The sequence below is a fragment of the Cardiocondyla obscurior genome, linkage group LG23 (genome assembly GCF_019399895.1).
Source record: "Cardiocondyla obscurior isolate alpha-2009 linkage group LG23, Cobs3.1, whole genome shotgun sequence".
Taxonomy (NCBI): Eukaryota; Metazoa; Arthropoda; class Insecta; order Hymenoptera; family Formicidae; genus Cardiocondyla; species Cardiocondyla obscurior.
This window is the reverse complement of record NC_091886.1, coordinates 852,056-1,768,740: the sequence shown is the minus strand read 5'-3', so window position 1 is coordinate 1,768,740 and position 916,685 is coordinate 852,056. Positions and strand designations below refer to the sequence as shown.

The 916,685-nt window shown below is 42.9% G+C and overlaps 36 protein-coding genes, 3 long non-coding RNA genes and 2 pseudogenes across 74 annotated transcripts; 26 read left to right on the top strand and 15 right to left on the bottom strand.

Moving 5' to 3' along the window:
* Positions 1-859: 859 nt before the first annotated feature.
* Bbg (big bang) lies at positions 860-38,385 on the top strand. Its single transcript, XM_070671367.1, has 10 exons — positions 860-1,311; positions 5,097-5,513; positions 6,360-6,842; positions 6,975-8,689; positions 9,496-9,581; positions 30,641-31,300; positions 31,683-32,635; positions 32,829-35,313; positions 35,410-35,565; positions 36,034-38,385. The coding sequence occupies exons 1-10, from the start codon at positions 1,309-1,311 to the stop codon at positions 36,201-36,203; spliced, it is 7,128 nt and encodes a 2,375-aa protein (XP_070527468.1). The 5' UTR covers positions 860-1,308; the 3' UTR covers positions 36,204-38,385.
* A 429-nt stretch (positions 38,386-38,814) lies between these two features.
* Positions 38,815-40,247, bottom strand: Mrpl24 (mitochondrial ribosomal protein L24). Its single transcript, XM_070671395.1, has 5 exons — positions 39,956-40,247; positions 39,622-39,807; positions 39,339-39,541; positions 39,070-39,256; positions 38,815-38,980 (listed from the first exon to the last, which is right to left on the bottom strand). The coding sequence occupies exons 1-5, from the start codon at positions 40,049-40,051 to the stop codon at positions 38,894-38,896; spliced, it is 759 nt and encodes a 252-aa protein (XP_070527496.1). The 5' UTR covers positions 40,052-40,247; the 3' UTR covers positions 38,815-38,893.
* Positions 40,248-40,484: 237 nt separating this feature from the next.
* Positions 40,485-42,440, bottom strand: LOC139111248 (uncharacterized). The gene is made up of 4 exons (XM_070671393.1): positions 42,220-42,440; positions 41,864-42,151; positions 41,629-41,795; positions 40,485-41,532 (listed from the first exon to the last, which is right to left on the bottom strand). Exons 2-4 carry the CDS (start codon positions 42,066-42,068, stop codon positions 40,933-40,935), a joined length of 972 nt encoding a protein of 323 aa, XP_070527494.1. The 5' UTR covers positions 42,069-42,151; positions 42,220-42,440; the 3' UTR covers positions 40,485-40,932.
* Positions 42,441-42,535: 95 nt separating this feature from the next.
* Positions 42,536-45,429, top strand: LOC139111246 (ectonucleotide pyrophosphatase/phosphodiesterase family member 5). Its single transcript, XM_070671390.1, has 8 exons — positions 42,536-42,884; positions 43,298-43,544; positions 43,626-43,718; positions 43,796-44,162; positions 44,237-44,446; positions 44,528-44,785; positions 44,872-44,962; positions 45,065-45,429. The coding sequence occupies exons 1-8, from the start codon at positions 42,772-42,774 to the stop codon at positions 45,090-45,092; spliced, it is 1,407 nt and encodes a 468-aa protein (XP_070527491.1). The 5' UTR covers positions 42,536-42,771; the 3' UTR covers positions 45,093-45,429.
* Positions 45,430-47,948: 2,519 nt separating this feature from the next.
* On the top strand, positions 47,949-58,156 carry LOC139111238 (organic cation transporter protein-like). Its single transcript, XM_070671374.1, has 8 exons — positions 47,949-48,937; positions 52,370-52,553; positions 53,403-53,661; positions 55,886-56,184; positions 56,276-56,388; positions 56,528-56,742; positions 56,919-57,267; positions 57,415-58,156. Exons 1-8 carry the CDS (start codon positions 48,585-48,587, stop codon positions 57,668-57,670), a joined length of 2,028 nt encoding a protein of 675 aa, XP_070527475.1. The 5' UTR covers positions 47,949-48,584; the 3' UTR covers positions 57,671-58,156.
* Positions 58,157-59,375: 1,219 nt separating this feature from the next.
* Positions 59,376-65,555, top strand: LOC139111243 (carcinine transporter-like). 2 transcript variants are annotated; one of them, XM_070671383.1, is made up of 11 exons: positions 59,377-59,542; positions 60,232-60,692; positions 62,244-62,516; positions 62,792-62,990; positions 63,244-63,502; positions 63,628-63,820; positions 63,952-64,057; positions 64,143-64,246; positions 64,536-64,750; positions 64,839-65,014; positions 65,091-65,555. In XM_070671383.1, the coding sequence occupies exons 3-11, from the start codon at positions 62,248-62,250 to the stop codon at positions 65,307-65,309; spliced, it is 1,740 nt and encodes a 579-aa protein (XP_070527484.1). In that variant the 5' UTR covers positions 59,377-59,542; positions 60,232-60,692; positions 62,244-62,247; the 3' UTR covers positions 65,310-65,555. The 2 variants fall into 2 exon arrangements, with proteins under 2 accessions (XP_070527485.1, XP_070527484.1); XM_070671384.1 differs by lacking the exon at positions 60,232-60,692 and having other exon boundaries at positions 59,376-59,542.
* Positions 65,556-65,557: 2 nt separating this feature from the next.
* Positions 65,558-75,123, bottom strand: LOC139111242 (carcinine transporter). 2 transcript variants are annotated; one of them, XM_070671381.1, is made up of 10 exons: positions 74,614-75,123; positions 72,715-72,973; positions 69,176-69,386; positions 68,536-68,794; positions 68,104-68,296; positions 67,790-68,008; positions 67,497-67,711; positions 67,110-67,279; positions 66,846-67,018; positions 65,558-66,708 (listed from the first exon to the last, which is right to left on the bottom strand). In XM_070671381.1, exons 2-10 carry the CDS (start codon positions 72,963-72,965, stop codon positions 66,600-66,602), a joined length of 1,800 nt encoding a protein of 599 aa, XP_070527482.1. In that variant the 5' UTR covers positions 72,966-72,973; positions 74,614-75,123; the 3' UTR covers positions 65,558-66,599. The 2 variants fall into 2 exon arrangements, with proteins under 2 accessions (XP_070527482.1, XP_070527483.1); XM_070671382.1 differs by lacking the exons at positions 72,715-72,973; positions 74,614-75,123 and adding an exon at positions 70,503-70,772 and having other exon boundaries at positions 65,559-66,708.
* On the top strand, positions 71,521-88,166 carry LOC139111258 (uncharacterized). The gene is made up of 3 exons (XR_011547183.1): positions 71,521-71,684; positions 71,847-71,895; positions 84,018-88,166. It is a non-coding gene; the product is annotated as an uncharacterized lncRNA (long non-coding RNA).
* Positions 88,167-91,196: 3,030 nt separating this feature from the next.
* On the top strand, positions 91,197-99,838 carry LOC139111253 (glutathione S-transferase-like). Of its 2 annotated transcripts, none has more exons than XM_070671398.1 (5): positions 91,197-91,615; positions 95,657-95,817; positions 96,177-96,344; positions 97,172-97,314; positions 97,580-99,838. In XM_070671398.1, exons 2-5 carry the CDS (start codon positions 95,673-95,675, stop codon positions 97,745-97,747), a joined length of 624 nt encoding a protein of 207 aa, XP_070527499.1. In that variant the 5' UTR covers positions 91,197-91,615; positions 95,657-95,672; the 3' UTR covers positions 97,748-99,838. The 2 variants fall into 2 exon arrangements, with proteins under 2 accessions (XP_070527499.1, XP_070527498.1); XM_070671397.1 differs by having other exon boundaries at positions 91,197-91,756; positions 95,650-95,817.
* A 681-nt stretch (positions 99,839-100,519) lies between these two features.
* On the top strand, positions 100,520-102,034 carry Nd-19 (NADH dehydrogenase [ubiquinone] 1 alpha subcomplex subunit 8). The gene is made up of 3 exons (XM_070671399.1): positions 100,520-100,974; positions 101,251-101,426; positions 101,522-102,034. Exons 1-3 carry the CDS (start codon positions 100,846-100,848, stop codon positions 101,742-101,744), a joined length of 528 nt encoding a protein of 175 aa, XP_070527500.1. The 5' UTR covers positions 100,520-100,845; the 3' UTR covers positions 101,745-102,034.
* A 137-nt stretch (positions 102,035-102,171) lies between these two features.
* Mgat1 (alpha-1,3-mannosyl-glycoprotein 2-beta-N-acetylglucosaminyltransferase) lies at positions 102,172-106,444 on the bottom strand. 3 transcript variants are annotated; one of them, XM_070671386.1, is made up of 14 exons: positions 106,303-106,444; positions 105,788-106,076; positions 105,413-105,612; positions 105,255-105,337; positions 105,048-105,178; positions 104,865-104,976; positions 104,605-104,780; positions 104,270-104,500; positions 104,015-104,153; positions 103,678-103,906; positions 103,487-103,591; positions 103,273-103,363; positions 103,011-103,181; positions 102,172-102,932 (listed from the first exon to the last, which is right to left on the bottom strand). In XM_070671386.1, the coding sequence occupies exons 5-14, from the start codon at positions 105,153-105,155 to the stop codon at positions 102,819-102,821; spliced, it is 1,476 nt and encodes a 491-aa protein (XP_070527487.1). In that variant the 5' UTR covers positions 105,156-105,178; positions 105,255-105,337; positions 105,413-105,612; positions 105,788-106,076; positions 106,303-106,444; the 3' UTR covers positions 102,172-102,818. The 3 variants fall into 3 exon arrangements, with proteins under 3 accessions (XP_070527487.1, XP_070527486.1, XP_070527488.1); XM_070671385.1 differs by lacking the exon at positions 106,303-106,444 and having other exon boundaries at positions 105,788-106,150; XM_070671387.1 differs by lacking the exon at positions 106,303-106,444 and having other exon boundaries at positions 105,413-105,601; positions 105,788-106,150.
* Positions 106,445-106,812: 368 nt separating this feature from the next.
* LOC139111245 (T-cell activation inhibitor, mitochondrial) lies at positions 106,813-111,622 on the top strand. The gene is made up of 8 exons (XM_070671389.1): positions 106,813-107,161; positions 107,467-107,581; positions 109,169-109,554; positions 109,627-109,939; positions 110,018-110,118; positions 110,161-110,322; positions 110,394-110,525; positions 110,599-111,622. The coding sequence occupies exons 1-8, from the start codon at positions 107,136-107,138 to the stop codon at positions 110,831-110,833; spliced, it is 1,470 nt and encodes a 489-aa protein (XP_070527490.1). The 5' UTR covers positions 106,813-107,135; the 3' UTR covers positions 110,834-111,622.
* A 152-nt stretch (positions 111,623-111,774) lies between these two features.
* LOC139111255 (histone H2A) lies at positions 111,775-113,509 on the top strand. Its single transcript, XM_070671401.1, has 3 exons — positions 111,775-112,100; positions 112,183-112,390; positions 112,707-113,509. Exons 1-3 carry the CDS (start codon positions 112,079-112,081, stop codon positions 112,882-112,884), a joined length of 408 nt encoding a protein of 135 aa, XP_070527502.1. The 5' UTR covers positions 111,775-112,078; the 3' UTR covers positions 112,885-113,509.
* Positions 113,510-113,837: 328 nt separating this feature from the next.
* Positions 113,838-118,609, top strand: LOC139111247 (UBX domain-containing protein 1). The gene is made up of 7 exons (XM_070671391.1): positions 113,838-114,022; positions 114,093-114,146; positions 114,214-114,375; positions 114,506-114,757; positions 114,830-115,067; positions 115,139-115,319; positions 115,485-118,609. The coding sequence occupies exons 1-7, from the start codon at positions 113,967-113,969 to the stop codon at positions 115,529-115,531; spliced, it is 990 nt and encodes a 329-aa protein (XP_070527492.1). The 5' UTR covers positions 113,838-113,966; the 3' UTR covers positions 115,532-118,609.
* LOC139111249 (ribonuclease Oy-like) lies at positions 115,314-117,587 on the bottom strand. The gene is made up of 4 exons (XM_070671394.1): positions 117,449-117,587; positions 116,449-116,989; positions 116,165-116,328; positions 115,314-115,547 (listed from the first exon to the last, which is right to left on the bottom strand). The coding sequence occupies exons 1-3, from the start codon at positions 117,508-117,510 to the stop codon at positions 116,167-116,169; spliced, it is 765 nt and encodes a 254-aa protein (XP_070527495.1). The 5' UTR covers positions 117,511-117,587; the 3' UTR covers positions 115,314-115,547; positions 116,165-116,166.
* On the bottom strand, positions 117,509-133,190 carry LOC139111241 (ATP-binding cassette sub-family G member 1). 4 transcript variants are annotated; one of them, XM_070671376.1, is made up of 12 exons: positions 132,916-133,190; positions 130,612-130,925; positions 123,070-123,187; positions 122,542-122,731; positions 121,789-121,934; positions 120,742-120,980; positions 120,163-120,362; positions 119,907-120,075; positions 119,663-119,763; positions 119,415-119,570; positions 119,092-119,335; positions 117,509-118,915 (listed from the first exon to the last, which is right to left on the bottom strand). In XM_070671376.1, the coding sequence occupies exons 2-12, from the start codon at positions 130,784-130,786 to the stop codon at positions 118,746-118,748; spliced, it is 1,908 nt and encodes a 635-aa protein (XP_070527477.1). In that variant the 5' UTR covers positions 130,787-130,925; positions 132,916-133,190; the 3' UTR covers positions 117,509-118,745. The 4 variants fall into 4 exon arrangements, with proteins under 4 accessions (XP_070527477.1, XP_070527478.1, XP_070527480.1 ...); XM_070671377.1 differs by having other exon boundaries at positions 133,018-133,190; XM_070671379.1 differs by lacking the exon at positions 132,916-133,190 and adding an exon at positions 132,536-132,664.
* A 3,324-nt stretch (positions 133,191-136,514) lies between these two features.
* LOC139111237 (ATP-binding cassette sub-family G member 4) lies at positions 136,515-166,358 on the bottom strand. Of its 4 annotated transcripts, XM_070671373.1 has the most exons (13): positions 166,091-166,358; positions 163,669-163,785; positions 155,651-155,781; positions 146,923-147,040; positions 143,377-143,566; positions 143,022-143,167; positions 141,299-141,537; positions 139,916-140,212; positions 139,593-139,756; positions 139,305-139,473; positions 139,101-139,201; positions 138,670-139,011; positions 136,515-138,586 (listed from the first exon to the last, which is right to left on the bottom strand). In XM_070671373.1, the coding sequence occupies exons 2-13, from the start codon at positions 163,725-163,727 to the stop codon at positions 138,428-138,430; spliced, it is 2,115 nt and encodes a 704-aa protein (XP_070527474.1). In that variant the 5' UTR covers positions 163,728-163,785; positions 166,091-166,358; the 3' UTR covers positions 136,515-138,427. The 4 variants fall into 4 exon arrangements, with proteins under 4 accessions (XP_070527474.1, XP_070527472.1, XP_070527473.1 ...); XM_070671371.1 differs by lacking the exons at positions 163,669-163,785; positions 166,091-166,358 and adding an exon at positions 157,082-160,081 and having other exon boundaries at positions 155,651-156,032; XM_070671372.1 differs by lacking the exons at positions 163,669-163,785; positions 166,091-166,358 and adding an exon at positions 157,224-160,081 and having other exon boundaries at positions 155,651-156,032.
* Positions 146,143-186,781, top strand: LOC139111257 (uncharacterized). The gene is made up of 3 exons (XR_011547182.1): positions 146,143-146,356; positions 179,471-179,579; positions 184,440-186,781. It is a non-coding gene; the product is annotated as an uncharacterized lncRNA (long non-coding RNA).
* LOC139111256 (small ribosomal subunit protein eS28) lies at positions 167,205-167,888 on the bottom strand. The gene has a single exon (XM_070671402.1). The coding sequence runs from the start codon at positions 167,710-167,712 to the stop codon at positions 167,515-167,517; it is 198 nt and encodes a 65-aa protein (XP_070527503.1). The 5' UTR covers positions 167,713-167,888; the 3' UTR covers positions 167,205-167,514.
* On the bottom strand, positions 168,497-183,715 carry Atet (ABC transporter expressed in trachea). 2 transcript variants are annotated; one of them, XM_070671369.1, is made up of 12 exons: positions 183,044-183,715; positions 179,442-179,614; positions 175,983-176,215; positions 174,975-175,092; positions 174,709-174,898; positions 174,389-174,596; positions 174,131-174,307; positions 173,650-174,008; positions 173,019-173,187; positions 172,856-172,956; positions 172,624-172,779; positions 168,497-172,517 (listed from the first exon to the last, which is right to left on the bottom strand). In XM_070671369.1, exons 2-12 carry the CDS (start codon positions 179,600-179,602, stop codon positions 172,173-172,175), a joined length of 2,217 nt encoding a protein of 738 aa, XP_070527470.1. In that variant the 5' UTR covers positions 179,603-179,614; positions 183,044-183,715; the 3' UTR covers positions 168,497-172,172. The 2 variants fall into 2 exon arrangements, with proteins under 2 accessions (XP_070527470.1, XP_070527469.1); XM_070671368.1 differs by lacking the exon at positions 183,044-183,715 and having other exon boundaries at positions 179,442-181,846.
* Positions 186,782-189,138: 2,357 nt separating the features above from the next.
* Tbc1d15-17 (TBC1 domain family member 15/17) lies at positions 189,139-192,638 on the top strand. The gene is made up of 9 exons (XM_070671375.1): positions 189,139-189,468; positions 190,071-190,163; positions 190,270-190,771; positions 190,869-191,039; positions 191,121-191,215; positions 191,298-191,496; positions 191,587-191,804; positions 191,882-192,196; positions 192,275-192,638. The coding sequence occupies exons 1-9, from the start codon at positions 189,364-189,366 to the stop codon at positions 192,575-192,577; spliced, it is 2,001 nt and encodes a 666-aa protein (XP_070527476.1). The 5' UTR covers positions 189,139-189,363; the 3' UTR covers positions 192,578-192,638.
* Positions 192,639-192,783: 145 nt separating this feature from the next.
* LOC139111251 (uncharacterized protein F10E9.5) lies at positions 192,784-194,506 on the top strand. Its single transcript, XM_070671396.1, has 2 exons — positions 192,784-193,844; positions 193,919-194,506. The coding sequence occupies exons 1-2, from the start codon at positions 193,627-193,629 to the stop codon at positions 194,427-194,429; spliced, it is 729 nt and encodes a 242-aa protein (XP_070527497.1). The 5' UTR covers positions 192,784-193,626; the 3' UTR covers positions 194,430-194,506.
* A 6,724-nt stretch (positions 194,507-201,230) lies between these two features.
* Ds (dachsous cadherin-related 1) lies at positions 201,231-472,426 on the top strand. Its single transcript, XM_070671613.1, has 17 exons — positions 201,231-204,654; positions 422,396-422,573; positions 427,414-427,896; positions 445,223-445,386; positions 445,655-446,056; positions 448,318-448,726; positions 453,008-453,286; positions 454,215-454,438; positions 454,872-455,538; positions 455,631-455,981; positions 456,674-457,000; positions 457,081-457,519; positions 460,220-461,165; positions 461,442-461,727; positions 466,198-466,494; positions 469,228-469,681; positions 469,822-472,426. Exons 1-17 carry the CDS (start codon positions 202,969-202,971, stop codon positions 472,139-472,141), a joined length of 9,912 nt encoding a protein of 3,303 aa, XP_070527714.1. The 5' UTR covers positions 201,231-202,968; the 3' UTR covers positions 472,142-472,426.
* LOC139111355 (deoxynucleoside kinase-like) lies at positions 461,723-463,263 on the bottom strand. 2 transcript variants are annotated; one of them, XM_070671611.1, is made up of 4 exons: positions 463,097-463,263; positions 462,603-462,799; positions 462,248-462,497; positions 461,723-462,158 (listed from the first exon to the last, which is right to left on the bottom strand). In XM_070671611.1, exons 1-4 carry the CDS (start codon positions 463,230-463,232, stop codon positions 461,881-461,883), a joined length of 861 nt encoding a protein of 286 aa, XP_070527712.1. In that variant the 5' UTR covers positions 463,233-463,263; the 3' UTR covers positions 461,723-461,880. The 2 variants fall into 2 exon arrangements, with proteins under 2 accessions (XP_070527712.1, XP_070527713.1); XM_070671612.1 differs by lacking the exon at positions 463,097-463,263 and adding an exon at positions 462,864-463,079.
* Positions 472,427-474,120: 1,694 nt separating the features above from the next.
* Eaat2 (Excitatory amino acid transporter 2) lies at positions 474,121-483,674 on the bottom strand. Of its 2 annotated transcripts, none has more exons than XM_070671610.1 (11): positions 483,074-483,674; positions 481,193-481,318; positions 480,907-481,114; positions 479,988-480,030; positions 479,660-479,913; positions 479,273-479,506; positions 476,985-477,179; positions 476,728-476,862; positions 476,438-476,546; positions 476,139-476,257; positions 474,121-475,842 (listed from the first exon to the last, which is right to left on the bottom strand). In XM_070671610.1, the coding sequence occupies exons 1-11, from the start codon at positions 483,246-483,248 to the stop codon at positions 475,794-475,796; spliced, it is 1,647 nt and encodes a 548-aa protein (XP_070527711.1). In that variant the 5' UTR covers positions 483,249-483,674; the 3' UTR covers positions 474,121-475,793. The 2 variants fall into 2 exon arrangements, with proteins under 2 accessions (XP_070527711.1, XP_070527710.1); XM_070671609.1 differs by having other exon boundaries at positions 476,123-476,257; positions 483,074-483,393.
* An 11,931-nt stretch (positions 483,675-495,605) lies between these two features.
* Gaba-b-r3 (gamma-aminobutyric acid type B receptor subunit 3) lies at positions 495,606-553,020 on the top strand. 4 transcript variants are annotated; one of them, XM_070671576.1, is made up of 19 exons: positions 495,606-496,709; positions 502,502-504,747; positions 519,572-519,889; positions 521,402-521,506; positions 522,086-522,151; positions 528,596-528,799; positions 531,378-531,602; positions 531,907-531,967; positions 542,983-543,106; positions 543,630-543,746; positions 543,969-544,107; positions 544,408-544,524; positions 544,706-544,867; positions 545,024-545,127; positions 545,461-545,754; positions 546,515-546,759; positions 549,634-549,834; positions 550,311-550,538; positions 550,811-553,020. In XM_070671576.1, exons 2-19 carry the CDS (start codon positions 502,555-502,557, stop codon positions 551,473-551,475), a joined length of 5,568 nt encoding a protein of 1,855 aa, XP_070527677.1. In that variant the 5' UTR covers positions 495,606-496,709; positions 502,502-502,554; the 3' UTR covers positions 551,476-553,020. The 4 variants fall into 4 exon arrangements, with proteins under 4 accessions (XP_070527677.1, XP_070527676.1, XP_070527675.1 ...); XM_070671575.1 differs by having other exon boundaries at positions 495,606-496,748; XM_070671574.1 differs by having other exon boundaries at positions 495,606-496,773.
* A 99-nt stretch (positions 553,021-553,119) lies between these two features.
* Positions 553,120-560,835, bottom strand: LOC139111340 (uncharacterized). 5 transcript variants are annotated; one of them, XM_070671583.1, is made up of 6 exons: positions 560,548-560,835; positions 560,195-560,338; positions 558,882-559,096; positions 555,681-558,775; positions 554,209-555,533; positions 553,120-554,134 (listed from the first exon to the last, which is right to left on the bottom strand). In XM_070671583.1, exons 2-6 carry the CDS (start codon positions 560,207-560,209, stop codon positions 554,123-554,125), a joined length of 4,662 nt encoding a protein of 1,553 aa, XP_070527684.1. In that variant the 5' UTR covers positions 560,210-560,338; positions 560,548-560,835; the 3' UTR covers positions 553,120-554,122. The 5 variants fall into 5 exon arrangements, with proteins under 5 accessions (XP_070527684.1, XP_070527680.1, XP_070527679.1 ...); XM_070671579.1 differs by having other exon boundaries at positions 554,209-558,775; positions 558,882-559,093; XM_070671578.1 differs by having other exon boundaries at positions 554,209-558,775; positions 560,548-560,834.
* Positions 560,836-561,046: 211 nt separating this feature from the next.
* LOC139111343 (uncharacterized) lies at positions 561,047-562,278 on the top strand. Of its 2 annotated transcripts, none has more exons than XM_070671588.1 (3): positions 561,047-561,218; positions 561,803-561,934; positions 562,014-562,278. In XM_070671588.1, the coding sequence occupies exons 1-3, from the start codon at positions 561,144-561,146 to the stop codon at positions 562,155-562,157; spliced, it is 351 nt and encodes a 116-aa protein (XP_070527689.1). In that variant the 5' UTR covers positions 561,047-561,143; the 3' UTR covers positions 562,158-562,278. The 2 variants fall into 2 exon arrangements, with proteins under 2 accessions (XP_070527689.1, XP_070527688.1); XM_070671587.1 differs by having other exon boundaries at positions 561,785-561,934.
* Positions 562,279-562,404: 126 nt separating this feature from the next.
* Positions 562,405-567,481, top strand: Fig4 (polyphosphoinositide phosphatase FIG4). Of its 2 annotated transcripts, XM_070671584.1 has the most exons (14): positions 562,405-562,668; positions 562,752-562,977; positions 563,378-563,542; positions 563,884-564,259; positions 564,366-564,612; positions 564,690-564,885; positions 565,047-565,245; positions 565,317-565,898; positions 565,974-566,086; positions 566,158-566,398; positions 566,471-566,686; positions 566,846-567,025; positions 567,082-567,247; positions 567,320-567,481. In XM_070671584.1, exons 1-14 carry the CDS (start codon positions 562,585-562,587, stop codon positions 567,407-567,409), a joined length of 3,081 nt encoding a protein of 1,026 aa, XP_070527685.1. In that variant the 5' UTR covers positions 562,405-562,584; the 3' UTR covers positions 567,410-567,481. The 2 variants fall into 2 exon arrangements, with proteins under 2 accessions (XP_070527685.1, XP_070527686.1); XM_070671585.1 differs by lacking the exon at positions 563,378-563,542 and having other exon boundaries at positions 562,408-562,668.
* Positions 567,482-567,567: 86 nt separating this feature from the next.
* Rpl40 (ribosomal protein L40) lies at positions 567,568-568,639 on the bottom strand. Its single transcript, XM_070671586.1, has 3 exons — positions 568,523-568,639; positions 567,941-568,140; positions 567,568-567,847 (listed from the first exon to the last, which is right to left on the bottom strand). Exons 2-3 carry the CDS (start codon positions 568,128-568,130, stop codon positions 567,651-567,653), a joined length of 387 nt encoding a protein of 128 aa, XP_070527687.1. The 5' UTR covers positions 568,131-568,140; positions 568,523-568,639; the 3' UTR covers positions 567,568-567,650.
* A 29,861-nt stretch (positions 568,640-598,500) lies between these two features.
* On the top strand, positions 598,501-808,265 carry LOC139111203 (protein turtle). Of its 7 annotated transcripts, none has more exons than XM_070671331.1 (18): positions 598,501-599,080; positions 631,719-631,776; positions 690,455-690,708; positions 720,192-720,230; positions 746,912-747,771; positions 748,151-748,482; positions 756,717-756,838; positions 774,930-775,155; positions 777,827-778,105; positions 784,055-784,342; positions 784,532-784,941; positions 785,052-785,323; positions 785,586-785,758; positions 787,728-787,808; positions 792,042-792,227; positions 792,450-792,677; positions 793,147-793,240; positions 801,540-808,265. In XM_070671331.1, the coding sequence occupies exons 5-18, from the start codon at positions 747,536-747,538 to the stop codon at positions 802,738-802,740; spliced, it is 4,128 nt and encodes a 1,375-aa protein (XP_070527432.1). In that variant the 5' UTR covers positions 598,501-599,080; positions 631,719-631,776; positions 690,455-690,708; positions 720,192-720,230; positions 746,912-747,535; the 3' UTR covers positions 802,741-808,265. The 7 variants fall into 7 exon arrangements, with proteins under 7 accessions (XP_070527432.1, XP_070527431.1, XP_070527427.1 ...); XM_070671330.1 differs by having other exon boundaries at positions 774,924-775,155; XM_070671326.1 differs by having other exon boundaries at positions 774,906-775,155.
* A 2,803-nt stretch (positions 808,266-811,068) lies between these two features.
* Bdl (borderless) lies at positions 811,069-818,901 on the top strand. 3 transcript variants are annotated; one of them, XM_070671334.1, is made up of 12 exons: positions 811,069-812,062; positions 812,591-812,733; positions 814,712-814,940; positions 815,685-815,821; positions 815,920-816,064; positions 816,136-816,410; positions 816,662-816,796; positions 816,897-817,156; positions 817,263-817,438; positions 817,519-817,560; positions 817,693-817,875; positions 817,962-818,901. In XM_070671334.1, the coding sequence occupies exons 1-12, from the start codon at positions 812,008-812,010 to the stop codon at positions 818,186-818,188; spliced, it is 2,007 nt and encodes a 668-aa protein (XP_070527435.1). In that variant the 5' UTR covers positions 811,069-812,007; the 3' UTR covers positions 818,189-818,901. The 3 variants fall into 3 exon arrangements, with proteins under 3 accessions (XP_070527435.1, XP_070527434.1, XP_070527436.1); XM_070671333.1 differs by having other exon boundaries at positions 815,655-815,821; XM_070671335.1 differs by lacking the exons at positions 811,069-812,062; positions 812,591-812,733 and having other exon boundaries at positions 814,850-814,940; positions 815,104-815,821.
* Positions 818,902-821,152: 2,251 nt separating this feature from the next.
* LOC139111400 (protein croquemort) lies at positions 821,153-833,305 on the top strand. Of its 5 annotated transcripts, none has more exons than XM_070671656.1 (10): positions 821,153-821,551; positions 824,357-824,611; positions 826,615-826,775; positions 828,085-828,229; positions 828,520-828,726; positions 829,645-829,853; positions 830,012-830,477; positions 830,777-830,850; positions 830,943-831,156; positions 831,234-833,305. In XM_070671656.1, the coding sequence occupies exons 2-10, from the start codon at positions 824,495-824,497 to the stop codon at positions 831,366-831,368; spliced, it is 1,728 nt and encodes a 575-aa protein (XP_070527757.1). In that variant the 5' UTR covers positions 821,153-821,551; positions 824,357-824,494; the 3' UTR covers positions 831,369-833,305. The 5 variants fall into 5 exon arrangements, with proteins under 5 accessions (XP_070527757.1, XP_070527759.1, XP_070527760.1 ...); XM_070671658.1 differs by lacking the exon at positions 821,153-821,551 and adding an exon at positions 822,914-823,129; XM_070671659.1 differs by lacking the exon at positions 821,153-821,551 and adding an exon at positions 822,914-823,183.
* Positions 833,306-833,482: 177 nt separating this feature from the next.
* On the bottom strand, positions 833,483-836,970 carry LOC139111231 (uncharacterized). The gene is made up of 4 exons (XM_070671364.1): positions 836,530-836,970; positions 835,290-835,517; positions 834,816-835,023; positions 833,483-834,738 (listed from the first exon to the last, which is right to left on the bottom strand). The coding sequence occupies exons 1-4, from the start codon at positions 836,597-836,599 to the stop codon at positions 834,192-834,194; spliced, it is 1,053 nt and encodes a 350-aa protein (XP_070527465.1). The 5' UTR covers positions 836,600-836,970; the 3' UTR covers positions 833,483-834,191.
* Positions 836,971-840,861: 3,891 nt separating this feature from the next.
* Positions 840,862-845,012, top strand: LOC139111186 (aspartic and glutamic acid-rich protein-like). Its single transcript, XM_070671306.1, has 5 exons — positions 840,862-841,175; positions 841,414-841,599; positions 841,824-841,913; positions 842,921-843,089; positions 843,237-845,012. The coding sequence occupies exons 1-5, from the start codon at positions 841,070-841,072 to the stop codon at positions 844,333-844,335; spliced, it is 1,650 nt and encodes a 549-aa protein (XP_070527407.1). The 5' UTR covers positions 840,862-841,069; the 3' UTR covers positions 844,336-845,012.
* Positions 845,013-845,406: 394 nt separating this feature from the next.
* LOC139111185 (uncharacterized) lies at positions 845,407-846,916 on the top strand. The gene is made up of 3 exons (XM_070671304.1): positions 845,407-845,619; positions 845,813-846,094; positions 846,327-846,916. Exons 1-3 carry the CDS (start codon positions 845,517-845,519, stop codon positions 846,527-846,529), a joined length of 588 nt encoding a protein of 195 aa, XP_070527405.1. The 5' UTR covers positions 845,407-845,516; the 3' UTR covers positions 846,530-846,916.
* A 434-nt stretch (positions 846,917-847,350) lies between these two features.
* On the top strand, positions 847,351-848,372 carry LOC139111187 (uncharacterized). The gene is made up of 3 exons (XM_070671307.1): positions 847,351-847,745; positions 847,837-847,985; positions 848,111-848,372. The coding sequence occupies exons 1-3, from the start codon at positions 847,358-847,360 to the stop codon at positions 848,300-848,302; spliced, it is 729 nt and encodes a 242-aa protein (XP_070527408.1). The 5' UTR covers positions 847,351-847,357; the 3' UTR covers positions 848,303-848,372.
* A 369-nt stretch (positions 848,373-848,741) lies between these two features.
* LOC139111395 (uncharacterized) lies at positions 848,742-849,937 on the top strand. Its single transcript, XM_070671651.1, has 5 exons — positions 848,742-848,817; positions 849,020-849,154; positions 849,222-849,308; positions 849,392-849,482; positions 849,610-849,937. Exons 1-5 carry the CDS (start codon positions 848,742-848,744, stop codon positions 849,935-849,937), a joined length of 717 nt encoding a protein of 238 aa, XP_070527752.1.
* LOC139111184 (probable U3 small nucleolar RNA-associated protein 11 pseudogene) lies at positions 849,348-850,896 on the bottom strand (annotated as a pseudogene).
* A 12,952-nt stretch (positions 850,897-863,848) lies between these two features.
* LOC139111172 (uncharacterized) lies at positions 863,849-878,714 on the top strand. The gene is made up of 6 exons (XR_011547158.1): positions 863,849-864,203; positions 868,104-868,153; positions 868,373-868,505; positions 876,882-877,855; positions 878,049-878,145; positions 878,514-878,714. It is a non-coding gene; the product is annotated as an uncharacterized lncRNA (long non-coding RNA).
* Positions 878,715-893,807: 15,093 nt separating this feature from the next.
* LOC139111263 (uncharacterized) lies at positions 893,808-897,832 on the top strand (annotated as a pseudogene).
* Positions 897,833-916,685: the final 18,853 nt, after the last annotated feature.

The window sequence follows — 916,685 nt, the reverse complement described above, 5'->3', positions numbered from 1 at the left end:
AATTTATTAGTCGCACCGAGGGACCCGTCAGCGCCGCTGAAGCCCGGGCTGAGAAAGATGATTCCATGACGAAGTAGGAAAGTATAATATACGCAACGGAGAGAAGGCGTACCGAGAGGAGCTTCGCCGCCGCCGGCACTTTTCTCCTGGCTAATCGTTATGGAAAGTCTGCGAATAATATGGGACGTTATGCACCGCGGGATCTCGCGTTGGAATCGAAGCCGCGCGCCACCCGTTTGCCGATGCTGCCGAAGCGAAGAAAATTATACAGGGAGCCGGGAAGCATGAAAGCTTATCGGTCGAACGAAAATACGCACTCCGAGATGTCGTCTTCGCGTTGAAATTCGCGTAAACCGGAGATACGAGCGTCGGCGACGTCGGGCCGAGGACACTCGCGCGCGGATTGCGACGTTTGACGAGCACGAGGATACGGGAATCGGCGGAGAAGGTAGACCCCCGTCCTCGAGCCCGTAGAAAATCTTCTCGACCGCTAACGATTCCTTTTAACTTAATCTTCTCGTTAAAAAAAATCTTTCGCGGATAATATGGGACGCCGGCAGAATCTCGTAAGATTGCTTCGGCACGTCGACGACATTGCTGAGGAAAGGAGTGGTACACCCGGAGCGAGAGGATGGAAGAACGGTCGCTGCGCCAGTGTAAAGGAGATTGGCGGCCTAACGGGGAGAAAGAGCGGACCGCGAGAGGAAGCGAGAGCGAGAGAAGGGAATGCACGCGAGCGGGCGAGACGGAGCGAGCGATGGGTGAGAAGGAGAACGACGGAGCGAGGTGCACGGTCCGAACGAGGGAAGAAGAGGGACGGCGCTCGTAATCAAAGGGGCAACCCGCGGCGCGGCGTGGAAGAAAGTCAGCTTACCGAGCGGCTCATCAGTCCGGCACGGTGCGGTGTCCCGAATGCACGTTCAACAGTTGATTTTTCGCGTGTTCCCGTCACGTGATTCCGTTCCGAGCATCGCTAACATCGCGCGGACACGCTCGTTCATCGGCAGCGAGTGGAATTCACCGAGCCGACTCCGATTAACTTCGATACATCGCTCGAACGGCAGCTGCGACGCAACGAGATAGCGGTCCATAGCGTCCGCGCGACGTCTACGATAGAATCACGGCAGCCGAGTACGAATATTCAACCGAGATTTTATTGGAAAGACCGCACGTCGACTGTCGGGGAACGAAAGTGTGAGCAGAAGAATTAAAAAAAAAAAAGAAAAATAAAAAATCGTGGATTCGGGATCTGTATACAAGTGTTACGTGGACCGTAGCGGCGATCGGAGGATTTAGCAATGCTCATGAATGGTACGTACCGCTTGATACTCATCTAAAAAATTGCTAAGAAATGAAAGATGAGATCGTTGTGATTTCAAGGATATTACTTTCTGTTCGTTCTCATACGTGGTTCGTTAGTGGAGCTGACTGCATTTTGAAGAAAATGCAAAGCGTTGCGAAAACAGACACGAGTGAAATATAAAACGATTGCCGGGCAAAATCCAGAGGGAAACACTCGGAAATTATTTCACCGTCAAACATTCTTTCATGTCGTGTCCATGGTAATTTACGGTCGTGAAAGGTTTGGCATTTATCAGGTTTAACAGATTAGAGTTTGAAATTTTATATTCCATTAAATACTATGCACGATCTTATTTATATGCAGCATGCATCATTCGGTATCAAAGGAATGCTCATTTAATCCATTTAGCAATATTCCGTATGCGTATATTGTACGGCTTCCTTACGCGTCACGGAAGATACATTTTACAAACAACTTGAATTTTAATTCCACATCGATTAATTTCTAGTAAAATTAATTTCAAATCTAAGTTCAATATAAATATAATTTAGCTAAACATACACATTTATAATAATGCTCTCATAATTTTTTATCCGAACGAAATATTCCGTTATTCATAAATAATTATTTCTAATTCCGTGAAAGTTTCAGAGCGTGTATGTGCTTCAGGTAGGAAGCGCATATTGTAAAAAAAAAAAAGAAGAAAAAAAGAAAAAAAATTGTTATGCATGCGCTGAACACGATTATCTGCTGATCGAAGTGCAGAGGAAGTAGCGTTTCAACATTGAAACAATTACCGTTTCTTATGGATAATGAGCAAAAAATGGAAATATTAAAAATCTATATTAAGTAAAACAAATTCATCGAAAATCAGAACAAAGTGCACGCCTGGAATTACTTAATTAAAAAAAAAAAAAAAAAATATTTCCTCGCAATTAGAATTTCGATTTTCGTAAACACGTGCCTTTTCTCGCGCGTGATATAGTAACACATAAATCAGCGTTATTATATTTTTCTTTGCGCCGACGGCTGCGAGTCATTGCCGTCGTCAAGATCGAGTACCGTTTTTCCAGAACAGCTGGAGCCGCCGGAATAGAGATTTAAATAAAATGAATGGGACACGTTGTCAAAATCGCCGCGAAGCGTGTCGACGTGCGCCAGTTGTTGCATAACGCGGCGTCGCGCTTATGGCTAGGAAAACGCGGAATTCCGAAGGCTCGTACAATCCCATTTAGCCGAGCACGGGTATTTCCGCACGTAACAGTTGTGGAATAACATTAATGGCCATCCCCGGATGGACTCGAGCGAGTTCATAGACGTGCAATTTGTATTCATTAGAATTCGACTTCGTGCCTTCCTCGCGCCTAATTACTTCGGCTACCCGCTCGGCATTAGTACTTCGGTATTACGAAGCGACCGTCGAGATTGCACGCGAACGGTTTAAATTTGTACGACATTAATCGCGCCTGGCACAGCTGGTTTTACGTGCAACCGATCCATCATGCGAAGGCTCGTCGGGTGGCCATAAGGGTTACAGTTATATGCAAATCCTTTCCCACGAATGGAGTATTAATTAAACGAAGAAAACGCGACTCATCCCGCCCGACGTTCTCCCGACATTCCACGAAATTATCTAAGGAGGGCATTATCCAGTGAGAATACGGTCAAGTATTCCGAGTATAGACCTCGAGCGAGGATTAAACCGACGTAACTACGAAGCCCGATTCGTCGTCGAATACGCGTTCGGGGATCGCGGTTCAGCCTCGCGATATTTTTACGAGGTTTCGGTGCCCACGCTCACTCGAGAGCCAGCCACGGCATATCGAGAATGTGGCGATCGGCCTGCGGCTACGAATTCCGTTACACGCACTTGTACGGGCTCCTCGGATCTCCCTACACTCCGCTCACGACGAGATTTTTGTGCTCCGTCTGTCCCGCGATCTTCGACGCCGATCGATTCCTACCGGCGTGAAATAAAAAATTATCGATCGAACCGTGCACTTTATTTGACGAATGCGATACTTTGATAAATTTATTAGAAATCACGGTACCGCCTATCGACCGAGGATGTAAAATATATGCGGCGCCGATACACGTATCAGGTTCCCCCCCCTTGATCGCCTCGTGTTCAGCAGGTATATAATTAATGAACAAATATTTCATAAAAGCAAATCAAGCTCACGCTTCCGACTAGAAAATTAATTTCAGAGCTGCACGCGACATAGAGAATCATCGGCGATGCACTCGATTAGCTTGATCACTGGCGCAGAAAATTCCTCGCATACTTGGCGCTATCAACTAATGAGTAGTATCTGCAATTTCCATGCGAACTGCTATTGTACGTACGTTTATCGATAACGGGCAATTATACATATATTCAATATCCGCGCGATTAATAAATCATCGCGCTGTGAAACGACGTTGATTCCACAGGCTCGGAAAAGATAATGAGAATAATATGCAAAGGAGGCTCGAATCTAGAATACGTTTGGCGATCGGAACCTTCGCGATCAGCTGATTGCTCGACAGTGACCCCGGGTCAGTCTACTTTCTACTTCTCACATTCTGCCGAGATCAGAGGTGATACTGGCGACGAGGGGGAGGGAGGGGGGAGGGAGACTGTGCACGAAGCCTCCGAGTGGAAACGGACATACTTTCACGGCGACGGACGGTATACATATCGTTAAATTATCGGGACGCTGATGGGTGAAAACGGATGGAGGCGGTGTGCGTTGTTCACCTGCCCCGCGAAAGAAAAATAAGAAGGAAGATTTATTAGTCGAGATGCTTGGAGCTCCTCCGCGACGCGAACGGAAGAATGTTTATGACAACCGGAGAGCCCGCCGCGTCGGGGAAAAAAATCCGCGACATGGGAAAATTTATGTTTGTAATTTGCCGACGCTTGGGATACCATAAGCGCGCGATGAAAGTAAACAAATAGAAGGAAGCACCCGATCGAAAGTTAGCCTCGAGATTTCCACGAATGCCTTTACGGTGGCCTGCCTTCGATATTCGATTGCGGTGTAAAAACTTTTTACGGCGACTAAATTACGCGAAAACTTGGAAGCTGGAGAGATAGGATGCCCGAATGGCCGTTGCTAATCGCGTAAACGTTTGGCGCGGACGTAATTTTCGGGACGCTCGTCCCGTGGAAAAACGGCGGAATGAAAATTCCACTTGAGCAGAGGTCAATCGTGACGGGACAGATTTCAGATATAACAGAATACGAGTTACAGTTAGCGCTTCACCAAGTATACTACAGATAACTCGCGCCGGGAATGTAATTTATATCGACACGTGCCTTGTTTGTTTATAATTCGTCCGGCTGCTATCTATATGTAACAGCGTAATTGATAAAACAAGCATGCACCGACGGTAACATGAAAGTTCCGTATTAAGTTGGTCACGCGACTAACACCGGTATGCAGCCGCTTAATGATCGTCCGCGATCCTCGGTCTACGTGACACGGTTCGTCTACCGGCGTCTGTTCGCCAGTTGATTCTGCATTACGAGCAAATGGGATACGATTAGAAAATAGCCATCTGCCAGCGACGAGAAACATTATAAATTTTCACAGGCAAGTGCCTCGAATTTCCGGCTCTGCTCGCGATCCGCGAAAATAACTGTCGATTGTATCGAGCGTGCGAATTTATAAATACATGCAGCAATTTATAAATAAATCCCTCACGATTCTAACTTCGAAACAGGTTTGGCTCCGATAAGAACCTGTCTCCCCGATTACGCCACGTAACGTGCCACGGAATTGTCGACGATGATTTGATTTATTTTCAGGGAGTGGCTAGCATTCCAGGGGAACGTAACAATCAGCCGACTTGCCATGAATTAGAAGCAGCCCGAAAGATGGACGTCGCCAAGGGCACAACGGAGGATTTCGTGACAGTGGTCAGCGTCGGCAATCAGCCGACGTCGGAAAATTTTGTGACCGTTCTGTCGATCGGCAACAAGAAGAAAGACGATGAGGAGTCGGCGACGACGGGCAAGAGTCTGTCGAACGGCGTGGACGGGCACCTCGAGGAAGAAGTCGAGGTTTTCAGGCTGCCCGGGGAACGTTTGGGATTCGGACTCAAATTCGAAGGCGGCAACAAGACCGCCGAGAGAGTCAGGAGGCTTTTCGTGCAGAGCTGCGCGGAGCAGAGTCCAGCCAGCAGAGCAAAGTGTTCGTGGGGCACCTTAGGCGAAGGGGACGAGGTAATAACGATACTACGAAACGCAGAGTATTCTCCGTATTTTAGAATTTTTTTTCTCCTTCGAATTGATTTTCTCGAGAAATATTTCAGATGCACGCGAGCGATACCTGCTTTCTTGATCTTGTTTCCCGTACGTTAACACGAATCTAATAACATTTCTGCTTTCGCTGACGTGATAATTTTGTGCCGTAATGCATGTGATAAATTCAAGAAAGTACAATGTTCATGAACATGTATGATTTCATTCAGTCTTAACGCCACGTGAAATCTTTTTCGAGTCGTACGCGTCGCTTTCAGTTACGGAACCGAATTCTTTTGTAATAGATAAAGATTACAATGGTTGAAGTGGCAGAGACCTATTGATAATTTCAATGCCGATACAATGACTCACGTAATTATTTAAATCCCGACATCTGCATCCGTGATGTAATATCAGCGCGCATAAATAAAAGAAAAAATAAAAAGAAAGAAAAAAAATGGGAAAAAAGAAAGTGCGAAATCTTTTTTACATATTTAAATTCTACGATACGTAATCAATGTCATCGCTGGAGAAAAGTCGGTTTCAAATTTATTAAAGTGTTTACCGATAAAATGAAAATCACGACTGTGAGATAGCAATGCCGATGGATATTTTTATCTCACGGAACAGCTGCGAAATGAGACGGTGTAAACGCACTCTCTTCGGCTCCCACGGTGCCGTCTATGATTTTCAAGACCTACTTCCTCTCTAATGATCCTCGGGAGATGCTCCCTCTCACCTCCGCCGCTTGTTTACATTGCAAATTATCGCCGGTATGCCCTTCCCCGCGCTTCCGCGTGCACGACAATCACGTTACGTCTCTTGCAGGTACTTTCGATCGACGGTATACCGGTGACGCACATGACCCGATTGGATTGTGTGAGAAGGTTGAAGGAGTCGCAGCTGGTCATCAGGTTGATGGTGCGGTGCCGCGGCGCCCTTAGACCGGAAGTGGTGAGCGCGGAGAGAAAAATCAAGAGGAGCAAGGTGCCGCCGGAATTGCCGGCTACACCGCCGCCCGTACCGCCACGGAAGCTGAGACAGCCCCGAGGATCCGCGGACGGCGAGGCGAATCCTAATCCTATCAAGAAACTATGGGACAGCTCGAAATCGCAGAACGGCATGCAGAACGGAGCGCAAAACGGCACGCAGAACGGTTTGCCAGTTACTCAAGTCGGGACACAATGCGTGGCTAAAATCGGCTCGTACGAGAACTGCGAGTCCTCGCCGAGAAGTGTCAACGGATCGAGTCAGGAAAGCCCGAAGGAATCGCCGAAGGACCGTTCGCTAGACTTTGTAAAACCGAAGCAGGTAATTCAAAACGAATGTAATCGCGATAAAAAAATAAAAAAATAAAAATACATTAAATATTTACGAATTTATCAAAGTAAAAAAAAAATGCTATCGATGTTCGACTGAAAAGAATTATCTTCCCATTTACAGGAACCGCCGGAAGCAATGGTTTATCTAGACGCTCGATCGCAATGCGGTTCTACTCACGGCAGTACGTCCGACGATACTGGCAGCTCCATGTCCACCGTGGTGGACAGATTCTCGACGTCCGATCGCGTATCGACGATATCCACGACGTCGACGGCGTCGACCACCGGTTCCGAGCAGCCGGGCGATTTCTCGGGCGGCGATCAAGACTTTGATCGATCGTCGGATCGCGACGTGCTACTGTCTCGCGCGATCTGCCCGCTCGAGCATCTCGAGCGAGATTTCACGAGTCCACCGGACTACCTACTCCGTCGTCTCGCCAGCTCCGAGGCGGTGACGCACGTGGAGTCGCGAGGCGAAGTCGAGCGGATTACGGCGGTCGTTGCACCGAACACGGTGCTGATCGAGGAAACGATCACTCTTCAGCCGCCGCTCAGCTTTCAGGACGCCCCGCTGAGTTACGGGCACGAGACCAGGCCGGATCTCTTCTACACGGCCGACCTGGCCGCCGATTCGACGACGCATTTCAGGCCAATTAAGGACGACGTGGAGCTCGTGGAGCGCGTCAACGGGAACCACGAGGAATTCCGCGAAGCGACCTGCGTTTCCGGCACCGGGCGAAGCAACGGCGACAGGTCGTCACCGCCGCCGTTGCCGGCCAGAAATCACGTTAATAGGATCTGCGTGAACCAGATGCAAGCGAGCGAATCTGGAAACGAGGCGCGTCCGCGAATCTCCGCAACGGTGCCCGCCTCGTCCGAAAGAGAGCCTACGGAAGCTCCGTTATTGCCACCGAAACCGTTGCCGAGAAAAGACGTTAAGGCTAGACGGAAGAGGCCACCGCCTCCGCCTCCGCCGCCGACTATTACACCGCGGAAGGAAATTAAGCTACCATCGCCCGACACTAATCACATTGCGGAAAAAGAAAACGTGAATCCTTCGCAAGTTAAAAGCGCGGAGAATACTCGATCGAGAGCCTGCAAATTGTCACCTAGCAAAAACAACATTCTCGACGAGAAGAGTCGAAAGGTGGAAAACTCAAACAAAAGTCCCGAAAGAGAATCCGATATGAACAACGTTTGTTCCGATAACGAAAACGATAAAGCTGCGAGCTCGGGAGAAGACGCACAGACGAATAAAGCGTTCGAAATCGTTGAAATCAAAGCCAAGCTCGTGCAACCTGATCACAAGATGGAAATTGCGAAAAGTAATTCGAATAACGGAGCGGAAACTACAAATTGCAACCAAAATAAAATCAAAGCCGACACGGACGACGAAAGCGAACATGATCCACTGCAACCGGCGAATAATCCGAACAAAGTTCCGGAGCAGAAATCGAATTCAGACACGAACGAGGAACGCGTTAACGAGTCGAGCGATGAAAGGGAAAGGCCGAAAGACTCGGAAAGTCGTTATCAAGAGGAAACTAGGACAGACGATCGAGATATTCTGACGGAAGTACTTCCATCGGGCGAGGAAAGTATCTTATCGGTTAATAACTCAACAATTCAAGAAAGCGAGGACGATGATACTTATCGATCGCTCGACGTGATAAGCGACGACATAAAGAATCCGGAAATGAATCAAATACTGAAGAACGAGGAAATCGCAGAGGAGGAAGATACGACTGACGAGAGCGACGACGGTGACTATTACTGGCAAAGCAATCTCGCCACCATCGGCGAGGAGGAGGAAACTTCTTTGGAATATGTAAACGCGTGAGTTCGCAATTATGCATTCTAACGTTACCACGGACGTTTTATAATATTATTTAACAGAGGTTATAATTATTAAGAGAGATCCCGGTGGCGAGGGGGGAGTTTACGATTACATATTTCTGAAGGAACGTGATTTACGCTCACTTTCACCGCGCTTTGATTCTTACATCGGCGTGTAATATCCCTAATTTATTGCGCAATCAAGCTGGCAATTACATATAAATTGTGTAAAATTAATTATAACGACTACGCTCGTTTCGAATAAAATATGCAATTAGCCGCGCGATCAGCCGCTGAGAATTGTGTCGGGGAACAGACTACCATAGAAGCAGCTCGTTGCAGCGCCAGGCAAGAAGTGAACTTTAAAAAGAAATTAATTCACTTTCTTTATGGATATGGGTTACCTGCCGCGCGCGGCACATGGAGAAAAGGTTAATTGACCGCTCCGAGAATAGAAAAGAGGGTTGTCGATTACTGAGAAACGAACAGTCGTTCGACTCGGCCGTCCCACGAGGTGAACGCCTCCGTGCAAATGCTCGACATTTGCTCATTGCTTTGAAAAGCGATCTCTCCTTCTTTGCATGACGCTGCAATCGCCTCTCGAATTATTCGAACAGCGATTTACGTTTATTAAATTCTTTAATAAATTTTTTTAGAACTAATTATACGCGCAATGGATTATTTAGAATTTATTTTTTATATTTGTTTTATGTTGCAGTCGGCGATAGAATTTAAGAAAAAAAAAAAAAGACATTTAGCTCGCTATTAAGCAATTAAGAAAATACATTTCCAATGACCTGTTACAGCAACGCAGACACGAATGACAGCGAGTTGACGACGAAGCCGGAAGAATCGCCTCCCGTAATAAAAAAAGATGCGTTCGTTAAAAACGGTGAGTTCACTTAATACGCTAATTAAACCTTAATTAAATGAAATACGATTTGAATCAATAAAACTGCAATTTATCCAATTAACGGAAGAATGCGAGGCCAGTACGGAACGATTAGAGACGCGTTCCGTAATGGCAAAAGGCAACGAATCGGAGATTCGCGCTTGTCAATGCCAACTGAGTGGAAAAAAAAAAAAATGTAGCGTTATTGTCAGTCGAGACGATCATGAGGCGAGCATGCGGTGACCAATCGCTAATTAATTAATTGACCTCCCCTTCGATAGTCTCGACGTCGCGTTTCCGCGGCTCAGCGAGAATTATCACGGTTCTGCAACGCGCCAAACGCGGAGAAAAAAAAAAAAAGAAAATAATAATTCGGAAAATATTCGAGTGCGTAACGATCAGAGAACACCCAGTACACACACACACATATGCTACAGCTCCACGTCACCGTCGAGATTTATAAAGGTTACGCATTAATCACCTTACGTTGCGCGCCCATGCGGCTCTCCGGTTTCGCGCGGGCGCGAATGCATTTAAAACGGAGGCAGGTCGCGAATCGAGACAAAGGCGTGTAGCGGCGCGCCTTCCTCGCCGGGAGAAATTCTTATTCACCGACGTGCATTCTCTGGTATTTTCGCGCGGATAACTAGATGTTCGCGTTTCCTCCTCGCAACCGCGATATTACGCGGGAGATCTTAATCAAGACATCTTTTTAATACCTCTTTCTCTTCCATTCAATCTTTTTCTCTCTCTTTCTCTTTCTGCCCGTGGCTTCAGGTCCCTTATAATTTATTTCTACGCAAACATCGCATCAAGAAACCTCCCCACCGTTTTCCGCATACATGAAACACTTGTCTTCAATGAGATACCTATTTGCGTAATGCATGCTCTTCGAGGAAACTATTTAAAGAAAGACGCGTTATCGCATCCTCGTCTCCTCTCGTCGCGAGTCAGATAGAAAAATCTCTATCTCACCAACGAAGATTGATCGAGAAAACGGTAATCTCGCCGCGGAAATACCGGAAATCGAGCCCCTTTCGAACAGTAGTGATTCACCCTGCGTGTGCATCATCAAAGTGTATTATCAAAAATAATTCATCATTCATAATATTTCCAACGCACTTGACGTGTCCTGTTTTTTTTTTTCAATGAATATACAGTTATCGAGAAAAGTCCGCAGGAAGAAGGTGGTTTATGTAACAGAAAGAATTGCGAAGCTAAAAGGGAGGGGGATAATGAGAAATAATAAGCGTTTCTATCATAATTAATCTGCACGGTACTTCATCAGAAACGCGCCGATCACGCACGCTGAACACTCTAACGTTAGAAGCGACGTGTAATTTTCCAATGACGAAGTCTTTGCCTCCCGCGCGATTTCGACATCGTCTCCGCCGTGTCTATTTCCTTTTTCATTATTCTTTTTTTTTCTTGTTTGTTTTTTTTTCTTCTTTTTTTTCCTTGCAACGCGAACAGCGCAATTCCTGAAGCGAATCGTACGATAAGGAGTGTATCGGCGGATCTTCACCCGAGACTTTACCGTGGCCGGGCGCTTTGTGCTGAGTGGGAAATAAGGAAATTCCGTGGACGCGGTCTCTAATCGGCACGGTCGGCGTTACTCCGACTCGAATGTGGATTCTCGGCCGCCGGCCAGGTGGGTGTGAGAACAAAACCGTTAAGAATAATTCGAGAATATCGCCTGGCAGCGAGCGGCGGCGATGCCCGCGTGGATTGCTAACGAACAAACCGATGCCGCCGCACAGCCGAGGTTACCTCGCTGTAAACGCGAAGCTTTACGGTCAGGCGCCCGCGGATTGCCAGGTGTCGGCGACGTTTTAACCGACGATTTTTTTTTTCCTCGACGAGCCCGACTGTTCATTCCTCAACCGTTAAATACGGAATCGTAAAAATTCACACAAGACCCATTACGCCACCCACAGTTTTGCCGCGCGTGAGTTCAACCGCGTGAAAATGCATTGCGTCACTTTACGTTGATTCGAGAATCTTTTATATATCCCCGCGCGAAACGCGCTTTGGAGGTAATAACGCTCGGCGTATTAGGAAACGCGTTGCTAAAAGCGTCGATAATTCTTACGAGGCTGAACGAGGTTGGAGTATTCACCGTGTGTAAACTCAGATTTCTTTCATTTATTTCTTTAAAAGCGCAAGATTCGCAATCTGTTTGACAACGGCGTTTTATTCAACGATCACTCCGCGAAATGTAATCGCATCCGGGGATAGATCGAATTGGCGAGAAAGACATCAATCGCATTAGCGCCGGCTCGACGGTGCTCTTCCGTTAATTATCAAGTACCCTTTATTGTTTCGCGTTTACGATCGATTCGGCGCCGCGAGCAGCGTACGCGCGGCACGTTGCGAGTCGCGGAACGGCCGATCGGGGTCCGGCAAAGCTTTACTAGTCACAACAATATGGCGATGCCGCGTCCCGAGCCGCGGTCTTCAGCCTCCGAAGCTCTTCCAGTGGCTGACCGCGCTCAAGGTCCCATTCCCCCTTAATCGCCTTCCTTTTCGAGATCTTTCACTTGGTTCACTTCCAATCGAAGAGACGGCGATCTCTGACGCATACTTGCGTATATACTGACGTGCACCTCTACGCACGCGATCGCAGAAGACGGCATTCCACCGGTCCAGCGCGGAGCCCGTACGCGTATAGTATACTGACCCAAAGATAACAAATGTCGCGCAGCCAACACCTATACGAATTCAACTTAGATTGGCATCGATAGCTCTTTCCCTAAGACAACACTTTCCAGCCTCTTCGAAGCTGAAATTCTCTCCCAACCTGATCCCGGCGGATCTGATATACAGTTTACGTTATTGCGTACGTCTTTCTATCAATGTACCCTCGGGACGGATATCGGGATATGTCCTTACGCTTGAATAAAAATTAGCGATCCTTAATGCAGCGCGTCACCCTGCGAATCGTACTAGATCTCCGGATATTTATCGTAACGCTCTCATGTGATATCAAGCGCCTCGGAAGATCCGTTTTTCGCTTACGCAACGACACGTCTTAAAAACGCATTAACGAAAAGCGCATTCCGTAATTTTAATCGAATTGTATATTAACGACCTGGGCTCTTAAGGCGATCGACCTTTCCCAGGCAATCCGACGCCCGTTTCAATTTGCGATTGCAAAGGGCGATGATTAGTTTTGACCTCCCAAGAAAAGCTTTCTACGCCGGATCAATTAGTAGATATTGATACCGAGTACTTTCTATAAAATGTTAACGCGCATAAATTCCAGGCAGCATTTTATTCGGGCTAATCTCACGTCTTATAGAAAATTATTCGCTATTCAAAACTCGACGGAATAGGTATGCGCGGTGTTAAAAAGAATACAATCGGATTATTAATATCGAGTAACGGGTCTCGGCAAAATATTTCGAGGATCCTTCGAAATGCGACAACGGCGCGGAATTTCCTTTTTGCATTTTGATAAAAAGTATAACGACACGTTATCGTCTTATGCCGCGCGTGGGAGGGAATGCATAATTCGATTCTTGTTCCTTCAAAGAACCGGCGAATAAAAAATGCGATATTCCCGAAGCGTTTTATTTGGAAATTTGCATCGCGTAAGAAAACCGGGTCACGTTTTGCCGTGTCCGTACCGAAAGAATCGCGCTTCGATGTGACTCGCAAAGTACGCTTAATGCATCCGATCGAGCGGACTGCATTCCATCGCGCCAGCTCGAACGGTGCACGCAGTAAAACCGCCTAAAGATGACTCGCCCCGTTTCAAGATCGACCGGTATCAACGAATTTAACAAAGTGCGCCGGTTGAACGGGAGATTACGATCGGCGCTGGAAATGGAAACCAGAATTACGTTACGCGCGTTTACTAGAAGCAGGCAGGCATTACATCCTACATCTGGCGCGCGTGCCTCTGCGAATCGCGCACGAACGCACGAGAAAATCGATATCGGGAAGACAGTTATTATTATTCGCGCGACGAGATCGGCCGAGAAGAGGACAGACACTTGGTTCGCCGAGCCGGGTCAGCCGTGCTTGAAAGGATCTACTATGTGTCCACATAGGCATATCGGCAACAAGATCCGAGATTCGAGAGACGACATTCCGTTGCGGCAACCCGGAAGCGCTACGCATACGGCAACGTCAATATAATTAGTTACGATGCATCATACTTGAGATGCAGATCGATCCGCGAGGTTAACGAGCGGACGGATTACTTCCACAGCGGGTGAAGCTTAATCGTTTGCCCGGATAATATATAAATGAACGTGAAATTACGTTTTCTTTTTCACGGTGTGTCCCCGTCGACGGACGTTTGTGTAAGATCCAGTTTACACGCCGCTTTATGCAAGCGGATACGAATCCCGAAACGTTCCCATAATATTTACGCCGCACGACTACAAAACGCGGCTATCGCGACAACGATTTACCGTGAAATTGTCGGATAAAGTTACCGCGAATGATGAAGAAATTAACGTTTCCAACCCACCGTTGTCCCTCTTGCCATTTTTTACTACCTCAATTTGAACGTTTAATTTAGTAAAGCGCACAGATACCGAATTAATTGAAGACGCAGCCGCGATTCGATTTATCGCCAGCGCGACTGTAATCCGCATTCACGAATCAAGTCGGGACGCTAAAATACAAATCCAGGAAACGAGCGTGGAACTGAGCGAAGGTCCGACCGTCGGCGCTTTAAAGCCGCCCGGCTCTTTACGAGACAATCAGCGCGAATTTTTATCCCGCTGTTAACTCGCGTGTAAATGCCACGACGTGATGGAAGCAGATTTCTTTCATTCCTCTTAAATAAAACGATAAAGATCGGCAGCAACCCGATCTTGCCGCAATCAAGAGCGCGCGGGGGTATTCATAAAAAAAAATATTGTAATGAATAATCCTTCAATGAACATTACGATCGCTCGTGTAACGTGGCGCTATCGTTGATTGATCAGAAATCTAACACATTCGAATAATGAACTGGGCCCGGTAATGTCGAAAATCGATATGCGCCTGTCGCTGGACCGTGTCGATCGTGTCAGCGAACAGCTTCGAGTTATGCAAAAAAAAAAAAAAAAAAAGGCGGACCTTGACAAGGGTAAATTTAATATTTCTATCGTCACGTCCGTCTTTGTTCGGGACGTCGGTCTCGCGCGGCATGCGAATAATTCCCGAGTGGCGGTAACGTTCGTGTCGCGTGTTTAAAAACAATGGGGAAAATGCGGTGTCCAACATTGAACGTCTGCTGAATGGGAAAGCCCTTTCGACATCGTCTACGAGGCCCGCACTCGTTTTATGGAAATTTCGATTTCGCAAACGGAGCAAGACTTCCGTTTCTCGCTTCGCAGAAATCTTAATGAGCCGCCAGCTGATATTTTACGTCGCAACACGTTGCGCCACGTCCAACGAATTAAAATATATCATCCGATACGTTATTGCGTAACGCGACGACGCTCGACGAATCTTCGATACCTACGCGAGTAGAACGGTACTCGATACGTTAACTTTCGTCAAGTTCCCGGGAGTAGTTTACGGCCTTTCAAATCTGATAACGCGTCACGCTTCTGCGTCGGATCGTGCTTTCGTTCATATCGCACGGGGATGCACTCGTACGACGAACGAAAAAAAAATATATATAAATAATAATAACCGAGCTGCGATTCAGCGAGCTCTTTCGTGTTTTACGACACACTGAAATGCACGCCCTTCAACGGGCTTGTCTCAAGGAAATTCGAGCTTACAAAGGCCAGCTGACTTCCTTTCGGCCACTCGATGCCCCGTGCCTTGCGGCGAAATCGTCGACAGTCACTCAAACGAGCAGGTCCTTTATGATTTATGCTGAAACCGCCTACACGTTTTGTACGAGGATGTCACGTTAAAAAAATGACTGTTACTTTCTTTTTTTTTTTCGTACGCTTCGCGGTCTGTGTAACAAAGTTAAAGAACGAAATAACTCTTTTTTCTTTTTTCTTTTTTTTTTATACCGGAAAAGTAACGCGGAAGTGCCGAGACTCGGGACAACGAAATCTCAACCCAGAGACGTAGTCCGTCTGTCTTTCAGCAATTTGACTCGTATTGTGCGCACGCGGACTCCCCGCGGATCGCAAAACGATTTATCAACGTTTGATCTTCGGTTTCGAAATGTACCACAACGGTGAAAAGATCTTTTGTTCGGCAGAAATCGTACGCGGCAAACGTATTTCTAAATCGCACCGATACGTATCGCATCCGCGTCAGTAATTCCGCGAACGGATCGTCGCTATGTCGTCACGCGATACAGATGCAACGTATCCAGAAATTAAACTATTAAATTCTACATTCCCGATGACGTTGCTCCAAACAGAATCGAACTTATATACGTATATTACTACAACGATAATATTTCTCGCGACGATGTTTACGCTCCAGGATCATTCCGCTCGCCGCATTCTAAATGAGATAAATATAGAATTCTGAATGAACGGCGAGAAAGGTCCGAGTGATTCTCAGGATCGTGAATACTTTCCACACATCGCTACGTAGACGACGAATCGTGTAGCGAACTAGCGCAAAAGAAACGCGACTTAAAAATAAAAAAAAATAAAATAAAATAAAATAAAAAATTGTTCAAGACGATAGCGTTTAAAATTGTGCGTCACGTGGTCATCGCTGCTGGCATCGCCCGCTAGATTAATTAACGACGAAATATCAGGCTTTTCGCAATCTCGGGGAATTTATCGGATCGTTACGCAGACGACGAATCGTGTAACAAACTAACGCAAAAGAAACGTGACTTAAAAATAAAAAAATAAAATAAAATAAAACCAAAAAAAAAAATTGTTCAAGACGATAGCGTTTAAAATTGTGCGTCACGTGGTCATCGCTGCTGGCATCGCCCGCTAGATTAATTAACGACGAAATATCAGGCTTTTCGCAATCTCGGGTGAATTTATCGGATCAATTTACGCGCGTACGCGCGTTTATGATGTGCTATCGAGTTATCTCGAAGGTAACCTATCGGGAGTAAAGGCACTTCTCTCCGAGACCGGTAAGGAGAAGCGTCGTCCGGCTCGGTGGAAAGGGATGGACGCAACGTTTAGAGTGGAGGCAGAAGGCGTTCGCCGGAATCGCCAGTCTCTTGTCGACTCTCAAGTCAGAACGTTCCCGAGAGCTTTCGCGTGTGTGTGCTCTGCCTGGCGTGTTAGATACGATTTGCCATAACTCACTCGAATCGGGTTTTTATTATCGCGAGCTTCCCGAAACCGTTTAAGTGCACGTTTTTCCGTGATTCGGCGTACCTCGGCATTACGATTCTTTCGCGCTATTTCGCCGACGGAGAAGCCCGCAGGCTTTCAAAAATATTCGAGCAGACGTTAGATCGCCGATCGTCGGAGTTGCAAAAATTATTTTATTACGTTTTAGCACGAATTGGAGCGTAAACGGGCTTGGAATTTGAAAAGCGTAACGAGAAAAAGCTTTCGCACTGTTCGACTTCTCATTTATATTAATCGAAAATATATCCTTCGTGCACGAATGCTCGGTGAAGCGTGGATACGCTTTTCTGTTTGTTTTTGTTTTGTTTTGCTCGCCTACGAATAATCGTTTCGCAGTGTTTTGTTTTCAAGCGCGAACATGTGCTTCCGTAGTGAAGTGCGAAACGTATAATTTGCGAGACTTGAGGGACCACGGGCGCAGAAAATCGAAGAAATTTGATCACGCAGCGAGAAGAAGAAAAGAGATATTTTTGTTTCTCAAAACGGTAAGATACGTACGAAAATACGTCCATTGAATTAAATCGTTCATTAATTGCCAGTATAAACAATTAATTGCTTTTTTCCTCCCCCCCTCTGTCTTGCGAACAATACTCGATTAGTTGCACGAGAGACGTGGAAAAGTTTCGCCGAGCGTATCTCCTGTCGCGGTGCGCGCAAGAAAATCGGTCTAACGCCGAAGGAAGGCCGATTTTACGGCGCTAATAGAGCCAGGTTGATCTGCGAAGCACCTCGGCTTCGAACGTTCATTAGACCGTAGCGCAATGAGGTAACAATTGGTTCTTCGTGAATTGCTAAAAACGCGGCACGATCTCTGTTAATGTCAGCGGCTAAATTAGACTGTCTCAAGTGGGCTAAGCACGTCGTTTCTATGCAGATTTCAAAATCGAATTTTAAATTGCTATCTGCCGTAATCAGGTGCAAAGACGGCAGTGCCCGACGTTATTTCGCGATCGAGCTGCAATCAATTCTTGTTTCAATCGCGCGTAACAATGTAATTAGCCGTTTAAAAGTGGAAGTAAAAAAAATTATCGTAAACCAACAGGGAATCTTCTCTGTAATAGTTGAACGCACGTTGAACGCAAGTACGATACATAAATTAAATTTACAAAAAAAGAAAAGAAAAATTTTAATTGTATATAATCTCGATTAAATTTTTTTTAGAAATATTTTTGTAAGGCGACTCTGTAATTAAGTCAATGTGTATAACTCCGCGTTGATTGCAACGTCATTGATTGCAGTAACAAATTTAGATATCCCGGCGTCGCAGTTTCCTGTAGTTAAAAAAAGATTACCTCCCCCGGGCGGATTTCTCGGTTCAACGAATCGAAAAAGAATCCCGAAGAAGCGATGGAGATTTCTCTCTCCTAATATATACGTCTTTGAAATCGTTTAAACGCTCAGCCGCCGCTGTGATTGACAGAAATAAACGGCCAGCTCTCATTAAAGCCCGACAAATATCGCGTTAGAATATTTTCACACGGCCGCATCCAGCTTTGAGACGAAATAGAAATTTATATCCGGCTACGACCTCGAGAGACTTCACTTTCACTGGTCGCCACCCACAGAAAAATGCAGCAGCTGTTACGCATACGCCGTGATATTTTCTGAACCTCAAGGGTAAAGCACGCTAAGGGCTCCATAAGAGGCAGCTGCGGGCGTCGCGGATGGACTACACCTGCCCGAGAATATTTGTCGATTCGTCCACTATATTTTTTTTCTCTTTCAGCGATCACGTTTAGGCTTAATTGTGCTCAAATAGAACCGCAAAACGTGCCGCCGCTTAAAATCACTTCGAAAATAGGGACGATTCCTCGGGTTTTATTCCTTCTTATTACAAAAAACCTGTTCTTTTTTTCTTTCTCCTTTTTTTTATCTAAATTATATTCGTACACCCGAAGAGAAAAATCTGAATCCGTTAAGAGACTAATTTTATATATCGCGATTTTACTTTCCACGAACGTCAATTATCGTTTACTTAAAGCGAGCGCGATTCTTACGACATTGCGTTAGGACTTTTCGAACGACAGCCGGCAAGTGCGCGCACACGTCATTCACGGGGAGGGAAAAAGAGATAAAAGAGACGACGGAGTCTCGCTCATCAGAAAGCACAATTAGCTCATTCATCGTCCGCGTCTCTAGTGTCAGCGTACGCGAGCGTACGTATTAAAACGTGCACACGGCCGACAATCGTGCACGGGCACGAAGGCCTGGGGTTGGTTTATCGGTGCAGGCGCCAAGTAGTCAGTCACTGTGACTCGCAAGATACATTCTGTTAGCCGTGCCGCAGCGTTCAAGAGAGTTTATTATTACACTAACAGCGCGCCTTATACATCGCGTGCATCGTGGATACACGTGTAGGTATTCGCGACGGCGGAAGATCGCCGCGTTGAAGAGAACGGGTCGGCTCTTCTTAGATACGTCGTTTGCGGTTTCTGTACTTAGCTAAAATAAACACATGCCGCGCAGCGAAATAAAAAGATAAGGACCGGACCGAGCGATTTGAAAAATGCTGCACGTCGGCACCGCGTCGTTTCTCTCTCGCGTCGCGTCCCCCAGAAGTGAGATTATTCCGGACAATGAAATCGGACGATGCAAGGTCGCTTCTACCTCGGCACTTTCACGTCGGTTATTTTTATTTGAGATCGTTTTAAGGGTCTAAAAAGGGCGAGCGGCCCCCGTGGCATTGCGCCGTCGAAAAACCGGCCTGGACACGATCACCGAGAGCGAGCTACGTTGCTCCGTGCGGGCGCGACTTGTGCAACGAGCCCGATCGCAGCCGCGGGGCTGAATTCCCGAATGCAACACGTAATTCACTAGGTCGAGGTCGTTACTTAATCGAAATCGATGCACCTTTCGATCGCTTTACATTCGCCACGACCTTTGGAGCGAAACGGAATAGAGACGTGAATTACGTCGCGTTCTAAAATTAACCGAGCACTTCAAAGAATTTCTCAAAAATAAAATGTACGACGTGAAAAAATCTCCGGGTACGTGTAATAGTATGTAAATAAATGCGATAAAGAATTTTAAAAGGATACCCAAGAAAGTTAAATCTATTTACAGTTCTTTAAATAGAAAACATTAGCCGTTTCGTACGGACGATAATAAAAAAAAAAAAAATAGATACGTTTGCTCGACCGATTAATCAGCTGAGCGTTAAGATTTCCCAATAGGAGATTATCCAGACCTATGAAGAAGTCTCGGCATAAAGTTTGATGATGCACTTCCGTTCGCGAGGAAGTTAAAAGCGCTGATAAGACTTAATAAAGCACACGTTCTTTCGCCATGTGTAACGTGTCTTCCCACCTCACCGACGCGTCACGGGCGCAGGAATGGATACGCCTATTAGCGTTCGCGAGATTAGAGCAATTTATGGTATCGACCGAGAGCACCTCTCCGCGCGGCGAATACCGCACTTCCGGCCGAGCATAAGATTATAGATTTCGTACAGTTATTTCTGTCTCCGTGTCATATTTTAGAATAGAACCGAGGGATACATTCGGCGCGAAAAGGGCAATTCTCGTACGATTAATTAATGAATTCGCGGGGGAGGAAAAAGGGATTGGGGTTTTCGCTGAAAATAATATTCCGAGAAGCGGACCGTCGGCGTTAATTAATTAACAATGTTCCCGGAGCTCGTAGGCTTAACCGCGGGTAGTTGCAGTCTAAATGCGCCTCTCTGATAACTTTCTGCTCACCTACGCTACCGCTGGCAGCATACCGGGTACGTTAAACGCGTTTATTCCACCGATACACTCCTCGGCGATGGCTCGCGCACGGACCCCGCTTCTTTCTCTCGCCTCCTCTCTGGCCACAATGCCGTTTTCAGTGGCAGGCCTCAATTTGCCGTAATTATTATGTTTATCTTCCTCATTCACTTAAGTCCGTACACCGACTTCGACGATCCGGTCCTTCGTGTTCGCTGTTTCGCGCGGCAACACCGAAACGCCGTTGTAAACGCCGGGTATCGTCGTACCTTCTTTCACATGCGATTTACTACACGGATATTGACACATCTTTTCGCTTACTTAATGGAATTGAAATTCCCTGCCCGGTGGCAATAACTGTAATTGCGGAAAGATTTATCGTTTCTATGTCGCGGTAAAAAAAAAAAAAAAAAACGAAGCAAACGAAAGCCTATACGTTTTAGAGAATATTAATTTCGGTTCGGCAGAGTCAATACGTCGTGCGTAATTCGCTTGGAATTCGTCGTGACAAATACGGAAAAAAAAGAAAAAAAAAATGTATAATCTATAAATGAAACGTTCGTCAACGCACGTGCCCGCGAGTCCTTCGCGTCCGAGTTCGCGGACGCTGTACGCGTGGTTTGCGCGGCCACGCGCCGATCATTACATCCTGGAAGGAAACGGCTCTACCGCCGATCCGCTGTGTCAAATCCAATTTGCGTGATCCTTTCCTTTGGAAACGACGCGAAATCCTCGTTACGCCCGGCAATTTCTCAGCGCCCGGTGCGCGGCGGCGCGCCGACTGCCCTTTCGACGAGAAGCGTGAGAAGCGAGTGTCGGAATGTTGCGCCTATGAGGAAAATAACACGTGCCTCCCGATCAGGCTAGACGCGGGCGTGCACGAAACCGCGCGCTGAAACCGTTTTATAAAATCCACCCTCGGGGCGTTACAGCTTTATTCGATCGGTCTGGAAGCGCTTCCTCCCGCGATCCTCGCGTACGGCCGCGCCGATGCCCGTGTAACGTCCGGTTCCTTACGTGCGCCACGTAGCCACGCGCCGATCATTACGCTCGCGAAGAAGGCGGTAACCACCGGCGATCCAGTTTGTCAAACGCAATTTGCGTGATCCTTCCTCGCCGCGGAAACGACACGGAATTGACTCGGCAGCACGCCCGATAATTTACGGTTTTTGCGGCGTGCCTCGTGGCGCGTGCGATAACGAAAGCAGCGACCATTACGATTGATGTTCATTTCTTTATTTTTTTTTTTTTTTTTCTTTCTTTTTTTCCCACCGAAGGAGATTAGATTATAAATAGATAGGAGGACGATGTATGTACTTTGAAACGGCGCTCGGACAAAGAAATCATTTCCCGCCGTGTCATCGCCCGACGAATCTTCTGTAAAGATGGATGTTTAGATTGGATCGAATTGTATGTGGTACCTCGCGCATTTCTCCGAGTCGGAAAAAAAAAAAAGAAAAAAGAAAAAAAGAAGCTGAGGACTTTTCTCGGTACGACTTGGGCCCTTGACTTCTCGGTACCGCGAGGGATGCCGGTGCATTCACCACGTCAGTTCGGTCGGAGCGGAGTTAGCGCGAATGGATTGTTTCTGCGGCCGAGCGAAGGCCTTTAGGAAAGTGTAAAGAGCGCCTATCGTGAGAAAGAGAGGGACCAGAAGGGCAAGAAGAGAAAGAGGAAAGGAAAGAGAGGGCAGAGAGAAAGAGGAGTGACAAAGTAACTCCGCCGAGCCGGATAAGACGTAACGGAGAGAGAAGGAACGAGGATGGAGCGAAAAGACGAGCGTGGGGAGAAGAAAGGAGGGAAAGGTTAGCGAGTGAGAGAAGATGGGAGATGGCGGAGAAGAGAAGGACGGTTCAAGGAGTTAAGAAGAAGAAGAAGAAGTTAAGATGGTCCAGCGCAGGCAGCATCACCACCGCAGCCGGAGGTGATGACCTGCTCAAGGCCACCCGCTCCCAACCTCCTCCGACCGAAGAGGGGAACCACTCTTCTTATTTTTCGTTGCTCCCTTTTCTCTCTTTCGGTTCCTTGCAACTTCTCGTCTCTCTCGCGCCTTCTGCTTCCTTCCTTCTGCCTCTCTTTCGTTTTCGCCCTCTCGGTTTCCGTGCATCTGCCTTTCTTGGGCTCGCTGAACTTTGCACGGGTCCTTTCTCTTCTTCCTTCTACAGTTCCTCGTACGTTGCTGAATTCGATAACTCGGGAAGGGAAGGGGGAGGGATGGGAGAGAAAAAAATATGCATCGTCGCGAGGGATATTACAAAACATAAAACGCAATCTAAAAACTGCGAGCTATTTTTAGATTTTTTCTAACAGGCACGAGGCCGTGGCTTATCGCGAGTTTTAATTCGCGGTACTTTTAACTTTTATAATGTACTTGGGTTTTTTTTTTCCTTTTTTAACGCAAATTTTTCACTTGGTAACGGTTAGCAGCGCGTAATAGCTGTGCGCGGCGTTCTTTAAAGTAAATCCACATTAGGATGTCAACGAAGACGATTCGAATTAACCTCACGATGCGTTTAAGCTCGCGTGAGCAGAAGAAAAATCGACCGCAATACAAGAAGTCGTAAAACGACTAAGATCGCGCGACTAATCCGCTTGCCGCCGCGATAGTGTTCACCGGCGAAGAATGCAGTGCATCGACACAATGCAAAAAAAAAAAATAAAGAAAGAAAGAAAAAGAAATCAGATTTTCTTTATTTCCTAATTATACAATTTTATCGGTTACTTTTCGTAAATTAAAGACTTTAACAACTAAAAAACTTTCTACATTAAAACGAAGTTAATTAAACAAAAATTATTTCAACGATAAAAAGTCTACCTCGTCGAAGCTTTCGGGTATAAAATGTTGCGTTTAAAAAATTAAAAAAAAAATAAAAAAAAATTGCACTTTGATACACATGACAGTTCGATGTATCTGGTGTTTAATAAACGCGGGTCAACCGGAGTCAATGGTGCAGCTGTGTCCACGAACAGCAAACTATTACCTCGATTCATTATCAGTGACCTCTTTATGCACATCTCTCGTTTCGCGGGACGTTCTTTATACAGCCCGCCGTTAACTTTCCTTAATTGAAATATCATCTTTAGACCAATTCCGCCGCATAATTGCAGGCGCATTTAATCGGAATATATATTTTACGCGTTAACGATCCGAAGGTACGAAATAATTGCATTCCAATCTGATTTCTTTTCAGCTTGTCGCCCCCGAGCGGCTGATTGTGATCGTTATTTCGACAGAATGACAGTGATCTCTCGCGAGATCGTAGCCGCGGCCGGTGAACAGGCTTATACTTTCGCGCGCAGGCATTCTTAAAGGTTGATACGATAATGGTTAGACGCCCGTGTACGATAAATAAAAGTACACTCGTTGCAGCGCGAGATGACGAAGCGAACCGTGTGAGCAGAATCGTAGAATACACGGGGGGAGGGGGAGGGAAGAGGGGGAGAGAAGCGAGAACCCGAACAAAGGTAGAGAAATAGAATTTGTTAAAGCGCCATAAAGTGTTAAGGATTTATAAAGTCAAGGCTCGGACGAATAAAAACGCGTGGCTTCTTTTTTCGCGCGCGATCGGTGAACAATGTAAGGATCGCAAAAAACTTTGGGAGCAACGTATTACTTTTCCGGACGATCTTATCACGGAGACATTAAGGCGTGACTCGACGGCTTCGACAGCTTCGGCTGTGTTTATCGCGGCGTGCCGTAGATCGTGCTCGCCGGGCAATGATAATTTCGGGTTACGGCGTCGCGTCAAAGTCACTTCACCGCGAGACGGAATGAAAACATCGGTCAAACACGCGGCGGGAACGGTCAGTGTACCGGGATCGGCCGGATCGATAACAATAGCGTTAAGCCACGTGAATAACTTTGCAGTTTACGCCGATCTCTCGTCCTTCGGCCGCGGTGAAAGTCCGCAAGAATTTGCCCTCGATCGTGTTGCGAACTTCACATTGAGATCCTCCTGACATGTCACGATTCTCGCTCGAAAACCAGTAACGCTAGGTAACGAACACCTCACGCTGCCTTGGAACACGAGCGTGCCCGGCCGGAGTCACGGTTTTTTTTATTTTTTTTTTTATTTTTCTTATCGAAATAGAAAAAAGTGCTTGAAATTTGTAATTTACAGCCTAATCGACTAACCGAATCGTTCCGATATTTAAATGCTAACTGCTACTTTTATGGGTAAAAGACCTATTATACACGACCGGATATCGAGCCATCTTAATCATCCAGTTTTTTTTTTTTCTTCTTTCCTTTCTTTTTCTCCGATGTAAATTTAAACACGTTTGTTAGCATACTCGCTAAAGACCCGTGGAGATAATAACGAGTACCTCTCTCTCTCTTTCTCTTTTTCCCTCGCACGCAGAATACGTATAGTTTTGTCTCGGCCGCGGTAAGTTCCGCGAGTGGATGCAGCGAACGGTCGCTATCAGTCTTTTTCCTTTTTTCCGTAAAAAATTAATTGGATAGGATTCTCGCGGAGTGATTCGCTTCCTACTCGTTTTACAGCCCGCTCCCACGAAGGCACGAGCTAAGTCGGCGATGGTAAGCGTCATCGGCCTCTCGAAGCACGTACATCGGGCCGCCGCGTTTAATGCCAATGTTTCCGCATTCTGGAATCTTATTTCTGAACGGGGAATATTCGCTGTCTAGCCGGGGCAGTGGTAAAAATGTACTGCCGACTGCTCATGCCGTGTCAAATCCTCTCGTGAAACCGCGCGCGAACATCAGCCGGACGGCTGCGTCCGCGTCGAGGATTTTATAGTCCGCATATATACCCGGGCTCGCTATACGCGAGGTAGTCCGAGATTCGTTCGCGGGTATCGCCGATTTTATCGCGGATAGATATCGCAGATATAATAAATAATCGTGAAATTAATCGTCGCCGCGACGCGGGACTTCCGCGGTCTACAGTTTTATTTCTGCCCGATGAACCTAACGGCGAAGATATGACACGGGCCGTAAACGGCTTTTATCATCGCATTAGGAAGTAAAAGTTTTCGATCCTCGCCGCGATGAACCGAGCGGAGAACGGAATGTACCCGAAATTCCCGACCGACCTCTCACGGCTTTCGGTAAAAAGGTTTTAGGCATCGCGTTGGGCAACGGCTTTCGGCTTGTCCCCTCTTACGAAATGTGAGAATTAATTTGCGGCGCTCCGGGACGTTAAATGAAATCCCCCGCGATATGACACTTTTCACTTCTGCGCGATAGTGTCGGACGTTGAATGTAATAAATGGACATTAGGCCCGTGTCGGCGCGATGTAACGCGAGCCCGCGTCTTATTTAAGCACCTTTTGAGCACTCGCGACGGCGCGATATTGCCTTCGACGTATCACGGAAAAGGTAGAAAGGTACAAAGATGACGTAACGCGTGAATCGAAGCGCGAGTTTACCGAGGAAAACATTGGATTTCGCAACCAGGAATTGGCCGTATCGACCGTCCCTTCATTCGAGTTCGGACGGGCTATCTAATATATCCGCATGATTATTACGTCGAACGATATGAACAATTATTCCCGCGTAAGCGACTGCTAAATCAATTCGCCCACAGAAAAAATAAAATAGTAAAAAAAATTCGAATACGCGGAATAGTCACGAAACTCTCATTAATACGACTAATCGCTGCGAGATAACGATCTGACAAGTATTACGTGGCGAAACTTAAGTAACGTGTAAGGGAACACAAAATTGTTTCTGAATCTCTGCGGCTCGAGATAAATCCTCGCTCTTTTGTTCGAACGTATTAAATTACTTCGCCCAACTTGAGCCACGAAAGAGGCTGACTTTTTTTTTCGAAAGCGGTAAGTTACGTTAACGATGGGACAAAACGTGTACGCGGAAGACAGATAAAATTCGGTGAAACGTGCAACGGTGAGTTACAGCCCGTGGTGATTTTTTAAATCGTCTAACTCACGTTTCTTTAGATCGTATGAACTCTAACGAGTCGGGGAGAAAAAAACGTCACCTCGGTTCATTCTTGTAAATCAATTATTTACTCGCCGTAACAAGCGGATTTATTGCTAAATACATTGCCTCACGTCGGGCAATATATCATTTAGGATATTTAACGACGTGAATGTCTGTCGCGTGTCCCCTACACCGATTTATAAGACAAAAAGAGAGAGACCATCATTAGGTGGCATAAATATAACAATTAATAATCGCGTTACAAGGTTCTGCGCTTTCAGTACGTTGACGCAATACGAATGATTCGAATCACGGCACCAAGGACGAGCAAAGCGGCTTTTAGCGACGGCATTGATTTCGCGCCTGGCCTGCTTCCCTTTCTTTTCCGAAACAATATTCTCGCGAAGAAAGCTGCTCGCCGTTTATTGCGACAGACATAATACTCGCTTTCAGAAACCGCGTTCACGATGATATAAGGTACAACCCACCCTCACTGTTGTTATATTTGCAGCATCGGAATATAATGTACGTAAAATATACAGAACATGACTTACCGATCTGCTTGTGTTTCGGCGGAGTTGTTGATTTCTGCCGTTGGCTGTAACATAAAGAAAAAAAATTAATGTAGACATGCTAGTTAGTTCTTAAGTTTAACAAAAAAAAAAGTAAAAGTTTTTTTTTTATTTAATTAAAAAAATTGATATTTACCTAAGAGTTGCTCCGCCGATGCAGGATGCCCCCCGGGCCTGCTCCTCCTCTCAGGTGGCAGTGTCGAGTCATCCCTCCGCGAACAGGTCACTCGCGAACACCCCGACCCGTGATTTAATATCGCGACAATTACTCGACGATCACTCTCGCGCGTTCCATGGTTCGGTACTCGCGTTTAAAAGAGTCCGTGTGTCGAAAAACTACGCCCGGATACTCAGCGGATCTCGCGGGACGACCGACGAACCGACTGCGGTTCGTATGATCCTTAATCTCGGCGGTGACGACGCTTTCGTTGGCGACGGTCAACGCGGGTGCAACTGCGTCGATCTGTAACAGAAAGAGATATCAAGTTTGATCGTAGGTATCGTGCACGGATGGGTTTTCGTTAAACGGAAGTGAGAATTACTTTCGGTACGGCGACACGTGCTCGCTGCGCAGTGTGTAGGACGTGTGTGCTCGCGCGACCGCTGGAGAAGGACAGAGCGAGAGTGGGAGTGGTGGGGGTGTATACCTAGCGCGCGGCACGTAGGCTCGCGCTCGCTCGCGCTCGCTCTCACCCCGTCCCTCCCCGCCTCCCCCCGACCCTCCCGTGCCTATCTACTCGTTACTCTTTATTCTTTAAATTGATATACTCTCCCGTTTCTATCGACGAATCATTTAATCACCCACGAAATTATTACGCGATGTAACTCAGTGGCGTGGCAAAGTCGTCGGTTTATCTTAATGATGATTCAATCGCGTAGCGGTATACCCGACTCAGCGTATCTTTCTATAGTTTTATCTGGCGAACGAACGGTTTCGTTTCGTTGACACATTCCGCAAGATTAATCGACCCGCGTGGCCGTTCGGACGGCGTCCCATCCCGCGAACTGGTACACGAGGCACGGGATCCACGCATTCCGAGGGAGACCGTCGTGTCTTCTCCGTGCAGCTAATTTATGACACTTTTGTGCCCCCGTAGCTATCCCGCCGTTGTCCCGATGAGTTAGAAATAAATCTCGAACGCGCGCGAATCCGAAATATCGTAATCAGATGCGACGGCGCGTTCCGGACGGCATCCAGAGGCGGATCAAAGAAGAAATTAAACGCGAAGATCGGGAACGAAGAACGAAGTGACGCGTGAATACACGCGGATTTTTCGCCTACGGTATAATGCCCGCAAAGAATGCAATTCCGAGCAGCAGAAGTTAAAAGCGTGGCCGCGAAGGCACACTGAAAACGCGGGACTATCCCTTCCCTCGTGCACGAAAGCGGCTTGATATGTCGGCGTTAACCGCGGAAGCCGGCCTCGACGAGCAATGTCGCCCAGTCTTACGACAGCCTTCTTGTCAGTACGAACGAGAACTTGTGCCGTTGTTTCCTCTTTCATCCCGGCGATACATCAACGTTCTTCTGAGAATCGTTTCGCGCGCCGACCGGGCTCGGGCTTAGCGCAAAACGTACGATGAATTTCTTCCACGTGAAAGTTTGCCATAACCGCGAGCCGAGTTATGTACTCTTCGATGATTGAAATTAATTGCCTGCCAGTTTAATGCCCGCAAATTGGCTGTAAAACAGTGAAGCGACCCTCGCAAATTCTGGACGCTGCACAACCGTGTCTAATCAGGTACATTATTCGGCATATTTTGTCTGTTTTTTTTTTTTTTTTTTTTTTTTTTTTTTTTTTTTGACCGGTTACTTTCAACAATATCGGTAAACTGCGGAGTGCAGGTTTATCCCGAAGCCTTCATAAATTTATCTTTTAGTTCTGCTTTCTCTCGGTAATCTAAAATAATGCTACTTTGCATTGCCGCGAATTTACAATGCGCTTACTTCGCGGAATGACGAAATGAGATCTTAATTTTTTTTTTTTTTTTTCCTTATTATTTGCTCAACTGATTGGTTCACGAGTTTAAATATTTGCGGACGAAAGTGTGGCTTCTACACTTGCGATTATTTTTTATTTAACGGACTAAGTTAATGCACGGATCATTTTTTTTTTTTTTTTAGAGCGCGGTTATCAGAAATAAACTTTCTAACTATACGAGATGGATAACGCGTTTCATAATAAACTCGCTCGTGCGCGTGCAAAAATTCACGCGTAATCGAATGCATTTACGCACACGATGACACGCGTGGTGTCTCCAGATACCGGTACAAATATGGTGCGATCGTCCGGATGGTGCGTCGAAAACCATTAAACAGCGCGAAAGCTGCATCTGTTGCATACGATCGACGATTAGTTACGTCGTACCGCACCAGGAATGTTAATCAGGAGTTAGCGCGGCGCGCTTTATTAACCGTGAATTAAAGTTAGTCAGAGTTTCGCGGTACGGCGGCATACGTAAGCGTCCGGCAACGCGAACGGCGCGTGCACCGATGATTTGCAATTTATAAATAATTGGACGTTAAAAAAAAAAAAATGTTTTTATGCCTACGTATTTCAAGCGCTTCCACATAGGTGAAGAAAGTTTAAAATAAAGCTTGACATTTCGACGGCTATTACGAAGAGTCATTACACCGTAACTCGTTTAATTTAAATATTCCTGCTCGGGCTAGATAACTGATACGCGAGTATTTTATCAGTGGGCTTTGGAATGTGGAAATCCTTGAGGTCGTGCAATTTCCATGCGATTTATATGAACCGAATCTACGAATTGTGCGATAAGAAATTCGAAATAAAAAACGCAATCTCGACGCGAACTCCTCGAGGACGCGTGCCCGATTCATTGTAAAATGTGAAAGATCGCAAAATTGTCCGGCTGCTCGATTCGTCAGACGAAGAGCGTGAAAAATCGAAGATGATGTCATTTTTCAAACGTTAATACATTCACTGCGATGTATAATGTTGATATATGCGTGATGATTCATTCAAGTGGTTTGCTCGTTCGCTAACGGTGCAAATATTTTTTATCGGTGCACTTCCCATCCGAAAGAATTCTCAAAGCACAACATAATAGCACATATATTAAACGTAATAGTACATATATTACTAAAACAAAACTAAGAACGCTGAAATAAATTTTATAAAGTGCATGCACGCAAAACTTCTTAATAAATTGACTTTCGCGGTCATAAACAGCTGAGCTTCGAAATGGAATGAAACATCTTCGTTAATTAATTCTTACGAGAACTAATGCGAGCTCTTACTAATTGCAAGTAACGAGGGTAACGTTACTCGAGTTCCATCAACACAAATTATATACCTTGCCTTGAATCTGCCAGCTTATCAGAAAATGCAGCAGACTTTATCGTTAAAATATAATGATAACGGCAATTACATGCATTTTGGTTATCTGTTAAAAGAACTTATATAATAAAATCGTACCGTACGTTCTATTTGTTATCTTTGAGAATTTTTCAACGTCCAAAGTTTATGGTCTTAATAAAACATCGAGATATTCTAGTTACCGTGCAATTTCAGATTTAAAGACAGAAACTCTGCAATAAACAAAAAAACAAAAAAAAATTTAAACTCGCTCACCGATCTCGAGGATATATTCGGAAATGTTGTTTCAGACACGGTAAATGGTAAGATGGAGAACTGCGGAGGCGGCCAGCGCCTTCCCCCTGACGGGGACGAATTTCCAGCAGCGTACCAAGAATTTAGCAACAGTAGCAACCAGCCGCCGTACAGATATATCGCCGCGACAAGGACAACGACGATAACCGCGAATGGAGGAGGATTGTGCAACGAGAGCGAGCCGTTCCGTGCCGACGAGGATCTTAAAATGCTCACGAACGACAGCAACGTTGTCGGTTCGAGGAGCATTATTCTACCCGATAGCAAAATAACGTTCGCGGCCAGTGAAGACGTGAGGCAGGATATAAACAAAGCCGCATTGGCAAATATGGAGAGCGTCCGGTCCGAGATGGGCAAGGGTGCGTCAGCCAACGCAGACAATATAGGACGTCAGGACGCGAAGTCCACCGAGGCCGCTAACGAAGAGAAAAAATTATCTTATCGCACTTCGGAAGATATCGCGAAGAAAAACGCCTCTATCGTCGCGGCGAATTCTCTGTACTCCTGTCAGACGGCTAACAGCACTTTAACGACGAGCGAGAAAAAAATTGAGATCGCCGGATATTATCACGAGAGCGCGACGACGGTGGAAGAAGCGCCGAGCCATGTGGAAAAGGACACGTCTATTGATACCCCGCCACCTCTACCATTGACAGGTACTTATTACTTACCAACCTCTGCATTAGCTCTCTTCTCCGTCCTCGCCGTCATCTTTGTCGAATCCTCTCCGTCCTCTTTGTCGAATCCTCTTCGTCCTCTTTGTCGAATCCTCTTCGTCCTCTCTGTCGAATACTCTCCGTCCTCTTTGTCGAATCTTCTCCGTCCTCTTCATTCCTTTTCACCAAGAGGCAACGTTGACACATCTGAAACATATGATTAAATAAAATATTGCGTTTACATTTCGAGGTAATAATAGAAATTTTTTTTTTTTCTCTCCTCCCTTTTAAAATCACCTCTTAATTATCGCTCGCATTTATACGTTTATTTCTGTTTCATATACTTTATTCTTTTCCTAAAAATACCTTGTGCAATTTACAGGTCCGCCGAAAACCGAGCAAACGGTTTTGCACGCAAGAAACGTTCTTACGGTAGAATCTCCGCAGAGAAAGTTTTCTTTGAACGGCGAGCTCTGGAGACAAGACGACAAGTCCGAGCGATCTGTACGGGATAAAATCGCCATGTTTTCGTCACAGAGCAATCTCGACGCGCCCGTGTTTCCTAATGCCATAACAGCGGTAACAGCTACGAGCAACAGCAAACGTCTCTCCAAGTACAAGTCCTCCGAGGACGTTTGCTGCGACGACAAAGTCAACGGACAGAAGGATCGACCGTCTTTCTTTGCCGACAGAACGCAGAGTTCCTTCGACCTCACAGATTCGGCTAAAATCGTGACCGGTCACGACTCCGTGACGAAATACAGCCAGAGAACGCCTAGCTTGCCCCAAACACCTCAACCCGCTCTGTCGACTTCAACTACGCGGGCTCCAAAGTCGCTGCCGATCGTTCCACCAAAAACTACATCGCTGTCCAGCCTGTCGTACGACAAGAATTTCTTGAACACAACCCCGAAGAATTATTTCGCAAGCACCACCGAAACCAACAATTTGCAGAACGTCGTGTATTCAAGTCTCAACAAAACTGTAAACTCTTGTAATAATTCTGGTAATTCAATCAAAACGACGAGCGCGTCTTCGTTAACGCGAGCGACTAGTTTCTCGGGCCCGACACCCTTCACGCCAAATCGAGGCTCTCTAACAGCAGACTCTGTCAGTAACTCACAAATTTCGAGAACGAATTCCTTGGCGTCCACGTTTAGACGACCCGGAGAAGACACGAGAAGAAACAGTTTGAATCAGCTGATCGAGCAAAGACGGAAATCGATATCAAAATTACGCGGCCTGGTGATTCCAGAAAAAGATACCGTACCGATTGACCAGCCTATCGTCGATCTGCCAGAAATAAAATCACGAGATTCGATATTGTTGCATCAGGTAAAATAAAAAAATATGCATTAAAAATTTTTTTAATATGAATTCTGTCCGTATACTCTATATTCTTTATTTTTATTTTATAAAATGTGTCAGCTGTTATTTAAAATAATAAATTTTACACTAACATCTTTCCATTTTATACGTGCGGGAATTTAAAAAAAGAAATTTTTTTTAACATATTATATTTTTTTAGATACCAAAGGCGAACATTCAGGATAAATGGGAGTCTCAAAGTTCCTTAACGAGCAACTCTAGCACGGCAAGTCAGCCTTTGAAAGCGACAACGTCCTTCAAGATGCCAGCGCCTCAGATATATTCTAAATATTCCCCGGCTTTTAAAAGAAAGTCTCTCACGGTTTGCGGTGCTTCTGTGATGCCGAGCACCGCGATAAACGGCAGCAGTCCTATCAAAAGTTCTTCGTCAACTGCGTCTACGTATTCGGAGCCGCCGAAGAGCTTGGAGAGTATTTGCAGCCCAACGAGAAGCGACTACAGCTTCGAATTTGCTTCGACAACTAGCTCGCCGGACGGTTCGCGTACCAGACCGAGGACGATGCAGAGAAAAGCTCGCTTAGATTACGACGACTCCGATAACGACTCGGCTGTGAGCAGCTCTCAGAGTAGCATATCTCGCGGTTTCAGTCCGCCGATGTCTCCGGTGCCTTCAGAAAGGTCCACTATCTCGTCGGAGAGATCCTACGTCTCCACTGAATTGAATTGTCAACGTCAACCTTTGATCGCGGAGAGTTTAAGTAAAATTTCAGTCGCGCGAGATATCAGAGATCAAGACGTTGCGCCCGACAAAGATCAGTTCGCCTCGAGGATAGGTGTTCTGGGCGAGCGAATATATCTAGCGGAAAGATCATCTTCTAGCAGCAGCGGCTCCGATCCACGTTCGCCGCAGCCGAACGAGCTTGCGTCGAGAAGTTCGCAGATCCCTCAGAGGCAACTGAGGCGATCGAACAGCACCGACACTAATTGCAGCACATCCTCGACGCTCACGTCCGGATCTCAGGCCAGCGCCGAGTCGTTATCCCGAAGAGTATTGAAGCCGCAAAGCGTAGAGGCGATAAATCGGAAGAATATCCTAGCGAGTGCCCGATGCCGAAGTGGCAGGGATCTGAACGGATCACCGCTGATCCAGCGAAAGTTTTCAGACGACGAGGACGCTGTGAAAGGAGTCGTCGAGAACGGCGTTGTACATCAGATAAATAATAACTTGGCGAACGACGCCGCGAGCAAGGAGATTAAAATTGCCTATATAGAAGTCACGGATCCCTTTGCGAATGATGAAAGATTATATTCGAAGAAAGGAGAGAAACCTAAGCTGCCGCCTAAAATGAATTTTCCGCCGCCGGCTGTCAGACCGCCTAAATCTGAAATGCTAGAGCCGTCGAACGATCTTAAAATGTGGGTTCGAGCGGAGGTGAAAACTTTGGCGCGAACGATGGAGGAAAAATCAAAATATTTAATGAACAACAAAAGTCCATCTGATGCGTCACAAAATTTAGAAGCGAGGAATAATCGTGGAATCACATTTAACGAATCTGTCGTCGCAGCATCCAACGATGATTTATCTATGAAGCCTAGAACCGTAGCGAGCGATACGAAGCCACAAATCGAAGCGAATTTAACTCCTCGAAAAATAGAAGATCAAAATGATCTTTTGACGATTTTAACAACGAAGAGCCGTTCCAGGTCAGCCATACATGTAGACGAAGGTGCTTTCGGCAAGTCGAAAAGCCAGATGAGCCTGGAGGATATACTTGGCGCTAAGTCAGATTTGAAATTACTCCGCGCGCAGAATTCGGATGTGAAAATCGAAAGAAACGGCGCGATAACTAGCCCTCCGGTGAAATCTGCTTGGGAAACTTCCAAAGAAAATCGATACGGCAGAAGAGGCTCTACTTCAAACGAATCTTGGTCGGAAGACAAGCCCTTCGTCTCAAAGATACCAACCTTGGGGCGTGTTAAAGGTCAGCTCGACAGCGGTGACGAGATGTCCGAGAGCGTCGAAAGAATAAAAGTCGCAACGGCGTCAAAGATCCCGACGTCTCGCGGCCTGAATCGACGCAGCGCCAGCGTTACGGATATGAAGAAAGCCTTGGAAAAAAACGACACGAGTCCCGTGCACAGTCAACTGCAACAAAGTACCGGCGGTACGCACAATCGTTTTCCAAGTTTAGACAGCAGCGTGGACGAAAGCATCGGGACGGAAATCGACACCGACAGATGCTACGGCGAGCAATTCGGCAGCATTAGTTCACTGGCCAGCAGCACGAGTCTGATTTCGCAACAGGAACTAGCTCAGCTCGTCGAGGAGGCGAGCTTAGAGGAAGCACGCGGGGCACACGACGTCATCGTCGTCCTACTTCACAAAGAGAATCCGACCGGAAGCGTTGGCATCACCTTGGCCGGCGGTGCGGACTGCGAGGTAAAGGAGATCACGGTTCACCGTGTGCTGACACACTCTATCGCGGACAAAGACGGCCGGGTGCAGAGAGGCGACAGGATCCTTAGCATAAACGGCCGCAGCACGCGAGGTCTAACACACCGCGAGAGTATGGCGGTATTGAAACAACCGAGATCAGAGATCGTGCTGGTAGTGTCGAGGGTCAAGCTGGAGGAAGGTTGTAAGCTGAGGTCGCGAACGGCGAGTGTCGAAACCATCGTTGAAGGTACAAAACAAATATACACATTTCTCTTGTGAAAACTCTCATGTTTGCTTTTAACGATAACGGAATATGTTAACGAAAAAATCTTAAATCACGCAGGGTTAGAGACGAATGGAAACGTGGAGGACATAGCGTGGGGACCACCGTCGACCGTGGCGGTTTACAAGGACGGGGCCGGGTTGGGATTCAGCCTGGAGGGCGGCAGAGACAGTCCCCTCGGAGATAGACCTCTGATCATCAAGAAGATATTCACCGGTAAATTTGATGTCGACCTTCGTACGCTGAGAGACGGATATGGCATTTGTCGCGGCGATGGCGATTAGTGCATGACACTATCGTGATATGCGTTGATTGTTAAACGAAACCCATAGTTAATATACCGCGAAGCGCCGGCCGCCGAGGACCACCGAGAAATGAGAGAGAGAACAGCCCCACTACTACTCCCCCACCCCGGCTTCTTAATCACTACCCCTTGAGTGGGGGAGGCGGCTGACGCTTCGCGGTATATAAACTGAAATTCGTCCAAGGATCGACACACATTACGATAGTATCATGCGCTAGTCGTCGTCGCCGTGGCAAATGCCGTATCTGTTTCTCAGTGTACATAATGCACTTGCGGTCGTAAAATATATTTTTCGCGTTCGTCGTATAATGATAACAGTCGATACATTAAAGTAATAAAAGTGCGGTAATAGAGATATAAAATGTTATCTTTTACGACAGGAGGAGCTGCCGAGAAAACGGGTGCCTTGAAAGCCGGGGACCAACTGCTCGAAGTAAACGGCAACGACGTAACGCGAATGTCGAGGATAGAAGCGTGGTCTTTAATGAAAAAGCTACACAACGGTGAAGTGAATCTCCTAGTCAGGCATCCTGCCACCAAATCTTCGTAAAGAGTATGAAATCCCGATCGCAAACTGAACGTAGAAATGTGCCAAGCAAGCGACTGGATAATTTTTTTGATCAATGTTCGTTACGTTAGACGTTAATGGTTTAATGAGGTGTATTATCAATTTGTCGTGCTCGAGATTTTAGATACGAATTAATATTGTACACGAAGGACTTTTTAATATCGTGCTTGTGAATTCAAATATTCGTCGCTTAGTCAAAATCAAAAGGCTCAATTGTAAAAATAAATTATTTATTTATAGCTTTTGAATGAACCGCGAGTTCTCAGACGATTGTCGTTAAATAATTAAATATTTATCTAAAATATCTAAATTAATCATTTCAATAGACGATTCAAGCAATTGTTGATTAAATTAAAGAAAAAAAAATATATTGAAATTAGCAAGCTTAGGACTTGTTAATTTATCTTGTCTTCCGATCAAACGTAGCTTAAACTTGTGCATTAAAAGTAGCAATAAAACAATGCAGCGAACATGCTTCTCTAATATATGAATTTCGCCGTAAAAAAGAGACTGAACAGCTGCAAATTTCTAATTCGAATCTAAGTGCAATGTTACGAAGTGAAATTTTTATTATGTGAATTTCGACAAGAAGCAGTCTTCACAACGAAGTACATTTGAGAGTTTTGATTGTATGCCATACGCAAACGGATTGTTATACTACTGGAATGAAATCTAGGTAAGCATGTCGATTAATCACGTTTAATTAAGGCGACGCATCGTTGGTACGAGTTGCTCGTACGACGTTAATTCCACAGTGCCGGCCGTGCAGTAATAGTTCGAATTAAGAATTTGCGACAAGCAAACTAGCTGAGTAGATAGTTGTAATTGTGAGCCTGAATGTAGATCGCCTATTTCTAATCGATTTTTTTTTACCGTAGCTACTCGTCGCCTTATTATAGTGGTTCCTGTTACGTTAGGATACGACCGATAGAATATTTTCGTACGAAGCGATAGAATTGATCTGTTGTAGAGAGACGTGAGAGAAACTAAAGCGAGAGATCGTCTGTTTTCTAATTTTTAAAGCGGCTTCGATTAAATTGTAATTGTTTTAAATGGATCTTAATCAAAGTAATAACACAAAATAATTATTCGTGGAAACGGATTAAATCACTTTGGCGGTATAATATGAGTGGAAATAAATCTGTAATTAAACCGTTTAATTTCTTAATTAAGAAATTGCAAAGGCCATGTTGGCGCCATCTCTCGACGACTCGCGATGAACAATGATTTCGAATTTATTTCTGCGACACAAAAAAAACCGTCGATTGACTGAAATCTACGATCGTCTCTTGTGCCTGCTAATTATCGCGTCTTCCGCGATTTTCTAACTGCTTCCGTCGCGAAAGCCTTCGCGAGATCGCCACCGGTCGTCTCGATGAGACCAACGCACCGGCGTCTAAAACGATTCACCGCGCGAGCGTTCCCCGTACTCTTTGTGCGTGAATAAAACGCCGACGAGCGGTGCGCCGAGATGTTACCGGGAAGATCCTCGCGCCTAGCGTAATTAGATATCTCGTAAATTCTAATGAGGATATACCGGGACGGCAGGGGACAATCATTTCGGGCAAGAAAATTTCGCGGACGAAGGGGGAAAAAAATGGCCATCTTCAAAGGGCCGAGAACAATCGTCCTGACTTTTCAATATCGTTTTTCATCCATTATATCTTTGTTAGGAACAATAGAATAAACGACTTACCAATCTCGCTGCAAGGAACGATTGAAAGCATAACGGTAGGACCCTGGATGGCACTTGTAGCACTCTGATATGAAACACTTTACGAAACCGCGCGCGTATGCCCGCAACCTTCGCGAGGAACAGCAGGCAACTGACCGTTTACTGCGACGATTAGTGCGCAGTCGCGTCGGTACGGCGTGAAGTGTCTATCGATGAATAGACGAATATATCGACGGATTGATCCGACATTAAATCTACATTTCGCGACTTAGCGCGACATTTAATTTTAATTTGGAGATGGTCACATATTAAATCGAAGTTCCACCCGCTTTATCTGCGTCCACATGGCCGTAAATTTTTAACTTGGCATTAAAACGCGAATTGATCGATCGTTAATTCAATTATAAATTGCAAACAGAAATCACGATACGCCGAATGAAGGGAAAAGTGTCATACATAACTAATATAAAAAATATATATATATATCGGAATATATATTTAAATATGTAATACAAAGCGTTTCGGGTTTCGCATTTATTAAAATTATGTGCTGTGATATGTGTGAATGACACGAGTTAGCGTAAAACAAGCAATTATATTGATTGAGATATTAATCAATATTATAACGTATATTAATCCAATGTAAATTCGTTATGTAAAGCACTGAACTGTTCGTTTTCTTTTTATTGTTTAAATGTTACAAATGCTTTTTTAATGCGTATTTCCTATACAAAGCGTTGCAATTAGGGACACTTTATAATATAGCTTTTGTGAAACTTATAGCTTATCTCAATATAAAAGTTATTATTAAATTATAATCATATTAAAAAATTGTGCGTGTTTAAAAAAAAAGAAAAAAAAGAAAAAAAAAAAGAGGATAAAACAAAAGAAACCTTTCTAATTATATTTAAAAATATGTTCCCTTTGTTCGCTTAATATATTTATTAAACACTATAATTGTATATTGAAAATAACATTAAATTGTAAATAACAATGATTAATACCAATAAAATTTCTTTGGGACGCGATCATCATTAATACCCATTTCCTCCATGATATCCATCTCGAATGTTTTTAATGCCGGCTATAAATAAAAGATACAATTAATTTTTTTAAATAATCTTACAGCTAACAAAGAATACAGATAAACGCCAAATATTTTATGTCACCTACTTCGAAAGTTATTTTTTCCACTTCAGCTTTAGGTGTATCTTTATCGCGCTCTAGATATAATTTAGGCATCTTATAATCGATTGTTTCTTCACTCGAGACAGGGATAGGAATTATTCGACCAGTTCTAGAGGATACACGTACGCGCTGGCCATCTTCCAAGTATCTCCATTCTATTTTAGTTCCCTGCCTGAATTAATGTAATTATTAATGTATTATACAATGAAATATGAATACTAGGTGTTTATAAAATTAATTCGTTAGATACTCACATATCTGAAGGATCAACTAACTGTACTTGAGTAGTTACTAACAAAGGCTGTTCCTCCTGTACATACAATCCAGGAAACTTTTTGTTCTTCATAGTGCACGTTAGCTTTGTGTTCAATCCTTCAACAATTATCCAATTCCTTTCTTGATAAATGTCTCTTACAATTCCCTGTTTACCTTTATCCTTTCCTACTAAAATTTCTACCTATATCAAAAAATATAAATTTATATAATGTTCTTTTGTGTAAAATTCTTTATATAAAATTCTACTATAAAACGACATACCCTATCACCTCGGAAGAAGCTCCAATCTTTAATAGGTTCCACATGAACAACTGGTTTGTATGAGCCAGGTTTATTATCAAAATAAAAAGAATGTGTCCACGGACGATGTATAGAAAAATGAAATCGTTGTCTCTCTACTGTACGTGGCAAATAATTTGGCTTGCCACGGGGTGTTTTCCAATAAACCTTGTTATATTAATACATAATTAATATTAAAATAACTGATTAATTTTTCTCGAAGTAATTCCGTCAGTTGAATTAAACGTCGAGTAAATTAATTAAAAATAGCACTTTTAAATATAAGCAGTTTCTTTTTAATTAACAATATCCATACCTGTCTCATAGTTCGTTCTATGTACCTGTCCGGTAAATTTGCATACTTCTTTGACCATTCTCCGACACGTTTTAATAAGGTGGACGTTAATCTCATATCTGCTCTCTCAAATTATAATAAAATTATTTGTTATCCTTAAATCCTTGTATTGTGGAATTTTCACGTTATTTAGAAAACTATAGCCTTCGTATTTAATTTTGTTAACGCACGAAATAAGTGCATCTAAGTAATCCGCTTTTAAGGTTAACTTTCACGTAACGTTGAACCATTGAACATCGAATGTCGAATGATTCTAACGATCTCGATGGTAATAGAAATGGTAAAACAGATATTTCATAATTTTATAACAGTTTATTGCTTATAAAATTAACAATTATTTATTCGTACAAAATATAATACATAAACTATCACATATGTATATATTTTTTTTTTATATGAAATAAAAGAAAAAAAAAATGAAACATTTTAACAGTAAAATCGCAATCAGATACGGAAGCATGCTTTGTTGAATTAAATAATTTTGTACGTAAGAGAAATATATGAAATGCAAAATATGTTCTTTTTAGTCAAACTCATTGCACTGATAAAGTTTTATCCGTCTTCCTCCGCATTAAAAAAAAAATTAATTCCAAATGTGGCCAATTCAACTAAAAAGAACCTATTATTACAAAAATGATAAAATTATCCATTTAAAACAATTAGAATTTTAAAACCTAACTTATTAATTGAAGATACTTTCAATTTAATAAATAATTTAGGCATATATTATGTTTAAATTAAGGCACTAAATTCCTTGCCCCATATTAAGTGTATTGAATATACTTCTCATTTTTAATATGAGACAAAGAGTATGCCTGATATCATAAAAATTTTTATCACATTTTACTTAACTTATAACTCTTCCATTTTGCTGATTATAGACTTATAACTATTTTTTAAATTAACTTTTTTATCTATTATCAGTTAATAACGTCGCGTTACATTTTTCTGCAGCAAGACAATGGCACTGCGCGATTACTTGACCAATTGAGGAAAAAATCAGCAATCTCGGTAATGCATTGAATCATAGCAACACAATCACCCTCAGCTGAATGCTTGTCTTTGATGTCAGAGTTAAACATACTTTGATAAATGGTTTCGAGTTTGAAGTTAGGTGGTTTGTTATTTACATAATTCAATTTCCTCTTTCCGTTATACTTCTTGATTGGTCGCTTCGCAAAGATGTTGTCCAGTTTTATTATTTGCTTCTCAGGGGTTTTTTCATTAGTCTCTTGCATTGAATTCTTTGATGACAGGATTTCAACCTCGTTATCATACTCTATTTTTTCATTGTTTGTAACTTCAATACATTTATTGTTACAGGGAGATATTGCAGATGTTGTTGCAACAACTCTAAGTTTTTTTTCCTTTGTAGTTGCATCTATATCTAGTGTAGAGAGTACATCATTGTACTCGTCGTTTAACAAATCTGGGACTATTTCTGGTTCTTTAGAAGAACCTGGATCGTTCCTTGGTTGTGAATAAAAATCTCGAAACATCTTCCATGTATCAATGCAAAGAATTTTGTCATCAAGAAACTTTAATGGAAAAAAATTATCAAATAAAATTATCAAATAAAATTATCAAATAAAATTAAGAGTTATAGAAGAATAATTACTATGTCAATCAATTACCTTATCCAAATGTTCAAGTTCTGCCAAAAATATTGGGAAATCAAACTTGTCACCATTGTGTGCAGCAAAACATATAGGTGGTGTAAGACGTTGTAAAAAGTACATTATTAGCATATAAAGTTCATTCTCAAAAGGTTGCAATTGCTGTACATCTTCATTATACAGTTCTACAAAATCATAAAATTATTGTAATTGATAATTCTTACTCTATTTTTCTTAATTTCATATAACTTACTTGTTATTTGCTCTACATTAGGTGGTATAATTCTGTTAGGATTAATTGGAACCACCAACTTGTGCAAGATTCTTGGTGGAAAACCTTTGCATATTGACTCTCTAGAGACAGCAACTAAAGCCACCTCTGTAATTTTTGGCATAGAAGATTTTTCAATTAGACCAGTTGTTTCCAGATCCAAGAATACAAATGTTTGGATTTCCATTTTTTCGTCAATTTCCTTGGTCACAGGTCATAAACTCTTTTATATTATATCTTTTTTTTCAGATTTTTCCTTGTAACGGCATCCTAAAATTCAATTTTTTTTTCACGTAACGGCATTCTCTGTGTATATTAAACTAACATAACAAACTCACCAATGTATATTATATTTTTCATGCGGCAGTGTAGTGTTGTATCATTCACAAAGTAGTTTTAAACGCTTCTAATATAATTCTAACCGTCCTGCAACTTCAACAACCTCCTGGAAACTAATCCAAGTAGAGCTTACTTCTCTTTTTTTCTTTTGTAGCATTATTCCGATAAGCATGCAATTGTTTTTCAACACTGCTCATGCTGGTTGATATCACAGATATCTACGAATTCCTTGCGAGACTTCTTGACAATTAATTGCGGTTGCTCTCGCTACGTGACGCGGCGGTAGCGACCGTAGCGACATACGGATACGGAATTACGGATGCCATTCCATCATCTCATGAAAATCAGGGCACGTTGACGTCGGTGCCCGGTGATCGGTGTGCGTCGGTGACACGTTCCTCGGTGGACTCGGTGGAGTCGGGGGTTCGGAGTGGTCCGACAGGTTATACGTCGCTATCACCAGCGATGTTCTCGTGATTGTTTTCGCCCTAACGGGACGATAATTCGCACATTCTCATGTTCACGCGAATCGTCGTGATTACGTGATCACCATGATGATCTTCGTAGCTCAATTTGTTCCATTATTTTTCTTCCTGCTGAACGCTCGAGCGGGTCCCTTACCGGATCTGCCAAAATTGTTGGTCGTCTCTTATGACGCCTTCAGGTATGAGACCATTTGTGGTAACGAACGTGATAACAGTTTTGCTGGTATCTATTGAAATTAGATTAGACATAAGTGTGAAAGTTATTTTACTAATGAGATAATTATGTAAGACATCTCCATATGCTTCTGATAAACTATTGTATTATTGAATATAGATTTACTTAGACATAAGAGATCTGGCTTATCTGTTAATATTACATTTTTATAGCATTTGTTGTTACAATATTACAAAAGAATTTGTTATTTTTTGTGAATATTTAAATAATATTGGACAGCAGTTTTTTCTCATATTTTATAATTATTTGGTTTGTTTCTAAGCTTTATTTATTTTATTATATTATTCATTAAAGTGTAAAGGAATTTATATGAAATAAAATATCAAGTTTTAATTAATATATTTTTTTTAATTATAGATATGACTACTTTGAAAGAAATGTTACACCATTCTTGAATCACTTAAAGATGGAAGGCACTTACACTGACTACATGATGAACATTTATGTTACCAAGACTTTCCCTAATCATCACACAATGGCAACAGGATTTTATGCAGAATCACATGGAGTTATAGATAATGAATTTTTTGATTCTAGCAAAAATAATATAACTAAATATTCATATGAACTGTATCATTACAACAAGAATATTCTACCTATTTGGGTATGTAAAACATTAATTATATTTTGTATGTAGTTAAATTTGTGTTTTACTGTTTACAAATGTACTATTTAATGGTTTTAGACAATTAATGAAAAAAATGGTGGAAGGAGTGGTACAATGATGTGGCCAGGTTCTGCTTTTGAGTATCAAGGAATCTCACCTACTTTCGCACAAGTTTGTATTGAATTAATATATTGAATAATGTATTAAAATTCTGAGAATTTGATATATGTATTGATAAAATATTACAGGCTTTTAATGATACAATTTCATGGGAGAAACGAGTAGACGATTTATTATCATGGTTTGTACATCCAACGAATCCAATAAACTTGGGAATATTGTATATTGAAGACCCAGATTACCATGGTCATGTCATAGGAATAAATAGTCCTGAATTTAATGAAATTCTTAAAAAATTGGATAATATTACCAGATATATGCACCATAAAATTGATTATTATGGTTTAACCAAAGATCTCAATGTGATTCATTTAAGTGATCATGGAATGGCATCTGTCACAATGGAAAGAATAATCAATTTAACAAATTATATTAATGCTACTGATTACATCTTTGTAGGAACCTCTCCTGGATTACATATCTTTCCACATCCTGGTAAGGCCGTGTTGCTGTACAATTTGTACAGAATTGTTATTTTTATCACTATGTTAAAATAATTTTATTTTTAGGAAAAGAAAAAATTATTTATGAGAAATTAAAATCTGCCGCAGAACAAACGAAAACATTTAAAGTATATAGGAGGGAAGATATTCCGAAAAAGTATAATTATGGTAATAATACTCGTGTAGGACCCATTTTTGTTATAGCTGAAGTTGGATACGCATTTCAAAATCTTTATGATACTATAGATCTTTATAAACAAAAATTTAACATCACAGGTAATTTTATACAATTCACGTACTTTATTGTTTGTACATACATTATAGTATATACGTATTTCTTTCGATTTTCTCATTTAGTTAACGATCAGACGGAGTTTGGACTGCATGGTTATAACAATGAAGCTAAAGAAATGCATCCATTCTTTTTTGCAAATGGACCTGCTTTTAAGCCAAGATGTAAATTAGAACCATTTAACAATACCGATCTATTTCCTTTATTTTGTGAAATACTTAATTTAAGGTGCCCTATGGTTAATGGCACTTTATCGAACATAGCAAAGTGCCTTAGGACACAATCGAAAGATATATCATCAATATCTACGACTAAAATGTTCAGTACGTATTTCTTTTAATAATTTTAATTTAATAAATTAATAATTATTTTTTAAATATATATAGATTTTAATAATATTCTTACTTAGTTGCAGTTATCATAACTACCGTGTTAATAGGAATTTCAGTATTAGCGACAATAATTTATAGAACAAAACGAAGATCAGTATTCAATTATAGGTAAATAACAAATAAATAATACATTTTAATGCGTCAATTTTCTTAATTTTCTTTTTTGCAGTATTAATTAATTTTAATAACAAAATTATTTTAACTTTTCAGAGAATCATATTATACCCTGAGTAAATAAAATATACTTGATAATACACATGACATAATAATAGACATGAAATGTACATTTTACTTAGGTTTTAAATAATGAATTAATTTAATATGACAGGTAATTATTATTTGAAATAGATGTACATTATTATATTTTTACCAATGAATAGAACAAACGCATTTTTTAATTTCCTTTGGTCTCTTCCATGTTGTAAGAAAACAATATAGGCGTTTAATAAATTTATTTAATGTTGATATCGTGAAATAATTAAGAAAAATTTTATCAAATTAAAACTATTATACGAAAATTTATTTCTTGTTTCAATGAATGCGTAATTAATATAAAAAAAATGTATACTTTTGAATTATTTTTATTCTTCAGCGTGCCGTTCATCCTATATCTTCTAAATGTTGCGAAAAGGAAACCTTCGGTTTGATTTGCGTCAAGGAAACAATTTTTTAATTTTCTTTTCCATTTATTATCCGATCTAATGACTCGTGTTGTCGAATGGATTTATCGCAGAATCGATCTCGAGCAGGACGCGTAATGGAGGTAATTTGCATTAAGTTATTCCATGTGAAAGCTTTTACAATCTTATTTGCAAGATCTATTGACAAGTGCAGCAAGATGTCATTACGCATTTAAAGTTATAGTTTTGTAAAGATATAAATTATAGAGAATAGTTTAATAATATATTCCATTTGTAGAATTGCATTAGATTGATTAGATAATTCAATGCTTTCAACAATCAATAGCATTCTACTAACATTACTGTTAGATTAGTCGAGTGTTTTAATAACGAAAATATTGAAGACATTTTACAATTAAAATATTATGTATATAAATATAATTCAATAGAATTTATATTAGGCATTATCTTTATTACGTTATATAGGCCTACGTATATTAATTTACAATTGCACTTAGGGAATTGGAATATACTGCAAAATTTGCACATGCACAAATATTGCCTGACTATAGAACGTTCCCTGTTGAATAAAATTAATTACACATGCGGAACAATGCAGTCATATCGATTGGAATTATGTATGAAACATGTAGATAATGCCTGAGGCTCTGTTTGGTTCACTTATTTCGTACTAAAGCGACTGTGAACAATCGTTATTAATGCGGATGTGACGGAATTAATAGGTAAAGAAGGATGTATTTCGCATTTCAATTTTACTTTTTATTTTATTTTTTAATTATAAACCTTATGTTATGTCATTAAATAAAACTTAACTCTTATGTAAGACGAAAAGAAAGTATGATAGCGATTCGCGATTATTGCAATGTCGCATGTTATTCAATATTCTGTCAAATGTCAAAACTAACAATACGAGTTCCCTTGGTTTTTTCCTTTTAAGCCTGTGATCTAAAATGCAAGGAAACGGATAGTTTTTATAAGATCTCAATCATATGGTATTGTAATAAATCGCTTGCGTGACAGCGTGAAGTAAAAATAAAGTAATTTAATTATGTCGACAAAAAGCAGCATATGTAACTGTGCAGCCTTAGGATATTTTTATCTCGCTGCAAAGAGTGAAAACGATATACTAATTACAATTAATAATAACAAGTAATTACGAATTAAAATAGTATATGAATAGTAAATCCTCTACGTCGCTTCTCACGCCTGTTTGATCGTTTCTTTGCGAATTCGTTGGTATCACACTATAAAAGAAGAAAAAAAAAAAAGAAGCAGCAATTGTGTATTAATTACCTGCCTAAGTACGGGCATTACAATCGTGCGATAAACATGCAGTGTATGATTTCTAAAAAGACACTTCAACAATTATGCAGATAAGATTGTTTAGAATTTTCTTATGTAGCTTTTGGGATTATCATCGAGGACGTAAATGGAAAATTTTTTACGTTACTCAAAATGCATGCAGTGTAACGAATTTACACGTGTCCGAAAGTTCAAGTGTCCAAGTATTTGTAGACGTCTTGTAAATAATAAACGTGCCGCTTGAAAATGTTATAAAAAAAAAAAATTGTACGAAATAAAAACCGCGTCGACCGCGATTCGGTCAGATAAATTGATTTAACGTTTAAAACGGCGAGAGCCTTGCGAACGTCGTATCACTGTGATTCACTGGGTCAGTTACTTCGTATTTTCCGACGCAAACGGAAGTAACATTTCTCTGAATAATGTATGCACTCCGAAACCGCAAATGGAATTTTACATGTCATCGGATTTCATAGATCGCATCTTTATCAGGGAGAGAATTTATGAACCCGTGACATCAGGAATGATTTAACATTCGAGCGTTTGTATAACAATGACGTTAATTTTGTTTTTTTTTTTTTTACGTCGGTCAACACTTGCCGTCAGCAAACAAATTTTAAATGATGTATGCAGAACATGTCAAAGGCAATATTTCAAATAACATTGTTTCAGGTACAATATTTTTTAATTTTTTTTTTTATCTATAATTCAAGCAGTTTTTACTTGTACGTTAAATAATTGTAATTATTATTACTCAGTCTTACTTCTGTCTAATAAGCAAAACGTTAGCAATGCATCATTTTATTTACACGCCTGAAGATAGCTGCGATAGCCAGAGAGCTCTACCCTCACTTCATATGATTTATTTGTATATCCGACGTATATTGTTTTAAGACCGTATTTCTAAGTGGACATTGCTCGTTAGACAGGATATTCGATCAATATCCAAAAATACCCGGCCGTTTGTTCGTGCTATATGGGACGTGCGCGGCGCTGGAAAAGAGAAGAGACCGACGCCTGTGGCTCGAGCACTTCGAGCATCAGCGGGGAACGATGGACGAGGGCGATCGATGTGATCCGTGGCGCGTTCAATGCCACACTTGGAGAACATTGAATTGTTCAGTAGCGGTAGCGAAAGAGCGAGAGAGAGAGCGAGAAAGAAAGAGTGTGTGTGTGTGCAAGAAAGAAAGAGGGGATATACCCCACGTACCCCACGGTCGGTGCCTATATAGCCAGCCACGAACGCAACAGATCGTTCCAGTCGTTGTCTCTCTTTCTCAGGATTTGCCAGATTTTTCTTTTCGCCCGTTACACGTTCTCGGATTAGTTTTATCAGTTACCTTCGAAAGACTTCGCGACACGGCTCCCACGATGTATTCGATCGCGGTTTAATCGAACGGGCCGTTTAACGAGCCGATCCAGCATCGCCGGATTTGATTTATCGCGATCAGAGTGGGTGTTTGAAGAAGTACCGGGCGGCTGATAACGACTGGCAACGGTCGCGAACGAGCGAAGAAACAGAAGTCCCTCGGCATGTTTTCCGGGACGTAGGACGGAGTTCTGCTCGCCGCAGCCGAGCGGAAGCTGGAGGAGTAACAAGTACATACGAGTGCTCTTGTTTTGACATAACCTTTCCGTTTTGCCGCGCCGCGGATCAGCTGTCCGAATTGTACGCGCGTGGCGCAGCATCCTGAAGGCTGGATCCGAATCGTGGGCGCAGTACGAAGAAACTTCCCTTACCTCCCATCTTCTCCCGAGGAACTTCGGAGGTCTCGGTCGACAGTGACATGCCGCCGCAAGAGAAGTTTCCGACGTCCGCGGGGGTTTCCGGGAATTTATCCCCGCAGGATGCGAGCCCGGACGGCGGCCTGTCGGCCTCGGCCTCGTCCGGGCTTTCTTCCATCAAAGCTCGCAAGAGCGACGACCAGGACGACCAGGAAGAACCGAAGGACCTGGACTTCGACGACCTGCTGCCGCACGTAGGCGAATTCGGCACCTATCAGAAGATCCTGTTCGTGCTGATGATACCGTTCGCTTTCTTCGTAGCCTGGGTGTACTTCTCGCAAATATTTATCACCCTCATACCGGAGAAGCATTGGTGCCGCGTCCCGGAGTTGCAGAATCTCACGGTTGAAGAAAGGTAAGATAAAATCTTTATTCACGTTTCCGCGTATTAATGACGAAAGAGAGAAATAACGTGCCGATTATCTTGGGGGATAAATGATAGAAAACGAAACCGGGAAATGTTGAAATAATTCGCGAGAATGTGGCAGATAAGCCGCGAAATACGCGTAACACTTCGCAGCTTCGACTAATCCGCGAATGATAATTTATAACACCTTGTCTTATATTTCTGTTATTTTTTTTTATCGCTACTTATTTGCTTAACATAAAGCGTGAAATCGTTAAAGTGATAGCCGTCTACTTGTCGATTAATAACAGATTAACGCGATTGTGATATTGAGATACCGATGGAAGAGGCTTTGATAAGGCTGCCTGCACCTATCAGAACTAATTAATGCGATTGCGATATTGAGATACCGAAAGAAGAGACTTCGATAAGGCTGCTCTGCGCCTATCGGAACTAAGTTAGATCAGATCTTTGATCAGAATCTAGGATAAGCATTTTTTTTTTTTTTTTCCCGATAGAACTATGAATACACATTTTTAACTTTGATAATAAAGAGAATAATAGAGCGTGTTGTAAATGCACAATGATACCGATAGTCCCCTCGCAACGGAGCACGTTAACTCAATAGGCGAGCAACTTTTCATCGGAAGTTCGAAGAGAGTTCGCGATAATAGATTTCAGCGTTTTAAATCTCGTTTCGCCTATCTCCATTATATGCTTGCACGTACAATTGTACTTACATAAACACTTTTTCCTTTTTCCTATAATTTTTCTTTCTTTTTTTTTCTCTCTTTTTTTTTCTTTATGCCCAAGGCTGCACTTTATCCTCGCATTTCGTTGATTACGTCTCTAAATAATTTTTTTTTCCCGAAGCAAATCTTACTCCGCTTACTACCAGTATACCATAAAGACCGTTCTCCGGTGTGGTTAATTGTCTGCGTGAACAAATATGCCGTGAACATTCGAATTACCCGGAATACGTGGAACCCGGTGATTCACGACCGTGCGTTTTGCTATATTTTTCTATTGCGAGAGCTCGGCCGTTTTATGAATTATCGAACACAACGATAGACGTGAATTATTTATTACGTAATAATCTACCTTGTTTGAGAGTATTCTTTATCCGTTTCTCAGTCGTTTAGAAGCATTCTTCCAATTACTAAGGGGGAATCTTTTTTTTTTTTTTTTTTTAAAGTATCACAGAAGCCGTCTAATGATTACGAAATGAACACGCGGAGGAAGCGCGAGTTTTATTTAAATTCATTCTAAACGTCTCGCAATTCTTACCGGGTTTTAAAGCAGAAATCTATTTATAAATTGTATTATTTTATATTTACTCGTGGTTAATTCTAATACGAGTAGTTTAAAGTGAGCTGTGCGCGATGTACTCGCATCTGCACGGCTTGTTTATCCGTCGTAAAGTATATGTAATACTTGCTGTAACGGCATAGCGCGAGACACGCTAATAACTCATAAAGGCGCTTCTAATGATCCGTTATATTGCACTTGGAGTAAACACGCGAGCCTCGCGGATTTTCTTTTCTTTTTTTAAATTAAAAAAAAAACGAGCAAAAAGAAACAAAAGAGGAAATAAACGCGGCGTACGTTGCATGCATGCAACGCTATTCCCGGCTATTGTCACCGGCGTGCATTTCGCGCTCGCTGACAGCGAGCGTCGGCGCGATTTTTCATCTCCGGCACGAAAGAACAGGTGGAATAGTGGAAATACGGCGCGAAACGTATCGGTGCTCGCGGATACGTGTCCCAGCTAGGGAAAGTATAGAAACGACGCGACTTCGAGGCCTTCGCAGCCACAATTCGATTGCACGATTCGGCACGACAAGGATCGACGCGATTAGCAATGCCTGTGTGTTGGTTTAATAGTCTCGTTTTATCCCTCTGACGTCAGCCTAATGACGAGATAAATGACCAGTTAATGTAGGATTTTTTTTTTTATATTTCCTTTTTTATTTTTTTTTTTTTTTTATGGAAATCCATAAGGAGCGCACGTATATCGGACGTGAGGCTTGTTATTATTACAGAGGTACTTTCAAGTAAAGCAGCGAATATGACACTTTATCCGGCAATTCGCATAATCTCGGTAGACCGATTGTAGTACTAGAATTACGTTTGTATTAAATGGAGTGGAAAACAGAGTAGATATTAAATTTACTGCTAGTTATCACGAGGTTCGTAAAAGGTGCGCTCTTATCTCGGTTGAAATTTTTCCATTGTTACGCGCACGTGTGCGCTAATTTTTGCCAATTTGTACGAAAAAGTTTGCGGTCGAGTTAACGTTCTTGACGACTGTCAGCGGCGAATTGGAAAATCAATAAGAGGAATATATGTATAATGCTCGCAGGCCGCCCCCGGCTGTCTGGATCAGCTCAGCGCGAGTATTCGTAGATAATGAGTGATAAATTTGCACAAAACCTTCATACTAGTAATGAGAGCGTGAACGTGAAAAATGCCTGTGTAAGCCTTTCGACATAATATCGCGGTAAGACCACGCTGATCGTACGCGAGCGGGCAGAAAGACGGTCCTTAAACGAGATGTCTCTGCGTATCTTCGTATTACAATCAACGTCGTTTAATTAATACGTATGCATAGTTATTGCGAATAATTAAAATTTGCTTTTATATAATTCTGGAAGAACCTTGGAATATTCTCCGTGCAATAATAATTACGTAACTTTCAGTATTAAATATCTTAACAATATTACGAAATTTAAATCTTAATTTATTAAATTTTTATTCAACTTTAGTGCAATCTGCTTTTGATTCTCGATTCAGAAAAATCGGCAGATTCTTAAAATTGTTTGCTCCCGTTGTAAAAGTCTATTTCTTTCTCCATTAATTAAATTTTAATTAAATGTTGGAACGTAACGATTAATTATGCATTTTTTTTTCTTCGAAAACACGTGCTCTTGCATAAATTGATTTTGCGATCTAACGTTGTGGCTGTAATTTTTTTTTTTCTTCTCTCTTGACCATTTGTGCTAACTCGTGCAGAATGTTAAAGAGACGCTCGCATCTATCAAATGAGTATCTATCAAGGATGAAGAATATTGCACGTATGTACATTGCAATCGATGTCAAATGCGTCCGTTCGCATAATTCATATAAAGGTCAAATTGCACACGCGTTATTAGCCATAGGCATACACGCACTCGATAATTGGAGACCTTTATACGCGGTCTTAATTGTCGGCTAGTAATCGTTTTCGATTTCCCGTCAAGAACAATCCCTTTCGCGCCTGACCTTTCATTGGGTTAACGCTTGACATTTACTGGAACTTCTTATTATACCGACCGTCTTATCAGGTTGTTGGTTAATGGCTTCCAGTCTCAGCCGAGTAATTCGGCCTGTCTTATCAGGATCTTCCACGTTAATTGCCGCTCTTAAATAATATTTCCGCTCCACTACTAAATTTTTTTTCAGGATCGCTCTGGCGATACCGCTCGGCGAAGATGGCTACTCCAAATGCAGTATGTACGATGTAAATTACACGGAGATCCTGCTGAACGGAATCAAAGATCCGGACCCGAGCTGGCCAACGAGGAGTTGCTCGCACGGCTGGGAGTTTAATTTTACCGACATTCCGTACGAGACCGTGGCGACTGAGGTAAGACGAAAAGAATAGAAAGCTAGAAAGAAAATCGAGATTAATAAAAAAAAAATAAATAAAATAAAAAAAAGAAACCTACGCTCTTGCTTCTGATATCATGAAGATACGAATGGCGATTTGGTCATTAAGAGCCTGGTTGTCGACTGTAAATAGATCAAGGTGGTTTGAACGCGTCGTGTGTGAAATAGTGCACTTACGGAGTTAAATATTTGACGTAATGAGTATTTACTATTCGCTCGACAGACAGCCGAAAGATAGTTTATGCACTTAGTACCGTCGACACGTGCAACAAATGCGTCACTCTGTCACGTAAATCACGTGTATTCTTGAGGCAAGGACAAGCCGGGAAGAAGTACGTAACGAGCGATACAATTTACACGAGCGATTGCGCCGTAATTAAGCAACCTGGAATTAAGCAACTTCTCGCGCTCGTTGGAGACGCTGCTTAGAAATCAGGGACCATCAACCGGGTTTGGAAGCGATCATTCACTCTGGTCTTTTCAAGAGAACGCGTCCGGTTATTTTTACGATTAATCATCGCGGCTTTCAAGCTTCGAAACGTATCGTAATAAAAGTGTTGGCAAATTTTATTATTTAAGGATTAAGTATTCTGGGTCGAGAGACAAAATTTAATATTTCACTTCGATACGTTCTCCGCGCAACAGAAATATCTCTTCGGTTTTATTGACGAAGCGCAAGATGTGTCGTAATAAAATGATAAAATCATACGACGTCTGTAAGAATTCGAACGTCTTTCGGACACATGTCATCTCTGAGATATTACGATGACGTAATTAAGTAATAATGTATTATTAATATTTTATTAATATTAATATTTTATTGCAGTTGGGATGGGTGTGCGAGCACAGCGCGCTGCCGACCACTGCTCAGAGCGTCTTCTTCATCGGTGCGATCTTCGGCGGGCTGATCTTCGGATGGATCGCCGACAGATACGGCAGAATACCAGCGTTGGTTGGTGCCAATGTCACCGGCTTCTTGGCCGGGATTGCGACCGCTCTGGCCGGAAGTTTCTGGGAATTTGCACTGTGCCGATTCTTCGTCGGCTTCGCTTTCGACAATTGCTTCACCATGATGTACATACTTGGTACGTATCCTTGCATGAATTCAAGCTATTACCCGTTAATTACGGAGGTTCTCCATCCCCTTCCGACGTGATAATTGTTCCCTCGTTAATGATAAACGATTTGCAACTTCGGTAGCCGAGGAAAAAAAAAAAGTCGCGTTTGTTCCGTCGAGAATCGCGCGACGTACGACACAAGATGAACGTTTGAAAAGAGGAAAACGAGAGGCGAGACTTTCTGTTAATTAAAACCGATCGTATTTGCAAATAATAACGATGATATAATAATCTTGTCAAAGAAACGATCGCGTGATTAATATACTTTTGAACCGACGCGAAGGCTTGATCTACTGGATTCCGCGTTCAGTTTTTGCAACGATCATTTCTAATTGACTACGCGCGTTAATGAAAAACCAATAAATCAAATTTCATTCGCGATATATCAATCGCGTAATTGATATCGAGACGCCTCGGCTCCTGAACCTCGACCACCTGTTGAAACCCGCAATTAAATCTTTGGCAACGAGCCTGACACATTTTCCTGTCAAGCAGGATCGGCGGAATTCCAGATCGGAATCGATCGCGATCGGCTTCAACGCGAGTTTTCCTTTCTACCGCGCTTATTAGTAATTAACGATCGCCGAGGCATTCCACGCGCGTTTATTCCCGATAGGCGTTCTTCCCACGTATACGCGGCTATCTCGATTTCATACGTGGAACAATGCCGCGCGCTAAAAACGCATCTCCTTGTATCCACCAAACCGTTACGTCAACCTTAACCCCGTCAGCTATCGCGGTGCGATCGTCGTTATTTCACCGTAATTGCAATTAAACTGATTAAATCGCGATTAAACGTTTTTATGAGAGTTCTGGGATACGGACCGATTTCCACACAATCGCGTAGACATTTATGCACTCTGATCCATGCTTAAAGCTGCACCGGAAAGAAAGAAAAAAAAGAAAAAAAATAGAGAGATACAATCTCTACATTTACTTGTCCTTTCTTGTGCAACTGTTACTAATTATCCCGCGCTTGATAATCGCAGCCCGACCTCGGCGATAGACCGGTAATCCGGACCGGAGTGATTGTCGGTGTTACCCGAATTGATCTTTGAGCTCCGTGCCGAGTCACGGCCGATTACGATCCCCGGATTCAGCTACCAGGTCAAGCTCGCCCGGTTTGACTCATGAAGTCACGGTTATTGCACTCGTACGCGTTTTGCCAGTTCCGTTTCGCCGATCTCGACAGTGGAAGCGTGGCCAATGTCAGAGGCACGTGCCATTATCTGCAAAGGAAGCATTAAATCGACAAGTCGATCGCCCCTCTTTTTCCCTCGGGGAATTAATTCATTACGGGTTCGATATCAATTTGCCTTTTACCTTTTTTTTTATTGAAGGACAAAGGAAATCATAAAATCGCTCGGTTCACGCTTCCGTCGAGCTCGTCGAGCGTTTCGTGCCGCAAATTATAGCGCGAGGCGCGAAAATTCGACGTGTTTCGTGAGGGAGCGGCTTCGTTTCTCAGAAATTAATTTTATATTAATTTACTCGACGGCGGGAACATTTTTTAACAACTCGCCCGCGCGGTCAGTGAACGCGATGAAGGCGAGGAAAAAATTTTCGAACGCCGTCGGTGCGTATTTTAAAATTCTTCGCGGAGTGCACGCGACGTTTTGAAATCTGCAAATCGGTTTGTGTTATTGGATACTCGTAGCCTTGCGACCGTCACTAAATACGCACAGAACGGTTCACTGATAATTTTACGCTTCACAGATGGATGGTAGCGTGAAGGTAGCGCATTAGAAAAAATGGCCACTCGTCGATCTAATTAAGATAATGTAAGTCTGTAATGCACTATCCGTATTATCCTATCAACAAACAGGAATTATTTCGTGGGTTTAATACCCAGCTGTTACACGATAAGAACGTTGGGAGGTCACGCTTGCCTACGGACATAACGAGAAGTTTGCGTTAATTATTAGGCTTCCTTCCTTGAACAACCAAGTATTATCTAAATTACGAAAGATAGAGAGGGAGAGAGAGATAAGTTTGCTGATGCATTCTCCGATTTTCATTCTCGGCTCGCGCAAAGTCAGCATGAAGAATATCAAGCCGGTAATAATTAAATCTGAAATTCATCCCGAGATTTTAAATCGATTAATTATTCACGGAGAAAATGTTGGTGCTTGCAGATTAGAAAGCACGATGTTTAAGATACTATTCTAACGTTTTGATTTTTTTATTTCAGTATTGGAATATGTGGGACCAAAGTGGCGCACCTTCGTGGCGAACATGTCGATAGCTCTCTTTTTCACGTTCGCCGCCTGTATTTTACCCTGGATCGCGTATTTCCTGGCCGATTGGAGAATGACGTGCGTTGCGATATCCGTTCCTCTGGCTCTGGCGGTGGCTGCACCCTGGTTGGTACCGGAGAGCGCGAGGTGGCTTGTTAGCCAAAACCAAGTGGAGAAGGCCATTAAGATTCTCGGTAAATTCGAGCGCATCAACGGCACGAAAGTTCCCGAGAACGTCTATCAACAGTTTCGCGTAAGAATAGTCTTTGATCATATGAAGAGATAATGAATTATGTCTACCTCGTCAAAAAAGATTGGCTGTAAATGACTTGTTGATGTAACAGGAAACCTGTGCCAGAGTGTACAAGGAACAAGAAGCAGACAAGACTTATTCCGTGGTGGATCTATTTAGAAGTCCACGTTTGCGGAACGTTACGATTCTTCTCATTATTATCTGGTGAGTACTGATTGAGTAAAATAAAAATAATAAATAGTAATATGAAACATTGAAAGTATATTCTTTATTTGATAACTATAAACGTCATGGTAAATTTGTTTTTTGTTCGCACGTGTTGAATATGTTTTTTGCCTTGTAGGATGGCGATATCGTTGGTATTCGATGGTCACGTAAGAAACGTGAATAATCTCGGACTCGACGTCTTCGTAACGTTCACCATCGCGGCGTTTACCGAGCTACCCGCAGACACGTTCCTCACCCTTGTTCTCGATCGATGGGGTAGACGCTGGTTGGCCTGCGGTACCATGGCAATTTCCGGAATTTTCAGCATCTGGGCGAGCGCGGTTACGAATAGTGAGTACTACTGCTGAATCGTCCCCTTTTAGCTAATAAATTAGAACATTCGAGGCAGCAGCATGTTAAAAAGTTTCTTATAATAAAATAAAAGTTACAGAAACTTTTGGAAATAAAATATATAAAAAATTCTAAATTATAGAAAGCTATATAATTCACTTTTATTTTTATTTCAGACATTTATTCAGCCACCCTGGCGATTATCGGAAGATTCTGGGTCAATATCTCGTATAATATCGGTCTTCAATATGCGGCTGAAGTATTGCCGACGGTCGTGAGGGCTCAAGGCGTAGCCTTGATCCATATAATGGGATACGTCGCTAGCATCCTTGCACCCTTTGTCGTTTACTTGGATATTGTCTCGCCCATTCTGCCACTCTTAATTCTCGGCATCTTGGGCGTTTTAGGCGGTCTTTTGACGCTCTTACTGCCGGAGACACTCGATAAGGATCTACCGCAAACTTTGCAAGACGGTGAAGATTTTGGGAAGGATCAAAAGATATGGGACATGCCATGTCTCGCAAAGTAGGTGTCAAAGATGATTCACAATGTTTCTTAAAAACTTTTTGCAACGCCAATTTATTCTCTCGATAAAGTAATCGCAATTGGAACGAAAAATTAATTATTTTAATTGTACATTAGTGTTACATTATTTTATTTTTTTTTCCCCAGAAAAAAACCTGTGGATGTGGAAGTGCCACAAGTGGCCGTCTTCCGGACGTTCGAACGCAGCAGTCTGCGAAGTTCAATGAGAGCGTCTACTCGCGGAGAGACTTTGAGGAGCAGCATGATACAACGATCAAGCATAAGATCGCGAAAAAGCGTAAACGCGGCCACGGAAGCGGAAAACAAGGAGAACAAGGAGAACAAAGAGAACAAGGAAAACAAGGAGAATAAGGAGAATAAGGAGAACAAGGAGGACAAGTGAAGAGACACGCGGTCCTGATTTGTGATATATCAATGCATTTCCTTTCTTTTTCTCTTTCTACTGTTCTATCAGAATCGTGTGATACCGGAGCTACCAAAATCAAATTACGCATTACATTTATATATCAAACCGTCACGTTTAGACCGATCCTAACTCGCCATTCTGTTAAGTCGACTTATTTAGAAAAAGACGAGATTGCTGCAATTAATTTTTAAATATTATTGACAGTAGAAAATAGAAACGTTAATTAGAACGTAATCGGAATTCAATTCGAGTATTCTAATTGGTCATTCTATTTTCACTCTGCAGATTAATAGGACTGTTACAATTTTTTTTCTTTATTATATTCTAAAGCTTATATGTGTGACATTCTTGAAGTTCGCAACGTGAATTTTAAGCGAATAAATAAGGACTTTTGCTCGCAGCTCTGCAACGTTTAATGCGAGGCTGTAGATTTTTTATCGACTCATATTTATATATGCATTTTTACCACGTATTTAATAAGAGGAAGAAAACCGGTATCGTGAGTTTGTGAACGCGTTAAGTTTCGAAACTTATCAGTTTCCTGTGAAATGCGCGTTTATCGAAGGAAAAGAAAATACAAAGGAAAAGAGAAAAAAGAAAATAATATTGTTATGCCCGCGAGTGACCGGAAGTGAGTGTAACATTTTTTTATTTTCTTCAAAATACGCCATTCTGATCCCGTGGATAGAAATTATGTATATCGAGGAGTGGATGAAAAATAGATGAAAGTCAAATACAGATAACGCACTCCGGACAATGCGAGAACGGTCAGTGGTGCATTTTATATAAATTGATCGCGTTGTCGCAGCTGAGACTGGTCACTGTCGCTCATGTGTACTAATGTAGTATGCAATGTACATAACGGATGCGAATCAAATTTTTTGAGTTATATCAAATGGCGCGACGAGCTGCGCATTGAATGTGATCGACGATCGCGCGCTTTGAATGATAAATTTTCGGACTGCAGCTCTATTGTGATACCCTGATGCGCACATCGGTAATGTCTTCTCGTTCAGAACGTTTACGTAGAAATGTTTTTTCGCTGAAATTGAGATCTCGAGATTCGTGTACATATACAGTATTTTATAGTGTAAATAAGAGTATAATTTAATTTGTACCTTCCGTTGATCTGTGTTAATAAACGTGAATTGATATTCATATAATTATTATTAATCACGTCTTTGATTAAAAGGTACTGATGTTACTTGGGAGAATGAGATCGTTAATAAATGGTAATAACTATCGACAGCTTGTCCATCGCAAGTGAAAGAATTGGCTAACAATGAGAGGACTGTATTAACTGAATTGTTTCGTGCTGTTTGTATTACTTCGTATCACATAATTCATTGTATTCAGTTAATTATTTAATATTATTCCAACTAATTTTTTTTACATTATCAACAGCAACGAAGGCATTATAATTTATTAAAATTGATTAATTGAAATTGAAATTAAAGTAACATTATTTTTGCAGCTTATGCAAATATTATACACAAGTTGTTCGTCAAATTTGTCGCAGTGTTGTTTCAACTCGAATAATGGTCAAGGTTTTACGTTTAAGTAAGCTTATCGACCCCCACGGGCAAACGAGTTTATTTCTAGATTGCGAGTTTGGCTCGTTGGAAACGCGAGTTCTAGCAGCGCGTTAAATACCGCCGCGAATACGTCGGTAGAGCAGCATGGGATCGCGGTATTGTTTACGACCGATCTACGCGTGTGACACCTTAAACAGATTTTATTCATAAAATAACGTGACGTCGCCTTCGCGTCGTAATGTTGTAACTGAACGTTTTCGTGTTAACACATCGTGTACTTCCATTTCAAATTAATGATTTAAAATATACCGAGGTAAGTGGACAAAACTATCAATTAAAAATAGCGAAGGATTTTTATAACCTAAAACACAATGTAAACAGTAGTGCTTTCGTTTCTCATTTGAATAATCTCTTCGATATTATTCTTAGAAATAATTTATATTCCTGCCTTCATTTAAACTGCAGAAAATACATAGTTATTATTGCCAGTGAACTTATAAACTTCGATTGCGAGTCGCCGAAGGTGTCGCGTATAGAACTTCTATCAGTCGCGTGTATTGCGAAGGTCGTATCGATTTTTCCCTTGCACCTGAACGGCGAATTTGCATACAATTTTGCCCCAGGCGGAATGCAAGTTTTCTATGTACATACACGTCGCGTGAATCTCGTTACGAATGAATCTTTTATGGTACGGTTAACGGGAAGAAAGTTCGTGCTTGGAGCTGCGAGATATCTAACGAGACGTTATATCGGTTGGAAATATATTGTGCGTTAAACGTATCAATGAAATACAGACTAGATTTATATTTCTCGCTGGTCTTATCTGCAGATACCGGTGATCTTTGTTGGGGTGATTTCTCTCTCCGCGACGGCGATCGGTCTTTATTAATTATTTCTTTTTGCATCGCGATTGAAATTATACTTGCCAACTGCTGCGAAGCACTTTTTTTTGGCAACGTAAGTTAACTTTAATCTTAATTTATCTTTCGTATCTCGTTTTAGTTCCTGGAATTAGAAGGAAATGAAAAGGCAAGTTTAAGCCGAGATAAAAGTTAATATGCATTGGTAGATATGACCCTACGTACAATATGTATATCATATTTCTCTCTCCGAGCACCCATATCAACGGAACTCAATCTGGCTTATTCTTCAGACAGCGAGCAGTCCTCCACGCGAGAACATCGTTAACGTTGAGTCGCGGATAATTGTGAGAATTCGCCGCAAGTCGTCGGCATTAATAATTATCACCCAGTGAAATAATATTCTAATATTCACGATTATTATAATTTTTGTAATTTATGAAGGTTTAATTCAGAATAATTTTATTGAGTTTATTACGTTTAATAACAGCTCCATATCTCATTAATTTTAATCGAAACGGGAGAATACATTACATAAAAGTAATATAAATTAAGAGCAAAATATTCGAAAAGTGCATAATTAGTTTAACAAAAAGTGAAAACGTAAGTATTAACAGGTATAATTAAAAATTGTATGTACAATTAATTTTTGAACATATTCCTTGTTAAAACTGAAAGTATACAAGTTTTCTTTTTTTTTTTTATTTAAAAGACTTACAAATTTTTAAGTACTAAAATTTTGTTAGGCTTAAAATAATTTTTTTTTCAATTAAAGAATCAAAATAAAAAGAACGAAAAGAAGTTGACTGAAGAATATATTAAAGAACTTACATCTAAAAATATAAAAGTGTAAAATATTATCTCATGTGCAATACATAAATATCGTCATATCTATGTTGAACATGTCAGACATGTCAGAAATATTAAAATATAAATTATCATTTAAGTATCAATGACTAACTTCGTTCTAGAGCATTCAATAGATAAGCTTGATTACGTAGAACTGTAATGACATAGAAACAAATAATTTAGAATTATTAGCTAACGATAATTTTTTATATACAGAAAGAAAAACCGTCTTAAAGTAAAAGAAAGAAAAAAAGAAAAAATGAAAAAGAATTAGCGAGTTAGAGAGCAACCACACAATTGCAGTCGCCAATTGTTCTAATGGTTGCATTTATTAAATGCTTTTGCTAGTTAACCTTAATGAATGGTCAGTAAGATATTTGTTATGTGAGTATAATGCGAGATATATGTGCGTAATGCTATCGTCGGTTTTAAATTCAACTTAAATGTATTTACACTCGTATAAATTATGAAAGAGAATGCGGATTTGAACTTGAACCTTTTCATTCTTTTATCACCACTATTTTCACTTTCGAGCCGGCTCGCACGGAATTAAAACGATATTATGAAATGTATTGTTACGCGCTGAGGTTTTATTTTTTTAATCGCTCTATCACGTGGCATCGAGCCACTTTGTAATGATCTGTCGCGCCGGCGTTGTACATTTGACATTGACCCTTATAACTTTTGCGCGTGATATCATCGCTTCTGGATCAACTTTTGTCTATATTTCTTTGGGGCGTTTGCCGATACACAATCGTGAGCACGATATTTTCGGGCCTAAAGAATAAAAATTAGTCTGTCATCGCAGAACCCGTCCGTGAAAATGTTTGCGAGTCTTAAATATTAAAATCGTAAGCGACAAGGATTTTTATTTGACGCCGAGACATTTTTAATATCTCTCGATGTAACATTGATACTTTTATCTAAATAATATCTGATTTAATCCGGGTCATTGACATATCAAGTCATACAAAAGCTGTGCAATCCAACGTCGCCAATCGCACCGTGGGTCACTAAACTTGTTCTTGATCTTCGTTATTATCTTGATCGAAAAGCACGTCCCCAGTCACTTGATCTCGTCACGTTCGGATATCACTGACTTCTCAGACTCAAATTGCTCTCACTCAAGTCGCCGTTAGACATCTCTGCTCAAGGATATATATTTAAGTTGCACGGACTTTGCCCCGCGATTCAGTCGACTTCTGTTACAGAAACGCGAAGTCTGATTATTTTTATTATGCGCTCGATTTATTTGTTTTTAATTTAGTTTGTCAAATGCAAATCTAATGTATTGGTATTTTTCAGAGCGATGAAGAACTCGAACGGCATGAAAAGCCATGTGGATAACGCAAATTCAAACGAGAACGCAATGAGACCAAAGTTGGAGACCTTCGACGATATTTTGCCGTACGTTGGTGACTTTGGCAGATATCAATGGTTGCTTCTTCTAGGCTTGCTTCCATACAGCGTGGCCTACGCCAGTTTATATTTCTCGCAGTTTTTTCTCACCCTGGTACCGCAGGAGCATTGGTGTAAGATAGAGAAACTGATTTCCTTAAACTTTACACAAGAAGAAAGGTAAGATCTCTCCAACCGCAGAAATTATTCAAATATTAAATAAAAAAATAATATATTTTAATATTTAAATTTCTTTAAAAATTTTGTAATTATATTTCATAATCATATTAAGTATTGTAAGTCTATAAATTATTTGGCAAAATAAATTTGAGCTCGTTAAAAAGTTGGCTAATCACTTAAGTCTCTCTTCACGTTCACGCGTGTTATGTCTTCTCGTTATCTTTTGTCGTCGAAAAGATATATCGTACTTCTCTTTTAAAAGTAAATGTTTTCAGAGTAAAGATCGGCATACCGAAATCGCAGTATTATCCGTATTACGATCGATGCCATCGGTTGGATTTGAATATCTCTGCTATTCTAAGTTATCGGAAGGACATTCGGTCAATCGATTTTAAGGCAAACAGAACCTTTACCTGCAGCGATGGATGGGAATACAATTTCACGCAGATTCCGTACGCGAGTATAGCGAGCGAGGTGAAGTATCCCTAGAACTCGTCGTCGTATAAAATACGATACGAAAAGATGAGAGAGTCGAGATTTACGAGTGCTCTTGACGAACAGTCGAGGAAGTAATTAAAATTATAAGAGGACTTTGGGCGTAATCCAGATACCGATAATACGCGAATAAATGACGAGAATTTGAAGTAAAAAGAAGATTAGATTTATATTCCTACGCGCGGCATACGTCGAGCATCTCACATGCTGATTCTAAACTTTTTGTGATTAGCTAGATTGGGTATGTGACCAAGAATACCTTATATCGACTGCGCAATCGATTTTCTTTGGCGGTTCCATCATCGGTGGTTTACTCTTCGGATGGGTCGCCGATCACGTAGGCCGAATTCCCGCCCTGATGTTCTGCAACGGCATCGGGTTCCTGGCCTCGATTGCAACTGCGAGCGCGAACACCTTCTGGTCCTTCGCAGTCTGCAGATTTTTTACCGGTCTGGCTTTCGACAACTGCATCAATATTCCGCTGATTATTGGTAAGCAGAAATAATCGGAAATTAAATGCTTGAATAATTACAAATTTCAAAGGAGAGATACTTGGTTGTCTTATTCTTTTTTTTTAATTATAAATTAAAATCTTATTCTCTTTAAATCACGTTAGTGCTCGAGTACATGGCTGTAAACAGAAGAACTCTCGTCGTTAATATTGCCTTTGGTATATACTTTGCTGTTGGAAGCACAGTTCTGCCGTGGATTGCATACTATATTGCAAATTGGAAATTGTTCGCCTATATCAGCGCGATCCCGTTGATAAGCGCCTTCATCACACCATGGATTCTTCCTGAAAGCGCTCGGTAAATAAATATTATTTTTAATTTATTGAAATTACAAACGCACACATAAGGTTTATATTTTTTAAATTACGTGCATTGGAATTTCTAAAAATTTACTTTTTACTAAAATATAATACTATTTTGCTATTTAGATGGTACATCGCCAACGGCAAAACAGACAAAATGATACAGAAGCTGCAACGGATAGCCAAGATAAACAAGAAGTGTCCCGACACGCGCATCTACGACATCTTTGTTGTAAGTAAGACTGACGATGAAATGCCAAGTTAATATATGAAATCGTTATGCAAATCGCTCATTACACATCTCATTATTTTTACAGAGAAGCTTGACCCTAGCCGATACTCAAAGGGAAAGCGCGACCATTTTTAATATTCTGAACTTACCGTGGCTAGCAAAAAATACCATTCTCCTAATTCTTTTTTGGTAAGTAAGACACGATTATATTTCTGCTTCCACTTCGTTACTTTATTTTTTTTTTTTTTTATCTTCGGGAAACATTAATTCTCAAAAATATCACGACATATCTTGTAACATTTTTCTTTTTTTTTTTTTCTTGAAAGTAGCCTCAGAACCACGTATCTCTGATCTTATTCGCTAAATTTATACTACACTGTTGCTTTCAAGATCGGACGCTATGTCCCACTCTCCACTTTAATGCATTAGATACGTCGCGTACGGCGAAGTTACGGATGTAACTTTTGGTACTTTCTAGGTCCTTGACGATGATAGCCTTCGATGGCCACGTATACTCTCTCAAGTTGATCCCGAGCTCGGTGTTCGTGTCCTTTTCCCTTGCCTGTGCGACCGAGCTCCCGGCTGGACTACTGCTGACGTTGCTGCTGGACCGCTGGGGTCGCCGATTCTGCGGATTTATCACTATGGCCATGACTTGCTTCTTCAGCATCGCTGGGCTGCTGTTACAGTCGAGTAAGCACATCTACATAGGCTTTCGAATAAATTCAACCAGCCCAGCGACGTGATTCTTTCTCATGCGTTTTTATTGTTACTCCATCAGCCGTGGCGAAACTGACGACGTCGGTGCTCTCACGATTTTGCTTAAATATGGCAGCGAATGTGGGTCTCCAATACGCCGCCGAATTGCTACCAACTCCCATTAGAACTCAAGGCATCGCATTGATTCATATCTTTGGCATTATCGCGCATTCCATCGCCCCGTACGTGGTGGATAGTGTAAGTAATTTTTTTTACCAAAAAAATATAAGTTTTATTCGCTCGACATTTGACCAATTAATCGAAATTGTTTCAGGCCAAAATTTGGAACATGTTGCCAATGGTGATCATCAGCATCGTGTCATTTACAGCCGCTACTTCGGTGATGTTTCTACCAGAGACGCTCGGTCGCGATCTCCCGCAGACTTTGCGTCAAGGAGAGGATTTCGGCAAGGACCAAAGCTTTTGGATGTTGCCCTGTTACGAGAGATCACGTTCAAATCGACATCGACATTATCGTTCAAGCGAAACATAGTTTTTTTAATTCCATTAACAGTTCTCAGCGTGACCGTCGATTAAGTATAGTTAAAAAGAAGAAAAAAGAAAAATGAAACTGCGTTGTGTGCAGCACGTGATAATATAATAAGTAATTAAGTTTTTTTTATACAAGTTAAAACAGATCATAGATAAGGTCGAAATAATTTCCTAATCAGAGGATTTTCTAGGAGGATTTTAAGAGCGTTGATGAAATGATTAAACAGCTTCTTTTATTTTACATGTTTATTTTTGTTTTATTGATTAACAATGTTTTTAATGACGGCGAATGAAATGGCATTGACATGCCTTTTTGAAAAAAGTTTCCAAGTTTGGCAGTGAAAAATGAAAAATGTTTTCTTTTGCGGTGAACGCCACATGCTAGCCTATATACATTAAATTATTTAAAGTCTTCTATTTACGGAAATTAATTTATGCTTGCAGTGGCTACCAACAATTTCACAACTCTTAATAATACATCAAGGAAGCGACGGCATCCTTATCAGCTCGCACAAGATACCGAAGTCCGTTGCATCTTTTCAAGAATATCGAGAATAATAAGGCGATCTCTACGTTTATATCTCGGTACGGAAAATGAGTTTTTCTTTTTTATGTCAGAGACGTCGTTCTCCAGAACGAGGAGCAATGAATGAGGGATTGAACGTCCCTCTTTCTAATGGATATTTTAATTTTCACGTCGAGGATAGCAAACGTGAAAAGCTATAGATACATTAACACGCACACTTTAATATTTTCTCGTATAATAAAATACGACATTTGGCACACCAAGCTTTACCATTCTGTGCAACGTAAAAAATCGGACACGATATTACACCGATCTTGAACCTTACCTCGCAAACGGTATGGGAAAGTCAGTTCGCTTCACTCTAGTCATTTCTAGTCATTCTAGGTACTCGCTAGAAGTACGATTAATAAAATAGTTTTATACGTGTAGCTGCTATCGTGAAGAGAAGCGGTGAAACGAAAGTTGAAGTCGGCGACGTGAGGGAGGAATTCGCAAAAGTGATGTGGCACTTTTGAGACAGCCGTATCGACTTCGAAATTGCACATTCGTATTCACATTCATGTTCATTTGAGCGTACACCTCGTCCGATGCGTGGAATTCAATCCCGCATTTTTATTTCGTATTTACGTCACGCTGCATTACTGCGCGTTGTCGCACTTTACGTGTCCATCGTGCCACTTAGTTTAACACCTAAGATCACACGCGAAGGTGACCGTAATATTTACAACAATTTGGCAAATTACTGATGGCGAATACTGCCGGACGTTATAATCTCGTACAGTCCATAGCCTGAACACTACCATGCTGGAAACCCGCATTTGTCATGCCCTCCTTTTGCTTCTTTTTCCTCAATGACTTCTTGTATCTCGGAGTTCTGCAAAAAATGTTACAAGTACAGCAATAAGATTACTATTATTTTTTATTTAAAATTTAATAAAAACAAAAAAAGCTAAGGAAAAAAAAGATAAAAAAAAGAATGAAAGATGAAAAAAGATCATAGACGAGACTTACGCGGATATGCAGGGAATCCACCAAAAGCTCTGATCCGTGCCGAAATCGTTACCTTCCTGTAGAGTTTCAGGTAACTCTTGGTTTAAGGTTTCCGGCAGCCCCAGCGTCAGAAACGCGTCCAGTATCGACAAAAGTCCGAGCACTATCAGAGGTAAATGCTGATTGACGTCAGCCTGAAAACAACGACGACATCGTTAATTGAGGTGGCAATTAGATTTAGTTATTTATAAGAATCTCGCGAGCCTTTGAAATTTAAAACTTTACCAAATAGATGACGTAGGGACCGACGATGTGCGCGATGTAACCAATAATGTGAATCAGAGACACACCTTGCGCTCGTACTACCGTTGGCAGCATTTCGGCCGCATATTGGAAACCAATATTCGCGGCTATATTGACACCGAGACGTGCCATAATCGCCATTAATAGTGCAGCTGAAACATGTGTAAATGTGGCGTGTCACAAGCACTTTCGTGGTTCAACAAGGTTTTAATTTTGATTTTTTTTTTCGCAAAACGCTAGAATTGCAGAGCGTTTTAATTTCTTTTAAATTCTTATGTTGACAACTTTACACCTTCTGTCTCTTATTGTTCTAATAATTCAAACTAATAGGCCTGCTGGCAATTAGATTAATGAGGCAATGCAATTTACCAGAGGGGAAGGCAATAGCTGTGAAAGAAAAAATGCCGCATATAAACATGGAAGCAAAGCCCATCCATCGTCTGCCCCATCTATCAAGGAAAAGTGCCAGCAAAATCGCCGCTGGAAGTTCGGTCAGCGCGGCCAAGGAGAACGACGTGAACACATCGGGATCAATTAACTTCATGTTCCAAACGTGCCCGTCAAACACCAGAATGATCAGCAGCCTGAAAGCCGACCGTTCGTTTAATAGTCGTTTCAAACGGGGAGCAAATAAATCGTATTTGATCGTCGGTCACGCTCACCAATAAATAACAAGCATAACGGTAATACGAGCCAGTCGAGGTAACGTGAAGAGGTGCACGACTGTGTACTGATTGAGCTTTTGATCCTTCTCGATCATGCTCTTGCAGCTCTTTTCGAACTCTTCGAAAACCTCCGGTTTCACTTCTCTGCCGTTGACTTTCGCGAACTTCTTCAACATGCCGACCGCTTTGTCCACTTTGCCGCTCATGATGTACCATCTAAGAGATAAAAGATCAACTATTGTAAGATCATTTTATTTAATCAAATAATTTACAACATTTATTTAATATGAGATAATATAAATGACACGTACCGAGCACTTTCTGGGACGAGCCACGGACCGACGAAGGCGATGATCATCGGAAATGCAGTAACTACACTTAAAATCCTCCAATCTGCGATCCAAAATGCTATCCATGGTAGAAGACCGGCGGCGGCGGCAAAGTAAATTCCAAAAGACATGTTCGCTACTAGAGTTCGATACTTTGGGCCAACATACTCGATCACTGCAAGTAAAATTATAATTCAGATAAACTTACGTAATGAAAACGATTCAGAGGTAAATCATTAGTGTCAAAATTTTATTTCAAGTCTTGAGAGCTCGAAACGTTATTTTCAATTAAAGTCACAGATTGATAAAAACGATAAAAATACCTATTTACACTTCCTCAGTAAGCTGCTTTATTTAAACAAAAAATTTAATTAGATTTCTTGCAGTGTTTTATTCGATAGCGACGATGCGTACCTATAATGAAGAGAACATTGAAGCAATTGTCGAACGACGAACCAACGATCAACCTCGCTGCGCAGAAGGACCAAAAGCTGTTGCAGAAGGCTGTCGCGATAGAAGCAAAGAATCCTACTGCATTGCAAGATACCAGTGCCGGGATTCTGCCATAATGATCAGCTATGTAGCCGAATATCAGGCCGCCAATGATGCTGCCGACGAAGAAGGCAGATTGAGCAGCGGAACCCAGGAAAGTCTTGTCGCAAACCCATTCAAGCTGTGAAATATCTCAAGTTAGTATCACAAAAGAATTATTATTACTGTTGTCGATATTTATCACAACGATATAATTATCACAATTAATTTTCATTACCTTCAAATTATCTTATATAAAATTCCAAAGAAGCTCAAATGGCATTAAATTTGCATTACTTTACATTGGATTAGTATTAATAAAACACTACCCGATGTCGTCAGTATTATGTTAATTAATTATTAAAATAAAACTGCGCACTCGGAAGGAAGAAGATGAAGGCGAAATTGTCCAAGTGTGCGAAACTGGTTGACGCTGCGCCGAGTGCGTCAGTCGGCGAGCTTATTAATCAATTAACCACGTCAGTAATGATTCATGGCAAACGATAATGTCGCGTTTAGTTACCTCGGCGGCGATTGAGGCGTACGGTATCATCGTGTGGTTGAAGGTCCATCCTTTCTTGCATCGGATTATCGGCCACGATAGATTGGCCTGCCTGACACCTTGCTCCAAAAGTTCGGTGTAATTTACGTCGTACATGTAACATCTCGAGAACGACGTTGCGCTCTCCAGCCTCAATTCCTCGCTGGTGGCCGGTGGTATCGATACCGCGATTCTATTAAGAGACAAAGTTATGAGAAAAACAAGAAATCTGAATAATACCTCCGTCTTTATTTTAATTTCGCAACCGCGAGCGATAAAAGATCTCCGTGTTAACTCCGCGCGCGCCAATTAAATAATAGTAAAGTTAATTGTGTAATAATTTGCGTTCTAACACGACAGCGGACTGATTGTTTGACGTTTCCTCGGAGCCCTTTTTCGTTCAAGGATCTCCGCTACGCTGAATATGTTCTGTGAAATTCAGGGAGAACGAAATGATAATTTTCTTTACTCCGAAATAGGCGTTTCTATCATTCTATTTTAATATCTCGCTCGACGCCGAGCGACTTTTATTATCACCCGAGGTCATCGTTCATCGTGATCTTATTAATGTTTCACATTTCCTAAGGAACGATACGGTTTCTTGGGAATATAAAGAAGTTCGTTCCCAAGCGGTCTTCTAACCAAAAAAAAAAAAAGATTCCTTCGCCTCCTTTATTTTCTCTCTTTTTCTTTTTCTCTCGTTCTCATAGAATTATTATGGAGCCTCTCCGAGGTCGACAGCCAAACTGGTTTTCTGTAACTTAGGGTACAAAGAAACTACCGATCGAATAATCTGAATCACATACGACCGCAAAGGTGGATTTTCCTACGACGATCGTGCGAAAGAACGTCCAGCGTAATTATTTCCGTGACACGTAAGCCTCGGTAGAAACGCCGTACAATTAAAAATTATTCCGAAATGCTTGAAAACGCGTAAAAAAAATATACGTTCCAACGTAAAACGTGTTTACTGATATACTTACGGCGTAAGATTTATTTTATTAACGCGTTATATTTTAAAGGAATTAATTCGTTGATCTTGCAGGCACGAGAGGCGTGCGCATGCGCGGGGTGCGCTGCGTGCTGGCTGCCGGCTGCCGGCTGCCGCCCTACCATTCCCCTTCCGGCCCCAGACCACGCATCATCGCACTGATAGGCATCCTCGTACCGGAAACGTTAACGCATATTCAACCAACGACGGTGCAACCCCTACGCAAGCCAGCCTCTCCTACCCATTCTCTGATCACGGCGAGCACATGTGATCAACTTTTGTCCGTCCAAAGCGAGGTTATCCGTGAATCGTACTTACGTCTCGAGGTCGTCGCGTGACCGTGGAACAGTCGATTCGGGTATGCATCGCACGTGCTTGAAACTAGCCGATCGGCGGATTAATCTTAATGCCGTCGATAACACTTCCGCAGGTTATGGTGTCCTACGCGTAACGCGTAACCTTGACGTAGCGGGCGGAGATCTGTGACTCTGTACGATGCATCGCGAGTTGCGACAACGTACGTTGGTGTGCGTTTACATGTCGCAAGATGGCGACGCATGTTGCCCATGGTGGCCAATTACGCGGCGAGCGCTGCGAGTAGGTGCGCGATAATTTCTATAGTATATTTATCTGAGTTGGCATTAACTGTAACGGAAGCGTCGATTCTGTTCTAGATCCTGAGAAGTTGATCGTGTCTCGTCGTCGTTACGTAGTGAACGGAACACAGACTGGCTCGTCGGTTTTTCCGCAGTGTGCCGAAAGTTAGTATCGCGCGATTTTAATGTACAATCCGCGTAATATTCGCGAGTGTTTGTCTGTGCAACGAGGACTCTGCCAGACATTCAGAGAGTGCTCAGATCTCGAGGAGCTGAACTTGTCTCGTCGTCGTTACGTAGTGAACAAACCACAGACTGGTTCGTCGGTTTTTCCGCGGTGGGCCGGAAGTTAGTATCGCGCGATTTTAATCCGCGTTTTATTCGCGAGTGTTTGTCTGTGCAACGAGGACTCTGCCAGACATTCCGAGAGTGTCTCAGATCCTGAGAAGCTGAACTTGTCTCGTCGTTACGTAGTGAACGAACCACAGACTGGCTCGTCGGTTTTTCCGCAATGTGCCGCAAGTTAGTATCGCGCGATTTTAATGTACAATCCGCGTTTTATTCGCAAATGTTTGTCTGTGCAACGAGGACTCAGCCAGACATTCCGAGAGTGTCTCTGATTCCGAGAAACTGAACTTGTCTCGTCGTCGTTACGTAGTAAACGAACCACGGACTGGTTCGTCGGTTTTTCCGCGGTGTGCCGGAAGTTAGTATCGCGATTTTAATCCGCGTTTTATTCGCGAGTGTTTGTCTGTGCAACGAGGACCCGGCCTGGCATTCTGAGAGGAGGAGGAGGCCTTGCAGAGGCATCCTGCTTCAGTAGAGCAACGAGGACCCGACCTGGCATTCTGAGAGGAGGAGGAGGCCTTGGAGAGGCATCCTGCTTCAGTGGAGCAACCCCAGGGTAAGAATTATTTCTTTCCTTATACACAATCACTAGCTTCTTCGTTTCGTTAGTTAATTATTTTAATTAGAAAAGTACTTGAAGACGCGTTTAATTTTTCTTTCAACGCTGCCAATTATTTCTTAACATATCTACATCAACATTTTTATTTGTCTGTTACAGAATGGTCTTGCTAAGAAGCTGCATAACTCCACTGCTGCGCATCGAACCGGTGAGTCATATTTTTTTTTTGTAACAATGAAATTTCAGCGTATTTTTCAGTATAAGGCAACTTGAAATAGATGCTTAAAGAATTCTATAATTGTTTATAATTTTCGTCGGCTGGTAGTTTTATTCGTCAGAAAGATTTGTCTTTTTTTGGGAGGGTTATTTTTTGGCCACGTGTATACAGAGCTCCGCTACCTGCGTGCGTATATTGCGTGCTTGACCTTCGATCGGGAGAATGTGTGGGACTCGCGTTGTCAAAGTCGCGCGAGACTCGTATACGCCTGTTCGTCGATCTCCTTTGTTACATTTAACATAACGAGGGGCGTTTAAAGTATTACGTAAGATATAATACGTATCCGTCGGTCGTTGTCTTGTAATTTGAAAATTATAGTCGTTTCTATAAAGACAATGGTGCAGAAAATTCGAGACACACTATGCATACAGACATAAAAAAAAGAAAAAAATCCAACACGCAAGGGTGAATCTATTATAAGCCAACTCGACCGAAGCTCAAGGTCTTGGTCAGCTCGAACCAAACGAACTTGAGCTACCGTTACGAAATAAAGACCAAGAGAATTTCTCAATAAATAATTCTCCCGTTGTAAAACTATCTCCGGTCATTGCTAAGCTTAAAAATCTCGAAAATCTTTAGTCTTTCAATTTCTCCTCGCGCGAAAAATTGCGTTAGGTAATAAATACGGAAAGTATCGCGAAACTAATTATTTAATAAAATCCTCCCACTTCCTTTGTCGCGACCAAAGCAAAATTTGCTATTCGTCGTAAAGTCTCGTTGAAGAGTTTCGTTTATCCGCGTCGGACTTACCTCTCGAAATCCGTGAGATTGTAATGATCCAGCTCCGGTATGCTGCACCAGTGCTCGGCGGGCACGAGAGTGATAAAGAACTGCGCGAAGTACAAAAAGGCGTAAACGAAGGTGAACGGTAGAAGCAGGATGAACAGGAACCACTGGTATCTGCTCGCCTCGCCGACGTACGGTAGGATATCGTCGAAGGTCTCGATCTTCACGGGACCGTTGCCCTCCTCGGCTTTCGTCGACTCAACCATGACCGTCATTGTGAGATCTGGAAAGACCAACGAAAACCGTGATTCCCCGCGTTCACTTTGTAAAAAAATTAATGATTACTAGCGGAAGAGAGAAAGAGAGAAAGAGAGAGAGAGAGAGAGAGATAAATGGGAGCTTTGCGTGGACGACTTCGTTCGCCAGAACGTGAGACATGCAAGAACAAAGAAAGAAATACATAATGCGATAACGAGGCAAAACGCCTCGGCATTATTATGCCGTTAATGAGCATCGTGGCTCTGCGTTTGTAAATGACGAGTGCAGGAAGAGGAAACTAATAAATAAAAGACTGCCGTAATGACACGTGTACAAACCGATCTTTTTCATTAATTACAATAATTTCGCGCTGAATACTACCCGGCAGCCGTCACAGATGAGAATAAATTACTTTTTATATAAAGAAAACAAGAGACTCTGCTGATTGTCAAGTAGAAGCGGGCAGTGCAGCGTTAACTTTCAAACGGTATTAAAGTAAAAGGTTTTGTAAAATAAAATTAAAAAAAAAAAAGAAAAGCAAAAAAAATAGTGACGCAACAAACAAAAATCGAGAAGAGTTTTCTCCAGTGCTCGCTCATCGAATCTTGGAGAAATCTGTAATTTCTACCGCTCAGCCCGTCGTTTATCTTTGAGAAAATCACAGAATCGATCGGCACTTTATCTCCTCCGCTTCCTCATTTCCTTTCGAGAATTAGAACAACCCGGGACGTTTTGTAATCTTTCTTCGAGTGGATCTGCAGGGCATTCATTTGTGCGTACATAAATTTAAACAAGTATAAATAAATCCGCCACGTGCTTAGCCGCTCGTTGCTCGGGTTAAATAAGAAGGAGGCGCGCGATCGTAGTTGAAAATTTACAAGACAACGGAGCGATATTGCATGAATGACTCGAACGTGCACATTAATTCAGTGCAAAAGTAATTACATCGAGCAATTACGTATCGTCCTCGACGGGTAACGCAACGTAACGAAAAGAAAAACATTACCGGTAAATCATCAGCGCTTATAATGCCATCAGATATTCATAAAGTGCGATATGCACTTACGGGAATTGCCTTTGATAGAAAAAATAATTTGCACGGAATGATCGTGACGAAATAAAAACAGGAGCGCGAGCAAGAGTTTTTGTTAATATATTAATAATCTTTTACTGATTCATTCGAGTCTAATTACCGGCCCGATCTTGCTTATTAATTTATAATATCTTGCCACGTTAATTCAACTAAAGTCCTTTATTCCTTTTATCCGCTTTGTCCGCTGAGTTCGATACTTGTTCGGTTTCGGGTGATCTATCAACCGTAAACTCCACGACGTGATATTCTCTTCCGGTGGAAATAGGACATTTCATGTAGCGCAATGTAAGCCACACGAGAGCAATTGACGCTTCACACAATTAAGTAATTAACGGGGTATGTAAATGTAATGTAAAAACCAGAAAATTACACATTCAGAAAATAAGCAAGTCGGTTATTTGCACGGAGCGTGTTAGGTTTTCTCGAGTTATCTCATTGTAGCTTCGGCATCGCAGAGCCAGTTCCTCATACAGGACGATTTTATGGTAAAGTTATTTGTTTAAATAGAAAGAAGGAAATATTTGTTAACGTAACTAAAATTTTGCAAAGAAAAAGACAAAGTATTTAGTTACCTATAGATTCCCCTGGGATGTAAAAAAAAAATGTAGAATCACAAGTTGATGAATTTGCGCACAGGGGTAAATTAATAATCCACAAAATAAAAGTCCACTTTATAAAGACCTAATTAAAAAAAAAAAAATCCTTTTGCTTCCGCGAGACCTTTCGCGATCGCGCGAATTAATTAATTCCCGCTGAATTAATCGCGCCGGTCAAAGAAATTTCGATTTCCCGATAACTTTTGGGTGATTTTTCACTGATTTTCACACACTACATCGTCGTTTCGAGAGGCGCGCGGACTGTCGGCGGTGCAACCGATTGGTGAGGCTTTATAGTCTTCCACTGCAGATGTAGGAAACCGCACGCTCTTCCCCACCTTGATAGGACCGGTGGCGACCGGTAAACACCGGGCGGATCGGATAAAACGCGACCTGTTGTCGGCGCACGGGTATCGCAATAGACCGCGTTTTCTATGACGTCATTGGGATACGCACGCACGAGAACGGGAGTTTCACAATTTTTTTTTTTCCACGCCGCGTTCCCGCACGCACGGGCGTCAATCTTTCCCGACCGCACGCACTCGTCCCGCAAAACGTCACTCGCATTTTCCACCGTCACGGGGAGCTTTTCGCGCGAGCCACGCACGTAAAGAGAAGAGCGCGTCATTTTTTCGCGTCTACTTTGCAAAGGATCGAAGCTTCTCTCGTTCTGCTTGAATAGATACGAACGTCACAGAGAATTTCTAATCGCTAGGAAGATTAAGAGGCTCAGACCTACTTGTCGCAAAGTATTTGCATATTTTTTTTTCTCGGCCAATAAACGCTCGAAAATAGCAGTGAATAAAATTCTGGAATTTTATCTTGTTATAATAAAATAATATGTTTGACGCGTACTTTTTTTTTATACATATACGACGTTACATATAAAAGACTTACATCAGGCAAGTTATTGATGAACTGTGCTGTGTAAATATGAATAAATAAAAAAGTGTTATAAATTTACAGCCGGACTTATTAGCATTAATGATATTCATGATTTAATAAAGATATAATGACTAATAATCGTAAGTAAGAAAAGATACAAATATATTTCATTTAATTCAATGATTCAGTTAGATTTTATTAATCTCTCGTTTGGTGTCGAGTAATTATAACACTTTGAAAAATTATTCATATTTTTAATTAAAAATAGATTTAACATTCCATTAGTATATAAAAAAAAACCACATTGAAATTTAATCTCAAAGTTTAAAACATTAACATAATTGAACGGAAAATGCAACAATTAAATTAAGCGGAATCTTTTCTTAATTATTTATTACAAATAATTTGAATATTTAGAATTAGCTGTGACTAGTTAATAATACGGAAACTAAATTTATATTACTATTATCAATTACAAGCATCAATTACAATTAGAAGAACGTGCATCACTTCGTACAGGAAAAGAGAAAAGGCGATTTTACGTAAATTACAAGGAAACTTGTCATTCATAAAAGAAACTTGGATAATAGATCTTCATTCACGATTATCATACATTTGCAGCATGTTCTCTCTGGAGATTTATAATGCGTTAATTTGCAAATGATGACAGCCAAGTGGAAGGCACGTAGATATTTGCATTATGCAGGCGGTGACAAGCTGGCGTTATTTATATAAATTTTTCCGTCTGTGAGGGCATTGTTTTTTTTTTTTTCTATTTTTTTTAAGAATGACAATTGAAGAAATACAAGCGACATCTCAGATAATAAACTCGTAAGAAACTGATAACAGAGCGAAGCACCGTGATGTCTTACCTCAATTTCGTTTCACGATCTTAAACGCCTCGGATTTTTCTCTCGCGCGAAGAATAGTTCGATATTTTAATAAATGTGCTGACTTTTTTTGAAACCTTCGACGAGAATCGGATTAGATCAGGCGGGATTAGGTCGAGGAAAACGATCGCGGTAACGTATTGTTCGGTTGAAAAATCGCGGATTTCAATTCGAAAGTCACGGGCGGCGTCAAAGGCTCGAGGAGAAGGTGAGTGAGCCGCGTGCTTAGCGCATCGATAAATAACGATTAGCAACGATGCCTTAACTTCCGACGGCGACGCGTTGCATGTTATCCTAGAGTGCTCCAGACGCGAAGATGACGGCCTTGATCGATGGCACATGCGCAGGGAAAACCCAAGATAACCGGAATAGAACGCCGGCTCCGAGCGAAATACCCGAGGTGAAGATGCCGAGAAAGACGTCGAAAGATAATGCCGGACGGACAAAACCGGTTGACGAACGGTGGAAGAGCCGCTTTACGGTGTCGGAAAAGGAATGCCCGAGCTTCGTCGTATCGTAAGACCGAAGGAAAACGCACGGCAGTTCCCCCGTGCTTCGTGCACGGAGGAAGAAAAAAATTCGAGGAACGGCGGAAAATATTCGTGTGACGTCGCGTGAATTTTACCTTTTTTTTTCATATTTTTTTTCTTTCCTTTTAAATGTCACCGCGTGCGCACGTCGCGTCTTTCTCGGCGACTTGTTTCATCATCGCGTATTATAGAAAAATATGAATTGCGATCGACGACGAACTTGCGTTTGAAAATTGACAATTTATAATTGCACATTATTTCGCTGTGCAGCCACAACGAAGTACTTAAATTTTCAACAATTTTTCTAACGTAAAATTAACGATATGCTGCAACAGTTTAAGTGCTGGTATAGGATTTATTGTAACGGCGGTGATACTTTATCCGCGCGATCCGTTAGACGTTCAGAGCGATGATAAAGAGAGTGAAAATCAGCATCGAGTCGATCTGCGAAATCACGTGAGCGACGATAGCAAAGCGATATTTAAATTGATCCAAATTATGACAATAAAAATTAAATGAATTTGGCGCCGCTATCATTGTCGACCCGAAACGATTAAATTGACACGAACGATATTAATTCCAGCGCGCAGCTCGAATCGCCGCGTGAATGCTGCACGACAAAGCGTTCGCTGCGGCCTTGCAAATTGCAATAATTGCGTAAAACGCATGAATCCAACCAGCTATTACGCAAGGGCGCGATAAAAAGCGACACGCTAAATCACTTACAGCATTACTCGCGTTATGACATTTCGAAAACTCATTGAATAATAAAATGAAGATCGTTAAGGAATCTCGCGACTTAAAAGTCACAAAGTCAAGAGCGAGATAGGAGGAGAGGAAGCTTTTGTCAATAACTGGCATTACGATCTGCCGAATAATACAGATTTAGGTGGAGATTTAATTGTATTTAGCGCGATATGCATATGGTGAAATCACGCACGACAGTCAGTCATCGTTAAAAATAGCAGAAGCGGTGAATAAATAAAAAATTTTTTTTCTCCCGCTTTTTAATTGGAATACATTAATACGGTGGGAGTGTACGGTCGCGTAATGCAGGTTGAGATATGCGTTAAGATACGGATGTCGTGTAGTAATTGAAGACAAAAATGGCTACGAGAAACTCGCTCGCGGGTCTCCGTCAGTTTGTCAATTGCGCAAATCCTTAGTAACTTCTTATCGAGTTTAAGTACATCGAGATGATAACGATGGTCCTTAGTAGTTTCAGCGGGTGGGAAAGATTTGTACGCGCTCGTGCTTTATTGCATCTTTGTCTCTCTCTCTCTCTCTCTTTCTCTCGATATTTCGAATTCCGCATTTTGAACATGTAATTAAAAATCGATAAACCGAAATATTCGGAACATGACAATCAAATTTTCATTCATTTATCATTTAAACAAAAAAAGGAAGGATATTAATTGTTGCATTTTTTTTATTTGCCTTCAGGGTTAATCATTATAATGACTCAGCAATATTTGTAGTATAAAATTGCTTTTTTTTTTTCGTACGAGCGATTTTACGATTTCACTCGTTTTTTTGACGAAACGAATTTTCGATTCACCGGCAAATTAAATCGTATGCGACGATTGGATTTCCCACGTTGATATAAAAATCGGCGAACTTTCGACGCGCTCGATTTTATCGTAAATCGTTATGTAAATCTAATATAAATAATTATTGTTCGTCGAGTGGATGGCCGACAGTGAGAAAATTTGCAGTTTGTCGGTAAGGCCGCCGACGGTGTCGGGTAAAAATTAAATAAAAATATTAACATGTCCCCGGCAAAAAAATTAGATCGAGGTTAACAATAGTCGGTCATGTAAAAGACTTTGGCATAATTTATACTCTTACCTATTGATCTATTTTATTCGGCTGTTTACTTGAACTGCGAAACGTGTCTCATGTTAGAACTCCCCGAACCTGTCCCGCGCGCAGCAACGTTTATTGCAACGTCGTGCATTAAAAGATTAATTATTTGATGACATGCGACTGTATATTAAATTTAAAAAAAAAAAATGCAAAGAAGGCGTTAATTTCCGCCAGGCAATATACGTCAAAGATTTGATCGAGATTTGATTTGATGCACGCGTATGATTTACAACAACGGGATGTGGTAGTCTCTGATTATCATTTCGTTTAACAATGGTATTAGCGGCTTAACCCGCCGCGAAGAGAGCAATTAGCAGCCAGACAAGTAAACCATAATTTATTAGCGGATTTAGATAACAACAATACAAAACGATCTTTGTAAAGGTGGCATTATGAAATTAATTTCGCTCCGGTGTATAAAATTCCATTGCGCAAAGATGGCATCCATAACATTCCGCAAAGCACCGGCATTAATTAACATAGAAAATAGAACAAACGATTGATCGAAAGCAGAAGAGTCGAGGTTTTTTTTTTTAGAAGCAAAATATGTTCGCGTATACATTAACGATTAAAATCAATGTCAATCGGATCGATCGCGGTGGAGGTGCGCGCAATCTTTTACGCGGAGGAATTTTTTTTTTGTCGAATCTAGGAAATGTGCGGCGCGAAAATTGTCGCCTTTGCGAATAAAACGCAACGCAGTTCGCGCTCGGGGACTGAGCGAATTACCGTGCAGCCAGCAAAAGAAACGAATTGGCCGCTCCGCGCGAATATTTATTTTATCTTAATCTTATAAATTCAATAGATGCGTCGATTAACGTTTGAGATATAATCGTCGCCTGACGATAGCTTGATTTTAAAACACGAAATATGCAAAATCGGCGTTATCGAAGTATCGATCGAATGCGGTCGCCGAAGGTGGCCGGGAAATATATTCCACGTCGTCATTTATCTCTGACACAGAGATTTCAATAAAATTTTCCAATCTTAATTATCATGCGCTATGACTGGCACGTGATCTGCGATATTTGCCGAGCATCCGAGCTTCTTCCAAGCGTTTTTGCTGCGCGCTGACGCGTACCATTATTAAATTTCTATGGCATGATAAAATCTTCTTGCATTGATGTATCGACACATGTTCCGGTAAAAAGCGCGGCAGAACCACGCATTATCTTCCCGGTGAGGATGCCGAAGGCATCATTTTTCAGATTAATTAACGTCCCGAGAGGTAAAGCTCTTCGGTTCGATCGATAATTGTGAAGATCTTTTTTTTTTTTTTTTTTTTCTCTTTATTTTTAACTTAGCAGCCGCACGTTACACGTGACCTAATCCTCCTACTCCTTTGGTTCACTCCTTTAGGAAGTCCTTGGAAATGTCAATGCGGTCACGCTCGGGTGGTTTAATCGATAATAGATAGAATCTACCTGGTCTGAAAAACTGAATCGATTGTTTCATCACCGGTACTGTCCGAATAATGGATACTTTGGGGGTATTATATCGCGGTCTCTTCTCTTTCTTCCCTTTTCATTTTTAACATTAGATCGCGAGAGACGTATATTTCGGTACGTTTTTCAACTTTATAAGCTTACGTTCTTAGGCGAATTATGTAATAATAATTATATCACTAATATGTATATCAATGTAATGTAAAAGTTTAATGATTACATTACAAAAGTTTGATTTGATATAAATGATAGATGATACATTAATTGGCGATAATCACTTTTAGCACGAGATATCTACTTTATATTTTACTGCAGTTTTTTTTTTATACTTTACGCAACTTATATAATAATAAAAAATAAGAATCTAAGGTGTTATACAACCTGTTCCAATAAAAAATTGTATTTTAAAATTGATAAATAATTGGCGAGTAGTTCATTAATTATAAGTTGTAAGTATAAGAAAAACAAAAAAAAAGGTATACCAAAAAACTGGCATGAAAAAATTATCGTTGGAATCCAAATCCAAACTGAAAATCTTTTCTAATTAATTGTAAGAATTTTTTCTTTTTTCGTGATACTTTAAAATATACATATATAAAAAAAAGAAAAATTAAACCAATTCGAGGTAGATCATGATAAATGGCTAGTTAGTTATCTAACGGTTATCTAATTAACGCTTTTTAGGATTGCGAATGTTTCACCGCAATATTACGTATTACATTTCCTGACGTGATATTCGTGGAAATAATCATCGGACCGGAAAGCAGTACAATGATATCCCGAAGAATATTCTTTACTATGATCTTGATACTATCAAAATCACTACCGAATTATATATTTCCGCGTACGTACGTTTCCGCATGTATGTATTTCACAGAAGGCAGATAGAAAAACCGAAATGTGTCATTCGTTAACTAAAATTATACATTTTCATGTTATATCCACAATGCCAAATATGCATAGTACGTTACATTTCACGGGAAATAAAAAAGATATACGTTTCATTTTTTTTTTTTTTTTTTTTCTCACGCGATCTTTTAAAGATAATTTAACTTTGCTGTTCGGAACGCTGTCATTTCGCTGCGAGACCGGGAACTTTTCGGCGCGATTCCGTGCGACCGTATTCAAATGAATTCAAATGTATCATCAATAACTCATTAAGCAGGGGCTGTCAAGGGCAAAAATCTCGTATGTCGCGGGAACATGATTCACGGCGAGAACGTGAGAAGTGAGTCAAAATCATGAAACTGCGGCGGGTAAACAACCGATCGATAGCTTTTACGGGTTGCTCGACGGCACCGGCAGTTTCCATGAGGAAGAAACTCATTTCCTCGAGACGATTGCGAAAGGTTGCGGTTTCGCGGAGCTGCTTCGCAGTTGATGCGACGCCGCAGCTAAATCGCCTAATATGAATGCGGGGAGAAACTCGAGGAGCTGCGTCGTTCGCAAAGCCCTCTTCGATATTGAAGAAATGTCAAGTCCACGAAACCGGGACGTAAGAATGTCCCGCGAAATCGCGATAAATGACGCGGACGCGCGGAGGTACGGAAGTCGTTAATCTGCGCGAAAGTACGTGGTGAGATTTGCAAAAATCTTCCCGCCGGGACAGCCACCGAGGGCCCCTCTCGGGAATTCTGCTTCGCATGCAGCGTCGCCCATCAATTAATTAAAACTAACGAGATAGGAACTAATAACAGGACAGAGAAACAGCAATGCAATTTTGTTGCTAATGAGAGACGTCCGCCGCGCGCCGCGTTTCGTATGGATGAATTTTTTTTCTCTCTCTCTCTCTCTCTCTCTCTCTCTCTCTCTCTCTCTCTCTCTCTCTCTCTCTCTCTCTCTCTTCGACGAGCAAGTTTTGCGTTATCCGCCATCGTGTGCGCCACACGTTGAATAAATAAATCACGTTGCACCTGCGTCAGAGATGACTCCCGATAAAAATCGCGACAACAACTTCGGGCTTCTCTATCGGGAACGCGGAAAGGCGCCGTTTCAGGAATTGCAGATCGATCGACCGCGTATACGCGAGAGAAAAACGTTCTCCTCGAGTCTGCGCGAATTTCTCTCTCGCGTTCCTCACTTAACGACGCGATATTCGGCAGATTTTCAATTGCTTCCTCTTTTTGTTCCGACGGCTTGATATTAATGATCGCCCCGGCGCGAGTTTTCACGTTATTTTCGCGCAAGGGCCGCGTCAATCTTTTTTTCGCCGCCTTCAATTGATTGCATGTCGCAAATATAATAACTTCCCGTGATGTATCAAACCTGGGGAAAACCGGTGAAAAATAAACACGTGCTACTCATCGATCTGAAATTATTAAGTCAGTTTGTTTTTATCGATCACGGTGCGCGGCATAACGAACTAATAGATACGATTCAGCCGATAAATAGAACTGGTCATGCAATACGTGTAATGAAACTGGTAGATGATACTTATAAACGATAGACGTAATAAAAAAAGAAATTAAATAAAAAAAAAAAACGAGCCGAGCCCACCACGTGTAGCAAGTTACGAGCCAGTCTGCAAAGACACACCTCCCACTTGGAATCGCACTCGTTGATTGACATATTTATAAATTCATGTTTAATTAATTCGCGTATTATGCAATTTGTAGGGGGGAAAAAAAGTGGTCTAGTCAAGCATTTAGAAGACGCACCCGTATAGCCGCGAGGTGCGCAAACCAGAAGTCAGATCGGTCGCGATATACTTGCCGACGTTACTCGACACCGGCGTATCGGCGATTATTCACGGCCGATCGAATCTCTTGTTTTGCGCGCCGCGCAATATTCGCTAAACAACACGATTGCGAATCGTTCGCTCAGACGGAACGAGGCAGACAAGCCGGGAGGTCTTTCATTTAAAGCGCGATTTTTCCCGTGAGACGGAAGAGACATTCGTGGAAATTAACTGTCCGCTTTTACGAATTTCCGACAGCCTCCGACGAGGATTTTAGTAGACAAGAGAGAGATCCGGCCTCCAACGGATTAAACCGCGTCGCGAAAGATTTTATTGTCCGCTTTAGTGGTTTAGTACTCGAGAATGGTAACGTCCGTGCAAACGTTCAATTAGAATTAATAACGTTCGCCGATTGAAATTGACGTCCCCGCTGATACAACAATGGCTTAATATAACAAGCGCGATGATAATAATAATCCTTCTATTTTAAAAAATTGGTGTGACGCCTGAATATGTTAAAAATCGATTTTAAAGCTGCCGCTCGGTGACGGTCAGGTTGGGGTGGGGGAGATGATAAAGGACCCTAGGGTGCTGACCCATCACAGCGTTCTATAGATCGCCTGATCGCGAACGATCTATGCTACCCTTTGCGCAGTTGAAACGATACGTTGGCCACGTGGAGAGCTCCGGTTTTTGAGACGGATATCGAGGTATCTGCGTACGTTTTGTGTACTCGTAGTCGGACGATGATACGGCTATTGTCGAAATTTTTCTGTCTAAGAGCCGAAATCTCTTACGGTCAATCTAGTTGCGGAGCTCCGAGCGCGAGCACGTGTCGCTAATCGCTCCGCAATTTTGCGTACTTTCGACCGCGGATAGCATAGTCTCGTATACGAATAAGTGTCGACGTTGTCGACTAGGGAACGAATAATCATATTTTCTGTACTCCTGTGTTATTTTATTTATCGCTCTGTGCTTTGTTTAGTGCCTGGAAAAAATGCTTCGGACCGATAAGGTTACGTAGCGGCAGGCACAGCGCACAGAGTGTCCGACCAGATATTAATCGAGTATTATTTTTCTGTTACAGAAATTATAGTGCCGTTACCGCCGATATTAAGATATATACGAACCGCAGTTGGTTCGTCGGTCGTTCCGCGAATTCCGCTAAGTATTCGGGCGTAGTTTTTCGACATATGACTCTTCTAACCGCGAGTGCCGAGCATGGAATGCGCGAAGTTATCATTGAGTAATTTTTGCGATATAAAATCACGGTCGGGGTGTTCGCGAGTGACCTGTTCGCGGAAGGATGACTCGGCACGTCCCATCTGAGTGGAGGAGCAGGCCCGGGGGGCATCCTGCATCGGCGGAGCAACTCTTAGGTGAGCATCAACTTTTTTTTTAATTAAATCCTTCTTAAAAAACAAATTTTTTCCTTTTTTTTTTCATTAATCTTATTAATTTCCTGGCACGTGTACAATAATGATTTCTTTTTTATGTTTTAGACACCGGCAGAACTCAACAACTCCGCTGAAGCTCATGCAGATTGGTGAGTCGCATGGTTTTTTTTTTTGCATGGTTTCTACTAATAATAACAAAAATATAGTAGTAATAACAACGATGTAGGCGCGCATTTATCTCCTGTGTCAGTTACCCTCCCGCATTTTTGCGGAGAAATATTTCCGACGTCCAGCATTCCCTGCAAAGGGAAAACCTATCAGGATACGGGACGACGAAAACATGTATTGTATCTTCGGCCGTCTGATCGATCACCTCTTTCGCGTGCCAAATTTTTTTTCTCTTTTTTTTTTTTTTGTTATTTCGTCGCTACAGTTTCAATCGAACGGAGGGAGCGAACAACGAATAGGCGCTCGGGGATGCGAGAAATCAGGCCGCGGAAAAATCTCGAGAGATGAGATTGGGGCTGTTGTTTGCTGATGCACAAAAGGCCGCGTTGCGCGGATGCTCGCCCGTTTCCATTTTTAGAGAATCCTAAATTTTCGCGCGATTATTCCCGCACCTCGCGGAAACTCGGTTCAGGTTCAATCAGCGATATCGATCTCGTGGACCAGATGCGATAACGCTGCCGGGACGTGCAAGAGACATCCGAGAAGAGATCGCCTCTATTTATTTTGCTTCACGTGCCACTGAGAGCTTCGTTCAATTTAGTTCTTCCCTTAAGGAGCATGCAAATCTCAACGAACTGTACCACGTACAAACTTTAACAAACCCTTCGCGCAAACACGGTGGACTCGGAAGTTTTTCGAAAACTCGTCCAGTTTCCGCGAATCGACATGTTGTTAATTACTAATAAATAATATCGCGACGATACGTGAAAGCGTTTGACGGAATTAAATTTCCTAGTCTTTGAAACACCAAATAACAGCGTGGAATTAATTAAAATCCTGTGGCGAATAATTAGTAATCTAGCTTTACATAATCTTCTTGGAAAGAAATAACGTGTAATGTTATCACGTTTATAAGAAATGCGGAATATTCTAATTTTACGGTTTCACACGAAGAAATTGAGAAAAAAGATGCGATTTCTTATCGCGCGTTATCAGTACTTTTCTAGAATCGTGGTGATACATCGCTGGAAGTGGTACACCCTGCCACGGCTCGTAATCATTTGAGATTGCTTTTTTTTTCTGTCTTAGAAAGGGATACTTTTCTGTAGAGCGCGAATGCAATTTTCTATTATATCACGAGACACGACTCGGAATGATGTAAGCAAGATAATAAATAAGGAATGGTAAATGCAGTTAATAAAGATATTATTGAAAGATCGCTGTTAGACATTTCACATGAATGCAATCGTCAACGGGAACAAACTTAAGTTTACGATGATGACGCGCGATAACGCTAATAACGACAATTTTGCTTAAAGCACGTCGCGGTGTTTAACCATTTCGTCATAATCGTATGATTACAAACGCGCGTGTCTACTTTTAGTGTGTAAAGAAGTATCTTTACTAAAAATACCACCTATATACGTATACGTTTACGCACGATTTAAAATTCCTCCATGAAGCTAACTCGCGTCGTCGATGTCTAATAAAATTACGCGTCGCACCGTCAGCAAATTCAAAAAAAAAAAAAAAATATAAATTCTTCTTACAATATTATTGTGAGAAAATAATAATAATTAATACGGCTTTGATTAAATTATGCGATTAAAACGTACCGGGGCTAAATCGCGCCGATCGCGGTTGGTTTGCAGCATTGTTATCAGCACGCGAGATAATTTTATTCTCACCCATGTCGACGAATATCGGTGACTGTCAACCATGTCACGTTCCGTTGCGGTTTAACATCGCGGTCTCTTTTCCCGACACCCCCCCGATCGTTTTGCTACAGTCACAGTACCCTCCATCAACGACAGCCGCTCTTATCTGTAAACGATTCGCGCGAATTATTTTTGCACGTGCGATTCAATATCGAAGCGAGAAGAGTCGCTGTTTAAATGCGGCACGGAAGTTTCGCAGCCTACGTCCAAAGATTGCCGTCAATTTAGGTGATAGGAATCGATTGTTTCACCGACGTGAATGATCGCCTGACATTGCTAAAGTAAGCTTAAGCGTTTTTTAATATGTTGCCAAGTAATCGACACGGCCAAGTGGAAATCGGACGATCGTTCGCTCTCAAATCGTTTATGAGCTCTTTAAAAATTGTCGAGCGTCAAAACAATTAATTTTAATCAGTTTTATTATTATTTTTTTTTAATTAAATAGCCGAAAATAGGCACGTTTGAAATAATACACACGAACTTTCGTCTCCTGATTTCGGCCTCCTGGCACGAAATTTTTCACTCGCGTTTTATCGAACATGCTCCGGTGATGCCTCACTGAATAAACTGATAATAAATGTCTGCAAATGTACGCGCGATCGCGCGGTTACAACAAGAAGAAAACCGATTGTGAGGGTGGAAGCTTTTTATTCACGCGCTATCTTTCTCTGGGGCGTTTATCGAGCGTTTCTATAAAACATAAAGACGGTACGGATATAAATGTCAAGATCAGGTACGCCGCGAATCAGCGATGCATAATCGCGCTTGGATCTAAAATATATTTCAGCATTTTCATAAATTTTAATCGTTAACACGCGCGGTTAATGCAACAAAAATACCGATAGTTTTATATTTTAATCACGCGTTCCTTTAAGCGCAATCAAGAGACACGGTAGTGTAATATTTGGCGTATCGATTCTTTTATAACACGCTAAACTGCGTAGAGGAAAGCTCGGTTTTTTATTTTCTTTTTTTTCTTTTTTGTTGAACGCATTTTATAGTCAGAAACAATTGTTGAGAGTTCCTGCTTCGGTAAAAGAGAAGTGAGAACATTCGTTCGGGATTCTGGAGATGTATGCGACGTTACGATACGATCGACGGGAACAGTTGTCCCCGAGTTGAGCTTAATTACGCATCAACGCCGTTTTCGAGATAGTTAAAGGGTGGTGGCGGACAGTGTTTGACGGGAGGGTGGTGAAATCGTATCGCGCTCAGCGAAGTTTTAATCGTGTCGCTCATTAAGGCCGGTAACTACACACGTCGTCGATCTCCATTCCGTTAATCCATTATAATTTAGCGTGAATTTCTCCCGAGAGACGACGTGAATATGAATACGGGAACGGATGCGTTAACGCTCGGAGCAATTTGTTCGCGATAGCGAAATGTTTATATAATATTCCGCTGACGAGAATTAATCGTCGGAGCAACATCAACGCCCTGCAAACAAACGCCGTCTCTCGAAAGCAAAGTTAACGTAGCGAAAGTTGTGAGAATCCGACGAGATGCAGGACGGGCGGCATTTATTTATACTGTTTACTTAAATTCGCGCGCTATTCCCTACTCGACTTCGCGAGATAGAAATTTGCAAAAGGGCAGGAAAAAAAAAAAAGAAAGAAAGAAAAAAATAGAATCAAAAAAAAAAAATAAAAGAAAGAAGAGAAAAAGTACAGGGAGAGATCGACGGTATTCGTTCGACTAATCCGACGAGATTGAGCTAATTTTCCGAAATTACATATCTGCAATGGCCGGTGATTCACGGTGGTTCGGGGGACTCGGCGGCGAGTGGAAATCGAATGAGGGAGGAAATCAAGTGGCATTCACGCGAATGAATTCTTCAGCGCGATACTCCCGAGCGTGTCGCGCTCGTGCTGCGATTGCCGCGAATGACTTTCCGCCAGTGTGGCGTGCGACCGGTGCGGAATCCGCGGATCCGATTACAGCGCATTTTTTCCCCTCCCCGGCGTATCCGACGGGTAGGAACGGCTGCATTTCGATGCCGCCGAGGCTGCGATTCCAGGCTAACTAGCTAGCGTGACACGTATAGCTCGGTCGTTCAAGCCGTTATGCAACCCAGTTTCAGAAGTTCAGGAGGGAGGATGAGGCACGAACGTTCATCGGACAATGGTGCAACCCGAGCTACGTGGAGATTGCGATTAATCTTCTCAATTTATCCTACTTACCCTTCACCCTCCTCCGCTTACTTCCCGTCCAGATCGACCGGTGAAGTACGTAAGACGCGAAAATGGGGAGGGAAGGCCCGCCCGATTTTCAAAATCGCTCCACGAAAATATTCCGCGCCGCATTATTTGGCACGTATCACGGCTCGCATCTCCGATATAGTATTCGTTTTAATCGTACAAAGCCAGCTCACGTCGAGCAACGTCTTAAAAATTTTCGATATTAAAAAGAGAAAAATTATTGGATCGCTACTTAGGTAATTGAATCGAGATCGTTATTATCGAACTTTTTTTTTAAGCGTTACCGAGCTCTGAACGACTCCGTGATCTTCGTGTAACTTTCATCGTACTTTACGTGCCGATCGCAATTAATCTTATCACTCTACATCGTCAAGAGTAAATTTTGTTCGTAATGAGCGTAATGAGCTTATTGTCGGCAGGCTTTGAAAAAAATTCCATCGTTATAACTTCAACACTTTGGTTCGTTTTTGTATATTAGTATAATTTTTTTTTTTTTTTTAGATGAATATATTTTCCATGAATTTCTATTGCGTTTCTCCTTCGACGTCACAATCTGATATAGTAGTAGTGAACGAACAGGAGCCTTAAGCGATTTTATTATAGCGTGATTTTATTACATTGTACATCTTTTTTTATTTTCTATAAATAGCATGACAGAAATGCAGCTTAAACGCCTAAATGACAAAAAGAAATTATGACTGATGGTTAAAATATTATCGCGCGTTTATTTGAAAAAAAAAAGTGTCGTATCGCGTATGTAAAATGCCTATAAAAGAAGGGCAGTGATAAAGATTTTAATTAAGCCCATGCCACTTGATAAAGCAACGATTAGGCGTGCGATAAAAAGAATTAAAGAAGTAGAAAATTAAGACACATGCACGTGCGCGTATACGAAAATTAAGTCGAGAAAAAGAAGTAAATAGTTTTCACTCTTTTATTCGTAGTTTCAATTGGCGAATGAGACCTTTGATTTTCAACAGTTATTAATTTTTTTATTATTAATTAGAAGTACGCGACGACAAAGTTGACGAGGGAGATATCTCAAAGATACCACGCTGATGATTCGTACGAATAGCAATTTAATTTCTCGTCGTTGCGAATGCGAGATTTAAAACAGTCCCGCGTAAAGAAAAAACAAGCAAAATAGCGCTCGGTTGTCACGGTGACGGATGTCCCGTGAAATTGCAATTTGCACGCGTTTCCAGCGAGCTGTGCGCGTCAGATCCACTTGAATAATACCCTGCGTAAACGTTACGCTTTACAAACGGGTAAAGATTCTAAAATGCGACCAAACGACGGGAACTATTGTTTGTTTGAATTGAAGTCGGGCAAATATCTTACTGTTGCGTAAATCCCGCGTGATACTCGAGGCTTAATTCTGAAGAGGCGATAAGCACCGAATTTACCGCGAGGAGTTTCTTACTCAAGATCGAAATTTCATGGCATCATCTGTTTGCCATATAAATATTGATTTATTTTTTTTTTTCTTTTTTTTTTCAAGTCGTTAACGCGCCTGCTTCTTTATCGCGCGTATTAAATCCGTGAGCCGAAAAGATACGCGGTCGCGAAAGCGCGAAGAGGAAACAGTTTTGGCACTGGTTTTTCTTTAAACGGCCGATCGATCGCTGATGCACTTACGTCAAGATACGCGCGGACGGGATCGCCGCTGCCGGCTTCGCTCATCGCCGACCAGCCTTGCACTAAACTGTCATTTAGTTCGCTCGCCGAGATAACAAAATACTTGCGGGCGAGCTGGTAGAACGCGTTTTAGAAGCCCTGCCGGAATTCATCAGGGCACGCGCGGCACTCACGGCAATTCTTTGCCACTTTACCGCGACCCATTAACGATGCCCCCAGTCATTCTTCTGTGAAAATGCCGGATTTACGTAATCCTCCGCGGGAGAAGCGGCTAATGCGTCGATTCTACGTCGGCACCGTCGTGACTTTTCCTTCTTAATTATCTTTGTCTCTGATATATTTTCCGGAGCGGACGATTTTACATTTTTCTTTGACGAGAGATTTTTAACGAAGTAAAATTAAATCCTTTATCAAAAAATTATTATTATTTTTGTTTTTAATAAAATGGAGTCGCGAAGTTATGATTACGTGCGTGGAAATAAAACTGGCGTATCTTTGTGACAGCAGTCCGGATAAATTTTTTTTGCGAATTTTCCAAAAGCTGGATCAATCGGGGAGTCGCTCTCGGGATATTTCGCGCGTCGCCTCGTCGAGATAAATTAGTGATTCATAATTTTGAATGCTGATAAATTGACAATAAACATTGCGGTTAAAGAGGATTTAAGCAAACCTACTGACCCCGATATTGGCAGAGGCGTCTATTGTATGAAACTCACGAAGATAGAGATAACGTAATGAAACTAACCAGCTTGGTTTGGTCAATTAACTGACCCAAGCACAATATAACATTTGACGTGCAGTACACGTGGCTGTTTACGTCGCTTGTGCGTGCACGCCTGTACGTGGAATTAAACAATTTCGTTCTTGAAACGTATTACAAATCGAGGACGGGGGAGTAATTAACGATACTTGGCAAAATTTAATTTTCAAGCATAAATATTACGAATGCGGAGAGGTACGCCAGTAATTTATTATGCTCACTTTCTTCGTGGCGCGCTCAAGTAGAAAAAGCACATCGTATTCCTGTCTGAAATCCAATTTGCGAGTCCTTTGGCACTTTCCTACTGCATTATGCCGCAATTTTACCAGCGCGCGTCTGACTATAGAGCTACAAATTTCACTGAACGAGGGTTGAGGGGGGGTTGAAGACCCGTCACCCGCGGCTTCTCACTCGCAAGACTCACTCGTCCGATTGGGGTCGTCGAACGCGTCGATTTTCATTCAACGACGAGTTCGCATAAATCGAATAGCTTTTAGGAGCGAGATTCCCACCGTTCGCTCGAGGAGTCCAAGGTTGATTTTCCGGACCAGCCCTGCACACGGCTCGGGGGGGTGGAGAATCTGGTGGCGGGTGGTATAAATTTTCTGAGGTTGCGCATCGTGCTCGTCGGAGCCTGAAACTCGCAGTAGTGCCCAAGCACGAAGCAGAGCGCAAGTGGTGCCGAAGGAAACCGGTGGTCCTACGGCCGCCGCGCAGGATCACGTACGGTTCAGTCGCGGTCTCGTGTTCGACGCACGAGTGCACTTCATTCGGGGGTGGTAGTAGGATCGTGCGAGGGCGCCGGGGTGAGTTTGAAATTCGTTCGACGCGACGATCAAGTGACTTGACCGAGTAATTGCTGCGGCACCTGTTTGTACACGCCGCACCTAAAAATCCTAAAAGTACTGCGGCAACGCCAAAGGACGTCACTCGTTATTTTTAGTTAGGTAATTAGTTTTCCTTTTCCGCGTACTCGACGAGCTTAACGCGATACTTAATGCTAATAGGTGCGTAGAGTCGTTAGACAAGTATGCGGTATCGTTTACGTCATTAAATAATCATTATCTTCCTTACATCGTGCGACTATTAAACTCGCGACCTCCTAGATAACTTTTAATTCCAATTAATGTAAACAACTTTTTGGATCGATAAGTTTATAAATTTGTCACGCATTGCTGTCACGTTCCCTCGTGCACGGAGTGTAAAATTTTCAGAGAGAACTAGATTCCCGCGATACATATTCATATCTCATTGTTTATTCCCAATCCTTTCGCACGTACGTGCAGTTTCTCTCGTCTCGCTCGATCCATCTTTTTTTTTTTTTTTTTCCAAGAAACTTCTTAACGGAAACGTGCAATATTCGCAAAATAAAAATTTCTTTTCGCGCGTTTATTTTAATTCCGCGTATTCGAAATTTCAGTCTCACTCCTGGCAATAAAAATCTTGTTGTGCGGTGATAAAAATGTGGCAAAGAAGTATCGTAGAGTTACATTTTCTCGCTTAGGGTCCTTAATAATACTCTCGATATCGGGTTTGGCGTCTCGCCAACGGACTAACGATCTCCGTATTGAAAGGATCGTGCCTCTTTGAGACGCCCGAGTATCTTGTAAAAGTGGTACTTCTGTAGTAATCGCAATATACGGCCGTCGTTTTGTGTTCCGCAAGAATGTCACGGCTACACATCACGACCGCCGAAAATGAGAACAAATGTATTTCACGAGTATTAATTTACAAGGATTCAGGGGGAGGGTGGGAAAAAAATATGTCACGCTTTATTGCTTACAAATTCTCACCGCGATACCGTGTCTTCCGGAAAATTGCGAATTGTAGACAACGAGAGGACACTTATTCCTCTCGACAATACTAATATCGCACAATACCGTAGCACGACGGTTTGAAAATACGCGCATCCGACAAACACGAGGCGACTTGGACTGATTTAATGACAAACTCAACTTCAACGTACTTGAAATTTATTTCCCTTTGGAAACGAGATTGGCGTTACTCGAGAAGAAGATTAATAATATTCCGTTCGCGTGGAGAGATAAATAAAGGGCCACGCAATTTGAAATCTTTGGGACGGATCGCCGTGGCTTCGCCGAATATCGCGGACGAGAAAAATCTCGTGGCAAAAATTATTTTTCTCCCGTCGGATTTTCACGGCGAATATGATCGTCGAATGAATCCCGCCGCGCAAAGCCGATACGAGGAACGAGAATTTCAAAGAAGCCGCCGGGTCAGGTCGATATTCCCGTCGAGATAATTTTCACGGAGGGTTTTTCGCAATCTCGGTTTCATTCGTAAGTTCGAGAGCTCACGTCGAAGTGACCCTCCCCGAACGTGATCGTCAAACTCGAGCGGAGCGAACTTTCGTCGGCCGCGGATCTTGGAATAATCGCGGGAGGAAATAGATAAACGGTCCCTTCGGGAGTCGGCGTAACGTCGGCATTAATATTCTTTGAGTCTTTATACCCTATACTCTTCCAGCTGTCCGCCCACAAGGCGAATTAATGTTTTCGCAGATAGAGGCCATTGATTTTACGTCAAATACGGTTGCCGGGTTCGACTATCGGCGCGGCGCGACCTACGTCGACATTTGATTCGAATTGTCCGTTTGCACATGTTACCACGTTAAATCGCCGGCTGTCGCGGCCAAATCAGGACGACGCGGTGAAAGCCGTCCTGATTCCGATGGAGTTTACGTTCGCGGGATTGGAGAGTGATATCGATTCCCTCCGTTCATTGTCGCTCGTCACGAAAAAACAACCGCGTTAATTGATATTTTTAGCGCGAGCTACGCGCGTTCTTCGTCCCCTTCAGCGGGAGAGAAGCGTAGTCGAACGTCATCCCCCGCTTCGTGATTCCGAAAAGTGAAACGGGAACAAATGATCGAATATTAATCGAGGACAATCGGATGACGGGCCGCGGGATTCACCGGGAGATTACAGCCACTCGATTCGCTTACGTTCAAACGCGCTTGTATCCATCGAATTAATGCGGCGGATTGTATCCGCGATGGTCAAACGTTGCACATTTCGCGCAACAACGTCGCTCGTCATGTGCTTCTCGCGATTGGAGGGTGGAAACCGTCGGAGCATTCCAATTAAACGATAATCAATAAACGCATCGTACGTACAAATCTCCAGCTCCGTCAACTGTAAATGAACCTCGATATCCGATTAATTAAACGGATTTATTCTTTGAAATTCTACCCTCGCGGTTACCGTCGTCGGGAGATGAAATTAGGTCACGCTTGTTTGTTTCGGGGAAGGCACAGGAAGACCTAATTAAATAAATTCTGGGAAACGGAGTTTTCTTACCAAAGTCCCTCTTAGCGAAGGTATTCTATTTAATGTTCCTGTTTAGATGCTTTTGATATTCAATTGCGAGTAATCGCGCAATTTCCCCGCGAACTGTTTTACACGTTTTCCGTACATTTCTACGACCGCGCCAACGGTTTCCGCGAGCTGGAAAACGAAACCTTTGCTCTCGAATGGCCTTTTTCGTATAATCGAAAGTAATCGGATCAGCGGAAATTTTCAAACCGTGAACTACGAAACATTACCTCGAAGGAGGAACAACTTTAATTGAATGTCCTGCTTTTTCTGAATAATATATTTTATACTTTCGCGCTAATACTGGCTCGTCCGAGGGGCTCAATTTACGGCCTTCCGCTCGAGCGATTCAGAAATAAATATCATCGGGAGAAATAAAATTTTTCCCGGCCGCGGGGGATAAAAGTCGACGCAATTATAGTGGAATTATCAAATATTGCTCGATCGCTTCTTCTCGCACAGACGTTGACGTGCGAGCATAAAAGCGGGTACGTCCAACCGCCGGTCGCGTGGCCGACAAACTCAGCCCAAGTTTTCTCATTTCGAGTTTGTTAGCACGCGAAATCGCCCCGCTCCGTTTCATGTCACCGATTTACATGTGGTATGAATTATGCAGCGTTAGCTCGTGTTGCAACCTATCAAATTAACGTGATTCTGCTCCAATTTGGACCGATAATTGCGGCGGATGATACAGGCGGCCGCGATCGCGACGGAGATATTAACGAGGAAGGATTGTGTGCCAAAATTCGGGCTGGTAACGAGAACGCTAGATGGTAGGGCGTGCAAAACTCGAGCACACGTGTGTACGTGCGATACGTCCGCGGGGACATTTAATACGCGTCACGCACGAAATCCGGCGATTTGCGAAAGAAACTCGTCGGGTACGCTCACGCTTGCCAGTTAGGCTTATCTAACCGGTGGGCGAAACCCCTCGCGATCTCCGAAATTTGATAAAACCCTGCCGTTCGCACGCACGTAATCACGCAACCCTATCGTTACTCCCCCGAAACGAGTCGACCGCCCGCGGTGGAGATACTCCAGATAGATCACATAGCATCTTCACGGAACGGCCGGGATCTATAGGCGATACTGCGAATTACCACACAGATCCGCCCACCTAGATAAAACGTTTTCGTTCGAGCACGATAAAGGATCGAAACAGAACCGTACGTTATATAAACGTTAACATTTACCGTCGTAGTATTTTTGAAAAAAAATTATTTACTGAGATTTTTACTAATTGCGACTTTAAATGCGCTTAAAAAAAAAAGAAAAAACAGTTTAAAAGACGTAAGAGTGCCGAAAAATAATTGGTATTGAAACATTGAAGATAAAACGACGATATATTTTATTAATAAAATTAACAGGATGCCGCTTCGTTTTTGAGAATCTTGTCAATTCCGTCTGACTGAGTCGCGATCATTTCTACTTGCTGCGTTGAAAGTAGTCTAACGGCGGTAATTAGCCTGAAATATAGCTCATAACTTTTCTGACACCTACGGAAGTTTCCAGGCCGCAATTAAGAAAGATGGCTGAAGAACAGCCGAAGTACAAATTGATCTACTTTAATGCACGAGGTCGTGCCGAGCATATTCGCTACATATTCGCTTACGCGGGCATCGATTACGTCGACGAGAGGATCTCTAACGATCGATGGTCCGAGCTCAAAAAGTGTGAGTATCAGATATCAAACTGAAATATCTTACTCGAACGATATGTAAATTGTTCCACGGCGAATCCTCAATAAAAACTTTACGGGGCGAGATATAATTATATTATAAATAAATTCCCTTTAAGAGCGCAAGTATTCTAATAAGAGGATAACGAAGAAAAGGATAATAAGAGATTCAGCTTTACATTTTATTTTCACCGAGAGCCGCAAAGTAATTGCAGCGACCTAAAATTAATCGGAAAATACGGGGTAATGTTCTTATCGGCGGCTTAAGCAAAGACAAATTGCTTCGAACTATTCGCTTGCCGTTATAAGCCGGCGTTTAAGCGTGACCCATCGATTGCTTTCCCTTGTTCTCAGCGATGCCTTACGGGATGCTGCCAGTTCTCGAGATAGACGGTAAACCGATAGCGCAAAGCAATGCCGTGGCGCGTTACCTGGCCCGCGAGCATAATCTCACGGGCAAGGACGAGTGGGAATCGATGCTGTGCGACGTGCTAGTCGATACCTTGGGCGACCTGAAGCAATGTAAGTGATACCGTCCGCAAACATTCGGCCCCGGGTAGCGAGCTTTCGAGCTGGTCCGCTCCACTTAATTTCGGTCGCGAGCCTCGCCCCTTTAAGTTGTGATTTCCGAAGAGCCGATAATCGCCAAGTTTCGAATCGTCGGACGTCATCGCGCAAGTTAATCAAGCCCCGTCAAAGGGACTCGGCGAGTTAGCGGAGAAGAGCGTCGGTCGATAGCCGCGGTCAATGATGCTCGAGCTTCCCGAGTACGGTGTGACGTTGAGGATCATCGCGCGCTGTCGAAAACGACGGTCCGTCGAAGATGCTCCCCGAGATAAAGGGGAAAAGTGCGCATCGCGCGGGCGCGACGCTCGATATAAATCTCGGGGAAAAACTCCGGGGCCGGGAGGGTGGCGAAGGGGGGAGGAGGAGGGGGGGGGTCTGCGATGGGCGCGAAAGTAGTTCCGCTTTTCGCTCCTTTGAAAGACACGCGCGATCTCGCGCGACCTATATTTTCAAGCTCCCCGAGGTCGTCACATAATCGAGCGAACAGCCATCGTCCCGGAAAAGCGTTTTCGCGAAATTTCACGTGGTGCGTTGCGCACAACTGGATCGCCGCCAGCGTATAATCCCTAAGTAATAAACGCGCCACTCCAATTAGACGCTTAATGAGGAATTCCCGGTTGCTATATCAGAGGTTTCTAATCTATCTGGTCTCGTTGGAGAAACGGCCTTTGCGAGTATTCGAATATTTATCGAGGCGGTTTAATATCCGCAATGTCACTTTGACGATACGTTTGCGCAAGGGGATACGGGAGGCTAAAACACGCTTGCAATTTGCTTTCCAGTCATCTTTCAATATCGCACGGAGGAGGATCATTTCAAGAAGGAGGAGAAGAAGGCGAAACTCCTGAAGGAGACAATACCGTTCTACTTGAATAAGTTTGAGCAAACTGTCGCCGAGAACGGCGGCTACGCGGTCGGTTCCACGGTAAAGAGAATTCACTAATGATCTTTATATAAGTCTGTTTAATTAAATATATTATATTAGACCGTGCTAGTAGGCGTAACGTGTAGGAAAAAAAAAATATATATATATATGCCGTCATCCAAGTCAAATACAACGTAGTTCATTTGAACGCGTGGAACTTATCGAGTGCCACGTATCCGAAACTTTTAATTAATTAACGGCTCGTCCAAGTTATCGCGGTGGATTAAAAATTCCCGTCCCGATAAAGCCGATTGTTGTTCCGCAGACCACGTGGGCGGACTTCGTGTTTACGGTGGCGTTGGAGAACTTCGAGAACATTTTCGGCGCGACTGCACTGGAGAACTATCCGGCGCTGCGCGGCTTAAAGAAACGGGTGCACGAAATCACGGCGATCGCCGACTGGCTGTCCCGGCGGCCTTACTCGGAGTTCTGAAATGGCACTTTAACGACGGAAACCGGAAGACGACGTCGATGGCGCATCGTAAATAAATACATATCTGACGCTTGCAACTTCGCTGTCCTGCATTCGACGACGATCGATATTAATTGTTGCCGTAACAGAAGCTCGACGCGCGGCATCGCGCCCATTCCTTCGCTGTTTCCCTTTTAGGGTGTAACTCGTGTTGAAAGTTTTCTAAATTTGAAATTGAGCACCTTGCGCTTAAAATTTAACTTTTCCAACATCGCCTCGAATGCCGCTTCAACTTTAAAATTATTCTCTCATCCTCCCGTACCGTTACGCGCGCATCGACTTGCGAAACGATAATGTTACATTTTACTCCTAACAATAAGTGATATTCCTCTCCGCCGGCGGTACGCACCCGCGGAAGAAGATTGATGTTATCCGAGGGTCCGATAATGAAATAAAAATGCACCGTTTCCGCTTCCCACTGTTGCGATAGAGAGAAATAAGAGCGCCCCGCTATTGTTTGCGTTCCAGGGAACTTAATTTTCGCCCGCACGCGTACGAGTTACACGGACTTACAACTTACATATCGCCGATCAATCCCGGATTGTTAGCGACACTTGTTTCCGCACCGCTAGCAAATTGTATACGAACGATGTGCGCATAAGATTAATGTCGAATGGGTGTCTAGGATACAAATGAAGCTTGGTCAATGTGTTCATTTACCGCGCGTTGTGTGCTGCGTGTGACGCGTGGATGGTGCATCACCATAATGTGATTTCCGTCGCGATTGCCGAAAAGAATGCCGACGTTAATAAGTGTGATAAACGGCGGGTATTCCGAATGGATAATTCGCGGATAATTTGCAACACGCATTTTTATTATTATTTTTTAAACGATTTAAGTTGAACGAGCCAGGGCGAACAAGTAAAGTCGCCTCGATGAAAAGGAATCGGGAAGATGCAACGAGATCGCCCGCGCTCGCTTATCCGTTTTATATCGCTGATTCCGATAACGTCACGGTCTCGATTATTTAGAATCTTGATACGTCTGCATTTATTTTCCACGAGATATGTCCGGTTGGGATCTGAGCGTGATTTAATACACAGGGTAATATTAAACATATTAAAAGGAAGAGAGTTTGTAGCAGAAATATAACATCGTTGCTATAGGTATGTTGTAAAAGTACATGAAACTCTACATTCCGGATGTTTTATGTGTACAACTTTGCAGCCAGCGAAGGGAAGTACCGCAAGATGCAAATGATAAGTTTATGACGAATACTCAAAGATAATTGAGCCGCATACTTGCCTAAGTGGATTAACTCCGCAAAACGGAAGGGTATTAAAAGAGATTCTAAACGTTGACGCAAAACGTCAATCAGGTGCTACGGCATCAATAAAAAAATAAAAGATAAAAAATATAAAAAAAAAAAAAATTGAAAAGAGGAATTAATCACTTTGGCCTGAGAACGACTCGATTAATGATATTTTTTTGCTTTTATCCATAAGATGAAACTACTTTATAAACGTACCTCATAAGATCTCGATGTATTTCATAAGATCATCAAGTTTGAGAGACGATGAACGTGAAGAAATGCGCTTGTAAATTACACCTTAACGAAACGGTGAAGCGAACTTAGTAGGCTTTTGCACGTCTCGAGTATCGAAGACAAGAAGCTTTCGTCGGCACTTAAAAACGTGCTCGCGTAGAGCACTCGTGCAAACAACACAAGTCAATTGTAATTATCGAAAAGTGGTCTTTGAGAGAGAGATTCGGGTGCGAATGTACGATAAATGCTGCGCGTTGCGAAGCATTGCGATGTTATACACGTAATGTTAAGTGTATTATTAAGTGTTGACATGTTAAAGATGTAATATAAATGTTGTTGTGTGCAGTCACACGATGGAATAGCATGACTGATAATAATAATGTGATGCAAACAAAGTCACAATTGATTTTAATGTCGCATAATTCACATCGATATCTTGTCCATAAAAATTTTCTTTTTCTTTTTTTCTTTTTTAATTTCTGCGCATCTGACTGTGTCGTAAAATGCGTTTGCATCAAAGTATTATTTGTTTCTCTGGCGATTAAATTATATTGCTTGAAAATTCGAATCGGTCGTTCATAATGAAATGCAGGAAATCCAGAACGAAAAAATGCATGAAAGGATTGGATGCTGGTGAAATGCACTCTGCTTGATTCGATTAAAATTTTAATATGACATTCGAAAAATTTTTCAGGGATATACGCTTTCGAACGTGATATTTTTATGTCGCTGCATTCTTAGGTACGTGTCTCTTTAATTTTTCTTTGATCTTTTATCCCCGATAATTATACATATTCGTTTGTTGAGTTATTACTCTCGCGGCACCGAGTAAACCGAACGAGAGATTATGCGAGCGGCTAAGCTGCGAGAATCAGCTTTCCTCGGCTCCGACGTTTTTTTGCTAATTTTATTTACTAACGAAAGTATATTTGACGAGATTACTCTCTTATTATTTAAAGGCACAAACAATCGAATAAACAACTTTTAATCCCCAATTACAATTAAACGAAGACGGTAAATTAAAAGTAAACGAAATGATATGGTAATAAAATCTGTCAATCCCGAGGTTTTTCGGTCGCGGAGACTACGACAACGTTCGAGAAGTAACAGCAGTTTAGAACGAGTAAGATAGAAAGATTGACCGTGGTCAAGTCGCCGCTTCCGCGCTATCTTTGATCGACAGCGGGAAGCTCGTTCAACATTTACCTCATGATAAAAGAAATGGTAAAGCAGATGTTTTATCATCGGGTAATTGAAATGATAAAGATAGGCTACGTATAATTATAATTCCCCTCCGTTTACTTCGAAGCCGTGATATAAAAAATAATCGCAAGCGAAATCGAGTCGCGAGAACCGAAAAGCGAGAAGTTCGTTATCGGCCAGATAAATATCGCCATTTCGACGATTGAGGTTAGATCAGGTGGATCTGGCTCGCCCGTCGCATCGCTCGATCGTGTTTCGCGACTTTACGCCGAAGTTACCGAGAAATTTTAACGTCGAGGTGGTTTTTATAATCGACGGCCTCGATCGCAAATGACAGATCGTTTAAGTAAATTGTTACTATAAAGGAAACATGGCCGCAACATCGAAAACGGTACTGCCCGAGGAAAGCGAGCTAACTGTTCAAGAAGTAAACGTTAGCTGGCCGGTGCTGCAAGCTGCGTCCGTTTACATCGGCAAGGCCTGTGAATGGTATAACAATGTAAGTACCGAGCTTACGCGTTAACTCGACAATCCTTCTGCAATTGCGGTATTCGTCGCGTACCGAACCGCTTCTCTGAAGAGTTACATAATACTCGCAAGTTTATTTAATAATGTTTGACATATGCACGCTTTATGCGAATAATTAGTGTTGCAAATAATGCAATGATAAATTTAATTAAGAGATAATATTAATGAAAATTTTTGACTGGGACAGCTAAAGGAAATTAGAATTAAATGTCTTCAAACTGCAAAAGATTTATCTTTTTTTTTTTAGGAATTTATGTTGTGTAGAGACGAAATACGTGATCCACGTCGTTGTCTCAATGAAGGCAAAGCCGTAACGTCTTGCACAATGGATGTTTTGAAAAAAATGAAGAAGCATTGCTACGATGATTTTAATGCTTATATGATTTGTCTCGAGAGATCGTCGGGATCGTTAGAATTTACTCCGTATGTTATCTCACGTTGCGTTAATTTTCCGTCGGATACTTCGTATTAATTATGACGATAATAATATAATTTAATTTGAATATATGACTTAACAGATGTCGAAAGACACAAGCTGCCTTGGACGACTGTGTTCTTAAGAATTTAAATATAGAACGTCCATCCTTTGGATACTTTTGTCAAGCTAAAGTGCATAACACATCGAGACCCCGGCCAGAACCAGCAGAACCTCCGACGTTTCCAGATGCGACTCCTGGGCTACCAGCTGACGTACCACGTGAGAAATCGAAATACAGCAATCGCTTATGGTATAAATCCTAAATCTCTCAATGTATCTCACTTTAGTACTTTGATGAAGTTGCAATGATTGTTTTCAATCCTTGAGATACATCAGGTGATTAGACAAGTATAGGATAACGAACGTGTGTAATTTTCAGTGAATCACTGAGCATATTTAGGACTTAGAAATGTTCCTTTCAGATGAAATCTTAGAATTGTACATGTTCTGTGAATATAAATATTAATAACAAAATAAGTGATTGCTTGTTGTTATGCCTTGTACAAATATAAATATGAAATATAAAATATATTCCTTTGTTTATCCACCTAAATTACACATATTTAATGCCAAAATCCATATCTATGTATTAAATAATTAAAATAAATTTAGGTTAAAAAATTTATATTTTATATAAATCTTAGGACAAAGAGATTTAGGAGCTTGTGGGTAAAATAAATAATGCAGATGCAGAGTTTGATCGACTTTTTTTCGATAAAATTATATACTTCATCTGTCATACGTCATATGACTTTATAACAAAATTTTCAAAAGCAGTACGAGTAAAAATATATTTAACATATTTTTGCTTTGGAAGATACATGATAGATAATTAATGAAGGGTATTGCTTTATCAATATTACTACGGCATTTTATGTACATGAGATACGTTCAACTTCAGCAGTATTAAAAAATGTACCAAATAATCAAATGTAATTCTTAGAAACGCATATGTAATATACAGGGTATCTCCGCTGGTGGTATAAATCAAAATGTGACTTTACATGAAAAAGTACCATCAGTTCAGAAACACCCCGTACGTGTCGCGTAAATGACGTACATATGTTCGTCACGTAAGTAACGTTCATACGAATGTGTGAAATAGATCCGATATCTTTCTGCAAAAGAAAGTCATATTCAAAACCGATTACGTAAAGAATGTAATATCGGCTTCTACTTAATCCTATAAACATAGCCGTACACTTTAGACATAAATACAAGTTTCACAGTTTCAGTTCGTCGCCATCATTATATTCACCTAATGTCTGTGGAATACCAAAGAAATGCGCACAATATTTTCATAAAATCTATAAATCTTTGTAGAGCCTAATCATGTGTTAGCTCCATGTTATATCGTAACCACTCCAATTTGCACTCGGTGCTAAATGCACACGTCTCCCATTATAAAAAAAAGTTACAACGCCGCGATATCCTGAACGTGGCACACCACTCTGTAATAATTATAAGACTTTAACATAGCATAGTTTCAGATTAATTATAAAAATATTAAATGAAAAAAATTACATTACCCTGAAATCGTCCATTAAACCAAGCAATTTGGTGGTATTTTTAAACGATTGACGAGTATAGTATGGTATTCGTACTGGACCAGGGGCAACTATATTTCCACTTTTCAATTCCGAATAGCTAACCACTGTCGACTGATACACTTGGTTGACGAAAGCTATATCGTAATTATTCTAGAAATTAACATAACAGTTACACATATTGCATTAAATACATACATATATAATTGCCAATGATAAAATTTTTTGACATTTGATCTCTTACTTTTAATAAATAGGATAGATTCATCTTGGTAAAAGGCACAAATTGTTCATTCAGCTTGATGTACTTTAGATGTTTCTCAAAAAATAAACCACTAAAAATAACAAAAAGTTTAGTGCAATTAAATTTGCTCAAACTATTTTGTCTTAAATTATATTATAGACTGTCTATAATATCTTTATCGTAATTTCAAATATGTAAATAAAAAAAAAAGTACTTGCTAACTCCGAGTTTGCCGAATGTTCTAGTTCGTGATATTTCCGGGCGAATGCAAGCTCTATTTTTACGCTGTTCTGGTTGTCTTATCCAATCGTCCCAATATCTAAAGGAGCAAATGTGTTATTAAAAACTCGAACGTTATAAATTTACAATAAATATAATTACAATAAGATATCAAATTATCCTTACGATTTGGGCCATTTTGGTGCAAGCTCCAACCATAAGTCACGCGTGAGCATCCAACCTAAACCAGGAAAGAAATCTGTCCTGTAAAGTAAATGTGGCGCGTGTTCGTCCACCAAGCCAGCTTTACCATTATCATTCCATGCTGATACACACCATAGAGAGCTATCATTCACTAAAAGGGGATAAGTCCCCAAGAAATATTCGTAGAAATCTGGAGCGACGTCCAAATCATCTATGTAAAAATTATAAAAAATTTTAATCAACTTTTTAATTTTGTAAAAATGTATACATTTGTCATGTAATACTTCTGTTTACAAAAATTTGATCGCAGTACTCGTACCTTCAACTATAATTGCAGTACTATACCCAAGCTTTAAAAAAACTTGATTTAACGCCCATTTATAATGACGCGCGATTTTGAAATATCCTCTGAATTTCTTCTCTTTAGGTGGTATTTCAATATCAGATTGATCAGGTTGCTGAAAAGTAATTATAAAAATTATAATTTTAATATGGAAATTTTTACGTAGTTTTATTGGAAAAAATTAAAAAAGGATCAAACTCTTTTTTAATAATATAAATGCATTTAAATTACCTTTATATGCAACAGCTGGTTTCCGTATCTAGTTATGACATCCGCAGTTTGTCGATGATCACAGTCTTGCGATACAATTATTGGAAACTGTTCTTTGCTAGGTCTTAACTTAATTAATTGGTTTAAACATCGCTCTACTGTAATACGATTACAAGAAACGACCAAGATAGCTATTATTGGAGATCCATCGGGAAGCTTCTGCCTCAAAGGAGTACTTTGTGCTGTTTCAGTCTACCAAAATTAAAAATATAAAAAATTGAGATCGCGAGATATTACTAAGATCGTAAACGTAAATAAAAAGTACTAAGTAAAAATGCTATGTGAATTAATATTACAGATAATGCAATATCTTGTGTCGACATCGGTTCATTGGGAGATATCTTCCATTTATTTTTGTTTTCGATTTTTTGCAGTAATATACTCTTATCTTTATTGGCTTCATATTTTTTATATTTATCTTTTTCTGTGCCATCTACCGGTACTTGAGCAGCATTTAATCTATCGTATTCTTCTAAAATAATAAATTATAGGCTGTTAAATTTATCTATTATCTCAAATATGTGAAATAATGTGAATTTATTTTTATCGAACATACTTTTAAGCCGTTTGCTTTCGTTAATTCCATCCAAAAGCTCCTGGTTTATAATTATTTGTTGTTTTACTTGCTTTTCCAACCTACTGATTTGATTAGATAGCTTCTCTTTGTCCTAAAAATAAGAATAAAATTATTAAATTCTTATATAATATATTATGTAATATAATATAATGATTTTCTTACCTTATCCTGGTCTTTACCAACTGATTGTTGATCCAAAAATAAAAAATAGGTAGCTACAGCCCATAAGATAAGGGACCCAAAGACAATAGTAACTGATCTATTCCGCATGACAAAACCAAATGTCACCTCAACTGTAACAATAAAATTATTGCTGCAAACAGGAAAAATATCAAACTATAGAGTGTAGAGTATAGAACAAATACTAACAGGATTTCCATATGTTGCAGTGCACGTCAACACATATTTATTACACATGGATTCCTAAATACGTCGTCTGTGTGTTGTTTTTTCTGTAAAATTATAACGGACAAAATTACAATATGCAAAGCGCGTTACTTAAACCAAAAGCAAGAGGCATTACTCACTAGCATTGCAGTCATATCCACAATCTGAGGATCTAAATTGCAAATTACATGGAAGTGCCATCCCATCCCATATTGCTCTCCAAGATCATGGCAATTATTTACATCGCAGGTGAGAGTTAACGATCGAATGACTTTGTTATCAGTAGTAACGTCGATAGTAATGGACAATGACGACAGCAGTAGACTGCGCTGAAAGCAAACTTTTATTTTTTTTTTTACTCTGTCTTTCTCTCTCTAATTTTTTTTCTTCTTTTTTTTTTTTTTAACAGATGTTTCGATCGACTTGGCCCTCGTAACAAGTCCGCCCACGAATCTCGCGATACAGAAAGTCGACGAGATTCTGCGGGCGTACGGCACCGACGTAGGTTTACTTACTATTATGAATATGGGAAACCGTGCGATGCCTTCTTCGCGCGGACCGAGCTCGAGATTCTTCTTGCTGTCCGTCAATCGTGTCACGTGGAGTCGTGACGGCTCGTCCGAAGGATGAGCCAAGGAAGAAGGAGCCGGAAGAGCTTGATAGTGCTGGACAGTGCTCACGCTGTCCGAGACCGAGACAGCTGTCAGCTTACGTCGTGGATGGTCTTTACCTTACGAGCCACAGGCCACGGTTGTTACACAATTCTACCGTCGTGGCGGCACTCGACGAACTCGCAACAACAATCTATTGAGGCAATAATCGCAATTGTATAACGAAGCGATCATACGAGATAATATACACATATTATTCCTTGTCGTTCCTTATCAACATTCGCTGTCCGCCGGTCATTTTGACTAATTTTGAACGTAATAATCCTATTTGACATATACTATAGTATGTATAATAGACTACTGATTTCTTTTCGTTTCACATATAATGATTTAGTGAACAATGAAGATTGAATGCTTACTTGTTTAACTAAAAGCTTCCATTATAGACAATTGCTTGGTTCTATTAAGTATCATTCATTTTTTCTGATTGTTGTATGACTGTGCAATATTAATACTTCGTCCTTTCAGGTGTTTCCTCAAGCATGGCGTTATCGTTTAATTTCCTCCTGCGTCAATCAAGATGATGACATAACGTGAAACCCACAAAAAAAAATAATTTACAGCTTTAGAATCAAGATTTGAATTTTAAAACGTTCACCTTGAGGGTTTCCTTCTGTTTCGTTGTTGGAGCGATTTTTATATCGCAGATCCTTTTCGTGGGATTAAGGAATGCCGAGGTAAGCCGGAAAATTAATTAAGTTATATAATAATTAATTTAATTAATTATACGTATGGTAAACAACTCTTCGCTTTCAATCTTACTTATCGACGAAATTCCCGAGCAGTTTCCGGAGTTAATTGTCGAGGTGGCGTTGCGCGGCTTGCTGAACACGTATTGTTTTTGTATATTATCGGTTATCGGCACTTTCAGCAGTCGTCGTCGGTTCGTCGCAGGTCGTGGTGCGTGTCAGTGCGTATTTCAGCGTGCCGTTTGTAAGGCCGAGCCCGCCGAGCCGGACCGTGATGTTCTGAATAAACTCCTGGAGCGAAGTAAAGTCACCCACCCGGGAGAAAGTCACCCGAGAGGGTTGAAGGGAAGGGCAGGCGCACCCCTCGCGAAAAAAAGAAAGAAGGGAGAGAGAGGACGTGACGAACCTCACGTCCGTTGCGTGATCAGCCCCGTGACATGAGAGTCGCATACGCTGTTAATAATACATCTGCCGGGACGGCGGCAACGAGGGATAAGTGAATAATGTATTGCACGACGCTCGGAAGATGGTGAGAATCTAACGACTTCAAATTCGTCCTTGCGAGTCCGTCTAGTGCTCTGCCTGGACGGTGGGGTTGATCTTACTTGCGCCTTAACTTTAATGTTACTTTCCTTTGTTGTTATTTTTAAATTTCGCTTTCGTATATTAATTTTAATATAACACTTTCCCGGTCTACCCTCGTGTGTCGCAACTGGGATCATCCTCTAAGTCTGAACGTCTAAACGAGGCATGACGTCGCTTATTTCTTTTTTGTGGGAAAGACCAGTGGCTTGAGAACTGATGACTTTTTTTTTTCTCTTTTTTTTTTGACAGTTTTTGCAGGAGAGACGCGGTGAGGGCTCTTAGCACCGGTGAGGTGTCCACCGCGCTGCGGCCTTTTTACTTTACCGTTCATCCTGACCTGTTTGGCCAGTATCCTACACAAAGGGTAAGAACAGTCCCAGATACCGAAACAATGAATTAATTGGTATCATTAAATAGCTTTGTAGAATCTCCATTCTTTTATGAACTTAATCACATTCATATTTCTTCCGCACAGTCCGTTTTCTTTCTTTATTTTTTAATTGTTTTATTAGGTTATTCAAACATACATTTATTACATCTATTCAAAGTATAAAATGTTTGAGGTATTCAAGTTGTTATGCATCTCCTTTGAACATTTAGAAAGCTTGTAAACGCATCGAGTACTTTAGAGAGAGGAAAAGAGTTAAAACAACGTCTGCAACAAGTGCAATTGAAAGGAAAAGAAAGAAGTGACTTAAATGTTTTTTTTTTTTTTACTTTCGTTTCTCTTATGACATTGATTAAGTCAACTGATTATTTCTGATCAAGGATACGTGATGTATAAAATACACACGTGTCATTGTTAACGCGCTACACAAAGCAATCGGTAGCGCAGTCATTGTGGCGTGATAGTTAGCACGAGCGAATACGGTGAACGGCATTATTTTTAGATATCGCATGAAAACGCGTGCGTCGTCCGTCACGGATTAGTACAAACGATCTTTGGACACGCGCAAGGTTGCTCGAATAAATTTTCTACCATCACACAGTCAGATGTTTACGTTGTTTATCAATGAGATAATTGTTCAAGACAGGGCCGCAGTCGACAGTCGCGGAAACGCTCGACATTTTGGATTTATTAGGTTGAGAAAAAAGAAAAAAAAAAACAAAGCACAATCGAAGAGCCGCAGTTGGAAGTAGCGGAGTGGAACGTTTTTCTTCTTGAAGAACCTGTTTTTCTCATTCTTGATGCAGTTATCGCCGCGGTGTTTGCTTGTTAAAGAGCAGATTGGATTGAATATGAAATTATGCAAAGTATACGGTTTGAATAAAAGAACTCGGAGAAAATATTTGCAATACATATTAGTATATATTAAAATTGCAGAGTGTATTTATAACAATTTTAATCTTTTTGTATAAATTAAATTGAAATAATATTCTGTGCTTCGACAATTGTCGGTAATTGAACGAATAATTTTGATGAATGCAGTTCTATATATGTATTTAATTAATTCGTTGATTGCGACTTACAGCTCGCGTATAAATGTTTTTGAACGTGACGACTTAATTCAAATAATCCCTCGCGAGAATTGTTGATAAATTACAAGAGAGCGTTGTGCATTATTATTACTGTATGTATTAAATGTGAGAAGAAATTTTTTTAATCAAAATTTTATCTAACTAATCGCTCAAAAAAATGTTATCAGCTTACGAGAGAATTTGAATATTTATAATTAAAAATTTAATAAGTATAATCTTATCGTTATTTTTTGTTTGATTGTGATTTTGTTTGATGTAATCAACTACGCACGTTATCGTATTTAAATAATAGATAATATAATACTCAAATATTTATATTGCATTTTTTTCATGAACATATGACTCATGAGAGGCACCTCAGCCAATAGTTCGGTCAATAAGTGTTCTATACATTGTCTTACAGATATATTATATTACATTTATTAAATATTGTTTGTTTGGATTATTATTGATTGTAATTTTTTTCTTACAGACGGTAAATGAGAACTCTCTGAAGCAATTAAGTTCAATCTTAGAAACTCTGCAACAAAAGCAACCTATACGGCCAACTACCTTGCCATTTTACTTGCGCTCGAAAGATGAAAAAGATGTGAAAGCTGGTAAATTTACGCTCGTTAAAATACAGTTGAAAGAAAAGGATTTGAGACAAACGATACTTTCTATCTTAAAAACATGCGATCTACCCACGACCTTCGTCGACAAGATCGAGGAGCAGAAGCCTCCCGTTACGAAATATAAATCTAGGTTTTGGCGTGCATACTCTGGAGAAAAGGTGGACTTTTCGGAATTGGAAGACGATCCTATTTACGCGTCGATTATTATGAAACGCAAAATTAATACAGAACCGGACACGTTAAAGTAATTTTAATGTTATATGTTTAAAATATACCAAGGTATTACTATTATATTCATATGTATATTTCTAATTAGGGCATATTTAGACAAGCACGTCAATGAGGTACACGTTAAATTGGAAGCATGTAGACCAATGCGAGAAGAGGTAGAGAAATTAGAGAAAGTACTGTGCAGCGAGCTGGGTTTGAAGGACATTATATGGGACTGTGGCTGGAACATCGCTCATTATCGCGGCTGCTTGTTGGCTTTCCGAGCGTTAGCAGAACATCATCCGGAATCGATGGAAGTGTTGAGAAATCGCACTCTTGTTTTCGCAAACGACACCGGTATCAGTTTAGAGGGCAATGTTATGCTTAATTCTGGAGAAGTTAGACACAATTGGCTCGATGTAAGTTAAAAATAAATTATCTCTCGATCGATATCGATTCCTTCACGTATGTGTATTAAATTCTTCCGTTTTTCGCAGCTAATAAAGAATGTAAAAAAGCATGATGCCGTGCTGTTGAAATTGCCGGCGTTTGAAAAGGCAGTGTCCCAAGTGCTTCGCAACATTAAAGTTGGTCGACGGTGCGTAATACATCATATTATTTGAGTTATGGTAAGGCTCAGGGTGCTCTATATGTGCAGGAAATTCATGCCTAAGGTAATGGTTGGCCAGTATGAGCAACAGCTGCGACAACTCACAACTACACTCCTGGATTATTGTGGCAAAAGAAAATATCCGAATTCTTGGCCGGCCAGTCTATCAGCTTACGAAATCGTCATTGAAGCGTTAGTATAAATAAGTATTTATGAATAATAAAATTTTGCGCAAGTAACTCAACATTTTTGTGATGTTTTAGTGAAGCAGGTCCTTTAATGTTATCACCAACTGGACAATTTATCGTACCATCGTCGTGTCCAAGCTTTCTCTTGGTGAATTTTATTACAGAGAATTTAGAAGAAGCTATGAAAAGATTATATCACTATAATAAGTAAGATATCTCTAATATCTGATTAAGTCTAAATTAATATAAATGTTATTACTACTTTTGTATGTATTTGTAGCATAAAACACGTTGAGCGAGAACTTCATCGTAAGACCATCAAGGAATTAAATTTAGCTGCTCTTAACAAGGACGACAGCATTACGCCGGATCTAATGATACAGTGCTGCGAGCGGCTGCTTTTACACAAAGATGATTTAGCACCATCGCTTGAAGGCGTCATGCTTTGGGTTACTCATTATTATTCCGTTATGAACGACGGTGTTCTTTGTGTGCCATGGGATTGGAGGTTTTAACTTGCAATGAAAATGAAATATGTTAAGAGCTAAGGTTCAGTCACTAGCGTGGCAAGCGTAACGCCAATAAGTAATAATGACGATGCAAACGTGTTTTAAATGTTTCATGATTTGCAAGATGCAAATACAGCAGCAACTTTAATCAAGTAATTATTTGCATGAGATAAACTATTTTACGATCGATTACATCACAACAGGCATATTTTATTAATTTATTAAAATTATGGTGATTTTTAAAGGGGAAAGTTGTTGCAACATAGGATCTTTCTCATTTGTAATTTTTGGTGGCAGCAAATCGCTCAACTTGTTATATACAATTTTAACTTTGCCATGACTTTGTCTTGCTATGAGATCATATTTGATTTTTCAGCAAGTTTGTTAAAGACATTAAACTCGATCCTTTATCTTATTCGTTTTTATAGCTCCTGTCCCTGTGGCTGGAACAATGCGCGGCATATTTTATTGAAATAGTTACCATCGTTTAGATTTACATATCGTTCGAAAACGAATTTATATTGTTTCAAGTCTGTTTTGAGAGATTTCTCTGGAAACGAATGTTTCTGGATCGTGACTGGAACTGGGACTATTGCAGATTTTTAACAAGACAATGGTTACTAGTCTTGCATAAATCTTAGTCTAGTTTAAGAGATTCAACGTTATACGAGGTAGATGACTGTACACATATATGTATATATATTTTTTTAATTCGATTCTATACGACTCAATTTTAAATGTACGACGATTGTTTCTAATCGAGGATATAATTAAATCACATTTTGCAAATAATAATTGTCTGTGCATTTCTGAAAAATATCGTATATTTTGTCTATGATTATTACAGATTTTTATGGATTTTTAAGGTATCTTCGATGGGTTGTTCGACGAATTGATATTCGCGCGCATATCGAACGCACCCTTGGGAGTCTCGTACGAAGCCTCCATCTGGCGGTTGGAGGCTAAGGCCAAGGACTTTCGGACGAGATGTTCGTTCCGCCATCGGTGGCAGTTCCCGCGCAAATGAGCGCCAAAATATCCGACGTGCGTTGGTGCATGCGCGCGATTGTCATATAGTTGCGCGGGCTACAGCCGCCGGGCGTCGCGGCTTCATAAGCTTCATTCGGCTTTCAGCGCTCGTTGTTGTCGTGTCGGTGTGATCTCGTAGCATATATCTCTACCCAATACGCTCCCCGTCCCTCCCTCGTGCGAGGAAGAAAGTAAACGTATTCTTGACTTAGCAGCGAAGACATGTCTGGACGTGGCAAAGGCGGTAAGTGAAACAGAGGAAAAGGAGGACCTCCGCGTGTTGCTTCGGGTAACGGCGATGACACTTACACGTATCTCTTTTCTAGGTAAGACCAAGGGGAAGGCGAAGACCCGCAGTAGCAGGGCCGGGCTACAGTTCCCCGTGGGGAGGATCCACCGTCTCCTAAGAAAAGGCAACTATGCCGAGCGTGTCGGCGCCGGTGCGCCGGTTTATCTCGCCGCCGTGATGGAATATCTGGCGGCTGAAGTGCTGGAGTTGGCTGGAAACGCCGCCAGGGACAACAAAAAGACTAGGCAAGCCCTTCCTCATTCTCGCTTTCTCTTTCTCTCTCTCTCTATCTCACGAGCGCGCGCTCGCGCGCTTTCTCTCGCTTCATCTCTGTCTGTCTCTCTCTCTCTCTCTCTCTCTCTCTCTCTCTCTCTCTCTCTCTCTCTCTCTCTCTCTCTCTCTCTCTCTCTCTTTCTCGTTATCGCTATGACTTCCTGTTTCCATTTCGTGTCTACGTCTCACTCGCTCTTCTCTCAATATTATTTCGACTTTTATTTGCTCCTACTTCGTGTTAATTTACCTATCGTGTTTCTAATTACGAGAACTATTCATTTTTCACAGGATAATCCCTCGCCACTTGCAGCTGGCCATTCGTAATGACGAGGAATTAAACAAACTGTTGTCTGGAGTAACCATTGCTCAAGGTGGAGTTCTGCCTAACATCCAAGCGGTTTTGTTGCCTAAGAAGACCGGCACCACCGGCTCCGGAAAGGGCGACAAAGCGTCGCAGGAATATTAGATACTAATGCATGTTTATAATTTTGAGCGTAATACTAGAGAGACATGCCTTTGTTTCTTGAAACCAGAGTAAATGAAAATTAATGTCCCTCAAATCTGTCGGACAGAGTTGAATTTATATGGTTTTGAAGATAAAGCTACAAAAATGGGTAACCGATTTTACTGTTACATTGTCACATTTTGTGAATTTATGATAATTGTATTCGTTTCTTTTTATTTTTTTTTCTTTGGGTTTTTTCGTTTAATTATATAACAATTTTAATGCTAGAAGACGTCGATATTATGCTCGATAAAAAAAAAAAAAAAAAAGTAAGAAGTAATTACTTGCATTTTCTTTTATCTACCTTTGTCTAAGGTGTTACCATACTAATCTTAAACTTATATGTACCTTTTATCTTCAGACTATACTGTGCGTTGGTTTCTGTACAATATATTTATGATGCAGTTGTTTGAATGCTATTGTTATAATAATACATATTCTTTCTACGTACACGTACTTTTTAAATTTTAACTTTTAATTACTGACTTTAGCCCGTTTATATTATAATTTTCAGATTACAAAAATGCTTGAACTTTGTTAAATGTAAACGATATTTAATGCAAAAATAAATAGCATTGCGTCCCTACTTGAAATTCAATTTACAATTGTGTAATACAATGTTAAATATAGACAAAGACGAGATTTTATTTTGTTATCCACCGTTATTTGCGGAAAGTTTAAGAATACGTGTTACAATGTTCGTGAGACATTAATGAACGATCGTTCACAAAGAAACTTTAGAACAAATTTCAATCGAAATTATTTTACTTTGCAGAAAAATTAATAGAAGCGTAAGAAATAATTGAATAACTTTATTCGAAATCTGTTTCGAAAATTTGTTTTTATATCATGGGGATCTTGAATTCAAAATCGATGTGACTGTCGCCATCTCGCAAACGACAATCGGGCCTGTGGCCTGTGTGAGGTACATAGGAAGTGCGTCGATACGACGCATGATATTCAACTTTTGAACAGTGGTGCTCGTCGGTGGACGACGCTTGTGAAGTAATATACTCGCGAAACGTGCCAGCGAGCAACGCGAAATGTCGTCGGGCGTGATAGACATCCTCGTGGATATGGGGTTCAGCATATCCAAGGCGTAAGTTCGCAGATAAGCGTCGCACTATCGGAGCCTAACCTATGTTAACGGTTTGTCGTTTCTTTTACAGTGAAAAGGCCTTGGAGATCACCGGTAACAAAGGCGTGGAGCCGGCGATGGAATGGTACGTGAACGTCGACGTGCCTGTGATTCTTCGCCGCCTTCTAACGCTATCGATTTTTATGTCGCAGGTTGCTGGCTCACGCGGACGAGACCGAATTTCCTCCAGCACCTGTCATTGGTGTGAGTGCCCCGGAGTTAAATACCGACGAGGACAACATCGCTGGTGCTAGCAGCCAATCGGTACCTACGGTATCCACGACTGAAACTGCTAAGTCTATGAAGTGTGATGTGTATGTTGAAATACAAGGATAATCCTTCTAAATGTTTGCACTTAAGTGTTCGCTTGAGCATTGAGAGTGATGTGTTCTTTTTGGAAAATTAATTTTAAAATTGATACTAATATCTTTATTTTTTTTACAGATGTGGAAAGCTCTTCAAATCTAATATGGAGATTGAATTTCATGCCACAAAGTCTGGGCATGATAGATTTTCGGAAAGTACAGAGGAGAAAAAGCTACTTACTGAGGAAGAGAAGCGAGAACAGTTAAGAATGCTAGAAGAGAAACTGAGGCAGAAAAGGAAGGAGAGAGAAGAGCAAGAAAAGAAAGATGCATTTGAGAGGGAAAAGAATAGAATACGATCCGGAAAAGAAATGTCTGAAGCCAGAAAAAAGTAAGGGTAAAGTAATAACGATAAAAATAACAGAAAAAGTATAAGAACTTATATTTTATATTTATGTAACAGATTGGAGGAATTAGAGATGCAAAAGCTTTTGGAACAAAGAAAACGAGAGAAAGCAGAGGAAAAGGAAGCAAGGCAAAGAGTTCGAGCACAAATTGAAGCCGACAAAGCGGCAAGACGAGCTAAAGCAGCCGCTGAGAGTAATCAAGTGACTAACTCTACTACTTCAACCCCATTATCCGCAACACCTTCGTCTACTTCTACGTACCATAGAAAGGATTATACTGAAACCAGGCTTCAGGTATTAACATAACATGCGTATGATATATAATCGTATGTAGAGCATATATGTTTTACACAATTGCATTTCAGCTTAGGCTCACTAACGGGCAAACCTTGACGCAAAGCTTTGGAAGCAAGGAACAATTGTCTGCAGTAAGACTGTTTATTGAAATGAATAGGACGGATGGTAATGGTCCCTTTCAATTAATGACCACATTTCCCACGAAAGTTTTTACTGACGAAGATTACGATACGCCATTGGATGTATTAGGTATGCTGTACATTAATTTATTGTCATATACATTGTCACGTATATACATATATGTATAATTTTATTGATTAGTAAAACAAAATATCCGACAGTAATTGCGGCGTGCATATTTTGTATGTAAGAACTTTTTCTAATACACAAAAAATATTCTTATTTTATTTACAGGCCTAGTACCATCAGCAGTTGTAATCGTTCAAAAGAAGGCGGAATGATGTAGCCAGGAATGCCCTAATTTGTAAGCAAAAATACTAATGTATATTATCATACAGATTACTTATAAGATAATGGTCATCTAATATAATGATATTCTTTATTATAAACAGTGAATTCGAATTCATTGTATGAGATACAAGTTTTTTTTTTCTCGATTTCTGAAAGCGACTTCTTGTAGTGTTTTTTCTTGATAAAAAAAAATATAAATTTGTTGCAATTAAAAAAATTATAACACGTTTCAAATTTTTTATGATAAAAAATTGAAAATTTTTACATTTATATTTTTGATTTTTAATAAATATTGTCTTCAAATTTATTTCATAATTTTACATTTTTTAATTGTGCTTATAGATATTATTTCAACTATTGTTTAATCTAAAAATTATAACATTGACTTGATTTAAACTATATTTCCAATATTATTTTTAAGAATACTGTTCAAAAAGCTTTAAAAATATTTTTTATTTTTATTTAATTTAAAAAAATTTAATATTAAAAAAGTTTTATGTCAACAACCTTTTTAATGAAATCTATGTATATTCTATGTGATATAATTATATTTAATTTTATCTAGTTGAAACAAATACACACACACGTACACACACATACACACATCCTGATTTTATTATTACCGTTATAATTGTGTTACGTGATAACGTGGTACACGGCTAGGATATGTTAATGTTTTCGTTCTATCGCAATTTGTAGGGAAATCGTATATGCCATCACAATTCACCAATTGTAATGTCTTGTCGAAACAAATTCTTATTTCGAACACATAAGATTCTTTCGTTGTCTGAAACAAATATTTGCAGTGAATTATGTTAATTTTATTTGTACAAATGACTTCCTTTTATATGCAGAAAAAAAAGTTCAAATATCGTTCATTAAATATTAAAATTATTTTTAAGCTTACCTTATCAGTCACGCACATTATTTGTGCTCTTATATTCAGCACTTTTTGAATGCCATTTAATATATCTTGTGGCATATATTTGTTGCCTGGTGAAATATTGGCTTTAGCAAGTACATCCATCATATTGTATTTGTCGAGTAATTTTAGACCCATTTTAAAGTAGTTAAGTTCATTATTTAAAGGTTTTATTGCAACTGCACAAGTGCCATGTTTATTCCACTCGTGTTTCCAAAACGAATAAGGCTCTGATCCATTTTGTATGTCGATCCAATTTTCTTTTAAATCACTTTCTATAGGCGCTAGAATTTTTGGATTAAATGTTAACGTCTTATTACAAAACTGGGGTCCTTTCGAGTGGAATTTTGAAGGCCAAATTCCATGGATAGTCCACTCTTCGCGTTTAGGTAACGAGCAAGTATGTGCTTCGGAATTTTTTTTCCATAAGAAACAAACTGTAAGTGGCCATCGTTGAGTAAATATCAGGACGTCAAATTCGTTAGATGTTCGTTTTCTAGTTTGGTAACGTTTTGGAAATACGCTCCTATGGAAAATAAACCAAAATCGTACATTTAAATTATAACTTTTATCTTAATGTTATTCGTAGAATGCTATTAAAATAATTATAATTATATAGAAAGAAATTTGTAAGTTCTATCTATATTTATTTAGATCTTACATAACAAAGAAAAAAACAGTTTATTGGTTTAATTATAATGTCCGCGCGTAATCTCTTAATTGCAAATAGCTTGTCTCGTGCGACATAATTAATTGAAGTAATTGGGTATACGTATGTGCACTGTTAACGATAAACACCGAGTTTTCTGCTGTGTCGGCAATACCTTTGTTAACTGTGAGTGTACATAGTACAAATGTGCTGGCACTGATAAATTATCTTCATTTATCAACATATTGGTTTAATGAGTTAGGTGATATTTGTGAAAAAATTCAATTAACTAATTTTATTTGCCTTTATTATAAATAAATATATAGTTTTGCTTACCCGTGTGTAACGCAAAGTAGATAAAACAAGGCAACACATAACACTATGCTATACTTGTGCATCTTGGTAGAACGTGAATACCCGTTCCATAAGAAGCGAGAGAGTGGAGACTGATTGGTGCAGCGGAATTAAAGCCACTTAACGCTCCCACTACCTTTTTCGCAGCCACCACTACCATTTTAACCGTTCTTTACATTGTCTGGACAGCAGATGGTATTTTCTACCTGTTCTGTTGCTGGTTTAGACAGTCGCGCACCTGTATATACACTGCCACGTGCATATTTCTAGCCACAAACATTAGACTAGATACATTTGTACTTTTAATTGTACAATATCAGACGATAATAATTTGTAAGAAATAATTTAAACTTGGTACAATACATTTTAAAAGAATAATTTTTGCATTGTAATGCGTTTTAATGTAACGAATAATTATTTCTAACCTGATAATTATTGCTAATTTAAACAGAGCATTTATGATGTTGAGAATATTACATACTATTTGAAATCTTGTTGAAGTTGTACTTTATAGTAATAAGAGTGAGTGAAAATTTCCTGGGCTTAATACAATGTTTTAAACAAAGTGCGCATTGACTTTTTAACATCATATATCTACATTTATCGCAAGACGTTCTTTTTCTTTTTATTTTTTTATGACGTACGAACATGACGCGTGTTCAATAATAAATGATCACGATAATATTGTGATGTTAAGAGGTAAATGCTAGAACAGTTCTTGTAAACGTATAATTTAAAGATGCGTATCGAGTAAAGAATTAACGACAGGATCGTTATCTCTTTCCCATAATTTTACAGTCATCATTTACAGCGAAAGAATTATTTTTTATATTTCTTCGATTACAATGCAAATTCTACATTTATTTTGTGCGAAGTCGCGAGTTCGATACTATCATAAATTTTATATCCGCATATATTATTTCATAAATTTTATGTAGATATACCTTAGCTCTCAAACTTGTCTTGAAACGACACTTGAGAAATGTTTCAGCTTTAACAATATAATAACGAAAATGAGAGCACATAATTTATTTAGCAAAAATTGTATAACTACCTATTTTATTTTTACAAATTATTCTATTTTTTTTAATTATTTTATTTAGAACTTTTTATAGTTAATATCACGTTCGACCTATCATTGTATTGACAATGTTATACGTATGTCGCAAGTACATTTCAAATTCATATTTCTAACATTTTATTTACTTAAGAGAGCATTGGGCGGCACGTATAAACGTCAACACATGATATAAGCAAAAATGGAGCGCAGAACTAAAGATCACATGTTGAAATGACTCTTGACTAATTTCCCGATTAATTGGAGCATCTGGAAAGTTTTGTTTGGTTGCACCCTTTGCCTCAGTAGATAATAGAAAGTTCCTTTAGAAATAAATAAGATGACTAACAACGCGAACATATCCAACAAAAAGTTGGGAGGTGCATCCATACCTGTAACGTAAGCATAATTTAAAAATAGTAGTCATTGGCAGATTCCTATCGAAGAACAATGTTTTTAAAAAAAAAAAAAAAAAAATTTTTTATGCGATTTTTATATAAAATTTATTAAAACGAACTAAACCGATTAATCTGGTCATATAATTTTTACAAAAGCAAGATAATCTTACCCATGATTTTCATTACTTCTTTAGGCGAACTGAAATGACAGTAAACTTCTTCGTTTGGGCAAGGTAATCGTGGTCTATTGTAACCGTACATGGCCGTTGTGAGAGCTTCCAATGCGTATCGTATATAACTTATGTACATTAGAATCGTACGGTGAATCGGTCGAGGGTCAATCGACTCACCGAAATCTTGCACAGCGATTAGCATCAAGGGACAAGTTAACGCAGGTCCGGTGAATACACTATTCTGTAAAAGAACAATATAGATTAATTCGTCCATTTCTTTTGCGTTAGTTCTGGTTAATTCTGCGTGATTTTAAACGTACCACTGCGTTAAACACAGAGGCAATGTTGTATCCTATGCTCTCTGCGATGAAGGCACATACGAAACAGGTAGCAAAAAACATAGTGCTTCTGTGCCACTCTAGGGGTTGCCCCGTGATAAAATAAACCATCGAGAGATATATTGATCCAAAAAATATCTAAAAAAAATCCAAGAATTTTTTATTTTTTTTTAAATACGTTTGAATAGATTAACACATTAGAATCACAACATTTAATATAAAATATCAACCTGTACAGGTATATTGACTATTGTTAAGGCCCAAAAATATGCGCTGAGATCGTACCATCTGTTAAAATGTTCCCGTTTCATCATTCGAATTTCTGAAGGAACTGCAATGAAAAAATAAATAGATAAATAACGATAGTGAGAGAGAAAGAGAGCGAATTTAAGTTTTCAAACCGTTCGTAAGACTTCTGTATTTTTTCATGCATTATTCCTTATTTGCAACGCTTAGACAAGGACTTTTTCTTACATTGCAGTAGCACCGGTAACATTGGTATATACAGAAAGACAATTATACACGCAAAACAAAAACCGAAATTGAAGAGAGCTTTGGAGCCGTCGTTGCCCATGTTAAAAAATAATGATCCAATTACAACTCCCAAAAAGATGTGTAAATATATCTTCATAAACAAGTAACTCTGTGAACACACAAAGAAAATGCTTGTCTTTATGTGTGGTTACTTTTAATATATTTGACTGAGAATGTAAAGTAATACCAATCTTACTTTGTTTCGATAAAGCTGCACCGACATTCTCCTTACTAGCGTGTCCAGTTGGTAGATCCACGAGGTTTTTGGGTTCTTTTTGTCGTATTCAAATTCGCTTTTCGATCGAAAAATTGGAATTACCGGCAGCTTCGTGTTCACGCATGTAATCATTCGTTCGATTGCATCGAGACCATAATCACCCGACGAAACCTCTATTACTGAAAAAGAAATACTTGACGTAAAAAGAGATCTCGTTATAATTAAGTCGTATACATATAAATTCTTAATTAATTTCTAATTAAAAAAAGGAAAAAAAAAATTAATTCCTAATACTTATAGCCTTCCTCTTTTTTGTATTATTTATAAAAAGGAATCGGAGCTCTATATAAATATCTTTTTTTTTTTTAAGCTTGTATTATTCAATGCTGCAAGTAAATTATTCGCGTATTGTACATAATAATTCTTAGTAATAATTCAGAGTAGCCGATGGCTACAGTTTTTCATCCTTCAGACGTCGATATCTCACGCGTAGCGCGCTTCGCCGCGAGGCGAAAAACGCAATCGCAGAGCTTTATGGATAATGCGTGTATAACTTACTGAAATCCGCTGGGTTGTAATGTTTCGGACATTCTAGGCCTATGTTTCGCAAGAACGGTACTAGGTTGTGTGTGGAATCTCTGTACACGCATTGTCCGTTCGTTATGACGTATACGTGATCGAATTTTTGAAATGCGCTCGCGCTGGGCGTGTGCACCGAGCACACGACGGTTCGCCCGAAATGCGCTAGCCTCTGAAGAACATCTATGCACTGGATGGAGGAAAGTTCGTCTAGTCCGCTAAAAAGAAAAAAAAATTTCTCGTAACGTTTGCGATAATTATAATACGTTTCAAAAAAGAAGCTTGACGACTTCTCCGCCCCAGACTTTGTTAAAAGCGTATATATAACGTCTGCAGTTAATAAAATTCAATCAAATTCAAATGAGATGCGTTAAAACATTTATCGCGAGTAAATGTTTACTTCATCGAATGTATTTCATTAATTTTTTTTTGTCCTTTTACGCACGCACTCTTATCAAGTACTATATTTTAATTTATTTAGCGTGTAACTGCAAAGGATGCAGGTAATCCTGTATATGATTAATTTTTAAATTTATTAGTAATAATTAATATTCATGTTTTAATATGATTTTCTGGATTCTTGAAACATTTGTTTCTTTTACGTAGAAACTTTTTCATGTCTTATAAAAGAGATTGAATTAGAATGATGGAGAGCACCAAGACCTTGTTGCAAGACGTTACGCACTGCATTTTTTAGTTCACTTTATGATAAACCTACTTGATTTTTTTTTTCTTTTACTTTTTCGTACTTTTTTTTATGCATTCTCAATGTAATAAAATAGAGTTACGGTTATAAAGTGCTAATGTTACGGCAGATTAATTCCTGACGTCAATTAGAATTATTAATACCTATTACAAAAAGTGAATAAAAATTTAGTGAATAATTTTATGATTTTATTTGTAAGAAAAAAGAAAAAAAAATTACCATTCATCAAACTGTCGTATGTTTGAGATGTTTAAAGTAATTTAAAAATTTGTTCAATGGAATTTTATATTCAAACGATAAGATTGCAAAATTATACTTACGTTGTAGGCTCGTCGAGGAAAATAACAGGTGGATTATTTACGAGTTCAAGTGCAATAGTCAATCTTTTTCTTTCGCCGCCAGATAGTCTATCTGTGATAGTATTTCGCGTCTCGGTTAGTCTGAGAGTAGTTAAGATCTCATCTATCTGAAATCAAATATTGATATTCTCTTAAATATGTCTGGCTGAGACTTATATTGCATGCGAATAATGTAACCCGAAGACTTTAACAACAAGAAAAGCTTTTATTAATTTTATTCATAAAGGAAAGAAAAAGTGAGTAAGCATCAGCGATTATTCATTCACGGATATAATGACTTGTGAAAAACTTATATCCCCATTTCTAATTACGAATCCGTAGAACTTCTTTTTCTTAATTGTAGAAAACGTTGCAAAATGCAAATTTAACGACGTTATTATTAATGTAAATTCATGTAGTATTACCGTAAAAAAATTGATTCTGCAGTAGACGGAGAAGAAATGATTACAACACGATATTTCTATTAAAAAATGTCTGATACAGTTTAATTTTTCAACAATATATATTTATACGAAATATCGAACTGTAAATAATTTTATGTGCTGTAGAAAAAAATTGTACTTTTTTATGGCGCGTGAAAAATTTTTATTGTTCGCCACTTTAGCTTTATAGTAGTCTAATGCATCGTGTTAATTTTCTTAATCCTTTATGACTTAAAATTGCGCGTTTTCTTTTTCTTATATGTGACGTAATAGAGGACAATTATCTACTTACAGTAGCATATTTTTCGGATTTTGATTTCCGTTTGCCGAGTTTTAAGTCGGCGGCGAAGGACATCGCTTCGAAAACCGTGAGATTTGGCTGCGTGATATCATTTTGCATAATGTAACATGATATCTTCTTAAATTCATTCATGTCTCGTAGTTGTCCATTAATAGTTACCGTACCACCTATGTCCGTGCATCTATAAAATATAGTAATTTTATTTCGCTTTACTTCTATATTTAAAAAACTTAAGAAGAAAAAAAAAAATGCTGCACAGAAATAATAATTGTAACGTGCTCAACGATAAGCTCATTGATAAATTCGAGGTCATTAATTAGTGTCTTTTTGTTGTCTGTCTTTAGCAAAATATTATTTTGTGCATCTGCAGAATATTAGTTAAACATTGGTATAGATTAGAGATTCCTTATCGAAGTGTAATTAACCAGCACTCAATAATGTAAATAAGATAACTAAATCGGGTAATGCAAGTTTTAAGGCGACTAAGAAATTACTTAGATTCGTAATTATTCTACCAACTTGTATCCTGCGAGAACGTTGAGTAGCGTCGATTTTCCGGCGCCGGAAGGACCCAGGATAACCGACAAATCGCCAGACTTGAACTGCCCATTGAGGGAACTCAATAGCAGCTTCGGTTCTGTAAATTAATTAAAAAGCCGATGGGTACTTTTACTTAATCAACATTTAATAACATATAATATAATTTTTACTATTATACATATATTATTACATGTTAAGGATAATAACATGTAATAATAATTCTCCCCTTACGATTAAGGTATCATGCGATAAGCACGACAATATTTTGCCGGATGTGGAAAATGATGAAACGACGAAACGCTTGTAATTATAAGCATCGGCTACAAAAATTAATTGCCTGTTTATTAGTAAGATTACACGAACGATGAAACTGTGCGTCATCGCTATGACTTTACATAAGATATGAGGTAAGCAAAATAGGAGAACCTTTGCGCATCTCCTTGAGCTTATTCGCGACACCATTCGTATCACTTGGTCATAAAGATATAATGTTTTTTTTTCGTCTGATTTATCGCTGTTGAACATCCTACTAGAACTTCTCGTCGGTGACAAGAAAGAATTTTGGATAATTTATTCGCGCCGATCGTTAATTTAAAACGTGACATGAAAAATGAGCGGTCTCATTGCGAGCACTGACAGATCCTCGCATTGCGAAGTAACATTATAATGTTCTTTTCGTAAGAGCCGTTTCAAGTGTTCGATTACATTGTGCGAATTTAATTGTATGAGCGAGTTCACGGTCTTGCTCGTTAATAACATTATCGGAACAACTGGGTTACGCAGCAAGAATACGATATTAACATATGTTTTTCACATGTCATTCTCTTATCTTCTTCCGCTATTTTTCAGCGCGTATAATAGTGCTCTGATTTGTATTGGATTTTAAATCACGATAAAAACGAGGAAATAACATTTCCGTGTAACTTGATAATTCGTAAACGGCATACAAAGTCGAAGTAATCGATATACGTAAGAATGATACCGTGAATAATGCGTAATAATCAGTTGCGCTAAAAGTATCCGATATACTTTAGCTAAAGATTTTTTTGTCAGACTCAGGTAATTCGTTTCACTTATGTCATTCCACTCGTCAAATCGCTGTGTTAAATAAATTAATTAACGACGTACGTAGCAAAGGTTTCATTGTCTTTTTTAATTTTTTTTTTTTTTTGCTGTAACATTCTACGTGAGCTCGCTCCGTACGGTAGATTTAGCGCTTCTGCAGGGAACATCTACACGAGTAGCAAACGCGGGCTGCATTATGCAGCAGCTGACCGTGAATTATACGAATTGCGCGGGATTTTTGTAAGGCGGCTATTCTTCTTCGGTTGTCGCGCACTGTCACATTTAACTGACGTGTTACATTAGCATCCATCTGTCATTCTCTCGCCGTGTCTTCGGGAGAGAAAGGAAGCTACCACAAAGCTCGCGCGTGTTCCCATCACTTTGGCGCGTTCTAATACGCGCCGTGCGAAAACGTGAGTCACGCTTCAATCGTTATCTTTTGCAGAATCACAAAGGTTTCTTGACCCGAGACTGCCGACTCATCATCAACTGCAAATGAAGCGACGCGCACCGAGGTACATCCGCTACGTTCGAAAGCTACTCTTCCTGTAAAACTTTTTTCCCGTCTTTCCTCCCACGTTTCGTTCGAAATTTTTTTTTCCCGAAGATCAAATAATCGACGCAACCCTCCGCGAAAATGTTCCTTCAATCCGTTGACGCGAGCAAATAATATATGCATCGCAACGCGATAAAAAGAAAAAAAAATAGAGAGAGAAAAAAAAAAGCGATTAGATTCATTTGTGCACGCCGTGCTATGCATAATAACCGTGAAACAGATATCTGTAATATGAATCATTGCCAATTACGTGAAGAAGTTAAAGTCAGACGCGTGACATTTAAGCGAATAGTGAACATTCTGTTCACATTATATTTTTGTCGCGTAAGATTATCGCCAACGCTCTCAATGCTCGCCATAGTAATGAGAACGGAAATTCTTCCGTCATTTTAGTTAGTGGAAAAAAAAATTCTGGAGTCAAAACTTGCGCGGACAACATACCGATATAATTACAGATCAATTTTCTTTCGCGCTTGGAAAATTCTCGGCATAATTACACATCGGTGATTACTTCTTTTTCGCGATAATCGTTTAAATTCAAATATTCACTATAAAAACGGTGTAATTACTTGAGTTTTTCTTTTTTTTACTGAATTCGATTCGCACACGTGTTTCACGTACGGCGAAAACACGTGTATGACATTGCGAAAAAGAAACGATTTGCAGTTTTAAAGTATTCTTTTTTTTTTTTTTTTATAAGAGTCGATTTATATTAAAGATATTGATTGTGATATTCAATGAGTGGATTCGTCTTCACTTAAACACTCGATCGGGTAATTTAAATAAAAGATTTTTTTACCGATGCATTATTGATTACATAGATGCAAGTGTTATCGAGAATTAACATAATAATATTCAATTATTAATTTACCGTGATATTTAACCCTCAAACTTTTCCAAAAGATATCAATGCGAATACTTGTAATAAAACAATTTAAATGTGTCATTAATTCGAAAAATGATAATTCTTTAACTATTGCACATTATATTTGAAGATAATTACACCCTTCTATTTACATTGTTTCAACAAGTCCTGTGATTATATGCGATTATACACTATTAGATAATAAACATTTAAATCGCGCAAAAAAATTCTAATGAGAAAATCAAACTCATAATAATCTCAGAATCATAAGCGAATAAAACGGATATGATGAATAGAATTTACACATGTAGAGCGATAATTATACATACGTATATGTGTAGACTTTGATTTTCTTCAGGAATTTTTTTCGGTCGAATTGATAGTAATTTTTCTGCGCAATAGATTTTTTTTTTCTCAATATGCATTCGGATACGATATAAATTATAACAATTTTCATAAATTAGAATATTAAAATATTAATTTCCTATTTTTTTTTTTTTTTTGATTTTGCATATCTTGGATCACACAAAATGTGAGTTCTACATCTGGAAATATATCTTACTACATTTGTGAGATAACTTAAATTTACATGCTCAATAATTATATCCTCTTGAATTTTTAATTAATATATTTTCTCAGCTCGCGTTTTTACAAGTTCTGAATTCGTCGGGCAGGTAAATTTCGGTAAAAAAAAAAAAAAGGGAAACGTTAGAGAATAAGTCTACACGTACGTATAGAAAGTAAGATGCTGCAAATTATAATCGCATTACGGATCTTTATTACAGACCGCGAGGAATTTCGCGACGTTTCACCGTTGAGAATTGTACGGAAATCTTTTACGAGGGTAAGCTACCTTCGCGACTGATTTCCATCATATAAAAATGTATTTTCATCGTAAGAAAAAAAGAAAAAAAAAAGATACTGCCACGAGTGCAGGCTTCGGTGCTAAAGTATCTTTATCATTAGGAAGAGATTCAGTTCTCCGTTTGACGGAGATGATTTTTTTACTTGTCAGTTATGGCACCGCTGGCGGCTGTTCTCACGTGCGGTCTAATCAGGCGCCGAGAGAAAAAGGTCGTTGCCTTAAGCTATGTGCCAGATGTCATATCACAGAATTATTGGTACAAGGCGATAATGCCGATACATCATAATAAAATAATCTCTGTACTATGTTACTTTATGCATACGCCTTGTCCTATTACACGCTTCGCTGCGCGAAGATGCTCAAGTTACAACTAGAACATTCTCACGAAACGATCTTGACATAAATTACGGAAAACGTGCGCTGAGGTGATAAGTAATGTAATGAGTACAGAAAGAAAAGAAAAATAGAAAGAATCGATCGACATTGTGGAAAATTGATTGCGATAAAGTGGCTAGATTTTAACCGAGTTCTTTTCGAGAAGGGTCTTTCGTGAGAAGGTACAGATAACGATAGCGGAAGAATAGAAAATAAAAAAATTTTTACACTCTTTGTCCGTGCGAAGTAGAATATCGATGAAAGCACGTAGTCGTACGTGCTTTGATTTTACAACGTATTTACTTTTTCTTTCAAGGCAATACCTCATCAAGTCTGCGTAGTCGATAAAATGCTCAACTATGTCTGCTTGGAAAATCTACATATCTGTCTTGCTGGAAACTTTTATGTAAATGTAATAAGAACTTCATTCCATTTGTACAAGATTTGATCTCGAATAACTGCCAGAAGCAATAGGGCAGCGAGAAAAGAAAGCTTTAATAAATTAAAATATTGTAATTATGACGAACTTGATAATTGAAGCAGAGAGCAGAGAACAAAGGAAAAAATAAGAAAAGCTAAGTCTTTATTACTATTATAGGCAGATATGACATAACGTGAACGCAAAGAATTCAAAGAAATAAATGCATAAAAAAAAAAAAAAAATTATACGTAATAAAATTCGATAAAACAACTGAGCGAAATAAAAATCAAATAAAGCTTACTTTATTACATATTAAATTTTCTCACGCTGATAAAACTTCATAAAACTATTTTTAACTCTCAAGTACAATAATAACTATGATTAAAGTACTAATTCGCTTTCAATTCGACTTTCGGTCGTGATCAATCTTTAAAAACGTAGAGATATATTATAATCGATCGATATGAATATGATTGAAGTATCAAGGCTGCATTTTTTTTTTTTTTTTCTTGCATGAGTTATAAATCGTACATGACTTAAACAACTTAATACTTTATTGGAATAAGTTAATAAATGACTTTTTGTCTTGTTAGTCATGTGCTCAAAGATGATTTTGTACAATGTACTCGTTGTAAAAACAACAGAAAATAACTTCTACACTAGCTATTGCCATTAAATAATCTGAGAAAAATAAATCTAATATAAGAAAAATCGTTTTAATTGGATTATCATTAAGTTAAATATAAAATAAATTGCTATTTTAAATGGAATTAATTGAAGCCGCTACATCTCCCAATGTCGTCATGAAGCCTCATTTTTACGTTCGCGATTTCTTGTACGAATAAATTCATGCATATTAAGAATTACTGTATCAGGAAATAAAATCCGATTACAAACACATAAGTATTTCACTGCATCGTACAATATCTTATAAATGTAAAGCTTTGCAATTAACTTTGATTCAGTATGATTAAATTTTTTAATGAGCGCGAGTTAAAGATATAATTTTTATAAAACATGCTAATAAGAATGACACGTGTAGAATCTAATTAACTATAACATTAACACTTAAAACGAACTAGAAAAATGTAGTTTAATTATTTCTTTCTTTTTTTAAGGGTTAAATTACGAAAAGTGAAATAATTTTGTCTATATATTTTTAAATCGTCTCTTATCTGTCTGTACGTGCACATTATAATAACAGAAAAAGGAGTGTCATTTTTTTATATATTTTAATAATTTTTTGTACTTCTTACTGTACGTTTATGAGCTTCTGTATTTCATTGTTATGTCTCTCTCTCTCTCTCTCTCTCTCTCTCTCTCTCTCTCTCTCTCTCTCTCTCTCTCTCTCTCTCTCTCTTTTTTTTTTTTTTTTTTTTTTTTTTGCGAGATTCGTGCAAGACTCATGCGACGTTTATCGTTTAAAAGAAAATCAAAAGTATTGCCGTGACGCAAGCAATGTGCTCCTTATGCGATACATGACCTGAAATACATTTACAATGTAAATGATGATTGTCTATTTCATTTTGTCAAGGATGCCGTTTGTTCGCCCGCCGGCGCCTGTATTGAAGTGACTTTTGTTCTGACGACCTTTGAAATCATAATCGAGCCAATGTGGCAATCTTCCTCGCGTACCTGCTTCTTTTTTTTTTTTAACGATAGCATTGATCAAGTATTCCGTAAATAAATTCGTCTTTAAAAGTAGTCGAAAAAAAATTCGTCATGACGTGTTAATCCATTACAATATACATTTCTGAAGTGTCAAATTATACTCGGACGAACAACCGGAAGGTAAAAGATTTATAGATAATTTTTTTTGTAAGAAAGAAAACACTTCTTTTAAAATAATATGAGTATGCGATAAAAAATGGTTACAGTTTACAGTCTTAAAAAAAAAGAACATAGTGTAACATTCTTTTTGGTGATGAAATACTGCAAATAATTTGCTTCAATGATTTTGAATGAAACGTTAGAATAAAACGTGAACTATGTAAAATATGAAAATACTTTTGCATTGCAAATTGGAAGTTGCGTTGCGCTGTAATTTATTTGCGCAACTTACCATTCAGAAATTAATTGACGGCTTGTAATCTGTAATTATAGTTTAATGCACTAAATAACGCCCTTGTTAAGTAGTAGCTAAGTCTCCCGATTGCATTATTGCTCATACACTTCAATTATTGTATTATTGAATACAATAATAGTGAAAATACGACTAGAGTAATGATGTTATATTAATAATTGTATCATTACGATTAATACGAATTATAAATTAAAATAGTTATAATTTACAAAAAAAAAAAAAAAAAAAAAAAAAACAATAGATAATGATTCGTAGCACTTTAGTAAATTTTTTTGTTAATATTAATTAAGATATATTACCATGAGAGTTGCTATCATGAATCGCAAGATATTCTTTTTCAATTAAAATAATTAATAAAAAAAAACGTTTATACTAATATAAGCATTTATATATTATAGTTTTTAGAAACGTCTTAACATTTTACGTATATTAATGTATTCTTCTTTTAAATAAGATTCTGATGGTATAGTGAATGTAATACTCAACGTTTCAATTATCACCTACGGTATAACTGGCAATTCGAAAGTGAATAGGGCATAAATGAATAGCTTAGCATAAAACACTTTGCAACGGGTTTTTTTTTTTTTTTTTTTAACTGCATAGCGTGCTGCAAACGTGTTTAACTCGTGAAACTTATTATTTTATCAATATTTATACATTTATTACTATTTGTTAAAACGATCGGCGAATATTGGAATCTCAAAAAATAGTAATCATATTTAAAGTATAATTAAAGAAAAAAAAAAACAGGAAATGCGTGCGTCATTACGTGGTAAGTCTTGGACGCAACAACATGATCTTGAAGCGTGATTGATTATAAACTACTGAGAAAAAAAAAAATTGCTTGCATCGCGACATTACTTATTCCGTACACAACGACATGATTTTGGTTTACGATACTTAAATAGCCTGAGACCTAATCATTAATTATGCCGATCGTTTATATAACCTTAAGATATAATTTTGGATTATCGAATTCTTGTGCGAAGGAGAATGCAACGCAAGTATTTATGTCGTGAAATAATTTATTCTGAATTAATCCCATTTGGAATTACTAGCGAACTTTTAATTATTATCTAGCGAGCTTGAAATAAAACTGTTTATCGTACTTTTATAGAAAAAAAAAAAAAGAGGCACTACGTCACAAATTAATGATTCACCTTGCACGTAAAAAAAGCCATTACGGTTCAAGACGTCGAATATGAACTGTTATTCGTTAATAATACTAATCGTGCATTAGCCTTTTGCACGCCAATTAAAAGGGAGAAAAAAAAAAGAAAAGATTCCTTACCTTTTCGAGGGGCACGCACTGAGTAAGTTATGTCGTGGAATTCGATGTCCACTGCGGCCATTTTCGAGAGGCACGAGACGAAAGTGACACCATTGCCATTGTTGTAAATATCCTTCGCACTTTCGTGGACAATGTTACCGCCTCCATTAGCGTTGTTTTCTGGAGTAAGATCCATGACGGTTCTCTCACACCGACGACTTCTCGGGAACGGTTTACCTTCAGCTAGCGGCTGTCATTACGCGATACTTTCTTCCGCGGTGCAGTTGTTCGATAGCAGGCGGAGAAACGACACGGGCGGAAGGAACTAATTCCAGCTGAAACCAAACGGACCGAAAAATAAGTATCGACGTGAATCGGGGGGGAAAAAAAAAGAAAAAGGGAAATAAAAAAAAAAAGGAAGAGGAAAGTACGGAGTTTTACTTTGTGCGAAAGCACGATCGTCAATCGACGTTACATTGTGCCGAAGAAAATAACAGCCTCGAATGTATGCATTTCAGTTTTTCCTCCGACGAACAAGAGGGATCGTCCGTAACTCTGTTCCTCCGTATTTTACTTCGTTTAATTTTTTTGTTTTTTTTTCCTCTCCGTATATTCGTGTTATGCGAGTTACGGTAGCGCGTGTTACAGCATCAGGACGCCGGAAGTTTTGCCTCGAGAAGAAAACTCAACCGTTACTTCGTTTTCTTTTTATTTTACCATCTTTTTATGGGCCTATTACGAAATGTAGCACAAGGGATTCTTCTCCTATGAACCTGCCCCCCCCTCCCTCTCACGTTACGCGCGTGTATTACCACGTGTAGAACGTACGTGTAACAAAACAGCCAAGGTGAGCGACAGTCCCAGAATTTTATATTTCACGCGTGCGCCATTATGCAAGTATTATGCGGCGCATTGAACTTGAAGCCCGCGCGAGCGTTCGATCGAGCGTGCCACGGCGCGGCGTCGGTGAATTACAGCTAATAAACATACCCGCGCGCAACTCCGGCCGACGTTACGACGCTAGACTTAGAAATGGGGGTCAAGGAGGTGTCGAATAATCGACTCTTAAGAAACCCCCATCAGCACGAAATTCGATTCCACTGCGGCCGTTGCAAAATTCCATCGCGATTTATTTGCGGGCGCAGGTGAACGCGACGTGAATTCAAGACGCACTCGGTTTCGAACGTTTATGCGCCGGGAAATAAAAAAAGAAAAAAAAAAGAGGAAAAAAATAGGCGAGACTGCACGTGATTTCACAAAGGCTCCCGGAAGACCGTCTCCGCTCGCATTCATACGCAAGTCAGCTCAACGGGATCCGCAAAAGCGGTTGAACGTGCGGTTTTACAAAGCCCGACATTGTCTTTTGCCGTTTGCAGTTTACGCCGACCGTCGGTTTCAGCCGCGCGATCGAAAGGGTTTCTTTATTCATGACGTTATGATCGGCGAGGGCAATGACGTTCGCCGTACCGCAACCTTTGGTTTGATAACAGCCGCGCGTCGTCTTCCGGTACCGCGTTGCGCGTTTCGCGGGAGAAAAAATTAATAAAATAATAAAATAAAAATGAGACAAAATTGATCGTCCCGATGCACCGCACGTGTATGGTGAAATCAGCAGCGTCGGGAAGATTAGAGTTGTTGATTCACACGCGTTTCCGACGCGCAGCGCGCGGACAGTGCTTCGTGGAACTGCGCTTTGAACCGCGTTAATCAGAGGACCGCGGTTTTTTTTTTAATCTGAAACTCCGCTCTTCCGCGCCTCCGTTCTTTCTATCGCCAACTTCATCGAACTTCACGAGTAACTTTACGCACCGTGATCTATTATCGCAATCTATGATCACTTACGTAATCAACACTTTAAGATAAACTTAATTGCACACATACAACGTGCTGCATTATCTCGTTTTTTAATTTCATTTATTCCAGATATCTATTTTATAATACGTACACGAGTTTACAAGAAGTTTACAACTTCTTTCTGCAAAGCGGCTGTCAAATTCTGCCACAAACTTCCGTCGCAAAGTTAAATAAAAAATTAATTAATCACATCCCCTCCCTCCCCTTCTTTTTTTTTTTTTTAGAATATATAATTTCCAGAAACGTTGACGAGGTTGATTAATTCGCAGGTCGCGACACCGTCTTTCGACGTAACGTAAAATCGACCAAAAAGACTCCGCGGATTAAGGGAACCGTTCCGTAAAAGTGCTCGCGCCGATTTAAAAAGTCTTTAAGGAATAGGGTCGCTGCGAGGTTAAGTCCGCGCGCGATTCCGGCATTTCCCGTTGCCAGGAGGAACGCAATGCGGAGGATGACTCGCGAATAACTCACATTATCGGCGCCGCCTCCGTCAATTGGCACAATGACACCGCTCTGTCACGGAGAAACCTCGCGGGACGGCACTAGGCAGAAATGTTACAGTACTCGACTTACCGCCACCCGTCAGCAGCAACAGCGGTAGACTGACTCGGAAATAACATTGGCTTGCTCCCGCGCCGACTATATCTCTCCCTGTTAGTGTATATGTATAGCATGCGCCTCGCAGCCGGCGCTCCTCGTTACGCGGAGTCGGACAAAGCGGTGTGGGAATCGTGATTAGCGCCATAGCTCGCATGACCAAAATGCGGGATGGGACGAGCGAGGCGCAAAGCGTTGGCGTTTTTGACGTCGGTTGCGTTTCTGCCGGAAATAAAGCTGATGCTCGTCCGCGCCGACGAAATGGCTTCTGCTCGACCGTCGTTCCGCGAATATTGATTTCCTTTCAGTCCTCCTTTCTCTGCGAAATCCTTTTCCTTTTTCTTCTTTGTTCTTTTTCTGAAACAGTTGGTAAAATCTTATGTTAATTCGTGGCGATTAGCATAATTATGCTATGCGTGTTTTGTTCTGTCGTTCAGTGGCTTTGGACTTTTTTTCTGTGCCTAACGCTGTTGCTTTAAATTGTGACGTTAAATTTTAATTATTCTCGTATAGTATTATTACGTCAGCTGTAATGAGAAATAAATTAAGCCACGTTCATAATTGTAATAATTGTCAGAATGATAATTATGGAAATAAATTTGATTGGCTTATTTTGCGAAACCGAGAGATCGCGCTGTTGCGATATTTATAAACTTGGTGTTTTTTTTAGCATTGCAATTTAAGATTGCAGCGATAAATATTTCAGAACTTTAATTTATACTCTACATTAAAGGTATTAAGAAAAAAAAAAAGATACACGTGCCGGTGTATTTAATCCGCTTACGATGACTCCGGCATAAAACAATGGGAACGAGAACAGAAAATAAAGAAACCGATCCGTCTTGCTTTAGGATTTTATGATTTATTTGATTTATTCGCATTTTATTATTAATAATTAACACTTGTTTTTTTTTATTCAACTAGTATTGTAGAATGCAAAATAATTAGCTTGGTTCCAATAACATTAATATCGTTTAAAACGCAGACTATTCACCAACAACATGCGTGTTGCGACAGAGAAATTATCGCACGCGTATCTCATTAAGATAGTTACAAAAAAATATTGTACTTCAATCTCCCATGAGAGAGAAAGAAATTATTTTAAAAACGTCTCAAAGTAACGTTTTCCTTGGTTTTTATTCATTATTGATAGAAGTCTTATAAGAAAATGCAAATTAATTTATTAATAAAGTCCCAATAATAATTGCCGATATTATTTAAAACTTATATGCTGTTGATAATTCTCTTTTTAATTATGCGTAAATATTTAATCATGTAGCGTGAGTTATATATGTTGCAAAATTCGTTCGTTTTCCTCATTTTTAATCATATGTCAGTATCGAAAGAAATTTATTTATTTCTCTGTAAAGATAAATGACATTTAAGAGCGATTATTAAAAGTGTTGCCGATTCGTTATATTCGAACCCATTCGTTTATTTCTAATTATAAGATTTTGTTAAAGACATTATATAAAAGATAAGACGCTGTTTTGCTTCGAAGAGCAATCGTGAAATTTTTGTGTGCAACAACTATTGATTTATACTTAATTAGTGTTAATCATACTTATTACAGCTCTCAATTAATTGTTACGACAAGATAAGCTCTTTAATATTGAGTAATCGTAAAATTTTATTACCAATTAGTATCGAATAAAAAATTAACATCCGATTGCGACGTAAATTTCTAATTTTTTTTTAATTAAAATACGTTTGTGCCCAACTTCTTTACGATCCCATTGATAAATTTGATACATTTTGCTTTCATTAATTTTTTAAAATTATTTATTATATTTAATTTGATACTAATAAAGTGACGTAACGTAGCGTTGATTAAAGGAAACATAATTATCATTATTACCAATATACAGCACTGACCTATTTTACGTAGAAACAAAATAGAAATTAAAATAAATTTAATTTTCTGCAAATAAAATGTTCGGTCGCGCTAGTTTTTTTCCACTGTAGGAGTGAGAGAGAGAGAGAGAGATGGAAGACCCCAGCGCGCCGACCAATCACAGCGCGCCATCGATTGCCTGATACCGAATGTTCTACGCGGCTCGTTGCGCAGTCGAGACGATACCCCGATAACATGCAGAGCACCGGTTCACGAGACGAAGATGTCGAGGCATCTGCGTGTTGCCTTATCGTCGTGCACCTATGTCTCAGCTCGCCCTAGCACCCTATGAACCGCGGTGTCTTGCCCAGGACACCGCCATTGTCCATTCGACGTTCGACCGAGCAAGCAAAGGTCACGTTCTCTACTCCGCCACGACAACTCCGCGTACCTGTAGTTGGGCGACGATACGAGCATCGAAGCTGCATAGTTCGCGATCGAGATATATCTATCTAAAGGCCGAAATCTCTGTCTTTTTGCGGAGCTTCGAGCGTGAGGACACGTTGCTACCCGCCCCGCGATTTCGCGTACTTTCGACCGCGGGATAACATAGCCTCGCATGCGAATGAGTGTTAACTCGAGTACGAACCTACGTTTTCCGCAATCCTGTGTTGTTCCATTCGTCATCCTGCGTTTCTTTTTATGCCTTGGAACGGTGTCTTGGAACAGTGCCTCCAGGAACAGCAAAGGTGACATGGCGGATGCAGCGCGCGCGAAGCGTCCGACTTGTACACTGCCCCGCGATCGCCAGGGGTCACTCCGCGCTGGACATGTATCATTTCGCCTCGGGCATTTCCGACCGGCTCCTGTAATAATTATTTTCGGCAGTTTCCGGTAATCGCCAACGTCAGAGCGAGAGGTCCGCACCTCGTCCGTCTTCGTCGTCGCGACGGACATCCTCGTCCGATTTCAAGCAAGTGATTCTTGATGAACTCGAAGAAGTTAAAGTGCGCGGGGAACGTTTTATATCGCGGGCTCGTTTCATTCGTCGCTTAGCGCGAGTTTTCCGCCGGCGAGGATCAAAACGTGACTTTGCTTTACGTCGCAGCCGGTTTCGCGGTTTTGAGATTGTGAATTCAACGAACCGGGAGTGTCGTGGACTGTCTCGCGAGTTACTTGTGTTCGAAAGGAGAAACGTTCCATCTGAGAGGAGGAGCAGGCTCAGGACGAGCATCATGAATCGGCGGAGCATCCTTTAGGTAAGAATAAATTTTTTTAATATTATAAAATATTTAAAAAAAAACTTTTACCTTTTTTTTATTAATCTCATTAATTAATTTTCTGTCACGTCTACAATAATATTTTCTTCTTTATGTTACAGTCGCCAGCAGAACTCTAAAACTCCGCTGAAGCTCGTGCAGATTGGTAAGTCGCATACATTTTTTTTTTCATAGCTTGTAATAGTAATTATCATATAGAAATCATTATAAATAATTAATGTCCCCAATTATAATAACGCGCACGAATTGGGACCTTTAAAAAAATAACGCCCATGGTTCGTTCTAGTTTCAATGAATTGATGAATTCTAAAATTGATTGATGAATTTATAACGGAATACAAGGATTAAAATAAAAACAATTTATCGTATTATGAAAGGCAGATTTTATTCGCATTATATATTCGACATAATAACGTAACATATTAACGATTATGCTAAACCAGCATAATCAGGTACATTCACATCTCGACGCGCCTCGTTTTATAAAAGTATATATGTATATCTTAATTATACTATCGATTGATATTATTATTTATTTTATTTGAATTAATATACATATATCTCGTCGTAAAAAGTATTCATTCGTTTGAGCGCCGTAATTGTGTTAGTACGTAATCGTATTTGCAATTAAATTTGAATCTTTGAATCCAATTTGAATCTTTAACTTTGGTGAAAATATACCAACAAGAACTTCATGTATTAATTATAATTAAACCGCTTTAAATTGCTGTTTCATTCTTCCTTTAGTCTTTAGTAATACAATTTCTTTAATATTTAAAAAATTGTAGTTTACGCTTTATCAAAAGCGCTTTCTAGTATTTTGTATATGAAATACAGTTATAATTTATAAGTAAAATAAATCATTAGCAATTTGCGCTCAAAAATTTGTAAAGACTTTTATAAAAAGTTTATATCAGCTTTTAAACTAATATAAATATAGTTACAGTAGAAGGAATTTGTTCGTTATTGTTCATGTGGCTGCGAATATTCATAAGCTTTTATAAGAATGCAGTAATGCTCATTTCGACACGGTTACTCGAATGCCTGCTCTTCGTAAGGCATCAAACGCATTTAGTCTTCAATGTATTCTATTAATTTGGCAAGATACACAAAAATTCATGCACTTATAAAGTCAATTCAAACGTTCGACGTTTCGTCTGAATATGATTTTAAGAACACAAGCATTCACGTTTGATTTTCTTTCTTGTCTTATTTTATTTTTGCATCATGAAACTCACAGCCATTAAATAGATAGAATGATCATGAAACACGGCATCGATTAAGGCCTCATATTTATTCGTGATAGGTAAACGTGATTGGAGGCAGTTGATAGGTCTTATCCGATTGTTATTCAAAATTGGGCGTCTCTTGAAAATCTTGAATAATTTTAATTGCTCTGTAACTCTTAAATTTAATTTCGTCATTTAAAATAGCTAAATATTAAATCTTTGAAAAATAAAATTACTTCTGTCTGTGGGCGAAATTGACAACGAGTCGAAATGATTAAAAGAAAAGATCATGTTTCGAAAAACTTTTAAGAGATTACCGAAATACTCTCAAATATCGTTCTCTCTCAATTGATATTCAATTACAGATTTTTGTCAAACTTATAATTTAGATAGACAATGATGTATCTAAGTAATTGTATCACCGCGTTATCGCGTCACCTTGACAAACGCTTGAATTTATTCAATGAAATTCAAGAACGGTGCTTCATTGCTTCCTAACGAAACTGTGTACTGATACAGTAAAAAAGATACATATTTTAAATGTGTGTATATATATATGTATATACACTCGTACACATATACGTGCAGATGTATGTTATAAAATAGTACCCTGAACAAAAGTATGTTACAATCGTAACTACCAGCCGTTGTCGTTATTAAACTAAATAATATAAATAAGTTATATTAATATTGATTCTATGTATCAATCTAAACTCAGCGACCCCAGAACACGAAAAGAAGTAAGTCATATTTCGTGATACTTTCAAGAATGCACCAGTTTTCCCCGACGGCGAGCAATATCGCCGCGAGACCTCGCCAAGAAATGCCGCGACCATCCATTATTCGCGTAAAATTCTCGTATTGACTGTGTCACAAGTCGTCTGAGTTTTCCTATCGCCGTTTTAGAATATCATTACGAGATTATTAAAAACACGCACGGTATTTCCGCAGTTTTACGCGATAAAAGTTAACATTTATACAAACATGTTTATCCGCTCGCAGCCACAAGACGATTTTACAAAACGTTTACGCACGTCGGCAGTTTACCGGACGGTTTTTATTTTCCAACGTAAAAACAGATACGCGGAAATTCGCAGCACGACGAAGATGAGTACAAGAGCGAGGATATCTAAAGTAAAATCGGCGTCCAGCATGTCTAGTTCTTCCAGGGTTGTTTCTGGATTTTTAAAGTGGCAATATACCTAAAAACAAAAGTAAAAATATTTAGCAAACGCTACTAATAACAACGTGACGATTAGAGTCTCGGACTCGTCGTGAAACCTACCTGGAAACACTTTAGTTTTTCTCGGCCGTAGCCGTAAATCGTTAACGCAGTCCCCTCAAAACCATATCTAATATAACTAAGATACGTGATCCATCTTAAGTATACTGGGATTGCGTCGAAGCTGACGAAGAACCCTGAGAATAGGAGGAAAGGCACTGACATAACCGGCGCCAAGAATACGCCGTTCTGCACGTTCATCGCTGCGCCGACCACAAGTCCCACCGATTGCGCGACGAAAGAAATTAGTAGACAAGTGCCTACGAACATGGAGAACCGTGACATATCCGCCGGCTGACTGGTTAAAAAGTACACCACGGTGACGTACAATACGCAAAATATGGTCTGAAATGCGAAAGAGAGAACGATTATCTAATTGTCGAGCAATAGCTACACATATGTTATTTACGCCGGTATTTTGTAAGCAATCTTACCTGGAATGGTATGTCCGAGATAGTAATTGCTAAATAATACGCCTTGAGAGAGTACCATCTATTAAAGTTCTCTTTCAAAAGCACAGGCAATTCCAGTGGGACTGCAAATAAAAAATAGTATTTTATAATTATGTCGATGTACCTTTGAAAATAGTCTTTCGCGGTAATAAAAATCATAATAAATGTAAATCGCAGACCACTTACAGGACAAGATTGTAATTGTCATGGAAGTGTACATGAGGAACAGCATGTTGAAAAATAGAAATCCCAGATTGCTCAGTACTTTGGCACCGTCATTTCCGATATCGTAATAAAGCGCACTAATTAATCCCGCCACGAGAACATGAGCGAAGAGTCGAAGGTACATAAGAGTCTGTAGGCATGTTAAAAGAATTATTAGACATATTCAATTTTAAATACTGAAAAACTAGTAGAAAAAAAAATTAACCAGCGTGCAAGCAGGCAAATCTGTTCTGCTTCTTCGATACTTACCCAATCTCTACGACTGAAAAGCAGAGCGCGTTTCAGGATAATATAAAATTGCCTGAATTCAGATATAGGATATCTTTCCGGTGCAACTACAATTGATTCGTCGAGCAAGGCTACGCTGGCATTGTCTTTCTTATCCAGATCCATAGATATTGCTACGTCCAGAGCTAAAATATAACAATTTTAATATTAATCTTACTTTAAATTATTTTTAAAAATTGTTTAATACAGTCAGCAACTTTAATAAAATCTCAATAAAGCCGTAATGTGTTGCTGAAAAATAAAATATATGATTCGGCATCGATTAATCTCTTATCACTACATACTTTGCTTGGCGATGTCGTTCGTAGCGTAACCGGGAATGAGCTTTCCGTTATTAATCTCGCCGGTTTTCTCCTCCTGGAACTTTTCTTCCAGATTGCTAATGTCATTCTTGTTCTTGATCTTCAATTTATCCACGTTATCACCGTTCTTCAAGATACCCGTCGCGGCGGTGCAGTTGTTCATTCCGTCTTTCGTCTCCGGGAACGTGTGTCCTTCGCGTATATCGTACTTCCCGTTGTTTATGGCGTTGATTAAATTCTTAATGTTATCGCCATATTCGCCACAGGATACTTCAATGACTGAAAAAGGAAAATTAAAAATTACGAACGTAATTTGAGGTTCGATTTAATTTTAATGTTTAATTGATACGCCCAGGCAAAGACAGTCTTCAAGATTTTCGAGATCGAGATCGAGAACGACCTGGGGGAAGCACCGTCTTTGTCTCGACATATCAATTACATATTATAATTAAATCGAACGAGTACGATTAAAGAGAACGAGAGGAACGAACAGATAGGCGCGGGGGGGACGAGGGGTGGCGGGGGAGGACGGGGTGAGAGCGAGCGCGAGCATACGTGCCGCGCGCTAGGTAGATTCCCCCACCACTCCCACTCTCGCTCTGTCCTTCTCCAGCGGTCGCGCAAGCACACACGTCCTACACACTGAGACGCGCACGTGTCTCCGACCCAAAGTAATTCACACTTCCGTCTAACGAAAACCCATCCGTCACGAGAACTGCGATTAACTTGATATCTCTTTCTGTTACAGATCGTCGCAGTTGCATCCGCTATCGTCAACGAGTGTCGTCACCGCCGATATTAAGATACATACGAACCGCAGCCGGTTCGTCGGTCGTCCCGCGAGATCCGCTGAGTATCCGGGCGTAGTTTTTCGACACACGACTTCCTTTTAATCGCGAGTGCCGAGCATGGAACGCGCGAGTGTTCACGGAGTAATTAACGCGGTTATAAATTCACGGTCGGGGTGTTCGCGAGTGACCTGTTCGCGGAAGGATGACTCGGCACGTCCCATCTGAGTGGAGGAGCAGGCCCGGGGGGCATCCTGCATCGGCGGAGCAACTCTTAGGTGAGCATCAACTTTTTTTTTAATTAAATCCTTCTTAAAAAACAAATTTTTACCTTTTTTTTTTCATTAATCTTATTAATTTCCTGGCACGTGTACAATAATGATTTCTTTTTTATGTTTTAGACACCGGCAGAACTCAACAACTCCGCTGAAGCTCATGCAGATCGGTAAGTCGCATGACTTTTTTTTCCGTAGCTTGCAATCTCTTGCAGGGTCTCTTAAAAAATAGCGCGCGCGTAGCTCGCCCATGATTTCTTCTCGTACTAATAAAAAGTGTATGATCATCTAACTGCACTTACTGAAAGATGCCGGATTGTGGTAGCTCGGGCAATTGAGGCCGATCGTTCTTAAAAAAGGCACCAGTTGTGACGTAGAACCTTGATAGACGCATTGACCTTCGGCCAGCGTGTAGAGAGCATCGAACATCTCGAAAAGTCTGGCACTGGGCTGATGAATGGTGCATATTATTGTTCTGCCGCCACGTGCCAGAGTTTTCAGTAACGAGATACATTGGAAACAGGATGAAGAGTCCAATCCGCTGTAAACAGTTAGATAAAGCTAGTAAATATTTCGCTATATGCTAAAAAGAGATAACGCAATGATACGTCATATATAATATTATATATCCGTTTATCCGTATAAATATATTACTGAACCGTATAAATATATTATTGGAGTAAAGGAGTCCCATTAAAACTATTTTTTTTTCAATAATTAACATGCGAACGACAGCGTTAAGTGAGAATAAATTTTTTTGAAAGAGAAGGAAACCAAGTTTTTAGTCCAAGTACACGCGTTGAGTGGACTGGTCACGATATACCTGCATGATGTTTTCTGTCATCACAAAGGAAATTGATACCGAGCGACAGAAACCGGTTATAAAATAAAAAGTGTTTCGAGTAAAACGCGCGGTGTTACAGGTCAGGAAATTGAACTTAAACTTTGATCAACGCGAGAGGAACGGGAATTATTTACATCCCCACGCAAACGCGAACATGTGAGATCATCTATTAAAATCGCGTATGATAATTCAGGGAACGAATTGTGGCGCCGTTGTAAATGAAAAAATTCCAATGTACGGCGCCTCAGTGAAAGTTGTCGACGGGAAAGAACCGTTTCAAAAACTTTTACTTTCTCCCGTTGCTTATTCAGCCCTTTTATGTCTCATTTCTCCTCAAATACACGTAAACGACTCTCGTAAACGTTCCGATATTTTAGATATTTATTCCACATTCGTGTATCTAATTTTTTTACATATCAACGCGTCCTTAAAAATATCTCTCAAGACGATAATAAGTAGAAAACGTGAAAATCGGCGTAATACAAGTAATTTTTTTACGATAGACTTGGCAATTTTTTAAATAAATAAAAATCTTTAGCAGCTCACAAATCGTAAGTCTCGAATATGGCTGGCAATTGCATTAATATGCCTCGAAAGTTACAAGGAGAAAATCAACGCGAACCGTACAACACGTTTAAATAAAAAAAAAAAAAAAAGAAAAATAATAATGAAATAAAAATAAAGTTGTTTTCTTACGTGCAATCTTGTAAAAAAAAATAAGGGATATCCTGGTATTATTAGTCGCGCTAAGATTGACATTCAATGACCAAGGAAATTATCGAGGAAAGGCGGAGTTTCTCATTTAGAGAAAGCAAAAGAGATTGTTACTAGATCGCCCGCGAGCTGATCGACTCGAAGTTTATTTAACCGAACCCTCGCCTGACGTACGCTCTTAAGTATCACACATATTTCTTTGTTCTCTTTTTATCCTTTATTCATAGCAAGTCATCTCGTAAAATTCTTGAATTATAATTATGCCGCAAAAAGGCCGCGCGGGAAATAAAAGTCACAATACGATGTGACTCACGGATAAAGATTACATTACCATTTGCGTCGTGATTTTTATTTCGATGCGATCGAATCGCTCTGTCGAAATTTCAATTTCCTAAGGCGTTATTAGTTTCATATTCATAAAAACCGCGATCGTAAAGTCTGAATCGTGCACTTGGCGCAAAGCTTACCTAGTTGGCTCGTCGAAAAACATTATGGGAGGGTTGTTCACCAGCTCCAGAGCAATGGACAGTCTTTTCTTCTGACCGCCGCTCAAATTCGAGGTCATAGTACGACGGTGCTCAGACAGGCCGAGAATTTCAAGGATTTCCTTGATCTGCGGAAGAATCAGTGAATGATATTTAATGAAGCCGTAACGTGTAAAGTTATTTGATTTGGCATTGATTTAATTAACATTAATTAAAGAAACGGAAGGGACATACGCGAAAATATATGCGAACCGGTTGTTTAAAAAGTATGTGAAATTTTTATTTCCTATCAAGTACGACCTCGATAATTAACTGTAAATTAAGATATTTGATTTACCACTTCTTCCTTCTCCGCCTGGCTGATGTGCGAGCCGAGCTTAAGGTTCGCAGCAACCTTCATAGCTTCCTCTACCGTTAGATTCATGTGTAGCTGATTATCCTGCATGATATAGCAAGAAAGTTTCCTGAAGGCACTGAGGTTTCTTTCATGACCGTTCATCGTGATGCTGCCCTCCGCGCCCGACGTTCTGATAAGAAATTTATAATGAAACTACTTGTTACGTTGGGAAACAATCTTTATAGATTTATTTTACGTCTATACGCTGCCAATAACTTCACGTAAAATTTACATTATAATATTATATTATTCAAAAAAAAATTTATAAAAGATGGAAATTTATGTAGATGCATATCTGTCCTCACTGTATGAACGTAAGTCTTCAAGACTGTCTCTCGTCCGTTCGGAATTCGTATAGCAAAGAAAAAAAAAAGGATTAAAAAAAAAAACTGTAAGAAATTTATATTTAGCGCTGATTACTTTGTTCCGGGACAAAGATATAGCCGTATAAATTGCTAATGACTCGCCGATCTGCCGTTCCGCGTCACATCGGAATAGATTCAATGTCAGATTACTGTATAAAGGTTCTCGACCGTGGGATGCGCGAAACGCAATACCGCACGTGCGGGCACGCTAGATTGGCCGACTGTGAAACAGAACCGGTTTGGAAAATGCGATTAGAAAAGAAGCGAACAGGCGGCGAAACAACTTTTACGCGGCGACAAATGCATCGTAGGTCGCATTGCTCGCAGGCAGACTGCGCGAGGCATATCGAGGCTGGTGCCGCTGCAAATATGCGGCGAGCTCGTAGAGCAGATTGATCTTGAAACGCGATTCAACAGCCGAAGCTTGGCTAGATCGAAAGGAATCGAGAGAGCGGTTTATGTCGCCGAGCCGCGCATACGTTTAGCGATATCTGTATATCTCGACATTTTTATGCTAATTTCTAATATTAATTTCAACAAAGTTAATATGTAGAATAATTCCAGCCGGCTGTAACGTACTAACTTGACAGCCGCGAACATAGTAATTTATTATAATTGCAGATAATGCCTTTTTTTTAGCAACTTTGACTCGTTCAATCACCGTCCCCGATCGAGAAAGAAATCGTAAAATGTCGTTACGTGCTAAGTAATTAGCTATCGAGATCTGCGTATCGGCTTTTGCAAAGTTTAACTGTCGAAAAACCGGTTGAAGTAGTCCGACCTGAAAGCGTTGTTTTTTCAGGAAAGCGTTATATTTACAACGCCCTTGTGCGTAAGTACAAGTTAGAGGCAAAGATTGCAAGAAGGACGCCGTCACGCTGGTTTCTTGCTAATCGTTGTATCAACTATCTCGACGTAAAATTAGTACGGAGACAGAGTTGACGCCTTGACCCTTTGACTATTTGATTTGATTTTTTTTTCTTTACGCAAATATGGATTTCTTTTTTTTGCTCCGTCGAAACAGACTTATGCGAATACGCGAAAATTAACGCGCGCTACGGGCGAATATTTTTTTTTATTTTTGCGCGCAAACGGAATTCTTGTTATTTTAAATAACGTCAGCGGTTTCGTGTTCCGCGGTGGTTTCGTAACAGCGCAAAATACGAAGAAAGTGAGACCGTGTCTCGCCGAAGAAAGTGGAGGCCGCGGTACGGTAAAGAAAGCGAAACGTTTGCCCACCGTTTGGACAAAAATTGAAAGTACGCGATGAGGTCACGGCAAGATTACGCGAAGTCTTTCCGCAAAAGGACTGAAAGTTTTACGACGATGTACGATAAAGATCTCATGCATGCAAATACTCTAATGTTTGGCAATGTGTTAAAAGAAAATTTTAAAGGTTAAGCGTTAATTTTTCCAGAACGATTCTTATTCTCTGTCCACGTTTACCTTTCGGTCGTCGCTTTCTCAATTAGATTTGTTAATATACAAATAACTAGCATGAGAATTTTGCGTGGAAAATATTTTTACTTTCGGGAAAAGATTCCTCCTGCTCGCGAAACGCGCATAAATAAAACGTAAACGGATTAATTCGAAGTCGAGCTCGATGCCTTCGAGAATTTCGTGCGAGAAGGACAACGATTGAATTTATCGACTGTCTCACTTCTTTCGCGGGTGCGTTCTCTTTCTCTCTAAGGGCCAAAATGTCTAACGGTCACTTCAGTCCAGTTGCGGAGGCGCGGGCGTGAAGACGTGTTACTAATTGCTCCGCAATTTCGCGTATTTTCGGCCGCGGATAGGAAAGCGTCGCGTACGAATAAGCGTCAAAGTAGTAGAATCGGGTACGAGCGATCATTTTATGTACGCCTAGGCTATTCTGCTCATCGTTTTGTGCTCCGTTTCGTGCTTCGAAAAAGTACTCCGGAACGACAAGGTTATGGTGTTGCGGGCGCAGCACCGTACGGTGCGTCCGACGTGAATTGCGCGGTAATTGCATCGGACATTTCCGGACCGGAGCTCCCATTACGATTTTCTTCGGCTGGTTCCGGTTACCGCCAACGTCAGAGAGAGAGATCGTCACTTCGTCCATCTTTGTCGTCGCGACAGACATTCTCGTCCCGTTTCGATCAGGTGATGTTTGAGAGACTCTAGGAAGATAAAAGTACGCGGGGGAACGTTTCGTATGAAACTTGGACATATCGCGGGTTCGGTTCGTTCGCCGCTGTAAATTCATGTAACAAATGATCGTTCGTCGCGCTTCGTAATTTTAATCCGTAAAAAATCGCCGCGATAATCCCACCGTCATTCCTTCGGTCGTTCGTCTGTCGAGAGTGTTAGCGATTAGTGAAAGTGATTTAAAAAAAAAGCAGAGCAGTGTAATACAGTGTTGTTGAGTGATTTAAAGTACCACAATATGTTTGGATAATCCAGGATACTGCCACGAGAGGAAGGAAGGGAGGGAGGAAGGGAGGAAGGAAGGAAGGAAGGAAGGAAGGAAGGACGGAAGGACGGAAGGACGGAAAACAACCTACTCTAACCTAATCGACGAAGACACAAATGTGAGTGAACCGGCAACACGCCGTCAGCTACAGATAACTCAATTGTAATTATTAATATAATTAATCAATGTCCGAATTTAATAACAAGTGATTTAAAAAGGAAGTACTTAAAAAAATTCTTAATTTACAAGTAAACTTATAACGTTACCTTCGATCAGACGAGTTTCTCGTTATTTCCGAACGAATCTGTTATTTTATTCAACTTGATTAATTTGATTTATACCAGCGTAAAATTGGAGAATGTATAGAAAAATAAAAAAATATTTAAAAAAAAATTAAAACGAGATTAATAAAGGAACACGCGAATAAATCACGGGACGTTATCAACGGCAACTGATTAGCGGAGCAAAATGACCTATCAACCACTGCGCGAATTGTGACACATTGCCAACCGATATTTTGATAATGAGATGATAAATACGTATATCCCGTTTTTGCGATTAGCTTGCGCAAGATTGATTTCGAAAACACACGTTCTTTCTTTCGTTTAGCGTCACTTTACTGCGTCAATAGACATTATTTTATTGATAATAACTGTATCGCGTGGAGGCTGCGCGATGACTCACTTGTATCCGGTGAGAATATTTAGGAGCGTTGACTTTCCAGCGCCTGAAGGGCCCATAATAGCCGTCAGCTCGCTGGACCGCAGCCGGCCGCTGACGGATTTCAGAATCGTTTTCACATCTGAAAATATAATAAGACGTTATTAATCGATCGAAAATCAACAGCGAATCCTAATAGCCTGTCGGTAAATAATATTATCAACGCATTCTTCAACCATTCGTAGAGACGCGGAAGATATTTTTCGGTAGATTTACATTAAAAAGGAATTAAACAGGAAAACGATTACCTTTTAACAAATATTTTTCAATGCTAATGCCTGAGATGGCTTAATAGAGAGCAAAGGTAAACGACGTTTATTTATTCGATCATTTATTAATGGTTTTTTGCACTCGTCGGATTATGATATTTATGTGTTGCAAAGAGAAAAAAAAAAAGGAGGAGGAAAAAACAACAAGTTTACGGCGAGCGAATATGTTTGCAATGACAAATATTAATTGAGTATTAGCGAGTATTCACGATGAGCGTATTTACGTATCGGAATTAATCAGAATTAAAGATTTTTTACGCGATCATCAGTCAACCGTTGATCATCATACTTAGAGGGCATGTTATAAGTGTAATCTTCACTTTTTATGACATCAACTTTTGCTAATACACATCTCGGAGGCGTATCAGAAATCGGGACAAAGTCCAGCGCGGACGCATACATTGAATTGCTTTCACGTATATTACTTTAGCGAATAGCGTATGAGGCCGGAAGAACATCTGTAATTGATAAATCTATTGTAACATAGAAAGCTGAATCGTTGCGTCATTTCAAAGAAATAATATATCGTTTATTTTTCACACACTTTGCGTCATTACAAAATATTTTAATTTTAATTAAATGACACCGTGGCAGCAAAGAGATCGCGGGAATTTTCGTTCTATTTCGGTCAGCCAAATTTTATTTGTAGTTAAATTATTGTTCTAATAATAGTCGAACTCGCTCGCTTATAAGACACGTATTATTTTATTTTATTTTATTTTTTTTTTAATAGTCAAAAGCTTGTTAAAATTTATTACTTTTTAACTCAACGCGGTAGAGTTTTATTTTAATTTTAACATGTGAAAAGGAGATTTTTCTATTTTCTGCAAACATTGGCAGAAAAATTTATGAGCGGCAAGAAAAAAGTACTGATTTTTTATATCAACACATGTATCCGACTCGATACGCGTAAAAAGCGATAACGATGTGAGAATATAGTTGTCTCACTGTGGTCGGATGTCGTATAACTTGACCTCCCGACTTAACAGCCCTCGATTTCACCAGCGGTCTTATTTCAAAATCGTAGGTAGGGAAGTGAGTAATGACCCGAGCGATGATTTAGTAATCGCGGTCCCTTAATCGGAGGTACTTGATTTGAAGTTAAAATATATGTACATTGTTGCAACGCGCGCACTGCCTTGTTCCAAGGAAAAAAAATAAAAAAAGAAAAAGACACCGAGCACGTTAATGCGTACTGTTGACCGCAAAACTTTGCATATTATTTCCCACGTCACGAGCGGCATAATCAGCAAGACAATGAGCTCTGCACAAAAGCTTGACGAAACGATTCTTAGAACTTGTTCATTGAATTTAAAACTTTAATACCTCCACAAGGATTGTAACAGTAAAAAATTATTTTTTACAAGTAAGCTGATTTAAATTTCGATAAACGAAGGATTGTTAAAAAAAATAAAGAATGTTTCAATCTCGAAAATCTTTTAATTTTTTTGTTAATATTGCAAGAAATATTTTAATACCTTCTAACATTAGCTTCTATATTAATTATTGGGAATACCGTTTATTTTTATTTATCTACCGGGTATTTTCTACGAAAGTAATAGTGAAATAATTTTTTAAGGATACACAGTCCGCATTACGTTCACGTGTTGTCTGGTCATAAGACAGTAGCGTTACGTACGCACGCAAAGTGGTAATTTAACGTTCTTGAGGTAGATAAACGCCGTCGTTGTCACGTACGTCATTCGTGTGAGTATCCTCCACCTGACCACCCGGTTATTCGCTGCGTACGTGCGCAAATATTTGCGAGCCATACGTGAAGGTGCATGAAATCATAACGACGGAATAAGATGCTATTTAGATTTTAATTCAAGGCGAGCCGGCGCCGATCCGTATTTTGTATCGTAACCCGTATCAATGTTCGAGAATTCTAATAAGATGTAGATCGAGTGATGAAACAGATCGCATGGAAATATCTGAATATTTAATCAAACCGTTCGCAATAAATGCAACGTACGAATTAATTGTGAACCTGAGATATCGAGATAATTTTATCGCTGATAAATATTTTACCTTTTGGAACGGGATATTTATTATGATTGCGATTGAATATTTTTTTAACGTTTCAAACTTTAATCTAACGTTTAATTGGTAGGAGATAAAAAAGATTTCTGAAACATCCTGTATATTGCCCCCTCGTGCTTGATAAAGTTAACACGGGGCATTTATTGCCTCATAAGATAATTTTACTATGACAGTTTATCACTAAATGACATTTATCGCTCGGGTGCAAAATATTATGCTTGTAACTATATTGTGGCCATGTATATGACACGTTGTCTTATATAATTGCTTTTTCATGAATCAGTCTTACCCTACGCGCGCGTGATAGAAACGCGAATATCGCGGATCGTAAACTACGAATTTATCCAGCTCGGGATTTATCGTGGCCGTCTGCAATTAGGCCAAGTAACAGCTATCGACAGTTAAACGGGGACATTGCATATAACGCCGATGCATTGATCATAAACATAATTAATTTTCTTTTTCGCTTACTTTTGAAATCGTTAATGTATATTTTTTTCTTTTTACCGCACTTGCCGACTTTAACTTGAGATTATTCCAGAACGGCCATGTGTTATAATTAGATTGCTAGTTCCATTATCGCTTGGATAAAGAGCGGTTTGTTTAAGGCCGAGGAAAAAAAAAAGAGTAAAAAAAAATAAAAAAACCGAGTACTGTTGACCCGGTCTTTGTTTCTGGAAAAGTGAAGGAAGCAATGACCTCCGCGCACCAATCGCCGCTTCACAAGCAAGTAGCGAAGTAGCTACGTCGGCAATGTGTCCAATTAATATCATTAACGTAAACGGGGCTCCGTGGAAAAATTCTACGGTAATATACAGACCGTTTTACAAGTTGAAACTAGTGATAATTAAATGCGACGAATTACGCCAGGCGAAGGTCGTAGATAATCTAGGTTAGTAGGTTTGCCGTATGCGCCGCATTATCATTTTTAGATTGTTACCGTCGATGCATTTCGCGCTTACTGCGACTTTCAAAGATTCCTACGTTGAGCAAAAATAGGAAAAGTCACTTTCCAAGAGGTTTACAATTTATCAAAGATGCAATATAACAATAAAAAGCTGCGAAATTTCGTTCAACAATAAAGCGTAATTTATTCAGCCGCCAACGCGAACTACTGCGCAGTTTATCAGCATAATTTCGAGATGACCATCGTGTAATATGTAAAAAAAAAAACGGAAGCGATTACCAACGTCTGTAATAACGGTCGCTAATAGCGCTATTGTTTGCCGTTGATTAATCACGTAGAGTAATCGTCGATCGTGCTCGTGCGGGTTTGAGCCTTCGAGGCGGACCAAGGCACTCGCGGAGTGAAAGAGAAGCGAACCGAGTTTGCCTATTTCGAGTATGGAAGAGGCTACACGTCGAATTGCGCAAGCCGTAGATTGCAAAAATCTTCCCGTGACATACGACGGTTTATAACGCTTAAATTACTCCGGTTGCTCGGTCTCGCGCGTATTTATGCGTTAATGCGCGCGATGGCATGCCCATATATCGCCGAGGCGCAAGCGGGAAAGACAAGATCTCAAAATTTCACGCTCGGCCAGCTGTTTTCGCGAGGCCACGCTAAAACTTTCTTTATTTCATTTTGCAATCGCGCGGATACAAGCAGCGCAATAACGCCTCGCCGAGATGCTGTACCCTAATTTCGCAAATGTATTGTATATCGCAACCACCAGCCGTGACAAAGAATTCCGCCTGAATATTCGTATTTGTACACCATCGATAGTTTCGACACGAGATTTGCACAAGGCGGCGCGAGATAGTCTCGAGAAATTTTCTACATGCAAAATCGTTCCCCTGCGGCATTTCAGTTGCTCTCAAGACCGCTCAAGAATCGCGATTATCTCCAAGAGAACGGAATTCCGCTGCGAAAAGAATATTAAATTCTTCATTAAAATAATAATTTTATAATGAAGAAATAAAAAGCATCTAGCGTCTTTGATAAATAAAAAAAAAAAAAAAGAAGAAAAAAAAGGAAAAAGAAAAAATTTAAATACACGCATTTACTCGCGAGAAGAACAATGTTTTTAGCTCGTTATTATTTTCTTACGCAGAATCGATCCATTTTAATGACTGTAAGGAAAATGATAATTGTGAGCAAGGGTATTCGATAAGAAACGGCTTGATGAGTCAGCTCGCTGTGTCAAGCTTCATTACGGACGTTTATATTGATGGAACAATGTCGTAGGAATTTTTGTGGAAAGGAGGGGGAGCGAGAGAAATTATTATAAAGAGAACATCGCGATGACGAGTGAACTGTCGGCGGGGTATAAAGTTATTGTTCCGAGAAGGAGATTTCTTTACGTTTTACGCACGTCGAAACGTGCCATACGGGCGCATCGGCGATGTAGGCCGTGTATTTACTGGAAATACATCTTGCTTTCTAAGCTAAGTAGAAGCACGCTCGTTTCCTGCACGGCGGTTCGCGAGATGAAATCGAGGAGCGTGACCCAAAGTCGTGTTTTTCACGTGCTTCAATATCTGATCGTTGATACGATTTTATCCACGATCGCGATAACGACGAACGTGCTGCACTTCAAAAATAGCGTGCAAATTAATTTACGTGATTAAGAGCCTTGAAAATGTTCCGATCAACGCGATTATGTTATCCTTTCATAATAAAACAGATGAGCTTAAACGGCAGATGAACAAATGTCATCTCGTTAATAATAATCGTTCTTAATTTTTCGATAAGATATTTTAAGCGATAAAATCATTTAATCTTTATCCTATTCCATTATCTACGAATACACACAACTGTACGTTCAATAAGAATTATCAACTACAGTAAAGTCTTTTTATCGGGACTATGACAATAATTATCGTTTGCAATATATGGTTCTTTTTTTTTTTGGTACCGAGCGCTCAATTAGTTTTCCGATAACGTAACGCATTAAATAAACGACATTTTTTTGTACATTTATACCGATTTATGAAAGCATCAAAGCCATCTTTGAAATATCTACCGATCATAACGTTCGTTGCTAGAAAAAAAAGAAAAAAAAAAAAGAATATGACGCACTATCTGCCGCTTAATTGCCGCCCATCCTCGACAAGAAGATGTGTGTTATTATCCAGGTGTCTCCGCACGAATAGCATTGCTAGAATAACGTAATAACATTACGTCCTGAATTATGAATACGGCGATTGTACTAGGCCTCCAAACTGCGTCATCCGAGGTCGCCGGGACTTGATTTTTAGTTCTCACAGTGACGCGATACGCTACATTGCAAAAATATTTTGACTTCAGCGTTCGATAAGATACAATCAATTGATATCGCGCAGCGTCGCGATCTGCTAAATACACGGGCGTATCCAGATATTATCGACAGGTTCGTTGCTCGTCGAATTATTTAAAATTTAAAGCCCCGAAATATCCAAAGCGGAGCGGGTGGATCCCCGGGGTTGACGTTCGTGAAATATAAAGCTTTATCGTGTTACGAGCGAAGTGAAAACCGCGATAAGACGAAACAAAGACTTCGACGATGTTTACCGCTCGACATTGTTTTTACTGTACGTTTATCTGTACACTCGAATACATCGACGTACATTCGAACGACTCTCGTTCACGTTTCTCGAAGAAAATCGCCCCGCGATCCGCTTCTCCAAAACTTTTTTCCCCCCCCCGAAATTTTATCGAACGCCGCTTGGAATTCGCCTACACGGTCAAGTCGTAATCGGTACGTCTTTCTTTCGGGAGGTATGCGCCCTCGACAAAATCGGCCTTCTTGCAAAATTGCAGCCGCTAATTTTATTCGTAAGAAACCGAACGCGGCGTTACTTCTCTTATTAATGATAACAGCAAGCCACTATTTAGACGATCGATTTTAATATCTTATTAATCCCTTTGCGGACAACGCTGCCGCTACCGCAGATTCATCGCGGAAGTGTTTTTATGCGAGGTTATAAGAGGAGAAATAGAAACACGTCACGCTCTCAGCCTATAAATAATCGGACTATATGACGTAATCTATAATGTGTACACCCATATCATAATTTATGCAGCGAAATGTCGCACGTCGCGAATATAGCCTGACCGCGATATCAAGACCATTAAAATTAATATACTTATGTGTGCGCGGGCGCGCGTGTGTGTACGCGTGTCACGTAACTTCCCAGCGCTGTTAGTAAATTATTGATCTAATGCACAACTAGCTAAGTGCATCAGCCCTAGATTACAACAGGTGGCACCGCGGCCACGAACCGCCGACCGCAAATATTTTTTTTCTGCGAAGCGCGAAAGCGATCGCGGGTCTCTCGTGCACCGGCACGAATGCCTGTTCCGGCATCCGTCTTATCATCTCGCGGAGCCGTATCGCGGCGATAAGAATATCCGAAAATGCATCCGCGGGTGTCGGTTGCACGCGGTTGCACCGTGCCGCAATTTCTTCGGCCGCGCATTTCTTCGCCGTGTTTGGCACGCGAACGGTGTACTTTCACTCGACGGTCAATGTCATCGGAAACCAGTTTGCAATCATTTATCGTGCGTCCGACAACGGCTGGTTCCTGCGTCGCGAGAAGGCGGAAAAAGGAAATCGCGGAATCGCTTCGAAGGTCCTTTCGTGTATCTTTACAAATTCTTTACAAAATAATTCATTAATATTTATGACTTGGTTATTCCCGAATAACGATATTATTTCTTATCGAATTTCAAGTTTACCTTTAACGCTCGAAATTTATTGCTAGGAACGAAACCATATAATTTCAAATGGTTAGCCGAAAAAAAAATTATGTGATTATTAACATCCGTTATATTTACATACGAAAGCACACGCTCGTTCGGAAAAGAATCTTACGTCAGTAATAAACTATTTCTTTCTTTATAACTAAAAAAAAATTATATGTAAACAACTCAATTACTTAACGATTGGCGATTAACATATGAAAAAAAAAAGTTCGTCTGGAAAGAAATAGAAAAATATTAATATAAACTCGATCTGAGTTTCTAATTCTAATCCAAGTATATTATTACGATTGAATAATCCAATGGTACACGAATAAAATGAATTAAATCCTCGTGTAAAACAACGGCGCGAGTAAAGAATATTACAATCCTCGATATTTATAGCTTCATCAAAGCGAAAAATATTAATTTAAAATTTCAATTTTTCCATTCAGAAAGATGCCATAATAAAATTTTTTATCTTCGCGTATCCGCGCGCCTCTGCAAAACGATTTGTGATTAATCATCTCATATTTATTCGCTTGCGCGGCACGCATTCGAGTTTCATATTAAAATGTAAAATTCGCGCAAAAGTTTACGCGATCAGGCATACGTCGCAAAAATAAATTGCCACGTGTAAGTGAATAATATTTTTTTTACGCGATAACGTGCGACATTCGAGAAAATTGAACCGTGAGGTGTCGTTCGATGCCCGACAGGAAGCTACTCGATTTCCAGGAGTTGCGTATGTTTATTAAGCAATTATGGTAATTATAGTATAGCGAGATGTCAAGCGAATGCTTCTTAGAAACTTCGGCATGCTGGATTCAAGTAATGTAACACATAGAATGCAGTTCAAGGGCGCGATACATTCACATGCCGTGCGATTTGCGAAACAATCTTTCTACAGTTTTACGACTTTTTCTTGTATGTCACTACGTCGTATTCAACGTAATAATGTACTATCGTGTTCGGTTAATGTCTAATCGGTTGGATATTAATTTTACGTTGCGTTCTGGCGTTGGCTTTTCTTTTCGTCTCTGACCGAGTTATATCGCGCATTTCTTAACTAAAATCTCTTAGTACCGGCTTGCCCAATCCAATCTTTTCAAATTGCTGCAAGCCTACAAGGCAAAGTGTACCGACCGCATATGTCAGATTACGAAAGTCTTAGATCGAGCGAATTCGATAAAGAGCATTCGTTATACCGCAACACTCGCGGAATATTGTACATTCGGTTGAATTAATTTTTGGTCCAGCTCGGACGATATATACCAAGTAACAAATCAATCCCGACATTTCGCGTACGCGTATCGAGTATTATTAAAAGCCGCGAGTGAATTAGCGTCGCGCTGTACTGAATCCAACGTTGAGAAAGATTTTCAACGAGAACTTTTACGTTCTACATTTCATCAATTTTTGCGTAAAATAAATACGGTATCGTTATGAAATGCTGCGCGTTAGAAAACGTATGAACATAACGAAACATGTCTGGAGATGTTACAGCAATCTCATAGAAAGGCGATATTACCGTAATTTTATTTTCCTTTTCGACATTCGGTTCTTTAGTAATATATCGTCGTAATTACTCCTCGCAATTCGGTGAAAGAGTAGAAAAAAAAAAAAAAAGAAAAAAATTCAGTCTTGATTGCAAATAGCTTGAAGAACCCTGCGAATTGAAATATCGGTAACGGAGTAGAAATCAAAATGTACTCACTCTTTTTGCGGCCCTCTCGAACTTTGTAGGTGAGATCGGTGAACGCCAAGTCGACCGGCGGTCTCTTCGGCAGATGCGTGATCGTTTTCGGCTGCGCCGGCATGATCTGCAGCCGCACCGCCGAACTTTTCCTAGGTTGCAATAAAATTGCATTGGAATCGTCCACCTTCGAGCAATTTCCCTCATGCTTCATCTTTCAACGAACTCGCGCGTCTCACTTTCGTTCCTTTTTATTTCCCCGAACGCCGATCGTTCTCCGATCAGCCACGCGAGCGTTTATCCGCGTACTAGTCGCGAACGTTTAGAGATCGATGAATCACTCTTCGCGAAGGTAACACGCGAGAAAATTCTGTTCCGTAACTGGCGATTTATTTTTCACAACCTGTAATATCCACATGATGCAATGCACCTCGCAAACCAGCGTGTTTGGAATAGCATTTTATTTTCGGAGGGACGAGAAAATTATATCCGTACTACGAGTTGCTTCCGGAGCTAGTTTTATTCGATGCTATTAACGTCGCGGGGATTCAGCCACGCGGAACTATTTCGAATTTACTTGTTTGCAAATCTTTTACTTCGCAAATTATTTGTTTCTTTCGGCGTGACCAGGGTGTCAAGGTTCCTCAGTCCTGCTTTACGATAGTTTAATGTTAATCACGAAATGTTGGGTGGGAAAAAAAAAAACGTTGATGAGAAGCGATCACTAATTGCATAAAGACGAGTCCCGGGAAACTGTTACATTTGTATATCTGTGAATTTTATTTCCTGCGTATTCATGTGTGACTGAAGGAACATTAGCATTTACTTTCTCATAGTAACAACTACGCAAGAAATTCGATTAAGCGTGATTACTAGCGTAATTTACATTACTTTATGAATTATTCAGTATTTATTTCATTAACACTTGAACAAAAAGGCTGTAGAACATTTTTCGTTAATAAGCAGCAGGTTAATTTTAATTTTGCAGTATCGGCATTTAATGTCGATCGCATGCAGAAAGATAATGTGAATGAGTTATAAAAATGTATGGAAATCTATATCTAAAGCAAGACAAAGAATTAATAAGGGATATATATAATTGACTTTTAAATCAGAGTTTTACGAAATAGCGCTTGCGATTTTTGATTAATCATCGCCATTACAATGCGCTAAATTTTTTTTTCTTTTTGTCCACGATGACAATTCACTCACAGGTTTCGCACTCAAAATTTTCATAAAATTATTTTAACAATATCGAGCAGAAAAATTATTAAAATTCCGCGGAGCACAAATCCTTATGGAGATATTTACAAGATTAAAATTTCTTCGCGACAAAGACACTTGTTGCAAGTACAGCGGCGAAATCGACGGTAAAAAAAATCATAAATTAAAAAATTTATTTCCAAAATACTCTCGCGGCGTAGAATAATTTTGACGCACTGGTTCTCTTACATTGCCTGACTTCGCGGTAGGATTCTTTTTTTTATTTTTCTTTTTTTTTTTATTCGTTGCCGCCGTTGGAGAAATCTCTCCGCAAAGCTAGCCTTGGGATGTAACGAGCCACATCTCCGGAGTTGACCCGAAAGCGTTTTACCACTACAACATGTAGACGCCCGATGATAGTAAAACGGACAGACGTGACGCACTTGATCCGCACGGATGCACGTGTCGCGGCGCACTCCCGAGCGTGCGTGACGCACCGCGGCTTTTAGGATCCCACCGGATGCACTCCGATAACAAAGCCTACTGCGGGAAAAATCCGGTGGGGGCGGCAGGGAGGAGCGGTGTCTTCACACCTTGCCTTTCGCGATGCACTTGTAGTTGCCGCCGCGACGACTCGACACTAACTGAGCTAAAAAGCCCCGATTGCAAGAGTTGGAGCCGCAAGGCTAGTCGCGTTGGCTGCCACCGCGACGTCCCTTTTGTCTCGCCCCCCTGGCCGTCCTACCCTTTTTCCACTTCGTGCAATCAAGGAAGAAGACATGCACAGTTGCACATGAGAACAACGCTATCGACAGATCAAAGTCTGCGCTAGAGGGAGTGACTAACGTAATGCTAGTAACATCCGTGTCAAAGAGAGGCTAGCTATCGTATTTGATTTTATCACGATCTTTTCGTAATTTATTATGACTGTGGGAGAGTAAAAACCTGTACATAGATGGATACATCTTCCGTTGAAACCTAACATTCTCACCGTGACGTTTTAATGAATCGTGATAAAATAAAAAAAAATAAATAAAAAAAACTTTGATATCAAATTCAGATTGCATAGATCCAACCGAAACTCTGCGTCAAAATTATTATTTTTAGAACTAGATCACAGTACATTATAGTCTTAACAAGCAAAGTCATTAATAGGTCATGTCTTAAACTTCTATAAATGGTTCTGAGACAAAGGCAGTTCATAATGATTCATAAGTAAAAAAAAGAACAGAAAAAGAAAAAGAAAAAAAACCCAAAGAAGCAGAAAAATATAATTTTAAATCTATTTTAAGCTAAAGTAAAAAATTAAAAGAATTAATTCAAGGATACAGAATGAAATATATCACGTTAATATATTATTAATAAAATCACGTTAAACATATACTTATTTAAAAACTTTTCGATGTTTAGAAAAATCGTTTTCGTTGTTAAGACATAATATTAATACTTGTCGATTTCGTTGTGTTCACTTGCCTGAAATATATCTAATCTATTTTAATAATGCGTCACGCGAACAGCCAGTGTTGTAACAACATTATCCGTACATCGATGTTTCATAAGCGAGCTTATCGCCGAAGGCGGTTAATTAACATCGTTATAAGCTGATGCACACGTGTAAAGCTATAAACGAGATGTAATCTCAAGTCGCGATGCAAAAAGAAAAAAAAAGGAAAAAGAGTAAATAAAATTAGTTCAAAGTAAAATTTTTTTTTTTTTTTATTGCAACGAGTATCTGAATATCAGATTTTTATCAGCCCGTGAGCTGAGCCATTTAAGATAATGCATCGCGATGCCGACGGTAACAAAACTGCTTATTAAAAGCTCGTTGAAGGCATTCTATTCGCAATTTCCGACGAGACGATATTTTCGAAGAAAGCTACAGCCATATACGTAATTAGTTTGCACGTCACAATATGCTCATTAATAATGCAGGAGAGATGTAGAGCGGCCATTGTAACGCCGTTAAAGGATAGTCATTAATCGATTGACGTAAGTACGTAATGATTTAATGAGGGTCTAAAGACCGCGACGGATTAACAATTACAATTATCACGGTGGTTATCTATTTTTTTTTTTTCTTTTTTTTTCTTTTTAATACTCTTCAAATATTATTACTGTAGCTGTTGAAACTTTTTTAGCCACTCCGGTGCACAATAATGTTAATGTAATAATAATTATAAAGAAAAAGTTCCTGTGGCATCTTTTTTATAATTACTACTTTTCATTTCTCGTTGCATCAAAAATTAGATATCAGGTACGTAATCTATGATATACCGACTGTGACATCGGTCGAAACTCATGTGTTGCGCGTATATTCGATCGCTAGAAAACTTAAACGGTCAAGGGATTGAACGCGTATGCAGATGGAACGTGGTCCGATAACAAAAATTTTGCTTTACGTCACGGACACGCTTGTTCATTCATTAAGTTGCAACTTATATTTTTTGCACGTTTAACCTAAGAGTTTTCTCATTACTTTATATTGAAGTCTCGGCACATTTGCGACAATCCTCGTTATTAATTATCGTTTTAGAATTGTGCAAGATAAAGAGAAAAAAAAAAAAATAAAAATTAGAATTTATTATTAATAAATATTCTCGGTGTTAAGAAAAAAAACGAATTAGCAAAATAGGATAATAATATTCTAAATTCATATTTTAAGCCGATAAAAAACGAAAAGGTATTCGTTTAAAATTTACTTTTAAATCATCATAAATTATTACGGTTAACTGCATTAAGTAGTCTTAAAGATTATAAAATCGACTAATGAGATACCAAATCAAAATTTAGTGAAGCAAAAAATGTGCATACATTTTCAGAGGTAGTCTGTCGAAATGTATATGCGTCGACGCATATTAAACTATTGTTTGTCTTATTTGATGTAGTTATATGCACACGTACAATACAAAGTGATTTGAATATGAAGATGCTTCTTACATCATATGTACATACATATATGACGGCACAAGCTATTTTTTTTTTTATTCTCATTGAAGCTATTCAAAATATTAATGAATTAGAAATGAGCTAAAAGACTTCGATGAAATAATATATCGCAATCTTGTACAATTCTATCGTTCCTCCATTGCTCTTTCGCGATTACGTAACTAATAATAACTTATCACGCAATGAGGATTATGATAATCTCTTCCTCGTCTCTTCAAGTGTCACAGTCGCACAAAAGACAATTAACTTTTTATTTTAATTCGCACAAAGACGCGATTCCTATTTCGTGGAAAAAAAAAGAAATCCGCGATGCCAGAGACGAGTTTTTAATTTTAATTTATATTTAATTCGCGATAAATTTAAAACGTGTGCTGTAATAGCGGAAATTCTAAGCACGCTGCTGCCGTGCTGCGAACGTGATTCTTTTGCTGATGATTATCTTTTCTTGTTAGAAATCTCAAAATAGAATGGAATTACACGTGGAAAATCACAGAGAATCATAAAATTGGCAGGGAAAATTAATTAGAATTAATGGGATTAAAAAAAAAAGTGTAATTTTCTCCGTGTTGCATAAAAATTTTGCAGAGCCGACATACCAGAAAGTAGAAGAGTAGAACACTCTTATTGTACAATGCTCTAGTAAAGATTCTAAATGGTATTAATGTGTGTAATTTTATCGTAATAAATAAAAACGTAAAGTAAAATCGTTTTTTTTTTTAGAGACGGGCATAAATCGAGGTAACGTAATAATATGTATAGAGGATAATAATATTTTACTCAAAACGTTTCCACGAGATGCAGTTAGCGCAATTATATTATAATCTATGATTTAATTATCTGATGAAAAAAAGTCCTTCATGTATATAAAATATTCTATATAAAAAAAGATAACGATATATAAACGAATGCAACCGTTATCACGTTACGATATGGAAATTATTATTGATATATAATGAGGAGTTTATATGCTTAGCGAACGGAAATTTATCAAGCGCTATTTACCGATAAACAGGAAAAGTTGAGATTAATTCGTTAGCTGCTCCGGATATCAGACAGCGCTAATATTTTCTTATCATTATTTTTCTCAATTGATATACCGAATGCATCGAACGAATGCCTTACTTTATTAAGCGAGCGCATGTTGATTGTAAAATCTTAAGAATGAAATAAACGAATACGCAGGCACAAAAACGTAAAACTCGAGTACGAAAAAAAAACTCCTCAAAGCTCGGGTTAAATAAAAAAAAAAAAAATTTTACCGCGACAAGCTATCTACAAAGTCGTTTTACGAGTGATTCACATACAAGCTGTCGTGGCCGGCACGAGCGTCACTAATACAATAAGAAAGAGAGGCGCAAAGTCCGCTCGAACGAATCACCAATGGGCGTGATAACGATGCGACGGCCGCGTAAAAATTTTGCTGTTATATTTACTCGACCGTGGAATCACCGTGCTCTTTGTTCCTTAATATCGCGACGATGGCGAATTAATTAAGCCAACAAAATCACTATCCATGCACGACGTATCTAATGCCGAATATCTATCGCCGAATACAGTTCGTTTTATTTGTTATTAAGAATTATAAAGAGCTGCTTTTGACGCAAAAAGATAAGTAAAAATTTATATCATGGAAATGTGTCAAAGCACTATGATATATGTAATTTAAACGACTATCTTTTTATATTTTTGTGCACGTTTTCGTGAGTCACTTTCGAAACGTGCTTGTACATACTAAAGACAGAACTGGACTTTGACTAAATACAGATACGAAAAAAAAAAGAAAAAAAAACGAGGCTTTTAAAAATATAAATTGAAGCAGAATATTGTAAGATAGACAACGAGATTCGTTTCACGTTTTAAACGCGTTGCCACTGCCTAGGTCATTGCAATTATGCAAACCAACGCTGATAAATTACTGCGCAGCGCATTAATAAATTACAAAAAAATCACTAATAGCTCACCACCTAAGCTACATGTCATTAAGAAAATTCCCTGTGTTCACATTGGTCTATGTCAACCGATTTGCGATAAAATAAAACAAAATTGTATTGTTTTTTCTCCCCCAAGAAAAGTATTATCAGTCGAAAAAAAAAAAAAGAAATTAGCCAGCGTTGATAATGATACGTCATTAGGAATTTCAAGTAGGCAGAATATCGTGGACATAAATATATTGTTTAATGGTAAAAGTAAATCATATGAAAGATTATATCGCTTCGTAATTACGCAAGATATAATTTTATCGCCAGGAAAAAGATTTAGAAAAAAAGGTCAATGTGTATTAATCCAAAAAACAAATGCAAATTTTATTTTATTTTACTATTACAAAATAATATATAGTATTTATGTAAGCGTAAGGTTTCGCTGTATTACACGTCATACAATCGATCAAGTTCTTTGCGTAGGTGTCTTTTTCAAGCTTCAAAATAAGCTCTGAACTCTTGCACAATGATTCAACATGGGAACTTTGGTGATATATCTTGGAATCCGTTCGAAGATCAATGCGCCGCGATTGATAATGAGAAGGAACAAAGTATCAAGTAGGTGCAAAGTCCTCCTCGATGCAACTGTTTTTTGTCGTTAATAACGCACAGGCGTTAATATTTTAAAGATTGAAAGTTAAAATATTTGGTTTTGCCAATTTTTCGCTCGATCGCGATAAGCGCAGCGATTTAAATTTTGTAACACATCCTTAGCACATTCGAATGCAAAATCTAGCATGGAAATATCAGTACGAAGAAGATCGGCTAATAATCGCTTTTATCGGATTTTTTATGTTCCAAGTAATATTCACTAAGATGTTTTACATCGTTGAAATGTATATTTTTTACCTTCCACGCTTATTTACGGAAATGACATTGTACTTTTTTTTTATTACGTTATAAATTACAGCCGTAATTTATTGCAGAACGCGAGGAATGAAACAAAATTGCTCTGATGCGGCAAAAAAAAAAAAAAAAAAGAAAAAAAGAGATATCTAGGCTCGGTATCTAATAATTATTTATCGATAAAATATATAAAACAATTCCTGGCAGCTTAAGACTAACAATAAGTTGAAGGCCTAAGTAGATCGCTAGTAGTAACAAAGTTCAAATTCTGTATCTTAAGATTCACATCGATTATCAGCCAGAATGATTTATCAATGATCGCTGATATATAGATCGTATCGTGGAAAAATTGTAATTTTTCAGCCAAGATTATTTTATTGGAAGAAAATCATAAAAAATATTGTATAATAAATCGATGGGGCTTTGAATTCGTGATGGTACAAGATATAGGGATGTAGATTAAATTAATCGATCAAACTAATCAATGAGACTTCGTTTCGTTATTTTCAATTGGTTAACGAACGATTAAATTAATAAGCTTCTGATATTTCCATAGACGCGGTTTAACGTTGTATAACGTTGAATTCAAACAATTGTTGGATATATATCTTTTTTTTTTTTTAAGAATATCTTATGCATTACGTAATTATGCGATTAGAATGTCCAACGTCACAGACACGAAAATACAGTTTAATAAAATGGAAATGAAAATATTATTGAGCATGCGAATAAACGAGGGTATTCTGATAACGCTGAATTAATCACGACGATAATGATAAATAATATTATAGCGTTGTCCTAATAACTATTCTACTCGAGTGCATTGCATTATCTTGATGAACAAAGTTGCAAGGAATTCTTTTTTTTTTTTTCCTCCTTTCTTATTTAAATATGTCGTTTTCCTTGTTCGATATACCGCTATCCGTTTTATTCCAACGCGGTAATTTAGGTCGAGTCGTTGATATGAAGCTTGAGGGATGCTTACTTTCATTTCTTATTTAACTTACGAGCCGCACGTACGTTCGGGAAGTTGCAAGGAAATGGTATGCGATTTTAAGGACTCACCCATTAATTCCGTTGCTGAGCAGACCGTTCTGCATGGTATTTTTTCCACCTTCCACCATGATTGAACGAATTACGTTGTCCCACACACGTTTGAGTTACAACACGTACAATGCGGAGCTGAAATTAAAAGGGAAAATTTCAATGCAGGAGATAAAAAAGTAAATCGCTAGCCACATCGATACATTCGAGTAAGAATGTTCGCTGAAGCAATTACAATCGTGTGAAAAAATTACTTATTATTACGGCCGAATACTTGGCGGAAAAATATTATCGTCGCATTGGAAAAAACAGATCTCGCATAAGAGATCTCGGAGATGTAATTCTAGATAATAAGAATAATTACATATTCAACCAGAAGTCACGCAAATACGCCGTAGAGGGGAGGAAAAAAAAAGGCATTTTTTGTTATATAATAATTACTTTGATCGCTGTTAAATCGCTGTTAAATAATCGGTTTCAAACTCTGAAAAAGTCAGTCGAACGTTTCATTCAAACAATTGTTTTACAAAACGCACGGAAAATAGATTTTTATATAAATGAAAGGTCCTCCTTAAATATCACAAGATTTAAAATTAAAAAAAAAAAAAAAAAAAAAAAAAATAACGTGAATATTTCGTTATTATTTTTTATCTGTACGAATTCACACACGATGTTCGCTTCAAATAGAACACGAGTTCGATGCAGCCGCGTGCGTAGAAAGTAATCAACGCCCTTAATTGATGCGTATCCAATTGCTCCTTGGCTTTTTTTTTTTTTTTTGATCGTTTTCTAATTATAGAAATTACTTCATCAAGGTTGATGCAACTGTTAGATGAAGTTCACGTGCACTACCGCGGACAGTGCTTAGAATATTGCGCGCACGTTGACCGGCGTTGTAGTCACGAGCGATTATGATCACGTGTAATTCAATCTTCATTTACGGATGATTACGGTAGGGTTGACGGGTACGGTATTACGTATGAGGAAATGCGGAACGCGAATTCATTATTCCCAGCATTATACGCCACTGTAATCTTTTTGTAACATCCTTCCCTCGCCAGTTCTCCCTTGCACCGAAGACAAAACCGAATTAGCAGCCGGACGTTTTGCTTAAATTCACGCTCGTGACAGATCGGGTTTTTGCTTCCATAGCGGAATTTCCCTCGAATATATAAAGGAACTTACAGCTTTTTATTTTGCATGTTTTGCATTATTCATTAATCGATCAATATTACCGCTCGCATTATCCTCGCTCGGAATCTTCGCTGTAAATCCAAAAAAGGGGGATAAGAATTTTAATCATTCGCATTAACCGGTTTTACATCTATTCCCTTTTTTTTTCTCTCTTTCTCTCTCTCTTCTTCTCCGAGAGACACAGTTTCGTAATGCAAGCAAAATAATTTGGGTAAAAATACATTTTTTGAACTATAAATATATCTTCGTTAGTTCAGTTCCGTGAAAAATTTCTCCGCGACTGTGACATGGATATGCCGCGAACGCGGAATTGCTAATTAAAAAGGGAGATATCGAAACGTTGCCGAAGTACAAGCGCGATACGCGAGGCAACGTGCGGGGCACGCGGTTGCATCGTAAATTATATGGAAAATATTCCCAGCCGGTTATTTCTCTTGGTAGTGATACACGTGCAGGGCACTCTCGTCGGCGTACGACGATAGCCGCTTTATAGATACCGTTGCAACTAGCACGATATAATGGCCGAAACACGCCGACGATGCACCTCGCGCGACTTTCACACGCTCGTCGGAGTACGCCACTCTTGACTAAATTTACTTAGCATTAGATTTTAATTCTCAAGCGTTTATGGCGTCCCGTTATTTGTCGCTGGCATATCGGTCGTATATTTTAATCCCGATAGTTTCGTCATATTTTAGTTATCTTCGGCAGTAAGTAAAAGCCAGACCACAAACGTTCCACGAAGCGATGTGGAATATCGAACATTGATAACTCCGGTGGAATGTTTCAAGCAATAAATACGAGTATAAATGTTAAAGACGTATCTGTACTGTATAAATTTTAATTTATATGCTATAATACATAAAAATTATAAAGTTATAGGCTTATCAATGTTCGTGTGGCTTAATGCGTGTTAATTATCACCAAGATGCGCATTTAATATTTGCATATTCCTTCAGTTTTCCATCTCGATTCCGCATGTTCTTTAATTAGAACTTTACATTATTGCAGCTGCATTGTTTTTTCATACGCGCGATGTAAGCTAAGCTTTATTGTCTCGATTTATCAAGTAATCACCTAAGTTTGTATATTTCTAACCTCTCGCTCTCTCTCTCTCTCCCCCCCTCTCTCTCACTCTTTCTCTCTTTGTCTCTCTTAACGCAACTGATCAACAATCAATGAAACCAAAAGGCATGTGTCAATAAAGTACACGACTACCTCCGTCAAAATTAATTAAGCTGATAATCACCCGCGTGTAGCTCCCGTTTTCTGCAAAGTCTCGGCTCCACGGGCTGCGAGCCTGCAGTCTCCACTCGAGGCGAGAAAAACTGGTAGATGGATCGGGATCCGACGGATAAAAGATCTCTGCTGCGCGGCGACGGCACCACTCTCTCACGCGCGTGCTAACGCGGCATCGTACTAAGCTTGCCGATCGATCGCACGCCGGCTACGTCTTCTAATCGGTTCTCGGACCTCGGCGTCCCCGTTCAGCCGTTCACGGATCTCGCGCCGCGGATTGGTCGCCGATAAAAGCCTTCGGTGCCGGCAAACTTTGACACTCGCCTCTTCTCCCGGCCCCACCAAGCCGCGAAAGGCGAACGTGGCCGTTCATTCGCCATTCACGCACCGTGGCCTTTATCCGCGCGCACTTGTGTGCGTAAGTGCGTAGCTCCGGCAGAGCGGGCGCACTTTGATAGCGAGTCAGCTGACCGGGGACTCGACGGTGGAACGCATGTGCGACGGACACTCGCCTGCGTTAGATACGAAAAAAAAACTTGTGGCTTACGCGCGCACCCTGTTTCGATCAGGCTTCGTTTCCAATCCCGCGAAGTAACGAGACACGCATCCGAAAGACGCACCGAATCCACTGGGTTATTAATATCGAAACGGCGACCTCTTCATTTTCGTGAAACTTTCCTGTTTTACCATTATTTAATTTGTTAGCTATCGATAAGGCGAACGACTGCTCGCAGAGCGTCTCGTAGGACTAATGATACATTGATTTTTTTTGGCCAAACGTTAGATTGAAAATTAGATACGTGTCGAAAATTTTTATTAGATGAAAGGGTAAAATCGGTTACATGTATAATCGCTCTAGAAGTATGATTTATTGTTTAAAAATTAATTTTTGAGCATTTTGCCGCCATCTCGCGACGGCGGGACTTAGCGCGCCGGTTAAATATAATCACGAATGTTTAAAGTACTATAATACGTATGCGTCGAGCAAACCGTTACTATTCTTAGTCTCCTCAATGAAATCTATGGAAAATTTTGTCGATGCTATTTCTGGTTTGTCCGCGACACGGCAGACACGTCCAAGACGCGAAGAAATGCGGAGAAGGGAAAAAAAAGAAAAAAACATATACATGATAAATTATAATTTATTGCGTCGATATGTTAAAAGTTAAGAGACAAAACAGGCACAGTAAATGAGTAAGCTTCACTCTCGCAGACGTGAATACAACACGTGAATTCCGAACTCGTTTGATACATTGTTTCGAAGTTTAAAAAAAAAGACTTGGTAAAATGGTGATAAAACGTAGGCGGTCGCAAGTCTTTTTTCTTTTCATCGTCGACGTGCTTGCCGCCAGAAAAATTTGATCTCGACTCTTCGGACGTGACGGCACTTAGGCTTAGTTCTCCATTGAGCACGCGACGTTTATTCCCGCCGGCCTAGCGAAGCCTCCTGGCCTCACGTTCGGATTCCAGCAATGTTAGAATATCTCCTTCACGCACGGGACCTTTGACATTCCTGATAAGCTGCCGGTTCTGCTCGTTCAGGAATTCTACTTTGACCTGCGTGCATTGTCCCTGAGATCCCGTTCTGCCGAGCACCTTCACTACTCTTGCTCGTACTATGGGCTTTTCCATGTTTCCGATACACTGGCTTCTATCTCGCGGCCGTACAACTTATTCTTATCGCGAGCGTATAATAGATTCGCGTGCGTGCGGTAATGGTACACTGTACACTGTACACAGGTCACTACCGACTTGGTCCGCACGAAGACCGCATACGTATCAAATATCGTCTTGACAATGTTCCAAGAAAGAGAAATGGAGAGAGAGAAAGAGAGAGAGAGAGAGATAGAGTTTTAGATGACGATGTCGAGGAAGTCTTTTAGAGTAGAATACGTAGAAAAACTTTTTAAGAAATAATAAGGAATTTTTTTTTCCAATTTTTATATAAACCAAGGTTATTTGCAGTTTAAAAATACTCGGATCTAGAGACTGGTATTTTCGTGGTACTGCTATCGACGACGCATTTAAAATTAAATCAGAATCCACGGCGCGAGGCGTAGGATGGTGACAGGCTCTCGTAAATTGAATTTTGTATGAATATGTTGATTAATAATATTCTTTAGGAAGGTTTAGTCAAAATATTACATACTGATTATTTATTGTAACGCATAATCCGAAAGAAAATATACCTTTACCGCGTATTTAATCTCGCTGTTCTTTGATCCCGGCTCGAAGTTTACAGCTCAGCTCGTGTCGTAAACATTTCTCGCTAAGATGCGCAAAGCTATTGTGCAAAATAGTTCCACGTCATTGCTGCGGAACGTATCTAATTAATTTCGAAATCGACACTTGATCGACGAGAATAAAGAATATTGAATGAGATCATCTTAATAACTACTTGAGGAAGACAGACAGCTTATTGATACAATCGTTTATTAATTCGTGCTTTAGTACAAATGTGACGTTTCAATTTTTTTTTTTTTTTTTGTTTTTCGATAAAATCGATACACGCAGTACAGTAGCGCTGAAATCCGACAAGGCTTTTCCGTTGTTTTTCCTCGTCACTTTGAAAAAGAAAATCTCTTCTGCGCTCGTATCTTGCGTGCGCGCAGTCACACAATGCATACACATTTTTTTTTTCTATCATATAAAATCACGGTAGTGGAAAAAGACTGCAGTACTCGGTATGCAGGTCGTGTAACGTTAAACATTGTATATCGATGTACGCATGTATGCCGTATAAGTGTGGGTATGTATTATGTATATGTACGCATAATCTTCGAAGCGACAAATGGATTTGAAGTGAATTTTTATATGCTATATATTTTTTTTTTATTTTCTTTTTTTTTTTTTAATTCATTATTTCGTTCTTTTCTTACCTGACGAGGCGAATCGACGTGGATTTACAATGTAAAACTCGCGCTTATTAATAACGCTTTCTTAAGTCCCGCGCGTAGCGCGTGACACAATCAAGCGCGATTATAAATCGATCGTTATACGCATCACTCAAACGACTCGCGTGGCATCGTACAAAATTGAAATTCGATAAACAGGAAATGGATATCACAATCAAACGCGATTGAGATTAGCTGCTAATTATCGATGAGACGATCGATACGTCGGCGTGCTGCACCTTCGGATATTAATTACAGATGAATATAAATCGAGAGGAGTTTGGAGTATACTAGAATATTGCTGCATGAAGAGAATGTGCGCTTTTTCGGAATAAAACATTTCGAAGCGACACACCAAAGTCTTGCACGCGTCAACAATTATCATTTTAACAACGTATTCGCGCGCGTGCATAAAAAACTATCGTTGGGACATATTTACAAATGACATCGTTAACATAAATTTTTAATCGTAGCAGATAAAAGTTTTTTATTTTTATATCTAAATGTCATGTAATATCTTTTTTCTTTTGATAAATATTGGCATTTTACACAGTAACGCAAAAAGTTAATTAACCGATCATACGTTTTGGGATAATCTGTGTATGACCCACTCATTTCAATTTAACGAGCAACTGATATAAAAAAATTAAATTCATTAGCAAAATAACGTAAGACAAGATACATAATAATTTAGAGAAGTAAATTTTTATTCCAAACTCCCATTTTTTTCTCTACCGTGATAATTATATTTTAATTATATCGCCGCTTTTCCTTTAACGATAAATACGAATATAATCAATAAAAAATTATCACATATATGACTCTAAAAATATAGAATTTTGTTTGCCACCGCTTAATGCGCATATATTTTTTTATATACGCATCCAATATTAAAATCATACAGATAGCACGTATCATTTTTCTTACACATAGATTATATGTGAATTACAATTATTTAAAAAATGTACAAATTAATATCAATTATAATATCTTAAAAGAAATTGTTCTAAGTTCATGTAACTACTACATGGCAAGAAAAAAAAATCATTATATAAAATAACGCATTAATATTTTTTAATCGAAAGAAATTGTTTCAAAATTATTGCAATATTTCGTACGTAAATTAATCTAACTAATAATTAAGTTTAAGTATTTTTGTCATACTGCCATGTAATCAGTTTGTAGTCTACAGTAAAAAAAGTAAATTAATGTATGCGTAAAGTAAAATAAAAGTAATATCAAAATAGAGATATTATTTTTCTGATATGGGTAACAAAATTGCTAATTGGCTAGGAAAGAAAAATAAAAATACCATTGCCACAATGATCTCTGGCAATTAAAGATATTACGTGAGAGAGATTATCAGGTATAATATACAAAATTATAATAATCATGATTGACTCTATTGCCTTGTCGTTATGCTGTTATCGCTATTTCTTCAATGATAAATGTAAAAAAAAAAAGTAGGACACATTCATTGTTCTTTATACCTCTATCTTTGTGCATAATATGCAAAGAATATTATAACTAATGTCTACCAATTCTCTCCGCATAACCAAAAATAAAGTACACCCTACAGATTATTCGCGAAAAAAAAAAAATATATATATATTAGTTGCATAAATTGATTCTTTTTTTTTCCGCGTATTTATATTTTTCCGTTGGTAATTGCACCAATTAACATTGATAATATCTGCAACTTGTAACTGCATTAAAAAAATAAATTGATAATATCTGCAGTATAGTTTTAATAATTGTTAACCGTTAAACAAGTCCAAATTAATATATTTTTGCATAGGCCGCGATTATCGCATTATTACAAAAGGAAACGTATTTATTGGCGCATTATTTATCTCGGTTTTCTTTCCGCTTTATACAGCTTTATACACTTTTTCCATCGTTTCGTTTTTTTGAATAACTTTATTTTTGTTTCTACGAACAAGTGTAATGACACTTAGTTCTCGCAATTAGAAGCGACGCTCAGGCAGCTAGTGATTGGTCAAGTGTGAGCTTTTTACAATAAACACTTCTCCCTTTCCCATTCTTTCCCCCTTATCATTATTAGCTATTATTAGGTAAATCGTTGACAAAATTACGATATGAAGAAAGAGCAATTACGTGATTAGGCGAGACGTGTCGGTCTCTATTCTCATTTATACGAAAACGCTATTTGTGAATGAGCGTTGCTCGGATATTCGCGAATTTTTTTAATTCGATACTATTACGATTATAAATGTGCGATTCGTTCACCATCAAGATATTCGTCGTGATCGTAATTGAATGTGGCTATATATAATGTAAAATGATAATGAAAGACTTTGCTTTAACGATCCGTGTGTCCTACCATGCCTATTTACGGAAACCTCTATTCTCGCGTAGCTTAAACGTTCTTTGGAGGGACACGGAGTCTCAAATGAGCCTAAGGCTCCTGGCGAGTTGGTAGTAATTGGCTATAACCATTCGCAGTATTAATTCATTATCGGATAGACCGATATTGCCGTTACGAATCGGCCTACTCTCGTTAACGCACGATTATAGATAGATAGCCTAAACTCTTCTGTCTTAATTATTTATTTGCGTGCCTATCTAAGATTACGATTCGTCTGTAATTCAATTCGTAATTCAATTCGAGTTTTTGTTGAGGTAACTCCCAGTCGCTATTTCGCTTACTCGAACTAACATAGTACAACTGAATGTCCGGTTTTGTCAATAATAGAGATCAATCGATTTGGTATCACTACGAACAGTAATAATTAAGCACTCTGGGAAACGTTAATGCTACGTGGTTTGAAATAACAACACAAAGTTTTTCTTTTTTTTTTTTTTTTCAATAGAGAGAAAGAGACAGAGAGACACGAAAAAAATTTTTTTTTAATCCGCGATTTTTAAATTGCGTATCAAAGTTTAAAATGATTATTTGAAAAAACAATTTACTGCGTTACCTCAATGTTTCTATTCGAAGCGTATATTCTTTTAGATACTCCTCCTACAGAATGATATTTGCCGTTGGCGTTTATTTGACAGTTCTACTCATCTCAATCTCAAGATTGAAATCAATTCGACGATTTTCGTCTTTGTGTGTGTCGTTGGTTCCTCATACGTTTATGAAAGTATGATCTCGGATGATTGTTAGATCGTGGCGGTCGTAATATCGTTACGTGCTCGATTATTGTCTGTCCTGGACATCTATTAAAATATTTAACGAAGGGATCGTAACTTGAGCTTTAGCACGAAGTAAACGACCACTCTAAGAACGAGCAGAAAGCCGAGCAGAGCGACGACGTCAATCCAATAAACCGCGTTCTCCATGGCCATCTGTTCGAGGAACTTCGTCGGGCTCTTGAAGTGGCAGTAGTACTCGGAACATTTAAGCTTCGCTCTATTGTAGCCGTACACAGAAATCATGGCCCCTTCGAAGCCGTATCTCACGTAACTCACGTACGAGAGGAACTTTAAATACTTCGGCACGGCGTTGAAATTAACGAAAAAACCCGAGAATAAGATAATAGGGACTGACATAACGGGTCCGATGAACACTCCGCTCTGCGAAAAATAATATCGCGATTAAATAATAGAAAGCGTCGAAGATAGTTGAAAATTGATAAAGACAGGTAATCTCATAAAACGTAATACAAATTAATCATATTACCTCCACACTCATCGCTGCTCCTATCAGCAGGCCGATAGATTGTGCAACCAACGATGTCAATACGCATATATTTAGATACATAAGAAAACGCTCAACTTCCAATGGCTGCGATGTGATGAAATAAACGATCACCACATAGGCTATGGAGTACACCATCTGCAATAATTTACCATCGCGTGAGTCGCTTCAATGTATACAGTTTTTAATAGGGTAGTCTGTAAATTATACTCACTTGGAAAGGCAAGTCTGCCAATGTTCTCGCGAGATAAAAAGACTTCACCGAGTACCAGTAGTTTAAGTGTTCTCTCACGAATACGGACATTTCCGTCGGAACTGAAAGAAAAGCGACGTAGCGATTAAAAGAACATCGCGAATTTTTTTCTGCGATTACTTACACGTTAATATCGTAGGCATCATGGCGGTAAACATGAGAAACATCACCGTGAAGAAGACGCATCCGGCATTGCTCATGACTTCCGACGCCTCGTTGCCGATGTCGTAATAAATTGCACCGATCAGGAAGCCGACGATTATATGTGAGATCAGTCTTACCCTTGTTAACGTCTATAAAAGCGACAATCAGATATCTTAAAATAGACGATATTAATAGAAAACTTTCATAAAGAAATTATATTTTCTTTTACAATGAAAATTGTGCTACAGTTATCCAAGCGTGCGTTTGAGCAGCTTTCAAGATTAATTATGCCTCTAACGTGATAACAAGGCATTGTTTTATTTAAAAGAAAAATTTTTTTTTTTTATTGCAAGTTATATGGCAAGTACACTGAAAATCAGATATGGCGTTTGCTGCGGCTAGCGAACGCTTTAGCGTCGTGTGCGTCGAGTTTCACATGTGCCGCAATGCCGCATGTATTTTATACCGCGCCGGCCGGTTGCCGAAGACAGTCAAAGACTGATTTTTTCCCCGTTCTCTCATTCCTTGCTTCTGCCGCCTAGAGTTACGTACGCTAGCCGCTGTCGCCGCAGAAAATGTTATATCTGCTCTTCAGAGTACATCGTACTCACCATATCTCGTATCTGCGATAGGAATGTTCTTTTCAATAGTATCCAGAACTGTAGCAAACCGCTCGTCGGAAAGCCGACCTTTTGCTCTATACTTTCCGCGCTGTCTAGTAACGACGTTGTGCAAGAAACCGGCATGTTAATCATCGTTGTGCCAGCCTTTGCAACTCCGTTTGGTATCAGAGCGGTTCCTTCTGGTTTCGTCTGCTCTTGCGGTGATTCCTTCGCGATGTCATTCGATACTGCCTGAGCCGCGGCGATACCGGCTTGATAGTGCTGATAGTTGTTGCATTTGCCGTTGTTCACGGCCATCACGAGCTTATGAACGCATTCACCGTGCTCGCCGCAAGCGACTTCCATTACTAGATCGATAAAAATTTGATAAATTGTTTTGTAAAACATAAAAAAAAAAAATTTATTTTGAGATTTAGATTAATTCCAGTTCGAATTAGATTAGAGTAAAAGCTTAGTTAAATATACTTGCCATAATCCGCTGGATTATGATAACTCGGACAGTCGAGACCCATCGACGACAAGAAGGGCACTAGGCCGCCGACGTTGCCTTGATATATACACTGGCCTTCGGCAAGTAGGTATAGATGATCGAACATCTCGAACAGTCTCGCACTCGGCTGGTGAATCGTGCATATAATTGTCCTACCTGTAAGAACGGCAGATACCGTCAGCGACTTCTTATCCTTTTTATAAACGCGTATGCGTCGCTTCGAAAGTTTTACTTTACCTCCTCTGCTCAGGGATTTGAGTAAACTTAGACACTGGAAACACGCGGAGCTGTCCAAGCCGGAAGTAGGCTCGTCGAAGAACATGACCGGTGGATTATTGACGAGCTCAAGGGCTATCGACAACCTCTTCCTTTGCCCGCCGCTGAGACTCTGGGTCTGCGTGTTGCTGGCTTCGCGTAGGCCAAGCGTTTCGATAATTTCCTCGATCTACCGATTCGGTTACAAGCAAAGACATTTCAGACGCGGAATTTCCCGAGCGATTTATCCTCCCGTCCCCTCCCACGAGGAGGCGAGAGAAAATATAAATTATACCCCGTACCACAACTTTCTTGGCAGTCGCGCTGATATCCTTTCCCAACTTCAGATTCGCCGAGACGGTCATCGCCTCGTAAACAGTCAGGTGTGGTAGAAGGCGGTCATCTTGCATAATGTAGCAGGACATCTTTCGAAATCTTCTGAGATTCCTATCCTTTCCATTTATCAGCACCGAGCCGCTCAAGTGGGATGTTCTTAAAAGATTTCGAAAAATGATTACAGCTCCCGCTCAGTTCTTACGCGCCGGTTCATTTATCGAAATAATCTTACTTGTAGCCAGCTAAAACGTTCATAAGCGTGCTCTTTCCGGCGCCAGACGGTCCCATAATCGCCGTTAGCTCTCCAGATCTGAATTTCCCGTTCACACATTTTAGAATTGTTTTGTAACCTGCAACATGAAACAAATAATTAAAAAAAAAAAAAAATTATAGATATATATATATATATACGAATTAATAGACAAAATATTTTAACTACAGTGCAGATTAAATCGCTAAAGAAATTTATAAATCTCTTTCAAAATTTATCGACTTCGGCAATTGAGAAATTACAAGCATATCACCACGTTAAACGTATTAAAAATAAGGACTATTCAGTTTTGATTAATGAGACAATTAATATATCCAGCGGAAGCAAAAATAAACGAGTAATATTTTATAATAAAAGTTTAAGCGTTCCAATTCCGTCGTAGTCGATTGCCAAAATTTTCTCTACGATTTTGGCAATGCTGTAGCGTTTGTTAGATTATTATATAGAGAAAGCAGTCGAATTAAATATTTCTTAGGAGAAGAATAGGCGAAACCCCTGGCTGACCTCTTTAACGTTAGTGCAGACGTACCGCGGACGATGCAACTGCGCCGAAACGGCTACCTGCCCGTACATTTCTATCGATTCTTTCGGCCAGGTCGTTCACACACGTTGTGATGGGACGAAAAGCCTACCGCATGGTATCCCGCATACTCGATTCGCCACTTTAACCCGATTACTCTAACATCTTCAATCATCAGCGTCTTCGTTCTAGCGTTCTAGCGAAGCGTCATCGAATCGATAGCGCGGCGTCGAAAATACACCGCGCTGATACTTTATTTCGAGTGAGTTAATTTGATAAAAAGTAGAAGGGCTCAAGTCGTCCCACATCAAGTTTCTTGCTTATTGCGTTTTCACGATAATAATCCCGCCTCGGCGGCGGCTACGCTGCGCGCTGCTAAAAACGCGAATTAGACTTTCTCCCGGAATCGAACGCGAAGTCGCAATCGCCGATCTTTATCCGAGGCTCACCTCGTTTCCTACCCTCGGATACGCTGTAGGCCAGATTCTTGAACTCCACGTCGACCGGCGGCCTTTTCGGTAGATGCGTCAAAGACACCGCCGGCCTTTTATTGCCCTGTCCAGGGCTAGCGCCGCTGTGGTTTGGCACTTTTCTGACCAGAACACCGCCGGTGCACACCGTAGCCGCAGCTCCGTTCGACGTGGTGCCGTTACAGCTGCAGTGAAGGTTGTTTTGCGAGCCGCTGTAATAACGAAACGTTTTAGTCAGTTAACGCCAGAGCTCTAGTAGCTGAATGTCTGCATTCGCCCGATAACGAGCTCAGCGCAGCGTGCTCTATAAATTTTCAGCATCCATGAAACCTGTACATATCTTCGCGCAACACGATGTAGTATAATGACTAGACTAGATACAGTTCCCCGCTGTTGCTTAAAATTAACATTATAAGCTGTATACGATAAAATGAAATAGCTGTGCAATCTTCGATCCGCGATGAACGTGAACATAAACGGCGAACGTGACTCGGTTTATTGAGAGTAAACGAGATTTTAGAAGTGTATCTCAAATTGTAAATCGTCAAGCAAAAAAAAAAAAATATGAGCTTCGTATATACGTATGCTGGAGGAGGTGCAGCGATATTAAGCGCGCGCCCTATTCACCGTTTTAATTTGCATTTACTTTTCGTGCATATCAAGTAATGCCGGTCCTAATAATTAATCCGTGGCATTGAATAATCAGACCGATTGTCTGCGGAAACGTGAAACGCCATTGAGCGTCGGACAGGCGTAATATTCCGAAGGACACCTAAATATTAAGTTCACGGTCGTTTTAATGACGTCTCCTTCGACTTTTTTATTTTTTATTTTTTTTTTAATCCTTCAATTTGCTTGCACCGGCAAATATTGAGAGAGATTTTACTGTCGTATATGTCCAAGTACAGAATCTAATAAACGGTATTGTAATTGCACATAATAGACGCACGTAGAAGAAATTTAGTTCATCTCGTCAGAGTCGTTTCTCTTATATTTGCATCGTACATCGCCGGGATGCATCATTATGTCTCGTAGTTAATAACGATTTTGCGTGCGCTCTGCGTTTCCCGTTGAGAAACCCAGAGATCTTCCGCAATTTCTGCCAAGATTATGGTCGCGTGAAAGTTCACCGTTTTCTAGCGCTAAAAGAGGATAAAAATATGTATGCGAAATTAGCGATTGTTGTCCTTTTACGCACGATCTAAAAATGATTAATAAGAAACGGCCACCGCGTCGAGAAGAAGTCGATACTTCTGTAATTGTATTTTAATTAAGGAGATTCACTGTCGCGATCTGATTTCTCATGAGAGTTGCAAGGAGTCTGAGACTGCACTTATGTGGTACGATTTTTCTTCGGGTTTTTATTAGTCGTCAAGGCTGCGATCTGTTTTATTGCGTGTATCCGCCTGTCGACCGGCAATTACGCTTGCCGGAAAAGCTTACAAAGAAATGAAAGAAAAGCAGCGAGTAAAGTTCGCGGTGAATCCCAAAGAAATTTTCCCCGGGACATTAATATAGATAACATATTTACATTATTGAGCGGATACTTCGCTAAGAAAAATATTAATGAAAAAAAAAAAAGTTTATTTGGAGTAGCCGAGTGGTCGAAGTGTCTCTTGAAGATTTCGCGATTGAGCAAACTCAATGGAACCTCATACATTTGTTGTGCTACCAATGAATATTAGTCACTTTTAAAAGCTTTATAAAGAATCTTGAATAAGCGCATTTGAAACTCGTTGGCTTTGACATTGAACTGCAAATATTAAAACGCATAACTTTAAAAAAAAAAAAAGCACTTTACTCTATATAATATATCTTTTTATTGTGTAAATTATATACTTGAATATTCATAACTTAATTTTTACGTTAACTAGACATTGCGTAGATATAATTACAATAATCATCAGCTCATTATTTGAATAAATTACAGAAAAATGTACTGATTTGTAAATATAATGAACAGCAAGAAGTATTTTTATCTCTGACCACACGGTGAATAAATCAGTCGAATAAATAGCATGACGAAAATGCGAGTCTTCGATACTTTGTTAACAATAAAATCAGATAATTCCGTATACGTCTGTACTTGTAACCGAGTCTGACGAAACCTTGTCCTGTATGAACTTTTGTCCTATAAGTTCTCCTTGCTGTTTATCGAGCTTCCATGACAGTAAAGTGTAATAGCACTGTAAAAATTTAAAATACTAAGTACTAACTTTCTTTTTTTTTTTCCGTGATATCGAGTGCCCATCTTGCGATATAACTGACTTACTTTCAGCTATGTAAAAAAGTTGATACTTTATGTCCCGTAGATCATCTTTCTTATAAAAAAAAAAATAATAATAATAGTAATAATCCTTTCAGGATTTACTTTTTCGTCGGAACGCTGTATCGACGATAGTTTGTTATTTTTATTGAACAAACCACGACGCAACGTAGTAATATGGAAATGCATCTTTTTTTATTCGCTCGATTGACTCGTAAGAATCGCGGAGAGAGAGTGGCACAAAGGAAAAAGAGTCTTTGTCCGGTGCACTCGACTATGAGTCAGAGAGATCTCGAAGACGGCAGTACCTCGCGATACACACCGATGTTCACTCTCGCGAAATTGTAATCGACAACCGACAAGTTTCACAGATATTTACAAGTATGAATTTGCGCCTCCCTCAGTTCGAGAAACGCCTCGTATCGAGAGATAGAGAAAGAGAAAGACAGGCTTGTTCGCGAGGTCAAGAACCTTGACTATGATGGGTTATAGTCCCTGAAACAAGGATCAATTATCATACCATAAGCGATAATTCTTCGATTATTTATCTGTATGGAATATTCTTTGGTATATCAGACTTGTTCGTTACTTCTTTCTACTTTGAATTTTATTCCGTTCGAAGTCTTTTTCAAGACAATATATCGAAGAGTAATAATTGAGTGACCATAATGCTCGTCAATTACTTTCACAGTTATTTATCACGTTATTTATATAACAAAAAGATTTTTATCTCGACTGTCATCAGTCATTTGACGATAATAAATATATGTCTTTACGTAATAATTACATACGATACGGAGCTCGGAAAAAAAAAAGTTACTTATGGGCGTAAGCTAGGTTACTTTATAACGGAACGCTGGATTTTATCATGTTAATTCAACGTTATTTTTAGCGGCAATGGAAATTGTCGAAAAGCAAGTTTAAGGACAAGTCTGAAGAAAAGTACGATCGAAGCTAGGGCCTTGAGATTCCTTTTAGACCACGGGTAATGAGGGAACGGGGCTTGCGTGTAATCTAAGGAACGTATTCTTTTCCTTCCTATTTACAGTTTTTACGACGCGCGATTAAATTTCGGCTTACATGTAACTAAATTAATCAAACGTTCAATCTTAAAATTGCATTTCAAAAGCGCGCTAATAATTAAGCATACAATCACAATAATAAATTCTTACCCATGGACCACGTTATTTAAATTTTCCAGATGTAAGGAAGGAGGGGGTGATCTGATTGTCACCTGATGGCTTCCACTAGGGATAAACTGCACCTGCTCATCTCCGCTGTACCTGGATGCTGCTGCGCCACTGCTCAAGGTGAGATTCTTCAGGTCAGCCATTATCCAATCGTGCTGTAAAATGCACATATACATATTAAAATAATTTTTCATCGCACCGAATAATAAGCTTCTTTCTGCGCTTAATGTCAATTTCAAATCGCGACACTAAAGCACGCTTAAAAACAACTTCCAAGTAGAAGCTAAAGGTCTAGAAAATAATCCTTGGAATTCCATTGTGATATCCTGCGCGGATAATTTAATGGCTTGGAGTTATCGTGACATCCATGTGGTCCACGAATCGTGTCCCGTCTCCATTAGAAGGAATGCTTTCCGTTCGTTTTATTCTTATTGTCACACATTCACCTAAACATGCCGTGATGCACGATATCGTTGCACTATGTATTTCAGTACTGTTTTATCGAAAAATTCTTAAGGTGCACGGGAACGGGAGGTCTCAATAATTTAAAATCAGTCGATTGAGAATAGATTCTAACAAACGTCGATTCGACATTATAACACGCTGTATATAGCGTGCTAGGGATAGCCAAATGAATATCTCTTCTTTCGAATTGACATTTTGTTGCGTGAATTATTAAAGACGTGACGCAATTGATTTTTGTTCTTATATAAGAAAGCAAAAACAATTTTTTTTTGCGTTAAGAAATTTATTACAAATAAAGTAAAATTTATTAATTTGATATATTGCTGTTAAAATAAAAATAAAGTATTATGTGGGATGTATCTAGGTAAAAATTGGAAAAAAAAAATCAAAATTATGCTTATTCATCGTACTCTCTCAATGCTGCAAAGCTTGCAAAATCACAAAGTAGAGAAAAATATCTTATCACGTTATTATCCTGACATGCGATATCGTATAGCATGATATCTTTTTGAAAAATAATCAAAATAATGCGGGATAATCAATCCTGTTAAAATAACGAATTTCAAATTCATTATTTTAAACCTTCGTCGATTCTGCATATTTTATTTTATACAAAATTAAATCAACGGCTGGTTGTAGCGTAAAGAATATAACTAGACGATCATTAATTTTTAATTTCAAAGCCCTTGTAATGTATACGGGATTTCCAGCGTACATGTAGTCGTAATGAAATAGACTTCATCGGAGAAAATTACTTTTCTCCGCGTGTACCCAGCGAAACTGAAAAGCAGCAACAAATTTCGACCATGCTGCGACGGAACAAGAACGCTCTTTAATTTGTAAAAAAAAAAAAATTTCTCGTTAAAGTTGTTTGCTCGAGACCATCAGAACGAGTAAACTTCAACTGCTCTAACTTATTTTCTTGAAAGTATTATCTAAAAATTTAACTAAAGATATTTACAGGATCGCAGATTAATTTGAGCAAGAAAAAACTTCCTCATTAATTATAAAAATAACGATCAGAGAGGAAAAAGCTGATTTTAGATCGCGCATCGATAATCCTGAGAAGAATCTCTTAAAAGAGATTGAGCGAACATTGTACGCGCGGTATGCTATGATTCAAAGCACATCTCTTATTTATTGTAACGCAGTAATCTACCGATGCCGCTTCCGCATATCTCCCGCGTTAGAATCTCGAAAATTAAAGATCAGCTCGCGGTCGTTTCGATCACAGGGAAGTTTAGGAACCGCCTCAGCGTCGCGCCTTTTGTCTTTACGAGGCATGCACGTGTCAGGAATTACGCCGGTCGGGTATTTGCGATGCACGCAATTGCATATTGCACACAGCGGCGATGGCACTGTCATTTCCGCTTTCACCGCATTTATCTATGTCAGCAACCCGCAGCCAGACGCCGACTCGAGATGAGCCCTCGTTCAGTTTTATTGTTCCGGGCCGAAATCGGTTAGCTACTCGACAATTCTCTACGTTCGAACTGCTAGAATTTTCCGATTTGCCTCGTAAGCAATAGCCGTTCGTTTCGAAGCTTTTAATTTAATTGTTAATTATATTAATCTTTTTAAGCGTAAATACGTAACGCGAAGTACAAACAATCGGTGCAATCGACAAATACCGCGACGTTATCCACCAGTTACGTATACGTGACACTTCGTAATTTATATTCGAGATGTTATTTGACATAATATTCGGCATAATATTTGGCGCACGAACTCCTTCATCACCCGTTAACCTGCGTGAAAAAGAGATACATAAACAAAGGTCGGATGAACAGGCGGCCTCACGCGACTTTGACGTCACGACTCCCACACACAAAATAATCAAAATTAAACTGTTGCAAATAAAAATTAAACAGACATTTACTCCCGCGACATGAAGCGAGTTAAACAAGAGAATCAATTGGCATCGCGATAAAAAAAATTGGTAACAATCGAGCAATCATTTTCAATAGGAAACACTTTACTTCTTTTTTTTCTGTTTTTTTCTTTTTTTTTTTTTTTTTTTCTTTAGTGATCGAAAACATACAAATTTTTACTGAAAAGTATAAATGTATGAACGTATTGTCTACTGGTGGATAACAACTTTTCGAGCGAAGGTACGATCGATCATATTGATACATGCAAGTTCGTCTCGTTAACTGAAACGTTGTGCATGTACATGCATATGTGACACGTGCTCGATGCAAATTGCTTATCTCAATACGTTCGCCCCATTGATAGTAATCTCAAAGGATTTATTAAGTGACCTGCATCGCGATCTTGATTTCAGTTCTTGAGACATCTACCTTTATCTCACAGAGAATTTTCTCGTTGCCCTCTGCTTTATTATTCCTATTAATTAATATTACGCTGAAAACTTAATCTTAATCAATTATTTCAAAACGTTTTTCTTTTTTTTCTCTTTTTCTTTTTTTATTAAAACTGTGAAAGCTAAATATAGCAATCTTTGCAAATGCGACTGCAGCCGTAAATTACATCCACGTCACACATGTTTGTCGAAGATTCTTCCGCGTGCTGCAAATAATGATAAAAAGATAAAACCTGAAACGGCTGCATTACACCAATGCACGAAAATAATTGCGCGCAATGTTGGTAATTTTGTAGATAATTTTTTAAATCACCCGAGTCGTCGAACTGCTCTTAATTCTTTAGGAACGACGAACGTAGATATCAATCGCGGGGCAAAGATTGAAGGAGAGAACGTATCTCTGTCTATCTATCTCAATAGAGGCTGAAGGAGTATATGTCGATGACCGGATAAAGCGTGCGTTACTACGCGATCATTGTACTGGCATCGTTACGCAGGACTGATTTCGCGGCGAGTGATGACGACTCGCGTCGCTTCGTAGCGATGTTAATTAATTAATTAATTAATTAATTAATTAATTAAAGCAACGACGATAAAGCGGGAGGAATCGCCGTGCTCGGATATAAATTAATATTCTATCCCGTAATTGATAACCGTATAGCGGACGCGCGAGATAGATCCGCGGATGTTCACCGTTCTCGCGATGACGCACCGCTGCAAGGGTGGCCGATGAGCCCAGCCTGGAGCAGTTATATACGCGTCCAACCCAGACACGCGTTAATCAACGGCGACTCACCTTGAATAAAAACGGGTGGTTCAGGTACTGCCGCGACGTATGAACTCATGCCACAGCGACGTCGTTCCGCATCTTCGACCTGTCGAACACTTGGGGCGGAACGGAAGTCTCTCCGGTGCAAAGGGACCACCTCTCTCAGCCCGCCTCTTACTCGGGGACACGCCACCGGGGTACGAGATTCCACCCCGCGTATATCGACTTTCTCGGTGTTATCTGATTACTGGCCCGCCGTCATTATTGCGTCCGTAGCACTGCATCCGTTTCGTTGACACTCCGGATGTCGTTTCGAGGTGATCGATCGCGGGTATGCGCAACCACGCACGCAAGTGATTCCGCGGATCGGGCAGGAATCCGTGCTGTACGACGCGAGCGGATCCACAGCGCGCACTGCGAGAAACGCGAGACTGCGACTTGCACCGAACCGACTGGACGCAGGCACACTGCACGCAGGGAGAGCGCCGATCTCTCCGCGACTCGCTACCGCGATCAGCTGTCGGGCTCGAACACCAACACACTTCCACACCCGCACCACCTCCACTCTGGCGACGACCGAGTGAGTCGAGCTCAAGGCGTCGAGGCTCGAGAGCGGCAGGGTCCAGGGACGGCGGCCGCGATGGTGATTGTTACCCAGCCTTAGCTTTCCTATTTCTTTATCCTCGGTTATTGCCGACGTCGTTGCCTCACGAACGAGGAAAGGCATTTGTTCCCCTGCGTCAACTCCCATGCTTCGACTGTTTTCTCCGGCCGTTTTGCGGCGAACCGATCCCGATGAGTCTCGTAAAAAAAAAAATCCCGAAAGGCTCGAGCGTAAATAAGGAACCCTGCAAACGCACAAAGACAAGTTATATCAATTAGATTTACGAGAAAGTATTATTCAGTTTATTATTCGTCAGGAAGAACGATAACATTTCAATGTTTCACATAGACTGGTTATCAGACTTGACAAAAAGTAATTTCTAACTCTTTATCATCGTCGCCTCCACTTTCTAATCTGATCTCGAGAAATATTGTTTCGTAACAGATTTTACGTCTTACTTATCGTTATCACGCGTTAATGCCAAGGATAGTCCTTGTCCTGGTTGTTACTAAAACATTCGCGGTAAATATTGAACTTTCAAACGATGGAACTTTATCGCACGCTATTAATTTAATCACATAGTGGCTAAATAAGCTACTGTAGTGCATCTAGCACCTTAATGGCGTATGTTTTAAAATGATTAAATTTCCATTTTCCAATTTCAAAAAGGATCTTCGTTGCATACAGAATCAAGGACACCGTCCAATATCGTACCCCCAATTAAATGCTAATTTCGATACATTAGTCATGATATTATTAATGTTAGTTGCATACTGCTGCTTCAGCGAATGATTTGACTATTTTTTTTTTTCTTTTCAGAAGAGAACGCGATTGTAAAATTCCCGCTACATTTCCTGATAGTTGAATGACTCAGGCTGCGATGACACATGCGAGTTTATATCATTTTTCACCGCCTGCTCGCATAACTGGCCTCTGGAAAAGGATGACGATTGGCATTAATAATTGAAGATACGAACAATCAAGAAACAACTAGTTAAAAAAAATGCAAAATATTATGTAGGCTCAGGTGATAAAAAGAAAAGATTATATAGCGCGCGACGTATCGCAAGAACTTATATTTAAAATGAAAGATGAGAGAAAAAGTAGAGAGAAAAATAAGATAAAAGTAATCGCGACCCGACGATTTATTATATCGCATTGAAAAACAAATCTGTACCGAAGGCAGGGGGGTGCCTTTCTCTCGTTGTACATCGTTGACGATCGCGCATGTACAACAAAGCGAGGTCGCGCTGCACGGGCGAGATTCCCATGGACGTTTACGCGAGTATCGACCTTACGGCACGGCGGAATACTCTAGGAGGGTCTGAACGGAGAGCGCAGGCGGAAAACCGAGTGAAACGATGACGGTGAACGGGAGAGGGTACTGTAATTTCTCGTGCGAGCGAGAAGGAAAGGAAGGAACGAAGGAGAAAGGAGAACGAGCCAACATGTGCCGTAGGTCGATACTCTAGCACTGAACCCGCGCTGGTGATGCTCACGGGGTACGGTCGCACCGACGTGGGTACGAGTGCACCGAGGACGAGAGCAAAGGCTGTTCGCCTGGCAGGAAGCGAGCGCGATAAGGAGATGCAGTGCATTCGGAAGAGAGAGACACGTGTAGCAGCTCGGCTGAAGTTCACTTCTCGGACACTCGCACTCGTGAATGAAGATCGATTTGAGTTTTGGTCCTTCAGTCCAGAGCGACGTAAGTATCATTTTATCACTGCGATTGTATTCCGTCATATTGCTCGTCTGTGTTGTATACGTATTAATTTGCACGTACTTTGGAGTATGTAAATAGTATGAAAAAAGCGAGAGAAAGAGAAAGAGAGAGAGAACGTTTTTTTAATTAGTAATAAGAGTCCATTGTTCGTGCACTCAGCTTGACAAATGTTTCACGATTGAAACGCATGAGCGAATAAATAATAATCGCCGCGGGTGAAATGCATTTTGAAAATCCATGTTCTCTTTCATTCTGGTATGGATTATTTGAATCAATTCAAAGATCATTCGCTTTTTATGACTCCAACGTTGTCGTTATTTGAATAGTTTTATGGAGAAAAATGCCGCAGTTACCAGTTCTAACATAAGAAACTAGAAAATGCGGAAAACGCTCGAGATTTTACGATCATCACTTTGTCTATGTAATTCGCGCGGCTTGAAAATCTCCAGCAATATTTCCAGGAAGTTAGAAGTAGACAGTTCCAGGTAGAAGAGTAACACGAGACCAACTGGGCGAATAGCTTATTCAGTCGATTTGCGTAACCTGTGGATTTTAATGTTCAATACACTTTGCTCGGACTTTCGCACCTCCGGGTTTGTCTCGCATATTGATTACTGATATATTGATCTTTGGCTGCCCGTAACGTCACTCTTCATTTCGAGCTGTGTAAAATCTAACTACTTTGGATTCGCTTTCCTGACGAACTTTGCACCGACCCAATGCGGTTAAGAATAACGTTCTCCTGTCTCCATCACGTAACCTTGAGTCCGCTGTCGATACTGCGTGCTGTTTCTGGCCGATGGAAGCCACTGGCTTTTCAACCGGATGTTTTTTAAATTTAAATCAGGAAAACAATTTGCACAAAATTTGAATAATATTTTGCACGTAGTTTTTTAGTTTGAATTCTTGTCTGGTGGAAAAAGAAAAGAATAACTCGCGAAAAAGAAAAATGACGCATATTAGGAATAAAAGTTGCGCGGACTTCTTACGTTGTTTGTTAAAAAGGGTTTTCTGTAAATTATATAACGATCTATTTTTTCTTTTTTTTTTCTTTTTTTTTATTTATAAACTGGTGTTAGTTCAAGGATTTTTCGAGCCAGACAATAAAGCTATCTTACGCGAATATCGAACACATGTTAAGAGCCTCAGGTGGTTTTTGATAAGAATAACAGAGGCACGTATCGAGATAGCTACTGTGGATATTCTTATGTTATAACAATACTTAATAACGCTGCCATACATGTCGAATTGTGTCTGCACATCGTTAACGAGTAAAAAAAAAAACATGAGCAAAAAGAAATTAATCGTGATAATTAATAACAATAATCCGTTTACTTTGAAATATTGCACTTCGTAAAAAAATGCATAATAATTTCTTTCCGCAATTTCCTTAAATCTGTAGTATTTTAATTGCAGCGGAAAATTGAAATTAATGTTCCGTAACAATTAACAAAATATTTATCTCTTTTCGGGCTCGAGTACAAATCATCGCCATAACGCATGAACTCTGATAAGAAGCTTGTGTCGGCGAACGATATTCCTTTCTGTTTGCGCCACCGAAAATTATTTCTGGGACCAGGATTTTTATCTGTATTTCTTTCGAACGTTATTGTAAAGAGACGCGAGGTTGAAACGCAACGAGCGACGTGTGTCATGAACGCGACAACTTGCAGATTAATAGTGACTCGTGCGTAATTAATTACTTGTTTTTCCTCAAGGTAGGGCTCCGAATAATTACGAGCTAAAGATCAAAGTTTGCTAGTCTCTCTTTCTCGTCATCTACGCACGCTTCTGTCAATTCGCGGAAACGTCATCGTCGGGTGCTCCCGGTGCGCGTGCACTCGCAGCAGCGATAGTCTCTGTTCCGATATCATGACTAATGACCTCGATCTAGCGCGGTATGTTCGTTACGCTCAGCGCATCTCGCCTTTGTTCGCAATAGAAATCACAACGCTCGTTGCCGAGATAGAAGGATTCTCCGTGATCGCGCCGAATGTGCTTGAAGAGCGATCGACTCGCTCTCACGTAACGCATTCGCGTGGATGCCGAACGAAGACGTTATCGCATAATTACAGACAGATGCGCGCAAGATTTTACGTAATTGAATCACTCACCATTTATTATCAGAGGTAGTGCTCTTGAAAACTTTTTAAGTCTACATACATACGTAGGTAAATTTGTTTTTAAATTACAATTTTTTTTTTTCAAGTTTTGGTAATTTTTTGAGACGTTTTTTCGAGTTCTTTCAATGTCTTACGATATTTCATGCTGGAAACCGATGGAGTTCTAGCTTCTTATAAAGCCACACCTTTTTTTTTTTTTTTATACACGATTGTATGTGGCTGTTATCTATCGAAGACTAAGTATACGTATCTCTGAGAGACATTATTAATTCATGAATTACAGTGTAAATAATAAATGCTCGCCGAGAACTGGAATCGCTCGGAGACACTTTCACATAGTGCGACACTTAATCATAAAGCGAAGAAATATCTCTGTTATCGATTTTTCGTCAGATAAGCGTCTTTCACTTCCGCTGGCATCGAAAGTTCGGTTGCAGGAATAAGGTAAATCTATAATTCATGAATTAATCAAGAGACCTCGCAGAGGATAGGTTTATCTTGTCTTCACCTGCTTCGAGTTTCGCGTTGCGTATTATGAACAACGTCGGAGACGAAAGCATCGTCGTGTCACGCTTATTCTCGTACTATCCTGGATACCTGGATACTCAGCCGTCACCGACCGACAATTTACCTTGTCTCGAAGGTTGAATCAGCTTGACGGGCCATCGTACGCTTTAGGTGCAGCCGCACTCCTCGCGACACTTGGACCGTGAAAGAAGAAAGTACACGTTCTCCATTTCAAACAGCTAAGCACAAAGATTCTGAATGCCCTCCGCATAGAGCGTCTTCCCTCGCGGATTTAACTGTCAAAGTCGAATTTCGATATTTTTACTACGTCACTTGAGACTAAAAGAAAAGGTTTTTTTTTTCTTTTTTTTGTTTTCTTTTTATTTATTAGCGTTTGAAAAATCACAAGCTGATAATACCTCTACGTAACAGTCTTCGATTATCTCCGGACCTCTAGCACTTTACTGATAACTTTTGAGAGTATAGGTTTCGAATCATTGATTTTAATTAATTATCTCGTTAACGTAGGAGTTTAAATTGAGAATAAATTCTTTTTTTTTTTATTTGTTTCAGAGTGTATCGCTGCGAGAGATCAAGGCCTTTGTGTCCGACGGAACAGCATCATCCGCGTATAACGCATTTACGCGTCGGGAGTCGAACGGGTTGTGATAATGCAGGCGCGGAGCAATTTCCGCGTAATCACGCGTTGTTCCCCACTCGGTAGATGAGTCTGCCTCGCGTGACAGGTAACTGCAAAAGGAGAGCACTCGCGAAAATGGGAAGATAAATGAAATTTATTGCTTATCGCGCCGTGACGCGCACTTTGCCGCGTTTAATAATGCAGGGCGTGTCGCGGCCGAATATTATCCTCCTCGTTTTTGGCGCGAGTACAGCGGCACGTGATCGAATTTTAATTCTCGACGGACCAGGCACACGTTATGCACCCAGGCCGCGTTTCAGGCGCTCACCGCCGTTAAAAGAAGCTTCCCCCCTCGGTTAGATTAAACAGAACCGGTTTGCAACGAGATCTCTCCAATTTGCGAATACATTTGCATTAGAAACCGCCGAACGCGGTAGGGCGACATCAGTCTTATACGTGGTACGCGACATTCGCACACGTGGGAATGTGTTCACCACGTTTGTCGTTCGAGCTGAGAGGTGGGGAAGCCCGCGGTTCCGTGCCACGACTCAGAGCGAGAAGCGTGTCCCGTCCGTTCCGTCGGACAGGGGATCAAAGCGTCAAATTGCACGATAAGCGGCGGCGTTATCGTGCGATGGTAGCCGACGAGTAAGCGAGACGGGTAGCCGGCGAGGTCACGGACGCACGCAGGAAAGAGAGAGACGGGGAAAGCTGGAGGTGGAGGGTGCAGTGCCTGAGTGCCGCGACGCGATGTGGGACAGTTGCGATGAGAGCGAGTGCCGAGAGTTGAATTCGAGGAGAAGCACGGGCAATCGCGCGAGGTCCGAGATGTTCGAGCCCACGGAGCAGGGAAAGGTGAGCTGGAAATTTACTTAGTTTTCTCATGACGACGTCGCCGAGCTGCGGCCCATTCGCCGGGCGCGTACGACGCGTGTTCGGGATCCGCGTGCGACCGCGAGATGACATTTGCCGAACGTCGCCAAACACGGCCGCCCACATGTACCCCCCTTCGTGCGTTGCGTGATTCCACATCGGAATCGTTCACGGCGTAAATTCGACGCGCGGATTCTGCATGCGACAGCGTCCTCGGACGATCGACCGTAAACGCGTGACCGAGAACGCCCGGCATTCGATCTGATCGAGGGTCAGTAATTTGCTTTTTTTTTTTTTTTTCCTTGCTGGAGAGGTTAGGTTTCTCACGCTCCGACTTTCGACTTCTCGCGGACGTTTATCGCGCTATAGAAGATTCTCGTTATCATACAGATCATTTGCGTCGACAGATATGGTTTTACAGTACGATATTTTGTTGTTTGTTTAAAGACGATCGGTATCTCGATGTTGGCCGATTTTTTATATACATCAGCTTGGCGTTAACGTTCTTGACCTGTTATATTTAGAAATTTTATATTTATATTACTTTTTTTAAATTATTTATTTATTGTTTATTCTGTTATTAGGACCTCTGCATCCATACGGGTGTTGTACTTCGTGGAGCACATACGCGAGAAGATGAAGTTCACAGTTCAGGAACGCTTAATATTGTGGAATATGTAAGATTATAATATTGCTGTTAATGTTTTGCAGCTATGTGAGAAACATGTCATAAGTAACTTATTAATACATGTCATAAGTAACTCATTAATTTTTGTATTGCAGAGTTTTGGTAAATGCATAGAATGGAAGCCTGTAGAAGATTCTGTGGTATCTGAGTGCCAAGATCAAGATCCAGAATGGTCCCTAGTAGATACCCACACAAAAAGAACTCGTACAAACTCGGAAGGTCTGGATTCTCTTGGACGTACGAGAACCGTTAAAATACTGTTCTCGGATTTAAAGTCGTTTCGCGTGAAACACGGTGGACAGCAGCTGATATTCATGCAGAGAGATGGTACCACCTACGTTGCCTTCTTTCAGCTGGCCAACGCTGAAAGTTTCGTCAATTCGCTGAAGGGATTCATTAAATTCGTGAAGTCACGTTCGGATAAGAATTTATATCTGGTGTCAGACGAAGTAGAAAATGTGTTGAAAAAGTCCTTTGCTGAATTAGATATATTTCAAGAGAACACTTCCGATTATGTATGGAAGTTTGTGAAAAATTTACACGATCGTCCTTATGAAACAACATTGGAGGCATTCAGTAAACTTGCAGACATCTGGTGTAAGAAAAGAGATTAACGATTAATGATGTATAAGTAACGTATTGTACATCGTTGTATTAGTAAATGTAAACGATTTTGCATATTTTTATGTTGCAGTATACAAAGAACCAGTGAAGCGGCCTGTTGAAGAAGCAGTTGCCGATTTATTAAATCAGTCTCTTACGATCAATCCTCACCCACCTGTATCTGTATCTATAGGAACTGGTGAAGAATACGAAGTAATTGGTGTTGGAGTAGACCTACCTCCACGACCACCGTGTCCACGCGGTATTAAATTAATAAATTAATATATACGTTATAAAATTATTCTGCAGGTTAAATAAAAATTAAATTAAAATTACAATTTAGGTGCGCCGTTGACACCAGATCAATGGGAAAAGTGTAAAGATCAGGAAGGAAGAATCATAGATCCCGAGGCTATCAAAGAAATTATTTTCCGAGGGGTATGTCTTAATGTTTTTTCAGAAAATATTTTATACAGTTAAAAATATATATAATTCTATATGTATTTGGAATAATTTTTAGGGTATTTACCCGTCATTACGCTTCGAAGTATGGAAATTTTTATTGAATTATTATCCATGGAAATCGACGCATAACGAAAGGTTAGAGCTTAAGAGAAAAAAGACTGATGAATATTTCACGATGAAATTGCAATGGCGTACATTCACGACGTCGCAAGAAAGTCGGTTTTCTGATTATAGAGAACGAAAAAGTTTGATAGGTAAAATAAAATATTACTTTTGTAAAAAGTATTTTATATTTTTCTGTTTATATTAATTGAAGTTATAATTTGCTATTAATACTATTTCAGAAAAAGATGTCAACAGAACAGACAGAACACATCCATATTATTCCGGAGATAATAATCCACATTTAGAGCAACTGTATGACATACTCATGACCTACGTAATGTATAATTTCGATTTAGGATACGTTCAAGGTATGAGCGATCTTCTTAGTCCTATCTTGTTTTTAATGGATAATGAGGTAGACGCGTTTTGGTGTTTCGTCGGATTTATGAACAAAGTGGTAAGTGTGATATATTCTATGTGCATAATAATACGCAATACAAATGCTTACAAATAATTTTTATTACTTTAAAACAGAGCACTAATTTTGAGATGGATCAAAAGGGCATGAAAGCACAATTGTGCCAATTATATACGTTATTATGTACTACAGAGCCGCAATTAGCATACTATCTGAATAGACACGATTCTGGCAATATGTTCTTTTGCTTTCGGTGGTTGTTGGTATTATTCAAACGAGAATTTAGCGCAATCGATATTTTAAAACTGTGGGAGATTTTATGGACAGACCTACCTTGCAAAAACTTTCATTTGCTCGTATGTGCGGCAATTTTGGATACAGAGAAGAATATTTTAATAGAAAACAATTATGGATTTACGGAAATTTTGAAGGTAACTTAAAGCATTTTCTCGACATGTAAAAACAAAGTATGTCAAAACTCGTTTTATTATAACGCTTTTTTTTTACAGCATATAAACGATTTATCACTTCATATCGAGTTGCCTTGGACAATTTCTAAGGCGGAAGGTATTTATTATCAGTTAATGTCCGTGGAGCATCAGATTCCTGATGAGGTTCGAGTAATTATCGGACTAGAGCCATTGCATAAATCGTCGTCAACGAATGAGAGCGACGACGAGACGAGCAGTAGTAACGCTCGAGCCAATGGTCCTAATGATCAATCGAGAAGAAATAGTTCGGGCAGCGCTAATGTCAAATTAGGAGACGACGAAGTATCATTTGAACGTGGTTTGAATATGTCGTATATGTGAGGTCAAGATTGGACCTTCATAATCATTCATTAACAGGAAAAAAAAAAAAAAAAAAAAGAAATTGACATTCTCTATGAACGGAGGATAAAACATTGTTGCAGTCTTTATATCACAGTAAACAGGATTCTTACATATTATCTTATAATTTTGAAAGTTATTTTTTTGAATTTATTATTGATAATGTATTAATTTAATATAGCTTTCAACGAAACTAAATGGATACTTCGAAACATAAACGACAGAAGACACAATCTTTAATGTTGATCGAGTTTCTTTTAGTTGAACTGTAGGTGTAAATTGAAAGGCAGACGTACGCTAGCCGTCGAAACAGGAAACCCCATATCTACCTTTCAGTGTACTTCTGTCTTCTTTCTTTTTTTTTTTTTAAATGTGATTAATTCATTGTGATGAAAATTAAAATTCTAAATTGTAGAATGTTAATACGTTTTGAGACATAACTAACGGTAGTGTTGAATTTCGAGATATTTATAACACTTACTACGTTGTACAGAAATAAATAAGACGATAAAGATTGTAGTCACTGCATGCAAGAGCTGTGCAGATATTTTAACGCAAGGAATCGACGTGTGATGCATGATTTTTCGCAAACTCGCGGAAGTAAGATAAAGCCAACAACTTTAGACCTCAACAAGTGTTATATACACATAACTTTCACCTAAGTTATAGTCTCTTTTCTAGATTTGTATAAAGCTTCACAATATTACTGTACATTTCTAATAAAAGTTATGTATTTAATCTTTCACATACTCCTAACTATATTTCCTTTTTAATTTAATTTGTTGAGTAATTTAAAAGACGAGTAATGATGTAATAAATATATCAAAGTATGTGTATATTACATACAAAGATGTAAATATGCAAATATATTAAATCGATAATTATATATCGTTCTAAAAAAAGGATTGTCGGCAGGTTCTGTCTACCTATCGTGGTGCCATGACGTTCGTACGTGAGAATGTAAACAATGAGATATAGTCAGTTATATCCAACTGACTTTATGTAATAAAGAAAGAAAAAACTGACCGAGTATGGAATTTGCCGCTACAAGACGTCGAGGGAAGCTGAAAAAGAAACGGCGTCTGAAGAAACGACTGCGCGAACGGTCTAAGCGCGAGGTTAGGTCCACGAGACATTGGATCTTTCCCGAATGTAGTGTCATTGATGCGTGCGAGACGTTAGCAATGGGCACGATGCAGGCCGACGCTTTCTGGAAGAATTACGAGGTAGCCCAGGAATGGCAGAAACGGTAAGTTGGCACATTAAATAGACTTAAGAATAAATGAAATTAATCGTCAACGGGTACTTTATCGTTTTTCGCAGGCACAGTATAACCTGGTGGAGATCACGTTGCATTGCTCTCGAACACGAGAATAAAATTCTGCGCGACAAAGTGAGGTTCTTAGCCAAGTATCGCGGTTACCAAGACACTCAGGAGTATGACTGTCGCGCGGAGAACAATTCCAACGACGAGAGCAACACTCGGGTCGACGACAATGCGGGACTTGAGACAAATAACGAGGATCTGGAGTTCAACGTGACTGAGGATGTGCTAAACTTTTTTGAGACAAGCGAGAGGCACAAGCGGGAATTGCGGGAGAAACGTAAATTTAATATAGCTGCGGAGGAAAATATATTGGAAGGGACGACGTCCTTTGTCAGCGCTGCCGAGAGAGCTCGGGTGAGAAAGGAAGAGGCAGATCTGTTGTACGGCGAAGCCGGTTCTAAGATATTGGCGATGGAAACTGCTCTACAGAGCACAGTGGAGCGATACGAAGACTCGGCGAACTCCCAATACTGGCCGAATATTCCTTTGAACCTTACGACGACTTAAGCTAGTAGATATTTTATTTTATTTAATGTATTGTAGGAATATTAAGAAAAATAAATTTAAAATGTTTTGTATAGAAATGTGAAATGGCATTACTGCAAATTGGCGTTATTGCAAATTGCAACCAAGGTAGACAAAAGTCATATTTGCTTAAAATCTTAAAGGGTTTCTTTTCTTTTAATATGATATTAAATTTTGTTATTTCGAGCTGCGGGTGATTTATAATTGCGAGAGATTGCTTTCCAATCCTAACCTAACATTCGACGCAACTCTTTTAATACAGAGAACGTCCGATAGTTAACGCCACTTTGCAGTTTCAGATCGCTCATCTGCCATTTTGTGGCTACAGATGGAACTACTGACACAGTATGGAGTCGGGTCGGGTAGTGAATGAGTAACGGCAAAATAACGTTCAACGTATATCACTTTATTCAGACTGCAATAAGTTAGTTTTACATTTAACAATTGATTATTCAATGTAACGCAATAATTGTTTTGCTTACGCGAGAATAACTTTCTCAATTCGCGACTAACTTTTTCTTTCTGTGTTTCAGAGAAAGCTTCGCGAGTGTCGGACCGCTTCGCCGATGCGGCTGAACTTTTCAAGGGACGAGATGCGAGAAGAATCAGATTTTCATCCGTTGCGTTCCGGCGGAATGCGGATGTATGTGTCGGGATTGCGGTCGGACTTGCAGATCTGTTGTGTCGTCCACTTGAAGAGTTGCCTGGAAGCGCGAGCGCGCTACATCTCTGTAACTCAATTACTGTGCATTGTGTTCGTGCTCGTGGGTACCGCAGCGTGTGGACGGCGGCGACGGTAACGCGAAGGTGGCGAGCAACTTGTCCAAGGTATGTATCAAAGCCGTAACTCCTGCGTGCGCGGAGCTAAGCGGTTGATATCAAGCATTCAAAGTCTTCTCGCTGGGCGTCTTTTGTCGCTGATTGAACGTGGCGTTGGTCGCCGGAGTTTCAAGGCTCGCGTGCGATCTCGGAGACGAGACCGTGACGGACCGCGTCGAATTCGTTAAGCTCACCGAATTAGGAAACGATCGTAGGATTATATTTTTCCTCCACGACGTGGATGCGCGACCACGCCGGAGAAAAGTCATCGCGCCGGTTGAAGGTTTTCGGTTTCACCAAATTTACGTTTTAATTGACGATAAATCATTGTGACGAAAAGCTTCCTGAGCGTGAGGCTTTTTCAGGGAGAGCAAAGGGCATCCGCGTCGTCGGAATAATTCGGGGAAACGTGAGGCTATCTCGCGATATATCGGAGATAAATTAAAGCAGGACACGGGAGACGGTCAGATCATTTCGACGTGCGTTATCTGCCGACCAAGCCCGCGGACAAGGACCGTAGAATTCCCGGGTCAGATCGTGAGAAGGCGGTATCGGTATCTTTGTCCGAGAGAAAGCTCCTAATTATCGAAATAACGTGTGTCGTGTCGGATACACTAGCTTACGCGTCGGGGCGAAGCCCCTATCTTTCTCAACGCTCTCCGGTGAACATCCGAGGATTCTCGCGTTCCTTCGCGTCTAAATTATTTCTTTCCCCGTGCCTTTTCACGAAGACAAACGCGAACACGAAGGAAATTAAGAATCGTCCGCGTCGCTTGTCCCAGATAAGGCGCGAGAGATGTTCTAATTGAGACCTGGTGGATTTCGAAACGTCGACGCGACGAGAAGGTATCGAATGACGAAATCGACGGCCGTCGATTTTTCAGCAATTTCGTACGTCGCTTTCTTTGTCGCGGCGCCGGTGCGGGCGCGAGAAGGCGCGAACTGGCACGGCTAAATTATTTATTTTTACGCGAGACGAGCTGTGACTTATAGGCGGCAAGTTTCCAATCAGTGTAGAACACGTAACGTGCAAAACGTTCTTCTCTTTCCCCGATAAACCGGTCGGTCCTACGCGAAGTAGTTGCGCTCTGAAGAGTCGCTTTATATTCTCTCCGCGACTTTCATTTAGATCTTTATCGATCAACTTTCACGGTGCGCCCCGCGCATTGCACTTCATTACCTCGCTTCCGACCTCTACGGACTTTCGCGCGAGCACAATATCGAGAGCTCGTACATTAAATTCGCTTTTCATTCCGTTACGTCGACGAGAATCGTTACGGAGCTTTCACAAATTGCAGCTAACATCAATTGATCGCTAACGAACCTGATAGCGACGCGCTGCTTAAGTGTGACCGGGAGCGTGACTTTTTAAGAATCGACCGCGAGAGATTTCGAGCGCGGTGAAAAAGCGAGAGATGATATTGCGTAAAGAACGGGGAGGAAAAGATGCTAACTCGTCCACACGTGTATTCCGACTTGAGTGTTGCGAGCGTAACGATTAATGTCCATTTACGCGAACAGGCGTTTCTGTAAAGTCATGCAGTTTTACGTTAATGCACTTTTTTTCTTTTTTTTTTTTTTTTTCGAAACGAGGTTACAACTTTTTGCTAAATCTGTCTATGTAACGGAAGTAAAAATCATCGGGCTGGCACTGTCCGATCGTACACTTTTGTAGCTGCAGGCTTTCGAGAGCAATTTGTCTTCAATTACCGAGAGACACGCTCTCTCGTGATGGAGATGAGCGAAAAAATGTCGAGAAATGTTCGTTTTGGCAAAGGATCTTTTACGTTCTTTGCCCCTTGCCCCATCCCGTCCGTTTCGTCAATTCTCTGAGATTACTCTCGCGACTTCTCGGGTGGTGAACTCGGGCACCTCACCTTCTCTTCGTCGCGTCCCGAAATCCTGCCGTTGCATTTGCAATCTCATTGGAACACTTTAAGGACCACCTTTCGCGGTACCGAAATGGCGCCGTTATGAACGAGGACGGAAAAAAGCCGGGGCACGAACAGGGAGCGCTCTTACTTTTTATCGAGTCTGTGTCATTAGCGGCTATGATGAGTCTTACGAGTTCGTATCGGAGATATGTCTGCAGCGAGAGAAAGAGAGAGAGAGAAAGAGGGAACGACAAGAAAGTCCGCAAATCATTTGAAAGGACAACGAGAACGAGGACGCCGCGGCCATGGAAGCACCTACGATCGCTCTCCTTATTAAACCCTCTTATTTCCCTTCCCCTCTCGTCCCCCCGTTCTTCTCTCTCTCCCTCTCTCGCTTTATCCAACTGTGCAGCACTTAAAATCATGGCTGCACGTAACCGTCTACTGATTATATGGATTCGGCGATGATTTCTGATGATGCCCCCGACCCCAGAAATGGTAAAATAATACAGTGTCGTGTCCTAGCCCGGACCCTTTCGGTTCCGTGGGCTGGTTCGTTAGCGGGCCTTGGCGCGAGGCACCCTGTCATTATGCGGCTGGTCCCCATCATCCCCACCGGTCGCCAATTTTCGGTTAGGTGCTTCTCCACAGCGCGCGAGAGCTCGACAAATCCCCCTGGCGTCGCCCGCCGCCGCCGCCCCCTTTCTTTTACTGCCGCGTGCGGGATCCCTTCGCTCACCGGGGACCCCAGTTGTCTTTCACGGTGCTACTATTCTACGCTCGGTCCGCGACGTCGTCGCCGTCGTTTGTTTACACTGAGGGTCGCGTGAATCGCCGTCGTGAGAAAAGTATCCGCGCGCACTTTCAGCCGTACGATGCGGCGTTACGCGTCCGTGGTCGTTACCTCTTTTCAGAGCGAAATAGAAAGAGCACCCTGAAGAGAAATGTCATGAAACTCGGCGAAAAATTGCGCTCGTGACATTCGTAAACGCTCTTCACCGGTTTGACTGTCGTTTTTTGCGAAATAAAATACTTGGTATTCTGTGGCCGTCCAACGTGTCAAATTACGGTAACATTTTATGCTCGGCTCTTCGTCATGGAATATTCATTAAACGAATATACATTTTTTATTTTTTTAAATATTTTTTTTTTAATAAAACAAAAATTAAAAAGCAACGTGAAAATAGAGCGCAATCTATAGGTGTTTTAATTATAAAATTTAATCAAAGTAAAATATGAAAAAGACAATCTCGGAATCGCAAGTCGAAGAAATAAAATGTTGAAAATATCCTGTTAAAAAAAAAAACAATTAAAAAATGTTAAAGAGAGGAAATAGTAGACGGTTTCGTGCAACATAACGCACGACGTATAAGGTTTATATTAATATCATCCTGTCTTCCGTTTTCTCGCCTCCAAATAGTGTTTTTTGCGAAATTTGAGCGAGTGGTCACGACGGATATTCGAAACTCGTAACTCGATCGCGTACAGACTTCGCCTAGGAACGTCTCATCGTAGCCTACTCTCTCGCGAGATACGTGCATACGTAACGTGTACATTTCTTTCGGCATTTTTTTAATTTCTCGCGACTTTGCATAATTCGATTTCCTCGGATTAAAGACGGATCTGATCGAGTTGCAACGAATGAGCAATCTTATAACGGCGAGGACAAATGATTTTCCACGCGGAGTCTCGCTCGGATACAAAATAAAGATTTAAAACATCTAACGATACGTCTTAAACAGCTACTTACCGGTCGCGTCTACATTTTACTTTCGAGAATAATGACACGACGGCTCGTTTTTGATCTGTCTTAATACTTATTCCGCGGCGCGGTGGCGTTTTCTCGAGGGACCAACGTCGGCTGATTGGCCCCGCCGGAAGTGGATCGGCAAAACCGCGGAGTTCCCCATTGGTACGATTGCAAAGGCATCGCGGTGGAGTATCCTTGGGATAGCTGGGGTGCCACCGTCCTTGGAGCGGTCTCATTGCGGGTGTAGGTGGTCCCCGCGAACGGCAATCATTTCGCTTAATGACGAGACCTCGGTCCTTTCCTTTCTTCGGTCTCAGATTATCGCGCCGTGATTCTTCCCCCGTATCCACGGGACCACTTCGGTGCCTTCCTCCTCTGCGTCCTCGCCCTCTGCCCCCGCTACCACCTTTTATCCTCGAACTCTGTAATTTTCCTCTAGCGACCGTGCCACCACGTCGCGCCGAAATTGGTGTACGGCGGAACGATTTCGTGGAAATATACGTCGTCGTCTAAAAAGAAGGGGAATCGGGCGCGACGGTGACGGTGGCACTTCCACTCCGCGACCTCAGATGGGGATAAAAAGAAAAAAAAAAAAAAAAAAGGAACGACGGGAAAGAAAAGAGAATTGGGCGAGAACGAAGACGAACGAGCCGAAGGAGAACGACGAGAATTAGGAGAGGAAAGGTAATAAGTAGAGAAGAGCAGAAGAGATAGCGGGAGAGAGAGGAAGTCTCCCCTCGTTCTGGGAACAGTCGTATGATGAGGAATCGTACCGAACGCTCCTCCGCTTTCCTCTCGACGGTGAGGTCCGCAGGTGCGCCAATCTCTCGACCCGGTGCTACAGGGACGCCGGACAAGCGTGACAACACGCAACATTTCTTTCTATCATGCCAAAAATGATACACATTGGTCGCGCAGATGGAAGTCATTATTATTACAAAGAAGCGTTTTTGCTGCCCGCCGTCTGTCGATGCCGGACATAGACGCGTTGACGGCTTACCGAGAAAAGCTCTCAGAAGAGGCGCTTCTTCTCTCTCTCGCTCTTCGAGTATCCGCGGGGACGAGATTCGGGTATCGAAACGCGACCGGGACTCGCGGACGCGCACATTCCCACGTCATTAAAGCCAATTTACCAGCGGGATCCCGTCCCGTCTTCACGGAATCTGCGCGCGGCCAAGTACGATGCGCAACGACCGCGTCTTGAAATCGCTCGGAACACGGGGAGCGGCTTCCGCGGGCGAAGCGACTTGATTTCCGGGAAACATCCCGCGTGCCGGTGCGCCGCGTCACGTTACGCGATACGGCTTTAAAGTGCACGCCCGACGCTCTCCTCCGCCCGCAGGCACCTGCGAGAAAAGCCGGGGCGATGCGTGCCCGTTGACCAAGCAAACAATACGGACGATGATGCGCCGTCCCGAGACCGAGCGCATTGTTCGCCGCGGCGGTGAGATGGTAGTAGGCGGCGGATTTATCTACTTATACTCGTAGAGTCAGGTAGAAACGGACGGGAGGAAGAGGAACGGAGAGAGAGAGAGAGAGGAGACCCCGGGGTTCTCGACCCCCGGGACACGTCGCACGGCGGCCGACCGGCTGCCGCCGTCGCCGTCGCCGTCGCCGACGCCTCGGAACGTGGATCTCGCTTTCGTTCCGGGCTGATTTCGCGCGGCCCCCGGCACCGCGGTGATCTATCAAACGCCTATCATCTCGCGGGGTAACAAACCGCCGGCGCGACGGTCCCGGAGCCGGAGCGTATCGGCGGATCGCCGCGACGGCCGTGCAGATGAGATGCGATTTGCGACGGTTCCACCGTTAATGGTCGATCAACGCTCGTTATCTCGTCCCGCGATCATTAAACTTGCAAACATATTAACTTTTCGATCGTCCACGCGTACGTCCGGCAGGCGTTACCGGCGCGAAGCCCCGCGAATCGAGAAAACGCTTTTAATTCAGAATCATGCTGCGGCTGGTTTTAATTTAATTCCAGACGGTATTTCGAAAGTGCATTTCCCCTTACGTGCAATTCGCACAGCGTGCTTTTTAAAGAAACGGCTCGTTTTTCGTAGACGCTTTCCCTCGACACGTTTGCGAAATTCCAGGATCTTTGTGTCTCGCGAAATGAAAAGACTTCGCGTCATTAGTCAATTCATACGGTGGCCTGCCTATCGACAATAAACTTTTTTTCGTGGGGAATGTTTGCGGAGAAGGGCCGATCGTCCTTGCGAAAAGATTTTTCAGGCCGCAAAATTCCGAGATCCTCACGATCGGCATTATTTGATTAGTCCGTTAGACAACTCGTGTGACGTCGTTTTTTTTTTTTCTCTGCGCCCTAGGTGTTCCCCGGACACAGCACGCGTTTCCAAGAGACGGCACGTTCCCGAGGCCGCTTTTCCTGTCCCGCGTTACCGAATTCCGTAACCTTTGGGCGGCGAGGAGGGACCTTTCGGTTGCGGAAGGCTTGAAGGGCCGGACGTGGAATGAGCGCTGACGGTAAGTCAGTTTTTCGCATACCGAGCGCTCAGGTAGGTAGGCAGAGGAAGAAAGGAGCACGCGGACGGCGGAGGAAGAGGAGGAACGCGAGGAGAAGAGAAGGACGGGAGTACGGCATCCGAGCGACCGGGCATTTGCGGACAGGCCGGGGCAAGCATGCGCAGGTAAGAGAGTTTGGTATGGTCTAGCTGCTTGCTGCCGCGAAGAGCGTTGAATGCCGGGATTGCCAGGGCCTGCTTCGCCGCTCGCCGCTCGCCGCCGCCACGGTCAACCCGGGATCAGTGCTGCCAGTGCCGCGGTGCTCCCCTCTCCAAGATGGCCGCCGTCGGTCGTGGGGCCCCATGTCCGAGTGGAGGCAAGCCTGTCCGATTAGGGGAAGGGTAGGCGGCTCGCAGGTGCCGCCATGTCAGTGCATGCCTGACTTCGACGCCGCGCGGAACGGACGTTGGGCCGCGATTACGCGATACTCCGTGTTACCGTGACGTATCTGTTAAAGGGGCTCAAAGTGTCTCGTCGCACGATCCCCCGCAGATCTGCCGTCGTCCGCGGGCAGAGAGGAGCCGCAAAGCCCCGTTTCGCTCGATCTCGGTGAGCGAAGGAGAGCGGGAGAGAACAGTGTGCGATTCGAGGTGAGTGTCGGGGCCCTTTGGAATCGGAGACTCCGAGAGTAGGCCGCGTATACGCGACGGGCCGCGAAAGGAGAAACGGAGCCACGAAAACAAGAGTTCGTGCCGCGCGCGTGCGGCTCGATCGCGTCTCGAGGTGGCGCGAAATTAAAAAGAGCGACGCGTCGGTTGCTCGGTGTCCGCGATCTTCGTACGCTCGACCGTGGATAATTGACAATTTTCAGTGCTTTCTTGACCGTCGCGCTGTTTCGTCCGTTGTATTACTTTCCCGGACCGAGTTTTCTATCGTCGTTTGTCGACCGAGCGTCTCGGGAGAAAATGTCGATCGTCTCGAGATGAATCGCGCGATCGAAGTGAAGTTAACGACATAAAGCCGAGGAGTGCCAAGTGCGCGACGGGAACGACCATGAATGACTCGGGACGATCGTGCCGGGTTCGCGACCGGTCGTGCTGATCGGTTATCGGGACGTGAATCCTGCGGCAGGAATGTTTCGTATCTCGCCGCTGACGGTTTGCTGAAGGAAGTTCGCCGGCGAAGAAAGCAAGAGAGAAGCGAAAAGGAAACGAGAAGCGGAACGCGTCGTGAAATTAGGCAGAATTGCGCCTTCGATTCGGAGCAGCGGTGTGCTGCTATGTTTGTGCGGGTACATCCAAAGTACAGTAACTGTCGGCGCAGGCGCGAGTGCGGGTCGACGCGGTGAAGACAATCTACTTGAAGTCGCGCGAGTGTCGTCGCGCGCGAACGTAGAAGCCGGCAGAGGCTAACGGTCGCGGGGGTCAAGCGCAGTGATACTTGGTGGCTGCGAGGTGAAGTTGTGTGATAAGGAGAGTGGAGGGTGCGCGCGTTTTGCCTCGCGTCGCGACCGCCGGCCGCGCGGAGAATGGAAAGGTCCAGATAATATCGCGAGGAGGAGGTGGAGGAGGAGGAGGAGGACGGCCGTGGCGTGCTGGAGGCCCCAGCAGCCATGTGGCATCTGCTACTGTTCCTCGTCCTGGGAGCGACCCCCGCCCCGGGCGCGCAGCCCGAGCGCGTAAAGTACCTGGAGGTGTCCGAGAACGCGCGGCCGGGCACCCGGGTGGGTTTCATCGACATCGACAGTCCGCCGTATTTAATCGCGCTGGTGCCGGGCTCGCCGGTAGAGACCGATCTGATCGTCGAACCGGCGACGGGAGAGATAAGAACGCGAGTGCCGCTAGATCGCGAAACCCGGCCGTCGTACAGCCTGGTCGCGCTGCCGAGTGTGCGGGTGGTTATCACAGTGCTCGACGAGAACGATAACGCGCCTACCTTCGCCGAGGAACACGTGGACATAGAATTTCCGGAGAACTCGCCCCGCGACGTCAAACGGCCTCTGCCGCCGGCCTACGATCCCGACCTCGGTCAGTACACGACGCAACGATACGAGATCGTGTCCGGCAATCACGGGGACGCGTTTCGGTTGTCCCAGCAACGCGGTCGCGATGGCGTTCTGTATCTGGATCTTCAAATCGCCGGCTCGTTGGACCGCGAAGTGCGTTCTAGTTATCACCTACTTATCGAGGCGCTCGACGGCGGCACGCCGCCGCTTCGCTCCCGGCTGACCGTCAACGTGACCGTCCAGGACGTTAACGACAACCCGCCCGTCTTCAACCAGACCCGATACGTCGCGAGTGTGCCGGAGAACGCGACCGTCGGCACGCCGGTGCTCGCGGTTAACGCAACGGACGCCGATGCCTGGGACAACGGTCGCATCGAGTACTCTATCAACCGCCGCCAATCCGACCGCGAGGAGATGTTCCGCATCGACCCGGAGACCGGGATGGTCTACGTCAACAAAGCTCTCGATTTCGAGTCGAAAGAATATCACGAGTTGGTGATCGTCGCCCGGGATCGCGGCGCTCAGCCGCTGGAAGCCAGCGCCTTCGTCTCCGTTCGCGTAACCGACGTCAACGACAACCAGCCGGCCATCACCGTCATCTTTCTCTCGGACGACGCAACTCCGAAGATCAGTGAGAGTGCCCAGCTCGGCGAGTTTGTCGCCCGGATATTCGTCAGCGATCCTGATTCTCGCACCGAGTACTCGAACGCAACTGTTACCTTGTCGGGCGGCGAGGGCCACTTCGGTCTGGCCACGCGGGACAATATCATCTATCTAGTGGTGGTCGAGCGGCAGCTCGACCGCGAAGAGCAGGCTATTTTCGAGTTATCAGTCGAGGCGACGGACGCCGGGACGCCTCCGCTGTGCGCCGTGCGCACCTTCCGACTTATCGTCACCGACGTCAACGATAACGCGCCCAAGTTCGACCACGAGCTGTACGAGGCGCATCTCCTCGAGGCGTCGGAGCCCGGGACGTCGATTATACAAGTGGCCGCGACCGATCTCGACGAGGGCATCAACTCGATGATCCGTTACTCTCTCATGAACGCATCGTGGTTCGCGATCGACGAGACCACCGGTCTCATCACCACAGTGACGCACGTCGACTGCGAGACCAACCCGGCGCCGATCCTGCTGGTGTACGCGACCGACTCCGGACGACCACCCCTCAGCAGCAGCGCGCTCGTCAAGGTCACCGTACACGATCTCAACGACAACGAGCCGATCTTCGAGAAGCCGCTCTACAACGCCACCGTGCCGGAGGACATGCGGATCGGAGAGTGCTTCCTCAAGGTAAGACTTTGAAAATCACTTTTCTCTATTGCTTGTCGAGGAAATGCCGAGCTAGTTCGACGATTCTGTTCGCGTATGTCGTCCGGTTAAACGCTCGTGTTAAGTCGCGTGACGGGTGAACGCGCGCGATTCCACGATGGGAACCGTTTCGCATCCTGTTAGTATCGTTGCGCTCAAAGTGTGAGCGATATATTTGCCTGGCCTGCTTCTCCTCGTACTATCCCCTGTTCCGTTCTTCTCTCAACGCTCGTCCGCGTATCAACTCCGTATATACGAACGCTAACGGGCAATTGTTTCGTCAGTCGGGCTGCAACGGCAAAAAAAAGTTGCGGAATAGCTCCGCGGGCTGTTGCAATTTTGCGAATTGCTTGTCACGTCGCTTGATATCTATATGTCGGGCGGGATATTTTCCACACTTGTTCCGCGGGTGTTACGTCGGCCACCTAACGCCGTCATCTTCTTTAACAAGCGGCGATACCGTCGATATCTCCCTCGGCGCGTAATTGATATTTACGTACCACGAGAGCGAGAAAGTTCGATCGCAGCTTAGACTTTCGAAGTGCGCGATATCTTAATTTGTTAAATCAGGAACGTGCGCGCGCGAGCCGCGTTTGTCAATGTTCTCTTAGCGAGATCTAAGTTTAATTGACCCACACTCGGGGAAATGACTGTAATCTCTGGCGATCGGAGAGAATCCGTCATCGGTCTTTATGCCGCGGTTTCTAATTGACCCGTCATCGGAATCGATTGCGCGAGTCGTTTGCCAGCCGCGTTGCGACGATCAGCCTCCATAAATTAATATCTTAAATGTCGCGTCGGCACGAGAGAGTGACGTTACACCCGGTGGGTACTTGGCGTTTAACCCTTGCATAAGCAACGTCGTTTCGCGTAAAGTCGCTAAGATTCGCATTAAAGGTTCCTCGATGCAGTCAGCCGGGCAAAAGGGCACGGACGAACGCTCGTAACTAGCCGCGGGCTGTCAGGCGCGTATGTTAAAGCCGGGAAAGCTGTAATTGCCGCCCGCGAAGAGATAAGGAGAAAGAGAGAGTAAACGGGAAGCGAGATTTTCTCCGGCTATTTCAATTAGCATCCACCGCGTTCGATCGATCGTGCGTTTTCGTTTTCTCGTGTCGCAGAGAGAGACGATTTCCACGGCTTCGCGAAAGAACGGATTTAGCTACCTCTTTGTTTACACGCTGGCCGAGCGAGCGCAAGCAGAGCCGCGAGCGATTTAAATGAGGAGAGGTCGGCGCGGACGTGCAACAGGCACGAATAGCGGAGATTTTACGTAGGAGTAGCGTCGTCGATTCAAAGAAAGAGAGAAAGGAATGCGGCGTTTTCCCGGTGACTCTAGTTGCTCCTTGCCGGCGATCACGAAGAATCCCCCGCTGGCGCGGTTCCCTTGGCGAGGTCGCCGCCGCCGGACGTCGCCCTTTCCCCCCGGAGCGGTGCTAGAACGCGAACAAGTTAGCCCCGGCGAGCCGACGGGCGCTTCACGAACCGGCGCCGCGTCGTTACGTCCCGCCGTGCCGAGCGGCCGCGCGTATTTGTATTACGCCCCGCGATGACAAGTTCAGGAACGCAACAAAGAATAGACGCCGGAAAAAAAAAGAAAAAAAGAGATGGGATAAGGGATAATAGACAGAGCGGCGCGTCGCCGCCTTTCGCATATACGGTCGCACGCGTCTCTGAAATCCGAGCTGCCGACTCGCAAAGACGATTACGCGTGTACCGGCTGTCGGCGCGGCGACCGACGTTACGAGTGATCGTGTTACGTTCGACGTAATCGTTGAAAGTAATATTACACCGTCGCGACTCCCGATTATACCTACGTGTAACGAATTAACGACGAAGAAACTTTCGCGAGTCCGATAAAATGATAAAAGGATGGCCCTGCCTCAGGCTCATCGTAGTTTTTTTTTTTTATTTCTCGCGCCGCGAGGAGAGGCGGTCGAGGGTGCGACGTATTAACGACGGTAATAATAATTTATTATTAGATCTGGTCAATGTGTGATCAAGGCGCGTTTTTTGCAAGGCACGGTTTAACGAAACGCTTTTCGCGCGGCGTACGCTTATCGCATTTCAATTGTCGCGCCTCTGACGGGAATATTCACCCATGACGAAGCGACTTCGTAATAACGTCCGTCATTCATAGTACCGATTTGTGAACCGTGGATTCCTGCGGGGAGGAGGATGGGGGGGATACGAAGCAAGAAGGTGAAATAAAGGGAGAGAAGAAATCTCCTCCGCCTTCCTCCTCTCACATCCTGTCTGTCTGTCTCGCGCGGACGCTCGCTCGACCCTTTTTTGTCCCGCTGGATTGTCATCCGCGTGCGGCGCTGGGACGCGCCGCCGAATGCCGATGGAAATTGCACGGGAATAAGCCGAGTGAATTTTTCAATCGTTCATTGCGCGCGGGACGCACATCCGGCGAGTGAACCGTGCACGTTGCGACGTTGATGTTAATGCCTGCCCCCGGTACGATATATATTTTATTGGCGTTTCGCTGCCTAGTTCAATGATGATTTATAATTGTTGCTTGGCCGGCTATAATTATTATAATTACAGATTTTTCGGCCGGGCTCTCTCGGAGCCCGGGCCCGGGCCCGGACGCCCTCTTCGTTCCATCCCCCTCGATGCGGCTCCACCCCTTCGGTCCTTCGTCTCTCGGGCCCTTCGGTCTCCTTTCCTCTCGCTCTCTTTCTCTATCTCTTTCTCTCTCTCTCTCTCCGTCGGTCTCGCTCGTTCGCGGTTCATTCTATCTCGCGAACAGGGACCAGATCTACGCCGGCTCCGATGTAAAAACGGGTTTTGGAAGTCAGACTCGCGCTCGGGCTCCTGAGAAACCTCTGTCTCCACTCTCGCCTTCGTTTAACGCCAAACGCGGCAGCTCTGATTCCGATAACGATAGACGCCGATAAATTAGCAGAGTACAATTAACCAAGTCCGTAATTAAAGAAAGATGAGTCGAGAAGGAGTATAAAGAAAAAGTAAACGTTCTCGATGCAAACCGTTTCACCGGTGCCGTCCGGTAAATTCAATGATTAGGATTTGTTTCCTCGCTGTAGTGTAACCGTGATTCGCGTAGAAATCGCGCTTCAGCGAACACCGGTTTCCATCTCGCGTTTATATTTCTCGCGATATCCGCGCGTATTCACGCACGGAATAACGGAACGCGTGCGTTTGCACTTATGCGCGCGGCCTACACGTCGGGAACACTGGTTCCAATTCATCCTCGCGCAGTTCTCTCATTATCCGTCCTAACCGGCGACGGAGGATCATTAAGCTACGGCGCCTTTTGTCCGTTTCTCTATACGCGTCCGTCTCTAACAACGAGCTCGGAAAGAACGAGGGACTCGAGAAAAAAAAAAAAAAAGAAATACCGGCGAGGCGTGCTCCACTTCGGTGCTTTCCTACCATTCTCATCGTTCTCGAGGACCCATCTCCTCCCGGGCCTCCCGCGGCCCGATTGCTTCGCTACACTTTCCACGGCCACTGCTCTCGGGAGTCGAGAATCGATTACGAATCAGAAAATCGCGGAGGCCGTGGCGAGGAGACCGAGGCCGTTGCATCGGCCTCGCCGCAGTTGCCGCGACCGGTGCGCACACCCCGCGTCTATATCGCGGTACCAAGTGATGACCGTAATGACTCTAACCACCGTCTGACATCTGGCATTAGGCACTCGGGCTTTCGAGTGGCAACGCCCGCAGCAATTGTTGCCGTTTACGACTGCCGTGCGCGTCCCCCGTCTCTTTCGCGCCGACGGGCTCTTCTTCCCTCCACCTCTCTCTCGCTCTCTCTATCTCGTTGTCGTTCCTACTTGGTCGAATCCGGCTTCCTCGTCTCCCCGCGTCTCTTCTCTTCTCTTCTCTTCTGGTCCTTTCCCTTTCCCTTTCCCTCGCGATCTTTCGCTCGGGTATCTTTTTCTATCTCACCTTCGCTCGCGTCTCTTTCTCGTTCCCTCTATCCCCCCGTTCGCTTGCACGTCCACTCGTTCTCTCGGTCTCTCCTTCGTTCGCTCCCGGTATCTCCCTACCTCTCGCCGGGGTCCGCTCTCGATCCTACGCGCTATAGACCGCATTCCCGAGCGCAAACGACGAGGCAGAGATATATGTATATGCATTCGCATGTGCACTGCTCGCCGCCGCCGCCGCCGTTGCGCAGGTACGAAGCAGCGCCGCGCTCGATAGCTGGTATGCTCGCTACCTCGTGGTCCTGAAAAGTCATAATTGCGATATTTATATTCGCGCTACTCGCGCGACGCGCGATTGCCTCGTCGACAGGTGACACTCGCCCGCATTCTTTCGGGCCGTACGGGCGAAGTGCGCGGGCGCGAACGCACGCCGGACTATTTACGAGCGGATTATGCAACCGAGCGTGCATACGTTGCTCGCTCGGCTCTAATCGTAATACTGCGCCACATAATGCGAATCTAGTTCTTTTTTCCGGCTATACCCCGAGCGCGCTCCGCTCGGATTGCAAAACGTTAACACGCGCTCGTTAACTCGCGAGCACGCGTGGCATTAAATTAAAATAGCAAACGTAATGAAGATTGTAGGGCGTATAAATATATATCCCGCAGGACTCGAAGTGAAAACACCCGGAAATCGTTTATCTTTCGACTGCCGCGACGTTGCATCCACGACGCTTCCGATCATCCGGGTTTTTTTACACCGCGCGTTTCGTCAAAAGTAATTCCTGTTTATTTAAATTTTGCTTTATTATGCACGCGTCGACAGCGGAATACAGTAGCTCTATTCAGATTGCTTTTGCAAAATATATTACGCGGCTTGTATAAGAATTTCGCGCAGCATCCAATGTAATAAATTATGTTCGCGCGGGATAAATGTATAATGAGACTTAAAAATCGATATTTCATATAATTGCGTAAAAGCAAAATAATTTTTTAATTTTGACAAGTTGAACGATTTAATATATAAAAAAAAGGAACAGGCAATCGAGTACTTGAAATCTCTATAATGTGTTTATAATTTTTTCAAATCGCTAATTAATTTGATTTTTTTCTAACTGCTCGGAGGCAGAATTATATCCGTCGATATTTAACAGTGTCAAAAAAAAAAAAAAAAGAGAAAAAAATCACTAATATGATTTAAAAATTGGCGAGTCCGAAAATGATTTCTTTCGCATCTTTCGCTGTATCATTTCGCGGTCGTTTGCGCTCTCCTTAATTCTCCGCGCTGAAAATTCCGCCACGCGGATCGTGCGAAAGTGTAGTCGCGTGTGCGTAACGCCGTCCTTTTCCGTTCCGCGTCTCCATCTTGGGAATAATAGAGGCAAGATCTATCCCCGGGATAGCTGGTAAAGAAAAAAAAAAAAAGAAAAAAAAAGGATAAACTGCCTCTTACCGAACGAGAATAACGACTTATATCGCGGGGCCGTATCGTGCGGAGCAATTACGGACATTAGAAAGTCATCCTCGTTAAACGCGGTGCTGCGGACCGGTATGCCGCGTTAACCAAATTTCTCCTCTGACTAAAATACGCCAAGTCGAGGTCCCCGCTAATGACAATGAAACGCAAGAAACTGACGTACGGTCCGTACGAATAAATTCTCGACGCAAACAAAGTTATCTCGCTTTACCTGAAACGATTAAATAAAATATGAGCAGCGGCGCGTTGTACTTGTAGATATATAAAGTCGCTAATTCTTTTTTTTTTTTTATCGGAAACCTACAACCTTTCAAGCCTGCGTTTCGTCACGAATCGCGGCGATTTTCCCTTCGTAGAATTGATCAAAATAATTCGCCGGCTGAAAATAAGCGCCGATGGGCGGCAACCGTTTAGCGAGGAAAAGAAGAGAATTATATCCCTATCGGTGCTGACGATTACCGTCATTTTCCCGTGCTTCTAGCAGCACCACGCGCGATAACCATCCGTTATCGAATTTCCCGCGTGTCCCTGGGTTACCCAACGTTCTGCACTCCCACCTGTGTCCCGATAGCGGGTGGCGAGGCACCGCGCCGTTCGTTTTCGCGTTTCGCACCGAAACTCCGCGCTCCGTTCGTGCGATCGTGCAAAAAGGGGGCGAAGCTGCTTGCTCGTAAACTTCGAGGAGAGACTAGTTCTTTCGTACATATCGGCGGGGAAGTGTTACGCGAAGAAGCGACCTAAACCTCGCGCCCGCCACACTAAAATGCGGGTCTTTTTCCGCGTGTTACTCCGCGCCGGCGGTTAATGTTACCCGCCGCGAGTGGGAAGACCGCAATTCCGCGCTGAAATTCCCGAGAGATTATTCTCCGCGCGCGGGATCCCGCGAAAAATTCGAGCTTTAGTGCCGCGCCGGCATCCTTCAAAAATCACCCTTTCACACGCGCGCACGCGTGATGCTTGCAACAGCGCGGACAAACGATGCCGACCGGCTATCGGCTGGCAAGGAGCAGATGGTAAGAAGGTGTGCATGTCGTAAGAAGTAGGTGATTGCTCGAGAACTCCTACGAGAGGGCCGAGACCGAGTTGGCGCGCTCACGAGAGTCTACGGTGCATAACGCCGTTAAGAAGAACGGCTCGTAAAATCCCTCGCGAGCTCGGCCAGACACACACGACCGGGATAAGCCGAGAAAAATCCCCCGCGTTCTCTACGCGATCGTTCGATATATCCCTCTTTCCCCCTTACGTTGTCATTACTGGGATTATAAGCGCGTTCAATAAAGTTACTTTACAACGTCTCCGGTTTATGAACGATTCACGAAACTCGGCAAGAAATTTCGCTCGCAGTTTAATACGTATTTCCTTTTCGTAAATTTCTGTGGATAAATTGAAGGAAGGTAATCTGTAATCTGGAAGATTAATTTTTTTTTTTACGATTAACGATCGGTGCCAGTTAATGAGCAAAAATACATTTTTGTCGAGAGAAAAGAAAAAGAAAAAAAAAACGGATATGCGCTTCTCTTTTAGGAGAAATTAAAAAATTCTCACGAAGGGTTTACGTAAGTTTTGTTTTATTGCTCCGTTTTGCGAGTGGGTCAATTGGGCTTTGTAATAAAGATACGCGGATGAGGGACGATTAAGAATCTTTCCGGATCTGTTGAGAGCTGAAGGCGTTAAAACCTTAAAATCGGGGCCGTGTCTCGTATCCCGATCGAAGTCGGTCACTCTCGATCATCACTCCGTGCCGAAGAGCCCGCGGCTGCATCCGAGTGTTTCCTCCGAGTTTAACGAAACGTAGGGAAGGAGAAAGGCGAGGGGGGGTACGAAAGAGAGGTTGATCTTTAAGTGCACGTGTATATGCATCGAGGCGTCGAAGAGAGAAAGCGCTCGGTAGGCAGATCGGTGCCGGGCTATAAAGCAAGCAAAGCCAATGAAGGAGTAAGAGAAGAGGGACGGGAAACTGCGTGTGAGCCGCACTTTCCAATGCACTTGGTACGAGCGGGAAAGTGCAAGCAAGCGGGCTAAGCTGAGCGTAGACCTCGTTCGCACGTGCATCACGCGCGTGAGAGATGTGTTTTCCTAAACGGCGCGCCGCGATTCCGTGAAAATTAGTTTCGCCATCCGCCGTGTACTCCGTCGGAATAAATGGAAATGTATGTCGTACCGTCGTGCGTCGTTATTAAAAGGATAAAAAAAAAAGGACGTAAAATCTCTAATAATAAAATAAGAACGAGTCGTGAGCTTTAAAAGAATTTATTTTTAACGTTGTACAAATAATTTAGGTATTACAATTCAGGTATAACGATCAGGTTAGTTTTCACGCGGCAGTTTCTTAGGTTCTCGTCCGCTGGACTATGCGTCCCGTTTCCAATATCTTGAATTGCGATTACGAAATAATCGGAGAAAATTTGCCGCGCATCGGTCATTGCCCGATCGGCGGAATCCGAAGGCCGCACGCAAGATCGGATTTCGTGAGCTCAGCTTTACACTTAATTTCACGATCGATCATCGGGGATCCCACGTACCGAGCATTTTCTCCGCTGCACGATCGAGCTCTGGGCGCATTCCGTCGCACGCATCCCATCTCGCGACCGGCTGCAACGCTCTGAGGGAAAAACCTCTTTCCGATCGATGCACGGCAGCAGGAAAGTCGTGTAGGTGGCCGTACGCGCTGCGTGCCTTGATTATCCTATCGATAGGACAAGCGGTTATGCATGTGGAGCAGTTAACGAAGCACTTGAGAATTTCTCCAATGCAGAATGCCATTAGACGATTTACATACACGCGGCACTTCGCCTGCATACTAATGGCCGACGTAACGTCGCCAAAAAGAAAAGGAGTGAGAGAGAGAAAGAGAGATAGAGATAGAGTAACGTGTCAAATACCACTTTCAATTGATAGTCTTAATCGCGATATTATTAAATGCATGTCTCGATCGTACACTTAAATCTTTTTTTTTTTTTTTTCTCTCCTTTCTATACATATACCTACTTTCTCTTGTCGTTAGCGAAAATGTTACGAGCTTGTTTATCGGCATATTACTATAAAGACTGATGGGTTATCGGAGAAATTTTATTTTACGGTTTACTTTAGAGGAAGCGGCGTGACGGCTGCTGTATTGATAGATTACTTCCACTTGTGACGCGGGCAGGAAATGCACTTCGCGTTAATAAACAAGTAATCGTGTGACGTGTTGTAGATTACTTAAATTGCTTTGCATTACATCGTCTATATTCTATCACGTAATTTTATCGGTAAACGTTGAACAAAAAATACTATTTTCTTTTTTTTTTTTTTTATACTTTACTAAAGTATTAATTTTTTTTTTATGTCGAAATATTTCATTATTTTATTATACGTATAATTATATCAGAAAAGCTGAAGCAAAAACCTGCCGTATTAATGCATTAAGCAAAAAGTATTTATCGAGTCTCTTGCTCTGCGAACCTGCATTTATTTTGTTATGCTATCATATCGCGAGGCTAAAACAAAGAACTGCCGTGTCAAGGCTGACGCGCCGACAAAATCGCAGGTGTTACGAATTATAATCCTTTCCGTGGCAGCATAAACCATAAACTATAAGAACAGGTTAAATTTTTCACGGTGAGGCTTATGCGATACGGTTTTGCGTGCCCCGTTATTATTAGATACGGATTAATCCTTCCGCGTTTGCAGAGTCGGTACATATCTCGTTAGGTAAAAGATATTGAAAGAAGGTATGATAATGTAAGTACGAGGATGTATGGGACGGTGGGACTGTTGCTCGTTTTTGCGGAGTTACTTCCAATATTCGTCAAGTAAGCGGCCGTAATATTTCTTAGCGCGCGCCGCGGCCCACCCCGCGCGTTTCAGCGTCATAATCCAGTAAGGAACGGCGCGAATCGTTCAGCTCAGGGTCAGTTAACCCGGTCTTTTCCGGATCGAGAGCGGCTTCTTCCGAGTTACACTTAATCAGTTTCGCGCGTTCATCTCTCTGCGCGCGACCCGCGGAAAACCGACGGGCCCCGCGACGGTGTAATCGGAGATAAGCGGTGAGAAGAAGCGCGGCGAGATGCGCCGAGTGACGACCTCGATTGACCCGTCGATCCGTCACGGTTCTCCGCCGCCGCGAACGGCGGGAGGAGAAGAGAGAGAGACGGAGATAGGCTCGCACAATTAGTCGGATAAGGTGCAAGATCGGAGGATCGTGCGCGTCAAGTGGAAGCTAATGCCGAGCGAGTGCGTGAGTGCGAGAGTGCGAGCGGGCCTCCGTGCGTGCACGCTCGCACGCTCGCACCCTCTTCCGTGTACGCGCCCGGCCGACGATAATACACGCGAGACACGCGTGTTTCACTAATGGATTCCTCTGGCCGCGGGGCCGATTCGTTTTCGTCGCGTCATCCCTGCGCGGAATTTGATTAATTACGACCGCACGACCGGCCCGGTAATTACTTTCCGATAGGATCCGCACCTCTCTTCTCACTCCCGACCAATCACCTTCCCCATTTTGCTCTCCTCCTGTTCCTCCTACCCCAACGTGCTCACCTTAATCTATCCGCTCGCTTCGGCGGAAATTCGTCGTTACGCCGCGATCGATAAGACCGATAACTCGACAGACCGCGTTCCGACGCGACCCTCCGGTGGTTACAAAGAATATCTTTCTCGTTCTTTTCACGTTCCCTCTTTTCTTATCTTGTGGAAACGCTCTTGTGAATTTTCGTATCGTTCCTTTATATGTTTTCTTCAAGACCTCTCTTGCGGCTTCAACGGTCTTAAGTTTGTGATATTAACGCGCGAAATATTTCGGACCTTTTCTTTTTTTACTTGTTTTTATCTTTTTAATACTCGAACAATGATTAATTAATTTTTTATCAAGGAAATTAAATTTATTGTAATTTTTAACGGCGTGACAATTTTAGAAATAAATCGCAAATGACACACAAATTTAGTGAATAGTAGTAAATTATATCGTTACGCGCACTGGCATCTCGATAATCTTGACACGGCCATTATTACGCGGCCCAGCCCGTCCATAGTATAGACGTAACACAAAATGGTATGATTAGCGATAATTATATTTCGTTTATGAAACGCGCGTGGAAGATTAATTTTATTAAAGTATACGGCGAAGAGCCCCCATCTCTGACAAGATAATTATTTATTTACCTTCATTTACATACAGACGCAGAAAACAGGTCCGGATCAATCCGGTAGCAGTCGCGTTGATTCGTACGCGAAATTTATCTCCTCGACTGCGACTGCGGCGAATTTTTTCGCGCGTCGCCTCCACGATGAAATATGAATTTAACTCTCGCGCTGCACCGTAATTACGGCATAACGGGCCGTCTAGGATTTCCTGGAATTATTCCGGCGTTATACCGGGGCAATTCTCCATTACGCTTGATATACGATCGGTTCAGCCACCCGCTCTGTTTTTCCCTCCCCGCACGTGCATCCTCGCTCTGGCGTTTACGACGCGGTAGATCCCTCGCACACGTTCGCGAGTTCTTTGGCAAGTATCTTCTCGACCGGCTGCCTTAGAACTTTTACGGCGAAGAAATCCAGAAGCCGGGAATTCGGACCGTTCGCTCGCGTAAAACTATCAACGTCTCTCCCGTTTCGGTGGAATTTCACCTCGCGGTCCGATATCTCGCGAATGCCCCCCCGTGCTGATCGTTAACAGAATCGCATCGATAGCGTTCTCTCGCGCGGATGTAATAAATCGGGATTTCCCGTTCGGTGTCCAAGGGAGACGAGAGGCGTATTAACGCGATGTAACGCGAGATGTAAAATCACGAAGGAGTTGACGAGATTAGGCGCATGCTATAACAACGTTTCTCGAGCTAATATTCTCGTGCCGATGGTATTCCCTGCCTGCCGATGAACCATGATGACCTTCGGAGCGCCGCATCCGTGCTGTTTGTGGTTCCGCGCGCGTGCTCGTAAATAAAGGCCGTTCTCGTAAGCGAGGAGAAACGCGCGAAAACTCGTCGCGTCCTAATTTACGAGCCTTTAAGCCTCGTGCTGCGAGTATATATCATTAGGCAACGATAGAGACGCCACGAGATGCCTTTTAACGCTATCGCCGCCGCGGCTGTGTCGTCGGTGACGCGGTAATGACGCGAATAATCGCGTAATCGCCCGCTTAGGATCGACTTTTAATTTAATCTGCACTCAATTAATGAGCCATTCGTAATCGCTATCGTAATTACGGCCTTCCCCCCCACGCGAGATCCTCGAAACGATATTGTCAAGATCATGACGAATGAGATGTTTGTAGATGGCATAGCGCAGTTTGTTACATTCGAGTGCGCACTGCAAGGTGGATACAAATCATCTTGCAAATTTCGTTGTATCTTTGCGAACGTGTTCATAAGGCTGATAAATATGTATCGGCAATTTTAACGCCACGAGCTATTAATCATCCTCTGTTTGCGTATCGTTTGCGATGGCGATTCCGAAAATTCAGATTGATAACGCGATAGGATAAGCTGTTACGTTGCCGAGGGATAAACGAAATAGATGTAGTCGTTGGTTTTTTTAATATGTCAAACATATTTTTAAAGAGCACGAGTAAAAGGTACTTTCTACGTACGACGCGGTCGAAAGTGTTGCCGAGAATGAGAATTGATAACCATTTATGTTGCCACGTTCCAATTAGTCAAGTCGTTTTTCAAAGGGGAAATTGCCGACCTTCGAACTTTCGATGTGATATTTCGATAGTAATGCATGCAACGTTCGTAACGTGATGATATCATTAAATCGGGTGTCGATGCAGCTACCGCAGTCTTTAGCGATTCAATTATAGGCGAGCTGGTCCCTCGCAATATTACTTACTGTACAACTAAGATATTATAAGGCATCGTATCGGCCGATTAGCCTTTCGCATACTATCAATTCCCGATGAATAAACGTATGATTTACATTATGCAACGAGTTGCACTATTGATATGCGCGCGGGCTTCGAGTGAAATGTCATCGCTATTCTATTCAACTTAAGTTCGACTAGCATCGATGAATGGTTCCCGAGGATTATCGTTGCAGGTTGTAGATTCTATTCGGCTCGCGTGGAGATTGGCGCGCAGGTGAATCAACGCGTTGCCGCACTGACGTTCTCGGCGTTCGCGGCTAGACGCCCCGGAATACGTAGGGCTTTGATTTTAAGTTCGGCGTGCCTTTCACTTCGCGCGAACCCTTGCGCGACACGGTTGACTCTGCGAGACGAACGAGGGGGCGAGCGAAATTTTTAATTAAGCCAACGTCCAATCAAGCCAGCATCTATCTACCGTTGTGGAGCGCGCTCGTTGTCGGTGCATTTCCGCGTTCCCTGAGCACCGCGGGGTTCAGCTTCAGGTGAAGTTTCCACTCGCCGCCTCTCGGCCTCGCGACTCGAACGAGCGACGTTCTCTCGAGACTCATCGACCAGGTCAGTCCACTCGTCCACGGTCTCTATACTCGCGATCTCGAACTCGTAAGATCCGCGTCCCTTTTCCTTTCTTTCTCTCTCTCTTTTTCTCTCTCTCTAGTTCGCTCCCTGATCTTCTGTATCCGTTTTATTCACCTATTTATACGTCTTCATTTGCCGCGCTCTTATCGGCGATCGGGGAAACTTAGAAAATTTTCTAGAAGCGATTTTGCCACCTGATCGTAATTAGATTGGCAAAGCGGATGAACCGGACGGCACGGGGATCGTTATTGCGACGGTCGTTTCTGATTTTATGCTGCATATGTGCGGCCCCGCGAACACCTGGAATGCGGCGTTTATCGTCAGGTTACGAGTTGCACGCGCTGCCCCGTTATCAGGCCCAGCCACGTCTTTTTTTTTTTTTTTTGCCCGCCGTCGCGAGTACTAACCGAGAAGCCAAGTATCGCGTCTCCGCGTTTAATGTACTTGTAAATTTCCATCTCATTGCCGACTACCGAACGTCGAGAAAAACGTCCGTTCCTTCCTCGCCTCGGTAGCCTCTAATGCTTACGTCTCCGCGTGATCAGCACGATGTCAGCGTGGACGCGAGTCAAGCAATCGCTAACGATTTGCTCGGCCTCTTTAACGACTGGCAGAAAAGGTAGTAGAAATTGTGCAAGTAATTTTCTATTTTCGATTCGTCTTTTTATCGGAGGGGTTACGCGGGTTGAGATCGAGGAAAGTCTCCGCCGGGCGGTTAGCACGGATGTTCCTCGCGATATTTTCTGCCGAACGAAAAGAGGAGAGGAAAGGAAGAGGTCACGGAATCGTCGTCGTATCCCGACCTTGCTGCGTCCCTGCATATCTTTTCAACTTGCGTAACTAGCTCTGGTTCATTCGCCGGATGAGAATCGGCACGATGCCGTAATACGTCTGAATACAGGCTAGATAGGTGGACGTGGGGGAGCGGCTGCTGGCGATGCGGTGGACAACTGGCGCAGGGTAGGGGAGAAAAGGAAGATGAGGTGGTACGAGGGAGAAAAAAGGAAAGAGAGATAGTCTGAGCAGCATCAGACTAACAGCAGGTGGTTGGTTGGCTTAAATGCCTTCCCGGGAATCGGTTCGATATACAGAGTGTCTCGAAAGTTACGCGTTATCTCGGGGCGCGCATTATATTATATTTGAACTACCAATTTCGAGACTTAATTTATTATAAATGAATCGAAAATATAAGAGAATATAATCAATTTTTAATATACAAATAAGAACGAATACTTTATTAATTTTGTATGAAATTTTAATGTAATCGCTCCAGTTTTTTTGACGAAATTTTAAACTTTGAAAACTAATATAATTTTGATACACGCTGTACATACACGTAGGCGAACCGTAATCTCGGCATCTTCGTCTCGCGAGTCTTGCACGCGTGCATATACGGGCGTCACAAGTTGATTCGTAGCTCTATATGTCGCGCGGGGGCGAACACACGCGTTCTCTAGCGCTCGATAATCGCTGTAAGTCCCTCGGGAGAGGCGATCAAGAGGTCGGAAATGAAAATATTATCTAGCATCGGACTCCGCGCATGACTCTCCCAAAGCGAACTCCGCGTCTGAGGAATGTATAAAACCAGGAAGTTCCCGAGCAGTATATCGCCCGTGTCGACGAGGTTTATGCAACAGTCGGAACATTGTACCTTGTATTCGCAATATGTTGCTTCAAGCAATTACTGATAAAGTATGACTTAAAGTACACGTCTATCGCGCGAGCGTTATCATTGAGCGTATCAACCCTTCGCATTACACCTTCGGAATCGCGACAAGAAATACATCAGCCGTTACCTTTTTTTGCCTGTCGCAGAAAAAATCTACTTCCGTTGAATTAATACAAAAGGAATGCGAAGCAAAATGACAGGGCTCGGTTTATCTCTCCGTGTACCGTATATAAACTCAGTAAAATTTACACGCACGCGGGATGAATGATGAGGCGCACTTGACGCGTTTTTAAACGCTCGTGATTTTGAGGTGTCGAATCGGGGCTCTCGCAAAGTTACATTTTAAAGGCCGCTCAGCCGCTTACTTCGCTACCATACTTCCGTTCGCTACCGCAATCCGATCATCGGCCACGCTCTTCAAGCCCTTTATCTTCTTTCATCGTGGCGCGCTCGGGCCGAAGTTACGTGGAAGATCGCTCACGATCTTCGTCGAAGTCTTGACTTTCGAGAGAGGAGAAACACGACCACCTGTCGCCTAGCTTCGTACGCCTCGTGACGTACTTTATCCGCAGGACGTTCCTCGGGTGGTTGACGTTATACGCGTGTCCGTGTATCTACTACGTTGCGTGCCTTGTCTCGCGTGATATTTCGCGTCTGATAATTTTTGACACGGTGGAATTTACAACACGGTTAGAGGATGAAGAGCCGCGAGCGCTGCCGAGCGTTAATTTTCGTTATCACGTTTATCGGCCTGATACGCCTTCTGACGAAATCGACGGTCGTATTTTATTTTGATCGAAAAATCCAACGCCTTCCCGAAACGCGAGAGGTAAAGAAAAAAAAAAAAAAAAAAAAAAAAGAAATAGTCGAGTGAAACGTTCGTCGCTCCAGTTAAGTGTGACGAATCGGTTAATTTGGGCTTGAAAAAGAAATCCGAACTTTAGATTAGCTTTGTACCGATTGGTCGAGTCAGGTATAGTTATGTGGAGGAACTTCAGGTTTTCTGTCTCGATTACACGCCGAGACTAACTGTGTCTTACGTCACACGCTCGTTATTATTGTTGGCCGACAGTGCGGCGGCGGTCATTGTGTGGTCGAGGAGCTTGACCCTCGTTGCCGGAACGTTCTCCACCGAAACGAGTCGTCAGCAGTAGGTTGTCGGGTTAGTATTCCGTGCGTTCTCTAGCTTATTGTTGGTGGTTGTAAGCGACGTGAGATTAATTACAAGGTCGTGCCGTGAGAAAAAGGACATGCGAAACGAAAACGAAGTCCATCGTCGCGGTACAACTTCTTACGTCGCGCGTATTGTATGTTTCTACGATTCTCACGGCTATCGCGTACGTCGATATCAGTTTCTTTCTCTTTATACCGCTCGAGCTTTTCATGCAGAGTTTCCGCAACGATCAAGCCGATTTTATTCATTAAAATTTAATACGTACACTTAAAGGCAGATACGGCATCGTTAACGCGACCGTGATTGGAACACAATCGGCGACGCGGCGCGATAACGCGTAACGATGTCGATCGATTTACCTCGATGGCTCATATCGTGCTACCATTTCGTACGGAGGTATTAATGACCGTAATTGAAGATCCAAAGGATACGCGGCGGCGTCGGCGGGGATGAACACGTGTATGAGTAACGCGTACGAGTCTCGCGCGGGCGTGCGTTGCGTGCCGCGCGTGAATGATCGACGCGGCGTGAGCGTGTACGCGCCGCGATAAGCGGAACGACGTGTCTCCGTTTCATGCAACTCGAACCGAAAGCTACTTCGGGCACTGCTTTCGCTCGCCGGCTCGCTCGAGTGTAAGCGTCACCGTCGTATTTGTTATTCGCCACCTGCACGAACGATAAAACGCGCGCCGTTGTTGACGTTGGCGATTGTCCGAGGAAAATATTGATATTTACTAGCGAGATATTCCGTTTTGCGCCGGACCCACGTCCACGAGCGTAGAGCGGCTCGTACACGAGCTCTCGTCTTTTTATCCCGAGACCAATAGCTCCGATATTTTCAAACTCCGATCAGAGTAATTGCGAAAACTGGTTTCTAACACTCGTATTTACACGGACAAGTGGCACAGTGGGCTGAACATGGTATCAACGCTGTGTTTACGTTGTCGTCGACTTCGTTTCAATGATCATTGTTGCGCCGCGTTTATACGTATCGCAGAAAAAGTCTGCCGGCAGGCAATTACGGATTTCGCGTTGCACTCTCGCTTTTAATTAAAAAAAACGAATAAAAAAAAAATTCGGCAATACCTTCGAAATTGTAATTTCGCAATCGAGTAGTCTCGTTACCTTTACATCCACTTTACATGTATATTTTAAATCGCTATGACGACGTGATTAATTCTTCGATTTGAGTTTATAATTGAAGTGTCCGCTTACAATATAAGGCACTTTCACGACGATATTTTCCCCTCAAGGTAAATAAGCTTGCAACCGAGTGCAGATACCTCGCCTACGAGCGGAGTACGCAGTTCTCTTTGTAGCAAGGCCAGCCGCGGCATTATAACGCGCGGGAATAATTTCGGCTCTTAATGCGTAATGCGTGCATATAAATTTGAAGGACGCCGTCGCGCTGGTTGCCGTTGCGCGGTTATGTTTGTATTAAATTTCGCTAACGAGATTCGAAAATTAAGATAATTGTAACCGCGAGATTGCCCGTGACGTTATTCGGGCAAGGTCACGTCGCTCTCTTCGGCGCCTTTCACCTTCAGCGGCACATCACGATGATGTACGCGTGCCGGTCGAATCCTTAATTGGAACGGATAAATTGCGACGGGCGTCCGATTGTAATAATCGCGCGGTCGATGACGCTGCCCCGCGTTCATTTTTTCACGTCGAATTAAAAACGACGATTAACTTCGGACGGTGAATTACGATTTCATACGCGGGGCAGTAAAATAATTTTTCCCTCCTTTATCTCAAAATATTCAATTTTATTAAAGTAGTCTTATAAAAAAAAGAAATCGTGACAATTAACGCGGAGAGCAAGACGTTCGCAGGCAATAACGTCACCGGGGTGTCGAATTAGCAGACAGCGAGACCTTTATTTATTCGATATAACAGTATTTTTTAACGCGTAGACGGTATAATGATCCTCGCGCATGCAAGTTCGAAAGGAGATGGTTAAAAGGAATGTCACGGGATAAAAGCTTAATTCGCCAGCGCGCGCGCGTTTATTCTTCCCGGAGTTTAGGCCCAAGACGAGGACTTCTCGGACGTGACGTGAAATCCGAGAGAGGGATCGTCGATCGAAAGTATAAGTATTCCTTCCGTTCATCTCTCCCCGCTGTCTCTCGTTTCTGCGTATGTAAGAGCGATCGCGGTAGAACGCGTGGGTAAGGGAACCATGGCATCGGCTCGGAAGAAGCGCGCGGGGGGCCTCGTGGTGTCGAGAGGGGCCCGCATTCGTTTCGCGGAGAACCGAGGGATACGTTGGAAATGCCGGGGATTCGCTATCAGATATTCGTTACCCACATCGCGCGGGCCCTTCTACCTCCGCTTCCCCCTTTCCCCGTCTCGCCGTTTCTTTCTCCACCCCCTATCGCGCTCCACGTCGCGCTCCTCCGGTTCGCGATTCGCGCGCATGTGTTTCGTTTGTACCGTGGCGTGTAACGTATGGGCCCCGCGTTATTTATCATACGGCCGCGGCCGTGGCCGCCAATCGCGAACGGTATGTACGTTGCGTTCAGCTGGGCCCGGCCGCTCGCCGCGCCGACCTAATCATGGTAATTTTAAGCCGGCGATGTAAATTAAGGCGCGCGCAGGGCGGTTAAACCGGAGCCCCGGTTCTGGTTGTTTCGCCCGAGAAAAGGTCCCGCGCAAACCGATTATTGCAATAATTGTGAAACGATTGCCTTCGCGTCGGTAGCGTGACGTGATTGCGCAAATCACGCCACCGCGCTCATCGTCGCACCTCGCCGCTTTTCGTCGGTCCGTATTCGGTATCCATCGAAGGGACTCAATTAGGTATCACTTTTTTTTTTTTTTTCCCTTCTTCTCTCGATTGTTTTTCTTTTACCTCTAGATTAAACGCCGCGCGATTTCTATAATGACGAAGCGCAGTAATTACAGCAATATGCCTCCGCGAAAACCTGCATTTCAGCTTCTCATCGCGATCGTCGCAATCTCACGACAATAACGCCTCGCCCGAGCGTTCTCGCGGGATCTCATCCCGTCCGTCTCTTTCCATTTTGCGCAACACGCACACGTGCGCACACGCGCGCGCGCACACATCTTCGCCACGCATCTTCGGTCTGCATACTCACCAGAATGCATCTCACCGCGGCTCTCTCTGGCGAGGCGGCCACGACCGAAAAACCATAACCGTGGATAATGCACGGTAGTGAGGATCGTGCAGTGGGACCCGTTCGTTAATGGGGAATCGCAGGCCGGTAGCCAGCGAGATGTAGGAGATGAGAGAAAGAGAGGCACGGACCCGACCGGCTACCCATATTCCATTCCGACGACCGGAGGGCCACGTCGGCTTTTTGCGGCTGCATTTCACTTGCACTTGGCCAAACTCATTTGTCAGCGGCGCTCCGCTCACCCGCCGCTATTCACCGGACATCGCGCTGAGCTCTCGAGTCGCTACGGGGACGTGTTTTCTAAGGGGTGCACTTTCCGGCGAACCCCCTCGTACGCGCGCGACTCACGAAATCGTACCGTGTAAAACGCGAATAGAATCCCGGAACGTGAGCGTTAATTGATCCGCTTTGTTTCACGTAAACCAATCTACTTGCACAATTACATATTATCGGGCATGAAAAGCGGAGGATAAAAAAAAATAAATGTTCGACGAGTCGTATCGAGAAAGGGCGTTTTTAACGGCACGCCGGCCGTAGGCGCGCGGTCGCGTTAGCTTTATTGCGTCGAAATCATTGCGATTACACGCATCATCGACGTTTAGTTGTGGTGAATATCCTTGCGCCGGAGGTGGCCGCGGATTTTACGATCTGCCGCGTGCATTAAAGAAGCGAGTGTCGTGGAATCTCAAATATTTCAAACCGTGGTAAGCGGGCGGCCACGGCCGCTTCGTCGCCGCCGTCACCGTCCTCCAGATTAAAGCAATTAAAACGCGAAAGCCGCGAAAGCCTCGAAAGCGACAGGGGGGCACAACCGCAGACATCCTTGCCCGTGTAACGCTTTCAAGGCGAGCAGCGGCGGGTGTCGCCGCATGAAAAGTGGAATACGACGCGAGAAAACGCTGAATGCGCGGCGCGTCGTGTCATCGGCGGAAATTAAGTTAATTTCGTACCGCCGAGCCGAGTCCCCCCGGTATGCTTTTTGCTCACCCACGCTCGCCCACGGCCGCGTTCATTTGTCCGGTGCAGCGGGTAATTACGGTGCCGATATATGGTGTGAGTCATCAAGAAATTTCCAAAGGTCCCAAGGCCGCCGCGGCCTCCGCTTCAAGCCCTGTCCCCCGAGCTTTTCGTTATCTCCCGCCCGGCCTCGTATTTTCTCGCGTTTATCGTCTTCCACGAGCGCCGGTAAATTCGCCAGATTATTCTCTCGCATACGCATCGCCGCCAACGGCAGCCTCGCCGCATCGTTGCTGCACCTTCGTTAATTAAACCGACGGGCCGACTCGATACCGGGACCGTGCACGCGTGACGCTTTACGAAATCTCGAAACTTGCGAAACGAAAATTTAACACTCGCGCAATCCGAACGGAGATTATTATTATAATTAAAGTACCACTTATTAAAGCGTATGGAATAAATAAATACCGTCTTGGGTCGAGCAATGATTAAAGTGAACTTCGAAAGTTGAAAAACGAGGATTAACAGGCACGGACGTAACATTTTATTTAATCCAAAAAAGAGGAAAGAGAAAAAAAAATTTTAAGGCCGAAAAAACAAACAAACGTACAGTCATTGCGTTATGGCTTGCAATTTTGTGCGTAGCGCGCGGACAAATTGCACCTCGCAGGCGTCAGGACGCAAGTAAAACGGGGAGTGGTCCAAGGGATAAAAGGGCGAAGAAATTAAGGTAATAGGGTTTTCTTATCTGATCGCCAAAGTCAGACGGCCGTAAAGGTGCCGGGAAAAATGTAGTCGTCGGAGCGCGCGCTTTAATGGCTTTTCTTTCTCTCCTCTCGTTCTTTCTTTCGTTACCCTGCCGTTCCCTTAGGTATCTCTCTCTACCGTCGCCGTGAGAGAGGCGTCAGGATTCTTCGCCCCAGGTTTCGACCGTTGAGAAAACTCATTCGGGAATTTTTTCCCGACCGCGCGCCGTATTCCCACATCCCTCCCGCGCTTCGCTCTTTTTTTTTTTTCTCTCTCTCGTCGGTCTTCTCGTCCGAACTGACCTGCGATATGGCGTCGCGAGCCCGCGGTCCACCGAGCCAAAGAGAGAACCAGCACCGCGACGAAAGGTAGGCGCGACCGATCCGTGAACAAGGCACCGGGGCAAACATCGGAGAACAGAAAGGTTAGCTGAATAAGAGGCTAGTTTGTTCTAAATCAAAGAAGCACGCGCAGGTGTTGGAAAACAAACTGCGAGCGAATGGGCTCGGTAGGCATCGATAATCGGTGTACGGTGTACAGGATTGCATAAATCGGTCGCGCTACGGGAAGAAAAGGCGCTCTCGATTTTACGCTGGCGTCGAAGGAGCTCAATCCAGAAACGAGTGAAAGGAGGTTGTACTCTGGTTTTTTTAATTTTTTTTTAATTTTTTTCTCCGTCGTTAATTGCGTTGATCGCGCGGTACGTGGTGATATGCGGTTAATTCCTTTTTCACGCGCAGATTGTTTCAGTCGCCTTGCCGGGACATTTTGCCTTCACGCTCTGCTCTCCAACGCGATAACTCCTAATCAATTATGCACACATTATTAATAAAAGATGTAAATGGTTATAGTAATGGCTATAAATCTGTAGCTTATCACGTCGTTCGACGAATTCGATCGCAGTCGCGGCTGGTTGAACCGTGTCGGCGAATTAAACGCGAGTCGGTACCGAATGCAAATGACGTTAATGCCATTTGCTCGGAGCGTACATTTCTTTAATAAATTGTACACGTATTGACACCTGTTGCTAATTCGTGCCATTAGCATGAATATATTTGTCGAAGTAGTGATCAATTACTTAATTCGGTACATGAGTCGGCAGTAAGATCTCCTTTTTCATCAAATTGCATTGCTGCTCCGCACGCCTGACGAACCTGAATAACGACAAATTACACGCGAGCAACGGTATTAACGATGTCAATGTAAATGCTACGGTATTACACAACGCACTTTCGGTTACGCGATTTAGCAATAAATTACGGCGCTCAGCCACGGTTTGATTTATCTCGTTCGGATCTTCGAGCGGATTTTATTAATCGGCAAAAATTCCACGTGATTCGGGTGAAATTGCTCTCACGCCTTTTTCACTATTGTTTCGTATTATGTCATTTGAGCCGAAGCTGCCGAGTTATTTCTCGCGCAACATGCTGCTCGGCGATCGAATTCCCTGTTCGACGCGCTTTGCCGCGTGGCGCCCTACTTGGATAACGAATCTGAAGAACGTGCTCTCCCAGGCATTCAGCGTGAAATTACACGCTGTCGCCCTGACATCAGCGATGACAATTTTCTCAAGAACGCGGCACGGCTAGCCGGGGCGACTTTCGTCCGCGCATAGTACGCTAGTCAGCGACATACTCGGTATCTGACGGTTAAACGAAGAGGGAAGGCTCTCCGGTTACGAAACTGCGAAGACGGCGCGCGCGAAAAGAGAGGAAAGGGCGCTCTGCCTTTTAAGGCGAATCGACTTGCCTCGGCCGTGATCGGCCCTCTTTTCTCTTCTCTCCCGTTCTCCTCCGACGTTGTTTTTCGACAAAATATCGGGAACGATTTAATCAGTTAACGCGTCAACTACGGTAGCGCCTAGAGAAAATTCCGTTCGGTCGATGCGTTTCAAAAGCGACCCGGGGTCCTCGCACGTTGCGTGTTTCGACAGGAACCGGCGCACTTTCTCGCACGGACGACGAGAGAGTTAATTAATAGCCCATCTTTTTCGCTCAGCTTCCTGAGATTCCTCTGTAATACGGTGTAATGATTTTTGTCGTCGTCCCCGAAGACACCCGTTTGCCATTCTTACGATCGCTCAATCCGGCGCGGCGATTAACTCGCGAAAATATTTCCAGAAAGGCATTTCTACAATAAAACGCGCTTACATTTATAACGCACGGGTTCAGGATTTTATTTCCGATACGCGCGCGTATCGATATTGTCGGTTTTGAAAGACGGCTAACTCTCGAGCGTTCGCGAATTGATGGCTGACGGTTCCGTTCGGAATATGGAGAACCGCGCGCTTGTATTATCGCTCGTTATGAAACAGTTAGGTCTCGACTTCTTTTCTGATTTTGCCTGCGATTTCTCTCGAGGGCTGGTTCCCTGGGAAAAACGGTTTGTAATGCGCACCGGCCTATGAAGAAACTACGAGAGGTCGTTGTTTCTAGCGTAGCGCGTCTGGCTCGTTACAAATTACTCCATTAAACGTGCTACGGGCAACGCGGAAGCGATTTACAAGTGTTTCCTTCACACACGCTCGGCGCGACGCGTGCCGGAGAAAGAGAGCTTAGGGGACGCCATGCCAAGCTTTAGAAATTGCCAGGCCCGGGAATGAAAAGGCGAATAGCGCGCGCGAGGCGCGGGAAAAATTCATACGCGCGCGACGCGTTCCTCTTTTACCGTGATACTCGACCACTTCTGTGGGGGCCGGCGGATAATGCGGGTCCAATATTTGGGCTGCGGCTGTCAGAAAGAGCACTCCGCCACCGTGTGTGTTGTCGCCGTCCTCGTTACGCGCGCTCTACTTTTTAATTTCTTTTTTTCCGTCGGTCAGGCTCCGGAACAACGGGCGAAGGTTTTCGGTTGGCCCCGACGAAGCCAAGGGTTGCCGGTGCCCGCCGTCGGGGCCTAGGCGAGGGCACAGAAACTGGTCAGGTGTGGAGGGACGAAGCGGGATACGGCGGGACAGGAGGGGGCGGAATGAGTGGCGAGGAAGAAGGTAAAGAAGGGTACGCGCGCGCGAGGAGACCCGAGAGAGTGAGGCGACCGGCATTCCATGGGGCCCGTATTAATTATACCAAGCCTTGGCGATGCTACGCGAGTACGGGAGAAAGAGCGAGATGAAAGGGAGAGAAAGAGAGAGAGAGAGGGAGAAAGAGAAAGATAGTTCTCTGAACTACTCGTTCTCTCTCTCGGCTACTACTACTTCTCTCTCTTTGCTCCTTTCTCGTCCGTTTCTTTACTCCGTTCCGTATAGCGCGAGGAGGACGACGGCCCGCTGGTGCGAGAAGGACGTACGGGACGAAGAAGCTGAAAAAGGGGAGAAGTAGATAAGGCGAGAGGAGAGAAACGAGAGGCATCTCTCCTGATTGCGGTAGGAGTACGCTAATGCGGATCTACCGCTTCTCTAACAATAAGCCGGAACGCTCGGAGGAATAAACCATAACGGGGTGCGTGTTTTCAAGCGCGGCGAAGTAACTTTCTATCGGCAAATCAGGACGTTCGTGTGCGCGTGTTTCCGAAATCACCATTCGCGATTCATTAGTACGTTACAAAAGGGCAGCCTTTTCACGCGATTTTTCACGCAGAGGCGAAGATGCCTCTCGATGCTGGATATCGCGTATAAATCAGTTGACGAAGAGTCAGGTCCCGACCTTTCCGTCTCCCACGTTGACGTGCCATTACTATTTTGTATACGGTCAGAAAAGCGCGTAATGGATCTGTCTATTAAGGGACCTCAAGTAGGTCGCCGCGGGATTGCGTTCGCGCACAATAGGGCGTAACAGGGGGGCGTGATCCCGGCCTGAGGATTTCAGAAAAATCTAAAAGATATTTTTAGTCGGCGAGGGAAACAGAGTTAGCGTGCTTCGAGTATAGGCCGCGCGCGCGCGTTCGAAAGAAAGAAGAAGAAGACAAACGGCGGCTTAGAGAGGAGGAAGGAGGAACGTATCGGGTACTTGCGGCGAACGGAGGAGGACGGAAAGTAAATTACCTCTGGAAGGTGGGCCGGGATACGGCGCGACGAGGAGAGAGCCGAGTTAAAGGATGGGACGGTACGGGGTTCGAGAGGATAGGGATGCACGTGAGACGGTGCCAGGGAAAGAGAGAGACGGGGAGAGTCTGCTGACCGACGGTAGACTGGCAAAAATGCATCCCTAAAATCCTAGTCCTATTTTCGGGAAGGAGAGCTCTTCTTTGATGTTCACTTTTTATTGTTTTATAAAAACTCCCTTTTACCATCCCTGCAACATGATCTATCGATGCTAATCTTTTCGGAAAAGAAGCGCCGCTCCGACGTGATATTCGCCCAACTAAATATTGCGCGGTGTTGTTTTTCTTATTATTTAATATTACGAATTGCAAATCGAGACGAGGAGCCGATTGGCAGCGCAATTAAATTTGTTACTTTTATTACGCCGAGCTATGTGTTAATTATAGATCGCCTTTACGAAACTATCCTTAACTCGGGGTACTTATATTCTTTCGAATAAATATTACATTGTACCGCGTAAGTATACATCGTGCAAGTTAACCGCAGGTATCGCGTAAGTAAATACATAATGTCTCGAACAACAAGAAGAGTATCTCTCTTCTAGCGACGAATTTCGCGTGATCTCGAGCCATCATTCGCCGCGCAGGCGATTCGAGCAGGAAGCGGGCACACGCTTGTACGAAACCCGTATATCATCGGCTCACTTACATTTAATTTTCATCGTGCGGATGAGGTTGGCGTCGCGACAGTATACACGCCGATATGCACATAGCGCATCGATTACACCCAGCGAGCTCTGCGCCAGCGAGAAACGCGGCTTTTAATCGCGGGTAATTTGGAAGTATCCGCGGAGATAGCCTGTCTTGAAAATATTTATAATTATCTAGAAAATGTTCCCTCTCCTTCTCTTTCTTTCGCCGAGCTTTCGCGTGAGAGGCGATTTACTCGCGGGAGTCTTGGCTTTCATGCGTATCTCGTTTGCACGGTAATCATCGACGCCGCCGTCGTCGTCGCCGCCGTTACCATCGCCCTCGACGTCGCAACGGATTCGCATTACAATACCGTCCGCGTGCAGTAGCGTTGCGTGCGAAGGGAAGACGTGCGCGTAATCGGCGAAAGAGCCGGTGGAGATGGCCACGCGAACGCTTCAGGCGACTCGTCTCCGCGTGCGCTCGCTCGCTCGCTTTTCGCCTAGATGTCCCAACACCGTCTCGCCGGTACGCACACCACCCGCGCGAGAACACAACCCGAAATCAGCAGTTCCCACTGTCCGTTTACCTCCTTCGCTCGTTTCTGACGTCCAGTGATTCCGCGTGCGTGTTCCAAAAATTCTCCACCAACGGACCCCGTCCAGGCACGCGAGTTACTGTCTCCCCGGTGTCTCTTCTCTTCTCTTGCGGGCCCGTACGGCATAATTTCTGCATTCTCAAACGTCACTTCTTTTTTTTCTTTTTTTTTTCTTTTTTTTTTCCCGTTATTAACCCTTTGAATACCGGGATAGGCTATAGTTATTATATCACTCTGCGCCAGATTGCACCGCGTAATTTTTCCTTTCATTCCGTGGCTGCTCGCTTTTTCTTCTGCCTCCCTCTCTCGCTCTCGTCCGCACTTTTTCGTCCTTCTTTTAAACGATAACTAGACGTCCGCGCCGGGATACGTACCAACATGAAATCGACAATTAGAGACGCGTAACTTCGTTATAATTATTTGCGGTGGTTAATATCTCGCGCGTTACGTTACGTTAGGCAAACGAACGTTTAGTTAAAACGCTAAGCGGAAATAATTACGCAATGCCTCACGGCATTGCCGCCTATCGTGGATGATGCTAAAAAATATGCAGTTATTTTACCGGACGTCGTTATTATATGTGAGAAATAACCACGTACTGCCGCGGTAGAGAAAAAGAAGCCGTCGCTGTAAATCCGGTGCTATACAATAGTTACCGTTGATCCGAGATCTTGACTTTACGGCAGTCATTCGTCGCATTATCCTAATGTATCCTGACAGCTTGGCCCGTCGACAAACTTTGTGGAGGGGTCAGACGAATACCGAAGTTATCTCTTGAACCGGCGGGCGAGAAAGAAAAGAAAAAAAAAAAAATTTATATATATAACTACGTGCATGTAAGAATGTGTGCGCGAGGAAGAGAAAGATAGTCGTGTAAAAGTCGGCGTTCTTTTTTCTTTTGTGAAAAATCAAAAAACAAATCGGGACCGCGCGTCGACGCTAGTCACGAAGCGACGATTTATCAAAAATTAATTATCCATTAGGCTTGGGATCGGGTAGAAAAGTGTAGCTTTGTTGCATACAATGGTCGGTTGCCCGGGGCTTCGTCAGGTATAACAGTGAGGAAAGGAGCAGGAGAGGAGAGCGAGAAGAGAGAGACCGCGACGAGTTCCGCCGCGGCGGCCACAAAAAATCGTCTACGCCTCCGAATATTCTGCCATCACGGTCAGAGCGCGATTCACCAACAACAGGACATCTTTCTCTTTCACCGGCTTTTCCATTCTGCTTTCTACGTCTTTTCACGTCGAGAATCCCTTCAACGATTACGAGTGGTATCTCTCAATTAGGTAAAACAATTTCGTTCCCAAGGTTAATTAATGATCTTTTAATTAGCGCAAAAAGTAGCTTTAAAATATTGTTGATGCAACACGGTCGTATTTTGAGAATTGTTGCAAACAACTTTTATTTTATTATATGCATTATGTGTATTTAAGACGTTTTTTTTTTTCCTTCGGTTTTTTTATTTAATTCTTTCGCGCGCTGGTAAAAATGTATCGTCTTTTTGGCCGAGCAAATCCGTTTGCGGCTCCGTCGCTTGTCGTATTTCTCTCCGTGCTCTCGGTCCTCGCTCTTGAATCAGATTCCCCGCACTTCCAAGTAATTCCGCGTCGACGAGGAAGATCGAGAGGTGGTCGCGTGGTGACCCCGAAGGTCAGGAATGCCGAAAACGAAAGAGAGGCCACCGATCGCGGAGGGCCCTTGAGAGGCGTTCGGATCTGTGACGGTTCCGACTCGATCCTGGAGGACTTACGAGTGTTTTGGGACGTTTTCACGAGACGCGCGGACCCCCGGGGGGAAATAAGGGGAGGGAGGGGAAAGAAAAAAAGGGCCACGCGGGTGCGACGTTGGGATACACTTTAGCAGATCATGTTAAATCGTAGAATTAGCCCCCTTGGTCCCCTTTCCCATTTCTTCTTCGCGGCGTGGCATAACTTACGGTATTTATCCCGTAAACCCGGTCCTCACCCTGACCCCTGGACCTTATTTATAACTGTAGACAGGTTCACACTATGCTCGACCCTTCCTCCTTCGCGACACGTACGAGCCTCCAGCGCGCTTTAACTGACGGAATAATGCGGGAAGCGTCCTTCTTTCTCTTTCTCCCTCGTCGGCATTTACATTTCTGTACTACTTACTTGCCAGACACAATGCGCGCCCACTCGATAGGCTTGTGCACGAGCGCTGGATACGCCCCGAGCGCGATGCTGTTTTTGCGGTGTATTTATTATCCCCCTTGATTTATCGTACTCACAATTTTGTGCACAATTTGGACGCACAATGTAGACGTTTCCGATAGCCCGAGCGAGAGAAAGAACGGGAGGAAGTGAGAGGGAAAGAATTTCGCTGTACCTCGGGGCCAAGAGTGGCGAAGCTAAGGCACGCGTGCCCGCTAATGCGCGGTGCAACGGAATTTGGGTGGCATGCACTACGTGCCATTTCTGAAATTTCTCTCCTCGCATATCGTAGAAGGTTTGATCAACTCCACGACTAAAATATATTATGGACTCCAACAACGTAGGCTCACGCAACTGCTTGAAAAAAAAAAAAAAAAGGAAAAAAAAAATTAAATTTGCATATTTTGGCACGCAGTACGAAAACAGTTCGGCAGTCTCTGCCTCGCGGCCGCGACCACTCGAGCACACACGATTGTACGTGTACATATCGAATGATGTGCAACGGGAAATTAACGTGGATAACTGTGAACGTATACTAATGGACTTAAGACAGGTTAATAAGCTATGTATATTAAAGCCACTCAGAGGCAATACAAGAGACTTATTAGATTTGCGTTCGTAGGTAACAATCGTTAAATAACGCGATACGTACTTTAATCTTACCGACGGCAAGCGAAAGAAAACGTTTACGGGCCGATCGAGATCCTGCTACATTTTATTGGCGAACATTTTTCTTACCGATCAAAGTGACACGTGTCTAACCGCGCGAGTGTGGCGCGCTCAAGGCGGACACGCCTCGAAAAAGATTCTGCTTTTTCTGTACGTATATTACCTTCGTTAATTTATCGGGCTTACATAGCTCAAGTGTGAGAAAAGGAGGGAGGAGGGAACGCGAGAAGGGACGGAGGGATCGCTTTTGCGAACGGAGATCTGGAATTTTTTTTTTTTTGTCTTCGAGATTTATCCCCGTCATTGACCCTCCGAATTTACATTTCCATACTCACCCAGCTAGCGCAATGTAGCCATTTCGACGCACGCGAAAGAGACTAGCGCGAGTGGGCAGACGAGACGGAATATTCGATAGTCTTTAGCGCCGCTTATCTTTATCGATCCCTCGAATTTACATTTCTGCACTACTCACCTGCCGAACACTACACGCTGTCATCCCGAGGCGGCGCTTTCACAATCTTTAATAAACCGAAAGAACGCAGAGTTTTATATTACCTCGCCTGTTTTTGCCGCAAATTCCTTTCGCGTTACGCCACCGCGTTGAAAATATCGTAAAACAAAATTATAGTTGCGTCGATAAAGTTAATTCTTTTTTTTTTTTTTTTCCTTATTTTTTTTATAACCAGAAAGGGGTTTCCCTGTTCTTGGCGTTACTTTGAAAAACGGTATTATTGATTCTCTTCGAGGCGTTCCGGGTCCGTCGGTGGATAGCTTCACGGTTGAAAACAGATAGTCGTTGCATTTTTGTGGGTGGATGTTGAGGAAGAAGGTCTGCCCGGAGGGGAGACACGAAAGAACCTAGTGGTGGAGACGAGGATAGAAAGAGAGAAGAAAAAGAACGGCGTACGGATGGGAAAAAGAATTTTATTTTTGGTAGGTGGTTCGAATGAGTTTGCCTTCCTCCCCTTTCTTCTCTCTCTCTCTCTCTCTCTCTCTTCTTCTTTTTTACTTTTTTTCTTTCCTTCCGCACCGTTTTTTATTCGTTTCTACATCCTCTGCGTCTTCCTTGTTCACCTCCATCACCTCGAATCGAAAGGACATCGAATATGCGCAATCGGTTAATACTTTAACATCTGTCAGTGATGCAAACCGGTGCCGTTCCCGTGAACCCACTCTCAGCATTGTCGCGAAAAAAGAAGAAAAAAAAAAATAACAAGATACGTTTTTTGTAGTCCTCGCGACTGATCCTACAAAGGTGAAATTTAATTTGTATTTGACGGACAGATGACTGCTTTTTCAATCGCGGCCTGTAAATTTTCGTTTCACGAGGCTGGATTTCTGATTACGCGTGATACAAGGAGACAAGTAAAACTCGGAGCCCGGCTTTAGATCCAGCTCACGCGAGCCATTTCTTTTGTACCCCCTCACATTTCCTTTCGATACGTCGCTCGGATAGAAATTGAGCGTGAAGGCCGTTCGGAATGTCTTGTCGTTTTCAACGCGTGGCTGAGGACTGTGTTCAAAAATGATTTGTCGTCGGTGTGCATATTGTGTAAGAGCCGCGCGATATATCATGTCCCGGTCTTCACGTTCGGCCTACGACACGAGATACGCTCGCGGCAAGCAGTGCATTTAAATGCCTTTCGCCGGATAAGAATCTGTGATGTGACAAAAGCCTTCGGTTTGTTAAAAAAAAAAAAAAGGAAAAAGAAAAAAGAAAAACCCATTTTTTAAAAAAGAAAATTTATTTGAAATTGTATTGTAATCGGTACATAAATTAGTTATTAAAAATATATTAATCCGTCATCAAAGTCGTTCGCGGACGATGCGAGAAGGAACGTAATTGCTAACAGAGTCATTCTGCTATTTTCGCTGTTGTTTTTGTCGCTGGTTGTCTTAAGGTTTCGTAAATTATGTAATCACGGAGTCGGCAGAGCGTAATATTGCCAGGACACGCGTTACTCTTACGACTATTGCATTCGCAACGATCGTCGACCTTAGATCACAGAACAGGCGACCAGGTGTGTCGCCTTATCCGGTTGGTATCGCGGTAGATAGCACGCGTGTGGTGCCAGAAGGGCTTTTTCTGCCTCATGACTCACGTAAATCGTGCGTAGTCTCGCGTAAATTGTGCATTGTCTTCGGGGTCCGTGACAGTCATGCGTCCCGCGGCCGTTCGGTTCTTTCGTGCCTCATTGTCGGGAACGCTGAGACTCGTACCTTCCAACCGTGCACGAAATCGTTGGCGCGACTTGCACACGCATCGTTAATTATTGCTAATCCAATTAATCGAGCGAGGCGGGAGTGCGGCCGGTGGTTTGAAAAGTCGAGCGCGCCCAGCGGCATGCAGATTTTCAAGGTGCCGCGACCACGTCCTACTTTCGCGTTGCTTGTCGCAGGTCGCGAATTCCCACTCGCGCGACGGTGATTTGTTTTACACGTTACCGGGCCAGCAAGGCGATAATCGCGAAGGAGGGAAATCGGGAGAGGACCGGAGGGTCCACGCGCGGAAGGAAACGGCGGTAAAGAGGCTGGCCGGAGGCCCCGTCGCGCTTTTTACGATCGCGCCCGCGTCTCTTTCTCTCTCGCTCGCTCGCCACTGGTCACTGGTAGGGCAGTCCTTGGGAATTCTTTTCTTTTCTTTTCTTTTTTCTTTTATTTTCCTTTTTTTTTTGTGCGCGAAAATTTAATTAGATCGACGGTGGGCCCGCGCGCACTCAATTTGAAATTACTTTTACGAGGGGGTCCCGCTTCCTTTTTTCCCCGCATCGCGCAGCCACGGCGCCGTAATTAAAAGCTAGGCGAGTGTCTGGCCGCGTTTCTCCCGACGTGTCCGGTGCTCAGGGCCGACGCCCTCTGGTACCTTCACAGTCTCCCTCTGGCTAAACTTCCTCTCCTCCTCGTCTCTCGTTTCGTCCTTCTAAGTCTTTCCCCTCTTCCCACCTTTGCCCGTTTCTGCCTACCGCTTCCTCACGGTTCTCGACGTTCCTCTGTCCTCTTCTCTCGCTTTCCTCTTCTCGATCTCGATATCTTAATTGCCCGTCTGCCGAGATATTTTCGCGAATCGCAAATTTATGGACCAGCCCCTTAGCGGATCGCGCTAACGATGTACTTGTGTGTACGTACGAACGTGCACGGGCGCGAGAGCAGGAGAGAGTTATAGGGAATGGACCGTGCGCGGGGAGGACAGCGGTGAAAGAAGGCGAGAAAGAGCAAAGGAGAGAGCGGGAGGACAGAGAACGTAATCGTTGGCCTCTCGCTGCGAGAATCATTTCGTTATTTCGCGCGCTCTCTTTCGTGGAATCGACGTGGCAATATCTGAAATCCAGTCAAATCTATTTACGTCCGTCCGAAATCTGTCTTAGCGTTAAATTGAAATCATTAACGCTGGAATACTGCGGTGTTAAATACCCGGCTGCACCGCGGTCGGTATTTCCCTCTGCTACGTTCCGTTCCCGTCAGTTTCCGTACGTCCGTCCATCGTCGCTTTTACCCTGCCTCTCGCGCATACTCGCACATGCCGTCTCACACACGTTGTATTAACATTTAACTTACCGGCCAATCCGCCTTACGATTAACGAGCGGCCGGCATCATTTTAATCAGCGACTCAAGGGCGTGCTCATAGCGATTTTTGACATAATCTTATTTCGCTCCGCGTTCAACTTTAAACGCCTTCGCAACACCGATACCTCTGAAAAGAATTTCGATATCGAGCGAGACGTTCTTTTTGATCATCGTAGATCAAGCCGTATTTTTTTCAGCGCGCGTATCAACGCGGAGGAGCTTTTCCCCTTCGCCCGTACAATGCAAAGGCGACGAATTAATTTTCCGTACAGCATGATTTAATGACGGCTAAAAATATGACGCCTCACACCGCCGCTTTACGGGGATTTATTGTTGATTTATTACTCGCGTCACTTTATCGAAGTCATAGTAAAATATTCTCCGGGGAGATACAAATTCCACGGGTGAGATCATTATTTACCGTAACTTATTCCCGTCTCACCGGCGCTGGCTCTCGTCGTCTTCTCGATTTCCATAGACGGCCGAATTGATTTTTATTCGTCGCGACGATCCGAGAGGATTTTTTTTTTTTCCCCGACCGACGAATTATACCGGCATAAAAACGATCGTACGCGGAGGGATCTTGCGTCTTGAGCCGTAGCGGTTATCTAAATCTGTCGCGTGTAATAACGTGCGATGCCGTTTAAAAGGCGCACAATTTAGATAACATCTAAACGGGGCCATGAGGTATCGTTTGAAGAATGACTCCCATGCGATTGCTGGAACCTCGCTCCGCTTGTATCGAGGTAATTCCGATTCGATTTAGGGAACGTTGCAGAGGCGTCGTTTGACATTCCGACGGACTTTCGAACATAATTAACTTTTTTGCCGTGACGATACGATTATTATAGTCCGACGACGATATCGTTAATTACGTATTTCATTATCTCACTTAATTAAATATTAATTATTTATATATATATATATATATATAAATATCCTCGTAAAACGATGTGTCATTATCGCGATTATACACCTACATTTTTGAAAATAAAATAAACGTCTCGTAAATTTTATCTGATTTTCTCAGGACAAACACATATAATTTTATTCGATATCATCTCGGATAATTTTATATTTCGAAATATCAAATTGAGATAATGAAATTCGCCGGTAATCGCATCTGGGACCTATTACGTTCCGAGCACGGTGACCGATTATATTTTTTGGGCGTCGCTGGCCGTTCGCGATTTAACGACGCAGTAAAAACGCACGCCCCCGTTATCGATAATGGAAACGGCGGAGGTCCGACAGTGCTTTAAAATGGTGACCGTGCAGGAGGGTGAAAGCCGCGTTCCGCTGGCGAAGCTCGCGAGCATCGGGGTAACGATCGACGGGGGAAAGGGGTCTCGGCCACGTCGCCGAGAAAGGTCGAGAGGCGCGGGAGGAATTTTAAGTTGGAAACCTTGTCGCGCGTTCCTTTACCTCGAAATCACGAATGCCAGCGCCTCGTGCCGGAGAAGTACCTTTGACTCCTATCAAACGGGAGAAAGAGAAAGCAAGGATACGGATGTGGAACTCGAAAGGAAAAGAAAAAAAAAAAAAAAAGGCGATTCGTTCTTTCGATCCGTTTTTTTTCGAGTTCGTCGGGGGAGTGGTGAACAAGCGAGAGCACGAAGGGCGCCGGCTAGAACAGATCGTTTGCCTAATGGGGTTTCGTGTAACGCGAAAACGGTGCCCCAACGACCAATTATCGCCCTCTTTCTCTCGTTCTCCTCCGCGGATACCCGGTGGTTTCGGGGATCGGAGATTTCGGACGAGTCCCTGCCACTGAAATTATATCGGTATATTCGCGTAAACGTTCCGGCCCGCGTACGTACACCCGGCACTTCGAGTTATATTTTATGGCTGAATTCCTCTCGTAAAATTAACAAAATTCAAAGGATATATTCGCGGCGCCGGCTCGCCATCCTAATTGACGACACTGCCGGCTATCTGTGAAATCGCTGTATACTCGATCGCTATTCCCCGCGTTTACTATGTTACCAACGAAACACTCGTTTATACGCGAAAAATATATTTCTGCCGCGGACTAGGCGGTTTTTAAAACTCGCGTTAATCAGTCGCTATGCCTTTGATGCGTTTCGGGGTTAATATCGTCACGACGGCGGCTTATCCGAAGGTCCGGCTAACTCTCGTAACGATCGCGATAGAGCATTCGAGGGCCGATATCTTCGGGATGGATAGTGCGTGTTTGCGGGACGATCCAGTATTTTCTACACCGGTTGCCCGGTTGGTACAGCTCTTGCTATCAACCGGCTCGCGGTAATATTACCCGGAAAGCGTCAATGCCGCGCATTACAAGGCGCCCTAAGGCCCGGCTGCCACACGCCCACGATCGCTCCTCGATTTTCTAACGGCTCCGGCACGCACGCTCTCGTCAACCTTATTCTTCCACGCATCGTTCGCCATCACCGGATACATCAGCGATTCTCCATCTCTTTGTAATAGAACGCCAATGGCTCTATAAGTGATTCGCGCTAAAGACGCCCGTTCTTCCGGCCAGCTTTAATCCCGCAAATAAAAACGAAGCCGCAGTGAAATTCGAGCGATATCGCGCGATTCGCATAACCCGAAGACGCGCGCGCCCTGATCCCCTTCAGCCTTTGCATCCTTTTTGAGATACACTTGAGAAATCCTAGCAGCTGATCGCATTGCCATCGGTCATCGCGAGAGACACCGTCGAGGAATTCGCGAGTTCAGCGCCATGATTTCACGCTCGAGTAGCCATGCATGTGCGATATCAATCGGTAGAATGAGGCATCGAATATCGATGACCGGTTCTGGTCCATCGGAGAAAATGGGTTCGACTGAAGAAATTAGAAGCGCGTAAGCGGTATTCCGCGCTCGCACGCTAAACCGGTAGATAAATGGGTTTACCGTTGTACCATACTCATCATCGCGTTTCTTCAGCATCGTTGAGACGCGCCTTTTTTTTTTTTTTTTTTTTTCTTTTTAATCTTTTCGTATGCTTTATAAAATGTTATAATGTAACATACGCGCATACGTACACGCACGTTCTTTCCTTCTCTTAAAGATCTCGATGTCTCTCCATTAAACTTTTCTTATCCCTAATTAAACTCGATATTCCGCTTACGTCTTACTTATTAATATTTTCCGCGCACTTTTACTTAACGTCTCAACACGTCGTCGCAAAGTGCCCCGTATCGGTAATGAATGAGAAAAGGAAGAAGAGGAGGATTCAGGGAGATCCGGTCAAGTGGTCTTTCGCGTAGAATTCGCGAGCGAGCGACGGCGCGGCGCGGCATTGCGCTGCATCGCCGGTGGACCGTAAAGCGCGGAATATACGGTGGTTCTTGCGGCGAGGACAACATTGTGATGGTACAGCCCCGTGCGTGTGCATGTGCGTCACCGAGATAAGTCGCGAGACGAAAAAGGGAATCGCGGGTCGCGAGGGAGAGACGCGGCGACGACGGCCGGCCGCGTTCATCTCGGAACTCGTTCAAGGTCTGCGTTTGCAGAAGAAAAGGACGAAGAAGCATGCCGCGGCGAAAGGGGGCGACTCTATAAAGGCCGAAGGATAACCGCGGCGCCCGTCGCGTCGTCGCGTGATCCACGTTGCAGTTTCCTCATTTCGTAAAAAAAAAAAAAAAAGAAAAGAAAAAAAAAACGTCGAACTTCGGTATTTCATTCGTTGATTAGGATCGCGACCGTCTGACCGGATCGATCCGCGACCTGCACGAATGCGTTACGGTTTCCATGAAAAGTCGTTAATTGGTGCATGTGCCGATGGTACGGACGATGGAAGGCCGGGGCCGTACGCGAAATCGATTTCGATACAAGCCGGGATGTCGATGTTACGCGCGAATGCGCACGGTTGCGTGTGTAATGTAACCCACGTAGGCGTGTCCCTTGGATATTCATGACACTCCGTGTAAATACGAGGAGGTAAACGCAGACTTCGTACTTCAATACGAGGTGGAATACGTAATGCCCGCGACTCTTTGCGGGTTATCGGGTGTAGGAAGTACCGGGGCGGTTTTATGCGTGGAAGTTGCGTTACAACGGCGATACGAATCGATTCCGAGTCGCGGCGATCGAAGCTTAAATCGCGCGCTATCGACTATTAAGCCTATGACTTGATTACGAGGGTTACTTATTGCCGATATGAGCCGACTCGATCACGACGAGCACGGGGGAGACAGTACATTGGATTACACGGGTAATCTGATATCCCGCATCGCGCGTTTCTGTCCGTGGCCCCTTAAAGGTTCTTTTATAACAGCTCTTTCGACGATAACGTAATGGTCATCATTATTGCGACGGTGGATATTACTATTAACCTTTTTTTTTCCGCTATCATCTAGTTGCAAGTCGATAGATCGTAGGATAGCGTGAGATCGGCCTATCAGACTTGATTCTGTAAAAAAAAAAAAAATAGATAGAAAATATTATTTTAATGCGACATTTAATTTCGCGTGTTCTTAGATTTTGAAGTCTGCAAAATTAATTTTCAAAGTAGTGAACTTTTCTGTCGAGGCATTTTCATTTGGAGCGGGATCTCTTCGTCATAGCCGATAATTGTATTCGTGCGGCGTGCGTGCGTGCATGCGTGTGCATATCGATGCGCGAAAAATGCGAAGGTCGTTATCCGTTAAATACCGAACGCTGCTTGAGATTGAACGAGGTGCGTACGATCGAGAGAGATCTCTAAAGGGTCCGCAAGCACGCACTCTCACGCACACACGCGCGCACGTACGAGAGTAATATCTGCGCGGCACATACGCGTTTATGGAACGTATTATCCGAGTACACGAGCGAGAAACACGCCACGAAGATGCGAGGGTGTCTACGCGACGCGGCACGATGTTGCGCTTTTAACGTGGAGAGCGAGAGAGAGACTAGCGAAACATGATTTGGCACAAGAATGCAAGGAAGGTTTTTTATTTTTATTTTTTTATTATTTTTTTATTTTTAACATTACAAATATTCGAAAATATTAAATGAGAATAATTTTAAAAAGAGTGAATAATATATGATGTAAGGGGAAAGATGAGATAACAAAATCGACTGCATTTTATTCTGTAAATTTCGCGGAGAAGGAGCACGAAGCCTCAAACGTGAGTGATGCGTACGGTCGTTCCTAAACCGATGATCGGTGCAAGGAATCTCGAATGGAGATCCCGCGCAAAAACTGGCAGAGACACGCGGCGTTTTTGAAGAGCACACAGGGTGCGCTTGTCGCGACGCAGGACGCTCAGCATCGGCAAAAAGGAGCTCTCTCGTCGATGCAATTTTTGTCATCTTTCTTGCCAAGGACACGTATGCGTCGTGTGCACGTCGTACGGCGATAGTTGAGAAACGCGAGAAACGCGGGAAGGGTATGAAATCGATCAGAAGTCATGAGAGATTGAAGCAGAGGAGGGACGGAAAAAAAAAGAAAAAAAAAAGACAAGGAAATTCTCGAAGGCGGAAGCGAGATAGGAAGACTCCCGCGGGTGAGTGAGACAGGAGAAGAGTTCGTCACGCTAGCAAGTATACGAGTGCACACCTCTACGCGCACCAACACGTACATTCGTACCACGACACGTGAAACGCGTAAGCGCTCGCGAGTCTCGTTCCCTTTAAAAATCCGTGAAGCTATCGGGTCTCCGTCCTGCTCTATCATTCTTCTCCTCTGCCTCCTCCGGGCCGTCGCGCCGTGCACATTCCCGACCTTGAAGGATGTAACAAGTTGTAACGCGGACCAACGTGGACGAGAGCGAGCGAAGCGATCGCGCGTTCGACGGAGCCGACTTCAGCAGCCCCTTGGCAGCCTCCTAGCAGCCTCCTGGATTGTAACTCTATAAAAGCTTAATTGTTTCTCATTTTACGGTTCAATCTTCGTGACTCTTCTCTCCTTATACGCTACGCCCTTCCCGGCCCGGTGCTATTCCTCCGCTGCCTAGTTTCTTTTTCCACCGCGCCGAGCACGGGATCAATGTTGCCTCCTCCGTCGAACACGAATTCCCCCGTCTTCTTCTTATACGTTTTCTCATTCGATCCTCCGCTATCCGCCGCGACGTCGATCCTCGTCTTCGGTCTTTCCTTTCGCGTCTTCGCTTCTCCGCCACCTCTTTTTCGTCTCGTTCGTATCCTGATTGCTTTAAGGTGGCTAGTGTAACTCTAGCAGACGTCCTCGATAACTCTGCCCTTATCGCGAATCCATTTACGACGATGATAATTTCCGCGAGTAGGCCGGTCCATAAACCCTGATAAAAATCTCCGTGTGGGTATTTAAATCTGGCCTCCGAGAATTTTTTTCATATTAATATCAGCTCGCAACAGATATCGCTCCTATTTACCAATGTTCCTCTCGCAGTCTTATTTTAAAATCCATTTTCAGCGTCGTTTATTTAAGATCCAGCTATTATTAAGGATTGAATATGCAATATGAATATTAGCTGCGGCGGAAAAAAAAAATTATACGAGAAACAGAGCGACTTTTGCGACACTTGGGACGAAAACTTCGCGGCGTGAAAAAAAAAAAAAAACCGAGGTTAATGCTACACAGTTACGACGCACTTCTTCCTTTACTTTTCGAACTTCCCCTTTTTTTTCTTCCTTGTTTCTTTTTTGTTTCCGCATCGCTGTTTTATCGCAGTCGCGCAACACTGCAAGAAAGGTCATCGTGCGCAATCACTTTTATGCATTTGCAACTCTGACATTGATGATGAAGCGCCTTTCAACTTTGCTGGGCACACCTTCTTTTCATTCTTTGGTTGACGATCATAATCAACTGCCGGTTGTGTACCCGACTTCTCGCTGAATACGTGCATCTCTCTGACGTTCGGTCAGCCTGATTTTGACATTGTATTATATTCCTTTCCAGATTATTCGCAAGACAATCTTCGCTTCGCTGCATAGACAGGCTCGCAATTATTATCAGTTGAAACTGTTTCTCACCCTCGTACGTAATTCGTTGTAAAAAAATATATAGTTACGTAATGTTAGAAGGCTTGAAGAAGCATGGTTGCGTAAGACTTCGAACTGGTTAAAATGAGAAATAATAAAACGGGGCTGATATATGTGGAGCGAACTCAAAAGCTGCGCTACAAATGTTCGGGAGAACGATCTATTGCCGCACGATAATTATTCATTAAGATATACGAGGCGTTTACGTGCAGCGCGGTATAAATCCCGGAAGAACTCGGAAGAATGCCGGTCAGCCGCCGGGAGGATAGAGCGCGAAATGTTTTCTCGCACGAGCGCTTTGACGGGAGTTCGGGGAACGTGTTCGGGGCTGATTTTTCAACCGCCCGGTTTCCTTTTCGCGGTGTCCTTCGGGGTACGATACCTTTCCACGAAATACTCGTAAATATATCGGTAAGAGGTGCTGCGGGCGAACTCGCGGGAACCCGCTAACCGGAATCGATCGCGCTAGGCTTTACTCTTTCCAAAAACTATTCCCAGGGCGCTCTAGGAAGAGCCCGAGCAAAAAGGCAGAGTAGGAGGGCACGGCCGTGTCCTTGAGGGCTAGAGGCGAGGATAAATACACCCACCGTTCTAGAATTTCAACTCCGAGTCTTCTCCCTCGCTCCCGCGTCGTCCTAGACCCGACGTAAGAGTGTACATAGAGAGGACCAAGTAGGACGCGAAGAAAGAGAGGCTGCGAGTAGCGGAGTGGTGGAGGCATGGTTATTACAGAACGTTGTAAAATTATGGATCGTTAAGCGGTTTTACGAGTTTGTTCTGTTCGCCCAGGCATCTCGCTTCCTTTCTCCTTCTCTCTTTTCTAAACGCGCACGTTCTTTTTCTCTCCTCCCTTTCTCTCGCGTCTTTCAGTCTGCGGGAGGATATATCGGTTCCCTTCCTTCTCGCGGTTGATCTCGCGCTCTCCGGTGGCTCTGCTCGGGACCGTAGGATTTATAGAATATTCGTCTTTTTTATTTTTATAACGTGACCGGTAAAATTCGTTAGTTTATTCGCCCGTTGTCGCGATTTTGGCAGTGTGAGCTCCGCCACGACGAACGTGGATACGATTTTTGTCGCAAACATCGACCCTGGCGACCGACCGCACCGCTGAGGTCGATGACGAGCGGTTGACGACAGCTTATCGTGGTCGCCGGGTTTATACGAGCGATGCCCCGGCGTGATCATCGTAAAACCTACCTACTTACGAGTGTCGATACGTGCGGCAGCCACGTGGTCGCGCAAACACACCAACACAAACGCGCGAGAACGCCGGGAGATGAAAAGATTGGTATCGACGGCATCGATGCTGTTAGACGATCGTTCGTTTTCTCGTGATCGCCGACTTTTTCGAAAAATTTTTCTTCTATTTTTCACCGTAGGAAGAAATTAATTTTACGTACGTTTTATTATTGATGTAATTAAAGTTACATGCGCTAGAAGCGAGGCGAGGGGACCTGTAATTGCGACTGCCACTACGATCTTCGGGGAGATAAATCAAATTGAATAACAGAAGTGTATCTTTGTAAACACGCGGGGAGTTCACGCGAAAGCACGAATGAGATTAATTCTGGGGTTGCGTGTTTCCTGTTACGTGATGCCGGGCGTGTTGGGCCGAGAAGTTGTGGCGTGCGGTGGTGTTTTAACGGAATTATATTATTAGAGATGACCCAAATAGGATTTTTCGAATACTTGACGGCGTAAAAAAATCCTACGGGATGGTAACGGGTTTCCAGTTGTACATCGGAGCTCGATCGCGGACGATGTAACATTCGGAAAGAATCTTTCGGAAGTACGATATCCCGCGCGATCCGCCGTGGTGTCAAATTCCGAAGCAGAAATAAGAAGCCTCAGTCGCGTAGAAAAAAAAATTAAAATGCGGTAAAAAGAAAAAAAATTATTCTCGCGAGAATGACAGACGATCGGCGATCGCGAGTTGTAAATTTTATCCCGCGATACTTGACTTTTGTCTAGCTACGGTCGATATCGTTCGAAGCGCGTAAAACTTTTCGTAACCCACGAAATAAAAAGCTGCAGATATCATTGCGCTCGGCCACAGGTATAATACGGAATGTTCACAGTGGGCTCATCTTGGTTTCTCTCCCTGCAGTCCGATACCTCTTGTTCGCGACCACCAAACCATTTCTACCATCCTCTTCTTCAGCTTCTTCTTCTTCTTCTTCTTCCTCCTCCTCCTCCCCCTTCTTCCCCCCGTCCTTCTCTTCGCCTTTTTCTTCTTCTCGGAAGCGATCCCATGGCGGTAAGGTAATTGTAGTGATTATGCCCCGTTCTCTCGTTCACTCTTGCTCGCGCTCTCTTTCCCTCCCTCTCTCATCTTCTCGCTTTTTCCTCATCTCTCACTCTGCGAAGCCATCGATGTTCGTGTCCTTCGCGAATCCCAAAAAATCATACCGCGCCCGTAAACCCGACGAATGATCCGGCGAATCATCCTTTTTCTTGCCTTCCGTCATTTCCAGAGGTAATCGCCCGCTCTCTTTAGTTTTCATCGTCATTGTTTCTCAGCAACAGCTCTGCTCTCTTCTCGCCTATGTTTCGCTACTCTGATTCGTTCGCGTTTCTTGTTCGCGATCGACGAGCTCGCGATGGCGATCGATGTTTTGTTCGGATGCACCGGCAACAGCTGCTAGGTCGTCCTTTTCGTTAACGTCGCGGCGGCCAAGATTCACCTGTCTATGAAACAGATTAAGTAGTACGAACAGGTTCGCAATCTATCAGTCCACCTCGTCACATAGCGTATCGTTGTGTAACATATCGTAAATAATTCTTATCTATTCGAAGACAGTTTTATGGCCGCCGGCTTGTGCAAAGAGTCCTACGAAATGCACCTGGCGAGCTCCGGAGCTCGACGAAACTGTATATTCTTTACGTTTCTAAGCTTATAAAAAAAAAAAGAAAAAAAATGTTAAATATTTTAAACATAGAATTTTTATAGAAACCTCTCAGAGCCGCAATTTGCATTACCGATGCCTCGCGGTCGAGAGATTAATTAAGAAAGAGAATAAAAGAAAACTTTGATAATGACGGATAATTATTACTACAAATTTTCAACAATCGATTCATTAACGTACAGGGAGATCGAGAAAGGCTCGTTTGTCGACAAAATTGTTCGGAATGCAGGAAGCGGAAGAGAGAAGCCGAAGAGATCGTTGCGGTAACAATATACGAGGCCGTGCGACTCGCGCGGCGCGCTCCGTGCTCTCTTTTATTGCCGGGGTTGTAGGACTATCTGCGCGGACAGGTGCTCGATCGACGAGGATTTCAGGCCGCCGTGCAACGGAGGAAGGTGGCCGCGCGTAGGTAAAGCCGCGATAAAATGAACGGACGGATAGCTACGCTTTCGCGCGCCATACATCACCCGATCGCGCAATAAGCTTCTCCGTGAGTAACGCGATTCGAAGCGCAGCTGATTTTTCCTCGCCGCCGCCGCCGCGAAGCTACGCGGGCGGGATGCCTTCCCTCCGGGAGGAAACCGCACGGGCTTGATTGCAATTATCAACGGCGCGATAGAAGCCCGGAGTGACGAACGATGAGGTGCGATGCACCGCATTGTCATAATTAATGGGCGAGATGCTCGGGCGTCCGTCTCTTCGCCGACGGCAAGTGCTCGATTACGGTTGCATTATTGTCGTTAGGTCGTACACTCGAGACGATCAGTTTCGCGATGGAGCGTGTCCCGCCTGCGGAAGGTGCACCGTACATACAGAGTTGCATAGGTGAGTGCATAGGTAAACGAAGGTCGCGCGTAGGGTGATTTTAACGCGTCGTCCGGGTGACTTCAACTCGTGGACTATCTCGAGACATCGATTACAAACGAGTCGTTGCACTACGCGGTAGAAGAAAAAAATATAAAAAAGTACAGCCGCGATACTGTTACTTCTCGCACGATTCCCCCGCGAATCGGGGAACAAGGATGACGCTCGTGTTCTCGGTGGTGATGATGATGAACGTGGCAGCGGACGGGGAGAGGAGAGGAAGCGGAACGCGGAGGAATGAACGGCGATGCGGGAAGGCAGGAAACAAGAACGCAAGGAAGATCGGTTCGATCTACGGAGTGGCCGTGTGCGCCCGCACCGGTGCATCGATGCGCCCGGCAACGATCTCTCGCGTGTGCATACGTGCAGCGGCCGCTGTATAACGCGCTGTGATTTATATTCGCGCCTCAGATCGCTCTGTGAGGGCCGCATACGTTCGGATACGTCACTCGTGTATACGCGCGATTCGACCGTACGCCTTCCTCCGACTTTCTTTTTTCTTTTCTTTTCTTTTTTTTTTCTCTCTCTTTTCAATTCTCTTTTTCTGTCTCCTTCTTCCTCCTTTCTCAGGCCCCGATCGTTCGTCCAGTGGTTTCGCTGTGACGGTCCGTACCCAGCCTTATCGACACTTCCGTCATCGCGGTGACTCCACGAGAGGACCCAATTAGACGGCTCTAATTGGACGGCGAACGGCCACGCCGTAATAAGAATCAACACCCTTTCTTCTCTCCCTACCTCACCCCCTCGCGACGCGACTCCTCGTTTCTCGACACGACGATACGTCGCGTGACATCTCCCTTTGAAAATTTCGCAAGCGATCCCGCTCCTTCTATCTTTCTCGCTCCCGGACTTGCAGCGAGCTTTCGAAATCGAACTTTTACGAGACGTAGGGCAAAACTTGTTTGCGCAGTCACCGAGATTGCTCGCCCGACATTCCTTAATTCTTTCCTTTAAATCAATTCAGAGACGATTTGCAGACCGTACGTAGGTGGCAGAATTTTTCTTTTTCTTTTTTTTTTTTTTTTTTACCGCGCGATCCGACGCGATATAAAATTAGCCGCTAAACGCGGCGCGCACACGAGCGCTCAAACGAGCCGTTCGAGCCGCCCTTGCACTTCCCTCGCGCGATCGGGCAGTGATATATGATAGTCTTTGTGGTAACTAACGTGACTTTACACCGTGACTCAACGTGGCATAAATCAAATTCAAGTTATTCCCTCTCTCTCATTCTCCGTCTCTCTCTTTCTCTTCTTTTGCGGTAATGTATGCTCGTAGTCTCACGAAATAGATCCGAGACGAATTGATATTTCGTTCGGCTCGCGAACGAGCCGGCCACGTGAAGAAAATCTATGCCCGTGCGCCGAATGTGCGTTGCGTAAAGGTCGAACAGTTGCGTAATTCTTCCTCCGGAGTATCCGAAAATCCCGCGGGGTTTACGAACGCGAGAGCGGCGTTGGAGTGCTCTTGGTAAAAAGATCCTGGCTCATTTGGGCGGAGTTTTAGGTACGTTACGTAAAACGTTAATGCCTCCACGTCGGATTGGCTTGTGTGTCGCATTCGTTGTAAAACCATTCCTCTTTAGATATCGGTGACAGTATCGAGACGCGCCAACAACGATCTGACACTCGGCTTGTCATAGATACTCATGAAATATATGCGATTAATCAACCGCGCGGTTCGGTAAATAAAAGAGTGCTGGGTACGAGAATTCCTTTCCGTCGTGATTAATCAATACTATTAACGCCGCCTAATCGCACGAGTGTTCGAATATTAATTGTTACGAGTTAAGTATCGATCATTCCGGTCCCGTCGACGTTTCACGGATGGCGAACAGATAACGATACTTCGTGTCGCACCGAAGACGGAAGGTGAGAAAAACGGTGAGCGCTATCAAGGAGCGACTCAAACGTTCGTATCGATAAAAGTACCGTTCTTTCGACGAGGTGAGAACGAACGTCGGCGTAGAAGACCCAGACAGTTCTCTTACGCACTCGACACGCACCCGTACGCGCGCAAACGTCTGGGACGAATTACCCTCGTCTCTTTTTCAACCACTTCCGCCGCATTCCTACATATCGAATCGTAGAATATTTTATGACGTCTGCGAGAAAAAGTGCTTCAGAATCGCTCATTCGGACGTGTCGTGGCCATATTTAGCGAACCGCGTAATTAGCGAAACAGTGGCGGCGAACGGCGGATACGCGCGCCTACGTTTCTTATTAGCATATAGGGCGCGCGGTCGCTTGCATCCTGGTTTATAATGATCGAACGTATGTACGGGTCTATACTTTCCAATTCTACTTTTCACTACGATCTCCGCTAGATAGCCAGGTTTTTAGTGGCACGCTTGTGCGGAGGGACCATCTCGGACGTTCCGAAATTCACGTCTTTGAGACGTACCTTAAAGTCGAGACCGTAAGGCCCCGCGGGCACGATCGCGCGGCGCGTCTTTGGGCGTTAGGCAACGCAATGCTCCGAATATTTCGCAAATAACTGACCGATCTTAGAACGGTAGAGACACACGCGATATTAGGCGTCCGCTTATAATGAGACGGCGAGATAGTTGGTAGAGCCGGAGGATCGAAACGAGCGGAAAAGAGACGGAGCGGATCCTCCAGGTAAAGGAATAGCGAGCCCGCCTCGGAAAGGAGGAGTTACGCCGCCGCTAAGGTTCTCGAAATGACACGGACCCGACGAAATTATACCGTCTGTCTACCTAAACGAAGGATATGCCTCGAATACGAATCGGCCGCCGCTCAGAGACAAAGGGAGCCTCTCCCTTCCCTTCGAATCATTTCGACGATCGCCATTTTATTCGATCGGCGCAGCAACCCCTCGGCTCCTCGCGCTCATTCGTCACAGACCCCGCGGGTCCTTATTTCACCTGCACGCTTGATAGATTCACGATTCGCGGCTCGTCGAAATCGATAGGCCCCGAGGATACCCCTCGCGATCGGCGAAGGAAGATGGGGGAGAGACACGGAAAATAAGCGGCGAAGGGACTCGCCTTTCTTCAGTGGCACAAATTCCATCGGCGCTCGATTCGGGTGTTTCTGAATCCGAAGGATCACGCTCCCCGCAATTCCCGGAAACTGATCGAGAAATCGAAATATTCATCCCCGCGGTAGAGAAACGATCGGGGATCGGGCGCAATTACACGATCAATGTATTCTTTTTACCGGTGGCCCATGCGGTAGCCCAGGCTATCTTCCTTCCGTTCTCTCCCTCGATCTCGCTCCACCTTCTCTCTTCCTCCGCTCGTTACCTCCCCGCCCTGTATCTTACTTTTGTGTTTCTTTTCTCCCATTAGTATGGCCACGATACATGTGCCTCCCCATTTCGCATCCCTCATATGAAGTGCATAAATTCCATCCTATCTCTTTTCATCTCTCTTTTCCTCTCTTTGCTCCCCCACCCGGCACCCTTCGGTACGATACGCGAGACGTTCTACCTCCGCACATGGCCACGCTCGCCCTCTCCTTTCTTCGGGATCTTTCCTTCTCGTTCCCTTGCATCTGCGGGCAATTCGGCGCGGCGGAGCCCCCGACGGATCGCGAGGGAACACGAGGGCATACCGCCGTTCCTACAGTGCCCAGTCATTTTGAAAAATACCCCGGCAAAATGATTCGGCCGTTATTACGACCCGGCCACTCTCTTTCTCTCTCCGCCTTGGCCTCTCGATTCAGCCCTCCTCGGTCTCCTACTTCCTCGTCTCTCTTTCACGGGAGCCGACTGTTCATCGTCCTCAATTCCTGTCCCCATCACGGCCGCGGTCTTCTCTTCCCCTTCTTCGGTGCATCAACGCATCGTCGGTTCGCGTCGTGGAGATCCTTTTTCTTCCCCGAAACGCGATACGCGCCGAACGTAATCGTTTTATCGTGCCTCCGTGCCGTTTCAAACCGGGAAAAACTCGCCACGACGGTTCCCGCGAAATGTTACGGCTGAGTTAGGCACGATAGCTTGTGATTAACTTAAGTAGCGTAGCCTCGCTTCCAAAATTCTTCGATACCACCGGTAACTTTTTGACTCTTATGCCGAATTACGCGTAAGTTATATGTAAGCGGCTCGGCTTCATTCCTTCGTTAATCAACGCTTTCGTATCAATGCCCATCTTCGAAGAATTCGGAGGCGTCAAAACGATCATAAACCTCGACAGAGCCGAGCATCGAGGGTGCATCAATTATCTCTCTCATTTCGTTCAATAAAAAGAATTAAAAAAGTAAAAAATAATACAAAATTTGTCGAATCAATGAAAGAAAAAAACAGAAAAAGAAAAAAAATCGTATATAATTTTATTTTACCGTGATTATTAAATTGGTAGATAGCATTCTCCGTTGTTCACGTTGTACCAACTGTTTAATTAACGTCGAAAAACGAGTCCACGACTATATTTATAAATTTCGATCGCTCCGCAAAGCCCCGCGGCGTTACTTTGCACGAAGCAATACGACGCGCGGTACACATATTCATCTTCTTCAGGAAGCACTATTGGGCATGCGAGAACATCGCCGCCGAGCATCTCCATCTCCCGGCGATCCAGTCGGCGCAGACGATGCCTAACGATCGTAATGAGCGAGCCGGGTACCTTTGTCTCCGCGATGTAACAAACGACAGCCAAGGGAAGAGAGAAGGGTGACCTCCCTTCACGTAAATGCGTTACCGTAACGTCGTGTAAGCTCCCAATTAAAGTTTCGGCGAGGCAGGGTCCGTGTCCTTTTTACTCCCGCGCCGCGCTCTCGCTATCTGTCCGCTCGCTCCCTATCTTCCTCCGTATGCTTCGTACGAGTCATGCGTTTTCTCGTGTCTTCGTCATCGCGTCTCCCCGAATCGACTTCGCCGGTCCGTTCGATCTGCCCGGTCCATCTCGGCCGCGCACACAGGAACCGGAGAGAATCCCGGGTAGGCAGAGGGCCCCGGTAGGCTCCGCGGAGACGGCAGAGACGACCGGAGGGACCGTTCATCCCGGTAGAGTTGGCAGGGACAACCACCAGACAGATACAGATATGCTAATACCCGAGTCGTTTACACGTGATATATAGCCGGACTGACGGACATACCGCGAAAGACTAACCGCCGTCTCTTTCGCGGCTATCCCAAACCTCTGCGCCCTCCTCGCATCCTCCTCTGGAGCCCTCGCGTTTCTTTCGAAAACTCCGGGCTTTCGCCGCGGCGGCAGCATCCTGCCGAAATCAGTCGAAGCTCCTGTCCGCGATGCGACATGACTTCGCGATGTATATCAAAATGCGGTCCCGTAAACGTTTCGTATTTTAGAAGTAAAAGTATATCGCGAAGAATGCTTTATATAAAATAAATTTGATGCGAGCTTTAAAAATAATTTTTATAAAAAAAAAAAAAAAAAAAATTAAATAACTGCGGGATATATACACATTGCAGAAATTCAATATCTTTATAAAAATTAGTTTAGTCACATATACTTGTCCTGTTTTTCCTTTCTCTTGTCCGAACTGTCTAACTAGTTGATACGTGCAAGTCGTAAGTCAGGCGATATCGAAACAATAAATGCGGCGAGATACACGTGTTGCCCCATTCCCGTTCTCTGTCTTTTGTCTTTGTCTCTCCTCGGCCGTTTGTCGGCGATGTTGACGTTTTAGAAAGCGGCTCCACGTCGTTTCGTTGCTTTTCCGCTGCAGCGAGCGCTAATGAAAAATAGCAGGTGGAGGTGAACACGGGATGACAGAGAGGCAAGAAGGGAACAGCGAGACGAGAGCGAAGGAGCGGGCTCCTATAGTTATCTGCATTCCGGTTTACGGAGAACCTATGCACTTGAGATGCATAACTCTCCTCTGCGTGTGGCGTTTGCTGAAGCGAGAAAGAAGGAGAAAGGGAGGCGAGATAGAGCTTGAATAATTTTGCAAGGTTTCTAGTTGTATCTCGATACCTACGAAACGCGAAACAAATTCAAGATATGTAAATCCACCCCGTCCCGCAGGTTGAATTATAAGTCGGGCTTAAATTTATTAAGTTATGCTCCGAGTGTAATTTTTAGCTATCTCAAAATATCGCCTCGGCACGGCTTCGAGAAGAATTAATTTACCTAAAAGTCTTCGTGACTCGCACGTTAAAGCGATATCCCATAATTTCTATTATTATCCGGCGTATTTCATTGCGCCCTCGGTATGTGTATCAATACCTCGGAACAATGTAATTACGCGTAATACATCAGTGAGCGATGCACCGGCCGCGAGTTAAGCTCGATATACGTCAGTCAGATACGCCTCGAAGAACACTCGCGCGTTCGACTCCAAGCGTAACAAACGTGAAATGGATGCTAACTTCTTGAAAGATTTCTCTGAGTATTTTTCTTTGTAGAGTCTTGTATAATTTGGAAATAATCGCGATTGTTAGAAACGATATATATATATAAATATCAAAATTGCATTATTAAACCCTTTTTTTTTTTTTCTGAACTTTGCCGCGCCGATGCTCGGGCATTTTAAATACCTGCCGCATGCCGTTCTTTTCCACCTGCGTCTTTCTCCAGTCACTTTACCGCGGTTAAAGGAAGCGAGGCTTACCATCGTGATTTTTGAGACGACATACTCGGCCGCTTGTCATCGTGGAACGAGACGAACCGTGCAGCGCGATGTGATTTTATCGGTGATTGTAACCGGCAAGTAAAACGGCAGCCAGAAGCCAATGTGAAACTCGACCATAGTTAAAGCAAGAAAAAAAAAGAATAAAAAAGAAAAGGGTGATACCGGCGTCTTTGAGCGAGACGTTTCGCACGTAATCGCGCATTACAAAAGAGAGTCTGTACGGAGCCCGATGCAGGAGCGACGAAAGTAAGTTCCAACCAGGAACCGAACGGAGGGAGGGATACGACGCGGGGGTTAGCGAAGCGGATCGCGGGACGCGCCGTGATGTAATGGTCGCAGGTGCAGTTCGACATAGTACGTTGATGCAATTAGCAAGGGTCTGTGTTTGTTCTACCCGGACACGAGTGCTCGCGGCTCGTGCGTTACGCCGCGAGGGAGAGACGGAGAGTGAGAGAGAAAGAAAGAGATTACGTGGAGGTGGAACGGCTAGGGAACGTGTGCCGTTTATTTATGCGTGCCAACGGAGCGTGTCTGTCATGTAGGCTGGTAGATGAGAACGACAAAGGCGAGAGATCGAGAGATCTCTCGGCGAGCTGCCTCCTCCGTCGTCAACGCCGACGCGATGCCAATTGCAATTGCACTTGCGGTCGTATACGCGTCTTGCGAACCTGCGACTCACGACGCGCCGATTTTGCTTTAATTAGAGCGAGTTTGCGCCGGATTAAAAGCCTCGGCAGCCTGGCGAAAAGCGCATTCGAAAACGTTCCGCATTGAAAGGCATTGAACCCGCCGTCGTGAATTATTCAAGGCTCGAGCAGCGATGTCCTTGGATCGCGCATAATTGTGGAAGGGAACTCTTTTCGCTGATATTTCATTAAAACTCTTTAATAGCGTAATTTATGGGATAGAAATTCACATTGATAGTCTACTTTACTCTCATTACTATTATACTTGGTATTTTATACAAGAGGCGGACGATCGGCGTAATTACACGCGCGCGGGGAAGTGCCGCGGGAATACCCAAGCGTTGTACGTATTTATTATTATAAATATTATCATTATTAAAGTATCCGAGAAGACTCTCAAATTAATATATCACCTCGTTGCCGTTTAACGAGTCTCACGTCGATACGCACAGCTCCATCAATAATGATTCATCGCGGCTCGGTAGGACTTCACGATCGTCCGGTACACGTTCGACTCGCGTAAGAAATCGGCGCGAGACAGCGCGCGTTAAGGGACAATCGGTTAACAGCAAACGCGGACGATCGGCGCAACACGATCAGCGACTAATTGGACACTTGAGCAGTGAACGGGTCGATTCATCGACGGCCCGTCTTCGGTTCCGCAGATTAACTTCGCCTACGGGACGCCTTCTCTCTTCTCTCCTCTCCTCTCTTCTCTCCGTCGCCTCGCCTCGCCCGGTCTTGCGATCGGTTAACAGCGTGCCGACGTGCAACAGCGACGTTTCACCCGGCAAGGTCGTCAAGTGACTGGCGAAATCGGATTCGTGCACGCGCGATTGCAATTACAATCGTCTCGCCGTGTCGCGCGGACTTGTGCCTGCATTTGCGCGGATTGTGCCCGTCTGTGCCTATTTATCGATTGCCGAATTACATCGCGGGGTTAAATTTATAGCTTTCCTTCCGCCATACCTTCGGCTCGCGATATCGCGAGCGACCGGGGCGATAGGGACGTATTTACGCGCGTAAATATTCGCTCGGCGTATCCGGCGAAGCGAGGGAGACGAGAAGCAGGAATATCTTCGCTTTGAAGCGATATACTTATTTGCATATCGATTGGACGAGCTCTCATGGACTGGATACGTGAGCCGGGTCTTAATAACGCGGTAATGAGAGCGCTTTCCTCTCAAACAACGGCCCCCATTACGCGAAGGACTCCGGTTATCGCCTGAAAAGGTAATCTACGAGAGAAGCGAGGAAAGAGACTGCAATGAAAATCGATTGATTAACGAGTGGTTTATTAAAACGCCGAGCTATCACTAGCCGAGCAATGATCTAATTAAATTACAACACGCCCGAGTATTCGCATATTTATTTGGACTCGAGGGAATCAATTACCTACGCTTTAATCGTAAACGCTTTTAAATTATGCGCTATATGCTAATCATCGGGGTATGCGTTTCCGCTATTTTCCGGACGTTCGCCGCAACTTTTTTTTTTTATCGATTCACCGCGAATGAAGTGGAATCGTGACAATTACGAATCATTAACGCTCAATTCTTCTTCGATGATTAAAGTTTCCACTCGATCGGCCGTCGTAAGCGTGATTTTTTATATCGCGTCGGATCGATTTGCAATTATATCTGCCGGTGAGATCGGCCTTAATGGCGCGGCCTGCGAATAGCCGCGTTGCGGAATATCGCCGTTTCGCGGAGGCACGTATTTACGCGTGCACGAACGTCGTGAGGAGCCATAAACGCGGCGAATAGAATAATTATCGGCGCACCGATGCGCCTTTTCTCGGCGGATAACAATTATGCCACGGAAAATCCGCCCGGCTGCTCTTTTCACGGTGCTAAACCCCCCGAGATTACGGTACGCGTCGCGTTTTAATGGCCCGCGAGCATTAGCGCTCGCCACTTATCTTCCCATAAAGACACCCAACGTTACGTCGTCTCCTCCGTCAATTTTATTTCGTTATCGTCGCCGTGGCGATCGGCTAGATAGCGGGATCTCCCTTGGAGGAATCTTGCAAATCGTCGCATCGCGGAATACGTAAAAGTCGCGCTGAAAGGAACTTCCGCGACGTAACGAGTTTCACGTACTTTGAATTCGTCTTAACAACTTGATTATCGAACTCTACTTCTTTGTATAAATTTTATTTTCTGTTATACCGGTGAGATTGTTTCGTAAAGCGCTATTACAGTAGAGATAAATTGCGGACCAGGCTATTTACAAGCTCGCTCGATTCTTCCAAGACCAAGCAATCACGAAAAAAAGCAAATGTCGCAATCGTTCCACGATTGGGTCCTCCGTCGTGCCGCTAAAGGGCAAAGCTAATTTCCATCGATCATCCGCTCATCGTTCCTCGATTTTTACGCCGAAAGAAGGGAGGTGAGGGGGGGGGGAGAGGAGGCAGCATTAGCATGAAGGCACTCTCCGGGAAAAAGAGTTGCGCCGGAACTCCTTTACAGGTAAAATCGTGCGTCGGGCAATCGATCAATCGCTTCTCTAGGCGTTGCGGGTTATTACCTGAAAAATGCTTGTACCTTCGATAGCTTCTCACCGCGGGAGAGTTCGGACCCCCAGCGTACTCTTTCCTCGTCCACCGTCGGACTTTACTACGCTCCTCGCGCTTCTTCTCTTTCTCGTTTTCCGTCTCTCGCATCTCTCTTCTCTCATCCTCGTGCCATCAGCAATCCTCATCTATCTTGGCTCTCTCCTTCCATCGTACGGCATCCTAGGCCGAGTCCTTCCAGCCGAGATTCTTCCTTCCTTCCTTTCTATCCCTTTTCTTTCTGTCTGCGGTTACGGTTCAACTTCCACGAGCTCCTCCGCGCTCGTACGTGCGCGCATATAATTCTTCGCGGGGGAGGAAGGGGCTGTAAACGTATGAGCAACCGCACGGAAAGCCGAAGTGATAGAGCATGATTTATCTGTCGGTTGCAATTTTTATCGTCGCCCCCCACCTTTAAAGGTTGCAGCTACGATGTTCGTGGCTATTGCCCGCGCGCTTCCGCGGCTATTTACGCGTATCCATATGCATCCCTTACCTCCGGGCGGAAGATTAATTGTAAATTTTCGCCGTTGACAGTAGATCGGGCGCCTCCGCGTGACTTCATAGCCGAAGCTCGCGCATCGATTACATGATTTCGGCACGCGAACTTGATTTACGATTTCCGAAGTCCGTCGCTCGGAATTTATAATCGGATTATTGACCGGAGCCAACATCCACGCGCGCACACGAGTGGCAGCGTTACCTAATCAAAGATCTCTTTAATCATCGCTGGGAAACATAATAAAACGCGCGTGTGGCTTCATTCAAAGATATATTTAATAGCGATGTAAATTCTTCTTTCTTTTAATTTCCAAGCGTATCATTTTTCGGATAATTATTTTTACTCCAACAACGTTCTCGAGACGATCGTTTTCTTTATCCGCGCGAGCTTAACGTATAGCGACGACGCTTCTCTGATTTTCTCACAAACTCGGTTGCAAGTTGTTTGCGTGCCGTGATCGCGGCGCCATAAAATTAAGGCAACGATTACCGCCATCCCGTTTTATAGATCCGCCGTATAGCCATATTATTTAAGCGTGCGCCGCGACTGTATATACCGCCGTGGAATCTCGGATAAGAGATTGTAAATTTCGTGAAGCCGGTGCTGCGCGCGGGATTCGGCCGTAAATTTCTCGTAGGTCGAACGCCGAGTCAAAGTAGGCGCATTACGTATGCCTCCTCGCGTGCACCGTAACTCACGGCTATTGTTATTATCGTCGCTCGCGATCAGCCATTAACGGCTGTCAGCTGCTGCCACTCGCGCATCGATGGGAAATCATTATAAGACGTGTATTCGAAATTTTCAACAAAGTTCTCTTCCTTAAGAAAAGCTCGGCTACTTTCCCGATCGTTGTCCTAATTTTTTTTTTTTTTTTTTCTAACCGAAGCGACGAACCCGAATCGCGATAGACTCGCGCGATACTTTAGACCACAAAAGGGAATACAAATTAACAATAGCGTAAGAGATGGCCGGCCTCTTTCTCTCTTCTGGTTCTGCCTTTTTGTTGCCGACGCATCCACGCTGCATGGCTGGCTCATAAAGCATCCCAGCCGCCCGGCCGGTGCATTCGGCTGCACCGTACCGTGTAACGGGCTGTTTAGTGGCTGCTTAGCGATCCGATTCTACCGATTAGAGGAAAAAGCTTGCGTAAACACCAGCTGGCGTATGTTTCGCACCGGTGGATGCATGCTGCTCTACATTATACGACTGCGCGTGTATGCGCGGGATTTTCTCTGTGTTCGCCGCGTCGGCAGCGCACCGTATCGTGTTAAGACGTTACGGCGGTGCGGCTCGGGACATGATTCCGCGTTGCGATAAATACGGTTAGAAAATCTCAATTTGTGCGCCGCGTGACGCGTTAACGCCGCATACGATTATCGAAATTCATATCGCGCGCGTCCGTCAATTATTCTTCCCGTTGATAGTATCACGTCGCCTCGGCGATTTCGATAAAATACATATACGCGTACGCTGAAAGGCAGGTATGTCGGCAGCTAGCTAACGTGACTTTAGCGTCATATGCGTCGAGTTTCACATGCACCGTACGCATATACCGCGCCGGCCGGATTGCCGAAGACTGATTTCTCCCTCGTTCTCTCATTCCCTGCCCCTGTCGCCGCAGAAAACGCCATATCTACCCCTCGGTGTACAGTACAAGATTTATTTCGCGAAATTATATTTATATCGCGCTTGTCGAGATATACGATCGGGAATGTCAATGTGCCCGGCGAAGGGGAGGCCTAGGGGCGCAGGCAACCGGTACGCTGAAAACTGTTGGAACGACATTAAAATTATATTTACACCGTTGTAGTGGCGTATAAATAGAAGTCAGACCTCGCGTACTCGCGCACTAATAGCGCGGACGAACGTCGGCAAGAAGTGGCGCAGCGGAGAGAAATTTTATAGTGCATCAATAATGACCGGCACCGGTGCCGCTTTAAGACGGAACGTTACCTTGATGCAACGTGGATCCTTCATTAGGCGCTACCGATTGACCGGTAGGTAGGTAGGTAGGTAGAAAGATAGCCGTGCATGCACATGCATGCATGCATGCATGCATGCATGCAGAACGTTCGACAAAAAGCGTACGCGTGCAAAGCGTTTCTCAGCCTCGGGGCGCAAACGGAGAGATTCCAGATTCTCGACACCACTTATCTCCCCTACAACTTTCTGCCAGTGGAGCAGATGAGAGGCGCCGATAAAAGTGCATGAAATATATCGATAGGCTGTGCACATACGTATAATCTTGATCGACGATCGGGTTATTAATAATTCGGCCGCGTTTCGCCCACTGTAAATCACGCGAAAAACAAGTTGTCTGCCAGAACGGGCCTTCGCACTGCGAGCGTTTATAACTGGTTTCCTTCCGGAAGTGTGTGCGGATGGGGAGGGGGAGAGGGAGGAAAGAAAAAGGGCGAAGGGAAAAAAGATTGCCGGCACGGTTTAACACTGGTAGCGGAAGGTCCCGCTATTGCGAATCCGGCGTTCCCTCGGAAAAGAATATATTAACTCTCATCGGGGATGCCGCTCACGCCCGTCGATATCTCGCACTTTGTTTCGGAGAAAATAATCAATATCGGTGGCCCCTCTTAACGCGCCCGCGCTGACCACCGGCTTGAATTTATAGGCCCGCAGTCGGTTACGTTGTATAAAATCATAAGTAATTTACAGCGGCGCGTTGAAAAAAGTAATATCGATAGCAAACGAACACGGCGCCATATTTCTCGTGCGCTGTCTAGCTTGTAGGTACATAGGGACGCGCGATATCGAGAAGATAAAATAACGACGGGATAATTAATCGGGATCGTACACGTGATCGTAATCGTTGAACTTTTTCCCCTGCGTACGCCAATCCGCTTTAACTATCGGAGGGACTCGGTACGGTTTGTATCGATCCGCAAAAACCGTTTACCGTATGCGCATGCAAAGCTGGTTTTATTCGCCCGCGGCTACTCCAAGATTCCAGATTCTCGTCACGGTCACTTATACAACTTTGTTTCCTGTAAATGGAATCACGCGATCGTCACTGTAATTGTGACAAAAAGCCGCGGCCGGTTGAATTCGTCCGGAACTTCCGCGCAAAAACCGTAGTAGAGGGCGGCGGCCGGGGCACAAATTTGAGGGATCATAATTTTACTCGGTGTGCATGCGCGGCCATTGAACGCTGAATATATGTTCTGACAGCAGGTGGAGGCAATTGAGAGTGCATACATTTTATTACGAAAAAGCTTCTCTTACACATTTCAATACCTTTTCTCGTTTCGGGGGCTATTGTAAACGCCGAAGGTGTGCGTACGCTATGTGCGAAATTAGAAGAGAGGCGTTCGCACGGTCAACGCTTCGTGGAAACGTTTATGGTTGGGACGGACATATTGTGTCGACTCGTTACTCATTGCCGGCGATAATAAAGCCAACAATGGGTAACGGTCCAATAAACGTTACAGATCCGATAACTGCCGAGTGCTATGTAAGTACCGCACGGGCGGCAACGAAGGCAGCGTAATAGGTCTATTTAAGTGAGACGGTCAAGAGGGTTATCATTACCACCGAGTTATTAGAATTTTTGATCTTCCGTGTCGATACGATTACATATCTTAGCAGATACGTTTCATCTGTTCGAGATATACGACGATAGAAGGGGGAGGGAAGAGAGAAAGAGCAAGAGAGAGAGCGAGAGAGAGAGCGCGCTGGTCGAAACCGCTACGTATGTACACTTTCGTCATGTGCGTGCAAAAGTCGATGCGTACCACTTCGCTGCGGGCATTTTCGGTATGACGGAGTCTCGACGCCATTCATTTCTCGTGCAATCTTGTTGCACGAAGAAGCAAGCACGAAAGTCACCTCCGGCTTCGAAACCGGCTGCGTATTCGTCGATCGCTCGCTTTCAGCCACATACGTTGAACAAACAGGGCATTGATCGCGCGAATGTCCGTCAGCATTCGCGATCTAACTAAGGAGCGCAACAACCGTTGTAGAATTATTCGGAAGAATTTGCCGGCGACGTCGTACCGAGTTCGTTCCGCAATTTCCCGACTTCCGCGCGCGTTTAAGCCTCTCGGACAATTTCACGTTCGGTATTTTCTAAGATAGCGGCATTCGAATCTCCATTGTTCGCGAGCTACGAATTTCTCCGATGCGGTTTCGGGCGTTTCCTTGCGGCGTGATTAGAAATGGAAGACGAACGGAGCGCGGTAAAACGGAGAGAGAGAGAGAGAAATTAGGAAAAATAGCTACGGCGGTGGAACTTCTAGATGAGTTTCTCCGGGAGAAAATAATTTGCGGGTGACCAACCGACCAGCGGTGTCTGTGGTCTTCGTACAATCTTGAAGAAAGAGAGAGAGAGAGAGAACGGGGAATGTGTACGCGGATGATCGCAGACGAACGAGACAAGGATAGGTGGAAGGGAAAAAGAATATTGTGGTCGACGCTCGTAGATGAGAGTGAACGGGGTGGCGGTAACGGCGGAGGAAATGCAAAGACGCAGAGGAGACGAAGACGAAGAGGAGAACCGCGGGCCAGGGCTCGACCTCGGGGTTTATTAACTCCGGGTAACGTTATACAGCGCTTTGTAGGTCCTCGAGCGCATCTAACGCACACTCCGACACGCGCGAGCTGCAAAATTCTGTGGCGTAAGATCCGCTCATTGTATCGGCGGAGGAGTATCTCGTTTAACGTCGGCCGAAGAAAACCCTCCCCCAAGTTGAGGCCGTGCCGCGTAAGCGATTCCGAGAAAAATTATTTCAGCGACAATTCACGGCGATATTGCGGAGAACGTAAGCATACTCGATCACCGATTGAAAGACGGGGAATATATATTATGTGAGTCGATATATATTTATGCGCATAAAAAAAAAAAAATTATATAGCGAATTACTTGCGTCGGTTTATAAAATTGGAGGTAATACGCGCCGTTTCGCAGCTTCTGGAGCGCTGTTGCTTGGATATTAACCGGACCCGCGCTCATGCACGACCGAGTACGTGCAACCGTGAGATTTTGCGTTATTACGCGAGCCGGCATATTTAGATATTCCCTCGTGTCTCATGACGCTCCCGTACAGCGTGAACGCGCACACATACGCGAGAAAATAGAGAGAGAGAACGGATCGAAAGACGCAACGCTGCTCGTAGGCGCACGTACGCGTATATCCTCGCGAGGTACGGGGTCGCCGCGCGTTTGCATTCACATGCAAACGCAGTAAATAGTCGTGCAAACAACGCTGCGCGGCAGGGGAATAATAGCGTCAGCGTAGATGGTAGCAGCAAAGGGCTCGTGCGAGCGTCACTCGCGCCAGCGCAAGAAATGCATTCCGGCATAAAGCACGCTGTAAGTTCCTCAGATAATTATCTTGCTTTCGAGAGGTAGGGACGAAGGGAAGGTGGAAGAACCGAGCGAGAGAGAGAAAGAGAGAGGTCGGCCAACCCCGGAACTTTCTGCACGCGCAACCGCCACTAAATCCTGCTCACGATAAATGCGCGGCACGACCCTTATATCTCTTGATACCTGTCGCGCACGTGCGAGTACGTTTCATCCGGTGGCGATCTAGATACGGCGCGTCATTCCGATGTGGGCTACTCCGTTTTCGGAAATTATTTCGCGTAGATTATTAGTTACGTACGCCGAGCCCGAATACGGGCCTCTCGCTCTTTTTGCTCGGCCGAGCTCTCGTTATCGTCGCGTTTCTTCGAGCTTACGGTAGCTCGCTGCTAACCCGAAGGTGGTGTTCGAAGCACCTACGGTCGGATGCACCACTAAGGAGGTAATAAGAAGCCCCTCGGACATTTCCCGCGATGAAGCGCCGTAGAACGGACACGACTGAATTCTCGTCGAATATCTTGTACGATTTTTTTTTCCGCGACAATTTACTGCGTGAAAATAGAATAATGATTGTCGGCGCTAGGCACGCTTAGGTCGTAGATTTTTTGAAAAATGCAAGAAAATCGGCGCGCCACTTCGAGAACGTACGTATATAGGTACTTTTTAGTCGCGTTGAGATTCTTACGCTGGAATGTGTCGCGTCATACCGTCAGTTCCGGAGCTCAACAGGTATCGACCACGCGAGCTCGACTCTCAGAATCTGGCATGCGCGCTGTGGATTCTCTCGATTTATTTAATACATCGAATTTATCGTAACAAACGATGGTGTTATCAGAGGAAAAAAAAAACAAAAGAAAGAAATGACGGTCTTATTCGCTCCTGAATTACATCAATATCTGCATTCGAACGAATGTAAGGAAGTTGAGGAACCTGGTTGTAAATCGATATCTCGTAAATAGACGCCTGTCTGTAGGCTCAGACCGGCCGCTACATTAGCACATGAAAAACAATAAAGAAGAGAACTTTGTATCTCGGAGTGGTAAGAGACAGCCTCCTCACTCACGTGCGAAGGGCCCTCGCAACTAATTTCACTTTCAAAAGTGCCTACCTCGCGCGTTCTCATTATTTATCTGCAATTAAGAATCTCGAGGGGCGTCGGCGGTCTGCCACGCCGACGTACCCTCTCCTGTCCCACTACTGTCCGCTCCACTCCACCTTCTACTCCCCTGGTTTCAGCCACTTCTGCATACACCGAGCGGAGGAAGAGAGGATCCTGACTATTCGGGTGGTCTCGCACCGGCCCCTCGGGTTCATCACAGACAGCGCCGCGGCAGGCTCGCGGCTCCCGACGGCGCTCTCCTTTCCTCTCCCCCTGCGTGCATGCGATTCTCTTTCGTTGTCTCCTTCCTCTCCCCGCCTCTCCCCGAGCTCTCTTTTTCTTTCAGTCTGCCTCGGGTTAGGCCCCCGCCCTCCCGCAGCTCTCTCTTCCTCCCTTTGTCTCTCGCTTCTTCCTTTTTTCCCTTCGTTATCGCGCTCTCTGTCTCGCGCGAGCCGCTCACCTCGCTTAACGTCAAAAAACATCGCGATTTTATCATCCCTTTCAATTAACTTAACAATATGCCAGATACACAACAAGAGATAGCCAATAGTTCCGCAGCCGTAAACGCGACCGACGGGGACCGGCGAAGTTTCGTCCCGCTGCGCCGCAGCTGCGGCTCGAACGGAGCAAGTCGGCGAAACCGCGCATAACACGCCGGCCTCTCGAACGAGTGACGATGCCTTGGCATTGAAACGGGTCTACTTTTCGGCGCGCGTAATCCCGATCGTAATGTCGTGGCCATTATGCCCGGCGATTCTTTCCGTTTCCTTTCGCCTTTTTGCCTCTTCTCTCGCTCTTTCGATACGTCGCGGAACTTGCCCCTGCCACGGCCGATAAGATTCTCGTGCATATTGAAGTAGGTGCTCGCGAAGATACAATGTTGGCTATCGAAGAGAAGCGACGGTAGCCCTTCTCTCTTTTTTTTTTTTTTCCTCCTTTTTTATTTGTGCTACGCTTCTCGTCCTGTCCGTCGTCCGTCCGCCCACGTGCGCGCGATACTCGCTCTCTTTCCGTGCTCTCGCAGCTCTTGAAAGATATCGCGAAAAGCACCACGATGACAAATGACCACTCTCGAGTGAGCCATCCGTATTATGCGACTTATCTCGCGATAAAGCCAGCCCCCGGAATAATTTTTTCTTTTTTTTTTTTTTAATTATTATTTGTTATATCGCGCGCATCCGCGACCGGCTACCGATCTTACGCGCGCGGCTCGCTAGCGTTTCAATTTTATATCCCGCCAGGTAATCTTGTTCTCGAGATCGTGCTCGTTATTTACAGGGAAGCTGCTTTTTTACCGCTACGCTATTTGTTCTTTTGCAGCTCGTTACGCCGCGACGCGCTTTTTCTTCGCGGTGGTTAAGGGAGCCGGTGCCCCGTTGACGAAATGCCGTGGCGACCGTTTCGCCCGCGACGTAATCTCGTGTTGCATTATTTACCGCGACGTTTTGCCGGTGCCAACGACCGGCGAGCGACGCCGCGCGCATTTTACGCTCGTAAAACACGATTAAAATAAAGCGTTAGATTTCTTCCCGAAACCACTTAACGACAAATTCCGGCCGTTGACTTTCGCAACGTCATTATTGCGAAATTGCCTTATTGTATCGGCCGAAAAGAGCGTAAGAGAGCGCGCGCCACGCTTTCTGTATCGAATATAGGAAGTAAAGAGGGGTCCCCCCCTTTTTTTTTCTTCCTTGACTGTTACCATCGATCAATCACGATTCTTATCTTCCAGCCGCGTCGAGTTCACGAGATCGTATCCGATAACGACGAGAAAAGAATTGTACAAACGCGCGGTCAAGTGCCGCCGAACCGAAAGCGCCTGTCTGAAAAGTTCGCCCGTCGATCCCGCCGCGAGAAAGGTTTTAGGCCCTTCCGCGACGCGACAATTTAACGAGGACCTTTATTGTTTGATGATTAATTTAGAAGCGCCGCGAGATCGGCGCGGACTAACGGAGCACGATCGTGGCGGAACCATGTTAAGACGCACTTTTTACCCCCCGCGGTAACCGAAACGCCTCTCCCGTGTCCAGCGAAATCGGCACAGTCATCGTCCTCCTCTTCTTCTCCCTTCATTTTCGTCCTCTTCGTTATCGACATGCGTGCCGACGGATTACGCGTCGACGTTCCGTCCGTCTTTCCCTTCACCTACATCCCACCCACTTTTTCTCATTGTTTTTATTCATCCTTACAAAATTGTCAGAGAACACCTGAGACTTCGCTTTCAAGAGAGAGAGAGAGAGAGAGACGGGAAGCACGCGGAGAGTAGCGACGATCTAAAAAAGTCGGGAAGGAGTCCACATTTGCTCAGCTGCAAAGTGCAAGGAGTTGAGGATGGTCCGTGTAGATTATTTCAAGGACGCGGTGAGACCGGTAGAAGTATCGTTGCGCGTTTGAAATTCCTTCGACCCACCTCGAGAACTTGCGTTCAAGTAATTGCCGTCTTCTTCAGATCACCGAGTGCCTCTAACGGTTACTCATGTCGGAGATTCGCATGGCCAGTCATGGAGGCATGCGTTCGAGTGTTCATACATCGCATGTCGTTAGGAAAAATCGGCACGACTCGTTGCCAATTCGAAGAATTTGTGAACTAAGAGTTAAGGACTGGAACGCAGAATAATTCTGGTAAAAAGAGTCTCACGCTTGCTGCCCTTTTCCATTGCCCGGATTTTGTCGAGGCTAGTTCTGTTAGAAAAAAAAAAAAAAAAGAAAAAAATAATTTCGCTAACCACGTATTTTTTTATTGGTTTTAAACAAACAGCTCGAGGTGTCTTAACGAGCTATTGATTTAATGACAACCAATTTAAATTATAATAAACCGGTTACGTGAGTGCTTGGTCTAAACGACGAGGAAAATAAAATTTACGGGAAATATCTCATCCGGCGATTGCGCGAAGAAAATGAGCACGGTGAGCTGTGACGGTGCTTTCTATAGAACCAGATTAGTCGGTTTTGTTTTCGAAACGCGGTAACATCCTTTAATAGTGCAGCTTTGTAATTTATCGACCGTACACGAGGTCTCTTATTTATACGCCTATTTTATTTGCCTCCGCGGTGCAACTGGTTTCGAAGAATTAATACCTCTAATTTATATTATATTTCTCAGAGCTTCTTATTACTTTAACGCCGCCTCACTTTTCAGCGAATTTAAAGTTAATTCCATTTACAAGTACTAAAATTAATACGCGAGCTTTTCGTATCATTATACGTGCGTGTAATTGTTGCATGAATCACGCGCCCGCGCGGGAGAGATATCCCTGGAATGTAATTAGCGAACAAAGATATGCAACGCGAAGAAACATTTCTGAGCGACGGTCCCGCTACGTCACTTCATTACGCCGGACTGCATTTATCCCGAAAAAGCTCGTGCCTCACGTATCGATAGGATGCCTCTCGGCCGAGAGCGTTTTTCGACGCGCTCACGTTGCTCATCATCCCCAGCATCCCCATCTCCTCCGTAACCGTATTGTGTCCGGTACCATATCGCTCGGCCGGGTCATTACGCCGCTACGTGTTCTATAAGCTATAGGGAGCAAGGCGAGTTACGGCGTGCGCGGTCGCACGGCGAGAAAACCCCCGTGGACCGGGCCGGCTGTCCGCTCGTAACTTGAGGTAATTAGAATCAAGAAGTACCTACACCCTTCTCTTCCGTCTGTCCATCCGCCCGCTCTCTCGCCCTTCGCTCTGCCCCGCCGCCGCTCCTCCTCTTGTTCTTACTCCACCTCTTACCTCAATGCCCCGTGTACTCTGTCGGCCGTCGTCTCGTCGCCCCATGCGGCGCGTTTGCATATACACGCACGTGCGTAAGCGATGCACGAGGCAGCTCGCGTAGCGCGTAGAGACGCGCGCGTGCGGGCTCTACCTCCCTTTTCTCCCTCTTTCTCCCTTTTCTCACCGGCCCAGGAAACCGTCCATCTCTTAAGTTTCTACCTGTTCTTGCTTGCGCCCTCGGTTTCAATAAGTCTCTCTCTCTCTCTGTCTTTTTCTTCTCTCGCGGCGCCATATGGAATTCCCTCTCGGATGATACACGAGTATCCCGCCGTTATTAACACGTTAAAACAGCAATATGTACTTGCTTGAACGGCGAATTGATTTAATGAAAAATTCTAAGTCAGTCTGAGGTTATTAAACTGGTCAAATTAATTTGTAAATAATTAACATTTTTTTAGTCTTATCTGCGCAGATATAAAATCGAGAAATTTTTCCGATTAAGTATTTCGTAAAGGTTTCGCTTTAATTTATGCAATAATTTATTTTTTCTTGTTTTTTGTTAGTCTTGTTTCGACTTGTTATTTTTTTTATGCCTCTTTTTTCTTTTTTTTTACTGGTTCTTCAATTCTAGCGGATTCGTCTCGCTTGAAGTACATGAGGAAGACTCTTTACGAATGACTACTCCGTGATTGCGATCATTGTCGAACTTCCGGAGTCGCTAAGGCGCATTATAGTGATTTCGTAAATCAGTAGTTTCTCTGGGTGGTTTCCTGAGATCTCTTATTGTTTCTTATGTCGTTTCGTGTGGATAAGTAAAAATTATGGTATCAAAATTTAATTTCCATGACAATTTTCTTGAAGAATAGATTCATGTAATATAACGAACTCAACAGCTGCGGTCACACGTACACGTGTACAGATGCTCAATTAATATTATTAAATTTTTGACGAAAATGATGTTGCCCGACAGGTTCATTGAAAAAACTCGCCGGGCGAGTAATTCAAGGAGTAGACGTTTTTTTAGCGTTCTCAAGAGGTCTTCTATATATTCCTTCTTTGCGCCTATTTTTACATCCAATTAACTTTGATAGGTGAAGAATGAACCGCGACGAAGCTTAACTAGAGAACGACGTTTCTAGTGAGGTAAGCGTTATATCATCGATCCCAACAATTAGTACATTACATAAGGTAGTAATGGAGCGATTAGTTACTTTCCACGTTCAATTAATATTGAAGAAAGAGGGAAGAGAGTGAGAAAGATCGTAAAATATCAGGCGACCGTTTGACTTCCGCGACGAAAGACCGACGGGATCGAAAAACTCGCGTCCTCCCGTGAGCCGAATTAATTAATGCGGACCGTGGCAAAATCAAGGTCGCGGTGCGGTGCGCTCGGGTTTTGGGACGAAGGATTCGGCCGCTTTTTAATAGCCCCCAGGAGTAATGATCGATTACTCCGAGTTGCGTGTTAGGAGGTCCTGCGGGGGGACGACATTGTCGCGCGATTCGCCCAGCAGGCGACTCCGGAACATCAAATGCGGCCGCTCGTCGCCCTCCAAATTATTATTACCGCTCCGCACGGTAACACCCGTGGGCCCCGCAGGTGTAAAAGTCGGGTCCCGCGTGTGCGTGTCCGGCCGGCGGCACACGCACTCTCACGCATTCATGGATTCTTCGTAGCGATAGCGTGTAAAAGCACGCTCGCACGTGAAAGGGCTTCTAAGAGAGCTAATGCGGCCGATCTGTCTCCTTTCGGCTGTGTAATCAGACGTGCGGACCGGCGAACGGCGGGCGGAGGAGGCGGCATTAAGAAATGGCGCGAGAAATAAAAATTAGGCCCATTTGCTGACCGTTGGTATTCCCCCGGAGGTCGCCCAGGGACAAATACCGACGCGATTTCGGCCCGGTCATTATGCAACATTGGTGAACACTAAGTTGTTGAGGAAATTTATGCATGCGTGTATACACAATCTTACCCCGTGTATCATTTATCACTTATGTTAAATCTGAAGGCGCGTCTTCTAAAAAGATCTCGCTGAACGATTTCCGATACGTCGGATCTCGCTATGATAAATGTGATAAAAACGACCGTTAGGTATCACTCGAAAAAAAATTAAGTTATTAATACCGTAGTACTTGCCGTCGTAAGTTTTCATTGCGACACAATGATACTTCCTTGTGTGAATTTGTATGCGACTTTATCAACGCGCTGCCTTTCGGCTCGATTATTGAGTCGGATTTAAGATAGAGGATATATTATAAGGATATGAAATCTTTCTTTTTATTTCTCTCTCTCTCTCTCTCTCTCTTTCTCCCGACTGACGAGAGAGGAAAAATGTGAAGAAGGTGCGCCCGTTGTCGAATCGAAGGCCAGGAGAGGTCGTCGAACGGCCGTCGTTTCTGGGTGTAGGTGGTTGAGAGAAGGCCAGACAAATTACCCCCAGCTTAATACGACAATGTGCCATCAACTTTGGCCTACACGCTGACAGTTACTATTTCATACACCTCCTCCTACCTTCGTCCGCGTTTCCACTGCTCGCATCGAGTTCCATCGTCCCCTGGTGAACCTCCCGCCGCGTCGTTATGCCACGTGCACGGTGGGCCAAGAGATCGAGATCGAGAACGATACAACTCGATATACGCGAGCACGGTAGATTGCGGAGTAAATTTCTTTCAATTTCATCGATCGAGCCCTAAATTTTTATTTCAATTAGTTGATTTTATTAATTTTTTTGGTTTTTTTTCGTACGAATATATCTTGATATTTTTTATTTAATTTAATTTTATAATTAAATTTGATTAATTTTATTGTGTGTCGAGTTCTAACTATACGTCGTAAAACTCACCTGTCATGTGACGTATAAAGATCCGAAGGCGATCCAGATAATGTAGATGATTCAACGTTGATGTTCCGTAATTAAATAACAATTAGCGAGAATGAATAATAGCTCGAGAAGCGCAGAGGTATGCGAGTGTGGCGCACGTAACTGCTCTTGATGTATGGTTCTATAAACGCGCATTGTGCCTTGGACGAAATTGATCCTGGAGCTAAGAAGCGAACGAGGAACCGCTCGCGCGATGAAAAGTTGGCTCGGCCTGGCGGTTCCACCTATCTACCTACCCACCTACCTATCTGCCTATCGGTGAATGCGAATCGTATGGACGGACGCTCCGCTTGTTTCGCGAGGAATTCGACAAAAGCGCTAATGAAGATACCCGCGGCCGAAGCAATGAATACGAAATGAGGTGCTCTTAGAAAAGCATCGGTACAATGAACCGTGCTCACGAAAAGAGTCAAAGACCCCGAAAGGGAAGAACGTTCGTACGTAGTCACCGGATACTTAAACCGCGTATCTCCGCATCTCTCTCTCTCTCTCTCTCCGTTTCTCTTTTTCTTTCCCTGCTTTTTCGCCGTTCTTCTCTCTCATCTTACCCCTTTTTCGCGCTCGTCCACCATTTTCGGACGCGTGAGAGATATCTCCGAATCATTAACGGCAATTAAAACATTGATCAAGTGGGACGGAGCCCCGCGATGTAGCGGAGGTATCCAACCGAACGTGAAAAGGGTTTCGTGAGGTCCCGGAGGATGAGCGAACCTGAGGAGAGAAGGAAGAGGACCTCATGCGGCGAGAGCATATTACTTCACAGGAGGCTACGTGGGCCTATCTCTCCTTCTTTCAGTCCTTTCTCTCTTTCCATCTCGTCCGCGATCATCTTTTCTTTTTCTCTCATTCGCTCTTTGCGAGTCTCTATGGGTGCCCTACTCGCCGCAGTGTCTCTCAACATGTCCTTCGTGTAACCGCGTGTACATTGCAAATGAGACTTTTCCGCGTGGCTGGTCTACCTGAATGATTATCGTTAAGGCAATTTCTCTATTAAGCAATCTCATCCAGCTGCAACGTGTACATTTAATTGGTATCAGTGCGAGAGTGTACATACACGTAAGTAAACGAGACCGATTAATACGCGCATGAATATTCGATTGTGTAATCTGACGTAATTTCACTATTTCCGGAACTCCATTCTTTTACGGCCGTATGATTTAAGTAATTTCTAAGCAGTCGTTTCTTTTTCCTGCGTTACTTCGTTCGGTCCCGCTGCGCTCCGATTCGCTTGATTGGGTAGCAGAGTTTAAATGCCAATCGTGCGTGATTTGTATCGTACTTAACTCGATAATTACATTGATTCAATTTATAACTTGAGTACAACGCGAGCCATTTAAAATTTGCAAAAAGGAATATTTACTATAAATTTTTATTTTTTCTTTCAATTCAATTACCTTCAGTTCGAAAAATATATGTGACAATGTTGTCGCGTTTAGAGAGGCTTTTCTTTTTTTTTTTTTTTTTCTTTCTTTCTTTTCGAGAAAGACAAGTGACCGCGTGGAAGCCGCAGAGATGAGAAGGGTTGATGAGTGAAGAAGCCGGAACCAAAAGAGAGGGCGAGTGTCAGCAATCGTGTTGTCATTTCTCAAACGTTCATGCCATCACATTCGTGTCTCAAGCGTTCTTTCTCCCTCCGTCCGTCTCCCCCTTTTCGTTCATCTTCGATGTTTTTTCAGCGGCGTTCATCGCTCCTCTCTGTTTCGGACGGAGTCGCTTCTCGTGTCTTTTGCCGCGTAGCTATTTATTTAATATTGTCACCCGTCAACAACGGGAGGGAAAGGAAGAGTAGAGCCGTAAGAAAAGGCGCCAGGAGTCTCGTTGACGATTCGCGTCGCCGGGGATTCCGCTCGTCGCGATGTTGACGCGAAAAAAAAAAAGATGGACCACGGTCGATAAAACAATCGGCGAGGTTGTTGCGCGAGAAAGTACGGCTTCCTTCGATCTTCATTATCCGTGATCGATTATCGCGTTACAGAATTGTGTGAGGCGAAAGGCGCGATGAATCGCGCGGTAATGAACGTGCGAATATCAAGTAGCGCGTCACCTAATCGGCGATCAGCGATAAATGATTGCAAGCAATTAACAATTCGGCACAGTCATCGATTTTTGACTGGGCGATCACCTCGCGTTGATTCTAATGGCAGAATTGATTACGGCCACGACAGAAATGCGCGATGATGTGTGTTTAATTGAAGGCGATCGCAAGGCTGTTCAGCCGTTCGGATCGTTTCGCTTCGCTCCCAACAAAGTGCTCGTTCTCACGTCTTACGGAGGCACGGATAAACGGGACGGGGAGAAGAGGAGAAAGAGAGAGAGAGATACGGCGTGTGCGTTAAAGGAATTTAAATTGGTATCTGCTGGATAAAGACCCTGGAATTACTGCAAAAGTCTCCGATCCTCGCCCACGCGCGTTTATTACCAGATTCTTCGCCTTTCTTTCTCTCTCCTTCTCATCTCACCCCTTTTTTTTTCCGTGCCCTCGCGTTTTGTTCGCCTCTCTTCCTCGGCGTTAGGGTGAACGGTTTAGGTTAACGTCGCGAGACGCGGGCAACCCTCTTATTTATTTTACGGATCCCGAAGATCACGTACACTTGATAACGCTCGACTTCGAGAGGGTACTGCTTTTCCAGACTTTCTTTTCTTCTTGATTTAGACCTCTTCTTTTTTTTTTTTTTACTGTCGGGATAACGATAAATTTTAATATTAATAACTATGCCAACCCGAGGATAATTATTTGGCTCGATTTACTTCTTGCAATTTCAGTGATCTCTGCTCTTAGAAAAATTGGCGTATAGACTTAGTATGTAACGGTACTTAAATGTCGATGCAAATCCGGTATGCATAAAAAAAAAGCAACGCAAATGGAGATCTACGAATTGTTCGAAAGCGCAATGTTTGCAACGGAATTCATTGCTGCAATTTAATTCGCGGAATAAAGAATTAAAATTTTTATTGTACAGTTGCGGGACAGCGTAATTAAATTATGCAGAACCTAATGAAAAAATTTATAGTTCAAGACGGATTCACTCAACCGTAACAATACATACATGATTAATGCCGCTTAATGATAGACTATAATACCGTCGAATACGTGACTGTAATAACGGAGCATTTCCATCGCGTAAATTGTAATCTGCATTAATTCCAAATGACATAAGTGACATGTTACACAGTAGCTAACATAAATAGCGTGAATATTTGATAAGATTAACGAAACTGTTTGCTCAACGACAATCATTTTACAAAGTAAAAGCGCGGAATATCAATCTCTTGCGGTAAAGCAATATTACGTAAGGCATAGCGGGTGAAGGAAACGTCGGATTTTTTTTTACGTAAATTTTTTTTTTTTGCGCGCAAAAGATCGGCAAATTCGGCGCTCGAGCACCTGCGCGCGCGAGTCTTGGATACGAGCACCGCGGAACCGCGAAGATTCGCTGTTCGTTCGATCCGAGAATCGGTCCGGGATACCTCGGCGCGTTCGTCGGATATCCCGAATCCCGCGTTTCTCGGCACCTTGTCCCTTGGCCGGCCATCGGTGCCTTTTGCGCGAGCAAGAGGGATTTTCGGGCGCCCCGTATCTGATTATTTACCGGGGACGGGCGATCTTGATACCCGCCGCTCGCTCGGCTAAATGCCACGGGGGAATAAAACATTGTTTGCCGATAGGAGCTGCGCGGACGCGGTCGTGGACGTGAACGCGAACGCGAACGCGGCCGCTGTACCTTGAGCCATGTGATATACAATGCCGGTACGGCCATCGTTATTTATGCACCTCCGTGCCGGCCTCCTCGCTCGACCTGTCGACCGTTGCGGCGCGATCGAGCTTCGAGTCGGGCCTACGTGAAACGAATGTCCCCTAAATTCTGGCGTTTTCTCTCCGCCTCTTTCCCTGGCAAGCGAAATTTGCAGATGTGCCGAAGAATATAGTCGGAGAAGGCTCTTTGCCGCATTCCGCTTGGTATCACGTAAAGCAAAACGCCGCGGATAAGACTGATTACGAGCACTCGTACGTTAAAGAATCTTTTATATTCCATATAATAATAATAAAAAATAAAAAAAGAAAAAAAAAGCGGTAACGTGTACGAATCACAATCGGTACATTCATCATTTTTAAAATATTTTTCTGACGAAAGGTTGAGAGGTTAAAATCAGAGAAGAGGATGGGCTCTCGTAGAACACTGCATCCTTCAGGGTTTAATATTATCTATGGTTAATTGAAGCTAACGTACCGCTCGTGGAATCGACGTGCGTGCAATCCGGCATGATCCCCCGAGGCGGAATTCGTCGACATTCGCGAACGCGTCGTGGAATGCACGCCCATCGTCGTTGAGAATCGAATTCTTCCTTCTGCGAGAGAGAACGAGGTATCAATGCGGTATTTCGCTGGGTCCGAAGTGCGCTTTAAAGAATCGGTCGGTACTCGAGTGACTTACGAGGAGCGTTTCGCTCGATACGAAATACATTCCGCTTGAAACGCGTTAGGGGAGGAAGATTTATTGGATACGAAAGACGTTGCGGCAAACAAATGGCTCGGCATTAAATTTTAAGAAAGCATAATTAGTATCGCGGCATTCGGACTGTCCCTCTTATCCGGTGCGCCTCGTGCCCTCGCGCGATAAAGCTTCGAGTGTCCTTTTGTAACGCGGCCCATAATCACTGTGCATTGACGTCAACTTGTTACAGTATATTATCGCATACACGGACACGTGTTGCACGTAACATTGTTGCGCGGAACATCGGCGACGAAGATACGTACATATAATACGTCCAACGAGACGGTAAATGTTCCCGAATTAATAAATGGCTTTTGATTTTATTCGTCTAAGCGAATATAAAAATATTATCTGTATCGATTGACTATTAATGCACTTCTTGATTGAACAAAGATAATAGAAAATTTATTAAAAAATGGAATTATGTTATTTGCTTGACGGAATAGATTCTCGCCAGCGAATCGCGCTAACGAGTGGTCGTCGCAGAACGCGTTAAAACGAAAAATCGCATCTCGCGAGTTATCTTAGAAGAGAAGCCTCGGTCTGTACGTAGGCGGAAAGACGCGAAGCATCTGGTCCTCCCTTCTCATCCGTCCGCCTGTCACCGAGGCGCACACTCTCGTCGTTATTGTCACCGGTTGACCTGTTCTCTTTTTCCCTCGACTCCACCTTTCATCGCCGAAAAGGCGGAGGGCCTCGACTGAAATTTCAACCAAACACACTCCTCACGGCCGACTCGGCAGTAAAAAAGCGAGCCCGCGCGCCTTCGCCCGCCGGTTTGCAACGTGAGATAAAGACGGCAAGAGCGATTGGCCCGCGCACCGTGTCTTCCCTCTCGATTGATCTTCTCCTCGATCTCGCGTTCTCTCTCTCTCTCTCTTTCTTTTCTTCTTCCGTTTCTTTCTCTTTCATTTTGGACCTGCTGTAAACGCGAGACGGAGCAAAAATCAAAGGGCGAACAAGAAAGAGAGACTGGAGGATCGAGGGTTAACGTAGCGAGGAAGAAGATCGGAGGGTGTACGAAACTGAAGGAAGAGGTTTATTAGAAAGAGAGAGAGCAGAGGAAGGAGAAAATGGTCAAAGACTACGCGAGGAGTACGTTAAGGCAAGCCAGCGAACCGGGGCCATGGTCAGGGCCCGACCTAAATGCGGGTCGAGGCGCGGGCGGGCCGTTGATATCGAATTTATCGGGTGTCGGGTTGCAACCGTTCATGCTCTGTCCTTAAGCACGCATCCACGCGTTTTGCCAGGCCAACGCGCCCGCAGGTTCACCGGGGGACTTCGGAGATTCGATTTACTACGCTCCAAGAGCGACGACGGCACCGCGCGGCATTAGAGCTCCGCAGGATAGGGAGATTGCGGCACCCGATTCCGTCACACGTCCGTCAGGGAGGTGTTGACCGTTTTGCATAATAGAACACCCTTAGAACTCCCGCTGCGGTGCTTCCTTTGAATCGTGCGAAGATATCGGGAGCAACTTGCATTATAGCGGAGAACGCTGCAAAAGTATCTGTTAATAAATTAAAAAAATTAATTAAACCTCCGTATTAATATCGTCATATAAATTTTTTATTAATTTTGAAAAACGTATTTTTTAGTTTTGCATGCACAAATTGTTTTTGAATTATTTTTTTTTTTTATGGAAGATGTGATTTAACAGCGTTTTCCGCTACGTTCTATCGCTGTTACGCTTTCCGTATCTCACTCGAGCATTATCGGTGCGGTCAATCGAGTTTACGAATGCGCAAGCAACATCACGTGCTTTCGCTGCACGTCCCGAGCACGCAACACGTGGAGTTATCGAAGGTTGAGTGGAAGGTCGAGGCACTAGACAGATGTTGATTAGGTGGTGCTCGGGGCGTCTTCGATCCGCCGTCTCTTTACTCTCTCTTTCACTCCCACGTCCTTTCTCTTAATCTATCTTCTGCCGAGCTAAGTCTCGTTCTTTCTTCTTCTCTTTTTCCCTCGTCTGCCCCTTATACCATAATCCGCCATCAGTTTCGCCGAGTCGCTTCTGTTTTCAGACACGGAGCACGCAATTCTTGTTCGCGTGAGTAACCGGCACCGCCACCGTCATCGTCCTCGTCATTGTCGCTCGCTCCTTTTATCCGTTCGCCCGTTCCTCGCGCCGCCGAAACGTCAATGCGATAAACGCTCATTCACCGCGCGTAGCTATTAATATCAATCGCCGGGCTCGTTTTTCCGTCCGCCCTACGCCCGCCGTCATTTAGATAAGCGTATCATAACTGCGTTCTGTGACGAGCGGGTATTTTCTTCGTGACGTGCCTGCTCCTTTTGCTTTTACGAGTAGAGTCCGCCACGGGCCCCGAATTAGAAATGTAGCCGCGGCGCGGTGGCCCAAGGGACGAAGAAAGAAATGAAGCGATTCGTATGCGACTCGCGAGAGTACCGTATGCGCGCACGGCCACGTACTGATCGCGGTGCCTCTTTTACGACCGGTACGGGATAGAGAAAGAGAAGAATGCGACGAGGACGAGGGAGTAAAGACGTGAATGCGGCACCAACGTTATCTCACCTTTCGCTTTCCTTCTTCCCTCAGTTCCGACGCGGCCGGAAGCGCGCACTTGACCGCCGTCGCGAGACAAGGTTTCAGTCTCGTTGGCATTCGTTATACCGCGCTGCTTGTGCACCATCAGCGTGCATTCTACTTGACGCATCTCGCTTATCGGTGAATTCTAAAATCGCGGGGCGGCTCGCCGCGGAATTTTAAATCCGCTTACGATACGCGCACGTCGGCCGGAAGGTTTGCTCTCTGTGGTCCTCGGAAATAAATCTTACGCATCGGTCCTTTGATGAAGAGATAAAATAGAGTCGCGTTGTAATATTCTGGTCTTCAAGTTATTTCCCGTCGCGTATGTCTTACGATCCGATGTCGAATATTTTATAAAATTTCGTATTAAAAAAAAAATACTTTTATAAATCAAGAAAATATATCCCGAGAGGTGCACTGCCTCCAATTAGGTATTGATAGTATTTTATTCAAATTTATCATCGTTAACTTTCGCCATCGCATTTTTACGAGAAAGAAGGCGATTGTTTTCTTATCGACAGTTTTCTGAATATCCCGCGTACGCGATGCTGCGGCCCCGCGAGCTGAAGTCCGAGGGTTCGGAGCCTTAGCCGATAAAACGACCGGATAGTCGTAAATTAGTTTTTGCCCGTCTCCTTCCACCGATTCCGGCCTTTCGCGTCGTGGCGCGATCGGTAATTCGTTCCCTGCCCACCTTCTCCTCATTCCTCGCTTCCATTTTGCAATGTACTTAAACGTACGTCGACTTCGCACGCGAGCCGGATTTCGTTGAAAGGTGGGACGCGAGCGCGGCGGAGACTCGGCAGATCCTGCGGGATCACGTGGGTTAAGGATGCAACCCCCTCGATGAAACCGAAGTAGGGACACCCGAGAAGAGCCCTCGCGAGGTTACGCCGAGTCGCATAGGAGCGGAGAGAGACGAAAAGAAATGCGCAAGAGCAGGAGACGAAGATCGTTACGAAGAGGAAATTACATTGGTGTCTGGACTCCATCGGACTCCTATTAGCAATAAAATTGACCAGCACGGGCAACGCAGAGCGGCGGGCACACGTCGAGGCAGCTCGTCGGCGCGGTTCGACGGTCGATCAGACGGCCGGTCGGTTCGGTGTCGCCGTTCCTTAAAGTGGTGCTTGCTCTCGATGCATTTGCCGATATTGCATCGATTACCGGGTCGGCGGCTCACGGCGAGGTCGGATTGAGATCGAGGACCGGACGCAACGGATCGTCCGGCGAACGATCTGTCCCGGTCCGGCGGATGTCTGATTTAACGATCGCGCGGTTCGACGCCGATTGGCCGTAGCGTTATTCACGGTATTATCGATCGGTCGACGAGACGAACATTAAGAATCGGCCGAAAAGAAATAAGTTATTCCAGGGAAAAAAACGTTGAGCTTGACTTACGCGAAATTCAAGCGTAAATTTTTAATACGAAATATCCGATGATAATGGCATTTTTTTTTTTTTTTAAGCGTATTAATAATTTACTGTACATGTGAATTTTATAATATTACTTCTCGTTCTGTAAACGAAGAAGCGTAGAACGTGAAAAGTCGAGAAGCATAGAAGAGACTAAGGATGATCATAGTTTAGACGATGCATACGTAATATCTGATTCCGCATTCGAGAAAGCCAGAAGGATATGCGCGATCCTGTTGTCTTTGGCGAGATACAGCTGAGAGTACACGGCTGGAAGAAAAGAGGATAGGCACGGATAAACGAGCTGGAACAAAGAGAGAAATCGACGTGGGCACGAAAATCCCAGAAACGAGAGCGGAAAGAGGATGGAACGCACAGTAGGGTCAGCGATTGTTTTGCCGGTGACATGATAATACTTAGCGTAAGTGTATTTAAAGAGGACGTGGTATTGGGCCGGAACGTGAAAGAGAAAATGCCCGAGGGGCAAACGGCGGGAGTTTTGCGCCGGGTCCCGTGAGAGAGGCAAAGCGTGACGAGGACCGCGCGAGGTGGATCTCCCGTCCGGATCTTCATTCCCGTCGTCATCGAGCCGAGAGAGACAGGAGGAAGAGAACGAAGACTGCGAGAAAGAGTACAGGGATGAGTAGCTGGTTTTTGAAGGAAGGGAACGAGAGGGGGGGAAGGAGAGGTAACCGAGAGGATTCGGTGACGACGACGCGGCGGCGGTGCAACCTATTGTCCTCGTATCCACAGCCTTTTTCAATTCAAATTGAAGCCGCAAAAAAAGCGCAGGGCACGCACACGCGCGAGCGAGCGCGTGCGTGCGCGCCGATGTACGTATCTCGCTCACGTACACTCGCGCGCGAAGAGCTGGTCCACCGGCTCTACGCACGTCTCTCCGCATCGCCTTCCATCTTTCTCTCTTTTTCGCTCTCGGGCTATCGCCCGTTTTCGTCCACGTTGCGCGAGAGTGCCGATTCTATCGGAGCATAAATATCACCGTCACAAACACAGGTAGCGGCGCTGGGCATCCCGCCCTCCGCCTCCTCTGCACACGCGCGTATCGGCATAATGCATCGACGAGAAAAGGAGGCTTCGCTTATGCGTCGGGTGCAGAACGGGTCTAACCCGACGAGGCTGCCTCTTTTCTCCCTTGTCGTCGTTCCCTCGACTCCGCGCCGTTCGAATCCGAGAACCGACGCGCGTTTCATGCAAACGCCCAAGAGTTATCGAACGTGCTTTTGTAATCCCGATCGCTCTACCGATTAATAACTTCCCGATAACGGATATTATGTCGTCCGTTTATTGCACGAGCTCTTTTATTGCGTCTTAGTGCCAGCAGCGATTTACATAACACAACGGCACAGCTCGGATACTGAAGAGAATGATGATCGTAATAATTGTAATTTATGCGATTTACTCCGAAAAAAAACCGGTATGCGCCGAAATCGCGGTAGGGAAAGGATCCCCCTGACCTGTCTTAAATCTATAAATACATCCCTTGAGCATTTTTTTTTTCCTTCCGCATGGGAAGTTCTTATTATAAATTGTATTTAATTTTAAAACAGAACGCTGTTTTATTTTGCAAATGTGACTAATCCGAAATATTTTATTTGCTTTTAGGTAAGTCGAATTCACCGTTCACGATTAATCAATCTCGCACGAGTGGGCGTACGTAGGACGCCAGCTATGTAAGTAAGATAATAATTTAATAATTTTTATTCGCAATATACATATACGCGCACGTTATAGATATCGCACGCTCGTTAAGTACATCGCGTAGACATGCATTTCATTTAACTCCACGTAGATGCATTTACATGTACAAATACAGTTTGCGGCGGGAGGGCAATCGTTTTCTTTTTATTTTCCCGAGCTCTTTGGGCGCTGCCCAAATTCGATATAAATGAATCCGGTAACATAAAGCGATACTAGACGTTCGGTTCTCGGAGCAATGTGTCTCCGCGGGCCCTTTATTCGGGCATCGTTCCCTCCAACGACACTTTGTAAAGAACGCAATGATCGGCCCGGGCGGACCCACATATCTGGCTCCTTCGAAAGAATTATGGGTATGTAAGGTCTCGCGAACGATCTTTGTCTCACTCCATGCAAACCGCCGAGAGTAGTTTCGTGTTTGTCTGTTTGATTTTGCAGGAGCCTCTCTAACTGTCTCCGCCGTCCCTGTTTCGGCAAGTAGATACTTTAAGGCGGTACCGTGAGCACCGAGTAGAGTCCTTGATCGCGGAATCGGGCTCCGGGCCCGGGATCTCCGCTTTGCATTTATTTCGCCGATCTTTCGCAGTTAGTGTAGGACCCGCTTCCCTTTTCAGATGTCTTCCTCCTTGCCATTCCTTCTGGTTCTCTTTCATCGTCGTCGCGCGGTGTTCTTTTCTCTCATTTCTCTTCTATCTCGCCGCTGCTGCCCATTGCTGCCGCCGCTGGTCATCTCTCTTTCTTTCTCTCTTTCTCTCTCTCTTTCTATTGCTACTGCTACCTTCACCGCTGCTCCTTTGCTTCCGAACAGTCACGTTGGTCCCTAAATTAGGTGGTGCGGCGCGGTCCGTTTTGCTCCTGTCGTTCGGTCGAAGAGCAATGCGTTTCGCTCCTGTTAAAAATGCTCTCCTTAATTGATAACTGATATCTCGGGATCTCAGCGTGTGTTACTTCGTACGCGGCAATAAGAGAATTTCACAAAAATCGTGTTTATAATAGAATTAAGATTCCTTTCCTCTGTCGATTTCATCACCACCCTCCGCGATCTTTTCAACTATCTCTTTTCTCTTCTTTCTACGTTCTTTCTTTTCCGTTCACGCGGCGTCTCTTGTACGGTGCTCCTGTCTCTCCGGCGTTCTTTTTCAACCATCGTGTTCGCCATTGTGAGAAAGAGAGAGAAAGAGAAAAAGGGGCAACCCTATCTCTCTTTTATTCGTCCGTTTCGGGACCGGCAAGCGGCTGGAAGGAACAAGGACGACACCGGCAGAACCGCGAGGAGTACGAGTCGTGCGGAGAAGCGAACGAACGCCGCCGACTGTCGCGCATCTTCTTCTTTTTTTTTTTTTTTTTCTTTTCTTTTCTTTCTCCGCTGCAGCAACTTTTGCCGCTGCCTTCGTTCGTTCGTTCGCCCGCACGCTCGTCCGTTTGTCCATCTTCTTCCTCCTCCCTTTTTTTGAGCCTCCGCGCCTTCACTTATAAGGCGATTCCTCGCGTTCCACCCGAAAAAAAGCAGGAACCCGCGCTGCCGCACGCTGGGAACCCGGACTCGGCCTCTCGCGGATCTAGAATAACGTCCGTACGACGATCTCGGCGCGAGGCACCCCTGGGCGAGTCGTTTGAAATAACTTCCGGGATGACCTGACGACTGGCCGGCCCGCGGACCGTAGCGAGCGATTCGGCATTCGGACTATTATTTTCACATCTTTATAGCATCGTTGTACTTGTTCTAAACGCGGATTTATTCAAAAAGAAAGAAAAAAAAAAAATTAAAAAAATCTCGTTGCGTTGTAAATGTGTATGCATGTAACTAGCATCTTAGCTAAAGCAGCGGATCGTGAGCGTGGACAATAGACCTGGGAGGTGTAATAAGAAAATTTAACGTTCCCGGTTTCGATAACAATTATTTGCGACGGCGCGGAGCGATTATCAATTATTCGGATTACATCTTTGCGAGTTTTATTTTCTGTACTGAGCGCGGACGTACGTGGTCGAGAGAAACGGAACGGCGAACCGATAAGGAGCATAATGGGAAATTAGATGCGGGTCGTCCGTTGCCACGAAGAAGGCACCGATCATAGAGTACGTGCAAAATACGGGGTACCGGAGACAATGCGCGGGACAACGTAATGACTAGGTTAATGGGAAAAGCAATGTGCAAACAAGGCGTTGCGGGTTCAGAGATGAGGGATGCAGATAGGCGTTATAAAAATAATAATTTCGATGCTACGCAATATCGAATGTGAAACATTACATAAATACGTATCGAGAGCTGCGTAAAGACACGATATTTACGCAATTGTCAAGCGTCGCGTTTTTTTTTTTTTTTTTTAAAGCACCGCGGATTTTTGATAGCCTCCGGGCGGGGTGAAGATCCTTCGTAGGGTCAGTAATCTCACGCGGCAGTTGTCAGATCGGGCTCTCGTCTCTCGGGGTGAGAGAACGCGCCGAGCTGCTCCCGCGAATCTCAATTCTTCGGGGGCCCGGGATGGGAAGCGGGGGTGGGTTTGGGTTCTCTACGCGGCCCGTGAGGCCGGATGTTTGGCCCAGCAACAATGGTGGGTGATAAATGCGCACGTCAGAGGCCGCGAGGAGAGCTCCTTCTTTTTCCACGAGCCCGCTGCCCGATGGTAGAAGTTCTAAGCCTCTTCTTCTTCTTCTACTTCTCTCGGCAACGAGCCGGGACGAGAGAGCCTATCTTCATCTTGAAACGGGATACGAGGACGCCCGCGCATCCTAATGCCGATTTTGGTCGGTGCGGCAGGTATACGTGGAATATGCCGGGGCCTTCGCGCGGAGATTTTTAGCGGACTTGGCGTACGTCCGGGGTCGACGAATCTCGCCGCTAACCCCGAGGTATTCGCAGTCACGATCGCGAGGTCTCCCACCGCGAACTCTATTATATACGCGGGATGAAGAAGTTTGCTCACTGTCGTCTTCCGTAATCGCGGATACTTTTGATAAATGCGGCGCGAATCCGAGCAAGTAGCATAATAATAATAATAAAAAAAAAAATTAGATTCTGTAATTAAGATGTTTGCACGTTTACGCGTTCATTAAAGCCGTATTTTTCTGTAATATCGTTATGCCGACGCTTTTTAGCGATTGTTACGACCACTCTTCCCCGTCTCGGCCCAACGACTGTGCGGAGATCTTATCAGGAACCAATTTCATAACTCAATATATTCGTGTACGGATTCCTGCGAGCAACGCCAATTAATTCGACGACTCGATTAACACCGATATAGTCGGCTGGTACCCGGCAGCTTTATATCACGTGTAACCGCGCGATCGCCACTTTTTACACAGCGATCTCAACGTAGCTTTATTCTCCTCTTCGAGGTCCACTTCCCTTTTGACGTACTTGATACGTGTCATCTTGTTACGCGTTACGAAATCAAGCGTAATTTTTCCGGCTGGGTGCAGCCTGTTTCAAGAAAAAAATTCAAAACGTTTTGGTTACGCGTCCCACATTATTACTGTCGTTCGGTAAAACCAGCTGGTACTCTATTCCGCTGCGATCAACGCGTTTCGAAAAAAAAAAAATGTTTCGATGACCGCTACAACACTTAACGTCGCATATAAACTCTGGTCAAACAAGCTTGACTTCGGTGTCAAACAAACAAGTGATTTGAACAAGATTGTTGACATACGATTGAAGCTAGAAATGAAAATTCCGGCTGACAAATGTATAAATTATTAAATACGATTGTATAATGCGGCTGCAATACCGGTTAGCCGATACAGTTATCCGATAATCTCGAGTTCATTGAGTGCCGTGGCATCAATTCGCTGTGTAACGCTTGCGCTGCGTGCACCTCACAATCGTATTCGTTGGACCGTGACAACGTTCGTCGAGAAAGTAAAAGCAAAATCTGAATTTTTCTTTCTTTTTTTTTTTTTCTTTTCGTTGTAAAACCGGAATGTCTATGCGAACGGACGATTGTTATCGGAGAAAATTTGCATGTCTTAAACGTAATTAAAACGAAGTTCCCATCGCGCCGGTATCTCGCGGCAGCGCCGAGGCAAATCTTAATAATCTCAATCTAATCCTATTAAAATCAAAATTGATGCTTTGCCAGCAAAATTACCGCGCTTGAATACGGTCACATAAATATTACGTATCTATGATATTAGGTCGTTCAATGGCTATTAAATGTATGACCGTGCGTACTTTATTTCTGCTGAACATATGTACATTCGTACACACCTTACCTTAGGCAGAAGGCAGATACGAGGCGCGATGCGTGCATGCGTGCGTGCAAGAGTTTTACGTCGCGTCTTTAACAAGTGTCACATAGCTGCGGACCGCCTGGCGATCCTAAAGCAATTATATACTTTTCCGTCGCAGCGAAGTCACGAACGATCTTTTAGGGTAAACTCACACTACTCAGACGACATTTTAAACGGCAAATGGCTGCGATGCAATTGCGATTTACGCGGATATTAAATTTGCGCGTGCTTTAATTAGAATCGCGTAAAGAATCTTAGCGAATTTTATTGAGCTTTTTTTTCTTCTCTTTTTTTTTTCTTCTGGTTTCGGCACGAGAAGCGTCGCTGTGGATGAAGCTTTATCGTGCACTCGGTTTACGTGGCTTGAAAAATATGATACGTCAGTAATCCATAAGAAATTCAACGCGACTGCTTTTGCGGAGGAGTTTCCCGGGGACAGCAAAATAACTAAAGCGACACGAAAGGACGAGATCAGTCTTACGTTCATTATAAATAGATACTTTCGTTGTATTGCCAATGATCGGTCTTCGATAAGCGCAGGTTCTCGGTAAGCACAATTTCAATTCGATTAAGATTTGCGGCGGTTGTTGTACGACGGCTATTGATAATATCGTATGATGATGATAGATAATGAATAGAACGCGGCGCAGGTAATAACTGTCGCTTAATCGGCTTCCGGTATCGGACAGGATTATGCATGTTCACGAATTATATTTAATGGATTAGCCATGTCCGGCTACACGTTTTCAATTAAGCATTTCTCAACCGACGAGTCAAACGTCAGTTATTATTACCAGCATTGATATTCGTCGGTACAGACGTATTAAAATAATTTACAACGCGTCACCGCAATTAGAGCGGCGATATTAAATTATAGTATTGCACAATCAGGCTATTGTTAGAAATAATCAACTTTATATACATATACTGTCGCGGAGCCGACTATTCGTTCCGGAAAAATAAGCTTTCTCTATGACGCACTGTTTCTTTATTCGTCCGACGACGCTCTGATTGCGTAACGTTAAATTATCGGCATATTGTTTGAAATTAATCTACTAGCGATATTTCGAATTAATATTATCACGCATGATTTACGAAAGGAATGCCGGATTACATGCTCGAATAATTTTAAACTCGAGTTTTCTCTCCTCGGCTTCTATCCATTCGGCTTTTTCTTCCCCGTCTTGTGCTGCTCCTTCACTGTATATAGTCGTTTCACTCGACCGTTATAGGAATTCAAAAGCAACGCCTAGATGCGCAAGATGATTCGGTATGATAGCATCAAGATGAAAGCAAGCCAGAGAAGCCTCTAACATTTTGTGGAAGGGAGATCGTATCCTTTATGGATTCTACGAAGTTTCCAAACGAGATGATAATAATGTTATTTTACGGGAAAAGATTTTATTTCTATATAAAAAAAAAGAAAAAAGAAGTAATGCCTAAAAATTTGTCACTGCCTAAAATATTACCTTCGTCTATTTTGTTTTACTTGCAATTTTTTCTTACATTATTAATCTATATTACATTTATTAATATTGTTTTGAGAATAGAATTCTTTTTTATTATAAATTTTTATTTCACGGTATAAAATTTAAAAGCATTTGATCAAGATGTAGGCATTGAAAATATTGTTCAAGATTTATTTTACCGCGAGTGACTCACGTGCGACTCGCAGTCTATTTTCTCGGATACGTTGCGCCGCGATCTATGCCACAAACATCGCGTCTTATAGTTCGTTTGGTTCGCGTCGAGCTCCGAGACTGATGACGGTATATGTCGTTAAAGCTGGTATCCGCGCAGGGAAACATCTCGGGGCGTGGGTGTCGATGGTCGCAGTTCATTGAAAATTCCATCGTGTCCCCGAGATCCCGTTAGAATCGCGCCAGGAGGGCTACCGTCGCGTCTCCAACGACGGATTATTTAGTGGAGGCACGCGCTACCGCTTGATTTGATAACTCAATCCAGTTGATACTTCTGCGTTACGTTGACGAATTCGTTGTCGCGAGACAAGGTAATCTGTCTCGACGCGACGGATTCCAAGTTGATTCCCCGAGATTTCAGATAATTTTTTTTTTAATGTTTCCTTTGTGAGATTAGATTTCGAAAGAATTTCTTTACATCTATCGATTATTTTACTTACTAATTAACGCGATAAAAATAATTGTTGCAATCGACGTATGAATTAATATTCGTCAAGACGATCGTCCACGTAAGTTTCGCTTACGCGACTGAATTGGTAGAGACGAGGACTCTAAAATAAAAAAAAATAAAAAAACCGAATAAGCAAGGGCAATTGTGAAGCAAGAGGAAAAAGGAAAAGGGACAACGAGAGCATCGGTATTAATTACACACTGCACGTCTGGCTCCCTAGGCCACCTACGGTTACTTGCTTTGCATAATACGTATATACACTTAGCGTAAGGACGACGAGAGGGAAGACGCGCCGAAGAGACCTTCGTGAGGTCCGACGAAGTGTAAGAGAAGGGCGTGGAGGAGAATGTACGGGAAGGGGAGATAGAAAGGAGGCGCGGATCGAAAACGAGGAACGGTGGAGAACGTGTTCGATTCCCACTCGGTCGGAACCGGAATCTTCTTCTCCGCCTCTTCCTCTCTCGTTTTCTCTCTTTCGTCCTCGACGCAGCTCTCGTTCCTTCATCCGTCCCTTTCGCTCGCGCATACGTTTGAATGAACGTTTCCTCTCTTTCTCCCTTGCGTCGCCCTCCTGGCAGTCACCGCGCGTCGAAGCGCGCCTGATTATTTAGGCAGCGAATGTTTAATCGAAGCATTGTATCGGGTGGGACCCCGAGTCGCTGGCCGCCTCAGTTCCTCTTCTCGAGTTTGGAGGAGACACCACTTCTTCACCTCCTCTTCCTCCCTCTCGGTTCGCGATCCTCGTTCTTCACCCTCTCACCCTCGTGCCCTGCGCCCAGCTCTCTTCTCCTTCTCGTCCACCTCCACCATCTTTATATTTATTCGTTTATTTGCTGGTGGCTGATACCTCATTACCGCGACAGATCCACCGATAAGCGCAACGTTCTCGGAAACACACAATGCGCCCCTCCTTTCTCGAGACTGAGCCGCAGCTTCTTGGTCATCGGCAAGGGGCCGGGGAAGAGAGGGGGAGGGGGAAGAAGGAAGGGAACCGCGGGGATGGAGGCGAGGACAAGGACGAGGCGGCATCAGGAGCAGAGGTGCATATTCCCCGCCGCGCGACTTCTTCTTTCCACTCCCTCGTGTCTTCCTTTTGTTTCCGTTTTGTCGACTTTATCGAGAAAGTGAATATCACCGCGCGACCCTCTTACACACTTTAGAACTCGCCTCGTCTCTCCAACGCGCTCGGCATAACTCCATTTGATCGAGTCGGCATTTATCGGTCAATCTCACGCGAGCCCACGAATCGGAATCTCTATCTATTAGCGAATTCAGGTAGTTTTGTGCGATCAACGAAGAAATAAGACCGCCTCGAAATACGCGGCTATTAGTCTTACTTCTCCTATTAGGGAAAGATCGAAAGAAAGCCGCGTCAGGTATCGGCCTCTCTCTTTCTCTCTGTCTCTCTGGAAGAACCGTCGGATATTTTTCGCGATGAGGAGGGATAAGAAAGGATACTAAGGATATCGCTCGTAGCTATTAGCACGATAGCGATCCCAGCAGAAACGGCTTTATGCTCGACCAGATGGGCGTTTTTATTGATCGCGCGTTTCACGAATCTCAGCGCCGGCCGGACAGTCGCGCGTGTGTCATCTAGTCGAATCGAATTTCCATTTATTAATGACCGGCTCGCGCGCGCGTTGGCCAAGCAAAAAAAAAAAAAAAAAGAAACGAAAACGTGCGCTTGTAACCTATTAGCCAGATCGTAGTATGAGATAACGTCGTCATACGGAAAGAGATATAATCGACGAGGCATAAATCCGAATCACTTCTATCAACGGCTCGCGACGCGCTTATGACATGATTATTTAAAAAGAATGGAATGCATCATGTGGATAGCACAATTTAGCGGCGCTCGGCGCAGAGATAAGAAAACGCGTAAAAACTAAAAATTAAAAAATTAAAAATAAATTAAATTATTTTATATACTCGAAAATTAATTTTTTTATTTCGTGTAACGTTCGCGACGCGGGTGAATACAAACGGAATAGATAAATGAGCCATTTGATTATATTAGGCGCGGCTGACTGCTATGTTATGTTAATTGGATCGGCGTTTCGGGCAGAAATCAATCCCCCACGGCCGTGGGTACGTCGTCGTTAGTGGTCTCGATCTTTATCCGAAATTCCGAGCGCGGGTTTCCATTTCGGTATCGCGATGCATTTATTACGCTCCATAATAGGATGCATTGAACGGAAGATATTTGTATTTTTTTTTTTCTTTCTTTTTTGAGACTTATGGCGTAACGCTGCAAAGTACCTTGCATTTCGAGTGCGCGCCCGCGCGCTAATCGAGATCTGCTAGGATAGTCTGGTTGCGGGACAAGATAAATGGAGCCGCTCGCTTTTATTCGCCAGCGCGGGGATCACCGGAGTACAGACAGCAGGTAGCATCTGAGATTCGCAACTGAAATCAGATCACCATCGCTCGTATTACATCCAAGTGACTCGATATAAATACTGCAAAGGAAAGAAATCGATGGCGAACGGGGGAGGAGAACGCGAGGAGGGGGAGGAGTGGGTGAACGAAGGGTTAGTGGTTGGGCATTATTTATCGATAGCAATGAAAAGGTGGCGGTCGGTGCTTGATGCCGGGGGCTCATTATTCAGATTAACGTTACGCGCCTTTTTTCGCCGGCCAATACGCCGCTGAATATTACTCAATAAATCATGGACGTCACAGTGCTAAAGACCCAAAGAAAGGAGGGTCCTTGAGATTTTTCAAATCATCCGGCCTGATGAATGCAACATCGTTCGTCGGGGGCCACGAGCTGTGGCGGCGGCGACCGCGGGAAACATTTGCATGAGCTACCAGCGCGCGGCCACATTAGCATGAGTTAAAATGGTAATGATAACGCAATACGCGCGATGGGGCATCTGGGATTGGCGTAACGCGACCATATCAAACGGCGTTAAACGCGAGGTAAATCGGGGGCAAGTATAAAGCGCTGCACCTGCGCTGCTTGACGTTTCTATTCTCGAGTTATCGCAAATACGTGTAACATCGCGTACATATATCGCCGCTCCTTTTTTTTTTTTTAATCGAGATACCTTGATAGAATTATTTGTGAATTTTTATATTTTTAATTCTTTTTTTAATTTCACAATTACCTTTTGCGATCGCGATGCTAACGTCGTCGGGCGTGGGATAAATACTTTGAGCCTGCGTTTCGTTTAATTAGCATCGGTATATACCGGTACAGTCGCGGGTGTTGCTTCACGTATTCGCATGCATGTGAATATTCGAAGGGAGGAAGGAGAGGTCACCGGAGGACTAATGTGATACTTTAAGCAACGCAGACGATGGGAGAGGAGGCCTTGCGAACGCAGAGGTATACGAATACGAAAATGGAGAGATAGAGAGAGAGTGAGAGTCAAACGAAACGGGAGGAGTAAAAAAGGAAGGGTAGCAGTCGGACGGATACGTTGACGAGGCACGGTAGTACCTCAGGGACTAATTAAATAAATCCGGGAGCGGCTTCTCGGGGGCCGCCGGCGATCGCGACCGTAACCGCCACGACGATGGTTAAGGTCGCCGTTGTGGAGGCGTCTCGGGTCAAGCAGGGGGTCAGCTTGCTAGCGGTCCACTGCTCTCCCCGCTTTTCTGTCTCGCTCTTCTTTGTTCATTCTGCCCTATTCGTCGCCGTTGCCGGTGCTCCTCTTTTTGCGACAGAAGGTTAGCGCCGTCTCGTGTTATAATAGATCACCTTATATCTCTCGTCTCCGTTTAGCCGCGCTAATTCGTTTGACCGCCGAATATCGCTGATTTTTGCATTAATTTAATTAGTTAAAATATCGATATCTTTTAATTTTATACATTTAAATTTCTTCGAACATTTTAACGTGCGCAATATCATGTATGAGATATATCGTTTTGCAGTGCTACGATTTTACTGAATGGCAATTAATTAACTTTCGTGGTCTCGGAATAATTCTCACGCGAGAGCCGTGCGACGGGGGGATCGACTGACGAGGAAAAATCGTTTCGGCGCATCGTTATTCCCAGCCGATCCGACGGTACGCGGACGTGCATGCATCCACGCGGCCGTCTTCGACTGTTTAAGTGAACCGTCTCGCCGATGGAGAAGTAGGAATCGATGATACTCGATGCACGACTCGATAGAGAAGCGGCGGACCGCTTCGCCGGCGATGCACCTTACTGTTAGTAGTAGGCGATATTGGCCTAGGTGCCAGCTGGTGGTAACAACCTCGGCTTGTATCCAATCAATGTATATCCAGCCTTCTCTCTCGCCCCGGCAGCGCTTCCCCTGTTGCTTTCACCGTCCATCATCCGGCATGTCGGCATGCAGCAACCTTTCCCTTTCTCTCGCGAGCAGAGCACCCGGCTATCAGCGGGTCATTATACGAATACCACAATGTCAGTGATCAATACCACCTGCGGGCATCTCGAGTAACGACGGCCCGGCACTTGCCATTCCGAGGAAGTTCGAGAATAGAAATATCAGCTATCGACTTAAGGCCGCGCGTTAGCCGTGAGGTCCGCTGTCTCTTTCATTTATCACGAAAGTCTCGTGGGACTTGCGGCGGTTTTCATAGGTAACGGTCCGCTCGTTTTTTTTTTTCTTTTTTTTTTCTCCTGTGAGAATTTTCGTCGCTTTTACTCACGCACGTCTCGTCGCTGTGACTAAATACGCGCAAAATACGCACCGAGATAAATTGTCACGGATACGAGTACAACCGCCGATGTCCGAGATAATAAATATTAAGACTCGTTTACGAAAGGAAGAAAGTCGACGACCGTTAAGAGCGGACAAGAAGAAGAACGAGGGAACAAAGAGGCGCTCTAAGAGCGCCAGGCTTAGACTCTTCGATCGCATACGCCGTTCTTATCTCCAATTAGCATACAATTTCTGTCATTGAGCCGAGTATAAGCACCGAATACTGCGCTATATATTGCGGATGTGAAACCTCTACATCCGAACCATTCACTTCTCGCGAGCAACCGCGTCGCGGACAAATTGCGCTGTTCATTTCCGTCGTTTTTAGCTCGTCTCGCATAAAAATTCCCGCGGAGGCTCAGCGTTGATTATCGCTCGAGTGACGTAAGCGGATTTTTCCGGCGTTTCGTATTAAATAAAAGCAGGGGCAAAAAAAGGAAAGATCGTGACGCGAGGGTATCGCGGGTATGCGCGGAGATCCAGGGACATCGCCCCCTGCGGTTCGGCGATGCAAGTGCACCGAGCTCGCGTATACGGAACGGCGCTTCGTGCGACTAGGGAAGAAGGGAACGGAGGCGAAAGAAAGGAGAAACGTGCGCGCACACACGCGCCCGGATTGTACGTGCAAACGTGGAAGGACGGTAGGACGCGCGTTTGTGCAAACCCGCGCGATGGGACTTAGCGGAGGCAATCTATATGCAGGCGAGTGCGTGTGCGTCGAGGTACACCGTCAGGCATACATAATTAATATTTAAACAAGCAGCGTCCGCGGCGGAGCCGCGGCGGCGGCACTACTCAGCCCGGTGCTTGGTCGCAGAGGGCCACAGACAAGAGACCGCGAAGGGCGCACGAGGAATAACACGGAGGCACTCAAGTCGGAGAGCGGTCGATACGTTACGTGGTCTGACCATTGGCAAATCGCTAGTCGTGGAAAAAAAAAGGAAAAAAATAAGAAAAAATAAATAGATAAAAAGAATAGCGCGAGCGTTAACGATAGCTGGACGCGTGTGTGCGTACGTCTCTGCCGTATGTACTCGCTCATTTGGAGTAATTAGCAGCCGGGACACCGGGAGAAGGCATTCTCGAGCGTAATCACGATGAGCTACAAGTATCCTCTCAAGAAGCCGGAGTCAATGAGGCGAATTCGTGCGCGGCGGACGCGTCGCTGCAAATAGCGCGGTGCATTGTGCGCGGAGTATCATTCGCGCGCGTGAAATATCACCGCGAAGGAGTCATTATATCCATCTTAACGCGAAACGCACGGGCTCGGGTTAATTTTAAAAAGTATTAGCGACTACTATGATACTTAAAGACGCTCGCACGCGTTCTTACTGGCCGCCGGCGAGAAGCCGCCGCCGCCGCTGCCGCGTGAAATGTTTAAAGATCGCCGGAGAAGAGGTGGATCGAATGACTGATGAACCTCGTTGAATCGAGGAGTACTTATCGCGCATCGAGCTTGTGAAAGAGGCAACGGTGCGCGGCAATGGTGCTGCTTGGCGGATATTACATGTATCGAGGCACGAGCGTCTCGAGTGTACGAGCGGACGAGCGATGCGAAAAGTGGACGTACCAGTCCGGAGAAATTCAACGTCTAGATGTCGAAACGTCACGGTCAGAGAAGATCCGCGCGCGGAAATCGTATTGTTTGACTTGGAAAGCGAATGCGACGGGATTTGTTGAAGCGGGCAGGCGAACGGAGGCAGAAGAGCGTGCTTATCGTAATCGCAGCTTCCTCTATCGCGCGTGCACGTGTGTTTACGGGCGTTGAAGCATCCGCTTCTGCTTTTCCGCGCGAGTAGAGAAAAAAAAAAAAAAAGTAGAAGAGATCGGGACGCGTTTCGTTACGAGATGGCGGCTTCCACAAATTGCCATGCCGATACATAAATATCTTAAGAGTTATTAAACAGGAACGGCCATTCTTTCATAAATGAGATGCAACGCGAATCGTATTATACTGCATATATATGTATATGTGCGCATCTTTGTGCGGATGAATAACCATTTAGTAGTAGCCCTGGGCCCGGTGCCCGTCATAAGACGTTCAACGAGTCTTTGGAGCTCGAGCTTCGGAAAGTTCGATTAGAGTTTTTGTTTGCCGCTCCGGAGAGGCGAGATGCTCTCTTTTCTGCCCGGCCTCTATCCCTCATTCTTTTCCCTCGCCTCTCGTTTCTCTCTTTCCTCTTCCTCTCGCCGAACGCCGCGAGTCGAGTTGCTCTCGCTTGGCTTTCCGACGTCGATGATTCGTCCAGGCGCGGCATACTGCAAGTTTTCATCTTTCCTCGCGCGGAAGAAAGAGAGAGCGAAAAAGAGACGGCGAAACCGGTGATGGCCACCCGCGAATTTTTTTTTTTTATTATTTATTTCAGCGGACGCATGTGCGTCCGTAAGAAAGGAGGCAACGATGTGGCCGTTCTTCCCTTTGCATACATCGTAACCCCGTAACCCCCGATTTACCGGCGAGTGAATTATCCTCGGCTTTTTGTTCCCCATTTTTCCCTCGCCCGCGAGTCCGCGAGCGGACCCCGCATTCACCGCCGGGATGAAGATACTTGAGTTTTCTATGTAATTAGTTTCGCGTAATACCTCTCTTCGCCGAATGACTTGCAAATGTACTGAGTGGTAGTGGTGTTGCGGTAGGGTTTTCTCCTCAAGGGTACGCGGGGATCCGCAATACTGATTGAAGTGTTCTTCGTTAGCTTGTGCGCGCCCGCGTCTATAGGATATACATCGCGTTTCTTCTGCGGGACTATCGTAACAAAGTGGCGCTCTTAACAAACATTATTGCGCGCTATTACAGCGTCTTGAGTTGAATTAAGATTCTTAAAGTAACATTACGGATCTTAATCTTTACACAGCCGAAGAGATACCTCGCTTTAGAAAAAAAAAAAAAAAAAAAGAAAAAAGAAAAAAGAAGGAACGTCTAATCTTTCTCGTTTTGTTATAGCATAACGTACTCTTCAGGCTACCCCTTTTCAATTCCTTAATGATTAATGCATCCCTCTTGACAATCGTTGGGGGAGGGAAGGGGGGGCGGCAGGGAAGATCCATCCGAAATCATTTGGAGTTGAATAAAAGTGCATAATCGCGTCTTGCGCGATTTATGCATGCGATAAAGCCTACCTATCTCGCGAATACGGCGCGATGCGCGCCATAACCGCCTACGAGTTAACGCACGTGGACACAACCGGTCGATCGCTTCGGGCTTCAATTTAATAGTACCCGGGCTAAAACAATAGGCCGGGTCTGCCATGGTCGTCAGCCCGCCGTTTGGACAGCCCCGAAGGCCGGATCGGGAAAAAATAAATGGCCCGAAGAGCCGAAACTCTCTACGCCCGCGCGGAGAACGGGGGTGTCGGGCCTACAGACGAGGGGAAGTTAAGGGAAAAGACGTTTGTAGGAAGGCAGGCTAGGCTGAGAGGTATATATACCGCATCGAGGATGTAAAGGTGGATGCCACCACGCCCAGAAACGACCTCCAGACCTCGTTCGCTCTTCTTTCATATCGCCGCTTTCTCTCTTTCTCTTCTCATCTCGCATGTATTATCTCGCGAGACCCGAACTTCTAACCCGTTCCCCGCGAACTGCCCCGCTAGAAAAGCGAACGGTATCGTGCTTACGCGGCGACTGACTTCCAAGGCCGTCGCGTACGAAAAAGCCAGGCGTTTACTAGAATCGCCGATGAATGAGAGAATTCGCGACTTTAACCGCTCACTCTGGCCGCTCAAACGACAGATTAATGTTGAGTAACGCTTTCGTTTTGGAGAATGCGCTGTGATAAAACGCTTTCTGATTGGAACTGATCTAAATGTAACTCTTGACGTGCACGAACACTTAATACCTGTCACGGTGCGTTAAAGTTTTCTGTTGCGTATTCCGTTATAATAGCAGTTGACTTAATCCTTCATGTTTAGATTTTAACAGATAGCATTAATCTAGATTTGCATACCGATTTATATCGAATCGTGTAATCGCGTTGTACGTATGAAATAACTCGCGAGGTTTAACGGGAGCTAGCGTAATCTCTCGCATTTAAAATTTGATAGCTAAATTACTCGTCGGTATTTACAAAATCGATTTAACGTGGAATTTCGCCGCGCATTATGCTCCAGGAATATCTCGGAAGAAAAAAATTACAGAAAAGAGAAAAAAAAGAAAGAAAAAAAAAATGTTAATTTATAGTTTTGCTTAATACGAGACGAGGGTATATTAGTATTTATTTTAATTTAGTCTTGATAATGAAACTCATTTAAACAGTAAATGCCAATGTGAGATTGCGGTGTACGACGACGACTCGTTAACGACGATGGTTACATTCGACGCTCGGATTAACGATGATATCCTCCTCGAAGGGTCTCCGCTTGCGTTATATCCAACGTCCTCCCGGGGGAACGGGGAGGGATCGTAGTGGGTAGGTACCGGGCCAAAGAAAGATAATAATTTCTATGATTGCGACTGTAATAACATGGAATGCTTCCGCGCAGAAGGAAGGGTTGTAAGGTACATATCTAACCGGTATCCAGACGTCGACAGGGCAAAGAACTCTCTCGCGGACATTTTCAATCGGGTCAACGTGAGATTTAAGGTGCACGTAGCGCGCACACATACGTATTGGAAAGTGACTAATGGCGGTCTAGGACCTTACCGATGCGCGTCGTCGGAGGCTGCCGAGAATCGTTCCGATTAGCCATTACTTTATGTGGCGAAAGCGGTTTCTTCTTTGCTAGGGCTAAGCTACTATGTAATTATGCTCGAAGGGCTCTCGAAGGAGAAGATTCGGGGAGGAGGTGACAGGTACAAGTCATGCACCGTCATCGTCTTCGAGTTCGGATCCGTGCTCTCCGCAAGGACGAGGTCGGCGGATCTATGATCTGACGGTATTACGATGCGCCGGCCGGGACCATTCTTCGTAAAGTCGACAAGAAAATTCTTCTTAGTATTTATGGATGAGAAATATCCTTCACGCACGGACGATGATGAAGCAGCGGTGGCATCCCGCGATGTGCATTTGAGTTTTTGGCGGCGGCATTTTGCATACTAAAGTGTTACTGCGCCAAGCGATTAACGCGTCAGATATCTACCGGGAGTTACTCGAGGTACGGGGAGGAGAAGGAGGAGGGGGAGGAAGGGATTCTCCACCTCGCCGAATTGATTCGTCGTCGCTTTCTAAATTCAGATGCCCACCGCGTTGCTGGGCCCGATATTAAAGCGCCGAGAGATTCGATCGAGCGGTCGCGACGCGCACAGAAGGAGAGTGCCTTTTGCAGCGAGCGAGGAAGACGCTCCGAAATGTCGAGAGAGATAGAGATGACGCAGGAAGGTCTAATTGTGAGACTGGAGGCCCCATTACGGGGCCTGAAATTACAGGGCCGGTCCCCCGACCGCCTGATCCATAGAGTAGTCGCCGTCCTTGCTTGCCTATACGACGCTTAGCCGTGTTTTCGGGTGTCTTGACGCATTCCGAGAATAGCGTCTCATTATGGTACCCTCCTACATTTTCGAAGCAGCCTCGTGTCATTTGTACGAAAAAATCAGATTAATCCTCGCGGTGCCGTCTAATAAATAATAAGGAATTACACGTGCTTGGCACCGTGTCCGTACGTCAGAAAATATTACCTCGATGCAACGATTAACTAGTCGGTCGGGAATTAATTTCAACCCTGAAGCGTATTCCACGGCCTTAACGTCTCTATCTTATGCATTATAGCAAAGATTCTTTAGAGACTGAGAAATATATATGTTAATTAAAAACCGAAGTAAAGAATTTTTTTTTTAATGATCGGTCTTGAACGCCAAATTCTATCGACGCTTAGTAATATTACGACGCTTGTGCATTTCTCTTTTAACAGATTTAATTTCTTTTAAAAATAAATTTCCGCCCAATTTATTTCTTATACGATCTTTCAAATATATTTATTCGCCGTGGCGAGTTTATGATTACTTAATTTCACAGCGGCAAAATTCACTTAGCCGTACGAGCAATCATGCCTATTCCAGAATATGCCTTGATGTCGCATTGACGAGCTGTGAAATTGAAAGTGGCAAAAGTTCGCGATGGTTTCGCGGCAAAAGCACTTGTCATCGAAGCCGCGGCAACGTGGCTGCGACATGCCTGATAGCCGATGGTAATTGAGAATAATAGCCGCGGCGGCCGTTTCGCGTGTACGTGTGCGGTTGTCTCTTCGTACGTGTACACGTTCACGTGCGTACACGTTGGTCAAGTACGTTCACCCCGCGGCAATGCGCGGCCGTATCGCCTCGTAGGTCGCTTCCCTCTACCTAATGCTGTGTAAACCTATTTGCTGTAAAATTACTCTGTGGTGGCATCTCTCGCTACCTCGCCTCGAGCTCATCTTGTCTGCCCGTGCGCTCTCGCGTGTAGAAGCACACGAGCGGCGGCGTTGAGAGCGTTCCGCTTTCGAGACGGGCGATTTAAAGGCTCTCTCCCTGTTCCTCTTCATTTCTCTCTTTCTCTCTCTCTCTTCCTCTCTCTCCTTTTCTCATTCTCTTTTTGTTTCTTCCACCTGCGCGTCACCTGCCTTTTTATTCGTCGCCGCAGAAGCTCTTTTCGCGCGTGAAAATAATCAAACCGAATGCACCCGCGGCTCTCGGTCGCGGAATAGAGTAATCTATGCTCCCAAATTGTACGGGATTGATTTTTTTCACGTCTTTCAATGCGCGTGTTTGACTTGTGATATACATATGTATTTAAATATTAAATTAAATATTTTTTGGGTATTTTAAAACGCTTACCGTCTCTCGCTTTTTGAGTGGAAAAAATCGTGCTGTTTTTATTGCCATTATTAAGGAAGGGATTTAATGGACCCGTAACGAGATTCATTTTTAATTTAAAACATATATGTAACAAGATTAGACCGCGTTGTAGTCGTGCGGAGGAAATATGCTAACAGGACCACCGCCCATTGTCATGAATATTCCGTCCTGCGGTTCCTCTCAAATCTCTGATGGAAAAAAAAAATTAATTATCTCCCGTGCGACATCTGTCGCGATGTCCGCTCGTGGGCGGCGAGGAAGACGAAAAAAAAAAGGAAAAAAAAAAAAGGGAAGGCTGGAAGAAACGGCAGGGAGGTTCGCGTTTTATATTAGCCCGCTTCTGAGATGCGTGTGCGTGTGCGAGTGGGACTAATTCGGTAAGCCAGCGTCAAGCGAGACGAAATCGCTACCGTAGTCGTAAATCAGCGCGAATGCAACGGCACGCTGCGTCTGCCGAACGTGGTCCGTGCACAAGTGTATCGGCGCGTACCGCGGTCACACGGAAAATTTTCCGAATGCTACAACGTCGACCCGATTCACGAGCTCACGGCGTACACCGTGAATCGATTCATTTGTCCCGCGTCGAGATCATTAGCCGAGATCAACGGTTGTTTTCGAGCGCGGCTTCGTTTTTCCGCGAGGCGCAACACGTTAGATTCGGTAACCGAATTCAGCTAAGCGTGACTAATGAATAATACACCCGACGCAACCGTCAATTTTACCCGTTGATGCACTTGACTCGCGCGCATAACGTCTTTGTACTTTCGCAAACGTGCTCTTTCATCCGCCGCTATGTACCGCAAGCGAATCGCGCCGATGACGCAACGACCCGCCGCACACGTGGCCTGGATTTGTCAAGGGTCCGTCATCGCTATCGCGTGACCGGTTCTAAAGGATACAAATGTAGCCGGGTCGACGAGCTTTGTGCCGTCGATGACCCCGGGCACGTTAGGTGAAGGCCGCGGTAACAGCAACCACAACGCCCTGGACGTAGCCGCGAAGTGTGAACTCGGCATTTTTGCCGCCTGTCCCCGAACCATTCTCGATCTGTCATTGAGCCCAGCCCTACTCGCCGAAGAGAGGACTATTAATCAGCCCGTGCCGGTCGGTGGTCCCTTTAAACGGATTTAAAGGACCACACCGACAAAGGAACGCTTTTTCGGATCCGTTCCCTCGCTTATTCGTCTTGCTCTGTCGCCTATTTCGAAAGACGTTGGCATTTCCCCGTCGCTAGTTCCGCCCTGCGAAACTATCACGTTCCTCTAAATTGAGTTTTGTTATTCGTTTCTTTGTCGAAACCGCATTGCGCGTTTTCAATGCGAGAAATTTTTCTTTTCTTTTTTTTTTTAAATTTATTTTTAGTCCTTTTATTTATATCCTTTTATTGATTCGTTTATTTGACGTGTACCGCTGTGATAAATGCCGATTTGATGCCACGTAATAATTGAATTAATACGTTTCTCAAATTGCAGCCATTTATTACGTTTCGATTTATATTCCAATGTACCGGCCGTGAATCGTCAAAAGCGCATCCGAGCGTGGACCGTATACGACTAGTGCGTGGTATCATAATTTATAAGTTATATCGTCCGTAACGTATTCTAGCCGTAATAAGAGACCCGCCCGCAAATCCGCCCGCTAAATGTAGATTACAATCTGCGCAACGTGGAAATTACAATCCGGCGATTACGGCCGGGACGTTATTGGATCGCGCTTTTCAGGCGAGGTCCCTCCCGTCCCGTTTGATAAGCGGCGGGAGAATCAATACCGCATCGCTCTCCGCGCGCAGTATGCGAAAGAGAAGGCCCCGCACGCATGTAAGTACACATGCCGCGCGTTCTCCACAGCGGCGAAACTAACGGTAAAAGCCGGGATTCGATTGGTACGCGAGATGCCGGCGAATAAAGAGGAAGCGAGAGAAAGAGAGAAACGGTCGGTGGACGGAGAGGATAATTACCAGGGAAAGGAGAGAAGAGATTAAAGAATACGCCGGACGGCGGGAAGACTAGATACCGCGCTCGTGAAGAATGGGAACGATAACGACGATCGAGAACCAATAAACTACTGGTTGCACGCCTATCTCGCTTAGTCGCGCTATAATTATTTCGGAGCCGAAAAAAGAAAAGAAGAGAAATTAAAAAAAAAAAAAAAATAGAATGAGAATCGAGTCGCACATATCGGCAACGGAATTTGCAACGTTACTTCTGCCCGTGCGCGCCGATTAGCCGCGTTAAAACCTATCCGTCTAATCGGATCGATAATTCGACAAGGAGGCATCCTAGAGTCGCCGGCTGGATAACTGGTTTTTTGAAAAATCACGTATCTTCTCCTGCGACCGGTGTGCCGCGGAGAATCCACTACGTAACTACGCTCGAACCACCGTAATCTACGTGTAGCAATATCCGAGCTATCATTTTATGCACCAGCGCAAAATAGGCGAAAAAGCAGCAAACGTCTCATTATATATTTTACTTATCTGAATTATATAAGACATCGGCGATTTCACTATTCTGTGCACGGATCTGTGCTTCCTCTTATTATCTAAAAACATTCAAGTTTCTTCTTCAGACTCCTTTACCGTTGATTTGACTCTACTAATTTTTTTTTTTTCTTTTTTTTTTTTTTTTTTTATTCTTGCGCGCGGGGAAATAATAGACTCCGTATATTACGCGATTTTTACACGCCGAATTGATTCTCGAGCATGGCGAAAAGATAACGTGACAAAACTCGCGATTGATTTTGGTTTCGCAGTTTCGAAATCGTGCACGAGTTGAGCATCGTGACTAACGACACGCGAAAGGAACGTAGGGGTTCGTTTCAGAGATCGCAAGAGGTGCCGTTAATATTATACTTCGGGATTCGATGTCCATCTACATAAGCAGATGCGCAGCTTATTACATGGGTAGGTGAAATGGTAGGACGCGCGCGGAAGGATGCACGCGTACGTATACGGCATGCGACGATTATAAAGGTGTTGGGCATATAGTTTTGCCTGGAGATCGCCGAAGTAAGTGCCGCCGTTTTTTTACCTTTGAAAATTAACTGATCATTAAATCGACTTCGACTTTCTCGATCGCTCTTCCACTCTCACGCTTTATATTTCCCGTTTTCAGAGCATCAAAATCGGCGCGTGACACGATTTTATCTATCGCGTTTACATCGAACGCGTGTTATTAAGAGCGCCGGAGGAACGAGTAAAAATGAAACAAATTGAAGAATTCGTCAGAAATTTAATCGAGAATATCGCGCGCTGAGATTAAATAGCCGATAATCGCGGCAAATGGGCTGGCCATTTAATCGGCGAGAAATCGTTACCTCGCCGATCGTAAATACCGGTGTGAATCTGCAAAAGGAATCGGCATTTACGACTTCTGTTCTACTCGTGATTTATATGTCCGCGCACTCTCTTTCTTTCCTTATGGTAGTATTTCTCCACATTCCTACAAATGCATCGGGAGTCTTTGCTTCTCTCGCCGGTGCCCCGGCGTACGCGTTCTACAACGGGCGTAATTGTTCGGGCTCGGGCTAAAGTGGCACTTAATTTACTGGTAATTTCATACGGCGAGTGCCGATCACTTGCCGAATCGATCGCGAGGGACGTCGATGACCTTAACGCAAACGTCGTTATCATTATCCCCAGCCGTTTCGATTTCAACGAGCCTCGGAGTCCGTTTTACCTCGGGTTCGCGCGGAGAGCAACGGGCGTTTAATATTCCTTATATTTTATTTAAGTTACCGCACACGTAATGGAGTTTGTAACTCTATGCCTTTACGATCGCTGGCGGCCGTGGCTTCGGCCGGAGCCTCCAATCCCCGTCAGATTTGTACCCACACCGAATCCGATCGGTATCTCCAATCAGCATAGTAGATACGTCGCCCGGTAATGTACATTCACGTGCATGTCGCCTAACGGTATCTCACGGGAACAAGAATCCCGCGTGGTAGAAGGACGTCAGTGTGTCGATCACGCCGGGGCTCTTTCGTGGCACTGCAGACGGGACTGAAAGGGGGAGGGATTGAATAACACATGAGTAGGACCCTCTTTTCTTATTCGATTATCGTCTCCTTTCCTGTCGGCGTATCTTCGCGATGAAGTAACGTCCATTAAACGCTGCACTTCGCTTAATTTTCGTAGGACGACGAAAGGATTGAATTTAAAGAGTTCAAACTATCGCCTTCGCGTCGCCGTAACAAATTAAGAAGCAGCTACTAACGTATTAACAATGACGTTCCCGTCGTGCTGTAAAATAAATCAGCGTCAACGAGAAAAGTTATTCGCGTGAGGTAAAAGCTGCTTGACTGTCGGTAGTAAAGGTGACAAGATTAGTCTCACACTTTCGTGCGAATCCTTCGATAGAAATAGCGTTCCTCGGCAACCGGTTCGGCGGCGCGGCGACTACTCGTCGCGCTCTTCCCGGTAACGAGCAAGGGTTGCGAGAGGAAGCTAGGCGCGGAAAGACGAAGGCGCGGCGAGGGCCGGGAAATTAATTTCGTTGTACCGCGGATGTTCGCAGCACGAGCCGCGTACGCAACGTGGCTAACGAGCTTCCACGAGTTAAAAGTGAGCGCTTTGCGTTGCGGATTAAGATATCGCGCGGATTACTGCGCCGTGCGCGCTCGTACGGGAAAGAGAGAGAAAGGGAGAGAGCAGAGGAAGCGGATTTGTACGAAGAGGACGCGAGGGAGAAGAAGGGCACAGAGAGGATGAAGGAAATCTTAATATACACCATCGGTGTACTAACATCCCTTAAGAACGGTCGACTAATTGCGCAAAGCCGTATAATCCGCGTAGAGTCCGCGTAACAAAGCCACGCCGCGGTGGATTATATCAATTAAACGTTCGCGCAAATGCGAGGGAGAAAGTGAAGGAGGAGAGAGCGAGAGGGCGGCTATGCCACACAAGAGAAGGGCGGGTACAGGGAGGCGTTTTGCGCCGGTGGTGTGCTCGAGGGCCGTAATGCCGGCGCTTGTACACCTGGTCGTAACGAGTGTTAAGTGTTACGGCCAGCTAAAAGGACGAGACGGTAGAATGAGGAAGGATACACGACAGGAAGCTAATTATAATAATCCGTCGGGGCTATAAGGCTCGATGAATGACGGCTCCGTGTTCCTTGCAGTTAAGAGAAAATCTGTAACCGTTTCTTGTGCCGCGGCGGCCAGGCAACACTCGCGCCGTGTTCTAATCCGTCCGTGCGCGGCGCGCCGCGTGTTTGCCCGCCGTACATTTGCGATTATTCCTACCTAATGCCACCTCTGGTCTTTGCTAATGCGCTATCGGGAAAGATGAAGAGAGAACGCACATGTATCGTCCCGCCGAGTAACGCGAATCTTTATAAAACGCGCTTATAATTCGCCACAGCCGCGTGCCAGAGCGAACTTTTGACGGATCTCGTTCGGACGAAATTTTAGTTTGATTTTGCGATTAAATTGTTCTTTATTTTTTTTTTTTTATCGAATTTATTTGTACGTAAATCAAAAGCTTAACGCTAGATTTGTCACGACAGCTTACGTTCGTCCGTTATATTGTTATCCGATCGGCCGATCGTCCGGCGGGATTCACGAACGCGCATTTCAAATATGTTTCGGTGGGTAAGCAATCTGCGGCAAAGGTGAATGAGCGAGAGCGCGAGCAAGCGCGATTTATCTGCGAAGTACGCGAGGAGCCACAATTATGCGAAGGGACTCTCTCATTCGTCATCCACGCTGGTGATCGCTTATCAGCGGTCGTTCGTTTCGGTAGCAATATGTCCTACGTGCCGGGCAAGCCAGGGACCGGCTGGCTACTCGGAATTTCTCGTCGGTCGCTTCAGACGATCAGTGACCGCATTAACGTCAGCCGATCGCGTCGTTGAAAAGGAAAGAAAAAAGGAAAAGGGACCAATAACAATAATCTTGACAACGAAGCGATGCCTGCAGATCGACGGTGAGGACGGAGGGATGAAGAAACGCGCGAAGAGAGCGGAGCAGCAATTCGGAGATCGATGGAAGAAAAAAAGAAAAGAAAAAAAAAAGAAAAAAAAAAAGAAAGACGGTACCGGTGATCGTAACGCGGCGAGAATGTGTCTCTCTTGGCTTGTGCCTGGCGCACGGATGAACCAATAATGAGTTAAATGCAATTAGGCCCCGCCAATATGCCCTGTCGGTGGGTATGTACGGGCGTGAGAATGAAATATTGTAATTCATTTGGCGCCTCCGGGCTTGGGCAGGATGCATTACCCATTCCGCATTGCGCGATAGCGCCCAAAACGCCTCTCGGACCCGGGAACATAGCGTGGAACGCGCGTATGCGCTGAGAAGCGCTCGCCGCTCGCGCGTGTGCGTGCACACGTACACACGTAAGCGCGAACGGAGGTATGACCTCAGATGGATATCGGTTAATAGCTTTTTTCGGGCGAGGTTTCAGTACGAGAGACTTAAGGACCGAGAGGAGAAAGAAAGAGAGAAAGCCACAAAAGTGCACGAAGAGAAGTCGCGGGCGTGCGAAGGAGCGAGAGGCAGAATGAAGAGGAACAGCAACTGATTGCAGAATGATTCGAGGAGGGAAGCTAGTCTCTCTCGTTCTCTTTCTCCATCGCGGTTTGTCTTCCTTTCTGTCTTCGTCACGCTGCCGGTGCCGCTCTCCGATCCTGCGGCCCGTGCGTATGCAACTGCGATTTTGTAGCGGCACCGACGACTAGCGACGAGAGACCAGGAACTGTTTAACATACGGTAATGGTTGATTCCGCCTTTTTGTTCGCGCTGTCCTGTTACACGTGTGATACTGTGACGTAGTGCTGTTGCACGTTTGTCCCCCGACGATAAGAGCGCGCGCGCTCGCGCGCGGCGTAGGTACGTGCGTATGCATCGGTTTGACACGCGTACGCGCGTATGTGTGCGCGATCGGAGCGTGTACGCACGCAACGACGACACGCCGGGAAGTTAGGATTAGCTCTCTTTTAAGTTAAAGCCCGAGGGTGCTGCTTACCTCCTGCACGCTCGTCCCGGCACGGCACTCCGCACGTCTTCGGGCGAACTCCGCTAAACGTGGAGTGAAATAAGAAACATCTGTTGCCTGAGAATGTTAAAATTACGCCAGCGCCGTAACAGCTTCCCTACCGCGGATTTGAATATTCGTGCGAGAAACCCGTTGCGGTCGAAAGTCCTCCGTCGACCGCATAGATGCATACGGATGAAGGAATGCCTTTTAACGTTCTATTGTTCGTGTTTATTCTGCCTGGGCGTCTTGCGCCCAAACGCAATAACGCGTGGAATAGAATAGCGCGATTTTACGGTGCTCAATATGCCGTAAATTAAAGTTGCCAATAGTCTGTTTTGTGCGAGTTAATGAGAAACGGAATTTCTGTTCTTTAAAACGATATATTTGCATAGACTTCCGATGCTGCTCACTTAATTTTTTTTTTTTTTTTTTTTCTTAGCCCTTAAATCCTTGACTTCTTTTTTTTTTTACGAGTTAAATGTTTTCACGATGTTTTTTTATTCGTATCTCAGGCCCTTCTTCTTTAAAAGCCGAACAAAGGAACGATTCTTTGGTACGTTTGTCACAGCTGGCTTCTTTTGTAGGTGAGCCTACTTCTAGGTGGCTCAGAAGTAAGGTAATTAGACGGCTCACTGACCCGGCTCCCAAAACGAGCTCCGTCCGGTGCGTTTACTAATGAAAGGGAGTGACTAACGACAGATTATTAATATCGCTCGGCGATCTCGATCTTCCATCTAGCACGATATTAACTATCTCACACGCATGAAGCCGGTTTTCTTCCTCGCGGCCTGTGATCTCCGCAGCGCGGTACACGATGGTTAATTAGAAGGGTCAGAGGCAAAGGAAACCCTTCGTAAGGGCAGATCATACTGCCGAGGGAAGCGGTTACGTCAACCACAGGCACTGTTCGCTCATTAGCCGACGACCGTTAGCATCGCCATCGATACGATCGGCGTGATTATTTTTCTTACGATTAAAGAAGGTAATTTGTCCACTTTTAATAGTTGGCCAAAGAACTCGAGCTAAACTTCCAAAGCAATAATGAAGTTACTTAAGCCCTCTTTATTAACAATAGCGGTGTTTGACGGGTCGAGTGTGCGCCTCTTTCTTTCTCTCTCTTTTGGCGCTGGTTACATTATTAAAATCTTCATCACGGTGGTAATATTAAAGCGCGCGTTGAACGGTGTACGGTGATTAACGATGTCGAACGCTTCCACGAAAGTGGCAAGATAATTGGGCAACGATGACATTAAGGGACTTAGTGCTAAACCTCTCGTTATAATTACGGGCTTTCTCGTTCGCCTAACAACAAGAGAAAAGAAGAATAGACACTTGAAAGTTGCCTGTCTCGCGGAATGAATTAGTCGTCTTCTCTCGATGAGAACGGTGGAAGATGGACGGGGGCGAGGATAAGGACGAGAAGGAGGACTCTTCGTAGAGCGAACTCGCATCGCGCGAGCATCGGCTCATTAATCTCCTGCAGTAATTGCGACCATATTCTGAGGGAGCGTGGTTAAGACTCTCTTCTCGGCTACCTCTTCTCTTCCCTCGCCCTCTCCGCCCCTACCCTGCCCTGCCCTACCCCCGTCCTCCTCATCTTCTTCATCTTCTTCAGCGTTCTTCCACGTCATCTGCAGCGAGGGATAAAAAAGGAAGAAGAGCGAGCGCAGCGGGAAGGAACTTCGATACCTGTCCATCAGCGCCGATCGATTGCCAATAATAGCGCGGTCCCGGGTCCCGATCGCCGATCTTCGGCAAGTTTTTAACGTTTCAGGGTGCTCATCAATTCCCTCGCGATGCTTTTGCACTCTGGGCGCGCAACAACGGATGTCGCTTCCGCGCGAAATCACATCGGCGACACCGTTTCTCATAGCGCACCGTTTCTTTTCTCTCCCGTCTCCTCTCCTCTCTTTTTCTCTTTCCTTTCTCTTCAACGTCGCCGGGACACGGGAGTCCCCGTTGTCGGCATCGCTCGGCATTTCTTAATTATGCGGTCTCCCTACCACGATTTTTAGGCGACGGTAAATTAATTATGAGCTTGCATATTATTTGAATGGCCGTTGCTGCTGCTGCCGTTGCCGCCGGGCCCCTTTCGCTTGCATTTCTCTCTCTCTCCCTTTCGCTCTTCCGCTCTTTCTCGATCCCCCGGCTCCCTTGCTCCGATCTTCTGCTCACGCGGATGCCGCGGTCATCATTAATTATCGGCCGATGTAATGACCCGGACGACCGAACCCATGAGCGGCCGCTATAGCGACTCGATTCGGCGCTCTCGGAGGTGTTTCCTTTTAACGATCGTGGCTGTGCTTTAGGGACTTGCCTGCAAAACCCGTGCTCGATAATTTCGTTGGACGTATTACGGACGGATACGTGGAACGCGCGCATAAACGTAAGTACAAGTTATACGAGGTAATTCTTACTTCCAACAGTTTTTTGAAATCATAAAGGGGCAAAGGAGCCGTATGCCACTTCGCTCCATCAAGTTTCGGAATTTTCTTACGCGAAATCGGCTATCTCCCGTCGTCCCGCTCCTCGTCTCTACCCTCGTTTAAAAACGTATTGTCATTTGATCTTAAAAAAGGATAACGATCGTCGAATTGGCCCTAAAAACGGTAAAAAAGAGGGTACAACCTTTTTCTCGGAAGGATTACATTCTTCTTCTAAGCTCTTGCGTTACGAGCGAGTTATCGTATTGCATCCGGCGTTTTTTTTTTTATTTTTTATTTTTTTGCGGAGAGAACATTTACCTCGGGCGCGTACGATCGCTCGAAAGTTACGCGATCATTAAGAAGATAGAGCGCCGTTAACGTCAAGCCTCTTTCGCCCTTTTGAGCGATCAGCGGCCTCGTATTCAGTACGCGAAACGTTCCCGAATGGACCACGAGATGATTCCGTTCAACTGCGCGCCGGCAGGGCAACGAGCTCCGAATCGGACCGCCGCGATACCCGTAGAGATCGGTCCCGCTACCGACGCACCGGAGATCACGATCGAGGTAGCCGGCGAACGGGGCGCTATACGGGAGTACGATCCGACAGCACCCTCCCTGTCGAGTTGCCGCAGGGCTCCGTGCGCTGCAACGAGAGTGAGTAGAAGCCAACATCGCGCGCGGCGTGAGGCGTTCCGCACACAACTCAAAGGTTGTTGACATAAACGGTCCCGGACGTACAACGTTTTAATACAAAGTTCTTTACGATCTCCGGGCCCACCGGTCCTGGCCCGAACGCGGCGCTTCCTCGCGAGTAAACCGGGGCCGAACGGCCAGATAGACGGACGGACGGACGGTAAGCGGACAGGGCGGTTTGCCGGTACGCGGTGGGGCCTCGCTCTCAAGATTAGGCCCCGTGGTGCGTATACGCGTCCGCATAAATCCCGGCCCTCCCATAAATTGCGATACGGTAGCATTAAAGTGAAAATAATGTATGAAATTTGCCTTTTGATCATTTTGTCGGCCGGGGGCGCGCGGCTTCCGCTCTCTCGCTCCCGCGCCCCCGAGGCCCTTTTCCCCTCTATCTGCCTGTCGTCGTTATACCTCTCGATCAGACCCGTGCGTGTCCGCCGGTATCCAAATACATGGGAAAAAAATTTAACTAGCAACGAGAGAGTATTCAAACTACTTATTCCTTGTAATTTTAATCCGATTCGGCTTGCTTTAATTTCTTTTCTTTTTCTTTTTTTTTTTTTCTTTTAATTTATCGTACAGATATTTATTCATATTGTACATTGACGCGATACGTCAACTGATTGATATATTTGCTATAAAATCGTCGCTCGTGCACGTTGAATTTTCTTCCGCGATTTTGAAACCCGAAACTACCCGAGTGTTATTACGAGTTCGGCGCAACGTTACAATCGCGCGTAACACGCGCCATCATCGGAGGTACGTATCTGGCGATATACGTCGTTGGAGGATGCCCTAATCTCGCATCGAGCCCGCTGGGCGCAACGTTCGCGGCCGCCGCCGCACGTCCAAGGGCCTCATACTCCCCGCGCGAGTCCCTTCTTCTCGGCCTCGTGTTCATGAATTGCATGCTCCCGCTAGGGAGACGCGGTCTTCCTAGTAGCTGCTACTTATTTAGCCCTAATTTCTGTCCCGGGGGCAGCGGCCCACTGAAGTAACGTAACCGCGCGCGTCGACGTGCGTTCCCCCGCGATTACGCGGACGTAGGTCAAACGGCGGTGCACCCGATAACAAGAATTCCGCAGCCTCTAATCCGGACACGTACGGCGACATCGCCGCGATTTTTTCGAATACTTTTCTACGTGGACAACGAATCAGCAACGTATCCTTTCAACGCTATATCGCCGAGCATCGCCGCTCCGCATCCGCGGAAGGAGCCTTCGTTTTTTCTACCGCATTAAAGATTTCATCGCAAACGAGATCTCGCCCCGTACTTAACCACGTATGCATCGCGGATGTCATTATTATCAACATTATTGCAACCGTTACTGCAAACTTTAAGTCCATAACTGTACCCGCGGAAAGATAACGAACGACCGGCTTCCTGGATATCTTTATTGCGGCTCCGTAAAAACAGGACAAAAATACCAACGTGAAGAAATCCATCTCTCGTGTATCTCATGTGTTGAACTCACCGCTTGCTGCTAACCGGAAAAAATGAGACGCGTGAAAGACGTTTCCTCAGAACCTAGCTATCATGGTTCGTTCTACACGACGAACGTAACATGTAACCCCCTTCCTCTCCCCCTCCCTGATAGTCATACGGACAGGAGTTTGCTAATTTGCATACGCTTCTTTTTTATTTTCCATTTATTCTTACGTATCGTTTTTATAGACGCGCGTTTAAAATAATAAATTTTTTTTTATTAAATTTGAGCGAAAAATTTGCGATAATCAATATGATAAGACGAGCGTGCAGATAATTTTGAGAGAATCGTCTACAGAAGTCGAAGAAAAAGATATCCAATGTCGAGAAACGCTCGAGAAAGCTTGTCGTGTACGTGCAGTTTTTCTATTCCGTCTACATTTCTCACGACAGCCGGTGCGACATTTATCTCGCGTGTTTCAGAATTATGCAAAATGCGTCGAAATCCGAGCGCACTCGGCAGCTGGCGCGCGATCGCACGGCATTCCGGATAGCGGCGTGGCGAGCCCGCGAGTAACGCGGTCGTAACTCATCGCGGGTTTGTGCCCATCTTCCTTCCCGCACTTAACTCGCGGCGTATGTCACTAGTTCGCTGATGTACAACGGGCTACGTGTCGGCTTTGCTTAGGACGCGATTACGCGCTAATGCGTTTCTCGTTGCGTGCACGCTGCCGCTATACTTGCCGCCACTACTTGCGGCCTGCGGCGACGAGCAATAATTGACACGTCGAAATAAACGACTCCTGTCAAAATTCCTTTGTTTATGTATGTGATAAACTGCGCGCGAATGCGATCGTAATAAAACTGCCGCAGGAGAAAGATTTTCTTTCTTTCTTTTTTTTTTTCAATCTCTCGTGACGTTGCGAAGCAAAATTGTACTTGTACGCGCGAAAGTCACGAGCATAAATTCCAAGATAGTGCACGTACGCGTTTTCGCTTGTAACAATTAACCCACTGCTTATAAATTACGACCATTTTTTCCTGCTTTTTTTTTTTTTTTCTTTTTGGAGATCTGTGTATTCGAGTCGCGTTTCGCTATCTCTTGCATCGAGAGAAATGAAGGGAGACGCAGAAAGGCGTCGTTTCCGAGGAAGAAAGAACGACATGGTACGAAATCACGAATCGTGGGCTCGTTGTCAGATCGTTAGAGTAATGCTCGCGCGCCGCCGCATAATTAATAGAAAAATAGATAGCAGCATGTGGTGGCGGCAATCCGCGGACAAAAGTATTCCCATGCGAGATAACGGTGGCAGATAATTGTGGCAGGGTACACGGTCGCCTAGGTCGCTCGGAAATTCGAAGAGGAGAAGAGCCGAAGGAGCAGAATTAGCGAGAGGGGAATCGCGCGGAGGTGGCCGAGGCGAAAGAGGAATTGGAAGTCACGGTACGACGTGTGGAGACGGCGAGTCGCGCATGTACCGTACTGTCCGCGACTGTATACGGCCGCGAGTGCGTGACAAATAAATGCTTGCCCGCAGCGAAGCGAACGAGAATTTGCATTCGTACGCATAATGCGGTCGAGAAGCCGCACAAGCCTGCCTCACCGCCCTTTCATGGGATTTTCTCCCTGTTCCTCTCTTTCCTTCGTTCAATCTTAAACTACATTCCGTCATAACTCTTCCACGAGAATAATCGAAATTTGATAATGCTAATTTAATTAATTCATCGTGATGCTAACAGTATTAAAGAAAAAAAAAACAGATGTAAAAAAATGAAATTAAATGTAAACATTTGAAGAAAGATTATTAGCACCTACGAGAGAACGATATGAAAGAAAAATAAACGACGTATGGGCGAGCGAGAGAAAAAGAAAAAAAAAAAAACATGTTGGCACATTCACGCATGTTAGATGAAGTATTTATACAGCGTCCAGAATGTATAAAGATGTCCGTATCGATTGACGAAGCGGATCCGCGTCCCGGCGGGCAAACTTATAATCAAGATCGAACGCGCGGAGGATGACAGAGGAAAAAGAAGCAAGCGCATTAATGTATCCGGGAGTTAATTGAACCTCCCGCGTCAAAATCGTAAATGTGTCGCTGACGTATCTCGCATAAATAATGGATCATCCCGGGCGCGTTAATCTCGAATAGCCGAGTATTGCTAAATAAGTACAACGTTATTCCGACAGTCGCGATAAAAGTATTACCCGGATGGTTATAACTCGCCGTACATAATCGGAATAACGTGCGGCAATAACTCACGCACCGCGAGTAATTATTATTGCCGGGCCGCAATTAGTTACTCTCTGGTGTGATACTCAGCAACATTTTATTGCTGATTTATCGCCGCTCGCGTGTTAAAGAAACGTATCGCGCGCGATGCCACGACGCTTGTTTCGAATGATCAAAAGCCAGTTCCTTATTAAATAGGATTATTTTTATGGAGTTACCGCGTACGCGACTTCTCACGCGATGTTATGAACTCGGGGACCGAGACCGATGTCACGTCGGCCGTTCTGATTATCGGAATCGTGCGACGTTACGAGCGCCACCCGGCGCACCTAATTAACGCTTAATCCTCCACAAATATATTTTATGCATTACGTGAAGAGGATAAAGGATGCCGATATAATACAGGATTAAAGATTCTGCATATTGTATTAAAAACCTTACTTCGTATTAAAGTAGCATGGAGGAAAATTAAATGGCATTATTAATGCCGAGGTGCGCGTTTGTTGCAATTCATCGAATAATTTTATTTTAATTAAATTCCCAATTTATAGTTTTGCACGCGTATTATATGCGCGATTAATTTTATTTATTTGCTTATTAAGTTTTTTTTTCTTTTCTTTTTTTTTTTTTTTTTATTCGTTGGAGCTACTGAGGTAAACTGAATTAACCGCGTATCATGTTCGCCGTACTTTTTGAAACAGGACATCGGTAATCCGAGAAAGAGGTACGGTGGCGCAAAGCTGGGATCCCGAGAGTACGAAGCTATGTCGAGAACGAGCGAGCCCGATACCGCGAGATAGGGCGGCCAAATCTGAACGTCACTCGGCATCGGTGCAAACGAGCGTGAACCGCGAACCGATTGGAGGCCGGGGGGGAACTGTTACAACGAGGAGCGATCGTACTCGTTTACTACATCGCGCACGTCGCTGCATCAGCGAATCTTTACGCGAGTTTTTATAGCTGCTTTCAAGATTTCACTAACACGTTCGGGGCGTTGAGGCGACGCTGGCAGACCGTTTGGAATGTCAAAGGAGAGAGTCGCAAACGCGCCGAGCGTGATTCTCCCTCCGTTTAAATTGCTCGTAAAGTGTCGTACGATATGGGCCTTAATGGCCTACTGTTACGACCGACGCTGAACTAGTTATTGTTTTCGTCATTTCTCGGCTTTGTAGGTACAATTTCAATCTGTATCTCTCCCTTTTGCGACTTTTCTCGCCGAAGCCGAGATCCGCCCGAAGTTATTTTATCTTCGAAGCTCGCGTACATTCGATACTACTCTTCCCCTTGCACGTTCGTCCTTTTGTCTCTTTTTTTTTATCACTCCGACTCTGACTCGAGGGGGCTACGGGAAGGAAGCACGCAACGAGCGGTGAGCGGGCGCATTCGGATGTGGAACGAAAAGTAAAAGAGAAAGGTGAAAGATCGGTCCGTGGTGTCGTACGGAACGACTCACTTACGGTGAAACGTGGAATTCCAGAGATAAGGGGGCGGCCGAAGTGCCGGGATATTTCAATTTCGTGCCGCTTATCTCGCGGCCGTTGACTTACCGAAGTAAGGAAGCGTCGCTTTAACGTAATTACCGACAAACAAGTCGCGATGGATGAGCCCGTCGCCGTCGAGATTACCACGAACAAAACTCGGGAACGGGCTGCGACGGCGGCGATACGCCGGCCGCGACGAAAATCTCTCGAAAACGCCGTCGTTCGTTTGTACAAATCGTTGCACACCGGCTTACCTCCACGCGCGATAAATCACCTCCCTTCGAGCTATTTGGTCGCCCTCGTTAAAATGCCGGCGTACGTTTATTTTCCCCGCTTTCTCACGGAACACTCGCCTTCACGCGCTTCGACGATGCGCGATAAGGCGCGCCTCTATATCGCTCTATACCTGCTCGCCGTACGATAAGTCCACCTCTCGCGACAACCTAATGATAATGAGCCATTTGGCTTAAAAAGTAAAGTTCAAATAATCCGAGGTTCGGTTGCGATAATTAATTCAGTCTGTGCTTCTAGGCAGGTACCCTCGTCCACCGTAAAATGTATGTTACCATTAAATATCGTTTTCCTCTCGGTATCGGCAATAATATCAATTGAAATATAATACGCGGGGTGTCACATTAGGTTGGATTAGCCAACTTTCTCCTTCGAAGAGATGTCGATTTAATGACCCGCGCGCGAAGCCATTACGGCGCGGTTTCACGTTTCTAAAGTTTACGGCTTATCATTTTTCACTTCGGGCTGAAATTTTCCGTGTGGAATCGCGCGCTTGTCGCCGGCGACCTTCTTTCTTTATCTATGCAGGTATAATGCCGCCACCGCGATGTACTTTCGTACCTCCTTCGGTTTCACTGCGGCATTTCAGTGTTCGAGCGTACCCGGCTTTTATGGACGTAAGCTTAAATGAAAAGAATGCTCCCGGGGGAAGAGAGACACGCGTTCGATCTGTAGGCGCGAGAAGGCGAAGGTGAAAACAGCCGAGGCAGTTAGCGACCAGGTGTTACCTCGATCTCAGACTGAAATGCTGCACCGCGAGAAAAGAAGCTCCTTCCCGGCCAGGCTACAAGCTGGCTTTATACCTCGATGGTAATTGCTGCATGTACCGAATCTACGATGGACACGCTAAACACACTAAAATTCTAGTAGCGCTAAATGCTATTAATTAATGCGCCTTGGTTTGCGCGTCGCGTCGTGCTGCATCGCGGCGGTCTCCTTCAAGACGGCCACCCTAATCTTCTCTTTGTTTCTTTGTTGGATCCACCCAGCGGTGTACATGTCGCTCGTAAAAAAAGCAATCTATCGAATGCGTGAAGGGAAAAAAATTCCGTGGTAAAAGAGACGGAGTCACGAAACCGCGTCTCGTTCCGATCCATTAAGATTTAGCTTGAGATTAAAATGGTACAATGCGACTTGGGTACTTTCACGGAGAATGTTGTACGCATGCAATAATTGAAGAAAAATTGCGCATAAAAAAATTAATAAACGTACAATACCGAATATAAGAATCGTTATTAGGTACATTAGTCCTATAATCCGACACAAATCGCACGTAGCTCGATTTCTTCGAACTTTATCGTATGCTAATATTAACAAACTCTTTCGCCGGCGCTCGTTAGCCGAGTAAATACTATAAAAGCCATAAAATTTTTGGCTGCAACGGACAAGCTCGCTCACGTTTCCCGCCTAAGTCCACATCGAAGAAAACCGCACTATTTATGCACGTCAATCCGCTTCGCTCGCGTCACATTGCGTTGCATTGTGTTATGCTACGTTTGCTCCGAAGTCGCATAAATTGACAAGAGACCACGGCAGTTTGGACTGAGCTTTATGTCAAACTCCGAGAAAGAAGAAAGCGGACCCGTGGGTCGCCGATTATGCGCCGCAAAGCGAATACTCGGCGGCATGCGGTCGGCATTCCCTGTGTTTATAGGAGTCGGCAGGATAACTTCAAATATTTGGGCTTTTAGACAGTATTTGGACAGAAAAGACAGAGGCCGCCTGCTGAAATCACGGAGCCTTCTCTCGCGGCTTGCCCGGAAACATGAAACGGGATGAGCCTATACGCGCCTCCGACCCTCGATCTTTTTCACCACAATCTCGAGACCGCTCATAAGGGCCTAATCTCGATCCACCGCTCGTGCACTAACATTGTCGAAGCCAAACAAGGCGCGCCGCTTGTGAAAAATTCAGTCCCGAATAGATATTTCTTTATAGCGCGCGGTGCGTTAATTAGCGAACCGAAGAGGACTAGTGTATTCATTAATTTCGTGACAAACGAGCCAGTTGATAAGCGCATACCGTGGTTAATTAATTCCCGCCGTATCTGCGTCTCGCGAATTTTCCGCTGCTCGTTACGCGCCGTCATTTCATTAATAAACGCATTCGCTTAGAAGGGAGATATCGGCACGCCGATAGCCGAGCGTTCCTCGGATGTTCCTATCGGGGAACAAATTAAATCGCACACGATTTTCTCGCGCAAAGCTTAAAGCAGCGTTCACGATACTCGCATGATTGTAATTGCTCGCGTATTGTCGCTTTAAAAATAAATTGTCTTTTTTTTCTATTATAATGTTACGTACATATTTTTTTTTCTTATGTTTTCCCCGATATTTTTTTTTTTTAATTATTTTTTCTTCCTCCCGCTTCTTTTACTTTTCTTCCATCTTATTTTATCCAGGCTCATCATCGTTCTCTTACCACCGGTTACCGGTACTTCCATCATTCTCGAAAAGGGCCACGCCTGCCTCTTCCTCGATCCTATCTCGCGCCCTTCTTCCTTTTTCCTGCGTACTCCCCCCGGGTTTGTGTACCCTCCCCCCGTTTAATTATCTCCGCGCTGATTGGTAGCGAAGAATTTCACATCGGGTAATTTCGATCCCTTCTCATCCCTCGTCCTTCTTTGCGCCTCTTCTTATCTCCGTCGTTTGGCTTCCACCTGTGTCCTCGCAATCGTTTCTTCATCGTATACATAAAATTTTCGAACGAATTTTCTTCGAATGATTTAAAACCGATGATTTAAGTCATTTAAAAAATATTAATAGCAAAATAAAAAAGGCAACTTTTCTTTTTAATCCTTTAGAGCCTTTGAATCTCCGTATTACGTTATTTGCCGATAATTACTCGGAACAATCAAATCACATAATTTTCTGTAGCGCATAAGTCAATTAGCCAACGCGATCGGCGTATCGGATGTAATATCGCGAGAAAGCGCGTCGGTGCGTGCTGATTCCCTGCAGATTTATGTACGTTAGTCAACACTCGCGGTGAACTGGAAGTATAATACAGCGAAGCATAATGCAGATAATAGTTGGGTATAAACTGTCAGCGGTTAGTAAACTGTTGTTAGTCGCGCGGCGTTATACGTCTCAAAGGTGTCGAACTCCTCCGTCCCGTCCGCGTTTCCACTTCGCGCGGTAAAAAGTCATCGGCATAATCGCATCATCAAGGTTTTACGGTGCTACTTTCGCGTCTCGGTGATTTTTAGTGGAAAGACGAGAGCGCTGAGGCAGCCAGCGCGTGGTTTAGAAGATCTTAGAAAGCTGCCGACCGTCATCAGGCAACGTTAAAGACTACAATTAGCTTCACGGTATCGTTCAACAGAGTTGCTTATGCAAATCTCCCCGCGATGTGTTTGAAAGTCAAGATTAACTCTCCGCGTGCGTGCGCTCGCGCAAAACTATAAACAAATCCCGTTTGAAGATTGCGGACGTCGGGAACGAGAATAAATTCACGGCGCGCTTCGCCGCGGCACGAGTCGAGGCGTGAGTTCGAGATGCGCGAGTGATGAGAAAAATGTGTATTAATTTCACCATTAAGCGATCGTTACCGCGCGAAAAACATTGAATTGAGTACGTGGCGGCCGACGTAACGGGATCCCCACGGGATGAGATAACGCGAGTATGCGGCAGAGAGCGACATACGCTGTCGCATTACAACGGGGTTATCGTTAATTAATGAGGAACTGCTGCGCCCCGGTAATCGTATCAGTCTCGTTCTCGTCCGGAGCGGTAACGGTAGATTACTTTCTGCCGCGTCTCGGAATACGCAGGGTTTTTTTTTTTTGCATATCGCGTACGAGGATCGAAATTGCCTGGACCGCGAGAAATTTCCTCGCCGCGGAGGGATTTAATTTCTATAGGACGGACAAGACGAGATCGATATTGCGCGACACTCACAGGTGCCGATAAATCACGCGAATTGAGATCGCCTCGTCACATTCGCGTTAGCAATGTCGCGCGACATCGTTCGCGACGGTACGAGCAGCGGCCGGTACTGTTCCCAGCCGGCACTAATGAACCTTAGTATTCTCGCGAAGATTTCTTAATGGCCGGTGCGCACTATCGTACGCTCGCGGTACAACCGAGGATAGTTACGCTACGCTGAACTAGCGTGTGCGGTATTAGTTGCTAATGAAACCCTGGCCATTTATTACCCGCGCGTCCTTTCCTCCGCCGCCGTTCGATCGTTCCTTCATTTTTTCCCTTCGCCTCCGCGCGCACTTGCGTACGCGCTTCTCGCGGGCCGGCGTAAAATAGTGACATAACTCGTAGTAGCATACCACGAGTCAATTAGTTAGTCCCGCGTGGCACAAAGACGGCGCTTCATAAGCGACGGTTAACGCTATCGGGACGCCGTACGATTTACATTGGTCGCTGCTAATGAAGCTCACGCCGCCGTTGCTATCATACATAATAGTTTGTTAGTCGCCACTATGTTATGGTCGCACCGTAACTAGCAGACGCTCGCTCGCTACCGCGTGGCGGGCGTTATCCATGGTCGAGGGACGGGCTTGACAACGCGTTGCCGCGTAGAGATAATCCTCGACTTTGCGACGCTATAACGATTCCTCAGCGAAAACGGAGGCCGGTCTCGAAAGCCCGGCAGCCGCGAGAAATGGTCTAGGCAGATAGCTCTGTCGCGAAAATAATTCAAGTCCGCCTTCGCGTATCGATATCGAATTCATTATGTCACGATTCCGCGCGTCATGGATCTCTACGTGCGGTCATTTGAGCATTCACATATTTAATTAACTATATTAATATTTTGTTACGCATTATTAGCGAGTAATGCGTGACTTGAAATATTATTAAAAAAATTAAAATAAATTAAAATAAAATAAAATATTGTAAACGTTTCGTATTTATGCTGCTATATCTGCGCGATGACTGTGTAATAATAATTGTTCAAATACACATCACGAAATGCAAGATGAAGAGATAGTTGCAACCTGGCTACTCGTATATATTTTAACATCTGATTCGAGGGCTTATTATACAGATCGCTCCAGTTGCACCTGGTACGCAGATACTCGCGTCCGATAACTAGCAATGCGATAGGTGTAATTAATACCCGAGGCGTAGAAAATAAAGGAATGGGGTACGTGATTTATATCGGCGTAGATGCCAGAGGAAGCGAACTCGGCGCGAAAAAAATGCGGCTTCGGTGGGATGCGCGAGTGGTAGTTGGTAATTGTTTTCCAGCGTGATAGCGCGATATCGCGAGGGGAAAGTTTGTAGATGAGGGTGGTCGAGACCGTGATACTTATATGCTAACGACGAGCGAAAAAGTTGCCGGAAACGAAAATGATTATTAGTTAACGGCAGTGTAACTTAAAAAATTATATTAAAAATGACGAAACTCGATAAAACATTTCTCTGCGTGGAATAAAATGACGGCTCGAGCTGCTATCGTTCGAATCTCCATCTCGGTGGAGATATCATTGCGCATCGATCGACATATCCTTCGAGGAGAATCATCGGGTGCATCGCGCAGGTGAAGGGAGGGAAGCGGAAAGGTGCACGGGCGGAATGGAAGTGTGCGAGCCCTTTCTAACCAGCCTGATCTAACCGGCAACTAGTAATTACTCGTAATAAATCATTATTCTATCATTATTGTTTAATTATAATTAAAATCGCGACTTGAATATTGATTAAACTGCTCATGCTGCACGCCGCGGAGGAGGGTCCGCGCGGTGTCGGTCATTCCGCTTCTTCCACGTTCGCGGAGAAGAATCATTAATTTGCTGAAGGCGGCCGTATAGTACGCCGCATTCCCTGCGCTATTCCGGGGACTACCGTTTGCAGGTATATGATTGTTGCGTACGTGCGCTACGTGGGCAATGGCAAACGAGGAGGCGAATCGAAAAAAATATCTCTCATGATCGTCGACAAGAGATGGGAGTTCCTAGTAATCGAGTCGCTGCGTTCGCTGAAATTATCGGCGCGATACCTAATATCTGGCTGAGAGCGAAGCCTCCGCGTCGCTCTCGCGTCATTGAAATGAAATTCGCAATCATAGCCGAACCTGTGAGCCCGTTAAGTGTACCTGCCGTCACGTAATCGCCGTACGCCGAAGCCGCGAAATATCAATCATACGAGACGTTCGAGAACGCGGTCCTCCCTTTCGCTTTTGCGATGATCCGGTTCGTAGGAAAGGAGCGAGCAGGAGGGTTGAAGAGAGAAGTGTCTTTCTTCATTGCCGCGCCGGCAGCCGGACAGAAGAGATATTCCCCGTACACGCGCAGAAAAGGAGCACGGAGGAAGAAGGACCGAGCAGTATCGACAGGGAAGCTGAGACGAGACAGCGAGAGAAAGAAGGGAGAAGCCGGGAGAGGCCGCGTATAGATCCAATCAAGTACAGCCGCTCATAATTCTCTGTTGTAATTATTGCAAAGTCTCAGAGGGCCGCACTCAGGCCAAAGCGATTCTCTTATTTTATTGATTAAATTGCTATTACGTTATACAGGGTGTTCCGAACGGCATGTCGCGGCTGAAAACTAATGTGAAAAGGAAGGTTTTCTCGTCATATCTCTCGCTTTCTTCTCGTTTCTCTCGTCTAAAATTTATCTATAACGCGTATGCACCGCGCGCGATGCACGATATTGAAGAACGATGCGGCGAGAAGGGAAATTCTCGTAGACTCAAAGGAAGGAGAAACCAGATAAATATGTCAGAGCGATCTGAGCAACGAATCACGATTTTTTTCGAACTGAAAGAAGAGCTTGTATAAAGAGTAACCTCGCGAGGTTTTACGGATAATCTCGGCTTACGAAGGAGAGAGATGTGAAATCGAATGAAACGAAAGACGCGAAAGAGAGAAAGAAAAGGAGAAACGGTGCGGCAACCGCTGCAAGTATTAATCGCGCGCGCCTTGGAGGAGGTGCGTTCGCGCTTGGATTCTTCATCAGGACCGACGCCTTTAGCATCTATCTTCCTCCAGTTGCATCTCTCGTTTCCTTGTAAGGACAACTGGATCCGACGGTGAAAAAAATCACGGGTGTCGAGAGAGAGAGGACACTGCGGAAACACGATATCTCGGGGACCTCGATCACGTAGTCTATAATTATTCTGTCTTCCGCAGTTCAGCTAGTAAATTGCTCTCTTTTCTCTCCGCGACTCGTTGTCCGAGAATTTTTCCTCCCCGTATGTCCTTGCTCATCTGCTCGTTCGGCTTGGCCGTAGACCTCTCCGCGAACGCGAGAACACGTAATCCGATATGTCCTACTAGCTCAGAGATAGAGTCACTTGTTTGCGGTCTTTAGGCGATGCCACACTTCTTCCTCCGAACGTTTCTTCTTGTTCGCAAGACGAGACGAACCAACTCGCTGACGAGTTGCTCGTAAAAATAAGACGCACGGCGTGTTCGCGAATAAAATGCCGCACCGTGGGAGCTTGTGGTAAAAGCGAGAACGTCGCGATAACATCCATCGCCTCGGCGGCGATCGATCTTACGTTTTGATAGTTTTCACGGGTGCTTCGCGTGCATCGTCGAGAAAGTGGCGATGTTACCGTTAAGAGGGAGTCCGCGTAAGAGCGAATTGCATAGGAATCGCGGAATTAGCATATCTGAGTGGCGAATAGTTATATTATATGAGGAAAACGAAGTGCGCCGAGGAGCTGATGAACTTGAGATTGCGGGGATTTCGCCGGTTACATTAGACACGTTCAGCAAGCTGTGAGAAGTGCACCCATCTCTACGTTCTTACACGCTTATGCTCTTAATTAAATTTTATTTACTCGCCGTAATTTTTTTTTCTTTCTTTTTTTTTTAGCCGGTTCGTTAACGTTTATGTCTATACACGAGCAGAGAAAATGTAACTGACTGCGCGTGTACTTTTAGCGTGCGTTTAATCGAATACTATCTTCTCGCACTAATCTCGAATTAAAAGTAACATATATATCTTTTTTTTTTTTTCTCAGACTCAGGCTAATATCTACGACGCGACGAACGTACATTTCAATCTCGGGCATCGACCACGCGATTGTTTTTATCTCTTATCCGCATTAGGTGAACGCTCGATGCATTAATTAGCAACGAAAGTCCGCTCGCGTATTTCGATGATTTTTTTTAAGGCCAATCTTTCGCTCGCATCGAGTTTAGGAATTAATTATTGCGCCCGCAATTATCTTTTAAAGCTTATAGAACTGGCGGAACTAGTCTCGTCGAGGCCTCGGGATGGAATCCGGGACTTGCGGGTATCCCTGAGATCTCGGCTCGCGGTGCCGTTTGGAAAAATAACGTACACTCCGCGCGGGAAGTCGCAGGCTCTCCAAGTATCCCCGAAGAGGCCTCCACGTTTCCCCTACGCGCGATAATGACACGGGGCGGTACTGTGCGTCGTAAAGTATCGCCGCGCGAAATTTATGGGGGTAAGGTGAATGCGTCTCGCTCTCGCTCTCGCTATCTGTATCCTCGCGGACGAACGCCTTGCCGTTCTCGTCTACGACGAACGCACCTACGACCGGAGAGGAACCGAGGCCTTACTCTAGCCGGGTGATCGCCCTCGTTGATTCGTTCGCGGAAAATTCCACGTAGGCCAGCGACCCACCGTCGCCGTCGACGTCGTCGTCATAGGCCATTGCGTGATCGCTGAATCGGATTCTGTGCCCCATTGTTCGTTATGAGCAAGTACACGGTATTGATTTACGAGCCTGGCGATCCGCGTGCAGCGTCGCATCTCCCGTTCGCCCTCTCCACTTCTTCTCTTTGAGTTTACAGCGAATAATGTTTAAACTTAACAATGAAGTAAAAAGATTTTGTAATAATTGTAATTAATATTATGTTTGTTAATTTATATTATGAACAAGATCTGCCTAGAAGTAAAATCTGAGATAGGTGATATGTGCATTTCCTTCCATCACTGCTTTGCATTCGGTAAATTAACGCTAAAAGGCTATAATTCTCTCGTTTCGTTGACGTATACAGCCTGTACGATTACTTGCTAATACATATTATTTTGTGGTATTTTATCTTTTATAATATTAGAAATAATTGTGTTATTTTCTTCGTTTTATTTGGCCGAAAGACAGCGTTAATTTACACGAATCTGACGGGACGTCGTCAACATTTATATATAAAATTACGTAGACCTGTCTTGGGAGAGAAAAAGTGAATATCGGCAATGCAAGTTCTCGCTACCGCATAGCAATCAAGTCGTTATAACACCAAAAGGGTACATATTATGCGCCGCCTGCTGTATGACGAAAGAAGGCGTTCTACGCGGCGAGATAAACTATTCTTCGGTACATAGCACCACGTGTAAAAAAAATCCGCCTGCCCTTTAAAAGAATTTCGCGACACGAAAGAGAGAAAGAGAGAGAGAGAGAGAGAGAGAACAGCAAGTGGGAGGAAAAAACTCTAGCGCTATCGAGCCAAAACGACGTAATTTTTGGATCGGGTTCGGCGGCCGCGGAGGTAATACGATCGGCCTTCTTATTTTTATGGAAGAATTTACCCACGATCAACACCGAAAATGGAGAACGACTTAAGGGATTGAGGGGCAGCCCTCGTAAACGGCGCTCTGCTCCACATAATAACGCTGATACGAGGCGTGCGCGGGCGCGCCGTTCATAATTCGGTAGGACGAGAACGAGGGTAAGGCGAGAGGGTGATAAGGGATCGGTCAGAAGTACGACTTGACCGCGGGACACCGAAGGGAGTAGCGGAGGAAGCTGGGTGGTGAGGGGGGGGGAGGAAACCCGGCAGAGCGAGGACCCACACGCACACGTGCGATCGAAGGGGGCCTTCGTCTGCATAATACCCGCGTCTGTATACTGATCGGGGGCCCGGGCTAATCAGACGGACATAATTGATCTCACTTGTGATCTTGAGATTCGAAAGATCACGGACGGAGAGAGGCTCGAACCAATAATTATTGTTAATATCGGCCCGTGTCCCGCTTCCTCGCCGCCGTCGCGGTCCGGACTCTTCCCCTCGTCGAGCTATATATCCCGAACCTGGCGACGATGCAGCCAACAACTTCGGCGTCCGCTCTACCATCTTTTCTTCCCTCTTCTCCCCTGGCCCATCTTTTCCGATATATGTGTCTTCCTTTTCTCCCTTTATCCTTCGCTCCCTGTCGATTGCCGCCTTTCTTCCACCCCGCTTCGCTCTTTTCATCTTTAGGTATCTCTCGCCGGTACGTCCTGTGTGCGTCCAGAGCTTTTATTTATATTAATTTTGTGGGCTTTTTGCTTTTCGGTGGTTTCGGAGCTCCGGAGGAAATATAAAATAATAATGATAATAATGAGCCATTTTGCGCGTAATAATACGGTAGGAGCCGGGGTACGCCGTGAAAGCCGCGCGATCCGCCGGGCTAATAATGTTGAACGCCGTAGCTGGGCTATATCGCGTTGCAGTGCGGACCCACATAGTTTTCTTCGTACTTTGCTCTTTCTTCCTCTCTCTTTCTCTCTCTCTTTATCTCTCTTTCTCGTTATCCATCTTTAACAACACTTCCTTTTTTCAGTGTCTGTGCGTCGACTTCGTGTGTTTTATTTTATTTTTCTGCATTTATAAAGTTTTATATTCCTTACAGATTGTTAATTAAAAAAAAAAAAAAATTAACCCATTTTGTCGAGGTTATTAGCCACTCGGTTAAATATACGTAAATCGCGGTATGTAAGTCGGTCTGATTTTCGAAATTTATTTTCAATTAGTTCTAACGTGACAAGCGTAAAAGAAATAATCGTCGTGATCGTCGACGTAGAAACCTATGCGGTACTCCGCCTTCTATCGAGCGAACTATGCAGTCTCTAAGGATTTTATGGCGTGGAATAGGATTTGGGTACACTTAGCGGTTGTAAAGCTACGAAGGTGCAAAGAGCCATTCGCGGCCACGTATCCTCTCTCGGGCCTGAATCGACGCCTTTTATTCCGAGGAAATCCGCGCTAGGGAAGCCCACAATGCTTTTACAAGACCGCTTTGCTCTGTTACACCGCCGGCGGTGATTTCCCAATGATGTGCTTCCGTCGTTCATTTTTCTCATGGTTGCAAGTAAATAAATGTGTTGGAAGTTTTACGTTTTACGCTGCCTGAAGTCGAAGAATCTCAAGCCTAATTAATAATAAATTTGTTTCATTGGAAAATACCGCGTCGCTTCTTTTTTTTGGTATTAATATTCTTTTGCGTGCCTGCGTTAATTTATAATATAAATTTATTCAAATTTGTCGACACGAGAAATAGTTATCATTGCTCGATTTTCCAATTAATTTTCGGCAGAATAAATGCGTTATACGTGCCGCGTGATTTTCGGCAAGCGGTACACGACTTTCTACGGCGCGGATCGCATCATAACGCCGTCGTAAACTATCCCGTGAGTTCATTTGGCATGTCCGGCGAACGGCTCGTATTTACCAGATACGGGATCTCGTGCACGAAACAATAAGCGAATCGTCGGCATTGAACCGGCACGGTCAAGCGAGATCGACGCGCTGACCGCGAAAAGGAGGATACGAGGAGCGAGGAGGAACGAGGAGAAAAGAAGCGGCCGGAGAAAAATAAGAGAAAGAGAAGGATGCCTGGTCGAAGGTTACGACGTTCTCGGTCTTGTTCGGCTCTTCGACATAGGGCGCGAGAGAGTGCCTTGTACCTCACACCCAATCAACTTAGATCCGCGGATAAGATTCTCTCCCTCTTTTCCTTCCATCTTTCATCGTTGAACGCGCCAGCCACGGTGCACGTACGTACATACATGCACGCCGTTAAGCGGCTAACCGACTCGTAGGGGCGAGTAGTAAGTCACCAAGCGCAAAATACATCGAGGAGCCTCTCGTTCGGTGGCGTTCCGTCGTGCCCTTCGTCCTCCTCCCCCCCCCCTGTTTCCCTTTACCTCCCTATATCACACCGAGAACTGACCCCGTCCTCTTTCTCGCCGTGCATGCATCCGGGTAACGAGCTTTCATTAGCGACGCTGTAGGCTAATGAGCAGTGTTAGAGCTACTCCATGGACGGGCTTCGTACTCTGGGATATGCGACTTTCTACTTCGTCGTTGCTGTTTCGAGGTACTGGCGCTATTTGCCAGCTCGAACTTCGAATTCGCTCGCGACGATCGCCTCGGACAAATTATTAAAAAAAAAAACAAAAAAACTCTACTTGCTCATTTTAATCTTGCTCGAGATTAGTCGAGGCAGCTCTAAACAGTACATCCGTATCCCGTAAGACCCTTAAGACCCTTCGGAATATTCGCCGCGTTTCGCGCATTCGATCATGAACTCATTCCTCGCTCTCATATTGCTTATAATTGTGTCGTGTCGTTGGTACGGTGGTAACTATTAGCCCTCGGCATTATTCCTTTCCCATCAATTCTCCCGAACGAAAACATCTCCGTCCGGTAACACGGTGCAGTCGCCGGCCGCGATTATCGAAGGGTCAAATCGCCGCGACACTGGACGTCGATGATGTTAAATCGAATTAAATTCAGAGGAGGGCATTGCGCGCGACCCTTTCTTTGCAGCTCTCCAACCCTTTGAGCCACGTCGACGACTCACGTAAATATTTGAATGCAAAGGTGCACGCGCACACGTACGCGTATACGCACGCGAGTATATTAAATATCTGACGCAAGGCTTGGGCGTTCGGTGACAGAACGACGGAACAACGGGGTGAGAGAAGGCGAACGAGAAAAAGAAACACCGGGAGGAGTGCAGATCGGCGGCGCAGTGAGCGTTTTATGGCGTATATGCGACATGAGCAGGGATATTGAAAAGTTTGATTGCCCGCCGATTTAATTCGCCGCGTATTCGAATCCCGTGGCAGCGAAACGGGACCTCCTTGCACCCACCGGCCATCCCCCCCCTTTATCAGATCCCGGAGGTCCTCGCGCTACTCTCGCGGAAATTGATTTTGCGGTTGTACACGGTGCAGAGTCCGCGGCTTGCACTCCGCCAGATTCTGAGAGCCGTACGCCGAATTCAAATAAAATTTGCATCTCGTTAATCTCGAAGGGGTCCAGGCCCAGCAGTTCGCGTTATTAAATATACGAATACGAGCACTAACCGCGGATATCTTAATTATTTAATTTCTGGTTACGGGAAACAATATTTCAGGCGCGCGCAGCGGAAACTCTACGCGTAAAATTCATTACGCCGCTGTTAAAACAATTAGCGAGAAATTTACCGCGGCGATATTTTCCAATCTACGATAAACTTGGAAAGCATAGAGAATGTTTGCGCATATATGATTATTCGATAGAGATGGTAGTCGCCTAACAGCTGCACTAAGAGCTTTAGCGCCCGTCACGTTGGATCGTATTTATTACCCGGATTGCCTTCTCCGCATCCCAATCCCAGAACGGCGCTTCCCCTCGTTGCCTTTTATTTTTTTATTCCGGTTGATCGTTTCACGCCGCGCGAGGACGGCTAGCGGCGTTCGCGCCGACCGTCGTGCACCGAGATAACGTTGTGAAAAGTACTGGGTAGGATCGACGCGTACCTAATATTTCCGCGTCCCACAGAGAAATCGTCAACGACGATGACGATGCGACCGAGCATCGGCGCGCGATCATTACGCTGTCTTCATTAAACCGGCTTGTGCCGGGATTGTTTATGCTTCAATCTTTCTTTACCTTCCTCGAGCGATTTTCCATTAATTGCATTGTTTCTTTGTGTTACAGGTAAGTCCACCAGTATCGAGATGGCTGTATGGGAAGTAGCGTACGGGTAAGTCACAGATGGTAGGCGCGGCGCGAGGGGAAACGGCAGAAACAAGCGAGTGATTAGCGCGAAATCGTGAGATAAGGGGGAGTTGCGATTTCAACCGATCCCATCGTGCGCCGAGAGCTTCGGGGCCCGGCTCTCGGCATGGGAGCGCTGGTATTTATGCTAATTACTGTCAACGTTAATTAGTGCCGGTGCCCTCGCGGTGCTGGTCCCTCGCGAGCGGCTTCGCGTATGAAACGCCGGGAAAAAGAGAGAGACGTCGGGCCGGTGAGCCGTGGACAAAGGGAAAAAACGAAACGGGCTGAAAAATAATTCGTGGGTGGATATCGCGATCGCAGCTCGAGTAATCGAAGGGAGACCCACGCGTTTAGAAGCGTTCGCCGCGACTCAAGTACGCGTCGTCGTCGCGTCGTAATGAGAACACGCCCGCCCGCGTTCGCGAGAACGGCCAGGCCTAATTTTCTACGCGAAATTACGCGACAACCGGACGGGAACGGGATTGAAGACGAGCATTAGATGCGCGAGGAAGTCACGGTCGTGTCACGCGACAATTTCAGCGGGATTCGCAAAAAGGCGTCGTTAGCGCGAAATTGTCGGAAACAGCGGGAGCGCTAATGAACGAACGGGTATAACGGAGGTTGGTGGTCTTGGACTCGTTGCCCGATGCGTACACACACGCCATTCGTTAATTTCTCGACCCGATTTCCGCTTTTTTCTTTTTTTTTTTTTTTTTTTTTTGGTCATGTCATTTTATATGTTCTCGCACTAATTTGCCAATGAATAAAGAGCATTCGTGTCTTCGCGTTCACGTTACATCGGCATGCTTTCCTACGTTCCTATTATGCCTTACGTTAAAGTAGATAAGTAACGTACCAAGCAAATTACACATCCAATTTCCGCATACTGCATTTCCAATTTACTTTCGCTGACTGTTCATAATGAGCCGAGATATACTCTCGTCAATATATCTTCATTTTCATCATGGTGCAAATACAGAAATTATAGGCAGGCATAAAATATTTAAGATAATTGGATATTAGAGTCCTAATGACGCAAATATTAACGGCCGGTATGAGAAAAATACGAAAGCATAAATTTAGCAATAAATAAGGACATGGATATTATAAGTAGCCGTCAATGTCGCTCGTGGTGATTAAAAAATTTCAGGCTCGTCAAACTTGAAAACTAATAATTATTATCGTCACGTAATTATAAAATTAAATAAATACAAAAAAAATCCGCCTAGTCGCAAGGTAGTAGAAAAGACGAGTACTGTCGTTTCGTGCGTTTTGCCTGCACACGCGGATGTGCGGTACGTGCACTTTAAAGCGGTCCTACCTACGACAATAGCCGCAACGATTTTACCTCGCTTCGAGAGCTGCTTGTCGAAAGAAAAGAGCGGAAAAATCGCTACTGTAATATTCGACTTAAAGTCGGGAACAGATTTACATGCACGTACGTACCTACTCGCGACACAGGCGGATGTTAGAGAGACAACAGCTGGGAAAAAGAGAGGAAGAGTTAGGGAACTACGACAGACAGTTTATGACGCGGCGCGACTCGAGTCAAACGCGCCGCTGGTCGCATCGCGGCCTCTCTCCTGTTCCGCCGAACAGAGCGAGCGCGGCTGCGTTCGTACGTTTGCGCGGACCGGCGGCTAAAAGGAACGACCGACGGAGAGAGCCCTTGGAAAAGGACCGCCGGACAGTTCGATGGAACTTCGCGAGACAATCGCGGATATATCTCCCACTCGCCGCCACCGCGGAAATCCTTGCGCGCCGCCGGACGCAGAGATGTTACCGTGATCCCCCGCTAAATTCGTCGTATTCCCTCGGGGGGCTTTGAGCTCGATGAGATACGCGCTACCGCTTGTGTGGGAAAACCTCTCTGCGGTTTTAGGAGTCGGGGATTCAAGCGCCTTCCGACCGTACGCGGACTCGCGAGTACGCGGCGGGGGCCGTTAATTTTTTTATCCCTCGTCGTAAGTGCCTTTCGGAGGAAGCGTTTTGTAGCGTGAGAAAAATTGTAAGATAGATATTTTAAAGTAAAAAAAAAAAAAGAAAAAAAATGGAAAGATCAATGCGACGAATAGAAAGAGAAAGATCGTGAGAATCGGAGCACTGATAGATTACGGTGGTCGTACGTGATACATTTCGTTAATTAGTTCGGTACGACGTCAAATGAGGACGCTAATTAATCGTAAAGCCCCATTTAATGGTCGTAGTCAACGGTAACACGGTGTTTGGACACCGTCGGGCAATTCGTTACGCGGAAGGCGCGGATCGGCTCGGCGCATATTTGTAAATCGGACGGAATTATCTGACAGAACTTATTACCACCTTATCCTTTATATCGCCCGATTACCCGCCTATCTCATTAAAGCGGCGAGATCGTGCAGCGTGCGTGCTCTGAGCGGCGTGCCGGACAGAAATCGTCGATTTGGTATCTCCGCTGAAATTAATGTTACGGTAACGCTATACCGTTAGTCGTGGAATAACGCGTCTAATGCGCTCCTCCGAGGGGAGGAATCGGAATCGCGGGAGCCGCCTTAATAGCGGACACGAGCGAACAACGGGGATCGTTATAACAGTGAGTGACGTGACCATTGCACGTGGTGCTTACGATAGCACGGTCGATTTTCCGCGTCAACCAGCCACGCCGTTGACGCCCGCCGCGGATCGAAGGCGAGGCGAAGAGCGAGAAGGCGAGATAAATTACGCGGAGATTGCCAGCTAAATTAGCACCGCCCCGAGAGATATTTATATGGAATCGGATATATGGCGTTGGCGGCTGAGCGAGCCACCGAGCGCGAGAGCCCGCAATCTATTTCGTCGACCGATTTATGACGTCTCACTTATATGGCGTTGCCGACGAAATGCCCGTGAACCGTACGGCAATTATGCTCGCGATAAGGTTGGATCTCGGGTGATAATTCCGCGTTCCCCGTTCCGTCGATTTGATCTGTTAAATTCGGCGAACGTTTTACGCGGCAGGTTTTTTTTTTTTTTTTTTTCTTTTAACCGGGCGATGAAAATGTTGTTCACCCCCGCGCGATATTTTCTACTACATTTTGTACGAATATTTCACGTCTCCGTCCGTGTCTCCGAAGGGGAAAAAAAAAAAATAAATCAGAGAGATACAAAAGACATATTCTGTGCCATTAATTACCGCGATCAGGTTGAACGCGAGTTGGAAAGTATCCGATTACGGAGCACCACGCGAGACAGAGGGAGAAACGAAAGGAAAGAGGTAGATGTACCTTCCTTGTGCCACGGTTTCGTGGAAGTCAAATAAATTCGTCGTTTCGTCGTGTTGCGAACAACGCCGGCTGGTTAGATTTACGAAGTTCGGCGGTGCATCTTTGCGGACTCAATGATGCATAGCACGGGTGAGTTTACCGTAGAAAATATTGTTGTTCACATAGACGATTTTATTGCGCTTCTGCAGTTGAAGAGATAGATTACAATCGCAACTCGAAACTTACTGAAACGATCCGTCCTCAAACATGTCGTGAAAATACAATTTAATAAAAAAAAGAAAATAAAAAACGAAAAAAAATCGCGCCTTCCATTCATTCAGCTCTGAAAGTTCGATGAATATCGTAGACAATGCTTTTCTTTTCGCGAGAAGGTCCGACGGTGCGATGCACACGCACACGAGTGCACGCAAAAGAACGAACGAAAGCGCACGAAACAAATGAGTGTAAATAACCACCTACGCTCAGCCGCGACGCGTTCGACACCTTCCTCTACGCGAGCTCGGGTCGGTGCCATTATTTCATTAATTAGTGTCACTCGCGCTTACCCGCGGACACACGAACACGAGAACTTCTGCGTGCGGGCCGTGTTATCGCCACCCGCTTTGTTCGCCTCCACCATAAACCCTGACGCCGTGAATTCCGCCTCCTTCTCTCGCGTCTCGAGAATTTCTCCGTTCATTCGGCGTGCCCGTATTTTCCTCTCTTTCTCTCGCGCCGTTCCGGTATCGTTTTCACCTCCTTCTGCCGCGGTGTTCGCGGTCATTTTCGTCTATCGTACGGTCGCGCCGGCCGATCGCGGCGATAGGCATCGATGCAAATATTAGACTTAGAACGTGACGACGGGGCGCTGAGCGTCCAGTTGCTAACTTGATAGCCGCATAAGATCCCGTAGTTTGCGCGACCGACGCCGTTGTTCTATTTAAATAATATTTTCACGCGCTCAACCGCACCGGGGATCTCGTCGGAGGAATATCGCCAAGGTACCAGATGCAAGCGCGAATCTGTCCTACACGAACGAGTTTGCCCTGTCGCGTTCTTATCGCGGTCGCATTCCTGCACCACGCGAGCGGTAGGATTTCCATTAATATTGGATTTAAATGTCGAGAACGCCTATCGATTACACGCCAGACGGTGCCGAGACCTTCACTCAGTTCGTCCGGAAAAAATTGAGAAGTTCGCGACGGAGGCGCGCGTTAAGATAACGCCAACGACGCGGAGGCAAGAACACCCTGGTCTCATACGCCGACTGCCTTCGTCGCGGCAAATGTCATATCTGCCTCCCGGTGCACGTTCGCGCACTGCACATTGTGCGAGGGATCGGTGTCACGGCGGCGGGTGGCGTCGAAATTCGACGACAAACAAAAACCACCAATTACGCGTGTTATTACCGGTTATACGCCTGACTTATTCATGCGCCCCGGGGAACGCGGGGAGGAAAGGGGAGGTCGGGGGCACCGCCTGATTTCCTGTCGGGCCAACAGCGAGCGTGTCAGCCGCTTACCGACAGGATTTAATAACAGGTGCCGCGAGTCAGTGTGCAAATTTATAAGTCCGGGCGTACTATCGCGGCCGATTATCCTTTCTATACCTACGTATTAATGAAGTATTTCTGCCGGCAATTATCGGTTACGGCACCGCAATTACGGCCGAGCGGCAACTTCTGCCTGACGTTAAAGGGCGGTGTATGTCCGCGGCAAACTCGGGAGTACGGTATCTGCCCGCGACATTTCTCACGGAGGATCCGAAAGCACTCCTTCCTTAAACCATCTCGGAAGGATACGTCGCTCGCGGGCGCAGCCCTCATTCTTCGCGGTGGGTCACGCGGCGGTTAAATTCATCCCCTCGTCCTCGGAGTGTCGGATAACGAAAGTCTCGCCCCCCTCCCTCCCTCCGTTACGCAATGCTCGTGTAAGTTAGTGCCTTGATTAATATCGTTTCTTTGTTGCGGCTTCAATTGCTTTTCAACGCGCGCGGTAGCTTCTGACTATCGAGCGCTCTTTTTTTTTTTTTTTTTTATTCTTATTTGCAAAGAGTTCATTTGACGATAATCAGTTCGTTCGTACGTACACGCTGCCGTACGCATTACCGGCACCCTCGAACGAGCTAATGCGCATCGACATACGACAGAGCAGTCAAATCGATTTCCGCTTATTGAGCGCGCTCGCTTCACGCATATCATTATTGCGCGCACCAACCTCACGTACCACGGTTTTACGGTTCTGAGTCGTGCAAATACGCACGGTGTGTACTACCGACGTATAAACATGCGCGGCAGTAAAATCTTAAAAAAGAGAACCAATAAAGATCCGATTCATAAATGAAGAAATTTAATAAGCGCAATGGGGAAAAAATTAAGTCGCGTAAAGGACTTTGTAGATACTTATCGGAGATTGCGTTTATGCTTCCCCGTCTAAGCGTTCGGTCGCGCGGAAATCCGGATCTTTTTCTTTTATTTAAATCTTAATTAGGGTGCGACATTTCGCACGTAAAGGGCCAATAAAGATCGCTATCTAATTTTATTCCCGGTGGCAATGAGCGAGAGGAACAATAACACAATCCGCGTCTCCACGGGTCAGATTTGTTTTAATAGTTCCCACACGGCGCGGCTCGTCGAGTTATCGAGAAGTGAAATGTAATCGTGAACGTATGGGTATCGCGTATACGACGGGGTAATATAAACACGGTATACGAACGGGCCTAGAAAGTGTGGAAGCGCACGGAGGTGCGTTGCTGGCGCGGCGCAACGGCTCTCCACCTTGCGCATGAGAGTCAATTGGTAACCGGCTGTACTTTGTAACGCAACACTTCTGCCGCTGGCCGCGGGGCAGCAGGCCTCCTTTCATTACGATTCGTCGCGGTTTTCATCTCGCACGACGTACTTTTGAGCACGCGGCGACTTCCCCGCGTGCGCGACCTACGTATCGATCTCGCCGACGAAGATGTCTAAGGTCAAGTGAGATGATCAAGCCTGCGATTCAACGATACGGTCGCGGTGAAACAAGCGCAAAAGAAACGACCGTTGATTTTTTTTTTATTTTCTTCGACGGGTTTTTCTTGTATTTTTAATTAAAGCGTCGTTGTGGCAAGATCAGATTCTCACACGAGACTTCACAAAATTACGTGCGTATGCAATTTTCCTCTTATCGTTGGACGAAAGTTGAACGATGGACCGGGACGTACCGTGCTGGGAGCGAGATAATGCATTACCGATTACGATGCGGGCTCGCGATCGAAGTTAAAAACGAGTCCTCCTGCCGTGTCACATCAAGCGGGCGCGATCTACGATATCGCAATTTATATTCGGTCGTCGACTCCGAGTCGCGCGATAGGGTAGGATTCGGGTTCTTCCGATCCGCGATCTTTGGCCGGATCGTTTTGCCGCCCATTAATCAGCCGAGACAAATGACAATTGCACCGGACATTATCTAAAGTCCCGAGGATTTATCAACGTAACGCAAAATCTCTCTAGCCGGCTCACCGCACACGGCTTTTCGCGATGGTAAAAGGTGGAGAGGAGATATCGCCGGCACCCATTAATAAGGCAATAAATTCGGAAGGTTTATTGCCTATCTCGCTAATAATATCTCGCGAGGACACGCACGATCCGAGATGTACGATAGCTAATGTGGTTTACCGGCTAGAATTACACGGTCAAATCCGCGCTCGATTCGCGCATAGGCACAGCGACGATCATACTTCCCGAAATTTACGATTCAGGAAGCGCGATTATTCCATCGTCGGCGAATCCGCCCGCTCTCGTTCAGCTCGCGCCGACCTCCCACGGAATGAGATTAAACGGGATCGAAAAAAGAAAGAAAAAAAAAAAAGAAATATCTTGCCCTCTGCTCGCGATTCCGCTGACCCGGCTCTCGCCGGTTAATGCGCATCAAGAGACAACCCGAGATTGAATCACGCTCGTTATCTCGAGCCGAATGAAAAAAAAGCCCTCGTTTCGAGATTACGTGCGTTCGACGGGACGCAATGGAAGCAAAGGATATCACGGTATCCCGCGAGAGAAAAGAAAGGAGAGAGGCGGCCGACGCGGGTGAAAGAGAGAGAGAGAGAGAGAAAGATAGGCCTTTATACTTTCACGCCTTAACGCGATCGTTCGGGAGTTAATTACCGAGCTCGGTCATCGCACGCTCCGCGCCGTTCGCCTGACCGTTCCTCTCTGCCTTTCGGGATGAATTTCGTGCGCACGGGGATCTCGAGGGCCACGCGGGAACGAAAGGGGATCGCCGAGATGCGGCGAGGCTCTCTCTCTCTCGCGAAATCGCGAGGGCACTTTCGTTCGGTCGCGATCGTTGCGCGTTATCGTTCGTCGTAAAGCGCCGCTATTACGGAAATTTTCCCGGCGTCGGAATGCCCGGCGTTAAATATAGCCATTATATGCTAGCCGATCTAATCTGGGAGAGGATGATCCTCATGAGAGGGACAATTAAAATACGCGATACGTAAAGGCGGCCCGTAAAAACGCAATTACAATAAAGTCTTTATGCTGTTTTACGCCACGTAAATGAACGCGCCCCGTTGATGTATAAGTAAAACTTCCCGTTTCGCATCGCATACTTCAGCTTTTCTTTAATACACCCGTATTATCATCTTCGTGCGTGATTCGCGTAGATGTCTTCGTCTTGCTGTTTTCAGGCGCCCGGACGAACGCGGAAGAAAATTAAGTGCGTCGTTGTCGTGTTGCATTAACGGCATATTAATTACCTACGTAATGCTTACTTCACGTATCATCGTTCTGTTCTTGCCACAGTAATCCGCTAGAATTCCCCGTCCATGCCAACCGTGAGACTGACTTTGAATTACGATTCGAGCCGTATATCGGTCCCGGTACGGCCGGCCGCGGACGGAAAAACCTCCCATTATTATCTTTCAATTTAGACGATTAATTGATTTGTCCTTTACGCCCGAGAGGTCTTTCAGTCTTTTCGCGATTGCACATAAATAATCGTTTGATAATTGCCGCGATAAATCAATAATTACCGAAGTGCACTTTCCACCGAGCCATGCCGCACGTTCGTTAAATAACCGCGTAGTCAATAATTCGATACGTTCGGTCTTGAGCACTAATATGAGTTAACCAAAGTCTAATTATCACCGCGAACGACGGGACATAAAAAGAAAAAAAAAAAAAATAAGAGTGCTCTAAAATGTTGCATTGAAGTATCCCGCTTCTACTTTAACGCGTTCGCATCTAGTTTTAATCGCCGCGCATTAGATTCTCTACCATTAAGTTATATTAGATCCCACTTTTATCGCGCAGTTTACTCTCGCGTAGGAGATTATAAGCTATAATTTAAATGCATTTTAAATGGAGGAATCAACTGCGTTGTTTTATTAACTCCGTTAGTAGTCGGGGGGGGGTTAAAGAACCGTAGCCGACTGTTTATAACTTCGGACAGTGCTACGTTCTTTTCTGGGCCACCCAAGTTCGCCCCGCGCAATATTACAAAGATTAATCAACGTGTCCGAGCATTAAATTCTTTTCTTCTGTTTGGTTCTTTGGAAGAGGAAGTGCAATAAACTACGATAAATGTCAACAATTCTCATAAATCATTTTGCGCTCGTATCTCAATGGAAATATTATCGAACGTTTTAATAGGATTTTAACATTTTATCGCGCGGCCGTATCGTTTGGAACAATAATATTAATTATATATTAAAACGAGAATAAGCTAATCCAATATCTTCGTCAAATATTAATGTATACGTTTAAATTATGTGAAGAAAAATTTAATTTTTTTATTCAGACGTTGTCTGAGATTAAGTAAACGTGAGGAACAACTTTCTTCGTATGTTTTATCTTACTAGAACGAACCACGCGCACGTTTCTTTCCTTCTTTCCTTGTTCCCGGCGCCTATAACCGATTGTTTTTTTTTACCGATTAAAATTAAAAAGCGCGACGAACGATCACTCGTATTATATTTCTTCGGTCAATTCTCGTCGGCGGAATGAAACGATATCGAGATTACGCCAAGTAGCAAATAAGACAAGCCGCGATATGAAATGTTTCCCCGTGTACTTTATCTTCAACATCCAATCCTTATTTACGCGCCTTCGCGGCGTTAAATCAAGTGATTACCGAGTGTTCTGTAACAACGATCTAACGCGACCGTCCCAGATTTGGGCACAACGCATTCCATTTCTATCTTTTCGAGCCGCCTAAGCGTTCCAATGATCCCTTTCTTCCTGCGTGCTAGGGCCGAGATTGTTTAAGGCTCGGTTGCCCAACGTGCCGGTCGTGCCATCATAATTTCCCGATTTCCAAACCGCCTTACGGCAGGCGCGTCCCGCTGTTGCCCCAACCACCTACACCGCGCGCGGGTCGAAGGTGGCCGTGCCGTGGCTAATCGTAAGGTGTAAAGAAGAGAGACGCGCCATGGGTGCTCGAGGGGACTCGCATAAGTATACTTCACGGCCGTTTAATTTATATCCGTGTACCGGTGTTCCTTTCGAACTGCTTTCCCGTATCTCGCGTTCGCGGCTATTCCGGGGAAAGGGCGAGAAATCTGGGAGAAAGTTCGTTAAGCGATTCATCCGGCTGATTAACGTAATTTATACGTAAACGTTGACGCTCTCTGCTCGTCGAGCGTTGTTTTATTATCTGTGATCATCGATTTCTGTGGCACCCGGAAAGCGTACGAATAAAGATCTTAATGCATTCACGCCTGCTCCGTTTTTATTTGTCGGATTTTGGTGGCGATTTTTTTTTTTTATATTTAAGGAGATTCGCGCGGAGATTTTTCGATTATTTTTCGAGCTTATTGGGGTAGGAGTTTTATGACAGCGACGGTCTCGGAGCTCGAGAGTGATAGAATCGCGAAAAAATATGCTCCAGCGTCGTGCACGACGATGTTTTATTTTAAAGGAAGAGCTTCGAGCTCCGCGAGTACTTAAAAAAACGTAGAGCTCGGAGTCGAGCTCGGCGCTTCCGCGAATTCGGTGCGAGAAGGACCGTGCGCAACGGACTATCGGCTGTCTCACTCTGTCACGCGATTCTCTCCTTTCTCCAACGGCCAAAATCTGTAACGGTCACTGCAGTCTAGCTGCTGAAAACTCGGACGCCTAGGCGCGTCCGCGAGCTCGTAAAAAAAATGTAAACAGAGAACGGAGTCGAGCTCGGCGCTTCCGCGAATTCGGAGCGAGAAGTACCGTGCGCAACGGACTATCGGCTGTCTCACTCTGTTACGCGGTTCTCTCCTTCTTCCAACGGTCGAAATTTCTAACGGTCGCTTGCTACTTGCAGAGACTCGGACGCGTAGGCGTGTCCGCAAGTCCATAAAAAGACATAATCGGAGCACGGAGTCGAGCTCGGCGCTTCCGCGAATTCGGTGCGAGAAGTATCGCGCGCAACGGACTATCGGCTGTCTCACTCCGTTCCGCGGTTCTCTCCTTCCTCCAACGGCCGAAATCTCCAACGGTCACTTCGGTCTAGTTGCAGAGACTTGGTCGCGTGAGCGTGTCCGCATGCCCATAAAAAGACATAAACAGATTAACTCGGCGTCGAGCTCGGCGCTTCCGCGAATTCGGTGCGAGATGGACAGCGCGCAACTGTCTATCGACTGTCTCACTCTATTACCGCGGTTCTCTCACTTCCTCCAAGGGCCGAAATCTCTAAACGGTTACTTCAGTCTAGTCGCGGAGTCTCGGGCGCGAGGACGTGTTTTTTAACGCTCCGCGACTACGCGTATTTTCGGTCGCGAATAGGAAGTCTCGCATAGTAATACGTGTCGACATCGTAATCTCGCAAACGAAGGATCGTTTTTTCGTAATCCCGTCATTTCGTTCATCGTTCCGGGCTCCGTCTCGTCCTCCGAAAAAATGCCCCGCGACGACGAGGTTAGGCAGCGGGGGTGGCGCGCGCGGGAAACGTCCGGCGTTTTTATTACTCCGCGTTACGCCAGGTGTCACTCCGTGCTCGATATGCATTATTCTGTTTCGGACATTTCCGGATTGGGTTCCATTAAAATTTTCTTTTGGCTGGTTCCGGTAACTGAAATCGTCAAAGCGAGGGATCCGCGCCTACGTTCGCCTTCAGTCGTCGCGACAGACATTTGCGTCCCGTATCGTGCAAGTAATTCGCGAGGAACTTGAAGATAAAAAGTGCGCGGAGGAACATTTCGTCTGAAACATGGACATATCGCGGCCCGTCTCGTTCTACCGCGTTCTACCGGCGAGAATTAACCAAAGAATTGACAGTTGCAACGCGAATATCCGGAGTGCATTCACGCGACAAAGTGAAAAAAGACAGAGCAGTGTAACATAGTGTCGAGTGACTAGGACTGCTAGGAGACGTCATGAAAGTCCAGAACTCTGCCACGGCGAGAAGGAAGGAGGGAAGGACGGAAGAAAAGAAGGAAGGAAGGACGGACGGACGAACGAAAACACGCCGGACGCTTCTGCCATCTGTCACTTAATTCCGGTACAGATTGTTAATTCTAAAAAATTAATACAATTGATATCCGTACTTAATGAGGCGCGCTCTGTATTTTCTCCCGCCGCTTTAATCGTCGATTGCGTTAAATTTCATTCGCGCCGGTGTAAACGATACGGCCGGCTATTTTTATGCAGGCGAAAAACGCACTAACACGGGATCGGGCGCGAGGAAACGGACACGAGTAAGATTTAAGCACGGCATGACTGTACTACTTCGCGACTAATTAATGAACGTTGCCGCGATCAATTTACATTTACGGAGCTCCGGCAACATGGAGCAGCACGAGCAAGGCGCTTTCTTCTTCTTGTTGCGTCTCGCGTTAAAGTATTCGAGGGTGGGAGTACAAAGGGAAGTGTAGCCTTCGTTAGCGCCTGGAAAGCCCGAAGGATTCCGCGAGAGCACGACCCCGTTGAACGGCACGGAACTGTTTATTATGCCTCGCGCCTACTTGTTGCATAACGCATTAAGGACTACACGCATTTGCGTGTGTACTTGGTTTTTTTTTTATTTTTATTTTTTTTTTTCCTGCAAAGCCAGTTCCGGACGCATATATACCGCGCGTCCCGTGATTCTTCGTCTGCGATTCGGTTAAAACAATTTCGCAGGTAGGTCACACGCGCGCACGGATGTTTATCTTTTCGATATTTCGTTGTGTTATTACAATCCCGGGCAGGTTTTACGATTGACGATTTATAGCGGGCACGGCCAATTTGTTAAAATAATTCCGTACGTTAATTATAAGCTACGCGGCCGGTGAAAAGACGCTCTGCCCGGTGCCTTTATCATCGGTCGTACCGCGTAAATGCCGCGGGCGCTCGAGGATGAGATTGCAACAGTCGTGTACCTTCCGAGAAAGACAGAGAAAGAGACAGAGAGAAAGAGAGAGCGAGCGTGCCCCGAGGGGTGAGATCTGGGAACCATCGAGGCGAGGAAAAAGTCGAAACCGCCGACGGATAGGTCCTTTGGTCGGTGAGACGCACACCTAGCCGGTAATCGTCATCGCGTCTTCGCGCAAATAAGATTCAGCCGCGAGGAATAGTGGCTAACCTCCTTCGTCTCAGTGCGCAACTTCGAAAAAGGATGTTATTTTATCGCGCTCAAGGACCATTCGTGCGGCTCGCGGCTAATTTTGCGGTCGGCTAAACGACTCGCGAAGAGAGGAACGGCAGATGAGCGCGGTACAGGGCGAGGGAAGAACGTGGAAGAGGGTTAAGGAAGAAACTATCCGGCGCGGTTTACGGTGAGCTCGCCGGAGCTGCTGCAGGAAAATGGAAATTGCATCGCCGTCCTTGAGATCCTTGCGCGCGTACAGTCCTAAGAATCCATCCGTTCCTTCGGGTTCAATACACATCTACGTATTTATGGGAATTCCAAACATCGTTCCGTGAGCCGAGAAGTCGCGGCGTTTATTACTTATTTTATTTCGCTTAATTAAATTTGAAGGGCTGAAATACGGTATTCGCTCGTAAAACCGTCGGCCGGCGAAGGGCGCGTATCCACGAAATCAAATAAAAATATCGTACATAGTTTCTTTCAGTGGCTTTATGATAGATAAACACGGCGGTTACTTTTTATTTTATTTTACTGTTTTTTTTTTTTTTTTTTAATTTTTTTTTTTCCTCGTGATTTCGCACATTCGGACTGGCGGGAGTCGGCGAGTCTTAGACAAATTTCCAAGCACGTAGCCGCCTTCTAATCTCACGCTGATAATAAACGCGCCGGCGTTAATGAGCATGTGACTTCGCAACTATTTTTCTCGGGTACGGCGAACAGCTGACGTGGTTAAAAATTTTAGCGGGACAAAGAAGAGACGTAAATTTTCAACGCGAGAAGAATCATCTGAATCCTTGAACCTACGGAGCGCGACGACGGTGATCTTTTCTGCCGGCCGACGTCACCGTCTTCTTCTCGCGCACGAATTGCCTCTGCGGTCGGACGTAAAACAATCAGCCGGCGATTTTTTGGTCGCTTTCGTTCTTACCCGCTCCACGGCCGGCAACGATCAGCAATGTGTTTGGTAGAGGCGATGGTAAAGGGCGGCCGGAGATGGCCGGGGCGAAGTAGGGAAAGGGGAGAAGGATGTAGAGAACGAAAGGGGCACTCGGGAAAAGAGATGGAAAGAGAGAGCCTTTACGGTCGGGGCGCGCGATTAAAGTTTTTGCACACGAACGGATGGCAGTCGAAGAACCAGACGAAAGAAGAGCGCGCGAGAGGGGAAAAATCAAGAAATCTCTCTCGCGCCGCGGTATTTCGCGTCGTCGGGTGTCCCGCGCTCGACGATCGACAGATACGATCGCTCCGAGTTGCAATTATAAATCGTACGTTGCGCTAGAGAATAATGACGCAATAGAGAATAATACGCGAGCTTCCGATTTCGCTTTCTTCTCCGTTACGTCCGTCGAGGGAAACATACGCGAAAACGCGTCGAGTAGCTGCGTCCTGGTAGTATTTCGGTCGTTCGTGGTTAACATCGCGGAGGAGCTATCGCAAACCAATAAGAAACACGGCGCAGCGGGACGATGCCAAGGGCCCACGTGCACGGCATACATTATTCGAGCCCTAAAACGAATCTCGGCGCGGTAACGCGAGGCAGAATATAGATCGGAGCCCGACTTTTACGACCGATTCATTAGCCACTGATGGATCTCGTCAACGATACTACCGAATCCAACGAACCGTGATCCTCGCCGTATTCCGCTCCAGAAAGAGTCGATTCGTTTCGCTGCCGACTCCTCGTTTTAAACGCGCGATGCAGCGAGTTCAGAGATCAATAAACGATCTAACCGCGTGGTCAGAAAACGGCGGGCGATCTACGTTGCGATAAGTAGCACGGGGTAAATTGAAAAAAAATTGTTTTTATTTTTACGAGCAATTATGAATTATATATAGTTTGATAAATCTCGCCGCGCGATTATATTTCTATTACGAATAATTAAATTAAATAATTAACAAGCGCGCGAATGTTTCACTCGTCGTTACGTTGAACGCAGCGATTGAATGTGCCATTCGTTACTAATGTCCGAAAATTGCTACATGTTTATTGTGATTGAGACGGAGAATATTACGCGATAATCATCCTTTCAAAAAAAAATTTTTTTTCCTTCTTTTTTCTTTTTTTTTTCTTTTTACACACTCCGTGTCTCTTCATTTGTCCGATACAGATAAACGCCTCCAGCGTGACCGCGATTGTGTAATTATCTAAAATTACCGCGTGGCTTTCTGAATGCGTATTTCGCACAATTCGCGGCGTGTCTCGTGCGCGGAAGTCTCCTGACGGATAACGGAGGAGAAAATGGGAAGAACGAGGGGAGGTAAAGGGCGGAGGGGCAGGTATATACCGCGTTGATCGCACGCGCGTTCTTTTTCGTGCTTTCGGTAGCGTTTAATCTCCGTGATTGCATATCCCCGTGTCCGGTATAAAAGGATACTTTCGTTCATCCGTTGCGCGATGCGTGAGGCCCCGGCAAGGTGCAAACCTCATACACCTGGATCGTTACACCGTGAATCAGCGATTGCTTTTACGAAGCCGGGGATATTGAAATGGGGCTGGGACGGAGGGACGTCGAAGAGTCGATTTACGAAGATGAGGCGCGCACAGCTTAACTCGCATTCTCCGCTTCTATCTCTTTCGCGTTCCCTCCCCCGCTTCTCCCCCCTCCCTCCCTCCCTCCTCCCTGCCGTTCCCCGGTGACGACCTCCGGTATGCCGTTCCGGCAGTACATTGATGATTATCAGGATGAAACGTAATTTTTATATTCCTGCGTTACGTGCCAGATTTCTCGCTCGTGACATTTCGTGCCCAGATCCCGACGCGCGATGGCCCCCCCCTAGTTTCGTTCGTGAAACAGTCTCGCATTAATCACATTAATTGATAAATTGGTGCTTTTGTCGGATGCGATCGATTGCCGCGTGCCGTACGATTTTAACGATTATCGCGGACGATGACGGAGTGATCTCAAAGCGTTTTACGTTTGACGGAATATCGCTGCGCGCATTAACGATCACCGGCTCTCCCTTTTTCGTTCTCTCGTCCGTCTCGGCTGGCGGTCTTTGCGCTGTCTCGTAACGAGAAGTTGGTACGGTCACGTCGTAACGATGTCAGCTTCTGGTTTTCCTGGCTAGAATTTATTTTTGCTTTCGCGCGGAAGTGCAACGTCGAGACGACGCGCACGTGTGCTCTTTTGAAGCATCCTCATAGCCTCTGGTGAGCGACCAGAACGCGGGACAGGGTAATAAATTATTATCGCGTCGATAAGGAATGTTGATGGGGTTCGGCGATAGTGACCCGCGCGTTCCTCGGAACGCGGCTACGCTGGTTATCGACGGCCTAATAGACTCGTTCCTGGGTGTCATTCCTCGATATCGACGCGCATGATTGATCCCGTACGTGATCGAGATTTCGTTGCCCGGAGATTTCGTCTCCTCCTTTGTGAACGCGCTCGTTGCTATTCCATTCACAACTTCGCGTCCCGATCTTATCCCGCGGCCTTCATTGAATCTATTCACGCGGGATTAATGAGAACCGCGATGGGCCGATATAAATTTTATTTCGCGGCTGATATCGTTATTTTTTTATTTTTTTTATTTCTTTATTTTTATATATACGCAAGTTTGTTCTCGGCGCGTAATATAACGATATTATATTATAATAAAATCTGTAAAAATAAAAAAGAAAAAGGAAAACGATTTTTTCGGTGATGTGACATCTCGCAACTGTTAGGATTTTGCAGCAAAGTCTTCGAGCCATCACAATAGCGTATCAATGAGCGGTATGAGCGAATCCGCAGAGCCTTAATAGCCTTCAGGGTCCAGGAAGCAAATGAGATGAGACCCCTTATCTCACGCGGACCGGTATTTGTCCAGAGCCGAGCGAGCCGATCGATCGTAATTGAATCTCTGCGCTCGTTCCGCCCCCTTTATCTTTCCCCTCCGTTACTCTTCCGCGTCCCGCGAACTCCGCGAAGCCTACGCCGGTCCCAGAAGTTCATTCTACAGTCATCGGGTACGGCCGCCCTTTCCATCGAACGTGCGTTCCTTTTGATCTCGCCCCACTGGCCATCGTGTAACTTTATTCTCTCGCCTTGGCATCGTGGATTTTTCCACGCGCATTGTAGACGGAAGGCTCGCACGGCTCTGGATGCGGCCGCACGCCCGTTTGCAGCACGTCTGCAGAATTCGCGGAAGGAGCAGAAAGGCGAACGCGCGAGGGGTTCGTCGCGGTTATAGGACCGTAATCAGACGCAACGCTGAGCCCGTTTCGAGCAAAAGTATCGGCGCGGAATAAAAGGCCCGGGGAGAACTACGCGAGGAATAGGAAAAAGAAAGAAAAAAGAAATAAAAAATAAAGAGATAGAAAGGAAAAATATTGCAGAACTTTCGGCGTCGATGGCCGGGGTCATCGCGCTGATTTTAAACCGTTACGTTTACTGCATCGTACTTGTCAACGCTGCCAAAGTCGGTAACGTTAACGCCCGCCGTTGCGATCGCGATTGCCTCCTTACGGACCCTTTAATGATCTTCTCGCTCGTCAATGAGATATGTAAATGAAACCTGAGTCCCAGAATCCTATGCACTAACCCGCACGCTAACGCGCCGCGTGATGAAATCGAGAAAGACATATCCTCGTTCGAGCGATCTTTGATGGCGCGCGTAAACGCGAACCGGTGCGACTGGCGGACTTATCGGCGGAGAGTCGCGTATTAAAACCTCGAAAGTGACTCGATAACTCGACGCGGCAGAATGCGGTAGCCGCGGGCACAGGCGCAATTACAACGATAAAAACCAATTTCGGTCCGAGCGGCATCTTGTCCTCGCGGCAATCATCGTCGAGATCGCACCAAGTCCATCCTCATCACCGCTCGGGAGATCGTTACTTTGTTAAAGCTCTCCGCGAACGGCCGACGTCGGAATATTTAAAAAGAACATTCGTTACTCCATTCGGCCGAAGATCCGCACTGGAGGCTAAATCAATTAATTTCATTTGCCTCAGCGCGGGCCGCAGTGTAACTCGAGGTTTCATCCGCGATTATTGTGACGTTATAAATTGCGCGCCGCAGCCGCGTTCGCTCTCGAAAGGTTGACCCGACGATTAGAGGCACTAAACCGTGGTTTTGCCGTACAATCAACAGCTATTTGTTACTACGATAATTGCGGACTGTCGGGACGCGGTTTATTCACGCTGTCTGCAAAATGGACCGCTGAAAATCGTGTTCTCCATCCTGACGCATAGGTACTCGCGGCATTGCAATCAATCGCGCGCGACTTATCTTAGAAAAATTCTTACGAGTGAAATAATTTTTTTTTTTAACATCGTTAAAACGCAGAAAGTTTCCTAATTGCGAATTAATTTTAACGATTTAGGTATCGATTTCCGTTATTACCGGAATATTGATTATTGATACGTGAACTCGACTTTTTTACGAATGCGCGCAGAGTCTCGGTAGAATTCTTAACGAGTTAACAAGTATGTTTTGCTGCATGACCATAAGCGCGACGTGCCGCGGCGTTTTCTTTTTCTTTTCCCTTACCCGTTCTTCTTCTCACGTCCCGCGGGATCATCTTCGAGGGATCAGACCGGATCGATGAACGGGCTCATTGTTGCCGAGGCTCGAAAACGTGAGACGCCGCGGCGGGAACGTCACGGATGTAAAGACTAACACCTCGAGTATCCCGAGTCTAAGGCACGCGTGGCACGTGTGACACGGACAAACGAACGAACGACGGTCGCGTCTTCGTCCGCTGCGGCCTCGCGTCGCCGTCGTGAGGCGAGTTCAGGGTGACGACGACTACGCGCGATGATGTAAGCGCGGAGGATGTGGAGCTATGCGCTCAGTCATCATCGAGCTCACGTCCGACTTGATCGGCTCGCACACGTTTCTACAGACGGCTTACTGTCCCCCGTGCAAGTCTTTTGCGAGACGTGCGTCCCGATTCAGCGAGACGACTCTCGCACCGCGGCCATTCGTCCCGCTAAAGTTGTCAGGGCTTCTCCACCGTGCGGCAAATATAAAAATCGCTGTCGGCGACGTCGCTCTGTCTACCGTACGCTCTATAATCGTTAAAGGAAAGCGTTGCATCCGACGACGCATCGTCCGCTATGCAAATTAATTTAATTTACAAACCCGCTGGTTCTCGTTTATATTTCTGCGCGTATTTAAAACGAAATGTTCCTCTCGCGATTTCCGATAGCGAGGCGTTTTAATCTCACCCGTGCTTATCGCGAGTCGACGTTGAAGAAAACTGGTCGGTGATAAGATTTTTATCTACGCGCGGGGTGTTCGTGCGCGTCACAACATTGATAGTCGGTCCGAACGGTGCGCCCTCGACTCGAGCGAAACATTCCATTCTGAAATAACTACGCGTCGGAGGAACACGGACCTGTGTTCAAGCGGAGAGCCCGACAGCTCGTTTCACGATGCATGAAATGACTCGCGCCGATTTGTTCGCCGCGCTCGGCATATATACGGCTCGCTATTACGGTATGCGCGTACGTACACGCGTACTGGACGCCGGTACTCTGTTAGGTAACCTCGACGGGTGGTTCGCAGCTCGCGTTTAAGCCGCGGCAACAGGTAATCCCGTGTACGGCATGGACACTAAGTAGATACGCGCTCTTATCCAATAGCCGTAATATCGGAGTGACTTGCCACGCCGGTGATCTCAACGCTCGAACGATCGCGAAGGTTGCGGGCTCCCGGCGGGGGTGCGCGCACACGCGCGTTTCTATCAATGCGGATGCATCACCGGGACAGATTCGCGCGGGTCACTTTCGGCGCTTTCTTCGCTGCGAGCGGCGCTTCTGCGGTATTTAAAAAAAAAAAAAAAAAGAAAAAGAAGAAAAAAAAAAATCTCGCCGCTTTCCCTCGCGTCTCGAAATGGAAAAGACTACTCCGGGCAGCGCGAACGTAATTATAGATCTTTCTGAAATTGAATTTTATTACGAACAATGCGATACCGATGCGGTTGAGCATCATGCCGGTTTCGAACGGACTGACGTACCCCGTATTAATCCACGTAGGACAGACATTTCCGGCGTTTGTCACGGAAGATTGATACGTGTGCAAAATTGATACAAGTACCCGATACCTCGCTAGGGCGATATCAATGCCATCGCTATTTCTACCTACTATTACGAGATTTACGAGCGTGCAAAAAGAAGACGAGTCGAACGAGGTTTCAGAGCGGGGCTCCATAAGCGACTCTGACACCGTCGGCGTTGGAAAGAGGGGCCCCTCGGTAGCGCGCGAGATGGCATGAGTTAATCGCGTGCGTGCCAGCGCACTGCGAAAACCCGAGCGGCGATTTATACCTTCCGATCGGCACGGAGCGTCTAGGGAATAATTAAAGGAAGCGAACGACCGCGCGCTGGCGAACTGCCGCGGCGAGCTCGCTGGTTGAATCGTTACTCATAGCCGCGATTCGTAAACGGCTCGAACTTTAATTGCGCGCGATTAGAATCTCGTGCGTACCTCGCTCCGCGGTTTCCGCGGACGGCGAACTCCTCGATCGTCCTTATTCTTCCGCGTTCTACTCCGAACGAGTCGGGACAAACAAGTTATATATTTATCATTTAACGGTTATACTTTGCGAATGCAAATGAGACTGAAACAAGAATGAAAAATGATAATTAACTGAGGCGAACGTCCAGAGCGACTATTCTGTACTTATATAGTTGCCACGCGGTCGTGATTGCGTTTTGTAATTGTGGTTACGCGGCCGTGCAATAACTCTTAAGTCCGCGGTGCCGCCGCGCGCCGTCCTGGCAACGATAAACAAAGCATTTCTGTCGCGCGGACCGCGAACTGCATCGTGAATCGTAATTCCACGCGTTTAGCGGGATTTCGCATCTGTTCCCATTGCGCAAGAATTTCACGCGCGCGGTAAAAGTAATTCGCGGTTTTACTCCGTTCTTCATAAAATAGCGCATCTGTCTGGCCGATATTAACTTCGTTCTTTCTCGGCTATCTCTGCTGTCAGATCGAGCATAGTGCACCGTTAAATTCTTAAGAGCCTGTACGATATTATCCTCGTCGAACGTGTATGCTAGCCACCCCCTTGCGCGGTGCAACTTTAAACTTCGCTCGGCACGGACCGGCTTAGCCCGGCTCAGGCTCTCGACCAGCAGGTTCACCGTTTACGTCTCCCCTCGAAAATTGCCCGCCATATTTTTACCATATTACTTCATTTTTAAGCCACTTCCCATTCTCGGGACTCGTTGCCACCACCACAACCGTCGATTCCTTTTCTCTCGTGTGATTTTCAGACGCTGCCTTCTTTCTCTATCTTTGCTCTCTCTTTCTCTCTCTCTCTCTCTCTCTCTCTCGTTCTCCTCGTTCTTCACCGTTCATTCGCACTTCGCCTTCTTTTCTCCTCCCGTTTCGTCGCCCACCCCCCTCACCTCATTCCTCCTCTTTCGTCGCCGTCGTCGTTCGTTCGTTTCGTGGCGCGGCCTCACCGCAGAGACTCGATCTTACGCACCGCCATTTTACCTCCGTATCGTTCGCAAGACGATTCCGTACTCCTCTTTTGTTAGTTTTTTATTTTTTATTTCTTTTTTTTATTTTATTCTTTTTTTTTTCTCACCGTTCCTGCGCCCTTCTCGGCGCACTCTCACACCTTCCGACTCCCTTCCGTTGCCGCTATTCTCTCTCTTTTTTCCTTTCCACGAAAATTGATCAGCTGCATCCGTAACTCATACTCGCCCCGTACCCGCTATCGCTCGATAATGACCGTTACCGGTTGATGCGCATATGTATACTCGCGCGAATACACGCGAGTTCGCGCGGCGGTTCTCGCAGGGGAATACAATCGGCGGCGCGATCAGCTGGAACCCGTGGCGAGGGAAGGGCCGCCGCTCGCAGCCGGGGCCACCGCAAGATACGAGATGCACTTTTTGCGTCAATATTTGGAACAATTTTAAAATAATGATCACGATCTTTCGGGCGGAGAGAGATGCGCGCGGGATATATCGAGGGTGTCGGGCGGCCGGCGATACGGAGAGAAAGAGAAGATAAAAGCGTGGACGAGGGAGAAGGTGGAAATGAAGGAGGAAAGAGAAAGTAGATGAGGGAGGAGGAACGGACTGCCTCTACGGGCAACTTAATGAGATCACGCGTAACCGAAAATTGTCTGACGTACCGATTTTATTGGAACGTCCGTCGGCCACGCAAAAATGGTGCCCGTGGGCCGAACTGGTAGCGCACAATGTAGACGTCCATGATGATGTCCGGGATGATATCCTTCCCCGGCGTGAAGGGATCCGCCGCGTGATACTGGACCCGGTGCGCGTTAATAATACACATTCGCGTACGTACGCTCCTTGTGATCGCCGTTGTCATGACGTAGTCCCGATGAGTCCAGCTCGACCTGATGAGATGGCCGCTAACCGAAAATCAGTGTACGGCGGCACTGTTGATGGTAGTCGAGGGGAATACATTGTACGAGCGAGAATGGTCCCGCGCCGAGTTAATTGGAAGTTCACGGACGTTTCAACGTGGTAATGATAGCGTTTGTACTGATCCCTCATTCACGTCCATCCAAGTCGAATCCCCGGTTGTACAATCGAAAGTCGTTTCAGCCGTTACTCGCCGCTTTCTTTTTCCCACTTTGTTGCAATCTTTTCGCAAGAATGAGTAATCCCGCTTACGTTCGTCTCGTGACGCGTCGTACGATCGGGGAGATTGGATCCCACACTGTACTGCACACATCGTCGGTAATAACATTCCCACGTTGCTTCTTTTTCACGCGCCGACGCGGCAAGAATTATACCTTTCTGTCCCTTTACTTGACTTTCCGATAAATTGCTTTATAGATACCATTATATGTGTCAATGCATTAATACTTTTCCTACGTTTTGCCTGCATTCCGCCGACTTGTTAACTTTAACCTTTTCCTCGCGCCTTGCTCAATTAATAAGAATTCGTCACACCGGCGCGCAAACGGGCAATCATTCTTCAGACGTTACGACGCTCTACGCAAGAAGTGTATTACTACATTGAGATTCTTAAGTTTTCCTCTAATACGTCCGCCGGAGATTGATATATCGCGATAATATTTACTCACCCTCCGCAATCGTTTTTGCGGCACGCGGCGTCTCGCGACTAACCAGCGCTTTCGTCTCGGTTTGATAAGATTGAAAAGATAAAACGTACTACAACGACGTCGCTTTTACAGTCCGCCGATCGGACCCCACGTTCCCTCAGTCGTTATATTCGCAACAACTGCAGATTTGCAGAGCGAATGGGATCTTGACGTTGCGAAAAAATTTAACTTGTTTGCAGCGGTCGCTGATAATCTGCATGGGGGCCCATTAACGGCTTTTACAATGGGGGGGGGGAAAGGGGGGCAGGTAACACGTCGCGTCGACGGACTATTTGTCGGTATGCGCCCGTGCGTTTGCGAGACCTGTTCCCTCGTCTCCGCGCGTCAAGTTTATCTCCTTCGCGCCGAGATCGCGATCCTGTTATCCGACGGCTGACAAGGAAGTCGCGGCGACTGTTGTTACATCCATTGTCCTCGTCGCGGAAGGGACAGCTGTCGGATATCCCGTGCGGACGTCGATTCAGGTACGCCGTAACGATCGCTCCGATCGCAGCCACGCGAGATGAAATCGTAAGGTCAACGTGGTATGCGACAAGATATTCGCGCAGGCACGCGATTGATAGTCCTGCAACGGCGCGCTTATTATTCGTCGCGCGTGATTGCGGCGAAAGCCGCAGAAACGTCGCCGGACGGCCGGGATACCTGCCGTTCCGCGATTATCGGCCGGAAAAATGCTTGTGACGTTTACGACCGCTTTATTACGGTTTCGTAAACGCTGCGAGTATGCGGGCCATCCCCGATACGCTTATTTATTCGGATTTCTTTATGCGTGCCAAGTCAAAGCTGTCGTTAACGATTAATTCGTTCATCTCGGTCTTCGCGCGAATTTCGTAATCCGCTAGTTCCGTGCGGGTTAAAAAAAATGCTCGTCGTTCCGTAACGCTCGCGTCGCTCCGATCGTGTTCACTATCCACGCTTCTTTTCGCGCTTAATCTTTCGTAATTTTACCTCGACGGCCTTCCGCTCGATTCTTCGGCTCGCAGGGTGCCGATTAACTCGCACCTGATACGCGAGCAAAGAAATTTGACGATCGCGATGATCTTCGTCAGAAATCAAGTGGAAAGAATGATACCCTCCCGACAATGGAATCGAACCACAAGTACTGCGATGGCGACGGCAGAAATGTATCGCGAAAAAAGAGGGACATCGGGTTAGCTGGAGGTGAACGAGGACCTTTGTCGCGTTGTCTTTTTACGATCCGGTCTTTTTTCACAATCACACGGCGGCCGTTGGGCAAAGGACGTATATGCGAAGCGATCTTCGTAGTCATCGGGCGCGTTCGAGCATAGCGTAATTGTTTCGAAACGTATTACCGAGGTTCGACGAATTTTATTTTCTCTCTCTCATCCGGTCGGTCAGCCCTGCCTTTCCGGTCGGTTTGACCGCTGCGCGATCGAGTCCGCTTAAGTAACGGCAGAAATCAACGGGTGTGAATTTCAATAAACAGAAGAAGAAGAAGATTTTCGCATTCGGCCGTTGTCCTTCGAGTATAATAACGGGGATAATGACTTACGAGATCGAGAGAGGCTTGACGATCAAAGTTAATGAAGCGCAAAGGTAGATCCCTCGCGATTTCTCACACCTACTCTCGTGCGGCAACGAGAGAGAAAAATACTAGTTTATCGCGTGCGGTTTCTAGGCTTGATGAGATAATATTTCGACAGGTCGTAAGGAGCGGCGAAGAAAGGAGACCCGCGGCAGAATAATGACACGTGTACGCGCGACGATATAACGGTGGGATCGATCATAACTATGAGCAAGTTTTAATTATCGTACCGCGGCTACCTCGGCGTGTCTACTACCGCAAGATTGGCTCCCGGCAAGATCGTATTATTTATGCCTCCGTCCAGCCAAATGCATACACGATGCTTGCATATGTCTTCTCGCGCGCTCTCTTTCTCTCTCTTTCTCCTATCCTCTCCTTCTCCTCTCGCTCTCTTTTCCCGCGCGGAGCAACATCGGAAGCTCACGGACGAAATGCGCGAGAGACGGTAATATACATAATGGCAGGTTATGTGCGAAGTAATCATAAGCCCGACTACAAAATTTGCGCGAATGCGTCCTTCGGCGCTCAAGAACTCTCTCGAGAGAGGAAGACGAGAGAGCCTACCCAAACGCAAGCACTTTTTCTGCCGGCGTCGATGCAACTGCTGCACCGCGATCGAAGATGTCTCGCAGTCGAAGTGAAGCGTGGCGGCTCGTGGTTCACCTCCGCGGATTTTAGTTTCGCCGGGCTCGTAAAGACAGCGGTATTTCATTCGTTATTAGTGGAAGTATCCCTAGAATGATGAATCGGCGCGAGGAAATATACCGCCTGCGCGGACTGTAATTCAAACAGCTTCTTATCCGGTGTTAATCGCAGTTGCGAAGTACGCACGAATAATTTTATCCCGACGTGTGCATGGGCAGCGAGAAGTATTCGAAACGTTTGAGCAGACATCCCGCGATATATTTTTATATCTGACGCTGTCATTTATTTTATGCGTTCGGTTGCGAATACGATCTTAAACAAGTACCTAACATTGTAGAAAAATCGACAGAAGGGCCAATTTTCGTTTGAGATTACCGGTTGATCTAAAATTTTATCTTATACTCGTATCAAGTTCGCGTTCTCCGGCGAAGAGTTTCTTCGCGGCCTCGGTCATATCGACGGGAAGATTTCAGTCGTCTAATATCGCACAATGCAAGCGTAACGCTACGTGGGGGTACCGTAACGATCGAATGGTTGGGTTGCGGGGTACAACCGCGCGGCAACAACCTCCCGTGGGTAAGATGTGGAACGCCGAAGAAGGTGGAGGTAGCCGGGTAAGCAGTGGTAGTCCTCGGTGCTGCCTGGGCCGCCGTACCATATTATTAAGGCGGCCAACCGGTGTGACGCTCCGCCATCTCGGGAGCCAATGAGGCCGCGTCTCATCGCTGCAGGAATGCGTCCACTCCCTTCCTGCGTCCTCTTTCTTTCGCCCTTTGCGAAAAGCAGTCCCCACCGTTTCCGGCACGCTCGACGAATTCGCCCTTCTCGCGGCGAAATCGATCGCCGATTACCTTATCTCGACCAGCCGCCTTTTCCCCCCCTCCCCCTTTCTTTCCCTCCTCCTAACGTGACTCCCGAACCTTATTAACTCTCAAATCGCGCGACTTCCGCTCCCTTGATCGCCCCGATCGACAAGCCACCAGGAATTCGCAAACACCTTCATTCACGTCAGCTTTTCTCTATCAAAGTGCTTGTCAATCATTATAAAGGCATTCTCATTTTTTGCTACGTCCTCCCCTGAATGAGCGGAGGTATGTGTACGAAACAAACTGGTTCAGACACATTCCGTACAGTTAATTTTCATTTGAATCTACTTTGCGAAAAAATGAAGCACCGCTTAATATCATTTTTTTTTCTTTTTTATTTTTTTTTTATTTTTTTTATTTTTTTTTTTTTATATACCTATCAAATTAAAGTGTACGAATAAAAATAAATATTAATTGAACGAAGGGAGAAGACGTGGATACATATTATTTAAAATAATATTGTAGCGAGAGTATGCAATAATTATATAAGAAGTATTACTTACTTCGGTATTATTACGATATAGGTCTTTATAATGTAAGAGACAGGTAATTTTCTCAAGCGTACATGTCGCGTCAGTATATTCGGATTTGATATGCGCTTTTATTCCGTGCCACGGGAGAAAACCAAACTGCCCGGCCGCCGTTCTTTTTTTTAACGTTCTTCCGCGTGCTGCGTGGTGAGAAAAAACCGCGAGGTCTCTCAATTAACTGGCGAAATGCTCTAAGATTAAAGTGCCCGAAGGTTAATGCGATACCTCCGCAAATAAGTTCCGAGGACTAATTTTCGGGGGAATATTGGCCTTGCTCGGAAAGAAACGAATACCTGGAATCCATCGTTTCCTTCGAACCAGGATTATCACTACTCTCGATTAGTCAGGGTGGCTGAACCCGCTCCACCTGACAAACCAGCCTGTTCGCCTCTTCCAATCACGATCTTAATAACCGCGCACGACCGAAAAGAGGACGAAGACGACGGCGACGACCACGACGGCGACGAACGACGACGATGACGATAACGACGACGATGAGAATGGGAGACTGGCAAAGTTGGCGATGAAGAAGAAGAAGAAGAGGAAAGAAGAGACGAATAAAAGAGATGGACGCCGGATCGTCCGTGGGCATCCAAGGCGCGTAATAACAACGACCGTGGGCTCTCCCTCCCCCGATTTCCGTAGACAATTTACGAGGGCAAAATGGGTCATAAATGTAATTACGGCTAAATTATGATTATAGAGCTACCCCTTTGAGAACTGACCCGTCTGTTTGTGTTCGTGAGAAGAAGGGCGGCGGTAACGGCGGCAGCGGGGCGCGATACTTCCGACAGGAGTCTCCTCTTTCTTTCTTCGAATGTCGTACGAGCCCGCGCGTCCGATTGTTCTTTATTACGTTCTTTATTGCGAGAGAAAGAGAATAATCCGTCGATAACCGTCGACGGTGACTTGCAATTGTATGCAGATTCTTTTCCCGTCAGTGTCGCGGCGAACGATGTAAATGTGCGTTAGCTGCCCGCGCAAAAACTGTCGGGTTATACTTATAAGTGGACTCACTTCGAGGCTCACCCTTTGTACTCGGGTCTTGTTAATCGATATATACACGTCACGTACGTGAAGCCCTCGGTGAAGATTGAAAGGCGAGGAAGAAGGAGGAGAAAGAGGAGGCGCCGGTATACGCCGCGGAGCACAAGGATCCTTATTAAAAATAATTCCCATACGAGCGCGGGACCCACCCCGAAAACTTACCCATCTCTTCCCCGTTCGATTCTCTGTCAATTAAGAGAGGCCCCTTCGATCCGCCGTGGATCCAGTTGGAAATAAAGATCATTTCGGCGCGCCCGACACTTTTTTTAACGCTTTCGCGAGAGCTTTCGTAAATCATAGAATTTTGCGATATTAATCGCTTATTAAATCGGCTAAATTATTAGATGCGCTTGTGCGTCAAGGCATTTTTCCGAAGGCTTTTCTCGATTTTAATATTAAATTATTGTTCCCAAGTATATTCGCAAGAAATTAATTAGGTTGAAGTAAGCAATCGATTTTTACCAAGTATTCCAATTCGTTAAAAAAAAAAAAGAAAATATATATAAATATATTTTGGGTAGTTGTTTCGTTCTCTTTGCAATCGACGTTTAATAGGAATAAATTCGCGTGAAATAAAATGCGTGAACCAGGATATTTTGCACACCTCTTACTCGCGTGAGGTTCTCATTTGGTATTCAACGTGAATGCTCATCGTACCGCCATACGCGAGGGGTCTCGCCTTCAGTCTGGCGTCTTTGCTACTACATAGCTCCCCATAGGTCAGCGCCGGGGGTCAAGCGTGATTTTCCTGGCCCACCGTGTGCTAGATCAGCGGACACGCTTCGTTTCCTTCCGATGAATCGCTTCGCCCGTCCCTCGCTTATTTTTTATTTCGTTAACAAATCGATATCGTCTGAGATTTCTAACAAACTTTTTTTTTCTTTTTTATCTTACGCGCAAACCAAGCTAGATACATATTTCGCATTTATCGCCACGATCAACTATAACTCACTGCTCCTTCGAATACATTTTGTTAATAAGAAATAAAAATTCAGGCAATTTAGAAAGATAAAAGTGCGCTGCGCGTTGGGAAATGATTTTCGAGATACACGCGGTGGAAATAAAATTGCCACGAGGACTCGGCGTAAGATACGTCGTCGCCGCCGAAAATGTTAAAGTGACGCTATATACTGCACTACGAACGCAACAGGGGGCTCCGCGTTTGCTACCAGCCGCCTTTTTATGATTATTTGGCGGCGTTATTGCCTCTTGACCCGCCATTAAACGGTTAAACGGACCGAGGTGAGAGAGCTCCGACCGCGCTCTTTATGACACTCGGGGGACACTTCCGAAAAAGACAAGAGGTCGACTGGGTGGCCTTATCGCTTGTACCTAATTTACCCTACATCTTCGTTACTACGCGATTTGATTGATTAAAGAGCCCGAAGAGTCCGATGGGGGACCCCGAAACCTTTTTAACGTGTTTAATTATATATTATTTAATTATTTTTTTTTTACGATTATTTTAATTCATAACTGCCCGTCTTTCATGAAAAAAAAAAAGTTAATTATCACCGAACAGTACATCCCGTTTATTAGCGTGATTACGTCGCTTATTTCACTGTATTATACATTTTATTTCCGAAGCATTTGATATAACGACTTAATATATTTTCTTTTTTTCTCTTCTACTTAATCAGTGCGATTTAATTGTTGCGAGTGACTCGTGACTCCTCTGTCTGCTCTCGCGTTTCGACAACGAGACCGCGTGCGAAATTACGAAAGTCCTCAGCGCTGTGGACTCGGCGATTCGTGTCGCGGCCGCTCCCGGTTGTCGCCGATCTCTCTGGTTGCGATATCGAGACAGAAACGACGGAGAGACAACGATGCCGGACCCCGCGCCTTAATTCCATTTATCGGCTCGCTATTTTTCGCGATCGCGGCATACATTAAGCCGCTGTTGCAACACGTAAGCCTGGTGGATGTACGGTTAGAGCCATGTTTCATTCATGAGGCATAAAATTCCCGAGGACGGTGGCGTGGACGCAGGGCTATACGAAAGAAGAAAGAACCGCTTCGATCGCTACTTCCTCGATCGCTCGGCGTACGCGCGAGCGGACTTAACGTATGTGTGCGTGCGCGCGCTAGCCGGACGATGTTCCTCCGTTTTCCAATTATTTCGAGAATTATCGGCCGCGTGTCACAGCGCGAGATAATGAGACCGGTGTGGGTGCGCCGAGAAATACTCCCGCGCACTTGCGCCGTGGATGATAACGCGCAGCCATAATCGTTAGTTATCGACAATAAATGGGTATTGAATTGGAATTAACCGGGAAAGTTTACGGTCGTTTTAGTTATGCGGCGCGTAAGGGCTCGCGGCCGCGCCTCGGCCGCGCGTAAAATCTCTCGCGTCTCCCGCGAGATTATTAGACAGAAAGCAGCCGGATTTTGCATTCAGTGCGCGCCAAGATTCAGCTATTACCCGAGCGAAAACATGACTTATCCCGTCATTCCGGCCAACGGCTCAATTACCATCTCACGCCGGGCAAATGCATAATCGAGCGGCCGCGGAAATACCCGCGCCGACTGCTCTTCTTTCGCGATGACGCGGCGGGCTTTCGCGTAAAGAGCCGCGGCAACGCAACGGTAAGCGAGCTGCCCGGATGAGATTAGATGACGAGAGAGAGACTCCCGTCGTGGCATTGCCCTCGCGGAAAAGGGCCGGGTAATACTCGGCGATACCGTCGCTCGTTGCGGAAAACGACGGTATCCGGATACGGAGGATGGATTCGCCGGAGTTCTCGTCCCCGGTGGCTAACCGATGCGCGGCTTGTCTCATTTGCATTCACCCGAGAACTCGAGCGCGGCGAGGAGCGTACGAGAAGAAAGGTAGAATGGAAGAGAAAGAATAGGATCTCTTGCCTTTCCGTGCACCTCTCCCCGCGTGTATTCGTTCGTAAGATCGACGCTTCCTCCTCGGCGGACGCCGCCGCCGCGTTGCGTCGCGTCGCGTTTGCCTCAGTTCCTCGCGCTCTCCCGCGAGAGATCTTTTATCCCGAGACATCAAGCGAGAGAAACGTACAGTCTCTTTCCTCATTCCATTTGAAAATTTTTTTTCTAACCCGCGCTATCGCTCCATTCAGTCTCTCTTACCGTGAGTCGGGATCGTTTCGCGGAGATATCTTTTACACGTAGGCGCGAGGATAATCCTAAGTAACCGATCCGGTAGTACGTGCGACGTCGCTAATGGGGTTTATTGTTATTGTTAGCTGCCGCGGTGTTCGTTGACGCTTCTTTAGCGGCGTAACAGCATACCCCGTGGCAAAAAGACTGCACCTCGGGCGCAGAAGAACAAACAGAGTGAGGTAGCGAGGGTAAATAGGGGGAGAAAGAGAATAGGAGATGCAACGTAGCCTGGGCTTCATAACAGCGCTTTATAACTCCGGGTTCATCGTTTCGAGTTACACGAGTTACTTGTACCGTGACCTATGACGTGGTTCCGGGACCATCCACGAAGTTCCTTATCTCGTCACCTTTCCCGTTTTCGTGGCTTCTCTCGCAAACCCCGTTATGACGATCGTTCATCCCGCCGCTCCCGCGTTTACCGAGATCGATGATGCGATACACGTAAGCCCGTGGAATTCCGACGGGTTCCTCGTTTAACACTCGGGGGTCCCTCAATTCCGCGATATCTCCGATCGCGATTAATAGAGGCGCAGCCATTGTTAAAGTGGATCGACAATGAAATCTATATGAAACAAGCTAATCGAACGAATGGCGATCCTCTGATTAAAATTTTAACGGGCCGGTTTTTAGTAAATACGTTTTACGCTGGGTGTGTATAAAATTTGCGGTCGCTGTATCCGGGATCACCGTTTGTTCTTTGATACGGAAAAATTTCGCCGATATTACCTCGCGAAGTGAAACGCGTTAAGAACCGTGGCACTTTTAGCGTCGGTCGGGAGAGGAATCCGAGGCAGATAAACGATGATGGTCGATAGTTTAAATGACCTCGGGCTTCGGATGAGTTTGAGGAAGACGCGTGCAGCGGGGGAGGCGAGTGGCGGAACGCGAGCGAGACGGGGAATCTTATCGAGATTCCTTGCGGCCTTGTCCGTCGATTTATCATTCTCGCATAATAGGCTCGCGCGAAACGGATATTCTGGAGTTTGCGATGAGGAGAGATCATCGTTCTCTCTTTCCATTCGGGCATTCCTCCGGAATGAGAAATTCGCCGGAAAGAATGGCTTTAAACGTCCTAACTATGCGAGTCGCTTTTCTCTCTTTATACAATTTTTTAATAGACCCTAATTACAAAGTACGAATAAAAAAAATCATGCGACTTACCAATCTGCATGAGCATCAGCGGAGTTGAAGAGTTCTGCCGGTGACTGTAACATAAAATGTAAAATATTAATGTAGAGATGCTGATATATCAATTAATTAAGTTAATAAAATAAAGTAAATTTTTTTTTTATTAAAAATTTTATTTAAAAAATTAATGCTCACCTAAGAGTTGCTCCGCCGATGTAGGATGCCCGTCCCGGGCCTGCTCCTCCTCTCAGTTTGTGTGTCGAGCCATCCTTCCGCGCACAAGTAACTCGCGAACACCCCGACCCGTGATTTTATAATCGCGAAAATTACTCGACGATCACTCTCGCGCGTTCCATGCTCGGCACTCGCGATTAAAAGAAAGTCGCGTGTCGCAAAACTACGCCCGAATACTCAGCGGATCTCGCGGAACGACCGACGAACCGACCGCGGTTCGTATAATTAATATCGGCGGTCACGATACTCGTCGACGACGGCGGATGCAACTGCGTCGATCTGTAACAGAAAGAGATATCAAGTTTAATCGTAGTTATCGTAGTGCCGGATGGGTTTTTGTTAAACGGAAATGCGAATTACTTTCGGTACGGAGACACGTGCTTGCTGCTCCGTGCGTAGTACGTGTGCTTCGCGCGACCGCTGGAGAAGGACAAAGCGAGAGTGGGAGTAGTGGGGGAATATACCTAGCGCGCGGCACGTAGACTCGCGCTCGCTCTCACCCTGTTCCTCCCCCCGACTCTCCCGCGCTTATCTATTCGTTACTCTCGTTCGATTTAATTGTAATATTTAATTTAGTACGTCCAGACAAAGACGGTACTTCTACCAGGTCGTCCTCGATCTCCGAAAAATCGCAAAGACCGTCTTTGCCTGGACAATATTAATTAAATATTAAAATTAAATCGAACCTCTAAATCGCCGACTTAGCCGACGTTGACTCTCGCTTGGCGTGAAGCAAGCCAAGCGAGAGAGAACTAATCAGCGTCAGTTTTACAGCGGCTACAATTAAAAAGCTAATGCAAAATTTAGAAAGAAAAAAAAATAATATTCTCGTTTAAAATTAATGATAATTATTGTGGGTCTAACTTAGTAACTATTTCAATTTGGGTCGTTCATCTTGATACCGCCCGTTGAAGCTGGATAGTAAGGTGATGATGGAAAAAAGGGTTTTAATGGTTTTTTTTTTTTTAACGTCTTATTGGGTCCAGGCTGGTCGCGAAAGTGACAGGGGCAAAAAGCTTCGCCGTCCAGTTTAAAGGCGATAAATATCAGATGCAATATCAACGGGTGCGCACGGTATGCATCTCGTCGAATGGCCTTGCGGTCGACGGCCATCGCTCAACAAGATTCTTGATACGAATATCACGGCTGAAAGTATAAATCGCCGGAGCGTACCGTAAAAAATGTACAACACGATCGAAACTTGATATTCCTCGAAATCTCGACCCAGAAATAAATTATTTCCGTTAAATTTCATCTCGCGCCGACCGCGATAAGTTCGATGACGGATGACCGCGCGAAAAATTTTGTCGACCTTCTAGTCGCGCAGAAATAATTTTGATCTCGCGTCATCGTTCGCTGGACATGTGCGTACGAGCGTGGAGAGGCGAAAACGAAAGACGCAGATGGAGAGGACGAGGATATTCCCGACTCAGATTCTCGTAGCCCGGGGGGTACCAGCAATGACATACTCACAAACCCAGCGTACGCAACTCCGCCGGTTGTTCCTACCTCTCCCGCGCTCGTCCCTCCTCCCCCTTTGTCTCTTTCTCGTGGAACGGCTATATTTTTTTGCGCCCCGCAATTATTCGTCTCAAATTACCGGTCCGGACTGTAGTCGCGGAAAACTTATAATACCGCAACGTTCCGAGGTGGAGTACCAATGTTACCCGTAGGCGTAATAAAAAGGTCGCTTCAAACACAGCCGTCGAATGCTCGGTCATAAGAGTCCGGGGTACAGTGGCGCCGAACGCCGTATCGCAAGAAAAAAAAAAAAAGAAAAAAAAAATGCTCGACACACGGTTTAATCTTGATGGTTACCCCTACATGTATACGCGAGTTTATGCCGGATTTGCGTTGATCAACGTGACAATTTTTTTTCAAATCCGATCTGTGCGCTCTGATATCAATTAGAAGGCAAATGGCCGGAAGAAATGATTTCTCGTGGAGAAGTCGCGTAGATAGATTACTACACGCGAGATATTCTCGGGAGTAAATCCGAGCGTTTAGCGAGCTTGACTGGTGGATAAGCGATCTATGTGCCACTAGATTATCAAGTTACAGTCAATAATCTTGCGTTATTACAGTCACGATCCTCGATTTATTTGTTTGCCGGTAATGGGAACGGTTCCGTCAGCGTGTGCGATTTCCCGAGTTGCGATGCGCTTCTCGGGATTGAGGGCCGCGCAAAAAGCGACTAGGGAGTGCCGCCAGGTCTTACATAATCTCCTGGGGTACCCCGACGGATCTTTTTCTCGATCTCTCCCTTTCAATTTTATTTCTTCTCTCGTCCTCTTTCCTGCATTCCGTATCTTTCCGTGCTTGCTTTCTCTCCCTTCTCTCGCTATTCGCTTCTCCAAAGTGTCCCTCTCGCGCGGGGCACACCGGAACCCCGTAATTTGCCCGACGACGCGTAAACTAAGCACTGTGGGAAGAAAGGACGCCGATCGGAATCTACCGAAATTATGATTTCGAACGCTTCTCGGGGTCTTCCTTCACGCACCCATGCACACTATCGCGCATTTGTAGACCGGGACTACGCCTGTGTGCGCTTTCTACGACGCGTATGCTTTATGGAAACGCTTCTTCGAACCAATCATCATTACATATCTTATCGCGGTTACGAAGCCGCCGTCTCGTTGGTGTCTATAAGGGCGCCGCGTGTACCTTTCCGAAACGCGAGGACATGGTGTAGCTACATGGAGAACTGCCCCACAGCGATGGACAAAGGAACGGCGCGAACGTTTTGAAGAAAAGAAAAAAAAAAAGGAAAAAAATACAGGGCCTCTTGTTCGAGTGCCTTTCTCTCTTTCTCTTTTCCGCGAACCGTTACGAGTAATTGGTTCTCTAGAACGCGAATCCTGCATTCCGCAGCGCGTTCCAATGCAAAGATATAAAACACAGGGCATTTCCGTAATCGCAGCGGGGCCATGGTACCTTCGCGTTCCAAGTCGGACCGTAAGCAGCCATTGTTTCCACGGCGCGATCGTTGTACTCTGAAAGACAGATGTAGCGTTTGCCGCGGCGACGGCGGACCAGCGTACGTAATCTCTATTTCACGAGAGAAAGAAACGGAGAGGAATTACCGGAGCAATTATACGCGCGGGTTTCTATCGGGATCGGATCTTCACGCTCGGCAAAATTAAAATTTATCCCGCGATATGAAAATTCGTCGCTCCCCGGCAGTCATTAATTGAGCTGTTTATTTCGAATGTTATAAAACGCATCGATCAAGCATTTACATTAAAATACTTTGTGTAAAGAAATCACGTATGCGCATAATTTGTTAAAAATATTTCGCAGCTGTCTGGCCGGCAGGGACGTGAGTAACGTTTCTTAATCTTTGCAATACTCGCAAATGAGGAACGTCGTTTCGGCAGCATCTCTTCACTCACAGGTTTTGCTGCGCGGAACATTTATCTCCTTCACCGACAGCGGCGGAAGGAGCCTACGGACAGTGCACGAAGTAGCTCCTCTCTTTCGTTTATTGCGGCCAGCGCATATTTGTGGATCATTTTTTCGGCCGCGCGTAAAAATTTCAGTAAAATTATACGACGCTCACGAACATTATCGCGCGATTCTTAACATCGGTACGACTGTTATGACGAAAAAACGAAGGGATTCAATCAATTTACTATGTACGCGTTTTTTTCTCTCTCTTTTTCTTTTTTTTTTTTCTTTTTTGGCAGCAACAGAATCATATAATTATTTCAGTAATATTGCTACTAAGATCTTTACGAAAGCATCTAGATGCAGAGCCACGTTAAGTGCTCCGCCGAAAGAAAATAAGAAAGAATTTCGCCGTTGAACAAAGTCGCGTGAAACATGAAGTGTCTCATATCTGTTTCTCTCCGTTATCTCCACTAATGATGACGTAATGGTCGGGATCGGCAATGAGATTATCGCGGGATAGTCCCGTACATTCGTTCCGTCGAGATAGCTAATTCTTCTTATCCGCCAAAGAATATTCTCCCAATATTGCGCCGAACGTTTCTCCCGTACGATCGACGGATATGCGGCGCACGATCGATCTCTAATGCCCGATCGAGCCGCGCAGGTGAGGAATTAGCGTCTGATCGGAGATAACCTCCGATTTCTACACGTTTGAATTATAGTTTTGTAATGCGGAATGATAGCCCGACATCATTCTCACGCATTGACTCTCGCTTCCAGAAAGTTTTACAGAAACGTGGAGTATATGCAATCGCGCGCGGTCTCGTTGGTTTATTAAATACCGAACTCAGTTGCAAATATTTCCCAATATAGCGTATAAAACGTACAAGTTTTACGATCGTCTTAGCGCACGTACGACGTGTTAATGGTAATTTGACGTGCAATTAACTATCATAACGTTTACAAGCACACGATGTCGTACTTATCATAATAATCTCTCTCATTTTCTTTTTTTTAATTTTTTACTTCAATCGTAAACCGTTTGCGTCCCCTCGAAACTTTTTGGATCTATGAGTTAGTCACATTCTCCGTTAGCTTCTTCATAGCTCAACGTGAAAGCGGTAGGATTCAACACGCCGTTGTTTAAACCTTTGGCATTCGCGCCGACGTCGATGGGGTTAATATCAAGCTATAAATCAGATCGCATTTGATCGCTGTAAGTGCTCTTTTTTTTTTCTTTTTTAAAGATAGCGTGTACTTTAATCCCGGCGGGGTTAACGCGCTTAGATACGGTCTAACTGGACGGTCGTGCAAAAAATTCCCGCAAGCCGCGGCGGTACAGCCGGACGCTGCTGGCAGCTCGATTAAATAGCTGTAAGGAAAGAGCGAGAAGGAGGAAGATTTGGCTCAGACTTTAATAATCGCATCGATTACGCGCCGGAGTCGCAAAAACGAGCACGCAGAACGACGGGGTCTTTAGTGGGTGAGAGAGCCCGGGCCCAGTTGTACAGAGACGCCGTATCACAGCGGTGTCGGCTCTGTGAGAGGAGCACGTGAGCGCCGGTCGGTGTCTTCCCGTACTTTACGAGACAAGGAAATTAGTTAAATGTGTAATAATGCTCAACGGGGGGGCGCGTTCGGGCACTCGAAGGGCCTTCCCCTTGCCCAGTCGCTTCGGCAACGCTCACGTGTCCCTTCGTCCACCGGCTTCAAGCTCGTCTAGCTTTTTTCTTTCCCGTCTGGATTCATCGTATTTCCTTCCCGCTGCTCCGCGATACCCTAAAGCCACACCAGTGTCGTCTTAGTCGACCACACGTGGCGAGTTAAGCTGTTTCTTTTAACGCGCGGCCGGGACACTAAGCCGGGAATCGTTTAGGCAGCCCGTTCAAGGCTGATAACAATGTAACGCGAGCATACCCCACGCAAAACGTATCATCGCACCGTTTCTTCGGAGACTCGGAGATGCCGTTGCCGCGAAATCTCGTCTCCCGCTGCACGATAATTAACCGAGCATTTATTATGCTCCTTACAATAGTCACGAGTGTGCGCGTATAAGCGCGCGCCTCTCTCCTTATCCGGCTTCTTTTTATCGTATTTAATTTCGCCGATCTCACGTCGTAAAGGGCACGCAAAACAGCCGTTAAAAATCCTGCGAAATTTTACGAGTATGACGGCTGAAGTGAGTTTCTACATTCCGGATTTTACGACGGAATCCGTCAGCTGAAATTATGCGACGCGTCCGCGAGAAAAATTAAAGATACTTTTTACGGCCATTTAAATGACATCCTTATCAGTTTAATCTGCATAATCACATAACAAAGTAAGTGCTGCCTCGCCTGCCGGTTTCTCACGTATGCCTCGTATGAAAGATTTTTTTTTTCTCTTTTTTTTTTTTATTTCTTTTTTTTCCTGAACAGCCACGTTTTAGACCCATTAATAACGAAGACGTTCACGTCGGCAAGCTAACACTTACGACCCTCAGAAAAACCGCTGCTATTTGCAAAAGCAATAATTACGAATCAGTCATAATTAATTACCGTACGTTGATCTACTAAACTTCGATTATCACGGCGTTACAGAAATCTCGTGGCTTCGTACGGCGATAGAGAAATTAATTACAAAATACGGTGGTACTGCCATTATCAGTAATTACGATCGAAATTAGAAATCCTTCAGGGTAAACCAATACCGATTAATTATAGGTTATTTTAATTGATCGATGTCGAGAGAAAGACTGGATTCGTCGTCGGAAATTGAAGAAATGCCGAGGTCGATCTTCCATTCGATTTTTTTACTCGACCGAGGCAATAAACGACTTTACTATCGCGTTATAAAAAAGAATAAAAATATATAAAAAAATTAAAACTTATCGTCGCAAAAAATAAAAAAAAAAAGGAGAAAACCCAGAAATATCTACGATCCAGCTTTTCGCGTTTTTATGGACATGTAATAATAAATAATTCTATTCGCGTGTTATCTCTTAATGGACAACTGCTGTTCTGCGAAACAGTTACGACGGCGATTAACAGCTTTATTTCTCGGAGAAAGAAATCTATCGTATAAATATATATCAAGGGGGGGTTTGGAAATTAAATTATAGTCACATTTTATTTTATTCGAATAAGAACCGTAATTAATATAATTGAAACGTTTATGCCGTATGTTATTTGTGTTTAATTAGTGTCTCTTTTTCTATTTCAGGTAAGAGAGGATTTTTTCAAGAAGGCTCAACGTAGCGGTATGGTTAAAATATGCATGAATATAAATATATTAGAAATAAATGTAGATAAAACTCGAAATTAATTATGCAATTGATACGATCGGGTTTGCGAAACTCTCTCGCGCCTATCGACGAGTTAAATCTACGGCGAGAACCGCCAGGCTGGTTAAACTATCGCTCTGCTCGCCAATCGTTCGTTGACTCGGCCGCGCGGCCGATCGTATCTCTGACTTTTCATTACGGTGCCTCGCGATTTGCGATGAGATCAACGTCGCGGTGGAAAAACGCGCGCCCCGCTTATTGATAGACGGACTCGAAATAACAATGAGCGAACCGAGTTCCGTCTCTCATCGCGATCCGTATTAAATTACCTCGGCTTTGTTTGCGGATCATTTGTTAATCGCGGGCGTACAGACAGTACGACGCATGCAATTAACGGATACGGACGAGAAGTCTATTTTTACCGGTCCTGCGCGCCGCTAATCATCGTTCCCCCTCCCCCTTTCCCCCCCTCGGTTTTGTAACGCGCGGCGATCGCGACGTGCGATCGTATCCCGAACCCTGACCATCGGCAACGACGTGCCAGTCATCGGCTTCATGATTTTCCAGCGTCGTTCGCTAAACAATATCTCTCCTCATACCCACCGAGCTACCGCTGTTCGTCTTCGGAACGATTCCGCTCGATACAATCTGCGATACATACGTCTCGCGTTCCCGTCAGTCGTCGTTCGTACGGGGGAGAACCAGATGAAGGTACTTGGCATGCACCGCGGCGAACACGCGCTCAGCGAAAACGAGATATCGTACACTGACCCGCGCAAGGAGTCGACCGGCTTCCTGCGGCAAATATGTCATATTCTCTAGATACATCACGTCGAATCGCATCGCGAGGACATTGCTCCGCAGAAATAACACGTAGCGACAGATACGAAACGCGACCGCACCGATTGCGGCATGCTGCTTCTTGCAGTATCGTCGCGCAACAACGTTCAAATATATTTTTCTTAGAGATATTATATATTTCTATCGTTATTATTGTTGGAGAACACGTTTTGAATTTTCTAGAAAGACGCGTAATATACTTGTACTTTTTGAATGTTGATTCAGGGAAGGGTCGATTTTTCAATCTTAAATACGCACTTAGATTCGAGAGATTCAAGAGAGGCCTAGTCACCGGTAGCTAGGTAGCTAGTTAGCGACCATGTGTCGTGTTTACTTTGGCTCGTCTCAAACCGAGAAGTGTAGATTACTATTGCGGAGGATGTTATGCTTCTCCTCATGTCGTTTTTCTCTCTATTCTGTCTTTGTTCCATAAAAAACGTGTCTTGGTAACAAATCTTAATATTCTGAGTACATAAAAATTTATCGGCAAGTAAATTTCGTCTAATTAAATCTTGTCTATATTAAATCTGCATCCTTTTATTATTACGAAGAAAAAAAACCATTTATATTTATCGACAATCGTTCTCTTTGTAAAAAAAATTCTCGCAACCACGGTTAATTTATAATGTTATGTTAATTCGTAATTTTTATAATTTGTCGTTAAAAGGAAGAACGGATACGTGTTATATGATCGTACGGACAACGATCGTTCCGTGTAATAGTTTATTGTTTTCTTCGTAACCTTTCCCGACTCGGCCGTTGCCGCAGATGGGCCGAGCATCGCGCTTTCAATTAACGTTGTGTCAGCGCATCAGCCGGCGGCGTGGCATGATCATCCCGGCGATCCACGTCGAAATATTTTCGGTCAATATTTATGCAAAACGCTCGACTCCCCTCGCCGCCTCTCCTTTCTTCGAGATGTCGAAAATATGGTGATTAAGATTGACCCGTGCTTTCCAAGTAATCTTTCGAAGCAATTAACGTGTAAACAGCACGACACTAGCGCGCGAGGATCTCGTTTGTATCGATCGGCGTTATTCTCGATCGCTTGGGAATTTGCATAAAATTATTACGGAAGTACCTGGCAACGCGCCGGACGTCAATTTTCGGTACGAGGAAACAACGTAGTGTGCACGCGCTGTATAGGAAAGGCAAAAATCCGAGCCTACGGTTTCGCGCTGCGTTTATAACAAGCTCCCTTTATGTACCGTTTGTTTAGACCGTTAGTGGGCGTAGCTAAGGCGTCTGGTTTGATTGCATTATTATTTTGTTCTTCGATCGGTTAAAAAAAATGTCGAGGGGCATGGTAATCCAAAGAAGTTACTCGATCGTGTCACACAGCTCGTGGAAACTGGTTCCCTTATCGAACTCAACGATGTAACTCGGCTCGGTCGCCATGCTGGGTGTCTAGGCGATTTCCTGCTGGATCATTGATGGCCGCGACTCTCTTAATCAACTGGCACGGCGAGAGATTTGTGGGAAACTATCTAGCCTGTAGTAGTCCTCTATTCGCTTCGCGCCATTCGTCATGCCGATGAATCTAATCTAGCGCTAAGCTTTCGTAATGCATCTTTCGAAACACGACGTGGACTTTAACGCGCAGTCATTAACATCTCGATGGAATTTTCAATTATTTTTCAACGCTTATTGATACGACATTGAAATAACTATTTTATCGCTGCAAATTATTTCACATCGCGTCGCGAACGGTAACGCTTTGCGACTTTCAAAATGTTGAGCTATTAAAAACGCACACGCCCGATTACCGATTCCGCGTTAAATTGAGTTCCACCGTTCGTTGCGTCTGTTCACGATATTTTCCGATTCGACTTAGTCTAATTATTACGCGCGCTGTGTACGCGATTAATCTTTTTTTTTTTCTTTTTTTTTATCCCTCGGCGTTGTAGAAAAAGTTAAGAACTTAAAAAGTTCCATTTGTACTGGAATGTAATGAGCAGTTCACGGTCCACTTTCGCAATTTCTTCGTTCATCTTCGAGCCGCGCGGCTCTTGGCAGTGAGAAAAATGTCCGCTACACGAAAGTCACGGTACCGCTACGGACTCATGAAAGTCGATGAACCGGTCGCCGATTCGCTCGAATACTGCCGAGCGACCAAGGCTACGACAATTCCGTTCGCAAGCACGACTTCCGTTCCATTCGTTTCTAGACGAAGATACTCGCGGTCGTCCCGGGTCGCGTCATCAAGGTATTGGCGTGTATAATGGCTCTATTTGAAAGTCATATTTAATGCATTTTCTCGGTAACGCTGGTTGGAAATTTTACATATCTCTACAATGTTGAAAGCTGAAGATCTCTCAATACAAAACGCTATTATATCCCCGTACTTATCAGAAGTGGAAGCCATAAGACTTCAGCCGCGGGAATATTTGTTTTACTGAAAACGTTCTTCGCGTATGGTAACATTTCATTTAAAACAATTTATAATTAAAAAAAAAAATACGGACGCAAGTAATGTTTAACATTTATTAAGGGAGGCGCCTACCGAGACTTGAAGTTTATCGATAAAAATATCTCGCGATGATATATAAAAGTAATATTTGAAACGAGCATCGAGGTCTTTGATCCGCGTTAGTCATCAGTCCTGGAAGCCAAAGGGTCGGGCGTATAATAGAAAAAAGAAAGCCAGAACGTAGCTCAAGTAGAAGAAAGAGAGGAGCGAGATTCTTACAAAACGGAGAGGTGGAAAATAACTCTGACGTTTTTTGTATCATCTCTCTTTCTCTCTCTCTCTCTTCTTTTTCTTTTCACCGTCCATTCTCGTAAGGGCGTTTGTTCGCGATAATTCTTCGCCGATCTCGTTCGAATAATCCGTATTCATAAACGGTAGGGTCATTAGCGACTTCGCCGCGCGGCGCACGTGGGTGAGGCGGTAATCGGTGAATTGCCGAAGGTGATGGTGAATAATCGAAAAGGAGCGCGAGGGGGCGAGGCAAGTAAAACCGTGAGGCAGAACCGGCGCGATACCTAGCAGGGGAGAAAATGAGAAGAATGAGGATCAGCTGTTATAAAAAATCATCGAGGCGAGAGGTGAAGCTCGGGGCAGCACCTTTACGGGATTTACGTCGTGTAGTCGTTCCGATCGTGGAATTTCTCGCGATCTATCAGCATCGGGGACGGATCGTTTCGTACGACGGCCTGCTTGGCTTTCGCGGACCCGACATCGCGCGCGTGTCGTGTCGCGGAACGTAAATGTCCCGTAACAAACATGAGCTTTGGATTAAGCGTTATTACTGTCACGATAATTAGGCAGGGGAAGAATAATATGTTGAACTGGTTACCCTGATGTAACTCGTGATACTGTCACGCGTATTCGGCAGCGGCGCCTGACAAGACATCTTGGTTCTATATGAAATAATCGAACGACGTCGCGGAGATGGATAAACGCGATTAAATCGAAAGATGTATCAGTTTGTTAAAATTATATCTAACATATTAATTAATTTCATTGCTGTAACCTATTAAAAAAAAAAAAAAATGCGGGAACTACCGATAGAGAGAAATACAGATTAAAATCATAGCAGAGAAAAAAAAAAAAAAGATACAGAATACTTTGCAGTGAGAAGCATAACGATCGTCTCGCGGGGAATCTGAATTTCGAGTAAGCTCGTAAATCCAGTGCAGGGAGAAGGACGAGGTGAGAGGAGAGTGACGATGCAGCGGTAACCCCCGTAGGTGTTACATAAGAGAGGGACTCTCCGTTCCTCCTTCTTCAAATGTATCTCTCGCTTTTTTTTGCCTTCGCGTCGGACTCTCTCTCTTTCGCCCCCGCGCATCCTCTCCCTTTAAGCAAAGCGCGTCATAACTCAGGGACATCACCGTTCCGTGATTACGAGTCATTAAGGGGGCCGCGAACCGGTCGCTAAGAGTATACCCTTTGTGCATACCCCCGTGAGTGTTCACGTATACGAGTCGGTGCGCTCACACATATCGCGCGGGGGAATGCGCGCGTGGTCGAGCTTTAACGTGCCAGCGTACGTGACGCAACGTACGCACGCACGTAGAACTTTTCGTGGCTTAACTTTTAGGCTGGCTATTCAACCGGGGCCTACGGGTTTATCCGAGGTGCCGAGGTCATTTTTCTTTTTTTTTTTTTTTTTAATTTTGCTCGCTGTGGGAGTTCGCGTTTCTTCGTGTTCTTTTTTTTCCATCTTACGACGCGGTAACCGCGAGCTGATAATCACGCGGAATCGATCGTTTCATTAAAGTCCACGGGGCAAGTGCAGATAGGAATTTCTATAACCCTTTCCCTCCGCGCGGTCTTATTCAGCCGCGGTAATCGCTGAAACCCACGACTCTTACCACCCTTCTCTTCTGTCTCTTACCGAACGTATCTTCGCGATCTTGAGTACCTTACCCGACTAGAAATTATCCCAACTGAAAGTGAAATGTGGGGCAACGTGAAAGCGCGCCGGGAATACTGTACGAGAATAATCGATATTTCCTCCGGATAGAATCCGCGTTTTATCGTCGACGGAGAAAATTCTCGCGGCACGTAAACTCCTGCACGGGACGAATTTACAGCGCGGGAAGTTCAAAGGAGCCGCGTTTCCCAGTGCCACTCGATCGACGATTCGTTACGGTCTTAGCGTCGCGCGGATGCGACCAGCCGCGAATGCATCGTGATGCGCGCAAGAAACTGTTCGCGCGTATTACACGTCGACACGCGGGCGCATTCGCGCAGATCTGCGCAAGAAACGTGCGGCCGTAATGTCGCGGCGACGGGGACGTGGCCTAATGCTCGGCTCGCATGAGAGAGTTCGGGCCCCTCGCGACAATGTCCGCGAGAGAATTATTTAATCGGGATTTTTATCAGTTTTCTTTCGCGCCTCGTTTTTTTTTCATATTTCTAAGACCTGAGAACTTTTCAAGTGCGCAGTCAAGGATTTCACGGTAGTTGAGGGTGTGCAAAATTTTTGTAAGAAGTATACAAACGCGATTTGCGAAAGGATATTTACTTGGAAGGAAACTGAACTGAAAAAGTTCAGATATAAATTATGATTTATATATGACGCTGCGAGCAGATAATATCTCACCTCGATTACCTTTATTAAAAAGAAAAAAAAAAAGAAAAAAAAATTTAGCGAACGGATTAATGCACGAAATCTCGACATGCCGTGACTTTGTCATCGACGGCGACGGCGAGACCGTCGTAAATTACAACCGGGCGTCAGTGGGGTCCGGCTATTAGTAAATCGGGTGGTGGTTTAAGCCACAATCTCTAGCGGGCCGCAATTTCGTATCGCGCACGCGTTTTTGCAATCGCGGTTATTTATAACGTACAAGGAGCGCGTCCAGAAGGCCGCGTATTACGCTCTTTTTGCCGGCATCGTCGGACAAAAGCCGCCCGCTGTACGTATCCCATCTCTCGCACGCAAAAACGCAACTTTCGTGCCGCACACACGACCTCGTACATGCGCGTACGGTGGGCAAAGAAGGCGGAGGGCCGGATATGTCGCGCTCCTGAATGTGTCGCGACGGTATCCAGAACGGCGTTCGTGAACCAGCTCGGGATCTGGACCTGCGAGGACCACAAGCTCGCTCGCGGAAGGACGCGTCGAAGCCGACGGACGAGAAGAGAGGAGAGCGGCGGGAGAAACTTGGGCAAAAAGCGAGTGGACCCCGAGAGACCGAGAGAGCGAGAGGGATTCTCGGGAGAGAAAAAAGAAAAGGAAAAAAAAAAGGGACGGCGAAACACCACGGATATTATTTGCCATTAAAGCGAGGGACAATTTAAAAGCTATTACTATTACTCACGGCCTTCGTGTGCACACGCTCTCGCCGTCCGCGCTCGCGTTTCGCGATCGCGCGAAGGACTTGCTCGTGGTCGACCGTACCCCATCCCCTCGAACGTAGCTCTCTTCGCGGATCGTTTTGCGTGACCGAACGTGTCCCGAGTTCCCTCCTCCGTGCCCGATTTTCGCGACGTTACGCGCACGTTTGTCCGTAACGAGCGCGAACGATTACCGTCTTCGCAGAGGACACGCGGGGGGGGAAATAATTTGCCGTTGGTCTTCCGAGAAAGTATGAGAAGCTCATCTTTATCTGCGATTATGTACGTACGATTTTGCTCGTTCTCTTGGCCCATGCGTTAAAATTCTGTTCTTAGTAATCTTTATTTTTTTTATAAATAAAAAGATATCTGAAACTCAGGTGGATCGCAAGTAGTTAGCGTTGTAGTGCGTCTTAATCTTTTTCGCTCTCTTTACGAACATTTCGCAGGCTCTAGGGATGCCTTGAGTAATTTCTTTTTAATGGTACGAAAATTAATTATACTCTTTTGAAATTAATTTAGGATTATGTCTGATAATTATATTACATTATATGCGCAAAGTCATTACTGCGAGACTCTTTACTACCGGATAGTCTTTAAAAGTAACAGAGCGGCATTTTTCTTCATTGTGGCGGAAATAAAAGCCGCGTGAGTCGGCTACGCTACCGGTCTCTAAGGCGGCAACGATCGTGTCGCATGGCGAACACTCGAGAGGTACCGGCATTCCCTTCGAGAACCCCAAGTCAGCGCAACGTTCTCGAATTCCTCGCGCGGCAGATTAAGATCAAGACGCTCGAGAAAAGCCGAGTATGACGACGTGTGCGTGCGGTGGATTCTGTTAAGACAGGAGGATATACGGAGACGTGAAGGGAAAGGGATAAGGGAAGAAAGAAAGAGAAAAAGAAAGAAAAAAAGAGAAGCTCGAGCGAAGAAGGGGCAGCGAATAAAACTAAAAAAAAAAAAAAAAGTGATTCTACGTCGGAGGATAGGTGGGGGGACGAGAGAGGGACAAGCGTGGAGGGCAGAAAAAAATCTCACGAGGTCGTCCCTCGTTAGTCTCGGATCCCCGAATAATAGCGTTCGACCATTAAACAAACAGCAATTTGGGGTGATCGCGCGTTACCCCCGATAAAATTCGCTACTTGAGGGTGGAAAAGGGATTTAACTAGAGTCGCATAAAAATAAAAGTTTGTACAATTTAAGATAGTTCTATTATTATTATTATTTTTTTTTTTAAGGGCGACCTGCAATATTTGCGCGACTGTGTGACTTTCCGCACGCTAACTAGACACCCTTCTTTTCGAGGATGCACTTTCGTGTATCCTTAGGCAACTCCCCAAGTGCTGCCCGAATCACACATGATCCCGATCCTAATTCTAATAGCTGCAATCTGCACCTGCTACGAGATCACGCATAGCAGGTTATAGGGGCTCTCAGGACGTATAACGGGCACGTACGGCATGTTACGTCGTTAAAGATGACTTGCCTCTAAAATTCTTGCATCTAATATCCCAAAATTTGCGGGTGCCCGCAGTAAGCCGCGTGTGTTGATTAAATTCAAAGCGCATAAATTGGTACACGAGTACGCAAGTCCTGGTATTAACTGCACGAGATCACGCGGCCCCGGCGATCATGTAAACGTCGATCGATCCGTTAATCACAGACTTTTGACAATAACGCGTGTTACGAACGCATTAATGTTACGCGTACGATAAATGATCTTGTAACATTTAAATTAGAATTATTACGAAAAAGAAAAGCCGCGAAGCATGCCGGGTCGACGGCCATTCGTCAAAGAGGAGATCGTTTCCGTAATCATCTCGCCTCGTACGTTTTGTAATAAATAATATCGTGGAACCTACGCGGGATCTCGAAAGTCGTCACGGTCGTTGCTTCGCAAAAATAATGATTATCTGGAACAAGGCGCGAATAAGAAGTAAGGGGAGAAAGACGCGGAGAAAAGCACCGGGAGCGCTTGTCTCTAATTATTTTCTAGCATGTGCGAAGCGATTCACGGCCTGGCTCGTTTGCGATTCGCTTGTGAACCGCGGCGGTGATAATGCAACGCGGCGAGTAACACGAGAAGCATAATACTCTACGCACACCGGTCACATCGCAACCCTATCTACCTTACACCTCGAGGAAAGAGTAGAAGGATCTTTTTCTCATCGCACTCGTCCTCGTGGGGCTCTCCGTCATTTTCTCACTTCCATCTCTCCCGCGTGCGAGGCGATAATTACGTTTGCATTAATGTCAGTCTCGCGATTTCCCGTTTGCTTAGCGCCCGGAGGCCCCGTGCTCGTTTAATTGGGCGACAACAATCATAACGTAAAGCTGTTCCACCTAGAACAGTCTGATGCGCGCAATTACATATCTCTTCGGCATTTTTTTTTTGCTTTTTCTTTTCCTTTTTCTTCCCGAGATATTTATTTATTCATAGTTCATTACGCGGACTTAGGGGTAAAATAAAGAAATCTACTCCTTGAAATTATATGTCTGATCAACGATAATTATAGTACGGGGCAGTCACTTGTCGATCGGCGATTATACCCGCGACAGTATCTCTGAAAAATCGTGAGATGAAGTAGATATTTTTACCGTCGTATCTCGGAAGTCTGGGCAGCGTCGTTCTGTTCTGTAATAATTACGCGCAGGTCTTTCGAGAGAGCCTCGATCCGCGTTTACGATATTCCTGTCCGATGAGGAACAAACCGGCCTCGTAGAAACTGGAGCCGTGCGAGCTCGACTTTCGAGACAAACAGCCGATAGGCAATTAATCTCGGCTTTCCTACTTTGCTGCCTTCTCTTTCTTTCCTCCTTTCTCGCTTCTCCGTTCTCACGCGCTTGCCCTTTGCGTATCGCGCGGCGGCGGCAACGTAGAAAAGATCGCGTAAAACAGACGGAAAAGTCTCTCGGGTGTCGTATCACTGCGCGGACACGCCGTCCAATTTGAGAGCGATATCTTAACCCGATCCAGTCTCGATACGCAGGCAATAAATAACGCTGCAACGATATAACTTATTGGGACGCCGCGTTGCACCAATCACCGCCGGATAAGTGATTAGTCTCGCGTGAATATCGGTTGTCTCTTGTGCGAAATTACATTGCCGACATTAAATTTTTCTTTTTCAAATAAAGAAATAATTAACCATTAATTTATTTAATAATTAAGAAAAAAGAAAAAGAATTATGTTCTTTTTTTTATCTTTTTGTCGAGCTTTCTTTTTTTTTATTCTTACAATTATACCTCCGCGTGCTATAAATAAACCTTAATGAAACCGGCGTTCTAGAGATCGGTTTGCTTCGTTAAGTATATCACTGCGCATAAAAAGAAGAGCCTTTTATAGCGACATTCTTGCGCGACGTTGACGGATTTATTTCTATTAGATTGGGGATTGTGTGCCGCGTGCAAGAACGCTAAGGATTTCTTGCTAGATGCATCTGTGCAGGCACAGCCAAATTGTTCGCATGTGCGAACAGGTGCAATATACCTCGTTTCCTCGCGTTCGCTCGCACGGCGCGTGCATGCGAGCGTGCGTGCATGCGTGCATAAATGCGTATACCGCCTACGGTGCCGGATTATGGAACGATACCGCTCGAACGGCGGGGATCGAGTTCTCGCGATCGACTTCTTCGAATGGTCCGTTCCTCTCTCCGCGACGCCTGTTGCGTGTTTCGATGGCAAAAGATCGAGAGAGGCAAATTCGCGCGAGTTCGTTTGAGGGGGCTCCTTAGGTCGTTAGGTGGACGAGCAGGAGGGCGTTTCCGACGAAACAAATTTATGTGCGTGGTTGACCTCGCACGTATCGCCACGTTCGTTATCCGAATTTAATTGCATGCCGTTATGGTGAAATAAAGCGCTTACACTTGACATATTGGATGAACTTGCAAATGGGAAAGCCAGCAACGATGGATACGCGAAACGCGAAACCGATCGGGGAGAGACCAAGCGAGATCTGAATTAAATGTCTTTACCTGCCTACTATTTGCAATTAGTAAACGCGTCTGATATTAAACACGGTTCTTAATCTTATATTAAAATTTATTTCTAATTAACGAAACAAGATTTTTAGAGCTAAATAAATTTCGAAGTCAAACATTTTTTTTTCTTTTTTTTTTTTTAGAGTTATTAATCACTCGGCTCGATAAATTATTTAATTTGCAATTGAAGGTTTTCGCAACGACGGATGTCAAAGAAAAACTTGGCATCTTTAGAAACGGCATGGAGCCGAATGCGGACAAAGGGGTCGCAGACAGGTTTAGTCGCTTTATATGGGATACATCGAATAATCGGCGCGCGATTAGAGCCTTTCTGATGAATTAGGTCGTGCCATAAACGTGCTTGTAATAAATTCCACCGAAATAACGACCGCACAATTAATTTCCGAGGCTGTTGGCACGCGGTATCACGGTCCCGGGCCGGCGTCGAATTAATTCCGCGTTGCATAATGCCCCGGCGCAATGAAACGCGCAAGCTGCTCGTGGATTCATTAGTGCTGCAGACAAATGCGAGACGCGTGAATTACCACAACGTTGCGCATATTCATATTTATGCCTATTTTACCGAAAGTGGACGCCCGTCTCTTTATCTAAGCAGGTGATTTGGGCGCGTTTCTACCCTTCGATCGAACTCTCGACGTTAATCATAATTCCACCGATGTAATTTAGCGAGTGTAATTAAAATATCTAAATGTATTTTTTTTTTTATGCAGATCGGTCCGCTTAAAGTATAACAATCAACCGTGAAAGTAGCGTTACAAAAGAATTTCTACACCAAATGTTATATTGAATATTCAGTTCGGTGCCTCGCGTGTATGTATGTAGCGAGTGGAAACGTTCGGTATTTTCAATTACAGGAGAAAACCATCTCAATCTATCACGATGCAATTTCGTGCGCTGGTTTTGCTCGCAATTAACCTACTGAGCCATTCCGTTAATTCGTTATGTCGCGGCCGGACTCGGAAGGAGGACAAAAATGAAAGGACTGTCCCATCGAAACGGATTGCGGTATCAATTCCGTTGATCACGGCGCGTGTTCATGCATCCGTGCACGATATACCTCGGTTAATTACGTGAATTTACGTAAGGCAGAGTCCATTCCCGTGCGCATATCGAATACGCCGGGACGTGCCGGAATGGACGCACTTCCTAATTAGCGAACGAAATCGTGCTGAGGGAACACAGACGTACGCGGCGCGAAACAAAAGATTCCCACGAAAATTCGTACGCGAAAAGAGAACGCGTTGAAACGAGACAATCGTTCGGGAATTTCACCGTCTTATTTCTATCTCCATCTGGGTTTTTTTTTCTTTATTTTTTTTTTTTCTTTTGTCACGGCGATGCACGAGATGCACGATCGGTCGGTCCCTGTGAATTATCACTGTCGGAGATTTGCATGCACCGACGAAAGGAAATATGCGATTTCCACCGCTCCGTACACCTCGCGAGGCGAAAGAACAAGGGACGCGGAAAAGAAGAGAGAGGTAGATAGAGACGATTTATTTTAGGAGAAATGTGATCCGTGAATTCAAACTCGATGTCGTCAACATCGTAAAAGCAGGTACTATAACGGAAGGCGGTGCGGTCGTACGACCGGACGATTTCTCACGAGGTCTGTTAGAAAGAACGAAATCTCAGAGACACACGAGAAGATGCGGAAGAGACAACGGCGAAGTAGCGCGGGGAAGACGCGCGGGGCTATTCTGCGGTTTCACGTTCCGCGAGGATTTATCGTAGAGAAAGAATGTGTTCACCGGTGTAGCAACAGCGTCATGAAGGAAACCGTGATCTGACTACATCTTTCGCGCGCGCTATATATCAGAAGAGAAGGCGGTCGGGAAAAGAGAAAGAGAGAAGTCGGCCGATGGTGAAGCCCGCGAGGAGACGTGTACAGATGCGTTCTATTTACATCCCGTAATCGCGCGTACGTCACACGTGCACGCGCGACGATAACGAGGCACCGAAAAAGGGACGCATGCACGTAGGAAAGATTTTTGTGTTATTTCGGAGAATCCTCCGTGGCCGCGATCCCGACGATAGTCGTAAGAAAGCCGCGCACCGCGCTCCTTTCCTTCCATCTCGAAACGCAAGAAGATGGATGCGAGAAAGGGTGCGGGAGCGGACGCGCGGAGGGCCCGGCTTGCCCGTAGAAAAAAGGGAGAGGCGAAACCTGCGAGGCCAGCTCTGGAATCGAGATGACTCGTGCCTCATAGAGGTCGACGTGGATCGTCCACGATAGTCTCGGTTTGCATCGGTTATGCCGGACGATCTACGAGGCGGCGATCTCTTTTACGGCGGCTCCTCGCGTTACATCTCGCGCTTCTCCGATAATTGCGATTTTCACGAAGACGATTTGATTTCGAGGCGACGACGCTCCCGCGAAATCGTGCAGTACGAAAGATAGGCGACGAAACGGTGCGGTGCCTGCGCGATTTTATTATTTCCGTTATCCACTTAGCTCAGTTTTCGTTGCGTAATACGGGTCGGATTTAAAAACCGGTTGAAGGTAAAAACGGGGATTAAAACGCTGAAGAACGTACGCCGATCAGAAGACGATTTCCTTGCGGCGTACGACCGCGACAGGTGGTGTCTGTTTTGACGGGATGAATCGAGTGAAAACGAGACGAGAGAGGGCCAATCCGATTAGAGAACGTTGTTTACCGAGGATTAGGCGACTGTGGCCGGTGTTTCCGGATAACGATCGTATTATGAAACCGATGACGAGTGATCGGCGTTTCGAATATCGTCGCGATCACTTATATAATGCGGCTACTTTTATTAAATCAGAAGCGGCGACGGTGAAGAGACGGTTTATAGAGCCAATATACAAGTATCGCGGACTAGAAGGTATTGCCCGAGAGGAAAAAGAAAGAAGCGGCCGGACGTAGAACCTGGAGAGAGAGCGATGAACAAAACGGCCGAGTATCCCCGATGAATTATCCTCGGCAAATTAACGCAAATATAAACACTGTAGCCACGTCCGCCGGACAATAGCGCCGGTAGAGGAGGCAAGAAAAGCACTCTCTTGGCTGAACTAACAAAACGGCCCTGTTTGCACTTGCACGTCGGGCCGAGTAAAGCTTGCCGCTCAGAGTTTCTTCAATGAACTGACATCAATGACTATCAATGTGCCAAGAAGAGCGCGAGCAGCATCGTACGAGCGTAAAGAGATAATTACATCGCGCGATATCGCGATCGAATGAAAGCAGCCGTTTCTTTAATCGTGATTCGATATTGAAGATAATAGCCGTTCGTGACGAATGAACGAAAACTGACCCTACGATTAAAAAAAAAAAAAAGCTACGAATGTACCTACTTGTATCACAGTATGCAATAAAATGATATAGTAAAGTCCTAATTGTCTTGATTAATTTTATCTACTTCCGAAAAAATTATAGTTTACTTAGGGACACCGTGTATGTTACTTAATTTATACAGAGAATTTTTTTTTTTTCGCAAATAACGACCGGTCAATTGTTCTTCGATAATTCGGTATTTCTTTTTTTTTTCTTTTCTTTTTTAAATTTTGATCGTCTACTTTTTGCGTCCTCTCTTCACCAGAAGTCTTTTTCTCGCTCCCACATTCTTCGCTCTTCCTCATTCTTTTTCTTCCGTTCGCTACGGTTCGACGGTAGCCTACTCTTTTCGAGAGCCGTAAACGTAACCTTAATTACCAATTAGACGTAGTACGGAGGCACGCTTTCGCTCGGTAAAATCGATTAACGGCATGGGACACGACGAGCCCACTTTAGCACGGCGCTGTGCAAGCGGCGATGCGCTTATGCAAATTGGCCGCACTGCGGAAACCATGTACGGAAAGCGCATACCGATTCCGATAGACTTTTGTGATCCGGCACCGCGCTCGCGGTACTCGATTTTGCTCGTTGATTGGGACACCGCCGATGCAGCATTTAACCTAACCGCCTCCGCCTCATGATTGCGCGATTTCACTCGACGACGTGGTTTCGATTCTTACCCGGATCCCTGAGCGCGCAGACCTTGAGATCTGAATCTCATTGCGATGTACATACACGTGTTTGCATCTTTTTTTTTTTTTTCTTTCTTTTTTTTTTTTGTTTCTTTTTTTTCCACGGCAGTAACCCTACAGTCGTGAAGCGGTCGTGTTCGCCGAAAGCTTGCAGTTTTGTACAGTGTGCTTTTGATGATAGGATCGGCACGGTGATAGATGGTTACCTTGATTACCCGACTCACGAAATATAAGGAGCCTCGAAATAGAAGCCTCGGGCGTGATTTTGATTTTAAAGCCGCCTCTCACATCTAATGTGTTGCATAAATTAGACATCAAAGCTGAGAAATTTATTATTCCGTATAACATTATTCTATACGTTAGAATTAACGTAATTTACGATGACATAAAAATATGAAAGATTAAAAACGTTTTCACGTAGTGAATATCGTTTTATTAACGTCATTCGGTGTATCGCGATTAAGAAATGCAGGAGAGGCGTATGCGGATAACGCGTAAAGAGATTCTCGAGTCTTTGAGCAGCCCTCGAATTCGGGATTTTCGCGACAAAAAGAAAGAAGAAGTAAGGAGCGTGCGATACGCGTTGCTCTCGTGCCTTCGTACGTTCGTTCGTTGCGACCGTGTACGGGGCCCCATGTCGATGCTCGACGGCAACACAGAAACTTCGGTCCCGCAGGTATCAATTTATGCGGTGCAACATTGTCGGAACGCGCCAGGTCCTCATCCCGGTGTCGGAGGGAGGTACTCGAGGTTAGGAGCGCGAGGAGAAATCCCGTAGCCGAGAGGAGAGTGTCTTGTAAGATCGTGTTGGAGGTCAACGATAATTCAGGCAGGCAAATACCAGGCCGATTAACTTTCGAGTCGAAAGAACCGCGCTTAAAATTATATGCGTTCGATTTGAACGTACCGTTCTCCCGCGCCCTTCGTCTTCCTCCTCCCCCCCGACCCCCTTCTTTCTTCTCCTTTTCCATCTTTTCGTGCGGATACCTCGGCCGCTTCTCGTGTTTCTCTCGTTTTCGTTGTTCTCTACCCGCGCGATCGAGAGGACGCCGTTCAGCGCGTAGGATCGATGACCTGTTCGGAGTGATGGATTCTAAATTACCGTGAGATGCGTTTTGATTAATCCTCGGACGGAGAGGAAGAATACCGTGAGAAGAAAGGGAATAGGCAGAGTGAAAGTCCCGTCGAAGGCGATAGATATCTTCCGTGAGTACAATGATGCCCGGAGCTCCACGTGTCCGATTTGTTAGTTATCCTTTCGGTAAAAACGCGTCTCGATTATCCCGTTTTTTATCAATTATTATTTCGCGGTTTTTCTTTTTTTTTTTTTTTTTTTTAGTACTACAGTTTATATAGTCGACTGAAAAAGGTTGACACTTTGGTTCGCCCGTTCACGCTTGACCTTGCGACTTTGTCAGACGGGTGGAGAAGAAACTGATGTACGGATCGCGGGACAGCAGCACGGAGGCGGTGACATACGCGCGCGCGAACGCGTATTCCATTCTCCGAGACTCAATTTGTCAACGAGGATGCGTGGTTTTGTTCCATGGACCGGATTCCATTTCGATGTACGCGCGACTGAGCAAAACACTGCTCGTGCAGACACCCGCCTTGGCACGCTCGCCCGATTATTGGCCTCAAGTCCACGAGCTTAGTCTACCTTTTTCCCCTCGTGTTTCCTCTTTATCTTTTTCTCGGTGTCTGCACTCTGTCTCTCGCGCTCATTCACTTTTCTTGTCGAGATTCAATTGGTCCACATGATATCTTGCTACATGAGAATATCGCGTTCGCAAAAATCGAAAGATAGAATATCGACGGGATAGTTCTCTTACACGTGTAAATCTATCAGATACATTTTCACATAGAAGGTGAAAATGAGCTTTCGTTGATTAGATACTAATCGGCTTTTTTTATTTAATTTTTATTTACACCTTGAGGAGGCGGTATTAAAAAATTTATTTGGATTAAAAAAAAAAAGATAAAATAAAAATTTATCCGCGATAATTGTGTGAATAATCGGTGGCGCTCCGGTTTTTAACTTCTCGCGGATTCGAACGACTTCGAGAACGAGACTGATCGCGCGAGATTTCGCGAAGAAGAGAAGCGCGGGACAACGACGGTGGGCAAAACTGGTGGCGCAAGGAAAAGAGAAACAGACTCCGGGCGATTAAACAGCTTAGGGATCACAGACGAGCAAAGGCGCCGCTTGCCGCTCGACAGTGGAATGATTAAATAAATTAGTTGCTCGACAAAAAGGGGCAGAAGCGGGAATGACTATATGGGATCCGTACGAGGGTTAATCCCTGTTGAATTCCTCCTAATTATGCACGGTTTGCCACCATCGGCTACCAAGCCGGGAGGAGAAAACGAGAGAGAGAGAGAGAGAGGCAGAGGCGGTTGGAAAGTATGAGAGACGCGGCGAGAGTTGTGAAAGATAGAACGAGAAAAATCGGCGAGTTATAGGGCAAAGAGAAAGAAACGCTAAAAGGGAGAAAGGACGGAGACACCAGGAAGGATGAGAAGAACCAGGTGAGAAGAAGACGGTGCGCGTCACCGATTTCTCCTCTTCAAGCTCGTTTCGCCTTCTCGGTACGCGCATCCCCGATTACCACGAGGCGCAGTCCTACCGTCGGCCGTTTTACTTACAAATTCAATAAGCATATATCATATTTAATGCACGCCCTGAGCCGAGAATGTTTCGACCGCCCTGGACCACCTTTTTCTTCTTCTACCCGCTCTTCAGTTTAGCATTCAGCCCCCCTTGCACGCCTATCTGCGCGCAAACTTCGGTCATCGCTCACTTCATTCTGTGCTCAGTTTTGCACCTCGAGACGGCACCGCGTGCCGGAAGTACTGGGAGACTGTATATTGTATACGCGATTATCTTTAGATAATTGTCTACGCGAGAAAGTTTTTTTTTTTTTTTTTACGAGATATAATTTTTATAAAAGATAACGTGAGTTACAAATTATTCTAAATATAAACCGACCGTCTCATAATAATGCAATTTACATTTAAATTTGTCGCGAGAAAGTATGCGCTTAAAAATTTAATATAACGTAACGGTACGTCTGTAAATTTTTTTTCTTTTTTTTTTTACCGCTGATCGGAACAATTACGGCGGAATCCTTGTTTGTGTATTTGGGCGCAGGCGGTGCCGGAAAATCGATTTGACGGAAGAAAGACGCTTGCAAACAAGCCGACACACGAGGGGCTTTTATGTGGCCGAGGTTTTACGATTGAATGGCCCGTTAATAGACCTCACACGTTGGTGTACGAAGGCGCTAGTCAACCGTTAACCAAGTTACAGCAATGACGTAATCCTAGTATTCAAAGATAAGGAGTTCCATTCATTATCGGGATTCGAGGTAAATTCAATTGTCCTATGCCTTCTGATAATTTATCATCTATAAATGCCGGGTTACCATTATTCTACCTAACATGATAATTTTCGCTGTAACTTCCTTACTCAAAAAAAAAAAAAAATTGCTACTATTATTCACGTCGACGCAGCGCGTACGATTTTCCTAGAATGCGAGGAATTTAATCCCGTATGCAATGAGATAAAATCCATGCAACAATTCCATAAGTTGTAATAAATAAAATAAATTGCAGTTCATCTCGCTCGCTCTCTCTTTTTCGACAAAAATCTCTTAGGAGCTACATGAGGTATGTTTACGATTCCTTTTCGAATTAATTAGCGGGTCGGTAATCTACAACGACCACCGCTGAGGCCATATTATCGTATGTGAAAGTTCTTTTTTAAGTTTAATTAGCTTTATTACAATTTTATTACTGATATCTCACCGGTCAGAAGTTGCGGTTGACGCCAATAATTTCGATCGGGACGAACGTTTCTTTAAACTTTGATTACGATCCGGTTTTGCCTTTAATACGATGAACTTTAGCGATCCGACTCATTTTCATCTTAACTTACAATATAAAAATTACGGAATACACGTATCGTAATAAACCTACGCGTAGCAACATTGTCGTTCACGTGCGATCGTTTGAGTCAAACTACGACATATCGCACGCGTAATGCTCGTAATGCGTGCGTCAGGCGATTACGTCGAAGCTCGGTTGAAATTGCGAGATAATCCCCGAGGAAGATCGCGGCTCGGTCAGCTCTCGTGTGGACCTTGTTGTACTGTTCAGTGATCCGTTAGTATCTCCCTCCCGACCCCCCCCCTCCCCCTCTGCCCTTGGTAGCCCTCTCGCGTGGAGGTTTCCTTCAACCGACACCTTTGCACACGAGTGCGCGCGTGCGAGTACGAATGCGATGTCGTGCACGTGTACTCGTATGTACGTGCACTGTACGTACATCACCGCGTACAAGCGCACGATACGCGTACGCACACGCACCGCGCTATGCCCGGATCGTAATGCGTTACCTACGGCGGTCGGACGTTCGATGGAGAACGAGATAGCGGCACGTCGTACGGTGGGAGGCCACGTATCTCAGGACATATCTACTAATTAATTTATACAGACTCCTCCGAGCGCCGGGACCGCGCACTAATAGAAACAGCGCGGCGGGGAAAAAGAGAAGGAAGAGCGAGTGGACGAGTGGACGTATAGGGACAAGTCCGGGTACGGTACCACCGCGCGTACTTTACACGCACGTTTGTTTCTGACCGGGCAATGAAATAGCGCGGCGCAACGAGGCGTGGAATTAGTTTAATTTAAGTGCATCGTTTGCGCGCTGATACACGTAAGTGTGCCACGGTAGTTTAAATAACGATGCAACATGTGACGACGATCGTTTTTGTGGGTCTTTAAATGTAATGGGGGAGTGCTTGCGATATTTTCTTCAACTATTGCCGCCGCATAAATGTCACTTATACATTCTGCCGATTGTCGATATAGTCTTTTAAACGACGAAGAATTCTGAAAGGGTGTATTCGGACGTCTCTGTCGGTAGATCATGGATTTCGAAGACATTTTGATAGAGAGAGAAAGAGGAGGAAGGTAACTGACAGAAATACAACGCGACACCATCCGGTCGCGTGCTGAGCAAAGCGACGAAACGGGCGTTAATATTATTTATATCGATAATTGAGTGCAGAGTCATGACCGTACTCGCCTGTATGTGTGCAAGTGGACGAGTGTGTACACGCGCGCACGTTGATGGTCCCGCACCACGGGAGACCATAAAATATCTTTAATGCCTTTCCGATTCAAATTCGGCCCTTAATAGCCGTAATAGTCATCTGTACCAATGACGAGCGAATCAAATCGGTCTTTGCACCTGTATCACGATCGAGCTAGCGTGGGTGCATTAAAAAAAAAAGATTAAAAAAAAATATATACATTTTATCGGTCCGGTCGATTTTACGGAGTATAAATTTTTTTTTTTTTTAAACGACAGAAAGGGCGATTCTTTTTTCATTATCAAAAATATTCTCGTGACACCGAAGCATCGAGGAAGATATCAATTCATAACGACTCGAGATCGTGATAGATCGTCGCGCGGCCCCTCGTCGGACGACGTTCCATTGCGTACGAACTCAAGGACACTCGGACACCCTGGAATTTAGAACCGGTGGAACGACACGTGCGTGTTTGTTCTGGAATCCCGGCCGTTTCTTTGCGCATTGTATTTGCCCGCATCGTGAAGAAACGCGTCTTTCGCGCAATTACCCGCAAAAATGTGTGGAAAGCGCAAACCGTCTAGATTATCGCGAAACAGCTGCGGTCCAATTAAAGGAGGGTGTTGCGGCTCGTGACGCGTTCGAAGGGAACAATACCGAATAATCTCCACTTCGGGAACACCTTACGTTACGAATTCTCGATCGAGACGTGTAATTTTCTCTCGCGCCGCGTTAATGACGACACGACGGTACTTTCGAGTTCTCATGACTCTAGACTCGGAGTTCAGTATCCTCTGTCTCGCGATACATCATCGGAGAGTTCGAAGCGCATCGTTTTAAGCCATTTAAATGCGGAGGAAATTCACCGAGGTTGACTCGCGCCGAAATTTACGCCGCGCGTATTTCACGTCTCCGACTGTCGGTGTGCCCAGGGTCCGTTGCCTTTACGAAATAAAAAAGAGGATCAGGTCGTCGAAAGTCGCGTGTAGTCGCGTAGTCACCGCAATAAGATATCGTGGTGTCGGATTACGTATTATGTAATGGCATAATAGTCGTGGATAAGTTACACAACGACGGTTTCGAAGATGAAAGGCAATAACCGCGGTACAGATTGCTCTATCGATGCGGTATAAATCAACGGATAATATTTTAACAGCGCTCGGATAGATATTTAAATAAACAATATGTACTTAGATAACTTGTGCTCGCAATGTAAAGATAAAAAAAAAAGAAAAAAAAAAATTAGTCGTGTTTAAAGAGCAAATTAGTCGTAGAATTATAGAAACGTGATGTCGAGATCGCCGCGATATCAAATCGCGCTACATAGCGAGGGAAATAATTAGTTAATTGGTTGCACATGTAGCGCAAGATATGCGATAGAGGATTGAAAATAATTGCTAAGAGTCGCTTAGGTCTAAAATAGAGCTGAGACACGGAGGGACGAGGTCGGAGACCGGGCGGGATGAGCGACACTGGTTTCAATAAGGCAAGAACACGGGCCCGGCAAACCGCAAGTCATGTTGGTTCATTACGCCGCCCCACGTGAGAGTAAGATGAGACTTCGAAACTAACCTAAGCCGCTCTGATGGGGTCCGCCTCGCGCGTAGCGGAGCCCCGATATAACTCTAAGGCCGCATAGTGCGCTCTATCCCTCCGGGCCTCTTCGTCCTTTCTCTCGCCGAAAGGCAGGAAGAATAAAAAAAAAAAAAAATTTTTAAAAATACAAAAAAAGGAAGCCGCAGGATATTCCGCAAACGCGTTGTAAATTCTTGGAGAGATTGCGTTTGCGCCTGTACGCTTTGGGGGCATTAATTAAACCCGCATAACCGTGCCCCGGTGCATGGGCGAACGCTAGACGATCCATGGTCCCGCTTGGAATTTCCTTTTTCGACCGAGTAACTGGAGTCCGCGTTTTAATAAGAGTCCGCGTACGCGTCTGTCCCTAGTTACCGGAGCATTTATCACCCGGCCATAATCAGATATTTCTTCACGCGAGATCAACCCGGCGTGTGCTACATTAATCTATTCAACTGCGTGTAAATACTTGTTGCCGTAAGAAATATAATTACAAAGTTCCATACGATTTTTGCGGTAAGCGGATATTGTTATTCGAAATCCATGACGAGACTTCTTCTGCCGTCCGGTATTCTTTGTTATGTTTCGCGCGAGAGCAATGACGTCGCTATATAAAGCGTGGCGAAGATCTAACGCGCCGGTTCTGACGTTACGGTTAGCTCATCCGGCTCGGACATAGCCCGAGCGCGTTATCTGCTCTCCTCGTGGTCAACCCTACGAGGAGGAACGCAGAAGAAAACACGGGGAAGATATACGCGAGACATACGCCTCGGCCCTACCTCCCGAACCCCTCCAGACGCGCGGTATGATTAAATACGAAGGAGGAAGCGCGGTCACGATGCAAGGCGGACGCGTCTAAGATGAGTTAGAATCCACCGGCGGTTATGTGCCACAGCCCGTACGGTTAATTGGAATTTAGTGATCGTAAGTCGCGCCGCGCTCGTCGGACCGGCTACTACAGACCGGCTGGCCGACCGGTCGACCCCGAAGAATCGCAATTTCCAGATCGTTTTATCGCCCGACCACGAGCACGCAATAAAAGGGGGAATTGTCCAACTAGGATCAATCGCGAGACCGTTTCGCTTTTATCGAAAACGGATAAGTTTGCCCGAGCTTATCAAACGTTCGTCGACGGGCGCAGGGATGATGCCGATAGCGTACAAAGTGATAAACGAAAAAAAGGTGAATACCGCTCGGTATTAGACTCGTTAGTATTTAATTTTATCGCGTCAATTAAATTAAAAAAAAAAAAAAAAAAAAAAAAAATACCGCGATTATTTTCTGCAGACTCGAAGATAACTCGATGAGGTAGAGTGTTAATGAGAAATTAATTTTCGCCGATCGGCGTGTTTGCTGACGATTTTCGCGACGATTACTTTTATTTATCAGCGCCGGCCGAGGAGATTGTTCGCGGAGATAGCATCCGTACAAGAGAGCGACACGAATTATTTCGTCTTCTTTTCGATCGGCGGTGCACGCAGCGTGGCGCAATTCTCCGCACAAACAAAGTGATTCACGATATTAAATCGATGTAAACGTCGTCGGGATTGTAAACCCCTCGAGGATGGAACATTAAAGCGAACGTTAACGCTCTCCGGTGTCCGGCTAGAGCGATTTGCTGCGCGGCGCGGATCCCCCACGGATTAAAGACAATAATTTCAAATTCAAATTGACAGCCGCGCACTTATCGCCCGGCTCGATCCGCCCCGAAATCCCGCGTCCCCGGGGTCCCACGGACTCGCGCGCTTGGATTTTCGGAGTACAACCTCGCGGGATTCACGAGGGTCCGGGTGTACGTGCCCGCGTCCGACCGGCGATAGCAATCTACATCCTTAATTCCGCGGGTTGTCCGGTCCCGGCCGAAGTGGATTGTAAAGTCGAAACGTCAAAACGCACACCGGCCTGGGCCACTCGTGTGTGCCCACCCACGTACGTCTTCTCTCGCTCATACGCGTACGCCTCTGGCTGCTGGCTCGTGACGATTCCCGACGCGGATAAAAATTAAGGGGGGGAAAGGGAAAAAAGAAAAAGATTTCTATACGTAGAAATGTGTTTTTCCCGTGTGCCGTCGTTGTTTCTTCTCCGAGAACGCATTGCGCTGAGTGCACGCGGAAACGAGACGCGTCGATGATGCGAGATAAACGCGCGCAATAGCGTGTCGAAATTGCGGACGTACGGAGACACGACGCGGAAGGAATGCGGGAAGAACGAATATGCGCGCGAAGATCGGCGCGTAACAGCGGAGCGAAAGAGACTCGCGCTATCTATCCATCCACTGACGCGAGGAAACGTTTGCATCAACGCGACGTCGTGCGTCGTACGCGCGTTGCCGCGATTGCGTAACGCTTGCGCGACTTTGTCAGGGCTCCGATATTGTCTATAATTCAATGACTATCGTCCGCCGCCGGTCGTTCGTACCTATCTTCCCCGTATTTCAGAGGCGAGAGCTTTTCTCTTACTTCCTTTCTCCCACGTCTTTCTCCGATTCTCAGTTTATCAATCCGAGATACGCGCGAATCGGGATTCACGCGACGCCGACGAATTCGCAAGGAGCACGCAGATTCGCGCGACGAGCGATTCCGCAAGGGGGCCGATCGCGTTGGAGTCTCGACCAATAATTTAGCGAGTTTATTGCTTATGGTGATCGTTTAAACCTGTCCTCGCCGCTGCTTCGACAGAAAAAAAGAGGGACCGCGCGCGGAGGAGGAGAGGCAAGGACGCTTTTCGTTTTTTTTATCTTTCTTTTCCCTTTTTTCTTTTTTTTTCTTTCTTTTTTTTCCGCTGGCTAATTATTCGTCTTGCTGAGTTTCATACGGCCGGAGAAAAATCCGGCGGGATTAAGCAAGCGCCGAGCGAGAAATATCGAATGCCTATCCCAGCAATATTTCGTCTCCGCGGGAATATTATTATCATAATCTTAACGGGATGGGCAGAATGATTTCGCGCCGTTGAGATACAGTCGCGGCTAAGATTTTTCGCCACGTCGCTGTTGGGAACTACGGGGCACGGAGCGAAACGGAATTGCTGGCACGTAGGAGGTCAGGATCGTAAATCGACCGATCGTTCGCAATAATCGGCGATTTCTAGCGATGGAATTGGTGCCGGGCGCCGTTTATACCGGGATAGCCGCGCGCGATCGACTGGCCGATCTGGCGTATTCGCGAAAACAGATCGAGAGATCGTGAGAGAGGGATGTACCGGAAGAGTACGTGGGCGCGAGATTGCGTTTCTAGCGTACTTTCTTTTTTTTTTTTTTTTTTATGTATCTTCTTCCGCTGCGTTAAGTACATTACACCTTTCCTTATTTAATAGGATTGACGCAATTAGTCTATAATTTTAACGACTACCCAGGATCATCTACACGATTTTTAATAATTTTCCGATCATAAAAGATGTTTAATGAAACTGGCAGTTTACGTACAGCCGCGCGATTCGTCGCGGATTATATCATTTTCATATCCACATTTCTACGTTCATACACTTCTCGATCGGTGCTAATGAAGTATTAATGTCGCGATAAAATAGAAATAAATTAGGATGAGAAGGAGAAACGTTAAATGTATAAATAAATACAGATGCATAGGTATTTAATAGATTTATGTCACTTATCTATGTTTCTTCCTCTCTCGTTGAGCTTAACTGCAACCGCCTTGCATCTTTTAGAAATCACGGATCGTGAAAATGCAACGGCACGCGTGTACGGATAGGTAGAAATGAAGGAGTAAGGAATAATAGTATGAGACCGGCGCAACGACAGGGATACTGAAAGGATGACAGAGGCGAAAGAGAGAGTAAACGCGGGATAAAGAGATTGCGTCGATGAAAAACTGGGGCTGACATGTTAACGGCCGACAAGAAGCCGACTTTATTGGCCGTAAACGCAGCAATCTCTAAGCTGGTCTTATCCTAGTCTGGCCTAACGCATTCCGTGCCACTAGACCGTTTTTTAATTTTTTAATTTTTTTTTTTTTTAATTTCTTTTTCTCCACGATCGTACACTTTAGTCGTTGATTCAGATCAGGGGTACGAAAGAAAAAAAATATTTCATAGCTCGCATTAGTAATTGCGTCATTAACGTCCTAAACGAATATCCTTCAAGCATTATTATAACAATGCGACTTTTTATAATGTGAAAAAATGCGAAACGAAAGGAAAAATTAATATAGGGACCAAGGTTCTTTATTCCTCCTCGTGCACCCTTATTTTTTCTCTTTTTTTTTTCTTGATTACGATTAATGAAAAACGGCCACTTCATCGCCAAGGGACAAGTTTGAGTCTCCGTATCTGTCTCCGTGTCGAGAAACATTTGTCGGGTTTGTGGTGTTATCGCGCTTCGTGAAAAACCGGTTGGCATATATACCAATTTGTGTGGCGGAGATTTCGTCCTCGGTGCATCGAGTGCACCGACAGAGTCGTCGAAATTCTTCGCGGCGAAATAATGTTATTAAAGAGAATCCTGTCCGCGCGGGCGGTGATAACACCCTTTTAAAGACGCGCGAGCCTCCGAGTCTTAATTGCGGACTAATATAGATACGATGACTTTGAACGGCGACGTCTTTCTCTCTCTCTCTCTCTCTTTCTTTCTCGAGATGTCACGGGTACACGGACGTCGTCGCGAAGTTACGGCGCTCCGATCTGACCGGCAATATTTTCAGACGGGGTTAATTAGTCCGCCAAGGATGTTGCACCGCTTGAAGATTTGATGCTATAACGCGCGGCCGCGGATTTTTGCATAATTGCCGACACGCCGCGATTATAATCGCGTTGCTTATTTATCGCGAGGACGTCAAGTGGAAGCGTCGCGCCGTTTAACAGCGCGCGTGCGCTCGCTCATTAACGATTTCTTCTTGGAAAGAACTACCCAACGCCGCCGCAGGCTATATCGCGAGAGAGCTTCGTCGGTGCCCCGTCAGTACTTCGGATTTCACCTTGCATGAAAAACGACCGCGCGGTTTTGTGTAACACGTTGATTAATCCCTCCCCTTATTATACCTCGCGTTTTCCTAAAATTCGAGCTTAGATCGCTATTGTGAGCTGAAAAGCGTCAGATAATGAATTTTAATTAGGCACTCGAGGCACGCTTTATTCGCGCGAGGATCAAACGCGGACGTCCAAGGGTAATTTATACTCTCATCCAACATCTGTCGGCAGGTGACATAAATCAACGCGAGATTCGTCACGCAGATAAAAAAAAAATGATAATATTTTTCATTTCGTTGCGCTTTTCGACGTAAGAGCGACGGAGTTTTCAGCATCGGGACTCGGGGTGGTATCTCGGCATAAAATCGACTCTCGCTGCTTATACTTTCAATGGCTCGCGATGCGCATCGCGGCGCGCCACCCGGGATTCGTTTTCACACGCGTACATTCTCGCCGCGAGCGAGACCGACCAACCGGCATGTTCACGCGTGTGCGTCGTGCCGGACCCCACGTGCGTGCCATGCCGTGCCGGCAGGTATGCGGCTCGGCACCTCCGTAAGGTCGCACGGGAAGGAGGCGCTCTCCCGTCGAGCACCTGTCGCCAAAAGGATCGACCACCACCCGTGTATCGGCGATCCTTCGTCCTGCTTCGGTCGCAGGAGCCGGGGACATGCGTATGTATCTCAGGGGGCTTTATCTCGGTACGGTCGTTTCTCGACATGATGGATCGGTGCATTAGCGTACTGATTAGGTCGTTCGCGTGAACCTTTCCGTGATTCATTCGATACCGTTTTTCCCTTTTGCCTCGCGGCCTCCTCTATCTCTGTTCTAGCTAAGTCCTACTTGTAACGAGCTTCCTTGAGAAATTCGGATACCTTGTTTCTCCTCACCTTACTCAGTCTTGGCCGGCGGCCAAGTTCGTACGCGCCGGTACGTAGTTTCGCAAGATATAATTGGATAAATAATTGTTCGACGATACTCACGTAAAATACCGTAAAGAATGGATTTCATATTGTCTTCGGCATAACGCGCGAGATGATGAACTTTGCGAGACGCGAAAAGAGCGTACGTGCGGTAATCGGAACGTGAGAGACGGCCAGCGTTCGCCGAGGGCGACGCAGAAGAGATCTAACCGCCGCGGAATTGACCAATTCCATCGAGTGTATCTACTAATCTCGTGCATATGGCACCTGGCACTTGGTTAACAAATCGACTAACAAACCGAGGAGATCGAGACGAGAGCTCGCGCGGCATAAACGCGGGGAATCGAACGCGCTGGCGAAATGTTAAACGTCTTAAACGTATGTGGATGTGCACGCGAATACTGTAAATGTCAGCGCCGGGCAAGATCTTCGAGGGGAATATAAATCTCCTCGGTTGTATAGATACTCGCGTACGTCTTTCTACGATACGCGTGTTAGAAATTTGAAATCTGTTGTAATATTTGGAAAAGCCATCGACGAAACATTTCCGTGACACGTCGGGTCATGTTGCGTAACGCAGTCGCGGCGTGATAAATCACATGTCGTTCGCGGACGCGAGGAAAATACGAATTCTTTTCATATTAATTAAATCCGCGTTTCAGGCACAGAAACGCGCAAAACGCGATAAAGGCGAGGGGACACGCGTCACGGGAAAGCTTGATGGAATACATTAATTTCACCTCGGGATCCCATTAACTTCTCTGTAATTATTTGCCGGACGCTCGCGCGACACTTCTCGGCGGCGCTTTATCTGCGCGAACAATCGATTGTCAATTAGAATATTTTCGACGCGCCGTGCAAATATCGTCAAAATATCGAGGCGACGCGAGCGGCGGAGCGAGAGAGTGCATTAACTGACGCACCGATAACACCATCTCTTTAGTGCATCGTTCATTTCTGTAATTGCAGGAGCGCTACGATTCGCTCGTACGTTACATAGTTGATTCAACGCGTGTACGCGATAAGACCGACGAGGCCACGCACACGCATACGTCCGCGTGTAATGGAGACGCGCGATAGGCGCTACGACGGAAATAAAAAATAAGCCGAAACTGCGTCTCGGGTGTAATTTATCATCTCGGGTGATATTAATGCGACCGCAGGTCACTTTTGCCAGAATCGGTGCACGCGTTTGTATGCACGGCTCGGGTTTGCACAGGGATCCTCCGCGACGAAAGAAAGATAACGAAAAAGAGCGAAAAAGATGATGCTCGTGTCTGGATATATACATATATACGTGTATAAAGAAGAAAGAATGGAAAAAAAAAAGAAGAAGACAAAGGGAAGGGATGCGGGGCCTCGGGATGTTTTCGCAGATGAGAGGCGATACCGCGAGGGGTCCTACCTTTGGCAAAACTTTATTGATGACGAAATACGTAATCGGCGTAATCTACCACCATGTTACGCGAGCGCGCACGTGTCGTATACCTTCAATTATATATAAATAATTAACCTTCTGCACGGCCGACAGAGCCGAGTCGGTCCAATTAAATCTGGCGCGATGCAAATCGTTCACGTAACGGTCGCGTCCGAGCGACTTTTGTCGACGTTTCACGGTGGAAACGCTTATCGGGCCGCCCGATAGGAAGATCGATGACAACCTTGAATAATTAGCCCGGCGCATGGCTCTCCGACCGCGGTACAAATCTGTATTGCGACGAGCTGTACGCGCCCGTATTTCTTTTTTTTTTTTTTTTTTTTTTTTTTCAAGGCCCTCCGCTTAAGGTAATTGACAGCGAAAAGAAGGAGACGCGCGTTCTTCGGTGCTGCGGATGAGAATTCTTAGAAGCCCGGATTTTTTACGTTTTCGTAGCTCGGCGAGAAGTAGCTGGGAACGTCGATTGAGTCGCTTCTGTTTCTCCGGCGTCTATATACACTCGGAGTAACTAATTATGCAGATAACGACTGTGGCGCAGAAAAGGGGGAGCACTCGAGATACGAGGAGGCCCGCTCTGTCCACCTTTCGCGCCGTTTTTAGCCTTTTTATTTTTCGATACTCCGCTACGGATACTTCAGCCCTGAACCCGCCACTCCCCTTTCCAGAGTACACTCTAATGTTCGTGATAACGTTGGGGTACGGTTATTACATTTTTCGCGATACGCGCACGAGAGGAGAAAGAAAGAGGAAGGAAGGCGTGAAATGGGATCGATCGCGGCACCGAAGCACTCCCCGAGTGCGTCGGTAAGTGGCCGAGTCCCGATCATCTCGTCTTCAAATCCCGTACGTACGTACGCGCGTGCACGCACACGCGGATACCGGCCGCGTCGGGATAGAGTGCACACAGTAGTAACGCGTAATTAAGCTAATTAGCAGCTTGCGTTTATTAAAAATATCAATTTACCCGAAAGCGGAGGGGCCCGCGCACACAAGTGCACACGTACGCGTGCAGGTGATCGTTTCTCGCGGTACGCGATCGCATCGTAACATCGTTATTAAGCCGAGAGTTAATTAAACGTCCGCGGTACATCACTGTCTAGTAATACTGTATTTCCTTGCAATTTAGCGGCTCGCCCAGGATCACCGCCCCGTGGTTTACCTCACGCGTTATCCATTATGCTGAAATCTCATCGCGCGTCAAGTTTCGGTGGAATATTTTGAAGGTTTCGAGTGGGAGTTTCGTAACGCGCAGATGAAAGAAAGAAATCGTTTGGACTCAAAGTGTGATGCACCTCGCAACGTTCAGGTAGTCGGTTACATATACACGTGCATTTCTATATATACATATAGATTTATATATATAAATCTTTATATATATTTATATAGATATATATACACACATATACCCGCTCGTACGTACACTATAACGAGTGCGGCAGTTTCTCATTAGCGCGGCCGCTTTTTCTGCCAACGAATTATGAATCGTTTTTATTGCTTTTAAAATTGCTAATCAACCGCTCGGCCATCGGGGGCAGTCTCAGACTCGTTATGCCGCTGTGCCCCATTCCCCCAACGCCCCTTTCCCTCGCCGACACCTATATACGCCCATACTGAATAGATATTTGACATTCCTTTATTTCTGCACTCGCTATGCAACGCGCCGATCGAGCCGTTTAATATGGACGCGCTTGATTTATTAATCCTTGTTTGATTTAATATCCCATTCGAATTACTTCGATTTAAACTGCCATTGATCGCGCTTGCGAGATAAGCGGCGGTTTCTTCGTTTCGCCGTTCACGCGTCTTCTCGGGTATTAGTATCGATAATCGGATAAGATCTATGCGCCCGCCGCACCTTCGGCGCCTTTCGAAACGTCATTTTCCTTATTTCTCGAATGCGAAGAAATCCCGCGACTCTGCGAACTATCCCGCCGCGCGATCTATACACAAGGCTTTATCGTTATATCTCTCTCTTTCTCTCCTCTCTCGTTTTCTTTTTCTTCCTAACCTCACGAGTACGGGCAAAATGTCAGCGATAAATTTTCACAGGCAAATGCGCTACGAATGTTTTCTCGTTGTTTCGCTCATTAACATAAAATCGTGTTAACCGACGTTACTAATCGCAAGTCATCAGAGGATTGTTTCATTCCGCCTGTGCGTTGCCGGTATTTGACGTTTACACGATAGGCGACACAGAAGTTCGTACTACGAAAATACTTTTCGTACTCGCCGTGTATGACAACGGGTATTAATAGAGATAGCAATTACGAAACGTTCGATTTATCGTCGTTCTCTAGCGCGATCGTCGCCGCAGGCCGCCGTGCGAGCGGACAAATTGAAAAATTTCTAATTATGTTGCCGCTGTACGCGATACACCGTTATGAATTTATACCACAGTCATTATATCGTTGGTTGTGCTCGCCAACAGTGCTGTAGCGTGGCAAAACCCCGTACGATGCGCTTTTTGCCTTGAAATCCACGTTAGCGAGCTCTACAAGGCAAACCGGACGTTATCTACTTGCATTAAGTAGCACTAAATGAGCGAAGCAGTACTTGATTCGAAAGTAATAGTTAGGATATTGTAATACATAATTCAACTTCTAATTTCAGCGCGTAGCGTTATTCGCGTAGATTAAAGTGTTGCGCGGCTATTTATTGATAATTTGCGGGAATATGTGTAGCAGCGCCGGTCCCTTCGATCTTCGGCGGAGCGTGAAATTATCTGATCTGTACGGCAGAATTTGGACTTTCCGTATTAAACGAGCCGCGCGATATTGCGCCGCGGAATAAAAAAACAACATTGAAAAGAAAAATCAAATAAAATAAAAATAAAAAAAAACAACTTAATGATAAGAAGATTAATAAATACGACAATCTACCGATCACTGTCGCCGCGCCGCGTTATTAAGTTTTAAGGGAGATCGGCATGAAGATCATTGAGGAAATCATCGTGTTCGACCGATCGGATTCGGCCGACTGAGAAAGCGTATTCGCAAAGCGTTTTTTACTGCCATAAGCTCGCCGAGCGGACCATTACGCCGGGCGGGGATCGGAGGTGTACGCCTTTTTTGTATCCAAATAATTTGCAATCTACCGCGTGGCACAGAACATTATTACGAAACATTGTAATTAGCCCGCAACTCCCCGGGCTTTTTTCGATGGCGTATCTCCGGGACGATGGGTCCCGGCGATGCACGCGGGTGTGCCCGTGCCTTCACGTGGATCCGGATAACTTAGCGACTCTCCGCGAGGGAAAGAGAGAAAAAGAGAGGTGGTTGCCGGCGGAGGTTCGGACGTGAGGTGATTGATCGGTTCCAATATAATGAGTGCCGATAATGACCGACACGGGACAAGGCCCGGCGCGAACAGAAAGCGATGGGTCCGTTCGATAGGAGCCCAAGGAGAGAGGATGCAACAATCCTCGCTCTCTCGAATCCGATGCACTCACACCCGCGTCGCGCCGCCGCGTTGTCGACGAGTCTACGCACACAACGTGTCGCACGCACGTTAAAGATTTGACGATTAGAAAGAAACTCCTACGGATAAAGGAAGCCGAGCGTCCCGGAGTTCGATACTCGTCTCTTTCGGATCGCGGCAGCGCGTGTCGTCGCTTCGGATATCGGAATCGCTTAGGGGCTTCTCTCTTCGGCGTTTTTCAACCGTGAAGTGTTGCTCCGAGAGTAAATTAATATATTATCCGGTAGTTATCGGGACGGGATCTGTCTGAACGATGATGGATCTTTTTCTAACGGAGATATCTACGGCGCGCGATACGCTCGCGATACCTGTTCGTTAGAGAACGACGGCTGTTCGATTACGATAATTAGGTGTGATCGCGTTGTTTGGATTCAGAACAAATGCGTATAGCGTCATGCGCTCGGACTGTTCGCTAAACGTCGATTTATTTAGAAATCTCATCCTCCCGAAACAGAGAAATAAATCGCGCTAGATCTCTTTCTCAAATATATAAAAAAAAAAAAAAGAAAAATCGCAAAGTATTTAACTTTTGACTTAACGCATTAATTTTTTTGCTTATTTTCCTATCGCATAGATCACCGAGGGCGTATCGCCACGGATCGAGCTCCGCTTTCTTTTGTCGGCAATCTCGGGCGCTTGGTACTCAAGGAAGATGACGTGTCAATTTCCTCTTCGTTTCTTTCGTCGCGCACCTCTTTACTCTCGTCGCTTTCGGCGAATCTCGTCTCTCGACGTTAGTGCACTCGGTGAAAAAGAGAAAGAAAGAGAGAGAGAGAGATGAGAGCAATAGGAAGAAAGATAGAACACGCGAATACGCGTGAAGAGAGCGAAAGAGAGGAAGCCGCGTTGAGTGGAAACGGGACGGATCTATCTACCGGTTGTTATCTAGTGACGCGCCGAGGATTACGTTTGTACGATTCGCCGGCGTGGATGATGTTGTCGCCCATGGTGTCGGTGTTATCTCGACACGGGAGGGCACTTACCTGCCGATAACCATGCTCCTCGCTCTTTCCTTCTTGCGCGCACATACGCGCGTATTTACTTGCTTCGTCGTACCCTCCTGACTCCACTCGCTTTCCTCTTTTTCCCGCGGAAGAGGGCCGTCTCTTTATTATTCCCTCCGTCTTATATTCACGTTCCTTCATCTCGCGGTACTCGCCCGTCGCGAATTTCGCCCCCTGATCTCCGCGAGCGCGTCCGTAGCTCGTTCGATTTTTACCTTTACCGTAATTTGCACGGCGGCACGAGTGCAGCCCGCGTGCATTCGTAATTAGCTGTTGCGCGACGATCGCCGCGTCGCCTTATCCCCGGAGGTAGCCCCAGACGAGTCGTTATTAATCCGCATATACGTCCGAACGTTTCACTCAACCGCGGGTATGTTTCATTTAGCCCTCGGCGTTATTTAGCTACCCGCGAGTTTCTCCGTTGAAGACGCGAGCTGCTTATTGGTACGTGCGTATAAAAATTAGGGCACCGCGTCGATAAAGCTGAAGCCCTCTCACTCTCTCTCCGTGCGTGTTTATCAGATTCATTATTAAATGCACTTTTCGCGCGCCGCGTATATAATGTATTCGACGCCGCAGTAATACCTCGCCTCGTTCATTTTCATCCGATCTCCCGCACGACGTAATATTGCCTCCTGTCTTAAGACACGTCGCTTTCCTGCATTCAGGGCGACTCGGCCCGAGCCAGATATCTCCGAGCGAAGTCTGAACGGGCGAAATTGACGAGAGTGGCGCGCGGCAGACGGAAAGGTAAAATAAAAATAGAGGGTCCCTAGCCGCGCACTAACACTCCCGGCGAGTAATGAGACGAGAAGAATTTATCCCCCCGGTCCCTCCCTCTTCACCGTTGCCGCGGCGCGGTGGATGCTGTTTATGCAAATGCAACCACGAATCACGTCCGGTGGCAATCGCTCCGGGAATTATGCCGGGATCGGCATGGAATGATTATTCCGTGGCGCTAAACTCATCTCACTTCGTGGCCCGGCAATTCGGTGCTCGCCGACAGTCGCTGGTATTATCGGCCGCGGCGCGCACTACCCCATTTAATTCAAATAGGCTGCAATGTGCACGCAACACCGGGCTCTACATGCGTAACTTTCTTACGCGCGAACGGAATTCGGTAACTTTTTTTGGGGTAAATTTACTCTAAAACTCCTCTCGATAATCCCAAGACACGTGCAACTACGCCGAATGAAAAAAAGATATTTAATTCCTATCTCTAGTTTTTAAATTAATTCCAAATCGACCTGATTACGTTTTCCTCTATTGCATCCTTTTATTTCGTTACGATCTCGCTTTTTCGCGCACGAAAACCGAGTAGCAGTAATTAACGCCTTAATTAAAACCCTTTATACGAATTATAAAAATAAAAAGAAGAAAAGAAAAAAAAAGAAGCTGGGTTCCGTCTCTTTCTCTCCTCTCTCTTTCTTTCTTTCCCTTCTCTCGGGCGCCTGCTTTCCGCGTAGGAACCTCCGTAATTTCATCGCAATCGTATCTCTGCATTTGCCTTATATTATCCCCAATTAAGGCCCCGCTCGGCGTCCGCCCTGTGTACCATTACCAATTAAGGTTCCGGTCCTACCTCTCCGGGAGGAACGAAATATGTACGTAGATCGGAGCCACGGATGGAACGGGTGAAACGACAAAGGGTGAGCTTGACGGAAACTTTTCCACGCCGTGGTGGTAGAGAAGAAGAACAGAACTTTACCACGGCGTGGTCGTGGCCCATTAGGGACTATCGCGAGTCCGGCGATCCGGGGCATAAACATGTTCGACACCTCGCCAACTCGTGGTAATGCGTTCCTAACTCCTGACAATATCTCGGTGCCTTCCCTACCTCTATTTTACATATATCTTTCTTTTTAATCTTCAACCGGTGTCACTTTTGCACGTAATTTTTGATACATTTATCTTTTTCATTTTTTTTAACTTTATTTTTTTATTTTTTTTTTTCTTTGCATCGTGAAAATAAAATTAATCGAACTGTAAGATACCGGGAAGAGAAAGAGACACGGTCGTTTAGCAATTACGTTACGATAGAGTCGCACGCGAGGTGAATTATTAAAATGATTTCTAGCGCGTTTTAATTTCGAAAAAAATCACAGTGCTAGTCGTAGCGGACGAGAGCAAAGAAGCGGCAATGTATAACGAGATTCGAGATACATTGAGACGTAAGAGTTTTCGGCCAGGGCTAATAGCGACATTACTCATTTCGCTCGACGTCTCTGATACACAAATGGAGGCATCAATAACGGCCTGAGCGAGCGAGATAAAGAGAAATTCTTCCCGTAAGGCTAGACGAGAGCGAACGAGAAGGCTTTGAACGCTCGTGAGATGAACCGGTCAATCTGCCGACCTTATGCGATACTCAATTTTGGATGTAAACGTTTTAGCATCTAGAATAACGCGAGAGATTTTCAAATTGAGATTTGACTGGTCCATCTGTCTGAACATTATTTCCTCGTGCCCGAAAAATATTTGACGATCGTACGATGATTAAAAACCCGCGAGGCAAAGTGCGTACCGAAAAAAAATTTCGCTACGTATCTTATATGTGTAATACGACTATATGTATATGTATATTGAAATCTGTGAAGTCAGCCTTGTTGGGCGTAATTACTGATTTAATTAATAAAGTAATTAAATTGGAGTAATAAAAAAAAAAAAAAAAATTGAAACCGTGCGTGTCAAGAGACGCTACGTAATCCTGTTTGCGCGAACTCTTTTGTTTCTCAAATCGCGAACGAAAGGGGCATGAAAACGGGGGGAAGATAAAAAGGAAAAGGCAAACGGTGGAGCTGCGTTCGGCTCCTGGCGTTCTTCGCCGAAGATGTCAATGATCCCGCTATGTGTTAATTGGAAACGCGTGAAACGCATGAATCTAATCGCTCTCGCGCCAGAAGAGAGCAGACGCGATACAGAGGCGGCCGGGAAGAAACCATAAATTCAGATCGGACGCATTAGCGTGTCCGCGGCATCGTTTTACTCAATCGGAATACATCATCTGTCTACCTACGCAGGAACGCTCGAAATAAACAGCTCGACGTTGATTTCAAGTCGAGGCTCGAAATTTAAATAAATATCCTGTACTTAAACTTAGATAGAGCTTAAATGTAATTCTTAAAAAGAATTAAAAGGGCGTGCCATTTAAATGACGTTAAATAGCGACTTGCATATGCGATTTGTTTCGCGGGTTAAAATCGCGAATAGATTTCTTAATGCTATTCTAATTTCATTGACGCACAGGACGGAATTACACAAAACGGGACATCGGAATATATACGAGGTAACTGAAGCGTTCAGTTTCAAATATAAAAGTCGCGGATTGAATCGGAGTCGCAAAGTTACGACGACCGGAATGTCATTTGATATAAAGTCGCCGATAGGATAGCGTTTCTTGGTCTTCGGTCGCGTAGAAACGCGGAGTGCATAGAAATGGACTGAAACCAGCTCGCCGTGGCTTCCGTTTTATTGGCGCGACATTGATTTAAATTGACGTGTAAATGTATATCGCACTATAAGGCAAGTTTATTAAAGAAAGAAAGATAGAAAGAAAAAAAAAAATAAGAAAAAGAAACTCGCTTCAATAACGTTTCGCGCGATTCCCGCGGGGTCTATCTAAGCGTCCGGCATGCTTCTTACGCGACAAAGAAATCGGAGTCGTTCCCGCGATATCAGCTCCTTCGGAGAAGACACGCGCGGTGTGTTCCTTTCGCTCGCGCGTAAAATAAGCGCGGAACAGGTTCGGAACAGGAACGTGCAACTGCCCTTGTCAATTTATGAACGCAGGACGCGGCGCGGCGCGGCGCGGTGCGTCGCGCGTGTTACTCCGCTCAGCTGTCGGTATAATTACATTTGAATGCGCGGCTGGAATCCAAAGACGCTATAAATCTAAGCGTGTCTGCGACACCTCTACGGCCGCCGACTTCGTTACCGTACCCACCGTACCACCGCAGATTTAATCATTCGCGGATATTTGCCGTGACCGGAGAAAAAAAAAAGAAAGAAAGAGAAAAAAAAAAAAATACTGTCATCGTGCGGCGAGTAATGACCAACTAAACGATGTTAATCATTTCGTGGACAGCGCTTAATCATCGAGGAATCCGAGGCGCGTTTGTAATGCGGTTGTTCGAGACGTGGGAAAATTCGAGGTATTAAGAGAAAAAAAAAAATTATCGATGATTAGACGAAGCTTTAATTGAGAGGAGAAAGAACGGCATCGGAACGAAATAGAACGTAATGCACGACGTATCTTCATACAAATCGAACGCGAGATACAGACTTCGTGTGCTGCCCGGTGATTGGATCGTAAAGTAGAATATTTCGCTCGATGGAATCGTTACTTCGGTATCGCGAAGAAATTCCTGCTGAGAAACAATCGTCACGCGCGATACTGCATCATTCTTGACAATGAACGATGATTATTTCACCGTGTAGTTATCGTGTACGTATGTGATAACTGTATATAAGTATGCGGCACATGTGCACGGTGCAAGTCGCTTGTGGCGCGAAAGAGAGAGCGACGCAAACGCGATGCGGATCTCGGGGTACTTCGGACATTACCGGTGAAAGGTGATGCAGACAAGTATCTGGTAAAGTAATAGTTCGAACGATCTAACAATACATTTTCCGCGCTTCGCGCGATCAGAGCAGCCGTGCCGCGGAATTCGCGAGCGGATTACGAACGGGCGACCTGCCGGGATTAATTTATTAACGGTTAAAACTCCATTACCGCGCCGCGTTGACTTGCGGGCTTGATAGATTTTAACGTGCGAATAAGCGAGTGTCCGTAATGAGACGGATAACGTCACCGGTCGGATACTTTTCGAAGATCTTGTCCGGCTGAATAAATTAGCGTGTCTCATTTTTGTTATCTCCGCGGTGTCGGACACCGCGCCGTTCTCGCAAGACGCATCGGTAGGCGAAAATAATAAGGAAGAAAAGACCGAGACGAGACCGCGTCCCACATCTCGATTAAACCTGCGGCGCGGGACGCGAGAGCTCGCTACGCCGTGGAGATGCAATAGATCGTTTCGCTCCATTAGTTGTAAAAGGCGCGTACGATCCTTTTATGCGACCGCCTACCGATAATTAGACATTGTGCGTTCATTCTCTTACGCACGCGATGGTAGTGTAGTAATCGTATTCGTAATACAACGCGGTCGAGTACTTCTCTGTCTTTCTCATTCGCGCATTAAAACGTTTTGTTAGAGGTGACGATCTGATCGCGCCTGCCGAGTGAAAAATTGTCGTTTCCAGAAGAGATCGACGGGTGAGATAGCACGCGAGTGGTTTCCCACCGCTAAATGTCAGTCGCATTAATCTATCGACGATAGCGGGTACCAATCAGCGAAATCGCGCGACGCCACGCGCAATTATGCCCTAATTGGGCGTCAGGGAATTACGCATGTTATTTAAATTGAGGGTGACGAAACATTACGATGACAATTAAACCAATTAAGAATGCGCGCCGTAAATTCGCTATTATTCTTCCGAGGGCCTCGCGACACTTAATTCATTCGGGGGACATTATTTTTATTTGGATAAATTCTTAGAGGCATTTTATTCTTGTTAATAAACGAGGACTGATTTACTAATTGCGTCTTGAAGAAAAAAAAAAGGAAAAAAAAAAACGATGGGTGGCGTTAAGAAATCGAGGACGAACGCAACTTCCGAGGATCATTCCGCCGCATAAACTTGCTCCGCATAATTGATTCCCAGGAAATAGCCCGACGGCGAATCTCGTGCATTATTAACCGGAATCCGGACAGAACGGCCGACGGACATCAAAGCCAGGCCACTACTAATCAAGTCGCAAACGGCGCATTCGTTCGCGCACAGAAAAACGTTATTTGTACGCGAGTCGCGCAACCCACCTCGTCTCTGTCGTCGTCGTCGTCGTTGACCGGGCGGTCGAGGGACGAGAATTCGCGGCGTGCTCCTCCACGGGCAAAAAGAAACATCCCCCGAAAGGGACGTGGATCATGGATCTCCCTGACACCGATGCCTCCTCGGCAAATAGATCGTCCCCGTTCCATTACGGCCGCGCTGTGTGCGGTACGCGCTCACACTCGACCGCCCGCCGATAATTAGGCACGGTCCGCGTGAGACCGGCTGTGGTACGCGCGCGTGTAACGACATGCGATTCGATGATATAACTCACACCTCGACCTCCGGTCGACAGCGGAGCTCGGGACGGTGGTAAAGTCGAGCACGTAATCGCGGGTATAAGTTCGACCCCGACTGCGCGCGCGGAAACCCCAGGTCAGAAATAAGATTTTATCGGAACCGAGGATAATGGAAAGCCGAACGGTATGCGAATTTCGTTGGAAATTCGGTAATACGGTGGTGAAAGAAATATGTCTACCGGACGACCGGACTCGTAAAATTATCCCGCCGTTGAAACCTAAATCATGCCTTCAGCATGTAGGCGCGCCAACGTGGGACGTTCGGAAGAGAACCGAGTCAGCTATATCGGGGCGTATCAAGCGCGAGGAGAACGTTTTGCCCGGCAAGGCGAAGGGGAGCACGTCGTGGAAGTACAGTAGCGGCAGCCCCGGGCATCACCACGAAGGCCACCTCATTATTTATCGCGATATCAACCTATATTTCACACACGTGTACGGAGAATAGGGAGAGAGAGGAAAGAAGGAGGAGAGAAAACTGCGGAGAGCTAGAAACAACGAAGAAAACGGAGAAAAGAATGCCTTTGCCTATTCCTCTCTTTTTTCTTTCTTTATCATTTAATTCCTTTTTTTTTTTTTCTTTATTTCTCATTCGCATCTGTATCATTTACTTTGCTGTAATCGGTGAATTTAAATATTTTCATTATTTCGCGAATATCTCTCGAGTCTGAGTATTATTCTATGTAAAATCGAGTACATATGCATATGAATTACTCGGCGGTCTTAGCGGTGTTTTTCGCTCTTTGCTTTTACTGCGGGCGCCACTCTCGTACGCTTTGCTTTTCGCCACTCGTCTAATTAACTTCGTCGATTGTCTGCGGATGGCAAGAAGCTGCCGGGTAGCGAATGGTTGCGGCTAGAACTAATCTCGCCCCGTATACCCCGAGCCTCGATGCATCTGCTGAAAAACTGACCCCCGCGATAATTGAGAGAGTGCGCGATGGGAACCCCGCTAATGAAAGAAAAAGCCAGATTGACCGTCTCAAAATGGAAGGCACTTCAGCTTCTGCAGGCTGCGCCTCGTGCGCGTATTATCAAAAGAAACAAAGAGAAATTCACGTTACGAAAACGAGATGAAATTAAACACGATTTTATCTAGGAATTTTTAACGACGAAAAAGTCCTTTTTTCTTATTTTATTTTTTTTTTTTTCGTGTCCTGTCATCCGTTTAATCAAAGCGACGTCGTCGCGCGATTCCGAGATCGATTATCATCTGAAGTTTTAATGTTCTGTGTAAAAGATGACGTACGGCTACGCTTGAAATAATTAATCGCTCTGACAAGTCCGAAAATAAACGTGGAATTCGTTTGGAATTAATCGGAATGATTTTAATTTTCTGTGTCTTAATCAAGTATCTGATTTTTTTTTTCTTCTTTTTATTTTTTGTCGGAGCTCGTTAAATCATTCGCGTGAGAGAAATCATTAACGTAAATTCATGGACACGTGGACGCGCGTCCACCGTAGGCGAATACCATATTTTCGCAGACATTTAATACCGCGCGGTTAAAATCGGTAGAGAGGAAAAGGAGACCTGGAGGAAGACACTCGAAGAGGAAGAGAACGGTTTGAATGCGATCCGAATGCAGCGCGACTGGTTCTCCTCGCGCGATCGCGGGGAATCTTAAGCACCTGCCACTTAAGGACCGGATTGCACCGCGGGAATGAGAGGGTAAGCGGAGAGATCGAACAAGTCGAAAGAAAGAAAGAGAAAGCGGAGAAAGAGTAGAAGAACAGAGGTTCGAGTGGAGGAAGAAGAGAGGCCGAGCGATATCCTTAGGGATCGAATGTTTCTCAAACCGTTATCGATGGACGTATAAATAATCGAATACTTTGAAGTATGAACTGATATATCGCGAATAATAAATATATATAATAAGATCACCTTTGTATACCGATCATTAATTACGTAATTATTAAACAATCGTTGCTGGTTAAGGTGGGTAATTAATTTTCTTTAATCAAACGCATTAATGGTGAAAACGATTTTGCGACTTGACAGTGGACGCATAAAGCAAAAATTGAGTCCGACGATCGGAAACGCGATCGCATATCTCATAAACGGCGTAGGGTAACTCGTTTTACGGGGATCGGATAAGATCCGTCCTTGGAGATATTGCGTAGGTGGTGTTGGTAGGTCTCTAAAAGTCGCGAGGGACGCCTAGATCGCCAAAGGAGACGAGGAACGACAATGAACGTGGATCGGATTTGTGCTTCTTGGACTTATAGTCGCGGTACTCCCGGCGCGCGGCACGTACGGCGATGAAATCATAAATCGGTGAACGCCAGCCCGCCGGCACTGATAGCGAGCAACCAATAATTATGCTAATACATACATCGTAATATATCCGAGGAGGCGGTTATTCGTATACGTACGGAGGTACCGTAAACCGGCGGGACTGTTTCGATCTCCGCCGCGCGATTTCCGCTGTGTCGGTCGTTCTATTCAGAGTCGCGGACTCGGGTCTGGCGACACGTCGCCGTCGATCTTCATCAGGCCGATATCATCGCTCGTGTATAATTCACGCGGGAATATTTACGACGCGGTTCTGTCATAACACATCGGTTGACTCTCTGTCCGAGAAAATAATTTCTTTTCCCTTTTTTTTTTTTTTTTTTAATCATGTGTTACATTAATTGTTAGATCAATATTAAATTTCTTTCTTATTCGTTAATATCTATTGACGTGTCAGGCATTTTTGCATTTGACGATTTTAGACGCCTTAGCTTTCGGCAATTAAAGAGAAGAGAAATTGAACTAGTACGTTACTCGTGCTCTCGCGGAGATAGAATCGATAACCACGTTATGACGTGTGGGGGATGAACGCGATAACTTAACGAGTAATTATCTGCGTAAAGACAAATGACCATTATTACGTCTTCATGGTGAATATGATCCCCCGAGATATCAACGGGATGCGAGTATAAGGATAAGGGAAGGGGGGCGCGAATCCTGCGGGTCGACTGTTGCGCGGAGTCGAACAGATCGAGGCAATGGCACGGAGAACGATCGAGGAGGGCTCCGGTTTTATCCGTTCAACGAATCTGGTTGAGTAGCGCCGTTAATCATGGTTTCGCCCGCCGACAAGATTAACGTCATTAACGCCTATGGGTACGAATTAAGAGAATATTATCGCGTGGCGGCTCAAGACGCGCGCTGGTAATAGGAACCGGCAAATTAGGCCGAATCGCTCGGTAATCTATTAAGATAACTTGTCACCCTGGTCTTTGGAAGCTTTATCATTCCCACCCGAATGTAATTCGGACACAACTACAGCCTTCCGTGTCCAGAAAGTAGAATCACTGACCTCGCGTTCGAGATTTATACCGCGCACGCTATTTTTTAAGAAACCCTTGCTACAAACAACGAAGAAAAAAATTTTTGCGACTTACCAATCCTGCAACAGCGGAGTTGTGGAATTCTGCCGGTGGCTGCAACATAAAACAAAATATATTATTGTAGACATATAAATTGGTTCATAAAATTAATTAAAAAAAAAGGTAAAATTTTTTATTTAATATTTTATTTTTAAAAAATTGATATTTACCTAAGAGTTGCTCCGCCGATGCAGGATGCCCGTCCCGGGCCTGCTCCTCCTCTCAGATGGGACGTGACGAGCCATCCTTCCGCGAACAGGTCACTCGCGAACACCCCGACCCGTGATTTTAATACCGCGAAAATTATACGACGATCACTCGCGCGTTACATGGTTCGGTACTCGCGATTAAAAGTAAGTCGCGTGTCGCAAAACTACGCCCGAATACTCAGCGGATCTCGCGGGACGACCGACGAACCGACCGCGGTTCGTATAATTGTTAATTGTCGGCGGTAACGGCACTATAATATCTGTAACAGAAAAAAGATACAAAATAAAAATTAGTCACATGCTGTAAATTAAGTCAGTCTTAAAAAAAAATTATTTACGCGTTTCTAAATTATTTAATTAATTAAATAATTAAATAAAAGTTTTCCATCAATAAAAGAGCAATGTAATTAATTTTATGTAAAGCCGAAGTGTGATCTTTACCTTCGAGATGTTGCGTCGATGCCCGATGCCTTTCCGAGGCCTCCTCCTCCTCTCAGGATGTCGGGGATGTAGATCGTGCCAAGATCCTGCAACACAAAAATTAATATTAAATTGCAGGAGCGTTCACATTAATATTTATTGAAAAATATTAATATTAGAGAAATGAAAAAAATAATTCTTACCGTGGAGCTGCTCCGTCGATGCACAAATGCCTTTCCTCCTCCTCCTCCTCCTCCTCGAATTTTTAGAATAGGATGCGGTGCTTCAACTTCTCCTCATCTGAAACACAAACGAGATAGATTATTAAATGAATATATTTGTCGGTGTGTTTTAACTACGTGCTCGATCTACAGCTAGCGCGCACAAGGTTATGACCGCGTGGTGTTTTTTACGACGCGACCACTGCTCTACCTCGCCCTCGCCTGCTTTATCCCGGTATGCGTCGCACGACGGAATTTATACGGTTGCGGAATCGGATTGACCCGAAGAGGGTCCACAGCGATCGTTGTTCGATCTGAGATAACCGCGAGCTAAGATCACCGCCCCGGTCATATGCGTACAATACGTAATCAGGGATCGAACTTACTTTAAAGGGACGGGAACTGTTCGCCCGTATTCTCCGTGCGAAGAGAAGGATGGTAGGTGCAATTCGTGCCGGGATATGCCTCCGTACGACGAATTATCACCTCACTTCCGGTGCGACCGCGTGCTCTTTTTCCTACGTGCAGCGTACTCTGCGTACTTGTGCCGTATGAGTGTGGTGGGGGAAATCACGTACGTGCGAGCGGTAGGCGGCTCGAGCTCACCGCTAGCCGCCTACCGCTCGTGCTCCACCACCCTACTCACCCCCCCGCGCTCCCCTCGTACGCCTTACGCTGTTTAACGCGCTGTACAAGAATTTCTTTTATTTCAATTAATCACCATTTTTACGCGGTGGATTCTAAAGTCATTTTAATCGTTCATTTAATTATTTGCAATATTATTTCCTAACTTAATAGGGCAAAGTCTTTAAAAATTATATTTTAGAAAGAGAGATAGATCTCTGAAAATTAAACGTTCCGTGTATCATTCTAAGATCGGAATACATTGTCACTGTCTTTTGATAGCCATGCGGAGAGCGGTCGGTCTTAATTTTTAAATAGGATAAAAACGGGAATAAAAGAGCCATGGCGCTATTTTGCATTTAATTAATTAGCGGCAAAGTGGAAGAAGCATGCAGGAGGAAATACGACGGGGGAAAGGAAGTAACACTCGATTTTCCATAACGATAAAATACTGCAGGTATCAGGGAGCCGCGCTTATAACGAGCGTCTCGGTGAAGTGGCTTGGTCCACCTTAAGATAAATTCATTTCGCTGACAGAAGCACCGAGATAGCCTCTATCGTCCTGGATTTGTTTTTTTTTTATATATATTTTTTATTTTTTTTGAAAGGCAGACGCATCGGGTTGTTCGTTACTGCTATGCAAACGGCGTCGCGAGGGTAAAACCGTGATTCGCGGCGGACTCCGCGGGTCCAGTACGTCGGCAACAAAAATGCGAATCAGGTTTCTCGCGGTCCCATTAATCTCGCAGATTCCCGGTTGCCGTTCTACTCGTCGATGAACTCGAGCGGCGGCTACGTTATAGGCGAGCGAAGTGTGTGCTCGAGGCGTTTTCTACAGGACGCACTCGCGTCGATTTCCTCAAGTTGCTCGATCGAGAGTTATTTGAATATTCATTTAAATATTTATTCATCCGCTGATTTACGTTCTTTTTATGAATCTGATCCCTTTTCATTGGCATTTCTCGGCATTCTTCGTAATTTTTTTTTTTCTATTTTTTAATAGCTCGTGTAATTTTCTTTATCACAAATTAATTGCGATTATTAAGTCCGGATCTTTGATAAATATTAATAACGTTACGTTTGACATTATTGATGCGAATTAACAGAGGTGCGTTTTGACTAACGTGAGATGAGATATTAATTACACGCGCGTTGTTGTTACGACAAGTCGTTACGCGGACGCACACACGCAGCCGGAACCGTTGTAACCTGCATGTGCGTGCGATCGGAAATACGCGCGATACACGCGCTCGATTATTCGAACGGGCGAGCGTAAGAAAATATAAAATACGCGACGTTACTCATTGACTGTTATAAATTCGTCTCGCTATATTAGGTGCCAGGTCGGTGTAAAGAGAGAGAAAAGGAGCGGGACATCCATGTGGTTTGGCGGCGGAGAAAAGATCGGCGAGATCAAGGGAGAAGAGAAAGAAGGAGATAAGCGGTGGAGGAGGGAGGGAGAGAGAGAGAGCGGTAACTTTTAGCGCGGAAGGAGCGCGGCTACGCGGAGACGCGATTATTAATCGGCGCGATCAATTAAATCGCAATGGGATACGAGCGATTGCGTGCGCAGGATCAATAATATCGCGGACGGGCGTACAAGGCGCAGGGGTATCCTTTAATGCGAGGATAGGTGTATCGATTATTGCGATCTCGTTTATCCGGCTGCTTTTTTTTTTTTTTTCTTTTTTTTTTTTTATCGTGCTCGGCCACTCGCGCAGCAACCTCGACGATATCGCGTATTGCGGGCAAGAATTGCACCGTTGCGCTATTAAGTCTCGTTTCATCGAACCATGGGCTCAGCGATGGAGTTATCAGCGTTACTCTCGCGACGGTCAATTTCCGCGAAAGATATGTTCGCTGGTCACACGAGGCTCGATTATCTATTTTGCAGCCGCGGACTCGGAAAATATCTGGAGCCGGTAGTCGCAATTCCCGCGAACTTATGTACCTGATCTTTCCGGTCGATCGGCTAAAGAGAAAGAGGCGGAGGAAGCAGACGGTGAGGAACGTGGAAAAGAAAACGAGTCGGCCGTCGCGGTGTCGCCGGACCGGTCCGGCGGATTGTACTCTATTGAGACGGGCCACGCGAGAATACGCGCCGGATGGCAGGCTCGAAAGCGAAGGGGGGTTCTAGGCAGACGAAGAGTCTGTACAAGGTACACACCGCGAAGAGCGGACAGCTATCTTAATCGACGACCTTTCTCTTAACCCGCTGGAGAGTTCCGCCGGTGGCGTTGTAGCACGCTCGCGCTTTCGTACAAGTTGGGCTCTTTCTACGCGAGGGAAGAAGAAAGAGAGATTCGCCGCTCGCGGAGGAGGCCCGCTTGCGGAAGACGAAGAGATAGGGGTACCAAACGCCGGTTGGGGCCGACCGGGAGATGCGGGAGAGTCTTCTTGCGGAACGCGGAATCCAATGCTGTTGGCACGTTGGGACTGGGCAGCCAGTTGGGACACGAGGAGATCGATCTGCGCGTGGGCGGTTGCCGAATAATAATAAACTGGACCCTCTTTCGAGAGTCGAGGACCCCGGGCTATTCGTATCTGTCTCTTCCTGTTTCGCCCTTACGCCGTGCTCTTGACGTTCTTCACATCCTACGTTTCACCGCGATAAGAGGCCGCTCTCTTATCGCGATATTCAGCAAATAGCTGACATCAGCGTTTCGCTCATATAATTAACTATAATTAACCGCCGTTGCAAATACTAGCCGGTGGTTCGGTTTTCTCAACTCGCTAGATGTGAATTAGATTAGCTCGGCGTTTCGGTTCTCGCGCTTTCATGAGACAAGACGTATCCATTTGCGATCTCGGTGCGTGTGCGGCCGTGTTCGTATCTGAGTCTCTGCGAGCCGCCGCGGCCGGTGACAACGAGACAAACGGACGCCATTAACCGAATGCCGAATTCGCGAAAAATAAACCTCGCGCTCCTTCGCCGTTCACCTCGTGACGATCTTTTCTCCACGCGAACGCGGGGGCTGGGGGCGAAGGGCGATAACGAATGGCGGGACGTACGTCGCGGCGATAGCTTGACAAATATATATTAAACTATTTTAATGAGAAGTGGCCGCCATATTTCATCGCAATTACCGGCCAGCGACCCGCCGGGGGCCCCGTCCGACTCGCCTTACGGCTTGCTGCTCCGCAGCGAAAACACGCACCCCGAGAGATCAAAGGTTAAGAGGAGGTCCATACTGGTTCCTCCAGAAACAGACGATCGCTGTGGCATACTGATTTAAGATACTTCGAAGGAAAAACTTTACGAAAACTAACAAACGTTATTTATTTTTGTTTTTTTTTTTAATATTCTGATATCTAATTTTATTTATAATTTTATTAATTGACTGCTGTAAAATTATCTCTAATTTCTCCTTTTTAAATTTTATCGATTCATTAAATTTCAGAATTTGTTTCTATCACTATACATATATTATAGCGTTCCTATCTTTATCACATTAAACGTCGTTTGATCAGCCTGACGATAAGCGAGAGATGAAAGATTCCGTCCCCCTTGGCAGGATCAAATAGTCATCTACAAGATTCTCGCGTTCGTGCGATTATCGTTCGATAGAGAACCGGTCGTTTCACACGCGCGCGGGTGCGTCTATTGGTCGTACGTGCGTCTGTCGACAAGTCTGTCGGGGCCTCGATATTCGCCGCTAGTCTTATAGAAAATCAGCCACGACGTGGCCGTCGCGCTTCGTCGTGCGGCGTACGCGAATAAAAAATAAAAAAATGGCAAGGAGGCCGGAGTAGACAGCAGGACGCGCTGAAGAAGCGAGAAAAGTGGCAAGCGACGGAATGAAGGAGGAGAAGGATGAGGGAGACACGTTGCCTTTTACCGCCGACTCTTCAGGTAACAGTGAGTGACGGTTCTATAGAGTTCGTCGGGTTAGTAGCTTTGTGCGAGCTTTCCGTCCAACGTCCCCTTCTCTTCCGCGGTTACTTTTACTCCGCGACTCTTGCGAGCTAGTATGTAAAGCATCCTGGCTTAAATACGATTAGTACCGTATGTCGTACGCATCCACGTAACTTCGCTGTGAAACGGGGCCCTAATACTCACTACACTCGAGAGCACGATCATCTTACGATGTGTACTCTGGCCTCGTTTTCCGTTCTGAGAAAGTGGAGATTACGAGCGCGTGAGGCTATCGACGTGGATAACTTATTTCAACAAATATACGCCCGCGTCCACAATATTTTATGTATATATATATTTTTTTATTTTGAGTTTTTTTATTATTAATAAAAAAAAAAAAAAAAAAAAGAAATGCGTTTCGTAATTTTTCATCGTTCACCTCCCACGTTCCACGTGCCCGACGTGCAGGAACTTCGTATGCACGCTCGCGTTCAATGGGAAGGATAAAAAGCCGAGAGGAGAAGAAGAGCGTCGACGCGTGCTGCGAGGGCGAAAGCGGCAAACACACGTGTATTTATTTATGCAAACGGGATACGGAGTCAACTAATTGTACGGCTGTGACCCGCGGTGATTCACGTAACTGCCCGGTCGACGTCCCCGCGTGTCAATCGCGTGACAAAGGTACTTCCAGTGCCCTATCCACCCACGAAATTTCCGACTCGAAACGCTTCTCCGACGTCGCGCGCCTAGTCTGCGTCGCGCCGCTCGCGCAATTAGGATCTCTTATGTGTAAATCGCAAGGGTTTTAAATATGCGCCAGCATATATGTATGCATCGCGTAGTCGCGAGACACCGTCCGGATAAATTATCATGCGAGCTTTTTGTGAAGTAATATGTCTGCGCCGACGAGACATTTGTTGCTAGAGAAGATCAACGGCAATCCGTACGTGATATCATACTGGCAGAAATACAAATTTCCAAGATCTATCTTCAAAATATGTAAATGACGCTTGAGATGTTCGCGATAACGTCAAGAGTAACAGACGGTGGACGCGAAAAAGGGATGGGAATTCCAACGGCAAGAAGGAAAAGCAGGGAATTCTCGTGGCGAATACGCGCGGTACTGCCGGACGACGACTGTCAGTCCGTCAGCGAGGTAGCGAGCCGCAAATGCCGAGGATGGCTTCTCCGCTCGCTCGACAAACAGCTCTATCTGTCGAGCTCGCGTATACAAAAAGCAGAGAGGCCGAACCGTTGCACGTACGACGGACACGGAAAGTAACATGGAACCGAAGATAAAAAAAAAAGAAAAGAAAAAAAAACTCTCGGATTTTGCTGGAACGAAAGGGTGTCGCGAAGACTTCAAGAACGCGAGCGAAAAAAGATTTGTCGCGATTTTAATTAAAAAAAAAATATATATAAAATATAAAAAGTAGCGACGATTTGGACGACCGGATATTAGTGGATACGCCGGGGAAGGTTGGTTCGTTACGAGAAATTATTCTCACCGGAGGCGAGACAAATCGGTTGACACAAATAGACCGTGGAGGTGTGTCGCGCGCGAGATTAATTTACTCAATGATCTCGTGTGCTCGATGATTTTCTAATTCTCCACGGTCAGCGTGAAGGCCGGCTGCGAAGGTCGACGGTGTGCGCAGCAGGAATTGCGTGATGAATCCCTTCGCCGGAGGGACGCGTTTCGGCGTCGAGGAAACGCGTTGCACGCGGAAACCGTTCCAGTTTGCCACGAATTTTACGAATCACCGCGCGCTTCGCACGTTGAAGGGATACCGGCGGCCGTCCTGCCGGGAATGATTTAGTGACCCAACGATATGAAGGATAATCGTATGAAATATCGCCGCGTCGTAAGCCGGACTCTGTGCGCGATTCGCGCTATAGTGAAAGGTACATCGCGGTAAATGCCGCGAACGGGCCTGGACGCGTAGACCTCGGAGAATGCGAGAGCCGAGCCGCTCGGTAAGCTTAATGCACGGGAATTTCATACAATATTAAGGAATATTTTTCTTTCTTTTTTTTTTTTAACGGAAGGAAACGTTGCGCGCACGGTGCTATTAGCTTCGTGAATCGCTTGCATTAATCAAGCGGGCCGCAGCCCGCGCGGACCGATCGCGCAAAACGCAGACCGTTCCTGCCAAGCGCGCGGCGCCGGAAAATACTTGACGCGCGCAGAATGCCGAAAGATCACTTGACTAATGTTCCAGCGAAGGTCCATTACGGTCCAACAGACTTGTTTCTATCGCGCATAGAGGCGTAGCGTGTTCAATAATGACCGCAACAGCTTGCGAATCGTTTTGAAACGATTAAGCGCAATCTTATCTTCTTGATATTCCCTCTGACTGATGCGGTTTTAGATTCCGCGCTGGCTGATTGATATAATGTATTCGCAAACGCGATATATTGATTGAAAGTGTATTTAAACTCCGCTGTAACGTTGGTAGAAACGCGCGTACAGCATGAATACGGGCTCGCAAACGCCAGGCCGGTAATTTATTGCGCACTGTTAATGAATTGTTCTGCGGGTCCGCAAAATTACGGTGGGCAAACGAAGAGCGATTAGATATCGAGTGCGGTCGATGAGAGAAGAGATCGAAATGAATCGCGTTTAGGCACACAATACGATCGCAGACGTTGGCAAACCGGTCAGGCAATTACCTGGAAGATCGATTATCGCCCGTTAATAGACTCTTTGCGAACATCGTGCGATGCCTTGCGACGGGAACTTCATAACTTCCTATAATAATTGCCACGCGCACGCGAAACGCTCTTGGCGCAGTGCACCTCAGAGAACTCGCATCCACATAAATTATTTTTTACGTAAAAGAATTAAATATACTTTTTTTTTCAGATTCAAATAATTAAAAAAAAAACTCCCTTAAAAGCTCTTGCATTTTGTTTTTCGAGGCAATTTAAAATTGATACAGCTACAATTATCGATAGAATGGTATTATCTTCTGAATGGATCTTAAAACGGTGGTTAATAGGATTTTGTAAGAGATCCGGACGTGAGTGAAAAAGCAGGTGTTTTCATTAGTCAAAAAACTGTACTACCAGCACATATCTCGTGACTCACGGGCATTCTCGTGTCTTGCGTGTCGCTAATAAACGATCTATATCTCTCTAATGAATGTCAAGAAGAAAGCCTGAAGAATGTCTTCCTCGCGCCGTTCAGCGCGAACGACTTCACGTTACTCCGAGGTTGTTTCTTTATCGGGGTGGGACATTGGAAACGATAGTGACGCGAGTAACGACGTTACGTCAGGCGTAATGACAACGGAGGTATGCGAGAAATGTATTCCAGCCGACGCGATTTCGACGCGTAAAAAAGCTCGGCTGAAATAAAAGTTACGGGTAAGAGGGTACGATTTCTAACGCGTTCTAAGGAGAGTTATCTTCCGGAGGCTAGATTTATCGGCCGAATCCGTTATAGCGCAATGTATCCTTCGACGGGTAAAAAATTGAGACGAAGTACCGGCTTGATTACGATCATCGGTATGCTCCTGAGAGCCAGCGCCGACACCTGCTACTACGCGGCTGTAACAATTAAGTAAATAAATTCGCTACTTTGATCTGGACGCGGCTTAGGGTGCCAGGGAGGAGGTGGGAGGAGGGGGAGAAAAGCGAAGAACCGTGAAGGTGTACCGCAGAGGGAAGGTTCGCGCGCCATCCTTAAAGGCAGAGGCGCGAGCATGCTGAGAGCCTGCCGAGGCACCGTATTTTATAACCGGTGTAGACAGCCACCGCTCGTACATATATGCAAGCGATTCTCTCCCCGGTCTCTTCTCTTCTTCTTCTCTTTCTCTATCTCTCTCTCTCTTTCTTCCGCGCGCCCTATAGTGATGCATACCGCGTAGCGAGAATGAGAGCCGCGTCCGTTTCTTCTCGTGGCCCCCTCGGCAAACGCGCGCGGGACCCCACTGGCAACGATACCTTCGACCACCACGGCGACGGGGATGATTTCCAATCGTCTTTTACCTCTTTCCTCTTCCTCCGTTCCTTCGGGGACGATGGATGGCGAGAGCAAAGAACGCGGAGAGGGTTTTGACGGGCGAGACACGCGGGGCGAAGGGCGACTGGGGGCCCTACCACTGTTGCGTTGTACGCGCACTTTAATACGATTATCTGATCGCGGACGGACATTCAGATTATTTATATTACACGCTTGTACTTGTGGCCGCCGGAAGATTTAAAGCCACTTTAAGCGATTGTAAAATGCGTTACACACGGCATACGGAAAGGAGCGATTCTCCGTAGCTTTGTTGAATATTGGAAGCGATGTTGCGTATTGTAAGTGATATGATACGTAGTGAGTTAAATCTTGATTTATTACTGGTTCTGCTAACGCTGGCTATCTTTGACCGCCGCGCAACGTTCCCCGTTTGATCTTTTACTTTATCGCGCTCCGCGTAATTAGAGCAAAAAAAATTTATTAATATTTCGCGAAAAAAAATCTGTTGCGCAATGCAGCAAGCCTGTTACGTAACGCATCTAAGCGCGACGCGTAAAAACGTATTATTTCGATCACCTGCTTGGGAACCCCGGTTTCTTCTCAAAGCGAACAAAGCGTTTGGGATCCTCGTGGCTTCGGTGCCGGTCTGTCTTACCGAGAGGAATCCGCATCGGATTGTATTCCGCATATATACCGATTGAAATCGATATTCCTCGCAAGGTCGGACCGCAACAAAACGAGCGGAACAATGCATCACGCGGCATACTCCCACCGGGGTATCGGAATAGCAGGTAAAACTGCTCGCGATTTAATGCACATTGCAATTCGGTTTATATTTCCCAGCGAATTTTTCTCCTCAAAATAAAAAAAAAAAAAAATAGGTAGCATGATTATTTAAATAAATCAGGATCAAAAACTTATTTTTTCCGCGCTTCCGAGAGGAAAGAGAAACGGAAAGTATCTGTAGGCCTCTCTAATGTTCGAGAAGAAATTCCGCGCGTGGTCTAACAAATTTTCTCTTTCAACCCGATTCTTTTGTCTCCGTCTCGTTTCTTTCTCCCCTGGAAGAAGCGTGCTCGGTACACTAGTTCACGAGCCACGAAGAGCTCGTCGCCGCTTCGAGGTGGTAACAGTGCTGGCTGGAAAGTTATTCGACCGCTCGCCACTAAATCATTCCCCGCGGACTCCTTGCTTTATTATTCTCCGTCCTGTTTCCACCTATGTCGAGGACCCCATAGCGCCCCGGTTCTTTGTCTCCTTTCCCGCCAGCCATCCCTTTCCTACCTTCTCGCTTTCCGCACCTCGCCTTTTCCCTTACGAGAGGATAGATGCGTTACGCATCTTGGAAAAATCGCGACGGACGCGCAGGGGATGGTGTTGCAAATTAGGGTTCTATTATGGTAATTCTCACACGCGCGTTCTCGGGACGCGACTAGCGAGAGGCGCTTTGCGGATATTAATAACGCCAGTTTATTAACGCGCGGTGCGTATTATAGGACGAGTCGTAATATTTTATAGTACTTGCATGTGTTCCCCTATCGCGATATTTCCTTCCCGTGCGCTATCGTCTATAAATACTAATAAAATACACGTGTTACACGCAGGCTAATATAACCCGCGGTATGTATAACTTTAATATAACATAACGCGATCACGCTATAATTTCGTTGCTGGTCATTATATCCGATTCGTTTGTGGCTCGTTTTATCAGATCGGGCGGAGTAATGACAAATGCCGATGAACACGCGTGCCGATTTATCGGCTTTCAGAAGTCCTGCTCTAGTCCGCCTATGCGATTCCGCTTGCGACCCGCCTACGTAGAAAGGGAATATTTTCTCCGCGCGAACCGCCCCGACCTCCTTAATTGTAGCTCGAGATTACAATCTTGTTCTTTCGACGCGCCCTCCCTACGATTCTCACGATTCTCGTACATTGTTTCCAAGTGGAATATTATTGCCTGGATAGCAAATTTAATTTCTTCCCGCGCATTCTCCTTACCTTACTCACCGAACCGTCAGCAGACTTGCAATTAATTATTAAAAAAAACACCGCGCCACAGAGAAGAGAAAAAAAAAACGTTGCAATTCTGTAGAAAGGGACGCGTTTGCCAACGTTGCGGTTCTGGCAATATTATTAATAGCGTATGATTAGAGAGATTTCACGTACAGTTCGCATTGCTTTCAACGCCGTGCCAACGCGAAGTAATCGCTTAATTTACTTTGAAACGCGAAACATTTTCTCTACAACTGCGAGATAAATGGAAACAATGAAACGAGCGTTAATCATTGTTCTCGGTGGAGTTTCGCGAGCGATCTGGCCTTTAATCGCGACAAATCGGCCGTGCGCGACGTAACGAAGTGATCGATCATCGGCTCGCGATCGCGATCGCGACTCCACGTTCCTGTTCAACATGGGAGGATCGGTTCCCTCCCGAGTACTCAGATCACGGCTAGATGGCTAACGTGATACCTCGAACGCGAGAAGAAACTTTAAACTGTCATTAAAGCAACTCTGCCTGGGTTAAGGGGTTCATTACCGGCCGGGATTCGCGTCTCGGTCTCTTCTACGTCGGGTTCCCGGCAACTGGCCCACGAGACGACTACCACTACGCTCTGCAAATTACGTCTCGTGCCGGTACAAATTTACGAGTCTCTTGCTTTTCTCTTTCTCTCCCCTTTGTCTCGTTTTTCTCCCCCGTCGACTTAATCCACGTTCGGCCGATTGCCGCGATGGCAATTACTCGGCCGGCCCAACCGATCATAATCTGCTGATCGGGCGGCATTATCGATACTCGTTGCGCGCAAAAATTGGAAATCGCTCGCCCCGCGTACCGGGACGACTCGCAGTTGCGCTACGCGTCTCTCGCTCTCGAGACGCGCGATAAATTATCGAGCTATACTTGTACCGTGTCGCCCGCGGGGGAGTTGCTATTTAAGTTGTAATTCAGGTGAGAAGTCTTATTGTTCGGATATTCCGCGCTGCGAAGCGAGAACTTACACGCTAATGCGAAGGTATTTATCACGGGGCCAACCGACCGGCGAAGAATTTGATACGCGCGTAAAAACGAGAGAGAAGGACCGGCGTAAAAAATATGTATAATTCAAGCTTTATCGGTTTCTCTTGTCATCGTCATTTTTTTTTTTTTTTTTTTTTACGGAAATCAAGAGGGAAGGGGAAGAATTTCGAAATAAAGGACACCGAAGAGTATTCTCTGAGACAACGAGCTGCCAAACGATGCGCTCGCCGAGGCGGGGAAAAAATGGGGAGGCATTTTCGTTAACGACCGTACGGGAATCTCGTAACTTGTATTACATTGTAGGGTGGGGTGGATGGCGATGAATCGTCGCATAAATCACACACGCTGGAAGCACAGAGGCGTCCATCACCGCCCCCACATCCGTCCATCCGTTCGTTCGCTCGTCTGTCCGTTCGGTTCGTCGTAGCTACGTCTCCGGGTCCTCCTCCGGGAGGGCAGGGAAAGGATGGCTCGCTCGCAAATTAGTCACTGGGGCCCAGATTACGGATGGACCACCTCCCTTGCGATCCGCGGGTATCCCGTTTCAGAAATGAACGCCGGGCGAAATTAAACAAAGTACTTCTCCCGGGGAGATTCCGCCTTCGGGGAGGCGCGACGACGTTACATTCATCGTCAACGTGTCGTTTTGTTACGGTAAAAAAAAAAAAAAAAAAAAAAAAAAGAGAATGATATGGACAAATGAGATCGATAAATTTCAGCAAGGAGTCATTCAGCGCGAAAACAATTTTCAGGGAAGAGCGAGCGAACTTAACGCGTTCTCGTCACACGAATCGCAAGATTAGCACGAAAATGTGCATACGTTTTGATTTGCTGTACGCCGGACTCTCTATTTTATCGCAGTATTAACCTTGATTTATTTTCGTTGCAGGTGGAAGCTACCGATCCCGATTGCGGCGTAAACGCGATGGTCAATTATACCCTAGCCGGACGACTGGAGAACGAACAGTTCCTGGTGCGTAGTGATACGGGAGATATTTGCATCCGGTCGTCGCTGGACAGAGAAACGGCGCCTTATCTTGAACTGCCCGTCATTGCCACCGATAGAGGTTTGTGTCATTTTTTTTTTTTTTTTTATTATAAGACTGTGCATTTATTTTTAAAAGATTTGATACGTATATGGATTTATCGGAACAGTCACGATTTATTTGCCATTAACTATTTTCGATATTATTAACCTTTTAATTTTTTTTACTAATTTACAATTAATAGTATTAATGATATCACGTTAGAATCGTCGATTTGCCTCAAAGAGATAAAATATTCCCAGATATTGATCTCTCCTTATTATTTGATATTAAGTACCGCAGTTGTGATTTTTCTCCTCCCCGGAACTTGTTGCATCTAACCGCCTAACAACCACGGTCATTGTAATTCGAAACCGTCGCGATAAAATTTCGTTCGATCGCGAGATCTCTCACGCCATCGCGATCTCTCGTTTCGACGACATAAGAACAATGCTCGGCTCCGCTATTCGCGTGCGAGTACCGTGTACACGCACGGGGCGTCGATAAGACCCCGGTGAGACAAGCGGGGAACACGTAGAAACAGCTACGCGTGGAACGCGCGCGTTAGAAACTCGCGGGTTCGGAAAACGGGAAGAGAAACAAAGCGACGCATCGCGAAGAGGAAGAAGCCGGGCCAGCTATCGGCTCGTCGAGATCTAGTAGCTCTGTAATAGGGTGTATGATTTATGTCGACGGTAGGCTCCGTGGCCATTTTCAACGCGGCGGCTCGCGGTCGCCTTATGAGAAAGGACAACGGCTGAAGGTCCATTGATCCATGAGGCCTACCAACGGCCGTTGCCGCTCACCGATCCGGTAGCACTTCGGGAAAGAGGGTGAGAAAGCGGCGAAATAGCAACTGGGAAGGAAAATGATAACTAGTGGTTGAGAAATAAGAAAGGGAATCCGAATAGAAGCACATTGCTATTGTCGGCGTTATGCTGTTTTGCAAACTGGGAGTGCGTTCTCGCGTAATTGTCGCTCGTTATCGGTACGATTGTTCGCCGTGCGGCACCGGCGACACTATCCGACAGACAATAGAATCGGCCGGATATGACGGGCGCACCGGCACGCGGGAACGGCATTGCGAATACCGCCGCGGTGCATCGCAATACCGGCACGAAGTGATTTATACCACCTGCTGACGAGGACGACGGCCATCTCGGTAAGAAACCGAAAAGCAAGAGAAAACATTTCCATGACGGGCTGCTCCGCGGCAAAACGGAAGTGACAGCTCGTGATAATAAATAAATCTCATCTTCTCCCGAGATACATGTGTACACGCACAATGGAGCGCAGTTGAGCATATTATATCCGAGCCAAAGACTCCGACGCGCGGAAATGATTACAAATACCTTCCGGCGATTCGCACGTCCTCGCGCATCTACTGCTTCCTCATGGCGCCGCGCGGGCCCGGGAGAGACTCATTAATCCTCCTCCTCGCCTCTTATTTTTACCCCGGCGATTAATTCTTCTTATTGCCCGCTAGTAATTTGCGCGGAGAAAATCATTTTGGCGCAACGGCAGTAAAGCGAATCGCGAGCCACCGTGAACCGCGCGGGCCAGGTGCGCATGATTTATACCACCTGTTGACGGTCGCTTCGCGTACGGCGACAACGAGGAGTTGCCTCCCTGTCCCCGACGACGTTGTGGTAGTTTCGCCGCTGTCAGGAGGTGCAAAGAAGCGCCGTATATCGTCGTCGATATTTATCTGCGAGAAACGCGGACGATAACCAAACCACGGCGAGGTTTTATCGCGTTAATAGCAACGGATAACGCCGCGCGCGTTTGCGGCGATAATTATTACCTGCGCGCTCAGGATCAAAGCGGAGATCTGCGAAAGGCATCTGCTTATACGCGGAATTTTCTTGCGCGAGTTATTTTACCCCGGATCCCGAAGACGAGCGGATGCGGAATCGACATTAAAACGCGAGGCGCCGAGTCCCCGAAGCCTCTCAGATAATCACTTGGAGCGGTTGACATTGATTAATAAATTTAGAGCGATACCCTGCTAATTTATTGCCAACTAGATTAAACAATTAGCGAAGTAAAATTTTCCGATCTCTCGTAGCTCGCGTAGCTCCGAGGGGCGTGTAGGTATGTTACTCCGATCGGCTTAATCTCGCTGCCATAAATTATAGAGAAAACAGATAACATTTTAAACTCGCGATATGTAATCAAATCTGTTGAAAAATATTCTCTCAACGCATTCGTTTGCGTGATGTGATTACTATCATCCGGCACGTATATCCGAACTGGATTTTCTACCAGCGAACCTCTAAAGCGACGGAAACGACCTCCACTCGGCATCGATTACACGCGACCGCGATATCTTAATGTAATTTCCACGTTAATCTCTCTCCCATGTAGTTCCTGTCGTATCGGGATTTCTCCAACGATCAGATTTTATCGCTTATCTGCGATTTATTATCGTGTTGATGGAAAAATGTCCAAGACGTTCTTTTTATTTTTATTTATTTTTTTTACTTTTTTTCTTTTTCAATCTCGATATCGCGTTTCCGCTCGTGGTTTTGTATAAAGATATAGAAACGTAAAAAATGCAAGGAATACACGCTGGGAAGTGACTTTATTGGCACTGGTGTCATAAATCTTTGGGGCAAAGGGGGGGGATTTAACTCCAACTGTCGTTGTTCGGGCCGTTTTTGCGCTTATTTATTTCACCCTTTTGACTCCCGTCGCGTTACCGTGCATAATCTCGGATATGTCACTGGTGCGAGTTTTCACTTCGTACTTTGTAGCGTGGTGTCGGCGTGCGCACGTGTGGCATATTGATGGGACTCTCCATTTTATCCGCACGAGAAAAAGAAGCGGAAGTTTACGCGAAGGTATCTACTCGCGACTTAAAGAAAAATCTCTCGAGCTGGTACGTGGGGAAAAAAAATTGGAGACGATAAAAAGTAATTTTTAATTAAATCCGTCGATATTTACTATTGCATTTTCGTAAGGCGCGCTCGTGGAAGTTATTTCATTTCTCGCGCGGCGCAATTTGACCGTGCGTAAAGTTGAGCACCGCCGCACCTACCGGCCGCATAAATCTCTCGAAGGCCCCTCGTATCCCCCGCCGCACGAATCCCGAAAAGAACTCATCCCGACGATCGACCGCGTGAAATTAAAAGGGCCGGACTGCGGCGGGCACGAAAATATCAGGCAACGTGCATTAAAATGCCGTTGAACTATCCCCAGGAAGTCGGTATCCGTTCGCATCTGGTTGCGTCTTCCGTGTCGAACGCGAGAACGCGTAATCGATTTTTTTTTTTTTTTTGCCTTCGCAAGAGAGGAGAGAGAAGCGGGGGAGAGAGAAAAAAAAAAGTTATTTGATCCGTGGGATGTGACTGTGTTCAACAATTAAGGAATAAGCGTCGCTGAAGGCACGCAACGAGTTTCTTTTCGATAAGTTTCATTGACTGTGCCCGAAGATCGATGCCTTTCGATGCTTCGATATTTCACGGACGATCGGAGGCTTCGTTCCTCCACGTACCGAGGTAGGAACCGTAGTGGCACCGAGGATCGAGGATCGGAGGACGGGCTCTTGACGCATGACTCCAATGATACTCGCACCTATAAATCTCCTCGCGCTCGGGTGAGCTCTCCGCGCGGTCCGAGTCCATACATTACTATGAATTACGGTTGTAAACCGTTTAAACATCGGATTACCCGTTTTACATACTGTCTTTGATATTAACACTTGCGTCGCGTATCGCCTAAATCCGAGGCGGCGGTCATGAGTGCGCGGTGCCCCGTCGCGATTTCTCATCGCTCCCCGGAATTGCGTTATCGCGAAAATCCGCATAGAGAGATAGAACTCGCGAGATAATCTCCGATTAATTTCAAATGAAAGACGTATGGTAATGGCCTGGCAATATAGTTGCAGCGTGCCATTGGCAAAGTGAAGCCCTCGCGGGTTTAAACGCCGGTCTTCTGGGACAACTAAACTTTGAACGACATTTATCACCGGCCGTGAAAGGCTACGCGGAATGCGATGGGGTGCGCGATGCTAAAGCACAGGAATAGTAGCGTAATCGCTTCCCTCGTGACGCCGCGGTCATTATCGCGCGTAGCTCACGGGTCAATCGACGTATCAGCGTAGCAATTACCTTACGGTGGCCCACGATGCTCTAAAAGAGCGCGGTCGTTTGAGGGGACTCCATAAGCTTCTCACGTCTGAAATATTACCACGAGCGGCGCATTACCTCGCACGCGGGGGTTAAAAGGAGCTCACGTCGACGCACACGTGCTCACGTGTGTCCGAATAAAATGAAGGGAGAAAGTCGAGATACCGGCCGAAGGATGCCGAAAGAAGAGCGGGCGAAGGGAGCGAGATGAAGCGGGGAAAAAACCCGATGAACGGAGAGAGCGAGAGGCTCACCGGCGGTTGATTGGGCTCGAGAAAAGGCCGCGGGAACGGGACGTTCGTGATTTATGCAGACCGGCTTCGGGTGCGTCCCCGTAGATTCGTTCTCTACGTCGGCTAATACCCCGACATTATTTGGCTCGATAAGAGGATTTCGGCCGGGAATGAAATAAACATAATGTGCTCTCCGACGCGCATCTCTCTCGTCTCCGCGCGTACATTGTGGAGTACTCACGTCCACCGGCGTGGTATGTACGCACACTCAGCGCTGCCCGACTCCGCTCGATTCCGATAATTAATTACAGATTATAAATCAAGCCTGGTACGGTAAATAAAATAAAATCGCTAAAAGATGACGAGGTGGAAATTCAGCGTTCCTTCCGTACCCAGCACGAGGGGTCCTCGAGAAATTTCTTTTTTTTTCGCCACGCGCTCGAATCTTAATCTTTTCCGTTAATCCAGTAATTGTAGGTTTAACGTTATATCTAATGACTCGCTGTATTCTGTTTGCAGGGGGATTAAGCACGATTGCGATCGTGCGGATCCAGGTGACGGACGTGAACGACAATCGGCCAATTTTCCAGCCGCAGCATTATAACGTGACCCTGCGCAACGATTACATGATGTACAATCCGATCTTGAAGGTGGTAGCGACCGATCGCGACGCCGGCTTCTTCGGTCAGGTCGCCTATCGCATCGCCAGCGGCAACGAGGGAGGGATCTTCGAAATCGATCGCAAAACCGGCGAGATGAGCGTGTCGCGGCCTAATCTATTATCCCGGTCGCCGTTATATCAAATCAACGTTACGGCGACAGATGCGGCCGGCCTGAAGAGCATCGTCGACGCCGAAGTTAAGATCACCATCTCCTCCGCGGGGCACAGAATCGCTACTTGCGAGAGGCCGTACTACACCGCGACAGTAAAGGAAAATATCCCGCAAAACACTGCCATCGATGGCATGAAAAGTACCGCGACGCCGTCATCTTCGGGAACTGGTAAGTCTATTCATTGCTATATCAATTACAAGCTGCGCGTTATCACTCGTCGTCGACGAGATTATCGCGACCGCTGATAAATGATTAAATATAATTTCCGTCAATGTATTTTAATTTACGAATTTTCGTGGTTAGTATATTTTTCTTATATTTTTATTTATTTTATTCTATTTTTTATTTTTTTTTTTTATTTTTTTTTGCTTGCGTTGCATTTGCATTAATTCTGAAAAGTTTGAGAGCTATTTTCGGCGTAATATCAACGCACCGACGGCATAGAGTCATTTACGATGCTTGTATAAGGGCGCTTGCACGCTGGAGCTAATCTGGCGGTCTTTTAGAACAGAGGTACGACCATCGAATGCCTCGGAAACGTATTCCACGCGCGGCGTTACCGCGTTAGCATAGTCGCGTCACGAGTGAAATGCCGAGGACTCCGCAAACGCCTACGTATGCATACGTGCGCATGAACGTACATATATCCCGGCACGATGTGCACGGCTCTAAAAGCCGAAGCGCATCACGAATGAAGATGCCCATTCTGTCTTCCCTTCTCTTTATTCGAGATCAAGCGAGGCGGTAGCGACGTATCGAACACGCCGCAATATCCTTTAGCATGCTATTTAGAAATATTCGCACCACCGGAGACGCGATATAAATCGTAATAACGAATAAAAAAAAATATCTAAAAAAAAAAATTGAATAAAATCTTGAATGCGAGAGCGTAATCTGACGGAGGATGAGACTTCGAGTTTGAGCAAACAGGTGGCCGTGGAAAGAGGGAGAGAAATGGGATACGCGCAGCGGGGTGGAGAGGCTGATGAGATCGTAGACGGGTAAAGTGGGTGGAAAGGAGGAGAATTGAGCACCGGTGAGGTCGCGGACGGGTGGGTGGATTGCTCCGTGCCGATATACCGAGACGCGGCGTGGCGAAGAGGGCAAGTGATCGAGGGGAGTCGAGAGAAGGAGAGGAGAAGTACGTATCCGTGTTTCCACACTGGTGGTACATCCGATGCAAGATACGGCGCGTCACGACCCGCGCTCGCCGCGCCGTATACGCCGATGCGCCGTGTAAACTGTCCCGCACGAGTATCGAGCAGCGTGGCGCGGTACGTTATGCGCCCGAGAAGCTCTCGGCGAGAACGCCGAATAGTTTACACGGTGGTGCCTTCCCAGCCGTATTGTTCGCCCGGTCCGTTGCCCGTATATGCAGCCCGTTGCATATCAATGCGCGAGGCCGTGCCTCCCCCGCCGAACGACGACGCGGATCTCCCTTTTCTCCCCCTTTTCTTTTCTCCTCTCATTTTCTATTCCCTTTCGTCATTCTTTATTTTTTTTTGCCGGAGCCCTTCATCCGCGGCTTCGCTCGTCTCGTCTCCACTTTTTTTTCCGCCGCGTCAAGTTCCGTTTCGCGCGATATCAGTCACAAATCTGTACCCCTTACGACTCGAATGTGAAATGTAAAACATACAATGAAACGCGCCCGCGAGATACCTTATACATGACACGAAACAACGAATGCCGTCTCGGACGTCGCGCATTCAAAGTCGTTCTTCCGGCATCGGCGCGATCAGCCGGCCGGTCGGTTTCAGAGCCCGGTTTCAAATCGGCCACGCGTTCGGCTGCCGTAGAACCAGTTCGCGCAGAAGAACGCGGCCTGACACTCAGGCCTGCAATATTTGACACACGGCAGCCAATCAGATTATCAGATTAAAGTTGAACGGGCCAGCGATCGGTCGGCACAGGTGCGGGTCGCTTTGGCTGTACCGTTGAAAGAAAGAGGAACCTCGCGGGCGCGCATTGACGTGGACCAGCGATTCGCGCTACCATTTCGCGACACCTGTTCCGCTAATCCGGGTCGAATAAAGCGAGACGGTGAACTTTGCCTCGAGTTTGCATTTCTATTAGATCGTTACAGTCGACCGATCGCCTTTTAGCGTTGCATTAAACACGAACGATACTGAATGTCTCGATCGATATCAATTTAATCGCCGATAAATTTTTTACGAAAAAGTATTTTAGACGACACGTTAAACGAGAGAGATATTATTCAGTTAAATCTTTTTTATCGCGAAAATTGCGTGTATTTCCAAAGTTTTTTTAATTCGTCAATCGTTAAACGGGTGACTGCCAACAAAAGAGCGATCATTTCGTCGATGCTTCGAAACTGTTGAAACCGACATAGACGAACTCCTTATTGGGAAGCGGTCGTTCGTTTCGCGGACGGTTGATTGTCCTGATCCTTCCATAAAACCCGGCGACAAAGTGAGGAACGCGCTTCATTTTACGGTCGAGTTTATGGCACTTGAGGGGACGAAGGGGAGAAGAATCAACCCGCAGTAATCGCGTCGTCTAGAGAAGACCGGTCTTATCTTATCCGCGGAATGAGCGGCCGCTCCCAGCCTTGTGCCGAGGCCGACCTTCTGCCGGGGGAGGTGAGGGTGTCTAGAAATCGCGATGACGTGGATTCAGAGCCTGGAAACGGTCTCGAGACACGAATTGGCTACGGCCGGGACAAAATTGTCGGTTGCCGCGCTCGTTTTATGCGGCTAGCTCGACTTCGTTTCGATAGGAATCTCGCGGTGCGCGCAGAAGGTGCAACGCGGGAATGCGAACGGTGATTGACACGTGGGTCGCCGGTAGAAAGTACGGGATCGGTGACATTGAGACGGGTCACGTTGAGAAATCGATGGGCAACGAGTCCAGTCAATTGGTATACACCGAGGTAGTTTGCTCTCTCGCTGGCTTCCCGCGAAAGCCCGGCGCAACACGAAACAAGACGGCCGTTATTGAACACCAGTTTCGCAACACGCGGAAGAGGCGATAACGACGGTAACAAGCGTCTTCGTTAGAAGGCCAAGGCGCAATCGGCAACCGCTCATCAGAAAGTCGCGCTGTTCTTCATCTCTCTTTCTCTTACGAATTTTCTTGCGCTCGTTGAAGATTCGCGAAAAAAAAAACGCGTTAAACGTGCAGATGTCTATCTAATTATTAGGTATATATCATTTTGATTCTAACGTTAATTCTGAAAGTGATATAATTATCGCGTACGAGTTCGATGAACTTTTACAATGAAACCGACGAGAAGGACTATCGAGAAAATTAATCGCAGAGACGCATTTGCGGAATTAAATTTGCATACTTAAGACGATGTAACAAGATGCTTTAAAATAAAATTTTTTTTACCAGTTTAATGTTATTTTGCAATACCAGCTTGCCCCTTTTCACAGCGAATTTTCTACTCCCGATTATTTCTATTTAATTCAAAGTCTGCATAATTAGAGAATAAATCTCGAAGTAATTTTCGTAATCTCATCCCGACGTTCTCAAATTGAGTACTTTTCGAAACCTGGCATTCTCATCGAAAGAATGCGCGCCTCTCGAGTGTTGGTCGAGGAGACACGAACCGAACTGAAAGAACGCAACTGGTGAAAGAGAAAGATGTGAACGCGAAAGAAGGAAGAGATGGAAGTGGAGGAGGAGGAGGACCGTCGTCGTCGCCGAGGTCGCATAAATCGTCGTGAGTCGGATTCCGGGCAGCCGAACGCAAGCCGCCATTGTCCGAGACTTTTTGCCCTTTTTTTTTTCTTTTTCTTTTTCTCTACCAAGAGGGGGCTGCCGCTACGGAGCTGCACTCTTTGCATATGCTTTAAATATCGCCGCTCCGCGTGTTTCGCTTTGAGGGCTCCCAGTACCATGCTCCTCTCCCTTTTTCTCTTACGCGCGAGGCAAAGACGGCACGAGAGTAGGAGGAATGAAAGATGAGGAACGTCCAGAGAGGAACCCGAAGTTCGCTGACTGTCGAGTCCTCTCGGCGCAATTGGAGAATTGCATTAGATGCATCGCGGCATTCGCGATTTGTATCCCGCGCCGCTTACGAAAGCGTCAAACGCGATCTCGTATCGGTGGGACATAAAATAAGCGGTTTCCGAAATTTACGACGGGACGTAACTAAACCGCTCTTATCAGTCGCACAGCATCGTGTCGTTCGCGAATTTAACTGTCCGAATTTCCTCTAGGTAATGATACGATATAAGAAAATACGGGGGGGGGAGGGAGGGGGCGGGGGCGAGAATCGACAATTTGGGAATTACCTTAAGCGAACACGACTCTAATCTTATCCGCGCGACACATCGTCCGTCTTTAGCGAATTTAATGATGACACCATAAAGATCAACGCCGCGCTGGGAAGTCGTTTAAGGCTGGTCATAAAGATACATCCGGATATAACGTGTAAAACGATCCGGCCGTAATGTCACAGAATAGGGTATAATCCACAAGTTTCGTCGATGATCAAATCGTAAGAGATGCTCGTCCGAGTTAATGATGTGATATTTCACCACTTACTCCGTCTTTATTATTAATTATCGCCGGTATATCTCAATATCGTTCCCTAACGCGGTCTAATTTCCGTGAAAACGTGACATTCGGCTTGGTCGAATGCCCAGTGAATGGACACGTTCCCGAGGTACGTATTCCTACTTACGAACGCGATTCAGATCGCCGTGACGCACGTCGCCCCCTTTTTTCCCTCACCGTCGCCGTTTCTTCTTTTCGTTCTCGTCTCGATTTCTAGCGAGTCTTTCTTTTCCTATTCTCTTTCTCCCGTTCCCTTTGTTTCACTTCACTTCTCGGCCGCTCTCTCGTGCACGTCGTGCTTTCGGTGGACTTGCAAATTTCGTGCGGCAATCGCCTCTTTGGAATCCACGGCGGGCACGGTCGGCGGTGGCCGCAGAAAAGAGGGAGCCCTGCCTAAACCCGCGCCGGAAAGATTCGCGGATCGAGATAGCGCGGCCGCTGCCACGCCGGAACGACGAATGCTCGCGGTCTGATTTGCGTAACGTTCCCGGAATTTCATCCGCGACGCCATATCCCGCAGGCCTCTTCCCCGACCAGTTTTCGACTTCGAGCGTACCAATCTTCGGCTCGTAGTCTCCTCTCGTGGATCGCTCTTCTCGTACTTCATTCTTCGCGCGCGGTCATTGTTCCCTACTACTGCCGGGATCCGATTGTTATTTAAAATTATGCGCGCCATTAATTCAGCAGGCAACTGCCTTTGTCCTCGAGGTTTTAATTAGTTTCTTTCGAGCACGTCCGAGCGGTCAAAGAGCACAAAGTTACGTACGGTGTACACATAATTAATTCGCCCTGTCGTACCTAACGTCCAACGTTTTCATTACTTTCCTCGCGGGTCAACAGCTTTTACTTTATTCTTATCTACAATTATATCTATAATATTTATTCATCGCTCTTTATCGGAATTTCCTGCATCCTGAAATACCGTTCGCGCTTACGCCGGGGACGTGTTTCCTCTCCGCCCTCCTTTCTTTTCGAAATTTATTTTATCATTGTTCGCCGCATTATCTCCGGGAGCGCTAGTCGCGAGATTGTTGCGGCGACTATTGTTACTCGACTCGCGATTCCGCACTTTACTTCGTCAAGGGTGGGTATCTTGGAAAAGCGCCTTTGAACGTATTCTACCGCGGAGGTCGTTCAAAAGATCGGTGGAATTTGCAGATGCTCGCGAGATACACCGTGCCGCAGGTACGTCTCGCTATCTCGGAAGCATTTGCGTGCGCGCACACGGATGCACTGTACGTGCACGGTCGCTTGCGTATCGTCGCCTCGCCGTAGTCGTTTTCAATCCCGCGCTGCAAGCTGCGTTCGGGGTAAAAAGGAGCAACGCGGATCTCGCGGAAATCTCAAGCGCGCTGCAACCGACGTTATAGCTTTCCGATCCAGCAGCCGCATAGCTCTTGTCTCTTCCGGTATTCGCGTGCCGCTCAATTTAAATGCTACAACGTGCGTGGTAACGCGAGTGATCGGTCCGCGGATGTAGATAAGGGAGCCGGGGCACCATTCTAAATTTCTGTTCCATATTCTAATCACGTATACCTCTTATCGGCGTACCGTTTACACCGAGATCTCTCAGAACCGAAGATGGCGGAATAGAATTTTTTTTAATATCTCTATGAACCTGCCTGTTCATCGTCCGTTCGCGTTGTAGCCTCGCTTCGTCGACGAATAAAACCAGCAAGATCGCCGCGGGGGAAACTGGCTAGCCTCTCCCGGCGATATTCCTTCTCTATCTCGTCGAAAAGTTGCGCATCGATTATCAAGATCGTTCGTACCGCATACGTTAAAAGCTCGAAATCACTCGCAACGCAAATCCTACGAGTATTCTTTTTCCTTGCGTTCGCTTCGCCGTCCGTTAACGTTGGAATTTATGTACGTTCCATAGAATTACGCAAAATGCAAAAAAAAAAATTAAAAATGACTAGAATTCTATGTTATCTCTCTTGCAAAAATTAATTTTACGTCCGCTTAATAACTCGAAACGCTACCAGAATAATTGCCACCCTTACGATTACTCATAGTGATTGAGAAGTACTGTGTATCCTGTAGATACGCCGATAACAATGTACGCTGACACGAGAAAAATGATACGGAGGGATGAAGATGAGATAGAGTAGGATCCTCGGCCCCGTATTCCCTGTATTTCTTCGCGTCTTCTATGACGTGCCTGCACGACTCTTATCGCGCGCCTCGTTATCGCCGTTCACCATCGCACCGTGCGATGTGTGGAGTCCCCTTCGCGTGTGTACGTGCGCCCGTGCATATTGTATATCTTTTTTTATTCTTTTTATTTTTTTCCCTACGAAACCTTCGACGATCCGATCCCTCGAGCGGCTCTCCGCCGCGCTTGGAATTTCGTCGAGCTGGCTACGGGAGAATTACCGCGGTGTAATCCTAGATGAGATTGTGTCCTGACAGAAAAGAACCGAAAGGGGTGCCGGCGGTACGCGATAGGTGCGCGTGTCGATGTTCCGCAAACGGCGATTTCACCGTCGGTCTTTTTACCTAGCAATATCCTCCGTATAATCCGGTCTTATTGCGAATTGCCGGATCACTCTCAATTTACCTTACGCTCGAATCGCCCGAGCGTTTCGATCCCGCCACACTGACACGAATTTAATTCCTCGTTTTATAAATAACCCGTCGTTTTACGTCGTATTTTTTAAGATAATTAGAAGAAATTATGCGTGCGCTACGCGCTCGCTATTTTTTAAGAGATCCCACCCGATTGCAAATTACATAAAAAAATTGATGCGACTTACCAATCTGCATGAGCATCAGCGGAGTTGAAGAGTTCTGCCGGTGACTGTAACATAAAATGCAAAATATTAATGTAGAGATGCTGATATATCAATTAATAAAATTAATAAAATAAAGTAAATTTTTTTTTATTAAAAATTTTATTTAAAAAATTAATGCTCACCTAAGAGTTGCTCCGCCGATGCAGGATGCCCGTCCCGGGCCTGCTCCTCCTCTCAGTTTGTGTGTCGAGCCATCCTTCCGCGCACAAGTAACTCGCGAACACCCCGACCGTGATTTTAATACCGCGAAAATTACACAATGATCACTCGCGTGTTACATGGTTCGGCACTCGCGATTAAAAGAAAGTCGTGTGTCGCAAAACTACGCCCGAATACTCAGCGGATCTCGCGGGACGACCGACGAACCGACCACGGTTCGTATATCTTAATATCGGCGGTGACGATACCCGTTGACGACGGCGGATGCAACTGCGTCAATCTGTAACAGAAGGAGATATCAAGTTTAATCGTAGTTATCGTGCCGGATGGGTTTTTGTTAAACGGAAGTGCGAATTACTTTCGGTACGGAGACATGTGCTCGTCGCGCAGTGTGTAGGACGTGTGTACTCGCGCGACCGCTGGAGAAGGACGGAGCGAGAGTGGGAGTGGTGGGGGTATATGCCTAACGCGCGGCACGTAAGCTCTCGCTCGCTCTCACCCCGCTTCCCCCCCGTCTCCCCGCTCCCTCCGCGTCTATCTATTCCTTCCTCTCGTTCTTTTTAATCGTACTCGTTCTCTTTAATTGTAATATTAAATTAGTATGTCTAGACAAAGATGGTACTTTTATTAGGTCGTTCTCGATCTCCGAAAAATCGCAAAGACCGTCTTTGCCTGGACATATTAATTAAATATTAAAATTAAATCAAACCTCAGCCGACTTGACGGCCGACGTTGACTCTCGCTCGGCGGACTTCGTTATTTAAATTATTTAACTTCGAAGAATCTTGATTTTATTAATTTATTTTCACGTAGCTGGAAGCTGGGCGCCATTATATTGTCACTGGCCATTGTCTTGTCTGTCTCGCTTACCGTACGTTTCTGACCCATCTCCCCGGATACTTGCCGGACGTATACCCGACCATTTAGCCGCGTCTTCACTCTGGGATGTTTAATGCATGTACGAAGCTCTATTCGTTTGTTCAGACGACCCGACGCGCTCGTTTCTTGCGCTATTGTGCGTCGCATGTACATGTGGTCAATTATTTGCTCTGGTACAACAAACTCCCCCCTTGATTACGTGTAGTTCCCTTCAGTACTTTTAAACGCTTCAGACGTCATACACGTCTAATTTTTTTCTTTTTTTTTTTATTAGAATTTAGTAATGAAACGCCCTAAATATTGCCGGAAACGGATTGCAAACGCATATACGCATATCGAATTAATTTTATAACCATCCCTAAACGCAGTATAGTAACGCTTAGTAAGCACAAGCGGATAAATATGTCTCGCTGCGGGAGACAGATCTTGACACGTTAAACAGACGTGTCCGTGAGACAGATATGATCAGTCAGGCGATCGATAGATCGAATATCCTTCGGTCAGCTGGCTCGGACACCTTCTGTGTCTAGGAATGAAAGGTGGACTCGCGAGAAAGAGACGTGCGGCTGAAAGTAAAAGAGCCCGCCTCCCCCCGGTTCACGTGTCGTAGATTGAGCGTTTTCGATTTCTTGCCAGTTTTCAATTACACGCGAGCTGCGTAAGAAATGACCGTTCTCCCATTAACGAATATCATCCCAGGCAAGAAGATTGCCGCGCGACCTCGATGTTTAACGTCTCGCGGGCACCGGAGACGCGCTACGGGACGCCGATATAGCCGTAAACGGACACTCGAAACGCGAGAGGGTCGGAGGAGACGGGAGGATAGAGGTGGCTGTGGAGGTTCGCTGTAGAAGAACGAACGAGGAGCGCGCAGGAAAGAGAGACGAGAGAGAGAGAGAAAGAGAGAGAGAGTCGAGACCCCCGTCAACGACAGCATACCACCGCCATGGTATCGTTTCTTCATCGCATTCGTCGCGTCGCTCGACGCTACCACGACTCGCGGCTAATCATCATTATTTAAGTATGAGATCGTTTTTCGCCGCGCGACGGCGGTAGAAACCGCGTGCTCGCGGAGGCATATGTCGATCCCCGTCGGTGTCTCGCCGGCGCCTCCGCAGCGATCGCGTCGTGATTTCCGAGCGTTTCTCTCGGATACACCGAATTCTTTTCTTAATTCGCACTTTTCGGCGTTTCATCTTTTTGCCATTGTTAGGATGCAGATCTTTTTCGCGGCTGTCTCGGCCAGTAAACCGTCCTCGTTTGGCGTTTGTCGGTTTCCGTTCGCACGTAACACGCGCGCAGCTCCCTCAAGGATCCCGAATTCCCGTAGATTCCGAATTTTATAGCGCTCGCCGTGCGACTGTTCTGGAACACCGTTACGACCGCGATATCGAGAGATGCATTTAGATTGGAAGCCGCTAAGCGATAATTATAGTCGCGGCGAACGACTCGATTGGCCATTCGCGCTGCCCGCAACTCGGCATTTCTAAGCGTATTTCCGAAATTTGATTACGCGCCGTTCCCTAATTAACGAGATACTCAATTCCTCGTTCTGGTTCGGCGCGACCGGGCTCGATGGATCGTTTTCGCGCGGCCGCGCGCTATCTCGATCGTCGGCTATAAGCGGACCCTACCGGTCCAATTAAAAATCCACGGATTTATGCAAACGGTTGGCCTTTCATTCCGAGACCTGGCTTGACACCGGACATTCCACGGTGCCCGCAGGAATAATCGATTGCGCCTGAAGCCGCGTGAAAAGCTGTGGCAAAAACGATACCCCGTTACATACGTAATAAATCGCGATTACTCTCGCTCCTTTTTGTCACTCCGTCGTTACCAGGTACAAAGGATTTAACAGTGATTTGTTGACACAACGATTTAACTATTCATCGAGACCTGACAATAGTTCCCGAGATCGCGAATACGTTTATTTAATCCCGGCACGTTTTCGCGCGTTTTGCTTCTCGAAATTCTGACAATAAATTAAAATTTATTTAAATGTTTTAAAATTAAAATAAAGGAATTTATATATTCTGTTCATTGTCATTGGACAGCAGCGTGTAAAAAAAAAAAAGAAAAAAAAATTATTAAAAAAAACAGAGCATCCTGTGCTGCGGCTTAAAACAAACCTTTCATGATTCGATTTGTTACGGCCGCGGGATGAATGTCACCGTTGACACGCGGAAGAGAGCGAAAAGCGTCGGAGCGACAAAATGTCTATCAAGAGCGACCATCAGCTTCCTTCGGACGATGGCGAACGTTCGTCATTCGTGTGGTCGTCCGCGAGCGCTACCACGGTAACCCGCCCTTGAGGGAATTGACCGGCTTCTTCCCGGCAATCTCGAGTGGGACGGATCCGTTACGAGCTAATTAGTAAAATAAGAGAAACCGTCGTCGCGAGTTACACGGCGTCGTGCCGGCCGCGTAGGCACGAGGGATTTCATGCTGCGAGACCTTCCACGATCCGATCATCGATCTGTGATTTATCACGCGATACAAACGTGGCTCCTTGTCGTTTTCGCGTGCGGCTCTTCGAACGTGGCAAGTAATTATACCGGCCGTGTACTTTACGATAAATATAGTTCGATCCGACGCGGATCGCATTCGTCGCGCGACGAAGACGAAGGAACGTCCCCGAGGTGGACACTCTCCTCGGAAATGAAAACGACTTGGGGATCCGCAAAAAAATAGCGAAGCAATTCTAAATTGATTCACGGAGAGGCACAGCGATCGTCCTCTCGTGGATTTCTTACTGCTGCGCGAACGTACAACGTCCAGAGATCGGTCGTCTCGGTACGGCCAATTATATATTATCGTACGCGGCCAACGGTACGCTAGCGATTAAAAATCGATAATTAATCTCGAACTAACGTAGATATGCCGTCTCGGACATTTAATCACTGTTACCGGTCTCGTTTAAATTATTCTGCAAACGAGACTAGAAGACGAGCTTCTGTTTGATGTGTTTCACGATGTGGGATGCTTAACGTTTGCGAAATATTCATAAGACTCGCGAAACATTCCGTGTACGCGTTATCGTTAATGATTATCAGTCAGCAAGAGCAGCGCGGAAGGAACTGAAAAATTTCTCCGGGAGGAAAAAAAAAAAGAAGAATAAAAAAACGTTAATAGCGCGTTATTAAATCCCGCAAGAAACGACGCGGGAGATCTCATCAGGAGCCGTCTAAACGCAAGTCGATGCGCGAGGTATGATACGAGCGTAGAAAAACCCTATTACGCGAAGAGAGGGAGGTAATCCAGAACGTCCAGTTTGGCGCCGTGATTGAAAGTCCACGGGCAGACGTCTTGATTTCAATATAACGACTTCGCCACCGATCGCAATTACTTTTTGCTCGGGTTTCTTGCCCGGCGTACATGCGAGCACGCGCTTAGCCGTTCGGTCGCAGGGCGAATATTGTTGGCCGCGCGCCAATCTGAATAATCACTCCCTTCGTGCCCCGGACGCGACCGGCGACGGTTGCGGTGACCCTGCCAGGGGTACTTTCAGTCAAACGTGATTGCACCTTGCGTCGCGAGGCGCTAGACGAGACCCCCGCCGTTTCCTCTACCCTCGCGAGCGAGCAGCCCGACGTGCTTATTCATGAATGCGTCTCGCCGATTAATCAAGGGAGCGTGTAATTGCGAACACGCGTCAAACGTCGCTCGCGAACTGGATGACCATGACATCGGGGGACGTCTTTTTACGCGGTGCCCGCGATACGCCGCGCGGGTCCCTCCGGCGGAAATTTGCAGCGCGGCGCGGCGTCGCGAAAGAAACCACCGTGGAGTAATAACGAAAAACTAGTGCTGTTTAATGACGAGCAATTTGTTCCCTACATTAGATCACCCCGTGAAGACACGCGTTTCTGCCGGTGTGTACATAAATTGCGGGTATGCCTACGAATGAGGCGGGTAATGAAGAAGGATAATTAGTCAGCGTCGCGTTTCTGCGACCACGTTAGAATCGCGCCGTGCGCACCCAGGCGGCGGACGCGCAGCTTTATTTTAAAGAAATTATCGTCGGGGATGATTTATGGACCGTTGCGTGCACGAGTAATTGTCGGTCAACCTAACGGGGGATCGCTCGCGCCCTTCGTTTTTCTTTGCGCGTTTAGACAATTAACTGTGCGCTCGCGTTGCGTATTGAAAGTCGCAGGACCGTTCCGAACGCCTGTGCGCGTTGAACGCGAATTTCTATCAACGCGATCATTATCGCGCGCTCGTACTCTGCCGATCCAGGAGTATTTCCCTGCGACACAACGACTTCATTTCAATATATCCTCCCGGCACCAATTAGAAGCTTTGCTTCGATTTCTCATAGCCAGCCCCGCTGCCCACACGACACGCACACACGCCTGCACCGTACGTATCGTAGCGGCAAATGTAGCCCCGGGAGCATTATCGAAGATAAATAAATAGCATCCTGCTACCGCAATCGCATGGGCATCTCTCGATCTTTGCGTTGGTCATCGTCGTTGTCGCTGTCGCCATCACGGTGCGTGTGTACGAGAACGATCCAGATGTAAGCGGGACAGAATTAACAACGATAGAGATGGAGAACGTGAGGACGAGTGGGAAACGAGAGTCAAGGAACTAGAAATGAATTCCATTTGTACGATTGCGAGAGAAGGATCGTAAAATAAAGCAGAGCGAGGGAAAAAAAAATAAAAGAAATAAAAAAAAAACTGAGATGAAAGAAGAAAGAAACGAGCGCAAGAAGCGAAGGTAAAAGAGCGAGAATGAAATTCGCGGGAATGAACGAGGAAGGAAAAGTCTCGAGAAAAAGTTACGTGCATGTACTCACGTTGTTTAAAATTTAATAAGAACGGAAACTGTGAGCAGAATTATCCTGCCTGTTTTCGCGCTGTTAATGCACGGCAAGTCGGTATGCAAGAAGTATCGCGTGCGTGAACGTACGCAGCGATCGCGCCAAGCGTGCATGCAGTGAAAGCAGGATATGCTGATTTGTAAACATTGACCGCTACCTTAGCCATTCGAAAGCACTTATCGATCGCAAAAAGGAAAGGAGAGCCGCAATAATGTTACGTGGTGGCGCGATGCCGTTTAATTTCCCGCCGCCCATCCTGATATCCAAACGTTCGCGTATTTCGAATTTTTACGCCGAAATTCCGCGGGGTCGACTCTCCGCCGGCCGCGGTGAAATTTCTCGTAGAAAGTCGACGGAACGTCTCGCGTTTTAACCGTGCCATTCGTGCGGAGAACGCATAAGGGCGAGAATCAGTAATGAGTGCGTTACGGGTTTCTTTCCTGCCCCGGCATCGCCGGCAAAAACTCGCTCTCGATTCGATCCACGACGCCGGAGGACGAAGGATGCGAGAAGGAGGTCGGAAGAGTCCGTGCGCTGGACCGGCGATCTCTGCGAATTAATCAAATACGCGAGCGATTTGTCTTCGTTACACCCACGTGGGCACCCCGGGGGGACGCGTGTGTAACTGGGGTGACGAAGCCCTCGCGAACAAGCACCGGTGCGAGAAAAACGTGACCGCGTTACATATGCACCTTGTACGCGATTATTCTAAATTAAAATAACGCTCTGTGCGACGAAAATAGCACCGCAATTAATGTTCAATTTAACTCATTTGTATTCCCATAAATTTTACGAAATCATTTTACGAGACTCTGTAAAATTTGGCTACCTAATAAAAATTATTTTATCGTAGTATTTACGATTCGCTTGCTCGAATTTATTTCATTGATTGTAACAAACTAATATTTAAATAATTGGTTGACGATTCTTTGAGATTTCCTCGGATAAAAATCCGAGCCGCGGTACGTTGTATCCGCGAGAAGAATACGTGATCCGCGCGCTTTGGTTTTGTTATTTATTACCTCGAGATTTATTGCCAAATATGCGTATCTTAATGGCTAGCTTTCTCGCCACGGCGGCTTATGTGGCGGAAAGGGACACAGATTTGTCCGGCGTGTCATACCCTTCCGAAGTCGCGCGTCGAAATCCTTTTGCACGGGCAGAATACTCAAGCGGTATCCCCGGCGTATCGGGATGCGGAGTAAATCGTAATTATATACGGGGAGTAGTACAGGATCGGACCTTCCTCTCTCGCGGCGCTGAGCCCGTGGAAAAAGATCACGCGGACGTTTAATAACACGGGTACCGAATGCTGATGGGTAGAGGTATCGCTGTGGATATAAAACGCGTACATCTTCCAGACCAGTCTCGCGGTACCAACGCATTCGCGTAATTACACGCGCGCCGCGCGTATATGTTCACGCAAGAGCACGGTGTTTCGATCCTTCGCACACACATTTCGCGAATGAGCCGATGCGTGCTCGGGACGCACGTACACGAGAGCGCGCGGACCCCGCGTACGCAGGGTGTCTGACCGGACAATCTTTCGGATATTACGAAACGAGCGGAGGATGATGAGGATTGTATCAATGTCCCGACGTGTAAATGCTCGCGGAATTATTTAGCGTTGAGAATTAAGGTACTTTCTTACGGATCATACTTCGTGGTGATTTTGTTTTAATTCCCGGGCAGAAATATGACGTGTTCCGAGGTGTTGGGCACCGCTGCCACGGACGTTCGTGCCGTTATTCGCGCCTGTGTGCGCGCGTACACGTCCACCACACTCCGTCGCGTGCACCGACGCTAAAGGGGGGAAACGAGGGAAAAGGACGAGCCGAGTTGGATCGAGTATAAATAGCGGTCTATAAATTATGCCGTCCACGTACGCGACCGAGTACCATCTTTAAGGGATTGGCCGAACGGCCCGATGTCACCCGATGTCACCGACGACACTCGATACGGACGACACAGACATCGTCGCCGACGACGAACGCAGACGTCACGAATTGTCCGCGGAAAGGGAACCGACGGCTATCTCTCAAACCGACTCATTCGGGACGATAACGCTTCCCGTCCACTTGGTTTTTTCTGCCGCCCCGCGAAGAAAAACTTGAATCGCGATCAGACGGCGGATGATCTCGTTACGGCGGATCTCCCGCGGCGGGTTTGTCGAAACGCGTCTAAGAAGGCTGCAATCCCGGATCCGATCGTCAGTTCCCGTTTTAGCCGAGACCGATCGGTCGTAGCAATTATCGGGACGCGTGCTGGTGCGTGCCTTATCTGCGTGCGTACGACGGAATACGTCTGTAATTGGATGTGGCCCCACGACGTGTTTTCGCGGCGCGACGTCGGATAACGCGGGAAGGCCCATATGATCGTAATGAATTGCCGTTCGACCGGATTTCATACATCATTAATAAAATGGTTAATTGACGATTGCGAAAAGTAAACCGGAGGGGAGGGAGAGGGGAAAAAGCGGCGTATTTTTTTTTTTCATCAATTTGATTAAGAGTCTTTTTATATCGGGACGACGTGCGTTAACGATCCGCCTCTGACTCGATACTGACGAACTAATGATTTTTGAGAGAGATCTCTCTGAAATAAGCCGTCCAATTATCCAGCATCATCTATCAAGCAGCCGATCGAGGACACGTTTTCAACGCGACGCGCTAGATCTAAACGGGCCGCCGGGGTATCCCTCGTCGTATCGCGCCGCTCGAACACCGCGATAATTCCGATTTTATTTCCCTGAATGTAAGATCCTCACTGGTTCTTAGGAAGGCGTGGGCGTGCGGATCGCCAAGCTCGTTACTTCGAGAAAACGCTGCGCGGCTGGCCGTGCACGCTCGCGCCGCCCGAGTCGTTCATCACGGAATTGCATCTGCCAGCGGTAATGACCGGCCAATTTGGCTATTAATTGATTCCGAAGCACCAGCCGGCTCGCGTGAGGAGGTCGAACGAGGTCGATGTCGTGGAATCGATAAACCGCCATTATTCATCCGTCGACGCTTATTCACACTCGCGTGCGTGTGCGGAGCACACATGCCCCGTTTGCTCTTGCCGTATAAACGGCGAACGAGATCGGTTTTGTATAAACGTAAGACCGCGGGCCATCTCGCCCATCTGTGTGCAACCATTGCCGAAGATTGGTCGTGAGATCGTGCCTCCGATCGGACACGATTCTTCGAGCGCAACGCTTCCCGATCATAACCGTGACGAACGAGATCTCAACGACGCGCGACAGACTTTGCGCGAAGGACTACTTGCATGTTAGCGACCGCACTTATTGTTAGACTAAATCTCTTTCACGTCAGATCATTGTAATTTTAACAAGAAATAAATTTACTCTGTTTTTTTTTTCAACAAATTAGAAAAAAAAAGATGCGACTTACCAATCTGCATGAGCTTCAACGGAGTTGTAAAATTCCGGTGACTGTAACATAAAATAAAAAATATTAATGTAGACGTGCTAAGATATCAGTTAATAAAATTAATAAAAAGTTAAAGCTTTTTTTTCTTTAATTAATATTTTATTTTAAAAAATTCATGCTTACCTAAAAGTTGCTCCGCCGACGCATGATACCCGTTCCGAGTTTGTTCCTCCTCTCAGTTTGTCTGTCGAGTCATCCTTCTGGGCACAAGATACCGAACTTCAAAATCTCCTCCTGGACAGTATAAAAAAATATATTAAGTTGTGATATTTATTCCTATAAAATTAATACGAGTTAAATCGTGACGCGAAATAACGTTACTAGCGGCGTGTCCGCTAGCTAAGGATCTTTAAAGTCACGCCGCACGGCGGAGTATTTTTCTAATGATCGATGTGCGTTTCGTTTCGCTCGTTGAAGATCGTCGATATCGTAAAAGCAAATCAATTTGACGTCTTCATTAGAACTTTGTGTAGGATCGACAGACGGGGAATTGACTTTAACTAGTTATCGATCTCTCGGTTTAGCAACGTACGCGACGTAAGTATCGTGATTTAATAGCAACACACGTCGATCAACGTCTGGCGAGCCAGGGGCCATTATGAAAACTAAATTGCGATAATGCAAATATTCATGCAAATGCAACCGGAAACGCGACTACTTTTTGATACTCGCGTCATAATTTATCGAGATTATTCCGATATAACTGTTTTAATTAGTCCCTACCGAGGCAAAGTGGACGACGAGACTTATTATGAATAAATTAACACAATATGTGTTTCTCTTCCCTCATTTAAAGCTATTTTTTCCCCCCTTATTTATATCTGATACACGTACATCTGTATGCATTATTTAAATTATGTATTCTGCATTTCCAGGCGAACGACCAAGCAGGTTTTATCTGGCAAGAGAGGAAGCTGATCTCTCGCTGGATCCGAATACGGGGATGCTGAGAATTCGACAGCCGCTCGATCGGGAAACACGTGACAAATACATTCTCAGCATCGAAGCACGTAACGGCGGCTCCGTTGGATATTGCCAGGTAAATTGCGCATCCAGATAATCATCGTATCTCGGTATTAACTCACGGTAATTACAGTCGTTTATCCGTGTTCTCAATGTATTTATCTTGAATGCACATATAATAATTGCGAGGCGTGCAAAAAGTGCGTGCTAAGATTTTCTTTTTTTTTTTTTTTTTTTTTTTTAATTTCCACCGACAACGTTAACGAAACACGGGTAACGTTTTCCGCTTGACGCGTCCCGCAAAAACGCGACACCCGTCCATGCCTTTTTTTTTTTCGTTACAGATGGAATTGACTGTGGAGGACGTGAACGATAATCCGCCGTCGTTTCGCACGAGCACCGTCCGCATATCGGTGCCGGAATCGCACCCTCTTCACGTACCTCTGTATGTCGCGCATGCCACCGATCCCGACACGTCGTCGCTGTCGATACGCTACGTTCTCCGTCAGAACAGTAACAATTTATTCGGCATAGTCGAGCGCACCGGCGAGCTCTATTTGGCGAAGCGATTGGATTACGAGACCCAGCAGAGGCACGGCCTCCTGATCAGTGCCTTGGACGGCGCCGATCTCTCATCTAACCTCAGCTTGAGCGTAGAAGTACAGGACGTGAATGACAACCCCCCAGTGTTCGAAAGGAACGAGTATCACGTGGAGGTTCCCGAAGGCGCCAAGCTCGATTCTCAGGTGAGAAAAATCTTCATTACACGCCCGTCACGCGAGCATTTGTTTGTCGAGAGGATACGGTAGGGTTCTTCAAAAAAGGAAGCGCAAAGAGGGGTAAGGCGGGGGGAGGGCCGGGAGGAGAGAAAGGACGAGACGGCAAGAGGAAGAATTTCTGGATCGACTGGAAGAGGCGGCAGAAGTTAACAACCTTTCTCTTCAGTCTTTCTTCCGCTCTTCATCGGTATCTCTTCGCGGCCGAAACGACGGTTCCCTTTTTTTTCCCCCCCCGATCAGATTCTTTTTGCTTCCGCGAGTCGGAACGTAACTCTCCCTCCCCCGTCTTTAGGATGCGTAATTTTATCCGGGACAACCAGGAAGAACGCACTCGCGAACCCTTTGCCCCGTCTCGTTTCGCCACGGCTACCAGTCGTCTGCACTCCCCTTCCGGGTAGCCTCACTCGAAAGAGAAAAGCACAGACGGAGAAGGAAAAGAAGAAGAAGACGTTGACTCGCAAAGTTCACCTTGTAGGCAAAGAGAGAATTAACCCCGCGCCGACTAGGAACGGAATTAACCGGACGTTGCATCACGTTGCAGCAAGATTAGCCGATGTTACTTTACCACGGCTGCCCGACAGACCAGTTCGGAGCCGGAAGATGGATAGGGAATGCCCGATAATCTGATATCTAGACGCGGCGTGGTTGATACCGATTGCGAGCCGCCGCGAGTCTATGAGAACGGCCAGGATTGATAGGTAACAGTCGATAGGCCTGCAGGAACGCCCCGCCGTGCCGCGCAGTCGATCATTTCGCGAGTAAATTTCCGAGTAGCTACGCAACGGGAAAAGATTTATCAAATTACGCGCGGTTAAAAAAAAAAAAAAATATTTTAATTTTATTCGGAAAATATAAATGCATTAATTCAACACCGCTGAAATTTTCAATTTTTGTTATCGGAAGAATGTAGCTCAAAACGACGATGCTCGCAGAATCCATTCGCGAAGATCGCCTACGGCGATGTGTTTCTACCCCCCCTATAATTATCTATACATATCAATCATTACCCGAGGAAGAAAAAAAAAATCGAAATAAGGGTGAGCATCGGTCGACGTCGAGATTTTACGACGGGAGGCCAAGTTCTCGCAGAAAAAGAGTCATTAGCGGCGAAACCCGCGAGAACCGGGGGTCGTCCGCTGACGCCGCTGGTAAAATCTGAAGCTCCTTCGTGACGATGGTAGCCGCGTACAAAGCGGACGTAATCCCGAATACGAGGATACCGATGACGAATGGCGGCGAGATTCTCGCCACGAGATACGCCCGTTAAACGACGTCGCATTTTTAATACAACGCACAGCCGGGTACGGGCAGCGGAGACGTCGCGGCAATTCTCGCTCTCCCCCCTCTCTCCCTTTGGTCCAGCTCGTCTTTTTTTCTTCCTCTTCCTTCTTCTCTCATCGCTACTCGATCTTCCTTCCCGCGTATTGGGTATATCTGTGGTATCTATCGGCGAAACAGATCTGTGAGCTGTCCGTGGTATCCGGAGAATATCTCAGCCGCTAGTGTACGTTAGATGGAGCGAGATAAGGAGATCGGAGCGTGAAAGCGAGATAGATGCGCGGCGGGGAGGAAGTGGGTGAAGAGTAACTTGGCAGTGAGCGTAACCCTTCACCCAACGTGAACTAATAACGTACAGTTAGACACATTACTGTCCGCTCCTACATCAGGTTTCTCGTCTAATGATAACCTGTATCTCGTCCCCTTTTCATCTTCCGCGAGGACAACCTAACGTCTCTCTCGTTCGCCTTCTCCTCTTTCTTCTCCGCTCCAGCCGTTTTTTTTCCCTTCGCCTTCTATCACCATCCATCATTCGTGAGCCGCGGGTTTATGGCGAGACACGACCTCATACACTCTCGATTCTACGTTTTTTTTTTTCTTTTTTTTTCTCTTTCCTCGATCCTCGCAATGTATTTACTAGCCTCCTGTACTGAAAATGCTGAGTGCTGAGATTGCGAGAAACGCCCGGAGATGATATGATTACTGTTGTTTCATTTTTATCGCGACTCTATTTGTTCGAGACTTTAACATTTTATCGTTTTAATATTTTCAAACCGTTGCATGAAATGTTGTGAAATTATTTCTACGTTTAGGTACATTAATTGTAAAATTGATTAATTAATTAGCTAAATAATATTTGCAAAATTAATAATTAATATTACCAGGCTAATAACTCATCGAACAATCGCATTGATTTATCGTAAAATAATTGAATTTTTCGTTATTTGTAGATTCTTCAGGTAACAGCGGTGGATCTGGATACCGGAAATAACGCGAGAATTAGCTATCGCCTTCAGGGCTCGACATCTTTCCGCATCAGTTCCAACACCGGCTGGATCTTTCTGGCGCAGAGTTTGGATCGCGAAACTCTCGATCGACACGCCCTGACGGTTCTCGCAACCGATAACGGATCACCCGCGGCGACCGCGAGTGCCTCCGTGCTGGTGATAGTTCTGGACGAGAACGACAACGATCCACAGTTCGAGAAGGACTTCTACGGATTCGAACTACTCGAGAATTTACCTTCGGGCACTCTAGTGGGCTCCGTAAGCGCTATCGATCCCGATATCGGCAAGAACTCACTTCTGAGATACGCGGTGGTTCAAGCCAACAGTAGCTTCACCGTCGATCCCGACACAGGTAAGAAGCCATCTTCCCTCCGGAGGGAATTCCATCTCGTATCCTATCTTACTTTCCTGTTTTTCGTTCTCTCCGTTTCGTTTGTACTTCCTTTGTGTCGCCGTCAAACGCTACAGGATATATAGGTCCTCGTCATAACGACACTCGAGTGTTTGTGAAAGCCGACTCGAGGCCCGGCTTCGAGGATCGAGCCGGAGGAGATGCCCACGCAGTTCAAAAACTCGCGGAGAAAAATATTGGCGCATCGTTTCCACGGAGTTCGCCGAGTTTCGACTCGCAGGTCCTCGAGTTGCTTGCGAACGTGTAATTCGAGAATTTCGTTGAACAAGAGCCGCGTTATTCTCCGGCCGGCTCGGTTCTCGGGGAAGTTAAAAAATTCACACCGGAGTCACGGCGCTACTCGACAAACCGTGAATGAGAGATGTACTACAAGGAGGCAAACTTCTTGATTCGGTACCTTCGGTGCTTTCGCGGAGGCTGCGGATGACAGTGATCGATTCGCGGCAATTAACATTTCGGTTGTGCGTCTCGAATTTTTTTTCCGTCGCTTTGCCTCGCGTTATCGTCGCGCTCGGAGCGCCTTCGTACATCGCATGCAAGATTGAATCGCCACGAAACGAAAGCAACGCTCGCTGCGCGATAGTACAATTCTTCTGTCTATCCAGTTGAACTCCTGTCGAACTTGATTTTTCACGGCTCTCCAAATTATATTCCCGCCGTTGCGTCTACGAGCCACTATTGCGAGCGTAATTGTATTCCGCGTCTGCACGATCTTTTATTATCTCCGCTTGATATTCGATCTTGTATATCGGTCCGATGCAAAGTCCGATCATCGCGATTTCTCTTTCTCTCTGCGTCTAGCCGCCCTTTCTTATCGCGGCCCTCCTCGCGTCCTCGCTCGCAGGCAAGTGCGCCGGCCTGCGGTTACTTCCTGTTTAAGACTGGTTCTTAAGCCCGTTAAATAAAAATCGAGCGCGCTTTCGCTAGCTTCTTATTAATTCACCGAGTTTGAATCGAAACCGACGCGATGTCTCGTTCCCTTGCCCCTTCGCGTTCCCTTTACAACGACGATAGAGAGAAACGGGCGCAATACGGCTCGCGAAAAAAAAAATTTACGTGTCCGAGTGACGTTTGATAATACTTCATCACTTTAAACTAACGTTGCGACACGCTGTTAAATAAATCAGTCGGCTCGCGAATACGGCCGCCGACGTTTAAGCTCACAATGTCGCTCAATGGCGATTTATCAAATTACCAGGCTGGAATAACAAGAACGACACGGGATACATTTCTTTTTTGCGAGATCGCCGTATAGCTCATTTTAGGTCGCGGCGGTGTATACTCTTCGTAAGTATTAAAATATAATCCGGTAAGAGTGGCGCTTTCGCCCGGCCGGCGTGTAACGAATCATCGGGAACGAGGCCCCGAGGCCCATCGCACACCGCGAAAATACGCGCACATGCACGCGACGCGCAACGTGCACAGATTGATTGGCATGCGACACAGGAGTATTTGTGTATACGCTCTCTCGGACCGAGACCCGAGCTCTCCCCGTCTCTCTTTCTTCGTTTCGTATCCGCTGCCTGTTTGCAGAGGTGGGACCTCTCAAGTCATCCCGGCCGCGCGGAGGACCCGAGAGGCGGAAAAAGAAAAAGAAAAAAAAAAAAAAAAAAAGATAAGGGATAACGACGGCGAGGGAGGTGGGGGACGATCGCGCTGCCGGAAGTATCAACTGTCTTGTCGTACGAGTACTTCTATATTAATCCCCGCTGCATGCGGCGCGACTGCACATTGTCCGGTCAACGGACCTGCGGCGGAATGAGTTGAAATTTCGCCCGGCCATTGTCCTTCGATCGACTCTACTCGCGAGATCTCCCATTGAGAAAACCCTCGAGCGGCGGCGCTCCTTCCGCGTAGGTCGTCCTCGTAACACTCGCTTAATGGCGCTCTTTTCTCCATTCATCCAATTAAGGGGGCCCCTCGCGTGTTGGCTTACATTGTCGGCAGATCGACCGGCGGTGATTTATGGAATGGCACGCCCTTGTCCGCGATGAAACGCGACGACGAGCGGGGGAATATTCGATTGTCAGCGCGGCTCGACCGGTTCCTAATATGTGATCGGAGGCTGTTAGCAGTCGATGCCTCTCGCCGCGCACCTCCCCCAGAGACGGTACCTGCATCGAGAATGTCAAAGTCGCGCACCTCCGCGGCTTCACGTCTTTCTTCCGACGCGACGACGGCGTACGCTCGTGCGTGAAATTCCCGCGCGTCTCGTGCATTTTAAACCGCAGTACGCGCGCGGCACGGCCGATTATTGCCACTCGAGGAATTCCCGTGACCCACCGTGACCGACTCGCCTATCGGATACCTGTTGCAGCGTGGCCACGTGCCATCTGCGCCACGTGGCTTGTCTACTTGCGCGAGGACGGACGCTCGCTTCAAGTATGCGGTAATACCTGCACCGCGGTCGCTTCGCAGTGCGTTGACTTTGCGCGAGAAGACTCGCGAAGAAAAATTAAAAAAATTAAAAAAAAGAAGTCCGATAATCTCATCTCTCTTCGTTTATTATCATCCTACGTGCGCGCTTCCATCCGGTGCGCGCCACGTCCTGATGAATGACGATTACGCTCGATTTATATTATAATTAAGCACGTGATATAAAAACATCGATCGCATCTCGGATTACTTAGCGATACATTTTCCAACGGCGAAGCGTGTTTAGCGGCGTTTCCCCGCGGCTTTTCTGCGCGTCGATAATTCGGTATGCGGTTTTGTGTCGGTGATCAAATTAAAGATAAGGCTGCCTCGGCTAGTCCGCAACTTAGCGAACGCGCGCGCATGATTGCGAAGCGGCCGAGCAGGTTCCACGGCGCGGGGTTCTCGATCTAATCTTAGTCCGGGACTTCTCGGGTTGATTTTTCATCCGTATCCCGTTTCCATTCGCCGAACGGCTGTTTGATTTTCAAGAAACCGTCCGTGGACGGCCCGCCCGCCGCGGGACTCGGGGCTTGTACGTTCAATCGCGCCGGATGGATTTCCAAATATTGAAAGAGGCGCGCAGAGACAAAAAGCGACGTTCCTCTTACGAGAATGACGGTGAGATCGGCCGCGCGGTCCTATGGCTAACACGAGAAACGCATTAGCACGCGTCCTACGATATACTTCTTATTGTTACGCGACGGTATCCCCCGTGTGCGCGGATGGTATCTCTGGCGCAGTCGGTCGGCGCGTTTGCATGTCCCCCGTCGATCGTTTGTCTTGTCAACGACGGCGAAGTAGGTACGGGGCTTCGTCGCTGGTGAACGCTAGGGCGATCGCGGCGGTTTTCGATCAGGTACGTCGAGAATTCGTCGCGGCACGCCGAGCATCGAAAGCGGCCGTTGTCTCGGACACGAATTATTATCCCGAACTCTTTTTTCTCCGATTCCGGAATAGCTCCAGCGAGCCACTTCTCGGCTAGTCGCTCGCTTAATTATCCATTAATGCCAGGTGCCCCGAGGTAGGAAGACCGAGTCTTTTCCGCGCTTCGACTCCACCTTTTCCCTCTTTTATCCCGCCGTGCGCGCTCACCCTCTCCCGCCTCTTCCTGGTTTTCTTATTCGTACCCTCCTCGTCCTTCCTTCCTCCGATTACTCCCTGCGATACGTAATTACGGCGGACCTCGTTACACGCGCGACTACGTACGCCCGTAGTACAATTATTATATACGTCCGCGTGGAAGAGAAAGAAAGAGAGACGGAGGGAGAAGGAAAACGAAAGCGGAAACGAAAAACGAAACTCCTGGTATCAAGGCGCGACTAAGGAATACGAGCGACCGGGGCACAAATGGTTCTTATTCGCGTACGGGCAACGATTATCCAATTAACCGTTCTCGGCGAGGGAAATTGATAAGGTCGGCCTAGACGTCCGCGCGATCGACGAGAAACGACGACCGGTTGTATTTCGTATTTGATTTTATACGAACGAACGGTGTTCTCCCTCGTATGCGCCGCCGGTCTTCATTGCCTGCTCCGGTGTTTGAGAGCCGGCGCGTAAGATCTATTGGACCCGGTGCTTTTAAGTATCATCTAATATCAAGACAGACCGGCGCGGGGCTTTTTGTCGCGTGCCCATAAATATTCCCCGGCATCCGCTAATAGACGCTACCTGCAACGCTGCGGGGAATTGCTAATAGATCGTTAATAATTTCGCTATCTATACCGCCAGCTAAGCTCGACGCTCGCGTCGTTCGTGAGGCGCAATGAAAATTAATTGTTTCTCTTTCCCCTTTGCGATCGTCAGGCGAGATCACTACGCGCGAGCCACTCGACCGTGAAGCGAAGAGCGTTCACGAGCTGGTTCTGGAAGCGCGGGATCAAGGGACGCCCTCGAGGGCCGCCAGGGTGTCCATGAAGGTGACGGTCCTAGACGTCAACGACAACTCGCCCGAAATCGTCGACCCTCAGAGGGACGTGGTCAGCGTCAGGGAGGAACAGCCACCGGGAACGGAGGTCGCCAGAGTACGGGCGCTCGACATGGATCTCGGTGAGAACGCGTCGGTGACGTACAGCATTACGAAAGGTAAGAGTCGCATTGTCGAGCCCAACGTTTCACTTCTCCATTTATTTTCGCGTCTTAATCTCGCGATGGGTTGTTAATACATTCTCGAATACTCGTTCGTCGGCGTGTGGAGGCGAGCGATTACGCGCCGCTCGTCTAATTAAAGAAACCGCGCTTTTGCCTCGGATGCGATTATCCGCCGGAACAAAATATATAAATTACGATTACTCGCGCGAGTACGTACGTGCGCGCGCGGCGAACGACGACGCGGCTTCGTTACGATAAGCGCGGGTATTAAACGATGGACGGCCGTATTAGAAATAAATTTCGGAAATAATAGAGAAATGAGGAAAGAGCACTTACGTGTCGTCGATGAGATGTCCAGCCTTGATTTTCCATCGCTGACGGAGGCTCCCACGACGCAGCGTCTTTTTTTCGAGGCTTCGATGACCCACCAGCAGTAATCGCAGAAACAATTATGCGCGGTCTTGAAAGCGGCGTCGGGCGTTCCTTGCCGGGCGTGTTATCCTTGCCGCCGCGCTCGGTGAGAAGTCGCTTCCACGTACGGCGGTGTCCACTCCGGTGGCGGTCACGATCGGAATCGTCTTTTCGCGATTGCACACGCGGCGAGAAAAGAATCTTGATCGCGAGATTAAAATCTTAACATCGCATCGCGGGATACATCGCATGTTGGTCGACGGGCACAAACGATGTTACCTCTCCCTCCCGCGTCGAGCACTTTTCCCGATAGGCGGCACTGATTTCGCGTACAAGCTTCTCCTCGGGACAACGGGCGTCAAAAGACTTTCCACCACGCCGCGATGGCGCCTTCCGGTCTTGCCAACTGCATAATAAGTAATTACGTGGATGAAATTTTGTTCGTCCATTTTTTTTTTTTTTTTTGACGAATATTTCCATCCGGACAGACTGACTTCGTTTCTTGTTGCAGACCGGGACTCGGACGGCTACAATGTCTTCACCATCGACCCGATCACCGGCATGATCAGGACCAAGGCCGTGCTCGATCACGAGGAGCGCAACGTTTACCGGGTGCCCGTAAGAGCGACCGACGCCGGTCATCCACCACGACACAGCGAGCGCGTGTTGCGAGTCGAAGTTCTGGCACTGGCAGATAACCGGCCGACCTTCACCAGCAGCAGTCTTACCTTTAACGTAAGTACTATTGACCTCGCGATCAGGTAGGATTCATTTTCCCCATCAGATTTGTTCCTAACCACGCCGGACATCGTAGTCGGAGAACTCCCCTGTGGCCTCTTGCAATTATTCATTACATTTATGATCGCGCTAGCGTCTCTCCAGCGGCGCCTTGCCGCCGTTGTTACGTGTATTTTTTATCTGCGAACAGCTTCATACAATTTATGCCACGTTATAAATTGTACGAAAAATCCTTCCACGAGAGATTGAAATTTTATCGCGTTCTCACGGTCTTCGATGATATTAATCATTGAATTAAATATTGAATTATTTTTTTTTGTATAATTTTTATAAAGATATATGTACGTAATAACTTAATATTTGATTCTTTCATTAATTAATTATACAAATTATTTTTTCACGTTTAATAATGCACGTTTGACACATTCAGGTACGCGAGGATGCGAGTATCGGGTATGCGGTGGGATCAGTATCCGGAGCGAGTCCTGCTGGTCGCGTGGCCTTCACCTTGGACTCGCTGACGCCGATCAGCGAGTTTCCAGCTTTTGATGTTGATCGTAGTTCGGGCCAGCTGGTGGTCGCTCACTCGCTCGATCGCGAGAACGTAAGCGAGTACCATTTGGAAATCCGCGCGTTGGACACAACTTCGCTCGGAAATCCCCAGAGCATCGCCGTTTCCGTGAAGATCATCATAGAAGACGCCAATGATAATCCACCGAAATGGCCGCAAGATCCAATAATTGTTCGCGTGTCCGAAAAGGCAGCGATCGGTTCTACCATTTACAATCTCACGGCCAGCGATCTGGATAGCGGCCTGAACGGAGAACTCAGATACGGTCTCGTGGCCGAATTTCCGTCGAAGGGTTGCTTTACCGTTGACTCTTTGACCGGCGCTTTAACGTTGGCCAAACAATTGGATAGAGAAGAAAGAGCGGAATATACTCTGATTCTCAAAGCATCAGACCGTGCACCACCAGGAGAGCAATTAGCATCTACGGTCACTGCGAGAATTATCGTTCTTGATCAAAATGACAACGATCCTGTTTTCGTCGCACCAGAGATTACTAACATAAATATCGCGTCAAATCGTCTGCCTGGTAAGTGTCATATATTATTAACTCAAGTGAATGTATCACATAGATTTCCGCATAAAGAATGATTAATAAAATTCTAATTTCTGTAATTTTAGGTGCCAGCTTAGTAAGAGTCATTGCCGTGGACAATGACTCTGGCGACAACGGCCGGATATCTTACGTGATAACCTCAGGTAACGAGGAGTCGCAATTTACCGTGGGCTACGAATCTGGTATTGTCGGCCTTGCGAAACCCATCACGAAGCCTGCAAATCTTGAAATTACCGCCAATGATCACGGATCACCACCTCGCAAGGCTGTGCTAAAGCTGAGTCTAAATCCGATAACGGCGCAAGCGAGCGGTCCTCCTCGACTACTGTTGCCACATCCGATTGCTAAAATTTCCGAGAACCTCCACGTCGGATCGCACGTCATGAACGTTGCAGGTCCGGCAATTGCGGATCAAGGTAAGTTCAAATGTCGATCCCTTGGGACCCGTGGCACAGTATTTCAGTAATGCATAGAAGGAAGATTGTTGCGAAATGCGAAAGCGAACGTAAAACGCAGGAAGGTAGGGGAATTACAGAAAGAACGGAGCGGAACAATGGCCGCGTATATCATCGTGCCGTCGGCCTGCTGCGGTACGCATAGGCAAATCACCGACCTCTTACACCAACGTGCGATTTCGCGTTCACACGCACGCACACGACACGTCGCTACTTACTGCCAACACGACAAGGGATGACCGTGGCGCAACATGTTCACTAAATCGCGTTGCTTTGTTCTAAGCCCGCTAAAAATCCAACGAGCATGGGATAGGCGCACTGGAATTCGAAAATCGAAGTCACCGATACAGCACATTGAAACCACCGGCACGACACATTAAAATCGCCGACGTGACCGCCACGTTTTAGATTAGAAAGTGGCAAAGTCGTTGAATTTTTAGATATAGCTCGTGCCACTTGAAAATAAATACTTTAAAATAGCGATATAAATATAATTTGATATAAAAAATTAATTTAAAAAAATATAGTAAATTAAATATTGTCTGTAACAATTTTTTTTTTAATTCTAATAATTTAATGATTGTCGTAAAATATATTATGCACATGTCACTTAATTAAACATGTATTGACAAATTTTTTTTCGCTTTGCATAGGTAACGTTACCTTCAGTATCCCGAGCGATGTAGCGTCGAACAAATTCGCTATAGCACCCAGTGGGCAAGTCATTCTTCGTGGTGCCTTGGATCGTGAGAAAGTTGCACGTTACTCAGTTTCCATCTTGGCGAAGTCGAACAAGCTTCTAGATATTACAACTTTGGAAGTAATAGTGATGGACGAGAATGATAACAGTCCAGAATTCCGGCCGGGTTCTTGTTACACTCTCGCTGTGCCGGAAAATCAGGAAACTGCGGCTATTCATACTGTAGCCGCGACCGATTTCGATGAAGGCAAAAACGGCGAGATTTCTTACAGTATCGTAGGTAAGTTGTCCGGCGAAGAGCAGCGTGTAATAAATAAAATTACATAAATATTCAGATTTAACATTTGTTCTTTTTTTCAGGTGGCAACATCGGCGCAAAGTTTGCGCTAGATCCGACTACGGGCGTATTATTTATGTCGAACTTGGATCGTGAGACCGTGCCCAAGTACGTTCTGACGATTTCGGCTAAGGATAAGGGAAAACCGAGCCGCGAAGCGCGCTGCAATCTTACCGTGATCGTGCTAGATATCAACGATAACGCTCCAACGTTCGTGCCGAATCAATACACCAATCCACACAGTGGTTTTCCTTACGGATCGTCGAATTATCCGGCGAATTACCATCCCGCGAAGTACGTGACGACGATTTCAGAAGATGTTCCACCGGATTCGAGCGTGATGTCCGTGAAGGCAACTGATCCGGACCAAGGTGTAAACGGAAAGATCACGTATTCCATCTCCGAAGAAACTAGCTGGCTCTTCAGGGTCGACAACCTAACCGGCATCGTTACTACGGCCGGGTGAGTGCACGTCCTGTCGTTTACTTAAAAAAAAAATTTTTTTTATGTACGGCTTCCCTTCTTTCTTTTATCCTCTGTCACTGTTGTCGTTTCCTTTCCTTCCGATCTTTTTCTATTTCTTTCTCTTTTTCTCTCTTAGATTCTTGGTCTTTTTTTTCCATCTTGGTTCATCTTTCTCTTTTCTTTCAGACTGCGCATGTGAGTTTTGCTTTGCGATCTTGGCTACCAACCGACTAATTTCATCCTGGCGTTAATTACCGCGACCTTTATTACACATCCGATTAGGATCACCCAAGGGGATATTACGCTGGTAGTATAACGTCGTAAAACGGGAAGTGAAGACGCGCGTATATACGTACACACACATATGTGTGCACGCAGGCACGGCGCAGCCAGTTGGCTTGCAATGAAATAAGCCCGACGCTCAAGGGCAGTGGGGGAGGAAAGAGAAGCGCGGAGACGCGGTCTAGGAACGTCGTAAAATTATAAAGTCAGTCGATGCGCTTCAAGAACGATGCACTATGGCCGATTAAACGATTCCGTATGCATAACCCGTCGGCACAACTCGAGATACTACTCCTTTCCTTCTCCTTTTCCTCTCCGTATCTCCTTTCTTTTTCTCCTATCTATATATCTCTTCCACAGCCCCCCGTTCGTCCCTCTCAGTCTGTGTGTGTCTCTTATGATTACGCGTTGCAATAAACCGATATCTCGAGACATCGTTAAAGCGAAGACTTTCTGTAGCTTCCGTCCATCTCCCCAAACGGCAAGGTCGTGGTTCGTTAATTAATGGACGATTTCGCTGCGGGCCGCCGCGAACCTTGATCCTAGCGAAGCGCGCTCACCGACGATCGTTAACCACTCGATACGGTCTCGGCGTACGGGCGGTGGAAAACCCTCAAACACTAATTGCGCGCGCGAACTTCACAGAATCGAATTCAATACCGAGTCCTTATATACAAAACGTTAACTTTTATGAGTGGACGGTTGCGCGGCCGCACAGGAGTTCCATGGTTATTAGAGGCGTCTACCTCCGTGTCGCCGAGTCCGGTGAACTCCCTTCGAAGACGGTACGACCGAATGATTTCGATAAATCACTTCCACGCCGGGAATATGTAATTTGCTCGTTGAAAATTATTATGCGAAGTCGCCGTAAACCCGAACACGCCCAGCGTCCGTCTTGGTGACTCACGACTCGCTCTTTAATCCTTGTGGCAGCCGCCTCTTCTCTCTTCTTCCCGTGGTGCCAATCTTGGTCGTCTAACGATTGAGATATGATTTTGCCAGACCGCATTCGTTTACGTGATTTCTCCGTCGACTTCCGCCTTTTATCGTCACCGTTTTCGTCTTCGGAGGAGCGCTTCATACCGGGGAGCGTACAAATGGTTGGAATGAACACCGCGAAATCGGTGGATGGAACGAGCGCCGGTCGACGATGTAAAGACAGAGAAAGAATAGTCAGTAGCCACGGGAAGAAGCCCAGGAGGGCGCATACTTTTACGTTGCGACAACCGTGTGTCATTTCAGCGAGACGCCATGTGGCATTTCAATGCATTATTTCAGTCGGTGAAATGCCTCCTGATATGCAAAACCAGATCTCGAGCTGCTCTTTCGCCGCGTGTCTCCCACTTTTATCGTCTCTTTCTCTCTTTCAATCCTTACCCTCCGCGACCACTATCCAGTAGTCTCGTCTCGCCATCTCCTCTTCGCCCTTTTTCTCTCTTCCCGCTTCTGTTTCTGGTATCCTTTTCTCTCAATCGGTAGCTGCGAGTCCGCGCGGCTTTCACGTTGGCTTGTCGCCGCTGCTTTTGCGGTGATGGTTTCGTTTCTCTTGCCTTTCGAAAGCCGTCGCTCTCAGCATGGAAAGAGAGTGCACGAAACGCTTTTCCCTTCTTTTGCTTGCTCGAGACCACCCGGGAGAGACAATGCACGTTAAACAAGAATCAGTTCTCGTTTAGAACGATTCGGTAAAAAGTACGTTGACAGAAAAATTCGTGTGCGCTTTATTTATTCCATAAATTAATGGTAGCATCGTGAAAATTCTTGCATTCTTGGAATTATTTCTCGGCCTAGATATTCCTTGCGATTCTTTTACTCGGATTGGAACTCTGATAATTCGGTGGATTAGATCTGTAAAGCTGCATACTTCGATTTGCAGTCGGCCGGTACGGCGGATACCAGGGCGAAAGATAACTGTAGAGTATTTGAGTTAGCTTCGCACAATCGTAAATAAGCGTATCGAACTCGTGCACTATCCGACGTATCCGATCATTATCTCATGCTTATTAAGAATTATTATTGCAACTGTTGTATCGCGAAGGCATGCTGGGAACTTCTCTTGTGCTTGCTCTATTTATATTTGCATAACTTCGTGATAGTATTGTTTTAAAGACATTGTGAGATGCGTATTATTCTTTAATAATTTTTTAATGGCCACTAATAACTTTTGATTAACGTAGAAACAAATATTTTATTAAAAAAAAATTTATTATAATTTTTATTAATAATTAAGAAATTAATTTAATTTTTATTTTTTATTGTAATATATTAAATTACGATTCTTTAAATAAGTCAACTATAATTGCGCAATTTTCTCTATTAAATCAGTGTCTTTACTTCTTAATCTTGTGATAATAAACCCACTATTTTATAACATTATTTTATAACATTATAATGTCTGTTTCTTCCTGTTCGATACAGCTCACTGGACCGTGAACGCCAAAGCAGCTACACTTTCCTCGTGGTTGCCACAGACAGCGGCAGATACGATGCGAAAAGCACGTCAATACCCGTCGAGATCAACGTCAGCGATGTGAACGATAACGCGCCAATTTTCGAGGAGTATCCCTTTCGGACGCGAGTGTCCATCGGCACGCAACCGGGTCAGAACATCCTCCGGGTGTTGGCTAAAGACGCCGACGACGGCGCGAACGGTGATATCGTGTATTCATTGATAAACGAACAGGAGAAACCGAAGTTTCGAATACATCCTAACACCGGCGAAGTGACGACGAGTCTACCGTTGTCTCAAGACAATGGCAAGACGTATCATCTGGAAGTATTGGCTCAGGACAAGGGTAACCCGCCGAAAAGCACCAAGGGTTTGATCGAGCTTCAAATCGGTGATCTCGCGGACTTGACGCCCAGCTTGAAGTTTCAGAATCATACGTACAACGTCGTTGTTCAGGAAAATGCGGCAGCTGGCACGGAGATAGTTAAGATCACCGCTGTACGTACCGATGGTAGACGGCAGCGCGTCACTTATTCGATCGCTTCGGGAAACGATTACGATATTTTTGCGATCGACGAAGACCTCGGTCTACTGCGTGTCAACGACCCTACGAGATTGGACGCAGAAATTTGGAACGACTTGACGATAAAACCTGATAACGAACTGTCGGACGGTATTGCGCGCACTAATTCGTGGGGCAGATCCTTGGATGGTCAGCAGTCAGAGGAGCCTAGAGAAAGTTCAAGACACATATTAAATATAGTGGCGAGAACGGTGGGCCAAGAAGTTCTGGAGGCGTTCGTCAAAGTAATCGTTAGGCTGTCTGACGTAAATGATAATCCACCAATCTTTACGCAAACGCAGTATTCAGCTACTGTACTTGAAGGCAATGCCAAAGGAGATTTCGTCGTAAAGGTAAAAGAATTTTATGATCTTATTGCTTTTATGTCAAAAGATTCGGTAACTCTCGCACAACAATCTGTTAATTAAAAAAAAACTAAAATTAATATGAGAATTATTTTTATAAAAGATTTAAAAGAAAAGTAAGATACAATTTAATTATTTAAAAGCACAAATATTTATATGTAATTTTTCTGTCATATATTAAAGTCTAGATATAAAAATAAATAGTATTAAAATATATTTAAGTACGTGCATTTGATACATATTCATTAATATTTATTATTGTAGCTTTCAGCGAGTGATGCAGATCAAGGGCTGAACAGCAGAATCTTATATCATATTGTGGATAACAATCCAGACAATGCTTTCACTATAAGTCCACCATACAGCGGAGTCGTGCGAACGAATATAGTCCTAGATCGTGAGATTCGTGAAAAATATAGATTGACTATCATTGCGACTGACCAAGGAAATCCACAATTAACTGGTACAGCTGCATTGAGCGTACGAGTAATCGATGTCAATGACAATCAGCCTACTTTCCCTGAGCATAGTATCATTTCGGTCTCTGAAGGTAAGTCGTAAGAATTATTATTATATCATAAAAATTTTTTTAACTTTACAGTAGTAAAATATAATGTGCAATGATTTTCTTAAATACTAATTTATAAAAAATATCCCTGATATAACTAAATTCATATTTAGACAAGACTGTTTTAAGGTTATGTTACGCTTTCGTATTTAAAACTATTCTTGAACTATCAGTTTGTTCATTAAGTATCATATCTTTGCATTTCTCGAATTGTGGTACCATTTCCTCGAGACTTTTGTCACCGTCTATAATCATTACTGGCGCTGGTAAGGAAAACAACGTTTTTCTATACAGCCAGTCGTCGTGAATTTCATGAATTTGTTTCAAATACTCTAACGGTACGGAGTTCTCTTCCTTTCGCGCACGGGCTTGCATTCTTTGAAACACAATTTCCGGCGTTGTCCTCAGGTATACTAAAATAAAATAAAATCACGTATAATTAAATGAAAGAAAAATTACATTTTACAATATTTTATTTAATTGACATACGAAAAGTACGTACTTATTAAATCTGCTTTTATATTCGCGTTTTCTATACACCAGTTATGCCAATTTTCTAAAATCAGTGCTTCTACTTCTTGTATCATGTGTGTTCGTTTCATATTTTCTAAAAAGCATCTTGCACTGAACACAGATCTTTCCATAACTTTATAAGGCGATGGAGTGGCTGTGGTATGCAACTGCAATCTAGTTAATTGAACGTATGATTGAAATAGGAAGGCATAATTTACTGGATCCTTGTAGAACAGATCCTGAAAGTATTAAAATTAATATGATACATATTTCTATATGTTCTTGCTACTCTTCCTGCATATCTATACATATCTTCTAAATATAATATTTCCGAGACGACTTACCAACAAGTTTACTCCGGCTACATTTCGCCACAGCTCCACTGGTTCTTGCAAGATTGTAGCATTATTAAAATTGTGGAAGTGGTTCAGAAATGTTGTTTTACCACTTCCAATGTTTCCTTCTATGCAGATTGTAAATGGGTTATTGTACAGTTTCCTTGCGGGAAGCATTTCCATGATGTGAACGCAAGTATTTTTTGCTGAAACAACAAGTTATTTGTAACGTCAGTTACATGAGGGGAACAACTGATATCAATTTCATACCGTCATAAAGTATTGTCGACGAAACTGACGGGCAGGTGAATTTTTTTTTTTAAGAGGCTTGCCAATCAATTAAACGCTCGCTGCGTTTTACGAGACACAAAGTGGCGGAATATCATAAATAGAATTCTACAGCAATTATCTCCGTGACGACTAAGCTCGCTTTTACTACTTTATTTTATTGATTTATGTTGGCAACGAACGAATAACCTCTTTGAGGTTATCGACTAACGTACCTTTATGCCGTTTTTTATATCCGTCGTTATATTTCTCATGTAACACTAAAACCCGTCGGAAAACACGCTTCGGAACCACGCAGACTGATCGACGATAACGAACTGCGACGCTCGGCATACGTTGCCCAAGCGGCATGTTTCCCGCCTAAAGTGCACGCCGCCATGCTTGTGCGTCACGAAATGGTCAAGCCGCGGACGAGCCATCTGCTAAAGACGAAATCAGCTGACTGTGACTGAGTAACCGTGCGGTAAAGTTAGAGCGAGAGGAAACAACGCGTGAAACATATGAAAGGAATATACTGCTGGAGAAACTACGGTTAGTCCCCTAGAATTTTGTTAATAATAAAATGCAACGACTTGACTGTTTTTTCGCGTGCAACATACTTTTTTTCTAAATTTAACACTCGGTCACGTGTGCACACACGTACATATACATATATGAAGCATATCGTTAGGAGGGGCAGTCGAGTGTCGACGGCAGTAGCATCGCGGTTTATTTGCTAGCAGCTTAGATTTCACCTGCAATAACGATAGCTCGAGTTTCGTCTTGATTGCAAATGTCTATCTTTACCTCGAAATTCAACAGGTTTGATAACGAGTTCTCTCGACCTCAAGGCCGCCCACGTTCAATGATAGAAAGGAACGCGAGACTGGATGCTGAATTGCATCTTAAAAAAAAAAAAAAAGAATATTAAAATGCATATTCAGTTTATATATTATTGACAAAAAAAAATTAATAATAATAAATGAAAGAAAACGAGCGATTTCTAGAACAAAATCTAGCGATATCTAAAATAAAAATAAACGTCCGAAGTAACGAGGAAACGACGTCGAAGAGCATGTAAGCGAGGGAGGGCAGGTGAGAGGAGTCGAACGACGCCGAGAGGGCGGGAACGCATTCTACTCCACGTATAAAGTTAAGTGGCAAAAGATTTATGCTGGCATTAAAGTCCAACTGTTCGGAACAATCTGCATAACTTAGACGAGGCTGCCGAGACGCCCGTTCGGTGGCTCGGTTCCTCTTCCTCCGCCTCGCCGATTCTCTCCGCCGCCTCGCCGGTTCTCTCCTCCGGCTCGCGGATCTTTTTCCTCCTCGGCCTTTCTCGCCACCATATTGTTCCCCATTGACAGATACGATTCAATGGAAACGGCATGGGACCGTGGTGGCCGCGAGTTTGACGTACAAGCGCCAACCTCGAGCGCTACCACTCCTCGAGGTGCAGAAAAAGAAAGGTCTCCTCTCTTTCGTTCGCCATCGGACGGGTAGTTAGCTAGTCAACGAAGATGACGCGACGAAAGACGGAGGAGGAACGGGTGATCGAGTAAGTTCAACCGCGTCGCGATTTCGATGATACCTCGAACGGTCCGTCTCTCCTCTCGCGGCGAGCTCTCCGTTCCTTCCTGTCGGATGAAATTTCCAATAGCGAGCAGGTGGCAAGTCACGCACGTTCTAGCAATCATTCCAAGACGACGGGAGATATAATAGGAGATTCCACTGGGGCCTCTTTTATTGCGCTCGCGTTTTTGTCTTCGTCTCTTTCTTCGCTTTCTGCCGCCGCTCGGCCGCTCTTTCTTCTTTTCCCCAGCGAGAAACGCTTCGGTACCGAAGGGGTAGCTCGCGCATTCTCGCGAACGACGCTGGATTGAGATCGCCGTCTAATTTGTATTGTCGTAAAACTGTTCGAGGTTTCGGTGCGAACGAGATTGTCGCCACGTTAACGCCACGTCGGGCGAAATTTATTTAACATCGCGGCTCGTACTCTGGAAGCCCCGCAGTTCGTTTCGTCGACGGCGACGTCAATTGCGCCTCGACTCGCAACAAAATTCGCATGAAGGGTATTTATGCATTCACGTGGACAGGATAATTATGTGCCCCGCGATCTCCACTTCCGTTTCCAGCTGCGTTTGGAATAGTAAAGAGGTTTTCAGCGGTAACAGAGTCATGTCGCGCCCGTGTTTGCCTATAGACGAACGGTACGGGATTGCCCCGCGAAACCGATTTACACGACTTTAACGATCTCCCGTGAAATTTATGAGCGGTCGCAGCCGCGTGTGCCAGTAAAGCCTTCCTCCTCCCCGTCTATGCCCTCGAAAGCATCGTACAGAATAATTCTTTTACTGCCGCAGGTGTTGCTTACGCCCGGACGTATATCACCTGGTGGTGGAATCAAACGGTTTCTAATGATATACTTGCTTCTTCAACATGTATCCGTATATATCATACTCAACCGAATCGGAAAGATTTCGTTTTCATCAAACGTCACGAAATAAACCGGGCCTTACCTCGCAAAGGCCCTTTATAAATTTTTACAAGTACCGTAACACCATTTTCTTAATAATTTTATTTTTAAAATACTCGCGCGTCGTGCAAAGTACAACGCCGCGCGTTCTTCCCGCACGCAAAATCGTTCTCGTGTTACGGTTTTCAATTTCTTCGCGTAATACCTGGACAGAGCGACATTATAACTTACTTCGCGCCAACTCCGATCGTCTCCCTCGCGTACAGGAGGGCCCGTCCGTTTCTTCAAGCGGATTCGTTTCGACTGTTTCGTCTTAGCGACCGGCCAAGATAAAACGATTTGATAGTACGGATCCAATGCATTTTAAGCACCGACTTCTTTCCTGTGTCTTCGCGGAAGAAAGCAGCTCGCGCCCGTGAGATTCGTGGGGTATGCGTACATATGCATCGCGATCGTTTCACGGTGACAAAGTGACTTCGCGATGAGGGGACAAAAGAACGAAATCAAAGTCATCTTTATGCATAAGGGATACAATCTGTCAGTAGCGACTGCGCGCGCCACAATGCAGAGCGATAAAGCTCTTCATTCTGTTCGAAAGCCACAGCGGTCTTTTTCATTTTTGTCAAGCGCATTTTACTAACTCCCACTGCTATCAGATGCTGGAATAATCCACGCGATTATCTATTTATTTGCAACAATGAGGTCTTCGCGAACGTGCCGTCTCCTACGAGGCTGCAAATACGTTCTCCATTTATGTATAAAGAATAAATAAAAGTGGAACGGCTTTATTCGTTTCATATCATTATCAATGTGCATATTTGTAATATGATTTGTATGTTAAAAAAAAATGTTTGATTTTAGGTACCGCCATGGGAACCGTGCTAACAACTATCACGGCAAACGACGTCGACAGTTCGCCAGCGTTAACGTATCGCTTCGGCAACGTGACGAGCCCGGGACCCTTCAGCATCGACCGGTACGGCGGCAAGGTTGTTCTGCGGAAGCGTTTGGACGCCGAGACGCGTTCCGAGTACACTCTTCAGGTGATCGCCAGCGACGGGATTCACGAGGCGACGACCGATCTCACCGTTCGTGTGACCGATCTCAACGACAATGCCCCGCAGTTCGAGCAGGCTGTATACGTGGCTGTTCTTTCGGGTACGTATCGAGAGCGCACGGTGCTCTCCTTTCCTCGTATACGGGACGAGAACGAAGTGAGCGAGGCAGGTAGCGAAACGCCGAATCCACGATCGAACTCTGATGATGATCGGACGCGATCGACGATGACCGTCGCGTCGTTTATCGCGTGGCACACGCTCCAGTGGGCATAATTCTTTGATTTATTGAGGAACGATCGTTATCGAGATTGCGCCGGTTCCGCGAAGTGGTAGCGTGGGATGAAACCGCGGGACGAACGGCCGTCTCGACGAAGTACGAGATTCCGCCCGGGTACTTTATCCCCGCGTTCTTTTGCGTCTTGCATCTGTTGCAATTCGCCGCGTGTCCGCCAACGAATCGGTTACTGCCTTTGAGAGTTTCAATTATTTTGACAAAACCATGCGCGTTCATTTACAGCGCGGACGCTCCATTTAACGTGGCATTGTGCCTTCGTGTCTTTTTTTTCTTTTTTTTTTTTTCTTTTTATCTTACACGTGGAAAGAATCCGCGTCGAGATTACAGTTTCATCAGTCGAGATTCATTACCGTTCGTACCGTAAAGTTGTCATTGGTCGCGCGAGTTCTGTCACCCCGCTAGATAATGGATCTCGATGTCAGTGTCCCGTCGAAAAAAATCGAAGCACCGGTGGCACAAAGAGACGAAGCGAGGCGCGAGGAGACGAAGACGACGGGGAAGATACAGGCGGGCCCCTCGGTGCGAAATAAACGCGCGTTTAAAAACTGGTTTTTAGTAGACACGCGTTGTCCTGTTGCCCGTGTTCCAAACTCGAATTGACACCGCGCCGAGATAAAGCGCGCGAGAAAGAACGGCCGCGGGGATGACGGGCGTAGAAGAGAGCTGCGAGAAGAAGAGGAGGAAAGAGAAAGAAAGATGGGAAAGGAAGGCGGATAAAAGAAAGACCGATGAAAAGTTAGCTGCTCGAATATGGGAGAAAAGAAAAAAAAAAAAGAAAAAGAAGAAGACGTAGTGAAAGAGAAAGGGGAAAAAGGGAAGAACGCGCGTGTTAAGAGAGAGAAGGAGAATGCGAGATCGGCAGGACAGGATGGAGGACGAAAAGGCAGAGAGAAGCGAGGAATGACGAAGACGCGGGGGCAAGAAAGGGAGATGGAAGGAGAGCCAAGGTGGATTGCGAACTCCTCGCACATAAATAAACGCGAGGACACCGTTTGCGAGGTAGCCGAAAAGCCGCCTTCACTGGCAAACGCCGGCCAGGATCGCCGGCTTCGAGAGAGGACTTTCGAAACTTATTAAAAATACATAGGCCCACGCCTAATGGTGCATTTGGGTCGGCGGCGGGGAGGTAAGGGCAATCGAAAGACTGAAAGGGTAGATTGGCAGGCGGTGGATGTGAAAAGGATTCAAACCGGAGAGCTCCCACGAGAGAGCGAATTTGCATCTTCCTCTCCTTTTCAGCTTTATTCCGCACTTCGCCTCGCATGTTCGCGAAAAGCTATGTGCCGTTCCTCACGAGAGGGACAGGTAAGAAACGGCGAGATGATTGCAGACTCGATCGAGCGAAGATGATTTCGGGGAAAGTTAATGAAGCGCCCGGCCGGTTAATGGGACCATTATAGATATTCGCGAGGATGATAACATCAAGATAGAGCCAAGATTGGCTTTGCCGACTTCTCTCTGCATTTTCTTAAAATCATGCGTTTTTTTTAATTAAACGCTCAAGAAGCTATTAGCCTACAGATACAATCAAACTTTTCTGTACATTATAAAATTTCAAGTACCTGGTCCCACGGCGGAGTTAATGAAGGAAGAGGGACGAACGAGCCTGGCGGAGGAGCATAATATGAAAAAGTGCATCATCTCTCGACCGAAAAAAACCCGAAATATTCTGAAAGACAGAGTAGGATTAAAAGTAACGAAAGGAATAAATGGCAGAATTCCGAGTCTGCTAGAAACGCGAACGTATGTTAATTAGATATTACGAAGTGTGTGCGTATATCGTGATCATGCATACTCTGCAATAATTACATATGCAATATAATACCATTTTTCTTGCTGCCTTCTGCAGGTCGTAATCTTTGTTTCTCGCTCCTGCTGACCACAGAGAGCAAGGTCTCCGAAAGAGATCGTATTCCCGAGGTTTATTTCGAACTCTCTTCCACGCATCGGTCTACATATTCCTCTGTCTTCTACACTATAGGTCACGGCTTGGCACATTAATGCCGAGTTATCCGGCAATTTGAAACGCATCGAAATGATTTTTGTACGCGCAACGCGCCATCGAGAGTCGGGGGGGATTCACGGCACCGCGCGGCACGATTTATATATAACTGGTTATTATTTCATACTTCCGTTCGGGCCTGATGTCAAGAAGGCTTATCCTCCTCGCTCGCCGTCCAAAAAAAGGTGTTCGTAATGTCGGTCCCGGTCGAGGACGCATCCGCAACAAGAAGACACGGAGAGTATTTGAGCTCGGGCCTGCTGATCTCTCGATCTTTTACCCGCGTCCCTGTCGAGTGGTTTCTCGTACAATGTACGACTCGATAATCGATCTTGCAGAGAGTGCTTCTCGAGTCCCTGCCGTTCACTAATGAATGCCGTCTCGTGTGACGTTATATGAGCCCTCTTTATAATTTTGCATGTACAAATATCTTTCTCTTTACTCGCACCGGGAGCATAAAAACAAAACGTCGTACGAATTTATGTTAATGTAATTACACGCCGCATAACGTGTCGGTTTCTTTTTTCTCATTTCAGAAGGGCAAGGCAAGCAGGAAATTCTGACGGTAAATGCTACGGACGACGACCTTTCGGAGGAGAACAGTCGAGTGCGATATTATCTGCTGCGTCCCGTGAAAGGATTTTCGGTGGATCCCGTGACCGGCGTTCTGACTGTTAATCGCACAGCGATACCCAGGCCGATACCGAAGGAGATGGACTTGGCGATCGTCGCGGAAGACCACGGCAAACCCGCGGCATCGTCGGTGTGTTCGGTCGTTGTACGACTTAGCAGTTTAAAGAGCACCTTACCTGGCCGGGAGTTCAGGATAACGCTGAAGGAAAATTTGCTGAAAGGAGCGACGTTACTGAAACTTTCCGAAGTAGATTTGACGGGCGTTGACATCGTTGCGGGCGACGATAGCGGAACGTTTGAAATCTACAGAGATCAGCTGATTCTTTCGAAGCCAGTTGATCGTGAGATGAGAGACAGGTAAACGTCGATTGATACAAGTTTAATTCTGCAATTTGTTACGTTGAATTTGATTTAATTATTTTTTTTTTTTTTAATTACGCTCTATTAAAAAAAATATATATATGGGAGGTTTTCTTAAATCGTATTTGTTTTTCTAGGTACATGTTACAACTGGGAAATAAAATCGAAAACATGACGACAAGTTCGTTGATAGGAGACGAGCCGATAATAGTAACGATCGTCGTGGAAGATGTCAACGATAATTATCCATATTTTCTGGAAGAACTGTATCAAGTATCAATTAAAGAAGACGCTCCTCGCGGAACGACCGTTGCTGTTTTACACGCCAAGGATGACGACTTAGCTAATAGTCCGGCAGCTACGTTAATATACGACATCACTTCAGGAAATGACGGCGGTCTTTTCCGCGTCGAAAAAACAACCGGCGCAGTTTTAGTAAACTCTACGCTTGATTGCGATCTCGAGCCTGAAGTTTATAATCTCGTGGTGATGGTTTGCGATAGCGATACAACTTTACCTCTTTGCGCGCTAGCCAAACTTCGCGTTTACCTGGAAGACGTGAATGATAATTCGCCAAAGTTCCCGGTTTCTGAATATCTCGAGTTTGTCGGCGAAAATGAACCGATTGGCACGACCGTCTTCTCTGCGCGTGCATCGGATTTAGACCGCGGTATCTTCGGATCGTTAAATTACTCTATTGTTTCCGCCGCCGCCAGCGGGTTTTCCGACATTGATGAAAGTTGGAAGCTGTTCGCAGTTGACGAGTCGGGCACCGTAGTTACTCGCGCCGTATTCGATTACGAACAACGGAATCGATACGCTTTTACATTACGCGCCACGGACGCGGGCGACCGTACCGCGGCGGTGCGCGTCAGAGTGGAAATTGACTCGAGAGACGAATTCTTTCCACAGTTTACGGAACGAATGTATCGATTTGGCATAAGAAGTAGCGCCCAAATGTTGTCTGGCACAGTAATTGGTCACGTAACGGCGACCGATCGCGATAAAGGACCTGACGGTCGAGTTGTGTATCAGTTAACATCCCAAAATCCGTATTTTAAATTAAATCGTACGACTGGTGCGTTAATTGTTAAACAGAAATTAATGCACATTGATATAGATGAATCGTCTAGATTAGTAATTACTGCGAGTTCCGGTAGGCAAGGTTCTCTTTCTAACATGACAGTAGTAGAAATAACATTAATGGACGATAATGAACCGAATGGAGCTAGAGGAGCTACTGCTTTGGCGACGCCGGCGGATGTCGGTTCGAATATGGCCGTAGCTACTTCGGGCGGTTTAGCCGATTGGGTTCTGGGTTTATTAATTGCGCTCCTCCTTCTCATTCTCGCGTTTGGTGCTATTTTTCTTTATCTACACATTCGTAATCGCCGTCATAAAAAGCCTGGCACGAAACCAGGTTTGAACGGCGAGAGCAATGCTACTGCGTCTAATAGCTATGTAGATCCGAGCGCATTCGATACGATTCCGATTAGAAGCGTGACAGGAGTCGGAGGAAGTGGAAATGGCAGTTCCGCAAGTGGCGTGGGAGCAGGAGGTGGGGCATCTTGCCAGTTTGCTCCTCCAAAATACGATGAAATCCCTCCTTACGGAACATCCAGTCAATCTGGACAACAGCAAGCTACATCTGAGCTTTCCGGAAGCGATCAATCGGGATCTTCCGGCAGAGGCTCCGCTGAGGATGACGGCGACGACGAAGAAATCCGCATGATCAACGAGGGCCAACAGACTGGAGATTCCGCCAGCGATCTATCGGTTCATAATACTCAGGAATATTTAGCTAGATTGGGCATCGTGGATCCTCCAGGCGGTACGCCAAGAAGACCTCCCGAGGCCTTACCTTTGGACAGCTTACATCTATTTGAAGATGAAGCGAGCACTGAAGCGGATATAGCGACACTGATTTACGGTAAAATCGGAGAATCTGGACGAGCCACTTCCGGTCTAGAAGTACCTGGTGGACCGTCGATGAATGGCTCCCTGAGTTCTATCGTGCACAGCGAGGAAGAGCTCACCGGCTCGTACAATTGGGACTATTTATTAGACTGGGGACCCCAGTATCAGCCGCTGGCTCATGTATTTAGCGAGATTGCTAGGCTAAAGGACGATGCCGCCAGCGTTCAAAGTGGAAATTCCGGTAGTAGCGGCAAGACCAAATCTGTACATAAAGCACCACCGCCGCCGCTGCTTACGTCCGTCGCTCCAAGATCCTTAGCAGCGCCAGCGCTAGCGAGAGGAATTCTTCCGAGGTCGCCGATCAGTCACGACGCCTCTACGTTTCCTTCCGCTGCACTGAGTCCAAGTTTCTCTCCCTCATTATCACCCTTAGCTACGAGAAGTCCTAGTATCAGTCCTCTCGTACCACCTGCCACCCAGAGATCCAGTCAAAGTGCCAATCGAGGGATTCCTGTTGCTGACGGCGAGCTGAGGATCTAAGGATACTTCGACTTTCATCCGGCGTATTTTACGTACAAGTTTTAGTGTTAATCCAGTGATGACTCGCCGGGAAAGCGATATCGGTATAAGACGATACAGTGTTCGTATAATGCGAATAATATTTTTGTTAATATACATTGTTGAATGCGATTAATAAATGTATGTATATTGTTCTCTCAGACTGTGTGAACAACGTGATCCGCGGTTAAGGTGTTAATAAGTGATTTTAATGTAATAATTTCAATTTCATCTAGCATCGGAAAAAAATTTTAGCCGAATAATCTTTTTCCGTCACGCGCAAAAGTTACTTTCCCGCGATTAATTTTTACTTATTAACAAAATGTTAACGAGATATTAAATTTAAAAGATAGATTTAATTCGTGAAAATTGGTATACGTAAATTTAAGTAAAAAAAGCGAGAAAGCTACGATTGCGTCTTTACCATTTCACATTTGTTAATAATACGGACGCGTTTTTTGTTCCGATCGATAGCGAACTAAAAGCAAGTATTTTCGGAATGAATTTTGTAAATATCCGCCGACTTCGACGGCGTTTAGTCATTAAGTAGCATTGTACATAATGAGAGACTAAATGACAATGTCATAATCAAAAGAATAGACTGTTTTTGTATAAACTGAATTTCGGATGATCGCGCCTTGTTCCTCGATTTCATTTCGCGTGAATGTGTACAGTAATCTAATATTATAATTGTCAAATTGGCCATTAAAACGACGAACATGGCGATGTCATCTGAATTAAAAGCAAAAAGGCGTTATCACGAGCGAACTGATTATGCACACTGACTTTCGTGACAGCGCATCTTTAAAAACGTTTACATAAAACCTTGTTGATTTAATTGTTCTTTTTATCCCCCGAATGCGATTTCGATGTAACGGGGGATGGAAATTTCAGCCTAATACATGTGCACTGAATTTATATATATATATATAAATATATGTCATATTTTGTATAAATTGTTCTCTGTACAAAGACTTTTCCGAGCTGAGGCTTTACTACAATGTGAGCCTTAAATAAATGAATTTTTTAGGAGATTAGGTTATTTTTTTTAGTGTCACCAACCAGTTTTCTATTTTTATTACCAACACTACTCATATGCTAGAATACATAAATAAATTATTTATTTTAATTTGTTATTTGACAAGATGACTATTACTAATTTATTATTAAATGAGAAATCAGAATGAAAGTGACAAGGATTATTAATGAGTAAAATTAAATATTTCCACGTATAAATTCGCTTTTTATTATACAACACGTTGAGCCTTACATATACACGTATTCTTCAGATTATTTTGATAAGTTTATTCCATGTTTTCCCCGCTCGTTTTATTTTCAGAGCATTTTATTATTTTACTTTTTCAATGCTTGAGCATAAAACGCGCAGAGTAACAGGAGCACCCGATATATCACTTGAAAAAAATTAAAAGTTTTATTTCAAATGAAATTAAAGATCATAATTAATAAAACTAGATTTTAAAAAATTATAATCAGCAAGTTCTTTTATTTGTAATTATATTTTATTCTATTTTATAATCCTTTTCTAATCTTTCATTCACTTTAATGCCATTTAGATATTCTTATGGCAAAAAAATATTATATGCAGTTTTTAATTTATTTTTATGAAGTATTTGCTTTATATATTTAAAATTAAAAAAAATTAAATATAACGAATTTATTATTTACTCCGAAGAAATTATTTCTCAAAAAATCTGGATAATACAATTTATACGAATTAATAAATATTGATAATTGCTAAAAGTAATGATACTACGTACTCGAACAATTTGTACATTTAAACAGTCTCTACGATGAAACACGTATCGACCTACCTATCTAGTGCCTAGTTTAGTGAAACCATATAGGAATCGTTTACCCATTATTACGTCTAGCAAAACGGTATTATCATATGGTATATCCAGTCTTGTTGATGCTCGATAATGAGCTGCTCTATTTAAATGTTCTGTTCTTTTTTTTTTTTTTTCTTTCTTTTTTGTCATTTTTACAGAAGAGTTACTATGGTCTTCCACGTATGATCGAAAAACATGAACTCGTTTATTCTATCCTACAATTTGGACAACATCATTATTGGAAGGTATGTTACTCTACGGCAGGGAGCACTAATCGAAGAAGAGTGCAACGAGATAGAATCTTGGACGTAATTGTTATTAATAAAAGTGACTGTTATTGTTCGTATATTTCAGATATTTTTTGTTCCCATGTAAGAGAGAAATTTTTCTTTTGGAATCTGAGACATTTCTGAAATGCTTTATTTTCGATTTTAACGAAATGCACGTCCAGAATTTCAATTTTCGTCTCGACAAGCACTCTTTTGCAAAAACACTCGTCTTTCAAAAGCGGAACACATAGGAAGGTTCTATACACCAGTTTCCGTCAATTAATGGTCCGATAGTTAGATCGATATGACTTAAAATGTATTTAAAGTTATATCCATTTGTAAGTCTTTTTTTTTTGCTTTTTTTTTTTTTTTTTATTTTCAACGTGGAATCAGTATTTATTGGATACGTATATTATTATCATGCAATCTTTTTAATTTCTTTCCTTCTTGATTCGGATTGCGATCAGTGACATAATCGATATCTCCAATACGTGAAGCGAGCGGTCTTTAGGGTATCGCTTAAACTGTAACTCTAGTAATGACATTGTACGGCAATTAAAACGTATTAGTTTTATCCTAGATATATGTGTAGCACACACATAGCTACCTAATACAGTTATCACATCAAGCTCTCTTCACAAATATCGTAAAAAATTTTTTTTTTTACCTCCATAGAAAGCTACATATTCGTCGCGTCACTGATGACAGTCGTGCAATCCCCAGATTCGGTGCTAGGATGTTTTAATTGTGTAAGTCACATCGAGAAGCGTCAGATTTTTTTAGGATCGGCAATCTTGCACGCGGTGAACATTCACGCGCGGATATGCCCAGAAATGAAAGAACTAAGGTGACATTTTACTTTCATCGCGCCCATCTGATTGACGCATCGAAATAAGGCACCACATTCGACGTTGTCTTATATTGTTTTGCAATCAATCGTAGAAACGATTCGTAATAGGGCGTCGATCAAGTCGACCACCTACGGAGTTTGTCAGGGACAAATTTCATTTATCTACGATCATCATCTATTGTTTAATCAAATGTAAATCGGATTAATATCTCACTAATCCAGCCGAATTTTATTTGGGGGTCGTTAAACGACTTGTGTCCCGACTTTTTTTTTTTTTTCTGTACAACATCGAGCGTAGTTACTATTATTGTGACAAAATGCTGTCCTCGAGTCTTTGGAAGCCTCGATTTGAATTTCAGAGTACGTATATCAATTCTTATTGCTGTGCCTGCATCACACGTAAATGCTCCATTCTTATTGACTGAATATCTGCATGTCTTCATTGTCAATCACGTTTTCCGCAAAAGCTCCCGTATTTATTAATGTAAAACTTGCGGGTCTTCATGAATTTCAAGAATTAATTTAAAACCAAGATTACTACACGAACTAAATGCGCCTTTGGCGCAGAATATGTTTCTGATTTTCGTTGAATAATTTAAACAGATGACAGAGTAGAATTAATAAAATTTTGTGACGCTAAATTATTTCGCGGGGCTAGCCGTTAGTCAAACGGTCTCTTCTGTCACACTTCTCGACATGTGCAATATTCCAAAGCTGAAAGAAAAGAGAAAAGATTTGTAGAACATTTTTGTCTTTCAACTTGAAGACTTGACGAGAAAAAAATGTGCAGTTGCCACTTGCTTAATATTATTTTTATGGGGATGTAGTGTGTACGAAATGAGCGTGAATTATGCGAAGCTTAGCTGGCTATCTTCATTTTTTCCCCGTCAAGTCCCCATATTCTAATCAGCAGATAAATTAGCAATTCGAAGCGATGTTATTAATGAATTGATATGATCTAAAATGATCGTACAAAGTGATAGCCTAGCCCTACCAACAAGCGTGTTTACTTGGCGATCCCCGTTATCCGCGCGTCGTCTTGCATCTCGACAACGACGGTGTCAGGATCAGGTACCCTGTTAGCGGAAAGACATCCATTGGCGATAGTGGTTGGCAACACAGTCTCTGACTGAAATTGAATTATTACATGATGTTACAATACACGAACGTATAAATTAAAAAAAAAAAAAGTAGAAGCAAATAAATTATGAAATTATCGATTAAATGTTAGACATGCTTTTCTAATTATTAATTTCTAACAAATTGCAAAGTAATTTCTTTCTATTTTTATTTTTTTTATATATTTTACTTGGTAAGCTGCTGCATCCAGTGCCATGAGTTCCTTTTTCGAGAGCTGTTCGACAACTGCAGCGGCATAACAATCTCCTAGCATGTTATTAGTAGTCCTTATCCGATCACTAATCGACAAAATTAAATCTACGTTAGAAATTATGTTTAAAAATTTATAATATTTTATTTTAACTTATTTATATAATTATTATTGTACATTTATTTCTGTAAAACGTTTATCGTTGAATATATTGATGAAATACATAATAGAAAGTATCATGAGTTGAAAAATATTTGTTTGATACTTACACAAACCAATCGATCGCAAATAAAAGAGAAACGTCGTTAACAGGAGCATCAATTGCGCTTAGAACGACTAATAGCAGGACGAGCGCAGCGCTTGGTACCGAGGCCGAGGAGACGGAAGCAGCAGTGGACGTCAGACTTCGTAAAATAAGATTAATAATATAAATGCGGGCAAATGTATTCAAATGTAATTTAATAAAAATTTTTTTACGCAATTTAATTTGTCGAAATAATCTACTTAAAAGATAAGAAATACTTACATAACAGTGATAATCTCTCCGAAGCCTAGAAAGATGCCGTTCATTTGAGCGATGAATATACTAGCGACGGCGACGAAGAGCGCGGTACCATCCATGTTGATATTGCATCCGATCGGAAGGACAAATCTGGTAACTCTAGGATCCACTCTGAGCTTCTCGGTCATCAGACGAAAAGTCACGGGAAGTGCAGCAGCCCTGTACAAAACTGCGTTAGCAAAAATCGGGCAGAACACATTTTCGTTGATGCTAGAAAGATTCGCTCTGCGTCGCCTATCGCTGCAATCCTGGTGGTCATTCTGGCGCAAACTCACGGGAAAGATGTATAGAAACGATTAATTTATCGATAGTTTCTCAGAGATGTAAACCGACCAAGGTTCGAATTGAAACAGAACGAATGTATGAGGAAGAAGAACGGTAGGGCGGAGAAACGTTATGTAAAATAAAGATAAAATATTCGGAATTAATCGGCGTATTATTAATAATTGCGGACGGTAGAAAGAGTGCCAGAACGACTGCCAGAATGACCGTGAAAACGACCTGAAAATCAATCGGGATTAGAGATTAGGTCAGAAATTTGCCAAGATATCCGCTAGATCATGTGCCGTCCGCCACGTATCCTACAACAGACAATCGTATGTACCTTCATGTTGCGGCCATCAATTACTTACCAAGCGCTACCCTCGGTCTCAACCACCTGCAAAAGGCCGCGTGCAGTGCGTGTTCTAATACATCATCATGATATTCATACAGTCTCTGTTCAGATACTCTGAGAACAGTTTCTCAGTCAGTCACAGTGTACGCACAGTTGTACGCTCTTTTCTGGAAACAGTTAATCCACAGAGAAAACAAATTGAGTTAGATATAACTGTATAAGACCTAGCTGGATCGTAAAGAATATTGAGCACTGCTAAAAACAATAATACCAGGTAAAAAAGAAAATTAACGAAAAAGAGTAATGGGAACGAGACGGGATAATTTATTTTGTATGTATTATTGTATTATATGATTTATATGTGTATTTGTGTGTGTGTGTGTGTAAAAGAAAGGAAGGAAGGATCTCATAGATGCGAACTAAATTTAATTCGTAAGTGCGAACTGAAAAAATGATCGTTGCTTTGCGTGACTCTCAAAAATGAATTATCCAAGAGAGACAAATAATCGCACGTTGTTCAGGAGTACAGCCGGTCATCGACATCCTCGTCGTACCTGCAAGAGCGAGCTCGGCAGAAGCAACCAATATTTTTTCAGTTTCGCCCCAATTCATTATTAAAAAACGACGTACTTAGGAATAATCATATAATTTAGCGTGGAAGTCTCCTTTGGCATGATTTCTTCTCTCTCTTCTTCGTCGTTGCGAAAGAAGAGTTTGAAGAGATCGGTTGTGGGAATCCTAAGAAGACTTCCACGCCGCGAATCAGTCCAGGTAACACGGAGTCAGCAGATTGCCGGCTTGAGTGATATCGTTTTCGATATTCACCTATCGCGATAACGTAGCCGTTCTTCGAAAACCACTTGATAATTTTCCATTCCCGACGGTGATATATTACATCCGGCACGATGACGAAATTCCGTTTGCATTACCGTAATAATCTACGAGCTTTCGGAAGTTCGTATGATTTGGCGGTATTGGAAACCGGCGGTATCAGCATTCTAAGTGCTACCCGGAACTGCATACCTCTTTCCAACTTTTTCTCTTTCTCATGTGTGGCATGGCGAGCTCTCCTCGCAAGCAAACATTAAAAGAGATTGTCAAATATAGGAAAGACTAACGGGATAAATCGGGAAATTGGCCAGCTCTTCCACAACGTTATTATTTTTTTTTTTTTTTATAGAAACTAAGCAAGAGGATAAAATTAAGCAATTTTGCTGAAAGTTATGTAAAGCTGGCTTAAATGATTTGGAAAGGGAGATCGGGATTGTGGCCTCGCAAAGCCTCCACACAGCTGGCTGAAACATATTGTGTCCATCAACGATTCGATCAAGGTACGTCTTTCATCGCCACGTATCACTGAATTGTCTATTTCGTTTTACGACGTCAAAATGTTTTGAAATCGACTACTCGCACTATCGCGTGACCAGACCAGCTCCATATCGCGTAAGCGTAAAAAGTCCGTATGACATAAAAGAATGAAAGGAAGAGGGTGGAGACGGAATTCAGGAGATGGTCAACGAGAATCAGGAAGGTAATGAGGACAAAAAATACGATCACAACGTTGACCGAGGCCCTGTGAGGCAGGCGAAATGGATTCTCTCAAGGTCGGGCTCGGGTTCGAAGATCGACGACTCACGTTGATGCCATGGCGAAGGCGGTGAGGGTACCCTGGGCCAGGCCGGCGTAGAATTTAAAGGGGTTCTTCCTAACGAAGGCCGCATATATCAACTGCATGATCACCAGCTGATAGAAAAAGACACCAATTGTGATCGTGACGATGAACCACCCCAGCTGCGACATCACCAGTACCAGATCGTCCACGCCGAGTATTTTGCCCGCTATTACCGAAGTGATGCCGATTGGTGTCATCCTGAAAGCAAGTTATTATTAAATAATAATTAAGTAATAATAATTAAGTAAATAATTAAGTAAATAAAATAATAATTAAGTAAAATTACTGTGCTACAAAGCGAAAGTGCTATAAATCCGTAAAATTCCGTTTCGATTTTTACGAGATTCTTACCACATGACAGTTGAAACCATTCGCATGATGACCTCGAATACAGCTTTAAAAAAATCTATGACGACCTGGCCTTTTTCTCCGAGTGTTCCCAGAAACGTGCCAAAAACCAGGCAAAAGAAAACTATCCCCAGAGTATTCGTCCCACTTCTGTACTGTACCACTCTCATTAATTCCTCGTCTCCCAAAACTGCCGTTGGTAATTGATCGGTAACATTCTGAAAGGGTTGTTTTTTCGGGACATATACCGTATGTGCCTGAAATAATATCGTTAATTAATATCGAGTCAATTTAATTTCGATACGTCGTAAAAATTTAACTGTATTCTTACTTGTTGGAAAGCTGCTTGAAATAAATTGTCAGGAAACATGTTTCTGTAAAAAACATAATTTTAAGAGTATGAAATTAAAAATGTTACTAAGTAAATTCAGTAAATAAGTAATATTTTCATGTAAGAGACGGAGCTGCTTATTTTTAAAATAACGCCTTTCCCACGTCCTTCGTTTTATTCATAGTTCTTGCACATTGATTAAATTGCAACACAAGCTCTAGCAACTTTTCAATAAAAACGATCTTACATTGCGTTACTGAAGCGAACAATTTTTAAATGGTTTCCGATAACCGAGCGGTATCTCGATTTTAATACGCGGCTGGAAGCTCGTGCTGGACATCGCGAGACTTTTTAAATGGAGCTTTTGAACGCGCGTCGCGTGAATAAAATACGCACGATCGATGCCGAGCTATTTTCGCCTTGACGAATAGTATTTCTGCGATCACGACGAATTTCGTTTAGCAGAGTTTACAGTTCGTGAAATGCCACGACCTTAATCTACCTTAAACAACTATGTTACCGCAATGATTCAGCAACGGCGAAGGGTATCACGGATCGATATTATTTCAATGTCGCATTATCATTGTGTGCGCAATTCTCAAAGTTACCAAAATGGAAAATTACGACGAAAGCACTTGACCTATTTTCGCTGGTGACTCGAAAACTACGAAAATACAGTCGACTATTTTACTAGTAAAACGCTTAAACACGAATAAACAAATCGAAATCGACCAACATTATTTTATCGTCGTTTTGTATACGTTAACCTTCGCACTCGATTACCGTCGTTTTCAATAAATAAAAAAGAAGAGGAAAAAAAAAAAGAAAGAAAAAAAGAACTCGCGAGTATGTCTAGGTCTGTTATTGATAGTGACAGAATCGATATCGGACGATGAGAGATATCGCAGACATAATTTACCTTCCCAGGTCGAGCAGGCTGTCTAATATGTTAACGGCTCTCGCGTGATGCGAAGGGCCGATCGATTCCCTGATGCCGGGATTACCAGGATGAATAACGAGGACCAAGGCTACGCCAAGCACAGCGTTGAGCAAAGACGTCAGTATAAAATATACCAAAGTCCGCACAGCGATCATTCCGTTCATTCTAGCATTTAAGCTCGCCGAACCTGATATAAAAATTATTATAAAATGCATTTCACTCATGTTTTACTTCATGCGTAGGCGTAATCTGAAAGAGAACTCACCTGATATGAGACTAGCGATCACCAGAGGTAAAATCATTAGCTTTAGCAACCTCATGAAGAGTTCTCCCGGATAACTGATCAACATTACCGCATCGTCCCCAAGGTCCAGAGGTCGCAAACCAAACCCTGCAAGAAGATATTCTCGGATTGAGTCTGCGTTACAGAGACTCCACTTTTTCTCGCGTAAAACGTTCAAGAAGCTTTTGCAAGGCGCCCCTGAACTATATTTAAATTTATTACAGTCAACTAGCTCATTATTCGATCGCGAAGAAAGGGCGACGCGGTTGACGAAAAGGTGAAGGCTCGTGCGATTTATTTTTCACCGGATGATGTAAGATAATTAATAACTATAACGCATAAAGCGCTTATATAATTTCAAACGAATCATTTACCGCGATAAGCGATTATCTATACTATCTATATTATTCCGTTAATATTTGTTAAAAAAAAAAAAAAAACGAGAGAGAAACGGCCCAACACCGATCTCGTATCTTTATTCCATGTAAAAGTACGTGAATGAAAGCTTTAATTTAGACTGATATATCAACCGGGACATTGTATAAATTATTACAACGCTATCAACTTATAGTGAAGTATCTATGGACGTTACATGTTCGCCCACCGCGTATCACAAATCGGGTAGTTGGAAGTGAAATTTTGTGCAAATACAACACCCACTCACATTGATTGTTCTATTAATAATTTACTGACCGTTAAATTTATTCCCGTGCGTCCACGTCAAACGTACGGATTTACCAAGCGGTTTATTAAAACGTTTTTCGAGTTACAATTAAATTACGCCGTCTCGTTCCTCCGATGTTGTATAACGCAAAGTAACAGCATTGATTTTCGCTTAATGAAATGTTTCAGCGTTTGTTAGCGTTCGCCGATAAATTAAACGGTATATTCATAATATTTTATTGCGCATAATGTATCATATTGCGATCATGGAAATGTGATCTCTATTAAATTAACTACAAGCCAAATCAAATGGTCGTAATTAAGTTCTTTTTTTTTTTTTTAAGAGAAACCGTAAAAGCGATAAACAAATAACGAGATAAAAAGTGCTGCTTTATTTTACGTAATCGGAATGATAATTTCGAACTGGGTCGTTCGAGGTATATATGTGTAGAATCGATCTACGCGAGACAGTTTGCTCGTACTGTGAGCGTATTTGTGCCAACATTTACATGCGACTTTAATAAACATTTGACACGTCGCAGACGTTCATTGTGATCATGCGGGTGCACAGTTTTTATTGCAAAGCGAAAGATCCGCAATGCATTTGTAAAAGCGATTAATTTTGTTTTTGGGTCAACTCGCGCTTATGGAATTTATCGTTGTAAAAGATCTTCATGCGAGAATAAAAAGCTACATTAAGAAAGAGCAATCACATGTTGACGCGGCAAAAAGAGAATTATTCTTATGTTGAATTAGATTGAAATCTAAATAATATGAAATTAACTATAGATTAGAGTTGTTAAAAAGATTGTATGTACGATAACTGTCGCAAATGACGGATATAATTTATAGCCGACGTGTTAAGAGACAAGACATACATTAAAATGCGCGACAAGGGATAAAATTGATGACTCGTGCGAAATGAACATATATTTTATCGCACTGAATGACTAATATTTTTCATTTTTTTTTATTTGATTTATTGTATCATTTAGCATCGGCAATATGCGCAGGTACTCGATTGAACGGCATACTGCAAATTTATTATCAAGTACCGTTAATCGTCTCAAAGTTTTTTTTTTAATATAGCAAAATATAACAAAAAAAATATTTTAAAAAATCAAAAAATTTCCAAATGCTTTGCCAAATGTGATCGCATTTAAAATCCTGAAAAAAAAAATAAATGGGCATTTTTCTCACCGAGAATTATGCCGAAGAATACGCCGGATAGGGTGACCAGAAGTAAGAGGTTCTCTCGCATCCACTTTCTGGTGTCGGCGGTCACCTTACGGGGACCCTGAGAGGCCGAGACGTCCTGCCCGCCCATCTTGGCGAACAGATATTCGGAGAATCGGGCAGAGGACTTCTCTTCCATTTCACTGGGCCGCCAGCAAGCGGCGTAGCAGGGGCCGGTGCTGGTCGCGTGCGAGCAGGCCGATCCTCCCGTTGATCTTCCCAAGCTCCCTTCTCGCGATCTTTCGCGGCTAACGGCGGGGCCCCGGTAGCACGACGACGACGAGGGGTTGCCGTTTTGGGGGTGTTTCGGTAAATCCGTGCAGAAGGACCAATCACTCGCGCCTACCAGACGTTGTAGTAGCCTGGCGGCCTGGCGGATGCCTACTAATTCGATCGTGGTACCGGGATGGGATCGGACTGTCTTCCCGGTAACAGTGATAGCAGTAATCAGAGGTTCCGGTGAGACTCGCGGGGCCGTCCGATCTCCACTCGGCCTCGACTTGTCTGACCTCTCTGATTCTATGCGCGTAATATCCTCTATGACGAATGCGAAACACCCCAGAACGATTTATACGCCTTAGGATACGCGTATCTTTTTAATTGTCGCAAGAGAAACTTCGAGCTTCTACGATGAAATTATCGCTACGAAATTGCTGAGGTAGCTTTTTATCGGAACGTTAGCGCTGTTGCACAAGGTCAGTTACCCAATTGAAGCTGCTGAAGACCGTTTTCCGTGCACGACGACGCCGTCGTCCGCTTCCGAGCTTAGCGCGGTTCACCTCGAGAAGTCGATGGGGCAGCGAAAGTAGCCGGGAGTCAATGCATCCGCACGGTGGCAATAACGAAGGCGATGACTATCCAATGGACTATTCTAGTCAGCGTTGGCGATGTAACTGAGCGTGCGCGTGGAATACCCGACACGTATCTCGCAAAGGATGAGCCCCGACTGCCTGGTTACCGGCGGACATTGCCGTATTGATTTGCTAGGATTTCGCCGTATCCCCGAGCGTTTTCCCCGTTCTCTCGCCCAGCGACGACAGCGGGAACGCCTGCGCGAACTCCGGTGGTTAAGTCGGTCGCTAAAATGTGGGCACGCGCTACCCCCTGATGCTGTTGCTGCGCGATAGTGCACCGGGACTAGGGGGATGGTCGGCGAGGGCGGTGGACAGATCGAGACATGACAGATGGGGGATGGGGCGGCAGGATATGAGCCTTGACACGCGAAAGTAGCTGGCGAAGACGAGGGAGGAAATAAGGACGCCGTTGAAGGGCAGCGAAAACTTCGCCGCAGAGAGTCGCGCACTATCCATTCTTAGACGACTACAAGACTCCGCTCTTACATTTTGCGACGTACTTCGTTCTAGCGAATTCTGATCGATTTTGTACAAACGTCACGGAATCGCAGTTCATTATTTTAATGCTACCCCTTTGGCTTTCAACTTCGAAGCGTTAATGTATCATTTGGCTTAAAAAAATTTTTAATTCTTTTTTTTCTTTTTTTTCTTTTTTTTTGGGGAGAGATTTGTGGATAATTTTTTATGCAAGGGCGTTGTAAGTACGTCAGCGGTGGCCCTGTGTGTGGGATGCTGCTTATCACGAATAGGTATGCTTGTCAATATTATTTATTTTCAGAACGGGGTAATCTAATTTATTTTAAGCACGTCGATGCGAATCAAATAAAATAGTGCATCAAGCCATTGTAACGTATAATGCCGAAAAATAAACGTCGCCTACTTGTGCTTTCACATCTTTATGTATCTGTCAAATCATCTCAAATATATAATTATAATTACAACAGTTCGATTTGTTATTAGAACGATAAGAATTAAAAGACGAGGGGAAGAAAGATGGAAAATAATTGCACGTAAAGATGTATAAGTTTTTTGCATAAAGAGTAAAAGATAAGAATCTTATGATTTTAATATAATCATATAAAAATTAAACTATGGAAAACGCACATCACACTTTTGCTTCAGCGGAGAATGGAGAACTGGATAACTGTCTGATCGAACGAGGGTAACTACCACCTGAGCCTGACCACAACTGCTGTTACTACTAAAGAATCTTGAAAACGATGCTCAGAAACAATGAGAGATGGAGACACAACATTTAAACAATGACTTAATGCTTCTCTTTAGATTAATCAGAAAAAATCGAACTAGTAAAAACTGTGAGCAAAGAAAAAAGACGAAAATACATTGGTTTGAATAAAAAAAAAAGAAAAAAAAAAGATACCCTGCATTAATAAAAACGTCAAACGAAGAAACGGGCCAAGTTCGACAATCAGCTGGCTAAATCGGGAAAAGTTAATACAATAGAAATATCAATTTTATTTTACTTCCAATAGCGTATCGCTTTTGTATAATAATCACGTTATGTCGCTATCGACTGCACTCACCTCGCGGAAAATTGGAAAAGCGACGCGAGATCCCAATTGAATGGGCGTACAAGCGTAATAAAAGGTGTGTAACATCGTGTAGAATATATTCGCGATATTACTCATAAAATGCAATAATTGTTCATTCGCTTTATTAAAGCAAATAGAAATTCCGCAATTATTCTCATTACTATTGCATCAATCTGAATGTACAGTTTTGTAAAAACAATGGTCATCAGTAATGGATCATTGTTGTTTAATTATAAGTAGGTCGGTGCGATCGCAACAGATATCCTGACGCAATAATTAAATCTCGTTTATTACCAAAATGTATTTAATAAAATACGCATTAAAAAAATTTAATACTTTTTAATTCCTTTTTTTTTTTTTTTAATTAATGGCAAGAACAAAGGGATAATATTTGAAAGACAATTAAGCTTTGATTCAATACCGTTGGTTATTAGAAGGAATATATTATATCATGCTGATAGATGTTCTTCGAAAGGTGTGAATTAAGTAATCCGTCAACGAAAAGCACCAGTATTCCGAAACATGCCATACTGTTGAATAATGGAAGGTTCTTCGCAATTCGAGTCTGCAGAATGTTACGAGAGTCAGGTCTCATCCGCCTCGTAAATAATCCAGAAGCATGAGGACATGAGGTACTGAGTGTTCAACGGGCAAACGCCTATTTACTGACATACATGATACAATGTGTTTCTCTCATCGTTCTTCGGTAAATCCTAAAACTTCCTGTCCAAGATTTTCTCGCCCGCACGTACTGCGTCGATGGGGGTAAAAAAAAAAAGAAAAAAAAAAGCGGGGTAAGATTTGCCCATACGAAGAAAAATATCCCTTATCCGCGCGTAACTCGCGCTTAATCCGAAAAACTCATCGTCTAACGTAACCAAAAGTTTTCGGTCCGATAATACATTAAGATGTAACATTAAATACGTGTTCTTTCCGCAATAAGTTTCAAACGAAATTAATTTGAAACGTTATGAAATATTATTTAAATGTTCTCTACTTATATGTATTTTCATTATGCTTCAAGACTCTCTATAAAATTGAAATACAAAAGAGTATCAAGTGTCAGAAGATGGATATTTTGCAAGATAAATGAAATTTTCTTCCCGACGTCTCTCTTTTCCTCTACCCTTTTTTTTTTCTTTCTCCCATAAAGGAGAAATATCGTTTATACGTGGCTAATGTCTACGCTTCGCATGCGAAGCAAGAATCTCATTACGAAGAAGATATCAAACGAACGCCGAAGTGATTCGATTGGATATCGGCTCAAGGTTTTGAAAGAGCGGCGAAACGCCGGAGAAGCGAATAAAGATAGGAAAAGAGAATTCCAATGATCAGATTGCTGGCACGTAGAAAAATACAAATCCGGCTCTTTAGAATCAGCTTGAGGTTTATTCGCGTGCGGGTATTTGCTGATTAAACGCTCTTAAATTTTATAAAGCCACTCTATCCTATCAAACATAAAATAGTACTCGAGGGAAGAAAATGGGAATCTTATAAAATATTTGATGCGTTCGATTTTGCGGCACATTACCAATAACATCGTTCGCATTATTCTATTTTGACGAGACGACAACGGTTTGGAATCCGCGGAAAAGATGGAAATAAAGACGAGAAAGATTTATGTCTCATAATTATAAAAAAAAAAAAAAATGGAAATATGAATATACAATGCACTTACAAGCGACCAAGATAAATTCCCTTATCTTTCATAAAGCGTATGCAATTTCGATTATCCGGATGAAATATATAATAGAAATTTAATCGTAGCAACACGACAGTTAATTTATTGACGCGATTGGATATTTAGTGTGCGTGTCGTACGTGAAGTGACCATTAGCACATTGATTAGCTGGTGGTAATTAACGTTTGCGTGCAAACCCGGAAGGTGATCAAGCGCTATGTAAATACATAGATTTGAGTTTACTTCCGTACTGCGCGAATCAAACCTGTTGACGTTAATAATAGTGCAATTCCGAGGATATTCGACGCCCAAGCCTGTAATTCGTTGCGACAGGCTCGTTACACGTCACATTTCTACGGTGCAAACAGCTCTCGTACTCGTCGATGAGTACTCATATAACAAGGGTACTCGAGGTATTCATCGATTTAGACGGGATACCACGTTGTCGATGAGACCGTGTAAACAAGCGGGTATGAGCACTTAATATTCAAATTAATACAGATTCGCCGACAATAAAAATCATCTTGCTCGTCGAAAAGCGCGGAACGACGGCGATACCGCGTAGACACATATACATTATAATGGTTACTATATCATACTCTTTTTTTACGTCGTAATATTTTTTTCTTTTTCTTTTTTACGCGCGACAAAATTCCACGTACGTGCTGGAGGGGCTGAATTACATCTCGCCCTAAATTGAGGAAGTATCTAATTGGTGGTTTTGTGCGTCTGCGGACTATATTCTACAACTGCAAACAACCGTGTAAATTGCAAATACACGAAACATCTAACTGAAACGGCAGAACTCGCTGAGTAGACTTAACGATTGTGTCGCGCGGTGGCCAGCAGGTCGTTTCGAGCTCGGATACTATCTCGGCGAGAAGGCAAGAGCTATTATACCGGCACGTAAAACCACGTCAGCCGAAGCGTCGAGTGTTCATTCTTTCGAGGCTTCTCACTTCCGCTTTATGATGTCCTTTACAGCAGCCTCGAGTCCCCAGCCTCCTCCAACATTTTTGTCTTCATCTACATCTTCTCGTCTAGATTCTCCAAGTTTTGAAGTTACTAGGTCAGGCGGTCGCATTCAAGAAATTCCGATACGCTGATCCCCGCGCTGATGCCGCGCATGTTCGAAAACAATTTCCCTGCGACTTTCGTCCCGACGTTACGTCGACATGTCGGCCGTGCATGTCGATTTCCGCGGAACATTTCTATATCTCTTGTTTGTATTTAATCACAGTTCGTATGCAACTCCGGGAAGCGTACCGTGCCTGTATCTCGTCTGCATCTCGTCAGCGCTATTGAGAAGTCATACAGCCCTACAGGGCTAAACCGTTTTGAGAACTATCGCGACGTTCCCATTTGAAATGTAAAACGTTTCCGGGTAAAAGTGAGAGGATACGTCTCGTTAATGACGCGATAATTGGAACCAGTCACTCGCTAATTGCTGCTTTAATTAATTTTTCGCGGTGCATGAAAACGCAAAGATGTATCTTAAAATAATTTACATCGAAAAATAATTCAACCCCGATGGGCCGCAAAATCCAGGACAATTTTCTCGTATGCAAAACAGCTCAAGATACAGACACGTAATGAAATAATTTTACGAGACGGCAATAGCGACGGCGTTTTAATTAATATGTCACGAGCTAAGAATTAATTTAACGAGCGTATTGTTAAGACGGATATTCTTCTCGCATTCTCCCGGCAACATTCCCGATAGCACCGAAATTTTGTACACAACGTTTCGATTGTATAATGCACGACGTTAATTATGATAATAGAGATTAAACTTCAGTACAACTAATTTTCGACAGTATGGCGTAGGGAAGAAAATCCGCTACAGCGCGGTGTAAGATGCTCCAGCACGAATATCTTGTAATTCCAACGTTTCTCTCTCACGCTCGCTCGCTACGAATAAATACGAACTTCGTAGATGGTTCGTGGTTATCAGCATCCGCTGTGTCGCTCGCGGAAGAGTATTGTTGCGGTAACAATACCATTTCAATATTTCGCGTTCGAATGTCGCCTCGTGCATTATAGTACGCGCGATCGACAAATACAAAATACCACGCGACGTGATTTCCATTGCATGTATTCACTACGAAGATACGGGCATGAATTATTAACGCGGAAGATTGTTGCAATAATTTTTCCTTGAAAATTGCGCGTGGAAAAATATTCTTCCCTCTGGTTGACGAAGAGAAGTTTACAAAAGAGACGTATAAAAATTATATGTGTCTAACGCAATTACGAGATTAATTAATGTAGAATTTTTGACGTATTTAATTTTTGTTCATTACAAGAACGTTTATCGAGAATCTATTTATTGCATTTCCTAAGTGTCGTTCATTTTATTTGCGTTCAGCTTACTTAGGCGAGACAAAACCCGTGGCGAATATGCAAATAATATAAAACTTGCATGTAACATTGCACATACGGCGGAAGCTACCGACAAAATCTACGCGGATCATCCGTTCGTGCGTCCGTCTTTCTGCAGCTCTCTCGTTATTGTTCGTTACTTACAGTAAATGGAAGTCAAACAGGTCCATTTCCCCTTTCAAGCTTTCAGGCATTTTCATCGCTTCGTCACTCGAAACCTGGGACGGTATCATTTTCATCGCACGTGGTAAACGCCGGAGAGGAACTCTTTCCAACGTTACCTCATACAATTCTGTATCCGGGACTCTGACAGTTCGTTTCGAAGTTTCGGTTAATTAATGGTGCAAAGAAAAGGAGGAGGACGCTTAATGGAGAAAGAGAGAAGAACGTCGCGAGACGCGCCAAGAGAAATTGTACTCCGCTCGCAAGACACAGTCTCCTAAAATGGGCGAGGCGAGAGTTTGGAATGGAGAACGAGGGGGTGTGTACCCCAGTGAAAGACCGCGTGAAATCACGGCACCTACGGTTTCAGAATGCGGGATTGAACGAATTATTTACAGTCACGGAGGATGGGGCGCGTTCGTTCTGTTAAATTTCCCGACGCGAAGCGTTCCATAAAATTGGAATAGTTAAATGCAATTTTTTTTTTTGCATTTCGCGTCAAACTTCGTATAGAATACACGTGGGTTTGCGCCGCATGGTGTTACTTGAAAAATGGCAAAGTTTTTCCGCTAGCTGCCCATTGATGTGAAAATAAATCGTAGGAAAGATATTAAATACATGATATGCAAAACAATTTCCGCGCGGCGAAACAGCTCTGCCGTTGAAAAGTTGCCGTTCAAGGGACGAGGATTGGACACTTCAATCGCTTCAACCGCTATAACCGCTATAGAAAGCCGCATGTACTTCTAAAGTAGAAGAGCAACACGTGTTTACGCGGCATATTGGTTGCCACGTAAATGGTTTCTCCGACTTTCTCTATACTGAAAACCCAGACCATTCCATTCGTTACTTTCGTGACGTTTCGCAGCCCGCCCTGTGGTGCTTTTCAAAGGAACTGTTTGCAATTACTCGAAATCCAGCAAACAGAAGCGCGCGTCTGCGTTCACTTTTCGATTACTTTCGGATAAAAATCGCTTCTGTATTCTTCTATGCCAGCGGCTACATAATATCGCGCGCATTATTTAAAAGTGTAATACGCAACTTGTCGAACTAATTGCTTCAAATGATTTAACAACTCATTCGCTCGCAGGAAGTAAAAAAATTGTTTAAGAAATACCTAATTATAACAGTACCAGATATAGAAAGGATGCCTTGCGTACTAATTTTAAATACTGCGAAAATACAGACTATTGAATATATTTTTAAAGACAATCTTCTATATTATCTTACGCTTTACTTACATTTAGTAAAGCTCAATCCATTTTACTTTAAACCTTTTCAAACACTGAAAGCAATCTCAATCTTTCTTTCCCAGCTGCGCTTCTTATTTCGCTCTACTATTTTATATTTTTCATATGTTTCTATATCGAACTGTACATCTTAATAAAAACTCTTTCTTCCCGTGTACTTACACGTTGATTTTAAAAAAGACGTATTTTAATTTGCATATCCTGCGGCCTCTTTTCTAAAATGCTAGTTTGTATTTTCGTGCTTTTAATTCCCATCGAAGCCTCCACCCATTAAAGTGATGAGTCGCGTCTTTCAATAATAAACATTTGATGTAAAACTCAATTATTTATAATCAGGATAATTGAAACGATGTAACAAGATATGTGTTGTACAAGTTGATAAATTTACGTAGAAATAAAGGGGCACTTTCGGGAATTTGTTATCACGTAATCTTGTTTAAAATATAATGAGGGATTATCCCGTACCCAAATTGCTATTATACTAAAGAGACATGATATTCTTTGTACAAGGCAATTTTTTAATTTCTTTTTTCCTGCCATGAGCGAACATCGCGTGAACATGAAAGTCAACTAAAAATTAAAATTAAGTACCGATCGAACGATAGGTACAATAAAAATGAATTAGCGTACACGAGAGGCTTATCCATGCGAATTATTTCCGGTTATTTTAACTGGCCTGCAATTTTATTCGAAATTTAAATGTTAAAAATTGGCAAATAAAGCAAAGATGATTTATCTCTCAGATGTTGATTTTTCGTAACCCGTGACGTGGAGCCTATATTTCTATATTTTGGAATATCGCAGCACGCGAAGAAAAGCGCTTTTATTCGCATTGAATTTAGAAGTGTGCGAAAATATAAAATGTAGAAGAAAGACCGTCTGGCGCGGTAAATCCTTCACTTTCGCACTCAACAATAGGATACCTAATACAAAAGTGCGTCTCGCGAGGTTTCTTCTAGGCGTACTTTTAGAACCATTCTCGTCGAAAAGTTGACAGAAAAGTATACGAATCTGTAGATATTATTAATAATTTAATTTACAAGTTAAAGGTTCGAATATATATTCCATTAAATACTGTTTCTTTTTCGTTTTTTTTTCTTATTAAATAATTATTTAGCTTTCCTAACATTACCTAATAAGAATAATAAGCTGTAACCAGCTACCGAAATTACACCCCGTTGTATCTATTTAACTACAACATGCATCTATAGTCACGTAATCAATTCATTCAATGGACGCATTCGCCTATGTACCTTGCAAATCGTCCGTCTTATCGGAACCACAACGAGGCGATAAACGATCGACGGAGGAATTAGGCGCTCGAAGCATAGCGGGAAATGATATTCTTGGCACCTAGCGCAAATTCGCCAAATGATATATATTGTCCAGGGAGTTTCGTTGTTCCGCCATTGAGATTCAATGCAATCAAATAGTTTCGAGTTAACTCGGAGCTAGACGTTGCAAATGCAAACTAATTCGAAACGAGGCTTTTCTGTCAGGACTTTTAATTAACGATACATTTTAATGCCGGGAAAGCACATTTCACGTGAAATTTTGGTAACAATAACATTTTCACGTGCATCGCATTACGCTGATTGATCTACACATCTCCGCGGACGTTAAAAGCGAATGCGCCCGTGCTTAATCCACAGATAAAATTCAAACGGGCAAACGATTTACATCCGAGATATTTCCAGCCCGCTGGACGACTGCTGAATAATTCGACCTATTTTGTGCCATCCGGTGGCGTTATGAATAATCGTTCCATCGTCAGTTCGTTGTGCAGGGATCAAGACACACGTGCGGGCTATCTACATGGCCGCCGGAAGCATGCCGGCAGCAAATTGAACTCCTGCAAGTTCAGAAGCAACACAAAGGGTATTATCCGATGAATCGGCTCCTGTAATCCTTACCCTGCCCTCTCCTGAAGGGACCGACCTAATCGCTTTATATGGCCAGTCGAGAGCAAAACGTTAAACTCGATCGATCTTCCTCTCGGCCGGACACGGACAACCTCCAAGGACGCGAAGGGAGGATTCCGGGGAATTCGTCCTCATATAATTGCACTTGACATATTTTAGCCGTTGCCTCGTAAGATTCAGAAACGCCGGCGAATCCAATTAAGGGAGCCGGACGTCACGTTTACGTGCTTTTCCATCGCGCTGAGCGACACCCGTGATCAAAAGTGGACTGTAAACGTAGGGGGGTAAAATCGATACCACCCTCGTTAACGAAATTCTAAGAGTTCCGAAAACAATGTATATTCTTAGCGCGGCGTGGTCTTAATGCGCCACTTAATCGTCGCGGATAAAAATCTAATGGCGTTTGTTCGAAAAACGGCGACGAAGACCTCGCGATTAAATCGATTCGGTAATTGATTTCTTTAACGGAAGATCTCGCAAGTACTTGCGCGCGTTAACGCGGCTCTTTTTCGCGACGTTCCGTCTCGAGAAGCGTTATTTTCCCCGGGTTCCACTTTAATTGTCCAGTTCATTTTGGAAACCGTACGTTTCATTCGACGAAAGTCAATAACGTGGCAACAAAGACGGGGAGGGTTTTATAGCGTCGGCTACTCTAAGCTACGTCAAACGCTTTTCCATTATCTGAGTCACACAGCGCATTATGTTGACCGAAAGGCGATGCACCAAATTGCAACTTATAATCTTATTACTAGCAATAAAGCGACTGCATTTTGTTGATATTAACGCTCCATAATGTCGCTGATGAACGTGGGTTTATTTGAAAATAACCGAGTAATTGTATTTTTCACGAAGGAAGTTATTTATTCGAATAAATTCGCGCTCACGAGGTTTGTCTTAATTTGCAGGCATAATTACGTTTTGCATTCTAAACCAAAAACGAGTTTTACGTGCAGAAAATTTCAATTTAAATGTCGGTCTGCGGAGAGAATTGTCACGTAAATGTTGTATTATGTAATGTTATTTCAGCGCTATATTATTTATCGGTGGCGCAATTTTTTATTTTCTGAAAAAGAGATATTAAAGAAACAAATCTTGTTTTGCTCCGCGTCTCGCGACTTTCATCTCATTTCAGGTACCTTCGAAATGCAAGACCTATCTACGCCCGGCACATTACCGTTCCTTTTGAGATATTAATTATCTGCGTCCCCAAAGAGAAGAGTCGCGTTTCGACGTCCGTGAGGTTAAAACATTTCGGTACGTCGGTTTCGTTTACTCATTAAACGGAAAACGGCATCCCCGTTGATTGCAGCAAACTCTTTAGGAACAATCGACGGGAAGTCCGTTGTTTGTCGCGCGAAGTCAATTCAAAACTTCAGTTGTGGAAAGTATAACTGCGATTAAAGTAGGGAGAGAACAAGGGGCTCCCCCGCGGCTCATTTCTGAGAGATTAGACGAATGCATCTCCGGCGGAGGCGGCCGCGCTGCTCCTTTATTCCCACTACGAGTAAATTATTGGCGAAATAAAGTCGGCGAAACTTACAGCAAACTGCCTCACTCTTATCACTCTTTAAATCTCTAAATAGAGTTTATGAAACTCGAAGAGCGGTATAACGCGTACTTTGAACCGTCGTGAAAACCATTGTGCGTATACGATATATGAATTCGTCGATTAACGTATTTTACCCACGTGAAAGGTACGAAGACGCTTGTGGAAAATGAGCTTTATTACTTTCTGAATTGATTTTCATCCACGGCGATCTACAGATTTGAATTGTCTCGACTTGTCAACCAGAACTTTCCCGTGGGTCACTTCTCATTACGCGAATAACTGCCGAGACGAACTTAATCGCCGTGAGATTAAGAGAGAAAGCTTTCAAGGTGGTCGTGGTAATTGAAGAGCTCCATCGAGACATTTAAAGAGCCATCCTTTGAGCACGAAAATATCGAGAGAGCTTTTGTCGAATAGTAAATGACGGTCAGTACATTTCTAATATAGCCTCATTTACATTATCTGCTCCCGAGCATTGATTAAGAAATTAGTTCATTAATTAAAAAGTAAATGGCCAAGAGGGTTCGAGTTTTAATAGTTTCCGGCGATCCATAAAAGCGTACGACAAATTGGAATTCTTGCAATAAAGGTATCGATTATTTCCTACAAATTTGCGATTTCAAACGGCGATATCTAAACGTAGGTGAATGATTACCATTACATACAACTCTGTAAATTATTAACGTCACTATATTACGGTTCAAAATCCTAGCCCAGAATTAATTACGTTAATTAATAATTTATCCTCTCGGCAGAATATTAATTTGCGAGAGGACGATGTCCAGCTGTCAGTCTAAAAGCTAAAAAAAAAAAAAAACTGCGGGGAAAACATTTTTTCGCGGTCGATTAAACGAAACGTTTTTTTCTTTTTTTTTTCGCGCAAAGAATGTTGCGGCACGTGTTACCGTGCACTCGGATGTCATGGTGTCCGACGTTGGGAACGTCACCACTCTCCGTGGGTGAGATTAAAAAGAGGATCTAGGATCTACGTGAGGAGTGTGCGCCTTTCGGAGAGACGGAGTACCGGCTTCCTCTTGAGTATAGGGTTGTAGGAAGCACGGGCGGCTGCGCGTTAGGCGATACCGCCGCTAAAACTCCTGGCAGACAAGGGTTGGCGAATATTACGGGGCAACAGTGCGCGGACCGCCACCACGCGACGCGGTTGCTCCTTCGCGGTAAATCGCTCTGAGAAAGAGTCTTGACCGAGAGACCAATCCGTCAGCATCCGCGAGTATTCCCGAAAAATATCGCACGACCGCAAGTGGTTTGTTGTGAAAAAAAAAAAAAGAAAAAGCCGGACGCCGGTGCCGCGTCGCGCTTGCCGGTTCAATTAAAAGATAGAAAAAAATAAAAAATATAAAACATAAAAAAAAAGAGCAAAAGAAATAAAAAAAAATAAAAAAGTTATAAACATAGTTAGCAATTTAGACCGAGGCACATGCGTCATGTTTAAAACAAGCTCCAGGGACACGATGCTTCGTTTCGTCTATTTATCTGCCAAATTGAGCACGGGGAATTGCGGCTCCGCACTAACTTTTCCGAAAGCAATATCGTCTGTGCGATGCGAAACATTTTGCAGAGGCTGAGACTGTTCTTTATTAAAAATTTGACAAGGTGTAACGCGATCCGCGAGCACGACAATTATAGACTGATGAAAAATTTGGCCCTTTTGACTTCCCGTTATTCTGACTCCTGTCACGGGAGAGATATTTGTTCGACGACGTTATCATCAACTGCGAGAGTCCAACTGTTGATTACGTCGCTTTAATCGCTCGGAATAATTCTAACTCGAGAGTGCTTCGAAAATATTTAGTTACACCGATACTAGTCGGCGAGATAATCCTGAAATACAATCGCTGCCGTGAACAATCAGAGAGAGAGAGAGAGAGCGATCCCGTAGGATCAAAGGGCGAAAGCTCGATTGGACCCAGAACCTCCCATTCAATGCGTAAATTGGATGTGTCGCGCAACACACAAATTGGACCGGCGGTGATGAAGAGTTTCAGTGACACTTTCCCAAAACGGCCAAGGGATCAGGCAGATTAATCGCGCGAAGTAGCCAGACCGCGAGATACTATTCCTATTGTATGTTAAAAACAAGCGCTCGGCCGAGCTCGAGCGACTTGGCGAAGTAATCGGAAAAGATCTCGACTGCGAAAGTTAGCAAAGAGACCGTCGAAATCAATTTCTGGTGAAACCGTGCGCGAGAGAAATGTGGCCAGGAGAGGAATACCGCACAACTTCACGGTAACTCACGTGCTTGCCCGTTTTGCTTCACCTTTTCAGGTGCGCATCTTAAGGCATCTTAAAGGTCAGAGTTTCAACTTAACAACTTTACGAGAAGTCACGATTTATTTGCCGCGCGCGATAATTATCCACATTTGATGCGAGTTTTTTTTTTTTTTTTTTTTTTGTCTTTATTTAAAAACACTTTTTAATAGTTATTAAAATATTTTCAGGATGACAGCGCGGTATTTCGTTTGATCAGTGATATTGTTCTATTCACAGTTTATATATATAAATATGTGTGTATGTGCCGAGTACCCAATGGCAATTGCAGCTTTACAATGCAGTTTCACCAATTAGTAAATTGTTTATATTAATATTGCAAAGTGTTTCAACAAAACGCGTATAGAATATTAATTATAATTGCGGGTAGAGAAATTGCGTAAAAAATGATTTAATTTGCAAATGTAATCATGCAATTTTGTTAACAAGAAATAACACGTTAACGATATAACGAATTTACGCTATTTTCAAATAAATTTATGTTATCTCAACGCGTTAATATAATAGCAAGGAATCGCTGACATTTTTCACATAAGCGCCTTAGCTGTACATTTTACATAGTCACCTGCTCGTTCGAAATGATTTTCTTTTCCTCCGTATCGGCTTTCTTTTTACCGAAAATTAAAACCGTCATACAAACTTGAGAACCGCGCGTCTTTCTCAGATTTTCCTTACAGCTCGGTGTTACGTGCGTGAGAAAATGTGCGCTTTACTTGAAACTTTTCTGCTGGCATGATCCCGCCGACGTTAAGAAACTCAATATCTTCCAGCATTTTGAAGAAAACTGCGCTAAAAACTCCGACGTTCGCGCAGTATACCTACGAGATAGCTGATAAAATCCAATGTACCATTTTCGTGGATTTTCTCGGCACGACAATTTACCGGCGTCTTTCTATTTTCTTAAAGACTATCGTACGTCGGATATCATTGGCACTTAAGCGATATACCAATCGATTGTTTAGCTTCTCATAAATAACAATTCAATTACGTTATGTCAAGCCGATGCTAATGTATTCACAGTTGCAAATCGAACGGAGGCGCAGTTAATTTCTCCACGTCGCCCGCAATCTTCGATATATTAATTTAAAGCGTTTTCCCTTATTTAAACTTGAGCGATTTATGCGTATGCCGAAATAAATGCCGGAATTTGTAAAGTAACACTCATTATACGAAACAAGGAAACGAGAAGTGAAACTGTTTCATCATACAATCCACGAATATCTAACTTTGGCGAAGCTGTTTCCGGAAGCTCAAATTTAATCTCAGTCACATGTCGAATTTGTCTGCTGTTTCTATAGAAAATGTCTCGTTGTAATGCGCCACATTTGTTCAGAAGTTTCGAGATCGGAAACATCAATCTATCAAAATGTTTTCTGCTTTAAGCATCACGTCCACGTCCGCGTTTTAATTTAAATAATAAAATTGACTGATAGTTTTAGCATCGCCGCAGCAATTTACATTTGGCCGTAAAATCAAATTTTTCATTTGCATGATTAATCAATTAGTAAAAAAATAAAGTAATTTATATGAATATAAATTGACACTTCAATTGATATGCGTTATAAAAGCTATATCTTTTAAAATTGATAAAATGAATAGAGCCTCTCCTTTTTACCTTCAATCCATCGTTAACTGCTTAATAAAATATAATTTTCTGAGATGTTTTTTTTTATTACAATTAAAAAAAAAATATATATATATAAAAAATTGAGGTTTCTCTGCAAGTTACTTAAAAGTCTGAATCTTTTTATCCCTTTAATCCTTTCTTTTCTTAGTATTTTCTCCTGCTTTCGCTCAGTTACTTTTATAATATTACTCGTATTGTATTGCTTTCAGAATATTTTATCAGAACAGAAACATATGCATAAAAAAAACATAACTAATAAAATTATTTTAATAAAAATATCAAAAAATACTAAATCCAATTTTTTAGCATATAAATGATTTTAAAAACGATGATTGTATTAATATGTAACTTGTCTAATTATAAAACGTATATTTGATAATATTATAATAATTATTTAATTTTAATTTAACTGATCTAATTGATCGCTGTAAGATTTCAATGCAAGTAGGTGTAGAAGCTGTAGAAGCCAATATTCACATCCCACACATAATTTCGAAGAAATTCCTTTAGGGACTCTAGATACCAGAGATAGCACCAACTTCCTCGTAATAATATATTTATTAAAATTTTACCTAGATTTCTTTAAAAAATTTTTTTTTTTTAATTTAATAATCCACTGATTCATAAAGAAATAATTGTGTTATAATAATTCGTATCAATCGAATTTAATGCCAAAGGTAACTTCTCTACAATTTAATATCAATAATTGGAAAGTGACTTGCGATCTTAAAAATAATTTGGAAATTTATTATCCAAGAACATTTTTTTTTGTGCTCCGCAAACACTACGAGGCATCCAAGACATTTCTTAATCAGACACACTTCACATATCCCTGACTTCCGGTATGAACGACATATAGGAAATACCGGAACTATCCTACACATCACTCCGTCTCCATTTGAATTGAATCACCCACCCACCCTTTACATACGTGAAACGCACGACCGCAATTTACGGTAGGTCAGATTCGACGGATATCTGCTTCGCCGCGAGACGTTCGCATTTTCCGCTCTTATGTCAGTCGGCAAATTCGCCGAAAAGTATCGGTCAATCTTTTATCGCGAAAAAACCGAAATAAAGCCAATTTAATTGCAGCTACCGAGATAATGCTCCTGTCCGACGGGGAGTAAATAATGACATAGAATTGTGCCTCATAAATATAAAATGATTTATAAGATTGCGAAGAAAAGGCGAAAGAGGGTATTGATCTTGATTAATAGTGGACGACTAAATGGAGCTGTGTTCGAGCGAATGGTGTAGAAGCGAATTACGTAACCTAAGATTTAAAAAGTGAACACGCGCAATTGAGACCTATCGTCACTAAATTCCGTGCATCCTTATCTCGTCCTATATTAATTATTTTGTAACAATTAATTAATATTCTTAAACTCGATATAGGTTTAAATTTCTTTTCAGAGATAATCATTTGATTTCTTTTTGTTTGATTAATTTATTTCGAATTGGAGGGAGAAATGGAAAAGGCTCGTGCAATATGTAAGTGATTGCCCATTGCCCGAATAGAAAATAGAAAAATATCTTTATAGAAGAAATATATCCTTTTCCTTTCTTATCCAATGTATTTCCGACGTTAATGTTTTTTAGTCATTTATCATTCTTTTTGTTAGCTGTCACTGGTTCATATTAACTTCATTTGAAATCCGACGCATTATATATGTATCGAGCTTTTGGATATTTCATGTACATTTATATGTACGGTGTCGTCTAATCGTAATAAAAATTTTATAAAAACGATATGATAGATTGGATATGATAGATTGAACTGAACTCTGTCGAATAAAAAAAGAGGCCAATTTATTTGAACATAATTGCGTTATTTAAATTTTATTTATGCTTTTAAAAAATTATGTCTTTTAAAATCGTAACTTTACACATAAAAAATTGCAAGAGCAATAAATTGCCAATAAAATGTATAACCTACGCGTAAAATTAATATATTTATCTTGTTATTTTAGCTCGTTACATTATCGTCGAATTGCATAATGAGTATTCAGCGAGGTCAACAATTTTATTGTCCGAGTGAAAAGTTAACTTCGCTAAACCTTTGATTCTCCCATCGTACCTGTTTCAATATCCGTTCCACCATTAAGCAGATTACGCGACAAAGTTTTTCAGTTTCAGAGAAAAGAATGGTTTTCGCCAAATGAGCAAATCATTTTTTTTTCCCTCCCGAGTACGAGAAAAGCGCCTTTCGCAGAATATCGCAGTTCTAGGACGAAACAAAAAGGAAGTATGCGTGACAAAATTACAAGATGTAACGTCAGCTTCGTGCTAACATACTGTAATGTACAGCGAATTCTTTTTCCTTCAATGTAAAAAGAAGAAGAGAGGAAGGGTCGACAGCCGTGCTCTGAAACATTTCATGCGCCTTCATAACAAAGTTTGGAGCTAACAATGTTACTGACGCACGATACTATCCTGTAACTGTATTACGTCTTAATGGATCTTTCGACTGCGACAAAGGTGCGGTAAATGCCAGTGGACATTTGCCTGCGAGCGTCTGCTCGGCCGTAATTATAAAAGATGTTGATCTACTTTGAATTTACACAATGAATACAGATACGCAAATAATCCCGAACAACTCTCGCGCTCTCGAAGCTGTCGCATTTCTGACTCAACTACGAGATGACATTTTTATCTCTCGTAAAAATTTCCCTACAAGATTTTCTAATCGCTTTTATTACCAGATTGTCACGCCGGTACTACGTTTTTAATTTTTCAACATTCCATCTTAACCGCGTAATAATAACGCAGATAAAACGTGCTCGGCCCGAAGACTTGTCTAATCTCGTTTGAGAAAGCCATTACCTGTCGATGAAAATCGAATTACTCAGACAGGTTAGTCTGGCCGCTTTTATTTCTCAGTCATACTTCGTGGGATATTTTCGAATACACTTCGATACCGTTAGATATTCCGTTCTATTGTTTGCGAAAACAAATGTTAATTAATTTTTATTTTTATAAACGTAATAACCGATAATTTCATTGGTCTTAATACGTACTGCAAACACGTTTTACTCGTACAATCCGAAAAATAAAATGTACGGGTTAGGCCAATAAGTTTCTAGATTATTGTTCATTTCGTACGTAAGTGTACGACCTGTGTAAAAAAAAAAGAAAAAAAAAGAAAACGAGATTAACGAGCTTTGATACGGGGTAAGCTTTAAATTCTTAGCGTAATTAAAGAGAAGCCCCAAAGTGGCTCGTAAATGTAATACAGTGTCGCAGATATATTTTCTGGGCCGTAATACCTCTGTCTGAATTTCATTCGTGCTTGCTTGCCAATTTAATGAAATTATTTCATTCCCGTAAGCCTATTATATTTGAAATTGAGAACACCGAATCTTTCAAGTGTAAAATCGGCCGGGTGTGATACCGGGTTAGCCGATCCGGGAATTTACGTATGAATATTTCCATTAGCAGATTACTTTATTTTCCAATTACACGGGTGAGCTTTGTTACAATAATCGTATCCTGATAATTGTAAATTATAATTAGGCCGTGTCGTCCGGATCCCCATCGCGAGAACCGAGTTCGAAATAAGAGTCTCGCGAATGCGAATTAAATGTAAAATACTTGCGCGGAAAAACGGGGAAACTTTTCTTTACGCGAGATATATGGAAGCTTTTGATGCCAAGTGGAGAGCCGGTATCTGTAACACAAGCGAATAAACTTTTCGCCTATAAATAGCGAAAGGCTCAAATAGTTTCGCGAGTTACTTCTGTATGGTGAGCTATCTGATTTATTCGAGAGTACTTTTTCGATCTCGAAGAGAAGAAGAACGTAGTAAAAAGTACCAAGTTCGATATCAATTTCGTGTACACACGTAGAACATCTATCGTCTAAGCCTATCGCATTTGTTGATTTACGGAGGAAATACTTGGGGAATATGATTTCTACTTCTATTTCTATTAAATATTAAATCAAACGAACTTCCCGAATAAAAAAAATTGCGGCGAGATCGAGCCTGGAAAAAATTTATTATCCGCGAGAAGCTCTTTACTTTTAGTTGCAATCTGTGTAATGTACGTTCGCGCGGATCACGCTTTATCGATTTGACACACATCTTGGAACCGCGGACTCACGACGCGATTTCTTTTTGCAGATGAGGAGGAACCGGAAGAGCGCCTCGAGTCGTCACAAAATCGACGACTGATTATGACGCGCGTCCGCACACGGTGGCATTTCTCTCGTCTCCTCCTGTTGTTCTCTTCCTCCGAAGCCCTTCAGGCACGCCACTGCCTGACCCTTCTCCTTCTCGGCCTAACCTTTCTCCGCACAACCTTATCGTGCGACGAGAAGACGAGGCCCAAGAGCCGTGACCTGAGCTCGCTTCCCCGTTACCTTGAAGTACAGAGATACCCGGAGCAGAGAGACCTCGGCGCTATCACAGTGATCCCGGAATGGACGCGACGCGAAAACGAAGCTTCAAGCATGGCTGGTCAAAGTGCTAGCGACGTGGCCGGTGACGATCACATCAGCGATTCGTATAAACCCCCGAGGAACTGCGATGGATCTGATCCGTTAGTGACGAGACGAACTGGTTTCGATGACGACAATTTCGTAAACTTTGTAGCCGGTGAACGTGATTATTCGAAACGGAAGACCGGCGATCGACTGAGCGGTACCGCGGAAGCTCGGCGGATACATAGCAGAAACGATCCTCGAAGTATGAAGCAGCGTGAAAAAAATACGAAGGACTGGTTCGGCAATCTGATTAAAAAGCGCCATAACGTGCCGACGCTTCGAGCTACTTCCCATCACAACGACGCCCATTTTCACGACAGCGATAATGAAGCAAACTTGGAGAGACTCCTCCGAAGTGCCAGCAATCTACCCGAAACCTCCGTTCACGTTTACAATGCCAGGGATGCATTACTCGAAGTCCCGATCGACCAGCTGCGTTTACGCGCGGTTCCGAGTGTTAATCATTTAATGCAGCCGGCGAGGAGCCGGCGAGATCGCAATGAAGTCAACTTTGTCACGGAACGAGCGAGTCTAAGCGCCGATAATTTATTCGCTTCCGGTAATCGCGCGAGTGAACGCACAAACGATTATTCGGCCTACCGAAATTTGCGCGAAAGTGAAGCTTTAAGTCGACCGAGCGAGCGTGATATTGATGCTGCGGCGGAGCAGCTGAACGATCTCGCGGATGATCGGAGCGATCGCTCGAGCGTTGGTTTCTGGACCGCGAGACAAACTGATTTAGACCGTCGCGATGTCTACGCACTTAATAATCGAGGTAGAAGCGAACGAGGCTCCGAAAGCTCAACCGATCGGCCTCGCAGGAGCGACGGGGTCGTAATAAATGACGTTAGTAACGAGTTCACGAGCGCGAACACGAACAACTCGGACGTCAATGTAATCGCAATTGATGTAGTTGCCGATGACTTCAACGCTGGCACTGTCTCAATGGAGAACCAGGTCGAACTCGACGGAATTTCGGAAATCGAAAATCGGACCGACATTGACTCGGACTACGTCGACAGTTCTCTGGATCTTGGTGAAACGGAAATCCGCCCTGTGAATTGTCGTAACGTTATGTGCTCGGAGTCGAGCGACGACGACGTGTCGATAATTAGAATAAAAAAATTCGGCAAGGGAAAATCGAACGAGGATCAAGCGTACGAGGATAATTATACGCAAGTAAGTGAAATATCGGCGGAGCCTGGCGACGACAGCGATACCGATATTGTCGTCGACGACGGAGCGCCTTTCGCCATCAAGGGTTCTCAGAAATTTCCTGTAAAAATCAATCACAAGTCGGCGCCGGTGCCGGCGCAAGTCGAAAAGTTTGACAGGCGACACTTCGGCCCGCATAAGGAGGACGTACTTGAAGAAACATCTACGTGGTATCCGAGTACCGTGCTTCCCGACCTGCCGAAAAGTCCTAGCAGAGACGTGCTTTATCACAAAGCGAACGACGGTTTCGATGGCGTCGTAGACGAGGTCTCGACGGACAATAAAAACGAAGAGACGACCGAGATGGACGCAAAATGGAACAGTACTTACGACGAGTCGTGGCTACCCGTTACCGAAGTATCGGAAGGATCTTTGCCAGGAGTAAAATCTAATTACGACGAAAAACTCGCGAATACTGAGTTTGGGAACGAAACACGCGCCAAAAACGATTCCGACGGCAAACCGAAGACAGACGTGGCGATATCGAGTGCGGAACCGATGGAGAAAATTAATATAACTATCCTAGGTCTCTTCGAGATGACGCATAGAGCAATTCCGAGGCCAGAAGGATCTAGCGAGCTTCAAGCAGCTAAATTAGCGGTCAAGCATATCAACGAAGTGGGCATGTTAAAGAGCTTTCGCCTGCGACTTATTTACAACGATACTAGGGTAAGTTTGCCTGTTAAATAATTCTATTTTACATCCCGGGAGCAAGAAATTATTGGAAAGACGTATAATTTAATTTATCCGTACGTTAACGAATCAAGTGTGCCTTACCGCTGTTTCGCATAAATTTTTTTGCGTATATTTTTTGGCAAACTAAAAAGCACCGAATTCATGCATATCGATAAAAACTTTTATCACCTTTTCTGCGTCAATGCTGTCACATCGTTCTCCATGGTAATCAAACTTTTCGGCCATAAAATCCCGTATTAAAGAACGACGGGTTTGATCGTACGAAAATATCGCTTCGGACTCCTTCCTCCGTGTGCTCGCGTATTGTAATCCGCGAAAAATCGTTCCACCGTTTGTGCGAGGCATTATCATGCGGCTTACGCGTATGATGAGATGATGATATGCGCCGAGCTTCGCGCACGATTTTTTTGACACGTTATCGCGAGAATGCTGCGTAATGCGCAATATAAGAAAACACCGCTAGTATATTTGCATAATGTAAGGCATAAGAGGCGAATAGTAGGGAGAAGCGGGAGAAGAAAATGCCACGTAAACGCGTCGACGTCCCGACGAGCGTCAGACACCGGAGAACGGAAAATGCTTGGCTATTAATCTTCGATTTACGATTTTTGAGGCCCTAAGCTTCCGGCGTTCCTAAGTCCGTCGAACTACTCCTAATCTCTGTACAACTCGCAAATTCTCTGTTTGCACGGCAATGTCGTATGGTTCTCTGGCGACAAGCCGAAACCGCTGTCAGATGCCTCGCCTCGAAACAGCTTTGAATACCTTCTGACAGCGCAACCTAACTACCATACGCGTTCCAACAGTTTGCGGTGCTTCTAGCGTACGAAATACTCTTCGCAATGCTCGCTCACGTTGCGCTTTGAAATTTAACGACGGGCGATCGGTTCTTGTCTCGTCCTTCAGTTACATAGAGGCACCGATCACTGACTAAAGCGGCTTAAAAGAAAAAACAACGTCGACTAACGAAGTGCATTCTGCGCTCTCGGAGATAGAATAATTTCGGCGCGAGTGACTTTGAGTAATCTTTCACGCCAATTCGTAGATATATTCAAAAATAAAAATGTAATGGGTCTGTCTAATTAAGATTCTATTTTACACCGTGATATATTACAATGACTCTATTTGCACTTGTAATAAAATAAGCTAAGCGAACGAGAAATTTCTTTTTTTTTTTTTTTTTCCCAATTTTATCGCCTTTTCATCTCAGTTCTATTATAATTTACATTTCCGCACACGCTTTGCACTACGCTCGTTGCTAGGAAATGGTGAAATCAGCACATCAAGTGAGATCTCTAGTTTTCTCGATGCCGCTCTTACACATACGGTGTCTCTCGTCGGGTTATAAAAAAAAAAAAATAAAAAAAAAGTAATGCACACATGTGAATGCATTTTTCACGTTCGCCAGAGGCGAAATTTTAATAATTCTGCCGGCCACAGTGTTTCTTCATGTAGAAGTAGGCTAATATGTAGAAGTAGGCTAATACATTTATATGTAAAAGAATGTTTTTAGAACCGGAAGCGATTGGCGAGCACGCCGAAGAATTTTTGTTTTTCCGACGCGATGCGCGTCGAGAAGGGCTAACGTTAATTAGTTGCGAGTAAGGATTTATAATGACGCGCGCGAATTGGTCACACAAACATATAATGACTGCAGATTATTATTATCTTCAGAATCTATGAAAAGAAAGTTTATAGGAAAATTTCTTGCAAGCCCTTTTGCTCGAATTTAAGAGATTTAACAACTTCCGTTTATTTCTGTTTTTAATTACTACGCCAAGATTACGTACGTCGTTCGGTTTCGTACCGTGGGATACAATGCGTTTTAACGATGATATGTTATGAAATTTTAAAAGGATTACTTGCTCGTTCGTACGTAATTAAACGTCAAGGAGGATTTCAAGAAAAGCGAACAGCCTGCCCTATCGATCCAATTTTTTTTTTTATGTCGGCTCCTCTGACGAGTTACAAATTTTCCCGTTCAAAGTGCCCGCTAACTGCGTATAGACATGTACGACGTAACTGCGTGCGTTATGAATTCATAATATTAATACGCTTTAAAATTTCGAGTCCCATTAACGCAAACCCGGTTGGACACCTCGACAGGTATTGTAACTACCAGCGACTGTCACTGCCATTAAATACATGCCGCGTATGCGCAAAACTATTTAGGATTTAATGTTACAGAGGCGTACCACAGTGTGAACTTTCAAACGCGCGGTAATTCTCGGCGCTTTGCTTTCATCCAAACGCGGGCGAGACAAAACGTAGGTTTAATCGCGCCTCGTTCGTGACTATACCGCAATTCGTTACCATTACGCGCTCTTCCTCTTTTAGGGCAAACACGAGGTTAGTTTGTTCAGTAAGTTGCGTTTTCCAATGTATTCGCTAATTCGCCCGACGCCCACCCGAATTTTAGATCCACCGTCGAAGCGAGGGAATAATTAAAGAAACTTCTACTGCCGGAAAGACTTCCTTTTCCCATCGCGAAGGCAATAAATTTGGCGATAGATCATTTTGAAAAACGGCTGGTACTTTCGCAAATGATATGAAGTCCTAAAGTTCCGCGTGTATTAGAATAATCTTGAGATATATTAACGAAATGAATGTAGAAGTAGGCTAATACGTCTATGCGCGAAGGAATGTTTTTAGAACAGGAAGCGATTGGCGAGCACGCCGAAGGGTTTATGCATTTCCGGCGCGATGCGCGTCGAGAAGGGCTAACGCGAGTCAGATGCGAGTAAGCAAGCCGCATGGTCAGAAAGATTAAATTGTAAAGCGAGAACCGAATAAAGAGTATAAAAATATAATTGAGATTGGTCGGCACGCTAATAGACGCGGGTGAGGCGCGATGAGGGGCGGGAAATTCGCCGAGACCGTCTTTGCCCGGCCATAATATTATTAATATATTAAAATTAAATCAAACTAAATTTCGAAGAAAGTATTGCACGTATGAATGTAAATTGATTAACATTGAGGCCCGTAAAACTTAACACATGCGATATTAACGTTGCTGAAGCGCTCCGCTTTAGAAGCGGAGGACATAATTCACTTAACACGAATTCGTACTTCAACATTACCATGCAGGGAAGCGTGCACAAATTTCGAATTGTTCGTCAAGTTTGAACTTGCATGACTTCTCATCCTCAAAGCTGCCATCGCGGACAAGTCTCATTATGTACAAGCCCCAAAGGGTCTTTATGCCTCGAGCGAATTCATCTCTGCATATACATAAATTCCTTCCATGCGCGCGTCTGGCTGTACCGCTCGACACATTTGTACATACGTCGCGAATCATTGTGCGGACGTGCTACGTCGAAAATACCGGACGACAGTCGTCGGGCTATCGATAACTTAACTGATTCTTGACTAGGGAAAAGTTTCGTAAGAGGAGCTATTCCGGATTTTCGTTCCCTCGTAAAAGTAGTAAACGAATAAAAATGCGCGAAGGGAAAAGTTTTACCGATTCTGAATGGGATAAAACAAAGAGTCGAACTTTACGCTTGAGGATATCGATGATATCCGCGGACTTATGCGCAAACCAAAGTCCCATGAAATTGAATAAAAAAGTAGATAATAATTGCTCAAGAGATTAATCCGTATGAATCAATTGATGTGTAATTAATATGCCGGCATAAAAATCTAAGTAATACAGTTTCTCAAATGATAAGATAATTATAAGAAACGGTAATTGCTAGTTGAAATTATTTTCGCTTTATTGTGCAAGAATATAATTTATTAAATTGAGACACAAATTTTATTTACCGTAAATGTAAAATTAAAATCACGTTCTATGAGGACGTTTATTATTACACTTCGTTAATTAATCTAAGCACGTTCCGAAAGAGATTACTTCATCTTAATAAAAGTACGAAAAGATAATGGAGACTAAAATGCCAAATGGAATTCCTACGAATTTATATTAATTTTTGTTGCTAAGTTTGCAGAATACTCCAAATACAATTATAACCGTTAATTAAGTAAATTTTACATTTGTGCAGAGAGATTAACGCGTTTTATCCGTTCAACGATGTAATTGCAAGAAATTACATTTAGAGTTACAACATCCATTTTCAAGTTAAACTGCCAGTTTCATTTCGCGTATGTGACATGTTAACAAAATTCATTTATTAATTTTAAATAGTACGTAACGCGATAAAAACTTTTCCATCTTAAAACGGTACACATTTTGCATAGCCGGCCAGAAGTTAATTATAAATTTTCCTATAAAAGATTTAATTCTGGCAACCGCTAGGAATTTAATTTCTTTCGTTCAAAAAATGTTTCGAACGGGGTCACCGGAGAAGGCTGAATTCACTTCTGAGAAAATTATCGGGCAGTAGTTTGTCTATTAATGCACGCAACCGCAACGCTAATAAATTATTGATTGCACAACATTACCGAAGCTTTGCTCTGCTAATATATTGTCCTACAGAGAAATTAACGAGTAATATCGCCGCATTTGTGGCAATAACTTAAATAGGTCGGCTTGAAAAGTTTGAAGCATCTTGTTTTAACAAAAACACAAGCAAAATTAACTCTTTAGAGTTCAAGTCTTTATTTATCGAGAAAACACTTTCTATGACTCTCGAGCTTGGCAATTTTCCTCATCTCTTTCATTATAGACCGCAACAATTCTTAAAGAAGTTTTTTTTTTTAAGATAAAAAAACTGTACATTTATGAGAATCGATAAAGATTTCCGTTTCAAAATATAAAAAGCGGTACAAAGAGGTATTCAAAGATAAAAAGTGTCAAAGAGACGAGGAAAATGCCATAGCCACAAATTTCACCGACTGAAGATGCTTTTTACTCCCTGCCAGTCCTCTTTTTAAAGTTTCGAAGACCCTCGAAAACCATCGGCATATAATTATATACGTTGATACTTTGTCAAGATATTGCTTACGTAATGTAAGGAGATTATCATATTGCTGAATCACGTCGTTAAAAACGTAATGATAAAAATATCTGAATAAAAAGTTTTATGATAGAGGCAGATGTAACATCTCACGTACCGCTAAGTGTGTGCTATCTGTCTGTCTCGCGGCTAAAGAACGAGGAAAAGATGGGAGAGAATATCGCTCCGGAGTTTGACGAGTTACAAAAGAATTTATACCAAATATTACTTTGAATTTATATCGAAAATTAACTTCCTCAACTCTCGGTTCAATTTAGAATTATCGACATGTGTACGTTTGATTGGATTTGTGTAAATGTGAAAGAGTTAAGCGCGTTGGAAATTGTTATCTCGCGCACGTTTAAAGGGGCTTCGTGGCCACGAGGGTAAGTTTCCCTGTACCACCATTTCCGCGAGAAGAGGCGAGAAAGTTTGATTAATTGCCGGCGGTAGCCTTCGCTCCCGTTTCGCGCCGAGGTCCGGAACGCTCATTATACTTCGCGCACACCCTTAAAATCCCCCCGGCGCGATAAAAGATTTTTTCTGATTGCCTCGCGAGTCTGGCGGCATACGAAACGGTCCACTCCGAGCGATAATCGGAATTTCCCGCCACCGGTCGCAAATTGCAGACTAAAAAACTAATCGGCGCCGCGCTCGGCATGCGAAATCATGGCACGTTCCGCGATACTCTCGCATTCAGATCGCAAATCCTGTAGTGAACTCGCGGACCGCTCGGACAGAGGAAACTAATGATTTTTGCAGAAATAGTTTAATTAAAACTTGAAATAAAAAAAAAAGGAAAAACAATTCTGTATTTTGCGAAATAAATCAGAGTTCCCAATGTGTGCGCGACGACGGAAAAGACAAAAAGCGCCAACGGCAAATGTATGTCACACTTAATGGTTATTTCGAAAATTAAAGTGCAATCTGTGCTTACGATGCATGTGATTGTGCATGCCATTTAAATTGCTAGCGGTTTGCATAGAATTCATCGAGAATGATTTAATTAACAAAACATTAGCGTTTGAGAAAGCGATAATTGCAAGTGGTTAGAATTCAGCGAATGTTGAACTGCCGGGTTTATAAATTCTCATTAACCATCTAACGGCAACAATGATATCGTGGGTGCAGCGTATAACTTGGTGTATTACAGGGTGCCAACTTCTGAAAGGGGCAAAATTTGCGAAGTAATGGTACAAGGCGACCTACGTTCTTGTACCATTTCTTTGGAACTTGCCCTTTCTCAGTCGTTGTGCTTTGAATGTATTATGTCTGAAGGCGACAACGCTGGCGACCGTGCAATAGTAATGTCGAAGAAAGTGATTAAAATAAGGGTTTCCTGCAAAGTCACGGTTTCCCAAGACTTCTACTTCAAACCGCGATTAATCGAATATATCATTTTGTCTGCTTTATAAAGTGAAATCGTACATCACAATGTCCGATCAATTATTGTTTAAACTACTGCGCGAGTACTAGTATTTACGATTATTTTAAAAGATAATTTACCAGTTACTTAATACCATTTAATGACAATAAAATACTATCGATAAACTCTTCCTACAACGCGGGCCAAATTTTTGCGGCTAACAAACTTTTGTCACTCTCGAAATATTCGCGGGAAACTTTCCGGAATGGATTTGCGCGCTGCGCGCTTTCGACATTTTAGAAACGACTCTGTAATTCAGAAAAGTCTGCGACGTAGAAATCAATCAAAGGAAGTCTGGACCGCCGAAGCTCGTTTTGAGCGCGATGAGATTCTCTCTTCAATTTAAAGAATTGAGGACAATTACACGTTACCGTATCGTTTTTGGTTTTTTCATACATACTCTGGCGTTCACTTCGTCTACCCACGTTCTACCTCGTTCCATTAATCTCCTTTCTCTTTTACCCACCGGTTGAAAATCCTCTTTTCTACGAAATCCCTGAATCTACTCTTACATTCCGCCTTGTAGGCAGCCGATGAGTATCGAGCCGAATCCGGTTTAACATCAAAGACGAATATACCGTAACGGATATCAATTTTATCTAGTTATATTAGGACACCGATATACAAGTCTCGATCGTCCTAAAATCGCCTTTGGAAGCAAAACGATTTTATCACCATTATCGTTATTTTTATTACTTTATTTTTTTTTTTTTTTTAACCACTCCTCTATCTAAGATGTACGTATACACGTACATATATGTATATCTTAAAATCGACGTTAATGTTATTATGTTATTAAATTGTATTACAATCATTGCAACAAAATTATTTGTAACACTACACGTTTGCAGCCCTATAGAATCTGATATACGACATTCTCAGTATTAATTATACTGGCTATTGTTTTTGTTAATTACGTTCGTGTGTAGAATGCCATTGTGTATAATATCAACTAAATGTATTCCGTCAATTATCCAATTATTAACTACAAATGTTTAATGCGAATATTTGCATGATCCAAATATGTGATTCGACGTAATCCTTCGTTAAACATACAGAATTATTAAATAATAAATTTTTTTGTCACGCCAAAAGATTAATATCTATTTACGCACACGATTAAAGAAGAAAAGATTTTTATAGAATAGAAATAATATAGTTATTGTTATTAAATATTGATAATATTCGTCCATTGTTTGACTAATACTATTATATACGAAAATATAAATATGTGGGCCTGCAATATTTTAAATTTAGAAAATATAATCCACGATGCAATTGCCAGCGCTGCGATAGAAATCAAATTGACGAGAGAACGTAGCGTAAAAATGCATCCCGTATTCAATCGCAGTAAAAGTTTCTTTTATTTTTGTTTTAAATAAAAAATGCAAAATATAAAATTTGTAGTAATTTTGTAGACAAATTTTTTTTTTATTATTATTTCCAGAGCTCAGTTGTATGGAATTTTTATCATAATTTATCACTCTTTAGAAAGATCTACAAAAATATAAAAAAAGTACTTTGCAAAATTTCCTTACTACTGCCATTTATTATATAAAATTCTTTCTTAATATCACCTAATTTTAATTAATGTTTTTTAATATAACTAGTATTATATTAGTACCATATTTAAAAAAATGTGAAATAATAAAAATGATATTTCACATCTAAAATGATAAGAGAAAGTTGCACTTGGATAATTTTATAAGAAACGCAATTTCTTTATTGGTATTATCTAAATCCTAGTATTATATGTAACTTCTTCAAGTTCCATTCCGATGAAATATCTTAACCCAGAGACTTATCTAAAGTACTGATTATTTTCTTTGTCGCTGTAGAAAGAAGAAAAAGAAGAAAAAGAGAGAAAAAAAAGAAAGGAAAAAAAATCTCCCCCCAAAAAAAAGAAAAAAAAATAGAGAAAAAAAATTTCATGCTAGGCGTTTGACCGCATTTCAACCCTAAATTTAGAAGTTTTCATTCTTACGCATATGCAGAGAGTGGTAAAATCTGTCGCCAAGGGTAACCCCCAATTCACGAAGGGTCTTTCAAGTTTTTTCAAGGATTTTACGTAAATTCTCGTCAAATTGTAAATCGACCACGGATGCGATTTGGTAGATCTAAGTCTTATCAGAGTTTTTCTAGGTGAAACGCTCGTGATGCAATATATAAGACGATATACAATATACAAGATTGAAGTACCTCTCGCTCACACAAAGACATTTTTCACTCTGCATTTTCGTGAGCACTTCGCTTGAAACTTCTCGTGGTAATAATACAATTTTATCGAGAAGAGAGATTTTCCCGTCCACATCGTATGAGCCTGATAAAGAACTCTCGTTGGGCGCCATATCGTATCTCGAAAATATCAAAGTTCATGTAGACCCTAGTCGCGATATAAATCCTAAGCAATCGATATAATTTCGCCCACTTCAATTTTACTGAACGACAAAATATTTCCTTTGATTACACCGTTTTTATAGCGAGCATATCGGCAAGTTTCCCTCTAAAGTTTAATAAAGCTATCGTGAAATTTTTCTTTACAAGCCATTCATCCAACAGATATATCTAAACGTGTAACGTAGTATATAAAATTATATAAATCGATTTTATAAATTTTTCTAAGTGCCTAATCAATTTTCTCTATGTTCGCATGATTTATACGAGTGACTAATTTTTCTAATCTATGGAACGTTATCACAGAAATGGAGCGAAAAGGGTACATATAAATGTATGTTTTGCCAAACTTTCTTTGGTATTTTTCTGAAGAACGTCACGATCGCGAGATTTATAGAAAATTTTTGTTTTTGTTGCCAACGTGATTGCTTTTTCGTTAATAATTAATAAAAAAAAAACTCAATAAAAATAGAGTTGCAGCAACGAACAAAGTGTGCTCCTGACAAAGAAGAGAAGCTCTTTCCGCTCGGTGTATGAAACGATCGAAACAAATAACGAAGATTGCGCGGATATTCGCGCGATACTTCCGGTGAACAAAACACGCCTTCATATTTGAAGGCATTCCAGCACACGTTTGTACGTACATGTAACAACGGCCCAACAGTTCGCAATTCGTAGCAAAAGTCCGGGATAAAAAGGCATCTGTTGCGGCAATTGGCATCGCCATCGATAAGATAGTCTCTCTCTAGTTTCTTCTGACAGACGGTACACTATCTGTGCGCGATAATGGACGATGAAAAGGCGCATATTGGAACAAAACGAGAACGAGACAATGGCACGAAATGCAGCCATGCGATGAGAATCGCCGGGCAAAAATAGAACCGATGTCCTTTTGTATCGAGATATTTGCGGATGCGGAGCAACAACTGTGTCTGTGTCGATCATATCATTTTAGACTTTTCTACTTTCTTTTTAGACGCTCGTTTTATACATTTTATCTGTAAATGCTGATAAGATCGCGTAAAATGAGATATTATAAATGATTGGTTTCGTCGATGGAATAAAAAAGAAAAAAAAAAAAATTGAAAAATTAAATAGCGAGAGTTATACTATGATAAAGGGAAAATTGTATATTTACCCTTTACACGAATCTCCCCACAGGCGCTTTCCCATAGTATCATGAAGGGTGGTACACCCTGATTGATAGGTTTAAAATCACATTGTTACCGTTCTTTTCCGCTCAACTTTTCTGTCTTATTGATGTTTGGGATATGATCGCGAAACAATTTTGCCCGAAGAAATTGTTTCATAAAAATCTCATTTAGAGAAAACCGAGAGAATAGAGGTGCAAATGGACGGGCTCTGAATAGAACGGTTAAACCGTCGTTTCACTCCGCTTCGTTCATTATCGATGTTACTAATAAGGATGTAAAAAGCCAGGAAGTAAAATAACCGTTTCGTAATCGTTTCTCGCTGCGTTCCCGATCTTTCTATTTCCTGCCACTTTTTCAATTGTCGATGCCAGAAAAATTACAAGCATTGACGTGCCTTCGATTTCATACTCCAATGCAAATTAATTACTGTACCGCGGAGAAAAAAAAGAAAAAAAAACGCGCAATCCGTTACCTATATATTTACCCTCTTATAATTTAATAATTAACCTCGCGTTTCTGCTTTCACATACCGTTCGCCGTCGCTCGAAATAAAAACGTTTCATTATAATTCATGCAAATTACTAATCTTGACGCTATATGCGATCTCGTGGGAGGTGGAACATGTGCGAGTCGTGTTTCGGCACTTTCAACCGATTTGGCGGCCGGCCAGCGACTAATTGCGTTATACCGATTGTTTCTTCCGCGATGTCTAATCGCGGAATAAATTCCGCCCGATCGGCACCGGCCAACCGTGACGGATGAGCGTCGTCCCGTACGTTACAGCGTCAGCGATCTACGTGGCGCGGATAAGGAGAATTTGAAGAGAAAGATATCAACAGCAATCCCTGCTAGGCGCACCTGCTAGGTCAGCGCATCGATCTCCGGAAATTCACGGCCCACTCACCCTCGGTCGTTCCCGACCTTATTCTTCCCTGTCTTCTCCCGCTACTTCTGTGTATCATTGTCTTACACATCCGGCCTCTCGGCAAGAATACGCGGCGCAAAACGTCTCGTTCGACCATTGTCTCGGTTACACCCCATTCATGAGGTAGTTCGACTCTCAAAGCCTTTGGTCGATAGTGAACTTAGGCGCACCCTTACACTATCAGCTGCGGCAAAACTCACACGTAGGTACGCGCGCGTGTAAACGCGCGCTGATATCGCGGGGAACTATCGACGCGACCAAGCGGATCGTATTTTCGAAATGTCGATACATTGACGATCTCGGCGGACTAGGCAGACGTTTATTGTCTGTCGCTCCTAAAAAGCTTATTCGGCGCAGATAGACTGAGCGGAGGATATAAAAGTATTCTTCCGAGACGTTTAGCGGCACAGATAAGAAAACGACATACTGAAGACGTTCAGTACGCGGTAAAAATACTTTTCCTCTTTCACGGATTGCGCTGTTCTACGCAAATCGCGGTCACTTCGACTGACGTCGATATATTAGATGGCGACTGACACGAAATGCTCGATGCTCTAATATCTTAATATAATTTCCATTTTACGGTGGAAACGTTACGCTACCTTGGATTTAGAAACGTCTACCGCAAACACGCATCGTTGTAACGCGGAATTTTACGAAAAGATACAGCTCAACGATTACGAGGGCTTTTTCTAAAACATTGTTCTTACAAAGCCTGTCACAAAGTGAAGCAGTATGTAAAGACGGTTTGCAGTTTTTTTTTTTTTTTACATTTTGAGAGACACATGCATTTACTTTCTTTCTTTCTTTTTTTTATTTCATTTTTTTTTTCTTTACTTTTGTTCCACGTTAAGAGTAACTCGATTCTAACAAAATAGAGAAAATTGTGTCGGTTAATAAAAATTGAATTAACTGAAGAATATAAAGTTTCGCGCAAACAGGTTTTTGTTGCTCCGCGCAGATAATTCTCGTAAACGAATATGAAAAATATTGAAATTTAGTTCGCCTTTGTAGAAATAAAAAGAGCTGAATATTTTTGCATCCAGAAACAATGAAAATGATAAGAAGAATAGAAAAAAAAAATATACGAGGCTAGTTAACAACACCATAAAATATACGCGCGCTAAATCGACACCGACATTTTAACAGCGGTAAAACCTGGCGCAATGATCATTCATAGTTTATTTTAAAAGCACACGTGGAAAATAGAACAGTGAAAACACAACGTCCCGCGGGAGCTGTTTGTTAAAACAAGAAAAGGGAGCAGGTCATTAAACAACGACAAGCGACATTTATTGTTTCGGAATACGAGGCGCACGGACCGAACTCGGAGAAAGTTTGGAAAGAGAGTATCACAGTAATTAATCGTGCCAATACAAATCTCTTTTTCTCTCTTTCCTTTTCCATTATATTTTTTTTTTTTTTAATTCCTTTATAAGAATTTTTTTTGTCTTCTGCAGCCTAAATTACACGAGTTAAATAATAAAGATTAAAAAATTTTATGTACTTTGTCCTGCAAACACTCACCGGATGATTACATATTTTAAATCTCAGGTACATTATTTCGTAAAAAAAAAAAAAATTCTCCACACAAAGGTATACGTTTTAAAATGCATTTTCTATTGTTGCAACAAACAGCCCGACGTAACGTATTGTAAGAATTCAGGTCGTATATTCCGTGAACGTCGATTTCCGCGATGACTTGCCCCGCGGAAAATACTTGCGGACCACGTGTCAACCCGGTGTAGTGCAAGAAAGGTGAATTGGAAATTGTTCAACCAGGTCTCGTACTATCCGCGAGATCTTTTTAACTTAGTCCCTAGCGGTCTAAGATACGTAAGTCGCGCGCGCCGTCCGCGTATTTTACGCTAGAATTCGCGCGAACGCTTCAAGAATCCATTTCCATTCGTCACCGTGTCGATATACCGCTTTTTCTCGCCGCTGATCCTCTCTCTATCTCTCGAGATAATAGTAATTTATCATGAAGCCTTCGCGCCATCCTAGCTGTCAGATTCGCGCGTCGACTATGTTTCTTTTTCTCACCCTCTCTTTCTCTCAGCGGCGTTACACGTTCCGCGATGTTGAATCGCAAACCTGTCATGACGTGAAAAATGTAATGTGGGATTTAACCCACAATCTGTTTTGCCTGTTGCAGTATATAATATCTGTAGCGGCGGACATCTCGGATTTTCGCTCCTGAATTTTAAATTCAAGCGATGATTTATCACGACAAACGTTCGCGACTATTCTACAAAAGCAGAGTTATTTTTATTTAATAAAAGTCCACGCGTCGCAATCAACGCGTTGACTTATTAACACGTCAAGTTATTTCGCGGTTGTCGCTTTTCATCTATTAATAAGTCAAAAGAGAGTAAAATTACATCGCTATGTAAATTATTTATAAGCGAGAGAACATTGTGGCCGAGTTATGACTCGTTTATCATAGTGGAGCAATTAACGATATTCATTACGAACTAACTCCACTAATTTGACAATTGATGCGAAAACCAGTGTCAACTTTAGCGTGAAACACGGTTGACATCTTAATTATCGGAGATGAGAGAGAATTATGATCGATGTAAGGGCGTGTAGTCATGTAGCATTGATCGTTAGGAAACTAATACTGCGTTTAATTAAATGGCATTGTATTAATTAAAATTATTTTATTTTACCTTCGTTCTGATTTTTATAACGCGAAACCAACGTAAATATTAAAATGTAATTTCTGATGAAATAAAAAGCTTGCATATTTATTATTTTTATATTATTTGTTTTATAAATTATTAAGATTGTTGTAATATTTTTAAAAAGTAAAATCATTGAAAATGTGCCAACGTTTTTACAAAAATTCTCACGGGAAATATCTATTTACTTGGATTTATTCGCTCTTGAATATTGAATAATACCGGCCTTACTTTATACGCAACAGGTTTCGAGTCTCGTAATTGTGTTACAAGTGCTAATTTTTACCATTTGATTTACTTTTCGTAGAAATAAGCGGATTGAGGGCGCATCTGATGCTGACATACAACCTCGAATGAGAATTTACACGAGTTGTTTGTTCCTGTAAACAGATATGTTACGAAAGTCATGGATATGCATGGCACACCACGTTCGTTAAGCTAGTAGTTGAGTCCAGAATATTGTCAGACACGGCTTTGGAAATGCACTGCGAAGATAACGAACCTATGCTCAGCATGTATTCAGGATAATAAATTTTCCCTGTGAGGCACACATATCTATTTTTTTTTCTCTTCTTTAAAGATTTTAATTTTCTAAATCGTCATTAATAAACTAAATACAACGTTTTCAGATTTTAATTATACGAAGCGATATAAGACGTTCAAATTAGTTCTTGACATAATTTTTTTTTTTTTTTAGAATTATGTCAAACGGGTAAAGACGAAGACGTCAATTTTCTCTCAAAAATGATTGGTCGAGTTTCGACTTTCAAGTGCATGCTCTCATCGAAATCCAATGAAATCGTAACAAGATGTGGAGTAGATAGCACTCGTGTTGTAAAAGTTGGATCGGAAAGTCCCTACCTCCCCGTAACTCCGCTACCCTGCATCTCCGCCAAGACCCTCGACATTTTTTTCCGCGCTTTCGAGTTTACTCCGGTCTCAACTTGCGTTGAATAATTGCTCGTTAGAACGTGCTGGTCTTTCTCTCACTTATCATAGTGGTCCAACGCCATTCGCAGTTCAAAGTACGAATAATGCTTTTTTTTTTCTTTTTTCTTTTTTCTCCGCGACTGCAATTATACCGTTTCTTATCGATCGCTTTGCTCAAATGACAATTTTCGTAGTCAATATTGAATCGGCACTAACTCTACCGGCTGTTTCACTTAAAGTCCGCAAACTATTTGCGCAAACATGTTTCAGGGCAAATCTAATTTTTACAACTATACAGAAAATTAAAAAAACATATCTATTGCAGCATCAAAATTCTATTTTTTAATTTTAAAACATTTCTATAAAAATTTTATTCTTTTGCTTTTTAGTGCGATTCGGGAGTGGCCGTGGACAGATTCTTTCACGCCTTATATTCGACGAGGAAAAAGCATCTGATGCCATTTCTACTGGGCACTGCTTGTTCCGAAGTCACCGAGACTCTAGCCAAAATCGTTCCCTATTGGAACGTGATCCAGGTGTCGTTTGGCTCGACGGCACCTGCACTCTCCGATTCCAATGAGTTTCCCTTGTTCCTGCGAACTGTCGCGCCGGATTCGAGTCACAATCTAGCCAGGATAGCATTGATCAAACACTTCGGATGGGACACCGTCACCGCGCTTTCGCAAACAGGCGACATGTATTCCTTGGTAAGTAGGTCGTAAGGACCACGAATATCGTGCAAATCGGTTCTCTGAATTTATCTAAGCGGCCTCCCGTCACGTTGATAGTCCGCATCGGAAATAACACGATCGTGAGATCGATGCTACCTAATAAATTTTATCCCCGAGATCGTGCTTAAAAAATTTCTCTCAAATCCACCACGTTCCGTTCGATCTAATTCTTCATACAAATTGCGTAACCTCGCGCAATAAAAATTATCAATGTGAAATTTACACATAAAATTTAATACGCAGCGCAATATGTCCGATTTTATATCCCCGAATAAATGGACGCGTGTGTAAAATATCGAAATTTGTAGACAGAAACTGTTTGAAAAATTATGTTTGATAACGGATGGAAAGTCGGCTCCTTCATAAAGAACGGCGCTCAGCTTGCAGCTGACGTTAATCGCGATTGAAATTTATATAAAAAAAATATCCACTTACAAATCCAATACCTCTTATCGCTGCTTCTACCATATAAATATCGAGATCAGATGAAGTGGAATCCGAAATGCGACGGGAATGCGCTCTATAATGTGATGCGCGAGGACGTTTCTCGCGAAATATTTATCTCCGTCTCGCTTTACGTAACCGCGTGTTTAATTGCGAACCGCACCGCGGAAGTTCGTTTGCGCCCAGCGTGACGCGCGATCTATACAATAAAGTTCCGTTTTGTCGGCTTTAATTAACTTTCGATTTGTACTCGCAGTTAACCGAAGTACCGCGCGCTCGGTATTATGTTTTGGTTAATTCTCGGTCAATTTCCGTCGCTGCGCTGTAACGGAAGCCACTATACGTCATATCCGGCTTTAATGGGGAGTCCGGGAACACAACGAACGGATCCAAAGATGTCGCAGTACCGCGTACCTTGCAATTTACACGGCGGCATATTTTTTAATTGCCGTACGAAATGGAATACATTTTTATCCGCAATATACATTTGTTTGCATTTTCAAAAACCGAATTTTCTCTCAATTGCGTACGTCATCGGTCTCGTAATTGATGTAAAAGCAGTTACGGAAACTCCGCGGAGATCGATGCGTCAGTTTACATCCTCGTCTCGTTAAAATTCATATTGTTTCCAAACTGGACTTAAACTACTTTGGAAATAAACGCTCGCGCGTAAAACGTTCACGCGTGCGAGCGAAACGTCATGAACAAATCGTTTTGCGTCGCGTAGTATGCGTCGTGATAGATAAGAGAATTTTGTTGCCAATCTAATTGCGTGACGTGGCCTACGCGCCTGCCGAGAAGAAACGAACGAGATGAAACGAGCGAAACGACGGCAATCCCCCTTTTGATAACGGGACGTAACTTTTGTCGTATTGTCGTAACGTACGATGCGTATTTATAAAGGTGACAAGCGACATTCTTGTTTTGCGCAAATAGAGCAAGGGAGGGCAAACGAACGGCGCATACTACCTTTCACCCTGTATCGCCGTCGGCTCCCCGGTGTGTGCTTCAGCACGTCACACGTGTGACGCGTCTCTGTTTCAGGCAGTGAACGATCTGGTCACGGAACTAGAGCAAGCGAATATCACGTGCACCGCGACTATCACGTTCGCCGAGAATGATTACAAGGAGCAGTTGCGGACTTTGAAGGTAAAATGTCTCGTTTAAACGTCAATCCACCCGGTTTTGCTTTTTTCTTTTTCTCTCTCTCTTTTTTTTTTTTTTTTTTTTAATTTGTGACAATGGGATCTCGCAACGATCATTTCGCGCAATTAGATCGATAGGTGATCGATTAGCCGGCACACTCGGTGGTGCCAGTCTTTCATCTTTCGGACGTAATTTGCCTGCTTTGAAATGCAAAGTCCGTTTTAGCGAAATAAACGCTCAAGGATCGATTGGAAACGTGATATGAACGCATCGGGATTAAATTTGCACGTGCAGCGTGAGATGTGCGCGAATTAGTTCAATTTCGGACTAAATGGCGATTTAATCGTGCCTTAAAGATAAATGGGAAAATATTGGTCGGCATAAATATTGCAAAAAGCGCGGAATGAAAATTCAATCTGTATTAACGCAAAGTTGCGATGCAATAAAATTTTTCATCGCGCAATCATCACTATCTTTTTTGCTTCATTAGTATCGTTTATCGCGTTTACATGTATTAGCGTTGCTTCATCAAATGAAAACTGAAACCTTTTTTGATAAGAGATATATGTATCGTTATTGCAGGAATTGGACACGCGGATCATTATTGGAAGTTTTTCACCACGATTGGCGCATCGTGTCTTTTGCGAGGTGAGTTGCAAAAAAAAAAAAAAAAACAATTTTAATTTTACCGAAAAAATGATATTCTGTTTGTAGATATTTTCATAATTACCACAAGCAATCTTTGATCAAACAGAGGAAATAAAACGCGAAGCTATTCTTGACGAGCACCTATAGTTATCGTAAAGAACAAACCACATCCTTACGGACTAATTAATAACGCTTTTAATAACTTTTATTACAACCCCGTTAAATTTCGACAAAGTTAAGCTGCCATTTCGACTACTCATTCATTTCGAAAGTTTCTACCGGTTCGTCTGGAAGCCCTTCCCCGTTTTACGGGGGGGAAAAAACGTTTCTGCGGTTGTTCTACCACCGAGTTGAATTTAGAACGAAGCAGTTTTTACCAAAGTGGAAGAAACGTGATAAAATGTAAATAGGTAAACTCCGGTTCTCGTTTCGCTCCCAAGAATTTCACGCGTTTTGTTGCGCGCTTAGCGACTGTAAAATCCGTTTAAAAGTTTAACTTTTGCAGCGCTCATACTTCCGAACGTCATTACCAATTACGTCCATTAATTATCTCTCGCGGCAAAGTTATTTACTTTATCTCTTTTACAATTTGCTGAAGATAAAATAAAACGCTCTTTCTCACAATTTCCACTGCTGTTTATATAAAATTCCCTTAAAATCTGATAATGGCATTGACGTTTCGGTTATGCAATCTGCAAAAATTGTAAGAGAAAACCACGCACGTATATATACTCGAGGCATATTCGATCATTCAACATTGAACGCGAAAATCAAAAATGCTGCTCTCGTGTCAAGCGCGAAAGCGGCGCGAGATATATTTTGTTTTATAGAAAAATAATGCATCCATTATACATAACTCGAATTTTATGATATCTACTCGACGATAAGGATTCCCTATACTCATCGACACGCACTACATCAACAATACCTTTTGAACTTCACAAGAGAAAAGCGTCCCTTGCGGTATTTCTAGATTTTACGGGCGTTCGAACGTGGGAGCACATAGTTAATATTTACTTCCATAGCTTATAAAATTTGGGTAAAAAAAAAATAAAATAAAAAACTTGGGACGCTTCCTATGCTCTGTTTTTACAGTGTCATGAAATTTTCAATAAAACTCTATCTACAACTATCGAGAGTGAATGGTTTCTTGATTCCTATAATATTTATATTGAGATATTATTTAAAACTTTCAAATTTGTGCATTATTCAAAATATTGAACCGTACGATATGGCAGAGATAGAACGTGTACGACGGGATATATGTAACGCGTATGTGTATATAAGTGTCCACAGTGTAATCAGCTCGAGTCCGTGGGTTTGCTAAGCCCAAATGACTGTGAGGATCAGTCATCTCTGCGGTAAAGCCTTCAGTACGCACGATTGATCTAAGCAGTTGTTACCTATGTACCATTTAATTAATTAGAGCTGTAGTCAGTAATCTATATTCCGCGACAGAAGACAGCTGCTCGAAATTCACCCCGTGTATTTAGCAACCTATTTAGCAACCTGGCGATTTAAATTTCACTACTATATTTTTTCTTATTCTTTTTTTTTGTAACGCTACGTATTATATGTATAAATTACAATATTATATGTGCAAAACTGAAGAAGGATATCAAATGTATTAATCAGATATTATCAATAATACCTCGTAAGTAATGCCAAAGTGAAGCGCAAAGTTTACATTCTCTCTTTGTAATTCGAGGGCGATCCGATCGCAGAAGCTTTCAGAGTCTTGTTTGTCGCGTGAATTTTCAAGTACACATCCGGCTCGCATAGTGATGAGCACGCAGATTAGAAACTAGCGTGTACATACATAAGAGAATGGATTGATATTATCGAATAAAAACTTTTTTATTTTAGGTCTTAGTTTTATTATTAGAAAAAAAAATGTATTGGTAACAATTAGTAAATATTACATTTTGCGCGAAAAAAAACATTTAATTAAGTAATTATTTTTAATGTCTGTTAAATTTCTTATTAAATCGCCAGTGTAAATGCCGTGTAAACACAAAATATGGAACGTCAAGAGATTGCTTTAACTTTAGTAGGGCGAATTTTGTAAAGTTGCTGTCACTACTTAGCAAGCATTAAGAAAATGGTGGAAGTTTCATAAACGAGCGCGATTCTTTGTGTTCTTGCTATTGTACATACATAATAACCGCTTCGCTCTCTTGCGGGCTCTTTTTAATTGCAATTTCTTGTTTATGCAATGCACAACTCGGTGCAGTTGTAAATCTTGCCGAGTTTACGTATAATAGAAAGACAATTTGTTCATGTTTTCTACACAAAGATTAATTAAAAAACTGATGCATATGCTAAAAAAAATCGTAAAGTAAAATTATCTCGAGTATTCTGAAACGTAAACGTTTCGTTTTTGCGAAAAGAAAAAAGATATGTGTGATCAGAGGCGAATGTTTGACATATAACGGATCTCGACTACTGAAAAATCCTTTCGTTGAATTATGAACTACACAAACTCGCATAAAAACAAATTTTAATTAAATACTTTATATCAGATATGTTCTGCCGAGACACCCTCTCGCTGGAATCTTATTCAATTTCGGACGTTGCGTTATTTCAATCTATTTTCATTAAAATCCGCGTAATTGCCAGTCACGAAATTAACTGAGGCGTTAAAAGTGCAGAGAATAATACCGAATTTCATCCGTAAAATATCTTCGCGGGGCCAGGTAGTGTACCGTTTTCGTATTAAATTTCCAGTTATCTTATTCCTACATATACATCACTGTAAACATCGAGTTGAAATTGCAGGCGGTTCGTTGCGTTCCGAAATATACATGGTGCTACTTGCGTCCTACTCCCACCACGAAATTACCAAGGTTGCAATAAATCTCTCTATTTCCCTTTTTCTATTTCCTTCGCTTTGCTGACCCGTTTGGGCGTGATGCTTTAAATCGCGCTGTTTAGTGTTTCAGAATTTTATGGTTCATTTCACAGGTACGCTCACAATGTTTCCACAGCTGCGTTCCTGCGAGATTAACTCGTATATCTCGAAAAATGTGAAAAATCTTCCTATTTTAACGACGGTCCACGCACGCTCATTTTTGATACGCATATTTTTAATTAATCTCGCATTGGACTGTTGTGTTATTCGAATATTTAACAGCACAAAGAAATTATTTTAAAAATAATTCTTTATCGTGACTTTCTTTTAATACAATCGCATAAAATATATCGTATACTATATCCGTAAAGTAATTGATACTATTTTGAAAATAGATACGTTTGCCAATAAAAACCCAAAAATTAGACCCTCCCGTTCTCATTTATAATCGCGAGAGACAGACGATTCCACATTTCGGCTAATGCATAATTATCTCGCCATTGTAAGTCACGGTGGCTTTCGTTCTCATTTAGCCAGACGCCGCACATTATGTTGCACGTAGCCGAAGGACAGGCCATTGTGTTACACAGCGTGTGTGCCCACGTCAGCGTCCGGTACGTTTGCATTGAAGTGTACGTATCGGTTTGCCTTACAAGTTAACTCGAGCCAGCGCGTAACGTATATGACATATCTTACGTGAAACGCGTGACATCTTAAACGTTCGCACGTACCTATTTCGCCTCGCCTGTCACTATCACACCCGCGTAAAATTCTCTCACCATCGCGTATGGAAACGATTTCGAGTTGTATAAATATTTTCCCGTGCCGCGTCTGCTGTCAAAATTACGAGACGTCCAACGTTAATATCGCGTTAAGGGTATTCATATCCGCGATCAATGCGCCGCACGTGTTTCCCTGCGTAGCCGGAGATAGACACGATTCTGAATGTTCCCCAATTACATAAACGACGTGTGAAAATAAATTCTCGAGGTACGCGAGGGTGAAATTTCGCGGAGAAGCGATATCTTGGACGAACGTACCGGCGATTCAATAACGGCGATTGTCGCCGTGTGTGAAACGACCGGTACCAAATCACGCTTTCCTCCTCCATCAATGGACCGTTACATTCTCGGAACGTTTAATATTCGTGGATCACGTTCACGACGTTACGATTGAAGGGAATAAGGGTCTTCTTTTTATTTCGCTGCTTCGACACGCAATAGAATATAATAAAAAAATATATATAAATTTATATATTTATAATTAATAACTTTAAAACAATTTCAATTTTTTTACGGCCGTTAAATTATATTTATTTTCTAAATCGTCATGCGGCAGTCGTTTCGTAAATCTAATAATGTATCATACGATGTAAAGCATTAAATGTCTTGCTACCTAAGCTTCAAGCTATAATCATTGATTCTGTTATGTTCTGCAACGGCTGCATGAAATATAAGATCCGTATAAAGTGTGCAACATTTACGATCACCCTTTTATGATAATATAAAGGTCAGTTAAGTGTATATGATATAAAAAAAAGCTCTTTCGTAGCAATATGGCACGATTGGCACTGAGTGCCGCACTATTGGGCGCTCGGCTAAACTTTTCTCTCCAAGGGTTCGTCTTGAAATGAAATAAAAACTTTCCGTACGCACGATGTTAATCTCGTTTCCCTTTTTACTCGCCCTACGTACGATATTCGCTGATGACGCGTGGATAACGAACGCATGATTTTCCAGCGAAACGAACAAATCTTTAATCTATCGATCAATTGGAGAACGGGGTAAGCCGATACGACGCGCACATCGAATTGGACCGCAAATCCATTATTCTGCACTGAGTGACAAGTTGCCTCAGAAATTAATGGATAATAATGTAAATCTAAACCACGACGTTGACACACACGTTGATATATCGATCATTTCGAGGAAGAGCACGTCGATACATGTGTCATTATCTGCCTCGATAATTGTGAATAATTGATGCGGTTAAATGAAGAACGTGGTTCATTCAATTACTGGAAAACACGTGCATCGACACGTCGAACCGTAAAAAAAAATATATAAAAAAATAAAAAATAAAAATAAAAAATAACGCGAAAGCGCGAAGAGATGAAAAATCCGCCGTTCAATATTTTTTAATGATCGCATAAGTTCCCTATCTCCTTCCGTACTTTCGCGGAGATCACGTGTATTAACGTTATCGAAAAACCGTACTTTAAGTAAAACGGAAGCACGCAGCCGTCCCTTCCTACCCCTGGTCTCTCTGCGCCGGATCACAAATAATTCCAGCCATTAACTGTGCTGGCGCGGCCTTTTGTACACTGGGTAACAACTTTTTATTACCACTTTTAGTGCACTAGCCATTGCGCTGGTAAAGAAACGCGGGAACCTGATTTACGAGAATGCTCGATACTTTCCGGACATTTTCTCTTAGATTCGCTAAGAAACTGATACGCTCTTTACCCTTGGCATACCGCGTTCTCACGTATGTGTATCATTTATTTTTAACAAAATACTTATTTCTTTTTAATTCTTAAATGTTAATATAAAATATACTTGACTGTCGGCATTAATTTTTTTTTTTTTTTACTGTAGCTAACTGTACTTTAATTTAAAATTAAAAGGAAAAACTTTACTCGGTTGAGGTTTTTTCAAATAACACAAATACTGCATAAATCACGATTACATTTGTTTCGCGTTTGTAGACAATTATAATCTCGTTTGTCGAAAGAAACTAAATTGATTGCAGCCCAAGGACCGTAAAAGCATCGAGACGCGGTAACTAGATGTTCTCCAAGTACAATTTTATAACGATGACCTAGTTCATCCGCTAACTTGACCAACGAAAAGGCGATATAAAATGCCTTAGGCAGGTATTACAATGCTCAAAGTGTACCGGGTAAAGCCGGCAAAGCTAAAAGCGGGAACAACGTTCCGGAACAGAAGGCGAAGGTACGATAAGCGGGATAGCCAGAAATGAAGGCAAGAAGAAAACGAAGAAGACACATGGCGAGATATATTTTACAAAGACGTCCCGACGGATCCGCAAACTAACTTCTTTTTTTTTTTTTTTTTCCCTTCTTTTTCATTAGACGAGACATTTAGGCTTGTTAGAGATCTTCATAAATAATTTCTCCCGACTAACTTTACAATCGCCATCGATTTTTCCGGGTGAAGACTTCGTCAGTCGAGATTTTAAGATTTAGTTGGACGCTATTGCGAGCGTAATCCCGTAAGCTCCTGTCCTTCCACAAATCGGAGAAGTAAACCGATCGATAGCAAAGTGAACCGTCGCGTCGTCCTGGGCCCACCCTTGACGAATCGTGCGTTCGTGTCAGGGATCGATCGCGATAATGCAGCATCAGCAACGCGCGGCATTGTGCGTTCGTGCCTATTATCCACGCAAACGCGGCGAACTGGGACAGGGTTCTTTCGCAGGATCGTGTTTAATCTCACGCACGATTTCCGGCATGTTCCTTCGTATCGCGATAAATAACGAACGCAATAGAGGTCCGACGAAAAGTTGCGGGGAAAGGGGGAGGGCATAATCGATGCAAATCTTTCATAAGCCGCGTTTTCTCTTCGTTACAGGCCTGGAAGCTCGGGATGCACGGCGGCGATTACGCGTGGATTTTACCAGGTGAGGCTATCGAGTCTTTGGGGATAACAGGCGATTGGTGGCACGTCGACATTGGGGAATGTTCGCCTACTCAGCTGTCACAGACTCTGGATGGTTTAATCATCGTCAAAAGCCACGCGACGGTCGTGGGGAACGAGACCAGCACGTCGGGATTGGTACATAATTTTACACGATTTAAATTTTAATTATCAACAATGGCAACTAACAAAAAAAGCTACGATGACGTTAAAAGCCATTATAAATTATTTAAAGAAAAAAAAAAAATTATATACGCGATTTCCCGCGTTTCCTGCAGTTTTCTTTGATTTAAAGCCACCTTTTAAGGGGACTGTTTGTCCTCGGTGACAATCGCGTTTGCACTCGCGCATTTTATGAAGTAACAAGTTTAATAAAAAAGACAAAAATAAAGATAACGATCGTTCCGGACCGTTACCGTTAACGGCGGCGATAATTGCAGCGTTTCGCGTCGCGTAAAAGCGAAGGCGAAGATGCGAGAAAGCTTAGTCGCGAAGCCATTGCAGTAATAATACCCGGGCTGCTGCTACAACCCTATACCGAGCGCGTAATAAATGAAGTCCCACGAGCGGAAATTAGACTGCGCCACGAAGAAAGCTCGAGGTCTTGCTATAGACGAGCCTTCCATTCTGTTCCATTAAACACCCACGTAGTGAAACGTCAAAGTAAAAAAGAACCGCCCGGGTCATACCGTCGTTTCGCATCCGCTAGAGCCGGGTAATCAGTCTAATGACGACCGTAATCGACATTTGCGTCAAAAGTCGTTGTCGATTTTTGAGCACTCTCGAAAATAAAGTCGCGAAAATAGACGGCGCGTCGCGCGGCGTACGTGGATTGTACACGTCGCACTTTTCACATCCGACCGACGTCTTCCCCGAACACGTTTCCAATACAGATACCTGTCTCGGATATGCCCTGGGACGTGCTTCTTTTTGAGATATCAACATGAATAATTTTCACGCGTATCTTCGACATTTTTTTGCCCATAATCGAAATAAAAATGAGATAAAGTTAATGGTACTTGGCGTAGTTACGGTATCTCTATAACGTTATTATTAAATACGCTCGGTGGAACGTTGCAATCAGAATCGATTACATAAAAAATTTCTTGTTATTAAATTAAATAATTAATTTAAAATTATATACATAAATTATTATTTTAAAGAAATACCTGCGGTTCGTTGTGAATCACAATAAAATATGCTATGGTAAAAGTTCTGCATATATTCAACGTCATTTACGTATGCAAAAGAGAAATTCAATTTTTATTCTACGTAGTTGAATTTTTGATTATTTTAAAATATTCGAGTTTCCCCAAAAATTCGGAGCGCGTGCGTATATAAAAAGGCATTTGCCCGTATATTTTTTGTAATTTGACAGGTGTACTAACACGTTCCCAAAGCAGATGTAAAAACATATGTAGAGCAAGTGTTCTGAAACACGATATCACGGTTGCCGCAAGAAATACGCGCCGCTTAGCTACGCCATATCAAGACCAGGGCTTTCTTTGAAATCGCGAATCAGAATGCAATCATCTTCGCACAGTAAAATCTCAACGAAATAATTTTAATTAAAAAATTGAGACTTAATACTTTCAAAAAAAAAAGAAAAAAAAAGAAAAAATCTACAAGTAACTATAAAAACGTTGATTATTTATAAAAATAAAACTAACTTTACATCCAAATTGGTTTCAATTAAAGTTGATATATTACGTGCAAATTTTTCGCTCCGAATCTAGAAACAGTCGTGGTCGAACTAGATTTAAATCGGGAAATAGTTCAAGGTGCTTTACAAGATATATTCGAATCTAATCTAATCGAAAGCATTGTTAATATATAAACTGTGTATTTATAGGTATACCTTTCTAATTTGGTATTAGTATTAAGCACGAAGAAATGATAGGGAGCTTAACATTTCTTCGAGATGGTTAGTCTACTTTTCGATCTACGAATACGAGCTAAATTGAGATGCGCGTTCCGAAAGTTAAGCCGCTAGAAGAGTATTTCGAGTATGCCGAACACGTAGAGAAAGATTCAACATCGCTATTTTCTCCTTCAGTGCACAATTCTCAAACTTCTGAACGTAAAATTATAAATGTAAGAACACCCTGCGCGACATTTCAGCGGAAGTTGCGGAAATGATAGTTCGACCTGCTCCTCAGCGAGTTTAATGTGGCATACGAGAAAGCTCGAGGCGTACTATGAGCTTATCTATAAGATATGATTTATAGCTATCTAATTACATTTGTTGCGGCGAAAGTTCAAAAAATAAGAACTCCAAAACCCTTTACTTGCCAATTTCTTTCGATGAATATCGCATTGCGACATCCTTGCCGACGTAATTTACGAGATGCGTTTCGTCGCTTCAAATAAATATAATGTTAAATATTAAATTTTATATTTTTCTCTTTTTTTTTCCCCCTTTATGCCAATATTCTGCAAAACTCGGCTGCCGAAATTTAAAATTAACGAGTGGCTATACAAATTTTTTTTCCCTTTCTTCACTATTCGCGACACACCTATTTCCTGAGTGAATAAAATACACGTCGTTGGTGCGAACGGCAAATTAAATTAACTTTCGCTCGTCAGTCGATTTAAATGTCCATTCCTTCTCGGCTTCAATTTTTTCTTTTTTTTTTTTTCTTTTAATTATACGACAGCGCCGGCAATTCACGAACTGTCCGACACGCTTTATGCATTAATCCTATTAATTTTGCAGACCAGCAAGAAGTTTATCTCGGAACTAAATAATACAACCGTCGGGCACTCGAAATTTGCGGGTCAAACTTACGATGCCGTATGGGCTATGGCACTCGCTCTAGCTGAAACTGAAGTCCTCCTAAATCGACGAAACCAGAGCATGGCGCAATACACGCACACGAGAAAAGACTTGGCCAAGCTCCTGTTAGAGCGGCTTAAGGATTTGCGCTTTATCGGAGTTTCGGTGAGTCCTACAGTCAAAGAATAAATAAAGCACGAAGTGAGTGGCCGTTTATTACCATATATTTGACCGCTCGCAAAACTTAAGGAACGCTGCAGAAAATTTTTTAATTTATAATTGGCCAAAAACTACGATAAACAAAGCAAATGCCCCTTTATTCAAATATGAAATTGTCAACCTATATGGAACCATTTCATGGTTTTTTGATCAGACCAAAACAGTAAACGAGTACACGGCGAAACACATTTAGATATCTACATTTATTAGCTCATTATTACCCATACATTCGTTCTCGTTATGTTTATAGGGACCTGTCTCTTTCGACGATGCAGATCGCGTTGGCATCACAGCGTTCTATCAGATGCACGGTAAGTGCAACTTGTTCTAAAATTAATCATGTATTTTGCCGAAAATGAAAGTCTTTCAAAAGGCATAATACAGCCTCGTAAATTTACTGAGTCAACTAACACGAAACGGGATTGGAGAATCGGCTTGACAAAGATTAGACGTGACAAATGCAATTTTGTGACACGAGTCGAAACTTCAACGACGAGAATCAGTTAGCATATTTCGATGGACCGCTCTTCGGACTTTACGCTTCATCCGCTCGGCTCGAATGTCAATAACGGTGCTGAACGCACAATGAGCAAGAGCTTATTCCATACACGATGAAACGATATAACTAGATTGAGAGCATAGACAATAGCCTGATTCTAACGATGCGGCATATCGCGTATTCAGCTACGGAGGACAACTGGCGCGTGGACGCGCGTATAATCCAATTTATGAGTTTTCTATTATGAGCTGTGCATCTACCATCCCGTTAATGTATTTTGTTTACGAGTATTCCCGCACCGTGCTTTAAGTTTATATCTTGGTCTATCGCCGTCGCGGATACGCGCGTACGAACCCTATAGCGTTACGTCCTCTCGAATAGAAAATGAAATTTTTCTTTCAGAAATCGCTCCGTGCATCGTATGATCGTTCGAAGTGAGATTATCCGCGCTTCGGTGCACAGAAATATAAATTTCTTTCGATCGATACTATTTCGAATTACTCAATTGACATTTTCATTGCTGAATAATATATTAAAATGTCTTAGAAATTAAAATAAACCCCGGAGATAATTATACATTAGGTTTGCACGTCGTGCATTTTACGCTGGAGTTAATCGCGTGTTACGATCGCGGTAAATAATTTAAAAAATTCGCATTACGGAGTATATTACGGATATGTGAATTCCCACGGATAATATACACGTCGCGAATGCGCGCACGAATGTGCAGGTATTCTACATTTCTGATTGTAATAACCACTCTCGTGGCCGCGTTATTAACGTGCAAACGTGCATCCGCCGCGTTTAAAAATGATCGCACACAGAACGAGGCGGGTACGATGACACTTGCATTAAATTAAAAATTAGTCCGTCCTTTTTATCATTAACGCTACGGTAACGTGCCCGAGCTTGAATATAACGTTACATATTATAACGTTATATAATCCAGCGAAACATTAACCGGGAAAAGTCGCGCCGCGCGATGTACGTTGACGCACGCCATGATTACCTCTTCTCGGTCATTTATTTTTTTTTCGTTATTCGCAAACGCTCGCCTTGCCATGTATCCCGGAGATAAAAATTTAATTTATTATTATTGCCGTAATAGCGCTCAATTACACATCCGGCCTTATGAATCTCCTCGTTTCAGCGAAACTCTACCTTTTTTCTAATACGCCGTGTGCGCAAACGGAATTAGACTGCATTTGCCGCAGAAAGGAGAACGCGAAGAGAACTTGATATAGATGCAACGTGCGGCATGTACGCGCAACGATCTCGTCTCCGTTTGTTGTCGCGGATAAAATTATTTTCCTCCATTTACTCGATCTTTATCAATTTCCTATTTGACTCGGCAAATTACGTCGCTCGCGCTCAAGTAATTGAATTCAAATCTTGCGTTTGTAAGACGTAAGAAATCTACTCGAGTTAAATTATTACTTTTTTTCAGACAACTAAACTTTCCTATGATTTGTTTATTATGAAACTTTCTTATTTATAAGCCGAAGCCGTCATTGTATTATACCGCTAACAAATCGACGTGAAAACTTTTTACGACATTCCCATTCGTCCGAAGATGTCTGAGAGAAATCGTATAGACTTCGCAAACTACTAACTTGGTGCAGCACGACTGTGCAACTACTAACTTTTGCATTCGCGAAACTGGTATTGAATTATAAAACTGAGTGCCTCTTGTACTGAAAATTGCAATCAGACATCTCTTGCATATGTGATGTCTTTACTAAATTTACACTCTCTTTATATTTTTAAACCTATTCCAAATTATTTGCACTTGCTACAAGTGACGCATTGTTTAATTTAAAACGCAATTAAATCGTCAAAGTAGCGATTACCTATTGCTATTCCGCGACACATTATTTCACATTTAATAGTTTGGAACGTCATCATGCGGAAAACCGTATGTCCTTCCCCTGCAGATTAATTTAACAGGAAATCAATACGTATCAACTTCTTACATGTCGTGTCGCTTCGCGTTAAATTATAAAAAGATCAGTTGAACGAGTTAAATTATTACAATCAGGTATAAACTTATGAATATTATTTGGTGCGATACCAATATTTACGAGTTCGAAACATGCATTTTTAAGAAAGAGGAAAAGAACGAGTTTTTAGGTCAAATATATCCGTTACATAATAATCAAATGTATATTATGTATTGCGCTGCGAAATTCGACCTACATCTGCCACAGTTTCAATATTTAATTGCAATCAATCACGATCGCGCTAAATGCCCTAGAGCCGATTCTCATATAGATTTCCAATATGATGTTAAGTCTTTTAACACGTTCGGATATTTACTGCGTGTTTCGGTAATGGCAAAAAACAATTTCTTGTTTTTTTTTTCCAACAAGCTGACGAAACGTGTAAAAAAATTTTCTGCAGAATTTATTTTCCGGAATAAATTGACTAATATTTCACCGCGAATTTTTACGATCTCTCCACGGTTTGTTTGTGTTACAAACTCTCTAGTTTCGCGTTTGTTTTCTGCTTCTCATCCTTTTTATAAGTCACGTATGTACAGACTGTACAATTTTTTTGCACAATTTTATCTTTTACGTATGCGGAATAAACCGGCTTTGCAAAATTATTATGAATAGACGCCGCGGTTAATAGTTGTCTACTTTAAAACGTAAATAAAATAAAACGCTCGAAAAGATGATGGAATTTAACGGAAGCGATTCTTTCGCCGCGCAGAAATCCGCTCGCGATAAAGTTACTCCGCGGCTATCATAAATTCGCATGCATTAAGGTATGAACTGGGCCGATAACGGCGCAAAAAATAAAAGTGACGGAATTGCATATTCAGCTAGTTTTTCGCAGCATCGCGTTGAAAGCAGCATCTCTAATCGCGAATCGACAATTTCAATTTTCCATCGCGCGTATGAAGCTCCCGCGGGGTAGCTTCGCCCCGTGGCGGTCAAGGGAGAGTTAACAAATCTCGAAAATAAAGAACCGCTTAAATCCCTCCACGTCAGCGGCGAAGTTTAATGCTCGTAAGGGTTTTTCAGGGGTTTTCGCGAGAACACGAAGGCAGAGTAAACACTCGGGTTGCCCGCCGCCGCGATCTATGTACCTACAAGATACGACGGAAATCGCAGTCTTCGTCTGGAGATATAAGCCACGAGAAGTAGAATCGTCGTCGTGAATTTCGCAGTAAAACTCGGTTGACAATATACTCGGGGTTTTATCGAGTTGGCGGTCTTTTATGCCGGCGAAAAGTCAATGCAATATTAATAAGGATAGAGTCTCGTTGAAATCGTCGAGGGATAAGCGCGAAGAGACAGAAAGAATTAAAATGTATGTTCGATAATATCTTTCCCTTTTTTTTTTTTTATATTTTTTTTTTTTTAAATCGTCAGAAGTCGAATTTAAAATTAAATAAACCGCACGTTCGTGTCAGTGACATAATATTAACGACGCAAGCAAATTAAATTATCACCGATATTACCATTTTAAAAATAGAACTTTTTCGATCTGTCCTATTTGGCCGGTGTTACGGTAATTAATGTGTTAGTAATTACGTGTGCGTCAAGCAATCTCTTGCACGCCACGGTCAAATAATGGAAAATATAGGGCCGCAAAACCAAGATAAATGCCATCATAATTGCTTTCGCATTATTCCCACGGGAAATGTCCACATGTGCTCGTAGAAATTTTATAATTAATTTCGTGCAAAAGAGAAGCTATCCTGGTCAAAACTGCGCTGTAATTTTAACCGGGCTATAATTATTTAGTACGACGCGTCTGACTGTACCTGAGATACATTGAAGAAACCGAGAACTGTTTCACGAGTCGTTAAAATGCTAAGTAATACATCACGATATACTGCGAATATAAACGGCGAGCGTTCGCGAATAAAAAAATTTAAATGGATACTAAATTTGTTCAGAACTCAAAACGTATAGGGTTAAATCGTGCTCGAAAATCCATAGCGGGAAGCGAGATTTGTGGGACAGCGCAACGATAAGAGTTTACGTGCGCGGGATTTAGATAAAATGTTGCGTACGAGCGTCGCGACAATTTTTTTTTTTTCTTTTTTTTGTGTCACATAACCCGTGAAGCCGCTTTACACGTTGCTCCGCGATAATCGATACATTGCGCTATACGTTCGGGAGAAACACCTTGCGCGAATCCACGAACGCGATTCTGTTCGAGATTTCGCATGCAGTCAGCGCGAGCCGAAATCCACCGGTGGCGACGAACAATGGGTCAAGAGTTTCGCTCTTGCTAGGAACACAATGCTAACGCATAATTCGACTGGCCCGTGTAAGCACCGACTCCTGGCATGCCGGCGATTCCGACGGTAGAATTCCCCACGAAATCAAGCCTCCTCGCGACGTAAAGCGGACACGCACGTACGCTCGCAACCCGGCAATGCACGCGACGGATAATAGGCGGAAATATTTCTGTAGTGTGTCACCTATATCCTGGAGTACCTATTGCTTTACTTTCATTTGCCCTCGATGCGCATTCGGGATCGAGGCCGTGATTCATTATTCTTTATGATTCCGCCCTGCCTGTTGTTCGACAAAAGCGGTGCACAAGCAGGTCGAATAATCTCTTAAAAGTTTCAATAGAAAGCGAATACACTCGTTCATATTTCCGTCTTTTACTACGTATAGAGTGCAAACGCATTTTTTTTCGGACGTTAAAAAATTGTACGAGCATCGCGTTCTTTTAAAAAAATATATTACAACTGTTGCTACTATATATAAAATATATTTCATATGTTTTTGCGATTTTCGCAATTGGGAACGTAAACGAAGATTGATTTTATGATCGCGTTGTACACGCAATCTTGCACACGAGAGTTTTCATCATTAGCTTAACAAATGTAATATTGATCACATTACCGAAACCAATCTGTTACAACCTCGAAACTTGTTACCAACGTCTTAAAACATAGTCCGCAAAATTTGTAACAAATATTAGAACATCTGCCTCTCCCCGCAGTAAGTTCAATAAAGAGAAAACGTGGAAGATAATCTGTAGTATTTTGTTTAAACTCGAGACCCTCTACGTAATACCGTAAAATTGATATTATTTCTTTCCGTCTCTCTCTCTCTCTCTCTCTCTCTCTTCCTCTTTGTTTCTTTAGCAAGCATTATTAAAAAATCTTGTGTGTTTCTAGCAATTGTAATTATACATTTTCCTCACAATGAACAACTCTTCAAAATTTACTAGAATAATTTTCCACTCCGTGTGTTGCGGTGGAAAATCATTAGTCGCGGGTTAATTGAAACGAAAACCATCGCGAGGGGAACGCTCCGTATTAGAAAAGCTTTAAAGAAGAGTTAAAGTTAAATCTGACTACGTTTACAAAATCATTTGATACTTTATTTTCGGGCGCGCTGAACCAACCCGAGAGTCTTTCGGCATTTTTACGCTTTATCGATAACGCCGTGATATGCCAAAGACGATCTCATCGCGCTCAGCTCGTTAACCCTCGCTCGCAGCGATGCGAAGAAGCGACTTCTTTTTAAGTATCGCCCTAGTGACATCGGTTTTAGATAAAGTCAACGAACTGACATGATTTCCCGATGCCAATGGCACTACAGAGAACGTCATAACAAAGGGGCCCATATTAATGTTCAGATGGAAATTAAATAGAGTTGACGTTCCACCACCTGTGACTCGCCTTTCCTTCTATCTTTTGCCTTCTCGCTTTCTCTTAGCCGCGCGCTCGTTTTTAGCCGTCAAACTCTGCCGCAATCTATCAAAGTCCGGGACAAATAAACCTCGCGTTGCCAAGACTCGCGTGAAACTTTTCAACGCGATACGTTGGAATTGCGCAGGACGAGCGGACAAGAATAATACCACCTACCCTCCGTACAACAAATCAAATAAAAGCCCCATTGATGTCGCGTCCATCATTACTCGAGAATATAATAACGAATGAAGGAGGAATATCGTCGAAAACGATACGTAAACTGAGATGACTACACAGTGGTTTTCTTATAAAGGTCAATGATGGACCGTCACGAGTATCGATTCAATTCGGTATCTTTCAAAGAGAAAAGCGACGGAGCATGTTGACTGCACGTAGAAATCGGATCCGAGCGAAAACGAGAGAAAAACAAGACGCACCATTGAATTTAATTTTGCTTATTGCGATAAGAAGTATACGATTATTCGCGGTAATCATACAAGAGTCGAGTAAATGGATCTGCCGCTTGTTTCGTGGGCAATCGCGACTATACGCCACCAACATCTACGTATAGTTTATTTCACTTTATCATTTCCGCCGTTTTTCTATTACTTACTATCGGCTGCCACACGCGACTACCTTACTTCTTTACTTTATTGTCGCGCGGTACTGTGGGGTCACTTGAAAAGAACTTGCCATTCGAGGTACATTTTTGCCGGTCTATTTGCTCGGCTGTGGAGTAAGCTCAGAGCACACACTGCGAGAGAAGCATCCAAAATTCGTACGCGACCAATTTGTACGCGGGATTAAGTACGCAGAAAGCGCCCGTTGTCGCAGATTTATCACAAAATACGTTCACCAGAGAAATTGCGTCGCGATGTTGACGGAATATGACGAACGTGAGAAAAAAGAAAAAAAAAATACAAAAAACTGTCCATAAAACCACAAGCGACAGATCCCTTTATCCACCATTCACGTGCAAAACGTTCCGGATGCAATCCGCGAGATTGACCGACAATTTGTTATACAGTTATAAAAGCACGCTGGCCAATTTTTCTTTCTTGTGATTATATAATAATTGTTTCGCCGCAGAAATCGCGAGATTATCGCGTTGAAAGCCGAACAATATATTTAATAAAAAGCATAAAAAAAAAATTATTCTAAATTCTAAACATATGTAGACTTTTATCTAAAGATATTTTTTTATAATAGATAAACGCAGGCATAAAATTCTGTTCAGCAAATTACAATTTGTAAAAAGTGGATTTAAGTGCTTTGAAATGCACAAAGAAGAAAGCTATAAATGCATGGAGAGAAACAAAAGGCTAGGATAAATCGCTCGCGAGTATTTGCTGATTCAAGTAAAAAGAATAAATGTAATGACTATTCTCTGTTGCTCAACGAATTAAATTTCTAATGTATCAAGAAAGAAAATGTCATATTTAAACTTAGTAAAAAATATTAATAATTTATATTTAACTAGTTAGAGACATAAATTTTGTAGAAATTATATACTCGCTGAAACAAGTAGAGGTATTGCATCGAGATGAATTAAAATACAAACTTTAAACTTATTTATAGAGCGTAAACCTCTTATGCAGGTTTAAAGTTTCAGTAAACTGCTTATCATATAACAAATGCGCGAGCCAAGTGCTTTTACCAGTTCAATATTATTTTCATTATGCAAAGTGCCTTAGAGCTATTCCGGAGCATTTTATAGGTTCGTCGGCGATTTTCTTATACAATACCAAAGCAGTTAGTTGTCACACGAAATTTAATTTGCCGAGCAACAGAGAATAGTGATTACATTTATCTTTGAGCAGATATATCGATGTCTATAATTGCGTCGCTTCTACCCTACTGGCTCGACTTCTTACCAAACTGCCAGCTTCCGGAATAATATTGTAAGAACGGTCGAATCTTGACTTTCGCTACATACGCGATTTTATCGGTCAGAACGTTGCTTTTTTTATTTCATAATTAAATGCTTAATACTCCAAATTAACCCTCCCGAATAATCATTTTGGCACTTTAAGCGCCTCAAAAGAGTAATATTTCCCCCCAAATTGCAAAAGAATAGAAATATATATAGTGTAAAAACTCACCAGTCGGCATGAGCGTCAGCGGAGTTGTTGATTTCAGCCGGTGGCTGTAACATAAAAAGAAATATATATTATAGACATGTAAATTATTTATAAAATTAATAAAAAAAAAAGAAGTAAAAGTTTTTTTTTTTTTTTTAATTTAATTTAAACAATTGATATTCACCTAAGAGTTGCTCCGCCGAGGCAGGATGCCTATCCGAGGCCAGCTCCTCCTCTCAGGTGGCAGTGTCGAGTCATCCCTCCGCGAACAGATCACTCGCGAACACCCCGACCCGTGATTTTAATACCGCGAAAATTACACAATGATCACTCGCGTGTTACATGGTTCGGTACTCGCGATTAAAAGAAAGTCGTGTGTCGCAAAATTACGCCCGAATACTCAGCGGATCTCGCGGGACGACCGACGAACCGACCGCGGTTCGTATGATTAATATCAGCAGTCGCGATACTCTTTGACGACGGCGGATGCAACTGCGTCGATCTGCAACAGAAAGAAATATCAAGTTGAATCGTAGTTATCGTGCTGTGAAGGGTTTTCGTTAAACGGAAGTGCGAATCACTTACGGCACGGAGACACGTGCTTGTTGTGCAGTGTGTAGGACGTGTGTGTCTCGCGCGACCGCTGGAGAAGGACAAAGCGCGAGTCACGTAGGCTCGCGCTCGCTCTCACTCTGCCCCCCCGCCTCACCCCACCTCCCCCCGCGCCTATCTATTCGTTCCTCTCGTTCTCTTTAATCGTACTCGTTCTCTTTAATTGTAATATTAAATTAGTATGTCTAGACAAAGATGGTACTTCCATCAGGCCGTTCTCGAAAATCGCGAAGACTGTCTTTGCCTGTACATATTATTTAAATATTAAAATTAAATCGAACCTCAGCCGACTTGACGGCCGACGTTGACTCTCGCTTGGCGTGAAGCAAGCCAAGCGAGAGAGAACTATCAGCGTCGGTTTAATAAGCGGCAACAATTACCGAAAGTGCTTAATGGATTTAATACCGAAGCCACATCGAAAATTTTGTTTCTCTTTAACAAATATTTAAATATCAAGAGCAATATAAATTTATAAAGATAAGAGAATAAAAAAATATGGATTTAATAATTGTGAGCAATGTTATGAATGAATTACGAGCTGATTTCGGTAACCAAGTCAAACGCGGCATTTTGATAAATCCACTCTTATTAGTTAAATCGCGTGCGCTTCGATGTGGTTTTGACAACGTACTCGGGGCTGTAAATATCGTATAGGCGCTCGCACGTCGCGGTGGCGTAACAAATGGCGCGTCCACGAAAGCCGAAGAAAATGGAGTTACCATTATAAATGTATGAGTTGAAAAGTTCCGGTATGGTTCCGTCCTAGGAAATGAGCGAACGTTCTTCGCGACAGGACGCGTCAACTCGAAAAGTCCTCCGTTCCATCGGAGCGTAACGTCGTCGCCGGGTTTACGTTACGTTACGTTACGTTACCGTAACGTTACCGTACGCGAATCCGCGAATCTTGAGAATTAACGGCACACCCGAAATGATCGACAGACCGGCTACGGTTCGTATGATCAAATATCGGTGTGCGCATGTCACACTTAAAGTGCACTTTTACTGAGCGATGTACAACTGCGAAATCCCTCTCGATCTGTAACAGATAAGTGACAATAAATAATTAGATCTGACTGCATTTCCAAGTGCCGTGTCCGGCTACGGAGTATTAGTAGAGGAAAGTAAAATTGCGCTGAGATACGTATTTGTTTATTAAATCTGCATATTATTTCTTGAGCGTTTCCTGCGTACATCATGCGTGCTCGACCCTTAACGAAGAAAAGGATGCAGGTTATGTTACAGCTATTATGGTAATTAATGTCTGAATTATATAAACGGGAAGCACTTAAAAGAATAAAAAGTATTAAAATTATGCTACGTGAGATATACATAGATTTGTAGTTTCCTGCTGAAAATTATTACAGTAAAAAGAAAAAGAAAATATACAGAAAACGCATGTTTTTATTAATTCGCTATAATTCTTTCTGTATCATGTTTCGCAGTAAAAAAAAAAAAAAGTGATCGACTTAATTAAATGACGCTTAATTCGTTATTCGTTTTCATTGAAATTTCGACCTCAGGTGTGATGAAAGCAACGCTGACGAGGTTCACACGGATCGAATTCACCTTTTGCTAGCCTCACGAATATCGGAGCTTACTGACACCGAGACCAATAAATTGCTGAACGAATACGAGAGAAAAGGGGATGGATAATGGATTTTCTAAGGACAGCAAACGACGAGGTGGAAGGAATTGAAGCCTCGGTTTGATTAACGTTGCCCTTTCGACGTGAACTGTAATTTTATCCCCAATAAGAAGATAATCATCAATACTCGACAAGAGTCACGTTTGTTTTGCTAGATATAATATTTCTGCGATAAAATTTAAAATTGGAGTTGAACATAATCGGAAGTTCTTGACATTGTTGACATTCATAAATTATATTTTAAACTTTTCTTTATTCTTGCATATATTAGCTTCAAAGTTAGAGGAGTAATTAATTTCTCCTTCAAAATTGCTCCTCGATAAGGAAGAGAAAGTAGTAGATGGGCAAACAAAAGAGAGAAAGAGGAAATTACGCTTCCAACGTGAATAAACGTCCTTTGGACATCTGGATCTTTTTCCGCTACTTATTTTCCGACACATGAACGGAACAGTTTTACCAGACACGATGAAAGGAACGGAGAAATCGGAATAGAGCAGAGCGGACGCAAAAAAATTTAGTTTGAAGTAAAAATTGATGGCCTTTATTCCCAGAAAACTCGTCTACCTTTCCCGTTTCGCAGTTCGGTTAGTTTTTATTTCACCAATAATTACGATTTTTCTTTTTGTATTTTAAAATACATTAATTTAAATACGTTCAACACGTAACGAATATTGAGCCACGCAATTAATTAATTTTAAGTGATGGCTATTACTTTTTGTGACATCAAAGGTTTGTGAAAATAAAATTTACTAAACGATTCAATTGCAACGTGGTAGCATGACACGCTTACCGTAGCTGATAGCAAAGTTTTTCGATTACAGGACACGATATTAAGAGAATAGCTATCTATACTCCCGAAGATGAGAAACTGATAATGAACTGTCCAGGATGTGAGGCTACAAAGTGGCCCGGAGGGCAAGTACCAGCGGCTCGTAGAGTCTTCCGGTACGTATTATCTTGATCGAACCGTTCAATCGTTATTGGGTAAATCAAGTCTTGATCATTCTAATTTGCATCTTAAATTGATGCGTCTAATTTCCAAGTGCTTGAGAAATTATATTCAAAAAGCACGGTACGATGTAAAATCCTGAAAGAATATCAGCACGGTTAATTATTTTTTATTACAACCAAAATGTTAATGTTTAATACAATTTGAGTTTAATAATCTGGAATCAATATTGATAGTTGAGGTGTTAATGAAGTAATCTCTATATGTATACGGAGTATCTCAAATCATCATCATCGTTAAATATTTAACCAATTTCGACATACATTCGTGTGCAGCAATAATGCGACAACGATAATTACAGCTTGTAGCAAGTAATGTATTGTGTGGCAATAGCGGTAGCAATTATAACAACATGGAACAACGCGTTAAATTAATTTACGCGCTTGTTCGATAACTACGCTCGATAATTCATCAAGTTCGAGAGCAGATAGCAAAATGATAATTTGTTTTTGCACGCAGATTACGAATGGTGACAGTGGCACCCGCTGCGTTTCTCGCCATCACCTGTATCGCCAGTGTTGGTGTTACCTTGGCGCTCGCTTTTCTAGCATTTAATCTTCATTTTCGCAAGCACAAGTAAGTTTGATATTCGACCTATATATAATTAATAAAATAAAAAATATTATAATACGTCCAAGTAATTTTATTAAATAGATAAATATGATGTAATGTCGATTTTACGAGTCAAAATAAATTATGATAGCTCAATTATGGCGATTGCGCTCGCTGTGTATCCACAAATTTGTATGCAAATTGTCACGATATATCACTCAAGTCCATTATTCCGGATATTGGCAGAAGCATAAAACTTTCGAGCCCGAGGCTGAATAACATGGCAGCCGTCGGTTGTGGCCTGGTCTATGGTGCCGTTATACTTTTGGGACTGGACGACGCCACGCTACCCGACAGCGATGGCTATTATCCGACAGTGTGCAAGGTGATTAACAGCTATTACGAGGAATATTAACGTTCTCAACGACGTGATCAATATTATCGACGTCAATTTGATTTATAATGCAAGCAAGCGCTCCATTTTATACCGTGTGCTTAAGCGAAAATTAGAAGCTGCGCTAAAAAAGGTGTTTTTTTATTTAATATATTTTTTGAATAAAACAAGAAATATTTTTTTGGCGATTATTGCATAATGTTCGCTTGTATAACGCTGTGAAATTATAACAAGTACTCTCCTGAAGATAAATATTAACATATAAATGTGCCGTGTGTTTCTTACCAACAGGCAAGAGTGTATTTGCTGTCGGCCGGCTTCTCTATGGCTTTTGGGTCGATGTTCACGAAAACTTATCGAGTACACAGAATCTTTACTAGAAGCCGGAGCGGCGTCGTCAAGAATAAGGTTGGCGTCATGCGAACTATAATTTTTTGCCTTTATTCGATACACGTAACGTGACCCAGCACGAAACCAATATTTATATCGATAAAAAAAAAACCTCGAAGAGTTACGCGCTACCACGTGTTCGCCAAATCGATGCTGTAGTCAGATCTGTAAATCACAGTTATCGCTTCGTGCATTTCAGCTGCTCCAGGACACTCAGCTCATATTCTTAATATGCATGCTGCTGGTGATCGACGTTGTCGTGGTAACTCTGTGGGTGATCTTGGATCCGATGCAACGTCACTTGCAGAATCTTACCTTGGAGATAAGCCCGCAGGACCGAGGGGTAGTATATCAGCCCCAGGTAGGCAACATAAAGTGCAAGATTCGTGTCGGACACGTTTCATCATTTCAGACGAGGCCATAACGATGGCTATGGCTCGAATGTCACGGCTATGCGGCGGTAATTATCGTTAACGAGCCACGGCTAATTAACTTATGCCTTTATTTGTCTTTGCAGGTGGAAGTGTGCCGTTCGCAGCATACGAACGGCTGGTTAAGCGCTCTCTACGTTTACAAAGGTTTATTACTCGTAGTCGGAGTCTATATGGCCTGGGAAACAAGGTGAGCTTAGGGATAAAGATGTTTCCAAGTCCGTTGGATCTCGCAAAGCGGGCTAGCTCCCCCGATAATAGAGATAATCTATTGCATACTTCATGCAGTTTTGAAAGCGAGCCAGCTATTAATTTCTCGTATGTTTGTATAACTCCCGTAGGAAATATTCCTGCAATTCTGCTTAAATTATCTTTTGATTGATCGTAAATAGTTTAAATAAAACAGCTCGCTTTCATGTATCTTGCGGAGGAACTGACTTAGAATTACATTATTATACATATAAACAGTCATGTCGCACGGATACGTATGCAATTCATGAATGAAAATGACTATTGGTTTCAGACATGTAAAGATTCCAGCTCTGAACGACTCTCAATACATCGGTATGAGTGTGTACTTCGTAGTAATCACATCAGGTATCGTCGTAGTGCTAGCCAACTTGATGCCCGATCGCGCGACTTTGGCATTTGTTACGATCACTGCCCTGATTCTTGCCTCAACCACGGCGACTCTGGCGCTTCTCTTTCTACCCCAATTAGCGAACATTCTGGCTGGAGAGAGAACCGATCCGGTCGTGCAAAGCCTGGGCTTGAAAATTGAATGCAACACGCGCAGATTTGTTACTGACGACAGAAGGTGAGTAACCGGTAAAAACTTTTTTTTGCCCGGAATCTCAGAAGCGAGGAAAAAAAGAATTGCAAGGGAAGAGACAATAAAACAGAATGGTATCGGTCTGTAAGTTCTCACTGAGGGAGATAATCGATAAGGCGGATCGACCTTCAGACGATATCTCCCTTTATCTCGTCTGTGAACGAGGGTCCCCTGATGTTCTTTCTGCGGATGCTGAGAGAGTATTCGTATTGCATAGTTTGATTTTCCGGTAACAAGCATAGCCACTTCGCAAATGAAATGTTTGCAAAATTAATCCTTTGAGTGGTACGGACGCATATATATGTCTAGCGCGAAAGCTGCTATTTGCGTGGACTACAGATGCATATATAATGTAGCGTAAATGAAGAATTAAAATAGTACCTCGGTTGCACGTTGTATAATCAATCGATATCTTGGTACATGGTATACGGAAAAGTATTCCGTGCATTGCGAGCCACGTGTCGTCAATACAGAGCGTCTAAACCGAAGAGCTTCGCACTCAAAGGGTTAAAAGAATCGAGCTGCTGCATTATTTGACACTGAAAAATTCGAGTGAAATAAGAGAATCATGTTTTTCTATCGCTCTGAAATCTACATATTTTATTAATTTTATTACGTTTTATATCGATTAATTATTTAATGTAGCAGATAAATTATTAATAATTACAAAAATTGTCTAAATAATTTAAAGCTTCGTGGTTTTTTTAATATCAATTTTTTTTAATATCAATTTTTTTTACAATAGGGAGCTGCAGTATCGCGTGGAAGTGCAAAACCGAGTTTATCGTCGTGAGATGGCACAGCTGGAATTGGAACTAGCCAGATTGGAGAAGCAGCTCGCGCAAGAGCCGGTGGAGCCGTCGCGCACTTCATCAAGTACTTCGATCCCGCAACGAAATCCAAGTATCGGGGGTGGTTTACCTCTTTTGTTGCTCAGTGTTCTACCACCGGTTATTCCTCGAGCTAGCTGGCCAACCGCGGATTCGCCCGGTAAGAATAAATCGACATGGTACGAAGATCCGTCGTGCAAAGGCAACGCTATTCCGATCTTTACCTGGCCAAACATTTGGATTTATTTTGGACGTTCAATCTTCGTTAAGTCAATCTTTAAACTGCGACAGACAAATCGCGACAGCAAAAGCCATCGAGACGTCTTCACGTATTCCGAAAAAGGCAACATTAATCGGCGAACAGAATCGATACATACGGTATACGATAAATTGACTTTCATTAGTTTAAACTTGAAGACTGAGATAGATTCGTATCGATTCCTTGAACGAGCCGAACTTTCTTTGATAAAATACATTATTTATTGAAGAGGTAAAATCAAAGTTTGGCTGGTGTTTATACTTGAACTGAACGTGACAAAAGTATAACTGGCAGATTGAAACGAAAGTATCGAAAGACAGGAATAGACGTTCCGAAACATGCACGACGAATCGAACTGTGTTAACAAGGGAGAAAGAAGGAGCCATAGTATTAATGTTTTTCTCACTTCGTCGTTCTCTTTTACCGTCGATCAGATGTCCATGGAAGGTGACAGAGATTCCTTTATTGCACGTAATTGCTTGAAAAACATTCACTCACGCTCGTCTGCCTGAGTTGAAGCGTGAGAAAGAGTTCTCAACGTTAGGAAAAGTTAGCGTAGAAAGAAAATTGTCATTTAAATCCCCTTTCAAGATTTTTTACGCGTACTTTCTAAGTTAGATTTGACGAAGTAATTATTTCTACAGAGAAAAGTAATATATGCATGCAAATTTAGTATTCAAGACATTGTCGCAGGAATTAACATTGTGTTTTTGAAGCTTTGTATATAACGCGAAACAAGACCTCGACGGAGTGAAGTAGCAATAGTCAATCTTCTTTAAAATAGAGTTTTAAAAGTATTTAACTTTAGACTCAACAGTTACAGGGAGTTGCGTTGAATAGCGGTAGATAGTTATTCAATTTTGCAGAGAGTAAATACCTTTCTCTCTCTCTCTCTCTCTCCCTCTCTCATTTTAATTAATCTAATTTTTTTTACAGATTACACGCAAAAATTAAAAAATGATAAAAGTATAATAGTCACTCGCAATTCTTTTGTTCATTTACATAATGAAGCGCGCGATATGTTTATCTCGTAATTGCTTTTATTTATTGCTATCTGTCAAGCTCTCGCGCTAACAAAGAGAAACTTTCGCCTCGAAAAGTTGTCGTCTCACTTTACCATTTGCAGCGCAAATACCGCGCATTTCCCTTGCGGAATATCCGCTTTCAACTGTCATGCGCATGCATATTTACGCTCCGATAATTCACCGACGACGATACGCCGGAGCGCAAGACATGTATCGAGTACCCCGTGCTCCGCGTGTACCAATTATCGTTTGCTTCAACTTGACCATGATCGCAGAAACGCCAATTCAGTATTATTGGCAGGCAAGAGCTCGAACGAGAGCCGATGCGTTTTCAGCGCGTATTATATCGGTCATCCAAGTCGCTCATTACAATCCAAAATTCCGAATTCCCTCGATAAGTTCAGACAAATCTGCATACGAGTACGTACGCCGAATACTAGTCTGCACGCCGACTGCGCGTTCCACCCCAATATTTCTGAATATCCACCATGACTAGATCGAACGAGGTCAAAGGGTGCGCGTTTATGTGTATGCATGCATACGGAGGGTCTCTCATCGTCGTCGAAGGGTCACAAACGCTTTAAACAATTTCGAAAATCATTTTCTCCGAAAAACCGGTTCCTCCGGTGACCTAATTTGACATATCTTTACTATTTGAATGCAGCTGGATCTTAATACTAACGCAATTTATGCTATAATTAAAAAAAAAAAAAGAGGACACGTATATTAAAACAACAAGTGCAATCTCAGTTGTTAAAAAATTGTCAGCTTCTAATTTATCGAGACATTATCGCGGAAAGCTATTCTTCGCCGGTAATATGGAATACCTAGTACACATATTCGCATTATGTAAATTACATATTGCGTACATACGTGATGTATGATGTACTCGCCACATATTGCAGTGCCCGCGCACTGAAACTCAGATGACGGAAATATTTAGTAATTATCGATCTCGAGCTCTTTCATATGTCAAAGTATCACTGCCACATGTCTCGCAAAATTAAAGATTCAAGTCGCTTTTATCGAGGTACATAACGACTCACGGTTTTCCGAATATTCTCGATACAAGTGTAATTATAAATTAATTAGAACAATTTGAAATAGTAATGATTTCATTAATGGTAACGTTCGAAGAACGTTTCAACTTGCAGTTTTAAAAATGCACGGAAAAGAAAGACTAAACAAGAAACAGCTAGATATGTTTCTCTATTACGAGAGACATGTATATATATATATATATATATATATATATATATACATTCTTTACCTTCTTTATCTCCTATTTTAAGGACAATTTCCATTTCGAAGCTGCAGTCGTAATCCGATTACGTTACACCGGAATAAGAGAATACTGATCTCAATAAGGAGCAAAATTTCCAAGTACTCGTATCGCGATAAACCCGAATGAAATAAACGATTGTCTAGTCTGGCAAAATTATATTAACGTTAGAAGATAAAAATATAAGGTCGTGGATTAAAATAAATAACGTGAACCGATGAGAGCAGATGTAAAAAGATTTTCGATTCGTATCCACGTGGAATTATCATTTATAAAGAACGAAATACGTTCGTTGGATCTGTGACTCGGCCTCGCATAAATGTCTAAATTCGCACGCGTTTCCGATTATATGAAATGCCGATGGCTAAGTAGAAATCCAGGCTTCGATAATGCGCGTCCATCATAATGATCGCTCGGCGCATAATGTGGTCTCGCGTTATGTACAAGTTTGACCCTTGTTGAAATTAGGCATACGCCGCGGTACCGTAGCATTTAGCAGTCAACCGGATCTGGAGCCCGGCGATCCCAGACAAAGCCTGGCCGACCTTTACAAGCTACATCGTCGTCGGGAAACTGAGGGTCCGAATCGGCTGGGCGTTTTTCAACGACTCTTCAGTCTCTTCGGCAGCCGGCCGAGTAGCAGAAAAACCTCCACAGCATCGTTCACTGGTAAGAGAAAGCGCCAGAGAATAAAAGAATAAAAGCACTTTACACCTTAAAGCGATGTGATATAGATACGATTTAACTACACGTATATTGCAACGTCAGAAGCGAGTAAATTTCTCTCACAAAGGAACATTTTTACAAAAGCACGTGCAGCTATGGGAAATTTAAAATAAAGGTGAAAAAAGTTCGAATTGGGTCTTCTCGCGTGTTATATCGACGTCATTTGTTCTTTTCGTTTATTCGTAAAATTCGTACTTACGAGAAATAAATGTTTAATTATTTAGATTCAGTTCATATTGCGGTATCATAATTGTTTACGAATCGATATAGAATAGAGAAATTATTGTATATTATATAATATTATAGATTTGTCATTTTGATAAATATGGTTTGTTTCATGTTCAACTCTCGCATTTCCTACAAATAATCTGCATATTTAATTTATGCGGCTTATCTTGCTTAAATTTTATCTTTATTAGGGGTTGCGTCAGCGCTTCGAGTCCACATGGGTTACATTGCTGGTTTAGTACCCGGCGCGAAAGCTGCTTCTACTTGCCAGGTAGATGCCCAAGGCACTCACTCTCCTCACACGCGCTGCGGTTCAGGACCAATAATTAGCATTACTAGTGAGGAAGACCGTAGGTTGAGCCTAGGGTTACGACGCAAGGAAAGTAGCGAGCCTAAAGTAAATTTCAGCTTACCGCCACGTAAGTGACTTGATTTCAATATATTACATTAATTAAACACGCATTTTTTTCACGTTTTTACATTTACAAAAACATCAAATACATTGCAACTTCATGGTTTTTATAAATTTACAAAATTATATTTTCTCTCTCGAAAAAGAAAAAGAATCGAGATTCAAGTTTTTTTTATGCTGCATAATAAATTTTATAATTAATTCATAGCGATGTTATAAACAGAAAATTTCTTCTAATTTCTTCTAAATTTTAATTTTGCAATGTTAAAAATATTTCAGAAACAAGCTCGAGTCAATCATCCTCTCGAGAAAAGATACGTGGCTCACCTCGTTTTCCTCATCGAATAATCCCGGCGAACAGCTTAAGCGCCATAGCACAAAGTACATCGGCTATAAGACCACATCGTTGGCACTCGATGGATGATGCGACGAAACCAAAGGCCACCCAAACAACGTCTCGTGGTTCGTGCAGTCCCAATTCCGACGTATGGACCGCAAGCACGATTAAGGTTCCTTTCGGCGAATTTACCAATGTCAGTGCCAAGAAACCACCGGATTCCTTAGCTCTGACTATTACCGTAGATTCGAAGATGAGTCCAGTCGATGCAAGACTGGGTAGCGATCTAAGGAAACTGTTCAGAGAAAACGACAGCGAGGAGACAGTTAGTCCTGCTGAGTTAAAAATGACGCGGTCAAGTTCGTCGTCCTCTTCGTCCCTAAAAATAATTGGTGCCATTAGCGATTCTATATCTTTAAAAAACGATTCTACTCCAGAGACTCGACACGATACCGTCAATTTGAATTTTAATCAAGAATCGAAGGCTCATTCAAGACCAGTGATTACAATGATCGACGTAGATAATTCAGACAAGGAATCAATAGCTGATATCGAAAGTCACGTCGGTACTTCCCGCGAAGAGAAAAAATCGACTTCTATAACGTAAAATATCGTGCACGTGATGATAAACAGTTTGTCTAAATAAATAATATGAAATTTATTAAAATTCAAAAGAGGAAAGATGTATCAGGGACAAAACGTTGATTTTTTCGTGTTCCACTCGCGACATTTAATATTTCAAAGTCTTTTTAAAAGTAGGACAGCGATTCTATCAAAATTTTTAACTACTGTAGTCGCTTAGACAATCTAACACAAATTGAAAAACTCTATTTAGATGTTTTGTGTGATAGACAAAAGAATGCAGCATGATAAGAGATAATAAGTAAATAGAAAACAAAACGTGTTACGGATTAAAATTTGCAACAGAATCTGTGCATACAACACATCAAGATTATAATATTATAATAATATAATGTAGCATATATTATAATACATAGTTTTAAATTAATATTTCAAAAATTAAGTAGACCTTTCGATAGTCAATTCAAAAATCAACGTTAAGTAATGGCAATGTCGTTTATTAATTAACGTTATGATTGATTATTTATTAAGCGTCATATTAATAGTGTCGGAAACAGCAGTGGAACGCTATAAAATCGACACCGTCAATACAATATAGATTACCAAAGGGAAAAGACAATATAGATACCTGGCTCAACTTGACGCGAGAGTCGACTTTATTCGTGCTCAAATCAATAAGCGGAATAGTGCGTCATGATCGTGCGGAACTCTTCAAAGTGACGTACGTGTAAATATGGAAAAAAAAAATAGGTTTCTTGTTCATGTAAATGCCCAATTGCGAGGATCGTGAACTAACGCAAGGCAATCTTAAAAATAAATATATTTAAAAAATGTGTATTTGCTAGTAACTGTGCCAAAAAATTAAAAAAAGCAAATTTTAAGACCCGTAAGAGTATACGTTTGTCATAAAAAAATTGTAAAAAGGGACCAATATCTTAAAAAAAATTGTTTCGTTAAATGAGTAACTTTGGTTCTAATATAAATTATAAAAAAATATTGTTTTCAAGAATACATAAAAATTTTATGTTGTTCAATAGTGATTACTAAGAAAAATTGGAGATTAAAAAGGAAAAGTTTAATATCACTTAATTTACAATCGGTAATATATTCACAGAATTCGAAAATAGAATAATTGTGCAATTATAAAACTATATATTTCAGAGAGGACAAAGTATAAATACTCTTACGGGACTGCAATCAAAGTGTTCAGTGCCCCAAATCTTTTCTCTAGTACCTGCGTTCATGTGCAATGAAAATATATCTGCTCGAATAAAGCGATTTAAAATAAGAATACCACATTTTATTTGTAACATACTTGAACATGTACGTTGGAACGTACCGATATTTTCATGCCGCCAAGTATAAGCATATATGTATAAATATGTAGATAAAACAAGTGGTAAGAAGGCATATTCCCGAAACGTTTCCTTCCAAAGTCTTGTTATCCGACTGATTTCGTAATTCGAGTATCTTGATGTGTCAATCAATAAGAAATTCTATCGATTAAGCAATAATCAGCATTGTGCAATCTCTGCAAATAAGAATGATGTAATAAAGAACTATATATATATATTTTTTTTTGTTTTTTGTCTATTCTTATTAAGTTGAGCATTGTTAATATCCATCCCAATTCTGCAAGAAAGGATAATTAGTGTGACAGATATTTAACTAATGTAGAAATTTTTTATTCTGTGACATTATTATAAATCAAAATTTATAATTAAAATAATAGAATACAAAAAGTCCCATTACAATAAAATAATTATTTACAATTTCTTATCTTTTATATAAATTCGCATATTATGAATTATTCATGTGTTAATCATAAACGTCTACAACGATCTAGCTCTTATCTATTAAGCGTTAAATTTTATAGAGAAAAGGGATAAATGTTAATATAAATTATACTTGAAAAACATATACCTTGTCTAAATGTATACGATCGTACGTAAGCATATATACGTAATTATATATTCTTTTAATAATTATTGTTAATATAAATTATTTTTGCATTAACTATACATATATTGTCTTATATGTATAGTAGGTAAAAGTAAATATATACATTTCATAAAGAACTTTTTCAATAACGTACAATGATAACGTAAGTATTATTTAAAACATTAATTAATAAACTGTTGCTTTTTATCGTTTTGCTCATATGATTGGATATTAATAAATAACATTTTCGTTTTTACTAAACAGTAATATTAGATGAGAAAATATGTTACAAGATTCGTATAGTAAAAAGAGAGATATGAATTATTTATTGATACAATATTAAAAAACCACTGAAAAGTTGAACACGCAAATATGAAGAAACGATCGTACACTCACCGTCAGAAATGGCATTCGTGGTGCTACGACGGCGGCCAGCGTACGTGATCTTGGCGTGATGTGCGTCGAATCTCACATGAAGCGCGCGCGTAGATGTGTCGCAGAGCAGCGGTTACCGAGGACTGAGAGGGAACGCGGCCTACACACGCTACACCTCCCCGCACTCGGCGGTCGAGAGAGAGGGAAGTCACGTACGCCAGCCGCCGTCGCCGCTCGTCGCAGCAAATGCCATATCTGCTTTTCAGTATACAATTGAGATTAATGAATCCTTTATATTACGAAATTGTCTTTTTTCACACATATTTCTTCTTAACGTTTAGTTTCATCTTTTGTAGCTATATTGCCGCCTGAAATAATCAATGCTTAACTTTAATGACAAAATGAATAATTTTTAACAAGAATAATTAATTGAATTACTTACATTAATTTTTTCTAAAATGGTTTCTGCTGGTTTGTCTAGTTTTTCAGTCTCTTTTACTTCTTGTTTAATACTTGGTTTATTTTCCTCCGTGTTGATTTTTTTTTCCAAGGCATTTTTCGCTTCTATCCTTTTATGATTCAGAAAAGCCATGCCATGCACCCTCAGATGTTTATCTACTGCAGCTTTATCTTCAAAAACTGCCATACAAACGTAACATTGATTAGCCACTGTTGGCTTTCCTTCCGTTTGCAAATCGCTGTCATTAGGCGCATAAGAAGGATTTTGATTCATATAATTGATCGGATCATCTATACCATGGAATGCTTTAAGATGCATTTGCAAGCTAGGCGCAACCACAAAGTTTTCACCGCATTCCAGACATATCATGTAACGGCCCTTTAATCGGTGATTGTCGGCGATGTGCTCTCTTAAATCGGACATGTCAGTGCATCGTTGTCCACATTTTTTGCACACAAAATTACCTTCATCGTCTTCCGCCGTCTCTTGTTTCACGCATAATCCTGTTGGTGGACTTGCGTCTTTCATTTCTATGTGTTTCTTCGGTGTCCATCGACGTTTTCTTTTTGCTGCAAGTAACGTACCGTCCGATTTCCGCTTCTTGTTATTTATAAATAATTTATAACCATTATTAATAAAATCAGATGACATTTGTGACAATTGCGGAGTGAGTATCGTCACTTTGTACTCGTCTGAATGTTTTTCACGAAAGTGTTTTCGCGCCACAAAAGAGGACGAATTAATCGGTTCTTCGCATAAGTGACACAGATAATCAATACCTTCCTCATGCGTATCTGTTCCTACACAGATTCGCATTTTCGACTCATCGGATATTTGTTGAATAAGAACCTTCGATTTTTCTAAATTAATTACAGGCTTATTTTCTAACTCATTAATTTCTATAGGTTCAAGTAAATAGTTTGGAAACTTTACAAGCGGAGGAGGATCTCCCATACCTGCATTTTCATCTTTCATTTGTAAATTGAACATTTTCGTGATAACGAATTGCTCAACGTCCGGTTTACATATTTTTCTAAAGTCAACTATTTTTATGCGGCTGTTTGTGCTTTCTTCAGACGTAGAATTTGAATCTATTTTATCAGATGTGATTGGCAAATTTACACGAATTGTATCTAATAAAGGCTTCTCCAAATTGGAAATATATACAGCATTCATTGTTGATTCGTTGTTATCTTCATCGGGCTTTTTTGTCTCTGTTGTTTCTTCGTTGGTGTTTGATTTGTCATTATTTTCCATTGACGCTTCTTTACTCACAGATAAATTGACATTTTTGGCTTCATTGTCTACTACAAATTGAAAAGATGGAAAATTGGATTTCGTTTTCGTTTCAATAAGTTGTGGAATTGTTTCCTTAGATATATAAGTAGATAGCTTGAGATCATTTATTGATGTAACATTAAGTATTTTGGGTAATAAATCTTGTTTTTCCTTACCATCAATTTTTTTCATTGTTTGTGGATTTTCTTCGTTAACTATATTAGTATTTGTAGACCACATAGAATCCACATCTTGTGAGCCATGTTCAAATGTTTCAGAGCTGATAGTTCGAGTACTCACAATTTTCGGCACTACGTCGTCAACTGTAGTACATGATAAATTTGAATACGATACGTTGCCCATTTCATTTTTTTCTGCCAATTTTTGACCAAAAATTTTAATAAATGCTTCTACAGAAAGAATGTCTGACATTTGTTCCATATGTTTACTCCGCATGTGGTCATTCAGTAACGTTTTTACATGTTTGTTATCTGTAGTCGTCAAATGGCAAAAAGGACATTTAAACCATATTACTTTTCGAATTGCTGGATACTTTTCTAAATATGTCATATAATTCTCCCAGCGTAAAGCGACATTGCTTAATTTACATATTACTATCCGTGTTGGATTGTATTCCGTTTTAGAGGAATGCATCTCTGTGCAATGCTGTATGTACTCATTATACGAAGGCAATACTCGTAAACAATCTTCGCAGCCGATCTTCTTTTTGCTATGCATGATGACAAAATGTCTAGTAACTGATTCTAAATCTTTAAAACCATCTATGTCGCAAACTTTACACGTATATATAAGTTTTTTCAATGTATGAAAGCAAACAGTCCATAGGTGAACTTCTAAAGACACAGCATCATTAAATTTGTAATTGCAATCTGGACAAACGTGAGGTTTCGACTGCTTGTGATAGTTTTGATGTGCAATAAACTGTGCGATGTGTTCTTGACAAGACCGACACTCATGACAAACATTTTTATAACATGAACAATATCCATCAATCTTGGGCAATTTTGAAAATCCAGGTATATACGACTTAGATTTCATAAGTTTTCTGCATAAAAAACACTTTAGTGTCATGTCAGTTCTCGTTTCCCATTCATATATTAGAATGTCTTTATCTTGAATTTTTTCTTCTTCTTGTACGTTCTTATATTTTTTAAAACATTCATCTAATATACATTGAAGAACTCGGACAGCTCTTAACTTCTCCTTAAAAACGTTGCTTGGGATAAAATTCAAAACTTGTTTTATTTCAGAACTAACGTTTCTTAAATGAGCCATTCGTTCTTTCAATTCTAAACTGTTCATTTGGTAAAATTCATTAAACATTTCTCGTTTATATTTTACAATTACATCACATACATCTCGAAAGCTTTCTCTTGCGATACGCTCTATTATTTTTACGTCCATACAAAGATCTCCTTTGTCATTGTTAATCAATGATATCGATTCGAATATATAATTTTGAACTGGATATATCGAAATTAAATGCGGAGGTGCTTTCTGTAATTTTGGCACGTCCTGAGTTTCTTTAGCATGTGATTCATCATTGGATTGTACTGAATTATTAGATAATTTGGAAGATGTTACGAGAGGAGGTATTGAAAGAGAAGATGTTGAGGGGAGGGAAGGGAGAGAAGGAAGAGGAGCTATTGAAACATTCTTATTAAATAAGCTTGCTTGATTTACGCAAGTATTTTTGCTTTCTTTCAAATTTGAGGCTAATATCATTGTTTTTAAAATGCTAGATTCAAAAGGTGATTGTTTTACAGCTTTTATAGGATTTTTTACAATTGATAAATTAGAAGAACTTGTCTCATTTGTATTTTTACATTTAATAATGTACTTCTTTCCATCTTTTATCATAACCTTTTTAGTGGTTTCTTCTTTTTTCACATTGGAATCACTCGTTTTCTGTGTTAACGTATTGGAATCTATACCATCATTATCTACTGTCGAAATGCTCGAATCTTTTTTTATGTTTACTTCGCTTTCGTTACGAGAAATAATATTGCATAATTTCTGTGGAATAACAAGCACTTTTGTGTTGGTAAGAAGGTCAGGTGGAAGTTGACTAATTATTGCTGCAATATTCTTTGAATCGTGGACAGTTAATACTTTAGAATTATTATTTGCTTTTGATGTTGAATAATTTTTTTCAAAATTATGTACATCAATTTTAGTTATTCTATTATGATTAGCAGAAAATGGACTGACAGTTTTAACAAAATTGCTTTTGCTAGGCCATTTAGTAATGTTAGTTATACTAGAATTATTCTCTACAGTTTTATTTACAACACATTGAACTTTATTTTGTTGCATATCATTCAAAGATGATTCAATAATCAAGTTTTTATTAGAACGATTATCGTTAGTTTCTATTTTGTGATGATCTTTAAAAGCGTTTTTGTTTAAATTAATTATTCCTGCTGTACTAGTTGCATGACAAGTTATTGTCTTTTGTATTGTTTCTTGTTCTTTATGTGTATAACTCTCTGATATTTCAGGTTGTAAATGTAGTGAAGTAGGCCCACAATCTACAAAAGTAATATCAGTTGATGTACATGGATTATCTTCGTTTTCCTCAATACCCTTGTCAGAGGCTGTATCAGTAGAACTATTTGTATCTTGATTTATTAAACTATTGTCAATAAATTCAATGTTTGGAGAATTATTGTTAGATCTATGTATAACACTAGAATTGGATTTTATATCCTTCTTTAATGTAGTTTTAAATAATTGTCGACCTCCATAATTTTCGACAATTTCGCTTATCAAATTGATGTTACTTTTGCCATTAACCAATTTCCACCAATTATCTTCCAATTCATGAGTTTTTAACCAATCAATTATGTGTTTACGCGATAAAAATGCCCGTTCCATAAGCGCTTCACATAATATTTCAAAATCAGAAGACCAATCACTGTCACTCATGCCGACAGGTAAAGGCATTAATATTAAATCAGCCATATTTACCGAGCTTAATCGATGCATTTTCATGTGTTCTATAAATTGGCATTGATTATAGAATACTTTTACGGCTCCCTTCTTTTGACGGCCGTGTTCACTTTTTGCTCGCAAATACGCACGTTTTTCAGTAACCTCTTGTAAGCATTTATAACATTTATAACATTTTGCAGTAGGCTTATCCTTATTTTGATGAGTACATATAGTATCAAAACAACGGTGACACCAAAGTCCTAAAATCCAACTGTGTCGTTTATTATGTTCTTCAAAACTACTTTGAAAACGAAAACTGAAACAAGAATTATTCACATATTACACAGTTAAATAACAAGTAAAATAAACTTTTATCACATCTTAACCTGACTGTTAAAATATAAATTTTATTACAAACTCACCCATCTTTACATTGTTTACACTCATACAAAGGACCACTCTCTATATTATCTTCAGTCATGGACATTGGTGGTTCTGCTGGGACATAAGGGGGACACTGCCTGCCGAATACAATTTCCTGTATAGCTGTATGATATTCTGTTCCCCATTTTTCATCAAGTCTTTTATTCTTATACACTTTTGGTCCAATGAGTTGGGACCTTGATCTTAAACGCTTCTGAAAGTAAATAATTATCAATTTCTGGATAAAAGATATTAAGTTTTCAGTTAAAATATAATTTTAAATAATTCTTGCAGGATTTTTTATAGCTTATATGATTTAGTTAATATTTTTGCAATATTCCTCTGTGTACAAGATACTAGAGTGGGCTCCTTTACACACATCCACCATTAATCAACACCATGAATGCATAGTATAAGTTTTACAACTGTAAAATTTGATTTTTGCATATGCTTAATACTTTACCATTATTATTTGTTACAGCATTTCTATCATATTACATAAAATCTAATTAAATGTATTAATACACTCTTGTAAACCACAAAGTTGTACATCACAAAACTGTACATTTTTCAGCCATGAGATGCCTTGAGTTTGTTGGCACTCTGTCGGTAAGATAACAAATGATAGAGCTGCCATAATGTACAGTTATAAGAAACCATACATGTTTGGTGAGAGCTGTTTTGGCATTGATCAGGCAATATTCAAGCATTTATCATTAATGTCAATGCATTAATATTAATCATGCAATACAACTTATATAAAAAAATATAAGACATGTGTTTCAGAATTACTATCAGTTATAACTGAATACATGTGTATTGATAAATCAATAAAAAATACTAGCAGCATATGCTTCTGTATGTATAATTAATTAATTGATTAAAAAAAATGTAATAACTTTTATGTTATAATCTCATAATGTAATATACAATTCAATACCATTTGGCTTCACAGAATGATAGTCCCTGAAGTTTTAATTTTAATGGTTGACTAAAATTACAAAGTAAATGTCATTCGGAATTGAAAAGTCCTTTAATATAAGTCCTTTCTAAATCCTAAAAATTATATCAATGATATGACATGTATTTCAAAACTATAATCAATCACAACTAAATACATATGCAATGATAAATTAATAAAGAATACTAGTATTATATGTTACTACAAATATGATCAATTAACTAATTAAAAAAAGTAGTGTATTTTTATAATATCTGTATATCTGTTATTCATGTAATATTTGTGTATATGTCAAGCATATATTTATAACAATCCAAAACATGCTTTGATCTGTATAAAGTAAAGAATTACCTTTATGTCCATCATATATGTGTATGGATAAAAATACAGGTACTAGAGAACAAAATACTTCTGGATCTATGTGTGTTATTTACTTTTCTGAGATAACAAATTGTCTCAACAACTTTCTCTTACTGTGATTCTCTTACAAAGCACCTGAAACAAAACAAAAAACATGTCATTTATACCTCATGATGACATAAATATGCATTGTAACATTTCAAGAGTTGAGTGCTAGCTATGCTCATATGTGAAAAAAAAGCTAAAATTATTGATACTGGAGTTCAACTTAATGTTTTCATCAAAGTCCAGTTTATATTTCATGATATGAGTATAGTAAAGTATTATTATAACAGAATTAATACCGTTTTAGCACAATCCACTCAATATTCTTGGAGAGTGTTGGAGCAGGGTTGGAGAGTCCTTGCAACTATGTCTAACCTTATAATATTCTGTTAGAGTGCGCTGGTTTCGTAAAATATTTTAGTGTTGTGAGTCGGATCAGTGATATTCCGGTTGTATAATAAAATAATGATATCTTTCTTATTAAAAGAAATTATACTTACATATAAATTTAATGACAACAATATTTATCAAATATTATTACGCGCATCCATGCAGCAACGATCGATTATTACCATAAAAATAAATATAATAATTATATAATATTGACATTCTTATATGTATACGATAAGAAAAAAGAAAGAAAAATATTCAGACTTAAATATTTTTCCTTCTATGTAAAATATCAAGAGCTGTGGCGGAAAGACATGTAAGGCTTCCAGATTTAGATGCTTTTATCTATTCGACTTTCCGCCTGAAGCTTTAGGTTAGCTCTCATAACTCGACAGCTGCGCCACTTGCAACGGAAAATGTTTACGCCTTCTATACCTGATAATTCAGTGATCACACAGAAGCGATTAGGATCGTCAGCTGGAAATTGGTTGCGCAACTACCAAAAATGCCCTTTTTTAATTACAACCAGTTTACTGGCAGGTTGAAGACGTCTACTAATTTGCAGCCGCTGTATCCTATCGTAAGTGATGTTGCACGTTTGTATTACACGCTCGAAAATTAATAAACGTGACGATTTGATCTTACCATGGCTCTGTCCAAAGGGTATCGTTGATCCTCGCATTTAATTATTTCCGCAGAATCGCAGGTGTTAACGTTTTTATTTCCGAATTTTATCTTCGTATGTAAAATTGCTTGTCAATTGTTTTCTCATTATATTTAATTATCGAATGTAAAATTGTAGAAGGTACAGGCCGTACAGCAACGATTCGGCCATGTCGAGTACAGTCCGCGTTCATGTAACACCTTTATCAGATCTTATTGACACGATGTTTTAATAATTATTAGTTTAATAAATAAAATATACATGTAAAATTAATCTGTGATAATCTTCGTTAATAGATTGAAAACTTAATGATTATTGTGCATACATAGAACATATTCAGTCTATATTCTATAAATATTTTTATCTATATATCGTCTATAATAGAGAAAAAAAGATGGATAAAATAATTTTGTATTTAATATGTCGAGTTTCGTTCATATGTTTATACAGTAAGGGAGCAATAATTATGTATGTTGTTTCAGTCTCCTCTTCCTTTGCAGAAGTCCGAGCCAACAATTATTTATGACTCCGTCAAAACGAAACCGGTAACGGTTACGCCGAAGGCGAACTATTGCACCGAAAAACCACGCACTCTTAGCCCGCAAATATGGGCAAAGTTCAAGCACTATCAAGTAAATATACATGTTAATAATTTACATTTATATAAATTTTGAATGGAGATTTTTAAAATAATTTTTTTTTTTATTGCAGAATGCACTGAATGCAGACGTACCAGTATACATCGCAGGTGGTAGAAAAGACAAAGCACTGGTCTTGTTCACAGCTGCATACATCGGTATCTGTACGGTACAATCAGCTGTATTTATCGCGAAAGAATGCTTGAATATTATCTAAATAGAATAAGTAACATGTAGATAATAAAATTGTATAGATTTCTGGTATGACTATTCTGTATTGACAAATGTGTATACCGGAAAATAATAAAAAAATAATTATGTCGAATTGAAGAAAAAAATTAATAGCGATTTTTTTTTAATTTCGTACGTTCAGAATTATGGTAAAACTATGAGTCTCTCATATTTTTATTTGTGTATATTTGCTTTCTAATTTTTTTTACAACGACAAGCTGAGAAATACACTATTGACGCCCTCTGGACAAATTAGGAATAAAGGTTAAAATGGTTCGATAAAGTAAAGGTTATATTTTCGTATCACTTGCTTTAAACAGTATAAAGCCAAAGATGCAAAACGTTTAAGATTTGGCAGCTCGGTTTTATCATCGTGTGTCTTGATATAAAATTGTAACAAATATTACACTGCCATGGACGAACAAGGAAAACCAACCATGGTATTCCATCCAATTATTTCATCTATACAAAAAATTGCTCTATACGAGACAAAATCTGTAAGTTTCACAAGTTGACATTTTAACACTTTTTTTTTCTAATTTACTTCGAGACAGTTTTCTCACTGTTTATTTCTTTATAGCGATTCTATCTAATGGGATCTAATAACACATTAACACGTTTCCGAGTGTTGAAAATTGACAGGATGGAACCGAGAGAATTAGTTGTAGTCGATGATAAGAGAGAATATACTCAGGATGAGATAAAAGATCTTGTTAATATGATTGACATGGGTAATCGGACGCGAGCAGGACAACGCAACAATTTGGGTGGTGTTGCGCGTGTTGTGTCTGCTTTCGGAATTATAGGTAAGATCACTATGCATTAATTTTTCTTGCAATGCACAGTAATAATTATAAAAGTATTACTTGCACGTATAAAGCTTTTGTAGTTATGTGTTTAGTGTAGTTACTCATGTAGTTATGTATATTTTTATTTTAATAATTATCTATGATACTTTTTAAATAATTATCTATGGTCTTTCTTTTATTCTATTATTTTATATTGTTAAATAAAGCTTAGGCTCCTCAGTGTTTCAAGCTTTATTCATGGTATGGTATTTAATTTTCCTATACATCATACATGAAACTTATTACATGATATTACTAATATCATTTATACACATCAGATACTAAAAGCATTTTATTGGAATCATTGTTAATTACTTTATATGAAACTTAGCTTACTTACATTTGCTTGCTAATAAAGGCCAAAATAGTAAAGAACCTGCACCTAGTTTGGGAATATCAGAGGAGCCTGAGCAACAAGAATTACAAAAACCACTGCACAAACCGACACAAACTAAATTTACCTGGAAGAATATGTGGCAGAGAGACATGTTTCCCAGGCTAGTGCCAGCTTTTGCCCTTCTTGGTAAGGCATAATAAGCTTTTTATTGACAGAGCTGAAGAAGGTAGACATATATAATTATTGTAAAAAAATTTGTTGATAAAATAATATGCACTCCCAAAAAATTGAAAACCCTGTATAATTAATTAGATAGAATTAATATTCACAATCAGACAGCATGATATATTATGGTATGTATGTACATATTTTTTTTTTAAGCATGTTGGGACATTTTTCTATATATTTATAATAATTCTCACATATGATGTAATTAGACTAAATGCATGAATATTACATATCATGCAAAAGAATTGATGTAAAATGCTACCAAGCTATACACATATTTTATAAAAAAATTTTTGCAGGGTTTATACGTTTTTTGGAGGGATATTACATAATCTTAGTTACAAAACGTCGTCGAGTTGCAGTTATTGGTCATCACACAATATATAAAATAGAAGATACATCAATGATATATATACCAAATGATGTTATACGAATTTTCCACCCTGATGAACAGAGATATGTGAAAATGTTTCAAAGTATTGATCTCAGTAGCAACTTTTACTTCAGTTATTCGTACGATATATCACATACTTTTCAAAGTAATATGGCACCACCAACGTGTATTAAATCTGATATTTTTGCCGATAATATTAATGAAAAAGAATCTTTAGAATCAGATGACTCTGAAGATTTTTTTAATATGTGGGCATCTAGAAAAGATTGGCAGACTGAATGGTATGTTATACTTTATGCTGAATTTTACATTTTTTATATTAATATAGATTTTTTCGGAAAATTTGAAAATATACATTTAATATAATAATGCATAATATATTTACAGTAAAGGTGAAAAATATTTAGATTACGGTATACGTAGTAATCCACAGCGTCGTTTTGTATGGAATTCTCATCTTTTAAAGCCTGTGGAAAAAGACTTGCATCCGGAATGGATATTGTACGTAATACACGGCTTTATTGGGCAGTCAAATGTGAGCATTTTTGGAAGATCTATGTACGTTACCGTTATTGCCCGAAGAAGTAACAAATATGCAGGAACACGTTTTTTGAAACGTGGTGCAAATTTCGATGTAAGAACAAATGCATTTAAAAAAAGATTTCATCAAATACTCTTATAGATATTCGATCAGTAATTATATAAATCTAGGGAGATGTTGCAAACGAAGTAGAAACGGAACAAATTGTTCATGATTCTGGAGTGAGTTCTTTAAGCAAGGGACGATTCAGTTCTTTTGTACAAATGCGTGGATCGGTACCGGCACATTGGAGTCAGGATGTTAGCAAAATGGTTCCAAAACCGACTATAATTTGTGATTTGCCTGATCCTTATGTGGAAACAGCAGGTATTAATATATTATTTGCGTTAATACACGCTACGCTCATTTTCGCACTTCCACTCCCGTGGAATATGACTGATATTCTTTACCACGGGCGTAAAACAAATACAAATAATAATGATTCTATTCTGCGATATACAACTCTTTTGCAATTAAAATATTTTCAGGAGCCCATTTCAATCAACTGTTAAAAAGATATGGATCGCCAATAATAATATTGAATTTAGTAAAAAAACGGGAAAAAAAGAAACATGAAAGTACACTAAGTGAAGAATTAAGTATGGCTGTGAAATATTTGAATCAATTTCTACCTCCAGAGCATCATATTCAATATATAAGCTTTGATATGGCACGTATGAGTAAAAGGTAAATTTATATTAATATTAAAATTTGCGTAAAATAATAATTTTGTTTTAATTTTCGTGTTATTTTTATAGAAAAAAAGTTAACGTTATGGGACGCTTAGCAAACATTGCTTATAATGCTGTATTAAAAACTGGTGTTTATCAGTCACAAAATCCTTATTACAATCAAAGAAATCTATTTTCACCACAAAATAGTAATACGAGGAAACTTCACAAGACGAATTCAAGTTCGACTTTATCATCTAATTTAAACGACACCAAAAATACTATTAATTCTTCATGTAAAATGGAGTATAACAAGCGAACGAGTTTCATACATGATTTTGATTCAAATGCGGAAATCAATAAAATTAACGAATGTAATCAAATCGAAAATAAAGTAAAGGAATGTTTTACTAAAAGAGGAATTGTACAAACTGGAATTATTAGAACAAATTGTGTGGATTGTTTAGATCGAACTAATACAGCTCAGTTTGCAATAGGAAAGTGTGCTTTAGGGTTTCAATTATGTGCTTTAGGTGTACTAGAATCTCCTAAACTTGAATTTGATTCTGATTGTGTAAGGATGTTAGAAGAATTGTATGAGGATCATGGGGATACTTTAGCTCTGCAGTATGGTGGTTCGCAATTAGTGCACCGAATTAAAACGTACAGGTAATCAAGTTGTTACAATTAAACATTACAGTAATAGAAAGACAATTCTGATTCTACAAAACTACTGTCATTTAGAAAAACTGCTCCATGGACGAGTCAGGGTAACGATATTATGCAAACCTTAAGCAGATATTATAGTAATACATTTAGTGATCAAGAAAAACAACATACAATTAATTTATTTTTGGGTAAATAAACAAATATCTAATTAATTCTAAATAATTTATAATTATCACTTTAATTATACCGTATAATTTAGGATTATTTATACCTGAAGAAGGCAAGCCTCCAATATGGGAAATTTTAACGGATTATTATCTCCATCATCTCCCTGCTTGTCACTACTCACGCAGAAGAAAACTTTTAACACAATGGTGGGATAAAAGTGTATTGAAATGTCTTCCTAATGCACTTGATGAAGTAATTAAATCCTGTTCAGAAATGATACAAGTGCAAAATTCAATGGAAGAAATGCTTGATATTTATTACGATTATCACAGGTAGCATCACTTATTTTATGCAAATTTATAAATTTGTTTTATGAAAAATTTAATGTAAATATTTTATTTTAGGCCATATGAGTTGTCTCTATTATCTGAAGTATATGCATATAAAATAAGTCACTCTGTTAGAGATTTTATGCCACACTTCACAACCTGCTATAGTCCGTTTGCCGTTCGTGTACGGCCAGGTAGACGGAGAGAAGAAGCGGGCAGTAAAAATTTAAACATGAAAAATCCTTCAATGACTGGTCAAAGCAGTACAAGTAGCACAACATCCAGCGCAAGGTACACTGTGTGAGACAGATATGGCATTTGCTTCGGCGACGGCCGAAGTGGCCTCTCGTGTTACACATAGAATTTAATTATTAATTTTATTCTTCAAAATTAATTATAATTAGAAATTAGTATTTATTTTCCACTAATATTATCGACTACATATTTCAGCTCGAGTGAGGGTTCAATTTCAGATGAAGATGAAAGCCATCAACAAATGGACGATCAATTAATTACTTCTAAAGACAGTTCGGAATTACTATCATTTGAATCATTGTTTCCTTCCATGAAAGAAGTGTATGGCACAGAACCCGAGTATCCAAAACGGAATGATATTATTTTATATAAAAGGTAACTGTTTTTACAAACATAAAATTTAGTGCATTTTAATGTTTCTATTTTTTCAGATTTGTTCTAATAGGACGCAATGCAACATATCCTACAGATAATAAACTGCGTTCGAAATTGTTTCAACAAGCACCTTTTCACGATTGCACGACTGCTGTAATTACTGTACCTACTGTTAAAGCTGCAAACATAAGCATATATGAGCAATATGTGAAAAGAGTTACAGTAAGTAAATGTGCTGCATATAATTAAAATATTATATAATAAATTTGTATTAATACTTACATATTTTTATAGGTAGGTGGTACAATACCAAATCCAAAAAATATAAATTTATATGAAACTTATGCAAAACAATATCAACTGCTCATGGAACCAACTGAGTAAAATATTAAAAAATTAATTTAATATAAATTTTATGTATAGAATTATTAAGATTAAATTAAATTTAAACCTCAATATGTAATTACATGTTTATTTTATACCTAAGAAGTATTTAAACAAGTTAAAAGAATTTGTTTATTAAAGTAATTAAATTTCAAAAATTAGTTTATCAGCTGTAATTTATTGGTCATATACAGGAAATATATATTTCCATTTCCAAAATGGAAATAATGTAGTATCTAGTTTACTTCAGCTTCTTTTTTGGTCGGATATTATTTGTATGGCCACACTTCTTTTTACGGCAATTAGTTGCTCGCGGATGAAGACGAGCATAGCACTTGCGACAGATCATTTTGTCACAGTTGTATTTTTGGGCGAGTATACGCAATGTAGGTTCAATGACACCTCCTCTGAGACGAAGTACTAAATGGAGAGTTGATTCTAAAGAGAAAATGAGAAATTATTATCATATTCAATCTAGATTATATTATAATTTCCTTAAAAATAATTTATTTTAATGCAACAGGTTTACACCTTTCTGGATATTATAATCGGAAAGAGTGCGTCCATCCTCCAATTGTTTGCCAGCAAAAATGAGCCGCTGTTGATCTGGAGGAATTCCCTCCTTGTCCTGGATCTTAGCCTTGACATTTTCAATGGTATCAGAGGCTTCTACCTCAAGGGTAATGGTCTTACCCGTGAGGGTCTTCACGAAGATCTGCATGGTGGTTTACCTAAATTATAACAAAAATCAGAACTCTAGGCTTTACAACTAGAAAATATCACATTGACATATGTACGACGCGAAGAATAACCTCGTTGAACGAGCATCCGAGTGTGGCGAGACGTGATTTAGATTCGTTTTCAGTTTATATTTTTCGGGGAGAGAAACAAGATTGTAGAAATTAAACACTAAAATTTAGAACGAACAGGAGGTCAAGACGTTGACAACGCAGAGTCGTAGCGTGTTGCGTTTGTTTTTCAAGCTATCTGTGTTCAAGTTACTTAAATTTCACAAAAAGCATATAGCAAAGAAAACCCGATTCACAACGAGATTCAATAATCGAAAAGTTCTAATTATGACGAAATGTTCAGACGTAAATGAGACACACGTACCGTTCCGACAACGTGCTGCTGGCGAAACCTAACCTCAAAAGAACTCTACTACGGTCGTGTCGCAACACTCGCAACTTCCGTCGACAAGGCAAAGATCCGACTCACGCGACATCTCCTAGTACAAGATCATGTGTAATTTCGTGGAGCAAACGATTTGAAGGACCGAGTACATCGACGAGGTACAATATCGTGCTATTTTCGGAGACACGGCACTCACATATTTTCTATGATTTCAAGTTCTGTATAAATACCTTGAGTAGTTATTGCATTAATCACTCGTCGAATCGTTTTCTCGATTATTTTAACATTTATTGAGAAGCCAGGAACCGTTGAGGATCAAATCAGCAATGTGCGTAGAAAGTCACTAGAGTATGTTCAGTAGTAAATCGAGTCGGCCAATCACAGCGCTCGAAAGATCACCTGAGCGGTTGTGATTGGTCGGCCACCAGTGGTCCCACAATCATCCGCTTGTTCTTCCTGCTCTTGCAGCGCTGCTCACTTGCTTCTTTGGAATTCTCGAGGGAAAGCCGCGGCGTCTCCGGTGAAGAGAAATTCAAAGAAATTCGGCGTTTGCATGCACCATTCTGTGCCACAGCAGCTCACATTCGAATGGTAAGGCAATCCTTCACATTTAGAGATAACTCGGCTTCGCGATTATGGCAATTATCATACAGAAAACTCTTGTAGAATTTTCGTCGTCACGAATGGTCACGAACGTTCGAAGCCTCCATTACGTGCCACAAAGCGATTCCGGGACGATTCGTTTTTGCTCATCGAAATATTCGCTGAGGTATTTCCGTGTGTCTCGGCAGCACCGTGAGGGTCACCCTAAAAGTGATCGTCGCCAGACGACTACTCCACGGCCACCTGAGACGCCAGAAAAAGGTTTGTTGAAATTATCGTGTATATTAGATTGTTTGAATTTTACCACAGGTTCGCACGGCGAATAGAGATCAGCGGAGAGTCAATAAAGACGTCGAATAATATGATTTCAGAATATGTCCGCGAATTATCTCGCGGCAATAATACATTTGTGTAATTTCGCACTTGCGACATTCGTGTGCATCCTCATCCTGCTTTCCATAGAGAGACGAGAATCTTGCGCTTTGGACACGAGCGATATGCAAATTTCAGTGGTAACCCTTAAACTTTACGCCCTATCCTAGATGCTCACCTATCTGGAGAGCAGGGAGATGTCTCGCGATTATGCGCGATTTACCATGTCTACTCAGTTGCAAACGCAAGATCCTCGCAATCCTTGCCAGGGCGAAAATCATTAAGAGCCGTTCGTTATTCACATATTTCCTTTCGCGAGAAATGAGCGAAAAATTAATATAAATTTGTAAAATATTAATTTCCGGGAACAGAAATTAATTTTGATATTGTTAAATTTTTAATTAAATTAATCTAAAAAAAGAAATATATTTTCCATATTTTTTAACATTGTATAATTCATAGATCGAATACTCAAATTATTTTGTTTAAAATATTTCGAATAATCCAAAGATCTAACATTCGATTTTCCGAAACAACTTTCTTATTTCACAGAATTTCCTCTCGCGATTCTCTTTCTAATTCGCCCACGTTTTCATATCGCGTCTATTTTTCACCCGGTCTTCCGTCTGCGCGCTGTTCGCCGGACGTATTCCATAAACTCAAATGAGTTTCGCGATACTACGAGGAAGGAGCTTTACGACTCTGTCTCCTCGAGCGTTTTGTTGGATCGCGCATTTCTCCCAAGTCGTCGCGTTTCACGCAGGGGAATAGATAGGGAAAGAAGCACGAGCGAGAAAGGCGAAAACGCGAAAAGTGCCCTATAAATTTCGCGCAATGGAAGACTGTGGAAAATCGTAGACGATTGACGATCGATCTAAGATACTTGCGCTTGAACGAATGTTGCAACACTTGTTGGCATTGTCGATAAGATGGCACGCGCGTATCGTTATAGTAATTATTTAATTCTTTTTCTTTACCGTTTTCGGCGTTACGTGCACAATTATCACGATCAATCGTCCATCAAGTCGAGAGTCAACTGATATCTACGTTGAAATCAAATTGCCGGTCCCTCGAATGCAAAGTACGGCCGATAACTGGATTTTCCTTTCCAGGTGGACCGGTGGTGCGATTGTGAAGAGCCAGCAGATTGCGTAATCCGATGGATATATCAGGAATAGGAATAGCTCTGCGTTCATAACATACGTACCGAAGGAGAAATCGATGGGGAGTAAAATTCCGGTTCCTGACGACTCGGTGAGTACAAACTTCAATAGGATTTCATTTTACTATCGCTCGAAATGATATTGATTTCTCGTAATATATTTTATTTCGTTTCGTGGCACGACTCCAATGGATTATTATACTTTAAATATTTTAGAGCAAATCAATATTTAATGGCAATACCTTGAGAATTAAACGCGGTGAATACTCTCGCCTAATTTGAGTCAATTTTTAGCTATCAAATAACGCAATATTGATAAAAATTTATTTTTCTATAATAATTGGCCTAAAATAGAACTGAAACAACTCATGATTATGGCAATAATTGAATTAAAATTAATCATTATGATTATCATAATGAATTAAATTAATCATTTCGTGCGATATTAACCACATTTAATTATCAAAACTCACCGATTGATTTTAATATTTGGAGCTGATTATTTAAGTAAATCATTTCTGTCTATTACGAAATAATAACGAATAAAGATAAGTTTTTACTCGTGTCGTATTTCAATCCGCGGGTAACGACATGCCACAGTAACATCCTCGAAATGTTGACAACTTAAAGTTCATACGAGCAACGCACGTTCAAAATGCATCGTATTTATGCAATGGCTTATGTATTGTAGTCATGTAATGGGATCCACAGCTTCTTACTAGCGAATGTAAACGCAGAGCGCCGTTCTCCGTTGTGTAAATAAGCTATGCTTACCGACGAGATAGCCAACCGGGTGTACGTATCACCAATCATTTGCCTAGACTAATCAACGTGCGCAGCTCTTGTGACGTGGCTTAAATTAGAGGACGGCGAGCTCGGATCGCCGTGGCTTCGGGTTGCATTTGAATTGTGTATGAGTAAGCCCGGGTTAATGGTTAAACCCGACACGTGTAGCCGACGTTCATTTCGGTATGACCTGCGATAAACTTTGCGTCGTGCACGGCCCTATCTCGCGGCATTTCACATAAATAATCGTTATCGATTAATTGAAAAGGGACTCCATTACGATCAATGTTCGCGTTAATCTATCGACGAGCGTTACCCGCAACGTCCCGTATCCGCTTTGGTGTCAATCGAATTAATAATAAATTCGTGATCAGATCCCCTCATGGTTATTGAAACAAAACAAAAAAAAAAGAAAAAGAAACGCATTTAAAATCGAATTTGCGATAGCGTTAATACGATCGAATCGCATTATTTCCCTGATACAACGCGGTTTGCCCTTTATTTACGGAACTATCGTGCGAGAGCGCGGCACGGTAATATTTACTCTTCCCTCTAAAGGAAAGAGGATTTCAACCATGGACAACGGTACCGTCGCTACCGCTGTTATTCTCGAGAACCGTCGTGGTGTTGTTACTCGCCCCTTCATCCCTTCCTTATCCGATGTATTTGGCGGAGAGTAGCTTGCTAGGAATTGAAGCAACGTGTGTAGAATCTGCTTTGAACACGCAGGCTTACGTTAGTTATAGCTTGCCCATGCGTAACGAAATGTTCGATAAAAACGATATAGTTCCGATGATAAAATAACGTTATGACTTTTTCTATGAATGAACGATCGGTTCGGAGTACCGTTCAGCGCGTTACAATGAGAGACATGGAGCTTTTACGTGAAACGTAGTTATGTGCGCCTTGCGAGAGGTACTCTGGAATTTTACAATCGTTGGTATATACGTACAATACGTAAAGTACTCGTAATCTAAAAGAAACCGCATCGCTCTCTAAGGACAGATAAACTGCGCCTTTCGATCTCCCCAGGATCTACGTTGCCTTTAAACTCTGCATTACTGGTGAGCGGACGGCTTGGATATGAAAGTTTCATAACCGAGGGCGCGTCGTGCTGCGCGGGCGTACTTCCGTTCGCTTTAATAAAATATTTTTATTTGTCATAAAATAAGACGACCCCGGACGTCGGGGCTCGCTAATACCGTCGCCTCGGAAAAATCTGAAGTCGCGCGGTAAAACTAGCGTCGCAAAGTTATCTCTTGCGAGTACTTTTTTTCTACAATTACGAGTCTTTTCTTTTTTTTTTTTTTTTCTGTCTCTCTCTTTCTCTCTCTTTTTAAATTTTTAATTTATTTCCTCGTGCGTTTAAACAAATACCCGTAACTAAGTACTCGTGTAGGCCACCCGAGTGGTCACACGAATTCAAATTGGACGAGGTCTCAACCGATTGATCGCACGATGTCAAGGGGCAAATAATTGATTACGCGCACTTTCGCAACCAGGTCACGATACATCGGGGACGACGCGAGATTGGGTCGCTCCTACCTCCTTTTAAGCTCTATGAAAAACCATCAATGATAGACCGCGGTGTAGGATCACAGCATTGACGTCACGGTACCCCAGACAAGGGGTCAAGCGGCGAATGCACGGACGTTAATTCTAATCACGCGTCTCCCGTGTCGCCGCGGACCGCGTGACGAGCGGGGCGTTTCATCAGAACGATACCTCCGCTGTCGGTGGCGTTACGTTATAGCATCAAGATAGGTCGAGCTTACCCGCGGGCCGAACTAATAATGGAAAAGCCCTTTCGAGTTAGTAAGATCATTAAACTAGCGGTGTCTCTCCCGTCCCTCCCTCGCGATACACCCGGGCGGAACTAAAGCTTAACTTAACATGAACTCGTTCAACTACGTTTAACCTTTCATGACACTTTGACCCCGAATCGCGGTCGCGCGTTTACCTGGTAACAACGCGGCTCTGGATCAGCGGGCCTTCGCGGAGAGACTTGGCGAATTATCGGGTTCGCTGCTCCCTCGCGATCGACACAAACGTTTCTCGCCGCAAGCTCTTGCAGTGACCCTGCTCTTTTTCTTTTTTTTTCTTTGTTCGTTCCGTACAACAGCGCGTACCAATCGCGGCCGGTTACTTGACCGTGGAAAATCGGAAAAGTGCAATCAAGAGTTGTTGCCACGAGCTGCGACGGATCGAGCGCGGGATTTAATCGCAGCTGTGATCCGCGCCAGTAATTACGGTTCATTGACGGACAAACGATCGCTGTCCGCTTTTACCTTGATTTCCGATCCGGATCTCACGTAATCCACGCTGTTTCACAGTTTTCCGATGACGTATTCGAAGGTAAAATCATGTCGACGCGTGTCGCGTTTTCACGTATATCGCACCGAACGTTTTGCTCCCTCAATTCTGTTAGCTTTGCTTACACAGCCTTCAAGAAACTGCCGAAAGTTATTTTCAGTATACTGACACAATGAACGATGCGTTTATACACGTACCTCATGCTCGCGGTATTATTAAAACTTGTTAACGCGGCACTATTAATAATAAGCACGGCTGCGTTCGAGAGCGCTGACTTGAGTTTCCCGAGTAACGAAGGTTTTGTTTTAGAATACTAGGTACTTAGCCATCGTAATATATGAGATCGTCTTACAAACTCCATAGTGTTACATGATAATATCGATCCGACAATACATTACCTTGCATGTACAGGAAATTTTGGATATTGAATATAAAAGCGGCCCTTTATCGCGTTATCAGATGAAACACTGTTCGTCATTTATCATCTTTTTTAAAAATCGTACATGGCAAAGTTTTAATCTTACAATTAAAAAAAAAAATATATATATTTCTTGACTTAATCATAATTTAAAAATAATTTTAACGATAAAAATATTTAAGTGTATCACTTTTGTCGTTAAAAAATATCATAAAATTATGATCGATCCCGGAAGTAACAAAATTTTTCTCTTATTGTATTATATGTCGAATTACACGAATTATACGAGCTTTATTTTCCAATGTTTCGCCAATAATAATTGCTGCCGCTTTACAATGCACTCCGGTTGCAAATTTAAAAATTGTCAATGCGAAGTTTGTGGTCGCTAAATAGGTATTTACGCGGGAATGCGTCAAACAACAGGTATAGACTGGTAGAGTGCTGGGCAATTACGAGCACGGGCTATTCGTTGCGGCGTTCTCTGTGTGCGCTTGTTACATATCAGGGTGTATGTAACATGCACGGTGCGACGCGAACGAGGTTGCCAGCACGTTTCTTGCAAAGTGTACACCCGTAGCCTTTCGATAAAAGTAAAGCGATATGCAAAAAAATGGGACAAATTAAAAAGTTAAATTCATTTCTGCAGCACTTAACACGTTCGGGGCTTTTTGCTTTTTATTAGCTCGCTCTTTTTCCTCGTCGTATTATCACTCGTCACGTCACGAGTTGCGAGTGCTGCTAGTTCTTGCTTTTCTTTCTTTTTTTTTCTCTTCTTCTCTTTTTGGACGATTATTCTCGCCCGTTATCGTCATTCAAACAGAGACACGAACGCGACGGTCGAAACGGTAGATTTTTTCTCGTGTCCGCGAGGTGAATGGAAAGCTCAGAGAAACGCGTTGCCATATGCCGTATACGTGTACATGTGAGGGTTGAAATATCGGTTGCACCGGAAGGCAAAAGAAAGGGCAGCGTGTAGTTTCGAATGTTGTAGATAGATGTAACCGCGTACGGGACACGCAATGCAGTTTTGTAAAAATTAGGTCAGTGAATTTTCGGGATAGAGGGAGACAGAGAAAAAGAGAGAGAGAGAGAGACAAAATGTGGAAACTGCATGGGCGGATAATTGAAACGAGTAGGACAATGCGCAAGAGCGAAGAGAGATCGAAAACGTGTCGAGATAGAAGCAACGGGAGAAATAATCGCGAAAGAGACGGAAAGAGAAGGCGAGGAAGCGGACGGTGCATCGTGCTTCGAGAGAAATAGCAAGCGAGAAAAGGGATAACTGGGGGTTGTTGGACCAGGGGGTTGACGTAGTCGTCATGGTGGGGGATAACCGCGAGATATCGTGAATCAGACCGCACGAAGAGATGAATACCGCTGCTGAGGAATAGAATGGACAGAGGAAAAGAAAAAGCGAGAGCGAGAAGGAAATAGCAAGGGCGGGGGAGGGAAGAGTAAAATGTATGTAAATTAAACGTCTTTCGACTTTATTTAGCGCGAGAGTTTAAAGGCGCGCGAGGAGGCAACTTGCTCGTTTCTCCCCCGGTGGAATACCGCCGAATAAGGTACTCGCCCGCGAATACCTTATTTCCTCGCGCCGAGAACGAGAGCCGCCGTACTCGAGACTTGTTTTCCAAGAACCGCGACTATAAATCCGAGAAAGTCTTCGTTCTCGATGCTCTTTGTATATGAAATTAGATGGCTCGCTACCATCTTTTGCCACCCGGGAGTTCCGCCATATTCCGCCGGAGTTAAATAGTTCGAAACAAGAATGAACTCGGTAAAACGCTGGGCTGTCAATTATTATTTAACAGCACGGAATCGATTTTTATACCTCACCACACGGGGTGTATTTCAAACGGAAAGCTCGCGGGGAATTGTTACACTAGGTTTTTATATTAAAATAAAATTTTATCGATGCTAGGTTTGATCGGCGTGCTGTTTTATTCGATTATCATTCAATCTGAGGAACGTGCCGTCATCGATCGCGACGTCGCGTTTATCGGATCGACCCGGCCGGTGTTTCGAAATACGATGTTCTCCGGTTCAAGTTGTCCTCCTCATTAGCGAAAAGACGCCGTTCTGTAATTAACGTTGCAAAGTGTCGAATGGGGGTGCAGGGGTTGGCGCCGCAGACGAAACCGGCAGGTCTTCCTTTGACTCGCGAAACCAGACCGGATGCGAGCGGCCGCGCCGGCGGCTTCCGGCGTAAAACCGCGCTCCCAGCACGTCATTTCGTCTCGTACAATTGCGAAAGGCGCATTCGCGCAGCGCCGTTTCCACGTCTATCACGATAGTATTGTAATGGCGCGATGAATGAAACCCGCCCACGCCGACGGGCACGGCAGCGATTTCGTGCGGAGTGAACAAACTTCCAAAGCGCTGAAATTGCGACTTATTGTGCCGACGTGGAAAATTGCGGATTTTATCTTTCGCCTATGCGCGCACGCGAATTGTTTTGCCCTGGTAATGAGGCGCGCCTCGAAACGCGCGTACGTAGCAAGGTGTTGTTACTCAGCCTATCTTGTTTCTCTCTTTTTTTTTTTTTTTTTTTTTAAACCTCCCTTCCTATTGTTTCTCTCTTTCGAAAATTCTACCAGGTGTTGATTAAAACAAATGCGAGAAAACGATGTCGCTTTGCTCAACAAGGCTTATATATTATTTGTACGTGTATCTATATTAGAAAATACACTTAGAACTAGCACATATTATACGAATCGCCTGCTCTGACAAAGTTTAGAGAACACATTTTATCGTCCCTGTAGGACCATCTTGTCCCAGGCAGTAGTCTGTCGAGTTGGTCCTCCAGCCAAAACCCCCTTCACAGCTCTTTGCACCCCTTCGGCGCTCGAGCAAACTTTGCGAAAGCCGAGGAGTCACGGAGTTGCGAATGCACCGGTCGCGCATTACAAACTCGTAGCCGCTTCGTTCCGCAGGTTTCCCTCAATAATGGAGCGAGCCAAATAGTCTAATTTACTCTATGTCTAGGCAGGCAGCTTGAATATGCATATGTGACCGCCGACACGGCGATAACGATGGAGGCGATGACAACGACAAGCCGACGAGCGCGTCGCATTGCATTGCACCGCGTCGTTCGGGATAGGCGCGTTCAACACTGTGAGTTATGCATACTGCATATTGCCGTATGAGGCGCAAAACGGACACGTGCTGACGGGGTATGCGTGCACGTGTCCGCATCGTCGTATTCCGGGTACATCTCTTCATACCTTATTAGGCGTCGCTCAGCCTCGCCTACGTTCGAGCACTCTCCGAATTAGGTCACTCGAGATACATCGCGACACGCCGCGATGCATTGTACACTCAAACATCTTAAGCAAACGCGCGGCTAGAATTAAATTAAACTTTTTGCCCGCGACTACGCGAGATTCCACCGTCGCTGTCTTAACGTTAATTAAGATTTTTCTGCCATTTAATTTCACGACCCTTTTTCGACGGAAAACGAATCGCAATGAACCGCGTTACGATTAATAACAAGAACTTTAATTGATAACTAGTCGACTGTTTTAATAGCGGAAGCGCTAGCGGGGGAAGTTTTGCAGATGATTAATGTTAGAAGCCAATTATAAATGTTATTCTTTATGAGGTATATCGCGCGCGAAGCAGAGCGGCGGAGGGATCCTTCTGAACGTGAAATGAAAGCCGATATTAATCGGTGTAAAATTAACTGTCTTTGACCGTCGTTATATGTATTCACGTGCGGCGGCCACTTTCCAAACGTAGTTATCCAGCGAACGTAATGCAATTTTCATCGCAAGATTCGCATGCCGCGAGCAGACGGCTTAACGGCGAAACGAAGCGGTAAATGTCCCTTTTTCGCCTACGGGAAATGTTCCGCGACGAGAAAAAAGTTACGCGACGAGAAAAAAGTTACGCTGCAAAAATAGGCATTAGCTAAGGTACGTTAGTTCTTCCATTGAAAGGGTAACGACGCACCCCTCGTCGAGGAACATCGGCTTTCAGACCGCTTCCTGCCGTTAAGTACTTGATATTTCGCTAATGAAAAACTCGTTTGCGGTAACGCGGTTTCATGCGAGGCGAGCCACCGCTCTCATTATGCATAAATTCGACGCAGAGCTAAATAAAACATTAAGGGCGCAACCTCCCGCGGCAAGGAGATATATATTTTTATGCGTATCACGCTGCATATACCTACAATAGTTATTAATTTAAACGTTTTTCCCACTCTATGGGTTACGTTACGCGATATTATCCTCGTTACGATTCGCGTTAGCGACGCGCCGACGTCTCGTAATAATTTATTTGGCGCGCGTCGATGCTGTAAATAAAGTTTCTCGTACGTACGAGAATTTCTCTTATTGATAAGCTCAGAAACAAAATCACCGATACTTTCGCGAAATCGATAATTCGTTGATGTCGCGGAAAATTTAATTTGCGTATAATTGGATATCACAACGTTCCTCGCCACGTCTCGCTTTCGCCGTACGGAAATCAGCGCCGGCAGCCGAGACTGCCGACGGATCCTCGATAAAGGAAAGCGCCCGCTTAAATAGGATTTAAGAGTCTTGAGGGAAAAGTAACGAACGCGTCATCCGTGCTCGAATCTATCGAACTTTATTACCAGCCGGCAATACGTGTTATCGGATATTCGTTTACCCGCTGGAACGCTGAAGTCGATTAATTTCGCGAAGGCCTCCATCGGAAAATTTCTTAATTAGCTTTCATTATATCCGCGTGGTCTTAAATTGACTTTTCGTTAGCGTAGTCGCCGTATAAGTGCGGGGAGATCTCGGGGAAGAAGCAAAGGTGAAGGAACCAAGGTATTTTCTCCTATCATATTGCTTCCTTTTCGGCTTTGCGATCTCGCGTCTTAACCGGTGGATCGCATCACGTAAAGGAAAGAGGCGAGCGAGAGATGGAGTATAAAGTAAATAGCTGTCACGATCGATCGATGCTTAGATATTAGGAAATTCGTTGATCCGGTTCACGCTGATAGCGTCTCCATCCGGAAGCTATTAAAGGAATCTCGATCACGTAGCTGGTCTCGGTGATATCTGGTTGGCTTATCTCGATGATGATAATTTAGTTTAGTTCACATCACCACGTTAATTGCATTGCGAATTCTTTGGTGTATTAGGTACGCCGCAGCGGGCGAGGGGGAGATGATGTAATAGGAGGAAAAAAAAAAAAAGGGTGGGATAAACGACGATCGATGAGTTGTATTAAGGGTTCTTTTTCTATATTGAACCTTTTTCTAATTTTGCGGAATATCGCTCGATCCGATTATATCGGCAGATGTTATTTATAGCGCTGCGAAACGAAGAAGCCTGGAAGATATATTGGTGACTTTCTCGTCTCATACAATGCAATGTATTACATCGCTCGGCGTCTAATATTAATCTTATCATTGGTTACTGATAACTTTCATTTGCGGTTTCAACGCGAGATTTTTGAAATTCAACGTCACGTTTTTGTCGAGAGGAAAGCGACGCGTATTTAAAACAATTATTACAGCTGTTATCGTAAAGTTAGCAGATTACTCATATTATTTCAGATTTATTGCCTGATGCGACAGGTATTGCGGTAGTAGCTTGCGTATATTAAAATTACGAGGATCTTGTGCGAATCCCGATGTAGATCAAGTTCTAAGCTTTTACTTTTGAGAACACGTCTAGCGGTTATAAACTGACAACCGAGTTAAGCCACGGCTGTTGCTATAGCGCGGATGCGTATCGGCTGACGCGAGTTTACATGTCTGGAGAACCGATTGCAACAGCCGACGCCACCGCAGAATTTCAGTCCCGAGGGGCAGCGCTAAACAAGTTTCTAACATACATACATGCATAACTGCGCCAGTCGCGCCCGTTGATCAGTTATTCGATCAAGCTCTCCTGTCCGGGGATATACAGGACTTGATAAAATTTCTTAAGAGGAAAATTTGAAGCAAGTTGACGCTTGAAATATAGTTAGAGATAGAAAAGACACTCATTTTAAAAAGAAAATCTATCTGAGCGATAAACTGCTTGGATTTTTCCTTCAATTTTTTTATAGCGCATTTTTTAATTTCATAATTTTGTCGTTACCTGCCGGAACGCGATAAGTACGTCACACGAGATTACCTATTACAATTTGCAATTTAAATATAGTATTCGCAAAATGACAACCTCTTTAACGCGAATGTGTATTATATGTTTTCAGATTCTACCACATCGTGGATGCTGGACGTTCTAGCATTTGCTTCGATTCGATTTCAATCGTTGTTAAATATCGCGAGTGTCGAATAAATTACGAGACGATATGCAAAGTTCTCGCAATTATTAAATATTTTTTATAAGCACGGTTAAATTGATCGCGTTTTCGTGAGTGTTGAATGTGAGAAATGTCAAGAGAGTACTACAAAAAAGAGTTATGGAAAAGTGCTACTACAATTGCGGAATCTGAGAGGAGGTGGAGAAGGAGGAGGAGGAGGAGGAGGAGAAGAGGAGGAGGAGAAGGAGGAGGCCAAGGTGCCAACGAGCAACAACGAAACAACCTAAGGGGTATGTAATTTATTAATATTTTTTCTTTATTGTCTGTGGAATTAATCGTATATTCTTGGATTCTTTTCTTCGTTGCACAAAATTGAAAGCAATTAATGATATAAAATAATAATAATAATAATAATAATCATAAAATAACTTAAAAAAAAATGTAATTACAATTTAGAAAATTAATTAAATAGCTGTTTGGAAAAGAGAAGAATACTTATTTTGCGCGTTGAGTTTTTGAATAATTATCTTGTGAAATATTAATTATTCTAAGTGCTTATAATTTAAATACGCTTCTATTTACTTTTAATTAATAAATTTAACGTTATTATTTCGTTGCCGCGCGTTACCGTTGAGTTAGATTATCTTATTTTATTTTAAATTATTTTAAAATAAAGGCTCTCTGACCGCGAATAAATATGTAATACGTCAACACGTTCAGTTTTAGTAAATCAATTAAATTAGTATCAATACCGTCTCTGTGATATGTGGATAATGCAAGCGCGAGACATATTTAATTTTAACGCTCTTTCTGCACGAGAAATAATAAACATCCAAGAATAAACGTTCTATAATATTTTCCAACAGAAAGACGTTAATTTCCGAGTTGCTTAAGCGGCTTAGCCGATGTAAATAACTTAAACCACTTAAGATAACTGTGATCCTCTTATCCCAGGCAATTTTCATATTTCCTTTATTATCTCTCGTGAGTGTTGTAACCCATCGCGGCAACCTGCCGTCGCAAATCATGGTGTCACACGTGCGATAAGGTGGCATATAAGGCGATAACTATTCCCGCTGAACGGCCCGTAGAAATGCGATCGTTTTTCTGTTATTCGCGTCACGTCGACTCCTACAATTGCTTCCTTCGCCGTTTACACGAGCATTGGTTAACGCCGTAGCTTTCTTTATTTTTCACGGTAATAAGATCGGCGGCAATTGCGGCAGCTTTTGATACGGACGCGCCTTCAGCGTGGACTCGTGCGACTTGTATTAGCCCTCACGGCGACTGGGGCCGTTTAACCGGTAATCCGGCACGGAAGCAAATAAGTTAAAGTTCGCAAACTTGTCCCGCCGTGTAAACTTAAAGTACTTGGCCAAAACGTTTAGAGGAGACAAGCGCGCGTGCCCGCACGCCGCCGACGACGTTATACGATGGGAAAGTTTCCAAAGACGCCATTCTCGTATCTGGCCCTAGGCGTTTTCGACGATGTACCTTGTTCGCTTCCTACGTAAATAGGTAGTGCCTTGCCTCTGTTAAATTATCGCTAGTCAGGGCACCGTTTAAACGCGCGCGCTCGCGACTCTAATTCTCCCTCGCGCAGATTCAAGAAGCTTTTGCGGGATTAAGCGCTGCGCGCGATATTGTTTCGCGAAGCGCGATAATAACCGGCTGAAGTATCCGTTATTCTTTCCTAGCTTACTTCGGTACCTTTTTCTTTTCGTTCGATAATATAAATTATATCTCTCGAAACCATACGTTAAAAATAAAAAAAAATTAATTTGTCCCTCATCGAAACGAAGATTATGTTCCGCAGTTGCTCGTGCAACGCGTCGAAATGTAATAAATCGCTAAAAAAGAGTTTTATAATAAAGATAAGTGAAATGACACTTCAATATCGCCAGCTTCCGAAAGTATGCATTATCGCGAAGTTGAAGTTTAATATCCGAGATCTCGCCGTCATAATATCAGAGCCTTATCGTTAAATATTCAGACGGGAACATTCGCGATATACCAGATGATCTCGTAATTTTTTCCCCGAACAATGTTCCGTTCGCTTCTCAGTTATCGCTATGGGAGAATGGAAATTTGTTGCGGCAAATGGATATTTATGTGACGTACATCTACGAGAGCTCGAATAGGTTCATGCGTCGTGACTGTCAGGAAAAGAAGCGGGGACAATCTCGTACTCAATTTTCTAAATAGATCGAGTATAAAGTACATCGTCCATCGCGTCAAAGGATAGAAAATAATGCACGCTATAACCCTAGCCTCCCAATTGATAACTTTCTTCGTCACCCTGATACATTGGTAATTTAATACGCTCATTTACCTGCGAGACACGCGCTATAAATTTTTATTTCCTCGGCAATTAATCTGAACGCGTAAATTTCATACTTCCAACAACGGCGGTATCAGGAGAAGCTATTACACTTCATCTTCAAAAATCGATTTCTTTAAGGGCCGGGCTGGCTCCGAGCATGGTAACGGCGCTCTTGGTTTTAATCGTGTCCATTAATCGTTATTTCCATGGCTGAATATGCCGGTGCGTTCGCACTGCATTAGACGTTATTTCGTTACAAGACGTTATTTAATTCATTTAGTGCTGTTTACGACGTTATATATTGATAACAGTTTTTGAGAAGTTTGGTCCATTTTTTTTTTCTTTTTTTTTTCGGCATTATCGTTGGCAATAGTACAGGTACAGATTGAAATTTAATTTTCGCGTGTTCAAACTTTGTTGTGGAAGACGCAGTTTTTAATTAAATTGTTCCAGCGCTTGCTGAAATTGTCTCTGAACTTAATTCGCGACGATACAAATAAACGGTGTGAAGTTAAATTTTTATATAATCACTATGTAGATATTATAAATAGCGTAACTTTGACGTTATCAATCCCGTATTCATTTGTAGGTGAATATAACGTACGTAGGTTAGCGGAGCTCCGAAATAAGCTTCTTTTTGATAGGAAAAAAATTTTGTAAGCATCGAAATTACATAAACTCCAGTCAGTTTCGGATCCGTGTGCCTCCGCTTCTCGGTTTTAATTTACGAAATGTAATAAGTATAAAAATGAGCAACCGTCTCGGTGCAACGCGCTCGTGGCGGAAACGTTCTTGTTCAGCATCGGCCGTTTGCCAGTGTTCGAAATCCAATTTCTTGCTAGCGGAAACGCCGGGAAACAATGCGTCCTCATTCTGCCGCTCCGATCCTGAGGTCCTTTCTTAATCTTTTAGTTCTCAGCCGTAAAGTGTCCGGCTATAACAAGTTACGGTCTTGGAAGTGGAGCGGCTGTGCGAGTGGTGTTACAAGAACGAAACGCCATCCCTTCGTCTCGCGACTTTCGTATTGGTTGCAACTTCGTGGAATGATACTTTGCAGTTCTTGCCAGTTCGGGGCAGGGCGCGACATGAAGACGTCAAAAGATCAGTTTCGATCAGTAAAAACACGACATCGCGATAACGTCCTCCGCGTGGACATATATCTCCGAAGCGGTTTTCGCGTATAATATTGTCAAAGATCGGTCAGTTATTTTTGTCTAGAAGGCGAAATTCGAAGAGCATGATATTTCGAGTCAATTTTCCCATCGTACCGCCGTCTCTGTTACGGAGATTAACCGGGCGATACGACGTCGCGGCGCAAACTCTATTCCCCGGCGTCGAAGCGCGCGAGTCTAACAGAAACCCGAACACATAGCGTTTGGCGACTCGCGTAAACGTATTCTCTGTTCGAGATTCGTATTCCTGAGTAGCTTTCGGACGATATCGCGGGACGTGAAATCCAATTCTCAGTAGCCGCGACAACGACGTTCTCGTAGCGTAACATATATAGGGACGTTAAGAGAGACGCTCGGCTGCGAGAGCGAGAGGCTTGCTCGATCGCGAGGAAGCCCGGGTGCGCGCTAAGGAGAGACGAGGCAGGTTGTAAGCGAGGCGTGGAACCGGCAGGTTCAGACCGCCGAGGTTTCTCCTCATCTTCTCGTTGCTTGACGCTCGCCGATGCTGGACGCTGCTTGTACTCGCGGTATCCGAGTACCTACTCGAGTCTCGGCTCTCCCGGTCCTTTAGCCTTGGACGGAAAGCATTGACCTCGACGTTCCACACCGAGGGCACAACCGGTCACGTGAACCACGGTCTACTACAAAATACTCTCTCCCTCTTATTCTCTCTCTCTCTTTTACTCTCTCGCTCGTTCTAGAGACTGGTAATTCTCTCTTCTCGTTCTCTTCCGTCTGGGTTCCTTCTTCTGTCCCTCCTTTCGTCTGTCGTAATTTCTCTTGGACACGCGTAGATTGTATATGCGCGATGTAAATGCTCTCGCTTACATTAAATTTTGCGTGAAACTTGAAAACATCCGCGAATTTATTTTATCACGGGTGCACTTTGTTTTATTTCGTATTACGCATACTGTGCGTCATCTGAATTGTCGGTCAGTAATAAGATAAAAATAATTTTTAACAAAGCAGACATATTTAGAGATTATTACACCGATATATTTATTACGAGTTTAAGAAAAAGACATCGATATGAAAATCTGAGTATGGCAAAGTCGATAAGAATAACCGTTATTCTCTAATGAAGTATCTTTCTTTTAATTCAACCGCGGTTGCACAATATCACTGAAATTGAGATAAACACTCCTTCTATTTTTACTCCAATTACCGTTGATTCGTTCCACTGCATCTTCGACAACTCGTCCCCGTCATGGTGCAATCAACGAATGAACCGTTTTTCTCAAACGTGCACAATCTGACTTCTGGGAGAAAAGAGGTTGAAATACCGATATTATTCATAATGCAAACGGTAACAGTGCGGTACGAAGTGACTTCGTAGCGTGCAATTCTATAATAATTTCAAAAGGTCGTATCAATTAAAGTTTAACTAACTCGCGCAAAAAATTAGAAACTTTATTTAATAAATTTTAACGAAATGAGTTTTATTTGATGTTTAATTTTTTTCTTTACAAAGTGAATTACACCTATTTTATTCACTTTATACGAAAAACTTAAACGAGTTTTAATTATAATATAATATCGCGTATGCGTTTCCCCGTTCGGTTTTGTTTTTACATTTTTATTACATATCAAATAATATTATAAGCAATTGTTGCAAGTCTTTTACGAAGTCGCGCGATATTCACTTATTCGAAAATATTTATTAAAAATACACGAGGAGAGATGCGCCCGTGAAATGTACGATGGCCATAACGCGCGATGTATGACGCACAATTGACAATTTTCCGGAAGCATTGGAGTCTCGTTATTCGTTGTTCCGTTTATCGTGAATTGAGTAAATGGCATGCGGGGCGCCGGGCTTGAGCGCCGTCAGTGGCGCGGCGAAAAAGCAATATTGATCTTATGCTAATTTTGCTACTGAGTTATGAAGGGTTCGTGCCGAATAGGATAATTTATTCTCCTGTTAATGCCAACTCGTGCACGCTCCCGCGAGCGCCGGGCGTGCGCACGTCGAGCGCTCTCAGGAAAATCAGATTCGCGCCGTAAACCGGCTGGAATTCCGTCGCGGATTCGCGTACGTCACGGTAACGTAACGTAACGTAACGTAACGTAAACCCGGCGACGACGTTACGCTCCGACGGAACGGAGGACTTTTCGCGTTGACGCGTCCTGTCGCGAAGGACGTTCGCTCATTTCCTAGGACGGAACCATACCGGAACTTTTCAACTCATACATTTATAATGGCAACTCCATTTTCCTCGGCTTTCGTGGACGCGCCATTTGTTACGCCACCGCGACGTGCGAGCGCCTATACGATATTTACAGCCCCGAGTACGTTGTCAAAACCACATGGAAGCGCACGCGATTTGACTAATAAGAGTGAATTTATCAAAATGCCGCGTTTGACTTGGTTACCGAAGTCAGCTCGTAATTCATTCATAACATTGCTCACAATTATTAAATCCATATTTTTTTATTCTCTTATCTTTATCAATTTATATTGCTCTTGATATTTAAATATTTGTTAAAGAGAAACAAATTTTTCGATGTGGCTTCGGTATTAAATCCATTAAGCACTTTCGGTAATTGTTGCCGCTTATTAAACCCACGCTGATAGTTCTCTCTCACTTGTGCTTGCTTCACGCCAAGCGAGAGTCAACGTCGGCCGTCAAGTCGGCTGAGGTTCGATTTAATTTTAATATTTAAATAATATGTACAGGCAAAGACAGTCTCCGTGATTTTCGAGAACGGCCTGATGGAAGTATCGTCTTTGTCTAGACATACTAATTTAATATTACAATTAAAGAGAACGAGTACGATTAAAGAGAACGAGAGGAACAAATAGATAGGCGCGGGGGGAGGTGGGGTGAGGCGGGAGGGACAGAGTGAGAGCGAGCACGAGCCTACGTGCCGCGCGCTAGGCATATACCCCCACTACTCCCACTCTCGCTCCGTCCTTCTCCAGCGGTCGCGCGAGTACACACGTCCTACACACTGCGCGACGAGCACATGTCTCCGTACCGAAAGTAATTCGCACTTCCGTTTAACAAAAACCCATCCGGCACGATAACTACGATTAAACTTGATATCTCCTTCTGTTACAGATTGACGCAGTTGCATCCGCCGTCGTCAACGGGTATCGTCACCGCCGATATTAAGATATACGAACCGTGGTCGGTTCGTCGGTCGTCCCGCGAGATCCGCTGAGTATTCGGGCGTAGTTTTGCGACACACGACTTTCTTTTAATCGCGAGTGCCGAACCATGTAACACGCGAGTGATCATTGTGTAATTTTCGCGGTATTAAAATCACGGGTCGGGGTGTTCGCGAGTGACCTGTTCGCGGAGGGATGACTCGACACTGCCACCTGAGAGGAGGAGCAGGCCTCGGATAGGCATCCTGCCTCAGCGGAGCAACTTTAACGTAAGTGCAAATAAAAAAATAAAAAAAATCTTTGATTGTTAAGTCGCATGATTCGTTTTTCGTGTTTTGTGATTCGGGTCTCTTAAAAAATAGCACGTGCGTAGCTCACGGTTTTTTCTAGTCATTATTAAAATTCGATAACAAAATCACGAGCAACTTTACTAATTAATTTACGAGATCCTTGTCGATTCATGGGGTGTAACGCGTGTCCGTCGCGGAAACAAAAAGAACGGCCGACTGTCACAATGGTTACCTTACTAATCCCATCGATCATTCGCTTGTCTTCGCTGTCCGCCGAATTGCTCCCGTTGTAGAGAGACCGTTCACGCAGGATCTGAGACACAATCCGAAGTTCCGCTCGATCGGACGTGTATACACGATCGTAGAGCAGCATTCGAGCGGCTGCTGATTTGTATTTATGGCCCTAATTCCGCGCGATTCGACAGTTTGCGCCTTCGTGGGTCCGAGTCGCATTATCGAGCTGTCGCCGCGAACAAAATAAAAAGTACCGTCGCGTCCTTCCTGCAATAATATTGGCGTTGTCATCCAGCCGCGGTGATACGCGTCGCAACAATAATATTACATCGGCGCGACGTATACAGCCGAATAGGAAACTGTGACCCGAGTTACGTTACTCGTGGTTTTCTGGAATGTAGCGAATTTGTAAAACTATCGAGCTGCTTTGTTTGATGCAAAAACGCTTTGTTAACCGACAGGAAAATGTTTTATCGTGAACAATCAAGGTACGATATTATAGCGACGCTGAAAATACCTTGAAAACGTACTAGTTATATTTCTTTTGCAAATAAAGGATCGTTCCTATTTATAAAAAAAATCCGTGAGGCGCTCTGAATTAGTTGAAACTCCATTCTCTTGTTGCCGCTTAAAATCGACCCTGATTCGTTCTCTTGTTTTATCTACAATATAATTTTTTAATTTGTTACAGATCCACACACACTCCGCTGCGCGGAAGGATGACTCGACACGTCCCATCTGAGAGGAGGAGCAGGCCCGGGGGGCATCTTGCCTCGGCGGAGCAACTTTAAGTGAGTATCAATTTTTTAAATTAAATTAAAAAAAAAAAAAAAACTTTTACTTTCTTTTATTAATTTTATAAATAATTTACATGTCTATAATATATATTTCTTTTTATGTTACAGCCACCGGCTGAAATCAACAACTCCGCTGACGCTCATGCCGACTGGTGAGTTTTTACACTATATATATTTCTATTCTTTTGCAATTTGGGGGGAAATATCACTCTTTTGAGGCGCTTAAAGTGCCAAAATGATTATTCGGGAGGGTTAATTTGGAGTATTAAGCATTTAATTATGAAATAAAAAAGCAACGTTCTGACCGATAGAATCGCGTATGTAGCTAAAGTCAAGATTCGACCGTTCTCACAATATTATTCCGGAGAATAATTCGCGCGCGCGTGATCCGTGCTCCGGAAGCTGGCAGCTTGGTAGGAAGTCGAGCCGGTAGGGTAGAAGCGACGGAGATAGCTAATCACGGCGTTTTATCACCGTCGTAGGAAGTATCAGAGCACTGTTCAAGGTAGCCGTCGTTTGCTCGGCCGTGATTAGAGCTCACTACGCGCTTGCGAACGCGGGGATTTGCGGTTACGGGGATTTGTAGTACAAATACAACATGTGGACCGAATACGGTCGGGCCATATACGACCCATACGACCGTACGACCGTATAACGACCGCTACAGCACGTACGTTCACGGACAGCGGGCAATGGGACCCTCGTTACAACTGCACAACTACCAAACTGCATTACTGCAGCTCGGGAATCTCGGCGTAACTTCGGCATAGTCTGGCAGGCCGGAATTATTTCCCTCGAGCGTTACCACGGTCTCTTGTCGTTCCTGTTGGACACGGCGCGGTCTGCGTTCCCGGTTCTCAAAGTGTTAACGTCGTCGCGATCGCGGCCTCGGCCTTCTAGAATCGATCTTGATTTCAACGGCGCCGTTAGATTAGATTACGTGCCGTGAAACGCAGCCAACTCGCCAACTATTGATCATCTCCGACGAACGTCGACGCAAGATGTTAGGCGACGTACAGATTGTTATTTCAACACTCGCGCGTACTCGTGCGAGCCCCGCGAGAAACTTTTCGGTAGTAGTTAAGGAAGATTAATGGCTAGGCCGCGTTTATTTATCCGCTTCCCGGCGAGGCGCATGATACGCGTGTTGGATGATTGAACATTTCGAAGACCGATCGGATTAATCGACTATTGATCCGCCGCATTAATGTTTCGCTAAAAGTTAGCAGCTCCGGTCTTTTTTTTTTTTTTTTTTTCTTGATTTCCGCCGCAAAACGTAAGCTCAACGTTTGGCGTGGTACAGGTGCGCTTGGATGATGCAAACGGAGTCTGATTTTAGATCTTTCTGCTCCGATTCTATTCGAGATCCCCCGTGGCGATACTTCCGCTTGAGCTACGTAACTTTCTCCCCTTCCTCTTTCTCTCTCTTTCTCTCTTCCTTTCTTTCTCGCGTAAAGCATTTTTAGAGAGCTTTATCTGCAGCATCGCTGGTTTTCTATTAAGGAGCTGTTTTGAGATTGTTACATCAGACGCTGGGGTTTGAGTACTGCTTGTTTGCTTATTCTTGCAAAGCAAACGACGCTTCCCGACGGCACTAAGTACACGGCGTTTCTCAATATTCCTGTAAATAACGGGAACCGTGTAGGAAGGGAATATCCTATAGTACAATACATTGAGGGGAACTGGACTTACCGTTTCTATTCTCGCCACTTGTTACGGAAAAATAAAACGCGACTAGGGAATAAGCCGCTTCCCCTTGAGGGGGAGATCGCGATAAATTATGTAAATTTTGACTGGATATTTACGTACTTTCTGGTACGCTTTTAATACGCCTCCACCAAAGTTTCAGGGCATGTAAAACGTTAAACGTTCCCCTTAAATCTGCGACGATAAAAAAAAAAAAGAAAAAGAAAAAGAAGTGTAAGGAAAGCGCGGAAGATAGAAAGGAGACGGTACCTAAAATTTCCATTAACGCTCGGCTGCACGACGACTGTAAATTATGACCGCAACGCGTAAGAGGAAAGGCGGTAACAAATGGTAAAATTATCCGGAAAATTAAGTTTTATAAAAGAGTCGGCCGCGCGACCGCGAGACGGCTTCTCGATTCGCGCCCGGATCGTAAACATGACCTGCGGTCATTAAATTTGCCGGGCATCCCTCGCGAGTTCAACTAGTGTGTGAAATATTCTCCGCTTCATTTAGGCTCATTATCTATTTATGCGCTCTCCGTTTTACCTATCACTTCGCACTTGCTCCTATCCAGGTCAGTTAAGAACGTAGCTTTACAACGCTTTCATCAGGCTCGAGCGAAATGTCCAGCAGCCCTGATTTCCTTCGTTTGCTTTCCATTATATATTGTACAAATGCTCAGACTGAATGAGATAAATGTATTAAGGGCAAGCCTCGATTAAAATTAATATTATAAAGTTAGCGGAGCGTTAAACGGGATCATCGGATAAACCGCATCGTAACATGAATCCACGCATGCCGTCGCGGTTAATTGCATTATACGAAGTCAGGATTTTCGCCTAGTTATGTGCGTGTGACGCCGCTAACCTTATCCCGTCGTCGATCTTTCCCCGCATCGTAAACCCAATCCGTAACCATTAGATTAGAGCAGGATCCGTGAAATTTCTAGTTGACTTTGACGTCACGCCCGACGATGAACCTAACTTCCGCGTTTAGAGATACGCGTTTATCCTAATATACCGCTCACGTTGACGCACGCGAACGTACGAGGATCTGCGGATCTCTCGCGGCGGATCCGCCGCGATTGCGTCGTGCGGCGGGATGCCTCGCGATTGAGTCTAGATTTTTGCATGCGATAACAATTACGTGCTGAACCTCAAATGCAAGCCGAAAAAGATCCATCTTTCGACTACGTTCTGCGATCGTAACACGTTTATGCAAGACATGGTTTTTTAGGGCGTTGCGATTCAGTATCTCGGAGACTATTAATGTTTCCTCGGATTATCACGAATTTTACGATGTAGTTAGAAATTTAAGTAGATTGAAATAGTTAGGTCTCCACATCTCTTTTTTAAAATTGCAATTATTTAATTAGACTAGACGTTACAAAGCGTACTACGAAGCGTTTCGTTATAATCTTCTCTCGAATCGAATAATTAAACGCTGCTACGAGCATCGCTTCTGAATTAGATTACGCGATAGATTCCGCGGATTAATAGATCGGAGACAATCGTCCTTTGAAAAGCTCAAGTGCGTTTCCAAAATCTTGTTTATATACGTTGAGATTAACTCTATGATCAGGAATAGATAGTACGAATGCCGTTAGATAGGCAGGATTTGTGCCTGCATTCAGTAGATTTAATTGATCAGATTCACCTGTGCGAGAGATATTATGCGGTCAGCGGCGCGGTGGATTTGCCTCTAAATCAAATTCCCTTTTGATGCCGTTGGCGAAATGCCTCGTTAATTAGTACGTATTCTCCCTGGGCCTTTTCATTCGCTCAGTTCGATTTTACCGTGAATGATTCGCAAGCGCGTGAACGAAAGCCGCCGGACGCGGTGGAGCCTTGTCTGTTACCCCCCTCGGTACCTCGAAGCAGAAGAGCTTGGGCAATGGAATCGCTAATCCAACGATAAACACATCCGGGCTGCCCGGAGTTCCGGTTGTTTGCGTAACAACAATAAACCCGCGAACGTTGCGCATCTGGCTGCGAAGATACGCGAGTTCGCGTACGTCATTATTTGCGCGGTCGGTGCAACACATTTTCTTCTTTTTTTTTTTTTTTTATGGAACGGGAGGGATCTGTTGTATCGTATAAAACTAGACGATTTTAAATGAACGAGCGCGGCTGGCACGATAGCTTATCTCGCGCGAAATACATTATGCGATAGGATTAAAGATTTGCAAAATGCCGTTTCGTCAGAGATATAATTCCCGTTTATTTCGGTCCGATTTTTGACCGCATTTTTGAGAAAAGCAGACTGATGCAGTCGGGCGTAAATTTGTGATTTACCACCTCGCTATCAGAATTTCCGTGAGATATTTGGTCGTAAAGAGGACGGTGTCAATGTTAATCTAGAAATGCATGGTACAAGTGAACGTAGTCGACTGAACGTTCGACTGATTACATCGCCATCGCGTGCGAAATTAACGAGGGACTCTTGCGTCAGATACAAGTAGATATGCATGCGTGTTTGGTAACAATCATAATGCATTTCGCGTACAAATGGATAATTTAGGCTGCGTGTCGATTAGTTGCGATAACTATTCACGGGATCCCTAATCCAGTTTCGATTTCGCCTTCGGAGTTACGAACCTTCGCGGCCGCGAAGAACAGGCGCATAGGTAAGCTGCTACCGCGGCGAACTTTGAAATGCCATTCGTTTCACCGCGCGTCGATATCGTAAATTTTATGTTGCAGCCGAACAATCGTCGAGAGATAAAAGCGAGATCATTTTTCCATGCGCGTTGCACATGAGATTCGAGCCCGTCGAAATTACTTTAGCTTCGGTTCCCGCCTGCGATCAATGGAGTCTCGACGTCGAGACACACCTTTTCCCGACCGTTTCACCGAACAAGCCGAGTACAACAAGCGCGACTCCGATAACGGAAAATACGGACTATCCACCCTATCGGCTTTTTCATCTTGTCAATTACGTCGCAAAGTGTCCGAGAAAAAGAATCTAGATTAATCGCGTTAAAAAAAAGTTGCGCCACTCTTCCAGGGAATCGCACCGTTTCGAGACAATCCATTTACAGTTTCTTCCGAATCGAGATTAATTCAAAGGCGCGCAACTGGGACGCGCGCAAAGCGGTTTATGATCCCGAAACAGCACAGATCAGACGACGAAAGCGCGAGGTGTTCGCGGAACAGAGAAAGCTGACGTGGAAAGGCAAATAATGGCACGCTGTAGCGGGTTCGTTTAGTGATTAGAGACGCCGGGATGGAACGAACAAAAGACATGCCTCGCGTCGAAGATGAACCTCGGCCGATGAAACTTCGCGTTGTTCATTACGGCAGGTAAATTGCCATTATAAACGCGACAATGTACTATCACCGTGTATACGCAACAGAAGTTCGTGATTTCATTTCGCAAATCGTTCCGTTACCGGCGCGTTCGCTCACACGCTCGCGTCTCTTTAAAGTTACGGCTAAGTTTTCGATTTCAAGTTGCCGAACACGGTATTCACGGGTTATTACCCGCATAATATCACGTGTCGTTCCCTAAGTAGTTTGAAATTAATGATCCGCCGTTTCAATATCGTATAATAAAAAAAGAAAAAAAAAAAATTTTGAGTTGTGCGGTGCGCCTTAACCGTCATGTTTATTTCGTCGCTTTAAGTTTTAAGCATTACATCTCTGTTACATTAGATAACGTTTAGACTCAATTTTTATTCGGGTAGACTTAAGTTTTATTAATTAATGTATTCGCAATGTATACTTCTCAATACTTTTTATGTAATTGGGATATCTTTTCTTTTTTTACTTTTTTAAATTTTTCTATGAAATATATACCAAAAACTCATTATCGCTTTTTAATGGTTTCCGACGGAAGCTTTTTGCTGGACGCTGTCAACTCTAAAGTAATGATCGCAATAAAGCCCGGGAGCTGTGCGTATCGCAAAAATTATTGATAGACGTGGCGTAAAAGTATCGTGTAAAATTTGTTCATTTTTTTATTGGAATCGGCATCGGGGGCGCGTTGATTATGCGTAAATAAATGAAATGATCGTATAGAGAATCACAGATGGAAACAATGGCAGGATGCGCTTTTATGCACCGTGTGCACCGATACACGCGGCGCACGTATAAATTTCTGGCTACGTACCGGACATTTTCGGAGTGTATAATTACAAAAGCCGGCCGTAATTACCGTGGGATATTTTTCAGTCACGCCTTCGGTCCTCCGGCCGATCCGGTCGGAAATCGAATGAAATCGCTTGCACCGCATCGTCACCGCCACCGCCATCACCTCCACCCGCCCTCCCCAACGCATAACGATAGTCAATTCAATTTGAATCGCGGCCAAGCTCGACGGGACAGTTAATTACGTACGAATGACAGCTTCGCCCCGCGCGAATTCGCCGCGTCGATCCATTCGACCGGATTGCTATAGATTGATTTAATGTTCTTTCTCTTCCTCCTGTCCTAATCGCGCGCGATATAAAGGAACTCGGTCGATTAAAAATTACCGATTTAAATCCACCGCGGGTTGTGCATCGCCTTCTTTTCACTTTCAATACTCCGCTTCACGTTTGATCTCGAGCGTCAACACTCGAAGCCGACACTTGAAGCTGACACTTTTAACGTAGCGTCGCCAGAGATACGCCGGTATTAATAAAGGCCAAAACGGGCACCGCAAACTCTGTAGGTATCTGGCAGTCGTTTTTTCCTTTCACTCTTCCTTAATCCGGTTTCTCTTTCTTTTGCCGCGTCTGCTTTCTGTCCTTCAATCTTCTGTCGCTCCATTCGTCCCTCGCTCGCGTACCTACGATGATCTCGTATTCTCGGTCGTAGAATCTCGTGAATGAAACGAAGGCGTGGCGCGCGCACACGTTGATTCATAGTTTGACTGCGAGATGCGACAGAAGTGGCGAAATTCGTCTTCTCTTGACAACGAGCCTCGACAATTCATCCGCTCGATCATTTATTTATGTCCACGCGTCATTAACTCTCGAGAAAGGGCTACCGCGGCAAAGAAACATTTGCGTGAGCGATCGCTCTACGTTTTTCTAATAAAGATCCGTGTATCGCGTCTCAGAAAACTCGATCGAGGTAAAATGACGATCCAATTTCTCGGCGTGATGCAACGCGGTCTATGCGGTGCGGCGAACAGCGCGCGCATCATTACGACAATTTTGCGGAGTGGCGCACTTCAATATCACATTGATTATAATATCTACGATACCTACATTATCGCGGCCAAAAGTTATTTTATCGATGCACTCTCCGTTATCGAACGAGGGCGCGCGCGCGCTCGCGCTTAATGTTATATGCATACGCTAATATAGAAACTAAATTGCGGGCATCGCGACGCGAACCGTAACAATGACCAACGACCGACCGCAAATCTTTTCGCCGTGTGCAATCGATCGATTATTACACACCGGGACTGTTCAGACGTGATTACATTTCGCTCAAATGGATGAAGCGGATTTGACAGAGATTATACGCAGCAGGTGCGCGAATATCGACGTTTCCATCATGATAACAAGAGCAAGGGGGAGAGGTGGGAGGAAGGGGCGAGCTCGTTCAGATATCGGAGATTATTGCGCCAGTCTTTGATAGTCGTTTGAATTTGTAATCGGCCCATGCTCGCTTGATATCTCTCGAGTTCATTCAAGGTGCGCTGATCAACGCACTCGCGCTCGTTTTCGATTAAAGTAACCTTAAGCGAAAAGAAACGGGATTAACCTTTGGGAGATGATTATTGACACAGCGCGGGAGAAAGATTAAAGATGTGGATAAATTCTTTTTTAAATCCGCACTGCCTGTTGGAGTCACTTTCATTTCTCTCTGGCGAAGAAAAGTAAAAGGCCGACGCGAGACTACCTCTGACCGGTTCGATGCCTTCTTTTATCAGATTCGAATCGGCAGCATTTCGAAATAAATTAGGTTTCGCGACGAGACGGCAACGGCACGAAACGTACCGTGTCCGCGGACCACGTAATATCCCACGCGCATTGTTATGATAATTCACCGAAAACGAAATGAGGGAATGTAACGAGGATAAAGTTACCGAAAGTGTAGAAGCCATTATCCACGATTTTCATAAGCGATTGGACCGCTCGCGCATTTCCGTTGCCATTATTTCTGTCAGGATATACGATGTTGGTGGCTAGTAATGAAGACGGATTGCTTTCTGCGAATCAAACGAGACGCGCGGTTCTCTTTCCCTTCTAAGCGCCGACGGCTAAACTCGAGAGGGATAGTCTGCCTTTAATCAGATCTTAATTGCTTTAATTCGCACGTTTGTAATTGCGATCGTTATGGAAACGTCTCGCGAAAAACGCGGCGCACGAATCGCCGACTGTGGCGAGGTCCTACGTTCGAACCATCTTTAATTTTACATATTTTTCTCGGTCGCACTCGTTTTTTTATTTTATTCTCCCGGTGATTTATTTTTTAAAAGGCACAATTTTTATTCCGCGCCGCAAACTCGACGGGACTTAATTCGCGTAGTAAGTTTAACGCGTTTGAATACTTCCCACGCGTGATTAGCATGATTATAGAGACGCGTTTATGGTCGTTTCGTCGAGAAAAATGAGATTGTTCGCGAGATAAAGCGACAAGCCCCGAAGACGAAGGTACCGTTCTTATTGCTGGAAAGTATGGTAATCCGGCAAAGCGCGAAAGTTCTGCTAACGATTATTCAAGAAGGGCTCGTTCGCGCCGCACGGAAATTGGATCGAGGAATGAAATTCTTTCGTCTAATTAGAGCACAATATCTTCGCCTCGGCGAGAGGGTTACACTCTAAGCGTACTCTTTTACTTGGCCCTTAGATCAAACGTTCTACGAGGATTAATTGCTTCCTGAGGATAACGGTCTAAGGGTATTTCGTACATTGCTCGAGGGTGTTCTGGTTAAACACGCTTAACATGTCCCTTTGTACCGTCCGATAATCGTAATTTCAACGCGAAACGAAAAACGACAGCAATTAATTTCAATTTCGCACATTACATAGAACTTCACCATATTAATTCCATTTTTGTTGCAACGTTACGACGCACAACCAAATATTATAATTTTATTTTTTTAATTTTTTTTTTATTAAAGAAAAATTTTTTTTTTATTTTTTTAACGTAATTCAAATATTGCAAATCTTGAAGTGTACTGTGAAACAAATTATTAAAATGAATACAGAAAGAGTCTGTGATTCTTTCAAAGGAATATCCAATTTTGCAATAGCGTTGTGGCAACATGGTGTGTTTATTGGATGGAGGAGGACTCATCTGCCAACTTGTTTGCGCAGACGTTATTTAGCGCGGAATGTTCCATCGCGAAAACAGCATCATAGCCAATACCTACCCAGGGGCCAATAAATATACAGGTTACTCTACATTGTTTCACCAAACAAGGCATTCGATATACACTCGTTACGTTATCGCTACAAATTGCTCCCTGTACGCGTGTAAAATATAACTTTAATTCTAACACACAAATCTTGGCTGCGTATTAACACTTAATATCACGTTCTAATGATCGCGCGAAATTGAAATAATGTTATGCGGAAGAAACGCGCGTACAAACGTTTCGTACTTAACGGCAATGAGTTCCGATGAGCTTAATCACGTTTCCGAGACAATATCGTAGACTTCAGTTGAGGGTTTCTAGGTGTTTCCTATCCCTTTGAGCCTCTTGATCAACGTGATCATAGCGACGCGCTGAACTGTTTGCGCGGAGAGGCCGACCGCGATACTATGGCAGGATGGCCGAGTGTGGTTTGAGCGATCTCGTACGGCCAATGGACCCGCATAAATTAGAAGCGTTAATACGCGTTAGAGCAATCTCATCTTGGATATTGCCCGAGGGATAATATCACATCAGTATGTCCGCTATCGTGTATATGGTTCTGTCACTTTGTTATTGTATTCTGCAGATCATAAATGACGACAGGGAATAAAATAATCAGGGTTGATTATCCAAAGTTAAGAAAAAAAAAATAAAAAAAAAAAAAGAATACCGCGAGGTCGCGGTTCTAATATTAATTAAATTCTTCTTGCCGTAATAAGCTATAGAGGGACGAATTTGATTTTACAAATCGAGTGGTTCTGTAATTATACTGATAGTCTTCGCCCATATCGTACCGTGTAGTATTTCGTTTACTTTGGGATGCGCGCTGGCGGTTAATGGAAAGCACAGTAATTAATTAAAAATGTTGCCGCGGCGGTCCGCGTTGCCCGAGCACTTTATAAAGAATTAATTCGAGATTGAAATTTTTGCCGATTGTTTGTCCGTTTGCCTTAGAAAAATACGGGAGATGGTGCCGCGGGTAGGTAAAATATTTGCCCTACCCTCCTCCTCGGTGGCCTAGCGCAATCTGAAAATTAAAAACGGTTAACCGGATCTGAATGCGGCGCATTTTTGATCGCCGCGGCGCGTTTTCAGAACGAGAGGCCAGGCGATTGGAAGCGCCGTGCGCGCCGGTAGCGTCAACTAGCCGGCGCGTGGAGGCGCGTTCGATAGCGCGACCTCGCGCTACCCCCAGTACCCGGCAGAGCCTCGTACGGGAAAGTGCTTCATCCGTCGCGTCGTACTTTCGAAGTTTCCTCGTACGCGGACCGCGTGCAAGCTTCACTGTCTTTTCTCTATTTTTCTCTCGTTTTCCTCCACATCGTTCTATCTCTCATCTTTTACCACCTTCCCTTCCTCACCCCTTCGATCGTTCACTAGCCGAGGCTTTTCGAATTTTCGAAAGACAAGAACGTCATCGACCGACACCTTCGTTCCCAACCGTTTCGATCATCCTCGGGCGCGGAAAAAAAAAAAAAAACTTTATTCGCCGTTTAAAGAGTTTGCTTCTTTCGCGGCTGTCACGCGCGTTACCGCATTTCTTCCTTCCTTCCTTGTTCGTTGCATCGCGTTCCACCGGTGAACGCCGTTTTACGTACGGTTTAGTTTGCGTTTTGTGCGAGAGCGAGCTCTTTGTGTTCCGTGGATCCTCGTTTTCGCCCAGTGTCCTTTTGTTGATTTTTGAGGATTTTTCATCGACCTGCCCGCACGAGCGAGACCAACGAACGAGCGAACGAATTCCAGTGAGTTGTACACGTCTATTTGTTTATATTTTATTTCACGCTATCGCATTATCGTTGTTTTTTTTCGTTATATAATTCGACGAGCCGATTACGCGTGCGTGAGATAAATGAAAAATCTATTACGGTATATGATTTGAATACGCAATTAGGTCCTCGACACTTTATATCGCGTTTTGATTTATCGCTTACGAAATAGCTTACACCGATATAGAGATTTTGGATTTCAAAGCGATTACAGAGAGCACCAGGTGGTATCGCTCGTTTAAGGGTACGCGATTAGCAAAATGGAACAACGTGCCGCATGTGAGCGCAATAATACTTGACGCGTTAATTGTTGCGTTAATTATACCCGATGAATAATGTTTTTAAACCTTTTACTTTGTTCCCTTCTTATCGGCCTCTTTTTATTATCGTTCGAGAGTTATAATTTTTTTTCGTGCGCATGTCGATCGATATCTGAGTTGATGAAATATATGTGCACACTTTTTCTTGTAAATTCTGGTACAATTAATTTTTATGGTTCGTACTTACATTCGTGTTCGTAATATCGTTACACTGCAAGTAAAAAAAAAAAAGAAAAAAAAAGAAAGAAAGAAAAGCGTGAGAAACGTGATGTAAAAATAAAAGCAGAACACTGGTCGAAATCTTAATATTAATTATGAATATTATATCGTACACAAGCATCGAATAACAAAGTACAATAGCGATAAAAAAATTAAGTAACAAAGAAGTGTAAAATAATTTTATATTTTCTTGCTGGTAACCGAGAAGAAGTGAATGCGCGACATGTCAAAGACTCCGCGGAATATGAGTACTGTCAATATTGAAGCGGTAGCTTTCGACACGCGTTTCTCACGCATAGGAAAGCGGCGCTTACTCGAGTCGGTACATCCGAGCCTCGCGCAAACTAGCTGCATTTTCATTTAAAATAAATAGCGAGGCGTCAGGTGTTTAATTCTCAGCGTCTCCGTGTCTCCGAGAGGAATATTTATCGTAACCGAAAGATCTCTATGCGAAGGCAAGATACGAGTGCTCCGAAATTGGACGCTGTCGATATTCCGCGCGAAGTGACGTCTTGCGGTCGTGCGATTTTATTTCTCACGTATCTCCGTGTCGGATCGTTCCGGGTCAAAAGTACACGACGTTGAATTTTTGGAAGAAAACGCCTGGTATGTCTGTTTGCGCGACGAAAGCGTATGGAAAAGTACGTCGCGATAGACCGCGAAGATAGACGCGGGATAAAAATTGCCGAGACTGTCAAGGGGTCACGCGAATGCAGCGGACGATTGATAGTCGTACCTCGGTGTTATCACCATCGTAAATTCCCGCACAGCGTTCGGTTTACGCGTCCGCTCGCGATATTTTTCGCTGCGGTATCGCCGAAATAGAAAAATGTTTACGTCACGAACAGAAAGAAGCATGATCAATATCAGAGAGGGTGTCTAATTCCAATAATTTTTGCGAGACGCGTTTTCGGATGCTGTTACCGCGACTGCGTTCTCAAATCCAAATGCATCGCAAAATTATCGCTTTTTTTTTTCTTTTTTTTCTCTCTCTCTGCGAAATATTGTGCGCCTCCACTTCCAGGATATCGAATTTATCGTTATAACTTTACGCGAAACACAGTTTAACGAGTTTAAAGAAGCTTAACTATCGCTCTGCGCGAATATCTTTTGAATTAATCGATCCGCCTTCGCTTTAATGAGACTTTTTCGTTCGTAAAATTTATCCGATAAATTTTAGGGCTCGTTCTGTTTAGTATTACTGCTAATGTATACGGCGTAACAAACGCGCGCGCAGTTAATGTGACACGCGAATGCGTAATTTGTCTTGCAATGAGACTTCGGAGCAACGAGAGCACGACGACACGTCGCCATTTCACCCTGGGACGACGCAGCGTCACGAATCGCGAGCTTTGCACGCTTTCTTCCTCGACGGTTCAACGAACTCGGATTCCATTCAATGCAGCTCGATCTCGCGAGAAATAATTCTCTCGCCTAAAAACGTGTATTACTAATCGAAAAGAGTAATCGGGGTAAATTGCAAAAAATTGCTTTAATGCGAATGCGCGAGGCGGGTGATACGATAAAAATAGAGTTTCTTCCGATCGTGAATGTGAAGTGGTGAATTTGCGCGCAGGAGGAACGAAAATCTTGCCGCGGCACGGGTATATACTTCCTCCACAGCCCTCTTTCTATGTAAATATTTTCGTTTATATAGGAGCTTTACGATATGTAGCCTATGTATGAGGCCAATAGACGCTCGATCTGTAGACCATGCAGGAAATAGACTTTGGTAAAAGGCTCAGATTTTCCGAAGCATTCGCGAAATCAGATCGTGGGGGGATTACAAATATCGGGTAACTCCGCGCAAATCCTTTTGTATCTCTGAGTTATATTACTGTGTTCCGCCCAATGACTCATACCACGTTGCACAAAAGCGGCAGGGACCAGACTTTCCAGCTTGAAATTTTAAACGTATGCCACGAGGTTTTTATCCCGCGCTCCGGAGTGCGATTCATCCGTCGTCAGATTGGAAATTAAATCTGTCGCAGCCGATTAAATTAACATTTGGGTTAAATCGCACATTCTTTATTCGCATATTCTCACTTTTTATCGCCGTTAACCACAGAGTTTCGACACCTATCATTGACCGAGGGGTTATTGCATCGCGATTCTCGTCTTTCGGCCTGCAACGTATGCTGATCCCATTAGAGAAAACCAACGTGCGGCGTAACGCACGAAATAGCAGTGCAACGGGTTGGATATTTTTTTTTTTTTTTTTTTTTTTTTGCCGCATGTCAGAGCAAGAAGGGATTCAAACGCGAGAGGGCGGAAATCTTTCCTGCCCATGCGACCGTATATCATTTCGGTTCTACCACGTATATAAATCCGGTTATATAACGGCTCGTTTGCGTCCATGTAAAGTGTAAAGGATAGGTCGTATAAAAAATATTTTTTCGGGTTTTCCGACGTGAAAAAAGTAGTCTGACGGATGTTGGATGAGAACGCCGCGAAAGCAAGAAAGGACCAGCTAAATGGGCATTTTTGAGTCTGAAAAATTTATGCACTGTATACATGCGCAATAACAAGTACTTTGCCGATTATATTTATCACGAGGGATGAAATACAGTTAATCGAAATCAAATTAAAGTGTTCAGCCTATGATCAATTTACCAATGTTAATAATACGCTGCTAAATTTTCAATAAATTGCTTGATTACGTGTTTATGAGATAATTACGAAATTGCGATGTTTTTTCTTTATTTATAATAAATGTGGTTCGAGTTTTATTTCGCACGTTCTCATCTCCCTTTTTGCTTATTGTTTGCAAATTTCTTTTGTTCTGGTCTATGCTCACCGGTTTTTGAAATAGAAGTCGTATTGTTCTGAGATACAAACGTTCTGAAATTATTTTTCTAATAGGAATACAATCGTTGAGGAAATTAATGTAGGTTTCAATGTTTCAATTGAAACAAATTAATGAAGGAGTTTGTTAATATTTTATTGCGAATAAAATAAACTGTCACTTAAAAAAAAAATGTATTTTTAAATTACTAACTTATGAACAGCTTGTGAAACGGAGCTGTTACTTTAGCGTATGCAGTTTGTTTTTTTTTAATGTAGATGGCTTTTTAAATATTTTATTACTTTTAAGAGCATCGCGTTATATGCCAAACACGTGTGTTTAATGCATTATTTTAAGTACGGAAATATTTTCATTAAAACCAAGCTCTGGGACAAAACTCATAATTTAAAAAAATAAAATATCGTTGTTGTGCAAAAGGAAATGGTAGGAGATTACATTGTATCTTATGCGAGAGCTCGGCGTGGCGTTCTCACGTGCGTTTCAGAATAGTAATCGCATTCACAAATTCTGTGATGACTCTCACACTTGCAGTTTAAAGAGATATAAAAAAATTCTTTCTCTCTTTTTCCTCTCTTTTTCCGGCAAATATAAAACTATGTTAAAAATTATATCGTTACCAGAAGAAAAATATAAATTTTAAGATCGGCCCAGTAAATAAAAGGCGAGCATAAAATTTACAAAATCGGTATAATTAAAAAAAGCGGATTTTTTTTTCAATTGTGTATTTGTTTCTACCTCGCGATTACAAGTATCTCGGTTGACGATGCGCAATTATTTCGAAACGCTATTTGCATCGTTGATTTTATCCAATCACGATACGTACCTCAATTTTCCTAGTAATTGATCGACAGTTCGTCCATACGTTTGAATGTGTGGAAAGGCAACATTGAAGCTCGACGAACCGTAGTTTTTGCGTATATGAGAGAACGATAAAAAGAGAGAAGCTGAACGAGAGAGAAGGAAGGGGAGATGTAAAAATGGCAAAGAATGAGTATAGGTCGGAATAAGGCGCGGGAGGAAACTTGAGAGATGTCTACGAGTATCTGCGAGAAGTAGTTGCTAGCAAGACTCGAAGAACCTACGAAATCTAATTCGAGTACGTACGTAGCGGTAGCGGAAACAGGGCGGACGGCATGTAGAGTCTCATGCATATTCAGCGTATTTGTGGTCGGAGTGCAGCTCCGGGTAACTCATTGTGCCCGACTACTCGCGCGGCGTTTTGCATCGCCTCGTGACGGCACGAGGGAATGGACGAAAATTGGCGGAGGGTACATATTCGTTAGAAAGCCGCGCGCGACAGGTGAGGAAGGTACCTCTCGCCTCGGTTTCCCCACGACTGCTTCTCACCCTTCCTCTCGCTCACCTGCCCTAACGTTTAACGCCGGTATCGGGATGCGCGATAAGAGCGTCCTTGACGCGTATTTCCGGGAGCGGCTTCCGGTTCGTCCGGGAATGCCCGGCGGCGATGTCACGCTACAGTGATATCGTACGGTGATCTGATGTTTGCACAGAGGTCAGAGAAACGTTCGCTCGTTACGAAATCGTTTCAGGTAGGCGAGTAAATGTCGCTTGACGCGCAGCGACGATCACTTTTTATTGACGCGCAATATCGGCATAGAGAGATTTTAATTTTGCACAGAATGATTGATAATCGTCCCGGACGAAGTATCTCCCATCGTGCTATCTTTCTCGTTCGGCTACGCGTCAATCCGATTAAGTTACATTATTAGCCACGATGAACAAGGAAAATGTAAAAAGTCGCGGCAACTTGTCGACCGGTTGATTACGAGGCCGATAATACTTCTCGATGAGATGATCCTTTTCAACTTTGTCACGCTGATTGCCGGCGTCTGAGTCTCCAATTCCGGAATACAGTCGCGACTGCCGTCAAGGCTGTCGGATTACAGGCGCGCTAAGGTTTATGAACTTCACGCCGAAGTACATAGTAATCTAAGTTTAAGAAAGCTCCCACGCCGGCCGACTACCAGAGAACATACAGAGTCGAACAGTTGGAGCAGTTGGAATAGGACTTAATAGAATGCCGCGGGTGTCTGTTCTTAATCTTTCCGCACCGAATTTGTCGTCTGTATTGTCGTCTCTATTTATCTCGAAACTCCGTCCATACCTACCTATCTGCATGTAGAAATTATCTTGATTACTTAATCTCGCCGTACACATTAAACGTTTGCGAGACAAAGCTCAGGGAAAACTTTCATCGTATTTCGCCAAGTGAAAAGAAATCGAATTTACGAATGTTATTTAATCTTATTAAATACTCGAGAGCGACGCAAATTTATCGATGTCAGAAAAACGTTCAATATCGCGCGTAGAATTTGTGTTTTTATAATAGATAAATTTCTAATTCATGGAGGATCGTAAACCATGCCCGTGTGAATATCAACCGGGCACGTCGGTTATGAGTCGACCTGACCGGCCAGGGATAGCGGGTGGAAAGGGATTGGTTTTAGGGGTCGTTACTTGCCTCTCGAGAGAAGGTGCTCTCATTGAGATTTGCATATCAATGGGAAATGTTTATTGATGCGCTCGTCCGCCCACGTCAGAAAGGTAGACGCGAGGGGTGCGTCGGTGAACGGAAGAGCTCTCTATCGCGACGTTTCCGCGTGTCCCGCCTCGCTGAGATTTACTTCCTCGTTGAGTAACGTCTTTGAAGTAACCAAGATGCTCCCAGTATTTTCAGCGTCATTTAACTTCTTACGACATCCGCCCGGTTAAGAGATCCTCCTGCCGTGGACCCATACCGAGACTTCCGGCATGATCAACGACTGTCCCGGTCAACGAACCAATAAACAAAGGCTGAAAGCCTCCTCTAAGCGGTCTAGGCTCTTTTCCATCTTATCGAAAGCGCTTTCTTTGAATTCCGCAAATGATACGGCGATCATCGGCTTTTACATACTTTGTCTTTCTTTTTTCCTCCGCTCTCTTTTTTTCTCGGTCGGTTTTCTTTTATCAGCGATATTAATACGACGTCGATTCCATCTTTCAGTTATTTATTTCGCATAATAAGAATCTTTGGTCGCTATATTCTTAACATTATCGGAAATGATATGTTTTTAGATAATATTGGAACGGATCGAATATCTATTATTAGTCGCGCAGATATAATTATTCAGTTATTCAAACCGCAATGTAAATACGGATTATCAATATACATGCAAACGAGGTTTCTGTATCTTCTGTTTCTTAGTTATTTACATATCATTTCTCGAAAACATGCAACGCGCAGAAACGGCTAGGATACCTGCACCAGGTACGAAACTCGTGCCTGTACCTCGCTTTTCTCATTTCGCCTTCTCTTCGTGCTATTCTGGCGGAGATCAACTACCGAAATTCGTGGCTTGCCTTTAGAATCCTCGGCTCAAGCACTTTGCATACGTTCGACCATGCGGGGAATAACGCGCGGCCGTTTATAGCTCATTTCTTCGTTATTCCGCATCGACTTTGCGCGCTCTATTTTTATCTTGTATATTATTATATTATTATATTACGCAAAAAATGCTTAAACGATTTCATTTGAAGCGCCGGCTAGAATTGTATACGAATGTCTCGAAACGTGATTTGCGGCCATTAGTTATGTACATCTACATCTCTTTTTCTCTTTTTGCGATTTTTCTTTTTGTAACGCGCGGAAGAGCGGCTGTTTGCAGAAAATGCGCGACTCGCGTTCGGTGGATTTCTCGTAGCATTTTCTATACAGTTCAATTGTGCCGCAGCTAGTGCAGGACCCAGCGCGATCTTCCACATTGCAGTCACGTAAGTTTCGATCGTGCGTTTCGTTTGATTTTGGATTCCTGGCGTCAGGTTTACCCGCGACCGATACATTGCTAGGTTTCCACGCTTTGCGGCGCGGTCTTGTTAGAATCATTTCACGCAGGCTTTTGCCAAGCGCGGTTTTCCATCGATACAAATTATTTATATTACGTAATTATTCTAGATATTTGGACGATTCGTTTCGATTTGTGAGTTTTCTGTCTCGCTACGGTTACTAACATTTTAGAGATTTATTTTATATACCTTTTTTTTTATTTTTTTATTTGCCCGTGTTTGAAGTAAAGCGATAAAACAAATTTAGATTTTAGTTTTGGGTCAGCGCTTTTCTGACGTTGAAGCAAAAGAGTTTATTAGGATGCTGCGATTGAAAGATTAGCTTGTCACAGCTTGGACAGATTTAGCCGATGCAAGGAAAAGTATGTTGCGGAAAGTATTCGGATATATGAGAGCGCATCGTTTTAGACTGCTCTAGTAAAATATGCTACTGCGGTTGGCGTCGAGGAAAGAATTGCCATATCAATGTTGTAAATTCGCAAGTTTTGCCGTACCGTGTCTCTATATTTCGCGCATGCATTGCGATTCAGATTGACGTGATTCCCAGTAGAGAAATAAATCGGCGATACAAATCATTTTTTTTTTGCCAGCGATCATTTTAAGCAAAATAGTTCGTACATTGACTGATTTATGTGTCAGTTTTAATAGTTTGTTAGATAGATAACAAGTCAATTTACTGTTTCAACTGCTTTATGCTCATATTTTTACAGTACGCTGATACAAAATATTTAGTGATAAAAAAAATGTTAATTCTTAAACGACGTAGCAATTTAACAATTATTTATAATTATTTTCTCGTTTTTTTTTTTATTATTTTTTTTCGTAATTGCAGTGTTTTATCTTTTACCGTTAAGATCGTACTAAGAGCGCTCCATCGCGTCGATGAAATTTGCAAATCACGCGGTAACCGGTTTCGAATCATACGCGAGTGAGAAGTACAACTTTTGATCGTAGTTAACGCAGACTCGCGTCGCGTAATCTTTCTTCCGTTTCTTCTTCCGGTAGGTAACGATCGACCACGACGTCAGTAGGGTCGATATCTGGCTCGGTGCTTCGTTGTCTTGCCGGTTGTTTCTACTCGAGCGGTCCACGAAATAAATTGGATTCCCGAAATCAGAATAGAAATTCGTCGGTACGTAAACCGCGCGGTTCTTCGTGTTCTTTTTCACGTCGCGTACGTACATAGCTCGGTATTCGCGTGGCCTGAGGTATCTTCGTAAAGCAGCAGGGGGTGGAGGGCGAGGGTCAGAACAAGGAGGAGAGAACTTTTGGCAAAGGATGGGTCGCATTGACTCTTCGTCAAAGGGTCGGCGCGGCACCGGTATAAAGAATGGTTTTTAGCCTCCGCCGTCACCTTCTCTCGGTTACTCGTTTGCTTCGGGATCGCTCTCTCGTTCGATAATGGAGGCTTGCAACGAGATACCTGCTCCGGGCTGCCTGCCCGCTTATGCTGCACTCGTTGCATGTGTGTTTACACATATATTTGCAAAAGTCACGTATGTGCGAACGATGGCGTCCGCGGGGTAGGATGCGCGTACGAGTTGCATGCACGTGTGTGTGACGTTCTCTCGTAAGCTAAGACGTACGTATAGTGATGCATCGAACGGAGGGATACGGAAGCAGGGCACTTTGCGTGATTGGGCCAGGTTCGTGAGGCACGACGGGTCTTAACCTTTTCGTATCTTACCTGCCTGCCCTGCGAAACCTCTCTCGTTCGCTCTCGACGAAACTTTCTTAACACCCAGTAGCGCGGTGCGCCAAGTCGAGCCACGCATGGCTGGCAATAACGGGAGATAATGGAGGAATCCTTTCCGGATTCTAGTTTAATCCTATTTTATTGTAGAAGGGTACCTTTGTGTCCCACGGAATAAGCAAGCATATGTCAGAACGTACGTTATCCGAAGATATTCGTCGGAAAATTTTTCGAACACGAAAATTCCGATTTTTATGAAAGCTTTGTACCTACATGTTACTCTTTTCAAAACCTTCAGTTGTCGGGCGGATTTATCCCTTAAAGAGTTTATCTCTTAAGAATTTATCTCTTTTTCCGACGTGATGTCCACGTGTATCTCGCGGATGATCTTTTTACGTGAAATGTTTCCAATTTTACGAACAGGCGTTATAAATAATAATAATAAAAAGAAAAAAAAACGTAACAATTTATAAAGTGAAAACGAGATGACAGATACCATTTTTTCCGAGCATTTTGATTCAGTGGAATTCCTTCGCACGATCGCGGGATACAGTTAAACCCATCCGAGCGTCGACACGAGAGATGACATCTGCCTCGCTTCGCGCGTTTAAGGCCGTCACGCGCGCGATGTTTCCTCGCGTTGCGATCCAGGAAATTTCACCGATGCGCATGAACACGTATATGATAATGGCTCTTTGTGCCGCGAAGATGATTCCCAGAGGATCTTTCCGGGGCGCGCCAGACACCCGACACCGTCGGTCTGCCGCGGTTATCGTTCGGGTGCATCTACCACGCGAAATTACTTTGACGAATTAATCACACTCCGCGGATTTTCGCTATTTTCCCAGCGATAAACTTTGAATTTCTGCGCAGACACTTTCGCTCTGCTCGCGTTTCACGGTGTAATAAATATCATCGGCGCAGCTACGGATTCGAGAAAGTAATCGCTTTCCGCGGATTTCCTTCCGGCTTCAGTGAACTCCCCCGTTCTTTCGTTGCCGTACGCCAGAAAGAATTATTCGTTATTATTTCGACCGTTCGGGAATATCGATATTATCCGCCTTTTCTCGAACGTAAAAAGCTATTCTGGCTCTTTGTAAATCCTCGCGAAAGGCACTTTTCTCGATTGAGAAGAACCGTGCAGCGTCATCTCTTCGTTTCGCTCTCACGCCTCCATCTTTCCCTCGTTCTTCCTTTAGCCTGCGGTAGATTTCCGACTGGGGTTTCTCCACGTTTATCGGGAAACGGCGGTAGGTTGGGTGCCGGGTAATTTGGTTACGTCAAGTATTTTTATCGAGCGGCATCAGAGAGTGTAGGTACGTTAGAGACGTGTGCTTTTGCCTTCCGTAGAAAATTCGCTAGGTCTGCGTCGTCCCATTAAGAACTCGCTCGAGCCGATGGTACGCGAGTATTATACGAAACGGTCCGTGCAAATTTGTTAACATCGAGATACGTTTTACGTAATGAGATCTGCGTACTGATTACTCTGTCCGCGAAAGGGATTGTGTTTCCGATGCCCCGCTATTCCTCGTCTGAGCGCGGAATTTCCATACGCCCTGAATTTCTCAAGCACCCTGTGCTTCACCCGAGACTCGAGCGTTACGAAACGAACCGTCTATATGGAAGCCGAGACTTTTTTCGCCATCAAACGTTATCGCGAACGTATCGCGAGCGCGGAACAGCCACTAAGTTGCGACGTTCTCGAGTTTCGAGAAAAATAACTTGGCAGTTTTAAAGTGTCATAATTTTAGCATTCGCTACCACTTTTCTCTCAAACTTTTGCGGTTCCATCGGACAGTAATATTCCTAGAACATCGGCATTCATCCTCGAAATAAAGCACTTTTAAAGCAGGCGCGAATAAAAAGTTTTTTTTTTTAATTCGGCCAGTTACGACTTTATTACGGGCGAACCTAATATATCATTCGCAATTTAAATCGCAATTAGGCGGACGTCTCAAACAACTGATTTAGATCCCCGCTTTTGGATCAATGAAGTAACCGAATAACTCCGGGAACTGAGGAAAACGGGCGGTGAACCCACGTTGGAGGTAGACAGGTAAAACTCTGCCGGAGAGAAATATCCCCCTGTGGTAGCGCTCGCCGCATTCCGCAAGGATCATTACGTCAAATAACAGAAATCTCCCGAATCTTGCCTATCCATTCTCCTTCCTCTGCTCTCGCTCTCGGCGGCCAACTTTCCTCTCGCTCGTTTCCCTCCCGTCCATCGTTCTCATCCTCCCTCTGTTACTCTCCCTTTTCGTCTCTCCGTTCGCGCGGCCACTTCGGCAGCCGGTTCTCCGTCTCGCACGGTCTGTTAGCCTAACTTCGTGCCCGGATTCGTGCATTGCCGCTGACTGTTGCAACCGTGCCCTTACCACCGCGCCTGCAAATGGCGTGGAATCGTGCAGGTATAGTCGGTTTTAGTGGCGCAATTCGTCACCGCGGACGCGGACAGGTCCCCGGCGCACCTGCATTAAACGGCCCGCGAACAACCGATCGGTGCTTGAACGTCGGTCTCTTGACAGGAATCTCGAGTGGCCGCGCGCAGTCGACCGGTCGTTTCTCCGGGCACGTCATACGCGAGGCGAGTCTTGATTTTACAGCCAGCGCGGAATAATATTCCCGAGTGATTTTACGATTAATGTCCGACAAGCCGTAAAAAGGCACGACAGCACAATCATTTCTATGAAAGCTTCAAGCGCGCGTTCGGTAGTACCTATTGCACACATTATCGGCGAAATTTCTGCGATTTGCCGGGACGTATATATTGCGAATTGCGCCGATCGAACTTGAATGGCATCGAATTTAAGCTCCTTCCGCGTGTGCTCTCCTGCGTGAGTAATTAGTCACTTCGCTGGCGTGCAACATTCTGCGGTAATAGCCGATTTTAGCGCGGCCTAAAGCCGGTTATACCCGCGGTCGAATAATTCACGGTTAATTGTAGGTGATATAAATTGTCGCTGCGCCGATCTACTGACGTAATTAGTAAATATGGAATTAACGATCCTAGTTAATGCTTGGTGCAACGTTATCGCGCAACGTTTCGTGAATACGCATGCGTTTTGATACCCGTATAGAATTTTCCCCGTTCTCGTGCCGTTTTACGGCTTTTCGCCGACGATGTCTGAAAAAGATCGTACGTTAATTGTTCGATTACGTTAACGATTCAATTAGTTATTCGCAATTAAACCGGCTTTGAGATCACAGTCAACTATCAGCGATCCAGCATAATTCTAATTTTGAATAATGTGCAAGAGCGGGTATTATCGCTTCCACCTGCTTGAGATATTCGATGCAATTAAAATTTGAGAGTATCGTTTAAGTTTATTTTTCCAATGGATTAAGGATAACGAGGCTCCGCGATGAACTCGGTATTTTTAGTCAGCTAATAAAATATTTCAAAATTTATCACGGGGAGGTGGGTGCTTGTTGCTATTGTTATCGTATTTGCCCCCGCTGTTTATTACAATCTAGTTTTCAATTACAAAAGGGTGATACGGAAACGCTCTTCCCCAACACGATATTCAGATTTAATGAATAGTGCACAAGAGGAATGCGTGCATGCGCGCCTACCTATCAATGCTCGCGCAAATCGCGTCTCGCGCCACCATCTGTCAGGGATGCCGTTAATTCCCGGGGGTAAGGGGGAGGGAAATGAGGAAGCAGAGGAGTTCAATATCCGCATCGGTGTTCGCTAAAACGCTTATGCCTGATTTATCCCGCTATTTTACACTCCCACTCGATCGGACCTCTCGCAATTACGTCGGCTTCGATTCTCTGATTACGAACGATCTTGCAGCGATCGCTCGCCCGCCTCCATAGGGCATCGATGCGATCATGCTAGTTGCGACGGCAAGAAGCCTTTTGTCAGATAATTTGATTTCTTTCTCTGCAACCTAGGCACTGTGCCTCTCTACGTAAGAGGCGACCCGGCCCTCCCTGCCGCCCTCCGCCTTCGCTTCGTTACGTGCGCGCGTAAACGTGACTAGACATTTTTCCGCGATTGCACCCATTCACTCGGGTTGAACAGACCTCGATTTTCAGTAATTTCACGGAATTCAACCGGTCGGAGCCGAATCATTTTCTCTCATTCGCACGTGATTATACGCGCGCGTCCTCCGACTTAGCTTGCCTCCCCGAAGTCAAAGAGTGAACGGAAAAGAAAGAAGCGAGACGTAATAAGTAGTCGAGGTTGACTCAGGTCGTGTCGGGTGTCGTGAGAAAAGGTGAGAATGAAAAGGAGGGAAAATTGACCGAAGGGAAAGTCGTATAGACTAATGTCGATGCAGGACGATTGAAAAAGACTAAGAAAGACTCGCGAAGTAGATCAGTTCGATTTGAGAGGTCCGATTTGATTGAACTCTCGCGCGACACCGGCGCGGAAAACTACACCGGGAGCAAAAGTTTTCACGAATTTCAAATAATCCCGAACGGGATGCAATTTGCGGAGACAGAATTCCAACATTCAACTGGCAAAAGTTTGCTGTATCCAGCATTTTCGCAAAGATAGGTCTTTTCGTTACTGCGGAACTTGTTTCATCACTTACCAATTCGGTGAATGCGGCTCTTCATTTTCTTACTATAGACATTTTGCGTTTATATTTTGTTTAAGATAATCGAAACGTTAAGATGTATTTAATTAAAAAAAATTTAAAAGGTAGGGCAGAGTCTTAATATATTTATCTATTTATTACCGGCCTCATTTAATGGTAAAAGTACCATTGCTAAACTGCAAATTTTGATCGGCAAATCATTGCCGATTTGCACGCGTTACGTCCGTGGGAAAATTGAGCTATTCGGGCGATCCCAGGAATTTCTGTCCTGCACTCCCTTAGACTTCTCGCCGAAAATCTTTTTTCACCCTCCGTTTTACGCGTCCCCTCGTGGCAATTCTGAGCGAGTACGGCCGGGACATATTTCGGCGCTTGTGGGGTGCGGTTTTATTCGAATCGATTCTGTGAAAATCATCCCGCCGTGCCGAGAAGAGATGATGCTACCTTTTCCTTACCTTGCTGGCGCGGTAGATTGTAACGGATGTATAATACATGCCATCACTGTCTGAACTGCCTGTCTCTACTTTGAAATCATAAATCCACGACTTCGCGGCGTTTCTCGGGCATATTATTTACGTTCAACGCTCGGGATAGCAATTTTCCTCTCGCTCCTAAGCAAGTCTCGTCATGTAAAATTAAATTTCAAGTTCAATAGACACCTCATGAACCTTGCATTTCGTATATAATTTTTCAAGATAATGAAAACGCCGCTGGTACATCTGACAAGTAATAATTACGCACGAGTTTCCTCTCACGTTGATCTCTGAGTAGATTAAGACTCGTAGTCTTACTTTAGAAATTTTTCAAAAGGGAAAATCAAGTATTATTTATTCTTAAAACACCAGTTTAATACAGTTAATTAAAAAAAAAAAATAAGGTAAATTAAAGGGAACGATTAGTTTTTTTTTTTTTTTGCATTTCATGAATAAAAGAATCGATTTATTCATTATGCCCGCACGCAAAGTTTAGCTATTCGAAGTAAATCGCATTTTTCTGCAAATGAAGTCATCAGTCGACTATACCTCCGATCGATATTATTCATCGACGTTTCGCCGCTTTAGTGCCGTGACTTTAGCCCGCCAACCGACATTGCAGTCTTTGCGGTATTGCATTCCTCACTCCTTCTCGCCCCTGATAGAGGAATTTACCGGCGACCCTCGGGGGGTATCCGTTAATCTCGAGATCAACGGATTAAAGTGAGTTCGTGCCGTCCACACGAGAGCGCAGAAGAGCTGATATCAGCCGGCGACTCGAACATTTCGTCGTCGCGCCGAATACGATTACAGTCGGGCATACAAATGACGCTGGCCACCATAGAATTGACAAGTAGAGCAATTTTTTTTACTACTTCCATATTACGAAGCGAGAGAAATTCAAAAGTTTTTTATGTCTATTGTTTTGCATTCGCGATAAATTTGTTAAACATTCGCCCGCGATATGCACATATTCGTTAATCTCGAGATCAACGGATTAAAGTTTATTCCGACTGCACGAGAAACTGACGAAACAAGCTGTCTTCGCCTCCCCGTTTTCCTTACCACTTTTGCCTCCTCTCTCTTTCTCGTCTTCTGTTAGATCCAACATCAGACTTGGATATGAGCCTCGACTTCGAGGCAGTGCCAGTATTTCTCGACTAATCTCGAATTCATTGTGCTGTGCTAACACGAGATAACTGAGGCGTTCAATAATAATTCTATAGTCAAATGAAACGTTTCGGCGGTATAATAATTAAGCCGTGTCCGAGATTAAACCTATAACGAATGTGGAGTGCACATTCAAACGTCATCGTCTAATGACGAATTGTAATTAAAGTTGGCCGGTTTTACAAGCTGCAGTTTCGCGAGATACGTTAAAAATATAATAATGGTCGTTATTAAAAGTTTAACTTGAACTAATAAAGCTCGGATTATCGTGACTCCGGCGCGAAAAAGTACGATGAAAAATTGAGATCAGATTAAAATGAGCGCACGCATCTCGATCTGAAGGGCTCTCGAAGCATTGCTCCATTCACGGTTCCTTCAACTCGTCTGTGTTAGTAAACATGCAGTAGGATGCAGTCAGGATTACTCATACTATGGCTACCGGTTCTACGGAGATCGGTATACCGTACCGGTCCTCCTCAAACCGTTCTTCGGATTCATAGTCGGATCGTTTCTCAGCGGTAACTGACGTAGGTTGAATTGAGAGACATAGTCATATTAGACGAAGATGAGAAAGTGAGGAGATGGTTCGAGATATACTATAGCTAGCGAAGATGTGTACCAACGTCAGAGGACGGGTTGTTTTTAGAGGAAAGGAGAGAGATTCAGGTAGGGAAGGCGAGAGACGACGCGGCCGGTGAGCGAGAGAGGATGCTGCGGAGGAACCGGAGAGAATTGCGAGACCACGGATGGTAGGAACACGCCGATGGGAAGAGAGTAAAGGGAGAACCTTGGTTCCGCCATGGTGGTAGGGATGGAACGCGGTTTGTTCACTTTCCCGAACGATCAGCTCGCTTCCTCAAGGCGCGGTCGTGACCTTTCGCTGGTCGGCGAATTATCGTCGATGTGAAATTTCGCTAGGCTATAGTTTCAGATCTCGAGTCCCGCTTCCCGCGTTCGTATTCTCCTCGGTCTGATTGAGTTAGTCGTGAAATCGCTGCCAAAATCAACGACACCTCGCGCGTGCTCGCCTAACCCACGAATTAAAAGCACCGTCGAGGGTCTTCACTTTTTCTTAACGCTCGCCTTTTACCGCCGTCCCGATCGCCGTCGGTCATTAATTTCTATCGATACCTTACGAAACGCCGAAAAATACGTGGATCAAGTACCGCGATTACAAGGACGTCGAATTTTCAACGCTAGCTCTCCCGTCATCTCGATGACGTTGTTGTAAATCGTATGGCCTTTATATAACTTTGCGATTGCGCAAGATTTATACTCGACTCCGAACTTCGAAACTGCAGTAACTTGTAGCGCAGAGCTCGGGCGAAACATTATGTGCACATGGAACATGAAACCGCCGTGGAAGATATTCGAAAAGTTGTCACGTAGCTTCGAAGAGAGCAAGAATAGCGAGAAACCGCGCTCTCGAATGTTGTCGCAAAACGCGCCATCGGATGCGCTCCTTCGAAAACCGGTTTTCAAAAAAATCGCAGGGCTCATCGGGCCGACAACTATACGTTCGTCGTATCGATCAGTTTAGATTACGCTTTTACGAGCACGCTCGTAGTGCTGAGTAACGTTGTCGGATAACAGTGGATGCGATACGGAAGTTAGAGGAACAACCTAAGCTTGTCTTGCCGGTGACATCCGGGGGACAAGTTGGACCGAACTAAGTTCAGTATTGTTACAAGTTGTAACCGAGAGCATTAGCGTGGCGAGAGATAAAATATGTCTTCGATTCGAGGTACGGTGTTATCGCTCGGCAAATCTGTACTTAATATTTTAAAGCTTATCGGTATAAATTGTTACACCATTTTTATTAAACACCCTCGTGCCGGGATACATCGAAGAAAATTCACCGCGAGGATATGAAACTTTACGATATCGGTATTATCGGCCCGTAGCTTGTTTGTAGCGAGAGATAACCATTCGCGGATAAGTCAAGCCTCTCCTCGACGGTGAGCGGAGGCGGCGAATTTCCGAGACAATGCCAGGCTTTGCGTGTCAGTGAAGTTGCGGGAGGACATCGACATCACGCTTGTACGCCGTCGACGGATTCCCTGGGGTGGATCGAGCAGCCTCCGCTCGCCTCATCCCAGTCGGCTGAAAAGCCGAAGAGACGGTTGCCGGTTGTGGTTAGCGATCGGACGAGAGAAGGAAACTCTACAGGTCGCGTCGCTCGTTGTGGCGTCATCGCGGCGCGAGCTTTTGTCGTACTACTATAGCGCCCTTCAGGCGCCGCGTCTATTGTTCTTTTTTTTTTTTTTTTTTTTTTTTGCCCAGCGAGTGAAAGCGTAGGGCTTATCGCCGGCAATGCCATATATTGGATTCTCATCACTCCGCGGCGATAACTCTTGTCGGCCGACCCACGGAAATGCGCGGACCGATGCCTCTGACAGCGGTCTCGAAAGTTTGGCGATGCCCGACACGTCTCGCCCGCATACCGCACATCCGATCGCCTATCATTCCCGCGCTCATTCAATTGTTTGTTATGGATTCCTATTATTTGATATACAGACCGCCGGACAGAGGGTAGAGCCGCGCGAGATTGTGGAACTTTGAGAAATATATATCGTTACGAGCTCCTCATCCATTACGTGCCCCGATAGTGTCAGCGAGATATTGATACCGCAATAAGGAAAGTAATTTCGTTAATCGCGCGTTATTCTATTAGCGTATATCAACTACATTACGCGTTAACGCATAATGTATTCCACTTGACGATGAACGATCGCGAGAATATTCGCAAGTGTGCGCCAATTTTCCTGGGAATACGTGATTATTTTGATTATTATTTAGGTAGGATAGAATATTATTCAGAGGCGTCTATCGCGCGAGATATATTACTCCGTTAAGTATCGCATCGGGGCGTATCGGACTATTTTGCTGAAATATCCCTTCTCCAAAGATCGGCTACCGTTACTTAGCGTGCTTTGGCATTCTGATCGAATTATAGTCCTTATGTCCTAAGACCAAGCTGACGCTCCTACGAGGCTTACACGAGGCGCGCCTGAGCCTGATACACGTCCAAGGTGAACCGGTGTTCAGAGAGGACCGCCAGCAAATACCTGTAGGTACTCTACATACTCCGTGGCTTGAATGTTGCGGACGTTCGTCGCACGTGTAACCTTAGGCCCTTGTTACGAAGATCCAGGCGAGCGCGCCTCGAATCTCGAAGCTGCGACGGTGAATTTCAAATTTAAACGCTGCTTTACCTCGGCAAAATTATATTATAAATATTACCCGCGATAATGACCAATACGTGTACAATGGAAAAGCGGCGGATTTCGCGCCGATAGTATACGGGGATTGTAACTTTTTCGCGCAATTTACGTAACACGATAGAGTTGGGATGATAATAACTGCAATTTATGCGACACGAACCAATGGACATAGCGTAACGCTAATGAAATTCATGTCGCTCGATTCGGTAATAGCGTGTACAGGTTTTACGATACGACATCCGCGAATGGCTCAATTAATTAATTAGAGCACGTTGCGTTAATACGCTAGCGGCAAAAAATTTAACCATCAATGCGGTACTCGTGTTACGAAAAAAAAAGAAAAAAAATCACGTATTTTTTTTTGTTATAAAAAACTAGAAATACGTTTCAGGTCGCAATATCTTTTTAATATTAAAATAAATTTTTTAATTGAACTTGTGGAGTACTCAACTTATATCAAAAAAATTTTTTTTACTGACGTGCATTATTTCTAAATTAAGATACGTAATGATTATTGTAAATGTTGTTGTTAGATAATGATTTGTTGAAAGTATACATCTTCCACGATGGCGAGAAAATATGTGCGCAAACTTCTGCCGGTGTTTTGTTGCTTGATTTATCGTCAAATCGATTTCCACACTTTGAGGAACAATTTGAAAGTTTTCCTGCGTACGTAGCTATTCTTGGGAGAAATCAATTTTCTCATAAATCTTAAGCCGTGAAAATCCCCCGGTCTCGATGTGCTCGAGAAAATATATTGCAAAAGGCAAAATTTTGTTTCTCCGCAGTTGCCTGGAAAGTAAGCGAGTTAATAGGCGAATAGTACTCCGCATATTTCGCAACTTTACTGTCCCCGTTACTTCTACAGTCGTTAATTAACGAGCAGATCGTTTTTCGATAAATGTTACGCCGCCGTGGCGGCATATAGGACTTCTCTGCGACAGACAGTTCGATTTGCAATCGTCGGGTGTTTTCCATTCAAACAATTCCCTAGCGAAGGTTCGTCACCGATCGTTTCTCGCAGGCCGTTAAGTCCGGCAATAAAAAAATTGTTATTCTTATCTTACGTTGCGAGGGGACGGTTATCCGCGGGACGTCTTGCGAGTTTTCTACTAGGGAGGAAGAAAAATTTCGCCGTCCGTGCACGCTTACAGACGCGAGATCGAACGTTAATCCGCGAAAGATCGAGAGCGATTTACGAGTCCATAAATCCGCTTCCGGGGAATTTCTTGACGAACGTTCAAGCGAAATGGGGAGAACAGCGATGGTATAGGAAAAAAGAATAAACGTCGGTAGAAAACTCTCCCATTCCCCCTGTCCTCGTTTCTCACTGTCGAATCAGACGGTTCGCAAACGCGTCGAAGGCGTTATAAATTCACATGTCCGGTGGAAGCGTACGACCCCTGCTACACTTGCAACTGTACGTATCCAAGTCAGAGTTGCGAATTGCAGCGCTCGAAAACGATAAATCGAATCTTTTAAGATATGTCCGCGCGGCCATTGCAACTCTGCGGTTTTCTCAAGTAAAGCAAAAGGTTTATTCGCCGATATATTCAGTGGGAGAAATTGAATGAAAGGGAAATATATTGAAATCGTAAAGTCGCCGACTGAAATAAAAGGCTTAAAAACTGCGTGATTACGATTTCCTTTTAACCGCGTCGACTTGGACGCGTCTGCTCTCTCGAATTTCAACGATTGTGCCCCGAAAGTGGCGTTCTCCTCGAGCGTGTGCGCCCGCCAGAACGTTGCTTTCTCGTACGCGCCGGAAGTATCCTTTGGTTTGCGGAGCAGCTTGCGCGGTCGAGTTCAGGGTGCCACAAACCCTCGACAATTTGCTTTGCCAGCGTTTACCGACCCGCACGTGTCGATCCGACAAAGGTAGTTCGCCATCGCCAACGACGTGCACCAAAAACGACATTTCGGCCTGATAATTTAAAGGGACAAGAGTCGAATTCGCAGTCACCAGCTTTCGCTCGCGGTAACCGAAAGCGGGAGAAATTACTCCGACCACTACTCGTTTATGAATTTTTAATGGAAAGACTAAAAGAATCGCGATTTATGAGAGTCGAATAAATGAGATCTCAAGATTACAGTTCGGCGATTGACAACGCTAAATTATTTAATCACTCGTTATAGATAAGCGGGGTATCTAAATGAGATTTTTAATTTTAACTTTGATTATTTGACTCGTTAATCTCGTGTAATATGGCGATAATCGAAACGGCCACGTCGATACTTGGTTATGAATTTATAATCTGTATCTACGAACAGTAATTCTCCGATAGGAAATATTTCGCGGAAATATATAACGTGGCAACTGCAAAAGGCACACGTCGGCGCCAATAGTTTCTGAAAAAAAAAAAGTCAAGTCCGTCGTATATTGAAGCGAATAATACTAGAAGCGAGGTGCCCTTTCATTTCCGCAGATCCTAAAAAAAAAAGGTTTCGTATAATATTGTAGTTTGGAAACTATATCGCAGTTCATGTAATTATTATGTGCATATTGCTGTTGCATTATGCGAAACGCGAGATGGAGAGTATTTTCGGTATCATTAAATTTATATTACTCGCTCGTATATTAATCACGGTCAGTGTACCTGGCATACATAGAATATATCTGTTGCAGGCTCGAGTAAACTAGCGGACGTACATATTCGTTAATAATACTATCACACATTATACGTAAAGCAACGCTATTGGTTATTACAATATCTAATTACAGATGGTTTGATTATCGTTCGATTAAGGTGATAATCGCGTCGTCAATAAAACATTTGCGATAATCATTGTTGTTAAATTAACGCTCGTCGTGTAAGCAGACGTTTAACAATCGTGTTCTACTCGATCTTTATTTCGTTTAATATTTGATACGTGCAAACAGAGCTAGAGCAGCTGCAAACGGTAATCCGTTAACTTCATTTAGCACCGAGGTGTCTGTAAATATCTCATTACAACGTCGGCGGCCGTTCAACCGCAATAACCGGTCGTTGTCGAATATCTGCGTTTGTAACAATCGCCGATTGACCGTCGCTTGATTTACTCGATTGGGGTGCCAATCAGAGATTTGCGGGTTATTTCCGGGATGTGGAAAACCCTTGTTGATTGGCACACCACGCGGCCGGACGACAGCACGCGAATTATCGACGAATCAACAAAGTCCGTTGATATTTCCTGTCGCCACGCCGTCGGCGCCGATCGATTTCCGCAACGCGGAAAACGCCCGGCGTCGTCCTCGCGTCGCGTTGTAACGCGCGGTATGCGCTAGCCGGATACTCGATACATTAACTACGACGGCGACGTATATCGCAAGGGCGCCGATCGAATTTGCAAGCGCGATCTCACGCGGAGGTATCATATTTTAATTAGCGGAATGCCGATGGAATTACCGCACGCTGACCGCTTCGCAAATATCAATTAGCCAAGTATCGGACGCTGGCCGTTGCAATTAATGCGGCGCAAATATTTAGTCCGTTTGTGGTCGAAACCGGTATATTGGCCCACACGGGCCGCCTTCCAAATGCTTGTGCACGTCTCGCGTTGCCGATAAACGCACGCTTGGACGCGTCGCGATCGCATTCTCGTGGCTCACGTGTGGTCTTCAACCACGCCGCTGACCGGGCAAAACTTCAAACCGGGCTGGCGAACTGCCTTCAACGGACCGTTCGCGCACTTTGTGACTTCTCGCTGCTACCGTCGGCTATTTTGACTTTGCCATTTCGATCGTAATTAATTTATTGAAGACCACTGTTTACCCGACGATATATAACTACTTGACGTAGACATTTACGTTGCATTAAAAAAAAAAAAGGGGGGAGGTTTGTTGCATGTGACTTCGGTGTTCTCAGCTGTTACACTATTTTCAGACATTTTTACTTTACAGAATAACAAAAAATTTGTTTTATCGGAGTTTAAAAATTTTTCGTCCGAATTTTGTCATCTCGATCCGCGATAGGCTCGTCTCGGAAAAATTTGATATCGGATTTTGCCGATAGTTAGCGGGGGCGCTCGCAATCTCTTTTTAAATCGGACTGTCAATCTGTCGGACGAATTCGTATTATTTTTCGGGTTTTCGAGCGAGTACGGTCGGGATCACCGGCCAATGTGTGCAATGCAACAATCTCACGGATGCAGTTATAGTTTTTTAACCCTGGGGCTCAGCCCGATCACGCATCATTTATCTCTCGGCTACGATTGCACGCGGACCACTTCGCCTTCCCTCGCAGTTCCGCTCCGCATTGCGTCGCGGCACGACGCGTCGATTAATCGGCGAAATCACGCGTAATTTGTGCGCGAGTAGAACAATAATCGTGACGGCGGCGAGCGTCGTGGTCTTCGCTCTCACGGCATTCCCCTTGATCGTTCGTAATGATTCGTACTTCCGCCGTTCTCTGGCATGAGAATCGAGGGCATGAGAATCAAGGGCAAAAATCGTCGACGAAAACCGTGAGCCGCGCGAGCGCTCGTGAGGCGCGCCGATTTTTATGTCCGATAAATAGAGCGACAGCTGGACGTGGCCGATTAGACCAATAAACACGCAGGAAATCAATCATTATGGAATTGAAAAAATAGTTTTCTCTTTTGGTCTCTCGTGTCGTTTTCTTCGCCTTCCCCTTCGCGTTCTCTTGTCTCCCTACATTTGTTTGATCATTGTCACGGTTATCGCCAATCAAAAACTTCAAGTGTCGCTTCCTCCCGCACGATCGGTCTGTTTGTCCGATTTTATTGACCGATGTCCCACCGTCTCTTTTCGACAGCGAGGCGGTTCACTTCCACCGTCCCCATTCTCCGAGTTCTCTCTTTCGCAATCGCTGCGGTTCTCGTCTGGCATCGATCCGCTCGCTCGAACTTGATTAACAGTTGCAAATTTAATTACTGGCTTACCGCGCCTCGTCTCCGCGCTTTGTATCTTCTTCTCGCTTCTCCACGCGCAAGTATATCTTCTTGCCTTCTTCTTTTTATTCTCTCCTCCCCCTCTTTTTTTTTCTTTTCTTTTTCATTGTGCCGCACCGCGAACAAACCCATCTCAGCGTTCGCCGCTTTTTGCAAACTCCTCCGCCTTCAGTTCATCGGTGAAACTTTGCGGGGAAACGCGATTGCTCGTAAATGGCGGTAGAATGTGGGGATCCGAGTTCCATCTACATGAGCATTCGCGGTTTAAATGAATTTCAGCGATCGTATTTTTAGCCTCTTAAATGCGAAAAACAACGCGTAACTATGAAATTATCTGTAAATTAAAGGAGCAAAGTAAACCTCGTATCTTATTTAATTTTGTCGGAATTAAACAATAAATATTGAATCGCGAAAGCTCGAAGAACCATTTAAGCGAATTCCGAAAAGATTAATCTATCTTTTAAATAGAAATCTGAGTTTCTAAATAACCTCGACTTTTTACAAGGTAGACAAACATCTTCCGTGGTTTCGTGATTCGAAAATTCTTGCGTATTCTAAAATCTATAGCGCCGCATCCATTACTTTATTACATTCCGTCCGATCTTCGCGAGAGCACGACAAATTTGCCATCGCTTTTACGCGAAAGCCGGAAGATGGATATCCCATTGTGGAAACGCTGCCACGGCGAAAACTTAAAACGATCTAAATATCGTGGTGGAGATTTAATCCTCCGTGATTTTCCGTTTGCGCATTTTACGACAAAGGAAATAAAACACGTTTCTCGGTCATTATGCACGTTGCGATAAAAAACTTCTCGCGCGTATTCGCCTCTTGCGAGAAATTCGACGGGACGGCGATGGTGTACACGGTTTTCGCGTGGGTCGCTATTTCGCGCGCGCGAACGGCCGGGCTTTAAAGGGTCGCTATCGCGCCCTCGAAAGGAAATTAAACGGTGGAAAATAAGATTGCGCGTAGCCGCCTCGTCAAATCGTTATCGCGCGAAAGATAACGCGACGGTATGCGAGCCACGCGGCTTCGAGTTGCCGTGCTGAATAACGCCGTGGATAGCTCTAAACAAGGTCTTTTACGGGCGCATATCTCGGGGGAGAGGACAATAGAGAGGTGACGGACAGGAATTTCGCGCCGAAATTCGCGAGGCACCCCTAGCTTAGCTCCAGGACCATGTCAAGACTCGGCGGCTGCCAAAGACTCTACCCCGTCGCGCTGAGTGATATGATTATTCCGGCTCGGCTGATAGCTCGACTTCTGTGCGGTGAACTTTAGAAGTTGCGCCGCGAGTACCACTTCAGGATAATGAAACGATCCACAAGTTGTCGAGTGCGCCGCGCTCGTCCTTCATTCTCGTTCCTTTCGTCTCCTGTCCTTCGCAGCCACCGCATCCTCGCCGCAAACGTAGCTCGCCCGTTTGCGGATGAAGATAAAAAGGATCTTGCGTCCCGCGATAGCACGGATCGCGCGATACTTTTCCTCGGAGTTGCATGTTTTTACCTAAATGCATTTTTTTTTCTTTTTTGCACGCTTAAACGTTCGTCGATAAAAGTCTTTTTCCATTATACGCGAAGGAAAAATTAATTGTCACTACAAATTATTCGTATCGCGAGTGAGCTTTGTCGCGTATACTATGCGATTTGATCGCGCCGCAATGCGCTTTCGATTACTTTCATTGTCGGAGTCTATTTTCTGCACTAAAGTCGTTGTCAAACTTATTGTTTCGGTTTATTGGATAACCCCGTATCCCATCTCTCGCTTTCTCTCCTATACTCAGCCTCATTATACCTCACGTAGCGCGAACTTCTGAACAATATTAACGCAACCTCTCTACCGATTCCCTTATAAGCCTCGACTGTCAGCGGCATCGTTTCGTGCCAGTGGGTTTGTTAGTGAGAAACTCGTTTAGTTAGCAACTTCAGCCCCATCCACCGTGATAGAGGTCTTGGGATATTCGAGCAAGTGCTTTCAGACCGGCTGTAGCTATCCCGCTGGTCTCGAGTTTCCGCGAAGGTCACAAATAGTTACACATCTGCGACTTTGTGACACTTTCGTCGCTTTTGTTTCGCGCTCTATTAAAATCGCCTCACGTTTCGGCGATCAAATCGATCATTAATCTACCATTAAACGTAGAAGGAACTCTCGAACTAGATAGTTTTCCTATTCAAGTCGTCGGTGTCCGTGCTTTTTTTTTTTTTTTTTTCGTAGTCGAGCGTACATCGTTTATCGCCTAATGAGCCATCGTAGATGAAACCAGCACAGTTTTATTAACATTTTTTACTATGCGTCACTTATTAATTAATCGCATTTCGATCGTGTTATGAATTATCTCGATATCAAGATTCACCGATTACGTAGCTTGAGAATATCAGCCACATTAAATGTACAAGCACTTTGATTTAGGTCGCCGAATAATTAAATATCGCTGCGTACCCACTCAGTAATTTTGTCATTGACGGCGATCGGATGAATTGGCTCGATTGTTATCGGCGACTAATGAGATCGATGTATTTATGTGACCCATATGCGCATAATGTAATATCCTGCTCTCGAGTCCGTCCTATGCAGAAATGCTGCAGCAGCTGCAGTTAATGCATCGGAGTGCACGGCGTTGCAATCGCTTATGTCGATCGAAGCACCGGCGCGATTGCACGTTTGCCACTGTCAATCTCCATTACAGAATCCCTAGCTTATTGAAATGTACGGCTGCGAAGTAATAGTCGTGACGGCGGTACGCAAATATAAATTTTATTCGTTGGCGTTCTACAAAAAAAAAAAAAAAGAAAAAAACCCCCCCAAAAAAATTTGTTGTCGCGCGGGAAATAAAACTCGTTTTGCAGAGCTCGTTGAGCAATCTCGTAAAAAACTATCGCCGTAAAAATTTCAGTATCTGTTAACGCACGCTTCGAGGAGACGAGAATTCAGATTAAATTCGTTTCGTGATTATCCTGTTAAAATAAGATTTTTTTTTTTTTTCCTTTTCTTCTTTCGGCTACAAACGTTAATGCGGAGGTACAAATACGTGAAATTTCATTTTAAAGATAGAAGATCGCGTTCGAAACTTTTGTTAACCTGCCGCTGATTGCGATCGTTCTTGATTTATAAGCGAAACGAGAAATCGTCTCGCAGGGGTGTGCTTACGCTGCTTATCAGACATGCTATCGCATCGTAAAGCGGTTCTTTCACGTTTCTCGTTCTTGCTATCAGAAGTTCTCTCTCCCTGGACTTTATAGAAGTCGTTATCCATTGCGCAATTGTATCGGTGAGATTCAGTCGCGTTGTGTACGCGCGGCCTTTTAGTAGGCGTCCTCCCTGCGAAGATACGCTTCGGCAGGTGCGCACATTTGTCCCGCGTTACGTGCATCGCCGTGAGAATACCGAGTTCTACATATAAATAGCACCATTATCGCAGTCAAGGATAGGTCGTAAAAGCTAACGTGGTCCCTGGTGTTCATATATACGGGCGGGATTAACATGTCTGCTGAATGGTGCTTACTTCGTACGGTCTTATGGGATAGGCGCTTTTCCGATATCTCGTCTCTTACGCGGGGGCATCTTACGCTACTAGAGTATGCTTATGCACTTAACAAGAGCATATGCTCGAGCCCGCACTCTTTTCCAATTTTGATGATTTTATCATGAGACTGTGCACCAGAGAACAATGGCGAAAGTTCCAAGAAAGATAGGACTTTTCGAGCTAATTACGGCACCGCGTATCTTTTTAATATTTATATCTACAATATCATTAATTCATAGCGTACTTTAGCGTGCGGCGTGGCCGCCATTATAGCGATATTTATCATCTCGCGAGGGTCAATAGAGCGGAGGGTAAAAACTCATTTGGTTGATATCGGAGCGTCAATGCCACGCGGCATATAACAGTGAAAAATGATTCTAATCGTCTCTAATAAACCGAACGTCCGCACAAGCGGAATAGTTACCGCGAACGCGTTTACGTCAACTGCAGACGCAATCGGTTTATCTGCGGCATATGCGAGACAATGAAACGACGTATCTCGATCCTGCGACCAATTGGACAATGGCGATCGCGCCGGTAAATAATCGATAAACGTGATCGACAAGGCGCGACAGGATATTCCACGTGTCAAGAGTAACGGTCGACGACTCCTCGAGCGCCGGAGTGAACGTACTCTCCGCCGTGCTGTGAGAATTCACGATATCGCGATGCCGGTGGGAATCGTGCGTTGCGCATTGTACTCGTTACAAATGCGGGGCAAAAGGAATTTTTCAGGGCCCTCGACCCTTTCCCTTGTTCGCTCCGCGGATTTTCCCCTCTTTTTTTTTTTTTTTCTTTTATTCACGCACGCTCATCTCGTTCTCATAATTAGCACGATCACCGGCGCGTGTGGAACTCGGCATTTTCGCAGCTTGCACGACGACATCCGCAGGCACTTGTAGATTATTGCTTAGAATACAATGATGGGTGTAGAAAACAGCAAAAGGAAAAGGTCGCAATTTTTTTTATTTTTTTTTTTTTTCACAGCACGTTGGTAGTGTGAAGGAAGAGGGTATCGCACGAGTGCCTGCGCTCTGTACATTGCAATTAAATTAAACAGCAATGGCAGATTTGTTAGCAAACAGTTAATATTAGTTAACAGGCGAATGATTATCTTCTTTATGCCGTCGCGATGCGAGATGACGAAGCTCGACTTTTACGCCGGTCACCGGGCGTTGCTAATAATTAATGTCGCATGTTAATGATATACTATTACACGTGGGAGTAGTGATTATTCTGTTATTGCCTTATCCCGAACATACCCTCGAGACAAGTTGAATCACCGTCGGATATTACCTCCGGAGACCCGGGCAGAGATCCTAAGCGATAAATCCGGTTCTGTTCCTCTCGCCTGTGTCTCCAATTTTCCGGCGTCGCTTCGACTTCATTTCCTTCGAGTACGAGGGACGCGCGCGGCAGGTAATTCGTTAATCGGGGTGTGTGTACGTGTATATAAACTAACCGAGAGTTCGTAAATGTTATCAGAAATCAAGCAGATCTAATTTGCGGCGTACAACTCCTGCTCTGAGCAATCTCATTATACAATTCGCCGGCGCTGCGTGTAAATTTCATCCGCGGGTTGTTTGCACATTGTAGTACTCATTTATTCTTCGTGGAAATTTCATCGCGCGTCGTTCTTTGTCGCGCCATTTTAACGCGAGATAAATAATATTGGTATAAATGTACGTAAAAATTATGTTAATAAGTTCGCGTGCGGTAACATAAACAGGCTAATTGTAAGTTCGCATTTGCTTTGCGAAGGTCGATTCGCAAAGAGCTGTCAACGTTTACAGTAGCTTTACTAGCGCGCTGCGGTGGATATCGACGCGCCGGGGATTACGACGAATTGCGTAACCGCTTGGCTGCGTAAGCGTGCATAATTCGATTTCAAGTTCACGGAGAGAGAAAGTGAGCGGACTCGATTCGCGAACGAGCAGCGCGAATGACCCTGACGTAGGCCCCGTGCGAAAGTGAAACGAGGCATTGGTAAAAGTACACCACGCGAAGCGGTTGTCATGACCAGATGACACACTTCCATATTCGTCGAGCCTGCTTGAAAGGCGCGATTCACAACTGGTGTAACGGGTCACGAGTGCAAACACAGTAGCCACTATGAATTGTAAAGAGACTATTTTTTTTTTTTTTTTTTTTTTTTTTGCGTTTAAAGACGTGGCGTTCCCGCAATAAGTCCACGTATCGCGAAACTGATACGTTACAATATTTCGTTTTGTCCGAAATGTCGAAATAGCTCAGCTCCGACTCTGCTTATATTTTATCGCAGTCACTTGTACTATATAACCAGTAGTTATATGCACGTATGAGACAGCAGCGGGCGTTCACTGCAGGATCTTTCCTATACCGCGGGGTGCTATATTTCCTAGCAATGGGTGGTAAAGTTTTTTCCCCTAGCGCGCACCGTTGTGATATACGGTCAAATCCCCGCGTTTCTACGCTTACGATTTTCATGGTACGGGTCCCATGCTTCCTTACTAGAAATTTATCGACCAACTTGTAAAATTATTAGCGCGGATCCCTGACTCTGTATTTCCCGGCAGCTCGGTGCATGCATCTTCATGAAGCATCCTTTCGATATGAACAGTCGCGACGTCAGGAGAGAGCCGTAGATCACGAGGGGCCGTAGACACGGGGGCGATACTTTAACGAAAGATATTCCGCAGGGGGACCGCGCGTTATTAGTTCGCTGATTCTTTCCGTGAAACACGGTGTCGCGAAAGGCGCGTCCATTTATTTACCTCCGTGGTTCGCCGGGCGTCAATACCGCATCGAAGTCATACGCTAAACGTAGCGCTCGATATTCAGTGAATCATATGACTTCTAAATCCTTTTTATTTTTATATCCAATTCTTATAAGTACCTCGCTATATTTAGCAACTGTAGGAGCTCGAGTGCTACTCGGCAAATTGAAAGAGGCAGCCGACAATGGCGCATCAGTAATTGAGACCGCGAAGAAAGGAGAATAGCAAGCCCCGATGCAAATAGAAGAACGCGCCTTCCTCTTATTCCCTTTCAACTTAGCGCTCGGCATATCATAGGAATACCCCGCGAAATGTCGCTGTGTAAAAATCACCGAGGACTGATTTTCTGCCGACGATTTACCGACGATCTTATTCTTCTTTCTCCTCGTTGTCATCTACTTCTCTCGCGGTAGCGTCGGCTTTTTTCAGGTTTTTAAAGTGGAGAAAAAGAGCTAGTTTCCTTGGATATGATAGAAGAATTGGGAGGGGAAAGTAATATGGAAGAAAGTAATATAAAATAAGAAACATGTCTTTCTCTGCTTCCTTATCCAATCGTATTTCACTTTCCGAATTGAAGATATAAAATGCTACCTCGCGATACAAAAATAGTACTTAAATTTATTCAGACTTGCCAATGAAGACTTTAGAGTCGCGGTGGAAAATAAAATAGCGGGCTTCTAAATTTTGCTACGACCGGATGTCAGAGACGATGAAACTTCTCTTACATAATTTGCTGAAAATAGACGAGTCACCGTTCAATTAAATAAATTTTGATAAATTAATTAAATCGATAATTAAATCGATACATAAGCCAATCAAACGGTCTATAGATTTTCCTTGCAATTACATTAATTTAATTTCGATACAATTACGACGATTATTTTGTCCCTTTAACTGGAAATAAATATAGTTAAATGGCATAATTCTAATTTTTATTTTTAACATAAGAGAAAGACCGTGAGATTGACATTATAATCTAGCGAGGAGAGACTCGTCCTCGCGAAGGTGGGAAAGGGGAAACGGGGCGCGTCGTACTCGACACAAATGCTTGCATCCGATGTCTGGCACTCACCCCTCTGGCTTTCTGATCCTCGTCTAGAGGCTAATTAACGAGCGTAAGTAATGCGTGTAATTAAAAGGGAGGGAAAATATATTGCCAGCCGGTGGTATCGCGAAGAAACGACGGGAAAACTGGTTGGTGCCACTTAATGGCCTCTCTTCGCGTGCTCTCTTGGGATATATTCCGGGATGTCGGAGAGTGTGTGAACGTCACAATCACATGAACGAACATCGAGCTCGTTGGTGAATCCGCATTGGCGTAATTCGTAATATTTGCCATTCTACCGTTCGCACATTCGTCACCCGCAATTGCGCCCGCGACTCGTTCGTAGTATTTTCATTTTTCGCGCGAGGAATTTTTCCTTCCGAATGGAAATTCATTTAGCTATTCTAATTTTTCAGGTAGGGGTTTGATCACGCAAATTAAATTAATTCCTTAGCTAAAAAAAATTAAATATCCAAACTTTTTCGTCGCGACTAGCCTACTTCGCGTCTTGACCTAGCTAACGCGCGCGTACGACTCCGCGGCCGCTGACCTCCGGGCCCGCCGGCCGCCGCGATCAGCTGCGAGCACGTGCGCGTGTTACGTCAGCCGGCAGCCATCATTGTTGCTCGATAGACGTGGTGGAGAGTCGCGTGGCGGCAGATGTGGCGGCGCCAAGCAGGCCCGAAGATCAGCGGCCGCGGAGTCGTACGCGCGCGTTAGAATAGATCGACACGTGCACGTTATTCGCTACGTAAAAAAGACATAGATATAAATACTTATTCGAAATGTATCCCTTCGCGTTTACTGCGAGGTTAATTAATTGGCATTCACTGCGTAATGTAGAAATAAAATTACAAAATTAGCAAAATTAAGGTTAGCACCATTGAGTACAAAGCGCGTGACATATAGTTTTGACAAGCGGGGCAGGAATTTATCTTCAAAAATTACGATCTCCGTGTTCCCTCCGAATCGCATCGTATTCCGCAGATTCGACTGCGCCGTCGGAGTTTCTGTCTGTCAGGATTTAATTTATGATAGGATCCCAGCGCGAGTGGTATTAAAATCTATAATGAATGAGCGAAATGAATTACACGTGCGCCTCGCGTTTAGTTGCACCGGGTCCTTGCGATTTCCGTTTCGGGACTACAAGGGTCATGCGCGAAAATTAATTTCGCCGGAATTCATCCGCGCTTCGGTTTGTCCGCGACTTCGTTAAAACGAACGGCATATTACGTTTGGGCATGAATTATCGTTTGTATAAACATTGAGCGAGACGTTCTCTCTGTTTTACAAATGACATGCGACGTCTGTTATTTACGATCTCGCGAATCTTTGCTCGATCGAGATCGCGTTGACGCAGCCGCGCGAAATAGGCGTTCGTGCTTTAAGAAAACAGCGGCGCTATTTTACAAGAAATTAAAATGTTTCTCGAACTTTTGAATTCTTACTAGGTGAAGGTAGCGATTTTTCTCACGCGTTTTCATTGCATCCGTTGCGATTCGCTCGGTCGCTAAATATTCCAGCGAAGAAAGATTTCCGCTGAGAGGATTTCGGATTCGCCAGTTGCCGGATGCGCTCGACTATTTTCACGAGGATTTCCATCGCGAACTGCTCGTTTTCCGTCTACGGGACGTTGAAGAGCTCCTGGCGGCTTTGTCGATTGAAAAATCAATTAACGCCGTTACCATTCTCTCCTCGCGTGAATAAGACCGTTAATGATGTACCTTTCGGAAATATCTGATATTGATATTACTCTCGGTTATACTACGATGTTATTGCTGTAATTAATGCGCTTACTAAACGTTATCATTGAACGAAAAAAAAACACAGTTCATACATTAAATTTCAATCGTTTTATAAACACAGAATCGATTAGTGTGCTATTTATAAAAAATTTTAATGAAACGAGTTCTCTATATCGCATTTATTGTACGTTTATATCGCATTACGATTAAATTCTTTTATTAGCCATAAATATATTTATTTCGATCGCAGTATCGTAATTATAAGTCGCGTAATTACCGTGATCGTAATAAATAATTGAGCGGTCGCCCTATTTGCTATGTACTCAAGTTCCTTTTCTTTATGTGTTTCAGAACCGAGATACCTTTTGAAAAGGGCTTTCGCTTCGTCGGCTTGGAGTGACGCACACCGGTGAGTACCTTAAATCTTATAATAGGATTATAAATTGTAAACGCGGCTGCAAGAAACGAGCGTTTCCACTCACCCTCTCTCTCGCGTGCTTGCTATTCTCATTCTCCCCTTATCGACAATATAGTACTGCGCTTAATTCCCAAGGCGGTGTTTAAAGAGCGGCGAAACGCCGAAATTGGTGGTAATTAACGCGAGCCTCGGATATGCTCCCGCTCGTTCCAGGATCGAAATCAAATCGACCGTGGCCGCAGCCTGCCCGATTTATTTCACCCTCCGCCAACTACGTACGCGAAATAGAACCTGGTGTCGGGCATAGGCGCCGGGTATTTTATTTGAAATATTTTTTAGTCGCTCAGGAGGATGAAAACGTCTCGCTAAAAATTCATACGAGTAGCTCGGAATGTATCTCCGAATCAGATTCGAAGAAAACTTTAATGACATTTTATAAACGCCACCTTAGATACTACTGAAATCTTCCGTGAAAGAAAATATTCCGGCGAAGAGTTCTCGGTGTCGTTTTATTTTGATTCCGCGCAAAGAGCAACGAAAGCACCTAAAAGTGCATTATAGGAAAACATATTATGGAAACACCACGTACTTCCCGAAACATTTGAGCGCAACCTCGGCGCCTATGATATTGGAATTACGTGTTCGTACGTGTGCACGTGCATATAACGTAGCCGCGCTCGCCCGCGAATTCTTTTCCACGATGTCAGCCGCGTAGTTCACTCGCAAAAAACCGCCCCGCGAAATCCGACTCGGTGTCGGGACGTACGTTCAACGTTATATCTCATTTCTGGCGTCATTCTCGGACTCCCGAGACCGCGTTCGCTCGCTGCTTCAGCGGATTGAGACTTTTCGTGTGCCGGCGAAACCCAAAAGGGACCGACTGATGCGTGCACACACGGTTACGGAACACTGTGCGTTCGTCGCGAGGACGAAGAGACTTCCTCCTTTCCTCATCGCGGTCGAATAAATATTTTTCCAGCAGAACGAAGAGTATGTCGCTCGCGAGAGCCTCGTTCTCGACGAGACTCGAGGATAATATTGGCATCGTTGAAACGACATAAGATCTTCCTTCTGCCTGGAGACATCTTTCTCGTCTTTACGTTTCGCGGTGGATACGTACGTTTGTACGTATTCCACCTAGATACGTTTGTACATATCGCCGGACTCTGCAGCTTCCGCAGAAGATTGGCATTGGTATCCGCTTGTTGACAACGCTCAGCACGGTGGACGTCGATCCGATTGTCAACAAAGGTTTATCTGTTATAACAGTATGTTCAGTAAAAATACATGAGATCCATTTGGTACTCGTAGAGAAATTTCCGACGCGATTTAAAATTCAAAATTACATTTTACCGACTATTTATTAATGTTCTTTTATGAAGTGTGACGTTGCCGATGTTTTTGGCCGTGTGTCGCATTTCATCATCTCGTTGCCCGACGTCGCGTCCTGTGTTCCCGTCGCCGGGGCAAAATAACCGGGCTAAAATTTTTGCGCCGACGTCACCGCAAGTAGACTTCTTTCAGCGCGCTGAATGCAAGCATCGGCGACACGGCGGTTGGAGAAAAAAGGGTGTCTCGGTGGAGTTAGCGTGCTTAATTGAAATCAACCTCGCGTCGCGGCGAAGGGTTCTTTGCGCCCGAATAGACGCACGAAACAGAAAACGCAACGGGGGGAAAAGAAAAAAAAAGAGACAGACGAGACGATATTTCGGAAATGAATAAAAAAATAATTTTTTATACCGGGAAATTAATCAGGTTGCGAGCTTGGCGATAAAGATAGGCGCGGTAAATAAGTGGTTGAAAAAAAAATATTGTTGGATAATAGGATTCACTTTTTTTTTCTGGAACGTAAGTTTGAGATAAAGATAAAAAAATTATAACTGCAAACGTTTTTTCTCGTTTCAACGCGCGGAGCGATCCGTATGTTATCTCCGCCGGCCACGGTGACCGGAGAAGATAACTTTTCTTTGAAGGCACAGTTTTCTCTCCTCGCTAAAGCTGCGCCGAGCATCTTATTTATTCATGCACGCTGCAGCTGGCTTGCGATTACCGGAAGAGACGGAGAATCGGTACAGGAAATAATTTAAAGACGAGTAAATCCCTAAGCTGGTTCCTCAGCCGAGCTTTGCATGCTCCCCGAGTTCATTTAAATGCAGCTTCGCTGTTTAATTGGTTATTTACATTTTCTAGCGTACTCTTCTAGTTTTTTTCGTCCATTAAAACTCGTTTTCCGTGCGTCGCGTATTGCGTAATAATTACACCGACGATATGAGCAACCGAAGTGCAAACGGTTGATGCCGCTTGACGAGAGTTTGCGATTTATTAGCGAAACGAGAGCCAGTTAGCAAAATTCGAGAAAATTCAATCCAAAAAGCGGATCGTTTGTCAATATTATTATATTGTACTATCGTTTTATTCGTTGATTTTACGAAGTACCCTTTTCTTTTAAAACCTGTGTAACCTTCCCTTTCACGTGCTTCACGTCTCTTTCTTTAGTTTTGTTTTCTCATTTTTTTTTTCTTCTTTTTTCTTTTTTCTCTCTCTCTCTCCGCGCGTTGGTTTCGAAATCCCGCTTCCAAGTTATTTCTTCTCGCCGCGATTCCGCAAGCCGGTAATATCGGCGATATATTAAAGTCGAGCCGCATTGTGCGCTCAAATGTACATACACCAGCCGGAGGTAGAACGATCAATCGAATTCGGTCAGACGCGAAAGGCTTTCGGAACAGATATACCTGTCTCGAATGCCGCGGGAAACGGACGATTCCTTCGCGCGATGATGCACCCTGACATCCGCATCCTCGTGAATATTTTCAATCGCGTTTTCCGATCGTTGTGACGTTCGCGAGATCCGATCGCGGGTCCAACGACCGGGCGAGCTGTTCAACGATTTTCATCTCACAATAACGTCGTGGCGAGACGTATCCGCGTATGTATTTCAATGCAAATTTCGTATCAATCATACGGCTTTGCCGCCCTTCTTCCTCTGCTCCGGCGGTACATTATCGAATAATATTGCTGCAGGACATCATTCAATACTGTCACGCGAAATCTTTTTCGAATCGCGAGGGTGTATGCGCACGGGCGCACATGCGAAATATCCGAAGAGGAGCGGGTAACGAATATCCGGGGAATACCGCGAGACTTTATCGCAAGGTAAACGGAAAGAAATTTTGAACTGCGCTGTCGGCGAAATGTCTGTCTACGTTACGGTATGTTAAGGACGGCGTTTCCGTGCTACGCTCGAGTCATGTAACCCCCGTCTTGCGCGTGTCGTCTGATTTACATTCTCACTCCGGCCGCAACGTCTTTCCGCATCGACGAGTTACGGAGAAAGGAAAAGAGAGAAAGAGAGAGTGGCACGCCAACTGTTTGCACGCGTGAACCGGCATATAAAACGCGAACGCGAATAAAATTCACCGCATCTTCCGCGCTGCGCCGTTTCCCGAGAACCCATTGTGCTTAATTACACTTTTCGCTTTTCACGGCACTCGTTCCCCTTTTTCTCTTTTAACTGCGGTCAAGAGGAATGGAACTCTTGCGTCGTGTAATTTACAGTCGGCGATGTAGCGGTATCGCATTTGGCATTTAAAGGTGGCTGATGCAATCGCGATTAATTAAAGAAAAAGAGAGAGAGAGAGAGACCGCGGGAACTTGTCGCGCGAGAGGAGACTTTTGGAATTATCGGAGAATAATGCAAAGAGCGCGAATATATCCGTCCGTCTTGATCTCGTATAATATACGAGCGCGACCACCATATACACCTTCTACACGCATATAGAGCTAACGTACAAAGAGTACGCTTATATTCCCTGCACGCCTCGTGCCTTTTGCACAGGTAGGTGGGATATAGCGGGAACTCTTTTTCCCGAGCAAAATGCATCACCTGCACTCACACTTTTTGTTGGCGTCAGTGTCTCTCGGTGTTAAAAAAAAAAAAAAAAAAAAAAAAAAAAAAAGAAAGAAATAATAACGGTGGAATTAAATATGTTTTTATCGAATCCAGATTTATTTCGTTAAAACCTTTAGTATATACAAATTTTCTTATGAAAAGGTAGCGATCTTTTCGTCTCGCGCTTTCCTCTTTGAGAGCCCTTCGCGTTCTTAAAATCTCGCCGTTCTCCCAATATCACCGCGCCGTTCGCAGCCTTTCAATCGAAAATCGGCGGATGCTGCCGATGAAAATCTCAGGGGTCGAATATAGTCGATATTGTCAAAGGGGAGTATGCAAGCTTCCTGGCACTTACCTCGCAACGTTACGCTCTCCGCGGAGATGGGGTACAAGATTGGTCGGGATAGCAGGCGCGTGAAAGACGATAGATTCGAGTACAGACGCATTTCCGCGCGATATAGCCCGGTGCCGGCTGGAGGGTGTAAAAGTGCAGGGAAAGGTGAATGCGCGAGCTCGTATGCAACGTCAGGCGGGGCTGGGAAAACGGGGGAATGCGAGAGAAAAGAGAAACAGAAAAGGGTGAGGGAGGGAAAGAAGTAAGCACGAATATTCTACGACGGAGTTTATTCGCCATTTTATGCATTCGCGACGTGCACTTTTATGCATTCACTTTTACGGGCTGGAAAGCGACTTCTTACTTCTAAAAGTATGGGCGAAGGGGAGGAATAGGGATGCAGAAGGCGACAGAGAGCTAGGGTGAAAGATGGTGAGAGATGGCTCGATAGCGAACTTAGCTCAGGTCTTTTGTCTCTTATTCCTTCTCTTGTTTCTATCATTCACTCATAGAATAGTAAAATAGTCAATGAACGAGCCCCAATGTATAAATGTTGAGTCGAATGCTTACTTCATGTGCTTTCATATAATACAGCTGTGTATTTATTAAGAATATAAAAATACGAGCACATTGCTTTCTTAATCATTATATATTTATTGGTAAAAACAACTTTTTTAGATGAAAAACTCGATTTATATCTAAGTGTAACCTTAATTACCGCTGGATATTGCTGACGCGGGAATTATTCATTTTTTTTTATGTCACGACGCGACAACCTCGAGTGAAAAATTATTCCGTTTATTCGCGTATTCTCATTAAATCCGAATAAATAGAGCCGAGACAAAAAAAAAGAACTTTATTAAATACAGAGTTGGGCTGGACCGGAGGATTGAGCAAATAATAAAATGAATCGATCACTTTGCGAGGTCGCGTAGGGCTGTCGTGAAGACGACGGAAAAAGTCACGAAACATTCGATACTTAATCGATCAGCTTGTTCCGATATCGCGGGGGTGTGAGTCGGGCTCGTGGTAGAGTCATTAAAAGCCGTCTTTTCGAATGATTGCTCGGTAAAATTTATTGCTTCGCGTGGTGCACGCTGAATTCGAAATTGCGCCGACGGCGTTTACGCGCGGCGGAAAACGTGATGCGTAAAAACGCGGAGTCTTGCGAACTCTTTCCCTTATAAATCGCTGCGTATTCTCGGGAAGACGGCACTTATGGCGAGGTCAACGTAATCGCCATCGCTTTCGGAAAAGTCCCTATCTTGGTGCGCTGTGGAAAAAAAAAAAAAAAAAAAAGTAAAGAGACAATGGGACGGCTTTTATTTCACGAGTAGCGCGCATTACGGGAGAACGTAATTGCACTCTCACGGTCAGGAAGGCCGAGTTTGACGCAACGTCTTTATTGTTCTCTCTCCTTTGAGGCGGGGTATAAGGTTACTTTCTACTAGTTGCGCGAGATCCAGGTGCATCGCACACCTGAACGCGCGTGTAGCGACATAGATCGCGACCACTTCCGGTATCAAAGTGTGGTTTCTTCTTGGTCCTTCCCGTTGACATTTCACCTTCGCTTTGGCAGTCGTCGTGTTTCAACCGAAGACCCACAAGTATTTCTCAAGTAGATATTCTCTTACACGAATGACATTGACAAGAAGCTTCAGGGAATGAAAGGGACATTACTTATAGACGTGTAACGAAAATGCACTTTTATAATTTCGCTTACTATATTATTAGGAAAATGTAATCGTCTCTATGAAAATTACATACCTCCTGTTTATTAAAAAAAGGAAAAAACATTAATTCTATTTAAATAACAAATTCAATTTTATATAGCTTAAACGAGCCACTGTGGAAGATAAAATTAACATTTTTATTACGGCCAAGCGTATTCCAGCGTCGTTCAACAAGACAAATCGCGCTCTCAGACGCAACTCGTAGATGCCCGATTAAAATCGTATAAGGGCGCCGATTACGCGCGATCGTGTTTTTAACCGACGGTGCTCGTTACGGTTCAGCGTCAATCGAACGGAAGTATAAAAGAGGAACGGAGCGTTCCCGTTCCTTCTTCTCTTTTCTCACATTTTCTTCGCGTTGATTTTCACGTCGGTATCGGACGGACTCAAAAGTGAGGAACTGTAGGAAAAAGAAAAGGAGCAAGTAAGAGGGTGGTAGATAGGTGCGCCGAACAACCGGATGGATAGAAAGAAAAAGAGGAAGTAACACGTGCAGAACGACCGGCGTAGAGAGTTCTCTCTTACGATTCCAGCACGTTACTGCGGACGCACCGATTCGAGTCCGGTCGACTGATTCTTCCTTCTCTCCTCGTCGTATCACGGGCGAAGGGAATTTTCTATCGCAACGGATGCGGGGAAATGACGTGGAAAATCGGAAGGAATGCCCCATCGGCCCATTGCACCGCTTTTTTTTTCTCTCTCTCTCCATTCTCTCTGTCTTCCTAACTTTTACATCTTCATTATACACGTCACAATTATATTTTATCGCAAATTCTTCACGTTTATTCACTGCGTTCTCTTACATCAAATTTTTGTCAGATATCTTACGCATTCGGAAATTATTTTGCAATTAAAGTTTTATCTTAGTCATTTATCTTAGCTAGAGAATAAAGAATTAAAATCTTCTTTTTTTATATTAAAAAGAAAAAAAAAACTTTCTGTAGAATATTTTTTTATAAGACATATTCGACATGCAATATCTTCATTTTTCTCGTTGAGCCACTTTTCTTCCGGTGATTTTTATTTTTACTCTCGTGACCCGCACTCGTTAACGATGAGAATTGCTCGCTTCTTTGCGGTCGACCATTATCCTGTCTGGTCAGCGTCATGAATGCGCTCGCGAGAGTGAATGTACATATGTGTGTATCCAGGCAACTAGTTCCCCGCGTCGCTTTTTTTTTCTTTTTTTTTCTCTTACGTAATTAAATTTCCGTCGATGTTGTTACGTGTTAATATGTAGCGCCGAACAAAAATATGGTTATAAAGTATTATTTCATATTTAAACGTGACTCTCTGATGTTATTTAATGGCAACAAATAATTAATCAAATTTATTTAATATCATCTTTTTAACGTTAATAATCGCGGTATGAAATCCGTTCGAGATACTACGTAGTAGCGGGAGAACGAGAAATAGTCTTGGCGACAAAACCGGGTTGGGGGTGTACGAAAAGCTTTCGAGAAAGAAACAAATGGCACCTTCGTGGCTCAATCTATTGCCTCATTTGAATAAGTCGAACGTCGGATGCATTCCTACCGTCGCTTCTTTCTCTCTCCTTCCGTCTGATCTCTTTTTTTTTTTCTCCCTTACTTCGTGTCTCCGTCTGTCTCGCATTCGCCATCTTCATCGGCCGCGAAGTCCCTATTCACCCCGTTGTTCCCCACAAGGGCTGCCTCCGATCTCCGATAGTGGTAGTAGCGTCGACGTCTTTGCACAGTACTTTAAACGTCTCCTGATGGAAATCGCTATTATGCCGTCGGTTTTACTCCTTTCCGCGAATCAATTCTTTCGAAAGGCTTGATTTTCCCAATAGTTGCGGCTCTTCGCCTCGCTTTCATTGGCTATATCCTGTTGGAATACATTCTGCGGTGATGTAAGGTATAATGCGATAGATATGTCGATAATAATAAAAATATACAAACTCGGTTTAATTTCCAAACGTTTTATTTTATTTTATCGATTTTCGATCAACAACTTTTACTTTGCAAATCAATAAATATGTCGTTTTGCTTTACGGAATTGAAAAAGAATAAAATAAAAATAAAAAAATCGATTAGATTGTGATCTATAAATAACTCGGCTATCATGGCAATTAATGCGAAAGACACTCAACTACCTCGTGAATTTTTCTCCGAACACTTCGTATCGATAATTTTTCTACCGTTTTATCGCCGTGCCGTATATTTAAGTGCTTCTCGGTTCGTTAATCTTTTTCCGTTTTTCACAGGGAAGCACGCGTATTCTCATCTCTCCCTTTATTGCCCGTTTTACGCGCGCGTGATTTTACGGTGGAAGTAGCTTCGGCTAGGTACGAGATTTAGGAAACGGATTTTGGATGACGGCGAGGCGGAGGCGGAAGTAATGTCGAGGCGGGCGGGCGGAAGCTTTTCGAAAGTTTCCATCGAGATTTTGTGTCGACTTCCTCGCGGAGCGTTCACAGCCCACGATGGGATCTTCCACGCGAAGAAAACACGTGGCTGCATGAGTTTTCGTCCGTTGGGAATAGAATTTTTCTCGGCTCCTCGATATATCACATCTTGAAGTTTCGGGAAGTTCGGAATGCTTCACGAGGGAGTTCTCGGGAAATCGGAAAAATCATGTATTGCCGATGAGAGGGCTAGCACCTTCTCGCCGCACGTGCGAGATTATCGTAAACTTGCCGATCATTACCGCCGGTAGAATATCGCTTGTAATTTGCTTCGGAACGAATAAACTTTCTCGTACAAGCCAGCGCCGCATAAATAATAAAATTAATATATAGTTTTATGAAGAACATTTCTATCCGAAATCTCCATCACGGTGCTCGATATGCGAAGAATAAATGATGAAGCACTCTTGGGGTGTCTTCGGTGGATTTTACAGCTAAGTCAGTCACGCTGCAGCCGCGCCCGTTCACGTTGGAAAATAAGTATCCGCCTCGTATTACCGGGGATCCTTCGGGAATTGTAAAACGGAAGGCGGGTCGCGATAATTCTGTAGGTGTCGAGAGAGGATTCGCGGTAAAATGGCATATTGGCCGAGTGCCCATGTGTACCCTCAGCGCGAACCGGCACGGTTCGAGCTGTCGCGAAAGAAAAGAACACCTTTTCTCGCGTCGGTTCAAAATGCATTTTTTTTTTTTTTTTTTTTTTTTTCTTTTTTTTTTAGACAGATTCTTTTTAACTGAAGAATTTTCACGAAACGAGCTTTCGATAAACTTATTTCCCTTTATTAATAACGGTTGTCCTTATCGACATAAACGAAGGATTAAAGATTAAAAGGTTGGGAAGTTTGAAAGAATATTTTGCAGTTTTTTGACGAAAAATATATTTTTATTACTTTCGGCCGATCGTATAAAATTCATTTCGCGGAACAGGTAAAAGCCATTAAATACTGTCAAGACGAGAATGAGAAATGACACTTTTAAAAACATTTCAGCCCTTTCCAGGCCGGATCAAGTCTTTTTCATTCGCCTCTTCTCTTCGCGAAACTCCGCTTTTGACCTTCCTCCGCTGTAACGCGACGACCCCCGGGCATTGTTAAGTTTTCCAACCTTCTCCCTATTCGCTCGTCAACTCTTGTAGAGGTGGCCGGCACCCCGAATGGTTTCTGCTTTGTCTTCTATGGCCAAACATGTAGTGTCAAGCGACCCACCGCCCGTTTCGGCTTTGCTCTTCTCGCGCTCTAATTGCACCGCTTTAGCTCGGTTTATCTTGATGTAACTGTTTCCAAATTCTACTTCCCTGTCTGTTCTGCTGGCTTAACATGCTGGACATTGTCCCGTAGAATTAGACATAGTAGATTAAACCAAAACGTGGAAGCATATACAGGTTAAGTATATCGTAAAAAAAAAAAATCTCATAGTTAAATTAACAACGCGAGAATATAAAACCGAATATGTAATATATTTAAAATATTAATTTTTTCATTATTAATTTGTAATTTTTTTTTTTTTTTTAATTAACTATGCATTATAATATTAAACTCTTTTCTTTTATTTTAACTGCCGATATGAAATATGTCGCATGCTATATCGATCGATAATTTTGATTTATCGTCTGTATGCAAATCATGATAAAATCTTTTTTTTTTTTTTGCTGGTGATACGGCATATTTTTAAAATTGACAATTTATTTTAATCAAGACACGTCGGTGAATATTAATTAAGGGAAAAGTGAAAAAATGAGGGATTTTCTCGACACACACATACACAGTGATAATGTTTCAATTTATCCGTAATTGAAAAGTGAACGATTTACGTATATTTTCATGAGCATGTTATTTTATTAGTCCATAAAGCGAGCGATAAAAATTTTTAGGTAGATATTTTTCGGAAATGACAACATCAGCACACATATGTAAATTTCTTTCTCTCTCTCTCTTTCTCTTTCATGCACGATAATTTTGTTTAAATAATCGGTATTTTTACGCATTTAATTTGATAAAACTTTTACTCTATTTCGAATGAGAAAAACGTGCTTATTTGATTTTTCTACTTAACGATGTTGTTAGTATATTTTAATTAAAACCAAATGCAATTTTCGTGTAATTGAACGTGGGTCCGAGAAAAATATCTGTTTACGTAGGTCGGCGATTGAAGCCTCGCCATCGATTGGCGCTAAAATTCGATACCGTTCTCTTCGTCTTTCATGTCACGTCGTGTTTAGGAGGGATGGAGAAACAAGAGACGATAGCACTTCTTCTTTTCTCTTCTTCTTCTTATTGTCTGCTGCATGTGTCTAGTATGAGGAGGCGGTGGCAATACGTATTTTATTTTATATAAAGTATGGTCAACACATACACGACTCTGTATGTGCACTCTTCTTCGGTAGCGAGCGAAAAAGGGACGTTGGTAGGGTTGGGTTGATGGTTCCGGTGCTTCGAGCTCCAGCATCGACAAGGGCCCGGCGCTCTCTCGAGCATCGTTATTCACAACTATTCTCGACTAGTTCGAGGTGCGAGAATACAGGTTGGTCAGCCTCGAGCTACGACGACTCTGTTCTATTATTCAGTCGTTCTCGAAGAGATCAGGTCTGTGATGGACAGAGACGGAAATAAAAAAAAGAGAGAAGAGAGAGAGAAAAAAAAAAAAGAACGAAATTACGGCTCCATAATTCTTTTTGTCGCTATATATCGAGAAAGTCTTGAGGTCCATGCCTTGGTCGTTTTCCATTTTTCAATCCGCTCGCGAGTATTTGCAAACAGGGACGATTGAGAAGTGATGCCGTTACTATGAAAAGCTCGCCGGATCCAATCGTTCACTCTTATCCCTTCGATTCGTCGTGAAGGTATCTGATAGGATGTTATATCTTTTAAGATATTACAAAAAAATATTATTTACATTTAATTCTGCGCCTCGGTGCGTCTCGATTTCGCGAATGCTTCTTTATCGTCGGATAAATCTTACGGGCACCGTCTTTGGCTTCAGCTTGAGCAACGATGCAACGACATGTCCCAATGTCTCTTGCTCGATAGAGACTCGACCGAGAGACTCGGCCGCATGCCGAAGACAACAATTTCGAATGTGTCGCGTATTTTCAGTCACATATTTCAGTCAGCGCGACAGCGAGCACGTAGCGTAAAATGCGTCACGGTCAGCGAGCGCCTCCACGTCGCTGACGCCGCGCCGTATACTTGTAGAAGGGTGGTCGGTGGTTAAGGGTAGAAGTGATATATACACGCGACCATTGCCGTTGCACATTCCGTCGGAAGTTACATGGTTTCATGGTGAAATACCGAGACTCGGAACACTCCTCTCTGTTTCTCTCATTCCCGTTCCCCCTTACCTTTTACTTTTCATCGCGCTCTCTTTCTATCGCCCGGTTCATACCCTTTTTATCAGTCTCAGCCTCTCCACTACTGTCTAGTCTATTTTCCTTTTTCTGCTTCCTCTATCTTGTATTATATTACTCCATTTTTCGCTTTCACATCGTCCAGTTTATCTCCATCCTCCCTTGGTATTTCTTCTTCGTCCCTTTCGCGTGCAATATCGTCTCTTTCTTCAGCTGGACGAAGATAATGTCCGCGCGACCTTCGTCTCTGACACGACCCTTTCGTTTTCCAGCGTACCGTCGCGCGACAGCCCATCGCGCTTTATTCTCTTCCAGTTTCGCGAAGCGTACGAGGCCCCGGATGGGCGGACTTCTATACCCTGGTACATTCGTAAAAATGCGATGACGCCGGGGATGAACTTGGATTATGGAAATGCTTGGTAGAGTTTTTTTTTTTTGTTTTTTTTTCTCCCCTTCCGCATTCGAGAGACCGACCGACATTTTAACGAATCCGCGTCGGGACGTGTTTTTAGCTGATCTGGATTTAGCGCGAAACAAGAGCAGTTCCGTGCTCGTTCGTTAATCGGTTCCCGACATGCCTCGGCGTTATCCTGTGAAATATTCGTGATAGCGCTGCATGCTAAAGAGGGTCACGTTTGCGTTAAGAGATCACATAATACTAAGAGATCGAGCTTTCAGCTCAGCGCTGTGAATCTAAACGATACATCTTTTAAAACGTCGCTGTTTGCTCGACGCGTTTACGCGAGTATTTTTTTTCCTCTCTCGGAGCAGGGTGGCGTTATATCCCGCGTTTCGCTATTCCAATCAAACCGATAAACAAATCGTGTACATCAACGAATAAAACGTTACGCTGCCCGCGAACAGTTATTGGCGAGAACAATTTTATAAGCCCCGTACGACTTACGTTACCGTGAAAATCCCTAATAGGCCTGTGAAATGTATTAATAGGTTTATAAAGGCCGAGACCCATGGGTTACCCTATTACGCACCGCGTTACGCACACGTGATACGCAAACGTGATACGAAAGGGGATGAAACGCGTGGGTGGCGTGGCTTTCCATAGAATTTAATTTAATCTCTCTCATTCGGTCAGTGTCAGCAGATATCGGCCGACGCCCATCGACCGGCTCTCTCTCGTTTTTGATCCACGTCAGTTAACTCAGACGAATAGATCGATCGCGTGCGCGCCCGCGCCGTCGTGACAAGATCGTAAAAGGGGTGCATTTGCGCGTCGCGCATACAGATTTTGCGAGGATACTCGCGTGGGAGCTTGTCGGGCAAGCTCTTACCGCATTTGCATAACCGAAGTTTTCAGTTCCGCTGAACTAATCAATGCCGCCTCCCGCATCTTCGATTCCGCTGCCGTCCCGCGAGTTTCTTCCCGGCGTTTTTTAAGACTCGGAAATTTCGACCGGAAAGACGATTTCATTATCGAGAAGCTACGTGATTCGCCGCCGACAGGCTGAGACCGGCCGTCCGATGACGCGTCGAATCTCGACCCGTCGTCGAAAAGAAAACCGGGATCCAAATTGCCATCTGCAAAATTACACTTTGAAATATAATCCCCGCACGTCTGGCGTATAATTTTACGCGTAATATTTTGCGTGTAAAATATCTGTCACGTGCGACGATACGACGCGCCCGTAAATCTCCCCTTCTTTATCGCCGAAAGCGGATTTAAGGATACACGAGGCGTTCCGCGCGGTAAGCGTAATGCCTGGCCATTAAGCGCGCATAACGTAGCTCTTATAATAAAGATAATAGAGAACAAGCAGGTGAGATCAGGCATCAGAGTAAGAACGCGTTCAAAGTAAATTTTTTTTTATTTTTTTTTATTTTTATTCTTTCTACAAAATTGGTGTACGAATATTATTTTACTTTCGATCGCTGGCGCACGTTTCGCAACGTCGAAGGTGCGTGGTTTCGTTATTGCACGCTCTAAAACCGTACAGGGTACTCCGCGTTCTTCCTCCCATAAAGTGTATCGCACACAAGCCACCCCTTATGTATCGGAGGTGCACAATATCGGATGAGGTTGATTGCATGCGTGCCTCGTGCGGGCGCCGGTCGGTTTTACCGCAGCGCGAGTATCGTCGCCGAGCGCGTTCGAACGTCGTAATTGGAAAACTTCGGGATTATTTTCCCGCGGCCTTCTCCTCCCCCGGATGATTTAGTCGGATTAATAAGCGCGATGTTATCGTTGTCCCGGATTTCTTCAACACTTTTATGTCTCTGGACGGCGTTCGTTTCGCACTCGAATCGGGCGGTTTTATCGCTCGGACAACGCGAGTCAACGACCCGCGGCCTGGAATTTATAAGAGAGTTCAAGCACCGAAAACGTATCTGATATTTCACGGAAGCTGTATAATATTAACCTCGGTGTAAGATACGTCGCGTGATGTATAGCCCGCTCCACGTCTTTTTCTTTCACGCTCGCGAAGATACAGATACCTTGCCGTATTTATATGGAAGATAAAGAACAAACTTTTATATCTTTTGCCTGCGAGAGTGTCTTACTTTGATAATAAGTAACCCTTTTTCTTTTAGAAGCGTTCCGTGTACTTTTACTTACTCTATAGAACGCGCGTTCCATATATTCTATATACATTAGTAAAGAAACAAAATTATTAATATAGTATATTAACGAGCGAGTTGCAATATTTTACGTGTTAATCTTATACGTACACGAGAAGGTTAGTGATCTTCCGAGAGTTTTATTTATCTATAAAACTGCCGTCGAGAGGAAGTTTAAATAGTTTATTGGTCGCTATTATTAGTGCAAGATTATGTTGCCCGTGTGAACTTGACGAGCAGGATAATGTTAGGTTTTCATAAATGATAGTGCACGAGCGACGCGGACGAGAAAGAAAGAAAGAAAAAAAAATTTATTTCCGAGCGGCCTACGCCAAGGAATTTTTTATATTTTTTAGCGCGCACGTCGATTCGATCGTGTCGTTTCCTTACGGCCCAGGTCATCGAGCGTGCCATGACCACAGTCGTTGAATTTGCATATAAGTTGGTTTTCAGGCTTTCCCCTGTAGGTGGAATTGCGTCCTGCCATACGTATTAGAGCGATGGCTTACGGGAAATGGCTCGTTTGTACCATCGACGAATTTTAATAATAACTTATAACCTATTAATAGAATTATCTCGCGAGCGAATATTCTAATTAAGGATTTAATCGCTCATTTTCCATGATATTTTTGTCAAGTATAACAATTTTCAATAAGTTATAAAAATACTCGTAGAAAATTAAATAACGAATTAATTTTTTTTTTTTATTTTTACTCAGTTACTTTCGTTGTTTTAAATTTGTCTTCGCATTTTTGGCAAACTCTATAATTTCGCGAAAATGAGGTACGTTTATACGAAAAGCCAGTTTGAAGATCTTGTCCTGGAACGAGCACGTTATACGTATTTATGTTATAGTTACTAAGCGGGATTGCGTAATGTAAGTGGATTAATTGCCAAATTAGCTTGAGAAATTTCGAAGTTATGTTATACTTAAACTCTACAACTTTAAGCTGGAACTCGCGGTTACGTCGACTTCGCTTAAAATCCGTCGTAGAAGGTGATCCTTTAGGCAAAATGCATGTTATATATTATGATAAGTAGAGGAAAGCGGAAACCATCCCACGTTGTAGCGATTCGGTAATCCAGCGTCTAAGATAGCATTTGTACGGAACCGTGTCTCGCATCGTCGTCTCAGCGACGCGGCATTTTTGCTCGGTTCACTTTTTGCCCGGAGCACGCTAATTCGGCCTTGCACGAGTAATATCGATGATGTGAGCGACGTGACGTAACCGCAATGTGGAAACTACAGCGGTCAAAAATTCAATAGCTATGTCTGGCTGCGCGTTATAAGATAAAATCGATACAACGGTGTGGCATCTCCGTTGCACGGGGAGATGAAAGAAAATAATATCCTGCGCACAAGCACGGGCACAAGAATCTCCTTTATACACAAACTCCTTTTTCCCTTCGGAAACGTATTTGCGGGCACGCAAAAGTTCGCCGCGCGAAGAGTTTAACGTTTGAGGATGAATGCCAAGTCCACGCAATCGATCGGGGTCGAGCTTGCGAATCGAAAATCAATATTTTTTTTTTTTTTTTTTATTAGTCTAATTGCACCGAGTGCCAACAGTAGTCAGGTGATTTTACAAAACGATTACATTACATAATTAATATTAAATCATTTATTACATCAAAGTAGCAATTAACAGAGAGAATCTATGTATTTCGTTAATATCGAAATAGATATGAAACTTTAATTACCGTCATTGAACTCTGTTCTCATCCAATTAAATTATGTTCACAAGATTGATATATAAACGCGGGATAATTATACCGTTTAACAATAATTATATCGAGACAAATAAATTATAACTAACTAAATCATATCCGGGGGAGAGAGAGGGCAAAGAGAGAGGAATAGATAAAGAGAAAAAACAAAGATATGAAGCACTAATTGGATATATTGGACTACACACAGGAATATATAAAGTATCGTCGGTCACTCTGTTGAATTATTGATCGCGGTTATGTAATTTAATGCCAGATAAACCCCTTTAAAAATCGTGGTGTCCTTTTTCTTTCGCAGCCCCGGGATGCGAGGGCGGCAAATCGGAACGATTTGTAATATCGCGAAAGCGAGGCTGGCCGAAGGACGATCGTAAAGCTTACGACGTCCATCGGGCTCAAATGGAAACGGGGGCGGTTTGCGATATCGTAAAGCCAGGGCGAGAGCCGACGGAGCGTGGTAGGCGCGCGCTTCTATCTCCCTCTCGTATCCCGGCTGAATCCCGTGTTCGTTCGGCACGGTGGCTCTCGCCCCTGGAAACGCGGCATTAAAATTCGTACACGATCATGAGGGCGGCGTATATCGGCGATATAACCCGGGATACCGTCACCGCGGCTTAGGGAATTCGGCACGATTGAACCATTAAAATCTCTCGCGAGGAGGTTCCGCGCACTCCGTTTCCCCCGTTCGTGTTTCTTGAACGCCGTTCTGTCTCGTGTCCAGCGGAGATCCATGTCCCGGTGCAAGAACGCCACGCGCACAGATCCACGCGCGTACACACATCGTACGTACACGTACACGCACACCTCGAGTCTGCACGTCCCACGGGGAATTATCGCGAGCTCAGGCGTCGATCTATCCCACCAATCATGATCATCCGATGCGATACCGTGATCGATGGCGTGTCTATTCTACGCTTACGTATTGCACAGAAATCAAGTCCTATCTAGCGAAATGAAGGACGCGCTGCTCGGGCAAGTCGCAGCTTTCGCGTCTCGCGCAAGTTGGATCGAAATGTTATTGAAAAGTAGTGCACAACCCTATCACTTTTCTCTTCTTCTATTTCTTCTTCTCGTACCACTTAATATTTTTATCTCTGACCTATTTTTTGCGAACGCCACGAATATAGGACTTAATATCCAGCGATACAACGAGTGGGAGAAGTTTCTATTCGGTATTTACGTTAATATGATCCGCAATTATTACGGAATTAAATTTTTATCCTCGCGGAAAACCCGTGAAAATGATTACTTTAAGTAGATCGACGTATAGGCGCACTCGCGCTTAAACGCGCGACCGCAGGGCGGGAGATTGGAGGATGAAAGAAATGATTGCGAAAGAGGATGGGCGATGAGTTACGAGCAGCAACGTCGATTAATAAAGGGGTTGAAACGCAGCTGGAGCCTTGACTGCCGCATAGCCACCGCGTTACGGAAGCCGAATAAACGTTAATTCATTTGCGTCCGCCGCGACTGCCGCAAAACCGGCGGGCCGCACACGTATTGTGCTTTTACGCGTCCGTACGCGCCCGGTGCTTTTATCGCCTACCGTTTCTTTTACGAAGATTACTCCCCTAAATCATAGGGAACGGAAAGCCGCCACCTCGCTTTATTGCCATCACGCGCGCCACGACGCTCCCGACTCGATCTCGCTCTATTAGTTCGATTCTTTTGTCTTTGGTCCTTTTCATGCAAATGCATCGACGACTTCCTATTCCAGTTTTGCGAATCGACGAATTGATTAAGCGCCGCGGCGGGACCTCAGTTCGTTAAGATAAAATGTGCTCGACTCGCGTTCTGCTCCGATCCCCATCGAATGAGATATAATAGACGTTATAAAAGATAGCGCGATTTAATTTATTTTTATCACATATAATAACATTGTGTTTATTCAACCTTATAATCTTTTACGCTAGCTCGTTATCAATTCCGGTACAATACTCGCGCATTGTGAAATTTCGCAGAAATTATTTGCGAGCCGTAAAATATTTTTAACAATCAAAACATCCGCTGACCACGCTCTGAAATCGAAAATAGGAAGCGTTACCTCCACAGCCGGATATTTTGATCCGGTGATTGGATTGCCACTATTGCGCGGCGCCTAAGAGCGGAGTGCAATGGTTCTTCGCTCCAAAGACTTTGCTTGCGCCGCATTTCGATACTTCGGATCTTGTTAAGCTCTACGCCGGGCGGCATCGATCAAACAATCCATCGAACTTCCATTGCTATCTGATTATCTCGACTCTCTCCGACGTCAAGTAAGCAGATATATATATCCTCTGCAGCAAGGATCGTCTTTCCCTCGAATAAAGTATCTCCCTACTTCTCGTTTCACGCCGGATCAGTCTTTGCTTTAGACGATATTGAGAAGACTAAGCTATGTACTCAGTATTAAAAGTATGCAATATTGGATTTCACATCCTGTTCCTAAATCCTCCACTTTGGCGGGTATACTTTTCTAAAAGCAGATATTTTATATTCTTACGTAACGCTATCAATTTCCTCAGCGCGACATAATTATAAAAAAAGTTGATCTATTTCGTACATGTTTATTTTATTCGCATTTAATTTCGCTCGGCAATCGATGGCTAGGTAGCTCGTGGTTAATGCGAGGAGGGTTGGAAAATCGTTAAATAGTCGTCACGTCTATCAGTTTAAAGAGTTCGTTTGCATCTTCGTTATTGTTATTATCGCAGTTGCGAAAAACGATAACGCTATTACGATAACGTTCCCATTGCAGTACCGTCGTAAAAGTTACCTCGGCTTTCAATTGATTTTTGGAATTGATATGTTTATTGAAGTTTCCCCGTTTGGTTTGACGGTTACTGTCAAAATAACCGGTTTTCTATACGATATTCAATATAGTTTTCCCCACACCCTATCGTTCATATAAGCGTTAAAAACGTTACATATTATTTAACAATTTATTTAGTTTAATAATATTAAAAAAAAAAAAAAAAAAAAAAACAGAATTTGAAATTAATATCTTAAGTGGTTTGCGAAAGGAAATAATTTTCTTATGTTTGTTTTAATTAGCAGGGTGTTTGTGTGAAATCTTTAGAGTAAACATTTTTTACGAGTCTCCTCGCTTTTATATTTAGCAACGGCTTTTTTGGGAAGGTAATTTAAGAAAAGCAGAGAGAGCTCGTCTCTGCTAGTTCTCGCATTTCTAAGAAATGTAAAGAGAGCAAAACGAGAGGGAACGGTCCGAGAAGTTCGCGTAGATTAATCAGAAACACCTCTCGAGATTCGCGTCGGCTTGTTTTCCGCTTTCTTGAGATGACGGTGAGACCACCCTTCGACAATGCCGGCGTTTCTTTGTATGCTGTTGCTTTGTATAATGGCTGATGAGATGGAACCTAACATGGAAAGCGCGGCATATACTTTTCGACGTATTGCGATAGGTACGTTTGTTTCTGCCGAATGAAAGGGTGCTCGATCGTTAGTGCGAATTCCAAGAGTCCTGTCGAGCGGAGACGACGTATTGTCTTCGCCTCCAAATCGCCCGGACTCGAAATATTGCTCTCTCTCTCCTCTTCTCTTGAAATTCCTCTCGTGTGAGATCGCGTTGCCGGGAGGACAATGTAACGGCGTTGTAACTGAGATAAGCGCAGATGCAGAGACCGTAATACCGGCTCACGTTGCGCAACTTCCAGTCCTGATGCGCCTCGGCGCTTGCGGTCTCAACGCCTCGAATCTACTACTCGGCTCCACGATTGGGACATCTAAAAGACCAACGATCCGTTCGCGCGTCGATTGATCGAGCGGGCGCGCGCGAATTCCTAGGTCGGTTTCGTGTGCACGGGAACGAACGCGAAACTCACCGCCGGCAAGTGGAGTGTCGTACATCTTCGTCTAAACACACGCTCCGTGGAACGTGATCCTTGACCGTAACAAAATGGAAGTCCGAGTGAGAGTCGGTAGTGCCGGTGTAATCGAGAATCGGGAATCACTTCAGGTGACGACCATAAGATCCGCAACTATCCTTTGACCCTCGTACCGACCATCGGAGAACGGGGCACGAGTGCTCCTGCGGGAATTTTCGGAAAATAAAAGTGTCTATCGGGGAAGACGGCAGATAAGAGAAAATAAAATTGAACGGCTAGGAAAAATAAAATAGAAGGAAAAAAAAAGAAGAATCACGAAAGAACGGGCAGATGTAATCTTTTGCTCCATTTACGTTTAGCAAATGATGCTTAACTTTGTTATAGAAAGGCAGTATTATTCGTCACGGTAGCCGATCTGTCACGTTTTACGTTAGCGACATTAATTTTAGTATTGGCACCGGGCTTTTTTTTATCGGCTCGTTCTGCGAGGACGCTCATCCACTCGATACGACGAGATATTGCGGGAACCCTGGTGACGCCACTATAATTTGTAGGACCAAAGCAGTAACTTTTTTTTTTTGTTAGCCTTCTTTTACGATTGGAATGGCCGTAAACAAGTCTAATTGTTTCGCAGCTGTGCGCGACAGAGAGAGAAAGAGAGAGAGAGAGAGAGAAAGAGAGCGAGAGAGAAAACGTAAAAAAAGTAAAATTCGTCACGATGCGGTTTTTCTTTTCTAAAAGTTTTAATTTAGCACCACCGGGAAAACAAACAACGGAGAACAATGAATTTAAATGAATTTAATGAATTTCGAAATTAGGTAGATCAGTTTCGCAACGTCCTTTTAAAAAGTCACATTCTTGTCTTTCGTAAAATTCTTATAAAACTGTGCTACCATTATTTCCGGAACAAGATGCGCCTTCGCGTGAATAAAAATCGAAAGCGTCTCGTTTTGTCTCACGGATCTCGAGGCAGATAAAGATGAGAATTTTCCTCATCTATTCGGAATGATCATTTGTGATCAGCGTCTAGTCGATCTATTCGTCGGGATGAGGTATCCACCGATAATAGTCGTTCTCTCACGCGATCTCAAATTCAACCTATCGATCAGACCAGGCGGAACGTGGTACCCGATTGCACCGAGTGCCTCGGAACGGGATTCGATCTCACTTTTCCTCAAACTTCCGCGAGTCGGCTGCTAGCGCTATTGGTTAGAGTGACGAGCGAGCTTATTATACGGAGTGTTTCCCTTCCGTCTTGCCGACGTGATACTATCCGGTGAAAAGGAGCCGTAAGAAACACGCCCGACGAGACGCACCGCTGGCTATTTTTATTCCACCGGGGACGAGAGAAAAGGACGCGGCTCTCGTGTTACTTTGTGAACGAAGCCGTCGGATACGTCAGCTGATGACGTTCATGAACAGGTGGTCATCGATCGATCCGAGTAAATTGAGATCCTTATTGACAGGTGATAGGCGAAAAACGGGACGTGGAAAGGCAGAGAAGCGTTAGAATTCGTTACGCGCGACGTGACGCGTTAGGTTAATAATTGCTGTGGCAAAAAGAACCCTTTTATTACTATTTTTTTTTTCCGCGATTTTTTTCTTCGACAGGAAGCCGCTCATGAAATGACGCGCGATTAAATTCTATCTTAGAAAACTTTGGACGGAAAACATCCGATTATATTGAACAAGCGTTGTTATCTGAATAGGTATTACGTCGCATTCATGATTGTACGTGTAACTAACAAGACCAATTCAGTTTTCTCAAAGAGAAACGTTGGTTAACGTAGCCCGCCTTTCCTCAGAGTTAGGGCAGTTAACGGAGATAAAAGACTCCGGTTTAAAGTTGCTCTTGGTCGAAGAGTAACAACTCCCTCCTCCACTCTGTTTTTTTTTTCTTTTCACTTCTCGCTAGCTTTCATGAGGTTTGGATTTTTCGAATTTTACTCGCCTCGCGCGCCAAGTCGGATTCATCTGCGGCATAGAAATAACGTAAGGCAGCGCGAGCCACCCGCGGTTGAATTTTCGAGTAAATTATTCTCCTTCGCCACGTAGTTGTCCGCATTGCGATGACCCGAGAACTTTCGATTTTTGTTTCACACGCGAATCGATAAATAACGCGATTATGCAGAGTAATAATTGTAGATGGGCACTATACAGAATGTTATTTAATTAGAAAAATTTATTTGCAAATTTATCGATACGGGAAATACCAATTGTTAAGAAATATATGACGAGGAAACAATGAAACTGATATTGTATATCGGCGAAAATTACAGAAATGAAGTTCGATATCACATACGTGCGAAATATAATATCTTAACAAAAGCTGTATTCACTCTTGATAAAACAGATTTTACAATCAAAATATAAAGGTATTATAAAGCCGCGATAAATTTGCACATTTTATAATTAAATTATAAAGCAATTAAATTTTACTAAAAATAAATATTTAAAAAAATTTCGATAAGGCTAATTTTGAAGATCGTGATATCACGTAATTTTTCGAAAACTTGTTTGCGCGGTGCTAAAAATATTTTTGCGAACACCGTTAATTACAGGTGATAACGCCAGGCAATCGATATAATTCCGCGTGTTTTAAATCCTTCAGATATAATCAATTATTGTACTGCTTAAAAAGGGAAGAGGTTCGACGAACGCATTAATTACGCGAGAAACATATCGAGTCGCATACGGATAATTATAAAATTTATATCACGGTATGCGCGGTTAAACGCGGTGTACGCAAGCTGTCCGCCGAAACCTTTGTCGTTGATTAATTAAGTCAGAAACCCACGCTGCGTTAATAACTTTACGCGACCACTTTAGAATTCGTTATTTCACCAAGAAAATTCATGAGTCGAGTGTTTAATCCGGCAAAGTTATTTAATTAAAGACGGTTAAGATATTTTATCGATTTTAAGCTGAAACGTTTGGAAATAATTATTCAATATCTCGTTATGAAACGAGAATTATTTTATTCCATTTAACCAGCTTTTTCATACATACTTTACGTCATTTTGTTTCGCATGTAAATTATTGAAATTTTACAAAAATTTTCATATTTTTTTCCACTTCTTTTTTATTATACGTTATATTTTATTTTCGCCGATTTTTTATGTTCCACGATTTGATTTTTTTATAACACGTAGCAGTACACATCATATCGTATAACGCGGAGGAGGAACATGTATAATAAAAAAAAAAAAAAATTTATCAAACACCGTTAAATCAATCAAAAGTTATTTTAAATATAACTCTGCAGTTTTGGAAATTACCAATTTTGCAATTTATTTAAAAACCGTTGATCGTCGCGGGAACAAATCAGACTTTTCAATTTGCACGGCTTCTGATTCACGGTGTAAAAAGAAGTGAGCCTGGTTCGTCGAGATTTAAACTTTATCACGACCCACCGAACACTTCGTCGCCATACGTAAGCTGAATTAGGAGGTCGGTGGTCGCGACTTTCGGCGAGAGCTTTCGATCGCAATCCCATCGCATTCTCTTATCCCCGTCCATCGCGCGCGACGATTCCGAAAAGTCCAAGTACCCCGCGCGACCATTGTCTTTTTCTCTTTTTCGAACTGTGGAAGCGGGGCCGTCGAACGAACGAGAACGCAGCGCGATGCGGCGTCGAGGTGATACGCCGTGAGGGAGAAAAGGATAAGGGCAGGTCGAGAGGGGGATAGCTACTCTTCCTGAAGAGAGGGTGGCACGCGAACGAAGAGATACGCGTTGTGTGCCGCCACGAAGGCGCTCGGTCGCGTTCGGCCAGCTTCGCGGATCGTCGGCGGTCGATAGAGCAAACACGGCCGCGCCCCAACCCCCTGGGGGGCCGAGAGAGCGCGGAGGGTTGTTGGCGACGAGGGGTGGGCGTATGTGAGGGTGACGTCGGGCTTGCAGAGCTAAAGGGAGAAAGAGAGATCGCGGGGGGAGGGCTGAGAATTTGACGGGCACGTTCAGGACGGGAGAGAACAATGAAAGGGACATCTCCCTCTTCTCCGTGGCCGAATATCATCATTATTACAGTCGTTGTTGTTTCGAAGAGGTCTTGAATTAGCGCACCCTTGCATCGTCCAGAAAACTTTCCTCCGACCGACCTTCAAGGCCGATCTTTCTTGCGATTCTTTGTCTTGTCAAATTCTGATCACGCGAGTTCATTTATATTTCTTTTAACGAACGAAGAGTTGGTTGAACGAATACGATCCTAGTGCTTTACGCTTGAACCAATTATATTTTTAATCTATTTCGAAAGCGCGCAAGCTGCAGCACGTCGAGCCAGGATATTATAATATAAATATTCTTATATTCGTATGTTGATGGGAATAAAAAAAGGAGAACAGCGTGCAAAAAGAAGTATGTAGTAGAACGGAAAAATCGGCTATATAGGGGATGATAATAATTATTGCGGGCATTATCAAGAGAGTCTCCCTATGGAACACTACTTCCAACTATCCCTTGAAAGTTTACCATGGGCCAACGCAAGAGATGTTGGATCGCGCCAACTTTGGAGAACCGCTTTTACTGCGTATTATGCAGCGTTACTGATTTTAGTTAGTTTCATTTCGCTTTACACACTTTGTGCTTTGGCGAACCATGCAAGCCTGTATTATCAAGATAAATGTATATGTACAGATAGCGGTACACACGAGATTAATTCAGTTACCTAAATGTTTTTACTGAAGCAGGTTAATCTGTTTAACTTGCGATATTAATTCGTTGTAGTCGCATTGTAGACAAAGTATCCTAAAACTGCTCTTGTATAAATTCGTACGGTGAGAGGTATTAAAGATGTAGGTAGTTTATTAAAAGTTTTACACGCCGATATTCCACGTTAAAAAGAAATAAAAAATTTTTTTTTAGTAAAAAAAAAAAAATAAATAAATTATTAAAATATTAAGCGGTGAAAACTGTGTCAGAGAATTGATTCGATTTGTCAAAACTAAAAGTAATGCTTACGAAGTTGTTCGCGTTGGCAGAAAGTTTAGGGCAATGTTTCAATCGTCGTGGAAAAGAGTTCTCAATGCTGCCGCGCTTCATCGAAATTCGAAGATCAAGAAATCGGAGATGAAAGATCCATTTTGTCAATGTTATTTATATATATATATATATATATATTCACATATATATGTTACATGTGTCGGAACATGACCCACGTATACACGTGCACGCACATGCTCACGTACATGCGAACGAAATAAAGAAGAGTCCTTTCCTTAATGGTGCCACTTGTACTTCCGCCGGCCTTTTCATGGACCTTCTGAAGATTCCTTAAGTTCAAAAGAGTGGCCCCTTTCTATCTCCCTCTCCTGATTTCTTTTTACCTCTTTCTTGAATCCGTAACTATAAAGTTACAACATGGCACAGTAAGTGCGCAATTAACAGATAAGCGGAAGATCTTAATTAAATAAAGTGGACGGGCGGATTTTCAAAGCGGAGACGCAGCTATTTCTGGTAATATAATTTCAAATAAGATATACTTTAAATTGTTGTCGAAATTTATACTCTTGCGCGAACAATGTAGATAATGTATAACGAGACGTGCTGCTGCACAGTTCAAAGTATCCCGTTACTCGAGAATTATGAGAGCCCGAGTCAACGGGATAATCTCCGTCTAGAAACTCCGATGCAATTTGCAATTCGGGAATGAAGGCTTCGGACAGAAATGGAAGATAATCGAGATGTGGTTTTTAGCTTTCGCTCAGTCGTCTTTATTTGCTTCGTCGTCGTTTCGTTTTTCGCTTACGTTCGCCCACGCTTTCGTTGAAAAGATGACAATGTATTATGGTAGCACAGCTCAAAATATATATTCGGAAAATTGGCAAGAAAAAAAAAAAAAAAATTCCTCACGCATCTTACCGTCGAAATACCGACTTCAAAGCGTCCTCGCGTTCTCTCGCCGACGTTTCTCCGTCTTGTTCACGCTGACGTCAACGTCGGCGTCTCGTTGTTCACGTTGTCGACCGAGGCTGAGCAGACGCGTACGCTATAATCCGGTCCAACAGATTGCTGAAGAGGTGATGCGAGGCTGGGCTAGGTTTTCAAAGAACTTCGTAAAAACTGTCATCAGTATCATGGCTCTTGCGTTCGAGTTGCTGGGAGAAAAGATAAAGCAGACGAGCACCAGCGTGAGAAAAAGAGAAAGCCAAGGTGGATGCTAAGTTGGAACGAAAGGGGAAGGGATTGAAGGACGCAAATGGGATTGCCTCTCAAATTTCTCGTCAGCTCGTGGCAAAGACTAGGAAACATTCGAACCAAACTTCTTTATTCGTTGGGAGCGATGGCCTACGTCACAGCTTTTCTTCTTGAGAGTAATGGAAGTTTCTTCTTTTACTGAAAAAAAAAAAAAAAAAAAAAAGACGACTTTGTGGAATTCGCGACGGTGATATTTTCGCGGCCAAAGTCGTACTTATTTATGGTAATAACGTAGGATTATTTTGATTTAATAGAGAAACCAATCCATTTTTTTATATTTTATTTTTAATAGACACGATTGATACCGTAACTTTATTTTTATTTATTCGGCTGGATTTTTTTTTTTTTATTGTGACATCGAGAGGACTGTCTGGTACGACAGTGGTGCAAGATCTTAGGTATTACAAGTTAAAGGCACATCGAGTAATATTAAAGTCGTTAAAATCGATCGCCGCGCTATTACCATCTCCACAGAGAGCTATTCTGAAAGAGTGCGTATTCACAGAGCGGATGTTTTCCACAAGAATCTCTGAAATTCCCGCAGGACACATTCCCGCATAATGATTCAATATACCATATCTGTTCGAATCCTTTCATTTCGCAATATTAAAGGCAGCATTTTGTGAAAAGACCGGCGGAGAATTGTCGTGGAGCGCGGCAGATTTCATTATCACACTCTTCCGATATGTATCGGCTTTACGTCTGAAGTTTCACGCCCCGCGGTATGAATCTCAAACTTCGCACACGGAAATGAGAATAATTAAACGGGAATCATAGCGAAAGAGATAACGGCGCAATATAGAGGCTTGCCTCTGACGAAAATACAATGAGAGACGAAATACATATATTATAACTCGCTGAAAATAAAAAGTAGAAAATAATTTCAACTGCCTAAAAGAATTAAAAATAGTGGCATAAAAATAAATTACGTGAAAGAATGCCGTGATAAAAGTTTAGATAATTTCGCGGATACGTCGTTATACGTGCTTTTAAAAAATTATTTAGATAAAGAAAAGAAAATGTTTTATCGTAAAACTGATCAATTTTAAGGTATTTTAAGATAAGGCGATAATCAGACCGCAATCCGAACAATCGCGTTGATATAAACGAGACTATAGGTGGTCAAATGAAATTCTCGTATCGTTGAACGATGTTCTCGGCGAGTCGGAGAACGCTTCCAACACAAACAGGTCGAATATTTGGGCAAGCTACGAACATATTAGCGAGCTCCTTTGCCTGCCGACTCCTACGGGGGACAATGGGAGCACCCGGAAGCGGGAACGCGTACTAAGCTCCGAGTACATTCTAATAAAGCCACTCGTCCTCTCGCTCTCTGAATAATGTTCTCCGTGCCGGTTGAATCCACGTTGGCGCTAGCACGTGCACAAAACGATAAGATTTGCCGGTTAAAGGTGTTGGCGAATACTTGCCGAATCGTAGATACATACCGCAAATATGACGAACGACTCGAATCAAATTTACGATTTTAATAAAACTCATATATTTGAGCCGAGAAAATTGAGCCATATAGAATTTCACTTTAAATTTTCGACAGCGCTCTAGAAATTCCGTCAGCAGAGATATTATATTTGCTGATAATTTTATATTATTTTATTTCACGTTCTGCAGGATCGCTCAAAAAGTTTTTAATTACTTGGGTAAATTAATCGGGGGAAAAGGGAGGGAAATGCAGAGCTAGAATCGAACGTACACAAAAATTCTTCATATTTACGTGATTCGCGTCGAGGTTCGTAAAAATTGTCGCATATTATTTCTCTTTGGCCGTAATTAAATGCGCCGGCATGCGTAAGACACTCTCGTAATTATTCTGAGAAGCTGAACCTTGTATCGTACCCGCGTTTTCATCGCGCAGCCTCTCGTCGTTTCTCCGTAACCACGCGCGGCAATTGCATCGATTGCCGACCCATAAAGGCCGTGTTTAAAAGGCGGATACACCGCGAGGACACCCGTCTCTTCGCGTCCCGTTTCTGCTTCATCATCTAACATCCTCGTCTCTGACACTTTTGTTTCCCAAGTAACGCCGCGCTATCGTTACATTTACAGCCTCGTATACGGTGGAACAATGGACCGGGTCTCTATGCCCGCGCCGCCTTTTCTCTGTCGAGGCGAGGTAACGGCCGCACTTCAAATCCGTACCAGATACGCGCATTTCGATGGCGCAAGATAATTTCCCGTGGAATCGCCGATATCTGCGCCCGCCTTAAATAATCGATGCCATTCGAAATAGTCCCACGGCTTTCAAATACGAACTACAACGGCAGATCGCTTTGTCTTGCGCCATTAGCAAATGCAGGCGTGTCTTGATTGTACATTGAATGCGTCGCCTAGCCAGAAAATATATTGTCTGCCGCTTGAAGTACTTTTACAATAATTCGTTTCTTTTTTTTTAATTTTATTTTACTTTGATCAAGCAGAATTGAGATTAATTAAATTAAATATCAAAGATTAAATTAGAAAACGGAATAATTTAAAGAGCCAAAACTGTTGATAAAATAATTTGCGCGTTACCATAATTATTTTACATAAAATAGATATAAAATTTAATTTTTTAAATAACTTTCCGATAAAATTATTTTTTAAATATATGAAGCAATTCGAACAATACTTCTCGCACAATCCGCTATTAAAATTTGATAAACGGAGTAACCGTATTTCCGATCAATACGTCCTTCGTTCCCTAGCGGCCGACTGTTCCGAACGTATAACCGAAAATCTAAGAAACGGAGCTCGGCAAGATCGATATTTTGCACGGCAGTCTTATCGAAGGGGGCAGCTCTCGTAGTAATTCAATCGGAAGCCTGTAATCCAGGAATCGGAAGCTCTGAAAGAGCCTGGCAGGTTACTCACGGACTCGATCCAGGATACCAGCGTCGGCGAGAGGGCGAGAGAGAGTTGTCTTCGTTAAGCATTCCGTGCGTCGACTCGCACTAATCTGCATCCTTACTCGATTCGTTGTTGGCCGCTCCCTCGATGACATTCCCGGTCGCAGACGCCTGTCGGCGGATTGTTGGTTCCCCTTTTACCTTAATACGAGTCGAAAGCCTCGCTACGTACTCGCGGAAGCTGCCGAGAGCGGAGTAGAATTGAGTTTCGACGAGTAATTTGCAAGAATTTCCCGCTGCCGTCTTGATTAAACGTGTGAACTTTTAATGTGAATAAATGCCGTCCCGGCAATTAGGAAAGTCTTATATAAAGTGTTGTTAATGTGCACCTGAAGGTGGCCTAATTGGGTATTATTCGGTTACGATACTAACATGAGTTCTCGAGAACATTAGGCTAGTTTCCTGACTAGACTGTAACTACCTCAAGGATATAATCGGTAGTCTCTTGATATTGATACTTCAGTCAACCTGAAGAGTTTATCGATAGTTCGCGAGCCCTTCGTAAGAAAGGCTCTCATTAGGGTCAAGTATGTTGCACGTCATTTAGAATATCTCTTGGAACACTCGTCCTTATTTCGTATCATGTAGTCTATAATTTATTACCGCTCTAAGAACGGTGAATAACACTCCGGATATTGCCAGTATTCATAAAGTGACTGCGCCTAATTCTTATTGACATTGCGTAATTAAACGGGAATTTTGTACGAACCGATTATAAAAAAAAAAAAAAAAAATACGTCAAGTCGCAAGACCTCGAAATCTAACGTATCGCTTCCAGAAATCCATTAAGTACTTGAGCGATGTCGCATAAGCGGCTTGTCGCATATAGTCGATCGGTTTCTAGTGCATGTAATATCATCTCGTATCACCGGTACAATATGCTTTCCGCGCATTATGCACTTAAAGCATCAAACTATCGCTGTTGACTAAACTACAAATGACTCACCTGAATGTCTCAAAGCTAATTAGAATTCTCGGTCGGGAATTGATTAACGTTCGGATAATCGTATCTTGCCGGGTAAACGGATGCGCCAGCCGGCTCGTGGTCCATACGACCGTTTTGCGACTCGGACAATGCGAAACTCCGGCCACGTAGAGACTTCCTGTTCGAAGTCTCGGTTCACAATAATGGGTGGCAGCCGCGGGAGAGTCGGTGGCGCGGGGACGACGCATTCTGCGTCGACGTAATGTGTACCGCTCATTAGCAAGTGTTTCAACTTTCGTCAAGTTTCGTTGCCTCGGCTTGTGTGCACGCTACCCACCTTAGTTCCGACGGTCTAACTGCGCTCTATCTTTCCCGCCAACTGCACATGACGACCGTTGTACGTGGTTGTTGCGTCGTTATAACCGCCGGAGTTCGGTTGAACTGCTAGAAGGAGGCCACCGCGTTATTGGTGCTCGTAAAGCATACGACCAACAAAGCTTCGTGCCGTTGCCGGCAGTAAATTATAATTAATGCGAAAACAACTTTCATCGGCGTTACCGTGTATCATCGATGCTTCAATTTGATCTATCTCACGCGAAGATATTCTCGAGGGACGGTACCGTCAAATTTTCGAAAATATCAAATTCGTACGATTCAAGACACGTTCATGTGCGATAAAATAATTTCCGAAGAACGCGAATACTACTCAAATGTCCGGTTCACTACTTAAAAAAAGAAAAAAATTTTTTTTTTTACAAAATTTCGGCTTTATCCTTTTTATTCTCGATCAGCGTGTTAAAATAGTTCGATCAGGGTGCGATTTAATCGTCGTAAAACGGAGTTGTCGTACCATTGGAAAAACGGCAGCGGGTGCATATAGCCGGGGCATCCGCGGTCAATCTACATGCCAAAAAAAAAAAAAAAAGAGCAAGCGAGCAATGTGTGAAGAATGGAGGACAGAAGGACGGGGAGGGAAGGGAGCGCGCACGTTTGCTGTCCCTGGCAATTTGTGCGCCGCGTCGAGCCTACAGCCCTCGAGCATTCATTTCGGAGCTTTCGCTAGAAATCGCGTGCATTTTTGTTTTAATTCGCGGCATCGTCGCCATCCGATTCAATGTTTATATTGCTCCATCGTGGAATCCCTGGAGGCGCGGTATCCACACGCGCTCGAGCTGCCATACGCGTTGCACCTCGCGGCGGCGTGTACGTGCGTATGCGCGCATACGAGAGGAGCCGCGCAGAGCCGGCGCGGAAGTTTGCATAGTCCCCGACAAACATTGTAATCCGGTAACACTCCGACTGCGAGGATTGCCCGCGACCGGAGTGACGGCCGAAGCGAGGAACAAAAACCGGTAAAATGAGAGAGCACCCGCGCGCCTGTCTGCGTTATATATGATGCACGCGCGACAGAGAATAAGAATTGATAGGTAAGCAACGTGACACTCTTCTCTCATCACGTGTCAGGCAATTTACACGATTTACAAGCCAGCCAGAACATTGTGGAAAAAAAAAAAAAAAAAAAAAGAAAAAGAAACCATCGGAAATCTGTAATTTGACGAACGGGCGCGAATGGGAAGTACCGCGGCTCGAATAGTTGCCGCGATTAAGAACGAGTACGAATGAAACGAGCAATTTTGATGGTTTTAAATGACGCAAACGCGCTCTTTGACAATTTCGGCGGAGAGATGAATTATTAAGTTACAACACGGTAGAGAGATATGCGTGTCGCAGAAGATAATACGTACCGAGTCGTTATACGGTTAACGATAGTCTCATTTTCTGGTCGCCGGGTCAAAGGGCGGGTGGAAGATAGGTCGCGACGTACGTTGGCATTTCGTATTCATTGACTGAGCAATGAAGGAGATCTGAATGGAGCAAAGTCGGTGGCGAAAGCTAATGGCAAGAGGAGGATTACAAGCGAGTTAATCTGGTAGCAAGCTCCGTGGGTCAGGCATAGTGCAACACTCTGTGCGGAGACGTTTCGCTTAGCTTCCGTCCGGGCGTTAAGATTCTCAATTGGTCGATTCGTCATGAAGGGCGGCTGCTTGGTTGCAGATAGGGACGCGGAACTCGCCGAGAGTTGAAGTGCGAACTTGCGTCCGCGCGAAACTCGGGCGAAACTTGCTCGCCGCGTAGAATGACGCTCGTAGAAATGCATTAAGCGCATTGCGGCTCGGGGGAAACTCCAAGTTTATACGAACAGCGTCGCGGAAATCATTGGAAATCATAATTTAAACGTCCGCAGTAAAACGGATATTTATTGCCGTGTCGTTAATACTACGAGAAAGTGTCGTTTGTCTTTCTTTTTTTTTTTTTTTTTTATATATATATTTTGCGTACATTTCCTGACAAGTTACGATTCTCCAAGAGTTCTTCTCTGCGTTGAAATAAAAGCGATCGACGCGCAAAATTATGCATCGCATATTTACGTACCGCTATTAAATAAAATGACAAACTGTCCGAGCGAAACAAAGATACGACATTTTTTTTTTGTCTTTAATCTTTAATATCTCCATCTCGGCATTGAATTCATATTATTATTCATGGATAGCGTTCTAAAATGAAAGAATTAAATTTCAATCCCTGGAGAGGTATCCTGGAAATTATTCGCGAGACGTATCAATTTCGAAATGGGACGGACGTACTTCTCGGAATTCACGATTTTGATTATTTTCCCTTCTCGAGGACGAAACTAGATCCCGATCTGTACCCAGATCACTTCCCGGGCTAGCGACATTTTTCACGACCCTCCCGCGGACTAACCCTGAAATAGAGTCAAGCCTTTAACAAATCCACAGAACGGTGGAACGAGATGAAAGAGAAAGAGAGAGAGAGAGAAGGGAGATTGCTCGAGCCGTCATTACAACGGCGGTATTCCAACGACACGCTGACGTAACGACGTCATCAACGGCGTTTAGGGCGTACAAGGAACGTCGTTGCCGGGACGAACAGAGGGGAGGGTTTTAGAGCGCGGTTTTCAGCTCTCTCGGACTGGAGAGGAACCGACTAGTCTGCCGTGCGAAACGAATGGCCCGTCGTAATCGCGGCCCCTAAACGCCCGACATTTGTTATCTTTAAACCAGTTGCGCGGGAAGGGGCAGGGAACGGTGACGGGCTTCGGGGGTTGATGTGGAGTACGCTCGGACCGGAAGAGAGAAAAGGGATCGGTAAGATAGATTAGCGGAATGATTAGCGACAGCTAATGGGGCTCGGTGTTACGCGGTTGGCTCACCAACTAACACCAGCCCGCGGCCAAGTTCGTGAGGTCGGACTGGAAGAGACGACAGTTAATTTTTATTCTGCTCGGGAGAACAAGAAAATCTCATCGTTGAACATTGTGTGGCGGTAAGGAGAAAATATTTAACCGCGGACAGCGAATAAAGAAAAACCGGCGCGCCCATACGTGATAAATGAATAACGAGCTAGAGGGTACGTACGGTATCTCGTTTTCTTTTTTTTTTTTTTCTTTAGAATTTTCTTTTTACGATTGTAGCTGTTTTATTTTTCCCTGTTCCTTCTATTTGTTTTTCATTAAGATTACTGCGTTAATGCGTTCGTAAAAAAGATCTCCTTTTCTCGCGAGAGATAGTCTTCAGAATACGACGGTCATGAAAATTGCAACGAGGCTCCGCTCGCGTTATTGTGCCGAGCGTATCGTGTCGTTTCATTGACAGGTCTGTATCTCGATTTGAACCTGAAACGCACGCGTAAGTCTCCCCCGTCAATGGTGACCTATTTCCTTATCGTCTCTGCGTCTTATCAGTCTCGGCGTCTTCCGCGGCGTTAATGAGTCTCACACGTTGACAAGTTCGCTATCAACAACAGGCGTCGGGAGATCACGAATCCCTCGTCGTGTAGCTTGCAGCGGTACACGTATTATCGAGTGCCGGTACGAGGCGTGCTTGCGTCGGGCTTGCATCGATAATTAGTTTGCCGGAGATTTCCGCCTAATTTATGTCCACGCCAGACCGTGGCCCCCTCTTGTCCGCTCCCGTTCCCGCCAAACTCATAGTGTCGAAACATGTCGGGAAACACGGCGGATATCGCGCACTCCGTTCTATGATATTCACCAAAGCGTACGTTTATATTGTAAACGATCGCGCATTTCTCAGGTCGCGCGAGTCGGGGATAATTAGAAATGATAAAAAGCACAAATCACGTTAACAGTTATTTTTTGATATGCTATTATGTCGTTTTTTTTTTTCCATTGCCATAAAATTATATTTCTATGCAGATTTATCTATATATTCATTTATAATAAAAGAAGCTTAATCGTCTTTTTGAATAATCTGCATATCCTCTTACAATTCTGCAGTTTCGATTAATTAAACGAAGCGCGTATATATTCGTAACCGTACGATCGAACTAGCGTAATACATTTTTCAGCGGATATGGTCCCTCGTTATTTTATAATAATATGTTTATATCCTCTTATCTTTTCCGCGATGTCGTATGCCGTCATTAGGGATGCGATCTGTGAGCAAAAAGTAACTTTGATATCTCCTTGCTCCACCGCCCCGAGATCGATGTTCCGAATACCTTGTTTTCCCTACGGAACATCCAGATTATGGGTTTATTATAAAAGCCATATCCACATCGCATTACACCCAGTTGGCTCGTTCTAGCCTGGACCGCAACCTGCGACACGACAGCACGTCGCGCTAGCTTATATGAGGGTTTTCTACGAGTTTTCTTATACACTTGCTACACGCTCACCACTATAAACGAATCAACATTAAATTTTTTTGTTTCTTTTTTTTTATGAACACCAATTTTTTTTTAAAGTAAAATAAATCGATCGACGAATCTTACATTTATACTTGGCGAACGTTTAAAATTCCATTTGCGTTACGTAAAAGCTTGTTTAGTCAAGTCGCGCTGCAATTAATTTTGTCGCGATGTGAAACGTGTGGTGCGATCTAGTACGGATGATCGGACGAAGGGTGTAACTATTAAATTGGTATTTCATCCAGTTACGCGATTGCGGCCAGCCCTGTTCTGTAATTAACGAACTTTGATATTGACCGATATACCACGGGCAGAGCACCGAGGGCCGCGCACGGCACGGACCTCTACGATCTGCATAAAAGGGGCAGCTGCAATTCGATGAAACGTACTCGCTATTATTAGGACGATGTCTATTAAAGGTCGCGCGCCAAGATGAACGCCGTCAAAGCGGATCGAATTAGGAGAAGCAGTTATTAAACGACCAGGTAGCGCGGAATCGCGTGGCCGGGTATATCTTTTCACCGATAGAGATGCACTCTATCATCGGCGATTGGAATAAAAATGAAAATAAAAACGCCGACTATGGGATACAGTGGCACGAACGCGTGCTCGCGACGCGCGCACGCGATACGTACGATGCTGTTCGGAAATCGATTAACCCATATACACCAGGAAAATATGCCTCGCTCGTAGATGCCGAGTGTTCGTGTGAATCGTGCTCTCGTGTCGCAGATCGCTTTGTAACGTTGTTACACGAGGGATTGCACGCTCGCGAGTGCGCTGCGGTAATCGCCACGTAGGGAGAGAGGGGGGTGGATGTGATTGATATTGCACTGGATGTGTAATGTGCAATAAAGCGGTAAAGAGATCGAATACCCCGCGGCCCTCGATAATAGTTTGAGCTCGCGCCTTTGTCAATTTCACATTAAGTTGGGTTAATCCGTTCGTTACGCCGCTGTTTCGAGGGGGATCAAAGGGGAACGGGCTTGTAACGAAAATCAAAGCTGCGCGACGTGATGCGAAGTTCAATCGGATTACAGGATGGACGTATTATGGCGTCCGGAATGCGTAAGATAAAGTTACGCTGATCCACGTCCGCGCTCGCGTAACGCGATTACATTACTCGGGGAAATTCTTGCTCTCGTTCTCTCTTTTTTTTTTTCTCTCTCTCTCTCTTTCTCTTTCTCTCTTTCTTTCTCTCTTCGAAATTAAAAAAAAAAATACGACCGAAAGTGCTGCGAATCTCGCGTCGTGCGAGAGGGAAATTCAAAGGATACCAGGACCGATTCGATTAAGTGTAATTGCCCGTCGATTGGTACCGAGTTCGATTATGTCGAGGCATAAACGCGAATAAGCTCACGAAATAAACAGGGCGCGAGAGCGTAGCGTCATGCGAGTACGCCTATTCCCTCCGACAATCCTCTCGTTTGAAACGGCTTCCTCTCACAGCCGCCGCGACGCCGGCATTGCTCTCGTCACGTTCGTGTATTTACTGTAATCAGACCTTAATTGGAAACCGAGTGCTTCGTACCCCTTGGGGACAAGGCGCTTCCTTCCGGTAGAACTCGCACCAAGATTACGCGCGGAACTCGCAAACACACACGAGACGTTTGAGAGGAGCCAATCAATCGCTCTCTATAGCCACGTGGAAGTTTCATTCGCGCGTTTGCTAAAACCCCCGAATAGTCGTGAATCGCTACGTAACTTAATCGTACTGAGGAAACTCACGAGTTTGCGTTAATGGGCGGGTGGAATGAGTTTTCCAACGAAACGCAGACGCGATCAACCGGGATCGAAATAATATGCTTAACAGATATAAGAAGGAGTATCGAATATCGTTTCGTTATATTATAATTAAGAACGGAACGCGTCTGGAAAGTACGCTCGCGCATCTGATCGTGCGGATAATTGAATCAATATAATTAAATTAAAATTATTATTAACTATTAAGTTGCACGAGGAAGCGTATTAAGTTATATGCACTTGGGGTAATAAAGCGACATTTATGACGGGCTTATATCGGAAGGGTATATTTTTCGCTGGCTACGTGTTACGGCTTTATAACGACGCGATTAGCTGCGATTAATAATCGCGATACGACCATAAAAGACCCACTACAACGTCGCGATAGATTACGTCAAATCGATGACTCTCATATGGCGAAACATGGTGATCGCGTCGCCGACTATATCACGTATGGCAGTTCTCGCATCGTTACGCCAATCCTCTTGTCATCATCGCGACGTTCATTTCGCTCATTAATCGCGTAATCGTAAATGACGCTATTGACACTACCTCTATGGCTACTTCGCGATTTGTGTCACTATTGTGACAACTACTGAGCCAATTATTATAGCCAACTATTATACTGAGGCGATTATTGAGATTAATATGTCACGATAATATTATATCGCAATTTATTCGTATGCCTACGTTAGTTTAGAGTTCAAAATCAGCAGAAAGACGTGAGCTGAAATCATACCGTCGATCCTTTCAGAAACAAGGGCGCGGAGCGCCAAACGCTTTCATTATTTTGTCAAACTGTAATATCCGAGAAAGAGAAAAATTCTATAAACGCTGAAAATCCCCGTTCCTGCGATATTGCCGAATTGAAAATACATATTTTTCACTCTCCGACGCTTTCCTCCTCCCTGTAACGGCGACGTAGACGGTGTATTGTTACGAGTAGCGCACCGACACCCGGCGATATTTAGAATCGCGAAATAGTCGCGGTCGTCGCTGTTTATTCAGCACGCTCGTTTTCGACGCGCGATGTACGACACCGTCGCTTGACAGACGGCGACCATTACTTTTGACACGTTTCTACACGTACGGTCGTATTGCCAGTACCGACTCCGAGCTTTCGAGCTTGCGCCACGTCGTTTATGAGCCCTCTTTCACGAATCCCTTGAGAAAAGTTTTCGCCGCGCAAAATCCGTCGGGCAAAAGTACATTTTAAATCGTACCGCTGACATTTTCGGCATTTATTCGTTGAGCACGATCGAATGCACCAACAAGCTCGGTAAAAGTTTGTCCACTCTTGATATTGATAAATTGCGGTCGCAGCCATTTGTCAACTCTTATGGTTATTTCTGGCATTATAGGCGACCGGTCTATTGAGCGATATTTTGTAAAATAAAACGTTCTACGTGTACAATTTTTTTCCCCGACATTGCTACGTTACAAACAGAAAAAAAAAAAGATTCTGCGCTGGACACATCTTTCACGTGGAGTTGCCGGTAATTCCGCCCTGTTGTTTATGTATTTTTGAAACGCGTAAATGCAATACGCCTATAAATAGCGCGCCTACGCCTATTATATATATTTCGAGCTATTATTTTGAACCTATAAAGTCAAACAAGTTCTCTCTATTGTTGGAAATCGATAAACGTGCAACAGTGTATCTCAATGGAGGTGCAGAATAAATCTTCAATGAATAATGTTCATTCACGCGAGAAGCGAACTATTGAAAGGAATTTAATAACACCGTCATTGAAACGCAGAGCGAGGAAAAGATGTAACCTCGCAAATGAGGAAATGAAGGGAATAAACGTGCGAACTATTTTCTAATGCGCGCCTTCTCACCGGATTCGAAGCGTAAATTTTATGAACCCTTAAAATGTACGAGCGGGTTACTCCCACCTTTCTCACCTAACGCTTTCGTGAAATATAGCTTTGGGCGCGAGGATACAGTGAAAATAATTTCCCCGTTAATTTCACAACAGCTGTATCATCCTCGACACAGAAAACTTTATTAGCTCTAATTGGTAATCATTACGCATTGAGAAAACAATTTTTATTTCGCGAACCAAAAAAATATTAAAAAAAAAAAAAAAAATAAAGGAAGCATAGCCGGAGAGCAATTTAATCACTCACGCGGCGTATATCTTTAAAGCGAAGGAATCGCCCGGAGAAATTTTTCCGTAATTCATTTTGCAAAGTGCTCGGCACAAACCGATGGATTTTATTGCACGGAAGACTCGAGGGTATCTCAGAAAAGAGCAACGAGGGCTGGCTGGCGTGCCGGAACGTCAATTGAGTTGTTCAGCGTCTTTTATACTTATTATAGAGCGAATGCTCATGCCAATGTTTTCATTTAGCATCCTTCTACACGCACCGCCATTAACTCTCGCGTTTCCACCCCTGCAAGCATGCCGTAATAGCCCGTTTTCGTTTGCCCGCCCTGGGAACCCGGCAGACTTCCTGCCGCGGATAATCCACGCTGAAAACCCGGCGTCGCTGCGGCACTCGAGTTAATAGAAAACCGCACGACCCCGCGGTCGTCGGCACGTGTGGGTGTGTGTATGTATGTACGAAAATGTGCGAGTTCCGAGGTGCGCGGCCCGCCAATGTCACACGTGCCACGTACCTGTGGTCTCGCAAAATGGCAAAAACAACGAACGGTCGTTGAGCGGGGAAATAATAACGTGAGCAATCCTTTCTCATTCAGATATGCGCGACGATTAAACGCCAGCGTCAGTCGAGTCCCTCACAAGGTGGCATTTTCCCGCTTGGTGAAATGAGAATAATAACTCGCGATCGTAATAAAAGGCAGCGGAGTGTCCGAATGAATTTCGTATGTCGTAGTGGATAATAATTCGCCGTGGCGGTGCGACGTGATCGCATTATTACGTTTATACGACGGTCACGGAAAATGTGTAATGCCCGCGCGGGCGTAAATATTATAGGCCGAAGTAAATCGCGGAGTTGACATCCAATTAACTGATCGAAGTTGCGCGATAATTTAATTGCAGTAAAATCCGCGAAATTTTTAAAACAAACTTCGTTAATTACGCACCCTGCTGATTGCGTGATGCGAACAGAACTGTATTTTCATAGGTATTTGCGGTATAGAGGAGCATCTAATTGGCAAAAAAAAAAAAAAATAAAAATAAAAAAAAGTACATACGAGTAATAGCAACGAGTTCCTTTCTGAGGAGTTACATCGCTGGTTTCAATTCAAGCGGAATCCGCGCGTAGAATTTTCAAGCTCGAAGTTGAAATAGGGCTAACAATAGCTTTCATTAAAGCGGCCAAGTCGCGACTTCGCCGTTGAAGCTTTTCGTACCATCGCAGTTAATAAAATAACGTCGGATCGCTATTCATTCGCCGCGGGATGAAGTCGAAAAATTAACCGTTGATCCAAATTCATTCGCTGATTATACGCCAGGGTTGGAGTCGAGAAAGTTGAAGCAAAAACGGGAGGGGAAAATGGCCGGCCGTGAGTTTTCGCAGCTTTCGCACCTATACAAACTTTATTAGCTTGAAAATCGATACAGGCGGAAAGGCAAGTTTGCGGGTGCCATCCGGCGGCGTGATCCCAGGACGGCAATTCGTCTCGTGGTAAGACGTCGATGGCTCGCGAATACGTCATCGGCGGCGCTGTTCCACCCCACGTAGATCCCATCCCCATAGGCGAATTTGGAAACTTAAATAAATACTACGGGATCGGTCTCCATTTCAGCTCAGTTTCTCACTCACGTCCCACACATAAACGTAATTTGATATGCGGCGCACGCAGAAAGTAAATCAAGGAATAATAATTTTTTTATTATGCGATTTATGACGTGATAAAGAGATATGTACATATATATAAGTATTTATCTACATCGCGTATGTATTAATATTTTAAGAACGTCGTGCGCGTGAAGCAATATCGTTCAAAAATTTATTAAAACGAAATTATTCCGATAACCAAAAATGACCAACGCATTTAGGCAGCTCACCTAGTATCCCAGTCCGATATTCGGCATTTTTATAGTTGGCGTCGTGTCGACCTAGTCTTCCAACGACACCGGCCGTCATTTATTATTCGACATGAAAAGGCGAGCCGTCGAGACGCATTGAAATTTTTCGCGAGTCATTAGGAAGAGAAAAGAAACGGATTTCGATTCCCGAGGGACGCGGAGGACGCGTCGCGTCTGAATATCACAATTTCCACTTCAAGGCCTGTCACGGCTATCAAGAGAGATATTCTTAGTCTTTTATTCGTGGAAAAAAAATGTAAAAAAATACACTGAAGGCCGGATAATAAAAAAAAACGCGTGATTTTTCATCGTTTTACGCGTAAATCTGCGAATATAATAAATAACCCACCGTACGCTGAAAGTAACAGACTCTCCTCGTTCCTCAGATCTGCAATGAAATAATAATAATGGTTAGAACATTGGAAGGTATCAATTAAATTTTTTTTTTTTTTTTTTATTGATAATTAACCGAGTAACGCAAGATGTTAACCGCGCAAGAATGCGAAACTGGCCATGACATTTCGATATGGCAGTAATATCCGTCGAGATTGGGGATAAAGGCGATAATATCTCGTCCATTTTCTCTCACCAAAATCAATAGGCGAAGGCCGGATGAAATCTGGGCAGAAAAAGAGGAAAGGCGATCGTCGCCGACGCAACCACCTGCCGACCCTTCCGTCGGTCTTCTGGATTTCAGCGTTCCAGTAATTGCCGCGGCAATTACCGCGAATTACGGCGATAATTACCGTCATTATGCGGCGCAGTAATTTTGGTAATTACTATAGTAAATCGCGAACTATCCGATTGCAGCGCTCCTCACCTTGCGGTCAGCAGCGAATAACTTTTAAGTTATCGTATCCAGTGACCAGCTATACGTAATCACGAATCGAATCGAATTTCCATTGATACCGCCAAACCGTGGGAAGTACGCTTTAAAACGTAGTCCGTCGGCTAATTACAACGTTATTGCGAAACGATGTACTTAATTCGGCGGAGAACGCTCGGTATCTAGATATACATTTTAAAGAAAAGGACAATGACCCTCGAGATTAAAAGCTGCGAATAAACTATGTCGTAAAATAAGACGAGAGCACTAATTAAGGGACAAACCGGGCGGGGTTGTTTTTCTTTCGTACATTATTCGCGCGTGTAAAGAGTCGGTTTTGTAGAAATAAGTGGCACACGCCGGGCAAAAATTAATTCAAGGAAATGAGATCTTTCAGAGTTATTAACCGCCCCACTGTATTTTCATAATCAGCAAGAGTTCGGTTTAACAATGAAACGGCGCGCTGCTCATTTCGGCTTGATAATGAAATGAAAACAGGTAGAGAAGGAGAGAGAGAGAGAGAGCGAGCGGGCGAGCGCGTGCGCGGGGAAAACGGAAGTTCTGAAATATTGCCTCGTAAAAAAGTTTGCGACGATTTAATTCGCCGCGTCTCGTTTACGTTTACTTCGAGAGACGCGACATCGGCTTTTACGTAGGACCGGGTAATAATAACGGCAGCCACACAAACGGAAAAGCCTAATAACGAAATTTAAAGAATCACCCTACGTGCAACGCTTCTCGAAAAGAAATCTGTCGTAAGGTGCACCTTACGTTCTTCGATTTATCACGGGGAACTCTAAAAGAAAAAGCATCGCTAACGATGACCTAGGGCGAGCACAATGGTTTTCTTGCCGCGTACGCAATCGGTACGATCGTTCCTGTCTGTGCCGTGGCTCCATTTCGATATTCGAGACACGAAGTTATTTAACGGCCTGCGAGAACGACGGCTGCTGCTGTAAGAGGTATTACGGCAGTTGCAACAGTAACGACAGAAACCGTATACCATGGCTATTCGATCTAACTTTGCGCTTTGTCGGCACGGGTCACCTTTCATCCGCTTCTACACCCGTCGAACAATATGTTTCACTTCCCGGTGGACTCGGCGCCGTTCGAAAAACGCGGGTGCGTTAATCAATAGAGTCACGGTAAATATTTCACCGTTGCATTCTCGATTTGGTCACACCTCAGTGACATTTTTAATATCGCGATAACGCGCGCGAAATTAGCGTCGCGATCGAGTCATTCTGCGCGCGATACAACAAATACCAACATTTTTAGCATTGCCGCTGATCAGAACGTCATTATTGAAGTTCGCCGCGACGATCGGAGGGTGCTGCCGGAATGTTTGCCCGGACACAACCGGGAGGTGGTCCGAGCAGACCGGTATAGCCGGTGCATTTGAAATGATTACCAGTGCGCCGTGTTGCCCTATTGAACGGCACGAATTGTTAGCAGCTATTTGCGAATTTATGAACCACTCAACCAGTGATATTTCGCACATGCCATAGAGTCTGTTTATTCCTACACTTTCGTTTGCTCTTGTTGCTAGAATCAATGTTTTAACAAAAAAAAAAAAAAGAAAAAAAAACTTCTTTATTGATAACGCACGAATAGATTATGAGCAGGACGTTTCGAAATTCTAATAAAAATGACGAAACAATAATGATAAAATCGAGCAACTCGTTCGTTCGTAGATATCTTTCTAGTTCGCGAATTCCTCCGTTTCTTCGTCTAGATTTACATCCCCAATCTTCGAGTCGGCTAGAAACCAATTTTGACGACACGTCGCGCTCGTATGGGAAGGATTCAAATTATGAGTATGTCAAAGTTGGTTGCGTTGTGCCCCGGAAGTTAACCGCGAGATATTTTTATCCCTGACACGTCCCGTTTATCCTCCTGTCGTTCCCTTACTTAAGGCGGAAAGAGGAGAGCCGTATCCAGCGCGACTCGCATGAGCAGACTGGCAAAAGGCCGCCCGTGGAAATACCGAAAGTTATGAAAGTTTTATGACAGACCATGAGAGAAGATGCGGGAGGATCGGGAAAGCGCGGGGAGGCGCGGAGGCTTCACGCTGGTAGGACGACGATAGGTATCCCACGGACATTTACGGCGAGCCAATTTTTTCGTTTGATTATTCAACGCGCGCGAATGCACCCCGGCTCTCTCGGCGATTGCATCTGACGGTCGACCACGTTCTGAAATTTTGAAAACGGGAAAAAAAAAACGCGACGAAAATCCGAAAAGCCTGGTGACCGCGGCCTGAAAAATACAACGCCATTCTCGAAAAACGATGATCTTTATCGCTACAATCGAAATCGACGCTTTCGGCCGCCGCCGCTCGCGCGGATTCTTCGAGACCTTTCGGATACGCAAATCGTCTGCGATTTGTTACACGCGTTTTGTAAAATGGATCATCGTGGAGAGGGACCGGGTCGTACGAGAGTGAGGCGGGCGCGGGCGATAAATCAGGACTTGCGCGATAATGAATTTCAATGCCTCGGTCCCGGGTGCGTCAGTCGAGTTTTATCAAGAGCACCTATTTATCTTTCTTACAAAACAGTTTGAGAACAGTTCGCTCATAAACGGCATCGCACGGAGATTCTCGTCCTCGAATTGCTCCGTCCATCGCTATACTCGTGTCGCGGAGTGAAACTGGAACTCGGAGATTAATGGTTTTTCCTTCACCCTTGGAGTTTTCGCTCCCCAAAATAGCACCAACATTTATAAATTTCACAAACGTCTTCAAAAGACATCTCGATGCCGCGCAAGTAAAATCCGAATTTTTTTTTTAAATTGTATTTCGCATATTCTTCTTTAATTGTATAGAATAGCGTTAAAAATTAATTAAAAATAAAATCTGAGCAAAGTGCACTTGAGGCAAACCAAAAAGAGGAGTAAAACGAAAAAAAAAAAAAAATGCTCGAGCCGTATCCACGCCGGATGACAAAGAGAAACGCTAAAGCTCAAATGCAGCAAGAAGCGATTCGATTTGCCCTGAATCTAGATTTTACCCTTTCATCAAGTTCTTCTTCTGCTGTATCCCGTCTTTCGTGCCCGTAATTTCCTTCCAGCTTTCTTTCTGCAATCATCGTTATCGTCGTTTTCGTCGAGATACAACGTGGTTTAACGAAATTGAGGCGTCTAGATAGCAAAGGGGAAACAGGATGAGCAACGTATCGCGGAACCAAACGGCAACGAGCGATGGACGATAAGTCCTCGATACCTCGAGGGGGAATTGCGCTAGTCGTCCCATTTCAATTTACATTTGTCGAGCGAAGAAGAGTCGTTGCGTGATCACACACGGTATAGCGTAATCAGCAGCGTAACTTTGAAAGAGAAACGAGATTGCGCGCGTAACTAGAGGAGACTAAAAACCTACGCGTTTACATTATAAATAGATTTTGAATTTAGAGCTTTAAACCCCCGAATCCTTTGTCGTGCTTTTCTACTTGTTTGCGCTATACAAATTTCAACGAGTTTCGTTCGGGCGCAAGCAAAGTGTTACGATAGCAACCGATTCGGTTAGCTGGATTTACAATTCTCTATGGATTAGTCCTCAAAAGGGTCGCAAGTGCACAAATTAGCAGTGACGGACCGGCCATTCAGGTATCCATTGGAATGCCGATGTATTCGGAGTTCTCTTGGCGTGTACACTGGACGTAACATTCAGCGACGGCATCCTCTCGCTGCGAGCTGGAGCAACCCTCCGGAACGGGATTCGGTACTACGTATGCATCGTATTTAATCCACGTTTTATGCCTCGACGGTCCGTAGGGTGATTCAATTACGTCGCTAGGGGTGGAAGTTAGGGGGTGGGTTCTGTCGGGTCGCTGCCGAGTCTTGTACACACCGAGGATGATGACACCACCCTCTCGTTTAGCATCCCCGTTCCATGCTCCCTGCACCTACGGACTTCACAACGAGAGGATGTTTCCGCGTGCGTTTGCGAGTAAATTAAGGTTCGTTTACACTACCTTGCTACCTTAACGATAATAAACTGCGACAATGGCAGTCGTAAATCATTATGCGAGAACATGAGAATTTTCATCGATCAAAACAGCTTAATCGTTACGAAAATTAACGAAAGCACTGATTTTTTTCTCGCATTGTTTCTTCTAGTAATTTAAAATATAAGATTTAAAAAAAAATAACGAATAATTAATCGGTATTAAAATAGCAGTCCTACGTTACTTTCTTGTAAAATTAAATTTAACGATGTTTATTGCGTTTTACGAGATCGAATTAATTTTAACGTTGTCGCACATTATGTGCATACGTCGCGCATATCTTCTCGCGGAGGATTTCAGCAAAAACAGAATAAAGTTTGTCTCTCGAGAGAGAAGAAAGGGGGGAGATGTAGTGGCATCCACAGCGTACGGAAAAGTGTTACGTAAAAGTATAACGGGCAATCCGGTGCATGTTGAGAAATCACGGCGTAAAGAAAGTAGTATCCGGTTCCCGAATGCACGTAGCGTCTCCGAAAATTTGACAACACGCTGGCGGAAATTAATTTCCGCAAAAGCGGGCGTTAATGTCGGGAGTATTATCGCAAGATCCGTCGTGACCTAACTTAAGGTGTAAACGCGCGCTACGGACTTGCCTTTTCACGTATGAGCGTACGTAATTGTTCAGAAAGATGCGACAGCACGCGCCGCGAAAATTGAACAACTGTGGGTTTAATGTGCCCATTAGTCAACGCTCGTACAGCCAAGATGCATAAACACAGAGGCACGTAAAGAACCTCCTAGAGCACGAAAACCACTAACGCGAACTTATAGTCTTTCAAATGCAAAAAACGCGATTTTCGCGAATAAACTTTACAGAGAGCGAGAGAGAGAAAGCGAGAAAAAGAGAGACGTCGGAGAAAATTTATTATATTATTAAATTATTCATCACAATTTATATAGCGGTTTTAATATGCGCATATATTTAGCAACCGTTTAATATTTTAATTATTTACGATGATATAAGCAAATTATTTATTAATCACATTAATAAATATAAGAGTAAATAATTTTCGAATAGTAAAGTTTTCTTCGTTTATGCATATTTATAACGCGCGCCGGCCTATTTTGTTAATCACGCCGGCAATTTTTTTTCTAACGTAACATACGAGATCGAGTTTTTCGCTGCCAACATATTCCCCCCAATAACTAGCTTTAATGTATTTACGTCATAAGAATTAGCTTATTATTCGCGGGAGACAGCTCATTATTCGCGAGTGTAATAGGCAATACATAAATCTGTCCGGTATGAATTACTGGAATCATATAATACAACAATGATAAGGTCACACGCATATGCACCGTCGTTGTATATGCATCAACCACGTTATTAATCTCGCGCTATGAGAGGGTAAATACAGCGACCATTACGGCGGCCATGTTTATGGACTACCTAAGGCAATGTTTCCGAGCGTGGATGTTGCCGAAACTTGAGATCCTGACGGTCCCCCGAGGGATACAGGCTCCTCTTTGGCGATGCAACGAAACCATCGTGACATTGTTACACGACTGAATATATCTATTTCTCGCGCTCGTTCGATAATTAAATTAAATTTCAATTTCGTTTCCGTCCGCAAGTAAAAGGAGATGTTTAAATAATTAAGGCTTAGTGTTACGTATACTAAATAAAAATTAAGAGATTCTTTGGCAACGACGACGAATACCGAAAAACAATGCGACGTAACCGGGTTAACGATACCTATTTACATCAAAACGAAATCGCGTTTTCGCGTCGTCGTCATATGATCGCGTCTGTTGTCCGCGTATATCAATTCTCAGCGACAGAGCCGGCAAATGTACAGGCTAATAGGTTCAGCGTGTTTGCGGAGCATCTAAGTGTAAATGCAGGTACGTTCTCGTGTGCCCGGCCGTCCGTGCACTTTGATACTACCTCGTGTGCACCGGCCGCAAACCGGAAACTACGCGCTGTCAGCGTGTCGTCGTCGCCGTCATTGGATGGCAGCGTGATAGTAACGATTTCACGCTTCTCGGAGCGTTCGTAATTCCTCTTTTTTTTCTTTTTATTTTTTTTTTATCCGCGCCTACCTGCCGCTCGCCTTCCTGCGGCAAGAATGCGGCGACACCGCAGCTATTCCGCCGGAGATGCAGTCTGCTTGCATTTCTGGAGTACCAAATTCAATTCATTTTCTCGACGAGCTGGCCTCGCGCCGATGCGAATAAATTGACTGCTAGATTTCAATTATGTACAATTGACATTATTCGTTCAATAGGACTTTACCGCGACCGCAAAAGGTTTAACGTAAAGTTTTAATATATTTGTAGGAGAATTTTTTTTTTTTTTTGGTATTACGTTGAGTTTTCGATCTGTCGTCAGTACGATTTATTATGCGACGTGCGATGTATCAAGAGAACTTATTTGGAGCACCGTGTCAAAATTGATAATAACCGATGTTACACAAATGCGAGGAAAGGTTTCCGATCGATTATCCTGCCTCGCGGCACTCTGATTCCGGAGTATTTCCGCGTCGGCCGATTTAAAAACGCGAGATAAACGAGCAGCCGTTTTATTTCGCTCGCGCGTGCACGAGTATACGGACGATTTTAACTTTTGCTGTCCAATATCACGAGGGCGGAAAATCCGGGTTGGCGGCGGCGCAGCGGCCGCTCCCGCTGCCCGCTGGAAAATATAAAAACGTCCATCCACTCCTCCCGCGCTCTCTCTCTCTCTCTTTCTCTCTCTCTCGCCCTATCTTTCGTGGGAAACGAAGACGGTCGACGAAGGCAGGTCGAGGGCAGGGAATACCCAGCGGGGTAGAAAAGTCGCGAGGGTGAATTCCTTCGTGCCTCGAAAGTGCGCGGGGCAAGGGCGACGGGCGGTATGGAATTACGAAGTTTAAGATAAAATGGATTCGCGGAATCTGAAATAGAAAATTCCCTAGCTAATACCACGGCAGGATTCTCATTCCCCTCGCATAACCTTCGTCATCCGGGAACGCCGCTTTCTTCGTATTCCTGTCGCGGTGGACCGTCCGCACGCCCCCTCTTCCACCCCCGCCCTCCTCCCCCCCTTGGGCAATAAGGCGGAAATAAGAGAAGATAACCGAACGTGAATGAAATCGGCCGCGTGCCTTTCAATCATTCTCGTCTTTCCCCGGACGATCTTTTAGTTCTCGCGGTAATGAAACGCGATAGACGGAAACTGTAATCAGCTTCGCGTGATTTCTAAATCCCGCTCGTTATTCCGTAATCGTAGCCCAAAGCTCAATAATTAAAATATATCTGGCTCGACAGTAATCAAGATTTACACGCGGTAAAGACGGAAACGTTTCGCGACTGGTTAAGTTCAGGCATCGCAGTAGCAAGTATTTGAAATTAAAAAGAAATATTATTAATATTACGCGGTTGTAAAAAATTAATATCAAGGCAACGTTGACACGCTTGGTTCACGTCTATCGCAATTACGGATTAAGGAAAACTGCGCGTTATTACTGCATTTAAGCGTAATTTAAGATAAACCACCAAATAAATGATATAATCGAAAAGAAGTAATCGCGAAGTGAGAGTAAATACATCTGCAACGGTAACTATTTATTTTATATTACGCGTCGATAAACCGACATTCTTAGCTGCCACTAACTAGCCTGCAATAATATTACTTACGGGTTTCCGAGTAGATTGAAAAGGAAAATAGAAACAACCAATACCAAATAAAATCGAGCGTCTCCGATTTCCTATTTTCCTGCCCTATTTTCAGGTCCTCCATCCGAGAACCAAGAAACCACGTTTACTTCCCTTCTTTGTGAAAAAAAAAAAAGAAAAAATAAGTGAACTTTTGCTATTCCCTTTTGCTTTTTTTTTCTCTTAAATAAAAGTCACATAAAAGTTGAAACATACGAGATTAAATTTTTTATATTATATTACATTATAGTATTATCTCGATTATTAGTCACTAGCTTACCAGCGTATTATTTTTACAAATATTTTACAATCGAAAAGTTACACAGCTGCGTAATGTTATTTTTTAGGTGCTGTTTTTAGATAAAATATTTTCGATCTTCTGTGCGTGCAATTTGGTCGACAAAAAGGGTTTCCTGTACCGTGCAGGTTCCTATCCCATTAATGTTAATTATTAAACCACCAATACCTAGCGGTATGCCATTTTATCGACCTCCGGCCATTACGGCGGTGGATGCAAGACTCTCACACACCGCCGCCGTCTGATAAGAGCATTATCGATCGTCACTTCCAGAAGTAAGCGGGCGAGAAATAGCAGACAGAAAAAACAAGAAAAAAAAGGGGGAAAAAAAAAAGAAAAAAAGATTATCTATAAAACGAACGTGTGTAGAAAAAATATTAACAATAATAATAGAAGGAATATTCAGAAACGATGGCACATCGCGCGAGTTCAATATTTGTATAAATTAATAGTACACTTTTCGCTGACTTGGGGCGTATTCGTGATCTACGCTGTTCGAAAAACGCGGCAAGGGAAGCCAGGTGAATTATACCACATTCATTCTAACTGCTAACACGCACCCGCCCTTTCCGGTCCGGATGTGCACACATGCCTTATAACCGCGACGCTCGAGGTGCTCTCCGTTAATCGGATTTTTGCACTCCCCGCCGCAGAAAAACCCCGAAGCCACTGGCGAGATCGCCTTTTCGCAGATAACACAATAACGTTCGCAAAAGTATGCTCGCCAAAAGTGCAAGCGTGAAACGCAGCAAAAATATATTGCACGAGATCGGTTGTCACGTTTCTTAGATAATATCTACCCACTCGTGACTTTAAAAGAATCGAGCCGAAGAATAAATTACGTTAATATATTAATATAACAATTTTTTTCGTTCATACGCTTTTAAATGTTAATACATTAATTTGCTGAGGCGTCTGACAATTTATATAATTACTTTACGTACATCCCCGTTTTTTTTATCTTATTATATACAGATGTTTTTAATATTATTAATGAACGTAAATGTAATTTTCAAATTAGCTACCTCTAACATCAATTCAATGACTATCCACTTCCTAACTCGATCGATCTAATTTTCAGGCGAGTCACTCGTTATGTTCTCCCTGAGTTTTTGGTTTTCTTCCTTTTCTACTCGAACCGTCGATGTCTAATTTAATCGCGGCAATTAAGGCTGGTTCCGACGAAGAGAGTCCCGTAACGATTCAGAGGAAATTGAGAAATTAATATTTCTAAGGTACGGAGGTTATACGAGGAGCGGGGCGGTGGAAAGGGGGTCGTAGAAGAATAATTAACAGCCGCTCTATAAAATCCAATCGAAGCTCCGGAAGGTGAAGGAACGGCTGGAACGAGAAGGGTTACGTCAACGACTGGTTCAATGAACGAAGAAGAGACCTACAGATGCGTCCGGAAGTATATTAATGAATTCATCTGCGTCCCAGGCTTTCTCTCTCAGGAACAAGAATCTTTTGAGGCGATGATGAAACATGAGTTTCGGAGGAAGAATGGTGATGCTGGAGAACGCACCGGTGCTAAATGAAGTGATATGCAAAATGATATGCATAATGAACTTTAGAAATAAAAGTTGGAGAAAAAAGATTCGAGCAAGTGCAACATCAGCGTTATTCACTTTATTAATTGCTCGATTTGTTAATTCTACCAGTTACGTTAAATTATTTTACATTAAATTACATATAGCTTTCTTGCGTTCATGAAAAATATCTACAAGATGAATTTATCGGAATTACAGACCATGAACTATCGACATTTTTGTGCCGCAACGACGACTGCGTTATCGACTCTTCTCACTTTTCATTTCCATATCTCTACTTCAGATGAGCAAGCAAAAGTGTCACCGAAAGGAACTAGCGAGGAAGAAAAGGGACACAAATGATCGCCATTCGCTTCCTCTCTTTCCTCGATTTTTGAGAACCAGCCTTCGGCGAGTGTCGTCCAATTTATTTTTTCGCTTATACTGAAGTCAACGAGCACTTTGTTCTTTTGTTTGCTGCCGAGACCCGGTCTCTCTCTCTTTCTCTTTTTCTGGGTTTGTTCAATCTTTTATATACATATATACCTATATATAAATTTCGTCTCCTCGCCACACGGCATCCCGATTCTGCCCCGCCCTATCTCATTTCCTGTGAATAATTCCGGCAATAATTATCGACCCAACAACTGCCGTGAACGTTTTTATGAATCGTTCCATCAACTTTTTACTACTCTAAGTAGAGCGATAAATAAGTCAGCCGTGAGTAGAATGATAGCGAAGGACATAATATTTTAATAAATGCTTCATAAAAAATCGCTGAAAAGTGGCAACAGAAATAACGCATAATTAAAGTATCCGACAGGTATCGACATCTATATTCTTAATAAATATTCACGGACTTGTCTCCCATCTTGTCGTATGACGCGCAGCGGCCAATCAGCGATCGAGCTTTATTGTCTGTCTCACTTTCTTACGCGTCGCCTCTAGTCGCTAGTTGCCGAAACCTCGGCGCTCAGTCTAGTTGTGGAGCCTCGGGCGGTCGGACGTGTCAGTAATCGCTCCGCAATTACGCGTTTTTTTTGACCGCGGATAGGAAAGTATCGCGGCCAAGTAAATGCCAACGTCGTTGAATCGGGAACGGGGAATCGAATTCTGTACTCCTCTGTTGTCGCAATCGTCGTCCTATGCTTTATTTCGGGACTCGAAAAATGTTCCGGAACGCCAAGGTTAAAATGGCGGATGCAGCGCGCGAAGCCTCCGACGGGTCCGACGTGAATTGTGCGGGAGTTGCATCGGGCGTCCTCGGGCTTCCATTAGAAATTTCTTCGGCTGGTTCCGACAACAGCCATGTTAGAGCGAGAGATCCGCTCCTCGCCTGTCTTCGTCGCGGCAGTGGTTCTCATTCGGTTTCGAGTATGTGACTTTGGAGGAGCTAGAGAGAAACAAAGTACGCGGAGAACATTCCGTATCGCGGCCCGTCTCGTTCGCTGCTAGTTCTCAGTCCTCAAGCGTCGTTTGTTTCGTCGATGCAGATTGCTCGAACAGTCGACGGTCGCTTTACGTCGTGGTCGGTCTGTTGTGCCAAGATCAAGGACGACTCGGGTAAACAACAAATGATCGTTCGTCGCGTTTTTTAGCTTTAATCGCCGCGATAATCTACCGGTTATTTTTTTCGGTCGTTTGTCTCTCGAGTGATAGTATAGTGATCGATAACAAAAAAGCAGAGCAGTGCAATATAGTGTTAAGTGATTTGGTGCTACAACACGTCAGGATGATTCGAAATACCTGCCACGAAAGGAAGGACAGGAAGGACGGGAGGATAAAATCTTCTAAAATTATCTCATTTAATCTAAGCGGAAAATAAAAATGTAAGTGAATCGATAATACGTGGTCGGCCGTAGATCACTTAATTATAATTTTTCTAAGCGTGTTCTGTAATTTCTAGTTCGTATATAAAATTTCAACAAAGTTTCTATTTATTATTTTAAAAGAAATCCGTTCATTAATTTACATTAAAATATAGTTTGCGCTCTGTACGGTCATTAGCCACTGCCGAGATTTATGACACGCGATCAAAGGGAACGTACATTTCCGTGGATGTAAGTGATAGCACGCAATGCGTAAAAATATAAAACGAAGGATTTATAATGTCTAGACTGTCTCGCGATTGCGCGAAATAAATACATATTTTTTTTTTTTTTTTTTTTTTTTTTAATTCTCATTAACTCGTTGCATTTAGATGAATATCTCCCTGTTTCCAAATTTATTCGGTAATATCAAACTCCAGCGGGCAAAAACAGAATTCGAATTTATTGGGACGTGGGCAAATTACGACCGCAAGCTTTGAAATTATCCAATATCAAGTGTAATTCAGAGGCAGAATAGCGTACCTTCGAGAGGAAGAAGATCTAATTGTTGCAGCAACGCAATATGAAATCAATTTCGATATTTCGCGACTAGCAGTCTCTTTGAAAAATTGCGTTACGTCCCTCTTTTCCATTTTCTCCATCACTCTCATTTGCACCTCCAGAATTGATACTCGACGTTGGATCGACACGAGTAATAGCATTTGCATGCACCACGTGAGCACCGCGCGTGAACGAGAAAACGTAACTAAATTACAAAGTTTATGCCCCTGCATTTTCCAGGACGCGGGACAAATTGCTACGCCAAAACGTGTTACCGCTGTGAAAGTGAATTAACATTTTCGGACTTTTCTTGTCTCTCAAACTGGGATGGCGGTTGCACAACGTTTTGCGGCCGCGATTAATTTAAAAATAGTTTGACACACTCTCCGCAGTTTCAACGCATTTCACCGCCACGTCGGCCCGCAATTTCTGTTAAACGGTATTTTCGGACGGGCGTTTTTGAAACTTGAGGATAATTGAACTTTTTCTTTTACTCGCAAAACGTTCCTAAACGTTCGGGGGATCGCGAAATATTAGGAATTCTACACGCGTGCTTTTATTTTTTTTTTTTCCCTGGCGCATGGGCGACGCGTTGTATAATTTTCTTCCGTTCGGAAAGCGCGCAAAACCACGCCGCGCGGAAATCTATCGCGCCTGGGAATCATCACGTGCGTGTTTCCTCTCGTCTGGCGTTTAACCGCGCGCACGTCGTTTGCATACATCGTCAAAATTGATACCCGGTGCAATTTACGCAGACGTGTGCGTATATTCGCTTAATGTCGACTAATGATACTCGCTGTGCGCTTACGCACACGTACAATAAACATTCGGAATACAATTCGGCCTAGAAACATCTCCCGCGTCATTTTGACTCAAGATTCTACTCGATCGCATTAAAAATCCCTTCCCCGTCTCCTCGTTTCTCTCTCGCGGCATTTAAGTAAAGCCTCGGCGAAGTCTGTTATCCGCGGCGACGTGCTCAGGTGCGGAAACAAATATCGTAATTTCTACGTAAAAGACAACGGGCCGAATATCATCATTTAACAGTACGGTACGGCCGCGTGGTAACCATCGCCGCAAATACAATATAACGATGCGTGCACACAAGGCTCGCAAACATACAATTCCGTACCTTACTCGCAAACCGATCATAAACAAATATTAATTAGACCTGTTTGTTAACGGGAAGAAAAAAGCGGTGCGCGCAAACACCTAACTATCCATCCGCGATGTCCATATAGGCGTTCGCCCGTACGGACATTTCCCTGGACGAGTATTCGCTTGCTATGTGGCTCTACATGTATATTCGCTTAACGTCAGCTAATGATCCGTGTCTGCATATATACATCAAGTATAATACGTACATATACAGAGAAGGGACGAGGGGGGGGGGAGTACTATGCAGTTACCAATGAACGCCGGCCGATCTATATCTATCACGCGTGATAGTTTGGTTCTAATACTCGATTCAAAAGCAAATTAATTACGCGCGTGACATTTCTAACATGTTACGCGTAATTCAATTTAATGTTCAATTTGGGATATTAATTTCGCCGCGAGTAATAAAACGCGAGAGCGCGGGCTGCGTACGCCGCGGAGAAAAGTTTTCAGCTGCGGGGCTCTTAAAACGTTCTCGCTTTACTTTCCTGCCTCGGTCCCTGTTTTCCCAAAGACGTTGTGCCTATTTGCGTAGGGAAAACAGTGGAAAAGTCTGCGTCGCGCTCCTACGTCCCGACTTTACCTGTGCAAATTTAATGTAAGAACGGGAATAACAAACGGAGATTCTTTCTCGTTCCGCTTTTCTGTTGCAAAGCGAACTGCGATTCGGATAGGCGTGTCCAACGGCAATTATTTAATAACGTGTGTAATTGTGCACACGCGGGGACGGTATCAATTTCGATGTAAGGCTGATAAGACGCTGTGGGAAATGTTCACGTGGGGTGTTAGATAATGCCGTTGCTCCTGTTGTTGTCGTTTCTCTGATAAACGGCAGAATCGGTGGAGAATTCTTGGCAGGACTCGACTCGAAATTAGCTTGTGCACGAACATTCGCCGTTCTGATAGTCGTAGCCTAAATTATTATTTTTTTTCTTTTTTTTTAATCTCGATAATATTGTAAAAAATGATTTCTTCAACAATCTTAAAGATCGGTATATCGATGAAAGAAATCACTCTTTGCGTTGTATCAAACGAATTCAGGTACCTGTATGATAACTTGCCTTGGAATAATATTTGCCGTACTTATATCGTATTACATTTTTTAATGTCACTTTCCTTTGGTTAAAAAAAAATTGCTTTTTAAAAAAAAAAAAAATATTTTACTAAATAGAAACGAGCTCGCTTCGTAAATTAAATTTTTTAATAGGAAACATCGCTCGAGTCGGTATATATTTATTTTCTCGGTCTAATAAGCCGATTCGTAGCGCAGTTTCCCATGAATATAAACGAATATCGCCCGAACTTTACGAAAACATAGATCTAAAATGGAATTTTGCAACGCGACTCTATAGACGCTATCAAAATTTAATTTCCGGCGAATTGAAGTGGCGCGCGAGGAAAAATTTTCGCACATCCGCACGTGGGAAATTGTCACGTGTGAAAACGGATGTAGGACCGTTATTGTCGACTTTGTTATCGCCTCCTTCGAACACGGGGACGAGACGGGCGCGCTCGCGCCTCGTATAATTTATCCCGCATCAAAATTATCCCGCGACGGACGTCTCCCACCTTCTGTTTCTGAATGATTCAAACCGCGCGCGACAGCCGAGAGGTTTCCTCCGTCAAAATAATTGGAAATCCGAGTCCGATCAATACGAACAGGCGACTGTCATCGTAGTGATACGTTAAAATGAACAGCTCTATGTATAAATCCAACCGTACGTCGTTTCGTTTAAATAAAGCTCGTAACGAATGTTTTTAATCGGCTTTACTGCGACAGCATATTGCGACGCTTTTTGCTTCCGTCGGCAAAAAAATTTTTTTTATCGCTCAATTAAAATTTGCGGTAACATCGATGATCGTACGAAATAAATATAAGTGTAATATTAATATCGTTGTTGCTTTTTTTTTATTTTTATTTTATTTTTGCGCGGACCAACAATGATTTCTCCATCCTCAGTCGAAGGCAGAATATTGCGTGACGCCCCGTCAAATAAACTATGAATCTATCCGACTTCATTAATTACCACAGGCGCTTTAATCTCGTTACCATTGAAATATATTCCGCAGTGAATTATTGTCTAAGCGTGCTCGCTCTTTAACCGCGTGTACGTATGTTAAAAACAGTTGCTTTGTCGTCGGAATAAAAAAAGAATAAAAAATATATATACGTATATTTTTCTCCGCACGGCGTGCAATCGAATAGAAGTGGGACAGCGGAGAAAAATGTCAAAAATGTCACGGGAATAACTCGTACGAAATTTTATGCGGGATTTACTTCGGCGGGGTGAAACGACAAATTATCGGCGATGCCTGACCGCGGAAAATAATGGACGGGTCGCGCGAGCCCAGCCAGTATTGACACTCTGCGTTCATTTACATCGTAATGATGCCAAAGTGTCAGTCCTGTCAGGCGCACGATAGCGCGGCGTCGAGGGGCGACGAAAACGGCCGAGAACGAAATGGGGACAATCGTTGGTGCAGCGGGAATGATGCACCTCCGCGAAGCGAGGAGGGACGCGAGGTGAAGAACGATTTCGCGGTCGGCTAAACAAATTATCGCATTTCGATAACGAGGCCACTTATAAAGCGGCGCGCACCTCAATCCTCGAGACCCACGGCCGAAATCGACGGTAAATCGTCTCGGGATGATGCAAGTCGTTTCGCTGACGTTGGTAATAGCGCGGTCGATCGCAACCGTGGAATAATTATTCTCCGTCGAGAGGAATTGATCGAGGTACGACTCGACGGCAATATCCTTACGATCATCGGTTCTGATTGCGTGAACGTTATCGCGTCAGTCGTTCTGTCTCCCGAGCGTTCCCTTTTAGCGAAATAAAAAAAAAAAGAAAAAAAGAATTAAGGGAATTTAATGAATTAGCGATACCAATGGATATCGCTGGGACGTGAGATGTTTTTACGAGATCCTTAACAGCGTCATTCGTAACATCACGCCGGTAATGAGTTTTTTCATTTGTAAGATAAAACATAAACATTCCTGTTCTAATTAAAAGAATAGTCGCACAATGCAATATACTGTCATCGACACTGTACGTGCTATCGCGCTCGTTTCTCGTCATAACGTTCCTGCGCTGTCGTTCGAGTATTTACGAACGCCCTTAGTATAATTAACGCGTCACTGTGTTGCGTGGGTATTTGAGTAATTAATTGCCTACGGCTAATGCTTCGCATTCATGAAGGGAGTGACTTGCGTGCTGCCGACACTGCCAGTATTTAATCGACGTCATGCGTACCGCTTTATTTACAAAGCGAGTTCTTAATTTAGCCAAAAGAATTTTTTTTTTTCCCCGCCACGTGAAGTCGCCTGTTTTAATAATAGCAATTCCCGAGATAATTATACAACGATTGAGACATACACAGCGAAGGTGTGCAGTGAAATAATTCACGCTACACTGCGGAGTAACACGTATATATATATATTTTTTTTTTTTTTATGTGTAATAACAACGAGATATGTGTATTTCGCAATATACATATTTATTTTATTCGCCGACAAAATTTAATAACGCAGCTGTACGCGGCGGCATAGTAAATATATGCAAATAAGTCCTTTATTATCGCCCTCCGTCTCGATAATTACGTGCTAATCGTCGGAAGTAGTCTACATTTAATTCCGCGCTAATCCACAGTATTCATTACCGAATAGCATTGTCTAATCCTTTATTAACGCTAATCTCTGAATGAATTAATGCGTTCCGAATGATTTATTAACGCTCACGCTAATCGCCACTAACACCCCAGGGCGAGTACATTCGTTGATATTCGAACGTTCACGAGTACCGCGACTGTAATTAACGAGTCCACCCCCGCCGCTTCCTCGGTAATTAATTGCCCGCGGCTAATACCCCCCTCCGATTGTGGGTGGGAGAAGGGGTGACTTGCACGCCGACGCCGGCATCCCCTCGGCACAATACGTCCCTGGGAACGAGCCCTGACCTGAAGCAACCGACGGCGCAGTGACGTTGCGGCGTGACGTCACGAGGTGCATCTGTGACGTCAAGAGGGTGCGGATTGTCGGAGCGGTGGGGATGATTCCGTCCAGGTGAAACATCCAGCGGCTCGGGTCAAGTTGCTTAACCCCTCGCCTCCTACTCGTCCCCTCCGTCTCTGACCTTCTTTTTGTGCCAAAGAACGCTTTACAAACTATTAGAGCGCTCCGCACTTTCGCGCTGCATATTGTCGCTCACGGCCACATGCAACGCTACCGTGGACGTAACGTAATCACGTTGAGTTTTTCGCGGACGTTTAAAATTAATGTCTGGTTTTATTAGATCCCGGGTGATCTCTGGTTACATATAGGAACGCGCTCGTTTGCATATGTAAAATGTGATCGCGACTTCTAGCGAGAGAAAAAGCATCGATCCACTTCCTAAACGTATCCGTTCGACGTTATTCGCGTGATGAATTTTTTGCCGGATGGCTATAAATTTTAATTCAATACTGAAAAGTTATGTTTTTTTTTTTTTTGTTCCAGGTTCGATAGCTCTGGTCAACGCTGGAATTATCTTTGATCCGGCGTTTTCCGATCTGGGGTGGATAAAGGTGTGTCTCGTGCATTCGTTGGTAGGAAAATGCCTCACCTGGAAGATGGGATATGTCGCGACGGAAGCCAATAAAAGAATTTCCTACGACGGCGAGGAAAACAACGTTTGCACCGAGCAAATTGCGTTACACATCGCAGCGGACGTCTGGAAGCGCGCCGGCCTCGCGGAATCAATGTATCAGAAGGTAAGGATTTATTATTATTTGCCGAGGGGTACCATTCGTTGTTCTATTTCGACATACACGGCACTAGTATTTTCCCGGTTGCAAATCCCTACGATAAATTTCAATGCAATTCCCGAAAAAAAATTTTTACATCCGCGGTTTTCAATTTCGCGTAATTAATTAAATTTTAACATAAATTTCTGTCGAGAGAAAAAAGAAATACAAAGTTTGCTGAACAGTAATTTTGGAAGCAAGATTATATTTTTAAAAAGATTATTCAAGGTTATTTTTTTTTTTTATTTGCGAAGAAATACATTATCAGTCGATCTTAGTAGGGCACAATTAAATTTGTAGTTCAAAGAATAAGTCCGACAATTGCGCGTGTCGATGTGCGGCGTGTACGTGTCTTTTTGCATACTCCTCGCGAGAAGTTTATGATGTTTCCTCTTCTTCATCTCTCTTTGCCGCGTCCGCGGCGCAGTCAAGAAAAGAAACTCGCAGAATTTGTAAATGGAAGCCTCTTAGGGAACGACAGTAGAATTTTCGTGCAGTATCGCGGCGCGTATCCGCCTTCCCGAATGCCGTCCCTCTTCCGCAGCCACCTCGTCGCCTTCCTTCCGCCCATTTCTCTTTTTCAAAGTTCTACCGAGACGCCGACATACTTCATCCCTTCACTTTCTACTTTGCCCTTTCTCGGGTCTTTGGGGTTTCTTTCTCCACCCGCCACGGCACTTTGTACTTTAGATTTTGTTTGTATTTCAGATTTCCTCTTTCTTTCACATGTCGCTTAGGTTTTTGCATGTAACGACGTATCACCTCGATCATCGTGTTCCGTATACTCAACTTTTTACTGTATTTTTTTTTTTTTTTTTATATATATTATTATTTTTATGTTATCGCGATTTCGCCACGTGCCCTTTCTCTGTCCATCGGAGAAATTTCGTACATTCCCCCTGGGAATTGTCCCTCGTTTCTTGCGTCACCGATACGATTGCCCGAATAAAGCCGTCCGTACAATTCCATTTTTCTCGTTGACCCGCTAGTCAGGATGTCACCCACGTTTTTGCTATGCATCACCGCCGACTTCGCCGCATTGACGTCGCTCGCGTCCAAATCTTCGACCGCGCGTCGTCTCCACGCGCGATTTATTCCTCGTACGTTCACCTCCTTCGTACCTAACGTCCGGCTCTTCGCGATGCTGCAACCACCCTCTATTGCGTCCCGGCGCGTTCCTACCCTACCCCCCTTTTTTTGAATCAATAACGCGCCCGGCCGCTCGTAGGTAGAACGGGTCAAGTGACCAGCCGCGACCCGTGAAGCCAGTACACCCGATGCACGGTAATATTACCGGACCAGTTTCGGCCGGAGGGTCGACCGTAGAATTGCCAAGTCAGCTCATCGCGATCGGGCTTTGTTCCACTTCAGAGAGCTCGGCGTGTACCGGAGAACAGTGGCGAACGTATAGCTTTCGGTTGCATCGGTCGAACGGGGGTGCACCCCTGCGATAACCCCGTCTCAAGAGTAGTCTCTCTCTTCTTCGGATCGCGCTCGTGTTCGGACTTTACAACCTCCCTCGAAAAACCGTCAACCGCACGGTGCGCAGCGGCAGTTTCAACCACCGCGGTAACAGCAGCCGGTACGACGACGCTTCTTGTTGACGCTTCTCGCACATGTCGCCGGTCCCCTCGTGCTTCTTCTTCTCGCGGTTCACGCGAGCAAGAGCGGGCGAAACTCGCCCGCACCGCGAGATTGCACTAGCACCGAGACAACGTCGACGCGCCCGCGTAGCTCGCAAGAACCGCGATGTCATCGGGTTTCCGCTTTTGCCTTTGCACGGCCGGCCTTGTAATTTGCTGCCACCCCCTCGCGTAACTACATCCTCCACATTTTTAAATCAAAAAATCGACTTTATTAGATCTTATTTCGAGCCAGCGTATTTGAAATTCTCCGAGCTGGATGTACCGTAGTCGGGTAACGCTTTAGATCCGCGGCTCTCATTTTTCGTAACCGTAATTTAAACGAAGGGAAATAATGCCAAACATCTCTCCCATTCCTGCCTCCGAAAGATCGAACGTTAACAGAGAGTGTAATTTTTATTCGTTAAATAATTAATAATCGCGCATAAAAATTTTAATCTTTATTGATAATCTGAAATTTAAATGTATGGCGGTATTTAATTATCTCCGAGGTATTCCTTACTTCGGTATTTGCATATCCGCTCACCGTTTGTTATTCAGATTCGATCTCGCGCGATTATAATCGCATCAAAATTGACAGGCTATTTCCAAATCAAAGTTCCAGGGGTGAAACTTAAAATTCTTACGTAGTACTTAAGGGAGCTTTTTGATATTCAGAAGAAACTCCTTTGCATTAATTAAATTCGCGACGAAGGGAAAGAGACTGCCGGTTAGGGAGAAGATAAGAATAAAGAAATAGGATCGAAGCGCCGAATTCGAAAAGTTAAAGGGGAAAAAAAAACTCGCGGGAAAGAGGGTATTAGAACTTTAATGGAAAAGTGAGAAAATAAATACGCGTCAGTTATTATAACATAATCTCTGGATTATTTTATGTAAATTTACACGTACGTTATTTATTAGTGATTTTTATAAACTAAAGTAGATATTGATTTTCGCTGCTCAATACGGATAAGTTAAATATTAGTAAAAAATTTACATGCAAATTATTTTATCACTTTTTAAAATAAAAGTTTGTATGATTGATTAATTGCCTTACGTAAAAAGAACTAGAAAATAAATTTCATATTAAATCTAAGTTTGAAAAATAAAATTCATCTTTATTCTGCAAATAGAACTTAGTTCATTATTTTCTTCAAGTTTTCTCAAGAAGAATGAGAAAAGACTGCGAGTTAAATAAAAAAAAAAAAAAAAGAAGTAATAAAAAAAGAGAAGTTAGAGAACCAACATGAATCATTAGGCGGTGATATAATTTCATTTTTGAAAATTTAAATTGCAGAAAATTTTAATCCTTTTGAAAGTCGTGAAAATTTGAGAAAGATGAATAACGAATTTTATTTTATGCATTAAATTAAAAGAAAAAAAAAAAAGAAAAACCCTTTCTATAGGAGAGCGACACGAGTTTTAGAATAACAATTCTGTTATCGATTAAAGGGAAAATATATGAGAGGTTTGCAGAACGTTGAGCGAGAAACAATTTCTGGAATTATGTCGGCTACCGCGCGAGACTTGTTTGGTCTTTGCTTAGGGACGCGCTACGTTATTATGTATACCCTGTCGGTCACTCGGTGCGTGCCATCAATGCGTGAGCCCACTTTCGAGTGCGTAGGTGGGAAGCCACTTGACGCGTTCGTCTCTTGAAACGTACAGCTATTCTTCCCGGCTTACGCGATCAATCAACATCGCGTTGAAACTAATCGCTCGTGAACTTCGCGTTGATTAGACATCGTAGCTGCCAGTCTGTCCGTTCGATTTGAGGCATCGAAGTGGGAATAAAAGAATTATCGTAGACTCTTTCGTTAGATGACGATCAATTAAATGCCGACATGCCTGTCAGCTGTCGTCGCGTAATTATTTCACATTCTTTACGGTTTAAACGGTTTTCAAATCGAATGCACCAGAGCAACGTACAAGGCGGGTCGCGAATCACTCGAGTGACGTACGGTCGTGTATCAATTAATAGTTATCGATGTGAATAGTTAGAAATCGAACATTCGGCATGTGTTTCTATATCGAAATAAATGCAGGGAGAAACACTAGATACAATAGCGCGGTTTGTACGAGATCGTCCTGCCGTAATGCATTTAGTCGCGCACGATTAACGTCGGGAGTGTCGTGTAATTATCGGATTTCGGTGATTAGTGCGCGGTATTGCAATTAACGGTGTTTTGGCGAGTACTGTCCTGTTACGCGCGCAACAAAGAAATCCGCGAGAAAAAGGCTGCCGGGGCCAACGGTGGAGCAATCGCAGAGTGAGTAAATTTATCGTTGCTTTATATTTGCTCCTCGCGAAACTGATCGCTCGCGATTATTCTTCGCGCCGCAATTATTTTTCAAGATAAATTATTTTAGATATTGCTGTAATTTGTACATGTAGTTTCGCGGTCCAAGTGGTTCGCGCCGTCACTCCGCCCGCTGAGCGTCGTACCAGCGAATGATAGAATTACGCTTCGTTTTAATTCGAGATAATGGATCTGCGAACAAATTTTATCGGACATGAGACGTGTACATATATCTCATATAATAAATACGCGTATATCAAGTTGAAAGTATTATAAACGTCTCATTGCGTACGCCGTCCCATAGATTAAAGCGGATTACTCAGCGATATCGGATCTTGAATCGGTAAAACAAAAAAAAAAAAAAAAAAAAAAAAAAAATAGCGGCTTTATCGTATTCCTTTGCGAGAAGGCACGCACGTATCGAATTCTCCGCTACGCGTGTGCCATCCGCAGGATTAAATAACTTGCGCATATATGAGCATTAAAATCCCCGATTAATGTTCATTAATATTAAATAATTAATATAATATTTACTTATGAGAAATATATCGATATTATTATTTACGTATATGTATATCCCGTGCGATATGAATTTAGCGGAGCGAAGAGTAGGGCACCCCGTGACGTCATTTAAAACCGAGGACGGTGGTCGCGACGGCTGAGGTGGGACGAGGGGGATCGAGGGTTGGCGATAGGGGTAAAGCGGGAGGGTTGAGGTCGGTCTGCCACTGACGTAACACGCAGAGTCGGCGGTAGAAAGCACGGGACGGAAACGGGTGGCCGGTCGGCGGCGGAGTAGGATAGGGGGTACATGGGAGTGTATGAGAAGCGGAGGGAGGGGGAGAGAAAAGGGGGTGAAGTGGACGGGACGGGAGGGTTCTGCCTGACGGGCATCGGTATCGACCGACCGAGAGACGCGATGGAGCGTGTAGCCGAGGGATGCTGGAGCATGTTAAGGGATGTTAAGAGCACCCCGCCGACCCTTACGCTGCCCGAGTATTTTTTTTTCTCCCAACGGCCTAAACGGCGAGTGCCGCGTATTGCGCGAACTGTCCGTCGGGAGGTGATTTAACAGTAGGCGCAGGATCCGTAAATGTTAGACCGTACCTGCGGGTTCGCGTGGAAAAATGAATAACTTTCTTTTGGACGCGAGGAAACAGGGAGACTGTTAGATCCGTAATCGTTTCCAGCTGAACCTGATTTATTATTCTCGGTTCGGAACAAGCGGTGGGTACGTTTGCTTGGAAGAATGGCGAGAATGCGGGAGAAATCCTATTGCGAAATAGCCGACATTCATCGTACGTTGCATCTGCACTCTCGGTAACTTCATTGTTACAGCGAGATTTTACGAATCGACGCGAAAAGGCAGATAAGTAAAATATTTCGTCGTTGAAAATTATTGCGTTGATTGTGCATAATGCATCGGGTTGTCCTTGTTAAAACGGATAATTTATATAGGAAGATTATGATATTATGAAATTCCGTGACGCGGCGAAGGCGTTTCTGTCGCCGCTCAACATTTTACTAACGGACGAACGCAGGGAAACGTATTTAATTGCCCGTTTAATCTAAACGAACCGTCCCGGTTCACTTAATTCCCGTTAATCTTTGATACGTCGCCGTGTGTTGGCACTGTCCGGTGAATGATGAATCTCAACGACGTCGAGTACAGGTTAATGTGTGAACCGGCACAGAAAGTATCGCACACAAGCTCGATCTTTCCCGCCCTGCTTTTCTTATACGTCTTATTCTCGGCTCGGTATTACTATCCCTCCGCCCAGTTCTCATTCTCCCCTTTTCGGAGCAAGAACATTGGCGCCTCTTCCATCATTTCGGTCTGCTACGACGGCGGTTATAGGTGGGACAGCATCGGGACTGCGAGCATGAAAAATTGCAGGTGCAGCTGACGACACGTTAAAGCCTTATTAATTACATACTTTTGAAACGCGTTCGTGTCTCCGAGACGTGACTGGTATTGTTTAGATCATTTGATCGCCATCCCGATAACTGTCCCACGCGAGTTTTCGACCACGTAAAAAAAACCACTCTGTTTATCAAGCGACCAAAAAGTTATTTAAGTTCACAAACTCGCGGAAGTTAACGTGCATTAAGTGACTGTTGTTTGCTGAATACATTTAAATACGTTCATTTATTTCGAATTTATCAATTAGACCGTGGAATTTCGATATTAACGAGTTATTGCCGACCATAATGAAAGATTAATTAATTAATATTCATGCATATTTTGCAATTGTCCGTGGCTGATTACAAAAAGCGATTCATACACGTTGGTGTTGTACACCATACATTTTAACCGCCGCTAATATTTTTCGTAGTCTGAAATTCCTTTCTGTAGCGACGTAAAAAAAAAAAAAAAAAAATTAAACTGCGAACAAAATTTTCTTTTCAGATTAATTTAGACAAAGAACAAAGATAAGACTCGCTGTAGCGCTTTAAAAATTTTTAATTTGTAGACACAGTAGATTACGAGTTCTCATACGTAACGCTTTTTGCCGCGATTCTTGCCGGAGCAAATGATTTTTATCGCCAGTTATCCTATCTCCGTTACGAATAATTTATCGACAAATTTCTATTAATAATACTTTTCCCATAATTCCCAATTCGACAATATCGGGATGGGAAACGTTAAGACTGTCTATAGGAACCGTGCTAATTATCTCTGGCTGTCAACGCAAAGCGAAATCCGACATACAATAGTCGATGCTGCTGGATTAAACAATCTGTCTCTAATCAATGCGACGTCCGTCCTTTGTGCCCGGATTGCAGCTGCGCCGGATTAATATTCGCGATTCCTTTTGTCATCCCGTATTCTTTACGCGATTGTCTACTTTGTGAATGCGCCGTTGTTCGGTTTTAAACGCTTCGGGCCCCCGAACTTCACCCCCAATTTCCCTCCACTCCGCGTGTGTTTCGTAACGAATTTTTGTTTCGCTCTTCGAGACTTAAACGAAGTCAGTCGCGTAAGAGTGGATTTTATGAGAATTACGAGACTCATCAAGCCCCGACGGTCTGCGCTTTCGTTAAAGCGCTTAAATTAGCGCTCTCGTATACGAGGGAGATTTCAAACGTTCCCTGCGATTCAATCGTGTGCGACGCACGAGGAAAATAGAGAAGACCCGTGTAGCAGTTCTTGTTTACGAGACAGGCCATTTCTAGGCGTTTATACCGGCGGTCGCGTGCTCGACAATGTGCCCATACGGTACGTCCGCGTCACGATATTACGCAATTTGAGTGACATAATACGCCCGCGGAAATACATGGGGGACGCACAAATCGCCGACCTTTCGCGATTTTAAACGGCAGGTCAGATACGCCGCCGGCGATTTCGGATCGGAACGAATTCACCGCCGGGACGACGTGGCGTAGCCTTTCGCCGGATCGATCGGCAATGACGGTCGTTTAATTATTTCAAACGCGCGCAAGACGAATAACGCGATATTTAACGTTAATTAACCCCGGCTTCAGAGCGAGTTATCGCACGGCGCGTAATCTAACGGGCGGGCATGATTCGACGATGATTTGCAGGAAAGCGCACTTTGCCGGCTCGTCTCTAATTACGCGAAAGTAACGTGGCCGAGCAAGCCGGTCCGCAATCAACGCGAGTACCTTTGTTAATTAAACAAAAAGATGGGGATCCTGCGCGTTAAATTGACCGAGATGGCGGGGTCGGGCGGGACTTAGCGTAAAGAAGCTTATCCTTTTTTCCGTTCCTTTTGCGCTCGCGCGTTGCCTAAGCGGATCGAACGGCAGCTTGTTAGCCCAATAATTTGATTACTTCGCGCTTAACTGTGCAGTTTTTTCGCCTCTTTGGCACTTTAGTTTCTGCCGCGCGGCCGCCGCGCCAAGTAAAGTGCATGATTGCGTGTCACGGTGCAACGTGAATTATGCACCGAGGAATAATGGGGGGGGGGGGCCCTTACGATAAATTAGCGATGCCTCTGCCTTTATATCCCTGCGACCACCACTGCTCGCCTCCTTGCACACTTGCAGCTCTGTGACATAACGGCAATACTGCGTGGGTGCCGTCGTTAACATGCATTGAAATGCATCGATTTTTTGTTACACGGCTAACGTTGCACGATATCCACGGCGCTACATTTCTCTCTGGTTCCCGCAAGCGTTCGAGGAAGCCCCCATCAATCTAATATGCCTACGTTTTTCATACCCGGCGTGTCGCTCAGTTGCGCAATAATGATTTAATTTAACTTTCCTACCTCCGCCCTTCTCCTTGTCGTTTGAAACTGAACGGGTAAATTCTCCGACGTGCAGGACGCGAGCCGAGTATATTCGCGTGATGCACAACGAGTCGCCGACAATACAACGTCAAACACAACACGCGCCGACCCGGGCCACCGTAATAAATTCATAATACAACCGCACGCTAGCTACAATTACAATCATCGATTACGGCCGGTAATTAGAACCTGTTTACGAGAATGCAATTATTGCTTAATGTCATCATAGTGCCATTGTTTCATAAATAACAACAATGCAATATTATGTAATGGACTTGATCGTCGCGAGGCAGAGGGCATGCAGTTTGCGATCGGTCGAACGTTTAGGCTCGGTCTCTCAATTGTTTTCGACGTTTCTTTTTTTTTTTTCTTTTTTCTTTTCTTTCGCTCCAAGGCGCGGCTGCGATTTCGCGTCGATAGCATCGAGCGGTCAAAGGGTGGCTCTCGCTGCGGACGTGCGAGATGAATGGATCGCGCGCGCGATTGCGTCGTAGTCGACGATTATGCATTCGGGTACGGCATGGATGCGGCAAGGACCGCACGTTAAATTAGTCATATCACTGCAATGAGCCGCACGTCACGGTATCTCCCGTGGGGAAAGTAGATGTCGGGCATGACGACCGCCTCCCTTTCGTTATTTACAACGCCCGGGCGCAGCCAGCCGCAATAATTGCAACGACGCGTATAATTATTGCGTTTTCACGGAGAGGTGCGGGAGGGTGGGGCAAGGGGGGGGGGAAAGCGAGGGGGCGTCCGGACGAGCGATCGTTTCGCACCTGCGGCGATTTTCGGGCGGCGCGCGCGAATAAATGATGACCACGGCCCGCCGGGTGCCGGCCGGTTTCGGAAAGTCCGCCGCGATCGTTGGAAATGAATGGCGAAGCGTATGACGGAGCGGCGGATGGACGGCCGAACCGAGTCACGACGGTTGACAGCGAGCGCATAAATTAATCGCCGCCGAGATTTAATAACGAGCGTTGTTTGGCGAACCGTCGGCGTGTGGTGAACGCGAACTCTAATTATCATCGAATATAAATGAGAACTATTTGACATTTAAGGATATTCGCGGTAACACGTGAGCGTATATCGTACACGTTATATTTTCGCGGTTCTCTCACTTTGCCCCGGAAACCGTGAGAGCTGCGATTTTGTACCGCCGGTGCTCTTAATTCCCCGGCGTTTCAATAGCGCGATTAAACGAATCCGCGTACCGGCCTGCACATTACAAGTACGTTCTTGTGTAAAGTTGATTAATAGAAAGCACGCGATTCGCGCACAATGCCGGACAATGGAAATCAGCATATCCAGTGCATCGCTTTGATTATTTCGCTCAGGCTTGAGCAGATCGTACTCTACTCCGTATCAAAGTAGCTTTACAGCTTCGGTATCATTTCGCGATACGTGTCGATGACGCGTATCGTTCATTAAAAGCACAAAGGAGAGTTGCTAGGCGCTTTATAACTTTGCAGCGTACGCGAGCGAGGCGCGTTCCGTACGATATGGAATTCCATTTGCATCCCATTTGTGTGTAACCCAATCACCGGGCCTTTAGCGGCCCGGGTTGTTTGTTTACCTGCATTGCCTTATTTTTTACGTAACATTTTTTTACTCGCGGTAATAAACAGAAGTAGGATATTCCGCGAGAGGAAAGCTTTTCTTGAAATAATAGACGAGTAGTTGAGTGCAATTGAAAAGTTAATGCGAGCTGAGTGGGACGTGCTTTAGATACAACAGGACGTAATGTTGCATAGTAATACTCTAAATCCCCCCAGAGATATCAACAAACGATATAATTTGCCACATGACTTTCCGGCATAAGCGGCCGTGCGCGGTAGGATTGAATTCGGACTCTATAATCCTCCGGGAAATATAACCGAGGAGTAAGCAAATAACTGTTAAGTCAGCGACGTCAGACCATTGCATTAAGAAGCACGTGTTGTGTCGGGGTGGGAAAAACATCGGGTAGACTTGAGATTACTCGTACATACACCCGGACCTTTCTGGAAGTCCAATAAAACGTAAAAAAAATTTTTTTGTATAATCGTATACTTGAGAGATTAAAAAAAAAAAAAAAAAAGTGATTAAACTTCCCGGTTTGCTTGTCGAGAAACTCATGTGGGAAACGCGTTTGCAATTTCGCGATTCCAATTAACGATATTTTAACGTATCGGAAATAATACGTCGGGGGGTTATAGCAATGGAGAATGCGCCGATGTATGCCGGTCGCACACAGGCAAAGTGCTCAGAAATGGTTGATGGCTGATAGGCACGCGCTCGTTAGCCGGGAAGCGAAGTAACGTACTTCCTGGGGCGCACGTAGTCCGCATCGGGACTCGCGGGATGGTAACGGCGAGCGTGTCGCATAGTTGAACGGAAAATATGCTGCTCATTAATTAATAAACATTCCCCGGCACGTACCAAATTGCCCCGTCGAGTGCGGGCTGGGGTGACAACCCGCGCAAGTCCCGATATACATTCGGTTATCCACCGTCAAGTACCGAAGTGCGTTTTCGTTATGGAGACTGTTTACGATGTTCTCCGCCGCGAATTATATATTTAATACGTGCTCCCGCATCGAATGCAAAAATCATATTTCATATGTCGAACAATACACACGAGATTGATTTCATATTACGCCGATCGCGCAGCTGCGACTTGTGATTTTGTCTATCATAGATTTATCAAGGGTGTACGCTATCGGCGGCGTCTTTTGAATCCTCATCGGCGTTTTCTTGTTACCGCGGCGTTATATTTTTCCAATCCCGAGCGAAGTACCATCTGCATCACCGATATAATAATTTTGCTCTATTTTTCGTGCTCGTGTACAATCATCCGAACGCGATTACATTTAATGAACTGAATATTAACCGATTTTACGCGGCGCTCCGGTGTGCGATTTTAATGAAACGCAACGCTGTATACGTAATGATTATTTAAATAGCCGTTTGTATCCAACATCGGGATTACGTTGACGTGCATTTAGACGTAATTTTCATACGTCATTATGGCGGCGCGGGCGCAACGAAATCGCGCGCGAATAGGGTAAAATCCCTTTAACGCGGAATCGTATCTGTATCTGGCTCGCGCTCTGTATTATCGCGTATTCAAAATAAACGCTCACACGCGGAGTATTCACACGCGTGTACCGGGAGGCTGCGTCACCTTTCATTGGCATCGGAAACACATCAGCAGCGCAGACCGGGGGATATATACGAGGTATCGAAGATCGGATGGGTGGTTTGGATAACCGCATGCGAGATTGATCGCGTTAGTGCTATTAATAATTCCGCTTGGCAGCGACTGAAGCCCGACGCGCGTCGATGAGCATGCACGTTTAGGTGCGTCATATATAGCCACATTAGGATAAAATCCGATAATTGTCCGAGAGCGATAGCCCGCGGTAATTAAAAAAAAATTTTTTTAACAGACCCCGCACATTCCATCGAGTTAACAGCGACGTGGAAACCAATCGATCGGTTATTTGTTGTTTCGAAGCTGTATACGGCGATTCCGACGCGCCCATATACACCTCGAACAGTTGTTCATTTTCGCAATTATTATTGCAATACGAATTTAATGAAGTTCACAAAGCGCGCGTATTTATGTAAATTATTGTTCGTTTTACGTTGCTGACAGAAACAGGCTCGACGCAGGTTGATAGGTAATTTGACGCGTTGTTGTTGCAGCAGTATTTAAAAAAAAAAAAAAAAAAAAAAAAGGATTTGATGAGCTTTAAAAATTATCTTAAAATATTGTATTTAAATGTCGTTCAGTCCAACTTGAGCGTATCTCGTTAATCAGCCAGCTCGACTCCACACGTCAGCTTTTCGTCTCTCTACGTGACACCGGAGGCAATTTTTTACTTGCTGGCGCGTGAAACGTTTTCGTAGATACGGCCTGAAATTGACTGAAAACACCGATAAAACCGGTGACTTGGTGTTTTAGTCGCTGATATCCCGACGGCTTCCATTCAAAACGCATCACAGCGGGGAGGCTCGGAACGCGTCGAAGATCGCGTGAGCAGCTCGGACAAAAGCTGCTTGGAGATTGATCGTGTTAGCGTTATTAATAATTCCCGCTTAGGCTGACCGACGGACGTCCTGAATCCGGCGCAGTCGACAGTCTTTCCCTACGAGAATTCGATTTTTCTTTCCTGAATTTTTAACGTCGGAAATGCTGCGCGACGCCAGTCGAGAAGTATAAATTAAACCAGCGGGAACAGAAAGAGGACATGTGACATTTTGCCCTAAAATTGAATTAACAATGAATCCTTGTTCTACATAGACAGGTACCCTGAAAGACAGATATGGCGACGGTAGTTCGCGAACGTAACTTTAGCGTCGTGTACGTCGAGTTTCTTATGTATGTATTATAATACCGCGCCGGCCGGATTGCCGATGACTTATTTCTCTCCGTTCTTTCATCCCCTGTCTCTGTCGCCTAGGATTAAGTACGCTAGCCGCTGTCGTCGCAAAAAAATGCCATATCTGCTCTTCGGTGTACATCTTTCTGCCCTTGCGTCAACGAGACGATTAAAACTTTATATCGTCTATATTTTTAATTAAATATACTTACGCAATTTCATAAAGACGAAATTGTTTCGTTCAAATATTATCAAGCCATTTTTAGTTGGATAACTTAGAACAGGAACCATTAAAATTATTTTATTTTTAATTTTTAAGGTGAATTTAAGATATCACGGGTAAAACTAATATTTCCGCGTTGCGCAAAAAGAAAAAGCTGAAGTCGATTGGATTGGATAACTAACGGTAGCGGCAACGCCGACGTTTAGGTTCGATTACGGTCAGCAATTCGCGAAGTAGCTCGCGTAGCGAATCACCGTTCGATCGCTAATTCCTGCAGCGTCTCACGTATACTGGCAGGACTATTAGTTACTTCGGTGGTATATATGTACGTGCGCGTTATATACCCATCTACACCCCCGCGCATACGTACAGATGCACTCCCACACATTTATTCCGCGGTTACACGCAGCTCGAAAAATATCCTCGTGGATTACAGGCCGAAACTACCTTAATGATGCCCAGTGAATCCCGGTTGGAGCGAAAAGGGAATTGCGGCCCGGGCGAGATCGCAGCTTTCGGTAGGAGGTATTAGCGTGATTACGAGGCTGACTGCAACTGGTCTCGCGAAAGTTTCGCACGATAAGAGGAAGTACTTCCACCGCGAAGTAGGTACTTTCCTTCCCTTCTTCGGCACGACGCTTGTGTTCCTCGACCGGGGTCAAATGGCCTGCGGATGCAAAGTGCCTTCTCTCTCTTCCTTCCTCACTCTCTCGAGATGCGCATACCTTCCGACAAACTTTAATACATCGACTTCGACGAGCCCCATTTTCCGTCGCTATGAAACGATGACGTGCCGCCGCGAAAGCATCACTTGAAAGTTTCATAAAGCCCCGCGGCGCGCGACACTCCTCGCCGAATACGCAATGCGTTTCACATATTCGCGCGCGAATAATTGCTGTGCGCCGAGCGCGGAGCGACGGAACGACATTACCTTTCGCGAGACGTTTTTGTTACGCGTGCGTTAAAATTACGCGGATATTAATGGACATTGCGAAGAAAAAGAAGTTGCAGGTATAAACAACGCTATTAATTTTCCATTTTGGTGAGTGCACTTGTTAAAAAACGTTTTTACTTTAAATGTTCTCGAAGAGTGAAAGATATATTTGATAAATAGCGGGAATAGATCTCGTCAGTTGGGAGAGGTTACATTAAATTCTACCGATTCGTGCTCTTATTAATGCGGCGCGTGCTCACCATGGACAATAGTTTAATTATAATCGAATGTAATTTTCCCGCCAGTAATTACCGGCTCGCCTATCTATCACACTAATGGTAATTAATACATATCAAATGATAATAACGCAAATAAATCGATTTCTGGCCAAACAGTGCAGGGCGCAACGGTATAGGGTGCAATTTTATACTCATAAATTTTGTATCGTCTATCATCGGTAAGCTAATATCAGGCGATATCGACGATTCGGCGATATCCTAGTGTCACATGTGCGCTTGTAAATGCTACGCTACGTTGTTGCGCTTCTATTATGGTAATGAATACAGCGCTATCGTGAATTATTACCTTTCAAATCGCCAGAACGCGCGGAACGTTCGACACTTTACGCGTTTTGGGATCGTTCGCGGATTCCGAGATTCGATAATTTGCAAACGCGTTATCAAATTCAATCGCGTGAATATTTAAATTCCACGCAACGCGGACACGCGCGCGATTCATAAACATGTTGGAGCACGCACATTAATCAAAAATGGTTGATTTGAAAATGGAAAAAGATTCAGCAATTTATACGTTTGTTCACGGTCGGATAAATCTCTTTATTTCTTCTGGGAAATGGACGCTATCGGAGGCATATTTCATAAGAATATCAGTTCCACATTTTCAACTACGGCTGCTAGTATTTTATTAGAACTATTACAAGCAGCTTGAAAACCCGAATAAAATCTTGCTTTTGAGAATACAGCTATTAATTTAATGAGACAATTATTACTACTTCAATAACGAGCTAGAAAAGCTAAATGTCTAAACGTTTTTCGTCGCGTATTAGTCTACTGTCGCGTGTTGACCTATCTCAACGCTCGTCGGTAGTGTGAGTGCGTACGTGTGTCAAATATCTAACAGCAGGTTACGCGTTTCAAGTTCGCAGGGTGGGGGACGCGCGGGCGGCGGACGGTAAGAACCGGTTTGCACGGCGAATTCGGCAGTCGACCGCCGGAGTAGTTAGTGTTAGTACGGGCGTGTGTTTTCATCGGCCGGCAGTCGTCGCGTTTTCTAAGTCGCAAGGTGAAGGACGCGCGGGCGGCGGACGGTAGGAACCGGTCATCTCGGGAGATTCGGCAGTCGACCACCGCGGTAGTATGAGTGCGTGCGTGTGTTTACATCTGGCCGGCAGTCTTCTTCGCATTCCGAGAATCCAAGCTCGCAAGGTGGAGGACGCGCGGACGGCGAGTGGCGAGAACCGGTTTGCTCGGCGAATTCGGCAATCGAACGAGCTATGCTCGCTGAGGTCAGTACATAACAGTAAACAAGTACGAAGCGAAAAACGTTCAGATATCTCGCTTTTCGATCTCGCTGGGTTGATCTGCAATTGTTTGATCCTACTAGATGTTTCGAGCGTTACATTTCTGGCTCGGTGTCGGAGTTCTTTTTTTTATAGACAACCACGAGATAAATTGGCCAGCCAAGTCGTTAGATAACAGTTAATTTTTCACTCGGGATATCGTCGAACTCGGCGTATATCCGACAGACAAATGTTACGTTTATGCGAAATAACGAGGGCGAGTTTCTTTTTGAAATCAGCATTTTTATTCTAAATCGTCAATCTCCGTATTTGCAAATATTTCGCGGCTTTTTCAATGCAGAAGTTGAATATGTGGAAACGCACGATTTGTGTACACGTATATCGATTCCCGAATATTCGTTGTTTATTTGTCGGACGCGTTTTCGTTCCATATCGGCGTCAATCCGCTGAGTCTCGCGTGCACGCCTGTATCCACGACATTTCATAATATAAAAGATAATCCGCACGATTCACGTTTCATTGCCGTTCCGCTTGGACACTAATAAAAATAAATTAAACGGTTTTTATTATTATTATTTTTTTTTTACGCCACAGCGCAGCGTACACGTCTCTTTTTATTGTGCTTTCCGGTTTTCTTTATCGTCCCGAGTACAGCTATTCTTTTCGCTCGAATTTTATTCGGGATACGTACGAGGAGAGTGCCTCGTCTATTTAATGCCGTTATCCCATAACTCCGTTCGTGATCACCCTATAATCCAACGATAGCTGAAACACTCGAATCGCACGAACGGCCATCTCGATGCACGTGCATACGCAATTCGCGCATGTTTCCTACCGCGACATACAGATTTATTGACACTTGCGTGCCAGATGTCCCCGGGCATCAACGACGCTCCCGGTTGTTTACACGACTCGTCCGTGGCCTCGTGTCATCTCGCGCGTATGGCCGCGCGAAGTGCTTCCGATTTCCAGGGCGCGCGATCCCTTGTCCTGCGCGACGTGCGACATAAATCCCGCTTCCGTTTCCAGTTTATCACGTACCGTGCGCCGGCTCGCGAAGGCACGGGCGATCTATACCCCGGTCCCGTATTCTCACCGCGCATTTGTCGCATAAATGCGCCTGTCCGATTCTAATCTCGCCGTTGACACCCCAAAGGCGAGCTTCGCTAGTCGAGCAAACAACACCCGAGACAAGAGGCTGCATTTAGCGCGCGACCGAGAATAAGGGCTTCCGTCTTCTTCCCGCTTAATGCCAGGTGAAATCCGAGCTCACCTCGCTACGTAAATAGCGATAGTTCCTATCTCAGCGTTTCCTCGGCGCTCCACGAGCAACTAGTAACTTCGGTTAATGGTAAAACCGCGCGCGGAGATATAATGAACGCCGGGATAACTCGCGCGTTACACGTTGAAATCGGTTAAAACGTTCGACCGACGCGATCGAATTTCATTAAATTTCACTCAGACTACGGCGTATAATCAGCAGCAGGCTCGCGTCACGCGGTGTCGACGAACCCCGGCTTTTGCCCGCGTCGAATCGCACGCAGCTTGTACGCGATGGCGCGATATCGTCGCATGTAATACTATTAACAATTTATGGCGAGCGCGCAAATTGTTAACGAACTGACCGTAGCCGTAGAGAACTTCCGCATAGATTAATACTTAATACCTAGGGAAAATAACGCCTCGCGCCAAATGTAAATTGCATCATTCTCGCAAATAAAACGCGAGGGTTTCTTCACAATGCGTTTAAATACTCGACGTTTTGACACGCGGATATTTAGCTGGAATTTATGTGGCGCTTCAAAAAGACGACGGATTTTACGCCGGGCTTCATTCCGTATACTCGACAACAACCGAACGATCCTCCGCGAATTTTACGTTTGTTCGTGCCTTGAAAAGAAGCTATAACGTGTGCCGGCCGCGGTCGACGCCGTCGTAAAAATCGTGCACTGGATGCATTATGTCGAGGTTACATCGCGCACGATCGTATCTTCGTTATTCCCGGCGCGATATAATAAATTACGGCGGATCGGTTTCGCTGATAGTTTTAATTTTAATTTTGATTTAGCGAAAATAAAATGTTTGCTGTTAAACGTGTGTCTCCGTGGTAAAAAAAAAGGGAGAAAAAAGAAACGCATAATATATTAATAAAATAGTTGACGGAGGTAATTTTGCAAAAATTTTCCTTTGTAATTAAACTCTTTAAATCTCAGCGCATATCTTGAGGCGTTCAAGCGGAAACATTTTTACATATTTAACTTGCCGTTGTGAGCTTATTGCGTCAAAGACAATAGATTTATTTACGTTTTTGTTACCGAGATATCTTCAGCGACGAATATCCTGAAATAATTCACAGTCGTTATATTAGTAGCGCGACATTATTTTCTGAATGCGACGAGGTGTATCTTTGCAACTTCTGATGCTCACTTCGCGGCACCGCGGGGTTCTTTTTTGCGGCGCGTCACTTCCGTTTCTCGTTTACTCCCGCGGAAAAGCCACGAATAACCAGCGCGAATTATCATGGCGCAAATCTTTCCTTGCACCTCGCGCCTCACGTAAAGCCACCCTTGTCTCTTTCCCCCTCGTTTCGTCCGAGGCTTTCGAGCAGCTTATCCATCCGCCGGAGTTTTATAAGCCTCATGACCGATGCGAAAGGCCAGGTCATCCAAAGCTTTACGAGAGTTGTTTAAGGGTCTCGTCCAAACTCGAGTCCTCGCCTCCTCGTTCTTTTCCTCCTCTTCTCTTGCTGTTTTTTTTTTTTTTTTACCCTCGCGAGCTCTCGGAGCTACGTGTGTACACAGCCGAATCGCGCAATTTCATCCCGGCAATCGGTGTCGCTTATTCGCCTTGTGAATGCCGTTGAGAGTTTGACGTGCCACACTCCGTCGAGATATCTCGCTAGGCATGCCGCAGCGCCTCGTCGTTCCCGCTTTCCTGCCGATCGTCGCTCATGCCGACCGTTTTCTACAACTCGAAACCGCGTTCTAGCGCGCAATGTAATTTCCTACGTGCCTAGCGCGCCCGTGCTACCGGAAACGCGCTGGGTGCCGACAATGGAGACGTTCCGACGACGTTTCGCTATAAACCCCGCTGTTGAAACGCGACGCTATCTTATAAATTATCACGGCTCGTCGTACGCTTGCAATCAGAGAAAACGCGTACGAAGAAGAGAAGCTCTTTTCTAGGATATTTAAATCTCACAACGGCTGGTGTTTTATTTTTTTTTATATAAAATTTTATTCTTAACCGGTAGAAAAATTAATTAAAAAAAAAAGAGATGGAAAGATAGAGAGAGAAAGGGAGAAGCTCTTTTTACATAATAAATTTTGTACATGTACATTGAGTTCTAAAGACGTGAAAAAAGAAGTTTTAGGTACAGGAAAACTTGTAAGAAATCAGAAATTTATTAATTCTCATAATTTTCATTCGCCGGGGTGTCGCGCAACGAATAGGTCATTCGACGCGTTACGACTTTTCGTGAGCCGCGGATGCCTCCGACGTCGCCGCTAGTTCGAGCAGCTTTCGCACGCTGGTCTCGAGATATATACATCAGACACTTAAATCGCGATATCGCGCCGTCGTATTTTAAAATGAAATTGCAAAAGAGCATGTTACGACCGCGTTTCGTACATAAAGCGAAATTTTCAGCCTCTCTTTCTTGCGATAAACGAAATGATAACGCGCGCGCGCGCGTGGCTCATCGATCGAGTTGTGGGAGAAACAGAGAGATAGAGAGAGAGAAGGAAAGTTTAGCCGAATAGAAACATCGAAATCGGTTGTTATTTCCGTAAATGGGGAATCGAGTGGACCTGACGCACGGATTAAGCGCGGAGTGGTGCGCAATGACCTATCCCGCTCGGGTTCGTTCGCCGACGATCACTCTGAATTTTTGGTTTCGAGTGGGATTAGCTCTCTCGGTGGAGTCGCGTGTTATACCAAATTATTTGAGCATGCCGCATATAAATTATACCGATAATATAGACCGATTTTCGTGTTAGTTAGAAATCGAGGGACCGGATGTACGATTACGCTAAATACAATATCCAATATTTTGCCGAGAGTCCTCCTGTTCTCAATTTCGGTAGCGCCGAGTGCGGCGTATATTCACATTTTAACAAAGCGATATTAATCCTTGGTTCACGCGGCATCTTCGCGCACGTCTAGGGTCTAATTGGACTTCAAATTCAGAAACACGATCTATTTAATAATAAATATACTCGAGTTAATAATTGTTAATTGTACGCGTAATGTAAAAGCGGACGCCGATCCATCTTCGCGACATGACGATCGACCGCAACGATCAGTTATGCGAGGTGATCAGTAACGCATTTTCTCCCCGAGTAACTTGCCACCGATATATTACACAATAATCGCGAAACTCGGCACCGTGGACGCGCGATAATTCACATCGCCTTCGCACGAATGTGAAAGCAAAGGCGTGGCCGGAAGTGAGACGGACGGTTTCGCGCGCGCAAAGTAGCCGTAACCACCCTCTGCGTGCCTTCACTCGCCCACTCGAGGATAACGAGCGATCGCGAGGAATACTATGCTATTGAAAAGAAGGAAACTTAATTCGAGACATTCAGGTGAAACGCGAATAATAGAAATAAGAATAAATTGGTGGAAAATGATAAAATGCGGGACGAACAAAACGCTGTTACGTAAATGGAATACCATAATGATCGAAAGATGAGACGGTGTACCAATTTCTTATAGATTTCGCTTAAAAAAAGAGATCTACCTAGCGCTGTAAAATACGGAATTGAAGAGACCGATTAATCTTATTATTTGAAATTAAATTATGATATCAGAGCTCCTCGGCGGCGTGCGCCGAAAAAGGTTAACGGCGAGTGGCGGAGAAGAGAGGAGCGTTCCGACCGAATTCCGGGCCGCGAAACGAATGTACGAGCTAGCTCGGTAATTAAGAAGTAAGGTGGGCAGGTCGACCCGACAGATAAAACTCGCGCGCCTCGTGCAAACGTGCTCAAGCCGGTTACTCCCCCGTTTACCTACCCCTGGCGAGTCTGAGTGAGTTCTAAACGAGATACTATGAGGTATCTCTCTCTCTCTCTCTTTCTCTATCTAGCTGCTATCTCGTCCTCTCCCATGTGCAGCTTCTGTTTTCTCCCCGACCGTTTTTTGGTAGTTTCTTCGGATTGCCGTCTCACGTTGCAGCTCCCCGTCTTAATCCGCGATGATATCGCTGACGCTGATCCGCGAACGTGTCTCGAATCGCCGTAGTCCGAAGGCGGATTATGCGTCCAGGAATATCCGCTAACGGTGGAACGGGAAACGAAGATGAACTAGCTTGTCCTCGAGACGAGCGACACCGTCGTGATTTCTAGATATAGACGACGCAACCGTGAATCTAGATTACTCGCGATTACGGCTGTACTCAGAGAGTTTGACGACGATCGTATTGAGCTCGGCGGCAAACAGCAAACGTTCATTATTATCGCCTACAATTTGCAAACAGTTACACTTTGTGATCCGAGACAGTCGTCAGAAATAGAGGGATACGTCTTGCTTTGGTGGCAAACGTTAAATGCGCGTTCGCGGGCATCGTCCCACAAATTGCGTTGTCGCGCGGATCGCTGACATTAAAATAAAAGCTCCCGCGACATGTCGACACGAAGTTTACGTCACGGTTAGTACTTCTGCAAACACGCCGAATGGACAGTAGACCGCAAAATGTGTTTGGGAAAGTGTTGTACTTTCAATTATAACCGAGCGCGTGAGTTTCAAGTCCACCGTTTTCTATTTACTCGCAACTTACAAACCGCCGTAAGAACAAAAACAGAATAAAACAGTCAAGCGTAATGCAATATGTTCTCCGTTGTGCGTAAAAAGAAAAAAGAAAAAAAAAAGAGAGGAAGAAAAAGAGAAAGGGAAAGAAGGCCAACTGGACCTCGGTATTTTTCTGCATTTCATTTATTTATATTATTTATATTATACACGGTAAAAGAGTACATTTGCATGGAAATTCTTCCCCTTGGACGTTCCCCTTGAAACGGAGACACGTATAAATCCACTACTCTATTTCACGCCAGGAGAAAGATTAAAGTATTTATTCCAGGATATAAATTATGACTGAAAAAAAAAGATAAAGGGAAAGAGAGGCGGAAATTGTCGTAGCTGACCGAATTCTCGGATAACAAATACATATGCTTTTTTTTTTATTTTTTTACATTCGACTTTTTCTTTTTCAAAGATTGCGTACAAGCACTTAATAATTCTTCTTCCTTTGACCTTATCCGGCTCATGAAGTTTTTACCCTCGGGCAAGTACAGATGCCATTGTCAGGGCGAGTAACGCATGCAGGCATTTAATATATCTGTCATGTTTAACAAAGACATCGATAGGTCGACCTTTGGAAAATACAGCGGTAACGAAATACACGACGTGTTTTAAAAGTCTCTTTGAAAGAACCGTATCTCGGAGCGTAATATTAATGGCTTGTTATCTTCGATACTATCGTTACATTTCTCTAATGAATCCGGAAAATGTCAGTCGCAGAAACGGATTATATTACAAGGAAGTGTTTTTGCGAACGTTCCTCCGCGATTTATTCGGCGGGATTTAAATGCGTTCAATATAAATATGTAAATGTACAATCGCGCAAATAAAGTATGCGTAATTACGGTAATATTTATTCTTCTTTTTACGCGCATGTGTATTATTTTCGCCACAACGTATTTTATTAAAGCATACGTAAAATGAGAATGAGCTCGCTCCCGGGATAATAAATAAATACGCGCGTCACACAATATGCGTTCTCTCCGGGTATTTGTTACGCGCGATTTTCTCTTCTCTGCGTCAACCTGAAAAAAAAAAAAAAAAAAAAAAAAAAGAATCTGTGTGAGTGGAAGGATTCGCAAATGGAAATTGGCTGCGCGGCGCAAGCGAAAAGGAATATTTACTGCGCGAGAGTGGCAAGGCGTATGCAGTGGAGTTAGAAGGAGCATAAATAGATCCGACCGCGGATCGAAATTCGCCCGATGATTCCGAGTCGGTGAGAAAAATCGGAGAAACGGAGAAGGGTCGGGGCAGCGCCCAGGCGGTCGGAAATAAAATTGCTCGAAGCATTTATGGCGATGGACGTAACGGCGAGGTAGAATTTATCAAGGAATAAAAATCGTCGCCGGCTCGCCGACGCGACTTGAACACTGTGGACTCTGAGGTAGAGAATCGTCGAAGCGATGATAGGCGGCGATATCGTGGATTTATTTCTCACGTTTATCATTGTGCGTTACGTTCCCGAGCTTCATTCGCGATTATTATACTTCGCCGATAGAGCCCCCGCGATCGTCGCCACGCACCACTTCGCCTTACCGTGTTTCTCGGTCGCGGCAAAGCCCAAAATCCTTTTAATTCTCTCTTACACCCACCTTTGCTCGTGTAATATCAGCCCGCGGGGTAGGAGTAAAAGGGAGTTGGCAGTAGCGGTATGGTATAAGAGAGAGAAAAAGCACGTGGTTTGCGAACTGGGCAAGTCCAAGGGTGAGGATACGTGCAAATGGAAATTGGTTGCAAAGGAATATTTACTGCCGGTAGCGTGGTTGGATAAGAGGTCGTAACTTACGCCGCGGAATGAGAAGGAACGTAAAGAGGAATGCACTGACTCCGGTGCACTGACTTGGAGCGAAACGAAAGTTACGTAAGGGCTGCGCAAAAGGGTGGTGCAGCGGCGGCTTTACGCGCGAAAGAAAAAAAAAAAAAAAAAAGAAAGAGAGAGAGAGAAAGGGGTGAGTGGGATGAGAGAGAAGTGCCTTTGGTGCGCGCCGGTGTACGTGTTAAAGGGATGAAGTACCTGAAAGGCACATCATATGCCGGACACATTGATCGATGGACCTTGTGGGCTGCAAGGTCCGTGATAGAAGCTAAAAGGACGAAGATAAATTAATACCATGGAATTTCGGGAAGTTGGAAACGAGCTCGCTCTCTCTCTCTCTCTCTCTCTCTCTTTCTCGTGCCCGCGAATCAGTACGTATTTCCGATTTCTCATCTTCGTGTTTATATTCACTTCCCATTGCCGTCTCCAATTTTAGCCGCCTCTAATTGGCCTTTCATGTACCACATATCTCACCTATCTCTTCTCAATATGTCGAATGCGGGCTAATTCTGTATGACGCGACGCTAGATATTCTCGTATCGATATCTGCCAGCAGTGTCAGTTTTATTAGAAATCGATGCAATATGTGTGAAGAATTTTCATTCGTATAAATCTTTATTTCGATTTATAATTTAAAAAGTCAGTAGTATAATAAGGTAAAGTAAAAAAAAAAAAAAAAAAAAAAAAAAGACACAATGTGCTAGCAAGTGAAATTACTATTGACATTTCGCTGTTCTGTCGAACACAATAATCACAATAATAGCAGCATCGGAATTGTTTTATCGGAATCAATTTGGCTCTTTGCGGTAATTCGTCGAATATTTACCATAATTAGAGGCCGGCTAGAGGAGGAGCATCTCTCGAAGATTCTAACGTAAACGACCATCTAGTCCATCCATAATGTTCCCGAGTCTTTTCTCCTGTCTATCCCCAAGTTCGTTTATTGAGGAGGAACTTTTGCTTCCATTAGTCCATAATTAACTGAGTCAAGCAACCGAAGTCGACAAAGTCTATCACGGTCTCCTCGTACTTCTCAGGAATCGACAAATCGTACCTTCCGTCCGGTGAATGTCGAGAAAAGGGGGAAGGAAAAAGAAAGAAAGAAAAAAAAAAATAGAGAAAAGAGAAAAAGCAAAGCCAAAGTATGGGGTTGGCGGTGCGGGGCAGAATCCGGAGGGAAGTCGAATTCGTTAATCCCGCTGCCCAGTCGTCCTTTGTGGTGGACTCTGGAATTAAATTTCCGGTCTTACGGAATCCGAGGAATCCTTCGTCGATAGTCGGTCCGTCCGGTAATTCGATCAGCAATCATCCTAAAGTCGGCCGGCGTCGTCCTTTTCTTTACGTAGCAGTCCGCGTACGTCGCTGTGTGGACCCTTCCGATAGATAAATAAATATATGAAAGCGATATGAGAGAGAGAGAGCAGCACATTCAACAGCTGTAAAAACGATATCTTACGGTGTAGGAAGTTGATACAACATTAAACATCTAATCGAAAAATTTTCGGACAGCAATAATATAAATTTATTAATAAGAAAACATAATAATTTACATTAAAAATTAATTTCGCCGTGATATTAATACACCTCACCGCGTGTTTGATAGAAAACTTGCTTTATTTTATTTTATTTTATTTTTTTTCTTTCTATTGCCGTAGGGACTTGGTTAAATTTTGCGCGTGCGTGAATGTGTGGGTGCCTTATGAACACACGTTACAACCATAGACAGGATGATAGACGTAATTACATATTATCGACGTTAACAGACTGACCACGATTGCGTCGGCTTTCATTTGCACCGCAGGAAGGGGAGGGCACGGAAAGGATGCCGGATAATCATTAATTAATGGGCAGCCAGCTTTAATAAAATGCATCATAAATGCATTTCGGCACTAATCGCGCAGTAATTGAACTCGTTGATCGAAACAATTTCTCTCGTTCGTAAACGGCATCTGATACCGTAGTCATCAGTGTAATCGACGGAAATATTGTTTATTAATAGAAGCTGTATAATTCATGTGTACTCGCGCGATAATGTTAGAAATAGCTTAATACAATTTCATGCACGTTGCATTGAGCGAGGCTGAGCCTCGGGTCCGCGCTGCGAACGGAGCTTTGCCCAGCCGTACGTGAGACGAGCAGCTAGACGCACGCTCGCCGATTCCAATCCTCCGCTCGTGCATGAACACCGAGACAAGTGTGTGGCTGGTGAAACGAGCCGTCCATTTGCATTTCAATGCTCTCGTCGGTCCGAGCAATGCTCCGTTTCCCTTTCTCAGCGGCTGTAAGCGTCTGGCTGAATCGCTCATTTAAGACAGTTCCTCCGACTTACCCCTCGTAATATTTCCTTAAAATTTCGTATGCACGTACAGAAAGCGTGAAAGTTAGTCGGTCAATCCCTCGGAATATCAGAGACGATTATCAAGCCTCCCCTTGCTTCCCTCTCTTTTCTCTGCGAAATGTCAAGCGAGTTACGTATCTCACTGCTGGTCCGGATAAAAGTGATATCGACATAATCCACGAAGACCCGCGCGGGTATATCATCGTCGAAAATTGGGAGCGCGTAACTTTGAATCGCACCCCATTAACGTATTTGAGTTGCTCTTCGCGAAATTAGATTTCGCAGTTCAAATTGCAGGCGGACACAGTATTCCGATATAATTCAGAGGGACGAAATATGCGAAATTACCATCATTATCCAACGACAGATGCTGACGGCGCGGCGCACATGTGAAACTTCCAGCGGAGCTAATCGATTTCAATCCGAACTTCGGTCTGCAAATTCCGACCACCTGTTTATGGGAGCGGTGATTACCGAATGAAATTACGTGCACCTGTACGCATGCAGTTGAAGTGCATGCATACATTAATGCATACCTATCCTACCTTCTAGCCGTCCGAACTTCCTCCTCGCGGACCTCTGGGCGCACTCGGTACCAGCTTCGGTATCGACGGAGGGGGAGGGGGAGGGGGGAGAAATAGAGACATCGATTTTCTGCCGAGCGATTCGATGTTCATACCCGACCTGCCGCATGAAGATCATTGGGGTAAACACGGGACGGCCGTGCGCGCGTGTGCGAAGGTTTCGGGTAAACCGAGAGCGTTGTGCTTTCGCCGCCACCCTCCCAGAGTACACAGCCACTCTGATCCCTTTGCACGGCGGATGAGTTTAGATTGATATTGGCCGGCGAATGGATTTATATAAAATTAGAGTCCCCGTGGCGTCACACAAACTTACACAGGACGTCTCGACTCCCACGTGCCGGCGCGGTCCGACACACCGATGTAACGCGTCGCATACACGCTTGCTCGCGCTAAAGTTAGAACCGGCTGCCTTTATCGATACCGCGATACCCGATGACGCCGGGGCATTCTAACTTTGGGGCGTATTACTTCGAGAAATTAATTTAAATCGACGCCTGCTGCGAATGCGATTCGTTATATTTACAATGTTACTAATCTCGGTTTAGATTTAAAAGAAAAAAATTATTTAACGAAATATTCCGCAATTAATTTTTTTTACGATTAGCTCGTTTCTCTTGTTAGCTTAATTTTTAAACTTTCGGAAAAATTTCGCGCTCCGCGAGGAAAATTGGAATTAAAATTGGAATTCGAAAAGTAGGAACAGAAGCATCGCGGTCAATAAGGAGGGACGGACATGGCCAGAAGTTCTCGAATCGAGTCTCGTAGCTCCACGGGACATTTCTCACGGGATGGTCGAGCGGACGATTAGATTTGAACCTACAGTTTCCTAGATTTCCCGTCGATTCCAAAAAGGGGGCAGGGAGAGGGCCCTGCGCCCACGAGGCAAATCACTTCCATCCTTCGATCTCTTCCGCCTAGAAGCTTAAGCCAATTTCGACGTGTCGCGCCGGGAGAGCGTAGGCTGAGATAGGTAGTTTTTCTTCCTTTCCCTTTTCGCATTACACGAGAGGAGGAAGAGTAGCGCGGGCGGGATGAAAGAGCCCGTGAAGTTAGAGGATCTGTGTTGACAATGAGGGGAATGGATGCAAACGAGAAACCCTCGCTAGAATGCTGCTGCGGATCATGTCGAGGGGTGGATTAATGAGGGAACGAAACTTTGATGGAAATTTGTTTATTTCCAGCGAGCTTATGTCACAGTTCAACTTAGTTGGCTTTGAAAATGGTCGCAGCGAAAAAGGATTAACGGATACTCCGGCGATTCTTGCCCGAGTTATCGCGAACGTTTCCCTCGCGACAATTGTGCGAGCGGTAATCTTTAAAGTTTAATAGCCGTCGGGGTCGCAGCTCACGTTCGATTAACCAGGCACCTGCATGAATTTCAAAAGAAAGCGCCCACGTCTCGTTGCCGTTCCGGGATACTTTCGGTGTAAATGAGAGTTGGATGGAATTCGCTGAATTCTAAAGTCACGTCTTCGCGGGCTTCGTTGCCTCGGCTCGCGAACGCATTTATAAAATATAGACGTGACATTTATGATAAACTATCCGTGTCATTCTAAACATTTGCAATCACATTAGCGCTTCAATGAAACTATTTTTTAACAATGTAGCGCGCGACACAAAGTTTCTTCCATCTATTTATTTGTCTCCTCGTTTTTTAAGTTCGTGCTATAATATAACTTCGCTAAAACGCTTCTTAACATTCGCGTTGTTATTAGGTCCAATCATTTATTATTCACCGAATGTGAATTATTTATTACACATTTCCTATAAGAACGGTTTTATCATCTCTTATTAATTCGAAATTTTTAATAAAATTTTAATTATACTCATTTTTTAATTATATTACAGTTTCCTTAATTCCGATTATTATAAAGTCTATTCTGTTAATTAAATTTAATAATTTCATCAAATAAATACGGGATAGAACTAAGAATAAGAATATCGATATCGTTATTATTGGATATTAAGTAATTAGATAATTAGATAATTTAGAAAAGGCATGTAACGTAAGAGAAAGGAAAGAAACTTTTAAGTTTTAGTCAAAATTAAATTAGGTTTTACTTTTATTAGTTGTACGGCGAAACGTTCCGGCTACTTTTCGCGAAAGACGGATTTCACACGAGGCTACCTTTGTATCAACAAACTTTCGTGCGAATTTTACAGACTCGTAAAATATATTGGTCTTCTTTATGTCCACACGGCGAGTTCGTTAAGTGTACCTATTTAATAATTTACGGTTAGCATTTCTCTGCCGGAAACGCTTTCCGGACGACGAAAGGCGATGGTACCCAAACCACGCTTGTGCCGCGAACGTTCATTTATTTCCAGCGACCGAATATTCTGCGATTCCGAGCGAATAATCTACGGCGGCGCGATTTACGGGCCTTCGTGACCGAGTTCTCCTCCCTAAACAGATCGATACCCGCGAATGGCGGTGACGTGAATTACTTTATTATCGGCTCTCTCCCTCTTTCTCTGCGAAACTGCCAAAAAAAAAAAAAAAAAAAAAATGCATTAACGCACGCAACGCTCGGATCTTTTCGAGATATGATAAAGCACGTATATTTTTATCTACCAAAAGGGAAAAGAGAGTGAATGAGTAAAGAATTCTGCCTTTTAAGTCTTCCATTTTCCGCTCTTATTGCGGGTCTATCTCTTCTCGACATGGTTTTCGTCTGAATATCCTAAGCTTTGCTCCCGCACTCTCGCTCGTTTCTCCGCTTCTTTTTTTCTCGTCTAACGACTGAACAGTCTGGTCATGACAAATATATCGACCGTTCTCCTCTCATCATTCTCTATCTCTTATCTGCGCACTCCATCCCATCGAAAGAAACGCTACTAATGCATGTGGTTACATCGGAATGCTATCAAAACTGGAGCACCGATTCGCTAGTAGCTACCACTCTGAGAATACCGAGTATACAAACCTCTATTTGCCCTCCTACCTATAAAAAAATATTAATGTTGTAACGTTTGAAAAAAAAAGAATTTGCAGTAAAAAATTAGTTTAAAAATGTAAAAATTTTTACTTTTCTCCATAAAAACGTATCTACAAACGGATCTAAAATACTCGGTCGCGCATTCACCACGTGCGTTGCAAAAATTACAAAAGCAACAGAAGCCAAAGCGAAATTGCAGAGTTCAAAAACTAAGCTATTACACTCTGTGTTTTTCGTGATCCTTCCCGTACACTGCGGTACCGAGCAAAATTATATATAACCAAATTAGGATAACGATGCTTCATGCAATCGGTTGCCTGAAGTTGATTAAATCGTCGATTGCTGATTATCCATTCGGCTCCCAGTCGTAATCTCCTCTGAATCGCTTGAGAGCGGAGGAGAGGAGCGCGATCTTTCTCGATTAAGTGTCGAGGTAACCAGATTGCCAAATCGAAGAGAATCCAAGGATTCTCACGGAGTTTTCCTTTTTTTTTTCCCCTCCCCCTCTTTTTCGTCCTACCGTGTTCTTACTTTTTCTGACAGCCTGAAACCTTCCTCGACACCGTCGTGCATCTTTGCCTTCTCGCTCTGCTACTTCCGCCTTGTATCTACCCTTGCTCTTCCTCTAGTCACGCGATCGCTCTTACGGGGATTTTCCAGACTGTAAATTGCAAAAGTTCTAACACGACTTTCACGGTATCACGTCTCTAAGCTCAGCCGTTGTTTCTTCTTGTTTCAGATCCTGAGGCGGCCCCCGGGATCCTAACGCGTTCTGAAGGTAAGTTTCAGTTAATAATACAGAGGTTCATCAAGATTGACCTCTAAAGATAATCGCTTTAACGTAGATTGAATTTGGAAATTGTTCGCAGTTCTCTTAATAGGGATCTGCAATTTTAAGCAAATGTACGAAGAGGTAGGAACGCAGAATAAATGTTAAATTATAACCGTGTTATCTTAGGCATATATTCGATTTCATTTCGCATCGCGTTTACGCTGGCACATTTTTCGCTAAGTCATATCTTGTATGAAGAATAGTTCGATAACTCGCTCGTTTCAGTTCTTGGGATACAGAAGTAATAAAATTTTTTTTAGATTTTGAGTGCCTCTAATAGTTGACAGCAATCCTTTAATTTTTATTTCGGTTTGGCGCTCGAAATATTCGTAAAGAGCGCGAGGAAAAAAAAAAGAAAGAAACAAAAGAATCGCCGATTGTTTGTCGCCGTTTGAGGAAAACGCACTTCTTATCTGTACCCTCCGCCAACACTTGATCGTATCTGAAATTTATCGAGATAACAACAGGCAGCGCGAGAGACGCCACGGAGCGTCTTCTTCTCTCGGAGTCCTCGAAAAGTTCGCTCGTTCTTGTAAAGTGCTCGAAACAATTCCGACGTGAGCCGGCATTCGACGGCGTCGCTTTTGTATCGAGAAGGCCGGAACAGCGAAAGTTTTTGCATTCCATTATCACGCGGCACGATTTATTCCGCGCTTGGAATATGCAACAACATTTACGTTCATTTCTGCGATTGTGAAGATGTTTCCGATTAAAATATGAAGGATAAAATGAGACTTCACGGGAATGTTTTCTAGAGGGAAAATTGTTAGCTAAATTAATTATTTCGATTGTGCTTTAAAATGGTAATAATTTCCTTTTGCCGGCGATAAATAATTTCTAAATATATTTCTCTTCTAAACACATATTTTAAAATAATTGCAATTTTAAAATTAAAAATTATATTTTGAAAAGAAAAAAAAACGGCTGTAACGTGAATGCAACTTTGTAGTTTTATGTAAATTAACTTCGAAAACGAGGTGAAATTGTTGCTTCGAACGCTAGCTCTCACCGGCAGGCGCCAATTAACATTTTTTTTTTTTTTTTTTTTTGCAAAGTCGGACCGTGAAATTTGTAGCCTAATAGTTCCTTTGATCGCGTAGCGAATCACGGAGATGCGTTATTAATGTCTAGTTTCCATTGCATATGCATATGCATATTAATTGTAATATACGCCCGCGTTGCCGTCGAGCTCCGCTGACATTGGCGTGAATGACTATAATTAAATCTTGTGTAAAAAATATTTATTAAATTAAAAATGCATATCGTTCTACTGAAGTAGCGAAGGCGAGTCCGGCGTATCAACAAAGAGTAAGGAAAATTAAAGTGCGCACAGCCGTATAAAAATTCTATAATATTCTGTTTACGATGTGTCGCATCAGCGTCTACCGCACACCTGCTCGGCCAGGAAAACCTTCGGGAAAGGATCCGCAAAATTACGTCGACGGGCGCCCCTTTCTCAGCGGGGATGAATAAATTAAGAAAGGAGCTATACTTGACTTTCGACGGCTGAAGTCTCGTGCGTGCTTAATTAAATTTAGCGCACTTGGCGCGGACTCGCCTTCGGCTACCATTTTCTCCCTCGATGTTCCACAGCGGCGGCAGAAAATAATATACACCCTGCGAGGATATTATGCAAATTTTGTTTATCCCTCTCTTTCTCTCTTTTTCACACGCTCGCTCGCGTTGCATAATTCAGATACTAAAATGATGAAAACCTAAGAATTATATCACGCTACTTTACGATCGGAATTGTACATAAGATCGCGTCTCGTCCACCCTCGGTGCTCAATTCCCGCGATTTCGGTCGTTACAATCGAAAAACGAGGGCGCGATGGTATCCAGGAGTATCTTACCTCGCGCTCCGGGCATCTAAAGCCCTCAAAGTTCCTCCCGACGAGGATAATATAACGGTACGCCCGTTCAAGATGCTGTCAGTTTTTATCGGGTCACACACATCAGCGAAAGGAAGCGAGTAATATGTTTTTACGGTTCTCTCGAGTTTATCCAATGTTGGCAGCGGAAACGTGATTTAATTTCGGCCTTTAATCACGGTCGATGATGGGAGGCACTCGTAAAACCCCCGAGCATCATCTCGAGACAAAACGTAGTTGCTCCCTCTCTGGCGCGAGCCGTTGATTTTAAAAGACAAACCCTAAGTTCTTCTATCCGCGGCGGTCTATGTAAACTAAACTCTGTAACGAGTTTCCTCTGCGCCCAAATTGGCGTAAATCGAAATGAAGTTATCAACGATAGCGAAGTCATTTGAAAGTTAATCGCGACTTTCAAGCAGTGATAGTACAATTAGTCGGCGAGATAATTAATTATCGGGAGACAAACATATATTTATTAAATTATTTTTTTAATTACGTCCAAGTTAAATTGCAGACTCATACGCTTTGTATCTTTATTGTTTTATAATTTTTTTTTTTTTTTTGCTAATATGTAAATTCGTAGACCGCACGTCGTTTAATAATGAACGCGATTTGAAATAAATGTTTGGAAAAATAAACTTTAATCTCCCGACGGATGTTTCTGCATCTATATAAATCCGCAACTCCAAAATTTCGGGTTTTATCCGCGCGCAGCGCTTCACGTGCAGCTTCCGTAATATCGCACCGCTATTTTCGCCGTCTCCTCTCCGCAGAATGAACTTTCTCGAGATAGGAAAAATATTAACAGGAAAAAAAACAACATATTGAGAAAAAACAATCCTGTAGAATAGCCCCGTGCGTAGGGCGAGTGGAGAAAAAAAAAAAAAACCTCCCTGTAAAAGAAAAACCGAGAAAATAGTAACGGGTTATAGGTGGGGCGACGACGGATGGTCGCTCCGGGGTGTTCTCGGGAAATCCTTACGCTCCTGGATGCCGCCCTTCCGCCCGATCAATATTGCGTTGGTGGGGCCGAGGCAGGACGGTCGGTTGCGAGGGGTGATAGGGGTTGTAGAGCGGTGGAGGGTTAAAACTAGGCGAGGGGTAACGAGGGGTGCGCCATCGCGGTAGAATCGGCGGTATCAGCGGGCGCAGGGGACAGATGAAGGGTATGTGAGTAGCAGGGGGTGTCTGACGGCACGAGGGTAGGAGGGTGAGGCAACAGTGGGGGTCGTTTAGGTGGGGATGGTGGTGGAGGAGCTAGCGCTGTCATGGCGCCGCGCAGCATCGCCAGGCAAGTGGTACCTCGGTGTACTCCCTCGCGGCGCGTTACGTGTTTGTCAGGGCTCCGCGATCGGCGGCGACGAGTGACCTGGTGAAATCTGCGTGCTGTCCGCGTTGTCGGCGCTCTCGCGCGGTCAAGCCGTTTGTTGCGGTTGCTGCGTCCGAATTGGGCGTCCTCGCGTCCTCGCAAGCGCGGTGCTCTTCGCGACCCCCGCGGTGGTACCTCGACACTGACGGCTGACACCGACCACTGTTGTGAAGACGCGGTCTGAAAAAACGTGAAAGGCGGCTCGTGGCTTGCGACAAAGAGCGGGACCGGGGCGGTGAATCGCCCTGCGTCGCGACGGTGATTTTTTTTTTATTGCCGCGCGCGAACATCGACGATGCTCAAGTGTGCGCGATCAAAACGGTAGTGACGCGAGTGACGGCAACGATCGACGGCGATTATCGTTGTAAAGATTCATCGCGGCGGTGAAGAGCTACACGCGTTCGGTCGGCTCGCCCGCGCCGCCATCGATCGCGAAGGTCGAGGCTGAAGGTCGCAAATTCGTCATCTCCGGGAGTTATCAATGTCGGACCGCCGAGACTCAGTGATCTGAATTCGTCCCGGCAACGTCGGTGCACGCGCTTTCTTATAAACCGCGATACACGGGCTTTTAAGTATCGAAAAACCGGCGGTTCTTGGTGCTTCCTGGGGTGTACGCTAACGTGAATCGATGACGGGCAAAAAAAAATTGTGACAATCGGAATCTCGGGACACGATGTCGCGGTACGACCGGACACGTGACTGAGGCAGAGGCAGTGGAGCGCGGGATCTGGGGAAGATTCCTCGCGAGTTCTGATCGGGGAACCAGCATCGGCGAAGATAGGCGGGGGTGGTCGCCGCGGGTGGATCGAGCTGGAAGCGGCTGGGTTTCGCCGCGACGTGCTACTAGGAATAACAATGTCCTAGCGAAGGCAGGATCTCGTCTCTAGGCCGATCCCCCTCATCCTGATCCACTTCTCTTCCAGAAACCTTCACACACACACATACATACACATATCCCGTCGGTCCTGATCACCAAGGTATACTCAACCTATCATCATCGCGTCCTACACCCGCGTTCGTGCTGCTACAGATTCGACTGCACGCATACATACGATCGGCCGCGCGCGCGCATGGACAGATACATACGTACATCGACACGGTACACGGTAGACGGCAGACGGCATATAGAGACGTACACCCGTGTACACGCGAGAGGAGCGTTAAAGCGAGAGATACTACGTTCGAAGGCGCATTCAGCCGTTCTTTTCCCGCAGAATCTTTTCCGTTTCTCGTTTTTTATCACCGATCTGGCGTATATCATTGTGATTCCTTTCACCCGGGACGACACACGACGTGAAAACGCGCGCGGGTGGATACCGGACGGACACGTATCTCGGTGACGGGCGAGCGCGAGCCTCCCGAATCCAGCCAAGTCCAAAGTCCTTAATCCCGTGGGGTGATCCTGGCCCCGCCCGTACGCGAAGGAACCACACCCCGGCGAGCGAAAGAGCGACAGACCGAGAGAGACCGGAAGGAGAAATTCAGGGCCCGGATTTAACAGACTCCCGGTAAGCTCCCGGCATCACCAGTCGATTCCTTTTCTTTTTTTTTCCTTTTTTTTCCTTTTTTTTTTTTTTCCTTTTCGAGCGTTTCTCTTGTCTCTTTTTTCTCCGTCCTCCCCTCGCGCCCATCGCGACGCGGCTCCAGGAGTAACCTTGCTTCCGACAGGACGAAGGGAAGGGTGGCTGGAGACGGCCAGAGGACCTTCTCGACCTCTCGACTCGTCTTTCATCCTCTCTTCTCCTCTCCTCGTCTCTCTATCTCGACTGTCCGGCTTGATAGTACACATGGCCTCGTTCCATGCTGAATGCAGGTTGCAGCGAGCGGTTAACTCGCGCAGGTTAGGTCCGTCCGCGACACGAAAGCCGGGCGAGAAGGGTTGGCAAGGGTGAGGATAGATCGTGATACATGCGCTTGGCCGATGAGGCCCGTGCGACCTAGCGGCTTGCGGGTAATTAGTGCTAATTACGCGCGCGTGGAAGTCACCTGACTGCACACATGGCGATCCTCACGAATGATCTCTGCGAGGTTCGGAGATTCGTGCTTCCTTTGATCAGCGGAATGCTCGAGGGGTAGCCGGTAAGATAATTATCCATGCTCGATCGAAGCGTTGAGAGAAATTGAAGATCGAAATTGCAATACACGGGAATATTTCAATGAAACACGATTATCGTTTAGTATAAATTTATTTGGCGAATTTTTGTTTTTTCCAAGCATTATTACAATGAGATAAAAACGCGTGCGAAAGAGAAATAATACAATGCAGGAATTATTAGAGAATTCTAATCACGTCAATAGCACCGATATCGATTTTTGCTTCACGCAGACACGGGCTGACGGTTTCGTGCATCACGAGATTGCGATGTCTGGCCTCGAATTTAGCGGCGATACGAATTCCAAACGTGTGCGTGACACGCACACACGCAGCGACCTGCAGCTGGCAGTTTGATGGGGGCAATTTTGGATTGATTTGTGCTTCAGCGTTGTTGCGGATCCATAATTCCTCGGCATTGCGACCGCTGTAAAAACCACGTTTTGCGACGAGCATTTCGTCGAATTGCTGGAGTGTCTTGTAAATATTAACTGCAATATGTAATCCGAGGAAAATGGGTTTTTATGAGATGAGAATTACGGACGCGATAACACTGAAACAGAAATATAAATCGTCATCTCGCGTTATTGCGCTAAATAAACATTTTCCTTAATTGTTCGCATTTCGCACAAATATTACATACGTATGAAAATGTCGAAGGGATAATGGGAGAAAAAAAAAAGGTAGACAAAGTGGAACAGATAAAAAATAGTTTTTTATAATGAGATTAAAAGATAACGAAGTAGGTGACACGTTGACATAATGTCGCTCGGTATGTTCGGCGACGCGAATAACATTTAAATAACATATACACTCTAAAAAATATATATTACGCGACTGCTCTTATGTAAAATATAATGCAAACAGACGCGTTTATGTGTAAAATATAATGTAAAATCCTCTTTATTGAAATGAATTACGCAGCGCAGTAACAAATATTGACAGGATAGTTACGCCCGGGCTGGAAGCGAACAAATTATTTCCCGGTCATCGACTTTATAATCATTTTCGTGCTTGGCCAATCGATTTCTGTTTTTTTTTTTCTTTTTTTTTTGTAATAAAAAAGCATTAATTAAAACTTCCTAGCCCGCCATTGCTGGCATTGGTGATCGGAGCCAGTTTGCCCAAGATTCTGGCCCCGATAAACCTCTTAAAAGTCTTCGCCCGCGACTGTTGAATCTCTCTTGCGGATTAAAAATCCCGTCCCGCGGTCTATGTCGATCAAGATCGACGTCGTGACGCCGTGGATTGTCCGACGGCGATTTTATTCCCCCTTTGATGTTACTAACCTAGGAAACGTACGAAGGGCAGGTTTACGGTTCAGCGCTCCACGGAACTAATCACGTACAAAATAGATTCGCTGGCTCGGAATATAATTTACAAAATCTACGAGCGCACCACTTTGCTATAATTTATGTATTGTGCGTCGATGGTTTTTTTTTTTTCCACTGCTCGTTTATTTATGGCTTCATTAAAGATCATCTCGAAAAAGTATACGTAAATGTATTTTAACTGCGCTATATAGATGCATCTCGGGCTTCCTGGTGCAATATTCTGATTAAAAAAAATTAGTTCTTTGTTAGAGAATTTATAACAAATTTTAATGACAACGGAGCTAAAATCGTTTCATGTTTTATTAAAAAATAATTTGTGAGACGCGTTATAATAAAAAAAAATCGCGATGAACTTAAAATGTTGATAATTCTCGAGCTTTTACGACGCGAGGTGGAATACGCGTATTCGTCGCGCCGGTTAAGTTAATTTTCTGCCGACGTAAGCAGGTAAAAGCCGCGCCGCGATGCCGAGCGATGCGGAGGAATCCCCCGGTGGCTCGTTCCCGTCAGAAATGAGTCGGTGTTGCGGAGAAACGACCAGTTAGACGAACATTAGTCTTCGCTCGACAGCACCCCGGCCGGCAAAACCTAAGTAGAATTGGGTTAAGGGGCTGGCGGAACGGAAAAGCCCGGCCGTGCGCAGGCCGCTGGAAGTTCGGCGATTTCTTGTAATTGAATCTATCGCGACCCTTCACCCCGGTTATTGTTTCTGCCCATACCGTCCGTCGACTCCTCTGCGCTGACCGGTCGGGCGCAATAATTTTTACCGGGCACGTAATGAAAAGTATCGGGGATCTCGTGGGGCTCTCTCGCGAGGTGCTTTTCAGACGGACGGACGGAGAAATCATGGCGATTACGCGGGCCTTTGTTCCACGTCGGAGCTCATTCAATTAGAGACCAAACGGAAAAAAAAAAAGCTCCGCGCGGGGCTTCTATAAAATGTATAGGACGCGCGGACATAAAGAGCCCTGTCTCGCTGTTTGAAAATCGTTTATTCAATAAAATTCCGCACCAGAATGCACGTGCACGCGTGTATGCAACGCGCACACGCGAGCGGATGTCTTATCGGGGCTGCAGTTTCGATCGGGCATTAATATTCATCCGTTCGAACAAGAATACAACTATTTTTCGCGCGCGCTCGAGGACTTCTCTTGCTCTTTTTCTCTCTCTCTCTCTCTTCTTCTTCTTCTTTTTTTTTTTTTTTTTTGTCTTTGTATTCTCTCGCCAATTGTATCGTAACTAAACGTTTACAGAGTCGCGTAGGCCGGCGCGAAGAGGGAAAAATGCATTGTTGCTCGCAGCGGCCGCGAATAGCCCTCCGTTTTATCGCAATTCTCTCCTCCCCTCGTTTCCCCTCCGTCGAATTCTCGTTTAATCTCACTTGACCCGCTGGAACTGTCGAAATTCTCGACGCTAACGGACACCAACACCGCCGCGTTACCCCACCACATTCTACTCTGCAATCAGTTTTGGATCGTTTCACACGAGTTATACTCGCGACGATGCTGCGGAGCGATATTGGTTTCTCTCGTTTCGCGTCGGAGATTGACGTTTGGAGTTGCAAAATTTACCAATTCTTCACGCAAATGATCTATAAACGACAGTCCGTTAGTCATCGGCAAACGAGAAATAATCGATCGACGTCGCGACCGAGCTGCGTTCCACGTTAAACTTGCAGATCCGCCCGTATTCGAGCGCGATGCCGACTTTGATCTTAAAAAAAAAAACAGACATCGATACGGAGCGCGTTGTAATGGGGGCATGATTGTCATTTCGCTTGCTTTCGAAGCGTTCAGCTATACATGGTAGCCTCGATATCGACGGGAAGCGCCTCGAAAGAGCGCCTACACATGCCACGGCCGATACCTTTCGAACACGAAGCATCGCGTGCCGGAACACGTCCACGTCTCGTTCAAACGCGCCGATCTCGGCGAAGCAATTAAGCTGCTTTATTGTCGAGCGAATGGGAAAAAAGAGCGTTAAAAAAAAAGCCCCGCGCGAGAGCGCGACGCGGATTAAAGCGCTTTTTCACGTGCCACTGGCCGACAAGCGGGGATCTCTGTATTAACGAGACGAAGCTCGGCAACGTGTCGCGCTTCCGCCATTAACGACTATCGCCGTCGCTTTAGACATCGAGCGCGATATTTAATCGCGCTTCCCAACGTTGGCATCATTTTTACCGGCCCGAGCTTTTGTTTTTTTTTTGTTCTTTTTTTATTTTCTACTCCTTCCCGGTCTTCGTTCTTTCGCGGGATAAAGTGCGAGTTTAGGAGAGGAAGGACGGCTGCATTCCCGCGGTGTATCATCGCCGGCGTGTCGTCGGCGTCAAAAGCCGGGATGGCGGTGTTATATGTATAGCAACGAAGCATCATATCGAGTCGCGTCACACTCTGTGGTGCCGCCGCGAACGAGCAAATTTCTCTAGCAATTCTCTTTTTACTTTTTCTTTTTTATTTATTTATTTATGTATTTTTTTTTTTTACGACGAATGCTTTTCCGGTCCACAGCGAATAAGCTCTCAGAGGTTGATCGACACCGGTTGCCGAAATTGCGGTAGCGAGATATGTCCGACCGTTCGTTCGTCCGTCTATCCGCTCGTTCGACCAGGTCCAGCTTGTTAAACTGCGAAACTGGCAAAATTTCTGCAACGCGGCTCGGGCGAAACGAACGGAATAACGAATGCAGTTTACCCTCACCCACACAGTTGCATCGGATGAGTTATCGCTCGCTGTTTAAACGTTAAAAATGATGCGTCAGTGTACGAATGATTTCTGGGTTACAATGCGACGGGAATTCGTAACAGCCTGAGTAAAAAAAAAGAATTTTACGTTGCCTGTTATTTAGCATTCGGCTAATGATATCGTTAAGCGAGTTTATCGTCGACGGGGAGCATAAGACGCGAAACAATTCGCCGCACCGACGTCCCTAATATCGCGCGGCCTACGGGAAGGCTGAACGATCCCGCGTATCAGCTACGAATTAATTCCGGCGGCCTGGGCGCCTGTAAACTAGAAATTTACGACGGCGCGCTAGGCGCGGTGCTATTTTTCAGTGTCAGGCGCGCGGCAGGTACGTTTAATTTAATCGGTCGCGCGCGAACTCTGTTCCCGGCGCTTGTGTGCGCCGCGACCCGAAATGTCAGAGTCCACCGCACACGCTCGAGGGCATAATCTGTCCTTCGAGTACCGACGCGAGCGGGAAGCCGATCGAAGGCACTCGCGCGAGATCCCCGATTGCGCCGACACGCGATAGCTTTTCGCGGCAGTTTCCGTAGGTCGAGGGTTGAAGGTCTCTCGCCCCCTTTGGCGTGGTCCGCAACGTCGCAACTTTGACCTCCATATCTTAACGGGCGAATCCGCTCGTTACGGACGAATCTCGTGCACGTGCATGTGCGTTGCATCGCGCCAGGGGCGCGTGTTACAACAGCGGGGACGCCAGGCATCCTTTCCGTCACGTATCTACGTTCTATGATAACCATCTGGGCCATCGATTGTCGCAGTTGTCTCGGGAACCGATTTAGTTTGCGCAGCTTTAACGTGTATCTGAAACCGAGTCTGTAGTATTCCGCGAGACGCTCTAATGCGCTCTGTATAAAAAGCTCGGTCGACACACTTTCGCTTCTCGTTTCACTCAGATTTTCGTGCCGCGACGTCGTTAAGGCTACATTTTCACGACTAATTCTCGCGATTGGCCTGCCGCGGCCTCACTCACTCGCGCGCTAACATCGCGAACGATCTGGCCACATTCGGACTTTTCTAATCGTTCGCGGAGCGAAAACCGATTTCCAATTAGGCGCCGCAATTAAGCTGGCAACTAAAGCGCTTATGCGAGAACCGGCACTTTCTTCTCGGCTGCGAACCACGATTAAGGCTGCGATTCATTGCCGACTTGTGTGTCGGAGTTATCGATATTTTCGTTATCAAAACCTTTTTATCAGCGGCGGGCTAGCTCGAAGGAATGTCAGCTTTATAACGACCGTCGCTTTGTGCGGCAAAGAGAAATATCGACGTGCTAGGCATATCTGAATTGAGGGTTTATTTAGTTTTGAAATTGACGATTTGCCGTCATAAGATTGAATTTTGCACTTGTCGCTCAAACTGCGGGACAATTGATTACGTTATCTGGCAATAAGATTGCGTGCGAGATTAACACCGCATAAATAATTGGTATTATATAAAAGTAATTTACATAACGGAACTGTTATCAACCGTGCTAAAGCGGTAATTAATTTTCAACCTAAATTGATTTCGATTCTTTGACCTTTATTTCCGATTTTAATTGTGTAATTGCATTTATTTATAATACAAATTTATACTTGTGAAAACAAAGCGCGCTATCGCTACGTAATAAGAAATAACGGAAATTACCGGTGGATTACGCAAAGCCAATCAATCAATTAATTTGCTCACGGCAAATTTGCGCTTACAATGCGTGATTTGCGATACGTAACTCAATCAGCTTATTTGAAAACCGTGGGCAATATTGCGAAACACAATTTTTGACTCCCACGTTGAATGGCACTTTTTTTTTTTTTTTTTTACTCGCCGAAAAAAGAAAGAAAAATCGTTCGCGGAGGGCAATCGAGGGTCGCTTTAATAGCCGCGGCACATCGACCACAGATTTATCCCGACTAATGCAGTGCGACAACGTGACGCTTTATGGAATATCGATTTCCATAAAACCGTCAATTATATGTATATTCGTATATGTGCACGCGCACACGTGCATCTGGATAGACGTATCCCGGGTGCGTGTTGCGTAGCGCGCTGCGCTGGCGTCTATTGCATTTACACTTTACAACCGTGAACACCGTGATTGAAACCACCGCTCTACATAACCAAGCCGCTCTGCCAAGTGTAATTAAAGCGGTTCCCTTGTAACCATCCACGGCGACAGCCGATCTCCTGTAACCGACACTCAGAAGGACGCACGACAGAGCGGAGTAAATTAAAAAGCAGTCCCCCAGTCGCCGATATGTCTCTCGATCTATTTTCCATGCGCCTTGGCACTTTACGCGCGTACGTGCAGGTAGAGGTTTCGGCATTGAAAAAAACTTGACGTCCCGATCGTATCCGCTAGTCGCTTTCGAGCCGCTTACTTTTAACAGCCCCGAGTTATTCAAACTAAGTTGCAATCGATTTATTTTATACGCGGCAACTGGCATCGCGGGGGTGCAGGATGCCGGTGATGCGCGCCATCCCGGCGACGACAGGCCGGGGGATATTCATCACCATCGGCGTTCCCAACGGGTGCTCAATTTTTCCTTTGTTCACCTTTATGAACCTACACTTTTTATACCGTGACGAATAGCAGCCATCGATTCCGCCTTTTTCCCCTTTATCTACGTGTCACCCGCCCCGTCCATACGTAAGCCCGTAATCCGATTACATCGCTTTGCGCTATCCCACCGCTCTTCTAAACGCTCGCGCGCTATAATGCCGAGCGTTAAAATTCTGTAAAAATCGCTCGCCAAGTGTCGCGCGCGCGCCATAATAAGGCAATCACGAGTGCGGATATATTACGCGGACAATTTTAGTATCGGATGTATCGATCTAGCTGGCGGTGCGCGAACGAGGAAAAAAAAAACCCCCGATTTGAGATAAAAATAACCGCCGAGGTTTCCGACGTCTCGTCTTCTTCACGGAGCTGTATCAATAGCCGAGATAGAAGGTAACTCGAGGGGAGGGGTCACCGTCTATCGCGCTTAACAGCGCTAACAACGGCCGTGTTGAACAAGTCGAGTAAAGTAGAAGTAAGCCGCGACTGAAAATCGAAAGCGACGCTTCAGGCTCTGAACGCAAGCGCGAGACATAATCTCTGTTCTCGAAAACCGTCCCCCGCTATCTTTCAAGCTGCGGTTTACGCGAAACAAGTGAGACAATAATTGTGTTTTGACGCAGATTTATTAAAAGCTTGGCAAATAGAATGTACATCGTTTATAGTAACAAGCACGTTATTATAAATGCTGTTAAAACGATATCCAGTGACAGAGCTGATGCGATAATACGAGATACATGTTTTATCATTCAGGTTCGTTGCAACATCTGTTCTCTTATTCATCATTTATGATTGTTCGTTTGTTACGATTTAACCATATATATATTTTTTTTATTTAAATATTTTAAATAAATACGATTGTTTATCGCATTGGCGATTGCAGTTGGAAACTGGATTTATTTTACACTGATATACATATATTAAACGTTATATTTATTCTTTACATTTTTCGTGACAATTTTCTATATTATCCATAATCAAATATCTTTCCATATTTCAATATTCAGATACTTTGTTGTGTACCTGGGGAAAAAAAAAAATATTGACGTAAAATATTCTTTCGCATATATTTTTTTTTTTTTTTTATTATCTTTCTTTTTTTTCTTCCATAAATTGTACGCGTTTTTATAAGTGGCACTGACACCTTGGGACGCCTGTCTGTAACACAAAGATCTTTCCTCTTCGATATCGAAAGCTCGAGGAACCGGCACGTACTTTTCTATGTTCGAGCTTTTCGAGGCGCGCGCTATATATCGAGGCCCGAGATCTTCAGCAAAGTGGCGCCGACGACAAGTCAAAATTGCATCTCGTGAGTTAGTTGGCTCGTCTTTCAAGCACGGTATCAATCTCGCGTCTCCCCGCCCCCGCGGACGCCCGTTTCTCGAGTGCACTCCGGAACTCGACTAGTCTCAACGGAAAGGATGGCCGCGGTGTGTCGTCGAAAGTCCCGAATATAATATATTTCAGAGCACGCCTGCTCGGCGCATTGGAATCCGAAAGTCCCGAGAGCCCACGTTGTATTTCCTCCCCTACCGCCGAGGGAAATGAGAAGGATTCTCCCTCGACGGCATATTATTCGAAAGTTACGGCGAAGTGGCCCACGTCGCCCGGATTGTCGCTGATCCCGGCACGGCACCGCTCTAATTCGGCCTTAATGACCCTTTAAGCGGAATTTAAACGCACTCGCGTACCCAGCGTAATTCAGGCACATCCCCGTCGTTCGGGAAACGCTGCCACCTCCCACTTTCAAACCCGCGAAGTTGAAGCGTTTCCAAGTACGTCCGAAGTCGTTTTCCACGTGTATTTGCGAATTACACACTCGTAAAATTTAATTTCATCTCCGGTCTACATTTAGAATAATATTTGACGGTGCGCACATTTGACTTTACATCGAGAAACACGCGGCACGGCAAACTTCTTGAAAAATATCAAATTTTAGTTTTCGCGGGTGCCTCCGCCTTGCATTCCGGCTGAATTGATCGCGCGTCACCTGTATGATTTAGAAAAATGTAGACGCGAGATATTTTTCATTAAAATGACGACGTCACGTCCCGACTTATCCAAGACCTCCCTCCTCCCCCCTTTGCCCTTAGTCTTCTCGTTTTTTCCACTTTCCGTCATGTGGCCTCCCTTGCGGCTTTCGTCGTCACTCTTCCTGTACTCACCCTGGCCTACTTATTCCATCTCGCGATTATGCAAGCCAGGTCGTTCGAGACTCGGTACACGATTAAGTAAGTTTGCGTCACCTGTGTCAGGCAGCTTGCGGACGGCTACCCGCGCGTTTCGTGTTTCCACGTGATAATTTGCTAATATGTATACCGTTTCCCCAAGTATATAGCGGTGGTCTCTGCCTCCCGGTTCGACATCTACTCGAAAACTCGGCCGACCGCGCGGGAGCGAAATTTCCTCGTTTAAAGAACCGACATGCCGCAGGCGTGCTAAACAGATTTCCACTGACGTCTGGCAATAGTTCAAATCGGCATGTAGTATACGATCGTGTTGCGGAGGAACGGAATATGACACGGTACACTCTCAACGTGGTGCACAATAATTTTTTTTAATAGCCGATCGCGACGGACGTTTGTCCCGGAGAGTATAAATTATTCAGAGATACGTAACCGGAGAAAGTAATTCGCCGTATCAACTCGCGATTAATTAGCATCTTGATACTATTTAGCGTCGCCGTGGGACGATGAATATTCATCGGCTAACCGGAGCAAAAACAGCAGCGCGTTTGACTATTCCCGGGACCAAGTCGGAGTATTTAAATCCCATTAAATTGTCGCGCGTCACTGCGCGTAACGCAAAGCAGTCAGGTAAGTTATTTACGAGAAAACTCGCCGCGCATTTCCGAAAGCCGCGCGATTTCAGTGCGCGCCGTTAACTCGCGTCCGTAATATCGCGCGGTTGAAATTTCTTTTGACGTGCACGAGGCAGGGATCGTCTTTGCGAAGCGGAGGCACGTTCCCATTTAAAGAAACGACAATTCTCCCTAAGATCTTATGCTGAAATCTAGTTAGAAAAATCTTTACTCCCGTCTGATCGCGTGTCCACTAACGTCGACCGTGAGCTTTTTTTTTTTTTTCTTTTACAGAATGCGCTCCAAAATTAATATTTTTATCTCTGTCCCGTCGAAACCTTCTTATTCGATACGTAAGTACATCCCGTAGGAGCGGCATGATAATAATTCGCAGCCAGCGAATTCTTCTTTGCACGAGCCGTGCGTGTTTAACAGTCACACTCGTTCGGGCCGAGCCGAGCGGACACTTTAACGATTTTCCCTCGGCACGCAACGAGGGTAATTCAACGTCCGAATGTAGCTAAACGTCGGCCTTTATTATGCAGATTGCAGCCAAATGAAATTACTAGTCGTGCGCCGCGCGGAGAAACGAGCCCTGTTTAAATGGCAGTAATCGATAGCAACGCTGGGCGTTACGTGAAAAAGTTACGCTTTTGAAAAAGAAAAACTCATCGCGAGACCAGTTAGAGAAATATCGATCGCGGGAACTAAATGTAAAGTGAACGATGAAACGTAATAACGACACGCGGGAGGGAAACGGCTTGAGTCTTCCAAATTGTATTCAAAGGCAGCCACGGACCGCGACGTCTGAATGGCTCGGAACTTGATCTCGCTCATAGTCAGCGAACCGCGAGCTGATCCGCTGACCTCTCCGACCGGGTCTTGCCGGTTATATTGGTTTTCACGGCGAGAAATGCGCGGAGGAAAGTAAATTCCCTCCCCCTTTCTTCCCAAATCTCTTTACCTCCCCCTGCAAAGCGTAGGGTGCAACCTCCCTTCCTCCCCCTCCCCTCGACCTCACCATGGTTATTGCTCGGCATCTCTCCCGTAAAAATCCCGGCGGGAGCGGAAGCGAGACGAACGAGACAAGCAAAACGGTTAAGTGCACTTCCCTCCGGCACGTTCGATTCAATTGCATCTGCGGGCTGCCGGCCGACTCAATAGACGGGTTTCTATGGTCCCTTTCCACCGTTTCGCCATTCGTCGTCCCCGAAGTCTGCTCAGGATCCCGTCGTCCTTCCCTCCTCCTCTTGTTCACCTTTCCGCCGCGGCTTTGCGGCCGCCTCAGGTCTCTCTTGTACCGAAAAGAAAAGCGATCACCGCGGTGAGAATACGGCGTAACCGCCAGCCCTCGACTTTCCGGCTTTCCCAACTTTTCGCCTGCTCGCGTAAATCGCGGCTTTAACTTACCCGTGGCGCCGTTACTTCTCGAGTGTCTCGTCTTTTCGCGAGCCAAGTTTCCAGAATTGTCTGAAATACCGGACCTCGCCTGACATGTATCTCAAAGTTCTAATCGCTCTGCATTTATACGAGAGAATGTCGCATGCGGGAAATCTGACTGGAGATTGTTTTTATCCCGGCGCGCTTGCATGTTGCGAAATATCGCGAAACTCGATGCTCGCGTACGCGAAATTGTCGCAAAAACTTGCTTTCGGCTCCTTGTGCCGCGCTTTCGTTTCCTGGCAATTTCGATCGATGGCTCGAGCCCTCTCGCGAAGGGCCAGGACTTACGGCGACCTCTGGATTTTCCAGCATCGCGCATCAAAGGATCGCCGCGAGAACCGATCACAAGCGCCGGACGTTCGGGCAGCGCTCGCTTTATTGGGAATTTTCGGAATGCGCCGTCTCCCAGGGTGGGTCTAGCAGGCTCCCGGAAAACCGAGGAAATTTCAATCGTTTCCGGACCTTGCCTTCCTCTCGCTGTTGTTTGCCCACATAGTTGCGCGCGTTCCTTCGCCATTCTATCGCGCGATGTATAAACCCGGCCGGGTTAAAGGGCGCAACGGCGCGCGCGTGCAAGAGGGCGCGAATCGGTATGCCGCGCCGTTTCCATCTGCAGTTTTGCGGTCGACGAGGTGGCGATGCAGTTGCAGCTGCGGCCGGTCGTGCGGCTCATCGGTTGGTGACGCGTTTTGCGGCAGGGGCGGTCGTTATGCCGTAATGCGAATCGCCGCCGAAACAACCCCCCCACCGGCGAATACCTCGGGGTTTATGATACCACCGCAAATATCGGCGTTGCCTTTTCATAAGCACACGCGACAACACGCGCTCGCAATATTGTCCTGCTTTTGATTGATTTTTTTAAATCAATAGATCAACATAGTTTAAAAATTTAAAACCTTAAAAAAGAAAAAAAAAAAAAAGAGTTCTCTGAGTAGCGGTATGAATAATATCGTAAGTTGTATGCGATTTTTTGTAAATTATATTTTACTACGGTTTTCTCTAAAGAAAATAGGAAAATAATTTTTTATTTGCTATATAATAGACTAAATAGAAATGCAGAAATAACCAAACCGAAAAGGGGAAGCAAAGGGTTAACCACCCGTTTTGTGTTGGCTATATCAAAGCATAAATCGGCCTAGTAAGTGCTTTAAATTTACAGTGCAATAGTGTAGTATTATAAATGGCTTGGTCAGATAACCGCTTTGAAAGCGAATAAAATCCAGTTGGAGAAATAAAAATTTATTGACACGCCACTGGACGTTCAGATTATCCCGTTGGTTTAATCAACAGTTTATTATTATTTGCAATAAATTAAAATTTAGAAAAATTTAATCCTTGTTAAAGAAAAATTTATAGTGGAAATTTTATATTTAACAATTCGCAAAAATAATCCTCGAAAAATCTGGGAATTATATACGTTATATTAATTTTTCTATTAACTATATAATTACATTTATTTATTTGCAATTACACAATTATATTTATATTTCCAAAAATATTTCTGTAATTATTCCACAGCGCTACGCAAGGAAGCGATGGTCAATGTAGATTTGTTATATGGCCACGCGCGACACGTAAACTACAGTGGTTTTGTAATCTGTAGATAACAAAATTGCAGTACAGGGTGCTTAGCTATTAGTTGGGTCGATAATCGAGCAAAAAAAACAATTTGTTTACGCCGTTACGATCAGCAAAGCAGCGGCAGTGAGTTTTGCGATCGCATTGGCGAAACCAACGGTTTGCTGCGACAAGCCCTTTGGTGCTCGCTATCTCTACAAAATCGCATTCACGACAACTAGTCGTACATATTATTTGAAAATAAATAATACGATTAAATTTATAAGCTTTCGCACAGCGCAACTTACTCATGCATATAAACAATTAAATAATATAGTCAACGAAATTTATAAATCTTTTTGTCAACGATGTAGGATTTATATTAATATTATAAATTTACGATTTAGAAAATTAAATTAATCGTTTTCAGGAAACTTTCAGGAGAATATTAAATTCTTCGATAGGAGATAGATAAAATGCACGTATCCGGATACGATAGAATACAACTGGAACTTTACTCATACGCCATGCACCTTCTTTTTTTCCTCCCAAAAAAATTATTAGACAAATAGATCCGGCCGTCGCATTGCAAAAGGTTAAGACCATTCCGGGCGATAATAAAGACAAGCGCGCGTATTTCGTTGAAGTAATATGAAATTCCGCGTTGCGATGCCGTACTCGGCGCATGTCCGTCGCCTGCATCACACGGCGGATGTACATATACATACATGCATGCGTGGAAACAGAGTGCACTTTTATTTCCTCGATTCTCCCCTGCCGCTCTCCCTCTATACGCCGCCACCGCCGTCGCCGCCGCCGCATGCTTTACGCGAAAATCACACAAACCTCGTCGAAAGCTCTCCTATTTTTTTTTTTCTCTTCTCTCTTTTTACATTTCATCTTTCTTTCGTTTCTCTATTTTACCTGCAAGCAGAACTGTGCACCGTCGTGTGGCTAAAGACTAGAGGACTCTTCTCGCGATACGTTGCGTTCCGTGACCGAAAAAATGACGGTCGTCGCGTGTACCATGGTGCTTTCATGCCACCGGCTCCTCCACTCGTAGCCATGTAATCTTCCGAGATTCGCGAAACTTTCCTCGTTTCGAGCTCGAATCCCGAGAAAATCGCTCTTTATCGCGCGAAAAGGGAACGGGAGTTTCACGTGTCTCTTTCGCGCATCGGGAATACTCATCTGGAGAAGTGTAACGCGAGGCGCGATGTAAAATTACAAAAACGGCAAAATATTGTGCCCGTTACGCGCAAACTTCATATATGAACAGCTTCGCGCGTAGCGCTCTTGTAAGATAAAAATATTTCGAATCCATTGTCATATTCCACATTTTTTCTGCGCACGCAATTCGGTCGCTGCAAAATTTTTTTTTTTACGTGTAATGTAATAGGATTGACGCATATTGGTTGGAAAACGTAAACGCCGCGAATTTTAGAATGCAATAAAATACGATTGTGCACGTGAAATTGGAAAGCAAAAGCACTTTAAAGCCAAATAAAATACGATTGTCCGATGTTTAATGAAACGGACACAAAGCATAATGCACCGTCACGAGCCGCGTAATATAAATACAGCCGAAATGCTTTGAAACATCATCAGATGCATTTGGGTCAAATAAGTGTTTATCAAGAACCGCGCTTCTGTAACGTTACCAGTGACGTGCAACGCGATATGTCCGATGCTACAAAATTCTCTTCTTCCCCTGTGTAACGGCGCGCCCGTGCCGCATTGCCGAGTTAAACGACTTTCACGGCGCGCGAGTACGTACGCTGAAATTTTTTTTTTTCTTTTTTCTATAGCCACGAACTTTCTCGCATTTAAATGAAAACTACCTCCGGTTTACGCTTCTCATTCCGTAGGCGTGCAACGAAATCCCGTAGTTTCCAACTATTGTGACGACGTCTGGATAAACTTGCCCGTTAACTACAATCGAGTTAAGCGTCTCGGCATAGTACTAAGGCACGTCGATTTGACTTGCCGAGAGTTATCGACGTCTTCCTGCGTCAATTCCAGCCAACGAGCCGGGATTTGCATAGAACATGTCGCACCTTGTTTGTACGCGGTCAACAACCTTGTACGATTCCCTGATCAACTTGTTACTTATTCTTTTTTTTTTTTTTTTTTTTTTTAATTGTGGAGAAGAAATCGCCTGTGATTTAATTTTTTCTATTATCTCTCCGTTGTCGTTGCATCGTAATAAAAAAAAAAAAAAAAAAATGCGCCCGTACTGAGGTTAAGAAGGATATAAGAGTATTTTATAAAAATAGATTCTTAACAAGTTTTAGAGTCTTTTTAAGGAGGTTTTAATGTCGATATAAGAAGCTTCATTGGGTATATTTCGGACATTTATTTACGTAAAGCGGATTTCTTCCTCCTTCACTTTTCTATCACGTTCTCACTCTCCATTGCATCCCGGCTCGCTACCTTGGCGACGCTTGCTCCCTTCCACACCCGCTATCTGAAAGCACTTCCACTTTCTGTTCTGCTCTGCTCTTCCACCCTTCTATCTCGGCTCAGCACGCGTAGTCGTTGTTTCGCTTTTCCACGTCCTTCTGCCCCTCTTCATTGTACCTTTCAACCCGCTCTCCCTTTGCACTCCTGTTCTCCTTCACCACACCCTGCTTATCTCCCCTTTGTGTTTCTCCGAGGAACTCGAATGCTTCCTCTACGTTCGAATATCTCTTCTTAACTTAGTTCTCCAAGTTACTATTTTACTACCTTCCCCGTTTTCTTCACGGTATTTTTCTTGCCGTTATTCAACACTTTTATTGTTTCTCGTTAACGCCTTTGTGTTCGTAACCGAGCGCACCTCTGGCACTTCTCCTTTATTTTTCTGCATACGTTAGGCTTTCACGCTTTCGTTCACTTTTATTTTTCGCTTCTTTTTATCTTTTATCTCCTGCTTTTTATATATTATATATATGTACGATATATGTATATATCCGCTTTCATATATCAGCACCGTTTTTATTACCCGCTCATTTCTTCTCTCGTGCGGGCATATGCATGTATACGACTCCTTTTTTATTTATCTCGTTTAGTTTATTGTCGTTTCGCTCCGAGCATTGCATATTCCTCCATTTCATTTTCGATATTATCATCAGCGAGTCCTGGTTTTAAACCTGCGACGGTGACGGTAACTCTTATTCCCTTTATGCTCCTTATTTCCTAAATCCTTATATTTCGCGTCGTCTACGCGCCTTAAAAGCCCCTTTGGAGTTTCATGGTCGAGAATTTCAACGTTTCTTAACCGTGCGGATGGTATAGCCGATGATTTCCTGTGGGTTCCCCCCGAAAGGTGATACAAAAGTCCGGCCGAAAGCGTGGGATAGCGGAAATAAGAGATATATTTCACCGGCGTTGAACGTGGATCTGGTAAATTTTGCTGGTGGGTCGATAGATAGAGGGCGAAATGAAATAATGCTAGAATATCGAGGCACAAAAACGATGGTCACGTATGATCGGTTTATTTTGATAATGGCATAAATCAGATCACGAATCCCGACGAGTACAGAAAAAAAAATAGAAGAAAAAAAAAAATAGTAATACGAGATATGCGCCCGCTAACTATCACGTCATTCTATCGGCCATTGTTTAACCTTGAACTACTTGAAGCCGGCGAACTCTTGTAACTGAATTTCCAAAACCATGCCATCGATTTCCGATCGAGGTGAACGATTTACGTACATTGTGCTCGGACAGCGCACTGCAAGCAAGGATTACAGTTCACGAGATTAAGCGCCTTTCCCTCGGTGGAATTCTCGGGAATCGATTACTTTTTCATCCGGGATCTCTTACGAGGTAGCCCGGCTCGAGCTCAAGTTTAAGGCAGTCTACTGTGCGTTTATTCGTAATGTTGATTAATAATATATTATATTCCTAATGTTAAATCGAGATTAAATTGCAATTTTTTTTTTTTTTTTTTTTTTGTTAACGAAACCCGGCTCTCTCTAGAGATGACAATTTTCGATGTGTTACTCAATATAAGAATGCGACAGCAAATATATACATATTTACGTCGCGGATTTTATAATTTCTTCCGGCAAGTATTGCAAGATTAATATTTCCCGAAATGCAACCCACCGATCAATAAGTTATCATTTAGTTATATAACAGCGCGGATTCTTTTTAATTCCGCCGAGTGACCTCGGACGTCCGCTTTCGTCCCAAGATTCCAGCGCCGGCTAGAATCTTCTTGCTCTGGGCGAGCCTTGACGGTAATAATTAACATCCTCATCATCGGTGTAGGAGGACGTTCAAATAGATTCCACGTCGGATAGACATACCGTGGTGTGATATAACCGAACAGCCTCGAGGCCGTGCCAAATATACATACGCGTATACAAGATCATTCCTAAATGCCTTCCGGTGGATATATGGCGAACCCAAGAGAGGATCTCGGAGAAGTTTGTGAAACGTACGTCGCTGTGATTACAGAGATATATAGATTTATCAAGCGTTTGCGAAATTATCTATATATCAGAATGCGTCTCCGCGCCTCATTAAATACTCAATGCGTTCGGTTAACCGTGCCTTCGTACGGAGCCAATCTGTCGTCAATCACATAAGTCATTAGAGAAAATTACGTCCCCGTGATCGCTATTAAAGTTATCCAAGTTAATAAGATCAAAATTTTCGCGGTCTCGCGACGCAACGTCGAAGTAGCCGATGGCGAGAAAGTCACAAAAATGGTTAATGACAAAGTTGGCCCGAGCCAATTTAGAAAGTTACATTTCTCCGTCAAAAGACGACAATCCGCAAAAGTTGGACAACCGTGTAAAGGAAGTTTTTAAAGAGCTCGGTCGTTTGTCACGGTATATGACAAACTCTCTTCGAAAGTTAACGTGGATGATAATCAATTTAATTGTTACACGAACCAAGGATGTGTCTACGCGATATAACAGGTCGTCGTGTTCTTTATGGTTTTATTTCTTTTTTTTTCTTTTTTTTTTTTACTTTAATTTAAACGTTTGCCCGGAACGGTTTAGGGAAGTAAAAGCATTAGCATAGGAATTTCGCAATTGATCGGATTCGTTTGGACTGTCGTCAATCGAATTGTTCAGCTCAGTGGTCATACAACGAAATTGGCCACGAACATCCGGCGTAACAATTTTCCAAACGTAATTCACACTGTTGAAACCATTTTTATCATTTTGAACGACGTGAAAGAGCAAGAGGGAAGAAAATAAATATTTTATATATTGCCAATTTAATACCAATGAATACGATGCAAAATCGGCTGATATATTAAGCATTTCCATGTCTTTTCGTATCGCATTGCGCGACAGTTGTAATCTCGACAGACGACATGTGCTTCTACATTACGAATCGCTCGGAGTTGCGCATCGAATTAAATGTAAAGCAAATTCGCGCGTATCTATAGATGTATTGTAGACATAGCATACGCATAACGTGTATGCACGCGAAACAAACAACAAAGATCTACAGTCAAACTTCCGACCGTGTGCATAGTTGTTCCGGTTGCACAGACGGAAGTTTGAAGTGCGCGTCGTCAGTGAAATTGGTTGAAAACTTTCGGCAATTTGGCATACGCGTATGAGTAATTCACTCGCGTTCGCCTCGCGTATTGACCTCGGAAAACGTGTGTGCAGTATTGTGAAATGCAACAAAATGTCGACGGTAAAACGCGCGGCTGCCCGATAGACGTGCAAAACGGAACCGAAAAATCGAGCGGCACACACATCGGTGCGCAACGCACCGATACTTTCCTCGCTTCCGGTCGTGTCAACCGAGACACCGATAATGAATGAAATCACATGGGACGTATAGCTCTGACGCGAGCCAATTAGCCGACCGTTTCGTTTTGTTTCGAAATGACAGCCCGCCGGATGGAGTAGGTGGTGCAACGAAATGCATTAAAGCACGAAAGCAGATTGCGTTACGAGCAAGGAGAAATTCACTCGTGGAATTATCGATTTCGTTGGTGTCAATCTTGCGCCGTATCCTAATATTTAAAACTAAACAAGATATTTATAATCTCACGCGTCACGTTTTATTTAACAATACAGAAACTTTGATAGACACGAAATTACTTAATTTCATCAACTTTCGCGATTTTTCGTCGACGCTTAAATCGCAAAATAATGTCACTTCAAGACCGATTTAATTTACATTATCGATAAATTCGACTAAACGCGATAATTATTATAGTTTTGTAAAAACAATAGTTAGATATACGTGGAAAAGGGATGCGAAACGGAGAGAGGACGCGAGAGTGAGATAGAGAGACTAAGAGAAATTGGTGAGTCCCACCGGCTCGGCCTTAATAACCCAGGAACACGAAGACAAGTTATGACAGCCGATGTCGCAGTCCCTTTGGTGGGACGCAACTGCGTGGGCGACATGTGCCATTGTTCAAACAGTGCGACCTAACATCTTCCATCAACATTAACCATACCGTCTACTGTGGTATTTCTCTCTTCAAGATGACAGCCGCGCAAGGTACACGCTCGTTATTTACGTGCTGACCCGAATAAACTCTTCTTCTTTAAAACAATTACGGGTGCAAAATTTCTCGATCTTACAAGTTCAAATAAAATTGCGAGATCTGATAAAAACGATCGCTGCGCACTATTGAATTGATCACAGTTATTCCGATCTGTTAAAAACCATATTAAAGTAAAAAAAAAAAAAAATTATGAATATTACGTAAAAGATAAAAAATAAAAGAGCTAAATAGGAGAGAAATGAATTAAGGATAAATTTTCAGGGAAAGCAATTTTTTTCGTTATCCCTGATTAAGTTGCCGATTAAATCTACAAGCCGACTCGGAATCGCGGTCTTCATTGCTTCAATCTCGGTCATGAAGTAGGAATCTCTAGCCCCGCCACCATCCGAGTTAGGGTAGTTTGACGCGAGGTAGTAAAACGTGACTTTACTCTGGAAATAATATCAGCCATAAAGTCGAAGATAGTAAGGTAACCAATGTCTGTTCGAAAAGTTCATTCTGACCGCGCTCTAACTCGATGAAAAATACTTGCGCCGTTTGTGCCATATCTCGCGAATCGTTATATTATTTTCGCAATACATAAATATGAATGTCCCGCGATACTTAAATTACAAAACTTTATTATAGGAGCGCTATTAATTATTTATGAAGCGGCAAGTTGAATGGACGTCGGAGGGTGAATCTTAAATTTTGCGAATAGTAATGTGCAAGTACATAAATTGTAATGCGTGGGTAATAACGGCCGATTCGAAGATCGTCATTAACCGACAGCTGCGATGACACGCGCGCAGAAATTTAACTTCCACTTGCTGTCGCATATATTCTTAAAAGAAGCGCAAGCGTCTAATCTTCCATCTGGCTCGCTGAATGAATACCGAACAACACCTGATTGATGCTGCTACGTTAGCGGCCGACGGTGATCATAAATAAGAGCTCTGTAAGCTTACGATGTAACTTCGCCGCAGCGTTCGCTCGCGGATTATTATGCAAGACTGCTATATTACTTATCTAGCTAATGAAAAAATTAATTTTTCAACTTTTTCTCCGACGAAAATTTCAAAATTTATTAAACACATTTATTAAAGATATTAATTTTTTTTTTTTTTTTGATTGAAACGATATTATTTATCTTAAAAATAACACAAAATTTAGTTATAAAGTAATAACTCAGTCTGCAGTATTTTTAATTTAGTTTCTTTCATAAAACTCAATAGATTAATAACGTCGGATGAAAAAAATATTCGTTCGCTCAATACGAGCTCAACCTCGAATCACGGAATGGGAGTGTCTAATACGCACCTGGGTCTCTACGTCGGTAGTACGGCCGTTTTATTAGCAGAATGGTCGTAATTCCAGTTGGAGTTAGTATTACATGAACGTGCTTCGAATGGAGTAAAATCTTCGCGTATTGACGCACGATAAATAATCCGTGGGTTCGGCGCGCACCATTATTCCGTGACCGTAATACATCGCGCTCGCGTATATCGTAATACAATTTGCATTAAATTGCGACTACTTTCCGCATCGAAGTTAAGCACTGCAGCATCAAATGCAATCGCCGCTAATTTATAATTCCGCCGCATATACCCTCATAATCAGCGCCGTCGTCCATGCGGTTGCGCCGAATTATTAAAACATTTTTCAGTTTGTCGCCCCGGCATCGAAATCTCGGTTATTCCGCGCCGCGAATTTAGATGCAAAATCCGGTACGGTGCTTGAATGAAGATATGATATCGCGTAAAAATACCGGACGCGTTCTCGGGTTAGAGCGGCGCATATGTGCGATCAGCCGCGATAACGCTGAAACATTAAAGACCTTAAATCGAAGCCGGTTAATTAAATTATCGCGTTTGCGTCGCGTGCTTCAAGGGTTGAAAATATTTAATTTCTCGCGTCCGGGATGATTTAACGCCGCTCTATCCTCACCTCTGCCGGGTCACGTGGCGGCAGCCTCGAAACGTGATATAATTACCAGTCCATCTTCGTAACGTCTACCTCTGCCTAAGCACCGCTAGAGGCCGAAACCCAAATTGAATCAACCAAGCTTGTATCCGAGCACGTATGCTTCTAATCGAATCGATTCATGTTTCGCCTATACGGAATTTCAGCCATCCGCCAAAGGATTCATTCGTCTGTATATACTGCGCGCGTATAGACGCACGGGCACACGTACGCTAATGGTTATTATGCAAAGATATAGCCATAACCGCAGAATAATAATCGGCCGCGTAAAGTGCGCGGAATAACGAATTCGTGCGCAGCAATTAATAATACGCAATACATACATACATTATCAGGCGCGTTCTATTAGATATATCGCGTTGACATTTAATATTCTGCAAACAGATGCACCTAAGCACAAGCATAGTTAACTGCGTTATTGACCAACGTTTTTTTATGTTGCAGGTGATGAGAGCGGCACGTTGCGGAGGTTAAAGTGCTCGTGGAGAACGACGGCGAGGAAGTGGCGAGGTTCGTAAAAATCGGCATCGGGGGTGTACGATCCGGGCAGCGGTAGTGGTAGCGGAGCGGCAGGGGTAAGCAAATCTCATTTACGTCAGTAAATAAAGTAGGATAAAGCCGAATAAGATTTTGTCTCAAGTTCGCCAAGAGTTTCCTATCCCCGACTCGGTTTTCGTAAAAAGAAACGGCCATTGCGGATAATCCCGCCTTGCTCTCTCAGTTTTACATACAATTTATTCCCATTAGCTTAATTCTAACGCTTCCACGCCTAACGCTTTCACGTCAACTTCTCACCGCCGGGAAATCGTTCTCCCGTTAAGCAAATCGAGATTAAGATTTTAAACCTCCCGAATATTTGTTACACTTTGAAGAGGTAATCGGATAGCTGACGTATCGCGTAGAGTTTCGTAATTGTTATTTCCCGTCATCTCGCGACGGTATCTCTCTGGCAGAGCGCATATTACAGTTTACGGCTCCTTATTTACCGGGGATACCCTTAGCTCGCGCGACGTATTGAGCGACGTGTTATTTACCGGCCATAGCTCACTTTCCACGGAGAGACGGCCGATGATTGTTACCGCCGCGTGTGCCGTAACTATAACGCGGACGTCGACCGCTTATACCCACAGGTACTATGGGAGCGGGGGTATGGGGGGCGGAGGAGGGCTACAAGCCACGGACCTCCGGCGAAGGCTCAGGTTCCAGTGTACCGGAGGAACTTGTTCGCAGGGTCTGCGGTCCCTAAGGCACGACAGCTACCATGCCACCGAGGAGAACGCCGCGTGTGACGACTACGAGGACAGGTAAATTGATCGCGAGTGTCGCGGCGAGGATATTCAGTTCGCTCGCTCGATGGTCAAATCCGCTTTGCACGTAACCTGGCCTAAACTTCTTACATTGATTTTTAAAGAAAAAGTATAGTAAATTTTTTCCTTTATTTTTCTATATATCGATATAAAATTCTATTTACGAACGAGAACAAATGATAAAGAAAAATTACAAATTTTAAAACTAAAAGCACTTTAGTTGATAATCGATAAAGCAAAAAATAAAATAATAAAAAAGAAAGTAGTAAAAATAAAATATTTAATTAATTTTGTATTGAAGAATTTTAGTTTATAGTCAATAAAATAAATATTGAGGTGAAATCGTTTAAATGATGAGAAACTTGTCGTTTTTTAGGAGGACTGACCACGAAGCGATCCTCGCTTCCGGTCAGCCTACCTGCACAGGCTGCCGGCGATCGTGCAGGCGCCAGGAGAGCGAAGCGGTTGAGAAAAAGGAGACTCTGAAGCGACGCATGCCCGAATCGGATGTGATCGGTGCGGTGTACCGGAAGCTGCGGCTTTGTCTGGGCCTTTTCGAGCACGCGAGTAAAAACGATGAAACGGAAGAAGAAGAAGAAGAGGAAGAGAAGAGGTATCGGTTACGGTGGTGTCGCAGGGGCTTCCGACGAATCGTGGAAGTGGCAACAAGAGCTCTGCTCCTTGGAATCGCGCTTCTCGTCACGCCAGGTAAGTGCTCAATGTCTATGACGCTTTTATTATACTATCGAAAATTTACCGCGGCGCTGAAAAAATATTCGCAGGCACAGAGTTAATTTATTTCGCCGCGCAACGTTTCCTTAACCGCGGCGGCACCGTTCAAGTATCCCGAAATCGGCAATTCCGAATCTCATATTTTCTCTTAATTACCAATGAGCGAGTTGTTACTATTATTGGGTTAGAACTTGGAAATTATGATCGCGCGAGGTCCTGTCGTATTCGGGAATCTCTTCATTTGTCCGGTAGTGCAATCACCACCAGTCTCGCGTCCGTTCCTCAATTAGCGGGGACCGCAAATTAGAGTTCGCTAGTTGGCGGAACATCCGAATGGTTGCTAATGCCACGACACCGTATCTCACGAAACGGGTCGTTGATTCTCAAATCCGGCGGACCATAGGCGGACACCAGAGATGGAGAGCTTGCGGCTCGTAATGGGACGTCGACGGAGATCGACAAATGAAGCGAAATAAGCTGGCCGCGTGACCAGATAATGGCTATCGGGCGCGAGAATACCGGGCGCTCGATCTCCTTAAGTCGAGCAAGATGAAGCGAGTTCACACGGGATAAGTTTAATTTGCGCGACTGTCTTAACTTGCGAAGGTAACTGTACTCTTTGACAAATCGCTTTACGAAGTGGACCATAACTAGATACATTACGGCAAACTTAAGGGATCGAGTCCGAAAAAAAAAAATTTGTCCGTCACAACCGAGTATCTTCTATTGAAAAGACGAGCATTCCTTTTCAGAAACGTTTAATTCCTAAATCGCTCTTTTATAATGCAGAAAAGCCGTGAAGAATTGCCGGTGACCGACAAATTAGTCCCTCTTTTTTTTTTTTTTTTTTTTTTTTATTGCAATTTTACAACGTAATTACAAAGGTCGCATTCGTCACGGTTTTCAATCGACGACACATCTGGCTAGATCGTGGACCTCATTCAAACTTGCAATCTCAAATTCTCTTTTGACGCAGCGCACGATTCACGTGCGTTTCAATCTGAAAGAATTTCCTGTTGCGAACCGAAACGACGATGAATGCGCCGTAAAAAAAAAAAAAGAGACGGAACCTTTTGTCGGCGCTTTCAACTCTTTTTGATACGCGACAGCTTGGCTATCGGGCGGAAAATAATTGTGAGCCAAATACGAGATCTAATTATATATATAAATGGGGTGGGTGCAACGACAATTATTATATATATAAATATATATGTATAATAATAATATTTATATATTTTTGCAAATTCCGCAGAGTTTTTAAATATGCGACGCTTGAAAATCATTAATTAGATTCGAAAAGCGAGGGAAAACCAAAATATTGCACATTAAATCACAAAATCGTCATGAAATTATGATTTAAATAAAATAAATACCGTTTTACAGCGCGTAGCCACAGCAGAGGTATGCTTTTATACGCGGATCGCGTTCTGTTTTTACAATTATTCCGGTTGAAGTAACACTTTAAATCACGAGAACCTTAATCACGCCGTTGCAATGAGATTACTGACGAAGAGTAAAAAATAAAAACGCGCGCGACACGTACCGCGTTTCAGATTTTTTCTTTCTCTTTGCTTTTTTTTTTTCTTTTTTTTTTTTTAAGCGTACGCATATTACACGAGAACCCTTATGATGCTCGTTACTCTCATCAGTGCGAACAATTTCATTAAAACTCTGGCCTCTCGCACGAAACCTCATTCAAAATGTATGCTTGACTGCATTAACGGCACGTATGCGGTGGTAATATAAATACTCGCATTATTCTGCAATTTAATAACATATAATTTGCTACTCTAAATGTGTATATTGGATATATAAATATACATAATTGAACATAGATATTAATTACACATATATTTCGAATGTATAATTAATTGCAAGAACTGCAATAATTATTTACTCGGGAAACCTGATACATTTCTTTTATTCTTTTTCTAACGCGAAATAAATAGTTATCGAGCAACGTTACACAGTTTATTTCAACTGAAGCATCGTACGGGAGAGAAAAAAAAAAAAAAAAAACCTTGGCAAGAAAAATCGAACATATGTAAATACTTGCTGAAATAATGGGAATAATTAGAAAGATTTATCATAAATAAAATAAATTGTAACGGTGTTGATTACAAAGTGTCACTTTTAATCAAAATCAAACATTTTAATTAATGGCGCTGCGGTTTTTTCCACGGTGGGCTTCATTAATTTTCGTGGCCACGGCATGCGCATTTTACCCTGTACGTGTAAGCGAAATAAAATTTGCGACGTGCATATCGTATCAGAATAAATCATTTAAAATATTTGAAATGAAATAATTGAAACGGGACATGGGTTTTTGTATGGATTTCCTTAATTAAATTTTACTCCACTTTCTCGCTTGTACATTATTGCGTTAACATTTCTACATTTAATGGAATTAAACTTACGCTATATATTTAAAGATAACGTGCCGCGATACGTGCGAGAGATCGTAATGCCGTAACGAGTGATGTAAGTTCGGAACAAACTGCTTTCCCTTTTAAGGATTCCGCGATCGCGATAAATTTCTCTTTAGTGTACAATGGCGTGTCTCGAGCGAGACGTATAACTCCATAAATTCCGCGTCTCTGTATGCGTGTGCGGGAACGGTGCGATTACGATTTCTTCTTCATAGCGACCATCAAAGCACCGCGAATGGCAGGTCATGAACCTCGTTATAAAACAACGCGGTGCCGACCTGGGAGGGCATACCCTTGGTCGGAGCGTCGTTGCGCAATCTACGATCGATCGACGAGCCCTTGTACATTGTAAATGTTGTACGACCGGCCATGATCGACATTTGGTAACGTCGTCAACGGGCAATGCGCGCAGCATCGTGATTCCAAGCCGATACCCGCCTTTTAACGCAAACGACGCACGCATTGTTGCCGCGGCACAAGAGGATCCCGTCATCGTCTTCGTATACGGTCGCATTCTTTCTCCGCGTTAAGCTTTTAACGTGCATTATTCGCGCGCGATATCCTTAAATCGACGAGTATGGCGCGACCGTTAATGGCAAACTGATAAACGCGATTCCTCATCGCGTGCCATTTGCTTCTCCGACGAGCGGAATTCTTGCGCGTATGAAAATCATTACGGCGCGGGCGTAAATTCGATACTTAACAAAAGAGCCCGCAAAGTTGAATCTTCGAGCCACTAGTAGTTCGCTCGCGAGAGAGAGAGAGAGAGAAAGAGACAGAGAATTTTCGCGCGTATTCTTCGCCGATTTTGTTTACACAAAATAATTAAAACCTATTTTCGAATCCTGAGCTCATTAAGGTAATGATAGTATACTCGTTAGCCCCGCTTAATTGTTCTACCTTCCGCTCCATCCGATTGGATACCTCTCGTGTGCGGAGCCGCCTCAACACACACCTGGCTATTTAGCTTACACGAGGTACGAGCTGATGGAACGGCTCGCTAATTTCACGCTTCGCCGCTGTCTGAAAATTCGTTGGCAAAGATGAGAAGCTGCTTCGTGGGCTTGTTTTAACAATCTCGCGCTCTCGAGGTAAACGCAAAGCCGTATCAAAGTACATTAAATTTTTATATCGTTACACTTTTCAATAAAAGAGAAGATAAATTATAATTTTAAATGACTTGTGCGTAATATTAAATTAATGTATTTATGTGCGGTTTATTTGAAGTTACTTAAAATCATGTAATATTCAATACTTTTTTTATACGGAATTTATTAATGTCCCTCCCCATTTGGAGAAATCTCGCAGTGAGTTTTAATGCGATATCCGTTTCAGTTTCCACAAACGTGGACGGGAAAAATATTTTATTTCGAAAGAAAATATTTCGCTCTCGTACGCCGGGTAGAGATAAACGAAATTTTTCGTGTTTCGCGTTTCCGTATAGCGAGCGGCTGCATATATTCCCCGCAGAACATTCAAATGAATTGCCCAATCTGTTTATCTCGTCGGGAAAACAACCGCGAAATAGAAGGCGGGCTGCCAAAATAGCGAGGAGAGTGATTTCGCCTAAGACTTTCTCGCTTCCCTTCGAGTTAACGGGCTGCGAAACGGAAAAGTCTCTCCCCGCGCATAAAGAGAATTTCCACGTCGATTGCTCGCTCTTTTAGATTCCCCGATGATCGGATATAACTCGGCCGTAAAGAGGCAGATCATTTCTAGCGCGTTCGCCTTGCGTGCGCGCAAGTTATTAATGCGCGGGAGATTAATCGCACGCGCCGCATCGAGTCGTTATACAGATCCGCGCCTCGATATCGCCGCACAGAAATACAGAAATGTACAATTATCGCAATTACGCCGATTTCGCGTCGCCAAAATGTGTGCGTAAATCCGGGAAGGAAAAAAAAAGGGGGACATCGATCCTCCGTATGCGCTTTGATACGTCAATATTTTAACTTTCGTGTTTAAACGTATAAATGAATGTCGGCACGAAGGTAGAAGTGAATGCTGAATTTCACGGTGCACAAGTCCCTTTTTCCAGACGCTTGGTTCATTCAGCGAGCAAATTAACGAACGTCACGCGCATATCGCATACCATGACGATTATAATTATTATCTGCACACATGTACAGAGCGCGGAGAGAGGCTTTATTTCGCTTACCAGGGATAACGAGGTGTTCGCGTCGCGTACACGCGCCCGCACGCTGCAGACAGAGCGTTGAAAATTTAATAACAAGTAACAATAAAAACGGTTATTTGGACGCCGCGTTATCCCAGGAGGGCCCCCGACAATGGCGATAATGGCCGCACAATATGCATCGGTTGCTCGCGTCCGAGTACGGATTAATATTCGCGCCGTGTACACCCGAAGGGGTCGGGGGTAGGGGAGAGGGAGTACCTACCGGAGAAGGGAAAGGGGGCGGATTAAAATGGGCCGTTGCATGATCAGAAGCGCGGATAGTGTTAGCGTTAACGCTGATTTTCTCGCGCGGTATCAATAGCATCGTTCGCCCCCGTTACGTTAATAATCGGCGCGGGCGTCGATCACGTCCGGCCACTGGAAACTACGTGAAAACGTTCAACTTCGCGTCGAGCTGGGAGCACCTGTCAACAACTTTCTTCATCCCTTAGCCGAAAGACTCGCTAATTAATCAAATTAATCATGGAGACCCGCGTCGCGGAGGGTTGAGCAGAATTTTCGATTTTCCGACAACGCTTTTGAATTGCCTGTTCGTGATCTACGTTACGTTCAGGTGATATCGGGAATACCGTGAGATGCGGGAGTTAGCGTCCTTTCTTCTTTACGACTACGCCGTCGAACGTATTACCAAGCCGCGCGTATGTACGTACACATGTATGTCCCTTATCGAAAAGTGCCTTCGGCGAAACGTCCAACTATCGATGGCTCACCGGGTCAGATGTCGAGAAGCCGCGATCCATGATATTACACAATGCATACGTAATGCGCCAGCTTCGATGTGGCTTCGCGAACTGACGTGTCCACATCCGTCCGTGACGGATATGCATCGCCGGAGCGAGACTTGTATCGGGAGACATTGTTCGCGGGGAGATGCATTTGGGGGTATCACGTCGACAACGGCGGGATCGTTTAGCGACATTTAGTTATTCTCTATTTAAAAAAAGGCCATCAAAAAGTTAAGATTTTATTGTTCGAAGTAACGAGCAATCGTGATGCTCCGACGATATTCTCAAAGTACTTTATGTACGAACATTTTCTAAATATTACAGATTTTAATAACGAATCGTAGATCCTGATGCGGTGAACGAGCTGCCCGTAATCGCAGCGACGCTTTTAATATAGCACGGTTTCGCAAAAATTTTCCCTCGTACGTTTTTCGGTTCCGAAAGCATCGCCTTCGATTTAGAACTCATTCGGCGATGTCCGTAGGGTAGACCGTCGCGAAACGCGTTTCAGAGGTTTACGCCTGGGGAGAGATTTATTACGGTCCGCTTTGTCGCACAAGCGCCAAAAATGTGTCGTATTTGCGACACGAGGGTTCTCAAAGGGAATAGGTATCGTGGTCGTGACCATTATTCGAAATGGATATCATCGGGCTTTGACTGACTGCGCTCGAATCTGCGCTTCTCTCTCCTTTTACATTCTATATGTGAGACAACACGCCGCGCAATTCTCTCCCCCGTGATGTTAGAGCGATTTTCCGCGCAGTTTTAGTCGTTGGCTTTTCCGAGGAAGTCGCGTGGGCGACGTAGCAGCATGCTTTGACGCGAATGCGCAACATGAGGCTTGACTGTTCCTAAAGTTAGCTGAGCATTAAGCGACGTCGTACGGATGCACAATCTATGCAAAGGGGGAGGACCGTGCCGTTTCTCGTAGTCACAGTTTCGAAACTGCATAATAGGAAGTCGTACTTTAGACGAGCATGAACAATTGTGTCGACGTTGTCGCTCGACGCGGAAAAAAAAAAAGAAAAAAAAATGCATACTTAAAATTTTGCCGCTCGCGCGTCGATGGGTACTAGAATTCATTACGCCGTCGCCCGCTATAATTGTTGTCAACATCTCGAAGCGCGCCCGAAGTACATTTTATAGTCTCTTTCGCGAAAAGTTGGCGGCAACCAGCGTTGTATTTTTCTGTACGAAACAAAGTCCGGGGCATCAATCAAAATGTAGCAGTCGTTTCGTGACAAAAATCAGACCGTAATGGTACCGCCGCATTAAGAACTCGTGGAGAACAGTAGTTCGTCAAGTAGTAAAAAGTGCACGAATGCGCCAGCTGTTTACCGCAGTGAAACGTTAATCGCGACGATCGTGACGCAGCAATGAAAGGCGGAGATAAAACGAAAATGTAAGGGTCGCGACAGATTCGTCCGAAGTTTGCTTGTCAGCAGTCGGATCGATATTTCCTAGTCGCGAACTTTTCTCTAGACGCAAAGTAGATCGGCTGTCATTCCCGATTTGTGTTCCCTCGACCGATAGAGCTTCTTGCGACACGAACTTCGCGATTACTTTGCGCGGATAGCAGACTGCGCTGACATATATTTCCACGAATCAGTTTAAGAAGTATTTGGAGTTCAGTTCCCTCCCCGGAGTTTCTCGCCGCAACCGGACTTTTCCTCGCGTGTTTGTCTCGTGAATTTGACGAATCCCGTACTTGTTATTTTGCGGAGACTCTCTTTTACACAACACGAGCGTTCTCAAACCGAACTAAAATGTTATATTAGCGTTCCGATCTGCCCCTCAATATTTTCCGCGTGTACACACGTCTCGGGCAAAAGTTTTCCTCAAAAGTAAACGACGCGTGGCGAAAGCTACCGGCGAAAATAATATTCGGCGTTGAGGACGCCGGAAATTTTCCATCCCGAAGATTGAAAGCGCCCTGAATTTCAAATATCAATAGTGCCGCTCCCCTTAATCCGTCCCGCGCGCCGTTTGCTCTAAGAACATTAATTATCCTGGAGAAGTTTCTTCTTCAGGCTCGCCCGTATTATCCCCGCTGACGTGTTTACCATCTTCGTTTCACCGCGTCACGGTGTGCCGGCTACTTTTTCCACCCCGGCGCGACGTTCCGCCGATATAATTTATAGCGATATCTCTCCCAGTCGCGCCAATCGTAAACAGCGTATAAGGCCAGTAAAAACACGAATGCATCCAAGTATGCTAACTATCCATTGACCTTGCATGACTGGGTGGCGAGCGAAATATCGCCGTTATCACCGCGCGACACCCGCGACCGAAGGGATCCTTGCTCGACCGACGGGGGGGTATCTTACGCTCGCGAAGCAGAGTCGCCTTCGATTTTATTCGACGTAGCGCGGAGGTTAATGCGAAGTTAATCTCGCGCAACGTCTCCGCCACGTGCGCCAACCGGGTTTCCCGATCTGGCTCGCGGAAAAGAGCGACGACAACCGTTGCCCCTGATTTGCCTTTAATGGCTTTTAATGCCTTTCCGCTAGGAACGAACGGGACAGCCTGGCTCTTGCAGTTTTCTTCCCCACAGCGAAACTCCCTTGCGGCAAGAATTATGACCTCTTGCCGTTTGAACCTTTTCCGAATGCAAGATGGTAGCGTGAGATATTTCGATTGGTTTTGTCTCGAATTTTTTTTTTTTTTTAATTTTATTTCAACATCAATTCCAGCAGCTTAAAATAATACCGTGCTGCACATTTACTTAACGTGGACGTAGAAATCAAATTAAAATTTATCGTGCTGACGCAACCAATAATTAACATAAATTAAACGATATAAGTAAATTGCAGATAATTATTATTCTATCATTAACGAATGTAATCGTTTATGTTTCAGGATTTTGCCAACAAGACGCGGTGCACATCACGGCTATCCTCGGAGAGAGTGTTGTCTTCAACTGTCACGTAGAGTTCCCCGGTGAGCACCCAGTGCCCTACGTTCTCCAATGGGAGAAGAAGGTAGGCGACACGGTACGATATCGGACGATATCGCCTCTGCTCTCTATATCCGTGAGTTAAAAAGACGGGGGCACTCCACGTAGAGCGCCGCGCCTCTGGTAACAAGCCGCTAGTGTACCATCGTGACATTTTAACCGGCGTTCAGAGATAACCATTCGATGTCACATCGAGCGAAAAGTTTCCTTTCGCTTCGCTTCTCCGAGCAATCGATGCGTGCCAAATCGTAAACGCGCCTTCCGACGCTATTAACTCGCGATGTTTAGTGCCTTTTTTTTTTTTTTTTTTTTAATTTATTTCGATTTACCGATATCGCTGGACGCTACAACTTTCTTCGCGTAATTACCCGGAAATATATAAAATATAAAATAATAAACGTAATATAAATAATATTAAAGTGATGACGTGATAATTGCGCAAAATAATGAGAAGATGAACGTTTTTCGATCTCGCTTAGTCCCAGACGCACTCCGGGAGATATCGCAAATTTCTTCGGGTGGAAATTCACTGGAATTGTCGCAGTTCGCTCGATGCGCGCTCAGTCCCGCGGAAAGAAATTTGCACTTCCGAGACTCCTTTTTTAATTCCCCGATTAAACGTTGCATAATCGCGAATTGGGGCGTGAAGAGGCAATATGGAGGGAGCGCACGTAGATACGGCGCGCTGCAGCTTGCCCTGCCCGAATAAACAGTTTCTATGAATTCTACGATTCAGCCTCGTTTTCTTTTTTATTTTTACAAATTTCACCGTAATATAAATTTTAATTCTTCCAAAAAAGAAAAAAAAATGTTGATGTTCTTAGAGTACGTCTCGGAAAGATTTTTGGCATTTTACGAATCTTGTCAGTTTCTTTTTTCTTTTCAAGAAATACAGGAAAACGCGATAATTGATAAACGCGAATAATTCTATAATAAAGACTCGCCAATTATTCGAAAAAGCGAGAAAAACGTTTTTACATCGGACGAATATTTACGGAAAAATTTTTTTGACTTGCAAAGCCAGGATCGATCGCGCCGAAACGTCGTCAGCAATTTTCTTCAAATATGCGCGCGAAATAATTTTACAACGCGAACATGAATGAATTTACATATGGTTACACATGCTAGCGAGCTTGCACCAGCGAGGCAGAGCGCGGCGGAGGGCACACGTTTTTGAAATGTTACTGCAACGTTATTGTTACTGAGAGAACTTTAAATTGGCCGTATATTTACGATTTGTTGGCTTACGCGCTTACGTTCTTCCGTTTGTCGTTTTGTATATCTTGTTTAATTTTGATCGGTGGAACCGACAACGGCGAACGGGACGCGCCTCTCGTTCGCGTGAGCGAGCGAGCGAGCGAGCACCGCCGCAAATCGCTCGAGTAGAGTAAAAGTAACGTACTTTACGTTGTGCCACACGTTGTATCTCGTCCGGACTGGAGAGGGCAGAGCACATTACGTTCATTAATTAACGACGTCATCCGATCATTCAATTAGCACTAACTACATGAATTTCGGATCATGAAACGCGACCCTTTTTTTTTCCTGTCTTCATTCATCTCATGCGATGGCCACATACCATTCGCGATATACATATGTACATGAAGCTGTGCGGGTGCGCGACGAAAATGAGCGATACGCAGACGTATAGACGTAATCGAAAGCCGCTTGAAAAATAGCGAAAGCGATCCGGTGTAAAATGTCAATTCTAGTTCCTGGCGGCGCATCGGAAACTTGTTACCGTGAATCGCTCTCGTGAAATGAAAAATTAAGGATCATCACGATATATTCGCTTCATCGATATCCGACTCTCCATTGGCATCATAATCTACCGGGCGATCAATCTCCTTCGAGTATCCACTAGGATTTTCGTCCCTAATACGGTTATGCCCAAAATCTAAAGCGGCGTTTTACACGTCGCGGAGCCGTGGGCCACTTTTTTTTTTTTTTTTCTCTCGCAAATCAATGGTAACGTATCGCGATTTTTCGCGAGTACTCGCGCACGCCCGATGACATTCTCGTGCTAGATTTTTCATGGAGGTTTCGTTGCACCGTTTCGAGAGTGAGAGAAAAAGAGAAAGGGCCGCCTGATCGTAACCCGTGTACTTTGCGCGGCGCATAATTTGACGAGGAAACTTCCGTGAGGAGACTCACGTCGAACCCGTGTACGTAAAATGTTTCTCGTGCCGATTTTCTTCTCGATTAAATGCAGAAATGTCCAATATAGTACACGTTTACGGCTCATCGCGGCTTCTTTCGAACTACGAGCTCGCCGTTTCGTGAATGTTCGCGGTGTAAAGAAGCGAGAAAAGCAAGGGAACGACCCCTTCAACTTCTCGGAGTTTTACTTTCTCAGCTGTGTACGTGCACTTTTTTTTTTTTTTTTTTTACATTTCACGAATTTCCGCGTTTTGTGTAACATTCTCGAAAAATAACGCGGCCAAAATTTATTGAACAAATATCTCGCGAAAGCAAAAATACCGGAGATACGCAAGGAATGTTAATCGCGAAACGACATCGACCGCGTTCGATAATACCAATAGAAACGATCAAACGGAACATACGTCGTTCGGATTAAAAAATAAAAGCCCTTTTCGCTCTTCGAGACTCTCGACGTTTACTTTGACCGTTCGTTTCTTCTAATGCATCAACGTTCGGTTTAAGTATCTCGAATTACTCGCGCGCGGCTCGTCCGCGAATGGCCAGCTCGTCTATCACGAAACAATGTGGAGTAGTGCACTTTTCCCCACTTCTATCTCGGGGGCGGAAAATTGAAAAATCATGTCTCTGTCTCCTCTAACCTCTGGTGCCTTGCATGCCGTTGTTTCGCTCGCGCACGCGGTGGCGGCGGATTTTAATCGGCGAGGAAAACCCAGTCGTTGCGTGCCGCTGAAGCGACACTGTCGCATAAAAAACACAATGCCATCGATAAAAATTAGCGCGTCTTCCCCGGACGTGATCTTCCGACGCCACCGCCGCATGATCGTAGTGCATGTGTAGAAAATTTAAATAATAATGCAATATGTGTGCTTGCTATGTAGTGACGTATCGCCGCGAATTCCGACTCTCCTCCCCGCGCGTATCGCACTTATCGGTCCCCCCCTCGCGATCAATAATCGAAATATCTCACTAATATAGTCAGCTCGCCGTCGGCGCGAGATATCATCTTGTTGATCGGCGTGTACGCACGCATAATGCCGCGAAATAAATTGATTAAAATTAAAGCACCGTCATCGACCGGGGAGAGCGCGTGGCGATTAACGCGATTCAACAAATTACAGTGCCGCGTGTTATTTGTGCATCGGCCGGGTAAATGAGATTATCTGTGCGCGGTACGCGATATTGCGTAAAGTACGAAAAAAAGGGAAAAAAAATAAATTACACGCGCTCTCGAATGCGGGCGGAATAAACGCTGAAACGCGTCGAAAGGGTCCGGCGAACGAGAGTCCGGCTCGACTCCCTCGGTCACGGAGGTTCGCGTCGCCGGAAACGCATTAACCGTGAGTCCAATATTGACTCCGCAAACCTGGGTATCGTCCCTTAATTAATTAATCGATCGGTCGGTGGTCCGCGTGAAAGATGATGCTGCGATCGGCGCGGCAACGCTGAGCCCTTCGATCTTAAGCCACGTCCGTACTTGAGCACGCGTGCTCGCGTGCTCTCTTCGTCCTGTGCGTGCTCGAGGGCGCGGACACGGCTCTATAACGATCGCCGGCGAACGACGACACATGCACGGAGTGCCTTCACGTCGGGTTGGGCACCGTGCGAGTACGCTTCCGACGTGGGATCGATATGATAGAAATTAATCGCGAGTATAATCGTGTCGTTGCCCCGACGGTCGACGCGTATCGTCATGAATGCACGCGACTCCACAGCCGAATCTCACGCGTCGGAGAGTCGCGCAACGCGGCGGACAGTCGTTTTATTCGGCGCTATTGTACCTGCCCGAAATTCCGGTGCCACCACTACGGCTTGATTTAATCAAACGTCAATTTGATCGGTAATCGCTATGCTTTCAATCGACATAAAATGGTAGAATTTTTCACATAAAGAAAACGCGACGAGCGGAAACCGCAATGTTTCCTTTTTAACACATTTTCGAGATATATTGCCCGTGTATAAAACAAAACACGTAATAATGAAGCCGAGATAAAGGTAGTAATACGTAAGCGTTTGTGCGAAAAATATGAATAGTGTTATAGAGAACGTTGATAAATTCGAGGATGAAATAAACGCGAGGCTGATCTTATCACGAGTGTCTACCTTAGCGAAAGAGAGAAAGAGAGAGAGAAAGAAGACCGATTTCCATTTACATCGTAAAAAAATTCCGAACCGTTCGACCTCATCCCAATCTACGTCCGATTGTTCCAGCAATTTTTCTATTAGCATTAATTACCATGTCCCGGCAAATCACTTGGGGGAGGTGCGAGCCGGTCGAGGTCAGTTTCTCGTATATAGCCATCTTTTTTACTGTCCCTCGGCAAGTATCTCTGAAAGCGGAGATTTCCAACAGCGGAACGACGCGTCCCCAGCCATTTCCATTTCCAGACGACGACGACGACTCGCAGCGATGAAGGGGGGTGGCGGGATGAACGAAGGACGGGAGAACGACGCGAGTGGAGGTAGAGGTTGGCACAGCGAAGGGCTGTTTTCTTTTTTACGCGCGGCATCGCTGTGGAATCTCGCATAAATCACGCGAGAAACCCGGAGCTTTTGAGCTACCCTCCTTCACCCGTCTCAGTCGCCGCTCCTCTCACGATTCGAACCCCTCCCACGCCCCCGATCTCACCCTCTCTTCCGCGGGCCGTCGCTTTTGCCACCCCTATCTTCCTCCCCCTGTCTATGGCGCTGCGGCTGACAACTAATTTCTCTTCCCGTCTGACTTTTTACACCCCCGCGTTCTCGTCCATGGCGCGAAACTAGCCCTCCCCTTCCCCCTTGGATTCAATTTTTTCGTCGCGTGCAGGCGACGCACCTGCGGGCTGCAACGAGCCTCAATTGCAATTACCGGCGGTAATTAAAAGGCTACGATTCATAATAGAGGGACTCGAAAAAATTCTTAGTGAATAGACGAGATCGCGATGCCTCTCGCAGAGCTTCGTTTGTAGAATCTCTTTATTTCGAGAGAAAAAGAAAGATAGAAAGAGAGGGGGAAAAAAGGCTCTACGGCGGGATATCTGAAGGAAATTTTCCACGAATATTTTTATTATTGCGAAGATCCGAGGGCGTTTCTCGACGCGATATTTTCACTTAGGATCGTTTACTGGCTTTCGGCCAATCTTGGGACCAATTTTTGAGAACCTGCAGTGCTGAGCGAGTCAAATACGATCGTTTATCACGCGCGTCCATGTTATTGTTTGCCTTTCCACGGTGCCGAAATTTAGTATACCACGAAATGCGTAGTTATTGACGCTCAGTAGTACACGTACTTTGCGCGCCCGTTGTACAAATAGAAGATGAACGCGGCTTCGCTGCCGGCGCCGCTAACCGATTCGATGAATGAAGAAAAAGCACTCTCATAAATTGTGGCGGCGCATTCTTCCGCATCACACCTGCGATTCTGCGCGGCTAGCGAAGAGAACGCGACGTTTCTCTTCGATCCTTTTGGTCGAAAAACGCGGAGACCTCTCTGTTTCGCGCCCTTCGAAATTTATTTGCTCGTCAATAAATTCCGAGTAAGCGGGCGTAAAAATCGTGGAACCGTACGCGGCGCGAAGGACCGGAAGGTGGCTTTTTACGAGCTCGATTCGGAGACCCCGCCGACGCGCGTCAACGTTTGGCGACTTGTCGAATCGCAGGGCGAATCCGCGAAACGAACTCGCATTAAAGATCACGTCGGCATTTGTCATGCACGAGTTTTGCGGTTCTACCTGTCTAGTAGAACCACTCTTTTACAGCGCGGAAGAGAAATGCAAGTCGCAAACCGTGACTAACATTTCCGACCCTCCCTCGCGCTTTTCCGTTCTTTTATTTCCCGCCGCTTTTTATCCGTTTTCCCTTTTAACTATTCCGCGTATGCACGAGGGGAGTGACCTCTGATTAAATTACCTCAAGATAAATAACGTTAAACATACAGACGCCCGCACACGTGCGCCAGGCGTAAATTACATCAAATCATGCTGAATAAAAGAAGCCGGAGCAGAAATGCGCGGGGACACCTTTTTAACGCAGCTTCAAATAAATTTGCAAACAAGGAAAAAGTTTTATTCTACTTGATTTATAACGAGGACACTTCCGGGCGCAACGTTACGAGCAAATCGCCGCGGGTGCTCCGGATACCTTTGGTTTCAGGCTTCAATGACGGGACATGGTTCCTGCCTTTTAAGCAGAGGCAAGAAAATTAAAAGAGGGCCGAGTAAACTACGTTAAAATTATTTTTGGTTGTTAAAGTCGTAGGGTGAGAGTTTTCATCCCCGTCCCTCGTAAAGGCCATTCTGCCGGAGCTCGCTCTCTCTCTCTCTCTCTCTCTCTCTCTCTCTCTCTCTCTCTCTGTACGTGCTAATACAAACGTGCAATTTGCATACGCGACAATTTGCATTTATGCCCGCCGCTAACTGGTTCGGCCGCGAGCGGGATAAAAAGGAGTAGCGCGCGCGCGAATCCCCCGGGGTTGAAAGTACACGAACTGGAGGAACGAAAATTTCGCTGGGCGTCGGTGCCGTCCGCATTTGCAGTCCGACCGCGGCCGGGTTGGGCTAAAACTTACGCGCACGCACGCGTTTATTTCGTCGCTGCCGCGACGCGGCATCCGACCGGCATCCCTTATGAGATTACGCGGCGCACCGCCAACACACGTGGAAAATTAATGCGCGCTTTCAACAAAGACGGGAAGAGCGCCGAGGTGAGGACTTACCATTGTCGCACCCTCTGGAAAGTTGACTCTCCCACGGATTCCCTTGAAAGACGAGTCTTGCGGATGGTTACCGTGTCTTGTTTCGCGAAACGCGCGAGTACGCCGGACTCGCGACGGCACAGAAGTAACGCGGTCGCCGGCTGATAATGAACGCGGTTCAAAGCCATTATTTTTCGCAGTCATTAATTAATCCGAAAGAGAAAAAGGGCGTCTCCGGAAGTTATTCAGGGATATTCAAAAGCACGCAAAAGCACCGTAATTGAATTAACTCTTGTTTCGGGGAAAATACTCTCGCATTGTGCCTCTCTGTCTGGCGACGCGGGCAAAGTGTTGGATCGATAATCGCATAATACTGCTTATTAGTAGCACATGGCGTAATTTATTTCGAATTATAAGCGAGAAATTATAATTCTCCAGCAATTATTCATATTCGATTATTTCAATTATTTACGAGTGCCTGCGTATTCTCACCGTGCTCCGGGCGGTATAGCGCGGTTATTTGCGGGACGCGTAATCATTCTTCGCCACGAAAGCGCGCAATAATAACGAATAATTCTTCGGCCGTACCGCGGGATTTTCAATGTTTTTGCCGCGTTACCATTCATCGAGACTTGGGCCTTCCGATGGAATTACAGTGGCGTTGCGCGAGTGTAAGTGGAGAATGCAAATTAATGCGCGCACTTCGCGGCGGGAACTCTGTGACTCTCATTGTTTCGCTTTCCACCCATCTTCGGGCTCTGTTGCCGCTACTTCTTTTACCCTTAACGAGCACCCTCCACCAAGAACGTATGTTTTTCCATAAAGCTAACCGGGAAATGCGCTCGTTCGTTAATACGTCGTGACTTTTCGCGCGCGCGCGGGGGGGGAGGGCAAAAAAAAGAACAAGAATAAAGAAAAGAGGAGAGCGGGTGGGAAAATCGGGCGGTATTAAATTTGTAAGAAAGGGTTTAAGGGTCGGATGGACGTAATGGAGGCTCCTCTCCTTCTCGTCTTCCCCTCGCGCGTTTCTATTTTGAAAGAAAAGTGCCGCAAGTGGCACCGGACGAGAGGAGGGAATGCTAGTTGCGTGGGTGGAGGATATATCTTGTCGCGAATGGAAGAGTAGGGAGGAATAGAAGGGAGCACGGCGTAATTTAATGAAACAAATGGAGACACGAGTCAACTGCGCAAACCTGGAAGGAAAGGCAGGATGAATGGAGGAAGAAGGGTGAGGGGGTAAAGCGTGGACTGGGGGCGGACGAGCGAGACGGCGGAGACCGTGATAGGGTGAAAGCGAGAGACAGAGAAGCGGAGGCGCGACGGCAGAGAAAGACGAGGAGAGAAGCAGACACGGAGAAAGGGAGAAGGTACGAGAGACATGTTTGCGCGCGAGAAAGAGAAATAGAGTCTTCCTGCAATTCAATTTCACTGGCGCTTCCACTCGGGAGGCATTCACCTCTGCCGGAGGGACCGACTTACCCCGTCTCGCCGCCACATTCAACTCCCCCGCGTCCTCCGTGTTAGAAACCTCTCTGAGGTCTCGGAAAGTTACCCGCAACCTGGCAGATCTCTCTCCCGAATTTCGGTTGAATATTACCCACGTCGTAGAAGAGCGTCATCGTTCCTTTTCTTCCCGCGGAAAGCAAGGTGAAGCCTCGCTGTTCCGACTATCCATTTATTTTTCCTCTTCCACTTTTCCGTCGACGGGCGTAAGCCACGATGCTAATTATTTTTCCATTTTCTCGGTTCTCGGGGTAAACACGAAACCCGGGGCCGTGCGCCTTTTCCGCGGGTGAATTTTTCCTGACGGTCGATTTAAGCTTCTCGAAAACCAACTTGCAAGCCAGCCTTCTCGCCGTAAATCTTTCGTAACGTTATACTCATTAAATTAATTTTTTTTTTCTTTCAACATTATTTAAATTATTCTATTTTTTATTAATAGATAAAAATTTTGATAAAAGTTTTTTTTTATCGGACTTTGTAATTTTGACTTCTTTTGCGGTAAACGACGGCGGTGGAATTTTCAAAAACATGCCAGAATATCAAGCGTATAAGAAATTTATTCCACGGTGGGTAACATCGCAATTTGCAATTGCATCGAGCATTTCGTCGCGTCGCAAAGGGATGCGGAACGGCACCGTCATGCAGCACAGACGACACTTTATCGCGGCCGATGCAGGCGAATCCGCACGGGGTTAGGAGGTCTACATACATAATGCAGACTGTGCACGGAGGTCAAGCTGAACTACTCAACTGTGTCAGGGTTACCGTTTCCTCTCTCGCGGTCGATCCTCACGTGCGGTTTTCGAGCATCCCAATCCGCTCTCGTCCGCAGTCACAATCTACCTCTTCTCCACGACTTACTCTTTAACGGTTCGGCGAGCCGTTCGTTTCTCGTTATCTCTGCTAATTGGCCACTCCGCTTTTCCTTTTTCGACATTGTTATTAATGTAAACCTCGCTTGCGGAGTATCGCGGCTAACGAGATAATTAGCGTCCGAGAGATTTCAATTTCGTCTCGAGAGAGCAAGAGCGGATCCGGCCAAAATTGTGATTAGAATCCCGAGTAATTTTCACCATGCGAGTGAAAAAAAAAAAAAAAGAAAAAAAAGTCGCTTTGAGATAACGCTCACGGCTCGAATACAAATAAGTTCTGATGAGAAAACGAGAGACTATCTCCGAGTAACGCGCACGGGGCGAAATCAGTATTTTTTTTTTTTTTAACAACGTTACTTTAATAACGAAAATAGAGAGATTGCGGGACTCGACGTTACTCTAGGAAACTTTGCTCGTGTAGGTGAACGACCGAGATGAACGTCGAGTAAACACGATACCGTCTACATACGGCGAAGCTGAAAGCTTCAATTAAATATGAGAACATCAGGCTTCGGTATCCGCGACTGCCTTAATTCAAATTTTCGCGATTGCATTGCGCGCAACACGACGAAAGAGTATTCGATATACGGAGCTCGCGCGGAGGTTGCGCGAGAAACCGTTCTCACATTTCCATGAAATTAGACGCGGGAGATTCAGCCGCAAGCTCAAGCACGCGAGAGACTGAAAGGACCAGAGGCTCTGGTTATGATTTCCAAGTTTAACAATCCGTGGTACGCGCCAGCCATTAAGATCCTTATTACCTCGCGCGCAGACGGCTCGCGGGACCCAGAAACGGAATTGTGCATTGCGCTAACGCACACCCCCGCGACGCGAGCACACGGACGTGGCACACGAACAACAGCCGCCGCCGCCGCCGCCGCCATTCGTATCCATGATATTTTCGTTCATCGGATATACGAGAGGAGATTCCGCGACGAAGATAAACAGCCGTTCGAGTGTTTGCCCTGCAGAGACAATTTTCTCGCCACCGACGTGACTATGGAAAGTGCTGTGAGACGCCTACGCTGCCTCCGCCCCGACGCTTTTCGCTCTGGAAATTCAATGAGCTATCCAAGGACTTGCGATTTTACCAACGGCACACTTTCTGCCAGACACGTCTCCGCTGTTTGTCGTGAGAAAAGAAGCTCGTGAGAAGCTGTCTCGGCGCACACGTGCGCAAAAGTAGACTCACACGCGAGCCGGTATATCGATCATAAATACCTGCCGGTCCATTTCGAGAAGGGAATAAAAATATGTACATTCTTTCCATCGTTGTTGTTTAACGGATATATATTATTAAGTTAACAACGCGTCAAATGTAACGTGTGTCAACGTAATGTCAGCATTGCGCGACGGAAGCTGTGAAATTCTAAAATTTAGTCGACCCCGCGTCAAGTTAATCGCACGTTAACAACGGCCGAAATTCCAAAGACTAACTTAGGTTCGGTTTCCCCGGACGGTCCGGGCCGGAATTTCGCAAGAAGGATACATAATTCATGCGAATGCAGCGTCGAAATTGGATTCAGTTAAAGAGTCACATTGCGCCGTAATATCCCACGCCAATTGAGAGAGGCGCACAAAGCCGCGCGCGATACTTGCCAAGTTGCTTGGCCGCCGTCGTTGCTACGCGTCCTTTAATTTGCAATTTGCGATCCCCAGGGCGAGGAGCCCGAGCACGAAGGTAGCTTCGCGCAACGACGTCGAAATCGCCTGGCAGCTTACGGCAGAACAGGTGCCACCTCTCCGGAGAATTAGTTTGCCCCGCGAACGGGGGTGGACTCGATTGCCATTTCCCAAAAGTGATAACCAGTTCCGTAAGTTTCCCTACGACGGGTCGGCCAAACTTGCCGCGTAAAGCAAGCGAGTTTCATAAAGTGCCTGAGCGCCGTATCTTTTCGTCCGCGCCGTTGCCCGCTCAAAGTCCGCCCGTCCGAATAAACTCGTGGAAACGGTATCGCCCATGAAAGAACTACTGGAGGACCCGCGCCCGGCACTCGTTCCCAAAGTATTAATGAGCCGCTCGCGTTCGAAATTCGAAGCAGCCCCGCGGCGTTTCGCAATTTTATAAAATTCCACCCTTTAGCTCGAGCTCTGCCGATTTTAACCCGTAACCACAGGTTGTTATGACGTCGGTCGGTATAAATTGACCTAATTGGATGTTGACGCGGTGTATGCAAATTGGTTGCGAGCACAAATATTGATTGTTTGTCCTAATGAAGCAGCGACGTAGTGCCGAAAGCATTTGAGAATAAAACTTGCGCGGTGTCGATAAATATACGCGAAAGTAACGGGTGGGAGAGGAGAAAAAAAAAAAAAATTCCGCGCAGTTTAGATTTTTACGCAGAGACGTTCTATCGACGAGTTTCCGATACCCTCTTGAAAACAATAGAATATGAGAAAACGTAAACGTAATATTACACACACGCCAGGAAATTCAAATACAGATCGATATCGAGGCGGTAGAATCGGTACCGCATGGCAGAAGCAGAACGTATCTACTTTAAGATCACGCGGAGTAGACCGGGTATTCCCAGAACAAAGTTCGAACAACTTTTACATAAACTAAAAGAGTTGGATTAAATATTGATGCAAACGTCGGTCAAGTATCGTAGCCAGGCGAGGCGTTGCTCGCGCTCAAAACAATTTGACGGAACAAGTGTCATTTCGCGAAAGTGTTTTTGCGAAGAACACTTAGGTATTACTTCTACCTTTACATGACTTTATCGCGACGTTTAACTTCCTTCTTAAAAGCGTCAGCTTTTCAGCGAAAGTTGGACAAATTGATAACCTTATATTAATATAATCGCGAGCCTCCCTTACGCGCACGTTATTTTTCGTGAGCATTAATGTAATTTTAAGTAAGTAAAATAAAAAATTTGCTTCTTAGAGTATACACGAGGACTTGCGCGCCGGGTTCTAAACGGCCGAGTATCTTTTTGAGAACTTATCGAGACAACTTTTAAATAAGAAATAAAACACGACTGTTTCCATGTCGGTGGAAAATATCGCGGAAAGTGTTGCGCCGCATTCAGAAGGATAATCTATCGACTGGCCGGCGACAGAAACGAGTCGCGTGGAAGAAGACTATTGCGAGCCCTTAGCTTCCTATCTTTTACTCCGCGTCTTTGCTAAACAAGTTCGTGAAAAGGTATTGACTTTCAACAAGTTTCCCGGTGAAGCGCTGGTCGGTCGTTGCCCTTAACTTGTCGCTTCTTGGGAATATTAATAAACTTCTTTCGCGATAGAAAGTACAAAGCAGCGAGAAAGTGCCTCGCAAAGCACTGGAACACTCTATACATTAAAATCGTATTAATAAAATAGTGTTTCATGAATAAGGCAATTGTCAACTTTATCTGCGACGACTATCACGTAGCTGCGTATTTCCTGCATCGTTTGGCTTTCAATATCAAAAGGGGTATAAAAAATAACAGCGTTCGAGTGAAATATTCAAAACGGAATGTCGACGTTTTACAATTAAAACAGTTGGTTCGATCTGCATATTTTGACTTTGTCGGAGAAAAATCAGAAGGCGGACTTTTCTTATATAAATTGAATTACGACGTACCGAGGGACGTATTCGAAATGTATCGCGTTTCTTCGTGGAGTTTCTTCACCTTTGCGCCAGTTAGAGTTCGCGGAAATGATATCGATCTCTAATAACGTTTCCGTAGAAACTCACCCGCTACTTAGTGGTCCCCTGAAATATTCATTAACTGCTGCAAAAGACGTAGAATTCGCAATTCTACCGCGGCTTTGGGCAAACTATTATTAGTCGGTAATAGTCCGATAAAATAGGGATGATAAATTCGATTCTACGAAAACCAAATCGAATTTCAAGCACAATCGGCGGACGCTCATGAATTTTCATGGAGATGGCTCAAGTCGGGACATCGATACATTGCATAATAATCGGCGTCACTGAAAATGCAATATAAGGGTCGCCACCGCAATACCGCAGTTTGTAATATAATAATAACATTGAGTATATCAATAATTCAATTGAATATAAATCTAAAGCTTACATCCATTAATCCTCACATCAAGCCAATCCACAGGGTATATTTCCGCATAATAACCGGCATTATCAATAAAATCTAATATTGAAAACGTTAATCCACGTCTACTTTACCGCACGGGAGCAAATTAAATTGTCAATGCCGCTTTTCAAATCCCGATCGATCGACCGGGCGGCGGAGCTCTCTCGTCGGTGCTACGCTATTTCGAGAGCCAACCCTTCATTAACATTTAACTCGTTCGGCCAGCCTCGGGTTTGGCTCGAGGATCTCCAGAGGATACGGCAACTACCTTAAATATCAACTCTGCACGTCGGTTATAGCGCGTCTAGCCTCGCCCGATGTCGCACGGGGGATGAATTATCAAAATTTCCGCAATAAGTTCCGCAGCCGGGTGCCGGATGGTCTGGGCGACAGTGACATCGTGACACGCATAAGGAACGAAGGGTTGCTCACAACTCCACGCACGGTCCGCGCCCCACCTCGCGTCGTCAAACTGTTTTATTTGTCGTCCATTTATGCGCCATTACGTCGCAGGGTTATATCCTGAATTATTGAGTCCAATTTCCCGGCGGTTGCTTCGACCGATTGAATTTTTTATTGCGCATTGAAAAATGGCTTTTGCCGGTTTTAATTGATTTATCTACTTGTTTGTGTATAAATATATATATATATATATATATATATATATATAAAGCAAAAAAAAAAAACAATTTGCGTTTTCGCAACAGACAATACGCGTTGCGAGCCGCCTATTACAATAAATGCACGCCTATTAGCATCTCGCGCGAGTACACGCGTTTCGACGGAGTTGACGAGGTCGGCTGGCTTTTGCTGAACCGCTCGATACGGCACGCGGGTGTCGACGATGGCACTTTAGTGATCGGGGATGGAAACGAACGCGACATGTTTACGGCGCAAAATAATAAGACAAACGAAGTTACGACCGCATTTGTAGTTTATCGATACTTCATTGCGTGTACACGCGCACACAAACCCACGCAAGGGCATGTAGCGCATTCCACGGAGATGGAATTATCGATACACATCGCCTAACATGTTGACTATCGAGAAGGCAGCACCCCCGTTTCCCTCTTTTCCATAAAGCGATTTTATCGGCCAGATAAATATTATTAGCCAATAAGCACACGTTCACACTCGATATCCGATACCTTATCGGAGCACAAAACGCTTCCGTTGTGCGATTTCAGAAAATCGAAAAGAGCATCTCAATGAAAAGCAAAAGTGCTCATTATTCCGAAGGAAAAATAGAAAAGAAAAAAAAAGTACTTCCGAGACAGCGTTGTAATTTCGAAAATGTCGTGTTACCTTTGCATTCACATTGTTTTACGCAACAAAAGCGATTGCACGTTCGCCGCAAAACTAAAAATGTTATGTTACGTCTCATTATTCAGAAATTAGAATCCGGTCTGTGTAAGGGCGAGCTCGTCCGTGTTATATTTCATCGAAGAGAGAGAGAGAAAGAAAGAAATAAAAAAAAAAATAAAAAAAGAAAGAAAGGGCAGGCGGAGTTACATGAATAAAATACCAGGAATGAAAAATAAAAAGGAAGACGAGTGACCCACATGACCATCGCGCATACGTGTAAACACGGCGCGCCGGCACGGCACTCACGCGAAAGGGAACGACTTATTCCCTGAAAGCCTCGCCCAACGGCAGTTCGGATGTGTGCCACCCCGTTGGCGAAATCCTTGTTTTTTTTTTTTTTTTTTCCTCTACCTCGTCCCCTTTGCCCGTGCCCCGTTTTCTCTTCTCCATTCGCCGCCGTGCCTCGCGATTCGGCGTTCCGCGCGCTAAGAAAAGGGCGAGAAAATAGGTCCCGTATTCCTCCGGAGTGCCATTCAGCGCTGTAATTTATTCCAGTTTCATGAATCCCCTTTTGCAACCCGCCCCCGCGTCTCCGCGTCCCCCCGTCGTCCTTTTCACTTCTGCCGTTCTTTATCAGGAACTGCTCTGCGCCCGTTAATCCGAGTTACCTCCCTTTCTCGGCTTTTCTCTTTCCGCGCCGTCTATACCGACCCTCTCGTCCTTCGCCCTCCGTCGCGAATGCCATGCCGCCCCGCGCGTGCTCTCTAATCTATCTTGTCAAGCTTTCATTTCGTCCATTACAGACTTCTTTCAAGTTGCAGGTACTTGTTGCGCAGATACGATTGGTATTATGAATTCCGCTCGCTCTTTCTCTCTCTCTCTCTCTCTTTCTAAAAGCACGCCGTCAAGGAAAAGTAGGCGCGCGAGGATTCTCGGGCGCAAAATATCGTTCCCCATCGGCCGTCGCGCGGGCCTCGGTGACGAGAGAAAGAGAGTAAATCCGGCGATTCTCTTTCTTAGGCCACTTAGCACGAGCGTGTAAATCTAAATCGATATTCCGGCACCAGCCGGTACATCGGGCGCGCAATAACTCTCAGCTTCGCAATATCGAGCGTGCCGCGTCGGCACGCTTTACGCGCCACCCGGGGAGAATAATATTGAAATCACGGGGGTTGCACGTCGTCGTCATCGCTGTCGGGGTCGTCGCCGTCGGTAGCCGTCGCCGCCACAAGTAGGCCAGTAGCTCGAAATAGAAACCCGCCAACTGGGGCAGTCAATGCCCAACGTAAGATACCATTCGTCGCGGCACGTTCACGACTTTTCCGCACGTACAGCACGTAACTCCTCTCGTTCACTTTTTTTCTCATTTTCCTTTTTTATTTCTTCTCTTTAAAAAAATAAAAAATTTTAAAAATAAAAAACTCGCCCCTAAAAAAAAAACGAAATACCGCCGCGTTGCCTCCACGTGTCAAACGCGGCGATCTACGTCTCCAAAGCGATTTTCCGCTGCATCGACGAACGTCCGTCGGTGACTGCGAGATTTATGCGGGACCAAGACTTACGATTCTGTCGACCGCCATTCCGCGCCCGACGGTTTACGTGCCTCGCAACCCGTATTCAGCGATGATCGCCGTAGAGCCCTTTGCGAGTCGACTGCGAAACGCAATTCAATCAATTCGCCGCCGCTCTAGAGCTTCGTTAGCAACAACGGTGCTTCGCCGCGTTGTTTCGCCTTTTTAGAAATTTTTTATCTAATTAAATTCGCATTATTAAATACTTGGCGGATATAAATATGGAGGAGAGAAGCGACAACTTTATTCCGCCGACTCCCCCGCGCATCATTGTCCGAGTTAAATGTCTTGAAGCAAATGCATTAATACGAGCGATAACGCAGCGGATTTTAATGCAGGCGTTTACATGGGCCGTTTTAGCTCCGCAGGCTCGTGCAAATATATGTGCTTGCCAGCAGTTTTAGTATCCGGCTTAACAGGACGTAATTTTCCACAACGACAACGTAATGAGCCGTATATAAAACGACACTAACCCCGTACGCTCATCATATCGTTCGTATATGTTCTCTTTATGATGAGGCGACATCGCTGAACTCATACTGCTAAAAATAAACGATAATGCCCGGTCCCCCTCGCAACCTAAATTGTGATTAGGGCTCGAAGGAAATATTTAAAGCTGCGCTTGCAATTTTCGTGATTGGCCGAGATCCTTGATGCTAATCAAACTTACATTTTCGTTCAAGTTATGAATAATATTATAAGTATTAAGTAGCTCGTCTGTGCATGGCTGAGATATATCTTTGCAAACTCTTTAAGCAGTTATCACGCTTTATTTCTGGTGTACCATATTCTTTACGTGCACGATACACACATGACACACCTTGCATATTCATTTTTTTATTTATTTATTTATTTATTTTTTTTTTTTTTTTGAAGTGTCGACGGTCACTGATTTATTTAAATGTAAAATAATCCGACGAGATATTTTCTACCGATACTTTTTACTGATATTTGCACCTTTATTATTTCTCAACGATTGTCTCGACGCTCATCGTGTCTCAATTAATCTCTACTCTCTTTTGAAAACTAAAAGCACGTATCGCACTACTCAGCTGCCTTTTACCGCAAACTCGAGTGCGCTCACTTGCGAAAGAGCCGTTGAACAATTGCGCCTGCACCTTCTGACACTCTTTCTACTAGGTATCCTTCAAAAGCACTGTGAATCTCGAATTCTCGCTGCGATGTAAATAACGCCGCGAAAACTTTTAGCTAGCAGTCCCGAGATATTTTATCCTAGGTTGAACCTCGACACTTCGACTATCATTCCTCTACTTTTTTACAACTTTGCGACGGCCGCCGTTAACATGCACGATCGTTTTGGACGATTTAATGCATGCGCATCAAACGCGGATCGAATGTATCGCTGAATCTCATTTAGTCTTATACGATGTCATCCATACGCGATCACACCGAAACGCGTCGCTCTGTTAATCGCGCGGAGACGTCGTGATCGCCTGTTATTCTCATTTCACGCATTAACCTCCCTCACGCGAGGAGCAAGCGACCCCCGGGTCGTAGACGAGCGCAACGCCCGTGGGTCACTTGGTTTCTCGTCAGACATGCTGCATCCTTTGTCTCATCATTTATCATCTCATGATTTACGGCCGGTGCGAGTAAGTAACGAAGTTTGATCGCGCGTGCACAGAGGGAAGGGCCTCTGAATAATGGAGCACGTCCCGACTCGCCCCGTTAATCGGTATTAAAACCTATCTTCAATATTAGAAAAAGGTACCTCGGATCCCTCCGAGAGCAAAATTCTTGCGACACATGACGTGCATGCGAAGAAAACGCTTCTTCATCGGTCATGTAATCCGGCTGACGGGCTCGAGCAAAATTATTAGACGTCGATGGTGCTTACTTGGTGGTTTTGTCGAATCCTCCCGCGACTTTCAATGAGAACGAACGAACGAACGAACGAACGAACGCTCGCATCGGCTACACGCGTTCATTACGATCCCTCGTTTATGTTGAGTGTTGGTGTTGGTGCAAGGGGCAGGAGACACCGATATACATATGGTACGACTCGTATCCGACCCACAGTGGCGAAGGGTACGAGGGTCGTGTCTCGAGGGTGAGCGAGAATTCACCGTACGGCCAGGCCAGCCTCAATCTGACGAACATCCGCGAGAGCGATCAAGGATGGTACAAGTGCAAGGTCGTCTTCCTCAACAGGTCGCCCGACAGTCACAAGAACGGTACCTGGTTCCATCTAGACGTCCACGGTAAGTAATCCTCAATTTTCAGCGTGCTTTCCGACCGCGGCCGCGGGCAAACGCGACCTCGCGACAGCGAATGTCTTTGCGATTACGAGATTAAAACAAAGCGGGCCGACGTAATCCCCTTCCGTCCCGTTAGACGACACGTTTGAGTTTGCGTCGCTGCAGAATGAACGTACAAATGGAAAGTTACTTTCGGGTTATATGGAACTTGATGAAAAAAGAACTTGATATTCACGTAAAGTTGTCTGCTAGGAATAAAAGTTATATCCGTTATGTGCTAAACGCGCTCTTAGCTCAAGCTTTTATGTTCGGCTTATATAACACGAAATTACGTTATTTCTGCTTCGAATAGCCTCGTTAATATCACTTTGAACTTAAGAAGATTTTACGACTTCGACTAATGCAGTTTTATAACACTCGCTGGAAATTAATCGCGTAAGTTAAAGTCAGGTTTGAATAGTTTGGAAAATTTGCAAATTTTTATGATGTTAAAAAAAAAAAAAAAAAAAAAAAAATGCGTACAACAAAACTTGTTGTATTTATTTTAGCAGTATTTTTCCAAGACTTGATACTTGTGACGAAATAACGCGAATTACGTATGTCCCATCGTGTTTCACGTACTACTTATTATTTTCTCTCGAGTATTTGATTCAATAAACTTATATTTGCTCTCGGTACGATCGCGTATGTTAACTTTTGATAACGGAAACTGATCTCGTCGAGAGATACGCATCGATCGAAGGAGGAAAAAGCGTGTTCGCGCACCGCTGAAGACACGTGAAATTCCGAAATATCCTTTCGCGCTTGGTTAAACACATCGGCGAGTATAGTATACGAAAATATTCCCTTTTCTGTCGCGTCGCGTTCCTCCTCGTACCGACCGCGTCCTCAAGCTTACCCCCGTCGACGTGACTTCCTGTCAGGAAAAGGAAAGCACGCGGATCATAAAAGACGCTTCAGAAAGACGCCGCCACCGCCGCCGGTTTCTCCGATGCGGCTCGACGCGAATTGTACATTCAGCAAACACTGCGCAACCACGCCCCGCCGTGCTCCCGTTCTTCAAAGTTTCGCGCGTCGTGGAAGAAGTTATGTTTCTTGCTTGTTCAGTGCGCAGTTTGAACTTACGTCTTCTTCCGGAGTTCTTCGCCGTGCCCTTCATCGTTTCGACGAAATCTCCCGAGAAACGCGTTCCCGCCACGGCGAACAAAATGGAAAGGAGAGAGAATCGCAAAAAGACCGTGTTCCTGGACGGGAAATGGGACGAAGGAAAGAGAAAGAAGGGAAAGAAAAAAAAAATGATGTGAGAAAAAGAGGAAGAAACTTATCGCCGCGTTTTGCTCGGGTATAAACGACGATGAAGAGCCGGAGGGAAAGAGAAACATTTAAATGGCTTAGGGCGGAACGTGGCGCGCTGTCCCCTTTTTCTCATCGTTATACCTCATCTCTACCTCACTCTCCGGTCGGCTTATTCCCAATTTCTCCGTTAAGCTTTCGGTCACACTCGACGACAACGGTAACAATAACGAGGGCGACGACAACGATAGACCTCGCAAGCGGCATCAAAGAAAAAAAAAAAAAAGAAGATAAAAAAAAGAAAAAAAACTTGGGGCCACCCAGAAAGCGCTTAAGATCTTTCTTTATACTTTACAGTCGACTCCATTCGGTCGCTTGCTCGCGTTAGTCATAAACCGTCGCATCCAGTCGCGTCCCTTCACCTTTTTCCTTTTTCTCTCCCGTCGCCGCTGCAGTATCTTTCGAAGCGTCGCTCTCGAAATTAAAATTCCTCGTCTTCGAATAACGACGAGCGCGAGCAGACGGCGCATAGCAGCAGACAATATCCCGGAAAAACGGAAAACAGAGAGAAAGAGAGAGAGAGAGAGAGAGTACCGTCGCGAAAAGCAACAATTCGTAAGGAACTCTACGTGCAGCTTTTGCAAAAATATTTACCTGAGCCCTTTTCGATTCCGTCGGATTTCTTGCACGAGCGTCGACGTCGATTAAAATTTTTCCAACGAAACGATTCTGTCTCGCAAAAGAAACGCGCGCGGAAGGGAATATCGCTCCGAGGACGGTTTTCTTAACCATTACGCCGTAGAAAATTTGCATTATTTCAATCAACGATTTTTCCGCGTTCTTCCTCCGCGACCGCCCTTGCTCCCTCGCTCGAAATTGTCGATCTCACGTTGCTGTATAGCCTCAAGACGACAGAGAGAGAGAACAATCGACTTTTCTACGTCACCATTCGGTCGCGAGCGATGGGCAGCGGTGGACCATTGTAATTTCTCCGGGATGAAAAGAGGGCGGGCGATAAAAACGCGGACGGAACTTCTCGAGGAACATTTTCTAAACGTCCACCTCCTCTCCTTGGATGGACTTGATTGTTCTCCTAACGTCATTTACCCATGGCCATTTTCTGTCATAGAAGCGCCAAACGTCGCCCTCGCTCACAAAAAGATAAACGGCTTACATTTTTTGCGAGGCTCCGCTCGACAGAAAGCAACGTTACCCCGCTTAAGAAAATAATCGTCGGTGGCAGGAAATGATTCTCTACGAGTCGTAGCGATCGGTCGGTCTACGTCGCACGTTCGGGATTAATGTTATCATAGTGATACGACGCGATAAGATATTACAGAGTCGTATCTGATCGCTTCAAATTTACCCGTATTGTTCACAGCGCCACCCAGGTTCAGCATAACGCCGGATGATATGATATATGTAAATCTGGGCGATGCGATAATACTCAACTGCCAGGCTGAGGGTACTCCGACGCCAGAGATCCTTTGGTACAAGGATGCGAGTCCGGTCGAGCCCAACGGCCGCGACGTTGGGATATTCAACGATGGCACCGAGCTCAGGCTCTCGACGATCAAGAACGACGACATTGGCGATTACACCTGCATCGCCAGAAACGGGGAGGGCCAGATCAGCCACACTGCGCGCGTCATCATCGCCGGTGAGTACCTTTGATAAAACGTCACGGAAGCTCCCTAAGTCGCGGAACCGCAATTTCGCCGCGAAGTTAAGCAATAAATTATCCGCCCGCGTCGGGAGCAGCGAAGGACACGATTACGTTCGACAGCGAGCGAGCCTGATCGAGGGTGAGAGATAAAACTTTTTTAATTTAAGTCTCACTGTCATTCAGAAATATATTTGCCGGCGGAGATGCGGAGATAGACCGATAGACTCGCGGATGGATATTGCGGAATTATAAAATTTAAAATGCTTTTAAATCGTTTTAAAACTTACGACGATACAAGGCGCGCCGTAATAAATGAATGGAATTTACGCGATTCTCCCCGTACGTACCTATGCATTTCGATAATGATTATCTTTTCACCGTGAGTTTTTATTGTTTTAAAAATATTTCAGAAAAGTCACGTACTCGGCGCATTCTCATTTACAAGTTCTCTAATTCTTTGGAAAGAAAAAAAATTTTTTTTAATAAAAAAAAAAAAAAATAGAAAAAAAATTCCTCTCAAAATTCCGCGCGTGATTTTATCAACGCCAGTCACGAGCGGCGTCCATTCCGCGGCCTCGCCACGACGAATAATAACAGCTTTCTTCCGTCGACCCCGGTAATATCTCGCGGGAAACATTTGCGTGCACCCTGTTAAGTATTACTGTCTGAAAGCAACGCGGCCGCTTAATCCACTTATCCGGGGGCTACGACAAAAACCATTATAGCAACAACTTCTATTTTAACGTCCCGTGTTAAATGAGCGAGCGATACCGTAGCGTCGCATAACGCGTGACAATTGGGGTAATTAAATTGAGACCGGTGATTTACTTTGTCCACTGGAATGAACCGGAACCATCTGTCCCGGTTGATCCCGAGGAATATCTTAATCAATCATTTGTCCATCACGGCCAATTTGATCACAAATATGCTTATTTGCTCGGGAAGGCGGAAGCCGCATCTGTAGATCGTCGGCCTATTAAATTTCTGTTTCGTTTTGGTAATTAAATGCCTATTTTTCATAGCTATATAAGTTAGACGCGTAATTAAAATATAATTAAGCAATATTTCATAAAAGTTCCGCCTCTATCTGGCTAAGGAAGAAAGAGGAAAGGAAGTAGCGAGCGCCTCCGTACCTATATAACGGCAGTAAACTAATTAAAGAAGGAGATACTTTGTAGCGGAGATAATAAGAAGAGACGAAGGCCTTTGTGCCTTCTTTTTTTCCGGCGGGCATAAATATAAAGTCGATTGATTAGTTTGCCAGCGAAACGAAACACCGCGGCGTATTCTCCTCCCTCGTTCCCTCCCAAAAAACTAATTTAATATAAATCTCGCGATATATGTTATATATCTATATATAGTAAGCGCGCTTTAATACACTTCCGAAAATTGCCTCGACATGCCAGAGCGATTAATTATCCGCGATCGGCACCCGAAGAGAATAATGCAAAATACGGCTGCCTGCCAGGCCGATAATTAATAAACAGCAAACTGCCGTAGTAATTATCGAACGCGCCGTTATCAGAAACAGATATCCCTTGGTAATCAGCGATCAGCTCAACACCGGTAATGCAATTCCAATAACCTGCATGCCAGAAAATATCTTAAAGCGGGCGCGGTTAGTTCAGCCAGTTTTGTCGTTTATCGATCCTCGCGGAAGCCGCTCTCTTTCTTTCTTTCTCTCTTTCTCTCTATCTCCGCTTTCTCTTCGATTTTGCTCGATGTGCAATAGGAAACGAATTCTCACGGGCAGGGAACCCGAGTCCGTCGCGTCTTCGCGATATGTTGGATAAATTTAGCGTGTTCCGCGCAAGCTTCAAACGGAATAACGCGGCGATCGCTCTCGCGAGCGATCTCGCGAACGTTCTTGCAGCTCATCTCGTGGGAGATGACCGAGATCTGAAATATCGTGGCCAAACGCTGCGGCAGGTTTATCGCCTTTCCCGATTTCCGAAGTACCGTGCACAAGGCTAACCGATACGTGTCCGCGGTTCGCATTAATCGCGACTTGTTCGGCGTTCGAGTCATTCGAAGCGAATATTCGCTTCAACAGAATTAATGCGCGCGAAACGGACCAATTAAAGATTCACGTGCGCATTTTATTATCTCGAGCTTAATTAACTCGCCCTCCTCGTTTCCCCCTCTCGCGCCTTCCGCCACCTTCTTAATGTCCGTTATGAAGGAGGCTTTCAGCGTGATGTAATTTAGTCGAAAAGAACGCGGAATAATCTCTGCTATTAAGTCTTTATCCGACGTCCGTAATAATCTCGCGAGCGAGAATGAAATTTTTTCAAGGAAATACCCGACGTCGCGTGGATTAAATTCCCATTTGTGTAACGAAGAATTCATAATAATTGGACGATTCTTTCCTATGCGACGGTACCAACCAAGTAGCGAATAGGTGTTTTCCGTTTCGCGTCCACTGCCTCGCGATGAGACTCGAGGCGGAAACAGATAAGGGAAGTCGCAATCTCGTCCGCGCGCGATCGCGCAGCCTTTTTAGCGTCCGTTTCCCCTCGGGAGAAGCGGAAACGTTTTTCCGCGATCGAAGACACGGGAACGCCGATGCATCCATAAAACGCAGACACGGCAAATGTATAGCGCGCCGTCTCTTCCCCGTAAATTTTACGAGCCGATACATTTACTCATATCGACGATACGTTCAGCCCGCCGCGATAAAACTCACGTTAGGCAAAGTGGTTACACCGAGCTTCCGGGCGTCGCTCGTTTCGCCGGCCAATTAAGGCTATTCCCGTCCCGGGGTTCCGCGCTGGAGAGAAAAGGGAAAAGAGGGGGTTAAAAGGCGATTTGTCTTGTTTTTCCGGAGCCAACAGCCACTTTTCGCCTCCGAACCGCCTTCTTGTTCCATTTCGCTTTCCCTTCGTTCTTTTTTTTTTTTTATTTTTTTCTCCCGAGCCACCGTCGCCTAGTTTTTGCCCCGCAACCACTGCAAATTTGTAAGCCGCGCCACCGCCGCTGGGACATCCGTCTTCATCATCGTATTGTCTTACCGTCTCGCGCGCCTCCAGTTTTCACGCCCGTTCGCGTTCGCGAGGCTCGGTTGCGAGATGGTTATTTAATGGATTGAGAAATGGCGCGAATGTCCCTGGCTCGAAACGACGGCAAGATCGTAAAATTCGTTCGCGCGCGGGGGAATAAAATTAGACGAACGCTGCCAGAAACCATCGGCAGGCTACTGTCGTCAAAGAATAAGGATAAGAACGAACTACAATTCGTACACGTTGGAATTACATTTTATCTTCCGTTTCTTCCACCGCGTAATTATTTCGGAATCACCGATAGTAACGGATTAAACATGTAGACATGTGAGTTAATTAATTAGATTAATTAAAAAAAAAGATTTTGCAAAAATAAATTATTCCAAAGATTATTATATGTATATATACACACATCTCGACTGCTGCCCCATTTGCTCAACTATCCCTTCGCGTCGGGCACCCTCGGCGTTTCTCGCGGTACCCACGTATTTGCGATGTGCGGCGTGATGTAGCGCGACGTTGCGCCATCATAGCTGTGTACTTGGCATGAGAGTCGCCGCTCGTTCTCCCTCTCGCCGGCTGAATTTCATTGCCCCGGTTTGTCAAGATTTTCGTCGGACTGGCAAACGTTGGAGTTTGTCATCGTGACACTTCTCGCATCGGGAATGCGACGGGTGCAAGCGCAACGTTGGTTGATGATACAGCGGCGCGGCGCGACGGTGGTTTAATAAACACTTTGCGAGAGTGTTTTCGCAGTCTCTCCCGCGGCCGTAGCTCCTTTCGCAAGTATTTTCGCGGACGAAACGCGCGGCATTCGAAGCCCCCCCATTCCTGTAAATATCGACCGTACAGTCGGGCGGAAATTCGCTGCCCTGAGTTGGTAAAAACAACGTCGTTAACGGTCGCGCGTAATGTGCGCCGCGCGTGCAACTTTACGGCGACCGCACGCTGATTCCCGAGCAACTCGGAATTCCATTGCCCTCATTTGCCACCGAACTTGGCGAACTTCCGCCCACCCCCTTCGCGAAGTATCCTTCCAGGCTCTTCCCGCGCGTCCGCATGACGTAACATATATCACCGTCCGCGCGCGAATAATTAAAATATATTCTGTTGATGCCGTCGCGACGAGGATGAAGAACGAAGCTCGCTCCATCCGTAGATCATTCCTTGGGAAAAATGGATCTTCCGGAATCCACGTTCCTGACCGACGCGTTGCGTCACGCGGTTAATGCAGAAAAATCCGACACTACAGATACGTCCGATTTGATTAATACCGGGTCATTAAAGTAAACTTTGCATGTGCCTAGATGCAGCGAGCGCGGAAGATTGCAAGGAAATACGTTTCTTTTCGTTGTTCTTTCTTTCTTTCTTTCTCCTTTTGTCCTTTTCCCGGGCAACAAGTTCTCATTCCGCGCCTACGTGCGTTTATCAAGATCGTAGATCCAAATTTATTCCTGTCGCGGCATGCACCGCCGGCGCGTATTGTGGCGCGTCTCCTCGGAGGTGCAACTGGAGGATGCAATATATTGAGACATCGGGCGCGGAGCTTAGAATATCGTTGCCCTCGTTTCTGCGGATTTTCGTCCGCGCACGGAACGCGATATTTCTTGCGTCCCGGAGTTCTCCTCGGCCGACGTGCCGTTCACTTCCGTTCCGCCGAGCACCGTTATCCCGTTTGATATTTCCGTCGGGCGCGCTCCGCCAAAAAGCTATTCCGCAACCTCAAATTTAATGATATCGATATACGCGAGGACGGGCAAACACCGCAAACAATCTGCCAAATGTTTAATTGTTGAAACGTACGTCAATATATTTGCAGCATCGTATCGCCAGACGTATCGGCGTTCGTTTGCGTGTATAAATTTACACGTTGTTTGCGCGACACCTATCCCCTGTTTACTTTGCCAACTAGCAATCTCGAATTCGAGCGCGCGTATGGATATCGAGTGTCGCACGTCCGGTATTAAAATGTAAAAGTAGAAATGCGACGGAGATTGCGAGCGGACGACGGCATTCATTACTCGACCCATATAATTCACAATCGTAGAATTCGATGTATAAATATTGAATCGCAAACAAGTGCTTTTTCTCCCGCTGTAGCACGTATGCAAAAATCTCGTTCGACGGAATAAAAATAAAGGGACGACGTTACGGATTTTTCCAGAGTTTTAGATTTTATTGTCGGTTCGGCCGCGACCGACTGCGTTTCAACGGGCGACGCTAATTACAGATCTCGCTAATTCTTGGCCAATTTCGCTCGAATCCCGTAGCGATTTAAGAGGCTCGTGACAAACGCGGAGACGAAGGCTGTGTATAATAATCCCGACGAATGGCGACAGATCGGATTGCGGAAAATGCCGCGGAATCGCGCGATAGCAGAGGCAACGGTCTTTTGTGCGACGAGAATCGATCTTCCGCTATAATACGGCGGAGATATTTCGCTTCTGAGGCAGAGCCGCAAGTTTTGAAATTCTTCGGGCGTGAATACGAGACGAGGCTGCGGACGTCGGGTATCGATCAAGATATAATGCACCCTGTTGAGCGCCTACCTCCGAGGCGCAGAAATCGTGGGGGCGAAAGGTAAATTTGTGGCTACATTCGCTCAACCTAAAAAGTCCGTCTCCTATCCATTCGTCGCGGCTTTTTTACGGACAAGAAAGACATTATCGGGAATCGATGGAGGCGCTGTATCGCTGTTTCTCTCGCTGACGGCGAGTCAGATGCACCGCCCGCTGCCGTCTCGTCCGGGGATATCTTTGACAGCGGGACAACCAATATCAGTGGTCAATCGCCACCGCAGAACCTCGATGCGAGAGATACTACTGCGGGAAATACATCGGTCACATTTGGTTTCGGTGACCGTAATCGATATCTCGCCTTCAATATCCTATCGTCCTGTGACCGAGGCTACGTAATAAGAATCGTGCGTTTGACTGATTTGCAGGTGGAGCTGTTATTATGGTGCCGCCAACGAATCAAACGAAGCTCGAGGGCGAGAAGGTGCAATTCTCCTGCGAAGCGAAAGCGCTTCCGGGTAACGTGACGGTGCGCTGGTTTCGCGAAGGCGCCCCCGTCACGGAGGTCTCGGCTCTGGATACCAGAGTGTCCATCAAGATGGACGGTAGCCTGGTTATCAATCCTGTTAGCGCCGATGACTCTGGTCAATACCTATGCGAGGTCACTAACGGCATCGGCGATCCTCAGACTGCTAGCGCCTATCTCAACGTCGAATGTAAGTCTTGAATGTGCGAGAATTAATAAACTCGAGCGAAATAAATATTTGAAAATAATTTAAAACGGATCTGCATTAAAATATCAATTGATATACCTACTACTTCAAGTGCGAAGCTCAACTAAATTCAAAGTTTAATGTGATTAATGTTGGAGAAATTAACGCGTTCCTCTGCATTTCGTATTTCAGACCCGGCGAAGGTCACGTTTACTCCCACTGTCCAGTACCTGCCGTTCCGTCTGGCCGGGGTGGTCCAGTGTTACATAAAAGCTAACCCGCCTCTGCAATACGTGACCTGGACCAAGGATAAACGCCTCCTCGAGCCTTATCAGACGAAAGATATCGTTGTCATGAACAACGGCTCCCTGCTCTTTACACGGGTCAATGAGAATCACCAAGGCAGATATACCTGCACGCCTTATAACGCCCAGGGCACGCAGGGTAGCTCAGGTCCGATGGAGGTCCTCGTGCGAAACCCGCCTGTCTTTACCATCGAGCCGGAACCAGTATACACGAAGAAGGTCGGCGAGACCGTCGAGATGCACTGCGACGCTCAAGAAGCCGACGGGACGCAGAAACCAACGATACAGTGGCAACGGGTAAGTTTGAGTCAAATTAAACGATTACTCGTTTTATTATTAAAATTTTTTATATTTAATTATTAAATAATTTAATTTTTTAATAAATTTTCCTTTATTAATTATTTCAGAGGGATGGCGGACCCATCCAACGCACCCGCGCGAAGACCGTCGGAGGTAATCTGACTATCGAAAGCCTTCGACGCGCCGATTTCGGATTTTACCAATGCGTTGCCTCTAACGAAGTCGCCACAATTTCGTCCTCGACGCAGTTGATCGTCGAGGGAACGCAACCCCATGCACCTTACAACGTGTCGGGAACTGCCACGCAATTCGCGGTAACGCTAGTTTGGTTACCAGGCTATTCCGGTGGTCCTGATTACAAGCAAGATTACACTATCTGGTGAGTAGTATAGGACAGATCGATGATAGGTGTTAAAATTTTTTTTTTTTTTTTTTTATTTAGCGACACGAATATAAATTATTTTACCCCGAGGAATAAGAAAAAAAATTCGCGATATTATAAAAATTACACTTGCGTAATATATATATTTTAAATATTAATTATAAGCGCACTAAACGAGTTTCTTTAAACGATTAATTTTAGAAACGTTCGATATGTCTCTTTAACGTTTTGTTTGCGTTTCGTTTCTTCCCTCGTTCAGGTATAGGGAATCGGGAACTTCGGAATGGAAGACAATTCCCGTAACTCCATCGGGCAGCACAACGGTGACGATCAACAATCTCACTCCTAGCACGCTCTACGAATTTGAAGTGGTCGGGAAGAACGCCCTAGGCGAGGGAATGCTGAGTAAAATTATTACAGTCAGGACGCTCGGTAATGGAAACTAAGTATTACATAAATAATTTCAATTGAGAAAATCTTTCTTAAATAACTAATTAAAAAAGAATTGATATATCACATAAAGTTTAACGAGCAAAACTCGATGATCGAAAAGTATTACTTCGTACGCTTCTTTTTTTTGAGCTACTAATCGTACATTTGTTTAAAAATATTAACTGTCGATTATCAGAATTAACGCTAATCTAACCAATACTATTTAACTAATTAACAAATCGCCACTAATTTATTTCCCAACTAACAAACTAATCTTTACCATCTCTACGAATTTCTTTCTCACTATTCGCATCTGTCGCTGCGTTCTCCAAGACGTTGCTCTGACCCAGTCGGCGACTCCTTCCGCGCCTGATCAACCCGACTCTTCGGATCAAAGTGGTAAGATTTAAATGAAGTTAGTATTACCTAGTATCGCGACGTCAAAACGGAATAAACATCGAAACGTTAAATCGGCTAAATTAGCGAGAGGAGGGTATATTTAATAAAAAGCCGACGCGTTTTAAACCCGAGTTATGTACGAAACGTTATACCGTCGTAAACTTAAATGCGTGAAATGCATCAGAGGGTGCAGCGCGGCTACTTTAGATGTTAAAATTGACACTTTTTTTACTGCTAGTTTAAATCTGCAAGCTAGCAAAAGCGCGATCGGTTGCCGGAATATCTCGGAATATCCCCGAGTCGTGCGATTCACTTCGCAAGCTGCGAACGACGTCTCGATGACTGTCGAAAGGAAATTCATGCGTGAGAGGTATCGTTTTTCGTGTCACTCTGATCCTCTCATCGGAGTATCGATTCGAAAGTCGAAAAGTCGCGCGATTTCTTCTTTAGCCAAAGCCGTATGGATGGTGAAAAAAAAAAAAAAAAAAAAGAGGAAAAAACAAAAAAGAACGAGAAGAAAGCGCGCAAGATAAGGAAAAGGAAAAGAAGGATGGGAGGGAGGGGGCGCGCGAATGCGGATGCGGAATGAAGCGAGGAGAAAACCGAGAAAAAAGGACGGAGAGTAGAAACGGAGACTTCCGTGGCGACTTATCGTATCGGAAAACCCATCGAGCCGTTCATTCTGCTTCCGCTTTTATTTCCTTCCCTCGAATCCACCGGTTCATTGCCTTCCATTTGTACACACCGTACCTCGAGCATCCCCGATACCGGCGTCTAGGGATTTCTATCTGGTTACCTTTCAAGCGTTTCTTTCGCCTATCTGACTCCTTTCCCGTTGTACGTTTTTTTTTTTCTTCCCGTTGTGGCGTTTTTTCGCATTTTACGCTTATACTCCACGCACAAGCTCGCATCATCATCGGTTTCGCTCGTTAGCCCGCGCCAACAAAGAGCGGACTTGAACAACATTGGTTAACCACGGTTAACTGAATTTTCTTTTTCTATACCTTTCGCTGCTCTCTGTATTAAAACTCATCGTGTTTCACAAGAATTCTCCAACTTTCAAGAGTCAATCTTTTTCAACGGAACATTTTATATTAACTTCCCCTAACAAATTTTTGTCCAAGTTTCGTATTACAATTTTGTTCGAGCTCGAGAATAAACTGAAGAATAGAATTGTATTATTCATCAGTTCGTTGATTACCTCGATACATTTATAAAAGAACAATTAAATTTTTAATTTTCGAAATTTAATTAAAAAATACTTCACAGAGCGTGGATATGAAATTTCGAATAATCCCGCTTTGTATTTCAAAGTTACGGCTCAAAAAGAGATATTTAGGCTGTAGTCAGACTTAATTGACATTAATGAAACCAGCCCTAATATGATTAACGGAGATTTTACAGTGAGCTTAGATTTCATTTACAAGAATCTGAAAATAAGCCACGCAGCTCACCTTACAGCGTTTTATTTCTATACTGTTTGAATTCTTTATTTTAAGTTATCTCGTTTAAATTCTTTTTTTTTTTTTTTTTTAATTTTATTATTTCTAAGTTCTCCTTTTTATTTCAGACATCCTTGATTACAAAACTCTCGTATTACCAACCGATTCCACAGGAAACCCCGCGTTTCCGCCAATCATGCGACCAAAAGGTATATATTTCCATCTTTTTTTTTTTTTTTTCCAGATACACGTAATAGAATTACAAAGATAAAAATAATTCTTAATATTCTACGTTCATTAGTAATATTACCGAGCAGCTATTAAATACATTGTCCTATTATCAACGTTGAAACATTCGAAAGTGTACATCGTCGCTTTCACACCGCCCACATGACGCGTTTTATTATTTGCAATTGATGCACGTACGATAGAATCAAGCTCCGATTTCCGTCTTTCTCTGTCTGGCGAAAATCGCGAAGAAGGCGAGGGAACTAAAAATCCATTTTTCTCTTCTCTTTGAACCGCGAAACCTCTCGCACGGAAGAGAGATTAACTGTCATTACATGCTATGATGGACTTGAAAATAAGTGTCAAGCAGTCGGACAAGGCAATAAGGATGAAACCGCGTGTTCCGCGCACACCTACGCTCGCCTACAGAGTTCGGCATACCGCGCGGAAGATACAGAGGAAAATAAAAACGAAATCCTCTTAGCCGCGGCGTACCGGGAAGAGCTAGATGGAAAACATTCCGGGAGGGAGAGCAGGAAATAACATCATACATTTTGCACGTAGCAGACGGTTCCAAACAATCTACTCCGCTTTGGAGCTGAATAAACCCAAGAAAGTTTTAGTTGCCTCTCCTACGAGTCGAGTTTCAATCATATTTGGATCGTTGAGCAGAATAGTGATGTGAATTTAAGGGGAAAAAAAAAGAAATAGAAAAAAAAAAAGAAATCCGCGAGGGAATGGCAATACAATTCCGGCGTTCAACGGTTTGCACGTAATTACGCTGAAGTAAAAACTTCACATTATAATTTTGTATTTTCGCACAGCAATTTTACTATTTATTAATTTAATGTGCCGCGGTGCATGTATTTTTTAACAACATTTTCATATATATAATCCCCGCCTGTGTACATTTCTCCGCAGGAATAACAACCATTATTTGCGTAAAACTCGTAAAATATAAAATCCTCGCATCTCCCTCGATAGAGTCGGGAGAAAGCCCTCGTAATGGATTTCGCGGGGAGAAGAGAAAGAAAATAACTTTATACATTTTATACACGAGGCAAACAATACAAGTCGCTAATTCCGCAATTTCATGGCCAAATCAAGCTGCCTATTTCCCGGTTATTTTCAATTTTTCATGTCAATTTGATACGTGGCTTTGCGATGAAAAACTATGAAAAGCTTCGTTGTTGCTAAAACTACCTAAACGCTGTACATTTGTTTTTTTTTTCTTTTTAATTTTGCGCGTTTGCACAACAAAGACAACAGTTTCTAAAAAAAAAAAAAATAAGCCCTTATCGTTACTCTATACTTAAAGAAAGTTGCCGGTGTTTTACACAAACGTGAAACAACTGTTGCCGATACGCGGTTCTGCCATTCGATCGTAACTAAGAAAATTTACCGCCCGCGTAATCGACCAAACAAACAATTGTGAAGCAGTTTTTATATACGTGTAATAATCGCGATTCGAAGGAACAACGAGGCAATTTCCGTCAATTTCGTAAATTCCGCAGAGATATTTTCCAGAACAGCAACCATTAAATTGATAGGAAGGGGAATGGAACGAGATATTTGCTTTGTTGGAATAAATCTGTGGAGCAGACTGGGCGAATCGGAATACGAGAGTAAAAAAAGCAGGAAACGAGAGTAAAAAAAGCAGGAAATCAAAAGCCAAATAAAAACGTTCGCGCTTCTCCGCGCAAATTATTCGGGTGATGCGAGTTATTTTCTCACGTGGTTTCGTACGTGAACATATCTTTTTTTTTTTCCTCCCTCTCTCTTTTTCTTTTTGTAAAACTAAATATATTTTACAGAGCGCGCACTTTGCGCGCGTTATTTACTCTTGTTTAATAATTTTTAACAACAAATTACGGCTACGGAATTTTTGGGATCACGCTGTATGCGTTTGTTTATTACGTTACGTTGCGTAGTGGACGGCGTCGTGGCTCGCGCGCGCGGTATTTACATCGGGCATGATGCCCGGACCGCCGACCAAACAGCAAGTGGAGGTAGATCCACCGACGCGATAGTCATCTATCTATTTTCGTCCTACCTTTACGCTTCTGTCTGCGACCGAGCAGCTGGTACTGTGCTACGTGTGCGTGTGCGTATTTGTATGCGCGATGCAAAGGCATCACCCGGCTTATTGTCAGCCGACTAATTATAATAATTTCTATATAATTACAATTGAATAATCTACGGCGTTTTGCCGATTCACTTACCTTTGCAGCTTTCGGTTAGGTTAGAGTAGGGTAGATTATTTTGCATCCTTCCTTCCTTCCTTCCTTCCTTCCTTCCTTCCGTGGTAGTTTCTGGATTATCTTGACGTGTTGTAGCACTTTACATCACTTGACACTGTATTGCACTACTCTTTTGATATTCCTGGCGTTGCTCTCGCTTCCACCGGCTCTTTCCTCGGAATCGTCCTCGATCTCGACATAAGAAACTGGCTTGGATGTAAATCAAAGTCCAAGAGTCTTCACCTTTTGATCCCTCGATTCGTCGGCGGAATAAACGCGTCGAGAATTTACTGCGCTAAACGGCGAACGAGACGGGCCGCGATATGAATTGTCCCCACGCACTTTATCTTCCTCGAGTTTCTCAAAAATTATTTAATCGAAACGGAATGAGATTCGCGGTCGCGACGAAGAAGACGGGCGACCGCCGGAATCCGCTGAACGTCGCTGAAGGAGATGACGAGGGAAGGCGTCGGTAATGTCGGACGCAGCAGATTTCAGATCGGACGCTTCGTGCGCTACGCCGGCGACATAAAATTTGATCCTGGAATTTAATTTCGTATAAGATTTTAATCGCGGGCGTTGCAACCTCGATGTTCGCGTATCGTCGCCCGACTGACTATACAGCATACGCGAAGCTTTCACGGCGGAATTAAGAACGAGATTTACCTTTATTTGCCTTAACGAATTTCGGTGGACAACGGCGATGTCCTGTGCACGAGACCCGCGGATACCTCGACATCTCGTTTTGAAAACCGATCCCTCCCTCCTGTGTGGACATATTCTCGTCCGTGCTCCGTAATGATAAGTCACGTAGGCCTCTCGCGAGCGCGCAATCAGGCGATCACGGAGCGCTGTGATTGGTCGGCGTGCTAGGGACTTGTAGTGAGGCGCGGGGGAGGAAATAAGATTATGCGTTATAATTCACAGCATGAAATCATCCTAGGAAAAAAATTGTGCCAGTCGGGTATTAATAAGGTTAACGCGTGTACGCCGGAAGTAATTAGGTAGTAACGTTATATGTGCAATAAGTGATGAAAGAAGCTGATCTCACGTCGGGTTAATTCGATTAAGAAAGTTACACCAATATTCATTCGACGATACGTCGGCCTTGGCGTTTAACGAAGACAGTAACAGAAAGTGAATACCGATTTATTCATGAGTATTTATACATATAATTCACGTTTTGCTCTATTTACGCAAATTCATATGCAATCTATTTTTTTTTTTTTTTTTTTTTTTTTTCATCGTACGTATATTATATAAAACGTTATTATGTTACGCGAAAAGGAAATAATGTGCGCCCGTCGTTCTTGCCATGTCAAATAACCTCGTTACGTGACGGATCTTAATCAGGACATATCCGCTATCATGTTATGGACATACGTACAAAAAATAATGAATATTTAAAATAATCTCTGTCTCTTTAAAACGTAGTTGATCCATCATGCTTATACCAACGCATTTGCTCATATCGGTCAATACAATTTTTTTTTTTTTTTTTTTTTTTTTTGCGCGCATTGCAGTCGACCCAGATACGTGACGGTGAAAAAAGTCAGACATACAACTCGATGGCGCGAGTACCAACGAGTTTGATAGATGCGAAAATGTTGCTGCGGTCGGAACGGCGTTAACGTTTCCATCAAAAAAAGCTTTCCGCTGACGCTGCAACGCGGTGCGTCACCGGAATTATTTCGAAATTACGACAACATTTATTTGCTGACGGCGAAGAGATTTTCCCTGCGGGTCGGAGAATTTTATTTTCTATTTTGTACACGCAGAACTTTGAATCATCTCTCTTTCGTAACTGGAGAAATTATCTATCGGGCAAACGTAGAAAAACTCACACACACACACATTAAACGATGTGAGATTGTAAAATAATTTAAGCAAAATGTTTCAGATTAATTAATTGAAATTAACTTGTTCGATGTTACTATTTCTGGTCAATCTGATCGGTGTGATTTAAATCGCCAGGACCAAAGCCAGGTACTCCCCGGAATCTCACGGTGACGGAAATCAGCAACGGTTTCCTGATAACCTGGCAACCTCCCGCGGAAAAAACCCATCTTATCCAATACTATACTATCAAGTACAAGACGGACGGACCTTGGAAAACGCTCAACAAAGGCCAAATACGACCCGAAGAGACCAGTTATTTAGGTGAGACCCCAGTATCTTTTTCTTTTTTTTTTTATCTCTCTTTCTCTCTATTTTGTTGATCGCAGCGATTGTTATGCATAAAGTTTTATACGAGCATCGGACAGGCGTTCAGCACCGAGTACGAGTAATTTCAAAACACTCATGAACCAATATTACTTATCGAACCCGACTTTCGAGAGTACGGCTTTCATGCAATTTCCCGTTTAACGCGAACGCCCACAGTGAAGAACCTGGTCGGTGGTAGGACCTACTATTTCCAAGTGCTGGCCAACTCGGCCACGAATTACGGTGCGAGCGACCAGGTGAAGTTTCCCGTGCCGGCTCGTGTTAAGCACAAAGCGATCACCGCGGGCGTCGTCGGCGGCATCCTCTTCTTCCTCGTCGCCATCATCCTCAGCATATGCGCGGTGAAGATATGCAATAAACGGAAGAGACGAAAACAGGAGAAAGGTATGAACGCTCCGTGGCGTTATCGACGTATCGTACATCGTTTTTCCAGCATTTCGCCTGGACCTGTGCTCCTGGTTGTGTCGTCTCTAGCTCGACTTTTGCAAGAGAGGCAACGTTCTCTCGGAAAAGTTGCAAAACTTGCAAAACTAACGCCATTGTGTATAAAAATTATGTAGGAACAATTTGAATGCATTTAATTTTAATTCATTACTTTTATTCGTACATTGCGTCATTTCGGAGCAGAGTATCTAAGGTAAAAGTCCATATTAACTTTTATTAGTGCGTTATTTTTCTCACTTGGTCCGCCCTGGGCTTGCTTAATTTTAGCGTTTACTATTATTAATCCGTATCGATTATATTCAATGCACAGGGCTGGCCAAAGAGACGGCTACGATTTGGTAACGCAGGCGCCGGGCATGCACCTGTGAAATTGAATATTTTTGGTTAACATAATTATGTAACATTGTAGAACTGCTTTCAGCGTATAATATGGTGGCCTGCCGGGTCACCGACGCCAGAAACGGCGCAGGGCAGGGGCCCCAGGGAACAGTGCCTTTGAAAAAGTAAGTGTCTATTACCCGAAACATTATTATCTTTTCAAATCTCAAATAAATTTTGACTCGTAATACCTTGGAGCTTTTCTAAAAGCTCCAAGCATCTGACAAATAGACGGAGGAGGTCGCAGCTGCACTGAAAATTTATTTCGTCTGCCGATTAAAGTCAAAAGTTTGTCAAAATTTAAGTTGCTCAATAATTACAATGAAAATTCAATACAATTATTATCCGACGACTAATAAATACGCAGACAAGTTTCAATTAGCAAGGTATTTCAAATCGTCGACTTTCTAAGATCGATAAAGCGCTTGATACAAATAAAACAGATTATTCAAGCATCGCGGATCGACTTTGTCGACAACTTTATATCGTTAAAGCACAAAGTGCAGGTGCGATTTCAAAGAAACATATATATCACTTAGGTTTTAGCCAATAACTAGCAACTAAGTTCAATCCCCATTTTAACCAACAATAGACATTACGAACGTTTATGAAATTCTTACGAATAATCTTCCAGCCAACAAATATTCGAACGTGCATCAGATATGATATACATTATATCATATACACATTTTTGTATTTATATTGCTCAGGATGTGTCAAAATTCATATATACTATATAAGTTCGTATCGCTCCTACGCCAACGACTTTTTCTTTACAGCAATAGCTTTAATAATAATCCCTGTTTCGCAATCTCACTTCTGAAATTAATGACACCGCTCGATTATTTTACGAGCTAATCGGAAGTAACGATAACATGCCGTTGTCGTACCAGCGACACGTTTATAAAGACATATACGACCGCAAGACTTAGCGAGACGTACGGAGAGAAATCCATTCTCTCTCCTGGCGTCAGCTCGATCCACTTTGACAAAGGACAAGCGCTATCCCCCTGAAACGGGAGGATTAAGGAAATGAGGAACGACAGAACCTCTTTTGATCTACTTGCGCCATACATAACACTACGAGTTTCTAGATGTATATATATAAAATACATATATATATATATATATATATCACGTAGCAATTAAACCGGCAGACTAAACCGCAGCGGCAGAGGTATTTTGGACGAGGTTGGAGAAACGATCTTTCGATAATCGATAAGTAATTTACGCAAACACTCCCACGCGCAACACCACCGACATGCGTGCACGCAAAGCACGAACGAAAGAATCGGGTCCACTACGACCTGGCGTTCCGGATCGAATAGGATTCTCGTAGCTCGAATCAAACTGAACACCGCGAGAGAGAGCCGTTCGCAACGGATAATTGCGAGCGCGATAATCAATTCTCACATCAAAGCTCGTTTTTTTCTCACTTTTTTTTTTTTTTTTTTATATCTTTTTTTTGTTAACGCTGCGGGAAAGATAAAGAACGGGAATGGCGTAAGAAACGATTGGAACACAGCGGTCTCTCGTTGCACTCGTTCGGTTTGAAAAGCATAAAATAAACTCGTGGAGCAGTACTTAATGCAACGGTGATTATTTCATTAAATCGACAAAGACAAATTTTGGATTTTTGTATGCGATCGCGAGACCATGTGATTTAATTCTCCGTGGAGGAACGGACGGTTCGATTTGGAACGACATGCGACGAAAAAAGAAGCTAAGAAAATGAGAACAAAGTACGCAGACGCGCGATCGCGGTTGCACATGACATTTTTTGACGTAGTTTAGAAAAAAAAAAAAAAAAAATGAACCACGGCGTAGCGCGTGGGGCGTTCGGCTTGTTAGCGATTTCCCGACAAGCGGACTGCACGTGTAGTAGCGGATAACGCAGTTATAACTCCGTTATGATTTTCATCGCGGCATCCAAAAGTCCACAATACGACTGCAGTGATGCCTATTCTGGATCGTAACTCGCCAATTAATTTTGCGCGAATTTAATACCGCCTCTTTATCGTGCGCGTTTCATTAATTCGCTTCTCATTAGATCCCGAACCCGCGACGACTGTTTAAAACAATTTTATTCGACCCAGCCACATTCACTGTCATCGTTTTTTATCTGCCGCACTCGTCGTCCTTGTTTGATTCTCTCGAGGGCAATAAATATCGGTGCTGCACCCCGAATCTTAACGTTTCCCCGTTTTATCGCGGCGCTTATCGTGAGGGTGTTAATAGAGATCCAGCCCCGTTAATCCCATTTCGTCGTGAACGATCCTTACACGCACAGGCAACATTTCACCCTCATCTATCCATAATACCAGCCTCGATTCGTAAGCTTAGAGCGAGTACGATCGCACGATATCTAATACAGATTTTCTCGCAGGTTCGACGCTGATCACGATGCCGTTTCAAAATGAACCACACGCATATGTAATTATGAGTGTCAAAATTAATCTCGCCAGCCACGGCGCTGTATTTTCCATTATTACTTTCTACGTCTAATTTGTGATCAAGCATGCGCTTTTGTAATTGATATATACGTAATCATTAATCGTCAATCTTTTCCATTTCTTTTACTGCATTCAGCAGGCTCCTGTCTCGTATCGTTTGGTTGTAACTATATTTAAATGTTGAGATCCTACTAACGAAATTTAGATTTGATATCGCCTTGCGTGTAACTGTTCCGTTGTCTCTAATCCTCCAGTCTCTTATGCCGCTGTCATGTATCATCCACCGTCACCCTCATGATAAGTCGAAACGTAAATTTTTGCTGAAAGCGCGGTCGCGTTGGTCGAGAATTATACCGAGAGAGATCGATATTTTTGCACGTTTATATACCTACACGTTATATATCCAGAACGGGCTGGACGGTTCAGCCACTGCCAAGAATCTTTTTCTCCGAGGCCCGCATTCGTGGTCGCGGGTCTGTGTGCCGAGTAGAAACAGCGATTGCAATTTTCTAATGCTTCAATGTCGAAAAACACAAGGCATTGCATTAAATTCTCCGAGAAAGTCTTGTCTAAATCTTGCCGACATTAAAGCAGGTAAAGAATCAATCTTAATGGTTTCTTTTTTATTTTTTTTCATACGTTACAACACAATGCCAAGTGTTGTTTCTTCTGACGATTGCAGTCGGTGGTCGAGCACAGGCAGCTCGAAATGTCGACTACGAATACAGGCCTGAAATAATCTCGGTGCTAAGCACCGTCGCGATCAGAGCAAGGATCAGAAGAGAGCCGACGCGAGCTAGAAAATAGCGTCAAGGGTCGTGAGACTTTGGAGAGGAAGGATGCAGGGCGTTATTTCGCGAACATTATCGATCAAACGACAAGAAAAAAAAAAAAAAAAAAAAAAAAAATTGAAATCGAAAAACATCGGTAGATAGTAGAGTCAATCGATTGTAGTCAACGAAGGAAAATCCCCGCTACCTTTCTCTCTGTCTCAACCTGTCTTTTATTTCTTTCATTCTGCGTCTCCGACCCTAAACCAATTCTCGCGTAAAGCGGCAACCGTGAGGCGGCCGACAAGCAAGTCGAGATAGCAGTTGCGACAAAAAGAAAAAAAAAAAAAACGAAAGACAAGACGATAAGAAATCGTGGGCGTCTCTTGTCCTCCTCTCTCTCTGTGTTTTCTGTAGGTCGACAAATCTAAACGCGTGCGGCGAGTCAGTCTCGACGCTGACCCGTTGCAGCCCGTTGAATCCGCAACTACCACCACCACCACCACAACCTCTTCATCAATCACCACTTCCTACGCAAGTAACCACCCCCGCCACTGCCACCTCGGATTCGGTCTACGAGCAGGCCCCTCTGAACCGTGATCGTGACCATCACGCACTCCACCTCGATAATCGAGATCACGAGAACGTGTTTATCATAGAGAGGCGGAACAGTAAGCCTAATCTCCGCTAGCCACACAGAAAAAAACCAAGTACTACCACTACTACTATTACTACTACTACTGCTACTACTACCACTACCTATTACTGCTACTACTACTGCTACTACCGCTACTATTACCACCATTACTGCGTACCCGAGACCACGGTTGCTCCCGAGAAAACCATGAAAAATAATCTCCCGCCGACGGTATACGTATATGTGTCTTTGTGTGTGTAAAACACGATGTACCGAGCGGTCCGTCGATCGATCGAACGAACTGTCAGATCGAATTCATTCTCCGTTAGTCGTCGATCCTCCTCGGTCGATCGAGCGAGCGAAACGCCAATTACCGGTGGGACACATGCCCGTTAACTACTACTACTAGTACTACCGCTACTACCACTACTGCTACTACTATGCGAGACTACAGCTCTGCAATGTTACCTGCTAGGACCTACTAATCTACCACCTACTACTATCTACTACTACTTAGGATGATTGTCATGACTATAGATGAGATCTGCAATACAGGCAAAACAGCTAGGAGTTCACACTAGTAACATCCAGTCAGTACCCTAATACCTTCGTTCGGCGGCTTTAGGGAGTACATAGATAAGAGAGATCGAGGCAAGGCGGTAGATTTCTTTCTCTATTTTTTTTTTAATTTTTTTTTTTTTTCTGCAAATCTACGGAAAACAAATTTGCGATTTTTTCTACAAACTATTCCGTATCATGTTCACTGTATCGGTATTATCGATCTACATCATTTTTTTTTTACCACAATTTTGAGAACGAATCGGGAGTAACCCCTCAACATTACGTCCGCCTCTCTTCCATTCTATCATCACGCTTTATTCATTTCATTGCTCATTTATTGCGTGTACATATTCGTTTCACACAGAATTCAATGTCACCCGCGCTTATTAAAGAGCCATAAATTGTTATTACCTACTACTTTGTCTCAGTCTGCTCCTCCTTCATTCTTCACGTTGCTGCTGCTGCTTCTCTGCGAAAATTACTGTTATAATATTTTTTTTCCCCTTCGCGAAGTCACGAGAGCGTTTAACACTCGTTATTCGTATACTAATGTTTAATTTCGTATTTTATGATTAACTAGCTAATTTGCGCCGAGCGTAAATGTGTTCGAGAGGTGCAATATCTCCTTTGATTAGTTCTTTACTTCGCAAAAAAAAAAATTTGTATCAAAGACTACATTAACTACTTTAAATATCCTTTAAATAGGGGATATTTATATTGCACTTCTTTTAAACCTTGGCACTCAAATAGATTGCGCCCATTGAAACTTTATTGTGTTCTCTTTCCGAGATTTTTAAACTTTTTTTATTATCTCATATTACCTGCTTAACAGCTTTCAATTGCTGTGTTTTTTGTCGCGTCTGTATACTCGCTACTTTTGCAATTTTTTTTCTTTTTTTTTTTTAATATTTAATTTGGATTTACATTTCTATTAACGTTGAATTACCATTTGTATGTTTCTTTTGCTTTTACAGCGCTCAACATGATTGCAATACTTTTCAAAGTATGTCACAGAATTAATTTTTTTCTAAGTACCTTCATATTTTTACACATTTTAATTATTACTATCTTCCAGATTATTATTATTACAAATATGACACCAAGAGGTATAATTATCCTGTTAATGCGTTCATTCGCTATCACGAATCACTATATCGCTTGACTTTAAAACTTTCACCAAGACGACTCTCACTTATCTATTTAATTATTAACTGGCAAATAAATTTGCGGCGACTCGATGTGTTACGTATTTAATATTAATAATAATTTAATTATAATACATAAATAATGCAATTATAATACACATACGATTCCAATTGTTGTCTAACCACGTTGCTCTTTTCGAAATTATTTCCACAGAGATTGTGGTGCACTCATAAAAAAAAACTAACCATCGAGTTTCCTTATGATACTTTACCTTACTCAACTTTCATACACCGCGCAATGGACATTTCTCTTTCTTACAATTAGATGCATTCTTTTTAGCATCTGTTACTAATTTACTTTATAACAGGAAGCTACTAGTGTAAAGTCATAAATTAATATCGCGCCGAGTATGCATATACCATTTACATTTAAATTTATTCGTCTAATAGGATTTATCAGTCATTAATAATTTATCTGTTTGCAAAAATTATCCAGTAGCTTGCTGTATGTTTTAAAATTCAGTTTGGCGCATGCTGTTTCATTATTATAACATGACGTTTATAATATCTTTCTATTAATAATGAAAAACAAAGTATATTAATAACATAAAATAAAAAAAAAAAAAAGAAAAAGAAAGAAAGAAAAAAAAATTGCGAAGCACATTTCACCAAAGCTTACCCATAATGCTTTATCACATTTTAGCGTCTCGTCACAAAAATAGCCCGCAACATTAGCTTTACAAGGCGCAATATTGTCTAGTACAATTCTCGTTCATACACGGATCGCATGTGACACGAGTATCGCCCTCTCATATCTCGCCATAAACGCGAAAAGCAATATTCGTATATCCGATAATAGCCGGCCGACGAATTGGTCGTTATATCGAAGAAACGTTTGTCAGAGGAATCGAATGAAACTTCGATTTCGGCGCGACACCAAGTTTCAGCGGCGTACATATGGCACGTCCGGGCTGCAACGATTATTATTGCGGCTCGCACGGCCACGGCGGAGCTCTAATTCAAGCTTCTTGTGTTATTTGATTGTTTTCAGTTTGTCGATTCTAGACGACCAATAAACAGACAGACATGCTCACGCGAACACGCGAACACGCGGCAATAAGCAAGGCGGAGATAGGTAAGCCGCTCTCGTTGCGGCCGCGTGAAAACTTGTCTCTACGTATACTCGTGCCCAACATTGTCGTGTCCACCTGTTAATCGTTCACAAAGTCACGTCACATTATTATTCCATTCAGCCCGCCAAAAACGGTGCGCATATTTAGACCGAGCCCTTTACCTTTAAATCCAATTTATTTTACAAATCCGCACTTTTACAATTTACTTAGCTATGTCACAATCTTCATTTCTATCTCTCTTTCGCAAAATCGAGTGTTTCCACGAAAATAGAAAAAGAAAAAAAAAAAAAAAAACAGAAACATAATATGTATAATTAAGAATTAAAAAACTCCATCGGAATACTTGTGTAATAGAAGTTTTCCGTTCATCTTATCAAAATGTGATAAATGACAGTTTAAATATATCGTTATTTCCTTACTCCGAAACACTCGACCGACTCATATACTTGTATCTCATTTTTCTACATGTTTCAGTGTCTTTGTTATCTCTTTAATACTTTTTCTGAATGAGGAAACAATACACTGTTTTTTGAGATATCTTCCTAGTTGAATTCCGTGTTAAATCCCGTAATAATCGAGCTAAATTGATGTATGACGATAAAACGCGTATTTATCGATTCCTATAAGACACATTTATCTATTTGCTCCCTAACACCACCGCCTAGAAGTAACGTTCGGTTATTTAGCGTTATATTTCTTATCATTATCGCCATGACATATTGTTTTTGTGAATGTAATCGTTGTGTTACAACATTCTCTCTCCCCCATCTTTCCTTGCTGCCGGACCCGAAGGAGGAGAAAAGGTGACGAGTTTCTCGGAGCACCTAAATCCACAATTGCTATTCACTGATCAAAGTCAAAAGAAAATGCAAATAATCCGCGCAAAAAAAAAGAAAAAAATTCTCTGAGAATGAAACAAAATTTCGCGAGCAAAACGAAAAGAAATTATTCATAAAAGAAATATACGATTCGTTTTGTGAAAATTAACGAAAAAAAAAAAAAAGATCCACTCACTGTCGAGGCCTACCTATCCGCAACCCACATCACCCCCGATCACTCGTGCACTGGAATGTGTGCATGCCGCATGCCTTCCCTGCCTGCATCCGTTATTAATTATTATACGTACGAGTAATTAATTATTCATAATTATCTTGCCACATTTAACTGGAACATTGGCATTTTTACGTTACGTTTGTTCTAGTACTTTGTTTAACTTTCGTTAACGTTGCCGTATTTTTTGCCGTTCGTGTTGCACGTATTTATCGTATTCAAACGGCCGATGGATCACGTTGGAGGAAGATATGAATAATCTTACAGGCATTTATTTTTATTAATGATTTTATCAATACGGACGTCGCTGCGAAAACGCGATAATAAAACTCAATTCGCGCGCGTGCGGAAATATGTAAAATTTTTCTCAAGCATTTATTCAAGAGATAAAAAAAAAATAAAATATATATATGAGAAAAGTAAAAAAAAAAGTAAAAAAAAATAATAATTTTATTATATTAAAATTGTAATAATATATTTAACGCACGTTTAAATTCACGAAATAATGAGATTTCTATTACCTTTTAAAAAGAAAAATGTTGGTATGATGTAAAATGGGCAATGAATCCCGCGTGGATTTTTCGCCAAAATTATCCTCCAACGTCTTCGATCGCAGCTGTACCTTCCGATTGTCTCTGTCACGAACTTTCTAACGCTTTTCTGTCCTATCTACAGAACTAGAAAAAGCCGAGTACCAGGTTTAAGTCTCCTGAAGGAGATCCTGAGCCCGGATAGCCCGGACTCGTGCCGTTGCCGCCCGTTGGGCAAGATCTCTCGAGCGGCCGACGGCCGCTTCGTCGTGGCGGACTCGGTTCTTAGCTCGGCCAACAACAGCATGCTGGACGTCTCTAGCAGCGACGACGGTGGTTTCCTGCCGAAGCAGCGGCTGAAATCTTCGTGGCGACGCCCGCTGGTTGGCACCAGCCAGCTTAGTCTAAGATCCGACGGTAGCGGCGTGTCTATATGTCCCTTGCCGTCGAGCTATCATCATCATCACGGCATTGTGAACCCTTTGGCGAGGATACCACCCGCGAATATTTGTACGATCACGTCGCCCAGATTCCTGGCCAGTTCGCCGAGCGGGGCACAGGTCCCTTGGACACCTTTATACTTCAGCGATCTCAGCTCTGTCAAGCAGCCATCCTCCGGCGAACGTTCCTTCCCAACGCCACCCGGCTATCTTCAACTTCGCAGCGTGCATCAACGATACAGTCAGGAATTACCGTCTCTCAAGGCGATCCATGCCGAGTCGAGACGATTCGTGCCAGTCCAGCCGTTGGCGACGTCCTCGCCACCGCAACCGGCTGGACGACCTCGGGCAAGATTGCCACCGAGACACGCCAGGCACGCCAGATCGGCGCCGGAGCTCGCTGCTTCGCCCGATTTAGAGACTTCGCCCGAGAGCAGATCGAGTAGTTCGGGGTTTGGCAGCAAGAACACCTCGCAGCAAAACCAAAGCTCGAGGAGCGGTAGCACAGTCGCTGAGTGGAGACCTCCGCCTTACAGGCCACCCCCGCCGCCGTTAGTGGGCCGCTGGCTCGAGCTTCAGGATCCGGTTAAGATGGGGCACACGCACATACAGAACGCCGTGGACGCTGGCAGCGTCGACGGCCACTACGAGTTCGATCCGGTGTCGTGCACGCCGACGCCCACGTCGGCCTCGACGCCTACGCGAGAAGAGAGACCACCGATGCATCAAATCCATACAATTCACGTTCCCCACATTCATCAAGTGCACACGGTACATCAGCAAGCGCCGAGATACAGCAGGGAGAACATAGAGGCCCGAGTACAAGCGATGAAAGCGGAATTCCATCAGTTCCGACAGAGACAGGCGAGAAGACGACAGAGCGCGCACTTGGAAAGTGTATGTTGAAGACCGAGGAACCCGAAGGAGATTCCAACAATTGATTTAATTTCATTAAGACCGCAAGTCTAACGATCGAGCTGAAACGATGAGATCGATGGTTGTCGAGTAAAATGTACAACGCGAGAGTCAAGAGAGATTCTCACAAAAGAAAAGCTGAGAAAGCAGACATCGCTCGCGATTAGATTTTGGTACTGGCTTTTGACCACCGTAGAAGATCGCGCGCATTAGCGATGGTGACGATAACGTGATCATCATTCCGAAGACCAACCACCGCAAGCACAACGAGGATCATCATCACACGTGATTCCACATTTAGAGGAGTTTAAGTCAATTCTAGTAGCTGGACATCCATCTACGAAAGAAGGCTGTTATAAGCATCAGCTCAGGATACATAAGTTTCGCACGACCACGAGACGAAAGCGACGTAGTAGAACCGTACGTTAAGACGATAATCTTTCGGAGTTTCGCCCGTTTTACCGATTAAGAAAAACCGTCGAGTATCCTACGGGGGAAACGATCTCGATATCATTTACTCGGGGGAATTAGGGGGGAGGGGGGGGGGGAAATTAAAATCCAGCGACGCCGATCGGCGCTGGAACGATAATAGAAACGAAGTGCGTAAACGAAAAATGTTTAAATCCGATTATTATTGGTCATATCCCGCGTACACCAACCACGCCTATGTCCGGTTTAGAGGACCGTGATTTTTAACGTTACTATATATAATAATGTAGAGGAACATGCGGGAGAATTCACGGGGGGACGAGCAGAAGGAGGACGTTCTTTTTTCTTTTTTTTTAAATTCAGTGGAACTGTCCGTAGAGCTAGAAAGTGCGCGGAAGAGGAAAAGATAAAACTCCCGATCGGCTCAAAAAAATGTCGAAACGTGGCGGGGGTTATCCCGCCGCTGTCGCGATCGGGACGAAGGGTGACCAGATAGGCAGACGGGAAAGCAAAGGAATGGGAATAGTTTACGTCGGCATGATACTCCAAAGAAACTGTACCACTGTACATGCTCCGCGCGTATACCTTTTAAATATAAGATTAAATTTAATCGTACGCTGTAAGTAATAATTAAAAACGAATGAAAAATAAAAAAGTAAGATAATCGAAGGATTACACCCTCACATGTAAACACGTACACGTCATACATGACTCACCCCACATCGACACACACACACACACACACACACAAAGTAATTATATCGATGAGCAATGGACTCGAAACGTGATATTAGGCCGAAGCTTGCCTCGAGATTGCTTAAGGACTCACTCGTACTGCACTGCCTGTTTAGGGTTTCGCTAGCGACCCAACATATTATCGGCACAATAATTTTTCTTAAGCAACGTAAAAACGAGAATAAGAATAACGTTCTTCGAATCTACGCGCGTTCGGCCAGCGTACCCACGGTGGCTGCGTCCACCCCGCTGGGTTTACCCGTCTGCCGGCACTCCGGAGTTCGCCGGTCGTCCTTCCTGAATTAGATTAGCGAGCACGCGTATCGATGGCTAACGTCGACCGAACTTTAAAGATAAAAAAATAAAAAATTATTAAAATCAGTAGAAAAAAGAAAATCTTTTAACTGCCAATAAAAAAAGAAAAAGTCCGACACGGGGCGTTCGATTTATTCCGTTACGAAGCTTTGACGTCGAGCAAATAAGTGAATTTAGAGTAATTAAGTGAAGAAGGACGTCCGAAACACGCGGCCATCACCGCCGGAGGGCCGGGTACACGTGCGCGCACCCGCGCCAACAACTTGAGCCGAAGAGATCGTGTGCAATTAGAGAAACGAAGAAGTTATAAAAACAAGGAAGCGTACACGTAACACACATATGAGAGACACAATTTAATACAAAGTCACAAATGACGGACACCCGGACACTCACACGATACGAAGGAGAAGATGCGTTCTTCGAAACCCACCTAATTCTCACCAAACGCATCGGATCATTATAAATCACGTGAGATCGGGGGCCGGCGATCGCGGGGGATTCTCGGGCGAATCTACGGGCTAATCAGTGTCGAGCTGCGCGACCTAACGCGAGAAACCCAGTACCCCCCGTTCGAGGACGTGTACCCTCCTCCTAACGAGGGGACAGACCGGCGGCGCGCTCGTTCCTCTTACCCTTTTTTTCTAATTTTCTCTACACGTGCGACCGCGAAGACACCCCACGTGGGATCGTCCCGGCCCGCGACTCCCGGCGTTTTATTTTCTTTATAGTACAAACACTTATTTATACATACGTACGTATTATACATATTTATTATAAATATTAGCAAGGGCCCTACTCACGATTCAACTATACTGCGATGAACCGTAACGGCGAAGAAAAGAGGAAGATGAGTAAGAAAGAGCGACGTTGAACCGCCACCGAAGCGTTCTGTACAATTTTTCGTTAAAATGTGCGTGCATGCGTGCGAATCCGGAGTTGAATCCGGATCGAAAGAACGGGCGCGAGCGTACGTGAGCAGCACGCTTCGATCGGCGCGAACGTTAATATTCGCGTTCATCGAAGTCGCGGGCTCGCGCTTGCGAGGCAAGATAAGCGTGCGAGAATAATATGGACGAGTGAATGGGGTGTGCGAGCGAAAGTAGACTAAAGCTGGATCTAGATCGGACGAACGAGCGCGAGCAAATGCGAGCGAACAACTTGTTTCGGTGATTGCAAATGCGCGCACCGCCGGTGCCATTCGCATTCACAGGAATTAAACTCTCCCGCATTCTCTCACACACGTGCGTCCGTTTTACCTTCGGCCTCATACGCGAGCAAATGCAGTAATTATGGCAAAACAGAGCATAATGTAACATACACGATCACGCAGAGATAACAAAAGAATAAAAATAACAAAAAAAAAAACGAAAAAAAAAAAAAAGAAAAAGTGGAATACGATAAAAGTTAAGAAATAACGGAGGTGACACGAAAGAGTACCAATATTCTAAAGTAATTCTAATAATTGAATTAATAATTTGATAATTAATTGATATTGTAAATCGTAAACGACGTAGCGTGTAGCGTATTAATCAACGAGAGCGACGAACGCCGGCAAATATTAATTAATTATTGTATCCGCGCGGGAGTATTGCGATGTGAGATTAATATACGTGGAAGGACAGGGGGAGGAGGTGCTGAGAGACTCGCGTCGCCAGAATGGTACCAATTTTTATCGTCAATCGCGTTAAATCGTTAATGTTACTAGCGATAAAATGTAATCGGATGCATGATATGTGTGTGTAACGACACGGGATGCAAGAAAGTAGATTCACTGTCGAGTCAACGCGGAGAGACGTTGGGCGATACGTTTTTGATAACGTGATGATAATACATACTTTGTAGTCATACATTATACACGAAAAACACCCTCTCCCCCTTCTGGATGGATGCGGCGAAAGGAAGAATCACGTACGCGAGAAAAGGTGATCCAACCAACTGACTTGTAGTTGTATAAGTAACGTGTAGATATATCATAGTTAGATACACACACAACGATCTCAAGAGGTCATGCAGTGTGAACGATTGCGATGCTGCACGAAAATAAGAGTGTGTGCGTGAGAGATAGAGAGAGAACGTGCAAGAGAGAATGGTTAAAAAAAAAAAAACAAAAAAAACAAAAAAAAAAGTGTGAGAGGCGAAAGGAAATGGGAAGTATATAAACGTAGCGAGTAAGTAAAAGAGAAGATCTCGAACGATCCTTCGCGTTATCCTTGAGCCTATCGCTCAGCTTGTGAAAGGCTCATCCGATAAGACGAATACGTTTGAGACGTATTCCAGACACGAGGGAGATGTAGAAATATCGTGAAATGAGAGAAAGCACTGTATGGTTGTGAGAGAAAGAGAATAGGAGAGAAAGAGAAAAGCAAATAAAAGAGAAATGGCGATTCCGCCTGAAACGGCACATTTCTGGATAATATGGTTGAATCGTGAATCTGTTTGTAAAACTTTATCACCCGCTACAACGGTCCCGTTCGTCCTGAGTTCCTTCTTCGCGACTCATGCGGATAATTTTTTTGTTTTTTTTTCAAGTTTGTCATCGTCACCGCGCACTTTTTGCGTTCGCGATACTCGTCGTTGTATCCTTCGTCGCGCTGTCGCGCCTATGTCGCGGGCGAACCCTGCCGTGATTCGTGGGTTAATTAATTAATTAATTAATTAAGCGTTTTGTTCGTTATGTACCTGAAAGCCAGTCGCGACTTCGGCTCGTTACCGGAATATCACTCTCGACCGAAATTCGTGAGCCCCTCGAAGCAGAACGTCTGCGAGTTTGGAGAGAGCCGACGATTTTTTGGCACTGCGGATTATATGCAACTTTGTTTATCGCGGCTGGAAACGTACGCTTATTTCGCTTAATGAGTTTATGTACAAACTGTAGATAGCTGTAAGTATATATTATATTACGTAAATATACGAAATCGCGGAGTAAGTTCTAGCTATTATATCATACATATACATATATACGAAAAACGAAGGCGATATAGATAATCCGTAATCCTGCATTAGATAATCGCGTAAAAATTTACTATAGCTCTCATTAAATTCGCTCGTGGGAAATCACGAACGCATTTCTGAACGTATTCTCGCGAAACCTTGAAAGTATTTTGGATCGGTGTATTTGCAATGTTAAGTATTCGAATCTTCGGCATATTTAAATTGCAAAGGAGAGACTGTGCTGCTTCGAGGTACGGCATCGTTGCTGAATAATGCGTGAAAAATGATAATTTGACGTAAAATATATATGCCGCTTTCAATATCTTACATTGATCAGACAACGTTCTTTGGGCAACGTAAAAAAAAAAAAAAAAAAAAAAAAAATATGCGTTGAAAATAAATCTAATGGCTCTCGGGTACTACGTTCTACTTGGATCTGCGACCATCCGCACGCGCTTTGGCTTATTCGAGAGATCTCGTATAACGTGTAATATTTTCTTGCAATATAACGATATCGAATGTTTCCCTTTTGCAATCGAATAGCAGACTTATTGCGCTCTCTCGTAAAACTTGGTAAAGATTGTCGCGGTTCCAAGCACGGTTCTCATCTTCGAGTGCTTTCATACCGTCACGATTGTTATTGCAACGATATTTGTTGCGCCAAATTGAATTCGACGAAAAGAGATTTTTTATTTTTCTCTCCTTCTTATTTTTTTTTTTTTTTTTCTGTTTAAACCCTCTCATTCTACTATTAATTTGTTTCCTGTCGAGTCATCAGAATGTACTTTCGCCCTCATAATCGTTAACCTTCTCACGCCCGACATCGAACTGCTTCTACACACGCATGTAACGTTCTTCTGTGCCGTCTGTATCTTTCACTTCCGCTTATTCTCGACTATAGCCGTTGGACTTGTACACGGTGCGTTAAACTGTTTCTTTGTCACTTTCGTGAATGCTCGTTGTTCACCTCCATACCCAGTTTGATTGATTGATCTATGCTTTCTCGCGAACCCCCCACGAAAACTCCAAGACGTACTAACTTAGGACAAATTGTAGACAATTTATTATTAAATAAAATGAAAAATAAATCGACATTTGAAACGAAATGGGCTTAACGCTCCCAGAGCATTTGTATTGCATTAATTTACCATTTAGCAATTTAGCAAGTGCGCCATAAATTTCAATCCGGCGCAATGATGAGCTTTATAAAATGTGTGAAATGCTGTTGAATCAGGTATGTATAAAAAGAATGACGTAGCGGTAAATGAGAAAATATTAATAAATACTTGAATAATTATTATTACTATGTAACGTTGTAGGTTCAAATGAATTTTTGATATACTAAATATTGTATTACTTGGCGAAATATTCAAATCAATATTTAATGGTGTCAGATATTACAACACCGTGTTATTTTTCCCTAGCTAAAGAATTTCTGCGCCTTGGTAATAATAATGAGCGTAATTGCATGTCAAGGTAATAAGATTATTGTCAGAATAAGAAAATCGGGTCACCGGACGGTTATCGCGTTTCTGGACGCGTTAAAAATCTGCAATTGTCCCTTAAAAAATTAATCCCATTTGTAAATCTTTTCTTTATCGTTTAATAATAATAAAAATTGTCCGTAAGGCAACTGGAAACGTGAAGCTGTGTCTTTGAGAACAGATTTTTAATGGCTATAAATCACACGTATAAATCACGACGGGGCTATAATTTGCTTGAGAAACTGCATATAATTGACTGTTAAATGTTTCATGGCGCATTTACGCAAGACGTCTACTCTACGGCACAGATTACTGAAAATTACCGTCATTTCCATTAGTCCTCTTGGCATATCCGCGACATTACTTGCCAAAAACTGGAGCGACGCTCCATTACGAAAGAAGAAGGCCTCTTGCTTTCCGATGCATTACATCGCGCTTTTATATGTATATGGACTACTAATTCGGGTCCTGATGGGACATGATAAATTATTTCTTACGACTTGCCTCAAGAGGAAACGCTTTTGTGACAAAGCACTCGAAAAATCTCCAGCAGCAATTCGATTACCACCAGAGAAAAGTAAAACATGTTCCCGTACCTCATAAACCGTCTCGCATCGTAAATCTAAACTAGATCTATCGCGCGCGGGATCTCCGAGGAGTAATATTTCTCCGCGAGAATTCTTAAGAATTACTTTCATCTCGAATCGCCGCGCACGAGAGACAATTACTTGGCCACATCACGGAAGAATTTCGAAGCTGGCAGGTTGGGTTTTCTCCGGCATAAAGCGCATTCGTACGAACAGACTGTATAACGATTATTATTAAACGACCTCTGAACTCCGTTACCGTGAGGGATCGCGTGGACAAGGGTAGAGAGAGAGAGAGAGAATATATATCATCCCCCGTTATTCTTGTGCGAAACAGGTGTGTATAACCATGGTGGACGCAATTATTAAAATTCCAGACAGGTGGAAACAGAAACGATCCCGTTTTCTCTTCCACGTTGGCTTTGAAATAATAATAATAATAATAATACGACCGCTGTCATTACCGGCGAGTTTCTTTCCAGTGTCCCGGGTACGTCCAATCCTGGATCGTGATCCATGCGAATGGATCCATTATCTCAACAGCGCGACAAGGCTGTGGGCAGTCTGCTAATGCGGCAAGGGACGGACGTGATGTAATCTGAGGTCACCCACGCACGGCTGCTTCGATACAGCCTCGCCGTGCGATTTCGGCACACGAGCACTGCATCAGGAATCGATGATTCCGTCCGCAGTTCGCTACGTCCGAAAAAGAGTTTCGCTATCGTCGCAAGGAACAAGTAACGACTTTATTTTGACTATTAAACTCGCTTTGCACGATTAACATTAGCGACGCCAACTGATGATTTAATGCGATTTATGAAAATCGCAGATCAATAATTATTTTAGCACGTCTCAGAAATTCTCACTGTATTTTTCATACTTGAAGAGAGATACTTGAAAAAATTATTTTTTTTTTTTTTTTTTTCTTTTAAAGTCTATAAGGAAAAATCGCAAGTCAAAGTTTATTCTCTTTCTGTTAAGAGTACGACAACGTGAGAGAGAAAAAAAAACTCGCGAACGTCAATTCCACGAACGTAGGAGAGTTTATTATGGTAAACAAGTAACCGGAAACTGGCGTCTCAAGTAAAAGAGTCTCATAAATGACAATTACGCGACGTAGGCGTGTAAATAAAAGGGTTTAAGAGATCCTCTCTGGCACCGTGAGAGCTCGCGTGCTTTCTCCATCTCATTTTCTTATATCACATCGCATATCAACCTCCTGCTACAGATTTGAACGTAATTATTTCTCATGTTAAAATAATTTATTCAAATCGTCTCGAGCAAATAATCGTCGGAAAATAATTTAAAACGTTCTCCTGTGCCTCGGTCGATCTAAAATACGATTTGCGCAAATCATATTTTGTAGCCATCGTCGTTTAAAGAGATGAAGGATTCGTGAATACAACCGCGAGTGTAGTGAACTTTAAATCTCTCTACTTGCGCCGCACTCGGGGCTCAATCCTCTCAAATCAGCTTTGACCAAGAAAGAACAGCGATGAAAGACCATGAGTCGGCGACCGAAGATAAATTGAATGCAGTTTAATTCTTCCGTTCCCGTTGTAAGAACGGTAACCCTCTGCATGCTTCAACACCGGCACCAAGGATTACAGTATTTCAAGGTGTCAAAAAGATCTCTCTAAACGAATATAAACGTCACTTAATTTCCACGTTTCTCCCGACAAGTACATTACGCAGCATACAATCAGCTGCATTCGAATGCGTGTAAATAATGGAAAAAAAAAAAAAAACCGGACTTGTTGGAAATAAAATTATTTTCATCGGGAAATAAAAGGCGGAATTTTTTAAAAATAAAATTAAGTAATCGCAAATACCAATTCTCTTTCGAACAACACGAAGGAAGAGGCACGGCTTTCTCTGTGCTCGTGCAATCCATTTCAAATGTTTTTTTTCCCCCTTTGTAGAGTCGAATTAATCACTCGATTGATTGTAACACTCGAGAGGATTGTGATAGGTATATAGGTCACGTTTTGTGCATCATCGTTGATTCGTGTCGCCATGGGTGTGTCCAAGTTCGCATGCGACGCAAACCGGAGGAGCGTACGCCCCGTAAATGTAGAATCGCGATCATCTATCTCTCATCCCCCTCCCGCATCGTCATCGCCTTCGGTCCAACCACCCTCGCAGCCCCCTCCCGGTGCTCGTTAGTTACTCTTGGCTCTCCGTATCCGCTCGGATTGAACGGGTACGGCGCGATTACTCTATCTAGTGTGGTCTCTGGAGCACTTTACAATAAACCAGCTTCGCCTCGTGTCAAACTGTGCGCTACTCGACTTCGCCGGAGGATACTCGCGAACGCGTTTTCCAATGTCAATGGCCCCCGCAGTGTCCTGGACGAAGGATCCGCGAGGGTACGACGATTGATCGGAAATCGCGAGCCGATGCTTAAAGAATCGAAGCGAAGCGAAGAAAGTTTATCGAAGAGAATTTGTGGACGCCAAAATAAAGCGGGCTCAAATAAGCTTGAGCAAGTGTAGAAAAATTCAGAGGAAAGACTTTGAGAATTATCCTAGTTTCAATTTTGGAACGTAAGAGAGAATGATCGAGTTTTTTATTGCGTGAGAGGTGACGTATGTCGATTGAACTCGGAGGTGGTGGTTGACGCTCGATGAATGAGGGTGATGATAGATGTCCCGGTATCGTTTGTCGCGGAGTGTGACCTATCGCCAGCGCATTTCCGCCAGCGCGTCTTCACGCCCGTTGACGCAATATAAATTAAGTGACAAACGCGATTCATAATCGGAACCTAAGAAATTGCAATGAATTGCGCCGCAAAAATCTACCGGCTGCTAGCGGTCTTCCTCTGCTATGAAGGTAAGGAATTTCGAAATCGGCGGATATAACAATCGTCTCCTCGTGCACGTTTATTCGGAAAGGTAATATCAACGTTGCTGATATTACACCTAGAAATTACTCTGTGCGGAATGGGAGCTGAAAATTTCAGATCGTAACAGTCGCAGACGTGGCACTTGGTTGATTGCCATTTAGCGCGAGGCAAAGGCGGACTTTCGGGAATTTAAGAAAGCACCGGCACCAAGAAAGAGAAAGAGCGAAGAGAGAATTTTGTTTATTCGTGCGAACGCAATCAGCCGATTTTGTCTATTCGCGGGGAGGGACGGACGAGTAACAACAACGTATCATTTTGTTAACGCGCTCGATCGTCACGCATAATCCGGCGGAAAATTACGCAATCTCTCCGGAAATTAGTCCCAATGTGTAATATCACTTTACACGCGACGTCTTCTCACAGACATTTATCTATAATGTCACGTCGCCGGAATACGTAGATCAATCAAAATAACAATTTTTTCGAAATGCGATCTCACGCCGCCGGTTTTTCAGCCTGCTGCCACAGCTGGATGCTGGAGGAGGATAAGGAGCCGAATTATCTTACTGCCGGTGTAGGGGAGTACGCGGTGTTTAATTGCGATCTCGACTTTCCATACGAGACGCCGATTCCGTACATTCTTCAATGGAACCGCGATGTAAGTATAATCGAGAAATTTAGCAGAAATATTTCTAAATTATGTTACAAGCTTCGTATTTTCTCAAGAATAAATTATAATAAAAATGATACATTCGCAAAGTAATTGTCAAAATAAATATAACGCTAAATAGTATTATATATCGCGTGATAAAATTAGCATTCAACGCGTGCCTTGGATTTTACCTTGGGCCAAATGTGCACGTAATCATTATGCAAGTATTTATTAAGTGGACACGTGACATCTGATATGATTTTTGATCGCGACGCATCAGCCGGTTGAAAATAATTAAAAGAAAAAAACTATAATTTTATCCGAGACTAGAAAGTTATTTCAACTCTGACAGGAAAAGGTGCAAAATTTATTTTAAAATTGTACTTAAACAGTAATAAGAAACGTGAGTCTTTTATTGTTCGGAAGAGTCTTAAAAAAAAAATCTTATTTGGCGTAGAAATCGATTAGCGACGCGGTTTATTTTGCGATGTACGCATAGAATGAGACACCGCACGTAATAACGGTAATACGACATGCGATTGACTGATTGACGATTAAAGAGCGTTAAAGCAGGTTGTTAGTCGGCTAATTCGCATGTAGACGTGCTTGCGCATACTAGTTGGTCTTCCGACAGAGACGCAAAGAAAAAAACTCTCAAGGTAGGGTAGGGTTACGTATCAACTGTTTGTATTACGCGCGAATATGCTGAGCGAATTAGAATACGAGCGGAACACCCGTTCTTCAACTTTTTATTGTGTAGCAGCGTACGAGCTCTTCGCGAGGCCTAGAAAACCTAAATACAAACTATTTACTCTCTGCCACCAACATACGCAACAGGTAAATTATTTCATTTCCTTGAAAATATATCCGATATTCCGCCGACATAACATGATCTGTCTGGATATAGATTTCCAAGTGTTCTCGATTTCAAGTAGATACATGATATGCGAGAGAAAACAGCATCGAGAATAAAGCGATAAAAAGACTGAAATGCTACAAAAAAAAAAAAAAAAAAAAAAAAAATGTAATAACCATCTTCTTCTTCTTCTTCTTCTTCTTCTTCTTCCTATTTTTAAGTAGCTAAGAGTGCCGTAAATTTATGTTATATCGACAAAATTCTTAACAAAAAGGGGGAAAAAAAAACCATTGATAATAGTTTAATTGGCAAAGGGATGAAGAATTTGCCCTGATAATGAAGTGCAGGATCGCGTTCGCGGATGTCGCTATTCGACGTCGCCGTACGACGGAAACGGATTTTGCACGTGGTTATCGCAGAATCAAGTGGAACTCAACTCCGATTGGTCCCTGATGCGTATGCAAAACAGGTGCTCCTTCCCTCTTCGTCTGTCCGCCGTGGTAATTGAAGTACGGGACGCAAGGCTGCATTATATTTAGTCACGTTCAGTCTGCGACACGAGGGGACCAACCAGTGGGTCACTGTTAATGCATTGTCAGATGATTAGAAGTGATTAACGCCCTTCTCGCCCCCGTAGACGAGACGTATCCTCCTTTCGAGAATTTCGGGACCGCCGTTAACGAACGTGGGTGTTACTGACCCGACGGGCTTAATTAAGACGCTGCGAGCAACACAACGCGTCCTCAGTCATATTACGCCGTGGTTATCATTAGATCGCAACCTTGCGCGAATAAAACTCGAACTTAACATTACAAATTCTCTTTTTTTTTTTTTCCCCCGCTGACTCGCGCGAGGATCTTCTTCTTCTATTCCGCGAAAGGATGACCCTATTAACATAGCTGCAGCCGCTATCAAGTTACACGGTGTAATTTTCTCAAGATGTAGATTCGCCTACGTGCATCGTATGTAAAAATCGGCCGGAATCTTTCTTCCTTCCTTCCTTCGGAAGGAACCATAAATGAGGCAACAATTATTAATCGCCTGTACAATTTACGAAGAAATTTATTAATTTTAATACCAAAGGCATTTCCTTCTAATGTATAATTCAATAAAATAAAACTTTTTCAGAGCCACACAGTGTTCTCGTGGTACGACGGACACGTCACGGTGAACAACAGCTACAAAGGCCGCATTCACCTGCTGGACGATGCTGGCCATCGCGGGTATGGTCAGGGTAGCATTAATCTCACGAATATTCGCGAAAGCGATCAGGGCTGGTACGAATGCAAGGTGATTTTCCCTAACAGAACACCAAATTCGAGAAACAATGGCACGTGGTTTCACCTTGCCATTGATGGTAAGCTGGTCACTTAGAATTTTTTAAACGTGCATGCGATTAAAGATTGATTTAGTAATCGACTATCATAATTGCATAATTATTACATTATTTACTCTAATAAATCTGAAAATGCGATTGTTAGCATGTAGATGAAAATTAATTAATATTATTATAATTATAGCTATCAAAAATGCAGGATCAAGATACGTATTAACATATTTTAACAAGATTAATTAAGATTAAATGTTAAATAAGGTCACCTCGACAGCTTGTAAAAATTATAGCTGTGAAATACGCGTTTTAATATTTTTGGCAGGCAGGACGTGAGTCTTGAAGTTAATTCGCTCATTTAAGCATCTCTGATGTTAACGGCAGGAAGCCGCAACGGCGTTTATAAAAAGAAAAATGTTACTTTTCCTTTTTCATTTGACTTTACAATGTTTATTGCACGTGGCAGCAAAATAAAATAGAAAAATTCAAGTATACTTAATCTTAAATTGAAATGCAATCATACAAAGCTTCCGATTAGCTGAAACTAATAAATTTAATCTCAATATCAAAGTAAATAAGTGCGAATGACTGATTGGTTGTTTCGTGCTATTATTAACGCTGTTAATAATCAACGACAATTAATAACGAACGAAAGAGATATATATATATATATATATTGTAACCACACGCTGCTGCTTACTAACCTGAATCCGGGCAGACTCGTTAAATCGTTCAACCTAGGTGTGTCGCCGTTTCCGACGACTGTTCCAGGTGACACCCTACTTGCAATACCACCTGTTAATAAAACTGCCATGGAAGGCGAAATGGTCACGTTCGACTGTGTCGCGAAAGGAGAAGGTACAATCGTAAACTGGTTTCGCGAGGGCGTACCGATCCCGGATATACAGGTATCGTAATTAAAAAAAAAAAAAAAAAAAAATTTATAACGTATTTTCAAAATAGCCTCTGCGCTTTAAAGGATCTAAAATTTATTACGTTGCAACAGGATCTCAGACGAAGAGCCTCTGTTGGTACCGATGGAACCCTGACTATAAAAGCAGCTGCTATGGGCGACCTTGGAGAGTATACTTGCGTAGTGACAGGAGAAACTGGGGATCAGCAGAGCGCTTCGGCTTTTCTCAATGTTCAATGTAAATGCAGCGACACGCGCTATTAAATTATCATGAAATTTACATTTTAAACGATTTGTTTTTACATTTAGACAAAGCGAAAGTGATCTACGCACAGCGAGAAGTCTACCTTCCCTACGGCAAGCCAGCCTTATTGGACTGCCATTTCAGAGCAAATCCACCTCTTACAAATCTTCACTGGGAGAAGGATGGATTTCTCTTTGACCCTTACAACGTGCAAGGGGTCTTCTACCGAAGAAATGGATCTCTCTATTTTAGTAAAGTGGACGAGACGCACTCGGGAAGCTACACTTGCACACCCTACAATGATTTAGGCACCGACGGACCCAGCCCTTCGATTACTGTGGTATCTGTCATTGCTTGATACAGAAAACGGCACCGATTGTACGAAAATACAAACACATCCATCCACATTAATATTAACATTGAAAATATTAAACTATCCGCAGCAAGGACTAACCGCAACCGTTTTTTTTCTCGAATTACTATCAAATTAAACAATTTTGAAAAGTAAACGAGCGATAAGCACATTCAGTAATCAATGTTTTTAATACGAAACACATTATGTGAGATATTCCGTATCGTAAATTATTACAGATAGTTCAGAGGCCACCGATATTCACGGTAACCCCACAACATTTATACATGCGGAAACTAGGCGAGACTTTGGAAATTCCCTGCGACGCCAAAGACGGCGATGACTCGCATCGGCCAGCTATCGTGTGGTACAAGGTGCATTTTTATTTATGAATTTTGTTGTACATGACAAATTTAATTATTCGAAACGTAATTATAATCAACAATTAACTTACTCGATCTTTCTCAATGAAAGGATGGATCGCCCTTGTCGTCCGAGAGAACCATCTTAACCGGAGGTAATCTGACGATAGAAAGGATCCAGGAACACGATCGGGGGTTGTATCAGTGTGCGGCCAGCAACGAGGCGGCGACGGTCGTCGCGGATACCGAGCTAATGGTGCTAAACGTTCCACCAAGGGCGCCATATAATTTAAGCGCTAACAGTAGCAACAACGCCATCACCTTGACGTGGGTGCCCGGGTACGTGAGACCGAAGATGGAGTACTCGGTATGGTAAGGTATCTCGGATTTACTATAACCGTCGCGATTCTTCTTCCAAGATTTTAATTCTCGAAATAAATTTCTTATTACTATTGCGAATTATGTGCTTTTGATACAGGTACAGACCCACGGACACGTCGGAATGGAGAACCATGAAAATTCTCTCGCGGAAAATTACAGAAGCAACGGTCAGCAATCTCAATCCGGGACGAGAATACGAGTTTATGGTGCTGAGTCAAGATAAGCACGGCGATGGGATGTTCAGCAAAGCGCTTCGAGTGTTCACTCAGCCGAGTAAGACTGATCGAAATTCCGCAATCACGCTTTATAAGCGCGACACGTGATAGAGACTAATAAACAATTTCGATTTCTAGGAATCGACGAGAACTCGGCGTCGGAATACCGTAGCTCGCAAGGTAAATTAAGAGATTTAATAACTGTATGTATTATGGAAAGACAAAAAAAATAGTTTCGTTGATGCTCTTTTCGTGTACTCTCTTGAGGATTCAGTTAAATATTTTAAAGCTGCAACACGAAATCTGTTTCAGATATCGAGAGTATGGGACCGCCGCGCAATGTCAGAGTTCAGGCAACAGTCGAAGGTTACTTGGTCACTTGGGAACCTCCTGCATTGGGCAAAAACCAAGTTAGGCTGTACATTGTTAAATGGTACAGAGGACCGACCGAACATTTATACGGTCGAGCAGAAACGACAGACACGTATTATTTAGGTAAACAACTCTCCGTGATGAAAATTATTAATAGAAATTTTTAATTCGCAAAGATAAATGACTAACATCTGTCATTAATAATTTAGTGAAAACTTTGGAAGAGGAAAGCTTCTATACCTTCGAAGTGGCAGCGATGTCCTTAACGGACGACGCCGCAACTAGCGAACGAGTCAGTTTGGAAGTACCCGCTTATCGTCGGAACAGAGCGATTTCTATGGGAATCGTCGCTGGGATAGGTTTCCTCGCAGCCGCTCTGGCCGCCGTGTGGTGGGCAAGAAAACGATTCTGCCAGTCCTTCTCCAACGAGAAGTAGCTGAGCGAACACGTGCGAAACACGTGTACATATTCACAAAACAAAATAGTCGTTCGTGCAAGTTCATAATGAACTATAAATATTCATACCGCTCGTACGATCACCGAAGTCAGGTTCACATAAAAAATAAGCGATATGTCACCCGTAAAATAAAATAAAAAAACCAAAATAAACTCAAAAATAGAAACGTTAAAGTACGAAACGTTTTTACGAACGTCATCTTCTCAGTTTTCGCGCTCAGGCAAAAAATAGACATAAAACAGAAATATTTTCTAAGATACTATATGCATATGCAAATATAACGGCATGAGCCGCAGCGGCACTCTCGGAGCGTCCGTTTTCCAAGCGATTTTATTTGCCGAGCTCCACGTTACTAGCGAGTGTTCTTGCATTGCTAATTATATCATACTTTGTGTGCCGTTTAACAGCTTTATTAAGTAATTGCACGTTGTAAGTGGCTAGATTTCATGCGCGAGCGCTTCAGGTCGTCGACCGCCGAATAGGAGATCGTGAATAAAGAGGAATGCTTATTACATATATTCTTTTTCTATTGTATATAAATTATATGCCCACGCGCGCATACGTATGTTTTTTTCACATGTATTCTATTGCATTCTTCGTACGTTATTTCCTCTGATTTTACTCTACGCGTCCACTATCGTCTGTGCTTGTACATCGCAATATTTGCGTACAATAAAGAAAGTAGCTGCATATCTTTATGTCACTCATCTAATAACATTATCTGTTTCGCGGATTTTACGTATTTAATCGAATATATATATATATATATATATATATATATATATATATATATATATATATATACTTTGCAAATAATCATAGAAAACGATTTTTACGTAAATGTATTCTAATTATCAATACTATTTTTTGCACACATCGTTTTACAGATCGCTGGTAGAAATATTTTTTATACAAAGGGGGGAGAAAAAGTGGAAATAAACTTGCTCCCGATAATATCAAAAACAGCTTAGTATAACAAATAATTATCACTCGCTCGAAGCTCTCGATTGCATATTTCTTTTTAATATTTTATTGCGTTTATATAAGTATTTTGTTTTTTTTTTTTTCCGTAGATATCGTGCTGATTCATTGGAATAATAAGAAATACTGTGGCACTAAACATAATTAAAACTTTAAGTAAATTTATGAAGAATTAATTAAAAAAAGAAAAATGTAGATATTTTTAAAGTTGTTTGTGCTTTTTTCTTCGTTATTACTTTAGTAATAACGATGTAACAAACACTGTGGTAATGTTTACATCACGAATGAGTGGTTTAGTTAGTACGACCATCGCACTGACGTTAAAAATACGCGAATTGTTTAGACACAAAATCTGGTAAATTGGCTTGCGGTCGCCTATATCGTTGTACGAGCATGATGAAATACAGAGTAGCAAAAGAGTGAACGAACGTTGGCGGGCTTCGTAAGTAGTCGGCTAATATCCGGTGATCTATGAAGAAGACGATATTTTTGCATAAGTGGATGGCACATGTGAATTGTACTCGCCGAAAAATGATGGCTTCTTTTAGCGATAAATCGTTTGAAAGGCACCATTTGTCAAAATAAAATACAAAACCGAAATAGACGATTATAAAATTTGCATTTTTCACGGGTGTGCAATTATTGCAGACGTAAAACCATTGGCTACAAGGCCGGAGCAATACTCGTCCTCGAGAGATATTAAGATTTATCACAGCCGTTAATTGTGGCTGGGTACCTTTTTATTTTTAGAACAATGAAATTATTTTTCCTTGAAGACCCGGAGACCAACGTCGGTGATATATGCACAATTATTTCATTTTTTTTTGTTTTTTTTTTTTTCGCCATTTTTATTCGCTTTTTTTGCAGACGCGTTTTTTAACTAATAGACCCCTGCAATATGGTTAACAAGCAAATTATCATTTATTGAATACTAGTTTTTGTTTTTATTTTTTATTATTTCTTTTTCTTTTCTTTATTTTTTCTATGTGAATTTATCAGTCTCAGTATCAATGTGCATGCAATACATTTACGCAATCAACAAAACACTCGAAAATAAAATATGAAAGATATGACATGACGTAATAATTTCAACGTTTGTTGTGCTCGAAATTGAAATTAATTTGCAATGCATATATGCTGCAAAACAGCAGTTTTGCAAATAAAAACTTTTCTAAATACATAATGCATAATGCATACTCACAGAGTCAATCACTTCTTTTAAATCAGACTAATATTCCCTTGACCCTCTAAGAAGTAAATTTTCCGAGGGCAATTGTGATTAAATTAGAGCCGATGAAAATTATGACGCCCAGAGGTAATATCCTATTGAATTTAAATGAAGCTAATAGGCGTTACATTCAAGTTGTCAATATGACGATCGATAAATAGTGTGATATAATATGTATCTATATGTGTATTAAATTATACTAGAAAGATATTGAATTTCTGGCAATATAGTTTAAATTTAAAAAAATAAATACATGTGACACCTTTTCTTTTTTTTTTTTTTTTTTTTTTTTTTTTTTAATTTGATAAAAACTCGCAAATTATACGTCATAATGTCTAGCTTTAAAATATTCTGTTTAGTTTACCTGCGAACCGATTTAAATATTAAATCTCACTTGGATGATTATTTATCAATCTTGCCTAGACTTGTATAATTGATTTTCAAGTCTGATGGCTTTAATGTACCAAGCTATTATCGTCTATGTGTTTTTACTCCTTCAAGTAAACATTATAAAAAGTTAGTAAATTGCTTTGTCTATTTCATCTGTCCTGACCCGGTTGTTTTTAAAAAGTAAATGCCATTTTCTAGGTCATTGGTTGAAATTCAAAGGTCAATCAACGAAACGAGATGAGATGCGCAAGAACTCTATGCTCGGCTCGATAAACAACGCGATAAGTGGCATATACATATAACGATGGTTGAAAAAAGAGGTGGTTGCACTTCAGAGGCTTTCTATCTGCCGCGAGTGTAATCATTCTTGTTCAGGTTGCGTATCGACAGTCTTAGATTCGCTGTGTCGACGTATCGTCATAAATTACTGACGTTACATTTACTCTATTGTCCCTTCGGGCAAACGACCGGTAGACCGTCAAAGGAAAAAAAAAAATTAGACAATCGCTTAAATAGAAAGAATACAGATATAGCGACTTGGTGACATCACGACGAGCAAAGGCGAGAGAAAAAGAAATGAGAAAAAGATGAAACGCCTCTTCTGATAACGCGTACCTATTATATATATATATATAGCATCGGGTCTTAATGCATTAAAATTCGGTTTCGTCTCACCGTATAGTGTCAGCAGCAGAAAGGAGATTGACACCGAGGATCTGGCAGGGATCATGTCTTGACTGCAAGTAAGTCTGAGAGTGATTACTTAAAGATATTAAGAGGAATGTCCACGGGCAGACATAGGCGTGCCGGCAGACAATAAATAAATAAATTTCGGGGATAAAAAAAATTACTTTGATATATTACACAGCGATTCTATTAGAAGACGTCCTTCAGACGCACAGACACGTATGTACTCTATTTTAATTGTTTAATAAGGCCATAAAGATTTCACTTAGATAATTATATAATTATATATGACTGTAAAAAAATTATTATTCGCAAAAGTAATATTACTGTCTGTTGTGCAACTGGTAGTAATCATAATTGATTAAAATGCACATATTTTAGTGCGATGTTGCGATGGGATTTGATTTGCATCCATCCTCCCTACACCATTAAAAGTTTTTGTTTTAACCAATTTATTTATCGGGGGACTATCTTCATCTCGTAAATTCTAATCATAGACGAGGAAGTGTCGATAAACGGTGCGTGAATACTGCATAATCGAATTACTTCCATTCGATAAACCAAACACTGACGCGGTTCGGCCATGTGGCAATAATTTATTCACGTTTATATAATCGCACGTATGTATCGGGATCTAGCAAGGCTAGTAGCCTAACCTAATAGTTTATCTTACAAACAATTAGATGAGCTTTCCTTAGTATTAATCTGTCGACCACTACCGAATTAATTTTTACTGGGTCAAGTATTTCGCGTGCGTAAACCAAAAATAGCTGTCTACTTGCATATGTAAATCGTGCCTTTGTCCCGAGAAATTTTATTCCGCATGACAGATATATCCTCTTATTTTTATGTATCTGCACTCTCCTTGAGACACACGAGGCAACCTTAGACCGCGCGAAATATGTGGCTAATAACACATACTCGGCAGACAAGCGAAAAGTTCAATTTAACCCCATTGGCTTAATTGGTTGGAATAAAGTTGAAGTGTCCCACAAAAGTGCGTGCAGAAATTTGACATACATTCTTGACAATTAAACATTGATGAGAACGTCAACTATTATATCGAGCGAGGCCGGTAACGGCCTCAAATTAAATTAAAATCGAGACTTGGATTTCAACGTACGCCGTTAAGCTTCAACGATCAACTGTGCAATGGTATCTGATGACTTTCCAAGTCTCATAAATACGACCGCGATGCTGAATATATTGAGTTATATGTATACGTGTACGCAAAGCAACGTATTAAATCAACAGAAGGCCAAAGTCTCTTCCCACGTGGTTGGGTTTGATCCCATGTAGGGAGTAACAACGAGGGGAACTATCTGAAAGGGAACAAGGCGCGGTCACCAGGGGGCATAAGGGACCGCGATGATCAGAGGAAAATCCAGTGGAGGGAATAACAGACACAGACGGTTAGGTGCTGCCTGTTGATACGTGTTCAGTAATAAACGCGTCGTCGTATAGTGGACCGGATCGCAGAGACACGCGCGTGGAATGTCAATTTAGATCAGATATCGTTTATCTTTTTCTCTATATTTAGAAGCGTTTCTTGTGCATTGGTGTAAATAATATTATTTAACAAAAGAGAATTCATATTTTCAATGCTTTCTCGACGCAAGTTCCTGGATTAAAAAGTAGGTTTCAAACGAAAACATAATAATTTCAAAGTCGGTGTAAGATAATGTGGGGTAACTATAAAATCAATATTCTAATACAAATTATATGTATCAAATAATACAAATGACACAAGTATCAAATAACTGCTAATTTATAATCATTATTCAAGAAATACGTCATCTAACGTACAAATTAAATTGTGTATAATTAACTTATTTGCATTTCAAAAGAAATAATTAGTTTTGATATTTATGCACTTGAAATTATTTGTTTAACTTCTCTGGATATCATTAAAAATATAATTTATAGAGAAAAAATTATACTAGGAATATTGCATAAAAATAAGAGAATTTAGAAACAAACCTAATCTCTTGGCATACGTAATATGTGATGCATTGACATGCAAAATGTTAACTATGAGATAAACTATAACCTTGCATAACTAGTACTCGCAGTATTATAAAGTAATATAGTATTAGAATACGTCTAACGTATAATAAACTTTTTACTGTTTCTACACCGTTTGTTACATAATTGCATATATCAAAATTGCGTTATACATATTATTTGTCATGATATTTTGACACAAAAAGTATTTCAATTACCGTAAAAAAAAAAAAAAAGAAACTAAATAAAAATGTTACTTTATATTAGACTTTTTATCTGAATTTTAAGGAATTATCGCGCCAAGATATCATAATTAGTTATAATTAGATGACTATACTGTAAATTAATTTTGTTAATTTTATACAAACCACCGTTCATAGTTGTGACAAGACCAGATCATTGCGTAATAATTTTGATGAGCAAGTAATTAAAAAAAAAAAAAAAAAAAAAAAAAGGAAAATAATGTAATAAGAGAGAAGAAGTTCCTTAGGATAATATTTGTCGAGCACTTTTTTGTTTTTTTTCTCTGAAACTTTTTGTTAGAAAATTATTATTTTCCGTGTTTATTAATTAATAATTAATTGCAAATCCCGACTATATATAATCGTGTAGTCAGACGATCGCACAAGTACTCGGCATGCTTCTCGACACACATGCGAACCTGAAAGAGTCTATTTGTATCGACGCCTACGCATTCCTAGTCAACTTTATTGTCTTAAAGAAACATACGACGCACGACGCACGACGCACAACGCACACCCAACAAACGTGCATACGTGCACGTGCTTACATATACGCGCGACTACGCGACATAAACTCGCCGTTGACTGGTAGATTAGATACGTTTTATCTTTCAGACGCTCAAGCACGAAAGACTGACTAAAGACGTGGAGGAGTGAGAGAAGTGATTAACGAAAAGACCGAACAGTCGGGTTCAGGGCGCACATGCTGAAGAGAAGAGGATCAGTGTATGCCAGGGAGACATAACCGTTACCATGAGACCGTGGTTCAACAAGTCGCTTAGCGTCGGGATTTTAGGACTGTTTCTCGTGGCTCTTGGGGCAGCCTTGTGTTTCCTATGGCCAACGATTTTTCAGCAGATTTTGCAAAAAGTAAGTGTCGACGCATAAATTGTGACATTTGTCCGTGACATATTTTCTGATTTAACAAGTCTGCAAAAGCCTCGTAACAAGATTTGCAACACACTTACTTTCTCTTTCTCTCGTTCTGCGTTCGATCGGTGGGGCGTTTTACCTTCTTTGCGAAACCTGCTTTGACTACTTTCCTTCGATAAGTTAGGATCTCCGTGGACAGACATTAGCAATGATAATCTAATCTAGCTTATCTCAGTGATACGATATGTGATTCGTTTGTCCATATTATTGTCAAGTTATAAATTTGACAAAAGAAACGCTTTCAAAAAACAGCTGATGGAATTGTACAATTATTTGGATAAGATTCCAAAAAAAATATTTAACTTGACAGAAAATTAGATAACGCTCCCATTAATTAATGTATTATTATCTTAATAGCCCACTAGTATCTTTTATGTGCAAAGAGATTATTTTATAAAATGGTATAAATAAATTTTAATTTAATCACAAAAACACAAAAAAAATTTTTTTTTAATCAAATGGCACAATACTTATTATCGTTCATAAACCGGTTTTACTTTTATTTTAAATGTGTCGTGGATAAACAGCATTGCTTTTATTGGTTTTTTTTAACCATCGTTCCGCTAGACAAATATTCTAAATTGAAACAAAGAGAAAAAAATTAACTCGGAATTAAACAATTTTTTTTATCCTACTTCACCTTACGTATGAAACTTGTGTGTAAACGGACGTTGTTCGAAAATTTATGTGGACTAGCAATATATTAATAATAATAATAATAATAATTCATATTAGAAAGTATTACTTTTTTACGTAGATAAATAAATAATATTGATAGAAAAAAAAAAAATATATATATATTTTCTGGTTATTCGGTCGTTACAGTTACACGAAATTAATATGAAATTTTTTCAACTTTAAAGATAACTCGCTTAGAATATTAAATGTTTACAATTTTATACTTTGAAATGTACGACAACTTTTTTACAACCACGATTAAATCTTATTTATCGAGCTTTTCCGGGAAAAATGACTCGAGTGCCGCGTGCTTCTCCTTGCTCTTATCGCGAAAAGTTAGCTATGTCGATGCGTTAACGCGCCAAACGTCATGCTGCATGCAGAGCATCGTTTGCGATAAATAAGATCACTCGTTGAACTGGTCCACATACTATGCATTTAGAGACTGGACACTTGTCTCGGCGCTAGTCCCGGCCCGATTGGAAAAGTGGCCGATTGTCCCATTAATTGGCGTTTCTCTGTGTCGCGGCACGTCATAAACGGTTCCATTTCACGCCACCGGCAACATCATCGCGCGCGAATAATCGGTTGATAAAGGTAGAGTCATACTCTCACGTCTTTGTTTCTTTTTTCCTTCTTGTTTAATTATTATTATTATTATTATTTTTTTTTTAATTACTAAGCCATTCATGCAACTGATACGAATCCAAGATTATTAACACCTGCGTGAATACATTCTTATCTTCTTATTCGCGTCTTATTATGACTGAATATAATTTCAATATTAATTTCAGCATTAATATTCGAATAATTTGAAATAAAATGTTACCTTTGCTCTAATTCCGACTGGGTTGATAAATCTATGTCGCAATGGTGACTTTTTATTTCCGTCGTATCATATCATAAACGACGAAGCGATAAATCGTGAATCGCGGATGCATAATTATAACGCATGAATAATTTAGTATTTTTAAATTTTTGTAACATTGCTCATCCCAGGCCAATATATGTATGTCGTGCTACTTTTTTTTTTTTTTTTTTTTTTTTTTTAATCGCAGTATTGTGATCGTGTAAATAATCGTCGTATAAATTGTCAACTGTTACGTGTCTCGTCTAAAGTACGACGCGATTAGAATAATTACACAAGTTCCATAAGAAAAACATTTGTAGCATTACAATTAGCGGGGCACTGCATAGCGAGGTGTCATCGGCTAATATATTTGTTTCTCATGTCTATGAAATATATTACTTTTTATCATTAGGAGCTATCTCTATCACCGACTTCCAAAAGTTATCAAGTATGGAAAGACACTAGCAGCTTACCGCCAATGTATATGAAAATTTATTTGTTCAATTGGACTAATCCGGAAGAATTAAATATAAAGAAGCCGCATTTCAATCAAGTTGGACCTTATTATTTCAGGTAAATAACCTTTATCCCTTTATTATTAATAATTGCATTAGTTTTATTAAATCGTGGCATAAAAGAAGCACAATATCCAGCACAGAATCTACGTGTTCTTTAATATGTATATTTACAATGTCAAAATCATGACACGTATATTAGCAAAACTGACTTTTCTTTGCGAGTGTTAATCGATATAAAAAATATAAATGTAATTGGATAACATATATTACGAGTCAATGACCGCGGAAATATTAGGTTTCAAGATTATGCGATGAATATACATGCATCTCTAGATAAGATGAAATTATAATCGCAGAGTAATTAATATCTTTTGGACACTTCTTGATCTCGGATCGATTACGCTTGTAAACACACCATTGCAAAATTGATATTTTATAAATTATGCATTTTCCAGCTTGAAATAAAATAACGTTAATCATTATTTGAACGAACGTCTAAATTTTCACCAAAAATAATGGCTCTTAAAATGCAACAAATATTTCTACAAGTACTTATTAATGTAAGTAAATCATAAATGGTTTAATTAGATTTCAAAATTGCAATGCGATAAACGAATTCAATAATGACGATAGAGAAGGAATAGTTAACCTCGTTATATTGACATCTTAATGAACAAAAAAAATAATGCACTCGTGCACAGAGCGTAGGCGAGTCTGTACAATCAAGTAATTGACTAATTAATTACTTTCTCGGTCGTAATAACGTGTGTCTTGCGATTCTTCGATAAATATAACAGATATTCTGTTTGTATCGTGGCTCATTCCAACTAATTTACATTAATGCACTTTTGTGTTAAAAAATAAAAATTTTTAATTTTAAAAAGTTTATATTAAGAGATACATGAATAAAACAGAGATGTTCCCCTTCTTTTTCCTACAGTTCTGTTTCCGTTCCTAATCTTGTGCCAGTAATATAAAGATTGACAATAAGAGAGCATTAGGTATGGTCATCATCATTACATGCGTACGTCCTGTATAGTTGTATAGCAATTGCCCCGTTAATATTAATAAGCAAAATATGTAGGTCAGATGTTTAAATTGGTTGAATAAATGACCTTAGAACGAACAACACGTAGCAATCAATAAATGTATGTATTAAAAAAAAAAATAATAATTTTTTAATTACGCCTATTGCTGACCTTCAATTTACGTGGAAATAACATTACCGAACACCTACATTTTATTAATTTATATTTTATTACGTCATCAGCTTCTAAACAATGCCCGACAATTTGAAGAGAGACTCTCGATTGTACGAGGCAAAATAAAAACAGAAGACTCATTAATGCAAATATAAATTACAGGGAAATAAGGAAAAAAGATAATATCACGTTTAACCATGAAAACAAAACTGTCAGCTACGTGCAACGACGATTCTGGTACTTCGATGAGGAGAAGAGCAACGGAAGTCTTAGCGACGTTATAACCAATTTGGATGTCGTCGGGGCGGTAAGTTGTCTCATTGTATCTTTTGTCGCGTGCTTAATGCAATAAATTAAATTCTTAATATCACAGTTATGCCGCCAAGAGGTGAAAAAAATGATCACGTATATCGAGAAACGTCACGAATGTCGCGATTAAACAAGGCAGCTAAAAAAAAACGAAATTTACAAATGTTTCTTGCTTTTCAAAAATTTAATTTTTATATTTAAAAAAAAAAAAGAAAAAAAAAACGTGATTAACAAAGAAGTAGACGTATTCAATGCTAATGCATGTGTCTTTTTTTTTTTTTTTTACAGTCAGGAGTATATAAAATTCGATATTGGGATCCTGATTGGCAAAAATCTTTATCATTTCTCTTAACTAGTACCAGTCGGCGACATTATTATAGAAAAACGGTAGACGAGCTACTATTCACAGGCTTTTCTGATAGTCTGTTCACTATGAGCAAAATTATGCCTATGGATGACGTTCCGACATTCGACCGTTTCGGCTGGTTCTACATGGTACGTCTGCTAATAAGAATATATATATATATATATATTTTTTTTTTTTTTTTAGCAATTCACTCTCAACTGTCAAGCAAGGACAAAAAAAAAAATCATTGCGAAGCACGCGATATACCGAATTAAACGTCTTGGAATCTCATTGTTTATATAATCAATTAGTTTCCCAAGCGACGTTACTGTTTGTTTCTTATTTGCTTTAGGTGTTATAGCGTCACACTCTGTCTTTCCAAATATTGGGGGAAAAAAAAAAAAAACAGGATATCTCATGGTTTTATCATTTTATAATAAATTATTCAGTTATAAACGACAGTGTTAATATTAAAGATAACTTAACATTGGGGGTATTACGAATGATGTAAAAGCTATTAATATCAGGCAAATAGTGCATGGAGCATTTGAGTTGCATGGTACTAGGCAATGGCGTTACTACCGATGACAGAGTACTTGTAACCAGGCTTAAATTGGTAATGAATGGAAGAGATCGCATATAGGTCGCGTCGCGTAGCGAATAAAACGACCGAAGACATGTTACAACACTATATATCGAGAAACGTTCTGGTGTTGTAAAAAATTACACCGATTAAAATATCTCGATATCTAAGCCTATCTCTATACACTTGAAAACTGGAGTAACTACATTGTTGAAACGATTAAATTAAAATTGTTGAAACAACTGGCTCCCGTGAAGATAATGATAACACGTGGCACTCGCATGGAAAATAATTTAAATCGCTGCTTTATCGGTGCTGATAAAAATATTAAAAAGACAAAAACATAATTTTCCGTGATAAAAAGTTATCAATTCGCGCATTAACGTTTCCAATTCCTGTAAAATTGTAAAGAAAAAAAAAAAAAAGTAATTGATATAATAGACGTTATCAAAATTGATTTGTTCACGATACTTTAATTACACAGAGAAACGGCAGTGACATGGACGGGTTCTTGAATATGGAAACGGGCGAGAACGATATAAGCCAGTTGGGAATTTTGAGGAAATGGAATTACAGAGATTCGACAAGGTTCTACAAGAGTCCGTGTAACGTTATCGAAGGCAGCGCAGGTGAATTTTGGCCACCGGGCAGAACGAAGGATGAAATTACTTTATTCAGTCCAGATGTATGTCGGTAAGTTTCAAAAGTGAAAAGTCCACGAAATAAAAATACAAGTTATAAACGTGCGCCTAATCAATAATTTTGAAACGGGCATGTAGTAATCTCCATGTAGTATAATGATCTTCATATACTGAACTCATGATCTTATTTTCCGCTCTTTTGTTTATTAGTCCGTTAATCTACGAGTACGAGGGTACGGTTTCTTATTATGGCGTCAAGGGTTATCGATATGCCATCGACAAGAAAACTCTTGGGAACGACACGAGACGACGTTATCCTCACGAGCTGGCGAAATTCTTCGAGCCTACCACGACGACCGAGGATTTCTTCGCGGCCGAGCATTTCTCCGAGACGGGATTCACAACGATCGCCGACAATGTTTCCGACGATCGCTCGTCCGAAAAGAATTCAGGCGAGTATTCGGACGACGATCCAGATACCATTAACATAGGCCACTGTTTCTGCGGCGGCGAATGCACGCCGGTGGGTCTAATAAACATAACCGCGTGCCGTTTCGGTGCACCGGTCTTCATCAGTCTACCTCACTTTTACAAAGGCGATCCCGTGCTTCTCGATCAGGTCGAGGGGCTAGCGCCCAACGACAAGGAACACAGCTTCACCGTCACTCTCGAACCCGTAAGTGGCGATTCCAGCGATTACATAGTTTTTAGAGCGCGAACGATAAATCCGCCGCGACAGAAATAACGACGGCGACGGTCAATCAACCCCATGCCACTGTCAAGATACTAATTTTACTATCGCTTTTCATCCGGCCTATCGGGCACGGAGGCACAGTGCGGTGCACTGTCGCGATAATACGCGCTATTGAGAAGCCAATCGTTGCGTTATTCGTACAGCTTCGTGTTACGCGATGTAGCATTTAAGAGTCTAACAGGCATACGTGTTTGTTTTACAATACACGCTTGACATTTCAGATGACGGGACTTCCTTTAGAAGTAAAAGCTAGATTTCAAATTAACGTTCTCTTGCAATCGTCGGAGATCGTGACGTGAGTATATACTTATAAAAAAAAAAAAAAATTGTTAATTAATTTAAAAATTATCAGAAGCACATAGCTAAATATAAATCATGTTTGTTAAGGCCTTATAAAAATATGCCTAAAATCTACATGCCGATGTTTTGGTTCGAGCTGAAGGTACAAGTCACCGAGGAAATAGCTTCTAATCTAAGTATGCTATTAGCATTTCCAATTGTGATGCTGAGCGTAGGCGTAATGATGATGGTCATCGGAGTATGTTTAATCGGTATCATAGTAATCCTGCACTTCAAGAAGAAACGACGTGTACCTCCGACCGTACGTATACCTTTAAATTATTTTTCACAGCAAAATATTTTAGAAAATAATTTTTATCGCACCTGGGATTCTTGCAGGACACCACGGCGGAAAAAGCAATAGAAGAAGCGCCTGACAAGAAAACGGAAATGGTATATATGGATAAAGCAACGAGCGGCAATGAAGACGCTAACGTCAGAGGTGATCGCCGTTTATACGCGAAGCTTTATTAAACATCTCTACGGGAGAGAAACCCTTCGTATTCGAAAACAACGTGGGAGGAATGTGCAACCTTGGAACAATTCTGACACGAAAAATGTTACCGGGGCGTAATTTTTTATGTGTCTCAAACTCCACTCTCTGGAGCGCCATGGAATAAACGCACTGTCCTAAAAGATATTTAGTGCAATGTAAGAAAGAAACATGCACATTGACAGAATACTTTATGTGTGCATAGTCCTAATAAGTAATTTACGTTAAACTTTTTTATACGCATTCATATAGGTTTTCAAAACTCGAGAGTAAACAGCTAGTAACTTAGTGATAAAAAAATGAAACAAGATTGATTACGATAATCAACTGTGTTGTCGTGCATGTGAATTGGCAAGTTAAAAGAATTTTAACGTATGATAGAACAAATATTATAGAGCTTTTTTTTATTCTCTATTCATTCGGATGAAAATCTTTGAGACGAGTATAATATATTATATAAAACGTAAAAGTAAGCGAGAGATAAAATAGTTTATCGTTCTTCGAGCAATGAAAATGAGATTATGCAGTGTATAAAGTGTTTCTTTGCAAGAAGAAAAACTAAATTCTTCTTTTTTTTTGTTTTGTTTTTAATGAGATCTTACTCGTGTTGCAAACAGTACTCATCGTGATCGTTACATTCCACCATAATATTAAAGCTGAATGATATTATCATGGTTATAAAATAGCAGTTTGGTATATTAAGACTGACGAAATCGCGTGCGCCAATTGTAAAGGTTTAGTTATCTTCTTACCATTTCAGTAGATGACTTTTACACATGATTAAAGCCCGATAAAAAGTTGAGATTGAACCGTAAGTTTTACTTGGCAGTTAAATTCTATTAATTTAATGCAATATTGAAATTACCTCGATCACAAGTTGTAAATAATTCCGAGTCGTTTCAAAGGCAACTATAAACCGCGTCGAAGTAAACAATTAACGCCGTGATTGAATATGATGACAAATGAACGCGAAAAGGACCATAGTATATATGTGGTATAATACTGCGACAAATCCGAATTTAAGTTTTGTTCAAACGGATAATAAAATATGAAAGGCGCACGATCTACACAATCGACCCCAACGAATTACCGTCAATATCTAGATATGTAGATGTACAAAATTTGTATCGTATAATGTATAATATCGCCAATGTAATGTGTATAATATTCTTGGTTACCGCGGAATATTGATAATGTGCCTTGATGTCGTTATTGTGCGAACTTCTATTTAGATAGGTATTTTATTGTAACGCAGCATGATTTTGAGATAATGGCTGCATCCAGCAGAAGAAGCTACGATTATTGTAAAAATCGCGAATCCGAGATTAACGTGTGCTTTTAGATTAAGCTAAGATTAAGATCGTATATACTAATCAGATTCACGATTTTTACATCAGTTGCAAATGAATGTATTTTTGTTGAACGCAGCCGTTGTTACGGCTTCCCATCGAAGCGCAAATAATAGTGTAATCGATGTAAAATTATCTCGCACATAGAAATAGTAGAAACCACCGAATACGTTATATACATTTGTTAATTTTTATGACTCGTTACCATTGCGCAACATAGACCGCAGTTCAAAATTGCACGTGTTACCGTATCGTTTTTCCTACAAGGCTTCGGCGGAGTAAGTTATATGACAAAATTTGTGATATACTCAAAGTTACCTTATTTGTATTTGTACAGAAAAAAAAACTAGCCATTAAAAAGTGCCAATAATGTTTAGAATAAGCATTATAATCAACTTGAGAATTGCGAGATATGTTATCAATATTAATGTGACGTTAGATAAGTGCAACAAGAATGTGAAAGTACATTGTATGTTCCAATGTTTCAATACATTAGTCATGTTTTACTAGGCAATTTTATACTGTATTTCAATAAAAGGTCTATATTATTTTTAACGTCTGTTAAATAATCGACTTTGTTTCTTCAATCAACCTCAATTTATTATGTAAAAAGAATTAATCTTTAAATAATAAATATTTTTATTATGTAGTTTTCTTTAAATTTATTCAAATGTTTTTCTGTATTTTCATAACGCATGTCTCGATGATAACGCCTCGACCTCGTAAATGTTTTATCGTTCTTAGGTAACGACTGATTTCCGTTTAAAGATTCTTCATTCTCTTAAGCATGACCAGCGATTGTTAACTTAAATAACTACATTATAGGCAAACTACAGCGCGTTCTCCGTTGGAATTTTTGGTATTTTTAGTTAGAAAACAAGATTTACCATCGACAATTATATTTCTATTCAAGTAAAACGTCTATTTGACTGCTAAAATAGAACATATCAAAGACATAAAATTTTTTGTGGCACACTTATACGCCATTACAAGTCTGCCTTTTAATGTCATTAAACTTTCACAACAATGAGTTACATAATTTTGATCGAACTGGTAGATCTATCGCATCGTGTGTAAGTAAAATTAATTTTATTCTAAATCAATATAAATGAAATAGGATGGTAGCAATAAGTATTGCTTTTAAGAGATACTTTTAGATGATTAAAATTTGGTGCGAAATTATAATATAATGCCATTGTTTCAAGTTATAGAGAATCGTAAATTGCAGTACTCCAATTTACCTCAATTATCAGATTTTGGGGATTGCGATTTGTAAAGATCATGAAATTGGAATTACCGTAGCTAAGTATACTCTTTGATGACCGAACAAAGCGATGACTTCCTTTTCATCACCTAACTCCGCGTGCATTCGTACGAGGGTAGTCTACGTGCGGCACTCTAGCTCTAAAAGAAGGAATCGTCGGCAGTCTCTACACGATCACATGGCGGCAGGTCTCAGATCTCGTTTACGTGCTGATGAATATTATACGCGCGTCCGCCTCTCCTGGACTCCTTTGGCACCACGACCCGATGCTGCGGTGCCACGGCCTCCGCTTCGAGCTTCCTCTTAGCTTCTTCGGTCGTGTTTCTCTCGAACAATAAATCGCTCGGTTTGGAATAAACAAAGGTGGTCTCCGCGCCGTGAGATTGTCCGATGGTCGCCGAGCCCTTCAAGACATTGTCTTGGGCACTTAACAGCTGCTTAAACCGTTCGTCGCTCTTTTCGTTTTGAATTATATCAGCCATATTCCGGGCCGATCTCGAGGATACATCGATTAACGATGGCCCTGTTGTCCGTTCGTTGTGCGGCACTTGGTGATGATCCTGCAGTCCATTCTCCTTATTGGTAAGATTCAACTTCGGATTCAAGTTGAGACCCAGCCATTGAGTGAACAATGCGATACCCTGTTCAGCGCTAGCGGACACTGCGGCGATCAGCTCTTCGGTATTCAAAGTGTCTTCTTCGTCAGTGTTGTCTGCGGACTCCGTCGTCTCCGTGATACTGCGCAGAATTATTCGGAAAAAAGAGATTTTCTTATATTTTTCCTTTGTAAAAAAAAAAATCACAAAGATACTCACGCGGAGACTTCTACTTGACGAATACCCTCATTGAAATTGAAGCATCCTATGTGGTACATGGCTTGCGGTGCGCCCAACAAAGCCGGTTCGATTACCATGCAGCCGTCGTAGCCGCCGACATCGGATTGCTTCACAGATGTAAATCTCGCACAGATCTGCGCCAAATCCGACAACAAGTTCATACACGTCGGCTTATTGGCAGCGTTTGCTAAAAAAAATGCATTAAAATTGTAAATTTAGTCAGATCAGTTTGTCATTCGTTAAGCGTTAACGTAACATATATTGATATTGATAAAAACAAATTGGAAAATAAATTTAACTGCAAGTAAATTTTATCAACACTTTTAATTTAATTTTAGTCACATTTAACATGTCAAATTATATGTATAAATAGCTTAAGTGGCGATAATGTGCAATTAAAAATTCAATGCAGATAAAAGATTTCTTCTTTGTTATTACGATTTGACTACTTGCCGATCCTTATCGTCGCGTTATGAATTGGATTATCGCCATAGCTCAAGTTTAACGAGACATTCTGCTCCTTTTGCCTGATGTTTACGCAAGCTGGACCGCCTAGATCGATTGTGGCTGTCAAGTTCAAGTCGATGCAGCACAGACAATTAGAAGTCTGACACAGGCACTTGGACTGCGGGGTGGTCGATCTCGCTTCGGCCTCCGGCAGGTCCCACGAAAGCAGGGTCTCTGTGGGCAGGAAATTTATGTGTGTGTATGTGTACAAGAGATAAGAGACACGCACGGCAGAGAAACTCGGAATAGAGAAATCGGAACGAAACGAAAGTCGTGCTGCCGATCGAAAGTCAAATGGAAGCCAAATTTCTACGCGTTTCACCGCCACGTTGTAAAAGTTTCCTCTGAATTCTCCCTCGGAGGAATGACGAATCAGACTGTGACATTTGATACGTTTATGTATCGGAGAAGTTACACCTGGGTGCTAAGTGTGCCAATGCGTGAATTTCCATCGGTGGACTTTCTCGCGTATCGTCGAGATCGAGTGGCTGACAGTTTCAAGTGCATTTTTTTTTTTCTTTTTTGAGACAATAGAGACAAAGGCAACAAAGAAAACCAATGACATGAAATGAAAGTGAAATTAAGAAACGCATCTAATCTAATTTAATCTAACTGCTGTCCCGGAACACTTATTTACTCTTATTTAAAGGTCTTTGCCTTTCTTCTTATTGAAAGCTATACAATAATGTAAAAATTTAAATAAGAAAGTCAGTTAAAATTAAAAGAGCAAAAAATTAATAGATGTAATTTTGTTAAATATTTGAATTGTTAAATATTGAATATTGCATTAAAAAAAATTTAAACCTCTTACTTTTATTAGTACGTATAGTAGAACCGTCAACGATATTCATCAAATTAACACCTCGATAAAAATTATTAATTTCAACAATAAACTGTAGATACTCACGGTTATTCCGAGGAATAAATTAAATGCAATTAATAATTTGTTTATCAAACAACCCAAATATTAAATAACAGGCGTGTAAGTTCTTTCTCGCCATTGCGTTTATCGTCGCGAAATGATCCGAAATAACAATTGTAGTCGCATCGATGTACGACGCAATGCGAGTAAACACGTGCCGCACGTTCGTGCAAGTCGCGCCGCGGCGCGTTTTTGCAGTCACCCGCGCGAACTCGAATCTTTGCATCGACGTTTTATTATCGCATTTTGCCCCGAACAGCTCACCGAGGAATCCAGCGGACGCGACGACCACCAGGGTGACCATCAGCACCAAAATCGTGGCCCTCATAGCCATGGCGGGTTCTCCAAAATTACTGTTTGCTCGACAAGGCCGTTTCCTTCACGGCGAAAAACGATCGCGCTCGATCCCCTCGATCGAGCAGCAGTTGGGATGATCGAGATCGCGGTGTTGTTTGATAGTACGCGAATAATAGACGGTTCAAAATTAAACTAACGCGCGAGTGAAGATCTTCAGAGATCTTGCCCGGCAAAGAAGAAGCTTAAATCTGGACACGGCGCCGGTTTCACGGGTGCCGGATCGCCGACCGGTTCGGCAGTCGGCACGAAAACAGGGGACAGGATTGGTCAAGACCGTTGTGTCGGTGGGGCATCCCGGTCGGCCACCGTCAGCGCGCGATACGACGCAACGAGGGGGCAACAAACGGCGGGCAAGGAACCTCATCTGGGTGACCGGGTGACCTCCTTCCTCCGCTGACTGAGGAGGAAACTCACAAAGTCCGCGACACGTCGCGTCGGCACGAAGCTACGAATGGGGAACAGAAGGTGTTGGGCTACTCTTCGAGAATTATTGTTCGCGTTGCTGCAGGCGGTGGATGTTTTCTTTGCGGTTGCAACTTTGCTGAAATTTTGGAATGTAATAGGTTTGCAATTTTCCGTGGTATATTTCTCGAAAGCGAAAAAAATGGATTGTACACCGTGTCACGTTCGCAATATTTTTTTTTTTTTTTTTTTTTTTTTTTAAAGCGAGCGTGGGCGCGGTTCGCTACGCGTGACTACAAGAGACAGGAAGCGGTGTTCGGGTTGACGTGACCACGGAATGAGCCGAGTGAAAAGACACTCTCCTTTGAAGGGGAACATTCCTTTCTGAATTGGACCTGATTAGTTATAACAGCAGAAATACGACTTTCTCCACTCGCACGTAAAATTTTTTTTGTGCGTTTTTTTTTACATTAGAAGGAACATATTACCGCCAAGTATATTACCGTTCAATAAAGCCACAGGACAAAGTCGCAAAATTACAATTTCGATCTCAAAGGTATTGCTATTTTATTTCTTATATATAAGAAATAAAATAGCAATTTCTCTCACAACTTATGAGATATTACGTCAGGGAACGATCGGAAGCAATTCGCGCTCATAATCCACTCTGTCATCGATGTCATCGATGCAAAAATGATGATCGCAAATAATAGCATTGTACCGTCAATGTCACGGACACGCGATTGCTCTGCCTTAATAACAGATCTAATTTATCCGTAAGTGCGACTATCGGAACCAATCCTTTTTCTTTTTTTCTCCTGCAACGCGATGCAAGTCGCGGAACGAAGCAGCATCCAAACCACAATTATCTCACAACATTACGTAAAAACTTGTTTGGCCTCCGTTTGATTGGGATAATCGACATATTTACGGGCCGTGTATCTTGTTCTTCGATTTAGAAAACCCCGAAGATCGAATTGTCACATTTAGCCGGTAGCGATGGAATCAAATCAACTCGCTTTGTTAACAACTGCACGATTAAAGTTATTTTTTAATATTTAAAATACTTATTAATAAAAATTTTGCTTCATGATTAAAAATTAAAATTAAAAATTTTTTTATTGCATTCTATGAGCATTTTAATTAAAATAATTTTTACTTGAATTTTTTTTATGTACTTACGATAAGTTAATGACATTAATATCGGCGACCCAGCCTCGGTCATATCGGCGTCGTGTAACGAACAAATATTAACCAAGGTAAACCACTTCTGGTCACTACTTTCTTTGACCTACTAACCGGAGAAAGGCCTCTCCTTAACCACCAAAACACGATTCTGTGAATCAATCGGAGGTGAACGAATGAACGGACGAACAAACGAATGAACAAATAAACGAATGTACGAACGCACGAGTGAGCACTTGCATTAATTTTGCGTTGCACTCGTGTCGTTCATTACGTTCCGGATATTTTTCTTCTCTCGCATGACGATGAAACCCGCGAAAGATTGGATGTGCACGAAAGTGGGTTTTTAATTAGAATTTGTGTCGCGTGAGATTCACAGCTGACATAAGTTTATACCATTAGCCATCTCTGTAAAAAAATTAGAAAATATTTATGAAAATTTTAGAAAATTTTTTTTTACAAAGACTAAGTGAAAAAAAATTAAGAACAATAATATTATATTAATTGTTTTTTCGTCTTTTCGCTTATTTCTTTTCAATAACTTTGAGACGTGCAGTAAAAAAAATTAATATTTTATACCTAATTTAATATAATATAATACAATATAATGCTCTTTTTATTCTCTATACACTAGGAACTTGATGCATAAAATGATACTGTGGATGTTAAAGCAATTAGTATGTGCAATGCGAATAAAGAATTGATGTCACGTTCGTTGTAAATGCATTGCGAGTCATCAATGCGATATACATATATATTTTATAATAATTAACATTTTAAGCAATTTCGGGCGTGTATTAGATATGGCGAAAGCGAAGGCGAAGGCGAAGGCGAAGGCGAAGGCGAAGGCGAAGGCGAAGGTTATCTCGGGGCGGTTTGTCGTTTTTTCTGCCGCAATCCGGATGTAATTAAAGGATCATCGGCGTGACTTTCCCCTCTATCGCAAATATTTTCGTTGTTTGTTGAATCATCCGGAAATAATTTTCATTCAACCGCATGCACCGTGGTCCTCTGGTAGGTACCGGTTCGCAAAGAGATGGAAAAGTGGACTTGCCGCTTTCGTCGTCGGAATGACGGCGACGCCGTTACCGTAGTCCGATGAAGGATCGGAACCAAACAACGTAATGTAGCTGGCGTGGGGCCGTCTCTGATTTACCTAGAGCGCATTAGAATGTTTAATAATCCTAGCAGCGGCCTGGCGGATAGGTGGTGGTGGCCTGACCGACTTTTAAAGAAACCTTGGGGGGAGTTGGGCGGCATCTTCAGTTGGACATTGGCCTCCGTAAGACGAAGAGTCAGGGAAAAAGAGCCGTAGGGTGCAGGAGATAGGACAACACGAGCACGCCTGCTCCCTCGGATTTTTTCTCTACGACCCACAGGTGGGTAGAGCCAGCTACAATTTGTTTAAAAGGTTCGGAGAACTGCGAAACGTATTTTGATAAATATAATATAAGGAATTAATTCCACCACAAGTGATTCTTTAAGTACAATTCGTAATTTTTTTTATTACATAATCTTCACAAAATAGTATATGTATTTTATATTCTGTATATACTATTAGATTCAATTTAAAATGAGTTGCCAGTACAATTATAATATACATATAATAATGTCACGAGTAGAAACAGTGCAGAAACATAAAATATAAATTAATAAAATAAGGTTTACATATTAAAAAGTTGAAATAATTTTTATTCTTTGCTTCTTTATATCTATTATACAGAGCTTATTTTGTTTAAATTATTGAATTTTATTGCATCAAGTTAATTATTGATTTAAAAATTAAACGATTTGTGTCATTAAATTTTAACGTTATACAATTTAAGTGCGCCACGCGTAATTATGTAACACGAGCGTATCGTTCATGTACAGCATTTATTATCTGTCCTTCCTTCAATTAATAAAACCTCTAAAAAAGTGTAACTATAAGATACAGTTCTAAGATGACAAATTCTAAAAATTTATTTTGTAGATTTGTGCTGAATTTAACTTGACGCATTGTTACTTCCGCGATTTGGTCTACGCCCTAGACACAATAACGCGTGAGGAATCAATTTTATGTTAGGCGATCGACGACATGTCGAACCGTCGACCGTATTCAGCACTTTGGCCGTATGTAACGCACTTTATAACGGTGACACGAGTGTCCGTCTCGAGCGTAAAACCACGCGTTTCCTCGCTCGTGCTACTAAAGTCTGCCATCGAGCTCTAGAGTAAGCGCCTTTCTGACGCGCCTTTGACCGTGACCGGGATTTGGGTCAACCGGTCGTTGGCGCACCAGAAGAGCTCGTATTTGAAACCGGAAGGAGAATACGTTTAGAATTGTTTATCTGAAAGATAAAATTTCGTGGTGGTTCTGGTAGAGATATTTTAATGAATCAGATGGTAGAAATAAAATTGCCGCTCTATTTCGACGATTGATGAGCGGAACGTGTATCTCTATTGTTCGCCGAGGACTATGGAATAATTATCGGAAAACTGATAAAATAATTATGAGGAAAGAAACACATTCAACGTACTCTTTTTATTATTATTATTAGTTTTTTTTTAACTTTTCTTTACGAATAGCAAATTAAACTCGCTTTGTGTAAAATTGAGAAATTTTAATAATAGTTTCCAAGTAATATTGCGCTTAAAATTATTTTTATTTCCTGTGTAAATTATAAGCATGAAACTTGGTAAAGATTCTGACTTAGTCGTCGGCACGAGCCTATTAATTTTTTATGTTTTGACGCTTGCTACTATTGTACCTCAATCGGAATTAACCAGAAGCAACTGTAATGAGTTTTTGAAACGTGCGTGCTATTACGTATAGATAAATATTTTTCACCCTGTAGTATTATATTTGAGCAACATTTTTATGGTATTGTTATCAGAACAGAGCGAAAGGATGCGATTGTCAACGATTTTCGAGCTATTGCTGATCCTTTTGTTGGTGGCTTTTGCAGCTTATGGTCGAGTAATTGGTAAGAAAAACAAATTTGAAAGAAGAATGAACAAAATGATACAGACGTGAACAAAATAAATTTTAGTTACATTAAATTAAATTATAAATAAAAAATTAATTCCATTTCATGACATAAATGAAACTAAGAATTTCGTATTTTGTGTAAAATATTTTTTATTATTTATATAACTTGATTCTAAATTTTATTATATACTTTAACATTAGTCTAATGTGAATGTAAATTAAAATGTTAACAGAACGCAATGAGGCAGTGCATCGAGTGGCTCGTGCCACAAACAATGTGAAGCAAAGTGACATAGATTTGTCGACGATGTCGCTGAAACAAGCCGCCGACAGTGTAAACCGATATTGCACTTGTAACGAGAACATCTGCAATTGCTGCCGGGACTTTCACATACCGCTTGTGCAGTTGAAAGGTCCAGGTAATTATCACGCAACGCATGCACGAAAAATGAAAGTGCAGGGCGGGAATCAAGTATAATACGTTTATTATTTACAGTATAATTATCTAATTAAATATCATATGCTGTAGGTACATCCTGTCTCACATTTTATGTGAAATTAAATTATTTTTTTATAACAAAGTTTATTTCGTTATATTATATTTTCTATCAATTGATTAATAGGAAAGTATTTAAAATTTTAGGATGCGCCTCGCTGCAGTATCTTCAAGGTGATAACTTGGCTGTTCAATTGAGCTTTGGCGACAACATATTAACCAGCACAATTGTAAACGGTAATTATGATTAGTAACAGAGATGATTAACAATTTGTGTTATTTTTTTATTAATTAATAATTCTTATAAAATATTATGGAGTAAATTTAAAAGAACGAGTTAACAGTTTTACGTGACATAATATAAATCATAACAGTAAAACAAAATTACAGCGTCAAAGAATTACCTACGGTAAATTCATTAACAAAATTAATTTTGAAATAATAAATCACCGTTAATATAAATTATAAAAGAAATTAGAAACTTTGTAGAAAACATCAAGACCGTACTTCTCTTTATTTGACGAGCAATTTACGTCACATGCTCGTAAACAAGTAAATCATGCACGTGTATTGCGTGCTTGACAATATTGGCGAGAAAAGTATGTTAATTGCACGTGAATCAACGTTCGGCGAATATATATATATATATATATATATATATATATATATATATATATATATATATATATATATGTACAATGTAACGTCCAGGAAGCTTAATTCGACTTTCACCCGGTATGCCTATGTCACTGTCAATGGGATTTATCGATAGAATATGTGCTAAGCGTTTGAAACTTTTACTTCCTTTTAAACAACGCAACTACATAAAAAATAATTTTGCCCCGTTATACCAAATAAATTTCACATTGTCGTGCTAGTTCCGTATGCGCGAGATCGATTTCTCCGGTATGTGTTTATAAAGAAATAAATTACAAAATCAGTGGTGACGTTCAGGCGCCACTCGACGTACTTATGTGTGTCAGTCTAGTAGAGCGAAAGTATTTTTATGGAGGATTTCTTGAGTTTGTTTTCGTCAAGTGATCGTTTTTTCTTTTATCGTGTTTAACGACCTCGACTTGTTTGCACAAGTTCTAACTACGACATACAGATAATATAGATATGCTGAGTCGTTTTCTCGTTAAAATTCATTTTGTACAAAATTTTAATTTGCCAATTGAAATGTTAACTTCTGAAAATACTACTACAAAATTTGACGTGCATCGAAACATTTACATAATTTTCAGGAAAAAGTCCGAAGCCTGTGTGCGTGCCATTACCAGGTGGTTTTACTAGATTCTGTGGTAGAGTTTATTCCATCCAACGCGATGCGAAAAATCACTTTAAAGCATGCCTCGGTTTAGAACTGCAATCTCCTACCGAGTTGGAAGCTACTCTTCGCGTTAGTTGCTTCAGGTATTTATCAGTGTTATAGCAATGCAATAATTTTTTTTTTTAATTTAAACTTATAACAAAAATTTTCCAAGATAAAGGTTAATAAAACTTTAATACAATTTATTGAGAGGATATAATAAGGTCATTATTCGATCTTGAAAATTTTAGATTCGGTCCAGACGGTTTGAAGCTTCGACCGGCTGAGCCGCTTCCAGTTGTTGAAACAGAAGTCACTTCTGAAGATGATGACGACGACGATTTTTTTGGGCTTACGGACGACGATGACGATGATGAGGACGACGAAAGACCCATTACGAACACAGTTTCCGATGCTTCAGGAGTTGACGAAGCACCGGAATTGGACGATGACGAGGATGATGACGACGACGACCCACTGGGTTTCAGTGCTCTATTGGATATCTTTACTGGTGATGATGACGTTTCCTCAAGGCCTCAAGCCACTACTGCGCCACCATTATTGGAATTTACTATACCGATTCTACCGCGGCCAACGACCCCTGCATCGTTAGAAGATCATGAATTGCCCACGTTGTCTGACAACGATCAAGACAATAATTACGACGATCACGACAACACCCAGGAACCATTTAAAGCAGAAGAAGAAGAAGAAGAACAAGAAGAAAATACAGATTCGGGATTAACTGTAAGTAACACCGAAGACAACACTGACGAGAACAAGGAAGAGATTACAGAATCCTCTAATAAAATTATGTACATTGCAAGACCTGATAAAAATCCAACTGCTAACAAAGTAAAGAAAGGAGTCATCGGAGACAAGAAGAAACCCACGGTTACGTCAACTAGCGTCAATGCTATTCATGACCCCGATCAAAAACCAGGAAAGAAACCTATTAAGAATGAAGATGATGACGACGATATTTTAGGTGATGATGACGATCTCGAGGACGATGAAGACGACGAAGTTCTCGATGTCGATGATGACGATAAAGATGATGAAGAGGAAGATGATGAAGACGAATATAAACTGGACGATGAGAAGCATGATGATGATGATGAAGATGAAAAGGCCGAGGATCTTGCCGATTTAGATGATGACAGTGACGAAGAAGAAGACGCCATGCTGAGTGCTCTTATAGGTACTGGGAAAAGTAAGAAGAGTAAAGAAAACATAAAAACAAATCAGACTAATGTCCACAAGCATGATGACGAAGATTACGGTCTGGGATTTCTTGCTAGAAAAAGGCCTTCTAGTGAAAATTATCAAAGTAACATCACGAGGCTTTAAAGTGTTCAGAGCATTGCTCCAGTCAGTAGGATAATTGGAAATTTCGAAGAAAGCTCATCCTTCTTATCTATCCACAAAATTGTTGAATCCGACAAAGTTTAAAGAGTTTTGTTTGGATCAAAGCATCGAAAAATTTCGTTCGGTGGATTGGTAAATTGTGACAGTGCACCCTATTTTTTAACGATAAGATTACAAGAGTCAACGTTTCTCAATGCGTAATTCTGTAGTAGCTTAAAAAATGACAGATGCGTGTTTTTACGACATGCTAATTATAAAAAAAAGAAAAAAAACGGTTAATTTCACAAAATCTGTTAATTGATTTTATTTATAAATAGCCAATTTATTTTGTTATCACAACAATCTCTTCTTTTTTTTATGTAGTTAATTTTTTAATTATTGAATAATATGAATGTAAATTTTTATAGCGAGGATGAAGAAAGTTTTCTTCAGAAAAGGCTCAAATAGAATTATGACCGTGAATAGAAAATTGTAATGTCTCGAAAACAAGGTTTTAAGAAAAAATTTATATAACGTACGAATTTACAAAGAGCTGTTATAAGGAAGACTTATATGGATTGTTTGTGACCTCAGCCATAATAAATTGTTCAATTAGCTTAATTTTATTTATTAAGAACAAATAAATATTTATTATTATTTATGAATTAAGTTATTTATTGATTCTGTAATAAATAAATAAATATAACGAACCACGTATGTATATATGTTAAGTTTATTCGCGGATTTATTTCTGAAATTAAGATTAGTAGTAATAAATTAAATTAATTTAACTTATTTTTAAAATAATTTTTATAATATTTTATATGATACGACGATGTATTGTATGTACAAAAAAAATCTTCAAAAACACCTATTTAAATAATTGATAAATAGTTTTACAAGTGATATCTGATAACTTTTGTCATACGTAACCAGTTAAATAATCTCTTTAGTTGCACAACAAAAAAACTTAAGATTGTTAAATATTCTTTAAGATGTACGTCAACTAAAGATAAGAATCTTATACTACTGAATACAAGTGCAGATTTTGATAATTGACTCAGGTGAAGGAACACATATACATTAAGACAAAAGAATTCTTTTTGGCGTCTTCAAGTCTCGGTCCAACGTGTGCAAAATTTCAGTCTTCCACTAGCGTCGACGAGTGTAGGTTGTACAGCGGTATGATCATGTTATCTAAATGGCTTTTCGTATCTCTTCTCACATTAGGAATCCAGAGCATTTTTGCGAATACACATATCAACGATTACAGCATTAATAATATTGGTGAGAAAATTAAAACAGTTCTTTGCAATAAATATTTTTAATTCAACAATACAAAATTACAATGTTCAGGACAATTAAATAACAGTGTCATTTATTAATCAAACATCTCTTACAAAGATGGTTTTTTTTTTAATGTAAAACTATTTATTATAATAGATTATAACAAAATTATTTATATTTTTTATATTTTTAGATGTAACCAAATTCATTTCAGTATTTTATAATGCAAATACGCACATGCCATTAAAGGGCGTATTAGAGTATGTCGGTCGTGGTCCTTTTCCTGGAATTGGTTTCCGTGGTGTAAAATGCACCTGCCAAAGTTTCACTTGTGGTTGTTGCAACGGCGTTAACATAACTAAATTCAACATTGACCATCAGGTCTGCACTAATTTCACTTATTATCCCCAAGATACTTCCGTCACATTCAAATTTGTAGTGAACGAAAAAGAACTTGTTACAAATTCTCTGTCTGGTGAGTAACTTCCTTAGGTAAATAACTCTTTAATAATATATTTTATTTGGAAATAATTTTTCTCTTTATAAAAATAATGTTAAATTTTCTTCGACTTTTTCTTGCTTTCTAAGAGCATTAAAGAATCAATTATGATAAATTAATTATATTAATGGGATTTTAATGAAATATAAATCTATTTTCGTGTATTTGTACATTTATTATATTGTTTAATGTAAAAATTAATTTGCAGCTAGAAATCCAGCACCGTTCTGTGTGCCTTTCTATCCTCCCTTCATATCCTTCTGCGTACGTTTCTACGACGTTTATATGTGGGGCAGAAATTTGCATGCTTGCGTTGATCTTGAGACAATTGTGATATCGTGGCCGATTTTGGTTTTACACTTTGATTGCATAACGATTGGCGTAGATGGAATTTCTTGGATAAAACCATAAAATGAAAATACTATTCCCCAGATGGGCGAAATGGCAGTGATCATGCCGGATGTAAATGGGTCGGAAATTTACGATCAAGTAGATTTTGAACCCATTTTTACTGAATCTCCAAATAATAATACTTAAACTACATAATGCTTGAAGAGGAAATTAATATTGATCAGTTAAAGTTGTGGCAGCTACATAATTATACATACGCAAGAATATAAATTTCTACAATGCTATAAACGCATTTATATTATATTTATCAGCTAACTTGTTTTATTTATTGTTATACATATATAATATACGAATATATTTATAACGTAAAAATAAAATGTGTACTGTAACTGCAGTAATTTAGAAATTGATTTCTTATTTTAAAAAATATATATTATATTAAACGCATGTAAATATTAATATTTATTAAACGTATTCCCTTCATTAAATAAGCTACGTTTTTGCTTTTATTACAAATATTCTCAAAAATGTTGCGCTAGGTTGTTAATTCTACATCGGCATTAAAATTATAATAATATTAATGCAGAAACAATGAATCGATACAAATACTTAAAAAATACTGGTTTAAAATAATGTTTTATCCTTGCAGTATTTAATGAATAAAGCTATTTGAAGTGCGTAGCAGAATTTTTAAAGAATTCTGTCTTATTTCCGTGGCAAGTTCTAGTCAATTACAAAATGCGGGCAAACGAGCCAAGCCTAAATTTCACCGTAAAACTAGGTCAGTATAAACTGTCCCGATAACCGGCCAGTCAAGTTTCAATCGTTCAGCAAGGAGGAGCACATCTTGAAATGTCCTCGTACGTCGTACAAAATTAAAAACGCAAGATGAGAACTGCCTGCTGTTTGCTCTTAATCACCGTCTTCGCGCAATCATGCTTGCATGTAGGATCGAAAGTTAACGAGAGTTTTACGACAGAAAGAATCGTGAGCAGTGAACTCGAAAGCTTCTCGACAAGATCGCCTCTACAAGATTTGGAACAATTAAAAATTCTGCTGAAGCAGAATTCAAATTCTTCGCAAAATGGAACGGTTACTGGAACTAGACAAGGACCTTGTCAGTGTGGCGGCGGTCTCTGCGGGTGTTGTTCAAGAATCTTGTACGAATCATGGAATCAAAAGGCCTGTGTAAACGTGTCGTACGATCCTGATGAGTTTAGCTTTACCGCTAATATCCTGATGAACGACAGAGTTCTATACCAAAGAACTATTTCTGGCAAGTGTATACATGTAAAAAAATCTGTTAAAAGATTTCTAAGTAAAAAAAATTAATTCTTCCTTGACATCTATTTTTCTTACATTTCTAGGAAAAAATCCTAGACCGTTCTGTGTCCCCGTTCCGAGGCTGCCGATCGTCAGGGCATGCGTTAGATTTTATAATATATATTTTCAAGGCAGAAATCTTCATATGTGTCTTAATATGGAAGGAAAATTCCAGGATTCCACTCTGTTTAAGGTCGGATTTGAAAGTTTTCCACATAAACAATATTGTTATTAAATTAAAAAAATTATCTTAAAATTAGATTCCGTTTATAAATAATTGTGAATAAATTAATTATATAATTTTATTTTTTCCTGCAGGTCAGTTTAGACTGTTTTAGATTTGGTTCAAACGGATTAGCTCTGTTAAAACCAGAAGATGGAGGTGGTTTAGGCCAAATAGAACTTTTTCCAGAAGATGTAGAAGATGATAACAATGAAAGCGAATACGATGACGATGACGATGATGATGACGATGACGATGATGAGTACTACGATGAAGATATATTATAAAAATACTTTTGGAATACATATTGTAATAGGATTTACCATTTTGTTTACTTTGAATTGCTCAACCTATATAAGCGCATAATTAAATTATCGTTTTCGTTCAATTGTAATTAAGGATTAAATATTATTTATTCGATTGTTAATCTATTGTATTTTTATTATTTATTTTACGATATATAATAGTGAAATTTACGTCTGTACATACATAATTCAGAGTAGACAAAAACGTTCCGGATGGTTTTGAAAAGCCTATAACACAATAGGCTGACAATGATTCGTGATTGCGTTCTATATTCGGTGAGTGAAAAGTAAAAGAAGAGCTTGCTCCAAGCATTCAGTGTAAAACGAGACGTCGCAGGGTAAAACCAACTGCGCTAATAAGCTATTATATAATTACAAGAAACGTGCGCGTTGTTGACGACAATTAACGTAATGCACAAATATGAATTTTCGTAGTATCGGTATTCTCATCTTCATCTGGTTGTGCCTTGTTTGTGAAATAATTACTGTTAACGAAGGTCAGTACTAACAATTATTTCAATTTTTTATTATAATATCGGATTAAAAAATGATCTCTTTCTCTAAATACAGTACTTATAAAAATAACTAAATTAAATTTTTCACGATAATTAGAATATTTTTAGTTTTATATTTTACTTATTAATTTTTGAATTATATTAAAAAATTTTTTTAAGTATTAACAAGAGAAATATTTATTAGGTACTAACATATCAAGAGGGTTCTTGGTTTATAGAACAATTTCAGCTACTCGACAATCATGCAATTGCTCGATGGCTTTCTCTTGTTCTTGTTGTCAAAGCGTAACAATCCTTTATACTCAAAAACAAAAAGATCGTGAGTGCTCAAAACTGATATTTAAAATAATGAATTATGAATTAATCTGTTGCATCTTATATTACAGTGTGCGTTAATTTCACTTATCAGAGGAACGGATTAAATGTGGATGTCGCATTGGGTTCGGATATAATTAACACTAGAACAGTCACGAGTTAGTATCTTATATAGGTATAAAATTTAAAGAGAATAATTTTTATGAAGAAACGATTTTATTTCAGCAAATTTATTTTGCAGGTTTCAAGGCGTTTCAGTTCTGTGTTTATGTTCCCGGCTGTTTTTTCTCGACTGCATGTATTAATATCTTGGAATTAAATAAATTTCCCAGGCGCGTGTTAAAATAATTATTACGCTAAAATAGTTAACAATTTGTGTGAATAAAAAAAGTTATAATTTATTTTAAATAATTGTACTCTTTCGGTTGCAATGTGTAAAGATTAAATCTTTTCACACAGGTCGATCACAGCTTGTCTTCGTCTTGACATTTATGCCAAAAAACAACTTTGGCAGATCAATTACGATTGTATAAGCATATCAATGGAATTGCCAATGATGTCACCTAATAACACCATGAGAATGACGGATATGTCGTTGGAAGAAACATCTATAGCAGTAAGTACACAATCGTCAATGACAGAATCAATGGCGAAAATGCTATCGAGTGAAATACCGATTATCCAAACGTCGGAAATGAATAGTGCGGATATAAGTGGAAAGCCGAAAGAAGTTGAAGATATCACTGAGATTTTTGAAATTTATGAAAAATCTACACCGATTAAATGACGATTGTAACAGCATTCAGTGACGGAGACGACGGAACATTAAAAGAAATAATTAATAAAATATAAGTTAAGTTAAAAAAAAATTTTCTCAACAAAAAATTTAGGAATAATAGTGAAATAAGCATAGATACTAAAGTAATGTCTAATTACAATTAAGACAATATTATACCTAATCATAAAAAATTCTATAATATACACGAGTCATCGTTTTCTCTCAAACTTCCATTTATAAATAGGAGCTACATTCTTCGAACCAGATTTTACTAGTATTGGTTTTTTTATTTTTTTGTCTTTCAAAGCTCTGCGCACTTCTAGTTTCTGTTCCACAATTGTCAATTCGCGTTTTCTGTCGATTCTCTTCTCTAATTCTTTATAAGCCATGTGCTTTTTTGTTCAAGCTTAATAAGTGTTTTGTTATCAAGTTCTGGTAGCTTCATGGTTTTGATTACACTTAGTGTTGGCCGATTAGTACGCCTAGACAAAAATGTTGGATGTGTGTTTAATTTCTTAGCAAGATCAAAGTTTTTCATCTCAGTATTGTTATCTAGAAATAAAATATGCTGATATTGTGTTTTATTGGCTGCATCAATTATGTGCAACTGGCTTTGTAATTTGTCTATTTTCTTTGCCTCAATGTTTCTTTTGTAAGATACATATTTGAGATCCTGTGTTTCTATCAGTTTGATTTGTTCAGGTGTATGTTGGTACTTTTTATCTTTCTCTCAATGAACACCATTTATCATTTTTGAATTGATCAAATAAAAGTAAAACTCATCTGGATTCTTATTCAGCGCATGCTTTTTCAAAGTTTAATTGTTGCCTTTTTTCCTAAAAATCTCTGGTTCTAGCAATAAAGTCTTTTTTCTTCTCCAGAAGCCCTAGGTATTTGCGGAACTCTGGTTCATGACGTTTACAATGAGCCTTTTGGCTCATCTTTGCGGTTTTCTTTCACGATGACATTCCAACTTATTTTGTCTTTCTAAAACCACATGTAGAAATTTATATAAACCAATTTATAAGACGCACGTTGCCACATTGATTCAGCATACATACCTATACTCACTATCTCTGGAAAAGCAACATTTCTTTCACATCGCTTTATATACAAGACTTTTCAACGTTCCTATCAATTCCGGTTTACTGTTCTCGCTACAACTTAGACAGTTATATACATAAAATACTGTGTCAGCAGTATTAATTAGAAAACAAGAAACTGGTCGATCCATAGTATATCGTCACGTCGTCAGCAGTGTTCACAGTTACTTAACAAGACGCTTCAACATTTGATTGAATTTAACATGTGACTCTGAATAAAAACTCCACAGTGAGCATTTCCCACAAACAGATGCGTAACTTCTACGTCGTAATTATCGTCGTATATTATTACACTCTGTAAAAATAAAGAAATTTAATATTGTTTAATTTTAAAATAGTTATAAGTTAATGGCATTCAAGCACAAAGAGAGCTCGATACAAACATAACCTCAAAAAAGCATTATGCGGTTCGAAAGAAATAAAAAGAAGCAGAATTAAAACTAGAAATCGTTCAAAAGAGAACATTTTTCAATTACTAAAGATTCGAGTGCTGTAAATCAAGATCTGAATAAACAGAAAGAATGTCTTAAAAAAACAAAATATTGTTCGAAAGAGCATCCGATATTATGCGAAAAATTTTAGCCAATAAAAGCGCGAAAGTAAGTTTGACACGTATATAACAACTTGAAGAAAAAAATTTCGTAAAATTAATCATAATATTGAATCAGAAAATTGCAAATTAACGTTAAAAATAAAAAATACAAAAAAAATTAATATATACATATAAAAAGGTGTTTTATTACCCTTGCGGGGTACACCCGAACCTCCGCTCCGATTACAAAATTCAATATACAAACTATACACTGGCCCAGAGAGCTCAATTCTGAATCGCGGCCGGCTACGCGTCCAGATGCAGAGGCTCGTCCGTGTGAAGCCAGCGCTTCGGCTGCCGTCGTATAGAGAAAAAGGCCAGAACTATCTGTCCTACTCTTTCGCGGTGTCGTTGGTAACTCGGTAGTCTCGGTATCGCGCAAGCATGATGGTAACCGCTCGAATGCGAACGGCTACTTTTATTTGCCATGTACTATGAAACTTACCATGTTACCATTATTACCATGTAAAATAAAAATCGAAAATAAATAAATTATTATTCATAAAGAAACCTTCTTTTTTCAAACTAAATCACTTTTATCTCATAAGTTAGCAGTACGAAATAAGCAGAGTTAATTTTTATAAATTCGTAGCTAATTTGTTGTTAAAAAGTAATTAGCAAAGAAAAAGTTCGTTACTCTCTGCTTTTATTATTATACATTTTTTAAAATAATGTTCAAGTAAAAGAAGATGAAGTTGGTCGCAAAGGAATTTAATCGAGATAACGCTTTGTTGCTTATTTATCGCTAAATATTTGGCAAAGGAAAATATTAAATTGCTATTTTTTTTTCTTAGTTAACAAATTGATATCTTCTACGTAAACGCTCGTTATTAGGTAACGGTTGTTGCTATCGATTCGGGGTTTCAGACATTTTGTTTAAAAATTGAAAAGAACTTATTTCAATTGTTTAAACAATTTTTTGTTACAAAAAGTCACTCATCGGATTCGGTCGCCGGAAATTGACCTCGATTAAAATCAGACTCTCTCACGCACACAATTTTGTCTATACAGGGTGTCCCAGATCAGTGGACGATGCCGAAAATGATAAGTAGATTTAATCAAATTAAAACAAAAAGTCCTGTACCATTTGGAAAAATTCTCAATAGTTTTCAAGAAAAAAATTAATTTATGTACGCGTAAGAGCGACGAGGAAGCGTGGGCTGAGTGAGCGCGACAGACGACGGTGCCATTTCTAGTCATTCACCTGTCGCGCTCACTCACGCGCAGCTTTCTTGTCGCTCTTACGCTTATAAATTTTATATATTTTAATTTTTTTCTCGAAAACTATTGAGAATTTTTCAAAATAGTAAAGGACTTTTCGTTTTAATTCGATTAAATCTACCTATTATTTACGGCATCGTCCACTGATCTGGGACACCCTGTATATTAACTCAGTTATGCAACCTTGGTCTATTTACGTACACACACACACACACACACACATATATATATATATATATATATATATATATATTTATGGAATAACGAGTTTTGTTCAATTGCGATGTAATTAAAGAGATCTTCTTGTTATTTTTGTGTTGTTGTAAGAATTTGATTAACTGATTAAAATTGATTACCTATTTTCTTTGTTTTCATTTTTTTTTGTATTAGCTAGTTATAATAAATGTTTAATTTAAAAGTTCCAAACCTAAATATCTGCATTTCTTAAGTAAACCTTTGAAATCCATTTGTTGCGAAAACGCCTTCGGTTCTTTCCCTGGGAACAAGAAGTAAAATTCTTTCCCTCAAAAGAACAAGAATCGCGCTAATTCAAACCTTTTGTCGTTTAAATCTATTCCTAGCGTTTTATACGCGTGGCGTTGAACCACACGCGTCACGCAAGGATTGTAGGAGCTGGTGTAGTTATAGGTCCCACAATGATTACGTAAAACGACATTTTTGTCACGTCATTATTCATTGATACTTTCGCAAGGATTTACTCCAAAAAGAGGAAAAATTCTAAGATGGATAAGCTACAATTTGAATTTGTAGTAAAAGCTCATTCTGATGGAAAGAATAATTTTATTGCCCTAACCTCAATTACCACAAAGGATGAAAAAATTTTTGCATTACCAGAAGATTTACAACCCGTCAATCTTCATCCACTTCTGATAGCAACAGAAGCGTACACAAAAGTCAAAAACAGTTTAAAAAAAGACATCAAAAAAGGAAAATTTGGATTACGCTGACTGACAAATGAAAGGCAGCATATATAGAGGAAGACGGAAATTTGCAATACAACAATCAATTTTTAGAAGAACTCACATTTTTTGACCCCGATGTCTCAATGTCACAACGTGACACATTAATTAAAATTCTAGAACAATTGACTCAACGGCCCGATGAAAAAAAAAAAAAAATAATATTAAAAAAATTTCTGAGAAATTTATATTAGACAAATTTAGTGGAAAAAACTCAAATGCAATACAATGGATGGAATTTTTTGAAAAAGAATGTGACAGATTTGAGATAACTCAAGATGCAGAAAAAATTGAGATCTTGAGATTCTTTTTGGAAAAGTCAGTCTTAGATTGGTACAGCTCCATGTTAATAAAACTTTCTTTACAATCTGAATGGACTGAATGGAAAACTAACTTTTGCGAAACATATGGAAACAAAGGATGGGCCCTAATTAGATACGCTTTAGCCTTTAAATACAAAGCAGGCCCGTTACTTGATTATGCCGTTAAAAAAGAAAAATTACTCTTAGAATCTAGAAAAACAATCGACACTAGAACTTTATTAGATATCATTGCAATAGGTTTACCTGACTTCATTGTGGATAGAATTGATAGAGAAAATTTAGAAAGTACAGAGAATCTTTTTAAAGAAATCAGCATATTAGAACATCTAATAAATAAGAGGAAAATAATTGAGAGAAAAAATTTACATTTCGAGCAAAAAGAAAAACCGAAACCATGTACTATATGCGAAAAATTAGGTAAAATTGGTCGTTTCCATCCCGAAACATTGTGCTGGTTTAAAACAAAAAAAAACGAAATAAAAAAGACAGACCAGATAAAATTTGTTAACAATTCACAGATAGAAGCCGAATTAAAAGACACAAACCAAAAAAAATAGAAACGACACCATTGATCACCATCAAAGTTAGACTTAATGACTCTTTAAATGTTCTTGGTTTCTATGACTCGGGCTCAAATGTATCCCTCATAAACTCAAGAATCTTAAAACAAAAAAATTCAAACCAAAATAAGTTCAAAAGCTTTAACTTAAAAACGATCAATGGTGTAAAGAAAACGAATGAATTAGTCTCTATAACAGCTAAAATTCTAGACATAGAAGACAAATTAGATGTTTTTGTTGTTGACAACAAAGAACTTGATTATGATTTCCTAATAGGCCTAGACAGTATAAAAAAATTTAGACTAGTGCAAAATGAAAATCTGGAAATATCTCAAAACTTACCAAAAAAACATGAAATAAAAATAAATAAAGTTTCCCAGGAAACTAATCTTCAAAATAAAGACTACATGGTAAATTTTAACGAATACGTTGAAGAAAATACATTTCAAATCTTAACTAATCATTTAACACAAAAAGAAGAAAAAACGATAGACAATTTAATAAAAACATACAAATCAATTTTTGCAAAAGATAAATATGATATTGGCAGAGTGACAAGTTACGAAGCTCGCATCGATCTCCTGGTTGATAAATATTGCAGTCGCAGGCCTTACAGATGCACGTTAGAAGATAAGAAAGAAATAAATACACAAATTGCCCAATTACTAAAACATTCACTAATAGAGGAGTCTTACAGCCCTTTCGCGGCCCCAGTCACTTTAGCATTCAAGAAAAGCGAAAATTCAAAATCAAGACTATGCATAAAGTTCCGAGAATTGAACAAATTAATAGTGCTACAGGCACAACCTTTCCCACTAATCGAAAATCTAGTTCAAAAAGCCAGAAACTGCACACATTTTTCTACCCTGGACATGAATTCGGCCTTCTGGTCTATTCCCCTTCGCATCGAAGACAGATACAAAACAGCTTTTGTTACCCAAGAAGGTCATTTCCAATGGACATGTTTGCCCTTTGGGTTAAAAATAGCTCCCGCTATATTCCAGCGAATTTTAAGCAGCATTATAAGGAAACACAGATTGTCGGATTTCGCAGTAAGCTACATAGACGATATTTTAATATTTTCAAAATCTTTCTCCGATCATATAGAACATTTAAAAAAACTATTCGAAGCAATACAAAAAGAAGGTTTTAGACTTAAATTCTCTAAATGCACATTTACAACAGACGAAGTTAAATACCTAGGTCATATATTAAAGCACAATACAATTCGTCCAATAAATGATAATTTAGTAGCTATTAAAAACTTTCCGATTCCAAAAACTCAAAAAAATGTCCGACAATTTTTAGGGAAAATAAACTACTACCATAAATATATTCCAAACGCAGCAACAATACTAGATCCGTTACATAATCTACTAAGAAAAGGTAATAATTTCTACTGGTCCGACCAATGTCAAGTAACTTTCGAGAAAATTAAAGAAATATTATGCGCAGAACCTATTTTAGCTATATTCGATCCAACATTACCTATATACATTTATACAGATGCTAGTTTACACGGTATCGGAGCGGTTCTAAAGCAACCATAAAAATCTAATACAGACATAAAGCCAGTGGCATTCTTTTCAAAAAAACTCAATGATGCTCAAAAAAAGAAAAAAGCCATCTTCCTAGAGTGTCTTGCAATTAAAAAGGCAATAAATTTTTGGCAATTTTGGCTCCGAAACAAAAAGTTCACGGTCTTCTCCGATCATAAGCCTCTAGAAAAATTAAATTTAAAAATCAGACCAGATGAAGAACTAGGAGACATAATGTTTTACTTGTCCCAATACGATATAGAGATAAAATACTGTCCTGGAAAACATAATCTAGAAGCAGACTGCCTCAGCAGAAACCCCGTCTTAGAAGCAAATGAAGAAAACAAAAGTATGCTACGAATAATAAATATAATAAACATCCAAGATATTATAAACGATCAAAAAAATAACAGTAATATACAACAAACACAAGACAAATTAATAAAATTTAAAGAAATGTATTACAAAAAATTAAAAAATAAAAATAAAATTCTATTATCGGAAGAATTTAGCAAATCCCTCATCAAAAAAATACATGAGGAATTTTGTCACTTAGGAGTAAAACAACTACAAAATAAAATCAACCAATTTTACACAGCAAAAAATTTAGAAAAACACATAAAAGAAACATGCAAATCTTGTGACACCTGCATAAAAAACAAATCAAGAAAAAAATCAAATATCGGTCTTATGTCACACTTAGGGCCAGCATCAAAACCATTTGACATAATTTCAATAGACACCATTGGAGGTTTCGGTGGAAGTAGATCCACAAAAAAATACTTCCATCTCATGGTAGATCACTTTACACGGTACGCATACATTTTAACTTCAAAAACACAAACCTCAAAAGATTTTATAAAATTAGTAAAAACTATATCGGAATCAAACAACATTGGCACCGTCCTCACCGATCAATACCCAGGCATAAATTCAAAAGAATTTAAGGATTTCCTCAGAGAACAAAACATAACACTTATCTTCACTGCAGTCAATACACCGTTCTCAAATGGTCTTAACGAAAGATTGAACCAAACTCTCGTAAACAAAATAAGATGCAAAATCAACGAAAAAGGAAATAAATCAACATGAACCACAATTGTACACCAATGTACACGCAAATATAACGAAACGGAACATAGAGTAACAGGTTTCTCACCACAATATCTCTTGGAAGGAATAAACGTCTCATTATCCCCTATTCAATCACAGCCATCTCCTACAAACAATCTTGAAGCTGATAGAAAAACCGCATTCGAAAACACAATCAGATCACACAATTACAACAAAACACTTTTTGACAAAAACCGAATATACCACGACTTCAAGATAGGAGATATGGTTTACGACGAAAATGGACACCATTTGAACAGAAAAAAATTAGACGAACTAAGAAGCGGACCATATAGAATCCTGGAGAAAATATCAAATTCAATTTTTAAGATCGACACAGGACATAAAAAATTAGAATCCAACCTGTTTCATATTACTAAACTAACGCCTCTCCCGCGCTTAGAAACTTGCGTAGAAATTTAAGTCATTAGCGTACTCTTCTATATACTTATATACTTTCGCCGGGGGGTGAAAAGATGTAAAAGTCATTATATGCCTTTCAAGGTATCTTTTATTTAGCGCTCTTGCGTTCTGTTTTACCATATGGTCTTACAATAAATCTAAATTTAGTTAGTTGATAACAGTGAGTCGATACGCGTTGATTAGAACGACACAAAGGAAATTATTATTCTAGTACGGACACTAAATGTCGTTTCTGTTTTTACAGGTAAGAAATTACTACCTTAGAAATGTAAGACAATATAAAACACATTTGTTAATACAAATAAAAAAACTGTTTTTACAGAAACTCAGTTAAGTTTGTATTCTAACCCCATCAAACCTCAACATTATATATATATATATGTATGTCAATCGGCTACTTTGGCGACGTTAAAATAAACTATATATGACTGCATACATTAGAGTATATTAAGTGTTAGACGTATACATCACCTTTTTTTTTTCGATATGACACATTAAAATAATATATATAAGCAAAAGAGTATGAATCGGCTACTTTGACGACTTTATAAAAATAAAAAAATTTATATTTGAAAATAAAGTTTAAAATACTCAAATAGACTAGATATTGATTATTTGATGCATATATTAATAATATTCGTGAAAAATTACGATTTAGAAAAAATATATAAGAATAAAAGTATAAATTGGCTACTTTAACGACATTAGAAAAATCAAATAATTACTTTTGATTAAATTAGATGAAAATGGACAGTTGCACTAGATATTATGGATAATTTCAACACATGAATGATGATAAATAGAAAATAAAATCCTCTGAGAGAAATAAACTAAGATTTGTACAAAAAGTGACATTTTTCGGCTTTGACATAGCCATTTTCAGACTTAAACTTGCACTGGCAATTGTAAACGTCAACCCAGGGGTTCGGGACTATACACATTAATTTGATAGAGCTTTTAGAGACAATTAATAGCAAAATGTAAGCACAGAGTCAAGTAAATCAAAATTTCAACTTTTAGGATATTAGACAAGAATCAGTAAATATTAACTTTGTTAAGAAATAAGAACAAATTAATTCGGCAAGAGTACTATTGTTCAGAGGATTCAGAAGTATGAATTAACAGCTTCTACAGAAGATTCAACTAATCTAATCGAGCCCCGGCCGTAATAGTTAAGTTTAATGCAAATCTTCAAACATTCACTCTCCGCAGTTAAAATTTCAATGGAAAAATCGTTCCCGTTTCTATACGCGTTGCACGATTAAATTTTTATTTGGCACAGTGACTTCAATTAAAACAACGAGTAAAACGAGCCCAAAATGAGCCTCGTAGATTAACAAGAACCGATTCTGAGTTTTCAATTATCACTGTAATTAATAACTGTGTCAGGAACTAACATCGAATTAATCCAGGGAGTTTACAATTGCCCGGACGATTCAGAAGTATGTATTAATCGATTCTACACAAGATTCAACTAATCTAGTCGAGCTATTGTCGAAATAATTACATTTAATGAAAATCTTCAAAAATTTACTCTACGCAGTTAAAATTTCAGTGGAAAATTTGTTCCAGTTTCTATACGCGTTGTACGATTAAGTTCTCGTTTGGCACAGTGATTTCAATTAAGACAACGAGTAAAACAAACCCAGGATGAGCCTTGTATGTTTACAAGAACCGATTCTGAGTTTTCAACTATTAGTGCAAACCTGATAAAGTTACATTTTCTGAATTAAAATTAACAAGAAAATTATATAAATGCTTAAAAACGCATAATCTCTACCCACGAATGCAGAGAAATAGAAATTCTAATCCTGTGCGTGAAGAAAACTAAATTTTGAACAAAAAGTGACATTTTTTGTTTCCGACGTAGCCAGTTTCAGATCTAATCTTGCTCTGGAAATTGTAAATATTGAACGACGGATTAGAGACTGTACATATTAATTCGTTAGAGTATTTAAAGACAATTAATTGCTAAGTAAAAGCACAGAATCAAGTAAATTAAAATTTCAATTTTTGAAGTATAATTAAAATTCAAAATCTGACCAAGAATACAGTTTCTCTATTAAAATTTACATTATAGTTATATAGATGCATGGAGAATGCACAATCTCTACCCATAAATTTAGAAAAATAGCAAATTAAATCCTCTGAAGGAATATTTTTGAAATATGTCACATTGGAAGACATATCTATAAGGAATAAAGTACAGATCGGCTACTTTGACGACAGTAGAAAAATACAAGGATTACCTTTAAGAAAACATGGCAAAAAGTTCAAATAAACTATATATTGATTATTTGATATACATATTTATTATGCTTTTGATAGCTGACGCACTAAAAAGTACATATAAAAAAAAGGGTACAGATCGGCTTCTTTGGTGACATTAAAAAAGTAAAACAATTATCTTTGAAAAAACAAGGTAAAAAGGACAGTACGCCATATTTCATGGACATAACAAATATGTACGTTAAATAATCAATATCTAGTCCAATTAATCTTTTTACCATGTTTTCTTAAAGATAATCCTTTTATTTTTCTACTGTCGTCAAAGTAGCCGATCTGTACTTTTTTCCTTATATATACGGTCCAGTACGTCATATTTCAAAAGCGTAATAAATATATATATGCGTCAAATAATCAATATCTATTTCAATTGTCCATCTTTATTTTATTTTCTAAAGTAATCCTTTTCTTGTTCAACTGTCGTCAAAGTAACCGATCTGTACTTTTTTCTTTATACATATATCTTCCAGTGAAAAATAAATTATAAAAGCTTATTTACGTTATATATTAATTACTTGATCCATACATTAACTATACTTTTGATAAATAACGCACTGAAAAATAATGTATAAGAAAAAAGTACAGACCGGTCACTTTGACGACGGTAGAAAAATAAAAGGATTGCCTTTGAGTGAATATGATGAAAAAGTTTATTTGGAACAGAAATTGATTAACTGACGTACATATTTATTATTTTTTTGAAATATAACGTACTGGAAAATTATATATTTTAGAAATTAAGTGCAGATCGGATACTTTGATATAATAGAAAAATAAGAGAATTACTATTGAAAAAATAAGGTATTAAAAGTTAATTGGACTAAATATAAATTATTTAACGTATATATTTATTATACTTTTGAAATATGATGCACTAGAAAGTATATATAAGGCATAAAGTACAGATCGGTTAATGTGACGATAGTAGAAAAATAAAATGGGTACTTTTACGAAAATATGAAACAGAAGCTGAATTGGACTAGACATTAATTTTTTAACGTATTTTTTTTACTTCCTTTATTACTATATCAAGCTCCGTTTAATTCGCGTGATCCGTTTTCTTGCTAGAAAGAAATATTACTTAATAAAATTTGATATCTTGAGTAGAAAAGTGAAAATCCGTTTGAGACAATTCTTTTGAATAACTATTTGCTTAATTTACTTGGCTTCGCATTCTCTATCGTTGTGCCAAGCCGCATTTAATTCCTTTTATTCGTTTTTGAGATTTTAATCAAAACATCCCAGAATCTGCATCGAAAAGTCGTACTATAGTGTAAAATTCAAAATCGGTTCTAGGCGTGCTACAGACTTGCTCGAAAGCTTAAAATACGTGGTTTTACTTCCTTTATTATTATACCAAGTGCCGTTTAATTCGCGTGTTTCTTTTTTTTGCTAGATTGAAATGTTACTTAGTAAAATTTCATATTTTGAGTTAAAAAGTAAAAATCCGTTTGGAACATCGTTCATTGATATTTAATAGCTTAAATTACATAGCTCCGTGTTTTCTTTTATTGTGCCAAGTTTTATTTAATTTGTTTATACCGGTTTTATTTTATTAATGATGAAGTAACGACATTTTTCATTTATGTTTAACTATTTTTACGTTTTAAAATTTCTTGTTCCTGTCTAATAATTTGCAAAAATTTTAAATTGTTTAATTTTGAAATTTATATAATTTGTTGCATTCTGTTGTTAGTCGATGAATGAAATATTATAGAAATGTTTATCTAAGTGTTAATTATCTTTAATCTAAATTTTTTGGTTATTATATATATCATAAATTGCAATAGTTATAAATAACATTCAAGAACTTTGCATTTTTAAATTACAGTATGAAAATAATGCTATAAAATTATTTAGGTCGCCAAAGTACCCAAAGTCGTCAAAGTACACGATTTACCATTGACGACCGTCGTCAAAGTAGCCGATTTATATATAAAATTATGACGACGGTCGTCAAAGGATCCAGAAGGGGCCAAAGTAGCCGATTCGTATGTAAAAAAGTCGTCAAAGTAGCCGATTGACATACATATATATATATTTATAAAATAACGAGTTTTGTTCAATTGCGATGTAATTAAAAAGATCTTCTTGTTATTTTTGTGTTGTTGTAAGAATTTGATTAACTGATTAAAATTGATTACCTATTTTCTTTGTTTTCATTTTTTTTTTGTATTAGCTAGTTATAATAAATGTTTAATTTAAAAGTTCCAAACCTAAATATCTGCATTTCTTAAGTAAACCTTTGAAATCCATTTGTTGCGAAACCGCCTTCGGTTCTTTCCCTGGGAACAAGAAGTAAAATTCTTTCCCTCAAAAGAACAAGAATCGCGCTAATTCAAACCTTTTGTCGTTTAAATCTATTCCTAGCGTTTATACGCGTGGCGCTGAACCACACGCGTCACGCAAGGATTGTAGGAGCTGGTGTAGTTACAGGTCCCACAATGATTACGGCCGTTTTACAATTTTAATAGATATACAGGGTGTCCCACCATTAGTGTGACAACGCTCGTAGGGGGGTAGATCTCGTCAAGCTGAGCATAAAAGTCCTTATCCACTTTGCGTTTTTTCAAATCATATTCGAGATATGAATTTTAAAAAATTTGTATAATACATCGTATGAGTTTTACGTTTTATAAGAAAATAGCACGGCCTACTCAATCACGCATGGGCCGACGCTCGGTTGTAAAACTGCCGGCTCGGCTGTCTTGCCGCTAATTAATATTACAATTGGGTGATTGCTTAGCAACCAAAATTGTAATATTATTAGCGGCAAAACAGCCGAGCCGGCAGTTTTACAACCGAGCGTCGGCCCATGCGTGATTGAGTAGGCCGTGCTATTTTCTTATAAAACGTAAAACTCATACGATGTATTATACAAATTTTTTAAAATTCATATCTCGAATATGAATTGAAAAAACGCAAAGTGGATAAGGACTTTTATGCTCAGCTTGACGAGATCTACCCCCCCTACGAGCGTTGTCACACTAACGGTGGGACACCCTGTATAATACATTTAATATGTTTAATACAATGAATATATATACAGAGTGTCCGAAATATTATTAGCAATATTAAAACTGTGGGTAGGAAGTCAGATTTAGAGACGAAAAGTTTTTTACGAATTTGTAAAATTCGTAACCATTATTGAAAAAAAAATTAATTTGTCTAGCGCAAGAGCGACAAGGAAGCTGCGCGTGAGTGAGCGCGACAAGCAAATGGTTAAGAATGGCGCCGTCGCCTGTCGCGCTCACTCACGCGCGGCTTCCTTGTCGCTTTTGCGCTAGACAAATTAATTTTTTTTTTCAATAATGGTTACGAATTTTACAAATTCGTAAAGAACTTTTCGTCTCCAAATCTGACTTCCTACCCAGTTTTGATATTGCTAATAATATTTCGGACACCCTGTATACGTGTGTATCCGGACAATGCTAAGTGACGACTGACTAATTGTGCGTTGCATGATTTGCAAATTAAATGTGTAACCGATATCTTATTATTTAAATGTACTATTCGTGTGGAGATGTTGACTGTCGCAGGTGATTGGTAGTTGCCGTTCTCCAATAGGAAGAGGTGAGTCGCTACAATACTCCCCTCCGAGAGCCTGAGTCAGGGCGCGAAATGAATTTTGCGGGTCCTTGTTGATGGCAGCTGGATTGGGTTAACGGAGGTTCCCGCGCCTGTACTAGATGCATTTGCGTATGTGGCTAAGGGTCTTTGATCAGCTGTTGTTTCCAGGAATGCTGGTTTAAGTCGGTCGATGGAAATATCCGTTGGGCGTCCTCGGATGTCTATTCTAAAACAAAAATCACTCGGTCTTTCGAGTACAGTAAAGGGTCCTTCATAAGGCTGATCTAAGGGTTTGTGAACGCTGTCCACACGAACGAAAACATGGGTGCAGGAGTGCAGCGTCTTGTGAATGAATGTTCGTGGTTTGTTGTGGTGAGCTGTCTGACTTGGTCGAATTTCCCTCATGGCTTTTCTTAATTTTTCCAAAAATGGAAATGGTTCTTGAGATAGTTCCTCTTGATTGAAGTATTCGCCGGGGATTCGTAGTTGTGTTCCGTAAAGAAGTTCGGCGGCGGATGTTCCGATGTCTTCTTTGAGTGCGTTCCTGAGGCCTAGCATAACTATTGGTAAGACTTTAACCCAGTCGTTAGTTTCCTGGCATTTGATGGCTGTTTTGAGTGATCTGTGCCAACGTTCGATTGCTCCATTGGATTGGGGATGGTGGGCTGTTGTATGTTGTGTTTTGCAGCCTATTAATTTAGTGAGAGATTTAAATAGTTGAGCTTCAAATTGAGATTCTCTGTCGGTGGTAATTACAATTGGTGATCCGAAACGTGCAATCCAAGTTGCGAAGAAGGCGTTGACTATTGTGTCCGCTGATGTATCCGGAATGGGTGTTGCTTCTGGCCATCGGGTAAACCTGTCTATCATCGTGAGACAGTAACGGTAACCTTGTGATGGTGGAAGAGGGCCGACTATGTCGAGATGAATGTGTGCGAATCGTTCTTCAGGAACTTGAATGTGTTCTGGTCGTCTTCTGACATGTCGACTGATTTTTGATTGTTGGCACTGCAAATATGTACGAGACCATTCAGAAATATCTTTGTTCATGTTTGGCCAGATGAATTTAGAAGCTATTGCTTTTCGTGTTGTTTTTCCACTGGAGTGAGCTGTGTTGTGAACGACGTCAAAAATTCTTTTTCTTAATACTTTAGGAATGTGAGGCCTGATGTTGTTTGTTGAAATATCACAATATATTTTTGTTTCAGTGCCGTCTAGTTGTAGCTGTTTGAGTTGAAGTTTTCCTGGTGTTTGTAAAAGATTTTGAAGTTCTTGATCATTTTGTTGAGCTTCTGCTATTTCCTCAGTTGAGACGATGATTGGCAAAGTGATGTTATGAACTCGCGATAGTGCGTCAGCTACATCATTTTCAAGGCCTGATATGTGACGTATGTCAGTTGTAAATTGGCCTATAAAATCAAGGTGTCTTTGTTGTCGAGGAGTAGCTTTAGTTGGCTTCTGGTTGAAGGCGTAAGCGAGGCCTGTGGTCCGTGTATATTGTTATTTCTCTACCCTCTAGCATATGTTTGAAATAATGTACAGCATTGTAAATTGCTAGTAGCTCTCGATCATATGCGCTGTATCTCGTTTGAGTGTCAGTTAGATTTTTTGAAAAGAATTCTAATGGTTGACGTTGTTCTTGATTTATTTGTTCCAGTGCTGCTCCCATGACGATGTCTGATGCATCGGTGATAAGGAGGATTTTTGAATTCTCAGCTGGGTGAGCTAGTGTTGTAGCTGTTGCTAACAGGTCCCTGGATCGAGTGAAGCTTCTTCTGTTGCTGTAGTCCATTTGATTGGTCTCTTATCTTTTTTCTTAGCCCCAATGAGAAGTTGGTGGAGAGGTGCTTGAACACGGACAGCGTGTGGTAAGGAAGGTCTGTAGAAATTTATGATCTTAAGGAATCTTCGAAGCTGTGAAATGTCTTTTGGCTTAGGATAGTTTAAAATTGCTTGCACACGGTGTTTAAGTGGCTCGGTACCTTGGGTCGTAACGCGATGTTCTAAGTATTCCACTTCTTTTTTGCCAAAGTTGCATTTGGTCAGTTTTATTTTAATTCCGTGGTCTTCTAAGCGGGTAAGTATAATATCTAAATGTTTCTTATTTTCTTCTTTTGTTTCAGAGGCGATAAATATGTCATCTAAATAACAAAAGCAAAAATCAAGTCCTCGTAATACATTGTCCATGAATCTTTGAAACGTTTGAGCTGCATTGGTAAGACCAAAAGGCATTACGTTAAATTCAAATAAACTGAATGGTGTTATTAATGCTGTCTTCTTTCTGTCTTCAGGTTCCATTGGAATGTTGAAGTACGCCCGTTTCAGATCAAGTGTCGTAAAGACCGTTTTCCCATGTAATTGATGCGCGAAGTCTCGAAGATTCGGGATAGGATATTTGTCGGGAAGTGTTATTTTATTTAATTGTCTATAATCTCCGCATATTCTCCATGAGCCGTTTTTCTTTTTTCGTAGGAGCATGGCGCTTGCATATGGACTATCGGATGGACTTAAGATTCCGTCGCGGATTTAGTTATCGATTTCCTGTTTGGCATAACGCAATTTCTCAAGAGGGAATCGTCGTGCCTTATCTGTGCAAGGAGGTCTCTTTGTGGTAATGTGGTGTCGTACAGGATGACGTGGTTCTGAGAATCTGCTTGGAAGTGTTACCTTGATATGCCTTTGTAAGACGTCTCGGTATTTGTTATCCGTGCTTATAGTACTAATATGCGCTGAGCTTATAGTAACTACGTGGCCTAGGGTGGCTAAACGGGTGTTAGCATCTAATAATCTTTTTCCTCGCAGATCGGGTAATAAGTTGTATTCATGTAGGAAATCGTTTCCTAAAATAGGTTGATTAACGTCTGCGGTGACGAATGGCCAAATAAAATTGCGTCTTAAAAAGAAATTAAGTTTAATTTTCTTTTCCCCATATGTCTTTATAATCGTGCCGTTTACTGCGTGCAATGAGCGTTCAAATGCGATAAGATTCGCATCATGGGATCTTGGAATAACTGATACGTCAGCTCCGGTATCTACTAAGAAACGCACGTCTGTTTTTTTTATCAGCGACAATGAGTCGTTCTGCGCGCTTTGTTTCGCCGGCTGTTGATGCGACGCATGCCGGCGTTATTAGTTTTCCTGATTTTTATTACTCGAAACTGGTTTCCATGAACATGGCTGATTGCACCGATAGACGTTTGCTCCGAATTTAGAATGATAATAACAATACGCGGGTATATTATTTCTATTTTTCGAACTCGGTGAGCGTTTTCTAAAATTTTCGCGATTTCTGCTTCGGCTACGGCTTCGGTTCCATTTTCTGGGGGTGAACGAGCGCCCGAAGTTACGTGTCAATGATTCGATTGCCGCGCGTAATTCGCCGATTTTGGTTAATGAACGTCCGTCGTTGTCTGTTCGAACGTTAGTTGGTACGTTACCGGTTAATGAATTTGTATCTGATATGATATCTCCTATGTCAGCGAGTTGTGGGCGCATTACCTCGAGGATGCGGTCTGCTTGAGTAGCGAGAGTTGATAAGTCGTCCACTGGGTTGACTGCGAGGATACCTCTGATGTTTTCCGGCATTTGTTCCATGAATAGTGAGCGGAGTACATGTTCGTTGCATTTTTCCGTTGCTAGGTTCTTCAGCCGCTGTAAGTACAACGATGGTTTATCGGTTCCCAATGCCAGTCCTCGTAGGAGTCGTCGCGTCTTAGTTTCTTGGGAGTCCGACAGGCTGTCGATGATACGACGTTTGAGAGCGTCGTATTTTCCTTTGGCTGGCGGTGCGTCGATAATGTCACCGACGATGCCCAAGAGGTCGGCGTCCAGGTGGATAACTATGTCTCTATATTTGGTTTCGTCTGCGGTGATCCGATGTAGCGCGAAAGTCATTTCCGCCACAGTAAAGTAGCGTTCTGGATTGTCTCGCCAAAAGGGCTGTGGCAATTTGATTGCCTTGAATGCGTTGATTTCCTGCGTCACTGGTACAATTGTTTCGGATGGTCCATTGTTTTCAGCCGTTGTTCCGGTTTCTCCGAAATTTTAGTTGTTTCCACCGCTTGATCCAGCTGTGGTTGTAGCATCTTGATCGTCCGCTCGTTCGGGCGTTGCTGGGGGATGCTGGAGAGGCATCCTTTGTTCTTCCGTTTTTGTTCGTGAGAAATAGAAGAAGGGCACTTTCATGCGTTTTCTTTTTTTGGTATAACTAACCGTTGACGGTTTGAAATCACGTCGGGGTCACCAATTTTGTAGGAGCTGGTGTAGTTATAGGTCCCACAATGATTACGGCCGTTTTACAATTTTAATAGATATATAATATATTTAATATGTTTAATACAATAAATATATATATACGTGTGTACCTGGACAATGCTAAGTGACGACTGACTAATTGTGCGTTGCATGATTCGCAAATTAAATGTGTAACCGATATCTTATTATTTAAATGTACTATTCGTGTGCAGATGTTGACTGTCGCAGGTGATTGGTAGTTGCCGTTCTCCAATAGGAAGAGGTGAGTCGCTACAGGATCGGTAGTTGCGTCTCCTTCTCTTTCTCTCTCTCTCTTTCTCTCCTAACTCTTTACCTGCTCTCAAACCATTTCCTTAACCACCGAGAAGCGGTAATCCTCCTTTAAAGAATATTTCTATTCCTGACGTAACATATGCAAGTAATAATAATTTATAGTATTTTGAAGTAAAAATAATTTACTATAATAATAGTTATGTTTTAGGAGATAATGCACAAAATACATTGAGTGATTCAGTTGATAAAAGAATACCAGACAAGTATTTCGTAGTGACGAATAGCGTTTTAGTAAGATTACGCTATTAGCTTGTTTATACTCAAGATCTCCACTCGACTAGGTAAGATGTGTGTAATACATATAATAAACTGAGGTTATACAGGGTGTCTGGTTGAGTAGTGAACATCTCTTAGGTATAGATAGAACTCAAAAATACAAATAGGAAAACCCCGTATCATTTTGCAAAATTTTTCAACTGTTATTAAAAAAAAAATTAAAATGTATAAAATGTATTGGCGTAAAAGCGACAAGGAAGCTGCGCGTGAGTGAGTGCGACAGGCGACGGCGCCATTTCTAGCCATTCGCCTCACTCACGCGCAGCTTCCTTGTCGCTTTTACGCCAATACATTTTATACATTTTAATTTTTTTCTCAATAACAGTTGAGAATTTTGCAAAATGATACGGGGTTTTCTTATTTGTATTTTCGAGTTCTATTTATACCTAAGAGATGCTCACTACTTAACCAGACACTTAATATAGATACACAATTATTCCTACTAACGTTTTACATTTTCAATACCACTGATAATACAAGATTACTGATCTGGTTTAAGCAACACAAATTGTTGACGTTTGTACTCTGTTACATCGTGTTGTTTTAGTCAGACTAACACATAATAAACAAATAGAGAAATATTATAGGTTATTCATTATAACAAACTTGTCCTCTGGTGAATATGTATGAAAAACATTATCTTTTTTTAAATTTATTAAATACATGAGGTAATACATATTTTATATGATAAATATTTATATATAAATATAGAAACATACTATTTTATAAAATATTTTTAATTATTCTGTATATCTTTCAATATTGCAATAAAAAAGGGAACATAAAGTTGATGTTTTTTCCAACAGGTACAATGATACCTGAAAAGAAGCATCAGCGAATTATTATTACTGAATAAATATTGAGGGCCGGTTGTTCAAACTTTCTGGCAGAGTTACTTGTCAGGTAAGCGTATGTCTATCTTTATCTACTTATAAAGAAAGATGAAGATAGACATATGATTACTTGACAAGTAAAGCTGCCAGAAAGTTGGAACAACCTGACCTGAGAGCGTTAGAAAACTTTAGTAGATCATTGAATAGATACATACAACACGTTTCTTTAAAAATGTTTGAAATAATGTACAACACAATTTTCATGCAAAATTATTTTTAGACAAAACTATTCTTTATTTGTCACAGTTTTCACCTTGTCAGATACAATTTATTAAAATGCAATTTTTATAACATGTTGCATCGGGATCGGTGCAAGGGGTCCGTCCTCCCGAAACAATAGATGATACCCGGATGTTTTTTCAGAGATCAACAATAATAAAAACTTAGTTCTTTTTGATCAACTCTTTTTTTATTCTTCCTTGTTCGTACAGGCGTCGGGCAGCGTAACCGCGTGCGTAGCTTATTCACAATTAACCCGCGGATGTTCGGCGGCCGCGGGTTTTATACGCGACTGTTGCTAAGACGGAAAAGCAACAGTCAGCGGATTTTGGTCAGTAAATGGTAGGTAAATGACCGTTTTCGGTCATTGCCTACGTGAAAATTGCAAGACGTCGATCGGTCAGCGGATTCCAACAATCGGAAGATCCACTGGCCTCTGTTGTTAACCCGGCCTGCGCCTTCGCGGGCGCGGCCCTCTCGTTGCCAGGGTCGGGTTACAACAAACATTACAAAAGTAACTAAAAATGTTCATTTTTGGCAGAATGTACATCGTTTTTGCATTTATTACAATGTATTGCTTTACGAAAGAATCATTCCATAGCTTCTTTATATCTGAGTATCTGAGCATAATGAGTGTAATTACTGTGTGAAGACCTGTTTTCAGTTTTCTTTAATCACGTCATTGTATTGTATTTGACATGTCAACGGAGCTTCTTCTCTCTGAAAGTGCCACTGGTGCCGCAATATCACTTGAACATATGTCAAATCTCCGTTCAACGTTTTCAACAGCCTGTAGTATTATTAACGGATTAGTAAAATTAATTAAAATATTATAACATTTGCTATAAAACAAATAAAATATACATCACCTTTGTGAAAGAAAGCACTAGCTTCTAAAGATCGTCATTGCATCATTGGTATTGCAAAAATATTATACAGGGTGTCCGGTTCGTTTTGTCACTCCCGAAATTTTGGGGTAGACAAGAATATTTCAAGACGAAGAGTTCTATACAATTATGCAAAATTCGTAACCGTTGATTTTATAAAAATTATTATGTCTCGGCGAATAAACGCTAAAAAATCTATGGGCTGGGCGCGGCGATGGCATTGTTTAATTTTCTGCAGAAAGTAGCCGAGTCAAATAATACTGATTGGCGAGCGGTTTCGGCGAATGAGCTTTAAGCAACTTAGGGGCCGGCCGCGGCCGCGGCGGCGACGGTGTTTTTAAAGATATAATCTGAGTCAACTCAGAAAGAAAGAATCACGTATTGAAGTCTTTGCGGCAAAGATGAAACGAATGCGCTCGCGATCATATGATACCGTGCCGACAAATAATTAAATGTTTCCGCGCTTCCGAGAGCACGATATTAACATTAACATATGCTGTCTTTAGGATTTCGGACATTAAATAAAACGTATTTTTAATATTAGGAAATTATTAATATTAAGATGTGCTATCATTTCCTCACTACCTAGCGGTAGATAGCATAGTGCGTTTTTTTATCGTGGTATCACCGGTAGGCCTAATCCACTGTCATTGTTTAATTTAAAAATTGTTCAAAGTGACCTCCTCTTTGTTGCACGCAGAGTCGGGCCCTTTGAACAACTCTTGCGTTGTTTGTTGGACCATATGCGGCGTAATGGTAGCAAAGGCCGCAATGATGGCCTCGCGTACCTCGTTTACAGTGCCGTTTCTCTGGGGCTCGACTAAGTTTTTTATGTGTCCCCATAAAAAATAGTCCATCGGAGTCAAATCTGGCAATCGTGGTGGCCAAATAATTGGACCACCACGACCGATCCACCTGTCGCAAAAGCGTGCGTCTAAAAGTCGGCGTACTCCCCGACTCCAATGAGCCGGTGCCCCGTTGTGCTGGTAAATCATGTTTCTTCTTGTTGCCAGCGGAATATTTTTAAGAAGAACAGGGAGTTTGGAGTTCAAAAAATATTTATAAAATTTGCCGGTTAAACGTGGCGGAAGAAAATATGGACCAATCTAATACAAATAAAAGAAAATTTTGGTTACACAGTATTTAATAAAATAATTGTTTTTTTTCTGTTTGTACTTGCCACATGATTATCGATGACTCCCGCCCATACATTTATGGACCATCGATATTGAAAAGCTCCCTGTCTAATAACATGAGGATTTTCATCCGACCAGTAAAGGCGGTTCCTTAAATTAATTACGCCGTTTGGCGTAAACGTCGACTCGTCAGTCCAGAAGATAGAGTCTGGAAAAGATACGTCTCTCCTGCTCTGTGCAAGGAACCCCGCAGTACGAACATTTTTTGATAATTATCATTCCCTCAAATTATCACGAATATAACAGTTAATAAAAATACCTTCAGAGAAATAGAACCGTAGATCGTTTTTCACACTATTTACACTCAGTATTGTTTTGTTTTGAAAGTCATTTTCAGTATCGTTTATTATTATCGATTGTTTAAAAATATTGTAAATATTGTCGATAATGTATTATACATAAATTTGACAAAAGGTAAAATGTTTAGTCCGTTTACGATTTTTGTGACTTAAACTGGCTTTTTCGACATCTGTCAATTTATCAAGTAAGTAACAAGTGAGTGAACCTAAATTACTTATTAAACTACATACTAAATTTAAATGCCTAAGCGTTTACTGAGTGTAAATTTGTGTGTTAAACGAAAGGATGCCTCGCTATTATTCCTCGGAAGAATTGACGGAAATGATAATAGCGTATGGACGAGCCGGCGAAAACGCGAATCGTGCTGCCGAAATCTACGCCGAACAATTTCCCGGGCGTGCACATTACCCGTGTAATCGTACAATTTTACGGGTTGTACAAAGATTACGGCAAACGGGGTGTTTTGTGCATAACATAAATAATGCACCTGCACGTGTTCCGGTTGAAAATCAAGAACGAATACTTAATTTATTCAAAGATCAGCCGGACATGAGTATTCGTCGCGCGTCTTATCAACTAAACTTGTCGAGATACAGGATACACCATACTTTTCGGCAAAATGCGTTGCACCCGTTTTATTACCAGCGTGTGCAACAACTTTTACCGAGAGATTTCGAACCACGGGTGTATTTCTGTGAAGGTATTTTTATTAACTGTTATATTCGTGATAATTTGAGGGAATGATAATTATCAAAAAATGTTCGTACTGTAGGGTTCCTCGCACAGAGCAGAAGAGACGCATCTTTTCCAGACTCTATCTTCTGGACTGACGAGTCGACGTTTACGCCAAACGGCGTAATTAATTTAAGGAACCGCCTTTACTGGTCGGATGAAAATTCTCATGTTATTAGACAGGGAGCTTTTCAATATCGATGGTCCATAAATGTATGGGCGGGACTCATCGATAATCATGTGGCAAGTACAAACGGAAAAAAACAATTATTTTATTAAATACTGTGTAACCAAAATTTTCTTTTATTTGTATTAGATTGGTCCATATTTTCTTCCGCTACGTTTAACCGGCGAATTTTATGAATATTTTTTGGACACCGAGCTCCCTGTTCTTCTTGAAAATATTCCGCTGGCAACAAGGAAAAACATGATTTACCAGCACGATGGGGCACCGGCTCATTGGAGTCGGGGAGTACGCCGACTTTTAGACGCACGCTTTCGCGACAGGTGGATCGGTCGTGGTGGTCCAATTATTTGGCCACCACGATTGCCAGATTTGACTCCGATGGACTATTTTTTATGGGGACACATAAAAAACTTAGTCGAGCCCCAGAGAAACGGCACTGTAAACGAGGTACGCGAGGCCATCATTGCGGCCTTTGCTACCATTACGCCGCATATGGTCCAACAAACAACGCAAGAGTTGTTCAAAGGGCCCGACTCTGCGTGCAACAAAGAGGAGGTCACTTTGAACAATTTTTAAATTAAACAATGACAGTGGATTAGGCCTACCGGTGATATCACGATAAAAAAACGCACTATGCTATCTACCGCTAGGTAGTGAGGAAATGATAGCACATCTTAATATTAATAATTTCCTAATATTAAAAATACGTTTTATTTAATGTCCGAAATCCTAAAGACAGCATATGTTAATGTTAATATCGTGCTCTCGGAAGCGCGGAAACATTTAATTATTTGTCGGCACGGTATCATATGATCGCGAGCGCATTCGTTTCATCTTTGCTGCAAAGACTTCAATACGTGATTCTTTCTTTCTGAGTTGACTCAGATTATATCTTTAAAAACACCGTCGCCGCCGCGGCCGGCCTAAGTTGCTTAAAGCTCATTCGCCGAAACCGCTCGCCAATCAGTATTATTTGACTCGGCTACTTTCTGCAGAAAATTAAACAATGCCATCGCCGCGCCCAGCCCATAGATTTTTTAGCGTTTATTCGCCGAGACATAATAATTTTTATAAAATCAACGGTTACGAATTTTGCATAATTGTATAGGACTTTTTGTCTTGAAATATTCTTGTCTACCCCAAAATTTCGGGAGTGACAAAACGAACCGGACACCCTGTATATCTTTAAAAGTACATGCCTACATGTAAAAGTACATGCCTACGCTGTTACTTTGTAATAAAATTGTATTATGTTTGGGCTACGTACTGAAACGTTCTCAGCGACAAAAATTTTGCTACATATTTGTTCCGAAACCGTTTTCGAAATGGTTTCGTAATGGATATCGAGTAAAATTTTCTTCGCTGTTTCTCGCAGAGGACGTTTCGAAACGTAGTTTTGATACATGGAGCAATGGCATCAGACAATTTACATGGAAATATAGAATAAACAGAATGAGCCCCTTTAACGTGCATTCTCGTGAGACGCAACCAAGTACAATTTATTCGTCTTTCCGCTTTGATATTACTAACAATAATTGTATCGATCAGTGCTGTCACAACATACGCATTTGATTTTATAAGACAATTATTTGAAATTACGCACGTAGTACTCATATCGCTAGTGTCCTTGCATAATTCATCTGCATATTATTAGAATTAGTACCATCTAAAACGGCGTCAATGGCTTTTATTTTACTACAATGGTAAAAACAGAAGCTTTATTGAGACATGTTTTTTTTTTAATGAGAAATCTAAAGTAATAGTAAAATACATTTATATACAGGGTGTTCCGCCTCAAGTGTACACCACCGCAGATTTTGAAAAATATTGGAAATATAAGTAAAAATGTCCTATACTATTTTGGAAAATTCTCAACCGTTATTGAGAAAAAATTAAAATGTGTAAAATGTATAGGCGTAAGAGCGACAAGGAAGTTGCGCATGAGTGAGCGCGACAAGTGACGGCGCCATTTTTAACCATTCGCCATATACAGGGTGTTTGATTTAAGGTTTCCTTTCCGGTAACTGTAGATAGATATCGGGAATACAAATCAAAAAGTCTGATATTATTTAGTAAAATTTGTAACCGTTACCGAGTAAGAAATTACTGAATTTTAACGAATTGGCGCGAAGCACGTAATGAGTCGGATGCAGCAGGTGAGAGCGAGTGGGCTTTAGGGAGAGAACGGGGGTTAAACGCCACGCGACAATTGTTGGGTGGGGGTGGGAAAAGTCAACGCGTGGTGTGATAGACAATTGTCGCGCGGCGTTTAACCCCCGTTTTCTCCTTAAAACCCACCCGCTTTCACCTGCCGCGCCTCATTACGTGCTCCGCGTCAATTCGTCAAAATTCAGTAATTTCTTACTCGACAACGGTTATAAATTTTACTAAATGATATCTGACTTTTTGATTTGTATTCCCGATATCTATCTACAGTTACCGAGAAGGAAACCTTAAATTAAACATTCTGTATATATATATATATATATATATATATATATATATATATATATATATATATATATATATATATATATATATACAGGGTATCCGCGTTGATGTAAAAAAGCCTTTATGGTATTTAGAGCTTCCGAAAATAAATAGAAAAATTTTATACGGATTTGTAAATTAGGCGTTAATAACCGAAAAAACAATATTTAAAGATTTTATGCCCACTATGCGAGTAAGAACGCGTTGTTCGAAGCTACCGAGATTAGAGGTGTGGCTTATCTTACTCCATTTACAAAGATTTGGGTAATCTATGAATCTCTGTAAATAAAGTGGTGGTGTGGTCCATTCCACTCTATTTACAAAGATTCATAGATTACCCAAATCTTTGTGAATAGAGTAAGATAAACCACACCTCTAGGTCCACCAACGTCTCGGTAGCTTCAAACGGCGCGTTCTTACTCGCACGAGGGGCGTCAAATCTTTAAATATTGTTTTCTTGGTTATTAACGTCCAATTTACAAATCCTTAAAGGACTTTTCTATTTCTTTTTGGAAGCCTTACCTACCATTAAAAGCTTTTTTACATCAACGCGGACACCCTGTATATATACATATATGTATGTCAATCGTATGTTTTGACAACGATTTTTCGTGCGCATTGACTACTTTGACAACTTCTGGCTGTTTTGACACCCGTTGTGAAAAATTTACATGTCAATCATATACTTTGACGACGTCGTCAAAATAACCGTAATGATAAATCGCATAATTTGACGACTTTAGTTAGATTGACGATAGTTCATGAATTGATGATTTTGACAATATCTGTATCTTTTCGTTTTAATGTTAACGATTTAATTTTTTTATTAATTAAACTAGATATTGATTATTTGACGTACATATTTATTATGCTTTTAAAATATGATGCACGGAATAGTTTATATAAGGATAAAATTACAGTTTGAATACTTTGAGGACGGTAAAAAAATAAAAGGATTACTTTAGAGAAAATAAGGTAAAAATGGTTAGATGCACTATATATTATAGAAAATTTCTATCACGATTGTGGAAAAATAGAAAACTACATCCTTCGAGGAAAAAAAATTAAGTTTTGTACAAAAAGTGACATTTTTTTGCTCCAACGTAGCTATTATTAGATTAAAATTGTTCTCGTAATTGTAATCATTAAACGACAGAATCAAGACTCTACATGTTAATTCGCTAGGGTGTGACAATTTAGTGACAATTAATAGCAAAATTAAAGCACAAAACCAAGTAAATCAAAATTTTAACTTTCAGGGCATCAATCAAAAATTAGAATCTAACCAAGTTACAATTTCTGAATTAAAATCTACAAGAAAGTTATGTAAATGTATAAAAAGTGTATAATCTCTAGATTCAACTATCTAAGTATAAAATAACGTTTTGATCACGTTAAATTACTGGCGATTAATTTGCTTATTTTTGTTTTGTTTTGATTGTTTTTTTAATCGATTCTCTTACAATTGCTTTGCAAGATTCAACGAGCGTGGTAAAAGCGAAGGACAGACACAGTGAACTGTATCGTCAAATCGTGGAGCAACATGCGGCAATTGCTGCTCACAGGGAAGCTGAACGTTTGGCTTACGAGGCAACTTCCGTTGTCAATGACGTAAATGATCATTAAATGTTTAGGTATGTTAGTGACATTTTACACACGCGCCTTAGTATTACAAATCAATGCAAAATTGCACTTTTCTACGTACAAAACATGTATTTACGCTTATTACAAATTACTCTCTTTCCTTTTTTTCTCACAATTCTGTATCAAATTAATTTAAATATAAAAATAAATAAGTAATCGCTGATTATTTAATCAGTCTTATTATTGGAATATTTTTTACCGTATATATATGTATAATACAAAACAAGTACCAGTTGAAGTGTCAACAATATGGTAATTCTATGTAAAAACTGTGGAAGTTAAATAAAATTAACTAAAGTTTGTATAATAAAATTAATTAATATAGTAACAAATACAAATGCAATAATAATCAAAATTGATAACTAGTAACAAAAAGAACTTGGATATACTTTTTAAATACATTAACCACAAGATATAAATTTTATAAATGTAACATTGTTGCGTAACTTTCTATTGTGTGGTATGTATTTTTATCTCTTAAAAAGTGACAAAGAAAAATAGTATTAATGGCTGTTATATATCGTTTCCTTTTGTTCCTCGTTTTTCTTTTTTTTTGCGAATAACGATTATACGACGATACAAGTGTATTAAATGCAACCAACTCTAAAACTCGTTATTGTTTTCGGAAATGCCGGAAGTGCTATCGTGCAAATAAAGATTTTTTGATAAAAAATACAACATAATTGTACACACTGTGATAATATAAAAGAGTGTATCAGTACGTGGGTCAGTTAGTTACAAAAAACACTGCAGAGAAAAATGAAGTTCTTAGGAAAACTACTTTTTTGCTTGGTCATCTGCGTTATGGTGAGATATATTACAACTTACAGGACGTATAAATGTGCACAATTAGATTATATTTTGTGATTATTCATCGATATTATAATGAAATAAAAAACAATAATTAATTTTTTTTTTATTTATACGTTAATGTGTTTATATAAAGATAAAAAAAATATTTTTAATATTAAGTAGCTTCTTTACTTACATAATTTTGCAGACAACAATAGGCATGAGTGTCGGAAATGTTCTTGGGATTGACAAAGTAGCTTGCCGATGGAACAACAACGCCACAAACACCGGATAGATTGAAATTTGTAAATATTTAGTTCTTTATTAGATATTTTAGCGCGTAAAAAAGGTTACATTTTTCTAACGTTAATCAAACGCATATTAAAAACCATACTTGTACAAAGTGCACCAGACGCGCCAGGTTGATGTCTCCGAACGTTAAAATTCAATTGATTCTCGATTATGTGTACAATATATTGTAAATAAAATTTAATCAATAGCAATTAGTTAATATTATTTATTTTTAATTACTAAATATTTTTAACAACAAAAATTAATTAATACATATATTAATTATCATATTGTACTTAATATTTAATTTTATTTAAATTAATTTATGCTATATTTATATAACATTTGTATCAAATAATTAAAATAATATTTTCTGTTTTAGACAAATGACACAATGTTATAAGGCAGTATTCGACCACGTATTCGTAAATGGAATCTGAAAGTATTACTAATAACAAACGATCCAAAATGACTTAAATGTTACGTTATTCGTAGTGATTAATATTAATGCACATGATATTAATTTGTAATGAAATTGAGTACTTAAAATGTCAGCACAATAAAAAAAATTGTTAACATAAAATTGTATAAGTTTTTATTAAACATTCCTGGCTGTCATATAATTCTGGTAATAAAAATAAAAATAATTAGAAAACTATAAAATAGTCAAACATAAAATTTTGTATTACTATTTCGATTGGCTAGCACACCAATTCAGTCCATATGTACTCATTATCTCTAAAATAGAAATATTTGTTCCATATCATTTTGTTTATAAGACATCACAACGTTTCCATCAACTCTGGTTTGCTATCCTCGCTCTACGCTATTACTCGAGAACCGTCGTAACTAACTTTTATGAAAAATAATTGAAAAGTTTTTCACTTAAAAATTTTACTTTTATAGATAGTGTTACGTCCGAGACTTGAACGGCAGAAATATTCAAAAATCTGAAAAAGTATCAGGTAGCCAAAAACAAATGACTATTTTGTCGCTAGTACCTTAAGAGGCTTAAGAAGGTCCGTACCGCTGCGGCAAGAGCGCACGTGCCAAGGTTTCGAGTTCGGGTCAACTCCTTAGATAGGTGATATGACGCCTTTACGAATTCTGTGCGACCTATGGCTCCTTTTTAATAAAATAATAAAATCTTATTTAGTGGGACAGGGCCGCGCAAATATCGAACTAATAAAGTTCAGAGCCAATTTAAAGTGAATTAAACTGGTTTATTTAATTCAAAATTTATTATAAATTTTTACGGTAATTTATTTAATAAATAAAAATTACAAACAATTTAAAATTTGTTATTGCTGGTTTATAAGAATGTGGTATGAATGTTTGCATATGTTCGCGGGTGTACAATTTTTCGGTAAATGTAACTTTACATATGGTGCTTTTGATGTATGTGTGAATGGCAGTGTACGTAAGAATGTCAACAGGGTGGGGTTTGGTGAAAAAAATGAAAGGTTTTAGAAATGAGAAATGGAAATTGGTTTGACCCGCAGGGACAATTGCTTATCTCTGTTTGTTTATTACAATGGAAATGATGAGAGCTTGTCCAAAGACAATTTCTTTTAAGCTGCTCGTATGAAAATGAGCATGACACGTAAGAGCAAGACTGTCAACATTTGGTAGGCCTTCTTCCTTGGTAATTATATAAGGGAAAGGAATATCGAGAAACCTGAGACTCGCAATTATAACAGCACTGATATTTCCGCTTAATTTGATAATGATAACAATTTTTGTTTTGTAAGGAATTTGTGGGTAATTTGCAAAATCGTGAAGTGGATGGATTATTGTCAGGAAGAAAACCAGAAGATCTATTTTTTGGGTGGGAGATGGCAAATTGTTGTCGCGTTAGCGGGATTGAAAAATCTATTTCTGGAAATGGGTGATAGGTTTCCGGTTTTGAAACAGGCTGGGAATTAGTTTTTAAATAAAGAAAATAAAACTTTAAAACTTAAAAATAAAATTTTTTTTTATGTAATTAGTATTATTCATTTTCATCAAAAAGAAAAACTAATTTTCTTTTGTTTTCACCAAATTTGTTTTTAATTTTATTTATAAAACCTTGGTCATTAGCAATCATTTGTCTATGAATGCTTAACATACACAAACTACTAGTTCGTGATTCAGACATTGTAGAACAAATCCATGTTTTTACCCTTTGTAATGTGCTAAACGATCTTTCTACTGTTGCTGTAGTAACTGGTAATGATAATGACTTTAGTAGTTTATTTTGAATTGCAAGAACAAATTTGGCAACTTTAGGCATATTTTTCACATTATTGATTTTATTGTCAGTTTCATTAACAATCTTATGCCATACTAGCCCATCATTAAGTAAATTACTATTTTTATCGATCTCTAACAATAATTTTTTTCGTTGTTCATGAGTTAAGGCTTTAAAAGTAGATAGATATAATCGGAAAAGATTAAATATATTCCTGTTTTCCTCAAAAAATCTAATTGTAAGAGAATTAATAAGTGAATCTATATATGGTAAGAATAGAATAAGTTTGTAGTATTAATATAAATTAGAAAAAAAGGAAGAAACGGCATATACGGCAATGAAGAATAATATAGGAGAAGAATGGTACAGAAAACTCGGGCACCTAAGCATATCTAACATGAAAACGCTGAGACAAATATCAACATGAATAAAAGTACGGAACAAAACCTTGGACAAGATGAAAACATGCGAGGTATGCTGTAAAGCTAAACAGATATGTTCGCGCAAGAGCGAGGCTTCGAGGATGTTGAGTAAAAAAAAAAACACCTGATTAACAAAAGTGATACCGAGATTTATTTTATTCGTTTGTACAGAGCACAAGTCACGCGCGGACCTATGCGAATGAGTTGCTCAAGCAAGAGCAATTTTAACGAAGCGTTAGAGTAATCAGAATGAGCGGCTGGTACGCGTTCTGAATTGCGACTGATTTGCCTTTGGCTGTTGCTAAGCAGGTTCGCCCAAGTCTTTGTTCCTTATGACAAAGGGGTTCGAATTTCGGGCCTTCCTGTAATCTCGAAAGTTCGGTCGCAGGTCTCAATAAGAGATAGGGCACGCACTTGTTGCAAGCGATAAAGTAATAAAGGCCTGCTTAGCAACAGCCAAGGCAATAAACCGAGCCGTTGCAGGCTAACGCAGGTTTTTTGTTATGCTGTGGAAATTTCCAACAGAAAGTTCAAGCCCTTTCTTTATTTTCTAAACAAGATAAGATTTCTCTTCAAAACAGAGAGAACAAAGGCGGTAAGAGAACTACAAATAATACATACAGATCTATGCGGCCCAATAAGTTTAAAAACATGGGATGGAAAGAAATATATTCTTACATTTATCGATGACTTTATGCACTACACGATGATTTACTTATTAAGAAACAAGCATGAAGTTACAGAAGCCTTAACAAAATATGTGAACAAAGTCGAAAAATAGAAAAATTTAAAAGTTAATAAAATAAGATGCGAGTATATCAACAAAAGCTAAAAAATTGGATCTACAAAAAAAGAATAGAGTTAGATTGCACGGTTTCGCATACATCATAACTAATGGGACAGCTGAAGCAATAAACAGAACAATAATGGAAAAAGCGAGGTCTTTACTGTTTGATTCAAATATGGAAAACAGTATGTGGGGAGAAGCGGCGTATATCGCAGTTTACCTGATCAACAGAAGTCCAACAAAATTGCTAGAAGTAACGCCAACGGAAAAATGGAATAAAAAAAGGCCGAAACTAACGAATTTGCAAACCTTCGGATGTGAAACGTATACTAAAAATCTAGAACAACTAAGAAAACTAGATAGTAGAAGCAAAAAGTGCTACTTTATAGGATACGCTTCAAACGGATACAGGTTGTGGGATCCTGAAAAAAGATGAGTAATCATTGGAAGAGATGTAAAATTTAAAACAGAAGAAGTAATAGAAAGAAAGAAAAGGAAGAATAAAATAGTAATAGGAAAAGAAAATCTAACAGAAAAAGACGAAAGAAACGCGTCAAAAGAAGAAGAACCGAAAGAAGAATCAAAAGAGGAAAACGACATGGGAGAAGACAGAGAAGAATCTGAATATAAAGATGCAGAAGATGAGAGTAGTGAAAACTTAAGCCCCGAATAGATACGGAGATTATGTATATTTAACGTACAACGAAGCACTTTCTGGACCAGACAGCAAAAAGTGGGAAAGAGCAATTAAAGAAGAAAAAGATTCGATAAAAAAGAACAATGTGTGGAAAGTAATAGACGCAGAAGAAATAAATGGAAAGAAACTTCTAACATCAAAATGGGTTTTTAAAATAAAAGAAGATGGAACGTATAAAGTAAGGCTAGTAGTACGAGGTTGTGAACAAAAATATAACATTGATTAGGAAGAAACAATTAGCCCTGTAGTGAATAGTACAGCCCTAAGAATCATATTGGCATTAGCTGCAAGAAAAAACTATAACATTGTGTCGGATATTCGTCGATTGCGTGCGGCATCGCGTAAAGAGAATTCGGCGGGCCGGCTGTCGCTTTTTATTTTTAGCTCCGAGCAGCTAATCGCGATCCGCTGTCAGGCCTCGAGCGCGTGCCATGAACTTGTCGAGCGGTGCGTCGTGTTATGATCTAGCGGCATATTGTTGTGGATCACGATCGCGCGATCAATCAGCCAATGCCAAGGCCGAGCGATCGCTATTACCTTTTTTGGGCATTACCGCGAATTCGCGAGCGTTTTCGGAGAAGGAACGCCCGGGAACGTTAGTTAGCAAAAAGTTACCGAAGCGAGCGTATACTTAAATTCGGGAGCGCCGAATCGTCGAAAAGCGAAAAGACAACGGTGTCGTGCAAGCGGATTGTGAAGTCGCGAAGTGCGGAGCGAGAGAATTGGCCGTGCTGGCAGTTCGAACAATTAATTGTATATACTGTAAATATAAACCTAGTCATTAAAAGTGGTCGTCTAAATTCTACGTTTTTCTTTCCTTCATTAACACGCGCGCGCGCACAATTTTTGAGGAAACACATTGTAATATTAGACATCAAGACGGCATTCTTGTATGGAGAAATAAACGAAGAGTTATATTTATATTTACCAAAAGGGTATTACTATAAGAACAAATACTGTAAACTGAGAAAAGCATTATATGGTTTAAAACAAGCACCGGTAACTGGAATCAAAAAATAACAAATACGCTGAAAAAGGAAGGACTGAAACAATTAAAAACAGAACAGTGCATATTCAAATCTGCAAAAGGGAACTTGATGCTTGGCTATATACGTGGATGACAGAATAATCATCGAACAAGACCGTGATGAAATATATTCTTTGCTGAATAAATTAAAAACCAAGTATCAAATCAAGATATCAAAAGAAGCAAAATCATTCCTGGGAATGGAGCTACGAAAAGAAGAAGAAGAATTGAAATTAACGCAAGAAATATACACGAAGAAAATTCTGGAAAGATACAACATGATAGACAGTAAAACTATAAACACACAAAATAATAAAAGGAGACGGACTGGATAAAACACTAGAAGATAAGAAATATTATCTATACAGAGAAGTTGTAGGAAGCCTGCTGTATCTAACCACAAAAACAAGACCAGATATTGCATACGCAGTAAACCTGTACAGTCGAAATTTAGGTAATTACCCAAATTAAAGAATTAATGATACTAAATGAATTTTCAGATACCTAAACGGAACTAGAAATCAAGGAATTTCTTACAGGACAGACAGTGGCGAAGATGAAGTAATAGCATACTGTGACTCGGATTTCGCAGGAGACGAGAAAACAAGGAATAGTACAACGGGATACGCAATACTATTTTGTGGAGGACCGATCACATGGAGTTCAAGAAAACAATCAATCGTTGCACTAACCAGCACCGAGGCGGACTACATAACGGCAGCAGAATGTTGTAAAGAACTTCTACATGTGAAATCGTTATTAGAAGAATTAAAAGAAAAGACTGTAAAACTAGTTTTAAATGTAGATAATCAAAGCGCGATAAGCTTAATTAAAACAGGCGTATTTAATAGGCGATTTAAGCATTTAGACGTGCGATTCTATTTTACACATGAGTTATGTAACGAGTGATAATCGCGATACGGGTTACAGACTATCGGGTAACGAATTACTGATTAGGGTGTAGTAGGGCGATCGTATTTCCGACGATTTCTCGCGTCGGCGCATAAGTGAATCGAGAATGATGCTCGGGAGGAAGCATGCCGATGTGCTCTCTCGGGATTGTGCCGGGATTTGCGCGTAGACCAGTGAACTGTAAGGACGTACCTTGAATGTGATTCAAACTTTTAATTTCAAATATATTGAGACTCTCTTAAACTTTTGCATATCTTTTTGACGTAACCGTTCCCTTTGGGAACGGTAATTTTTCTGTGCGGAAGTTTAAATCTTTTTAGCAAACTATCTAAACGCCCGACAGGATCCTTCGGATCCCTTGCAAGAGGCTTCGGTCTTCTGCGTTAATTCTTCTCCGCCTCCTTTCTCTCTTTCTTTTATAAAAAATAGAACTAAGATCTCTGCCTCTTCAAATTTTCACCCGTACGCCGTTTCCTTTCGCTTCAACCGTAAAAGAGTTTCCTTACATTAATAGTCATCAATATTCCCATCAAGTTAATAAACCAATTAATTATTCTAATCTTTATAACAATCTTTCTAATTACTGTAGGTACAACTCTACTGATCCCTCTATTACCGACAACCACCATACACAAAATACATCCACGCACACTTCCTTCCATGCTGATAATACCCGATTAAATTCTAATATTTCTGATCTTTCCCCTCACATTAAAGAAATCTTTTTACAACTTTTTAACAATTTTATTATACATGCCTCTAGATATAATGATTCCGAAACACTAAACAGGATTCTTGAAGATCCGATTAATAACTCTGACTAACTTTTTCTGTCCGTTCCTTTCTTACCGACAGTTTTCCACTGTATTTCTGTTACTTACTGAATCCAAAATTAGCTTCCTTTTTCTCCGCTTAACATCATTTTTGTTACCAATGGCTCCAAAAAATCAATATCGATATCACAGATCACTTTCAAATTTAAAAATCATCTATTGGAACTGTCGCGGAATTCCGGGTAAGTTTCCCGAAATTCAATTTATGACCAAAGATTTCGATATTTTTTGCTTGCAAAAATCTCTGTCGCCATGTAATTTTACACTTAAAATTAATGGCTTTGTTTGCATTCAGTCTGTAGCCTCCTCTCCTTACAACCGGGGCATTTATATTTTTGTTAATTTTAAGTTACCTGTCTCCATAGTTAATTTTTCTAATATTTCACATTCGTCGATTGAATCTGTTTGTTTTACAGTCAATATTGACTCTGCGCCATTACTTTTTTTATCCATTTACCGACATCTTGGTTCTCGCACTCCTTCTTCCATTTTGCGCAATATTTTTGATTTGGGCGACATCTACAATGACATACTAGTAGTGGGGAACCTGAACGCTCATCATCCCCTCTGAGGCAACAGTGGCTCAGACTGTTTTGTAAGACACCTTTATGATGAGATTTCCGCCTCCAACTTTGTAATCTTGAATGATAAAAAACCCACTTTTCCCAGTACTCATCACCACTCTTCATCTGTAATTGATTTGGCCATCGCCTCGAGCTTTCTGGCCCCCCTGTGCGCTTGCTGCACTTTCGATTGCACTTTTGGTAGCGATCACTGCCCTCTAGAAATTGTGATTAAAAATAAAAATTAACTCCCCCCTGTTTTCAAGTACAAATTTTAATTATCCAATTCCGAGCTTGTAAAATTGTCTCAAATGCTCGAATGGGACGTTACCTTTTGTCTCGTTTTTAATAGGGTCAATATTAATTATCAGTCTTTCGTTAATTCTATCAAAAATAATATTTCAAAAATAACTTCCAAATCCACTGACTGTAAAACTATCCACAATAAATCCCACAAAAGCCCGGCCCTTTGGTGGAATGACGCCTGTCAATTGGCAATTTCGACACGTAATGAGGCATTCCACCGTTATAAACAAGATCTTAATCTTTCCAATTTTATTCTATACAAAAGGGAAGTGGCTGCCTCACGTAAAATTCTAAACAAACATAAAAAATTGGAATGGTCTTCTCTATGCTCATCTTTTAATACGCGTACTCCCATCGGAGCAATCTGGTCCTTAATTAAAAATTATAAAAATAATTAATTGAATCTTAAAACTTATAGAAACTCCGTCGAGAGTGTCCGGAAGACATCACATGCCATGGATAAGCTCTGTCCCCCTTCCTGTTCTCCTCCACCTCTTCCCTCTGTTTTTCTCATGAAATGCAAAAATCTCTCCAACCCTCTTACACAGCAATGGATAGATAACCTCGTTAATATTAATGAATTTGAATTAGCTTTGAACTCCATATCCCCTAAATCATCTCCAGGCCTTGACCAGATAGATTTCAAGATCCTTAGGATATTATCCCTCAGATACCGGGAATCTCTTGTGTGCCTCTTTAATCAGATTTACAATACCGGATCGTTTCCAGCGGAGTGGGTCCAATCTTTGTTATTTTTTATTCCCAAACCGGGCTCATTCAGTGTTCAACCTATTTCGATAACTTTCTGTGTCCTGCGTCTCATGAAAAAAATTCTCTCATTTAGGCTGAAATGGTACCTGGAGAAATATCGAGTTATTCCGAACACCCAATTTGGTTTTCGAAGTAATAAATCTTGCATTGATAACATCGTTATCCTCTCTAATCACGTACACTCTGCTGTTACATCCAGGCCGTTGATAATTAAAGATAGGAGGAAAAGGATGAGGCAGGTCTGGGTAACTGACCTTAAAATCTCGAGATACACAACAAATAGTGTACTCGAGATACTGTTCACACCAAAAGCTACGATAAGAGTCAATGTCTCGAGAGACAATATGACGTCTTTTTTAAGCTGCGTGACCGGTGGCAGCTTACTTTGATAAGGTGATAGAAGAATCACCTGTTATCAGAGATGGAGCCGGTGCGACTTAAAGCTAAAATAATTAGAGAAGTCAGATTTATAAAAAAAAAACAAAAACAAATATATTTATAAAAGATTACAATAGAGAAAAGTATAAATGAAATTATTGACAGATTTGATTAATAGTATAAAATTATAATTAGAATCCACAAAGACGCTAAGGAACAGGAGAAGAATAGAAATTTGACAGGTGTGATTCCGGAAGAATGAAAAGAATAGGATGATCGGGATGGTAAACGTAAATGACGGGATCGTTATCGGATAATTCGGATTTGAAGGCTGGAAGAGGGAAGGATTGAGGTTTCGGAGTTTTTTGAGGCGGAAGAGGATATTTGGCTGCTACTTGGTCAAGGAAATATCGGTATCGATGATTAGGCAGAGGAGAGAAAGACTGCGAAAAACTTGGGAGAGGAACCGGTGGAGGAGTAAAAGAGGTAAACGAAGGAAGGCGGTTTGGTGATGCGATCGAAGTCGGAGAATACGACGGACCTTGGGCCTCACAATAATCTGCGTAAAGTCAAAGTTCGGGGTAGCAGATTTTACAACTATAACTTCCGCCGCATGGCATAGGAAGCCTTCTTTTAAGTTCGACTAGTAAATAATTGTAGTCAGACGTATGGTTTTTGGACTCGGCGGAAGAGCGTGGTCGTGTTCGGCTCACTATAAATGAGCGATTTGATTTAATAATTGTAAACGGAAATTCGAGAAAATGAGTGTTGGACTTACTACTTAGGCAGTTTTTAATAAAAAAGGATGAACTTTGAAATAGCTTTGGCGTCTAAGGGTCCTTTTGGCGGATCAGCAAATTCGTGAGATCAGCGGATTTAATGCGTCCGGAGGATCGGCGGATTTAAGCGGCTAGCGGATCGGCTGGTTTGAGCGGCTAGCGGATCGGTTGGTTCGTCCTTCGGTTCGGAGCACTCGGAATAGTCACACGAATCGCGGGTAAAATAATGTCAGGCACCAAGAGACTTTTTGAGAATGAATGAATACCCGTTCCGCCTGCTCGTGCTTTATATACAATTCAAGAAGGGCGTTGTCGCGAGCTTCGCTGCCTGAATCTTTTTCTCAAATTTTTCATAGTTGTAGATAAAATTCTTTTTTTATAAATAATCCACTTGATTTTCGTTTATTATTAGTCATTTTTATGGATTCAGAACGCTCTATAAAGAAAGTTTATTTGTCCCGCGTGTACCGCTTATCATAGGGCTGTCTGAATCATTTTTCCGAATTTTCCGTTACTATAGATAAAAAACTCTTTTCTTAAAAACAATCCACTAGACCTTTCATTTATTGTTAGTCATCTTTGTGGATTCAGAATATTCTAGAAAAAAAAAAATTAAAAAGGGCGTGGACATAATACTGCTTTTCTCAAAAAGCACGTAGCGGTCGGGGTATTCCTGAATATAGCTGATGCTTTTGATAACGTTATCCCCCAAATCCTAATCCAAGAACTTGAGGTAATTGGCATTCCGGCCAAAATGCGCAAATTCTTTGATAATCTCATCTCAAACAGAGATATATATGTGACTAGCCAAGACAATATTAACTCATCTCCATTAAAATCATTCAAGGGTACTCCACAGGGCTTAGTGTCTAGTTCCATACTTTTTAATATATATATTCGCAGAATCAATTCTCACCTTAGCGATGGTGTGACTTTACTCCAATACGCAGACGATCTTATCCTTCTTTCCATTGAGAGGAATGTTAATCGTGCCATAGATATTTTACAAAAAAATATTAATTCCATCAAAATTTTCCTTGATTCTAAAGGATTGAACCTTTCTTTTGCTAAATCTTTCTACGTAATTTTTAACAGAAAAAGACGCACCATTGTTCTCTCTTTTCCTTTCTTCATCGACGGCATTCCCATTCCTCGTCAATCCTCCGTTCATTTCTTGGGGGTTATTTTAGACGAGAAACTCTCAAGTAAGGCTCACCTTAATTACCTTATTAATAAAGGAAGGCGAATCCTTCCCATTATCACCTCTCTTACGGCCACCAAATGGGGTGCTCATCCATGCATTTTAATTAATTTATACAGATCCATATTTCGATCCTCAATAAAATTCGGTTCTCAAATTTTCAATTACAAAAATAATAAAACTCTTTTCACTTCCCTTCTACGACTTCAATACGCCACAATTCGAGCTGCATTTTCTATGAGAAAATCTACTCCTATCAACATTCTTCTATACGAAGCCTGAGAGTTTCCCCTTCACCTCCGCTTTAAATTCAACAATATTAAATTTCTATATAGATCATCCGCTATTAAAAATAATCCTGTTATAAACAGCTTAAACATGGTCAAATCTGCAGCTAACTCATCCGCTATTAAAAATAATCCTGTTATAAACAGCTTAAACATGGTCAAATCTGCAGCTAACTCCCGTGTTAAAAGAATTAACGCAATCAAAAATATTCCACTTTTTTATCTATTTATTTTACACAAAACATACATTAATTCCTTGCATATTTCGTCTCCCCCCCCCCGCTCTCCCACGACTTTGAAACATATATCTTGAGACCCACATATACAGAAATTAATTTGAATGTTCCCAGCGATGCTCCTTCTCAAATAGTCAACTCTGCCTTTGAGCGTGAGACGGCCCTACTTACTGCCGGCTCCTGTCTGTTTTTTACCGACGAATCTAAATCGGATTTGCTCGTGGGATGCACCGTTTATTCTCCCACTCGTGGAACTATTATTAAACCAAACTTCCCGGTGACACCTCAATCTTTTCCGCAGAGACATGGGCTATCCTACAGGTCCTTACCCTTATTATTAAATGTCAATTGCCCAAATCGGTCATATTCTTCGACTCAAAAAGCGTCCTGGATTCCGTCTATTCTAAAAACATCAATCGAAAAAATTACATTATTTCCCTTATCAAACAAAAGCTGCTCCAAATTTTTTGTGTAGACCTGGAGGTGTCCTTGGTTTGGGTTCCTTCACATATGGGTATTCTCGGCAATGAACGTGCGGATCGAGCCGCCGTCGCTGCCGCTCGTAACGGCCCTAAAAGATTTTCTAAAATACCTTATCCCGATTTGTTTTCCTACATTAAAAACAGAATATATAACGAATTTTTCACTTTAACTGAAAAAATTTTTGCCAATAAGGGAGTTAGGTTTCATCAGCTTTACTACGACCGTTGTTGCACGCCCTGGTATCACAAAAGGCGTTATATTCGCCGCGAGATTGTGTTGCTTTGCAGGATCCGCAGTGATCATTATAATTTAAGTCAAAGTTTGCTAGAAAGGGATACATTGTCTCCAGCTCTTGCCCCTGTGGCGACTCGCGTCAAGATATTAATCACGTAGTTTTTCATTGCCCTCTTGCTATCTCTAAATCTGTTCTTCTCAGACGTTTTTTGAACTCGGACTTCCCTAATCACTTTGAAGATCTTTTCCATCCTCAGGAATCCTACTCCCAAGTTGTGCAGACTGCTAAACTCCTTTCTTAAATCTGCTTGTATTGACATTTGATATTCCGGCTTTTGGATTTTGTCTTTCGCTTTGCCTGCGCTTGCGCGTTCGTGGGGAAGCCGCCTAAGAGCGGTTCGCTTTCAAGTCTGCATGGTCGATGACCATCATATTAATTGTGAGCTTGGCCGTATTGAACCCAGAGGGTCTTTTGTGCCACTAACCAAGAAGAAGAAGAGATTGTGCCGTCGAGTAGGACGTTTCGGAAAAAGATTTGTAAGTGCGGAAGAATTGTGACGAGCCACGACGAGCGACGGGACGAGCCACGACGAACGGTGGGACGAGCCACGACGAACGGCGGGACGAACCAGGAAGTGGTATCGTGACGTACCGGTAGGTCGGCGGGAACTCCTGGGTCCTCGTGCTATTGAGGTCCCCAGGTTAATATTAATTTGTTCTACAGTTCAAGTACGGGACAAGGATTTTCTCGCGTGCCGTGTTACCGGCATTTACACCAAGGAACCGCCGGCGTGCCGTGTTCCAGAGGAAGCTGGTGAAATCAACTTTTTTGCTATCGTACGAGGTTCGAGATCCCGGATTCCAGCACGACGGCGGAGTTCATCACCCAGTATCCCTTTCAACGTAGAAAAGCTTTGCCGCCGTTGGACTCGAGAATATCACGTGAGCGTCACGTGATCAAAGACTTTGCGTCGGCCCGTTGCCGTGAACTGGAATGCGTGTGTGAACGTGCGAATCACGTGTTTGAAAGAAGCGTCGGCCGTTGCCGGGAATGTTAGAGTATATGCGTGCGAATCAGGCACCTGTATATAGCGCTGGCCTGTTACTATTATTTAAGAGTGTGTGTGTGTCACACCGGGTTGTAAATAGCGTCGGCTCGCGCCGTCCGCGTTACTGCGTGCAAACATAGTCAGAACGGAATTTTCCGTATAAATGTAAATATTTTTTTGGTTTCTTTTCTTCGGTTGTATATTTCGCGAGTCTTATATGAAGTTTAGTCGAGGCTAGCGGTATTTCTTTAAGTTATTATTCTGTAGCTTTCGAGCAAATGTGATTTTTATTTTGTAGCCTCCGAGCAAATGTAATTATTATTTTGGTAGCCTCCGAGCAGTTATCGCGTTATCGTGGGTTTCATCCCCGAGGTAACTTCAATTTATTAATGAGAAAACTTTCTTTTCTTTTGTATAAAATTTTGAGTTTCTTTAATCGTGATTTACTGCACAGTTAATTAAAAACAATATAATAGATATAAGATATGGTAAATATATAGTATAACGCTCCCACCTCGGATTTTCATAAAACTTGAAATATATGTGTATTTTTATCTTCTTAATCTTCCCTAAGAAGGAAAATTGTCGCTCTTAACTCTTTTTTTTAATTAAATTTTTTAAGATTTTTTAAGTTGGTAAGTAAGAAAATGTCAAATTTATCACTTTTTTTATACCGCTAAAACGACCTGCTTGCGCGGCGGGTTTCGAATGTCGGGCCAGCGAGCCCGGGAGGGTGAAATTAAATAATGATTTAAATAATAAAATAAAGCGAGTTTATTCAACAACTGCGACGGCCGCTTGGTTAAGCGGCGTCGATAGATATACAGGGTGTCCGAAATATTATTAGCAATATTAAAACTGTGGGTAAGGAATCAGATTTGGAGACAAAAAGTCCTTTACGAATTTGTAAAATTCGTAACCATTATTGAAAAAAAAATTAATTTGTCTAGCGCAAGAGCGACAAGGAAGCTGCGCGTGAGTGAGCGCGAATGGTTAAAAATGGCGCCGTCGCCTGTCGCGCTCACTCACGCGTGGCTTTCTTGTCGCTCTTGCGCTAGACAAATTAATTTTTTTTTCAATAATGGTTACGATTTTTACCAATTCGTAAAGGACTTTTCGTCTCCAAATCTGATTTTCTACCCACAGTTTTAATATTGCTAATAATATTTCGGACACCCTGTATGTATATACAGCGTGTCCCAGACATAACGAAGGATACTGGGAAACTAGATAGAATTGATTGAGACAAGTAGAAAAGTTCCATACCATTTTGCAAAATTCTCAACCGTTATTGAGAAAAAAATTAAAATGTATAAAATGTATAGGCGTAAGAGCGACAAGGATGCTGCGCGTGAGTGAGCGCGACAGGCGACGGCGTCATTTCTAGCGATTCGCCTGTCGCGCTCACTCACGCGCAGCATTCTTGTCGCTCTTACGCCTATACATTTTATACATTTTAATTTTTTTCTCAATAACGGTTGAGAATTTTGCAAAATGGTATGGGACTTTTCTACTTGTCTCAATCAATTCTATCTATTTTCCCAGTATCCTTCGTTATGTCTGGGACACCCTGTATATATATATACACGTAGAAATCTACAATCGCTGAGGTGGCTGCGAATATAATTCTATAGTGGGTACGTCGGTCCCTTAGATCGCGATCGATATGAAGCGTGCGCTAAGTGTTAATTCGCGGATGGTCGCGGATGCCCCACGGGAGGCACGGTGGGTGTCGCGTAACGGTGGGCGCGGTTTTCGGCGCGGATCGTAGATCTAGTAATTGATCCTGGCGGTAGGACCGGTGGTACGCGGGGCGCGGGCGCGGAACGGCGGGCGGGGCCCGCGGTACAATGATCGCGATTCGATATATGCGCGCGGTACAATATAGATCGATGCGTCGGTGGATCGCGAACGAAACGGAACTGTGGGGTCAGGATGCACCTTGACCGGTGTCGTTTAGCCAAAAGTCCTTGGCCGAGGCGGAGAACACTCAATCCCGTGGATCACGACGGTGCGACGGGATCTTGATGTGTTTCGAGCTTTCGTTGTAACGCAGACGTAGGATCGAGAGTCCTCGAAGGAGGCGGAGTGCGCTCCACCGCACGAGTTAGTCGTGCGTACGTCGTAGTTCGGAACGAGAGGATCGTGAGCGCCAGGAGTTCCTGGCTGAGACGAAGATCGCTTCACCCCGTGGTTCGTGTTCTAGGATCAGGTGTTTGCTCGAGAGCGAACGGATCAGGACGGTCCCGCTGAGTCCTGGCGTCGACTTTTTATACATAAAAAGTGACGGCGCAAGGTTGCCGGGGCTCAGCGAGGTTCGTGACGTGTCCCGACGCGTGGCGCCGAGGCCCCGGGATGCGGCGCGCTCAAAAACGACGGGCCTCGACGTCGACGGCGCGGTTCGGCGGCGCTCGGGAACGCTCGGCTAAGCCCGCGGATAGACTTAGCCGCGGAACGGCTACGCGCTGCCGTTCTATTCCGGCTGGATAAAGCTTATGAAGTTTGAGGCGCACCGCGCCCCGGGTCCCCGCCGGACGGTGTTGTGTCCGGCGGCCGGCCGATGTTGTGGCCGGAACGGTGCATCGCCGGGTGCACCGTTACAATCGTACAGCTTGCTCTAACAACTCTCGCTCTCTAGAATCCATACTGCTTTTTATGATTCCAACAGGAATACTAAAATCTCGCGCATATGTTCTGCGACTTTTATACCGCAGTATTTTGTCAATGTTTTCATTTTCATATCTCTAACGTGACGCATATGCATCTCAAAAACCATTCACCACGTGTGCCATAACAATTATGGATTTTTATATGTTTCTTATAAGAGCGCGTTGTTCTCTCGACAATGCCGTGTTGATAGAGACATCTTTATCGTATACTCGTATTAACACGCGCCTCTGATCTCATCTTGAGAACTGACGTGTGTTATTGATATCATATGTAACTACTTCGACACCGCGATCTCGTCTCGAGAACAAGAATTTGTCATAGTCTGTTATGACAAATCTAAGATTTTACCTCTTTAGTACGCGTTGTGAGTTCAAATGTCTGAGCTCTCAGCGTACATCTGTGACAATGAATATCAATGTTTTTACATTTTAGCACGTACTGAATCTCTCAATTTCACATCCATATCGCTGTAATCTCATTCTTGAGAAACAGATACATTGTAGTCTGTTATGATAAATCTAAAAATTTTATCTCTTTAGCATTTGGCAGGAGTTTATTGTCCGCGCCCTCAATGCACATCTGTGGTAATGAATATCAATGTTTTACATTTTAGCACGCGCCAAATGATTACATTTTACCACGTGTTTGATAATCGTGCTGTGATATTGTGGAGGGCTCTTACGTTCACATCTATGACGTTGCAATCTCACCCCGAGAAAAGATGTTTCCATATAAGGTATTGCGATTTGTAAAAGCCCCCGCTACTTACAAAATTTATACTATGCTCAGTGGTGGGAGTAGTATAAATACATTAGGTCTCTTTATTAATTCTATTAGATGATTTTTAAACCATTATACTTTCATTGCGACTATAATGGAGTGGTCTAGTGAATCTTCATCTTCATCTGTTGAAGTGGTACTTGAAGCATCGTCAGAGTCCGACGCCTCCCCATTGCCTAACGATAGTAATCACGCGAGTGACCAAAGTGACGATCTGACAATTCATATTTCACAAGAATTAGATTCAGCGCATTTTCGAGCACTTACTTCGAGCACGAAGCATTGCATGATATATGTGTATTATTGTACACCTAGTGCAGCTATTGCTCTTTGCACGGAGTGTATGATAGCATTCTCTGATTTGGGAGGACCTATGACTCTTATTCATGGACATGAGATCAATTCTCACAACGCATTATATAGCAGATCGTGCTCCAATTGCAATAAACCAATGTATTTAATATTTCCGTGTAACATATGTCCTGTTTGCACTGCTTCACAATAAAAACTGTGTTTGTGATATACAAAAAACTATGGATTCTTTACCATATGAGGACAATTCGTTTCATAGACGTAGCGATGAGGATGATGAAGCTGACGAACTTTTCAAAGTGATAAATACGAACTTTACACAGCTTAAGGGGTTATATACAGTTAGAATTTTCAAAAAATCGATTTTTTTTTTATTTTATTTTCTTAATGTACATATATTTAAGAATATATACAGAAAGTTTCATTTAGTTCCGGTGAATATTTCCTAAGTTATAAGTAAATTTGAAAAGACGTTTCAGAGTGCTCGGAAGTACAAGGTCGGAGCGGTAGCGACTACCTGAAACGCTATCCCTTTTATGCTCCTGTCTATTGTTAATGATCCTTTCTAATGTATTTGCATGTGTAAAGCAACAGTGTGTTAGTGTTTTTTTGTACCTGAAGTGTCTACGTCGACTTTTCTAACCTCGAACTGGAATAGATTTGAGAGTGGTAGCCAGTATAAGCAGCTAAGCCAAGCAGTAAACTTGTGAGTTTGTTCATACTTTTTTTGTAATTTTTCGTGAAAATGAAGGGTTCCAGAGAAACGAGAAAATCTCTTAACATACGTAAGTCAAGACTAAAAAAGCGCAAAAATGTTTTTAATCCAAAAACAGCTGAAACGGATGAAAGTAGTTTCAGTGCCTCGGCGAAAAAATTCAAAAAACAAAAGGAAATTTTCGTTCCACGTGATCCGTCTGTTGAGTATCGCATTTTAAATTTTATCACAGTATTTGCCGCGATTTCTGAATATGTGAAATGTAAGATCTGTGACGGAAATATCAAATTTTAAACTGCTTCTGAACGAGGACTTGGTTTTAAAATTGTTTTGCTGTGTGATAAGTGTGCAGATTGTCACATAAATTCTAGTTCTTTTGTCGCGCATTCTTATGAAATAAATCGACGATTTCTATTTGTCATGAGAGTCCTCGGATTAAAGTTAAAAGGTGCAGAAAAATTTTGTGGATTAATGGACATGCGAGCTTTTATATCACAGCCCACTTACGATTTGATAATAGGTAATATTCATTCCAGTATAAAAACAGCCACCGAAAAACTTTTTCAACAGGCTTGTACTGAAGAAAAATATTTGGCTTCCGAACATCAAGGTACTGAACATTCGACAGAATTAACTGTATCTGGCGATGGCACATGGAAAAAGCGAGAGTTTAGTTCCTTGTACGGTGTGACATCATTGATCGGATACTATTCTGGCAAAATTATAGATATTGTTGTAAAAAGTGCCTACTGCAAACAGTGTGAAACTTGGAAGAAGAAACTCAATACTGAAGAATATAAGGAATGGTCTACAGAACATGCAAATAGTTGCACTGCAAATCATTCCGGTTCTTCTGGGAAAATGAAAGTTGCTTCAGTCATCGAAATGTTCCAACGTTCACTGGAAAAATTTGGAGTCATGTACAAAAATTACATCGGAGACGGTGACTCTAAAACGTACTCAGGAATTTTAAAAGCTGCATTTTATGGTGATCAAGAAGTTGTTAAAAAAGAATGTATTGGACACGTACAGAAACGAATGGGCACGCGACTCAGAAATTGTGTCAAAAAAATGTTCAAACGGTTGAAAACGAAAAAGGAAAAAAAATACAGAAGAAAACTCTGGGTGGAAAAGGCAAACTTACTGGAAAGATGATCGATAAGTTGACAGTTTATTATGGCTTAGCAATAAGAAGAAATTGTGATTCCATTGAAAAAATGTATAATGCTATATGGGCCACATATTATCATTATTGTTCGAGTGACAAGGAACCTCAGCACGACAAGTGCCCGGAAGGACCAGAATCATGGTGCGACTGGCAGAAGGCTGCAGCTGCCAATCAATTATCCACTTTCAAACATGATTATGACCCATTACCAAAAGATGTTGCTGAGGCTATACATCTGATTTTCACAGACTTCAGCAGTGAGAATTTATTAGAAAGATGCGTAGGTGGTTTTAATCAAAACAACAACGAGAGCTACAATCAACTGATTTGGAAGATCTCTCCCAAAATTGTTCTAGCCGGTTTAAAAATTGTGGAAACTGCTGCATACATAGCTGCTGGCGTATTTAATGAAGGAATGACATCACTATTGTATTATATGAATGCAATAGGAATTACACTTGGACCCAATGCGCATTCATATGCCGAAAAAGAAGATGAGAAGCGCGTGAGTATTTCTGATCTCAGAGCGCGTGAGAGCAGCCGAGATGGAAGAATGGCTCGCAGACAACATCAGCTCGAGTTATTGGAAGCTGCTGAATCGGCGAAGGGTGTATTATATGGTCCTGGAATTGACGACTCCATGTAAGTTTAAAAAAAAAAAAATTATCCTATGTAAAGTGCATTCTAAACTTTAAACGCGTTTTTCTCAAAATGGTATTTTCAAAGTCGGTGACCAACATTTCTCGAAAACGGCTTGCCCGATTAGTCTCAAATTTTAATACGACCTTCTTAAATATATTTTTTAGTAATTGATCGAAGATTTTTTCTCTCCAATAAATATTTTATTTTTTATAAACAATTTAGAGCCGAAATTTTGGTGAAAAATCGATTTTTTTTTTTCGAAGCCGCCATTTTGTTAAAAAAATTTATTTTGCTTATTCCTTCGATTAATTACTAGATTTGACATTACTGTAACGAAATCTGTTTGGTTTTTTAATTTCAGATGATCCAGTTCCGACATATAGTGGTCACCGCAAAACGTCTTTTTTAAGAGGAGCTCCCGGAGATCAGCTGTAACTCTTTTTCAAATAAATATTTTTACTAATTTTAGGTCTTAAAATACTGTTAAAAGATACCATAATATGTGTATAAATTTTTGGATTAATAAATTTAAAAGTTTCTTCGGAAAACACTCTGGAAAAGTCACTTTTTTTCGGCCGTCTAACTGTATATAACCCCTTAAACCTCAAGGATCCATCACTCGTTTTCTACGAAATCGTGAACTAGGTGTCCGCGGTACCTGTGAACCGTTTGTGAAACGATCTTCGATTGATATGCATCACAGTTATCGCGAGTGGCCGCAGCATATAGTGAAACGCAAACTTTGTTCTCTTCGCGGCATACGTAATAATGTTTCGGATTTCTTCGAGTCATCGCAATTACGAAGATTTCTACAATCGGGTAGATTCGATGACTTAGCGATTGGTCAAAGAGCCGCATTACGACATAGACTTTGCTCCGTTGACGATCTATAACTTGGTCTAAAACTTGCTATTCAACGTTGTATCGACCGCAAAATGGACTTGCCTCTATATATAAGTTACTATCATCCAGTGAACTGTTATACGTGGGTGGATACATTTCTGGATTGATATCAAATGCTTGATCCTTGCTTCACCATAAACATTTTACTTGGTAATGGGTTGTGTGGTGAAATTTTTTTATGCAATCTAAACCATTGGACTTTTGCGCGAAATTTATCTGACAACTGTGATGCTGTTACCGCACTCCAATTGCTACATCACACATGCACCCATGATCAGGTTGCATGTAATATATGTGTGGACAGCCTCAACGATACTGAGAAGGAGATGACCTCAGTTAATGACATTTTGTTTTAAAATTAGTGACTCATATAACTGTGGTGGAGATTTTAGTATAAAAGTCGCATATTCTCGACGTGTCGTTACCAGTTTGCGAACTTTCATGCACGGACTCTACTGTCTCGAAAATACTGCTGCAACCATGAATTTTTACACTCCAGTACCAAGCACGTTGGCCGGGAACATGAAGTAAGTATTATATATTGTATTGTGATAAAAAAATCTGTTTTTTTTCTTTTATTCATTTATTGTATTTTCTATTTAGTTTGGCCACACCGCAGTGTACGCACCATATTCTGGGGAGAAGATTTGCTTTAACGCCTACTGCATACAAGTATTTGGACATTGGTATCAACGCTGGACTTATATCACATGTGGAATTACTTCTTGGCGATACCAAGGGAAATACTATGCTGCTACCGCATGCTACGTGGACAGTGTTGATGGAAAAACGTGAAGCCGTTAAGCTCTTTGTTCAACAACCGTCTGCAGCACCACCACTGTTTATTCGCGATTTAACCTTAACAATTGTAAATATTACTACTAGTGACACTATAATCAAATTATCGTTAGGAAATGTACACTTATATATGAAACAGCAAACTGTATTATTTCTATTTGACATTAATTATTGTGTTGAGCATGTTTATTTCTCTCTATCACAAACTGTAGACACTGTTAGTGAAACATTTAAATATTTTGTATCTAGTTTATGACGTGATGCTATTACCACTAAAAGTGATGCGATTAAATTGTTACATGATATTTATGATAAAAATGTGCTCATTGATTGCGAACTCATTACGTTTGTTATCGATCGTATTGTTTTTGAGGCGTCAAATACTGTATTTTGTCATTAATTTCATTAAAATTGTATATGTTACATACTTTTATTTTATTTTAATTTATTTCATCTTATTCTTATCTTCCGAGAAGCTACGGGCTTCTATAGTTGCTATCGGTACGTGATTAATAAAAAAATCTTACGTTGCATTCTCGGGATGCTCGTTGTATGAAGGTATGTAACAGATCTCATCGCATGGTTACATTACCTGCGTGATAGATCTTCTTCGAACGGTTACATTACCTGCGCATGAGATAAAAAGTTTCTTACATTACGTTCTCGGATGTGCTATGACTCTATATTACCCCCACATATTTTTTCTAGCCCTTTGTCTTTGAGCCTACAGCCGTCAGTAGCTTCTGACATTTTAAACAGTGACCATGGAGCCGATGGAAGTAGAAGTCGACGTGTGTGAAAAGTGCAGGGGCCCGATTTGTCATTCTGTATTACTTAAATGTTTACGCCAGCGTGAATTGGGGTTTGCCACCCCGCTGAGCACGGCGCGGGCGCGGTGCCCCGCGCATAATAGAGACATAGGTTTCGCGTCGTGGGACTTTTTACAACACAACCCGGTGTACGGGGAGAAGCGTATAATTATGACTACGCTTCACCTGTGCACCAGGTCCATAGGCACGACGACTGTTACCGCACCGAAGCCGTCGGATAGAAAGAGCTATCCGGCGGCTAAGAGGCGCAAACTGTATTAAATGTGAGTGCGTGTGTATGATAAGATGCGTCGCTTTCGCATCTTCTCATACAAACATTTTTTACTAATATGTAGTGAAGAGAAGGAGGAGAAGCAGGAGGAAGAGAAGGAGGAGGAGAAGGGAAAGGTGGAAGCTGTATATAAAAGGTAATATTAAAAATTGAATAAATGTGTGCATTTGTGTGTGTGTGAGAACGCGTGTCAGGAGATATGAGGTGTCAACGCCTGGTCCGAGATCTGATACTTCTTATCTCCTCACACGTGTTCGTCAGTACGTGTCGAGACCGCGTTTTTGTCAGTACGTTTTGAAACCGCGTTTTTTTTTGTCAGTACGCGTTGAGACCGCGTAAGAGTAGCATTCGCGATTTTATTTCTCGTATCGCCAATATTCATTTGCGGTGGAGTTCTTAGTGCGGTATAGCCGCTTCACAGCGAGTCCCACACTACCCAGAGGAATCGGGCTCTGGGTGTGGGTAAGTTGCATTTTCTCCACCCACGGAAAACAAAAAAAAAAAAAAAAGAAATTTGTGAGATGAATAACACTCGCAGTGACGTGCGATGTGTTATCTTCTTCTCACAGCATTCCATGCAGTTCATCGCCACATCTCTTACCTTCAAGATGATAACGTTCGCGTAACTCGACACGTACGTGGAGAACGCATGACGCATTGCATCTGACGCATTGTTACCCCTTTCCCTCCTCTCCTGGTGACACAAACGTGGGGGCTTCCTCTCCTCATGATAACAAGCGCCCTGATAACAGGTGCATTGATAACAAGTGCATCGATAACAGGTGCACTGAAATCAAGTGCACTTATAACAGGTGCAATAAAATCAGGTGTACTAAAATCAGGTGCACTGAAATCAGGTGCACTGAAATCAGGTGCACTGATAACAGGTGCACCGATAACAAGTGCACTGAAATCAGGTGCACTGACAACACGGGTTTCCCTCCGACCCCGCGCCCCTCTCGGCGCTCCCGGAGTAGAACCCGTGTTTATTTGCTACTTATATTTTTGTTAAATATATTTAATTTGTTACATTTTACTGTCAAGTGTTTGCCTTTCTGTTATTCAATTGTGACCCCTACTCTGCGCGACTTGTAGCGCCGGCTGGACACCGTCAACGTCCGCAAATGTAAACGTTTTAAGTACGTACAAATAATCTGTTTAAATAAATGAAAAGCAATGCAAATTTATAGAAATTATAATTCAAACATTGTTACATTTTTATACAAATTTCCTCATTAATATTTTAAAAGTCAAGAATCAGAAACATCCGCATCAAGTTAATCGGAAAGTTTGACAAGGTTATCGACACAACCTGACTCCGTTTAATTTTTGTTGTTGATTTTTGTCATTCGACAGATCACGCAAAGTTCACATTTATTTATAATTTCATAATTAGTCACTCGAATTGAAGCACGAACAAAAAAGTTTTATATTAAAAATAAATTATTGCACACAAAGTTTCACAATGTTGAATATTTAAAGATTTTCTAACGTTTTTTGGTGGAAATCATATTATTATTATTGAGTGTATTAACCTGATTAAATCGTTCTTATAAAGAGAAGCTTTACGCATATAGAGTAACAAATAAATGATAAATTTTTTAGCTGCGGCTCAAAAATAATTCTTACGGAAATAAAATATTTTCATATGTAAAGGTTTTTCACTTTTTTCCATACAACTCGGAAACTATTGAAGATATCATAAAAAGTTTTATACAAAAGTTTTATGGTAGAAACACCTCTGTTTAACTCCAATAATAGAATTAAAAAAAAATTTTTTTTTGTAATTTTATAAACAATGTAGCGGTCGACGCATTTTGTGAACGCAGCATAATGCGTCGTCTGCTACAGTACAGGTTAACCTAATAACCTATCGACCATGACAGCTTGAGCTGTCATCGAGGGGAGTTTGCCTCCACTCCGCTAGGTGGATTGGAGGCAAATTCAATTCTCAATAGTAAAAATGGCCAGCCAACTGGTCATATACTGGACCAGTTGGCCGGTCAAAGTCGCTAATGATCCGCTCTAATAAAGTGGTCAGAGGCCAAAAAGTGACTTAACCTGCCGAGGTGTGCGCCAACATACGGAAGCACCCGAGGCAAAAGTGTTTTAACCTAAATGAGCGAGTCTTCTTATAAAAAAGTGAGGAGAGGGAAGCGAGCTAAGAGGATAGTAACTCCAACCTTCTTACCATCATCCCCGGAGAGCGAAAAAGAGAACCTTCCAAGGATAATAAGCATCGAGGACTTCAGAGGACAAGTAAAGATCCTACCGAGAAGAAAACTCGACGAGGGAATCCAACTCTTGCCCTGGAGACTCATCCCGATAGACGACCCTCTCCAGAGAACTCAACAGGAGGCAGAGCCATCTACAGCTGAGGCCAGAAACCAAACCAAGCCATCTTCAGCTGAGGCAGGAATCCAGGTTGAAACATCGAAAACCGAGGCTGGAATACAGGCGGAGACCTCCAGGAGAAACGAAGCAACGCAGACAAAAGGAGCAGAGATCTTTCCGCTAAAATATCTCGGAGACGACAAGTGGGGACCGATTCTGGTCACACTAACCAAGCCTCATATCAGCTACCGCGAACGCCGACAAGACTAAGTCTTCGGCATTTTGAAAGGCGCCCAACTAAAGGGCGCCGCCTAAAGAATTAGAAAAATAATAATTGTTAAATAGTTGTAAATTAAATTAAATAAAATTTATGTTGAAAAATATTTGGAGAACGACTGATTCTACCATAAACAATTTTGTAAGAAAATTTTTTTTATTTAATTCCATTTCTGCAGTAAAAATATAGTTGTTTTTACTATAAAACTTTTGTATAAAACTTTTTTTAATATCTTAAATAGTTTTCCAGTTATATCGAAAAAAGCAAATAACCCTTCTATTTGTAAAGGGTGGTTTCACCCCTTAAAAGTAAAATTTAGCACAAACAAAAAATAGTTTTGTGTTGCAGATGAACTACTCTACATGCACACAAAGTATTATATTTTTTTGAATTTTTGGTTTGCCTAATCTTCCTTGTTAGTACTTATGAATAATCAAAATTTTCAGTGATAATTAGCTAAGTAATAAAGAAAATTAAATTTTGTGGCTTTTCTAAGCGGAACCTGTCGCTTAAACCTATAGAATAATATTAACGTCAACTAAATTAAACGCATTTACATTCTAAGTCTTATCCTTAAGTTTTTCCTTTTTTTTTAATAAACTAACTTACAACTAATAAATTCGCAATTCTGATAATTAACTATGTAGGTTTTTTCGGCGCCTTTCATATCTCGCATGATCATGGTTTCATTCGATTCGGAGAGAGTATTAAATTATAAGATCGCTGAGTTAACGCAAACCCGGGTACATCGGTTAATACATAGCGATTTTTATTGAGTTTCTTTGCAACCAAGTACGGGCTTTTGTAGGTAGCCTTAAACTTGTTTTCTTTGCCGGGTCGAACAACCTGATCACGTATCGCTACGAAATCGCCTTGCTGATACAACGTTGGCTTCAAGTACGCATAGTACGCTTTATTATACGCTTTTATTTCTTACCTCGTTAATTGCGCTACTTGTCTAGCCTCGTCGCGCGATGCCGTTATGTTTAATGATTCTCCCGCAGTTTCTTTTTGTGATATTTCCCCGTAATAATTCGTATCTTTTTAGATTAGTTTCTTAGTCACTTCGTAATGTATCTTCCGACTAGAACTTTGATACGTCCTTCGTCATTTAGAGTGATGAAACACGCGTGCATCTCTCAGCTGCGCTTCCAACAAATTGATACCTAATATCAATATACAGACAACAAAGGATGTATCAACGGGATCGCTGCCTTGGACTTATAACGGTCCAGAGCAGTCAGTCGCTCTCAAATAAAGCTACCAGATAGATCAACGCTCCAGTTTCTCTCTCTTTATTCTAACCACTTCCCATAATTTACCTTAAATTACAACACTTTTAAAAACGTAACAAGTACGCGATCGGCGTGATTACGCTGTTCATATCCGAGAAAAACCTTGGACGGCGAATTTCCTAATGACGCATGAAACGTATTATTAATTACATATTGTGCGGTCCCTAACTTCTTTTCCCACTCGTGCGGTTCTTCCACAAGTTTTTTAAGTGAGGACTTGAAGAAGCGATTTACTCTTTCTGCCAACCCATTCGCCCATAAGGCGGCGACTGTTATTAAGTAATGATTTATTTTTCGGAGTTCTATTAACGATCGGAATTCGTTGCTTGTAAATGCGGTGCCTCTATCTGAGGTAATGCGTGTCAGATTGCCAACGACATCGAATAGAGCCGACAACTGTTTAACTGTTTCATGAGCTTCTATCTTCCGGCACGCCAGCAGCCACGTAAAACGTGAGAACGCGTCAATTACAACCAAAATATGCTTTGAGTTAGCATGCGACGGAATTAGAAGACCGAAATGGTCCACATGTACGGAATCGAGCGGTTCTTTTGCGTTAGACGTTATTTGCATTTCGCCCTCTTGAACGTTACGGCTGTGATCAGCCATTATGTAAGTTAAACAACCATCGATGTATTCATTAACTTTTCTTTGTAGCGATGGGAACCAGTAATTGGTTTGAACACCTCGAACCGTTTTCTCGCGTCCGCAATGCGCCATTTCGTCATGGTACACTCTTACAATATTACGCCATATACCATCCGGTACGACGAATCGCATACAATTAGTTCCTTTTTTATAAATTAATCCGTCTACCATTTGAAACTCGTCGCTTTCGCGTTGTTCCAAATCTTTCGCTATCCTTTGTAAAAACGGGTCGCTCAGCTGTCTTAGGTTTAATTCGTCTATTAAGGGGAACGCCTCAATTAAGGAAACCGCTCTACTTAACGCGTCCACATGCTGCATTTTCTCGCCTGGGCGATGTACAATAGTAAACTCGTAGTCTTGTAAACGAATAATCCAACGCGCAATCCGTGGATTAAGTCGCGCCTTATTCACAGGGAACGCCACCGCATGACAATCGGTCAAAATTATAAATTTAATGCCATACAGATAAATATGCAGGCGCTCCACAGCTTCGACCACCGCAAGCATTTCGAGTTCATAGCTGTGGTACGTAAATTCCGCTTGATTTGTGGCTTGACTATAATAGGCGATCGCTGCCAGCCTACCGCACTCCTGTCGTTGTAACAAGATAGCTGCTAATGCCATCGAACTGACATTGGTATGCAATTCGGTGCGTGCGTCGCGTTTGTATAATCTTAACGTCGGGTACGAATTAAGTTTTCTTTTTAGTGCGTCAAACGCCGTTATATAATTCCCATCAAAACGAAAAGATGTTTTTTTTTTTTTTTAACAGCGCGTGTAAGGGCTTGACTAATTTAGCAAAACCTTTGATAAAACGCCTAAAATAACTCGCAAGGCCCAAGAACTGTTGCACCTCTGCGACCGTTTTTGGCCGTGGAAAATTATCTATTGCCTTCGTATGACGGGCGCTCATTGTTATTCCTGATCCCGACAGCACGTATCCTAAGTATTCGATCGATTTCATTAGAAATTTACATTTTTTAAAATTTAATTTTGTTGCACCGGGGCCGGTGCACGGGGTCCGTCCTTCGGGATCCGTGAGGGAGGGCGAAAATAGTCGTTTTTTAAATAAAAGCTTAGAATTTTTATTAAGTTATGATGTTACACTTTTTCTATCTTCCTAGGTTTCCCTTTTGTCGGTTCGGCACACGTCCTCGCGTTGTCACGCGTCCTCGGCTCCGCGAGGTCTCCTCTTACTTGGCACGCGACCGAACTTTGATTATCACACGCTCTCAGTTTACGGCACGGACTATGATGCGACTGCCCGTCCGTGACGGTTCGCGGTTATTTAATAGTGACGCAGGGCCTTGGCCTCATCGGGTTGCAATGCCGAACTTCGGTCGTTCGGCGAATGCAACCTCAGCGATTTCGGCAATAAGTTCTCGCACGTGTTTCTCTTATTATTTAATTTCTTAAAGAGGTTTGCTGATCTTGCATCCTCCGAGGTTATTTAATTACGAGATACTTATGCCGAAATGCCCTGCGTCATGTTTCGTGTTGTAACGGGGTTTGGGTTACAACAATTTAAAGTCATTACTTTTCAAGAGAACGAGCGTTTCTTTTAATGTATCTAAATTTTGCTCAATTGTCGTGGATGGTATCAAAATATTGTCTATATAAACTGTGGCGAGACCCTCTCTGTCCCGCCACTACAGGTATATGCCTGCAGATATAGTACCGCGCCAAACGCGCACGACGACGACCAACCGTCACCAAAGGCCGAGGAGGGAAGGATACCCCTACCTCCGACCAACGGGTATAAAAGCTGCGGCAGCGGATGGACCGGCATCTTGTTCCAATCCAGCTCTTGCTGCGACCACTCGGCCGCGACGAAGAGACTCCTAGCCCGTCTCGGGGGATTATCCCGGACGATCTGCAGTGCAGCGACTCGGGGGATTTCCCGGCCGCGTTCTCGGGGGCCACCCGGAGCACTGGTCGTCGACTCGAGGGATACACGGTCGACTTCTTCTTGGCAATCCTACCTGTCTCGGGGGAATCCCGGACGATCCGCAGTGCAGCGACTCGGGGGATTTCCCGGCCGCGTTCTCGGGGGCCACCCGGAGCACTGGTCGTCGACTCAAGGGATACACGGTCGACTTCCTAGCAACCGCTTATCGATCTTGGGGACATCCCGGACTGAATCTCACGCCACCCCTTCGGGAGAACATTCCTCCACTCGCACCGAATTCGCCGGCAAATTCACGACATTCAATATCGACGGCGACGAGCCCGGGCCGTTAACGCGTACCGCGATACCGACCGACTTGCGGCCAACGCTTACGAGCGGAACTGACGGTCGATACCGACCGCGTTCCCATCCCTGCGCTTATTGTATAACCCTGCGACACCGACCCGCTTATAACCCGCGCTTGCAATTAACGCTTGCGACAGACGCTGACCGCGTTCCCGTCCCTGCGCTTATTGTACAACCCTGCGACACCGACCCGCTCGTAACCCAACGCTTGCGACCGACACGGCTCCGCTCGTGAATACCGAAGTACCGAGCATAAGAGAGACCGCTGCCAAAAATGCTCTCCACCCCGCTTACGAGCACATGCCACTTTTGGCACCTCTCTCATGTAAATTGTGTAAATAAATTGTTTAAGTAGTGCGCATAAAACAGTGCACGGCTTCTTTGCACCCTGAGCTCCACTGAGCGGCTTCCGGCCAAAGAAAAACACAAGTGTTACAAAACTAACACACGGTCCGTTCGGATTAGCGGCTAAAGTATTTGTACTAAATGTTTTTGAAATTCCGCTGGTGATTCCGAGAAACCAAATGGTAAGCGGACAAACTCAAATTACCCGTCCGGAATCGCGAAACCGAAATAATGTTTGTCGTCTTTGTGAACAGGAATTTGGTGAAACCCGTCTCTAAGGTCGAGGAGAGTGAACACTTTTCTACCGCTTAATCTCGTAAGATGATCTTCCACAATCGGAAATGGGTATTTTTGTTTTATTACTTTTTCATTTAAGGGTCGAAGATCGACGCATAAGTGCATCTGGTCATTCTTTTTCCGTACCGGAACAGCGCGCGCGCAAAACGGGAATACACTCGGTTTTATAATTCCTCTGGACATCAAGTCGTCCGTAATCGTCCGCATTTTGATTTTCTCCGAGTACGCAAATTGTCGGGGCGCAAACGCATACGGTTTGTGATCTTTTAAAACCACTCGTACGGGCGCACATTCCAGCGGGGGAGGAACTTGCATATGCTCTACTTTATTAAACAAGTTAATTAATTTCCTTTTATCAGACAATAAACTGTCGGTATGTATGTCTTGCCACTCATCGGTGGTATAACTGACAATTTCGTCCACCGTCTTTTGTTTTAATAGTTCAGCAACCAAACGTACAGTTTAATCATTTTCTGAGTAATTCGACATGATAGATATTTTATTTCGACGGAAGAAATCGCGCCCTAATATTAGATCAGTCGGCAAGCTAGTTTCACCTATCACACATAAATCTACATTATAATTGGTTTCGGGTAACGCACGCAACATTATTTTCGCTGTAACCATTCCGCGTAATTTAATCGGTGTTTTATTAACAACGCTATATTTTAATTCCGGTATTTTCCGCAACGCATTTTTACCAGACTATAGTTTATCAAATATAACAGAGCCGATCGAGGATATCGGGCTCCCTGAGTCGTATAACGCTTCGAGTTTACATGAAAAATTATTGACGCTTATTATTTCTAGAATCGGCAGATTTATTTTAAACTCTAAGTTCGCATTCCTCGCTACTGTTGTCACGGTGTCGTTTGTTGTTAGTGTGTCTTCGGCGTGATCGTTTGCTGATGCGGGCATGCTTCCGATGGCTGCTACTGCTGATGTTTCTCGAGTTGTCGATACGTTGGGTCGTTCTCGCCGTCGAAGACGAAAACAATCGGCTCGTTCGTGTCCTTTCTTTTGGCAATACACACAGAATTGATCTTTCTCTGCTCTTGGTTTATCCCCGTCAGGAATTTGTCGACTTGGTTTTATTTTGTCCTTGTCAACACGGTTCGCAATTACTCCCGGTTTTTTCACATATTCACCGTGAGCTATCGTCACATCATGCATTTTTTCTAAGAAAGTCATAAACCGAATAAGATGGTAGCGAGGCTGCTACACCGCGTAACGTATTACTGTTAATTCCCGATACTAAATATTTTACTGTATCACTTTCGGCAAGTTTTAACGATTTGAGCATGGGCATTTTAGCTCATGCATAATTGCGAAATGTTTCTTTACCTTAGATCCATTTACGTGCCTCCACTTTGTCCAAGACGGCCTTGTATGAGAAACGCGCGCGAAAGGCCATGGTAATATCTTGACGAAACGTTTGCCAGAATTTTCGCACCGCTAACGATGCTACTTCTAACCATGCCCGTGCAGATTTGCGAAGTTTCTCGATTGCTGCCAAGAGAAGGATGTCGTTCGCAACCACGTAAATTCTGGCGACTCGTTCCACGGTCTCGATCCATGTGGTCACATCGCTGTCCGCTGAACGGTTGTATGCGGGCAGCTACGCGGCCAAAAGTTTTACCGCGTGCGCTGTCGACGGTGTTGCTAGCAGCGAATGTTCACCAGGTGCCCTCGATGCCGGCGGCTGAGGAACTGGCTGTGAATGTGGCACTTGCAAGGTCGATTCTCTAAGTGCTCCAACCCCTAGGTAATTTGAAAGGAGATTGCGGAAGAGTTCTTCTTGCTGCTGAAAGCTTTTATTCATGCGTTCTTCCTGCTTCCTCATTTCTCCCTGCCACACTTCCCTTTGTTTTTGCTGCTACCTGGAGTGCTCATCTAATACAGCCCACACGCCGAGTATCGGGGCCGGCGATGGTACAGGGGATGACGCCGCCAAGTTGATAGCTGATTCCAGTAACACGGTTATTAAGGGTTCTGGTGGCGCACGGCTTGTGCTCAGCGCCGCTGACAATTCACCACTCTCCGCAGCCGAGGCCACTGCTTGAGCCGTCGCCTTACTATTTATTATTAGGTTGATATAGCCTTCTTTCGACTTACTCGACTTAAGACCCAGACGGCGTGCTTCCACTTGCAGTTTTTTATATGTCAACGCGTTCAACATCGTCGAAGTGGAAGCAAGCAGCATCGACGATGTTCCGATTTTCAAATGTTTTATCACGATCTTCTCGTACGTCGGCGAAAAGCTAAACATTTCTTGCGAATGTTATTGCGCGAGTGGTACGTTAACATTATACAAAAAAAATGATGCGATTCACTGCAATAGAATACACAGACATGATTGTCTGTTACGGTGTGGCAGATGAAAACGCGCGTGTCGCAGTGCAAATTTACCGCAAAAAATATCCGCATCGTGCGCATCCTACTTCAAAGACGATATCAAGGTGCGTACAACGTGCGAGAGAGACCGGGTGCGTAGATGTGCGGTCTCAAAATTACGACTACCCGGCACGTCAAAACGTCCGCGACGAGAAACATATTTTACGCGCCTTCGAAGATGATCCGAGCAATAGCGTGCGCCGCGCATTTTGAGATCTAGGAGTGTCAAGATCTCTAGTGCATCGTGTCATTCGGGAAGATGGATTGCACCCGTTTCATTACCAGCTGGTGCAACATCTTCTCCCACGTGATGCAATATGTTATGTCTTCAACTCCACATCTTTTTTTTCGACACATATTAGAAAATTTAGTTAAGGGAAAGTATACCGTACTCTATTGAAACACAAAGAAAAAACTTTAGAACCTTCCAGAAAGACAATTTTTAAAACTGAAAATATTCCGGTACTGCTTATTGCGTGAAAAACAAAAAAAACATCTAACAAATTGTAAACGAGCTCCAATAAGATCCAGACAAAAAAAACTTGTCTGGACATGACAAAAAAATCAAACTTAAAGGTTCGTAAATATTTCAAACTTTCATTAAAATGTCTACCGTAGGAAAAGGCTTTAAGAAGAAGAAAATAACTTTTTTAAAAATGTAATTGTACCGTGGATCCTGAGCCTTAGAAAAACCAAGGGCGCGAGAGTCCTGTAACTATCGGAATGTCGTGCGGACAAAAGCAATAAAATTCAGGCAACACAATATGTCATACCGATAGTAAAAGTTTTCTAACCATTTTTCTAAAAATGTTAACAACATTCTGGAAGGTTCGGAAAAGATGACTCGCTAGGGCGGAGCCTCTTATTAATATTTATTTCAAAAACCAATGGATATCGGGAACTCCTCACCAAAATGTAGAAACTAAGGGCGAAAAACATAGAAGTTTAAGAAACAGAGAAGGGATGAGGCGCGAGTGTCCAATAATTGTAAAACAGGAAAAGTGGAGAAACAGACTCGGCAAATAAAAGTTTTGAGTTTCGGAAAAATGAAAATTCGGCAATAGTCCTCCCTCTTTCCAAGCTTATAAAATCTTGTGTTCCGGCGGAGCACGCTTTTTTGCTCTCCAGATTTCCGATGCATAAGTTTACTTAAACAAAATCGCGTGTGCCTGTTTGCACAAGACTGCAGAGGAATCAAATAAGAAGACTCTAAAGAAGATCTCCTAAAAGTAAGTTTCGACAATCAATTATCTTATCCGAATTAATTGATTCCACTAAATGTTCTACAAATCCAAAGTGTTCCTTTTGTTGTATTTGAAAAAAGTGAAAAGGGATTGTCTGTGTCGGAGTTTCAGAGTTTCGGTTATGTCCTCTGGACTTTGTGGCGATTCAGATTTGCAAAGAGAATTGCTCCCGAGTATTGGCTGTGATATGCCGTCGAAAAATTAGCAACTTACTGGAATGGGCCACATCACCACTCTATTTACAGAGATTCATAGATTACCCAAATCTTTGTGAATAGAGTCAAATAAGCCACACCTCTAGGTCCACTAACGTCTCGGTAGCTTTGAACGGCGAGTTTTTGCTTGCACGGGGGGCGTCAAATCTTTAAATGTTATTTTCTCGGTTATTAACGCCTAACTTGCAAATCCGTATAGGACTTTTCTACTTATTTTCGGAAGCCCAATCTACAACTAAAAACTTTTTTACATTAACAGGGACACCCTGTATACAGGGTGTCCAAAATATTATTAGCAATATTAAAACTGTGGGTAGGGAATCAGATTTGGAAACAAAAAGTCCTTTACGAATTTGTAAAATTTGTAACTATTATTGAAAAAAAAAAATTAATTTGTATAGCGCATGAGCGACAAGGAAGATGCGGGTGCGTGAACGCGACAGACGACGGTGCCATTTTTAGTTATTCGCCTGTTGCGCTCACTCACTCGTAACTTCCTTGTCGCTCATGCGTTATACAAATTAATTTTTTTTTTTCAATAATGGTTACGAATTTTACAAATTCGTAAAGGACTTTTCGTCTCTAAATCTGATTCCCTACCCACAGTTTTAATATTGCTAATAATATTTCAGACACCCTTGTTACACCGTAGTACGGTGCGGTTGTGGGTCCGTTCGCCGGAACGTTTGCCACACCAGAGAGGAGCCGGGTGTGGTTAAATAAAGTTCTTCTTTCGTAAATACGTTGCACTCTTTATTCTTCCTGTTAATATGATACAGCTAATACGCGTCGCGTTAAATCGGATAAGAATGCCCGCGACGGCTTCCGTCACTCATATACTCCACCGAGTTGCAACCTCAGCGAGTTTCGACCGCGGTGGTTGACCGGAGAGGTGCGTCAACCGCACGGGCTTATTCTAATTATTATATACAGGTTCATCGCTCTATTTTGACATCAGGCGATAATCCCGAGGTCCTTGCCCGATTGCGAAAGTGCAGGGCGATTTTCGAAATGGTTTGCAACCAGAGCGCATTCTTCAGAATGCTGCTCAGGTTACAACAAACTGCATAGTTACCATCCGGACGAGACAGCCAGGGCATAAATGATGGTTTGAACGAACTTACCTGAGAAGTTCAATCCTAATTATGCCCGTTGTCTCGTCCGGATGGTCTTCCCTCCCGTTTTACTTTTTATAACAAAATTTTTATTCATATATTTCTTTTTTCCTTTCGCTATGAAACCTGCAATTTACACTTAAATTTTGAACTTATGACGATTGATGCGCAAACGGAGCGCGAGTAATCGCGTGCTTTCGTCTTTTTATTTTTTAATTCTCTCAAGACTGTTGTTAAAAAACACGCAGGAGCACTACTACATAGTTACCATCCGGACGAGACAACGGGCATAATTAGGATCGAACTTCACAGGTGAGTTCGTTCAATCTATCAATTATTATCTATATTTTGCATTCTTCGTAAAGTCCATTCTGTTTTTAATTCAATTTCTTGTTTAGATTCTTGAATAGATGATATTACTTTAGGTAAAAACCATGAGTTATTTTTTATTTCCTCATAATTTTTAGTTATTAATTTAATAATTTTTGTTTTAGATTTATAATTTTTTTTTAATCTGTTATATTAAATAATTGCTTCTTTATTTACTTTTAATTTTGATGAATCGAAATTAATTAAATGTGTTTAGAAAATTGTTGTAACCTGAACTGCACTTCGAAGAATGCGCTTTGGTTGCAAACCACCCCGGAAATACCTTGCGTTTTCGACATCGGGCAAGAACCTCGGGATTATCGCCCGATGTCGAAATAAGGAAATGAATTCACATTTAACAATTAAAATAAGGCCGCGCGGTTGACGAACCTCTCCGGTCAACTACCGCGGCCGAAACTCGCTGAGGTTGCAACTCGGCTGAGTATATGAGCGACGGCTCGGAAGCCGTCGCGGGCACTCCTATCAGGAGAAACGTGACGCGTGTCAAGTGTAACAACGAAAGAATAAATAAGTACAACACATTTTCCAAAAGAAGTCTTAATTAATCTACACCCGGCTCCTCTCAACGGGTGGTACACGTTCCGGCGAACGGACCCACACCCGCACCGTACCACGGTGTAACAGAAAATAAAGAAAGGCTCCGAACTTTCTGCTGGAAATTTCCATAGCATGACAAAAAACCTGTGCTAGCCTGCAATGGCTCGGTTTATTTGGCTTTGACTGTTGCTAAGCAGGCATTTATTGCTTTATCGCTTGCAACAAGTGCGTGCCCTATCTCTTATTGAGACTTGCGACCGAACTTTCAAGACCGCGGGAAAGCCCGAAATTCGAGCCCCTTATTCACAAGGAACAAAGGTTTGGGCAAGCTTGCTTAGCGACAGCCAAAGGCAAGTCAGTCGCAATCCAGAACGCGTACTAGCCGCTCATCCTGGATAGCTATTTCGCGGATACTCTAATCCTTAAGCATTCTCAATTGCCTTAGCTTGCGCAATTGAGTCACATTAGCCCTCGCGTGGCTATTGCTTGTATAAAGTACAAATAAATACCGGCAGTTTTTTCTGGCAACCAAGTGTTTTTTACTCACAATCCTAGCTTTTTCGTTCTTGCGCGAACAAAATGTAATCCATTTAAAGTTTTTACGCGCGATAAGACAACATGAATTTGCCCACAACTTAATATTGAGTTTTCTATATCCATTACAGCATTTATTATACTTAGTCCTTGTTTTTTATGAATTGCAATAAATCTCCTAATAAAAGAATACTTCTTTGTTTAAACCATCTTTCATTACAATCTGTTGTATCAAATATTTTTGTTAAACGTAAATGTATATATGTTAATGTTAAATTGGATATCATTGATACTTCCTCAAAACTAAATAGTATAACATCTTTTAGTTCTGTACGTAATACTTTTAAAACATTATCTGCTAATAGTTTATATTTATTTAAAAATTCATGTTTAACTGGAAATTGTAACAATCTATGTATTGTCTTTTATATGAGTAAAATCCCACTGTTATATCCCGAGCCCTTAGCAACAGAAGCTCGGGAATAACGCTGGAATGTCGCTTGCGCGCGACCGTTTAGCTTGATCGGCAGAATACCGCCGATCAAGGTAACCCGGCATTTCCAGCCGGGACGCGACGTTCGAGGACAGTCGCGGTTGCCACCCGCGATTCTACTGATTGCTATGAATTTTGACATAGCAACAGCAGGAGATATATAAGGGCAGCCGCGGCCCGGACGGGCAGTCGCAATTAAGAATCGAATTAGATTATACGCGTGGCATCGAAGGCTGTAAAACAAAAGCAAGGAAAATAAAGGAACACAGCAACTTTACGAGTTAAGACTTTATTCCACGAGTTCCCGTCTACATTGTCCGGAGAACGGACTCCACGGTATCCCTGCGGTGCAACAATACGGACAAAGAGGCTTTCGTCAATTAATGGTACCGTTTCTTTCGCTCTTTTACAGGCTCTAGCGAACTGCTAGATGGGCATATTATGTCCGTCATATTTTGAAACAGACTCAAGTGCATCTCTAATATAAAAATTTGGATATCCAGTCCCGAAGGGCGTCGCGGAAGAACCAAAGTTAAAGGATGAAGCTGTTAAAGGTGGTATTTGTAAAGGGGGTAATTTATGAAAAATTGATTCAGTAGGAGTAGTATCTTCTGTATTTTTTAATATACTAATGGATATTTTTTTTAGTTTTTCCTCTATTTTTTCCGTTCGTTCCGATATATCTTTTTCTCGTTTTTTAAATTCTCGAACCGTTTTTTCTAAGTTAAGTTTAGATGGACCTTGTACTTGTAAAATATCTTCATTATCTGAATCTTCCATTTTTAATAAAGAGAGAAAAAAAAAAAGAAAAATACTAATTTATTTTTAATTAATATCCCGCACTGCGTTAATATGTATTTTTAAACTAATTCTGCGAGATATTATCCCACCGCTGTCACCACTTGTTACGTTCGAGTATTTTTTTTTCGATTGATTGAGGATGAAATAAAGAAAATAGATTTTTGAGTTAAGATAAAAATATATTCAGTATTTATTTAAAATGTTAAATTAATTTTTACAAATTTAGGAGTCATAGAGATTTCTGGTGGTAATGAATGTCTGATCTCTGCTTTGTTACTCCAACTAGATTCTTTGGTGGTGGAAGAGGTTTTGAATTTTCGTGAGTAGTTATTTTAGTCTGCAACGGAGGCTTTGGCTTTCTTTTAGTTGGAGGCAGAGGAGGAGGTGGTTTCTTCGGGGTCCGTGCCGGTGGCTTCCCTTCTTTTACTACGATTTTTAGCGGGAGCGGCTCTATACAGAGGATCCTGGGAGTTGGTTTGGGTTTCGGGAGGTTCTCAATTCCGGCCGCCCGGGGGTCGAATATTCTCGTTTCCTCGAAATTTCTACGTAATTTTCTAAAAAAAGCCTGACGTCCGCCTCTTTTGCTCCGTCGTGCTCGTTTTTTCTTTTCGCTATTAATTAATTAAAATACAATATTGAATTTTGTAAATTGAAATAACAATAGTGATTTAAATTATCGGCATTTAATAATCGTGTCGGATTCGCTCGGGTTTTACAATCGCGTTAAATTCGCTCGGGTTTTACAATCGGAGAATCGGTTTTAAATAATCATGATGGATTCGCTTAGATTTTACAATCGGAGAATCGGTTTTTAAATAATCGCGATGAATTCGCTTGGAGTTTTTAATTGGAGAATCGGTTTTAAATAATCGCGATAAATTCGCTTGGATTTTACAATCAGAGAATCGGTTTTAAATAATCGCGATGAATTCGCTTGGATTTTACAATAGAAGAATCGGTTTTAAATAATCGCGATGAATTCGCTTGGATTTTACAATCGGAGAATCGGTTTTTAAATAATCGCGATAAATTCGCTTAGATTTTACAATCGGAGAATCGTTTTTAAATAATCGCGATGAATTCACTCGGAATTTTAT

Bases quoted from the DNA above. Each gene is read 5' to 3' on its own strand.
- Bbg (XM_070671367.1), top strand. The intron at 6,843-6,974 runs GTAATTCAAAAC...TCCCATTTACAG, and splicing joins ACTTTGTAAAACCGAAGCAG to GAACCGCCGGAAGCAATGGT. The intron at 31,301-31,682 runs GTACTTATTACT...TGCAATTTACAG, and splicing joins GCCACCTCTACCATTGACAG to GTCCGCCGAAAACCGAGCAA.
- Mrpl24 (XM_070671395.1), bottom strand. From the start codon at position 40,051: ATGAGATTAACGTCCACCTTATTAAAACGTGTCGGAGAATGGTCAAAG. The intron at 39,542-39,621 runs GTATGTCGTTTT...TTTTTGATATAG, and splicing joins GCTTCTTCCGAGGTGATAGG to GTAGAAATTTTAGTAGGAAA. The intron at 38,981-39,069 runs GTAGGTGACATA...TTTTATTTATAG, and splicing joins TGGAAAAAATAACTTTCGAA to CCGGCATTAAAAACATTCGA.
- LOC139111248 (XM_070671393.1), bottom strand. From the start codon at position 42,068: ATGGAAATCCAAACATTTGTATTCTTGGATCTGGAAACAACTGGTCTA. The intron at 41,796-41,863 runs GTAAGTTATATG...ATGATTTTGTAG, and splicing joins TAATGTAGAGCAAATAACAA to AACTGTATAATGAAGATGTA. The intron at 41,533-41,628 runs GTAATTGATTGA...TTTCCATTAAAG, and splicing joins AACTTGAACATTTGGATAAG to TTTCTTGATGACAAAATTCT.
- LOC139111246 (XM_070671390.1), top strand. From the start codon at position 42,772: ATGATGATCTTCGTAGCTCAATTTGTTCCATTATTTTTCTTCCTGCTG. The intron at 42,885-43,297 runs GTATGAGACCAT...TTTTAATTATAG, and splicing joins GTCTCTTATGACGCCTTCAG to ATATGACTACTTTGAAAGAA. The intron at 44,963-45,064 runs GTAAATAACAAA...TTAACTTTTCAG, and splicing joins AGATCAGTATTCAATTATAG to AGAATCATATTATACCCTGA.
- LOC139111238 (XM_070671374.1), top strand. From the start codon at position 48,585: ATGCCGCCGCAAGAGAAGTTTCCGACGTCCGCGGGGGTTTCCGGGAAT. The intron at 52,554-53,402 runs GTAAGACGAAAA...ATTTTATTGCAG, and splicing joins ACGAGACCGTGGCGACTGAG to TTGGGATGGGTGTGCGAGCA. The intron at 53,662-55,885 runs GTACGTATCCTT...TTTTTATTTCAG, and splicing joins CACCATGATGTACATACTTG to TATTGGAATATGTGGGACCA.
- LOC139111243 (XM_070671384.1), top strand. From the start codon at position 62,248: ATGAAGAACTCGAACGGCATGAAAAGCCATGTGGATAACGCAAATTCA. The intron at 62,991-63,243 runs GTGAAGTATCCC...TTTTGTGATTAG, and splicing joins ACGCGAGTATAGCGAGCGAG to CTAGATTGGGTATGTGACCA. The intron at 64,247-64,535 runs GTAAGTAAGACA...GGTACTTTCTAG, and splicing joins ATTCTCCTAATTCTTTTTTG to GTCCTTGACGATGATAGCCT.
- LOC139111242 (XM_070671381.1), bottom strand. From the start codon at position 72,965: ATGACGGTCATGGTTGAGTCGACGAAAGCCGAGGAGGGCAACGGTCCC. The intron at 68,297-68,535 runs GTACGCATCGTC...TTTTACTTGCAG, and splicing joins CAATGTTCTCTTCATTATAG to TGATCGAGTATGTTGGCCCA. The intron at 67,712-67,789 runs GTGAGCGTGACC...GTCGGCTTTCAG, and splicing joins GTTATGCTTGTTATTTATTG to GCTGCTGATCATTCTGGTGT.
- LOC139111253 (XM_070671398.1), top strand. From the start codon at position 95,673: ATGGCTGAAGAACAGCCGAAGTACAAATTGATCTACTTTAATGCACGA. The intron at 95,818-96,176 runs GTGAGTATCAGA...CCTTGTTCTCAG, and splicing joins ATGGTCCGAGCTCAAAAAGT to CGATGCCTTACGGGATGCTG. The intron at 96,345-97,171 runs GTAAGTGATACC...TTTGCTTTCCAG, and splicing joins CTTGGGCGACCTGAAGCAAT to TCATCTTTCAATATCGCACG.
- Nd-19 (XM_070671399.1), top strand. From the start codon at position 100,846: ATGGCCGCAACATCGAAAACGGTACTGCCCGAGGAAAGCGAGCTAACT. The intron at 100,975-101,250 runs GTAAGTACCGAG...TTTTTTTTTTAG, and splicing joins CCTGTGAATGGTATAACAAT to GAATTTATGTTGTGTAGAGA. The intron at 101,427-101,521 runs GTATGTTATCTC...ATGACTTAACAG, and splicing joins GGATCGTTAGAATTTACTCC to ATGTCGAAAGACACAAGCTG.
- Mgat1 (XM_070671386.1), bottom strand. From the start codon at position 105,155: ATGCGGAATAGATCAGTTACTATTGTCTTTGGGTCCCTTATCTTATGG. The intron at 103,592-103,677 runs GTAAGGATAATT...TTGCTCCTTTAG, and splicing joins GCACCAAAATGGCCCAAATC to ATATTGGGACGATTGGATAA. The intron at 103,364-103,486 runs GTACTTTTTTTT...TGTTATTTTTAG, and splicing joins GGCAAACTCGGAGTTAGCAA to TGGTTTATTTTTTGAGAAAC.
- LOC139111245 (XM_070671389.1), top strand. From the start codon at position 107,136: ATGTATTGCACGACGCTCGGAAGATG. The intron at 109,940-110,017 runs GTAAGTTAAAAA...CGTTTTTCGCAG, and splicing joins TTAGACACAATTGGCTCGAT to CTAATAAAGAATGTAAAAAA. The intron at 110,119-110,160 runs GTGCGTAATACA...GGTAAGGCTCAG, and splicing joins AACATTAAAGTTGGTCGACG to GGTGCTCTATATGTGCAGGA.
- LOC139111255 (XM_070671401.1), top strand. From the start codon at position 112,079: ATGTCTGGACGTGGCAAAGGCG. The intron at 112,101-112,182 runs GTAAGTGAAACA...TCTCTTTTCTAG, and splicing joins GTCTGGACGTGGCAAAGGCG to GTAAGACCAAGGGGAAGGCG. The intron at 112,391-112,706 runs GCAAGCCCTTCC...CATTTTTCACAG, and splicing joins AGGGACAACAAAAAGACTAG to GATAATCCCTCGCCACTTGC.
- LOC139111247 (XM_070671391.1), top strand. From the start codon at position 113,967: ATGTCGTCGGGCGTGATAGACATCCTCGTGGATATGGGGTTCAGCATA. The intron at 114,023-114,092 runs GTAAGTTCGCAG...TTTCTTTTACAG, and splicing joins GGGTTCAGCATATCCAAGGC to TGAAAAGGCCTTGGAGATCA. The intron at 115,068-115,138 runs GTATTAACATAA...ATTGCATTTCAG, and splicing joins ATACTGAAACCAGGCTTCAG to CTTAGGCTCACTAACGGGCA.
- LOC139111249 (XM_070671394.1), bottom strand. From the start codon at position 117,510: ATGCACAAGTATAGCATAGTGTTATGTGTTGCCTTGTTTTATCTACTT. The intron at 116,990-117,448 runs GTAAGCAAAACT...TATTTTCCATAG, and splicing joins CTACTTTGCGTTACACACGG to GAGCGTATTTCCAAAACGTT. The intron at 116,329-116,448 runs GTAAGCTTAAAA...TATTTGTTTCAG, and splicing joins TAATGTGCGTGACTGATAAG to ACAACGAAAGAATCTTATGT.
- LOC139111241 (XM_070671376.1), bottom strand. From the start codon at position 130,786: ATGGATCTTACTCCAGAAAACAACGCTAATGGAGGCGGTAACATTGTC. The intron at 123,188-130,611 runs GTAAGGAATCTT...ATTAATTTACAG, and splicing joins AGTGCGTGCCCCTCGAAAAG to AACCGAAGCTGCTATTGAGT. The intron at 119,571-119,662 runs GTTGATATTTTA...GATTTTTTTTAG, and splicing joins TAGTCAATATACCTGTACAG to ATATTTTTTGGATCAATATA.
- LOC139111237 (XM_070671370.1), bottom strand. From the start codon at position 155,843: ATGAAGCATGAGGGAAATTGCTCGAAGGTGGACGATTCCAATGCAATT. The intron at 143,168-143,376 runs GTAAATCAAATA...ATTCTTCCGCAG, and splicing joins AGGCGGAGAAGGAAGAAGTG to ATCAAGGAAATCCTTGAAAT. The intron at 141,538-143,021 runs GTAAGCTTTGCG...AACTGTTTACAG, and splicing joins TTTTTCGACGAGCCAACTAG to CGGATTGGACTCTTCATCCT.
- LOC139111256 (XM_070671402.1), bottom strand. From the start codon at position 167,712: ATGGAAAAGCCCATAGTACGAGCAAGAGTAGTGAAGGTGCTCGGCAGA.
- Atet (XM_070671368.1), bottom strand. From the start codon at position 179,653: ATGAAAAATTATTTTAATATGTATATGTGCATTTTACAGCACGATTGG. The intron at 174,597-174,708 runs GTACGGGGTATA...CCGAATCGGTAG, and splicing joins CGACTGCCAAGAAAGTTGTG to ATCGAGGAAATTATCGAAAC. The intron at 173,188-173,649 runs GTGAGTACGATG...TCGCTTTTATAG, and splicing joins TATCGCAGATACGAGATATG to ACGTTAACAAGGGTAAGACT.
- Tbc1d15-17 (XM_070671375.1), top strand. From the start codon at position 189,364: ATGTGGGACAGTTGCGATGAGAGCGAGTGCCGAGAGTTGAATTCGAGG. The intron at 191,216-191,297 runs GTATGTCTTAAT...AATAATTTTTAG, and splicing joins AAGAAATTATTTTCCGAGGG to GGTATTTACCCGTCATTACG. The intron at 192,197-192,274 runs GTAACTTAAAGC...TTTTTTTTACAG, and splicing joins GATTTACGGAAATTTTGAAG to CATATAAACGATTTATCACT.
- LOC139111251 (XM_070671396.1), top strand. From the start codon at position 193,627: ATGGAATTTGCCGCTACAAGACGTCGAGGGAAGCTGAAAAAGAAACGG. The intron at 193,845-193,918 runs GTAAGTTGGCAC...CGTTTTTCGCAG, and splicing joins GCCCAGGAATGGCAGAAACG to GCACAGTATAACCTGGTGGA.
- Ds (XM_070671613.1), top strand. From the start codon at position 202,969: ATGTGGCATCTGCTACTGTTCCTCGTCCTGGGAGCGACCCCCGCCCCG. The intron at 446,057-448,317 runs GTGAGAAAAATC...CGTTATTTGTAG, and splicing joins GCGCCAAGCTCGATTCTCAG to ATTCTTCAGGTAACAGCGGT. The intron at 457,001-457,080 runs GTAAGTTGTCCG...TCTTTTTTTCAG, and splicing joins GATTTCTTACAGTATCGTAG to GTGGCAACATCGGCGCAAAG.
- LOC139111355 (XM_070671611.1), bottom strand. From the start codon at position 463,232: ATGCCGCTTGGGCAACGTATGCCGAGCGTCGCAGTTCGTTATCGTCGA. The intron at 462,800-463,096 runs GTACGTTAGTCG...TTGTTGTTTCAG, and splicing joins ATATAAAAAACGGCATAAAG to CAAAAAATACTTGCGTTCAC. The intron at 462,498-462,602 runs GTAAGTCGTCTC...TAATACTTTCAG, and splicing joins TAGCCGGAGTAAACTTGTTG to GATCTGTTCTACAAGGATCC.
- Eaat2 (XM_070671610.1), bottom strand. From the start codon at position 483,248: ATGGAAGAGAAGTCCTCTGCCCGATTCTCCGAATATCTGTTCGCCAAG. The intron at 476,863-476,984 runs GTAAGTATTTCT...TATTTTACGAAG, and splicing joins GGAGAGATTATCACTGTTAT to TCTGACGTCCACTGCTGCTT. The intron at 475,843-476,138 runs GTAAACACGCTT...CTTTTCTTTCAG, and splicing joins CGGATAACGGGGATCGCCAA to CTTTGGAATATTGCACATGT.
- Gaba-b-r3 (XM_070671576.1), top strand. From the start codon at position 502,555: ATGACGCGCGTCCGCACACGGTGGCATTTCTCTCGTCTCCTCCTGTTG. The intron at 519,890-521,401 runs GTAAGTAGGTCG...TCTCTGTTTCAG, and splicing joins CAGGCGACATGTATTCCTTG to GCAGTGAACGATCTGGTCAC. The intron at 546,760-549,633 runs GTAAGAATAAAT...TGTTGAAATTAG, and splicing joins GCCAACCGCGGATTCGCCCG to GCATACGCCGCGGTACCGTA.
- LOC139111340 (XM_070671578.1), bottom strand. The intron at 558,776-558,881 runs GTGAGTTTGTAA...TTCTTGTTTCAG, and splicing joins TGTAAACAATGTAAAGATGG to TTTTCGTTTTCAAAGTAGTT.
- LOC139111343 (XM_070671587.1), top strand. From the start codon at position 561,144: ATGCCCTTTTTTAATTACAACCAGTTTACTGGCAGGTTGAAGACGTCT. The intron at 561,219-561,784 runs GTAAGTGATGTT...ATGTTGTTTCAG, and splicing joins TGCAGCCGCTGTATCCTATC to TCTCCTCTTCCTTTGCAGAA. The intron at 561,935-562,013 runs GTAAATATACAT...TTTTTATTGCAG, and splicing joins CAAAGTTCAAGCACTATCAA to AATGCACTGAATGCAGACGT.
- Fig4 (XM_070671584.1), top strand. From the start codon at position 562,585: ATGGACGAACAAGGAAAACCAACCATGGTATTCCATCCAATTATTTCA. The intron at 564,613-564,689 runs GTAAGAACAAAT...ATATAAATCTAG, and splicing joins AACGTGGTGCAAATTTCGAT to GGAGATGTTGCAAACGAAGT. The intron at 566,087-566,157 runs GTAAATAAACAA...CGTATAATTTAG, and splicing joins TACAATTAATTTATTTTTGG to GATTATTTATACCTGAAGAA.
- Rpl40 (XM_070671586.1), bottom strand. From the start codon at position 568,130: ATGCAGATCTTCGTGAAGACCCTCACGGGTAAGACCATTACCCTTGAG. The intron at 567,848-567,940 runs GTGTAAACCTGT...TTTTCTCTTTAG, and splicing joins CGATTATAATATCCAGAAAG to AATCAACTCTCCATTTAGTA.
- LOC139111203 (XM_070671326.1), top strand. From the start codon at position 747,536: ATGATTGTTACCGCCGCGTGTGCCGTAACTATAACGCGGACGTCGACC. The intron at 785,759-787,727 runs GTAATGGAAACT...TTTTTATTTCAG, and splicing joins TATTACAGTCAGGACGCTCG to ACATCCTTGATTACAAAACT. The intron at 792,228-792,449 runs GTGAGACCCCAG...GAACGCCCACAG, and splicing joins CGAAGAGACCAGTTATTTAG to TGAAGAACCTGGTCGGTGGT.
- Bdl (XM_070671333.1), top strand. From the start codon at position 812,008: ATGAATTGCGCCGCAAAAATCTACCGGCTGCTAGCGGTCTTCCTCTGC. The intron at 817,439-817,518 runs GTAAGACTGATC...TTCGATTTCTAG, and splicing joins TCGAGTGTTCACTCAGCCGA to GAATCGACGAGAACTCGGCG. The intron at 817,561-817,692 runs GTAAATTAAGAG...AATCTGTTTCAG, and splicing joins GGAATACCGTAGCTCGCAAG to ATATCGAGAGTATGGGACCG.
- LOC139111400 (XM_070671656.1), top strand. From the start codon at position 824,495: ATGAGACCGTGGTTCAACAAGTCGCTTAGCGTCGGGATTTTAGGACTG. The intron at 824,612-826,614 runs GTAAGTGTCGAC...TTTTATCATTAG, and splicing joins TTCAGCAGATTTTGCAAAAA to GAGCTATCTCTATCACCGAC. The intron at 829,854-830,011 runs GTAAGTTTCAAA...TTTGTTTATTAG, and splicing joins TTCAGTCCAGATGTATGTCG to TCCGTTAATCTACGAGTACG.
- LOC139111231 (XM_070671364.1), bottom strand. From the start codon at position 836,599: ATGGCTATGAGGGCCACGATTTTGGTGCTGATGGTCACCCTGGTGGTC. The intron at 835,024-835,289 runs GCAAGTAGTCAA...CATTTTTTTTAG, and splicing joins TAACGCGACGATAAGGATCG to CAAACGCTGCCAATAAGCCG. The intron at 834,739-834,815 runs GTGAGTATCTTT...AATTCTGCGCAG, and splicing joins CGTCAAGTAGAAGTCTCCGC to TATCACGGAGACGACGGAGT.
- LOC139111186 (XM_070671306.1), top strand. From the start codon at position 841,070: ATGGTATTGTTATCAGAACAGAGCGAAAGGATGCGATTGTCAACGATT. The intron at 841,176-841,413 runs GTAAGAAAAACA...AAATGTTAACAG, and splicing joins AGCTTATGGTCGAGTAATTG to AACGCAATGAGGCAGTGCAT. The intron at 841,914-842,920 runs GTAATTATGATT...CATAATTTTCAG, and splicing joins AACCAGCACAATTGTAAACG to GAAAAAGTCCGAAGCCTGTG.
- LOC139111185 (XM_070671304.1), top strand. From the start codon at position 845,517: ATGATCATGTTATCTAAATGGCTTTTCGTATCTCTTCTCACATTAGGA. The intron at 845,620-845,812 runs GTGAGAAAATTA...TTATATTTTTAG, and splicing joins TTACAGCATTAATAATATTG to ATGTAACCAAATTCATTTCA. The intron at 846,095-846,326 runs GTGAGTAACTTC...ATTAATTTGCAG, and splicing joins TGTTACAAATTCTCTGTCTG to CTAGAAATCCAGCACCGTTC.
- LOC139111187 (XM_070671307.1), top strand. From the start codon at position 847,358: ATGAGAACTGCCTGCTGTTTGCTCTTAATCACCGTCTTCGCGCAATCA. The intron at 847,746-847,836 runs GCAAGTGTATAC...TTACATTTCTAG, and splicing joins ATACCAAAGAACTATTTCTG to GAAAAAATCCTAGACCGTTC. The intron at 847,986-848,110 runs GTCGGATTTGAA...TTTTTCCTGCAG, and splicing joins AGGATTCCACTCTGTTTAAG to GTCAGTTTAGACTGTTTTAG.
- LOC139111395 (XM_070671651.1), top strand. From the start codon at position 848,742: ATGAATTTTCGTAGTATCGGTATTCTCATCTTCATCTGGTTGTGCCTT. The intron at 849,155-849,221 runs GTGAGTGCTCAA...CTTATATTACAG, and splicing joins TACTCAAAAACAAAAAGATC to TGTGCGTTAATTTCACTTAT. The intron at 849,309-849,391 runs GTTAGTATCTTA...TTTATTTTGCAG, and splicing joins TAACACTAGAACAGTCACGA to GTTTCAAGGCGTTTCAGTTC.